Source organism: Pinus tabuliformis, chromosome 2_2, assembly GCF_031772625.1.
Source record: "Pinus tabuliformis cultivar Carrire ecotype Pingquan chromosome 2_2, CPIR1, whole genome shotgun sequence".
Classification (NCBI taxonomy): Eukaryota; Viridiplantae; Streptophyta; class Pinopsida; order Pinales; family Pinaceae; genus Pinus; species Pinus tabuliformis.
Window position 1 is genome coordinate 308,280,358 of NC_142300.1, and position 1,153,433 is coordinate 309,433,790.

The 1,153,433-nt window shown below is 37.5% G+C and overlaps 1 protein-coding gene across 1 annotated transcript; it reads left to right on the forward strand.

The window, feature by feature from the left end:
- The first annotated feature begins 314,473 nt into the window (after positions 1-314,473).
- On the forward strand, positions 314,474-319,487 carry LOC149192521 (bifunctional L-3-cyanoalanine synthase/cysteine synthase 2, mitochondrial-like). Its single transcript, XM_089404636.1, has 10 exons — positions 314,474-314,875; positions 315,430-315,539; positions 315,966-316,023; positions 316,148-316,411; positions 316,521-316,658; positions 318,465-318,516; positions 318,598-318,677; positions 318,792-318,851; positions 319,020-319,100; positions 319,213-319,487. Exons 1-10 carry the CDS (start codon positions 314,651-314,653, stop codon positions 319,309-319,311), a joined length of 1,167 nt encoding a protein of 388 aa, XP_089260762.1. The 5' UTR covers positions 314,474-314,650; the 3' UTR covers positions 319,312-319,487.
- The last annotated feature ends 833,946 nt before the right edge of the window (positions 319,488-1,153,433 follow it).

Below are 1,153,433 nucleotides of genomic sequence, written 5' to 3' on the forward strand. Positions count from 1 at the left end.
TCAATCTGGGTGCTTGTAAACATAGAAGTATAATATGATATATGGAGAGCTAGGCTAGATTGATTTTCATTGTCTAAATTAGGTACTAAAGTTAGCCAATGAAGGTATATCTGTAGAATTCTATTTTAACAAATGGGATAAGCTAAAAAAAATGAAATAAACCATAATCTGATTGCAGAACTTGAAATGTAAAGATCACACACTTGAATCATGAAAACTTTGGAATAGGCATGCATTAAGACCATTAACTTAAGTCATAGTATTCTATGTAATCATGTTCAAGAATGTTAAGTTTTTCACTCTCAATATTTTGTAAATGACTGAAAGTAATGAACTATGGTGCTAATGAATATAACATTTGATAAGGGTTGGGACCTTTTGCACTAAGAAGAGTTGTGAATGTCACTCCCAGTGCTTTGCTCAACCTTGTCAATTAGATTATCCTCATTAACAACAACTACCCTGTGTTAAATAAACCTCATAAGAAATAATCAAAATCATGAAATATAAATAGAAATGTGAGGCAAAGTGTGGACAACAATATGGCAGTGAATATACTACTAAACTCACACAAGCATAAACAACTAATACGAACAAGGAAATGAAACTATACAAGATAAAGAGTATAAACATAAACTAGCATGTATTCACAAGCCATACCAACATATACCAAATAAATTAAGAGCACATGGAAATAAAGGCATAAGCTTTGGTTTATAGGGGACCTTTATTGAGACTGAAATTGCATGATCACAAGGAGCTATTATTATGTGAGTCTTGCCTGAGACTCACCAGACATATGTGTATGTGAAAGCATCAGTGAAAGAAAATCAATACAAGAAAATCAATGAAAACTTATAATATTCATTATATCCATTCATAGCATCTTAAATAAGTGGCTAAAGGTAGCACACTTGAACCTTGAATCCTACCTCTACACAAATATCCTCCTCCTAGAAATCTTGATCCAATAGATCTACACACAAGAACAACCAAACAAAGAAATCTTGTCTTCTATAGAGGGAATATTAGCATGGATAAAACATAATGATACACATGATACTCATAACATTTAGAGAATGGAAATGATAATCTTGCATCAATCAATCAATCAATCAAGTGCCTTCTCTTCAACTTGCAACTTTTTTTGGTCTTTCTCGACGGATGGCCTCTCAATAAAAGTAGAGCTCTCGTGCTATATAATGGTCTCTAGATATAGATAACTAGTTATAGCTATATCTATCCTAATTTTTCTTGATAGGATGAGATTATATAGGTTCATTCTATCCTCCAGGACAATGTATCTAGACACCTAGGGGCTTGAGAAGTTATGAAACTTCGACAATAATGGACCCCTATCTAACTCATATGCAAGTACGTGAAGTTGATATCCTTGTGAATGATAAACTCTAGAACCTTTTTCTTAATTATGAAATAATTATTATTTCATAATTATAAAATTTTGACAAAATAATTATGAGAAATTACTCAATTATGTAATTTTACCCTTTTAACATGGAATAACAACCTTGTAAGACCAATACAAGTAGAAGAAGGGTGAAATGAGATCAATTCGTACTAACAAATAAGGTATGTTGAACTTGGGTCTCTCTCATTATAATGGAGTGGAAAATAGGGTTATAATAGATGTCCCCTAATGCATGAGGTCGGAAGAGAAATTGATGGATGAAATAAATTACAATAACTCTTGGACACCTAATCCTTAATGGGTTAGTGTGGAAGCCGAATAGACAAAAGGAGTCCAAGAGACCTTGGGATGTGGAACCCAATGGTCACAATATGTACTATAAATGTATATCAGTTGTTAATAAAAATTGCACTCTCATATTTTACCCTTCATATTCTATTGCTGCCCATGTGTGTTTAACATGGTATCAGAGCAGGCGATTGTTGGTCCTGCTCAAATTTGAGCCACTTGTTTTGTGGTCTCTATATACATGTTAGTTCTGCCTTTCTCCTAATTAGAGTTAATCACAATTTCCACCTTATTGAGCATCTTATTCCTCATTCTGCACCATATTATTTCCTACGCTCTGTGCGCTCTCTGCCATAACCGTTGTCTTCCATTAGCTGCCACCCCTGTGTATCAGGTCTGGTACTTACATGCACCAAGCAGTTTCATCAAATTATCTCTCTACCATTCTGAATCTGCTCAGTCTTAATAATCTGCTCTCTACGTGATAATATGGGTAACGCTTGGTATTCCCATCGAATACCTGCTCCTACAGTGCTTTCAACATTCCATTGCCAGTGTTCCTACATAGCTGCCAGTGTTTTGGTGCAGCGTGAGGTTTGACAACGGAAGTCTGGTATTACACTGCCCCTAGGCCCTAGGCCTATCTGTTAGTTTGAATAATTAAATTCCATGTTAATGATAATAGTAGTTGTTCGTTGAATAATGAGTTGTTCGTTGGCACTGTGCTTGGCGCCATTATTGTGGCTGGAACATTGAAATGCATCAAATTGTGTGTGCGTCAGTTGAAGTACCGATTAGTGATATTGCATCAAATTTATATGTCAGTGCTGGCAAGCTCAACACTATCATACACTAATTCTTTTTATTTTTCAAGTTTGCTATTATTGCATAAATAAGCGTTACTCTCCCTATGCTCAAGCTGCTTGCAACTCCTCACAATACCATTTGCTCTGCAAGCCTCAAGAACGGCATTATTCTGATCGAGGACAACCGGGAGAGGAGGCCCCTTTGGATAAGGTTTGTTGAAACGGAGGAGTGATATTGCATAGAAGATATCCTCATCGGGAGTAACAACGGACGTGCGAGGATCCCACAAGGTTCCGTTGACAGGATACACGAGCATTAATCCATCCACTCCTTTTATGAGTATATTTTTGAAGATCTTGGAATCAAATTCTACGATTTTGCTCTTAGGCATGAAGAGATTGAGCCACGCATGAGGCGCATACTAGATACCGCTTTCTCGCTCTGCTATTTCTTGTAGGTGTACACGATAGAGAAAATAGAAGTATGAAAGGTCAGTGCTGAATTGTAAGCCCTTAATGAAGCCAAGCTTCGAAAGAAAGGATTTGATTATCTTATCAATGTCCATTCCAGGGTTTTAGTAGCGGGAAACTTCAATAGCATACAACAGCGGGCTAGCTGTGGATGGAATGAGAGACGTATCGAAGGATTGATTGGGTAGAAAAGGTATGGAAGGCCTGCCATTGACTAAATCATTCTTGCACCAAAATAGCGATCAGGCTGCTTCTATTCACTGCACGTGATGATATCCCTGTTATCACATTAAAGTCTGGTAGCAGAATTGGGATCAATAGATTCCATGTTTATGGTGACTCTAAAGCATCAATTGATTGGATTAATAAGAAATCAAAAATTTACCCTCCTCTTTTAAGTAACTGGATGCGTCGGATTAAAGTTCTTCAAGCTAGATTTCCAGAAATACATTTTTCGCACATTTGCAGGTCAAAGAATTCAGTGGAAGATAATATTTCTAAATACGGTCTACTTTGCAATGTGATTATAATGAATTTTCAAGTTTTGTTTCGAGATTCAGTGCAAAGATCTAGCACTTTTTCATTTTTTCTGAATTTCAGGCACCATTCTCCAGAACAACTGTGGAGCACTTTTGAATATATTGAAAATATCAATGTGGACTTCGCATTTGAATTAGAAATCATTTTATTAATAGCTGTGTTAAAAGAAAAGAAAGAACTGATTCATAGAATTACTCCCTGGTGTGCTGGTGCACTACCCCTTGTGTATAATCTGTAGTAAAAAAAGGTGGTATATTTGTGTAGTTTGATTGAGGAGTCAAATGGTATGAAAGTGTTGTTCGGTAAAATTTATGACAATGTTGGTTTTCCTTTCTTGGAGACTGTGGATGTTGTTGGAATATTGATCACTAGTGGAAGACCGAACGACTCTGCAATTAATATGCCTGTGTGAATCGACTCTACTACAGTGAACTGCGTTGAACGTTGATATAGCAGGGGATAAGATTAATTGTTTAAGGGCCAAAATTGTGTCTTACCTGCCTGATATTCCAAGTTCCAACAGAACAGGCCAAAAACGTCCTATAGTGTCCACACTGCTTTAGTGAATGAGCTATATTTCTCCATGTATTTTATTTGGCTTTTTAGACTCCAATGACATAATTGTTGGTTGTGCCTGTGAATTTGACATTGTGGAGGCCCAAAGGAGAATTAGATTGACAGAGAACCGCTGCTTGCACCAGAGGAGAGAAGAGCAAAGTTCGATTTGTTGTAGGTGCAGAAGAGAAAAGGAGAAAAACATGTGGGAGGGGTGAATGTGAGCACTGGTGCGGTGAGCTTCTAGTGTTGTTTACGCGATCTGAGGGCATCGTGAATTCTGGAGATTGCCAGAGCCATCACAAATAAGGAGAATAATTATTGCAAAGCCAACACCATGAGTAAAGAAGCCAGTGATTCTTGTTATTTAAAGCCACAATCCATAAAAGTGCCATGAGTCAGCGCCATCCATTTGTTGTTGAAGATTTAAAGTTAATTTTTTTACAAAGTCAATCTTACTGCCAAGCAACCTGGGCTCGTATTTGAGATGACCGGTGAAAAGAAATAGTGTGGTGCTGTGTAAATAAACCTGTGAGTGAGTGACTGCCTGCGAGCAGTTGGAGCTAGTACGTTGAAGTCTTGCTTTGTGGAGCACCCTTTATTTGATTTTGGGATTGCATTCAATAATATAAATTGTTGGAAAATGGTTGATGGAGTGTTGGAACTACTAAACAATTTAATACATTCTACTGTTGAAAACACAATCATGATTGATAAAGTCATTCTCAGAAATATTCAAACCTGTTTGCAAAATGCACAAGAACAGATTGATTTTTTGCAGCTCGAATCTCAGTTAAAACAAGAAGAACTAAAACAGAGGAGTCATTCTGAACATGTTTCTGTTCAGAACATTGAGACAACAACCCATCAACAGCAAGTCAATAATGTTACAGTTCATTCAGATAAAGCAACAAGGTTACATGTAGATGCAGAAACTTAGTCTGCATTTCCCAAGTTCATCATTAGACCTTGGGAACAACTTGTCCACAACAAGCACAGAACTAGTCTTGGATATGACAAGGACTTGTCCTTTCATATTCTAGACTACTCCAAGCCCATTTAGTTTCAGAGTGTTGGATTCATTCATGACAGTTCAGCTGCTCCTCATGACAGTTCAACTTCAGCTGTTCTAGATTCTGCCCCTCTTCCACAACAACAACAACAACAACAGATTGTGGAATGCCAACACTGTCACCGAGTTGGCCATTTGAAAGATCACTGTTTTGATCTTCATCCATGTAAGCACTGTCATAAAACCACCCATTATTCACACAGATGCTTTAGAAACAAACATCCTGCAAGAACAAGGATTCATCTTGGATGGATCGCTTCTTGGCAATGGGAATCAACAACCAAGAAGATATTCCAATCACATGTTAGAACTTGTTCCAGAGTGTTGAACAATCTTGCAGTTGAGTTTTCTTCATCATCTCACCTTGTATCTGACAGGGGGGGAAATGATGGTCATCTACAAGCTTCAAAGTCACATCAAGCGAGCCTGAGCCACAACCTGCCACACTAGTTTCAGAGTTGTAGCCAGAAACAAAGATGCCCCTAAACATGCCTTCAGTTGGTAATCTGGGACACTTCCTCTAGCAGAAGACTTCAGCTTCTTGCCAGTTTCGGAAGAATTCTAGGAACAAAATTGAGAACACTTCCTCTAGCAGAAGATTTCAGCTTCTTGCTAGTTTTGGAAGAGTTCCAGGAATTGCATTAAGCATTCTAGAGTTTTTGGTCATCCTTAAACCATCACAGGTTGAGACTTCCCTTTTCAGGTTGAAGTTCTCCCTTTTACGCGAGGTGAGACCTCCCTTTATTGGTTGAAGGTTTCCCTCTTCAAATCAATAGGAGAACTTCCTCTAGCAGAAGACTTCAGCTTCTTGCCAGTTTTGGAAGAGTTCCGGGAACTGCACTAAGCGTTCCAGTGTTGGTGGTCATCCTTAAACCACCGCCATTTATACCAACATTTTAGAGAGCACATTCAGCCTAGTGCTACCATGCATTTTTGCACATTTTGTATTACAACTCTCTTCTTGGACTCATACATAACCCTTCAGATTAAGGGGGGAATGTTGGACACCTAATCCTCAATGGGTTAGTGTGGAAGCCGAATAGATAAAAGGAGTCCAAGAGACCTTGGGATGTGGAACCCAACGGTCACAATATGCACTATAAATGTATATCAGTTGTTAATAAAAATTGCACTCTCATGTTTTATCCTTCATATTCTATCGCTGCCCATGTGTGTTTAACAATAACATAGAGCAGAAAATGGGAGGAAAGATCCAAGACTTTAAAGTTTAATTAGAGTAACTCAAATGTTGAAGTGTCAACTCTATTGACATCATCCCCTAGTCGGGCATGCCCATGCTCAGTCACAAATAAAAATCGAACATGGCCACCAACTATACATTGCGGATCCATGACATGAAATATTAGGACATGACCATGAAGAATACATAGTGGATCCATGTGAAAAATAAGAAATATCATAGCCACCAAAAAATACAATGTGGATCTATGTCATAGTATACATCAGTAGGACTATGGAGACATAGAATAGAGGTGCCCTAGAGTAGTTCTCGAAGTACATAAATGATAAATAACTCCAACACAACTTAGGAAGGGTGCCATATAAGAGAGAAATTGTCCCTAACCTAGGGTGTTGTACATAACCCCCATGGTATGAATCTACAACATGCCAATATATGTGATGATGTTGAGCATGGTAGAAACTGTTTGATTATCGACCAGTGACGTTTACCATTAATAGATGTGAGGATACCCATTGATGATGAAAATAGACCCAAGATACCTTGCATAGTTCACTAATTATGAATAAAGGAGCTGACATCAAATCCTCATAAACTCAACGGATCAAGAGTCAATGAGGTAAACCCACTGTTGATCATGAGGAAGCCTGATGCTGAGGTCTACAAGCTTTAAGGTACTACTGGTTCCTAGATCAATCTCTTGGATAATAATATGAAGTCGATATGGGAATATTCATCAAATGAGGGACTTGATGTATCCCCCATCAATCAACATGTAACAAATCAAAAAATGATGTGATATTGATGAAATCATGAAGTTGTGAAGCACAATTGACACAGGGATGGATAACACAAAAATGTCAATAAGAAATGTAGATGGCCAACACAGGTCGAGACTTCCCTTAAAAAATAATGGCATGAGAAAAAATGTATCTTAGAATCATTGACTGATGAGCACCACATGATATCACGTAACAACAAAGGAGGAATTGAAGAAAACTCCATAGTGACTCGAAGAGTAACTTGCTAGAAGAGTATTCAAACTCATATCTATGGTATGACACTTAGGCCAGTTAAAACCTAACTATGAGGAAATGATTCAAAAGGGTGCCATGTTCAATGGATACACCACTGACACTACCAATTTGACTAACAATTAAAGTAATTTCCCTCTTTTTATTCTCCTTCATAGTTGAATGAGCATTAAAGAGAAAAAATGTAATCTCAATAGTTCTTTTTTTGTTTAGTTTCAACAAGCCTAAAAAAGAGATAGAGGGAAACTAGGTGCCTTTCAGGGTTTAATGAGCATGAGAAGGAAACAAAGTAAGCTCTTCCTAGAGGAACTAGTGGTATAAAGTGTAGTAACTATTTCTAAGTTGGTGGAACCACCCTAAGCATAAGTAGAAAAAGGGGCTATCAAAGAAGACCATCCATCATAGTGGCCCCTCCAAGAAAGGGAATAACATCAAGTGAAATTAAGTGGTGGGCCAACCAAGTATGATAGTGGTGGAGAAAATAAAACAAAGGTTTATCAACATGCATAAGTAAATCTAAAAGGTCACAACAATCGTAAGGTATAAAAATGTGGAATCCTCTTAGGGTAAAGGAAAAAGATGACAAAGAAGAGAAAAAATGAGGCTCAAATTCTACGTCATGGTAGGTCAAAAGGATGAATTTTGAGAGGAGATAAAATATATGTTGCATGGACACCAACACGGAACAAAGGTGCTAATCTATGGTATCCATGTAGAGGAAATATCTACTAGCAAGTTATGATATGCAAAAAGTGATAGGTTAATATCACAACTTGATGGGGTTGGACCTAAGGCACAAAGAAGATGGAAATGACGATCATTACTACAACAAAGATGGAAGTGAAATACCTACCCCTACATGGTAGGTTCAAGAGAAACATTCCTAATGTCTAGTAAATGTCACAATGGAAATGCCACCATACCCTGTAAAAATCATCTACAAAAGTCAGACCCATGGTTAAATCACATAATGAAAGAAATAAATGGTAGGCCAAGGTCCCTTAGATTTCAATCTTCTCCTTGGACACGACTATGTTTATGTCATGGGAGCTCTTTTTGCTTCACTTTTCCGTGTGGTTTGTTTTCCACATGAAGAAAGAATTGTGACTATTGATCAACTGTCGTTCATTAGTCACCAGGCACCTCCTTTGCAACCATCGTCCCCTATTAGCTCTTGTTTGCAAGTAGTACCTTCCTCGCCACAGGTCAATTATGTGGCTACCTGTTCCGTCTCCACATCTGTTGATGATCACACAGATGGTATAGTACATTATGTACTGGGGGCATTGGAACCCGATCTGTCTATGGTACCAATTGACATGTATTCCTCCCAGAGTGTGGTTCTTCCGTCTAATGAAGACCTCTTGGAAGCCCTGTTCTTGCATGGTTCATGAACAAATGTATGAAGATAGTTCCTGGTCTTGTGTCAACCTCGTTAAAAAATGAAACAAAGGGTCCAAGCATAGTTCTTTGTCTTGTGTCAAGCTTGTTACAAAATGAAACAAGGGTCTCGGGATAGTTCTTTCACTGTGTCAACCTCATTAAGAAACGAAGCAACTCCCCTTTCCAAATCGAGTCTTTGATTAAGATCTCGTAAAATACCAGTTGAGTCTTTCCAAGATCTAGAAAGTGAACCTTCATTCCATCCATCTAGTTGATTGAAATGAAGCTTGGGGGGCATGTACTTTGATTGAGTCATTATGTTGGGGGCATGCAAACTTATTCAAGCATAGTTTTTCATTTCGAGCTTGTGTAAACATGAAACCAAATCCATGCAGAGTTCTCCACGGTTCAAACTTTTGTAAAAATGAACCCATGCTTGATTTACATCTCGTGATTTCTGTTTTATCAGCTGATTTATACTAGATGAGCCTTGGTTGTTTCATTCCATCGTTACCATCTCTTTGGTCGATCATATGCTTTCACTTGGTTTTTTTCTCTTTCCTGAAGAACCACAATGATGAGTGGTTTTATTAGCTAGCCTCTTAACCATTACATGTTTTGAGCAGTTCCTCCATTGCCAAAACCAGTTGCTACCCTTTATACTATTCGTTCCTCCAGGACGAGTCACCTTTAAGCTATTTTTTGACTTGTACAAAATAAAAAGATCACCGAGTATTTTTCCATTTTGACTCGTAAAAGAGAATAAAATGGGGGGGGTTTGATTTCAAGCTCTTTTCTGACCTTTTAAAAATGAAAATATGGTTGAGCCCTTGACGTTTTGAACTCGTTAACGGAGCCTTGGTTGTTTTCATTCCATCGTTACCATCTCTTTGGTCGATCATATGCTTTCACTTGGTTGTTTTCTCTTTGATGAAGAACCACAACGATGAGTGGTTTTATTAGCCAGCCTCTTAACCATTACATGTTTTGAGAAGTTCCTCCATTGCTAGAACCAGTTGCTACCCTTTATACCACTCGTTCCTCCAGGATGAGTCACCTTTAAGATATTTTCTAACTCGTAAAAAATGAAAATATCGCCGAGTACTTTTCCATTTTGACTCGTAAAAGAGAATAAAATAGGGGGGTCCGCTTTCAAGCTCTTTTTTGACCTTTTAAAAATGAAAATATGGTTGAGCCCTTGTCACGTGGTTTGTTTTCCGCACGAAGAAAGAATTGTGACTATTGATCAACTATCGTAAATTGGTCACCAGGCTCCTCCTTTGCAACCATCGTCCCCTATCGGCTCTTGTTTTCAAGTATTAACTTCCCCGCCATAGGTCAATTATGTGGCTACCCGTTTCATCTACACATCTGCTGATGATCACACAGATGGTATAGTACATTATGTACAAGGGACATTGGAACCCGATCTATCTATGGTACCAATTGACATGTATTCCTCCCAGAATGTGGTTCTTTCGTCTAATGAAGACCTCTTGGAAGCCATGTTCTCACATGGTTTATGAACAGATGTATGAGGATAGTTCTTGGTCTTGTGTCAACCTCGTTAAAAAATGAAACAAATGGTCCAAGCATAGTTCTTTGTCTTGTGTCAAGCTTGTTAAAAAATGAAACAAGGGTCTCGAGGATAGTTCTTTTACTGTGTCAACCTCATTAAAAAATGAAGTGACTCCCCTTTCCAAATTGAGTCTTTGATTAAGATCTCGTAAAATCCCAGTTGAGTCTTTCCAAGATCTCGAAGTGAATCTTCATTCCATCCATCTAGTTGATTGAAATGAAGCTTGGGGGGCATGTACCTCAATTGAGTCATTATGCTAGGGGCATGCAAACTTATTCAAGCATAGTTTTTCGTTTCGAGCTTGTGTAAACATGAAACCGAATCCAAGCAGAGTTCTCCATGGTTCAAGCTTGTGTAAAAATGAACCCATGCTCGATTTACATCTCGTGATTTCCATTTTATCAGCTGATTTTTGCTAGATGAGCCTTGCTTGTTTCATTCCATCGTTACCATCTCTTTGGTCGATCATATGCTCTCACTTGGTTGTTTTCTCTTTCTTGAAGAACCACAAAGATGAGTGGTTTTATTAGCCAGCCTCTTAGCCATTACATGTTTTGAGAAGTTCCTCGATTGCTAGAACTAGTTGCTACCCTTTATACCACTCATTCCTCTAGGATGAGTCACATTTAAGCTATTTTCTGACTCGTACAAAATGAAAATATCGCCGATTATTTTTCCATTTTGACTCATAAAAGAGAATAAAATGGGGGGGTCCGCTTTCAAGATATTTTTCGACCCTTTAAAAATGAAAAGATGGTCGAGCCCTTGCCGTTTCGAACTTGTTAATGGATGCCAAAAGTCATGCGCCCAGTATAAGTTTACCCCTTTTCGGACAGGGAGGAATTATTTACAAAAAAGGTACTCCTTGAATGAAATGGTCAAGCGGTTCTCTCAAGTATTGTTTTCTACCTTTTCGGGCTTGAGAGACACAAATGTATGAAAATGGGACCATGTGGAGTTTTCTTTTACATGTCTTTTTCGAACTCTATAAACATGAAAAAGATGCCTAGTTACACCTTTGTTGGACTCATTAAAATATTAAACGACATCAGATTCATCACCATGACAAACATGAGATTCTCCTTCCTACGGCTCCTTAAACTTACTACGTCATATTCATTCAAAGGATGAAATTACAGTGCAAGCATATTCCATCCCATTCAAGCTTGCGATTAGAAAATAATTGGGGTACCTGCCATAAATGGTGTGGGAAAATTTGGAAATCTAATCAGTTATGTCGGCAGCTCACTCTTGAACATGACACTTTTTGCTTTGTGTTGGGTTGGGATATCCTCCATTGTATCGTTGACCTTCCTGGGTTGGGTCGTTCATTTTTGCCTTCCATTTGATCTCTACCACCTCATCATGGCCAGCAATCTTATGGATCCAAAAGCTGCCCAACTTCCAGTTGTGTCGCCGATATGTTCAAGAGTTGTCCTTCTGCAATTACACTTACCTCTGATTCTCTGTATAACCCAAAATCATTGTGCATCTTTTCGTCTTGTGTTGATGATGTGGGACACATTATGGCCTTCCCTCGACACGGTCTCTTGCTATCGACTTTAGCTCATTATCTGGGGAAGTTGACCGAGAGACTCCGATTGGTACCTTATAGTTTGCATGCCCTAAGGGTAGGTTATTTGCACTCGACGACAAGTTCTCCTCATTGGCTTTCAAACGAGTGATTTCACGGGTGTTCGAATTCAGTTCCTCTATTCACATTCCATGGATTGTGCTAATAGTATCTTGAGGACCATTGTCATTATTGGTGGTTTCTCTCGTGCTTGTTAACAATTTCCATCATTGACTAGTAATCAAGTGACTTTCTAGCCTGTTTGACATCAACACATCTATTCACATGTTAGAATTTGTACGTTGATCAGGTCATGTTGGAGTGCAAGACCCTGGACTCAGATTACAAAAGTATAGGTTGTGAAGTGATATGACATGGTTATGTTGATATACATGTCACTTTCAAATGGGTGGCTGTGACCATACCATGAGTTATCATATGTGATCCTTCTCATTATTGGATGGTTGTAACCATACCTTGGTTTAATTATGATCCTCTTTGACGGATGGTTGTTCCCATACCTGGATCCATTTACGTGATCATTCTCTGGATGGTTGTGTCCATTCCACGATTCATGTATCATTTGAGAGAGTTTCTCATTTATGTATATGTATCTATATTTTCTTGTAGGTTTTCTGATGGTAGACTAAGGTTCCTCGCACTGGTTCATAAATCATTTCATCCCTCACTCTAGTTCGGCCTTCATGCTTTAGGGGGCATCTGTTACACAACATTTTTTCATTGTCCCTATACTCCCCATTCCTTGATTTTGGAGGACCTTTATAGTGAACCCTACATGTTTTCCTTTCATGAAGAAACTCCCATTGTGTCCCTCTTCATGAGCAAGACAATTCCCTTTTGCACCATTTCCCCTGAAACTTCTATTTTTCCCGGCTTACAAGACCGACGCTAATGGCCCTTGTCTTCCTCGCACTGATATGCAGGGATTATCACTATCCCTAGTACCGATCGAAGCGACTGATATTTGTTCCAGTCACGCAAGTCCTCTTATGGAAAGTTTTTTAAATAAAGAGTCGAAGCTTCTAGCTTTAGAAGCTTCATAATGGAAGTCTGGTAAATGGTTCGGTCGGATGGGGTTGAGGATGTCAGTTTGGGCTCCTTTCCCCTATAATGATGGAACTATCTCAAGGGATAAGACCTTCTTCCATGAGAAGAGGATCCATCTCCCATCCATTCATCCTATATAAACCTCCATTTTTCCCAAGCACAAGCTAGTGGTAATGTTGGTGTGCTAGTGCTAATTAAGTTTGGACTAAATAGCAAGCTATTCATAGTTTTATCTCTCTATTTGTGTGAGGAAGAAGTGTGAATTCGGTTTGGATTGAAGCCTAAGGGGAAGAGCCTTAAAACTATTGTTGTTGAGGCCATCATGGAATGCTAGTAGAAGTGTGTGGGAACCTGGTCTTGTTAGAGAAGAATAACAATGTTAAGACAATGGCTGTAATCTCTTCTTGATTCAATATATATGCAACTATCGATTAATTTCCTACATGATTTTTCATCTTACATATTCATGGCTTAATGTTTCTTGACTTGTTAAGTAGGTTGAATTTCAATTTGTCTATTATCACAGTTGTTGTTTATTTTTGTTTACCTGTTTCATGTGTTTAAGGAAGGAAGCAAGAGATAGCTAGAGCAAGCAAGCAAGGACATCATCAAACGGGATAAGCATACTAAGAGGTAGGCCCTCTTAATTGGTTCTAACCTAAGGGAATCTTCCATAGAATGTATCAGTTGTGGCTAGACCCATTATCAGGCTAGAGGAATTTGTTTGTGTCCGCACTTATAATTTTACTTCACCACACAACCCAACCTAGAGGGATAGTCTTCAGTTGGATTTACAACCAAGGGTAGCGAAAATATTCCTCAAACCCCCTGATATATTTCTCAAAGCGAGCCATACTCCTCACAGGTTAGTCACCAAGTAATACCTAGAAACCACAACACCAAGAAAAAAAGGTGAGGTAAATCACTCTACTGGTCCTAATGTAGCCTCCTGATCAACCCTAAAAAGGGATTCTCAGGAAACATGCCTCTGGAAATAAATTTCCTCTGTTTGAATTGATGTTGGGATGAGATGATAGTTGAAATTTATGTCAATGTGGTAGCGTCTGAAGCTTGATGATTGTTTTCATGATTGATGGTTGGCATTGATGTCAACCTGGGTTTGTGTTGATGCTTGATTGCTTGATGATGTTAGTATTGATGGTTGGTTGGCTGACTAGGTTTACATGTACATGATGTTTGTGATGTTTCTCTTTAGATGCCTTTGATGATCTTAAGTTATGGATTCGAATATTGATGACATGTTTAAGAGGCTTCCATGATGTATCAAGTTCCTTTCTATAGCTGAGCTTCATGTTTGATGCCACTTGATATAATTTATGCTCTCATGAGTTGGTTCTTGCACTTATGATGACTACATCATGTATGAACTCATTAGGAGGTTGCAGAGATGGTTTTAAGGCTTGTCATCACTTGGACAAGATTAGCAAATACTAGAGATGTCGATCAAAGAATTGGAGGTAGTTATGAGTTGAAGAATTTGTGTTTCCATTGATCCTTTTCCCCAGTTTCTCCCTTTCAAACCTTTCCATGCAACTGAGAGCACCCGTTGCTGGGAACAAGGCTTATCCATGTGTCTGTAATCGAATTGTGACAATGCTATCCATGCGACCATATCTGTAGGTGAAGTTTCTTTGGATTCCTTGCTCTTCTTAGATGATTTAATTTGTTTTATGATATTTCTTGTTCGATAATTTTTATGGAATATTCTAATTGATTAAATTAAAATGTATAAATGAGTTTTGAAGTGTGAATTACTTAATGAAGTGAGTAGTAGAGATGGAGCCAAAAATTGTTTAAAATAAGAGTAGATCAACTATTGTTTACAGGAGAAATGAGCAGAGTTTTGTGTAGAGAATAGAGCGTGAACTCCTATAGAAGATAATGATACAGAGGATGAACTTATTGAGTTATGCTCACACATAAAAAATCTATTGAGATTATAAAATAGTGAGATGCATGGAGAGGCCAAATTGTAGAGGAAAGTTCAATCTACAACCATAGACAAAGTTGTAGAGTATATTACAGAAGTTATATAGTCTAGATCACATACATTAGAGATTGTTGGAACACAACATAGTTTTATGGTCACGTCAATGATATTTGTGGTTGTAGGGATTATTTGTCAATGAAGCTTTTATGTGAGAGTGTTGTCATGATTTGCTGTAAGGTTATGAGTCTGCTCATATACTTATTGTTGAATGTGTTGGACATGTAGATGTGTTGTTTCTAGTTGATTATCATTAATTGAGTTGTTGAGTGTTTAAGTGAATGCTTGAGAATTGGTTTGATGGCTTGATGCTGATGAATTGATTGAAGTTGAGTTGCATAGATTGTGGTGCAAGTGGCCCATATATTGATTGTTTCTAATGTAGAGATTTTTGTTTCTTTGCCAAGGGGTCCAGTTTGAAACATTATGAAATGTGGCCCTAGAGTATCACCGGATCAAGATAGGCTGGTGAAGAAGAGATGGGTGTTCCTTGACAATGGGTGTCAATATATTTAGTAGAGGAAGTAATATTCTCATAGTCCAATGGGTGTTGCGCAAGGATTTTAGGGGATATGAGTCTCCAGTGGATGGGTGTTCACTTAGTCGATATCATATGAGAAATGCCCTTGCTATACATAGGAAACTATGATGATGTAAATTGATTTTCTTGATTAATAAAATTTGAAGCATAGTAGTAGCATAAAAAATGGATGGATTTTTCCCCATAGGGGAGTTTTCCACCAGAGTTCCTCATGTCCCTTGTGCATGTGATTGTTCGATTGTGTTATGGTTTTATGTGAAGATCATGATATTTACTTTGTTGGTTTATGCATTATTCGAGCTAATATACTAATGGTGTATTGTGTGATTGTGAATCAGTAATGGAAAATAATTTTAAAATATACATATAGACCTTGTCACCAATGATTCACGCCCCCCGCCCCTCAATAGTGAACACATTTCCAACAATTGGTATCAGAGTGATTTTCTCTCTGTGAAGCTTGATCACTTGAGAGCAGATCATGGGACATGGTGAAGAATAAGAAGAAGTAGTCCTAGAAAAGGAAGAGCAATACATAAGTAAGGAAAATTTCAAATTATGAGGAACACCTATTCCCGCTAGCAAAAGATAGTGAAGGTAAATATTGTGATAATTTTATATTTGGCAGTACATGTTCTTGTATTGATGATGATTTACTTGAGTTTGATGGTTTAGAAGATAATGATCATTCAATTCAGTTTGATGTTTTGGAGAGAAGTGGTAATAACCCTTTTGCAAAGAATTCAAATTTAGAAGATGAAGAGCCTTGCAAGATTGAAACCATAGAAGCATAAATTAGAAAGCTCAAGGATGAAAATAAAAACCAACATAAATTATTGCAAATACTTGATGAAAAGGAATGTGTTTACAAAGAAGAGATCATCAAATTAAAAACCCAATTGGACAAAGCAAGGAAAATTGAAGAAGGAATGATTAAGAAATATCAAATTTTGGAAGAAGAAATGGCTATATTGAGAAATAATTCAAAATAAGGATGTGGTATCAGAAATTTGATACATTTATACGGGGACTTGGCTTCAATAGAAACAGAGCAGATCATTGTGTTTATTTTAAATTAATTGGCGACCGTGTTATTTATTTTGTCTTGTATTTGGATGATATGTTGCTAGTTGGAAATGACAAAGAAATTGTCCAGGATTTGAAGATCTAATTGTACTCCAAATTCGACATGAAAGATCTTGGTGTTGAAAACTATATTTTCGGCATGGAAATTAAATAAGATCGGACAAAGAGGAAGTGTTGGTTAAACTAGAGGAATTATGTTGAGATAATATTGCAGAGGTTTAATATGTAGGATAGTAGACCAGTGAAGGTTCCTATTCATGTAGGTGTAAAGTTATCTACTGAACAGTGTCCCAAGACACAAGAAGAGGAAGAGGACAGGTCCCGTGTTTCATATGTAAGTGCAGTTAGTAGCCCGATGTATGAAATAGTCTGTACTAGAGAAGACATTGCACATGCAGTGGGAGTATTTAGTAGGTTTATGTCAAACTAGGGAAGGATCATTGGATAGAAGTGAAGTAGGTTTTCAGGTACTTGTGTGGCACTAGTGATTATGGATTATGGTTTGTGCTACCAAGGAAGACCAAGATTGGATAGAGTATAGGACATATGTGGATTTGTTGATGCAAATTGGACTAGAGATCTGGATTAGAGAAGAGCTACAAGTGGGTATGTGTTTAACCTATTTGGAGGTTCAGTCAGAGGGATGAATAAGAGATAGTCTATAGTGGCACTTTCAACTACAGAGGGAGAATACGTGGCAGCCACTCATGTAAGAAAGGAAGCATTTTGGTTGTAGAGATTGTGTTCAAATATGGCGTAAGTACAGAGAGATATAAGGATAGACTATGACAACCAAAGTGCAATTTTATTTTCAAATAATCCTATTTATCATTCAAAGACAAAGCACATTGATGTTCAATATCACTTTGTAAGGGGTATGGTTGAGGACAAAAAGGTGTTGTTGGTAAAGGTGGACACTTTGAAGAATGTTGCAGATGCATTGACAAAGTCTGTGAGCACTAAGAATTTTTCTTAGTGTACAGAAAAAATGGGTGTTATAGGGCTCAACCAATGACTAAGCTCCCTTTTGGCCCACCATGGAAAGAAAAAAACAACTGGGAAAATGTTGGTTGTGTGTTATATTTTTTCCATGACTAGCCCCACGCGCGGGTGGGGGGTTGGGGTCATGGGGGGGCAGAAACCCCCGCTGACGAGTGGTCTGAGGGGGCTGGTAGCCCCCCTCTATGGGGTCTAGGGCCATGCCTCGGGGAAACTTTTTTTGGACCCTAAATTAGGTGTGGTTTTGACACATGGTTTTGGGCACGATGGTTTTCTGCCCATGGTATTTTGTAGATATGGTCAAGGAAACTACGATTATGTTCTAATCCAGGGCTACTGGGGGTTTATGGATGCTTCGTCATGTATATATATGTATTGTAACATTGAAAAGAATATAATGAAAAATCAATATGGTAGTCCCAGTTTTGGGATCCAAGGGAAAATCTATGTGTATATCTATTTTATCTTTTGTGCTCTTGCCATTGTTTATTTTCTATTTTTTAGAATTTGTATGCCTAGAATTCAACCTTTTGGAGATTTCTCCAAGCTCATTTCACTTAATATGTGTTTTTGTTTTGATTTTCAACTTCTAGCGGAGAATATGATGTAGTTTTTTAGGTGTATAGGGTGTTATAACCCTATTTTGCACTCCATTGTAGTGAGGGAGACCCAAGTTCAACATACATTAGTTGTTTTCTAGAATGAATCCTCTTTCACTTTTTATTTTACTGATATTGATCTTACAACTGAGTTCTTCCAAGTTAAAAGGGTGAAATTACATAATTGAGTAATTTCTCATAATTATTTTGTCAAAATTTCATAATTATGAAATAATAATTATTTTGTAATTAAGAAAAAAATCATAATTGAGAAAAAAAAATCTAGAGTTCATCATTCCCAAGGATATCAACTTGACCTACTTGGGTATGTGTTGACTAGAAATCCATTGTTGTAGAAGTTTCGTAACTTCTCAAGCCCCTAGGTGTCTAGATACATTCGCTCGGAGGATAGAATGAACCTATATAATTTCAACCTATCAAGAGGAAATGGGATAGATCTAGCTAGATCTAGTTAGATCTAGATCTAAAGACAATACTATAGCATGAGAGTTATTCTCTTATTGAGAGGACATCCTTCTAAGAGGAGGAAACTAGGTTGCAAGTCGAAGAGGAGGCACTCAATTTGTTGGGTCCCTATAATACTAGTGATTACCCCATTACTATTGTAGTTGTACCCCTTATTAATATTGTTGTGCCCCTATTGTCCCCCTATTTCTATTACTGTGCCCCATAGAATCCCTCTATTGTTATTTTTGTGGCTTTATATTATTATTGTTAGGTCAACTGGGTTATATTGTGACTCCTTAGACTCATATATATAGAAAGGAGGTTTTGTCATTTGAATCATCCAAGAATTGTTCATTTATGAAATGTAAAGGAGGTTTCCCCCTCGAAGAGGCTGAATTTTAAGGCGTTGATCTATCTTTTCTATCTTTTTCTTGAGCTGGTTTCATAACATTTGGTATCAGAGCTTTGGATTCTAGGGTTTCACTGCTCCAAACAAGTCATCGTGGCATTTTCGCTATAACTTTTTTTCTGCGATGTTTCAGAAGCTAAAACAAAAACCCATTTGAGAAGAAATCATGTTGAACCTCAGGTCCGAATTTCAGAGGTTTTCGCACTATATTTGTAGAGATAGATCTGAGGAAGTTGGTATTTTTGCAGACTCTTGAATTACATTCCAAACAGGTGACCTGGGAAAAATCGTCATAACTTTCTCTCTGAGAATTGGATTGAAATTTTGTAAGAAGATACAGAAAGAGGATAGACTCTAGTTTCTTGTATATATTTTTCAGAGCCAAAGGTCAAAACAGTGACTCATGGAACGTCGTACAAGTTCACTCTACTGAATTAGTCTATAATCAAGTCACTATGGGAGATTTGGCATAACTCTTCATTGGAGAATCCAATTGGGGTCAGACTAGTGGCATTAGAAAGAGGATACAAAGGGCTACCACATGTCGCAATTTCAGAACTGGATGATCCAAAATTACAGAGATACATCAGAGGCAATATCGAGCTCCTACAAAGTGAAAAAAGGTGTGTAGATTTTTTAAATTTTTTCTTAAGCTTTGTTTGAAAAATTATTTTGAAGGAATTCAAAGGGCATAGTGGAGCATTAGTATCGGTAATTGATGCCCCGAGGAAAGAAAATGCAAACACCTAGTAAGCAATTTGAAAGCTCTAACATGAATCATGAAGAAGAGGAAGAAATGCTACATGATATATCAAAATTACAAGACCAAGTGCAAGAAATTTAACTCTCACAAAAGCTAACAGAAGATAATATAAATGGCGTGGAATCTAAGATAAAGGGCGTGGAAGCCAAGATTGACGATTTGAAGATAGATTTGAAGGCAGATTTGACAAATTTTCTACAAGAAATACTTACTAATGGTGAAAGGGGAGTAAAGGAAACTCATGATGCAAACAAAGGAAATGTTAATCATGATTTCATAGACTCTAATGTTGGATCAAAGACGCACAATATTCCGAAAATCGATATGAGGAAGTTTGATGGCAAGGATCCTGCAACATGGATATTACAGATGGAGAAATTTTTCGATCTCAATAATGTGCAAAACACACAAAAGGTACGTATGGCAACTTTATATTTGGAACCAAATCAGTTTGTATGGTATCAATGGCTTTGCTCTCGTAAACAATTTATCACTTGAGCAATTTTTACGGAAGAATTGATAGCACATTATGAGGATACAAAAAGAAACACTTTTTTTAGCCAATTGATAAGTCTCAAACAAAAGGGTTCAATAATGGAGCACATTGAGGAGTTCCAAAAATTGAACATAAGGGTAAAAAATATTCCAAAGGAGCATAGGATTGATGTGTTCATAGGGTCTTTAAAGGATAATATTCAACATGATGTTCACCTTTGGGAACCTGATTCATTAGAGAAGGCATTCAGGTTAGCAAGAAAAATGGAAAGCAAAATTATGGCAACCAGGAAGCATACCACTCACAACTATAAAGATGAAAGTGTTGTTGCCGCTAGTCTTCCACAACCTATAAGGTTGACACCACAACAATTGGAAGAAAAAAGAGCAAAAGGGCTTTGTTACAGTTGTGATAGCAAATACACTAAAGGTCATAAGTGTGTTGAGAAGAAATTATTCTACATAGATTGTGAAGAGGAAGAAGAAAAGGAGCAAGAAAGGTCAAAAGAAGAGGATATACTCCAGGAAAAAAGCCTAGATGAAGAAAAAATGAATCCGACCATATCTTGTAATGCATTGGCGGGAATTACCACTCCTCAAATTGTCAAGATAGAAGGACAAATCAAGAAGAAAAAGGTAATAGTGTTGATTGATTCAGGAAGTACCCACAATTTTATTCATTGTAAGGTAGCAAAAGAATTGAATTGCTTCTTATATCCAGCACCAGAGTGTCAAGTGATGGTTGCAAATGGAGGAACAATAAATTGCTCTGGAAAGTGCCATAATATCAAGCTATCCATGGGAGAATATGTATTGAATAGCCCAATGCTTTCCATTCCATTGGGAGGTGCTGATGTTGTATTAGGAGTCCAATGGCTACAATCCTTGGGTACAATAGCTTTTAATTTTCAAGAACTTTTCATGAAATTTTCTATGGAAGGAAAGGAGGTTGAATTAAGGGGTATTGCAGGGAAACCAGGAAAGATAATCAGCTCTAACGGTATGACAAAGCTTCTAAAAAAGGAACGAAAAGGTGTAATTGCACAATTATGTTCGCTAGATGTTTCCACATTGGAATCATCTATTTCCCCAAATCTCCAAAAAGTCTTGGACAATCATTCTAAGGTATTTGAGAATCCCAAAGGTCTCCCACCTATTCGTGAACATGATCATGCTATTCATCTGATTCCAGGAAGTTTTCCTCCCAACATCAGGCTGTACAGATATCCCTATGCCCAAAAGAGTGAAATTGAACGTATGGTTGCAGAAATGCTAGAGGCTGGTATAATTCAACTGAGTCAAAGTTCTTTCTCTGCTCCAGTAGTATTGGTGCACAAGAAGGATGGATCATGGCACATGTGTCCGATTATAGGGAGCTCAAAAAGATCACTATTAAAGATAAGTTTCCCATTCCTATCATTGATGAATTACTGGATGAATTGCATGGATAAATTTACTTCACCAAGTTGGATCTTCATTTAGGATATCATCAAATCAGAATGAAGACTGAAGACATTCCGAAAACAACATTTAGAACTCATGAGGGTCATTATGAATTTTTGGTCATGCCTTTTGGCCTTACCAATGCACCCTGAACATTTCAAGGTTTGATGAATTCAATTTTCAAACCCTTCCTTAGATAATTTGTGTTAGTATTTTTTGATGATATACTAATCTACAGCAAGTCTTGGAAGGATCATGTTGAACATGTTGACAGGGTGCTACAACTATTGGAGGAGAAACAATTATATGCAAAAGAATCCAAATGTTTCTTTGAAGTACAAGAGGTGGAATATCTGGGTCATATTGTATCTCATGAATGAGTTAAGGTAGACCCTAGCAAAATTAAAGCCATTAAGGAATGGAAAATCCCCACATCCATAAAACATCTGCGAGGATTTCTCAGGTTGACAAGGTATTATCGCAAGATTGTTAAGAATTATGGGAGAATGGCAGCACCTCTAACAACACTATTGAAGAAAGATGCATTTTCATGGACTCCGGAAGCAACAAAGGCCTTTGAACATCTTAAAGAGGCAATGTTCCAAGCACTGGTCTTAGCTACACCGGACTTCACAAAAACCTTTATTATGGAATGTGATGCTTCAGGAAATGGAATTTGTGCTGTTCTAATGGAGATTGAAAGACCCATTGCTTTTGAAAGTCGTCTAATCAAGGGAAAGTTTTTAAGAAAAGCTATTTATGAGAAGGAAATGTTGGCAATACTCCATGCACTTAAGAAATGGCGACCCTACCTAATGGGAAGACACTTCAAGGTAAAAACGGATCATGATAGCCTTAAATACTTTTTAGAAAAAAGATTATCCTCTGAAGAGCAACAAAAGTGGGTCAAAAAGATGTTGGGTTATGACTTTGAAACCATCTACAAAAAAGGGAAGCAAAATGTGGTGGCAGATGCACTCTCAAGAAAGGATGAGGATGTGGAAGCATTTTTGTGCGCCATTTCTATTATCCAACCAGATTGGATAAACGAAGCAAGGGAGGAATGGAAGAATGACGAAGAAGTGTGGGCACTTATTCGAAAGTTACAACAAGATTCCAGTATGTCAGATACATTTAGCTGGCAAAATGATTCGTTATGGTACAAAGATCGCTTATACCTCTGTAAGAATTCCCAGCTAAAACAAAAGATTCTTATGGAATTTCACACTTCTCCCTTAGGAGGGCACTCAGGATTTTTAAAAACTTACCACAGGGTTAAGAAGGAATTTTTTTGGGATGGCCTTAAATCAGATATTCAAAAGTTTGTGGCGGAATGTTTGGTTTGCCAACAAAATAGAGTTGAAACAATTAGGACATTGGGTCTATTACAACCTTTATCCATTCCAAGCCAACATTGGGAGGAGGTTTCAATGGATTTTATCACAGGTTTACTCAAGTCTGAGGGAAAGAGTGTCATCATGGTGGTAGTTGACAGACTTACCAAGTATGCACACTTTTGTGCATTATCACATCCATTTAAAGCCAATACAATTTCTACTGCATTTATGGAAACAATTCAAAAGCTACATGGAAAATGATGAGCCCCAATTTTTGGTAACAATTTGGGCTCATTTGGCCTACTTACCTTGCTCAACCCTTCATCTTTTATCACTTATGCATTCATTTCTTAGTATATTCGTGTTATTTGTAGGAAGAAGGGCAGGCATTATATCTATGTGGCTAATACATGATGATTTCAGGTTTTTTGGCATTAAAGGAAGCAAAGACCACACAGAAGGAGACAAGGAGACAGCAAAGGTGGCATTTCAGGTTTATAGGGAGGTTGTCTACAACCTTAATGACCTCCCTCGTGATCTCCACCCTAACTCCGAGCTCCAACAACTTTCCCCACTGAGCTTAAAGGCAGCCAACGGATTCTACAGGAACTGCAGTCTACAGCAGTTCACTTTTAGTTGGACAGCCGAGCTCCATTAATTGAGGAAGCCAACTTGATCCTCATCATGTATAAATATTAAGGCCGTGGCCTTTGATAGGAGCTTTTTGAACTTTTGAACTACTGTTGCAATTTCTAAGCACGAGCTACAGCTCGGTTTTTGCTCTTTGTAAGCCAGTTTTGGCATGTTATTAGACTCATGATTATTCAATAAAGACAGGCAGCTTTGGATTCAATTCTGAGTTTTTAAGGGAGCTATAGCTCTCAGGTTAGGGCCCAACCTGAGAGCAATAGACCTCCTCTTCCTTGTATTGTTACTTGTCCTTCCTTTCAGCACTTTATTCCTCTGTTTTGACATGCATTTAGAAATTACAATCTGCTGATTTGATTTCTTTTATGTGATTGAGTAGGATTAGTTTACGGTTCAAGTTCCTTTAGTTGCTTAGATTAGAGTAGGAGGATCAGCATTCATTAGAGCTCCAAGAAAAGGCTGACAGTGCACTCACTGCCATCTCTGTTTAGAGATTGGAGGTGTATACCGTACCAGCCACCAAAAACGCAGTCATACACTCTCATTCAAGCTGCAACACAGTCATTTCAATCGTATATCCATCCATGCATTCTGATCTTGAGCAGTACTTCTTCATTCCAACTCCATGCACGATTTTTCTCTGAAGTTTACATTGTTGTTCGTTGATTTAATAACACAGTTAGGATAGGTTGATGAATTCTCGGTTTTGTGCATATTTGTTTTCTTTACACTGCGTTGCATCACTCCGTCATCTTCTTCTTCTTCCCAACCGCGTCTAAAGCCACCTACCCAACCTCTGTTCAGCTCGTTTGCCTTCCAACACTTCTACTGTTCACGTAGCTCCATCCTTTTGGACTTTCCATTGCTTCCACCTGTCTATCCACCAACCAACTGTACCCACTCTTTCCTCATCTCATATCTCTGTCCCTGAGCCATCATAAGCTCCCTCTCCATCCTATCTATCCACCCATACAACTCCTCCACTCCTCCATCACCCAAAACTCCAACCACAGAACATCCTGTAGAAGTTAGCAGACTTCCTGTAGAAATCCCGAGCTTCCTGTAGGATCCCCTGCAGACATCCTGTAGAAACCTGCAACCTCGGTTGCCGAGCACCTGAACATTGTGGACTTCTGTGGAATGATGTTTTGGATCCTCTGGAACCTCTCCTAGCCCTCCTGACCTTTCCCAAGCTTTCTTTCCCTTCGGACCACCCCTGCACAGTCAAACCCTAATAAGAAACAAAATCATAATAACTCCAACCACTTAAGCAAAAATACAAAAACAATGTTCTTTTTAGTAGAAGTAGCTTAAATCCATGCATCTCATATCACTAGAAGTAATGGCATCATTTCTAGAAGTTTGCACTCCCACCATTGCATCATAGAGTTTAGACTAGTCAGATTAGGGTTTACTAGGGTTTCCCTGTTTTGTTGGCTTTCAGTTCATTATTGCAAAGTAGGTCAATTTACTTTGAGATAGCCTTCATCCATCATTTAGAAAGCTTCTTCTGAGAACATATAGAAGTTGGCTTGAGCCCTAGCGGACTTGTGCCAACTGACCAAGTGACAGCTGCGACAAGAGCTAGTACTTGTGCATACAGCACCATCGCTTCCAAGTTTGTTACGAACTACCGGGTTGATAAAATTAGAGATAGGAAGCTCCAGGAGTTGTAGCATTATTGCTACAATACTGGAGCCCACCATATTTTTGGCGCCGTTGCCGGGGAAGCGTCAGAGTATTAGTAATTGTTGATTTTCTTCTATTTTCTTACTCTTGCCTTCTGCTAAGTAGTTTATTTCATTTCCATTCTGCAAAAGTAGCATAGACATTTCCTGCTTTCATAGATTAGCATTTCCTGCTTTCATAGATTAGCATTTCAATTCTGCCATTTCATTTCTGCAAGCGTAGATTAGTGTTTCAATTCTGCAAGCGTAGACTAGCATTTCCATTCCTGCAATTTCATTTGAGCAAAGTAGATTAGTTCTTTCCTGCTTTCAATTTAATTCTGCATCTTTATAGTTAGTTGTAGATCAATCTGTTTCAGTTTTGCAGGTACCACAGAAAAAAACAAAAGCAATCAAAAAAGTCTTTCCATTTCATGCCTCGTAGGAATCGAGATAAAACAGGCAAATTCTTACCCAACACCCCCACCACATCACTGAGTCACCCTTCTCTCTTCTTCGGTGACAGTGATCCAGAAGAACCTATAGGTGAACCTCCTGAGATATACGAAGATCCTATAGCAGAAGAAGAATTAGAGACCATCCCATATGAAGCTATGGCTGACAATAGAATAGAAGATGAGAGAATAGAAGGTGCCTTCCCCATCCGAGAGACCAATGGAGAGATGAAAATGAAGAACATTAGCCCCTCCGCTTTACCTCACTTCCATGGACTGACTACTGAAGATCCTGATACCTTCCTGTTTGAGTTTGCTGTCCTTTGTAGAACCTATGACTATACTGAAGATGAGCAGAAGCTGAAACTCTTCCCTTCCACTCTTAAGGATGCAGCATTACGCTTGTTCATGGGCTTACCTGGGAATAGTATCGCTACTTGGGCTCAGATGCAGCAAGATTTCAATACCAAGTACCGGGACTACTGTAGGTCTAAGGAAACCAAGGGAGAAATCTTTCGGATGACCATGGGAAATGATGAGTCCTTAGAGGATTATGAGGAGAGGTTCCAACTTAGCTATAAGCGGGCCAGGTGCACACTTGACCCTGAATCCCTCAAGTTGGTCCTGCTCTGAGGAGTCCTTGAAGACCTCTTAGATACCCTTCACATGTTAGCTGGGGGGGACATTTACCAACTGCCTTATGAGGACATCAAGACTATGTTTAGAAACCACTCCAGGGCAGCTCGGAAACGAGGTAGAGAAACCTCCTCTCAACTGGTGTCCCTTTCTCCAAACATGAGTTTGCAAATCAATTGGAAGATCTTAAGAGTGAGGTGAGACAGACCATTGCCATGCAGCTGGACACATTCAGGATCCAGCAGAAGAAGGAAGAAGCCGAGAGAGCCTTGGCTATCTTCTGCCCTAGATATACCAGGAGACACCCTAAGAATGAATGTCCATTGCATTCGGTTGAAGTGTGTTTCGTTTGTGAGGAGGACCATCCCACAAACCAATGTCCAACTTTACCTGGATTTAAAGCCATGTACCAAGGGACAAAAGCTCCCACTGAACCTCTCTATTACCTCAACCAAAGGAGGCCACAAGGACCTAGACCTTACCAGCAGGGGATGCAAGGGGCACCTCAAGCTTATTACAGCCCCAACCAATCGACTCCTATGCCTTCCTGGGGTCCCCCTGCTCATCCTTCTTGGTCCATGCCTCCTCCATGGTCTTACCCACCTTAGTACCCTACTCAACCCACTACTCATTCTTATCATTCACATACCCAGCCACAGCCTCAGTGGAATGCACCTTAGTCGGGGTGGAGGCCCCAATACAACACCCCTCCTGCCATTTTGCCTCCACCACCAGTTCAACCTCAACCATTACCTCCTGCTCCTCCAAGGCAACCTCAAATACCTGCTCAACCGAACCTGAACCCCAACAATAGATAGGCCCAGTAGGTATACACTGGGGAAACATCATGCCCTACTTATGCTGTGGAGATCCAGGAGATCAATCTTCGATTTGGCAAGACTCTTCCAGATCACCAACCTCCTCCCCCAGAGGATGAGGAAGATAAACAGGAAAGTGAACCAAAGGCTATTCCACCCTTTCCTGAGAGACTAACAGCCACCACACAACCCAACCCAGAGGAGGATGAGCTCCTGGGTGAGCTCAAGCAGTTGTGTGTGAAAATACCACTTCTCCAAGCCATCAAGGATGTGCCAATATACAACAAACTGGTTAAGGAAAAGTGTTTTAAACACCCAGGCAGGCGAAAGAGAGATGCTTCAACCATCAATGTCTTAGGACAACTGTCTGACCTTATGTTAGGACAAGTCATCTGCCCAAAGTATCTAGATCCTAGGAGTCCTGTAGTAGATGTCCACATCAATGGCATCATCATACCTCACACTTTGATTGATTTGGGGGCTGCCATTAATGTGATGACCAGGGATACCATGCTCAAACTCAATCTTCAGGGTTCCTTGAGGAAGACCTCGACAGTTCTGCAACTAGCAGATCGCTCCATTGTGACTCCCGAAGGGATTGTGGAGGATGTCTTGGTCTCTGTCGACTCTTGGGAATACCCTGCAGATTTCTTGGTTCTGCAACCCAAGGCAAAGCTTACTGGATATCCTCTTATTTTGGGAAGGCCTTGGTTAGCCACTGCAGATGCTTACATAAGTTGTCGTGCAGGAAATATGACCATCAAAAATGGTCCTATGTCCAAGCAGCTAGTCTTATACCCTCCTGCCCAACCTTCCTTAGAGCATGACTTACCACTTTGGTTGGAGGAAGGAGAAGAGGATGAAGTGTACTCAGCACCTTTGTGCACCCTAGATACCACTAGAAGAGACCCCCCAACCGAGGATGACTTGATTGAGACCTTGATCCAGAATCCACCTTCCAGTGCACTCTCCTTAGAGAAATTGGTGGAGGATGCCCAAGCTAGCACCTTAGTGGATCTTTGTACGACCAACCCTGTCACTCCCAGAGTCAAGAATGTGGAGTTCGGCCTTGAGAGAACGTTAAAGATCAGCTCCTCCCTATCTCCTTCCCAGGAAAAGGAGTTGTGTAGCCTGTTCGCCAGTCACTTAGATGCTTTTGCTTGGAGCTATAAGGAGATGAAAGGAGTCCATCCCTCGGTCTGTACCCATCACATATACATCAAAGAGGGTTGCAAACCGGTTAGGCAACCTCAGAGGAGAATGAATCCTGCCCTTAAGGACATTGTCAAGGAAGAATTGCAAAAACTGTTGGATGTCGGATTCATTTACCCCATCTCAGATAGTGAATGGGTGTACCCTCTGGTGTTGGTTCCCAAGAAGAATGGGAAGTGGAGAATCTGTGTGGACTACCGAGAACTGAACAAAGCTACCAAGAAAGACCATTTCCCTCTACCTTTCATAGATCAAGTGTTGGATGGACTGGCAGGAAAGAAGTTCTTCTATTTCCTGGATGGGTTTAGCGGGTACAACCAAATCCAAATCAGCCCGGAAGACCAAGATAAGACCACCTTCACTTGTCCTTGGGGTACCTTTGCCTACCGAGTTCTTCCCTTTGGGCTATGCAATGCTCCTGCTACCTTCCAGAGAGCTGTCTTGAGCATCTTCTCGGAGCTGGTCCATGATGCAGTGGAAATCTATATGGATGACTTCACTCCTTATGGGGCCAACTTCCAGGAAGCATTGTCCAATCTGGGAAAAGTCCTAACCAAATGCATTGAGATGAACCTGTCCCTTAGTCCTAAAAAATGTGAATTCCTGATGACTGAAGGGACCGTGCTAGGCCATACCATTTCTTGCCAAGGGTTACAGGTGGATCCTAACAAAATTGCTCTCATCAAGAAGGTTCCACCTCCTCAAAAGGTAAGGGATGTTCGGAGTTTCTTAGGATTAGCAGGGTATTACAGGAGATTCATTAAGGACTTCAGCAAGATAGCCTCGCCATTGTTTAGCTTGTTGGAAAAATATGTGGAGTTTAAGTGGACTGACGATTGTCAGAGGGCTTTGAATGAATTGAAGGACAAGTTGGTGTCGGCCCCAATCCTGAGAGGTCCAAACTGGGCCCTACCTTTCCACATCCACACTGATGCCTCGAACAAAGCCATAGGTGCAGCTTTAGGACAAGTCGAACAAAAACTTCCATATGCCATTTACTTTGTTAGCAAAAACTTGTCCAAAGCTGAGCTGAATTACACTGTAACTGAGAAAGAGTTTTTGGCTATGGTCCATGCACTGAACAAGTTCCGACATTATATCACTGGCTATCAAACATTTGTACATACTGACCATGCTGCAATTAGATATTTAATGAATAAACCAGATGTGAATGCTCGTATTATTAGATGGTTACTTTTGTTGCAGCAGTTTGATTTGACCATTGTTGACAAACCAGGTAAAGAAAATGTTATTGCTGACTTTCTATCTAGATTGGATTTGTCTGCAGATGAGGATGGAACAGTGGATGACCAGATGCCCGATGAACATCTGTTTGTTATCTCAACACTCTCTCCATGGTTTTCTGATATAGCAAACTACCTTGTTTCAGCACAGTTCCCTCCGCACCTATCTTCAAGAGAGAAGAGCAAAATCATCAGAAAAAGTGCCTCATTTACTTGGATCGGGGGCAATCTGTTCAAGCTTGGCTCTGATCAGATATTAAGGTGTTGTGTAAGGGAGGAGGAAGTCCTTGATATCCTCCTCACTTGTCATGATGGGCCTTGTGGAGGACATTTTGCAGCAAAGAGGACTGCCTTCAAGATCCTGTAGGCAGGCTACTATTGGCCCACACTTCATCAAGATGTCAGAAGATATATCAGCCAATGTGACCAATGCCAAATAATGGGGAAACCGACTCAAAGGGATGAGATGCCTCTCCAACCTCAAGTGACTCTTGAGCCATTTGAGAAGTGGGGCATGGACTTTGTGGGTCCAATCAACCCTCCTTCGAGGCAAAGGTCTTACATCATTGTGTGTACTGACTACCTGACAAAGTGGGCAGAGACTAAAGCAACCAAAGCAGCAGTAGAAGAAAAGGTGGCCGAGTTCTTAAGAGAAAACATCTTCTACAAGTTTGGCTACCCAAGAGAGCTAGTCACCGATCAAGGGAGCCAGTTCACATCCAACCTGGTTGAAGACTTACTAGCTCACCACAAGATCAAGCATAGGACTTCCATCCCCTATCACCCTCAAGAAAATGGGCAAGCGGAAGTCACCAATAGAGCATTAGAAGGGATCTTGACTAAGGTGGTGAGCAGCAGCAGAAAGGACTGGGCAGATCGCCTGGTTGAGGCCACATGGGCTTACAACACAACCTGGAAGACCACCACCGGCTTCACACCTTATGAGCTGGTCTATGGGAAGAAAGCTTTGTTGTCCATTGAGTTCGAGTACAACACTTTGAGGATGGCAGCTCAGCTAGATCTAGATCTCAGCCATGCACAACAAGAAAGGTTATTGCAGCTGAATGGACTGGACGAGCACCGGATGCAGGCCCTCCTTCACTCGGAAGTGGTTCAACTTCAGAGAAAGGTGTGGCATGACCAACATCTCCATGACAAGCAATTTCAGCCGGGAGATTGGGCCTTGTTGTATGACTCCAGATACAAGGATTTCAAGGGGAAGCTGAGAACCAGATGGCTAGGACCATATGCAGTGGAAAAATGTCATGACAATGGATCTGTTCTTATTCGGACCATTGATGATGAAGCCATCCCCATGCTTGTCAATGGGCATCGACTGAAGATCTACAGGAAGCCTCTCTCAAGACAAGAGTTCATCAAAACTGTGGAGAAATCAGTATTGGTCATAGAGAAGGGTTCTGCCTCTCCTTTGGGCATACCCTGAAAGATCTAAAAAAAAACTAATAAAGATCCTTGGGTGAAAACCTTTCTAAGGCGCCCAAGGCAGGTGGTAGGGGTGAAAACCTAATTGAGGCACCCCTATTGTCTTTCAAAAAAAAAAGGAGATTTGAAAAAAGATCCTTGAGTGAAAACCTTTCTGAGGCGCTTAAGGCAGATGGCAAGGGTGAAAACCTCATTGAGGCGCCCCTGTTATCTTTCAAAAAAAAAAAAACAAGGTCAGCAAATTCATAATGTAAAATTGCATGCAAGTTGCAGGTGTTCTATGGAGGAGAGGAAGCCTCTCAACTCAAAGCCCAGGATCCTTATTATGCAGTCAGGAGACCTCACCAGCACCTCCTCCAAGAATACTCATTTTCTCCAAGGTATGTGCAATTTTATTACGGCTTGAGTCTTCTACAGGAAGACGCAGATTTCCTACAGGAAGACGAAGATTTTCTACAGGAAGATGCAGATTTTCTACAGGAAGGTGCAGACTCTCTACAGGAAACGCAACCTTTCTACAGGATGTTAGGATATTCCGACACATAGGAAATAGTTAAGTTCAACTTGGTCTAGTATAGAGTTAGGTAAAGTGTGTTTCTTTACCGTTGTACATTTTGTAACTTACAATCCGACGGTCACGATATGTAGTGATCCGACGGTTCATTCTCTCCTCGGTATTACCGACACTTGATCCGTGGCTTGACACCCGATTGGTCCATGAGTTTTATTTAAAGCACATGGAGGGTCATTGTTCGGGTAATCCGTGCATGAGAGAAGCTTATGTAAATTTTCATTCTTTGATTAATAAATTGCCTGTAGTACCCACGTTGGGACAGGCCGTGGACTGTTTCCCTCTTTGAGGGTTTTAACCATGTCAAAAATACTGGTGTATTGATCTGTGATCTGGTTGTGAGCGGTGGCCTTTTGGTATTCTTTCTGAGGAACTTACCCTATAAATTCCTACATGGTATCAGAGCTATTTGAGGGCCGCGTCCGTTGGTGATCCAAATCTAAAGCCAGTAGAACTGCATGCGGCTGTCGTTTCCTAGATCTGCTGTTTCTGACTGCTTTCAGGCTGAGAGGACTACTCTGTTGCGTTCGGAGCATCTGTTCTAGTGAGGAACCCCTTTCGTTTCACACGAAAAGGTTTCCGGTAGCCCTAGCTGCGTCATTTTTCAGATCGGGAGGTATACAGTGTTTTTTACAGTTTACTGTTATTTTCTCTCTGCTTATTTCGGTTTCAGTTTATTTAGCCTTTTTTTTTAACCGGATCTATACCTTTCATTTCTGCGTATGCTCTTTGCCCTGCGACTCTGTGCGATCTGGGCAAATCAGAAACAGAAAGGAAGGATTTTTCTCATGCGTATGCTCTTTTCCCTGCACCTTAGTGTGATCTCGGAAAATCAAAAACATTGAGAAAAATATTTAGTTTTTCGGCTAAAGCTAACTTTGAGATTTTTTTTTTAAAAAATTTCTAGTTTTTTGGCTAAAGCTAACTTCGAGCCGCAAAGTTCGTTTTTCTTTGCATATTCGTGTTGGGTTTTGTGTTTTGTGTTTTGTAGGGAAAAAGAGCTTTCTCAAGGCAAGCACGCAAACCAAGGCCCCCCCCCTCTCTCTCTCTCTCTCAAATTTTTTGTATAGATCAATTGGTTCAAAGCTATTTTAAGAGAGTAGAGGTCTTGGGTTCAAGTCTCCATTTTGTGGGGGCGGATTTTTTCATTCCCGCACATTCGCGCACTTTGCCGGCAACGTCAACAATTTTTTTTCAAAAAGCCATAACTTCTTCATCCGGAAGCCTTCTTTAGAGCCGTTTTTTTTAAAACCGCCTATTTTTTCGAGATCTATCCATTGGAACACTTACTTTCAGCATCTTCAGCTTCAGTTTAAAAAAAAAAATGGAAATTCCATGCCAAGTCATTCTTGACAGCACTAACTACTTCCAATGGGTAGCCTACATGGAAGATTTACTTAGAAGTAAAGGTCTCTTCAGAATAGCCACAGACCAAGAGAAGAAACCAAAAGATGAAGACAAGGCTGCAAAATGGGAAAATAGACAAGATCAAGCACGTGGTTTGATAGGGATGTCTATTTCTCCTGATCTTAGATTCCACATTGCAGAACTTGAGACTCCTCATGAAGCATTAGAAAAACTCGCTAAAGTTTTTGGGATTAAAAATGAAATTAGAGCCCATCAACTTGAAAATGAGTTGCTTACTTTGGCTCCTAATAATTTTTCTTGCATTGAAGATTTCTTGTCCAAATTCAAGACCCTTAGATATCTCTTGGAAGGTGTTAAAGTTAAGAAAGAAGATGGTAACCTTATTTATTCCATCCTTACTAAGTTGGGACCAGCCTACTCTGTATTTGTTTCCACTTTCCATTCTACAAGGGAAGCTTTCATTTGTCAAGGAAAAGACTACAAGGCCCCTTCCTTTGACTCCTTTTGTGATTCCTTAATAAGAGAACAAGAAAAACTCTTACACCTTGGTCTTATTAATCTTGGAAACTCTTCCATGAAAGCGTTAGCCGCCCAGCAGCAACCAAATTCAAAGAATCCTAAGAAGTCATATCCTCAAAAGAATGGTCCTAAACCAACTCAGCCTCAAAATGAAAGATCATTTCAGCAAAATGATAAGACCAATAAAAACAAATGGAAGAAGACTGATAGACATTGTAACTTTTGTAATCGAGATGGCCACTTAGAATCTAAATGCTTTAAGAAGATGGAAGCCTTGGAAGCCGCAATGAAGAAACATAACATCCATGTGGAGCCTACTTCAACTTCAACTTCCAGAATGGCACTTTCTGCATGTCGTTGTCAATCATCTCAGTCTGGTTATGCATTAAATGTATCTTCTTCTTCTTCTCATTCTCATGAGTGGCTCATTGATTCTGGAGCCTCTTATCACATGGCCAAAAACCAAGCCATGTTTTCTTCTTTAAATGATTGTAACACCAAAAATATATATGCTGGTGATGATAGATCTCTTAATGTTGTAGGGACTGGAACTGTTCATCTAGACAATGGTCAGTTTAATGATGTATTATGTGTTCCAACCTTATCCTGCAACCTTCTATCTGTCTATCAGATAACTCATTCAGGTGAAGGTAAAATTGTTGAATTTTCACCTCATGATGTTGTAATCAAGGATCTAAAAGATCCTAAACAGATTCTAGCTACTGGTCTTGCTGATGATTCCACAAGGTTGTATAAGTTTCACAACTTTGGGTCATCAAATCTTCCCTCAGTATTTGTTGCTCATAATGATGAAGTGAGCAAACTTTGGCATGAGCGATTTGGTCACTTAAACTATCGCTCCCTTCAGCATCTATGTAAAGAAAATATGGTGACAGGTCTTCCTATGGTATCTTGCAGAGATGGTGTTTGTTCCGGATGTGTACTCGGAAAACATCATCGGGACAATTTTGACAAACGTGCCTCTTGGCACGCCTCAGCCCCTTTACAGCTTGTGCACAGTGATTTATGTGGTCCTCTTCCTGTTGCTTCATTCTCTGGCTACAAGTACTTCTTAACTTTCATTGATGATTTCTCCAGACGCACTTGGGTATACTTCTTAAAACTCAAGAGCGAAGTATTTAACACATTTTTGGCCTTCAAAGCCTTTGTTGAAAAACAATCTGGACATCAAATTCTTAAGCTAAGAACTGATAATGGTGGAGAATATGTTAAAAACACATTCATCAACTTTTGCATCGAAAATGGAATTCAAATGCAACATACTGTTCCATACACTCCACAACAAAATGGTGTAGCTGAAAGGAAAAATCGCACCTTAAAGGAAATGGCTAATTGTATGCTGCAATCTAAAGGACTCAGTCTTAGTTTTTGGGCCGAAGCAATTAATTGTGCAAATTATATAATCAATCGCACTCCTACTAAGGTTCTAGAGAATATCACTCCAGAAGAAGCTTGGAGTTCCATTAAACCAGATGTAAGTCACTTTCGTGTGTTTGGAAGTGAAGCATGGGCCCATATTCCAGATGAAAAGCATAAAGCTTTAGAACCTAAGAGTGAGAAATGTACTTTTGTTGGATATTCTGAAGATGTAAAAGGTTATAGACTTATTCCATTTAAGTCCAAAAATGTTATCATTAGAAGAGATGTAAAATTTGATGAAAATAAATCGGCCTGCGAGCCTAGTCCGGCGGATGTGCCACCTCTTCCTATCTCTTCTACTTTTGAAAACATTTCTTCTTCAGATGATGAAAGCGAGGATGATAATCCTCCCCCACCTTCTCAGGATCCTCAACTTCCAAGATGGGTCCGTGCTACTCGGGATGCAGCAGGTGATCTTGCCGGTGATCCTACAGATCAACGACGTACACGTTCTCAGTTTGAAAGAGCCTCTTCTTTACTGGCTCAAGCTCCAGTAAATCATGATCTTGACACTTTTGCAGAAGCTTCAGGCCATCCACATTGGGAAGCAGCTATGAATGAAGAATATCATTCATTGATGACAAATGATACATGGGATCTTGTTCCTCTACCAAAGGGACGCAAACTTGTTAGATGTAAATGGGTTTACATAACCAAGTATGGACCAGATGGGAAAGTTGATAAACATAAAGCTCGTCTCGTTGCTAAGGGCTTTTCACAGGTTGAAGGCATTGACTACACTGAAACCTTCTCCCCTGTTTCCAAAATGAACTCTATCCGCCTTGTTCTTTCCCTTGCTGCCTCTTTAAAATGGGAAGTCCATCAGATGGATGTTAAATCTGCCTTCTTGCATGGGGAATTGCAGGAAGAAATCTATATGGAACAACCCATTGGCTTCATACAAACAGACTCCAGCCTTGTTTGTCGACTTAAGAAATCCCTTTATGGCCTCAAGAAAGCTCCTCGGGCTTGGTATGCCAAAATGGATAGCTTTCTTTTAGAATCTGGCTTTTCTAGGTGTCATTCTGACAATACTGTCTACACCAAGAAAGTTGGCAACTCTCTTATCATCCTTGTTCTTTATGTTGATGATCTTATTCTTACTGGTAGTGATCCCAACCTTATAAACCATGTGAAGTCCAGCCTTAAAAAGAAATTTGAAATGACAGACTTAGGACACTTACACTATTTTCTCGGTCTTCAAGTCTTGCAATCCAAGGAGGGTATTTTCCTTTCCCAGTCCAAGTATGCTTGTGATATTCTTCGTCATTTTCACATGGAAGACTGTAAGCCAGCCCCTTCTCCCTTTCAGTCTGGAGTCAAACTTTCAGTCTCTTGTACTTCTCCTGAAGTTGATGCTACCTTATACCGTCAACTTGTAGGAAAACTCTTGTATTTAACCCATACTCGTCCTGATCTTTCCTTTGCTGTTGGCCTTGTTGCTCGTTTTATGCAAAACCCCCGTGAAAGTCATTGGAAAGCAGCTAAAAGAATACTTCGTTATGTTCGAGGTACAGTACAGTTTGGGATCCATTACAGTGCCAAAGCAGCTCCTCTGTTAGTTGGTTTCACTGATTCTGATTGGGCTGGTGACCCTGATGATCGGAAGTCTACTGTCGGTTATGTCTTCACTCTTGGTTCAGGACCTATTACATGGGCTTGTAAGAAACAGGCTGCCATTTCTCTTTCGTTAGCAGAAGCAGAGTATCGTGGTGCCGTGGAAGCTAGTAAGGAAGCCTTGTGGCTTCGTCAGATCCTATCAGAGTTTGGCTTTGAGCAGCAAGTCCAACCACACTTTGGTGTGATAATCAAAGTGCCATTCAGCTATGCAAAGATCCAGTCTAGCATCAGCGCAACAAACACATTGAACTACACATGCACTTCATCAGAAAGCTCATTCATGACCATGTTCTTGAAGTACAGATGATCAGGTTGTAGACATCTTCACAAAGGCTCTCACAGAGGCGAAGTTCACTAAACTTCGATATATGCTTGGAGTTCAGGAAGTTGTCACTAAGGGGGGATAGGCTCTAGTGCCTCCTTCCTTCTCCTATTGTGTCATATTTGTAAATCCTTCAATCCTATCCCAAGTTGTTCTTAAGGGGGGATGTTAGGATATTCCGACACATAGGAAATAGTTAAGCTCAACTTGGTCTAGTATAGAGTTAGGTATAGAGTTAGGTAAAGTGTGTTTCTTTACCGTTGTACATTTTGTAACTTACAATCCGACGGTCACGATATGTAGTGATCCGACGGTTCATTCTCTCCTCGGTATTACTGACACTTGATCCATGGCTTGACACCCGATTGGTCCATGAGTTCTATTTAAAGCGCATGGAGGGTCATTGTTCGGGTAATCCGTGCATGAGAGAAGCTTATGTAAATTTTCATTCTTTGATTAATAAATTGCCTGTAGTACCCACGTTGGGACAGGCCGTGGACTGTTTCCCTCTTTGAGGGTTTTAACCACGTCAAAAATACTGGTGTATTGATCTGTGATCTAGTTGTGAGCGGTGTCCTTTTGGTATTCTTTCTGAGGAACTTACCCTGTAAATTCCTACACAGGAAGCTCTGTATTTCTACAGGACAATTCCTGTAGAAGTTCAGGACGGTCCAGAACCCATTTTATGAGGAGATCTAACGACTAAGGATCGGTTTGGATGCATGCAAGCTATTGTTATCTCCCTTGCACATTGTTGTCACCTCGTCCTGCCATCCTTGTCGACATACAACGAAGTTACCTGCACTAGCAAAGCAAATCGATGAGTTCTCAAGAAAAAGCAATTTTCAAATGAAAAAACACTGAGATCTCATACCAGATCCATCCCAGTCATCCAGAAACCCTGGGAGCGTGATCGGGCGGCCAGATCCTTCGTCGTGTAGCATGCACCCAAGGAGGAAGAACTGTTACAAGACATCCCGCGGGAGTCCTGTAACAGTTAAGCCCACTAGAGTGTATACTATTCAAGGCGCTGGCCATATGCAATGAACGCGGACGCATGCAGCCAAGCATCAACTCCATCGTCGGCAGCCTGTAAACGTGAACCTCCGGGCCTGTGCAAATTCACCAGCAGCAGACAGATCCATTCATCATCATCCAAAACCCGAAAAATCGTGCTGTAGCTGCGCAGGTAAGTGTCTCAACCCTTTCTTCCGTCAGATCGCATGAATTTTACTTTGAATTGTTTGCAAAGTGTAAAGTGAATGGGTTGAGCGGCTGTATGGCCAGTTGACTGGCCACGTCGACCGGTTAATGGTCCAGTCAGATGTTTGGGTGGCGGCCGTGACAAAAGGAATGATCAGCACACACGTGAGAACAATCCCCGTCGGAAAAAATGGATTTAGCAGAAGAAACGGCGGCAGATCTGCTGGAGGGATGATGCGGTAGTAAGTGAACTCGCAGACAAATGATGGGACGATGTCATCCAACGGTCCGGCGGGGACAGCTCACCCCCGCGCCATGGATTCCGCCGATTCAAATCTAATCGGCTAGATTGGCCGCATGCATTTATCATTCGTCGTTTGAACCTCGAGTGAACATTCGGATCCCTCTGCAGTTCGAAACTCCGAGCCTTTGGCTATCAGAACGGCTGTGAAGCACCACCGAGAGCGCAGACCAACTGCAGTCTTCCCCAGAAATCACACGCTGCTCCTACAGGAAAGTTGTTTCTACAGGAAGGCGAGTTCCTCACGTAAAAAGGTGGCAGATAAAAAGGTAACCCTGAACTCTCCATGCAATTGGTTTTTAAAGGTGGCAGCATCATCGTCTACAGTCTGGTCGTAGGAAATGGTTGCAAGTATTGTCTGCTGTGCATAGACTGTCGTTCTACAGGATGACAGTGTAATTAAGCTGTGTTAAGGTCCTCAGGGATAAGTTTTGTGGATTATTTGCACAACAGAAGCGTAATTCTACGCTCTGTCTCAGTAGGCTAAATTTCTTCCGCATTCGCCACCTCTAGCAACAGTTTTTATCATGCCGGGTGGGTTTATTAGATGGGAACCCACTGATTCATCAAAGTTAAGAGAAAACCAGGAGGTGGTGGAGCTCTTCACACGAGCGCAATGGATATCCTTTTGTGACAAGTTGTAGGGTTATGACGACGAAGTGGCAGAAGAAATTTTACAAGCTCTGAGGCTGAAATCCAAAACATTGGCCACCGTGAACTTCAAGGGCCTAAGCCTCAAGCTCAACCCGCAATATATCAGTCGAATTACTGAACTTCCAATGGGTTTGCCATGGGATAAGGAAGAAAGGAAGTTGAGCCAGCAGGCAAAGAAAGAATTCTTTCCACCTGAGGAGGAATTCACGAGGGACAAAAATGGGGTGCGTAGAACCAGTTTGATGCCACCATGGAATGAAGTTAGCCTACAGATCATGAAGTATATAACCTGTGAAGGCCATTTCAGCATTGTGTATGGGTATCACTTCAGGTTTCTCACTGAATTGAGGCACTAGATTGATCTTCATGTAGAAAACAAACTGAGAATTCCTTATTTCCTGCTACAGTCTCTAATTGAGTGTGCCACAAAGTTAAAAGAAGGCATACCAGATCAGGTAGCCCACCATGGATTGATCAAACTTCTTGTGGAGGATGTGCTTCATTCATATAAGATTCCCCTCTCATGGGAAGCATTCAGGAATTTGACAAGAGATGGAGACATAAGGATGTTGACTGAAGAAAATGGTTCCTCCAGCAGTGAGGAGAAAGAAACAGTGGCCGCGGGAAAGAAAGAAACAGGCCAGAAAACCCCGACCACAGTGTAGAAGAAAGAACAAAGGAGTAAGCACGAGAAAAAGGATGCTGAGGAAAAAGGTGACACACCCATCTTGTCAGCAAGAGAGAAAAAGTTGCAGAGCAGAACGGACAAAGCTGAGAAGGTCCACATCAACACAAGTACCTCGTCAGCACCCGCAACCAAATCAAAAAGAAAAACCCATGCAGCAAAGCAAGCCAAGGTGGTGACACCTGTGTCTACAGGAAAGCAGAAACAGGCTTCTACAGGAAGCCCGAAAACTATTGGAAAAGGGTCTTCTACAGGAAGCCCGAAAACAGAAAAAGGGTCTTCTACAGGAAGCCCGAAAATTACCAAAACAGGGGCTTCTACAGGAAGCCCGAAATTGGCTAAAACAGGGTCTTCTACAGGAAGCCCTGAAAAGGTGAAACCCAAGGAAACAAAGGCTGATATTCGTGAAAGGGAGGCAGCAGCTGTACTAGCTGGCCTCAGCACGCCACCTAAGCCAAAAGAAAAGAGAAAGAGGGAGACCCCTCTATACTTTGAAGTTCGAAGAAGTTCGAGAATAAAGACGGGCAAGCCACAGCCCCCATCCAGCAGCCAAATCACTACAGGGGATGCCCCTACTTCACCCAGTGAGAGGTCCCCCTCGAAGATATCGGTCACCTACGAGAGGGGGAGCCCAAAAACAACTACTTGGACAAGAAGGATAGACCAATCGGCTTCAAAAGCCCGGCTCAAGGTCAAGGAAACAGAGAAGAGTGAAGGAGCAGCACCCTCATCGCCACCAAGGGCAGAACAGGCAGAGCCACCAAAAGTAGGAAAGAAAGAGCGTATTCCGGCGCCTAGTTCTCGGCCAAGGACAAGGAGCTAGGGCAGAATTGCTCAAGGATGAGCAAATATTTTAGCTGGGGGGTGATGATGAGCCCCAATTTTTGGTAACAAATTGGGCTCATTTGGCCTACTTACCTTGCTCAACCCTTCATCTTTTATCACTTATGCATTCATTTCTTGGTATATTCGTGTTATTTGTAGGAAGAAGGGCAGGCATTATATCTATGTGGCTAATACATGATGATTTCAGGTTTTTTGGCATTAAAGGAAGCAAAGACCACGCAGAAGGAGACAAGGAGACAGCAAAGGAGGCATTGCAGGTTTATAGGGAGGTTGTCTACAGCCTTAATGACCTCCCTCGTGATCTCCTAACTCCGAGCTCCAACAGCTTTCCCCACCGAGCTTAAAGGCAGCCAACGGATTCTACAGGAACTGCAGTCTACAACAGTTCACTTTTAGTTGGACAGCCGAGCTCCATTAATTGAGGAAGCCAGCTTGATCCTCATCATGTATAAATTTTAAGGCCGTGGCCTTTGATAGGAGCTTTTTGAACTTTTGAACTACTGTTGCAATTTCTAAGCACGAGCTACAGCTCGGTTTTTGCTCTTTGTAAGCCAGTTTTGGCATGTTATTAGACTCATGATTATTCAATAAAGACAGGCAACTTTGGATTCAATTCTGAGTTTTTAAGGGAGCTATAGCTCTCAGATTAGGGCCCAACCTGAGAGCAATAGACCTCCTCTTCCTTGTATTGTTACTTGTCTTTCCTTTCAGCACTTTATTCCTCTGTTTTGACATGCATTTAGAAATTACAGTCTGCTGATTTGATTTCTTTTATGTGATTGAGTAGGATTAGTTTATGGTTCAAGTGCCTTTAGTTGCTTAGATTAGAGTAGGAGGATCAGCATTCATTAGAGCTCCAAGAAAAGGCTGATAGTGCACTCACTGCCATCTCTGTTTAGAGATTGGAGGTGTAGACCGTACCAGCCACCAAAAACGCAGTCATACACTTTCATTCAAGCTGCAACACAGTCATTTCAATCGTATATCCATCCATGCATTCCGATCTTGAGCAGTACTTATTCATTCCAACTCCATGTACGATTTTTCTCTGAAGTTTACATTTTTGTTCGTTGATTTAATAACACAGTTAGGATAGGTTGATGAATTCTCGGTTTTGTGCAGATTTGTTTCCTTTACACTGCGTTGCATCACTCCGTCATCTTCTTCTTCTTCCCAACCGCATCTAAAGCCACCTACCCAACCTCTGTTCAGCTCGTTTGCCTTCCAACACTTCTACTGTTCACGTAGCTCCATCCTTTTGGACTTTCCATTGCTTCCACCCGTCTATCCACCAACCAACTGTACCCACTCTTTCCTCATCTCATATCTCTGTCCCTGAGCCATCATAAGCTCCCTCTCCATCCTATCTATCCACCCATACAACTCCACTCCTCCATCACCCAAAACTCCAACCACAGAACATCCTGTAGAAGTTAGCAGACTTCCTGTAGAAATCCCGAGCTTCCTGTAGGATCCCCTGCAGACATCCTGTAGAAACCTGCAACCTCGGTTGCCGAGCACCTGAACATTGTGGACTTCTGTGGAATGATGTTTTGGATCCTCTGGGACCTCTCCTAGCCCTCCTGACCTTTCCCAAGCTTTCTTTCCCTTCAGACCACCCCTGCACAGTCAAACCCTAATAAGAAACAAAATCATAATAACTCCAACCACTTAAGCAAAAATACAAAAACAATGTTCTTTTCAGTAGAAGTAGCTTAAATCCATGCATCTCATATCACTAGAAGTAATGGCATCATTTCTAGAAGTTTGCACTCCCACCATTGCATCATAGAGATTAGACTAGTCAGATTAGGGTTTACTAGGGTTTCCCTGTTTTGTTGGCTTTCAGTTCATTATTGCAAAGTAGGTCAATTTCCTTTGAGATAGCCTTCGTCTATCATTTAGAAAGCTTCTTCTGAGAACATATAGAAGTTAGCTTGAGCCCTAGCGGACTTGTGCCAGCTGACCAAGTGACAGCTGCGACAAGAGCTAGTACTTGTGCATACAGCACCGTCGCTTCCAAGTTTGTTACGAACTACCGGGTTGATAAAATTAGAGATAGGAAGCTCCAGGAGTTGTAGCATTATTGCTACAATACTGGAGCCCACCAGAAACCCAAAGATTATTGTAAGTGACAGAGATCCCATTTTCACTGGAAATTTTTGGACAAAATTATTTTCATGTCTTGGTACTCAGTTAGCTCATAGCTCATCTTATCATCCTCAATCAGATGGGCAAACTGAGATAGTAAACAAATGTTTTGAAGGATATCTTCGTTGCTTTGTATCTGATAAACAGACACAATGGGTCAAATGGTTGCCTCTAGCTGAATGGTGGTATAACACTTCCTTCCATACAACAACAAAAATGACCCCATTTATGGCACTTTATGGGTATCAGCCACCATCCATCACATCATATTTAAGAGAAAATTATAAGGTTCAAGCAGTGGAACATGACATCGAACATCAACAAGAAGTCCTCCAACTCTTAAAGGATAACCTCATGTTGGCACATAATTGAATGAAACAACAGGCATATCAACATCGCAGCGAAAGAAGTTTTGATGTAGGTGATTGGGTATTCCTACGGCTACAACCATATAAGCAAATGTCCCTCAAGTAAGCTAAGAAGGATAATAAATTATCACCAAAGTATTATGGTTCATACAAGGTGTTGCAAAAGATTGGTACTATAGCATACAAATTGTAGCTTCTCGATTGCACCCAGTTTTCCATGTTTCATGTTTAAAGAAGGTTATAGGCGATAAGCTCCCTGTTCAAACAATATTGTCAGAACTTGACGAGGAAGGAAAAATTATATTGGAACCAGAAGTATTCACGGAAACAAGAACTCGATAGCTACAAAATCGATCAATTTCAGAGTGTCTTATCAAGTGGAAGAACTTATCTGCTGAAGATTCCACATGGGAGGATGAGAATTTTATACAGAAGCATCCAGAACTACTCAAGTGTTGAGGACAACACTTTTTTGAAGGAGATGGGCATGCTGGGTCCCTATAATACTAGTGATTACCCCATTACTATTGTAGTTGTACCCCTTATTAATATTGTTTTGCCACTATTGTCCCCATACTATTATTACTGTGCCCCATAGAATCCCTCTATTGTTCTTTTTGTGGCTTTATATTATTATTGTTAGGTCGGCTGGGTTATATTGTGACTCCTTAGACTCCTATATATAGAAAGGAGGTTTTTTCATTTGAATCATCCAATAATTGTTCATTTATGAAATGTAAAGGAGGTTGCCCCCTCGAAGAGGTTGAATTTTAAGGCATTGATCTATCTTTTCTATCTTTTTCTTGAGCTGGTTTCATAACACAATTCCTGAAGGTATATCATTTATATGTATGCCATTTGAATTATTAATGCAAGCTTATGATTTACCTTCTCTAAATGTTTTGAGTATCATACATATCATTATGTTTTATCCATGTTATTATGCCCTCTATGGAATGCAATTTTTCTTTGTTTGGTTGGGATTTATGTGTAGACCTATTGGATCAAGGTTGTTAGGGTAGGATATTCATGTACAAATAGGTTCTCTTCATACGAAATCATATCCAACACCCATAATCAACCTGCAAGAGTTCATAATGTTAAGGGTTTTCGTTGATCTTCTTGTTGTTTTTATTCCATTGATATTTTCACATACACACCTGTTTGGTGAGTCACATGTAAGACTCATGAAGTAATAGCTCCTTGTGATTGTACAAATTCACTCACACAGTAGAATTAGTGACTCCATTGGATAGTCTACCCTAGTGTTTCCAATCTCTTCTGCTCCTTGCTAAAAGATTTTTTATTGCTTCTTGTGTGTCCTTTGTTGTTGTTGAACACATTTGGGTTTGTGCTAGTATTCTTGACTTCATATCTACCTAGAAATATGTTGACCTATCTCTTTGAAGTCATATTTTTTGTCTACACAGGTTCTAAGTTCATTAAAAAGTGCATTTTTTCATATTTCCCATTAATAATCTGCGTAATTTCTCTAGTTGTCTACTAGTTAACCCACATAATCTCTATAAGTTAATTTTTAAAGGAGTTGTAGAATGCAAAAAAACATTATTTCTTCGTGATTCTTTTTCTTGGTTTTTTCTTATCAATTGTAGGGAGTATATTATTTGAGAAGAGATCATTAGGAACTTATTTTTGATGGAAATTTTGATGATTCCTTTCATGCTATAAAGAGGAAAATGAAAAATTAGTTTCTGCAAAGGCGCTTGTTTGAGGCCTTTTCTAGCGTCATCTAATTTGCATATTTTTCCTAAAGCTTATATTTATTCTCTTTTAATTGCATAGGTTCAGAATCTAACTTAGATCTAATTTAGAACTCTTGTATTCAATTAAATATGACCAGTATTCCATCTTTAGGGTTTCCGTTGAAGCTTTTTTGCTTGATTTTTCAGGGGCTCTCCTTTAGATATTGCTTTCATTTTTTTGGTCGATTTTTCTACTATGTGTATTAGTGCATACATGTCTCATGTCTTATTCAGAATTGTTGTATTGGATTAGATCTGGCTTTTTTTCCAATTTTAGGGGTTTCCTTAAGGTTGTTTTGCTTGAATTTTTAGTGGCTTTCCCTCATATTTTTATTTATATTTTTTAGATTTGTTTTTATTTTGATAATATTAGTTCATATATACATCAAGACTCTTATCTTGATTTGGATTTGATTATTTTTCCCATTTTTTGTGTTTCCATAAAGATTTCATTGTCTGATTTTGCTTGCTTTTAGTGGCACTTTTGTTTCTTGTTGTTTGTGGTTGTACATATTTGTTATTGAGAGGTTTGGTTGAGTGTTTTGGTTCTATTCATATTATTAGATTTAGAAAATTATCTTTGGTTTAATTTCCTCTCTAGTCTTTTTTACCATTGTAGATCATTTTTTATGCTTGATTTTTCTATTCATTGAACTAGAACCATGAAGATTTCTTTGCACTTCCTCTTTATGTTTATTATCCTTTTATTGATCCATTTTTGGTGATCTTTTGATTTTCCAAGCCAATTTTGAGCTTTTGAGTTCTTGGTGTTCTTGCTTGGTTTCTTTTTGAGCTCTTTCCTAGTGTTTTTCTTTGGTTGTTTTTTGGGTTGGTTTTTGATATAAATTTATTGAATTTCAAAGAGTGGAAATTGAGAGTGTGTGAGGTTGCTTATTTCATTTGAAAAAGAAAAATACTCTCTTCCCTTCTATATCTAGCGTTCAATGAATTAAAAAGGAAAATTTTGCATTTCTATATATCTTGCATGAGGGTGTTGTCTTGAATCTATTCACATCATATCTATTTCACGCCACTTCTCTTTGAGTAACCAACCTTAATGTGTAATAAAATTGATTCAATATATTTTCATTTTCTCTAGTAGCATGCATATAGTAGCTTAGGCTAAGGTCGTGGCAAATGGGAGTGAGGATAACTTCTCCAAGACCACAAAAACAAACCTAGAATTTTATGGTTGGGAGAGGATTTTAATTGTTCTCACTATTGACGGGGGGGGGGTGAATCAGTAGTGATAAGGTCTATATGTACATTTTAAAATTCTTTTCCAATTATTGATTCACAATCACACAATACACCATTAGTATATTAGCTTATATAATGCATAAACCATCAAATTAAATACCATCATCTTCACATGAAAACCATAATACAATAAAAAAATCACATGCACAAGAGACACAACAATCTCTGGTGGAAAACCCCCCTCCGGGGCAAAAACCACCCTTTGTTGTTGCTACTTCTCTGCTTCAAAATTTATTAATTAAGAAAATCAATTTACATCATCGTAGTTGGCTATGTCCAGGAAGGAAGTTTTTCATATGACATTGACTAAGTGAACACCCATCCATTGGAGACTCCTATCCCATAAAGTCCTTTCCCAACACCCATTGGACTATGAGAATATTACTTCCTCTACTGAAGTTACCGACACCCATCGGAAAGGAACACCAATCCCTTCTACACCAACCTATCTCAATATATTGATACTCTAGGGCCACATTTCACATTGTTTCAAACTGGAACCTTGGCAAAGTAAAAACAACCTATGCATTCAAAATAATCAATATATGGGCCACCTGCACCACAATCTATGAAACTCAACTTCAATCAATTCATCAACATCAACTCATCAAACCAATTCTCAAGCATTCACTCAAACACTCAAAAACTAAAGTAATGATAATCAACTAGCAGCAACACATATACATATCGAACACATTCAGTAATAAGTATATGAACAGACCCATAACCCTATAAAAAATCATGAGAACACTTTCACATAAAATATTCGGTGAAAAATAATCCCTACAAACATAAATGTCAGTGACATGACCATCAAACTATGTTTTGCTCCAATAATCTCTGATTTATGTGCTCCGTACTGAAGAACTCTTGCAATATACTCTTCAACTTTGTCTATGGTTGTAGATCAAACCTTCCTCTACAATCTGCCCTCTCCAGGCACCTCATTATTTTCTGATCTCAGTAGATTTTTTATGTGTGATCATAACTCAATAAGTTCATTATTGGTTTCTATAGTAGGCCACCCTCTGTTCTTTACACAAAGCTCTGCTCATTTCCCTCGCAAACAATGGTTGATATGCTCTTCTTTTAAAAAAAATTTAGCACCATATCCACTACTCACTTCATTAATACATTAAAACTTAAAAACTCATTTAGACATGTTGATTTATTGAATTATAATATTCAATAAAAATTCCTGAACAAGAAACATCATAAAACCAATTAAATCATCCTAGAAGCGCGAGGAATCTAGAGAAACTTCACCTACAGACATAGCCACATGGATAGAATTGTAAGAATTTGACTACAGTCGCATGGATAAGCATTGTTCCCAACTGATGGAGCTCTCATTCAAATGGATATGCCTACAAGGGAGTGACTAAGGTAGAGGATCAATGTAAACATGAGTTATTCAAATCAAAACTGCCTCCAACTCTTTGTTCAACATCTCTAGCATCTGCAAATATTTTCCAAGCCATGACAAGCCTTGAAACCATCTATGCAACCTTGTTATGAGCTCATACATGATTTGTTCATCATAAGTGCAAGAACCAATTCCTGAGAGAATAAATTACATCAAGTGGCATCAAACATGAAGCTCAAATGTAGAAAGTAACTTGAGACATCATGTCGCCTCTTCAACACATCATTAGGATTCCAGTCCATAACTTAAGATCATCAAAGGAATATCAAGAGAAACATCACAAACCTCATGTACATGGAGACTTAGTTGGCCTACCAACCATCAATACCAACATCATCAAGCAATCAAACATCAACAAAAACCCAAGTTGACATCAATGGCAATCATCAATCACTGCAACAATCATCAAGATTCACACACTACCACGTTGAAATTAATGCCAAAAATCTCCCCCTTTGGAATTGATGGCAACCCCTAGCTGAACCATCCAAACAACCTCATGAAGAACTGAAATCCTCATTTTCTCCCCCTTTGTCATCAATTGAAAAGGGACAAACTAAACAATGCCAACATGTGATGGAAGCCAACATATCAATGAAGGAAGCACTCCCCCTGGAAATCTCAACGTCATGCTAATACAAAGTTGATGTAAGCCAATGAACTGTTGCTAAGCTGAGAAAGCTCCCCCTGAACATATAAAGAGACTACAAAAACATCTCTTAGACTATTTAATGTGTTATCTCTACTCCTGCTAGTGCCTCTTTTTTAAATGTAAGAAATATGCTCCTCATATATCAATGCTTTTACCAACTTGACCTAATGATGAACAATAAGATACAAGGCATCATACAAGGCTAAATGAATGATAATACAAGTCTTTACAAAGCCTTTAGCTAGCTTAACTATGACTCCCTTTTCATGTATGAAAGACACACACATGACCCAACCATGACTCATGAGAAGGATGTGACAATACATGGCTACTCAAGGATTCTAGAAGCTCATAAAATAATGGTATACATGATACCATTTAACACCAAGTAGCCTAAACATGGTTGTAACACTTCTCGCCTCTCATCACACACACACTTTACATGACCCATGACTCTCTCTCTTGACTCTTTTTCCAAAATATGCTTCACTCAATACAACTCCATATGAATGAATAAAAAATGATTACATGGCTTTATAGAAACAATGCATGGCTATGGAATTGAGAGTACATATCTGTTAGGAGACATTATGACCAAATAAAATTCTCATCAATGCGTTCTAGGCATCAAGACCATCATTGTACAATATGATACATGAGGTGCCAGTCTCCTACATGAATATTTTTTTTAATCTTTCGCCAAAACTTCTAATGAAGAGAAACCAAACCATGCATGTGTCATGAATGAATGAAGTCTTCAACATTTCAGCCATATCCCAAAGAAGTAACAACAAATGTGTAATATCCCATGAAATATCTTTTCCATATGTAATAATTCTTGGAAACAACAATTAACATATAGATCCTTCTCCCTTGCAAGGTATGTGATGCTCATATATAAATTATACTCCATGAAAAATAAATAATTAAACAATAAGAAACACACATTTGATCCTCAACACTTAGGCCATGATGGAAAATTTCAGCAACAACAACAATATGTGAGCTCATAGGAAGATAAGACAATAAGAAACAATATAACCTCACTTCAGCAACAACAATGATAATAATAACAACATATGAAACTCATGATCTCTTTGTCCAAACCATCAATAGTAGCTAGTAGCAGCATTGAACATGAATGAAGGTAAAGCGGTGACATAACATCATAGAGTAGCAACATAACAACCTCCATGATTGAACTTATATGTAGCATGAGCTCAATATTCAACAACAACATAATGTGTGGATCTCTCAAGAAACAAATGAAGCATATCATAGTAGCAATAAATTCAGCATCACCAACTATAGCAACATCACTCTCAACGAAAACAATCATCTTAATTATCATCATCCATATCCCAAAGAAGTAACAACAAATGTGTAATATCCCATGAAATATCTTTTGCATATGTAATAATTCTTGGAAACAACAATTAACATATAGATCCTTCTCCCTTGCAAGGTATGTGATGCTCATATATAAATTATACTCCATGAAAAATAAATAATTAAACAATAAGAAACACACATTTGATCCTCAACACTTAGGCCATGATGGAAAATTTCAGCAACAACAACAATATGTGAGCTCATAGGAAGATAAGACAATAAGAAACAATATAACCTCACTTCAGCAACAACAATGATAATAATAACAACATATGAAACTCATGATCTCTTTGTCCAAACCATCAATAGTAGCTAGTAGCAGCATGTGAACATGAATGAAGGTAAAGCGGTGACATAACATCATAGAGTAGCAACATAACAACCTCCATGACTGAACTTATATGTAGCATGAGCTCAATATTCAACAACAACATAATGTGTGGATCTCTCAAGAAACAAATGAAGCATATCATAGTAGTAATAAATTCAGCATCACCAACTATAGCAGCATCACTCTCAACGAAAACAATCATCTTAATTATCATCATCCATATCATCACAATAATAGCAGCATCATACTATGACTATCAACAGTAACAATATAGAATAGATAACAGAAGCAAACTTCTCAAAAACATCATTCTTGAATAAAGACAGTAACATGAGCATGAGAAACAATACTCTTTCCACCAACATCCTTAGCATATCATAGCATAACCATTAACAACATCAGAAATAAAAGAAACAATCTCAACAATCAACTCCATCTATAGAAAATAGATCATGCAAATATAAATTTGTGCAAAAAATATGATGCACATCCTATGTTTCAATTGTCACCAAAGAAAACTTCACTGCATAACTGTGACATCTACCATATCACCATGACAATAATTATGTTAGTGAAAAATACGTAATATAATACCATCTATCTCTTCAACATGCATCTAGGCTTCCAAGTCTTTATCAAGGATTTAGCAAACTGTTGCAATCAAAAAAATTCAATTGATTCAAACAATAACAAGATCTCAAACCTCAATATACCAACTATGGATGCATTATCAATGATCCTCTTTCAAATTCATAATGTTTACATATGCTCCCCCCTAAGACCATGTCAGCCTCAGTTTTTGATGGGAGTCACTTGTTTCTCCTTTTTCTTCTAGATTTTGTTGGTTTGATTCTTGACATGCATTCCATTGTTTGATCTCTTGTCTGATCTGCTTTGAGTAGTATTTGCCTTTTGAGTGAATCCCCTATAGCATGTAGGAAATTTGCAGTCTTTAGCCTTATGGCCAATGTTTTCACACATGTAACACCTTATATGTCCAAGAAATAAAGGAAAAGCTTTGAAACTCCTCTTCTTCACATAGTTCCTGCAATCAAAAGCCTTATGCCCAAAATTGTTACACGAAAAACAATAGCCATAAAATGAATTGTTATACCTAACCATGGATGACTTTTCTTGATATTTTATTTTATCCAATTCCTTCTTCTGTTGCATGCTTCTGCATTCTGCAACAACATTCCCATGGTTTTGGAAACTGAAGCATCTTATTGATTCCCATTCTTTCGGAAACTGAAGCATCTTATCAATCTTGAGGAAGCGGATGATCCATCTAGCACAATTGTTGCCTCCTTTAACTTCTAGTTTTTCTGATGTGCTTCTTCCTTGTTATTATTACTGCTGGAATTATCTTTTGCTGCTGGTTTTTAAAAAATTGTTGTTGAACTTGTTTCTTCTTTATGTAGGCTAGAATCGACAGGCTTTTGAATAATCTCCAACTGAATGGATTTGATTGTTAACCCATACAAAGACTTTTTTAACTTGCATACCCATTCTTTCTTACCCTCCACCACAAAGCCTTAAGGTTACTTCATGTATATCCCCTCTTCTAGATCCCCGTGAAGAAATTTTGTCTTCACATCCATTTGTTCTACCTCAAAATCAAAAGCAGTAGCAATAGATAAAAGTAATCTAATAGAAGCTACCTTGGCAACACGAGAAAAAATATCACCAAAATCAATTCCCGACACCTGGGAATAACCTTTTTCTATCAATCAAGCTTTGTATTTTTCCGCCTTTCCTTCTGCATTCATATTCTTCTTAAACACCCATTTGCTAAAAATAGGTTTCCTTCCAGCTGGGAACTCCATCAGACCCCAAGCCTCATTTTTGTGCAAAGATTCCATTTCATCAACCATGGCCTCTTTCCAGAGTCTTCATTCCTCTAAATCTACTGCTTCCCTCATAGTTCTGGGATCATCATCAGTAATAGATAAAGAAAAATTTGAACAGAAAGCAGATGGAATATACCTTTTTGGATTCCTTCTTTCTCGAACTGATCTTCTCATAGTTGGATTTTGTGGCTCTTCATCTTCTGATTCCTCTTTTGCTGTAGAGTCTGATTCTTCCTCCTTTAGCTCAAACTCTATCTTCTCAGGTGCCTTTGGCAGGAATTCATGTTTAATAACATCTTTCACCTCTCTAAACACCACATCTCGGTTGTACACAACCTTCCTTTTTCTGGGTTCCAAATCTTATAACCTTTTAAACCATCCTTATACCCAATAAAGATGCACCTTTCAGATTTACTATCCAACTTCGTTCTTTTCTCCTTTGGAACATGTACATATGAATCACATGCAAATACCCTTAGATGTGAAAGAGAAGGTTTCTTACTAGTCCATACCTCTTGTGGAGTCTTATCCTCCAACGTTGATGAAGCTGATCTGTTGAAAAGGTAACATGCAGTCTCCACCACCTCTGCCCAGTTTTCTTGTCCTAACCTGACACCACCAAGAATGATTCTTGCCTTTTCCATCAACGCCATATTCATTCTTTCCACAACTCCATTTTGTTGAGGTGTGTATGGAGTAGTCTTCTGCTATGCTATACCACACTTCTTACATAACTCTTCAAATTATTTCTTGCAAAACTCTCCACTGTTATCTGTCCTCAACACCTTTATCTTCTTCTCTGTCTGGTTTTCCACTAGAGCCTTAAATTCTTTAAACTTCTCAAAGACTTCAGCTTTCTTCCTGAGGAAATATATCCATGTATTCCTTGAGAAGTCATCTATGAATGATACATATTACATAGACTTACCCAGTGATGGAACTGACACAGGTCCAAACACATCACTCTGCACAAGCTCTAATATTTGTTTTTCCCTCTTAGCACCAGAGGGGAAACTCGCTTGATTCCACTTCCCATATACACAATTTTCACAGAAATCAAAATCTAGAGATAAATTAGACATACCTTCTATCATACCACTACCATGAAGTATTCTAAGGCCCTTCTCTCCAATGTGTCCAAGCCTTTGATGCCATAGCATGGTCTTTTCTCTAGAGACCATTAGATTTTCCGTGCCACTTTCATGAACCACAGAACTGTTGCACCCATTAATAATAGTGCTACCCTGAAGCTTGTACAGAGCTCCAATCCAAACTCCCCACATAAATACCACTTCTCCCCGAACCATCTTGTAGGTATCTTTATTGAACACTATTTTTACACCTGCATCATCCAAAGTTCTTAGAAAAATCATATTTCTGGCCAATGCAGGAATATGCAGAACACCAAAAAATGTTCTAATCCTTCCACCTTGCCACTTCAACTTGAATTTTCCATGAAAGATGATTCTAGCCTTCTTGTCATCCCTTAATAAGACATCACCACCATCATTTTTATCATACTCGCAGAACCACTCCCTGTGGGGAGTGAAGTGAAAGGATGCACTTGATTTAATCAACCATGCCTCATGATCTACATATGTACTTAAAGAAGAATCCAAGTACACATCCCCCCCTTCATCTGAGGTGGTTTTCGCTTCTGCAGAAGGAGAATCATCAAGTCCCTTTCCTTTCGTAGGAGCTTTAGATCTACAGTCCTTTTTGAAGTGCCCCTCCTTTCTACATTTCTAGCACACCTTTACAGGTTTTCCTAGATATTTAGATCTCCCTCTAGATTTAGAACTACCACTTGAGGATGTATTTTTGTTTATGTTCTGGGATTGTCCTCGTATAGACAAGGCATCACCATTCTATCCCTCCATATTTTTTCGTCTCATCTCCTCCTATAGCAAGGATGAGACTATTTCATCAAACTATAAGGCAATCACATTGCTACTTATTGCAACAACTAGACTATCCCACGAATCTGGTAAGAAAAAAACAAATTGATGCACTTATCTTCATCTGAAATTTTTATATCAACAGATAACAACTAGCTTACCATAGTATTAAAAGCGTTTAGATGCTCTGTCACTGAGTCTCTATTATTCATCCTCATATTATACAAATTTTTCCATAGGAATAGTTTATTCACTAGAGACTTAGATTGGTACAAAGTCTCTAACGTTTCCCAAAAAGCCTTCACCGAAGCTTCCCTTGATACATTCAACAATACTGAATCTATGATACACAACCGAATTGTGCTCTTTGCCTTTGGATCCAACTTCTTCCGGTCTTCATCGGACAATGCCATTGGTTTAGTACCTATATCTACCGCGATCCACTACTCTTTATCCACCAGCGAATCCTCCATATTGATTTTCCTCAACTCAAAACTATTACCATTAAATTTCTTGATCTCTATCTTTCCACTGCTCGCCATCTTCTTTCACCACAAGAATCAATCCCGTAGATCTCCCACTGAACATGATCTACCATAGGCCCGAGAAAAACCCCTCAACAGCAAAGGAATCCCTTTGAAGCCAAAACAAATCCAATACTAAATGTAGGTTTTAACCCTGTACAGAAATTACCTGCATACAAATTCTAAAAAACAGAAAATAAACAATGGCGAGAGCATAAAACACAAAATAGATATACACAAAGATTTTCTCTTGGATCCCAAAGCTAGGACTACCAAATTGTTTTTTCATTATATTCCTTTCAATGTGACAATACATATATATACATGTCAAATCATCCATAAACCCCAATCCATTAGCCCTGGATTATAACATAATCGTAGTTTCCTTGACCAGATCTACAAAATACCATGGGTAGAAAATCATCATGCCCAAAACCATGTGCAAAAACCACGCACAAAACTATAGGTAGGTATGCCCACCTAATATAGGGTCCAAAAAAAAAAAAATTGGGGCACTGCCCCAGACCCCATAGAGGGGAGTTACCACCCCCCAACATGGTGGGCTTCCGCCCCACCTGTGAACCCCCCATGCATGGGGCTAGTCGTGGAAATAATATAACACACATCCAACATAGTCTACAAATATATTTATCCATGTATTCAAATTACAAACTCTAAATATCTCTCTTTGAAATGGAAAAGACACTCTTATTTATACATAAATTTTCTTTGAGAGTAAGATAAGAAGCTAATAAATTCAGATCCACATATTTCTCTCATGGTTACAACCATTTACTTATAATTAGAAGATAATTGTCTCTAAATATCTTCTCATAAATATCTCCAAGATATTTGATAGGATATATTCGATGATTCGTCTTTATCCAAGATGCTTGAGTAGTCATCCCAAACCCATGATAACTCTCAAAATATTGAAGAATAAATTCGAATTTGAACCTTAATGCTAAAATTTAGCATTGTTTGGAATCTCCAATTTTACCTATTCACATCACCAAACTCACCCATCTATCAAGCATAGGTTAGAATATATTATTTTTCTAATATTTATTCATAAATTCACTTAAACTACCAAAACAAATTGTTTGGAAATTATTAACCCTAATCCGAGATATAAATATTAAAATCGAATAAAACATGGTTATGGAAAAGTAGAAAATGCGTTAAAAATCAAGGGAAAGGTTATAAAATGATGCTAAAAAGGATGTGAAAAGATAACAATTCTAAGACTCAATAGTTGTCTTGTGACTAAATTAACCTATCTCACGCTTAAAAGGTAAATTTTCTTCGAAATAAGCAAATTATTAACTAGTGATTTCAATTAGTATAAGTTTCCCAACTTATCCCATAATTTTTTTGGCAATGTCTTCCCTTGAGATATTTAATAACATAAAATTTGTAAGACAAAGTTGACTCATACTCCTCTCTTTTCTTATGAGTCTCTCCTAATACTCTATCAAAAGTTTAGTAAGAGGTGTTCCTAGATGCAAAATGATCTATTGTTCTTAATCTATGAGGAAATCCTCTCTTTTAAGTTTCCGAACTAGTATATACCCTTCTACAACTAAATTTTTATCTAAATATTCTTACTCAAATAGGATTATCTTCAATATTGATCAGGGAATGAAATTATGGAACAAATCCAAGTTACATATCCTCGATATTTGATAATACAGATATCCCTTTGCTGTTCAAGTCAACTCTAATACCAGATGTTGGGCTTCAGGAACCTGATTTACACTTCATATACAAAAGGTACAAATAGAAAGACAACTAAGCTTTGAAACCATATTAGAAGATAAATTATCATAAACCTTTAAATATCATATAAAAACCTAAATATTAACAAATAAACAATGGAACACCATAAAGAATTACACAACACAGAGATTTTACACTAGAAACCCTTAACTAGGAAAACTAGCTAACATTTGAGATGCACCACTCTTATATTCTCAAGAAATGTTATATCATATCTACAATGAAATTTTACATTTTTCAACACCTAATACTAATGCAATCATATTACATCATCATCAAATATCATCCTCACAACCTGCTCTACTTAAAGGCACAAGAAAACCATAACTTTAAGCATTTAAAATAAGTGCAGGTGTCTGAAAATCATTAGCTAATATCTCAAGAATCATGGGATTCATAACCATTTATTGACTATATTTTATTATCTTTTGACCACTAGTATAGATTGATTGTTTTCCTGTTCCTGATTGTAATCCCTTCAACTGCTCCAGTCAACTATATTCTTTTGTTGGTTACTCAATTTCTCATCAACTTTGATTGAGGTAACTTCTCTTCTGAATTGACTATTGACTTATATATCTAGTAATAAAATTGTCTTCTATAGTTGATTTTTTCCTAACTAGACTTATTGAGGAACATTCCTAGTCATCCTACACAACCAGAACATTCAACTGATTGAACTCCAGTTGAATGAGATTACTTGCAAAGAGTACCACGCCTTAATAATGAATTTGGTTTGTGGGAATAAATATTGAGCTAACTAACATATATGATATCTATAAGCTCATGTAGGTGTGTTTGGCCAGGTCCCACGTGGGAAAGAAACTCAAAATCACCGAAGCTTGTTCTTTGAAAAATTGTCCCCTTCATACAAAAGTTGTATTTCTCATTATTGAAAAAAACCCTATATTTGGATATCATTGAATAAAACAATATTAGGCCAAACACTCCAATATGATATCATCAAATAAAACAATATTATGCCAAACATACCTACATGGTATCATTGAATAAAACAATATTATACCAATGAAATTGAAGGAAAGTGGTTCCCAATTATAACCCAACATTAGGAGTCCATCGCAATCAATATATTAGCAATCCAAGTCACAATTAGAGTTTACAGGGAGTTGCAACTCACTTCCTAAATCCATTCAAGGATGGATTGTGAATTTGGTTTGGAGCCAATAAACTAACCCAACCAACATAAATGGGTTTTGTATGTTGCAACAAGTGTGTTTGGCCAAGTCCAGTGTGAGCAAGCTATCCACAATCACATGAGAAAAAAAATCACAAAATGTACACTTCTATGTAGAAATTGCATTGTTTCTTATTGAGCAAAACCCTAGTTCTGGAGATCATCGAATAAAACCCACTTTCACCTAAGGAAACTTCCTAATGAACCACTTTTCCTAAGTTATTTCCATTAATTATCCCACTTACATGAGAAAGACCAATAAATTCATAAATTCATTCCCATCCTAGCTCATACCTTTATTTATTGACTCAATTGAGATATGTCTTATTCACTCATGGATCTATCCTGACGATGAACCACAAAGGATGGTTTGGAACGTCAATTCCAACAATATGAATGCGATGACTCTGGAAGATAACTCTACAAAAAATATAAATTGCAGAAGCCTCAAATCAATAACAACCAATAAATTCATAAATTTTATCTTATTCTCATAATATTACCCACTTAAATGAAAATAATTTAATTATTCTAACTCACATTATTCATTTCCATAGAAATAATTTAATAGATAATTTATTTCTTAATTATTTCTTAAACTTTTAGTTATAGAAATAATTTATTAAATCATCTATTTATGAGTTTTTTTCATTAAGTAACTCACTAAATCATTATTTTTTAGTTTGTTACCTAAATAAAGGTCATTGATCATTATTTTTTATATTTTTACTCTCATAAATAATAGTAAAATATCAAATTAGTGAGATATTGAATTCATCCAGCAAATATTTATAATTTTTAACCAAATCAAATCTAGTTAGAATTTTATTATAAATAGGAGAGGTTATCCCTAATTTCACCATGAACCATTTTCATTGTCAAACATATGATCCTAAGTGATTTGAGTCTTCTCCAATAATAAGCTCAATTTTTTTCTTTTTTTCCTTTGTTGCTTCCCTTGTACTTTGGAGATAGGGATATTATTGCTACAAATAAGATTGCCAACAAACCTTCCCAAGGAAAAGGTCCCTAGAACCATTTTTTATTGGGAATTCCTCAGAGGTAACATAATAAAAGTCTATCCTTAGGTGTTATTTGGAGTTTCTCATATGTTAATGGTATTGTATTTATGTTATTTCTCATTATTGTTTTTGCAGATTTATATGTAAACATGTGAATGTGTAATGATCCTATGGTTATCCTATGGTTTAAATAACAAATCCTTGAATTTACTTTTTTTGACTATTTCCAACCCATATATTAGAACTTTTTTCTAACCCTTACTATAGAAAGATACCAACATCATAAAGGCCAAAATAACTAGCATAAGATATTTTTGTGAGCTATAGAAAGTGTGGTTAGCCAATTTCCATGTGAGCATGCTACCAACAATGCTTTTAGAATTATTTTAAGAAGGGAGTTTGAGTTATGTAAAATTCACCACTTACCCTTATTTTGAATGGAAAACATCTTGGAATTTACTAACCTAAGCTACTAAAAGTTTTCTAAAATCAATCATCTACTGTCTTTGGTCATAGTTCTATTGTAGCGGCTACAACCACCCTCCAAAATGTTTCATATGCTTCATTTTGGAGCCTCCCTTCTAAATCACAACATCTCACCTTACACTAATCCAGGTACTTGGGCTTTGATTGAGCCTCATCCTTTGCATCTTGGCTTGTGTTTGCTTACTTGGTTTACTATCTAACCCACAAGTTGATCTCTTGACTTGGTCTTGATCTAGTTTCAGGCATGCCTTGTAGAACGAGACAACCCTTGAGGGCAACTAGCCTTGCTTCAGGAAATTGTGCAGTCCAAGGAGTCAGTGAGCCTTGAACCAAAGAATTACACTAGACTCGATGGAAGCTAGCCCTGAGCTGGGAAATTTCACAGATATGAGAGGAAGTCGAGAACCAATCAACCCATAAATTATGCAGAACCCACTGTGCTTCAAAATTGCTCAGTGCATGAACGAGAGAGTTGCCCAATTCTTCCTAGGATTGCACAATATTTTCAGGAAATGCATGGTAGTTTTCCAAAAAAGACATAAAATAAAAGAGCATCCCTAGAAAATAGGGATCTATTATGAGCTTCCCGAAGGTGGCACATTGCTATCTCTAGAAGTTTCCACCAAGTGTCGCTTTTGTCCTTGATCTTAGGCATGCACGTCATAAATTCACATTTTCTCATTTCTACATAATGGATGCTTCTAGAGCTCATTATACATTCGATAATCAAGCCCTAGCATTCTTGAGGAGATCAGGCAGCCTTTGGAGCATTTTCGTCACTTTTTTGGGTGGTTTTTGCTTTTATCATCTTTTGCTACTTTTTCTATCACTTTTTGTTTTTTAGCTTGTGAGAGTATTGTTTCACTTGTTTCTTTGAATGATTGCTGGCATTTTAACTTGTCTTAGCTTTTAGAAATGTTGTTTCAAGTTATAGATTTCCTTTCCCAAGTGTCGCATGAGTTTTTTTCTTTTTGCACCAATGGTCACTGTTGTGGTGACTCTCTTAACATGATCCATTTTCCTTCAATTTAATCAATTATTGCACTTGTTTCAGATGCATGCACCAACACTTAGTCAGATTTTCACCTAACATCACATCGTCCTTCAGATTTTCTTGATTTTCACACTCACCATGGGCATATTTGGGTTCCCGTTTCGTGAATCTCACTCCTCACTGCATGCATTGCGCAATCTAGTAGCTTGAGGCCTCTACCTTGGCTAATGGAATTACGCAGAGCTTGTCTTGTCTTGGCTCCAACTACGCACTGCACAGTTACAGGAGCCATTCTCCTAGCTTAGCCACTAAGACTAAGCAATGTGAAGTCTCTCCCAAGCCTTGGCCTAGAATGAAATGCGCATTGTACAGTTCCAGTCATCAAGCTTCCACATTGACTACTGGGACTGCATAGTGCACAGTTCCCATAGTAAGTTAGTCACCCCTGTTAGTCAAAATTGCATAATCCCACTCATCAGATGCCCTGATTTCTACTTGATCATCCTGTGAAGTTATATTTGTAAGAGCTAATGTTTACTTTCTATGAATGTCCTTTCTGTCCCATAGGTACCACACTCATGAAGCACTTCTCTCCAATAGTAATTGTACCATGGCACCAAAGGGAGCTGCTTCAAAGGAGACCAATGAAAGCAACACTGGGGAAGTAGTTGAGAAAGCACCAATTTACTTGCCAATATATGTGGACACTCAACTATTCATAAAAAATGGAGCCAACATTAACACGGCAACAAGTCCAACAACAGTGGCAAAATGCAGCAATCCAATACAAGATTAGAGAAAGAGGAAGTTGTTGACATAATAAATGGAGAAAAAAGCCACAGTGTAAAAGAGGAGTCAATATTCATGCTGGAAACTTTTGTAGTAGAAGCAAAAGGAAGTAGAGGACATAGAGAGCAAAGAAGAGGAAGAAAGAAAAGCAGAGCTTGCAGGTAGAAGAACTGAGATCACATCAAGTAGAACAAGAACAAAAGGAAGAATGAGAGCTGAGGAGGAAAGAAGAGGAAAATAAGCAGAAGAAGGAAGAAGAAAAAAGGCAAGGCACAATGAAAGAGAAAATAGTGCCCATATAGATTGATTATCTAGAATAGCCAACAACTGATGAAAAAAGTGAATAGATGCAGGTTCCCTCACAATTTCGGTTAGAGATCAATGATTATGTGGAGTAGCTAAGACGAGAGGCCAACATGGAAGACTTGGAGCTGAATTCACACAACATGCAGAAGTACATTAGTGGTCCTATCAAGGTTAACACCATGTTGTTCATGCTTCAGAATGAGTTGGATACAGGTTCCGAGACCATATACCCAAATGTCATGGAGGAAAGACTCTTATTTTAGGAATACACCATTAGGAAGTTTGGGGACACCATTATGCAATACCAATCTTTGCATTAATATGTGACCGAGAAGCACCAAGTGGAGGTTGTCGAGTTGGTCTTTCCCAAAAATTCAGAGTCTTAGTGTTTTGTCTTGTTAGGGTGTCTCTAGCTTATTTTGTCTCACATGGGTACATGAGGAAATTGTAATATTATTTATAAATATGTTGTAAGTGAAATTCAAACTTTCATTAGTGGAATGTGAAAGGTCATCATGTTATGTAATGAGTTACTTGTAATTAAGTTGAAGAGTCATGAGGGTAGTCAAAGAATCACAAAGGGGAATGTCAAGGGTCGACCCTCACCATTTGTTATAAATAGAACCTCATAACTCATAGAAGGGGCTTTTGGGAGCCACACTCTTGGCTAGGCTTACACTTAGAAAAGGCTTGGGAGAATTGTGACAAGTGTTGGCTTCTCCATAGCATAGAGTAAGAATACTTCTTTGGAGGAGCATGTGTTCTTGATTGTAATGTTCCACTATTGGGGCTAGTGGTCGTCAATGGTGTATGTATGGATGGACCTTTCACTTATAATAACATTATCAGAGCTAACACACTTTCATGCATATGTTGTTATTGTAGTTGGACTATTATGGTTGCTTTGGCAATGTATGTTGTTTAACTTACACACTTTCTTATGAAATACTTTGTATGCAATTATATGAATCTTGTTGGATGTGTGTTGTTGGATTAACCCAATCACTTTAATTTGTGGAGTATTCCGCATTTTAGCTTGTTGTAGGTTTTAACCCTGTACATAAATTACCTACAAACGAATTCTTAAAAATAGAAAATATACAATGGCAAGGAACACAAAACAAATACACAGAGATTTCCCCTAGATCCCAAAATCGGGACTACCATATTGATTTTTCATTATATTCCTTTCAATGTTACAATACATATATACATGCATAAGAATTCATAAACCCCAATCCATTAACCATGGATTATAACATAACCGTAGTTCCCTTGATTGAATCTACAAAATACCATGGGCAAAAAACCATCATGCCCAAAACCATGTGCAAAATCGTAGAAAGAATATAACACACACCCAACATTCTCCCACTTGTTGTTTTATTTTCCACATAGGGGGTCACAGGAGAGTGTAGTCATTGGTCCAGTCCTGCAATGCTAATTATTTATCTACACCAAGAGAACTTCTCAGTTTTCATAGACTTTGTTAATGCATCTGCAGTACTCTTCAAAGTGTCCACCTTTACTGGCAACACCTTTTTGTCCTCATCCATGTCCCTTACAAAGTGATACTAAACATCAATATTCTTTATATTTGAATGACAAGTAGCGTTCTTTGCCAAGAAAATTGCACTTTGGCTATCACATGTTAGATTTTCATAGGACTACATTGTTCTTTGCTTTGATAATTGCATTTCATCATTAACGCATTAAGTTCACCCCATATCACCATTTCATTATTTAGATCTACAACATTATCCATCAACATATGAAATTATATAGAAAGAACAACAACATCATCAATGTAGTGGAACATAAAGGAATAATATAAGAAAAGAATGTACACACATAGTGACATGAAGATTGGTATGAGACCAAGGCAAAACCCACTATGGGGAAAACCCTTGCAAATCTTCTTCTTCTTAGATCGCAATCAAATGATTCAACAAAAGACAGTACAATGATCCATAACTTTATCTATGCAACAAAACAACTATGATATCCATGAAACAAATCTAATCATTGTAAGTAGAACTTCGGCGAAAATCAGATGAGGAAAGACCTTTGTCGACGCGTTTCGAACCAACCAGTGTGGTTCATCGTCAGGACAAGTTGAAGAAATAGATCCAGCTTAGCATGTTAAATAGTCTGAGCAGAGACTCCAACGGCTAAATCGACCAACGGCTAATTTTGACCTACGGACACAGGTCAAATTACTATTCATTAATTTAATATTATTATTATTTTTAATATTAATACATAAAATATTTTAATGTTAGTTTTAAAATTAATTAATTATTAATTATATATATATATATATATATATATATATATATATATATATATATATATAGATATATATATATATATATATATATATTAAAGTTAGGATTAAAAAAGATAAAAAAAAAAAAAATAAAATTAGTGGTTAGTTTAAGAAGATAATTTACTTATTTATTTAAATTATTCACTAATTATTGTTAATATATATATATATATATATATATATATATATATATATATATATATATATATATATATATATATATATATATATATATATCAATTAGGTTAAAAATATCAATAAATAAAATAACTTAATTTAAATGGTTAGTTAGAAAAGGTAATTTAATTTAATTAAATTATTTGTTATTATATATTAATAATATAAGTAATTTTTTTGTTTAATTAAGTTATTTATTAAATATAAATAATATTATATTAGTAAAATAGTCTTGATATTAATATATTATTAATATTAGTAGTGAAAATATTATCAATATTATATTATTAATATTATAGTGAATATTATTATTAATTTAATATTATTATTATTATTATTATTATTATTATTTATGGAAATAAGTTAAATTAGATAAGATATATAGATAAATAAAATACTTTTAAGGGTTAGTTTAAAAAAAAAAAAACTTTAATATAGTTTATTTATCTAAATTATATATTAATATATATATATATATATATATATATATATATATATATATATATATATATATATATTAAATTCAAGTAATAATCTTTGGTTATTTAGATAAAAGTTAGGTAAAAGACAGTTGAAAAAAATAAATAAATAATTAATTAACAAATAAAACAAAAAATTAATTAATTAATTAATTAAATAAATAAATAAAAATAATATAAATAAATAAATAATAATAATAATAAAAATACATGTAAATATAGGGTATATAAATAAATAAATAAATAGAGAGAACGACAAACAAGGGGAGGGACAGGAAAAAGACCAAAAGCAACCACAGAGCAAAACGGATCAACCCCAGGAGGAAGGAAGGCTCCAGGGGGAACACAGAAAACTAAGACGACATGGCAGGGATCCAACAGCTATTGATTTTCCAGCTGTCATCTCTATTGAGATTGTTAGGCCTTGTTTCAATCTCAATAGCTTCCCTGAATTTACGGGCTACGGTCATCCTTAACAAGGATGATTACCGTAAGAAGATGTTAGATCATCTTTTCAATAGTGGCAGTTATAAAAAACTGCCCAAGAACCCTCTTAAGAAAGTTTCTAGGACTATGGCTCTCACCATCAAGTCCAGTAGTTTGGTGGGCTCTCTAAGCCACAAACTCATTGAGAGCAGTCCCCTTACTCCTAGGATCTATGGGTTACCTAAGATTCACAAAGAAGGGGTCCCTCTGAGGCCTATCGTCAATACCATTGGTGGTCCGACCTACCTTCTAGCTAAGTTCCTCGCCCTGAAACTTAAGCCCCTGGTTGGCCGCACTGAGTCCTTCGTGAAAGACTCTGCATCCTTCATTAAGGAGCTTAAAGATATTAAGCTTGACCCTGAGGACATCCTGGTCAGCTTTGATGTGGTCTCCCTTTATACCTGCATCCCTATAAAGGAGGCCTTGGAAGTGATCTATCGCCTAACGGATCCCGATACCGCGCATCTGGTGGAGATCTGTCTCACTTCCACTTTCTTCTGTTTCGAGGGTGAGTTCTTTGAACAGACTTGTGGTGTTGCCATGGGCTCCCCCCTTTCCCCTATTGTCGCCAATCTCTTTATGGAAGATTTCGAAGCCAAAGCTCTAGCCTCGGCTCGTCTCCTTCCTAAGCTTTGGAGGAGGTATGTAGATGACACTAATGTCATCTGGTCCCATGGCCACGAGGAGCTGGATCGCTTCTTCAATCACCTCAACTGTCAGTCCTCTGCCATTAAGTTCACCATGGAAAAAGAGGTCAATGGTTGCCTCCCTTTCCTGGATATTCTTATTTCTAAGAATATGGATGGCTCTCTCTCCCACTCAGTATTCCGTAAGAAAACGCATACTGAGTAGTATCTTCATGCCGATTCCCATCATTTCCCTGCTCAAAAGATGGGTGTTCTTAACATCCTTGCTACTCGTGCCTTGAGGATTTCTGATAATAAGAGCTTTGATAAGGAGAGATCCCATCTCCTTAATGTCTTTATGGAGAATGGATACAGTAGGTGCCTTGGTCAGAAGGCTTTCCTTAAAGCCTCTAAAAATGCGATGATTAATAAAGAACCGAAGGAGCGTCGACTAGGAGTCCATCTTCCCTATGTTCAAGGAACCACAGACAAAATTGCTCGGATCCTTAAGAGGTATGATATCCCCTCTACCTTTAGGCCCCTCAACACCATTCGTAAGTCCCTCCAATCGGTGAAAGATCCTGTTGACCCTATGGACATGAAGGGTGTCTACTTGATCCCTTGTTCTTGTGGAACCCCCTATATCAGGGAAACAGGACGCTCCATCCATCAGAGGATAAGCGAACATGCAGCTGACCTAAGACATGGGAGAACCAAGTCTTCAGCGTTAGCAGAGCATGTGGAAAAGACCAAGCATCAGGTTTGTATTGAGGAGGCCAAGGTTGTTGCTAAGATTGCTCATTTCCATCATCGTAAATTCAGGGAAGCTATTGAGATTGAAAGAAGGCCTAACAATCTCAATAGAGATGACGGCTGGAAAATCAGTAGCTGTTGGATCCCTGCCCTGTCGTCTTAGTTTTCTGTGTTCCCCCTGGAGCCTTCCTTCCTCCTGGGGTTGATCCGTTTTGCTCTGTGGTTGCTTTTGGTCTTTTTCCTGTCCCTCCCCTTTTTTGTCGTTCTCTCTATTTTATTTATTTATTGATTTATATACCCTATATTTACATGTATTTATTATTATTATTATTATTATTTATTTATTTATTATTTATTTAATTAATTAATTAATTAATTATTTAATTTCAACTGTTTTTACCTAACTTTTATATAAATAATATAATATTATATATATATATATAAATAAATAATTTAGATAAATAAACTATATTAAAGTTTTTTTTTTTTTTAAACTAACCCTTAAAAGTATTTTATTTATCTATATATCTTACCTAATTTAACTTATTTCCATAAATAATAATAATAATAATAATATTATTATTAATATTAATATTAATATTAATATTAATAATATTAAATTAATAATAATATTTTCACTACTAATATTAATAATATATTAATATCAAGACTATTTTACTAATATAATATTATTTATATTTAATAAATAACTTAATTAAACAAAAAATTACTTATATTATTAATATATAATAACAAATAATTTAATTAAATTAAATAAATTACCTTTTCTAACTAACCATTTAAATTAAGTTATTTTATTTATTGATATTTTTAACCTTAACTGTATGATTTTAATTGATATATATATATATATATATATATATATATATATATATATATATATATATATATATAATAATTACCGAATAATTTAAATAAATAAGTGAATTATCTTCTTAAACTAACCACTAATAGTATTTTTTTTGAATACTAACTTTTATTAATAACCTAATATTATAACTTATATATATATATATATATATTATATTATATTTTTAAAACTAACCATTAAAATATTTTATGTATTAATATTAAATTAATGAAATTAGTAATTTGACCTGTGTCCGTAGGTCAAAATTAGCGTTGGTCGATTTAGCTGTTGGAGTCTCTGCTCAGAATATTTAACATGCTAAGCTGGATCTGTTTCTTCAACTTGTCCTGACGATGAACCACACTGGTTGGTTCGAAACGCGTCGACAAAGGTCTTTCCTCATGTGATTTTCGCCGAAGTTCTACTTACAACTATTATGGATCACAGAAGCCTCAATTCAATAAATCTAATCATGATTGAAAACAAAGCCTTGATTCTGATGGTTGTAATATGTTGTCATTGAATGTAGACGACTCTTGGATACTGCTTTCATTGTGCTGAACATTGTTGAACACTAAGCAAAAAATTTGGAATACTAAAATCTCATGTTTGAGTCTTGAACACAAGGAGGAGTTGTGTGAGCATCTATAACAGACCTGGAATCTCTCTATGAACTATATGCTAGTGCCTATGGAAGCCTGTACGCTCCTAGACCATTATCTACATGCGTCTTGAGACCAAATCACTAGATCTACTAAGAAACCCTTGGTTGCTCTCTTATATTTATTGTGCATGCGTCCAAGACCTCCCTATCACCCTCGGGACCACTCTATGTGAGTGTCCAGGGATCGGCACTTCCATATATGTCTCTAGAACCTTGGACGCTCTCATACAATTCTATGCCAGCATCTATGGGTCTATGGATGATGTCATAGGCTTGTGTGCTAGTGTCTAGGGACTAAAATTCCAAGTTCTGTGTTAGTGTCTAAGGCTAGAAAGCCCTAGATCAGTGCGAGCTTCGACCCTAAGATTGTGGACCCTTGTGAAAAATTTCCTTCGAGAGACCTGTGCAAACCAAGAAAATAAGAAAAGAGAATATGGCTTGATCAAATGTGCCTAAATGAGCTTGAGATCTCCTCTATTTATAGCCTTTCATGAGGGTCCACTTTGGGTAAAGCAGTTACCCACGTGGTTAGGGCCGACCCATTCCATAATACATATATGAATAAAATAATTCTTAACTCAACTTCCACTTGAACAAATTGGATGATATTTAGGTCAATTTTGGTCCTCTTGAAAAGAGGAATCTAATCCAATAATTATCTTAGTAATTTGATATATCCAAGGTGGAATTTGACTACAGTTGCAAAAATTAAGACTCCCTGTCACCTAGGGAGAATTCCACTAGCCAATATTTTTTCATTGATCAATATGCCGTTATGGAATCTTCAAGTGTCATCGTGTATCATCATGGATCATCTCTGTCATGTAGACATTGTGTCATGTCCATATCAAGTGTCTCATCATCACAAATCATCATTGTAGATATCTATTTATCCTTTGCTTATTCCTTCTTATCTCTTGATTGTTCTTTCTCGTATGTTGAACATTCTTGAATATAGAAGAAGAATAATTTTTTATCAGAGTGGAGCTTAAGATACCACCCTCTATCCATCAGGTTTCTACCTAGAATATCTGTCAGCGAGCTAATACTTAGAATATCATCAATTATCATCGGAGAGCATATCAGAGGAGCACATCTCAACTTGGAACCACATCAGGGAGCAAATCTTGTCCCAGAATCTCATGGGGGAGTTATACATCCATAACCACATATCAGGAAATAGGATATCCAAACACACAAGGGATAAAATCCTTGACCCTGGAATCTCATTGGGATATTAACCTCAACTCAGAATCTCATTAGGGAGCTTATCCTCTTCCCGGAATTTCAAAATGGGAGTAACTATCAACCCAATCCTATTGCCTACCGATCTTCCCAAACATGAATCTTAGTAGTCAGGTGGTAGAACACATACATCATAATCACCTAGGGTTGTACACCCCAAGTACACTCTCAACTTTTTGTCCAGACGGAGAGTGGTATTCCTGACAGGCCGACCTGCTTGTGGGTATGATGCCAATTGGGCTATACTCTGCAAAGACCAAGCAGGGGAGCAACATTCTCCAACCCTATGAAGATAGGGGAGAAAAATTCTCCAAACCTATGGGTAATATATAGGGGTAATGCCCTATTTTCCAGAGTTCCCTCAACCCAGGGGCCCTCCATCTGAATTCCTCACCTTGGGAGCTCAGATAGGGAGTAAGAGTTGGCTCAGTGTCCTCGATCAACATTTCTATCATCATACTCAAATATGGTATCATATTGTCTCAAGAGAAGTTGTTTCCTATTCATACAAGGCATCAAATCAAATATCATGTCAGAACATAAATAATCATACAAATAAAAAAAGGATATCATAATAATCCTCCCTCTGAAGGAGGTTCCAACCAAAAGCCTCAACTTCTTTCGAACAACTGCACTGTCTAAATATATGAGATTATCTCGGTCCCAAATATAAATATGGGACTTTCTGCTAATTGGATCTCAATGTATCCATGTCATATCTAGATCATGCTTAGATAACTCTCTAAGGAACTTCTTCATCCTGCCTCCCAAATAGCCATGCTAGCAACATTGTACTCATCCTCAATCGTACTATGGACCTTTCATCCAAGATATCATGGCAGATCTCATACTAAAGCAACATTCAAATGTGCTTAACAATAATCTCTATTAACAACAATGCATCCATGTAGTCACATATCATAGGAGAAATATCTCATTCTCAAAAATAGAACACCTCATACAAATATTTCAGAGCATTCTCGATGGAAACTCTATGTGAATGAAGCAACTCAATCATGAATTTATTCAGTTTCCATGCACATCATATATATACATATGGATGTTCAAAATAGAACACCGATGCTTCAAACAACTGTTTGATTTCATGTCAATTTCAACAACATCTTGAACTAAAAATCGGAGTATCCAAGGATTTATATTTTCATTATTCAAAAAAAAAATCCAATATATTTGAAATATGGAATTTATTTCCCAAATTCCATAAATTGATTCAACATGCCATGATACATCATTTCTAGCTCAAGAATTTAACTCCCTCTGATTTAAATCATCACAGGCTCATCACCTATCAAGAGTAGATCATCAAGATATAAAACCAAAACCATAATCAATATCAAAGCCATACCTTAGAATTCATCATCTTGACTTCATCAAATAACTATCAAATATATACATATTTGGATCGGGGAGCCTTCTTCATGCAATGCTCTAAGCATAATGCCTTGTTAAGCCAACATAATTGTCCTTACATAACTCAATGTTGTACCATCACATCAACATAGTCATCTTATCAAAGTTTGGAATTCAGATCACAACCATTATCAAAGTCATCATTATCACAGTATTAATACTTTCAACCAGGAGATGGGTGGAGCTCATATCAAATCATGACTTCATCATGATAATAAGTTGTCATCAACCATGCACTATCAATCCGAACTTGATCAAGTCACTCTCATAATCATAATACCGTTCATTTATGTCACTAGGTGAAAATACATACACCAAGGATGAGTCATGCAAGCTCCATTTTCATGTTGAATCGTAACTGTCATTATGTCAACCATTGTGCTAGGAACATGGAGGCCAATACAAAATCATTTTTTTGAATATTCACATAAGTCATTATGCCCACATAGCACAAAATCATTAGACATCAGGTCAAGTCCAATTTTTATATTGTAGAGACATCTATAGTCAAATAATAGCTCAATCATCAATTCAAAGTTATTGTTAAAGATTATGACAAAACATTGTTCATCTATATCAATCAGCCAAATCATGCCAACCCTTGTAACACAAGCATAGTCACATATCTTTATGTATGTCTTGGTCACGTGCAAACGCAAGTACATTCTGCATGTTCATGCTATGGAAAACATTCAAGCTTTTCCTTCTTGCAGATCTTTCTATTATCTGCAACACATCTGTGGTACTGACATCTTCTAGGTGAACATCTGGTTTCATGCACATTACTTCATTATGTGATTAGCAATTTAACCCAACAACTTTTGAAATCTGATTATAGTGGCAAGATATGTCAGAAACATCTTAATTTAGAGTTCATACATCTTCAGAAAGCTTCAGATGATGTTCAACCATAGTCAAACCTTTGGACGTTCCCTTTAGGTTAGCATGGGAGCATCTTTAGCTACGTGGATGCTCTCTAGGACTTAGCATGCATGCGTCCAAGGATGAGATCTCCCAGATCTGTGACTGCGTCCCAAACAAAAACCCTTATTTATGTATGGGCTTCATATATGATACTCTACTACAGATCAATACTTTCATATGCACATAAATCATACTTCAACAATACAAAATGCAAAGAGTAATATGAGTATGAGTCTTGAGAAGAGATTCTACCTCTGACCGGGGTTCTAATTCATTCATCTTTATTCATGTCATCAACCTGTCTTTGCTAGAGTCAAGCAATAGTAGATCTATTAAATCACAAACATATATATCTATCATGGCTATCAACATCATGACATCAATCTTTCATCAATGGTTTAGACTCAAAGCGGCAGATATATGCAACATCATATTTTAGAGTTTATGAACAAAATAAAACTTTCTATCAAGTCACTCCATCAAGTTTTTACATTCATCTTAACCATATGCCATCAACACATGACCATAGTTAGTAGGAAATCTACTTATCAGTATTACACTTATACCTCTCACATCAAGGTTACCATGCCCTTAATGAGATCAAATTAGGTCATGTCAATCTCTCATATGCTTTCATCATGCCTATCGCAATAATTATCAATAGACTCATGTATAGGAGTCAATGAGTTATCCTTCTATATGAAATAAATCATGACAAGTATCAAGAGTATCATTTACTAGAGTCAAGGTGCTAGCCTTCTTTATAGGATCAATATATCCAATAGATAGACCCTAGATGTTAGCCAAACATCAAATGTATCAATGTATCAACATTAGATAGCCCCATAGAATTTAAGAAGATAAAAGTGTTCAACACCAGGTGCATCATTTCATCACAGGAAACATAGATCCAAGTCACATTCATATGCATGTGTGAGCCATTAAAAAAAGAGACATTCTCATCATAACTTAGGGCTTATCTAGCCATCCAAAGTTATCGCTGAAATACAACATACCATGCATACCTTGTGGTATTCAAATAACTGTGCACTTTTTTATAGGTAGCTTGTAGTGCTTGTCATCTTTTTATCAAGTACCTCTTTACCTTTTTCTAGATCTAGCCATCCTTCCTGCATCTCAAATGATCCTCAAGAGGGATCCACTTATCACTTCTCATCAAGGAGGTTAGAAACATCCATATATTCAAATACATATGAAAGAAGTATAATAAATAAACATAATCATCAGATCTATAAATCTAGACACAAGTAAGAGGCATCATAAGTCAAGAAATACTTATCTTGAATGATGTTTGATCCTCTCCCTCTTGAACTAATCTTCAAGAGCCATCAATATCCATGGTCCATATACCAGTGTTTCCTTCAAGTATCCAACCAGGTCTTCTAGGGATTATCCCATCTAGGGCTTCATCAAATCTCCCAGAAGTTCTTGGGCATCTTCACATTGACCATAATAGGTTTCATATCTCGTATTGTTTCCATAAATTAGGGTTTCTCTCCAACACGAACCTCATAGAAATCATCAAAACCTAATAATCAAGTTGCCTAGGGTTTTATTCAAACACTAGAATTATTTTAGGTCTCCACCATCCTCTTCTTGCTTCCATCAAAGGTGTCGTCGATGGGGTGATCTCCATGGCTTTTCTTCAGCCCGACTTTGATACCATGTTAAATTTTCATAGGGCTACGATTTGATAATTTCATTTCATCATTAATACATTATGTTCACCCCATATAATCATTTCATTATTAAAATTAAACCATTATCCATCAACATATGCAATTATATAGAAAGAACAACATCATTATCAATGCAGTAGAACATAAAGGGACAATAGAAGAAAAGCATGCACACACATAGAGACACCAAGATTGGTTGGAGACCAAGAAAAAACTCACTATGGGGAAAACCCTTGCAAATATTCTTCTTCTTGGATCGTCATTAAATGATTCAGCAAAAGAGAGTACAATTACCCATAACTTTATCTATGCAACAAAGCAACTATGATATCCATGAAACCGATCTAATCATGTTTGAAAACAAAACCCTGATTTTGATTATTGTAATATGTTGTCAATGACTGTAGACGACTGCTGGATACTTCTATCACTATGTCAAACAATATTGAACAATTCGTAGAAACATCATAATGATAAAATCTCATCTTTGTGTCTTGGACACAGGGAGGAGGAGCAATGTGAGCATCTATAGCAGACTTGGATGCTCTCTGTGAACTTTATTCTAGCATTTATGAAAGCCCGGATGCTCCCAGACCATTATGTGTATGCGTCTAGAGAAAAAATCACTAGATTTGCTAAAAAACTCTTGGTCACTCTCTCATATTTATTGTGCATGCATCCAGGACCTCCCGGACGCTATCAGGACCACTCTACGCAAGCGTCTAGGGACAAACACCTCCATATCTACCTCTGGAACCCTGGACGCTCTCATAAGATTCTATGCCAGCATCTATGGGTCTTTGGATGCTCTCATAGGCTTGTGCGCTAGGGTCCAGGGACTAAAATTCCTAGTTTTGTGCCAGCATCCAGGGCTAGAAAGCCCTAGATCAGTGCGATGTTTAACCCTAATATTGCAGACCCTTGTGTGAAATTTCCTTCGAGAGACCTGTGTGAACCAAGACAATAAGAGGAGAGAATATTTCTTGATAGAATGTGTCTAAATGAGCTTTAGGCCTCTTCTGTTTATAAGCTTTCATGAAGGTCCACTTGGGGTAAAGCAGTTACCCATGTGGTTAGGGCCGACCCATTCCATAATACATGTATGAATAAAATAATTCATAACTCAACTTCCACTTGACCAAATTGGGTGATATTTAGGTCAATTTTGGTCCTCTCGAAAAAAGGAATATAACGGAATCAATATCTCATTAATTTGATTTTTCCAATGTGGAATTTGATAGAAGTTTCAAAAATTACCATCACAGACTATCCTTATAGCTTGTTGTACTAACCCCATACTTGCACACAATCTCTGCAACAAATTTGCTTCCTTGCTTGCATGAGTGGTTGCCATTCATTCTGACTCTGTAGTTGAAAGTGTTAGTATAGATCTCTTCTTCTATATCCTCGTGAAAAAATGTTGCATTCACATCCATTTGTTATACCTAAAAATCAAAAGTAGAAACAACAGATAAAAGTGATCTAATAGAAGCTACCTTGGCAACAAAAGAAAAAATATCACCAAAATCAATTCCCTACACCTCAGAATAACCTTTTTCTACCAACCTAACTTTTTATTTCCCCACCTTGCCTTTTGCATTCATCTTCTTCTTAAACATCCAATTGTTTCCAATGGGTTTCCTTCCAGCCGACAGCTCCACTAGATCCGAGGCCTTATTTTTGTCCAAAGATGCATTTCGTCAACCATGGCCTCTTTTCATAGTTTTCCACCTTCTAAATCTACTTCCTCCTTGATAGTTCTAGGATCATCATCAATAATAGATAAAGAAAAGTTTGAACAGAAAGTAGATCGACTATACCTTTTTGGTTGCTTTCTTTCTCAAACTGATCTTCTCACAACCGAAGTTTGTCACTCTTCATCTTCTAATTCCTATTCTGCTATAGAGTCTCATTCTTCCTCATTTAGCTCAAAATCTATCTTCTTAGGTTCCTTTGGTAGGAATTCATGTTTAATAACATATTTCACCTCTCTAAAAACCACATCTCAGTTGTACACAACCTTCCTTGTTTATGGGTTCCAAATATTATAACCTTTTAAACCATCCTTATACCTAATAAAGATGCACCTTTCAGATTTACTATCCAACTTTGTTCTTTTCTCCTTTGGAGATTGTACATATGCATCACAACCAAATACTAGTCCATACCTCTTGTGGAGTCTTATCCTCCAATGCTAATGAAGGTGATATGTTGACCAGGTAACATGCAGTCTCGGCCGCCTCTTCCCAGGATTTGTGTCCTAACCCGACATTACTGAGCATGTTTCTTGCCTTTTCCATCAACATCTTGTTCATTATTTCTACAATTTTTCTGAGGTGTTTATGGATTATTATGTTGTCATGATATACCACACTTCTTACAGAACTCTTCAAATTCCTTCTTGTAGAACTCTTCACCATTATTTGTCCTGAGCACCATTATCTTATTCTCTGTCTGGTTTTCCACCAGAGATTTAAATTCTTTAAACCTGTCAAAGACTTTAGATTTCTTCATGAGGAAATATATCTATGTATTCCTTAAGAAGTCATCTATAAATGATACATCGTACATAGAATTACCTAGTGATGGAACTGACATAGATCTAAACACATCACTGTGCAAAAGCTCTAGTATCCCTTTCGCCTTCTTATCACTAAAGGGGAAACTCACTCGATTATGCTTCCCATATACACAATGTTCACAAAAATTGAAATCCAGAGAACAATTAGAAATACCTTCTACCATACCATTACTATGAAGTATTCGAAGGCCCTTCTCTCCAATATGTCCAAGCCTTTGATGCCATAGCATAGTCTTTTCTCAAGATACCACTAGATTTTTTGCTCCACTTTCACAAACCACAGAATTGTTGCACCCATCAATAACAATGCTACCCAGAAGCTTGTACAAAGTTCCAATCCTAACTCCTTGCATCAATACTAGTGCTCCCAAAACCATCTTATAGGTATCTTTCTCGAACACGTTTTTTACACCTGCATCATCCCTCTTGCTTACAAAAATCATATTTTTGGCTAATGCAAGAATATGCAGAACACCCTAAAGTGTTCTAATCCTTCCACCTTGCAACTTTAGCTTGAATTTTTCACGTTCGACGATTCTAGCCTTCCTGTCTTCCCCTAAGAAGACATCACCAGCATCATATTTCTCATACTCACAGAACCACTCCCTATGGGGAGTTAAGTGAAAGGATGCACTTGAGTCAATCAACCATGCCTCATGATCTACATGTGTACTTGAAGAAAAAGCCAAGTACACATCCCCACCTTAACCTGAGGTGGTTTTTGCCTCTGCAGAAGGAGCATCATCATATACCATTCCATTCTCAGGAAATTTAGATCTACATTCCTTTTTAAAGTACCCTTCCTTTCCACATTTCCAGCAAACCTTTATAGGTTTTCATGGATATTTAGATCTCCCCCTCGAGAACTTATTTTTGTTTCTATTCTAGGACTGTCCTCGTATAGACAAGGCATCACCATTCAGGCCCTCCATATTTTTTCGTCTCATCTCCTCCGATAGCAAAGATGAGAATATTTCATCAAACTACAAGGTAGTTGTATTGTTACTTATTGCAACAACTAGACTATCCCATGAATCTGGTAGAGAACACAACAAACTGATGCACTTATCTTCATCTAAAATTTTAATATCAATAGATAAAAATTGGCTTACCACAGTATTAAAGGCATTCAGATGCTCTATCACCGAGTCTCCATCCTTCATCCTCAGGTTATACAAATTTTTTCGTAGGAACAATTTATTCACTAGAGACTTCGATTGGTACAAAGTCCCTAACTTGTCCAGCAAAGCCTTCGCCGAAGCTTCCCCTAATACATTCAACAATAGTCAATTTGAGATACACAATTGTATTGTGCTCTTTGCCTTCCGATCCAACTTCACCAAGTATTCAACTGACATTGTCATTGGTTTAGTACCCAGATTTATCGCAATCCATTGATCTTTATCCACCAGCATATCCTCCATCTTGAGTTCTACAACCCAAAACTCTAACCATTAAATTTCTCAATCTCTATCTTTCCACTACTCACCATTTTCTTTCACCACAATAATCGATCCCACAGATCTCCCACTGAACAAGGTCTAACACAGGCCTGAGAGAAACCCCTCAGTAGCAAAGGGGTCCCCTTGAAGCCAAATCAACTCTGATACCAAATGTAGGTTTTAACCCTGTACAGAAATTACTAGGAAACGAATTCTTAAAAATAGGAAATTTACAATGGTGAGAAACAAATACACAGAGATTTCCCCTGGTTCCAAAAACTAGGACTGCCAGATTGATAATTTAAGGGTGAATCGTATAATAACACATTAGTGCATAGGTACCTCTTGAATTTTCACATCTCGTGTTACTGTAGAACAAAAAATCTCGAGTACACTGCATAGTATAATAACAGATATGCATCCCTATTGAATCGACGGTATGAAATCGAAATGAATCGATCACTGCGATAAAAATGCCTCTTCTCGGTGTGAACAATGCTGAGTATAATCACATATGTTCATTTCACTCTCTGGATCCAAGTTATCAAAAATGGTGGTAAGCTCATTAAGTCATTCAAGACTCAGAGTAGGATTACAATATGTTTTGACTAAGCTTCTATTAGGCAAAGCATTATGTGATTCACATACATTATTAATTCGATCATTCAAACATGCAAATCAAAGAGGGTTCATACAATAATGATAGCGCCTATTTCTATATTCATGATACACTATGAACTGGTAGCAAGAACCACCATCATCGGTTAGGAAACAATCATGCATTAATTCATCCACCATTTTCAATGTTATAATACATATATATACATGTCGAAGCATTCATAAACCGCAATCTATTAACTAGGAATTAGAACATAACTGCAGTTTCCTTGACTGGATCTACAAAATACCATGGGCATAAAACCATCATGCCCAAAACCATGTGTGAAAACCATGCACAAAACCATGGGTAGGTCCGCCCACCTAATATAGTGTCCAAAAAAAAATTCCCGAGGCATTGCCCCAAACCCTGTGTAGAGGGCTACCACCCCCCTACAAACTCCCTCTGACCCTTGCACTGTGCCTTACGCAAAAAAAGGGGAACTGACCACTCCCCTGACTTTGCACATGGGGCTAGTCATGGAAAGAATATAACACACACCCAACACTTGTGATGTCATTCCGCTTGTGTGTTCCTTTCAAGCTCCATACTATTATAGGCTTCTAAGGGGCACACTTCCTTTTCCCCTCCATGTGTTAGAACCTTCATGCATCACATTTGACTCTCTAAAGGGTCACACACTTGCTCTCACCCAAAGTTATCATACTTACCTCTGTGTGCTACCACGGTTAAGGCATTACACTACCACTTACTGTGATAACTCCTACCCCAAACAGTTTGAGGTCTAGTTGGGACTTCTTATCAGGGAGATCGCCTTAATGTTGGTGGGTCCAACACCATCAACATTTATGGCGCTAGAAGGAGGGTCATATGAAAAACTGAGCCCTTGAAGATTGTTTTGAATTTCTGCACATATTTCATGACTTCTATTGAAATCATGACCCCGGCATGTTTCTCTCATGCTGTTGATTTTGAAGTGTCAGCAAGCATTATAGATGACTTTTCCAAATATAAGTTTGATGGTGATAATGGAACACCCTTGTTAAGGCACATAGTTGTCTTTGTTGGCTTCTGTGACAAGCATGATGTCCCCTTAGATGACATTTCCTTTGGGTTGTTCACTTTCACGTCCAAAGGGCACACAAAGAAATAGTGTCACACATTTCCCGCAACCTCTATACACTCTTTTGATCACATTTTCAGAGAATTATGTCATGCTTTCATTCTTTATGGCCATAGAGCACTTATTAAAAGAAAAAAATTGTGAAAATCATCTGACGAATCTTTTGATCACTTTCATGATCATTTTCTTCATTACTGTTATGAAATTCATGAAGATGAAGTTGACTGGAAATTTTTGGAGCAAAGATTTCAATATCTTGATCACATTTTTTAGAATTCACATGAGTTAGAATATTTTGAACCTCTCCCAATATACCTCAGTGTTATAGCTTGAAAATATGAGATGGACAAGGTTGTTGTCCCAAGTGACCCTTTGTCTCCTTCTCACCAAACAGATCTAGCTTTGCAGGTCAAGGTGAGAGAAGTTGAGAATCCATTTGTTGATTTGTCACCATCTCCTCCTACCCCACCTGCTCAGGATTTATACACAAATTTGGACTGTAATCTCGATGGTTGTCATCTGGTCTCATCTCCTCGACCTTCGTACTTTGGTTCCTCTGATGCTTTGGATTTTTGTTTTTTGTGTTCATCTGTCTCAAAACTTACATGTGATGTTCACGAGGATCAAGTTCTAGACGAAGTTGGTGTTGAACAACCAACTTGTGCTATTATTTTTTATGAGTATGTGTGGGAGTTTGAACAATAATCTGCAGTGAAGGATGACCTCCTTCTGTCTATACCTCAGTCGGTTTATCCTAACATCTTCCATGGTTCTTCAATTTTTGTTCCATCTTTTGAAAATTCATTTCTAGATTTTTCTACTTCCGATCATTCATGAAACACATGGGATGCCAGTCTCTCATTTGATTGTGGAGAGGACAAATCTATCTTCCCAGATCCACCCAAACTCTCATCTTATCTTTCTGGAAACACAAAGGCTGAAATTTCTCATTTTTCATCATCCCCTCTTTATGATTCATCAGATCATGAGGATGTCATTATTCATCATCTTGAATTTTCTGATTGTGGCTATCATGATATTTTCATTCATTCATTCGGACATGATTCTATTTTAGTTGTTGTCGATCTTTCTAAGCCACTAGTCTTTAATGGTCCATCTTTTGATGAAGTGGAAACTCCTCAAATTGTCAAGGAACTTTAGCCCGAGATGATGGTTATGTCACATTCTCTTAGCCTTGAGGTAAGTTCCACTTCTGATCAGAAATATGTTGAATCTTTTCAGGCTCCTCATTACTCTGTTGTTCACAGTGAAGATCAATCTATTTCACATTTGCCACATCCTCCACCAGAATCACATGATCCTATTGCTCATGAATTGGAGGAGCCATATGTAGCAAGCACTTTTGGGAAATATAAGTTTTCTTCTTTCTTTATGTTTGTTGTATTTCAAGTTCGAAGGTGTGTACATGCTTGTGTTTCATGCGCAATGTAACAAGACACCATGACATATCTGTAGAGTGCCTTCCACGTGCTTTTAATTTTTACTTTTATGTGGATGCATTCAAGCTTCGAACATATTGGTTTGCATCGTTTCATATTTGTTGTTAGTTTTCCTGCTTGTATATATTTCTTGTCGACCGTTCTCTCACCTACATGGGGCAACCAATGCGCTGATGGTTGCATTGGAAGTATCACTTTACATGAGTTGGCATATGCTCTGCCTAGGTTAGGAGTAGGAGTAGTGTTTGATTTTCTTGTTTGTTTCCTGATTTGCTTACTTTGTTTTTATTTTTCTTGCTTCTTTTGTTTGTTTGTTTCTTTGCACCCGTAGGTTAGTTTCTGTATGAAACCATGTTTTGCTTCTTAGACAAGTAGGATGAAATCCAGGAGGAACTTGTACAGCTATAAACACTTGGTTATATGTCTATCCCCTCTCTTTATGTGAATCTTTTATTTCTTCTAGTCAATGATACCTTGATGGAAAATACGTTCCTTGAGAGAGAGTCACGTCAAATCACAATGCTTGCACTCTTAACTTGTCAACATTCTCTAATCAATTTTCTATATTCTGTTAGCCCTTGTCAAGTCAGTAAAGTAGAGTAAGGAGAGGGTGAAAACATTAACAAGCATGTCAGAGGTATATAAATATCCTTCTCTAAAGGGACAACCTCTTTTGCACTCAATAAGTCGGGATCTCTCTTCCGCCTCATGAAATAGATAAGTGCATATGCAGTGTTCTTAAAAAAATGAAAAAATAGAAAATGAAATATAGGCAAAAGAAGAGAAAGGCTTCATGCACAGGGAGGATAAGCAGGTAACTCCACCGGGGTACTCTCCAAGCTCACTGGAAACAGAGAAATGCTTGTGTCCCTAAAGTGACTCCAAAAGGGTACTATCGAGGCCTGCTAGCAGCGGAGCAACACCAGAGATAAAACTAAAACATTGACTGTCTATATTACTTGTGCATTTATATACCTCTCATCCCCAATCGAAACAACTCAGTTTGACTTGGCTTGGTATGTTTTCTATCGATAAAGAGAATGGTAGGGACTACATCTTTAACTCAAGCTAAGTGAAGAAGCTATGATGATCAAAGAACTAAACAATATTTCTGGAAGAGTTAGACTCATTTTTTACCAGACAAGGTCCATACAAAGAGATGGAGTTCTGCTAGTCTATTGCCAATATTGTAGTGCCTACAACCACCCTCCAAAATTTTTCCTATGCTTTGTTTTGGAGCCTCCCTTCTAAATCACATCGATTCACCTTGCACTGTTCTAGATACTTTTGCTTTGATTGAGCCTCACACTTTGCATATTGGCTTGTGTTTTCTTACCTATTTTACCGTCTAACCCACAAGACGACCTCTTGTCTTGGTCTTGATCCAGTTCCAGGCTTGCCATAGAGAACTACGCAATCCTCGAGGGAAGCTAGCCTTACTCCCAAGAATTGTGCATTCAAAGCCCACAGTGAGCCTTGAGCCCAAGAATTGCACAACACTAGATGGTAGCCAACCTTAAGCTAGGAAATTGAGTAGATATGAGAGGCAACCCAGAGCCACTCAACCCAAAAATTGCGTAGAACCCAATATGCTAAAAAATTTCTCAGTGCATGAACTAGAGAGTTTCCAAGATATTCCCAGAACTGCACAATATTCTTGGGAAATGCATGGAAGTTTTCCCGGAAAAAGAAAAGAAAAAGAGAATCCTTATAAAATGAGGATCTATTATTAGTTTCCCGAAGGTGTCACATTTCTATCTTTAGAAGTTTCCTCCAAGTGATGCTTTTATCCTTGATCTCAAGCATGCATGTCATAAATTCTAATTTTTTTAATTCTATGTAATGGAAACCTATAGAGCTCATTTTTACATTTGATCATCAAGCCCTAGCATTCCTGAGGAGATCAATGAGACTTTAGAGCATTTTTGTCACCTTTCTGGGTGAGTTTTACTTTTATCTTCTTTTGCTGCTTTTGGTCATTTAGCTTGTGAGAGTGTTGTTTCATTTGTTTATTTGAAAAAATGATGGCATTTTAAATTATTTTATCTTGTAGAAGTGTTTTTTCAAGTTATATATTGCCTTTCCCAAGTGTCACATCAGTTTTCACATTTTTGCATCAACGGTCGCTATTGTGGTGACTCTCTTCACATGCTTGATTTTCCTTCAGTTTAATCAATTATTGAACTTGTTTCATATGCATGCATAAAAAATTAGTCAAATTTTCACCTATCATCACATTATCCTTCATATCTTCTTGATTTTCACACTCCCCATGGGTAAATCTGGACTCCCCTTTCCTGGATCTCACACCTCACTGCATGCGCTCTGCAACCTGGGAGCTCGAGGCCTCTGCCTTGGCTTCTAGAATTGCACAGAGTCTGTCCTGCCTGGCTCCAACTGTGCACTGCACAGTTCTAGGAGCTAGTCTCCCATATTGGCTAGTGAGACTGTGCAATGTGCAACCTCTCCCGGGCCCTGGCCTAGACTGAACTACGCATTGCATAGTTCCAGTCATCAAGCTTCCACACTGACTGTTAGGATCCTGTAGTGCGCATTTCTCACAGTTAGTCAGTCACCCCTGTCAGTTAGAATTGCGTAATCCCTTTCATCAGATGCCGTGATTATTGCTTGATCATGTTGTCAAGTTATATTTGTAAGAGCTAATTTTTTCTTTCCATGAGTGTCCTTTTTGTCCCACAGGTACCACACTCGTGAAACAATTCTCTCCAGTAGTAATTGTACCATGGAACCAAAGAGAGCTGCTTCAAGGGAGACGACTAAAAGTAGCACCGGGAAGCAGTTGAGGAAGCACTAGTTTACTCTCCAATATATGCAGACACTTAATTGTTCATAGAAAAGGAGTCAACACTAACACGACAACAAGTTGAGCAGGAGTGGAAAAAGGAAACAATCCAATACATGATCAAAGAAAGAGGAAGTTGATGACATAATAAAGGGAGAACAAAGTTGCAAAGTGAAAGCGGAGTAAATCTTCATGCAGGAAAAATTGTTAGTAGAAGAAAAAGGAAGCATAGGACAGAAACAACAGAGCAGAGGAAGAAATAAAAGAAGAGCCTGCAGGTAGAAGAACTGAGATCACAACAAGTAGAACAAGAACCGAAGGAAGAATGGGAGTTGAGGAGGAAAGAAGAGGAAGAGAAGAAGAAGCAGGAATACGAACAAAGGCAAGGCACAATGACAAAGCAAATAATTCCCATATAGGTTGAAGAGTTGGAACAACCAACAGCTAAGGAAGAGAGTGAAAAGATGCAGGTTCCCTCACCAATGCTAAACACAAGAACCAATTCTGGTTAGAGATCGATGAGTATGCGAAGAAGTTAAGATGAGAGGCCACATGGAAGACTTGGAGTTGAACACACACAACATGCAAAAGTACATTGGTGGTCCTATCAAGGTCAACACCATGCTTCTCATGATTTATAATGAGTTGGATACAGGTTCCGACACCATATACTTGGATGCCATGGAGGGAAGAGTCTACTTTCAGGAAGACACCATCAGGAAGTTTGGGGACACCATCATGTAGTACCAAGCTGGCATCAATATGTGACTGAGAAGCACCAAGTGGAGGTTGCTGAGTTGGTATTTCTCCAAACTTTAGAGTCATAGTATTTTTTCTTGTAAGGTTGTCTCTAGCCTACTTTATCTCACATGGGTACATCTGGAAATTGTAATATTATTTGTAAATATGTTGTAAGTGAAATTCCAAGTGTCATTAGTGGAATGCGAAAGGTTTTCCTGTTATGTAATGAGTTACCTATAAGGAAGTTGAAGAGTCATGAGGGTAGTCAAAGAGTCACAAAGGGTAATGTCAAGGGTCACCCCAACCTTTGTTATAAATAGAACCTCATAACTTGTAGAAGGGGCTCTTGGGATCCAAGATTTTGCCTAGGATTAGGCTTAGAAAAGGCTTGGGATGAGAAAGTGTTCTTGACTAATGTTCCACTATTGGGGCTAGTGGTCGTCAACAATGTATGTATGGATGGAATTTTCACTTGTAATAATAATATCAGAGCCAACACACTTTCATGCGTATGTTGTTATTGTAGTTGGACTATTTTGGTTGCTTTAGCAATGTATGTTGTTCAACTTACGCATTTTATTATGAACTACTTTGTATGCAATTGTATGAATCTTGTTGGATGTGTGTTGTTGGATTAACCTGCCACTTTAATTTGTGGACTATTCCGCATTTTATCTTGTGATGACATTTTGCTTGTGTGTTACTTTTAAGCTGCATACTATTACAGGCTTCTAAGGGGCACACTTTCTTTTCCCCTCAGTGTGTTAGAACCTTTATGCATCTCACTCGACTCTCCGCAAGGTCACACACTTGCTCTCACCCAAAGTTATCATACTTACCTCTACATGCTATTGCGGTTAAGGTATTACACTACCACCCACTGCTAGGACTCCTACCTCAAATGGTTTGAGGTCTAGTTGGGACTTCTTATCAGGGATATCCCTTGAATGTTAGTGGGTCCAGCACCATCAACAAGTTCCCAAGGTCGTAGTGCTTGAATTCCCAAATTCATAGTCTTTTAGGCTAAGGCCACAATTCCTAATGAAAATATCGTAGTTCCCAAGGTCACAATTCCCAAGGTTGAGTTCACAGTTCCCAAGATCACAACTCCCGACGACATAATTCTTTAGCTCCCAATGTTATAGTTCTCAAGGCTAAGCTCATAGTTCCCAATTTCATAACTCTTATGTTTCCTAGGTCATAATTCCTAAGGCGAAGGCCATAGTTTTGGAGTTTAAGGCTAGAATTCCTAAGTTTAATTTCATAGTTTTTGGGGATCTATGACCTAAAGAATTGTGACCTCAAGGACTATGACCTAAGCCTTAGGAATAGTGATCTTGGGAACTCAGTACTATGAAATCAAGAACTATATCCTTATCCTTCAAAATTATTACCTCTTGAAACATGATATTAGGAACTATGAACTTGACCTTATCAATAGTAACCTCAATGTTGAGAACTATGTTTCAAGAACTTAGGCACTATGACATCAAGAAATATGGCCTCGGCCTCAATAAATATGACCTTGAGAACTCAATCACTATAACTTTAAACTATGACGTTGGCCTTGAGAATAGTGACCTCGACCTTGGGAATTATGAGCTTTGTAACTCTAGCATTAGGAAGTTTTGGAATGGCGACCTTTGGAACTTAACCATTATGATGTCAAGGACTATGACCCCAACCTCAAGAAGTTGTTGAGGCCTCAACAACCCCCTTCAGTTTCTCATAAAAACCTAAAGGACCCCATATAAACTTTGGGAATAATAACTTGGCTTGCATTCTAATTATTACTTTAGAGTGATTTTTATGTCTCATAATTTTTCACTTTTGAGGTAAAATCCATCATCTTCCTCTCCTAGAGAGTTTTTTGGTGATATAAAATTTTCCTTATTTTGACTCCTGGACCAAAAGTCATGGCCCTTATAAGAAGTTTGTGGTTTTTGTTTTGTTTTCTTGCTAACATGGAAACCTAGGCGGAGGTTGACATGGAAATTCTCTCATGTACCCTCATGCTCATGTGTACATTTTCCTTATGTTGTCAAATCTAGATCCCTAGGAATATTTCTTAATTAACTTTCATGTTGTCTAACATAGTTTTTCCTGTGTTATACCTTTACCTTCTCACTAGTCTCATATAAACTAACTTTAAAAATTCTTGAGAAATTGAGATTGAAGGTTCCGACATAACATAGAAATCCTACCACATGTTCCTTGACAATGATGCCATGTGTCACCCTGTTTTATCCATATCATCCCGTTAATATAATTGTTTTCACCTGCCTGTGAAACTTCCACATAGATGACACATTAGCAATTATGCTACATCAACATAATTACCATCTTATCTCGTAGATGACACATTATCAATTATGCTACATCAACATAAATACCATCTTATCTTAGAGATCGACTAGTTTCATTGGTATGATCCAATAATTTTTTCTTTCGTATGATCCAATAATTTTTTCCTCCCTTGGACATTGCCATCTCAAGAAGTCTCATATCATTTCCATATGATCCATGCCATCTCAAGAAGGCTCATATCACTTCCATATGATCCAATAATTTTTTCCTCCCTCAGACATTGCCATCTCAAGAAGTCTCATATCACTTCCATATGATCCATGTCATCTTAAGAAGTCTCATATCACTTCCATATGATCCAATAAATTTTTCAGACATTGCCATCTCAAGAAGTCTCATATCACTTCCATATGATCCAGTAATTTTGACATTGCCATCTCAAGAAGTCTCATATCACTTCCATATGATCCAATAATTTTTTCAGACATTGCCACCTCAAGAAGTCTCATATCACTTCCATATGATCCAAGTCTCATATCACTTCCATATTATCCAAGAAGTGATCCAATAATTCTCATATCACTTCCATATGATCCTCCTTGACACTCGAGATCCCTAGAATTAATGCTAGATTATGGAATTAATGATATCACTTCCATATGATCCAATAATTTTTTCCTTGACACTTAAGATCCCTAGAATTAATGCTAGCCTATGGAATTAATGATATCACTTCCATATGATCGAGGAAGTGATCCAATAATCCAAGAAGTGATCCAATAATTCTCATATCACTTCCATATGATCCTCCTTGACACTCGAGATCCCTAGAATTAATGATATCACTTCCATATGATCCAATAATTTTTTCCTTGACACTCGAGATCCCTAGAATTAATGCTAGCCTATGGAATTAATGATATCACTTCCATATGATCCAGGAAGTGATCCAATAATCCAAGAAGTGATCCAATAATTCTCATATCACTTCCATATGATCCTCCTTGACAGTCGAGATCCCTAGAATTAATGCTAGATTATGGAATTAATGATATCACTTCCATATGATCCAATAATTTTTTCCTTGACACTCGAGATCCCTAGAATTAATGCTAGCCTATGGAATTAATGATATCACTTCCATATGATCCAAGAAGTGATCCAATAATTCTCATATCACTTCCATATGATCCTCCTTGACACTCGAGATCCCTAGAATTAATGCTAGATTATGGAATTAATGATATCACTTCCATATGACCCAATAATTTTTTCCTTGACACCACTCGAGATCCCTAGAATTAATGCTAGCATATGGAATTAATGATATCACTTCCATATGATCTAGAAAGTGATCCAATAATTTATAATTTTTTCCTTGAAACTCGAGATCCCTAGAATTAATGCTAGCCTATGGAATTAATTATCCCTAGAATTAATGCTAGCCTATGGTATGATCCAGAAAGTGATCCAGCCTATGGAATTAATTATCCCTAGAATTAATGCTAGCCTATGGTAGATCGAGAAAGTGATCCAATAATTTTTTCGTTGAGACTCAAGATCCCTAATGCTAACGGATCCCTAGAAATAATGCTAGCCTATGGAATTAATTTGTGATCCAGCCTATGGAATTAATTATCCCTAGAATTAATGCTAGCCTATGGTATGATCCAGAAAGTGATCCAATAATTTTTCCTTGAGACTCAAGATCCCTAGAATTAATGTTAACGGATCCCTAGAACTAATGCTCGCCTATGGAATTAATTTGTAATTGTCATTATTTCCTCGAGACTCAAGATCCCTAGAATTAATGCTAATGGATCCCTAGAACTAATGCTAACGGATCCCTAGAACTAATGCTCGCCTATGGAATTAATTTGTAATTGTCATTATTTCCTTGAGACTCAAGATCCCTAGAATTAATGCTAACGGATCCCTAGAACTAATGCTCGCCTATGGAATTAATTTGTAATTGTCATTATTTCCTTGAGATTCAAGATCCCTAGAATTAATGCTAACGGATCCCTATTAATTTGTAATTGTCATTATTTCCTTGAGATTCAAGATCCCTAGAATTAATGCTAACGGATCCCTAGAACTAATGCTTGCCTATGGAATTAATTTGTAATTGTCATTATTTCCTTGAGATTCAAGATCCTTAGAATTAATGCTAACGGATCCCTAGAACTAATGCTCGCCTATGGAATTAATTTGTAATTGTCATTATTTCCTTGAGACTCAAGATCCCTAGAATTAATGCTAACGGATCCCCCTAGAACTAATGCTCGCCTATGGACTTGAGATTCAAGATCCCTAGAATTAATGCTAACGGATTCCGAGATCCCTAGAATTAATGCTAACGGATCCCATCCCTAGAATTAATGCTAACGGATCCCTAGAACTAATGCTCGCCTATGGAATTAATTTGTAATTGTCTGCCCTTAATCACTTCTGGTTATAGTTAATGCCCTTAATCACTTCTGGTTATAGTTAATCCAGAATTTTATTAGCCTATGGAATTAATTGGTAATGGTTATAGTTAATGCCCTTAATCACTTCTGGTTATAGTTAATCCAGAATTTTATTAGCCTATGGAATTAATTGGTAATTGTCCTTCATTAAGGGTATGGAATTAATTTGTAATTGTCCTTCATTAAGGGTATGGAATTAATTTGTAATTGTCTACCCTTATGGAATTAATTTGTAATTGTTTGCCCTTAATCACTTCTGGTTATAGTTAATCCAACTTCTGGTTATAGTTAATCCAGAATGGGTATGGAATTAATTTGTAATTGTCTACCCTTATGGAATTAATTTGTAATTGTCTGCCCTTATGGAATTAATTTGTAATTGTCTGCCCTTAAGGGCACTTCTGGTTATAGTTAATCCACAATTTTATTAGCCTATGGAATTAATTGCCCTCTGGTTATAGTTAATCCAGAATTTTATTAGCCTATGGAATTAATAGTTAATCCAGAATTTTATTAGCCTATGGTATGGAATTAATAGTTAATCCAGAATTTTATTAGCCTATGGAATTAATGGTTATAGTTAATCCAGAATTTTATTAGCCTATGGAATTAATAGTTAATCCAGAATTTTATTAGCCTATCGAATTAATTTGTAATTGTCGTTCATTAAGCCAACTTCTGGTTATCCAGAATGGGTATGGAATTAATTTGTAATTGTCTACCCTTATGGAATTAATTCTGGTTATAGTTAATCCAGAATGGGTATGGAATTAATTTGTAATTGTCTACCCTTATGGAATTAATTTTGTAATTGTCGTTCATTAAGCCAACTTCTGGTTATAGTTAATCACTTCTGGTTATAGTTAATACAGAATGGGTATGGAATTAATTTGTAATTGTCTGCCCTTATGGAATTAATTTGTAATTGTCTGCCCTTAAGGGCACTTCTGGTTATAGTTAATCCACTTCTGGTTATAGTTAATCCAGAATTTTATTAGCCTATGGAATTAATTTGTAATTGTCGTTCATTAAGGGTAATCACTTCTGGTTATAGTTAATCCACAATTTTATTACATGTGTAGTCTTATCACATTTCGAAGTTTGTAATTGTCTGCCCTTAAGGGCACTTCTGGTTATAGTTAATCCACTTCTGGTTATAGTTAATCCAGAATTATTAGCCTATGGAATTAATTTGTAATTGTCGTTCATTAAGGGTAATCACTTCTGGTTATAGTTAATCCACAATTTTATTACATGTGTAGTCTTATCACATTTAACTTCGAATCACTACCAGATTCAAAATACTAACTAATGGTCAATCCTCTTTAGTTCTAAAGTTTTATCCTATGTTACAAATGGATAACCATATAAAAATGCAAAATAAATCCTTCATTATGCATGTGGTATTAATCTTCATGTGAGATTGATCGAATGGATTTGAAGTGATAAGTTCAAATGAGCGAATCTCAAGTTGTAGAAAGCCATATTGGGCATGAATTAGTTCGTCGGGTTGACAAAATCAGGGAAGATATTTTCTAGCAGGTTTATTTTTCAATTTATAGGGAAAGCCTATTAAATCAATAAAAACTATATTATAAAATCAATTATTCGTTTGCTAATTAAAAAATTTTGGTTGCACATAATTACAAATGGTCAATCATGATAGGTCTGTGATGGAGATTACTTATAATCTTCCAATGCGTCACCAAGTTGCAACCATCGATCCTGGTTTCTATTTTCAATTATTTGGTTGAAAAGGTTTATGGCATAGATAGAGGAATGAAAAACAAAATTTATGTTATTACTTAAAAAACTTGGAGACGCTCATGTTGTCATGAACTTTCTTCGAAATATTTTATAATCCGAAGCTAGTAACCAAATCTTCAATTTCATACATTGTTGTCTGAATTCAAAGGTTGGAAGATGGCATGTTAAACTTATTAAATCTTGATTTATTTATGTTATTGATCAATATACATTGTTTGATTTTTGAATTATTGTTAATTTCATACCATTTCATGCTTATTTAAAACTAATGAAAAACTATCTTCCCATTGTTGGTTAAATTTAAATCAAAGTTGAATGTTAAATTCAAGGTAACTTGCGTGCATTGGATGATAACTATTTAGTAGTTTAATTTCATACTATTTTATTTTTAACAATTGTTATATCATTTGAATTGATTCTATGATGCAATATTGTATGTTATCTTGAATTCAATTGTTATCATTTGAGTTTAAGCTTTGTTTAAATAGTTCTAGTAATTATTTATTCAGATAACCAAATATGCACACGCGTATTCAATTTCTATGAACTATATGAATTATTTTTACAATTTATCAATTAATTTCAATATTAGATTTAGTTTCAGCCCATCACTTTGCTTTTGGTTAAGATTTGGACTATATCCTCTCTTGATAAACATAAATTAGAAGAGTTAGTTTTAAATTACTGATAGGGTGTCTCTTTCTGTCATTTTCTTATTAGCTTAGGCAGCATTTAGATTTAGGAAATCATATTAGAAGGTATCCTTACCTAGAGAAATCGTTTCAGTGGTAATTAGGCCCACATAGCAATCAAAATCACCATCCCAAATGGATAAAGGTTTAATTGGGACCTTAACTAGGCGATCTCCCCATTGCTAGCTTAGTTAAATTAGAGCATCAACATTTTTGGTACTATAAGGAGGGTAGACTGAAAAGTTGTGCCTTTGAAGCTTTGAATTTTAAAGTTTTTATTTTTAAATGGTTCATTCCCAAATCCCTATTTGGAGATGTGTTTTTGGATGAGTATCATGTACCATTCCATTGAAGATAGTTAAAATCTTGTCAAAAACTAAGTTTGATGGTAAAATTTAAATTACTACATTTGAACGTGTTTTTCAGTTTATTCAAACTTGTTTTTGTCGTGATAATGTTCATGAAGGTGTCATTTGCAAGTTATTCACTCTAGTTTCGAAGGTTGGGCAAAGACTAGGTGTGAGACATTTTCGATCACATCAATTCATTCATTCAAGTAGTTTATACATGAGTTGTTTTTTTTTTCACTTTGAGGATTATGATTCTAATGAATTATAATATGAACTAAATAATCTTAGGATAAAACTAAATAAGTCATTCGAAGATTTTGCCACAATATTGATTCATTTTTGTTGTAGATTTAATTTAAAGACATGCCTTCCATTAATTATTTTTTTAGCATATTATTTTTCATCTTGATAATCAATATCAACTAATCATTAATACATCTATATCATATATTAAGTCTCATCCACATAATGATTTATATCTACATGAAATTCTAAATATTTGGAAGTTATAAGTGAACAACATTGTCTCGCAACTTTTTTCACTTGCATAGATATGAATTAGGGGGAACATGATACTTTTAAAGAATAAAAAGTGACATTTGGTATTTATCATTTACCATCTTATTTAAATAATGAATATATCTCTTGTACAAACAACAATGTTTCGGTTATCCATGAGCAGAGCAATGAGAAGTTTTGGATAGAAAGAAGAAAATTTTCCACAGTAGGAAATGCTATAATTAGCTCAGGATTAGAAGGGCGAATAAAAAAAATTTGTTCAGAACATAAAAAATATTCTCATAGGTCCATTGTTGAAATCAAAAAATTAATTTATTGATAATTATATTACTAACCATTCTTCTTATTTTAGAGAAAAAAGTCGTGAATCTTCTTATTTTGAAAAATCTTGTGATGTGCTCTTTCCTTCATCTTTTAACTATGAACATGATAATGTTTTTAGCTATTAAGACCTTTAAATAAAGAATGCAATGGATTTAAATCATTTGATTATTAGAGAAGAAGAATTGGAATTAGATATGAAGGATATTATTCCATGAGATGATTTTTATTTCATTTCATCCTACATGTTTTTTTCTTATATCATGACTTATTCAACGATTCTAATTCTTAAGATATCATTTCAGATCCTGTGTTTTTTTGTTCTATAGGACATGAATCTATTAAAATATAATATGATGTTAAAAATTAAATCATCTCCTTTGATCAGTTTAAGTTCTCTCAATCTTCTGTACTGAAAGAAGGAATTTTTGTAGCAAACACATTTCCTAAAGAGCTTTCTAATGATTCAATTACATTTACAATTAATGAAGGGTCTTGATATTTAAGTAATAAATTAGGTGAAATTAAGTGGTTTAATAAACCAAATTATGTTAATAGTTGTCATTCTATGAATAAAAATGTATCTTGTACAATGAAGGAGGATATCTCATACACCTTATTTGACCCTATTGATTCACCACAAGTTGGTTCTTTAACATTTGATTTTTTGGAGACTTGTCAAAAGGATGAAACACTTCGATTACAACCTATGCTTATTGTGACATCCCCTGCTTAATATTCCCCTTTGAAAATAAATTGTAATTAATTAAATGGATGAGAGAGGGACATGGATTCCACTACTTGGGAGGGAGATTGTTGGAGGAAATTGTTGTTTTAAATATTAGTCATGAGATGAATGAGTGGTTTTAGTTGGGATGGTTGAGCAATAAATTTCACTGAAAGAAGAGGACAAGTTCGAGTGTCCTTTGAGCCCCAACAACATGCAAGAAAATGGAAAACAATTATGAATAAGTATGGGTTGTGCTAATCACGATGATAGTCTATAGAGACCCATGAAAAGACAAGAGAAGTTAGGAAGTTACAATAGGAAGGGGGTGGAGGCCAAGAGGCATCAGTGAAGAGAGGACCATTGAATATTGATGAGCAGGGAGAACAGACTCATGTGAATACTCTCCCACGTAGGGGAAGTGGAATAAAAATAGTTTAAGAACCCTCAGAGAGGTTTGCTGGGCCAACATCATAAAAAACCCAGCTTGCCTTGAGGCTAAAGAAACCATTGAGAAGCTTGTTGGATTAATGAATCTATATGTTGGGAGAAGAGGGAATCTTGGTGCTTGTGGGACCAGTGAACTAGCATGTGCTGCCTTGAAGCTAAAAAATACTAGTGCTTGCTTCCACTAGTGAACCACCCATGAAAGGATGCCCCCTATACTCCTTGGTAGCTTAGCCAACTGAGGAACCTTCTGTTTCAGCAGGAAATGTTCTCCAGAAGTTTCATTGCACTGTCTATGATAGGATCTCTTCTATTACACCATGATGTTGTAATCTTCTTAGGTAGATGGTGGGAGAAGGCAATGTAGCCTTAGGATGCCCCGTCTCATTAATACTAGTTCAAATGTACCATTGCCAATATATTTGTATGAGTGAAGGTTCACTGGTCCATTGGTTATTCAAGTAGTTTGTGGGTGAAGGAATTGTAACCTTGGTGACATCCTATTCCAGTTGTAGATTCAGTTATTTCTTGAAAGCACTCATCCTCAAGGACTAGAATTTGGATAGGGGGTAACAAATACATGTAATAGTTGTTGTAGCTTGTCTATGGTTGGGCGGAGAGTCGAAGTCTCACTTTTAGTTTCTAGTTTAACTTGCTACATAAGATAAGTAATTACTTAGTCTTCTTATGTTAAACAACATTTACATGTGTATGGTATTGGCTACATGGCCTTGTTTATATTAATGGATGTGATTTCCCATGTGTTAATGGAATACTATATTTCTTATATGCATGTCTAAGGAATGGTGCAATTCATGTATGTTATGACATTATATCTTAGTTATTTCTAATTCCCTGGAGATGGTGAAGCCTCTATGTTATTTTATTAAATCAATGATTATGCCCATGAGGATGTAACATCATTATTTCATTTATTTTTTTTGCGTTATTGAAATGATAAGTAAACGATAGGCATATCTTGTTGTAGGAAAATTTTGGGTTAGAAGTGTGCTCAACTGCACATCCTCAGTATATCTTTCTCTTAGAATCCACTGTGATCAAGTTTTCGGGTAGTTACCTTATGTACATTTTAGCAAGTTTTGTTGATGGTAATGGATTAGAGAAATGGATTTGTGGTATTTGTATACTAAAGGAGGAAGCGGAGTCACGATGAATGCGTTTTCTTAGGTTGAAAGATAATAATTCTTCAGGTCTATGTAAAATTCCTTGGAGACAAACTTAGGAAATCTTTCTTAGTAAAACTTCTGTAAGTAGGTCGAAATAGCTAGCAAGACCCACTAGGTCTAGGTTCAGGTCAACGAATCGTGGTCGACATAATAGGCCTGAAGATAAGGAAGATGCAGAGTAAGTCAAGTAGGTTTGGCCAAGTCAGGGGTTAGGTCATTGTAATCATTTGGTTGAGGTTGAGCATTGGTCGACCAGGTCAACTTGGGGCTCTGGTCCAATTGCGTCTATGTTTTCAGCCGAAAAGGCTGATTTTTTACTGTCAAAAATTATTCTTACCATGTGGAGTTTCCATGGTAACAGGACAACCACTTAGGTTCCTTCTAGTGTGCCATGATGGTGCTTAGTGCAGTCACTGATCATGTGGCATGATCATATTGCACCTATCTTTGAATGGTCTTACCTCTCTATCTATAGGTCGGGTCAAGGTAAAATTTATATCATTTTAAAGGCCTCAATGAGATGAACACAATGATGGTATCCATTTTATTTATGACGAAGATGGAAAAAAAATAGCAAGGTTTTAGACCCCATTTCCATAGCTATGTTGAAAATAGCAACAAGAAATGATAAAAATAGAATCCATAATATTCCAATTTTAATTTGTCCTTGAATTAAAATTGTGAATTAAAATCAAATTTAGTCTCACCAGCTACTTGGAAATAATTAATTAATTCATTATGGATTAATTAGTTGGAGAAATTCAAGTTAGAAGTCTTTCTGAAGTCATGCAAGAGTTATCCCTTAAATTAAGGAGATTATCCCTTAATTAAGGAGATAAGATTGAGTTATATTTGAGTTGTAATTAGTTAACTCAGTTTACTGAGTTAAGTCCAGTTAAATTAGTTCCAAACTATTTGAGGAACTAATTGTGAGTTATCAGTCAGTTGATGCATGCATGCACTCAACCAGTGTACTCCAGATAACTGAAGATTCCCTCATCAGAAACTCATGCATGTCTATTCTGAGAAAGACCCAGTTGAGATTAAAGTCAAGGACAATGTACTATTAGTTGCATGTGTTTTCTTATAAAGGAAACTCATGCATGCAGTTAAGGCAAGGTTCCTTGAGGATTGCGCAGTTCATACAGGGTGTGAGATCAGTGTGAGAGATCAATTTTCCACTTGGTTGGAGAAGATCATCCCAGAGGAACAGTGCAAGGAAATAGGAGCTTGGAGGGTAGAGGAGAAGGTTTGTGAGAAGCTTTGATTGCATGTGAGCATATGTGAGGATTGTACTGAGAGCTGGCTATCTGTGAGAGCTAAGGCTTTGTAGAATTCCTATATATTTCCACCTTGTATGATAATACAAATAGTGGGGTTTTTAGCTAAGGCTTTCCCTAAAGTATTTTCATGTGTATTGTGCATTGATTCTTCTTCTTCTGGTTATATGTGTTCAGCTCTATCTTGCTCGATATTTAAGCTTCTGAAAAGCAAATTGATAGTAGAAGTAGGTTATAGTATTTTGCTTTGGTTATATTGCATTATCAGGTTAATCTACAATCATATTTTCTACATAGGTCTCAGAGTGAGATTTGTAGAGAATTTTCAGAATTTCTACAAGCTGGACCATGGATATTGGGTCAACATCATAACTACCTCCTTCTAACCCTCATTGTGGGCCAAGATTATAAGGGGTTATGTTACAAATTAAAATTTTCTAGGTTTAACACTTGGACTAGATGGGCTCTATCATAGAAGAAGTGTAGGCAAAGTTTCAACCCTAGACCTTGGGGGTAAACTAGTGCCTTGCTACAACTTTACATAGTAGTAGATATAATGCTTGGATATTTGGAGCTAGGGTGGGAATCTAGCTCTGAGCATCGTAGTTGAATAGGGATAAGGTTGTATGAAAATTATCGCATTTGCTTATGATTGGTATGTTGGTTATAATGATGATCTTGTATGATTGATTTTATTGGAAAATGAAATCGTACTCCATGTGTTCGATTTTTTCATATTGAAAGGTATGGATGGTTTATTGTTGTGACAATGGATGCTTGTTATATATGTAGTTATGCAAAACTACTTGCCTGGTTTGTTCATGAATTTTTAAATTGTGAGTTCTTATATGTGTGTGTGTGTGTGTGTGTGTATTACAAGATGACAGATAGTGATGTTACATGTGGTTTTCTAATTAACTGACCTTTGAAATTGTGGATTTCGTGATTGTTGGCCCTGGTGAAGAGGTCGAAAATAATGGCTATTTCAAATTTTAGCAAAAAAAACTAATATTCAAAAGTGATAAAGATGGCTAGCTTTAGATTGTTGTTGATGGATTTGATTAAGCACTAATTTCTAAAACCTGCAACAATAGGAGATTAAACCTACTGACATGAATGTATGTGAAATTTTGCATTTTAAAAATCAAGGTACTAAAATTGTTAATGGTCTCTTGGTTTAAGGCATGAGACTGATAAAATTTGAGGATACGTGAACAAGTGCGGGGATTTTGCTTGGTCGGCCATGGAAAAATGACAATTGGTATATTTATTTATATTATTCCATTAATACACTAAAAAATGAATGTATGTGGTAGTACATTGCAAGATTCGGTGGTAGAAAACATAAGCTTGTATCATGGTAGGTCATAGTAGGATATGGACCAATCCCATAAAGGAAAAAGAACCTTCAAGAACTTGAACCCTAAGCTTGGGAGCTTAAAGGTTGAACAAAAGAATTGAAAGGAGTAAATCTTGGAGCTTTCCTGGGAAGTAGAAAAAACTAGCGAAGATGAACTCATGGTTGTAAAAAATCTTGCAATAATTGACACAAGGAGCTTTGCCCTCAAAAGAGGAAAGTTGTGATGGAAGAAAGAGGACCTATGAGGCTGAAAAGGAGAAGATGGTATTTCCTTCTTGGTATTGTAGAGAAAATCATTTACGAAAAGATTGTCCTTGTAGGTAGAAAAAGAAAGAAAATATCCCCTATGAGCCATAGGGACACAAATTAGTGATGCAAGATGCTTAATAGGAGGAGGGAGCATTCTCTGAAGCTCCTTGATATATATGTGTGTGTGTGTGTGTGTGTGTGTGTGTGTGTTGAAATGATACCCTGCAAACTATTGGGGAATGTAAGATTTCAAGGTTGCTGAGAGCCTTGTAAGGAAGTCTTGAACTGATTTTGGTGTGGGAATATATATAGACACACACACACACACATATGCACACTTGTATGATGGTTGGAAGTGCCATGAATGCTAGACTCATGGAGATCAAATTGATTTTGGGGACTATTTTATTTTAATGCTTATGTGTTGTCGCTTTAATGTATTGAATTCATGGATTGATATCATTTTGATTTTTCATTTGCACATGGCCATGTTGTTCTATTTAAATTTTCCCTTGTGATTGTGGTTTTGATTTCCCATTTTTTATTGGTTGTCCTTCCCTTCCTTTTTAATTTTTCCTTGTCTCTTGGGGTCAAGGAAACTTGTTAGGTGTGGAAAGAAAGAAACAAAGCTCAGGTAAGAGAGATAAGTCAAACCCAAGAGAGAATATGACATGAGAAAGGCCTAAACATGACAAAAATGAGAAAGGTCGGAAAGGGGTCATGCATGATTGGCATGGAAAAAATCATGTTGATGGTGGGTAGATGGGTCGAAGCAGTCCATTGTTGAAATACCTAAGAGTGTTGCTCCTGAACGTGACATCAGACATAAATGAAGTAATTTCCATGGCTGTAATTTGATTGTGCAAACATTATTATCATAAAATAGAGGCTAGAAGAATTAAGGCTAACAACAAAGTGAAAGGAAGAGGAAAGGGGAGGAATTTTGGGAAAAAAAATCCATTGACTAATGCATGTTTTGCTCATATGCAATGAATTCGACAACCTTGGTTTTAATTGATATAAGTAAATATATGCTATTCCCTTGCGTAAGTAGACAGTAGTATGACAATAAAATGGGTTGGTTGGGTCCATGGGAAATAATGGACAATAACATATCATCCATGAGAATGGCATAACGAAAGTTATCTTGACCTTAACTCAATGTACATAAATAAATATGTGATATGTTCATGATCATGCCGATAATTATATACATATATGAATTCCATTGTGACTCGCGAATTTTTCCAAGATTCATTCTTGTATAAGAATGATGGTTTACATCCATTTAATGAAAATATGGATGGCGTGTAAGATTCCTAGTTGTGTGAGGAATCAAATGGGAAAATGTAGCCCTAGTTGATCTATGATTTTAAATTCATGTGAATATAATTCTTATATTATTCCCATGTCATATTATTAACAAGGAATGTTGAGGGATATATCAACAAAAGGAAAGCAACATGATCTGCAACATGTTGGGACAACCATAGATAATTAAAGAAACCAGAGATCCTAGATTTGTTGGGTTGTGTTATATTATTTCCACAACTAGATACCCTTGTTAACCAGGGGGTTAGAGGGGGGTGGGTAGCCCCCCTGTATGGGGTCCAGGGCAGCGCCCCGGGGAAAATATTTTTGGACCCTATATTAGGTTGGGCAGAACTACCTATGGTTTTGTGCATGGTTTTCGCACATGGTTTTGGATGTGATGGTTTTCGGTCCATGGTATTGGATGCTTCAGCATGTATAAATATGTATTGTAACATTGAAAGGAATATAATGAAAAATGAAGCTGGTAGTCTCGTTTTGGAATCTAGGGGAAAAGGTTGTTTTATGTGTTATGCTCTCATTATTGTTTATTTTCTATGTTTTAGAATTCGTATGCAGGTAATTTCTATACGGGGTTAAAACCTACATTTGGTATCGGAGTTGTTTTGGCTTCAAGGGGATGCCTTTGTTGTTGAGGGGTTTTGCTCGGGTCTGTGGTAGACCCTGGTTAGTGGGAGATCTGTGGGATCAATTCTGGTGGTAAAAGAAGATGGTGAGCAGTGGAAAGATAGAGATCGAGAAATTTAATGGTTAGATTTTTGAGTTATGGAAACTCAAGATGGAGGATCTATTTGTAGATAAGATCAGTGGATCGTGGTAGATTCGGGTACTAAACCGACGGAAGTGTTCGATGAAGAGGGAAGAAGTTGGATCGGAAGGCAAAGAGAACAATACGATTATGTGTCTTGTATTCAGTATTGGTGAATGTATCAGGGGAAGCTACGACTAAGGCTTTGTGTGTCAAGTTAGGGACTTTGTACCAATCTAAGTCTATGGTGAATAAAATATTCCTACACGAAAAGTTGTTTAACCTGAGGATGAAATATGGAGACTTGGTGACAGAGCATCTGAACACATTTAATATTGTGGTAATTCAGTTATTATCTTTTAATATTAAAATTTTAGATGAAGATAAGTGCATCAGTTTGTTGTGTTCTCTACCAGATTCGTGGGATAGTCTAGTTATTGCAATAGGTAGCAATGCAACTGCCTTGCAGTTTGATGAAATAGTTTCATCCTTGCTGACAGAGGAGATGAGATAGAAAAATGTGGAGAATTAGAATGGTGATGCCTTATCTGTATGAGGATAGTCCCAGAACAGAAACAAAAATAAGTCATTGAGTGGGAGATCTAAATCTAGAGGGAGATCTAAATCTCCAAGAAAACTTGTAAAGGTGGTGTGCTGGAAATGTGGAAAGGAAGGACATTACAAAAGGGAATGTAAATCTAAAGCTCCCGAGAAAGGAAAGGGATCTGATGATGCTCCTTCTGCAGAGGTGAAAACTACCTCAGATGAAGGTGGGGATGTGTACTTGGCTTCTTCGAGTACACATGTATATCATGAGGCACAGTTGATTGACTCAGGTGCATCCTTTCACTTCACTCCCCATAGAGAGTGGTTTTGCGAGTATGAGAAATACGATGGTGGTGATGTCTTCTTAGGGGATGATAGGAAGGCTAGAATCATTGGTCGTGGAAAAGTAAAGTTGAAGTTGCAAGGTGGAAGGGTTAGAACACTTCTGTGTGTTCTGCATATTCCTGCATTGGCCAGAAATTTGATTTCTGTAAGCAAGATGATGATGCAAGTGTAAAAACAATGTTTAAGAAAGATACCTGCAAGATGGTTCGAGGAGCACTGGTATTGATGCGGGGAGTTCAATTTGGAACTATGTACAAGCTTCAAGGTAGCACTGTTGTTGATGGGTGCAACAGTTCTGTGGTTCCTAAAGGTGGAGCAGAAAATCTAGTGGTCTCTGGAGAAAATACCATGCTATGGCATCAAAGACTTGGACATATTGGAGATAAGGGCCTTCGAATACTTCATGGTAGAAGGTATGACTAATATCTCTCTGGATTTTGATTTATGTGAAAATTGTGTATATGGGGAGCAGAATTAGGCGAGTTTCCCTTCTAGTGGTAAGAGGGTGAAACAAATATTAGAGCTTGTGCAAAGTGATGTGTTTGGACCTGTGAAGGTTTCATCACTAGGTAAGTGTGTGTGCTATGTATCATTTATAGATGACTTCTCAAGGAATACATGGATATATTTCCTCAAGAAGAAATCTAAAATCTTTGATAGGTTTAAAGAATTTAAGGCTCTGGTGGAAAACCAGAGAGAGAAGAAGATAAAGGTGTTGAGGATAGATAACGGTGGATAATTTTGCAACAAGGAATTTAAATAATTCTGTAAGAAGTGTGGTATAGCACGACAAAAGACTACTCCATACACACCTGAGAAAAATGGAGTTGCAAAATGAATGAACAAGACGTTGATGGAAAGGGCAAGAAGCATGCTCAGTGGTGCTAGGTTAGAATAGGAATTCTGGGCAGAGGCAGTGGAGACAACATTTTACCTAGTCAATAGATCACCTTCATCAATGTTGGAGGATAAGACTCCACAAGAGGTATGGACTGGTAAGAAACCCTCTCTTTCACATCTGAGGGTATTTGGATGTTATGCATATTTACATGTTCCAAAGGAGAAAAGAACCAAGTTGGATAGTAAATTTGAAAAGTGAATCTTTATTGGGTATAAGGATGGTTTAAAGGATTATAAGCTTTGGAACCCAATAACAAGGAAGATTGTGTACAACGAGATGTGGTGTTCAGAGAGGTGAAAGATGTTATTAAACATAAAGTCCCATCAAAGGAACCTGAGAAGATAGATTTTGAGCTAAAGGAGGAAGAATCAGACTCTACAACAGAAGAGGAATCAAAATATGAAGAGCCACAAACTATGGTTGTGAGAAGATCAGTTCGAGAAAGAAGGCAGCCAGAAAGGTATAGTCCATCTACTTTCTGTTCAAATTTTTCTTTATCTATTATTGATGATGATCCCAAAACTGTGAAGGAAGCAGTGCATTCAGAGGATGGAAAACTTTGGAAAGAGGCCATGGTTGATGAAATGGCATATTTTCACAAAAATGAGGCTTGGGATCTGGTAGAGTTGCCATCTGGAAGGAAACCCATTGGCAACAAATGGGTGTTCAAGAAGAAGACAAATGTAGAAGGAAATGTGGAGAAATGCAAAGCTCAATTGGTAACAAAAGGTTATTCCCAGGTGTCGGCAATTGATTTTGGTGATATTTTTTCTTGTGTTTCCAAGATAGCTTCTATTAGATTACTTTTATCTATTGTTGCTACTTTTGATTTTGAGGTAGAACAGATGGATGTGAAGACAAAATTTCTTCACGAGGATCTGAAAGAGGAGATATACATGAAGCAACCTAAAGGCTTCGTGGTGAAGGGTAAGAAAGAACTGGTGTGAAAGTTAAATAAGTCTTTGTGTGGGCTAAAATAGTCAGCAAGGATGTGGTATCAGAAACTTGATACATTTAAACGGCGACTTGACTTCACCAGAAGCAAAGCAGATCACTGTGTATATTTTAAATTAATTGGTGACCATGTTATTTACCTGTTCTTGCATGTGGATGATATGTTGTTGGTTGGAAATGACAAAGAAATTATCCAAGATTTGAAGACCCAATTGTCCTCCAAATTCGACATGAAACATCTTAGTGCTGAAAACTATATTTTGGGCATGGAAATTAAAAGTGGTCGGGCAAAGAGGAAGCTCTGGTTAAACCAGAGGAAGTGTGTTGAGACAATACTACAGAGGTTTAATATGCAGGATAGTAAACTGGTGAAGGTTCCTATTCCTGTTGGTGTAAAGTTATCTGCTGAACAGTTTACCAAGACACAAGAAGAGGAAGAGGACATGTCCCATGTTTCATATGCAAGTGCAGTCGGTAGCTTGATGTATGCAATGGTCTGTACTAGACTAGAAATTACACGTGCAGTGGGAGTATTGAGTAGGTTTATGTCAAAACCAGGAAAGGAGCATTGGAAAACAGTGAAGCGGGTTTTCAGGTATTTTCATGGCACTAGTGATTATGGTTTGTGCTACCAAGGAAGACAAGGATTGAACAGAGTTTTGGATATCCGTGGCTTTGTTGATGCAGAATGGGTTGGAGATCTGGATCAAAGAAGATCTACAAGTTGGTATGTTTTTAACCTATTTGGAGGTGCAGTTAGTTGGATGAGTAAGAAAGAATTTGTAGTGGCATTATCAACTAGAGAGGTAGAATACATGGTAGCCACTCATGCAAGCAAGGAAGCAGTTTGATTGCAAAGATTGTGTTCAAGTATGGGGTTAGTACAAGGAGCTATAAGGATAGAATGTGATAGCCAAAGTGCAATTTTCTTGGCAAATAAACCTGCTTATCATTCAAAGACAAAGCGCATTAATGTTCAGTATCAGTTTGAGAGGGATATGATAGAAGACAAAAAGGTGTTGCTGGTAAAGGTGGACATTTTAAAGAAAACTACAGATGCAATGACAAAATATGTGAGCTTTGAGAAGTTCTCTTGGTGTATAGAAACAATGGGCATTATAGGGCTAGATAAATGACTAAGCTCTCTTGTGGCCCCCTATGGAAAGAAAACAACAAGTGGAAGAATGTTGGGTTGTGTTATATTCTTTCCACGACTAGCTAGCCTAGTTAACCGGTGGGTTAGGGGGGGGGAGGAGGGGTGTGGGGGGCAGAGCCCCCCTTTGTTGCACTGATTGCACAACAGGGGGGTCACAGGGGGTTTGAGGGAGGTGGATAGCCCCCCTGTATGGGGTCCAGGGTAGTGCCCCAGGGAATTTTTTTTTGGACCCTATATTAGGTTGGGCGGACCTAACTATGGTTTTTTGCATGGCTTTCGCACATGGTTTTTGACGCGATGGTTTTTGGTCCATGGTATTGGATGCTTCAGAATGTATAAATATGTATTGTAACATTGAAAGGAATATAATGAAAAATCAAGCTAGTAGTCATGGTTTTGCTATCCAGGGGAAAATCTCTGTGTATATTTGTTTTATGTGTTATGCTCTCGCTATTGTTTATTTTCTATGTTTTAGAATTCGTATGCAGGTAATTTTTGTACGGGGCTAAAACCTACAGGATTTTGATTGTGGATGCACATAGTGAAGCATGGAAAAGACACTAGATGCGATGTTGTGTGGTGTTCATGGATAGAGACAGTATGGTATCTAGATTTTCAATGCTCTTGTGTACATGTTGTATTGTGCCATGTGTATTGTGTATGTGTTGTGTTGTACCATGTGTATTTGTTGTGTTGTACTATGTGTAAATGTGTATGTGTTATGTTATTTGTTTGGGACAAGCAGGTATGGGACTGTCTGGTCTCGTGTGTTGTGTAATGTGATTAGGATGGGTAGGCTACCTAGAATGGGGGTTTCCTAGGCCTGTCTTGATTAGGATAGGTAGACATCCTAGAATGGGGGCTTCCTACGCCTATGTTGATTAGGACAGGAAGACTACCCAGAATGGGGTTTTCCTAAGCCTTTGTTGATTAGGACGATAGACTACTCGGAATGGGAGTTTCTTGGGCCTATGTTGATTAGGGAAGGTACTCTAGTTGGAATGAGGGTTTCCTAGGTGTGTGTTGATTAGGATAGGTAAACTTCCTGGAATGGGGGTTTCCTAGGCTTGTGAACATGTAGGATACACCTATATTCTTGTTGATAAGAGACTTCTTAGTTTGGTATTGACTACCTTGTTTGGTAGTTCCCATATTCGTAGGGTAGTGATTGGGCTTATTTATATATATATTTTACTAAGTGATCATCTTGGGGCCGATGAACCACTTAGTAAATTTGAAATCAAAGAGAATAGAAGAGAAGGCACTAGGTGCTTGCTAGGTTTGGAAATAGATCTAGTGTGTGTACGTGGTCAAAGAAAAGAGAAGGAACTAGGTGCCTTCAAGGTTTTGAAATCGATCCAATGTGTGTATATTGTCAAAGACAAGAGAAGGCACTAGGTGCTTGTTGGGTTTGGCAATTGATCCAATGCATCTACGGGAAAAGAAAATGCCATTGGATGCTTACTAGTTTGGAAATTGACCTAGTGTGCATATAGGAAGAAGAAAATAGAAATTCAAATATGAGTATCAATATCCATTTGATTTCATGAATTTCTAAATTATGAACATAAATTGATACACTGCTTTATGATGATTTGTTTTATGAGATAACATGGTTTGCCTTAATAGGACACAAAATAAAATCATGAGTTTCATTTCATGGACAAGATGCTAATGAGGTATGATTCAAATTTATTACAATTCCTTATGATGAGCCTAATGGAAACTTATTTACTATGATGTAGGAAAGCATGGAATTTCCCAACTTGAGTGGTTGGAGTTGGCTATAATATGCATAGAAATAGAAACAAAAGGAATTAGAGCATGCAACAGTATGCTGGTAAAATATTTCATGAAGATGGCCATTGTCAGACACTGCTACCCAATATTGTCCATTGATTGCCTTGAAGCATGACATGACATGTATAAAGGTGTAAAGGTAGGGAATTACCTCAATTATGAGCTTTCCGATGTGAGGAAACCTTACCAAGGAATGGATCACCTGAGGGACTAGGAAGCATAGAAGGTGATGCTTGAACTTGGAAGGTGTGTGACTACATGGAAGGGGGTGAGAGGATTTCATGAGGGACTGGGAAGTAGAGAAGGGAACGCTGAGGAATAAATTAGTTTTTGTTCATGAGCATGGATGAATGGAGATGGAAGCACATTGGCATTGTTACCAGAAACAATGAGCCGATAAATGTTTGGTTTTGTATGATTGAAGGATCATTGGTTCATTGGTTGTTCAATTAGTTGGTGGGTGAAGGAAGTGTGTCCTTGGTGACACCTTGTTCCAGTTGGAGATTCGGTTATTTCTCTGAAATCACTCATCCTCAAGCATTGGAATCTAGCTTGGGGGTGATAGCTACAAGTAAAAGTGCTTGTAGCTTGTCTATGGTTGGGTGGAGAGTCGAAGTCTTTTTTTCAGTTGTCGGTTTAACTTGCTACATAAGATAAGTAATTTCTTAGCCTTCTTATGTTAAACAATATTTTCATGTGTATGGTATTGGTTATATGGCCCTATAGATATTAAGGGATGTGATTTCCCATGTGTTAATGGAATACTATATTTCCTGTATTCATGCCTAAAGGAATGGTGCAATTCATGTATGTTATGAAATTATATCTTAGCGATTTTCCGATTCAGTGAAGATGTTGAAGAATCTATGTTATTTTATTAAATCGATGAGTATACCTGCAAGCATGTAATGTCGTTATTTCATTTCTTGTTCTATGTTATCAAATTGACAAGTAAAGGATAATCATATCACGTCACAACATAAGTTTGTTTAGTATGTGATCTTAGCTACACGTCCTGAATATGTATTTATTTTGGAATGTACTGTGATCTAGTTTTTGGGTGGTGCCACTGTGCACATTTCAACAATGTTTGTTGATGTTAAGGGCTTAGGGGAATGGATTTATGGTCTTCGTACAGTGAGGGAGAAATTAGAGTCATGTTGAATGCATTTACTCAAGTTGAAAGATAAAAAATATTTAGGTCTATGTAAACTTCACATGAGAGAAAATCAGGAAACATTTCTAAATAAAAGTCACATAAGCAGAAATCACAGGCAAGACCCACCAAGTCGGGGGTTGGGCCAATGATCCATGTTCAGTAGGTGGGGGAACAAAGACAAGGAGAGCCTAGAGTAAGTCAAGTACGACTTTCTAGGTCGGGGGTTGGGATTGTCATGCCTAGGAGAAAATTAGGGCTCTAGTCAGGTTAGACCCTTGGCATAATCATTTGGTTAGGTGAGTCAGTGAGGTTGGGATTGAGATTTTTATAGCCAGGTCAGATCGGGACTTTGGTCTAGTCGTGTCTATTTTTTCAGCTGCGAAGGCTAAATTATGACTGCCATAAGATGTTCTTACCATGTGGAGTGTCCATGGTGATAGGGAAGATACTGAGGCACCTTTTAGTGTGCCATGGTGGTATCGAGTGGGGTCACTGATGATATGATAGGATCTTATTGGGCCTATATTTTAATGGAATTACCTATCAATCTATAAGTTGGTTCGAAGTAAAATCTATATCATTGGAAAGGTCTCAATGAAATGAATGCAACAATGGTATCCACTTTTAGTTATGAGGAAGTTGAAAAAAAAGTGAAAATTTTTAGTCCCCATTTCCATAAATAAACCATGTATATTAGGTCAACATCATAACTACTTCTTCTAACCCTTGTTCTAGGTTGGGATTAGAAGGGGGTTTGCTACAATTGTGCCAGGTTCTCATGATGTTGCCAAGATCTCTAAATTAATCACATAAATATTCTTCCATAATTTATTCTTCATAGTAATTTTATACATGTTCCATGCTCATCTATAAAATGTTTCCATATTTTCCACATTAGTCATTGTACATATCATGGTAGAATAGAATATGGTTGGAAGAATATTCTCATGCAATATTTTTTGGAAATAAAATTGTTTTTTTCTTACACATATATACAAGTCTAGATATTTTACATTTTTATAGTTCATTATTGATTGAATTTTTGTTTCTAATTTCTAATGTATATATGATTGTAATGTTCCATCAATTTAACAGTTTATGTTGGTATTTTAAATATTTTAGTATTAGTGGCACACCATATAAATGGGTGGAAAATTACATTTATTTTATCCAATTATTCCTCTCCAAATTCGTGAAAATTTAAAGAATGAGTGCTGCAAAGCATATCAATATGATGAAAAATTAAAATATCAACCAATAATTTTCCCTCATCATCCTGCTTTATATTTAATAAATTCTAATACTCTTCTGCAAAATCCAACCCTTGAGATTTTACCAAATATTTATTACCAACTATCATTTCCATTCACAAACTCTTCACAACTAGTGAGAGCTTTTCAAATTAATTTTAATGATCGAATGAAAATTTGGTTGAAAAAATCATTCTTGAAAAAGTGTTCGTTGAATCGTAATGTTGTAAATAAAAACTTAAGACTAACTTCTTTCTTCAAGATATGATGGTTTAAGTTACTTCATATCACCCTCAACACATTTCCAACCCAAGTATACTTGGCCTCCAATAGTTTCATGGTTACCATAATTATTTTCATGATAGATTCAAAACATGGTTGGGGGGCATATTTTCAAGAAATAAGTCTTGTAAATACTAATGTTGTTATATTTTTCATAATGCATGGAATGTTAGAGTGTGATTCTTTGATTTCCTCTCACTAGATTAATTCATCTTATATTATTGGTTTATTATATATACACATATATATGTATATATTTTCAGCTTTAAAGCTAGATGGATGGTTTTACTGAAAGTTTGATTTCATGGAGTTTTTAATGATCAAGGTATTTAGATTAGGTTTTGGAGTAGTTTAGTTTTATTTTGTTAGACCAATGATCACACTAAGACGGGGAGATGAATCAGTGTAATGGAAAATGTATCATTTCAAAACATTCCATCAATAAATTAACATGTAGCAATGTGTCCTAACAATTTGCATCATAACAATGAATTAAACCATGCATCAAGAAGCCATCATCACATCAACACAAAAGGACACAAGGTTTTACATGGAAACCATTGTGGACAAAAAACACAAATTCTTTGTGTCTTCTTCAATTTATTTACATATATTTGTAGGCACCAACATGTTGGAGGAATCAAATTGCAAAGTGTGAAAGCATCCACTTGCAATATGATACAACTTGATTGAGGAACCAACCTACAAGCTTTGAATTGTTGTAGGCATCAACTTTATTGAGGAAACAACCTCGGTGGAGGCACCCACCTCCTTATTAAATTTGGTGTGGACCATTTTTCACAATATTTTAGATTGGATACATAAGCTTAAATATTTTCCAAATAGATTTTCCTTCTCTTGATTTGTCAAAAACCTGTTCACGTTCTTATATAATCAATAACCATGAATTCCTATGCTCAACATCTATTTTTAGCTTCCCTCTATCCAGATACAAAATATTCCAATCAAAATCTTTTTTCAAAAATTAATTTGCACTAACTTTGACCAATAAAAACATTAGAAAACTTAACTATTGGACAAAATGCCTCCTTTCGACGTGCATTCTACAAAATTCACAGTTTGGAAGTCGTGTTACAAAATGGACATAATTATTTAGTTAATTTTTTTCCAGTTTGGCATGTCATTGGCATAAATAAAATACAAGAAATAATGCTCCTTCCACTAAGTTTGAACCCTTGACCTCACAGGGGCCATGCTATCATCAAACCAACTATGCTACCCAGTTCCTCATTTGGACTCAGAATGTTGTGACTATTTAACCTCACAATTGAGGCCCATGTTGTACATCAAGTCTATTAAACCAATACTAACCAAGTTTCATTTCCATGACATAGCTTCAACGTTAGAAGACATAAAGAGAAAATAGTTATTGCCATGACCAATAAAAGAGCTTTAGAACTTCAATGTCATGGCATGCAGAGCCAAAACATTTGTTGCCATTATAGAGCTTCCATGTCAGAATGCATAGATATAGAACAATTTACTTCCATGACCAATCATAGTGCTTCCAAACAAGTTTCATTTCCACAAAAAAGCGTCCACATTAGAGCACATAGAGCCAAAATATATATGACAACACAAGTTTTTTTGCCACAACAGAGCATCCATGTCAAAGAGCATGCATACTGTTATAGGCATTTTTGGGCACTGCAAAACCCCAATCATAAATGTCCATAAAAAAAGGGCTCTTAAGTCCCTAAAAGTGTTGTTCCAACCTCTAAAAGAACAAGGTCAACTGATTACATTTTCTCCCAGAAGTTCTCCATGAAAAACTGCTCAGAACTGGTCAAAATTGGACCATCTCACCTTCTCCATGGTCAAAGTGTGCGGCATCCCACCTAAATACACACAGTAGGTGCGATGCATCTTGAAAAACCCTTCTATGGGGTGTGATGAGTGAGAGTGGACAAATGGCAGGGTCAATCTGCAAGGTGGCGGATCATGGAATCTTCTAGAAACTTCTCCTGTGACACTTGCCTCTGTACATTCGCCCAGGGATGCATAAGAGATCATCAATCTCCAAGTGGAATCAAGAACTATTAGAGAGAGGACACTAATCAACTCTCAAAAGCTGACTCACCCCCCTTGCAAATATCTATATATGGATCCCTCATCCCAGAGATCAGGGGGCTGGAATTTTGTATCTTGTAAGGAAGTGCTGCTGGTTTCTTGGTGCAATATCATAGTGTTGGGTGATCTAAGCTTTTCATGAGGTGAAGAAGGGCTTTCTTGCTGAGAGGATGATGTTGCATTAGAACAATTGGTTGTAATCCTCTTTGCTCTTTCTTGATTATCAATAAAGCTATTCAAGTTTTCCTCCACATTCTTGTATGATTGATGTTATGTGCATTTGTGTGGTCAATATATATCTGGTCCTATATTGTTTATGATAATAGATCTATGTTTTTGGATAGTGTTATGCTACTTTGATTCTACAGGTGCTCTGTGAAGCTGGCTAGACAAGGAAGCGAGCAGCAAAGATCTATCAGAAGGGACATGAATCGAACAAGGAACCAAGCGCAAGACAGAGGTTGGTCTCCTTATTCCCCTCTTATCTATTTCTCATAAAAGAAAACAAAAGTAGTTTTAGTTTGTTTGTTTCTAAGGTAGCTACCAGCCTTAGTGGGACTAGCAGCTCTGCATAGACACTAGTTTTCCCGATAACAAAATGGCGACTCCGCTAGGGAGCGAATAGATTGTTTGTTTATCTGCATTTGTTTACTTTATAAACTTACAGACGGAGCTTGAAGTTAAGCCAGCTAGCCTTCAAACTGCATTTGCTATGCAAGTGCAAAGTAGATCAATGCTGCTTCAGTCTATCTCCGGGTTTTGTTTATGAACTGAACAATTTATTTACAAGCTCTCTAATTGCCCTTGTGGTGGCTCTAGTAACCTCTTTAGATCTACCCCTGTGATTGATTTACTGATTACCACTTGCTCGGCCTAAATCCCTGAACTGAACTGCAAATTGTGACCCGGAACCCAGTTAAAGTCTCGTCCCTGGTCCAGCGCACTGTCTGTTCTGTGAACTCCAGATGCATCGCACTTCCCGAGTGTAGTAGGTGCGCTGCATCTCTGTTTCACTATGTTACAGGTGCGCTGATCAGACAAGGCCTTTCCTGCTCCTAGTTTTGGTTTCTGTGTTCACTCTTTTCAGCTCTATTCAAGAGTTTTGCTACCTGTAGTCAGTACACCTTTGTTAAAACCCCCTTCCTTGCCATTATTCTGCCTCTATTGTGCAAAGGACTGTAAATGTTTTTATGTATTTTGAGCCATTTTCAGTTCACTTTTACAAAGAAGTAGCTTAATCGTACTGTCGTTTTTGATTTGAAAGTGTTGCAAGTGTCGTTTTCAGTCATAGAAGAGAATCTGATTGTTCTTGATAGTCGATGACATTGTTACTCTTGTATTTGATTTGAATTAGTAGTTTTTCAAGTGTCGAAAGCAAGTTTTCATTTCCAAATCGCAAAGTGTCATCATTATCCTCATTTTGTCTTGAAAAGAAACTTGTTAGTAACATCGCTTTGAAAAATAATTCAGATTTGCGCTTAGCTTTCTTTTTAACATTCACACATTAAGAAGGCTGAAAACAAATACATGCATGTCCATTTGCATTTAGATTGTTTGTTGGTTTGATTTAGGACAGTGCATATAGTGTGTGCTCTCCGCTCTATGTTGAAAGAACGCCATCTCTCTTTCCTTAGTAGCTAGGATTTTCATTGCAAAAAGAAGATTAAACGACTGTTTATCATCTTACATTGCATTTTAGGAATTGTATATCTGCATCATGTGGTGAACCTGAAAGGAAAATTTCTTAAGCAAGATCAACTGTAAAATAAATTTAATGAATCTAAAAACGCTTTGGAACCTAACGCACAACATCTAGAAGTCTAGGCTAGAGACGTATTCCAGTGTCGTTAAGCCTGGTAACTGTTGTTCTCATTATTGGTTGGGTGATTCCTCCACCTTGAGACGATAAGTGCCAGTACGGACTTGTGCTCCCACGTACCGTCGAGTATATATTGGGAGACCACAATAGGCTTTATCCTTTATTCATAGGAAGCTGTGTCTGCCACCCTATCGATTGCAATGCAATGAACATAACATTCGGGAAGATTGACTGTCGTACCGTAAAAAGTATTCTGCAGTTTTGTGATTGGTTTGGTAATCCCTCTGTCTAGATTTCTAGAGCAGTCCCTTTCGTTCATTTTCAGACTCCTTAAAGGAAAGGGTCCATCTGAGCACTTGTCACTTCAGGCTCATTAAAAATCGAAGGCGACTAGCGTCATCTTTTGTTTTTTCTTGACTCTTAAAAATTGAAAAAACAAGTTGTGTCAAAGCGTCTAAAATTCATCTAATTCGGAAACATACTTCCCCTTGATTTTTAGTTGATCGAGTAATCCGCAATCGTGGAAGAAAGTCAATTGGAACCCCGTCGTTTGCGAAGGCTTACGAGTCAACCGTCTTTGTCCCCATAATCGAAACTATTACGGACAAAGCAAACTCGTTTAACCGGTTCCAAATCCCCTGGTAAAGTTAGAACAAGTGTTCCAACACCATCGGAGACTCCGGTTACTCCAAACACTTCTGGTATCCCTGCCTTTACAGAAGAAGTTCAGCAGCCACCAAAGGACAGTAGAACTGATCCTAGTGTGAAGGTAAACACTTGTATTACTGAACTAGCTCCATCTACAGCTGATTTAGAAGGTGTTATTCCCCAAATATCTGTCGCTGCAGATTCTATACCTTCTTCGGCACCAAAAATATTCTACGGACCTGACGGTCTACCTCTTCGACCTGGTCTGATTGCTATAGAAGAGATTGTGGAGGATCCTCCATCTAGTGCTCCATCACAGTTTGGAGTCGGGATCACCCTATATCCTTCTTCATTAGAAATTAGTCTACCGTCATTGGAAGCTCTTGTAGAATTGCTAGGCAATATTTTGGATAGACCAGAAATGTCTGAACAACCGTCGACATCTAGGACTGTGTCATCCGACACAACGACGACAGAACTTCCTGTTGTCACTCCAACAATGTTTGCCGACATACCATCTATCCCAACTAGCTCTCAATCGCTAGAAGAAGCCCACTTAGGGGCCATTTCGACAGTATGGTCCATTCCTGTTTGTTCGTCTGGAATAGTATCTGGGAACTCTTATGTTAAGTCTCAGCAAATTGATCCTCCAGGGTGTCAATTTGGGCAGTCTAGTTCTCAAGGACAAACAATTCCTTTGAGTACTAGATTACTGCCGTATGGGGGGTAGTAAACCCTTTCATTGTCACCTCCAGGAGGACAACCATATGTGAGTTCACAACAAAATTCAGGCTATTCTGGAATTACGTCTAGCGGTTGGGTGCCAATACTGCCTCAACAACCAAGAGTTGTATATCCGATGCAACAATGTTTACCTATGTCAAATATACCAACTACGCCAGCTATCATGACGGTGTCACAAGTACAAGCGTTGCCTGTTGTATGCCAACCTCAGGTTTCACAGGTTGTAATGCAATAGCCTCTTGTCCTTGCGACTCAACCACAACCGCCAACTAGTGGAATGACACAGGCCCAAATAGGTACAATTACCCCTCATCTTGGTCAAACGGTCAGTATTGGACAACAGCACATGGCTTCGCAACCATGGCTGGTGCAATACCAACAACCGCAATTCCAACAAGTATACCAAGGATCTGAGCAACAAATCTTTGCAAATAGTGGGCAGTCGTATATTCAAAACAGTCAAAATCAACCATTCTATAATGGTTATGCTCATCAACCTTATCAAAGTTACCAGCATCAAATGCATTATGTTGGTATGAAAAGACCAAATGCTCAGGAAATTCCATCATATCCTGGGTATGCTTCGCCAACCTGAATCAACAGTTACCCTTCGTGGCAACTTTAGAGTTACCAGATCTAAATCGGTTAACAAACGATCCGATTGCTTACGCCCCTTGGTGGCCAGCGATTCCGCATAAACTTCCGTCAAATATTCCTAAGTTTAATGGAAATCCGGGTGAAGACCCGTCGAATCATGTGATGACATTTCATCTGTGGTGTTCATCAAACACCCTAAACGATGATTCGATTAGGCTTCACCTTTTTCAAAGGACGTTAACTGGTCCGGCAGCAAAGTGGTATATCGAGTTACCCAGAGCTTCGTTTGACAACTTCAGTGCCCTAGCCACAACCTTTTTAACCCATTTTCAGTTACCGATAAGGTATGAAACAGGAACAGAACTTCTTACCAATTTCAAGCAAACAACGACCAGTCACATATCCGATCATATTCATGAGTGGTGACGTAATCGTAGAATGGTAAAAACGTATGTTCCTAATCAGCTTTTAGCTGAATGGTTTATTAAGTCATTATTACCTTCCATTACAGAAGATGTGGCAAAAGGAGGAGTCGTCACTGAAGAGCAGGTTATTGCTCGTGCACAATATTTAGACTTGATTTATACTCAGTCTGGCACGCTCTACGATAAAATCCCTGACGCTCCCAGACCGGAATTTTCCGTCCCTCCTCCTCCTAAATCGAACAATGACTCTCATGCCGGCGATGGTGTGATTGGTGCGACAGACATGAAATCAACAAAGGCTACATCTAAAAAGGCCCATAAGATTTCCAGTCAAAATGCAAAAGAAGAACTTCTCGCCTCGGAAGTAAATGTTGTCTTGACTGATAAAGGCAAAGAAACCAAGCAACTAGGAGGCAAGAAGAAAAACAAAGGGAAGAAGAAGAAACAGGAGGAATCATCACCTGAAAATTCTTCTGCAAACCCTCCTGGAGATAGGAAACCAAAAAGTCCATGCTTAATATGTGATGAGGATCATTGGACAAGAGAATGTCCACATAAAGCTGAGCTTAAAAGATTCTTCAAGAATTCAAAAACCTCGGCGGTATTGACTGATCCGTTTCCAAATCCAGGGACAAATATGGTTGCTAGTGAAAATGCTTCCCCATCCCAAGTGTTGATGTTGTCGGTTTCGAAATAGCAAAATGATGCTTTGATATCGACAAGGAATAAAGATTACAGGAATCCATAGCTGTCGAACAACAAGGATAAAGATCAACCTAGTAGTTCGACAACGACTTCGACAGAAGTTGCGTCGCCCATCATTCCAGAGCTAACAATAAAACCGCCAAAGGGAGTAGTACACAAGTTGACATTTAATCCTCGTGCCAGAGCAGCACAACATTATAACATAGTGGAAGATCTGGCCTAATCGCCATATGCTATGTCGACACTTGAAGTACTACAAAATTACCCATCCCAAAAGCAGGCTTTATTATCAGCTATAGGTGGGATAGACCCAAAGGATTCTAATCTTGTCTCCTTTAATCACAAAGGATATGATCCTCAGTTACCAGCTCAACTAGCTTTCCTCATTCATGTGAAAGCCCTCAATAAAACTCTTCATCGAACAATTATTGATGAGGGGGCATCTACATGTATTATGTCGATGAGTTGCTGGAAAACTTTAGGATCTCCAACCTTGTCGCAATCTTCGATGACATTAAAATCATTTGACGGATGAACATATACCTTGTATGGTATTCTAAGTAACTTGCAAGTAGAACTAGGGGGGAAAATAGTAGAAATAGATGTCAAAGTAATCGACAAAAACCTCGATTACAACATCCTACTGGGAAGACCATGGATATATGCTATGGCTGCGGTTGTGTCGACCTACTTTAGAAAGATTGCATTTCCTTTTCAAGGAGGAATTACAATCGTCGACCAACAAACATTTCTCCCCAATAGTTCTCAAGTTACGGGAAGCATTCCGATGATCCATGGAAGCCCCCATTCACTTCAAAATATTGGAGTAGGGCTACTAAAAGACCCTACATTAATGGGGACTTTTTCCCTCCTGCCTCCAATCAATCTGGTGGAAGTGGCGATGGTAGGAACCTGCAATATGATATCTTCGACTCAAAAGATCTCAGAAAACGATATTAACATGGATCATCCGCAGGTATTGCCTCCAAGCCCAATAGAAATATTGTAGCAATCAATTTTTTTGGCGTGGGAGGCAAATCCAAATCAACACTCATCGAGCGTTTGGATAGGTAGGTCTAAGGAATATGGCACGCCTTCAGATCCTTGGTCGCAAGTGCATTACATCGACGAAGGAATTGTTCAACCAATGAAAATTGAAGGGGCGCCATGGAAAGATTACCACTATCGTTCCCATCTTCCGGATCGTCAAGAAGATATTCCTGATGATCTACATCATCCTTCAGTTTTTTATTTCCTATCAAATACTCTAAACACGGTGGATTCCAAGAGAAACTTGTCCAATATTGAAGAGACTATAGCCATAAATATCACAACCAAAACAGATGTTGTAGAGAATATTTATGTTGGCAAATGTTGTTCTCCTTTAGAATTGGAAATATATAACGCTCTTTTTCGCGAATTCAGAGATGTCTTTGCTTGGTCATATGATGAAATGCCAGGCATTGACTCGAGTATAGTTGAACATGAAATCAAGATGTATCCAGATGTCAAACTGGTACGACAACAGCAACAGCAGGTGCACCCCAAGAAAGCCGCTGCCATCAAGGCAGAAGTTGAGAAACTTCTCCATGCTGGTTTTATTTACCCGGTTCCTCTAACCGATTGGGTATCGAACATTGTTCCTGTGATGAAAAAACAAGGAAAAATTAGAGTGTGCGTCGATTATAGGGATGTAAATCAAGCTTGTTCGAAAGACAACTACCCTACACCCTTTATTGACCAGATAATTGACGAATGCGCCAGATGTGAAATCTTTTCATTTATGGATGGATTCTCCGAGTATAATCAACTAAATATCTGCCCACAGGACTAGTCAAAGACTACATTTATTTGTCCGTGGGGCACATTTGCATATCGCAAATTACTCTTTGGTTTAAAGAACGCAGGGGAACATTTCAGAGGGCAATGAATTATGCCTTCCATGACATCAAAAAAATCATTCAACCATATCTCGACAACCTTCCGGCTCATTCGCGAAAGCGGACCGATCATCCGCAGCATTTGAGAGCGATATTTCTACGTTGCCGACACTACAAGATACGACTCAATCCACACAAATGTGTGTTCTGTGTCAGTTCTGGTCGTTTTCTTGGCTTTGTAGTGTCAAAAGGCGGGATCCGTCTCGACCCATGTAAGGTTCAGGCAATCATAAATTTGCCTCCACCTTCAAATTTGCTTCATATTCAGAAACTCCAAGGGAAAGCAAACTTTTTGAGGAGGTTCGTTCCAAATTATGCCGAACTTGCTAAAGGTTATACACGTCTATTGAAAAAGGAAGTACCCTTCGTCTGGGATCAGGTCGCGCAAGCTTCCTTTGATGGTTTAAAAGAATCCCTAATAAAAGCATCATTAATGTACGCTCCTGATTATCAAAAAGACTTTAACCTGTATCTGGCTGCAGCGGATACAACCATCATAATGGTTTTAGTTCAAGAAGACAATGGAATTGAACATTCTATATATTATTTGAGTAGAAACTTAAATGATATAGAAAGAAAGTATTCTTATGTTGAAAAGCTGGCTCTTGCAGCTGTTCAAGCGATACAGAGATTTTGACACTATGTCCTCTTTCGAAAAACTACCATTTTGTCAGATTGCAACCCCATGACTTATATATTGTCACAACAGTTGCTGGGGGGCAAATATTCGAAATGGATAGCAATTCTCCAAGAGTTTGATCTGGAATTAGTAAAATCCAAATCAAAGAAATCCCTGGTTTTCGCGGAATTACTATGCAATCTCCCATCGTTGTCCAACGATGAAACATCCGAAGAAACCATCGTGGATGAATCATTATTTTTGATATCTTCAAGCAATCCGTGGTATGGAGATATAATCATCTATCTCCAAACCCAAAAATATAGGTCTAATACCTCCCGCTCGGAACAAAAACGTATTCGATACCAATCAAAAGACTACATGATCGTCGGTGATACACTCTACCGTCGTGGTGTCGATACAGTTCTGAGGAGGTGCCTCACCCACGAGGAGGCCGAAAAAGTCCTGAATGATTGCCATTCAGGCGCGTGTGGGGGGCATCAATCTAGTTACGCTACAACACAAAAATTTTTACGAGTAGGATACTTCTAGCCAACAATGTTCAAAGATTGCATAACCGCAGTCAGAAGTTGCCATGCATGTCAAATTTTCGATAGAAAAACCAGAAAACCACCCGCTCCTCTGCAACCGATAGTTGCTATTGGGCCATTCGCCAAATGGGGCATTGATTTCATGACATGTAACCCCACCTCGACCGGGGGGCATGGGTATATCATAGTCGTCGTAGACTATTTTACCAAATGGGCCGAGGCGATGCCTACATTAGATAACACTGGCGAAACAGCTGCCCTTTTCTTTTTTAATCATGTAGTCACCAGATTCGGCATTCCACAGGCTATAGTCACAGATCATGGATCGCATTTTCGCAATCACATGATGGTTGAATTGGCTGCCAAATTAGGGTTGTCCCATGACAACTCTACTCCATATTACTCGCAGGCCAATGGACAAGTTGAAGCAATCAACAAAGTCCTGAAGCGGATGCTGCAAAGGATGATTGGAGTCCACAAAAGGAGTTGGCACATAATCCTATACTTAGCCTTGTGGGCATACCGAACATTGGTAAGAAATGCAACCGGGTTTACACCGTTTCAACTGGTATATGGCCTAGAAGCAATCTTACCAGTTCAGTGTGAAATCTCGTCCCTCAAACTCGCAGTCGACCTTCTCCCGGGAACTTTAGAAGAGGAGGATCGTTTCTTGGAACTAATCCAATTGGATGAAACCCATCATGATGCTGATTTGGCTAACGAAGCCCATAAGAAACGAGTCAAGGCGTAGTTCGACAAGAATGTCAAACCCCATGTCTTCTCAGAAGGTGACTTGGTCTTACTTTATGACCAGGAATCCGATAAATTGGGAGGTAAGTTCAAGTCTTTGTGGATGGGCCCCTATATTGTTAAGCGAGTGTTAGCAAAAGGAGCCTACAAGTTAATGGATTATGACGGGATTCCACTGGCGCAACCCCATAACGGGTTGTACCTTAAGCGTTACTACGCATGATTCAGTGTGGTAACCTATGTGCTTTTGTTACATTTTTGTTTTTGCTAAGAGTAATTGTTTTGGTCAAGTAATCCACTTTTTACATTTGTCGCAGATGTCAGACCCATTGGAATCTTTCATTGGATATGCCGACGGAGCGAGTCGTAGTTCATAGAACCTATCTTCTGTGGCCTGGGCCATTTTTGATCCAAGCGACGAGTTAGTAAGTTTCAGAGGGGTATGTATTGGTCGGTCAACGAATAACATCGCTGAATATAGCGCGTTGATAGAACTTCTCTCTAATGCCATCACACATGGCATAAGCCGACTTGTCATCAGGCTAGACTCACAGCTCGTCATACTACAACTCACTGGTATCTACTCCGTCTGAAATCCAGCTATCTATCGTATGTTCCTAAGGGTCAAGATTTTGGAAAGACAATTTGATTTCATTCAATATCAGCATATTTCCAGAAACTTAAACACATTAACAGACTCATTGGCAAATTATGTGTTAGATAGACATTTGCAACATTTATAAAAAGAAGCATTTCATCAATATTTGCATCAGGATCATGTAACTTAACCAAAATAAAACTCTGAAAATCAAAAATATATATATAACTGTTTATGGTTTACACATAATGTTCTGTAACCAAGACAAAATTGGTCAAATGACCCAAAACTCAAAATGCTAGGGGGCACCCTAGTCTAATGATGCTGGTGATAACAAGTCACCACCTGTGCAATCATGCGTAAAAGCCTAGTCCACCGACTCGGCACACCAGTGGTATGTCGCTACAACCTCAGGGGCAGCTCGTCGGTCCTCACGTCTGGAATACCAAGAGTAAGGCCCTTGACCTGATCCTGCAATGCTGAAAGAGTCTCGACCACATCAAGGTTGCGAAGGATAGCCCTTCCCGCACCCTCTCCTGCTGGAGCGGCGGCTGGCACTCTCAAGCGTACTACTGGTCGAACTGGTCCAACATCTGCATGAGCACATGAGTTTTGATTAGTCCTGATAGAAGAAAGCATAATAACATTATAAAGAGAAATGATAAATAGAGATATGGTCAAAGAATTTACAAATGACACCCCACTGCTCGCTAGTAGGCAGTACCAAATTCGGATCACCCCGGAAGTCCATACCAGCATATGGATACTCGGAAAAAACCATCTCCTGATGGTTGAACCACTTGAAAAAGGTATCAGAGAAAGAAATCTGGGACTGACCAGCATGTCTAGCCATAAGGTCGACCCATCTCTGCATCCGTGGCTCAGTCGGTGGAGGTAAACCAAGTGAAACATACTGCGGCTGCATCAGCGGGATCTTTTCCAAGGCGAAATCTGTCAAGATAGAACCATATCCAAAGTTCTTCAATCTTCCATTTTTCACCTTGGTCAGTTGTTCTTTCATCACAGAGAGTACTGCATCACACCAGTTGAACACCTTTGGTTCAAGGCATTCCAAGGCGTGCTTCATATAAGACCTGTTGGCCATGTGAAGTGCCACACTACCAGCCAGTCTAGCAAAAGTGAACAGAATGGTCCTCAGGGACCTGTCAGTGACATCTCAGATAATGATCTTGCCGTCCTTACTCGGCTGAGATCCCTCTCTGCAATACCTGCGAATGTAATCTCTCACAGATTCACCCCCACAGGTTGAACCTGATAATGATATAGGGGCACCCCACCTTGATAAGCCGGTCAAAAAATAGATGTCCATGACAGTCAAGGGGATGGACTTGCCCCTAATCTGGAACACCTGGGTGGTAGGATCCCATGCATCAAGGAAATACTGCAACAAGTTGATTTGTTGCCTCATGCAAGAGATGCGGAAAAACTTGAACAGGCCACAGTTCCGCAGTGCATTTACCGTAACCGGATCATGTAAAGCAAGCATGTCTTCTTCTTCATGCTCACGTTCTCGCCATGTAACAGGAATTTTTCTCCAATGAATCTGTGAAACAAACAAGAGAAGAGTCAAGGTCTTGATTTGGTAAGAAACAGGCAAAAATTTCCATGAAAAACTGTGCATAAATGGCCCTCTTTGTGCCCATCGCACCACCAACAGTGTTCTAGGTGGGATGCATGCTGACTGGCCAATGGCCAAGCCATCATGCATCGCACCTTTTGATGTAGAAGAGGTGCGATGGAGCCAGGGCGAGTTTTTCAAACCCCAGAGGCTCAGAAAAACTAGAAAACATGCTCAGAATGCAAAATGGAAAGGATGAAATTAAAGAGCTCAGGTTTAGCTCCTACCTGGTCCAGACGGCACCGAGAATTGTCCACAGAATCTCTTGGAATCAATTAGTGAAAATCAAGGGGGAAAGCACCTCCAAAGCTCCAACAAACCAAAGTTCAAATGAAATGGTAAAATGAGAGGTAAAAAGCACTTTTAAATTACTTTTCACGTAATTCAAGTAAAATATTAGTGTTTTAACTCATTTTTCAAACATATATTGTTCGTTTCTAACTAGTTTGATGAAGAAATTGAGCAAGCAGTACAACCATTGGAAGAACAAAGTTGTCAATGGTAAAATCAAGACAATCAATGACCATTTTATCGAGCATTTTTAACGTGGAATTCAAGCTCGTTAAAAAATAAACATAAGAAATGAGCAAATGTTCCCCCAAAGTTTAAGCTCATTAAAAAATGAACCATTCTCCGGTAAATAACCATTGTGAATGTATTACCATCAGCCTTCGAAGCCTTGGTCATGTTCTCATCATCACCTCCACTTTGTTTTGGCCGATCATTCACCTCCATTTGATTGTTTACCCTTTTTGAGGAACAACTGCGAAAAGTGATCCTGTTAGCCTTCCTTGTGACACTGCCATGATTGGAAAATTCCAAACCTTACCTGGAATCAGCTGCTACCCATATTTATCACTCGTTCCTCAAAACATGAGTCTCCTTTAAGCTCTTTTCAACTGACTCGTAAAACATGGAAAGATTGCCGAGCCATTGGCCTCTCCAGCTCGTTAAAGGGATTGGAAGTGCTATCCCTCCTGTAGATTTTAATATTTTTAGACTTGAGGGATCATTACACAAAAAGATCGAGCGCTTGTTTTGTTCGGCTCGTTAAAAGTACCGAAAATTCATCCCTTTTTGTATTATTTTATACTTTTTTGGACTCAAGGGATTCTATGACGAAAAAGGATTATTGGAGTTTTCTTTACGTCTCTTTTTCAGACTCTCTAAAATTGAAAAGGACCGAGTTATCCTTGTCGTTAAACTTGTTAAAACCGAATAGCGACGAACTTGTCCATACAGACAAGAACGGGTTTCACTATCGCTAGGCTCGTTAAAACATAGCGATGGGTTTGCCCGAAGGGAAAATTATAGAACAAGCATATGTTATCCTCCTCAAGCTTGAAAAAAATAAAGAGGTATTGGTCAGCAATGACTGGGGAAAATTGGGAAGAAAACTTGAAGAAACTTTATCGGTAGCAAGTCGCTCTTGAACATGACACTTTCACTCCGCATCCGAGTCGGGTTGGGTTGTTCCATTCACTAGTCACATCACCATGGTTCCATCATACCATCCATATTTGGGGTTAATGCTACTGGTCCATCATGTCAGTGTCACCGATATGTTTAAGAGAAGTCGCTTAGAGAATTCACCTGTGTCTCACCCGCTGCAATACATTCACACTCGATTCTTTCATAACCACCACGCTGAACCTTATATCACCAGATCGTTTTCACCTCCATTAAAATCATTTGCTCCATTCTGTGTCATTGATGTGGGATTCATTAAGGCCCTCCTATGACGGATCGCTTCTTGTCGACATCAGCTCACTATCCAAGAAGTCGATCTAGGAACAACCCTTTTAGTACTTTAAAGCTTGTATGCCTCAATGGCAAGTTTCTCACTTCTAACGACAGGTTTACATCAATGGCCTTCGACCGAAAGATTTTTCATGGTGTTCGACGCCAAGTCCCTTATTCACACCACGTGAATTGTACTGCAGTACCTTGAGGGTCATCATCATTATCGGTGATTCCTCTCGTGCCTGTTAACAACTTACATCATTGGCTGGTATTCGGGCGATGTCTTTCCATGTTCGACTCCAGAACATCTCTCACATGGATCGACTTGTACTTTGAGTGAAGATCGAACTAGATTGAAGACCCCGGATCTAGTTTCATCCATCTGGGCTGAGATATATATTCAGGAAAATAAAGACATCAAATGTACATCATTACTGCACAGATAATCATCCAATCTAAGGGATGATGGCTCTACCAGGATCATTAGTCTACACTCAGACGATTGTCTATCTTATGTACATGAAAATGAATTTATAAAGCTGATCATGGGAACGCCCGCCTCAGCTAGATCATGAAAATATTATATTGTATTGTAGCTTATTACAGGTCGCCTTCCAGCTTGAAAGAACTTCAGATCCTCATGATAAAGCATTTCACCCGACATCAACAGATTAATGACCTCATGCTTTAGGGGGCAACTGTTATAGACATTTTTGGGCATTGCAACCCCCAATCATAAATGTCCATAAAACAAGGGCTCTTAAGTCCCTAAAAGTGTTGTTCCAACCTCCAAAAGAACAAGGTCAACTGATTACCTCTTCTCCCGGAAGTTCTCCATGAAAAACTGCTCAGAACTGGTCAAAACTGGACCATCTCACCTGCTCCATGGTCAAAGTTCGCTGCATCCCACCTAAATACACACAGTAGGTGCGAAGCATCTTGAAAAGCCCTTCTATGGGGTGCGATGGGCGAGAGTGGACAAATGGCAGGGTCAATCTGCAAGGTGGAGGATCATGTAATCTTCTAGAAACTTCTCCTGTGACACTTTCCTCTCTACATTCGCCCAGGGATGAGTAAGAGATCATCAATCTCCAAGTGGAATCAAGAACTATCAGAGAGAGGACACTAATCAACTCTCAAAAGCTGACTCACCCCCCTTGCAAATATCTATATATGAATCCCTCATCCCAGAGATCCAGGGGGCTGGAATTTTGTATCTTGTAAGGAAGTGTTGCTGGTTTCTTGGTGCAATATCATAGTGCTGGGTGATCTAAGCTTTTCATGAGGTGAAGAAGGGCTTTCTTGCTGAGAGGATGATGCTGGGTCAGAACAATTGGTTGTAATCCTCTTTACTTTTTCTTGATTATCAATAAAGCTATTCAAGTTTTCCTCCACATTCTTGTATGATTGATTTTATGTGCATTTGTGTGGTCAATATATATCTGGTCCTATATTGTTTATGATAATAGATCTATGTTCTTGGATAGTGTTATGCTGCTTTGATTCTATAGGTGCTCCATGAAGCTGGCTAGACAAGGAAGCGAGTAGCAAAGATCTATCAGAAGGGAGAGGAATCGAACAAGGAACCAAGCGCAAGACAGAGGTTGATCTCCTTATTCCCCTCTTATCTATTTCTCATAAAAGAAAACTAAAGTAATTTTAGTTTATTTGTTTCTAAGGTAGCTACCAGCCTTAGTTGGACTAGCAGCTCTACATAGACACTAGTTTTCCCGATAACACATACATAAAGAAAAAATTTTATGACCAATCAAAGAGCTTCCATATAAGTTTCATTACCAGATAAAAGAATCCATGTTAGAGAACACAAATCCAAAACATTTACGACCAACCAAAGAGCTTCGACACAAGTTTTGCTGCCACAGAAAAACATCCACATTAGAGCACACAGAGGCAAAACATTTACGACCAATCAGAGAGCTTCCATAAATTTTTTGTTTCCACAATAGAGCATCAACATTAGAGAACACAGAAACAAAACATTTATGACCAATCAAAGAGATTTAATACAATTTTCATTGCCATAGCAAAGTTTCCACATAAGAGCACGTAGAGACAAAACATTTACAACTAATTAGAGAGTTTCCACACAAGTTTTATTTCCACAATAGAGCTTTGATGTCAAGTCACAAAAAGCCAAAATAATCTATTTATGTGGGCAATCATATACCTTCTAGATAAGTTTCATTTCCTCCATTAAGCTTCCACATTAAAGAACATAGAGCTAGAACATTTATGGCAATGATAGATCATAACAACACTCATACAACCATACTAAACATGAACCAAAGGGTTTCAACCTTGTAACTTTAATAACTACACTACCTCATACTAACCATGAAGGTTGCATCGTCACTATGTTCTCTATGATTTTTCAAATGATTGAAGGATTATTTCAATTGGAGCTCTTAGTTAAGTATATATACATTTCATATGTGGACCTAGGCTATGTGGTTGCTAGCCTATGGATCCAACATTTTTGCCAACTAACTTGGTGATCTTATGTCCTATCATGTGACCTTTGAAAAAACCAAAGGAAAATAGGTCTTAGCGCTTTTTTTTACCCACTTGACCATGCCATAAGACCCACGGCTAATGATCATTAGTCAATCACTTGTTGATGTCACTATGACATTTTGCTCACCATGTGGCTCATTCGAAGTAGGCCACATGTCGTCAATATTTATGATAATTGGCTTATCAAAAGATCCATATTGGAATTCCACTTGCCATCATGATAATATGCCATGTCATCCTAAATATCCATGTCATCTTATACTGCCATGTCATCATCTTGGGCCAACCAACAAAAGCCACGTGTCACTACTGCCATTTTTCCATATGTGACTTTTCATTGTGACGCCATCGATGATAGAGGGGTTCAGATGGCTCTTGATGGAGTGGTTAACTAAATGCTTGTCACGTGTCATGACAAGACTAGGCTTGATCTAGGTGACACCAAAAATAGAAGTGGCCTTGAAAAACTCAAAAATTAAAGTCATAATATTAAAGTGAAACCATGACCAGATTGTAGTGCTCATCATTCTCATTCCAATGGCATGAAATAAACTAAAATATGATTTCATATGCTCAATATATTCGTGGTCAAAGTTTTGGTCAAACTAGGCCCAGTGGCAGTGACTAACGAGGAAAAAATTTGGCAAACGGTCAGCACATAGATTTTGGTGGTCAGAAAGGAAGAATTTTTCACCTATTGAATTTATCCAATGACCCTTAAAATCCACCGCCAAAAGTTTATCCATTATTGTTATATATATATATATATATATATATCTATATATATATATATATATATATATATATATATATATATATATATATATATATATATATATATATCTATATATATATATATATATATATATATATATATATATATATATATATATATATATATATATATATATATATATATATATAGATATGGGGTGGCGGGCTGCTGGCCCACCACCCCCCAATGACATTGTTTAAATATAATATTGTGGGCGGGTCACCCACCAATGGACCCTCCCGACCTACCATTAAACAATGAACAAGTGTATGGAGGTCGGTGGGGTTCGAAGCCACCCTACCTAGGTGGTTCGGCCTGCCAATGGGTGGCTCCAAATTTAAACATGGCTAACAACATTACAACAAATGCCACTTAATAAAACAAAGGACCAAACCATATATTTGGCACGACAGGTTTTCAACCCAGTCTACCCCCTAAAAAATGCTATCGCCACCAACAAGCCAATGAATCCTTTGTAAAATTTGCCCACATAAGTTTTATATAAACCTCATTTACCTTTTAGCTGAGGATAGGGAGTGGACTAGTGGAACCAAAGGACAAATTTGCGGGTAGAACTAGGAGTGCACCTAGGCTAGAACCGTGCCTAGCCGGGCAAAAATTTCGAGAAATATTGTTAGGGAACCTTGGAAGAATATTTTTGTAGGGAATCTTGAGGGAATCTAATGATTCCTTAGAGCTCCAGAGGTCACTTTCTCAGAACAGATTCAAGTGTATAGTCATTTGACATGATTTCGCCCCACAAATCCAATGGTGATGTCCATTTCTGCATCTGAGATTTGCATTTTCATTCCATGCTGGAAAATGGAGGTATAAGGGTCATTTATGTAATTTTATTGTAATTAGATTTCTGGTACCATTTAATGAAAGAGGCCTCTCCACATTGAGCAAGGCCCAAAGACGTAGCCCACACTAGGTGAAATCTGTAATCAAATCATCTTGTGCCTTTCATCTCATGTTGATTTTGATTTCTGCTTCTTTTCATGTGTTTATGTTACTTGGTTACATGCGCTTTTAAATGAAATTATGTATGCATCCATGAAGTAAAAGATCTGGATCAAGGCCAATGTAGAAGGGTGCCTCCCTTGTTAACCTGTGATGATGTTGACATGACATCCATCGTATATTATAAATTTAATGGCAAGATTCTATAAAGGATTCTTGAGCTTTAATGAGTTAAATAGTGTGGATGTTTATGAGACATCCATCATAGGTTTCACCACGTTACCATAGATCCTGCTATAAGATGTTATTTGTTTAACAAATTTGATTTTTTCAATAAATTTGGGTTTTTTGGTCCTCATGATAGTTTCCAACTTCAAATGATCATAACTTCTCATTCACAAGGATTTTTTCAAAGTGTGATATACTATTGGAAAGGCCTCAAAGATGACTATCCAATCATACCATCTATAGACTTATTAGCACATAGTAACTACAAAAAAAACTTCTGTAAAATTCAAACATGTTTGAATCGACTTGATGAGAACAATGCATGATATCAAGCTATCATACCACTTCATTTTAGATAGTGTTTCTTTATTAGGCATCACGTTTGACATCAATGAAACTAGTTGTCATTTGTGACAAAATTATGTGCAATAATCTCCCCCTTCTTCATTGATGGAAACACCACTAGACATTGATGATCATTGATAACAATGGAACAAAATCCCCCTGACATGTTTCTCGAGACTCAATCTAACTAGATGTGAAGATTATTCCTGCATCATCCTGCATTTTCTTCAATATCTGCTTTTTCTTCAGAGTTCTCCTATGACTTAAATTTCTTCCTTAAAATTTTTCAGTCTCTTCCCCTTTTACATCAACGGAAAAGGGGACATGGTTGCCTACCAATACTCGATGTCTATTCTTGAACCTTCTTGTGGACATGATCTTGTTGTAAATGGGGTCTCCCTTTGAGACCATGCTTCCTGCCATGTGAATATCCCTCAAACATATTTCTCTTGTCAATAACCAATCTTCTTACCAAAATTTCCTACTATGTATATCTTCCTACAAGTCATGCTCTTTTGAGTTCAAATCCTCTAAACTATTGCTCTTTCAATTGTATACCTATTTCTGATGGTTTACCTATTCTCCCTATGCATAGGCTCTTAGCCTCTAAATTCCTTCCAATGCTCTTTAATTGTTGTTATCATGTTTAAAATCGTACACTCATCTGTATGCACTAGAAGACACTTAAATTCAGTGATCAACACATACAGAGTTGACCTTTTCAATTGGAAGCACCATGAATACCAAATATTAAAATATATCCTATGGTTCAATTTAAAAAAGTGAACCACGTGGGTGCACCATTACTGAAAATTAACAACTATGCAATTTTTTCTTTGACAACCATGCAATCATGAAAAACTAGTCAACACCTTAGGCTGTTAACTTTCTTGAGCAACACTCCAAATCTTGACATGATGAGAAGACAAATTCTAAACTTGAGAACCAAGAAGCCTTATAGGCAAGGAAATGGTAGCTCTCATCTCATTTATGAGTGAACCACCACATTAATGAGGCAAGGAGAGGAGGAGTGTTCAAGAAAATCTATAAATACAAGCTCAAGGAGAGATAAAAAACAAGGAGAAGTAAATCATCCTTATGCCATCAAAAATTCTCCCTAGAAATCAAGAATTTCATTGAGTATAGTATTTAATCATTGAGAGTGTCTTCAATACTACTTTGAGAGAGAGGAAGCTTGCAATGGGATTGAGAAAGGAAATTCCTTGTTGAGGATATTTTAGTAGCATTACTAAAAAAATACTCTCCGAGTGTTTTGAATTCATCTATTGTATCCCTTCTACTTTTAGTAGTCAATAAAGGGAACCCTTTTTCTAAATTTTTGTTCATGTGTCTGCTTCATTAAGAATTATTTGTGTTATTTATTGTATTTTTTAGTTTATGTCTATATATGCATTTTTTCTATGATTTCCAGTGCTTTGTTTACTCATGTTTGTCCCCTAACAACAACCAACTACTTGTTTTCTCCTTATAGGTAATAACCAACTCTAACGAAGGTGTCTGATGGGTCCCATTAATAGGTATCTTTTGGAGTTCATTGTGCTATCCTCCAGCACTTAAAACTCTCCTTTTCTCACACTAATTCATATTTTTACCCATAATATGCTTAGTAGGAAGGCTAAAATGTGTTTGTCATATTGTATGGCCTAATGTGATTAATATGCAATTCAAAGAAGCATTTTTGGAGATATTTATAATGCAGGGGCTTGATGGAGATACCTAGAGAGAATATTGGGAAGCTATCCACCTCATGAACTCCCTAACTTGGCTTGAGATCACAAAATCCTCTCCAACAACTTGAATTCACTAGAAATTGAGGAACTCCAAGTGAATGACAAGGACAAAGGGAACCAGGTCCACAAATATCGAGATTTTGGAGGGGAGCATTCCTCCTTTCAAGTAAGTTGCCCCTCAATCATTTTTATATAAGTAAACCTACTGAGAGAGTCATTAGGATTCAAATTTTTGTTTCAGCTAAGAGTAGCTACTAAGAGCCTAGTTCTTGACATTGTCATTCTTAACTTTCATATGATGTATGAGACTATTATTGTCTGTTAATAAGAAGTTTACCATTGATCTACATCTAAGTTAGTTTTGGAAGGCTAAAAGCCTTAGGTTTGGGCCCAACCCAGAGGCTTTAGTCCCTCTCTTGTATTTCCTTCTTGTTTTTTTTTCAAAGCATTGCAATCCTTCTTTTGTTTCAGTAGATGTTATATCATAAAAACTTGTAATTGAAGGCTTTCCTATCACCTCTCTTGTGGAAAGAGGAATTAGAAAGATCTACAATAACAACTCAAAAATATTTGTTTATGGTTTCTTGGAAGTTGATAGATCTTAGTTTTCCTGCTTATTCTCTACAATTTAGGAGTTAGTGTCATTATCTTGAGTGATTAGAGTAATGTTGTGGAATAGAATAAATATTAATCAATTTCAACTCATCTTTTCCATAATAATTTGTCCTGCTATATTATTGATCAGTTGATGCATCTATCTAGGTAGTTGGACTGACTGTGCTGATCTGCAGGGGTGGGAACACCTTTCCACATCCATCTAGTCCTTTCCACCTTCCTCATAGGTACCTGACCTTGCTTCCAAATTATGTCCCTGAATTCACTCTATCAAGGCAAATAAAGGACACAGTGGGCATCAACTTTGGTGCAAGATAGACCTATGAGGGGTACTAGGCTTGGTTAAGGGGCTCCCACACCCTTCATTCACCACCTTCTACCTTCATCCACCTATATCCACCTTCCACTTCCATCCTTAAAACGCTCTTGGGCTCCCTCCTGTAGGAAAATGGGGCCTCTTGTAGCAATACAGACTCTCCTCTAACACCTCCTCTAGCAGCCCTGTAGCTTTGGTTTCTTCAACTAGTTTTGCTCCAAACTTGGACTTTTTCTTAGTTAAGTTAAATAATATCCCCCAAAATATTATTTTATGATTAGGGAAGACTTTAGGACCACTCCAACATCATCCTTTCATCACATCAACCATTAGATAGCAAAATAGAGTTAGATTTTGCATTTATTTTCTTCATAGGCATGTAACATGTTAAAGATGTGATTTCTCAATTTCAGAAAGTGTGAGTAGATAAATTGTGCATGCAAGGTAGGCTATTGATTTGAATCAACTGTGAAAGTAGAGTAGCATGAGTTATTTCTACAAATAGATTTGTTTTTTTCCTTATGCAATTTCAATTAGCATTTACATTTGATGAACGATAAGCAGGGTAGTATGATTTATTTCTGTGACTAAATTAGTCTACTTTCCCTATTGCAATTTCAATTAGCTTTTACATTTGATGATTGGAATTTTCACCTTGGTAGTAGAATCATGTTCATTTATGCCTTCATAAGAGGTTTTCACTACAATTAGTTGGAGAAATGGTCTCTGAATACCTTGATATGATTTCATGATAGAAGTGACACGAGTAGAACCTAACCTACTGTGCATATATCATTTTCATCTCTAAGTTTTTATGAACCCTAGGTTGATAATTAAAGTTGAAAATCCCTTGGGAGTTTCAACATCCTTAGTGCAATATAAGGGCTCATCAATTTTTGGTGTTGTTGTCAGGGAGGTGTCTAAGTAGGTGTTGTTTCTACTTAAGAATTCCTTATTCATTTCTACCTTGTAGGAGTAGGGATAACCAAGGGAAATTATTTCCAAAGAGCCCCACCTCCTCAAGCAGTCAACCTTCATTATTCTTCGGTGACTGTGAACTTCCCTCTCTGACTACAGGGGAGTTGGAAAAACCTTTAGATGAGCCACCTAAAATTTTTGAACAACCTATAGGAGAAGAAGAACCTATCTCACCTACCCAAACTATGGTGGAAAATCAGAACAATGAGATTTTACCTATCAAAGAAACCAATGGAGAGGCTAGAATGAAAAATATAAGCCTTGTTTCCCTTCCACATTTCCATGGGCTAACCTCTGAAGATCCTGACACCTTCATGTTTGAGTTTGATGTTGTTTGTAGGACCTATGACTATGCCTATGATGAGAAGAAGCTGAAGTTGTTTCCTTCTACCCTCAAAGATGTAGCCTTGCACTAGTTTATGAGTCTACCTGGAGGCAACATCACTACCTGGGCCCAAATACAACAAGCCTTCAATGATAAATAATTGGATTATTGTAGGTCCAAAGAAACAATGGAGGAAATCTTTAGAATGACCCTTGGACCTGATGAATCTTTTGAGGACTATGAGGAAAGTTTTCAACTCATTTATAGGAGGGCCAATTGTACCCTTGATATTGTGTCTCTCAAGATAGTTCTTCTCTGAAGGATTAGAAAAAATGTAATGGAAACACTAAACATGATATTTAGAGGATATATCTACTAATTTCCTTATGATGACATCAAAACTATATTCAAGAATCACTCTAGGGCTGCTAGGAAGAAGGGTAGGTCTAGCCAAATCTTGTTCAATTCCTCTCCCTCCACAACAACCATCAAGCATGGGATAGGAAGTATGTTGGAAGATTTTTAAAATTTAAATTCTACATACCTTTGCCTTGCAGATGGATACTATGAAAATCAAAAGAAAGCAAGAGGAAGCAGAGAGGGAACTAGCTATATTTTTCCCTAGGTGTACTAAAAGACATCCTAGGAATGAATGTCCACTAAATGTCATAGAATTCTGCTTATTTTGTGAGGAGAATCATGCAAAAAATAAATTTCCATATCTGTTAGGTCTAAAGGTTCTATACCAAGGATGGGTAGAAGGTGGGTTTGAGTAGTTATGCTTCATTAACCAAATGAGACCCCCAAGACCTTGGCCATATCAACAAGACATGCAAGATTCACATTATCCTCACTACAATCCAAATCAAAATTCACATTTCCAACCTCGGTACCCTTCCAATCATCCATCATGGTTCACACCTCCTCCTTGGTCTTATACTCTTCAATATCCTCCTTAGCCTATCAACCCTCTTTTTTAGCCATATCCACCCCAACCTTCCCAATGGGGAAACCCCTCACTAGGGTGGAGGCCTCAAACCACCCAACCACCTTCTATACTACCTCCACCTCAACATTAACCACAACCTCCTCACCAAAATACACCTAAGCAACCTCAAATTCCTGCTCAACCCATTCTGAACTCGAACAACAAGTAGGCACAACAGGTTTATAGTGGGGAGATATCCTACCCTTCTTATGCTGTGGAAATCCAAGGGATCAACCTTAGGTCTGGGAAGGTGTGCTTAGATAATCACCCACCTTCTCCACCTGAGGAGATTGAAGAAGAGGAGGAGAGTGTCCCTCAAGTCAATGCACCTCCTTATGCTAAAAGGTTGGTCCACCCTAAACAACACACCCGAGAAGAGGCTGAACTCTTGGGGGAATTGAAGAATTTTGTGTGTTAATATACCCCTTCTCCATGCCATCAAATATGTTCCCATTTACAACAATCTTACCAAGGAAGAATGTTTCAAAAGGCTTGGGATAAGAAGAAGAGATACACCCATAGTCAATGTTGTTGGACAACTATATGATATGATGCTTGGTGGGGTGATGTCTCCAAAATACTTGGATCCTGGAGCCCAGTAGTGGATGTGCACATTGATGGAATTATGGTCCCTAATACTTTGATTGATATTGGGGTTGCAATCAATGCACTGAGTAGGGAAAGCATGTTGAAACTCAACCTCCAATGGGGATTTAAGGAAGACCACCACAGTGTCGTAGCTTTCATATAGGTCCACAGTAGCTCTTGAGGGAGTTATTGAGTATGTGACGGTTTCCATTGAATCCTGGGAGTACCCCACTGATTTCTTGGTCCTCCATCCAGAAACAAAGTTTAATGGCTATATTTTGATACTAGCTATATTTTGATACTAGGAAGACCTTAGTTGGAAACTGTTGATGCCTACATTAGTTGTGGATCTGGGAACATGACTATTAAAAATGGACATTTATCAAAACAACCTGTGTTGTATCCGCCTACTTAGCCTTCTATTGAATATGATTTACCCTTATGGTTAGAGGAGGAGGAAGAGGAAGAATTTTATTAGACATCCCTCTACCTAGTTTTCACTCTAGACACTGTTATAGGAGAGGAGCAGCTTGATGAATATGACCTTATTGACCATATCTTACAGAACCAGCCTCCCACTTCCATACTTGTTGAGGAATTGATGAAAGAATCTGAGAGTATCCCCTATACTGAATTGTGATCTGTTGACTCTAACCTAGAACCTACCAAGATTGTGGAGATTAGCCCATATAAAACTCTAAATATCAATCCCTCCCTTTCTGCTAAGAAGGAAGAACAATTATGTAGTGTGCTGAGGCAACATCTGGATGATTTTACTTGGGATTATAAGGAAATGAAAGGTGTGCATCCCTCAGTTTGTACTCATCATATTTACATCAAGGAGGGATGCAAGCCTGTGCACCAACCCTAGAGAAGGATGAACCCAGCTCTTAAGGACATTATGAAAGAAGAATTACAGAAGTTACTAGATGCAAGGTTCATATACCCCATTTCAGATAGTGAGTGGGTGTCACCTCTTGTTTTAGTCCCCAAGAAAAATGGGAAGTGGAGGATTTGTGTTGATTACCGAGAACTTAACAAGGCTACAAAGAAGGACCATTTTCCTTTTCCCTTCATTGACCAAGTCCTAAATGGCCTTGTAGGAAAGAAATTATTCTCCTTCCTGGATGGATTTAGTGGATACAACCAAATCCAGATCATCCCTGAAGACCAAGATAAGACCACATTTACATGTCCTTGGGGTACCTTTGCCTACAAATTCCTTCCATTCAGTCTATGTAATGCCCTTGCTACTTTCCATAGGGTAGTTCTAAGTATCTTTATTAAACTTGTTCATGACTCTGTTGAGATATACATGGATGATTTCACTCCTTATGGATGTGACTTCCAGGAAGCTCTTTCTAATCTGTGAAAAGTCTTAAATAAATGCATTAAAATGAATATTTCATTTAGTCCCGATAAATGTGAATTCTTGATGAATGTAGGGATTGTCCTTGGCCATTCTATATCCAAGGAAGGGATACAGGTTGACCCAAACAAAATTTCCATCATTAAAAGGGTCACTATCCCTAAAGAACAAAGAGATGGTAGGATTTTCCTTGGATTAGTTGGGTATTATAGAAGTTTTATCAAAGACTTTAGTAAACTAACTTCACCATTGTTTCGAATTTGGCTAAATATTCATATTTTTGTTGGAAAAACAACTATAAAAAGGCCTTCTAAGTACTGAAATAAAATTTGACCACTGCACCCATCCTTAGGGCTCCGAACTAGGAATTACCTTTCCATATACACACAGATGCCTCAGAAAAAGCTGTAGGGGAAACCCTAAGAGAAGTGTAAAATAAATGTCCTTATGCTATCTATTTCATTAGTAAAAACCTTTCCAAAGCTGAGTTAAATTATACTATCACTAAAAAAGAACTCTTGGCAGTGGTACATTCTTTGAACAAGTTTAGGCATTATATCATTGGTTATCTAACTTTTCTTCACATTGATCATGCATCCATTAAGAATTTAATGAATAAAATTGATGTCAATGCTAGGATAATTAGATGGTTGTTATTATTACAACAATTTTATTTGACTATTATTGATAAACCAGGGAAAGAGAATGTGGTTGCAGATTTATTTTCAAGACTAACCCTACCTACAGGAAAGGAAGAAATGGTGGATGATCAACTTCCAGATGAACATCTATTTTCCATCTTAGTGCTTTCTCCTTGGTTTTCTGATATAGCCAACTACTTGGTTGCTGGGAGGTTCCCTCCTAATCTATCCTCTAAGGAGAAGAGAAAGATCGTCAGGAAAAGCACCCCATTCACTTGGATTGGGGGAAATATTTTCATATCAGGACCACATCATATCTTGAGGAGATTTGTGAGGGAAGAGGAGGTTTTTCACATCCTCTCAGCATGCTATGAAGGACCATGTGGGGGCCACTTTGCTACTAAGAGAACAACCTTCAAAGTTTTACAAGATGGTTATTACTGGCCCACTTTACATCAGGATGAAAGAAGGAAAACCACCAAGTATGATCAATGCCAAAGGATGGGTAAACCCACACCTAAGGATGAAATTCCCTTACAACCTCAAGTGAATTTAGATAAATTTGAGAAGTTCAGCATGCATTTCATTGGACCTATTGATCCCCCATCAGGAAAAAAGAGATATATCATTATGTGCACTAATTACATGACTAAATGGAGTGAAGCAAAGGAAATAAAGGCAACAACTGGAAAAAAAAAAAAAAAAAAAAGGTGCTTGAATTTATAAGGGAGAACATCTTATACAAGTTTGGTTTTCCAAGGGAGTTATGTTGGGTTGTGTTATATTCTTTCCACGTAGTTAATAGGGGGTTTGAAGGGCATCTGTAACCCCACTTTATGGGGTAAAAAAAAAAGGGTGCTTGAATTTATAAGGGAGAACATCTTATACAAGTTTGGTTTTCCAAGGGAGTTATGTTGGGTTGTGTTATATTCTTTCCACGTAGTTAATAGGGGGTTTGAAGGGCATCCATAACCCCACTTTAGGGGGTTTTGGACCCTATGTTAGGTTGGGCAGACCCACCTATGGTTTTGTGCATGATTTTTTCACATGCTTTTTGGATGCGATGGTTTTCGGTCCATGGTATTGGATGCGATGGTTTTTAGTCCATGGTATTGGATGCTTCAGCATGTATAAATATGTATTGTAACAGTGAAAGGAACATAATGAAAAATTAATCTAGTAGTCCTGGTTTTGGGATCTAAGGGAAAATCTCTGTGTATATGTGTTTTATGTGTTCTGCTCTCGCATTATTTATTTTCTGTGTTTTAGAATTCGTATGCAGGTAATTTCTGTATGAGGTTAAAACCTACATTTGGTATCAGAACAGATTTGGCTTCAAGGGGATGCCTTTGTTGCTGAGGGGTTTCGCTCGGGCCTGTGGTAGACCCTGTTTAGTGGGAGATCTGCAAGATCGATTCTGGTGGTGAAAGAAGATGGAGAGCAGTGGAAAGATAGAGATCAAGAAATTTAATGGTCAGAGTTTTGAGTTGTGGAAACTCAAGATGGAGGATTTGTTGGTGGATAAAGATCAGTGGATCGCAGTAGATTCAGGTACTAAACCAACGAGAGTGTCCGATGAAGAATGGAAGAAGTTGGATCGGAAGGCAAAGAGCACGATATGATTGTGTGTCTTAGATTCAGTATTGTTGAATGTATCAGGGGAAGCTATGGCGAAGGCTTTGTGGGACAAATTAGGGACTTTGTACCAATCTAAGTCTCTAGTGAATAAACTATTCCTGCAGAAAAAGTTGTATAACTTGAGGATGAAAGATGGAGACTCCGTGATAGAGCATCTAAATGCATTTAATACTGTGGTAAGTCAATTAGCATCCGTTGATATTAAAATTTCAGATGAAGATAAGTGCATCAGTTTGTTGTGTTCTCTACTAGATTCATGGGATAGTCTGGTTATTGCAATAGGTAGCAATGCAACTACCTTGCAGTTTGATGAAATAGTCTCAACCTTGCTGATGAAGGAGATGAGACGAAAAAATATGGAGAGCCAGAATGGTGATTCCTTGTCTATACGAGGACGGTACCAGAATAGAAACAAAAATAAGTCATCGAGTGGGAGATCTAAATCTCCAGGAAAACCTGTAAAGGTGGTGTGCTAGAAATGCAGAAAGGAAGGCCACTTTAAAAGGGACTGTAAATCTAAAGCTCCTGAGAAAGGAAAGGGATCTGATGAGCCTCCTTCTACAGAGAGAAAACCACCTCAGATGAAGGTGGTGATGTATACTTGGCTTCTTTAAGTACACATGTAGATCATGAGGCATGGTTGATTGACTCAGGTGCATCCTTTCACTTCACTCTCCATAGAGAGTGGTTCTGCGAGTATGAGAAATATGATGGTGGTGATGTCTTCTTGAGGGATGATAGGAAGGCTAGAATCATTGGTCGCGGAAAAGTAAAGTTGAAGTTGCAAGGTGGAAGGGTTAGAATGTTTCCAAGTGTTCTACATATTCATCCATTAGCTAGAAATCTAATTTTTGTAAGCAAGATGGATGATGCAGGTGTAAAAATAGTGTTCAAGAAGGATACCTGCAAAATGGTTTGGGGAGCATTGGTATTGATGCAGGGAGTTTGGATTGGAACTCTGTACAAGCTACAAGGTAGCACTGTTATTGATGGGTGCAATAGTTCTATGGTTCCTGAAAGTGGAGCAGAAAATCTAGTGGTCTCTGGAGAGAAGACCATGCTGTGGCATCAAAGGCTTGGACATATTAGAGAGAAGGGCCTTCGAATACTTCATGGTAAAGGTATGGTAGAAGGTATGAGTAATAGCTCTCTAGATTTTGATTTCTGTGAAAATTGTGTATAAGGGAAGCAGAATCGGGTGAGTTTCTCCTCTGGTGGTAAGAGGGCGAAACAGATATTAGAGCTTGTGCACAGTGATGTGTTTGGACCTGTGAAGGTTCCATCACTAGGTAAGTCTATGTACTATGTATCATTTATCGATGAATTCTCAAGGAATACATGGATATATTTCCTTAAGTAGAAATCTAAAGTCATTGATAGGTTTAAAGAATTTAAGGCTCTGGTGGAAAACCAGAGAGAGAAGAAGATAAAGGTGTTGAGGATAGATAATGGTGGAGAGTTTTGTAGCAAGGAATTTGAAGAATTCTATAAGAAGTGTGGTATATCACAGTAGATGACTACTCCATATACACCTCAGAAAAATGGAGTTGCAGAAAGAATGAACAAGACGCTGATGGAAAGGGCAAGAAGCATGCTCAGTGGTGCCAGGTTAGGACAGGAATTCTGGGCAGAGGCGGTGGATACTGCATGTTACATGGTCAACAGGTCACCTTCAACATCGTTGGAGGATAAGACTCCACAATAGGTATGGACTGGTAAGAAACCCTCTCTTTCACATCTAAGGATATTTGGATGTGATGCATATGTACATGTTCCAAAGGAGAAACGAACCAAGTTGGATAGTAAATCTGAAAAGTGTATCTTTATTGGGTATAAGGATGATTTAAAGGGTTATAAGCTTTGGAACCCAGTAACAAGGAAGGTTGTGTACAACCGAGATGTGGTGTTCAGAGAGGTGAAAGGTGTTATTAAACATGAAGTCCAACCAAAGGAACCTGAGAAGATAGAGTTTGAGCTAAAGGAGGAAGAATCAGACTCTTCAGTAGAGGAGAAATCAAAAGATGAAGAGCCACAAACTCCAACTATGAGAAGATCAGTTCAAGAAAGAAGGCAGCCAAAAAGGTATAGTCCATCTTCTTTCTGTCCAAATTTTGCTTTGTTTGTTACTGAAAACTCTGGAAAGAGGCCATGGTTGATGAAATGGCATCTTTGCAAAAAAATGAGGCTTGGGATTTGGTGGAGTTGCCGGCTGGAAGGAAACCAATTGGCAACAAATGGGTGTTCAAGAAGAAGACAAATGCAGAAGGAAAGATGGAGAAATAAAAATCTCAGTTGGTAGCAAAAGGTTATTCCCAGGTGTCGGGAATTGATTTTGGTGATATTTTTTCTCCTGTTGCCAATGTAACTTCTATTAGATTACTTTTATCTGTTGCTGCTACTTTGATTTTGAGGTAGAATAGATGGATGTGAAGACAACATTTCTTCATGGGGATCTGGAAGAAGAAGTATACATGAAGCAACCTGAAGGCTTTGCGGTGAAGGGTAAGAAAGAACTGGTATGCAAGTTAAATAAGTCTCTGTATGGGTTAAAACAGTCACCAAGGATGTGGTATCAGAAATTTGATACATTTATACGGGGACTTGGCTTCACCAGAAGCAAAGCAGATCACTTTGTGTATTTTAAATTAATTGGTGACCATGTTATTTATCTGGTCTTGTATGTGGATGATATGTTGCTGGTTGGAAATGACAAAGAAATTATCCAGGATTTGAAGACCCAATTGTCCTCCAAATTCAAAATGAAAGATCTTGGTGCTGCAAACTATATTTTGGGCATGGAAATTAAAAGAGATCGTACAAATACGAAGCTTTGGTTAAACCAGAGGAAGTATGTCGAGACAATACTACAAAAGTTTAACATGCAAGATAGTAAACTGGTGAAGGTTCCTATTCCTGTAGGTGTGAGGTTATCTACTGAATAGTGTCCCAAGACATAAGAAGAGGAAGAGGACATGTCCCGTGTTCCATATGCAAGTGCAGTTGGTAGCCTGATATATGAAATGGTCTGTACTAGACCAGACATTGCACATGCAATGGGAGTATTGAGCAAGTTTATGTCAAAACTAGGGAAGGAGCATTGGACAATAGTGAAGCAGGTTTTTAGGTATTTGCGTGGCACTAGTGATTATGGTTTGTGCTATCAAGGAAGACCAGGATTGGATAGAGTGTTGGATATTGATGGCTTTGTTGATGCAGACTGGGCTGGAGATCTGGATTAGAGAAGATCTATAAGTGGGTATGTGTTTAACCTATTTGGTGGTGCAGTCAGTTGGATGAGTAAGAAACAATCTGTAGCGGCACTATCAACTACAGAGGCAGAATACATGGCAGCCACTCATGTATGCAAGGAAGCAGTTTGGTTGCAGAGATTGTGTTCAAGTATGGGGTTAGTACAAGAGCTACAAGGATAGACTGTGACAGCGAAAGTGCAATTTTCTTGGCAAAGAACCTTGCATATCATTCAAAGACAAAGCACATTGATGTTTAGTATCACTTTGTGAGGGATATGATAGAGGAAAAAAAGGTGTTGCTGGTAAAGGTGGACACTTTGAAGAATAGTGGAGATGCATTGACAAAATCTGTGAGCTCTGAGAAGTTCTCTTGGTGTAGAGAGACAATGGGCATTTCAGGGCTGGGAAAATGACTAAGCTCTCTTGTGGCCCCCTGTGGAAAGAAAACAACAAGTGGGAGAATGTTGGGTTGTGTTATATTCTTTCCACGTTGTTAACAGGGGGTTTGAAGGGCACCCGTAACCCCACTTTATGGGGTCCGGGGCAACGCCTCGGAAAATTTTGGTTTTGGACCCTATGTTAGGTTGCGCGGACCCACCTATGGTTTTGTGCATGATTTTTTCACATGTTTTTTTGACGCAATGGTTTTTGGTCCATGGTATTGGATGCTTCGGCATGTATAAATATGTGTTGTAACATTGAAAGGAACATAATGAAAAATCAAGCTGGTAGTCCCAGTTTTGGGATGTAGGGGAAAATCTCTGTGTATATGTGTTTTATGTGTTCTGCTCTTGCATTATTTATTTTATGTGTTTTAGAATTCATATGCAGGTAATTTCTGTATGGGCTTAAAACCTACAAGTTAGTCACTCATAAAGGAGCACAATTTACATCAAATCTTATTGAAGATCTCATGAAGCAGCAACACATTAAGCACAATACATCCACTTCCTATCACCCTCAAGCAAATGGGTAGGTGGAAGTCACAAATAGATCACTGGAGAAAATTCTTATGAAAGTTATTAGCAGCAACATAAAATATTGGGCATACAAACTTGTGGAATCCACTTGGGCCTACAACACCACTTGGAAGACCACCACTGGATTTACCCCATTTCAACTAGTTGATGGTAAGAAGGCCCTGCTATCTATTTAATTTGAATATAACACCTTAAGGATGGTAGCCCAGCTAGGCATGGATCTCACTATAGTACAACATGAGATGCGACTCCTACACACTAAGGTAATCCAGCTACAAAGGAAGATTTGGCATGAAAAAAAAATAAAAGAGAATACTTTTGAAGAAGGTGATTGGGCCCTGCTCTATGACTCCAGGTTAAATGATTTCAAGGGATAACTAATGACAAGATGGTTGGTTCCCTATCTAGTAGATAAATGTCATGAGAATGGGTCTATCTTGATCAAAAAAATTGATGAGGAAGGGATCCCCTTGTCAAAGGTTATAGGTTAAAATTGTATAAAACAACTTTTTCCAAGGAAGAAATTTTAGTTCCATCAACAGAGAACCGAATGTGATTGGGAGGCTCACAACCGTCAGTCCACAAAAATTATAAAAAAAGAGAAATAAGAGGGCATAGATTAAAACCTCCATGGGGCATCTAAGGCCAACTCCAAGGTTTAAAACCTCTTTGAGGGAGCGAGGGAGAAAAAAAAAAGGAAAAAATAAAAAGAAAATAAAAGATAGAAAGACCCCTCAATGAAAAGCTTCTCTAAGGTTCCTAGGGCAAGCATGTGTGATGAAAACCTCTGTAGAGCATGCTTGCATGTCTATAAAAAATAAAAATAAAAATAAAAATAAAAAGAGAAAGAGAAAGGAAAAACACAAGGAAGGAGATATTACAATACTTATGCTAACATATCTCTTTTGCAAGACTCTAGACAGTCAACCCAACCATGACTACAGGAAATATTGTACAAGTGAATTCCTCCATTTTTCCATCCACCCATTGCATTTTCACCCCCTTCACTCACCTCCCTACCTCACTCCATCATCTAACAAACAATAGAATCAATTGTTTCCTCCTCACTATAATTCTACAAGAGAAGCCTCTAATGCTACAGGAGGAGCCTGAAATGATACAAGAGGAAGATCTGATTGGCGAAAGAGGTCAGCAGGTCATTTATTCTTCATGAAGTGTTGAGAGAGGTCCACCAAAATTAATTTCATCACCCATCCACTCCATCTAGCCAAAAGTCAATTTCAACTTCCACTCTACCATGCATAAAAAGTTCCCCATCTACCGAGTGCTTCCTTTTGGATTATGTAATGCACCCGCAACATTGCAAAGAGCAGTACTAGGAATTTTTTCTAATCTAAAACATGATTGTGTAGAGGCATATATGGATGATTTTACAGTCTATGGTAACACATTTGAAGAAGCCTTGGAAAATTTGGAGAAAGTCCTTAAAATATGTAAAGAAACAAACCTTTCATTAAGCCATCAAAAATGCTTTATGATGTTTACGGAAGGTATTGCTTTGGGACATCATATTTTAGGGGATGGGATTAAAGTAGACAAATCTAAAGTTGGAGTCATCTCCAAGTTACCTATTCCAAATTGTCAAAAAGATGTTAGAATTTTTCTAAGATTTACAAGATATTACAGAAGATTTATAGAAAACTTTACCAAAATTGCATCTCCACTCTTCAAATTGCTTACAAAATATTGTGAATTCAAGTGTAATCCTGATTGCCAATTGGCATTTGAAGCCTTGAAAACAAAAATATTTGAAGCACCTATATTAAGAGGATGGAATTGGAAACTTCCTTCCATATTTCTACTGATGCTTCAGATACAACTCTAGGAGCTGTACTGGGACAAAAGGACTTGATTCCTTATGCCATTTAATATACAAGTAAGGATTTGACTCCCACTGAGTTGAACTATACTGTGAGTGAAAAAGAGTTCTTAGTTGTTGTTCATGCAATTAACAAGTTTAGACATTATATAACAGGCTATGAAACTTTTATTCATACTGATTACTCTGTAATTAGATATTTGATGAACAAACCTATTACTAATGGTAGAGTTACAAGATGGCTTTTACTTTTACAAGAATTCAATATTACTATGTTAAATAGACCTGGGAAACAAAACACAGTTGCTGATTTCTTGTCTAGGATTCAGAATATCAAAGAAGACTCTCTGGCAGAAGATAAGTTTCCTGATGAATACTTATTTTTAGTAACTACTAAAAATCCTATGGCTAACTATTTGGTTACAGGGAAGTTACCTTCACATTTATTTCCTAGAGAGAGAATAAAAATTATTCAAGAGAGTTCAAGATATTCATTAATTTCTAACGAATTGTATAAAACAGGCCCAGACTTTGTGATCAGGAGATGTGGCAAGGAAGATGAAATGCCTGGTATTTTTAAATCATGTCATGCTGAGCCGTGCGGTGGACACTTTTTTGACAAGAGGACAACTTATAAAATCCTTTCTTTAGGATATTATTGGCCTTCCATCTTAAAAGATGCAAAAGAATATGTCAAAAGGTGCGACAGCTACCAAAGGGTAGGGAAACCTGACCCCTCAAATGAGATGCCATTACAACCTCAAGTACTTATCGAACCCTTTGAAAAATTGGATTTAGACTTTATTGGACCTATTAATCCTCCATCTAGGTAGAAAAAGTATATATTGGTATGTATTGATTATGTCACTAAATGGGTAGAAGCCAAAGCATTATTTTCTGCTAACGAAAATACATTAGTTAATTTTCTTTATGAGGATGTTTTTACTCGCTTTGGTGTCCCAAGAGAAATTGTGACAGATCAGGGAGCTCAATTCACATCCAGAATGATGGAGAAGCTTATGGAAGAATACAAGGTCAAGCATAAGAAATCCACTCCTTATCATCCACAAGAAAATGGTCAAGCAGAGTCCACAAATAAAGTGATTGAAGGAATCATTACCAAGACTGTGCATCTACATAGAAGAGATTGGGCAGAGAGGCTTCCTGAAGCCTTGTGGGCCTATAGAACTACATGGAGGAACACAACAGGACACACACCTTATGAAATTGTTTATGGAAAGGAAGTTCTGCTCCCCATTGAGTTCCAAGTTAAAACCTTCAAGATGGAAGTTCAGTTGGGAATGGATCTATCAGAAGCTCAAAACCATAGATTGGAGCAGTTGAATGAACTGGATGAAGTTAGACAAGAAGTAGTTCAAAGAACTGATCTAGTTCAGCAGCAAAGAGCTAAGTGGCATGACAAGTACATCAAGGACAAAAGGTTTCAAGAAGGACATTGGGCATTGCTATTTGATTCAAAGTTCAAGGATTTTCAAGGTAAATTTCAAACTCATTGGCTTGGGCCATATGAGATTGAAATTTTTTTCAGCAATGGAGCAGTAAGAATCAGAACCATCGATGAGCACCAAACTCCTCTTCTTGTGAATGGTCCTAGATTGAAGATTTATTAGAAGCCAATCTCAAAGGATTAGTTTATCAAGATCTTTCAAGATAATTCTGAAATGAGGCTGGTGAAGAAGAATCATTCTTCTCCTCTAGCCTAGTCTTTGTTCTTTTCATCATTGAAAAAACAAATTGTATAAGCTTGAAAATGAATCATTGATTGGCATTCTTATACAGAGAATACAGGGTGAAAATCAAAATATTTTGACACCCTATATTTACCAAAAAAAAGAAGAAGGTCTCTCATTTCACTCATGGTTTTTTTCATTCCATTCCATTTCATTTCCACAAAGTTCACTCCATCTCACCACAACACTCCATCAATAAAATTTCTTTCAGTATTTCTTCATATCCACTTTTCCATGTTTCATCCATACAGTCATTTTCCATTTTCATTCATTCGTCAAGTCATATTTCATTCACTGTGTTACATTCTGCAGCTGTTTTCCAAATTCCGTAGCTGATTTCCAATTCCGCAGTTGTTTTCTGATTCCATAGCTAATCCTATTACTCTGCAGTGACAGTTGAGTGATTAGCCAAAAAAAAAAAAAAAAGCCAGATGCAGGTATGCAAGGAGAAATCTTTTGAGGACATCAGCAACTAAAAGCACCTACAAAAGCAAGCAATCAAAAATTAGCAAAAGGAAAAGGTATGATTCCAAGGTGAGAATAAAACCTATTTCAAATAGCACTTTAAACGCATAAATTGTATAGTTTGAATAATCACTGCTCCTTAACATGTAATGATGTGATTTGATGGTTGCCATAACTCCACCATACCCTCCGAATTAATCCTCAATGATCTCGTGATTTGCTTCCGATTTTAACTCAGACTTAATCATACATCCTTATTACACCTGTTGAAACGGCTAAATATGTGAACGTAAGCTGATTGAATATAGCTCTTTCCCACCAACGTTTTTGTTTTCCTACTCCCACAGCCTTTTATGAACTCAAACCACCCGGACTCCATTCAGTCTCGTAATTCTGTTCATGAGTGATACTCTACCTCCACTCAGTCTGTCTGCACACCAAGCTTTACAGCCTTCATACTATTTCCATTCATATGAATCTTCTTACTTCGTAAACCCTTCTTTATTTCATACTCATCGTCTTCCCAGTTCCATACCCATCAATTCTCTCCATAGTCTTCTTCCATTTCCGCTCATATAACCATTTTGTTTCCATGTAGCCATCATTTACAGAGGTATGTACACAGTGAAAAAGGTAGAATGGGTCTCATTGTGAGAACAGAGCCCGAAGGAGTCAAATTCATGGAAGGATACCCTCAGCTTAAGGGAACATTGAAGAAGGCTGGCTGGCATCAAAAAGTTCAAAGGCCATCACAAGGAGGTTACAAAAACATTTGCAAGATCTTTCAATGGTGTAGAAGTGGAAATTGGGGATATAAAATTTTCAGTGACTGAATCATCCATTGCAGCTGCAACAGAACTTCCAAAAGATGGAGAAAGGTGGTTCAAAAACAAGGACTTTGATGAAAAGGTTTGGGGAGTTATTCTTCGTAACCCAGGTATATACATATCAATTTTCAAACGAGGAATTCCTATCTCATCATTAAAAGATAAATGGAGTAGTTTGCTCTTGATCATTCATAAATTCATCACATGTGAGGGTAGATATGGCTCAATGTACATGTATCACATAAGGTTATTAATGAACTTTTTGGAAAATGAGACCATCAATCTCCCTTACTTCTTGTTGAATAGTTTAAGAAAGATGTCTACGACTATTCAAAAGAACATAGAGGATATAGAACCCCATCTCTACCACCATGGTCTCATAAAGATCTTAGTTGAAAATCACTTGAAAGATAGGGGAGATACATGGGAAAACTTCCTAGTTAGGAACTTTTTCAAGATCCATTTGAAGTACCTGAAGGGAATTTAGTAAAGAGAAGTAGGAGGAGAAGAATAACTTTAATCGACGATACTACTACTAATGTGACAAAGGAAAATAGTGAGGAAGAACTGCCTTCTGAAACTCTAACTGAAATTATGAAGCAAAAAAAATAGAAAGGAAAGAGGAAAGTTGAAGAAATTTACCAGACTCCTGAGCCTTCGTCAGAAGAAGAGCAAGTGCTTTCTGAAAAAATTAGTCCATATTAAAGAACAGTCCAAGAAAGCAAGAGAAAAGGGAAAGAAGAAACAGGTCATAGAAAAGGAGGATATAAACTCACAAGGTCTAAGAAGAAGCTCTAGGCTAAAAGGCAAGTTGAAGAGAACACAAACAAAAGGAGCTCAATTTATAGACTTGGGAGGTGAAACTCTAGCTCAATCACCAAAAAATACCCCACTTGATCAAAGTCCACAATATTCTCCTTCTCCTCAATTAGACTTTCAAACTAGTGCAAGAAAAGCATCTCTAGAAATTGACCAAGCTCAATAGCAGATATATGATTTCATTGAATCATTGGAACAACAAAAAACAACAGCAGAACAAGGGACTTCATCTAACCAGCCAGGTACAACCCAGGAAACTCTGATTCAGTCACTAAAGCAAGAAATCTATGAATTGGAGGTCTTAAACAAACATATACAGAGGGAGAATGAAACTTTGAAGGAGCAAAAAAAACTAGACAAAATCATCCATGACAATACCATGCTGCATTTAGGATTATGGCATAAGAAAAATAGAAAATTGAAGAAGAAGAATAGGAAGGTAAGCAGGGCCCTCATCAATCTTAAATACAAATTCCTTATGAGGAAGCCTAGAATGGCAGTGGTAGTAAGGAAAATGAAGAAGAGGTTGGATGTCCTAGCAGAGGTTTCAGAGCAGATGCAGTAAAAGGAGGATTGTTACAATTTTGGTTGCATGAGGACATGCAACAACTTCACAGTGGGGGTATGTTGAGCCCCAAAACTACCTCTTTTTCAAGCATTTTCTTAAACCCTTTTTCCTCTTTTTTCCCATGCCAGTGCATCCTAAGCTATCAAAAGTTATTGTACGTTGATCCCAGGATTGTATTTTAGTGATTTTCAAATTATATCATTATGTGTGTTATTTGGATTAGGTTTTGTTTCTCAGCTATGGAATGTAGCCACTTTCTGCAGCTAACTGGAAATTCCGTAGCCATCTTCATCCTTTTGCAGGTTGCAAGTGTCGAGAAGAGGAATGAGAGACATGGGCAGCTCAGGAAATGGAAACACATGGATAGGGTCCTATTCACTTGGTCAGATTTGGAAGGAAAGACCCCGGTCAAAGGGGAGTCAACAGAGAAGTTCTATGTCAGTTAGAACTCTGTTTCTACACGCAAGAGGAGTCTGAAGCTGTTCCTGAACTCGTGGATTCGTTTTTTCCATCTGCACACCATCTGCATAACTAAATCCAACATCCACTATGCATAGATTTACTGCTTATGGCAACCGGAAGGCTGGATCCTCGGATACATGACCTGTTCACGTGTCCATCACTGAAGAATTTCCTCTTAGAAACAGTTAGCAATTTCTTCTATAAATTCAAGCATTTGTAACGCAGATTAGTTAACTTTTTTATGTTATTGATATAGTGTAATTTCTGTTCTGTGGACAAGAGACATACTGCTCTGTTTTCATAATATAAAACTCTGTTTTTATATGGTTGTCTGAGCGTGTTTAAAGTAGCAGTGTGTTGTTAATTCGAAGCTATGCAGAGGGCCCTTGCATGGTTGAGGTTCTTCTTTTCATTACTGTATAGTTCCATGTGTATTTTCTTTCGTTCAAACTATATATTGCTTGTGTTTTGTTTATGTTCATAATCATTTTAACTTTGTACATGTTTTGCAGCTTGTCACTTATTTTTACTAACACTCATAGATGCATTTTAGAGTAGCAGTAGGTCTTTAAATTTGCTTATGCTCGAGCTTCTTAATTGTATTTTTTTCATCAAGTAGCATTATTGGGACTCACTCCTCCTATTGTACTTTAGTTTTTCAAAGTTGTTTATGCTTTTTCTTAATGAATTTTGTTTGTTGTTCAGTACCTTTTCTTGTTTAATATAGTTTAGTGTCATTTCTTTGATGCTATATGATGATATTTCCGGAGCCTTTAGCTTAACACTGTTTTAGAAGTTAATTGGCGAAATATTATGATTATAGGTGAGATAATTGGCTTTGCTTTTCATTAGTGTAAAGTTAGATAGTTTAGTGTCATTTCTTTCATGCTATATGATGATATTTCCGGAGCCTTTCGCTTAACAATGTTTTAGAAGTTAATTGGAGAAATATTATGATTATAGGTGAGATAATTGGCTTTGCTTTTCATTAGTGTAAAGTTAGATAGTTTAGTGTCATTTCTTTCATGCTATATGATGATATTTCGGGATTCTTTAGTCTAACATTGTTTTAGAAGTTAATTGGCGAAATATTATGATTATAGGTGAGATAATTGGCTTTTCTTTTCATTAGTGTAAAGTTAGATAGTTTAGTGTCATTTCTTTCATGCTATATGATGATATTTCCAAAGCCTTTAGCTTAACACTGTTTTAGAAGTTAATTGGCGAAATATTATGATTATAGGTGAGATTATTGGCTTTGCTTTTCATTAGTGTGAAATTAGATAATTTAGATGTCATTTCTTTCATGCCATATGATGATATTTCTAGAGCCTTTAGCTTAACACTGATTTAGAAGTTAATTGGTGAAATGTTATGATTATGGATGAGATTATTGGCTAGCCATTAGTTTAAAAGCAGTTTCAAGTTTTTACTTTTAATTTAAGTTGCAGTAGTTCATTAGATTTTAATTCTGCAAATAGGATGGACAGCAGAGGTAGTAGTTTCATTTTTAGTACTTCATTCTTAATTTGGTTTATATAGCTGCACATTCACTCTCTCATTCAAGTTTTGATTTGTAGATAGCATATTTAAAAGTCTCTTAAGCTCATAGTTTGGAAAAAATCACAATAAGCAAGAGAATAAACTTTGTCTTCATCTTCTTGAAAACTCCACATCCAAACTTAATCTAAAAAGTACTTTTAAACTCTTACTTTAACAATAGATTAGGATTTCAATTGCATTGTAGCACTCTAGGAGACTAACAGAACAAACCCCCAAAACAACATAAAATTGAAAATAGTGAGATAAGAAAAGGGTTATCTAGCACATATAGTGCACTACACTTCATTAGTTTACGACTCCCGGATTGATAATTTATGTAGCAATTTAGGATATTAAATTGACTAAACAATCTTCTAGTGCATTACCAAATTGAGACCTTTTATCTTGGTTTCTATTTTCAATTTTTTGATTGAAAAGGCATTGTGGCATAAAGTAATGAAAAAAAATTATGTTTTCTTTAAATAATGTGTTATGAAACCAGCTCAAGAAAAGATAGAAAAGATAGATCAACGCCTTAGAATTCAGCCTCTTCGAGGGGGCAACCTCCTTTACATTACATAAATGAAAAATTCTTGGATGATACAAATGAAAAGACCTCCTTTCTATATATAGGAGTCTAAGGGGTCATAACATAATCAGAGCCGACATAACAATAATAATGTAAGGGCACAATAATAACAATAGTGGGCTTCTATGGGGCACAATAGTAACAATATGGGCACTACATGGGTGCATCAATATAATAAATGGGTTATACTAATAACAATAAGGGGTTACACTAGTAGTATAGGGGCCTAACATAATGCAATGTGGTTGAAAAAGGAGGGGTCCAATTTCTTGAAAGAAGATTCATCCTTTGCAATTTTGTAAAGTTGAGTTGATAAATGAAATTTGCAACCTACAGGGCTAGACCATATGGGATATGGTAAAACTTTGAGAAGCTCATGTTGTCATGAAATTTCTTCGAAAACATTTATACTTCAAATTAGTGACCAAACCTTCAATTTTGTATACTATTGTCTGAATTCAAATATTGGCTAGTGGCCTATTAAGATTATTCAATTTTGATTTATTTGTGTTCTATATCAATATATATTGTTTTATTTAAGCACTACTATTAATTTCATAAATTTTCATTTTTATTTTAAAACTAATGAAAATATATCTTCTCATGGTTGGTCATGTTTAAATCAAATTTGAATGTGGATTCAAGAGAACTTGTGTGTGTTGGTTGATAACTATATAGTAGTTTAATTGCATACTCATTTTTTGCTCTATATGTTGTTGTATCATATGAACTAATTCTATGATACAATATTGTATCTTATCTTGAATTCAATTTTTATCATTGGAGTCTAAGTGTGAGTTTAAATGGCTTTGGTAACTATTTAATTAGATAACCAAGTATGCAAATGTGCCTTAAATCTTTGTGAATCATGTGAATTTATTAGATTATTTATCAATTCATTTTAATCTTATATTTATTTCATGTCCATTCACCTCACTCTTGGTTGAGGTTGGGACTATTCCCTCTCTTGATCGAGACATGTTAGAAGAGTTAGTTTTATATTAGTGATAGGATAAATATTTCTATGATTTCCATATTAGCTTAGGTTGTATTTATGTTGGCATTATGACACAGGTGTTGTCCTTTATGGCAACTCACTCAGATGACAGATCATAGTATAGCAGGTTAACAACATAGAGTTATAGATTAGACTTCACAGAATACGCAGGTTCACCATTGGCTAAGCCGCGTATATACGCAGGTTCACTGTATACAAGTCACGTATATGTACACACGCACTTTCACAAATGGAAAAGCGCGTATAACTTGAAAACTAAGTTTTTGGTCCATCGTATTTTGATCCATGGTATTGGTCCAAGGTATCGGGTCCGAGGTATTGACCCTAGGTATTTGGTCCAAGGTATTGGTCCTAAGTGGTTTTAGTCCATGGTATTGAGAAAGGCCTAAAACTATAAAAGGAGGAGAAGATCATTAAGCCAAGGTGTGCAAGTATCGAATATCTAATGAAGTGTGAGATCTAATACGTAGGTTATTGGCTTATGGTGTTGTGCTTGATCTGAACCCAGGATGAACCTTAGCGTTTGATGAAAGATAATATCTAATGATGTATCAGGATCTTAAGGCTTGAAGTGAATTATCTTTATGTGGTTTGATCATGAATCTGAAGAACTGGCACATGTTGTAGTCTGTAAATATGATGATCTTGGTATGACTGAAGTTTGGAATTGGTATAATGTTTAAATCATCATTTACAGATCTGTAAGCAGGTTCACTTTAGAAAAGGGGCGTATACACACTGGTTTTGCATATCAAAGCAATGTATACATCATAAATTTGATTTGCAGATCTGTACATTGGTTTGCTTTGAGGAAAGCGCGTATGCACGCATGTTCAACACATGGAAGTAGCATATACCTCATAAAATATGTTTTAGCTGCTTATGTTTGTTGTTGAAGTGTTCTGGGTACTGGCTTGGGTTCTGGTTACTGTATTCTGGTGACAACATTATGAAAGATCATATTGATTTGGTTATGGTTGGTTCAATAGGAGATTGGTTGATGTAGATATATTTGATGATTGAATGATGTTGTTAATGGATCCAGTCTGAAAATTTATGAAACATGGTCCCTGGAAGAAAAGAGAAGGTTGTAGCCTTCTATAGGCCGGCACCTACGAACTAGTAAACATATAAGCTAGTACAAGAGCTAGGGGGTTGTAGATCCCTTCTAATAGAAGCTGGAGAATGAGAGAAGGTTGTAGCCTTTTGTAGGTAGAAGCCTGCATACTGGTATAATACTGCACCCGTACAAAAATTGTAAACACATTTTTCTTATTATTAAAAGACGACAGAGACAACAACAGCAAGTGGTTTTCACCCACATTGGGTTTCCACCTTATATATTGGTGTTCTTGTGTGTTTCTTATGTCTGATGCTTTATTCTGCTTTTACTACACTATCTAATGAATTCTTGATATACTGGTTAAAGTTCAATGCATGATAATTTGGGTAAATCAAAATATCTCTGCATATAAGTTGGTTGCATTAAGTATAGTCGCGTATACACACTAGTTCACTAAGTTGAAGTAGTGTATACAAATCAGTTTTGAAAATTAAATTATTGATATGATAATACTGATTCACCCTCCCCCTCTCAGTATTATTTCCAACAATTAGTATCGGAGCAGGTCCTTCAGAAGAAGCTTGATCGCTTGAAGGAAGATCCATCATCATGAGTAATCAAGAAAGTGGGGGATCCATCAGACCGCCAATCTTTGATGGAAGCAACTTTGTTTATTGGAAGGTAAGAACAACAACCTATCTTCAATCACTTGGAACAGATGTCTGGGAAATCGTGGAAGGAGGATATACATTTCCATCAGAAATTCCTACAGATACAACAGGTAAAAAGCAATATGAAACCAATGCGAAGGCCGTCAATACATTGTTGTGAAGTCTGTAATAATCAGAGTTTGTCAAAGTTATGCAGCTCAAATCCACCAAAGAAATATGGGACAAAATCGTTCTAAGCTGTGAAGGAGACTCTCAGGTAAAACATGCTAAACCGCAAACTCTCAGAATTCAATATGAAACTCTCAAGATGCACAATGATGAAAGTATAACTAGTTACTTCTTATGTATAGATGAGATTGTTAATTGCATGAAGAATTTGGGTGAAGAGATAAAGGAAGTTACCTTAGTTGAAAAAGTTTTAAGATCCTTTTCTGCTAAGTTTGAATCAAAAGTATCTTCCATAGAAGAAATGCAAGATCTACAAACTATTACTATGACATAGCTGCACAGGTATTAACTGCCTCTGAGATGAGAAAAGGAGGTCCATCAGATATGAGGGAAGCTACATTTAAAGCTTCTACAAAAGGAAAAGAAGAACTCAATGAATCAAGACATCTTTCAGAAGAAGAAGAGGAAGTAAACTTTGTCAAGAAGCTTCAACGGGGTTTCGGAAGATTCAGAGGTAAACTACCTTTCAAATGTTTTGCCTGTGGTAGAGTCGGTCATTATGCTGCCAAATGTCCCCATAAAGATAAATATGATAAAGGGAAGGAATATGCAAAATGGAATAGAAAACAAAGTGTAAGTAAAAAGAGCTACTATACTCATGAAGATAATGATGGTTTATCAAATAGTGATGAAGATGAAAATAGTAATGACTATAGACTTCTGATGGCTTATGAAGATGATGATTTTTTGGATGCTTTAGATGAAGATGACCTTTATGAAGAAATCTCTAAACTCAAAATTTTTCTAGAAGAAAAGAATATGATTATAGATACCTTGACATACCAACTTGCTGAAAGAGAAAAACACAATGAAAAAATAGAATGTGAAATTGTGGGTCTAAGAAAGGATCTTGAGAAAACAAAATCTCTCAATCTTAGATTTGCTAAAGGATCAGAAACCTTAAATGAAATTATCAAAGTGCAGTGTTCTCCTCTGATAAAGACAGGTCTTGGATATACTGAAGAAGCATATCAAGCATAGAAGCGGTTAACCTCCACTAAAAGCTATCTTGATGCAGCAAAGAGCATCGAACAGGTTGACAATCATCAGCAAAGGCATAAAGAAAACCACCAAGTAAATCAGGCTCAATTTACTTCAAGGATGAACAAAAGCCACAACCAACCTCAGGAAAATCATACTCAATTTGCTTCAAAGATGAATAGAAACTACAATCACCAGGTCAGTAGATTCGATAATTGCAGGAACTTCTTTAATGGTCAATGTTTCTCATGTCATAATTTTGGACACAAAGCTACTCAATGTGTTGCTTACAAAACCATCATGACTAGAGAAGCACGAAATCAAAGGAATGTGACAGGGATCAAGAAAAGTTCCTATAATAACTTTTCTCTTCTTGAAAATGAAATAAAATGCTTAATCTGTAACAACTTTGGCCATGAAGAATATGAATGCAGGAGTAAATTTTGGCAAATATCTCAAAAGGAGAAAACTCCATTAAATCCCAAAATATGGAGAAAGAAAGAACTGCAAACATAAATATGTGGTATAGCCTTGTATGCAGAAGGACAAGAAAACCAGTGGTACATCAACATTGGATGCTCAAAACACATGATAGGTGAAAAACAAAAACTACACTCATATAATGCCTTAGAAAAGGAAAAGAGTGTCTCATTTGGAAACGACACTCCTATTGTGATAAAAGGTAAAGGCTCTATTTTCTTGAAAGAAAAAGTTAAAGCTAGGAATGTTATGTATGTTGATGGCTTAAAGCATAACCTGTTGAGTGTGAGTCAAATGTGTGATCAAGGAAATGAAGTAGTTTTTCAATCAAATGGATGTGTTGTTCATGAGCTTGATACATGAGAAACTGTGATTAAAGGTACAAGAACTCCAAACAACATATACACACTCAAAGGAGGACAACAACAGTGCTATCTAAGCAAAAATGATGAAAACTGGCTATGGCACAGAAGATTGGGACATATAAGCTTTTCTCAAATAAGAAAAGCATGCAGATTCTAGGTTGTTCGTGATCTTCCAAATATCAACATTCCTGAAAATACTATATGTAAATCATGTCAATTCGGTAAGAAAACTAGATCTCAATTCATCGAAAAGGAAGGGTCAGCTAGTAAGCCTCTTGAACTTGTTCATACTGATTTATGTGGACCATCAAGGAAAAATTCACCTCGTGGAGAAGAATACTTTATATTGTTCATTGATGATTTTTCCAAAATGTGTTGGATAGGTCTTCTAAAGCATAAAGATGAAGCATTTGAAAAGTTCAAAGCCTTCAAAGCTTTGGTTGAAAATGAATCAGATCACAAAATCAAATGCCTCAGATCTGATAGAGGAGGGGAATTTACCTTGGATGAATTCTTTGACTTTTGTGAACAACATGGAATAAAAAGGTAGTTCTCCATCGCAAGGACTCAACAAAATGGATTGGTAGGAAGGATGAACAGAATTGTTCAACAAATGGCTCGTGCTATGCTAAATGAATTTGGAACTCCAGCAACCTTTTGGGGTGAAGCTGCATTCGCTACTGTCACTATTTTCAACCAAGCAAATGTTCGGGTAAAAAGCACTCAAACTCCACATGAACTTTGGTATGGTAAGACTCCTACTGTAAAATACCTCAAAGTTTTTGGAAGCAAATGTTACATCAAAAGGACTAATGAAAAACTTGGTAAGTTTGAACCCAGAGCAGATGAAGGTATTCTTCTTAGCTACTCTTCCCAAAGTAAAGGATATAAATGTTATAATAAAAGACTTGGGAAAATTATTGAAAGTATTGATGTTGTGCTTGATGAAGCATGCAAAAATCCAAAATAGATAAAAACCAAAGATTATGACAATGAAGAAGATGAGGACCATTTCCCACATCAAATCACACTGATTCTAAAGAAGAAACCAATGAAGCATCAGAGGAAGAGATAATGATAGAAGAAAAGACTCCATCCAGGTATGTTCAGAAAAATCATCTAGAAACTCAAATTTTAGGGGAAAAAGGGGCAGGTGTGCAAACAAGAAGAACTATTGCTGAAGCCTCAAGCTATCTAGCATTACTATCTTCCACTGAACCTCAAAATGTAAATGAAGCATGCAGAGATGAATGTTGGATCAAGGCCATGAATGAAGAACTTGAGAAAATTGAAAAGAACAATACTTGGGAATTAGTTCCTAGACCTCATGATAAGAAAGACTTGGGAAAATTATTGAAAGTATTGATGTTGTGCTTGATGAAGCATGCAAAAACCAAAATAGATAAAAACCAAAGATTATGACAATGAAGAAGATGAGGATCATTTCCCACATCAAATCACACTGATTCTAAAGAAGAAACCAATGAAGCATCAGAGGAAGAGATAATGATAGAAGAAAAGACTCCATCCAGGTATGTTCAGAAAAATCATCTAGAAACTCAAATTTTAGGGGAAAAAGGGGCAGGTGTGCAAACAAGAAGAACTATTGCTGAAGCCTCAAGCTATCTAGCATTACTATCTTCCACTGAACCTCAAAATGTAAATGAAGCATGCAGAGATGAATGTTGGATCAAGGCCATGAATGAAGAACTTGAGAAAATTGAATAGAACAATACTTGGGAATTAGTTCCTAGACCTCATGATAAGAATATCATAGGAACTAAATGGATATTCAAAAACAAGTTGAACAAAAATGGAGAAGTTATTAGAAACAAGGCCAGAATTGTTTGCAAAGGATATGCTCAAAAAGAAGGTATAGATTTTGGAAAAACTTTTGCACCTGTTGCTAGACTTGAAGCTATAAGAATGTTTCTAGCTCTTTCTAGTTTTCAGAAATTCCAAGTATATCAAATGGATGTAAAACCTGCCTTTCTTAATGGAGACTTAGAAGAAGAAGTCTATATTGAAAAACCAGAAGGATTCATTCTTGGAAATGATGCAAAACTTGTATGCAAACTCAGAAAGGCTCTCTATGGTCTAAAACAGGCTCCAAGGGCTTGGTATTACCATCTTGACAAATATCACCACCAACAGGGTTTTTCAAAGGGATCAACAGATAGCAATCTATATACAAATATTGACACTGGTAAATTGCTAATAATTGTTGTTTATGTTGATGATATCATTTTTGGTAGCAATGAAGAATCCATGAGTCAAAATTTTTCTTCAGTAATGCAGCAAGAATTTTAAATGTCCTTGCTTGGTGAGCTCACCTACTTTCTTAGTCTACAAGTTTAGCAAAATAAAGATGGTATTTTTCTCTCACAAACCAAATACCTCAAACAGATCCTGAAAAAGTACGACATGGAAGATTCTAAACTAGTATGTACCCCAATGGTAGTAAGATGTAGTCTCAGCTCAAATGATGAATCAACAGCGGTACATCAACCAACTTACAGATCCATGATTGTCAGTTTGCTTTATCTAATAGGTACCCGACCGGAAATCATGCATGCAGTGGGATAGTTGGAAGATTCCAAGCAAATCCAAAGGAATCACACCTTCAGGTAGTCAAAAGGATTTTCAAATATTTTCAAGGAACACAGAACTTTAGTTTATGGTATCCTAGAGATACAGATCTTACACTTCATGAATATACAAATGCAGATTGGGTAGGAAGTGTTGATGACAGAAAAAGCACTAGTGGTGGTGCATTCTATATGAGTTCCAGGTTAGTGTCTTGGTTAAGCAAGAAACAAAGTTCAATTGCATTATCTACAGCTGAAGCAGAATACGTGGCTACTGCATCTTGTTGCACACAACTACTTTGGATTATGCAAACCTTGCAAGACATTCAGATCACATGCGCTCCACCCCTCTCCATTCTATGTGATAATACAAGTGCCATCAATATTTCAAAGAATCTAGTCATGCACTCCAAGACAAAGCACATACCCATCAAATATCATTTTCTACGTGAGCAAGTGCTTGAACAAAAGGTCAAATTGGAGTATGTTCCCTCCAAAGAACAGGTTGCTGATATATTCACTAAACCACTACCCAAAGAGACATTTGAATATCTCAGGCAAAAGCTAGGAGTAGTTGTTGCATCATCCTACTGTTAAAACCAATTTTCTTCAGAGAAAGTTGGCTATACGCGAGTTTCATAAAGTGTAGTCACATACATACGTGGGTTTCTGTGGGCACAGACACGTATATGTTGGTTTAAAGAAAAGCAGTGGGTCAGACTCAGAAAAAAGGGGTCTGCTATGGTTCTGTCAATTATCTGCTCTGTTTGACGATGGTTTCAATCTGCTGATAACATGTGGAAATATATTGGTCCTCATAAATTTGTTGATAACTTAATGTATATCTAATTGATGATGATGCCTTGCTAACTCTATTGATATATGAAACGATAGATCTAACAGTGAACATCTGACACAGGTTCAGGGGGAGCATATGCTTCTAATAATGCATCATTGTTGGCATTATCTTAGAAGATCTCGGTACAAATTCACATAGTTGTTTTTGATTCAGGAGGAATAGGTTCAGAGGGAGAACATGGTTGTTGGTTTGGATGTTGATTGACAGATGCTGCTGATGATAGTTGTTGATGACTATCATGGTCTTGTTTAAGATATTTGGTCTCTGTTATATATGTCATGTATATCATTTAATGTGAAGGTCATGAAAAGACCTAATTTGTAACCCCACTATGTATGGGACAGATGACGTAATGTTTCTTGTATAAACAATTGGTTGGGTGGATGAGTCAAATTTGGTATATCCCCATTTGATTGGGAGATGGATGTATGTATGAGTCTTTGGTGATAGGAAGGTCATTGGTGATGTATGTATAGAGTCAGGTTATCTTTTTGCAGACCTTGTTTGTGCTCAGGGGGAGCATGGACTCGATCATAGGAGCTCAATCAGCACACTTCAGCATATCAGATAATTTTAGCATGTACTCAAGGGGAGCATGACCCTTTGCCCTTGATGAAAAAGAGGGAGAGTGACTTGGTGTTTCCATCAAGTCGAAAGGGGGAGATTGTTGGCATTATGACACAGGTGTTATCCTTGATGGCAACACACTTAGATGACAAATCATAGTATAGCAGGTTAACAACACAGAGTTACAGATCAGACTTCACAGAATATGCAGGTTCACCATTGGCCAAGCCACGTATACATGCGGGTTCACTGTATACAAGTCACGTATATGTACACATGCACTTTCACAAAAGGAAAAGTGTGTATACCTTGGAAAACTAAGTTTTTGGTCTAAAGTATTTGGTCCATGTTATTTTGATCCATGGTATCCGTCCAAGTTATCGGGTCTGAGGTATTGACCCTAGGTAATTGGTTCAAGACATTGGGCCTAAGTGGTTTTGGTCCATGGTATTAAGAAAGGCTTAAAACTATAAAAGGAGGAGAAGATCATTAGGCCAAGGTGTGCAAGTATCGAATATCTGATGAAGTGTGAGATCTAATATGCAGGTTATTGGCTTATGGTGTTGTGCTTGATCTGAACCAAGGATGAAGTTAGCGTTTGATGAAAGATAAGATCTAATGATGTATCAGGATCTTAAGGCTTGAAGTGAATAATCTTTATGTTGTTTGATCATGAATCTGAATAACTGGCACATGTTGTAGTCTGTAAATATGATGATATGGATATGACTGAAGTCTGGAATTGTTGTAATGTTTAAATCATCATTTACAGATCTATACGCAGGTTCACTTTAGAAAAGGGGTGTTAGTGTCGGTATCTTCATCCCTCCACCACTGATCAAAATTCTCTTTTTTGCATGCATTCTAGGTGTCTCATCCGATCAGCTACATTCCATTAGGATCATGGATCATCTGATGGTAGTGGCTCATTATCAAATTTCCCTCATGGTCTTTACCTACTAGCCTATTTTCACAAGTTTAGGTCATTTACAGTCATCTTTTGTCATTACATTTGCAAAAGCCATTTTTAGGGTTTTAGGTCTCATTAGGTCTAGGGTTTGCCACCATAGTCATGTAAAAGCTGAATAATGGTTAGCAGGCACATGAGGAGGTCTAATAAGGTCTGAAGATCAAAATGTTAATAATGATATACTAAATAAGTGATTTTTTTCCTCAAAACCATGTTTTGAGGAAAAACAGAGATTTTATGTTCTATGTATAAAAATTTCATGTAATTTTAATTTTCCTATATGTAATAAGTTCAGAATTGCTGCCCTTGGGCACCTTGCCAACTCTAGCCACTGCAAGCAAAAACACAAGCATCAAAGCATCAATTTGTCAAATGATTAAGAAAAGTCAATTTCAATGGAAAAACGAAGTTCAAAAGCAAAAGTGACTTTAACATTAGAAAAGTGAGTTTGAGATGAGTGAAAAAATAAAGTCATTCATATTTAAAGTGAAAAGGGTCCTCTTGGTCATTTCATTATACAAATTTACTTAAGGAGCACCAAAATCGTGATTTGGGAGTCAAAAAAGCAAAAAACCCTATTTTCAAGGCAACTTGGCCTAGCGCTGCGCATCATAGGTAGTGTGTTGTGCATCATGTAGGTGTTTTGCATTAGAGGCAGAACTGCAGTGTAAAATTGAACTGGTGCTGTGCATCAGGAGGGCGCTACGCATTGGGCCCAGTGCGCTGCGCATCACTCCAATTTGCTCCAAACCATCCAAAATCGTGCCAAATTGCTCAACAAACCTCAAATTTGCTACATTTTCCCTCTACAAGTAAGTAATCATCCTCCTAAGGTTGAAATTGAAGTCACATTGGTGTTTTCCATAGATCTTGCATGTGAAGAATGAAACCCTAGTTTCTCTTCATTGTTTGCCATCCAATTGTGCAATTTTCATCCCACCCTCACAAAAACTTCATCAAACCCATTTTCACTCTTTATTTACCCTAATACACTTCATTCATCTCATTTTCTCATACCCCACTCCCCTAAAGCAAAAATTTCCCTCACCAAACCCTAAATCCCTCACTAAACCCTAATCTCCCAAAATCATTCCTTTCACTCCCCAATTTCATCTTCCAAGAGTAAAATCTCTTCATACTCATCACTATTCTCCTCTTTCATCCCCATTTTTCATGATACCTTCATTTCATCATTTTCCCTAAAACAAGCACAATGGAAAAAAATTGTGACTCAAGCTATGAGAAAGAAACACAAAGTGACAGTTCAGGAGATAGAAATTTGTAGCCTAGGAGGCCTCACAAGGGTGGGAAGATCATCAGAGAGGAGCCTATTAGTATTTTTGAACTTCTTTCTTGTCCTCTTGCCACTACTTGTTTCAAATACCAATCTTGCTTTGAGTTTTGTGAGATGGTAGAGAGGGTTAAGTATCATCATGAATTGGCTAGGCAATTTGTCATCAACATGGAGGACAATATGGTACAGCTTGCTGGCATCAACTTCACTCTTTCACCAGCCATTATTGCAGAAGCAACTAAGATGCCAGATGTGGGGGAAAGATGGAATAAGAGACAAAATATCAACAAACAAAACTATGAACCCTACATTAAAGCTAGATATCATAGCCAATTGGGCAGGGTGTTTCCTTTCAAGTTTTTGGAGGACTGGTATGTGCCATTAATGAAACTCATCATTAAATACTTCACATGTGAGGGAAGGTTCTCTCGACTCTATGCTTATCATATCAGGTTGCTTATGCATTTTACTAGGGTTAAAATGATGATCATACCATACTTCATTTGCAAAAACATAGAGAGGATGACTGTAATTGCAAAGAGGAAACCCTACCCACAGCATCTCAATAGCATATATCACTTTGCTGTCATCAAAATTGTTGTTTTTCACCAGTTGACTCAGTTGGGAGTGCCATGGGAAACCTTCATTGGCCATGAGATTTTCAAGGGACCTCAAATGTTTTCACAACCTCAAGAGGAAGCTGGACCTTCCATGCAACAAAGAGACCATGAAAGCAAAACTGAAGAGGCTCACATTCCTGTTTTTATCACTTATGAAAAGGGGACAAGAAGACTTTTTGCAACTGCAAAACAAATATTATCTCCACAAGGGGTGGAAGGGTTCTCGTTATCTTCACCGGACAATAGGCAAATGTTATCTTCACTCAGGGTGAAAGGGGCTTTGCCTTCTTCTTCAATAGAGCAGGTGCAGGATAGAGGAAAGAAACCATTGCATGATGAAGGGCCTTCTGAAGGTCAGGAGAGAGACTTTATTTTGATTCAGGAGGAGGATAATGATTTGATCTCCCAAAACTCAAGGCTCAAGGAGGTCATTAGAGAATAAGAAGCTGATATCAATACCCTATCCATCAACCTTGAGAGGGCTAAGTGGATCATTAAATACCTTGAGCAACAAAATAAGCAATTGGAGGATAAACATATGATCATGGAGCTGCAAATTATCAGGGAAAACCGACAGAGGACAAAAAGGAGGAAAGTCAAGCTGACTTCACTAAAGCAAGAAATAAAGGCTGACCGAGAATCATGGTTGGAAAGATTGAATGTCCGCCTTGAGAAGCTTCTTGGCAAGGCTAATAAGGAGAAGAAAATGGTGCGACACATGGCCTATCACTATTGGGCCCGAAAGAAAATTTGTAAGGCACGAATAAGGAGACTAAAAGCCAAGCTAGGAAGAGCCTTAAAGGCCAAAAAGGAGTAAGAAAAACTTAGAATCTTGGTTGAAGCTTCCTTGTCTCAGCAAAGTAGTTGATCACCTTGCCTCATGCCAATTTTGAAGAAGTTTGGAGAACTTTTTGTCATTTTCAAATTTTTAATTGCAATACACAGGGGATTTCCTCTGATGCTTGAGCTAGTAAGGAATTTTTAGGAATGGCTTAAATTTTTTGATTTTTCATGAAAAAATATGAAAACCCAGAAAATTTCATGAATTTTGGAGGAGTTTTGGGTCACCAAAAGGGAAAAAAACACCTCAAAATTGCCCTTTCTGCCACTTTTTGGACCCACAGGAAGCAGTGTTGGGAGAACTGATTTTTGGAGGGGAAAATGGACACCAAATTCAAAAATTCCACTTGTCCTAGAAATTAGATAGATATACCTTTCTAAAAAGCCAACTTGGAGCAAATTTGGTGAAGGGGAAGGCCTCCAAATTCAGCTGGGAAAAGGCGCTGCGCATCAGGCACAATTTGCTCAATTTTGCCCAAAACTCAAAATTTTCGCCTAGTTTTTTCTCAGTTTGACTTTTTCTCTCTCATGGTCAAACTCATGATGTAAATTGATGTAAATTGATGTACTTTGATGTAAAAATGATGAAAATTGACTCAAGGAGGTAGATACATCATGTATAGGTGGTTTTGAACTTAATGAATCAATTTCCATAGTTTTAGAGGCAAGTTGTTCCACTGCCTATTTTTTAGTTCCTAGTTTAGATCTAGTTGAAACAACTCCTAGACTCATGGATTCAACCCCTAAAGGCTAGCATGGGTGGTTTTTTGCCTATATCTTGTACTTTCTTAGTCATTTGTCAAGGTTGGACTCTTTTGAATGCTTTAAGCATTATTGTATATCATCTCTATAGTTTGGTAAGGAAATAGACCAAGGTTTGCAACATTTTGTGGGATTCTTGTGGCAAGGTGACTTAGTATTGTTTTTCCTTCTATGATTCAAGTTATCATGTGTTTATGTGTGAAATCATCTCTCTCTTTCTACTTAACTAAATGAATCAAGTATAAAGGTGGAAATCATTGATGTTGCAGTGCTCTACCTTAGGGTTTCTTTAGTTTTACATGTTTGCTACTATTTGAAGAGGACTCATGACACTTCCATGCCCTCTCCAAATCCTCACCAGTCTTAAGAGTTTCCATTTCACTTAATCTAAAGTACTAAAGCACTTTCCTACCTCGCCCCATAAAAACCTCTGCAAAACTGAGCTCATTCCTCGGACCCAAAACTGCCTTTCACTTTTGATCCAGAAAACAACCATAAAATTCAATCAAACTCCTTTGAGCATATACCTATCCTAAAATTAGTCTTTACATCAGTCATCTCAAGCTTCATTTGCTATATTTTTCTGAGATTGACAAGGAGAGAGCCCTCTCCCAACCTGGTAGGGCTAGCTACTAGGTTAAGCATGGTTTGATGTTACCCTAGACCTGCCTTTCTCAGCCTAAGGTAGATTTAGGCCATAACAAGGGGCATATACATGTCGGTTCTGCATATCAAAACAATGTATACATCATAAATTTGATTTGCAGATCTGTACGCTGGTTCACTTTGAGGAAAGCATGTATTCACATAGGTTCGACACATGGAAGTAGCGTATACCTCATAAAATATGTTTTAGCTACTTCTGTTTGTTGTTGCAGTGCTCTGGGTACTGGCTTGGGTTCTGGTTACTATATTCTGGTGATAGCATTCTGAAAGATCAGATTGATGGGTTGTCAAAGTGATTAATTGATTTGGTTGTGGTTGGTTCAATAAGAGATTGGTTGATGCAGATATATTTGATGATTGAATGATGTTGTTAATGGATCCAGTCTGAAAATTTATGAAACGTGGTCCCTGGAAGAAAAGAGAAGGTTGGAGCCTTTTGTAGGCTAGCACCTATGTACTAGTAAACATATCAACTAGTACAAGAGTTACGGGGTTATAGCTCCCTTCCAGTAGAAGCTGGAGAATGAGAGAAGGTTGTAGCCTTCTGCAAGTAGAAGCCTACGTACTGGTATAAGACTGCACCAGTACAAAAATTGTAAATAGGTTTTTCTTATTATTAAAAGAAGACAAAGATGACAACAACAAGTGGTTGTCACCCATATTGGGTTTCCACCTTATATCTTGGTGTTCTTGTGTGTTGCTTATGTGTGATGCTTTATTCTGCTTTTACTGCACTGTCTAATGAATTCTTGATATACTGGTTAAAGTTCAATGCATGATAATTTGGGTAAATCAAAAGATCTCTGCATATACGTTGGTTGCATTAAGTATAGTTGTGTATACACGCTAGTTCACTAAGCTGAAGTAGCGTATACAAATCAGTTTTGAAAATTAAATTATTGATCTGATAATACTAATTCACCCCCCCTCTCAGTATTATTTCCAACAATTTATATTTAGGAAATCATATTAGAAAGTATCCTTACGAGGATAAATCCTTTCAATGGAAATCTAGCCCATATACCAATAGTAATCACCATCCCAAATGGATAAAGGTCCAATTGGGACCTTGACCAATTGATTTCCCCATTGTTGGCTTGGTCAAATCTGAGCATCAATAGAACCATGACCATGATAACTTTGACGTCGAGAATTTTGACCATAAGGACTATAACCTCAACCTCACAAATTGTGACCTATCCTAGGTAATTGTGAGATTCATATCTCAAGCATTGTGACATCAAGAACTATGATCTTAGCCACAAGAGTTGTGACCTTGGACTTGATAATTGTTCCCTTGGAATCTTAGGCACTGTCATGTCAAGAAATGTGGCCTCGAGAATGGTAATGTTAGGAATTGTGACCTTGGGAACTATGACCTTATCCTCAATAATTATGACCTCGGCATTAATAATTTTGTCCTCAACATTTGTGACCAAGGATCTAGTAACTATGGTCGTGGCCTTGAGAACTATGATTGTGGGAACTTAGGAACTATTCACTATGACCTTGGGAACTATGAACTTGGCTTCATGAACTATGACCTCAAAAAATATAACCTCGTCCTTGGGAACTGTGACCTAGAGGAATATGACCTCGAAAAATAATTGATTTCATTGAAATCCTAACATTAGGTTATTGTCAGGGCTACCCATCTACTATGATTCCATTGACCATTTTTTTATTATAAGGTCTTTCTAGCTACAATTTTCCTTTTAAGGACAAATGAAATTTTTTCAAATAGCGGTCCATTTCATGAAAAAATGGTTCAGGTGATTTTTCTTTTGCAAACAATTTCCTCTATTGCATAATGCTTCAATGAAGAAAACCATGACATTTTTTAATTGACAAACAATGACCACCATATGATTGTAGATTATGAAATTGGTAGTTATGATGATAAAATATTTTATTTGTCGCTTGAATTATACATAATTAAGTTTAAATGGTACATAAAATAAAACTATTGCATGAATTTTGAGCAACAATGACAATATGAAATATGAGAGCGTAGCAATATACTGACTTTCAATAGTAATAATAAATGGCCCCAACACTAATTTTTATTTCTTAATAATTTTTAGGTTTACAATTTTTTAGAGTATACTAGATAACATTCATTAGTGCTTCATACCTTTCTCTTATACCCCAAAGTCATAAAACTTGGTTTCATAGTGAATGTCTTAATCTCATTTCGACATCATTCTACTTTTCTCTAAGCTGGAAAGTATTCAACACACAAAAATTTCTATTATTTTTTGCAATATATTTTTCAAAATATCTCATTAAAGTAATTTGGTGCCATTTCCAAACTTGAGATATTATTCTCATGTTGCATCATTTGAGTATTTCAACAGTTGCATTTACATACCACAAATCACATTGCTTGAATATTTCAACACTTGAAAGACAAACTATGTTTCACATTGTCCAAATGTTTGAACACTTGCAAAACAAAACAAAAATTGGATTTTTTTAAATATTTCAACATTTCGAAACAATTTTTTTTTTGCATTCATCAATTATTTGAACACTTGAAAAACAAACCATGTTACACATTATTCAAATATTTCAACACTTTCAAAACAAACTAATTTCTACATTGTTGAAATATTTCAACACTTGCAAAACAAACAACCTTTTACATTGTTCAAATATTTCAACATTTATGAAACCAGCCATGTTTGGCATTCTTCAATGATTTCAACACTTACGAAATCACCCATGTTTTGCATTGTAGGTTGAGCTTGTAGCTATTGTATCTCTTGATAATATCCCACATGTTCTATACCATATAATCATATTTTAAATTTGGAAATAAAACACTTTGGTATATGTTCTTTGCAATCTCACTAGTTTCATTTTATTTGTGGGATGCAATATTAATATATCATCGTTTTACCAAAACCAAATATTCAATTCTAGTTCAAGGACAACCAAAATCCTTATTTTCATAACCTATAACTCAAAAAATATAGTGAACCAAATTTTGTTGTCACATAAAGTCCTTTTGTATTCCCAAAAAATGTATAGTAAAAATGTTATGATAAATCATTTAAGGATCTAAACCACGGATCATTCACTCTAATACTAACTAAATACTATGAACCAGATAACCTAATTAACCTAAATTAACACGATTTTGGTAATGGCATGCCCGAACAAGTGAAAGAGTGAATAAGAGGACTTTTAGAGGAGGTGACCTCCAATTATAAGATATCCTCATTCACAATATCAGATAGTTATTCAAATGAATCTCCTTTATTTATAAATCAAAGATAAATGGGGACATGACATATCTTAAACAATATGTTAACCTAATTATAACTAATATAATAATAATGAAAGTGGGTTATGACTCTAAAACACCATATCATAATGCATGTTGGAGGGAAACCAAACATTTTAATATATATCAAGTCATATTCCTAACACTACCAAAACTCCATATTTCCCCAAACAATCATGATTTCCATTATCCTGGTATGTTAAATATGTGTTTCTTTAATTTCACACTTTTCAAGAAACACAAGAAACTATCACATAAGTAAACTCAATGAAAGTTTAATGATTAAAATGATGGTCTAAAAATTCATATTACGTTCCATAACACATTCTCTTCATGTAATTAGATTTAATGATAGAATTATTAGAAGGTTTTCAAATCTAGAGATAGACTTGTGTTGGTTGTGGATCTTGATTACCTTCATAATTTAGAGCTCTTCTTTTTAGCTATGTTTGGATCCCAATTATTAACAATGGATTCAAGGGGGATTTATCCTTATTAGAATTTCTTTGTAAATTATTACAATTTCATATTCAATCAGAACTATTTATCATTAGGTCACAGATCGAATGGTAAATGTTATGTTAGGTTTATCTTTCCTTTTTTATTAGAAGGAAATCCTCCTTTATGAGAAAGATATATTGTGATGCTATATTATTTGGAGGACATTTAAATTGAGGAGAGGCTGCTATAAGAGAGAGAAGAGGAGTTTGTAGTGGATTTGTTTTAGATTATATCCCTACATTTTGTTAGATGGAATAAAAGGAAAGACTAGCTATTTCTACATGGATGCTACTAAAACTGGGTGAACCATGTATATTGGTGTCTCATTTGTATTGTTTTATTATATATTTTATTTCCCCATTCATTCTAATTTTATTTCCTCGTGATTTTATTCCTAACAACTTGACTATTACAAATTATGATAAGGTAAAAGACATAATTGTCGAATATGCACTCCAAAGTATTTCAAACCCTTTTGGCTTCGAAATAAAATTCATAAAACTATTATAAACCTATCTATCCATGAAAAATAGCCATGTGAGATTGTGAACAAAAAAATTTGAAGGATTTTGTGATTTTGAATGACTACACTCATCTTGGATTGTATTATAGATTTGAATGAACACTAAATTGATTGGCTAGGTGTTGGGTAGAATTTTATAATTTATATGTGCTTTTTCCTCAAATAGTCAAGAGTCGAAAAAACTTATATTTTTGGAAAAGACCTACCATATCATGGTTTATATCATGACTCATTCTCTATGTCAATTTTTTTTACAATATGGATTGTTTTGTAAAATGTTATATATCTACACACATTTAAATAAAGTGTCAAGAGGTATCACTTTGAATACATAAATATTTAATCCTTAGGATTACTGTCCTTGGAATTGAACAAGTCCTCTCCAAAAAATACTAAATATGATACATTAAAGCTACATAGCGAACAATTGGGATATATTTATCTATAAAATAATTGATTTTTATATGGTGATTTGGTGGTACCACCTAAACTTGATTGGCACCATGTTTCTTATGTGTCACATAGTGAGTTGATAATTTCTAATTTATTGAAGCTCTTGAAACTTGACTCATGTTAACTAGAGAGATTTTATATATATGTTTCATTTAATATTTAAAATAAAATCCAAACTCTGTCATTTTGTTGATCTAATTTATAGACTTGCAATATCATGATTTATATCTTGAAATCATTAAAATTTTATGAGTTTAGGTGAATTATATGAAGACATGACCACAAAATTACTTATAAATAGGTTGATTCATTTATGGGGATAATGTTATTAAATAAGTATCTTGCTATGTTTTTGTGCATCTATTCTTATGAAAAATAGCTATTACCACTAGCCTTGATTAATGAACATGAAATTCATGATTAGACATCTCAGTATCTGACTTGTTTTTTATTTTTCTTTTTAAATGATTCATGTATTATTTCTAAAAATGGATAATTGTATAAGGATCCAAGCATGGCTACAACATATAGAAAACTAGGTTTAAAATCCTGAAAAAACTATTATATGAGCCCTGGTCCCAGAAGGAAGAGACTCATCATCATGATAGAGTGCAGTGAAGTTAAATCTTAGGGCTGAAGCCAACACTTGCTGAAAGATCCATAAATGCCCTAAGGAAGGGGATGAGGATCCTCATTAAATGTGATTTTACAATGATGTTTCCATAAAATTGTAAACCTCCAATTGAATTTAATGCTAAACCAATTTTTAGTTTTCCTTAACCATACAAGTGTTCTTCAAGATGTAACAAGCAGATTGATCTGAGTTGACTCAGCTCCTGGATTCAACCAAGATATTTTTCTTTCGTGATGTCATTAAAATTTCATTTAAAATAGCATAAAGGAACAGATATGCATGTTGTAAAGAAGAAAGAACATGACAATCATCCACAACATAAAATTCCGGACATTGATAACAGAGTTCGTCTAGGAGGAACTACGTCTCCGGGCCTCGGTGTCAAGATGGTGTAGGTCGTTGCATTAAGTGTTGTCAATGAGTCATGATGTACATAATAGGTGATGTCTTTATCATACAAGGAAAATGCCCTCACGCAGGAGTGGCTCCAATATATGTTCCGATTCAGGAACTCTCATTCAAAAAAAGGACTCCTATCAGTATGACCTAAACTCATGCATGATGATAATGAGCATCCCACCAACATGGCATTAAAGGGATCTCAATGCAAACATACATGGAGACACATGAGTATCCCATTAACATAACAATAAAGGGATCTCAAATAAAACATGACGAATCATGACAACAAGTACATCCCACGGATGATTCTGCATCGCATCAAGTAGGAACCATGAAACAAGTAAGAAAACAAGATCCCACATCAAACATCAAATAGGGATCTGTGCAGCACAATGCATCTCATAACAACAAGAAGTACATGAACACATTGCATATACCTCACATCCTGGGTCCATTTGAAGAAAAGGATGTCAAATCGCTGAAGCTGGACGTACCATCAATCTCGAGGCGTCGAATCTCATGGAATGACTTCTCACATGTTGAATGTTGAGACTTGAACTCCACTTTGAAAAGTGGCCGAAAAATGGAATGATCAAATGGAAAATCTAATTGCACCATCAGGTTTGTGGCATCAAATAGGGTAAAATCGACTGCAAATTTTTGAATTCTGAGAAAGTGAAAATCTGGGGCTTAAGGAATATTTTAGATTCCCCTAGGTTCCTCAAAGATTCCCTCCTCCGGGTCATCTAAAGATCTATTGCTCAGATCAAAATTCTGATTGTGCCATCATGTTCATGTCGCTTAGAGGTGTAAGATCAACATAGAATTTGTCCAATTTGGACAATGGAAAAATCTCGCCCTCTTGGAAATTGGCTCAGTCATGGTTTCGCCTACCCTTTTTCAAGATCATGGTTCCACCTGCAAAAATTAATTAAAAATCATTGTCTCAATTTCAATGCGTGCTCCTTCGCTCCTCCTTCCTGGGTGCACTATGAAAATGGGTTTATATAAAATTTGAGGGCAGAAGTTACAATGAAAAATCCGTTGGGCTAGTGGCTAAGTCTGGCGCACTTGTTGGAGGTGGTTCCGGGTTTGACTCCCCACGGAACCAAATTTAACATGTAACATATCACGGTTATGGAGCCGTTACATTTATTTTGGAATGTCGTGTTAATTTTCTTGGCACGTGGTTTGATAACCGTTTGTTGTATTAAAATAAAAATTGGGCGGAGGTTTGATGTTGTGTTTGGTTGGCGTATGCACCATATGGGGCCGCCCGGTGCGAGTCGTTCCACGTGGGTCGGGAGGGTTCAATCCTCGTCGGCCTCACATTTAATGTATGGCATATGCATTGTGGTGATGGGGTGTCGGCCGGGTCCACCGGAGATGGCCCTCCCACCCTTTTAACATTATTTACATATATAGGGGTTGACCGGAGGGTTCGGCGGGGTCATGGCTGCTGACCCATAATTTTGGTTTATCCGGTTGGATGTGGGGGGGCTGGTGGGGGTCATGGCCCGTCGGCCATATTTAAATAAAAATTTTAATATAGATTTGGATCCGACAAGGGTGGCGGGGGTCATGGCCCGCCACCCAAATTAATATATATTTTCTTATAAAATAGGTCCATTTTTTTGAATTTGTCTAATATAGGGGATATTAGACAAATTAATGATCCAACAAATTCACCCACTTTTGAGACCTGGGTTTCATGTCGCAGGGTTGGTCAAATTGTAGGACACTTAAACCTAGCCCACAGCCCAACTTTGACCAAAACTTAGAATGGCTCGTTCTCCCTCATACGAGCTCGGATCGATGAACTGTTCGCATCGTTGTGATTAGGGCGACAAGATCTAAACTTTGGTCTTGGTTTGAAAGTAGTATGATAACTTTTATTTTTGAGCTTCTATTGAAAATAACAAGAAGAAATGCTAAATATAGAAGTACTAAAAATAGCATTGCTATAAATAGAATTTCGGGATACATTCCAATTTTAGTTAGTCCCCGAACTAAAATTGAGAATTAAAACTCGAATTTGTTCTTAGTAGTTGTTCGAAAAATAATTAATTAATTCATCTTGAGTTAATTAGTTGGAGAAAATCAAACATGAAGTTTATGTGAAGACATGCAACAGTTTTCCCTTTGATTGAGGAAGTTATCCCTTAATTAAGGAGACCAGGATGAGTTGTACTTTGAGTTGTAATTAGTTATCTCAGTTAACTGAGTTAAGTCCAGTTAGATTAGTTCCAACAGTTTGTGGAACTGATTGTGAGTTAAGTTAGTTAATGCATGCATGCATGTAACTACTGTACTTTAGATAACTAAATATTCTCTCATAAATAACTAATGCATGTCAGTTCAGTCAGAGACCCAGTTGAGATCAGAGGATGGGACAGTGTACTATCAGTTGTAGGAATATTCCATTGAGGATATCTCTTGCATGCAGAAGGAATCTATTCCTTGGAGATTGCACAGTTGTTATCGGGAAATCTAGTGTCCACTCAGAGCTGCTAGTCCCACTAAGACTGGTAGATATCTTAGAAACAAACAAACTAAAACTACTTTCACTTTCCTTTATGAGAAGTAGATAAGAGGGGAAAAAAAGACACCAACCTCAGTCTTGTGCTTGGTTCCTTGCTTGGTTCCTCTCCCTTTTGACAGATCCTTGCCACTTTTCCTTCATCTACCCAGCTTCAAAGAGCACTTGTGGAATCAAAGCAGCATAATACTATCGAAGAATAGAGATCTACAATCATAAACAATATAGGACCAGATATATATTGAACACACAAATGCATATATCATCAAACATACAAGAATGTGGAGGAAAACTCGAATAGCTTTATTAATATCAAGAATAGCAAAGAGGATTACAACCAATTATTCTAACCCAACGTCATCCTCCCAGCATGAAAGCCCTTCTTCACCTCATCAAAGGCTTAGATCGCCCAACACTATGATATTCCACCAAGAAACCAACAGCACTTCCTTACAAGATACAAAATTCCAGCCTCTGGATCTCTGTGATGAGGGATCCATATATAGATGATTGCAGGGGGGTGAGTCAGCTTCTGGGATTTTGATTAGTTTCCTCTCTCTGATAGTTCTTGATTCCACTTGGAGATTGATGATATATTACTCATCCTTGGGCGAATTCAGAGAGGCAAGTGTCACAGGAGAAGTTTATGGAAGATTCCATGATGATCCACCTTGCAAACTGTCTCTGTCATTTGTCTACTCTCGCCCATCGCACCCTACAGAAGGGCTTTCCAGTATGCATCGCACCCTTTACACTGAGCAGGTGGGATGCATCGCACCCTCTGCACTAGGCAGTGTGTATGGTCTAGCTTTGACCAGTTCTAAGCAGTTTTCTGTGCAGAACTTCTGGGAGATGATGTAATCAGCTAACCTTATTCCTTTAGGGTGTGAAGCAACACTTTTAGGGACTTAGGAGCCCTTGGTTTATGGACATGTATGATTGGGATTGTAGTGCCCAAAAATTTCTATAACAGATGCCCCCTAAAGCATGAGGTCGTTAATCTTTTGATGTCAGGTGAAATGCTTTATCATGAGGATCCGAAGCTTTTTCGAGCTGGAAGGTGACCTGTAATAAGATACAATACAATACATTATCTTCATAATATTTTTCATGATCTAGCTGAGGCGGGCATTTCCATGCTCGGCTATATAAATTAATTTTCATGTACATAAGATAGACAACTGTCTGTGTGGCAGACTAATGATTCTGATAGAGCCATCATCCGTTGATTCAGATGATCATCTGTGCAGCAATGATGTACATTTGATGTCTTTATTTTCTTGAGTATATCGCAGCTCGAATGGATGAAACTAGATCCGGGGTCTTCAAACTCGTCCAATCTTCACTCGGAATACAAGTCGATCCATGTGAAAGATGTTCTGGAGTCGAACATGGAAAGACATCGCCTGATTACTAGCCAATGATGTAAGTTGTTAACAGGCGCGAGAGGAATCACCGATAATGATGATGACCCTCAAGGTACTACAGTACAATTCGCGTGGTGTGAAAAAGGGATTTGGTGTCGAACACCATGCAAAATCTTTCGGTCGAAGGCCATTGATGTAAAACTGTCACCGGAAGTGAGAAACTTGCCATTGAGGCATGCAGGCTTCAAAGTACTGAAAGGGTTGTTCCTAAGTCGACTTCTTGGATAATGACCTGATGTCGACAAAGCGACTTGTCGTAGGAGGGCCTTAATGAATCCCACATCTACGACACGGAACAGAGTAAATGATTTTGGAGGTGAAAATGATTTGATGATATAGGGTTCAGGGTGGCGGTCATGAAAGAATGGAGCGTGAATGTATTGCAGCGGATGAGACACAGGTGAATTCTATGAGCGACTTCTCTTGAACATACGGGTGACACTGAAATGGATTGGTAGCGTTAACCCCAAATATGGATGGTGGGATGGACCAATGGTGATATGACCAGTGAACGGAATAGCCCAACTCGACTCAGATGTGAAGTGAAAGTGTCATGTTCAAGAGCGACTTGCTACCAATAAAGTTTCTTCAAGTTTTCTTCCCAATTTTTCCCCAATCATTGTTGACCAGTACCTCTTTATTTTTATCAAGTTTGAGGAGGATAACATATGCTTGTTCTATAATTTTCCCTTTTGGCAAACCCGTCGCTATGTTTTAATGAGCCTAGTGACAGTGAGACTCATTCTTGTCTATATGGAAAAGTTTGTCGCTATTGGTTTTAACGAGTTTAACGACAAAGATAACTCGGTCCTTTTCAATTTTAGAGAGTCTGAAAGGGACGTAAAGGAAACTCCAATAATCCTTTTTCATCATATAATCCCTTAAGTCTGAAAAAGTATAAAATAATACGAAAGGGATGAATTTTCGGTAATTTTAACGAGCCAAACAAAACAAGCGCTCGATCTTTTTGTGTAATAATCCCTCAGGTCCAAAAAGATTAAAATTTAGAGGAGGGATAGCACTCCCGGTAGCTTTAACGAGCTGGAGAGGCCAACTGCTCGGCAATATTTTCATATTTTACGAGTCAGACGAAAAGAGCTTAAAGGAGGCTCGTTTTTTGAGGAATGAGTGATAATTTCAGGTAGCAGATGATTCCAGGTAATGTTTGGAATTTTCCAATCATGGCAGTGTCACAAGGATGGCTAATAGGATCACTCTTCGTAGTTGTTCCTCAAAAGGGGTAAACAATCAAATGGAGGTGAATGATCGGCTAAAATAGAGTGGAGGTGATGATGAGAACACGACCAAGGGTCAAAAGCTGATGATAATGCATTCGCAATGGTTATTTACCGGGGATTGGTTCATTTTTTAATGAGCTTAAACTCCGGGGGAACATTTTCTCATTGCTAAGGTTTAATTTTTAACGAGCTTGAACTTCGCATAAAAACTGCTTGTGCCAGTCGTATAATAAGGATGTCTCATTGATAGGTTCAATTTTTAAGGAGCTTGCACCATTCGAAACTTTTCTCCGGATCCTTTCATTATGCAAGCTAGGAGAGACCAATCCTACGAGTTTAAAGGGTTGAGAAATTACAAACTAAGAAAATAAATGGTCGCTCTTTACTTTCAGGAAAAAAGGTTTTCATGCCCCCAGGCATAACGAAGTAGAGTTTCCAGGTTACCATATGAAAGTTCTCGCATTTGCAAGATTTCTCCATCCGCGTTACAGACAAAACACTTCCTTGGCGATGTCTACCGTAATAGACAACGGTGAGTAGCGCGGTCACCTCCACTCACCTAACATTGACGAGGGAATCTTATTCCAATCTAATCCCATTTTCCTAAACATATGGGTGTGTCAGACTAGTCATATATCCTCCGCGGAAACCTACCCTATACCCAAGGTTTTCCTGCTGAAACAGACCAGGGTGCATGCCCCCTGGGTTTCAGTCGTGTCCCCCTGAATTACTCGCGTTCTTCAGGTGGATGGACCGGAGATTGATGAGACATTCCTTGCATGAAAAGACCAGTTAGGGATGGCATTTGACTATTAGCTATGTGTGAGCCGGGGAACGAAAGCTGGTCTACAAGCTGGACCACTCGACCTTCATGCGGAAAACACATTACTCTAAAGAGTGAAGAGATAATGGCTCCCATGCTATAAATATAGTCACGCCCAAGGAGTAGATTATAATCTAGAGGTCCTTGGACTACCATTACATTCATATAAATAGTTTTCCTTGTCAACATTATGGGTACATTGGGAAGGATTCCTAACAGTCGACTGGTTCCTTTGTCAAAGCCTGTCAGATCTCTTATCTCAGGCAAGAGCGATGGCGAACCAAGCGCTTTCCAAGCAGTTGAGGAAATGATACTCACAGAAGCCCCTTCATCTATTATGGTACCAACCATGATCATTTTGTAAGCTTGTACAATTATTTCGAATGGTACACTAACCAATAAACGGGGTCTGCCTAGTAGATTCCAATCAAAGGAAATGACTAGGTTGCTTGGAGGTGGGACCGAATAGACGACTGGATATGACTCTGATGAACTTCCTTCCTACGGTAAAGGAACGGGTAGATTTCCCCCATGTTCATCGGAGTCTGTTTTTACGAAAAGAATTTGAACAATTTCGTTCTCATTCTCTTCGGTGATTGTATCATCTGAATATGGACCTTCCAAAGACAAGACCGGGTCGACTGCTGCCTCAACCTTTTGACTTTCATTTGGTATGTATTCAGCGGGTTTATCTTCAATGACAGATGCTTCGGCCGACCACAATGGCGTGTCAGTCGGATTTTCAACTAGTGATGGACTCAGCAAGAGTTTCTTGTATCCAGGTGGAAGTCGTAGCGGTGAAGCAGGATAGTTATCCAAGACTCTTTTAGCTTCGTCTAGGAAGGGACAATGGTGGACGACGTGATCGCCTTCACACAGTTTACAAGGAAATTTACATTTCATTTTCTGTCCAAACGCTTCGCTTTCACTAGTTGATGGTGTAATTTCAACATGATCTTCAGAGGTTGGAGACACCGGATTGTGCAAACAAGGGGACCAGTCCCTTAAGATCTGAGGGATGTAAGGACAATCACGATGATAGTGGTCTCCTTTGCAAATGACACATGGAGATTTAGGCTTGGACGGTGTAGTGTGTGGATTTTCACTAGACGATGCCTGGTTACCCCTTTTTTCCTTTGGCTCCTTCTTCTTCTTTTCTTTCTTCTCCTTTCCCTTCTTCTCCTTCTTAGTTACTTGATTTTTGGCTTTACTAGCTTCATCAAGCGAAGAGGAAGGAGGAGAGGGAGAATTGGACGAAGTAGAAGGTTGGGGGGTAACTTTAGTATCATCTAGTTGCTGACTTGATTGTTCAGGAATCACGATGTTATGAACGACAGAGGTCGAGAAGAGCCATATTGGCAAGCTGATCGTCAATCCTGGAAGTGACAATGTGGCCATATGAGATGCACCAACATCTCCCCAAGAGGAGAAAGGACTAGGATTTCCTCCAAGGGGAAATCATTGGTTGGTGGACTCCATTTTCCTCAACCTAAGACCAATGCGGGAATAGTGATCTTATTTCGATTAAAATAAATTTTAGACGCTTTGACACAACTTGTTTTTTCAATTTTTAAGAGTCGAGAAAAAACAAAAGATGACTCTAGTCACCTTCAATTTTTAATGAGCCTGAAGTGACAAGTGCTTAGATGGACCTTTTCCTTTAAGGAGTTTGAAAAGGAATGAAAGAGACTACTCTGGAAATCTAGACAGAGGGATTACCAAACCAATCGCAAAATTGCATAATACTTTTTACGGTACGACAGTCAATCTTCTCGAATGTTGTGTTCAGTGCATTGCGATCAATAGGGTGGCAGACACGGCTTCCTATGGATAAAGGATACAGCCTATTGTGGTCTCCCAATATATACTCGACGATACGTGGGAGCACAAGTATGTATTGGCACTTGTCGTCTCAAAGAGGAGGAATCACCCAACCAACAATGAAAGCGATAGTTACCAGGCTTTACGACACCGGAATACGTCTCTAGCCTAGACTTCTAGATGTTGTGCGTTAGGTTCCAAAGCGTTTTTATATTCATTAAATTTATTTTACAGTTGATCTTCCTTAAGAAATTTTCCTTTCAGGTTCACCGCGTGATGTAGATATACAATTCCTAAAATGCAATCTAAGATGATAAACAATCGTTTAATCTTCTTTTTGCAATGAAAATCCTAGCTACTAAAGAAAGAGAGATGATATTCTTTCAACATATACCCCAGAGCACACACTAGATGCACTGTCCTAAATCAAACCAACAAGCAGTCTAAATGCAAATGCACATGCATGTATTTGTTTTTAGCTTTCTTAATGTCTGAATGACAAGAAGAATGCTAAGTACAAATCTGAATTATCTTTTCAAAGCGACAATACTAAAAAATTTCTCTTCAAAAATGAAAGGAAGATAATGACGACACTTTGCTATTTTGAATTGAAAACTGCTTTCGACACTTGAAAAACTATTAATTCAAATCAAATACAAGAGTAACTGTATAATCGACCATCAAGAACAATAGAATTCTTTTCTTTGACTGAAAACGACACTTGCGACACTTCCAAATCAAAAAGACGACAATCCGATTATGTTAGTTTTTGTAAAAGAGAACTGTCAATGGCGCACAATACATAAAAACATTCACAATTCTTTGTACTATGGAGGCAGAATCATGCAAAGGAAGGGAGTTTCCATAGTGGTATACTAATCATAGACAGCAAAACTCCTGAATAAAGTTGAAGAGAGTGAACACAAAACCAAAATCTGAGAGCATAAGAGGTCTTGTTTGATCAGCGCACCTACAACACAGGGAAAGTGCGATGCAGTGCACCTACTGCACACGGGAGGTGTGATGCATCTAGATTCCCAAGAGGAGAAAGTGCGATGGTCCAGGGACGAGACTTCAACTTGGTTTCGGGTCACAGTTTGCAGCTTAGTTCAGGGATTTAGGCCGAACTAATGATAGTCAGTAAATAGAAATCACAGGGGCTGATCTAATGAGGTTACTAGAGCCACCACTAGGGAAATTAAGATGTTTGCAAATTGATTGTTCAGTTTATAAACAAAACCCGGAGATAGACTGAAGCAGCATTTATCTACTTTGCACTTGCATAGAAAATGCAATTCAAAGGCTAGTTGGCTTAACTTCAGGCTCCGTCTATAAGTTTATAAAACAAACAAATATAGACAAGCAAACAATCTATTCGTTCCCCAGCAGAGTCGCCATTTTGTTATCAGGAAATCTAGTGTCCACTCAGAGCTGCTAGTCCCACTAAGACTGGTAGTTATCTTAGAAACAAACAAACTAAAACTACTTTCGCTTTCCTTTATGAGAAGTAGATAAGAGGGGAACAAAAGACACCAACCTCAGTCTTCCGCTTGGTTCCTTGCTTGGTTCCTCTCCCTTATGACAGATCTTTGCCGCTTTTCCTTCGTCTACCCAGCTTCAAAGAGCACCTGTGGAATCAAAGCAACATAATACTATCGAAGAACAGAGATCTACAATCATAAACAATATAGGACTAGATATATATTGAACACACAAATGCATATATCATCAAACATACAAGAATGTGGAGGAAAACTCGAATAGCTTTATTAATATCAAGAATAGCAAAGAGGATTACAACCAATTGTTCTGACCCAGTGTCATCCTCCTAGCATGAAAGCCCTTCTTCACCTCATGAAAAGTTTAGATCACCCAACACTATGATATTCCACCAAGAAACCAACAACACTTCCTTACAAGATACAGAATTCTAGCCTCTGGATCTCTGTGATGAGGGATCCATATATAGATGATTGCAGGGGGGTGAGTCAGTTTCTGGGATTTTGATTAGTGTCCTCTCTCTAATAGTTCCTGATTCCACTTGGAGATTGATGATCCCTTACTCATCCCTGGGCGAATTCAGAGAGGAAAGTGTCACAGGAGGAGTTTCTGGAAGATTCCATGATGATCCACCTTGCAAACTGTCTCTGCCATTTGTCTACTCTCACCCATCACACCCTACAGAAGGGCTTTCCAGTATGCATCACACCCTTTACACTGAGAAGGTGGGATGCATCGCACCCTCTACACTGGGCAGTCTATATGGTCCAGCTTTGACCAATTCTGAGCAGTTTTTTGTGGAAAACTTCTGGGAGATGATGTAATTTAGTTGATCTTGTTCCTTTAGGGTGTGAAGCAACACTTTTGGGGACATAGGAGCCCTTGGTTTATGGACATGTATGATTGGGGTTGTAGTGCCCAAAAATGTCTATAACAACAGTTACTTCTGAGGTTGGTGAGTTGTGTGAGAGGTTAATTCACATAGGTGGCAGCCAGAGGACCCAGGAGGAACTGCACAAGGAATAGGAGGCTTGGAGGATTGAGGGAAGGCATATGTTGTGTCTATTCAGTCTATGAGCAGCATTAAGGGATTGTACTGATAGTTGGATATCTTGTGAGCTAAAGCTTTGTGTAATACAAAGATATTTCCACTTGTATGATAATACAGATAATGAGGTTTTTAGCTGAGGCTTTCCCTAGAGTATTATTTTTTGTTCATGTGTGATTGATTTTTCATTCTCTATTATATGTGTTCTTTTTTATCTTTCTCAAAATTGATTAAGCTTCCACAAGTTTGTTTTTAGAAGTAGATCAAGTATTTTGCTTTAGTATATTGCATTATCAAGTGATCTACAGTGTGAAATTCTACATGGTATCAAAGCAAAGGTGATCAAAGTAGAGAACAGTATACAAAGAATGGAGAAGTTCAAAGTTTGAAGTTCTTGATTATAGAAATCGAATTCTTATCACATCTCAAATTTCACCAATGGCATTCAATGATTTGAGACTCGAGTATGCCCTAGATGGCAGCTCAAATTATATAACCTGGAAGGATCGCATGGAAGCAATATTAGAGGAAAATGGTTTGAAGGACTTCAGATCAAGAAGTCCCTAAGCCAACAGCTACCAATGCCCAAGAATTTGTTAAGAAATTTACTGCATAACATAAATAATTACTAAGAGGAATAAATATAAAAATAACAAGCAACAACCATAAACACAAATGCTTATCCGGGAAAACCCAAAATCCGAGGAAAAACCCAACCTAATAAGATCTTATTAGCATTGGCCAAAACTCTGGCCAATCCGACCAAGTGAACCTTCACCGCTCACCTCCAGGTCTTGCCTTACAATGAAGTCCTTCCAACTTTTTATAAGCTCCATTACATATAATACCACGGGCAGAATACCATGGGTGCACAATACCATGTGCCCCAAAACCATCACTGTTTAACCTGGTCAACTTTGACTCTATCTCAAGTCAAGTTTACCTAACAATTCCCCCCTTAAACTTGACTTGGGGTTCCTTGACTAACTCCAGCCAAACCTGTTAAGTGAGACAATCCGGCTCACTCTAGCCCTTACCCCCCTCAAAGTTTTTACCCGAGGTATTGTTAACCCGACATCCCCCCTATCACCTAGGTCTAACCTAGACTTTACCGATGATCACCGAGGGGTACACATGCCTTACCAGGTCTTACAGTAGTATGCCCATTTTCATGCAATAATTTTGACTTCATTAAAATATTTTTTTTTGTTTATTGCTGCTGCCATTCTGATCCATCCTCTCTCAATTTGATTTGCTCAAAAACTTCTATCAAACCGCTCCAACTGAACCTCATAGATTCCAGCATCGGTGGCCTCACGTAGCAGAAAACGAACAATTTTTGAAGCCGCATGAATCCCGAACAATTCGTCAACATGTTCCAAACCGGTAAATATCGCAAATGCACTGTGATCCCTGGCAGTTACGGCACTATCTTCCGCACATTCTCCTCGAGGTTCCGTGTAAGATTGTTCCACCATTATTTTCAGACCCAGATCTGTAAAAAGGCTGCATTGATCTTATCAAGCACTATAAACCCCTGGCATCAAAGAATCCCTTTGAACCTACATTGATCTTATCAAGCACTATAAACCTGTGGCATCAAAGAATCCCTTTGAAGCCAAAATCTGGCTCTGATACCAGTTGTTAAGAAATTTACTGCATAACATAAATAATTACTAAGAGGAATAAATATAAAAATAACAAGCAACAACCATAAACACATAAACACAAATGCTTATCCGGGAAAACCCAAAATTCGGGGAAAAACCCAACCTAATGAGATCTTATTAGCATTGGCCAAAACTCTGGCCAATCTGACCAAGTGAACCTTCACTTCTCTCCTCCAGGTCTTGCCTTACAATGAATTCCTTCCAGCTTTTTATAACCTCCATTACATATAATACCACGGGCAGAATACCATGGGTGCACAATACCATGTACCCCAAAACCATCACTGTTTAACCTGGTCAACTTTGACTCTATCTCAAGTCAAGTTTACCTAACAGAATTGGTGGAATGGAAGAAATGTGTGGCTAGAGTCAGGAGGATTCTTCTGGAGGGAGTTCGAGACCACATTGTCTCAAGTCTCCATGGGAAGGAGACATCGTTTTCAATGTGGAAAACATTGAAGGATCTATATTAGAATAGCAGCGATCAGAGGAAGCTAGCACTGAAAGACAAGCTTCGGAAAATCAAGTGTGAAAAGGGTGACATGATCTTTACATATCTGAACAAGCTCACCACCTGCAGGGATGAGCTTGGAAGTGAAGGAATCACGATAGTCGATGATGACATGGTGAGTCTTGCTCTCCTCAATCTTCCTAAGAGTTGGCATAGCTACCAAGACTCAGTAAATGGAAGAGAGAAACTGCCATATTGGGAACGACTTTGGTCGGATCTGATGCAAGAGTAGATAAGGAGAAGCACCAGAGATGGATCTTCATCAAAGCATGATGATGAATAAAATCTAGTCTTAGTGAGTAAGGCGAGCAAAGGGAAAGGGAAGGTGTCCCATTCAAAATCAAGTTCTTCCCATGGTGGGAAGAAGATTGAAAAATCGAAAGTGCGATGCATTCATTCTCATGAGGCGGGCCACTATGCTACGAATTGTCCACAGAAGAAATCCAAGAAGGGATCCCCGAAAGGATCAGATGGTGAGGCACTGGCCTCACAGTTCGAATTGGATTTCACCCTCATTGCATGCATGGTTTCATCGATGGTGGGTTGTGTTTGGTACCTAGATAGTGGAGCCTCATTCCACATGATCGGAAACAAGAGTCTATTAAGTACCTTGGAGGAGAAGGACCTCTAGATGCGCATAGAGATGGGCGATGAAGGAAAGTACCGTGTTTCAGGTGAAGGTACGGTTGTGTTTCAGAGGGAGCATGGAGCTCTTCTCACCCTGACTGATGTAAAGTATGTGACTGGTCTGAAGAGAACCTTATGTCCATCGCTATGCTGGAAGACAAAGGCTATGATGTAGTCTTTAGTAAAGGAAAGGCATTCCTGAGGCATATCAACACTGGACAGACCAAGAGGATTGGGATTCGAGTAAAGAATCTATACAAGCTGGAGGTAGACGACTGTGCTGCATTGAGTTCCAAAGTAGAGTTGGTATAGAGCCAAGATATTGGCGAGCTATGGCATAGAAGATTGGGCCACTTGCACCATGGGGCCTTGAAGATCTTGCAGCAGATTTCTATCAGACTTCCCAAGGGTAAACTGGAGCAAGTGGATACATGCAAAGGTTGTACCTTGGGTAAGTATGCAAAATCTTCCTTAAACAAAGGTACTATGTTATTTTTATTGATGATTTTTCTCGTAGATTTTGGATTTACTGCATGTAGAAGAACGATCAAACCTTCTCAAGGTTTTATGAGTTCAAATCCTTGGTTGAGAAAGAATTTGGAAAGAAAATAAGGGCCTTGCGAAGCGACAATGGTGGAGAGTATGTCTCCCAACAGTTTAAGGACTTCTGTGCAATAGAAGGAATTAAACGGGAGTTAACAACACCCCATAACCCACAGCAGAATGGGGTGGCCAAAAGGAAGAACATATCTATTGTGGGAGCATCTCGAGCGATGCTACATGACTAAAGCCAACCACTTCATTTGTGGGCTAAGGCATGCAATACAGCAATATACTTGCAGAATAGAAGCCCACATCGTATAATGGGGATGAAGACACCAGTGGAGGCCTTTTTCGGGAAGAGACCAAATGTGAGTCACTTCATGATCTTTGGATCATTGTTTTATTGCCATGTGACCAATGATGCTTGGAAGAAGCTAGAGCTAATAGCTGAGTTGGGTATACTTGTGGGGTACACTAATACACCCTACAACTATCAGGTGTTCTTGCCTACCAGTTAGAGGATAGTGGTACTCAGAGATCTGAAGTTCGATGAGAAAAAGGCCATGTGAGTTTCCCTTGACATGCAGAGGAGGAAATTTTGGTTCCTAAGGAGGAGGAGCCTCAGACTGATGCGGAGCAGCCACATGCAGAGGATCCAAGAGTGGAGACATCCACTCATGCAGAGTCTTCTAGAGATGGGCAGAAATTCTCAAGGGAAGCTGACAGATTGATGATGGATGCAAGAGGGAATGTGGGACAACCATCTTCTCAGCGCAGACAGAGGAGGTCACACAAGCGGTACACTGGTTACATGGCCCTGGTTGGGGAGTGTGTAGATACCGAACCATCTTCCTTCGAGGAAGCAGTGTAGCAACCAGTCTGGGTTGATGCTATGGTAGAGGAGTATGACTCCATAGTTCAGAACAGTGTTTGGGATGTTGTCCCAAGACCAGAGGACAAGTTAGTAGTGAGTTCCTAATGGCTTTACAAGGTAAAGCAAGCAGCTGATGAGAGTGTTGAGAAACATTAGGCAAGGTTTGTTGCTTGTGGTTTCTCACAGGTCGAGGGGATCTACTATGATGAGACTTTTGCTCCTGTAGCAAGGTACTCATCTATCAAATTGATGTTGGCACTATCATCATAGATGGGTTAGAAGATCCATCAGATGGATGTGAATACTGCATTCCTCAATGGCAAGATTGAGGAAGAGGTGTAAATAGAGCAGCCGAAAGGATTTGAGACCTTTGATCATAGGTCACATGTGTGTCAACTCAAGAGAGCTTTGTATGGGCTAAAGCAAGCACCTCGTGCTTGGTACACTAGGATCGACAGCTATTTCATTGCGTTGGGCTTCACCAAGAGTGGAGCATATGCAAACCTTTACCACATCATGGTAGAAGGTAAGCCATTGATCATTGTTCTTTATGTTGATGATCTGATATTGATAAGTGATGATCATTTGATCAAGTCTTCCAAGGAGGACCTTGCAAGAGAGTTCGAGATGAAAGACATGGGTCTTATGCACTACTTTGTAGGCATGGAAGTGTGGCAGAAGGATGGGGAAGTGTTTGTGTCTCAAGGCAAGTATGCCAATGAGATACTCAGGCGATTCCACATGGAGAAGTACAAGCCCATGCAGACTCCTCTAGCTGGTAACTAGAGGAAGGAGGATTCTAGTTTAGGTGAGGTAGTAGTTGTTACTGTTTATTGGCAGCTTGTGGGTTCATTGATGTATCTAGTGAACACACGACCAGATTTGTGCTTTGCGGTGAACCAGTTGAGTCAAGCTATGGTTTAGCCTACCAAGCTATTTTGGAAGGCAGCGAAGCATGTGCTGAGATACCTCAGAGGCACATCTCAGTATGGATTATGGTATAGATGGATAGAGGGAGTGAATCTTTAGGGCTTCACAGATGCAGATTGGGCAGGGAGTCCATCAGATTGGAGGAGCAGCTCAGGAGGAATTTTCAACCTTGGTTCAGCTGCAGTTTCTTGGTACAACAGGAAACAGAGGTCAGTTGCACTTAGCTCAGTAGAGGTTGAATACATGGCTACCAGTCAGGCAGCATGTGAGGCCATTTGGATGCGGAAAATTCTAGTCGGATTGTTTGGTCAGAGGATGGATCCAACTGTGATCTATTGTGATAATCAGAGCTGTATCAAACTCTCTGAGAATCTAGTATTTCATGACAGGTCCAAGCACATCGATATATGGTATCATCATCTTCGAGACTATGTGGTGAAGAGGATCTTGTTGTTGTTGTATGTTTCGACTAAGGAACATGATGCAAATATTTTGACTAAGGCATTGTCAAAATGCAAATTGGAGTTCCACAGAGATAGGATTGGGGTGACAGATAATCTCTTTCTTGTTGAGAGGGGGTGTTGAAAATAGCAACAAGAAATGCTAAATATAGAAGTCCTAAAAATAACATTGCTATAAATAGCATTTCGAGATACATTCCAATTTTAGTTAGTCCCTGAACTAAAATTGAGAATTAAAATTTGAATTTGATCTTAGCAGTTGTTTGAAAAAATAATTAATTAATTCATCTTGAGTTAATTAGTTGGAGAAAATCAAACATGAAGCCTATTGAAGACATGCAACAGTTTTCCCTTTGATCGAGGAAGTTATCCCTTAATTAAGGAGATCAGGATGAGTTTTACTTTGAGTTGTAATTAGTTATCTCAGTTAACTGAGTTAAGTCCAGTTAGATTAGTTCCAGTAGTTTGTGGAACTGATTGTGAGTTCAGTTAGTTAATGCATGCATGCATGTAACTACTGTACTTCAGATAACTGAATATTCTCTCATAAATAACTCATGCGTTTCAGTTCAGTCAGAGACCCAGTTGAGATCAGAGGATGGGATAGTGTACTATCAGTTGCAAGAATATTCCATTGAGGATATCTCTTGCATGTAGAAGGAATTCATTCCTTGGAGATTGCACAGTTACTTCTGAGGTTGGTGAGTTGTGTGAGAGGTTAATTCACATAGGTGGCAACTAGAGGACCTAACAGAAACTGCACAAGGAAATAGGAGGCTTGGAGGACTAAGGGAAGGCATATGTTGTGCCTATTTAGTCTATGAGCAACATTAAGGGATTGTACTGACAGCTGGATAGCTTGTGAGCTAAGGCTTTGTGTAATATGGAGATATTTCCACTTGCATGATAATACAGATAGTGTGGTTTCTAGATGAGGCTTTCCCCAGAGTATTCTTCTTTGTTCATGTGTGATTGATTTCTCATTCTCTATTATATGTGTTCTATTTGATCTTGCTCAAAATCGATTAAGTTTCAACAAGTTTATTTGTAGAAGTAAATCAAGTATTGTGCTTTAGCATATTGCATTATCAGGTGATCTACAGTAGGAAATTCTACAGCTTCCATAAGCCCTCTTTGTCTTTTGTGTGTCTCTGGAGCCACCTGGATCAATCCTCCACAATGAGGAGCTTTTGGTCCTCGAAAAGCATGAAAAATAATCTGCAAATTCTCTATACCTTGTCTGCATCCCAAGCACCCTGAAAACGTCCTGCTTCCATCTCCTTCACCTTTTTTATTTGAAGCCTTAAGCAATGAGCTGACACCTGCAACCTGTAGTACATTGTTTTTTTCAAATTACATGCTTGACTTTCATGACCAACTAATGAACCAAGCATCCCACACTTGCCATGAGTTTATAACACATACTCGGTGGTCAATTTTACATCGAAATGGAAACAATCCCCCAACTACGAAAACAAGGCCAACATATCATTGTTGCCCAAACAAGTGATGGAAAACACATCATCACTGCAACACATGATTTACAAAAATAAGGCCAAACACTATTTTTTTTTTGACAAGTGATGGAAACACGACATCACTTTCAGAGTGTAAAATGCAACACAAAATAATACTAGACATCATTGTTGCTTAACAAGTGATAGAAAACACATCATCACTTTTACATTTTAAAATGCAACAAATTATTTACAAAAGCACGACCATGACAAGCTAACAAATCTAGAAACCATTTTTCACTTATCGTTGTAAATGGGTCATCCCCCTGTGGTGGTTTTGGTTGTCGAACAATTGTTTCACCTGGTTCGTGCATTGATGCTTTGTATTTAAGGTGTTGCTCTGGATGGAGCCTCCAACAAGTGACTCTTTGATGGTCACCTCTGTTGCAATGACTACAATACATCTTCTTCCTCCAGACCTGCTTAACATGTTTCTTTGCCTTCTGTTGAGGAGGTATTTCACGCCTCCTCTTTGTTTGTGTTGCTATTCTTTTCCAACACATAGAAAATGTATGGTTATGTAATCCACAAAAGGTACATGTTTTTCAATTCCATGATTTACGTTCACCTTAAACAACATGATTATAATTAAAATTAACATTCGAATGTCGAGAGTGGTTATACGTTTCCTTGCTACCTCTAGTGTCATTATGGCGATGAGAGCTTGCCTCAGCCCTTTCCCTACAATGGGCACTGCCATGGGATGACGGGGACGTGTTCCCATCATTCTCTTTCCTAGACGATTTCAATGATATCTCGGAAGAATCTGACACCTTCGACCATTCTCCTTCGGTATATCCCAAGCTTGCAAATTAAGGTCTCTGCACAACCTCCAATGGCTGAGTGATCCCTTGGTTATTACCACCAAGTCCTTTTTCCTTCGTGTACCCAATCCTGGTAAGGAGCCTCATGTTTGTCCCTATAATTGGTGTCTCCACATCTCCAACATAAATCATACTATGTGAAGACGAAACCAAAAGGAAATCATCTTTTACCTCCCCTGTCGATTTGAAAAGAACTGATGAAGGCCTCTCATCATTTGTTTTTGGTGGTTCACTAGTTGTCTTGGCGCATTCCCCAACTTCCTTTCTGACATACCAAAGTCTTGCCTATCGGGGTAATTCTTCTACTTTGATGGGGTTGACAATGCCGTGGCATTTAATGCCCAAGCCTTTTCCTTCATACCCCATTTTCTTCAACACTTTGGAGCCAATTCCTATGGTGTGATTTTCAAAAACAATGAAATCATCATCAGGACACATACATGAATTTATAGAATAACTTTTTACCTCACATGGGTCACACTGTAGCTTTTCCAAGGCCTCGTCCTTAGCTTGAAGTTGTTGTAGCAAACTTTGTTTTTCCTCTTTCTCTTCATGCAGAAGCATCTTCAATTCAATGTTCTCTGTTTGAAGATTCTGGTTTTTGTGCTTTAGTTCTTCTAGGACCTCTTCCGTGGCTTGCAACTGAAGTTGCAATCGCTCCTTTTCCTCTGTCTCTTTTTGTAGAGCTTCATACATTATTTCCACCCTTTCAGAAATTTTGAGCATGGTCTCATACATCGCTTTTTCATCCTCTGTCGCTGCACGTTCCATTATTCATGCTTGCAATTCACATCCACACAAAGACCGCTCTGATACCAAACTTGATCCAAGTTGGCTCAGCTCCTGGATTCAAACAAGATCTTTTGCTTTCATGATGTGATTAAAATTGCATTTAAAATAGCATAAAGGAACAAATATGCATGATGTAAAGAAGAAGGAACATGACAATCATCAGCAACATAAAAATCCATACATTGATAACGGAGTTTGTCTAGGAGGGACTACATCTCCAGGCCTCAGTGTCAAGATGGTGTAGGTTGCTGCATTAAGTGTTGTCAACGAGTGATGATGTACATAAGAGGTGTCCTCGCTATCATACAAGGAAAATGCCCTCACGTAGGAGTGGCTCCAAGAGATGTTCCAATGCAGGAACTCTCATTCAAAAAAAGGATTCCTATTAGTATGACCTAAACTCATGCATGATGATAATGAGCATCCCGCCAACATGGCATAAAATGGATCTCAATGCAAACATACATGGCGACACATGAGTATCCCATCAACATAACGACAAAGGGATCTAAAAAAAAACATGAAGAATCATGACAATAAGTACATCCCATAGATGATTCCGCATCACATCAAGTAGGAATCATGAAACACGTAAGAAAACAAGATCCCACATCAAGCATCAAATATGGATTTGTGTAGCACAATGAATCTCATAGCAATAAGAAGTACATGAACACACTACATATACCTCACATCCTGGGGCCATCTGAAGAAAAGGATGTCAAACCACTAAAGCTGGTTGTACCATCAATCTCGAGGCGTCAAATCTCATGGAATGACTTCTCGCACGTTGAAGGTTGACACATGCACTTCACTCTGAAAAGTGGCCGAAAAATCAAATGATCAAATGGAAAATCTGATTGCACCATCTGATTTGTGGTGTCGAATAAGGTAAAATCCACTGTCAAATTTCTGAATTCTGAGAAAGTGAAAATCTGGGGCTTAAGAAATCTTTTAGATTCCCCCCAGATTCCTCAAAGATTCTCTCCTCCAGGTCATCTAAAGATCTACTGCTCAGAGTAAAATTTTGACTGTGCCATTAGGTTCATGTCGCTGAGAGGTGTAAGATCAACATAAAAGTTGTCCAATTTGGACAATGGCAAAATCTTGCCCTGCTAAAAATTGGCTTAGTCATGGTTCTGCTTACCCTTTTTCAGGATCATGGTTCCACTTGCAAAAATTAATTAAAAATCAACATCTCGATTTCCATGTGTTCTCCTCCGCTCCTCCTTCCTGGGCACATTGCGAAAATGGGTTTATATAAAATTTGAGGGCAGAAGTTACAATGAAAAATCTGTTGGGCTAGTGGCTAAGTCTGGCACACTTGTTGGAGGTGGTTCCGAGTTCGACTCCCCACAGAACCAAATTTAACATGTAACATATTGTGGTTATGGAGTCGTTACATTTCTTTTGGAATATCATGTTAATTTTTTTTGGCACGCGGTTTGATAACCGTTTGTTGTATTAAAATAAAAATTGGGTGGAGGTTTGACGTTGTGTTTGGTTGGTGTACGCACCATATGGGGCCGCTCGGTGGGGGCTAGCCCACGTGGGCCGGGCAGGTTCAATCCCTGTCGAACTCACATTTAATGTATGGCATATGCATTGTGGTGATGGGTGTGGGTCAGGTCCACCGGAGGTGGTCCGCCCACCCCTTTAACATTGTTTACATATATAGAGGTTGAGCAAAGGGTTCTGCAGGGTCACGACTGCCAACCCATAATTTTGGTTTATGTGGTTGGATGTGGGGGGGGATAGTGGGGGTCATGGCCTGTTGGCCATATTTAAACAAAAATTTTAACATAGAGTTGGATCCAACGAGGGTGGCGGGGGTCATGGCCCGCCACCCAAATTAATATATATTTTTTATAAAATAAGTCTATTTTTTTGAATTTGACTAATATAGGGGATATTAGACAAATTAACGATCCAACAAATTCGCTTGATTTTGGGACCTAGGTTTCATGACCTGGGGTTGGTCAAATTGTAAGACACTTAAACCTGGCCCACAACGCAACTTTGACCAAAACTTTGACTGGCTCGTTCTCCCTCATACGAGCTCATATTGATGAACCGATTGCACCATTGCACTTAGGATGACAAGATCTATGCTTTGGTCTTGGTTCAAAATCATTTTGAACACTTTGATTTTTAAGCTTCCATAAGCCCTCTTTGTCCTGTGTGTGTCTCTAGAGCCACCTTGATCACAGACCATCTCACGTATAATATCTTGGGTAGGTAATGATATGAATAAATATGCTTGTCTTCCATCTAGATTAATAATACTCATAGTTCCAAGTGCCATAAGTTTTTACATAAGCTACTAACAAGCTACAACTTGGTCATACAAACCCTCCAAGTGCAAGTTATCAGAACCCTATTGCGAGAGATGAGGATATGAGTGTGGTTGCTGCAAGAGATGATGATATGAGTATGGATGGTACAAGTGTTACCTATCATATAAACATAATAAAAACTTGAATATAAATAATGTAAATCCATTTTAGTATGGCTATTACAATTTATCAATGGAAAGTAATATGTTTAAATGTGAAAAACTAAAACTAATAGGAAGATTTCATATTTATCTTTCCTTAGTTCATCTGTAGGGCCTTTTCTTTGGGTAGTAGGTTGTGAATGTATTTATATTTCCATAATATAATATTCTCTAATATCACCCTCATTTGGGACACTTCTGACTTCTCCGCTATTGACTATAGTTCTATCCTCTCCATCAATGTGATCCTCTTCAATAAAAGGAAAAGTTGTTTCACTCCCCACAAAGACAATTTCTCTTCTATCTTCACCACATTGCTAATAATATGAGTGTAAGTTCAATAAAACATTAAATGGGTCATACAATCCCATAAGAGACATAAAAAAAGTTGATGGGCCTAAAGGAACACTATCTAGTGTCATAGTAAATATCGACTTAAAGCATTTCCCATAGGAATATTAAATATTCTCACCATCATGAAATATATCATTTCCTTCATTGATGACATTTGGAATCTTGTCATAGAAAGATTTGAACTTCGATTTAAGGATTAAATGTTTTCAATGGTATCAAACATCTCATTTATCTCATTTTATTTGCTAACAACATCTAGTGCATTTTCATACAATTGACTTGAGCATTGGTCAATATAAATATTAAACGTTAAGAAATTAAAAAGGCTTTCGACATTTTCTCCAACATGAAGGATTTGACTCGCTTCTTCCCCATATTTAACACCTTCATACATCATTTTCTCTATATTTGATGAAAATGGATCACAAATAAATATAATACTTTCTTGCATATTTTCAATTAAATACATCCATTGCTAAAAAATATGTCAATAAAAAAGTTTTTCATTTAATTCTTTACAGACTTATTAACTAAACATGTAGTAATTTATAAAATGTAAACTAAATGACCCTTCAATAGATAAGATATCATCCTCACACTACTGAGAATAAATAAATAAAATATTTATCACAAGAAAACTATGCTTCAAATTAAATTGATTTTTATTAAATACCATGTAGTATTAAATTTATATTAAAAAATTTACAAATTGAATAGCTTTTACCATTGGTGATTCATAAAACATTTTACACAGCGTACTCCAATTCTTTTCCTTATAATTTTAATTCTAACATTTTTTTAATCAATTTTTTTTTTCCTTTAATTAAGCATCATATTCATAAGCATTTTTATCACATGCTCCATGGCATCCTAACTCAATTCTTGAGCACACTTTACCCCTATAACATGAAATAAAAATAAATCCACGAGTAAAGAATAATTTAATGAAAATATCCCAAAAATATTTATTAAAAAAAATGTTATCACTTTTTAAATCTCTTTTCAAATGGCAATAGTCTTTACATCCTTTATATTCTCGTTATAGTTATCTTCAATGTCAAAAAAAAGGAGTTAAAATCTCCTTCCAATTTGGATGATTTAATCTTGTATGTAAAGCCTATTGGATCACCAATATACAATGCTATGGGCCCCCACGAATATAATTATTTTTTGTGTTCATCAAATAAACAATAGTGACTAGGTTATATACCATTGCATTAACTAGCCAAACAATGAAATATGTTGCACCCATTGCCTTCCTTAAGGACTTTATAAATAGAACCATCTTGAAATAGTTACCAGTATTTTTAGTTCAAGTAACATAGTGCATCATTGTAATACTATTATCTATTTTGTGAATAAATAAATGATGAAAACTTAAATTGTTTAGAATAAAAAAATATCGTGTGGCATATTATTTAAAGCTATGATCTTATCCAACTTCTAAATCAAGTAGATAATCTAAGATGCACAACCAAAGGATAGAAAAGTCCAATTCAAAGAAAGCTTTGAACACAAAAATCAAACATCACCGCAATGAATTATAGCATCATGGATCACAAGTAGTTGTTAAAATATACAAAAGAGCTATAAAACCTATTTAGGTCAATAAAACAAAAAAATGTAATTCTAGTATTTCCAATACTAATATATAATTTACAATACTAATATATAATTTTGTATTACTTTCAATATGCCATTGAATCATGAACTTCATTTTCGTTGAAGAAGGAACACATGGAGACATTAACGTAAGTTCAAGCAAAGGAATGGTTTAACTCGATTTAGGGGAGGCAACCATAAATGAAGCTTAATCATGTAGTTTTGGCATACATTTTTATAACAATATAATAGTGTAAATGAAAACACATAGGATGGAAATAGTTCACAACACAGATATCATAATCCTCAGAATATTTTTCCTCTAAAAGGCCTTAAGGTGTTAGTCTCTTCAAAACTTCATACTCTAGTTCAAAAAATTAAGAGCGTTTTCTCATTGGTGCTCTTACTTTTATATATATATCTATCTATATATATATCTTACTTATATATATATGTATAATTAATTTTTAATGGTAGTTACAACTCTTTCACTTCCTAGTTTTGCCCTATACCACTTCGGAAAATACATTGCAAAAAGAAACTTATAAATAAAATTCTTATTTTCCTTAATCTGTATCTTATACACAGGTTGTCCAAATGTCATTATAAGAGGAAATTGTCAAAATTATTCTTAACTATAGAGTCTCTAAGGTAATTATATAGTTAGCTACATCTTCAACTAGGGTTTTGAAGTTCTTATCCAAACTACTTAGAAAAGAACTTAGTAAACAATGATCTTTTGATGGAACAACATTATGTTTTTTCAAATTGCATTGGTTACTCTTTGAGCCATACCCAAGGATATTTCTATATAATTCATGGCCTCTTCTAGTTCTAGAAATAGTTTTATACTAGCCTTGGATTTCCTAGATCCTTAATTATGGTAATATTCATTTTCTCAATCAATTTCTCTACAATGGAATGAATTCACTTGCAAGTGGCAATGGAATTTGTTATATCATTCTCCAATATGTTTGTTGTTGATTAGGATAATGTGATGCCTGCATAGTTTATTTCAAATCCATTTTTAATCATAGAGGGAACCTATTGTGGTGTATTTGGATGTTATTGTGGCCACCATTTTAGGTCATCGATTGCCATTTGAACTCCTATTAGGTTGTCATTCTTCTCTTTAATCTGATTATATAATGATAAGAGCTAAGTAATTGGGCCTGGAATTATTGCAAACAAATATATACTTATTTTACAATGTTATATAATTATTAATGTACTTCAATAGCACAAGATTTATATTCCAAGAGGTTAGATTTTTCCTATTTGTAGCAATTATTTTTGTCTTCCAAAACTACACTCCAAACCTTGTATTCTTCTATTTCCTTCATCAAATTTTTAATATTTTGGTTTAATTCCTCAGTAAATGCTACATCATAAGAGGCTATGGCACAAGATCCTCGTGAATATCATCAACCATTGTTGTCATTTTTCTAATAGAGAAAGAAACAACTTTAGAAATGAGCAACATTTTTTGTAGACTGCTTCACAATATTCCCCACAACTTTGTCAAACCTAAAAGAGTTAAGATTTCCCATTACACTAACCATGGATAATTTGAATTTATTAATCCAATATACTCTAATGGATAATGGCATCTGATAATTGATGTGTTAGAAGTCCCAAGTTGGTCAATATCCATGGGGTCAACACACTGAGATTCCTCCTCGTATTTATATTCCTTTTCATCTTTCTTTTTGTTTTCTTCTTATTATGTTTTGAGCTTGCTTCATTCTTTCATTTTTTCTTTTCTTATTACTACTATTGGAGTGTCCTTTGTTTTTGTTCCTTATTCATTTCCTAATCTTTCTTTCCGTCATACTATTTCCTTATTTTTTTTACTTCATCTTGTTTAAGCCTTACTTCTTACTCTTATTGTTTCTTTGCCTCTTGCTCCTCTTGGAATATCTATTTTTTTTCTTCCTTTTGCATTTCTTTACCTCCTCTATTGTATTTTTTTCATCTTTTACCTTTGGACATCAAAATTCTCCAACGTACTCCTCCATTATCCCCTTTTTTTTTGTTGCATGGTGGTTCCACTATTTCCTTTATTTTAATATTATTAATTATGAGGATGAACTCACAATAATTAATGGACATGTTATGAATTTCTTCATGCTCCAAAGTATAGAACTCATAGGGCCATATTTGTTTGTTGGTATGACAATCACTAGTGACGACTTGTTAGGGTCATATCTATGGAATCTTTCCTCTCCATAATGGAAATTTTATAGGATGCCAACTTCAACCTGAGATTCTTTTCAATCTTTGAAATAGTAAGATCAGAGGTAAAATAGAAGTGGTGGCTAGGGAGGTTTCTTATCCTTGCCCAGTACTACTGCAAATCCATTCATTGTAGTCCATTATGCCTCATACACTAGGAATAAATTGTCATGAATAAATTTTGGAAGTAGTTAAGGATCCCTTGTTGCACCATATATTTTTTTTTATATGTTCATTTATCCACCACAAACCAATCCCAAACTCAGTGGATGGCTTTAATTTCCTTGTCAGACATATATGAATCTAGAGAAAAAGTAACAACTCAAAAAGAGGGACCAATACATCATCACAAATATTATGATTTTGTATGTGATATTTATACTCCCATATATTTTGATAAAATACATGAATATGAAAGTCAATCAATTGCCACAACCAACCTATTCTTAGGCAATCATGTACTAGGTAAAAAATATCCAATAGGTAAGATGACATTTGGAAGTACAGATGCATCCTTCATATTGCATATTTTTCTATTGATGTAGTTTCTATAAAGGTGGTGGAGAGGATGTAAGCCAAGTTGAAAATATGGCTAGTAAGTATGATTGTGTGTAGAGAGGGAATGAAAAATATTTGAAATTGTGGCATTTACTTCTCTATAATTTTTTCACAAGAGGTTTACAATGAGCTTGTAGGAGTTTTTGAGAAATTCAGTTGGATACTCGCTATATTTTCTTGATCTACTACTTACTAATACAACCTACCACGTTTTCAACACTTCTTTGCAATCTATATAACATGAATGTACCTATTCATATTTTAGTTCAATATCCTTAGTAGGAAGGTTATAACATGTATGTAAAACTAATGATTAGAAGCATGAGATAGCTTTCCCTTTGGATTATTTGGTTACTTTATTCTTTAACTGCGCTTGAAGAATGACCTAGGAGATAACATTTACAAATGGGAACACAACATGACGTGAAACTATCTTGAAGATATTATATTTTTTGACATATTTAGACACCTAGGTCTTGACTACCATTTGGTAACTCGGAGTAGGAATCTTGTTGAAACATCTAATAAATATCTCTACATTGATATGCCAAACTAGGATACACAAGACAAGTGATATCATTGTAAATGGGCCTTCAGGTGCTAGTATTTGCTTCATACTTATGTCTATGTGGATTAACTTTTAAAATAATATACTTTCCACATCTCTTATATGTTTCCATAGTTTTCATTGTAATTCACACATGTTAACCACAGAGGATATCAAGATGATTAATTTATTTACATAATAGATATTCCTATCATATGAGAGTAGTATCAACTTGAAAAGAAGGGGGATTTATCTATTGAACATGGTTATCCCCTAGAAATTTAATTTTTTAGTTGATGAAGAAAATTCTTGTGTTTGAAATGGAGAAATCGAAGTGAAAATACCAAGGAAGTTACAAATAAACACTTATGAAAGATTCCTCTAGCTCATACATTTTGAATGGTATACCTAGCTCTAATTATTTAAACCATAAGGGCAAGTGAAGGTATTTAGATAATGTCTCTAGTGAAATTTGGCCAAAATTATATAATATAAACCAAAAAATTAAAATAGAAACTAGCCTTTAACAAAAGTTAAAAACTATCAAGAGATGCATTTAAAAAATCTAAAATAGAGGAGAGATGACATCAAATTGTGGTGAAAATTGGGTATTCAAAGGTAAGATATCTAAGGCTATGGATGTTCATGAAGTTTTGTAAAGCCACATTGAGACCTTAGAAAGACTGATAAATGACACAATTATTTTATGGCCATAGGAACAGTTTCATTTTACCTAGTTAAGTAGAATTTTGGTAAATTGAATACGATCAAGCAAACATTCAAGAAGACATCACTTGCCTCTCACCAACAAAATCACAGAAATCCACTCATCCTATGATTATATGATAGACCAAATTACACTCTTAAGTATCATTATAATGCAATAACCATAACTATAGGATGGATATTCTTACCGCAATTACCAAAAGATAGGATTAAGGGGCTTCAACATACAATATTCATGAAACTTACAAACAATTCCTTCATTAGCATAAGTTTAATGATTTAGTATTTGATTTCTCAACATCATTCTTCATATAAATAATACATTCCCTTTTCAATACTAATACATCCATAATGTTATAAAATAGACTTGATAGGGAAAGTACTAACAACCTAAAAGAAGGCTTCATATGGTATAGGTATGAGTAAGAGAAGTCTCATGCTTGTCATAGCCCACGACATATCTATATATGGATTTATTTAAAAGCCATACCATTGGAATTCTACTTGTGCACTATATCATGTTAAGGTAGAAAACTATCTGAGAGGTATTTAGATATATTTATGTAACATCTAATACATCACTCCAATTTCCTCAAGGAAAATGATAGACAAAATTATTCCTTAATGTATCTTTGACAATATCTCCTAACTATTATTATTTGAAAACATGTTTTAAACGAAAAGGAAGCCTAGGGTTTGGGTTTAGAGATATATACTCCAATCCCTATCGGTATCTAGAAGAAAATACTTGCAATTCATTATAATTTCATTCATACAATTACAATGTGGAATTTTTTAGTGCAATTACCCAAATAGAATAAATGAGGAGTTCATATGAGAAAAAAAGAGAGTGCTCATAATAACCATAGCCTCAAATATACACATAAAGGAATTTGAACAATCCATACAAATGCAATTCAATTGTGCATCAAATTTTACATCTATATAATCATTTAACATGACAAGTAACCAACTCTCAAGCTGATTTAAAATTTCTATCTTGGAAAATTCTATCCAAAGAGGATATTTATATATATGTTTATGCATATCAATAAGGCATTACTTAGGTTTCGCTCAACTAAATCCTCAGTCTACAATGAATTTCATCCATCAAGGGTGTTGTAGGGAGGAAGTCAGTCCTCATTTTGGGGTCATGATATGTACAAACATGGGGTTCATAACTCTCTATAACTATACACCCTAATCCCATTACTCCCATTACACAAGGCATTTCCATACAAGGAACCATGTCATATTATTGGAATTATATCTCCTTCATGTATAACCAAGACAAGATCCAAGTAGCTCTACTAGGTAGATAATTAAGTAATCAAATGCTACCCAAAACATGTATTTAACATGGGTCTCAAGTGGTGATTTTTGACCCAATGTCTCTATAAGTGCAATTCAACAATGTAGAACATAATAAATGCATTCAGCTTGCCTTGCGATGAATGCTACCATGAGTTCAATACAACATTTTTCAATGTTTTCAAGCATAGTACAATAGTTAAAGAGGATCACTTGTTATCTACATAAAATTGAGTAAATATAAAAACTTCCCTAAATGTTGATATATACCAATAAGCACATTTTGGAACAAGTCTCAAATAATGAAATTGTTGTACCCTAGAGACAGTTCTCGGCTGAAAAATGTTAAGAAGCCAAGTAAAAGAGTAGATTAGGACTGATTTTTCTTCTTGATTATTACTTGTGAATGTTTGATGTTTTCTTATTAAATTTTATGGTCTTTTCAGCAAGAAATTACCAAAACATAAAGATAACAAAGAGACAAAGAACACCAAAATTAGCCTCCAAGCTAGGGAAAAACCCCACAAGGGGGAAAATGAAAAAATACTTCTCTTATATAATTAGATCAAAATTATATATCTGAGACCCAATACCAAGACCAAATATTGCCACAAAGACCCAAGTCAACCCTCCTCCAATTCTCCTCCAACCAAGTCAAAATAAACGGAAGTCAACACTGGTTAAACCCTTTGAAATCTGGTCAAATCACATAATTTTCGGACTTGCACTGAAGTACAAATTTTGGACATACAATTTTTGTAGAGATTCCATACAACTTAATACATGTGAGAAAAAACAAGTTGGAAAACTTGAATTTATCTCTTCTTTGACTTTTCCTCTCTCCCCTTTGATGCAAGTTCTACCTCTTCTTGACCAAGAACAAAAGATGATGTTTTATGTGTGATGAAAGTATGTATCTCCAAGAGGTCAAGTTGACTAATATATATACATGTACAGGAGGGTCAAATAGTTGCCTCTTAGGCCGACCTTTCCAAGGATGGCCGACTTGGTCCTGTGTTGACTCTTTGACTCAAAATTAAAAAGTTATTTTATTTTTCTTGCAAAATTCCAAATGGGACTTGATTCAAAGATATTTCTTTTGACTCAACATAATTTATTTTTGACTCTATAAGCATGAAGAACGTGATTTGACCAAAGTAAAATAATAATAATAAATATATCAATGATAGAAATTACATTTTATTGCATTATGAATACCAATCTTAGCTACATGTTTCAACACTCCCTCTTAACTAGGTAGGTATTCAGAATGATACAATACGATACTATCAAGTTGAAATGTTCATATAAGAAAGGAGTTGGATAAATAAGCATCGGATGATGATTTATATCATCATAGTCAACATTTTCAAAATAGTAAGTCCTTGAAACAAGCTCTATCTCTCCACTAGATCATAGCACAATGTTGGGAGGCATAAATTTGGACACCACTACCTATATAGGAACATACCCTACCCACGTGTTTACTAGGTATGTCCTCACAAGACCATTTCCTAATCCATTGTTACAATAATTGACACCAAGAAATGTCGATCCTTGGGACTATTCTTATCTTGGATTAACTTACTTAACTTATGGCATTTAGTCATGTTCAAAGTACAATCCTTAAAGAATATCGGTCCCAAATGCTTATCAAATCCACCATTCTCCCTACCAGTGTCTTTACTAGGCTTACAATTGTTAGTCCTAACCATAGTATATGACACATGGAGAACATAGTCCACCTTGACTCCCTCACAATCAAGGAGGAGGTCCTCACTCCCTTTCAACTAGGGAGGAGGCATATACAATCAAAATATTGTCTCAATAATACCCATCCTTTTCATATAAAAAACATCATCAATACATCGACTATCTACTTCATCAATGAAGAGATATTCCTTCTTCAGTACTTCATCTTGCATCATGTCACAAATCATAAAGCACTTCGACCTTCTTGTTTCTCTAAAAATATTCATGTGGCATTGATTTATATCAAAATTAACTCCAACATGCCACCAAGTAGTTCTTTAAACATTCTACAGGGTCAAACTGATTCACAATTGATCGTACCAACTGCCACATCGAAATACCCATTGAAAAAAATCTCTCATTTCAGTCGACAAACCAACACTCTAATTCTTATCTAGTTCTTCCTTTATCGTATTCCTCTAGGAAACCATACCATATCTCAATTATCAATAATATCTCTTCTTAATATCAACATTTCTAAATTAATCGATGTAACCTAAAATCTCAAGTTGTAAGACCCTTCATGTCAATTTATGCTTCTATCTCCCTTTGAAGTCGATATTACTTCCTTTGCGTTATTTCTCTTTACATTCTCTGAAGAAATTGCATTGAATAACGACCAGTAATAGTGCCAATATTAGTTCTGCCAATAGTGTGTCCAAATTGCAAATCAATCAGTTGTTAGATGAAAGATATTTAGTGATATATCCATATATCTATAAACACTCAACCATCCCACAAGGAGAAACTTGATAATAAGTATATTTTTAACTTTCTACCCAAGTGTATATCTGAATCTTCATGTAGCATGTTATTCTTCCAACTCCCTCTGAAGATATCATCTCTAGTCCATAAGTCCCTTTTTGATAACTGATTACAAGGAATTTATGGACGTGAAACTCCTTTTTCATCTAAGATAAGTGTACCACTTCCTTCCATGTTGTCATTAACTTAACGGTCTTCAATATATACAAATAAATTTCCCAAATTTTTCTTGTAGAAATACTTATGTTTTTCCCTTCTACTTCTTCTATATAATCTTCTTCTGGAATGTCTTATACTAGTAATATTACTTAACTTATTGTATGACATCAACTTATCTTCACTGAAATTGAAACAAATAGCATGCTGGAGAAAAGTTACATATTGACCTTGACTTTGTTATTTTTCTTCTTCTATTTATAGTCCTTTCTTGTTTAATGACATGATGACTTCTTCTAAATCTTCATGACCTTAATTATGACTATAGAATATTGTGATTCTTAAATACTGTGTAGACAACTCTATTTCTTCAAAACTATATGATTCCTCTCAAATCTTTGACTTCATAATATATGAATCCCAAAAAACATTTATCCTTTAAATGTAACTATAAGTGCTACTCTAACTGCCATATTCTAATAAGAAATGAAAATAAACTTGCTTGCAAACTTGGTACTTGTTGTATTCTTCAATTGTAGAGGTCCTTGTTGTCTTTGACCTTGGATTTCCTTTCAACTCCTACATCGTTTGCTATATGTACTTCATTTATTTCCTTCCTTTTATTTCTTTGATTATTCTTAGGGTTCTTGGGACAATCTCTCTTATAATGTCCATATTCATTGCAACTAAAACATTGAACTTCAGACATATCCTAGTTACTACATGGCTTGTTATTGTTGTACTTGTGATGAGATCTAACACTTCCAAACTTTCCAAAATTCTTTCATTTGGCAACAAATGCTTGAGAATTTTCATTATTAGGTTTGATATCATCTTTAGCCTTCAATATTATTTCTTATAGAACACATATGATCCAGGTGGATATTGGTGGCCACCCGCCTATTCCACTTGGATCCCAAACATAGTCTCTTTCAGTTTTTCGATTTCCTTAATTGTAGCACAATTAACTATTTTTGGCAGTTTTTCAGGTCTTGAACTTTCGGAGTCGTTTTGAGGCCCTAAACGGCCTTTTTAGGGAAAAATGAGAGACCAAAAATGTGCCAAAGCAGCTTGGCCATTTGTTTTTAGCCTTCTCTTTGAGATCTTCAAAACAAGATATTATGATAGCCAAATGGAGATCATATGCCAAAGTTACGACCCTTGGAAGTTGACATACCAATTTACCCAAATGGGGCCCATAATTTTGGCGCTTCATCTCCTAGGGTTAGGTTTTTGGATGTTTAGGTTTTTCCATTGTTTATCAATAATAAATAGGCCTTTGAGCCTCATTGTAACATAGTTCATAGGCATGTAGCCACCACATCTCTTCTCAAAGATAAGCTACCATCGCCCGAGCTAGTTTATTTCCATTTTGTATGTAAGCATATTTCAATGCTTTGATATTAATGAAATGAAATTTTATTTTTGCTGCATCTCTGCGTGTATGGTTATAGATTTAATTTGTTGCGTTCTTGTTTAAGTTTGGATTAGTGGTATCAAAGCGATATGCTCTTTCTCTTTTTTTATTTGCATGTCCTCAACGAGGTTAGGGTATAAGGAGTTAGGGCTTGATCTCGTTGAACCATTGCAAGATCAACCTCACAAAACCCGACAACCTCCCATGGTGGAATAAAAGAAAGATGAGGGGGTAGGAGATCATTCCAAAATGTTGCTTGAGGAAGCCCTCGAGTGACAAAGGGACGCAGTGATGGATAACTTTGCCCAGATCCTTCGACGACTACCCATAGGTAATGCATCTTCATTCAGCTGCCACTCTGGAGGCACCACTCCTTTTAAGGTACAAGTTAACTTCGATATTACCATATTTGAAGGGCTGATAGATGCAAATGTCATAGATAAAATGGCTAAATATGATGGAAGGATATTTTTTAGTCACACCCCACACGTCAAGGACTGGTGGGAAACCTACTTCGAACAAAAGAACGAGAGTGAACGCTCTTTGCTTTCAGCCTCTCCCACTCAGGATTCTTTCCAAGGTGCCATCAAGGAACAATATTACCCTATCGAGAGCTATGAATATAATACATAAAGTGGTCCACACTACAGCAGGGAAGGGACCAAGATGTGCTAGAGTTCACAAATATTTCCCATACCCTTCGCACAAAGCTGGATATCAAGGGTATTGAGCGGCATTTGGTGCTCAAGTTTCGTGGCTGTCTACATAAGTACATCCAGGATAGGATGGATTTCCTAGATATTTCCTCACTCGACACAGCATACCGGTACGCTGTCAAGATTGAGCAAAATTTTAAACAAAAGAAGGGAGACTTTGGATCTGTGAATCCAAAGGAAGGAAAAGGCACCCCCAAACCATAGAACAAAGGACCAAGCCAAGTCGGGGCTAGTTAGGATAACCCACTGAAGCTGCAAAAAAATAACAACACCACGAATACAAAGAAGGACACGGGAAAATGGTGTGAGTTCCATAAGAACTCCATTCACAATACAAGTGACTGTCGGGCCAAGTAGTCATTGGTAGCCAAGCTGAAGGCTTCTGAATCAGATGCATGTTTCTACTTTGAATCAGAACCCAATAAGGGAACTGACAAAGGGAAGCAGATCATTGATGTGGATCCCAGTGCCACCATGGCCACTACCAATATCCAAAAGATTTAACTTGAAGATCCAGAGGAGGGGGAACACCCTTTCCACTCACAGATGTGGGTGAAGGGTTCTCTGTTGCACTTCATTATCGATAGCGGGAACAAAAAGTGCCTCATTTTAGCAAAGGTCGTGAAGTGGCTGGTCCTAAATACTACAATACATCCACAACCGTACACCATCAAGTGGCTTCACCAAGGACGAGATCTTCACGTCAGCTAGCAGTGCCACCTTCCCTACAGCATCAAGCCCTTCACGGATGAGGTACTATCTGATATTTCTCCTCTTGAAGTTTGTGATGTATTATTAAGGAAACCATACTTGTTGAAGCGACATGTTGTATATGATTCTATACCTCACTCTGTGATTATTACCTTGACCAAAATGTTATACAAGATACCGAAGGTAGGCTTGCCTACTACCATCTCTTTGATCACTGCAAAGCAATGTAGTAAGATCATTTCCTAGACTAGGAAAATTGTTTTCCTTATGATTCTCCCTCAGGGCAAGAAGAAGGTTGTGGCCATGGCTTCTAGGAAGGGCTCCTATGCAAAGCAACAACAAATGGATAAGGTTGTGGAGGAGTATAGGTATATTTTTGCCTCACCTCAAGGGTAACTCAGCACTGTCATTTCAAGCACTCCATCGATCTGACCCCGGGCATACCACTGCCAAATGGGTTGATCTTTCGATGCCTATTCTGGAGAAAAATGAGATCAGGAGGCATATTAAGGAACTATTATAGAAAGGTCACATCAATCCAAGCTCATCACCTTGTGGGAGCCTGATTTTATTGGTACAAAAGAATGATGGGACCTAGAGGCTCTATATTGACTATCGGGCATTGAACAAGATCATTGTCTGTAATAGGTACCCAATCCCACAGATTGATGACCTTCTTGGCCAGCTCAAGGGGGCCAAATAATTTATCAATATTTATTTGAAGTCAGGTTATCACCATGTGCCTATCAAATCCTCGGATGTGTGGAAGACTGCCTTCAAATCCACGGAGGGCCTTTTCGAATGATTGGTCATGCTGCTCAGATTTATGAAGGCCCCTGCAACCTTCATGGGACTAATGGATGACATCTTGTGACCCTTCACTAATGTATTCATGGTGGTGTATTTAGATGACATCTTGATCTTTATCTAGAGTTGGGATGGGCACCTCCTCCATATTCGATAGGTCCTTCAAACCCCGCGAAAACACAACTTGTGTGCTAACTTGGAGAAATGCACCTTTGGCCTGACCCAGGTTCAATATTTGGGGTACATAATTGATTAGCAGGGTGTACATGTGGACCCATCCAAAATATAATTCATTCGGGATTGGCCAACCCCAACCACTCTAACGGTGCTCTGCAGCTTTTTGGGTCTCTTCAACTTCTACTGTAGGTTCATGATGGGGTTCTCTCATATCACTTGGCCTTTAAGTCAAGTCACCTAGAGCAGAGATAAAGAAAAGTTCTTTTGGTTGGAAACCCAATATAAATTGTTCCCTGAGTTGAAGAATCGCCTTTGTTCTACACCAGTGCTCACATTACCAAACCTGCAACAACCATTTGAGATTGAGATAGATGCCTTCGACTATGCTATTGGTGAAGTTCTTGCTCAGCTGGACACCCAGTGGCTTACCATAGTTAGACACTTTCAGACACAGTCCGAAAGTACCCCACTTCTGACAAATAAGTGTATTCCATTGTGCAAGCCTTCCTTCAATGGAATCATTACATTCTGGGGAAGGAAACATCCACACAAACCACTGACCTCTACAGTTCATACAGACACAAGGGAAGTTGCAGAATGATCTCCATCAGAAATGGTCTACCTACCTGCAACAATTTCATTTGAACATTAAGTATAAGAATGACAGCATTAATAATTTCGTCGATTGCCTCAACTGACCATTGGTCATGGCACTGATGATTGTGCTCGACTCCTGTGGGAACGATACATCGGGGTGGCAGCATATTTACAAGACCGATCTAGAATTCGACAGCACATACCAGACACTCCTCGAAGGAAAGAAAGTTTGAATTTTCACCTTCAGGATGCATTGTTATGCCACCTAGGACACATATTTGTTCCTTCAAGTGAGCGTTCCAAGATGATTTAGGAGGCACACTACAGCCAGGTTGGTGGACATTTCAGAGAAGAGGAAATAGTTGCGATATCGCAGAAGTATTTGTATTGGCCGAAACTTCGTCAAGATGTTGGGAAGTACATTGGATCCTGCACCGCCTGCACCATTGTCAAACCAACCATCAAGAAGCAAGGGATGTATACTCCTCTACCTACTCCTAGTCAACCTTGGGAATCTGTCTCCATGGATTACATGTTAGGCCTTCCTTCTACTAAGCACAACAAGGATTATGTTTTCATGTTCATTGACATATTCTCTAAGATGGCCATCATGGCAGCCTACAAGAATAGTATCATAGCAAAGGCCACTACTAAGATCTTCTTTGAGCGAGTGTGGGTACACTTTGGGATCCCACGGTCCATTGTCTCAAATCGAGACAGCAGATTCCTGAGTGAATTTTAGTGAAGTATTTGGTTGATTCTAGATATAAAACTTACTAAGTCCACGACTTTCCATCCCCAAACTGATGACTAAACAAATGTTGTCAACATGATGATTGTACACATTCTATGCATGTACAACTTGAAGAATCCACACACATGGGATGAAAGCCTCCCCTATGTCCAGGACAGCTACAACATAGCTCTCCACAGTTCAACGGGCTACAGCCCCTTTCAGGTAGGGCTAGGATTTCAGCCATTATGTCCCATTGATGTGGCCATACCATTTGTAGCTACTTAGGCAGATTCGACTCATGTCTAGTCCGAAGCCGACAGGGCTAACGACTTCATTGAGTGCATTCAATACATTCACTAGTAGGTCCATGATATATTGGAAAGAGCCAATGCTAAGTACAGGCAGTGCCATGATCAACATCAGGTGTCGCACAAATTCCAGGTCGGCGACAAAGTTTGGCTACATTTGCAGAGAGCACCTCGCTAGACCCCACAACAAGCTTCACCTGCTCCGATATGGGCCATACATCATCATCAAGGTTGTAGGGTATAATGCCTTCGAGCTTAGCATTCCATTGTTCCTTATTCTGCACCCAATGTTCAATGGAGACCGCCTTCGTCCATACTTTCCACCATTGTTGGACACATCCGATGTTGTAGAACATCTCACACCAACAGAGCTAAACCCAGACTACATGGAACCAGCCACCACTGATTAGATCATGGACACAAAGATCAAGAACACTCACCAACAGAATATCCAACTATATCTGTTTGTCAAATTTGGCCAACTCCTTCACTAAGGTAAGTGGCTTACTAGGGACCAAGTTCAGCAGAAGTTTCCCCATCTCATGGAGGCACTCAATGCAATGGGGACCATTGCTTCCTAAGGGGGGAGGAATGATCCAGTGGATATTGGTGGCCACCTACCTATTTCACTTGGACCCCCAACACTGTCTCTTTAAGTTTTTCAGTTTCCTTAATTATAGCACAATTTACTATTTTTGGCGGTTTTTTGGGCCCTAAACTCTGGAGCTGTTTTGAGGCCCTAAATGATGTTGTTAGTGAAAACGGAGAGACCAAAAATGTCCCAAATTAGAATCCCATTTTTTTTTGTCTTCTCTTCAAGATCTTCAAAACGAGGTATTATGATAGCAAAATGGAGATCGTATGCCCAAGTTATGAGGCCAATAAGTTGATGTACCAATTTACCCAAACGAGGCCCGCAGTTTTGGAACTTCATCTCCTAGGGTTAGGTTTTTGGATGTTTAGGGTTTTCCATTGTTTCTCAATAATAAATAGGCCTTTAAGCCTCCTTATAACATAGTTCAGAGGCATGCTGCTGCCACATCTCTTCTCAGAGATAAGCTACCATAGCCCGAGCCAGTTTATTTACATTTTGTATGTAAGTATATTTCAGTTCTTTGATATTAATGAAATGAAGCTTTATTTCCACAACATCTCTGTGTGTATGGTTATCGATGTAATTGTTTGCGTTCATGTTTACGTTTAGATACATAGAGCCCAAATTTCTTCAAAAGATGGAGTATCTTTTCTTGCATACATTCCACTTACAAAACCATTCAATGCTAGAGGTATCGCATTGAGTATGGAAGTGATTAATTTAGAACCATAAATGGTTTCTCCACGTCCTTGAAGTTGATCCTTTATTTTTTATGTTTTCATAAAGTGTGAAGCCGCATCTTCATCCTTTGATATTCTTGTTCCATAAATTTTATTCCTTAGGGATATCCTTTGACCTGTACTATTGGCTGAATATAGTTTGACCAATTTATCATTGACTTCCTTGGATGTGGATAGATTTGAAACAAAATAGATGAGATGATCTTCGATAGACTCAAAGAGGATTATTTGAGCCCTAATTTCTCCCTTGTTGTACTTAGCTACCTCTTGAGTGTTGTTTTTGTTTGGTACTAGAACATTGGCTCCAACAAATTACATCACTTTATTTTCTTTGAGAACTAGATCAATTCTCTTTTTCCAAGCCTTGAATTTAGAATCTCCATCAAATTTGTTGTCTTCCTTGCAAATAGATGTCATTTTGCTAGGAGGATTAGACAGATATAATAGTAGATTACTTCATTGTTAAATAAGGAAAATTTTATACGAGTGTCTTCAATAATGTTGATGAGTGAGTAAGAGCATTGATGAGTGAGAGAGAACTTTGATGATATTTCCAAGAACCTTCAATAATTTCCACAAGAGAGAAATATCTTCAACAATATGATATTAAAGTCTTCTTTCTTTTCTTTCAAAGAGGGAGAGATAATTGTTGCAATAGAGTGTTAAAATATGCCAACAATTGGTGATCTTTCAAACTACCTTCCTTTCACCTTAACTCTGATACCATGTTGAAAAAATAAGTCAGAGTAGATTAGGCTTGATTTCTCTTCTTGATAATTAATTGTGAATGTTTGTTGGCTTCTTATTAAATGTTATGTTCCCTTCATCAAGAAATTACCAAAACATAAATATCACAAAGAGACAAAGAACACAAGAATTAGGCTCCAAGCCAGGGCAAAACCCCACAAGTGGGAAAACCCAAAAATACTTCTCTTATAGAATCAGATCAAAATGAGATATCCAAGACTAATGATTGCCACAAAGACCCAAGTCAACCCTCCTCCAAGTCTCCTCCAACCAAGTAAAAGTCAATGAAAGTCAATGGTGCTCAAAGCCTTTGAAATAGAGTCAAATCACTTCATTTTTGGACATGCAATGAAGGACGAATTTTGGACCTATTGTCGCTACTACAACACCCTCCAAAATTTCACTACATTCAAATTTTTGAGCATACCCAACTATCGCATCATGTGTCTATTTGGTTATTAAGTATAATTTCCAGTCATTCTACATGTTTCAAGTGTTCTTGATCATTCCTAAGTGTCATTGCATTGTTTAGAATATATCTAGTGCACTTCATTGTCATAACACATTTCTTTGTTGCAAAATGACACTTTTGGTCGCAGTCATACACACTTTGTTTATTATACTTGGGGACTATTTGTAAACTAGTATTTTTATGTGTATTTATCATTGTTCAAGAATATCTAGGTTTTATTGATAAGCTGGTATGTGTCACACTTGATTTCATGTCTAAAATCATTGTGTTCGCCCCTAGTCTTATCTTCCAAACTTAGACAAATTTTGTTGCACAAGTTAACCTATTAAGGCTAGGAGTGAAAAAACACACTCTTAAGTCTTGATTGGGAATCCTTCATCGTTTTGAAGTGTACCGTGTGCCTTTCAAGAGCACAAAACTTCCTCCCAAGCATCTTTCCCCTTCCATATTCCAAAATTCGCCCAGAAAAATCAAGTCTTTCCTTGAGCACATTCCTTCGGCTCGAAGAACTGTGTCCTCTTTGAGTGCACGAGTGCACTCCAAAGCCCTGAAGCTTCATCCCTTTGTCCTTTGGTAGCCCTGTGCCCTCCTTGACCCTCTTGATAACATCAGTCCACCCCAAATCCCTGAAGCTTCATCCCTTCAATCTTCGACATTGTGCCCTACATCCTTCCTCTCTCCCTTAAGTGCACAATGCACTTGGGAAGCCCAATTGTTTTTCCTTCATCCTTCAAACCTACACCATATACCCTCCATTGAGCTTTCTCTCTCCTTTTGAGTGCATGAGCACATCCGAAAGCCTTGAACATTCATCCCTTTAGCTTTTCACAGTGCGTCCAAAAGTCTCCTTGTCATTTCCAAGGGCACTATTGAGTCATAAACAAAAAATCTGGATGAAACATGTTAGAATAGGATATATTTTAGGCTAATGTTTTCCTACCATGAGTGATTTCAATTGTAGGTATTTGAAGAGAAATGTGGAAAGGATGCATGAAGAATATCAAGAAAAGAGGACAGTCAAAGGAAGCATTCAAGAGCAAAGAACACATTGAAATATTGATGATCAAAGAAACCCAAAAGGCTTCATGTGATCAAAAACCTTTTGGAGGGTGAAGACATAAAAGCATGGAAGATGCATGCAAGATCAAAGACATATCTGGCAGACTTGTCACCTATGAAAGAAATTCCATGTCATCAATCACTATGAGTCCAAGTCATCAATGTTAGTGTCTTGACATGTCCTCATCACAAGGTGACATGGAAATCATGATGTAATTATGTAATTATTGTAAAGACAAAGAAGTAGAATTCCAAGAGTCATGTATGGAAAAAAGAGTCGTGCGTAGAAGTCCAAAAGACATGTAAGTCCAAGAGTCATATGTAATTCCAAAAGTCATTTGGAAATTCAATAGTTTTATAAGTCCAAAGGTCATTAGAAGTTGAAAAATCATATGTGTAACTCAAGAGTAATCAGGATATGAAAGGTCATGCCTCAAGTTATAAAAGGAGACTCGTTACTCAAGCAAAGGACTTTTAGTAGTGGAGAAAGTAGTGGCTCTAACACTCCACAATTGGAGCTAGTGATGTTCTTTGTACTTATGTATCTTCGAACATTTTCTTAATACTTGAAGCCATTTGGCCAACAAATTTTCATGCATGGATCATGGATGTTTTAAGGCTACTCTTCTAATGTTTGTGGTTTATGTTAGCTTCCTTACGTAATAGAGTAATTAAAATATTTCAGTCACTTTGGTGCTAAAATTTCTGAAAATGTGGTGTGATGATTTTAATGATCGTTACATCTATGAAAAATATTTTTCTTGATGTTTAACAATTCTTCCTTGTTTATGTGTCTACATCTCCACTAGCTTAGTATTATTAATTTTCTTTTATAGGATTACTTTCTCTCCCTTGCAGTGAAAGAACCTTGATACATCTACAATCGAACATTTCCCAAGGCATGCTTTCTTTCTCATTCAAAAGAACATGTGTGCTACTCTCTCGTGTTAATTATTTAAGGAAAGGAAAATCTCTAAGTTAATGACACCTGGGCCATATCTCTAGATGGTACTCCTACACCAAATGGTGTGAGGTCTAATTGGGACCTCACATCGAGGAAATCCCATGTTTGTTGGCAGATTCAACATCATCAACATTCTAATGCTAAAATGAGGGCAACCATTATTTTATGGTTGATAACTCTTCACATCCCAATCATTTAGTTTCTAGACAAGGCAATAATATCTCGAATAACATCCCTACTCATATTCCCAAGGTTGGAGGGTTTTCTTAACCTAGTTCGGAGTTGGCCTATGAAGTTACCTATGAACAACTTTGGGCGATTCAACCTATTACCTGTCATTTTTTGAAAGAAATTTACTACTTGTTTCCCATAATCTTCCTCATCATCCTAAGAAGAAACAAACAACTCGTACTAGTATACTAGTTGCATCGGTGGAAGATTTGGTATTTTCCACTCTTGAGGAATTATTAGAGCCTTCAGAAGACATAGTTCAACAAGATTCTCTTCCACCCATTCGCTAAGAGTATGAGGAAGATATTTTTCTTTCTAATAGAGAACAACTAGCATTCTATTTGGAGTTTAATGATGGTTTAAACAGTGAAGGAGAAGGCTCACTAGATTTAGAGAAGGAGGAGGATCAAGGAGACAAATAACTGGATGATGAAGACGTGGATTGGATGGCCCAAGGGCCACTCTCTCTTCTGGATAGTCTTCATAGAATGATTATACATCTGGAGAATTTTTTATCTAAGTTTGATCCTGAAAAGAAAACAAAGGTAGAAGATCATATTGATGATTTCTACATGCCTCTACGAATGTTAGAGGTACAGTATGATGATGTTTCTTGTAGGATTTTTCCTTTCACATTAGAAATTAGAGTAGCATTACGGTACCATAATATGCCTGTTAATTCAATCCATGGTTGGATGGAGTTTAAGAAATTGCTTTTGGAGAAATTTGTCGGTGATAGGTCTCTTGTCATGTTATTAAAAGAACTCAGAAATATTAACATGTAGGAGAAGGAGAAAGTCAAATATTTAAATAAAGGTTCAATTGCATATTGAACAAGTTCCCCCTAGATATGCAACCTCATGATTCTATCACTATAGAATATTATATAGTTTTCTTACTGACAAAAACATATGCTTTTGTTAAAAGAGTTGCAAAGGAGACATTGCTTTAAACTTTGCATAAAAAATCATCATAGAGAAAGACTTACATGCCATTGGAGCTATTAATTATGATGATGAATCTAAAAACTCCAAGGAGACTCGTAACAAGTCTCAACCTTCTTCAAGTAATCCTAAAGAAAAGGATTTTTTTGATATTGAAAGCTTGATTATATCTTTAAATGCACTTTATAATGAAATCTCAAGGTTAAATAGAAAGTCAAGCAAGGCTTTTGCCAATAACAAGCCCCCCAAGTCTTTCCCATTGAGAAGGAACAATAACAACAAAAACCAACCAACTAAATCTACCCTGAGTTCAAATGTTGTGTTGAATATTGAAAGTAGGCATGGATAACTATTGCACCTTCCATCAGGAATATTATTCAGAAAAAACTTTCCCATAGTGGAACCACAACATGAATGTTCTAGCAGCGCACATCGTTGATACTTTACTAGAAAATGAGAAGTCTGAGTAGATGGAAGAAACAAATGAACCTGTAGTAGCTAAGGAAAGCAAATGTAGTGGACATGCAATTAATACTTTTGATTTTATTCTCAATACTGACAAGAAGAGTGTTGAAGAACCACCTCAAAGTGAAGCCCCTCCTCAGAAACAAACTGGTCGTTATAATTTGAGGAGAAAAGGGCCCATTTATAAACAAAAAGTGACAAGAAAAGAGTTAAAGAAGAAATTTTAAGAAGGCTCACACCACCAATGAATCCTACTCAAAATACACAAAGAAGTCTTGAAATGTTGCTACCTCTAAGAGTACTTCCGCTAGTAGTAAAAACAAGGCTATCACCCCAAAAGTTTCAAATGAAGCTACACCTCTAGACACTTCATTACTTCTTGCTAAAATTGAAACTATTGATTATAAAATAGTCAAAGATTTGAAGAGAGCTCGTGCCAACATTTCCATCTTTGAGCTCATAAATATAACAGGCCAGCGTGAACTGCTTGTCCAAGCCTTCTCACAACCTTCATTAGGGGACACAGATTTTTCTTCTCAAAAGGTGTCTAGTAAGTCTTTTGGAACTCTCAAATATGTCGTTAATGTTATAACTTTAGATGCTAACACTCTTTTGCCCCCATTTTTATAAACTTTTGAAATATCTAATTACAATGTCCATAATTGTTTGGTCGATTCTAGTGCATCTGTGAATGTAATGTCATTATCTGTTGCTAAGAAAATGAATGCTAATTGGGATAAAGCTATTTCACAAACCATTCAGCTGGACAGATCACTTTTCTAGGCCATTGGTGAACTTAGGAACGTTATTATTCGATTATCGTTAGATCACTGGGTCCACCAATGCATAAACATAGTGATTGTGGACATCCCTAAAGCCTATGGCCTACTCTTAAGTCGAGACTGGTCTATTAAATTAAAAGGGTATTTTGCAATGGATTGGCCACATTTATGGTTTCCATATAAGGGCAGAAACAACCAGATTCGAGTGGAAACCAAACCCTACATGAAATATATTATGACACCACTTTTCGCTCATAATGAGCATGTTTCCTTTGCAGACCAAATATTTTGAATTTTTTATTGGAAATGATAATGGGTGCTATCATTGACAACCTCACCTGACCCACCTAATACACAATTGGAGCTCCTTGTACTCCAACTGGTGTTAATGAATCTTGTAACATAGATGTACATATTAATAAAAATATAGGAACCAATTTACTAGTTGATGATATTTGGATTTTTCACTTCAATGGTTCAAAAGCATAGGATTGTTCTAGATCAGGTTGCATTCTTATAGACCCACATAATAATAATTACATCCTATCATGCCATTTGGAGTTCGAGTGCACAAATAATACTAGTGAATATGGAGCACTCATGCTTAGACTGAAGAAAGCCGTCAAGCTAAAGGTCGAGTTTCTTAAGGTAATTGGTGACTCATAAGTGGTTACTTGTGTAAAAATTTCCCACTGTAGATCACCTAGTAATGCAATGTACTAAAGAAAAACACTTGATCTACTTCTACAACAATTGAGTGGAAGCTTAATCGAACATGAGCAACATCAAGCATGAACAGATATAACTAAGAATGAGAAGTAATCAAACATAACACAAAAGATATATCACTAGGGAAAGCACCAGCCTAAAACCCCAACTCTGTATTATCATACAAGTGGAAATCTTGTTCAAGTTACAAAAAGAATCAGCTCTCAAGCTATCCTGCTCTCTTTGCAATCAAACAATAATGCTCACAGACTCAATAGACATAGAATATATCTTCCTCAAGCTCTCCAAGCCTCCTATTTCCTTGCGCAGTTTTGATTGGGGTCCAATGATATCACATCTGTGAATTGGCCTCATCACACTCACTCTAACCTCAGGTCCAACTACACAATCCTTAAGGAATAATATTCCTTCTGCATGCAAGGAATATTCACTAAGGAATATCCTAGCAACTCATAGTACACTGTCCCTCCATCTGATCTCAACTGGGTCTCTGACTGAACTGACATGCATGAGTTATCCATGAGTGAATACTCAGTTATCTGAAATACAATAGTTACATGCATGCAAGCATTAACTAATTGAACTCTCATTAATTTAACAAACTGTTGAATTAATCTAACTAGACTTGACTAAGTTAAACTAAGTCAACTAATTACAACTCACTCTTATCTCTTTAACTGAAGATTAAATCCCTCAATCAAAGGAGAAACTGTTGCATGTCCTCATATAGACTTCAAGTTCATAATTCCTTAACTAATTAACTCAAGATGAATTAATTAATTAATTTCCAAACTGTTGTTGATATCATTCGAATTTTAATTCCTATGTTTGGTCCAAGGACTGACTAAAATAAGAAGGGATCCCGAAATTCTATTTTTAGAAAAGTTATTTTTAGCACTTTCACTTTTCACTCATTGTAGCTAAGATCTCCAATGGCTAAATTGCTATTTATAGCTCGACTATTTATAGTAGTGCTATTTTTAGCATCTTCTATTTTTAGCATTTCTTGTTGCATAGTTCAACACTCCCTCTCAACAAGAAAGGGATTATCAGCAACCCCAATCCTGTCTCTGCGGAACTCAAACTTACATTTTGACAATGCCTTTGTCAAAATATCTGCATCCTGCTCCTTCAGCAAAACATATTGCAACATCATGATCCTCTTGACTACACAGTCCCATAGATGATGGTAATGGATATCTATATGCTTGGACCTATCATGAAACACTAGATTCTTAGAGAGCTTTATGCAACTCTGATTATCACAGTATATCACTGTAGGATCCATCATCTGACCAAACAATCCCACTAGAATCTTTCGCATCCAAATGGCCTCACATGTTGCCGGACTCGCAGCCATGTATTCAGCCTCTGCTGAGCTAAGTGCAATTGATCTTTGTTTCCTTCTATACCAAGAAACTGTAGCTGAACCAAGGTTGAAGATTCCTCCAAAAGTGCTCTTCCGGTCTAATGGACTACCTGCCCAATCCGCATCTGTGAAGCCTTGCAGCTTCACTCCCTCTGTCTGTCTATACCATAATCTGTATTGTGTAGTGCCTCTGAGATATCTCAGCACATGCTTCACTACCTTCAAAAACATCTTGGTAGGATGAACCATAGCTTGACTCAGCTGGTTCACCGCAAAGCATAAGTCAAGTCGTGTGTTCACCAAATACATGAGTGAACCCACCAACTGCTGATAAACAGTAGCAACTACTACCTCACCTGAAGTAGCATCCTCCTTCCTCCAGTTCCCAGCTAGAGGAGTCTGCATGGGCTTGCACTTATCCATGTGAAAGAACCTGAGTATCTCATTGGCATACTTGCCTTGAGACACAAATACTTCCCCATCTTTCTACCACACTTCCATGCCTAGAAAGTAGTGCATGAGGCCCATGTCCTTCATCTCGAACTCTCTTGCAAGGTCCTCCTTGCAAGACTGTATCAGCTGCTCATCACCTATCAAAATCAGATCATCGACATAAAGTACAATAATCAAGGGCTTACCATCTACCATGACATGGTAAAGGTTCGCATCTGCTTCACTCTTGGTGAAGCCCAATCCGGTGAAATAGTTATTGATCCTGGTATACCATGCACGGGGTGCTTGCTTCAGCCCATACAGTTCTCGCTTGAGTCAGTAGACATGCGAATCGCAATCAAAGGTCTCAAATCCTTCGAGCTACTCAATGTATACCTCTTCCTCAATCTTCCCATTAAGGAACATCGTCTTCACATCCATCTGATGGATCTTCCAACCCATTTGAGCTGATAGAGCTAGCATCGATCTTATAGATGAGTACCTTGTTGTGGGAGCAAATGTCTCATCGTAGTCGATCCCCTCAACCTATGAGAAACCTCGAGAAACAACCCTTGCCTTGTGTTTCTCAACACTGCCATCAGCTGCCTGCTTTACCTTGTAAATCCATTGGGAACTAACCACTAACTTGTCCTTAGGTCTAGGGACAACATCCCACACACTGTTCTGTATGATAGAATCGTACACTTCTACCACTGCATCAACCGAAACTGGTTGCTACACTGCCTCCTAGAAAGAAGAAGGTTCAGTTGCTACACACTCCCCAACCAAGGCCATGTAGCCAGTGTATCTCTCAGGAGATCTCCTCTGTCTGTGATGAGAGGATGGTTGCTCCACATTCTCTCTCGCATCTTGCATCAATCTATCAGCTTCCCGCGAGCATTTCTGCCTATATCTGGAAGACTCTCAAGTAGTGGTGGTCTCCACTACTGGATCCTCTACATGTGGTTGATCCACATCATCAGGAGGCTCCTCCTCCTTTGGAACTAAAAGTTCCTCATCACCATGAAACTTGAGCTCCCTCTCAAGTGACACTCGCATGGCTCTCTGCTCATCGAACTTCAGATCCCTACGCACTACAGTCCTCTAACTGGCAGGCAGAAACACACGATAGTTGTGGGGTGTATCTGAGTATCCCACAAGTATCCCAACTCAGCGGTTGGGTCTAGCTTCTTCCGAGCATCTTTGGTCACATGACAGAAAAATGGTGATCCAAAGATACGGAAGTGACTCACATCTGGTCGCTTCCTCGAAAAAGCCTCCATAGGTGTCTTCATCCCCAAAATACGATGAGGACTTCTGTTCTGAAGGTACATTGTTGTATTACATGCCTCAGCCCACAAATGAAGTGGTAGGCTTTGGTCATGCAACATTGCTCAAGCTACTCCCACAATAGATCTGTTCTTCCTTTTGGCCACCCTATTTTGTTGTGGGTTATGAGGTGCCATCAGTTCTCATTTAATTCCTTCTACTGCATAGAAGTCTTTAAACTGTTGGGAAACATACTCTCCGTTGTTGTCGCTACCTAAGGCTTTTACTTTCTTTCCTGATTCTTTCTCTGCCAAGGCTTTAAACTCACAAAACCTCAAGAAGGTCTAATCCTTCTTTTGCATAAAGTAGATCCAACATCTACGAGAAAAATCATCAATAAAAATAACATAGTACCTTTGCTTAGCGATGGAGGCTGTAGAGAATGGTCCACATACATCTAAGTGAACTCACTCCAGGATTGCTCCAGCTTTACTATCTCGGTCCTGAAAGGAATCTTTCACATACTTACCCAGGGTGCATCCTTTGCATGTGTCTGTTTGCTCCAGTTTTCCCTTGGGTAGGCCGGTAGAAATTTGTTGCATGATCTTCAGGGCCCTGTGATGCAAGTGGCCTAGTCTTCTATGCCATAGCTTGCCAACATCTTGGCTTTGCACCACCTCTGTTTTGGAACTCAGTGCATCACAATCATCTACCTCCAACTTGTAGAGATTCTTTACTCGACTGTTCGGTGCCCATATGCCTCAGGAACACTTTTCCTTTACTAAAGACTACATCATAGCCTTTATCTTATAGCATAGCAACAGACACAAGATTCTTTTTCAAACCTAGTAATATTTAACAGAAGATAGGGTGAGAGGAGCACCATGCTCCCTCTGAAACACAACTGTGCCTTCACTTGAGACATAGTATTTTCCATCATCGCCCATCTTGATCTGCATCTTGAGATCCTTCTCCTCCCATGTACTGAAAATATTCTTGTCACCTGACATGTGGAAAGAATCTCCATTGTCCAGGTACCAAACACATCCCACCATGGATGAAACCATGCATGTGATAAGTGAGAAATCCATCTCAAATTGTGAAGCTAGTACATTACCATTAGATCCCTTGGAGGAACCCTTCTTGGATTTATTTTGTGGACAATTAATTGCATAATGGCCCACTTCATGACAGTGAAAGCATCACACCTTCGACTTGTCAACCTTATTCCCACCATGTGAAGATTTGGATTGGGACACCTTCCCTTTCCCTTTCATAGCTTTACTCGCTAAAGCTATATTTTCTTCATCATCTTGTTTTGATGAAGATCCATCCCGGGTACTTCGCCTTGTCTCCTCCTACATCAGATCCAACCAAAGTTGTTCTCAATCTGGCAGTTTCTTTCTTCCATTAACCGAGTCCTGGTATCTATGCCAGCTCTTAAGAAGATCAAGGAGTGCAAGACTCACCATGTCATCATCACCAGTCACAATCCCTATGCTTCCAAGCTCATCCCTGCAGGTGGTGAGCATGTTCAGGAATGTAGAGATTGTGTCACCCTTTTCGCACTTGTTCTTTCGAAGTTTATCTTTCAGCGCTAGCTTCCTCTGATCGCTGCTATTCTGATGAAGATATTTCAATCTTTTCCACATCGAAAACAGAGTGTCCTTCCCATGGAGGCTCGAGACAATTTGATCTCGAACTCCCTCCAGGATGATTCTCCTAGCTCTAGCCGCACACTTTTTCCATTCCGCTAGTTGAGTAGCATCAGTCGGCTTCTGGAATTCTTGTTCAATGAAGTCCTTTAGGCTGTTATCTTCTAATACTACCTCCATGCGATCCTTCCAGGCTATATAATTTGAACTGCCATCAAGGGCATATTTGAGTCTCAAACCACTGAACGCCATCGGTGAAATAGATGTGATAAGAACTCAATTCAATATTCAGAAACCAAACTTCGAACTTCTCCTACTTGTATATTGTTCTTCCTTGATCACCTTTGCTTCGATACCATGTAGAAATTTCCCACTGTAGATCACCTACTAATGCAATGTACTAAAGAAAAACACTTGATCTACTTCTACAATAATTGAGCGGAATCTTAATCGAACATGAGCAACATCAAGCATGAATAGATATAACTGAGAATGAGAAGTAATCAACCATAACATAGAAGATATATCATTGGGGAAAGCACCAGCCTAAAACCCCAACTCTGTATTATCATACAAGTGGAAATCTTGTTCAAGTTACAAAAAGAATCAGCTCTCAAGCTATCCTGCTCTCTTTACAATCAAACAATACTACTGACAGACTCAATAGACATAGAATATATCTTCCTCAAGCCCTCCAAGCCTCCTATTTCCTTGCGCAGTTTTGATTGGGGTCCAATGATATCATGTCTGTGAATTGGCCTCATCACACTCACTGTTAAATTAATCTAATTGGACTTGACTAAGTTAAACTAATTCAACTGATTACAACTCAATATTACAATTCACTCTTATCTCTTTAACTGAAGGTTAAATCCCTCAATCAAAGGAGAAACTGTTGCATGTCCTCATATAGACTTCAAGTTCAAAATTCCTTAACTAATTAACTCAAGATGAATTAATTAATTAATTTCCAAACTGTTGTTGATATCAAATTCGAATTTTACTTCCTATGTTTAGTCCAGGGACCGACTAAAATAAGAAGGGATCCCGAAATGCTTTTTTTAGAAAAGCTATTTTTATAACTTTCACTTTTCACCCATTGTAGCCAACATCTCCAATGGCTGAAATGCTATTTATAGCAGCACTGTTTTTAGAATCTTCTATTTTTAGCATTTATTGTTGCACATTTCAACAACTTGTCAAGTACAGAACACTATCCACTATGTTTCACCAAATCTTCAAAACTAGAAACAAGATGTATGTCGATTGGTTACCTATTTTAAAGCTTTTAATATCATTTTTGTTCCTAGAATTAGAAATGTCGAAGCAGGCACATTAGCTAACAGAACCACTAGAATGTTGCCTTTGAAAAAAAAAATATGTAGAGTTTATATAAAATCTATAGAGATTATATATAATCTATATGTACTAGATAACGTAACTAATTGTTTTGTTTTCAATGAAGATCAATAGATATTGCATTTTATGGCTAATGTGTATGTGTTCAAAGATGTTTCCATCGAAGAGAATGAGCACGACATGGATTTACGGGAAGCGGTTGATACGATGAGAGGAAATACTATACCTAAAGGTGTACTATCCCTAGAAAAATTATATGACTTGTAAAATTGGTTCAAAGGAGCGATTAATACCAAAACTCAGAGCTTGAAGCTATCATTTGAAAAAATCAACTTGAGAACTCAAGATGATCTTAAATATGTAATCCTTGGTACGTGTTTTTCTCCATAAGAATGACAAGCATTCGTCCTCCTATTCAAGCAATACCATGATGTGTTTGCATGGACTTATGATGATTTGAATACATACAACACTTGTATTATCTAGCATGTAATTCCTATTAAAGAGGGGGTCAAATATTTTTAGAAGAATCTAAGGAAATTTCATCCAGTGCTAGAACCCCTAATCAAAAGGAAATGAGGAAGTTTCTCGATACTCAAACCATTCTTAAAGTTAAACATTCTACTTGGGTTTCAAATTTGGTCCATGTCAAGAAGAATTCCAGTGAGATAAGGTTATGTTTTTATTTTCACAATCTCAACTAGGCACTAGATAAAGGCAATTACCGAGTGCATCCATGGAACAGATCCTCAAAACAGTATCTAGGTCTAAATTTTTTTTCCTACTAGATGGTTTTTCTAGCTACAATAAAGTGCTAGTGGCGAATCCAGATTGCCTCAAGAGCACTTTTAGAACCAAGTGGGGAACATTTGCCTTTATGTGCATGCCATTAAGGCTTATCAATGTTGGTGCTACATTCCAAAGACAATGGAAATTGTGTTATGTGGCCTAATCGTCCAAAGTGTAGTAGTTTACTTGGATGATGTTACTATGTTCTCTGAAAGAAGATCATACCCTGTGTTTCATTTGAAACAAATATTTGAGTGGTGTCATAAATATGAGATTTCTCTCAATCCTAAGAAAATCATCTTCAGTGTGTCAGAAGGTACTCTCTTAGCACACATAATTATAAAGAGTGGAATAAAAGTTAATCTCAAAGGGGTCAAATCTATAACTCAAATCTCATTCCTGGTAAATAAGAAGGTTGTGCAATCTTTCTTTGGAAAGATTAATTTCCTACACAATTCATCTTTGATTATGCTCAGATATTTAAATCATTATAAGAGATGATAAATAAATATGAAATATATAAATGGGATAGGAAGGAAAATGATATTTTTTTCTCATATTGAACAAGCTATTGTTGATGCAACTACATTATTTAGTATTGATTATGGCAAGGATTTCTTGTGTTATACTTTTGCCTCAAATTCATTTACTGCGATCGTATTGACCTTGAAGGATGATGAAGGAAATGAATGACCTATCTCTTTCATGAGTGATAGCTTACAGGGGTTAGATTTGAACTAAACTACCATCGATAAACATGCTTACATTGTATATAAGGCAGTCAAACATTTTAGGCCCTACCTCCTTAAATCTCACATGATCATATGTGCCTCATCTAGTGGTCAGAACACTCTTCATAGAGGAGTTGGGTCAGAAGAGGGAAAATTGGATGACCTATTTACTAGAATATGATCAAGAGTTTAAGCCAATTCATAATATTAAAGGTTATGGCCTATGTCAGTTAGTAGAAGAAGCAAGAGATGCTCCAGAGTAAGATATTTTAGGATGGGAGTAGGAAATAGAGATGTATAATGTTGAACAAGTTCCCTAGACAATCACAACAATTCCATGGGACTCAGCTATACTACAATTCCTAGAGAACAACACCTTTCCCATGCATTTATCAAACAAAAAAAGGAGGGATATACACCTTAAATATCTATCCTATCACATCGTTCATGGAGTGTTATTTAGAAAGCACCACAATGGTGTCTTGCTAAGATGCCTTGAGCCTCAAGATACAAAGAAGGTATTAAGAGATCTGCACGATAGATGACCAAGTGGACATTATGTGATCAATACAACTACACATGAAGTAATGAGCGCCAGTTATTATTAGCCCACATTATTCAAGGATGCTCATATTTATGCCCATAAGTACCCACCTTGTTAGAGATGTGCCGACTGAGAACAATATTTGGTTGCCTCACTTCTACTAGTAGTCGTTGAGGAACCATTCCGACTAGATTTGATTGGATAAATATTCCCACATTTGTCAAATCAACACTGATACATTTTGAATATTATTTTACCCTGTGGGAAAAATTAGTTCATTTAAGACAAGTTAATGACCAAGAAGTCATCTAATTCCTGAAGCAAAACATTATAACTAGGTTTGGTGTTCGAACATATCTTGTCTTTGATAATGTGACTTATTTTTATTTGTTGAATATTTATGAGTTTGCATTAGAAAATGGTATTTTATTAAAGCATGCATCTAAGTATTACCTACAGGGAAATGGATTAGTAGAATCAACAAATGAAAATCTCAATCACATAATCAAGAAATAATTTTCACTGATCAAATGAACTGGCACAATGCTTTGATAAATGCATTATGGGCTGACCATGTAACTCTAAAACCTTCCCTTAAAACCTCACAATAATTCATGGTTTATGGTAAAGAAGTTATCTTTCCTCTGAACCTATATCTCCCAACCTTGCAACTCTCCCAAGAGTCCCAAGGTAGACCATGCCTTTTGGTTCAAATCAGGATAGATACTTTGCTTAAAATTGAGGAAGAAAGGATCAAAGATAAAGAAATATTTGTCATACACCAAAGGCATATTAAGTGTTTCTTCAATAAAAAATCTACAGGGACTAAAAGTTTTGATGTGGGTGACTTAGTATTGAAGTGGGATGAATCCCACTAAGAAAAAGGACAACACAAGAAGTGACAATATCTTTGGATAGGCCCATACATCATTAAAGAGAAACTCAATCATAATGCTTTCAAGCTAAAATCCTTAGATGTGAGCACTGACCCTCTTCCTGTCAATGGTCGAGATTTAAAACTCTATTTTCAGTAGCAGCTCTAAACTACATCTCCTATACAACCTTTCCTTATTTTATTTTCTTTATCATTTATTGTAAGTATTATGTTCGTTGTGTCAATTCATGTCCCATTTTGTTTTATGTTTTGGTCATTGTACATGAATAAGACCTTGCATGGAAAGAGTGCATGTCTTAGAAAGGTTTTGTGGTGCAATAAAGAGGAAAAGTGACAGCCACAACACTTGGTTATCGATTAGTTCTTCTTCTTTTTTTTGGTGAAGATGTTGTGGGTTGAGATAAGTCAAGACATAAAATATTATACATCCAAGAAGAAACCTTGAGGAAACCTATTAGATCCACATCTATTCTAGTATCCCAACTCCTCAACTTGGTATGAAATCTACTTGGTGTTTTGCGTGCTTATCTAATCTAATAGAGAAAGGATAAGGGGAAAATTTATAGCGAGCAAACCAATATCAGAGGTTATATAAATACTTCTCTAAAGAGGAAACCTCATATACTCTCAATAAGTCAGGATCCCTCTTCCACCCATTGAAACTAATAAGTGCAAAAGAACAGTCCTATTAAATAAATAAATAAATGGTGAAAGAAGAGAAAAGCTTCTTACGTAGGGAGGTGAATCAAGTGACTTTGTCGGGGTACTGTTCAAACTAGCTGGTAGTTAAGCAATGCTTGTGTTGTTGTAGTGACTTCATCGGGGTACTATCCAGGGTTGCTAGAAGTGGAGAAACACTACAGATGAAACTCATACTTTGAATATCTTAAACTCGACGTGCATATTACCCTTTCCTAGATTGAAACAATTGTAGTATGGCATATCTTTTGTGTGTTTGAACCAATTAGATGAAAGTAAGGTGTTATGTATATAACCTGGTTTAAAGGGGAAGTCAAGGCAATATAATTGGTCAATTAGTACTTCCTAAATGGATAACCCTTTAACTAAAAATCTATTCATAGGAAGAGAAGTTAAAGTTCGTCTACCGTGTCGCCAAGTGTTGTTGTTGCTACAACACCCTCCAAAATTTCACTACGTTCAAATTTTGTAGCCTACCCAACGGTCACATCAAGAGTCACTTTGGTTGTCAAGTATTGTTACAAGCCATTATACATGTTTCAAGTGTCCTTAATAGTTCCTAAGTGTCGTTAATTTGTTTAGAAAATATGTAGTGCACTTCATCGCCATAACACCTTTATTTGTTGTAAAACAATACATTTGGTAATAGTCACACATACTTTGTTTATTGTACTTGGGGAGTGTTTGTAAATTGGAATTTTGATGTATATTTATAATTGTTCAAGCCTGTCAAAGTTTTATTGTTGATTTGGGATGTGTCGCAATTGATTTCATGTCTAAACTCATTGTGTTCACCCCTTGTTCTATCTTCCATACTTATACAAATTTGATTGCACAAGTTAACCCATTAAGGCTAGGAGTATAAAAGTGCACTCTTAAGCCTTGATCAGGAATCCTTCATTGTTCTAAAGTGTGCTATACACCCTTCAAGAGTGCATAGCGCCCTCCCAAGAAACATTCTCCATCCTTCTTATGAACTGGGCCTAGAAAAATCAACTCTTCCCTTGAGTGCACTCCTTCGACTTGAAGAACTACACCCTTTTTGTGACCTGAAATTAAAAATTGAAGGTTTCTTGGAAAATTTTGCAAGTTAGTTTATGTTTTATGAACAATGGATTGAAATTGAAAAAGAACTTAAACTTTGTAAACTTAGTTACGTTTCGCAGATTGAAACATTGAAAAATAGAAAACATGCAACATCACAAACTAAAGATTTGATGACAGAGTTCACCCCTCCTGGGCTACATCTCCAGGTCCAACTTCCAATGTTGACCCTTTAAATTATATGCTCAAACCTAAAATTACATCAATATAGAATGCTCAAGTTGCATAAATAACATTCCCATTGTGTTCAGAACACCCAAAAACCCCTCTGTAGGCTCTTCCAGGGCTCAAAAAGGCTGAAAAATGGCCAACCTAGACCTCCTTTTTCATTTCCCCACTAATTGTTCTACAAAATCGACCTTCTATAGAACTGGAAACAAATTATGCTTTTCCAGCCTTGCACAACAAAAATTTCGCATGTGTTTAGCCACAAGTCTATCGATAATGGTGTATTTTTTTAGGTAGTTAGTTTGACACCCACACTATATTTGTTCGCCCTAATTTTGATCATATGGAACCCATGTGACTAAGGAGTGCAGGCCATAGGCCACGTACCCTAATTGAAAAACATTGTTACCAATATTCTCCAAGATTTTGAAAGGACCATATTTGATTGGCTTAAGATTTGTATCTTCACCTTATAGTCTTTACTTGCTAACGCAAAACCAAACTTGATCTTCCAGGTGGAAATCATGATCAACCCGCTGCTTTTCATGTCTTGCTTTGTACTAGAATTTATTTTTCTCTAGTTGTTCTTGTACCTTTTGATGCACTAGGTGAATTTGTTCAATGAAATGCTTGGCTTTGTCCACATCATTATGTCCATCTACTGCAATATCTTTACCAAAGATGAAATCTAAAGGAGACTTTGGAAAATAACCTAAACAAGCTTCAAATGGAGATACTTGTGTATATGAATGCTTGACACAATTGTAGGCATGTTGTATGTAATGAAAATGATCATCCCAAAGTTTAGGATGATTACCACAATATCCTCGAAGGAGATGCACTATTGTTTTGTTCACTACTTTTGTTTGGTTGTTGGTTTGTGGATGAAATGTGGTTCTCTTCTTCAACTTTGTGTCCATGAGTTCCCATAAACTTGACCAAAACTTCCCAACAAATTGAGAATCTCGATCATAAATAATAGAAGTGGGTAACCCAAAATGAACCCATACATTTTGGAAGAACATCTTTGTGGTCTATTCAGCTGTAACCTGCTTCTTTCATGGCATAAAAACACACATTTTTCTTAAACATTCCATAACAACATATAGATAATAATGACATTTCTTATGCATTGGTAGCCCCTACAAAATCCATAGAAAAACTTTCCCAAGGACAAGAAGGAATAGGAAGTGGAGTGTACAACCCAATTTCCTATTGCTTGGCTTTCTAGTAGCACACATGGAATATCCTTTCACATATCTTGAAACAATTTCATTCATGTGAGGCCAATAACAATACCTCTAAATTTGAGCAATTTTTTTTGCTACACCAAAGTGACCAACAATAAGAGAAGCGTGGGCTTCCATTATGACATTGACTCTTTCACCCTATGGAACACATAATTTTCCAAGATGATACAAAAACGTGTTATGAAAATGATAATCCAACTTGTCAACATGATTACCTTTACTCAAAGTTGCATAAACATCTTTAAAATCTTCATATTGAGCATACAATTCAATATAAATTTAATGCATGATTAAGATGTTCTTAAGAATAACATATACATTAACAATAGGCCTTGATAACATATTTGCAACTTTGTTGTATATACCTTTCTTATACCTTATTACCAAATGAAATTATTCTAGGAATACCATCCACCTGAAATGTCTAGCTTGTTGTAGCTTGGTTTCCAATTATTAATATTGCAAAGGTTGATGGTTAGAATGAATAATCATTTCTTTACCCATCAAATAATGCTTCCATTTATTCACGCTTTGTACCAAAGCATACAACTCTTTATCATTAGTTGGATAGTTAATTACTGAATTGGTAAAGGTTTCATAATGATAACATATTGGGTTATCATGTTGCATCAAAACTACTCCCATAGCATATTCCCTTGCATCAGTTTGAATCTCAAATGGTCGCTTAAGATATGGAAGTGCTAGAACTGGTGTTGTACTTATTTTCACTTTCATAGTGTTGAAAGCTTTTTGTTTCTTGCCTCCCCACTGAAAGATTTGTTTCACACTTGTCAAAGCATGTAGTCATTCTGCAATGAGTCAGAAGTTAGCGATAAATTTTCTCCAATATTTGGTTGCTCCCAAAAAGCTCCTAACTTATATTATGTTGTTGGGTTTAGGCCAATTCCAAATGACATCAACTTTTGAGGTATCAATCTTAAATTCACCCCCTCCTACAATATGACCCAAATAAACCAAAGAGGTTTTGCCAAATTCACACTTAGACATATTCCAATACAACTTTTCCTTTTTCAAGACATCTAAAACTTCTTTCACATGCTCTTCACGAGTCTTACTGAAAAACAGAATATCATCTAAGTATATTATGGCAAAATAATCAAGGAATGGTTGCAACACATCATTCATAACTCTCATGAATTTCATAAGTGCATTGCAAAGCCCGAATGGCATAACTAACCATTCAAACAAACCTTGTTTTTTCTTGAAAGCACTTTTCCAAATATCATCTTCATCAATCCTTATCTGATTATAACTACCTCTCAAATCTAAATTAGTAAAGTAAACAACTTCCCTTAACTGATCTAGCAAATAATCAATGCAAGGAAGAGGATAGCGATCCTTTACTTTGATATTGTTGAAAGCTTGTAAATCCACACATATGCACCATCTACCATCTTTCTTTGGAACCAAGACAATAGGATACCCACATGGAGATGTGCTAGCCCTACTAACCCCTTTGTCAAGCAACGCTTGAAATTTCTTCTTGATTTCCACATTCTCTAAAACTTACATTCTATACATGCCAATATTTGAAAGTGGTGCATCTTAATGCAAGTGAATATCATGTTAGATTCCTCTTTTAGGAGATAACCCTTCATGTTCCTAAAACATCTTGTCACAAGTGTTAACAGCTTCAACCAATTCATGCTTCAGTTTAGAATCACATCTTATGAAATATTCAAATTCAATTGTATCTTTAACTATAATTGTCAACAACACAAAATTGTTACTAGCATTTATAAGTCTTTTCATTTTACTGGCACTAACAAGAGATAAGTTCTTCTTCTTGCAATGTGCTCTAACAATATACTCAACTCCATCTTCAAAAAGATGATATTTGTCCTCATGACGATAGAATATGGCTTTTGGGTCATACAAGTATGGACTCCCTAAAACAATCATGCATATATCAAGTAGTACAACATCAAGATCTACCTCATTTATAAAATTAGCAGTGATGTTGAATTTGAGTTTAACTTTTCTTGTCACTTGTAATTTAACATCATCAAATACCCAACCAAAAGGGTAAGTTTTTGATCTGAAAATCACTCGTGAGTGATCTCAGTTAATTAAATTAATGAATGAAGGTATTACAGACTCATGTGCTGGTGTGTGTCTATGTTATCTTAGGCAACGGATCAATAAGATTGCAAAATACACAGACACTAGAAAACAGTAAGAGAAACACAGCAAGCAAAATAGAACACAACAAAATTTAATAAGGAGTTCACCCAATCCTCCTCGGCTACGTCTCAGGTCCAGCTTTCAGTGGTGGCCTTCTTTTATTGTGTCTTCGAACAAAGTTTTTACAATGAGGAGCTTGAATTGAGCCTCCTGGAACAGATGATGCTTAGTAGGGTGGTTCTTGGATTCCCCCAAGCCACTAGAGTGCACAAACTCCCCCTTACTAAGTCTCGACCTCAACTAGTCTTAATGGGATGAGTCCAATTTGGCACTCCATTCCCGACAGATATCCTCACAGGGATTGCTTGAACCTCTCAAGCCTGGTTTTGTTTGCTCGAGGATGCCTTAACTCTGCAGGTCAGCTCGGCTCTCTATTCTCTTCTTCTTTCTTTACTCTCTCTTCTGTGTCTTTGTCTCGCTGTCTCCTTCTCGACTATCCTCTCTTTTCACTGTCTTTCATTCTCTATCTATTCATGGCTTAAAGCCAATCTGTATCATGATTGTTTGCTTCCTCTTCCGCCTCTTCGGATCACCTGCTGCTGTCCACTTAGAATTCCCTGCCTCTGTGTCATCACCATTGTGTAACGTCTCACAGGGAGGTGGCCACTTGTCCCTTCACGAACTGAGAGCTAGCTCTTCCTTGACGATTCGTTATTTCGATTACGTTGTGAAATGATTCATCCGCCAACTCAGCGGTCACATCGGACTTCAAAGTTTTATATTCTGTAGCTTATTTCTTTATCAAATTCAGTCTCCCCATCGGACGTAATCTCCACCATTATATCTGGTGCCTCAAGATCCTACAGTTATCGCTCTTATCGTGTGGTTGACTTTCTCAGACGTTAGCCTGCGATGAGAGCGGTTTCTATCTCTCATCCATCAAACACGCATCATCCAACGTATGGAATCGTTGGTTCTCCTGACAAACCTGCTTACTACCCAAAACGCCTCCATTATTCCATCGGTTTTGGAGCGCGGGACCCACCTTTCAGTTTAGCGCTTTTCCCATAGTTTTCGGGTTTCCCTTGTGATCGAGCGCTCAAGGCTATTCCATTTCGAGGGGCGCTAATCATGCATCAGAAACGGCCTCCATTTTTTGATCTGGATTTCCCAATTACTAGTTTTTCACCACTACGTGGTCTCCATGGGCCTCGGTTAGCGCGCTTTGACTAAGGTCCTCGTTGTTCTATGCTAGCTACAAACTACCATCATCCAGAGGTCCTTTCTGATAGCTCTTGTTCACAAGTTTTTCTTTGAATTCTGTCATAATTCAAAATAGTCATAGAACTCTGATAATTTTTCATGGATCTAATTCGGATCACGGCCTTCCCATTGAAAAAGCTTTTGGACCACCAAAAGTTGGTTTTCAAGCATTGACTAAGTGAGGATACAATTCTCCCACTTGTCCAATCTCTATCCATCTTGCATTGCTTGGCTTTGAACCCTTTAGCCCAACTCTGAGGTACTCAACATCTCCCCTGCACGTCGTTCTCACCTTCCTATCCAGAACTGTCTTCCTGCAATTCATTAAGATATTTAGGTAACAGGTCATCAATAGAAGGCAATTAACTCTACTCTTCGAGATCCTCAATTAATGAAGGTTCAAACAGTCTCAAGTTGTCTGCATTTATGATTGAGTAGATGTGCATGTAAGTTAGTAAATCAAGGCAAAAAGCATTCTCACCAATTTTCTCAAGTATCTTGAAAGGTCCATACCTGATAGGTTTTAGCTTTTTACCTTCACCTTGCATTTTTTCCTTGTTGATATACAGCTAGACTTGGTCACCAACTTGGAAACTATGCTCCATCTGATGCTTGTCATGCCTTGCCTTGTATTTGGCTTGGCTCTTTTCCAGTTGTTCCTATACTGCCTGGTGAATCTCTTGGATTTGTTCAATGAACCTAGTTGCCTTGTCCATCAACTGTTGTGTCTTTACCAAAGACAAAATCCAAAGGAGACCTTGGTGTGAAACCAAAATAGGTCTGAAAAGGAGATCTCTGTGTAGAAGAGTGTTTTGCTCGGTTGTAAGCGTGTTACACATAACACAAATGTTCATCCCAAAGCTTAGGATGCTTACTGCAATATCCTCTAAGCAACTGGATCACTGTCCTGTTGACTATTTCTGTCTGGCATCAGTTTGTGGATGGAAAGTTGTGCTTTTCTTCAGTTTGGTGTCCATTAGTTCCCACAGACTTGACCAAAACTTCCCCACAAATCAGGTGTCTCGATCAGATGCAATGGAAGTGGTTAATCCAAAATGAACCCATACATGTTGAAAGAATAGTTTCGCATTTTGTTTAGCTATAATATGTTTACTACAAGGTATCAAAATACATATTTTGCTAAACCTATCCACAACAACATACAAATAATCATGATCTTTCCTAGATTTAGGTAGTCCCTCAACAAAATCCATGGAAACACTTTCCCAAGGATGAGAAGGTACTGGTAATGGAGTGCACAAGCCTAGTTTTCTGTTGTTGGGCTCGCTTTTAGCACACATAGTACACCCTCTTACATATCTAGAAATTGTCTCATTCATTTTTGGCCAATAACACAATCTTTGCAGTTGTGCAACTGTTTTACTTACCCCAAAGTGACCTGATATTAGAGAAGTGTGTGCTTCTTGAATTATCTTTACTCTTTCAGTTTGTGGAATGCATAGCTTCCCACAATGATATAGGAGTCGGTAATTTACATGATAATCCAATTCTTCTATTCGTTTTCCTTGACTCAAAGTTGCATATACATCTTTAAAGTCTATATCTTGGGTATATTGTTCAATGTAGCTCTCATGTAACACAAAATTATTCTTAAGTATAGTAGATGCATTTATAATGGGTCTAGATAACATATCTGCAACTTTATTGTGTATGTCCTTTTTATATCTGATGACTAAATGAAACTGTTGTAGATAACCCATCCATCTATAGTGTCTTGATTGCTGCAACTTATTTTGGGATTGTAGATATTGAAGTGGTTGATGATCAGTATGTATTACAGTCTCTTTTCCCATTAAGTAATGTTTCCACTTTTTCACACTCTGTATAAATGCATACAATTATTTATCATATGTAGGATAGTTAACTACTGCAGAATTAAAAGTCTTAGAATGATAACATATGGGTTTACCGTGTTGTGTCAACACTGCTCCCCTAGCATAGTCACTGGCATCCGTTTGGATCTCAAATAGTCTTTGAAGATTAGGCAGTGCTAGTACTAGTGTTGTACTAATCTTTTCTTTCAAGGTGTCAAAGGCTTTTTGCTATTTGCCTCCCCACTGAAACACCTTGTTCAATCCTGTCAAAGCATGTAAGGGAGCTGCAATTAAGGAAAAGTTAGAAATGAACTTTCTCCAATATTGTGTTGCTCCTAAGAAGCTCCTAACTTCTGTAGCAGATTTGGGTTTAGGCCAGTTTACAATGACTGCCACCTTAGAGGGATTTATCTTCAATTCACCACCCCCTACTATATGTCCCAAATAATTCAAAGATGTTTTGCCAAATTCACATTTTGAGAGTTTAACATAAAGTTTTTCTCTTTTCAAAACATCTAGTGTCTGCTTAACATGCTTTAAATGTTCTTCCCATGTTTTTCTAAATATCATAATGTCATCCAGATACACAATAACAAAATCATCAAGAAAAGGTTTGAGTACATCATTCATTATTCTCATGAAAGTAGTAGGAGCATTAGTTAAGCCAAAAGGCATAACCAACCACTCATACAATCCCTGCTTTGTTTTGAAAGCAGTCTTCCATGCATCTTGTTCTGCAACTCTGACCTGATGATATCCACTATGCAAGTCTAACTTGGAAAAATAAACAGCTTCTTTCAATTGATCCAATAGATCATCTATGTGAGGAAGGGGATAACGATTTTTTATTGTTATCTTATTCAGTGCTCAGTAATCGATGCACATCCTCCACGAGCCATCTTTCTTTCTCACCAAAACGATTGGAGATCCACATGGTGATGTGCTAGGTCTGATGAACCCCTTCTCGAGCAACTCTTGCACCTGCTTCTTGATTTCAGCATTCTCTAAAGCGGACAACCTGTACATTCCAATGTTAGGCAATGGAGCATCTTGCTGCAAATTAATTTCATGCACTATTTCCTTTTTGGGTGGTAGACCTTTAGGTTCTTGAAACAAGATATCATACTCTGAAACAACTTTTTCTAAATCAGCTTGTTGTTTAGCATCACAGCCTTCAAATACATTGGTTTTATCAGGTTCCTTTTCCTTTACAACCATCAGTAAGAATTGTTTGCATGAATTTATCATTCGTTTCATCTGCTCTGAGTTTATGAGAGTATAATTATTCTTGAGCTTATGAGCTCTTACAAAGTATTCGATTCCATCTTTAATGAGTAGATTATTTTTCTCAGCTCTATAGAAGATAGCTTTTCTGTCATACATGTAAGGACTTCCTAAAACAATTCCACATATATCCAAAGGAATTATGTCTAACTCAACCTCATCTACAAATGCTGACAAAAGAAAACTTGAGTTTGATTGTCTAGTCACTTGTAGTTATGCTTTATCATTTAACCATCCTAATGGGTATGGTTTCTTGTGAGGTGTGGTCAATAATCCCTTCTTCTTTACAATTGCTTCAGAAATTAAATTTACTTGTGAGCCACTATCAAACAAAGTATCAATCTTTTGATGTTTGGACATAACTCAAATATGGAAAAGCTCATGCGTTTTTCTCTCATTTTCTTCATCAATAGTAGATTGTGCAGAATTACTAGTAGATGCTTCAGAATTCTTACCTTTTATACCTGTAGCTACAATAGTTGTTTCATCTCCTGAGTCTAACTCCAAATCTTTCTAAATAGCTGCAACAATCTTCTTCCTCTTGCCCTCGAACTTCTTAGGCCTTAGCTCTGAATGCAGAATCCAACAGTGCTCATCATCATGCCCATCCTTCTTACAGTGAGTGCATGAAGACTTGCTCTTCTATGCAGTGTTAGCCTTCCTTGCTTTCCATTTCTATTTTCTTTTCTCCTTATTCTTTCTTTCAGTGGGTTGGGATGATCCCCCAACTTCTGGCTTTCCATTCTTTCCTCTAGCTTCTAGATGAGTATCTTGAACAGATACCTCATCTATACTAGTGGGATTAAACATGTGAACATTGTGCCTCATGTAGTTTTGTAGACCACCGATGTACTTCAACAGAGTCTCAGGTGAGTCTAATGAGATTCCTAGAATCAATGCTCCCTTCCTAAATTCTTGGGTGTATCCTTGTACACTTTGCCCTTTCAACTGTCGAAGAGTTTGCTAGCTCATCATGGCTTGCTGCATGTAAGCCAATGGATAGAACTGCTTTTTTATTGTAGAAACAAATTCACTCCAGGTCCTGCCTTCCCACCAAACTAAGGTAGTGCCTCCAAGGTGTAGGCTTGCCAGCTGAATCTTGCTCTTGTCTGAATCGATACTCTACACTCTGTAATAAACATCAATTTGTCTGATCCAATTGTCCAGCTTTTCTGCATTCAACTCTCCATCATATATAGGTAAATCAAATTTAACATCTAGCTTAATTAAATATGAGTTCTTTTTATGTTCAGGGCTATTAGGAGGTGTGAGAAAGCTTTCTTCTTTCCCTTTGCCTTTTGAGTGGTCATGGAGGAAAGACTCATCTTCTCCTTTGTCTTGTTTAGAGCCTGATGCATCTTCATCCTTGTGTTTTCTAAAACCCTTATACATTTCCTCTACCATGGACCTTATGGTTAGGAAACTATATATGAATTGAGGGTCTGGCCCTACAGAACCTTCTTCTGACATTGTCTTTTGAGGATAGACTCTCCCAATTTTAGGATTAGTTTCAACCAACTCTCCTTCTCCTAATTTGAGCTTTGACCTAGTTAGCATTCAACAACTAAATCCAACACAAGCTTGTCTAACCTTAACAACCTAGAGCTCTGATACCACTTGATCTGAAAATCACTCGTGAGTGATCTCAGTTAATTAAATTAATGAATGAAGGTATTACAGACTCATGTGCTGGTGTGTGTCTATGTTATCTTAGGCAACGGATCGATAAGATTGCAAAATACACAGACACTGGAAAACAATAAGAGAAACACAGCAAGCAAAACAGAACACAACAAAATTTAATAAGGAGTTCACCCAATCCTCCTGGGCTATGTCTCCGGTCCAGCTTTCAATGGTGGCCTTCTTTTATTGTGTCTTTGAACAGAGTTTTTACAATGAGGAGCTTGAATTGAGTCTCCTAGAACAGATGATGCTTAGTAGGGTGGTTCTTGGATTCCCCCAAGCCACTAGAGTGCACAGACTCCCCCTTACTAAGTCTCGACCTCAACTGGTCTTAATGGGACGAGTCCAATTTGGTACTCCATTCCCGACAGATATCCTCATAGGGATTGCTTGAACCTCTCAAGCCTTGTTCTATCTGCTCGAGGCTACCTTAACTCTGTAGGTCAGCTCAGCTCTCTGTTCTCTGCTTCTTACTTTACTCTCTCTTCTGTGTCTTTGTCTCATTGTCTCCTTCTCGACTATCCTCTCTTTTCACTATCTTTCATTCTTTATCTGTTCATGGCTTAAATCCAATCTGTATCATGACTGTTCGCTTCCTCTTCTGCCTCTTCGGATCGCCTGCTACTGTCCACTTGGAATTCCCTGCCTCTGTGTCATCGCCACTATGTAATGTCTCACAGGGAGGTGGCCACTTGTCCCTTCACGAACTAAGTGCCAGCTCTTCCTTGACGGTTCGTTATTTCGGTTACGTTGTGAAATGATTCATCCACCAACTTAGTGGTCACATCGGACTTCAAAGTTTTATATGTTGTAGGTTATTTCTCCGCCAAATCTAGTCTCCCCATCGGGCGCAATCTCCGACGTTAGATCTGGGGCCTCCAAATCCTACGGTTATTGCTCTTATCACGTGGTTGACTTGCTCAGATGTTAGCTTGCGATGAGAGCGGTTTCTCTCTCTCATCCACTGGACACGTGTCGTCCAATGTATGGAATTGTTGGGTCTCCTGATAAACCCACTTACCGCCCAAAATGCCTTCGATATTCCGCCGGTTTTGGAGCGCAGGACCCGCATTTTAGTTTAGCGCTTTTCCCATGGTTTTCAGGTTTCCCTTGTGACCGAGCGCTCGGGGCTATTCCATTTCGAGGGGCTTTGCGCTAATCGTGCATCAGAAATGGCCTTCATTTTCTGATATGGATTTCCCAATTGCTAGTTTTACGCCACTGCGCGGTCTCCATGAGCTTCGGTCAGTGCACTTTGACAGAGGTCCTCATTGTCCTGTGCTGGCTACAAACTACCATTGTCTAGAGGTCCTTTCTAATAGCTCTTGTTCACAATTTTTTCTTTGAAGTCTGTCATAATTCGAAACAGTCATAGAACTCTGATAATTTTTTATGGATCCAATTCAAATCAGTTTTAATATGAGGTGTAGTTTCTAGATTTAGTTTATTGACAATTTCTTCAGATATAATATTGACTTGGGATCCACTATCAAACAATGTACGAACCTTTGTATGTTTTTAAATGACCCTGATATGGAAAAGCTCACTTCTTTCTTTATCATTTTGAGATTCAATATGCTTACTAGAAGAACTAGTACTTTCAGTAGAAGTTATACCTTTCATTCCCATGGTTGTGATTTTGGTTTCATCACTTGAATCAGATCCTATATCTTGTTTATTTGTACCAATATTCTTTTATTTCCCCTTGTTATTGAACTTCTTTGGTCTCATTTCTGGATGTACTTTCCAACAGTTATTTTCTTCATGACCTTCTTTTTAACAATGTTTATAGGTAAGTTTCTCTCCCTCTTTCTTGATAGTAGCATTCTTTTTTTCTTTTCCTTTAAACAACCCCTTTTCTTTGTCTCTAGATTTGGAAGGTTTCTTGCTAGTCTCTTGAGGAACATTCTTGCCTCTTGATTCTAAATGAGTTTCCTAAATACAAAATTCATATAAATTTGTAGGATTAAACATAAGTATAGTATGTCTCAAATAACTATATAATACACCTATGTATTTAAGGACAGTATCTTGTGAAGACAAATCGACACCCAAGATTAAATCTCTTCTTCTAAATTATTGTATGTAACTTTGGACACTCTGACCTTTAGCTTGTCTAAAATTTTGCCAATCCATAATAGATTTTTTCATGTAAAATAATGGATAAAATTTCCTTCTTAATGCAGCTATAAAATCATTCGAAGAAGAAATAATTTTATCACTTTTCTTCAAATCCTCTTGAGTTATAGCCTCCCACTATATGAGGGCTACACTTTCCAAACAAGCAGAAGTAAGTTGGATCTTTGTAACACCATCATCAATAATTTGAATCCCATAATAGACTTAAATTTAACAAACCCAATTATCCAACTTTTCAGCATTTACTTCCCCATTGTACATAGGAAATTAAAACTTGACATCAAGGTTAATCAAGGGAGTAGGTCTGTGAGATAAAGGCATATATGGAGGTGAGGATGGAGGCATATATGGAGGTGAAGGAGGAGGCAGAGCTAGAGGATTTTCCCCATCACCACTGCTACCTTTTGGTTGATTATAAATTTATCTTTGCAACCTTATTGTCCTCTCATTGTACAATGCTTTCATCATCTCATACATATCACAGAAGGACTTTCTAAAATCTCTCTCATCCTCGTACATCATCTCTTGTCCTTCTTCATGTGCCATGACTGGTGGAGTTTGTGGATTTTGTGACCTCCTTGAACCAATTTGAGGGTTTGGTTCTTCAAGCACTCCTTCTCCTCTTCTCAATTTATACCTTGTAATCATTCAAGAAAACACTTGTAAAAACTGTCAAAACTTCACAACAACCATGCTTTAATACCAAACTAATCTGAAATTAAAAATTGAAGTTTACTTGAAAAATTTTGCTAGTTTATGTCTTATGGGAAATTGATTGAAATTGAAAAAGAAAATAAACTTAGAAAACTTAGTTAAGTTTTATAGATTCAAATAGTGAAAAATAGACAACATGCATCATCACAAAACAACAAATTGATGATGAAGTTTACCCATCCTAGGCTACATCTTTGGGCCCATCTTCCATTGGTGACCCTTTAAAATATATGCTCAATTGTCAAATTACATCAACATTGAATGCTTAAATTGCAAAAATAACACTACCATTATGTCTAAAACACCCAAAAACCAATGTGTAGGCTCTTCTTCGGCTCAAAAAGGCTGAAAAATGGCCAAGTTAGACCTCCTTCTTCATTTACATGCTATTTTTTTTGCAAAATCAACCTTTTGTCAAAACTAGCAATGAATTCTACTTCGGTAACCTTGCATAACGACAATTTCGTGTGAGTTTGGCCATAAATACATCAATAATGGTGCATTTTTTTGGGTGGTTTGTTAGACACCCGCGCCCTACTTCTCTACCCCCAGGTAAGGTGTATGGCACCCATGTTGTAGAATCTCCTCTAGATTCACAAGCTCGTGCAATTTACTAAAGCACGAGATAAGAATCTACTTCTACTTTCAACTAGTAGAAGCCAATAGATCGATGAAAACAATGTGAATAAGAAGAAGACAAATCAATGGCACATACATAACACAATAAGTTTTCCTAGGGAAAGTCACTACTCAAAACCCCGCCTATCTATATTACATTAAATCATAAATATGGGTGAAGATACAAATCTTGTTCTCACAAGAACAATTCCGCACAAGTATGCTCAACTCTCTACCTCACAAGCCTGCTATTAGCCAACACTTAGCCAATTTCCACTGCTTGCCAATCCCCTATTTCCTTGTGCAATTCATAAGATGAATAACTCATATGTAAAGGGAATTCATGCTTCAAAAACTACGCAATCCAAATATAGGTCCTTCTTTGATTGAATGCATGCTATTTACAACTCAATAAATCATACAACTTATTGTACATTGTCCCTACACTCTAGTTTCAACTGGGTCTTTCTTTGAATTAACATGCATAAGTTTCCCATGAGGGAATCTTCAGTTAACTGGAGTAACCCTTGTGGATGCACTAGTGCACCAACTGACTGTTAGTCCTCTATTAGTTCCAAAACAGTTATAACTAATTTAACTCACCATAACTCATTAAACTGAGTTAATCTAATTACAACTCAAACAAACTCATCCTAGACCCCTAAAATTTAGGGAGAACATATACATGACTACAAAAAGACTTCCAACTTGAAATTCCTAATCTAATTAAGTTAATTAAACTTAATTAACTATTTACAAGTTGCTACGAGAATAGAATCCAATTTTAATTCTCATTTTAATCCAAGGAAAAATTAAACTTGAATTTCTTGTTGCCATTTCTCAACACTCCCTCTCAACAAGAAAGGGATTATCTTCTACCTCGATCCTGTCTCTCTAAAACTTGAATTAAAATCTTGACAATGCTTTTGTCAAAATGCTAGCATCTTGCTCCTAAGTGGGAATGTACTCTAACAACATGATCCGCCTCAATACACAATCTCTGAGATGATGATATCAGATATCAATGTGCTTGGACCTATCATGAAAAACTGGAATTTTATAGAGTTTGATACAACTCTGATTATCACAGTAAATCACAGTTGGATCCATATGCTGACCAAACAAACCAACCAAGATCTTCCTCATCTAGATGGCCTCACTTGCTTCCTAACTTGCATCTATGTACTTTGCCTATGCCAAACTGAGTGCAACCGATCTCTGTTTCTTGTTGTACTAAGAAACTAGCACTGACCCAATATTGAAAATCTCTCTTGATTTTCTTTTCCGGTCAGATGGACTCCATGCCCAATCTTCATCGGTGAAGCCTTGAAGCTTCACTCCCTCTGTCTATTTGTATGATAATATGTACTGAGTAGTGCCCCTGAGGTATCTCAATACATGTTGTGTTGCCTTCCAATACAACTTGGTAGGCCTAACCATCACTTGACTAGGTTTATTAACTTCATATCATAAATCTGATCATGTGTTCACCAAGTACATGAGTGAACCCACAAGCTACCTATAAATAGTAGCTTCCACTACCTCTCCCGAAGTAGCATCTTCCTTCCTCCAATTACCAGCTAAAAGAGTCTCCATAGGCTTGCAGCACTCCATGTGGAACCTCCTTAGTATCTCGTTGGGATACTTTCCTTGAGACACGAATAGCTCCCCATTACCCTACCATACTTCCATGCATAGAAAGTAATGCATGAGCCCCAAGTTCTTCATCTCAAGCTCTCTTGCAAGGTCCTCCTTGCAAGATTTGATCAGGTGATCATCACCTGTTAGTGTGTGATCCAGGTGCGGGTGTGATGAAGGACCCTTCCAAGACCTTTTACTTTCATGATTTGTTAAATTGCATTTTAAGAGAACATAAATGAATACATCTGCATGCGGAAAAGAAGAGGAACACGTCCATCATCAACAAAATAAAAACAAACGACGTTGATAATGGAGTTCGTCTAGGAGGGACTACATCTCCGGGCCCCGGTGTCAAGATGTTGTAGGTTGTTGCATTAAGTGTTGTCAATAATGATGATATACACAAGAGATGATGTCGCGATCATACAAGGAAAATTCCCTCACGCAAGAGTGGCTCTAAGAGATGTTCCACTACTGTAATTCTCAGTCAAAAGACTCCTATAAGTATGACACAAAAACATGCATGATGAGCATCCTGTCAATCATGGCATAAAAGGGATGTCAAAACAAAAACATGCATGACGACAACAAGAGTATCCCGGCAACATACACCAAGGGATCTCAACACATAACCTGAAGAGTTATGATAGAAAGTACATCACATAGAAGATTTTGCATCAAATCAAGCAAGGAATCATGAAAACATGTAATAAATAAGATCCTGCATTAAAATCAATCAAGTATCTGTGCATTACAATGCATAAAGAAGAAGTACATGAACACATCATATACCTCACAACCAAGGGCCATCTGAAGAAGTGGATCTCAATTGTTGAAGCTGTTCAGACTATCGATCTCAAGGCATCGATTGTATGAAGATGACTGCTCACACACGAAAGTGGACATCTGCATTGGCACTTAGAAAAGTGGTTGAATAATATAAAGAGAGAATGAGAAATCCAAATACACCATTATATTGGTGGCATCGAGTAGTGCAAAATTGACTGTCCAAAATCCAAATTCTGAGAAGTTGAGAATCTGGGGCTCAAGGAATCTTTTAGATTCCCATAGGATTCCTCAAAGATTCTGCTCCATGGGTGGACTTGAAATCTGCAACTCAAATGGTGAATCTGATCTCGCCATTGCGATCCATATGGAAAACCATGAAAACCAAGTATAAACTTGATTATATTATGATATGGCAAAATTTTACCTCCTTGGGAAAATTTCAAGGCTCATGGTTCCGCTCCCTGTTTTTGCAGCGATCATGGTTCCACATGCATTCTGAAAATGGCCAAAAAATGCAGAACTTTGATGGAGAAATGGATAGCGCCATTGTGTTCGTGGCGACGAGAGGTGTAGAATCCATATAAAATTTTTCAAATTCTGACAAAGTGAAAAATTTTCCCTCCTACAAAATTCATGGTTCCTGCATTAAAAAATTAATTACTCATCTCGAAATTCATGCCCACCTTCTGCCTCGAAATCCATGCCCTACAGTCTCTCTCCTAGCTCTGGTAAAAAAATGAGTTTATATAAGAATTCAGGTGGATTTACCAAGAAAATGGTTGGCTGCATTGGTTAAGTTAGCATATGGTTGAGGAGGGGTCGGGTGGTTAAACCCCGCCCCTCTCGCTTTACCCGCATAAGCCTTTTCATTATAACCAAATGTATTAAGGATGGGGTCGGGTCTACATTGGGCAGCCCGCCTTCCAAAACCCCGAAAATAGCCCTTTTCCATTTAAACAATAATACACGGAAAACACTAAAAAATTACACTGCAAGCCTAAAAGCTGGATCTCAAATTCTATGAAATCTGCCTTATTCTCCTGTCAGGTCCGCGCTTATCGCAAATCAAAACCGCATGGTGTTTTTTCCAAAACCCCAAATATATGGAAATACACTATCGAGCGCAAAATCCGGACTTCAAATATTATAGAATCGGCCCCTGTATCAGGGTTTCACCGATCGCTGATCACCGATTAAATCTGGACCATTGATCTTGCTCCTCGATCCAGCGGTCAAGATCACATATCGCTATCGGCATATCGCATTGGTAAAGGACCTTTGGTATCAAGGATTCACCGATCTCCCGATTTTCGATTAAATCTGGACCATTGCTCTGCTTTGCCGATCCAACGGCTGACGTTTGATCGCACATCGGCCCGTCGCTTAATCGCATATCGCAATATCGCTATGCCTGGGGTCCTGATATCGGGCGAAGGCCTACCTCCGACCCGATATGTCAGAGATCGCTGATCGAGGGTTATTCCACCTGTGGTTAAGTCCGTCCTTTGCACTTCTTCCGATGCGATTTTTCCGTACAAGGCCTTAAGCCCATTTTATGGAATTTGCCTCCTTGTCAAAGGAAAATGGCAATCTTCTTTCTACGCTAACTTCTTCGTCTGAAGTCCATTTTAGTCCATTCAAGTTGCAGTAGATTCAAAATGAAAAGATCTACGCAATGGGACTATGTCCAGGAGTATCCTTGGACTTTCATTTTCCTCTGTTTCCTACAAGTCAACCCAGAACTTTGATTGCTTCTATCTCCTTCATACGAGCTCAATTTGACAAACCGTTCACACCTTCACAATCAGGACGATAAGATCTACACTCTGGTCCTAGGTCGAAGTCATTTTGAGCACTTTGATTTTAGAGTGTTCATACGCCCTCTTTGTCCTATGTGTATCTCTGGAGCCACCTTAATCAATCCTCACCATTAAGGAGCTTTTGGTCCTCCAAAAGCATGAAAAATAATCTGCAACTCTCTCTATCCCCTGCTTGCATGACAAGCATCTTGAAAAGGTCTCGCTTCCATCTCCTTCATCTTTGTTCTTCGGAGCCTTAAGCGATGAGTCGACACCTGCTACCTCTGCAACCTATAGTACATCGTTTCGCAAATTACAAGCTTGATTGACATGACCAACTAATGACCCAAACGTCCCACACTTGCCACGAGTTTATAAAACATACTCGGTGGTCAAGTTTACATTAAGATGGATGTAATACCCCAGCTATGACAACAAGGCCAACATATCATTGTTGCTTCAAAAGTGATGGAAAACACATCATCACTGCAACACATGATTTACATACATAAGGCCAAACACTATTGTTTTGACAAGTGATGGAAACATAACATCACTTTCAGAGTGTAAAATATGACTCAAAACATGACCAGACATCATTGTTGTTGACCAAGTGATGGAAACACATCATCACTTTTACATTTTAAAATGCAACAAATGATTTACAAAAGAATGACCATGAAACGACAACATGTCTAGAAACCATTTTTCACTTATCAATGTGAATGGGTCACCTCCTTGAGGTTGTTTCGCTTGTTAAACAACTGCTTCACCTGGTTCACGCACCGACGCTTTGTCTCTAAGGCACTGCTCTGGATCGAGCCTCCAACAAGTGGCTCTTTGATGGCCATTTCTATCACAATGACTGCAGTAGGTTTTCTTCCTCCATACCTGCTTAACCTACTTCTTTACATGCTTTTGAGAGGGTCTTTCACGCCTCATCCTTTTGAGTGCTGCCATTCTTTTCAAACACTTAGAAAATGTATGGTTATGGAATCCACAAAAGGTGCATGTTTTTTGATGCCATGTTTTACGTTCATTATTAACAACATGATCATAATTGAGATGAACATTTGAAGATCGAAAGTGGTTATACCTTCCCTCACTATCTCTGACGTCAATATGGCGATGAGAGCTTGCCTCAACTCTCTCCCTGCAATGGGCACTGTCGTGGGATGATGGGGAAGTGTTCCCATCATTCTCTTTCCTCGACGATTTCATCGATGTCTTGGATAACTCTGACACCTTCGAGCACTCTCCTTTAGTGTATCTCAAGCCTACAAATCGATGTTCATGCACAACCTCCAAAGGTTGAGTTATGCCTTCATTGAGTTATGCCAAGGCATCGTCCTTTGCTTGCAGCTGTCATAGAAAACTTTGTTTTTCCTCTTTCTCTTCATGTAGGTGCATCTTCAATTCAAAATTCTCTGTTTGAAGATTATGTTTGTTATGCTTCAGTTCTTCCATGGCCTCTTCTGTGGCTTGCAACTGAAGCTGCAATCGCTCCTTTTCCTCTATCTCTTTCTGTAGAGTTTCATATATGATTTTCGCTCTTTTGGAAATGTTGAGCATGGTCTCGTACATTGCTCTTTCATCCTCTATCACTACACGTTCCATTGTCCATGCTACAATTCACATCAACGCAAAGACCGCTCTGATACCACTTGATCTAAGTCCAAGTGTGACGAAGGACCCTTTCAAGACCTTTTACTTTTGTGATGTGTTAAATTGCATTTTAAGAGAACATAAATGAATACATGTACATGCGGAAAACAAGAGGAACATGTCCATCATTAGCAACATAAAAACAAATGACGTTGATAATGGAGTTCGTCTAGGAGGGACTACGTCTCCGGGCCCCGGTGTCAAGATGGTGTATGCCGCTGCATTAAGTGTTGTTAATAATGATGATGTACACAAGAGATGATGTCGCGATCATACAAGGAAAATGCCCTCACGCAGGAGTGGCTCTAAGAGATGCTCCACTACTGGAATTGTTAGTCAAAATACTCCTATCAGTATGACACGAAAACATGCATGATGAGCATCCCGCCAATCATGGCATAAAAGGGATGTCAAAACAAAAACATGCATGACTACAACAAGAGTATACCAGCAACATACACCAAGGGATCTCAACACATATCCTGAAGAGTTATGATAGCAAGTACATCACATAGAAGATTCCACATCAAATCAAGCAAGGAATCATGGCAACATGTAATAAACAAGATCCTGCATCAACATCAATCAAGTATATGTGCAGCACAATGCATAAAGAAGAAGTACATGAATATATCATATACCTCACAACCAAGGGCCATCTGAAGAAGTGGATGTCAACTGCTGAAGTTGTTCGAACCATCGATCTCAAGGCATCAATCATATGAAGATCACTGCTCACACATGAATGTGGACCCCTGCACTCGCACTTAGAAAAGTGGCTGAAGAATAGAAAGAGAGAATGAGAAAGATAAATACACCATCAGATTGGTGGCGTCAAGTAGTGCAAAATCGACTGTCCAAAATCCAAATTCTGAGAAGTTGAGAATCTGAGGCTCAAGGAATCTTTTAGATTCCCCCAGGATTCCTCAAAGATTCTGCTCCATGGGTGGACTGGAAATATGCAACTCAGATGGCGAATCTGATCTCGCCATTGTGATCCCTGCGGAAAACCATGAAAAACAAGTATAAACTTGACTATATTCTGACATGGAAAAATTTTACCTCCTTGGGAAAATTTCAAGGCTCATGGTTCCACTCCCTATTTTTGCAGCAATCATGGTTCCACGTGCATTCTGAAAATGGCCAAAAAATGTAGAACTCTAATGGAGAAATAGACAGCACCATTGTGTTCGTGGTGACGAGAGGTGTAGAATGCACATAAAATTTGTCAAATTCTGACAAAGTGAAAATTTTGCCCTCCTACAAAATTCATGGTTCCTGCATTAAAAAATTAATTACTCTTCTCGAAATCCGTACCCGCCTTATACATAGAAATCCATTCCCTACAGTCTCTCTCCCTGATTCGGTAAAAAAAGAGTTTATATAGGAATTCAAGTGGATTTACCAAGAAAATGGTTGGCTGCATTTGTTAAGTTAGCATATGGTTGAGGAAGGGTCAGGTGGTTAAACCCCGCCCCTCTCACTTTACCCGCATAAGCCTTTTTGTTATAACCAATTGTATTAAGGATGGGGTCAAGTCTGCATTTGGCAGCCCGCCTTCCAAAACCATGAAAATAGCCCTTTTCTGTTTAAACAATAATACATGGAAAACACTAAAAAATCTGACCGCAAGCCTAAAAGCCGGATCTCAAATTCTATGAAATCTTCCTTATTCTCCTATCGGGTCTGCGCTTATTGCAAATCGTAACTACATGGCATTTTGGCCAAAAACCCAAATTTATGGAAATACACTATTGGGCGCAAAATCTGGATTCAAATATTATAGAATTGGCCCTATAAACTTAGCGGGTCCACCCTTTTATCACTATCACAATCGCATGTTGCATTGGCCCCTGTATCAGGGATTCGCCGATCACCAATTAAATCTGGACCGTTGATCTTGCTTCTGGATCCAACGGTCAAGATCACATATTGCTATCGGCATATCGCATTGGTAACGGCCCTTTGGTATTGTGGATTCGCCGATCTCTCGATCACCGATTAAATCTAGACCATTGATCTGCTTTGTCGATCCAATGGCTGACATTTGATCGCACATCGGCCCGTCGCTTAATCGCATATCGCAATATTGCTATGCCTGGGGTCCCGATATCAGGCGAAGGCCCACCTATGACCTGATGTGTCGGAGATCACTGATCGGGGGTTCTTCCACCTACGGTTAAGTCCGTCCTTTGCACTTCTTCTAATGTGATTTTTTTGTACAAGGCCTTAAGCCCATTTTATGGAATTTGTCTCCTTTTCAAAGGAAAATGGCAATCTTCTTTCTGTGATAACTTCTTCGTCCGAAGTCCATTTTAGCCGATTCAAGTTGCAATAGATTTAGAATGGAAAGACCTATGCAATGGAACTATTTCTAGGAGTATCCTTGGACTTTCATTTTCCTATGTTTCCTGCAAGTCAACCCAAAACTTTGACTGCTTCTATCTCCTTCATACGAGCTCGGTTTGATGAACCATTCACACCTCCATGATCAGGATGATGATATCTACGCTCTGGTCCTAGGCCGAAGTCATTCTAAGAACTTTGATTTTCAAGCGTTCATAAGCCCTCTTTGTCATGTGTGTCACTCTGGAGCCACCTGGATCAATGTGAGATCATCAACATGAAGTACAATTATCAACATTTTACCTACCACCACTATGTGGTACAGGTTTACATCTTCTTCACTCTTCGTGAAGCCCAACTTGGTAAAGTAGCTATCTATCCTGGTGTAACAAGCATGAGGTGCTTGCTTCAGCCCATACAACGCTCTCTTGAGCTAACACACATGTAACTCACGGTTGAAGGTTTCAAAACCTTTAGACTTCTCTATGTACACCTCTTCCTCAATTGTGTCATTAAGGAAGGTTGTCTTTACATCCATCTGATGTATCTTCCACCCCATCTGAGCTGATAGTGCCAATATAGATCTAATCGATGAGTACCTTACAATAGGAGAAAAGGTCTCATCGTAGTCAATCCTCTCTACCTTTTAAAATCCACAGGCCACAAATATAGCCTTATGCTTCTCTACACTACCATTTACAGCTTTCTTTACCTTGTAAAGCCAATGGGAGCTCACAATAGACTTATCCTCTGGTCTCGGGACCACATCCCAAACATTATTACGAACTATGGAGTCATACTCCTCCACCATGGCATCAACCCAAGTCGGTTGTTGCATTGCTTCCTCAAAGGAATATGCCTTTGTCACAACACATCTGCTCATAAGAGCCATGTATCTAGTGTACCTTTCGGGTGACCTCCTTTGTCTGTGTTGTGATGTGGGTGCTCCCATATTCTATTTAGCATCTGGCAACAATATATTCGCCTCTCTCGTGCACTTTCTCCCATCTATGGAAGACTCTAGTTGAGTGGATGTCTCCACTCCTAGATCCTCGCCATGTGGTTACTCCACATTAATCTGAGGCTCCTCAACCTTAGGAGCTACAATCTCCTCAACCGCATGTTGTTGAAGCTCCTTCTCAATGGAAACTTGCATGGCCTTCTCCTCATCAAATCTGACATCTCTACAAACCATTATCATCTTGTTGGTCGGCAAGTACCCCAAAAACATTCCCAACTCTGTTGTCGGCTCATGCTTCTTCTGTGCATCTTTGATCACACGGAAATATATTGATGACCCAAAATCCTTGAAGTGACCAACATCTGGCCTCTTGCTGGAATAAGCCCCCTCTAGTGTCTTCATTCCAATAATCTGATGTGGGCTATGGTTCTGAACATAAACCTCTGTGTTGCATGCCTCATCCCATAAGTGTAGTGGGAGACCATGATCATGCAACATTGCCCTCGCTACCCCTACTATGATTTTGTTCTTCCTCTCAGCCACTCCATTCTGTTGAGGGTTATGGGGTGTCATCAACTCCCATTTAATCCCTTCCACTTCACAAACGTTCTTAAACTCATTGGAGACATAATCACCATCATTATCACTTTGTAGATCTTTAAACTTCTTGCCTGACTCTTTCTCCATCAATTCTTTAAACTCACAAAACTTTTTGAAGGCTTGATCATTTTTTTGCATGAAAAATATCCATCACTTTTGAGAAAATTCATCAACAAATATAACATAATACCTGTGTTTGGACATGGATGTTGTCGAGAATGATCCACATACATATGAATGTACTCACTCTAGAATAGCCTTTTCTCAAATGTCTCTGTCATGAAAGGAATTGTTGGTGTATTTACCCAAAGTACACCCCTTGCATGTATCAACTTGCTCTAGTGTACCTTTTGGAAAACCGATGGAGATCTATTGCATGGTCTTGAAAGCCCCATGATGCAAGTGGCCCAATCACCTGTGCCACAACTCACCAATGCCTCGGCTCTGCACCATCTCTGATTTTGTGCTCAAACCATCACAATCCTCTACCTCTAGCTTATAGAGATTCTTCACCCAAATCCCTATCTTCTTTACTTGACCCGTGGCTATGTGTCGAAGGAACGCCTTTTCTTTCGAGAAGATCACATCATAGCCTCTATCCTCAAGCATGGAAATGGTAACCAATTTATTCTTTAGCCCAAGCACATACATAACATTCTTCAAGGTGAGTGGAGCCCCATGCTCCCTCTAAAAAGTAACCGTGCCCAATCCAGTAGCATGATACCTCTTGTCATCACCCATCTTGATATGTATCTGGAGATCTTTCTTCTCTAGGTCACTGAATAACTCCTTGTCGCCATTCATGTGGAATGAAGCTCCATTGTCTAAGTACCATACACTTCCCATCATTAATGACACCATGCATTCAATGAGGGAAAAGTCTGACTTGAATTGAGAGGCCAAAGCCTCACCCGTCACTCCTCCTGAGGACTTCTTGAGTGGACAATTTGTAGCAAAATGGCCCAACTCATGACAATGAAAGCATTTCACTTTTGTCATGTCTTTCTTCTTACCTTCATGGCAAGAATCCCATTTGGAATGAGAAGCTTTCCCTTTCCCCTTATTCGCCTTAATCGCTAAGGCACATTTCTCTTCATCATCAATCTTTGATAAAGAGCCATCCCTAGTGTTCCTAATGATCTCCTCCTACATCAAATTCGACCATAATTGTTCCCAATCTAGAATCTTCTCCCAACCATTGAAAAAGTCCTAATAAATATGCCAACTCTTTGGGATTCCCAGAAGAGCAAGACTCACCATATCATCCTCGACAACTGTGATTCCAACACTTTTAAGTTCATCATGACATTGAGTGAACTTGGTCAAGTATTTTGGAATATTCTCACCTTTCTCCATTTTGATTTTTCGAAGTTTGTCCTTTAGTGCCAATTTCATTTGGTCACTGTTGTTCTCATACAATTCCATCAATGCTTTCCACATAGCATACAGATTTTCCTTTCCATGGAGACTCGAGACAATGTGGTCTCAAACTCCCTCAAGGATTATCCACCTCGCCTTCGCCACAAACTTCTTCCATTCGAACAGATTTTGTGTATCTAATCATCTTGGCTTAGGAATGTCTAGATCAACGAATTCCTTCAAGCCATTATCCTCCAACAAAACCTCCATTCTGTCCCTCCAGACTATATAATTTGAGTTGCTTTCCAAGGCATACTCAAGCCACAAACCAAAGAATTCCATCTATTTATCCTAAAGTATGTATTGCAAATTTTAACTTCACCTGTAATCCAAAACTCAAAACTTTAAAATCTCCTCCAGTATATTGGATTCAACTCTGATACCATGTATAATTTCCTGTAGATTCACAAGCTCATGCAATTTACTAAAGCACAAGACAAGAATCTACTTCTACTTTCAATCAGCAGAAGCCAATAGATCAATGAAAACAATATGAATAAGAAGAAGACAAATCAATGGCACATAACACAATAAGTTTTCCTGGGGAAAGCCACTGGTCAAAACCCCACCTATATGTATTTCATTAAATCACAAATATGAGTGAAGATACAAATCTTGTTCTCACAAGAAAATTTCTGCACAAGTATGCTCAACTCTCTACCTCACGAGCCCGCTATTAGCCAACACTTGGATAATTTCCACTGCCTGCCAAGCCCTAATTCATTGCAAAATTCCTAGGATGAATAGCTCGTATCTAAATGGAATTCATGCTTCCAAAATTGCGCAACCCAAACATAGGTCCTTCTCTGATTGCATGCATGATATTTACAACTCAGTAAATCATACAACTGATAGTACATTGTCCCTGCACTCTAGTTTCAACTAGGTCTTTCTCTAAACTGACATGCATGAGTTTCTCATGAGGGAATCTTCAGTTAACCGGAGTAAAACTTGTGGATCCACCAATGCACCAACTGAATATTAGTCCTCTATTAGTTCCATAAACAATTAGAACTAATTTAACTGACCATAACTCAGTAAACTAAGTTAATCTAATTACAACTCAAATAAACTCATCCTGGACCCCTAAAATTTAGGGAGAACATATACATGACTACAGAAAGACTTCCAACTCGAAATTCATAAGCTAATTAAGTTAATTAAACTTAATTAACTATTTACAAGTTGTTATGAGAATAGAATTCGATTTTAATTCTCATTTTAATTCAAGGACAAATTAAACTAGAATTTATTGTTGTCATTTATCAACACATGTGACCGGGTAGTGTGGGCCAAAGCCACATGCCGCATAGGCCCCTGCTATAATTCATGTAATGGTTGATAGAGTTGTGGTCTAAGTTCAGGCAAGGTGCCACATGTCTGCCCCTCCCATTTTATACACCACTAATTATTTGTTAATAATGGAACTAGGGCTAGGGCCTTGCACCCTGTCCCTCCCACCTTAGTGCATAGCCATACAACCTCCCCCCCTCCAAATGTGGAAACTGAACCACTTTATTAATAACCACGCCACATAGTTATAATAAGTAACAACTTGGTGTAGTCGTAGAGTGGACAATTAGCAATGTGGAGGTCGTGATGTCAAAATTTGCATAGGCTCATTCAGACCTTAATGAAATTTTGTACAAACTTCGAGGGCCACATGGCACCCTCTCATAGGGCCACGTGGAGCCTTTTGATTAGCTAAAACCAAAACTTTTCAACCAATAGAAACTTGCCAATCTCCATCGTATAACCATGCCATGTGTCCTCACAAGATTGATTCATCTGAAAATCATACTACACAGTCACCATACTGACGTAAGCACCATGTCATCATACAGACTGCTCAATCAAACCTGCAAGTTAACTTTTTAGTTTTTGTTAAAAAAATTAGAACCCGATAAATTCCTCATACTGTTTCAGATTAAGGTGAATCGACATCATTGGAATCAGAACAAAGAGATCTATGATTTGGTGCTAGTTTCGGGAGAATTTGAGCACTTTGATTTTTGAGCATATTTTTGATCCCCTAGATCACATTGAGCACATGAGCCCACCAAAAATCCCTGAAGCTTCATCTCTTCATCCTTAAGCAGTGTATCCTACGGCCTCCTTGGCCCTCTTGAGTGCATGAGTGCACCCCAGAGCCCTAAAGCTTCATCCCTTTAGCCTTTAACAATGCACCCTACACACTTCCTATCTCCCTTGACCACACAATGCACTTGGGAAGCCCGAATTATTTTCCTTCATCCTTCAGATTTTCACCCTACACCCTCCATTGAGCTTTCTCTCTCATTTTGAGTGCATGAGCGCATCCTGAAGCCTTGAAGCTTCATCCCTTCAACCTTTCATAGTGCATCGTTGTGCCCAAAAGTTTCCTTGTCGATTCTGAGTGCACTACTGAGTCATGAATAGAAATTTTGAATGAAACATGTTAGAATATGATATTTTTCTGGTCGATGTTTTCTTGCCATGAGTTATTGCAGTTGCAGGTATTTCAAGAACATCATGGAAAGGATGCATGAAGTATATGAGGCAAAGAGGGTAGTCAAAGGAAGCATTCAAGAGCAAAGAACATATTGAAATCTTGATGATCAAAGAAACCCAAAAGACTCCATGCGATCAAATACCCTTTGGAGGGTGAATACATCACAACATGGAAGCTACATGCAATATTAAAGACACACGTGGAAACCTTCTCACCTATCAATGAAATTCCATGTCACCAATCACTATAAGTACAAGTCATCAATATTAGTGACTTGTCATGTCCTCATCACATGGTGACATGGAAATAATTATGTAATTATGTAATTACTGTAAATACAAAGGAGTAGAAGTCCAAAAGTCATGTATGGACAAGAGAGCCATGTGTAGAAGTCCAAAAGACATGTAATTCCAAGATTCATATGTAATTCCAAAATTCATTTGGAAGTTCAAGAGTTTCATAAGTCCAAAGGTCATTAGAAGTTGAAAAGTCATATGTGAAACTCAAGAGTCATGAGGATATGAAAGGTCATGCCTCAAGTTATAAAAGGAGACTCATTACTCAAGCAAAAGAATTTTAACTTTGGCTTCTCCCATAAGGCATTAGAGAGAGAGACAATACTTTTGGGGAGCAAGTAGTGGTGCTAATGCTCCACTATTGGAGCTAGTGATATTCATTGTTCTTATGTATCTTGGAACTTTTGCTTAATACTTGAAGCCATTTGGCTAGCTAATTTCATGCATGGATCATGGATGTTTAATACTACTCTTCTAATGTTTGCAGTTTATGTTGGCTTCCTTACGTACTAGAGAAATTGAATTATTTCAGTAACTTTAGTGCTAAACTTGTTGGAAATGTGTTCTAAAGATTTTAATGATCATTACATCTATGTGAACTATTTCGCTTGATGGCTAACAATTTTTCCTTATTTATGTGTGTGTGTCTCCATTAGATTAGTACTATTACTTTTATTTTAGAGGCTCACTTTCTCTCCCTTCTTGTGAAAGCACCTTGATAAATCTACAATCAAACATTTCACAACGCACACTCTCTTGTTCATTCAAAAGCACATGCATGCTACTCTATGATGCTAATTGTTTAAGCCAAGTAAAATCTCTATCTTAATGGTAGTTAGATCATATCTCTGGATTAGACTCCTACATAAAACAATGTGAGGTTTAATTTGGACCTCATATCGGGAAGATCCCCTATATATTGGTGGGTCTATTACCATCAACAAGACCTGTAGTTTTCACATAGATGCCACAGAATCTTCCCACGTATGGGCAGAAACATGCTGGAAAACCTAAATTTATCTCTTCTTTTAATTTTCCTCTCTCTCGTTTGAATTTGGCTCTACTTCTCCTAAATTAAGCACAAAGATTGATTTTTTATGTGTGATGAATGTATGTATCTCCAAGAGATTGAGTTAACACATATATATACATGTCCAAGAGGGTCAAATAGCTTCCCCTTAGGAAGACTTTTCCAAGGAGGACCGACTTGGTCTTTTGTTGACTGCTTGACTCAAAATAAAAATTCTTTTTCTTTTTCTTACAAAAGTCCAAATGGGACTTTATTCAAATATATTTCTTTTTTACTCTTTTTGAATCTATAAGCATGAAGAACATGCCTTGACCAAAATAGAATAATAATAATGAATATAATAATAAATATATCAATGATAAAATTTACATTTTATTGCATTATGAAGATTGACACTAGTTACATTTTTCATCAAAAAAGAGCGAGTTGCTATGAGATTTATTTCAAATTAATAAAAAATATTAAAATATTTGTCCAGAGACAATATATCCTCGCGTGTAATGAGGAATTAGTCTCGAATATAGAACTTAACACCCAGACTAGCCTTTTATTAGTGATTATAGACTAAAAATAATTTTGATGGAAAGGAGAATTGAAAAGGAGTTTGGGTTTTATAACTTGGTCTTTCAAGAATCCAATTTTTATACCCTAGGAATGAAAATGTGAATGATGTAAGTGGAGAATGAAAATGATGAAACAACAAAGTGCTCTTTAAGGCTTCTTTGAAGAAAATTATAGGTATTTTCTGCAATTTTTAAGGGAAACATTAACAAATATGCATTTCATTCAAGAATACCTAATATAATTGTACACTTTCTTCATGAGAAGAAAACATAAATGAAAACTCATATAAGAAGTAAACACATAATTCACCAATAAGCTAGAATCAATCTAGTAATTTTTATTATCTACAAGGAAGTATGACATTACGCAAGCAGTCACAATGTTCCAAAATATCTGAACCTTTTATGGGCTTCCGTTGTCTTTAAATATTATATCAAAACTTTCTAGTTACAAGAGTAATTGTCAAAATTGCTTGTTACCTTAAGTACTTTTAACAAAAATTCATTTAGTAAATCAATTATATACAAAATTTTCTCATAAAAGAGAAATATGATGATTCTCAGACTTAATAAAACTAAATACAAAGTTTGATTGATTTGGTTGTTTAGGACTTGATTCCATGACTTACACTTCTAGAGGTGTGATCATCCTTTCACATGTTTGCAAAATTGTTTCTTCTAGAAATTAATATGCAAGAAAGCCTTGATAGGCCATCTACAAGCTTGAGTGTTTGGAATAATTTGGTTTGGACACCAATAAATTCTTCACTAACCACATGAGTTGCAATAACGATGTAAATAATTGAATACAATATGGCATTTTAGAGCTTTAGATGTTTCAGGAGCTCTATCATTTTGATTTCTCATAGTTGAGAACATTTTTTCATATGCTTCCTAAGAAATCAATTTGCAATTTTGGTCCCAATAATTAGGCAATCCTACTCTTGTTCTTTTATTAAACTTACAATTAAATTTTTAAACTACCCTTTGTACCTCTTCCTCTCTAATGGAATCTTGGATATGAAGAAGATTCTTCTTGATGATCTCTATTATATCTGAAATAAAATATACTATGTTAAACACATCTAAAGCCTTGAGTTTATTTGGAGTTCTATCATTCAAATACTTGATTATTTTCTTTATTTTTTGAACTCTATCTCCTATTTCATTTCCAATTTTTTTTATGACTAGATGTGATTTTCTTAGTAGAGATTTCTGCTCTACAATAACATCAATATAGTCTCAATTTGAATGCACATCACGCATAATTTCATCCCAAACTGCTCACTTTGATTCTATTATGGAAGCATTTCCTTTCAATTTCCCCTTCAACTTATTGATTTTCCCTTGAGAAATATGTTTTCATGTCGAGGTTGGTTATTCTTTTCATTTTCCATATTGAGATGTCTTTCCTTAATATTTAATTTCTCTTTTGTTTCTGCCAAAGAACTCTTTGTTCTTTTTAATTCAACTTATGAAATCTTTAAATATGCCATTACCTTTGCTGATTTTTCTGAAGGATCACTATAATCAGAACATATTGGTACATCAATAATGCAACACATGCCTTTGAATTTTCTTCTGCAACTCATTAACTTCATTGTTTCTCTATATTGGTTGTTCTAGTAACTACTCCTTCTCGTTTTCAAAATGAGAAAGATATGTTGCTTCATATTTTTTAGAATCAAGCATCTTTAATTTCTTCCTCAAAGACCGCATTTCAGCTTTAGTATTATGCAACAACACTTTAATTGCTTCTCTATCCTCTGAATCAATGACAAGCTTAATAACTATTTTATTGTACTCTTTGATTTGAATCTGCTTCGCTATGAAGTTAGTTCTCGCTTTAATTGATTGGCAATTTTTTCAAGAAGTTTATTTTCTTTAGTCATTGTTAGAGAACTCTTTCTCAAACCATGTAGACCATCTCACTAGCTTGTTTATGCATATTAATCTTATAAAGTAATGGAATATCACTCACATTATCAGACAAATTCATTCTCTTGAAGTTAGGCCCTACAAGAGAAGATCGAGTAGTAGGGTGTATAAGACATAACTTTAATTGGTTCTTCTCCAAATCCACTGCATAAAGTAACCCGGTTTGAAAAATTGAAGTTGATTGCACTGATAACTAAGTTTCCATATCACTTCTTACCTTAGGAATCCTTTCTCTAATCTATTGCTAAGTTTTTTGCAAGACATCTACTTGAGATGGAATCATCTCAACTAGACATGTTGCAAAATCAATGGAAGTGGAGGAAGAGATTGTTCCCTCTGGACTCTCCAATTGCATTTTAAGATCAGGTTTCTTTGAAGGAACCTATGTCAATTTGATTTTCATTTTTTTTTCTTCCTCTTATTGGATTTTGCCTCTTTTTTCTGTCTGTAAATCTTCCATTTCAAATTCTATCTACTCGGGGACAATTCTTTTCAAATTCTTCTCCTTTAGAGTAGGAGTTTCAATGTGCATCTTCTCATGTGATTTTTTTTCTACAAGAGTTTGTCACTAGGCTAAACCTCTTGATTTGCAATCTTTTTTATCTCTAGTCCTCTTTCATGTTAGTAGGGCGCCAAACGAGCTTCAATTCTTCTATTAGAAATCATCTTATAGGGATCATATTACCATTTCTCCCATTTCTCAAATTTAAATTCTTTCGTCATATCCTCAATTTATGTAAGGACTTGTCTGGTATTCAAAATAAAAGGTCCTACATCCCTTTCTAGCTTAAAAGTGTATCCCTTTCACCGAGGGACAAAGTGAACTTGGTCAACATTAACACTTTGTCTTATAAACTCAAGGGAAAAGGTTCGCATGGGCAATAATACTGGAAGGCAATATGGCTACACTTCTTCTCCATATAGCCTTATCTCTATGTAATAATAACATAAATACCAAACACCCACTCTTGTGTCAACAATACGCTACAAGATCTCCCTTGCTTCAGGTAGGATTCTTGGAGGTGTTTGATTATGCAAAATAAAGTATAAAACAACCATGAACGATGATAAATATTGTGAGAAAACTTCGTTATGCTATTTCCACCTCATGATTCATGTCCAATCAATTACTAACTTCACTTGATTCTTTGAATCCATCATGTTTAGATTGAGATGGATGAATTTATCTACATGTGAATATAGAAATAGATGGAACAAATATTATGGATACATAAAAGTACCTAGTGGCATTGAAATTTTGAAATAGAAAATTGATTGATTTGGCTAGATAGGTCGAGATATCCATAGAAACATCAAGATGTAGCATTGAAATAAGGAACCCCAAGGCCTAATTAGTTACAATTCTAGTCTCATCTTCCCAAATAAGAAATAAAATCACATCCATAACTTGTTGGGAAGTCTCAAAAATCAAAGATATAGGGTAACTTTTAGTTGGGGGAGGAATTTGGGTATCTAGTGGAAAAATCAACTTGAACAATCTTTCTCTATCACTTTAGGGAAGGGATTTATATGTAAGGATTAGAATATGGTAAGTAAAATGTTGAGATTTTTCAAATAAAAGGAATTTAAAAGCCTCACGAACCAGTTCAGGTGTAACTTGAAAGATATTCTCTCCAATTTCACAAATAACAATTCTTTTTTGGGAACTATAGCAGATGCAAGCCAATTTTAAAATTCTAGGAAATTATAAGCACTAGGAAAAATTACATGGTAAATGCCTGATTGAACAATGCATAGGATGTCATTGGACTCATTAAAATGATCAATAGCATCATGTTGGACATCTAGGTCATATGGAAACCGTGGGTCATGAATATCAGCTTTATGGTCGCTTAACAAAGTATTTTCGGGTAATGGAGGGGTTACAAGTCTCTAAGCAGGTTTCCAAGTATTTTTCATGTTTAAAATATAAAAATATAACAATAAAAGTCAAGAGTGGATGAAGAAATTTCGAATTACCTAGCAAGAAGAGAATTGATGTTGAATGGGATGTTGATGTGAAAATGGGATGAATGATTCAGATTCGTGTCTGCCCTCACTCCGTGGACAAGGAATAAAATGACTAGGGACCAATAGAAAACCCTTTTATCCATTGTAGAAGAAGTGGAAAAAAATAATGTTTTGACAAAGTGAGGGAGTACGATAAGGGATGACGTGGACTCATAGGTGACATGACAAACTGATGTGGCACAGTAACATGGACTCACTTACTTGATCTGGCTCACTTGTGTGGCATGTCGGTTGGCATTATTCCCAGTGTGATTGTTCAATGCACGATTTTATGAAACCCACTTACTACTTTGTGACACCCCCTATAGTGGTTTATCGTTTGAGATTTAGAGGAGAGGGAATGTCACAATCCATGTCAACTATCGATCTCATGATTGATGGTATTGTGATACCACTTTGCGATGGGTACCCTTCGCTTAAATTCTGACATCTACCATTTGATGTACTCCTTCATACAAGCTTCACATGGATGCCTTTGAAACTTGTGCCCTCTTTATTTCCAAAACTTTTGATGGGTTCCAACCCACTTTTATATAGTTTTGGGGCCAACATCTTTCAATCTGAAATGTTAGGATTCGATATACATAAAACAAAAAAAAAAAAAAAATTATAGAAGAGGGCCATTCCATGCATTTTCTAGAATCTTTTACTTATCCTGAGATCCTACTTCTTTCCCTTTCCTTATTTCCACAACATATATTTTACTTTTGATTTATGCTAAAGCTGTAAAATTAGCCTCAATCTCTATGGCATCAGTATGTATTTTATCTAGAGTATCTTGCCTCCTTTCCCTGAGCACGAATGCACAATATGATTCTAAGGCTGATGAAAAAGCCACCTTTGAAGTTGCTAGTAATGGTTTGATCTCTTCTAGTATTCCATTATAAATCTTATTAAATCTTTTAATAAATTCTGCAATATCTTCAATGTTCTTTTTCTTAATATGATTAAATTCAGTCAAATAATACACATGATATTTCTTCTCACCCTATTTAGTTGTGAAAGCGTTTTCTAATTCCTCCCAAGTGTTTATTGAGGCTGAAGCTGTAGTTTTAAACCATTTCCGTGCTTCATCATCCAAATATTGAAAAAACAAACTCATAACTACATCCAAACGCTCCACATATAAATTTTTAGCAAATGCACAAAAAATGGAAATGTGTTTTTCTGTTGTGATATCATCCTCCCTATTGAACCTAGGAAAAGGATTTAGGTATTCATGGGGCATGGAATTCATTGGTTGGGGTAAATTCAAAGGAATACATTGATTGACCAAGAAGGCTACTATTGCCATGTTGGGAGGTGGAGGTGGAGAAAGATTTACTATTTGGAATGTAGAAGAAGCTAGAACAAAGGTTGCAAGAATATATTGAGATGCAATAGAGAAAAAAATACCTTTTATTTCCTCTTCCTATGTGAAATGAGGAATAAGATGAGGAGGGGTTTCAAAATATTTTCTTTCGGGATGAATTATAGAAAAAATAAAATATTGCAAAGAAAATTCATCTTCAGGGAATTGCAAAACCCTAGGAAAAATATCAGGTACTTCATATTTTAAGGGCTCATTAAATTTATTGTGATTAGAGGTGGAAGAACCTTTACCAGCAATGATAATTGAATAACTAGGGATTACAAATGACTTATTTTCTCTCCAAACTCTTCTAGAAGACAAATTCTCATGGTCTAGCAATTCTAAAGTCTTCTGTTGATATGGATCAAAATGAGTATGAGTTTTCCATGGAGCTAGATTTGTAAATATAATACTCCCCTTTTGGTGAGAAATTTCAGCCCAATCCTTATTTTCTCACCAAACAGAGAAAATATTAACAACAACCCAAGGAAAAATATTTCAACTTCGTTCCCTATCAATGGAACCAATTAATATTGTACCATAGAGGCAATTCTTAGCTAAAAAAGAACAAGTGTCTACGACATTTATTTCAAATTAATAAATATTATTAAAATATTTGTCCAAACATAATATATGCTTTTGCGTAATGAAGACTTAGTCTCAGAGATAGAACTTAACACCCAGATTGGCCTTTTATTAGTAATTACAAACTTTAAAGTATTTTGATCGAAATAAGAATTGAAAAGCAGTTAGGGTTTTATAACTTTGGATTTCAAGAATCAAATGTTTAAACCCTAGGAATAAAAATGTGAATGATGTAAGTAGAGAATGAAAATGATGAAGCAATAGAGCACTCTTTAAGGCTTCTTTGAAGAGAATTACAAGTATTTTTTGCAACTTTCAAAAGAAACATTAATAAATATATATTTCATTCAAGAAGACCTACTGCAATTGTACACTTGCTTCATAAGAAGAAAACAAATTTCACATAAGAAGTAAAAACGTAGTGTAATTCACCAATAAGATGGAATCAATCTGGTAATATTTATTATCTCTAAGGAAGCAAGACATTACACAAGTAGCCAAAATTTTCCAAAATATCCGAATGAACCCCCTTTTTGTGATTCCATTATAGTTAAATATAACATCAAAACTTTCCATTTACAAGAGTAACTGTCAAAATTGCTTAACTACCTTAAATACTTTTAACTAAAAGTAATTTAGTAAATCTTTTAGATACAAAATTTTCTCATAAAAGAGAAATATGATAATTCCCAGAATTAATAAAAGTAAATACAAAATTTCATTGATTTGATTGATTGGGACTTGGTTCCATTGCTTACACTTCTAGAGGCATGATCATCCTTTCACATCTTTGCCAAATTGTTTCATCTAGAAACTGATATGCAAGCAAGTATTGACAAGCCATCTGCAAGCTTCAGTGTTTAGAATAGCTTGGTTTGGCCATGAACAAGTTCTTCAGTAACCACAGGAGTTGAAAATCATCACGTAAGTAATTGACAATAGTTTGGCCATTTAGAGCTTCAGATGTTTCGGGATCTCTATCATTTTGATTTCTCATAGTTGACAACATTTTTTCATATACTTCTCAAGAAACAAAATTGCCATTTTGGTCCCAACAATTAGGCAATCATGTTCTTGTTCTTTGATTAAACTTGTTATTAAATTTTGAGGTTGTCCTCAGTGTATCTCGTCCTATAGATTGGAAGATTAGGTATGAAGAATATTATTCTTGATGATCTTCCTTATCTAAAAAATAAAAGATTCTATGTCAACCACATCTAAAGCCCTGAGTTCATTTGGAGTTATATCATTCAAATACTTCGTTATTTTGTTTTCTTTTGGGACTCTATCTCTTATTTCATTTTGAATTATTTTTATTACTATTTGTTATTTTCCTAGTAGAGCTTTCTGCTCTGCAATAACACTAATATAGTCTAAATTTGAATTCATATCTTGTACAATTTCTTCCCAAACTTCTCGCTTTACTTCAAATAGGGAAGTATTTCCTTCAATTTTCACGTCAACTTATTGGTTTCCTCTTAAACAATATATTTTTCATGATGACTTCGGTTATTCTTCTCATTTTCGATATTGAGTTATCTTTCTTTAATATTCAATTTCTCTTTTGTTTCTACCAGAGAACTTTGTGTTCTTTTTTATTCAACTTCTAAAATATTCAAATCTACCCTTTGCTAATTGTTCTGAAGGATCAATAGAATTAGAACAAGTTGGTCCATCAATAGTGCAAGCATGACTTTGAATTTACTTCTACAACTAAATAATTTCATTGTTTCTCTGTATTAATTTTTCTAGTAATGCTCCTTCTCCTTTTCAACTTGGACAAGATCTATTGTTTGAGCATGTTCAGAACTAGGCTTCTTTAATTTGTTCCTCAAAGACTGCATTTCAGCTTCAGCATTCTACAACAACAACTTAATCGATTCTCTATCCCTTGGATCAACCCCAAGCTTATCAATTAACTTCTTGTACTCTTCGATTTGAATATGCTTCACTTTGGGGTTACCTTTTTCTTGATTTAATTGATTAGTAACATTTTGAATAATTTTCTCTTATTTAGTCATTGTTAGAGAACTCTTTCTCAAATAATTATAGATCGTCTCACTAGATTGTTTATCTAGATTAATCTTATCAGGTAATGTAATATCACTCACATTAATAGACAAACTCATTGTATTGAAGCCAAGCCTTGCAGGAACGGATTGAGTAGTAGGGTGTATAAGAGATATATTTGATTGGTTCCTCTCCAAATCCATGGCAGAAAGTAACACGGTTTGATCAAACTAGCTTGAATGCATTGATAAATGAGTTTCCATATCACTTCTTACCTTATGAATCCTTTTTTTGATATACTGATAACTTTTATACAAGGTATCTACTTGAGATGGAATCTTCTCACCTGGATGTGTTGCAAGATCAATGGGTGTGGAGGAAGAGACTATCCCCTATGGATTCTCCAATTAGATTTTAAAACTAGGTTGCTTTGAAGGCACCTCTGTCACATTGATTTACATACTTTCATCTTCCTCTTCTTGGATTTTGGTTCTTTTAACTGGCTGTAAATATTCCATTTCAACTTCTATCTACTGAGGAATAATTTTTTCGAAGTCTTTTCCTTATAGTGGGAGTTTCAATGTCCATCTTCTCATGTTCTTTAGCTTGTGGAAATAGTTTGTCACTAGTCCAAACCTCTTGATTTGCCATATTTTCTATCTCTGGTCCGCTTTCATGTGAATAGGTAACCAAACCATCTTCAATTCTTCTATTAGAATTCATGTGATCTTGATCATATTACCATATTTACCCTTTCTCAAAATTAAATTCTTTCATCATATCTTCAATTTGTGCAAGGGTCTATCTTGTATTCACAATAAATGGTTCTACAACCTTTTCTAGCTTGAAAGTGTATCCCTTGTGCTGAGGGGCAAAGTGAACCTGATCAATATTAATACTTTGTCTTATAAACTCAAAGGAAATAATTCTGATGGGAAATAATATTGGATGGTGATATGGATGCACTTCTGCTCCATATAGTCTTATCTATGTGTAATCTAAATACCAGTGTCCCACTCTTGTGTCAACACTAAGCTACTGAAGCTCCCTTTCTTCAAGCATGATTCTTAGAGGTGTCTAATTATTCAAAATAGAGTATACAACAACTGTGAAAATTGATAAATACAGTGAGAAACCTTCAATATGTTTTTTCCACCTGATGACTCATGCCCAATCAATTATTGACCTTACTTGATTCTTTGAATCCATCATGTTTAAATTGATATGGATGAATTTATCTCCATGTGAATATAAAAATAGATGGGCCAAATATGATGGATACCTAAGGTATCTAGTGACATTGAAATTTTGAAATTGAAAATTGATTCATTTGGCTAGATAGGTGGGGCTATCCAGAACAACATTAAGTTGTAGCATTAAATTAAGAAACCCCAAGGCCTACTTGGTTACAATTCTAGTGTCATCTTCCCCGGGAAGAAATAACATCATAGCCAAAACTTTTTGGGTAGTCTCGAAAAAAAAAGTTATAGGGTAACTCTCTGTTGGTTGTGGAATTCGGGAGTGTGATGGAAAAATCAACTTGAACAATATTTCTCTATTAGTTTAGGGAAGGGATTTATATGTAAGGATTAGACTTTTATCAGTAAAATGTTAAAAATTTTCAACTACAAGTCAAAAACCAATTCAAGTGTAACTTGAAATATATTCTCTCCTATTGTAGATATAACAAAATTTCTTTATGGAACTACAACAAATGCAAGCCAACTTACGAATTCCGGGAAATTATAATCATTGAGAACAATTACATGTTAATGAACTGATTAAAAAAATTAGAGGAGGTCATTAGACTCATTAAAATGATTAACACCATCCTGTCAGACTTCCAAGAAGTCAAATGGAAAGTGTAGGTCATGAATATCATCTTCACAGTCAGTTAAAGTGATTAACAACACGCTGTCAAACTTCCAAGAAGTTAAATGGAAAGTGTGGGTTGTGAATATCATCTTCATGGTCAATTAACGGAGAATTGTTAGGCAATGGAGGGTTACAGGTTTCTGAGAAGGTTTCAGAGTCTTATGGTATAGGCAAGAAAAATAATGGTTTGACAACGTCAGGGAGTACGATAGGGGATGATGTGGACTAAAAGGTGATGTGGCATAGTGACGTGGAATCACTCACTTGGTTTAGCTTTCTTGTATGGTGTGACGGTTTGACATTATTCATGTGGCGACTTTAAATTTTGGTGTCACTGTCCAATGCGTGGTCACTTACTACTTTATGACACCACCATAATGATTTTAGATGAGATGAGAGGGGTGTAACAATCAACGTTGACCATCAATCTCATGATTAGCGTCGTTGTTATATCACTTTGCAATGAGTACCCTCTACTTTAATTCTGGTAGGTATTTGCTTACTATTTGCTTACTGCCGTTGCGTCTTGTTCCCTTTATATCGTCGAAACTCTTGATGGATTTTGACCCACATTTATATAGTTTTGGGGCTAGCACCTTTTAGCGTGAAATATTAGGCTTCGTTATACATAATAAAAAAATTATAAAAGAGGGCTATTCCATCCATTTTTTGAAATTTGTTTCTTAAAGCCCATATACAAAACTTTGTTTTCTTTTCTTTTTGTTTTTCTTATTATTATTATTTTTATTTAATTTTTATAAAATAAAGTAGAAAAATTGTGACCACACCATAAAATTTGCAACATGTCCCTCTAAACCACAATACAAAATTACATAATATAATAAATACCAATATAAGTTGGGATAGACATAATACAATTGATTGTTTCATATTGTAAAAGCAATAAACTTTGTATGATTTGAAAAGAGGATTTAATATCGAGAATCAACATGACATGATGTTTGTTTCCTTAAATTGAGCAATTAATATCCTTGATGTAACAAGGAAACATTTTGTTGTTTCAACACTAAAACTCTCTACTAAATTTAAGGGGAAGAAAGGCATACTTATATTTCACCCTACCTTGTTATTGCCTCAGGGGGCTTGAACAATGACCCATGGTAAGCTAACACTTTTCATTACTAGTTGCTTAGCTACTACAAAACAAAATTGGTCAGTTTTCTTGGGTCCAAAACTTTCTAAATTCAATGCTACCAATTTTTTTTTCTATAATACATTACAACTTAATACAAAGGTTTTGCATGAATGCACACATTCTATTTTCAAATTGCAAAATCATTTGATGGGTTTGTTTTTCTGTTTAGATAAATTAACTTCAAGTAATAGTTGCTTGCATATCTTTATTTTGACGATCTTCAAGAATCTTTAACATGATTCTGTTGTTGTTTTCTGAAGGGTGAAAGTGGAATAGGAAGAAAGGATGAAATAGAGATAGAAACTATATCAGATACTCTTACTTCTTATAGGAAAATGTTCATGAGTGATAGAGCTTATTTAAGGTCCAAATTATTGGGTTGCTAAGATGTTTTTCTAAAGTGAGGTATTTACTCGTAGTTGGTATAACTTTATGAGTATACTAAAATTCATTATGAATCTTTAAAGCTTCTTAATCACCTAAATGTAGAGTTAGATTCTCTCCCCTACAACTTATAGAAAAAATAGTGTAGACCATGTAGTTGATATAACCTTATAACTATAATAAAAGGCATTGGGAATCTCTTAATGCATTGATTAATTTTACATTAATTGGTTTAAGTGGTTTTCATAAAATCAAACATTTTGTTAGAAATAGGTGACTCAATAATAAAAGAAAAAGGGAAAAAATGGTTTATTTTATGTCCTAAGTCATGTTGGAACCTAACGTTGTTCTAGTTCATCACAATTATGGATATTATAGAGAAAGTCTATTCAAGAGTTGACTAACACCTAACAGTCAATCAAATGATCACCTAGTGGAGCAATCGACTCAGTGATATGCTCGATTAATTGTTGGGAATAAAGGAATACTAATAAGGGGGAGTGGTGAACCAATATTCAACAAATTTTACACTTATTTAATATATCATTCAATCATCAAACAACAATACAATATTCTATGAAATTTGTACACAATAATTTAACATGGAAACCCTTCCAAGATAAAAACCATAAAAACTTGTTTTATTATAATGCAAATCAAAAGAACCAACTTTGCCATCAATATTTATGAGCAGGGAAAATTTTAAGAACCCCCCCTAAATTTATAAATATAATAAATGGGCGAATCTCCATGGTATATAGGAAAAATGAAAGGCGATTTTATCAATAATATAATATGTATATATAATTTTTTGGCGAATCTCTCACCAGGCATGGCGAATATTTTACTCAATTATAAAATCTTGTAAGATCTTGGCGAGTCTTTCACTAAATAATAAAACTTTGTAAAGTCCTAGTGAATCTTAGCATAGGCTACATGTTGGTTTAATTCCCCCATTTAAATAGGCTACATTCCAGGTGAATACCATGGGTCAATACCATGTGCCATTTTGGTGAATACCATGGGTCAATACCATGTGCCATTTTTATTTTTATTAATTCTAATATTAGGGTTAATAATGGTTTTTTGCATGGTATTAATAACAATCTAGTCCATGGTATTTGTCCCATAGTATTTTGGCCATAGGTTTCACCTAAATATAACCCATTTTTTGAGTGTTCGTAAATATAAGGTGACTTATGGAGTAAATATAAAAAAATGTTTTATTTGTTTACCATACCTCTCATTTATTTATATTTTTATTAATTTACCATACCTCTTTTACAAATATGGTATTTGGCCCATAGGATTCACTTAAATAAAAGCTCTTTCTTGAGCCTTCATAAATAGAACGAGGGTTATGGACTAAATATAAAAAGAGGTTTTATTTATTTACGATACGTCTAGTTTATTTATATTTTTATTTATTTACCATACCTTTTGAGTAAGCATAAAAAGACGTTTTATTTATTTACCATACATCCACTTTACTTATATTTTTATTTGTTTACACCCTTACATGTATATAAGGTGACTTATGGAGTAAATATAAAAAATGTTTTATTTATTTACCATACCTCTCATTTATTTATATTTTTATTAATTTACCATACTTCTTTTATAAATATGGTATTTGGCCCATAGGATTCACTTAAATAAAACCTATTCTTGAAAATGGGCGAATGGATTCACTTAAATAAAACCTATTCTTGAAAATGGGCGAATGGAAGGTTGTAAGTCCTAATTTCAAGGGCTAAATTTACCTTTTTTACCCTCTCCCTTAAAATAAGGTGGGCTATTTGAGGTGATTTGTAAAAATGTACTATGATACAAAATATTCGCCCACTAAAAATTTAAAACCCCTTAATTTCGCCAAAGGGCGAACATTCGCCCCTAAAATTATCCTTGTTTATGAGTACCTACTCATAAGAGGCCCCAAGCCCCTCACTTCTCTATCTTCAATTTTCTATGTCACATTTATAGCATAATAGCTTCACTCCTTCTCTCCAATTGATTCCTCTCAATCACACTGCACAACACAACAATAACCTATTTTAATTGAAATTCTCTCACTCTAGGACACAACAACAATTAAAACCCTTACTAACTCTCTACACACACACCCTAACTTCACACAGTTTATTTTGCTTCAATCAGTTACACACAACTCGAAACATGAATGGAATTCATTCACATACAAATTGAGGAACAACTTTAGTACATCTCACAAGGCTCAAAGATGAACTTCATTCACTGACACACACAACTAGAAGAGAGACCATTAATTCTTCCACATCTCGATGAGGTGATTTTCTTAATGACAACAATAAATTTCTATAGTTTTTCCCTTGATTTCCTAGCATTAAATTTGGTGGTATGTTTTAGTTGATCATGGTCCTCATAGCCAAAAGATCTTTTTTCTTTCAATTGCCACTAACTATATTTTGGTGTTTAGAATGAAAAAATTGAAATGTGTCACACCCTTAACCTTAGCTCTTGGCACATATGACTTGAGACTCGGTATTAACTTCTTAATCATGGAGGGTACTTGGCTTCCCCATGGTTTAAAACCTCTATTGCCTTAACCTTCAGTTCTTGGGTTTTATGTGCCGCATGGATAGTACCATGCCTTACTACCAAAATACCTTGTACAAATAGCCTCAAGACCTAGATAAATTTACATTGCCAAACCTTTACAAAATAGGCCCTTGGCCTGAATCCCAAGGATACGCCATGTCATTATCCATGTCACCCACTCACATCATCATTGGCACATGACAGTCTCTGATTGGTGCCACGTGTCACCCAAATTCATCCCACTTAGCTACCCAAAAGGGCCATTTATACCTTCCATGTGTCACGCTACCAAGGAACCACGTCATTTGTCCACCCACATCATTTCCACCTGTCTACCACATGTCACTTTCTTACTAGGCCAAATTATATTTCTATTGATTCATTACCAGCTGTCAATGACTTTGTCAGAATTACAAAGGAATAACCAAGGACCATGTTTTGCAATGTTTTCCTATGTTAATCAAAATGTGATTCAACCTCATCCTCCATAGCACACCATGAATTTCTTTCCTTGGTAATGGACATATCTCTGTCTCCCCAGAGTCTGCCAATTATAGTTGTTTCTAAATATGAACAAACTCCATGGCCATTTTTACTATCCTTTCATGACATGGTGACATATCTTTCCAACTATCATACTACATCATCACACTGCCACATGTCACCCATTAAAGGGCCACTTGGGCACCCAAAAATTCCATATCAGCATGTCGCATGTTTTTCCCACATCATGTCATGCCATCACCAAGCTGAGTTATCCTACCAACTCGCTAATACAAAATCCATATTAGTAAATCATGGATTTTTACCTTCCACTATTGCCACCTCATCTTAGACGAAAGAAATGCCTAGGGTCTTATGTTTTTGTTTGTTTAACTTAGCTAAAATTTTAATGGCCCACACATGAAATTTTTGTTATCAATTGTGATAGACGTATTGCCATTAAATGTGCCATCGTGCCAAAAAACTTCACAAGGGTTGACTTAACCTGATTCAACATAACGAATACACATGGGTTCTAACAACTATCGCTCCCCATTTTGTGCCTCCATAAAACTTCTCTGGCCAAATCATAGATGGTACCACATCAAATCACAAGTCAAATAATAGGAAAAAGGTCATCTCACACCTTCTATTAGACTATGGAACCATGTAGCAAAGAACCCTATGAAACTTTATGCGAGGATAAATTCTAATCCCTTGGGATTTTTCAAAGTGTCATACATTATAGGAAAGTTATTTGAGAGGTCTATCCAACTATGCACTTTGCAAGAGAAATTTACTTGATCTTCAATAAAAAAATTATCTTCAAAGATAAGTTCTTAAACCATGCATTCAATAGTCTACATACACCAAAAGCACATCAATAACATTATCAACAAACTCCATTGATCATGTAGGCCCTTGACATCAATCACTAGTTTGACATCAATGACAACCATCTTGCAACCTACTTAATAATCTCCCCCTTTGGCATTGGTGGCAACATTAACAAACATTTTTAAGGCATTGATGGAAATAGCACTTAGAAACACTCTCCCTAACACGTATCAGGCCCTTCTCCCCTTGTATGTTTCACTTTCATGGTTAATTGTTGTTTGGACACTTCCCCCCCTTAGTTGTTATTTTTTTGGAACTTATTCTCCCCCTTTGACATCAATGGTATAGGGTGTAAATGAATGCAATATATCCCTTGAGACCATGATTTTTTTTTGATATAGAATTGTTAGATAACTACTCCACCAACAAACATTTATAGATAATAGGAAGATTTCCATTCCATCATTCTTCTCCTAAGACTTACTCTTTAACTTTCTCAATAAACTGAGTAGATACCTATCCCCAAACAAACTAAGTCATTTTTCTTAGGGAGAGGCCACTCCCAATTTGTGTTTGAGGTACCCAAACAGTTCTCTAGGAAGGGTTGTTGTGAAAATATCTATCATCTTCTCATTAGTAGCCATATATTCAATTCTAACAACATGGTGAATAAATGGATCTCTCAATAAATGATACTTAATTGGAATGGGTTTAGTTTTTGATTGCATAACAAAGTTCTTGGAGATACTAATGGAACTAGTATTATCACACATAATGGGATTGGATCATCAAACTAAAATTTGATATCCTTTAGTGTTTTCTTCATCCAAAGGATCTGAGTATAAGAATTAGCTGCGAAAATGTACTCATCTTTACTTGTAGATAAATAAATTAAATTTTGTTTCTTGCTTACCTAAGACACTGGGTAGTTTCCCAAAAAGAATGTTTCTCCACTCACACTCTTCCATTCATCTATGCTACTAGCCCAATCTACATCAATATATGCTTTTAAATTGAACTCTTTACCTCTTTCATAGCGAAAACCAAAATCAGTTGTCCCCTACAAATATTTCAAAATTATTTTGACTGCATTTACATGGCTTTCTTTAAGATTTAATTGAAATTTGGAAACCAAACCAACTGCTTGCATTATATTAGGTCTCAAGGTAGTTAAGTAAAATATACTTCTAATCAGAGACCTATAAGTTGTCTAAATTACAGTGGGAGACTCATATTCCTTATTCAATTTGCAACCACTCATCATAAGTGTTCTAACCGGCTTGCACTCTTCCATTCCAAATACCTTTCTTAGATTGAGAAATAAAAATGCCTTTATTTTATTGTGGCTTGCAATCCAAGGAAGAATGACCACTCTCCCAAGGTGGACATTTCAAATTCCTTCTGCATTTCTTTAGCAAACTATTACCCCACTTTCTCTAGATCACTCCCAAATATGATATCATCTACATACTCAATAATTATTATTAAATTATTATCTTCATATTTAATATATAGGTTGTGTTAGGTCCCTATAATACTAGTGATTCCCCCATTAATATTGCCATTGTATCCCTTATTGTTATTGTTGTGCCCCTATTGTCCCCATATTGTTATTATTGTGCCCCATAGAATCCCACTATTGTTATTTTTGTGCCTTTATATTATTATTATTAAGTTGGCTGGGTTATATTGTGTCCCCTTAGACTCCTATATATAGAAAGGAGGTTTTGTCATTTGAATCATCTAAGAATTGTTCATTTGTGTAATGTAAAGGAGGTTGCCCCCTCGAAGAGGCTTATTTCTAAGTCGTTGATCTATCTTTTCTATCTTTTTGTGAGCTGGTTTCATAACATTTGGTATCAAAGCTTTGGATTCTAGGGTTTTGCTGCTCCAAATAGGTCATCGTGGAATTTTCGCTATAACTTTTTTTCTGCGATGTTTCAGAAGCGAAAAAAAAAAAAAACCCCATTTGAGATGAAATCGTGTTGAACCTCAGGTCCAAATTTCAGAGCTTGTCTCACTATATTTTCGGAGATATGATCTAAGGAAGTTAGGGTTTTTGCAAGCTCCAGAATTTAAGCTAAAACAGGCCATTGTGGGATTTTCGCTACAACTCTTTCGCTACGAAGTTTCAGAAGCTAACAATAGAATCCCACTATTGTTATTTTTGTTCCTTTATATTATTATTGTTAGGTCGGTTGGGTTATATTGTGTCCCCTTAGACTCCTATATATAGAAAGGAGGTTTTGTCATTTGAATCATCTAAGAATTGTTCATTTGTGTAATGTAAAGGAGGTTTCCCCCTCTAAGAGGCTTATTTCTAAGGTGTTGATCTATTTTTTCTATCTTTTCATGAGCTGGTTTCATAACATTTGGTATCAAAGCTGAGGTTCAGACCGATTTCTTCTCAAATGGGTTTTTTTTTAGCTTTTGAAACTTCGTAGCAAAAGAGTTGTAGCGAAAATCCCACGATGACCTGTTTTAGCTTAAATTCTGGAAGCTAAGATGAATGGTGTGGAAGCTAAGATGAATGGCTTGGAAGCTAAGATGGACAGCGTGGAAGCTAAGATGGATGGTGTGGAAACTAAGATGGATGATTTGAAGATAGATTTGAAGACAGATTTGAAGACAAGCATGGAATATTTGAAGACATATTTGACAAAGTTTCTACAAGAAATGCTTACTAATGACGAAAGGGTAGTGAAGGAAACTCATGATGAGAACAAAATAAATGTTAATCATGATTTCTTAGACTCTAATGTTGGATCAAAGAACAACCATGTTTCAAAAATAAATATGAGGAAGTTTGATGGCAAGGATCCCAGCAGATGGATACTACAGATGGAGCAATTTTTTGATCTCCATAATGTGCAAAACACACAAAAGGTACACATTGCAACTTTATATTTGGAACCAAATTAGTTTGTATGGTATCAATGGCTTTTCTCTCATAAACAAATTGTCACGTGGGCTATTTTTACAGATGAAATGATAGCACATTATGAGGATACAAAAAGCAACACTTTTTTTAGCCAATTGATGAATCTCAAACAAAAAGGTTCAATGATGGAGCACATTGAGGACTTTCAAAAATAGAATATAAGGGTAAAAGATATTCCAGAGGAGCATAGGATTGATATGTTCATAGGGACTTTAAAAGATAACATCCAACATGAGGTTCACCTTTGGGAACCAAATTCATTAGAGAAGGCATTAAGGTTGGCAAGAAAAATGAAAAGAAAAATTATGGAAACAAGGAAGCCTACCACTCACAATCATAAAGATGGAAGTGTTGCTGCCCCTAGCGATCCACAACCTACAAGGTTGACACCACAACAATTGGAAGAAAAAAGAGCAAAAGGTCTCTGTTACAGTTGTGATAGCAAATACACTAAATGTCATAAGTGTGTCGAGAAGAAATTATTTTACATAGATTGTGAAGAGGAGGAAGAAAAGGAACAAGAAATGTCAAAATAAGAGGATATACACCAGGAAAAAACCCTAGAAAAAGAAGAAATGAATCCGACCATATCTTGTAATGCATTGGCTGGAATTACCACTCCTCAAACTATCAAGATAGAAGGGCATATCAAGAAGAAAAAGGTAATAATGTTGATTGATTCGGGAAGTACCCATAATTTTATTCATTATAAGATAGACAAAGAATTGAATTGCTTCCTATATCCAACACCAAAGAGTCAAGTGATGGTTGCAAGTGGAGGAACCATAAATTGCTCAGGAAAGTGCCATAATATCAAGCTATCCATGGGAGAATATTTATTGAATAGCCCAATGCTTTCCATTCCAATGGGTGGTGTTGATGTTGTACTAGGAGTCCAATGGATACAATCCTTGGGTACAATAGCTTTTAATTTTCAAGAACTTTTCATGAAATTATCTTCAGAAGGAAAGGAAATTGAATTAAGGGGTATCGTAGGGAAACCGAGAAAGATAATCAGCTCTAATGGAATGACAAAGCTTCTAAAGAAAGAACAACGAGGCATAATTGCACAATTATGTTCACTAGAGGTTCCCACATCAAAATCATCCATTTCTCTAGATCTTCAAAAAGTCTTGGAAAATCATTCCAAGATATTTTAGACTCCCAAGGGCCTTCCACCTATTCGTGATCATGATCATGCTATCAATTTGATTCCAGGGAGTGTTCCTCCAAATATCAGGCCTTACAGATATCCCTATGCCCAAAAGAGTGAAATTGAACGTATGGTTGCAGAAATGCTAGAGGCTGGTATAATTCAACCTAGTCAAAGTTCTTTCTCTGCTCCAGTAGTATTGGTTCACAAGAAGGATGGATCATGGTGCATGTGTCCAAATTATAGGGAGCTCAACAAGCTCACTATTAAAGATAAATTTCCCATTCCTGTCATTAATGAATTATTGGGTGAATTGCATGGATCAATTTACTTCACCAAGTTGGATCTTCATTCAGGATATCATGAAATCAGAATGAAGACTGAGGACATTCCAAAAACAACATTTAGAACTAATGAGGGTCATTATGAAATTTTGGTCATGCCTTTTGGCCTTACTAATGCACCTTCTATATTTCAAGGTTTGATGAATTCCATTTTCAAACCCTTCCTTAGAAAATTTGTGTTAGTATTTTTTGATGATATACTAATCTACAACAAGTCTTGGAAGGATCATGTCCAACATCTTGACATGGTGCTCAAACTATTGGAGGAGAAACAATTTTATGAAAAAATGTCCAAAAGATTCTTTGGAGTACAAGAGGTGGAATATTTGGGTCATATCGTATCTCATGAAGGTGTTAAGGTAGACCCTAGAAAAGTTAAAACCATTAAGGAATGGAAAATCCCCACATCCATAAAGCATCTATGAGGATTTCTTGGGTTGACAGGGTATTAGCGCAAGTTTGTTAAGAATTATGGGAGAATAGCAACACCTCTACAACATTATTGAAGAAATATGCATTCTCATGGACTCCAGAAGCAACGAAGGCCTTTGGACATCTTAAAGAGGAAATGTGCCAAGCACCAGTCTCAGCTACACTGGACTTCACAAAAACCTTTATTGTGGAATGTGATGCCTCAGGAAATGGAATTGGTGCTGTTTTAATGAAAGAACAAAGACCCATTGCTTTCGAAAGTCGTCCAATCAAAGGAAATTATTTCCACAAAGCTATTTATGAGAAGGAAATGTTGGCAATACTACATGCACTTAAGAAATGGCGACCCTACCTAACGGGAAGACACTTCAAGGTAAAAACAAATCATGATAGTCTTAAATACTTTTTGGAACAAAGATTATCTTCAGAAGAGCAACAAAAATGGGTCACAAAGATGTTGAGCTATGACTTTGAAATCATCTACAAAAAAGGGAAGCAAAGTGTTGTGGCAAATGCACTATCAAGAAAGGATGAGGACGTGGAAGCATTTCTTTGTGCCATTTCTATTATCCAATCAGATTGGATAAATGAAGCAAGGGATGAATGGAAGAATGACGAGGAAGTGTGGGCACTCATTCGAAAGATATAACAAGATCCCAGTACATCTGATACGTTTAGCTGGAAAAATGATTCGTTATGGTACAAGGATCGGTTATACCTATGTAAGAATTCCCAACTCAAACAAAAGATTCTTAGGGAATTTCACACCTCTCCCTTAGGAGGGCACTCAGGATTTCTAAGAACCTACCACAGGGTTAAGAAGGATTTTTTTTAGGATGGCCTTAAATCAGATATTCAAAATTTTGTGGTGGAATGTTTGGTTTTCCAACAAAATAAAGTTGAAACAATTAAGACCCCAGGACTATTACAAACCTTATCCATTCCAAGCCAACATTAGGAGGAGGTTTTAATGGATTTTATCACAGGTTTACCCAAGTCCGAAGGAAAGAGTGTTATCATGGTGGTAGTTGACAGACTTACCAAGTATGCACACTTTTATGCATTATCTCATCCATTTAAAGTGAGTACAATTTCTACTGCATTTATGGAAACAATTAAAAAACTACATAGAAACCCAAAGATTATTGTAAGCGACAGAGATCCCATTTTCACTGGAAATTTTTGGACAAAATTATTTTCTTATCTTGGGACTCAGTTAACTCATAGCTCATCATATCATCCTCAATATGATGGGAAAACTGAGATAGTAAACAATTTTTTGGAAGGATATCTTCGTTGCTTTGTATCTGATAAACAGACACAATGGGTCAAATGGTTGCCTCTGGTTGAATGGTGGTATAATAGTTCCTTCCATACTGCAACAAAAATGACCCCATCTATGGCACTTTATGGATATCATCCACCATCCATCAGATCATATTTAAGAGAAAATTCTAAGGTTCAAGCAGTGGAAGATCACATCGAGCATCAACAACAAGTTCTCCAACTCTTAAAGGATAACCTTATCTTGGCGTAGAATAGAATGAAATAGTAGACAGATCAACATTGTAGCGAAAGAAGTTTTGATGTAGGTGATTGGGTATTCCTACGGCTACAACCATATAAACAAATGTCCCTCAAGTAAGCTAAGAAGGATCATAAATTATCACCAAAGTATTATGGTCCGTACAAGGTGTTGCAAAAGATAGGTACTATGGCATACAAATTGGAACTTCTTGTAGCTTCCCGAGTGCACCCAGTTTTCCATGTTTCATGCTTAAGGAAGGTTATAGGTGACAAGATTCTAGTTCAAACAATATTGCCAGAACTTGATGAGGAAGGAAAAATCATATTGGAAACTGAAGCAGTCAGAGCAACAAGAATTTGACAACTACGAAATCGATCAATTTTAGAGTGTCTCATCAAGTGGAAGAACTTACCCATTGAATATTCCACATGGGAGGATGAGAATTTTATACAGAAGCACCCAGAACTACTCAAGCGTTGAGGACAACACTTTTTTGAAGGAGAGGGGCATGTTAGGTCCCTATAATACTAGTGATTCCCCCATTACTGTTGTCATTGTATCCCTTATTGTTATTGTTGTGCCCCTATTGTCCCCATATTGATATTATTATGCCCCATAGAATCCCACTATTGTTATTTTTGTGCCTTTATATTATTATTGTTAGGTCGGCTGGGTTATATTGTGTCCCCTTAGACTCCTATATATAGAAAGGAGGTTTTGTCATTTGAATCATCTAAGAATTGTTCATTTGTGTAATGTAAAGGAGGTTGCCCCCTCGAAGAGGCTTATTTCTAAGGCGTTGATCTATCTTTTCTATCTTTTTGTGAGCTAGTTTCATAAGAGGTTGTTATCATCAGTCTCCTATTTAAATCCTGTCTAGTCTAGGTATTTTCCCCACCTCATGTACCAAGCTCTTGGAGCTTGTTTCATGCCATACAATTCTTTCAAATTGCACAATTATCTCCATATTCCAAGAGCTTAAATCCTATAAGTTGTTCAATGTACTCTTCCTCCTCCAATTCACCATTGAGAAACACTAACTTGACATCCATCTGATAAACTTTAAAATTATTATTACTTGCAAATTCTAAAAGCATCCTAATAGCCTCTAGTCTAGCTACAATGGAAAAGTTTATTCAAAATCAAGACCTTTTACCTTAGCATAACCTTTATAGACCAACTTGGCTTTGTTTCTTATCACATGTTATTTATTAATCAACTTTCTCTTGAATGCCCACTTGGTACCATTGATGATCTTGTCTTTTGGTGTAAGAACCAATTTACAAGTGTTTTTTTCTCTATATTTTCCAACTCTTTATCCATTTCTTTAACCAAGGATTTATCTTCACTTGCTTAACTGGATTTTTTCAGTTCAATTTGATACAATAGAGAAACATTTCATGTTTGGTACTTCTTATGAATCTTCGCCTTATCTGAACCCAAGTTCTCTATCTCCAATTATTTGACTCTCATGGTGTTGGTTTTGCACATACCTGGAAGGTATTTTTTTGCCTCTGAGGGGTCCTCTCTTCTTCTTCTTATTATTATTATTCTTTAACATATTTAAACACACAATCATCCCCATATTATTTCTCATTCTCCTAAGATTTTGATGAATGAGGAAAGGCTTCATCAAATTTGACATCAATGCACTTCTCAATATTCATAGTCCTCTTGTTAAAGCATTTGTAGCCCTCACTTTAAACCATATATAAAAGGAAAATACCCTTGTTTGCTCAAGAGATGAACTTACCCATATTCTTATCATTCATCCATATATAGCACTTCTTTCCAAATACCTTGAGATGTTTTACAGAGGTTATCCTCCCTTTCCATAACTCATAAGGGATTTTTTCACTATGAGGTCTGAATTGAGTTCCATTGTATAAATAAATAACAACTTGACTTTCTTCTCCCCATAAGGTGTTTGAAACCTTTCCTTAATCCATTATTTCTCTAGCCATTTCTTGAATGGATCTATATTTTATTTTGACTACCTTCTTCTACTAAGGGCTTTTAGAAACTAAGTACTAGCTTTTGATCCCATTTTCTTTACAGAATTCCTCAAACTCCTTTGAAATATACTCTCCTCTATCTAAGCTCAAGCATTTGATTTTCAAATCTTTCTCATTTTCTACTTGAGCCTTGAATACCTTGAATTTACTAATAGATTCTAATATTTATTTAAGTAGCATAATCCAAGTAGCCCTAGTAAAGTAATCAATGAACAAAATGAGGTACTTCTCTCCTATTGGAATTTGTGTTATTGTAGCACCACATATAATAGTGTGGAACAACTCTATAGGTAAATATGGTGAGTACTCCTTTAATTTGAAGTAAACCCTTGACTGCTTATCAAACTGAGAAGACTTACATATAGATTTTCCTAGTTTTGATAGTTTTTGCATACCTCTCATTGCCTCTAGCTTGATGATATTCACTAATTTATCAAAATTCACATGGTTTATCGTCCTCTACCATAGTCAGGATTTATATATTTTTCTTAATAAGCATTTTACTCTAGAATCATTAAAAACATACACATTGACAAGGGTTCTAATTTCTTTCCCTACCAACTTACCAGTCTCTACTCTTCTAATTTCATAATATTTATAGTAAAAATTCACATCATAACCATTGCCACACATCTTGTTGACACTTAAAAGATTGTGCTTAAGACCATCCACATATAGGAAATTATTTATTTGGTCTTCTCATCCAACCCGACTATTCCTTTTCCTTTTATTCTTGTTGGAGCATTATTCACAAACTCGACACTGCCTTTCCTATCTTGCAAATAGGAATTTACTTTTATCTCTAGTCATGTGTTTGGAACACCCACTGCCAACATATCATTTTCCTTCTTTGTCATGAGCATACAAGGAAACACTACATTCTTCAGTCCTCTTTGTCTTTTGCCTCCATTTCTTCATATTCCTTTGAGGTGTTGAGTGTTCAAAAGTCTATTATCTAGGAGGATTAAATAGTTTACTTCGACATTCACTAGGCTTGTAGCTAAAGTTATTACAATTGAAGCATTCAATCTCATTAAAGAGAGGGGAGAATGAATTTCTCTTTCCAACAAATGAATTTCTAGATCTATAATTTTGAAAATAGTTGGGTCTAACATTTTCATCTCTTTCAAATTTTTTAGCTCTACAATTAATGGATTTATGCCAAAAATTATGACACATAGAAATTTCCACAAAACCATTTTGGGTACCTGAAATTTGAAGGTCATTGTGATTGAATAGATCTATTAGAATTCGATTGTCTTGCTTGTTGGTACACAATAATACATCAACAAATATTTTTAGTCTTGATAGGTTTGATACATTTTTTATTTCTTCTTTGATATGGCTTTCTTTTATCTATATTGTCTTTCCCTTTAAGAACTTTTTCAGAACTATTATGACCTTTATTTCCTAAGGACCTAGTGGACGACTCACTCTCTAAGGTCTATTAGGGATTTTTGTGTCCCATACCATCTTTACCTGAAGGTGATTTTTGACCACTAATAATCTCATTAAAGGTCTCTGAGACTTTAGTAAATTTTAGATTTAAATCCAAATAGGCTTCAGATTTCTCCATTTTCATTCTTAGAGACACAGCTTTTGCTTTTAGCTTCTAGCAACTATTTTCCATTCTGCCACCTGATTCATAAGAACCTCCTCTTTTCTTCTTTCCTCTTCAAGTTGAGTTTTTGTAGATATAATGTCTTCTTCATAAGAATTTGAACCTATCTTTTCTTGCTTCTTGGATAGTTCTTTCTTTAGAGTCTAATTTTCATCTTCTAATTTATCATGACTCTTTTGTTTTTGTTTTACTTGTTGTACTAGAATGTCTTTACGTTTAACAACTTCTTCTAATTTTACTTTATGAATATTAAAATTTTTATTATTAGAGTGATATATACTTTATTCTGCTCTCTGTATTTGTTCCTTTAGTTATTTTTTCTTCTTTCTCGTCTTCTTTAGTTCAACCAGAGCATCGATAAGCTCTACTTCAAGATCCACCATGCCTTCAATTTCTTCTTCAGAGTTCAATCCATCCATCATGGTATCCTTTAGATGATACTTCATTGTTGGCTTCATATGAGTGTTTGTATTTGTTCGAATAGAAGTTCTTCTTCCCTTGAGTTTTTCTTTTCTCAAATTTATGAAATTTATATCTATTCTTTTTCTTTTTCTCTTTTTCTTGCTTCTTTGCTTTAGTATAGGGGCACGTTGAGGAAAAATGACCAACTATGCCATAGTAAAAACATTTGAAGGGAAGTTTACCTTTATACTTTCTTGGGCCTCTCTTTAACTTTCTTACAAATTTGGCCATATCTTGATATGATTTGTAACTAGAGAAATCTTGATGTTCTTTATGGTCTAGGTTTCTTTTAGGATTTGAAGGTAACCTCATTTGGCTCTGACTTCTCATTTCCAATTCTTATAGGCAGTGAGAGTTTCGTGAATCTACTCCATAGTGAAAGCTTGCAAATCCAGGATCTCCTCTATAGCTAAGGTCGTAACATTAAATCTCATTGGAAGGGTTTTTGATACTTTATAGACAACTACTTCATTGTAAAGTTTCTCATTAAGTCCTCTAATCATATTAGAAGTTTCGTTAACTGTAAGAAAGTATTCAACAATGTTTTCATCCATTTTTATTTTCAAACTTTAAAATATCATTATATAACTCTAAAGTTTGGATTTATTTACATTCTCATCTCCTTCATAGCTATTCATGATTTTTTTCCCAAAATTCCTTATAAAATTTGTGATGCATCACCTTAACCAACACAGATTGGTTAAGAAGAAATAGGATTTTTCTCCTAGCCTTTGCATTATTTGAATATCATCTTCTTTCATCAGGGTCTAGTGGAGGACTTTGTTAGAACTATGTATCTAACTTCTACAGATCCCCAGAAATCAACACCAAGAGACCTGATATAAGCTTCCATTCTAATGCTCTAGAACACATAATTGGTTCCATAAAAAAAATGGTACTCTACTTGAGCAAGCATCTTGGTTTTACTAACTTGCCATGATTCCCTATAAAGCTATAATCACTGGCTAAATTTTTCTTCAAGGAACCCACTTTGATACCAATTGTTAGGAATCAAGGAATATTAAGAGGGGCAAGGTGGGGTGGGGGCACGGGGGTGAATCAATATTCTAAAATTTCTACACTTGTTTAATATATCATTTAATCTATCGCAATTAAGAAATAAGAATAACATTCACTGACATTTGTAAACCATGATTTAACGTGGAAACCCTTCTGGGAGAAAAACCACGAAGGATTGTTTTTATTATGTTGTAAATAAAAAGCACCAACTCTTATTACATTAATTTTTGTGAGCACCTACTCACAGGAGGCCCCAACCCCCTTATATCAATAAGCACCAACTTGCTAGAGACACTAACCTTAGATATGTACAGGAACCAACTTGTTGTATCCAGGAAGATCTATATTTCATACATTTTCAGACTGAGATATTTGGCACTATTCTTTAATTCTTACTTAGGACAATATCAGTGCTCTATCTTCAATATTTTCTCTATCACACACATAGCACAATAGTTTCACTCCTCTTCAATTGAGTCCTCTCACTCACATTGTGCATCACAACAACCTTTTTCTTCAAATAAAATTTTCTCTCTCTTACACACAACAACAATTCACACCCTTACTAAATCTTTGCACACACATGCCAACTACACACAATTTCTTTTGCTTCAATCAATTACACACAAATTGAAATAGGAACTAGATTAATTCACATACAACTCAAGGAAGAACTTAAATACATCTCACAAGGCTCAAAGATGAACTTCATTTACTTGTGCACACATCTCAAAGAAAGACTTAATTAATTATTCCATGGCTCAATGAGGATCTTCTCTTAATAACAACAATTAACTCCTACAAATTTTCCCTTGATTTCTTAGCATTAAATTTGGTGGTATGTTTCAACTCATCGTGGTCCTCATAGCCAAACGCTTTGTTTTGTTTCAACTTCCACTAACTGTATTTTGTTGTTCAGAATGAAAATTTTGAAATGTGTTACACCCTTAACCTTTAGCTCTTGTAGCATATGACTTGAGACTTAGGATCAACTACCTAAGCATAGAGGGTGCTTGGTTCCACCATGGTTTAAAGCCTTAACATTCATAACCTTCAGTGCCTCATATTTATGTGCCTAAAGGGATAGAATTGTGCCTTACCACCAAAAGTGCTTGTACAAATAGCTTGGAGACCTAGATACTTTTCACTACTGAACCTTTAAAAGGTAGGCCATTGGTGTGAATATTGAGGATATTCTAAGCCATTGGCCATGCCACCCACTAAATCCATCACTGCCACATGGTAGTCTCTGAGTGGTGCCATGTGTCATCCATATTCGGCCCACTTGGCTACACAAAAGGTTTATTTCCACCTGTTGCATGTCACATTATTGAGGCACCACATCATCTATCTTCCCACGCCACTACCACCTATCTGCCACATGTCACTTTCTTACTAGGCCATTTTGTATTTATGTTGAGTCACTGCCAATTGTCAGCCACTTTTTCACAAGTATGGAGGAATGCCTAGGGACCACATTCTGCATTGTTTTCTTTTGTTATTAAAAAATTTATTCACCCTCATCCTTTGTGGCATTCCATGAAGTTATCTATCTGTTAACATATATATCTTCATCTCTCAGAGTCCATCAACTATGGTTGTTTCCAAATATCTGTCTATGTGATCCTTTTTACTAACATTCCATGGCATGGTGATGTGTCCTACCAAATATCATACAACATCATCAAACTGCCACATGTCACCATCAAAGGGCCACTTGGGCACTTAAAATGCTAAATCAACATGCCATGCATCCTTCCCACATCATGCCATATCATCATCTGGTTGAGTTATCCTGCCAACTAGCTATCACATCATCCATATAATCCAATCATGGATTTCCACCTGTCATTTCCACTACCTCATCTTGATATGGAAAAAAGGATTAGGGTCCTGTGTTTTTCACCAATTTTCATGGTTTGGACACGAAATTTTTGTTATCAATTGTGACAGGAATATATTTATTCCACACCTTTTTTAAATGTGCCAATGTGCCATCACACTAGAAAATCTCACAAGGCTTGACCTAACCCAACACGACACAATGGATATAAGTTAATAGAATGTTTCCTATCTCACTGGTTATGTCAACCATGGCTCCCAATTCCACACCTCCATAAAAACTCTCTCATCAAATCATCCATGATGTGATGAAAACTTATAGGTCAAATAATGGGAAAAAAGTTGTTTCGTGCCTTTTGTTAGATTATGGAACCATGCAGCAAGGAACCCTAGCAACATTTAAACGAGGATAACTTCCCATCCCTTGGGAGTTTGTCAGATTTCCATACACCATTGGAAATATCTTTGAAAGATCACTTGATTTGATATTCTACAGATAAAATTCCTTCAAATATAGGCTCGTAAACCATGTATTCAATAATCTGCATACACCAAAAACACATCAGTACATTATCCACAAAATCTCAAACAACTCTGCTAATATTGTAGGCCCTTAACATCAATAGCTAGTTTGACATCAATGACAACCATCTTGCAACCTGCTCAACAATAATCAACTAGAAGACAATTAGACAAGTGGTCAACTGGGGGAACTACTAACGAAGTGGTTAGAGGAATCAAATAAAATGTTGGGTCAACTTGGACAATTGCTTGGCCAACAAGAAGTACGTTGATGAGATAGTGCATATTCATTGGAGTCAGTTACAATGGTCAATGCTCATTAGTGGACCAAATTCTCCACAATTCAAGGAAATTTCTTATATTTGATATATATAAATGAAGGACCATATGGGTTGAATAAATAATATACTTGGAAATGGAGTAATTGTGATTATATTGTTCATTATGCATTATGATGTTCTGATCACAAAGTACTACAATTAAATTCTATAATGATGTATGTTAGTGTCAGTGTCATTAGCCTGTCACCTCGATCAATTGTGCTTTTACTATGCTTGTTAGGGTGTGTTTGGTCAATTTAGTGTGATCTAAATTGCTCTTTATAATGTCAATCCAGGGTTCGTAAACTGACGAAGCGAAGTGTACTATATGTACTAGATAACCATTTCCTTAATCTTTTGTCGTTTTTGAGTTTTTAGTTTGTTTTTAGATTTATCTTTCCCTAATGTGTGATGGCGAAAATGAAAGTGAAGTATGGAGTATGAGTGATGATGGTGGTTTCTACAGTGATTTCTCAAACTTGAAAGTGCTCAAGAAGAAAGTTCTAAAACAACTAAACTGAAATCAATTCTTAAGAGAAAGTAAATGCATCAAAAAGTGAACTAATGACAATGGCCCAGTATCCTTGCTGCTGAATGAAAAGAAAGTAAAAACTGAACTTAAAGCAACTCAAACCAAAAGCAAAGCAACTAATTCACACTACTTAAACTCTTCAGATCCTTTACCCTTCAGCTCAATCTACCTTGTGGGAAGTAATCATGAATAAGTCAAGCAATATGCTATCTAAATGGCAAGAAATTAAATTGCATAAAAGAAACTAGTCACACTACTTTAACTCTTCTGGTCCTTTACCCTTCAGCTCAATCTACCTTGTGGGAAGCAACCATGAATAAGTTTAAGCAATATGATAACTAAATTGCAGAAAGGAAACTAATCACACTACTTCAACTCTTCTGATCCTTTACCCTTCAGCTCAACCTACCTTGTGGGAAGCAATCATGAATAAGTTTAAGTAACATGATAACTAAATCACACTACAGTTAGTCATATTCTGATTTCTTGCTAATAGAGTCACTTGACTATAGAAAGAAACCATAAACTGATGAGTAGTATGATATCCAAATAACAGAAAAATAAATAAGCAAATCACAACTTAAAAAGACGGTGCTGGAATTAAACTTCAGAAAATGAAAGTTAGCAGGAAGGACAAGATGATCTCATATGTCAATAGTTATCAAAAAGATGAAAATTTGCCCGGGCTGCCTAAGAAAACCTGCAGAAAAGCACTGATCAGTTGACGGCTATAAGAAAACAGAGGTGAAAGTATAAACAGCAGTGAGTTAAGAAACATCAAACAGTATGTTATGTACAAGCTAATGATTATAAAAACAAAGACATAGTAAAACCAAATGAAAACTTTACAAAGCTTCAGCGCGCAGGGGCCCTCTGCCACTTCACCCAGTCAACGAGTAATCACACGAATGAACTCAGAAAAGTCTTCTCATGTATTAAAGCAGCAACATATAAAACAGTGGGGTGATAACACAACAGTTCGGAAATTACATATCAAGGAAAAAATCCTGTACAACGTCCATCGACGCGTTATTTATAATGAAAAAATGCTGAAACTAACTAACTAACTCCTACGCTATTGACTGTGTTTCCAAAGACACGTAGATCCCTTCAGCCGAGATCTAGCGTAACTGTCATCATGTTTATTAAATATCCGGAGTGGTAGCTGTTGGATCCAGGTTACGGGAATGATCTCCAGGTGTGTCGGTGTCTTCGTGAGCTGAGGACTGTGCCACGTAACGTTCACATGCTCAAAATAGAGACGTGCCACCGCTGGACTCCTTGGTTGGCTTTACCTTTGACCCTCGTTGACTGTGACCTTCCATGGATGATTTGGCTGGTTTGAAGGGACACGTTTCATGTATCTGTCACCTGGAGCTTGCCCATGTGGCTCGTTACTTCATAGGACACCTGTAGCACAGCTTTTAACAAAATAGCTGCGGAATCCTGTGCTGGCTGTGGAAACCTGTGCTGGCTGCGGAAATTGACAAGTTTCCGCAGCTGCATGAACAAAAAACTAAACCAAACAACAGCCATAAGTATAGTCAGAAAACCATATAAAAATCTCTTTTTAGACTATAATGCAATGATTTAACAACTGGGTGGATGAAGTAAGTGGAAAAAGAAGGCTGAGAGGGTGTATAGGAAGGTGTAGGTTTGAGGCTCAACAGGGTGTCAAGTCAAATTTTTGTCATTTCAGTGAATCTTCAAATAAAAATTTGGTCATTGGTTGTTGTGTCTAGGTCACTGCTACTCCCTTCGCTTACTCATGGTCTTCATCACTCATCATGGTCATTTTCTTCTTCAAGGTATCATATCTTCATTTAAGTGTCTTGGGTCATGAAATGGTTAAATTCCTCATTTTAGGTCATGGTCTAGGGTTTCACTCCATGTGTCATCATGATACCATAGGTCAAAACAAAAGAATTTCCATCATGTAATCTAGTGGGTAAAGGGAGTTAGTAGCTTAGGCAAAGCAAAATAAAGGTAAAGGTAATGTTTAATTTTAAATAAGACAATGTTGCAGTGCACTACCTCACCTCATCATTCCTCATAGGGACATGTTTGCTTCAAAATATGTTTCTGACCCAATGGAGAATAATTTTACAAAAGTGAAAGAGGTTTGTGTCCAATATAGTCTAAGGAACAAAAGCCTCCTTCATTTTATTCATAGGTGTTGTGATTTGAAATAAATTCCCAAAATACACTTGCTACGGGAGAGTTGTTGCACTTTTGGACAACTTGACTTAAAGACAATTTTTTAGGCATTTGGAGCCAGTATTGGCAGTGCTTAAGGACTCTATTGTGTAGAATACATCTTAAGAGTTCCAATGGTCCCTTCAGATCATTATTTGGATTAGTGGAAGGCATCCAAAAGTCCTCTGCAAGTTGGAGCTACTCTTTTGTCAGAGACACTATGGGTTTTTGAGTGACCTTGGGAAAACCAATTTTTCTCCTTGATGGAGTGTCCAAATTGCATTCTTGAGGATTCTATCGTATATCATACTTCAAGAGCTTTCCAACAAGCTATCAAGCTCTCAATTTCGAGCAGCGTAAGGCCTCCAAAAGCGGTTTGGAAACCAGCATTGCACTCAAGAAGACTGGGTTGCGCTTGGAGGCCTGGTGCTGCACTTGGGAACTGTGCTTAGGAGCACTACGCTGCACTTGGGCACTACTCTTAGGAACACTATGCTGCGCTTGGGCCAGAGTAGCTAAAATTGCCTCAAACTCACCCAAACTCAATTTTTAAGCTTTCTCACTTGTTTTATTGCAATCCTAAGCTGAGCTATAAGTAAGTACACCACCTTACTTACCTTTTTAATTTGAAAAATCAATTCATGCCAAAGCTTTCTTCAATTAGGGTTTTTTAGTGAATTTCTCATGCAAAAATGATAGGGTTGATGATGGCCATTTTCCTTTCTTGATTTTTAACATGTAAAATCTTACCCTACACCTTTATACATGTTTGATATGCCATGTAAACCACTCAATCAACCTCAGAACATAAATTTACCTCACTAAGATTGAAACCCTAGTTCATTCCTAGGGGTTTTGGGCACATTCCCTCAAAACTCTATTTTTTCCCTTTTACAAGCACATCGTTCCATAATTTCTCTTCCACTCATTTTAATCAGCTCTCCAAATTTCATTTCCAACTCTTCCAAACCTCCTTTACCATTTTGTCAAACTCCACCTTCACATCAATTCATTTTCCACTCATAGCTCACTATTTCTTCACTTTTCCTATCATCTAGGATTTCAAAAATGAAATGAGATTGCTTCACCAAGCCATCACCAAGACACATCAGCACAACCTATGGAAGTAGGGTTATCAAACAAATCAGATGAGGTTCCCAAGGCACCTAGATTTGAGGTGACCAAAACATACCCCAGATGAAAAGGACTTCTGTTTGCTTCTCATGGTGAGAAAGGGGCCAAGCCTTCTTCATCAACAAAACAGGGATCGACAACAAAGGATAAAGACACAGTTGAGCATGAGTTTGAGCTTATTGATTTAGAGGTGGAAGATCAGACTTCAATCATGCAACAAACAATCAGAGAGAAGGACTATCAAATCAAGGAGCTAGAAATCAATTTGGAAAAAGTGAAGTATGTTATATCATTCCTTGAACAGGAAAACAGTGAACTCAAAGCAAAGGAGTTGATCCTAGGAAAGGAAAAAGACAAGTTAATGCAGAAAGTTGGCAAAGGTAAGGAGATCATGGAATCAAGCGAGCTTGAAGCATCAAAGGGGAGAGGAAAAAGGAAAAGACCAAGAACAAGAGGCCTCAAGAAAGCTTTGCAAGAAGAGCAAGAACAAATTCTGCTGAATGAGGACCTTGACCTAGAAGATAGGATTGCCCTAGAGGTTCATCAAGATAAGGAATATTGGCTAAATAGGGTAAATGAACACTTGGAGAAGCTCCTTGAGAAGGAAAACAGGGATAATCAGTTGCTCAGACACATGGTGCACCACTACCAAGCTCAAAACATGATCGCCAATGTCAAAGTAAAGCAACTTGAAAATAAGCTCAAGGAGGCCAAAAAAGACCCAAAGGATGAGGGGAACTTAGAGATGCTTGCTAAAGCATCAATGAAGCTATAAAAACATGTTTTTACACCTTCCCTCCAATTTTGAGCAAATTCTGATCATTTTGAGTTTTTTGAGAAATTTTGGTCCAAGTTCAGAAATTTAGTTGCTCCAGAAGCGCAACGCCTTGGCGCTGCACTTTTTCCTCAGGCCTCCATTTGAGGAAAGGTCTACATTTTTGGAAATATCTTTCCATCCTCTAAAAACCCATTTGCTCATATTTTGCATAGGTGGCTTAGTTTTGGATAAAAAGGCAAAAAGTGGCAAAAAACTAGCATTCTGGACCATTTTTTGACAAGCACTGCGTTTCTGGAGCGACCTTGGAAGAATGGATATTTGAAGGCATTACCCTAGTCCAAATTCAGAAATTCAAACTTTCTGGGAAACTAGACTTGAATGACTAGTTGACCGTTCTCTCATATTGTCATTTTGACCCATGGAAGGCACCTACAGATCAACTCAAAGTTAGTACCGTGCTTCTGCACTTTTCTATGTTTCAAATTGTAAATTTTACTATGTAAATTTCTAGTTTCTAGTTTGACTTAGTGAAAGTCAAGATTCTCTATGTAATGACACTAGTAATGACGCTAGGTTATGTAGACATGAATAAATGTACATCATAGGTAGTTTTTTGTGTTTATTAGGCCTCATAAAAGAAGCAAACTCCTAAACAAAATCTTCATGAAGTGTTCGAGTTTCACCTTCTCACTCTCACATGTTGGTTGAGAGAATCTTGGAGTCAGTTCCTCCACCAAGGAATTCAACTCCTGAAGGTGGGAAAGTGGTCTAGGAGAGTATATATGTATCATTTCACTTCAGGTGAAGGGGGGTTGAGCTTTTTGTGAAGGAGGCTTGCATTGTAATCATCTTTCAGCGAATACAAAGACATATTACAGTTATTTTCAAGGAACTCTAGCCCATTGAGTTCATGGTGCTTGTACTTCATTCCTTTTGTTTTATCATGGTCTAAACATCTTTACCTACATTGTATCTCTTCTTTCTATGAATTCCTAGTGATAAAATACTCAGAATTCTTGTTTTTCAAGCTCTGTTATCTGGTTTTCATAGTTATGTGTTTTGTCTTCCTATGCTAATGAAATCATGTTTATTTATGCTCATTAGTTTCCTCCACACTATATCATCTATACTACACTGACAAATACTCAAGTTACACCATGGCTTCTGATATCTAGCTCCTTCTTATGTTTACTCTTGCATTCCCACAACCTAGACCTACTTGTGGCTCCAAACCCTAAGTTCAACAAATCCTTAAAAAACCAATTTTTCACAAACAAACAAACAAATACACACATCTAGCCTAAAATTCATTTTCTTTAAAGTCATATCACTCATAAGAGACTTAGATAGATCCCTCTCATGCTTAGTAGGGCTAGATACTGAGCTGAAGTGGTTCGAGGTTACCCTTATCAATTTCCTTTTCAGCCTAGGAGATTGTAAGGACTAACATTTTTGGCGTCGTTGTTGGGGAATGAAAGATCATATCTTCCCTGGGAAAGAACGGCAAGGATTAGATATGATTGCTGATGGTGAACAATGATCAAACACAAGAAAGGTTGTGCATCTTTCACCTGGCTCTAGTGTTGAAGAATCCAAAGGTTCAGAATTTTCATGGCAACTCCACTGTTTAAAAACCAATAGCTTGAATAAATTCTTGGTGACTTAACTATTTTCAAAATGGATTCGATTGCTTGAAGGTATTCTCATATGAATCAAGCTCATATTCCTAGTTTTCCGAATCGAATTCCTTGTATAGATTGGCAAACAGGGTTGCCAAAGTTTAAAGGCCAAGATGGCCAAGATGAGGCTATTTTGCATCTAATCAAATTTCACTGGCATATACATAAGCTTGGGATTAGTTTTCATGAGGATTGTTTGATGAAGATGTTTATGGCTACCCTGGAAGGGAAAGCAAGATCATGGTATGAAGGGTTAAACCCAGGTAGCTTATATTCTCTTAAATATTTCCATAGAGTGTTCTCCGAGCATTATGGGAAGTCTCTTTTACAAAGTTGTTGTGATTATTGTGAAGGTTTTATTGCATATCTTAAAAGTACTGATGATATCGAATGTATGGATGATGAAGAGATCATTGGAGCCTTCTATGATTTTTCCTTCCAATAGAAATATGAAGAAGCTAATCACTTTGATACACAAGATCATGCTCAGCACACAGTAGCATCCTCATTGATTGATGAAGAAACAGGTGATGAATATTGTCTAGATGCTCATAAAGATTCCCCACAGAAACAATTCTGGAAGCAACACAACGCACTGATCAGCCAGAGGTTAAGGAAGAAATTCAACAACCTGAAACTAATCAAGAAGAGGAGAATAATGAAAAAGAACAAGTTATTTTAGATCCTGTGGGTGTTCATATTAGCACTGTGGTTGTCGAACAAAGTCCTCTTGACAATCAGCAGGTAAAAGTAATTGAGCATATCATTGAAGAATCATTTGTTGATTTGCAACAATCTTGTGATCCACAAGAACATCTCCCAGAGACAGTAGTTTCTGCAGCTGAAAACGAAACTAGTTAGATTGTCAAGGATCAAGAAAAGAGTGGTGAAAGAGAAGAGTTTGTTCTAAAGCATATTGTGGAAGAGAATTGTATTCAGGGAAACTTCCAGCAAACAATGTCTTCTTTGACTGAAGATAATATTGACTAGCAATCAATTGATGAAGGTCACATTCATTCCCTTGAATTATATGAAGTTATTCAACAGTGTTCAGGAGACCAAGACATTGATGAAGAGTGGAAATCATATTTCTCTTCAAATATTTCATTTCTTGAATTTTTGTTTCAAGATGAAACTTGTCCATCTGTATGTTCAGATTTTTTTGAAGACCAAGAGGACACTCTTCCCAAAATTCATCATGAAGAGCGACTAGTTGCAATAGACATATGTTTTTTGTTTCCTCCAAATCAGCAAGAGCCAAATTTTCATGATTTTCAAGATCTTGTGGAAAATTTGTTACAACTAGTAATGAAGGTAAATTTTGTAGCATTCATTGATGAAGGTGATTAGTTTCAGCAGATAGAGAAATCAACAGTTTGGAATGAGGCTTGTTTTCCTATTTTAAATCATCCAAAAAAGCATATGTTGAATGCTTTCCATGATCCTCTGGTGAGTTTATTGAAGTCATCAGTGGAGGAAGAAATTTTCAAGTTTGTCAACACAGGGGTTGAATCCATATGGAATTTGGAGTTGCCTAGCTTTTGTTTTGTCTGCCTGCTCAAGGAAAGTGTGAGTAGGATTCAAGTAAGTAGCCATTTGCTGGATTGGTTACACTGGAGGGATCATTACACATGATTGTATATACATCTTCAATAGGTGGGCGATTATCATCAGGATTTGAAGCCTGAGGTGAAGGCCCTAAGATCCCGATGGTTTGCTGCCATAAGTAAGTTCAGTCAGTATGTTTTTATAGTCAAGTCAGTCAGTTTTCAATTTGAGTTTAGTCTTTTCATTTTGACTTCATTACCCAATGGATAAGGCTACTTGGTCTACGGTGTTCTTGACACCTCCAAGGAGTTGCCATCCCTAGTTTGAGCCAATGTTAGTGTCAGTCTTGTTAGCCTGTCACTTGGATCAAATGTGCTTTTACTATGCTTGTTAGGGTGTCAAGTCAATTTTTTGTCATTTAAGTGAATCTTCAAATAAAAATTTGGTCATTGGTTGTTGTGTCTAGGTCACTGCTGCTCCCTTCACTTACTCATGGTCTTCATCACTCATCATGGTCATTGTCTTCTTCGAGGTATCATATCTTCATTTAAGTGTCTTGGGTCATGAAATGGTTAAATTCCTCATTTTAGGTCATGGTCTAGGGTTTCACTCCATGTGTCATCATGATACCATAGGTCAAAACAAAAGCATTTCCATCATGTAATCCAGTGGGTAAAGGGAGTTAGCAACTTAGGGAAAGCAAAATAAAGGTAAAGGTAATGTTTAATTTAAAATAAGACAATGCTGCAGTACACTACCTCGCCTCGTCATTCCTCATAGGGACATGTTTGCTTAAAAATATGTTTCTGACCGAATGGAGAAGAATTTTACAAAAGTGAAAGAGGTTTGTGTCCATTATAGTCCAAGGAACAAAAAAAGCCTTCATTTTATGCACAGGTGTTATGATTTTAAAGAAATTCCCAAAATACACTCGCTACGGGAGAGTCGCTTCACTTCTGGACAGCTTCACTTAAAGACCATTTTTCAGGGGTTTGGAGAAGGTATTGGCAGTGCTTAAGGACTCTATTGTGTAGCAAACATCCTAATTTTTCCAATGGTACCTTCAGATCATTATTTGGATTAGTGTAAGGCATCAAAACGTGCTCTGCAAGTTGGAGCTTCTCTTTTGTCAAAGACACCCTGGGTTTTTGAGTGACCTTGGGGAAACCAAATTTTCTACCTTATGGAGTATCCAAATTGCATGCTTGAGGATTCTATCTTATAGAAAACTTCAAGAGATTTCCAACGAGCTATCAAGCTCTCAATTTGGAGCAGTTTAAGGCCTCCAAAAGCGGTTTGTAATACTGACGTTGTGCTTAGGAAGACTGCACTATGCTTAGAGGCCTGGCGCTACACTCAGGAACACTGCACTACACTTGGGCACTGTGCTCAGGAACACTGTGCTGCGCTTAGGAACACTGCACTACGCTTGGGCCAAAGTAGCTAAAATTTCCTGAAACTCACCCAAACTCAATTTTTAAGCTTGCTCACTTGTTTTATTGCAATCCTAAGCTAAGCTACAAGTAAGTACACCACCTTACTTACCTTTTTAATTTGAAAAATCAATTCATGCCAAAGCTTTCTTCAATTAGGGTTTTTCAGTGAATTTCTCATGCAAAAATGATAGGGTTGATGATGGCCATTTTCCTTTCTTGATTTTTAACATGTAAAATCTTACCCTACACCTTTATACATGTTTGATATGCCATGTAAACCACTCAATCAACCTCAAAACATAAATTTACCTCACTAAGATTGAAACCCTAGTTCATTCCTAGGGGTTTTGGGCACTTTCCCTAAAAAATCTGTTTTTTTCCCTTTTACAAGCATATCGTTCCTTCATTTCTCTTCCACTCATTTTAATCAGCTCTCCAAATTTCATTTCCACCTCTTTCAAACCTCCTTTACCATTTTGTCAAACTCCACCTTCACATCACTTCATTTTCCACTCATACCTCACTGTTTTTTCCCTTTTCCTATCATCTAGGCTTTCAAAAATGAAATGAGATTGCTTCACCAACCCATCACCAAAACACATCAACACAGCCTATGGAAGTAGGGTTATCAAACAAATTAGAGGAGGTTCCCAAGGAACCTAGACCTGATGTGACCAAAACATACTAGAGATGAAAAGGACTTGTGTTTTCTTCTCATGGTGAGAAAGGGGAAAGCCTTCTTCACCAACAAAACAAGGATCAACAACAAAGGATAAAGACACAGTTGAGCATGAGTTTGAGCTTATTGATTTAGAGGCGGAAGATCAGACTTCAATCATGCAACAGACAATTAGAGAGAAGGACTATCAAATCAAGGAGCTAGCAATCAATTTGGAAAGAGCAAAGTATGTTATGTCATTCCTTGAACAGGAAAATAGTCAACTCAAAGCAAAGGAGTTGATCCTAGAAAAGGAAAAAGCCAAGTTAATGCATAAATTTGGCAAAGGTAAGGATATCATGAAATCAAGTAAGCCTTAAGCATCAAAGGGGAGAGGAAAAAGGAAAATACCAAGAACAATAGGCCTCAAGAAAACTTTGCAAGAGGAGCAAGAACAAATTCTGTTGAATGAGGACCTTGACCTAGAAGATAGGATTTCCCTATAGGTTCATCAAGATAAGGAATATTGGCTAAATAGAGTAAATGAACACCTATAGAAGCTTCTTTAGAAGGAAAACAGGGATAATTAGTTTCTCAGACACATGGCACACCACTACCAAGCTCAAAACATGATCGCCAATGTCAAACTAAAGCAACTTGAAAATAAGCTCAAGGAGGTCAAAAAAGACCCAAAGGATGAGGGGAACTTAGTGATGCTTTCTGAAGCATCAATTAAGATATAAAAAACACGTTTTTACACCTTCCCTCCAATTTTGAACAAATTCTAATCATTTTGTGTATTTTGAGAAATTTTGGTCCAAGTTCAGAAATTTAGCTGCTCCAAAAGCGCAGCGCTGTGATTTTTCCTTAGGTCTCCATTTGAAGAAAGGTATACATTTTTGGAAATCTCTTTCCATCCTCTAAAAACCCATTTTCTCATATTTTGCAGAGGTGGCTTAGTTTTGGAGAAAAAGGCAAAAAAGGGGCAAAAAACTAGCATTTTGGACCATTTTTTGACAAGCGCTATGCTTCTGGAGTGACCTTGGGAGAATGGACATTTGAAGGCCTTCCCATGGTCCAAATTCAGAAATTCAAATTGTTCTGGAAACTAAACTTGAAGGGATAGTTGACCATTTTCTCAGATGTTTATTTTGACCCATGTAAGGCACCTAACAATCAGCTCAAAGTCGGCACTGTGCTTTTGCACTTTTCTGTGTTTCAAATTGTAAATTTTACTGTGTAAATTTCTAGTTTCTAGTTTGACTTAGTCAAAGTCAAGGTTATCTATGTAATGGCACTAGTAACAAGGCTAGGTGATGTAGGCATAAATGAATTTACATTAGAGGTAGATTTTTATGTTTATTATGCCTCATAAAAGAAACGAATTCCTAAACAAACTCTTCATGAAGTGTTTGAGTTTCACCTTCTCACTCTCACCTATTGGTTGAGAGAATCTTGGAGTCACTTCCTCCACCAAGGAATTCGACTCTTGAAGATTGGAAAGTGGTCTAGGAGAGTCTATATGTATCATTTCACTTCAGGTGATGGGGGGTTGAACTTTTTGTGAAGGAGGCTTGCATTGTAATCATCTTTCAGCTAATACAGAGACAGGTTGCAACTATTTTCAGGGAACTCTAACCCACTGATTTCATGGTGCTTGTACTTCATTCTTTTTGTTTTCTCATGGTCTAAACATATTTATCTACATTATATCTCTTCTTTCTATGAATTCCTAGTGATAAAATACTAAGAATTCTTGTTTTTCAAGCTCTGTTATCTGGTTTTCATGGTTATGTGTTTTGTCTTCGTAAGCTAGTGAAACCATGTTTATTTATGCTCATTAGTTTCTTCCACACTATATCCTCTATAATAAACTGAAAATACTAAAATTACACCATGATTCTGATATCTAGCTCCTTCTTATGTATTCTCCTATATTCCCACAACCTAGACCTACTTGTGGCTCCAAACCCTAAGTTCAACAAATCCTTAAAAAACCAAATTTTCACAAACAAATACACATATCTAGCCCAAAATTCATTTTCTTTAAATTCATATCACTGATAAGAGACTTAGAGAGATCCCTCTCATGCTCAGTAGGGCTAGCTATTGAGCTGAAGTGGTTTGAGGTTACCCTTATCGATTTCCTTTTCAGCCTAGGAGATTGTAAGGACTAACAATGTATTTAGACACCAGCCATCATCTTGGAGTGTTATTTTCTCTTTTGTTTAATTGATGTTCAGAATATGTTACCTATTCTTAGTTCCTCTCATTCCCTAACATGGTATAAAATATAATGTTTAGAACTCTCCCTATTATTCACAAATCATGTTGAATTGAATATTAATGTGATTAAATTTGGGTTGATCAATTTGTTAAGTGGAAATGACTTTAAGATAGATCAAATATATTATAAATCTAAAGATGGCTTCCAAGATTTATCCTATTATTTCGAATGGGAAAAATTATGTGATCTAAGCACTATATATTGAAACCCCTTTGAAGAGAAAAGGGATATAATAGTACACAAAGACCATTTTTCCAAATCTGAAGGATGATAAGATGAAATTCATCTCAAATGGAAAGAAGGAAAAGGATATTGGGTTTATTACAAACTATATTTCTTAAGAAATATATTTACATACTAGTGGGATTAACTATCATCACAATGTTTGGAAGAAGTTGAGGTCATTATTTGACAAATTTGATGAAAATCAAGGAAGTTAGAAAAATAATTGATCTCCCTTGATCCCTATTCCTTTGAAAGGATTGAGGATAATCTAGCTCATTTCAAAAATTTCAATTGATCTTGGGTGACTGTGGGAAGAATTATTTGAAGAAATATTGGTAGCCCATTAAACTAGTCTTGATGAATCTTAGGATACCGTATTATGTGTTCTCTTCCTCATTCTGCACCAACTATATATCATATAAAGAATATGGTAAAGATTACACCTTTGATACCTTATGTGGTTTTTTAACCGAGGACATGTAAATGTTTATTTATGAAAGAAAGATTGGTAGTAATAATTAGGCTCATATACTCAAATGTAAGGGAAAGTAAACACAAAGGGAAATTAGAAATTGACTTGAGTGCCTCCAACAAAAAGCTCACGTAAACTGTGATGGGTCTAAATTAACCCTGAAGAATTGAAACAAGGAAACATGTCATTATTTTGGGAAGGAAAGGAATGCAGAGAAAACATGTTTCAAGAAGATATACAACTTGGCATAGAAATTTAAAATTCTTGAGAGCATGCTACCTAAAAATGACCAAACAATTTGTCAACAACATTACCTTTTTAGTCAAAACTCAATCATCACATGTTCACATTGTGTAGAATGAATAGGTTATTAATTTTGGTTGCACTCCTCATATGTTGAATGATGCTTCTTTGTTTTCATCCTTAGTTAAGGATGTTGAATAAAATATCTACTTGGAGAACAATTTTTTTCTCAACATTTCTTGTCATGGTGATTTCCCTTGTCAACATGGAGAAATCTAGTCTAAGTGCAAATATGTTGTTAGATTCTCAATTGATACACACTAGTAAGATTATTGAAATTTTGCCACATTGGTTTATTGTTAAACATCTGAAGAGGGATCCATGACCATTGGAATTTTCAATTTGGTTGAAGCACTATATAAGTTCTGTGACCTATCATGAGCTACCTATGAACTAATTTCTCTTGTGGCACAAACCAATGATCAAAGTCAATTGTGGCATGAATGACTTAGATATATGAAATTTTGAAGCATCAGGTCAATGTCAACACATAATATGGTTAATGTCCTAGCATATTTTCTTCCACTTGATGGAGTCTGTGAGGGATGTGTGCTAGGAAAGCATCATCAGACATATTTTGACACTAGGAATGCATGGCATGTGAGGAAACCATTATAAAATTTTCACATTGATCTTTGTTGCATAAATAATCTTTCATCTGTAAGCAGAATGTATAATATAACCTTTATTGATGAATTTTCAATATTTTTTTGGGTCTACTTTGTCTACATCTTGAAAAATAAGAGTCATGTCCTTTAAAGACTCATGAAATTTTAGGCATTGGTTGGAAAACATTGGGGAAAAAATATTAAATTCTTGTGATTAGATAATGGTGGAAAGTACGTGAATCGACCATTTAAAGAATACCTTACTCAATTGGGTATCTCTTGGCAGAGATCAGTTCCTCATATTATAACCTTTATTGATGAAATTTCAAGATTTGTTTGGGTCTAATTTGTCTACTTCTTGAAAAATATGAGATGTGTCCTCTAAAGACTCAAGAAATTTTAGGCATTGGTTGAAACACATTGTGGAAAACTTATGAAATTCTTGTGATTAGATAATGGTGGAAACTACGTGAATCAACCATTTAAATATTACCTTACTCAATTGGGTATCTCTTGGTAGAGATCAAATCCTCATATGGTCCAATAGTTGAGTTGCATAGTGAAATAATCAAACCTTAGTCAAGATGGTTTGATGTCTTTTATAATCCAAAGAATTACCATTGAAGCTCTTGGCTAAAGTTATTTATTGTGACAATTATGTTCTAAATCATGTTTTGACTATAGCCATCAGTTTTGTGACTCTGTTCGAATGATAACGTGGTAAGAAGCCCTTAGTCAATCGGCTAATAATTTTTAGATCCATCTATTAGGTGCATATTTCTAATGATGGCAGAAAGAATTTGGATGAAAAAAGTCATGCCTACATCATGATGGGTTATTCCCAAGAGTTAAAATATTATCGACTATTTGAATCTATCATACAACAAATCATTATCAATAAAAGTTTCATTTTTCATGAGAAGTCTTCCAACGTTAAGTTTATGAACTCTTCTTTTAGGATATTAAAAGTGATCATTTTGATATTGTTAGGGACATTGACTTGATTATATGCCTTTTTATTCTCTCAACAACTTTGTCGACCATTGTTCTTGACTCGATTGAATGTTGGTCATCTCCGATTGAAATTTTAACCTATTTTGTTCAAAAGTTTTGAATTTTGTATCCATTCCCTGACACCATGTTTACCTTGGTGGGCTGATAAAACTATTGATGTTGTTGGACTAGATGTTAGTGATGTTTATATGGTTAGACTAAATTGTAGTTACAAGTAGCATGCGTTTCTTGTGTTGATGGCTCATGTTCATAAAACTTATGATCAAGAATCATATGCATATGCACAAAGGAAACCTAAATTCAAAGAGGCTATGAAGATTGAGATTGACTCCCTTCTAAAAATCACACTTGGGACACAGTTCCTCGACCACAAGGGAAGAACATTACAAAGTTTCAATGGGTATATAATACCAAGTTCACTTATGAAGGTATTTTTGAGCTTATGAAGGTATTTTTGAGCACCATAAGGCTCATTTTATCACAAAATACTTCTCATAAAAAAAGACATTGACCACATTGAAACCTTTCACGTATTGCAAAGATGAATTATCTTGAATTAATACTTTCTCTTATTACCTTTTTTAGGATGAAAATTCATCAGATGGATGTTAAGAGTACTTTCCTTCATGGTGATTTAACTAAATAAATCCACATGGAGCAAGCCCTAGTTTTGTGATGGATTCCAATCTTGTTTGCTGACTGATTAATTCATATGGTTTGAAGCATGGCCTTGGCCTTGCTATGGCATGATTGATTAGTTCTTTCTAAATCTTGGGTTCAAATGTTGTTAATATTACCATAGTATTTATCTATTACACATGATTGGTGATAGCTTGCTTGTTGTTGTTTATGTGGATCACTTACTTATATTGGCACCAATGACTCATTGACACCTTTGAAATTACTAATCTTGGTCTTTTGCACTCCCTTCTTGGTATTCAAGTGTTGCCTTTGCCTAATGGCCTCTTTATCTCACAATATAAATATGTATTGAAATTATTAAAATGATTCAAGGTGGAGAATTATTGTCCATGTGCTACTGCTTTTTAGTCCAATGTCAAGTTGGCTAAAGAGTTTTCTTCTCCAAAATTCAATGTTAGCCTTTATTGATAGTTGGATGGTAGCATCATATATTTGACTTGCAATAGACCTAATATTTCATTTTCTATTATTTTTTTTCCTAGTTTATGCAATGTTCGAGAGAAAGCCACTGGAAAGATGCAAAGTAGATTGTAAGTTATATTAAAATGTACCACTCAATTTGGTATTAAATATTGTTGCAGTTCAACTCCTTTGGTTAGTTGCACCAATTCCAACTAGGAAGGAAACAAAGATGATAGAAGATAAACTTTTGGCTATGTGTTTTTCTTAAGTACTGGACCCGTGATTTGGTCATACAAGAAAAAATGTGTAGTCTCTCTATGGACTATGGAAGATGAATATCATGGAGTTGTTAATGTAGGGACCAAGGTAATTTGGACTAGTAATTTCTTAGGAGGGATTAGGTTTCTTTTTTAGGCCTCATCTTGTATCTACTATGAAAATAAAAATGAACTTTAGGTTGCTAATGATCCCATTTCACACAATAATATAAGGCATGTCAAACTTCATGCTCACTATTCACAACAATTGGTTCAAGACAAGGTTGTCAGTCTTGTCTACTGCAACGCTGATGATCAAGTTTCTAATATGTTTACAAAGCCATTGGTTGAAGCTAAGTTTATCAAGCTACAAGGTTTGCTTTGGATTCAAGAAGCTACAATTATGGGGAGGGGGGTCCTGCAAATATAATTTCACCTTGTGAACATTTAGAATGTTGTGTTGATGTGGGGTGTTATAAGCTAAGGTTATGCTAGTTCATCACACATATGAAGCTTCTGATGATAGTCTATTCAAGGTTTGGTTAACACCCTACCTTTAGTCGAATGATCACCTAGAAAAGTAGTCAATTGAGTGGTTGTTTGGTTGGTTGACTAATTAATTAAAGGACAATTGGATGAGATGTTAATAGAAGTATTGCTGACTAACGTATTAGAGGAATCAATTTAACTATTGGATCAAATTGCACAATTTATTAGCTAGAAAGATTTTTTTTGGAAAATTTTATGATGGTCATTGTTTTTGGTGGACCAAGTCCTACTCAATTTGAGGAAATAGGTTAGATTTGGTAACTTTAAATGAAGGACCCTATGGGTTGAATAGGAAAATTGATTGTCATTGTATTTTCCATTAGGCTTTGTGATGTTTTAATAATGATGTGTTGTGATTAAATTCTATAATATTGTCTCTAGACACCGCCTATCATCTTGGTGTGTTATTTTCCTTTTTTTTTTTTATTTGTATTTCAAATCTATTATATGTTCTCTATTCTTCATTCCACTAATTCCCTAAAATGTCAACCAATAGAATTAGGGTTATCTCTCTTTCTTGTTTACTAGTATATACCTAACATATCGATCAAAAGATACTTGGGGCACTCCACTACTTTTTCATTCATGATATCGACTAAAAAAACCCACAACCAAATTCATGTTGGGCTACATGTATTAATACAAATAAGAAATCATAGATGTAATGATAATCATGTATAATGTATGTTGTTGAATGTTAGGAACATGTTGCATGATTGCATGTGAAAATTTCATGCTACCAAATCTAGAATTGATTGGATGCTCCTTGGCTTTGACATCGGTGTCTTGGTGCCTATTGATGCAAGGTAGGCTGGTGCTTCTTTTGGTCTTTGGTACAAGATTGTGTTGGGTCATTAGTAAAGGCCCTTGGCATGGTTATTTTTAAAATACTTGGTATAAGGTGTAAGCACTTCAACAAATCTTAGGAGTTGTGTCAAAACTTTTTCTCTCACTAGTGCTCAAATCAAGACCAATTATAGGATACAGTGAGATGTAAATCTAGCGCTAACCTTTCCCTAAATTTGAACATTGCTAAGCTCCAACTCTTGGCCAAAAAATATTGACAAGTTTCCTCAATCCTTTGGCTAATATTTAATGGTAATCCTCAATCCTTTGGTTGACATTAGATTTCCTCCTCAAACCTTTGGTTGATATTGATAGGCTTCCTCAAGCCCTCAATCAACATTAACAATCTTACGCTAACATCCAAAGGCTTCCACAAGACTTAAATAAGTTTGTGTTAAGTTATTAATGGTTCAAAACTAACTTTATGCCTTATTGAGTTGTAAGCTTAATCTATAGGTTACCTTCAAGTCCACAATCTTATTTTGCAATATTTTCCAACAATTCAAATGCAATTAAGGGGTACTTTTGATGAATATATCCACAACATCAAACATACAAGAACCACACGTCTAATCTATAAAATTTGGTTGAAAACAATGGTCCCCATTTCTTGTATCCATAAAAATTGCAAATCAATTAGTGCTTATGTAAGGAACAATGTAGTAGCATGAAAATTGTGAGTTTTGTGAAATCTACCACTACAACGAAAGTCCATAACTCCCCTTGCAGGTTTGGAAGAATTCTATAACTAGATGTCCTAAAAAATTGCAATAGCACCATAAAGGAGATAAGTCTTCATTATGGGAGTATGTCTATAACCACACCATAAGAAATACACTATCCACATCAAATTCCATTTCCATTCCTCTTTGGTATGTTTTAAACATTGTTTAGTTAATTAAAATGAAAGCTATGGGCCTTATTTTGGTTTTTGTTTTTTCCTAGTCCAATTTGTTTCACCCAAAGGTTAATGGAAATTACTTATGTAATGTCTCCAAAAGCTATGATTTTGCATTTGCACTTTTTTCCCTTTACATTTCTCTTCTATAAAATTTATTTTTACTATTCTCAATAAGCTAGTTACATTAAAATCATTAAGGTAATGGGCCTCAACATTTCTATTGAGCTAGGTCTTCACATTCTCCATGTTGCTCCAACCACCTCTAAATTATCTTGGAAATCTATAGAACATTTAGTTTCCTTTCATATGGACCATGTGTCAAAGGAAATTCCAACCACACAAACCATAAAAATTTTTAAAGAATTAATGACCTCGTGAACTTCTCACTTTATAGAAGTGCACGTATGGGATGGGCCACAAAAGTGAAGAAGGTGGAAACAAAAAATATGTAGAGGATAGAATAAATTTTAAGAAGAATGCAGAGGAATTTAATATCTAACTTGAGAAAGGGCTCATTTGAGGCTAAATGACATGTCAAATCAATGAAATCACAAACCTAATATTCACCATAAAATATGGACTAGAGTTGCTCACATACTCACTAGAGTATTAGCCATGATTGAAACAAATCAAGTAAGTGAGCTAACGAGAGAAAAAATATAAACACTCATGATGCCAAAAGAAGTTTCTATGTGGATAAAAGAACAAGATGAATCAAGAAACTCAAGGAATCGACATTATATATATCCTTCTTCCTAAGAGAGCCACCAAATAAACCTTTCCTTTCCTTTCCTAGAATTCAATCAAGTAAAACCAAAGGTCCTAAGACTCATAGGAGCCATTCTTTTCTGCACGTCCCTTTCCCTAGGGCACCACCAATGGAGGAGATGCTCTTTGTCCTCCTAAGACTATCATGTTGAGGTCTCAACAAAATAACTAATTGGCCTTTCTAATAGCACCAACCAGCTAATGCAAAAGGCTATGCACTCTAGAGAATATTATTCAATATATATATATTAGCCACCCCTAGATTATGGTCATCAAACTTTAACAATTCAACACTAGTTGATGAAATCTACACCTCCCACAAAAGTAAAAGCATCAATATTGGGTGATAAAAGTGTTTCCATGCCATCTTTTTGTGTTGACCTAGGTTGTCATTAATGTCAATATGGCAATATTCTAGATACTAGATGATGATATGAAGCCAAGGGGAAGCAGAGCAGATCCATGAAGACACGGGAGCAAGGCCATCAGGATAGCCAAGCATAAGCAAGAGTCTGAATATCAAAGCAAAGAGAGGCATATTGCAGAATATCAGAGCAAATAGATGAGGTCTCTTTGAAAGACATTGCCAAGCCATCAAGGTCTGAAGATATCAAGAGTATGTCATTGGAACAAGAAGAGCTATCGAAGCCATCGGAGGAAGCAAACAGAGCAAACGGAGCAAACAAATCCATCGAAGGAGCAAACAGGTCAAACAAAGGAGAAAACGGAGCAAACAGAGCTATCGAGGAAGCAGAGAGCAAAACAAATCTATTGGGAGCAATATAGTGTATATGCATGCAAATGAACTATCAAAGGCATAGAAACATATATATGTGGGCTATATACACTATCGGCAACAAAAACATAGTTATATTGGAATACACTATCGGAGCGGAGAAAGATATATATAGTAGAGTATAGAGGCGGTATAGATATATATATCAGCGGTATGATAATCGGCGGGTTTGGTTATGTGCCCCTACCCAAAACCCCTGATTGCGATATATATATGTGTGTGTATGTGTGTGTGTGGACCCACGGACCATTACAATGTGATATAACATAATATTGGTGGAAATCAAGTTATGGGTTAAGTCAAAGAGCGAAGGAGTATATACACGGACCCAAACGGGCTATAGAAACAACCCTATATAACATCATGTCTGCCCATCGAGACTCTCATATCACAATGTATAAAGGGCTGTCACCCTCGAATCACCGATTGCGATATATATATATGGACCCGACGGAGGCATTAAAAACAACCTATAATAATATCGCATTTGTCATATCGGGAGTCATGTATCACATATATTGTAAAGCCTTATCACTCCCGCAAGCGCCGATTGCGATGTATGTTGCGGACCCGATGCAACATTATAGTTCGGCTTAATATGATATCGCATCCGCCCATCGCAATGATACACAAAGGGCTGTCCTCCTACAAGTGTTGCTTGTGATTACACTGTGGACCCGATACAATATAAATGTGGGTGTAATAATTCTTGAAGTCCGCCCTTTAGCATTTCAGTCGTTTTTCTCGTATAGTCCTGTGTATTTCAAAAAATGTATTGTGAAGGGTTTGAAGGGCCTAAATGCATATGATAATGGTCCCGATAGTTTAGAAGGCCTGCATGATAGTTCAGTAGGCTGAATCAAGCCGATTGTGATTGCAATTGGGACATGGCATGTCTGTTAAACACTACAGTCTCTGTGTATGCCTATTATCATTGAAAAAAGGGGCTTTGTTAGAGTTTTAACAGGCAGTAGTTTTGCTCTGAGTATTTGGTCCTCTCTTATGAATGAACGTGTCCTGTGAGCACGAAGAGACGGAGGAAGCTACAGCGACAGAGAAGCCAAGAATCCAAAGGGTAAGCTAGCACAGAGGGAGCTGAAGCGAGCGTTGAGGAAGCCAAAGAGCTAGTAGAAAAGAGGAAATCGATAGTCGGAGGTATCAGGAGCGCATACAACAACAAAAATAGAGAATAAGGTGCATTGAATGTTGTTGTTGTGTTGTTGAAACAGTTGGAGGAAATAGAGGCAGCTGGAGAGGGTCTAGTAGAACAGAAAAGGGTCAAAGGACCAACAGGACAGAAGGCATTCGAAGGGTGAGCTTCTCAGCTAATTGTGTTACCCTGTGAAAGAATTAATCAGGTATACAATGAAGCCTAAAGAATAATTCTGTATTGTAATGAATAGAGTTTTATCTAACATTGTTTGAAGGGAGAAGTAGTCAGGAGAGAAGCAGTTATACTGAATCATTTACTACGACAGTAAGAACAGATGCTTGAACAAAAAGTTGTTTTTTATTAAGAGCTTAGTGCAGCTAACAGTATACTGAATAAAGCTGTGTGAAGACATTATTAGAGAGCACGAAGGCTATTGGAGACTCTGTGTGGACAATATGAAGAGTTGTAAAGACTCCTTCATAGGAAGATTGGTTGTCATTGATGATGTAGCATGGAGACTACAGTAAAGCTGTATATAGACAGAAATCAGTGATGAAGAGTTCTGACAGCAGAACATTACTATCAAATGTGCCTTGACAATATTGGGTCGGAACCCTTGGGGTTGGTGCCTTAGAAGTAAGTAGGATTGGAGTCCTTGGGGCTGGTGCCTCAGAAGTAAGAAGGATTGGAGTCCTTTGGATTGGTGCCTTAGAAGTAAGAAGGAATGGTGTCCTTGGGACTAGTGTCTCAGGAACTGGAAGGATTGAAGTCCTTGGGAGTTTCTGCTCCTAAGTCCAAGATCGTTGCCTTGGCGAAATAGAGTTGGAGCTCTGGAGGTTGGAGCCTCACAAAATTCCAAGTTGGTGCTTGGCAACTAATTGCAACCACTTATATATTGTATCTATTTCTCTGCAAAGATTATATTAATAAAAGCATTTATTATTGTTGTTCATCTTGTGTTCTGAATATATAAATGTTTATTGGTAAAATAATAATTGAAAAAGAAATTCTGATTCACCCCCCTTCTCAGTGTTTCCAACAATTGGTATCAGAGCCAGTACCTTCATTCAAAGCCTAACAGCTTGAAGGTTGATCTTTAGAACACAAATGGCGAAGTCAAGGAAGAAAGTCTCCAATCCTCCCAAGGATGTGTCTCCCTCTACTACTAAGATATAAGACAATTAATTTGAGGAGGCTCCAAGGTTCAATGGGAACTTTAATATATGGGAAGCAAGAATGAGGAATTTATTACAGACTTAAGGCATTGAAATTTGGAAATCAGTGATTGATGATAGCAGGATGGATAGAGAATCCAAGGACTACAATGCAAAAGCAATAAAGGCAATCTTGAATGGGCTACTTGATTTCATAAAGAACAATCTAGGAAAATATTCATCAGCAAACGGTATATGGGACAAACTTCATGACCTTCACTCAAAAGGAACATTGACCATGACCATCAGTCAAGAAGATGATGGAAATCAAGAAGGAAATCGAGAACCCATCATAGAAGCTAAAAATGAGAATGATGACATCAAGGCCAAAGCAAACCTAGAAGATGAAGAGAATGAAAAAGATTTTGTAGAAGATCTCCTCACTCAACTTATGGCTGCCATAGAAGAGATTAACAATTTGAAAAAGGAAAATAAGGAACTTAAGAAGATAGCACTAGCTGGTGACCAAGATCAAACAAGGGAGAAAGTTGACCTTGTTAAGCTTCAAGTACAAGAAAGGGATGAAGAGCTTTCCAAGCTTAAGGAGGAATTTCATCAAAGCAAAAGAAAGCATCATGAAGAAGTCATATCCATGACAAATCAATTGGATAAAGCAAAGAAATGGGAAGATACCTTGTCAAGTAAACTTGAACAAGCACAAGGAGTTGAGAAGACAATGGAAGCATTGGAAGTCATAGAAGGACAGGTTGATAAAGTAGGAAAGGAAAGAAACACCATGATATGTCAACTAAAAGCAAAGGATGAAGAAATCTTCAAAATGAAGTCAGATGTCATCTCCCTTAAAATAGAAGCAGATGAAGCTACTCGTATCAAGGAAGAAACTGAGAAACAACTTGCTAAGAAGAATAATGAGTGTGAAAGATTGGAAGAAGAGATTGTCTTCCTTAGAACAAAGGTTGAAGGGATGAACAAAACCTTGAAGAGCTCTCAGGCCTTGGACGACATTCTCAGCTATCACAGATGTCCATTTGATAAATCATGTCTCGGGTATGCAGGTGAATCCTCAAACAAGAATGATAATGCTTCAAACAAAAGGGATGTGAAGAAGCTAGAAAGAAATAGTGATGCTCCCAGTTCCAGCAAAGTCAAGGAGAAACATCAAGGGTACAATGGAAGAAATCCTGCTCCAAGAAGAAATCCTGCTCCAAAAAGAAATGTAGATGATGTAAAAGATGCGAGAGGCAATGGTTATCATCAAAGGATCTCAAGGTAGAAAGGCTTCAGAAGTACATCAAGGAAATCTCCATCTCCCAGGTACCAAAGTTCATTTTTTGGTTATTGCTATTCTTGTACAAACTTTGGTCACATGGAAAAAGATTGTAAAGCATATCATAAAGATAGATGTTATGGTCCCCAACCATCTCATAGAGATAGATATTATAGTCCCCAACAATCTCCAAGAAACAATTTTGTAGGAAGAAATCATGAATTCTTATTCATGAACAATGTAGAATGCTTCAAGTGTCATAACATTGGTCATATGGCACGTGATTGTAACTTAACTTGGGCTCTTACACAAGCTAGAACCATGCAAAAGAAGAAAGTTACACAAGTATGGAGAAGGAAGCAAATACAATCCGAAAGTCCCTTGAGCTCTCCAGCCAACAACATATCTCATTGGACTGAATTTTGACAATCTAAGCATTTGATGGGAAGACTCTGCCAAAAGAGGTGATGCTACATTTAGGGGGAGCCTGTGATTCTTGATCATTATTGTAGAAGCTATTAGTGAAAGGGTTCCTATGAAATCCTTGTTGAGCTATATTAACAGTCATTCTTTGATAAAGATCATTTCTCAGGGGTACTCCATTGAAGAACATGATCCTGTAACCATTCTTTGGACTTTTGTTAAAGATGCTTTTCCACTTAATCACTAAAGTAGTATTTGGAGCAATAGAGAAAGTCATCTAATGCTAGAGAAATAGGGCAAATAACTAGGGTGCTGATATTACAGATGCTAAATGTCTTGACTTGGGGATTTAATGTGAGAGCAGATAAATTCTGGATACTAATAGAGGTAATCATCAAACAAATAGATACATCTGGAATGGAGTTTGAAGTAAGAGCAGCTGGCAGCGTATAACAAAACTGAAGCATTGCAAGAAGATGCAAATCAATAGAATGTATTTAAAAGACAGTCACAAATTGGATATCTAAATTTGCTAGTAGAAAGAACATGCAGAGATATGTACAACAACATGAGGAAGAGATGGCTCGTAGAAAGGAGAATGTTATGCAGTCAAATATAACTTATGCTAAGACTGGTCACTGAGAAAATATAGCAACATTAAGGAACAACCTCTCACCATTTCATCTAAATGCAGTGATGTTGAATACTAGATGGCAGTGACTCAAGGAGAAGCACACAGACACAAAGGAACTTGGATCTGAAGAAGGAAAAGAAGAAAGAAAATTTCAGTGGCATTTTCTCTTGATTCGGACTATGAAGGCCTCTCAATTCTGACTGTGGAGATAGCAATATGGATTGAAGCATAAAAACCTGGACTTGGACACTTGGTGTATGGCTATTTGCAATCTGATTGAAAGCATTGAAGTAGAGCATCTTTAAGCATTGTTGAAGCCATGATAAAGTAGTTCTGAGACATGAAGAGGGAATAATGTGCTAATTGATGATAAAGCATCAATCCTTCTATCTTGAGTAAAAAGAAGAGCACTATGACAGGGGGAGTCATAGACCCATGAAAATCTACCATTCATGAAGAACAAAAGCAGTTTGATAGGGGGAGTCCTAGAGCACTCCTTTGCCATTGATGTCAAAGGGGGACAGAAGAAGAATATTGCCATTAATAACAAAGGTGGAGATTGTTGACCTAGGTTGTCATTGATGTTGATATGGCAATATTCTAGATACTAGATGATGATATGAAGCCAAGGGGAAGCAGAGCAGATCCATGAAGAGACAGGAGCAAGGCCATCAAGATAACCAAGCCATAAGCAAGAGTCTGAGTATCAAAGCAAAGAGAGGCATATTGCAGAATATCAGAGAAAACAAAGGAGGTCTCTTTGAAAGACATTGCCAAGCCATCAAGGTTTGAAGATATCAAGAGGAGGTCATTGGAACAAGAAGCGCTATTAGAGCCATCGAGGAAGCAAACATAGCAAATGAAGCAAATAGAGCCATCGAAGGAGCAAACAGGTCAAACAGAGGAGAAAACGGAGAAAACAAAGCTATCGAAGGAAGCAGAGAGCAAAAAAGAGTTATCGGGAGCAATATAGTGTATATGCATGCAAATGCACTATCGGAGGCATAGAAACATATATATATGGGCTATATACACTATCGGTGGCAAAAACATAGTTATATTGGAATACACTATCGGAGCAGAGAAAGATATATATAGCGGAGTATAGAGGCGGTATAGATATATATATCGGCGGGTTCGGTTATGTGCCCCTACCCAAAACCCCCGATTGCGATCTATATATATATATATATATATATATATATATATATATATATATATATATATATATATATATATATATAGATATATCTGTATGTATGTATGTATATATATATGGACCCACGGACCATTACAATGTGATATAACATAATATTGGCGGAAATCAAGTTATGGGTTAAGTCAAAGAGCGGAGGAGTATATACATGGACCCGAACAAGTTATAGCAACAACCCTATATAACATCACGTTCGCCCATCGGGACTCTCATATCGCAATGTATAAAGGGTTGTCACCCCCGAATCACCGATTTCGATATATATGTATGGACCCGACGGAGGCATTAAAAACAGCCTATAATAATATCGCGTTCGTCATATCGAGAGTCATGTATCACATATATTGTAAAGCCTTGTCACTCCCGCAAGTGTCGATTGTGATGTATGTTGTGGAATCGATGCAACATTATAGTTGGGCTTAATACGATATCACATCCGCCCATAGCTATGATACACAAAGGGTTGTCCTCTTACAAGCACCGATTGTGATTACACTACAGACCTGATACAGTATAGATGTGAGTGTAATAATTCTTGAAGTCCGCCCTTTAGCATTTCAGTCATTTTTCTCGTATAACATTATGTATTTCAAAAAATGTATTGCGCGGGGTTTGAAGGGCCTAAATGCATATGATAATGGTCCCGATAGTTCAAGAGGCTTGAACGATAGTTCAGTAGGCTGAATCAAGCCGATTGCGACTGTGATTGGAACGTGGCATGTCCGTTAAACAACACAGTCTCTGTGTATCCCTATTATCATTGAATAAAGGGGCTCTGTTATAGTTTTAATAGGCAACAGTTTTGCTCTGAGTATTTGGTCCTCTATTATGAATGAATGTGTCCTGTGAGCACGAAGAGACAGAGGAAGCGACAACGACCGAGAAGCCAGGAAGCTGAAGAGTAAGCCAGCGCAGAGGGAGCTGAAGCGAGCGTTGAGGAAGCCAAAGACCCAGCGGAAAAGAGGAAACTGATAGTCGAAGGTATCAGGAGTGCATACAACAACAAAAATACAGAATAAGGTGCGTTGAATGTTGTTGTTGCATTGTTGAAACCGTTGGAGGAAATAGAGGCAGTTGGAGAGGGTCCAACAGAATAGAAAAGGGCCGAAGGACCAACAAGACAGAAGGCATTCAAAGGGTGAGCTTCTCAGCTAATCGTGTTACCCTGTGAAAGAATTAATTAGGTATACAATGCAGCCCGAAGAATAATTATGTGATGTCATGAATAGAGTTTTATCTAACATTGTTTGAAGGCAGAATTAGTCAGGAGAGAAGCAGTTATATTGAAGCATTTACTGTGACAGTAAGAACAGATGCTTGAACAGAAAGTTGTTCTTTATGCAGAGCTTAGTGCAGCTAATAGTAGATTGACTAAAGCTATGTGAAGACATTATCAAAGAGCATGGAGGCTATTGGAGACTCTGTGTGGATAGTATGAAGAGTTGTAAAGACTCCTTCATAGGAAGATTGGTTGTCATTGATGTTGTAGCATGGAGACTACAGTAGATAGAACTCAGTAATGAAGAGTTCTGAGAGAAGAACATTACTATCAAATGTGCCTTGACAAGATTGGGTCGAAACCCTTGGGGCTGGTGCCTCAGAAGTAAGTAGGATTGGAGTCCTTGGGGCTGGTGCCTCAGAAGTAAGAAGGATTGGAGTCCTTTGGATTGGTGCCTTAGAAGTAAGAAGGATTGGTGTCCTTGGGACTGGTGTCTCAGGAACTGGAAGGATTGAAGTCCTTGGGAGTTGGTGCTCCTAAGTCCAAGATCATTGCCTTGGCGAAATAGAGTTGGAGCTCTGGAGGTTGGAGCCTCACAAAAGTCCAAGTTGGTGGTTGGCAACTGATTGCAACACTTAGATATTGTATCTATTTCTCTGCAAAGATTATATTAATAAAATCATTTATTATTATTGTTCATCTTGTGTTCTGAATATATAAATGTTTACTGGTAAAACAATAATTGAAAAATAAATACTGATTCACCCCCCCCACCCAGTATTTCCAACATTTTGTTCCTCATGTAGTGTTGAAAAAAAACCAAAACCAAGGCATACAAATTGAACAAGGTCTTTATCAAAAACGTTGAATCTTAACTATTTTGTAAACAAACTAAACCTAAACTTTGAACAAAATGAAAAGCTAGTTGAATCATGCCATTTCCACAAGGTTAAAGGATTCTCCTAACATTCGAGGAGAAAGCATTCATTAGGAGGGAAATTTGATAGAAATAACATGCTTGGTAAAACCTTGATTTAGAGAGGTTTATATTGTATAATATTGAAAATGGATTTGATGGGTTTGCTTAATTATTTGGATTATTTGCAGATTAATTTTAATGAGTTTGATGATCAACAAGGAATACTTCTAGATGGGAGGGATGTTGTTGTTAAGAAACTGAGTGGAAGACATACTACTCAAGCTGTTGAGGAATTTCAATTTTTAACAAAAGTGAAGCTAATCACCAATCTTTGTCATCATAATATTGTTCATTGAGTAGGATGTTGTATGTGAGGGCATGAACAATCATTGGCTTATGAATTTATGTCAAATCAGGGTTACTTGGGAGCGGGAGCGAAAACGGGGAGCGGAAGCGAAAATAGGAGCGACATTTTCATAAGCTCTGGTTTGGGAGCGAATCTCGGAGTGTTTTTTATATAATATATATTATTTTATATTTTGATGCATATATGTAAACAAAAACATGTAGAATGATGAATTAGATATAAAAAGCATTAAAAACATAGATTGAACCATATAACAACAATCATCTAAAAGTTATAATCTTCATCAACCATGTCCACAAGTTAGTAACATAGCAACATACAACATATTGAGTCTCATGATTCATCAATATTAAAGTTTCAAGCTTTCAAAATTCAATATATAACATTTATCATCATTGATCACCAAAGTTGTACTTGTAATCTAAGTGTAACCATTACAACAAATAATATCTAACATGAAATGAAATGTTATAAAATGAAATGAAATGAAACAACTTTCAACTTTCATGAAGCATCATATTCATAATTCATTACTAATGAGTTATAATTGCCAACTTCAAACTTCAAACTTAAATTGTCATATATTGTTTAAAAAATATCATAATAAATATGAAAGAGTCAACAGTTAGAAAACTACTAGAAACTAGAAAAGACAAGTAAATCTATTATCTATTTCTTATGCTTGGGTCTCTTGCCACCACCAGAAATGTCCAATTTTTTAGTCTTGTTGGAAAATTAGGGTCTTTGTCATTAATATCACCCTCTAAGCATTAACATAAGATAGAAAAAGCATAGCATGTCAACTCAAGATTTTGTTTGAGTGATGCGTACATTTTTAGGAGGGTCATGATAAAGGAGTTCGACAACCAATGTCACTAACATCAAGGTACATAGAGGGATTGGTGCTCTTGATTAAATACAAGTTCCATACCTTAATACATGACAAAATTCAATGGAAACATTGCAATCCCCAATTCTGAAATCTTGAAAAACTGATAACTCTGCTATTTGAATGAAATCTAAAATTCTACTTTCTCCATATGAAGTCCAATGAGGTCAGAACCACTCTCAAACATCTTGAGTCATTTCATGGTAATGTTAAAAATTCAAGTAAAGGGATGAAAATGAAGATTAAGGAGAATGTCACTTTTACTTTAAGAATTTAACATTACAATGAATCGCATAGCAATACTAGGGCCATAGGCTTGATCATTAAGCTTCCCCACTCAAAACTTATTTGTTTCTTTGAAAAAAAATTGCATTTGTAACATTATTGCCAAAAAAATTTGCAAAAAAAGCTAAATGCTCCGAAAAAAGCAGGGAGTGATTTTTTTAGGGAGCGCACTCCCAAAAACGCGTTTTCGGGAGCGTGCTCCCAAGGCGCTCCAGAGCTGCTCCTGCTCGGAGTGCGAATTGGGAGCAGGAGCAAGATGGGGCAGGGGGGGGGAGGGTGCGCTCCCCCGCAACCCTGTGTCAAATAACAATTTTTGCAAAGCTCAACAACTAGGGCTAAGTAATTCGTGTTATCTTTTTCCATGGGTTATTTTCAACAATATTTTAAAAAATGAAAACCATGGAAAGCTAATTAAGAAATCCCCTATTATTGAGAATATATTGTCAATGTAAAGGAACCACACTTACCATTCAACAAAGAGTGACAAACGAATCCCTTGCACTTTGGTGCCCCCATGATAGATAAGAAAATTTGTTTGTTTCTTCCACTACACATTGCAATTAAACTTCATCACTTAACAATGCTCACTGAAAGTGTAATTTTGTTTGAAAACTGATGCAGGGGAAGAGGGCGTCCAATGTTCAATTCGCTTTGTTGTAATGTGCTAAGAAGGGTGCTCAAGTCACTTTGTTGTAATTTCACTAGAGAGAGTCCTCGAGTCACTTTGCTCAAATATTACATGTTCAAGTCGCTTTGTTGTAATTTTGTTAAGAAAGGTGCTCAAATTACTTTGTTGTAATTTCACTAGAAAGAGTTCTCTAGTCACTTTGCTAAATATTGCATGTTCAAGTTGCTTTGTTGTAATTTCGCCAAAACTAGTGCTGAGGTCACTTTGTTATAATTTCACCACAAAGTTTAGAGTCACTTCGCTCAAATATTATAGGTTCAAGTCACTTTGTTGTAATTTCACTAGGAAAGGGGAGAAGCTCATGTGATGGTGTTATTAATGCTCTCCACCACCACCCTAGGCATTCGTTGGTTGTACATTAGTTTTGCCGGCTCTTAATGTCGACCCGAATGAAGTCACAAAAATGGGGGGTCGCTGAAACATAGTTCAAAAAGGGGTGTCTATTAAGCAAAGTGATGAAAACCGATGAATGGTGAAAAAAATAAAAACACAAAAAGAAGTGCGAACCGTTTGAATTTAACCTACCCCAATTTACAGCAGCGTGACGGAAACATGACTGAAACCGATGAATGATAAAATAAAGTGAAAAAGCAGATCGTTTGAATTCAACGCACGCCCGTTAGGTATGGTATATTAAATTGAAAGAGAAATGAATTTGCACCTTAAATATTTTATAATTGTGCTAAAGTCCAACGTAGTATTTTTCCTTTTGGGACTGTGGGACCAGATTTGAAAACAAAACATGGCCATTGGAGCGCAACATGAGCTGGAAATGGCTAAACAATAATATTGTTCCCTCAACTCGAAGAAGGGGTGTTGTTTCAATAGCCCATTGGATTACAATTTCAAATTACTTTTCCAAACCCGAAAAGGCATCCAATTTGTACTATCGTTTGAAAGGCAAGTTTCAATAAACAAGTTCTATTGGGACTCCGGCTATTCAAAGTGGAGGGTTCATGCTCTGCACTTGCGCTGTACCCATCATACCATTATTCAAACCGCCGCCCCCTGTGTATACGACCAAAGTGTTTATTCCGGTGTGTGTATATATATATATGTGCCACAGCTGCCCTTCTTCAATATCCATTCTCTGCATCTGCGTTCATTCCCGATTAGATCAGAAATGGCTGTTACAGGTATGGCAGCAAGATTCGGAGCGGAGAAGATGAAGACCGGCATGAACGCAGCCATGAAAGTCACATTGAGCAGTATGTTTTGCAGAAACTATGTCACAAAAACTGATGCTGCTGCTTCTGCCTCTGCTTCTGCTGCTTCTTCTGCAACAGAACTCAACACCAACTTGAAGGACAGGCTGACTGGCCTTAACTTGAAGAAGGATGTGTCTCAGGTGGGTTGATTAATTGGCTGACTATATTAGAATAGATCTATGTTGATTTCAGATCTCTTCATTTCCCAAAGGGTAAAAAATTCAATGATTTTCGTTAAGTTTATTTTGGAATAAAGTTTTTATTAAAATAAAATAAAAATGTATAAATGGTTTAAATTTAATAAAGAGTTTCCAAACCAAGTTTTTATTTCAAAATTGTTTGCCAATTTTGTGCTTGTTATGTGTTTGTTATCTCGACTCTGTCTTCTTGTTATAAATTTTCAATTTTATATAAATTATATAGCATATAACTATTTTGATAAATATAACTCTATCAACATTTATTAGCAATTTAATTTATATAACTGTACTAAATAATAAAGAACTGTATACTAAATATACTTGTTTACTCAACCTTTCCCTTTTCAAATAGTTTATGCCACTTAAAATTTCCTGAACACAAAATCCCCAGAGCACACTTGTGGAAATTAGAATCTGTGTAATAATGTGATCCTTTGTTCACTTTTCTGAAAGCTATGTAGATACTAACAGAACTTTCTGTGTCATAAGTACAGTTGATAGCAAGAACCCCCATGGTACATCTGAGCAAAGTAACCGAGGGCTGTGTGGCTAACGTAGTGGCCAAACTGGAAATGATGCAACCTTGTTGCAGTGTCAAGGACAGGTAGGTGTCTTTTATTGTGTTGGTAGGGTATTGTTGAGTTATTTTTATCTTGATTGTAGATTGTGGAAAGTATGTTGTAGGTCATTTTTCTTGTGTTGGCTGTAATTTATATAGTGTATGGGAGGGTATTTTTATCTGAGAAAGTTATCTTTATTTTTATTGCAGATTTCGTTGTAGGGTTTTCTTTATCTTAATTGCAAGATTTCGTTGGAGGGTTATTTTTATCTTAATTGCAGAGTTACAGCATACACAGCACTTGTTTATAAGTAATCTATTATGGGCCATCTTTATTTCTATTGCAGATTTCATTGTAGATTTCATTGTAGAACTATTTTTAACTTGCAGATTCTAGAAATATTTGGAAGAAGTGTAGTTACAGCCCACATAGCACTTGTTTGTAAGTAGGAATTATGCTTTGTTTGACAGGGTTGGATATGCCATGATTCTGGACGCTGAGCAGAAAGGACTCATTTCGCCAGAGAAGGTATATTTGCAGACACTGACAATGGGAATTTCTTTACAGACGCTGATAATAGGAATTTAATTACAGTTCAATTCAATGCAATAAATATATTTTCAGATACTGATAATGGGGATTTTAATTACAGAGTGTATTGGTGGAGCCAACATCTGGAAATATGGGAATTGCGTTGTCTTATATTGCTGCGAGCAGGGGATACAAACTTGTGCTCACAATGCCCTCATACACAAGCTTGGAAAGACGAGTGACCATGCGTGCCTTCGGCTCTGACCTTGTTCTCACAGATCCTGTAAAAGGCATGGGGGGTGCTGTTAAGAAGGCCGCTGACCTTCTGCAGAAAACCCCCAATGCCTTCATGCTTCAGCAGTTTGAGAATCCTGCTAATGTCAAGGTATGTGTTCAATAGTTTGAGAATCCTGCTTTTGTTTCAAACTATAAATCTGCAGATATATTGGATCCATGGAGGATCTGAGAGACTGAACTGGGGAGAGTGGTTGCAGACCCATTTTGAGACCACGGGACCTGAGATCTGGGAAGACACTGCAGGCCAAGTTGACATATTCGTGATGGGAATTGGGAGCGGTGGCACTGTCTCGGGAGTTGGTAGATACCTGAAGAGCAAAAATCCCAATGTCAAGGTAGGTAATCATTCATCCCTTCTTTCGTGGCTCTTTATTCTTGGAATCACCTGAATCAGAAAGAGGGAGAGGGAGCCATATGAAGGCCAGCACCAATTGATTTATTTATTGTCACTGAAATTATTGTGGATGTGGTTCCAGTGGGCTAAAGACATTTTGGATAACGAACGCGCTTTGGTCATTCCCCTTTCTTGGCTCCTAGTTACAAATCTCACTCGCCTCCTAAACCATAAAAAAAAAAAATTGTTTTTTTTTTTTTTTTTCTTGGTTATTTTAAAATTTTAGTTGCTTATTCATTTAATGATTTTATTTAAGCTTACTTTTTTTATTTTAATAAAAATATTTATTTTATTAAAAGGAGAAAAAAAATGATAATTGAGTAAGTCAAACTATTACTCAAAGTCAAATTAATGAGGAAGATTTAAAGTTTAGATTATATATTTCACATTTTTAGTACTTTACTATTACCTACCAATTATACTGCTCACAATATATTCAGTTAATAACTTTAAACTCTACCTACACATAAATATATGACATCAAATTCTCACCATTTCTATGAGTCCTTGTTTGGTTTTAGTACTTTACTATTACCTACCAATTAAACTGCTCACAAAATATTCAGTTAATAACTTTAAACTCTACCTACACATGAATATATGACATCAAATTCTCACCGTTTCTATGAGTCTTTGTTTGGTCGGGTACTATAACACTCGCCTTGAAATCAAAATATGTGACTTAATTATTTTTTTGAGTTTTTAAGATTTTAATTAATTATTACACTAAACATATAAAACAATAAGAATATTTTAATTTCAAATATATTTCTGATATCATTAGTATTTTTGTGTTTCAATAATATAATTTGAATAAAAAATTGTTCATAATCTTTTTATAAAATAAATTTTATATTAGATAAATATATTATTTAATTAAATCATTTATTTAAAATATTGTGGATAAATAATTTATAATTATAAAATAAAATAAATATATTATAATTTAAATAAATTTAATAATATAATTTTTTTTTCCATAACTATACTCTTCATTTTAAAATTGATAAAGTATATACATATAAAGTTATGTCTCCATTTTAAAATTGATAAAGTATATACATATAAAATTATTATTGACCAATATTAGTATGAGATTTACTAATTAAAAACGGAGAAACTACAATTTTTTTACGCATCTTAATATCTAACATTTAACTTTACAAATTTGAAAAAAAACAAAACACGTTGATATGAATTTAGTTAGTTTAACTTTTAATAAGTCATATTCAATTAGTAATTGCTATATTTATTTTAAATTTTCTTATTTATTTTGAAAATTTTATCAGTCAACATATTTTAAGAATGTTACCGCCCTCAAAAATTTATAGTAAACATTTCATCTCACCTTACCGTCATAAATTTAGAAGCTACTCTATATAAAAATATTTTTAAATTGCTAAACAATTTAGCATATTTGTTCGATTAAACCATGCAAATTTTTGAATGTGTAGACAAAGAATTTTGAAATTTAAATGTATTGGAACTATTATACTCAAAATAAAATAACATTTCATTTTGAATTTTGAAATGAAATAAAACAACATTTTGTAATATTGGTTTAATTATGTAAAATTTTGAAGTTACAAATATAAAAAACTTTTAAATACTTAAATATGTATAAATTAAGTAAACTATCACATTAAAATTAAAGCATTATATTATGTCATATTATCTTATCTATACACGAAAAGTATAGAATTTTTTTATATCAGTATTAATTTAATTTTTTTTAATAATTAAACAGATTTATGGGCTTGAGCCAGCAGAAAGCAACGTTTTGAATGGTGGAAAGCCAGGTAGGTGGATTTTCCATTTTGGTTTCATACTTATTTTAACGATTTATTATATTTTAAATTATGGGCAATGTCTATTTTCAGGTCCACATCAGATCACAGGTACTGGAGTTGGTTTTACTCCCAAGATTTTAGACCTGGATATCCTTGATGGAGTAATAGAGGTATTCATTTATTTAATTATTTTGAAGTAAATTTATATGAAAAATTGAAAGTTTTAACCACTAAAATATTTTTTTTTTGCTATTTTTTTTAATTTTTTTTTTTATAATTTTTAGGTATCCAGTGATGATGCTATAAAAATGGCGCGAGAGCTAGCTACGAAGGAAGGCCTCATGGTAAATATTTCTTATCCATATGATATACCACACATTACTTATGATTTTGTTATTCATTTGTAACCAACATGAAGACACATAATTGATTCTGGTTTTTGATACCATCCAATCATGTGTATGCTTTGATTTTTTCTTAGTTTGATGTAGTTGTTATTGTGTATATTCTAGGTTGGAATTTCTTCTGGGGCCAACACAGTTGCAGCAATTCAATTAGCAAAAAGGCCAGAGAATAAAAACAAACTTATAGTGGTATATATTACTAAACCTATATTTTTTTTGTTTTTGTTTTTATTTATTTATTTATTTTGATCATCTCATTTAAGTTTTCTTCCCTCATTTAATTTGTTTTTGATTTATGTAGACTGTACATCCAAGCTTTGGAGAACGATACCTATCATCTGTTTTATTTCAAGAATTGAGAAATGAAGCGGAATTGATGCAACCGGTGTCAGTGGATTGATCATCTTAAAGTCACCTGTGCTTCATTCATATCCTGATTCTCATGGGTATATTTTGATAATTAAGACTTATCAAATATGTTTTTCCAAATTTGGTTATACTTTGAGATTAGTTTTAATTGTATTAATAGCAAGTTTCTCTTTATTATAAATAAAAATTAGAAGATTTAAATGTGCATTATCTTGAAACAATTTTTTTAGCATTTTATTGATTACATTGCATGATAAAATATAATTTGGGTAGTAGAATAAGTGATATATATTTTTCTTATAAAGTTGAAAGAGTGAAATTTGAAATATTAAAACATGTTTGAAATATACTATAAGGAGGTTATTAAATATTAAAGTGTTATTGCTAATTTATTTTTTGAAATGTTTCTAAGAAACTTTTTAGTAGTTACTTCTAATTCATTTCTAAGTTGTAAGAAACTTTTTAGTAGTTACTATTAAAATTAGAAGAATTGTTATTGGTGACTTATTCCTTGGAATATTTCTAAGTTGTAAGAGACTTTTAGTAGTTATTACTATAATTAGAAGATTACCCATAATAGGTTTCATTATTTATCTCTATATCATAAACTTATGTTACTTGTTGCATTCATCACATTTTTTATCCCCTTATGATATTTATAGCATCAAGAATTCTTGGTAGATCTTCCACGTATCATTTTTGATAGTGTAGTTCCCTGTTTTATTTTTATTTTCATTTTCATAATAAACATTATGAAAATTGTGTTATAGTTTAAGGACATGAGTATATTCAGTTATTTCCCACTATGTGATGATGATACTTGATATGTCTATTATTGATGAGTAGGATAGATGTTTGATGATTATGTTTTTGGATGATGATATTCATATGTTGCTAAAATAACTTGTCATAGGTAAATTAAATAATAATTAGTTATTTTATGATAAGATGCTAAATTGATTAAATGATTCTATTTTGAATTAAGAAAATCATTATTTTGAATATGCTTTACTATTGATGGATATGCATTATACGATCTTGATAATTAAATGGTGGATATAAATATATAGTTCAAATCTAATGTCTAATATATGGGTAATGGTATTGTATGTGTAATGCTCACTCCATGATTCTATTATGTTATGTTGGGTTATTAACTTACTTGTTGAATGATTTACTTTTGTCACTAATTCTTATAAATATTATTAGTATATGTTCAAGATATGCATATGCTAGCTGCATACCCATACCTCACATGGATACCTTAGTATCCTATGCTTAGCATTAATGTTGACTAATAGCTAATCTTGATTAGTGGTTAATAAATTGATTAACCCTTAATCTCGATTAACAATTAATTAATGATTTAAATTTTTTATGATAAATTCAATATTGATTGAATTAGGATTCTCACCAATCCATTTGGATTTGATTGACCTTTAAAGAAAATAATATTATATTATTACTATAAATTATTTTTTTCTTATTTAATCATTTCATTATGACCTAACTAGTCTAATCATGAATTAAATTAAGGATAAAAGGATAGGTGGGGATGGTTGGAGTGAGGAATGGGGGTTTGTGTTAGAAAATCAAAAGGAAAAAATATTTTCTTATCTTGATAATTATTTTTGATTTCTTAGCAATATTTATTAACTTCTTTTATATCTTATTTTATTGTCTCATCATCATGAAACTATCAAAACATGAACATGAAGATCAAGGACATGGGATGTAGGCTCTCAGGTAGGGAAAAACCCCTCTTCTAGAGGAAAACCCAAAAATTCTCTTCTTTTCTTTAGAACCAAATCAAATGAGATAACCAAGACCTTTTGATTAAGAAAAATACCTCCTTCATTCCACCAAGTCAACCTCCCAAGATGATTAGCTAAGCCCCAAAAGTCAACTCAGGTTAAACCACTTCAATACTACAACAAACTCAGATTTCAACCCTCCTACAACAAGAATTTCGGCCCTACTGCAGAATTGCAACTTCGGTCATCCTGTAACTTTTGAAATTTCGCATGTGTGGGAAAAAACAAGAGAAAAACAAGCTCTTTTCCTTTGCTGGGGTTCCTTCCTTCTTCGCTAGGGATTATTCTCATTCTCAATCTTTTGACACCTCTTTTCTTGCCTTTGCACCTCTTATTCCATTGTGGATCAAACTTCTTAAGTGAATGCACCAATAGGTTAAGTTTCAATGCTATTTATAGTGGTTGTAGCTCCTTCAATGAGGTTGACTTGATGAAGGGTAGACCGACTTGGTGGAGGAGGATTTACATAACTAATTACATAAAAATATTTTTTGTTTCTTGACATAAGAAGCCCAAGAATAGTCTATTACATGATGACAAGGACTAAGACTCATGACGAAAACCCTAGAAGCACACAATGGGTGCTTTGGCCTAGAAACAAAATAAACAAAGTATGAAACCCATGCTCATAAATAATTTTTATTTTACAAATACTTTTTTATTTTCTTTTCTTTTGACAAATACATTACATTATGACTCAAATAAAATTAGGAAGACCGATACTAGTTACATTTCTCAACACTCCCTCTTAACTATGGAGTTTTTCATAGTTTTTCAAGAGGTACAAGGTTGACCTCAATTTGAAATGTTCTAATAAGATTACAAAAACATACACAATGCTAGGGATACCCTTACTGCTAAGGTATCCTCCCAACAAGGACTAATGTCTCATCATAACAACTGCCTCTATAGGTACCATCAAGCTACAACCCTGGTATTAATCTAATAGGATATGGATACCATCTAAAAATCCAAGACCTAACATCAACGCTAATAAGGATCCAAGTATCAACACTAAACTAGAGCTCCACAAGACCAAGATACCCTCCCTCATTGAGATGTAGACGTCAAACAACTAAGATCTCAATACTATCCAGGCCAAAATGTTCTCCCAAGTACTATCATATGGGAAATTTTATGGTACTCGTCTCTCCATCTCAACCAAATCAGAGATATCCACCAATCTAGGCACACAAACTTCTTAGGGAGAGATCAACACATGAACTACTTGTTTTTATCCATCCCAACATACTGTAGTCACATGACCCCAATCATTTTCAATGTATAGTTTCTTATTATCAATATGCTAACACGATATCTGGGGTCTATTTTGATGTTGCCCAAGTCATCATAGTATCCAAACAAATCTCGATGAAAGCTTCCTTCTCCAACTTCTTCAGCAACACCTATTTTAGTTTCAACACTTCTCAAAATGATTGAATCTCATTTATAATACATCAATACCAACCATCAGTAGTGCCTAAGCTAAAATTTGATCCCATCCTCTCCTTATTATTTGTATCATGTCCTCCTTCTCAATTATGGAGGTTATAAACTTTCTTTCATCCAAGTTCTTTCTTAAATAGGTGGATATGTCCATCATATGCTTCCAACTATACTAGTGTTTTTATTTGTGGTATCCTGTCATCGAAGAACTTCAACCTTCAGAGACATCATTCTTTATCTTCTCTTGGTAACAAGGTGATATTTCAAACTTAAAATGCCATCAGGGTTCTCGTAGCTTCCTCTTTCCATCATGCTTAACATCATCATCAAGTCATCATCAAGAATGAGGTAGGAAAATATATTCAACACCTTAAAGACTATGTACCTACAAATGTTCAACAACAAGTACAACCAGCCACAAATATATATTTACAAGAGCATGAAATCAATTTTATTGATCTAGGGTTATCAAAACGTAAACCTAGTTAGCAATCAACAAGGGTTACATTTTCATGCCTTAGATTTTCAAAACAATCTTTGCTAGGGTTTTGTCACAAACCCTAGATTCCTTTATCAAAAATAAACTTTAGATATCAACAACTAAATCAAGTTGGGATTTCAATCATAGAAAAAGCATTTTTAATCTAGGGTTTCTAGAATCTTATATCAATCTCTATTAGGGTTTTGTTGTAAATCCTAAATATATTCATTAAAACCAAATTAGGTTTTCAATCTTACAGAAGCATATACACCTAAGATTTCATTCATAGGATCTTACATGAACTATTATAAGGGTTTCATCATAAACCTTAATTCATCAAACCCTAAAAAGATAGGGTTTTTATAGTGAACCCTAAAGATTAGGGTTTTACCAAAGTGAAAAAAAGATATATGGTAAGGGTTGATTTAATCTAAAGATTAATCACCCTAACAAATAAGAATTTCTATGCTTCTAAAACCCTAAACATGAGAGAGTTAGTAATATAGAGCATTTAAAAATAAAATAATCGAACCTTCTTATATGATGAAGACCTACTACAAGTCTTGTAATCTTATACATACCTTGAGTTGTTCCTTTTATAAACCTTGTAAAGTTTCCTAATGAAGGGTTCCTTCTACAACAAAACTTCTTTCTTGTTTTTGGAGTCTCCCTCTAAATCTAGTCATAATCCTTATTGCAAACATTTCTTTAGAGTATACCTGAAAACTTTCGTTCTAAGGAAAACAAAATAGAAAGGATTATAAGAAAGAAGCAAAAATGAAGCTATATATATAGAGGAAATAAATAATGAAAAAGGAAATAAAGAACATGAACTTATCTTTTGTAAAACGGTGGGAATCTCCCTCTTAATCTTACATTAGTATAGTCTTGTAAGGGATTCCTTTAACTCATCAGAACAATTCAATAATTTTCTAACCAAAACGTATTAAATCTATAAACCCTAGAAATAAAAAAGAAAGGTTTATCCTAGAGTTAAACATAAGATAAACTTTACAAAAACTAAAACAACAAACTATAAGTAAAGGATATATGAGACTTAATAGAATGAGTATTTGACTTCGGAATCCTCAGATTTCGATTACTTTGGGGGATTATCATCAGTAGCAGCTATAGCTTCGTCCTTTTCTCTCATCTTCTTCATAGGATTGTCAAAGAATTGATTTTTATAATGTCCCATCTTGTGACAGTGATAACATTATATTTTGGAGAGATCAATCTTCTCATGATTTTTCTTTGGCCCCTTAAACTTCTTATTTCCTCCTTTCTTCTTGACATTATCAGAGTATTCATTTGAGACATTTTCTTCATTTTATTGCTTACCTTCTATGAAGGAAAGACAAGCTTCATCTTGAATACAGGCATACCACATTTCTTCAAAGAATGGAGAATTATTCTAACTACTAATTCTAGTTGCAAAGGCATTCCAAGATGTTGGTAGTCCTAGAAGGGCATCAATCACAAGTTCCTTTTTAGGGACTATTTCATCAATTGCTTGTATTTCATCTCTTATATGGGAAATTCTTAGAAAATAGGACAATATTGTATCATCTTTTTTCATTTTGACTATTTGAAGTTCATTCTTTAGGCTTTCCAATTGACTAATATTATTGATTGTAAATAACTTGGAGAGAGCATCATTCATTTTTATTGAAAGATCTAGTGTGGATATGTAGGGAATCAAGTTGCCTTTAACTCCATCCACAATTAGGTTCATGGAAATAATGTTGGTTTCTTTGTACTTTTCCTTTTCAGCATCATCTGTAGGTTCCTTTACTTTTCCTTGTACTAAATCCAATGCCTTGTTCTTTGCAGGAATGGGGTCCATCCTTGTTTTCCATGCTCTAAAGTTAGAGGCTCCTTGAATTTTGTTCTCATATTTCATTGATGATGCCATAGATATATTTGTTAATGTCACCCTTTCAAGGTAGCTTATGAGTTCCTTCCTCATAGTAGATGAAATCCTTCAATATAAAAGTCAAATAATGAGTCTCTTCTCCTTCTTACTTCAATACTTATCTAGAATGTTTCCTTAAGATGGTGAGAGTTATTGATCTTCAGGACGCCTTTTTACTTCTTTTTTACCTTAGCTATGATACCATTTTAGAAGATCAAAATTAAAAAATATTTGCTTATCTTGACCTCCAATCCACCAAGTCAGCCTCCCAAGATGATTAGATAAACTACGAAAGTAAACTCATGTCAAACTTCTTTAATAATGCAATAGACTCAAATTTTAGCCCTCTTGCAACAAGAATTTTGGCCCTAATGCAGACCTACAATTTCGACCCTGCTGCAACGTGTAAAATTTTGCACATGTGAGCTCTTCTCCTTTGCTGGGGTTCCTTCCTTCTTCGCTAAGGATTTTGATGCCAAGGTCCTGCCAAATTGTTCTTTAGAATTCTTTATGTGTTAAATGTCAAAGTTTACAAGATCATCCAATGAGATTGCAATATGACTTGAAAAATAAAATAATAATAAAACCCTTCATATCCATTCTATTTCCTCAACAATTGATAGCTAAACTCTGGTTTTAACAATACGATTTCAAAGACTTAATAACAAACTAGAATCATTTTCCATACTACCTTCCAATGTCTAATTTTCCATTATGTAATACTGAGTTAAAAATCATAAATTAACCACACTAGAAATTATTGAGTTTCTTCTATGTGTGCAACCTGTCAGCAATAATATTAGTACTCACGCAAAAATTTTATATAGTAATCATTCAAAGGTTGGATCATATCAATTCAATCTGCTAATATGTAGAAATTATAACAATCTTTCATTTCGTTATAAATATATTAGAAGAATCGTTGAAAGAGCAACAAATGGTTGCTTGGAATATGCATCAAATCAACGAGTAAGTTTGTTTCCTATACATTCATTTCCAATACTCAACCAAAACCAAAATAATATCATAACTTGAAAAATATATTATAGCTTGATAGTTGTTTTCCTTCAATGAATCTAGAGAGGATTCATAATGGAATGAATTAGTTTTCTCCTCCTTTTACACTCATACTTCCAATCCTTCTCTCGTTCTCCACATAATTACTTATTTCTAAAAATAATTCTAAATCTAAAATATGATGAAGACCCATAATAAGTGGATAAGACCCATTATTTTGTAACTAGTTTGGAAAAATAAACACTGAGACTATTTTTTTTCTTTTCTCTCTCTAGCCTAATTCATAATATTCGATGATAATGTTTATAGATTCCAACTAATTATTACAAAATTAAAATAATTTCATGAGGAATCCCACTTCCTCAAAAAAAAAATATCTAATAAAATTTCTAAAAGTTTGCCAATGCTCTTGCATTAGATTCTTCTCCTTTTTCAAGCCTTTAACACCTCTTTTCTTGCCTTCACAATTCTTCTTTTATTGCAAATCAAACTTCTTGAGTGAATGGACCAATAGGTCAAGTTGCACTACTATTTATAGTGGTTGTAGCTCTCTTAATAAGGCCATCTTGATGAAGGGCATGACGACTTGGTGGAGGAGGGTTTAAATAATCAATTACATAAAATTAACTTTTATTTCTTGATATAAGAAGTCCAAGAAGGGTTTGTTGAAAATTGGCAACAAGAAATTGCTAAAAATAGAAGTGCTAAAAATAGCACTGCTAAAAATAGTAGTTTGGGCATTAGTGCTAGATTGGGCAACATGGAATGAAAAATGGAAGTGCTAAAAATAGAAGTTCTATTTTTAGCAGCACAAGTTGGATTCCCATTTTTAGACAGTCCCTGGTCTAAAATAGGAAGTAAAATTCGAATTTGGTCTTACCAACAGTTTGAATATTAATTAATTAATTCTCCATGAGTTAATTAGTTAAGGAAAATCAAACTTGAAGTCTTTGTGAGAACATGCAATAATTTCTCCACTGATTGGGGAATGTGTCCTTGATTTGCTCCATTGATTGAGGAATTAAGGATGAGTTCTATATTGAGAGGATCAGTTGACTTAGTTTAACTTAGTCAAGTTCAGTTAGATTAATTTAACAAGTTGTTAAATTAATGAGATACAGTTTGTTGATGCTTGCATGCATGTGACAACTGTTATTTTCAGATAACTGAGTATTCTCTCATGGATAACTGATGCATGGCAGTTCAGATAGAGACCCAATTGAGATCAGAGAAGGGACAGTGTACTATCAGTTGGTTGAATATTTTTCATATAAAGGAAGCTCATCCATGATGGGGATTTATCTCCTTCAAGTTTATGCAATTAGATCAGAGGTTAGTGAGTGCGTGAAGAGGCCAATTCACACAGGTGGCAGCACTGGACCCCAAGGAAACTGCACAAGGCAATAAGAGGCTTGGAGGGCAGAGGAGAAGGTTTGTGAGAAGCCTTTGACTGTCTATGAGCAGCACAGGGATTGTACTGAGAGTTGGATAGCTTCCGAGCTAAGGCTTTGTGTAATTCGGACTATATTTCCACTTGTATGATAATACAGAGATGGGGTTTTAGATAGGTGCTTTCCCCAAGTAAATTCTTCTATGTTATGTGTGATTGATTCCTTCTTATCAGTTATATGTGTTCTTATTGATGTTGTTCATGGTTGATTAAGCTTCCGCTAAATTGTTTGTAGAACTAGATCAAGTGTTTTGCTTTAGTACATTGAATTACCAGGTTGATCTACAAGTGGAAAATTTCTACATGGTATCAGAGCTAGTTGATTTGTAGAAAAAGTTCTACATAGTATCAAAACTGGTTGATTTGTAGGAAAAATTTTACAAAATTCTACATGGTATTAGAGCACAAGTGATCAAGGAGAGAACAATATACTGAGAGGAGATTTCAAAGTTTTGAGTTTTGGGTTGAGAGTTTGCAGAGAAGATTTGAAAATTTTTGTACAAAATTTTCAGAAATAAATAGAAGATTTGGATTCCTTGTGGAAAAATACCCAAAATAATAATAAAAAAAATTCGGCTGAATCAGAGTTCAGATGAGGGAGATATCGCTAATTTAAAATCAGCTCTTTTTCTAGAAAATTTCGTGACGGTGGGAAAGTGGAAATAGATTGGTGTGCTAGCCAAGAACCTGTATGCACTTGAGGTACAAGATGCATGCAAAGCCTTGAGGAACAAGGCAAAGGTTAGAGACTTGGTGGTTGAGAGGGAGAGTATATTACCTCTCAACATGCAGTGCCAGAAGAAGTCTCAGACAATTGTGGAGGAGCCACGATTGGTGCAGCAGCTTCAGGAGGTTGTGGAGCAGCCACAACAGGGGAAGTTGAGAGGAGATCGAGTAGAGACATCTACTCATGCAGAGACCTCCAGTAGGGGGAAACTTTGAGCCAGGTGGGCAGAGGGATCACATGCAACCATACCTCCAGGTAGGAGGTGGGATGATGTGGAGTGATCATCCCATGGAGGGGTAGGATCCTTGAGGTACCCGACCTCTTGGATGAGACCTTGCTATGGGAGGCCCGATGTGGAGTAGAAGGGACTGATTGATTGGGTAGAGACAGATGTATATGGAGCGGCAGAGAGAGCTATAGTGTAGGGAATCCTAGGATAGCGCATAGCATGTAGGCTGCAACAATGCGAGAGGCACAAGTGTGTTGCACTGTGCAGGGTAGCACAGATAAGGATGCAACGGTGCAAGATGCATGGAGATGTTGCAATAGTGCAGAGGTTAGAGAGGGAGCACTTGTCAGCAGCAGGTAGAGCTTTAGCATCAGACTATGTTTCTAGCCCAACTGAGTGGTCAGTTGGATGTTTTTTTTTTTGTTTCGAGAGTTGCTAGAGCAACCACACTTGGTATATGTGTTGCATGCATAACATTCCAGAGGTACAGGATCGGGTTCAAGAGGAAGCCTTTCTTATTGAGAGGGAGTGTTGAAAATTGGCAACAAGAAATTTCTAAAAATAGAAGTGCTAAAAATAACATTGTTAAAAATCGCAGTTTGGGCATCAGTGCTGGATTGGGAAACAGGGAATCAAAAATGGAAGTTCTAAAAATATAAGTTCTATTTTTAGTAATTCAAGTACAACATTTTCGTACACATCCGAACAGCGCAAGAACAGGCGTATTGGTTACTATTTCTTTCTCCCCGGTACACCTCCGTAGGGTAAACCCCGTAGGTACATCTATTTCTGAAAGCTATAGAGTCATGCTCAAAGAGTAGGCCTATAGATCATCGATAGCTAAATCATTGATAGGCCCATGCATCAACCTATTACTCCCGGTACATAAAGCTTCTAAGAAGGAGATAATAGTCCTTGCTATTTAGGCCTATAGTGACTCCATTTCCCCTGGGTACATAAAGCTTTAAAGAAAGAAGGAGTATCTTCCCTATACTATAAAAATGCATGCCTTAGCCTTAACTCAAGAGACTTATGACCCGATGAAAAGCTAGGAAGTGTCTGATTGCTAGTCCAAACCTCCATTGAGCATATACTCCCTAAACCTCCAGTAGAGCGCTTTCTCCTTCATCTAGGGAGTACGAGTGCTAGTATTCACCCCGAACCGAGGAGATACTACCTACATAAAGGAACGCTTTATTCAGAACTTGGTCCTCTTATATCCCACAGAATGGACAACGAGTGAGTTTCCAGTCCTGCACCTTAGCAAGACGGTTCCATCACGAAGATCTGAAAGATGCCTGGCCGTAGTCTGTTTCATTACAAGTTTGTAGTTATGCCTCTATATTGGGTCTACGGTAATCCTCACCGGATCCTCGGCATTAGCTTGATGGACGTGAAAGTGATTGGATTCCTATTTTTAGACAGTCCCTGGTCTAAAATAGGAAGTAAAATTCGAATTTGGTCTTACTAGCAGCTTGAATATTAGTTAATTAATTCTCCATGAGTTAATTAGTTAAGGAAAATCAAACTTGAAGTCTTTGTGAGAACATGCAATAATTTCTCCACTGATTGGGGAATGTGTCCTTGATTTGCTCCAGTTACTGAGGAATTAAGGATGAGTTCTATATTGAGAGGATCAGTTGACTTAGTTTAACTTAGTCAAGTTCAGTTAGATTAATTTAACAAGTTGTTAAATTAATGAGATACAGTTTGTTGATGCTTGCATGCATGTGACAACTGTTATTTTCAGATAATTGAGTATTCTCTCATGGATAACTAATGCATGGTAGTTCAGACAGAGACCCAGTTGAGATCAAAGAAGGGACAATGTACTATCAGTTGGATGAATATTTTTCCTATAAAGGAAGCTCATCCATGATGAGGATTTATCTCCTTCAAGTTTGTGCAGTTAGATCAGAGGTTAGTGAGTGTGTGAAGAGGCCAATTCACACAGGTGGCAGCACTGGACCCCAAGGAAACTGCACAAGGAAATAAGAGGCTTGGAGGGAAGAGGAGAATGTTTGTGAGAAGCCTTTGATTGTCTATGAGTGGCAGAGGGATTGTACTAAGAGCTGGATAGCTTCCGAGCTAAGGCTTTGTGTAATCCGAACTATATTTCCACTTGTATGATAATACAGAGATGGGGTTTTAGGTAGGTGCTTTCCCCGGGTAAATTCTTCTATGTTATGTGTGATTGATTCCTTCTTATCAGTTATATGTGTTCTTATTGATGTTGCTCATGGTTGATTAAGCTTCCTCTAAATTGTTTGTAGAAGTAGATCAAGTGTTTTTCTTTAGTACATTGCATTACTGGGTTGATCTACAAGTGGGAAATTTCTACATGGTATCAGAGCTAGCTGATTTGTAGAAAAAGTTCTACATGGTATCAAAACTAGCTGATTTGTAGGAAAAATTCTACAAAATTCTATAGGGTTTATAGCATGATGACAAGGACTAAGACTCATGAAAAAAACTCTAGAAGCACACAATGGGTGCTTTGATCTAGAAACAAAATAAACAAAGCATGAACCCCATGCTCATAAATAATTTTTATTTTGAAAAACACATTACATTATGACTCAAATACATTTAGGAATACCAATACTAGTTACATTTCTCAACAGTTTTTTGTCTCGAGAACAGGATTGGGTTTGGTGGTATTGATGAAGGGGGTTAGACCATGGGGAGTTAAGGGGATAAGTGCAAGAAATATTGGGAGAGAGGGGGGCCATTTTTTTTATTGGACTTGGGAAAACTTCGAGGTTGTAGAGGATCTGGGGTTGTCACAAGGAGTGGTGGATTTTTTTGTTGGACACTAAAGGGTGTTGACATGTGGAACTCAGACCCAATATGATTGAAATTTGGACGTGGGCTCACAGGGCTAGGGAACTTGTGGAGGTTCCTTGGGATAAGAATTTGGATAAACCTTATTAATTGGTTGGGTGGAATATTCAATCATGTGGTCCTAGAAGGAACACCATAACCGAGGCATCATAAGCAGGTATTCTTTGTGTTATTTTAATTATGTAAAATTCCCATAAATTATTTTTTAATTATTTTCTCTCATCATGGTTTGGAAAATAAATCCAATAAATGGGAGAAGCCCACTACCTTGTTGCCTCTCCTTGTATTAAAGAGGGGGATAGCGTGACCATCACATCCCATGCTCTCACACATGCCAACAAACTTAACATTCCATTGCATTAAGATGGTAGCCTCCACTCCCACCAAGTTCTCTTACCTTCCCTATCACCGCTCCATGTTTTTCTCTTGCATACAAGTTAATTCCATGTCATAGGTGGGATATATCCACCATAACATTGGATTTTCTGGCTCATAGGTATATGGAGGTCAAGGCCCACGTAGCTTGGAATCTCATCACACCCATCTTGTGAGTAAATTTCGTGTCTGGAGAAGGGGAGAGGTTTAAGTGATCTAAAACTAGGAATTTGTGGTGTTTAAAGGAGCTGGTCACATCAATACAAACACTCTGGATCCTAGTGGGTTGTCAAAATAGGAGTGACTCCTCCTATGTCCAATATTTACAAATTCTCCAACATGACTTTCTTCACATGGTGGAATTCCATTTATGGTTTACATGGTGTCTTGGTGGAATTGAAACCTTTTAGATGTTCTGGTTAATTTGGATTTTTACCCTGCAAAAAGATACCCCTTGGACCCTCCCCCTCCATCACTATTGCCTCACAACATACCATGATAAGCCTGGACATAGGGCATAAATATCCTCATGGGTCCCTCTTGGTTTAGTTTGGCTTGGTTCACTAGTCTAGCCTCCTCTTAGGGTTCTCCATTCGTGTTCCTTATTTTTTTCCAAACATTATGCATTGCTAGTGTATGCAGTCTCACCCATGGTGTAGAGGTCATGGCCCTTTGGTCCTACCTCATTTGAAGACTCAACCATGATCAATTGTTGTTATCTTTCACTCTACTTCCCCCTTTAAAATCTAGATGGAAATCCAACCATTGGAAACTTTAACCACTAATGACCTCTAGACCTATTCCAATAATGAGATCCAAACTAAAGTTGCACACTAGGTTTTGGACCCTTGCTACACTAGGGGATAACACAACTAATACCTTAATTCCATCACCCTTCATTGGAAAATGAATATTCTCTTTGGTTAGGTGGCCAAAGAAAAGTACAAGGACCATAATGAAATCATTTCATGCCTTAATGAAATCCATACACTCCAATGCCACAAATGCCTCTGCTTGGTCAACCACGATGCTTGTCTGACACACGTACAAGGTTACCTTTTGTGTGGCCTCAAACCTACAACAGGCTTAAGTGCTCAGGATATGACCCAGGTAACATATTTTGACAAATGATGCTCATCCAAACTTCCTCGCTCATGTTTTTGGTTTTAGAGATTTCTTTTTTAAATATAGTAAATGTATGTTCAATTGTAACTAGAAGATGACATGTAGTAAATTTGACACTATCTTCAGAATGTTTCTTAGAAGTAGACTAGTTAGAGAATTTTAATGGTTTGGATACAAATCAACCTCCTTGACCATTGTTAGTCTAATTTCCCTCATGGTATACCGCGATGTTCAGAAGGAAACATTGTGATTTTTTTATTTTTATTTATTTTTTATATGATAGAAGATCTTAATTAACAAAACAAATAAAAATTTAATCAGGTTGTTGATATATTATTATCAAATATGTGGAGTTGTTAACATGTTTCTTTTATTTATATGTTGTGAGATTGTGCAAATTTTATCAAGTTTGAGGACCCTGAAACGGGTCCTTACACATGGCATCAAAGGCCATATTCTGAATTTGGATCGTAAAACTTGTCATAATAGTATTTAAGCTCCAAGTTGTCCTTTTTTCCAACCCTTGTTCTGATCTACGAGTTATACACAAAAATTCTTACCTGCAAGGGATAAATACGAATTAAAAATTAATTGTGAGCATTAGATATCACAAAATCTAGAGAAAATGTAAACAAATAAAATAATATTTATATATAAATATAAAAAATTCACTGCAATCTGAAACCTAAATAAGAAAATAATAACTTTGCAATTTCTACTTATAAAAACCTTAATGTGTCTTTGTTTAAAATAGTCTCAAGACAAATGTTGTGAAATAAGATAGGAAAAAAGACCAAAATCCAATCTAATCACTCTTTGAACAAGGGGTAGTTTCTCCATATTCTATGTGTATCTCTATGTGAAGTGCTTGGAGGGCTTAAGACCAATGGTTCAAGGCACTTATTTTCCAAGGGCCATGACATAGCTTCATCAAAATCAACAACCCACATCATCTGACAAAAAAAATGATGAGTAATTAGTAGAAAAAAAATGAAAAATTAATTAATCATGTAGACATATTCTTTTTAAAAGAAAATGTACCACTTATAGAAAAATGAATTGTAATTCAAATAGAAATGTTCAACTAAGAAATTGCTAAATATGGAAAATCATAGCTAAAAATGAGTAGTTACTCATATGTTTCAAATTCAAGATAAATAAAAAAATAATGGAAGATGTTTCTGTTACTCATATTTATGAGGAAATAAAAAACCGAATCAAACACGCAAGTACCATTAAAGATCAACTGAATAATAATGTCTAATTCCTTTGGTTTATGTTTTGAGTGGATATGTCTCAAGACAAGATTCCAGGGGGGTGTGATAATATAGAAGACAAAATATCGATCCAAATATAGTACTTTCTCATTAGTGTAGAGAAAATTACCGAAGAAGTAAATTTTGGACATGACCTATAGCATACATACAAAAAAATAGGTGAAGATCATCACACGAAATTGGAAACTAGAAATCTAATACCCCTTATCTTAAATTAGGGAAAACAACAAGTGACCCAAAAAAGCATTTGCAAAATCCCAACGAGATTAAAGAAAATTCACAAAGTTTGTGAAGTCCACCATATGATCATAGCATTGAGGCCCAAAAGGATGACAGATTCAAAAATGTGAAATTGAGAATAATAAAGAAGTTAGCAAGATTACAAAGTGCAAAAGAACTACCAAAAGAATGCTTCTAAGAAAATGATAGAAAATATAGCAAACTTTTTATGAAAATTCCTGAAAACTCAAGGAAAACAAGAGGATCATTAAAATTCCTCTTTGTACTTGATTTGCAAATCCCAACATTTATTTCTAATATATGGAAATGTGAGTTCAAAATCGTCATTCTATAAAATATGCTACACAGTTGGTAGGTTGATGAATGCATAAAAACTATATAACATAATTGTAAATCTCTCTAGAAGTCAATACATTAATTCATATATCATGAACTTGTCTAACTAATTATTATACCTAGACTTATCTAAACTTGTCTACCTAATTATCATGTTTGTTACAAATAGTAATTACTCCTATATGGATGCAATGCGTGAAGAGTTGAGCTAAGTTAAGAAAAGCAAGTCAAGTGTGAGTTTGCATGAAGCAATTAACTAGAGAAAAATCAAGTCTATTTAGCATTTGCATGATTCAATATTTAGTAAGTTTGGTGCTTATATACCCATGGTTGGGTCATTGTAATAAGAAGTAAGAAGAGCTATGAGCTGCAACTTGGTGGATGCATATGATAGAATCAAGTTTGTGTTTAATAGAATATTTGAGCAACAATTCACGTTTTGTGTGTATTATTTGTTCTTTCCTCCTCAGCCACAAGTTTGTGTTTAATAGAATATTTTAGCAACAACTCATGTTTTGTGTGTATTTTTTGTTCTTTCCTCCTCTGCCTTCCATCACTATTTAGACTTATGTGGAAACCCCACTGCAAAGGCATAAAAATAATATTAAAGTGACATCCTAAAGGTAAAAAAATTCTTAACACATATCTGTACGAATAGTAAATACCTTTTTCTAATAAGAAACCACAATCCCATATGTGTAATTCCCAAGGTCCAGTGTTCCTGTAGAATGTCACCCATGATACTACAAGCTTCTGGATCATGGTTCTATCTTTCTTGGTGGGCGTCTATTTTCTGGTTGCTATTTCCAAGTTCTTATATTCTCTGGTTGATGGGAAGTTAGTAGAGTGCATTGGGATTCTATAAATGTATTTCCTTTCTTACATTCTATAGGAATCAGGGCTTGATAAGTCTCCCCATTATGGAGAGGAAAAAAATGTTGTGAAACACATGAATTATCTTATTGTTGTTCGCCTATTCCTGACATTTAATAAATTTCCACCGGAAATCTGGTTTGGGGTGTGGACTTTGACAGAACACCCAAAGATATTTTGATTTTGTTCATTTGACGGAGGGAATTTTATTCCAAAAAAATTAGATTACAATGATAGGGAAAACAAATGTTACCTAGGTGATGAACCCAAAGCTTCTCACGCTATATATAACTTCCATTTCTATATGAAGAATTTTGCTAAAATAAAGTTTATTAATTGTCCATATTTTGGTAGTTTTCCATCAACTAAGCTTAAGACTTGATCGCCTAGTGTAGATGAACTTTAATAAGTTTTTGTACACAGATTCTTACACAAAGTTCGACATAATCGTGAGCATAGAGAAGGCTTTCGTTCAAGAATGGCCTTCAAAGCTAAGCATTGCTCAAAATAACACATCTTGAAGGACTTTGACTATATAAAAAATATTTATGAAAGTTTCATTGTGTTACCTAACCTTCTTTACGTCTCTATTGGCTGTGGAGCTTGATTCTCTTGTTGATTGTTTAGAGGTTTTTTTTAGTTGCGTCAGATTCCTGTTCATGATGGGGCAACAATGCCACCCATTTACTCACCTTCACGGTTGTCTTTGGGGGGGGGGAAACGATGACTTTTATGAGCCCCCCTTGGAGGGCATTAAGGGCAGTGCCCCCAAAGCTAAAAATAGATGAAAATTTTCCTTCTAAAATATTGTAATTTTATAGTCAATCTGGGTTGTTTATTAGGCAGATGATATGACGGTAGAAGTTATGTTAATTTAGGGTTTTTTTACCCTAGAAAGCACCCCCTCAGTTTATATGAGGGAATTGTATTGCAACCATGGATGATTATTCTAAGAGAGAGAGAGAGAGAGAGAGGGAGAGAGAGGGAGAGAGAGAGGGGGGGGGGGGGGGAGAGGGGGAGAGAGGGAGGGAGAGAGAGAGAGAGAGGAGACTATGTCAAAGCAAAGAGGGAATTACATCAAATTGTTGTAGGTTGTATCTCTTCATTTTGCTAGATAATATAAAAGGAAGGAGCAGTTGTTTCTCCATGAACATAGCCCAAATTGGGTGAACCAAATATATACGTGTCTCTGTTGTTTTATGCATTTCTGTATTTGTGTTTTTGCAATATTTTTTGTATTTCTTTGCTCTGTTAATTAATTTCTATCAGTCTAAAAAATTAGGAAGTTTTCTTCCCCTATGATAATACTCAATGTCAATATTTTTTTTAAAAACTTATTTTTGGATAGTATAAATCTAACAATTAGTGTTACCCAATTCTTTAAATGAATCTAGTGAGTTTACTGAACTTTAAATAGTTGAATCAACCAATTATTTTCCCAACGCTACACAAAATGTTAGATTTCAAGATTCTAAAACTTTGGAACACTAACAATATGCAAACTAGGGGCCAATTTCATAGTCTTGAAGGAAATTAGCTTCTAGGGGATTTTAATGATAAAAAGTAATATAGATCTCCCGATCGAGATGAGGAAACGTGGAGGTGATAATGGCAAGGGCATTCATTATAAGGACAGGACAGTAGGAAGTGACTGCAGGTATCAGGCCACCCTCCCAACAAACGAAATGAATACTCTGTCAGAAAAAACTTCAAGTGGCAGGGGTGGGAAAGGAGGATTACAGATGATTGGGGAAGATGGCGGTGGTTATGGCTGGGAGAGAAGGACGGTGAAGAAGCATAACAAGAAGGTGGCGGGAGGCGAAGAAAACGTTAATGCGGATAGAGTGAAAAAGAAACAGCTTGAGGAGTAAGAGGAAAACATTACCAGGGTAATTTGCAAGCTTTGGTACATGCAAACTGCTTTTCTCACCTTACTTGTTCTCATTTTTATCAGTAGAATGAATAACAGTTAGTTGTGGGAGGAGATGGGAGGTGGAAAGAGTTTGGGAAAATTGGGAAGGCCCCATGTTTCGCAGTATGAAGACTATCTGGAGAGATCCCAGGGAGGAGAAAGAAACTGCAGTCAGAGGCAGAGGTTGAGAAATAATGAGGAAAACCAGAATGTGACATCCATGGCTGGAAGCAAAGGAAAGATAGACACCGGAGATTTGCCGATGGACCCCTTAAAATGGTACCTGATCCGCATGACAGAGGGAGTGCTTCACCCCCTGAACTCGGGAAAGGATTATCATGAACAGAGCATAAAAATGGAAGGGGAGTGTAGTAGGAGGAAAGAAATACCAAAGAGTCAAGCGGTTCCCGATGAAGAGAATGAAATTGTTGTAAATCTAACACCTGTGATTGATGTGTGTGAACAGGAGGAGGTAGAAGCCAGGATGGCTCGACAGGGTCAGAGGCGTGGTCGAGGAGGAAGGGGTCACCCGAGACAAAGTAATCAGAGTGACAAGCCTGTAGAGGAACCCGAGAATCAACGTAGAGAGAGGTGGTCCACCCGGACTGTTAGCCAAGAGGCAACCCGTGCTTACCAAGAGGAAACTGACGAAGGCATTCGCCGTATAATTCAAAATTTGGAGGAAAGAGTCCTATAAGAACAATCGGGCTCGGAAACTGAAGAATGGGTTGCTATAGTTAGTGACCCAGGAAATACAAGGGGGAGACAGACGCTATATCGAAGATCCCTGCACATTTATTGAGTTTTGAAGAGTCTTTTGGCAAAGGCCTTGGAACAAGTTGCTAAATAAATGGCTGAAATTGCCAATGGAATCCCAAATGTTTAGAAGGGAATGAAAAATTTCCAAACCATTATGATCAACCAGAACAATAAGCTGGCAGAGATATCTCAGACCCTGTCCAGGATAGCAAGTTTGGTCTCAAGCCAGGAAGATCATGCGAATTTCTCCATGGAAACAAACAAAGATACTGGAACCAGAACTGCCTGATGCGGAGGACGATACACTGGAGGTTTTTTGTTTCTTTACAAATATTGTTTTATGTTGCATAGAAGCTTATTAAGTAATTTTAGATGTTATGTTTATATAGCCAGTATGGACAGAATTATCAAATTTTGGTTTTGGAATGCCTACAGCAAATTGAGGTGGCCAACAGACCTGGTTTCCCCTAGGGGCAGGTTGAGGTCACCATAACTGTGTATCTGGCCTTTATGTTTAATGTGAATAGAAAAGAAGGGAACTACCTTACATACAAAAAAGAAGAAGATAAAAAGTAATATAGATAACCACAATTCACACAAGTTGCCTCTTCTCTGTAACATTTAAAGAACAGAAGCACCAAGAAATATGCTAACTAGGGGTCAACTTCATATTTCATTAAGGGAAAAATCAACTTGTACGGTCATTGAATGCACCTTGAATGAACAATTTACATAGATACTTGCAAATCTCATAAACTATTTCCTCTCTTTGTAAGCATTAGAGATCTAAAACACTAAAGATACCACCAAATTTCTAAACAGTGTGTTGCACATAGTGTTGTCATTGATTATAACCAATGCCATTATTGTCAAATGGTATGCGTAAGGAAACAATAGTGTGATTCATGAATTAAAGGAAGTGATATGATAGCCTGGTCTCTAGCATGTCTTAATCAAGAGAAATCAAAGATGTTTGAATTTTATTGAGTTTTCTTCAAAGATATGATGTCCTAACAAGTCTATGGATGTATGGTTAGATAATCCTCTCATATACCTTTCCAATGATATATCACACTTGGAAAATAATCCTCCGATATGATAAGTTATGATCATTTAAAGTTGGTAACTGAAATGAGGATAAAAACAACAAATTTATTGAAAAACACCAAACTTTTTAAACAACAAGCATCTTTTGTGTGGGTCTATGGTCCTATGGTGAAATCTATGGATGATGTCACATGAACATTCACATTGTTTAACCTATTAAAGGTCATGCAATTTTTTCATAATTTGACCATTGAAATTCTAATGTGCAACATATGAAGTGTCAACTTTCTTGAAATTTAATGAATGTTATCCTTCCATGATGGCCCGGTCCCATAGCAACACATGAACCATTCAGTCGAATACTGTTGGCTTATTGGGCCCTAACCCAGGTTCAGAAGAGTTTTTAGCCAAACAAATCTCATATTACCGGCCCTTTCGGCAACAATACACGGAGCACGGACTAAAGTCTCACTCGAGGCAGTAGGGGAGGGTGCTGGAACTAGGTTTCCACACCCTAGGGATGTCTTGATGAGGTCTGGAGAATTCGCAACCTGATCTACACACTTCTTCTATTCCGCGCAGCAGTCTGGCCTTCGCGAAGATCCGCGAAGGGAAGTTTCTTAGATCCTTAGCCTTATTACTGTTATTATAGATCTGATTTATTCTTTAAGGTCTTTAAGTAAACATTTAACATTTAAACCCAGTGTGCACAGTCATAAATTGTACATATACTTCATGAAATCATAACATAATCATAACCATTCAGATCCGCGATCAGATACACAATAATTTAGAAACACTTATCTCTATTAATCTTTTGTTCAGTACAATCCACCTTCCACCCTACGCACACAGCTGCAGGGGTCCGCGCACATAGCTACGGACTCTACCAGACCTTTGCACACATAGCTGCAAAGCCTACTCTAACCTCTACCCACGACTCAGACTTACAGATTCAGAGCACTCTCGTTTTCACAAACCCATACACTTTAGATCTTCCTTACCATTCACATCAAAAACTGTCTTCTAAACCTAGAGCCTTGCTCTATTTATAACTTTCCATGGTCTGTGGACCATGGGCAAGCCGACACATTATAGATTAACCTATGACATTTTAGGGTGGATTACCCTTGGACTTTACCCCATTACAATTCGCGCTCTGTGCACTTCGCGGAACCTTTACCATACTTTTACCCAAAACTGTGGGCTTTGAGCCCCAAAACCGTTACGCAGGGGGTCCACTACCCAACAAGCCCCCAACAAAATCATCGTGACTCATCCTGAGTCACTTGGTTGGTGCGGTGATTGTTGCGTGGAGGTTATTCAACAACTTCTGCGCTTCGCTTACTTCTGCAACACATTCTTCTGCCATCTGTTGTATTCGTTGCGCGCAAGCCTCTAAGACATCATTATCAGCTTCACTTGGTTCTCGGAGTGCATATACTGCCTGTAGGTGGGCTAGCTTTCCCTCGATATTGGCGGTGTCCATGAATGCCTCATCAAGCCATGGCTAGATGCATTCTTCAAGGACTGATTCTTTCTGACGAGTGATGTCAACTTGTGCCTTGAGAGCCTGGGCCTCTCTCATCTTGGCCAATCACTAAGTGAGGGAAACCGTCTGCACGGTCCCCCGTACACTATCATAGGCCTGCTGCAGCTCCTGTGCTTCGGTCTCTAACCGCTACAATGTTGGATCTTCCTGTAGTGAAGTGACTATGGTAAATGATTGATCTAGCAAGCCAGTGCACTCTTGTATGGCATGTGCGATTGCTTCCCGCCCAGATTGGATGGCGCGTTGCTACTGCTCTTTAATTTCTGGTGGTGTAGAAGGTTGCACTTTGAGTCTCAATTCGACAATCTGCAAGCTGAGGTCAAACTGTACTTTTGCTGCTTCTTCCTTTGTTGCATGGAACCCACTGGCTAACTTATGGATCTGTATGCCTACAGGTAAATCTGACATAATATCGAGCTTAGGGGCATAGCAACATGCTTCCTACACAATTTTCTCCAACTCCTGATTTTGTGTGACTGCTTCATCTCGTTGGAGGCTCAACTTCTCGATGTTAATACATTGCTCACTGAGAAGCTGTACCGCACGTCCTTTCCTAGCACGAAGCTCCGTCGTTGCACCATCTTGTAGCCTGTATAACACTTCTCGCGGGAGGGCAACCAAGTTTAATCCAAGTCCCGAGAGTCGGCCTACCACGGCTTTGTCCTCGGCATTGTCGGCTGTCAGTGCTCCGAATGGAATCATGATGGTATTAGCCATTTTGGCCTGCAGCAGCTGCTTAGTTGTTGTCATACTCATAGCTCCATGGGTAGCTATCATGCCCAGCTGCGGGGGCCATGCTTGAAGTTCTTGTAGTTGCATCTTGAGTGCCCCCAACACAGTCTGCTGCTCTATCATGGCCTCATCGAGCGCCTCCCTGGTAACTTCAAGCACTGTATCCTCGATGTCACAAAGGTCACCCTCAGTCAATGTGATAGGTTCCGCATCCATGTTGGATGCCTTGGTCTTCTTCCTTGACCTTGACTGCTCTATCGCACGTGATTGTTTTAAGGGTGAACAGGTGGTACTTGGCTCCACACCTTCTGTCACAGTATCCTTTTTCGGCTCTGTAGTTACGTTTCGGCCTGTTTCGTCTTCTATTGTAGCAGCCCCTCCTGTTGTCGTCTTGTCAGTGGAAGCCCCCGCTGCCTCCCAGGATGCCCGAACTTCCTAAGTGAGCTATTCATTTCACTTCTGCTATGCTAGGAATTTGGCGGTAGCCTTTTGCTTTTGGATTTTGGCCTCATCGCGCCCTACCACATCTGGTCCACGCCACTCTAGTGGCCAGGTATCAAGCACTGCAAAAATAGCATCATCAATGGCGATGAAAGGAAGTGTGGTCCATGTCTGCTCTGGATCCTTGCGTGCCCTGATATACACATGGTGCATATCCACCTTAAACTCAACAACATTCTTTACACTGTCATATACTTCGGTAGTTAAGCGGGGTTGCTGGTTGATCCACTGTCGGATGTTTGCGTCCATTAGTATCTAGAAAATCTTGACTTCGCGGATTCTTGCAGCATCCTTTGTTGCCCATAGTGACGCATATCTAGGTGCCTCTGGCCAATCTTGGTTCAAGGGGGGGGGGGGACTGACTATCCTTAGGCAATTCACTTGTAACCAATAGGATGGATAAGAGTAACCACGCATAGTGGAAGGTCTTACCCTCCTCTTGGGCTTCCCTACAATTTGTTAGGAATTCATTGCGGAGGAACTGTGCCCAATTAAACTGTAGCCCCTTTGCACATTGCTCAGCTAACGCGATGACCGTTGCTGGTACCTCACTGCCTCGACATTTTCTCATTACCTTCCTTGCTAGCAATTGGGTAGCAATGCAGACCCCTTTGTTCTGAATGCTAGTAATAACATACCCTCTCTGCTTTTTCTCCAAGTTGTATTTCTTTTTCATGGTTTCTACAATCGCCAAGTCACCACCCATGCCTACTATTTCCATGGGGTCCCTTCCCTCACAGGGAAGCCAAGAGATCCTATGAATGAGTTCCACCGTGATGGGGATGGGTTTTCCTAGCCACAAGTACCCATCGTGCAGTAGGCAGAGCAGTTGCCTGATGACCAATATTGTGATTGGGGCCCGATGAAAATGTGGAATTGACAGGAGGTGGAGTAGCCCGACCTTTTCCACCTTTTGCAGCCATTCCTTCAGCTGTAGTGTTATAAAATCCCCCTTTATGCTTTGTTCCATCAATTCGCTAGTTTCCAAATGAGGAAACTTCTCAGTATTCGTGAGGTCCCAGTCTTCAAATTTCATAGTGGGAATGTGGCCAAACTCCATTCCTTCAAGCAGAACCCCTTTATGAAGGGACGGGTTTATAAGATTGCTCTGAACGACATCCAAATCTTTAGGTACCTTCACCCTCCCTCTCCGTGGGGGGACATACTTGGGTCGTTTTGCAGGAGCCCGCACTGGTTGGATATCCTCTTCTATCTCTTCCTCTGGTTCCATCTCTTCGACATATGTCGGAGGATCCTCTTCCTCATCATCGCTCTCAATAGTAATGGTTTTTCCCTTTTCTTCCATCGACAGCTTGCTGAATCGTGGATTTCACGGAGATATCCATATTGGTCCTGCTACCTGGGGGTCCTTCTTGGTCCGTTGCGTCCTGGGTGATTTAGGGATTTCAGCTGTCCCTCCCACCTATGATGCAGGGTTCTGTGTAACGTTCTTGGTTGTGGATATCGACCTTAGTAGGGACTCTTGTAGTTCCTTCGACAATTCTTGAAACCATGTGCTTTCTTTCATGAATGCCTCATTCATCTTGCTCCTATCGTCTTGAACCCAGAACGACCTAATATGCAAAGGGCCAAGTGTGGTTTGGTGACAGGCGACCTGTGCCTTATATATATTTTCGAATTCAAATTTGGTCGTGCCCTTCGTTCGTGGCTTATTAATGCAATTTTGGCGGTAGATCCCTTGAACCTTCTGTCTTAATTTCCCACCATCCACTCCTCGGTGTCTTAAATGGGACATCTTGTCATGAACAGTGTCTGCAATGGTCACCTTCCATCCTCCCCACATAGCAACGCAATCCCTTATACACGACCATGTTCTATACTTCATACTAATCCTGTGCGCTACATCTGAGCCGCGCAACCTCCCTACAGACCTCTTTATTGCCCTGCGCCCTCTTCCAACTTCATGGAGCGCTGAGACTAGGCCTCCTACGGATAGTCAGGTGGTCACACCTCGGGCGCAAGGCTTACACTTCCCTGATAGCCCAGACTACTGGCACCCTTCGTGTACCTTAGAACCTAGTAGTGCGACACATTCTATACTCGCCTTTTTAGTAGGGTGCAATTGCAACCATGATAACGGGGTCACAGCTCATTCTAGTATCATAGGAGGGCCAGCCAGGACTGGTCCCCTTATTCTCAAATTCACGCGGCCCGTTTGTGTGACTCCTATTTCTATCGAGCTGATTTCCTCTTCCAACCTCGCGCTTTTCCTCCTTAGTCCTGCCCATTTTTCATCAAGTTCGCAAAGTCTCAAGCTGCAGTGCCGAATGGCTTCCTCTACCTGCCAAATCCCTTTACCCAAGTCCTAGAGTCTAGTTTGAGCTGCAGGGGTGGTGATCTTGGAACTTCTCTCCGCCTCCCTGGTTTTGTCCTGTCTGAGTGTGGCTAAGGCCATTCTCACACACCCTATTCTGTTTGCGGTCCTATAGGTCCATCGAACCCTTGGTACGCACGGACGTGGCTGCATCCTTCATCGTAGGTGGTTGTTTAAATCACTTCATCCTGGCTGTTTGGGCCACGTTCGGTGCTGAGAGCCACCGATCCTTGCACACAGCCGCTTTCTACATTCACGCCTATTTCGCCTAATCTTCCTAGGTGTACTCCACCCTTGTGTAGCTATTGCGCGCAGCACCACTTCTTGCACACTGGGCTTCTTTTGCTCCATAACTGTAGTTCCCTAGTGGTTTATGACTTCCTCTTCATTTGTTGTGCTGTCACTTGCTGGCAATGTCCTCATTTCGGTTGTGATGCATCACAGTGATCTGATCATCATATTACAATTTAACATCATTACCTCATGCAATCGGTTCTCCCAGTGCTCTACCTGTTCATCTAAATCCGACATGTAGGAGATGTCATGCTCCCCTGAGAGTCTTCCGTCCACTGTTGGATTCACCCGATCCTGGTCTTGCTTCGTTACCTGGTAAATGCAGTCTAGTTCATCATCGTTGTCCTCATAGCGCACAGGTTCAGTGTAACAAGCTCCTTCAGCTAGAACCAATGGAACTATTACACAAAGCGACTTTTTCTCGAATATCATCTTTTGTCTTTTTAGGTTAATGACCCCATTCATGTTCGTGGCCTAGTCTATTCCTAGCAACGCAAGGTATGGATTAGTGTCATCAACAATTTCTATTACCTCAAAGTCTGTCTGCGTACTTACGCCTTCAATGTCCATTGTCACCCCTTGTAACCTTCCCATTGGTAAGATATTCTGCTGGTTGGCCATCCACAGTTGAATGGAAGACCACTGCAGCGCAAGCCTTCCCATGCATTCCCATGTTTGCTTAGGCAACACATTCGCATCTGACCCCAAATCCAAGATGACCTGATCCATCTCATACTCACCTATTTGTGTCATCAATCGCATTTCTCGTCCGGTGCACAAAGCATGCTTTCCAAGCTTTCAGACCATATGTGGCTCTCTTAATCTTGTGCACCTATTGATCAGTTCTTGTAGGCCTTTAATTGCCTTATTGTTTTGTAGTAGCTTCATACACGTTTCTAGGAAGGTAGTAAGAATAGAAGGATCCACTCCCGGCTCAGGTTGATCCCTACTATCTGTATTGGAGTCTTCCATGATGCCTTTTTTGGCTTCCTTGAATGTTTCGTTCACGTGTTTCATCTTAAACACAGGTTCCCTTGTAGGAGCTTCGCGAATCTTCAAATCTTCCTCAGGCTATTTCCTCTTATCCTCCCTCGTAGTTGTGCCACTTCTGAGTACCATATTTATGCTAGGGTCCTCTTTGCATGGTTCGGACCTCATCATTTGGATATTTTGAGTCAGGGTAGGCTGTAGTACCCCTTTCTTGCGCATTTGGGCGATCAGAGTTGGACAATTGACCATTTCATGATCAAACTGCTCACAGCATGGACAAGATATTCTCATTGGGTTGGTACAATTGGGCAAGTAGTGCCCTGATCCTCCACAATTATAATAGATCAGCTATCTGTGCCCTCGTCTAGGTCCCATTCCTCCACTCCCTCATCCACGTCCTTGGAATCCTCCGCGTGCCCCTGCAGCTGGATCGAAGCCTCACGTTTTAGTCTGCATTCGGTACGCCGGGGTTTTATCCATCATTAGTTCATAGCTCCTACATGTTCACTCATCATGGCCCATCGATCTACAGAAGTTACAGTATAATTATTGCGGAGGCTGGGTATACTTCTGTAATAGGTGGAAGTTATCAATTGTGTGCTTTCCTCCTACTTGAAAAATCGCACACCAAAGTGTAGGGGCCACACTTGGCCCTGCTTGTACCTCCAGCCTCATTGGCATTGGTCCCCCTCCTGCCAAATGGTTCGTGAATACAGGGCAGTGATCCTTATTGTGCCCCTATCCCTTACACTTTATACACCACACTTCTTCGCACGCATCTGACTAGGGTACCCTATCCTTCTTCAAACTCTACATCTCTAAGCATAGGTTTTGTAATTTTACATGGATTTGTTGGACTCCCAACCCAGGATCTGGTATTGGCGTTTCATGCAACCTCATCGCTATCTCTAATGCTTCAGCCTGGGTCGAGATCTTTGTTGTGATAGCGCCATCCTTAGGTGCAGTGTTAGTGATGCCACAAACTAGGCATGGTGCTTCACATCTGACATCGTCATATTAGCTTCACGGATCATAATTTTCAGGCACTGATCCAGATCCCACGGTGTCTCACCTGGAAGCATCGCAATTTCCTTAAATCCGATGATTGACTGAGTTTCCGATTTTAGTCGACTATGTTAGATACCTATACCAATAGGTTTCATATTTCATGATTGGCAAAAGAAGTTCCAAATATGCTCTGCTTTGGTGATGCAAAGATCCCATATTTCCAAGAGAAGGCAATATGTGTACATAGCTTGATGTTGACTCAATTTTGGATGGATGGTCCAACAGCCTAATCTCGATCATGCCATGTTTCACTTTTTGTTTTAGAATAGAGAAAGAAGTCTGTCCAAACTGTTTAATCTTGGCAGACCAATAGTTAGGTAGAGAATTAAGGTTCCCAACTGCTTAATCTGGGGCCTTGGAAGCAATAAGGGTAGTTCTAGATAGAAAATCAAAAGAAAAGCCAAAGGAAAAGAAAAGGCACATGAGGGTTTGCAAGTCTAAGTGCACCCTCCATGAAGAAACAAAAAATGCTAGGCAAGTAGATGGGTAGGTAGATGGGGTTGCAGAAATGTCATTCCTTTCAATTGAATTTTGCTGGTCTAACATAAAGGAAACATCAATGGATAGAGAAGGTCCTCTTCTCCATCATTTTGCAGCAACTCAATGGAGCATGTCTAACTTCCTAATTTCCCCCCTTCACATTTATTGCTAACATCCCTACACCAATTGTGTTCATGAAAGAAGTCAAGGTCTTGTGTTGGTTCTTGTTTCTTTAAGAGCCACATTTCTTGTCTAAAATTCTTTTCATTTTGATCTACTTCCTAAACTAAGTTGATTCCATATAAAACTTAGTGTTTCCACTCCTCATCCACCTCTTCCACTCATATTAACCCCTAACTTCTTACTATGTAACTCCCTATACCCCCTATTCCCCTATTACTATGTAAATTATACAAAAAACCCAAAAAAATTACATATCCCCTTCCCCGAGCATTATAGCTCTATGATTGGTTTCAAATGTTTTGAGCGCTAAACATTAGAGCGCGACCCACAGAGCGCTATAAATTAATCCTGGGATTAATCCAAGATCAGCTTGGATTAATAACCTTAATCCTGGTTTTGTAAATAAGCCCGCGCATAATCCACTTTGCCCGTAACACAGTCAAAAACCCACTTTTCTAATGTTTCACCGGGCGCAGATTTCACAAATAATATTATTTTATTGTCCCGCCCGCTGCCGTATCGCCCTGACATCTTATTGACCCGTCGACCGTCGGATCTGGGCCTTCCCATCCGACGGCCCACATCCATATCGGGTCGGCCCCGATGACTGCGCTTTATCGCCCGAGAAACTGTCAGAGGGTGACGTCAGGCCTCTGCCACGCGTCACCCCCAAATTTTCTCGGGTCGCCCTCTGACAATACTGCTTCCGTATCCAGAGCGGTCCGAGAAAAACCACTTACCGCTTCTGGTTTACCGCTGGTACCGTCACGTCCTCGTCACCGCCACGATGTGCCCACGTCACGCCACCTCACCGCCTCATCATCGCCCGGCCCGCCACCGCTCCGACATGTCCGCCACCTATGCAATCCCCGTGGACCACTCGCAGGCCGCCGCGTCACCCGATGACGTCATGCTGACGTCACCCGACCCTGACCCCACCTGATGACGTCATGCTGACGTCATCCAAAAAAGGCGCCAATGGCCCAAAAGTCCATATTTTCGCCGAAAATTGCGTTTTTCTCACTTTTTGCAAAAACAACTATTGCTCCCCCTGCATGCGAATTACGACCAATCCGTCGCCAACCTGCAGAAATCGCTACAAAGACCATGGGCGCGTCCATTACACCTGCATTTGTAACCATTGCCGGCAATTCATAAGGTATTTATCCAAATTGTTCCCTCCGCGCCTGGTTTTGTCCATAATTCTCCAAAGATAGCTTAAAAAGACTGAGGAACATTGTAACTACCAGCAAATCTCCAATAACCAGTATCTATTTTCAATTGTTGGGTCGGAATTCCTCTGCAGAACCCGCATTTATCCAAATTTTCCTAAATTCACAGACAATTCACGCATTCGTGAACTTAAGACCCGAGCTCCACTAATTCACCGTGAATACAGTTTCACTAGGCCTGGCATTTGCTCTATCAGTCCTCTGGGCAATATTTCAATTGTTGGCACTACCAGTTACCCTCTGTTCCTCTGCAATTCACCTCTCTGTTCCAAAGATACCCCTCTGTGTTGCTCTGTTTAGTAACACCAGTTCTAGTACAAGTCATAGTACTACTTAACCATGGAAACACCAGTAGCCCTGAATATTCAACCTCTGAATGCCCCACAAAGAGAGTTAGAATGGAAGGCCCTATGAGATAAAGATTACCAAATGATAGACTTGTTCTCAATAAATTCTAAGTTTAATATTCATATGCTAAATGAATTGAAAGCTCAACACCTCAGTGGAGCTGATATTTTAGGGATTTGGGACTCCAACTTGCCCATTTACAACCTCCCTCAAGTCAATGTCCTTCCAGACCTGATCCATAGATGCTGTGAGAACTATGATCCCTGTCAAAGAGCTGTCCTCAGTACATCAGGTGCAGTCTTGTTCCATATCACCCCTGAGGCCATAAATCAAATGATCAACTTTCATTCTGCAAGACCATTGACTCCTCTCTCCATGATGGACTTATTAAAGAAGGGGGGCAGGCTGTCCAGTGCCCAGGTCATCAAGATTAATCAGTTATTTATTCAACCAAGCTCTGAAGCTCTGAGAACACCTCCTATTGGACATCCATATCTCAATGACTTGGGGAAGATGCTGGTGGATTTGATCAGCTATGTCTTGTGGTACAGGGGAATTGAGGATGTTGATGACACCATAATGGCCATGCTGTCCATATTTTCTCCTGGAAAGCCCCCTGCTGTGCACTATGACTATGCTGAGTATATTGCAAACAAGATTCATGAGCAACTGATGAATCTAGAAAGAGAAAAGGTGTTCAGATACACCTCATACATCTATCATCTGTTCCTATTTTATCAACCAGACAGTTTCCCTATTCCTCTCAAGAAACTTGATGCCCAGGGAAATCCAAGGTCTGTAGTATTTTGGACCTCAGTTTTTCATTGCATCTCCCATTCACCATACACATACTGTGAATTCATAGACCTGTTCATTCATCCAGCTATGACTTTGTTATTTGGTGTCCCTCCTCCAAGATTGACTGATGAGATGCAAAGAATACTTCACCTCTCAAAGGCCTACAGCATTGGTGATTGGTACTTTTACCAACACCATACAGTAATCAGAATATATGGCTGTGAGTTGGACCCTTATAGGCTGCCAAGATATGTCCCTATGAGACTATTTGCCTTGGAGTATTTCAGGCAGTTTGGAAATGCAGACCAAATCCATTTCCATAGTAAAAACAAGAAAGTGCAACTAAAGGTCAGGAACCAGCTAGGCCCATTTCTTTACAACCAAAGGGAGGAGGGATGGAAGGAAGCTGATAGGATCCTAGAGGGCCTCCGATTAGAAACTAGTTTCCGCTGGATACCTTATGACCCTAATCATTTCATTTCTCTAAGGAGGGTAAAACATAAATTGGGTGGCTATGCTCACATTAGATTGCCTCATATTGAGAAATATGCCAATCTACTAAGTTGGAAAGAGGGCACTCTAGAAGAGCCAATGACTAGAGAGCAAATGCTACAAAGAGAGGCAAAGAATATTGAGAAAGAGGCTGACTTGGAAACTTGTGGGCAGGTTTCCTCTTCATATCAAAGGCAACTTGGAGCAGCTGCCTCATCTTCGACAGCACATCAGCAAGCAGCCAAAGCTACTTATCAGGCTTCCAGCAAAGGCAAAGAGAAGCAGATGGAGCAAGAACAACCACCTCCTACAGCAGAAAAGCAAGTAGAACAGCAAGAAAAAGGGCAAAAAGAGGGGCAGCCAATACAACAGCAAGAACAAACAGCTGAAGCCCCAATATCCACTGAGCAACAGGCTCAAGAGAATGTGCCTCCTAGGCAAGGAAAGACAGTGGAGGCCTCAGTGCTACAAACTCCACAGAAAGAAGAAAAGGGAAAGAAGAGGGATAGAGAGCAGGAGACTCCCCTCACCACATCCACAAATCAAGGGGAGAAAAGGCACAGAATGAATCCCCTCTCTGAGGAAGAAATGCCTATGGGGCAATCTTTGGGCATGGGCCCACCAAGTATGGAGGCATCTGCAAGTTCCTTTCAGTAGGAAAAAGAAAGAACAGTTGGAGGAGAAGTCAGCTCCTCAAGCCAGCAACGCAAAGCTGAAACAGGCATCAAACAACAATTTATTGATATCAAAAAGAAGAATGAGCCACTTAGGATACAGCTGTACAATCACCTATTGAAAATGGCTCCTACAAACCAGCAGAGGTTGATGTCTGCATATGATGTAGAAGAGGGCAAAATGATAATGAGTCATTTCATGCCAACCATGCTGCAGCCACAGTCAGCTGCAGACTATATAAGGACCAACCTTGAGGTCCTTGCAAAAGACATCCACCCTATGGATCAGATTGAATTGCACAAGCAAACGGGTGAGATGGTATATGCCACTCTGGCAGACAAAACATTGGTAAATTATAGGCTGGAAAATAGCCTAAACAATACAGCTGCCCAACTTGAGTTGGAGAAAGCATCCTCTCAGGCAAAAGACAACCGAATCAAAGCATTGGAGGATATCATCATAGAACTTGGGCATGATCCCAAGGACACCAAAGCTATACAAGCGCTGCTGAAACTAAGAGATGCAGATATGGCAGCACTAAGAAAAATGGTTAAGATCCCAGCAACTCTTCACCCACAAACAGAAGAGGTTGCCCAGCTAAGGCATGACCAAGATGCAACAAGCATGCTGATATCATTATACAAACAGCTGATCCAAACAGAAGAGAAATTGGGAGAATCAAAGGCTGCACTGCAGGCAGCCCTACAACAAAAGGAAGTAGGCCAAACATCTCAGCCTCCTCCACAAATAATCAACCTTGAGGAACCCCCTCAAACTAGTGCTCCTCCTACAGAACAGACAGCTCAGACAGCGCCATCTACATCAGCACCAGCACCAACAACAGAGCAGGCTCCAAGCCTTGACATGCAGAAGCTGAAGAATGAAATCCAGGCCTTAGAAGCCCAAATGGCAGAGCTAAATGAAGCCAGAGAGAATTTAGCTAAGCTGAATGAAAAATATGACAAATCCAAGCAAAGTGTAGTAGAAAAAGGAAGGGAAATAAAGGCCCTTAAGGAGAAGATAAAGGAGCTGGAGAAAGAGATCACCCTTGAAAAAGTGGTGGCTGAGCTCAAGACAGTTTTATGGGCCAACATTGGCCAATCAATCACAGATCAGTGGCAGTATATTGAGACTATTCATGAGCAAATGGAGCTCATAGGCAAAGCACACAGGGAAGTCCAGAGAGCAAGGGCATCTCTAGGCAATATGCTTGAGATAGCCAACAAAATGATTAACGTGCTCAATAACCGTACAGGTCCTCAGCTGGCAGCAATGGGAATCCCCAATAGAACTGAAACCATCCTGCTGATAAAGAGGGTCCTTACATTGAGAAGCCTGGTACAAACACTGGAAAGAAGAAGCCAGGACATGCAGACAGAAGTAAACAAATTCATGGATAAGTTTGCTGCATTACAAGGCAAAGGTCTTCTTGGCTTACTGAACAACGCAGGGAGGCTACTTTCACATGAGAACTATGCAAAAAGGGTCAATACATTTGCCACCAATCAGATCACTGAAAGACCGAGCACCTCAGAAGAAACAGGGCCAGCATCTGGGCAAAGTCTCTATGACAGAGTAGAGAACTTATTTTTTATTATGAATGAGATTAAACATTTGTTTGAAGTGCCTCCAAACTTCTACAAATATACAGAGGCAGATGAGACCTTGGATGCAATTTTGAGACATCAATTGCCCACACAGGAATGGTGGACCAAAATGATACAGTTGATACTGTAATCAAGAGCCTTTCATCAAGTTTTGCAATCAAAAAACATAAGTCATCATATACAGGAAAATTTGATGCATTCAGTATTTTTGGAAAAGAATAAACTGGGCCAACTCAGCAAACCAATTCGGCCACTAAAGCAGCACTGACAGTTACAAATGACAGGGCCGAGAAAGCTACAGCATGACAAAGCCATAAAGACACATCATTCAGCATTAATACAAAACGCTCAGCCGACTCAGTGGCCTCCAAAGGTCAAAAAGACTTCTGACAGCATTAAAGGGCATTCACTTTGTATTTAGAGCAGTAATAACTTCCTTATCTGCTATTTTGTAAAGTTGGTGAACATATTTATTTCTCAAGTGACTCAGCGGTTCAGATATTTTGTATCACCGATTGTATATATTCCCCCTCGCCGAAGGAGCAGGGGTTGTTGTTGATTTTCTCTTCTAGAGATCTTATGCTGTAAATGTTCAGAGTATTAATACAAAGGCTGATGGAATTTCCAAAGTTCTGTGTTGTCTGAGGCGTTGTGTGTGTTTGCTGAATGCTAGAGGATTCCTGCGTATTTCATGGCACAATAAGTTTCCTTTAAACTCTTCATTATGTGTTTTAATTATTTCTTCATAACCCATTCATGTTCTATATTTCACAGTTAATGGCAAAGAAAAAGAATAGTTTTAGGACTTATTCATAGGATACCCTGATCTCAATCTATGTTGTTATAAATGTTTTCTTCAGTTATAGTTATAAGGTGTAATTCTTAATTGCTGCACTTTCAGACTATATCTTTCACAGTGGTTATTGTTCAGGAATTCAAATCTGCTCCTGTGCAATATATCTCTTTCTCACACCCCCAGCTTAGTGGAAAATTCTTAATTGCTTTTCACTGGTTAAACGCACTTCATCATCACAATTTCAAGTTTGTTTCATGAAATATCTAAATGGCCCTGTTCTTTCAACAATCTCACTCAACATTTCAAACAACCTGTAGCCACAGACTCCATTCCCCAATGGACTAAAAAGCGTCTGAAGATTTCCACCTAAAGTACTGAAAGACATCACTCAACCAAAACGTTAAACAAAACTGAACTCATAACTAGCCTAAAATCCTCACAAAACAGAGATAAATTTTAAAGAGAGAGCCCTCTCTGATTACAGTTTGGCTAGAAACTGTAATCCAAAGCTTGGTTAGTGGTTACCCCGGCCGTATTCCCTTGGGAGTCAAAGGGAACAACCTGGGTGTTAACATAATTGGCGACTCCACTGGGGATTGAGCACATTTTTCAACTGCTGTCTGTCTTTAGACAGTGGTTCCAAAAACAGCTTGAGCAGTCCCTTGAAATAGCTCTTAAAAATATCCTAAAAATACCAAAAAGAAGTTCAGAAGCTGGCTCCTAAAAGGAAGACTAGGCACACCAGGTCAAATCCTGACCCAAATCCTCCTCCTATTTTTGAAAACCCCAATTTGATCCATAAAACTCATAAGAGCCAAAAGGAACCAGAGCAATCTCCTGAATCTAGCCCTGAGGCAGTTCAACACACTTTTATCCCCACCCCTTCTAAGCCAACTTTTCACCTCCATACAACTCATTCCTCCCCCTCTTCATCATCCACTTCACAAAATATATTGTCAACACCTAACACCCAAACTGCTATTGTTGTTCCTGTTGTTCCAGTTGTCCCACTTATCCCACCAAATATGGCTAATCGTTATGCACCCCTCCAGCTGCCAAACAATCCTGGGGCCATGCCTCAGGATTACCAAGGCAAAATCACTTATTTTGATGGAACCAGTACATATACTGCCTTACAGCATACCAAGAAAATGCAAGACTACTTCGAAAACTATGAGATAGATGATGATGATGTCAGAATGAAAATTTTTGTGCAAAGTATGACAGGTGAAGTAAGAACTTGGTTCAGGGCATTGGCTGCAAACTCTATAGCTAATTCGGGTGCTCTTTACCAGTCCTTTCTAAAAAGATGGGAAAAGAAAAAAGACCCTTGTCACACGGAATTTGTCAAGGGTGCGGACACGACTGACCTTCCTAGAAGTCTAAGACGTTCTAATGACAAACAAGACAAAATGGAGTGATCTTTCTCTAAATACACCTTTTACAACATGAAAACTACAAGTGTTTAGGCTTACCTTATTCCAAAACGCTGTTGTTGAAGTCCGTTCTTGACGATCCGGATGAGCTCCTCCTTCAAGTCAATTCCTGCAACCACAAACAATCAAACAATTACCAAGCACTTGCATTTCATATAATAAAACATATATTCAACATGCAGACCAAGGAACACATGAAATAACTCATTAACACAAGCTATTGAGAAAAATAAACCAGTTTGTATTAATAACGAAACAAAGAAACTCTTACAACCTGGCCTTGGTGTTGTGCAAGTTCCTCCCAGGGTCCATCAAGGGTTTTCCTCTACTTTGACAAAGCTCACCCTCTTCCAAGTAGAATCAAGTAAAGACAATCTCTCCTCACAAAGGCTCTAATGGAAGACCTAAATCCTGCAGCATTTACCCAAAGAAAATGTATAGCTCCAACCTCCTCTCCCTCTGGCTCAATGTCTTTATTTATAGTGCTGTAAAGAGGTTATTCAGGTCCACTATCAATGGGATCATCCCCCTCTTTGGGTGGGATAGCTCCCTTATTGATGGGATAAGTTCCCCCTTAATAGAGATACATGAACCAACTAGAGGCGCATCCATTTCATCAAACCGACCTCTAGAATGTTCTAGAAGTAACCACAAGTAACTTTTTCAAGATAAAACTCGCGCATTTTGCCTTTTACAGAGGGACGCACCTGTCCCTTAACATACAGAGCGTCCATGGACGCAGATTTTGTGAACATGGTCAGCGTCCCCGCAGGTAAGGCTAGAGAGAACCTGCGACCCCAGAGATAAACATAGTTTTTACAAGACTTTCTCTCTTCTTTGAGTTTGAGATGGATAACAGAGGCATGAGACTTGCCTAAGAGGGTAGCATGACTGTTGATTTGAGCCATACTAACTGTAAGTAGTCAAGGTGACATTTTTTAGTGTAACAGATTGCCCCCTAAAGTGCGAAGCCTGGAATAGAATAGGGTTTTGTAATTCTAGGAAGGGTGAAGCGCTTTATCATTTCAAGGATTGTCTTGTGGATGGCCTGGTTGGAACCTGCAATTTTCAACACAAAATACATGGATAAGATTATATCATCACTGAGGTAGGCATTCCCATACTCAGATTCAAAACTTTAACTAATGGACTAACTATTCTGATACAGGAATGATCTTGCAGTACATCATTTTAATAGACTTTTGTAGACACAGTATGGACGCAGCCATCTGTTTATGATTAGTCTACATAGATAATGAATACAAAACTCCTCGCAGCCTGGATGGTAGAAACTAGATCCAGGGTCTTCACTTCTACTTCCCGAATTGGTACGATTCTAGCCATGTGATTAAATGATTCGATGTCGAACATGGTAGAAACCACTTGATTACCAGTCAATGATGTAAACTGTTAACAAGCGTGAGAGAAACCACCAGTAATGTCAATGGTTCTCAAAGTACCAAGCACAACCCGTGAAATGTGAATAGATGTTTTGATGTCGAACACTTCACGAAATCCTTTGATCGAAAGTCAATGATGTAAACTGACGTCAAAGGCGAGAAACCTGCCATTGATGCATGCAGACTTCAAGGTACTGTCGATTCCTAAGTCATCTTTCTAGATAATGTGTCGATGTCGATAGAAAGCGACCCGTTGCAGGCAAGCCCGCAACATGAAATCATTGTTCAAGTTGAAGAAATGTTGCTGTAAGGACTGACTCAGGGATGGTCAAATGGATGACAAGTATTTTGCAGATGAAAGTTTTGCTTGCAGACCTCTTGAACACATAACAACACAGCAGATGGCTTGGTGACGAATAACTCAAAGTTAATCCCCGAAACCCGGTTAAAGACTTTCAAAGTGATTTGGTCAACTGTGAGGTAAAAGATTTCCCAACCCAGGTGAATGAAAAGTGTCGTGTTCAAGAGTGGTAATAAAGTTTCTTTTGAGACAAAAGGTGACAAACAGGTTCATTCTTCTCTCTTTTCCCCCACCATTTCTGGCAAGTACCTCTTTATTTTTAACAAGCTTGAGGAGGATAACATATGCTTGATTATAAGCTCATCCTTCCGACGAGTCCAACCTAGTTTAAATTCGAACCCTAGGAAGGAGTGGTTCGTTCCTGTTTGTAATTGAACAGGTCCTCTACTGTAAAAGTTTAACGAGCCCAGTATAGGAGAAACTCGGCGTTTTTCAATTTTAGAGAGTCTGAAAAAACTAAAGGAGACTCCACGTTGAACTTTTTCGTACATTTGTGTCCCTCAAGCCCGAAAAAGTATAAAATAATACCTGGGGGAACCGCTTGATCTTGCGACCAAGGAGTACTTTCATAATAGTGTCGTTGACCTGAAAAGTAAAAAGCGATCAAGGACACGTCGTTTTATTTCCTTATCGAGTTTGAAACGACAAAAACCCGGCAATCTTTTCCTGATTTTGCGGTCAGAAAAGAGCTAAAAGGGGACCGTCTTTTAATTCCGTTTTAACGAGTGTAAAAGAAACGCTCGGCAATCTTTTCATGTTTTAGGAGTCTGAAAAGGGCTTAAAAGAGAACTCCAAGGTTTCACTTTTTCGTAAGTTTTAACGAGTTCGAAAAAGGGATAAAAATGTACTCATGGTTTTCATTTTTTCGTAAGTTTTAACGAGTTCGAAAAAATGATAAAAATGTACTCATGTGGCCGACTTTGAATTTAATTTACGAGTAGGAAAAGACGGAAAGATCTCGGCATTTTCATTTGTTTTACGAGAATGAAAGATAGCAAAATAATCTCGGTATTTTCATGAGTTTAACGAGTCTTGAAAATAACTGAAATTGACTCGAGATAGGTTTCATTTTTACAAAAGCTTGAAACAAAGAAAAACTATGCTTCAGAGTAGTTTCATTTTTTCACAAGCTCGAAACAGAGAGAAAACTGTGCTTGATGCCCCCTAAGCATGATTGCTAGAGCGCATGCCCCCCAGCTTCATTTCATTCAACCAGTTGGATGAAATGAAGGTTCATGAACGAGATCATTAGAAAGACTCGACCTAAAACTGTAAGAAAATTATGCAAAACACTGAAATAACTAACCTAAATATACAACTTAACATTTACGAGATCTAGTCAAACTCTCGACTCAAGTAGAGGAGGATTTGTTTCATTTTTTAACGAGCTTGACACAGGAAAAGAACTATGCTCGGATTCAGTTTCATGTTTATGCAAGCTTGAAACGAAAAACTATGCTTGTTATAAGTTCGCATGCCCCCTAAGCATGATTGCTAGAGCGCATGCCCCCCAGCTTCATTTCATTCAACCAGTTGGATGAAATGAAGGTTCATGAACGAGATCATTAGAAAGACTCGACCTAAAACTGTAAGAAAATTATGCAAAACACTGAAATAACTAACCTAAATATACAACTTAACATTTACGAGATCTAGTCAAACTCTCGACTCAAGTAGAGGAGGATTTGTTTCATTTTTTAACGAGCTTGACACAGGAAAAGAACTATGCTCGGATTCAGAACTTTCCTCACCTACACTGATTCATTTTTAAACGAGGTTGACACAGTAAAAGGAACTATCCTCGCACACACTGATTCATTTTTTTAATGAGGTTGACACAGTAAAAGGAACTTTCCTCACACCTGATTCATTTTTTAACGAGGTTGACTCAGTAACAGGAACTGTCCTCATACCTGATTCATTTTTTAACGAGGTTGACTCAGTAAAAGGAACTTTCCTCGGAACCCTACTTTTTACAGTCTACCTACATAACCTAAAATCTACCTGATTCATTTTTTAATGAGGTTGACTCAGTAAAAGAACTATCCTCATTACAGCCTATTTCATTTTTTAACGAGGTTGATACAGGAAAAAACTATCCTCGTACTCACTGATTCATTTTTTAACGAGGTTGACACAGTAAAAGGAACGTTCCTCGCACACACTATTTTCTAAAATCTACCTATATATCCTAAAATCTAGCTGATTCATTTTTTAATGAGGTTGACTCAGTAAAAGAACTATCCTCATCAACTGATTCATTTTTTAACGAGGTTGACACAGTAAAAGGAACTTTCCTCGGACCATCCAGTTTCATTTTTTAACGAGGTTGAGAGAGGAACAAACTATCCTCGTTACATCCTGATCACGGCTTCCAACTGGAAGAAAGACATGTCAATGGACACACCTTGATCATGGCCTCCAAGAGGTCTTCATCAGAAGGAAGAATACTCCTCTGGAAGGAACACATGTCAAGGGACTCAAGAGGGATAAGAACATCGTGTTCAAATAATCCCATAGAGTTTTCCATGTCAATTACCGGATTTAAATCAACAGTGAGAGGCTCACTTACATCAGTAACTGAAAACATGGGACCAGTTGCCACATAATTAACCCGTGGCAGGGTAGATACCACTTTAGAATCAGGAACATTTAGGGGTGTCATATTATTGGTAGTTGAAACAAGACTAGGGAACAAAAGCTGGTCTACAGTCACAATACTGCCATTGTGAGGGAAAGACATCACGCGAAAGAGTGTCGATACGACAGCTTTCATTGCATAAACATAGTCTCGCCCAAGGAGTAAATTGAAATCCAAGGGACCTCGAACTACCATAAGATCAATACAGACAGTTTTACCTTCCAAGGTAATAGAAAACTTAGGAAGGATCCCTAAAGGTTCACTAATTGTTCTGTTAAAAGCTTTCAGATTCTGCGTAATAGGCGCAAGCTGAGGGGAACCCAAAGCTTTCCAAACAGCTGAGGATAAAATACTAACAGAAGCACCTTCATCTACCTGAGTACGATGTATGTCCCTACCACCAGCCTTGACAATGATTTGGAAAGGGATGGAGGAAGGAAGACGAGGTTCTGTCAGTCTATTCCAATCAAAGGAAAAGACCTCAGTACTTGGAGGGGGTTCTGTAGAAACAGGTGAAATGCCCCCCGGCATAGAAGAATCCGATGTAACAAGAAGAACCTGAGCGGTATGAAGTTTACTCTCCAAAGGGAAAGTGTGATCGACCGAATGTGAAATTGAATCGACCACTTGACCAACTAACGGATCATCAACCTGAGTGACATGAGTTTCACTCTCCAATGGAAGAGTGTGATTGACTGTACTTGAATTTAGATCAATCACTCCGTCAGTGGACGGTAGGTTGGGAGAAAGTTTACGGTAACCAGTTGGAAATTCTTGCTGTGGAACAGTAAGTTTTTCCAACAATGTTGAGGCTTCATCCATGTGAGGGCAAATATGAGTTTGATGACTCCCTTTGCATAACTTACAAGGAAACCTAACTTTACCCTTTTTCCCAGGAACCTGACTATCACTGGTTGATGGATCAACGGAAAGTTGATGAGATTTTTCTGACCATACTTCCAAGACCTTTGGTATACCAGGACAATTGACAAGGAAGTGGTCACCCTTACAAAGCCTGCAAGGGTATTTGGGTTTACGATGCATGTCAGAATTTTCCTCAACACAACTAACACTTACAGCCATGGTTGGTTGGTTGACTTCTTTCTTATCTTGCTTCTTCTTCTTCTTCTTCTTCTTCCCTTTCTTCTTCTTCTTAGCCTCCTGGTTACTAGCATCAAGGCTTTTACCAGGTGAAGAGGAAGAAAAATTAGGCGAAGAAGGTAAAGGGTCAACAGAAGGTTGGTGATGTTGAGATGGTGAACTCTGTTGAGGTGAAGCATCCGGTTGAGATGGAACAATTGGAGTATTTTGGGCCAACGAAGTTGAAAATAACCATATCGGTAAACCTATTGTAAATCCAGGTAATGACAAAGTAGCCATATAAGGAGGACCAACATTTCCAAAGTAAGCAAAAGTACTAGGATTCTCATTAGGAGGGGTTCCTAGGTTGATAAATTCCGGAACATTTGCCATTATATTCAACTTTAGTGAATTTTATTAACAATTTAAAACTAAAATTAACAATTCACAATTCACACCTAACAATTAAAATTCACAATTCACACCTATGGTCTCTAAAAGTAAAAACAAACAAATTAACACGCGCTATCAAATCTAGGAGTCAAACCACACACAAACAGTAAGCTCTCCGGACCGAAAACACTAGTTGGTGATGAAGCCCAACCTCGCAGAATTCAGTACAGAAATGGCGGGTGGAACAGTTACCCCGGCAACCTGCTTAATGAATAGACCGGCACAAGTTCCTCCACTCTAACCGTCTCGAAGTGAAGTGAACCCCCCGGAAAATCCAAGTGAGTATAACCGACGTCTGCTCCAGGTACAGTGGGACCTTCCCTCCACCGTCACCTTGGGTAGAATCCTAAAGATTATGGTCACTAAGGTTACCAATGGCCACAAGTACACCTGGGGGAACAGTCTAAACTCCGACAGCACGCAAGGGCAGAGTAGCAAGCTCCAATCCCCTTACCGGCTCCTTGACAACAATCCAAGGTTTACCGATAAGTGACCCCTGGCTCCTCGACAATGGTTAATCCGAGGTTTACCGTTTGTAATACGTACTGTCTGGCGTCGTTCCCAACGAGGGGGGAATGATCCCCTCACTGGTTCGGACACAAGCTCGTGCTTCTCCTTTAAGAGGAGCTTTCCCAGAGTGTAAATGTAACAATTGGATTTGATTCTATCACAAGATCGACTACTTGTTTGGTTTTACTGTCTTGGAGAGTTAAGTACTCACCTACTCCAAGACACTAGCCTAAGCTATGTTGGTGCTTCAGAGCCCTAGAAATGTAAAAATTACTAGATGAATTTTAATTAAGCGCTGTGTTATTAAGGCTGTTATTACTCAAATGGGTAAATGGAGATGAAACCAATGGTGTTATGACCCGACTCAACTGAATGCAATCGAATATGATAATGTAATCTTTTCAATTCGATGAATCCTAACTAAAGTAAGGAGAGAGTTTCCATTCACTTCCAACAATGCAAAAAATTGATCACTAAGAGAAAATATAACAAATTCTCTAATGCACTAATTTTATCAAGAAAAACTAATGCAAATCAATTCCAAACCATTTTTTATTTTTATTTTTTGTGTAAATTCAAATCAAAGAAAGCTGATCTAAATCTACAATATATTTTTCAGAATGTAAACTATGCAATTGTAATCTAAGCACAATTCACTCGAAAAGTATGCAAATGTAATCTATGCACATTTTTCAATAATATTCTGAAAATGAGAATTCTAATTGTGCAAATGTGATCTATGCAAAAGAATTCTCAAACACAAGACGATTCTAATGTGATCTAAGAACCAATCAAGTGCAAATTGAGAAAATTGGGTGAGAGTTCCAAAGATCGAAACATAAAAACACTCAAAGGCGATTAACACTCATACACAATTTAGCCCCCCCCGGCGAATGAGGGGGAAATTTTTTTGCAAAAACAAAAGCAAAAAGATGCAAAATTGTGAAAAGACTGAGACAAACCTCCAAGTAATGATCAAAGGAAATCAAATCAAGAATTTCTCAAGAAAGAGACTCAAAACACCCAATTGATGAAAGCTAAGAGCAGGAACAAGCTTAGGTGAAGATTTTTGACAGGGTACTAAAGGATCTGGGCAGAAAACACTAAGAAAAACCAAAATCTAAAAGCAATTAAAGCAAAAATGGAGTTTTCCTAAATTTTTACAGGAAGACGCAGGCAACCCGTTAGAACAGGCGCGGGCCCGCTCTGTGCAAACGGCAACAGCGCGTCCAAAGACGCACTGTGCAGTACTCAGAGGGTGCGTCCTTCTGGAAAAGTTAAGAAAAAGAAAATCTAACTAAATCTAAAGCTAAGCCACCCAAATACTAATTCTCACAGTCAAAAACCAGAACATAAAAATGATTTTCTCAGAGCAAAGTTCACACAAAGGAAAAGACTTTCACATTAATGGATTCCCCAGCGGAGTCGCCAATTTGTCACACGGAATCTGTCAAGGGTGCGGACACGACTGACCTTCCTAGAAGTCTAAGACGTTCTAATGACAAACAAGACAAAATGGAGTGATCTTTCTCTAAATACACCTTTTACAACATGAAAACTACAAGTGTTTAGGCTTACCTTATTCCAAAATGCTGTTGTTGAAGTCCGTTCTTGACGATCCGGATGAGCTCCTCCTTCAAGTCAATTCCTGCAACCACAAACAATCAAACAATTACCAAGCACTTGCATTTCATATAATAAAACATATATTCAACATGCAGACCAAGGAACACATGAAATAACTCATTAACACAAGCTATTGAGAAAAATAAACCAGTTTGTATTAATAACGAAACAAAGAAACTCTTACAACCTGGCCTTGGTGTTGTGCAAGTTCCTCCCAGGGTCCATCAAGGGTTTTCCTCTACTTTGACAAAGCTCACCCTCTTCCAAGTAGAATCAAGTAAAGACAATCTCTCCTCACAAAGGCTCTAATGGAAGACCTAAATCCTGCAGCATTTACCCAAAGAAAATGTATAGCTCCAACCTCCTCTCCCTCTGGCTCAATGTCTTTATTTATAGTGCTGTAAAGAGGTTATTCAGGTCCACTATCAATGGGATCATCCCCCTCTTTGGGTGGGATAGCTCCCTTATTTATGGGATAAGTTCCCCCTTAATAGAGATACATGAACCAACTGGAGGCGCATCCATTTCATCAAACCGACCTCTAGAATGTTCTAGAAGTAACCACAAGTAACTTTTTCAAGATAAAACTCGCGCATTTTGCCTTTTACAGAGGGACGCACCTGTCCCTTAACATACAGAGCGTCCATGGATGCAGATTTTGTGAACATGGTCAGCGTCCCCGCAGGTAAGGCTAGAGAGAACCTGCGACCCCAGAGATAAACATAGTTTTTACAAGACTTTCTCTCTTCTTTGAGTTTGAGATGGATAACAGAGGCATGAGACTTGCCTAAGAGGGTAGCATGACTGTTGATTTGAGCCATACTAACTGTAAGTAGTCAAGGTGACATTTTTTAGTGTAACAACCCTCTACACATTTTATCTGAATATGACACCATAAAGAGAGGTCCACAAGAAACTGTCTCGGACTATTGCACTAGGTTCAATTCTATCTATAGTGCCATTCCTCAAAACCTTAGGCCTCCACCTGATTTAGCACTAATAAAGTTCCCTGATGGGTTTGATGCTGATATGGCATATCAATTAAGAGAGAGAGCCCCTGCAACTTTGGCTGACATGCAAGACATAGCAGTAAGTGTAGAGGCAAATCTGATTGCCAAGAGAAATAGGGCCAGAACTGAAAGAAGAACTACCTTTAAGGAAGAACCTTCAGCGTTTGAGCAGAAGTTAGATGCAATCATCAAAGGCATGGACAGACTTGGGGACAGAGTGGAAACCATAGAAAGAAAGGCATCATGGGAAGGGCAAACAAGCAACATAAGAAACCAAAACTTTAGAAAGAATCAAAATCCCAATGCTGGAAGAACTGATCCTGACCAACATGTCAGACCCCCTTTCCAAGAGAATTATGCTGAGGCTTCCACATCCAGTGAGCCCAATGAGGATCCTCACATCAACCTAATGGGTTTGGACAGTGGGAATCAAGTCTTTTTAACACAAGAAGATCATGAGGATGATGATATCAAGCAGTTCCAAACCAAATCAGGTGAGTCATTTGATTTCAAACAAGGCTATGATACAGCTGTTTTTGAAGTTCATAAGCAATATAAATTGAGAAGTAGAACAATAAATGTGACACAGCCTGACAAAACAAAGGACACCCCACAACCTAAGAAGGCTATTGTCACAGAGCCAATTGACAAAACTGATCCAATCACAAAGGAAGTAACAGTTGAAGAAATAACTGAAGCATCTCCCTCAAATCAACAGCCAGTGGTTACATCATCCTTGCAGCATAATCCAAGCTATATTTCTCAAAAGGTGAGTAAAAAGGACAAACCCCAAGATCAAAACGAGAATCAAGAAGAAAGCTCTAAGGAGTCCATTGAAAGGGAAAAGGTTGTTAACCAGAACACTAAAACCCAATCTGAAAAACCTTTTGACTTGGAAGCTGAAATTGGAAAATTGAAGATAGCCATTCCTCTCTCAGAGTTGGCCAAACATAACATCTATAAACAAAAAATCAAGAGATCCCTTCAACTCACTCATAACAAAGATGATGTCAATGTGTTGGATGATACTCCAGAACTACTTTTCGGCCCAGAAGTTGATGGAAAGACAGCAGTTACAGGAATCTTACCGTTCTATGTCAGCCTGCATGTTCATGATAAGATATTACACAATGCAATGTTTGACTCAGGTGCTTCCCACAACCTGATGCCCAAATCAGTCATGGAAAGATTAAATCTAGATATTACAAGACCATATAAAGACTTGTTCTCATTTGACTCCAGCCAAGTCAAGTGTTTAGGCCTGATAAAGGATCTCTGTGTCTCACTTGTCCAATACCCCAATAAGACAATCTTGATGGATGTTGTAGTTGCTGATATCCCACCTAAGTATGGAATGCTGTTATCAAGATCATGGGGGGCTAAACTTCAAGGTTCTCTACAATTAGACATGTCTTATGCCACCATATCTGTCTTTGGGCAACCAAAGAGACTATACAGAGAAACACTCATGAAATACATGGTCAGCAGTGAAGAAAAACCTCAAAACTTTCCCATATATGCTGTCCATTCTGACATAGACTCATATATTCTCTTCAATGATAATACAGGTTCTACAAATGATGATGAAACTAAGACATTCAAACAAGATCAGGATATAAATGAACAAACTACTGCTCTAGAAATAATGATCGAGCAATCAATAAACAAAATTGTTCAAGAAGGAAAACCAAGTGTAAGCCAAGATCTCAAGTTGTTGATGCCAAGCCCCATAGTGGTTGACAATTCCTCCCCTGACCAAGAAATCCTATGGTTCCTTGAATTTGATGGGTCAGTCAACAAATTAGGGGCAGGAGCAGGGGTTTGGATACATAACAAACAAAACCGTCATGCAGAAGGTCGAGCCTACAGGCTAAACTTCAGGTGCACCAACAACATGGCAGAGTATGAAGCTCTTTTACTAGGCCTCAAACTGGTAAAATCATTGAAGGCCACAAAACTTTCGATTATGGGAGATTCAGACCTAATCATCCAACAAGTGAAGGGGGATTTTGTCACTAATGACAAAAGACTGAGATCTTATAGGTCTGCTGCTGTTGAAATACTAAATTCCTTCACTGAATTTCAAATTACCAAAATTTCTAGAACCCATAATCTCCATGCTCATAGTTTGGCCACATTTGCAAGCACATGTAAACTACCTTTTGAACCCAAGCATTGCTTTACAGCTGAGATTAAACACCGGCCTTCTATCCCAAACAATGTCAAGGACTGGCAAGTGTTTGATGATGATACACAAATAAATAATTTCTTGACTTTGCAGCAAGAATTTTCAGGACTAAACATTGATGCAGAGGCTGCAGGTGAGTCACAAACACTAGGTGAACAGGACCAAACAGCAATATCACCCAAAACAGCCAACCAAATGCTACATCCAACAATTTTTAACAAAGACAACATACAAGAAATTCAACAAATCAGTTGTGAAGAAGTAGCTGATGCTGAAGCTGAAGTTATACAATTGAAAGACAATTTTCTTCCAACAGGCCTAACTCCATTGGAGGATATTTTTGACTCAAATGATGTCCCTAGAAAACCAAAAATGCAGCCTCTTAATGCTGCCATTGAAGAATGCAACATTGGAACTGTCGACAGGCCCAAGATAATAAAATTGTCTGCATCCTTACCTCCTGATCAGAAGCCTAAATACATTGACCTCTTCAAAGAATTTCAGGATGTCTTTGCATGGAGTTATGAGGATTTAAAATCCTATGACACCTCTGTTATCCAACACACCATCCCTCTCAAGCCTAATCAAAAGCCATTCAAGCAAAAATTGAGAAGGATCAATCCTATGCTTCTCCCTTCAATTGAGAAAGAGGTACAAAAAATGTTTAAAGCTGGTATCATAGCACCTATCAGGTTTTCAGACTGGATTTCAAATTTGGTGCCCACAAGAAAGAAAACTGGTGAGATAAGACTTTGTGTTGATCTAAGGAATTTGAACCAAGTATCCCTCAAGGATAATTATCCCTTACCTAAGATGGATCACATTCTCCAAAGAGTGGTAGGGGCTTCAAGGATCTCATTACTTGATGGATTCTCAGGTTTTAATCAGATCCTAGTACACCCTGATGATCAAGACAAAACCGCATTCACAACCCCTTGGGGAACCTTCAAATATGTAAAAATGCCTTTTGGATTGAAAAATGCAGGGGCTACATTTCAAAGAGCAATGGATATTGCTTTTGCCAAGGAGATTCATGACTTCCTTGTTATTTATTTAGACGACCTCACACCTTTCTCAAAATCTGACCAAGAACACTTGAAGCACTTAAGACAGATATTCTTAACATGTAGGAAATACGGAATTTCCTTGAACCCCAAGAAATCTCTATTTGGTTTGGAAGAAGGTAAGCTGTTAGGTCATATCATTTCAAAGGATGGCATTAGAATTGACCCAGACAGGATACAAGCTATTTTACAAATGCCCCACCCAAGAAACATCAAAGAATTACAAGCCTTCTTGGGAAAGATTAACTTCTTAAGGAGGTTTATCCCAAACTTAGCAGAATTGATCAGATTACTAAATAACATGCTAAAGAAGGATTCAAAAGTGAAATGGGCAGTAGAAGCAAATCAAGCTTTTGAAGGAATAAAATTGGCCCTTACCCAAACACCAGTCCAAACAAATCCTCAATTTGACAGAGAATTTATCATTTTCTCCTTTGCCTCCCAGCATACCATTGCTGCTATCTTATTACAGAAAGATGACCGAGGAAATGAAAAACCCATTGCTTTCTTTAGTAGAGCTCTCAGAGATGCACCTCTGAAATATCAGATCATGGAGAAGCAAGCTTATGCTTTGGTCAAGGCCATTAAAGACTTTAGGATTTACATCCTATACTCCCATGTTATAGCTTATGTGCCAAGTCCCATTGTGAAAGACATACTCACTCAAGAAAACTTGGAGGGCAGAAGAGGCAAATGGATTGCCAACATCTTGGAATTTGATATTGAAATAAAACCTACAAAACTGATAAAAGGGCAAGGTTTGGCCAAATTAATGACAGAAGCAAACTTCCAAGCCTTAGACATTAACCAGCTGGACAATGAACCGGAGCTGGCGACTCCAAAGATCAATGTAGCCTTTGAACAATCCTCTTGGTATTCTGATATATGTTATGTGTTACAAAACCTGTGTGCTCCCCCAGGATTGTCCAGAACTAAATGTAGGTTCTTAAAAATGAAAGCTTCAAGATTTTGTGTCATGGATGGCAATTTGCTTTGGAAAAACCATGAGGGTATATTGTTAAACTGCTTAATTGAGAATGAGACTAACAATGTCATAAAAGAATTTCATGCAGGTGATTGTGGTGGACACTTGTACTGGAAGTCCACTATGGATAAGATATTGAGGGCAGGTTACTATTGGCCCACTGTTTTCCCTGATGTCAAAAAATCTACCACTTCATGTCATAAATGCCAAGTGTTTGAGGGAAAGAGAAAGTTACTGCCACTTCCTTTGAGGCCTATTGCAACAGAGAGACCTTTTCAACAATGGGGTTTGGATTTCATTGGGGAAATTCATCCCTCATCTTCAGGCCAACATAGATGGATTCTAACAGCTACAGACTACTTTACTAAGTGGATTGAAGCTGTCCCATGTAGACAAGCCAATGATTCCACTATCATTCAGTTCCTTGAGACCAATATACTTTCTAGGTTTGGTTGTCCTGACAAGATCATAACAGACAATGCTGCTGCTTTTAGATCCAAGAAGATGGTGAACTTCTGCCACAAATTCCACATTACCTTGGGCCATTCTACTGCATACTACCCTCAAGGAAATGGCCTAGCTGAATCATCAAATAAAAGCCTTGTAAACATCATAAAGAAGATGTTGGAAGAAAATAAGAAGAATTGGCATAAGAAGCTTATCAATGCCTTATGGGCAGACAGACTAACGACCAAGAGATCTATTGGGGTCAGCCCATATGAGTTAGTCTATGGATTAGAAGCCAAATTTCCTTCATCACTAGGGGTTCCTGTTATGAAACTACTTCAAGAAAGTCAAGCTGAGCCCAATGACATGCAAAGAAGGATCAATCAAATAATATGCTTGCAGCAAACTAGAGACCAAGTTTATAGCAGAGTTCAAGTTTTACAAGAAAAGTTAAAAAAAGCTTTTGATAGAAGGACTAAGGCTGAAGATTTCAACATTGGTGACAAGGTCCTAAAGTGGGATTCAAGAAGGGAAGATAAAGGAAAACATGGAAAATTTGATTCCCTTTGGAGAGGACCATTTGTTATTCAAGCAGTGCAAGGAAACAATACTTACTTTCTTAAAAGTCTTGATGAAACTGATTTGGATGAAGGTCCTGTGAATGGCAGGATGTTGAAGCACTATTTTGACTACTCTCCATGTATATAGCATGGCTGATCCCCCTGTACATAATTTGCTGTATATAATGTTTTCTTTCAGCATGTGAATAGCTCAGTTTGAAAGGTCTTGCAGAATCAGGAAAAGGCTTTAGTTCAGCAAGTTCCACAAGTATGACAGATTCCAATTTTGAGATTTCAAGGAGGAAAACTCCAAGTTTTGGTGAAAAGAAATCAAAGGGCCAAGGCATTCTGACCTGCTGTTCTTGGTCTTTCAAAAAGAAAAACCATCCCCATGTGGAGCCACTGTTAGATACCTATACCAATAGGTTTCATATTTCATGATTGGCAAAAGAAGTTCCAAATATGCTCTGCTTTGGTGATGCAAAGATCCCATATTTCCAAGAGAAGGCAATATGTGTACATAGCTTGATGTTGACTCAATTTTGGATGGATGGTCCAACAGCCTAATCTGGATCATGCCATGTTTCACTTTTTGTTGTAGAATAGAGAAAGAAGTCTGTCCAAACTGTTTAATCTTGGCAGACCAATAGTTAGGTAGAGAATTAAGGTTCCCAACTGCTTAATCTGGGGCCTTGGAAGCAATAAGGGTAGTTCTAGATAGAAAATCAAAAGAAAAGCCAAAGGAAAAGAAAAGGCACATGAGGGTTTGCAAGTCTAAGTGCACCCTCCATGAAGAAACAAAAAATGCTAGGCAAGTAGATGGGTAGGTAGATGGGGTTGCAGAAATGTCATTCCTTTCAATTGAATTTTGCTGGTCTAACATAAAGGAAACATCAATGGATAGAGAAGGTCCTCTCCTCCATCATTTTGCAGCAACTCAATGGAGCATGTCTAACTTCCTAATTTCCTCCCTTCACATTTATTGCTAACATCCCTACACCAGTTGTGTTCATGAAAGAAGTCAAGGTCTTGTGTTGGTTCTTGTTTCTTTAAGAGCCACATTTCTTGTCTAAAATTCTTTTCATTTTGATCTACTTCCTAAACTAAGTTGATTCCATATAAAACTTAGTGTTTCCACTCCTCATCCACCTCTTCCACTCATATTGACCCCTAACTTCTTACTATGTAACTCCCTATACCCCCTATTCCCCTATTACTATATAAATTAATCCTGGGATTAATCCAAGATCAGCTTGGATTAATAACCTTAATCCTGGTTTTGTAAATAAGCCCGTGCATAATCCACTTTGCCCGTAACACAGTCAAAAACCCACTTTTCTAATGTTTCACCGGGCGCAGATTTCACAAATAATATTACTTTATTGTCCCGCCCGCTGCCGTATCGCCCTGACATCTTATTGACCCGTCGACCGTCGGATCTGGGCCTTCCCATCCGACGGCCCACATCAATATCGGGTCAGCCCCGATGACTGCGCTTTATTGCCCGAGAAACTGTCAGAGGGTGACGTCAGGCCTCTGCCACGCGTCACCCCCAAATTTTCTCGGGTCGCCCTCTGACAATACTGCTTCCGTATCCAGAGCGGTCCGAGAAAAACCACTTACCGCTTCTGGTTTACCGCTGGTACCGTCACGTCCTCGTCATCGCCACGATGTGCCCACGTCATGCCACCTCACCGCCTCATCATCGCCCGGCCCGCCACCGCTCCGACATGTCCGCCACCTATGCAATCCCTGTGGACCACTCGCAGGCCGCCGCGTCACCCGATGACGTCATGCTGACATCACCCGACCCTGACCCCACCTGATGACGTCATGCTAACATCATCCAAAAAAGGCGCTAATGGCCCAAAAGTCCATATTTTCGCCGAAAATTGCGTTTTTCTCACTTTTTGCAAAAACAACCATTGCTCCCCCTACATGCGAATTACGACCAATCCGTCGCCAACCGGCAGAAATCGCTACAAAGATCGTGGGCGCGTCCATTACACCTGCATTTGTAACCATTGCCGGAAATTCATAAGGTATTTATCCAAATCGTTCCCTCCGCGCCTGGTTTTGTCCATAATTCTCCAAAAAAAGCTTAAAAATACTGAGGAACACTGTAACTACCAACAAATCTCCAATAACCAGTATCTATTTTCAATTGTTGGGTCAGAATTCCTCCGCAGAACCCGCATTTATCCAAATTTTCCTAAATTCACAGACAGTTCGCGCATTCGTGAAGTTAAGACCCGAGCTCCACTAATTCACCGTGAATACAGTTTCACTAGGCCTGGCATTTGCTTTATCAGTCCTCTGGGCAATATTTCAATTGTTGGCACTACCAGTTACCCTTTGTTCCTCTGCAATTCACCTCTCTGTTCCAGAGATACCCCTCTGTGTTGCTCTGTTTAGGAACACCAGTTCTAGTACAAGTCATAGTACTACTTAACCATGGAAACACCAGTAGCCCTGAATATTCAACCTCTGAATGCCCCACAAAGAGAGTTAGAATGGAAGGCCCTAGGAGATAAAGATTACCAAATGATAGACTTGTTCTCAGTAAATTCTAAGTTTAATATTCATATGCTAAATGAATTGAAAGCTCAACACCTCAGTGGAGCTGATATTTTAGGGATTTGGGACTCCAACTTGCCCATTTACAACCTCCCTCAAGTCAATGTCCTTCCAGACCTGATCCATAGATTCTGTGAGAACTATGATCCCTGTCAAAGAGCTGTCCTCAGTACATCAGGTGCAGTCTTGTTCCATATCACCCCTGAGGCCATAAATCAAATGATCAACTTTCATTCTGCAAGACCATTGACTCCTCTCTCCATGATGGACTTATTAAAGAAGGGGGGCAGGCTGTCCAGTGCCCAGGTCATCAAGATTAATCAGTTATTTATTCAACCAAGCTCTGAAGCTCTGAGAACACCTCCTATTGGACATCCATATCTCAATGACTTGGGGAAGATGCTGGTGGATTTGATCAGCTATGTCCTGGGGTACAGGGGAATTGAGGATGTTGATGACACCATAATGGCCATGCTGTCCATATTTTCTCCTAGAAAGCCCCCTACTGTGCACTATGACTATGCTGAGTATATTGCAAACAAGATTCTTGAGCAACTGATGAATCTAGAAAGAGAAAAGGTGTTCAGATACACCTCATACATCTATCATCTGTTCCTATTTTATCAACCAGACAGTTTCCCTATTCCTCTCAAGAAACTTGATGCCCAGGGAAATCCAAGGTCTGTAGTATTTTGGACCTCAGTTTTTCATTGCATCTCCCGTTCACCATACACATACTGTGAATTCATAGACCTGTTCATTCATCCAACTATGACTTTGTTATTTGGTGTCCCTCCTCCAAGATTGAATGATGAGATGCAAAGAATACTTCACCTCTCAAAGGCCTACAGCATTGGTGATTGGTACTTTTACCAACACCATACAGTAATCAGAATATATGGCTGTGAGTTGGACCCTTATAGGCTGCCAAGATATGTCCCTATGAGACTATTTGCCTTGGAGTATTTCAGGCAGTTTGGAAATGCAGACCAAATCCATTTCCATAGTAAAAACAAGAAAGTGCAACTAAAGTTCAGAAACCAACTAGGCCCATTTATTTACAACCAAAGGGAGGAGGGATGGAAGGAAGCTGATAGGATCCTAGAGGGCCTCCGATTAGAAACTAGTTTCCACTAGATACCTTATGACCCTAATCATTTCATTTCTCTAAGGAGGGTAAAACATAAATTGGGTGGCTATGCTCACATTAGATTGCCTCATATTGAGAAATATGCCAATCTACTAAGTTGGAAAGAGGGCACTCTAGAAGAGCCAATGACTAGAGAGAAAATGCTACAAAGAGAGGCAAAGAGTATTGAGAAAGAGGCTGACTTGGAAACATGTGGGCAGGTTTCCTCTTCATATCAAAGGCAACTTGGAGCAGCTGCCTCATCTTCGACAGCACATCAGCAAGCAGCCAAAGCTACTTATCAGGCTTCCAGCAAAGGCAAAGAGAAGCAGATGGAGCAAGAATAGCCACCTCCTACAGCAGAAAAGCAAGTAGAACAGCAAGAAAAAGGGCAAAAAGAGGGGCAGCCAATACAACAGCAAGAACAAACAGCTGAAGCCCCAATATCCACTGAGCAACAGGCTCAAGAGAATGTGCCTCCTAGGCAAGGAAAGACAGTGGAGGCCTCAGTGCTACAAACTCCATAGAAAGAAGAAAAGGGAAAGAAGAGGGATAGAGAGCAGGAGACTCCCCTCACCACATCCACAAATCAGGGGGAGAAAAGGCGCAGAATGAATCCCCTCTCTGAGGAAGAAATGCCTATGGGGCAATCTTTGGGCATGGGCCCACCAAGTATGGAGGCATCTGCAAGTTCCTTTCAGTAGGAACAAGAAAGAACAGTTGGAGGAGAAGTCAGCTCCTCAAGCCAGCAACGCAAAGCTGAAACAGGCATCAAACAACAATTTATTGATATCAAAAAGAAGAATGAGCCACTTAGGATACAACTGTACAATCACCTATTGAAAATGGCTCCTACAAACCAGCAGAGGTTGATGTCTGCATATGATGTAGAAGAGGGCAAAATGATAATGAGTCATTTCATGCCAACCATGCTGCAGCCATAGTCAGCTGCAGACTATATAAGGACCAACCTTGAGGTCCTTGCAAAAGACATCCACCCTATGGATCAGATTGAATTGCACAAGAAAACGGGTGAGATGGTATATGCCACTCTGGCAGACAAAACACTGGTAAATTATAGGCTGGAAAATAGCCTAAACAATACAGCTTCCCAACTTGAGTTGGAGAAAGCATCCTCTCAGGCAAAAGACAACCGAATCAAAGCATTGGAGGATATCATCATAGAACTTGGGCATGATCCCAAGGACACCAAAGCTATACAAGCGCTGCTGAAACTAAGAGATGCAGATATGGCAGCACTAAGAAAAATGGTTAAGATCCCAGCAACTCTTCACCCACAAACAAAAGAGGTTTCCCAGCTAAGGCATGACCAAGATGCAACAAGCATGCTGATATCATTATACAAACAGCTGATCCAGACAGAAGAGAAATTGGGAGAATCAGAGGCTGCACTGCAGGCAGCCCTACAACAAAAGGAAGTAGGCCAAACATCTCAGCCTCCTCCACAAATAATCAACCTTGAGGAACCCCCTCAAACTAGTGCTCCTCCTACAGAACAGACAGCTCAGACAGCGCCATCTACATCAGCACCAGCACCAACAACAGAGCAGGCTCCAAGCCTTGACATGCAGAAGCTGAAGAATGAAATCCAGGCCTTAGAAGCCCAAATGGCAGAGCTAAATGAAGCCAGAGAGAATTTAGCTAAGCTGAATGAAAAATATGACAAATCCAAGAAAAGTGTAACAGAAAAAGGAAGGGAAATAAAGGCCCTTAAGGAGAAGATAAAGGAGCTGGAGAAAGAGCTCACCCTTGACAAAGTGGTGGCTGAGCTCAAGACAGTTTTATGGGCCAACATTGGCCAATCAATCACAGATCAGTGGCAGTATATTGAGACTATTCATGAGCAAATGGAGCTCATAGGCAAAGCACACAGGGAAGTCCAGAGAGCAAGGGCATCTCTAGGAAATATGCCTGAGATAGCCAACAGAATGATTAACGTGCTCAATAACCGTACAGGTCCTCAGCTAGCAGCAATGGGAATCCCCAATAGAACTGAAACCATCCTGCTGATAAAGAGGGTCCTTACATTGAGAAGCCTGGTACAAACACTGGAAAGAAGAAGCCAGGACATGCAGACAGAAGTAAACAAATTCATGGATAAGTTTGCTGCATTACAAGGCAGAGGTCTTCCTGGCTTACTGAACAGCGCAGGGAGGCTACTTTCACATGAGAACTATGCAAAAAGGGTCAATACATTTGCCACCAATCAGATCACTGAAAGACCGAGCACCTCAGAAGAAACAGGGCCAGCATCTGGGCAAAGTCTCTATGACAGAGTAGAGAACTTATTTTTTATTATGAATGAGATTAAACATTTGTTTGAAGTGCCTCCAAACTTCTACAAATATACAGAGGCAGATGAGACCTTGGATGCAATTTTGAGACATCAATTGCCCACACAGGAATGGTGGACCAAAATGATACAGTTGATACTGTAATCAAGAGCCTTTCATCAAGTTTTGCAATCAAAAAACATAAGTCATCATATACAGGAAAATTTGATGGATTCAGTATTTTTGGAAAAAAATAAACTGGGCCAACTCAGCAAACCAATTCGGCCACTAAAGCAGCATTGATAGTTACAAATGACAGGGCCGAGAAAGCTACAACATGACAAAGCCATAAAGACACATCATTCAGCATTAATACAAAACGCTCAGCCGACTCAGTGGCCTCCAAAGGTCAAAAAGACTTCTGACAGCATTAAAGGGCATTCACTTTGTATTTAGAGCAGTAATAACTTCCTTATCTGCTATTTTGTAAAGTTGGTGAACATATTTATTTCTCAAGTGACTCAGCGGTTCAGATATTTTGTATCACCGATTGTATATATTCCCCCTCCCCGAAGGAGCAGGGGTTGTTGTTGATTTTCTCTTCTAGAGATCTTATGCTGTAAATGTTCAGAGTATTAATACAAAGGCTGATGGAATTTCCAAAGTTCTGTGTTGTCTGAGGCATTGTGAGTGTTTGCTGAATGCTAGAGGATTCCTGCGTATTTCATGGCATAATAAGTTTCCTTTAAACACTTCGTTATGTGTTTTAATTATTTCTTCATAACCCATTCATGTTCTATATTTCACAGTTAATGGCAAAGAAAAAGAATAGTTTCAGGACTTATTCATAGGATACCCTGATCTCAATCTATGCTGTTATAAATGTTTTCTTCAGTTATAGTTATAAGGTGTAATTCTTAATTGCTGCACTTTCAGACTATATCTTTCACAGTGGTTATTGTTCAGGAATTCAAATCTGCTCCTGTGCAATATATCTCTTTCTCACACCCCCAGCTTAGTGGAAAATTCTTAATTGCTTTTCACTGGTTAAACGCACTTCATCATCACAATTTCAAGTTTGTTTCATGAAATATCTAAATGGCCCTGTTCTTTCAACAATCTCACTCAACATTTCAAACAACCTGTAGCCACAGACTCCATTGCCCAATGGACTAAAAACCGTCTGAAGATTTCCACCTAAAGTACTGAAAGACATCACTCAACCAAAACGTTAAACAAAACTGAACTCATAACTAGCCTAAAATCCTCACAAAACAGAGATAAATTTTAAAGAGAGAGCCCTCTCTGATTACAGTTTGGCTAGAAACTGTAATCCAAAGCTTGGTTAGTGGTTACCCCGGCCGTATTCCCTTGGGAGTCAAAGGGAACAACCTGGGTGTTAACAGACTAAACTCTTTGTTGAATGCATCCTGGATCTCCGCTATTCTAGCATTCGAATGATAACTAGAGTGTTTAATATACCATGTTAATGAGCGATCTTGCAGTGTGCTCACCAAGGTGGCCTTTTTAATGTTATCGTATGTAACACCTTGGGCTTCCCATACTGCCTTTACCACAAACCAGAATTGATCTGGTTCCTCATTTCCTACGCCTCTAAACACTGGCAACTTGATCACACTCGCCATTCCAACCCTGGGAGGTGGTGGAGGTGGGGTAGGTGGAGATGGGATGGATGGAGATGAAGAAGGTGATTGTGTGGATGGGGGCGATAGCTGTGGAATGTGCTGTTTTATTAACCAGACTACACTTCTCAGAGAAAACCCAACAAGTTCCTTGCTTTCCCGTGAAATTGAAATCAGGGGATTATTCTCTAATCCTTCAACCCCTTGGTAGCCTCTTCCGCTCCGCATTACCTCGAACATCAATGGATTTGCATAACCCATTTTTCACATAACAACATTTTAATCCAAGTATTCAACGATTTGATGTACTTACCTCGTGGTCCTTTGAGAAAACGCCTTTCAGCTTTGCTGTAGCTGATAGTTGTGTCTATCGTGAATTCAGTGATAAACCCTCCTATTGTCTGATCCAACCTCTCATCAATCTCTTTTTTCGTTGGGTTCTAGTGTTCTAACATGAGACATCCCTTTAAGCAGATCCCAGACTCGGAAACAGAACCACTTGTTGACTTATTGGGCCTTGACCCAGGTTCGGAAGAGTTTTTAGCCAAACAAATCCCATACTACTGGCCCTTTCGGCAACAATCCGCGGAGCACGGACTGAAGTCTCACCTGAGGCAGTAGGGGAGGGTGCTGGAACTAGGTTTGCACACCTTAGAGATGTCTTGATGAGGTCTGGAGAATTCAAAACCTGATCTACACACTTCTGCTATTTTGTGTAGTAGTCTGGCCTTCGCGAAGATCCACGAAGGGAAGTTTCTTAGGTCCTTAGCCTTATTACTGTTATTATAGATCTGATTTATTCTTTAAGGTATTTAAGAAAACATTTAACATTTAAACCCAGTGTGTACAGTCATAAATCATAAATATACTTCATGCAATCATAATATAAGCATAACCATTCAAATATGCAATCAGATACACAAGAATTCATAAACACTTATCTTTATTAATATTTTGTTCAGTACAATCCACCTTCCACCCTGTGCACACAGTTGCAGGGGTATGCGCACACAGCTGTGGAATCTACCAGGCCTTTGTGCACATAGCTGCAGAGCCTACTCTAACCTCTACCCACGACTCGGACTTACAGACTCAGAGAACTCTCGCTTTCACAAACCTATACACTTTAGATCTTCCTTACCATTCACATCAAAAACTATCTTCTAAACGTAGAGCCTTACTCTATTTATACATTTCCATGGTCCATGGACCATGGGCAAGTCGACACATTCTAGATTAACCTATGAAATTTTAGGGCAGACTACCCTTGGACTTTATCCCATTACAATTCATGCTCCGCACACTTAGCAGAATCTTTACCATACTTTTATCCAAAACTGCGGGCTTTGAGCCCCAAAACTGTTACACGGGGGGTCTGCTACCCAACAAATACCATGTGGACTCCCTACATAGTCAACTATGAAGCGTACCTTTGACATTGAAAAATCACAAGTTACACAGGGTGAGTTTTGGTTGGCTCATGATGGTGACATGACAATGCAAGCTGATGTAGCTATTAATGATGACGTGGCTAGAGGAGGATGATGTGGCATCTAGTCACGGTGACATATGGAAATGTCAATATGGGTCTTTTAGTTTATCAATAAGTGGAATTATGTGTGCCAAAAGTGATTCATTGAATCATCATATAATTATATATAGGATGATTGCGTTGCAAGGCTATGCCTCCATCCCAGACAATGTTGCTATTATATTTGTAATTATGCAATTTTTGTTGTTGGATTTCTTCCCCTAAAATCCTGAGCACTTGGCCCACTTGAAATGAGCCATGTGGTGGATATGATGTCAACACTCAGATGCATAATGACACTTAGGTCTTGGTCATTTGGCATGGTCCCATGGGAGTCTAAAGGTTGACTCATTCCCTAGAATAAGGGCCCCTGATTTGTATATATTAAGGTGTGTGTTGTGATTAAGTACATGAGATGAGAAGGTCATGAATGAGAGAAAGGCTTGGCCTTTATGGCTAGTCTGAGATGATATGAATTGGTTGGTTGCAGGATAAAAATTTTGGAGTGTACCAAGGGCATAATTTTGATTAGCTTGTGTGGATATAGTTGTGATCTCAGTATGACAACTTGGAGTGTGTTGAACACACAATTTTGATTGGCTCGCACTTGTGACATGGATGTTGTTGTGGTCTTAGTTCGATGACTTGGATCATGTCAAGGGATCATTCTTTATTGGCTCGTGCTTGTGATGTGGATACAATTATGGTTCTCATTCTAATGACTTGGAGTGTGCAGACACACAATTTTGATTACTTGTGCTAGTGACGTGGATAAAATGTGGTCTCAATTCGATGACTTGGAGTGTGCCAAGGGCACAATTTTGATTGACTCATGCATGTGACATGGATACAATCATTTTCTCAGTCTGATGACTTGGATTGTGATGAGGGAACAATCTTGATATTGGCTCGAAGATCGTGATGTGGTTGGCTCAAACTGAGATAAAAAATAAAATTAGCGACTCCACTTTGTATGAGGTATGTTGTAGTATAGTTGATTAGTGCATGGTTTATCTCCTGTGAGGTCAAGGATTTGAATCTGATGGATGTTTGATTATTTTATTACTTTCTTTCTATGCCAGTGAAGACCCATTATGCAAAACCATTAATTCAACCAATAATAGGCCTTTTGTAGAATTCTTTTTGAACCTTGTGTCATTTATAGAATGTACACCAAAGAGAGCTATTTTCTAGAACATTTAATTTTTTCTAATGTTTTTGGGGTTGAATTAAAAGAAAATTAATTTTATAAAGGTATTATTGAGTGGGTTGTTTTTAAATTTAATAAAGGAAGATGAAAACATATATTGATATAAGGTGTGTCATTGTTATTGGTAATATGAGCATGTGAACAGGTGCTTGACATAGGAACAAAAGGCATGTTGATTTAATTTTGATTTGAACTTGTGGATCTAGTCTGAAATATTGTGACAAGTGGTCCACAATAGGTTGAAGGAGGTGGGTGCCTCCACTGAGGTTTGTTCCTCAATAATGTTGAATCCCACAACAAGTTGGAGCTTGCATATTATTTGAGGTTGGTGCCTCAATCAAGTTGTAGCCTACTGCAACTAGGTGCTTGCACATTTTGTGGGTTGGTGCCTTGAGAAGGTTGCTGCCTGCTAATCTATGTAAATGAATTGATGAATAATACAAGATAATTTATGGTTTTCTACCATAAGGGTTTCCTCACAAAATTTGGTGTTCTCATGTGTTGCTGTGATGATGGTTTCTTCATGCATAATTTTATTCATTGTATATTGTACTTTATTTTCTAATGCTTTGCTACACTGTTGGGCATGGAATCCCCCCAAAGCTTGTTTTGGGGCTTAAAGCCCAATTTTTGACCGAATCTTTTTGTAAAAGCTCTGTGAATTGTGGGCGCGAAAGTATAATAGAGTCACAGGGTTGTCCACCTTAGTTTTTATAGTGTAATGTCGGTTTGATAGACCAACCCATGGTTTGCGGACCATGGGATTGTATAAATAGAGTGAGGCTTTAAGTCTAAAAGATAACTAATAGAGGAATAGAAGAAAAGCATGAGAAGTCTAAGTGATTGAGTCGAAGTGTAAAGCATGTCTGTGGGTCATAGAGTAGGGGAAGGCTCTACAACTAAGTGCGTAGAGGCCTAGTTGTCCACAACTGAGTGCGCAGACCCCTGTAGCTAAGTGCGTAGGCAAGTCGAGTCTGTAACTGTTGGGAGAATCAATAAATATAAGTTTTGATATAATTTTGTGTAAATTTTCCTAGTTTAATGCATGATTAGATATAATTTGCAAGTATACTATTTATTTATTTCACGATCGTGTATGAATGTTTTGTATTGCTAATTATAACTTACGACATTCAAGTAGGTGAAGGTAATGAATTAACACTGGAAGATAAGTAAGATATCGGGTAATAGTGCAGAGTGCTGCATAACCCCTGGTTAGGGCTGCAAAGGCAGTGTATTAGGCCATGAGGAATGGGAAGTGCGCGAAGCGACTAATGCGCAGGAACAAATAGAGAACTAGTCGTACCTCTCAGACATCTCAAGGGTGTGGAAACTTGGTTCTAGCACCGTCCCATACTACTTTGAGTGAGACCTCAGTCCGCACTCCATGGACTGTTGCCGAAAGGGTCAGTAGTATAGGGATTTGTTTAGCTAATTAACTCTGAACCTGGGTCAGGCCCCAACAAGCCAACAAATGGTTCTGTTGCCGGGACTGGGATCTGCATAGAGATGTCTGATGTCATATCACTGGAATCCGATCAAGAAAGGAATTGAAGATTGGTTGGACAGAAAGATTCACAAGTTCGTGGCATAGGAAAATAGGAATCTGCGACTATCAAAAGGAAGAGTGGTTAGAGTGCTACTTGTCTGTGGAGATCCACGAAATTTTCTTTGCATCCATCCCCACTGAGTTGTACGAGTGGATCGCGAAGCTAGTTGATAGCCAAGGAAGGTGTAAACTCGAAGAACCTATTGTGTGGACTCTAGAATTGGTGCGTAGGCTGGAAGCATCAAAAGATAAGATCATGCATGCTGTCGATCACTGGATCGATCGAATCATAGGAGGATTCATCACTGAATTCATGGTAGATACTTCAGTCAGCTATAGCGAGGCAAAACGATGCTTCCTCAAGGGACTGCGAGGTAAGTACGTTAAATATTTGAACACTTGGATTAAAATTCTACTGTGTGAAAAGTGGGTTATGCGAATAAATTGATGTTTGGGGCTACGCGGAGTGGGAGAATCTACAGAAATGAAGGTAGCACAGAACTAGAAACTAGCCCCTTGATTTCACCTCCATGAGGGGGCGAAGAAGAGCTCGCAAAGGTTTCGCCAAGAAGTGCGATCAATTTGATAAGATAGATAATTCCGCGCATACCACCACCACACACACCACCTCCAGTTTCACCGTCTTCACCCCTGTCTTCGCTCATACCACCTCCACCACCACCGCAAAGTAGTATGGCAAGTGTGATAAAGCTACCAGTGTTCAAGGGAGTAGGGAATGAAGGTCTGGACCAATTTTGGTTCGTAATAAAAGCTGTATGAGAAGCACAGTGTGTCATATACAAAAATATAAAGAAGGCAACGTTGGTGAGTGCTCTGTAGGATCATGCGCTGACCTGGTAAATTAAGCATTCCAATGACAATCTGAATACGGGGATCACAGATATCCAAGCTACGCTAAACAAAGAATTTAGCAAGCCAAAATCAAAGGTACAGTCGATCATTGGATTCAAGTAAATCAAAATTTTACCAGGCGAAACCTCATGGGAATTAGATCAAAGACTGAAGTGTACAATCCACGAGGTGAACATGACATTAACATATGGGCAACACCGTGAATGGTTTGTAGCATCGTTAACGTTGCATCTACAGAACGTGCTGTCGCAACAAAGGATAACCACTCAGGCTGAGGCTTTAGAGGTTGTGATGAGATTGCACGAGACTCTGATACAATATCCTAACCTAGGAGTTCAGCAGATTCACGTACACCTGAAAAACTTGTGCCTGAAGATGCAGAGTTTGAAACAAGACAGGACAACCTGCCTAGAGATGCGTGATGAGGTATGGTGGGTAAAATGCAAGGGAGAGGGGCACAACTAGGATCACTGCCTAGTGTTCGTGAATTACCTCGCGGGAGGAGGGCCAATGCCACTTAGACTGGAGGAACAAGCAGGACCAAGCGCGACGCCTATACTATGATGCACGATTTGTCAGATAGGAGGAAAGCATGCTACATATAACTGCCATCTATTACAAAAGTATACGTAGAATTCATAGTAGTTGTTCTGTAATTTCTGTAGGTCGGTAGGAAATGATGAGTGCACCTGTAGAAGTTATGAGCTGATGATGGATTGAAATCCTACCTACAGAGTTCAGGCCGAAACATGGGCCCTCAATCAAAATACAGGAATGGGCGCACCAAATTTCAGGGACGTGGACGAGGTCACGGACAGTTGATATGTTACAATTGCGGAGGGCTAGGGCATTATGCCCGCAATTGTACGAATCCAATGCGACCATCATGCTTGTATTGTACGTTGTTTGATAATGAGATGGAAGATTGTCCCACACTAATAACAAGTTACATGATAAAGGAGCACTCCAACCTCCCCCAACGCAGAACTTGCAAATGATGAGGTTTGGGCCGCGCAAGGAAGACCCTAATGTAAATATCATGCTTCGGAGTGGTATTACGACAGGGGATGACAAAGGCAAGCAACCTGAATAAAGCACTTGGGTTTGCAAGGCTCCAATGAAGGAACAAGAATTTGATTTGGAGCATGCTAAGGAGACCTTCATGGAAGCTAAGAGGAGCTTCTCTAATGCCTTTACTTCAGGAAGTAAATACAGACTGGAGCCGGAAATGGACCAATCGATGCTCACTACGTTCTTGGAGACATGCATGAAGCTATTGCATGACAACAAGGCTGTAAAGGGGTTGCAAGAACTCAAAATTAGATGCGATGGGACCACGCCAGAAGAACCACACGTAGTTCGGAAGCTCGAGAAGCACATGACACGAACAGGAAGGGAAATGAGATTAACCACATAGATTGGGGAATATGAGATGGACCAAGTGATTCTGGATGTAGGGTCAGACGTGAACGTCCTACCAAAGCAGACATGGGAGTGCATGAGCAGGCCTATGTTGCAATGGTCTCCTATCCAACTGCAGATGGTGAACCAACAAAAGATCCTACTTGTGGGGATATTGTAGGAAATCACAGTAGATATTGAAGGAGCAAGCACGCTAGCAGATTTCGAAGTAATAGAGATTGTTGATGACAACAATCCCTACCCCACGCTATTGGGAATAGATTGGGCCACTGACATGAATGGAGTGATAAATCTAAAGAAGCGCAAGATGATCTTTGAGAAAAAGTCTCTGCGCATAGTGGTACCTTTAGACCCTGCAGAGGGATCGCGCTACACAGAGCCAGTGCGCAGCTACGATAACGACGATGACTTAGACTGCATCTACAAGAAAACCGTGCACGAGCAAGATTGGGTAAATCCAACCGCAGATGGTCGAATCTCATGGGAGTGTGAAAGCTCCTGCACCTCAGATTCTGACGAAGAGATAGAACGATGGTAGAGCCGGTTACAGGACATAACCACGCTCAACTGTAACATTATGACAAGTTCGCTACGTTGCGTAGCAGCAGAGGTAAGAGATCTACCTACGTATGATGGGTTAAGCGAGGTGGATGACTTCCTGAACAAATTTGAAAGAGAAGTATCGGAACAACAACATTTCAATGCTCTAAAATGGGCACTGTGAGCTACGCCCGCAAGATGGTGGGGTACGCAGCATCGAAGTTTTGAGGACTAGTGTGAATGCAGAATGATGACTCACATGTGCTTTGGGAAGCCTTAGATGCGATTGAAAGACAAGTATGATGGAAGAACCAGCCCGTACACCCACCTGTGCAGGTGGATATAGGCATATGGTGTGAAACCTGCATGAATGCACACCATCCTCGAGGCAAGAGATACGATCAGTAAACAGGTGCGGGTAAGGCAATGGTGCGAACAACCCCTCTGGTTGGGACCATGAAGTATGGAAATACCAAGTGCGCAGAAGAATATTCACGTAGAAGCTTTTAACAAAGTACACAAAGCGCTGAACAAGGTCCATAATGTGAAGTGAACTGACTAGGACCTATGTGTACCAATGGTTCTCTGGGATTATAGGGACGTGTGCAAAAACCTGACCACGCAGGCACTGCCAAGGTTGGAGTATGCAGCAACCGTAGTAAGCCCTATAGTACTTGGAGAGATTAGACCATGCATGATAGCATCGGTAGATACGACGGTTCACAAAACCTTGGAAGCAGAAATCCAACAGGGAAATTTTAGACTTCGATAACTTGAAGACGAAAGGGTACAATAAGGAAGAAAAGCGCTTTGGTGGACGCGAAAGTCAAGAAGCTAGAGGACAAGATAAAGGAATATTTTCTAGGCAAAAATACCAGGGTGATAAGGTAGGATGTGTATGATCGCGATGACAGGTTTAAGGCCTATCGCTGCAAATTGATCTGTCTGATGCCTTGGCTTGGACCGCACATTGTTAAGCGTATTGACCAGGGTAGCACATTGTAGATGGTAAAGTGCGTGATTCCAATCGTAACAATAAAAGGTGGGTATTCTCCAGAAAAGATGATGGATGATAGGATGAAACTTCACACGGGTGGTGCGACCACCTCACTAGTCAAAGGAAGTACAGCCTTAGCACTCCAGGCATTTGAGAGGAAGCACGGGACTATAAACTATTCTGTCCAGGAGCTATACATTGTTGGAGCTATGCGTAGAAGCAAATAGTCACAAGGTCCGTGACTGCACACGGAGAGCTGTGCTGTCGTGCGGGTTGGCCAGAAAGTGACCGTTGAAGTCACTATTCATGATGGGATGCTCGACTTGAGACCAAATGGAGTGGGCAACAGGCATTTAAGATGTGATTTATGGGAAAGATTTGGGAAAATCTATTGCCAAGGGAGCATTAATGAACCAGATTTGGGGGCAACGTCGAATTCAAATTCAAAAAGTGCTATAAATTACAAAGGGCTGCCCAGCGGAAAACACTTGGTCATTTGCGAATTGAGCTATTGAGTAGAGTCCTAATTGTTGTGTGCTGAGCATTGATTGAGCCCCTGAGTTTGCGAGTGCTAGATTTCTGGACGGACACGATGGCAACAACTGAGGACATTATGGAGATAATAGAACTAACCACCGAAGAGGCTATGCAGACCCTGACTGTCGGGGATGCTCGGGAAGGTGTCGAGATTGTGGTAGAAATCCAGAAATCACCACGCATGCCAAGACCCAAAAAGGACAAACAAGCGATTGTTCCCATACGTGTGTCCCCTAGGAAACCACTACGCACCAAGTTGTCAATGGAGGAGAAGGGGAAGCTATTACCATAGAGACTAATGAAGAAGAGGAATACCTGGAGGACCTATTCACCACAGAAGACGAGGACAAAGGCATGGAGGAGGAAACTAAGCTTGCACACCCTCGACAAAGCTGCCTACCTATGTCCCCCCACACAAAGGAAAGGATAGAGTGCCCAAGGACCTTGACGAGACCAAGAGCTCGCTCTAGACCTCGCTCCTCCTAGACAATATTATTTTTGAGGTTACACACCCGGGGCAGGTGCCGAGCTTAAAATTTGAAGATTGGGACCTCGTTGACCATGAGAAATTCCCTCACCTTGAGACCTTGCACCTCATCAAGCCCAAGCAGAACACCGTGATGGGGGTTACAAAATTAGAGCCACGAAAGTGGTTCTACGAAGTGGAAAAGGCTGGGCTACTGAGCCTGCTCTGGGTGCCGCATTTCTACCGTGCCCCAATAACCATTTTCATCATTAGGCAACTGCTCTATCTGGTGCATGATGGGTGCTTTTTGCTGGAGGAGCCCATACCCATAACGACAGACTTCATTCACTGCATTTCCTAGCTTGCAGGCAAAGGAGAGGACCCTGCGGGAAGAGTAGTGACTTGGCCATCGCGGAGGCCATGAAGAAAAAATACAAGCTGGCAAAGAAGAAAACGGGCTACGCCATATCCACCATCAGTGACAAAGTAGTGAAAGTGGAAACCCAAATACTGGCCGGTAAGGTTATGCGCAAGTTCCACGCAGATGAGATACCTGTGCCAGTGGTAGCAGTGGCTGAGCAGTGCGCAGAGGGGGTCCAGTTTAACTAGTCTGAGTTCCTCTGCAAGGATTTTTTAGAGAATTTCCGCGAAGCTCAGGAATAGGGAAAAATGTTCCACTATGCATGGCTTCTGCTGTCCATAGTGCTCGTGGTAGGGGAATTACCAAAGGATAGTCAATTCCCCACAATTGATAGAGATCTTCCGAAGGCCGCGAAGTACGCTTCGCTCTAGGTCACAAAGGATGCCACTAGGATCCATGACAGCAAAATATTCTGGGTGTTCATGGAGATGAACCTCAAATTGGGGATCAACTATAAGCCATGGTTGTCACCCACTATCTACAACAACCTTCAGAGTTTTGCGGAATTTAAAGCGGAAATCCATAGCATTTACATTAGAGCACGCAAGGACTTGACCAAACAATGGAAGAAGCTACCCTTTCTAGCCACAGACGATGTCATCTTTAACATCTTGGAGACATGGCTGCCGGAGTGGCACACTCCAAATATCGCGGAGATAGAGAAGTCGGTGGCACAAAGGAAGAAAGAGGAGGCCAATTTGCGCATCGAATAGTTGGTAGAAAAGAGAAGGAAGGAGGCAACAGTAGTAGAAGTGCGGTCGGTGCAGAACGCTGCACAGACAACAACTGAGCAGGAAAAGGCCGCAGTAGCACAGGAGGCAGTCACGAAGGCGTTTGAGGGCCAAACGTCACCTTCGCATGGGTAGGAAGCAAAGGAAGAAGAGGGAGGCACGAACCAACAAACTGTATCAACACAGTTGAAGCACCAACACCCAACCGAGCAGACAAGGTCACACAAGAAGGTCAAGGCATCAAAGTTGTCTATTGACCTGATCACCCTAACTGAGGGTGATCTGCATGACATCGGTGAGACAATGCGTGATGTCACCTCTGAGGCCCTCCAGAATTTGATCTAGGAGAACTAGATTTTTTTGGGGGCCCTCAGAGCACAGTTCTAGGAATTACAGGTGCACCCTCCTAAGGCTGGTACCCTTTCGACTAGCCTCGCAGTTGGAACAACGAAAACAAAACAGATGTTGCACGTGCAGATGATGAATACCATAGTGCTGCCAAATGGGGCATTAGTGACAACAAATGAGGCCAACAGGCCTACAGTTAGTGCGATGAAGGGTCTCGGTATCAATATGGCTGCACTCCTGAGAGAGACCTTATATGTTTTGCAGGATGGGATAACTGTAGAGCTGCGAGCTAGGGAGGGCCGTGCACTTCAAGTACTCAGTAAGCAGAAAATCAATATGGAACAATTGAGCTTGTAGCACAACGAAGTGGTGACGTAGAATCAACAGCTTGTATAGGTAATAGATGAATCTTACCAAAGCGTCCTGGAGCTGGCCATCCCAATAGACATACCAGTAGAGGTGCGCATCCAAAAGTTAGCAGCAGGGGTGCATGAGGCGCGAAAGGAAATGACAAAGGTTTAGCTGGAGCTGAACCTCAGATCGTCGAGCTGCGGTTAAAGGCGCAACCATCCACCCCTCTAGAAGTTAGAGAATAGGGCATTAGTGCTATCACAACGGGACTGGAAGAAATTGGCAGTGCAGTGCGAGACTACACTGGCATGTTGGAAGAATCATTTGAGGTCCTCATAAATCTGTAGGAGGATCCCAACATCCAATGCTTAGAGATAGAGGCATGAGAACTCCAATAGCAGTATGATAGTGTCAAAGGAACTACATAGATGGTGGCCCTCACTTAGAGGCTTGCGCGGATGCAACAGGCTAAAGTGCTGAAAGAGAAAGTGGATATGACACGACAGAAGGAAGTAGTCCTGAAGGCATGCATTCAACCTTAGATCGATGATGCCTTCACCATCACAGCAGAAATTGAAGTCAAGCACGCACACATGTAGGGGATGCATGCATTGATGCAGAGAAGCACTTCTGACATAGAGGTCTCGGAAGAATGCATGCAGCAGATCCAACAAGCAGCAGCTCAGTGCGCTGTTGACCTTGTTGCAGTTCGAGAACAGATGGGGGGACTCCATGCAAAGATCTTTGCGCTGACAGAGTGACTCGAGGGTGAATCATGATGTTTGAGTTGGGGGCTTGTTGGGCATGGAATCCCCCCAAGGCATTTTTTGGGGCTTAAAGCCCGAGTCACAGGATTGTCCACCGTAGTTTTTTTAGTGTAATGTTGGCTAGATAGTTGTATAAATAGAGTGAGACTCTAAGTGTAAAAGATAACTAATAGAGAAATAGAAGAAAAGCATGAGAAGTCTAAGTGATTGAGTCGAAGTGTAAAGTGTGTCTGTGGGTCGTAGAGTAGGGGAAGGATTTGCAACTAAGTGTGCAGAGGCCTAGTAGTCTGCAGTTGAATGCACGAACCCATGTAGCTGAGTGCATAGGGTAGGTCGAGTCTATAACTGTTGGGAGAATCAATAAAGAGAAGTTTTGCTATAATTCTGTGTATATTTTCCTAGTTTAATGCATGATTGGATATAATTTGCAAGTATATTGTTTATTTACTGTGCGATCGTGTATGAATGTTTTGTATTGCTAATTATAACTTAAAACATTCAAGTAGGCGAAGGTAATTAACTAACACTGGAAGATAAGTAAGATCTCAGGTAGTAGCGTAGAGCGTGGCACAACCCTTGGTTAGGGCTGCGCGAAGGCAGTGTATCAGGCCGCGAGGAATGGGAAGTGCGTGAAGTGATCGACTTTCAAGAACAAATAGAGAACCAGTCATACCTCTCAGACATCTCAAGGGTGCGGAAACCTTGTTCTAGCAGCCTCCCATACTACTTCGGGTGAGACCTCATTCCACACTCCACGGATTGTTGCCGAAAGGGCTAGTAGTATAGGGATTTGTTTGGCTAATTAACATCGAACCTAGGTTAGGCCACAACAAGCCAACATACATAATCAATTATTGATGAAATGTTTTGAAACGATAAATTTTCCATGACAATGATCCCCCCCACCCTTTTCAGTGTGATCATTGGTCTAACAAGTGGTATCAGAGTGAGGTTCCTTGAGGAACCTTTAACTGTTGGAAGGAAGATCAAAGGAACTATGGAAAATAAAGGGAAGAGTAAAAAGAATCCATCTCAAATGAAGAAGGGCTGCAATTATGTGAGAAATACATTAGATCCCAAAGAAGGCATCTTCTTCATGATCATGGATGTTGAAAACAGTCAAAAAGAGGAATCAAGTATTGCATATTGTTTCAATTGTGGAAATGAAGGTCATTATACTTCTATGTGTCCATGTTATATTATAGATAATGAAGATGATGTTGCTCATTTTATTGAGGTTAACCAACCAAAGGAAGTAGAAGAATAAATTGAAGTTGAAGTAGATTATGAAGGAGAACTCAAAAGTTCCTTAAAGGAATTAAAAACTTCAAGAAGAAGGGTTAGTCAATTAGAAGAGAAGCTCCAAAATTATAAAGGTAAAGATGAACTCATAAAGAAGATTTTATGAGACAAAAACTAGAAGGATCAAGATGATGATATATTTTGGGTTGTGTTATATTCCTTCCACGACTAGCCCACATAGTTAACAAGGGGGTTAGAGGGGGGGCAAAGCCCCCCGTTCATTGTGCCGATTGTTAGCGCGGGGTTCACAGGGGGTTTGAGGGGTGTAGGTAACCCCCCTTTATGGGTTTCGCGGCAGCTTAGGGGGGAAATTTTGTTTTTTGGACCCTATATTAGGTTTGGCGGACCTAGCTATGGTTTTTTGCATGTTTTTCATACATGGTTTTGGACACGATGGTTTTGGGTCCATCGTATTGGATGCTTCGGCATGTATAAATATGTATTGTAACATTGAAAGGAACATAATGAAAAATTAAGCTGGTAGTCACGATTTTGGGATCCAGGGGAAAAATATTTGTGTATATGTGTTTTATGTTTTATGCTCTCGCATTGTTTATTTTCTGTGTTTTAGAATTCGTATGCAGGTAATTTCTGTACGGGGTTAAAAACTACATTTGGTATGAGAGTTGTTTTGGCTTCAAGGGGATGCCTTTGTTGCTGAAGGGTTTCGCTCAGGCCTGTGGTAGACCCTGTTCAGTGGGAGATCTGCAGGATCGATTCTAGTGGTGAAAGAATATGGCGAGCAGTGGAAAGATAGAGATTGACAAATTTATTGGTCAGAGTTTTGAGTTATGGAAACTCAATATGGAGGATCTGTTGGTGGATAAAGATCAATGGATCACGGTAGATCTAGGTACTAAACCAATGGGAGTGTCCAATGAAGAATGGAAGAAGTTGGATTAGAAGTCAAAGAGCACAATATGATTGTGTGTCTCATATTCAGTATTGTTGAATGTATTAGGGGAAGCTACGACGAAGGCTTTGTGGGATAAGTTAGGGACTTTGTACTAGTATAAGTCTCTGGTGAATAAACTATTCCTACGTAAAAAGTTGTATAACCTGAGGATGAAAGATGGAGACTCGGTGACAGAGCATCTGAACGCATTTAATAATGTGTTAAGTCAATTATTATCTGTTGATATTAAAATTTCAGATGAAGATAAGTGCATCAGTTTGTTGTGTTCTCTACGAGATTCGTGGGATAGTCTGGTTATTGCAATAGGTAGGAATGTAACTGCCTTGTAGTTTGATGAAATAGTCTCATCCTTGCTGATGGAGGAGATGAGATGGGAAAATATGGAGAGCCAGAATGGCGATGCCTTGTCTGTACGAGGACGGTTCCATAACAGAAACAAAAATAAGTCATTGAGTGGGAGATCTAAATCTCCAGGAAAACCTGTAAAGGTGGTGTGCTGGAAATGCGGAAAGGAAGGGCACTACAAAAGGGACTGTAAATCTAAAGCTCCTAATAAAGGAAAGGGATCTAATGATGCTCCTTCTGTAGAGGCGAAAACCACCTCAGATGAAGGTGGGGATGTGTACTTGGCTTCTTCAAGTACACATGTAGATCATGAGGCATGGTTGATTGACTTAGGTGCATCCTTTCACTTCACTCCCCATATAGAGTGGTTCTGTGAGTATGAGAAATATGATGGTGGTGATGTCTTCTTGGGGGATGACAGGAAGGCTAGAATCATTGGTCATGGAAAAGTAAAGTTGAAGTTGCAAGGTGGAAGGGTTAGAACACTTTTGGGTGTTCTGCATATTCCTGCATTGGCCAGAAATCTGATTTCCATAAGCAAGATGGATGATGCAGGTGTAAAAAAAGTGTTCGAGAAGGATACCTGCAAGATGGTTTGAGGATTGGAACTCTATACAAGCTGCAAGGTATCGCTGTTGTTTATAGTGCAACAGTTCTGTGGTTCCTGAAAGTGGAGCAGAAAATATAGTTGTCTTGGAGAGAAGATCATGCTGTTGCATTAAAGGCTTGGACATATTGGAGAGAAAGGCCTTCGAATACTTCATGGTAAAGGTATGGTAGAAGGTATGAGTAATAGCTCTCTGGATTTTGATTTCTATGAAAATTATGTATATGGGAAGAAGAATCGGGCAAGTTTCCCCTCTGGTGGTAAGAGGGTGAAACTGATATTAGAGCTTGTGCACAGTGATGTGTTTGGACCTATGAAGGTTCCATCATTGGGTAAGTCTATATACTATGTATCATTTATAGATGAATTCTCAAGGAATACATGGATATATTTCCTTAAGAAGAAATTTGAAGTCTTTGACAGGTTAAAATAATTTAAGGCTCTGGTGGAAAACCAGACAGAGAAGAAGATAAAGGTGTTGAGGACAGATAATGGTGGAGAGTTTTGCAGTAAGGAATTTGAAGAATTCTGTAAGAAGTGTGGTATAGCATGGTAGAAGACTACTCCATACACACCTAAGAAAAATGGAGTTACAGAAAGAATGAACAAGACGTTGATCGAAAGGACAAGAAGCATGCTCCGTGGTGCTGGGTTAGGACAAGAATTCTGGGCAAAGGCGGTGGAGACAACATGTTACCTGGTCAACAGATTACCTTCATCAGCATTGGAGGATAAGACTCCACAAGAGGTATGGACTGGTAAGAAACTCTCTCTTTCACATCTGAGGGTATTTGGATGTGATGCATATGTACATGTTCCAAAGGAGAAAAGAACCAAGTTGGATAGTAAATATGAAAAGTGCATCTTTATTGGGTATAAGGATGGTTTAAAGGGTTATAAGCTTTGGAACCCAGTAACAAGGAAGGTTATGTACAACCGAGATGTGGTGTTCAGAGAGGTGAAATATGTTATTAAACATGAAGTCCAACCAAAGGAACCTTAGAAGATAGAGTTTGAGCTTAAGGAGGAAGAATCAGACTCTATAGCAGAGGAGGAATCAAAAGACAAAGAGCCACAAACTTCGGGTGTGAGAAGATCAGCTCAAGAAAGAAGGCAGCCAGAAAGGTATAGTCCATCTAATTTCTGTTCAAATTTTGCTTTATCTGTTATTGATGATGATCCCAGAACTATGAAGGAAGCAGTAGATTCAGAGGATGGAAAACTTTGGAAAGAGGCCATGGTTGATGAAATGGAATCTTTGCACAAAAATGAGGCTTGGGATCTGGTGGAGTTGACGGCTGGAAGGAAACCCATTGGTAGCAAATGGGTGGTCAAGAAGAAGATAAAAATGTAGAAGGAAAGGTGGAGAAATACAAAGCTCGGTTGGTAACAAAAGGTTATTCCCAGGTGCCAGGAATTGATTTTGGTGATATTTTTTCTCCTGTTTCCAAGGTAGCTTATATTAGATTACTTTTATCTGTTGTTGTTGCTTTTGATTTTGAGGTAGAATAGATGGATGTGAAGACATCATTTCTTCACAGGGATCTAGAAGAGGAGATCTACATGAAGCAACCTAAAGGTTTTTCAGTGAAGGGTAAGAAATAAATGGTATGCAAGTTAAAGAAGTCTCTATATGGGTTAAAACAGTCACCAAGGATGTGGTATCAGAAATTTGATACATTTATACGGGGACTTGGCTTCACCAGAAGCAAAGTAGATCACTATGTGTATTTTAAATTAATTGGTGACCGTGTTATTTATCTGGTCTTGTATGTGGATGATATGTTGCTGGTTGGAAATGACAAAGAAATTATCTAGGATTTGAAGAACCCATTGTCCTCCAAATTCGACATGAAAGATCTTGGTGCTGCAAACTATATTTTGGGCAAGGAAATTAAAAGAGAATGGGAAAAGAGGAAGCTCTGGTTAAACCAGAGGAAGTTTGTCAAGACAATACTGCAAAGGTTTAATATGCAGGATAGTAAACCGGTGAAGGTTCCTATTCCTATAGGTGTGAGGTTATCTATTGAACAGTGTCCCAAGACACAAGAAGAGGAAGAGGACATGTCCCGTGTTCCATATGCAAGTGCAGTCAGTAGCTTGATGTATGCAATGGTTTGTAATAAACTAGACATTGCACATGCAGTGGGAGTATTGATTAGGTTTATGTCAAAACTAGGGAAGGAGCACTAGACAACAGTGAAGCGTGTTTTCAGGTATATGCATGACACTAGTGATTATGGTTTGTGCTACCATGGAAGACTAGGATTGGACAGAGTATTGGATATTCGTGAATTTGTTGATGCAGACTGGGCTGGAGATCTGGATCAGAGAAGATCTTCAAGTGGGTATGTGTTTAACCCATTTGGAGGTGTAGTCAGTTGGATGAGTAGGAAATAATCTGTAGTGGCATTATCAACTACAGAGGAAGAATATATGGCAGCCACCCATCCGAGCAAATAAGCAGTTTGGTTGCAGAGATTGTGTTCAAGTATGGGGTTAGTACAGGGAGCTATAAGGATAGACTATGATAGCCAAAGTGAAATTTTCTTCGCAAATAACCCTACATATCATTCAAAGACAAAGGACATTGATGTTCAATATCACTTTGTGAGGGATATGATAGAAGACAAAAAGGTGTTGCTGGTAAAGGTGGACACTTTGAAGAATACTGCAGATTCATTGACAAAATCTGTGAGCTCTGAGAAGTTATCTTGGTGTAGAGAAAAAATGGGCATTGCAGGGCTGGATAAATTACTAAGCTCTCTTGTGGCCCCCTATGAAAAGAAAACAACAAGTGGGAGAATGTTGGGTTGTGTTATATTCTTTCCACGACTAGCCCACGTAGTTAACAGGGGGTTAGAGGGGGGGTGGAGCCCTGCCTTAGTTGCGCTGATTACGTAGCAGGGGGGGTCACAGGGGGTTTAAGGGGTGCAGGTAACCCCCCTCTATGGGGTCCAGGGTAGTGCCCCAGGAATTTTTTTTTTTTTGGACCCTATATTAGTAGGGTGGACCGACCTATGGTTTTGTGCATGTTTTTTGCACATGGTTTTGGACGCGATGTTTTTCGTTCCATGATGTTGGATGCTTTGACATGTATAAATATGTATTATAAAATTGAAAGGAACATAATGAAAGATCAAGCTGGTAGTTTTGGTTTTGGGATCTAGGGGAAAAATCTCTGTGTATATGTGTTTTATGTGTTATGATCTCACATTGTTTATTTTCTGTGTTTTAGAATTTTTATGCAGGTAATTTCTATACAGGGTTAAAACCTACAATATTTCTACTTTGAAGGGACAATTATAAGAAGCAAGAATGTTAGATGAAGTGTGGTAGAGAAAACTAAAAGAACAAAAAGTCATCGTGAGGCACTAGAAGCCAAAATTATTTCCTTAAAAATGCGCTAGAAGAAGCTAATAATTAATATTATGAAGGACAAAAGGATGTCGCAGAAACAAAATTTACTATTCTAAATATTAACTTGTTAGCCCCCTATACATTATTGAAGAAGAACCTATTATTAGTTTTAAGGCTCACTCAGTTTAAGATGCATCAAAGGGTCAGCCATAGGATTTTCAATTTGTTCAAGATGAGCTCATTGTTTCTCTATAAGAGCTAAAGAATATCACATCTCTCAACAGAGAACAAAGGGAGTTATTGGAAAGCAAGGGTCATATGCTACTATTATAGAGGCATAGTTAAGAGAATCTAAATATAATGAGGATGCCTTGATGAATAAGTTAAAATAAAAACTACAAGAATGTGGAAATCTTGAAGAGGAAGTTATTTCTACAAGGAAGAAACTAGAAGTAATGAAGATGTAGATGATGAAGAAAGAAGAATAATGTTAGATTCTTAAAGAAGAAGTTGTTTCATTTAGAACTGAAGTTGAAAATATTAACACAAAATTAAAGAGATCACAAGTATTAGTGATCCATAAATTGTTGTGGATGTTCCACTGGAAAGTTTGTTACAATAGATCTAATAAAACTATATTTAAAAATCTAAAATCTATGTTATTAGGGTTTTATTTCTTTTTATATTTTTGGATATGTAGATTACTATTAATTACATATGCATGCAAATTAAAATTATGTTAAAAATAGATAACCATGAGATAAAAACCCACAAACCATTATTTGAAACAAGATATAACATGGGAAACCCTTTTGGGAGAAATCCTTGTAGAAAGGTGGGTTTTTTCTGCCCTCTCTCTTTGAATAGAAAATACCTGCAAGTACAAATAATTATTGCCTATGGCTTGTGGGCTACTACAGTGAAAAAATACTCTCTTTGTGCTTTATCTACTATCCCTCTTGGCTACGTTTTCTCGTCTATGGAATAAATGCACTCGAAAAGAATGGAATCCCTTTTCCTCCTAATGGGCTAATTATAACACAACTTGATAGCCTACTAGTGGTTAGATTTGACTGCCTCAACTATTAACCAGAGTTATAATATAGAGTCTTCTAGAGTCTTCTTCATCATAATCACATTTATATCCCCTTTTCATTGAATAATGGGGGCTAACATGGCATCCTCTTGAATGATGGTGGCCAAAATAGGAAGTTCAACTTCTGAGTGGTATAACTTTTGTATACAAACTCTGATTGAGGCGATTCTTGTGATTTTGGAAAGGTCCCAATTTGTACAATATGAAAGGATGTGTAGAACTGAAGAAATAAAGTTTTATGTCGAAAAATGTGATTTGATGCTTCAAAATGTTCTCGGAAGGTTTCAGACCCTAATTTTCCAAACTAGGTTCTCTCTGTAAAAATTTCCATGTGAGGTAATTCCTTCACTCTTTCTACTCTAAAATCATCAAGATAGATGGAAAAAAAATTAAGTGATCCAATATATATTAGACCTCATAATTTTGGGAGGATTTTGACCCAAAAATATTCTACTAAATGAGGTGAATAAATTTTTCGTCCACCTTCTCTCAGGTGTACCATTTAGCTTTGCCTAGTAGTTGTCCTTTCAACCCATTCTGCCAAAGGTCATGCTACCTATGTCTTGTAGTTCTGGACCTATTATGTAAATATGTATCTTCTATTAACCTTTTCCAAGCATATGATGCCAAATATTATACAGAATGTAGGACCTGTCCCTATTCTTAATCTAATATGGAAGGCTCATAGAGCTTTAGATTCTCCACATTCACAACTGAGTAAATGCACATATATGGGGGCAGAATAAGTCAATATGCATTATATCCCATGTTTTCCAGTATCTCAAAGAGGTCATATCGCATGTCATTTATTTTTCTTACTAGTACCTTGTAGCCCCTCCTTGTTTAACTATAACCATACTTTGTCTCCCACCTTAAACAAATTCTCTGTCCGGTCTTAATCACGCCTGACCTTGTATTTTTCCTATGACTTCTACAGTATCTCGTGTACCCATATATGGATTTTCTTGATCTTTTTTACAATTTTTTTAGCTCTCAAGGCATCTCCTATATGATCCTCCCTTACTCCTATGTGTTTTCCATATGCAATATCCAAAGGTGAAGGTGGAAAATATACAAAAAAAGTTTCAAATAGGGACTTACTAGGAGAAGTATAGATTGATCTATTATAATATTGTTGTATATATACCATACTTTCATCACAAGTCTTCAGATGATTCTAATTATAACCCCTCAAAAGTTGCACCAAAGTCTTGTTGACTACTATTTTCCCATCTGTTTGAGGATGGAATGATGTAGACCTCTTTAACATAGTGTCCATTTTCTCCCACGATGTAGTCCAAAATGCACTGAGAAAAATCATGACCTTATATGAAATGATGTTTCTTGGTATTTGAAATTGCACCCAGATTTTTCCAAAGAATAAGTTTGTTGCTTATTGCCCACTAATGGTCTTTTTACAAGGAATTAAAACACACATCTTGTTGAACCTGTCTATGGAATTTCCACAATGTATATGGAAATGATTTCCTAAGGACAAATAGGTACAAATAAGGGATGATATAGACCCTAATTCTTGTTACTAGGTTTTTTGGTACAACAAAACATGCATCTTCTTATGAACCTAGCTACTAGTTCATGCATCTTGGGCCATACACATACCTTTTTAAGTTGTCCACTCTCTTCCCTACACCAAAGTTCCATGCAATATTGGATGTGTGGACCTCTTTAATCAGCTACAATCAATCACTTTTAGGAACACATAACTTATCTAGCCTATAGAGTAAACCATCGTGGACATGGTAGTCAACGGTGTCATCACCATTGTGCACATGAATTTGACTATGTAATTGTTGAAACACCTACCTTTTTGTGTTGCACTTATTGTATTTGATCAATAAATGAAATTATTGTAGAAACACCAATGACTTGTAATTTATGATTTATTGTAGCTTACTCTAGGCCTATAAGTACTATAGTGGTTGGTGATCTTTGTGGATTACACTCTCCTTTCCCACCAGATATTGCTTCCACTCCTTCACAACTTGCAATAGGGTATATAGCTCCTTATCATAGGTAGGGTGGTTAAGAACTCCCCAATGAAATACTTCAAAATTTTAGCATACAAGACTTCCTCCATGCATAAAGATTACTCCCATAGAATACCCACTCACATCTATCTCCACTTCGAAGGTTTGTCACAAGTTTGGTAATGTGAGAACTGGTTCTTGACTAATATTCTTATTTGACTCCTCTAAGGCCCTCTCTGACCCTTTCCCCACTGAAAAATATTGCCACTTGTTGTTATGGTATGGAGTGGTTTTGGTACCATTGAAAACGAGGTTCCGAATTTCCTTAAGTGTTGTGCTTCCCTAACGAAACTTCTAACCTCATAAACATTAGTATGTACCGTCCATTTCATAATGGCCTCCATATTGGTAGGATATATATTCAACATTCCTCCACCTATCACATACTCCAGAAACAATAAATATTGTTGTGAAAACTCACACTTCTTGAGATTTGATAGAAGCTAATGCTTCTTTAATTTCTCCAACACCTACATCAAATGTGAGATGTTCTCCTCCTAGGCAACACTATATACCAATATATTATCCAAATAGAAAATAGAAAATGAATCTATTAAAGGGTGCAATATATCATTCATTAGCCTCATAAACGTAGTTAGTGCATTGCATTGACCAAATGACATGACTAACCACTCATACAAATCTCACCTAGTTTTGAAGGCATTATTCTAAGTATCTTCATCTTGACTCAAAACTGGTGATATCCAGACTTCAAGTCCAGCTTGGTGAAGTATTTGGCTTGTTGCAATTGATCCAAAAGATCATCTATCTTGGGAAGGGGGTACTTATTCTTGAGTGTGATTTTGTTCAACGCCCTATAATCAATACATATCCACCAAGTCCCATCCTTCTTTGGAATACTTATAATGGGTGATGGACATGGTGATTTATTGGGTCGAATGACACCCTATTCTAGTAATTGCTGCAACTATTTCTTCACCTCACTTATGTCTATGTAATACTTCTTATATAGCCTAATGTTTAGAAATGGGGAGTCATGTAATAGTTGCATCTCGTTCACCACTTCCATCTTGGGTTGTAACCCTTTAAGCTCCTAGAACACATCCCTGTATGCAAGTAGAAACTCTTCTAGTTGCTATTTCTATTTCTTAGTACACCCCTCCAGGGATGCCTTGCCTCTTACTGACTCTTCTATATACTTATTTTCTCTTAAGAATAGAAAAAAATATTTCTTGTTGGAACTAATCAATTTCTTGGCTTGGTTGACACTTACCAACAAAGTTTTTGACTTTCCTTTGTGCACGTTGATGGTGAACAATTTTCCATCCTTAATGAGGTGGTACCAGTTGGCTTTCTACATGAGTATTTCATATCGCATATATATGTAGGTAATTCCAAACACCACTCCACATGCATCAAGGGGAACCCCATCTAGTTCTACTCCAGCGTTAAAATGAACACTAATTTTGCATTATTTTATTACTTTTAGCTCTGCATCCTTATTTAACCATCACAATGGATATGGTCTTGGATGATCATGAACTTCCACTCCAAATTTGTTGAATAGATCCATTGTAATGATATTAGCCTACGATCCCAAGTTAAACAAAGCATCAATATTTTTCTTCTTTGCCTGTAACTTGATGTGGAAGATTTTGACCATTTGTTTCTCTTCCTGTTGATGAATCCGACTAAGATTCACCTCCTTCTACACTAATGTACATGGTAACAATACCTCCCTCATATTTGCTCACTTTCACCGGCTTACTCGGGCTAAATATGAGATAAGGATCTTTTATGTCAAGACTCAAAATCCTAGGTGACCTTAAGGAAATGGAGTTGACGTAATAGACCTTACTAAATTCACTCAGGTGCCACTGACCCTCCATGAGTATCCCAACCCCTCCAGGAGTCCATCCCCTAATACAACTCAACTTTTCCCTGAGTTTCACCCCCATTCACTCCTTTTCCAAGGCATCCATGTGATTGTTGGTCCTGTTAGCCCTCTTGGCATGTGGTCCAAAATGGATCCAAAAACACTCTCTAAGTCTTCGAGACCTTCTCAAAAATCATTCAAAAGATCAAAACCGTCGAATAAGGGGAACCTTCAAGTAGGCGGAAAAACACTATCGGAAGGTGAAAAACACAAGAACGCAGTGAAATAAGGCTTAGCGGAGGCTTACAACATCTTGGCATAGCGGCCGTCAGATCTAGTTGATCAACGACCTAGATCTGATCAGCGAATCATGATCAGAGAGACACAATGGAGTGGAGCTTATTCCTATATAAAGCGTCGATGCGATAAATTGTACCTAAAAGGGTTCCGTAAGGCTATTGTATGTCATTTCAAATCTACCCATATGCACCCCTTTACACATTTCTCGAGGTCATCCCGTACCCTCGTGTCCCCCACTGTTGATATTCCCACTGATCTGACGGTCCACACTTCGTCCGGCTAACGATTTACGGTCACCCACTCTGACCAACCACCACCATTAGATCATTTTCGTAAGATCTAGTGGCTATCATGCATTTGACTCGGGCAACAAGTGAGAAGGATACCCACCCGATAAAGGCAGTTTCCTCTCTCTCCTCCGCCACTACGTGGTGCCCAGTGAATGGAATCGGGCGGGCTCCGAACTTTACCGCTTACCACCCGATGGCCACCTGATAGAAACCATTCCTGCTCAAATGAAACTGCTCTCGGGCGTTATCTTCCGAACACTTGTACTGCCCGATAGTTGTTCGATCTGCCCATCTTAGATCTGATGGCTCGAACGTATTCCACTCCTGCCATGACTTCAGGCCTCCTGCATTCGATCTCCTCTGTCCATTTCTCTCAATCCAATGTCCCTCGTTCACCATCATCGTAGTTCACCCTTCGTCGCCTAACCACCATCCTGATTGTTAATCCATCCCATCCAATGGACCATATGCCCCCGTACCCCGCTTCCTATCAGTCACTCGGGGAGGAAAGTTGTTGGCTCTGTCAGTGTTTGTGACAGTCGGATGGTTGAACTGAAATAACAGAATCCATGGCTGAAAGGGGAAAAAGTAGTAGCATGATGCAGTCGAATTAATAGAAATGATCGTGGAACATCACAACACATGCGAGCCACCTGACAACGCGGCAAAATGACAAGAATTTGGTTACTGTGTTTGTTAGAAACAAAGCCCCCATGCTCATGCTTGTCTAATTATGGCATCAAGTAGTTAGAAGCCAAAGGGGATAGATTAAGACATCTCGAGCCCTAGAGAGCCCGAGAACATTGTAAAAGCCTATAAATGGCTGAAATCTTGAAGAAAGAAGGGTTCAACTTTTGGAGACTGTGGAGACTCCACTCCTCTAGCTTTTCATCTTCATTCCAACAATATAAGCTTCTTTTGCTGTTACATGTTCAATTCCCATTTTCTCTTCTATTCTATGCTTGCACTTGAATAGATTATTCATGTTTTCTTCTGTGTCTAATGCTAGATAACTGTCATCTTATCTTTGCATTGATAAATTAGATTTGCAAGCTTCATTTAATTCCTATAGCTAGCCATTCATATGTGTTTATGTATGCATATTCTAGTACAGTAAGTATTCTCCATCTATCCATTGAATCTATAAACTATTGAGCATTAGTGGTCTAAAGCCTTGTATTGTTGAGGGTGTTCATGCATGTCTTGAGTGAGAATAGAGCTGAAATGGTTATCTGACTTGATCCAAACCATCATCCATTCCAATAGTTCAGAGAACAATATTGAAGATTATATGTTACCAGGCATCTCTGAGCTACAAACTAGGAGAGTTTCCTGGAGTGATAACATAATTGGCGCCATTACCGGGGAGAGGAAACTGAAGCTCAACTTCCTTGGGAGATGACACAGATCTAACTTTGATGATAGACAAAGTCTAGGCACTTTTTCGGTTGTAATCATCTATCTGGCGACTCTACTAGAGGATGAACCTTTTGGTGACTCCACTTCATAGTTCTGGCTCAGTTTGTGAGGCATACTCAGAGAAATCCTTAGAAGCCACAAGCTGACCCAGTATCTGACCCTGAAAAAATCATCAAAGAAACAAAGGCATTGCAGAAAGGAGCACCAGTTTCAGGTAGGTCTAAACAATATTCTATATATCTTCAAGAAAATCCTGTAATAGAACAAATACATGTTGAAAGTATAGCATCTAATACTAGCAGTGAAGAAAAAATCTCAGAGATTCATGAAGCTCCTTATTCTTTAGGTTCTCCTTTTGTTGCAAGCCCAAAGGAAACCTCACCTCCTATCCATCATACTCCTTTAGTCCTATTAGTCACTCCTTAGTCCTCTGTCATTCAAACTTCCAGTACTCTTATAGCCACCACAACTATGGCAGGTCCACAAGCACCTACCAAAATGGAAAGAATCATAGCTGCTAGGTATGGACCTTTAGTACTGCCCACTCCTTTGAATGCCATGCCTACTGGAGAATATCAGAAGTATAGGCCTAAGTTCATTGGGACTGAAGGTGTTACAGCTAAAGAACATCTTGAATCATTCTATAGCTATGTTGATAACGTAGACATTAGTGAAGATGATGTGTGGATGAGAGTCTTTGTCCAAAGCCTAGATGGAGAGGCTAGAAAATGGTTCAGAGAACTGACCCCAAGATCTATAGCAGATATTGAGGCTTTAGATGATGCATTCCTGAAGCATTGTGGGGATAAGAAGGATCTACTCTACTACCACACTGAGTTTGGGAACTTAAAGAGGGAAAATGGTGAGTTTTTGTCTGATTTTAATAAGAGGTTTAACCACATGTATAGCAAGATACCAGTTGAAGTAAAACCCACCACTACCTCTGCTAAACTCACATATGCCAGTGCTTTTGATTCTGACTTCTGTCTACTGTTGAGGGAGAGGCGATGTGCTAGTTTGGCTGATATGCAGGATGCAGCCTTTGAAGTAGAATCAAACATCATGGTTGCAGAAAAGCTCAAGGGAAATGTTGATAGAAGGAGACAGAGGGGCGAGTCTTCATCATCTTCAGATCCCAATATAGATAAAATGACCAAGATGATAGAGTCATTGGCCTTTGAAATCTCAAAATTAATGGTTGAGCAGCACCCTGGGAAAGGAAGAGTTCCTAATACCTTTGCTCCTAGAAATCCAAATCCATATAGAAGAGCTAATGAGCAGTTGCAGATTTTGAAAAGAAGCAAAGATGCTAATGAAGACCAAAGGGTGAAGACCCCTTTCCAGAATGCAGTCATGGAAGAAGAATAGTTTGAAGAAGATGATGAGATCCATTGTTTGGAAGACAAAGGTAGTGCCTCCTTTTTGACCTTAGCTGCCTATGAAAAGTCATTATTCAATGACTAGATCAACCAAGAATGGGATGGTGAAGTTGTTCTGCAAACTGAAGATCATCATAGATATGATCTGAGGTTGAAGATGAATAATGCCAAGGAAACTCCTATTCAAAGAGCTATTTTCCCTGCAGTATAGCAAGCTAATAAGCAGAAGCGACTGGCAGTTGATCCCATCATCCTCAAAGCTCCAACTCACAAGGTAAGAGGCCTTGACAAGTCTCCTTCTCGTTTCAGTTTTCAATCAGAAATTCAGAAGCTAAGAATACCTATACCTCTGATCGAACTAGTGAAAAATGAGTCCTTCAAAAGATCCATCCTCGAGGCCCTTGAGCCTAAAGCCATCCAAGCCTCCACTGACTATGTAAATCTGCAAGATGACAAACCAGTTGTTATTCTCAGCCCAACGATTGGAAATTGTGAAGATGACTCCCCATCATTCTATGTCTCACTGAGTATTCATGACAAAATCCTTCATAATTACCTTCTGGACACCATAGCCAGCCATAATCTAATGCCCAAGGTTGTCATGGATGAGTTGGGTCTTGCTATTAGAAAGCCTTATCATGACCTGTTTTCTTTTGACTCTAGAAAAGTGAAATGTTTGGGATTAATCAAAGACCTAGCCATCACCTTGTCTCAGCTGCCCATGAAAAGCATGATGATGGATTTTGCGGTAGTAGATGTACCCTCCAATTTTGGCATGTTTCTTTCCAGAGGTTGGATCAAGAGATTAGGTGGAACATTGCAAAATGATCTATCCTATGCTATTGTCCCAGTTTTTGGAGGTGAGAGTAAAAGATTATACAGAGAGGCTCAGTTGGCTTATATCATCAGTGATGAGAAGAACCCCACTAATCATCCCATCTATGCTGTCGACACTGATTTTAGGGCCTGTATTCTTCAGATTGAAGAATCCTAGTTGGTCTCCACGCAGATTAAAAAACCAGTTTGCCATATCAAAGAGGAAGAAGGCCCATAGATATGGGACATGTTCTTTGATGGAGCTTTCTCTAAAGAAGCTACAGGGGCAGGTGTAGTCCTTGTATCCCCCACATAAGAATGCATTCATTTATCTTTCAAGTTAGCTTTTCAGGTCAAAAATAACATTGCAGAGTACGAAGCCTTGATATTGGGCTTAAATGCTGCTAAAGAAATGGGCATCAAAGGTCTGAAAGTGTTTGGAGACGTAGACCTTATCATTCAGCAGATCAATAAAACTTTCCAAGCAAATCATTCAAGGCTGAAAGCATATAGAGATGAGGTATGGAAGCTTAAGGACTCTTTTAATATTTTTAACATTTATTACATCCCAAGAATGAAGAACCAACTCGTTGATTCCCTTGTTGTGTCTGCTAACACGTTTATTCCTCCTTTTTCTCCTAAATTGACTTATGAAGTTCAGGTGAAATATAGACCATCTCTGCCTAACAATGTCAAATACTGGAATGTTTTTGAAGATGATGATGAAATTAATAGGTTTTTAAAAGTCATTGATGAATTTTCTGAAATGCACATTGACCAAGAAAACGAAACATTGAAGAATGTAACCAGGCCAAGCTAAAGGACAAGATTGGCCGAGAAAGCATTGTCTAGTTGCCTAGTAACCATATACCCAAAGGATTGATGCCTTTAGAGAATCCGTTTGATCATAACGATGTACCTTATAAGCCTGCCAAAAAGGAAAACGAGTCTGCTATTCATAAACATAATGTAGGGAGTCCAGCCCATCCAAAATACATAAATCTGTCCACTCACTTGTCTTCTACCCAGAATTCCGAGTATTGCACCCTGATGAAACAATTTGCTGATATTTTTTCTTAGGAATACAATGATCTTAATACCTATGACACCAACATCATTCAGCATAAGATTTCCCTAGAGAAGAACACCATCCCTTTTAAGTAGAAATTAAGACCTATCAGCCCTCTCTTATTTCCTTTGATTGAGAAAGAAATCAAGAAGCTATTGGATGCCAAAATCATAGTTCCCCTAAGGTATTCAAAGTGAATAGCTAACCTTGTGGTAGTAAGAAACAAGAATGGAGAAATCCAGCTTTGTGTTGACTTCAGGAATCTGAACAAATGTTCTAAAAAAGACAACTACTCCCTGCCTAAGATGGAACACTTGTTGTAAAAAGTTTCAGGGGCTTGAGTCATGTCTTTCTTAGATGGAATTTTAGGTTACAATCAGATTTCTTCACATCCAGAAGATCAGGAAAAGACTGCCTTCACTACTCCTTGGGGCACTTTCATGTACTCCAAGATGCCTTTTGGATTGATGAATGTTGGGGCTACTTTTCAAAGGGCCATGGACATAGCCTTTGTGGGGGAGAAGGACAAGTTTGTTCTTATTTACCTTGATGACATAACAGTCTTTTCCAGCACTCACAAGGACCATTTGCAGCATTTGGAGAAGGTGTTTCTAAAGTGCCGACAGTTTGGAATTTCCGTGAACCCAAAGAAGTCACAGTTTTCTCTAGAAGAAGTCAAAATTTTGGGACATATTTTTCTTGCTGAAGGTGTGAATATTGATCCAGTAAGAGTTCAAGCAATTCAGACATTGTCTATCCCAAGGTCAAAAAGGGACATTCAATCCTTCCTGGGAAAGATTAACTTTGTAAGGAGGTTCATTCCAAACTTTGCAGAACTAGTGAAGCACATCACTTCCATCTTGAAGAAAGGATCAGAAATAAAATGGACAGATGCTGTAAGAAGCTCTTTTGAAGCCATCAAACAAGCTATGATGGAAGCTCCCACTCTAATCAACCCAAATTACACCAAGGAGTTTTTTATCTTCTCTTTTGCCTCTTATGATACACTTGCAGTAGTTCTATTGCAGAAAAATGATGAAGGTGTAGAGAACCCTGTGGCCTTTTTTAGCAAAACTCTGAGGGATGTTGAACTATGGTACGACCTTATTGAAAAACAAGCTTATGCTCTCATAAAATCTTTAAAGTCATTTAGAATTTATATCCTGCATTCCTAAGTGACTGTATATGTACCCCTAGCCTCAGTAAAATATGTTCTAACTCAGCCAGATACTGATGGAAAGAGAACTAAATGGATTTCAAAATTCATAGAGTTTAACATAGAGGTGAAGCCCACTAAGCTTGTCGAAGGCCAGGGATTGGCTAAGCTTATGGCTGAGGAAAATTGCTGTTTGCTAGACATAAATTGCATGGGTTCAAATTCAGGTGATGAGCAGACAGAGGAAGCAACAGAAGAGAAAGAGCAGAATTAGTCTTTGGCTAAAAATCTAGCCACCTGTGAATGGTATTATAGTATAGTTCATTTTCTGCAGAAGCTAGAAGTCCCTCCAGGGCTTAGCTCAAGTCAAGCCTAAGCCATTAAGCTGAGATCAGCCAAACTCTGCATTAATAAAAACCTGATTTATTGGAGAGACCCATTAGGAATCCTCTTGAGATGTATAGATAAAGGACAATCTGTGGAATTCATGCACCAGTTCCATTCTAGGATCTGTGGAGGGCATCATTATTGGAAAACCACAGCCCACAAGATCCTGAGAGCTGGGTATTATTGGCCTGCTTTGTTCTCTGATGTGTGTTCTTTTTTGAGGTCTTGTGACAAATGTCAGAGGTTTTTAGGAAGACAACAACTAAAATATCTGCCCTTGAAGCCAGTACATGCCAATGGTCCCTTCTAGCAGTGGGGCTTGGACTTTATAGGTGATATCGGTCCACATTCCAATGGCTAGCACAAATGGATCTTGGTAGCCACTGATTATTTCACCAAGTGGATTGAGGCTATACCCACTAAGAATGCTAATCATCAAGTTGTCATAAAGTTCTTGAATGAGATTATTTTCACTAGATTTGGTTGCCCAACCAAACTAGTCACTGATAATGCAGCAGCTTTCAAGGCAAAAGAATTGGTGGACATAACTCAATCCATGGGCATTCAATTGGTGCATTCTACCTCATATTATCCTCAAGGAAATGGCTTGGCAGAAACATATAACAAGAGTCTCGTAAGGATAATGAAAAAATTGTTGGAGGACAACAAAAAGAGCTGGGATTCCAAGTTGAAGTTTGCACTGTGTGCTAACAGAGTTGCCAACAAGAAGTCCATAGGAAATTCTCCATTTAAGCTGGTTTATGGCACTGATGCTATTTTTCCTATCCAGCTGATTCCCCCTATGGCCAAATTCTTTTAAGAAGAACAAGATGAAACAAATGACATGGCAAGGAGAATGAATAACCTAGTTGAATTACATCAGATCAGAGAGCAGCTGGTTAAGAAGTCAAAAGTTCATTAGAAGAAAATCAAAGAAACCTTTGACGGGAAGGCAAAAGTGGACAATTTCCAAGTTGGTGATTGGGACCGTTCTTAAATGGGATGCATTGAAGGAATAGAAAGGTAATCATGGTAAATTTTATGCCTTATGGATAGGATCGTTTGTCATTGCTCAAGTTTAGATGAACAATACTTTCATTTTGCACAATTTGGAGGGGGAAGGTGTTTTTGATGGCCCGGTCAATGGGCGATTTTTGAAACTTTACTTCATATAAGGCTTTAAGGCCTTAATATTGTAATAGGTTTTTCAGTTTTTGTTTTTATGCAAATAAACTTCATGCCCAATGGAACACTAGGAGATAAGTTTGTTTTGGTCATTACTGGAAAGGTAGTAGTCTGCAGTTCTTGAAACCTCACAGGGAGGCTTTCATCCCCAGGAGGAGCTAGTGTTGACCCTGTTAGCATGTGGTCTGAAATGGATCCAAAAACACTCTCTAAGTCTTCGAGACCTTCTCAAAAATCATTCATAAGATCAAAACTGTCGCATAAGGGGAACCTTCAAGCAGGTGGAAAAACACTATCGAGAGGCGAAAAATACAAGAAAGTAGTGAAATAAGGCTTAGCAGAGGCTTACAGCAACTTGACACAGCAGCTGTTAGATTTGGCTGATCAACTGTCTAGATCTGATCGGCAAATAGTGATCATAGAAACAAAATGGAGGGAGGTTTATTCCTATATAAAGCGCCAATGCGATAAACTGGACCCAAAAGGGTTCTGTAAGGCTATTGTATGTCATTTCAAATATGCCCATATGCTCCCGTTTTCACATTTCTTGAGGTCATCCCGTACCTTCGTGTCCCCTCACTGTTGATCTTCCCACTGATTTGATGGTCCACACTTCGTCCAGCAAACGATTTACGCTTACCCACTTCGACCAACCACCACTATTAGATCATTTCTGTCAAATCTAATGGCTATCATGCATTTCGCTTGGGCAACAAGTGAGAAGGATACCCACCCAATAAAGGCGATTTCCTCTCTCTCCTTTGCTGCTACATGGTGCTCGATGAATGGAATCGGGCGGGCTCTGACCTTTACCGCTTATTGCCCGATAGAAACCATTCCCACTAAAATGAAACTACTCCCGGGTATTATCTTTCGAACACTTCTACTGCCCGATAGCCGTTCGATCTGCCCATCTGAAATCTGACGGCTCGGACTTATTCTACTCCCACCACGACTTCAGGCCTCCTGTGTTCGATCTCCTCCGTCCATTTCTCTCAATCCAATGACCCTTATTCACCATCACCGTAGTTCACCCTCCGCCACCTGACCACCATCCTGACCATCGATCCATCCCATCTAATAGCCCATATGCCCCTGTACCCTACTTCCCATCAATCACCTGGGGAGGAAAGTTGTTGGCTTTGTCAGTGTTTGTGACAGTCAGATGGTTGAACTGAAATAATGGAATCCATGGCCGAAAGGGGAAAAAACAGTAGCCCGATGTAGCCAAATTAACAGAAATGATCGTGGAACATCACATCACGTGTGAGCCACCTGACAGTGTGGCGAAATGACCAGAATTTGGTTACTGTGTTTGTTAGAAATAGAGCCCCTGTGCTCATGCTTGTCTAATTATGGCATCAAGTAGTTAGAAGCTAGAGGGGATATATTAAGACATCTCAAGCCCTAGAGAGCCCAAGAGCATTATAAAAGCCTATAAATGGATGAAAGCTAGAAGAAAGAAGGGTTCAACTTTTGGAGACTATGGAGACTCTACTCCTCTAGCTTCTCATCTTCATTCCAGCAATATAAGCTTCTTTTGTTGTTACATGTTTAATTCCCATTTTCTTCTGTGTCTAATGCCAGATAACTATCATCTTATCTCTGCATTGATAAATTAGATTTGAAAGCTTCATTTACTTCCTCTAGCTAGCCATTCATATGTGTTTATGTATGCATCTATTGGTACAATCAGTATTCTCCATCTATCCATTGAATCTATAAACTATTGAGCATTACTAGTCTAAAGCCTTGTATTGTTGAGGGTGTTCATGCATATCTTGAGTGAGAATAGAGCTGAAATGGTTATCTGACTTGATCCAAACCATCATCCATTCCAATAGTTTAGAGAACAATATTGAATATTATATGTTACCAGGTATCTCCAAACTACAACCTAGGAGAGTTTCTAGGAGTGATAACAGGTCCCAGTCACTCCCATGAGCCTATATGAGTATGACTGTGGACTTTTCCTACTAGTGATGTGCAAGTGATTGTAGAATTTAAGACTTTTTTGTAGGGATGGGGCTAATCCTCTACCCATAAATCCACATGAATTAAAAAATTCATAACATACATAAGGAAAATTCTTGTAAACCAAAAATCAACAACATAACTAGACCTGACCATTATGCAAGTCTCAATATAAGGGACTGAAAACTCATCTGAGATTAAACAAGAAGGTTCACCACCTTCTCACATTAGTTGTATTAACATCAATTAGGTCATACATCCATTATTCTTTCAGTTACAAGTAAGAACATGAAAAGAGCCATGATGAAAACTGTCACATAACCATGATTATAACCAACATATAACCATATCAATAGCAATAGGAGAACAACCATTAAATCCACATAATAATAATTACATTTACCAATCAAAAGCATGAAAACTTAACTTTCATTAAACATAGGCAAGAGCCAACCAGGTTCGAGACTTCCACATACCACCATACCATGGACATGGTTGAACCAAATATTTCTTTGAACCAGTCACCTCGTGCCATATTCCAATAATGAGTGTGGGATCTCATTGGTAAACCAATCTAGAAAAACCAAGGGAATCCATAGGTTAAACCACATCCACCCTCACCATACTGTGATCTCACCTAAACCAGTCCCGAGATCACAAAACCAAACCGAGCTTGGAATGCCTCCAGATTCCTTCACCATCCTTGGTGAATTTTCTTGTATATAACCTAAGGATTTACAATGTATCCCACCATTACCGATCAAGGGATTCCTAGGCCTTTAGGAATTTTCCTAAGACCACATCTGCCCTGGATTATGAAACCATCTAGAAATTCCAAAGCTTAAAACCAATAACAATCCCATCACACCATGGCTATCTGTGAATGGCAAGGAAATGGTGAAAACCACCATCAAAACCCGACAAAACCATGCCACCAACAACAAGAGTAAAAAATACCAACATGCACATACCATGCATGTCAAAACCAACTAGGAAATCATACATGCAATTTGTTACCTACAAGTATTCCTGCTGAAGCTACTTGAGCCAACCTTTCCTTGCTTGATCTTTGCTTTACTTTCCTTTCCTTGTCCTTTCTTTTCTTGCTTCCCTTCCTTTTCTTTCTCTATCTTCTTCTCCTCTTGGTGCTCTTCTCCTCTCTGAGACTAATTCTAAAAATGAACTGACAAAAAGCTACAAGCTGATGCTCTGAGGTCTTTTTATTATTCATGCCTCTAATTTCTTCAATTTTCCTTCAATTTCCTCCTCACATGCAATCTGTGACAATTCACCTCCCGTTTCTTATATTTTCCTTTATTTTCATAAATAAAATGCCACAAATATTTTTTTTCCTTTTTAATACCTTAGTCATTGCCTTTGGAAATTTCCCTTTAGCCATAAACACATCAAGTGATCACCACTAGGACATTTTTTCCCAACATTCATCTTGGAAAATAAGTGTCCCTTAACCGTGGTCTCATTTTGCCTTTATTAACTTTTATTATATGAAATTTTAACCCAGGGCTATTAGAGACCCCTCGCCCTTAGGGGAACACCATCCTTGGTGTTAAACCTCACCTAGACCCAACAAAACTATTGAAAATAAAACATATTGCCCATGGAGATTTATGACTTAGCTCATTGCATTTTTTGAAATGAATAACCTATTCATAAGCAAAAAACATCATGGAAACATGAAAATATAACAACCATACTGCTTATTGGAGCTTTATAACTTAGCTCATGGTGATAATTACAATAGAAACCATACATAAAGATGTACAAGTACCAAAATTTCTTTTCCTCAATCGAAAAAAATGAAGGATACATAGCCCACATCTGATTCGCCATCTCCTAGGTAGCTTCTTTGGACCCAAAGTGCTTCCACTACACTTTAAATTGCTCAATTTCTCTATTCCGGAGCATGAGCTACTTCCATTGCAATATGCACTAAGGTTCTGGCTAGAATTGTCCTTATTTTTCCACCTGCAATGCAAACCAATCAATAACATGATCAACATTTTTATATACCTTTTAAGTAATGAAACATGGAAAACATCAAGGACTTTCACTATAGGAGCTAGTGCATGTCGATAGGCCACTGGTCAAATCCTCTTAAGGATATCAAAAGGCTCACAATATCGTGGTGCCAACTTGGCACATGATGCAATCATCAAGGAGATCCTCTTGTGTTTGATGTGCAAACACACATGCTCCCCAACCTGAAACTCCTTAAATTCCTTGTGTTGGTCTGCATAACTCTTCTTCCTATCCTATGCTGCCTTTAGATTATTGTTTATAGCCTACATTTCTTGTTCCATATCTACCAACATAAGCCATCCAATAAGTACCCTGTTCAGTGGATCACTCCAGCTGATGGGAGTGTTACAACTCCACCCATACAATGCCTCAAAAGGATTCATATTCATTGACTCTTGATAACCATTGTTGTATGCAAACTCAACCAATGGAAGTTATTCCTCCTTTCTCCTTGGTTGGTGCATCACATACATCCTCATCATATCCTACATGATCTTGTTGACCCTCTCTATCTATCCATATGTCTACGGATGCTAGGTTGTACTAAAGGCCAACTCTATCCCCAAACCCACAAACAACTCCTTCCAAAACTTGGAAGTGAAATTGGCATCCTTGGTCAACACAATCTTCTTTGAAACACCATGCAATCTCATGATCTCCTTGATGAAAACTTGTGCAAACTCACTAGCTAAATAAATAGTCTTTGCTAGAATGAAGTGAGATACCTTGCTCAACCTGTTGACCAAAACCATGATAGAATCATGCCACCTCACTATCCTCAAAAGACATGTAATGGAATACATGGAAATGACCTACCATTTCCATTACGAAATTAGAATAGGCTGTAGTAGACCACCTAGATGCTTATATTCTACCTTCGCCTGCTGACAATCTAAACATGTTTCCACGAACTCTTCCACTTCCTTCTTTAGATTCAACCAATAGTAGAACCTATTCATAATCTTCAATGTCTTTTGATATCCTAGTTGACTCGAGTATGGATTGACTTGAAGCTGTCTCAACATAAGCTTCTTGAGATCATTTCCATATGACACATAGATCCTATCCCATAATCTCACAAAACCATCTACTGTGAGACGATAGTATGCATCCTGATCACCTATACCTATACCTGTACATGTACCTATACCTGTACCTGTACCTATACTCTATTGTAACCTGTGCCCGAGCTCCATATACTTATCATCTTGCTGTCCTGACTGTAAGATCCAATCATATAAGTCTGTCCCATAAAATCTCATAGATACTATATAATTCACCTGTACCCTCCTACTAATAGCATTCGCGACCCAATTCTACTTCCCTTTAATATATCTAATCTCGAAGTCAAACTCACTAAGAGTGGCCAACCATCTAGCTTTCATGGAATTCAAAGTTAGTTGGTCCAAAAAATATCTCAACCCACTGTGCTCGCTCATTAGTACAAATCTCCTACCAAGAAGTTAATTCCTCCACATCTTCAAGGCATGAATATTAGCTTCCAACTCAAGATCATGAGTCACATATTTATTCTCATTCTCATTCTGTTTCCTAGACTCATAGCATACCACCTATCCCTCCTACATAAGGACTCCACAAAGTCTTGTTTTATAAGCATCTGTACACACCACAAACTCTTTATTTGAATATGCAATCTTAAGAACTGGAGCATTGGTCAAAAACTTCTTCATCTACTCAAAACTAGCTACACATTCTTCTGTGCATTCAAACTTCTTACCTTTCCTATGTAAATATGTAATAGGATATGCAATGCATGAGAAGTTCTTGATGAGCCTCCTATATTAACCAGCTAATCCCATAAATGACATGAATTCCTCCACATTCTTAGGAGCTTCCCACTCCATGATGGCCATTATATTTTCTGGATCTACTACTATGCCTTCCTTGGAGACAACAAGTCCCATGTAATGCACCTCTTTCTGAAAGAAACTTCACTTGATAAGATTGGGATACAACAAATGATCTCTTAGCAATCTCAACACTGTTGCTAAATACTCGACATGATCTTCTTCATTCTTATAATTATCAATATGTCATCAATGAATACAATAACAACCTTGTCTAGATAAGGACGTAACACACTATTCATCAAACACATAAATGTAGTCGAGGCATTAGTCAAACCGAATGGAACTACAACAAACTCATAATGCCCATACCTAGTCCCGAAGGCAGTCCTTTAGATTTCCTCTTCTTTGATGCATACTTGATGATATCCTGATCACAGATCAATCTTTGAAAACAATATTACTCCCTTCAACTGATCAAACAAGTCATTAATCCTCAGAAATGGATACCTGTTCTTGATCAACACCTTGTTTAGTTGCCTGTAATCAATGAAAAATATAAGAGTACCATCCTTCTTCTTCACAAAAAATACGGGCTCGACCTAAGGTGATACACTTGGCCTAATGTATCCCTTGTCAAGCATTTCCTTCAACTGCAAATTCAACTCTATGTTGATGGTGCTGGACCCACCAACATTCAGGGGATCTCCCTGATAGGATGTCCAAATCAGACCTCACACTTTTTGGTGTAGGAGTCCCATCCGGTCTAAAGGCTCGGTTGGAAAATCCTTAAATATTTGCCTTGGATCTAGCTATCATCACAAGAGAGTGATGCAAAATTATCTTCGAAAAGCAAGGTGAGTGTAACTGGTGAGTGTGTAGCACAACTGTGTCTAGGTTCTCTTACCACAAAAGGGGGGAGAAAAGTGAGCCTCTAAATGAGAGTTAATAGTACCACCCAGGAAGAGACATACATGAACTAGAAGGACCTGTCTAGCATCCAGCAAAATAGTCCACAACGGACACAACAATCATTACAACCAATAAGCAAGGGAAGATATGTCTAACATCTAGCAGAATAGTCCACATTGGATGTGATAGTTGTTATAACCAATAAGCAAGGAAATATCTGTCTATTATCTCGCGGAATAGTCCACAAGGATGGGACAACAATAACAACCATTAGAACACGTTCTTAACAAAATAAGCACTAAAATAACCGAAATAGTTTAACTATCTTAGTACATGTGAAAGCAAACATGAAATACAAATGTCCATAGAATAGACAAACATTCATAAGTCATGCATGAATAATGTGTCGGCCTTAAAAGGCTTTTGTTATTAAGAAAAGTTCCAAGACACATATTTACATTTTACATCACTAGCCTCAGTAGTGGGACATTAGAGCCACTCCTTTCTCCTAAAATAGCTAGCTGGTCTCTCTAATGCCTTGTGGGAGGAGCCAAGGTGAAAAGTCCTTTTCTCATACAATGAGGGCGAACATATAACCAAGGGGTGATTATTACCCCTTATGAATCTTTCACTACCCAAATGATTGTTCAACTTCCTACGACTTTTCAAATTACATGATTCTTCATATTCATGTGTGTCCAATGGACTTCCACTTTACAATGCAATTGATTTACAATATACATGGCCCACAAAAGTGATGTGGCATATGACAAATCATAACACGACTTGACATGATACTACTAACTGGACTGGCTTGATGATGTGACAATGTCAAGTTGATGTTGCGACTGAGTGTTGGATGTGTTCTTGGATATGCTTTTTCTTCTCCTCTGCATAGCTTGGTAATGTGGGATCTTCAATGATCTTCGGTATTGGAAGGTGGTTGCAAACTTGTGTCCCTTTTCTTCTTCTTGGTCAGTCCACTCGTTCGTTTAACTACAAGTGAGTCTTTATGCATGCTTCCCTCCTTCTTCTCCTTCTTCATCATCTTTCCATGACTTGATGGTGTAATTGTTCCTGCAATTCACTCATGACAGGATGACATCAATCAAAAAACTCCCTAGTCTAAGATGATGCATTATTATCCATGAACTAAGCCTGGGAAAAGTGACAGGCTAGGAGAGAGGGCCCAGTAACTGTGTATTGTATAGTTGTAGGTGATAAGGAGAAAGCTTGATAACTAATACTGTGCAAAGAACAACCCACGCTTGACTGAGGAACTTTTCAGCATAGTCCCTATTGGGGAGAAAAAATTCATAGTGGCCAATGAGATTCAAGATTGTGTAGTTCAAGCTAGCAGTGGTTGATGTGGATAAGGCCCTGAGAGGTCATTTCTATGGCATTTTTAGAGGCAAGGGAGATTGGGTAGCAGAGAGGCCTAGAGGACAAATCTGCACAGTTCTTGAGGGTAGTGACCTTTAGTTGAGGGAAGGACACTATAGGACACATATGCGTAGTTTTGGAGGCCAAGGGAGGCTCGGCTCTCTGCGCATTGTGGGGTTATAGTAGGCAAGGGAAGAACTTGAGGACTAAAAGTGCAAAGTTCACAGTTCAAGGTAGACTTGGAGGCACAACTACGTAATTTAGGGGTCAAGGAAGGCTGCTGGATTATGGGATTGCGCATTACAACAACCCTGGAGGACACTTACTACAAATTGTGTAGTTCCAAGCAAGAAGGTCACATTAATGAGGGCTAAGCCTACACAATGCATAGCTCAGTCGGGGCCCAGTGAGGATGAGCTGCTTGGTCAGGAAAATTTTCTGAAAATAGCTAAGTGCATGGGGAAGATAGACTCGTGATGAACTTGAACTATGATCACACACTTAGCATACTTCAAATACATGAAAACATAAACCATTAGAACAACAAACAAAGCATTACCCTCTGTGTGACTATCTCATGACAAGAAGAAACAAGTGCAACACTTATGATAGACTTTAGGATGATCGTGACGACACTTGTGTGACAATGCTCACGACTTTGTGTATGAGTGCAACATGTGTTTACATGGCTAGGAAAACTCATACGCACAAACACCAACCTTTGAAACCACTAGAAAAAGGTTCAAAAACATGACATAACAGTCAAACATACCAAAATATGACAATTAATCCAATAAGTGAAAGGGTTCAAAAGAACTTGGGGAAATCTCATGAAATGAGCTTAAGTGTTTGCAACAATCAAGGGAAAGACCAAAGAAGACTCTGAAATTTGAATGAAATCCAAAATTTTGGAGCGTTTTGTAGTAGCTACAACACTTGGCGACAAACTGGTTGAACTCCAGCTTCTCTATATTGGTTAGTTTCTTCTATGTAGGGCCTTCGTTTTTCAAGGAGTATCAGTTCATTGTGTAGATTAATTTGGCTTCCCCACTTACCCCATGGGTAGATATGGTCCCCTGTATACCTTCTTAGTTGAACAAAACATAAGATTCAACATAATCACAATGTTTCAAGTTAGGAAGGGTAGTTTGGATCATGAGCTTAATATTTTCAAAGTATAGTTTTTCATCTCTGGTGTCGCTCCACTGCCAGCAGGCCTGGACAATACCCTAATATAGTCACACAGGAACACAAACATTTATCCGCTATCAATGATCGTAAAAAGTACCTCGGCGGAGTTGCTTTCTTCACCTATTTGTGAGGGAATCCTTTCACTTCTTTCACCTTTATTTATTTATTTATTTAAAGAGAACTTCCCATTGAAACTTATGTATTTTGGGGTGGAAGAGGGATCCCAACTTATTGAGATCAGGAGAGGTTTTTCCTTTAGAGAAGCATATAAAGACCTTTGATTTAGCTTTTCTCATTTATATTTTTCCCCTTCTCCATTTCTACTAGTTGGATAGGCTTGAGAACACAAAAGTAAAAAACTAGGTATAGGCATGAAGTTTCCAGACTAGACATGGCTTTATGATTGGACCAAAACTCTCCTTAAGGACGGATCGCATTTTCCATTAGAACTTCATCAGCCAAAGGATACAACCAACATGAGGAAGATGGAAAAAGGGTTAACCAAATGTTGTATTATCACAAGACTCTTAGAACTTCAGCCACACACATGCTTAGAAGCTACAACACATTTAGGCAAAACACTTATTCACACGACAAAAAACCACACACAACTGAAGAAAAGACTTAAACAACAAACAACAAAATATTATTTACATAGTGTGGGGCACAACCCCAAATCTTTATTGAAAATGTTGTTTTAAGTCTTGGCCATTAAAAAGGAGAGATTCAATCTTCTCGTCAAGTGATTGAAGACGATAAGTGTGTTGGCCAAGTTTCTTATGCACAATGTACAGGTCAATCCACAGGGATTGAAACTTGGTTTGTTTGTCTTTGTCCTCATGGGCCTTATCCAACTTCAAGACTAAGTCACCCACACTAATTCTATTCTTCCTTCTAGACTTTCTATCAAAACATCTCTTGATACGACTTTGGTGAAGTGAAAGTTTTTCTTTTGATTTCACCTTTCTTCCTGTAGCTTGTGCAAAGTGTCCATCCTATGCTGAACTAAAAGACATGGCTTGTCTTGGGATTCTTGGGACAATCGGAGAGCAGGAAAGTAGATGTTTGATGGAAGGATGGTTTCATTTCCATACACAAGGAAGTATAGGGAGGTGTTCAAAGAAGGTTTAGGTGTGACTCGGTCAACTCATAAGGTATTCTCCAAAGCAGAGTGCCAGTTTCACTGCTCGGAGAATATGGTCCTTTTGATGACACAAATGAGGTTGTTGCTCATGGATTTAGCAAGATCATTCCCCTGTGGATAATAATTAGCTAAATGTTTTAATATAATACCGTTTTATAATGAAAATTCATAAAGTCTTAAGGATGAGAAGTATGTTTCATTGTCAAAAACAAGTGACGTAGGAACGTCAAACCTGGAGATGATGTTATGCTGTAGAAAGCTAATTACTTCCTTATCGGTCACATGTTTTAGTAGAAATTCCTTTGTCCACCATGCAAAATAGTATGTAGCAGTTAGTATATAGTGGTGTGTAACACCCCCTCCTCCTAGGTCTACCCAACGAACTAGCTAGCCGAGGTAAACATGTGATAAGAGAGGCCACTATAATGGATTCAACCTCCTTAGTGACCTTAAGAAAATGGAATCCATGGAACACATCAACCAAACCCATCCACATCAGTAAAAAAACCCTTAGGAGACATGTCATCCACTGAGACATCTTGTCCCCGAGTCCCATTGATGTTTTAAGCCTTTTAACCCCTGGTCGATCTCACACTATAGGTGTGACAATGTCCAGAAACCTAGAGTTGCTATTAGAGGCCTATCTGCCAGCATCCATGGAATCTTCTCAGCAGACCTATGCCAATGCCCCTGGGATTTGAGCCACTTTTCTAGCCCAAAATGATGACCTCTACTTAGAACTTGTTACAACCTCCAGAATATATCAAAGACATGATGCCAATACTAATAAATAAAAATCAACCTCAGGATCAGGCCTGAGGATCCCCAATCGGGACTGACATTCTGTCAAACACTTGGCATTAATGAAACCTATAGGTCTAGGATATAAGACAAAGCATGAATGAATTAAAGAACTTATGAAACATAACTAGAAGGATCAAAACCTTCTCCATTGAACTATTATAATCTCAATTAGATCTTGCATCCATCATTTTAACAATTACAAGTAAATACATGAAATAACCATGACATGAACTAGTCACATAACCATGCTTAAAACCAACATAAAACCATATAAATATCAAAGATATTACAACCATTAAATCCACATATAAACAAGTTAAAAAGTAAGAGAACGTAGATTTCATTAACCATAGGAAAATCCCATCAGGTTTGGGACTTCCACGTACCACTCGACCGTAGACATGGCTAAACCAAATATTTATTTTAGCCAGTCACCCCAGTGCCATATTGCAAGAATGAATGTTGGATCTCATTAAATAACCAATCCAAGAGTAACCAAGGGAATCAAGAGGTTAAACCACCTCCACCCTCATCAAATCATGATCACATCAAAACTGATGCTCCGATCACAATCGAAATGAACTTGGAATGCAATCTAGAATCCATCATTATTATTGAGGAATTTTCTATCTCCTTGTCTCTCAAGCTTTACCATAATCCAACCCTGGATCACTAGGCCCTAAACTGAGACTAGTCTCTCAAGCTTTACCACAATCCAACCCGGATTACTAGGACCTAAACTGAGATTCCTCCCTTAGGCTTTACCACAATCCAACCCGGATCACTAGGACCTAAACTGAGATTCCTCCCTTAGGCTTTACCATGTATCCCGCCAAAACTGGTCAAGGGATTCCTAGGCCTTTGGGAATGAAACTTGAGACCACCTCTGCCCTAGATTTTGAAATCCATACCGAAAACCAAAGGTTAAAAACCAAAATAAATGTCCCAACACCATGGCATTTGGAAAAAGGCAAGGCTAGGCTGAAAATCACTGTCATAACCCAACAAAACCATCCCACCGATAATAAGAGAACCATACACGAACATGAAAATCCATGCATGTCCAAACCAATTAGGATATCAGACACGCAAAAGGTTACCTGCAAGTATTCCCACTGAAGCTGCTTGATCCTCCTTTTCCCTTCTTATCCTTGCTTTCCTTCCTTTCCCTTTGCTTGCTTTTCCTTCCTTGATCCTTTATTTCCTTCCCTTCTCTTTGCTTGCTTTTCCTTCCTTGCTCCAAAGCTGGAGCATTCCAAGAAAAATCTAAGTGACCAAGAGTGAGAGAGAGAGATAGAATAATGAGAGAGCATTAAACTTGAACTGACCAAGAGCTTACACTGACTAAGATCTTAAGATTGACATAAGCTTGCCAACTAATCCTCAAAAGCCTTTTTATTAATGAGGCCTCTAATTTCTTCATTTTCCATTATTTTCCTTCAATTTCCTTCTCACATGCAACCTGTGACCTTTCACCTTACTTTTCTCCTAATTTCCTTTATTTTCATAAATAAATGTGCCAAAAAATCATTTTTTCCTTTTAATGCCTTTGCCTTAGCCTTTGCCAATTTCCCTTAGCCAAAACACACATCCAATGTTTCTCACTAGGATATCTTTGCCCAACATTTAGCTTGGGATACGTGTCCCTTACCCGTGGTCTTATTTTTCCTTTATTAACTTTTAATACATGAAATTTTCACCAGAGCAATTACAGAACCCTCCCCCTTAGGAAACACTATCCTTGGTGTTAAACCACACCAAGACTTCAACAAGACTGCTAAAAAGAAGAAATATTGCCCATGAAGCTTTATAACTTAGCTCGTTGGAGTATTTAAAATGAATGGCCTTCTCAAAAGTAAAAAATCATGACAACATGACCAGATAACAACCATACCATATACTGGAGCTTTATAACACAACTCATTACAATATTGACAATAACCACATATACACATATGCACATTTTCTAAACCGACAAATATAAGGATACGATGCCTGTATCAATCAACAAGGTAATCTAGAGGATCACACCTCCACCATCAAATTAGTACCAGGATTCACCACCTTCCAAAGAAGTCCAGAATCAAGTGCCACAGTTAAGGCTGCATCAAATGTTTAGTGCTATAATCCTGTACTACATGTCCCCTTAGTGAAAATTTACCAGCTCATTGTTCCAAGGTGCATTTGATTCCATTTGGAAATGATAATGACAATATATATATATATATATATATATCTATATATATATATATATATATATATATATATATATATATATATATATATATATATTTGTGACCCTCCCTTCTCTGCTACACAGTCTCTCAGGAAATATGGTCACCCCCTTCCATGCAGTGACTCACCTTCCAAGTTCCCTGGAATCCCCTATCCTAGACGATCCATCCCTTGGAAATTCTTCCCCATATCAGAAGATACAAAACCAAGGCATATACCTACCTCCAAACCATCATACCAGTCATAGCATGCTCATGGAAATAAATGCACACTACTATCTCACAATGGCCCTGCTCCTTAAGTGCTTTACTAGCATACTGCCGCATGTTCCAATTTATTTATTGCATCTATTTCCAATTCTTAAAGTTGATTTCAACCGCCCAACCGGGCATGTTGAAGCATTCCTTTTCCAAGTATATAATTCCATTAGATTCAAAATAACTTGAAATAAGTTCAACTCATACCTCATAGGTAGCTCGTCAATAAGTTACACTTGCAATCATGTTCGCTTCTTGTCACAACAAGTCAAACTAACTGTTTGATCAAAACATAATGTATAAACATATCACATATGATTAGCTCAAAACATAACCATCATAAATTAAAATCATAAATAAAATGTAACCATCATAAACCTGAATCATGGATCACATATAATCATTATATACCATAGTCATAAATCACATGCATAATAAAACTAAATAAAATGGTGATACTTATCCTTTCATCAATCCTTAGCTTCTAGCTTTGTTCTTATTTTATATTCACACCAGATCCATTGCCACACCTGACAAACATCCAGTTCCTTCTCCTCAACCATGTGCACATATACATAATGTTCCTCACACACATACAACCACACACGACATACACCACCATGTGATACATGCACCTAGTACCGCATGCCCTCAACACATCATGTATGAGATGCACACCATACCACACATACACTAGTACCACATGTACAATGCACCACCTACACAAAGTGTGCACAACATCACATGTACATGGCACCACCTTCACAATGTGTACACAATGCACATGTACATTGCACCACTATACAATGTGTACACAATACCACATGCACGACATGTACGTGACACCACATGTACATAGCATCACATGGATGACATGTACACATCACCACATGCACACAACACCACATGTACAAAATGTACACGACACCACATGCTTACATCACCACTTGTACAATCATGCACACAACACCATATGTACATAGCGCCACATGTACAATATGTATGCAAGACGACATGTACATAGCACTGTATATCCAACATGTGCACAACACCATATGCACACAACACCACATATCCATCATGTACATAGCACCATCTATACCCAACACTGCATATGCAATATTCGCACAGCACTATCTGTACCATCCTATATATAACATTGAATAAACAACATGTACACATACTATGTATTCACAAGACCGCATACACACAATATAACAGATGCAACATGTAAAACATATAAATATGTGTACAACAATAGTACCTCACATCCAAATGCACATTGTCCCTACTAAGAAACCTTGCTTCCAATGTCTTATCCATGCTTGTCCCAGCATGTCACAGACCACATTGATTTCATTTCATTGTTGTATCCCTTGGTGTAAGATGTCCATAACATACACATAATATAATCAGATAATATGAACTCATAACCATATGATACCGAACTCATATATTTGTCACGAATATTCTTCCACTTGATTCCTCATAAACCAGGAACCTCTTCATGTCATTCACCTGCATAAGCAATCTTTCATCCACAAGAATGATCTCTAACAACCCAGCGAGACAGTAACATATATACATGGATACATACATACATATATAAATGTTAGCATAAAATAGTCATGATCCTATAAGACAATGGCATAATACATAAATGTATACATATATAAACATCAGCACAATCATGACCATAAAATAATTACTAGATATCATAAGGTTAATGTTAAGAGAACTTCCTTACTTGTGCACAACATGCACATCATTGAGAACCAGCATTCCAAACTTATTCAAACCATCTGACACCTTAGGTCCATTTACTTTACCTTTTCTAGTTACCCTTCTCATGTCTGTACTGCCACCTTCCATTTACCATAATGGACCCAACCAATCTAATCATCTGTCATAGTCTTACCTTCCGCTGCACTTACTCATGCATCAATATTCATTCGAGTCTTACATCACCTATTGGGTACCAAAGAGCTCTCCCTGAGCTCCCTTAACTGTCATCTTTCCCAACCAATTCCCAAGGCACTCAAAACATAAAAGCAAGAATCAAGAAGAAAACAATATAAAACCATGGCAAACCAATCAACAATACGACACCACGAACAAAGTGGCATAACTATGCACTAGACACACTCAAAATCAGAAATCAAGTGCAACAATCACAAAATACCAAAGCACAAGATTAACAACATACACCATGACTCAATCCCCATGGTTCCCAAGGAAAGCTCTATCTGAGCCTTCTTCAAGATTTTAGGGCAGTCTCCCTTTCCATGTAACTCAATGCATCACCCTACCATAAACACATAATTGTCAGTGCATAAATAAACATAGCAATACACCAGTTACCTAACCTTTCTGTGCCAAGCAAATTTCCTTGTAGTTGAACACATCCACACTATTGCTCAAAGACTCCAATTCCCTTGACAGATCCACCTATAACTAGAGACTAGCTAATATACCTATTAAGTACATGTTCATGAATCTAGCACATATCCACATAATTTCAAACAAAACCAATGTTAAGAATACTTCCTTTATGCAAAGAACTCATTTGTTTGGAATTAGGATTTCCAAACATAGCCAAAGGAATTCTTGTTGAATTCCTTCCTTTTACCTTTTAAATTTTTTGGAATTGAGGCTTACTATGTGTTGTCACACCACCAAACTATTAGTTATATAAACACATAAACTATTACCTTGTCATGCTAATACCAAGAATGTTACCCTGCAACTGCTCACACTTGTCAAACACATGTTCCAAATATCAAGACAATCATATCTATCAATTTGAAATCAACTTTTACAAAAAATCATGTCATAATCGATAGTCAACTCATAGTCATTAAACATAATGCTACATCTGTGAACTACATTCAAGTACATATCAATTGTCTCAACACATATATGTTAGTACAATCATCTTAAAACAAAATAATTTGAACACATACTCATATTGTGCAATTCATCATATATTCAACGAACTTGCAACATACCATGTTAAATAAATTAAATAGAGGATATAATTAAATAGTCAAGCACCAAATATATGACATAAGAAAACTCGTACCTTACTGTATCTGATGGGAGGCTCTCTATCCTGCACAATCAAGCTAGTTAGCACAATATAAATTCTCAACACATCAGCTTAAACATAAATAAGATCATGCTATCCATAACAATGACTAACTAACATTTTCACATCCTAACTCATACAAAATTATCATTGACACATATGAAATGTTAATCTAGATTAGTACAACAACATATCACAAATATGTTAGCTCACACCTGAATATCGTAACCATAACCATCTGCATAGGCCAATCCAACTTAGTGTGATACATATAACATCAAGGTATAAATTTTATAACCCTAACTATCAGGCTAACTATCATTTAAAAATGACAAGTTAACCTATAAGATACTTCATCAACAACATATAACATAATCATTAAGTTATCTAACCTAAAACAAAAATAGTAATGCATACAACCATAGGTTACTATCATTCATGACTATCCGACACATGTGCATATAACTACACTAATCAAGTAACATCTATCATGAACATAACCATACCATCAAAATACATGTACATAAACCTAATGTATATAAACCTAATTCATATAACATTCCATGAACTAACATACCTGCATGCCAAACATACAATACCTGTATGTCGATCTGCTCTCACCCGAAAGTCCAATGCTACAACCTCATTATGATGATCTGCATCTCCTGCTCTATCTCAACCAACACATTAGCATCATAACATACCAATATCACCCCGATGACCTAAATTGCATACCATGACTTCACAAGGCATGTTTGGCCTACTATTCATGCGTAATTATAACCAGGACCATACATGAATAACAACTACATATAGACATAAAACACATGAGAACAAAACCATATACACATCATTCTAGCTAGGGTCCAATCATCAATGCATGACCATATCAACTAGACAAATCATGACCTCATGCATGAAAACAACCATTACCCCATTGTACATAGTGCCACATGCAGCCAACAACATGCATAAGAAATTCCTAATCAACTACACATACGAATGAATGCATTCAGTCGAGCATAAGCGATCAATTCTTGTAACCAACCTACAAGATAGATACATGTAATCAAACAACCAAGAATGTAGCCTAACATACACGGATGTAATCAAGCAAAATGTAAACAGTTATATACTTCTGATGATGAATTCCACAAAATCACATAAAGTTCCTCATGATAGCCTTACTACAACCATGATCAACATTATGCAATGAAAAAAGCACATGGAATGCAAGTGTAAGAGACACACATGCAACTGACATGCATGCATGAAAGACAAAATCACCCAAGGAGAGCACAACCATGCTCTGATACAATCTGTAACACCCCCTCCTCCTAGGTCTACCCCAGGTACCGATTAGCTGGGGTAAACATGCAACAAGAGAGGCCACTATAAGGGATTCAACCTCCTTGGTGAGCTTAAGGAAATTGAATCAATGGAACACATCAACAAAACCCATCCATGTTAGCAAAAACACCCTAAGGAGACATGTCAGCCACTTAGATATCATGTCCCTGAGTCCCATTGATGTTTTAAGCATTTTAACCCCCAGTCACTCTCATGCTATAGGCATGCTAGTGTCCAAAAACTGTTATAGACATTTTTGTGCCTTACAGCATTGAGCATGAAATGTCCATAATCTTAGGGATCAAAAGTCCCTAAACATGTTGTTCCTACCCCTAGAGGAACAAGGCTAACAAACCACAACAATTCACAGAAGTTCTCCACCTGAAACTGCTCAAAAACAAGTCAATTCAGGATCATGTCAACTGCTCCACTGACCATCTGCGCTGAATGTCAATGGCTACACTGGCTACCTGCGCTGAATGTCAACTCCAACACTGGCTACCTGCGCTGAGCGAGATTGGACATGTGGCAGGCCCATTCCTCAAGGTGTCAAAACCCAGGAAGCTTCGAAAATGACACTTGCCTCAGGGAATTCGATTGGTGATGAGTAAGAGGTTCCAAATCTCCAAGTGGAAGCAAGAACCTCCAAGTGGACTCAAGAACTAACAGAGGGAGAGGACACTAGTTAGATCTCAAGCTGACTCATCCTCTCTCCAAACATCTATATATGGATCTCTCCTCCATGAGATCCAAGAGGCTGGAATTTTGTTATTGCAAAGAATTGCTGTTGGTTTGAGACTGGAATCATTGGGTGCTTAATGCTTTGAAGGGAGGTGAAGATAGGAATTCCATTTTACTGGGAAGGAGATGCTGGATTGGAGCCCTCTGGGTTGTATCTCTTCCTGAACCTTGTTATTTATCAATAAAGCTATCTTGGTTTTCTCCTATATACTGATGTATCTTTGATGTATGATTGCATTAGTGTATTTGATTTACTTCTAATCCTGAATCATTTATGAATATGAATATTTGCCTTTGTGTTGTGTTCTTCTCTTGTCACAAGTAGCTGTTCTCTTTTCGCAAGTAGCTGTTCTCTTGTGATCTCGCAGGAATCAAGTAGCTGTTCTCTTGGGCGAGTGAGGAGGCAAGTAGCTGTGAACACCCAAAGAGAAGAGGATCTGGATCGAGGGACAAACGGAAGACACTGGTAAGTCCATTGATCTCTCCTCTTTCACATTTCATAAAGGAAGAAACTAGAATAGCTGTCTCTGTTTGTTGCTAAGGCACTGTCACACCTTAGGTGGATAGGATCGTCCTGCATAGGCATTTTTCCCCACAACAGAAACCCACAATCACTCTCATAGGCCTATGTGCCATCGTCCATGGACTCTTCTCAGTAGACATATGTCAGTGTCCCTGAGATTTGAGCCACTTTTATAACCTAGAATCCCGACCTCTGCCTAGAACTTGTTACAACCTCTAGAATCCATCAAAGACATGACGACAATACTAATAAATTAAAATTAACCTCAAGGTTAGACTTGAGCATCCCCAACCAGGATTGACATTCTGTCAAACACTTGGCATCAATGCAACCTACAGATCTAGGATACAAGATAAAGCATGAATGGCTGAAAGCAATTATGAAACATAACCAAAACGATCACCACCTTCTCCATTGAAATGTTATAACCTCAATTAGGTCTTGCATCCTTCATTTTAACAATTACAAGTAAATACATGAAATAAAAATGACATGAACCAACCACATATGCATGCTTACAACCAACATAAAACCATATAAATATATGAGATATGACAACCATTAAATCCACATATAAGCAATTGAAAAGGTAAGATAACTTAACTTTTATTAACCATAGGAAAATCCAACTAGTTTTGGGACTTCCACGTAACACCCGACCGTTCACATGGCTGAACCAAATATTTCTTTCAGCCAGTCACCCCTGTGCCATATTCCAAGCATGAATGTGTGATCTCATAGAATAACCAATCCAAGAACAACCAAGGGAATCGAGAGGTTAAACCACCTCTACCCTCATCAAATAGTGATCACACCGAAACTGGTGCTCCGATCACAATCGAAATGAACTTGGAATGCCATATAGAATCCATCATATCCTTGAGGAACTTTTTGTCTCCTTGTCTCTCAGGATTTACAACAATCCAGCCCCGGATCACTAGGGCCTAAACTGAGGCCAGTCTCTTAAGCTTATCGCAATCCAAACCAGATCACTGGGCCCTAAACTGAGACTCCTCCCTCAGGCTTTACCATGCATCCATCCAAAATTGGTCAAGGGATTCATAGGCCTTTGGGAATGAAACTTGAGACCACCTCTGACCTAAATTCCAAAATCCATCCCACAAACCAAAGCTCAAAAACCAAAATAAACATCCCAACACCATGGCATCCATAAAAAGGCAAGTTTAGGTAGATCATACAACTTTTAAAATGATACCACACCCTTAGGGATGAGGTTGCATTTAATGTCACTAGCTGCATCCTACAATGTTTGTTTGTGCTTGTCCTCATCAATCGCTATATCTTTGAATACGTCGGTGTTCGCCATAAAGTACAATATCTGTTGGTTTTCATAAAAAACACGTAAGTTTTTTATATTATCTGGGACAGATAATTTATACAAAATTACAATAGAAAATCTGTCCCTTAAAGGTAACATCCTAGTAGCTACGTTTTCCATGGAATTTGTAGTTGCATTACGCATTCTTGGTACTGTAATAATATTGAAAGCTTGGAAGGGAGAAATGTGTTTCCATACCTCTTGTTGATAAACCTTAAGATGAGGTGACACACACTGTATAGTGTTATGAACCTGACGCACCATGATTTTGGAGTCACCTACCACCTTTAGAAGGATGATGTTGAGTTCAATGGCCTTCTGTAAGCCCAAGACGAATGTTTCATACTCTGCACTATTTTTCCTGCACTCAAATTCTAAGTGCCTAGAGATAAAAAAAATTATTTGTAGTTGGTCTATTAAAACACAACTAGCTCAAGAGCCCTCCTATGTCTTGGATCTGTCAAAGTACATTGTCCACATATCATATGTACAGGAATTGTTCACTGCACTAGTACTAATGCTACTACTACTACTACTACTACTACTAACTGTACAAAGTTCACTATCGCTAGTTTCACATGGAAGTAGATCCAACTATGTGTCTGGTGGAACCGGGGATGGATCTACAAGATAGCACACCAACTATGTTTTAAGAAAATAATTCCCAAATAGAAGTTCTGTGAAATCCATTCGCTCATTATGCCCATTCAAGGGAATCACTGTTTGCTTCATGTATCTCTCTAAATCTACCCAAATCTAATTATTCCTGCCCTTGTACAGAAGCCATATGTGTGACCATTCTATGGAAAAGTATTCTTGAAGCTTACTTGAACAGTCTCTGCTCAGTAACACTTCGCATGCTTCCAGAATGTCCACAATCAGTATGTTGATACATTGGTGAAATCGTCCATCAGATGATAATCAGAAGATGACATCCTTGAGTTCACCAATTACCTCGACATGAGTTTTGTCTAGCAAAATAATCTATGCATCTATCTTGTCCCATTTAGCATTAACCATCTTGGCCACAGATAGTGGCATGACATTCACCGATGCACTAGAATCAACCAAACAATTGTGTAGATTGAAGTTAAAGATTTAAAATGTTAACAATAACACTTGAATGAGTGTGTTTTCCTCCATCGTGAGTGCATTAAGTACAAATGTGAGAGTGTCAGGAGACTTAATATATCCCTTATACAAAGAGATAGCATTACTAGTAGAGGTTTGTCTAAGTGCCTGTAGAAGGATGTCCCACTGGTTCATGATCTTTGTAAGTTCAAATAGGGATGTGTTTGCATGAACCTTCTTAATATTATCTACAATGTTATAATATACAATGGGAAGACTAACCAAGGTGTCCGTAGATGGAACTTAGTTAGTGGTTTTCGGAGGGATGTTTCTGTTTTTATCAGTTGTCAGAAACACTTTCCGTTGAAATTGCTTTCCTAGACTTGCTTTGAGTGTTCTATGTTAGAGTTAGCCAGAGGATTAAGTTTTCTTTGAATTTCTATTTTGGCACCTCAATCACAGTGGTTGGCCCTTGGCTTCTCAAGTTGTATCGGTTGCTCTGCTTCTAAGCCAGACCATCACTCGTAGGCTTCTTATCAATAGTACTCTTCTGAGTTGCGAGAATGCAATGATACATATTCACTGCATGCCCAGTGCTTGGAGCCTCATCAATTGTAGCAACTTCTTCCTTATCTTCATCAGGCTTAGCCTATTCCTCAACCATGAATAAGTCCACAAAATGCACAACCATTCTTCTCATGAGATGGTTCCATTGTGGGCATGTCTTCTCCTAATGATGTTTATTATGAAATGTGCAATACAAATATGTGCCCATCTTCTCAATATTCAGAACCACAATGGAACTTTGTGCTGATTTTGCTGGCTGATTTCTACTGGTGGTGAAGGTTGAATTACTTCTAAGCATGAACTTTGGGGGATTTTTGCTCACGGTAGTCTTGCTTGTCGTTTTTTTGAGTTCAACTATTTCAGTGGTCAGGGATCACGAGATGAGTTAGACTTTCAAGATTATTGAGTTCCTTTTCCTTAGCCTTTCTCATGCAGGCCTGAGACCTCTTACCCATGTCCTTGGAGTCTCTTGTTGATTCATCATCTTTGATGACACCAATAGCACACAAGTCCTTCTCAATGACAATACCCTCTTCGTAGTTTTCTATCAATGTCGGTTTCACAGTTTGCTTTACAAGCTATGCAATACTTGTCGGCAAGACAGAAGTGTAGTATTCTATGGTGATGGAGTCACGAGGTTATGTGTTGTCTGAAAATGTTTTCAATATGCGATTGAACCTCTGATTGAAATCTTTAAATTTTTCCTTCTGCTTCATCTTAAGACTACCCATCTCCTTTAATAACATGGAAAGGATCTTGTCTTCAACAAACATTTCAAGAAAGATCCTTTTGAATGCCCTAAAATTATGGATGGAATTTGGAGGAAGGTTGTGATACCATCAAACTACTCTACCATCCATGGTACATGGAAAAAGTCTGCATCCAACATCATCATAATTTACCTCAAGTGCTTGTAGATGTAGGTAAAATTTTTCCAAGTGATCTTCAACTTTCACTGTCTTTTCAAGGTCATATTTTGTCAAGAGCTTCTCCGCATGCCTCGATATCTTGTGAAGGACACCTGAAAGTGCCAGTGAGCCCTGAGTCATCCAATCCAGATTTTTCTCTACCATGTATTCTTCTTTGTTTTCCTCCTCTTCCTCTTCCAAATCTGATGGTTCCTCCTCCTCTTCTTCCTTTTCCTCCTCTCCACTTGTCTCGCCAGAAGTTGATCCTAATAGTAAGGAGTTACCTCCTTCTCCTCCTTGAAATAGTGGAGGCTCTTCTTCCCTTTCAACAATGTCTGCTAGATTTTCAAGAGTGGCAAGGACCACTTCTTCAAAAGACGAGAACACTACTCCTATGGGGGTGTTCTTATTCTTCTTTTGAGAATATGGAATATTGATTACTCCTGGAATCAATTCCACAACTTTTGCAAATTGACAGGTGATGGGGTACATGGCCCAAAGATGATAATATGAGATTTCACGTTTATGCTTGGGCATTGAAGAGTTGTAAAATTCAGAATTATAAGTAGGGGAGAGAAAGTGGACATTACTGCCTTAAACAGAAGATGGATGAGTGGGGTCAGTGGGACAATCAACCATAAAATACTAGAAACTCTCCTTCTAGTGCCATAAATGTTGATGGTTGTGGACCCGCCAACATTAAGGGGATCTCCCCAATATGAAGTCCCAATCATACCTCACACTGTTTGGTGTAGGAGTCCCATATGATATAAAGGTCTGGTTGCTAAATCCTCAAAGATTTTCCTTGGATGTAGCTATTAGCACAGGAGAGTGATGCAATGGTATATTCAAAAAGTAAGGTGAGTGTGCTTGGTGAGTGTGAAACACAACTGTGTCTAGGTTCTCTTACTACAAAAGGGGGGAGAAAAGTGAGCCTCTAAATGAGAGGTAATAGTACCACCTAGGAAGAGACACACATGAACTCGAAGGACTTGTCTGGATTCCAGTGGAATAGTGCACATCAGACGTGATAGTCTTTACATCCAAGAAAATACGGAAGATCTGTCTAACATCCATCAGAATAGTCCATAGCGGATGTGATGGTCGTTATAAACTATAAGAAAGGAAACACTTTTATAGTATCCTGCGGAATAGTCCATAAGGATGGGACAACAATAACAACCATTAAAGCACATTCTCAACAAGATAAGAAATACAATAACCAAAATGGTTCAACTATCTTAATAGATGTGAAAGCAAACATGAAATACAAATATCCATAGAATAGTCTTACAAACATTCATAAGTCATGCATGAAGAACGTGCTGGCCTTAAAAGGCTCATGTTATTAAGAAAAAGTTTAAAGACACACATTTGCATTGTACATCACTAGCCTCAGTAGTGGGACATTGGAGCCACTCCTTGCTCCTCAAAGAACTTGCTGGTCTCTCTAATGCCCTGCGGGAGGAGACAAGGTGAAATGTCCTTTTCTCATATAATGAGGGGGAATATATAAACCAAGGGGTGATGCGTACCCATTGTAACTCTTTGACTACCCTCATGACTATTCAACTTCCTATGACATTTCAACTTACATGACTCTTCATATTCATGTGTGTCCATTGGACTTCCACTTTACAATACATTTGATTTATAATGTACATGGCCCACAATAATGATGTGGCATATGAAAAACAATGACACAACTTGACATGAAACTATTGACATGGACTGGATTGATGATGTGGCAATGTCAAGTCATTGTTTCTGCTGAGTGCTAGATGTGTTCTTGGATATTCTCTCTTCTCCTCCACACAACTTGGTAATGTGGGGTGTTCAATGATCTTTGTGCTTGTAAGGTGGTTACAAACTTGTGTCCCTTTTCCATTTCTTGGTAGGTCCACTCATCTGTTCAGTTACAAGTGAGTCTTTAGGCATGATTCCCTCCTTATTCTCCTTCTTCGTCATCTCACCATGAATTGATGGTGTACTTGTTCCTACAATTCTCTTATGACGGGATGACATCAATCCAAAAACTCCCTAGTATAAGATGACGCATTATTATCCATGAAATGAGCTTAGGATAAGTAACAGGCTAGGAGAGAGGGCTTAGTAACTATGCATTACATTGCATTACACTCTATCAGGCCCTGAGAGGTCAATTCTATGCAATTTTCAGAGGCAAGGGGGACTAGGTAGCAGAGAGGCCTAGAGGAAAAATTTGCGTAGTTCTTGAGGGTAGTGAGATCCGACTGAAGGAAGGACACTAGAGGACACATCTACACAGTTCTAGAGGCCAAGGGAGGCTAGGCTCTCTGCACATTGTGGGGTTCCATTAGGAAAGGGAAAATATTGAGGAATGAAAGTGCGATGTGTGCAGTTCAAGGCAAACTGGGAGGCACAACTACGCAATTTTGGGGTCAAGGAAGGCTACTTGGTTCTGGGATTGCGCAATACAACATCCCTGGAGGACTGTGACTGTGCACTGCACAATTCTAAGTAGAAAGGTCACGTCAATGAGGGTTGAGACTGTGTAGTGCATAGCTCAGTCAAGGCACTATGAAGCCAAGCTTCCTAGTCTAGAAGATTTTCCTAAAATGGCTAAGTGAGGGGGGAAGATAAACTCGTGATGAACTTCAACTATGATCACACACTTAGCATACTTTGATGGCACAACAACATAGATCATCAGAACAACAAAGAAAGCATTACCCTCTATGTGACTGTCTTATGACAATAAGTGGCAAGTGAGAAACTTGCGATAGACTTTAGGACGATCGTAATGACACTTGTGTGACAATGCTCATGACTTTATGTATGAGTGTGACAACTGTTTACATGGATAGGACAAATTGTATACACAAAGACCAACCTTCGAAACCACTAGAAAAGGTTCACAAACATGACATAATAGTTGAACATTCTAAAAGATGACAATTAATCCAACAAGAGAAAGGGTTCAAAGAACTCAGGGAAAGCTCGTAAAATGAGCTTAAGTGTTTGCAGCAATCAAGGGAAAGACCAAGGAAGACTCTAAAATTTGAGTGAAAGCCAAAATTTTGGAGGGTGTTGTAGTAGGTACAATACTCTACTAACTCTGGTGTGCTCATCCTATAAGGTGCCTTTGATGTTGGTGTTGCCCCTGGTACCAAGTCAATAGAAAAGTATACTTCCCTATGAGGAGGTAACTTCGGAATCTCTATTGGAAACACATCTTGAAACTACTACAAAAAAGGGTACCTCTTGAAGATTTCTACATCCTCAATATCCTTACCCTTCTCATTGGAAATATGAACTACAAACATCACACACCCTTTCCTATAACTGCACTTAGTCTGCCTAGCAATGACCATCCTTACTAATGTAGGCTTCTTGTTTCCTTGCAAAATTCTCATTTCCCCATTTTCATCTAGGGACTTAATGGCATTCTCATAACAATCCACTTTGGTCCTATGAAAGTACAAATAATGCATACCCAAAATAATACTATATGATCCCAATTGCAGTATATTCAAATGTGATGTTGTAGGCATACCATTTAACTCAAATTCACAAGCTCTTACCCAATGATGAACTCTCTTCTTCGTACATATAGCCAAATGCACCAACCAAGACTCTGCATGTACTTCTTTTCTCAAGTTGCACTTATCCACCAGGTCAAGATTAACATAACTATAATTAGATCCAGGATCAATCAAAATAGAAACAAGTTGATAACAAACCTTACCATCTATCTCAATGATAAATGCCTGGTGGTTCACCTGCCTTTTGTCCATAGCTGCATACATATGAGGAATGATATGACCAACATCCCCAATAGTATGTGCCTCCTGAGCACTGTAGATCTAAGGTCTACCTCCTTGGTACAATGAACAATCCTTCGTACGGTGATCTTTTCCACATATCCAAAATTTCAATGTTTCTCTACAATAACATCTAGTTTTCTGCTCTCCAGGCTGTGATCCATGTCCCTTCTCAACTATGTTGAGCTTCTTGTAAGGAGTACCATTTTCTTTCTCACCTGCATCTTGAGGTCTTCCCCGCTTCGGTGGCCATTTTCCTTTGAATTTCTCATTTCCTTTCAAGTCACATTTAGGCTCAGCTTTTCACTTTGACTGCTCATAACAATGCTTCAATTTATAGATGGCTTCCTCTAATGATCTAGGCTCATCAAAATCAATCTGGTCTCTATATGTTGCTAGCAATCCACTGATGAATATATGAATCTTAGCCTTCTCCTCCTTGATATATGGCACATACCTCAACAACTCCAAGAATCTACTAGTGAACTCATCATCTATCATAGAACCCACTTGTAGCTCATAAAACTCCTTAGCTCTATCATCATATTACCTCTATGATACGTACTTCTTATTGAATAGTTTCTTGAACTCATCCCAAGTCAAGTCTTCTTCTCAGATACCTTTAAGATTATTCACATCCTCCCACCAGATATATGCCTTCCATTTAAGATTGAAAGTGGCTATCTTAGATTTCATGTTCTTTGAGTAGCTATGAAATATGAAGAACTTTTTCATTCCAAGAAACCATGCCTCTACAGCTTCTGGCTTTTTCATCTCTCCATCAAATGTAAGAGGCTTGAATTTCTTAAACTCCTCATGAAAATACTAACTCCACCTGTAAGAATGATGATGGTGATGACTGTAATGATGTCTCTTGTATGAGGAACTAGAGTTATCCCCATACATACCAGTCCTCTTGTCGGGTGTATCTAATGATCTACCACCTCTAACTGTGTCCCCTTTATCCAACCTATATCCGGACTAAGACCTTCTACCATAGGCTCCATTAGTCTTTTCTTCCTGCTCTTGACTAATCCTCAACTGTCCTTATTTCTTCAATTCTGATAAGCTCTGAAGAATCACTGCATTAACCTTTATTTTCTTTTGCCGAGCCCTTGTAAGTCTTTCCTACGCCTTAATGAACCTATCATTATCTTCCTTACAATTGATCACTGCCCTCAAGCTCCCCAATGTATCTACTATACCAGGAGAATTCTCATCTCCTTGCATCCCAACTAATCTATAAGGGGAGTCATGTGAGCTATAGTCTACCATTTTCTCGTCATCCTTGATTGTCTTTTTCCTGCAAGTGTACCATGTTAGATAAACCAAATAGATACCAAAATCATTCCATAGCTCATTGATGTTCAGGAAAGGTTTATCTCATTTACAAGATCAATCCACATTAGCATGTACATGTATAATCATAAGCATATCCATATAATCAACATATCAATATACACCATCGTGCATGACCATACCAGCTGTATACCATGACCCCATGCATGACATCCACAACCTTGACAACGTCAAAATTTTTCCAAAGAGAGCGTAACCTGCTCTAATACCACCCTGTAATGACACCTCCCCTCATACCTGCTCTAATACCACCCACTTTCACCAGCTTACCGTGGGTAAACATGAAATGAGGGGCTATTATGAAAAGACTCAACCTCCTAGGTGACCTTAAGGAAAGGAGTCGAGGTAACAAACCTTAATAACTTCCCTCAAGTGCCACTAACCCTCTAGGAGTATCCCAAACCCTCTAGGAGTGAATACCCTAAGACAACTCAACTTTTCCCTGAGTTTCTCTCCCAGTCTCTTCCTTTCCAAGGAGTTCATGCGAATGTGGGTTCCAGTCACTCCCATGAGCCTGTATAAGTGTGAATGTGGACTTTTCTTACCAGTGTTTTGCCAGTGACTACAAAATTTAAGGATATTTTCTAAGGTTGGGGCTAAGCCTCTACCCAGAAATACATGTGACTTATAGAAGTCATAAAATACATAAGGATAATGCTTGTAAACCAAAAACAGACACCATAACTAGACCCAACCATACCCATCTAGGACTGACATTCCGTCAAACACTTGGTAGATATGCAACCTACAAGTTTGAATATAACAGACTGAAAACTCATCTGAGATTCAACAAGAAGGGTCACCACCTTATCACCTTAGTTGTATTAACATCAATTAGGTCTTACATCCATTATTATTTCATTTACTGAGAATTGTCACATAACCATGCTTATAACTAGCATATAACCATATCAATAACAATAAGAGAGCATCTATTAAAGCCACATAATAACAAGTATATTTACCAATCAAAAGCATGAGAACTTAGATTTCATTAACATAGGCAATATCCAACTAGGTTTGGGAATTCCACGTATGATGTGACCATAGGCATGGTTGAATCAAATATTTCTTTCAGCCAGTCACCCCCATGCCATATTCCAAGAATGAGAGTGGGATCTCGTGGGTAAACCAATTCAGAACAACCAAGGGAAATAAAAGGTTAAAACAAATCCACCCTCACCATACCGTGATCTCACCTAATATGGTCCTGAGATCACAAAACCAAACCAAGCTTGGAATGCCTCTGGATTCCTTCACAATCCTTGAGAAATTTTCTCGTTTCCACCCTCAGGTTTTACCGTGTATCCCACCATTACTAGTCAAGGGATTCCTAGGCCTTTGGGATTTTTCTTGAGACAACCTCCACCATGAATTCTGAAACCATCGGGAAATTCCAAAGCTCAAAATTGAGAACAATCCCATCACACCATGGCTATCCAGAAATGAAAAGGAAAGGATGAAAACCACTTTCAAAACCTAGAAAATCCATGCGACCAACAACAAGAGAACAAAATACCAACATGAACATACCATGCATGTCAAAACCAACTAGGAAACCATGCATGCAATTTGTTACCTACAATTATTCATGCTAAAGTTACTTTAGCCAACCTTTCCTCGCTTGATATTTAATTTCCTTTCCTTTCCTTGCCCTTTGTTTACTTGCTTTCCTTCCTTTGCTTGCTTGATCTTCTTCTCCTCTTGGTGCTCTTATGCTCTCTGACACTAATTCTAAAAATGAACTCACAAAAATATCCAAATTGATGCTTTGAGGTATTTTAATTATTCCTTCCTCTAATTTCTTCAATTTTCCATTATTTTCCTTCAATTTCCTCCTCAGATGCAACCTATTACCTTTCACCTCCCTTTTCTCCTATTTTCCTTTATTTTCATAAATAAAATGCCAAAAATGCCTTTTTTCCTTTTTAATGCCTTAGCCATTACCTTTGGAAATTTACCTTTAGCCATAAACACATCAAGTGATGCCCACTAGGATATAATTTCCTAACATTCAACTTGGAATAAGTGTCCCTGAACCGTGGTCTTATTTTTTCTTTATTAACTTTTATTACATAAACTTTTAACCTAGGGCTACTACATACATATATTCTTCTCAGCCATGTTTGAGCTTCTTTCAACCTGGTTTCTCGAATCAGTGACCATGAAATTATTGTTATTATTATCTTTCCTTTTTTTTTCTTTGGGTTAACCTATGGATGCAACTTCCAACACTTATCCTCTGTATGGTCCTTAATGTTGTAGTGGTTGTAATGGTTACTGGGATATTTACACTAGCGTGTTATGGATATCATCTTCTTATCTTTTCCCTCTTTCCACTTCTTCTTCCCCTCCTTAGAATCATCTTCTTTCTTCTTCTTCTTTGATCCACTTAATTTCCCTTTCTTCAAGCCTATGTACTCTAGGTATTATGACTATACACAAGCCTCGTCCATCAGTCTAGGCTTGAACAACATCACTTGCTTTCATAGATGGCTATGTAGAACCCCTAGATACTTGAGGAGTACATATAGGTTCTTTGGGGAGATACTCAATGTTATGGCCATCTTTCTGAACTCTATGGTGTACTCTTGTACACTCTACCCCTGCTTATTTTAGAAGTAGTGCCACTAGATCCACTGGTCCTCTACATAACAAATATGGTAAAATTGTGGCTGTGAGGGTTTTAAATTCCTCCCACTTAGTCACTAGAGGATATTCCTCCAATATCAAGGTCTCCACGTGGATTTCTCACGAAGTCAAGGCATGGCCCTCTAATTTTAGTCATGTAAATGAAATATTGTATTCTTCCTCAATATGAAAACTAAATACACTTCTAATTGTTGCAACAAATGATTTAGCTTTGGAGCATTGATCTCACCTTGATACGACTTGATATCAACCTTTTCTTCCATTTTGAACATGGATTGTCAATGATTCACAATATTCAAACTGGGTTTATCTTTTTCGAGTCCTTTCTTCAACATATTCTCGATTTCTCCCCAATCTTTTGATCTCCCCTATCATATTTCATTTGCATTAGAACACCCATCTTCTTCGTGTATCCTGAGATTTTTGTTCATGGACGGCATAAGGAGATTTAAATTACAACTTATATGTGAAACTTGTGCTTCCAACAACATAAACCTCTCCTCTATAGGATCAAGAGGGTTATTCACAAATTCGTCAGTGATGATTATATTTTTATGACTTTTGGCTCAACCCATCTTGAACTATTGCAAATATCCATAACATACGCAAAGAAACATTCTTTGATTCAAATATGATCCATAAATTGCCATGGATATTCCACTAGAAAGTGTAGAAAATCTGATATAGGTTAACTCAATAATGAAATATAAATCAAAGCAGAATACTATAACCTACTTCTACTATCAATTTTCAGAAGCTTAAAGATCGAGCTCAACAATATAACTAGAAGAATAAGAATCAATGCACAATACACATGAAAATACTTTGGAGAAAGCCTCAACTAAAAACCCCACACTATTGTATTATCATACAGGTGGAAATACATAGGAATTATACAAAGTCTTAGCTCTCACAGCTAGCCAGCTCTCAGTACAATCCTCACAGATGCTCACATGAAATCTTGGCTTCTCTCTAGCCTTCCTCTCTGCCCTCCAAGCTCCTATTTCCTTGCATTGTTCCTCTGGGATGATTCTCCTGTTACCAAGCGTAACACTCTTTCACAGACAGTCAGAACTGCGCAATCCTCAAGGAATTATGCCTTGACTTCATGCATGAGTTTTCTATATAATAAAACACATGAAACTGATAATACATTGTCCTTGTCTTTAATCTCAATCGGGTATTTCTCAGAATAGACATGCATGAGTTTCTGATGAGGGAATCTTTAGTTAATTGGAGTAGCACTAGTTGAGTGCATGCATTCATCAACTGACTGTTAACTCTCTATTAGTTCCTCAAACAATTTGGAACTAATTTAACTAGACTTGACTCAGAAAGTTGACTTAAATAATTACAACTCAAATATAGCTCAATATTATCTCCTTAATTTAAGGGATAACTCTTGCATGACTTCAGAAAGACTTCTAACTTGAATTTCTCCAACTAATTAATCCAAAATGAATTAATCAGATATTTTCAAGCAACTGTTAAGACTAAATTCGATTTTAATTCATAGTTTAATTCAAGGACAAATTAAACTAGAATATTCTTGTTGCCACATTTCAACAGAAAGATCATCACAACAGATATGCTAAAACTATATTTAAAAATCTGAAATCTACATTATTAGGATTTTGTTTCTCTTTAGATTTCTGGATTTGTATATTACATTTAATTGTGTATGCATGTAAATTAAAATTATGCATAAAATAGAGAAAAATGAAATAAGAACTCACAAACCATGATTTTACATAAGTATAACTTGGGAAACCCTTTTGGGAGAAAACCCAACTCGAAGTTGAGGTTGCTCTGCTCTCTTGCTCTAAATAGAAAATGGATGCGAGAACAAAGAAGTATGACCTATGGCTTGTGGGATACTATAGTGCACAAATCCTCTCTATGTGCTCTATCTCCTATCACTCATATTTTTTTTTTTTTTTTATCTATGGAACAGATGCACTTGAAAATAATGGAACCCCTTTCCTCTTAGTGGCCTTGTTATAACACAACCTGATTTTGTACTAGTGGTTAGGTTTGACTACCTCAAAACCTAACCACAGTTATAATATAGAATATTCTAGAGTCTTGTTCATGATAAGCACATATTCAACCCATTTTTCATGAATAATGGGGGTTAAAGTGACATCCTCTAGAATTATGGTGGAAAAAAGGAAGGTCAACTTCCAAGTGACATAATTTTTTCATATAGACTCCAATTGAAGCAATTCTTAAAGTATTGGAAAGGTCTCTATGTGTAGATGTTATGTAACTAGATAATAAAATAGAAGAAAATATACATCAAAAACTTAAAAATAAGCCCCTTTGAGGGGGAAACCTCCTTATACATCACATAAATGAACAATTCTTAGATGATACAAATGACAAGAACTCCTTGGCATATATCAGAGTCTAAAAAGGTCATAATATAATCATGACCTACATAGCAATAATAATGTAAGGATGCAACAGTAAAAAAAAGTGGGTTTGTATGGGGCACAACGATAACAGTATGGGGGTTACATGGGGCACACCGGTAACAATATGGGGGATACACTAGCATTAAAGTAACATAACATGCCCCTTTCCTTCAAAAAAGTGTTGTCCTCAATTCTTGAGTAGTTTTGGATGATTATATATAAAATACTCATCCTCCCATGTGGAATATTCAGTAGGTAAGTTATCCCACTTAATGAGATATGTTGAAATTGATTGATTTTGTAGCTGCCAGGTTCTTGTTTCCATATGTTCTTCAAGATCTAATATGATTTTCCCTTCATCATCAAGTTCTGGAAATATTGTTTGATCTGGAATCATGTCACCTATAAACTTGTTTAACCATGAAACATGAAAAACTAGGTGTACTCGAAAAGATGCAAGAAACTCCAATTTGTATGCGATACCACCCATCTTTTACAACACCTTGTAAGGTACATAGTACTTGGGTAATAATTTATTATACTTCTTATATTTCTTGAGGGGAATTTATTTATATGGTTGTAGCCATAAAAATACCCAATCACCTACGTCAAAACTTCTTTCACTGCGATGTTGATCTGCCTGTCGTTTCATTCGATTTCGTGCCAAAGTCAGGTTATCCATTAAGAGTTGGAGAACTTGTTGTTGATGTTCGATGTGATCTTCCACTGCTTGAACCTTAGAAATTTCTCTTAAAGATGATGTGATGGATGGTGGTTGATATCCATAAAGTTCCATAAATGGGGTCATTTTTTCCGAGGTATGAAAGGAACTGTTATACCACCATTCTACCAAAGGTAACCACTTGACCCATTGTGTTTGTTTATCAGATACAAATAAATGAAGATATCTTTCGAAACATGTGTTCACTATCTCAGTTTTCCCATTAGATTAAGGATGATAAGATGATCTATGAGCTAATTGAGCACCAAGACAAGAATATAACTATGTCCAAAAATTTCTAGTGAAAATTGGATCTTTGTCACTTACAATAATCTTTAGGTTTTCATGTAGCTTTTGAACTATTTCCATAAATGAATTAGCGATTGTAACAGCTTTAAAAGGATGTAATAATGCACAAAATTATGCATACTTGGTAAGTCTATCAACTACCACCATGATGAAATTATTTCCTTTCGAGTTGGGTAAACATGTGACAAAATCCATTGATACCTCCTCCCACCATTGACTTGGAATGGTTAAAGGTTGTAACAAACATGTGATTTTGATTGCCTCAACTTTGTTTTGTTTGAAAACCAAACATTCTATCACAAGCTTCTATATATTAGGTTTAAGGCCATCCCAAAAAATTATTTCTTTCCCCTATGGTAAGTTTATAAAAATCCTAAGTGCTCTCCTAAAGGATAGGTGTGCAATTCCAAAATAATATTTTGGTTGAGTTGGGAGTTTTTACATCGATATAAGTGATATTTATACCATAATGAATCAATTTTCAAGATAAATGTATCAGATCTATTGGGATCTTACTGCAAATTATGAATGAGTGTCCACACCTCTTCATCATTCTTCTATTCATCCCTTGCTTTAGTTATCTAATGGGGTTGGATAATAGAAATGGCACAAAGAAATGCTTCCACATCCTCATCCCTGCTTGAGAGTGCATCTACAACAACATTTTACTTCCCTTTTTTGTAGATGATTTGAAGTTCATAGACCAACATCTTTGTGACCCATTTTTTCCACTCTTATAAAGATAGCATTTGTTCCAAAATTACTTAAGACTATCATTATTTATTTTTAACTTGAAGTGTCCTCCCATTAGGTAAGAATGCCATTGCTTCAGGGAATGTAGTATTGCCAACATTTCCTTCTCATAAATAGGTTTGTGTAAATACATTCCTTTGATTGGATGACTTTCAAATTCAATGGATCTTCCTTCTTGCATTAAAACAACACCAATTCCATTCCTTGAGGCATCACATTCCACAATAAAGGTTTTTGTGAAGTCTGGTGTAGCTAATACTAGAGCTTGGCACAATGCCTCTTTAAGATGTTCAAAGGCCTTAATTGCTTCTGGAGTCCAAAAAATTCATCTTTATTTAGTAATTTTGGTAGAGGTGTTTCTATTTTCCCATAATTCTTAACAAACATGTGATAATACCGTATCAAATTGAGAAATCCTCAAAGATGCTTTAGAGTTGTGGGTATTTTCCATTCCTTGATGGCCTTAATTTTGTTAGGGTCTACCTTAACACCCTCATGACATACAATATGACCCAAATATTCCACCTCCTGTACACAAAAGAAACAATTGGAGGGTTTGTATACAATGTTTCTCCTCCAATAGTTTAAGCACCCTGCCAACATGTTGAACATGGTATTTCCAAGAATTGTTTTAGATTAGTACATCATCAAAAAATGCGACCATAAATTTTATAATAAAAGGTTTGAAAATGGAATTCATCAAACCTTGAAATTTGGAAGGTGAATTAATAAGGAAAAAATGAATGACCAAAAATTTAGAATGATCTTCATATGTTCTAAATGTTGTTTTTGGAATTTCTTTTGTCTTCATTCTAATTCAATGATATTCGAAATGAAGACCCAACTTGGTGAAGTAAATTGCTCCATGTAATTCATCTAAAAATTCATTAATGAAGGGAATGTGAAATTTATCTTTAATAGTGATCTTATTGAACTCTCAATAGTCCAGACACATACACCATGATATATCCTTCTTGGGAACCAACACTACTGGAGAAGAGAAACAACTTAACTAGGTTGAATTATAACTGCATCTAGCATTTCAATAACCATATGTTAAATTTTAGTCTTTTGGGCAAAAGGATATATCTAAAGTCTGATGTTTAGAAGAACACTTCTTGGAATGAAGTGAATATCATGATCATGATCACAACTGGGTGGGATACCTTTGGGCATCTCAAATACCTTTGAATGATTGATGAGCACTATTTGTAGATTTGGAGAAATGGATGATTATTATGTTTGAACATTGAGTAGGCATAATTGTACAATTACACCTCGTTTTCATTTCTTCAAAAGCATTTTCATTCCATTAGAGATGATTCTTTTCCATGTTTTCCTTGCAATACCCCTTAATTCAACTTGATTCCCTTCCTAGAAAAAAATTAAGAAAAGTTCTTGAAAATTAAAAGTTATGGTCCCAAAATATTGTAAACATTGTACTCCTAATACAAAATCAACACCACCCATTTGAATAGAAAGAATTGGACAATTCAATATATATTACCCCATGGTTAGCTTAATATTGTGGCACTTCCTTGAGTAATTAATAGTTCCTCCATTTGCAACCATCACTTGACACTCTGGTGCTATATATAGAAAGCAATTCAATTCCTTGGCTATCTTACAATGAATAAAATTATGGGTAATACCAGAATCAATTGGTACTATTAACTTTTTATTCTTTATATATCCTTCTATCTTGAATGTTTGAGGAGTGGTAATTCCGAATAATGCATTACAAAATATTGTCAAATTCATTTCTTCTTTCTCCAGGGTTGGTTCCTAGCCTGTATAATATTCTTTTGATGTTTCTTGTTCATTTTCTTCCTCCTCTTCAAAATCTATGTAAAATAATTTCTTCTAAGCACACTTAGTTGATAACATTTACTTGGCACAATAAGTTGATAACATTAAATAAATTAAATTCTTTCTAGGATTGATACATAATATTATAACAATAACACACCAAATCGATAAAGATTTATTTATTAATTAAAAATTGATTAAATTAATCAATTAAATAAAATTAATAAATAATTAAACATGAAGTAGTAGTAGTAATAATAATAATAATAATAATAATAATAATAATAATAATAATAATAGAATAAATAAATAAATAAATAATTTAATTATAGACATATTAACAAATAATAAACAATAAATTAATAAATTAAATAATTAATCAAATAAACAAATTATCAATATAATAAATTAATAAACATATCAATAAAGAATAATTAGTAAAATTAATTAATTTATCAATATTCTTTTAATTAATTAATTAATTAATTAAACTAATTAATAAATCAATTAAATAAATAAATAAAAAATAAAATAAAATAAAACATTAAAGAAAATTAATAAACATAATTAGGAATTATATAAATAATAAAATTAATTAAGTTATTATCCCTTTAACCTATTAATCAATTAATTTATTATAAAAAATAAAAATAAATAAATAAATAAAATAAAATAAAAATTAATTAATTAATAATGATAATAATAATTAAATTAATTAATTAAATAAATAAAGTAGAAACCAGTAAAATAATAGCCGACCTATTTTCTTTCATATTTTCTTTAATATCATATATATATAACCTAAATCTAGCTCTTGGATACATCATTAAGATCTGAAAATATCTATTGACGCATCCCCTGATGATGGACTCACTTAGTAGTCCGAAACGTTGGGTTCACAAAACTCTATAACAGGTCATTCCTCCTCTACTAAAAAACGCTTATGATCGTTAGTGTATTTGATATCACAACTGTAACAAAGCATTTTGCTCTTTTTTCCTCCAGTTGTTCTGGTGTCAACCTTGTAGGTTATGGTTGGCTAGGAGTGACAACACTTCCATATTTATAGATGTGAGTGGTATACCTCCTTGTTTCCATAATTTTGCTTTCAAATTTTCTTTCCACCCTTAATGCATTCTCAAATGACTTAGGTTCCCAAAGGAAAACCTCATGTTGGATGGTATCATTTCAAGTACCTATGAATACATTAATCATATGCTCCTCTAGAATATTACTTACTTTTATATTAAATATTTGGAAGTCTTCAATGTGCTTCCCAATTGAACCCTTTTGTTTGAGATTTGTCATTTGGCTCAAGAATGCATTTCTCTTTGTATCCTCATAATGTTCTATCAATTCCTCTGTAAAAGTTGTCCAAAATACTAACACTTTATGATAACAAATCTATCAATCCCATACAAATTGATTACGTTCTAAATATAATGTTACAATGAATACATTTTGTGTGTGTTGCACATCATGTAGTAAAAAAAACTATTCCATCTATAGTATCCATGTTACCATATCCTTTCCATCAAACTTCCTCATATCGATCTTTGGAATGTAATGCATATTAAACCCAACATCGAAGTCTCTAAAATCATAATTCATATTACTTTTTTCCTAATCGCGATTTTCATGGAGTACCTTGTCACCAATATGAATTATTTCTTGTAGCAACTTTGTCAAACCTTCCTTCAAACCTTCCATGTCGACTTTGAAACCATTCTTCAAACCATAAATCTTAGCTTCCATGTCTGCCTTTAAACTATCCTTCAAACATTTCATGTCTTATTTTAAATAATTCGTCATACCATCCATCTTAGCTTCCATTCCATTATTTGTTACTCTTTGTAAAAGTGAAATTTGTTACACTTCGTCTCGTAATATTGATATATCATATTACATTTCTTCCTCTTCTTCATGCATCACAATAGATATTTCTATTGGATTAATCGGTGTTTCCATTTTTTGTTTCAAGGAATTTTGGATCCAAATAATGATATATTTTCTTCATTATGCCCTTTGAATTACTTCAAACTGAGTTTTCAAACAAAAGTTATGAAAATTTAAAAAAATACACATATTTTTCTTGATTTCAGGAGCTCGATCTTGAAATTATTGTATCTTTGTAATTTCGGCTCTCCAAAGTCTAAAATTTTGTTTTGTGTGATCCCTCTATGTCTTATTTCCAACCCCAACATTTAGAATAATATTGGATTCTTCAAGATAAAGTTATGCCAATTTTCCCAAGATGACCTGACTATGGGATGGTTGAGTAGAGAAAACTTGTACGGGATGCCACATGTCATTGTTTTAAGCTTCAACCTTGATTCAAAATAAATCACATTGTGTGAAACCTTATTAAATTTTTATCAAATTCAAATCCAATGCAAGAAGAGAAATTTATGACTATTTTCCTTAGAATACCTATTTGAGACAGAATTTTGGAGCATGTAAAGACCTTAACTTCCTTGGAACATATCATCAAAAATATAGCGAATCAAGATCTAAAGTGTTTACACGATGTTCATTATGATTTTTTCTCCACATGGTTGAAATTATAGCTTCTAAAGGCTTGCATAAAAGATGTTATAGCAAAAATTCCAAGATGACTTCTTTGAAGAAGTGAAACCCTAGGATACAGAGCTCTAGTATCCAATGTTATGTAACAAAATCACAAAATAGAAGAAAAGATAGATCAATGACTTGAAAATAAGTCTCTTTGAGGGGGAACATCATTGTACATCACATAAATCAACATTTATTGGATTATACAAATGAAAATACCTCCTTGGTATAGGAGTTTAAAGGGTCACAATATAATCAGGGCCTACATAACAATAATAATGTAAGGGAACAACAATAACAATAGTGGGATTCTATGTGGCACAACAAAAACAATATGGGGGCTACACTAGTATTATATAGACCTAAAAGTAGAATACAAAAAAATGGCATAGAAATAAATATGCAAATTTTTACCCCCAAAAATAATTGTTTGATGCCTCAAAATGATCCTATAAGGTTTTAGACCTTAATTTTCCAAACTGGGTCTCTCCGATAAAAAATTATCCCATGAGTTATTTCCTTCACTTTTTCCACTCTGAAAGCATCAAGATGGATGAGAAACAATATAATGATACAATCTAGATCAATTGGATGAAATTACTTCAGCTACCAGAGATCACCATGCGACAAAACAAGAAAAGAAGGCTCAAGCTTTAAGTTTCAAAAGGTTAGATTGGAAGAAAAATTTAAGGACCAAGTTGGAATTCCTCAAATGCCAAATCATATTGTAGGCCATAATAATATTGGAAGTGTTTCTACTCTAGGTAGTTATGTCGATTTTCTCAAGAAATACTATAAGAAAGAAGACAACAATGTAATCAAGGACAAGCATCAACAAAGGATCGAATCTCCTCCAAGGTAGAATATATTCAGAAGATCAACTTCATCAAGGGAGCCCTCTTCATCTAGGTACCAAATTAAATTTATTGTTTATTTCTTTTCATGTACAAATTTGGGCATAAGGCTAAGGATTACAAATGCTATGAAAAAATGATTATAAAATGCATTATCAAACACCTAAAAGCAAGTTTGTAGATAGACAAGATTCAAATGGATTCAATAAAAAAGGTACACATCAATTGCTCCTTCATTCAATTACAATACACAATGTTTTAAATTCCATAATTTTTGTCACATTGCATGAGAATGAAACATGAAGAGGTTACTTGAGCAGACCAGGGAAGAAATGGTTTATTTTAGGCAAGGAGAAAATCACATCAGGGTTTGGAGAAAAAAATAGGTTGAGCCAGAAAATGAACATGATGAACTTGCCTTGAGTGCTCAAGTTATTGGTTTCAGTTGCTAATAATTTATGTGCTCTAAGGAAGAAACCATGATTATTATATTTAAGGTTTTCCCTAATGAAGATCATAATGAAATAATTTCTATATTCCAAGATCATTATGTCAAAATTTAAATGTACATTGTGCTTTAAGGAAGGTTTACAAAATTTGTAGCCATGAATTAATAATAACAAGTTTTGAATGCAGTGCTCCCTCCCTGAAGGAGATCAACCCTGATAAGCATGATAAGGAAAATTCCAAGGATGCTTTGGATGTGGATAATGGGAAACATGAATGGAAAATAAAATATGGAGGAGGAAACAAGAAGAGCCAATGTTAGATATGATATCTCAAATCTAATTAAGTATTTGTGATATAAATGGAATTTGAAGTAATAGGTATATCATTAAATGGCGTAAAAAAAATGAGCAAACTTTAACACTTGTATTTATCAGTGTTCCATATAGTTTTGTTGGAGGTGACATCTGATATATGGAATACTTGATATTTCTTAAGATACACACATAACCATAAATATTTGCAAGGAAATAAGTTATAAGTAAGGGAAGATTCACATAGTAGGAATAATTCAAACTTAAACAAGAACACAAAAAAATACAGATATAACCACGAATATAGAGATGTAGTAGAAATAACACTTCATTTCATTAATATCAAAGAATTGAAATATTCTTACAAACAAAATGGAAATAAACTAGCTTAGGCGATGGTAGCTTATCTCTGAGAAGAGATGTGGTGGCTACATCCCTCTGAACTGTGTTACAATGAGGCTCGAAGGCCTATTTATTATTGAGAAACAATGTAAAACCCTAAACATCCAAAAACCTAACCCTAGGAGATGAAGCACCAAAACTATGGGCCCTCTTTGGGTAAATTGGTACATCAACTTCTCGAGGTCATAACTTTGGCATACGATCTTCATTTGATGCACACACTACCATCTTAGAAATATCTATCTAAGGACTACAAATTTCAGCTTTAAACATGAGCCTTTAACTCGTGTTTCTTGTTTTCGAAAAAATCATTGTTTAGGGCCTAAAACGGCTCTAGAAGTCTAGGATGTGAAAAACTGCCAAAAATAGTAAATTTTGCTACAACTAAGGATACTAAAAGATTGAAAGAAACCATGGTGGGGGTCCAAGTGGAATAGGAGGGTGGCCACCAATATCTACTGAGATCAAGGAAGGATGGTCTTAGGGGGAGATTCCATTTACAATTGGGTTAGGTCCACAAGAAGTGTCATAATTTAGGGAAAAGTGTACATGGTTACTAGTAGCATAGGCATCAAGTATTCACATAGAAAAGAACATAACATAAAGAAGGAGAAGAGATAAAAGTTGTGTAGAACTAGAAAAAGAACACTCTATATTATGTCTCTTAAAATCCAAGTTGAACCAATACATTGATACATAGAAAGATATTTATAACATGTAAAGACAGTTACATCAGTCTAACTGTTCGACCAAAATCATAACTCATTTGACTTTAGTTATCTTAAGAATCATCTTTACATTATATAGTTATCTAACTTGACTGAGCTAGTCGATTGACTCAACTAGCCCCTCCAACATCTCCCCCACCCTCAAAGTCTTCTTCGTCCTGAAGAAGGGGAGATTTTGAGTGATACAAAATACAAAAAATGACATATATATTCAGTTAGAGTCCTATGTTATAGTAGTCAAAGTCAAGTTTAGTCTTTTGATTATTTTTTTCAATTTGTAAAGTGTTGCTATGATCTCATAGAGATCAAGTTTTAGTGTTAATAGGATATACTAAAGTTTGAGTGGTAAATAAATATCAAGTTGTTAAAGTCTTAAAAGGTCTAGGTTTAGTAAGTCTAGGGCAAGGTGTTATCCAAATCATGAGTGAAGATAGCAGTGGTTCTTTGTTTTCTCATAATTAAGACAAGTATGTGGTGTCTTTTGAATTTAGTTGCAATGTCACATCAAATACTTCATCATATCATTATCAACACAAGCTGTTGATGCACTTCTCCTTTGCATTGCGCTTTCACAGTTGTTATGATTTCTTGCACCTTGACGACCTCGAGGTTCTAGAGATTTGTTTTTCTTATTAATTTTGTGTTTAATACCTTATAATTCATCTCAAAATGTTCAATAGGGAACTCAGCTAGTCAGTTTCACATCTATTACATCTTTGTTGGGATTTTTTGCTGCGGTAATGTCAAAGAATATAAGATATGAAGAAGATAAATGATTTTGAACTTCTTTTTTAAGTGGATTTTCAAAGAGGGGTCATGAGGTTGTAAACATCATCTACCAAATATTTTTCTCAGTAATAGATTTCAACACTTGGTCAAACCCATGCAAATGAAATTTGTTGCGCTTTGTTGTTGCGCTTTTGCTGTAGGTGGTGATTTTCAAGAAGGGAGGTTTGAAATTTGGAAATATGTTTTCTAATAAATATTTGATGATTCAGGGGTTGTCTTCCACCTTTTAGAAACATTTAGAAGTATGGGAGATGATCATAAGTATGTAGAAGATGAGTTTGCTACATTCAGTCGTTGCACTTTTGTTGCAGGGGATTTGTTGTGTTTTTTACCATTTTAGATGTAAAATTCAAAATCAGATTCTAAAAAATTGGAAATGGAATCTGAAGAACCAAAAGATGGTTTTTTAAAAAATGAGTTGAATAAATAAACATCCTTCAATTTTGTAGCAGGTGTCATATATTGGAATATTGTTGGAAATACTGAGAGGGGGGTGAATCAGTATTCCTGAGAAATTGGCAGTTTTAAATATTTTAAGAGCATTAGTTAATCTTCAATTATTATTAATGTTTATCTAGTAACAAAAGTAAACAAAAAAACACAATAGGCACAAGAATTTTTGGTGGAAAACCCCCTCTGGGTCAAAAACCACCAAACACTTTTCTAATAAATTCTTTTAATCTTCAACCTCAACTGAAATGAAAGTTACAACTTCCTAGAATTCTAGATAATCATTCTTCTCTAGATCTCACTGGAAGGATGCCACAATGCCCTATTTTCTTTAGTAGTCAACTGAATGGATGCCCCAACATCCTAGAGCAACCTACCACCCCGAAGTGTTCACAAGGTCCAATCTATAGGTGACTTCATGCACCAACCTAGCACCTCCCTGCCACCCTATAATGATTAGAAGTGAGACAAGAGTGTGGAATCCCATACAAGGGAAAATGATCCATGATACAATATGATTTACAATGATCTTCTTGTACTTGACCAAACAGCCAATCACACTATGACCTACAACCCAACCATGACATCATCCCAACAATGACTCCTATACCTCCCAACAATGTCTCTTCGACTCTAGGCATATTGACTCTTTTACAACAACGACTCTTTTAGTGATGACTCTTTCAATGATGTATCTTTTACAAATTTACAGTGATGACTCTTTTACATATTTATAATGATGACTCTTTTACAACACTGGATTTTTGACAAGACCTAACACTTGACTTGATATTGCTTCTTGGATCACTTGCAATTGCTAAGGTATTGTTGTGATTGCTTCAAGTAATGGTACTTTGGCATTGCATGTCCTTCTTGTAAGTGTTCGAGTTGTTCCAAAGTGTCATCCTTCCTGCACATGCATGAACAAGTAAGGCCCAAACAAATACAAAACAATATACTTACGCTGTCCGACAGAAAAATATGTCAGAGATTATACTCAAAATTCAAATGAAAATAGTAATAATACATACCTTTTTATAGTATTCTTACCCTTGATTGTTGATGTATGGTACTTACTACAATGATCCTTGAATGCATACTTTTTCTTGCCTTCTAGGAGCTTGATATTGAATCTATTGTATATATGTAATTTTGGATCTCCAAGGTCTAAGATTTCGTTGTATGGTAGCCCTCTGAGTCATGTGTCCAACCCCATAGGTCTGATCGAGATTGGATTATTCAAGAAAGAGTTATGGCCAGTCTCCCACAATGACTTGATTATAGATTGGTTCAGTGGAGCGAACTTGTACTAAGTGCCATGTGTTACTTTTTCAACCTTCGGACCTGAAAATGATACCCAACAAACTAAAGTCCGTGCTACTTTTTTCAATATTTACAAAATTTGAATCCAATACTCAGAGAGAAAGTTATGATGATTTTCTCAAGGTCACCTGTTTGACATGGAATTCGGGAGCTTGTAAAAAGCCTAACTTCCTCAGATCATATCTCAAAACCTGTAGTGAAACAAGATCGGAAAATTTTTCACAAGGTTCATCACGCTTTCAAATCAAATGGGTTTTAATTTCCGCTTCTGAAGATTCATAGAAACAAAGTTATAGTGAACATTCCACAATGACCGTTTAGAAGGAGTGAAATCCTAGAATCCAAGGCTCTAAATTTGCTTGAAAACAAACCTTGAAACTTGATCATAGTTTTGTGCCCTAATCAGACCTTAATGAAATCTTAAAATCCCTACCACAGATCCTATATTAGAAGCTCATGAGGGCCTAAAAATGATAGAGGTCTTCTCACAAGATAGTTCATTGAAAAGTTCTTGCTAGAGGAGGATATGAGAGTCAATATTTATAGAAATGTCTTGAGTTGAGAGGGTGCTCAACAAGTGAATGTTGGAGCGGTTTTAGGAGCATAAAAAATTACTATTCAATGACCAAAACCAATGATGATTCCATGACACAACCCCATGGGGTTTTAGCCCACTGACTGGGGTTACTAACATCAAACATGAATAACTCTCAAACTGTGAAGAACTACGTGGCCTGCCATATATCAACGGAAACATCTCGATGAGTATAATCAAACTAGAAGATCCTTCAGTTAGAATAGGACGATTTTTCAAGTCAAAATACCCATGCAATGTTTGTGTAGCCCTGATTCTTCTTGGGTTGACATCAATGACAACCACTAATCAACAAATATTTGAATGAATCGTTACAATGTGTTTTGAAAATTTCGTCATTTCCTATTTTAGTCATCATCCTTGGGCACAGATTACGAGGAGGGGGAGAAGCATTTTTTAAAAATGATAGATATTTCTCTCAAGAAATATCTGATATAGAAAAAGCTCCTTCGGTTTTGTAACATGTCTCATGATTTGAGAGATATGATCTATTATTTGATCCTTGTTTTCCAAAAATTCGGTCAATATTTCCTAGCAGGCAGTTTCTAAATCTAATGTAACTAGCTCTATCTTTGGGGAAATGGTTGACTCAACCCCCTAAGTGCATGGATAATATAATTTTATATATTTCATGAATTTTAGTGTGTGAAAGATTGGTTGGTCAGGGTTAGAGAAAGAAGACACTGTGCATTGTATATCTCCATTAGAGTTTCAGTGAATGCTGAAGGCTTAAGTCGAATTTTACAGGGATGTGTCAATTTATTATGGTGATGTTTTCTCCTATGCATGTGAGTTTTTTTCTTGTTATTTCCATGCTTAAATGTTGTGTCTTCAATGTTTAGTTAAGTAAGAATTTATTTCAGTATTCACTTTTAGGTGCTTTGTTATAGCTCACTGATCATTTTAGTATTTTTCGTCCATTGTGATATCTAAAATTCATTCTCATCTAGATGATTTAGATGTGGTTAGTTCCACTATTCCTCTGCACACCCCTCTACAACGAAATTTGATAAAAGAACACCATAAGGATTGACTACCTTTCCCTTATCTAAGGTTTCCTCATTTTCCCCATCATATCATTGAAAATTATTAACTCTATATGACTCCATTCCCAATGGATTTTGCCTCTTCCATGCCATTAAATTGTTAAATCTATTCCTATCTGATCTTAATACCTAGCCTAATACCTAATACTCAAGATTCATACAGAGAGAGCCCTCTTTGAAGTTGGAAGGGCTAAATTCCAGTTTTAAATTTGTTTGTGGTTACCTTTAGGTTCCTCTTCTCAGCCTAGAGGAATTATGAAGTGCTAACATAGTGGCACCATTGTTGGGGAGCAAAAGGTTCCACATTCCCCAGGAAAGAACCGTCAAGTTTAAGATTTGATTACTGATGGTGACTAGTGATCAAACACAAGAAGCTTGTGCATTATTCGCTAGGCAACTCAATTTCCAAGAAGTCCAAAGTTCAGAACATCTATGGCGACTCCACCATCCAAGGAATTCAGAGCATAATTTCAGATCCAATTTCCTAGCCAATTGAGATGACAAAGTATGTTAAATTTTTTGTTTCCATTGAAGGTTTTAAGGAATATTGGGACAATTTTGATGATGATCAAATTGATGAATATTTTTCAAGGTTTTTGTCTATTTATTTAAAGGCATGCAAACGAAACTTAGAAGCTAAGATCGATTTTTTAAAACATTTGCTGAAAACCTTATAAAAGATATTGAGTTTTTAGAGGCCCAAATACAATCTTATAATTTCCAAGATCAGAGTGAGTTATTTGAAATATTTATTCATCCAAAACAAAAGGAGGTAGTTCTACCCCTTGATATCAAGATTGAAGAATGTTTTGTCTTTGGGAATGGGTTTGATGAATCATAGCTGAAACCATATGTTGGAAAAGGGAGCACATATGAACTGTACAACCATGACAATCAAATTTTAGAATGCCTTGAGGATCAAAAATCAAACTATGACATCCATGCCTTTTATGATCCTATAGCTATCTATATGCAAGGTAATTTCAGCATTAATTTTCAATTATGTTTCCACTGTGAGGATAAAATATATTATCAGTGGCCTTTGCTCTTATATTGTTCGATTTTGATTATGTTCAAGCACGGGCAAAAATCCATAATATTTGAGTAGCTACTTGATTTGCTTCACTAGCATTTTTGTATTAGTTAATTTTAGTAGTTCTTCAGAGGGTTAGAGTAGAAAATGGTGTGCCAATAAGTTGAACACTCTGAGCATGTTTTTCAGTAGTTTCAAATTTTAGTTTTCAGCATGTAAAGTTCTAGTGTACAGTTCAGTTTGGATTTTAGTTTTGGTTCTCAAGCTTGTAGAGTAGGAACATGTTGTAGGATTGGGAGCATCCCAATGGATGATGCTACTAGTCTATGGTGTTCTTTGTCACCTCACAGGGAGGATGCCATCCCCATTGGATCCAATGTTAGAGTCCTATGTTATAGTAGACAAAGTCAACTTTGGTTTTTTTGATTCTTTTGGTCAATTTGTAAAGTGCTTCTATGATGTCATAGAGATCAAGTTTTAGTGTTAATATGATATACTGAAGTTTGAGTGGTAAAGAAAGATCAAGTTGTCAAAGTCTTAAAAGGTATAGGTTTAGTAAGTGTAGGGTAATGTGTTATCCAAATCATGAGTGAAGATAGTAGTGGGTCTTTGTTTTCTCATCATTGAGACAAGTTAGTGGTGTATTTTCAATTCATTTGGAAAGTCACATCAAATACTTCATCACATCATTATCACGACAAGTTGTTGTCGTGCTTCACCTTTGTGATGTGCTTTCACAATTTATATGGTTTATTGCACCATGACGACCTCCAGGTTCTAGAAGTTTGCTTTTCCTATTCATTTTCTATTTAATAACTCAAAATTCATCTCAAAATGTTCAAGAGGGTGCTCAGTTAGTGAATTTCAGATCTATTCACTCTCCATTGTGCCACTGTCAAAGAATATAAGATATGAATAGAATCAATGAATTTACACTTCTTTTCATAAGTGGAATTTCAAAGAGGGTTCATGACGTTGTAAACATCATACACCAAATTTTTTGCTTGGTCATATATTTCAACAATTGGTCAAACCCATGTAAATGAAATTCGTTGCATTTTGTTGTTGTGATTTTTCTGTAGGTGATGATTTTCTAGAAGGGAGGTTTGAAATTTGGAAAAATGTTTTCTAATAGGTATTTGATGTTCCAAGGGTTATTTTCCACATTTTTGACAAATTCAAAAGTATGGGAGATGATTATAAGTATTCAGAAGATGAGTTCGCTGGTATCAATCGTTACGCTCAGTCGTTGCTCTTTTGATGTAGGGGATTTGTTGTGTTTTTTTTATTGTTTTAACAGTTAAATTCAAAATTAGATTATGAGAAACTGGAAATGGATTTTGAAAAACCAAACTAGATTGTTTCAAAAATGAGCTAAATAAAAAAAAAATCCACCATTTTTGTAACAAGTGTCATAGACTAGAATATTATAATGAATCATTACAACCTATTTTATAGATTCTGTCATTTCATGTTTTAGCCATGCTCCTTGGGTGTGGATTCTAAGGATTTGGAGAATAATTTTTGGAAACTAAAAGAGGTTTCTCTCACTAACAAACTCTTATATGAAAAAATCCTTCGGTTTTGTAACAGGAGTCATTATTCGAGAGATATAATCTAATATTTGACCCATATTTTCTAGAAAGTTAGTCCTTATTTCTTAGCAGGAAGTTTCTAAATCTAATGTAACTCACTCTATCTTTGGGGAAATTTTTGAGCTCAATCCCCTAAGCCTAGGGATGATCTAATTATATATATATTTCATAAATTTTATTGTGAAAAAATGTTGGTTGGTTAATGTTAGAGAAAGAAGACACTGTGCATTGTATATCTCCATTAACATTTCAGTGAATGATGAAGGCTTATGTCAGCTTTTACAGGGATTAATGTGCCAATTTCTTATGGTGATGTTTTATCATGTGTACGCGAGTTTTTATATTTTTATTTCCATGCTTAAATGTTATGTTTTCAATGTTTAGTTATGTAAGAATTTATTTCAGAATTCACTTTTAAGTGCTCTGTTATAGCTCACTAAACATTTTAGTGTTTTTCCTCCATTGTGATATCTAAAATTCATTGTCAGCTAGATGTTTTAAATGCTTTTAATTCCACTATTCCTCTTCTCCACTCTACAACAAAATTTAATAAAAAACACCATAAGGATTGCCTATCTTTCCCATGTCTATGATTTGCTCATTTTTCCCATCATATCATTGAAAATCATTAACTCCATATGACTCCATGCCTAATGGATTTTCCGTCTTCCCTACCAAATAATTGTTTAATATATTCCTCTCTGGTCTTAATACTTAGTCTACAACCTAATACTAAAGATTCATACAGAGAGAGCCCTCTGTGAAGCTAGAAGGGTTATATTCTAGTTTTAAAGTGGTTTATGGTTACCTTTGGGTTCCTCTTCTCAGCCTAGAGGAATTACGAAGTGATTATAATTGATGTTTTGAAGTTATATCACATATCAAAATAATCGGCGCATATAACTGATGGGTGGGCCATGGAATTTGTGGTGATGAAGAATGCAATGGTGGTTTTGGTGGCATGTTTGGGAACACCGTTTAATAGACGAGTTATGCAAAAATTTGCAAGTTCATAAAAAATGGACCATTCACGAACTGTTAACCTTACTTGAGCACTTGATTCTTTGAGATCTACTAAAATTTGGACTCTTTCTTCTATTGAAGTCTCCTCTGATGTTGTTTGGACAAAAGGTTTAATTTTCTCAATATGTTGAACCTAGTTAAGTATACTTTGTAGGAGGTGAGAAACATGATTTTCTTTGAGCTATGCTTTGTTTCCTTCTCTAAGCCATTGATGCCTGTGTTACATTAGTTGGGTTTGGATCTCCCTTTACTGATATATATTCTTTTCCAATGCTTATTTTTCTCTTCCATCGGTTGTTTCCCTTGCAACAAAATCACAAATGAATGTTTCTTGTGATATGATGTGATTGTGACTCGATGTCAGGTAGGTGGACCAATTGTTGAGTCTATTCATTAAATAAAATCCTCTATAAAATGTTTTCTCTAGTGACTACTTGGCTAGTAGGAACTCCTGATGAATTGTTTGAAGTATATTTGGAAATTTCTCATTTCCTGCCATCATTGGTCTAGTTGTAAGTCTATTATCTATGCAGTGAGGTTCTCATTTTTATTGATCAAATTTTACACCAACTACTATAAGGTGATGAGATGATCATGAAATTCTATTGGAATGTTGATGTCAAATTTTTCTACTACCCGACATTGATAGTCTAGAAAAATATCCCTTTTCTCGTTCCTCCCTCTATTCAGCCTTAGTGGTGTCTTTCTTTCTCTTTTTCAATCTCAACTTGGAATCTTTTACGGTATGCTCCAAAACATCAAATATTTGCTTACCATTGGTAAACTTTATGTCATCATGCTTGGTGCATATATTAATAAGTTCTTTCTTGATTTGAGTACCTTGTGTACTCTTCGATGTTATCTTAGATGACCTTGTACCAATCGAGGAAGGCTGAGTGTTTTATGGAGCAGTATATGTATTAGTGGATGGATTTGTCAATGGATGATCAGTTCACACTTTTTGTTTATGGTTTATTGGCACAACCATCACTTGCTGAGTCTGTGCATTATGAGTTCTGACTATGTCATCTGACTAAGTGCATTTTGATGAATCATGTTGTGAGTTTTGCTGATCTGACAAATCTCCATCTTATTGATGTTTCTCCTCCTCTTCAATATGCATTAGGGAGGTAGATGGAGTGTCCTTAGTTAAATCAATTTTAGTCACTTGAGTCTTGGCGTGTGAGGTTGCAACCTACCCCAACTGGCCTAGTTGCTGACCTTAATTAGCATTGTGTTCCTTCGTCGAATTTCCATTTTACAACTTGGTAGCAATTCCATTTTGTACAAGATTATGTATTAATGAAACTTCATAAATTTCTTTCATTTTCTGTTGAATATTCTCCTCAAAAGAATCCTTAGCATTTCCTACTACTCGTTGTATGTCTTCTTCGATAGATGAAACTATTGTTTTTTTTCTTGCTGGACCTTTTGGCTACTTTTATTTTTATTTTGGTAGAATCAATCACTTGCCGAACAAATTTATCAAAATGTTGTTGTTGTTGAGGGTTCTGAAGCTGAATATCTTATAACCTCTGCCCAAAAAAGTCTATCAGAAGAACTCACAATGGTCTTATGACTTTGGAAATATTTTCGACTGGATTTCTCTAATGACTCAACCAATAGGGATGACAAGTTGACCTTAAAAGGTTGCAAATACAATGCAACCTTTATCACCTCTTCCTTCTCTATGTTGGAGAGTGGGGAAATAATGTCCTTGACTACTTCTATACCTCCAGGAAGGATAGGAAAATTCATATTAGACTACTGGTGTAATTCATCAAAGATTTTCTTGATAGTGGGTTATAATGACATTAATGAGGATTGACTTCGACAATATTATTATACCATACTTTGGTAACATCTAGACATAAATATATGTGGGAATAGAATGGCAAAGACCAAAAGATATGTTATGGAGCCCTCCACTTATTGGAATATGACTTTATATTCAATAACCAATTTCTGAATAACTCAAGGGGCCCCAAAGACCATGGCTTCCCTAAAAAACCATGTGAAAAAACCTTGAAGTTCTACATGAATGGCATATCTTTACTAGTGAAGTCTGTCTTCGCAACTGGTGTACTAGAGTTCAATGCTAACCAAATAAGAAAGCAAGGGAAACACATGTGTTTATCAGAGTTCTGGAAGTCCCGACAGTTGGTAGTTATGAGGTCTGTGGGATATTCCACCCAATTATACGTCTTCCTGGAAGCCACAATCTCGCTAATTTCTTCTAACATATTTAATTTGACATCAGAAGCTTGACCAATAGGTGTGAGACAAAATGAAACAATGTAGAAATTAAGATGTATATTTGCAACTACTCATGAAGTTTTAATCAAAATCACGAGACACAAACCTACTCTATTGCTCTCCAGACACTAAGTCACAATTTAGAATACAAATCTCAAATAGAAATTAAGAAATCACACACATGCAATAGTATTTTTCTAGGGGAAAGAAAAATGCTAAAAACCCCAATGCCTACTTGCATTAATCTGACGAATAGAGATGTATTACAATTTCTTTTCTCAATTGAGCACAGCTTACAAGTGCATAACCTATCTCTCTGCTCACTAAGAAGCTCTAACCTAGAATTAGGCAATTTCTGCCTCTTCTTTAGTCTTTATTTCCTTGTGCAATTCCTTGAGATATTATGCCCCTATTATTTAGGAATTTCTCTAAACTGGATTGCTCAATTCCTCAGGTTGATGATCAGGTTTCATGCAACACCTGTACATTCCGGAATAGTCTACAATTTATCTTATATTTCCTTGGAATCTCCACCTCAACTAGGTAACTCAAATTCTCTGCATGCACTATCTATTTTGAGTTGATTGATCATTTAACTGGATGATCACTTAGTTTGATTGAAGTCCCATTTCACAACTGAACTTCCACTAGTTCCTCTAATAGATGGAACTAACTTAACTGAAAACAACTTGAGATAACTATCATTGATTGCTACAAATTAGCAATCAACCATGATTAACTGAACTCTAACTCCTCCAACTTGAACTTAATAAGTAAACTAGGTATTGCAAGCCATGTCACACAAGTAAACTGCATCCAAGTTGTATGCTAATGTGGAAATTCAATTTTTCTCAATTTAATCAAGGAAAAATAAAATTGAAAATTTCTTGCTACATTTTTCAATACTCCCTCTCAACAAGAAAGGGATTATCAACCACCACTATTCTACACTTGTGGAACTCAAACTTCCTGGTTGATAAGGCATAATCTTCAGGGCGTGATGATGCAAATAGCCAAGTTTTCTATGCCAAAGTTCACCAACATCGCGACTCTTCACCTTCTCTAGCCTTTGTCCTTAATGCAACACAATCTTCCAAATATAGCTTATACAGGTTGTTCAAATGACCCTGATATGCTTCACCTATCCTATGGCTATGTGTCTTAGGAATTACTTTCCTTTTCTGAAGATCACATCATAACCACGGTCTTCCAAAACTGCAACAAAGACAATATTTTTCTTTAGGCCCAAAAAAAAACATGACATCCTTGAGCCTAAGGGGGAAGCCCAACTCCCTCTAAAAGATGATTGTACTAATATCAATCATGCTATACCTTCCATCGTTCCCTGTCTCGATGTGTATATACAGATATTTATCTTCCAAGTCACTATAAAAGTCTCTACAACCTGTCATGTGGAATGATGCACATGATTCCAAGTACCACATGCTCCCCATCATTGTGCTAGCCATGCATACGATAAGGGTAAACTCAAGATTGAAATGTGAAGTCAAGGCTTCACCTTCTGCTGATCTAGATCTTGGGGTAGGCCTCCAAGATCTAAAAAAAATTGAAATGCCAAAAGAAAAGAGGATAACACACAATAAACAAAACCACCAAGAAACTTTTTTTATTAAAATAGAGAATAAATTGGAAATATCTACATTGTGGTGGAAAATATGTCCTTGTTACTTATAGTATTTTTTAGTTATAATACCATAGGTGAATTCCATGGGTGGGTAGATACCATGGTGGATATCACTTACAGTACCATGTGTAAATAACATGGGTGAATGAATACCATGGATGGATGCCACTTACAATACCATGGGTAAATTCCATGGGTGATAAATACCTTGTGTGTATGAATACCATGCGTGGATGCCACTTAAAATACCATGGGTAGATTCCTTCAATGGATAAATGCCATGGGTTGATGAATACCATGGATGGATGCCAATTTCTGTGCAACAAGAAATGCTTGTTGAGAATGCAACAAGATGATGGAGCTTAGTGGAAAGGAGTCGCCTTCGCTAAGTGGTCTCACAGGCAAGTTTTGGCGCAAAGTCTATTTTTAGACTATGTCTATTTTTAGACATATGGATCATGGTCTATGAGTTGCAGGATGCTGTTTATGGATGATTGGTCATGTTGGGAAAAATATATGGACTTCTATTTTTGGATCACAGCAGGAGTGATCAGAGTCTATTTTTAGACTGCTAGTCAAAAATAGAAAAGTCAAATATTATTGTCTCATAATAATATTTAGACTATAAACTTTATCTTATCCTCTTGGAGCACTTCAGTTTGAGCTACAGATGTGGCACATGCAATTGTCAGAAGGAAATACGCTTTCTTTGTGGGTCAGTTGAGCTATTGCATGCAAGACATCAGTTAGAACTCATGTGGTTGAGTTCTGTGGAGTTGGATGTGAGGTGATGGAGTTGTATTCAGTTTGACTTAGTTGAACTAGTTGTATTTAGTCTCACTGGCCAATAGACTAAGTGATGAGTTGTATGAATTAGTTATTAATTAATTCACTAATTATTAAATCATAATGAAACTGAAGAATACATCAGTTAACTCAGTGCATGTACAGTTCAGTGGAGACAGGTGTTAGAGGTTGAGATTGCTATCAGTTGTGACTATAGTTGTGCATGAGATTTTGCACAATCAAAGGATTGAGTATGCCCATGAGAATTGCATAAGCCCGGTGATATAGCTTGTGCTCACGTAATTTCCAGTGTGAGTGATTATCCAAGGTAAATATAACTTGGAACGAGTTTGGATTCATTCATTCTCTTGCAGGATTGTGCAGTAGAGGCAGGAAAAGCAGCGGGGGAGATTTGGAGATCAGATCTGAGCTGTATTGTGTGTAACAGGTGGAGCTAGTACTGAGTACTTGTGAGGAGTATTGTACTATGTAATGTTACATGTTCTCAATCATTAATATATAGATAGTGTGGGGTTTTCAGCTGTAAGCTTTCCTCGGGATACATACTGTGTTAATGTGTGCATGCGATTGATGTTTCATTGTTTTTGATGCTGCTAAATTGTTGATCAACGTAGAGGAGCTTATGTATTGTGCTTGTATTCCGCAATAGTGCATGATCGGGATAATCTCTGTTGAATATGTGTTTATTATTCAAAATTTCTACATGGTATCAGAGCTAGTTTATTTGTAGAAAAAGTTCTACAAGTATCAGAGTTGATCATCAGATCTATTATTCAGAAAGTGTTTACATTTTATTTCTTCAGGTAGAGTCTGTAATTGGGCCAGGTAGCTTCTGGATTCATCCTTCCTTTGGAAGGTGAGATATCCGGTAAAAGCCCATACAGTCGATCTCTGTATGAGAAATACTTTGTTCTCACGAATTTTAGATCAGAAGTAGTTGAGTTTTTTGAGCTGGTGGAATTCGAATTTGCAGCAGTGTTTTCTTGGTGTCAAAGTTGAAATGTCTTTCAACAGATTGCGATTGGAGTATGCCCTTGAGGGCAGCTCGAACTATATTGCATGGAAGGATAGGATGGAGGCGATGTTAGATGATAATGGGTTGAAGGAGTTCATAGATGCGGATGTCCCAAAACCTACTGATGCTACTCAAGTCGGGGATTGGCGAAAGAAGACAACAAAGTGTTGAAGTTCACCCAATGCCGGGATGAGCTGGGAAGTGTGGGGGTAACTGTTGAGGATGAGGATATGGTGAGTCTAGCACTCCTTTGCCTTCCTAAGAGTTGGCATATCTACCAAGACTCGGTGAATGGAAGGGAGAAATTTCCAGGATGGGAGAGACTTTGGTCGGATCTTGTGCAAGAGGAGATTAGACGGTGCACCAGAGACAATTCTTCATCTATGCATGATGAGGAGAACTATGCCTTAGCGAGTAAGGCGAAGAAGGGGAAGGGGAAGGTTTTTCTTTCTGAATCTAGTTCTTCCAATGATGGGAAGAAGGTTGACAAGTCGAAGGTGCGATGCTTTCATTGTCATGAGTTGGGCCATTATGCTACTAATTTCCCAAAGAAGAAGTCCAAGAAGGGATTCGGGGAAGGATCTGAAGGTGAGGCAGCCTCACTTGCTTCACAGTTTGAGTTAGACTTCACACGCTTCACATGCATGGTTTCATCCATGGTGGGAAGTGGTTAGTTTCTTGACAGTGGAGCTTCTTTCCACATGACCGGTGACAAAAGTTTGTTCATTACTTTGGAAGAGAAAGATCTCCAGATACTCATAGGGATGGGTAATGATGAGAAGTATACTGTCTCAGGTGTAGGCACAGTTGTTTTTCAGAGGGAGCATGGAGCTCGCCTTACCTTGACCGATGTCAAGTATGTACCAGGACTGAAGAGAAACTTGGTGTCGATCGCGATGCTGGAAGATAGAGGCTATGATGTAGTCTTCAGTAAGGGAAAGGTTTTCCTTAGACACATCATCACTAGACAGGTGAAGCAGATTGGTTCACAGGTCAAGAAACTGTATGCTCTTGAGGTTCAAGATGCATGCAAAGCCTTGAGTAGCAAGGCAACTGATGGAGACTTGGTGGTTGAGAGGGAGGGTATATTACCTCTCAACATGCAGAGCCAGAAGAAGTCTCAGACGATTGTGGAGGAGCCACAATTGGTGCAGCAGCTTCAGGAGGTTGTGGAGCAGCCACAACAAGTGAAGCTGAGTGGAGATTGAGTAGAGACATCTACTCATGTAGAGACCTCCAGTAGGGGGAAACTTCAAGCCAGGTGGGCTGAGGGATCACATGCAACCATACCTCCAGGTAGGAGGTGGGGCGATATAGAGTGATCGTTCCAAGGAGGAGGGGCATGATCCTTGAGGTACCCAACCTCTTGGATGAGACCTTGCTACGGGAGCCCCAATGTGTAGTAGCAGGGAATGACTGATTGGGTAGAGACAGATGTGGATGGAGCGGCAGAGAGAGAGACAGTGTAGGGAATCCCAGGACAGTGCATTGCATGCAGGCTGCAACAATGCGAGAGGCACAAGTGCTTTTCACAGTGCTAGGTGGCACAGAGAGGTGTGCAAAGGTGCGAGATGCATGGAGATGTTGCAGTAGCGCAGATGTCAGAGAGGGAGCAATTGTCAGCAGCAGGTAGAGCTTTAGAATCAGAGTATGCTCCTAGCCCAACAAAGTGGTCAGTTGGGAGTGTTTTTGTTCCAAGTGTTGTTGGAGCAAAGTGGACCGGGTAGATGTGTTGCATGCAGAACATTCCAGAGTTACAGGATCAGGTTTGAGAGGAAGCCTTTCTTATTGAGAGGGAGTTTTGAGAAGTGTGCAAAAAGAAATGCTTGTTGAGAATGAAACAAGATGATGGAGCTTAGTGGAAAGGAGTCGCCTTCACTAAGTGGTCCCGCAGGCAAGTTTTGGCGCAAAGTCTATTTTTAGACTATGTCTATTTTTAGACATATGGATCATGGTCTATGAGTTGCAAGATGCTATTTATGGATGATTGGTCATGTTGGGAAAAATAGATGGACTTATATTTTTGGATCATAGCAGGAGTGATCAGAGTCTATTTTTAGACTGCTAGTCAAAAATAGAAAAGTCAAATATTATTGTCTCATAATAATATTTAGACTATAAACTCTATCTTATCCTCTTGGACCACTTCAGTTTGAGCTACAGATGTGGCACATGCAGATATCAGAAGGAAATACGCTTTCTTTGTGGGTCAGTTGAGCTATTGCATGCAGGACATCAGTTAGAACTCATGTGGTTGAGTTCTGTGGAGTCGGATGTGGAGTTGATGGAGTTGTGTTCAGTTTGACTTAGTTGAACTAGTTGTATTTAGTATAACTAGCCAATAGATTAAGTGATGAGTTGTGTGAATTAGTTATTAATTAATTCACTAATTATTAACTCATAAAGCAACTGAAGAATACATCAGTTAACTCAGTGCATGTACAGTTCAGTGGAGACAGGTGTTAGAGGTTGAGATTGCTATCAGTTGTGACTATAGTTGTGCATGAGATTTTGCACAATCAAAGGATTGAGTATGCCCATGAGAATTGCATATGCCCAGTGATATAGCCTGTGCTCATGTAATTTCCAGTGTGAGTGATTCTCCAAGGTAAATATAACTTGGAACGAGTTTGGATTCATTCATTCTCTTGCAGGATCATGCAGTGGAGGTAGGCAAAGCAGCGGGGGAGATTGGGAGATCAGATCTGAGCTGTATTGTGTGTAACAGATGGAGATAGTACTGAGTGCTTGTGAGGAGTATTGTACTATGTAATGTTACATGTTTTCAATCATTAATATACACATAGTGTGGGGTTTTCAGCTGTAAGCTTTCCCCAGGATACATACTGTGTTAATATGTGCATGCGATTGATGTTTCATTGTTTTTGATGCTGCTAAATTGTTGATCAACATAGAGGAGCTTATGTATTGTGCATGTATTCCGCAATAGTGCATGATCGGGATAATCTCTATTGAATATGTGTTTATTATTCAAAATTTCTACAATTTCTATTCGGAACATTCCTCCCTCCTTAAGAAGCAATGGTCCCCATTGCATGAAGTTCCCTCTTGAGAAGCCTTTGTTGAGTATGAAGAGCCACTTAAAAGAAGGGTTTTATGTGGTTAACCCATAACCTTGATGAACAAAGATCCAAGGATAGAGATACCATGTAATGCTTGTAACTAACTATGATACTGAGAGCGTGTGGCCTAATAAATGGACTTTGATGAAGCACGGGTTTGTGGATGAACCATAACAGTGAAAAATGAAGATCTAGGGATAGAGATACCGTGTAATGCTTGTGACCAACAGTGATACCAATAGTGTGAAACCTAACAAATGGACTTCAATGACAAGGATTTTTTATGATTGACCGTTAACCATGATGCTAACCATTGATGAAGTAGAAAGTGCCTACATGGCTTGGGGTGGGAGCGCATGTCTCCAAAGAACCCAATCCAGATTCTGCAATGCTGAAACTGGTGAAGGTGAAGTAGGTGCCTACTAAAGTGGGGTGGGAGGGCATTTTTCCAAAGGGAACCCGCTGCAAATGCTGCTCCAGATATAAAAAATCATGGATCTTGGGTGGGGTACAGAACCAGGTCACACTAGAGATGTACCTGAACTATAAAAGTGTTGCAGACTTGTAACAAAGGTGGCCATTGGTGATGTATCTTCTCCTATCCAATGAGATGTTTTAAAGGCTTATGTCCTATTATAGACCTCTTGCTACAAATTTATTGATAACTTCTGCTACATGTGATGAAATCAAATTTTGTCAAAGACCTAATTGAGGTATTAAAGAGATATTTCCATTGATATAAGAAACTTGAAATTTCATGACTTGTGGGGTGAGAAAATTATTCCATAAATTCATGGGATGAGTGGTGGTGCAATGTTCTAGACACTTAAAATGTCAATTGCTCATATCTATGAAATTGACAAATGAAATAAAATTCCATAAAAACCCAATTTGAGCTAACGTAAAATACTTTCAAATGAGCTATTTTTCACCTTCTAAAATGCATTGTGGAGGTTGTAGCACTTGCATGAAGTTTGGTGAATATTTCTACAAAATTTTCAAACTAAAATATGATTCAAACCCTCATTCCCATTGAGTCGTAACCTAAATCTGATACCACTGATCCAGATCTTAGGGCGAGACCCCCAAGATCTAAAAAATTTGAAATTCCTAAATGAAATAAGAAAGCACAAAATAAACAAAACCACCAAGATTTTTTTTTAATAGTAAATAAACTGTAAAGAGCTACATTGTGGTGGATAACCTGTCCTTTTATAAAATACAACTTGTTACTTATAGTATTTTTTAGTTATAATACCATCACTAAATTCGATGGGTGGGTAGATACCATGGGTGGGTAGATACCATGGGTGACTCAATACCATGGGTGGATTTCACTTACAATACCATGGGTGGATGCCACTTACGATACCATGGGTAAATTCCATGGGTGGATAAATACCTTGTGTGGATGAATACCGTGGGTGGATGCCACTTAAAATACCATGGGTAGATTCCATGAGTTGATAAATACCATGGGCTGGTGAATACCATGGGTGGATGCCAATTGATATTTGGATCACATACTCCTCCAGAGGTCCTTTCTCTTGCATTTTTTTGTGGACATTTCATGGCATAGTGCGTCAATTCATGATAAGGGAAGAATTTAATTTTGGAAAATATATATATATTTTTTAACCCTCTTGATTGGATTCTAGTTTGGATTGAGATTACTTCCCTTTTCCCTTCTTTTACTTTCCATCTAATGCAAAATTTTCTTCATCCTTGACCTTGGATGAAGTCCCATCTATGCTATTTCACTTTATTTTCTATTGTACCAAATCAAACCATCAGCGCTCCCAATTCAGTAGTTCTCCCTCCCATTCACTGAATATTGATAGTTATGCCAGCTTTTGGGAAGGCCTAGAAGGGTTAGGCTTACCAAGTCTACTTAAGGAAAATTAACATCGACCTCACCATGGTCATCACGAAATTGTGTGAACTTTCTCAAATACGGTGAAATAGTGTCATTCTTTTGCATCTTGATACCTCAAAGTTCATTCTTGAGCACCAACTTCCTTTGGTCACTATTATTCTTGAACAATTATATCACTACAATCCATATTGTGAACGAAGTTTCTTTTCCATGGAGATTTGAGATAATGTGATCCTGTACACCCTCTAAGATTATTCTCCTCACCTTGGCTACATTTTTCTTCCATTGAGAAATATTCTAGGCATCATAATCCAGTGGTTTTGGAACATCTGTCTTGATGTATTCTAGCAATCCATTGTCATCCAATTCTGCCTCCATGCAATCCTTCCATGCAACAAAACTAGAGGTGCCTTTCAAGGCATACTCTAGCCTTAGTCTATTAAAGGCCATCTTCTTAGGACTGAAGAAGTCCTGCTGCACTAAGCTCCAAATTTGAGCCTCCTCAGAAACAACTTTGAAATTTCTGCTCTAATGTGAATTGTGCTCTGATACCATGTAGAAATTAAGATGTAGATTTGCAACTTCTTATGAATTTTTGATCAAAATCATAAGACACAAACCTACTGTACTTCTCCACGGACATTAATTCACAATTTATAACAAAAATCTCAGACATGCAATAAGAAATCACACATGAAAATAGTATTTTTCCTGGGGAATGAAAAATGATAAAAAAAACCCAATATGCTTACATTAATCTGATGAATATAGATGTATTACAATTTATTTTCTCAACTGAGCATAACTTGCAAGTGCATAACCTATCTCTCTACTCACTGAGAAGCTCTGACCCATGCTTAGTCAATTTCTACCTCTACTTGATCCCCTATTTCCTTGGGAAATTCCTTGAGAAATTAGGCCCCTATTATTTAGGAATTTCTCCAAAATGGATTGCGCAATTCCTCAAGTTGATCATCAGGTTGCATGCAACACATGTACACTCTAGAATATTCTACAATTGATGTTACATTGCCTTGGAATATCCACCTCAGCTAGGTAAATCAAATTCTTTACATGCACTGGCTATTTTGGGTTAATTGACTAGTTAATTGGATGATCATTGAGTTTGACTGAATTGCCACCGCACAACTGACCTTCCATTAGTTCCTCAAATAATTCGAACTAGTTTAACTAAAAACAACTTGAGATAACTAACTTTGATTGCTACAAATTAGCAATCAAACATGCTTAAATGAACTGTAACTCCTCAAACTCAAATTTACTGAGTAAACTAGGTGACACAAGCCATGTCATGCAAGCTAACTGCATTTAAGTGGTCTGCTGATGTGGAAAGTCAGATTTTCTCAATTCTATCAAGGTAACATCAAACTGAGAATTTGTTGCTACATTTTTCAACAAACAATCATGCAAATCCATCTTACTACAAGGTCTTAAACTTGGATAATTACTAACCGTCATCAATTCTTACCATAGATTCAACCAACAAATTTTGTAACCCATTTATTACAGTTGGCTATATTAGGTACCTTATCTCCTTTATATGAAAGTTTTGTAATTAAATGGATGGCGGTATTGGAAATTGGTTGCAATTGGGTGAGCCATAGCTTCCCATTGTGATATCTATGTTGATGGTGCTGGACCCACCAACATGTCAAGGGATCTCCCTAATAATAAGTGCCAATTAGACCTCAAACCATTTGGTGTAGGAGTCCTAGAAGTGGGTTATACGGTATTGCCTTGTCCACAGTTTCGCATAGAGGAAAGTAATATGTCCCTGTTGGTAGCTAGGGTGTGACATATGCAGTAAGTCAAGGAAGGTGCGTGAGAAGTTCTAACACACGGAGGGTGAGGTGAGTGCGCCCCTTGGAAACTTGTGACAAGACGAAGTTAAGAAGGGAGCACATGATCAAAGATGCATCACAACATGGAAGGCAAGTAAGCCAGCAAAAGAAAGTGATGGTTAAACCAACAACACATTTCAAAAAGATTCATACATACTTATACAGAAAATAGCTACAGATTCATGCATAAGCAAATAGATACATATATCATTTAGAGTAAACAAGATAGTTAAAATACAATATGACATATGCATGAAACATGTTGGCTCAATTATATTAAGAAGTGTAAGTTCCAGTCATACAATACATCCATGTCAAACCACTAGTTCTGACAACGGAACGCTATAGTCACTGCCGCTTGTTCCTTCAAAGAGATATACTAGCTCTGCGTAGTGGAGAAGCCAAGGCTCGTTACAAAACTATCCAAGCTTTCTTTAAGATAGTCCTATCGGAATATTGGCTGACGAACTATTTATAGAAAAGGGTGGGGTGGCCCTTGACATCCCCCTTTGTGATAGTTCATCTACCCTCATGACTCTTCATCTACCCTATGACTATTACATCCAACTATCGACACTTGAACTTCCACTTGACAAGAAGTTACATACATTATGCACATGTACCCATGTGAGACAAAATGGCTTGAGAAAGCCATGCAAGACATCACTAACACTAGGACCGTTGTGGTGAGACTAACTCTTTGACATGCTTGTGATGGATGATGGTGGTGAACTGATGCCAAGATTGGTCATCCGTAATGGTGTCCTTGTGCTGAATGGTGATATCCTGCTGAAATGAACTCTTTCCTCTGTCGCATCTAGGTACAATGATATGGCTCCTCCATCCAAGTCATTTGATAGCATGTGCATGGTTGCCCTGGGTGCGACTGAACTGACAACATGTTGATGCATAGTGCCTGTGTTGATCTCCAAGCATGTGATGGTGGCCGTGCACACCAACTTGTCAAAATACATGTTTAGCTCCAGTTGGACTTGCTTCTTGTCTTCGCCTCGTTGAGTGTGCCAAATGGGTGGGATCGTATGCGTGTGCACAATGACATGCATGCTGCTGAATTCCCTTGCATGTGATCAACAACACTTCTCACCTTGTCTTCTCCGTGCTAGTTGCTAGGATGGATCTATAACTTGTACATGTGCAGTTTCATCCATCTATGCATGTTGCCCCCCTGCTATACCTGTTACTGTTGCAACTCATTCTCTCATCTATGTAGCTCATGTTCTTCCTTGAGTTGCTACTTCAGCACATGAAACTCCTTCTCTGTTCTATTCTCTACCTTCACACGATCTTCATGTTGCACCACCACCTCATAGCCTCAATCTCCAAAGCTTCTTTCGTCATGAGTGGACCTACTTTGAACTTGCAGCTTTGCTCTACTTCTATGTTGTCAACAACCTTCCTCTTGCATTCATCGGGCGCAGGTGTGCTGCCTTCTATTGCTGGTGATGGTGTTGCTTGCTTTGATGCTGTTTCCATTGATCTTGATATCCTTGTGCATGAACAACTTGATGTCTTTGTGGATAGGCAAGTTCGTAGACGCTTTATCGAATGCATCCCCAGTTGCACTCTTAATAATGTCTTTGGATCTTCTCTGCTAGATGTAGATAATCTGATGGTAGGTTAACCCAATAATGCAATATAAATGAAAGCAAAATACTATAACCTACTTCTACTATCAATTTGAGGAAGCTTAAAGATTGAGTTGAACAATATAACTAGAAGAAGAATCAATGCATAATACACATGAAAATACTTTGGGGAAAGCCTCAGCTAAAAACCCCACTACTTGTATTATCATACAAGGTGGAAATACATAGGAATTATAAAACGCCTTAGCTGTCACAACTAGCTAGCTCTTGGTACGATCCTCACAGATGTTCACAGGAAATCTTGGCTTCTCTCAAGTCTTCATCTCTACCCTCCAAGTTCCTATTTCCTTGCGATGTTCCTAGTGGATGATCTTCACCTGACCAAGTGGAAAACCTCTTCTACCCAATGCATGGTCTCCTCCAAAACTATGCAATCTTCAACGATGATTCCTTGATTGCATGCATGAGTTTCCTTTATAAGAAAACACATGTAACTAATAGTACACTGTCCTTGACATTTAACTCAACTGGATCTTTCTCAGAATAGACATGCATGAGTTTCTGATGAGAGAATCTTCAGTTAACTGGAGTAGCACTAGTTGAGTGCATGCATGCATCAACTGACTGTTAACTCTCTATTAGTTCCTCAAATAGTTTGTAACTAATTTAACTGGACTTAACTCAGTAAAATGAGTTAACTAATTACAACTCAAATATAACTCAATATTATCTCCTTAATTTAAGGGATAGCTCTTGCATGACTGCAGAAAGACTTCTAACTTGAATTTCTCTAACTAATTAATTCAAAATAAAATAATTAATTATTTCCAGGTAGCTTTAAGACTAAATTCGATTTTAATTCACAATTGAATTCAAGGACAATTTAAATTGGAATATTTTTGTTGCCACATTTCAACACTCCCTCTCAACAAGAAAGGGATTATCTACCACCCCGATCCTGTCTCTATGGAACTCAAATTTACACTTTGACAATGCCTTTGTCAAAATGTCAACATCTTTGCACCTCTGTCGAAATATACTGCAGTAACATGATCCTCTCGACCTGTGAAAAGCCACAGGCAACAAATCTTGCCTTATGCTTCTCCACACTACCATTAGCAGCTTGCTTTGCCTTGTAAAGCCAATGGGAACTCACAACTGACTTGTTCTCCAGTCTCGGAACCATGTCCTAAACACTGTTACAAACTATGGAGTCATACTCCTCCACCATAGCATCAACCCAAATTAGCTACTGTACTGCTTCTTCAAAGGAAGATGGCTCGGTCTCAACACATTCCCCACTGTCTACACTCCTCTGTCTACACTGAGATGATGGTGCTCCCACATTCTCTCTCGCATCCTTCAACAATCTGTTAGCTTCTCTTGTGCGCTTCTGTCCATCTCTGGAAGAGTTTGCTTCAGTGGATGTCTCCACTCTTGGAACTTCTGCATGTGACTGCTCTGCATCAGTTTGAGGCTCCTCCTCCTTAGGAACCAACAATTCCTCCACAACCTGTAGTTGGAGCTCCCTCTCAAGGGAATCTCGCATGGCCTTCTACTCATCAAACTTGATATCTCTGTGAACCACTGCCCTCCGACTGGTAGGCAAGTACACCTGATAGTTGTGAGGTGTATCAGTGTACCCCACAAGTATCCCCAACTCTATTTTTGGCTTAAGCTTCTTCCGTGCATCCTTTGTTCCACAACAATATATCGATGAGCCAAAGATCCTGAAGTGATCCATATTTGGTCTCTTACCGGAGAAAGCTTCCTCTGGTGTCTTCATCCTATTATCACTCCGTATTTTCTCAAGGTTAAAGAAAGAAATCACCGAGGTAACCACAAAACAACTTTGGAGCATAGGCTCTAGCCAATCTATAGCTCAGAGAGGGCTCTCTCTTTATGATTCAGCTTTGTTTCCTGGGATTTTAGGCTAGTTCTGAATGTTCAAGGGGTTTTTGATTTGTATTGAAGATTGGATGGTGGGATCCTTAAAACAAATGGATAGAATGATATCTTTAGACCATTGGGCTATGGAGTCAATAAAAGGGTAGCAGAACTGGAATTAACTCACTAAAGGGAATTTTCAAAGGGCATGATAGCAAAGTAAATTGCAGGTCTTTGGGCCAGAGGGGTGAAATGGTTTGAATCAAGGTGAGGGAGAAATTAAGAATTCTCAGACCGGGACTTAAACAAGGAACAAAGGGTAATCAGAAACAAAGGGCAATTAAGAATCCTTTGCTATAGATTATAAAGAGACAACCTAAACTAAGGAGAAATTAAGAATTGCTTAACTTAGATATCAGTAGAAAACATGTATTTTCCTAATTGTTAAAAAATAGTGTAATTATAAAATTTTTGAGATGTTGTTCTAGTTATAGCATTCAGATTCAAAAGTAAATTAAATATTATGGAAGAAATTTAAGGAAGATGACAATAACATGAGAGAATACTTGTCTGCACTTCTCTTTACACATGAATCTTGTGAAATATCTTGTATTTATTCATCAATCCGGCTTTCTAGTCCAGTCAGTGATACAATAGATTTACAGTCTTTTGATCAAGAAGTCTATAGAAATGTCTAAGAATCCACACTAAAATACTTCAAATGAAGAAGTATTTATACAAATTCTAAACTGAAATATCTTGAAAAAATATCAAGATTGGTTTTACAAATATCTCAAACTGTTTTACATTAATAGAACTTAAATAAAGGACACTCAAAACTAATGAATCTATTTGGAACTATATTTATGGATTGATGGTGGCAAAGAAGAGAAATTCGAATTTGATAGCAACTCTTAATTGATGATGAGGCTTCCAAGTCACTAACTAAGTCCTTCCTTTGTGCATTCTGCCCTAGAAATTCTGCAAAATTAGGGTCCAGTGATACCTTTGTATATCTCAATCCGAGATATATATGTAAAAAGTGAAAGAGGTTATTGTAGATAAGTATGTTATTGAGATAAAATTCTTTCAGTTTCCCAAAATTCAGCTCCAGCTATTCACAATATTCTCTGTAAAAACATGTCAAAAACAAGACTTTGCACAGTCTGAAATCTAGGCTCCGAGGATATGAATTTATCTCCCTTTTTGTAATACCTGTGTAAAATGTGTGATAGGTTTTTGTATGTTTTCCTTTTAGGAACACAAACCTCCTCCACTCTCTCAAAATGCATCTTGGATTGGACACAATAGGTTCTGAAAAATTATGACTTAAACAAGAAATTTCTGGAAAATGTACCATTTCTGTTCTCATTTCATCTTTTTTCACTTTGATTTTTGAATCTGATACAATTTTACTAATACTTTTTCATCCGATACTCTTTTAATTTAATGACCTGTCAATATCCTTTACTGTGTTTTTACTTTTACTGTACATTTTAACTTTTTACTGTGTATTTCAACAGTAAATCATTTAGTTTTTTATATGTATCAACAAATGGTAGTGGATATTGATCAACTTTCTGTATGTTTGATCCGTTTGTCTTTTGACTGTATGATCTGATTGGTTCCTTTGTTTTAATAATCAATGCCTCTCTGTGAATGATTTCTTTCTCTGTTATGTGTATAACTATTTTATTCTTCTGAATGAAGGTTTTTAAATAGATTTCCTTATGATTCTTGGAGTAAACAAGTTTTGTGACTAGTATCAAAACTTTTTATCCAAGGTTTGGTCTTCTACTAATTACTTGGAAAATACAACAATCATTAAGAAAACATAGGTTGGTAGGAAAGGCAATTGATGGCTTTATTGCACAACGATCTTTGGGGAAGGAGTCTTGGAAACATTTTGAAAGTAATCGGAGGTCGAATTGTGTTGTAGAGGTTTAGGGTGGCACCAGAAGGGTTTGATAGGTTTTAATTTGAAATGGGGAAAAAGGAATGAAAACAAGGGTTTTAATGGGAAACTTTTTAAATTTGGCGTGGAATTTTATATTATGAATAGTAGGTGGTTTATTAGGTTGAGTGGGGAGGCGGTTTCCCAGGTCGTCACATTGCTTTTGTGGTGAAGGCGGTATTGAGGAGGGGTCACCCGATCTACCTCCGTGCATGACACGTAGCATTTGGGGTTCGGGGGAAAATCGCTTTATCAGGCAGGTAATGATCGGCCATCGGGTGCAGCCGATATCGCTGTGCACCGTTTGATTTGTGCGCAGCTGATCTGATGATAGTCAGGTGGTAGATTAGCATGGAGGAAATGGACGGAGGTTTAGGGGGGCCCCAGAGGCTTTAGTTAGGGTAGATTGTGATTATTTCGGGGTTAATCATGGTGTTAGGGGATCAGATGGGTTTTGATGAAGGTTTAACTTAACTCCACGAAGAATTGATGGGTTAAGTGGGTTTCATCGGGGGGAATGGAATAAAACTATAGTTTATATTTAAAATATGGGTGGGGATAATACATAGGGATTTATTTATATAGGAGAAATAGGGGATTTATGGGAGCTATATAACTAAATTAGAAATTAATATGAAATGAAATGAATGGAGATGAAAATAGTATGTGTAATGTAATATTTGTACATTTCCTTTACATACACTTAACTTAGGATAAAATCTTTTGTGGGTTTTCGAATGAAATGGGACTTAACATGGTATTTCTCACTTTTCATAAGCTAATGAAGTTTAACCTTAGGAAAAAGAGTTTTATTAGGGAAATGAAGGGGGTGAATTTTATGAAGGGGATTCTAACACTTGATGTCCATAAGTCATTAAGCTGAGGGTTCGGTCCCACCAAAAGTTAGAGAAATGCTCTGAGCCTCTTTGACTTGAAGGATTAAAAGTACTAGAACATGCTTGTGAATAGGAAATTAGTAAGTAGAGGAGAAAAAATTACTGAGGGGAAGTTAATTAAATTAACTTGTAAACCTTTGCTTTTGCCTTCATAATTGATCATACATATTAGCACATATGTCTAAGCATGATGAATGTGTTTTGATCCAATCAACTTTATACTTCATCAACCTTTCTTCTACTTACCCATTACCTACCCTAACATTTTATTCTTATTTATACTTATTTGGGTGCATTTAGGCTAGCATACCCTTTTCTTTCATTTTCTTTTATAAAACAAACTATCTACTTCTAGCCTTATATCTTCCAAGGGATGATATTAAATTGATGAGGTCCTTTTATTTATATACCTATGTACTCATCTGCCAAGATTAAGCTGTTTGGTCAGATTTTATTCTCTAACTATAAACATAAAATTCAAAGCATGACATAGTCAAGATTAAGCAATTTGATACCATGAGTTGTGGCATGTGTGACAAGATGCACACAACCATTATTTGTAGAAGAGGTAAAATAGTAGTGGCATTTAGACTTGCACACTTTCATGGTCTCTTTTTGTTTTTGGGGTTCATATATTTTTATTTTTTGACCTTCTCTTATTCTTTTTGTCCTTTGATATTTCTTTTAGGACATACCCTCTTTACATTTTTTATTTTTTAATATGGAAAACATTTGTAGAAAGCAAAGGTATGTACAATATTACAAGGCTTAACCTTAGTCATTCAAAATTATAACTCCTATTTGTATAGGAACCTAACAGTGGCTCCACTTGGGGATGGAATCTTCTAAAAAGATGTCAAGAACTAATGAAGATCAGTGGCTTTTGACTTAAGATAGTGGTTACCTTGTAAAAATACTTTTGTGATTTCTACCTTATTGTATAATCTTTGTGACTAAAAATCTTGAACTAAAATCATAGCCTTTTTGCAAACTGAAATCTAACACATACTATATTGAAATCTGATTTGAAATAAACTTGCTGCTAAAAAACTGAATTTATTCAGACTAAAATCCTACCTACTTACTCTAATCAGCTATCCAACTTTTGGTTGGGTAAAATGAAACAGCCAATGCAACCATCCAAGCATTATATACATTGGTGAATTTTGCTGCTTGTGCTTATTTGTGATTAAACCTGAGATTCTAGAGCCAATTATAACTTTGTCAACAAATGAGAAGATAAGGAAATACTTGATTTCCTTTTTTGACTCTAGAAACTATACAAAAGAATCTTCCAAAATATGCACACTATTTTTGAACTGATTTAAGCAACTATACATTTGTTGTGGATGGCCTCTAGGCCATGAAACTCAAATATCACTTACACCTTTATCACCCTGCATATTTTCAAACAAGCTTTGTGATGATATTTCTTCCGATTGAACTATTTGATTGATGAAACCTTTATCATCTTGATCCTGAATTTGATTGTTAGTTAATGAAGAAAAATTCTGATTGCATTCACTATCCAACCCATCAGTTATGGGATCATGAAAAACTTGGAAGGATTGCTATAACTTATTACTCATAGGTTCGAATGGGACTTCACAAATTTCTACAAGCTGCTCATCGTTTTATTTAGAGTTTTCATATCACATTTCCTTTAAAAATTGAAATTATTCAAAACATAGTGGTATAGAACTTTCCTGCATTATTTGATCAAGGGCTTCAATGGAATTCGACAACTGTAATTGTGAAACTGATGGATCTTGATGATCCAAAATAGATCTAGAATAGACTTCTAAGTCTATGAATGTTCGTCACAAAGGAAAATGAAAGTCAAAGGCTACTCTTGGAAATAGTCTCATTGCATAGATCTATTCATTCTAAATCTAATGCAATTTGAATGGGCGAAAATAGACTTCAGATGAAGAAGTTATTGTAAAAAGAAAATTTCCTATTGTCCTTTGAAAAGGAGGCAATTTCTTATATAAATGGGACTTAGGAGAAATAAAGGCTTTCTATGTAAATGTCGCATTGAAAGAGGTGCAAAGGGTGGACTTAGACCAAAGGCCTTAAGGACCCCTGATTGGGGATCTCCGACATATCACATCGAAGAAAGGATGCATGCGATATCAGAACCTCAGGGTCGTTACAAATGCGATATGCTGATTGCGATATTGCAATGGATTCTAGACCGTTGGATCAGCAAAGGGAATCAATAGTTGAGATTTTATTGGCAGATCGATGATTGGTGATTAGTGAATCCTCGATACAAGGGCCAATGCACATGTGATATGTGACTTGCGATATGTCGATAAAAGGCAGACCCGATAAAATTATGTATGCGATTTCATAAATTTTGAAATCCGGAATTACGGGATTTCTATGTATTCTTGTGTATTTGGGTTTTTGGCCATAATGCCATGTAATTGCGATTTACAATAATATGGTGGACTTGATGGGGTTATAGATGCGATTGCATAATATTTCAAGTCTGGGTTTTCGGATTTTCAATGTATTTCTGTGTATTGGGTTTTTTGCCCATATGCCTATTACGACTGCGATTTGCGATAAAGGTGCAGACATGATGGGTCTATAGAGCCAATTTCATATTATTTGAAGTCTGATTTTTACACCTGATAGTGTATTTCTATGTATTCCTTTGTATTCTCATTACGAACCAAATATGCGTTATTTCGCAGATTTTTGTTCTGGAAAAAGCCCACTGGTTCATTTTCCATTGGAAATAGCCATCACACCTGTGCCATGCTATGAGCAGACATTTTTGTAATAGGGATGCATTATGAAGCACATAGAAAGCCACAGAGCCACAAAGCCAGTTGGCTAGTCGCAAAGCCACAGAGCTAGAGTGCCAGAGGGCTAGTTGAAGAGGCAATGACGGGGAAGAGATGATTCCTCATGATTGGGGATAGAAGAGTGGATGGAAGCCACAGAGTTGGAGGACTCCACAAAAACACAGAGAGCACAATTGACAGAGGTAGCTGAAGGTTGCTAATATTCACTTGGAGGTCAAGTGAACCACTGGTAAGCCCAGAGGAGGCAGCCTGCAGAGTCGGGGTGACTTAAAAGCAGAGGGTCACTTGGAGGTTAAGCGAAACTAGAAGCTCATGAGAGCAAGAGTAAGAGTGAGAGCTAGAGCCAAATCTAAGAGCCAGAGCTAGAGCCAGAGCTAGAGCTAGAAACGAGAGCTAGAGCTAGAGCCAGAGAGTTCAAAGCAGACTTCTAAGAGCCATGGGTTGTAATGAAGTTGCAGATCAGCAAAGAGATCAAATTATCAAGTTATTACTATTGTCTAAAGTGTGCTGAAGATAGAAGAAGGTGTTCCAGAGATAGTAAGAGAATTCTGAGGGAGTTGGTGCAAGCTAGAGCTCAAGATAGATTAGAGCATTGATTGAAGGGATCTAGTCTAGATAAGCCTAGATCTATATGCAGAGTATGGAAAGTCAGTGGGATAAGATGGTATTCTAAACCTATAGGTTTAGTTGTAAACCAATTGAGTTGAGCGTGGAGCTTGTAAAAGAAAGATTACCATAATCCCAGAGAGCCTAGTTGAGTTGACTAGAGCTCACGAAGACGTAGCCCAAGAGGTTTGGGTGAACTCCTAATTACATTGTTGTCTTATGTGTTTGTTTATTTGTTGCATTTTACTATTATGTGTGTTTAAATATCAACATAAACAAATATACATAAGCACTTGAATAGTCTAAAAACAAACACAAGCATACATCTATTTTAAGTACTTTTAATTCCGCAATTATCAATCATAAGCATAGATCTGGGGGAATATATAAGCTTTAGAGTGGGAGAGGTTCTTGTAAGCTGACAAGAAGCCTTTAGTGCCCCATTTCAGATCAGGTGGTATCAGAGCATCAGGTTGATTAACCCAACCTTCAAAGAAGGTGATATCGAAGCTTAAGTTATATCAGAGCAGGTGATATCAAATCAAAATGCTTGTTTGGCTTGAAAGGTCTTCAAACAACTAAATTCTTTGGGCAGTGAAGGATTGATTTTCTGATTGGTTGTTTGATTGTTTGTAAATTGACTGTTGTTTTAGTTTGCAAGGGTGGAAGGAAAGCTATTGTTAGCTAAGTCTAGGAGAGGACAAGAAGGAAGAAGGGCTAAAGGAATTCTTCTTATCCTAAAGGACCTCAAGGCAATCCTTGAAGCACAAGAGGTTTGTTGCAAAAGGTTGCTTGAATAAGCTCTTTGATTAATCTTGTTTGAATTTATTTTGTTCAATTTCATAATGACAACTTCTACAAGTGAATCCTCAAATTCTTCCTTCATCACAAGATTTTGTGATAAGGACATGAAGCAAGACTTGTTCATCATGATGGACATGGTGAGAGAAATGTATGAGGATGGAAGGAAGAGCATCACCCTTAGAGAGCTGTTGGATTCCATGAAGGAAGAGAAGTAGTTGCTTTATGACCAATTGCAGGAAATGAAGAGACAACTTCATATTGCCAATATGAACCTAGAAAGGATGCATGAGTTGGAGATACAACTCTTTGTTGCTAAAGAAGCCTTGGTGAAGTATCAGCTTGAAGAAGAGGTAAACCATTCCAATTTGTCTTCAAATTCCTCTAAGAATGTTTATATTTGTTATTTTGGGAAACATACCAGAGGCATAGGTTCCAAGTTAATGTCCAAGATGGGCTATGAAGGAAAGGGCTTGGGTAAACATGCACAAGGTATTGTTGAGCCAATAATGGTTGAGGAAAGGCCTAAGTATTTGGGTCTTGGCTATGGACATTCTTATGGAGAAAGTTCCAAAGCTGCCATGAAGACAATTGAAACAGTTCCAAGAAGGAATTTCATTTCAGGTCTTCTACCTCAAGAGTGTAAAGATTGTATTCGTGGAGAATGCAATGGATTGAAACATCATTTGTAGGATGCAGGTGTTCAGAAGCATACACTTGAACAAGAGAGTTGTGGAAACTGATAGCCTTGAAGAGATTTATGGTGTTCCAAAGGGAGCTAATTCTTCATTCAATTCACCTCCTCATGAAGGCAATAAAACTGAAAAAGAAAGGTATAAATTGAGTTCTAAACACATTCCTTTTGATTGTGTTAAGCATGATAAATTTCCGTGTAAGCATTGGAAAAGAATTGCTTGTTCCTTTTGTGGTTTGGATAACCATAATGTTTCTAGCTGTTGGAAGAGGATAGCCACATGCAGGAAACTTTGGAAGGAAAAGAAGTAAGAAGCCAAAGGCCCATTGGACAAGGCAAATCATGCTATCAAGAATATGCACATGTGTTGCACTTACTGCCATAAGCAAGGACATATTGCTAAAAGGTGTTGGACTCTGAATCCAACAATGCTTCCACAAAAGTTGAAGAAGGTGGAAATAGAAAATGGCAGGAATGGAAAGAAAGATTCCATGATTGATGTGTTTCAGGATGATTCACATGTTGACACTGATGTGCAGACAAAGGGAGGACCTTTGAAATGGATTGGTAAGAAATGGTTAGAGTTCTTATCCAATTAAGGTTGCATGTCTTTTTGCATCTATTTGCATTTTTTTGTTAATGGAATGCATGTTGTAGGATTTTTACCAAGAAGGTGAATGGAAAAGCTGAGTAGGAGACTCACTTTATTGCTGCAACATTATATTCATTTCAGCTTTGAAAGTACAGTGTGCTTAAGCGAAAGTTGAAAGATGAAATGCATGCATAAGCATGATATGCATGAACACAGGGATGTTGATGATTTCCTTGTATTTGAACATGTATGTGTAGTTAACTTGTAGGGTTGATTCCTTTGACATTCATGTGATGCAATATTGACTTGGGAAAAATTGATTTGGTCTCCGATATGGAGATAATGATGAAGTGTTTCATCTTTGAAAAAGAACTTTAGCATTCTTAGCATTCTTTTTCCTGCATGCTTGACTTGAAGGGTCAATTTTATTAAAGGCATGTTTTGTTGGCTTGTTATCTAGTCAATCATTTGTATGCAAATTTAAACACATGGAGTTTTTCACAAGATGTGAAATCTGTTTCTTTTGTTGAAGCAGGAGTTTAGGCCATCCAGTTGTTGTCTGTAATGCTGTTGTTGTTAATAGTTGTTGTCGACAGTGTTTCAAATAGGTACAAATGAAAATTTTGTGAAGCAGATGTATTTGAACATTGGTTTGAGCCACCTTGGATCAATGATCAAGGCAGAGAAGTTAAAACTACCTTCTATGACCTTCTCAGCAGGAGTTCTGCAGGAAGTCAAGGAGGAAGGCAGTTCTTTCCAGGAGAACAAGCACATCTAGCAAGGAAGTGTTCAAAGGCTTTGGTTTAGAGGCACTATGCAAGGCAAGTGTATGGAGGCTGAAAGAAGAGGGTGAGGTACTCTCATTTACTATTTAGATCAATATATAAGTCTTTTGGAGACCAAAAGTTCTTTTTAGTGGGAAGGTGTGATCCAAAATGGATCTAGAATAAACTTCTATGTCTATGAATGTTCGTCACAGAGGAAAATGAATGTCAAAGGCTACTTTTGGAAATAGTCTCATTGCATATATCTCTTCATTCTAAATCTAACGCAATTTGAATGGGCAAAAATGGACTTCGGATGAAGATGTTATTGTAAAAAGAAAATTGCCCATTGTCCTTTGAAAAGGAGGCAATTTCTTATATAAATGGGACTTAGGAGAAAGAAAGGCTTTCTATGTAAATGTCACATCAGAAGAGTTGCAAAGGGCAGACTTATACCAAAGGCCTTAAGGACCCCCAATTGGCGATCTTCGACATATCGCATCGGACGAAGGCTGCATGCGATATCGGAACCCTGGGGCTGTTACAAATGCGATATGCCGATTGCGATATTGCGATGGATTCTAGACCATCAGAACAGGAAAGGGAATCAACGGTCAAGATTTGATCGATGGATCGGTGATTAGCAATATCGGTGATCGGCTATCGGTGAATCCCCAATACAAGGGCCAATGCACATGCGATATGCGACTTGCAATATGCCGATAAAAGGCGGACCCGTTAAAATTATGAATGTGATTTCATAAATTTTGAAATCCGGAATTACAGGATTTTTGTGTATTCCCATGTATTTGGGGTTTTGGCCATAATGCCATGCGATTGTGATTTGCGATAGAATGGCAGACCCGATGTGGTTATAGATGCGATTGCATAATATTTGAAGTCCGGATTTTCGGATTTTCAATGTATTTATGTGTATTAGGTTTTTTACCCATATGCCTGTTGCGACTGTGATAAAGGTACAGACCCGATGGGTTTATAGAGTTGATTTCATATTATTTGAAGTCTGGTTTTTGCACCTGATATTGTATTTCTATGTATTCCTTTGTATTCTTGTTACGAACCAAATATGCGTTATTTCGTGGATTTTTGTTCTGGAAGAAGCCTGCCAGTTCATTTTCCATTAGAAACAACCATCACACCTATGCCACGCTATGAGCAGGTGTTTTTGTAACAGGGATGCATTATGAAGCACACAAAAAGCCGTAGAGCCACAGAGCCAAATGGCCAGTCGCAGAGCCACAAAGCCAGAGCGCAATAGGGAAAGTCGAAGAAGCAGAGCCAGGAAAGGGATGATTCCTCATGATTGGAGATAGAGGAGCAGATGGAAGCTGCAGAGTTAGAGGATTCCAAAAAAACACAGAGAGCACAATTAACAGAGGCAGCTGAAAGTTGTTGAGATTTGCTTGGAGGTCAAGTGAACCACTGGTAAGCCCAGAGGAGGCAGTCTATGGATTCAGGGTGACTCAGAAGCAGAGGGTCACTTGGAGGTCAAGCGAAACTAGAAGTCCATGAGAGAGAGAGCTAGAGCCAGAGCCAGAGCCGAGACCCAGAGCCAGAGTGAGAGCTAGAGCCAAAGCCAGAGTCGAGAGCTAGAGTAAGAGCCAGAGAGCTCAAAGCAGACTTCTAAGAGCCATGGGCTGTAATGAAGTTACAGATCAGCAAAGAGATCAAATGACCAAGCTATTGTTGCTATTTGAAGTATGCTGAAGATAGAAGAAGGTGTTCCAGAGACAGTAAGACAATTCTGAGGGAGTTTGTGCAAGCTAGAGCTCAAGATAGCTCAGAGTGCTGATTGAAGGAATCTAGTCCAGAGAAGCCTAGATCTATTTGCACAGTATGGACAGCCAGCAGGATAAGATGGTATTATAAACCCATAGGTTCTATTGTAAACCAATGGAGTTGAGCGTGGAGCTTGTAAAAGAAATATTACCATAATCCCAGAGAGCCTAGTTGAGTTGACTAGAGCTCACGGAGACATAGCCCAAGAGGTTTGGGTGAACTCCTAATTACATTGTTGTCTTATGTGTCTGTTTATTTGCTGCATTTTACTGTTATGTGTGTTTAAATATCATCATAAGAAAATATACATAAGCACTTGAACAGTCTAAAAAAACACAAGCATACACCTATTTCAAGCACTTTTAATTCCGCAATTATCAATCATAAGCATAGATCTAGGGGAATATATAAGCTTTGGAGTGGGAGAGGTTCTTGTAGGCTGACAAGAAGCCTTTGGTGCCCCATTTCAGATCACTTGATCAAGAATTTTACTGTCTTCTTTGTTGTTAATGTCAATACCTAAAGACTACAGTGATTTTGGATTGCTTTAAACTTTTCTCTGATGAACTGAAATGAAGTAAAACAAAGAGGCAAAGAAGCTTCTCTTATTTCCAAATTTTCTGCACTTTCTTCCTCACTTTCATAGCTGATATGAATAATATGATTATTGTTTTCAAGCTACTGAAACTGAATTTCTTTATTTCCCAAACTATTTTCTGATTGCTCTGTAAAGTTAGTTTGGATTTGAAGAACATAATTATCATCACACTGATCATACTTAGGAAAATCATAAAAAGAAGGAATGTGTTCAAACACACACATTAGATAAATAGATTGCTTATCAACATATTGATCCATAAATCTATCTTCTGGTTTATGGTAGTTGGAATTTGTAGGAATTTGTTCATGGCTATCAACCTCTTATTTTTGTGAAATAAATGTGTTATGGTGCTTTTGAATAAAAAATTTATCTTTCATGGTGATCTTCTGTATCCTTTCCTCTACTTTCCTTACCAAAATGTCGAGTTTTACCTTTGCAATGTTGTTCTTCTCCGCTTCTGCTTTCAACTTTTCTCTTCTAATTTGCAGATTAACTTCTACATCTACTGCAATGTTTTGCATTTGTTCTAGTGTTGAGGGGTTTCTTTCCCTTAACTAAAGTTCTATCTCTGGATGAAATGATTTTGGATAATGCAAGAGAGATGAATCAGGAGGAGGTCTTATATTTGATGGCATTGAATAATAGATTTGATTAAATTTGTCAGAAAATTGATGTATTGTTTCATTCAACTGTCTTTTTAACTGATTATATTCTTCTATGATCACAAAAAGGTTGACTTTGATTATCCATCTATTAAGGAAAAATTTGACAAATTGTTGGAAATTTGAGATGCTTGCAATAGGTAAATTCTTGAGCCAACTCTTTACTCTACTTTGAAAAGAGAGAGAAAAAAGTCTAATTCTAACATCATCTTCATCAATCTCAAATAAGTCGAGAAAATTCTCAAAACCCAGAATATGTTTTAGGCTAGTGATACCATTCTCCCCATCAAACTTAGGGAGATACCTGTAATAATTATTAGGGAAATCATGGAGTATAGGAGGTAACATGAGGTGCTTATATCTATCAGGAACTTTACAAGGTACACGAATATGTACAGGGATTGTATGATTAGTCTTGATTATTTGATGCTTCTTAATCAGAAAATGATCATCATAAGATTTAGAGGAAAGATGGTTAAATGGATGAGGAGGATATATATTTACAATTTTCAAAGGAAAATAATAAAAAATTAATCTAAGATCTTCTCTAAAAAACAATATACATTGAAAAAATTTCTTGATGAGAGAGAACATAATGTCTTGGATAAAAATCCAAGTTAAAATCCTGATCTCTTCATATTTTTCTTTCAAGTTCATTCCTCCAGTGGAGTCTTGATTTTGAAATTGATTTGGAGTTGCCAGGAGGATGATTTTAACCTTTATGTGTCTGATCATTGTCCACCATCATAGATCAGATATGAACCTATAAAATATTTCTGAAGAAAATGTTAGTATTCCCCAGTATGGTTGCCACTATATTATAACTCAGTATTTTCGCAATGTTAAAGAAAGAAATCACCGACGTAACCACAAACCAACTTTGGAGCATAGGCTCTAGCCAACTTATAACTCAAAGAGGGCTCTCTCTTTATGATTTAGCTTTGTTTACTAGGATTTTAGGCTAGTTCTTAATGTTCAATGGGCTTTTGATTTGTATTGAAAATTGGATGGTGGGATCCTTAAAACAGATGGATAGAATGATGTCTTTAGAACACTGGGCTATGGAGTCAATAGAAGGGTAGTAGAACTGGAATTAACTCACTAAAGGGAATGTTCAAAGGGTAAGATAGTAGAGTAGAGTGCAGGTCTTTGGGCTAGAGGGGTGAAATGGTTTGAATCAGGGTGAGAGAGAAATTATGAATTCTCAGACTGGGACTTAAACGAGGAACAAAGGGTAATCAGAAACAAACGAAATTTAAGAATCCTTTACTATAGATTATAAAGAGACAACCTAAACTAAGGGGAAATTAAGAATTGCTTAACTTAGATATCAGTAGAAAACATGTATTTGCCTAACTGTTAAAACAGAGTGTAATTAAACAAATTCTGATATATTGTTCTAGTTATAGCATTCAGATTCAGAAATACATTAAAGATTATGGAAAATCTTTAAGGAATATGACAATGACATGAGAGAATACTTGTCTACACTTTGCTTTACACATTAATGCTGTGAAATATCTTTTCTTTATTCATCAATCCAACTTGCTGGTCCACTCAGTGATACAATAGATTTACATTTTTTTGATCAAGAAGTCTATAGAAATTTCTAAGAATCCACACTAAAAAACTTCAAATGAAGAAGTATTTATACAAATTCTAAACTGAAATATCTTGAAAAAATATCAAGATTGGTTTTACAAATATCTCAAACTATTTTACATTAATAGAACTTAAATAAAGGACACTCAAAACTAATGAATCTATTTGGCACTATATTTATGGATTGATGGTCGCAAAGAAGAGAAATTAGAATTTGATAGCAACTCTTAATTGATGATGATGCTTCCAAGTCACTAACTAAGTCCTTCCTTTGTGTATTCTACCCCAGAAATTCTGCAGAATTGGGGTCCAGTGATACCTTTTTATATCTTAATCCAATATAGATATGTAAAAAGTGAAAGTGGTTATTGTATATAAGTATGTTATTGACATAAACCTCTTTTAATGTCCCAAACGTAGGCTCCATATATTCACAATATTCTATGCAAAACGATGTCAAAAACAAGACTTTGCACAGTCCGAAAACTACGCTCTGAAGATATGCATTTATCTTCCTTTTTGTAATACCTGTGTAAAAAGTGAGATAGGTTTTTGTATATTCACCTTTTAGAAACAAAAAAATCCTCCAAGTTCTCAAAATGCATCTTAGATTGGCCACATTAGTTTCTGCAAAATTATGACTTAAATAGGAAATTTCTAGAAAATGTACCATTTCTGTTTTGATTTCATCGTTTTTCACTTTGATTTTCCAATCTGATACACTTTTACTTATACTATTTCTTCTGATACACATTTACTTTAATGACCTGTCAATATCCTTTATTGTGTTTTTAATTTTATTGTATATTTTAACTTTTTACTTTGTATTTCAACAGTAAATCATTTAGTTTTTTATATGTATCAACATATGGTAATGGATATTGATCAACATTTTGTATGTTTGATCCATTTGTATTTTGACTATATGCTATGTCTAGTTCCTTTGTTTTAATAGTCAATGCCTCTATGTGAATGATTTCTTTCTCTATTCTATGTATAACTGTTTTCTTCTTCTGAATAAAGGTTTTTAAATAGACTTCCTTCCGATTCTTGGAGTAAACAAGTTTTGTGACTAGAATCAAAACTGTTTATCCAAGGTCTATTCTTCTCCTAATTACCTAAAAAATACAACAATCATTAAGAAAACATAGGTTGGTAGGAAAGGAAATTGATGGCTTTATTGCACAGGGATGTTTGGGGAAGGAGTTGTGGCAATGTTTTGAAAGTAATCAGAGGTCAAATTGTGTTGTAGAGGTTCAAGGTGGCACTGGAAGGGTTTGATAGGTTTTACTATGAAACAGGGCAAAAGGAATGAAAACGAGGGTTTTTAGGGTTTTAATGGTAAACTTTTTAAATTTGGCGCAGAATTTTATATTATGAATAGTAGGTGGTTTATCGGGTTGAGCAGGGAGGCAGTTTCCCACACCATCGTACCGCTTTTGTGGTGAAGGTGATATTGATGAGGGGTCACCCGATCTGCCTCTGCACCTAACACTTAGCATTTGGGGTTCATGGGAAAATTGCTTTATCGGGCAGGTAACGATCGGCCATCAGGCACAGCTGATATGGCTGTGTGTCGTTTGATTTGGGCGTGGCTGATAGGATGGTAGTCGGGTGGCAAACTAACGTGGAGGAAATGGACAAAGGTTTAGGGGGTCCCAAGGGCTTTAGTTACGGTGGATTGTGATTATTGCGAGGTTAATCATGAGGTTAAGGGATCAGATGGGTTTTAATGAAGGATTAGATTAACTTCGTGAAGAATTGATGGGTTACATGGGTTTCATTGGGGGGAATAGAATAAAAATATAGTTTATAGTTAAACTATGGGTGGGGATAACATATAGGGATTTATTTATATAGGAGAAACAGGGGATTTATGGGAGCTATATAATTAAATTAGAAATTAATATGAAATGAAATGAGCGAAGATGAAAATAGTATTAAGTATAATGTAATATTTGTACATTTCCTTTACATACACTTAACTTAGGATAAAATATTTTTTGGGTTTTCGAATGAAATGGGACTTAACATGATATTTCTCACTTTTCATAGGCTAATGAAGTTTAACCTTAGGAAAAATAGTTTTATTAGGGAAATGAAGGGGGTGAATTTTATGAAGGGGATTCTAACACTGATGTCCATAAGTCATCAAGCCAAGGGTCCGGTCCCACCAAAAGTCAGAGAAATGCTCTGAGCCTATTTGACTTGAAGGATTAAAAGTACTAGAACATGTTTGTGGATAGGAAATTAGTAAGTAGAGGAGAAAAAATGAATAAGTCGGAGTTAATTAAATTAACTTGTAAACCTTTGATTTTGCCTTCATAACTGATCATACATATTAGCACATATGTCTAACCATGATGAATGTGTTCTGATTGAATCAACTTTATAATTCATCAACGTTTCTTCTACTTACCCATTACCTACCCTAACATTTTATTCCTCTTTATACTTATTTGGGTGCATTTAGGCTAGCATACCCTTTTCTTTCATTTTTTTTTATAAAACAAACTATCTACTTCTAACCTTATATCTTCCAAGGGCTCAGATTAAACTGATTAGATCCTTTTATTTCTCTACCTATCTACTGATCTGCCAAGATTAAGCTGCTTGGTCAGATTTTATTCTCTAACTATAAACATAAAATTCAAAGCATGACATAGTCAAGATTAAGCAGTTTGAATACCATGGGTTGTGGCATGTATGACAAACTGCACACAACCATTATTTGCAGATGAAGTAAAATAGTAGTGGCATTTAGACTTGCACACTTTATGGTCTCTTTTTGCTTTTGGGGTTCATATATTTTCATTTTTTGACCTTCTCTTATTCTTTTTGTCCTTTGATATTGCGTTTAGGACATACCCTCTTTACATTTTTTAATTTTTAATATGGAAAACATTTGCAGAAAGAAAAGGTATGTACAATATTACAAGGCTTAACCTTAGTCATTCAAAATTATGACTCCTATTGGTATAGGAACCTAACACATCCCAAGTATGTGATGTGGGCTTCTATTCTACAAATAGACTGTCGTGTTGCATGCCTCTGCCCACAAGTGAAGTCGTAGGCCTTGGTCATGCAACATTGCCCATGATGCCCCTACAATAGCTCTGTTGTTCCTCTTGACCACCCCATTCTGCTGTGGGTTATGAGGTGCCATCAACTCTCGTTTAATTCCTTCTGCTACACAGAAGTCCTTAAACTCTTGAGAGACATATTCTCCACCATTTTCGCTTCTCAAGGCCTTGATCTTCTTCCCTGATTCTTTCTAGAACAAAGCTTTGAATACACAAAACTTTGTGAATGTTTGGTCCTTCTGCATGAAGTAAATCCAACATTTACAAGAATGGTCATAAATCAAAATCACATAATACCTTTTCTTTGCTGTGGATGCCATCGAGAATGGTCCACACAAATCAGTATGAACTCACTCTAAGATAGCCTCTGCTCGATTGTCTCGATCATGAAAGGAAGACTTGGTGAAATTTCCCAAGGTACAACCTTTGCATGTGTTAACTTGTTCAAGTTTACCTTTGGGAAGTCTTGCATATATCTGCTGCATTATCTTCAAAGCCCCATGATGCAAATGACCCAACCGCCTGTGCCACAACTCACCAATGTCTTGGCTTTGCACCAATTATGCTTACATACTCAATGCTGCACAATCATCTACCTCTAGTTTATAGAGATTCTTCACCCAAATCCCTATCCTCTTGGTTTGACCTGTGGCTATGTATCTTAGGAATGCCTTTCCTTTACTGAAGACAACATCATAGCCTTTTTCCTCCAACATTGCGACCGATACCAAGTTCTTCTTCAGTCTAGGCATATACATCACATCTTTCAAGGTGCGAGGAGCTCCATGATCCCTTTGAAAAGCAACCGTGCCCACCTTGAAACACTACCTTCCATCATCACCCATCTCTATGCGCATCTTCAGGTCTTTCTCCTCCAAGGTACTGAATAAATTTTTATCACTGGTCATGTGGAATGAGGCTCTACTGTCAAGATACTAGACACAACCCATCATCGATGACACCATGCATGTGATGAGGGTAAAGTCCATTTCAAACTGAGAGGCTAATGCCTCACCTTCCAATCCTTTCGAGGATCCCTTCTTGGACTTCTTTGATGGGCAATTAGTCGCATAATGTCCCATCTCATGACAATTAAAGCATCTTACTTTAGACATGTCACCCTCCTTCCCTCCATGAGAAGAATTCGATTTGGAATGGGAAGCCTTCCCCTTCCCTTTCCTTGCCTTACTTGCTAAGGCCAGATTTTCTTCATCATCATTCTTGGATGGAGAATCATCTCGTGTGCTCCTCTTGATCTCCTCCTGCATAAGTTCTGACCACAGTCGTTCCCAATCCAACAATTTCTCCCTTCCATTCATAGAGTCCTGGTAGCCATTCTAACTCTTTGGAAGGCCAAGGAGAGTGAGGCTCACCATATCATCATCGGCAGTAGTTATTCCCACACTGCCAAGCTCATCTCTACAATTGGTGAGCTTATTCAGATATGTGGAAATAGTATCACCCTTCTCCATCTTGATTCTTCGAAGCTTATCCTTGAGCACCAATTTCCTCTAGTCGCTACTATTCTAGTAGAGGTCCTTCAATGTCTTCCACATTGAAAATGGAGTATCCTTCCCATGGAGACTCAAGATAATATGGTCTTCAACTCCCTCAAGGATGATGTGTCTCAACTTCACCACACACTTCTTCCACTCAGCCAAATCTTGTGCATTAGTTGAAGCTGGCTTTGGGATTTCTTGATCAATGAATTCCTTCAAGCCATTGTCTTTTAATACAACCTCCATTCTATCTTTCCATGCTATGTAATTAGAGCTACCTTCCAAAGAATACTTGAGTCTCAAGCCATAGAATGCCATTGGCCAACCTTGAAGTATGATATGAATTCTATTTGCACCTGCAACCCTGAACTTCAAACTTCGAATTCTCTTCTCAATATACTATTCACAACTCTGATACCATATAGAATAATTTCTACAAATCTCGCTCTGATACCATGTAGAATAATCTAATGGTAGGTTAACCCGATAATGCAATATAAATCAAAGAAGAATACTATAACCTACTTCTACTATCAATTTGCGGAAGCTTAAAGTTCAAGCTAAACAATATCACCAGAAGAAGAAGAATCAATGCACAATACACATGAAAATACTTTGGGGAAAGTCTCAGCTAAAAACCTCACTATCTTTATTATCATGCAAGGTGGAAATACATAGGAATTGTACAAAGCCTTTGCTCTCACAGCTAGCTAGCTCTCAGTACAATCCTCACAGATGCTCACAAGCAATCTTGGCTTCTCTCCAGCCTTCCTCTCTGCCCTCCAAGCTCCTATTTCCTTGTGTTGTTCCTAGTGGATGATCTTCACCTCACCAAGTGGAAAACCTCTTCTACCCAGTGGATGATCTCCTCCAAAACTGCGCAATCTTCAAGGATGATTCCTTGACTACATGCATGAGTTTTATTTATAAGAAAACACATGCAACTGATAGTACAATATCCTTGACATTTAAATCAACTGGGTCTTTCTCAGAATAGACATGCATGAGTTTCTGATGAGGGAATCTTCAGTTAAGTGGAGTAATACTAGTTGAGTGCATGCATGCATGAACTGATGGTTAAATCTCTATTAGTTCCTCAAACATTTTGGAACTAATTTAACTGGACTTAACTCAATAAACTAAGTTAACTAATTAAAACTCAAATATAACTCAATCTTATCTCCTTAATTTAAGGGATAACTCTTTCATGACTGTAGAAAGACTTCTAACTTGAATTTCTCCAACTAATTAATTCAAAATAAATTAATTAATTATTTCCAAGTAGCTATTAAGACTAAATTCAATTTTAATTCACAATTTAATTCAAGGAAAAATTAAGTTGGAATATTCTTGTTGCCACATTTCAATGCTGGAAGCCATTATACTTGTGATGCTGAGAGACAGAAGAAAACTTGTTATTATTGGAGACATAGCAACACTCATGCAAAGCAATCTGTTAGTTGAAAACCAAAACAAAATTGAGGTCTGACTTGCAACATACCTATGTGATTGAACTTGAAGGGTCCACAATTTCCACTGGGAGGTCGGGAGCCTGACTGCAAAAGCTACGCAAGGCATGGTCCGGGTTGTCGTGAGGCTGAATGACTATTGGAACTATTCAATAAACAGTCTAGCCTAGCCTACTGAGGACTGAAACTGTGTAATCAATAATTTCAATCAATAGTGACATGAAACCAGCAAACTGCATTGCACAGTTTCTGGGACCAGTAGGACACTGCCTCCAAGAATTGCGCAATGCAAGCTTGGAGGTTAGTGATGGGCCAAACTTGCACAATGTCTAGAGGGAAGGTAGAGCCTTCACTTCCAGAAATGCATAGTGCTAGCCAGGGAAGGCATGGTCCAGGCCAAGGCAACGCAGTTCGGCTGACGGGCGATTGAAAGCATGAGAAGTTTGAATACATGGTGAGATAAGTGCAAACAAGAGTGAATGATCATACATGCAAACAACAAGTGCAGGATTCTGAAAATGGGAAAGCATGCATGTGTGCGAAGCGAGTCATTACAACGATGACCATTCGTGTAAAATAGTGTCATGCATGAGACAATAATGAGATGCGATTGAAAATTGATATGATGCTTCTACAAGATAACATACATCAAAACAATAGCAAGCACCCACTAGAATGAAGTAGACAACACTCACACAAAGAGAAACACAAAAAGCAACAGAAGCGTAGTGCAAGACATAAAAAGCGGGCTTACCCCGAAACAACTGAGCTGAATGTGCTGACAACTCATAGATGTAATGTAGGATGTCAGAGTTGCAAGGTCGATGTAAGGAATGAGCTCTGCAGTGTTCGGTTGATGAGTTTTGATAAAATCTAGGTTGTGATGCGCATGCCACAAATCTAGGAAAAGCGACACTTGGCGGGAGGTTTCTAAAGTGATCCTTGCATGTAACCTCCTGTTGCTAGAAATATATCCTTAAATTAGGGGATGCCTTTGCATGCTTCCTTGGGAGAAGCATTCCATGTATGCAAGTCAGTTTTTCTCAATCTTGGAGAGGAATCAGTCAACCAAATGGCACATGCAACATCCTTCTCAACTGAGGGGAAAATTTGTGCATTATTGGGAGGGAGCTAGGCTGACTGGCCAGAAGGATTGCACAATTTCTAGGCTGTGCATCTGGCTGATGCCCAAAATTGTTCAATTTATGGGCTGAGAAATCATGCTGGGATAGATTATGAAGTTTTTCTAGTGAAGGGTGACACGCAGATTTGCATAATTCTAGAGCCCAACAAGTTGCCAGACAAGATTGTGCAATTTCTAGAGGGAAGGCTGGTTACCCTCCAGAATTGCATAGTTTCTTGAGGGAGCTACTCAGCCTGCATCTAGATCAAGTATGGAGAAAGAACCCGTGAGGGGGATGCAACAAGCTATCATGCACAGGCTGGCAGTCTGCTAGAAAATCAATGAAGCTTCTGTACTTGACCAGGCAAGACATGTTGCTGAGGAAGGTTGGTAGGGAGTGTTACAAATCCATTTGGGCACATCACTCCCATCATCCAGATCAGTACTTTTAGGGCCCATCAAACCCTAATTAAGTTTCTACATGCCCTAGACAAGTCAACACTTTGAATGTCGCCTTCCCTAACAATTTCATGGCTTTAAGACATCCTAAAATGACTCCTAGAAGGACTAGCGCAGGTATGCCAATGCAAGGGTGCTCTGCAGAGCACTTAGGCCCATGCAAGGGTGCTTTGCAGAGCACTTAGGCCCACTTTGACTTGCGTTGGGCAAGATTGAGCAATATTCACATAGGGTTCTGGGAATATTCTTATCTTCTGGAGTTATCTTGAATATTCCCACACTTATCATCTCTTATGAGCTCGAAAATGGATAGGGAATGAGTTAAGTAACCTCCTATCCTCTCATCCCTTCCTCCATAGAAACTAATTCTAAATATGGAAGGCCATTCAATACCTTCATTGATGACAAAACCTCCTCCATCTTCCTATAAATTGAGCACTCATCTAAGTGATCAGGGGTTGGACTTTAATGAATTGTAAGGAGATAATGTTAGTTTGAGAATTGAGACTATTGTAAGTGTTGTTATGTTGTCAGAATTTCATGATTACGATGTGATGTGGATGGAACCAAATCTGGAGGAGTGGCTTTGAATCAGGTTTCATGGTTGTAATTCTTCATGCTATTTAATAAATTATTAACACCTTTTTCCATTTGCTTATGTTGATATGTGATGCTTATACGTGTGAATGTATCTGATTCCATTTACTTGTAATCAATAGATCTTTTGCTTTGATTGGTTCGTTTCCTTCTGTTAATGTTTAAAGGTACTTCTCAAGTGTGTTAAGTATGGGAAGGAGCGACAGGACCGATACAAAGGAGACAGGAGGAAAGCGAAAGTACAAGTAGGTCCTCTCATTCTCTTTTTCTTATCTATTGTTTATAGAAAAAGGTTAACGTGCTTTAAGTTGTTGTTCTAGATATGGCTACTTATCTACGAAATTAGTATTTATATGTAGATACCGAATTCTTCGTAACAATTTGGCAACTCCGTTGGGGAATGATCATCATTCCAAGTAGCTTATCAACATCCTAGGACACTCTAGCAGACCTTACTTCCTTTCATTGATTGTATTTCAGCCTTGTTGAAGTGAATTTTGGTCAAAAGCTGTGTTTATCTACCTTTTGAAATGGCTTACTATCACCAGCGCAGGCTTGTGAGGGACACAGTGCACTGCATAGCACCCTTGGCTTAGGGAAAGTGCTTTGAGGTGCACTGTCTCCCATTCAGGGATACTGTGATCCTCCTTGGGTCAGCTTTCCACCTTTGGATAAGGTTTTTCACCAAATTTCTTCTGTTTGATTGCTTGCTGAATGATCAAGAAGTGTCATGTCTCTGAAATCAAGATTGTATCTCATTTGCTAGCCCTAATTTGACTTGATTGATTAATGTTTCTTAAAATATTTCTTTGTCATTATCGATTCATTGTCAAAGTTAGATTATAGTCAATTAATGTTTGTTCAAAAGAAAGTGTCGTAAAAGTCTTCTTTTCCTTCGAAACATAATTGTCGTAAAGTCTTCATTCTTGTAAAAAGATTGATTGATTGTATGTTCATTAGTTTCCTTTTGTTCATTTCAACATTAAGGGAATTGAAAAGAAAAAATTTCATTGTGCATATTGTAGTTTGTGAATTCTTGATTGGAATAGTTAGGGAAATTGCATTAGATTTGCTCTTTGCTCTTTGTCAAAGATCTGATTGCTCTATCCCTTTCCAGCTAAGGTTTGCATTCTTCAAATTGAATGAAAATAATGTTTTTTCATAATATTTGCCTTCTAGGAATTGCAAACATACATCACGTGGTGAACCTTGAAAGGAAATTTGTTAATAAGATCAACTTAAAATTCATCTAAATTAACCTAATGGAGCATTGTCAGCTAACACAAAACATTTATAGGTTCTAGGCTAGAGACATGTTCTAGCATCGTAAAACAAAGCAATTGTCACTAACTTGTCTGTGATACATCCTGAGTGTGATACCTCATTCCATGTATGTGAGTATATCGTAGCTTGTCCATGTACCTTCGGGTATATTTGGCGGTGTTACAATACATAAAGTATATGGGAATGCTCTCACTGTGTAGTTTCGCATTAGATGGCGCTAATGCGGATTAGGCCTCCACGTACTTTTGGATATATATGGGAGAACAACACTAGGTTTCTATCCATCCTTAGGTAACTGAGCCAGCCTCTTTGTACACAGTGATACTCCAAACACAACATTCAAGGAGATTGCCTGCCCGTACTTCTCGGTTCGTCGGGAGGTATTCTACAGTTCACAGTTGCTTCGTAATCCTTTTTCCTAGATCATCCCTCTTTTGTTTTGTTGTGTTATTTTGATTAAAATAAAATCAATTGACTGCGGATAACATCCTCCATGCTCACTCATTAGTTGATCTTAGGTTGAGACATATGGTGACAAATCCAGAGTCCACCGATCAAGGAATTCCTTTTGATGGGAATCCTAATCCTTTTACTCCTTTTGGAAATATTGGTGCTCCTTATATGGCTATGTTATCCCTTACGGGATTTACCATTGGCTTTCCAGTACGGTTTCTTTCAACCTCCTTCATTAAAAATGTCGTGATTTCTCCACAATCGAGTACTAATCCAACTAGACAAAATCAACCTCCAGTTGATCCCAAAGTTGACCCTTTACCTTCTTCGTCGGTTGTTTCTTCCTCGCCTTCTTCCTCTTCGCCTGGTGAAAGTATTGATACTAGTAACTAGGTGGCTAAGAAGAAGAAGAAAGCGAACAAGAAGAAGAAGAAGCAAATTTAGTAAGGGGGCAACCAAGTAGCCATTTCTTTGAGTGCAACTTCTAATGAGAGACCATGCAATAAGCCCCACAAACTTTGATATCAATTCAAACTTTGTACGGGAGACCATCTTCTTCGAAATTGTTCTGGTATTCCTCAGATCTTAGAAGAATGGTCTTTTCAATCACATAATCCTGTGTCATCAACTTCTGGAGATCATGCTGGTGACACACCATCAACTAGTGGTAGTAAAGTTCATGGAAAGAATGGTAAAGTTAAGTTTCCCTGTAGGTTATGTGAATGGAATCACCCCATTCACCTTTTTCCCTATCTGGATGAAGCCAAAAAAGTGTTGGATAAACGTCCTACTTCACCGTAGCGATTTTTGCCTGGTTATGTTGGAAATAATACTGAGGGGGGGGGGGGGGTGAATCAGTGTTATTAAGCCAATAAAACTTTTTCATTTCCATACTCTGATTCATATATGCTGCTTCAGTTAAGAATACCCGCGTATATTCAGTAAACTTATGATTCAGTTAATTGATCTTCAATGAGTGCATTAGAACATTATTAAACATATTAACAGTAAATAGGTGCATTAAAATAGAACAGATCATCACACGTAAGCCACACACATGAACACCATGATATAAGTTGGAAACCCAATGTGGGTGAAAACCACCTGCTGCAAGTCATCTCAATCTTCTTCTTAATAAGAAAATCCTTTTACAAAAGTTCTGTACTAGTGAAGTCCTTTACCAGTACGCAGGCTACTACCTACAGAGAGCTACAACCCTCTCTCGTTCTCCAGTCTCTCCTGGAAGGGAGCTACAACCCCCATAGTTCTTGTACTAGCCGATCCATTTACTAGCACGTAGGCTGCTACCTACTACAATGCTCCAAAGTTTTCAACTGCTACTGGAAGGGAGCTACCACCCCCTTAGCTCTTGTACTAGCTAAGATACTAGTATGTAGGCGCCGGCCTACAATCTTCTCTCCTCCAGGTACCACGTTTCATACATTTTCAGACTGGATACTCCTGAAGCACAACACATAATCTGAAAGGCCACGTTTCATCCAATTTTCATATTGGACCCATTAATATCATTGAAGCACATAATCAATCAATCTTCTGAATCACCCAAACACCAGATCAATACATATACAAGGATAATATGTGAGTTAGCAACCAGATCTAGTCCATCAGATCACATCAAGATAAGTCATTAATAACTTGATCCATTCAACCATCAATACTGAAGCTAAACATAATCATGTTGTTAACATAACTCAATACCAGTAACCAGACATCAATTATGCACCCAGAACTCTACAGAATAGTCAAAGGCAGTTAAAACAAATTTCAAGCAGGGTCCACAACTTCACCAAAAGACATCTGCGAACATCCGCGCCCGTGCTGCTTTCTGATATGCGGGTATCCGCACCTACACAGTCTTCTTATCTGTGGGTTTCCGCACCTGCGCACTCTTCTGTTCCGCGGGTATCCGCACCTACACTGTGTCGCACCTGCGGTCCTGCAACTACATTCGCACATGCACACTCTTCTACTTTGCAGGTATCCGCACTTGCACCGTGTCGCTCCTGTGGTCCTGCGGCTAGATCTGCACCTGCACACTCTTCTGCTCTGTGGGTATCCGCACCTGCACTACGTCGCACCTACGGTCCTGCAGGTATAGATAGTTTTTCAGTCTTCAAGCATACCCCAGACTATCAGATCTACAGATCTGATCATGCGCCATGGAGATCTCGACCCATTCATATCTAGCTATCACTCAGATCTAGCTATCACTCACCAACCGATCACAAGTATTTCAGATCTAGCTCACCTTAAGATATTCAACCCATAAGTGTGCAGCCAAATGATCTCCTTTCCTTTTTATAGCCTTAGGCCTTTCACAATACCACGGACCAAAAACCATAACAATTCAATACCATGGACCCAATACTTGGGATCAACACTTTTGGATGCAATACCACGGACCAAAACCATAGGATCAAAAACTGTCGGACTGATACCATGAACCAATCATGAAAGTGCGTGATCTTTTCTCTACATGAAAGAAACTTTTCTCTGCATGAAAGCGCGTGAACTTTTCTCTACATGAAAGAAACTTTTCTCTGCATGAAAGTGCATGAAATTTTCACCATATGAAAGAAACTTTTCTCTGCATGAAAGTGCGTGAACTTGAAAATAACTTTGCTGCACTATAATTTATCATCTGTGTGATTTTCCATCAAGGACAACACTTGTCTCATAATTCCAACAATCTCCCCCTTTGGAATTGATGGCAAAGCTAACCTGAGAACTGTCATCTGATTCCTTTGAGTTGTCCGGCATCCCATGGACTCTGTCACATCTGATATCTCTTCCGTAGATTCATCTAGATATATATAAGTGAGTTGATCTTCTACGAGTTGGTTGCCCTCAAGTACAACACATGCATCATAATGCCAACAATATCCCACTTTGGACTTGATGGCAACAATACCAAATCACTCTCCCCCTTTGACATCAAGGGCAAAGGGCGGACCAAGATATTCTTCCTTTGCTTTCCATACTCCCCCTGAGTACCTGCTGAAATCTCTAAATGAGCTCCCCCTTTGTATATGCCATGGTGCACCAATCTGTCCATGCTCTTTCTGAGAACATGCTAAAATATCTGCTCTGCTGAAATATGCTTGTTCATGCTCCCCTTGACTGTAAGCAAGGTCTGCAAAAAGATGTTCTACAAGAAGAACATGACTCTATACATCATAAATGACCTTCCTATCACCAAAGACTCATACATACATCTATCTCCCATCACAATGGTGATATACCAAAAGTTTACATATGATAACATAAGAGAATAACATCATTCATCCCAAGCATAGTGGGGAAACCAACATAGGCCATTACATGACCTGAAGAGATCTCATCAAATGAATACAATAGATAGAGACACACTATTACATCATGAGTCTTGATATGACCTTTACATCGAATGATATAATGACATTTATAACAGAGACCAAACGCCTAAATAAGATCATGATAAACATCAGCAACGACACTGTATGATCTGCTCCATAGCATCCGTCACCAGCAACATGTATTGGTGCATGAATCATCAAGGTATGTCCATATCAACTCATCCTTTTGAACAAAATTCTGTATATACAGAATCATTCTATCATAATTGAGAAACACCATAGCCATCCAAATCTGCATGGACCAAGTATCATCAATTGGGAATATCTGCATCAATCAACATATGTACGAAACAACCTATCATCATATAGGTAAGAACTCATCATCATCATGTCTTCAACAATGAAACTTTGAATAATCATCCATGTATCCAGCCAACAATCCTCATCCATATATGTGCAAAGAACAATAGGAATCCGACATCATAACTGTAAAATATGATCTTTATGCATATGACGACAACAACATATGAGTGACTCATCATCAAGTAAAGAAGATGTGAATTCAAACTATGTACTTCTCCTTATCCTTATGAAGATCACCATGTAGGCACCATTAGAGAATCAACCATAAATCTGATCTAATATCAACTATGTAACCCCAAGAATCATCTGAACAACTCATAACCATATCATAGCAAGATGAATCATTTATCCATATAAGCATCATCACCAAGGACTATTAACCATAATGCCAACAATGCATTAAAAGCATATGATCCCCCTAAACCTGTGCCATCTTGTTTACTGTCATATCATGCATATCAGCAAGAAGTATCAAGACATCATCATTATCAAGTTAGAAACAAAACACTTCTAACCATCAAGTCATTTCCACACATCATCAGCAAATTGTAACCATTATCAAACAGCGCAAATAATAAATCGAATCATAACTGATCCTTTTCCTGAACCTGTCCCTACTGCCTTTCCTCAAACAATCATATACGCGACTATGCCATAACCAACTCGCGTATATACGTGACTTCTCTTTAAGAAACTTGCGTATGAGATTTAGGACACTGAAGTTTTACATTTCCAGCTCCCTCTGATTCTGTTATGTCTGTATGTTGTGTTGTGCCGCCTCTTTCTGACTGTACTTCTTTCTTCTTCCACATCTTCAAGTGTAATGATGATGTTTTCTCCTTTTGGTATGGTGCCCATACTTTGTTCCTGCATTCCTTAGCTATATGTCCAAGCTTGTTACATGTGTAACATCTTACATGTCTCATATTTCTTCTATAGCAATCAACAGCTCTGTGACCAAACATATTGCAAGCAAAGCAATATCCATTAAAGTACCTTGAATGTGATGATCTTTCTGCATGATGGTCTTGAACCCTTCTTCTTCTACATCTGGCTGCAACATGTCCAAGGTTATGACATACATAACATTCAACATTATTCATACGAGGAGTAAAAGATTTTCTTTGAAGAATTTCTTTCCTTGGTTGATGATGAGATTGACCTTTCATCTCCTTATTGAGCATTTCAGATTTTGCAGTAGAGTCCCTTGTCTTACTTTGTGAACTAGATTCACCTTCAATAGATTCATGAAAACCAAGACCAGTTTTGATAGCAGGAGACCTTTGACTATTAAGAATATCATCCAAGACAGTAGTACTATCTTGAAATTGTAAAAGCTTATCCTTTTCTTCTAATTTATCATTTAGAATTTTTACCTCAACCTGAAGTTGCTCTTCCCTTTCACGATGCTGCTTCTTCATGTTTTCTTCAACTTTTCTTTCTTCTTCCAACTGATGTCTTAGTTCAAGAACTTCGTTTTCTTGTTTTTCAAGTGCTTGGAGTAGTTCTTTATTCTGCTTCTTTGATTCTTCAAGATCTTCCTTTAGCGAGCGGATCTTAGCTTCAAGACTTTCATAGTAACTGGATCTATCTCTGAGTTTCTTGATTGTTGTGCTCCTTTCATTGACTTCACTTCTTAAAGATGTCACTTCATCTTGCAGCTTTTGACATTGATTTTCCTTGTCCTTGAATAACTTCCTTACCTTGTTTCCTTCCTCTAATTGAGCTTTAAGTTTGGTAGTTTCTTCTTTGCAGGCACATTCCCTTTTTTTCAATAGATCTTGTTGATCTCTAATTTTATCTGTAAGCCCTTTAAATACTGCCTCTATTTGATATCTTTCTTGTTCACCCATAAGAGCAAATTCAGTTATTTCACCATCACATTCATCATCTTTAGATGGATAGATATCTCTGGAGGATAACAAATTCATACCTAATAGTTCATCTTCATTCTGAAGTGATTCTGAATCTGAAGTGCTTCTTCCACATAATCCCCAATCGATTCTCCCACTGTCATAGTTCTTCTGAGATGTCTTCTTCTTCTTAGGCGCTTTCTTCTTAAGCTTCTTTCCCATTGTTCCACGGATCTCCTTCAAGCGATCAAGCTTCTACCAAAGGACCTGCTCTGATTCCAATTGTTGGAAATAATACTGAGAGGGGGGGGGGGGGGTGAATCAGTATTATTAAGTCAATAAAACTTTTTCATTTCCATACTCTGATTCATATATGTTGCTTCAGTTAAGAATACCCACGTATATTTAGTAAACTTATGATTCAGTTAATTGATCTTCAATGAGTGCATTAGAACATTATTAACCATATTAACAGTAAACAGGTGCAGTAAAATAGAACAGATCATCACACATAAGCCACACACATGAACACCATGATATAAGGTGGAAACCCAATGTGGGAGAAAACCACCTGCTGCAAGTCATCTCAATCTTCTTCTTAATAAGAAAATCCTTTTACAAAAGTTCTGTACTAGTGTAGTCCTTTACCAGTACGCAGGCTACTACCTACAGAGAGCTACAACCCTCTCTCATTCTCCAGTCTCTCCTGGAAGGGAGCTACAACCCCCATAGTTCTTGTACTAGCCGATCCATTTACTAGTACACACACTGCTACCTGCTACAATGCTCCAAAGTTTTCAACTGCTACTAGAAGGGAGCTACCACCCCCTTAGCTCTTGTACTAGCTAAGATACTAGTACGTAGGAGCCATCCTACATTCTTCTCTTCTCCAGGTACCACATTTCATACATTTTCAGACTGGATACTCCTGAAGCACAACACATAATCTGAAAGGCCACGTTTCATCCAATTTTCATACTGGACCCATTAATATTATTGAAGCATATAATCAATCAATCTTCTGAATCACCCAAACACCAGATCAATACATATACAAGGATAATATGTGAGTTAGAAACCAGATCTAGTCCATCAGATCACATCAAGATAATTCATTAAGAACTCGATCCATTCAACCATCAATACTGAAGCTAAACATAATCATGCTGTTAACATAATTCAATACCAGTAACTAGACATCAATTATGCACCCAAAACCCTACAGAATAGTCAAAGGTAGTTAAAACAAATTTCAAGCAGGGTCTACAACTTCACCAAAAGACATCTGCGAACATCCGTGCCTGTGCTTCTTTCTGATATGCGGGTATCCGCACCTGCACAGTCTTCTTATCTGTGGGTATCCGCACCCGCACACTCTTCTGCTCTGCGGGTATCCGCACCTACACCATGTCACACCTACGGTCCTGCGACTACATCCGCACCTGCGCACTCTTCTGCTCTACGGGTATCCGCACTTGCACCATGTCGCTCCTGCGTTCCTGTGGCTAGATCCACACTGGCACACTCTTATGCTCTGTGGCTATCCGCACCTGCACTGCGTCGCACCTACGGTCCTGCGGGTATAGATATTTTTTCAGTCTTCAAGCATACCCCAAACTATCAGATCTACAGATCTGATCATGCACCATGGAGATCTCGACCCATTCAGATCTAGCTATCACTCACCAACCGATCACAAATATTTCAGATCTAGCTCACCTTAAGATATTCAACCCATAAGTGTGCAGCCAAATGATCTCCTTTCCTTTTTATAGCTTTAGGCCTTTCACAATACCACGGACCAAAAACCATAACAATTCAATACCATGGACCTAATACTTGGGATCAACACTTTTGGATGCAATACCACGGACTAAAACCATAGGATCAAAAACTATCGGACTGATACCATGAACCAATCATGAAAGTGCATGATCTTTTCTCTACATGAAAGAAACTTTTCTCTGCATGAAAGTGCGTGAACTTTTCTCTACATGAAAGAAACTTTTCTCTGCATGAAAGTGTGTGAACTTTTCACCATATGAAAGAAACGTTTCTCTGCATGAAAGTCCGTGAACTTGAAAATAACTTTGCTGCACTATAATTTATCATCTGTGTGATTTTCCATCAAGGACAACACTTGTCTTATAATGCCAACAGGTTACAGGAAACTATCCCTTAATAGTTCACTAGTTGATAAAGTGATTGACACAAATCAACCATCGATCAAACCCACTCTCTCTGAATGTGAATCCCATGAGTCCATTTCTAACCAACCATAGGTCAAGGAAACAGTTGACCCAATTTCACCTTCAGTTAATCATACCTTTCCCGTAGAGAGTGAGTATGATACCACTCAGGTTCTTTTTATTTCTTCAGATTCTAATGAGCTTGGAGACAACCCTCCTATTCCATCAAGACAGGAGGAAAATCCTCTCATTCTTGTAACACAAGGGGATAATTCTCCTATTCTTACGGTACCCCCTCAAAGTAGCTTGGTCACTTCCTTTGATTGGAATCGACTGGCAAGATTTCGTCTTCCTTCTTATGTGCCTTTCTAGATCATATTACAGGTTTGTAATATGATTGTACCTGACACTATTATATATGAAGGTGCATTTGTGAGTATCCTTTCCTCTAGTGCTTGGAAAGCGCTTGGTTTGCCACCACTTGTGCATGTTACCCAGAATCTGTTGGATTTTAACAGAGGAACCAATCAACCATTAGGGATCCTTCCTCAATTGCCTATTACTTTGGGAGGAAAAATCATTTATTTGAATGTGATGGTAGTCCCAGGCCCTTTAGATGACAATTTACTTCTTGGATGCGACTATGTTTATGACACAAAAGCTATTGTTTCAACACTCTTTCGAGTGATTTGTTTCCCGCATGAAGGTAGAATTGTCATCATTGACCATCTTTCATTTCTCGGTCCAAATATGGCTTCCAGTCAACCATATTCCCTAAATGGTCCTTTTGTACCAATGGTATCATCCCCGGCACGGGTTAATTATGTGGCAACCTGTTCCATGCCTACATCAACTGAAAATCAATTCAATGATGTTATACATTATGTACTGGGGGCATTGGAACCAGATCCCTCTAATGGATTCCTTGCTATGGATCCCTTCCAAAGCATTTTTATCCCATCTGATGAGAACCTCTTGGAAGTCATGACCTGTTATGAGTCGTGATCAAGGGTACGAGGATAGTTCATTGTCTTGTGTCAACCTCATTAAAAAAATGAAACCAAGGATATGAGGATAGTTCTTTTATTGTGTCAACCTCATTAAAAAAATGAAACAGGCCCATGAGGATAGTTCGTTGTCTTGTGTCAACCTCATTAAAAAATGAAACGAAGGATATGAGGATAGTTCTTTTACTGTGTCAACCTCATTAAAAAAATGAAACAGGCCCACGAGGATAGTTCGTTGTCTTGTGTCAACCTCATTAAAAAATGAAATAAGGATTCTAAGCATAGTTCCTTGTGTTGTGTGTTATGAAAGCAGCTCAAGAAAAGATAGAAAAGATAGATCAACGCCTTAGAATTCAGCCTCTTCGAGGGGGCAACCTCCTTTACATTACATAAATGAACAATTCTTGGATGATACAAATGACAAAACCTCCTTTCTATATATAGGAGTCTAAGGAGTCACAATATAATCCAGCTACCTAACAATAATAATATAAAGCCACAAAAATAACAATAGAGGGATTCTATGGGGCACAAAAATAACAATATGGGGGTAATAGGGGCACAACAATATAAATAAGGGGTATAACTACAATAGTAATGGGGTAATCACTAGTATTATAGGGACCCAACATGCCCCTCTCCTTCAAAAAAGTGTTGTCCTCAACGCTTGAGCAGTTCTGGATACTTCTGCATAAAATTCTCATCCTCCCATGTGGAATCTTCAGCGGATAAGTTCTTCCACTTGATAAGATACTCTGAAATTGATCGATTTCGTAGCTGTCGAGTTCTTGTTTCTGTGACTGCTTTCGGTTCCAATATAATTTTTCCTTCCTCGTCAAGTTCTGGCAATATTGTTTGAACTGGGAGCTTGTCGCCTATAACCTTCTTTAAACATGAAACATGGAAAACTGGGTGCAATCGAGAAGCTGCAGGAAGCTCCAATTTGTATGCCATAGTACCAATCTTTTCCAACACCTTGTATGGACCATAATACTTTGGTGATAATTTATTATCCTTCTTAGCTTGCTTTAGGGACATTTTCTTATATGGTTGTAGCCGTAGGAATACCCAATCACCTACATCAAAACTTCTTTCACTGCGATGTTGATCTGCCTGTTGTTTCATTCTATTTTGTGCCAACACGAGGTTATCCTTTAAGAGTTGGAGGACTTGTTGTTGATGTTCGATGTGATGTTCCACTGCCTGAACCTTAGAATTTTCTCTTAAATATGATGTGATTGATGGTGGTTGATACCCATAAAGTGCCATAAATGGGGTCATTTTTGTTGCTGTATGGAAGGAAGTGTTATACCACCATTCAGCCAGAGGCAACCATTTGACCCATTGTGTCTGTTTATCAGATACAAAGCAACGAAGATATCCTTCCAAACATTTGTTTACTATCTCAGTTTGCCCATCAGATTGAGGATGATAAGATGAGCTATGAGCTAACTGAGTACCAAGACAAGAAAATAATTCTGTCCAAAAATTTCCAGTGAAAATGGGATCTCTGTCACTTACAATAATCTTTGGGTTTCCATGTAGCTTTTGAACTGTTTCCATAAATGCAGTAGAAACTGTACTGGCTTTAAATGGATGTGATAATGCACAAAAGTGTGCATACTTGGTAAGTCTGTCAACTACCACCATGATGACACTCTTTCCCTCAGACTTGGGTAAACCTGTGATAAAATCCATTGAAACCTCCTCCCAACGTTGGCTTGGAATGGATAAAGGTTGTAATAGACCCGGTGTCTTAATTGTTTCAACTTTATTTTGTTGGCAAACCAAACATTCCGCCACAAACTTTTGAATATCTGATTTAAGGCCATCCCAAAAAAATTCCTTCTTAACCCTGTGGTAAGTTTTTAAAAATCCTGAGTGCCCTCCTAAGGGAGAAGTGTGCAATTCCATAAGAATCTTTTGTTTTAGCTGGGAATTCTTACAGAGGTATAAGCGATCTTTGTACCATAACGAATCATTTTGCCAGCTAAATGTATCAGAAGTACTGGAATCTTGTTGTAGCTTTCGAATAAGTGCCCACACTTCTTCGTCATTCTTCCATTCCTCCTTTGCTTCATTTATCCAATCTGGTTGGATAATAGAAATGGCACACAACAATGCTTCCACATCCTCATCCTTTCTTGAGAGTGCATCTGCCACCACATTTTGCTTCCCTTTTTTGTAGATGATTTCAAAGTCATAACCCAACATCTTTGTGACCCACTTTTGTTGCTCTTCAGAGGATAATCTTTGTTCTAAAAAGTATTTAAGGCTATCATGATCCGTTTTTACCTTGAAGTGTCTTCCCATTAGGTAGGGTCGCCATTTCTTAAGTGCATGGAGTATTGCCAACATTTCCTTCTCATAAATAGCTTTGCTTAAAAACTTTCCCTTGATTGGACGACTTTCAAAAGCAATGGGTCTTTCATCTTGCATTAGAACAACACCAATTCCATTTCCTGAAGCATCACATTCCACAATAAAGGTTTTTGTGAAGTCCGGTGTAGCTAAGACCGGTGCTTGGCACATTGCCTCTTTAAGATGTTTAAAGGCCTTTGTTGCTTCCGGAGTCCATGAAAATGAATCTTTCTTCAATAATGTTGTTAGAGGTGCTGCTATTCTCCCATAATTCTTAACAAACTTGCGATAATACCCTGTCAACCCAAGAAATCCTCGCAGATGCTTTATGGATGTGGGGATTTTCCATTCCTTAATGGCTTTAATTTTGCTAGGGTCTACCTTAACTCCTTCATGAGATACAATATGACCCAAATATTCCACCTCCTGGACTCCAAAGAAACATTTGGATCTTTTTGCATATAATTGTTTCTCCTCCAATAGTTGTAGCACCTTGTCAACATGTTCAACATGATCCTTCCAAGACTTGCTGTAGATTAGTATATCATCAAAAAATACTAACACAAATTTTCTAAGGAATGGTTTGAAAATTGAATTCATCAAACCTTGAAATGTTGAAGGTGCATTGGTAAGGCCAAAAGGCATGACCAAAAATTCATAATGACCCTCATGAGTTCTAAATGCCGTTTTCGGAATGTCTTCAATCTTCATTCTGATTTGATGATATCCCGAACGAAGATCCAACTTGGTGAAGTAAATTGATCCATGCAATTCATCCAGTAATTCATCAATGACAGGAATGGGGAACTTATCTTTAATAGTGAGCTTGTTGAGCTCCCTATAATCTGGACACATGCGCCATGATCCATCCTTCTTGTGCACCAATACTACTGGAGCTGAGAAAGAACTTTGACTCGGTTGAATTATACCAGCCTCTAGCATTTCTGCAACCATACGTTCAATTTCACTTTTTTGGACATATGGATATCTGTACGGCCTGATGTTTGGAGGAACACTTCCTGGAATCAGATGAATAGCATGATCATGATCACGCATAGGTGGGAGACCTTTGGGAGTCTCAAATACCTTGGAATGATTGTCCAGGACTTTTTGGAGATCTGGAGAAATAGATGATTCCAATGTGGAAACATCTAGCGAACATAATTGTGCAATTACACCTCTTTGCTCCTTTTTTAGAAGCTTTGTCATGCCATTAGAGCTGATTATCTTTCCTGGTTTCCCTGCAATACCCCTTAATTCAACTTCCTTTCCTTCCACAAAAAATTTCATGAAAAGTTCTTGAAAATTAAAAGCTATTGTACCCAAGGATTGTAGCCATTGGACTCCTAGTACAACATCAGCACCTCCCATTGGAATGGAAAGCATTGGGCTAGTCAATACATATTCTCCCATGGATAGCTTGATATTATGGCACTTTCCAGAACAATTTATTGTTCCTCCATTTGCAATCATCACTTGACACTCTGGTGCTGGATATAGGAAGCAATTCAATTCTTTTGCTACCCTACAATGAATAAAATTGTGGGTGCTTCCTGAATCAATCAACACTATTACCTTTTTCTTCTTGATTTGTCCTTCTATCTTGATGGTTTGAGGAGTGGTAATTCCCGCCAATGCATTACAAGATATGGTCGGATTTATTTGTTCTTCATCTAGGCTTTGTTCCTGGAATATATCCTCTTCTTTTGACCTTTCTTGCTCCTTTTCTTCTTCCTCTTCACAATCTATGTAGAATAATTTCTTCTCAGCACACTTATGACCTTTTGTGTATTTGCTATCACAATTGTAACAAAGCCCTTTTGCTCTTTTTTCTTCCAATTGTTGTGGTGTCAACCTTGTAGGTTGTGGAAGACTATGGGCAACAACACTTCCATCTTTATAGTTGTGAATGGTATGCTTCCTAGTTGCCATAATTTTGCTTTCCATTTTTCTTGCTAACCTGAATGCCTTCTCTAATGAATCAGGTTCCCAAAGGCGCACATCATGTTGGATATTATCCTTTAAAGACCCTATGAACACATCAATCCTATGCTCCTCTGGAATATCTTTTACCCTTATGTTCAATTTTTGGAACTCCTCAATGTGCTCCATTATTGAACCCTTTTGTTTGAGACTTATCAATTGGCTAAAAAAAGTGTTGCTTTTTGTATCCTCATAATGTGCTATCAATTCTTCCGTAAAAATTGCCCAAGTGATAAATTTTTTACGAGAACAAAGCCATTGATACCATACAAACTGATTTGGTTCCAAATATAAAGTTGCCATACGTACCTTTTGTGTGTTTTGCACATTATTGAGATCGAAGAATTGCTCCATCTGTAATATCCATGTGGCGGGATCCTTGCCATCAAACTTCCTCATATCGATTTTTGGAACATGGTGAGTCTTCGATCCAACATTAGAGTCTATGGAATCATGATTAACATTTCTTTTGTTCTCATCATGAGTTTCCTTTACTACCTTTTCACCATTAGTGACCCTTTCTTGTAGCAAGTTCTTCAATTCTTCCATGTCTGTCTTCAAATCTATCTTCAAATTTACCATCTAATCCTCCATCTTAGCTTCCATTCCCTTTATCTTAGATTCCACGCCATTTATCTTAGATTCCACGCCACTTATCTTAGCTTCTGTTAGCTTTTGTGAGCGTGACATTTGTTGCACTTGTTCTTGTAATTTTGATATATCATGTAGCATTTCTTCCTCTTCTTCATGAGTCATGCTAGAGCTTTCAGGTTCCTTACTAGGTGTTTGCATTTTCTTTCCTCGGGGCATCAGTTACCGATAATAATGCTTTACTATGCCCTTTGAATTCTGTTAAACCAAGCTTACATAAAAATTTAAAAAAAAACTACACACATTTTTTCACTTTATAGAAGCCTGATATTGAATCTGATGTATCTCTGTAATTTTGGATCATCCAGTTCTGAAATTGCTACTTGTAGTAGCCTTCTGCGTCCTCTTTCCAATGCCACAAGTCTGAGCCAAATTGGATTCTCCAAGGAAGAGTTATGTGAAATCTCCCACAGTGACTTGCTTTTAGACTGGTTCAGTAGAGCGAACTTGTATGACGTGCCACGAGTCACTGTTTCAACCTTTGAATCTTAAACACACATACAAGAAACTACAGTCTGTCCTCTTTCTGCACCTTCTTACGAAATTTCAATCCGATCCCCAGAGAGAACGTTATGACGATTTTCCCCAGGTCACCTGTTTTGAATGTAATTCAGGACTCTGCAAAAAGACCAACTTCCTAAGAGCATATCTCTGTAATTATCGCGTGAAAAGATCTGAAATTCAGACCCAAGGTTCAGCACAATTTCTTCTCAAATGGGTTTTTTTTGCAACTTCTGAAACATCACAGAAAAAAAGTTATAGCGAAAATGCCACGATGACCTCTTTGGAGCAGCGAAACCCTAGAATCCAAAGCTCTGATACCAAATGTTATGAAACCAGCTCAAGAAAAGATAGAAAAGATAGATCAACGCCTTAGAATTCAGCCTCTTCGAGGGGGCAACCTCCTTTACATTACATAAATGAACAATTCTTGGATGATACAAATGACAAAACCTCCTTTCTATATATAGGAGTCTAAGGAGTCACAATATAATCCAGCCGACCTAACAATAATAATATAAAGCCACAAAAATAACAATAGGGGGATTCTATGGGGCACAGAAATAACAATATGGGGGAATAGGGGCACAAAAATATAAATAAGGGGTATAACTACAATAGTAATGGGGTAATCACTAGTATTATAGGGACCCAACATTGTGTCAAGCTCATTAAAAGATGAAACAAGGAATATGAGGATAGTTCTTTTACTGTGTCAACCTCGTTAAAAAATGCAATAAGGAATATGAGGATAGTTCTTTTACTGTTCCAACCTCATTAAAAATGAAACAGGTCCCATGAGCAGAGTTCCTTGTCTTGTGTCAAGCTCGTTAAAAAATGAAACAAGGAATCTGAGTAGAGTTCCTTGTCTTGTGTCAAGCTCATTAAAAATGAAACAAGGTCTCCTAGAGCAAAGTTCCAATTCGAGTCTTTGAGGAGATCTTGTCAAATCCAAGTCAAGTCTTTCACTTGATCTCGTAAATGATCCTTCACTCCATCCACCTAAGAGCCACGAGTAGTCTACTTAGGTGAATGCAATGAAGCTTGGGCCTAGAATCAAGTCATCATGTTGGGAGCATGTAAACTGAATTCAAGCATAGTTTTTTGTTTCAAGCTTGTGTAAACATGAAGCTGAATCCAAGCATAGTTCCCTATGGTTCAAGCTTGTGTAAAAATGAACCCATCTCCATTTTTACCCTTGTGATTTCCATTCTATCAGCCTCTTCCATCAAATGAGCCTTGTTTTTTCTCCTTCCATCGTCACTATCTGCTTGGTCAATCATACACTTTCACTTGGTTGTTTTACGATTTTTTAGGAACAGTTGCAATGAGTGGTCTTATAAGCCTGCCTTTTCACATAAATCAACATCTTTTGAGAAGTTCCAACATCATCAGAACCAGTTTCTATCCTAGACACCACTCGTTCCTCAAAGTGGAGTCCTCTTTAAGCTCTTTTCAAACTCTCAAAATATGAAAAGATTGTCAAGCGCTTGTCCTTTTCAGCTCATAAATGGATTGGAAATGACATCTACTCAGTATAAGTTTAACCGTTTTCTAGAATAAGATAGATTATCTACGAAAAAGGAATACGTTGATCAAACATGGTCAATAGGTTCTCTCTCATATTATTTTACGCTTTTTCGGACTTGAGAGACAAATATACTAAAAAGAACTTGTGGAGTTTCCTTTTTGTCCCTTTCCAAACTCTATAAACATGAAAAGGACCGAGTTATCATTGTCGTTAAACTCGTTAAAACATCAAATAGTGACAAACTTTCCCATCATGACAAGACCGAGTTTCACCTTCGCTAGACTCATTGAAACATCACATAGCAATGGATTCAGCTTAAGGGTGGAATTATACAACAAGCATATGTTATCCTCCTCAAGCTTGATAAAAATAAAGAGGTATTGGTCAGCAATGATTGGGGAAAATGGAAAAAGGGGTAAACCACTTTATGGCAGCAGGTTGCTCTTGAACATGACGCTTTCACTTCATAATTGTGACTATTTGGGTTGGGTTATCTACTTTATGGTCATCAGACCTTGGTCTTTCATACCATCCATTACTTTTTTTTTGGTTAATGTTGCCAATCCATTCAGTGTCGCCGACATGTTCAAGAGAATTCACTTAGTTTGAAATTCATCCTTTGCAATACTCATAAACCTTCATTTTCATGACCGCCATTCCTAAACCTTGTGTCATCAGTCAATTCCATTTTCGAAATCATTACACTTGTTTCATGTCATTGATGTGGGATACATCAAGGCCCTCCTGCGACAAGTCACTTCTTGTCGACATCAACACATTATCCAAGAAGTTTACTTAGAAACACCCTTTCAGTACCTTGAGGCTTGCATACACCAATGGTAGGTTTCTCGCTTCTAGCGATAGGTTGATATCACTAGCCTTTGACCGAAAGAATTTGTACGGTGTTCGACATCAAAACATACATTCACACCATGCAGAATGTACTGCAGTACCTTGAGGATCATTATCATTATCGGTGATTTCTCTTGTGTCTGTTAATGGCTTACATCATTGGCTGGTAATCAGATGGTGTCTTCCCATTTTTGACATTAGATCACATATTCACATGGTTAGACTCGTACTTGAGCGAATGATTGAACAAGATAGAAGACCCCAAATCTAGTTTCATCCATCTAGGTTGCGATTTAAAAAAATTTCCAAATCATCTGTACAATGGCTTTACAATGATGGTCATTCGATCATGGGTCTATATCTGTAGACGACTGTCTATGTATTTGTAATGAAATTTTATATGTTGAGCATGGGCATGCCTTCCCTCAGCGATTCATGAAAAAATCAAAATATCATGATATTATTTATTGTAATCGATGCAAGTTAACATCCACTTCGGAACCTCATCCTCACATCGTAAAGCATTTCACTCGATATTAACATTTTTTAGACTTCATGCTTTAGGGGGAAACTGTTATAGATCCATTTGGGAAAATCACTCCCATCATCAAGATCATTACTTTTAGGGCTCATCAGACCCTATTTTAGTTGCTACATGCCCTAGACAAGTCAACACTTTGAATGCCTCCTTTCCTGATAGTTTCATGGTTTGAAGACATCCTGAAATGACTCCTATAAGGACTAGTGCAGGTAGGCCCATGCAAGGGTGCTCTACAGAGCACTTAGGCCCATGCAAGGGTGCTCTGTAGAGCACTTAATCCCACTTTGACCTACGCTAGGTGAGATTGAGCGAAATTCACATAGGGTTCTGGGAATATTCTTATCTTCTGGAGCCATCTAGAAGATTCCAACACTCATCATCTCCTATGAGATCAAAAATGGATAGGGAATGAGTTAAGTAACCTCCTATCCTCTCATCCCTTCCTCCATGGAAACTAATTTTAAGTATATAAGGCCATTCAATACCTTCATTGGTGACAAAACCTCCTCCATCTTCCTATAAATTGAGCACTCATCTAAGTGATCAGGGGTTGGACTTTGATGAATTGTAAAAAGATAATGTTAGTGCGAGAATTGAGACTACTATAAGTGTCGTTATGCTGCCGGAATGTCATGCTTATGATGTGATGTAGATGGAACCAAAGCTAGAGGAGTGACTTCGAATTAGGCTTCATGGTTGTAATTCTTCCTGCTATTCAATAAAGTATTTACACCTTTTCCCATATGCTTATCTTGATATGTGATGCTTATATGTGTGAATGTATCTGATTCCATTTACTTGTAATCAATAGATATTTTGCCTTGATTGGTTCTTTGTCTTCTGTTGATGTTTACAAGTACTTCTCAAGCGTGTTAAGTGCGGGAAGGAGCGACAGAACTGATACAAAAGAGACAAGAGGAAAGTGAAAGTACAAGTAGGTCCTCTCATTCTCTTTTTCTTATCTATTGTTTATAGAAAAAGGTTAAAGTTCTTTAAACTCTTGTTCTAGATATGGCTACATATCTAGGGAATTAGTATTTATCTATAGATACCAAATTCTCCATAACAGGGAGGCTCCAAAATGAAGCTAAGGAAAAATCTTGGAGGGTGGTTGTAGCTGCTACAACACTTGGTGACACAATGGTAGAACTCCAGCTCTCTGAATGGACCTTGTTTGTGGAAAAATCAAGTCCAACAGCTCCGGAAGTATTGTTCGGTTCTCTGGCCGTCTTGGTTTCCAGACTTGCTTGATTGTAAGATGTAGCATTTGCTAAGCTCTTGGTCGGTCGACACACATACCAAGCCAAATCAACACAATTATTTTGATTGGGGTTGAGGGGTATATTGGTGCACAAGCAGTATATTCATCAGAGTCTTAGTTTCATGTCTGGTGTTGCTCCACTACCAGTAGGCCTGGATAGTACCCTGGAAGAGTCACATAGGAACACAAGCATCACTTTGCTGCCAGCAAGCCTGGTAAGTACCTTGGTGGAGTTACTTGCATCACCTCTCTGCATAGTAAGCCTTTATCTTCTTTCGCCTTATTCATTTTCCATATTTGAAATTTTTTCACTTTTCACTGTTCATTTTTCATTTCATAACTATGCATAGAACTTATTCATTTCATAGGTGGAAGAGGGATCCCGACTTATTGAGAGAAGAAGAGGTTGTTACTTTAGGGAAGTAGTTTATTATATACCTATGACATGCATGTTAAGGTTTTCCCCCTCACCTTACTCTACTTTGACCGAGTTGCCAAGGGCTAACCCAAAAACAACCGATTAGAGTAGGTAACACTAGTTAGCACACAAGCGTTGTGTTTTCACCAAGGTTCACATTGAAAAATACGTATTTTCCATTGACGTATCATGGACTAAAAGTAACAAGTTCTTCCTACTGAGGCAAGATGATAGCTAACCAAGTAGTGATAGCTTCACAAGGCCCCTTGTACTTTACCTAGCTTGTTTCAAGAGTCATACATGATATCATGCGAAACTAACCTACAAACCAAAACAAGACAAATAAAAACAAAGCAAAAGCAGAAGTAAATGTGAAAGCAAGGTGATTAAGCAAACAAAAAACCAGACAAACAAACATGAAAAGAAAGAAAGCAAACAAGCATGCAAGGAAACAAACTGAAAGCAAAAACTACTCCTACTCCTAAGCCAACGATGCATGAGCCTGATGACGTGAAGTAATATTTCCAATGCAGCCACTGATGCATTGTTTGACCCATGTTGGTGAAGGCTTGGTCCGCGAGCAACCCAGTTGTGCGAACAAACAAACAAGAAAGATATAAAAATGAAGAGAAACACACTTCATGTTTAAAAATCTCCACATGACATAAGTGACTGCAAGTACATGACATGTAGTCTGTGGACTTATCACTGTGTTGTGTAACACTACTTGCAGCTATGAAGCATACATAAATCTAGACTTTGACATGCAAGCGAAGGAAAGAAATAAAGACAACTTGCATCGTGAAAGTGTGCTTGGAATGTAAGATTCCTCCAACGCATGAGCGATGGGATCATGGAGCTCGAGTGGAGGAAGTATGATCTATGTGTGAGATTGATCTTCAATGCATATAGTTGGGTGATGAGGAGCCTTGGGTGTTGGAACAGTTTCCTGATCATAAGTGAAACCAACCTCAGGACAACGAGGGCCTGACATAACCATCAACTCGGGCTGAAGTGCCTCGATATTTTGGGGGGTTTCAACTTTGTTGACGGATGGATCATCGTAGACCAGTGGCTTATACAAATTAACAATGAGTAAATCAACATTGTGATCAGATGATGAGGTAAAAATATCATGATAACAAAGATCAGAAAATTCAGGATGTTGGTCGGCATCCTCATGATTTGATGAATCACATAGAGGGGTAGATGAGAAGCAAGGATGTTTACCCTCTGCATTTCTGGAAAAGGTAGAGGAAAATGAAGTGGATTTTCAATGAATGATTGGCCCTCTCCGTTGTCAGATCATGGGATGACATATGGTGTGTCCTATGAATGATCAACAATGGGTGCATCCGTGGATAGAGATACACATGAAAAATCAGGGATGGCAGGATCATCAAGGATGTCAGGAAAAATGGAGGAGGTACAGACAAACAGGGATAGTCCTCTGCTTCCGGTGGATGTTCAAGATCCTGGTCATACTCCTCATAAATGCCAGTGCATGTTGGTTTTGCAACACCAACTCTGTCGATAGATCGATCCTTATTCAAAACAAGTGTAGAGTTTGGAATGGTAGAACACAAGATAGTGTCATCTAGAGGATGATCAAAATACGAAGACAGAGGTTGAGGTACAAAATACATGTGACAAGGTATAGGACTCACAACCAAGTCTCCACAAAAATTGGAAGGAGTGATGTCGGGAGGACGTGATGGTTCAACAAATGTGTGTTCATGATATCCCACATCACTCTGTGATGGTGGAGCTATTTGATGATGGGACGATGAACAATCACTTTTGACAGTGACCATGCCCATCTGTGCTTGCGTAGCTCAATCACTGAAGTATGTTGAGAAGGGATTGAGCTTGAACTTCTTCTTGGGATTGAAAAATTGGATAAGGAAATATTCGAATCTGTCAATGAGATATTGAAATTTCATCTGGCTCTTCGGAGATTGAAACTGCAAAACACAGAAGCACTGCCAAAAATCATCAGGCGATTCATGTGATTCCTTCCATTGTTGTAACTATTTTTGGTTAAGATATTCTGGATCAAAAGGATGGAGAGTATATTCAATGAGGTAACAGAAATGCTCAAGTGAGTGCACGCTGTTAGCTGGTAGGCTACACAGCCACTGATGTGATGATTCGCGAAGTGTCTATGCAAGTAACAGACTGGCCTATACGTCAGAAAATCCATCCTCCTCATCAAGCATGGAAAGGAAGTGATGTAAGAACATAGGCTAGGCCACTTCACCTTCACCATCGTACATGTATATAGATAAGAGATAAAAAACTCCCTTGTGATATGGACAGGTTCGGCATGCAAAAAACATCATGGAGGGTTGAGTGTACAAGACTGCATGATAGATGTGCAAAGGTTCAAAACAGGATGGGAGGACACAGGTTGTCATTTGACCCTCCTTCTAGCGCCAGAAATGTTGATAGTGCTAGACCTGCCACCATGTCAGGGGATCTCCCGGGTAAGAAGTCCCAATTAGACCTTAGACCATTTGGTGTATGAGTCCCAACAATGGGTTGTATGGTATCGCCTTGGCTGCAGTTTCACACAGAGGCAAGTAATATGTCCCTGTTGGTAGCAAGGGTGTGAGATATGCAGTAAGTCATGGAAGGTGCATGAGTGGTTCTAACACATGGAGGGTGAGGTGAGTACGCCCCTTGGAAACCTGTGACAACATGAAGTTAAGAAGGGAACACGCAAGCAAAGATGCATCACAACATGGAAGGAAAGTAAGTAGCAATCCAAAGTGATATTTAAAACAACAAAACATTTCAGTCAGATTCATACAGACATATATAGAAAATAGCTACACATGCATGTGTAAGCAAATAGATACATATATCGTTTAGAGTAAACAAGATAGCTGAAATACAATACGACATATGCATGAAACATGTTGCCTTTTTTATATTAAGAAGTGTAAGTTCCAGCCATATACTACATCCATGTCCAAGCACTAGTTCCGACAGTGGAACGTTACAGTCACTGCTGCATGTTCCTCCAAAGAGATATACTAGCTCTACACAGTGGAGAAGCCAAGGCTTGTTACAATATTGTCCAAGCTTTCTCTAAGATAGTCCTATTGGAAGATTGGCTCACCAAAAGCCCTTACAATGAGTTATGAGGGACTATTTATAGCAAAGGATGGGGTGGCCCTTGACATTCCCCTTTGGGATAGTTCATCTACCCTCATGACTCTTCATCTACTCTATGAATGTTACATCCAACTATTGACACTTGAACTTCTACTTGACAAGATGTTACATACATTGTACACATGTACCCATCTGAGACAAAATGGCTTGAGCAAGCCATGCAAGACACCACTAACACTCGGATCATTGTGGTGAGACCAACTCTTTGACATGCTTGTGATGCTCGATGCTTGCGAACTAATGCCAAGATTAGTCATCCGTGATGGTGTCCATGCGCTCAATGGTGACATCCTGCTAAAAAGAAATCTTGCCTCTATTGCATCCGGGTACATTGATATGGCTACTCCATCCAACTCATCTGATAACATGCACATGGTTTTCTTGGTTGTGACCATCCTATCAAAATGTTGATGCATAGTGTCTATGCTGATCTCTAAGCATGTGCTAGTGGCCGTGCACATCAACTTGTCAAAATACATGTTTAGCTCCAGTTGGACTTGCTTCTTTTCTTCACCTCGATGAGTGTGCGAAATGTGTGGGATCACATGCATACGCACACTGACATGCATGCTGTTGAATCCCCTTACATGTGATCAACAAAACTTCTCACCTTTTCTGCTCCATGTCAGCTACTGGGATGGATCTATAAATTGTACTGGTGCAGTTTCATCCATCTGTACGTGTTGCGCCCCTTGCTGTATCTGTTCCTGATGCAACTCATTCTCTCGTCTATACAGCTCATGTTCTTCCTTGAGTTGCTGCTTCAACACATGCAACTCCTTCTCTGTTCCATTTTTTTCCTTCACGCAATCTTCATGTCGGTCCATCATCTCATAACCTCAATCTCCAAAGTTGCTTTCATCATAAGTGGATCTTCTTTGAACTTGCGGATTTGCTCTGCCTCTATGCTGTCAACAACCTTCCTCTTGCATTTGTCACACATAGGTGTGCTTCCTTCTGTTGCTGGTGATGGTGCTTCTCATTGTGATTCCATTGCCATTAATCTTGATATCCTTGTCCATGAACAACTTGATGTGTTTGTGGATAGGCAAGTTCATAGACACTTGATCGACTGCATCCCCAGTTGCGCTCTTAACAGTATCTTTGACTCTGCTTTCCTGGAAGTCATTGTACGTGTGCTACTAATTGGCAAACAAACACTTGTGATGCCTGGAGACATAGCAACACTCATTGAAAGTAATCTGTTTGTCAAAAACCAAAACAAAATTGAGGACTGACTTGCAGCATACCTGTGTGATTGAATGTGAAGGTTGCGTAATTTCCATGGGTAGGTCGGGAGACTGACTACCAAAAATGTTCAAGGCATAATTTGCGCTATCAAGATGCTAACTAATTGCTTGAACTGAGTAATGCACAGTCTAGCCTGACCTACTGAGGACTAAAACTGTGCAATGCACAATTTCAGTGAGTAGTGACATGCAACCAGCAAACTGCATTGCACAGTTTCTGGGGCCAACAGGACACTGCCTCCAAGAATTGTGTAATGCAAGCCTAGAGGTCAGTGTTGGGCCAGAATTGGGAATTTTGTGGAGGGAAGGTAGAGCCTTCGCTTCTGAAAATGCATAGTGCTAGCCAGGCAAGGCACGGTTTGGGCCAACGCAGGCTAGTCTGACCGATGGATGACTGAAAACATGATAAGTCTGAATGCATGGTGAGATGAGTGCAAACAAGAGTGAATGATCATACCCGCAAACAACAAGTGCAGGATTGAAAAAATGGGAAAGCATGCTTGCGTGTGAAGTGAGTCACCGTAACAATGACCATACGTGTAAGATAGTGTCATGTATGCGACAACAGTGAGATGTGAATGAAAGCTAAAACAGTGCTTCTACAAGCTAACATACATCAAAGAGACAAAAAGTTCTCATTGAAATCATGAAGACAATATTCACACGAAGCAAAACACAAAAAGCGATAGAAGCACAACGCAAGACATGAAAAGCGGGTTTACCCCGAAACAACTGAGCTGAATGTGTTAATGACTCCTAGATGTAATGTGGGATGGCAGAGCTGCAAGTTCGATGTAAGGAATGAGCTTTGCAACGTCCAATTGATGAATTTTGATAAAATCTAGGTTATGACTCGCATTTCACAAATCTAGGAAAAGCGACACTTGGAGGGAGGTTTCTGAAATGATCCTTACATGTAACCTCCAGTTGTTAGAAATAGATCCCTGAATCAAGGGATTCCTCTACATTCCGCCTTGGGAGAAGCAGTCCATGCATGCAAGTTAGTTTTTCTTGTTCTCGGAGTGGAACCAATGAACCCAATGGCACATGTAACAACCTGCTCAACTAAGTGTAAAATTTGCACATTTTTGGGAGGGAGCTTGGCTATATACCCATAAGGATTGCACAATTTATAGGCTGAGTAGCTAACTATTGCCCAAAATAGCACAATTTATAGGCTGAGCATTCCTACTGGGACAAATTGTGTAGTTTTTCGAGTGAAGGGTGACAAGAAGATTTGTGCAATTCTGAAGCCCAGTAGGATGCCAGACAGGATTGCGCAATTTATGGAGGGAATGATGGTTTCCCTCTAGAATTGGGTGGTTTCTTGAGGGAATTACTCATCTTGCAACTAGACCAAGTCCGAAGAAACAACCTGTGAGGGGGATGTAACAAGCTATCATGCATAGGCTGGCGGTCTGCTAGAAAATCACTGAAGCTTGTGTACTTGACAAGGCAATACATGATGTTGAGCAAGGTTGGTAGGGAGGCTCCAAAACGAAGCTAAGGGAAAATTTTGGAGGCTAGTTGTAACCACTACAACAATCTATTAACCAAATATCTGGCAGCTTCTTCCTTCATGTCGTTCATATCTACCATGAATGCGGCACCAAGAATGTCCAGAATTCTAGCCTTCTCTAACTGCTCATAATTAAATTCCACTGGTTATCTAGCTTGGTCCAATGAATAAATGATTCACAGTGCTTCTCCCATGAAGGATTTTCTACCTTCACATACTTTATATAATGCATGGAGACTTGCAACTCTATTTTCCTTTCAATATTATACCTTTCTTTTGTTCATGGCTCAACTGTTATGTTGTCTTCCTCAAAGAAAACTTTTGTTTGCGCCATTGAAAAATCACTATGGAATTCTGTAGTCCTCAAGCAATATAAAAACTTGGAATCAAAAATCATAGGGGTCATGATCTATGGAATGTCATCAAGGTCAAAATTGACACTTACCAAAACTTCTATAAAAACACTATGCATAGTCGAGATGTTATCAAGTTTTATGGATTCATAAATTATTGCATCATCATTTCTGCTTGCATCCTCTTTCGTGAGTTTTCACGTCAAATTTTGAGTTGAGTAGCCAATGTCACGTAGTGTGTGCATTCCACATGATTTCCACCTTTTTCGCGGAGTGGTAGATGACTTTGAATGATTTGAAATTATTTTTGGCATACGTCTGACATTGATACTACTTGTGGAGTATGTGACATGTCATGATTGGATGGATGTCTTCAAATAATTTTTTCTTTTTAATTCTAGTTTTAGTCTCCCATGTACTACACTGTTAGACTTGTGTGCTTGGAATTTATTTGTGAGACTTCCATTTGACACGTGGTTGAAGCCTTCACCCTTGTTATTTGTCTTTTCAAACCATTCTTTACATCCATGATCTGTCGAAGGGTTCTTTTCTTCTTTGGGTCAGTTTCTTGATTTTCCTATTGTGTCAGATTCTCTATAATTTTCTTTGAATTTCAGTCTACATTCTTGTCACCTATCATACTTTGAATGGTCTTGATCCATGTTGTGCTTGATGTTGTTGTTTAAGAGATTTTGGAGACCCTTTTCTTGTTCCATATTTCTATCACTTTTGTTTTCTTGATTATTCTTTTCTCTTTTATTGGATCTCCAATTGCTCTGTTAGTTCCTTTATTCCTAATTTTTAACATATTTTTGTAATAACTTGCTAAATTCTACTAAATAAATAAAGTTGCCAATTTTATAATTTTTAGTTAGTTAACCTGCCATAGAGTGGTTTTCAAGCTAACCCATGTTCCTGGCACCTTAGACAAGTTTTCACCAGGTGCACACCATTGCTATTATGAGACATACATTTTAAGTCAGGCACCATTCATAAATGACTTGAATAGATGCCCTTGTAGTGTTTTCAACTGAATCACTTTTGAAGGTAACATATCTTCAATCAAGAAGAGTCCCAACCATGTAATTTCTAATTTCTTTGTTTTACCCTTCAATCAACTGTCGTATAACAGAATTATATCACCAAATTTAAACTTATTCATTTGCAAGTTTCTATTGTGCCACATATTTTGTTGACCTTTACTAATTTTCTAGTGATAGAGTGTATGCAATCAATATTCTTCAAGTTGTTGTAACTGTTGGAGTCATTCCTTCTGTAACTTTGTATTATACTTTAGTATAGTTGACACACTTACTGCATTCGTCGAGCACTAAAATTGAACAACTACTTCCTAACAATAAACAAGTTTGAAAGGTGTCAATCTTTTCGACTTCTTATATGCTATGCGGTATGCCCAGAGAATGGTTGGTACCTTGTTGTCCCATTCAACTCTATATAAATTGCAAAATTTTGTTAATCCTTCGTGCAATGTTTTATTGAAATATTTGATGACATGATTTTCTTGTCCATGACAGGAAGTGGTCCTTCTATGTTTGATCATAAAGTTATTCATTAGTGTTTGGATCATAGTATTCATGGAGTGATTTCCTCTATCACTAATGATGACCAAACGAAACCTGACCATGTTACTATGTTTTTGTATATGAATTTTTCTGCTACTTGTTTGGTACACGATTCGTTCGGCTTTTCCCCCTCCCACTTCGTCAAATATTCCATTGCTATTATTATTTATTTTTCTCCCATTCATCTAAATATTTGGGAAATGCTATGACAAAGTCGATTTCCCATATCTCAAAGGGTAGCGATGGGATGATTGAATGCAACGACATTTGGTGCTTGGATAATGGACACTGGGATCTTTGACATATATTGCATTTCTTTACATGTAGTTGGGAGTCTAGGAATATAGTTGGCCACCATAACCTTGCTTGTAAAATCTTCCTCATGGTTGTATCACCCTGATAATGACCTCATGCTTCCCCTTTATTTGCCTCATCGATGATCAGAGAAAATTTTAAGGATATTTTTTATTAAATTTTAGAAACTTTGGCGAATCTCACTAGACCCTAATATGCAAATTATAAAATGTTTGTTGATATATTTGTAAGAAAATTCAAATTTCTAATGGTTTTATATTTACTTCGCCCATAGTTAAGGAAATTTAATTTTTTTAAGTGTTTTAACACATATACGCGGGTTGGGTATTGACTAACCCACATGTACATGCTTTTATCATAGGGCAAAGTAGCGTACATGGAGTAAAACACTATTTTTAAAATATTTGGACCAAGTCTGGAAGGAGGGGTTGGCTTAGGCCATAAACCAAGCATAACAAATTACCAAGGGTGATATTTGGAGCTATAACACCCAGATTCTTCATACGATTTACAATTTCATCTACCCGTAAAAAGTAACTGGCAATACTTTCATCACTATGCATCTTGAGAGTTTCATATTGAATTATGAGAGTTTGGTGTTTAACACATTTTACCTAGGATTCTCCTTCATAGCTCTGAATGATTTTGTCCCATACTTATTTGGCTATGTTGATGTTGGAAATAATACTGAGAGGGGGGGGTGAATTAGTATTATCAAGTCAAATATTCCTTTTTCAAAATCAAATGATATACGCTACTTCAGTTAATTAAACCTGCGTATATACACAACTATGCAGAAGGAAACCCGCGTATATAATGCAAAATTTTAATTTTCTTTATCTTTCTGATGTTGGTTGTTAATCTGTGTTTGAGAATCAAATAACCAGTAACTAGAAACAGTAAAGCAGAGTAGAAAGGCAATTGCACACAAGAACACAAGATATAAGGTGGAAACCCAATGTGGGTGAAAGCCACCTGCTGCAATTCGTCTCTATCTTCTCTTTAATTAGAAACTTCTTTTTACAATTGTACTGGTGCAGTCCTTTACCAGTACGCAGGCTGCAACCTACAGAGAGCTACAACCCTCTCTCATTTTCCAGCTTCTCCTGGAAGGGAGCTACAACCCCCTTAGCTCTTGCACTAGCCAAGATACTAGTACGTAGGTGCTGGCCTACAGAAGGCTACAACCTTCTCTTTCTTTCAAGGACCGCGTTTCATAAATTTTCAGACTGGATCCACAAATAACATCAATCAAACATCAAGAATTTCTACATCAACCAATCACCTTTTCACCAATCAAAACTAAATTAAAATAAACACTTCTCTGACGACTGTACCCAGATCACAGTAACAGTAACCACACACCAAATCTGAACCCAGAACACTGCAATAATAAACAGAAGCAGCTAGATCACAACTCAAAAGATATACACTACTTTAATAACCTGAAACCTGCGTACATACGCTTCTATTGTTGGAACAACCTGCGTATACGCTCATTCGCTTCACTGAACCGGTGTGTATACGCGGCTTCGCTTCACTGAACCTGCATACAGATCTATAAAGGATAATTCGCTCTTTCAGATATTCAAACACTAATTAACCCAGATTATCAGACTTATAGATCAAGAAAGCGCCACATATAGCAGATCAAAATCATACAAAGATACTATCATTCAAGCTTAAATATTATGACCCATCAATAGAACTTATCCTTCTCTTTGCGCTAAGGTTCCTCCTTCATTCAGATCCAGATTTTCACCATAACCCAAATACCAGTATTCCAGATCTAGCACTTTATTAGATATTCAAGAATAATTCAGATGATCTTTTTCCACATGATCTCCTTCCTCTTTTATAGGTTTAGGCCTTCCACAATACCACGGTCCAAAACCATAATAAACCAATACCATGGACCCAATACTTGGGATCAACACTTCTGATGAGGTACCATGGTCCAAAACCATAGGTTCAAATACCAAGGACTAACTACCACGGACCAAAAGTAAGTTCTCCAACATATACGCACTTTTCCTTGCATGAAAGTGCGTGTATACGCATACTCTCCTTTGAAATGTCTAACTCATGTGTATACGCGTCTTCGTCTAGATGAACCTGCGTATATGTCTTTTCCTTCATTCTGAAAGCCTGAACTGAGATCTATTACCAAAGAGAGTTTCCATCAAGGACAGCACCTGTGCCATAGCTCCAAACCTATGCCATAATGCCAACAATCTCCCCCTTTGGACTTGATGGCAATCAAAAATCCTCAAAGTCATTCTCCCCCTTTGTCATCAAGGACAAAGGGTTGTGCTCCCCCTGAGTACATGCTGAAATTTCTGCCCTGCTGTGCTGACCATGCTCCCCCTGACTGTAGGCAAGATCTATAAAAGATGTTCTTCAAGAAGAACCATGACTTATACATCATAAAAGACCTTCCTATCACCAAAAGACTCAATACATACATCCATCACCCAACCAAGTGAGGATCATCCACCCAACCAAGTGGGGATACATCAGAAATTTACATATGACAACCAAGTTCATTACATGTTCATCCCAGGCATAGTGGGGAAACCAAAATAGGCCATTACATGACCTTGACACCATAAAAGAGATACCACAAAAGAGATACATGACATAGAGATGAAATATCTAGAACAAGACTTATGAAAGTCACCAATAACTGATAGCAGCAGCATCTGTCCATCACCATTCAGATCAGCAACCAAGATTTCCTTCTGTTCTCCCTCTGCCTCTGTTCCACCTGAAACCAAACAACAGCTGTGAACTAGAACCAAAAGCTTCTAAGATAATGCCAACAATGAATTATTAGAAGATTATTTGCTCCCCCTAAACCTGTGCCGGATGGTCTCTGTCAGACCCATATCAGAATATCTTCAACCAGAGTCTGTCCCTACTGATATCCATCAAACCTCCATATACGCGACTGTCTCTGCACAAACCGATGTATGTACGTGGATCCTCCTCAGGCAACTCGTGTACACCCATTTTTCTCTGAAATAGACAAGTTTTAACAGCAAGATGATGCATCAACTACTCCCAGTTTCTATCTGAGGTATTCAAATGTCTCCCTGGGTAGTGGTTTGGTGAGAATATCAGCAACTTGTTCCTTAGAAGGAACATACTCCAATTTGACCTTTTGTTCCAACACTTGTTCCCGGATAAAGTGATACTTAATCGGTATGTGCTTGGTCTTTGAATGCATGACTGGGTTCTTTGAAATGCTGATTGCACTTTTATTATCACATAAGATGGAGATAGGTGGTGTACAAATGATTTGAAAGTCCTGCAAGGTTTGCATCATCCAAAGAAGTTGAGTGCAACAAGATGCAGTAGCCACATATTCCACTTCAGCTGTAGATAAGGTAATCGAATTCTGTTTCTTGCTGAACCAAGATAATAATCTGGAACCCATAAAGAATGCACCACCACTTGTGCTCTTCCTGTCATCCACGCTTCCGACCCAATCTGCATATGTATAAGCATGAAGAGTGAGATCTGTATCTCTAGGATACCATAAGCCATAGTTTTTAGTTCCTTGAAGATACTTGAAAATTCTCTTCACTGCCTGAAGATGAGTTTCCTTTGGATTTGCCTAAAATATTCCAACTATTCCCACTTCATGCATGATGTCTGGTCAGGTACCTGTCAAATAAAGTAGACTTCCAATCATAGATATATAGGTTGGTTGATGTACTGCTGCTGATTCATCATTTTCACTGAGACTGCATCCTGTAACCATAGGGGTACATACTGGTTTCGAATCTTCCATGCCATACTTCTTCAGAATCTACTTGAGGTACTTGGTTTGAGACAAGAAGATACCACCTTCATTTTGTTGGATTTTCAATCCAAGAAAGTATGTCAGTTCTCCAAGCAAGGACATTTCGAATTCTTTCTACATCACCAAGGCAAAGCTTTGACTCATAGCTTCTTCATTGCTGCCAAAGATAATATCATCTACATACACAACAAGTATTAGCAATTTGTCATTTTCAATTTTTATATAGAGATTGCTATCTGCTGATCCTTTTGAAAAACCTTGTTGATGAAGATATTTGTCCAAACGGTAGTACCAAGCTCTTGGAGCCTGTTTAAGACCATAGAGAGCCTTTTTTAGTCTGCATACAAGATTTGGATCATTCCCAAGAATGAAACCATCTGGTTGCTCAATGTACACTTCTTCTTCTAAGTCTCCATTCAGAAAGGCTGATTTAACGTCCATTTGAAATACTTTGAACTTCTGAAAGCTTGAAAGAGCAAGGAACATTCGGATGGCCTCAAGTCTAGCAACGGGAGAAAAAGTTTCTTCAAAGTCTATTCCTTCTTGTTGAGCATATCCTTTACACACAAGTCTGACCTTGTTTCTAATTACTTCTCCATTTTCCTTCAACTTATTTTTAAAGATCCATTTTGTCCCTATGACATTCTTATCTTTTGGTCTAGGAACCAACTCCCAAGTGTTGCTCTTTTCAATCTGCTCAAGTTCTTCATCCATTGCCTTGACCCAGCATTCATCTTTGCATGCCTCTTTTACATTTTGTGGCTCAGTGGAGGAGAGCAAAGCCAAATAGCTTGAGGCTTCTGCAATTGTTCTTCTTGTTTGTATGCCTACCTCTTTCTGCCCCAAAATTTGAGATTCTGGATGATTCTTCTGAACATACCTGGATGGAGTCTTTTCTTCTATCCTTATTTGTTCCTCTGGTGCCTCTTGAGGTTCTTCTTCATCATCAGTCTGATTTGGAGAGTAGTCTTCATCCTCTTCGATATTTTCATAATTTACTTGCCTAGGAATGTATCCTTTTTCATCAACCACTACATCAATGCTGTCAACAATTCTTCCAAGTCTTTTATTGTAACACTTATAGACTTTGCTGTGGGGAGAATAACCAAGGATAATGCCTTCATCTGCTCTAGGTTCAAGTTTTCCAAGCTGTTCATCATTATTCTTAATATAGCATTTGCTTCCAAAATTTTTGAAATGCTTTACCGAAGGAGTCTCACCATACCAGAGCTCATGAGGAGTTTGAGTGCTGTTCACTCGGACATTTGTTTTGTTGAGAATAACAACCGCAGCAAATGCAGCTTCACCCCAGAAGGTTGCGGGAGTTCCAAACTCATCAGGCATAGCACGATCCATTTGTTGGACTGTTCTGTTCATCCTTTCCACCACTCCATTTTGCTGAGGAGTCCTAGCTGTAGAGAATTCCCTTCTCATTCCATGTTCTTCACAAAAATCAAAAAATTCATTTGAGGTAAACTCCCCACCTCTGTCGGACCTGAGGCACTTAATTTTGTGATCTGATTCGTTTTCAGCCAAGGCTTTGAAGGATTTGAATTTTTCGAATGCTTCGTCTTTGTGCTTCATAAGTCCTAACCAAACCATCCTGGAGAAGTCGTCAATGAATAATATAAAGTATTCTTCTCCTCGAGGTGACCTTGTCCTAAATGGACAACATACATCTGTATGGACTAGCTCAAGAGGCCTGCAAGTTGATCCTTCCTTCTCAGGGAAATTAGTTCTGGTTTGCTTACCAAACTGACATGATTTGCATATTGTGTTGTCTGGAATTTTGATATCTGGAAGACCACGAACTGCCTGGTATTTGCATGCTTTCCTTATTTGTGAAAAGCTTAGATGCCCCAACCTTTGGTGCCATAACCAGTGTTCATCATCGTTGCTCAAATAGCATTGTTGTTGTCCTTCTTCAAATATGTATAGATTATTTGGAGTTCTTCTACCTTTGATCACTGTTTTTCCTGTATCAAGATCACGAACAGTACATCCATTTGATCGAAATATTACCTCGGTTCCTTGATCGCACATCTGACTGACACTCAGTAGATTATGCTTCAAGCCATCAACATACAAAACATTTCCAGCTTTGACCTTTTCTTTCAACTGAGCAGTGCCTCTTCCTTTTATGACTGCAAGGGTATCATTTCCAAAAGAAACTTTCTTTCCCTTTTCTAAAACACTATATGATTCAAGTTTTTCTTTATCACCTATCATATGCTTCGAACATCCACTGTCGATGTATCATAGATTTTCTTGTCCTTCTACATAAAAAGCTATCCCACATCTTTCTGGTTGCGGTTCCTTCATTCTCCATGTTCTGGCACTTGAGGTTTGTTCCTTCTGAGTAGTCTTCGAAAACCTGCTCCTGCATTCAGAATCTTCATGACCGAAGTTATTACAAATAGAACATTCAATTTCATTTTCAAGGGCGAAAAAGTTGTTATAGGTCCTTTTTGTGATTCCAGTCATACTTCTTTGTTTTTGAGCTTCTCTAGTCATGATTGTCTTATAGGCAACACATTGAGCTTCTTTGTGACCAAATTTATGGCAAGAGAAACATTGGCCATTGAAGAAACTTCTACGATTATCAAATCTACCAGCCAAATGATTGTAGTTTCGATTTTCATCCATTCTTGAAGCAAATTGAGAAGTTTTTACTTGTCGCTGGTTGTAGCTTTTGTTCACCCTTAAGATGCATTGCCCCTGATTTACCTGGTGGTCTTTGTTTATTCTTGATGTAATTTGTCCATGTTTTACTTGGTGATCTCCATTGGGCTTTTGCTCATTCCTCCTTGCTGCATCAAGATAACTCTTTGAGGTGGATGCTTGAGATGCTTCTCCATTATACCCCAGACCTGTCTTGATTAGTGGAGAATGTTGTACATTGATAATCTCATCCAGAGTTTCAGATCCTTTAAAAAATTTAAGATTCAGAGCCTTTGTTTTCTCAATTTCTTTTCTAAGGCCAACAATTTCACATTCTAACTTCTCAAGAAATTTTTCTTTTTCATCAAGTTGGAATTGTAGAGTATTAATGATCATATTCTTTTCTTCTAAACATGTTTTGAGTCTAGAAATATCTTCATAAAAACCATCTACATCTATAGCATCCATGTAATCATCATCTTCAAAAGCCATTAAAATTTTATAATCATTACCTCGTTCATCTTCGTCACTATTTGATAGGCCATCACTGTCTTCATGAGTGTAGAACTTTTCTTAGTTTCATTCTGTTTCTTGTTCCATCTAACAGGTTCCTTCCCTTTGTCAACCTTATCCTTATGAGGACATTTGGTAGCATAGTGACCGACTCTTCCACAAGCAAAGCATTTGAAAGGTAACTTACCTCAGAATCTTCCGGCCCCCCATTGAAGGTTTTTGACAAAATTTGATTCTTCTTCCTCTTCTAATGCATGTCCTAACTCATAGTAGTCTCCTTTGCCTGAAGCCTTGAAAGATGCTTCTCTCCTGTCTGATGGTCCTCCTTTCCTCATTTCATAAGCAGTTAGAATCCCATGTAGCTGTGACATGGTAAGGTTTCGAAGATTCTCCTTTTCTTCTATTGCAGAAACTTTAGATTCAAACCTAGGGAACAAAGATCTTAGAATTTTTTCAACCACAATAGCCTCTTTTATTTCTTCACCCAAGTTTTTCATACAAATAACAATCTCATCTACACGAAGGAAATAGTTAGCCACACTTTCATCATTGTGCATTCTGAGATTTTCATACTGAATCCTGAGGGTTTGAAGTTTTGCTCGTTTTACCTGTTCATCTCCTTCATAGCTCAGAACAATCTTGTCCCATATCTCTTTTGTAGATTTAAACTGCATTACCTTGACAAATTTTGATTGAGATAGGCATCCTAATAGAGTATTGACCGCCTTTGCATTTGTTTCATAGTTCTTCTTCTCAGCCGGATCTATAGGAGTTGCTGATGGAAAAGTATACCCTGTATCTATGATATCCCATACTTCTGTACCAAGAGATTGAAGATATGTAGTAACTCTTACCTTCCAATATATGAAGTTTGTCCCATCAAAAATTGGTGGCCTGATTGATGCTTCCCTCTCGTAGTTGCTCATGATGAAAGATCTTCCTTCAAGCGATCAAGCTTCTTCTGAAGAACTTGCTCTGATACCAATTGTTGGAAATAATACTGAGAGGGGGGGTGAATTAGTATTATCAAGTCAAATATTCCCTTTTCAAAATCAAATGATATATGCTACTTCAGTTAATTAAACCTGCATATATACGCAACTATGCAGAAGGAAACCAGCGTATACAATGCAAACTTTTAATTTACTTTATCTTTCTGATGTTGATTGTTAATCTATGTTTCAGAATCAAATAACCAGTAACCAGAAACAGTAAAGCAGAGCAGAAAGACAATCGCACACAAGAACACAAGATATAAGGTGGAAACCCAATGTGGGTGAATACCACCTGCTGCAATTTGTTTCTATATTCTCTTTAATTAGAAACTTCTTTTTACAATTGTACGGGTGCAGTCCTTTACCAGTATGCAGGCTGCAACCTACAGAGAGCTACAACCCTCTCTCATTTTCCAGCTTCTCCTGGAAGGGAGCTACAACCCCCTTAGCTCTTGCACTAGCCAAGATACTAGTAGGTAGGTGCTGGCCTACAGAAGGCTACAACCTTCTCTTTCTTTCAGGGACCACATTTCATAAATTTTCAGACTGGATCCACAAATAACATCAATCAAACATCAAGAATTTCTACATCAACCAATCACCTTTTCACCAATCAAAACTGAATCAAAATAAACACTTCTCTGACGACTGTATCCAAATCACAGTAGCAGTAACCACACACCAAATCTGAACCCAGAACACTACAGTAATAAATAGAAGTAGCTAGATCACAACTCAAAAGATATACGCTACTTTAATAACCTGAAACCTGCGTACATATGCTTCTGTTGTTGGAACAACCTGTGTATACGCTCCTTCGCTTCACTGAACCGGCGTGCATACGCAGCTTCGCTTCACTGAACTTGCATACAGATCTATGAAGGATAATTCGCTCTTTCAGATATTCAAACACTAATTAACCCAGATTATCAGACTTATAGATCAAGCAAGCGCCACATATAGCAGATCAAAATCATATAAAGATACTATCATTCAAGCTTAAAGATTATGACCCATAAATAGAACTTATCCTTCTCTTTGTGCTAAGGTTCCTCCTTCATTCAGATCTAGATCTGCACCATAACCCAAATACCAGTATTCTAGATCTAGCACTTTATCAGATATTCAATAATAATTCAGATGCTGTTTTGCCACATGATCTCCTTCCTCTTTTATAGGTTTAGGCCTTCCACAATACCACGGTCCAAAACCATAATAAACCAATACAATGGACCCAATACTTGGGATCAACACTTCTGACGAGGTACCATGGTCCAAAACCATAGGTTCAAATACCAAGGACTAACTACCACGGACCAAAAGTAAGTTCTCCAACATATACGTGCTTTTCCTTGCATGAAAGTGCGTGTATATGCATACGCTCCTTTGAAACGTCTAACCCACATGTATACGCATCTTCGTCTAGATGAACCTGCGTATATGTCTTTTCCTTCATTCTGAAAGCCTGAACTAAGATCTGTTACCAAAGAGAGTTGCCATCAAGGACAACACCTGTGCCATAGCTCCAAACCTATGCCATAATGCCAACAGTTGAGCAGCATGACTTTGACGAATTCTGATTCTGATAGACATCCCAATAATACATTGACGACTTTGGCATTGGTTTCATATGTTTTCCTTTTAGTTGGATCTGTGGGGACTGTTGCTGGATATTGGTATTTACCTTCCACAATTGTCCAAACATCAGCTCCAAGTGACATAAGATAGGCTCTGGTCCTTATCTTCCAATATTCTAAGTTATTTCCATTGAATATTGGTGTTCTGATAGATCTCATTCCTTCTTGATTTTTGATCTTGAGAGATCTTCCTTCAAGCGATCCAACTTCTTATGAAGGACCTGCTATGGTACCAATTGTTTGGAAAAATATTGAGACGGGGGGTGAATCAATATTTAAACTTTCACAATAATAATTTTATTATTCAAAATGTATACACGATTTTACAAAAACCAAATAACATATGTCCGCAACTATAATGAATTAAACCAACGTATAGATAATAAACTTGTAAAACAACTAATTTGTCTATTGAACTTAGAAAAGAGTGAGATGCATTTACTAAGCAGTAAACAGATGCAGTAAGAACAAAATAAATCAACACATATAAGCAACACCCATGAACACCAACATTTTTCAGGTGGAAACCTAATGTGGGAAAAAACCACCACTGATATCATCTTAGTCTTCAATCTTCTTATTAAAATGTGTTTACAAGTTTTGTACTGGTGCAGACTCTTTCTAGTATGCAGACATCTACCTGCTAAAGGCTACAACCTTCACTCGTTTTCCAACTTCTACTGGAAGGGAACTCCAACCACCTAGCTCTTGTACCGGTTGATATGATTACCAATATGAAGGAAAATCGACTTACAGAAGGCTACCACCTTCACTCTTTCTCCATCAACCAGGTTTCATAAATTTTTAGACTAGACAATCCTGATACACATAAACACAATATGTTAGCCACGTTTCATCAAATTTTCAGATAGAACCCATCAATCATCATTGCAATACAACCATCAAATACAACTGCATCAACCAATCACTGAAACCCATCAAATATGAAGCAAAATACAATCAATATGAATGGTCAGATCACTGTCACCAGAACACAAAGTTGAACCCAGAACATTGCATCAACAATTAGAACCAACTGCAACCTAAAAAACCATATGTCAGAATGTATACACTACTTTAAAGAGTGCAACTTGCTTGTATACGCTACTTTCTGTAACCCAACCTGCATATACCTTAAATTATATTGAATCATAAAACTTCTAAACCAAAAACTATACTAACCAAATACATTTTGAAGATATATTGTCATACTACAGAGTTCTATCAGATAGAAGAAAAGATCACCCTTATTACTCAATTAATTAGTTAGCTAGACTCAATCTCCTTACACAATTAGTTTAACTTCAGATATTATGAAGACATCATTCACAAATAGCAGTAAAAAATCAGCATTGATCAGATAAATTAGTCATTTCTAAACAATAAGCCCTTCATCTGCAGATGCTGCTTGGAAGTGCCGAATCCACGTGTATATGCGGCTTCACTGAGGCAAACCTGCGTATAGATATGCAAATAATGACTTATATCTTTGCAGCTTTTCAAGACTTCATACGTATCCAGATCATAAAATTTAAAGGATAAAACGTGTGTTAGCACTCAGATCTAGTCTATTCATTATCAGATCATACAATGATAAGTCATTTAAGGTCTCATGATACTAATGCAACATTGTATACAATGGTGCACTAGATGTTTCAGATCTATATCATAACCATATCCCTTACAACACATAATATACTCCATATAGAAGTATTCATGAAAAACCCTTTCACTTGCACACTTAGCCCTTTTATCTTCTCCTCCTTATATACTTAGAGCCTTTGTCAATATCATGCACCAAAAAAACACTTAGAACCTATGGTATTCTTAGATGAGATCAAGTAACCATTATTCTGCTCAATATTATAGGCTAATACCATGGTATGGACCCTTGGTATTCTTTAATCTTAATTTTCCATCCGATATGCACTTTTCCTTCTGTGAAACTACTTGTATACGTATAGGCACCTTTCATTCTATGTACCCACGTGTATATGCGACTTGTACTAGGTTAAATAATGTATACAACTTAAAACATTTTGTTTCCTCAATTTCATGATTCTGATCTATAATCCTTTGTCCCATCATCCTCTTCTTTTGTGCCATTACTCTATTACCTCGGAATTGACCTATTATAATGTGAGTTTCCATCATGCATCATTTTATCATTTCTGAACTGACCTGTTGATACCTCTGGTTATCATATATGTGATTTTCCATCAAGGACAACATTTGTACCATAATGCCAATAATTATGTCACAAAAAGTTGATGACTCCCTGATTATGTACTTGTCTCAGGGTAACTACCTTTGACCAACGAGTAAAATAGTCTGTTGCTCTCAGAATATATCAACTACTACTGGTAGTTGTGGGGTGGCTGATCTCTGATTGCAACTGACGCATCCTTGATAGGCTAGCCACTTGCAGACATAAGTGTGATCATGTTTGAATAGAGTGGGCCAATAATAACCAACCCTTATATGTTGATGCAATATAGTGTCACCCACATGGTGACCACCTGCAAGTCTCGAAGTACCTTCTCTGTATCCTACAGCTCAAGGCATCTTAGAAGGACACCATTATGGTGTTTTTTGAAAATTGCTTAATGAACTAGTTGGTAAGATAGAGATTTTAAATTTCCCCCTTCTGTTTATTTAATAATTGCATGGGAAAGGTGTCATTCTCTTGAAATTTTCATATGTTGGAGTACCATGGTACTGTAGACATGCACTAAGGAACATGCTCAATATTTTACATTTCTATCTCCTGCTACCATTCTAAAACATCTTGCTTAGGAGCATCTATTGCTTCAAATGCTAGCATACAGAGGCCATGACCCTTTATGGTATGAACTGGTTAGACCAGATCATATTCTTGTAATAAGGTCATCTAGTTAGACCTCATTTCACCTAGCTCGCACTGCATGAATAATGTTCTTACCACCAGATGAGGTAAAAGTATGATTATGTGAGCTTTCAAAAGGTAGCTTCTAAAATACTTAACTACCTTGTAGACATCATATTCTTGTTTGTCAATGGATGGATAATTTAGTTATGGGCCCTCTAGGCTAGCACTCATAAAATAAATAGGCCACTCATTTGATTCAATATCCTTTTCAGTCAATATGGCTGCAAAAGAAGAATCCAAAGCAAATGTATAAAGCATAAAATATTTACCGTAATCTATGTTGAATAATGTGGGTGCATATGAAATAACTTTCTTTATTTGAGCAAAAGCGTCCTTTTCCTATTTTTCCCATTTATACGTTGCAATTTTCTTAATCATCTCTTGTATATGCTTAACTATATGGGCGTAATCAGAGATGAATTTTCTAAAGAAATTGATCCTTCCTAAGAAACACTACATAGCCTTCTTATTCACTAGAAACAATATCTGTGTAATGGATTTGACCCTCTTGGGATCAATTTTAATTCAAATTTTTGCAATGATATACCCTAAGAGAGTCCCTTCGGACACACCCAAGACACTTTTTGTGGGATTAAGAGAGATACAATACTTTAGTCATCGCTCAAAAATCTGCATCAGATGACATACATGATATCATATGTTATTAGAAAGCAAAGTATAAACATCATCTAAATAAAAAATAACACTCTAACTAATAAGGCCATGGAAATTAATGTCCATCACTCTTTTAAAAGTAGCACCCACATTGATAAGTCCAAACAACATCCTCTTGAAAGCGAATGTTCCCCATTTGCTCCTGAAAGTAGTCTTCAGTCGACTAGGTTCCACTACTAGCACTTGATTATAAACAAAGAAACCATGTAGTAATGAGAACATCTCAGACCCAGATAATTTCTGGAGTATCTATTCCATGGATGACACTAGATAATTGCCTTTATCAAATTCTTGTTTAATATTGCGTAAATATGCACATAACCTTATTTCACTGGATTTCTTTCTATCTGGGACTAGATTGGAAACACAAGTGGAATGTATGAATTTAAAAATGATCTAAGCATCCAACAACTTTATCAATTCCTTCTGTGTGAGGGGTTCTAGTGTTGAATGAAATTTCCGTAGTTTCTACTCGAATGATTTTTCTCCTTCATTTATAGGAATGACATACTAGATAATACAAGTATCATATTTATTTAGATCATCATATGCCCCCATCTGAGCATATCACTGTACTATTTGAATAAGAGGATAAACAATTTCCATTCTTGTGGAGAAGAACAAGTACTAAGGTTCACATACTTTTGATCTTCTTGAGTTCCTAGATTGAATTGTTCAGACAATAACTTTGAACTTTGATACTTGGTGTTGGTTGGTCCTCCAAATGAGTTCTATAGGTCATATAAATTCTAAAGGGACACCACCCCTTTTGGCATAGTGTTTCTTTTCATTGCACTTGATTCTTCCTGCAAGTCCCAATCGTGCTCATCCTCTTCTATGGTAGCATCTTTGAAAATGTTAGTATTAGCCATAAAGTGGATTTTTTGTTGGTCATCATTGAAAACATGTAAGTTTGTGATGTTGTTAGGTACTAATGGTTTATATATAATTTCAATAGAAAAACCATTTTTCAATGGCGACATCCTAGTGAATTCATTTTCTAATGCATCTACTGCAACATTTCTAACTCCAGGAACATAAATAATATTGAAAGATTTGAAATGATTGTTATGGGTAAGGTCACCCTAGGGTCTTGGGTTGAGAACCCCAATAGAGTGGACGGCTTACAGCATAAAGAGGCATGCAAACAGGCAGTCTTAATACTTAAACTACTGAAGTAGGAAGAAGAGGTATTACCCGAAGGTCCTATGTTTAAGTTTGTTCTTGTAGGGTCCAAACCCTTTTCTTCTTCCAATGCTTTAGAACCTGCAACTCATTCAAGCAAAGCATGTACAACAACACTAATAGAAAGCATGTTCATGATATAGGCGTTAGGTCATATAAGAATGTAAGAAAATAAGCACTAATGTAAGATTCGTAAGCAAATCATAACATAGATTAATGCATTAAGACCTTAAATGTTAGGATCAGAACAACACCAATTTATTGATGTAAAATAAAGAAAGTACAGAAGAACTACAACCTGAGTCATCTATTGGCTATAATAGAAACTGTCCTTCGGATCCCTCCTGCCCAGGCCTCAACAATCCTTTTCCATAGGTATACACAAGGATGTCATAAAGGGATGAAGGACATCTCAAGAAGGAAATAAAGGTTTCCTCTGACTTGGGAGTGTAAAAGGTACATGGATTTCTTCAAACTTGAGCAGGAATGTAATCAACTATAATATCAATATCTAATCCTTTTCTCCTCCTTTTGGCCTTCCCATGGAGGTCTATTTATACTTCAACAAATTAGTTTTTCAGTTGGGAAACAGTTGGGCCACGAGCTACAGTAGGTGAGTAACAGGTAAAACACGTAAACACCTACCAAATTTAAGGAGATTATATATTTTTTAATGTTTTAACACATATACGTGGGTTGGATATAGACTGACCCACTTGTACGCACTCTTTATACATGACAAAACAACATAGGGGATTTAAAACATTCTTTTTTAGAATTTGGACCAAGTCTGGAAGGGAAGGGTTGCCCTAGACCATAACACAGAGCATCAAATCTACCAAGGGTGGTAAATGGTTCTATAACAATGATAAATTAAATGCAACACCTCCTATTGCTAGTTTTTAAGATTTGGTGAAACATAATGTATAGTATCTTGTACCTGATGAGTGACCATTTATGAGTGACTAATTACCTTAATAATTTCTACCTTCAAGTCAATAGATTTCTTTAATCCAAGTTATATGGCTTAATATTTGGTAATATTATTGGCACACTCAAACTCCAGGTGGAATGAAAGGATATGCTTCTTATTACGTGCGTCTGTAAGTATGAAACCAACTCTAGGGCCATCTTGTGTCTTTGAACCATGAAAATATAAGGTCCAGATATTATTAGTTGCTAAGATACTTCATGTATTATTAATAATACTACCATTTACATCTATATTACATAATTAATTTGCATGATATGGGGAACAAGGAAGGAGATCTAGCTGTGTATCTGGTGGAATGGGTGATGGTTGTGCTCGATAACACCTGAGACCAGTTCCAAGGAAACAATTTCCAGAAATTAAATCAACAAAAGAAATAGGTTCATTGTCGCCCTCAAGTGGTGTCACAGTGTGTTTCATATATGGCTCACTTTCTACTCCAATATGGTTATTCTTGCCCATATATGGAAGCCATAAATGTTACTAGTCTATAGAAAAATACCCTTATAATTTGATAGAGTAATCTCTACTAAGGAGTACACCATAGGGTTCATGGATGTCCATAATTACAATATTTATACGTTGGTGGACTCAATCATCCGATCATAATTGGATCAAAATATTTCTAAGCTCATTAATAGATTGGACTAGAGATCTATCCAGCTGAACAATCTGTGCATCAGTTTTATCCCATTTCACATTTATTTACTTGGCAGCAGATAATGACATTACATTTAGAGATGCACTAGAATTGACTAAACAATTATGGACATTGTAATTAAAAATTTCAAAAGTCAATAAAAATGGAGGGAAAAGATTATTTTCTTCTAATATTACAACATTGACTACATATTCAAGGGAACTAGAAGACTTACTAGATTCCTCTTGAGAAGTAGAAGCCTTGTCATCTGGTGAAGGATGAGAAAAGGCTTGGAGGAGTAGTTCATTTTGACTTGCTATCTTTGTGAGCTCGTAGATGGAAATATTGGTGCAGACCCTCTTTAAACCTTCAACAATGTTATACTTAATTATTTCACCTTTGGTAAGTTGTGCTAAATTATTTGGAGGTGTCTCTTTGTTTAGCACTCCCAGAGTGATGGAGTTACCTTTATTACTAGAGGAAGTGTTCTTGGAGGTAGTTGCATCTCCAGACTCACTCTATGCATTCTAAGTAAGATATACTAGTGGTGGGATCCTTCTTAATAATTGGTCCTTTAATTTCTATCTCGTTACCCCTATTCATTAATGCATCCTTTACTTTGCAAACTATATCGACCATTTTTCTTTTGAGGGTTGCCTCACTTTTTGGTTGTTCTTCAATGTTGTTCCTGTCAATGTTATAGATGCAATCAAAGTCATTCACTGCATGTCCAATACCCTTGCTTTCTTCAGATGCAACAACTTCTTCTTCTTTTACCATTTGTTCCATCTGCTCATATGCTAATAAGGAATCTACAATGTGTGTGGCCAACGTGTTCGTGTTGTGGTTCCAACATGGGCACACATTTTTTGAATGATATTCTCGGTGGAAAGAATAATAATTGTCCACACCCATACTCTCTATGTTCAATACAAAAGTCAAACTTTGGGCAGACTTAGTAGACTAATTGTTTATATTACTGTTTTGATTATTCCTTTGAAAAGGGAAAGACTTGGGAGGCTTTCTCTAGTAGAAGTATCGCTTGACCCTCTATTTAGTTCTGAAATTTCATTGCTAAGTGCTTTCACCATCCTGGTCACAGTTTCCATATCTGATGAGTCATTTTCTTTAGGCTTACTTGAAGAGGGTTGATACTTCTGAATAGTTTCTTTGGAGTCTTTTGATTCATCATCATTAGTAATGACTCGGATAACATGCAAGCCTTTCTTGACACTGATTTCTTCTGAAACACTTAATTCCAATGTTACCTTTGCAAAACATTTGATGAATGAGAAAATGTTAGTGGGAAAGGAATTTATTTAATTATCAATAGTAATTGAATCATGTGGTTGTGTGTCTGGGGGAACTTATTCAATATTTTACTAAACATTTTATTAGAGTATTTCACCTTCTTCTTTTAACTCATTTTACTATTTCCAAGCTCTTTCAATAACATGGTAGGAGTCTTGTCATCAACAAATTTCTCTAGAAATAACTTCTTAAACTCCCTCCAACTATGGACTGAATTGATAGGAAGAATATGGTACCATGTTGTTTCTCTACCTTGTAATGTATAACATAAAATTTTGCAAGCAAAATCATAATACCTTACTTCCAACATCCATAGATGCATGTAGAAGTCATCAAGATGATATTATTCCTTTGTCCTTTTATCTAGATCAAAGTTTGATAACAACTTTTCTGGATGTCTGGGAATCTTATGAAGATTGTCTGGAAGAGAAAGAAGCCCTTGGGCCATCCAACCCAAGTCTTGGTAAGCCATGTATTTGTCTCTTGTTTCCTCTTCCTTATCAGAATCTGAGGATTCTTCTCCTTCATCGTTTAAAATGTTGAAAATTTCATCAGAAAGAACAATGTCATCCTCGTACCCTTCATAAATGGTGGAAGTTGATATCACTGCACTGTATCCTTTGAGCATTTTGCTAACTCTTCAATAGTGGAAAAATCCAAATATTCCACTATAGAGACTAGTAAGAGTTATTTCATTCTTCTTGGATAAATGCAGGAGATTCTACGCACCACAAATTAAATCGATAGCCTTTGCAAAATGACGGGTTATAGGTCAAAGTGCTTAGATTTGTTCATAGGTAACCTCGTATGCAAACTATGGACTAGGCTAAGAAGACTCTCTTGCTTCAGGAATAGGAGGTGGGAGAGTGCTCAAAATGTTGCTATCTTATTTATAAGGTGAATGTTCAGGATGTGTGGAGTAATCAACCATAAAAAATAGGTGGCCCTCCTTCTAAAGCTAGAATGTTGACGGTGGTGGTTACCATAACCATATAGGGGATTTCCTCGATATGAGGTCCCAATTACACCTTACACCATTTGGTGTAGGATTCCCATCTAGAATATTTCCCAACTACCATTTAGTTAAATATATGCCTTGGCTTTAGCTGTCATCATAAGAGAGAAGTGCAGATTTTATTTTGAATGAGCAAGCGAGTGTGCCTTGTGACTATACGATTGCAGATGTATGAAGGTTCTCTTACTGCAAAGGGGAAAATAATGTGAGCCTCTAAGAGAGAAGTAATATTAATACCCTAATGGATATACAGATGAATAAGAAAGAATCATCTAACATTGAGCGAAATAGTTCACATGGATGAGACAATCATTATAAACATTACAATACATCTCCAATAAGTTAAGCACCAAACTCACCAAGATAGTTCAATTGCTCCAATACAGGTGAAAGAAAACATTAACCATAAAAATTCAAAGAATAGGCTTAGAAACATTCAGAATCCATGTGTGAAAATGTGTTACCCTGCAAGGCTTCGATATTAAGAAAAAGTTCCAAGAAACATAAATACAATGAACATCACTAGCTCCAATAGTGGAGCGTTAGAGCCACTACTAACTCCCCAAAAGTACTAACTCTCTCTCTTTAATTCCTTGTGGGAGAATCAAATGTTAGAATTCCTTTACATGAGAAATTAGGATCCTTTTATAACTGAGGCATGCCCTTTCACATCCCCATGACTCTTGAATTTCTAACTTCTAATGACCTTTTGACTTCCAAATGACTTTTGGAATTACATATGATTCTTAGTGTTATATTTCTCGTGGACTTCCACGAATCTTTTGTCCATACATGACTCTTGTACTTCCACTTATTTGTCTTTGAAATGATTACAAAATTACATTGTAACTTCCAAATCATCATGTGATGAAGACACGATATATAACTATCTTTGATGACTGGAACTAATAGTGACTGATGACACATATTTTCTTTAGTGGTTACATGGTTTCCACCCGTGTCTTCATTCTTCATGCAACTTCTAATCATTGATGTCTTCACCCTCCAAAGGGTCTTTGATCTTGGATTCCTTAGGGTTCTTAGATCATCAAGCTTTCAATGTGTTCTTTGTTCTTCAACGCTTCCTTTGTTTGACTTCTTTGCCTGATATTCCTCATGCATGATTTCCATGTTGTTCCTAAGATACCCGTGGCTACAATAACTCATGAGAAGAAACCATCTACTTGAAAATTTCCTATTCTAACATGTCTTATGTATATTTTCTTTTCATGCCTTTGTTGTGCACCTTGAAAGGGAAAGGAGAGCTTCTAGATGCAAGGGCACAATTCAAAAGGATGAAGGGCTGAATGGGGAAGGCTAGAGGGAAAGATAATCAAGGTAGGGACCATGAAACAAGTTTGAAGGACAAAGGGGAAGGCTTCGGGCTTTCTAAGTGTGCTATGTGCACAAGGGAGTGAAGGAGGGTGTAGGCTTTACTCTTGAAGTCTGAAGGGGAACGCTTTAGACCTTTGGGGTGCACTCATGTGCTCAAGAGGCCCATGAGGGCACATGACACAAGTTTGAATACTAAAGGCTTATGCTTTGTTCCTTTAGAGTGCACTTAGGTGACTAAAGGGTCCAGGAGGGTGCATGACGCATTGTGGAATGCTGAAGGGTGGCTCTTAAGGACTTCAGGGTGTGCTCAAAGGAAGACTTGGTCTCTTCAAGGTGACAACTTGGAACAAGGAATGGGAAAGGGCTTAAGGGGTGCACTTTGCAAACTTGGAGGGAACATGGTGAACTTCTAAATAATGTAGGATTCCTGATAAAGGCTTTGAAGTGTGCTCATATGCTTTTTGCCTCAATGGGTTAACTTTGAAACCAAAATTTGTCCATGTTTGGGAGGTAGGACAAGGGGTGAACATGATGAGTTTAGACATCAAACCATGTGCGACACATACCAACTCATCGAGAAAACTTAGAAAAGATTGAACAATGATAATTATACATCAAAATTCCACTTTTCATGCATAATCCAAGTACAATGGGTGAAATGTCTGCGACTGTGACCAAAAAGCGTCGTTTTACAACAACAAGGATGTTGTGACCATGAAATACACCAAAGATTATTTAATCAATGCAAAAGCACTTGATAAAACTCAAGAACACTTGAAACATATAAGATGACATGAAAAAACACTTGAAGAAAAAGGTGACACTTTACCTAACAATAAAGTAGGCTCCAAAATTTGAATGTAGTGAAATTTTTGGAGGCTATTGTAGCAGTGAAAACACTTGGCGACACAATAAGTGAGCTTCAGTTTCTTTGTTTAGGAATATATTTTCTGTTAAAGGGTCAAACCTTCAGGAAGTAATGATTTACCTGAATTCCCCCTTTCAATCAAGTTATATACATAGCATCCCACTTTCTTTTACTTGGTTGAACACACAAATGATACACCATATCACAATTGTTTAAATGTAGGAAAGGGTAATGTGCAAGGTAAGCCTATGATATTTAGAATATGATTTTTCATCTCTAGTGTTGCTTCACTACCAGTAGGTTTACAGAGTACCCCGGTGAAGTCACTTCTTGAGCACAAACATTGCTTCACTTCTAGAAAAGTTGGACAATTCCCCGACGAAGTTGCTTGCTCTGCCTCCCTGCCAGGAATCCTTTCTCTGCTTTCACCCTTTATTTATTTATTAAATAGGATTGTAAATCGAAACTTATTATTTTCAATGGGTGGAAGAGGGATCCCAAATGATTGAGAGTAGAGGAGTTTTCCCCTTCAGAGAAGTATTTTAAGACCTCTAATATTGGTTTTCTTGCTTTAGATTTTCCCCTTATCCTTTCTCTACTATATGGGATAAAAGTTAACACAGAAGTAGATTTACACCAAGTTGAGTAGTTATGATGTTAGGTAAAATTGACTCGGGGTTTGAGTTAAGGTTGACTTGGTTAAAGAGTAGTGGTTTTGGGAACATGGTATAGTGTACCCATGGTATAGTGTACCCATTGTATTATGGTCTGTGGTATTGCGTGTAATGGAGCCTATAAAAGGCTGGGAATACTTCATTGTAATGTATGCCCAGAGGTGAGCAATGAATGCTCACTTGGTCAGATTGGCCAGGGTTTTGGTCAATGCTAATGAGATTTCATTGGGTTGGTTTTTTCCATGGATTTGGGGTTTTCCTGGAAAAATATTATGTGTATTGTTGCTGGTTATTTTATTATTCCTCTCGGTAAATATCAATAATAATTTATCTCTCTGCCATAAATTTCTTAACAACTGGTATTGGAGCTAAGTTAGCTTCACAAGGACATTCTTTTTTGTCAAGGGTTTGTATTGGCCTCGTAGATAGAGAGCTAATTAAGTTTTTCTTGCAGATCTTGATCGAAAGCCATAGATCGTGAAGCAAAGCTGCACATTATTGGGTCTTGAGCGATTCAGTGGATGAGGAGGATATGTGCATGTGGATTAATTAATTAATGAGCCATGTATCTCAAAAGAACGCCTAGATAACTGGCAGTTACAATAGCTAGATGGAATCTTTTTATATGGACATTGAAGCCATATGTACAAAGACAACAACAAGGGTAAAAAAAAAAAATATTATAATGGAGTGAAATTAATAATTTGCATGTAAATGGGCATACTGTTGTAAGACTTGGTAAGACATGCATACCCCTGGGTAATTACCAGTAAAGTCTGGGTTAGACCTAGGTGATAGAGGGATGTCCGGTTAACAAATCCTAGGTAAAAACATTGAAGGGGGTAAGGGATAGATTGAGCGGGATTGTCTCACTTAGCAGTTTTTGGCTAGATTTAGTCAAGGAACCCCAAATTAAGTTTAAGGGGGGAATTGTTAGGTAAAATTGACTCGGGGTTTGAATCAAGGTTAACCTGGTTAAATAGTAGTGGTTTTGGGCACATGGTATACTATACCCATGGTATTATGGTATGGTATTATGGTACGTGGTATTGCATGTAATGGAGCCTATAAAAGGTTGGGAATACTTCATTGTAATGTAGGCATGGAGGTGAGCAGTGAAGGCTCACTTGGCCAGATTGGCCAGGGTTTTGGCCAATGCTAATGAGATCTCATTAGGTTTGGTTTTTCCCTAGATTTGGGGTTTTCCTGGATAAATATTATGTGTATAATATTTATTTATATTGTTGCTAGTTATTTTATTATTCCTTTCGATAAATATCAGTAATAATTTATCTCTCTACCATAAATTTCTTAAAAACTGGTATCAAAGCTAAGTTGGCTTCAAAAGTATCTTTTTTCTTGCAAAGGGTTTGTATTGGCCTTGTAAATAGAGAGATAATTATGTTTTTTAATTGTAGATCTGGATCAAAATCCATAGATTGTGAAGCAAAGATGCACATTATTGGGTCATGAGTGATTCGGCGGATGAGGAGTACATTTGCATGTGGATTAATTAATTAATGAACCATGTACCTAAAAAGAATGCCTAGATAATTGGCAGTTACAATAGCTGGTGACCCATGTAATTCAGTAGATGGGTTATTTTTATATGGACATTGATGCCATATGTAAAAAGACAACAACAAGGGTAAACAAAAAAAAATATTGTAATGGACTGAAATTTTTAATTTGCATGTAAATGGGCATACTACTGTAAGACTTTCTAAGGCATGTGTACCCCTGGGTAATTACTAGTAAAGTCTAGGTTAGACCTAGGTAATAGGGGGATGTCCGGTTAACAAATCCCAAGTAAAAAATTTGAAGCGGGTAAGGGCTAGAGTGAGCAGGATTGTCTCACTTAGTAGGTTTTGGCTAGATTTAGTCAAGGAACCCCAAGCTAAGTTTAAGGGGGGAAATATTAGGTAAAATTGACTCGGGGTTTGAGTCAAGGTTGACCTAGTTAAATAGTAGTGGTTTTGGGCACATGGTATAGTGTACCCATGGTATTATGGTACATGGTATTGCATGTAATGGAGCCTATAAAAGGTTGGGAATACTTCATTGTAATGTAGGGATGGAGGTGAGCGGTGAAGACTCACTTTGCTAGATTGGCTAGGCTTTTGGCCAATGCTAATGTGATCTCATTTGGTTTGATTTTTCCCTGGATTTGGGGTTTTCCTGGATAAATATTATGTGTATAATATTTATTTATACTGTTGTTGGTTATTTTATTATTCCTCTCGGTAAATACCAGTAATAATCTATATCTTTTCCGTAAATTTCTTAACATATGATACTAGCAGAAACACCAGTTTTATAGGTTCCCTCAAGGTTCTCCTTTTGGACGAATCATATTTTACATCCGGACATAGCTCAACCTATCAAATTTTCCCAAGCAAAGAAGGAGAATAATAGAAAGCCAAGCATTGTGGTTGTCACACATCTCTTTCATTACACCATAAAATATTTTTGAGGCATGTACTTTTACAGAGGGTTGTATTTATGTACACTGACCAGTAATCATGAAAATATAGGACATGGATGACACAACACATGTAAAACTGAGACGTATGAAATGAAAAGACAAAAAACACAGTGTAGAGGAAGTGCAACTTTTAGTTTTTATTGAAAATAATTTTTAAGATCTTGACCATTAGTGGGAAGGGGATCAACCCTCCCATATAATGATATCATATTTAAGGTATTATGATTGATCTTTTCTTCATTGGTGAATGGTTCAATCCACAGAGGTTGGAACATCATGTGTTTACCTTTGTCTTCATGGGGTTTATCCTACTTCAGTACTAGGTCACCCCCATCAAAGATCTCTACCCTGTGGACTTTTTATCAAACAAACACTTCACACGGATTTGATGAACAACAAATATTTCCTTGACATTGAGCCTTTCTTCCTCGAGTTTGCGTAAAGTGTCTATCATGTTCTGAACTAGAAGACAAGTTCTACCTTGTGACTCTTGGGAGAGTTGCAGGGATGGACGATACATGTTTGGGGACAAGATATGTTATAGACATATTTGGGCACTTCAACCCCAATATTATATGTCGATAAACTAGGGCTCTTTAATCCCTAAAAGTGTTGTTTCATACCCTAAAAGATCATGGTCAACTGATTACATCATTCCCCAAAAGTTCCACCTGAAAAACCATCCAGAACTGACCTGAATTGGACCATACTGAGAGCTCCACTGTCAGGGTGCAATGCATACTGACTTTTACACTAGCCAAGTATGATTCATATTGATGAGGCCTTCTATGGGGTGTGATGAGTGAGAATGGACAAATGTCTGAGACAGTTTGCTAAGTAGATGCGCATGGAATCTTCTAGAAAATTATCATATGACACTTGTTTCTCTGAATTCGCCTAGGGATGAGTAAGAGATCTAAGAAATCTCCAAGTGGAACCAAAAACAATAAGTGGAATGACACTAATAAAAAACCCAGAGATGACTCACACCCTTGCAGACATCTATAAATGGATCCCTCATCTGAGAGATCCGGAGGCAGGAATTTGGTAATTTGTAAGGAAGTGCTGATAGTTTGTATCTGAGAAAGAGCATTGTATTGTTGGGTGATCTTGCTTTTCATGAGGTGAAGAAGGCTTTGATGCTAGGAGGATGATGTCGGATCACACCGCTAGGTTGTAATTCTCCCTTCTATTTTAATAAAGTTCTTTGAGTTTTCCTCCATATAATTGTGTATTTATGAATATCGTTATTTGTGAATGCTATTGTATGTTCATTGTATTTATGATTCTGCAATGCTTATGATATAATAGATCAAGATGCTTTGATGGTTTTTTGCTACTTTTTCTCTACAGGTATTCTAAAGTAGGATAACTAGGAGAAGAGTTGCAAGCTCTATCAAGGGAGAGAGAAATCAAGAAAGGAGTCAAGCGGAAGATTCAAGTTGGTTCCTTTGCTTCTCTCTTATCTATCACACATAGAGGAAATCCCAAATTGCTTTGATTGTTTGTTTGCTAGGATAACTGCCAATCCTAGAGGGCTAGCAGATTGAAAAGTCACTAGTTTTCCCGGAAACAAAATAGAAACTCCACTGGGGATCGAATAGGTGTTAGTTGGTTATTGTTGTTTGTTTAATAAACTATAGATGGAGCCTGAGGTTAGCCAGATAGCCTTCGAACTGCTCTTGCTCTGCAATTGCATAGTAGATGAATGCTGCTTTAGTCAATCTCTAGTTTAGTTTATGAACTAAATGTTTGACTTACAAACATTCTAGATGCCCTTTTGGTAGCTCAGTAACCTCCCAAGATCATACCTCTGTACTTTTCTCTCTACTGTCTATCATAGCTCAGCTTAACTCACTGAAATCAACTACAAATTTGTGCCGAAACCCATCTCAGTTGCGCTCCCGGGCCCATCGCACTATTTGTCACTGTTTGCCAGTATGCATCACTCCTCATGTGTCTAAAAAGTGTGATGCATCCTTGTTTCTGTGAAGCCTAGGTGTGATGACTGAAAGAGCCTATTTCCCTTCTTGAAATTTGGGGTTTTTATCCTTGTTTTCAACTCTATTTAGTTGTTTTGCTGCTTATGAACAATACCTCATTACTGAAGCATCCTTGCAACAGATAGATCAGCCTTCATTGGTTAGAATTAGTAAATGTTTTTATGTATTTTTCCCTCATTTACGATCCTTTGTCGAAAAGTTGCTTAAATCGAACTATCATTTTGGTGCAAAAAGTGTTGTAATTGTCGTTTTGTATCAAAAAGAGAAGTGTCGTTGAGTCTTCCTTCCTTGGATAGTCGATTGAACTTTTTGTCATGTATTTGATTTGATTTGTTGATATTTGAAGTGTTGAAAGCATTTTCTATTCGAAATCGAAAAGTGTCGTTTAGTCTTCCTTTCTATTTTGAAAAAGAAATTGTCAAAATGTCGCTTTGAGTAAAAATATTTCAGATCTTTTCCTAGATCTAGGAAAAGTGCATTTAGTGTGTGCTCTTTGCTCTTTGTTTGAAAGAATCGTAATCTTCTTTCCTTAGTAGCTAGGATTTTCATTGATCAAAATAAACAACGATTGTTTATCATTGTAGACTGCATATTTAGGAATTTTAAATCTACATCACATGGTGAACCATTGAAAGGAAAAATTTTAAACAAGATCAACTCTAAAATAAATTTCAATGAACTTAACAACACTTTGGAACCTAACGCAACACATTTAGAGGTCTAGGCTAGAGATGTGTTTCGGCGTCGTAAAATCTAGTAACTATCATTTTCATCGAAGGTTGGGTGATTCCTCCTCTTTGATATGACAAGTGCTAGCACGGACTTGTGCTCCCCGTACCGTCGAGTATATATTGGGAGACCACAATAGGCTTATATCCTTTATCCATAGGAAGCCATGTCTGTCGCCTTATTAATCGTAGTGCACTGAAGACAGCATTCGGGAAGATTGACTGCCGTACATAAGTCCTTGGTAATTTCTCTTTAATTTATCACCAAGGTGTATATTGCAGTTTTGCGATTGGTTTGGTAATCGCTCTGTCTAGATTTCCAGCATAGTCACTTTCGTTCCTTTTTGACTCTTTAAAAGAAAAGGTCCATCTGAGCACTTGTCACTTCAGGCTCATTAAAAATCGAAGGGGCCTAGAGTCATATTTAGCTTTTTCTCGACTCTTTAAAATTGAAAAAGCAAAGTTGTGTCAAAGCGTCATTAAAATTTATTAATTTGGAATAAAATTATTTTCCCCTTAATTTTGAGTTGATCAAGTAATCCGCAATCGTGGAAGAAAGTCAATCAAAACCCCATCATTTGCAGAGGCTAGCAATTCAACCGTCTTTAACTCTGGAAACGAAGCCATTTCAGGCAAAACAGTCCCATTTAACTGAGTCCAATTCACCTGGTTTATTTGAAACTTGTGTTTCAACATCGTCAGAGACTACAGTTACTCCGATCATTTCTGGTAAATCTGCCTTTAGAGAAGAAGTCCCAAAATTACAAGAGGACATTAGAACCGATCCTAGTGTAACAGTAGACACTTCTATACTTGAAACAACTCCATCTAGAGTTGATACAGAAACTGAAGTTCACTTACCTGATCATCTAGAAGTTGAATTCCAGAATTCAGAAGGTGTCACCCCTCCAATATCTGTCACTGCAGAAGCTATACCTTCTTCGGCTCCGGAAATATTTTACGGACCTGACAGTCTACCTCTTCCACCTGGTCTAATTTCTATAAAGGAGATAGTAGAGAATCCTCCAACCAGTACCCCATTACATTTTGGAACTGGGATTCATTTGTATCCTTCTACTCTTAAAGTTGGTTCTTTTAATCATCCTTCATCGCAAGTTCCTGTCGAATCACTAGAAAATATTTTGGATAGACTAAATATGTCTGAGAAACCATCAACATCTAGGATTGTATCATCTGATACAGCTACGACAAATCTTCCTACTACCATTCCTACAATGTTTGTTGGTATGCCATCTGTCCCGGCTAGTTACCAATCACCAGCTGGAGTCCATTCAGAGGCTGTTTTGATGACATGGTTTGTTCCTATTTTTTCATCCGGAGTCCCATCTAGTATTTCTCATGTTGAAATTCAGCAAGTTGATCCAAAATGCCAGTATCAATTTGGGAAAACCAGTATTTAAAGACCGATATATCCTTTGAACACTGGACTACTGCCATATGGAGGGTAGTATGCTTTTTCATTGTTCCCTCAAGGAGAACAACCATATGAGAGTTTACAACAAAATTCAGGTCAAACTGGAATTACATCCAACGGTTGGGTACCAAAACTACCTCAACAACCAAGGTTTGTATATTCAATGCAACCGACTCAACCTGTGTCGAATATTCCCACTACACCTACTATTGTGACTGTGTCGCAAGTACAAGCACTGCCTATCGTGTGTCAACCTCAAGTCTCTCAGGTTGCAACCCAACAACCTCTTGTCTCTACGGCTCAATCGCAACCTCAAGTTAGTGCTTCCTTACCTAGAATGACATAGGCTCAAACAATCACTTCGCATCTTGGTCAATCTTCTAGTATTGGGCAACAACGAATGGTCCAACAACCATGGCTAGTACAATACCAATAACCGCAATTCCAGAAAACCTACCGAGGACCTGAGCAACAAGGCTTTGTAGGTAATGGAGAACCGCATTTTTAAAACGGTTATCAACAACCATACTATAATGGTTATGTCCAACAACCTTATCAAAGTTACCAGCATGAGATACATTATGTTGGTATGCAAAGACCTATTGCTCAGGCGATTCGATCTTATCTTGGGTATGCTTCGCCTAACCTGAATCAATAGTTGCATTTTGTAGCAACTCTAGAATTACTGGATTTGAATCAGCCAACGAATGATCCAATTGCATACACCCCTTGGTGGCCAGCGATTCCTCATAAACATCCCTCCAATATTCCTAAATTCAATGGAAATCCAGGTGAAGATCCATCGAATCATGTAATGACTTTTCATTTGTGGTGCTCATCTAACACCATGAATGATGATTCGATTACACTTCGCTTTTTTCAAAGAACGCTCACTGGTCTGGTAGCGAAATGGTATATTGAATTGCCTAGAGCTTCGTTCAATAATTTCAGCACCCTTGCCACTACTTTTCTAACCCACTTTCAATTACCCATAAGGTATGAAACAGGAACAGAACTCCTTACCAATTTTAAATAGACCAAGGCCACTCACATATCCAATCATATTCATGAGTGGCGACATCGTCATCAAATGGTAAATACATATGTCCCTGATCAACTTTTAGCTGAGTAGTTTATTAAGTCCTTATTGCCTTCTATAACTGAGGACGTGGCGAGAGGAGGAGTTGTCACTGAAGAGGAAGTCATTGCTCGTGACCAATATTTAGACTTGATCTATACTCAGTGTGGCACACTCTACGACAAAATTCCTGACGCTCCTAGACTAGAATTTTCCGTTCCACCCCCTCCTAAATCAAGCAGGGATTCTCACGCTGGTGATGGTGTGATCGGTGCCACAAGCACGCAAACCACAAAGGCTCCATCTAAAAAAGCCCTTGCAGTCTCTAGTAAAAAATCAAATGACAAAACTCTTGCCTCAAAGATTAATGCCGTGTCATATGACAAGGGCAAGAATCCAAAGCAACCAGGGGGCAAGAAAAAAGGAAAAAATAATAAGAAGAAATAGAATAATGCAACTCCTAAAAAATATTTTGAAAACCTTACTGGACAAAAGAAACCTCGTTATCCACGATTCATATGTGATGACAAGCATTGGATGAATGATTGTCCACATCAAGCTGAGGTTGAGAAATTTTTAAAGACTTCAAATACCTAAGCGGTGTTGACTAATCCATTTCCGAACCCAGAAACCAATCTGGTTGCTATTGATCATGCTTCTCCATCCCAAGTGCTTATGCTATCCATCTCAAAATAGCAAAATGATGCTTTGATGTCGACAAGGAATAAAGATTATGGAAATCCACGTTGTCGAACAACAAGGCTACAGATCAACCCACTAGTTCGACAATGACTTCGACTGAAGATGTTCCACCCATCATTCCTGAATTAACAATAAAGCCACCAAAGGGAGTCGTTCATAAATCGATATTTAATCCTCGTGCACAAGCTGCACATAATTATAATATAGTGGAGGATTTGGCTTAATCGCTATCTGCTATGTTGACACTTGAAGTGCTGCAAAATTGCCCCTCCCAAAAGAAAGCTTTGTTATCAACAATAGGTGGGATTGACCCAACGGATTCCAATCTTGTGGCATTTAAAGATAAAGGATATACACCTCAGTTATTAGCCCAAATCGCTTTCCTTATACAAGTAAAAGACCTCAATAAAACTATTCATCAAACAATCATTGATGAGGGGGCATCTACCTATATTATGTTAATGAGTTGCTGGAAAACTTTAGGTTTGCGAACCTTGTCATGATCATCAACGACATTAAAGGCATTCAATGGAGGAACATACACACCGTATGGGATTTTAAGTAACTTGGAAGTTGAAGTAGGGGGCAAGACAATAAAAATTGAAGTCGAGGTCATTGATGGAAACTTTGATTACAATATCTTACTTGGAAGGCCTTGGATTTATGATATGGCTATCGTTGTGTCTACATACTTTAGAAATATTGCATTTCCCTTCTAAGGTGGAATTACAATCATTGACCAACTAGCCTTTTTCCCTAACAGTTCACAAGCTATTGGAAGCATTCCAATGATCCATGGAAGTCATCAATCGCTTCAAAATGTCAAAGTAGGTCTCCTAAAAGACCCTTCCTTAATGGGTACTTTTTCCCTCCAGCCTCCAACTGGACTTGCGGAAGTGGCCATAGTGGAAACCTGTCATATGATCTCTTCTACTTCACCTAAGATTAAGAAGAACCCTGAAAATTTTGATAGTGCGGATCACAACCAGGTGTCATCAACCTCCGCTGATCATGTTGATAATACACCATCAACTAGGGATAGTGAAGTCCACAGACAGAAAGGAAAGGTCAAAGTACCATGTGAGTTATGTGAAGGGAACCATACCCTTCCCTGTTTTCCTTTTTTGGTTGAGGCCAAAAGATTCTTGCATAACCATCCTGCTTCACCGCAACAACTTCCATCCAGATACAAGAAACTATCCCCAAGTCCTTTACTAGTTGAAAATCCGACTGACTTAACTGAACCGTCGATTGAAACACCTGTCATTGAAAGTGAATCTTCTAAGTCCATACCAGACCAAAGACAATAGGTCGAGATGGCAATCGACCCAGTTTTACCTTCTGAAGATCATATCCTTCCCGAAGAGAGTGAGAACGATACCATTCAAATTCTTTTTATTACTTCAGAGTCTGATGAACTTGGGGGAAATCCGCCCATTCTTTCATAATAGGAAGAGAACCCCCCAATTCCCACTACTCAAGGGGTTAATCCAACCGTTTATTTGGTATCCCCTCCAAGCATTCTAGCCACTTCCTTTGATTGGAATCGAATAGTGAGATCTCTCCTTCCTTCTTATGTACCTTTCCGGATCATAGTACAAGTTTACAAAATTATCGTGTCAGGCGCTATCATAAATTAGGGTGTGTCAGTGAGTATCCTTTCCTCAACTACTTGGAAAGTGCTTGGTTCACCATCGCTTATGCCTGTTACACAAAATTTGTTAGGCTTTAACAAAGGAACCAGTCGACCGTTAGGGATCCTTCCTAAGTTACCAATAAATTTGGGAAGGAAAAATGTTCACCTGAACATGATGGTGGTCCCAAGACCGTTAGATTACAATCTACTCCTTGGACGTGACTATGTTTATAACATGGAAGCTATTGTTTCAACACTCTTCCAAAAGATGTGTTTCCCAAATGAAGGCAAAATTGTCACCATTGACCAGCTTTCATTTCTCGGTTCAAACATAGCTCCAAGTCAATCATCATCCCTAAATGGTCCTTTTATATCCACGATGTCTCTTCAACCTTCATTCCATCCACCTAATTACCACGAGTATTCTGGTGAATGTAACGAAGCTTAGGGGGTATTCACCCTTGTCTATTTGGCGGACGAACCCAGCTATAGAGATAAGTTTCTCTGTAAGTTATGTGATTGGTCTAAGAAACCTTTCACCTTTGTCTATTTTGTGGATGAAATGCAGGAAGTGTTTTATCTGTTCCACGGATGAAACCATCCTGCATAACCACAGTAAGTTTCCATATGATTACTGGATACTCTCCTTTTCACCATGCTGGGGGCATGCAAAATTTTCATTTCTTTTTCATTCTCTAGGTTTTTAGCTTTTTAGCTGTTTAATTTCTTAGGTTAGGTTATTGGTTCGACCACCATTCACCTTCGTCCACGGTGCAGACTAGGCAAAGGAAGTGTTTTGTCTAAACTATTGACAAAAACCATCCTACCTAACCTTAGTAGTTCTTTAGCTTTTTCTGTTCTTTAGTTTCTTTTAGCTTTGTTGTTTCTAGCTTTTTAGTTTTGAGTTTGCATAGAAATGAAAAGATTTCCAAGCATAGTTTCTGCAAGGTTCAAGCTCGCTACAAAATAAACCCGCATCCACCACTGAGCATAGTTTTCGCAAGGTTCAAGCTCATTAAAAAATGTACCCAACTCTAACTCTGAGCATAGTTTCCACAAGGTTCAAGCTTGCAAAAAATGAAACCACTCCCAAATAGAGCATATGTTCTGCTAGAGTTGAAGCTCTTTAAAAAATGAACCTACCTTTGGTAAATAACCTTTGTGATTGCCATTACATCAGCCTTTTGAGCCTTGGTTGTGTTCCTGCCATCACCTCCATTCTTTTGGCCGATCATACACTTTCACTTGATTGTTTACCCTTTCGAGGAACAGCCGCGATGAGTGGCCTCATTAATCAACCTCTTCACATCACCATGTTTTGAGAAATTCCAAGATTACCCGGAACCAGTTGCTACCCCGGATACCACTCCTTCCTCAAAAACGAGTCCCCTTTAAACCATTTTCAGACTTGTTAAATATGAAAATATTGTCGAGCAATTGGCCTCTCCAGCTCGTTAAAGTGATTGGAAGCACCATCCCTCATGTAGATTTTAATCTTTTTCAAACCTGAGGGATTATCTCATGAAAAAGTTCGAGCACTTGTCTTTTTCGGCTCGCTAAAGTGATCGAAAAGTCATCCCTTTTGTATTATTTTAATCTTTTTCGGACCTAAGGGATTATGCTACGAAAAAAGAACTACTGTAGTTTTCTTTTCGTCCATTTTCAAACTCTCTAAACATGAAAAGGACTGAGTTGTGTTTGTCGTTAAACTCGTTAAAACAATTGCGACAAACTTGTCCACCCAGACAAGAACAAGTTTCACTGTCTCTAGACTCACTAAAACATAGCGATAGGTTTGCCTGAAGGAAAAATTATAGAACAAGCACATGTTATCCTCCTCAAGATTGACAAAAATAAAAAGGTACTAGTCAGCAATGATTGGGGAAAAAGGGAAGAAAACTTGAAGAATTTTATGGTAGTAGGTCGCTCTTGAACATGAAACTTTCACTTCATCACCATGATTGAGTTAGGTTGGGTTATTCCATTCGCTGGTCATTTCACCATTAGTCTTTCACACCATCCATTTTTGGGGTTAATGCTACCAATCCATCTCAGTGTCACCGATATGTTCAAGAGAAGTCATTCAGTTGAGAATTCACCATCCAGTTAATGTCTCATCCATTGCAATACCTTCAACCTCCATTTTTCATGACCGCCATTCCTGAACCTTGTGTTGTCGTTCGTTTTCACCTCCAGAAAATCATCTGCTTTGTTTCATGTCGTAGATGTGGGATGCATTAAGGCCCTCCTACGATGAGTCACTTGTTGTCGACATCAGCTCATTATCCAAGAATTTGACTTAGAAACAACCCTTTCAATATTTTGAAGCTTGCATGCCTTAATGGCAAGTTTCTCACTTCTGGAAATAGGTTGACATCAATGGCCTTCGACCAAAAGATTTGCATGGTGTTAAACATCGGATCATATATTCACACCACATGAATTGTATTAGTACCTTGAGGGTCATTATAATTATCAGTGATTCCTCTCGTATTTGTTAACAACTCAAATTATTCGCTGGTAATCAGGCGATGTCTTTCCATGTTCGACTTCAGAACATCCTTTCATATGGATCGATTTGTACATCGGGCGAAGATTGAACGAGTTTGAAGACCCCGGATCTAGTTTCATCCATCTGGGCTGCGATATATTCAGGAATATAAAGACATCAAATGTACACAGAAGCTACACAGATAGTCATCCAAGCCAAGGATGATGACATTACATATGAAGAATCACCAGTCTGCAACTGCAAACGATTATCTATTCTATGTACATGAAATGAATTTATAAAGCTGAGCATGGGAATGCCCTCCTCAGCTAGATCATGAAAATTATATGATGATGTTGTATTTTATTGTATCTTATACAGGTCACCTTCCAGTTTCGAAAAACCTTGGATCCTCATGTTAAATAATTTCAACCGACATCAGAGATTTATGACTTCATGCTTTAGGGGCAACTGTTATAGACATATTTGGGAACTTCAACCCCAATATTATATGTCAATAAACTAGGGCTCTTTAATCCCTCAAAGTGTTGTTTCATACCCTAAAATATCATGGTCAACTGATTACATCATTCCCCAAGAGTTCCACCTGAAAATCCATCCAGAACTGGCCTGAATTGGACCATACTGAGAGCTCCACTATCAGGGTGCGATGCATACTGACCTCTACACTAGCCAGGTGCAATGCATACTGATGAGGCCTTCTCTAAGGTGTAATGAGCAAGAATGGACAAATGTCTGATATAGTTTGCTAAGTGGATGCTCGTGGAATCTTATAGAAACTTCTCATATGACACTTGTTTCTCTAAATTCGGGGGAGTAAGAGATCCAAGAAATCTCCAAGTAAAACCAAAAAAAACAAGTGGAATGACACTAATCAAAAAACCAGAGATGACTCATACCCTTGCAGACATCTATAAATGGATCCCTCATTTGAGAGATCTGGAGGCGGGAATTTGGTAATTTGTAAGGAAGTGCTGATAGTTTGTATGTGAGAAAGACTGTTGTATTGTTGGGTGATCTTTCTTTTCATGAGGTGAAGAGGGCATTGATGCCGGGAGGATGATGCTGGATCAGACTACTGGGTTGTAATTCTCCCCTCTATTTTAATAAAGTTCTTTGAGTTTTCCTCCATACAATTGTGTATTTGTGAATATCGTTATTTGTTAATGCTATTGTATGTCCATTGTATTTCTGATTTTGCAATGCTTATGATATAATAGATCAAGATGATTTGATGGTGTTTTGTTACTTTGTCTCTACAGATATTCACTATGTAAGACAAGTAGGAGAAGAGTTGCAAGCTCTATCGAGGGAGAGAGAAATCAAGCAAGGAGTCAAGCGGAAGATCCAGGTTGGTTCCTTTGCTTCTCTCTTATCTGTCATACATAGAGGAAATCTCAAATTTCTTTGATTGTTTGTTTGCTAGGATAGCTGCGAATCCTAGAGGGCTAGCAAATTGAAAAGACACTAGTTTTCCCATAAACAAGATAACTTCTTTACCATAAACTATAAAGTGCAGCGAGGATTTAAGGGAAGGCTTAGGAGTTACAAGGTTATCCTATAATGCATTAGTCAAATAAATATACTAACTCTTATGCTCAGAGAAGATGGTTTTCTTGATTATGTGGATAATTTTTATTTTTTGATTTAGCCAAACAATTTCCTTATGGGTAATAATTAAATGCATGTTTTAAAATAATCCCATATTCTAATGTGAATTCATAAAGTATTAATGATGAAAAGTAAGTCACATTATCAAATAAAAGTGACCTTTGAATGCCAAGCCTGGCTATAATATTCTGTCTCAGAAAGTGTATGACTTCCTGATCATTTACTTGTCTTGGGGGAATTTCCTTTGACCAACGAGTAAAACACTCTTTCATTGTCAAAATATATCAGTGTTTCTTTGACGAGTGAGGAAAAAATTCTTTGATAACATCCAGGCCAAACTATTGGAATGGTTCCTCAACTGCTACTAGTAGGAGTGGGGTGGCTGACCTCTAATGACCAACCCTCATAAATTTATGTAATGTAGTATCGCCATATAGTGTAAATTTTCCATTCCATCGTGAAAGTCTCTAAGTACCTTCTCCGTTTCCTACGGCTCAAGGCATCTTAGTAAGAAACCATTGTGGTGATTTCTAAGAATAACTCCATGAACTTGTTGGTAAGAGGGCTTTTAAATGAATTTCACTCTTTCGTTTATTGAATAATTGCATGGGAAAGGTGCCATGCTCTAGAAATTATCATATGTTGGATTACCATGGTGTTGTAGACATGGACTAAGGAAAATGCTCAATATTTTACATTTCTATCTTATTTTTCCATCTTGAAACATCTTTCTTGGGAGCATCTCTTGCTTTAGTTGCTATCTTACAAAGGCCATGACTCTTTTTGGTCTAAATTGGTTTGAACTCCAGATCATATTCTTGTGAGGAGGTCATCTATTTAGCTCTATTTTCACCCAACTCCTTCTACACAAACCATGTTCTTACCATTGGATGAGGTACAAATATGATCGTGTGAGCTTTCAAAAGATAGCCCCTGAAATACTTAACTGCCTTGTATATAACATATCCTTGTTTGTCAATGGAAATATAATTTAATTCTAGGCCTTGTAGGTTGGCGCTCATAAAATAAATAGGCCAATAAGTTCCTTCAATATCCTTTTGGGTTAATACAACCAAAATTGATGAACTCAAAGCAAAGCCATCAAGATGGAAATCTTTGCCATAGTTTGGACTAAATAATGCAAGTGCATCAACAATAACTTGCTTTATTTGAGGAAAATCATCCTTTTTTCATTTTTCCCATTTGTATGTTGCATATTTATTAATCATCTCTTTTATAGGATTAACTATCTTGGCATAATTAGAGATGGATTTTCTTAGGAATTGATATTTCCTAAAAGACTGCATAGCCTTTTTATTCATTGGAAATGGGATCCTACTTTGACCCTCTCATGATCAATTTTAATTACACTTTTCGTAATGATGTGCCCTAAGAGAGTCCATTCGGACACAATGAAAATGTTTTTTTTGGGATTACGAGAGATCCCACACTTTTGGCATTGCTCAAATATCTACTTCAGATGATGTATGTGATCTGATCTATTCTTGGAAAACATAGTAACAACATCCAAATAAACAAAAATTCTCTGATTAATAATGCAACAGAATGTGATGTCCATCGCTCTTTGAAAAGTAGCACCAATGTTGATAAATCCAAATGGCATCCTCTTGAAAGAGAAAGTTCCCCATTTAGTCCTGAAGGTAGTCTTCAGTTGATTGGGTTCCACTACTAGCACCTGATTATAACTAGAGAAATCATCTAGTAGCGACAACATCTCAGACCCAGATACTATCTGGAGTATCTATTCCATGGATGGTGTTATCGGGAAAACTAGTGACCATTCAGAGCTGCTAGTCCCACTAAGACGGGTAGCTATCTTAGAAACAAACAAACTAAAGTCACTTGTGTTTTCCTTTATGAGAGATAGATGAGAGAGAAGTAGAGAGTACCAACCTCAGCCTTTCGCTAGTCTCCTTGCTTGTTTCCTCCCTCCCTTGATAGAGCTTTCGCCACTCCTTTCTCACTTGTCTCGCTTCAAAGAACACCTGTAGAGTCAAAGCAGCAAAATACCATCAAAGCATAGAGATCTATAACCATAAACAATGTAGGATCAGATGTACATTAACCATATAAATGCATATACAAATAGAATATTTAGAGATATACAAGCAGATGGAGGAAAACTCAAATAACTTTATTGATAGAAGTAGTAGAAGAGAGGATTACAACAAAGCTGTCTGATCGAGCATCATCCTCCTAGCATGAAAGCCCTCTTCACCTCATACAAAGCAAGATCACCCAACAATGTCTTCAAAGATAAACCAACAACACTTCCTTGCAAATTACAAAATTCTAGCCTTTGGATCTCTAGGATGAGGGATCCATATATAGATGTTTGCAGGAGAGTGAGTCAGCTTCTGGGATTTTGATTAGTGTCATTTTGCTGATAGTTCTTGGTTCCACTTGGAGATTTCATGATCTCTTACTCATCCTTGGGCGAATTCAGAGAGGCAAGTGTCATATGAGCAGTTTCTAGAAGATTCTTTGAGTTTCCACCTAGCAAACTACTTCTGCCATTTTTCTGCTCTCACTCATCACACCCTACAGAAGGGATTTCCAGTATGCATCGCACCCCCCATGTGTAATAAGTGAGATGCATTGCACCCTATGCATGGAGCAGTTTGTATGGTCCAGTTTTGACCAGTTCTAAGTAGTTTTTCAGGGAGAACTTCTGGGAAATGATGTAATCAACTGACCTTGTTCCTTTAGGGTATGAAACAACACTTTTAGGGGTTTAGAAGCCCTTGGTTTATGGAAATATGTGATTGGGGTTGCAGTGCCCAACTATGTCTATAATAGTTGCCCGCTAAAGCATGAGGTTGTAAATCTTTTAATGTGGGGTGAAATGCTTTATAATGAGGATCCGAGGTTTTTAGAAATGGAAGGTGACTTGTAATAAGATACAATACAATAAATTATCTTCATAATATTTTCATGATCTAGCTAAGGTGAGCATTCCCATGCTCAGATTTATAAATTCATTTTCATGTACATAGGACAGACAATTGTCTATGTGGTAGACTGATGATTCTGGTAGAGCCATCATCCCTTAGCTTGGATGATTATCTATGCAGCAATGATGTACATTTGATGTCTTTATTTTCTTGAATATATTGCAGCTCGAATGGATGAAACTAGATCTGAGGTCTTCAAACTCGTTCAATCTTCACTCGAAATACAAGTTGATCCATGTGAAAAGATGTTCTGATGTCGAACATGGAAAGACATCGCCTGATTACCAGCCAATGATGTAAGCTGTTAACAGGTGCGAGAGGAATCACCAATAATGATAATGACCCTCAAGGTACTGTAGTATAATTCACATGGTGTGAATACATGAGTTGATGTCGAACACCATGCAAAATTTTTCGGTCGAAGGCCATTGATGTAAACTTGTCGCCAGAAGTGAGAAACTTTCCATTGAGGCATGCAAGCTTCAAAGTACTGAAAGGGTTGTTCCTAAGTCAACTTCTTAGATAATGAGCTGATGTCGACAAGAAGTGACCCACCGTAGGAGGGCCTTAATGAATCCCACATCTACAACACTGAATGGAGCAAATGATTTTGTGGAGGTGAAAATGATCTGATGATACAAGGTTCAGGGTGGCGGTCATGAAAAATGGAGAGTGAAGGTATTGCAGTGGATGAGGCATTAGCTAGGTTGGTGAATTCTCTGAGAGACTTCCCTTGAACATATTGGCGACACTTAAATGGATTGGTAGCGTTAACCCAAAAATGGATGGTACGACGAACCAATGGTGATACAACCGGTGAACGAAATAACCCAACCCGACTCAATCATGGTGATGGAGTGAAAGTGTCATGTTCAAGAGAGACCTGCTACCAATGAAGTTATTCAAGTTTTATTCCCTTTTTCCCCAGTAATTGCTGACTAGTACCTCTTTATTTTTGTCAAGCTTGAGGAGGATAATATATGCTTGTTCCATAATTTGCCCTTCGGGCAAACCTGTCGCTATGTTTTAACGAGCCTAGCGACAGTGAAACTCGCTCTTGTCTGCATGGACAAGTTTGTCGTTATTGTTTTAATGAGTTTAACGACAAAGATAACTCAGTCCTTTTCAATTTTAGGGAGTCTAAAAGGGATGGAAAGGAAACTCCAGTAGTCCTTTTTCGTAATGTAATCCCTTAAGTCCAAAGAAGTGTAAAATAATATGAAAGGAATGACTTTTCGATAGTTTTAACGAGCCGAACAAGACAAGCACTCAATCTTTTTGTGTAATGATCCCTCAAGTCCAAAAAGATTAAAATCTAGAGGAGGGATGGCACTTCCGATCGCTTTAACAAGTTAGAGAGGCCAATTGCTCAATAATCTTTTCATATTTTATCAGTCAGATAAAAAGAGCTTAAAGGAGACTCATTTTTTGAGGAATGAGTGATGTTTTTGGATAGCAACTGGTTCCTAGTGAGCTTTGGAACTTTTCAATCACGACAGTGTAAAGAAGGTGGCTAATAGAATCACCTGTCGTAGCTGTTCCTCAAAAGGGTAAACAATCAAATGGAGGCATCTGATTGGCTAAAAAAGAGTGGAGGTGATGGTAAGAACACAACCAAGGTTCAAAGGCTGATAATTATGCGATCGCAATGGTTATTTACCGAAGGTGGGGTTCATTTTTTAATGAGCTTGAACTCTGGGGCAACATTTTCTCATTGCTAGTTTTATTTTTTAACGAGCTTAAACTTCACATAAAACTGCTCGTGCCAGTCGTATAATAAGGATGTCTCATCAATAGGTTCATCTTTTAGGGAGCTTGCCCCATTCGAAACTTTGCTTTGTAACCTTTCGTTATGCAAGCTAGAAACGACCAACCTATGAGTTTAAAGGGTTAAGAGCCTACAAACTAAGAAAATAAATGGTTGCTTTTCACTTGCATGCAAAAAGGTTTGCATGCCACCAGGTATAAATTAGAGTTTCCAGGTCACCATATGGAAGTTCTCGCATTAGCAAGATTGTTCCTTCCACGTCGCAGACAAAACACTTCCTTGGCGATGTCCATCGAAATGGACAAAGGTGACTGTTGTTAGTGCCAATCACATAACCTTTGATGGGGGAATTCTTTTCCAGTCTGATCCATTTTCCTAAATGGATAGGATTGTCAAACTAGTCATATTCCTATGTGGAAACCTACCTTATATTCGAGGTTTTCCTACTGAAGCAGACCAGGGCACATGCCTCCTGGGATTCAGTCACAATCACTGAATCACTCACACTCATCAGGTGGACGGATTGGGGATTGATGAGACATTGTTTGTGCAAAAATACCATTTAGGGATGGCATTTGACTAATAGCTATGTTTGAACCAGGAAATGAAAGCTGGTCTATGAGCTTGACCATTCTGCCTTCATGCGGGAAACACATCACTCAAAAGAGTGAGGAAACAATAGCTCCCATGCTATAACTGTAGTCACACCCACAGAGTAGATTGTAATCTAAAGACCCTTGGACTACCATCACGTTTAGATGAACAATTTTCCTTCTTAAAATTATAGGCAAATTTGGAAGGATCCCCAATGGTCGACTGGTTCCTTTGTTGAAGCCTATCAGATTTCGAATCTCAGGTAGAAGCAATGGCAAACAAAGTGCTTTCCAAGTAGTTGAGGAAAGGATACTCACAGAAGCCCCTTCATCTATGATAGTACCAACCATGATCATTCCATAAGCTTGTACTATGATTCGCAATGGTACTTTAGATGGTAGGTGGGGTCTGCCTAGTAGATTCCAATCGAAGGAAATGACTAGATTTCTTGGAGTTGGGATTGAATAAATGGCCAGATAAATCTCTGACGAACTTCCTTCCTGCGATAAAGGAATGGGTAGATTTCCCCCATGTTCATCGGATTTTGTGTTTACGAAAAGAATTTGAATGGTGTTGTTCTCATTCTCTTTGGTGACAGTATCATCTAAAGGTGTACCCTTTGAAGATAAGATTGGGTAGACTACTGTCTCGGCCTATTGACTTTGGTCCGGTGTGGACTCAGAGGGTCTATCTTCAATGATAGGTGCTTTGACCGACAACAATGGTGTGTCAGTTAGATTTTCAACTAGCGATGGACTCGGCAAGAGTTTCTTGTATCCAGGAGGAAGTCACTGCGGTGAAGCAGGACAGTTATCCAAGACTCTTTTAGTTTTGTCTAGGAAAGGACAACGGTGGAGGACATGATCGCCTTAACATAGTCTACAAGGAAATTTAGATCTTCCTTTCTTTCCATTGGCTTTGTTTTCACTAGTTGATGGTGTGCTCTCAACATGATCGTCAGAGGTTGAAGACACTGGATTGTGCAAGCGGGGAGACCAGTCCCTCAAGATCCATGGGATGTAGGGACAATCTCGATGATACTGGTCTCCCTTGTAAATGACAGATGGAGATTTAGGTTTGGAAGGTGCAGTGTGTGGGTTTTTTCCAGACGATGCACGGTTGCCCCCTTTTTCCATTGGATTCTTTTTCTTCTTCTCCTTCCCTTTCTTCTTCTTCTCAGTTACTTGGTTTTTAGTGTTACTAGCTTCACTAAGCGAAGAGGAAGAAGGAGAGGGAGAAACAAACGAAGTAGAAGGTAGGGGAGAAGCTTCAGTATTATCTGGTTGTTGATTTGATTGCTGAGGAATTGCGGTGTTTTGAATGACAGAGGTTGAGAAAAGCCATACTGGCAAGCCAATTGTGAGTCCTGGAAGGGCAATGTGGCCATGTGTGGAGCACCGACATCCCCCCAAGAGAAGGGACTAGGATTTCCTCCAAGGGAAAATCCTTGATTGGTAGACTCCATTTTCTCAACCTAAGACCAACGAGGGAACAGTGATGTTATTTCGATTAAAATAAATTTTATGATGCTTTGACACAACTTGCTTTTTCAAATTTTAAGAGTCGAGAAAAAGCTAAAGATGACTCTAGTCGCCTTTGATATTTAATGAGCCTGAAGTGACAAGTGCTTAGATGGACCTTTTCTTTTAAGGAGTTTGAAAAGGAATGAAAGTGACTTCTCTGGAGATCTAGATAGAGGGATTACCAAACCAATTGCAAAATTGCAGAATACTTTTTATTGTATGGCAGTCAATCTTCCCGAATGCTGTGTTCAGTGCATTACGATCAATAGGGCGGCAAACACGGCTTCCTAAGGATAAATGATGTAGCCTATTGTGGTATCCCAATATATACTCGACGGTATGTCAGAGCACAAGTTCATACTCGCACTTGTTGTCTCAAAGAGGAGGAATCACCCAACCTACAATGAAAGCGATAGTTACCAGGCTTTACGACGCTGGAATACATGTCTAGCCTAGACTTCTGAATGTTGTGCATTAGGTTCCAAAGCATTTTTATGTTCATTGAGGTTTATTTTACAGTTGATCTTTCTTAAGAAGTTTGCCTTTAAGGTTCACCACGTGATGTAGATATATAATTCCTAAATATGCAATCTAAGATGATAAACAGTCGTTTACTTTCTTTTTGCAATGAAAATTCTAGCTACTAAGGAAAGAGAAATGAAATTCTTTCAACATAGAGCAGAAAGCACACACTAGATGCACTATTCCTAAATCAATTTCAGCATGCAGTCTAAATGCAAATGCACATGCATGTATTGTTTTTTAGTTTCCTTAATGTGAGAATGACAAAGGAAAACTAAGTATAGATCTGAAATATTTTCTTTCAAAGCGACAATACTAACAATTTTCTCTTCAAAAAACAAAAGGAAGGCTAAGACAACACTTTGCAATTTTGAATTTAAAACTGCTTTTGACACTTGAAATACTAATGATTCAAATCAAATACAATGGCAAAAGTGTAATTGACTATCTAAAAGAGGAATGCTTTGCGACACTCTTTTTCTTGACTGAAAACGACACTTGCAACACTTTCAAATCAAAAGACAAAAGTTCGATTAAGCTACTATTTGCAAAGGAGAACTATAAATGATGAAAAATACATAAAAAACATTCACAATTATTTTTGATGGAGGCTGAATAATGAAAAGGAAGATGGTTTCAACAGAGATATACTGAACATAGACATCAAAACTACTGAATAAAGCTGAAGACAATGAAGAAAAAACCAAAATCTAGAGGCAAAAACAGTCTCATTAAATCATCGCACTTGTAACCCAGGGAAACAGGGATGCATCTCACCTGCAACACATGGGAGATGCGATGCATCCAGATTTCCAAGAAGAGACAGTGCGGAGGTCCAGGGATGAGACTGAGCTTGGTTTTCACTCACAGTTTGTAGCTAAGTTCAGGGATTTAGGCTGAGCTAATGATAGTCAGCAAACACAAAGTATAGGGGATGATCTAATGAGGTTATTTGAGCTACCACTAGGGCACTTAGGATGTTTGCAAGCTAGATTTTCAGTTTGTAAACCAACCCAGAGATTCACTGAAGCAATGTTGATCTACTTTGCAATTGCATAGCAAAATCAGTTTGAAGGCTAGCTGGCTTAACTTCAGGCTCCGTCTGTGGTTTATAAAGCAAACAACAATAACAAAACAAACAAACTATTTAGTCCCCAGTGGAGTCGCCATTTTGTTATCGGGAAAACTAGTGTCTATTCAGAGTTGCTATTCCCACTAAGATGGGTAGCTATCTTAGAAACAAACAAACTAAATTCACTTGTGTTTTCTTTTATGAGAGATAGATGAGAGAGAAGTAGAGAGTACCAACCTCAGTCTTTTGCTAGTCTCCTTGCTTGTTTCCTCTCTCCCTTGATAGAGCTTTCACCACTCCTTTCTCACTTGTCCCACTTCAAAGAACACCTGTAGAGTCAAAGCAGCAAAATACCATCAAAGCATGGAGATATATAACCATAAACAATGTAGGATCAGATGTACATTAGCCATATAAATGCATATACAAATACAAGATTCAGAGATATACAAGGATATGGAGGAAAACTCAAATAGCATTATTGATAGAAGTAGTAGAAGAGATGATTACAACCAAGCTGTCTGATCTAGCATCATCCTCCCAGCATGAAAGCCCTCTTCACCTCATACAAAGCAAGATCACCCAATAACGTCTTCAAAGAGAAACCAACAACACTTCCTTGCAAATTACAAAATTCTAGTTTTTGGATCTCTAGGATGAGGGATCCATTTATAGATGTTTGTAGGAGAGTGAGTCAGCTTCTGGGATTTTGATTAGTGTCATTCCACTGATATTTATTGGTTCCACTTGGAGAATTCATGATCTCTTACTCATCCTTGGGCGAATTCAGTGAGGCAAGTGTCATATGAGCAGTTTCTAGAAGATTCTTTGAGTTTCCACCTAACAAACTGATTCTGCCATTTGTATGATCTCACTCATCACATCATACAGAAGGGCTTTCCAGTATGCATCACACCCCCCGTGTGTAATTGGTGAGATGCATCGCACCCTATGCATGGAGCAGTCTGTATGGTCCAGTTTTGACCAGTTCTAAGTAGCTTTTCAGGGAGAACTTCTGGGAAATGATGTAATCAATTGACCTTGTTCATTTAGGGTATGAAACAACACTTTTAGGGTTTTAGAAGCCCTTGGTTTATGGACATATGTGATTGGGTTTGCAGTGCCCAAATATGTCTAGAACAGATGACACTGGATAATTGTGTTTGCATGATACCCGATTGAGATTATGGAAATCTAGACATAGCCTGATTTCACCGAACTTCTCTCTAATTGGGACCATATTGGAAACTCAAGTGGAATGTATGACTTTAAAAATGATCCAAGCATCCATAAAATTTCTCAATTCTTTCTGTATGAGGGGTTCTAGTGTTGGATGAACTTTGCGTAGTTTTTTCTGGAAAGGTTTTGCCCCTTCTTTTATAGAAATTACTTGCTAGATAATACGTGTATCATATGTATTTAGAGGGTTGTATGACCTTGAAAAGACATCACGAAACTATTTGAATAAGAAAATAAACGTTTTCCATTCCTGTGGAGAACAACAAGCACCGAGGTTCACATACTTCAGATCTTCTTGAGTTCCTAGATTGACTTATTCAGATGACAGTTTTGAACTCTAAGTCTCTGTGTTGGTTGGTCCTATAAATCGGTTTTGAAAATCATATAAATTCTCGAGGGACACTATGCCTTTAGGCATAGTGCTTCCTTTCGTTGCGCTCGATGCTTCTTGCAAGGCCCGATCATGCTCATGCTCTTCTATGACAACATATCTGAATATGTAAGCATTAGCTATAAAGTGCAGTATTTGTTGGTCATCATTGAAAACATGTAAGTTAGTCACATTGTGAGGTTCTAATGGTTTATTTATAATTTCATTAGAAAAACCATTTTTCAATGGCGATATTCTAGTGGCTGCATTTGCTAATACATCTGCTACAAAATTTGAAACTCTAAAAACAAAAATAATATTGAAAGGTTTGAAATGATAAATTGAATGCCATACCTTATACTTGTACTTTTTAAGATTCAATGAAACACAGTGTATATTATCTCATACCTAATGAGTGACCACCTCTGAGTCACTAATTACCTTAAGATTATTACCTTCAGGTCAATATATTTCTTTTATCCAAGTGAGAGTGTTTAATATGTAGGAATATTATTGGTACACTCAAACTCTAGATGACATGAAAGGATATCCTTCTTATTACATGGGTATGTAAGTACATAACTAGCTCTAGATCCATCCTACGTCTTTGAACCATCAAAATATAAAGTCCACATATTATTAACTACTAAGCTACTTCCTATACTATTATTAGTACTACTATGTACATCTATATCACAAGATTCATTTGCACCAATTGAAGAACAAGGAAGGAGTTCCAGCTGCGTATATGGTGGAACGGGTGATGGTTGTGCTTGATAACACCTAAGGCTAGTTTCAAGGAAATAATTTCCAAAACTTAAGTCAGAAAAAGTAAGAGGCTCATTGTGGCCCTCAAGTGGTGTCACAGTGTGTTTCATACATGGCTCACTTTCGACTTAAATCTAGTTTTTCTTACCCTTATATAGAAGCCATTAATGTGACCAATTTGTAGCAAAATACCCTTGTAATTTGCTAGATTGGTCTTTGTTGAGGAGTACACCATAGGATTTAGGGATGTCCACAATTACAATATTTATACATTGGTGGACTCGATCATCAAATGATAATTAGATCAAAACATTTTTATGCTCACCAATATCTTAGACTAGGGATCTATCTAGTTGAATGATCTATGCATCGATTTTATCCAATTAGGAATTTACTTTCTTGGAAATAAATAATGGCATTACATTTGTAGATGCACCAGAATTAACTAGACAATTATGCAAATTGTAATTAAAAATTTCAAAAGTCAATAAATGGAGGGCAGAGAGTATTTTCTTCTAATGTAACATTGACTATAGATTCAAGGGCACCAAAATACTTACCAGATGCATTTTGAGAAGTAGAAGCTTTATCACCCCGCGAAGTATGTGAAAAGCCTTGGAGGAGAAGTTCACACTGACATTCTATCTTTGTGAGCTTGTAGATGGAAATATTGGCGTCGGCCCTATTTAAATCTTCAATAATGTTATCATTAATTATTTCACCTTTAGTAGGTAGTGCTAAAGTATCTAGAGGTGTAGCTTTGTTTGACACTTCCAAAGTGATGGAATTACTTTTATTACTAGAGGAAGTATTCTTGGAGTTATTTTCATATGTAGAATTACTCTATGAATTCTGAGATGGATTGACCTGTGGTGAGATCCTTCTGAACAATTGTTCCTTCAATTTTTGTCTCATCACCTCTTGTTCAACAATGGGCCCTTTACTTCACAAACTATATCGACCACTATGCTTTTGAAGGGGGACCTCACTTTGTGGTGGTTCTTTGACACTAGTCTTGTCAACATTATTGATACAATCAAAAGAATTCATTTCATGTCAAAAACCCTTGCTTTCTGTCATGAAAGGTTCCCCTGTTTCTTCAATTTGTTCCATATTCTTATTGGCTAATAAGGATTCTACAATATGTGTGGCCAAAGTGTTCGCACATCTTTCTGAATGATATTCTTGATGGAAAGAATAATAATATCCCATATCCATACTCTCTATGTTCAACACAACATTTGAACTATGGGAAGACTTGGAAAACTAATTGTTGCTATTATTGTTATTAATATTCCTAAGAAAAGGGAAATACTTGGGAGGCTTGCTACTAGTAGAAGTCTCGCTTGACCTTTTATTTAGTACTAAAATTTCATTGGTAAGTTATTTCACCATCCTGATCAAGCTTTCAATATGTGATGAGTCCTTTTCTTTAGCCTTACTTGAATAAGATTGAGACTTCCTATTGGTTTCTTTAGAGTCTTTTGATTCACCATCATCAGTAATGACTCTAATAGAAAGCATGTCATTCTTGACAGTGATTTATTCTACGAAGTTTAATGCCAATGTTACCTTTGCAACACTTTTGATGAATGAGGAAATGTTAGTGGGCAAGGAAGTTGTGTAATAATCAATAGTAATTGAATCAAGTGGTTGCATGCATGGGGGAAGATTTTTCAATATGCGACTAAAATTTTGACTAAATTCTTTTGCCTTATCCTTTTCCACCTTTTTTAACATTTCCGAGATCTTTCAATAACGTGGAAGGAGTCTTGCCACCAACAAATTTCTCTATAAATAACTTCTTAAACTCCCTCCAACTATGGATTGAACTGACAGGAAGACTAATGTATCGTGTTTTTTCTCTACCTTCTAATGGATAAGGGCAAAGTCTGGAAGAAATCTCATCGTACCTTACGTCTAACATCCATAGTGTTATCACAATTTCAATAAATAATTTTTAAAGAACTAACAACAGGAGTGTCAACATTATTTTATGTTTGAAATTTTAAAAAATTGGCTCACATTCAGGGTATCAAAACCAAAAGGAGCAGTTAAATTTTTTGTCTTATGTCCAAAATATGCACTGATGGAGCACATGCCAAAAAATGAATTATCATCTATCAAAAAAGCATTGACTAATCCCATGTTAGCAAATAAAACTCAGTTTTTTCTTGTAAAAGGAAATAACTTTTGGTGTGGTTTCTAAATACTTGGAAATCAATTTTTGAAAACCCAAAGAGGATTTTGTCGAAAAGGGGCCCATTAACAAAAACTCTCTCATATTTTGCAAATTGGTCATGGTTTGAGATATTCAAATTTCTATTTGAAGTCTAGTTTTCACGAATTTGCTAGAATTAATTTTTTCTATTTTTAGAAAAATGCCTTATCAACTTTGAGTTTGATGCCACCTCATCAAATTCGACTTGGGGATCCTTAGCTTTAGTCATGACTCCAAAAACAACATGATTTTTAGATACATAATATTATTTCTTTTGTTTTATGATGGAAAGATGTAATGTATTCAGTTTTTAATCAGAGAATTGCTCATCTAGTTTTAGACTTTGTAATTAAATCTTTGTCAGAAACTTGCTTACGTGATGTGAGTATTCTATAAAGAAAAGTTCTTTGTAATTGAAAAGGGTTGGAAAATTCTTACATAAACTTGGTACAATGTGTATAATTTTGACATTAATATAAACTGTTGTGATCAATTTTACTTTTTCAGATTTAAAAAGATACCTGTGTGATGGGTTTCCTGTCTGTTTTCTAATGCATGTCATTTGTTTTATTTCACAATTTGATCCATAAATATTCTATGTTTGGAATTGAGTAAATTAAATCTGAATTTTATTTATCATCTCAAATTTAGAATTTCCAAATTGTTTATATGCTTTTTACTTCAATATCTTTCCCATAATTCACTAGTTTCTTTTTTTTCAATATTTATTTCTATTCTTATACTCTCATAGTTGAATGATGAATTCTCTAAGAAATTTATTGCTATCTTGACTTTGTGTTTTTTTCATATAGCTTGTAATCAATAACTTGTTGTAAAAAATATGCCATGAACAATGATTTTTCCTGTCCTTTCCATACCAATTTTGTATAATCCAATCATATCTAGTCGATGTGTTGATTACATAACCAGTCAAATTTGATTTAGATATAGAAGGTATCCCCCTTTTAATTGAAAGGGATAACTTTCAATTCAAAATATTGGTTAGAGGTTACCTTAGGTTTTTCCCCTTACAACTAGGGTTTTCTCTGAGTGATAACATGTAGATGCATGTAGAAGTTGTGAGGATGATCTTTTGCCTTTTTCTTCTTATCTAGATCAAACTCTGATAACAAATTTTCTGGATGTTTGGGAATATTATGAAAACTGTTCGGAAGAGCAAGAGGCCCTGGGTCCTTCCAATCCAAGTATTGGTCAACCATGTCTTCATATCTTGGTTCATCCTCGTTATCAGAATTAGAGGAGTCTTCCCCTTCACCATTAATATCATTAAAAATGTCATCAGTAAGAACTATGTCATCCTCGTACCCTTCACTAAGGGGTGGAAGTTGATATCACTACACTATACCGTCTCAGGATTTTGATAACTATTTAAGAGTGGAAAAAATAAAATCTTCCACAGTAGAAACTGATATTCTAGTAATATTTGTTTCTTTCTTGTTCAGAAAATGTGGGATATTTTGTACAACAGGAATTAAATTGATAACCTTTGCAAACTGAGAGGCTATAGGTCAAGGTGCCCAAATTTGTTGTAGGTAACCTCATATTGACCCAAAAATGGATTCTGGATAAACCTCTAAGTCTAAAAGACTTCATGCAAGAGGTAAAAGGTGCCAAATGGCACAAATCCTTTGTAAATCAGAGGAAAATGAAAATTGCAGGCTGCTCCGGGAAATAGTCTCATTGCAGGGGTCCCTCCATTTTGAATCCAATGCAACTTAAATGGGCGAAAGAAGACTTTAGATGGGAAAGCTATCATAAAATGAAGCTGCACTTTTTCAAAGGAAAAAGAGGTGAAAATCCCTTGAAATATGGGTTTAGAAACCCTCTAAGTCTTCCAAATCTCCCAAAAGGGTGAGACCACTGAGAGAGGAGAAGTCTTGGACTGATTGCATTACACTGTCGGGCCTTAAAAACCTAAAGAAAACCTTAAAAATGAGGCAATCAGAGGCTTTAATAGTGGTTGCACAGGGGCCATCGGATCTGGTTGATCAACGGTCCAGATCCGATCGGCATATCGCATTGGCGGTGATAGGCGGATCACAATCGGAAATTGCAGCAGAGCGATATCGCAATTGGTGGCCATAATAGAGTGATACATAGGCCCGGGACTTGTTTGATCTGTGATTCTGACTTGTCGCATAAAAGTATCATGTCGGCATTACAATGGAGTGGGGCTATATGATATACGCGATCCGATGGCTGGACTCAACGACGATATAAACTAGGTTTTATATATTTTAAAGTCCACCAAAAGGGCTATTTTATATGCTTTTTTTCATATTTCGTTTATTAAACGAAAAGTAAAGGGAAGCGATATGCGATGTAAACCGGACCCGAAAGGGTTCCGGAATGAAAATGTATAACATTTGAAATCCGCCCAAAGCCATATTTGCATTATTTTCCATGTTTTTACGTATTTTAAAAATACAAAGGGAAACCTATGGATAGGCCAATTGCGATATGTGATAGCGATTCCCAGGCAGACCTGATAGGGATATAAAGCGAGATTATGGAAGTTTGAAGTCCGGAACCGTGTGTTCCGTAGATTTTTCACGTGTTTAGCAGCGTTTCCTGTGTTAACAAAGAGTGATTGTTACAAAAGATTACAAGCACCAATAGACCCCTCCCATTACCAAATAGGTGGCATTCATCGCTGAGGGCATTTAGTAATGATTGCTAATGCCCAGAGACGAGATTTGAATGGACTGTGGCAGGAAGACAAAAATCCCGAGAATCTGAAATGAACAAGCAGTGTGATTTGGCTTTTAAGCCATGAATGTCAAAGACAGAGGGCTGTTGAGTTGTTGAATGGTGGCCAAGTTGTTGCAAGTTGTTGTTGTTATTTTTGTTGGGGTTTTTCTTTGAAGCCGAAGCCAAAGAGGCAGCATAGAAGCCAAGGAGGTAGCGCAGAAGCAAAAGAGCAGCTGAGGGAGCCTTTGGGGTCACTTGAAGTTCAAGTGAAAAGCCAGAGAGAGTGAAGGTTGTAGAAGGTAGAAAGAAGCCAGAGCCGAAGAGCCAAGAGCCAAGAGCTAGATCCAAGAGCCAAGAGCTAGAGCCAAGGAGCCAAGAGTCAGAGCCAAGAGCCAGAACCAGAGCCAAAGAGCCAGAGTCAGAGCCAAGAGACAGAACCAAGAGCCAGAGCAAAGATCCAAGAGCCAAGAGCCAAGAGCCAGAGCTTCAAGAGCTAGAGGGGATTAAATGGTGTTTGAACCCACTGTTTTTATGTAGAACAGCAGGAGTTGGGCCAAGAGCTTGTAAAAAGGACTAATACCATAATCCCAGAGAGCCTAGTTGAATTAACTAGAGCTCATGGAGATGTAGCCCAAGAGTTGTGGGTGAACTCCAAATTAATATTGTTGTTTATGTGTCTGCTTTATTGCTGCATTATTTTTTCTGCTTTATTTACTGTTATATGCATTTATATATCAGTTTAAGCACATTCACATATCAACACAAACAACATATTTTAGAGAAAATAATCAGCTGAAACAAATACAAGCATACACTTATATTTTCAAGCATTTCTTAATTCCGCATTCGTTAATCATTTAAGACTTGGGGAAAATTCAATCTTTGGAGGTGGGAGAGGTTCTTGTAAGCTAGACAAGAAGCCTAAGAGACACATTTTCAGATCAGGTGCTATCAGGGCTTAAGATTGATTAACCACACTCTTAAGAAGGTTATATTAGAATGATTGATTGACAAAGCAAAGACTGCTTGTCTGAAAGGTGTTTGAACAATAAGAGGCTGATTGTATGCTTGTTTGCAGACTGAATATTTTCTGAGTTTGCAGAAGGAAGAAGAGCTGAAGGCATTCTTCTATCCCAAGGACCTCAAGGCAATCGAAAGCATAAGAGGTTTATTGCAAGAGGTTGCTTAAATAAGCTCTTTATTTATCTTATTGAAGATTTTTTGTTCATTGGCATAATGACAACTTCTACAAGTGGGTTCTCAAATTCTGCTCTCTTCACGAGACTCTTTGATGAAGACATGAAGCAAGAATTGTCCACCATGATGGATATGGTGAGAGAAATGTATGAGGATGGAAGGAAGAGCAGCATGCTTAGAAAGTAGCTGAATTCCATGAAGGAAGAGAAGCAGTTGCTTGCTGACAAATTGCAGGAAATGGAGAGACAACTCCATATTGCAAATATGAACCTAAAGAGGATGCATGAGTTGGAAACATAGCTCTTTATTGCCCAAGAAGCCTTAGTCAAATACCAGCTTGAAGAAGAGGTAAGCCATTCTAGTTTGTCTTCAAATTCCTCTGAGAATGCTTGTATTGGTTCTTTTGAAAAACATACTAGAGGCATAGGTTCCAAGCTAATGTCCAAGATGAGCTATTAAGGAAATGGCTTGGGAAAGCATGCATAAGGTATTGTTGAACCAATAATGGTTGAGGAAAGGCCTAAATATTTGGGTCTTGGCTATGGACAGTCTTATGGAAATAATTCCAAAGCTACCATGAAAAGCCATTGAAACTATCCCAAGAAGGAGTTTCATTTCATGTCCTCTACCCATCCAAGAGGAATGCAATAGCTTGAAACATCAATTGAAGGATGCAGGTTTTCAAAAGCACACACTTGCACCAAAGAGTTGGGGAGACTCTAATAGCCTTGAAGAGTTTGATGGTGTTCCAAAGGGAGCCACTTCTTCATTTGATTCACCTCCTCATGAAGGCAATAAAGGTGAAAGAGGCAGCTATAAATCTGGTTCTAAACACATTCCTTTTGAGTTTGCAAAGCATGATGAATTCCCACATATGTATGGGAAAATAATTGCATGTTCCTTTTTTGGTTTGGATAACCATGATGTTTCTAGATGTTGGAAGAGAATGACCGCATACAGGAAGTAGAAGAGGGAAGAGAAGTAAGAAGCCAAAGGTCCATTAGACAAGGCAAATCATGCTATCAATAGGATGCACATGTATTGCACTTACTGCCATAAGCAAGGACATCTTGCTGCAAAGTGTTGGACACTGAATCCAAAAATGCTTCCACCAAAGCTGAAGAAAGTGGAAAGAGAAGATGGCAGAAATGGAAGTGAAGATTCCATGAATGATGTGTTTCAGAATGATTCACATGTTGATGCTGATGTGCAGGCAAGGGTAGTACCTTTGAAAGGGATTGGTAAGGAACAGTTAAAGTTCTTATTCGATTAAGATTGCATGTCTATTGATGCATTTACATTATATTTCATTAAAACTTCGAAAGTACAATGTGCTTAAGTGAAAGTTGAAGGAGGAAATGCATGCATGAGCATGAGATGCATGAGCACAGGGATGTAGATGATTTCCTTGTTTTTGAACATGTATGTGTAATTAACTGCAGTGTTGATTTCTTTGACGTGCATGTGATGCCATGTTGACTTGAAAGAAGTTAACTTGGTCTCCAAATGGAGATAATGATGAAAGTTTCATCTTTTTCTACATGCCTGACTTGAAGGGTCATTTGTTTAAAGGCATGCTTTGTGGGCTTGTTTTCTAGTCCATCATTTGTATGCAAATGTAAGACATGGAGGTGTTCACAAGATGTTAAATCTATTTCTTTTGTTGAAGCAGGAGTTAGTCCATCTAGTTGTTGTCTATATGCCTGTTGTTGTTAACAGTTGTTGTTGGCAACTTGTCAAACTGGTACAAATGAAAGTTTTGTGGAGCAGATGTACTTCACATTTGTTGAGCCACCTTGGATCATTGATCAAGGCAAAAAATCTCACACTACCTTCTATGACTAGTTTAGTAGAAGTTCTACAGGAAGGCAAGGAGGAAGACAGTTCTTCTCAGGAAGACCAACCCATCCAAGAGAAGGGAAGTGGTCAGAAACTTTGGTTTAGAGGCACTATGCAAAGGAAGGTGTAGGGAGGCTAAAAGAAGAGGGTGAGTCACTCTCATTTACTGTTTAGATCAGTATATCAGTCTTTTGGAGACCAAAAGTTCTTTTAGTGGGAAGGCGTGATCCAAAAATTTATCCTAGATAAACCTCTAAGTCTAAAAGACTTCATGCAAGAGGAAAAAGGTGCCAAATGGCACAAATCCTTTGTAAATCAGAGGAAAATGAAAATCGTAGGCTACTCCGGGAAATAGTCTCATTATAGGGATCTCTCCGTTCTGAATCCAATGCAACTTAAATGGACGAAAATGGACTTCAGATGGGAAAGTTATCATAAAATGAAGCTTCCCTTTTTCAAAGGAAAAAGAGGTGAAAATCCCTTGAAATATGGGTCTAAAAACCCTCTAAGTCTTCCAAATCTCCCAAAAGGGTGAGACCACCAAGAGAGGAGAAGTCTTGGACTTATCGCATTACACTATTGGGCCTTAAAAACATGAAGAAAACCTTAAAAATGAGGCAACCGGAGGCTTTAATAGTGGTTTCATAGGGGCCGTTGGATCTGGCCGATCAACGGTCTAGATTCGATTGGCATATCGCATCAATGGTGATAGGTGGATCACAATCGAAGATTGTAGCGGAGTGATATCGCAATCAGCGGCCATAACAGAGTGATACACAGGCCCGACACTTATGCAATCTACGATTGTGACTTGTCGCATTGCAGTATCATGTCGACATTACAATGGAGTGGGGCTATATGATATATGTGATTCGACGGCGAGACCCGACGGCAATATAAACCAGGTTTTATATATTTTAAAGTCCACTGAAAGGGCCGTTTTATATGAATTTTCACATATTTCGTTTATTAAACGAAAAGCAAAGGGAAGTGATATTCGATGTAAACTGGACCCGAAAGGGTTCTGGAATGAAAATGTATAACATTTGAAATATGCCCAAAGCCATATTTGTGTTATTTTCCATGTTTTTATGTATTTTAAAAATACAAAGGGAAACCTATGGATAGGCCAATTGCGATATGCGATAGAGATTCGTAGGCGGACCCGATAGGGATATAAAGCAGGATTATGTAAGTTTGAAGTCCGGAACTATGTGTTCTACATATTTTTCCCATGTTTTGTAGTGTTTCCTGTGTTAACATAGAGAAACTGTTACAAATGATTGCAAGCACCGATAGACCCCTCCCATTACCAAATAGGTGGAATTCATCCTTGAGGGAATTTAGCAATGATTGCTAATGCCCAGGGACAGGGTTTGAATGGGCTATGGTAGGAAGAGAAAAAGCCCGAGAATCTAAAATGAATAGGCAGCGTGATTTAGCATTTAAGCCATGAATGTCAAAGATAGAGGGCTACTAAGTTGTTGAACAGTGGCCAAGTTGTTGCAAGTTGTTGTTGTTGTTGTTGTTTTTAGGGTTTTGTTGTGAAGCAGAAGACAAAGAGGTAGCGTAGAAGCCAAGGAGGCAGCGTAGAAGCAAAAGAGTAGCTAAGGGAGCCTTTAGGGTCACTTGAAGTTCAAGTGAAAAGCTAGAGAGCATGAAGGTTGCAAAAGGAAGAAAGAAGCCAGAGCCAAAGAGCCAAGAGCCAAGATCCAGACCCAAAGAGCCAAGAGTCAGAGCCAAGAGCCAAAACCAGAGCCAAAGAGCCAGAGTCAGAGCCAAGAGCTAGAACCAAGAGCCAAAGAGCCAGAGCTAAGAGCCAAGAGCCAAGAGCCAAGAGCCAAGAGCTAGAGATTCAAGAGCCATAGGGGATTAAATGGTGTCTGAACCCACTGTTTTTGTGTAGAACAGTAGGAGTCGGGCCAAGAGCTTGTATAAAAGACTAATACCATAATCCCAGAGAGCCTAGTTGAATTAACTAGTGCTCACGGAGATGTATCCCAAGAGTTGTGGGTCAACTCCAAATTAATATTGTTGTTTATGTGTCTGCTTTATTGCTGCATTATTTCTATTGCTTTATTTACTATTATATGCATTTATATATCAGTTTAAGCACATTCACATATCAGCACAAATAATAGATTGTAAAGCAAATAATTAGCTGAAACAAATACAAGCATACACCTATATTTTCAAGAATTTCTTGATTTCGCATTTGTTAATTATTAAAGACTTGGGAAAATTCAAGCTTTGGAGGTGGGAGAGGTTCTTGTAAGCTAGACAAGAAGCCTAAGAGCCCCATTTTCAGATCACATATGCCAACTCTAGACAAGGCTAAGAATACCATCCTTCTTTAGGAATAAGAGTTGGGATAGTGCTCGAAATGTTTCTACCTTGTCCAAAAGATGAATTTTTAGGTGTGTGGAGTTATCAACCATAAAAAGCTGGTAGCCCTCCTTCTCGCACCAAAATGTTGACGGTTCTCGATATAGCAAACATATAGGTGATCCCCTTGATATAAGGTGTCAATTATATCTTACACAACTCGATTGTCGTTTACATAAAGATATGCCTTGGATTTCGCTATCAACATGAGAGAGAAGCACGTATGTGCTTTTGATGAGAAAGTGAGTGTGCCTTGTGAAAGTTTGATTGTAGATGTATAAATGTTTTCTTACTACAAAGGGAAAAATCAAGTGAGCCTCTGAGAGAGAAGTAATAGTACTACCCTAATGGAGACACACATGAATAAGAAAAATTCGTCTAACATCAAGCGAAATAGTTCACATTGATGTGGCAATCATTATAAACATTACAACACATTTCCAATAAGTTAAGCATCGAAGTCATTACAATAGTCCAATTACTCTAGTATAGGTGAAAGAAAACATGAAGCATAAGAATTCAAGGAATAATCTTAGAAACATTCACAACTGATGTGTGAAAATGTGTTTGCCTCGAAGGCTTCAATATTAAGCAAAAGTTCCAAGATACATAAATACAATGAACATCACTAGCTCCAATAGTCTAGTGTTGGAGCCAGTACTTGCTCCCCAAAAGTACTAACTATGTCTCTCTAATGCCTTGTAGGATAAGCTAAGGATAAAATTCCTTTACAGGGGAAATGAGGATCCTTTTATAACTTGAGGCATTCCCTTTGGCATCCCCATGGCTCTTTAATTTCTAACTTCTAATGACCTTGGACTTTCAAATCACTTTTGGAATTACATATGACTCTTGGTGTTACATTTCTTTTGGACTTCCATGGCTCTTTTATCCATACATGACTCTTGGACTTATACTTATTTGTATTTATAATGATTACAACACTACATTGTAACTTCCACATCATCTTGTGATGGAGACATGACATGTCACTATCTTTGATGACTATGACTAGTAGTGACTAATGAGACAAAATTTCCTTTGTGGTGACATGGAAACCATCTATGTCTTCATTCTTCATGCAACCTCTAATCATTGATATCTTCGCCCTGCAAAGGTTATTCGATCTTGGAGTCTTTAGGATGCTTCGATCATTAAGATTTCCATGTGTTCCTTTTTCTTCAATGCTACCTTTGTTTTACTTGTTTGCTCAGTCTTTCTCATGCATGCTAGCCATGTTGTTACTGAGATACCTGTGGCTGAAATCACTCATGACAAGAAACCATGAGCTTGAAAATATCCTAGTCTAACATGTTTTATGCATATTTTCTACTCATGCATTTTTTGTGCTCTTTGAAAGGGAAAGGAAAAATTATAGTCACAATGGTGGACTTTAAAAGGCTGAAGGGATGAAGGGGGGAGGATTCAAGGCTTCATCATGTGCTCATGCACTCAACAGGGAAATAAAATCAAGGCATCGAACATGGTGCAAGTCCAAAGGTTGAAGGGGAGGGCTCTGACCTTTTGAAGTGTGTTGTGCACTCAAGGGGGAGGATGGAATGGGGCACACTACTGAAGGCTGAAGAAGATGACTTTAGGCCTTCAGGAAATGCTCATGAACTCAAGAGGGAACATAGCGCAAGTCTGGAGATTGAAGGTTGATGAATCATGCCTTCAAAGTGTACTCATGTGCTCAAAGGTTCCAGGAGAGCACATGGATCATTATGGAAGGCTGAAGGGTGGATCTTAAAGCCTTCCAGGTGTGCTCATACACTCAAGAGGGAATATTTGTTCGGGGCTAAGGAGTGCATTCAAAGGAAGACTTGGTCTCTTTAAGGGAAGAATGCAAAACAAGGAAGGGGAAATGGATTAAGGAGTGAATTTTTAACTCTTGGTGGGTGCATGGTATAGTTTCAAACAACAAAGGATTCTTAATCAAGGCTTCAAAGTGCGTTGATGTGCTCTTTGCCTCCATGTATTATATTTGAAACCAAAACTTGTCTATGTTTGGGTGGTAGGACAAGGGGTGAACATGATGAGTTTAGACATAAAACCATGTGAAACACATACCAACTTATCGATAAAAATTAGACAAGATTGAATAATGATAATTATACATCAAAATGCAAATTTGCATGCATTTCCCAAGTACAATGAGTGAAGTGAGCGTGACTCTAACCAAAACGTGTCATTTTACAATAGAAAGGATGTTGCGACCATGAAATACACCAAGTATGTTCTACTTAATGCAATGACACTTGAGAACATTCAAGAACATTCAAAACATATAAGATGACATGAAATTACACTTGATGACCAAGGTGACACTTAACGCGATGATAAAGGAGGCTCCAAAATTTGAATATAGTGAAATTTTTGAAGGGTGTTGTAGTAGCGGCAACACTTGGCGACACATTGGGTGAGCTCCAGTTTTTATGTTTAGGAATATTTTTTCGGTTAAAGGGTTAGACCTTCAGGAAGTATTTATCAGATTTATTTCCCCCTTTCGGCTTAGTTATATAAATAACATCTCACTTTCTTCTACTTGGTTGAACACACAAAAGATACACCATATCACAATTTTTTCAATCCATGAAAGGGTAATATGCACGGTAAGTTTATGATATTTAGAGTATGAGTTTTCATCTGTGTTTTTGCTTCACCACTAGCAGGTCTGGACAATACCCAGATGGATTCACTTTAGGAGAACAAACATTTCTTTGCTGTTAGCGAGCCTTGATAGACCTTGTTAGTGTCAGTCTTTGCAGCCTTCCTCCAGTGATCAAACATGCTCTTACAAAGTGATTTTAAGGTGTCAAGGTCAAATTTTGTCATTTCAGTGAGTCTTCAAGCAAAATTTGGTCACTAGGCATTAGGTCTAGGGTTTGATTTTACCCTTGTCAAAGTTGTCCAAATGTCGGTCCATGTCACCATTTAGCTGAGTGTACCATCATTCAGAGAGTTTTCATTATCATGTCAAGTCCCACTAGGTCATTTTACACCTTGTTCATGCTTCAGTTGCGCCTAGTTAAGGTCATTTCCCTCTCCTAGGGTTTTGAAGGCATTTTCTCTTGGACAGTCAAATCATTGGAAAAACTTGTATCCTGATGTTCATACACCTTCCCCTATCCTTAAAGTACCTTATCAAACACTTCCCATCACTGAGATCCCCAAAATTCATCATTTTCGCACAAACCCTAGTTTCTTGCTACAACCTGGCAATTTTCTAGTTTGGACCTATGTTTTTCCTTTTTGGACCCCTTCCCCTCACTCAATCTCTGAGATTACACTTTCCCCTACTTCCTAACATCCCTCCATACTTCCCAAAATTTCCGCAAGAATTTAGAAACTCCCTATCCCCTTCATTTCACTTCATTTCGACAAATCCCTTGTTCCACACATCGGGATAGGTTTCACTCAAATGAGGTTTCTAAGCAATAAAAGATGAATTTGGGAAAACTGACAGAGTTTTTTTCCAAAATATGCCAAGGAAGAAAAACCTCCTTCACTTTTTACACAGGTGTCATGGTTTTGGAGAAATGTCAAAAATATAGTTGCCTTGGGAGAATTGATGCACCTCTGAAGTGACCTTGGGAAAATCAAATTTTCTCCTAGCTCAGTTGGCAAAATGACTTTCTTGATGAGTCAAATGATAACTAGACACAAATATCTTTCCAATGAGCTACCATGAGCTCTATTCGGAGTTGAGGAAGGCATTTAAAAGTTGACTGCAACAGCACCCTGCCTTTAGGCAGCCTCATTTGGCACATTTTGACCAGTATTGGGAGATTTGATTTTTGATAGGGAAACTGAACTCCAAATTCAAAAATTCTACTTGGGTTGGAAAGTAGACTCAAATACCTTTCCAACAAAGTATCCTGCACCCAATTTGGATACCGGGAAGGCCTCCAAAAGTTACCTGGAAAAGGGAACGACGCACAGAGGGAGCGCGGCGCACTGGGAGAAAATTTCCACTGTAAATTTACACTGGCGCGACGCACATAGAGAGCGCGGTGCATAGGGCTAAAAGGCTTGAAATTTTGCCAAATTGCCTCAAGTTTCCTGTGAAGCCCATAAAATTTCAAGGTAGGCTCTATAACATCACTTTTTCATCAAATTTTATGAGTGATATGGTGGTTATATGCCTATGATTGAATGCAACAAATTTCATAAAGTCAACCACAAGAAGACACCAAAAAAACCATTGTTGCTAGGGTTGTATAATCGTGATGTTGATGCCAAGGCTCTATTTTCCCTTCCTTACCATTTTTCCTTATCCCCCATGACATTTTTCCTATTATCACTACACTAAAACACTAGCAAAACCTATTCCCTTTCCCCTCCCCCTATTGGTCAATACAAACCCCAAAAACCTACCTTATTAAAACCCCAAACCCTACCTTGTCAAAACTCCAAAAACCCTACCCTATCAAATACCCAAAACCCCCTACATATCCCTAAACAAACTTCCCTACTCCCATCACATTACTCCCCTCCTAATACTCCATTTGTTCCATTGTTCCCCTTGGTGGCAGATATCACAAAAACAACACCCAGCTTCACCATCATCAAAAGGCAGCCTAAGTACAGTTCATAAACAGCAGTCCTCTTGCCCTCAAGGTATTTTATACAGTAGTCATGGCATCTGAGCATTCATCGGACTATGAGGTTATGAGCGCCATGAGACTGCTAGTGTGCCAGAATTCATCACCTATCAGAGAGGCAGTAGGCATTTGTTTGCAGCAGCAAAGCGAGTGTTATCTCCACCCGGGGTGGAAGGGGCCTCGCTCCCTACATCAACAACACAGGTATAGGACAAGGACAAGAAACCCATGCATGATGAAGGGCCATCAGGTGAATAGGAGGTTGATTTCATCCTCATTCAGGATGATAATGCAGATGTGGAGAGCGCCCGACTTAGGATGACTATTCAGGAGCAGAACACGGAGATCCAAGACTTGTCACTCAATGTGGAGAGGGCCAAATGGATCATCAAGTATTTGGAGTAGAGAAACAAGCAGCTTGAGGACCAGCATGAGATCATGGAGCTGCAAAACATTCATGAAGACCAGTAAGCTGCCCAAAGAAGCCTAAATGAGAAGACACCTATTCAGCAGGAGATAGAGGCTGATTGAGAGATTTGGCTCGAGAGGATCCACATCCACTTAGAGAAGCTGTTGGCGAAAGAAAACAAGGATAGGGACATGCTCAGGAACATGAAAAACCACTATTGGGCACGGAACAAGGTTTGCAAGGCACGAATAAGGAATTTGAAGGCAAACCTAAAGAAGGCATCAAAAAGGCAAAAGAGGCAAAAAGAGCATGATCGACTCTGGATATTGGCTGAGGCAATCCTTGGCCCACCATAACACTTAATGAAGAAGCTCCAGACCAAATTTCAAGAAATTTGGAGCACATTTTGAAATTTTGAAATTTTTTGGGCAAAAAACAGGGTTTTTCTCCCTGTGGCGCGGCGCTAAAATTCTAGAGCTCCAAATGAGGAATGGTTTGCATTTTTGGATTTAGCATGGAAAATCACGATTACTGGTGTCTGGACAAGTAATTTTGGCAAGGGATGAGTCTCCAAAAGGTCAAAAAACACCAAAAGATGGCCTCTCTGCCACTTTTTTGACACACAGGAAGCAGTCTTGGGAGAATGGAGATTTGGAGGGGCAAATGAGCACAAAATAAAAAATTCTAGTGGGGTTAGAAAGTAGATAGGATAGGCTTTCCAACAAGCCCACTTCGGCACATTTTGGACACCCACAAGTGCCCCAAAATAGGCCCCGAAGTAGCGCGATGGACGGAGAAAATGGCGCGGCGCACAAAGGAAAAATTGCCAAATTTGCTTCCATTTCACGAAATTTCGGTTCGCGACTTCTCCAAGTGGGCCCGCTCATCTACACTTCGGTTTTTTGGCACAAAAGGTAGCATTTAATGTATTTTTTCTCCAGATTGGCTTCTATCCAAGTGGCGAAGGAAGGCAAGCGGTCACCCAAGCCAAATGTCATGTCTGTAGTGCTACACCTGTAGCTGATGGTTGTCTCTTCATCTCCATTTTGTAATGATTCGAGTAACTCCCCAGCCCTTGCGCATTCTATCTCTTCCTCACACATTCTATATATTGTATGCAAGCTATTTTCAAAGGGTTGGTTGGCTTGTAACTTTTGGGAGACTGTGGGAAAGAAATTTTGTTTCTTCACTGTGTATTTTGATAGAGAATTAATGAAAGGCAGCGGCTCTATTTCATGAGATTCTTGTGGTTGTGAGTGTGGCAAATGTGTCTCTTATGTTTTCATATGTATTTCGTTATGTTTCATAATTCAATTCATGTTCATTTCCAGTGAAATTTTCTGAGTGAGACTAGGTAGAATTCAATTTTATTGCTCTACTCGTGGGAAAATTTCATGTTCAGTGTTCTTCTTCTGTTGAAAAGGATTCATGTTACTATGCCCTTTTCACTCTCCTCAACAATCTCTCCATTCTGCTTTATCCCAAACTAAATTGCTACACTTTCCGCCTGCCTTCCCTCACGAAGTAATCTATGTCTTTGTATTAAATTCTCTGTTCTTTGTTGACCGTTGGTCCCATACCATCCCAGAAGCTCGGTCATTCATAAAAATTGTTTCTTGTATCCATTTTCACTTACTAGCCTAAGGTAAATATTTCATTGTAAGTCATCTCAGACCATTTTCGATTATATATTCGCTGAGCGTGACTCGGAGAGAGCCCTCTCCTGCTCTGGTAGGGCTAGCTACCAGACTGAGCGTGGTTTGTGGTTACCCTAATTTTTGCCTTCCTTCAGCCTAAGGTAGATTTAGGTGCTAACATAGTGGCGACTCCACTGGGGATAAAATGGTTTGCTTGAAGATTGTTTTGCCCCAGTACATCTATCAAGCTCAGATCTGATGGTTGATGGTGAACAACGATTAGACATAAGAAGACGGCTGAAATCATTCACCTGGCGACTCCATTCACTGAAGAATCCAACAATCGGTGCTTCAAGGTGACTCCACTGCAGAGAGGTCAGTAGCTTTGAGATTTTTGAGATGGATCGGGTTGCAAGAAGATATGCTCCCATGAGCCGAGATCACATTCTAGGCTTTCCAAATAAGATTCCGAAAGTAGATTGGTAAAGGAATTTGCCTACATTTAAAGATGATGGTAAGAAGGACGCTGCTTTACATCTAGTTCGATTTCACATGCATATTTGCAAGTTGAAGGTTGATTTTCCTGAAGATTGCTTAATGAAGATATTCATGGCCACTCTAGAAGGTGAAGCCCAATCATGGTATGAAAGTTTGCCACCTGCTTGTATTTACTGTTTAAAGGATTTTCATGCCATGTTCATTGAAAGATATAATGACTCTTATCCATCATTAAATCTAGTTCATGACTGTTGCAAACATGCTTCTACTTTTATTGAAATCCTTGAAAAATACTATGAGGATGATAATTTTATGGATGATGAGATCATGGAAGCTCTGGATGAAAATCCCTTTCAGCAGTGTAAAGACAATCATGAAAATTTGCAGCATGATCAAGATTGTAGTAGGGTGGAAGAGGAAAGAATTTTGCATCTTGACAGTCAACAGGAATTACATGAAATGGATCAGCAGTATGAGGAATATTTATATACACCTTCACCTGAAATTAAGGAAGACAATCACTGTTTGAGCAAAAGGAAACAAAAGGTATTATCTCCTTTGTCTGAAGACGAGATAGGTCAACTCTTGCATGGTTATGTTCCAGCTCAAACTAAAGCGGATTTGCAGTGCACACATGGTCAAGAAAGTGTTGGTGAAACTTCTTCCTCTTTTGAAAAGGGTGACAATCCGGTGAACAGCTTTATAGATCAGCAACTTGAAGAATTCCATATGGTTGAAAGTGATGAAAGAAAAAGTGTCGTTTCAGATCTGTCCATAGAAGAAGACAACAGGCAGGGAAGTTCAGTTCTACTTTCAAAATGTGATAACGTTAAGTCAACCCTTTCAGATCTAGATTCAGATTATGGTGACCAAGAAAACCTTGTACTAAGTCCCATGAAAGATAATTCTGCTGTTAAAATCACCTGGAATGAAGAAAACAGAGTTTTGAATCCAAATGTTATTATGTCATCGGAACAAAGCCTTCATAAAGAGGTATTCTAGTCAACTCATGAACAACAAGATGAGAATTTTGTTCAAGTAAGTGAAAAATATCCGGGTGAAATTATGGTAGATGACATAAATGATTGTGTTGGGTTTCAAGAATCATTTGAAGTTTCTTGTCTCATGATTGATGGATGCAAAGACAATCTGCCTGTCATATCATATGAAGATGATCTACAATGTATTCAGACTTCAATAGACCAGGCCATTTAGGATTCCATTTCAGATTTTTCTTCCTATGTTTCATGTTCTGAAATGTTCTTTGAAGAGGAAATCTGCTCATCTTCTTGTTCAGAATTTTTTGAGGACCAGGAACATACTTTTTCTGAAGTACATTATGAAGGAAGATTAGAATCAAAAGAAAAGGACATCTTATTTCCTCAGCAGGAGGTAAATCTTCATGTTTTTCATGATCCAATGGCAAATCTATTATAGTCAGCAGTGAAGGTCATTATTGCAGTATTCAGTGATGAAGGAGATCATGGTCAATTATGTTTTTGGAGGCCCAGTTACCAGTATTTGTTGTTGACCAGAAGATCTGTTATAGACATTTTTGTGCCTTACAGCTCTAAGCATGAAATGTCCATAATCCAAGGGATCCTAAGTCCCTAAGAGTGTTGTTCCTACCCCTAGAGGAACAAGGTCAACCAATTACAGCTTCTCCCAGAAGTTCTCCACCAGAAACTACACAGAATTAGTCAAATCAGGATCATTTCAGCTGCTCCACTAGCTAGCTGCGTTGCATAGCACCCCAGTACACTAGCTAGGTGTGTTGCAACGCAACTAAATGCACTACCAGGGTGCGCTGAGCGGGAAATGACAAATGGCAGTGTCATTCTGCGAGGTGGACAGACAATGGAAGCTTCCAGAATCTTCCCCAATGACACTTGCCTCACTGAGTTCGACCAAGGATGAGTAAGAGGCTCTCAGTCTCCAAGTGGAAGCAAGAACTAATAGAGAGAGGCCACAAGTCAAATCATAAGCTGACTCATCCTCTTTGCATACATCTATATATGGATCCCTCATCCCAGAGATCCAGAGGCTGGAATTTGGTACTTTGCAGAGAATTGTTGTTGGTTTTGAGATAGAGATCAGTGCATTGGGTGATTTATTCTTTGTTGGAGGTGAAGAGGGGATTCCTTTGCTGGGGGGTTGATGCTGGATCATGAATCATCGGTTGTAACTCCTCCTGGACCTTCTTGTGATATCAATAAAACTATTTGAGTTTCTCCTATATGCTTGTGTATCAATGATGTTTTTGTTATATTTGCATGTTTAGCTTAAATCTGATCCTAAGCTATTTATGAATGTAAATCCATGTCTTTGTGTAGTTTTCCTCTTCTGTGATCTTGTAGGAACTTGGTGAAGCTGGGCAAGTAAGGGAGTAGATAGCTGGAAGCTGTCAAAGAGGAGAGAGATTGGATCAAAGGACTAGCGCAAGACACAGGTTGGTTCATCCTATTCCTCTTCGTTTACAGTTCATAAAGAAGAATACAAAAGTAGTTTTCCTTGTTTGTTGCTAAGGTACTGTCACACCTTAGTGGGATAGGGGTGTTCTGAGTAGACACTTTTCCCATCAACAAAATGGCGACTCTGCTGGGGATTGTGTCTAGTTAGTTTGTTTGTGTTTCTCTTGTTGTTTGTTTCATAAACACAGAAGTAGCAATCGAACTGCATTTGCCATTATCAAATGCAAAGTAGACACCTGCTACTTCAATCCTTTCACTGGATTTGTTTATGATTTGAACAGCTGATTCACAAATGATCTGATTACCCTTTGTGATAGCTCTTAGACCTCCTTTAAATCCACCCTCTGATTGTGCATTACTGATTGCTTTTACTCGGCCAAAATCCATAGATTAAACTACAAACCATGACCCAAAACCCGGATAGAAGTCTCGTTTCTGCCCCAGCGCAGGCACTGTGAAGAGACTCTGCATTTCAACGCAGTTCTCGAGAGGGCTACCTGCGCTACAATTCAGTTTCTCTGTGTAACAGGTGTGCTGATCAGCCTAGCCCTATGCAGCTGAGGTTCTTTGCTTCATTTTTTTAGTTTTGTCTCTGATTTTGCAGCCCGTGATCAGTGTGTATCTGTTTAAAAACCCCTTTTCTTTGCCTTAATTCCGCCTCCTTTGTACAAAAAGACTGTAGATGTTCTTTGTGTGTTTGTTACATCATTTACAGTTTTCCATTGAAAGAGTAGAATAGTCATACTGTCATCCTTGGATTTAGATCTGTCGTAAGTGTCGATTTTGATCTTAAGAGAAAGTTTGTTTGCTGTTAACAGTTGATTATGCTTTTACTTTTGCCTTTGGTTTGAATTTGTCTCTTTCTAGTGTTGAAACGAGTGTTTATTTCAAAATCATAAAGTGTCGTAATCTTCTCTACCTTTTGATTTCGAAAAGAAGCTTGTTTGTGTTTTTTCACTTGAAAGCAAATTCAGATTTGTACATCAACTTTCTTTTTAGGCATCAATATTAAGAAAGTGAAAACAAATACATGCATATGTGCATTTGCATATTGATAGTCTGTTTGGCTTGATTTAGGAAAAGTGCATCTACAGTGTGCTCTTTACTCTTTGAGAAAAGATTGTGTCTTTCTTTTCCCCTTGTAGCTAGGATTTTCATTGCTGAAAAGAGATAAAAGCTTGCTTATCATCTTTAGATTGCATTTTAGGAATTACATCTACATCTCGTGGTGATCCCAAAAGGAAAACTTCTAAGAAAGATCAACTTAAAATAAATTGAATGAATCTAACAACGCTTTGGAACTTAACGCACAACATTTAGAGGTCTAGGCTAGAGACGTATTCCAGCGTCGTAAAGCCTGGTAACTGTTGTCCTCACTAATGGTTGGGTGATTCCTCCACTTTGAGACGATAAGTGCCAGTACGGACTTGTGCTCCCACGTACCGTCGAGTATATATTGGGAGACCCCTATAGGCTTAAAACCTTTTATCCATAGGAAGCCGTGTCGGCCGCCCTACTGATCGCAATGCACCGAACACAACATTCGGGAAGATTGATTGTCGTACCGTAAAAAGTATTCTGCAGTTTTGCGATTGGTTTGGTACTCCCTCAACCTAGATCTGCAGAGCAGTCCCTTTTGTTCCTTTTCAGACTCCTTAACGGAAAAGGTCCATATGAGCACTTGTCACTTCAGGCTCATTAAAAATCGAAGGAGACTAGAGTCATCTTTTGTTTTTTCTTGACTCTTTAAAACTGAAAAAACAAGTTGTGTCCAAGCGTCTTAAAATTTATTTTAAACGGAATATTCATACCCTTTTCCTACGTTGATCTTAGGTTGAGAAAATGGAGTCTACCAACTAAGGAATTCCCCTTGGTGGAAATCCTAGTCCCTTCTCCTCTTGGGGAGATGTTGGTGCACCCCATATGGCCACATTGTCGCTTCCAGGACTGAGAATTGGCTTGCCGGTCTGGCTCTTCTCAACCAATGTCGTTCAGAACACCACTATTCCTGAACAATCGAATCAGCAACTAGACGAATCCAGAGTTTCCCACCAACCTTCTACTTCCTCTAATTCTTCCTCTCCCCCTTCCTCTTCGCTTGATGGGGCTGGCAAAGCCAAAAGTCAAGTTCCTAAGGAGAAGAAGGAGAAGAAGAAGAAAGAGAAGAAGAAGAAGGAGCCAAAGGCGAATGGGGGAAAACGAGTGTCGTCTAACGAAAATCCGCACACTGCACCGACTAGGCCTAAATCGCCATGTGTCATTTGCAGAGGAGACCACTTTCACAGAGATTGTCCTTGCATCCCTCGGATACTAAGGGACTGGTCTCCTCGTTTGCACAATCCGGTGTCATCAACCTCTGATGATCATGTTGAAAGCACACCGTCAACTAGCGAAAGTGAAGCCTCAGGACAAAAAGGGAAAGCTAGATTTCCCTGTAAACTGTGCGAAGGCAATCATGACGTCCACCGTTGTCCCTTCTTAGACGAAGCGAAGAGAGTTTTGGCTGATCTTCCGGTTTCACCGTTACGACTTCCTCCTGGATATAAAAAACTCTTGCCGAGTTCGTATCTAGTTGAGAATCCAGCTGGCCCGCTCAAGTGGTCGGCTGAAGCGCCTATCATCAAAGATAAACCATCTGAATCCATACCAGACGAAAGTCAAAGGGTCGAGGCGGCAGTTGATCTAGTCTTGCCTTTAGAGGTTCTATCTTCGGATGATATAGTCACTGAAGAGAACAAGGATGACATCGTCCAAATTCTCTTCATCAACACAGACTCTGACGAACATGGGGGAAATCTACCCATTCCCTTACCATAGGAGGGAAGTTCGTCAGAGCCATACCCGGCCGTCTACTCGGTCCCACCTCCAAGCAACCTAGTTGTCTCCTTCGACTGGAATCAACTAGGCAGACCTCGTTTACCAGCAAGCATACCATTCTGAATTATCATTCAAATATATAGAATGGTCATGGCTAGTACCATCATAGATGAGGGGGCTTCTGTGAGTATCCTTTCCTCTATTGCTTGGAAAGCGCTTGGTTCGCCATCGCTGTTGCCTGAGATGAGAAATCTGACATGCTTTGATAAAGGAACCAGTCGACCTTTAGGGATCCTTCCCAATGTGCCGATAACATTGAGAGGGAAGACAGTTCAAATGAATGTAATGGTAGTTCAAGGACCCTTGTATTATAACGTACTCCTTGGACAAGACTATATTTATTGCATGGGAGCCATCGTCTCCTCACTCTTTAGAGTAATGTGTTTTCCGCACGAAGGAAGAGTGGTCAAGCTCGTGGACCAGCTTTCATTTCCCGGATCACGCATCACAAATAGTCATATACCATCCCTAAATGGTCTCTTCACGCAAGAAATGTCTCAATCCCCGGTCCGTCCTCCCGATGAGCGCGAGTAATTCGGAGGGATATGACTGAAACCCAGGGGGCATGCGTCCTAGTCTGCTTCGGCAGGAAAACTTCGGGTATAGGGTAGGTTTCCGCGGGAGAATATCCGTGATTGGAAGAGGGGTTATTCTAGAACAAGATTCTCTTGTCAAAGCTATGTGAGTTGACAGAACTAAGTCACTCACCCTTGTTTATCTCGGTAGACACCGCCGAAGAAGTGTTTTGTTTGCACTGCGAATAGAACAATCTTTGGGTAACTTGTAAGAGGTAAGCCTTTCCTGATAGAACAAATGTTTTGTCTGTAAATTGAAGGGTAACCTTGAAACCATATTTTATACCTGGGGGCATGCAAACCTTTTGGAGTGCAAGCAAGGGGCGGCTATTGATTTTTTAAATTTTTAGGACCTCTAACCCTTTAAACTCGTAGGATTAGTCGTCACCTAACTTGCATAAAGAAAGGATGTGGGGAAAAAATCTAAAAGTTGTCGTTTTATATGAGACATTCTTATCATATGACTGGATTAATCGAGCAATTTTAGCACATAGTTCAAGCTCGTTAAAAAATAAACATAAGACATGAGCAAGTGTTTCCACCCGCATTTAAGCTCATTAAAAAATGAACTATCCTCCGGCAAATAACCACCGTGAATGAAGATTTCAGCCATTAAAGCCTTGGTCGTGTTTGCACCGTCACCTCCACTTTTCCATTGGCCAATCATTCACCTCCATTTGATTGTTTACCCATTTTGAGGAACAGCTGCGAAGAGTGATTTCACTAGCCATCCTTGTGACACTGCCGTGATTGGAAAATTCCAAACCTTACCTGGAATCAACTGCTACCCATTTTATCACTCATTCCTCAAAAGACGAGTCTTCTTTAAGCTCTTTTCAACTGACTCGTAAAATATGAAAAGATTGCCGAGTTTTGGCCTTCCAGCTCGTTAAAGCGACCGGAAGTGCTATCCCTCCTCTAGATTTTAATCTTTTTGGACCTGAGGGATTATTGCACAAAAATATCGAGCGCTTGTTTTGTTCAGCTCGTTAAAACTATAGAAAATTCATCCCTTCTATATTGTTTTATACTTTTTCGGGCTTAAGGGATTAGATGACGAAAAAGGAATCTTGGAGTTACCTTTACGTACCTTTTCAGACTCACTAAAAATGAAAAGGACAGAGTTATCTTTGTCGTTAAACTCGTTAAAAAGATTAATAGAGACAAACTTGTCTTTAGACGAGAATGAGTTTCACTATCGCTAGGCTCGTTAAAACATAGCGATGGGTTTGCCCGAAGGGCAAACTATAGAACAAGCATATGTTATCCTCCTCAAGCTTGACAAAAATAAAGAGGTACTGGTCAGCAATGACTGGGGAAAAATTGGGAAGAAACTCAAAGAATCTTTATTGGTAGCTAGTCGCTCTTGAACATGACACTTCCACTCCGTGCCTGAGTCGGGTTGGGTTGTTTCATTCACCGGTCACATCACCATGGTCATGCCATACCATCCACATTTGGGGTAAATGCTACCAATCCATCACATAAGTGTCGCCGACATGTTCAAGAGAAGTCATCCAGAGAAGTCACCCGTGTTCCATCCACTACCATACATTATACTTCATTCCTTCATGACCACCATCCTGAACCATATATCATCAGATCATTTTCACCTCCATCAAAATCATTTGCTTTGTTCCATGTCATTGATGTGGGATTCATTAAGGCCCTCCTTTGGCATGTCGCTTCTTGTCGACACCAGCTCATTATCCAAGAAGTTGATCTAGGAACACCCCATTTAGTACTTTGAAGCTTGCATGCCTCAATGGCAAGTTTCTCACTTCCGGCGACAGGTATACATCAATGACCTTCGACCAAAAGATTTTGCGTGGTGTTCGACGCCAAGTCCTTTATTCACACCACGTGAATTGTACTATAGTACCTTGAGGGTCATCAACATTATCGGTGATTCCTCTCGCGCTTGTTAACAGTTTACATCATCGACTGGTAATCAAGTGATGTCTTTCCATGTTCAACTTCAAAACATTTCTCACATGGATCGACTTGTACTTCGAGTGAAGATCGGACGAGATTGAAGACCTCGGATCTAGTTTCATCCATCTGGGCTGCGATATATATTCAGGAAAAATAAAAACATTGACATGTACAGCATTGCAGCACAGATAGTCATCCTACCAAAAGGATGATGACTCCATCAGAATCATCAGTCTACCATCAGACGATTGTCTGTCCTGTGTACATAAAAATGAGTTTATAGAGCTAAGCATGGGAATGCCCGCCTCAGCTAGATCATGAAAACAGTATGAAGATAATGTATTGTATTGTATCTTATTACAGGTCTCCTCCCAGCATTGAAAGAACTTCGGATCCTCCTAATAAAGCATTTCACCCGATAAACGGCCTCGTACTTTACGGGGCAACTGTTATAGGCATTTTTGTGCCTTACAGCTCTAAGCATGAAATGTCCATAATCCAAGGGATCCTAAGTCCCTAAGAGTGTTGTTCCTACCCCTAGAGGAACAAGGTCAACCAATTACAGCCTCTCCCAAAAGTTCTCCACCAGAAACTACTCAGAATCAGTCAAATCAGGATCATTTCAGCTGCTCCACTAGCTAGCTACGTTGCATAGCACCCCAGTACACTAGCTAGGTGCGTTGCAACGCAGCTAAATGCACTATTAGGGTGCACTGAGTAGGAAATGACAAATGGCAGTGTCATTCCGCGAGGTGGACAGACAATGGAAGCTTCCAGAATCTTCCCCAATGACACTTGCCTCACTGAGTTCGACCAAGGATGAGTAAGAGGCTCTCAGTCTCCAAGTGGAAGCAAGAACTGACAGAGAGAGGCCACAAGTCAAATCATAAGCTGACTCATCCTCTTTGCATACATCTATATATGGATCCCTCATCCCAGAGATCCAGAGGCTGGAATTTGGTACTTTGCAGAGAATTGCTGTTGGTTTTGAGATAGAGATCAGTGCATTGGGTGATTTATGCTTTGTTGGAGGTGAAGAGGGGATTCCTTTGCTGGGGGGTTGATGCTGGATTAGGAATCATCGGTTGTAACTCCTCCTGGACCTTCATGTGATATCAATAAAACTATTTGAGTTTCTCCTACATGCTTGTGTATCAATGATGTTTTTGTTATATTTGCATGTTTAGCTTAAATCTAATCCTAAGCTATTTATGAATGTAAATCCATGTCTTTGTGTAGTTTTCCTCTTCTGTGATCTTGCAGGAACTTGGTGAAGCTGGGCAAGTAAGGGAGCAGATAGCTGGAAGCTGTCAAAGAGGAGAGAGATTGGATCAAAGGACTAGCGCAAGACACAGGTTGGTTCATCCTATTCCTCTTCATTTACAGTTCATAAAGAAGAATACGAAAGTAGTTTTCCTTGTTTGTTGCTAAGGTACTGTCACACCTTAGTGGGATAGGGGCGTTCTGAGTAGACACTTTTCCCGTCAACAAGATCTGATCTAGAGAATCAATCAAGGAGGCATCTACTTGATTGGTTACATTGGAATACACATTACACATGATTGTACATATTTCATTACTTCGCAGGTGGCTGTCATCATGATTTGAAACACTCGAATCTTGATAGACTGCTACCATTGAATAAGTTTTGTCAGTTATTGTTTTAGTTAAGTCAGTCATGAGTCATTTCCTTTTGCATAAAGTCAAGTTTTCCAGTCAACTCAGTTTGCATTGAGTCAGTTTCAGTCAAGTTTCAGTCAATAAATTGAGTCATGTTGGTTTGTTAGAATAATGGACTCCATAGCCCAATGGACGAAGGCACTGTCTGCTCACCCAAAGATCTGCAGTTCTTGGCACCTCCAAGGAGTTGCCATCCCTATTGGAGCCAATGTTAGTGTCAGTCTTTGCAACCTTCCTCCAATGATCAAACATGCTCTTACAAAGTGATTTTAAGGTGTCAAGGTCAAATTTTGTCATTTCAGTGAGTCTTCAAGCAAAATTTGGTCACTAGGCATTAGGTCTAGGGTTTGATTTCTCCCTTGTCAAAGTTGTCCAAATGTCGGTCCATGTCACTGTTCAGATGAGTGTACCATCATTCTGAGAGTTGTCATTATCATGTCAAGTCCCACTGGATCATTTTACACCTTGTTCATGCTTCAGTTGCGCCTAGGTAAGGTCATTTCCCTCTCCTAGGGTTTTGAAGGCATTTTCTCTTGGACGGTCAAATCATTGGAAAAACTTGTATCCTGATGTTCATACACCTTCCCCTATCCTTAAAGTACCTTATCAAACACTTCCCATCACTGAGATCCCCAAAATTCATCATTTTCGCACAAACCCTAGTTTCTTGCTACAACCTGGCAATTTTCTAGGTTGGACCTGTGTTTTGCCTTTTTGGACCCCTTCCTCTCACTCAATCTCTAAGATTACACTTTCCCCTACTTCCTAATGTCCCTTCCTACTTCCCAAAATTTCCTCAAGAATTTAGAAACTCCCTATCCCCTTCATTTCGCTTCATTTCGACAAATCCCTTGTTCCACACATCGGGATAGGTTTCACTCAAATGAGGTTTCTGAGCAATAAAAGATTAATTTGGGAAAAATGAGAGAGGTTTTTGTCCAAAACATGCAAAGGAAGAAAAATTTCCTTCAATTTTTACACAGGTGTCATGGTTTTGGAAAAATGTCAAAAATATAGTTGCCTCGGGAGAATTGATGCACCTATGAAGTGACCTTGGGAAAATCAAATTTTCTCCTAGCTCAGTTGGCCAAATGAATTTCTTGATGAGTCAAATGATAACTAGACACAAAGATATTTCCCATGAGCTACTATGAGCTCAATTTTGAGTTGAGGAAGGCATTTAAAAGTTGACTGCAACAGCACCCTGCCTTTAGGCAGCCTCATTTGGCACATTTTGACCAGTCTTGGGATATTTGATTTTTGACAGGGAAAGTTAACTCCAAATTAAACAAATATGGTTGGGTTAAAAATTAGACTCAAATACCTTTCCAACGAGCTATCCTTCACCCAATTTGGACACCGGGTAGGCCTCCAAAAGTCGCCTAGAAAAGGGCGCGGCGCACTGGGAGAAAATTTCCAGTGTAAATTGACACTGGCGTGGCGCACATAGAAAGCACAGCGCACAGGGCTAAAAGGCTTGAAATTGTGCCAAATTTCCTCAATTTTCCTGTGAAGCCCATCAAATTTCAAGTTAGGCTCTATAACATCACTTGTTCATCAGATTTTATGAGTGATATGGTTGTTATATGCCTATGATTGAATGCAACAAATTTCTTTAAGTCAACCACAAGAAGACACCAAAAAAACCATTGTTGCTAGGGTTTTATAATCGTGATTTTGATGCCAAGGATCTATTTTCCCTTCCTTACCATTTTTCCTTATCCCCCATGACATTTTTCCTATTATCACTACACTAAAACACTAGAAAAACCTATTCCCTTTCCCCTCCCCCTATTGGTCAATACAAACCCCAAAAACCTACCTTATTAAAACCCCAAACCCTACCTTGTCAAAACTCCAAAAACCCTACCCTATCAAGTACCCAAAACCCCCTACATATCCCTAAACAAACTTCCCTACTCCCATCACATTACTCCCCTCCTAATACTCCATTTGTTCCATTGTTCCCGTTGGTGGTAGATATCACAAAAACAACACCCAGCTTCACCATCATCAAAAGGCAGCCTAAGTACAGTTCATAAACAGCAGTCCTCTTGCCCTCAAGGTATTTTATACAACAGTCATGGCATCTGAGCATTCATCGGACTATGAGGTTATGAGCGCCATGAGACTGCTAGTGTGCTAGAATTCATCACCTATCAGAGAGGCAATAGGCATTTGTTTGCAGCAGCAAAGCGAGTGTTATCTCCACCCGGGGTGGAAGGGGCCTTGCTCCGTACATCGACAACATAGGTACAGGACAAGGACAAGAAACCCATGCATGATGAAGGGCCATCAAGTGAACAGGAGGCCGATTTCATCCTCATTCAGCATGATAATGCAGATGTGGAGAGTGCCCGACTTAGGATGACTATTCAGGAGCAGAACACGGAGATCCAAGACTTGTCACTCAATGTGGAGAGGGCCAAATGGATCATCAAGTATTTGGAGTAGAGAAACAAGTAGCTTGAGGACCAGCATGAGATCATGGAGCTGCAAAACATCCGTGAACTAGTAGGCTGCCCAAAGAAGCCTAAATGAGAAGACACCTATTCAGAAGGAGATAGAGGCTGATTGAGAGATTTGGCTCGAGAGGATCCACATCCACTTAAATAAGCTGTTGACAAAAGAAAACAAGGATAGTGACATGTTCAGGAACATGAAAATCCACTATTGGGCATGGAACAAGGTTTGCAAGTCACGAATAAGGAATTGGAAGGCAACCCTAAAGAAGGCATCAAAAAGACAAAAGAAGCAGAAAGAGCATGATAGACTCCGGATATTGGCCAAGGCAATCCTTCTCCCACCATAACACTTAATGAAGAAGCTCCAGACCAAATTTCAAGAAATTTGGAGCACATTTTGAAATTTTGAATTTTTTTGGGCAAAAAACAGGGTTTTTCTCCCTGTGGCGCGGTGCCAAAATTATAGAGCTCCAAATGAGGAATGGTTTGCATTTTTGGATTCAACATGGAAAATCATGACTAATGGTGTCCAAACAAGAAATTTTGGCAAGGCATGAGTCTCCAAAAGGTCAAAAAACACCCAAAAATGGCCTCTTTGCCACTTTTTTGACACACAGGAAGCAGTCTTGGGAGAATGGCGATTTGGAGGGGAAAATGAGCACCAAATTCAAAACTTCTAGTGGGGTTGGAAAGCAGATAGGATAGGCTTTCCAACAAGACCACTTGGGTACATTTTTGACACATACAAGTTCCCCAAAACAGGCCCCAAAGTAGTGCAACGCACAGAGAAAATGGCACGGCGCACAGAGGAAAAATTGCCAAATTTGCTTCCATTTCGCGAAATTTCGGTTCGCGACTTCTCCAAGTGGGCCCACTCATCTACACTTCAGTTTTTTGGCACCAAAGGAAGCATTTAAAGTATTTTTTCTCCAGATTGGCTTCTATCCAAGTGGAGAAGGAAGGCAAACGGTCACCCAAGCCAAATGTCATGTCTGTAGCGCTACACCTGTAGCCGATGGTTGGCTCTTCATCTCCATTTTGTAATGATTCGAGTAACTCCCCAACCCTTGGGTGTTCTATCTCTTCCTCACACATTATATATATTGTATGCAAGCTATTTGCAAAGGGTTGGTTGGCTTGTAACTTTTGGGAGACTGTGGGAAAGAAATTTTGTTTCTTCACTGTGTATTTTGATAGAGAATTAATGAAAGGCAGCGGCTCTATTTCATGAGATTCTTGTGGTTGTGAGTGTGGAAAATGTGTCTCTTATGTTTTCATATGTATTTCGTTATGTTTCGTAATTCAATTCATGTTCATTTCCAGTGAATAGAATTCAATTTTATTGCTCTGCCTGTGGGAAAATTTCATGTTCAGTGTTCATCTTCTGTTGAAAAGGATTCATGTTCCTATGCCCTTTTCACACTCCTCAGCAATCTCTCCATTCCGCTTTATCCCAAACTAAATTGCTACACTTTCCGCCTGCCTTGCCTCACGAAGTAATCTATGTCTTTGTATTAAATTCTCTGTTCTTTGCTGATCATTGGTCCCATACCATCCTAGAAGCTCGGTCATTCATAAAAATTGTTTCTTGTATCCATTTTCACTTACTAGCCTAAGGTAAATATTTCATTGTAAGTCATCTCAGACCATTTTCGATTATATATTCGCTGAGCGTGACTCGGAGAGAGCCCTCTCCTGCTCTGGTAGGGCTAGCTACTAGACTAAGCATGGTTTGTGGTTACCCTAATTTTTGCCTTCCTTCAGCCTAAGGTAGATTTAGGTGCTAACAGACCCCAACAAAGTTTCTTGCTCTACCTCCCTACATAGGAAGCCTTTCTCTTCTCTCACCCTTTATTGATTTATTTAATAGGACTATGCATCGACATTTATTATTTTCTATAGGAGGAAGAGTGATGCCGACTTATTGAGAGTAGAGGATGTTGCCCGTTCAGAGAAGTATTTTAAGACCTCTGATATTGGCTTGCTCACTTTAGGTTTCCCCTTATCCTTTCTCTACTAGATTGGACAAGCATTACCACACAAGTATATTTACACCAAGTTGAGTAGTTCTGATACTAGCATTGGTGTTGATCTGATAGGTTCCCTCAAGTTTATCCTTTTGTATGAATCATATTTTGTATCTGGACTTAGCTAAACCTATGGAATTTTCCCAAGAAAAGAAGGATAGCAATAGAAAGCCAAGCATTGTGGTTGTCACACTTCTCTTTTATTACACTGCAAAATTCTTTTGAGCCATGCACTTTTAAACAGGGACTTATTTATGTACAATGACTAGTAATCATGAAAAAATAGGACACAACTGACACAACAAAAGTGCGAATAACACATACGTAAAGAAAAGACACAAAACACATTGTAAAGGAAGAACAACTTATACCTGCTATTGAAAAAATAATGTTTCATATATTGACCATTAACGGGAAGGGGATCAATCCTCTAGTCTAACAATTTCATCTTAAAGCTATTATGATTGAGCTTCTTCAATGGTGAATGGTCAAATCCACAGAGGTTGGAACTTCATGTGTTTACCTTTGTCTTCATGGGGTTTATCCCACTTAAGTACTAGGTTGCCCACATCAAAGCTCTTTTACCTTGTGGACTTCTTATCAAACCAATGTTTCACATGACTTTGATGAACAAAAAATGTTTCCTTAACTTTGAGCCTTTCTTCCTCTAGTTTGAGCAAAGTGTCTATCCTGCTTTGAACCTAAAGATAATTTCTACCTTGTGACTCTTGGGAGAGTTTCAAGTCTGGAAGATATAAGTTCGGGGGAAAGATAGCTTCTTTACTGTAAACTAGAAAGTACGAAGAGGTTTTCAGAGAAGGCTTAGGAGTTACATGGTCATCCCATCATGCATTGGTTAAAGAAATATGCCATCTCTTCTACTTAGTGGAAATGATTTTCTTTATTATGAAAATAAGGTTTTTATTATTTGATTCAACCAAACCATTTCCCTGTGCGTAATAATTATATGCATGTTTCAAAAAAATCCCATTTTCTAATGCGAATTCATAAAGTTTTAATGATGAAAAGTAAGTCACATTATCAAATAAAAATGACATTGCAACGCCAAACCTAATTATAATATTATGTCACAAAAGCTGGATGAATTCCTAATCATTTACTTGTCTCAGGGGAATTGCCTTTAACAAACGAGTAAAATAGTCTGTCATTGTCAAAATATATCGATTTCTACTTCTATGAGTGTGGAAATATTTCTATGATAATATCTAGGCCCCATTATTAGAATCATTCCTCAGCTGCTACTCGTAGCAATGGGACAAATAACCTTTGGTCGCGACTGGACCATCTCTGATAAGCTGGGAACTTGCAGACATAAGCATGAGCATCTTTGAATAGAGTGGGAAAATAATAACCATCCCTCATAACTTTATGTGTTGTAAATGCTCCCGCATAGTGACCACATTCTAGTCCATCACGCAAGTCTCTAAGTACCTTCTATGTATCTTTCGGTTCAAGGCATCTTAGCAGGACACCATTTGGTGCTTTTTGAAAAGCACTCCATGAAAAAGTTGGTAAGATAGAGATAGTGTGTGGGAAATGTCCCATTCTATAGAAATTTCCATAGGTTGGAGTACCATGGCACTGTAGATGTCGACTAAGGAACATGCTCAATATTGTAGATTTCTATATCCTATTGCCATACTAAAATATTTTTCTCAGGAGCATATCTTTCTCCAACTTCTATCTTACAGAGGTCATGACCCTTTATGGTATGAACATGTTTTAACTCCAGATCACTCCAGATCATATTCTTGTCAGAAGATCATCCAACTAGCCCTCTTTTCACCCAAATCTTGTTGCACTTACAATGTTCATACCGCTAGATGTGGTAAAAATATGATCATATTAGCTTTTAAAAGATAGCCCATGGGATACTTAACTGCCTTGTATACAACATATGCTTGTTTGTCAATGGTAGGATAATTTAATTATGTGCCTTGTAGGCTAATGCTCATAAAATAAATAGGACGCTCATTTCCTTCAGTATCCTTTTGATTCAATATGGCCACAATTGATGAATTCAAAGAAAATGTATATAGAAATATATATTTTCCATAGTCTAGACTAAATAACGTGGGTGCATCAACAATATATTACTTGATTTGAGTGAAAGCTTTCTTTCCCTGTTTATCCCATTTGTATGTTGCATATTTATCAATCATCTCTTGTATAGGATTAACTATCTGGGTGTAATCAGATATGAATTTTCTCAAGAAAATGATCTTTCCTAAGAAATACTGCATAACCTTCTTATTCACTAGAAATGGGATTTTGTAATGGAATTGACCCTCTCAGGATCAATTTTAATTTCTCTTTTCACAATGATGTGCCCTAAGAGAGTCCCTTCAGACAGACCGAAGATGTTTTTCTTGGGATTAAGAGAGATTCCATACTTTCGACATCGCTTAAAAATATTCTTCAGAAGAGACATGTGATGTGATTTGTTCTTGGAAAAATGAGTAAAATAATCCAAATAAACAACAATTCTCTAACTGGTAAGGCTACGAAAAGTGATATCCATCACTCTTTGAAAATTAGTACCGACGTTGATAAGTCTAAATGGAATCCTCTTGAAAGAAAATGTTCCTCTTTTTGTTCTGAAGGTAGTCTTAGGTCGATCGGGTTCTGTTACGAGCACTTGATTATAACCAGAGAAACCATCTACTAGAGAGAACATCTGATACCGAAATACTATCTGGAGTATCTGTTCCATGGATGGAACTGGATAATTGTCTTTATCAGATGCCCGATTCATATCTAGGAAATCTACACAGCCTCATTTCACTAGACTTCTTTCTAACTTGGACCAAATTGGAAACCCAAGTGGAATTTATGACTTTAAAAATTATATGAGCATCCAACAACTTTCTCAATTCCTTCTGTATGAGGGGTTACAATGTTGGATGAACTTTTCATAGTTTTTGTTGGAAAGGTTTTAACCCTTGTTTTATAAGAATGATGTGATGGATAATAAGAGTATGATATGTCTTTAGAATGTCGTATGTCCATGAAAACACATCATAGTATTGTTTGAATAAGTGGATAAATGCTCACCATTCCTATGGAGAACAACGAGTACTATGTCTCACATTGTATCTTCTTGAGTTCCTAGAATGACTTGTTAAAATGATAACTTTGAACTCTGAGTCTTTGTGTTGGTTCGTCCTCTAAATTGGTTTTATAGGTCAGGTAACTTCTCCAGGGACACCACACCTTTGGGCATAGTGTTTCATTTTCTTGCACTAAATGATTCCTGCTAGGATTGATCATGATCAACCTATATTATGGTAGCATCTTTGAATACATCATCATTAACCATACATTTCAGTATCTGTTGGTCATTTTTAGCCATAAAGTTTAGTATCTGTTGGTCATCATTGAAAACATGCAAGTTAGTGATGTTTTCAGGTACTAATTGTTTATATATAGTTTGAGAGGATTTTTTTTTCAATGGTGACACCCTAGCGAATGCATTTTCTAATGCATCTGTTGTGACATTTATAACTTTAAGAGACATAATGATATTGAAAATTTGAAATGATAAATTAAATGACATACCTCCTATTGAATTTAAGCTTCTGTCAACAAAAATATTATAATGTGATTTCCACTGAAATATTTCTCATTAGACATACCTCCTACTGGTAGTTTTTAAGATTCAGTGAAACACAATGTATAGTATCTTGTACCTGACGAGTGACCACCTTTGAGTTATTGATTACATTAAGAATTTCTACCTTCAGGTCAATAGCTTTCTTTACTCCAAGTGTGAGTGCTTCATATTCAAAAATATTATTGGTACACTCGAACTCTATACAACATGAAAGGATATGCTTCTTATTACGTGGGTCTATAAGTATGAAACCAACTATAGAGCCATCCTGCATATTTGAACCATCAAAATATAAAGTACACATATTATTAGCCATTAGGCTACTTCATATACTATTATTAGTACTACTATGTACATCTATATTACGAGATTCATTTGCACCAGCTAGAGAACAAGGCAGGAGCTCTAACTATGTATATGGAGGAGTGGGCAATGGTTGTGTTTGATAACACTCAAGGCCAATTTCAAGGAAAAAATTTCCAAAAATTAAATCGGCAAAAGAAACAAGATCATTGTGGCCCTCAAGTGGTGTCATTGTGTATTTCATATATGGTTCATTTTCCCCTCAAAGCTAGTTATTCCTACCCTTATATGGAAGCCTTAAATGTGACTAGTATGTAGAAAAATACCCTTGTATTTTTCTATACGAGTCTCTATTGAGGAGTACACCATAGGCTTCAGGGATGCCCACAATTATAATATTTGTACATTGCTGGACTCGATAATCATATGGAAATGAAATTAGAATATTTCTAAGCTCACCAATAACTTGGACTAGATATTTATCCAGCTAAATAATATGTGCATTGGTTTTATCCCATTTGACATTTATTTTCTTGGAAACATATAATGGAATTACATTTAAAAAAGCACTAGAATCGAGAAAACAATCATCGAAATTGTAATTAAAAATTTCAATGTCAATAAAAATGGAGGGTAGAGAGTATTTTCTTCTAATGTTAAAACATTGACTACAATTTCAAGGGAACCAAAAGAATTACTAGACGCCTTTTGTGATGTAGAAGCTTTATCACCTGATGAAGGATGTGAAAAGTCTTGGAGGAGAAATTCACATTGACGTGTTATATTTGTGAGCTCATAGAAGGAAATATTGGTGTGAGCTCTCTTTAAATATTCAACAACGTCATAATAAATTGTTTCACCTTTAGGAGGTAGTGCTGAAGTATCTAGAGCTGTAGATTTGTTCAAAACTTCTGGAGTGATGGACTTACTTTTATTACTGGAGGAAGTGTTCTTGGAGGCAGATGCATATCCAAAATTACTCTGTGAATTATGAGTATGATTCACCTATGGTGAGATCCTTCTTAACAATTCTTCCTGCAATTTCTGTCTCATCACCTCCTATTCAACAATGGGCTTTTTACTTTGCAAATTATATTAACCATTCTTATTTTGAGGGGGGCCTCACTTTGTGGTGACTTTTCAACACTCTTATTTTCAGCATTATAAATACCAAATCAAAAGAATTCACTGCATGTCCAATACACTTACTTTCTTCAACCACTCCAGGTTCTTATAATTCTTCTATTTTCTCCATCTACTCATGATTTGTATATGTATGTGCTTGAGGATTATGTAAGTTACAAGTGAATAAAATTTGAGTTTTAAGGATCTTATGTTAATTCATAAACACATAAACATGAATTTGAACTTCAAAAATTGTAGAATATTGCAGACAATACCAACATAACAGTAAACACAAAACAACAAGTGAGGAAGGTGTTCACCCCTCCTAGGCTACGTATCTTGGTTTAACTTCCAATGCTTGGGCTTATATCATTATGCTCATACAATGGTGTTTACATCAAGTTATAGTGCTCAAATGGGTTCAAAAATAGTTCCAATGGCTTCAACGCTATCAAAGACCCATGTCTAGCCTCTTTCTGCTCCCAAAAAGACCAAAAATTGAGAAAATTATTCCTCTTTCCTCCTTTTCCCAAGTTTTGTAGCTAACCACCCTACAATTCAGCCAAAACTTTGCTCGTGCACCTCGAATGAAAAAATTGCCCACTAAAATTTCCACGATTCCTGCTTGACGGGCGAAATTGTAGGATAGTTAAGGGCACCTTTAAGACCCCAATCCTGGAAATTTCGTCCAAATGGAGGCCATGTGATTGGGTTGGTTGCTGAAATTCAGGGGATACCCATAGCCCCTGTCTACACACCCCTCGGTCACGTGAGTCCCCATGGGACCTGGGGCTGGCCCCCCATGAGCTGGCCTCCTTCGCTAGCTTCTTTCTGCGTGCACCTAGTCATATGGTCCCCATGGGAACTAGGGTTGGTCCCCTCCGTTGGCTCCATTCTATGTGCACCTGGTTGTATGGTCCTCACGGGACCTAGGCTGGCCCCTTAAATCCAAATCTCACTATGGTTTTTGGGCTCACAATCATAAGGCATGATTTTACTTTGTGGTTAAGGTCACAGTTTGGTGCAACCGCAACTCCTAGTTCACACGAAAGTCACGGTAACAGTCTTCGGGCTGTCACATTGTAGTGGTTTGGTGTTATATGGTGGGTTGTATCAATAGATAATGGCATGGTTTAAATGCATACATGGGGCTACACTATGGCCTAGCCCTTGGTCCACTACTCGTGGTCCTGTGGTGCTGGTGTGGCTAGGGCTAGGCCTTAGCCCGACCCCCTTCCCCCAAACTTGTGCCATAACACTTCATATATCAAATTTGCCCAACATATAATAAGCAACACCTTGTGCTCTAAAGGTGGAGGCCACAACTAGTGTGGAGTAGCTCATGAGTTCAAATCCCTTGGAGTTTTAATCCGACCCTTACCAAAATTTTGGTGGCTATGAAGGGGCCAAGTGGTACCCTCTGGTTGGGCCATGTGGCAGCCTATGGTTGGTCTACATCAACCAATCAACCTCCAATAAAAATCTACCAACTCAAACAAATTTGGACCAATAAGATAGTGCCACTTGTCGATCAACCATAGGGAAATAATTCATAGTTAGCAGGTCTAATAATCATGCCACATCAGTAGTACTGATTGCTGACTGGGCAAACCTACATAACATTTTTCAAAAATTCACCTGTTTGAAAAATCGATTAAAAATCGTTTATGGGAGCATACGATGTCCATTTTCTACCAAACACTTTGTGCCAGATTCAGAATGATGAGCTCTATCCACTCGTTCCATTTTCGAGCCACTCAAAAACTTTCATTTTTAAGCATATTTTTGAGTACCGGATCACTCCTTGCCACTGGAAGCTTTTGGACCCAAAAATCTTTTTATTACTTAAAAATTAGATTAGGGTACAACCCCTCACCCTTCCAATCTCAATCCACCAGAATTTTCCTGAATTCAACAATTTTAGCTTTTCATGAAAATTGATATTTTTCCTTGATTCTGGAGACCCCGTCTTGCTGCTATAGGTACCATCTTGCTGCAATTGCCCAGAATTTGTAGAACAACAAACTGTCCTTGAAGGAACAAAAATATTCCCACCTTGGTCGTCAATCAAAGGAAACTTAATCAACTTGAATTTCTTCTCACCTTGAACATTGTTGACATGGTGATGTTTAGCTTGTCTTGCCTTGTCTTGATTTCCCTTTTTAGGATGAAGTTACAGATGCAATTTCTAGCACTTCTCGACCCAATGCTCACTGATATTATGATGGTTGCAAACAATTTAGTTCTTGTTGCTTGATGACATTGTCTTCGAGCTTAGAAGAGCGTCTTTTTTCCCTGTTTCATTCCCACATTCAAGTAACTCTGTCCTTTGCTGACACTTCTTCACACTATGGTTAGGTGAATGATAGAAAATTCATGGAACCATATTCCATAAAATATTATTCAATTTATCATGTGGCTAAAAATCAAAGAAACTATTTGAGTGAGGCTTATACCTTCCCTTGTTATCCTTTGAACCATGCTTCTTACATGAGGAACTTGAATGGCGAGAAGAACTTCTCTTAGTATCTTCTTCAACTTCCTCATCTCTCCTTGGAGAAGTCTTGCATTTCATGTCCTCCTTTTGCTTTAGAAACCAATCTAGTACCAATTCCAAATGAAAATCGCAAAAAATATTCCTCGTCATGTCCTCTCTTATGACAAAAAGAACATGATACCCAAGAGCTATCACTCGAAGACCATTATCCCTTTTCAACATAGCCAAACCTTCATATTGAGGTCTCTCCTTTGCCTCAATTGGATGGATAATGCCTTGATTGTTCACTCCAAGGCTTCCTCCCTTGTAACCCATCTTGGACAAGAACTTTGTTCCTATTCCTTTGATATGCTTCTCAAAGGCTGAAAAAATAGAATAAATCAACATTTTCATGTAAAGAAACTACATGTAAATGCTTACCATTTTCCTCATCTTTCTACGGAGGGACAAAGATGCCCCTAAAATATTTCCTAATCCTTGAGGTGTCCTCTTGGACTCTTGGTATTTGTTCTTTCAGCTCCTTGGACTTTGGCGCAGATAGAACCTCATCCTCATCATCATGTAGAAAAAATGTGCAGATTTGGTCATATTCATTCTATGAGGAGCTTTCTACACTAGACTCTTGTGTAAGGGTTGTTGTGGAAAAGGATGATGATGAAGGTGAGGATGGAGGTGAAGATGATGGTAGAGAAGATGGTGGTTTGTCACCATTCCCTTTTGAAGGCTTGTCATTATCTCCTCATTTTCCTCCAAAAGAACCCTCTCCTTTTGAAGGCTTGGAGCTCTCACCCTACAATCTTGAATTTCTCTCTTCATGGAGAACTTTCACCATGTGGGTCATGTCAAAAAATGCTTCTCTGAAATCCTTCTCATCCTCTACCATATTATCAACTCCTCCTTCATGTGACATTCTTACTGAAGCTTCAGGAACAACTTGAGGTGAAACTTGTGGTGGAGATTGTGGAAAATGTGCTCTCCTTGTCCTTGTCCCAAATTGAGAACCCTCACCCCCAAGATTTCCTTCTCTTCTCTTGAGCTTCAACCTTGTACACATCATAAACACTTGCAAAAGCTTAAATCCTCACAAAAACAAAGAACCTATGCTCTGATACCAAACTTGATTTGATATGTATGTGCTTGGGGATTATGTAAATTGCAAGTGAATACAATTTGAGTTTTTAAGGATCTTATGTCAAATTCATAAACACATAAACATGAATTTAAACTTTAGAAATTGCAGAATATTGCAGACAATACCACCATAATAGTAAACATAAAAAAACAACTAATGAAGGAGTTCACCCCTCCTGGGTTATGTAACCTAGTCCAACTTCCAATGCTTGGGCCTATATCATTATGATCATAAAATAGTGTTTACATCAAGTTACAATTCTCAAATGGCTTCAAAAATAGCTCCAATGGCTTCAGAGCTATAAAAAACCCTTGTCTAGGCTCTTTTTGCTCCAAAAATGACCAAAAACTAAGAAAGTTATGCCTCCTTCCTCCTTTTCCTAAGTTCTATAGCTAACCACCCTAAAATTCGGCCAAAATATGGCTCATGCGCATAGAATGTGAAAACTTCCCACTAATCTTGGTACAATCCCTGCTCGACAACTGAAATTGTAGGACAATTAAGGGTGATTTTAAGCCCCCAGTCCTGAACTATCTGGCCACATAGAGGCCATGTGACCGGGTTGGGTGCCAAAATTCAGGGGCTCTGTCTAGCCCCTGTCTCCATGCTCCTCGATCACATGAGTCCTGATGGGACCTAGGGCTGGTCCCCCCCATGGGCTAGCCTCCTCCGCTGGCTCCATTCTGCATGAACCTAGCCCCTTAACTCCAACTCCCACTATGGTGTTCAAGATCACGGTCACATGACACAATTTTACTTTGCGGTTAAGGTCACAGTTTCGTACAAAGACAGCTCCCAGTTCACATGGCAGTCATAGTAACGGTCTTCAAGCTGTCACATTGCAGTGGTTTGGTGTTATATGGTGGGTTGTATCAACAGATAATGCCATGGTTTAAATGCGTACATGGGGCTAGGATAATTCCTAGCCCTTTGCCCCCCACTCGTGGTCTCGTGGTGCTAGAGTGTCCTGGGCCTAGGCTGTAGCCCAATCACCTTCCCTTAATCCTACACCATAACACTTCATATAACAAATGTGACCAATGTATAATAAACAACATCTTATGCTCTGATGGTGGAGTCCAGAGCTACTGTGGAGTAGGTCAAGAGTTTGAATCCTCTAAAGGTCTAATCCAACCCTTACCAAAAATTTGGTGATCACCAAGGTGCCATGTGGTAAACCTTGGTTGGGCCATGTGGTGACCTATGGTTGGTCCATGTCAGCCAATCAACCTCCAATAAAAATCCGCCAACTCAACCAAATTCAAACCAATAACACAGTGCCACTTGTTGAGAAACCATAGGGCAATGATGCATAGTCATCATGCCATGTCATCAATATGGATTGTTGACTAGGCAACCCTGCATAACATTTTGCCAAAATTTGCATGTTTGAAAAAGTGATCATAACTCATTTTTGGGAGCATACGACGTCCATTTTCCGCAAAATGAGTTGTTCCTGATTCAAAAAGACGAGATCTATGCATGCGTTTTATTTTCGAGCCATTCTGATAACGTTCATTTTAAAGAATATTTTTGAGCACTAGATCAACTCATCTGCTAATACGGAATCTATAGTGTGCGTGGCCAGAGAATACATGTTGTGGTTCCACCATGGCATGTACTTTTGGAATGGTATTCTTAGTGGAAAGAACAATAGTTTTCCATACTCATACTATCTATGTTCAACACAACATTCGAACTATGGGCATACTTGGTGGACTAATTATTTCTATTACTGTTATTATTATTCCTTTGAAAAGGGAAAGACTTGGGAGGCTTTATGCTAATAGAAGTCTCTCTTGACCTTCTATTTAGTTCTAAAATTTCATTGGTAAGTTCTTTCGCCATCCTGGTCAAGCTTTCAATCTCTGATGAGTCCTTTTCTTTATCCTTACTTCAAGAAGGTTGAGAATTCCTACCAATTTCTTTGGAGTCTTTTGATTCTTCATAATTACTAATGACTCTGATAACACAGAAGTCTTTCTAAACAATGATTGCTTCTGCAAAGTTTAATTCCAATGTCCCTTTGTATCCCTTTTGATGAATGAGGAAATGTTAATCGCCAAGGAAACTGTGTAATAATAAATAGTAATTGAATCATGTGGTTGCATGACCAGGGGAAACTTGTTCAATACGAGACTAAAATTTTGATTAAATTCTTCCACCTTCTCCTTTTACCCCATATTACTATTTATGACCTCTTTCAATAACATGGAAGGATTCTTATCGTCAACAAATTTCTCTACAAATAAATTCTTAAACTCCCTCCAACTATGGAATGAATTGGAGGTAGACTATGGTATGATGTTGCTTCTCTACCTTCTAATGTATAAGGGAAAATTCTACAAGAAACATCGTCATACCTTACTTCTAGCATCTGTAGATGCATGTAGAAGTCCTCAAGATGATATTCTGCCTTTGTATTCTTATCTGGACCAAACTTTGATAACAAATTTTTTGGATGTATGGGTACCTTATGAATATTTTCTAGAAGAGTAAGAGGCTCTTTAGCCATCTATTCTAAGTATTGGTTATCCATGTCTTCATCTCTTGGTTCCTCCTCCTCATCTAAATATGAGGAGTCTTCTCCTTCACCATTTAAAATGTTGAAAATGTCATCCGAAAGAACAAGGTCATCCTCGAACCCTTTGTTAAGGGGTGGAAGTTGATCTCACTCCATTGTATCATTTGAGGATTTTGCTAACTCTTTAAGAGTGGAAAAAATCAAATCTTGCACTGTAGAAACCAATATGTCAGTACGATTTGTTTCTTTCTTTTTTGAGAAATATAAGAGATTCCATGCACCTGGAATTAAACCAATAGCCTTTTAAAGATGATGGGTTATAGGCTGAAGTGCATAGATTTTTTCTCAGCTAAACTCATATGCCAACTCTGGACTAGGCTAAGAAGATCCTCCTGCTTCGAGAATAGGATTTGGGATAGTTCTTAGAATGTTTCTACCTTTTTCCATAAGGCGATTGTTCAAGGTGTGTGCAGTTAACAACCATAAAAAAATGGTCGTCCTCCTTATAGGAATAGAATGTTGACTATCCTAGATACCACCAACATACAGGGGATCTCCTCAATATAAAGTCCCAATTAGACCTTACACTATTTGGTGTAGGAATCCCATCTGGATTACAACCGAACTAAAGTTTACTTAAAGATATGCCTTGGAATTAGTTGTTAGCACGAGAGAGAAGTTTCTATGTGATTTTGAACGAGTAAGTGAGTGTGCTTTGCGACTGTTTGATTGCAGATGTATCAAGGTTCTCCTACTGCAAAAGGGAAAATAAAGTGAGCCTCTAAGAGAGAAGTAATAGTACTGCCCTAATGGAGACACAAATGAATGAGAAAGATTCGTTTAACATCGAGTAGAATAGTTCACATGGATGTGATGATCATTATAAACATTACAACACATTTCAAATAAGTTAAGTGTTGAAGTCAATAAAATAGTCCAATTACTCTAGTACAGGTGAAAGAAAACATGAACCATAAACATTTAAAGAACAATCTTAGAAATATTCACAATCCATGTAGGAAAATGTGCTAGCATGGAAGGCTTTGATATTAAGAAAATGTTCCAAGATACATAAATACAATGAAAATTACTAGCTCTAATATTGGAGCATTAGAGCCACTCGTTTCTCCCCAAAAGTACTAACTCTCTATCTCTAATGCCTTGTGAGACAAGCCAAGGTTAAAATTCCTTTACATGAGAAATGAAGATCCTTTTATAACTTGAGTCATGCCCTTTCGCACCCCCATGACTTTTGACTTTCTAGCTTCTATTGAGCTTTGGACTTCTACAACCTTTGGACTTCCAAGTTAATTTTGGAATTACATATGACTCTTGGTGTTACATGTATTTAAAACTTCCATGGATGTTTTATCCATACACGACTCTTGGATTAACACTTATTTGTCTTTACAATGATTACAACATTACATTGTAACTTCCACATCATCTTGTGATGAAGACATGACATGTCACTATATTTCATGGTTGGGATACTAGTGATTGATGACACATACTTTATTCAGTGGTGACATGGTTGACACCTATGTGTTCATTTTTCATGGAGCTTCTGATCGCTGATGTCTTCACCCTCCAAAGGGTCTTTGATCTTGGAGTCTTTTGGATGCTTCAATGATCATGCTTTGAACATGTTGGTTTGAAACCACACTGGTTGGTTCGAAACGCGTCGGCAAAAATTATCTCTATGTGATTTTCGCTGAAGATTTTTCTCTAAAATGTTATTTGTTCTTCAATGATTCCTTTGTTTTACTTCTTTTCCTGATATTCCTCATGTGTGCTTTCCATGTTGTTCTTGAGATACCTATTGTAGCAATCACTTATGACAAGCAACCATCAGCCTTAAAATCTCCTAGTCTAACATGTTTTATGAAAATTTTCTATTCACTCCTTTTTTATGTTCTTTGAAAGGGAAAGGAGAGCTTATGGGTGCAAAAGCGCACTTTGAAAGGCTAAAGGGATGAAGGGGGGAGGTTCCAAGGCTCCGAATGTGCTCATGAGCTTAAGAGGGACAAAAAATTAAGGTAGGGAAAATGACACAAGTTTGAAAAATAAAGGGGAACACTTTGGGCTTCCCAAGTGTGTTGTGTGCTCAAGGGAGATAAGGAGGGAGTAGGTCACACTCCTGAAGGCTGAAGGGGAATGATTTAAGCCTTTAGGGTGCACTCATGTGCTCAAGAGGCCCAAGAGGGTGCATGGCTCAAGTCCAAAGATTGAAGGATGATGATTCATGCCTTCATAGTGCAATCATGCACTTAAAGGGTATAGGAGGGTGCATGGTGCATTATGGTGTGCTAAAGGGTGGAGCTTAAGGCCTTCAGGGTGCACTCATGTGCTCAAGGAAGGAAAATTCCTTTGGGTTGAAGGAGTGTGTTCAAAGGAAGACTTGGTCTCTTCAAGGGCGTAGTTAGGAACTAGGAAGGGGAAATGGCTTAAGGAGTGCACATGGTTCAATTCCAAACAAAGAAGGATTCCTGATAAAGTGGGTTAGATTTGAAACCAAAACTTGTCTAAGTTTTGGAGGTAGGACAAGGGGTGAACATGATGCTTTTAGACATAAAACCATGTGTGACAAATGCCAACTCACCATGAAAACTTTGAAAATCTTGAAAAATGATAAGTATACATCAAAATTATGCTTTGGATGCATTCCCCAGTTACAATGGGAAAAGTGTGTGCGTCTGCACCAAAAAGTTTTGTTTTACAAGAGAAAGGATGTTGTAGCCATTAAATACACCAGATAAGTTATACTAAATGCGGCGACACTTGAGAGCACTCAAGAACACTTGAAACATATAAGATGACATCAAACAACACTTGATGACAAAGGTGACATTTGACTCGGCAATAAAGTAGGATTCAAAATTTGAATGTAATGACAACAATAAGTTATTTATTTGGCTGAGCTTTGGATTTTCAGATGGTTTTTGAACCGGGTGAGGTATTCTCAAGAAAATTACCATAGGGCCTACGAATCTCTTGACTAGTTTTGGTGGGATTGGGGTAAAGCTTGAGGGTGGAGACAGGAAAATTCCTGAAGGTATTTGTTGAGAAATTTTGAGGCATCCAATATTTTTTTAGGCCTAGTAATCCCTTGACATGTTTTTGTGGGATTGTGGTAAATCCTGAGGGTGGAGGTGGTTTAATCTCTAGGAAGCCCTCATTGTTTATGTATCATCTTACTTATGTGATCTCTTGACCAATTTTGGTAGGATCACGGGAGCATGAGGGTGGAGGTAGTTTAATCTCTATGAACCCTAGTTATTTTGTCTTGAGTCCCACATTCATGCTTGGAATATGGCATGGGGGTGATTGGTTGAAAGAAATATTTGGTTCAACTCAATCTATGGTTGGGTGATACATGGAAATCCCTGACTTGGTTATATTTTGCATATGATAAGAGCTTTTCTCCTATTATATTTCATGAATAGTTATACCTATTATTAAGTGGCTTTGGTGGTTGTTCTATCATGGTTATTATTCTAGTTACATGTTGGTTATAAGAATGTTTTGATGACATGTTCTAGTTATGGCTCTTGATATGTTTGATTTCTTGATGAATTTTTAATGAATGCATGAGCTAAATAATGTGATTGCAGCTATTATGATAGGGCATTAGACCTTCTTGATGATTCTCAGATAAGTATCAGACCCTTATGTTTAGATATGAATTCATGACCTGTAGATTACATATTCTTAATATGTTTGATGAAATGACTATCATGGTTAGGCCTAGTTAGGTCAATTTTTAATGAAATTTTTGTATGAATAGCTATGTTAATTATCATTCTGGAAAGTCTCGCTAAGTTTTGGGTAGTGGTTTGGAGGCTGACCTAGAGTTTAGGTGCAAAATATGGGATTGTACCCTCTGAACTACAAATTTTAGGTCACAACCACTACCTAGTAGTATTATACATGTGGTTGGAGGCCTTGAACCACTTGGAGGCCTTGTCATGCATGCGACTGGGAGCCCAAGTCACTAAAACAACAATTTAAATTAGGGTATAGGCAGTAGGGGTGGTTGTTTAGCTCATCAGTGTCTTGTAGCTTCTGAGGAAGGTCATTAAAGTTACAGTTTGTTGATTCCACTTCCTTAAGTATACTTAAGAGTTTGATTCATGTCATAGGAGACCTCATCTCATGTTTACCCCAACAAGCTAGTGAAAGTAGTTAAATGTGGGAGGAGGTGTTACATATTCATATTAGAGTAGGTTTCGTTCTCTTTGGGTGATATCTAATACCACAAAGTGGTATCAGATCATGGTTCAATACTTGGATTAGATGGGTGGAATGCGTTTGTCGTCCATGCATGTCAGTTGTATATTTGGTTGTTATGCATGCACGTCAGTTATTTATATGATTATTATGCATACATTATCATGGTTATGCTTGTCATGCATGAGGTCATGGTATGCAGTTGGTATTATCATTTATGATGTCAGTATATTGATATGATTATTTATATATACATGTATCATTCTAATATGGACTGATTTTGCAGATGTGCTAGCCTCCCCTAATCTTCACTGAGGTATGTTGATTATGTTTGTATTTGGTTTATTTGACATGGTATGTGTTGTCACCTACTGAAAAATGTGTTTTTAGCTGCCCAAAGTACAAAACAACAGAACATTTTACAGTCATATGCCAAGCCATAGAAGGACTCAAAGTATAAATCAAAACACCTCCATTGGAGAGTGCTTATAATAATATTTCCAAAAGTATGTGGAAGTCAAAAAATGGACTTTTGGTTTAGAATATATGGCCAATTGAAGTTTAAGGGTTTTGTTGCCTTCGAAATGAAGGAGAAGAGCATATCTTAGGTCCTGCAAATCAGAGGTCCTACAAAATCAGAGGTCCCACAATATCAGAGGTCTTGCAATATCAGTAGTCAGTGGATCCAGTCCATATCGCATGTCGTTGATCGACATTTTCAAAATGTAAACCTTAACAAAGTTATGATCGACGAACACCGATAGTGTTAAATTATTGGGATTGTGCCTTTAGTTTTGAATCACCAGGAAAGAACAAAGATGAATTAACAAATTATTTTAGTAAAAAACTAGAGTAGGTTTGGGCCTTTTATCTCTCCTCTAACAGTACGCGTGGCAACATAAGATTGGTTCTGATAAGGAACACATTTTGAACAAATATTGGTTTCGATAAGGGACACATGGTGAACAAAGATTGGTTTCGATAAGGGACACATGGTGAACAAAGATTGGTTCTGATAAGGGACACATGATGAACAAAGATTGGTTCTGATAAGGGACACATGGTGAATAGAGATTGGTTCTGATAAGGGACACGTGGTGAACAAAGATTGGTTATGATATGCCATGTGGCAGCTGATGTCATCATGACATGACAATACGGTGGACATGTGGTAGGAAGATTTGACATTTTTAGGGGTCATAAGAGGCCATAAAAGGGGGACACATGTCACTAGTCATGAGGTGCCATGTAGCAAAGGATGATGTGAGATCGCAAATTGGTGTTTACAGGTTGAGGAATTTTGTTGCATCATAGTAAAACCTCCTATTGAAATCATTTGATTGAGGGGCTCTGATATGAGGGTTGGCACGTGGTCATGAAGAACTAAAGAACCAAGCAGTAAGGCTGAACATAACGGGATAATCAACAATTGACGATCAATGAAATATCACATCACTACAAGTTAAAACCCTGATTGGAAATCACTGATAAGGGGGCTCCAATATAAGGGCTGGCCATTAATGGTCAAGAGGAAATTAAAGGAATAGGGGCGTAAGGCACGTTACTAAGGAAAAGTAGCCCCCAGGTAGGAACAAAAGGCCCTGGCACGTTAAGGCTAAGAACCTAGTCACCACCCTTGGTATCATGAAGAAAAATGTGGAAAGGGCTAAGAAGAAGGGGATTGTCATATCGAAGGTCGTTAATCATCAAATTTGAATGTTGCACCACTATGAAGTTTGTGAAATGGGAATTCTTTGATATTACACGGTGGCGATACTACCAGGAATATTGGGCTCCTATAGAATGATACAAGAAGTTAAGGGGATGGATAAGTTGACATATGTGATTCTGCGACACCACCAAGGCGACCATAGTTGATTTCTCTTGGCTCTAGAGAATGGGTAATTCAAGTGGTTAAGAGGAAAGCGACACACAAACTAGCCGAATCATCGTGGCAGAGATGTGGCTTGATCGGAGGCGATTACAGGGATGGTCGGGATATATTTTCCTCACCATCATTAAAATTTCATTATTTTTGTTTATTCTTTATTTCTTGCATTTTAAAGAAAGGAATCAAATCCTGATTGTAATCATTTGGGGAGCAGATCTATCGCATGTCGAAATAGATAGTTGATTAGACAACTAGAGCTCTAGCTAAGATATTTTGTAATTGTTAATTAAAAGCTTCCCCTCTCCTCATAAATAGGGGGAAGAAACACTTAATAGATGTTCCATAATTCTGCACTCGAGGGATCCAAATTCTTTAATTCCACTTTTGGTTCTATTTCCTTGTTCATGAGGGGCTTGAGCGATACCTTTCTAAATGTAAATGGACTGATGAATTGGACTCATTTTGAAGGATGAATGAAACCCTTGGGCGATTTCAATAAGAAAAATCAATAGTATGTTTCCCCTTTGTTTATCACTTCATGTATGTTTTTCTCCCTCTCAAAGAGTGTAATGAAGTTGTCGGTTTCACTCTTATTTATGGTTGTATATTTTGCTAGTAAGTAGTAACAATACATGTGGTAATTACATATTTACTTGTCTTATTTGATAGCCTACAATACTCATATGAAGGCATATTTACATATGATAATTAGTAAAAAATGTATTTGCGATGTATAGATCTTGGGACCTTAATTAGTGCTCCATTGTTTCTGTCATTCTACCTCTTTAGTTTTCCATACTTCTATCTGTTGGGCGCAGCCAAAATTGGTCACAATTTTGGTAAAAAATCCACATTTTAGGGAGTGGATTGATTGGTACCTTAGAGCTATATACCACACGGTGTTTTAGGCGCTTTTGGGTGGATCAAAGCCCCTTCTTTTTGTAATGGGTTTTGGGAAATAGTTACTTGTTTTGAGGACAATCATGGTATATGGACCATGGTATTTTTTAAGTAATTAGTATATAAAGAGAAAATATGTAAGTCAAAGATATAACATAATAGAAGATCATATGACACGAGCATAAGGAATTATCTTTGTAGTCTATATTTTGACGAAAAAGGCTCTGCAGATGAGTGCACAAAGGCCTAAAGTCTACAACTAAGTGCACAGACACCTATAGTTGGCTGTGCAGGTCGAAAGATTGTATGTTGTTCCAAATAATTAGTATAGATAAGTATAGTTTTTATGGGCATATCTTGTGTATGAATTTTATGTATCTTTCCTTTCCATTCAATATTTTGGTTATATTTTACTTCCATGCAGTACTTTTTAAAGTTGTTTATGACCTGGTTAAATAAATGAATCCAGCACTATGAAGTAAATAATAAAGTATTAAGTAAAAAAAAAGCAAAAAGCCACATTGAAATATCCCTCAAGGCTGCATAGACCTGGTTTTGCAACCTCCCATAGTCACTTTAGCTGAGACTATGACCTGCTTGCAAATTGCTACCAAAAGGGCTAAGATTTAGGGATTTGCTGGTGTGCAATAGAATATGAACCTAGGTCAGCCCAGCATAAGCCAAAAAATGGTTTTGGTATTGGAACCAGGATCTATTTTAGGGATATGTTTATGTGGCATTCATTGAAGAAAGAAGTTCAATATTGGGTAGATCAAAAGGAACGAGAATTTGCAGAACAATAAAATGGAAACCTATGGTTGTCATTTAAAAGGTGGTTACATAAGTATATTCTTGAAGAAAAGTCTGAAATTTTCTTTGGTTCATTTCAAGCGAAGTTGTACGAGTGGATTTCAAGGTTGACTGAAAGAGACGAACCTAAGGAGTGGACCCTTGAATTGATATAGTGACTCAAGAAAACTGATAAGAGAATTTCAAGAGTTGTTGACTTCTGGATTAACAACATCTTGGGTGGATTTATTACTGAGTTCATGGTAGACTTGACTGTGTCCTACAATGAAGATGAATGACCATTTTTCAAAGGATCGCGAGGTACGTATTTGAGATCTTTAAAACTCTGGCTTAAGATGATTTTGTGCCAAATGGGAGTTATACAAATGCAGTTAGATTAGTATATTACTTATGTTTGGAAGAAGATTTGAAGAAAATATTGGAGCAACACAAAGTGGGAAAGTATATAGAATAGACACTAGAAACAGATATCGTGGCCAAGATCGAAAGAATTTTAGAGAAACTAACTATAGCCCTCTGTTAAGTGAATTTGAAGTGGAGAAAACCACCCTGAGAACCTTGGAGTAACTTTGCAGTATTCACCCTTCTAGCTTGAAAGTTTTCCAAAGCCATAATCAAGTAGTAAGCAGGGTGCTTTTTGTTTTCCCTATCCCCCTACCACCCCTACACCCCATCCACACCCCCCCCCCAATGAATCCCCCTCCCCTCCCCCTCCCCCTCTGAGAAGAACAATGGCCGATGATATTAATCTACCTATCTTTAAAGGGACTAGATTGGAGGATCCAGAGCAATTCTAGTTTCTATGCAAAGTAGTATGGACAATGAAGGAACTCTATGATGAAAATATGAAGAAAGTGAAACTTGTCATGACATTTCGAAATAGAGTACTGACACAGTACATGAATTATTTGAGAAATCATATTAGATCATTTGTATACATTAAAACAATCCTGGTAAAAGAATTTAAGAAACTAAAGTCTAGGTCACAGTGTATCACAGAGTGAAAAGAAATAAATCAGAGACCTACTGAGTCTATTTGGGAATTTGATCAAAGATTCAAGATATTATTGGATCAGGTGAGCTTCGAAATAGCTCTCCAACAACATAAATAATGGTTTATAGTCTCACTGCTTCCACATATAATATTTCCCTTGTCACAATAGAAGATAGAAACTCAAGCTGAAGCTCTGGAGCTTGTAATGAAATTAGAAACTTCGTCGATAAGAGATACTAATGCAGGTATGCAGCAGATCCAGATTCAGCTGGAAAATTTGACTCCGTGGATACGAGATATGAAGAAAAGTAAGGAAGTCAGAGAAGAAGTGTGGTGTACAAATTGTAAATCATAAGGTAATTCTAAAGAATAAGGCCCTCTCTTTAGAAACTGTATGGCTAGTGGAGCACTAAATCCTTTGAATGTCAGATCCCGTCTATGGTGCAAGATATGCAGAACTAGAGATGAACATCACTATGAAGATTTCTATTTATTGAAAAAATATGTGCAGACTCCAAATATTTTATTTTGAAAGTTCTGCAAATCAGTGGGACACGATGAAAATAATTGTCGAGCTTATGAATTGATGATGGATCGTGGTGCTGAGACACATAGAATGCAAGTTGAAGATCAAGGACATGAAGGAAGTAGACAACATGGTGGTCGAGGCAGCTATCAAGGACGAGTCTAAGGTGGCGAAGTTGGTCGAGGTTGTGGACATATTATCTGCTACAATTATGGCCATAGAGGTAACTTCGTAAGAGACTATTGGAATCCTACTACGACATGTAAGTATTGAAAATAATTTGATCATGTAATAGAAGAGTGCTCGATACTTATGAAAAAAATTCAAGAAAATAAAAATAAATAGCCGACATAGAACATTCAAATGATGACTGTGGAACTGAGGATCGATGAACCTCACATTAATATTGTAACAAGGAGTGGAGCTATGACTGGAAATGACAAAGAAGATGGAAAGAAGGAAGTTGAAGCCACATGGGTAAGAAAGACCATGGAGAAATCTCCTAGCTTTGATGTTGAAAAGGAAAAATAAGTGTTTAAGGAGGTGAAGAGAAGATATACATATGTAGGAGCTTTGAACTCAAATGTGTAGCCAAAGCAGAAGAGCAACTACAACATAATATCAATGGCGACACAAGATATGGATCCAGGTATTTTAAAGTCTTTCCTATAAAATTGCATGAAGTTGTTAAGAAACCATAAATATGTAGAAGGGATGAAGGAATTCATAGATTATTGTGCTTCTAAAGAAGTACCACGAAGTGAGTTCAATGTGGTTAATAGTTTAAATCAACATAAGAGAAGGACTGGAAAAGAAATGATACTCATTGCGCATATTGGAGAATATGACATGGATCAGGTTATTTTGGATTTAGGATCAGATGCCAATGTTTTACCAAAGTATACCTGGGAATTGATGGGTAAGCTGAAGTTACAATGGTCACCAATTCAGTTGATAATGGCCAACCAGTAGAATATCTTACCCTTAGGAAGACCATTCGATGTGATAGAAATTGTGGATGACAACAACCCCTATCCAACATTGCTTGGAATAGAGTGGGCATTTGATAATTTGGCTATAATCAACTTAAAGAAAAGGTAAATGGTATTTGAAAAGGAAAACATGAGAGTCAGTGTTCCATTGGACCCATCAGAAGGGGTGAGATATACCAAGGTTGTCAGAGATGAGTATTGTGCAGCAGCTATAGATAATATCTATCAATTAACAACCAATTAAGATGAATGGATTAACCTCACTGTAGATGGAAAATTGAGTTGGGAACGAGACAATTCTTGTACCTTAGATTTAGAAGAAGAATTTAAAAATTGGTAGAATAGGCTACACGAAGTGTCTACAAGGTGATGTGCAAGGATCACTAAATTACTTCACTATACAACTTTTGAGATATGTAATTTTCCTTACTATGATAGTTTGGGTAATGTATGCACCTTCCTTGATGATTATGAAAGACAAATACCAGAGGATCAAAGGTTGTTAGGTTTGGATGTAGCCCTAAGATCTACTCTTGCAAGATGGTGGGGTGCACATAAAAGAAATATCGCAGATTAGCAACAGTGTCGAAGATTAATGTGGATCAGGTTTTGGGTCAATAGATACAAAAATATAAGTCAATTATAATGGTAAAAATGACCCTAAGGAGCATATTCACCAATGCACTAAACTAGGGAAAGAGATTCAACAAAAATGAATGGGTACATGGGTTTATCCACACATTAGAAACAACTCGTATGAATTGGTACCTAGAAACAGAACTGTGCCATGGTACTGTAAATTGGGCAGTTTTAGTTGAAGTATTTATATTAACATTTAGTTTTGAAGATGATTTACCATGCATAGATTCAACTATTAATATAGTCATATAAAAGATCTTTGGGAATGTGACTTCACTAACAGGGACGCAACCTGATTGGACTGCACAACTATAATGTGCACTAGAATTCTATAACATTATTGCAGAAGAAAATGAAGATCCGTGAAATATTGACATAATTGAATTAGAAGGACACCATGGTGTTGTTGGACCTCAGCCAGAAATACCAAATATAGTGAAGTCAATAAATATAAAGAAGGTGAATATAGGATCATAAGAGGAACCAAAGTTCGCAACGATTGGAGACTATTGGGACGAAGATACGATTAGTAAAGTTATAGATTTGCTACATGAATACCAGGAGTTATTCCCTACAAAATTTTTAGAAATCAAGGGCATATTAGGGTATCTTGGAGTCATGATGATTCCCCTTAAACCTGACACGAAGCCTGTCAAGCAAAGAACCTACAGATTGAACCCAAAATATAAGGAAAAGGTGAAAGAAGAGTTAGATAAAAATATAATAGCAAGGATGATTGAGCCCATGGAAGAATTAGAGTGGGTAAGTCCTATGGTGGTCCATGAAGAATAAAGGAGAAAGCAGGATTTGTGTAGATCTAAGAAAATTAAATGATGCATGTGTGCATGATCCCTTCCCTACACCCTTTAGAGATGAGGTGTTGGATAATGTAGGAGGACAAGAGGCCTACTCATTTACAGATGGATTTTCTAGCTATCATGAAATTAAGATTGCACCAAAGGATAGGCATAAGACCACATTTGCAACAAAGTGGGGCTCATATCAGTATAGAGTGATGCCTTTGGATTTAAGAATGCCCCTACTATATTTTCAAGAGTTTCTGGTCACAACATTCAAGGAGTATATACAAAAAAATTTTGAGGTATACTTTGATGATTGGACAACCTTTGGAATGTTGAAAAAACATGTTGCGAGCTTAATACTTATGTTCGAAATTTATAGATAACACTAGATCTCATTGACCTTAAAGAAATGTATATTTTGTGTGCCTTTCGGCATACTGTTGGGGCATGTTGTGTAAAAGCGGGATTTGATGGTGGATCCTGTGAAGATAATTGTTATTGTAAACTTACCTCCACCAAAACCAATGAGACAATTGCACACTACATTGGAACACATTGGATATTACATCAAATTCATTAAGGGGTATGCACAAATTATTGTGCCAATGGAGAAGACATTGAAGAAATATGTGACCTTTCAATGGAATTCAGAATGCCATAAAAGTCTTGATATATTGAAAGAGAAGATGTTAACTGTGCCTATATTGGTTTTCCCAGACTGGAATAAGAAGTTTCATGTTCATGTAAATGCATCTTGCATATCTTTGGGAGTAGTATTGGCAAAACCTGGCGTAGGAGAAGTCGATCACCCTATAGGTTTTGCAATCAAGAAGTTGTCTAAAGAAAAGAAGAACTACACTACCATAGAAAGAGAAGGCTTCGCTATGGTGTATGCATTGAAGAAATTCAAACATTATTTGTTGGGATCACTTTTTAAGATGTTCACACATCATTCTGCATTAAAATATGTGGTGAAAAAGTCTATCCTAGGAGGGAAAATTTGTAGATGGTTGTTGTTATTTCAGGAATATGATTTTGAACTTGTTGTTAAACCAAGAAGGTTGAATGCTAGTCCGAACCATCTATCAAGGTTGGAAACAAGGGAAGAACCAACAAGAATTGAAGATAATCTTCTTGACATGTAGTTGTTTTCAAACAAGATTGCAGATGATCACTTCACAAACATTATTCAGATTTTGGCTACAAGAATGACACCTATGGAGTACACTACAAGACATAAGAAGGAGTTGGTGGTAAAGGAAATTGTTCTTTCGTTAATTGCAGGACATTTATATAAGATGTGACCAGATGAAATACTATGCAGGTATGTTTCCAAACATGAAAGATAAACTATTTTGGCAGAATCTCAAGGAGGGGTAGCTAGTGGACATTACGCAAGGAAGGCTACTGCACAGAAGGTCTTAAGAGGAAGATTATGGTGGCCTACACTACAAAAGGATGAAAATGAATATTGTCATGTATATGATGTATGTCAAAGAACTGGGAAGCCATCAAGGAGGGATGAAATTCCATTAGTACCTCAGGTGACATTGCATGCCATTGAAAAAAGGGCAATTGATTTTGTTGAACCTATCAATCCACCAAGAAGAAGGACTAGTGTGAGGTGCATAATCAATATGATTGATTATTTGATAAGGTGGGCCTAAGCACAACTAGTGAAGGATTACAACACAAAAATTGCTGCGAAGTTCAATTTTTAGTATATTTTGTCCACATTTGTGTGTCTAAAGGTTTTGATGAGTGATCAAGGATCACATTTCCTAAATAAAACCATTGAAGCATTGAATGAAGAATTCTAGGTGTATCATCAGAAGAGAACTCCCTATCACCCTCAAGCAAATGGCACAATCGAAGATTTAAACAATATTTTGGAGAATGCATTGACCAAAGTATGCAATGTGAATAGAGATGACTAGGATATGAGAATTCCAATGATGTTATGGGCTTTTAGAACCACATCCAAGAAGTTCACAAGTCAAACACCTTTCATACTGGTTTATGAGAAAGAAGTTGTGATGCCCATTTAGTATATTGTGTCGATCTTAACAATTGCAGCCTTTACAAACATGGCCGACCCTGACATAATGAAGGAAAGAATGGTGAAAATTCTCACATTAGTGGAAGATAGATTTATAGGAGGATTTCATCAGCAGGTGCAGAAGGTGATAGAAAAATCTTGGCATGATTGAGATATCAAACAAAATACATTCTAGGAAGGAAACCTTTTCCTTATGTATGATAGTAAGTTCGCGAAGTTCCTAGGAAAGTTTGAAATGCATTGGTTGGGCCCCTATATCATTAAGCATATCACAAACGGAGGAGTATTTCAGTTGGTGAAGTTGAATGGATAATTGATACCAGGGAGTATGAATAACAACACATCGAAACTATATAGGGATAACCCTACCATGGTAGTTGCACTATGAAAAGAAAAGAGGAAAGTCTTAGTGCCACCTGTAGTTGAAAGTAGGCATTGGACTATAAACTATGCTGTAGAAAATGGATTCAATGTGGGAAGGTTAACTCACTATAGTCAATATTATGTCGAGGTTCGTAAGTTCACTACAATGAAAGGTGTATCGAATTTCACCGGAAATATGACCATTAAAACAGAAACTGGACGTTGGAGGAACAAAAAATTGCATTTATGGAGATAGGTTGGCAAGGATCTAGGGATAGATATGCAGTTAATAACATAATCCAAGAAAGATCTAGGATAATGATGAGGTTATAAGATTAGGAACACTATAAAAGGCCATGTCCCACCAAGGTTTTCGCACTTTGTTATTTGAGAGCTCAAAAACTGCTAAGTATTGAGAAATTACAGTTGCTCTACTATATGAACACTGAAGTGCTCATTCGAATATTTGTAGAGAGAGGTATAGAAGGGGTTATGGAAACCATAACACCATCTGGTACACCATCAACATCGCCCATCTCACAGTGAATATTGCTAATGAAGATGACGACTCTTGAGAAGAGAATGAAGAAAAAGCAGGATAAGAAGCTGAAGAAGCTGGTTGAACCACAGACAGAAGCCCAACCAGTAAGGGACAATGAAGAGAAAGAAAAACACCAACACATGGAGACAGAGAATGTAGCAATTCCGTCCCTACTGCCACCATATTTACCATGGAGAAAACCTAATTCCAAACCAGTCAAGGAAAACAAGGATGTAAAGTATGGCACCTTTACATAGACTCTACCAGAAAACATACCATCTGAGGGAGAATTGCTCAGAAAAATCCTGCAGTTGAAGTTCGAGGATTGTGACTTGAATGACCGATATAAATACTTGCAGTTTGCACCAAGAAGATACCTGAAGTAGGTTCATTTCCTAGAAAGAAGAATAAAAAGATTGGAACCACATCAATGGGTGAAAGGATTGGAGTGATCAAGATTATTGAACATGCTAAATGTGCACACTTTAGAAGAAGTACACCAAACACAACTTGTGTCAAAAAATTGTTCATGCTGGTGCATGGCAGATGCCTCTGACTAGGAAAGAGGATCCTTAATAATGAGATGTTGATATGGAAAATTTCCAAATTGCCATATAAGGGAAGAGAACTCGTCGAAGAATTCGTGGGTAAATATTAGGATAAAAAAGTAGTGCAGAAAATGAAGGAAAAATTCAGCTTGGTCAAGAAGATGTGAGACTATGATATAAATTCCATCAGTGACCAAGGAGTATGCTTCTCCGTGCATATCTTAGCTAGGAATATTATGTAGAAATGTAGATCCAATGAAGTCCCCACAGTAATTGTGGCCTTAGCTACATAGTGCAACAATGGGGTCCACTACAACTGGGCCAAATATGTATGCAGAGAATTCTTAGAACATTGTCATGAAGCCCAGGAGGAGGGTAATACCTTTCACTATGAATGGATCATTTTGGTGATAGCATTGTTGGCATGGAAGGAGTTGAAGGATACATAGTTTCCTCTGGTAGAAGCATATATATGTGAAGGCATGCAGTATGCCTCACTCTGGTTTCTTTATTTTACTTTATTCTTTATTTCTTTCATTTTAAAGAAACGAATCAAATGTTGATTGTAATCATTTGGGTAATAGAGATATTGCACATTGAGACAACTAGTCAATTAGACAACTGGAGCTCTAGATGAGAAATTTTGTAACTGTTAATTCAAAGGCCCCCCTCTCCTTTCAAATAGGGGGAAGAAATGCTTAATATAGGTTTCAAAATTCTGGACCCGAGGGGTCCAAACTCTGTGATTCCACTTTTGTTTCTATTTCCTTGTTCATGAGGGACTTGAGTGATACCTTGCTGAATGTAAATGTACTGGTGAATTGGAATCATTTTAAAGGATGAATGAGACTCTTTGGTGATTCCAATCAGAGCAATATACATTATGTTTCCCCTTTGTTTATCACTTCATGTATGTTTTTCTCCCTCTGAAATAGTGTAATGAAGCTGTTGATTTCACTCTTATTCATGGTTCTAGATTTTGTTGCTAAGTACTAACTATACCATTGGTAATTACATATTTACTTGTGTTATTCGATAGACTATAGTACCTATATTAGCACAGATTTACATATGCTAATTAGTAACAAATGTATTCATGATGTATAGATCCTGGGACCAGAATTAGCGCTCCATTGTTTTTGTCATTCCACCTCTTCAGTATTTTGTACTTCTACCGAAACGTTGTTTCTTAGGATTTTGTCTTGTTTCTAGCCCTATGCATCGAATTCCCTCCTCTGTTTCCTCCTCTTCACTTTACTACAATGAAATTATTAAATTTTCTTATGGTTGTGTGTTGGCCACTAGAACCAAATATCTCTCTATGATCAACCTGATTTATCCCATGAGAATTTAGATCCATGTATTAGCTTGATTTTACCTTGATGAAGGCCCATTGAACCAAGCCCCCCTTCATTATCTTTTTCAAACTATGTGACAATTTGACTGTAGTGGAAAGCCCCACTGATAATATTCAAAAGCACTTCTCTCTTAAGATGTCCTAGGCACTAGTCTACAATCAACCCATAGGCTATCTCTAGGAAGCTTCTATATCACCTAACGCTCTTGTGCTATAGGTGCTAGAATAAGTGGCAACAACATGATTGCAGGAAGAAGAAAAAGATCAAAGATGACTAGCAAAATGGTGGATTACAGTTCATGAGACTCACCCTATGGATCATATGAGAAACTAAGAGGGGAGTACTCTCCTAATATAGCATACACCTTGAGAAGTTTAAATGAAGAAATCAAAAGTTGTAAGGCAGACAATGATAGAATCATTTAGTCATAGGAGAGGATTTCCAGGGCATAGGAAAAGAAAGCAGAGGTCAATGCGGTTATCTGTCAATGTTTGTTATACTTGTAGAGATAGGGACAACCACATATCAATTATCGATAGGAGGAATGGAATAATGGGGCATATGGTAGTAGATCTCATTGTGGGCATAGATTGGAGAGGGATGACACATTCAGAGATGGCAGGTTCTTGGATACACATGATAAGAAGGGCGGTGGATATGGGATCTACTCTAGTTCTAGTTTAGACATGTATCATGGTTATCATCACCATCATCCTTACAGGAGGAGTGGGAAGGGATATTTGTTGGATGAGTTCAAGAAAGGAAAGCGACCTACATTTCATGGAGATTTGAATAATCCAAAGGACTTAGAGGCATGGTTTCTTAGAATGGAGTCCTTTTAGCTACATGATTACATAGAGGACATGACGGCCAGAATAACTATTTTTAGTCTCAAAGGAAAAGTGAATATCTGGTGGGAAGATGTGAAATATGTCAAAGATATCAGGAAAGAGGAGTTGAGTTGGAATGAGTTTAGGAGACTCTATAGAAATAAGTACTTATCAAAGAGATACTATGCCGGTAAAGCCAAGGAGTTATATGAGCTGAAGGTGGGATATATGATAGATGAGGATTACACAACTAAGTTCTTGGAGTTTTTGAGCTATGTGCCTTATATTAAGGATGAGAAGACAAAGGTTCAAAGATTTATTAGTAGGTTTCCATTAAAATTCAAGGATTGGTTTGAGTATGATGAGCCTTGATTTCTAGAAGAATTCATTGGAAAGTTGAAGCACTATTATGAGAACTCAAAGTGTAACTTCGAGTCGAAGAAGGGTTTGAAAGGGAATGCCAAGACTAAAGATAAATGGCCACCAAAGTGGAAAATACCTAGGATGCAGGTGAGAAAAAGAATGTTGCTCCTTACAAGAAATTTAATGCTGGACATGGACCTCATCTTGGAGAGGAAAAAATGGAGGTGATGGTAGGAGACAATTACAATGTTGGACATGTGGCAAGGATCATATCAGGAAGGATTGTCTGTCGTATCAAGGTGGTAGGCCTCAGATATATAGTGCTTAGGAAGTGAAAATAGTTGGGGATGTTGGATAGGGCATTCCTCAGATCTATGTATCATTTGATAACAAGGAGATAGATCACTAAGAATCGATTATTGATATGGAAGGTAAGCTATGTGATTGAGTTGTTTCTATTTTGATTGACCCTAAACTTAATTATAGTTATGTTAATCCTAACCTGGTGGATAAGTGTAATTTGAGAAAAGAGGTTAATGTAGAGTCTTAGTTGGTGTAGTTTGCTATAGGTACTAAGAAAAGAGTTCATCATTGGGTAAGAGATTATGCATTTGAGATGAATGGTATAGGTAAATTAGAACATTTTAATGTGCTTCCGTTGGTATCATACAATATGATTTTTGGTATGGATTGGTTGTAACTTCACAGGACTAAGGTGGATTGTTATGAGAATACCATTTAGTGCTTGGATGATGATGAATATATTATAATATTGCAGGGTAAGAAGAGGAATACATCAGTTAGGATGGTTACAAATATCTAGGATAAGTGTAGTTGTAGGAAAGGGTGTGTATTGTTTATAGTGCATGTTTCTAGTGACAAAGATATGGATTATGAGGATGTAGAAGCCTTGAATATGTATTCGGTTCGGTAACAATTTTTGGATGTGTTTCTAGTAGAGATATAGAGTTTCCTCCTCATAGGGAAGTGGAATTTTTTATTGAGTTAGTTCCAGGAACAAAACCAGCATCAAAAGCACCTTACAGGATAATCACTCTAGAGTTAGTTGAATTGAAGTTGTAGTTGAAGGAAATGCTTGACAAGGGGTACATTAGGCCAAGTGTATTTCCTTGGTGTGCACCAGTGTTGTTTGTGAAGAAGGGGGATAATCCCAAGTTGTGTATTGATTATAAGAAGTTGAACAAGGTGACAATAAAAAATAGGTATCAATTGTTGAAAATTGATGACTTGTTTGATCAGTTGAAGCTAAATTGTTCTCAAAGATCGATTTGAGATCTAGATACGATCAGGTACACATCAAAGAAGAGTACATCTACAAGACTAATTTCGAAACCAAGTATGGGAAATATGAGTTTGTTGTTGTTCCTTTTGGTTTGAGTAATGCTCGAGCTACTTTTATGTGTTTGATGAAAAGTGTGCTGCATCCTTATCTGGAAAAGTTTGTGATTATATTTATTGATGATATATCAATATATTCTAAGAATGAGTATGAGCATGCTAAACACTTAGTAAGAATATTGAGATTTCTAATAGAGCATCATTTTTATGCCAAGATTAGGAAGTTTAGTTTATTTCAGATAGAGGTACATTACTTGGGACATAACATTGTTTCCAAGGAAGTCATAACAGTGGATCTAGAAAATATTAGAGCTACCAAGGAATGAGCAGATCCTAGGAATGTGGATGTGGTAAGATCATTCATGGGGTTAGAAAGGTACTACAAGAGGTTCATCAAGAACTTCTCATAGATTTCCTATCCTATTATATCATTATAGAGAAAGGGAAATAAATTTAAATGGACAAATGAATGTGCAACAAGTTTTGAGTAGTTGAAGCAATTTCTTACAAACGCTCTAGTTCTAAAGGTAGCAGATGTAGATAAAGAATTCATGGTATATAGATGCCTATGAGAGAGGACTTGGTGGAATACTGATTTAGGAGGGACAAATGGTATGTTATGAGTTAGGGACATTGAATGAGCATGAGCAAAGCTATGTGATTCATGATCTTGAGTTGGCAGCGATAATTCATGCATTGAATATGTGGAAGCACTATCTTCTTGGCAGGAGGTTTGTGTTGATGAGCTACCACAGTGGGCTGAGATACTTGTTTGAACAATGTAATTTGAATGCTAGGCGAGATAGATGGTTGGACACACCTATTGAGTTTGACTTTGAGATCACGTACATCAAGGGTAAGGAGAATAGGTTTGAAGATGCTCTTAGCATAAGAGTGCGAGTAAATCATAGAAAAACTATGAGATCATATGGGATATATTTACAAGGTTAGATCTTATAGGCAAGGAAATAGGATAACAAGTACTCGTAACTTGAGCTTAGGTTTTTACAATAGGGTATAAGTGACACTAGTAGAAAATGGTGAAATTAGTGATTAGGTGACTAAAAAAGTTAGTCACCACAACTTTTCCAAGTGAAATACTACCAAAAATTAGCAATATTAAGATATCCAACTAAAAATGACTAACATAAATGACTAATTTAGTCCCGAGTTAAAATATATGACTAGCTAATAAGTAATACTACTAAAAATGACTAACGTGAATGACTAATTTAGTCAAGGAACAAAAATATGACTACCTAACAAGAACTACAATAATATGAATTAGTCGTTTATGTTAGTCATCTTAATTGTGTCACTTCAACAATCTAAAATTACAAGTCATAAGGGATTCAAAGGCTATTATAGATTGGATGAAAGGTTATACTTCCTTATACACTTCTTTATTGGATATGAGGATGATTAGAATTATGGAGCTTATTAGAATCTTTAGGTTCATATCATTTGATCACATTCACAGGGAATTAAATTCAAAGGTTGACAAATTATCGAAAATGGGAGTGGGCCAACACCTCCTTTTGTGATGGGCGTCGGTATTGCAATAAGAATGCTGCAACTCCCAAGGCTACTGAATTTAATTTTTCAACCCGGGCTTCATACAAACTCAAGAGGTGTTAGCACTATATGTGAGGCATAAAATGTGTCATTCCTTTGCTGTCATGATGTAATGGAGTGCATGTACTAAAGTCAAATCCTAAACTAACTGCAGAAAATGAGATATTCAAAATGGAACCTTAACCTGTTGCAAGAAAGAAAGTACAATGAAAGAGACAGAAATTCAATGCTAAATCACACCATTTTCTAACTAACTGCTAAGAGGCTTTGCTTCAAAAGAATTCTAAGTTAACATGTATGCAATCCTACTATCCTAAGCATGTAGTTTCAAACCATCAAACCTTCTACTGCTGTGCATGTAAATGAATAAAATAAATTTGTTTTTCTTTTGTCTTTTTTCCATGTGAGAGTGTGAAAGCTAATCTCTTTTGGTGATGTGGAATGTGGCCTGGAGATGATGGTGAATGGTCAGAAGGTTTGGGATACAAGTAGGGACCTTTTTCTAGCTTCTTAGAGGCTTTTTCCTTAATTTGGCCTCAAAACAGGCTTTCCTACAGGATGCTACAGTGATTTCCTACAAGATCCCCTGATTTTCCTACAGGATGTACATATTTACTATAATTCATTGAATGACAAAGAAAATCAAATCCAAATTGGATGGGACAAATTTTGGTATTAACTAGGATGTCTTAGGTCCCCATTCCAAGTGGAATCACTCAAAAATACCTCTGTTAACCCATGCAAAAAAAAACATTACTAGTCGAAAATATAGAAATTCGAGAACTAGTGAGCTAGTAAATCTAAAAAATTCATAACCAAATCAAGTGTAAATGTAATGGGGTGATTTTTTTTATGAACTAGAATGTTTTTGTGATCTAATTCAAGTCAAATCAATTTGATTGAAGCTCGTTAGCATGCTCTAAAAAATGGCAAAAATTTATTGTTCTTGCTAAAAAGGAGGTCCAACAATCTAGATTTGGGAATGAGAAGACTAATCCAAGTAGCTCAATGATTATTATTAACTTCCAAAGATTTTCCAAGGATGAAATAATGCTTATGATCCTGTAGAAGAACTTACATCAACCATTTAACTCAATCCTATAACAAGAAATCATTAATACTAAATGTAGAAAATAGAAAGAAATAAAAACTAGAGATGCATGTGAATAAGAAATGAAAAGAAGGAAAGAAAATGATAAAAAAGGGCTTTGAGGCTCCTGGGATGGCCAAGACCAAGGAAACTTAGAGACCTATGGAGGAGAACAAGATTTAGAAGCTGAACATGACACCAATCCTCATTATTTTCATCAATGGAATTACATCCTGCAAGAAAATATAATGCAGCTACAAAAATATAAGCTCTCTACGTCATAACACTAATGAAAATATCCCTCTAGAGGAAAATTCAACTTGGTACTTATACACAATTATTAGGAATCATTCCCCATGAATGGAGGAAGCTTTCCCCACCAAAATCCCTTGATTAGTGGATCTAGTCCCCAACACTAGGAATTTACATTAAATGGCAGTGAACACATTCCTAGATTTCCTCAATCATTCCCTAGAGGCAAATTCGACTTGGTACTTATAAAAAATGATTAAGTATCATTCCCCATGAATGGAGGAAGCTTTCCCCACAAAAATCCCTTGATTAGTGGATTTGCTCCCTTGATTAATGGATCTGCTCCCTTGATTAGTGGAACACATTCCTAGATTTTCTCAATCATTGGAGTTCCATAGTTTGTGCCATAATTCCATAATATCTTGTTGACTTATTATTTATTATTGATCCTCCAGTAGTAGGGAACAAGTCCCTAAATTATCTCCTCCTCCAACTCTTCACAATCCCAATATTCTCGTAATATTCCACAAAAATAAATAATATTAGGCACAAATATTAAATTATTCATAAACTTTCCTAATGAATATATTAAAGTTAAAAATAAATTATCTAATGCAAAAAGAGAGGTTTAATGTGCTGAAGGATGGTCATAGGCCTTAATCTATGTTTTAAATTAGACGCATGGGCCTTAATTTATGTCTAATTTAGAGGCCCATAATTTTGCAACGCGACACGACCACCTATATATGTTGCAACAATCTTGCCAACTTATTTAGTGGGTTGAACATTTATTTCATATTTCTTCTTCATCTTGTAAAGCGGTAGCGCTAAGGAGAGGGTATGAACTTGATCAAAGAATGTTCACATAGTACCCCTAACAAGTTTCCTTTGTGCAACTTGTCAAATGTCTTACATTTTCTTCACAACTTCTCATTGTGCTTAAATTACTCATCTAAGACTCTAATTGAGACTACAACCCTCCAGCATCTCTAACTATTCAAACTCTTCAACCTTTGTGAGAGTCTTCTTAGACGTGCACTCATACCTGAAGAAAAACCTAACAATAGCATCCTGATTGTGCATTCTCATTCCCAATTTTAATGCCTCGTTGAAACCACATTATTGCACTTCCTAAAATTAAATGTTCGCGTCCTAAGGAAAAACACCTACTTTTCCCATAAAAAGCTAAACTATGTGGATGACTAGGAGAGAACTCCATTTTCTCAAGATGAAAACATAGGGTCTTACGACCCCATTCACGCAACAATTTGAATATATTTAACCTAAAGAATGATGTATATCATACTCCTTCCAAATTTGACATATGAATTTTAATAAAATAATTTTTTTTTTCAACTATTATATCCATTTGCTATATACTCTATTTTATTTTTACCTACCTAATATGCAAAACACCTAAATGTTTTCAATACAACCAAATTAAAAGCACTTGTTTCCTTCCAACATCTCACATTTTTTTTCCATAAACTTTAATAGAAAAATCATTGCATAAAAAACATAACCTTAAAATTAAGTTATTTTTATTTTTATTATTTTAATAAATACCACCTAATATCACAACCAAAAACATGTAAAAACCTATTAGTTTTTCAAATACAACTAAAATATATAAGTGCAAATAAAATATTGTATCTATTTTTTTAGCATTAGAAAATTTCAACACTTTTTAAAAATTTAAACTTTAATTTTTCGTTACAATATCCCTCCCATTTTAACACTTTTTAAGAATTTAAACTTTAATATTTCTTTACAATAGCCCTCCAAACTACAAAATTTTCATAGTGTGGGAAAAACATTTCATAGTGCGGGAAAATGACATCTGAGAGTTGTGAATTATTATGGTTTTACGACTAGCTAACCCAATATCGAATGCCACCATCGAATCTTCAGTGCATTGATCATGGAAGACCCAATATCGAATGCCTCCAATATTCAGTCCATTGATCATGGTAGATCCAATATCGAATGTCACCATCGAATCTTCATTCAAAAACTTGGAGGCATCTATTCTCATTGTCGTTGGCAATATCTATCTTCTTGAAGTAGTTGTTCTCTTCTGGATATATTTAAAACCTAGTGAGTCATTCCCATATTTAATTCATCTTTAAAAGCATGAGACTACCATTCTGGTACATATTAGGGTTTGATTTATACTGTAAAAACTATCCCACATTCTCGCTTCCAGACATGAAGCCATAGATAAATACCAAATATTACTTTTGTACATTCCATTTGGAGCCCAATGTGACACTCCAAACTATTTTTCTATGGAAACCAAATCCCAAAAACTAAAATTGCCAGCACATTGTGATCCCATATGTGTTGAGACCTCTTCTCTCAGACAAAATGCTCAAGCTTGTTGAATCCATTGCCAGCCTCTTCCTAGAAGAGTGAAACTGAATCAACCCCTACCCAAGGGATAAGTTGACGGTGCCTTGCATTGAGATGTTGTCAGTGGAGGTTGCCGTAGTGATCCATCCGACGGGTCTGGCCTTTAGTACAGTGAAAGATGAGGAAACACATGTGAATATTGCCCTTTTAGTTGGGCTCCATTCCTCTTCATTCGGAAGGGCCTTCATGCCATTCACAAGATTTCCAAAGATGACATGGAAGATTTTCTATCGATGGTAAGTGCATGCCAATTAGATTTAAATGAGTGAACGTCTCCATGAGGCAATAGATTGAAACGAGTGAACATCTCCATGAGGCTGCCCTCCAAGATTCTCCCAGCAAGACATCCCTTGATATAGGTAATATCTCTTTCTTTTTCTACCTATTTTCTCAACTACATGCACTCAAGACAACATATTAAGAGGGGAAGAAAAATAAAGACAGTTACTCATTGTCTAGCAAACTCAGCCAAGGTTCCATATCATTCATACCATAGCTTCCACATGGAAAATAGTTGGGACTATATCTCAAATGGGGTTAATGAAATCCAACAACATAGAAGGCTTTCTTTTTGCTCATTTCCTTCAACAAGCATGGTTTCCAGTCTAATGATAATTGGGTGAAAATTTTGTTCCCTAGAATGACATGTTTGTCACATCTTCAAAAATATCTTCTTTGAAGAAAATTAAGACAACAGAAGTTAAAATTAATGGAAATATAAATAAAATTATGAAATTTTCTAATGAATCTGGGATCCATTGGATCATGGAGTAGGGTTTACTAGAGATGAAAGACAAAAGCAAGTTCAAGTTGTCTATTGAATGTACTGAAAATGAGTATCCTCTTAACTCTTTAGTAGACAATGATGACTTTAAGGAGTTTAATGAGGCAAAATCCTCTGTTGTAGTTTAGAAATATTCTATAATGATCAATAAAATAAGGTTTTATGAGTAGCACTTACTACATGGGTGATTTTTTGAGGTTCCTATAGCTCAAGAAATCTATGACAAATTAACCAGGCAGGCAATAATTTCTCAATCCATGAGAAGAATGCCTTCTTATGAAGAGAGTGAAAAGGTGGACAAAGGCCAACTCTTGGAATGTGGAATGGAGAAATGCTAACAACTAAATCTGGTTGAATGGGTGAAATACAATAGAGAGTATGTCCTGGGACGCTGAAGCTAGCTGTTGAGGCCAAATGAATAGAGTGAGAGGCAGGCTCCTCATTGGAGTCATCAATCACTGTAAAAGGGCTGATGTACTGGCAAATGATGTCCTCAAGGAAGTGACTACATGATACTATCGGGAACAAAAGAGTGAGGAAGCACAACTCTCATAACATCCAGGGGGGTGGGGAAGAAGAGAAAACGTGGCACATTTTAGAGTTTGTCTTGGTCAACATATAGATGCCACTTCTTCCTATCACTTTAATATGAAAAAATGTCAAGACCGATGGCGCAATAAGTATACCATTCTATGAGGATAATTGGTGAAAATAGGTTGGATATAGAAAAAAGTGAGCCCAAGAACATAGTTATACATTCTACAATTCCTTTTCACAACACTTTAAATGATTTAATGAATCAACAAATCTTTGATCATGAAAACAAAATTAAATTCATAGAATGTTAGAATTTCGGTGCATAGTAGAAATAAATAAGTAATACTAGTAGGCAAGGTTGTTCAAGATAGAAGGGCAGACATTATAAACTATAGGAAGTCAAAGCTCAAAACTTTGATGGAGTTTGTTTCATAAGGTAAGTGATGGTCCACTAGTTCTGTAAAATTGTACGATAGTGGATATAAATAGTGCTAAATGTTCTAACCTAACTAGAACCTATCTTCTAGACATTATTCTATGATGGTTCTATGTTACTAAATCAACTTTTAAATGAGATTAGTACTAAATCAACTGCACAAGCTAGGATGTGGAACATGACTGATATGCCACATCAACAGTGCTATTCAAAAGAGATATTCTCTATGGATAGAATAAACTTTATTAATTGGCTTATAGAGGTCGTTGCATGGAACAAATTGTGAAGCCTTTCGGAAAATTATTGGTGTTGGAATCAAATAGAATAAGATAAGATAATTTTATTTGTTTCTAACTAATCATCAAAAAAGTAGGTCAATGGGACTAAGAGAGGATATCCAATGTAATTAAAAAGTGGGACTGTGAAAGAAACTCCCAAATCAATGCTACCAAAAAGTAGATAAAGATAAGGATCAATTCCCTAGCTAAAATAAACTTTAAGAGAAGATAGGAGTACAAGAGAAATGCTAACAACTAAATATGGGTGAATGGGTGAAATAAAATAGAGAGTATGTCCAGGGATGCTGAAGCTAGTTGTTGAGGCCAAATGAATAGAGTGAGAGGCAAGCTCCTCATTGGAGTCATCAATCACTGTAAAAGGGCTAATGTACTAGCAAATGATGTCCTCAGGGAAGTGACTGCATGATACTATCGGGAAAAGAAGAGCCAGGAAGCACAACTCTCATAACATCCAAGGGGGTGGGGAAGAAGAGAAAATGTGGTGCATTTTAGAGTTTTTCATGGTCAACATATAGAAGCCACTTCTTCCTATCACTTTAATATGAAAAAATGTCAAGACCTGTGACACAATAAGTATACCATGCTACAAGGATAAATGGTGAAAATAGGTTGGATATAGACAAAAGTGAGCCCAAGGACATAGTTATACCTTCTACAATTCCTTTTCACAACACTTTCAATGATTTAATGAATCAACAAATCTTTGATCATGAAAACAAAATTAAATTCTTGGAATGTTAGAAGTTTGGTGCATAGTGGAAAGAAATATGCAGTACTAGCAGGCAAGGTTGTTCAAGATAGAAGGGCAGACATTATATTCTATAGGAAGTCAAATCTCAAACCTTTGATGGAGTTTGATTTGTAAGGTAAATGATGGTCCACTAGTTTTGTACAATTGTACGATAGTGGATATAGATAGTGCTAGATCTTCTAACATAATTGGAAACTAACTTCTAGACATTGTTTTATGATGGTTCTATGTTACAAGAGGGTGCAGGGGAAGACTCTACATTGATTGATCCCTAGAAAAATCATACCCTTATTTCCTATAGGCCTTGAAAAAGTTCTTGATTTGAAGGTGAAACATTTAAAAGTTTTGGTTTGAAAATTATACTATGGAAGGTAAAGAATTCCATCCATTTTCTTTTGCTTCATTTGGAGAATTTCCAATCTGAGGTACGAACCTTGGTTACTAAATTTTTTGCTTTTAGTATTTTGTCCATTTCGAGATCTTCATTACTTCCTTGATGAATCTGTTTTCTTCATGAGCCCTTATCACAAAGATAATACCTTATAACAATAGGATTACCAACAACAAAGTGTTATGTCATCAATGATTCCTTACTTGAACTTGATATAACACCAAGACAAAAGTATTGTAGATCAACATCTATACTGTGATTATATTCACTGTGAATATATCCACTTCATAGATCTGAACTTCTTCATTGAGATTACTACCACTGTGATCTGAAATTTAGTCTTGCTGCCACCTTAGACTTATTGCCCCTATGATGATTCTATAGGGATCTGATGCCCTTCAACATTTTATCACCCATACAGTCTGAAATACAGAGAGACATTTCTATGGAAATTTGAACTGTCTTACCTTCTTATCCACCAACAATTTCATAGGTATGTGAAGTTTGTCCTATGGCAATGCAAAGAGCCTAGGCTCTTATATATAGTGATTCATCCATATACTTAAGATGACCTGAGGATCCAAATGCGTGGATCTCCTTAATGCGAGTCAAGATGAGTTTGTCACCTTATTTGGAAGCTAGAATGAAGGGAGGACTTAGTAATTGATGTTGGAGGGATACATAGATTTCTATTTATTTGACATATTCTCAAGAAGAACTCTTCATACATGACATTGACTCTTTGACTCTAATGATAAATCCTAAAGCTCTCAATGGTATGTACTAATAAATAAAATCTCTTTCACATGAAACAAGTGAAATTATCCATGAGGATGCCCTCCAAGATTCTCCCAACAAGGCATCCATTGATACAGGTAAATCTCTTGCTTTTTTTCCCTGTTTTCTCAGCTATGTGCACTAGAGATAAGATATTAAGAGGGGAAGAAAAATAAAGACAATTACTCATGGTCTAGAAAACTCAGCCAAGGTTCCATATCAATCATGAGCCATAGCTTCCACATGGAAAAAGGCTGGAACTGTATCTCAAATGGGGTTAATGAAAGTCAACAACACATAAGGCTTTATTTTTTCTCATTTCCTTCAACAAGCATGTTTTCTAGTCTAATGATAATTGGGTGAATTTTTTTTTTCCCTAGAAGACATGTTTCTGACATCCTCAAAACTATGTTCTTTGAAAAAAATTAAGATAGTAGAAGTTAAAATTAATGGAAACATAAATAAAATTATGACATTTGCTAATGAATCTAGGATCCATTGGATCATGGAGTAGGGTTTAATGGAGATGAAAGAAAAAGGAAATTTAAAGTCATATGTTGAATGTACTAAAAATGAGTATCCTCTTAAATCTTTAGCAGACAATGACAACTCTAAGGAGTTTAATGAGGCAAAAGCATCTTTTGTAGTTCATAAATATTCTATAATGATCAAGAAAATAAGGTTCTATGAGTAATGCTTACAACGTGGGTGATTTGTCTGAGGTTCTTATAGCTCAAGAAATCTATGATGAATTAACCAGGTAGGCAATAGTTTTTCAATCCATAAAGAGAATGCCTTCTTATGAAGACATTGAAAAGGTGGAAAAAGGAAAAATCTTGGAATGTGGAATCAATATGTGGCTTAGTAAGTGCCAAAATTGGTTTAACTTTTAAATGAGAGTACTACTAAAGAAACTATACAAGCTAGGTTGTGGAACATGACTGCCACATTATGTACAATCATGATAAGCCCAACTTGAAATCAACAATGTTATTCAAAAGAGATATTCTCTATGGATAGAATAAACTTTCTTGATTGGAGTATATAGGTGGTTGCATGGAACACATTATGAAGCCTTTGGGAAAATTCTTGGTGTTGGAATCAAATAGAATAAGATAAGATAATTTTATTTGTTTCTAACTAATCATCACAAAATTAGGTCAATGGGACTAAGAGAGAATATCCAATGTAATTAAAAAGTGGGACTGTGAAAGAAACTCCCAAATCAATGCTACCAAAAAGTAGATAAAGATAAGGATCAATTCCCTAGCTAAAAGAAACTTTAAGAGAAGATAGGAGTACAAGAGAAATGCTAACAACTAAATCTAGGTGAATGGGTGAAATACAATAGAGAGTATGTCCAGGGACACTGAATCTAGTTGTTGAGGCCAAATGAATAGAGTGAGAGGTAGGCTCCTCATTGGAGTCATCAATCACTGTAAAAGGGATGATGTACTGGAAAATGATGTCCTCAGGGAAGTGACTGCACAGTACTATTGGGAACACAAGAGTGAGGAAGCACAACTCTCATAACATCCAAGGGGGTGGGGAAGAAGAGAAAACTTGGCACATTTTAGAGTTTGTCTTGGTCAACATATAGAAGCCACTTCTTCCTATCACTTTAATATGGAAAAATGTCAAGACCTGTGACACAATAAGTATACCATGCTACAAGGATAAATGGTGAAAATAGGTTGGATATAGACAAAAGTGAGCTCAAGGACACAGTTATCCCTTCCACAATTCATTTTCACAACTCTTTCAATGATTTAATGAGTCAAAAAATCTTTGATCATGAAAACAAAAATAAATTCTTGGAATGTTAGAGGTTGGTGCACAACGGAAATAAATATGTAGTACTAGTAGGCAAGGTTGTTCAAGATAGAAGGGCAGACATTATAATCTATAGGAAGTGAAAGTTTAAACCTTCGATGGATTTTGTTTCGTAAGGTAAATGATGGTCCACTAATTCTGCACAATTGTACGATAATGGATATAGATAGTGCTAGATATTCTAACCTAATTAGAAACTAACTTTTAGACATTATTTTATGATGGTTCTATGTTACGGGAGGGTGCAGGGGAAGACTATAGATTGATTGATCCCTAGAAAAAGCATACCCTTATTTCCTATAGGGCTTGAAAAGTTTTTGATTTGAAGGTGAAACATTTAGAAGTGTTTGTTTGGAAATTAATTATGGAAGTTAAAGAATTCCATCCATTTTCTTTTGCTTCATTTGGATAATTTTAAATCTGAGGTACAAACCTTGATTACTGAATTTTATGCTTTTAGTATTGTTTTGATTCTTCAATGTAAGATTATAGTTGTGTAAATTCTTCAATGTAAGATTGTAGTTGTGTTGCTTATACCTTTCCTAGAGAGGTTAATATGAAATTAAGATTTTTTTGACTATTTCTTGCTTCGCATCCTCCATTGTCCATTCTGTAGGTTGCCAGTCATTTATCCACTATTTCACTTTGGGATTGAGCCTCTCTATGTCCTTTATTCTTTGGTAATATGTCATAATCAATTCTCTGATTATGTCAACACATGGAACTTTTTAAGTGCTCAACTAAATGGGATTTAATTTTCCCAGCTAGGCTTGCCAGAAAGCAATCCTAGGGATGGTGGGTAAGAGGGATTTGTTTATGGTATTTCCTAGCATGACTCTAGGGTAGTTCTTATACTATATAAAAAAAAACTTGATCCCAGTTGGATGGTCTAGAAGACAAATGGATATTTATCTCAAAGATAATAAAGTTCCATAATGAGATCATTAAAGGGTAGTCATGGAAAATATGGGTCATGGATACGTCATGATCTTTGCAACAAACCCACTAGGGTGGACAGAGTATATAGTTTTTGAACTAGTTCTTAGCAATTAGTAGCTTCATATGCACTATGAGGCATAAGAAATCTACGTTTTGAGCAATATCTTGTTCCACATGATGGAAACACATAGAATCCATAAGTAGATTGTTTCAAAATAGTAAGGTAAACTTGCTTTACAATGTATTGTCCTTGTGTTTCCCTGTGAGGGGTATTTCTCTTTTCTGAAAGCAATTGGAGCTGAATCTTTTAGGGCTAGGGTCATTTCCTTCCAGTGCTTTATCAAATGAAGAGGAAGATTTGAAGGCTACTTCCATCCTTTCCAAACTGTTTTATCATATTCACTTCAAATGGAGATATCAACAAGAATATGAACACCATTATTTTCTACAAAGGCCTTTGGGCTAAGGGAATATTTCCCATAATGGAGTCCCTCCATATATTTATTGTTTTCTCATTCATGGGATGGAGTTGATTTACAGATTTAGATATATCCAAAGGGAAGGTCTCTCAAAAGGATCCTATGCCTTTCTGCCTCATTAAAATATATGTTCCAAATTACTTCCTTTCACCCTACTGTTTTTCCAAAAACTGGATATTAATATATGCATGGACGTGCTAATGGTGCAGTGACATCTAATGCGTTGAGACATCTCTAATTCTTTATGGCCTTTGGGTAGTCAAGAAAATTCATGGGAGGAGGTCAAAGTTCTAAAACACTTCTTGGTATTTAATCTTTCTATTTTAGCTTATGGTTTCACTGGAGCATTGTCTGAGGTCACTTTCCATTATCTGAGGTCTAATGATTATCTTTGACATGTTTTTATGGAGGTTATTCCAACACAGATACTAAGGCTTAAGTCTGTCCTTACAAAGTGACTGAAATGAAATGTCTGAACACAAGTTTTCAAGTTGATCTATGGTTTATATACACTACCCTTCTGTAGCATGTATGCGACTCTCATTAGGATAATCTGGAATTTTTATGGTAGTATTTTATTTTGAATTGGTGGAACCTTCTTCCAGGAAAGATTTGTGGCCCTCTTAAGGCTCAAATTTGGGCACACATGGAGACCCATTTTAACACCTAACAAAGTTTATGTGTGTAGACTTAGTAATTGTTCTAAGGTATTTTTGACAAAGGGCTAATTTATGTTTTTGGGAAGACATGTTCCTCTGAAGTCACTCCTATGCAATTTTAGGTTTCTCACTGTAATTGTCACACAATTTCAAGTGAAATTGTTGCAACCTTGAGTATGGTATGTTTGCATCCTTTTCTAGATGATTTGAAGCCTATATTTGTGTAGAAGGACAGACTTAATTATAGCACATAATTTCTCTCCCTTGATTACATATTCAACACTCTTAAGGTTCATATGGTGGTACATTGCAGAGCTCCTAGGGTTAGTATTTGATTGGTATTGATATATTAAGTAGCAACTCCATAAAACAATTTTGCAGACCTTTCTCTTGCATCATTTCTGTGATCATTGGTTTTGTTCAGAGATTTGTCTTGCAATAGAGGACATAAATAGTATTTTTAGAGATTCAAGGAGCATATCTATAGATCAATCCTATGGCATATTTGTGAACCCTACTACAAAGTCCAGATGTGGCAAGAGGTGGTAATCCTTGCTGGAGAATATACTTGTTGTATTGAACTTGAAGACAAAATAAAATTTGCTCATGAGGGCTCAAATTGAAGCATTAAAAGTTGATCCTTGACAGTAAAGGTTTCATTGGGTCAGCTTGAAGATCCATATCTTCACCAACAAAGCTTGCCAAGATATAAGACAGAGTTGTTGTGTAGCAATATTTATCAATAAATCTGAGGTATGATGATACAGTTGAATTTGAGCTATTATTGAAACTTGGACTAGTTTGAAGGATTGGACATCATATGTACATTGTGATTGATTGAGGTACATTGAAGTGTATAGCACATTGTGTTTAGAGATCAAAAATCTAAGTCCACTTGCATAGCTAGGCCATCATTATTTCTGTCGAGAACTTGTGTTGATCAAGTTGGCTGCTAGGGTTTAACAGTACTTGTGTTATGGTGATAAGGTTTAGGCCACAGAATTGTGCATAACTATTCATGAAAATGATTGATCAACTATGAGTATGGCAATAATCCAGTAAGGCAATGTTATCAAGATGTACAGTTTAAAGATTGTAACTCATGTGGATGCCTCCATATCTAAGATAAGTCAGTGTAGTATAAAATATTTTGTTCTGATTATAGAGATGAATGGTAGAGAACAATGGTATACTTTGTTTGATGACAGAGCTTGTATTTGCAAGCTTGTTGGTGTTTTATGAGTGAATGCCATGATGATTTATGTATTCCATTATGGAAAAACTCTATTTCTTATTGATAATTTGATACACTATTAGTTCTGTCATTTAGTTTCTTCATTATCCAGTGGATCCATTTTATTTGGTGGATTCTTATCTCAAACAAAGTTAAATGAATTTGTTTTTCTATGGCATCCTATGGAGGTTCTGAAGAACACAATTACTTACCTAATCTAATCAGAGGTAAGATGGAAGACTGTTATTGTCAAACATTTCTTTTCTTGTTGGTTCCATAGAATTTAATTTTATTTCCACTCCCTTCATGTGCCACAATTGGTGAATTTATCAACTGTGGCTTAGGGATTTTCATTGTGCCATGATAGATTTTTTAACTGAAAACTCACTTTGATGGAGTCTGTGTAGAGTAGAAATTTATCTCAAGTATCATTTGGAAGTATTCTAGTCTCTAGAATCTAAAGAGAATGAGGTTGCATGATATGAATATTTAGTGCCAATTCAAATCACATCATTGTGCCCTCACAGACCTTCAAATATCTAATTTATCTCCTCTACTTTACCTATCATTACCTCTAAAATCTTTAATTCATCTACCCTATAAGCTAGCCCTGGGTTTGAGGCAATTCAAATTCAAAGCTCTGAACTCAAACTTGCCTCCTAGGTTATTGAATCTTGGCTAGCTCATCAAGCACCCATTTAGGAAATATTGAAGTTACCTTTTAGATAAGTTGCTACATGCTCAATTGATACCACTGTGAAGCTCTGGAGAGGTTCAAAATGTCTTCATACTTTTATAGGACACATAGGTACATATGAGATAAAATACATATTAATTTTATGAGGTGCTTTAAGCATGGAGGAGACGTGAAATATCAATCCAAACCATTAATCTGACTTGTTTTATTGCACTGCCTATGGTGAGTGAAGTGAATTTATCATATTATGATAAAAGCTAGCCAACCCTTCTCTGGGCTACTATTTTATCAGAGATCCTCAACATTATGAGAAAAATTGTAAAGCAAAGGAGTCTGAGTAAATATGTAGAGAATCTTGGACTTCATATGATGTCTTGTAAGTTGTAACTTTTATGTAACATATTTTTTTGTTTACCATGAAACCATATCTTTTGACATTGCAAGTAAAATCAAAATATCTTGTTGCTTCTTCACACACCATCTCTGGAATTATCATGTGAGTTGTAGGTGTCTTTATACTCTCTTTATTCATGCATACTTTCTTAAACTATGTTGTTTCTTTCCTTTCTCATACAATTTGAAGAATCTCTGCTTATTTTGAAAAGTAAGAATTCATTCAAGAGTTTCTGAAAATTGGTAGGGTGTTATTTGAAGGGTAGATAAATAGCACGTCATTGTGCACTATTCAAATCTCTAATTTCACAAGGCATCTGAATGCCATATTTTCTCTAGATTGAGGCTTTGTGGGGAAGTGAAGAGTGAGAAAGTTATTGGGCATAGCTCTGCTTAACTGAATACTCAGCTAAACCCCACCCTCTACAGTCTGATTCCTCAAGGTTCTTTAGGGCACAACCATGCAATTTTTGTTCCATTGAGGCCACCAAATGGAACAAGTGTGAAGGTGGAGCCCCAATGTCCCATCCTCTCAATAATCTAAAGCTTTGTCCCATGAAGAAATGTCAAAGAGGGAATTTTCTCCTTGTTGTCCAATCATATCTTTAAAGGAGTGAGATCCCGAGAGTCAAGCAACTGGTGACCCATGATGCTATTCTTCCAAATATTGATATTTTTACCATTTCCTAAAATCTAGGTAAACTGATCCATTATTATTGGAATGGTAGATTTCATAAGTCTCCAAATGGATGGCCATCATCTCACTTGGAGAATATCATATGGAGACTACTTTCTTTCCCATATGAAATATTTTTTGTGTAACTGCAAAACCTTTTTCCACCATTCATACTTCCCTGACACTAGCCTTCATAGGAGTTTAGCACCCATTGCTAGAATCCTTGATTCCAAGCCCACCATGAGATTTGGGTTCCTAGACAATAGACCAGTTAACCAAGTGAAATCTTTGGAATTGGATTTCCCTCTTTACTAGAGAAATCATCTTAATTCTTGAGCCAGAGTTTGCTTAACAATTGCCTGAGAAATCATTGGAGAAAATTGATAGATGGGAAACATGTAAATTGGAATTGTTTCCAGGGAGAGTTTTTGTCCTTGGGAAGATAAAAATGTTTATGGAACAGTCTTGAGGGAAAGGAGAGAATTCTCATGCCATTCTTATTTCCTATTATGTGTATAATCTTAATATATTTTGGGAAACACAGCTAAATATTGCTTATCAACTCCACCAAGGAATAAACCTTTGTCCTGTTGAATGTAATGTCCTACTGCTTGTGGTGAGAAAAAACAATAGAATTAAGGCAAGGAATTCTCATATGGTAACTCCAAAATTACTGGAATCAGGACCCATTAAAAATGGCTTGTGAGTTGTCGTCCCTTCCTAACCAAGAAGAGTGCATGGGGGATTTGATGTGAGGAGACAACAACTCAATTTAATTTTCACAAGAATGAGATGCATGAGTTTGAGAATGCAATTGATGCATGAACTAGAGGGCCAAATTCTCTTTCTGAGGAGGAGATTCAAGGATCTGAACAATATCAGCTTACTGTGCAATCCTTCTATTTTTGTGAGAATGATGGTGTTCTTGAATAAGATGAAGCTGTAGCATCTTCCTCTCCTTCAGAAGTTCAAGAAATTGACTTGGGGCAAATAATGAATGAAATGAAGGGTCAACAAATTTTTCTCATGAAATACAATCAAGAATTTTAAAGAAAATAAAATGTTTCCCAAACATGTTCTCATAAATGTGGTGTTTCTTTAGAAGATACTTTTGCAGATCCAAATAGTTACATGCCTGATGAGTACTTTAGGACCATGAAACTACTAGCCTTGCTGAGAATGAGGATGAATATGCCCAAGAGTCAAGACTTCCCACCCTCAAATGTTAATATTCTAGAAGCCTTTTACCAAAATGAGCATTATGATGAAGACATGATTGGGCACAAAGACCAAGTTGTAAGACCTGCAACACCACATATACCATATAAGTCTAGCATCAATTGCAACAACCTTACTCTTGCATGCTATTTACTTAAGACAAAGTAGTCAATAGAGGAACATGTTGAATGTGTCAATGAGGGCCATATTCATGGGGTCTTTGATGGTTGTCTAAATGGTAATAAGAAGGAGAATGAAAAGAGAGCTCTCTTCAAGCCAAAGGGGGATTGGAAGAATCAAATGTCTTATTTTAGTGCAAAGGGGGGTATATATTTACAATTTGCATTTTTAGATTCCCTTAGAGTTAGCATTAAGCCAGTGGGTGGCATCCCTTCTTGTGACATGATTGAGGACTCGTCTCAAGCACAACTAAATGAAGCCGATGAATATTAGGAGATGAAGAAACCTCACATTTCATTGACCCAATATGCCTTCAGAATCAACCCTCATTGTTTATATGATTATATCTGATCATGTTTTTAATGTGGATGATGATCAAAACTAAAAGAATGATAGCCAAGAATCAACCCTAGGATGTAAATAAGAAGAAGAGAAAGAGTGGCCATTATCAAACACAGTTAGCCAACCTATGTATGATTTTTATGCTAAGGGTATGGTTGTTAATAAGCTCAGAAGTCTCTATCGGGTTGAAGATTATGGTCAAGATTATTTCTCAAATGCTGGAAAACAGTGTTGAATTATGAGCAAATCATGTTGTTCATGATGCAACAATTGACTCAAAATTGTTTTGGGAATCTCCTAGAAGTTGTAACTTGTGACTAAGGTTCTCATTGACATTTCCCCAACTTTGGAAAAGGATATTTCTAATTTTCATCTTGATATATATATTTTTATGACACTAATACAAAGTAATGTAAAAGGGTGCAACTCAAATTGTAGTTTGATTCATTGTTGATACTTGGTGCCAATATTCAAAAGGAATGAAGAGGTTTTTATCTTCACAATCCCATACCAACATCAGATTCAGTGATTGGTTTCCATGAGGTTCTAGGTCAAGGAAACATCCACTCCATGAATGAGATACTTGAGGAGGCTTCTCCTATTTTGGGACAACAACATACCTATGATGCATTCACTTGTAGGAATAAAGGGAAATGAAAACATGTTTGCATACAAGAATGACAAAGGCATCTTAGGGAAAGGTATCTTCACTTTTTATTTATGTTCTTCACCCACACCACTCTCATGTTTTCATTGATCATGTTTGGTCATTTTTAGAGTCATTTAAGTTAAGGCCTTAGGTATAAGTGGCATGTATGGATTGCTCATTCATTCTACACTTTATCCCTTCATGTGCATGTTTCCCTAGCAATCAAATGCATGATTCAGTCCCATACATTAAACAATTTGTTGGCTCAACTCCATTGGTGATCTCATGTTTCCTATTTGATCAACATTTATCTCAGTTAGGGTAGGTAGGTAGGTTTTCCCTTTGTATTCATAGGGCACTTTCTAGCTTGCATTTTTCTTATATATTTGAAATTTAGTGTCATTCCAATCAGGGCATGAGTTGTTGCAACTCTCAAGGTGAGAAGGAAGAAAGATGAATTTTTGTGATGGATGACTCTGCTTATTGCTTCCAATTTCATAAATTCATACATAATCTCCACTATTATGAATTTGAGTATTTTTCAACACAATATCCTTTGTATGGGAGCATTAATCCACAGGAGTAAGTGGATCCTCTAGCACCATTATTGGATAATTATTTGGTGGTTCCTTTTCCTGGTCACTTTCAGTGGTATTTTACTTTTGGTACCTCTAAGAAAGATGATGATTACTAGCCATGAACTCAGTTTTCACAACATATTAATGTTGGTTATGAATGACATTGCCAGATTGTTTGAATTTAGCAGATTGTACTAGTTTCAAGTACTGATTATTAACAACAAGCTAACTTATCCAAGTGGTACTACAACAAATGTGCTCATCAATGGTTTCCACACACCTCATGGAGACAAATTAGTAAGGTAAGGTTTATATAAGTTTTATCATTGCTTCTCTAATGGGGGATCTAGTATAGATTCATATAGAGAGGTTTTGGTCCTGATTTTTTAAAATCCCTCTTAGTTCTTAATAGATTCAGATATTTGGAGTTAAGATGGATTCTTATTTTTTCTAATTGTTCATTGTGATTAATAAAATTCAAGTTTAACATGAATCCAGATAGAGTAGTTAGAAGTAGCATGCGTTTATGAGATTGAAATCGAGTTCAATCCCTTTGTCTAATGAAATTGTTTAAGTCACGAGATTAATCATGTGATATTTTTTATGCCATTGTTGATCTATATGTAGGAAACAAATCAAATGCTTTGCTAAATACTTCACATTCAATTTCCTCTACGGATTTTTTCTAGTGGTTCTTCACTGGTGGTGATAATTGCAGCTTCATAAATTTCCCTGCCTTTGGCCTGAAAGCTTGGAAACAGAGGTAAATTTTCTGATTACAAAGCTGATCAAAATGTTTTCCGAATTGGGCTTTATGCAATATGTGATATATGTTACCCATTGTAGTTTTTACTTCAATTTGAGCACAACATACATGGGAGTAGGTATGATTTGCCCAAATATTGTCAATATATCACTGCTTATTGGAGTGTCGACTTTGTGGGGTCTCATGTGGCCTTAACAAATTGTCTGCAACACAGGATTGGGTGTAGAAAAATGTGGCTCCTTTCATTCCAGGTACAAATATAATCACCATATCTGTGGGAAATGAGATTCTTTCCATGGGAAACAAAGTGCTAATATCCTCTGCAGCCTTTGATATAAGCTTTTCTTTCCCAACATAACTCTGAAAATGTACTATCAAGCCCTGAAACCAGAAAGGAAAATTTGAAAAAAGAGACACCAGGTATAATTATCAAAATTTTTAAAAAATATACACCATGTATAATTATCATTTGTCCTGAAACCTCAAAAATTACGTATGGAACTCAGATTTAAAGATCCACTTGAGGCATTCCAGTGACGGTGGTGATGATATGAGTTACCAGGTTGTCAAGGAATTGAACTGGTCCCATTGGGCCCATTATTTTTGAAAATAGAAGAGTCGTGTTCTGGCATACTTTGTATAGTGCCTTCATTATAGTCTATCATCAATAAATTGATAAGATTTTATTAGTTTATCAAATTTGATCCATAAATAAATGAACAAAATGCATTGGATAATGTTTAGTGCAATGGTCAGTGAATACGACAACTCCAAAAATGCTGGGAAATAAGGCTTTGAGAAATAATTTGAATCAAGGCTGGTAAGATGTTTTCTTCCTCTTTAATTTGGATCTCACAACAAGGAAATACTCAAGGAAGACATCCTCCTGCTGGTGCTTCTGTAATTGAACATGGAGCATCCAAAAGGCAAATTCATTCCCCCATCTTGCTTCTTGGGGATTCTCCATCATGTATTCAAGCTTCTGCTAAAAGAAAATCAGAAACATGAATGAAGTGAATGATAGAAGCAAAAGGATTTGAACATAGTATTCATGATGTAGTGTTCTCTCACATGGAGTCCTGGTGACGGTCTCATATTCATTGGAATGAGTGCTTGGATTTGAAGGTTTGATGCTTTCTGGTAGGATGATCTATCCTTGGTTGTCGATTTTACAGAAAGTCAAGTGTTTTGATGTTAGATATATTTCCTGAACATCAAAACAAATATTTCCATAACATCATCTACTATGGAATCCAAAGTAATGAAATTTAGGACTGTTGAGAAAACAAAAGTTGCAGAGTACTCAACCAATTTTCTTCAATTTACTGATTTATATTTTTTCTAGTCCTAGCCTTGACATTGAACCAGCAAGGGTGCCTGGCATGAAAAGGATGTATAACTCAGTGGTGATGGTACATGATAGAGATGACATGGTAGGTGAGGGCCATCCTTATCTTGATTGTAGATTATGGAAATGTTCCAGAATCTACTGAATAGGAGCGAGGTCAAAGAATTGACTTCATTCCTTTCCATTAGATTCCATAATATTCTCAGAATCTGCAATCCAGTTAAGTTCAGTGACAGCAAAGGATGACTTGTGGTGTTACTTAGTAGACTTTAGAAAATCTTTTAACGTGGTCCCTAGAGATATAGGATCAACTTTCCAAGATAGGCTTCCCAGCCGATAGGGAAAGCAACAGTTCACGATTTGCATGATAAGGATGAGGCCAAAATTTGAACCAAGGAGGGTGTGTTGCACTGTTTTAGCAATGTTATAGGAGTGAAGCAAGGGTACATATTCTTCCCAACATTGTTCTAACTATACATCAACCAGCTAGAGATATGGATCAACGAGAAAGTGGGGAAGGGCTGAACATCATAGTAATATTAAAAATCTTACTGTGTGCAGATGATGCCATATTAGCAACAAGAACAATAGAGCACCTCATAGCACTAGAAGCTTTCTACTTGGGAAGTCGATATAGATAAACCAACATTGTTAAATTCCTACTCGCTTACATGGGAAGCGATAAAGCTGTTGATTCTTTATAGACAAAGAGTGGATAATATGCGTAGAAAGCATCTCCCATGTAAGATCATCAAGGAATTCCTTCATAGAATGAAAAAAAATGGGAGATACAATGAAAAAAATGGATCAAAATCTGGTTCATAAAAGAGAGAATGCTCAACTCACAAAAAGGAGATGAAAAACTACATAAAACGCTACCATAGGAGAGTTAAACTGTAGAAAAGGTAACAATAGCATATCAACCAGTTCAACCCCACAATATGCTAGATTGAGATACAAATATATCTAAATTAAATATACCATGGAGAGGAAAACATGAATTAGCTCAATTGAGGAAAAGCTCTTAAGTTACAATTACAGTTTGAGACAGGTAGATAGAGGGACCCCAAAGAGGAATGGGACAACATGACTAGGTTTGTGACTCTTTTATTGTTCAACTTCTCACTCGGAAACTTCACAACATGTTTCCTTAGGTGGGGAAAGTAGAGATCAAACGACATTTTTTTCTCCAATTGAAGGCATATAACCACATTAGAAAAACACTTGATATTGGAAATAATCGGTGGGAAAAAGGTATCTTGTGACAAAAAAATGGATGATATTGCATGAAGGGCATCAAGGGTGATGCATGTTAGGAACAAATTGGTATAGGAGCACCCAAACAGAGTTGCTGACGTACCCCAAGGGGGTTTCCCAGATAAGTAGTCAAATGTTTTTATTCAAAAAGACTTAAAAAGGGGCTTTATAGACTTTATCTGCTTCCTTAATATAACATACCTACATTTAAATTTTCATACTTCTGTAAAGGTTTGGCCTCAAAAGGAAATAACTTTTTGTCCCACAGACCAAGCAGTGTCATGGATGTTAATAAAACTTTGATTTGTCATGTTATATTCAGTGGTATAGTAAGGGTGCCCTGTATGAAAAGGGCATATAGAAAGGTACTCAACAATGAACGAGCATGGATCTCAATGGTCGTGGTACCATATGGGTGTTGAGTGTGAAAGTGGCATAGATTAGATTTTTTTATAAAGGTGCCTGACATTAAGGATGACATATAAATGACCTGGTAGTGATAAATTAAGGGTGCTCAGAATTAAAAGGGCATGATCGTATGGTAAGGATGCATGGCATGAAAGAGGAATGTGGCTCAGTGGTAAGGAACTTGGCAAGGCTACCTGGTATGAAAAGGGCATGTAGCTTAGTAGTGTGTTCAGAGTGTCTAGCTTCAAATGGGCATGTGGCAACTTAATTGTACAATGAGGGTGTCCAGCATGAAAATGGCATGTATTTAGCTCAATAATACACAAGGGTGCCCACTTCCCAGTATAAAAGGGCATTTTCCTAGCCCAACAATACATAAGGGTACCCAGGATGAAAAGGGCATGTAGCTAGCTAAGCCATATAGGGAGGGAAACAAGTATAAAAAGGGAATGTAACTCTTGATCACTTATAGTAAGGATGCCCAACATGAAAAGGGCATGTAACACTTGGTAGTGGTACATTAATGTATAAACTTATGAACATATCATAGTACAAGAAACTTGATCAGGAGACCTTATTTTTCATTCTGTTCTAGTTTCCTTTCCTATCTTGACACTATTATTTATATTGTTAAACATTTTATATACATAATAGGGTTGACACATATTTATCCCATGAAACCCTCTAGTCCCATTTCTCGTTCGTTTTCCCATTTTTGGTAACACAGTTTACAGATAAATTGAAATGACATGTGAATAATAACCCCAAATTAATGACAACTTACCATATAAATGGTCAAAATACCATGCAAATACTGCACTAAGCATCCCAATAACAACCATCATTAACTGTCTGCACAGTAATGAAATGTTGATTATCAGATCAGATGCTATTATTACCCAAAATATTTCAAAATGCAAGGCCAAAAGCAATGCAATAGTTGAGAATGGAAACACATATAAAAACCTCGTCAATAGCCTTTCTCATGATGGCAGTGTCTTCAAGATCAATATTGACATGAGCAAGGGTCTTTAGATGATGAGTTACTCTTGGAGGACCTCTGAGAATTTTGTTGTCTTTCATCCACAGGAACATATACATAAATTGGAAAATATCCAAAACTGTACACCAAACCACAAACATCACACCCCATAATGCCTGCAAAATTCCTGTTACATTCCATATGGGCAGGTTGCTTCCACTGTATCGGTTAATATGTGGTATAGAGGGCATGGATTCAGGTTGACAATTTTTTCTAGTAAAATCCAATAATAGGGACATGAGAGATATGCAGCCTCCTATGCAGTAATGTATTTTAGGAATGACTTTGGCCTCAGCTTTTGCTGATTCGTAATTCAAAACATGGATTTCCCATAAAGGAAAAGAAAGGTCCAAAGGTGGGGTTGTATACTTATCAACAAAATCAAAACCCTAGGTATAGGAAACACTGAGCTCTAGCACTGTAGCATGATTATCTATATCAAATTTTTTATGGATCTATTATTGATGCCCTTTTTTGTCTCTCTTTTGCATCCACAGATAAATGATCATCTCAACTCATCATTCCAAATGAAACTTTCCATTAAATTTAATAAAAGACTTGTACCAGTTGTAGTTTTCTAGAATTTGATGAAGATGAAAGAGCCAAGGATAGAGCACACAAAGATATTGCGGCAGAAATGTGTATCATCTCTAAGCATATTCTAGCAAAATATAGGGTCAAGAGATTGCTTGACTTTTAAGAAAAGTGATGGACCTATCCTAGATGGAAAAGAAAACTTTAGAAGCGTGGGTTATATTCAAAAAACTATTCTTCAATGGAAATGATTGTCACATTTTTGTCTCTAATATTTTATCTTTGATTGTCCTCCACTACTGCTTTCTAGAACCAACTCTGAATCAACAAAAAGGAGGAATATATTTTTGTTATCAAGAGAAATATTTTGACATCATAGTACATGCAGGGCTGATAGAATGGGAGCATGAGCAACTCAATAAATATGGTCAATACTTTTTTGAAATCTATCAATAGCATCCCTGACTTTATACTCCCAAGACACCTAACTGAATGCTCAAGCCTGGAAACCTGCTCCTACAAGAGACCATTGCAAGGATCACTCTTAACTTCAACATGTTCTCACTTATGTTCTAGTCTGAGGTCCATGTTTGTTTTCACTTCCACAATTTTTTTTTGTGTATGATTGCACTGATCATGTCAAGGCTACAAAGGAGGTCTTCCAAAAGGTTGCTCCAACCAAGGTTTGGTCTACAAAAAGATACATGCTTAGCGATGATTATTCTAAGAACTATTTAAAGTTCTCTGCAAGATGGACAAGAAATATCCTGTGCTCAATTGTTTTCCTTTTGAATTTTCCAAAATGATGTGGGATGTTGTTGGGGATGACCTACTAATGATGGTAGGGAGATATTCCATTATGGCTGGATGGGTGACCTTTAGAATCAGGCATTGATCAAGTTGATCGACATGAATTCGGTAAAGGATGCCATTGGCAGCAGTAAGCTTATTGTTATGTTGAATGTATCTTACAGGGTTCTAGCAAAGAGCCTTGTCTTTTGAGGGCCCCAAAGGTAGCTACATGTATTGTTTGGTTTGAGCAGACCAGCTTCATTCAGGACAGATTATCATCACAGTATGGGAATCCATGGAGTTGTCTAGAGAAACTGGCCAAGAAATGTTGTTGTTGAAGATTCATTATGATAAACCCTACAATAGGGTAGATTGGAAATTTATCCTCCATATGCTAACATGTTTTTATGTTTGGAAACAATTTTGTTTAAATGGTCAAATTTCTTTTCAGTAATGCATCAAACATTGGTTTTGTACCTGGGAAACCATTGAACATAATTGTATTACATAAGTTAACCAGACAAGGTTGCAACTTAGCTCCCTATTTACACATGATTGTAGCTCACACTTTGGACTTTCTCCTGGATGCCATCAAAGCTTAAGATAGGGTTCATGGCATTCTCATCTAAGATAGCACTGAAGTGATCAGTAGTCACTTTTAAAATGAGTCCCTTCTCTATTACAACTTGATCTGGAGTCGGTCAACAATGCCTTTGAGTGTTTGGATATCATTTGCAAAGCATCTATAATCATGGTGAGTGAGGCCAATTCAAAATTCTAGTTTATTGTTCCTGATGCTTTTCCCTACTAGCTCAACCACTCTTAGAAAATAGTTTACATATTGTGCAGTACCTAGGGATCCCCTTGGTAGTTAATGTTGTTGAAGAATCTAGGGAAAATGTAGTTAATGTGATTCTTCTTAGCATGATAACTATTTGTGAGGTATTTTAACTTTTTACTTATTAGCACAATCTTATCTTGATATCATTAGTGTGTGTATTTCTTACTTCATGAAATAGCTACAGAAATACAAGAGACAAGAACACCAAATGTTGGCATTCTGCCAAGGCCAAAACCTCTCCCTCTTGGAGAGGAAAACCTGCACAAATTCTTCTTATAGAGATTCTACTTGATGAATACCAAGACCATGACCCTTGACCTATTAGACCACTCCAAGAGCAAGACACCAATCCTCTTATTATTATTGACATCATCATCATCATTACTGCATCATCTAGATCATCATCATAGTACCACAAAGGTCCTTCTAGTTGCACCATTTCTTGCTTCATCACCATGTCAACGAGGTCTTTCTACTTGAATGTGAACTGCACCAAGATCTTGATCATGACCTTGTCTTCATTAAAGAACAAGACCATGACTACTACTTCACCGAGATCTTGACTGTGTCTAGAATGCCAAAAATGTATAACTGTGAGGTCACAATCATGCCGAGATTATGATTGTGTTTAGAAAGAAATGCTAAGAATGCATTACTTAGAGTTCCTTGCATCAAGATCTTTACCTTCAATTATGTCGAGACTATTTGTGCTATTGTAGGATACCTGAGATCTTCTTCACCACTGAAAACAATGACTGTGTTTCCTTCACTAAGATGTGCCCTATTGGAAATAATACTGAGAGGGGGGGTGAATCAACATTAGTCAAATCAATAACTTTTTCTTTTCATATTAAAATTTATATACTCTACTTCAATGAAGGTAACTCGCATGTACACCCAACTGTATTTAAGGCAACCAACGTATATCCAACAAAATTATGATTCAATTAATTCATCATATGTTGATCTTTATCATTGCATCAGTACTTCATTAACCATATAAACAGTAACCATGTGCAGTAATATTAGAACAAACCATCACACATAAGAAACACACATGAACACCAAGATTTAAGGTGGAAACCTAATGCGAGACAAAAACCACCTGCTGCTGTCTTCTTTTAATATAAGAAAAACCTGTTTACAATCTTGTACTGGTGCAGACTCATACCATTACGTAGGCACCCACCTGTAGAAGGCTACAACCTTCTCTCATTCTCCAACTTCTACTGGAAGGTAGCTACAATCCCCTAGCTCTTGTACTAGCCGATATGTTTACCAGTACATAGGCGCCGACCTACAAAAGGCTACAACCTTCTTTCTTCCTCCATTATTTCATAAATTTTGATACTGCATACTCCTGGAACACAACACCATAATCTAAAGGCCATGTTTCATCCAATTTTCATACTGGACCCATCAACAACATTGAAGCTCAAAATCAATGACCACTGCAATATAACCATCAAACACATCTACATTAACCAATCATTGATACTAAATCATCAATCTCTAAATCACACACAATTGAATCACTGAAGGCCCATCATCATTGAAGCAAATCACAATCAACCAATCTGAACATTCAGAATACTGTCATCAAAATACAGTCGTGAGAACATAGAGCAGAACCCAGAACTCTGCAACAACCACTAGAACTAACTGTAAATTCAAATATTATATTTCATAATGTATATGCTATTCTGATGAGCTGAACCAACGTGTATACGCGCTTTTACCAAAGCGAACCAGCATACAGTTTCATAAATATTAACTCATAACTTTGCAGCTATTCTAGTCATTAGTCATACCTAGATTATAACATTTATAGAATAAAACATGCATCAGTAATTCAGATCTAGAATATACATGGTCAAACCACATAATGATAATTCATTTCATGCCTTAAGATCTCAATCCATCATTATATCTTATCCCTCATCAACCACTAAGGTTCATCCTTAGTTCAAATCAAGAAAAGCACCATAAACCCATAACTTGTATACTTCATAAGATATTTAACTTGCACCCTAGCCTAATGATCTTCTCCTCGTATACTCTTAGGCCTTTCTCAATACCTTGGACCAAAACTACTTAGGACCAACACCTTGGACCAAATACATAGGTTCAATACCTTGGACCAAATACCTCGAACCAAAAATATGTTGGACCAATACCTTGGATCAAAATACCTTAGACCAAATACCTCAGACAAAAAACTTAGTTTTCCAACACGTACACTCTTTTAATCCAGTGAAAGTGCGTATATATGTTATATGATTCTTTTGTTCTGTTAACCTGCATGCATACGCTACTTGGGAAAAGTGAACCTTTTATACCTCTATTTCTTCATTTTTTGGTGTCTGATCTGTAATCCTTTGTTGTTAACTTGCTGCACTGTGAACTGTCATCTGAGTGAGTTGCCATCAAGGAAAACACCTGTATCATAATGCCAACAACCTCCCCCTTTGGACTTCATGGCAACAACAACACCAAGACACTCTCACCCTTTGACTTTAAGGAGAAAGCGTGGAACAAGATATTCTCCCCCTTTGTACATGCCGAGATGCACTAAAACCGTCCATGCTCCCCCTCATCACAAGGAGAGTCTGCAAAAATATTCTCCAAAAGAATAACATGACTCTATAACTCAACTATGTGAGTATAACCTTCCTATCACCAATGACTCATACATACATCCATCTCCCAACCAAGTGGGGATATACCAAATGTTTATACATCAGAGAGATATAATTACATCATCCATCCCATGCAAAGTGGGGATACAAATTAGGTCTTTTCATGACCTTTACATCAAATGATATACATGACATTTATAACAAGGACAATCGATCTAAACAAGACCATGATAGTCATCAGCAACTATCATACACCATATATGATCTGCATCATCAGCATCATCAGGATCAACAGCCTATATATTTCTATCATGAAAAGAGTCACCTAAATCAAAACAACTATGTGGACCTGTACCAAGATCTTCTAAGATAATGCCAACAATGCATTATTAGAAGCATATGCTCCCCCTGAACCTGTGCCAGATGTTCACTGTCAGATCTGATCATTGAAAATATCAGTAAGAATCATCAAGGCATAATCATCTACTAGTTATTCATCAAATTATCAACATCTTATGGGGGCCAAGAGCACTTCTACATATTATTAGCAGACTGTAATCATCATCAATCAAAACAGAACATATATTTGATAATTAATTGAACCATATCAGACCCCCCTTTTTTAAGTCTATTTCATTGCCTTTTCCTCAAACCCACATATACGGGACTGTGCAGCTTCAAACTCACGTATATACGCAACTTATCTTCATGCTAACAACATATGAGAATTGAAATTCTGAAGTCTCACACTTTCAGCTCCATCTGAGTTTGTTATGTATGTATACTCTGTTATGCCACATCTTTCTGACTGTACTTACTTTTTCTTCCATATCTTCAAGTGTAATGATGTTTTCTCCATTTGGTATGGTGGCTGAAATTTGCTCATGCATTCCTTTGCTATATTTCCAAACTTGTTACAAGCATAACATCTTACATGTTTCATATTCCTTCTATTGCAGTCAATGGATCTGTGACCAAACATATTGTCGGAAAAACAATATCCCTTAAAGTACATGGAAGCTGATGAGTTTTCTGTGTGATGGTCTTGAACCATTCTACTTCTGCATCTCCCTGCAACATGTCCAAAATTATGACATGTAAAACATTCCACATTATTCATCGGAGGAAATAATCAACTATCACTTCCACTGTTAGGAGTAAAAGATTTTCTTTGAAGACTTTATTTCCTTTGTTGTTGATGGGGTTGACCTCTCATCTCCTTGTTGAGCATTTTAGATTTTGCATTAGATTTCCTTGCCTGACCTTGTGAGCTAGATTCACCTTCAACAGATTCATGAAAACCAAGACCAATTTTGATGGTAGGAGACCTTTGACTATCAAGAATATTATCCAAAATCTTAGTACTGTCTTGAAATTATAACAATTTATCCTTTTCTTCTAATTTACCTTTTAAGATATTTACCTCAACCTGATATTTCTCTTCCTTTTCTAGATATTGCTTCTTCAAGATTTCTTTAGCCTTTCTTCCTTCTTCCACTTGTTGCCTTAAATTGGAGAAATCTCATTTTCTTGTTCTTCATCTGCTTGAGATAGTTCTTCATTCTGCTTATTTTCAAGATCTTCTTTTATAGAGAGGATCTTAGCTTCAAGACTTACATACGAATGAGATCTATCTTTAAGTCTCTTGATTGTTATACTCTAATCATTTATTTCATTTCTTAATGATGTCACTTCACCCTGCAACTTTTGACATTGATCTTTCCTTTCATTGTACCACTTACTTTGTTTCCTTCCTCCAGCTGAGCTTTTAATCTAGTAACTTCTTCTTTGAAGGCACACTCCCTTTTGTTAAATAGATCTTATTGATATCTGATTTTATCTCTGAGTATTTTAACTTCCGTCTCTATGTTTCTTTCACCATCACTTTCAATATCTCCAATATTGTATGGACAAAGAAAATTATCACCAAAAATTTGTACCTGATGCTTCATTTGCTTGTTCATCTTCAATCTGAGGTGCTTCGGAATCTGAATACTTGCTTCCACCTAATGGTCAATTGTCTCTCCTACTGCCACTGTTCCTTTGAGCTGTCTTCTTCTTCTAAGACACTTTCTTCTTTAGCTTCTTTCCCATTGTTTCTGTGGATCTCCTTCAAGCGATAAAGCTTCTACCAGAGGACTTTCTCTGATACCAATTGTTGGAAATAATACTAAGAGGGGTGGTGAATCAGTATTAGTCAAATCAATAACTTTTTCTTTTCATATTCAAAATTATATATGCTACTTCAATGAAGGTAACTCGCATGTACACGTAACTGAATTTAAGGCAACTAGCGTATATCCAACAAACTTATGTTTCAATTAATTCATCATCTATTGATCTTTAATTAGTGCATCAGTACTTCATTAACCATATAAATAGTAACCATGTGCAGTAATATTAGAACAAACCATCACACATAAGAAACACACTTCAACACCAATATTTAAGGTGGAAACCCAATGCGGGACAAAAACCACATGTTTTTGTCTTCTTCTAATATAAGAAAAACCTGTATACAATCTTGCACTGGTGCAAACTCATACTAGTATGCAAGCACCGACCTACAGAAGGCTACAACCCCCTAGCTCTTGTACTGGCCGATATGTTTACCAGTACATAGGCACCGACCTACAGAAGGCTATGACCTTCTTTCTTCCTCCACGAACCACGTTTCATAACTTTTCATACTCGATACTCCTGGAACACAACACCACAATCTGAAGGCCACGTTTCATCCAATTTTCATACTGAACCCATCAACAACATTGAAGCTCAAAATCAATCACCACTGCAATACAACCATCAAATACATCTGCATTAACCAATCATTCAAACTCAATCATCAATCTCTGAATCACACACAACTGAATCACAGAAGGCCCATCATCACTGAATAAAATCACAATCAACCACTCTGAACATTTAGAATACTGTCATCAAAACACAGTCACCAGAACACAGAGAAGAACCTAGAACTATGCAACAACCACTAGAACCAACCGCAAATTCAAATATCATATTTCATAATGTATATGCTACTCTGATGAGCCGAACTAGCATGTATACATGCTTTTACCAAAGTGAACCAATGTACAGTTCTGCAAATATTAACTCATAACTTTCTAGTTATTCCAATCATCAGTATTACCTAGATCATAACATTTATAGAATAAAATGTGCGTCAATAATTCAAATCTAGACTATACATGGTCAAACCACATAATGATAATTCATTTCAGGCCTTAAGATCTCGATCCATCATTAGATCTTATCCCTCATCAACCGCTAAGGTTCATCGTTAGTTCATATCAAGGAAAGCACCATAAACCCATAACTTGCCTACTTCATAAGATATTCAACTTGCACCCTGGCCTAATGATCTTCTCCTCCTTATATACTCTTAGGCCTTTCTCAATACCTTGGATCAAAACTACTTAGGACCAATACCTTGGACCAAATACCTAGGGTCAATACCTTGGACCAAATACCTTAGACCAAAAATACCTTGGACCAATACCTTGGATCAAAATACCTTGGACCAAATACCTCGGGCCAAAAACTTGGTTTTCCAAAATGTGCGTGCTTTTCCTCCTGTGAAAGTGCATGTATACGTTATATGCTTCTTTTGTTCTGTTAACCTGCGTGTATATGCTACTTTGGCAAAGTGAACCTGCGTATACCTCTCTTTCTTCATTCTTTGGAGTCTGATCTGTAATCCTTTGTTGTTAACCTACTGCACTGTGAACTGTCATCTGAGTGAGTTTCCATCAAGGACAACACCTGTATCATATTTCCAACACTACCGAGGAGGAGAATTTTGTCAGCTTTCTTTTCCACAAGAATTGCAGAGGTGTCTACTGTAATCATCTGAGTTTTTTGAATTTATGGACAAACCTTCGAAAATGTTAACTAAAACTATCTTCCTATACCCATCCAAAGTTGCAGAGACAAATCCAAGCTCTGTGTTTTCTGTGGTGACCCCAATGGGGTATTTATAGTGGTCATGTCTCCATAAATGAGCTGACATATAGTGTGAAACGTTGTGTCTATTTATTGAGCCAACATGATAGTTATATATATATATATATATATATATATATATATTTTAGGCCGACATGACTGTACTCCTTATCGTTTTTCTTGATGTCTTCTTCATGAGGATTGTGTTGGTCTTGGAGGGCTAATCTAGTCACTAGGTAGACTTATATACATTACAAATATGCTCAAGAAGAGCTCTTTGACTCTTTGACTTTCTTAGACCTATGAAATGAGCAAGAAACTCATTCTTATAATTCAAAAATAATATTTCTTTTCTTGACAAGTGCAAAGATCAAAATTACATTTGTAAATATTGAACCTAGTTACACTTTCTTCAACAAATGTCAGATTTGGGAATAGAGAAAGTCAGGAAATTATAAAGGAAGGGTGAGGTTATCAGGATTATTATTAGAAGAATAGAACATAATATTTCTAATTACTTCATCAAGAGACCAATTCTTACAACAAAAATTTGTACAAGAATTTTATGCATTACCTCTACCATTTATTACCTCAAGGTTGTCTTTACATGTTATATTTATATTTTTGATACTCATGTTTCAAAGTTCTAAACATTCTCAATATATTTACTTGTTCAAAGAGCAAATTCAACTAGGTATGTAATTGTAAACTACTAAATTTTCATGGTTTATTGAGTTTTGCCTCATGTTTATTTCCATCTGAATTATTATTTTTGGATTGTTAAAAGTCACTAATGTAAAATGATTAACAAAATTTCTTTTGATCTAGAGTGCAACTCATGTGCTTGTTTCTCAAGCTTTAGTAACACCGACCACCCCCGCACTAGTTACAAGAATAGACAAGTCTTGGTGTGTTTCTAAACCAAATGAAGATCCCAAATTACTCCAAGACAATATAGATTATGCATGCGGACATGGAGTAGACTGCAATGCCATTCAAGCAAGTGGTCTACACTTTACTCCAATTACTATTGTGGCACATGATACACATGCAATGAATTCTTATTACCAGATAAATGGTCACCACAACTATGATTGTCATTTTGCTCAAACAGAGGTTCTTACACAAGAGGATCCAAGTATCTATTCATCTTTTCTCTATACTTGTTGCTTTAAATAATATATTTGAACCTTTGTTACTCAAGCCTGCACCTTAACTAGTGTCAAAGAGCCAAGCATATCCTTTTAAAATGGAACAAATGAGTTGTTATAATTATAAGGTTCCTTGTTTGAGTTCCTCTCAAGACACTGACTATCTAGATACCAAAGAATGGAATTGCTAAGAAAGATATAGATACTCTTCATGTTTGCATGACTACTTACTAGCACTTTCTTATCACAACCCAGTTTGTTTCTTACTTTAGGGCCTAGTAACAAACCTTCTCAATATCATTCATTTGTTTGTGATTACCTGGTTTAGTGTCTATTACTAGGCCTTCTAGGATTTTATTTTATTGACTGCATCTTCATTCCATCCTTAGATATCAATTTTTCCATCACCCATCCCCCCAAACTATCAAAAAGTCATCTTGATCTATCAAATCCAATATAAGGGTATATTTTAACCCCATTCATTCATATTTTTGCTTGCAACAAGTAGTATTTTAGGTCTCCCTCATTTTACTTCAAAAACTAGATGCAAGTCTAATTTTGATAATCTTTCAAGAACATACCCTAGTGAAGTTAAAACCCTTTCAGGACCCCATTATCTTAGCCACTCTTAGAACCTTTCCTTTTTATCCTAGTAAACTTTATCACTTGGTAAGGGCACTTCCTAGTCGAGTTTTGATTCTCTGACAATTACCCAGGGAATGTTCCAATTTGTAAGCTAAAAAACAAAAAACACTTCACTTACATTGAGATCTTTCATTTTAACTTGGTAAGGGCACTTCTTAGCTGATGTTTGATTCTTTGACAATTACCTAGGAAATGTTCCAATTTGTAAGCTAAGAAACAAAAAACACTTCACTTATATTGGGATTTTTCATTTTAAGCCCATCTTCATTGCATTTGTAAAGAATTATATGTCATTTTCATTGGAAAGAACTACAATATAATGAACTAACTGACATTTTCTTGTGTTGCAGGTTATGGATGATCAAATTAATATCCAGGAAAACAAGGAGGAAATAGTAGAGAACCTTGATATAATTGAAAAAGAGGGATCCCTCCCTTTTGAGTAGAAAAAATATGTCCTCCCTTATTTGAGGACCTCACTGAGGTCGATTGTTTTAATGTCATGCTTGATTGATACCTTCTCATATGTTAGGAAGACTTTAAATATGAATTAATATGTTCTTGAAACAAATCAGATTCAAATTTTAAACATATAAAAGATAATAAAAAAATGTCCATGCCTTCATTTGATTGTAATTTGAATCTGTTATGGGTAGGTTATAGGAAATATGACTGGAAAAATGACGGAGAGGCAATGCAAAGCATGTCTTGGATATGATTCATTTCCTGTTAGAGATCCTTCAGGAACCTAAGCCATCAACTTTGGAAATGTTTCTAGTATGGATTCCTATGGTTTTTAATGTTGTGGTTCTTTCACCTCATGGTTATTTTGGGAAAGAAAATGTTTTAGGAATTCCAGACAAGACATTGGTGGACAAGTAAACAATTTTTTTTATAATTGCAATGTCCATTCCATGATATCCTCTCTTTATTGTTTGATTATATTTTGAACATTTCTTTTGATTTTGTTGTCTTTTAACTAGGAAATTGAAAATACTTTGTATCATGTCCATTTAAACAATAACCAAAGCTTGAAGTTGAAATTAGTATTACACGATATTGATTGGAATCCTTATAGCTATTTTGTGTTAAAATATTTTCATGACTATCATAAAAGTTTACTTTCATGTTGTTATTTGAGCACATGTTGTTTATATACTTGACCAAGTTCATGCATTAGAAAATGAAATGTTGTTGCGAATAAAATGACAAGGATTAAACATCACACCTCAGATTATTTTTTTTCATATCTTATCTACAACTTGAGCTTTTTAGCATGTAACCTAGTTGGCATGATTGTGCTTAAGCTTTCCTTGAAGGTTGAATACTAAGTTACTAAGGTGTTATTTTATAAGGTGACATTTTATTTTCTTTATTTATATAGGTCATCTTGCCACATTATAGTGGCTACTATCACCCAACTGAAGAAAACTTGTTTGAGTTTCTTACTTGTATGGGGGAAAATGACTTTGACATTGCTGATGTTGAGGTATATGTCGTATAAACTCATTATAGTCTACTTTAGTTTATATTCTAGTGTTCATTGTATTTCATGTCTTACACTTTGCATTGTATTTTATTTTGTTTTCAAAAAAGGAACTCAGTATTGATGGTAAGAAGCAGGAATTGAAGAAAGAGGTTGAGAGCAATAACAATGGAGTGACAAATGAAAAAAGAGAGAGAGAAGAGAACCGGTCTAGTGATACCCTTAGAGTCAATATCCCACATAAGACACACACATAGAGACTGATGTTCAAGTCTTCAGAGTTGGTGAATTCACCTGCAATGCCTTGACAACACAATGATAATGTTTTGAAGTGATGAAACATCATTTCATGTGTAAATTGTAGTCCAACCAATATTAAGTTGGAAATTCATATTGTAATACTTTAACATTTCATATAATATAATTTGTGGTTGAAATTATTTATAGTTTCATTTGATATCGTTTAGTATTGTAATTAACATGCAACTTTGTGTTTTCATATTAGACAAACATTCACATTGTATGACATTTTTTAAATTTAGTTACAAAATCATACAGATTAATTTATGTTGATTAATAATGAACAAAAATAAAATGGATATATGACTAAATTAGTCATTATAATAATTATTAATGAAATTAAATGAAATGAATATAAACTACTAATAGTCGTTTATATAATGAATATGAAACTACCAAAATAAGATAAATGACTATTGAAAATGATAAATTTGTGATTGAAAATGGCAACTAAATTTTGTATATACATGACTATTAGTAGCTGATTTACAGTATCTTATAACACAATCAAAATTTAGTCATATTTATCTGGTCATTAATTGGTTTCAAACAATGACTAAAACTCGCATATATATGACCATTAGTAGCTAATTTACAATATCTTATAACATGGCCAACATTTTGGTCATATTTCTTTGGTCATTAATTTGTTTTATCGGGTGATCATATGGTAATATATTTTGTTGTATATTTGGTAATTAATTGTGGCAATTAATGACTAAATTAATGACCAAATTTATGACTAAATATACTAGTAGACAATGAAATTGAGACAACTAATTAATGACTAAGTTAAAAATGACTAGGTTACGTTATAAGATAATGTAAATTAGCTACTACTGGTCACTGACTGAAAAATGGTCTTCTATATGCAAATTTTAGTCATTTTTTTAGTAATTAATTATCCATTTTGTACTAGTGTGAGTAGGACATGGATTATCATCTCACGACAGATGGATTGGTGAGATTTAGGGATAGGATATATGTGTTGGACAAAAATGATCTCAAGAAGTTTATCATGAATGAATTTCATGTTAAGCCTTATTTAGGTCATCTAAGATATCATAGGACTTTGAAAAATATGAAGAAGTTTTACTATTGGCTCAATCTAAAGAAGGAAGTGGCTGAGTTTGTGGCCAAATGTTTTGGGTTGTCAATAGGTAAAAGAAGAGTGTAAGCATCCAGGTGGTTTATTACAATAGATTACAATACCAGAGTGGAAATGGGAGGTAATTTCCATGGACTTCATTACAAGTTTGCCGAGGACATCTAGATAGCATGATTCCATCATGGTTGTGGTTAATAGGATGATTAAGGTAGCTTAATTCATAGCGATTAAGTCTACTTATTTATATAATGAGGTAGTACATGTCTTCATCAATGAGATAGTGATATTTCATGGTATTCCTAAAAATATTGTATCTGATAGACATTCCAAGTTTACTTCTAGGTTTTGGAAAGTGTTGTTTGCATGTTTGGGTATAAAGTTGGCTTTCAGTACAACTTACCATCCACAGACAGATGGATAGACAGAGAGGGTTAACAAGATTCTGGATGACATGTTGAGAATGTATGTTATGCACCAAAATAGGAGGTGGGAGGAGTACCTTCTATCGGTCTATTTTTATTACAATAATGGGTATCAAGTGTCAATGATGACGAGTATGTTTGAGGCACTTTATGTGTAGAGTTTCAATACTTCGATTTGATGGAGTGATGCAGTGAACATGGTACTGATTGGACCAGACATGTTTGCAAAGACGGAACAAGAAATGTAGGTTATCAAGAAGAATTTAAAGGTAGGACATGACAAACAAAAGCGTTATGCAGATCAACATGAGGCATTTAAGGATTTTTAGGTTGGGGAGCATGTGTACTTGAGCAACAAGCCCAACAAGAGATCCTTGAAGATTGGTTCATAGGCGAAGTTGGCATCTCAATATTGTAGGAATCTTGGGATTCTTGAGAGGATTGGATAGTGGCCTATAGACTTGCACAACCTCCAATAGGGAAAGTCAATGATTTTTTCCATGTTTCATTGCTTAAAAGATATGTGAAAGATGCTTATCATGTGATTGATTGGCCAATATTGTAGGTGGAGGTAGAAGGAGAATTCCAAATGGAACCTCAGTGCATATTGCTATGGAAACAACTCATGCTCTAGAATAGAGTGATCGAGCAAGTTAAAGTGCATTGGAAGCACTTTGGGCCCGAAGAAGCTACATGGGAGGTGACTAATTAGATGCAGGCTATGTATCCTTCATTGCCTATCAGTTAAGGCAAAGGAATTTTGGTATATGTATATATTTTGGTTGTTGTTATAAATACCGCAATGAGATATGTTATAAAGCTCCAATAAGCGGTATGGTTTTCATGTGTTCATGCTTGTCATGTTGGTTTTGGTTTTTAGAAGGTTGTTCATTCTAAATACTACATAGAGCTAAGTTATAAATCTCCATAGGTAGTATGTTTTGGTTCTCAACAATTTTTCTGGTGATAGATGTCATAGAACATCGAGGATGGTGTTCCCGTAATGGGGAGGGGTATGTAAAATCCTTGGGTTAAAATTTCACGTAATAAAGTTAATAAAGGCAAAATAATACCAAGGCAATGGGACACATGTTCCAAACCGAATGCTAGGAAAATCATGCTAGTGGGTGTTTATTTGCTTTATGACAGTTAAGGGAAATTGGCAAAGGCATTAGCAAAGGAAAAGAGGCATTAATTGGGATTTTATTTATGAAAATAGAGGAAAATAGGATGAAAGGGACATGAAAGGTCAAAGGTTTGCATGAGAGGGAAATTGAAGGAAAAATAGTGGAAAATGAGGAATAGAGGCCTTAATGATAAAAAGGATTATGAGGATTAGTTCATAGCCTTTTGACAGTTTTGGGTTGGAGTTCTTTCTTTTCTATCACAATATTGCACACTTAGAGAGATCTTGGAGCACCCTAGAATTGGAGAAAGGAAGGAAAAGGAAGGACAATGAAGCAAAGGACAACAAAGGACAAGTAAGGAAAAGTTGAATAAAACAACTTCAATAGGAATAGTTGCAGGTAATAGCTTGCATGTGTGATTTTCTAGATGGTTTTTGAATGCATGGTACATGCATGTGTGTATTTGGTTATCTTGTTGTTATTGGCATGCATTTTTCTAGGTGTGATAGTGGTTTCAACCTTTCCTTGACATTTTTGGATAACCATGTTGTGATGGGGTTCTTTAGTTGTTTGAGATTTGGATTGCTAGATGGTTTTGGAACTGGGTGAGGAGTTCTCAGGAAAATTCCCATAGGGCCTAGGAATCCCTTGACTGGTTTTGGCAGGATTGCAGTAAATATTGAGAGTGGAGACAAGAAAATTCCTTAAGGTATTGGTGAAGAAATTTTGAGGCATCTAAGCTTCTTTGGGCCTAGTAATCCCTTGACCAGTTTTGGCGAGATTGAAATAAATCTTAAGGGTGGAGGTGGTTTAATATTTGGGAAGCCCTGGTTGTTTATGTATTATTTTTCTTATGTGACCACTTCATCAGTTTTGGCGGGATCACGAGAGCATGAGGGTGGAGGTGGTTTAATCTCTGGGAAGACCTAGTTGTTTTGTCTTGATTCCCACCTTCATGCATGTAATCTGGCATGAGAGTCATTGGCTGAAATAAATATTTTGTTCAGCTCAATCTATGGTTGAGTGGTATGTGGAATTCCTTGACTTGGTTGAATTTTTCATATGTTAATAAGATCTCTTCTCCTACTGTATTTCTTGAGTACTTCTACTTGTTATTATGTGGTTTTAATGGTTGTTCTATCATGGTTATTATTTTGGTTATATGTTGGTTATAAGCATGTTTTGATGACAAGCTCTAGCTATGGCTCTGGATATGTTCGATTTGTTGGTGAATGGTTAATTAATGCATGAGATAACTAATGTGATTGCATCTATTATGAGAGGAAATTAGACGTTCTTGATGATTCCCATATAAGTATCAGACCCCTATGTTCAAATATTCATTCATGACCTGTACAATAAATGTTCTCAATATGTTTAATGAAATGAATGTCATGGTTAGGCCTGGTTAGGTCAATTTTTAAGAAAGTTTCATTGAGTTCTAGGTAGTGATCTAGAGGTTGACCTGGAATTTAGGCTCAGAATCTAGGATCACACCCTATGAACTACTGATTTTAGGTCACAACTGCTACGTGGTAGGATTATGCATGCAGTTAGAGGCCCTCAACCACTTAGAGGCCTTGTCATGCATGCGATTGGGAGCCCAAGTCACAAAAACAACAATTTAGCTTAGGTTTTAGGCATTAGGAGTGGTTGTTTAGCTCATGAGTGTCCTGTAGCTCCTGAGGAAGGTAAATAAAGTAAAATTTTATCGATTCCACTTCCTTAACTATACATAGGAGGTTGAGTCATGCCATGGTAGCCCTCAACTCATGTTTACCCTGATAAGTTGGTGAAAGTGGGTAAATGTTGGATGACATATTACAAGATAAATGATTAGCACTGACGTCCTTCTTCCCTGGTTGAACAATTACTTTGAATTCAAATTCTTGAAATAATAAAAAGCAACTATAGATGTGCCCTTAATAAAATTGTATATGCATGAGTTAATTTAATGTCTAATGATCAATATAAAATATAATGGGTTTTCCAGAAGGTAATTTTAGAACCTCTATAGAGAAAAGGTCATGGAAAGAGCTTCCCTCTCAGTCATTGAGTAATTTCTCTCAGATTTATTGGGTTTTCGACTGGTGTAAGCATTCAAATGGTCAATCATTTCATTTTCAGCTAAGAAAACAATGCTCCAATTGCTACATTTGATCTATCGACATGCACATGGAACTATTTTGACCAGTCGAGAAACTTGAGGATAGGTACTTGAACTACTTTTTTAGTAACTGGAATGACTCATCACACTATTTTGACAAAATAAATGACACATATTTATTTAAAAGTTCATCTAAAATGAATTTTATATCTAGGTAATGCCTGATGAACCATCTGTAATAACCAATGTGTCCCAAAAAGAATTTAATTTCTTTTTCTGTTTTATAGGGGGTTTCAAGTCTAGAATCACTTTAATATTCACCATATCAACTTTGATCCCACCCTTTGAAACCACATGGCCCAACAATAATCCAATCGTTGTTGCAAAGATACATTTTTTAATTTTTAATGATAAGAGAATATGTCTGCACCTTTCCCACATTAATCTTAGCCACTGTATATGATATTTCAGCTGTGTAGAGAATCTAGTCATCAAAGTAGATTGCCATAGCTTTATAAATGTACTACTCAAAAGCTTTGACGATGATCTAAGAGAATATTGTTTGTGCATTTTGTGTCGAAAAAGATTTATGCAATAAGAAAAAGAACCAAACTTAGTAACAAACGTTGTCTTTTATCTATCCTATTTTGCAATAGGTAGTTGGTTATACCCAGAGAAACCATTTGTAAAATAATAACATTCGTGACATGTGACTTAATTTATAATTTCATCTACAAACAGAGTAGGAAATGGATCAGTCACTGCTAGTTTATTTAACCCATTCTAGTCAACACATATGCATAATTTAGTTGGGGCATGTTTTTTAGGTTGCTTGACCATATGACTTTCCCATTCTGATGTTTCTATTGGGTAGATGATATAGGCAACAAGCATCCACTCAATTTCCTTTTGTAAAATGGGTTTATACTTATGAGAAAGCCTATATGGTCTCCTTTTGATTGGATTAGCTGTTGGAATGAGGTTGATTTTCATCTCCCCCATTTATTTCACAAGTCCCCTTAAGTATTTGTAGTTACGACAAAATACATCTTGGTATTATTTCAGTGAGTTGATGAACTCCATTATCTATTTGTTTGACATATAGTCACCAAGTCAGACGATCTTTGGTTGATAATCATTATATATGTTGACTTCTCATATTTTATCTTTCACATCCATCAAGTTGGGTGCCTTTGACTCATCGATTTGTTGGTCCCCGACTTTTATCTCTTGGTAGGCATGTGGAAAATCTATTTTTTTCTGGTTTCTCAATTTCTTATTTTTCAAGTTTATACACTGATTTTTTTCTTTTGTAGTTATCCAGATGACATTTATTCCAACAAAAACTTTGGCGAAGGATAAGTTCTTCTTCCATTTCTAATTGGCTATCCAACTTTATCTCTAATGTTCATGACATAAAATTACATGTTGATGATTTATCGACTACCCCTGTTGGTTGTCAGCTCATTTTTCTTTTATAAATTCCTTTATTTTTGAACTGTGTCATTCAATTCCTATTCCTCAAGTTTGAATTCAAATTATTTAACAAAATTCTCTCTCAATTCTTTCCATTATAGGGATTTCCCTTGAGCTTCCTCTATTCTATACCATTTATTGGACAAGTGACCTAAAGTGTTTGTGAACATATGAGGCGAGAATATTTCTTCCTTTTATTCAATTATTCGCTATCGTGATTCAAAATTTCATATGCAATGAACTAGGTCTTGCCCAGGGGTAAAGATGGGTATGTCTTCATGTGCAGAAATATTCCAACCTCCAAATATTTCGATGAGATATGTTGTCACTCTTGCTCACATTCAAAGTCAAGATGAGTGGGTGTCCCACCATATTGTTTCTTGACCCGCAAAAGGCATGTACTAGAATCTGCATCCTTCCCTATTCACCAATAAATTTTGGTCCTTGTTAAAAGTGATTTATAGATGATGCCCATTAATTAAAGCAAATTGTATTGTTTGTATCTTGCATTAAATCTATTAGGAGTAGTGAGAAAGTTCTTCTATAATTCTTCTCTTTTAAAAAAGGCATTACTTTGATAGATTAACAAGGTTGGATCTTTGTAGCCTAGATTGCTTCAATCATCTAACACTCTTCAGATTTTGATTCATATTTCTTGACTTGCCACTCGTAGTGCTTCATATTAGAGTTTTGGCCAATAGAGAGAGGTGAGCATGTCAAGATTTAACCAAAGGAATTTGGCTCAACATTGTTACGATATTCATGTCGTACTTGGTACAACCATATTGTTTATGTTTCTTCTTCACAAGCTTTGATCCAAAGATTTCCTTCATGTGGGTCTAGAGGAATAATTGTTTTCTTGTGATTCCCTTAAGCTTGGTTTTGTCTTTCTCTAGTGATATAGTGGTTTTCATCCTATGACTCCATGGTATTTTGAATAGAGTAGGATATGCATGTATTCCATCAACTAAATCAATGAATTCAAAATCAACTGTCACTGGGATGCTAATTATTGAAGTTTTCACTTTCCTTAAGGTTCCAATAGGTTCTATGAATCATTGATTGGCAAGTTTATGGTAGTTAGTCGTCTTATGTAGATTCAGTTTGCCCATGCTTAACCATGTCTCTCATGGAGTATATTGACTTGATATCCAAAGTTGACAATGACTTATTTGACCATATATCCATTGATTTTAAGGTCAAATTGTGGATCATGGTCTTCAAATTGCTTTCCTTATGAGAGTTGTCAAACATTTAATTTTTTTTTTTTCCTTCATTACAATCTTTTAACATGTTCAAAAGTTCTACTAGATGACCAACTAAATGTTCTTCTTTAAAAGTTCTAAAAATACTTCTAATATGAAATCTTTCACCAGTTTCTATGAGTCAACTTCGTTGGAAAAGAAATCAACCGCACTTGCCATTGTGTCATTCTGTACCAACATATCTAGATATCTAGTCATATTTTTGATTGGTCGAATAGCTTGTTGATTATTATGTTTTACAATGCTCGACCTCATAACCACATGGAGATTTTTTGAATTCAATATTTCTTGTTTTAGAATGGTTTGTATTAGTTTGATATTTATTTAATTTATTTTTTTTATCATAATTTCTGGGCAATATTCTAATGAATGATCGCCCAAGATGCACATGGTGTAGAATCTCAGGTCAATCTTATCTTTTAGTGGACAGTTCGAGGTTGTATGTTCTTCCTGCCAATAGATAAAATAATAGAAGCTTGATCGATGTCAACCTTGGCCTTTACATTTTTCATTGTATCCTGTACATCGGCCACCATAACCTCCTCAATTGTTTCCACATTTTCCATATGATGGTGGCTCATTGAACTTATCCGTGACTTTTGTATGGTACATAACATGATAGTTAGGATTGTTTTTCCCATTGAGAAAGAACTCTTGTGTTGAATGTGTATTATATTCACAAATGGTGCACCACTTGGGCTTAGCATTTTGAATATTGTACTGATAGTCTTTAGTTGTATGATTAGAAGAAATTTGACATATGTCACAATATATATCAAATTGTATTTGTCAGACATCCTTATCAAAATAGTTAGCATATTTACAAGTTTCCTTGTTATGAACTTTAGTTCGACAGTTAGTGCACCATAAGTTGTTCTTCTGGAGTCTCAATGTGAGCAATTAATTTTGGAGTTGTTTAATTATATCTTAAAGTTTGTTATCATTTGATGAGACAATCAACTGAACTTCATCGTTTGTTTCGATTCACTGTGCCAATTTAAGAGCCTCTTCACATGTTTTAACTTTGTCCATTATTAGGGGATTTTTGATATTTTGTAGGATACCAACCATGTACCATTGGACTAATAAGTATTCAAAAATAACGTATGGGATTTGGCTCAATATATATTTGAATATTTTATTGTATTCTCCCACTGTATCATTTGGTCATTGTTTTATTTATTTTAGTTTTTGTGCTACAAGGTGTTTGACATCTCGAGCCTTGAAGAAGGTAAGAAAGTTGTGCTTGATGTCATCCTTCAACTTCAGTTGCTTCTAGGTAAGATTCATAAACAATGTCAATTATCGCTTCCTCAAGGTGGCTACAAAATGAGCCATTTTCTTATTTTCATTGATAATATAATTCATAGACCAAAAATTTTCACAAACAAACCAGTATGTTTTTAGATACTCATCACCCTCATAGAGGGGAATGTGATTTAACCCCATTGTGTTGTTGAGGGTTTGAACATTCCAAATGCTTGAATATTTCTTGACAGGTTTCTTACAACAGGATCGACGGTGGGTTGGTTTCTCTTAGGAATGTTACTTTGTTCCTTATCGGCAAAGGATCCTGACAATGACTCGTTGGTCTGGCACACTATCTATGTATTCAATAAACGGATTTGCTCCGAGTCACATATCTTCACAGACCAGAATCATATTTTAAAATTCTTCGATGGATACTAATTGCAGCAGGGGGGCAAGATCATGGTATTGCTGAGTTGGAGAAGTACTTGTTCCATTTCTTGATTCTCACTATTCGGAACTTTATTTTCATTAGGATTTACAACTTCTTGCACCCCTCTTTCCCCTATTGTACCTAATCTATTCATGGAGGACTTTGAATCCAAAGCAATGTCTTCATCTCAATACAAACCAAAGCTTTGGAAGATATTTGTGTATGATACCTGATTCATCCAGCCTCATCGTAGGGATAAGTTGGATTTCTTTCTTGAGCATTTTAATAATTAGTCTAGATCTATACATTTTAATACGGAATGTGAAATCATTGGGATCCTGCCTTTACTTGACATCCTTATTTCAAAGAAGGACGATGGATAATTCTCACACCAAGTATTTTAGAAGAAATTTCACACGAACTAGTATCTTCATGCTAAGTCCCATCATTTCCCTACTAAAAAGTTGGGTGTTCTCAAAACTTTATCCACTCACGTGTTTAGAGTTTCTGACAAAAATCACCTCGAAGATGAGAAAATCCATCCCTCAAGATTTTAACAAATAATAGTTATAATAAGCTCCAATGTCTTAGGGCTTTCCTTGCACTAGTAGGGGTTCCAATATTAAAAAGTAACCCAATGATCGGTTTTCTAGGGTACACCATAAAAGTTCCCTAGGATATGTAAAAACTGCATTGGAACCTAAGAATATGAAAGGTGTTTTTATTTATTTTTAATATTTTAGAATTAATTGTTTTGATTATTTAATTTTGACCTAGAGATTATTTTTATTTTAGTGTTTTGATTATTTAGGTTTGACCCAAATATTTTTATTTAAGTTTGACCATTTATTAGTTTTATTTATTTTTAAGTTTATAGAATTAATTGTTTTAATTATTTAAGTTTGAACCATATATAATTTTTATTTTATTATATTATTATATTGATTTTATTAATTGTTTTATTGTTTTGATTATTTAGGCTTGACCTAAACATTATTTTTATCTTTGGATATTCATTTCATTAAAAAAAATCATTTTGATTAATTATTATCCTTAATTCAATATTAACAATTATATTCTAACAATTATTTCCTTATATTAAAATTTTATTTATTAATAAATTTTATTTATTTAGACAAATCTAACTGTTATATTATAACGGCTAAAACACTTTCTCTTCATCTATTTAACTTGATGCCAAGATTCGGTTTGTCAACTTTCCCTAACTATGAAGGACACTAGATGGTTTGAAACACTTTTACAAAACTCTGATGATGTGATTTTTATCGAAAGTTTTCTTCCTTCTAATGATATGGATCACATAAGCCAAAGTTCAGTTATATTCACTATGCCAAATTACAAGTATGTTTGAATAATGTTGTGATTATTGTTGAAGGAATTCTCTTACAGTTGTTGGGATGGAGTCCATTGGGTCAAATTTTGTAAAAGGTTTTGTTAAATATTATAAAGTCTCCATACTTTAAGGAGCGAAGAGCGAGTAGCACAGGTCGATAGGAATAAAAGGGGATTTAGGAAGGTTAAAGACCCTTAGTTTGTTAAGAGTCAAGCTTTTTTGAGACCTACCCATGGTTCGTGGACCATGTTATTGTATTGAAGAAGAATATAAAAAGAAGTCATAGAAGAGTCATAGGGAGATAGATAAGGATAGAAGGGCATGACTTGAGTCTGTTTTTTTCCTATTCTGTAATTGGGCAAAGGGGAAGGCTTTAGTAGTTGTGCGTGCGAAGACCTTGCTAAGTTTGCAGCTGAGTGCGCAGGCCCCTGCAGCTATGTGTGCAGGGTTGAAAAGGTTGTAATTGATTATCTAAAGCATAATAAAAGGCTTGTTTTGAAGAACCATGTGTGTATCCGTGTATCACTGTTTCCTCTCTGTGTTTATCATATATTTTGACATGTTGAATGTAATTAATTAGGAAAATTACTTAATAGATTCACAAAGACGTAGATCTCTGTATTTATATGATGTTATGCATGTTTAGTGTAATCGGCGAAGGGCATAAATCTGCTAACTATTAATTGTTGGAATTTCTGGGTTTTAACGGTTAGGGTTGGCGAAGGTTGAGAAAAAGCCCTAAGCTTGACAAAAATACACCACATAGTCCTCTGGATGCAAAAACCTAGTTGTAGAATCCCCCAATACTGCATCGAGGGAGATTGCAGCCCGCGCTACGTGGGTTGTTTCCGAAAGGGTTGGTAGTGTAGGGTTTTTTTGGTTAGCACAACTAACTCTAAACCTGGGTCCAAGCCCCCTCAAGCCAAAAAATGGTTCTTTTTCCAGGATGAGGATCTATTTGAGGAATGTGTGATGTGGCATAAGTAGATATCAAATAAGAAGGAAATTGAAAAGTGGATAGATCAGAAGTTCCATGAGTTTGCAGCCCAAGAAAATAGGAATCTGCGCTCGTTGAAAGAAAAGTGGTTGCAGAGATACCTATATACAAAGGAACATGAAGTTTTCTTTTGCTCTTTTTCATGTGAATTATACGAATGGTTGGCTAAATTTGAAGATGGTAAACCTACCTGGAATTTGGATAACCCTATTGTGTGGACTCGAGAGTTAGTGAAGCGCTTGGAAGGGTCAGAGAACAAGGTCACGAAGGCTATCAATTATTGGATCGATAGTATTTTGGGTGGATTTATTATTGAGTTCTCAATTTATACGTCTATCAATTATAGCGAAGCTGAACATCGATTTTTCAATGGACCAAGAGGTATGTATCTAAAGTCTCTAAAAACTTGGATTAAAATTCTATTGTGCGAGAAATGGGTTATGCCAGTAAATTTATGTTTAGATGAGATTCAAAGGGAGCTACATGAAGTGGGAGACCATTAAGAAGATATCTAGATATAAGTGTCGAGTATAGTCCTTTGTTGGGAGAATATCATAGCAATGAAGAAAGTAATAGTTTGAAGGCACCTCAAGGTGCACCACAGATGATAGATCAGAATATTGCAGGAATACGACATCCATCCACTCCACTGCCACCATCACCTCCACCTCACACACCTACACCTCCACCTCCACCTTCATCTCACACACCTACTGTCACACGGAATAGGTCGATCTTGCGGACAAGATAGACCTTCCTAGAATCTAAAGAAGACCTAATGACAAGCAAACCAACGAGACACTATCTTTCTCTAAATATGCTTTGATAAACAATAGCAAACAAGTGTTTTTAGGGCCTACCTTAGGTCCAACACAAGCTTGTGGATGCCCTCGCTTCTTTGATCCAAATGAGCTCCTTTTCGCGAATATGCAAACACAAACAAGGCAAACAAATTAAATAGCACCTGAAAAGCCAATTGCATAAAACATATTTAACATGAAAATCAAGGAGTCCATGAAACAAATAACATAAGATACTTGTTGAGAAAAATGAGTTTGATTGTATTAATTCAAAAGAAGAAGAACCTTACAACCTTTGCCTTGACGCTGTACAAGCTCCTCCTAGGGTCCAGCAAGAAGTCTCCTCTACTTTGACAAGTGTCACTCACTCCCCAATGAAACCAAAAAGGTATGTGATCTCTCCTCTTTAGGCTTAACTAGGAAGTCTTGATTTCACCAGCATTTACCCTCAAAAATGTTCAGCTTCTAACCTCTTCAGCAACCAGCCCAATGCCTGTATTTATAGTGCAATGGAGGGAGGTTACTAGGTCCTCCTTCAAAGGGATAAAGCCCTCCTTCAAAGGGATAGCTCCTCTCATCAAGGGATTAGCTCCTTCTCTTTTGGGATGCATGAACCACCTCAGAGCGAACAATCCACATCAATATTCCTTCTAGAAACCTCTAGAATTAACCCAAAGTGAGTTTTTAAAGATAAAACTTGCGCCTTTTGACTTTCACAGGGGTCCGCACCTACACCGTTAGGGACAGAGAGGACAGGTACGCAGCTTTTGTACACAGAAGGTGCGGGACCGCAGGTGACCATGAGAGAAAGTGCGGAACTAGAGTTACATTGATTTTTAATGTCTTTCTCTCATTTCCAAAGCTTGATTTGAAGAGCTGAGGTCTGAGACTTGCTTAGGAGGATAGTACAAGTGATGATAGACCCATATTGACTGCAAATAATCATGGTGACAATATTTTGTGTAACAGATTGCCCCCTAAAGTGTGAAGTCTGTAGTAGATGAGGATTTCTTATCATTTAGGAAGAGTGAAGTACTTTATCATTTCGAGGATCATCTTGTGGAGAACCCGGTTGGAACCTGTAAAAACATTCAATGCAAGATATATATATGAGATCATATCATCGCTGAGGTAGGCATTCCCATACTCAGATAAAAACTGACTAGAAACTAACTACTGTTCTAATACAGGAACGATCTCGTAAAACATCACAAGTATAGACTCATGTGGACACAGTATGGACGCAGCCATCTGTTTATGAATAGTCCATTATATAATGAATACAAAATTCCTCGCAGCCTGGATTGTGGAAACTAGATCCAGGGTCTTCATTTCTACTTCCCGAAACAGTACGATTCTATCCATGCGAATAAATGTGTTGATGTCGAGCATGTCACAGAATCCTTTGATCGAAAGTCAATGATGTAAACTGTCGTCAAAGGTGAGAAACCTGCCATTGATGCATGCAGATCTCAAGGTACTGACGATTCCTAGATCATCTTTCTAGATAATGAGCTGATGTCGATAGAAAGCGATCCGTCGTAGGCAAGCCCACAACACGAAATCATAGATCAAGTTGAAGAAATTTAGTTGCAAGGACTGACTCGGGGATGGTCAAGATGGATGACAGATATTTTGCAAATGAATGGCTTATTGGCAGTGACCTCTTGAACACATAATGACACGACAGATGGTTTGGTGACAATTGACCCAAAGTTAATACCCAGAAACTGGCTAAAGACTTTCAATGTGGTTTGATCAACTGTTAGGCAAAGGATTTCCCGAGCCAAGTGAATAAAAGTGTTGTGTTCAAGAGTGGTTACAGAGTATGACAAACAGGCTCATTTTTCTCTCTTTTCCCCCACCATTGCTGGAAAGTACCTCTTTATTTTTGACAAGCTTGAGGAGGATAACATTTGCTTGATTATAAGCTCATCCTTCGGATGAGTCCAACTTAGTTTAAATTCGAACCCTAAGAAGGAGTGGTTCGTTCCTGTTTGTAATTGAACAGGTCCTTTACTGTGAAATTTTAACGAGTCCAGTGTAGGAGAAACTCGACGTTTTTCAATTTTAGAGAGTCTGAAAAAACTTAAGAAGACTCCAGGGTTGACCTTTTTCGTAAATTTGTGTCTCCCAAGCCTAAAAAAGTATAAAATAATACTTGAGAGAACCGCTTGATCTTTTACGACCAAGGAGTACTTTTCGTCATTAGTGCCTTTGACCCGAAAAAGTAAAAAAGCGATCAATGACACGTCGTTTTTTAAAACCAATATCGAATTTGAAACGACAAAAATCCGGCAATCTTTTCATGTTTTTACGGTTGGAAAAGAGTTGTAAGTGGACCGTCTTTTAATTCCATTTTAACGAGTCTAAAAGAAACACTCGGCAATCTTTTCATGTTTTAGGAGTCAGAAAAGAGCTTAAAGATGATTCTACATGTTTTTTCGTTGAAAATAATAGATTTCACCTGAATAATCCTTTATTCTGCACAAAAACACAAACATTACTCATACCTATTTGAAATGGATAAAAATGTCGCAAAATACCTTTTCAAAGTGAAACATAAACAAATTTGTGATTTATTTACTCAAAAAACTTATAAAAAGGGCCTTTGTCAATTCATTTTTACCGTTTGAGTTTGGGTGAGAAAATAGTGCTTTTGCTTAGAAAACTTCCCATGAATATTGCGGAAAATAAAACCATCAGAATCGAGCACCGTCTTCTCCAGGTAATCCACATCATCCTACTCTTCATTTTTAACCGTTTAATTTTTTGTTTTAGTCCTTTATTTTCACTTTTGGGAGGGTTTTTATGCGCAAAACCCGCGCGCGGGGGCCCGCAGGTTTACCATTGCGGACCCGCGGACCCCGACTTTTTCTCCATTGCGAAAAAGCTCGGGGTCCACACCTTCTGTGTAGACAAAGTGCGGTCCCACGCACTGTGTCTAACCCGGAGGGTGCGTACCCCGCCACAAGGGTTTTGAACCCAAAAATTCTCAAAAATGGACCAATCAAAATATTTTCTAGTAATTTAATTAATCTTTATACTTGATGCAGAGAGTACATCATGCTAGATTGGCATGAATGAGAGCACGAGGACGTGGATGCTGCCGCATGGAATCATCAACCTTCACTTGATGCTTTGAGGGCATGTGAACAGTACAAATTCTGGGCCATTCCTGGCATGAGGGCTCAGGTGGATTTCTTACAGTGGTTGGTTGACAGATGGAGCATACAGGACCAGTGCTTCTTCATCGGCGGCCACCAGCTCGAAATTGAGCCGGCGGACATTTATTTCTTGACTGGTTTGCCTAAGAGAGGTGAAGACTTGACTCTACACGGGACTAGGCCAGGTGGCCAGTCTGTCGATAGCCTCCGGCTAGAGTACTGCAATAGCCAGGCTAGAGACAAAGGGACAGACATAAAGACCATATCCCGTCTTGAACTCATGGTGATTGCGTTTACTGTCACCAGACTTTGCGGAGCTACCGCATTACATATTGCCACCGGATCCCAGATGCGTATGGCAGTTGATTACTTTCGAGGCACCATCTTCAACTGGTGTGATGCCGTGTTGGCCAATGTGAAATGCCAACTGACCAGGGCCAAGAACGGACAATTAAAGACCTTTGGTTATGGGGCTTTGGTCATGAGTTTTGGCCTAGAGAGGGTTCCTATGCTGGTCCCACAGCACCTTACTGTTGGAGCTCGGCTTCCTCGAGAGCCCAGGCTAATGCGATGGGTTGCAGTCATGGCCCGTCACCTGGACGAGAGGACAGAGGTTGCTCGCTTCAAACCTGAGTATTTCCAATGGTTGGAAAACCAGGACTTTTCCATTCAGGATTTCCCTTACGCTGGGATAGATTTTCGTGGTGACCCAGACATGGTTCTTCCACTAGGAGAGCAGTGGGACGAGTCAGGTAAAATCCTTTTCAACATTTTTCCTATTTTAAAATTTTTTGTTATTTTTCCATCGTCTCAAAACTGATAGTAAAAATTTCAAATGTAGATGTGGGTCCATAGTGACTAGCCGCTCTCCGGCCTTTTGAGAGGAGGCAACCAGTTGCACCTGCGCCAGCCCCACAGGACGAATCAACAGAGGTTTTGGCCGAGTTGGAGGGTCATCTCGAGCGCTTGATAGGAGATATTCCTGAGACCACTATAGACGACATTCCTCGTCGACTTCAGCGCTATGTGATTGGAGTCCCGGGACCTTTTAGGAGGTTCCTTTGCAAGGTGGCCCGTGCAGTGGTTTCTTATAGAGATCATCACCAGTGATAGGATGATCGCCTATTGTGGGCACATGTGACATTTTTTTTTTTGTACTTATCATTTTTGCCGATCATAAGGTGTTTTTCAACCTATGATCGAAGACGATGTATTTTTGACACACTCCTATATATATATATCACTATTATCGGCTTATCTTGTTAATCATGTTATGGAATGATTTTAAATTTACATGTATGATTATTGCAAATGTCTATTTAACATTCGAGAAGCAATTGCATCTGCTAATGTATTTAAAGATCTCGGAATATGCTAATATTCAATGTAATCAAATTCACGTTCCAAGAGACGCACTGTCAAAATAATCTTAATAACATTGGATTTCTAATGGCATACACTCTATTAAGCTGTAATACAATGAGTTCAGAATCTAACCTCACTATCAAACTCCGAATCCCAAATGAAATAGATTCAGACAATAACTCAATCACTGCACTGTACTCGGCAATGTTGTTCATTGTTTGACCGAGGCTTACCCCATGCATAGGTACTAACTCGTCAGAGGGCGAATAGATAACCCAAGCTGCGGAAGAGATATTCTGTGTATTACGACAAGCACCATCAGCGAAACCGATGTATGTTTGGAGAGGCATCGACATCTGCAATATCAAGAGTAAAACCAAGATAACCAGGAATAATGACGAAAAAAACACTCTCTAATCTAAGCACACTGTTTAAACTAAAACACACCAGCTAGAAAGAAAAACTATCCTAACTAAAAATCTCCATACCCATTCTTTTAAGCATAATACCTCTTCAAGTAAAGGCCATCTCTGGGTTTACCCAAAGAGTCCCCATTAAAGTCTACCAATTCATAAGCCCCTTTGGCTAGCTTTTGCTTGACAACATAGGGACCATGCCACATAGGAACGAATTTTCCAGCGCCTAATTTATCATTAGCTTGATCATAAACTAAGACTAGATCCCCTTCCGAAAAATTTCGAGGGTCACATTTCGATCATACTGAGCTTTCATCCGTTTTGCGTGAGTCTCGATCGCCAATGCAACATCATGTCGATTCTCATCTAATTGAGCTAAGTATAACAAACGCTTTTCCTCTTCGGAAGTGGCTGGAAGTAACTCGATGGCCATTTGCAGTGACGGGATTTCGCATTCAATGGGTAACACAGCTTCCAAACCATAGACTAGTTAGAAAGGAGTGAACCCTGTTGATGTTTTTACTGAAGTTCGGTACGCCCAAAGCGCTGAAAATAGCATGTTGTGCCAATTCGACCAATGAATCCCAATGATTCATCAGATCATGATAACTAAAACTTTGTTGATGGACTCAACCAGACCATTCGCTTTTGGATAATAAGGGGTTGAACTATCGTGACGTAAACCAAGCTGGCCTGTAAGTTCAGTCATCATAACGTTTTGAAAATGATGCCCATGATCAGTGATTATCGCTTGCGGGACAACAAACTTAGAAATTATATGATTGAACAAAAATATTGCAGCTGTCTTGCCGTCTGCCTCGAATGTAGGCATCGCCTCGGCCCACTTAGTAAAATAATCTACCGCAAGGATGATATACGCATGCCCCCCTGCCAAGTGAGGGTTACGTGTAATAAAATCGATACCCCATTTGGAAAAAATACCAACAGAAATTATAGGGTGGAGAGGAGTAGGTGGAGCATGCATTTTACGATAAAAAATCTGGCAATTGTGTCATTTTCGGACCGCCGTAATACAATCTTTAAATAAAGACGGCCAGAAGTAGCCAGCACGCAATATCTTTTGGGCTGTGGCAAACCCAGACATATGACCACCACAGGCTCCAGAGTGACAGTCATTTAGAACCCTTTCAGCTTCCTCGTGAGTTAAGCAACGTCGAAAAATAGAGTCCACCCCACAGCGATAAAGAGTATCTCCAATAATTCTGAATTGTTGGGACTGGAATCGAATTTTCTGACGTTCTGACCTTGAAATTTCTAGCCGAAAGGATTGGGTCTGGAGATAAATGATGATATCCCCATACCATGGATCTAAAGTGCTGATTAGAAACAAGGATTCGTCCGCAATGGGCTCCCCCGCCACAGTTTCCGTGTCAGCATGCGGGAAGTCACACATTAACTCTGCAAAAACTAAAGATTTCTTAGACTTCGATTTCTTAAATTCCAAGTCGAACTCTTGCAGGATACCGATCCATTTAGAGTACTTGCCCCCTAGCAATTGCTTGGTCAAAATGTAGATCATAGGGTTGCAATCAGAAATTACCGTAGTTTTACGTAGTAGAATGTAGTGACGAAAACGTTGGACAACTTAGACGGCTGCCAATGCCAATTTCTCCACATGTGAGTATTTTAGCTCAGTTGGATTTAACGTTCGACTAAGGTAATATATCACATGTTCAGTTCCTGATTCATCTTCCTGAACTAAGACCATTCCAATGGTGGAATGAGAGGCAGCGAGATACAAGAAGTAATCCTGGTTGTAGTTGGGAGGATGCAACAACGGTGCATGGGTCAACGCGTGTTTGAGTGCATCAAAAGATTTCTGAGCTATCTCATCCCAATAGAATGGAGTGTTTTGCTTCAACAACCGGGTAAAACCCTTTGTAACCTCAGCGTAGTTAGGAATGAATCGTTGTAAAAAGTTTGCTTTCCCCTGCAAACTTTGGAGTTGGCAAAGACTCGAAGGAGGAGGCAATTTGATGATAGCTTCGATCTTCGAGGGATCAACGCGAATGCCGGCTTCCGAAACTACAAATCCCAGCAATCGACCCATTTCTATGCAGAAGACACATTTGTGTGGGTTCAACCGAATACGATAATGCCTACACCTCATAAAGATTGCTCGTAAATGGACGAGGTGATCAGCTCGATGTAATGAATGAGCAGGCAAGTCATCGAGATACGGTTGCACAATGTGTTTGATGTCATGAAATGCATAAGACATCGCCCTTTGAAAAGTTGCTCTGGCATTCTTAAGCCCAAAAGGTAATTTTCAATAAGCAAATGTCCCCCATGGACAAATGAAAGCCGTTTTTGGTTGATCGGCAGGTAGAATGTTGATTTGATTGTATCCGGAAAAACCGTCCATAAAGGAAAATATTTCGCTGCCGGCACAATCATCAATGATTTGATCGATATAGGGGGTTGGGTAATTATCCTTTGGACAGGCTCGATTAATGTCCCTATAGTCGATGCATATTCTTATTGTTCCCTGCTTTTTGTTAATCGGAACAATATTCGATACCCAATCCGTTAACGGGATCGGATAAATGAAACCTGCTTTCAACAGTTTTTCAACTTCTGCTTTAATTGTAGCAGCTTTTCGTGGGTGAATCTGATGCAAACGTTGCCAGACGGGTTTAGCGTCTGGGTAAGTCTTGATCTCATGAACAACAATCATGGGATCAATTCCTGGCATTTCCTCATAGGACCAGGCAAACACGTCGCGGAATTCTTGAAATAGGGCCTTATATAATTGAATTTCGTCATCTGTACACGAGGCACCTATATGAATGTTCTCAAGAATTCCGGGCTTGACTGAAATGTCAATAGGAAAAGTTTGAGAGATGTTTCCCAAATTTAACTCTAAATCGGTATGTTTCATTGGATTTTGAGGTTCCTTGACATATTCAGTTGTAAAAATTGATGAGAAATCATTTTCAAAACGATCATCCTCAGGTAAAAGCGAAGATCTGTGATGGAGATGTTCCCATGGTAAATCATCTACACATAGGATTTCACGAATTTTCTCATCAGAGTGAACAAGTTCAGAAAACATAGTTAAATCCGAGGTTGATGTGAAAAGTGATTCCTCATGGACCACATTCATTAAGTCATTTTCGGTTGAACACGGGTTGGCAAAAGACTGCATGGCTTCATAGTCAATTTCATATGGACTCAAAGGCATGGAATTGCCAAATGAGTCTATCTCAGATTCAAAAGGGACGATCCAAGGATCATCATAAATAATGGTGTCTGATGTAATCATATGAATGGTTGCAAATGAAGATGATGCGTTGATTGGAGGAAAAGGAAAAGTTCCCAGTAAACCGGCATCTTTAACTAATCCTACTCCAACATCCTTATATGGGATAGTCGTTTTACCAACATGCTGAATACTCTCCAAAGAGGCTGGGTCGGATGAAGAGTAAGCTAGCTGGTCTATTGTTACAATCTTCCCATTGTGTGAAAACTTTATTACTCGAAAGACCGATGAAATGATCGCTGTCATAGCGTAAGACCAACTTCGACCCAAGAGAAGGTTGTAGTCTAGAGGGGCATCAACCACCTCCACATCTAGACTAACGGTTTTTCCTTCAACCCCTATAAGCAAATCCTGTAGAATGCCAAAAGGATGAAACCCACAGCCATCAAAGGCCTTTAGAATCGTCGGGGATTGATTTAGTGAAGGAGAACCAAGTGATCTCCAGAACTGTATCGACATAATACACGTTGAGGCTCCCTCATCAATTACAGTCCGATGAACAGGCCTGTTTTTGACTATCACTGGAATCTGGAAAGCCATTTGATGAGGCAAACGCGGTGTACTATTTTCTAGATCGAAAATTATTAGGTTCAGGTCCTGAACATCAACAACTCCTATAGCCGACAAAAGTAATTTACGTTGTGCTGGCATGATTGCAGCACTTCTAAAGCCGACATTGCTGAGGGTGAAACAACTAAATCCTCAACAATGTTATAATTCTGAGCCGCTCTTGCATGTGGATTGAAAGCTGACTTTCGAAGTATACCCTTGGCAGGCGGTTTGATTACCAAGTCTGGATTAGGTTTCTCGATCTGTAGTGGATCGGAACCGGGAGTTGAGGTTGATGGATTAGAATGGGAATTTTCTGCTTCTTTACCATCAACAGGACTCCTACTACCATAATCTTGCGATCGAGTCGCAATCCTAACATGGGACATCATCGGTATGGGTTCTTCATTAGCACTTGAGGATGAACCTATCATCTTGCTGTCTTGAGTCGGAAAAGGATCCTTCAAAACAGCAGGAGTTTGGGAACCCTTGACAATCTTTGCAACCTCTGCACGATGAGGGCAGTCTCTTGTAAAATGTTTATCGTCACAAATGAGACAAGGATAACGAGGTTTGCGCTTTTCGTCATTGGATTCCACCTTTTCAGGTTTCTCCTTTGAACTTTTGTCCGTTTTATTCTTCTTCTTTCCTTTCTTCTTCCCACCGGATTTTGATTTGGCTGTAGATGATTCTACAATGTGAATATCGGTGGAAATCTCTGTAGAAGAATCTCCTGTTGGGGAATCAGGCAAGGTTATGATAGGGGAAGAATTCTTGGAAGACTTCTTCTTACTTTTAGTGTTAACCGTGCCAATCATACCATCGGCGGCATGAGATCCCGAAGGAGCTGCAGCGATTTGATTTTGCTTGGGAAGATCGGGGATTTTTTTGTGTAACGTACCTGACTGAGTATAGACCAAGTCAAGGTACTGTGCTTGAGAAATGACTTGCTCCTCAGTAACAACTCTGGCTTTAGCAACATCTTCAGTGATCTTTGGCAACAAAGATTTTACAAACCACTCAGCCAAGATTTGATCTGGAATAAATACCTTCACTAAACGACGTCGACATCTCCACTCATGAATATGATCTGAAATGTACGTGGATGTCGATTGTTTTAGCGAAGTTAACAATTCCGTGCCATTGTCATATCGGACTGGAAACTGGAAATGAGTTAAAAACGAGGTAGCTAACTGACTAAAATTATAAAAAGTGCCTCACGGTAACTCAATGTACCACTTGGCCGCAAGGCCAATTAGAGTGTGCTGGAAAAGTCTAAGATGGATTGAATCATCTGTGATGGAGTTAGACGCACACCAGAGGTGGTAATTCATCACATGGTTCGACGGGTCCTCTCCTGATTTACCTTCGAACTTGGGAATGTCACTGGGCAACTTATTCGGCATTGGCGGCCAAAACGGAAGATAATTAATGGGATCGTTCGTTAGGCACGACAAGTCAGGCAAGTCCAAAGTTGCGATAAATGGTAACTGCCAATTAGGATCCCTGAAACTCTGGGTCATGAAACCAGCCCCAGGAGGAGGATATCCAGGATAACTAGGAATAGGAATCGTGTTCGGGATATTGTATCCTCCTGGAAAACCAGGATTAACCAGACCGTACTGGGGTTGTTGAGGTTGTTGATAAGTGTACCCAGGATACGGTTGATACTGATAAACTGGCTGATGGACAGCAGGACCGAATTGGTACTGTCCCTGGTATGGTTGATAGGTGAATTATGGTTGACTTGTGACAACCGTACTTAAACCAGGTTGTCCTACAGGCATCTGAACCGAAGTTTGAATCGTAGATCTAGACGGTGGTAAAGATGTCTGAGGAGTAGATACAGGAACAGTAGAAACCGGAGCTGTCGATACTCCAGAAGTAGGTGGGATAGATTGAACAGATGTAGCGGCAGTTGTAGCAGTCATTTGAGGCGGAGTACTAGGTGTACTAGGCCCAGGCTGAGAAACTACCGAAGGTACAGAAGTTTGAATGTTAGACTGGACTGGTTGCTGGGGTGTACCAGAAACTAAGGGTTGTCCAGTTTGAGATGACAACTGTACACTTGGCTGCAACACCTGTTGGGTTTGCGATGGATCCCACACTATATTCATTCCGGGGTACTGAGCCATAACTGGTTGAGAATATTGAGGACCATAACCGGGTTGAGGGTAGGATTGATAATTGAAAGGTACATTTCCCGTTCCTTGAACATACGTTGGACCTTGGGGTGGTTGGAAACCTTGGTTCGAGTATTGACCTTGGGGTTGATACCCTTGAGGCACATACTGATACTGGGGTTGACCTTGAGGTATAAATTGATACTGGGGTTGACCTTGGGGTACATATTGAGTCTGAGGTTGACCTTGAGGAACGTACTGTCCCATAGGTATGTACTGTCCTTGAGGTTGCCCCCCAGATGCAAATTGTGTACCTTGAGGTTGCCCCCCAGGTGTTAATTGAGGCTGCCCCCCAGGTGGTAACTGGCCACCTTGAGTTTGAGGATTGGGAATAGAACCTGACATCATAAGAATGTCTTCTACGCTCAACGGATTTGCACCATTGCTTCCAGTTAATAACCCTTTCTCAATGGGTTGAGGAGATGCTCCCAAAAAAGTACCAGAAAGAGACTGATACCCAGAGGGAACAGATGGACTGCCGTACAAAAAAGATTCGGGCGATTGAGTAAACATGGACGACTGTCCTGACATATTTACGGGAGTATAAAAACCTCTAGGTGTTGAGTGATAAGGAGCACGAGGTGGTGAAAAACTTAACCCTGAGTTTTCTAAATAATTAGTCAAAGAAAGATACCAAGAGCTACTCCTAGGTGGACTGTAAAAAATTGATTCACGCTCCCTTAGTTCAATGACAGGTTGATTTTCAGGGATAGGGATGCCTACTTCTTCTTCTTTCGGAGCAAGTTCTTCAATAGAAATAAGTCTAGAAGGAAGATCTTGAGTGATTACTCTTTCTACCCTAGGTGAACCGGGACCACTAAAAGTTGGAGAAACAAACCCTGATGTCAGAGTAGCAGCAAATTCACTTTCAAGCTCAGATATTTTGGGTTCTTCACCTATATCATTGGTAGATGAAAAGCTACCAGCGATTTCGGAGACAGACACTGACTATGGATTATATTCTGCTACTGGCGTTTGAAAATCAGGATGTACAATCAAAGAAGATTCTCCTTCTTCCGGTGACCCAACTCTACTATCTCTAGGAGTTACGAGGACTTTTCAGCCTTCAAGTTGGCTTGGTACTTCCTCAGGAGGTTGGCCCTGAAGTCTACGGGACTTCCTCAGAAACTCAGCCACGTTTATAATCTCAGGAGACTGGCCTTGAAGTCTACAGGACTGTCTTGGTAATTCAACCACAGTTAAAGACTTTTAACTACTTCACACACAAACAAAGTAAAATCTCAATAAAAAGCACCTAAGGTCTCTAAAGAACCAAATAAATTTGAATCACACGCCTAAAGAATCTAGGAGATCAAACACACACAAACAGTAACTTTCCGGACCGAAAACACTAGTTGGTGATGAAATCCAACGTCGCAGAGTTCAGTACAGAAATGGCGGTTGGAACAGTTACCCCGACAACTTGCTTAATGAATAGACTGGCACAAGTTCCTCCACTTAACCATCTCGAGTGAAGTGAACCCCCCAAAAAATCCAAGTGAGTCTAGCCGACGTCTGCTCCAGGTACAGTGGGATCTTCCCACCACTGTCACCTCAGGAAGAGTCCTAAAGAATATGGCCACTAAGGTTACCAACTGAGACAAATACACCTGGGGGAACAGTCTACGATCCGATACACACGCAAAGGCAGAGTAGCAAGATCAATCCCCTTGAAGGCTCCTTGACATAATCCAAGGTTTACCAACAAGTGACCCCAGGCTCCTCGACAATGGTTAATCCGAGGTTTACCGTTTTTAATACGTGAATATCTGGCGTCGTTCCCAATGAGGAAGGATTGATTCCCACACTGGTTCAGACATGATCTCGTGCTTCTCCTTTAATAGGAGCTTTCCGAGAGCATAAATGCAACAATTGGATTTCTTCCCTACCACAAGATACAGCTACTTGTTTGTTTTTACTGTCTTGGAGAGTTAATTACTCTCCTACTCCAAGACACTAGCCTAAGCTAAGTTGGTGTATCAGAGCCCTAGAAATAAAAATGTTACTAGGTGAATTTTACTTTAAGCGTTAATTTTAGTGGTTTTTCTTTTAAAGTCCAAAGGTGCGGAGATGGAACTCGTGGTATGAAGACTCGACTCAAAATCACTAAAAATGCACCTAAGATGATCTAAACAATCTTTTTCTCTTCGATGAACTTCTAAACTAAGAAGGAGTTTGAGAATGCAAAAGCTTTGTAAACACAAATCTTTCTCAATTAAACAAATTAAAAGAAGATCTTTTCCTTTCCAAAGCACTCAAAATGAGACAACTAATTATTTCACAAAAATTTCCCTTTTTCGTTTCAAAGCACTCAATCACTACAAAAAACAAATTTTTCAAAAGAGATTTTTTATATTTTTTGCAAAACACTCAAAACTAATGAAAATGACTAACTTTGAGATCTACAAATTATAAAAACCTATTTGAAGTCAAAGCCTACTAAAAGTCTTTTTTAAGGATGTTTTGCTCAGCTAGATGCAAGATAAGGACTAATTTATGCAGAATCACAAATCAGTCAAGAACAACCAATTTCATTTTCTTTTTGAAAATGAAAATCCAAACTTTCAAATACAAGCTTTTCGAAGTTTTGAAATGAGAAAATACAAAGCGGATTCCTCAACAAGGGGAGATTTCATACATGGTCAGACTCATAAGAAAGCTGGTAGACACTAAGGTGATCTAAAGTCCCTACAGCTTCTAAGCTCAGAGCCACTACACAACCAAAATGAAAACCAAACCCAACAAGCAAAACTCCTAGGAATTTCACCTAAAACCCTAACACTAGTGAAATTAAACCAAGGAAAGTTTTTGACAGGGTACACGCAGGTCTGGGTAATGGCTAAAACCTATAAACAAATTCTAAACTGATAAAAAAGAGAAAAATTTAAAATTTCTCAAAATTTTGACAGGGTACGCAGGCAGCCTGTTTACACAGGTGCATTCACGCTCTGTGCACAAAGCAAAAGCGTGTACAGGTACGCACTGTGCTTAACTCAGAGGGTGCGTACTTCTCCCAAAACTATGAAAAATAAAAACTAACTCAAAATTAACTAAATCCACCCAATCCCACAATCATCAAGCCAAAAACAGAAACAAAAATAGAGTTTCTCAGGTCAAAGTATAAACAAGGAAAACAATCAATTCCCCAGTATGGTCGCCATTTTGTCACACGGAATAGGTCGATCTTGCGGACAAGATAGACCTTCCTAGAATCTAAAGAAGACCTAATGACAAGCAAACCAACGAGACACTATCTTTCTCTAAATATGCTTTGATAAACAATAGCAAACAAGTGTTTTTAGGGCCTACCTTAGGTCCAATGCAAGCTTGTGGATGCCCTCGCTTCTTTGATCCAAATGAGCTCCTTTTCGCGAATCTGCAAACACAAACAAGGCAAACAAATTAAATAGCACCTAAAAAGCCAATTGCATAAAACATATTTAACATGAAAGTCAAGGAGTCCATGAAACAAATAACATAAGATACTTGTTGAGAAAAATGAGTTTGATTGTATTAATTCGAAAGAAGAAGAACCTTACAACCTTTGCCTTGACACTGTACAAGCTCCTCCCAGGGTCCAGCAAGAAGTCTCCTCTACTTTGACAAGTTTCACTCACTCCCCAATGAAACCAAAAAGGTATGTGATCTCTCCTCTTTAGGCTTAACTAGGAAGTCTTGATTTCACAAGCATTTACCCTCAAAAATGTTCAGCTTCTAACCTCTTCAGCAACCAGCCCAATGTCTGTATTTATAGTGCAATGGAGGGAGGTTACTAGGTCCTCCTTCAAAGGGATAAAGCCCTCCTTCAAAGGGATAGCTCCTCTCATCAAGGGATTAGCTCCTTCTCTTTTGGGATGCATGAACCACCTCAGAGCGAACAATCCACATCAAAATTCCTTCTAGAAACCTCTAGAATTAACCCAAAGTGAGTTTTTAAAGATAAAACTTGTGCCTTTTGACTTTCACAGGGGTCCGCACCTACACCGTTAGGGACAGAGTGGGCAGGTACGCAACTTTTGTACACAGAAGGTGCGGGACCGCAGGTGACCATGAGAGAAAGTGCGGAACCAGAGTTACATTGATTTTTAATGTCTTTCTCTCATTTCCAAAGCTTGATTTGAAGAGCTGAGGTCTGAGACTTACGTAGGAGGACAGTACAAGTGATGATAGACCCATACTGACTGCAAATAATCATGGTGACGATATTTTTGTGTAACACCTACACCTCCACCTCCACCTCACACACCTACACCTCCACCTCACACAACTACACCTCCACCTCCACCTCACACACCTACACCTCCACCTCCACCTCCACCTCCGCTATTTAGTATGGCGAACACTATGAAGATTTCAATATTCAAGGGTCTAGGGACAGAAGACCCTGATCAATTCTAGTTTTTAGCAGATGCTATGTGTAAGTCACAGCAGATAACATATGACGATCTGAAGAAAGCACAGCTGGTCACAACATTGCAAGATAGGGTGCTGAGTTGGTATATTAAGTACAATACAACTCATCTAGCTACATCATTGAAAGATACAAAAGATGCGTTGAATAATGAATTTAGAAAGCCTAAGTCTTAGGCCTGGTCTGTGACTGAGGTCAAAGAAATTAAGCAGAAGGTGAATGAATTTACATGGGATTTTAATCAAAGGTTGCAATGTCCGCTACAACAGGCTAATCTACATATCTTGGATCAGCAACATAAGGATTGGTATATTGCTTCGATATTACCTCATTTCATATTAACCTTGTCACAGCGGAAAGTTGGATCACAGACTAAAGCACTGGAAATTGCTATGAAATTGGAGGCTTCGCCTATTTAGGATACAAATCTAGGAGTGCAACAGATTCAATCGTAATTGGCTAGCCTGCAAATGGAGTTGCAGGATCTCAACAAGGGGAAAGAAGTCCAAAATGAGACCTATGCTGAAGTATGGTGCTTAAAGTGCAAAGGGAATGGTCATGACAAGGATCATTGCTTGGTATATTAGAACTATCTAATTTGGGGGAAGCCAACAAATATTCTTGGATCAAGTAATGGTGTGGTGCCATGGTGTGTTATCTGCCAAATAACAGGAAAAAATTTGACAAACAACTGCCATATGTTGCAAAAGTTTGTATAGACTCACCAACAATTGTTCTCCAACTTTTGTAATTATGTAGGCCATGATGATCGCAATTACCGAAGCTATGAGTTAATGATGGACAAAACTTTGACATATAGAGTATAGGATGAGACATGTCCTCAGCATGATCAAGGTTCACCTACAGCACATGATGAATTCCAGGGATGAGGAAGAGGATGAGGGGGAGGAGTTGGAAGAGGTCACAGAAATATTTTTTGCTACAATTGTGGGGAACCAAGCCACTTTGCGGGAGATTTTAAAAACCTGACACATGCCTCTTTGCAATATTGCCAATAGTTTGACCATGTTATAGAACATTGTCCCATGCTCCTTGCAAAGATGCAAGAGAAGAATAACCGGAAGCCCACTCAAAAAATCCAAATGATGAGATTAGAACCATGCGAAGATGGGCCCAACATTAATATCGTTACATGAAGTGGTATAGCGACCATGGAAGATAAAGTCGTAGGAAAACAACTAGAATAAAATATATGGGTGCACAAGGTTGCTGACGGAGATGATGGATTTGATTTGCATAAGGTAAAGGAAACTTTCATGAAGGAAAAAAATAGATTTGCGGATTCAGGAGCTTCCACATCAAAGACTCATAGTACATGAATGGAGAAGCCTAAAGAGGTCATTGATGCATAGAAAACATATAATTCAATATTGACATCCTTCTTACAGACCTGCATGAAGATCCTAAGGGACTAGAAAGCATTGGAGGGACTGCAAGACTTGATAGACAACTGTGCTAGCAAGGGTATGCCACTTCCTGAATGCAGTGCATAAAGTAGACAAATGTAAGAAGAGGACTAGTTGAGAGATGAGATTGACTGTACAAATCATAGAATTTGAAATGGACCAGGTGATCCTATATTTGGGATCTCATGCGAATGTTTTTCCTAAACCAACTTGGGAAAGAATGGGAAAGTCAACACTATAGTGGTCCCTAATTCAGCTGTGAATGGCGAATCGAAAGAAGATTATTCCTATGAGGCGCTTACATGGAGTAACTATAGACATTGAAGGGGCACATGCTATAGCTGAATTTGATGTAGTCGAAATAGTGGACAATAGCAATCCCTACCCGGAGTTGATTGGAATTTATTAGGTGTTTGATATGAATGCGGTCATCAACCTGAAGAAGCACAACATGGCATTTGAGAAGAAGGAACTGAAATTAATTGTTTGATTGGATCTAGCCAAGGGTGTGTGGTATACTGAAATGGTCTGAGATTACTATGAGGAGGATGATATTGAGTAGATCTATAATCTTACTCCACAGAATGAGGATTGGATCAACCCTACGGTGGATGGCCCAATTAATTGGGAAAAAGGCACCTTTCGCAACTCATATCTAGATGAGGATCTCAAGCATTGGCATAATAGATTGCATGAAGTGGTCAACGATGCGATGCAACATGTGTACTAAATCACTTTGGCATATATATACATAGGTACATAATTTGCCATAGTATGATGGCTTAGAAGATGTAAATCTATTTTTGGATAAATTTGAAAGGGATGTACTGGAGGAGCATCGGTTCTAGGCATTGGACATGGTGCTGAGAGATACGCCAACAAGATGGTGAGGTACACAGAAGAACAATTTTGCAAACTGGAAAGAATATTGTAGGATGATGAAGCTAGTTTTGGATATGCCATTACCCACATTGCTAAAAAATATACATGGAAGGATGATCCCCATGAGCATCTGGCTCGTTGGATGAAATCTTGGGGAGAGGAACCACAACTTGAATGGGTACATATATTCTGCCACACTTTGGATACTATTTCGATGAATTGGTATTTAGAAATAGAGCTGCGACATGGAACCGCAAAGTGGGATGTTTTGAAGGAAATATTTCTGTTAACATTTAGTTTTGAGGATGGATTCAAATGTATTGATGAAGCATTATAGGAAATCAAGGCTGTGATATTCAAAATGCCTATAGAGCCTATCGCGTGGGTACATCCAAACTAGAGTACGTAGCTACGCCATGCTCTAGAGTGCTACAATGTTACCACAGAAGAAGGCAAGGAAAACCCTAGGAATATCAATATCCCTGAGTCAGAGGGACAATGCAAAGTCGTTGGGCCTAAGGTAGAAGTTCCTGACATCTCAAAACCATTGAAAACCAAGAAAGTGAACATTGGATCAGACACACAACTAAGTTCGCAAATACAGGTGATTACTAGGATGAGGGCACAATTGACATGGTTGCAAAGTTATTACGGGAATATCAGGACTTGTTTCCAAATTTTGTTTTTGATTTGAAGGGGATAGTAGGTGATCTGGGTGTTATGAAGATCAATTTGAAGCCAAATGTGAAGCTGGTAAAGCAGCACCCATATCGGTTGAATCCTAAGTACAAAGAAAAAGTGCGCGAAGAACTGGATAAGATGCTTGCAACAGGGATTATTGAGCTTGTAGAAGAATCAGACTGGGTTAGTCCTATAGTTCAGGAGAAGAAGAAAAAGGGTGAAATCCAAATCTGTGTAGATCTAAGGAAGTTGAAAGATGCTTGTGTACATGATCCATTCCCTACACCATTCACAGATCAAGTCTTGGAAAACATTGGTGGTCAAGAAGGTTACTCTTTTACATATGGATTTAAAATTGTGCCAGAAGATTGAAGTAAGGCTACCTTCGGTATAGAATGGGGCTCTTTTTAGTTTATAGTTATGCCTTTTGGACTTATGAATGCCCTTGTGATCTTCTCTAGGGTGGTAGTCACAGCCTTTAAAGAATTTGTTCATAAGTTTTTGGAGGTTTACTTTGATGATTGGACAATGTTTGGGTTAGTGAAAAAGCATGTTGCAAGTATTTGCCTAATGTTGGATACTTGTAGGAAGTATCAGATCTCCCTAAATCTGAAGAAGTGTATATTTTGCATACCATATGGGATACTTTTGGGCCACATTGTTTGTAAGCAAGGGTTGATGGTGGACCCTGCCAAAATTGCAGTGATTATCAATTTGGAGCCTCCAAGGAATGTAAAACAGCTGCATGCAACATTGGGCCATATAAGATACTATAGAAAGTTCATCAAGGCATATGCCTATATCACTAGACCCATGGAAAAGTTATTGAGGAAGGATGTTACATTGTTTTGGGATGATGATTTCTAGAAAAAATTAGATGTTTTGAAGGAAACGATGGCTACAGGACCTATTATAGTGTTCCTCGATTAGAAGAAAGAATTCCATGTGAATGTAGATGCATCCTGCATAGCATTAGGAGTAGTGTTAAACTAACTAGGCATGGGAGATATTGACCATCCAATTGCATCTTCGAGTAGAAAGTTGTCTAAGGCAGAGAATAATTATTTAACCATGGAGCGTGAAGGGTTGGTGATGGTATATGTGCTCCAGAAGTTGATGCATTATTTTTTGCGTGCGCACTTCAAAATGTACACATACCATTCAAATTTGAAGTACCTAGTTAACAAGCCTGTGTTGGGTGGGGGGAATTTGTAGGTGGTTACTACTATTTCATGAGTATGACTTTGAAGTAGTTGTGAAACCCAAAATATTAAATGCTATACTAGATCACCTTTCACGGATTGAGAATGGTGATGAACCTACAAGTGTTGGTGAAGGTTTGCTTCATGCGCAGCTCTATTTTGTGCGCATTGCAAATGAACATTTTGAAGATATAATCCAATTCCTATCTATAGCTACATCTCTTGAAGGGTATATGATGCAGTAGAAGAAATAATTGGTGGTTAGGGTTGTGGATTTCTCTGTCATTGTATGGAACTTGTATAAAATGGGGTCAGATGAAGTTCTGTGTAGGTATGTATTGGATTATGAAAGATAAAGTATCCCCACTGAAGCACATGGAGGAGTTGTTGGCTGACATTATGTGGGAAGAGAGATTGAACAGAAGATCTTATGGGCTAGGCTATGGTGGCCTACTGTGCACAAAGACTCTAAGGAATATTGTAGGGCATGTGATGTTTTTCAGAGGAATTAGAAGTCATCTCAAAGGGATGAATTTCTTCTGATCCCACAAGTCTCACTACAGGCATTCGATAAATGGGAAAAATATTTTGTAGGACCTATTCAGCCACCAGGAAAGATGATATGATCACGATACATCATCACGGCCACAAAATACTTGACCAGTTGGGCTGAGGCGTAGCTCGTGAAGGATTGCAACGCAGCTGCAACTATGAAGTTTATATTTGAGTACATTCTGTCTAGGTTTGGTTGTCCTAATATTTTGATGAGTGATAGGGGTTCAAATTTCCTGAATGAAATAATTGTTGCTTTACTTGAAGAATTCCAGATGTATCATCAAAAACGCACACCATATCATCCTCAAGAAAATGGAATAATTGAAGCCTTTAACAAGATCCTATAGAATGATTTGATGAAAATCTGTAACACAAATACGAATGATTTGGATGTGAGCATACCAGTTTTTATTTTGGCATATAGAACTACTTGTAAGAATTTGACTGGACATACACCATTTAGGTTGGTTTATGGATAAGAGGCAATCATTCCAATGGATTCCATCATGCCCAGTTTGAGGATTGTTGCAGTCATAGAGATGGCCGATCAAGATATCATGGAAGAATGCCTAATGTAGATACTTGAGTTAGAAGAAGATCGATTCTTGGAAGATTTTCATCAACAGGTGCAGAAGGCTAGAGAAAAGGCATGGCATGATTTCCACATTAAGCATCACACCTTTAAAAATGGAGATTTAGTACTCATGTATGATAGAAAGTTTACGAAGTTTCCATAAAAGTTTCAGATGCATTGGCTGGGACCATACATCATCAAGGAGATTACGGATGGAGGTGCAGTTCAACTCGCGATGCTGAATGGGGAGCTATTTCCAAGAATAATCAATAGGAGACAATTGAGGTTGTGCAGGGGTGATCCCACCCCTACACGATGACTATATGGATGCAGGACAACCTTACTACTTGAGGCAGTTGTAAGGAAGTGCTGGACTATAAAATACACTATTGGAAGGATAGTTCAGCGAAGTAAATGGGCTGCACAACGAACCGACAAGAGGCGTAGATGGTAGTTGCGATGAAGTAATTTCAAGAGAAGAGTGTGCCCCATGAAGCCTGGCCATAAATTAGCTGTTGGCAACATTGTAGATGATGGGATGGCTATTTTTCCGTTAAAGGGAGCGGGGGGAGAGCATTTAACGAGAATATCTTTGGAAATTTGCTGCTGAAAGAGCATTAATGAAGGAAATCTAGAGGGAATCATTGGATTTGAATTCAATAAAGGCTATAAATACAACATCCTACTCCACATTTGAACACTTTGCTTCCAGATATATTTCCTTGAGATTTTGCGCCTAAATTTGAGTGGAGATGATCGTTGCATGTCTGGATGACATTGGCAAGAAATACAGAAAGAGTTTTTGCAACAAGGATTTGGATTTGAGGCAGATTTGTCAGAGTGGCAAAATAAAATATTCTAGGAGAGCATTGAAAGAATGACTACAACACCACTAATCCCTAGTAACCACAATTCCTAGGTCATTGAGGCCTAAACCTACTGCCTATGCAACAGGAGAAAAGAAGCAAAAGAAGCCATGACAAGTTCCAGTTCGACAATCGCCACACAAAAATCCAATGCAGGTTAGATAGAAGGGTCAGATGGATAAAAGAAAGAAACCAACGGAACCCCTAGACTTAGATGAGGAATAATTGGCTATGGGGATTGAAGATATCGACGCAGAGGAAGCAATGTCAATTACTTAGCTACCGCCTTATATACCCCTTAGGAAGTCCACCGCTAAAGTGACTAAGGACGTAGACTCGGTGAAATACATTGTCTTCATACCATTGCTGCTAGAGGACATACCTATGGAGGGTGACTTCTTGGCCCAGGTACCAATTTTGAAGATGGACGAATGGGATCTTGTGATCATGTGAAGTTCCCACAATTGGAACCTAGCAAATATTTGAAATTAGTCTACTATGAGGAGTCAGGTGTTACAAGGCTTAAGACAATGAAGTGGGTGGCTGGAATTGAGCATGCAGGATTTCTCAACATGTTATGGGTCCCATGCTTTACCCGCAACATAATTAATACGATCTGTTTGTGTCAATTACTGGCACTGGTTCATGATGGGTGCCTTTGGCTGGGAGGGCCCATTCCAATTGATGACATGCTGATCCATAGAATCACCTTGTTACCTTATTAGGGTATGAACCCCGCAGATGCTTTTGTGGGAAAGTTGTAGGAGAAGAAGCTTGTGGATCAAATGAAGAACGAATTTGGGTGGGTGAAGAAGTCACGCGGCTATGCCATTAGCTCCATATTGAATGGAGCTATGTAGTTTGATGCACGAATTTTAGTTGGAAAAATAATGCAAAAGTGTCATGCCAATGAAGTGTTAACATGAATAGTATCTCTAACTGCACTATGCAGTAAGGGGGTCTAATAAAATTAGGCCAAGTATCTCTATCATGAGTTCCTGGAGGATTGTCACAAAGCCCACGAGGATGGCAATGCATTTTAATAGGTATGGTTACTTTTGTTGATCGTGCTGGTAGCTTGGAGGATGCTTGAGGATAGCTAGTTCCTAACACAGGATCCAGACTTGCGGATGGTGATCAACCAATGATCATGATTGTCACCTAGTTTACATGCGCAGTATACAAATATTGTAGATTTCAAGGTAGATTTTCACAATCTATCCATATGCACAAAGAAGGATGCCACAGGAACATGGCATAAGTTGCCATATTTAGTTGTAGAGGATGACATTATGGGGGTCATCAGCAAATGGCTGAGTGAATGGCTCATCCCATCTGATGAAGGCGTAGGAACAAGTAAGGCTGCAAAAGGTGAAACAGGGAAAAAAGGAGCTGCGACAGCAGCCAAGAAAAACAAATAGAAACATGCACATAAGGATTCTACAAAAGAAAAGGCAGTGCAAAAACAAAAGGATTCTCTAAAATAAAAGGAAGCGCTAAAGGAGAAAGTTGCAACAACATTGCAGGTCACTATTAACCTTGAAGAACCTGAAATGGAGTGCACCGACGCTAATATTGAAAACAAAGGTGATGAGGAAGGGGGTGCAGACCCCTCTCTCGGATAAAAGGACTTAGAGTCTCCTTTCAGGATCAAGAAGAGGAAGATGTGAAGTTTAACGAGACCTTGTAAGAAGTAGAAGTTAGATAAGTCTGCGAGTGTCACACCATTGGTCCTCACAGAGTGGGACCTTGATGAGATAAGTGACGTTGTCTACTTTGCCACTGAAAATATATGGGGAGACATCGAGGACCAATACCACCAAGTATTGGGAAAAGTACAACAACGCCTAAAGGAATTGCAGGTCCAAACATGGGTGATCTAGGCGAGCATGGGAAAAGTGAACGTGGCAAGATTTAATGCAATAGAAATTACATCCAGGCTACGCACAGTACCACTACAAGTGGGCTCTCTCTAGTTTGAGACAGCGGAAGATGAGGAGATTTCACAGTTCTAGAAGAATCTAAGTATCAACCTTGTAACACTATCGATCTAGAACTTGTGTGAGCTACACCAAGGAGTTTCTGATCAACTTCACGTCCAGGAGAAACAAGCATTGTTGATTATCAACAAGGTAAAAACTAACAATCAACATATTTTTGAAGAGAAAGAGCAGGCCTTGCATGCCCGCGATGAGGCAATACATCAAAATCAAAGGCTAGATATGACCCTTACCCAAGTGTCTAGTGAGCTCCCTAAGCTCCAAATTCCAGCAGAAGCAACCATAGTAGAGAAAATTAAGACGTTAGCTACTACGGTGAAGGAATCCAAGGAGGAAATTAGAAAGTTTTGGTTTGAGCTGTAGTTGTAGATTTCAGAACTTCAACTTAAGCTGTAGCAAACCACTCCTCCAGAAGTCCGAGAGAAGTGTGAGGCTACTATTAAAGTAGATATGACCACTATGTCTACTCCAGTCAAGGACTGAAGCCAATTATTTGAACATACAATGGAGATGTGGACCTCACTGGAGGAGGATTCACACTTGTAAATGATTGAAGAAGACATCCATGAAAAATAGTTGCAGTTTGACGAGATTAGGGCGATGGTGCAGACCTTAGCACCTGTGCAAAGGTTCACCACACTTGAGGAAGGAAATTTCATCCAAACCCAGATTGATGAGCTGCATCAGAAGGCTTCCATTATCTCCTCGAGGACATAGCCATAGACTGACAAGGCAAGCCAAACCATTTTTTGGCTTGAGGGGGCTTGCACCCACGTTCATAATTAGTTGTACTAACCGACAAAACCCTACATCACTGACCCTTTTGGCAATAACCCGCGTAACACAGGCTAGAGTCTCACTCGAGGCAATATTAGGGGATGCTAGAAGCAGGTTTCTACATCCAGAGGACTATGTGACGAGTTTCTGTCAATCATAGGGCTTTAGTTCAATCTTCCCGAACCCTAACCCTTAAAACCCATAAATTGCAGCAATTAATAGTTAGAAAATTTATGCCCTTCTCCGATTTGCTAAAAATACATAACATCATATAAATACACATATATATGTCTTTGCGAATATATTAAGTACTTTTCTTGATTAATTGCATTCAATAGATCAAAATATGGGAAACGTAGAGAGAAAATAGTGAGACAGAGACAAACAAATAGTTCTTCAAAACGAGCCTTTATTATGTTTTAGATCGTCAATTACAATCATTCTAACCCTACCCACATAGCTGCAGGGGCCCATGCACTCAGTTGTAGACTTACCAAGGTCTCCATACACATAGTTGTAGGAGCCTTCCCCTTAACCAAAGTACATAATAGGTAAACAATAGACTCAAGTCACGCCCTTCTATCCTTAGATACCTCCCTATGGCTCTTCTATGACTTCTTTTTATATTCTTCTTCAATATAATACCATGGTCCGCAAACCACAAGCAAGTCTCAAAACAACTTGACTCTTAACAAACTAAGGGGATTTGACCTTCCTAAAGGCCCTTTGACTCCTATCCACATGCGCTACTCGCACTCTACTCCACAAAATACGGAGTCTTTACAATATTTAACAAAACGTTTTACAAAATTTGACCCAGAGGACCCCATCCCAACAACAGTGGGACTTTCTATAGATACAATCAGGATATGTCGAATGGAAATACCAAAGACATCTATTTCCATTACATCTGCTTGCCCTCTAGGACTTATGAGTAGACCATCTATTAGAGCGAGTGGTGAAACACCTCTCGACTCATCTGAGGAGTCCCATGCAACTTTGCTCACATGCTCACAATTTTGAATTCTCACTCTCTAGTATTTTTCTCTTATTTTTTCCCGTTGTTGTTGGCATTTGTCCCTTTCTATTTTTTGGAGATCGGTTGACTACTTTTAATGTCAACTATAAATGTTTCAAGCCCTTTCTTGTTGTTGTTTTCTGGAAATTGACAATCTTCCTTCCATCTTTATAACTCATGACTACTCCAATTTTACTTTCTTTCCTTTTCTTTATATCTCATGACTCGTTAACTCCTCCCCCCCCCCCCCCCCCCCCCCCCCATGTTGACCCAACTTAGTGTCGGTGAGTGAGGGAGTACACAACAACCATGCTTATTTCTTTAAAAAGTAATCCTAAGTTTCTCTTGTGTCTTTGCAATGGATGCCTGAGAAGTCTTTCAAGTTAGTTTGTTGCTTCTATCAGTCAATATTTATTGGAGTCAGCAACAAAAGTTAGTATTCGATGACATGACCTACACCCTTATCAAGGAGGAACTTATGTAAAAGGGTTGGAATCAAGTAAAATTAGTTCTCGTGCAGATCATTGAAAAATATAACTTTGACAAGGTCAATAGAAGTTCATTACTCTATGCTTATTCTTCCCAACAATATCCAAGATTGACTCAACCCACTTGTTAGTGTCGGTATCTTCATCCCTCCATCAGTGATCAAATTGCTCTTTTTGCATGCATGTTAGGTGTCCCATCTGATCAGCTGCATTCCATTAGGTCATGGATCAACTGATGGTAGTGGTTTCATGTCAATTTCCCTCATGACATTCATCTGCTGACCTGTTGTCACATTTTTTAGGTCATTTACTGTCATCCAGTTTCATTTCATTCATAAAAACTAGTTTTAGGGTTTTTGTCTCACTAGGTCTAGGGTTTGTCATCATAGTCATCCAAAACTGAATAAAAGGTCAGCAGGCACATGAGGAGGATAAATAAACTCATAAAATCATAAATTTTACTTTTGTTAGGCTCAATAAATTTGTTTCACCTCAAAACTCTGTTTTGAGGTGAAAACACGGTTTTTTCCATTTCATGTAATTTCAATGTTTCTATGTGTAACATGTATTCGAAAGCTATTCTTGGTGACTTGGTTGTTGGAAATAATACTGAGAGCGAGGGTGAATCAGTATTATCAAGTCAAATATTCCCTTTTTCAAATCCAGATAATATACGCTACTTCAATTAATTAAACCTGCGTATATACGCAACTATGTAGAAGGAAACCCGCGTATACAATGCAAACTTATAGTTTACTTTATCTATCAGATGTTGATTGTTAATCCGTGTATCAAAATCAAATAACTAGTAACCAGAAATAGTAAAACAGGGCAAAATACAGTCACACACAAGAACACAAGATATAAGGTGGAAACCCAATGTGGGTGAAAACCACCTGCTGCAATTCGTCTTTGTCTTCTTTTAATTAGAAACTTCCTTTTACAATGTACTGGTGCAGTCCTTTACTAGTATGCTGGTTGCAACCTGTAGAGAGCTACAACCCTCTCTCATTTTCCAGCTTCTCCTGGAAGGGAGCTACAACCCCCTTAGCTCTTGCACTAGCCAAGATACTAGTACGTAGGTGCTAGCCTACAGAAGGCTACAACCTTCTCTTTCTTCCAGGGACCACATTTCATAAATTTTTAGACTGGATCCATGAACATCAATCAATCATCAAGAATTTCTGCATCAAACAATCTCCTTTTCACCAATTAGAACTGAATCAAAATAAACACTTCTTTAACCGCTGTACCCAGAACACAGTAACTATAACCACACACCAATTCTGAACCCAAACAACTACAGCAATAAACAGAAGCAGCTAGAACATGAATTAAGAGATGTACGCTACTTCACTTCTCAGAAACCTGTGTGTATACGCCTTTGTGTCAAAGCCAACCTGCGTATACGCTTCTTTCCCTTACCAAAACAACGTGTATACGCGCCTTCGCTTCCTCGAACTTGCGTATAGATCTATAAAGGATAACTCACTCTTTAAAATATTTAGACACTAATTAACCCAGATTATCAGATTTATAGATCAAGTATGCGCCACATATAACAGATCAAAATCATACAAAGATACTATCATTCAAGCCAAAAGATTATGACCCATCAATAGAACTTATCCTTCTCTTTGTGCTAAGGTTCCTCCTTCATTCAGATTCAGATCTGCACCATAACCCCAATCACCAATATTTCAGATCTAGCACTAATTAGATATTCAATTAATTCAGATAATCCATTGCCAAATGATCTACTTCCTCTTTTATAGTCTTAGGCCCTTCATAATACCACGGTCCGAAACCATAATAAAAGAATGCCAAGGACCCATTACTTGGGATCAACACTTCTGACGAGATACCATGGTCCAAAACCATAGGTTCAAATACCAAGGCCTAACTACCACGGCCCAAAAGTAAGTTCTCCAACATATACACGCTTTTCCTTGCGTGAAAGTGCATGTATACGCATACGCGCCTTTGTAACGTCTAACCCGCGTGTATACGTGCCTTCATCTAGGTGAACCTGCGTATATATCTTTTTTTCTTCATTCTGAGCCTGTACTGAGATCTATCACCAAAGAGAGTTGCCATCAAGGACAACACCTGTGCCATAGCTCCAAACCTGTGCCATAATGCCAACAATCTCCCCCTTTGGACTTGATGGCAACCCCAAGATCCTCAAAGTCATTCTCCCCCTTTGTCATCAAGGGCAAAGGATTGTGCTCCCCCTGAGTACATGCTGAAACCTCAGCCCTGCTGTGCTGACCATGCTCCCCCTGACTGTAGGCAAGATCTACAAAAAGATGTTCTTCAAGAAGAAACATGACTTATACAACATAAAGGACCTTCCTATCACCAAAGGACTCAATACATACATCCATCACCCAACCAAGTGGGGATCATCCACCCAACCAAGTGGGGATACATTAGAAATTTACATATGACAACCAAGTACATTACATCTTCATCCCAGGCATAGTGGGGAAACCAAAATAGGCCATTACATGACCTTGACACCTTAAAAGAGATACATGACATAGAGATGAAATAACTAGAGCAAGACTTATAAAAGTCACCAATAACTGATATCAACAGCATTCGTCAATCATTATTCAGATCAGCAACCAAGATTTCCTTCTCTTCTCCCTCTACCTTCGTTCCACCTGAAACCAACAATAGCTGTGAACTATAACCAAAATCTTCTAAGATAATGCCAACAATGCATCATTAGAAGTTTATCTGCTCCCCCTGAGCCTGTGCTGGATGGTCTCTGTAAGACCCATATCAAAATATCTTCAACTAGAGCCTGTCCTTACTGATATCCATCAAACCTCCATATACATGACTATCTCTGCACAAACCTTCATATGTACGTAGATCCTCCTTAGGCAACTCGCGTATACCTATTTTTCTCTGAAACAGACAATATTTAACAGCAAGATGATGCATCAACTACTCCCAGCTTCTATCTGAGGTATTCAAAAGTTTCCCTGGGCAGTGGTTTAGTGAGAATATCAGCAACTTGTTCCTTAGAAGGAACATACTCCAATTTGACCTTTTGTTCCAACACTTGTTCCCGGAGAAAGTGATACTTGATCGGTATGTGCTTGGTCTTTGAATGGATGACTGGGTTCTTTGAAATGCTGATTGCACTTGTATTATCACATAAGATGGAGATAGGTGGTGTACAAGTGATTTGAAAATCCTGCAAGGTCTGCATCATCCAAAGGAGTTGAGTGCAGCAAGATGCAGTAGCCACATATTCCGCTTCAGCTGTAGATAAAGAAATCGAACTCTGTTTCTTATTGAACCAAGATACTAATCTGGAACCCATAAAGAATGCACCACCACTTGTGCTCTTCCTGTCATCCACGCTTCTGACCCAATCTGCATTTGTATAAGCATGAAGTGTGAGATCTATATCTCTAGGATACCATAAACCATAGTTTTGAGTTCCTTGAAGGTACTTCAAGATTCTCTTGATGGCCTGAAGATGAGTTTCTTTAGGATTTTCTTGAAATCTTCCAACTATTCCTACTGCATGCATGATGTCTGGTCAGGTACCTGTCAAATAAAGTAGACTTCCAATCATGGATCTATAGGTTGGTTGATGCACTGCTGCTGATTCATCATTTGCACTGAGGTTGCATCCTGTAACCATGGGGGTACATACTGGTTTTGCATCTTCCATGCCATATTTCTTCAACATCTGCTTGAGATACTTGGTTTGAGACAAAAAGATACCACCTTCATTTTTTTGGATTTGCAATCCAAGAAAATATGTTAGTTCTCCAAGCAAAAACATTTCGAATTCTTTCTGCATTACCAAGGCAAATCTTTGACTCATAGCTTCTTCATTGCTCCCAAAGATAATATCAGCTACATACATAACAAGTATTAGCAATTTGTCATTTTCAATTTTTATATAAAGATTGCTATCTGCTGATCCTTTTGAAAAACCTTGTTGATGAAGATATTTGTCCAAATGGTAGTACCAAGCCCTTGGAGCCTGTTTAAGACCATAGAGAGCCTTTTTTAGTCTGCATACAAGATTTGGATCATTCCCAAGAATGAAACCATCTGGTTGCTCAATGTACACTTCTTCTTCTAAGTCTCCATTCAGAAAGGCTAATTTCACATCCATTTGAAATACTTTGAACTTCTGAAAGCTAGAGAGAGCAAGGAACATTCTGATGGCCTCAAGTCTAGCAATGGGAGAAAAAGTTTCTTCAAAGTCTATTCCTTCTTGTTGAGCATACCCTTTACAGACAAGTCTGGCCTTGTTTCTAATCACTTCCCCATTTTCATTCAACTTGTTCTTGAAGATCCATTTTGTTCCTATGACATTCTTATCCTTTGGTCTAGGGATCAACTCCCAAGTGTTGTTCTTTTCGATCTGCTCAAGTTCTTCATCCATTGCCTTGACCCAACATTCCTCTTTGCATGCCTCTTTTACATTTTGTGGTTCAGTGGAGGAGAGAAATTCCAAATAGCTTGAGGCTTCTACAAGTTCTTCTTGTTTGTATACCTGCCTCTTTCTGCCCCAAAATTTGAGATTCTGGATGATTCTTCTAAACGTACCTGGATGGAGTCTTCTCTTCTATCCTTATCTGTTCCTCTGGTGCCTCTTGAGGTTCTTCTTCATCATCAATATGATTTGAAGGATGGTCTTCATCCTCTTCGATATTTTCATAATTTACTTGCCTAGGGATGTTTCCTTCTTCATCAACCACTACATCAATGCTGTCAACAATTCTTCAAACCTTTTTATTGTAACACTTATATGCTTTGCTATGAGGAGAATAACGAAGGAGAATGCCTTCATCTGCTCTAGGTTCAAACTTGCCAAGATGTTCATCATTATTCTTAATATAGCATTTTCTTCCAAAGATTTTGAAATTTTTTACCGAAGGAGTCTCACCATACCAGAGCTCATGAGGAGTTTGAGTGCTGTTCACCCGGACATTTGTTTTGTTGAGAGTAACAACTGCAGCAAATGCAGCTTCACCCCAGAAGGTTGCGGGAGTTCTAGACTCATCAAGCATAGCACGAGCCATTTGTTGAACCATTCTGTTCATCCTTTCCACTACTCCATTTTGCTGAGGAGTCCTAGCTATATAGAATTCCCTTCTTATTCCATGTTCTTCACAAAAATCGAAAAATTCATTCGAGGTAAACTCCCCACCTTTATCAGACCTGAGGCATTTAATTTTATGATCTGATTCGTTTTCAACCAAGGCTTTGAAAGATTTGAATTTTTCAAAGGCTTCGTCTTTGTGCTTCATAAGTCCTATCCAAACAATTCTGGAGAAGTCATCAATGAATAATATAAAGTATTCTTCTCCTCGAGGTGACATTTTCCTAGATGGATCACATACATCTGTATGGACTAGTTCAAGAGGCCTGCTAGCTGATCCTTCCTTCTTAGGGAAGTAAGTTCTGGTTTTCTTACCAAACTGACATGATTTGCATATTGTATTGTCTGGAATTCTAATGTCTGAAAGACCACGAACTGACCAGTACTTGCATGCTTTCCTTATCTGTGAAAAGCTTAGATGCCCCAACCTCCAGTGCCATAACCAGTGTTCATCATTTTTCTCAAATAGCATTGTTGTTGTCCTTCTTCAAATATGCATAAATTATTTGGAGTTCTTATGCCTTTGATCACTGTTTTTCCTGTATCAATATCACGAACACTACATCCATTTGATCGAAATATTACCTCAGTTCCTTGATCACACATCTGACTGACAGTCAGTAGATTATGCTTCAAGCCATCAACATACAAAACATTTCCAGCTTTGACTTTTTCTTTCACCTGAACAGTGCCTTTTCCTTTTATGACTTCAGGGGTATCATTTCCAAAAGAAACTTTCTTTCCTTTTTCTAAAGCACTATATGATTGAAGTTTTTCTTTATCACCTGTCATATGGTTCGAACATCCACCGTCGATGTACCATTGATTTTCCTGTCCTTCTGCATATAAAGCTATCCCACATCTTTCTAGTTGCAGTTCCTTCATTCTCCATGTTCTGGCACTTGAGGTTTGTTCCTTCTGAGTTGTCTTCCAAAACCTACTCCTACATTCAGAATCTTCATGACCGAACTTATTACAAATATAACATTCAATTTCATTTTCAAGGGCGGAAAAGTTGTTATAGGTCCTTTTCGTGATTCCAGTCATACTTCTTTATTTTTGAGCTTCTCTATTCATGATTGTCTTATAGGCAACACATTGAGCTGCTTTGTGGCCAAAGTTATGGCAAGAGAAACATTGGCCATTGAAGAAACTCCTACGATTATCAAATCTACCACCCAAATGATTGAAGTTTCTATTGTCATCCATTCTTAAGGAAAATTGAGAAGATTTTACCTGTGGCTGGTTGTAGCTTTTGTTCATCCTTAAGATGGATTGCCCCTGATTTACCTGGTAGTCTTTGTTTATTCTTGATGTAAATCGTCCCTATTTTACCTGGTGATCTCCATTGGGCTTTTGCTCATTCATCCTTGCTGCATCAAGATAACTTTTTGATGTGGATGGTTTCTGCGCTTGAGATGCTTCTTCATTGTATCCTAGACCTATCTTCATTAGTGGGGACCGCTACACATTGATAATCTCATCTAGAGTTTCAGAACCTTTAGCAAATCTAAGATTAAGAGCTTTAGTTTTCTCAATCTCTCTTCTAAGTCCCACAATTTCACATTCCAATTTTTCATGATGTTTTTCCCTTTCAGCTAGTTGACATTGCAGAGAATCAATAATCACATTTTTCTCTTCTAAACAAATTTTGAGTTTAGAAATCTCTTCATAAATACCTTCTTCATCTATAGCATCCATGTAATCATCATCTTCAAAAGCCATTAGAAGTTTATAATTATTACCTCGTTCATCTTCATCACTATTTGAAAGTCCATCACTATCTTCATGAGTGTAATAGCTTTTCTTATTTGCATTCTGTTTCTTGTTCCATCTAATAGGTTCCTTCCCCTTGTCAATCTTATCCTTATGAGGACATTTGGCAGCATAGTGACTGACTCTTCCACAAGCAAAGCATTTGAAAGGTAACTTACCTCTGAATCTTCCAGCACCCCGTTTAAGGTTCTTGACAAAATTTGATTCCTCCTCTTCTTTTGACATGTGTCCTAACTCGTAATATCCTTTGCCTGAAGCCTTGAAGGCAGCTTCTCTCTTGTCTGATGGTCCTCCTTTCCTCATTTCATAAGCAGTCAGAATTCCATGCAGCTGAGAGATGGTAAGGTTTCGTAGATTCTCTTTTACTTCTATTGCAGAAACTTTAGATTCAAACCTAGGGGACAAAGATCTTAGGACCTTTTCAACCACAACAACCTCTTTTATTTCTTCACCCAAATTTTTCATACAATTAAAAATCTCATCTACACGTAGGAAATATTTAGCCACACTTTCATCATTGTGCATTCTAATATTTTCATACTAAATTCTGAGAGTTTGAAGTTTTTCTCATTTTACCTGTTCATCTCCTTCATAGCTCAGAACAGTCTTGTCCCATATTTCTTCTGCGGATTCATACTGCATAACCTTGACAAATTTTGATTGAGATAGACATCCTAATAGGGTATTGACAGCCTTTGCATTTGTTTCATATTTCTTCTTCTCAGCAGGATCTGTAGGAGTTGCTGATGGAAAAGTGTACCCTGTATCTATGATATCCCAGACTTCTGTACCAAGAGATTGAAGATAGGCAGTAACTCTTACCTTCCAATATACGCAGTTTGTCCCATCAAAAATCGGTGGCCTGATAGATGCTTCTCTCTCGTAGTTGCTCATGATGATGGATCTTCCTTCAAGCAATCAAGCTTCTTCAGAAGACCTGCTCTGATTCCAATTGTTGGAAATATTACTAAGAGGGGGGTGAATCAGTATTATCAAGTCAAATATTCCCTTTTTCAAATCCAGATAATATACGCTACTTCAGTTAATTAAACCTGTGTATATACGCAACTATGTAGAAGGAAACCTGCGTATACAATGCAAACTTATAATTTACTTTATCTATCAAATGTTGATTGTTAATTTGTGTATCAGAATCAAATAACCAGTAACCAGAAACAGTAAAATAGAGCAAAAGACAGTCACACACAAGAACACAAGATATAAGGTGGAAACCCAATGTGGGTGAAAACCACCTGCTGCAATTCGTCTCTATCTTCTTTTAATTAGAAACTTCCTTTTACAATGTACTGGTGCAGTCCTTTACCAATACGCAAGCTGCAACCTGCAGATAGCTACAACCCTCTCTCGTTGTCTAGCTTCTCCTAGAAGGGAGCTACAACCCCCTTAGCTCTTGCACTAGCCAAGATACTAGTACGTAGGTGCTGGCCTATAGAAGGCTACAACCTTCTCTTTCTTCCAGGGACCACGTTTCATAAATTTTTAGACTGGATCCATGAACATCAATCAATCATCAAGAATTTCTGCATCAAACAATATCCTTTTCACCAATTAGAACTAAATCAAAATAAACACTTTTCTGACCGTTGTACCCAGAACACAGTAACTGTAACCACACACTAATTCTAAACCCAGACAACTGCAGCAATAAACAAAAGTAGCTAGAACATGAATTAAGAGATGTACGCTACTTCACGTCTCAGAAACCTGCGTGTATACGCCTTTGTGTCAAAGCCAACCTGCGTATACACTTCTTTCCCTTACCAAAACAGTGTGTATACGCGCCTTCGCTTCACCGAACCCGCGTACAGATCTATAAAGGATAATTCACTCTTTCAAATATTAAGACACTAATTAACCCAGATTATCAGATTTATAGATCAAGTATGCGCAACATATAACAGATCAAAATCATACAAAGATACTATCATTCAAGCCAAAATATTATGACCCATCAATAGAACTCATCCTTCTCTTTGCGCTAAGGTTCCTCCTTCATTCAGATTCAGATCTGCACCATAACCCCAATCACCAATATTTCAGATCTAGCACTAATTAGATATTCAATTAATTCAGATAATCCATTGCCAAATGATCTCGTTCCTCTTTTATAGTCTTAGTCCTTTCACAATACCACGGTCCAAAACCATAATAAAAGAATACCAAGGACCCATTACTTGGGATCAACACTTCTGACGAGATACCATGGTCCAAAACCATAGGTTCAAATACCAAGGCCTAACTACCACGGCCCAAAAGTAAGTTCTCCAACATATACGCACTTTTCCTTGCGTGAAAGTGCATATATACGCATACACGCCTTTGTAATGTCTAACCCGCATGTATACATGCCTTCGTCTAGGTGAACCTGCGTATATATCTTTTTTTCTTCATTCTGAGCCTATATTGAGATCTGTCACCAAAGAGAGTTGCCATCAAGGACAACACCTGTGCCATAGCTCCAAACCTGTGCCATAATGCCAACACTGGTGACAAGATCCACTCTTGCCATGCAAGAGCCCACCTAAAGAAATCAATGTAAAAGTCCACCTGCAAAAAGACAAAAGTCAGAAATAAAGTGAAATAGGGCATTTGTGAAAAAGCTAGCACAACATTAGAAAAGTGGGTTTGGTAAATGAAAAAATTAAAAGCAAGGGGATATAAAAGTCATCTATGTGTTTGAAATCTTTATTGTTGCAAGTGAAATGAGCTAAAGGCAAGAAATCATGTTTTTGGAGGAAAGAGGAAAAAATGAGCAAAAAGCCCGAAATTTTACTGGCGCTGTGCACCTAGGCTTTGGCGCTGCGCACCTGGCGTAGGTTTTACATTGCAAAGTGTTTAGGTGTTGAGCATACAAAGTGCGCTGAGCACCTAAGAGGTAGCATTGTACACCTGTCCATCGAGCATCAGAACGATTGCTATCACCTTCCTTTGCTTCAAACTCCTCAATTCACCTCTCAACAAGTAAGTGAAGCTTCTCATCTTATCTAGCAAGGAGTTTTTCATAAGTTGTGGTGACTTGTATGTCTAAAACACTAAACCCTAGCTGCCTCCAAATTGTCTTGTAAGATTTGCAAAGGGTATTGTCTACTGCTGTTTCTATCCCCTTAGATTATTTTCCTATACCCCATTCCCTTAAACTAAATTTCCCTAAATCCCTTTCCCTTTCCCTTTCCCAAAATCATTAGCACTTACTTCCCAAACCCCACTCCCATTTACCAAACCCTAACCCTATACTCTATTCCCAAACCCTAACTCCCACTTCCTATCCCTTCACTACATTCATTTCATTATCAAAACCTCCATCTACATTCATAATACCAGTTATTTCCCTCATTCCCCAAAAGAAACCAGCAGTCACTTCCTATATACATTATTCATCCTCATACTTTAAAATCTCTTCATACTCATCAGTTTTCAATTCAAAATTCATAAGCATGGAGACAAATTCAGACTATGAGAGGGAAGAGGAAACTTTCAGTGATTCTTCCCGAGAAGCTCATGTGCGAAGAAAACCACATAAAGGAGGGAAAATCATCTAGGAAGAGCCCACCACTCAAACAGAATTACTTGCTTGCCCTCTTGATGTTTAAACACCAATATTGTTATCATTTTTGTGAAATGGTAGAGAGGGTGAAATATCATCATGAGCTTTCTAGGTTGTTTTTTCTTCATCTTCATAATGGCTAGGTGAACCTGGATAGTGTCTCTTTCACCTTGACACTTGAAACCATTGTAGCAGCAACAGACATCCCTAATGTAGGTGAATAGTGGAATAAGGGGCAGCATGTGGGTAGAGAGCATTATGAGCCTTACATTAAGGCTGGTTATCACAGGAAAATCAGCAGGGTTTTTCCTTCCAAATACTTGCAGAACACTTATGCTCCTCTCATGAAACTCATCATCGAGTATTTTACCTGTGAAGGGAGGTTTTCTATCTATATACATACCATTTTAGATTGTTGATGCATTCACAAGAGTGAGGATGATGAATCTCCCATACTTTATATGCAGGAATATTGAGAAGATGGCTCTATATGTGCAAAGGAAACCTTTTCCTCAGCATTTCAATAGCATTTACCACTTCTCACTGATTAAAATTGTTGACTTGCATCAGCTAAGCTTGTTGAACATACCATGGGATACCTTCATTGCACATGATATTTTCAAAGGCCCTTAGGTGATTCCATTGGTGCTTCAAGAGGAAGGAGGGCCTTCAAGACAACCAAATTTTCATGAGACTGAAACTTCAGGTGTGCCAGTGTTTGTCACCTATGAGAGAGGCATCAGGAGGCTTTTTGCTACTGCCAAATGAGTACTATCTCCACCAGGGGTGGAAAGGGTCTCATTTTCTTCACTGGATCACAGGCAAATGCTATCTTCACCAGGGGTGAAAGGGGATTTTCCTTATTCTTCAGATGAACAAGTACAGGGCAAAGACAAAGGAAAGCAATAGGTGCATAAAGAAGGCCCTACTGAAGGGCAAGACATGGATTTTGTTTTGGTTGAGGAAGATGACACTGATTTGGGCTCTCAAAGCTCAAGACTCAAGGATATGATCATTAAAGAGAAGGAGGTTGAAATCCAAGCCTTGTCACTTGATCTTGAGAGGACCAAATGGATTATCAATTTTCTTGAGCAGGAGAACAAACAACTAGAGGAAAAATAAGCTATTATGGAGCTACAAACAATTAGAGAAAACATGCAAGTGGCAAAAAGAAGAAAAATCAAGATGACATCCCTTGAGCAAGAAATTGAGGTTGACTGGGAATCATGGTTAGAGAGGGAAAACATTCATCTGGAGAAATTGCTTGAGAAACCCAATAAAGAGAAGAAAATGTTGCGCCATATGGCCTATCACTACTTAACTGGGAACAAAATTTGCAAAACAAGGGCGAAGAAGTTAAAGGCTAAGCTAAAAAGAGCTTTGAGAAGTAATAAAGAGCAAGATAAGCTCAAGATCTTAGCCGAAGCATCATTGGCCCAGCAAAGCACCTAAAAAGGATCACTCATGCCAAATTTCAAGAAATTTGGAGCATTTTTTGTCATTTTTTGAAAATTTTGGAGCAAAAAAAGGTTTTTTCAGCAAGTGCGCTGCACTTTTGTTGGGGGCATCCGTTTGCAAAGAAGTTTGCATTTTTGGAATCAGCATGAAAAAGTATGCATGCCCAGGAATGGCTGAGATTTTGGGACAAGTTTTGGGTCTCCAAAAGGGCAAAAAGCACTCAAAAAGTGCCCTCTCTGCCACTTTTTACCACACAAGAAGCAGTCTTAGGAGATTCCATTTTTGGAGGGGCTAATGGACTTCAAATCCAAAAATTCAAGTTGTTTCAGAAAGTAGACTCACCAAGCTTTCCAATGAGCTATTCTTCACCTGTTTTGGGCTTCAGGAGTCCTTCCAAAAGAGGCCTTAAAAAAGCGCTATGCATAGGATTAGTGGCACTGCGCATAGAAGAAATTTTTCCAGTTTTGCCTGATTGTTCAGAATTTCGCCCAGTTTGGCTGTTAGTTGACTTTTTATTCTCTCTTTGGTAAATTAATGATGTAATATGATGCAATATGATGTAAATATGATGAAAAATGACTTGAGAGGGTAGATACATTAGTAAGAATTGGTTTGAGGATGAATGAATCGGTTTTCATAATTTTAGAGGCAAGCTGTTCCACTGCCTATTTTGTAGTTCCTAGTTTGGATGTTGTTGAAACAGCTCCTTGACTCATGGATTCGGCCCCTGATGGCTAGCATAGGTGGTTTGATGCCTATATCTTGTACTTTCTTAGTCATTTGTCAAGGTTGGACTCTTGTGGATGCATTGAGCATTATTGTAAATCACTTTTGCAGTTTGGCAAGGAATGAACCAAGGTTTTACAGCATTTTGTGGGATTCTTGTGGTAATGTGTCTTGGCATTATTTTTTCCTCTGTGATTTAGTTTATCTTATGTGTATATGTTCCAACATCTATTTCTTTCTTCATAACTAAATGAATCAAGATAATTAGGTAGAATCCATTGATATTCAATACTCTGGCTAGAGGATACATTTAGTTTTTAATGTTTTTTACTGTTTGAAGAGGACTCATGAACCTTGCATGCCCTCTTCAACTCCTCACCAGTCTTTAGACTCACCATCACATTCATTTCAAAGTGCTAAAACACTTGCCTACCTCGCCCCACAGAAACCTCTACAAATCTGAGTTGATTTCCCGGACCCAAAGCTGCCTTCCTCATCTGATCTAGCAACCAACCATTAAAATAATCAAAATCCTCTTAGAAAATATACCTAGCCTAAAATCAACATTAAATTTTAGTCATCTCAAGCCTTAGTTGCCATATTCTCTTTGAGATTGACAAGGAGAGAGCCCTCTCCTGACTTGGTAGGGCTAGCTACCAAGTTAAGTGTGGTTTGATGTTACCCTAGACCTTCCTTCCTTCAGCCTGAGGTAGATTTAAGCCCTAACACCACTCATGAAAATTCATCCAACTATCATTTGAGAGATTTAGTAAAATTCACAAATCAAATTCACTTTCTTGTTTTTTCATGAGTGGCTTGATTGAGGAATTCCTTTCTTTCTATCGAGGCACCTTCGATGAACCGCTCATGCACTTTGGTAAATAAATTGTCTCTGACTTTTGCTAAATACAATAGATGTCTTCACGCATAGTCCTTCAGGTGGTTATTCTAAGCTTAAAAATTAATCCTAAGTTTCTCTTATGTCTTTGTAGTGGGTGTCTGAGAATTTTTTCCAGTCGATTTGCTACTTCTATTAGTCAATATTTATAGGAGTCAGTAATGTAAGTTAATATTCAATGATATGAACTATACCCTTATCGAGTAGGAACTTATGTAAAAGGGTGGGAATAAAGTAAAAGCAGTTCTCATGTAGATCGTTTAAAAATATAGCTTTTACAGATTCAATAGAAGTTCATTCTTCTATGCTTATTCTTCCCATAAATTGTTTGATATTGACTCAACCCACTCATGCAGATTCATTTGACTACCATTTGAGAGATTTAGTAAAATTCACACATCAAATTCACTTTCTGGTTTTTTCATGAGTGACTTGATTAAGGAATTCCTTTCTTTCTGTCGCGACACCTTCGATGAACCGCTCTTGCACTTTGGTAAAGAAATTGTCTCTGACTTCTGCTAAAGAGAGTCAATTTCTTCATGCATAGTTCTTTAGGTAGTTATTTATTTCTGTCTTCCACCACAAATATATCTCTTCCAAAGTTAACATTTATTATTTCATTTTCATGACTCGAGTCTAAACTACCAACAACCAAACCGATGTTGTAATATAGGGAAAAATTTACATGGTTACCATTTTCTTAGACACCATGTATGCACATATATCACATAACAGAAATAATGACAAGAGATACAAGTAGTGGAGAACCAATAGAAGCACACTCTATATTATGTCTCTTAAAATCCAAGTCAAACAGATGCATCGATACTTCAAAAGATATTTATACCATGTTGAGACAGTTACATCATTCTAATTGTCTGACTATACTATTAATAATATGGCTTAAGTTATCTTAAAATTCATCTTTACATTATATACTTATCCAACTCGACTAGGATAATCAACTCAGTCTACTAGCTCCTCCAACAAGAAGGTTCAAGAATAGTCATGGATCATTTGAAGGAAACCATCTCTCTTTGTCATTGATGTTAAAGGGGGAGAGAATATAGACCTTAAAAATCAAACATTGATGCAAAAGGAGGTAATAGGAAGGAAAAGGAGAAAAGAAGAAAGATCAAGTAGGAAGAATCTCTATATTTAGTTAGGGGGAGTTCGTTCCATTCCCATCAAAGACTATAAATTTTTGATGGTGTTTCCATCAATGACAAAGGGGGAGATTATCAGTGTTGACATTGATGACAACCAATTTTATGGATGTTAAAGGGGATACCTAGGGAAGCAACCATTTTAGTCATGAATTAAAGGAAGTGGTATGATAGCTTGATCTCTTACATGCCTTGATCGAGTGAAGTCAAAGAGGTTTAAATTTTTCTAATATTTTGTTAAAGTTATGATATCTGAATGAGTTTATGGATCATATGGTTAGATAGTATTATATGATACCTTTCCAATGATATATCATACTTTGGAAAATTCCTCCTGAATGTGAATTAATGATTGTTTAAGTTTAGTAACTACAATGAGGATACAAACACCAAATTTATTGAAAATTAACACTAGAATTGTTAAACCATGAGCATCTTTTGGGTGGATCTATGGTCTTGCCGTGGAATCTATAGTGGATTTCACATAAATGTGCACATTGGTATATTTTAGGCTCCTATGGTTTTTTTTTTTTTTGTCGATAAAGAGTTCATATTTTCCACATTGATATTTGATAGTTGTCAAAGTTTCGAATCCATAAGGGGATCCATATTCAGGAGAAAGATTGAATAAATAAGAGGGAAGGTGGAAGAATAAATGAATTAAAAGAAAAATATCAACAAACCTAAAAAGGTCGGCTAAGAAACCTAATTAATAAAGCCGAAAATAATTAACATTTTCATCATAATAAATATTAATAGACCCAATAATCCACAATGTTTTAGATTATATATATTATCATGATATAGAATAAATAATAGTTAATGTATATTAAATGATATAATGATATAGTAATTAATGAATTAGCATTAATAAGAGCTTGTTCTATTATATGAAATCATGATAATAATATATATATTGTTAAATTAATTAATGTATATTAATGTTATACTAATTAATTCATATTAATTATGGTTAATGTTAGTACGATGAAAAATGAACATTAATTAAATTAAATAACTAGAATAATATAACATATTATAGTAATGATTACATATTATTATTATGATTATTGTATATTAAAATTAAAATTAATAAATTATTATTATATGAATTCAGGTTAGTCGGAGAGAGTCATCCCTGGGAGAAAAAAGAACTAGTAGAATCAATTCATCAAATTAGAGGAAACCAATTGCCACTAATCTCGATACCACCATCCATATTGAGATTATATGGATGTTTCATTATTTCAAAAACTTCCATGATTTTTCTCTTTTCATAATGGTATACTCTAGTGATATTCTAGCATTCTCAAGGAAAATATTATGTTTATTTTTTGAGAAGTCTTATACAAAGGATGAGGTGTGAGATCGTTCATTTTTAATGTTAGATGCATGCTCTTTCAATATTATTTGCATGGAGCTTCCAATTTCCCTAATATAACTTTTACCACATGAGTAATCAATCTTATAGACTCCTTTAAGTTGATGATGATCAATTTTGTCCTTCATAGATTTCATTCTTTGCTTGATTGTTCCTATTGTTGTGAACTAAGTTGTAATATATTTCTTATAGAAAATACTTGAAATATTGTCAGTAACTCCCTAGATGTATGGGAGGTAGACCTTAACAATGTGACTTTAAGGGCCTTGGGAGCTTAATTTCCGTTCAACTCTTCTCACAGCCTTCATAATTCCATTACCCTTGTATCACATATCCTTAGGTATTGTAGCCAAATGTTTCTTTTCTTCATCCAGGTGATTGACATCAGAAATCCTTAGGGCCCAAACATAAAGAGTATTAAGAACACCAAAAATTTGAGCACATTGTAACCTATTAAAGATCATGCAACTTCTACAGAATATGTTGTTAAAATTCTAATGTGCAATAGATGACGTGTTAAATTTCTTGAGGTTTAACCAAGGTCGCCCCTCCATGATGGCCCAATCCCATAGTGACACATGGACCCTTCATTTAGATGCCATGTGGACCCTCAACATAGTCGACTATGATGTAGTAGCCCTAACATTGAAATATCACAAGTTGCATGTGCTAAGTTTTGATAGGCCCATGATGGTGACATGTCAATTAACGATGACATGGCTATTAACAATGTTATGACTAGAGGAGGATGATGTGGCACCCTGTCATGGTGCCATGTGGCAATGTCTATATGGGTTTTTCAGCTGATCTATAAGAGAAATTATGTGTAACACATGGCCCACTTGGAATGAGCCACATGGTAGGCATGACATCATGATGATATCATAATTTGAGTGCCTAATGACCCTTAGATCCCAGTAATTTGGCATGGTCCCATGTGTGTTTAAATGTCAAAACATTCCCTAGAATAGGGGCCCTCAACATATATATGTTGAGGCATGGCTTGTGATTAAGTACATGAGATGAGAAGGTCATGAAAAGAGAAACGAATTGGCCTTTGTGGCTAGTTTGAGGTGATATTTTTTGGTTGGTCACGCGATACAAAATTTAGAGTGTGTCAAGGTCACAAGTTTTATTAGCTCATGTGGATAAAATTATGGTGTTCATATTGACTTGGAGTATGTCGAGGGAAAATTTTTGGTTGGTTCACAATTGTGACATGGATGCTATTTTGGTATTAGTACGAAAAATTGGAGTGTGTCGAGGGCTTAGTTTTGATTAGCTTGTGCGTTTAACATGGATATAGTTATGGTCTTTGTTCGATGACATGGAGTGTGCTTAAGGCACAATTTTGATTGCCTCATGACTGTGAGATGGATATAATGTGGTCTCAATCTAATGACTTGGAGTGTGCTAAAGGCATAATTGTGATTGGCTCGCTACGCAACGTGGATACAATAATGACATGAACCTAGTTTTGGATCCCTATAATACTAGTGTAGCCCCGATATTGTTATTATTGTGCCTCATGTAACCTCCATATTCTTATTGTTGTGCCCCATAGAAGCCTGTTATTGTTATTGTTGTGCCCCATAGAAGCTCATTATTGTTATTGGTGTGCCCTTAAATTATTATTGTTATGTAGGCCCTATTTATATTGTGACCCTTTTGAATCCTATATATACCAAGAAGGACTTAAGGTTGAAACAATGACATGTGGCATTTAGGACCGAACATTGAAATAGTGACATGTGACATTCTGTATAAGTTCACTCTACTAAACCAGTCCATAAGCAACCCATCCTGGGAGACTTGGCCTAAAATTTTCTTGAAGAATCAAATATCAGTCTAACTAGCTGTGTTGGAAAGAGGACACAAAGGGCTAACACAAGAAAAATTCTAGACCTTGGGGGGATGAAATTATAGAGATACAACAATTTCAAAAATTAACTCCTAAAAGCAAGAAAAGGTGTGTATCATTTTTTTTTGAAAAATCAATTTGAAGTGATTCAAAGGGCATAGTGAAGCATAGATATCATTAATTGGTTACAAAATTCCTCCGAAAAAATAAATTCTACACTAATTAAGCCCTCATAAATCTCTACTATGATGCATGAAGAAGAAGAAATGCAACATGCTATATCAAAATTGCGGTAACAATTTTCTCTCTCACAAATACAAACAAAAAATGAATTGGGAGTGATGAATTTTAACATGGATGGTTCAAAAGGGGGGATTGATGGTTTGAAATACAAAATGGATGGTTTAAAAGGGGATATGGAAGGTTTAATAGTAGACATGGAAGGTTTGACAAATTTGTTGTAGTAAAAGCTTCCCAATGGTGACAAGGTAGTCCATGAAACTCATGATGAGAACAAAAGAAATGCGAATAATACTTTTAGAGACTCTAACTTAGGGCAGAAGATTGACCATATTCCAAATATTGATATGAGGATGTTTGATGGCAAGGATTCAGTAACATGGTGTTGGGTAATTGCATTGTTCTTAAATTACTTCATTAATTGTCAAGTAAGGTTCGTGTATTTGTGAGATGAATGTGAACTATATATGCTAGGATTATTTCTATGAATTGATTATTTCTAAGTATGAAATTAACCTACAAAAAGACAAATGTTTTTTATGTAATTTACTGAATAATTATGCACATGTTCTTTCAATTTAAAGTTATATCAAATCCTAATCAAGCAAATTGAAATTCACTATTTTGTAGAAATTGAAAATCTATCTAAATTGTAGAATTCAAACTTACTTCTAATGGCATGAAAGGTAATGCTAGAAACCCAATTTCAAGAAAAACAATCTAGTTCTATTTTGTAGAATTGAAAACATTCTACACTATCTTGTAGAAAGAAAATTCTACACTTAATTGCAGTAAGGAAATTCTATGCTAATTGCATGAAAGAGAAATGACAATAAAAAGGATCTAATTCCTACTTGCATAAATAGAAAACTTATAACTTTAGAATGATTACTTGTGTGTGCATTTAACCCCTAAAGAGTATTTCATCATCATTTAAGAAAACAAATTAAGCTATGAAACATTTAAGTGCTGGAAAGAAGATGCATTCAAGAATCATAACTTTTTTTTTAGTGTTTTCCTATTTATGAGTACTCTACAATGAAAATGGCAATTATAAAAAATGTAACTATGATGAAAAAAATTTCTTAAAAGAAACTACAGTGTTATCAACAAGTTAGAAATACAAAAAAAACTATGAATAAAACCTCACAGCTTGACAGGGGGCCCTCTCGTGAATGAAAGTTAGCTATCAATCACAAGATCTCTCATGCACGCATGGAGAACAGAGTAATTATATTAAGTTGGAACAAAGTATCACAGATATTCACAATAAAAAAATTATAAACTTAATATCTAAACTTTTGTTTTCATAAAACAATTTTTAAGAGTTTTAAGCCGATAAAAAATTGGGCTAATTTGTCATCTACGAGATAGATTCACTTTGAGACCAAACCTATTTATGACTTTCTACTAAAATAGAAAGACATAGGAGTTTCACCTCGATCCAAATCATAATAGCTAAAAAAATATTCAACACGCTCGCTTGTTGTCGTCCTATTCCCTTTCTTCCTTTACTTGGCCACTACATGCAATTCTTAGAGTTTGACTCTCGATTTGAATTTTAGATTTATCAATCGTCATAATTTTGCAAGTCATGTTGATAGGTGGCTGTCCATATGGTGGAAATTTTTCATCTCCAGGTAGCCTTTGTCCTCTTATTGAAATGATCCAACCTGTCTAACCATGTGTTATGCTCAAGGATAATTTTAGGGGCGAATGTTCACCTTTTGGCGAAATTAAGGGGTTTTAAATTTTTAGTGGGCGAATATTTTGTATCATAGTACATTTTTACAAATCACCTCAAATAGCCCACCTTATTTTAAGGGAGAGGGTAAAAAAGGTAAATTTAGCCCTTGAAATTAGGACTTACAACCTTCCATTCGCCCATTTTCAAGAATAGGTTTTATTTAAGTGAATCCATTCGCCCATTTTCAAGAATAGGTTTTATTTAAGTGAATCCTATGGGCCAAATACCATATTTATAAAAGAGGTATGGTAAATTAATAAAAATATAAATAAATGAGAGGTATGGTAAATAAATAAAACATTTTTTATATTTACTCCATAAGTCACCTTATATACATGTAACGGTGTAAACAAATAAAAATATAAGTAAAGTGGAGGTATGGTAAATAAATAAAAATATAAATAAAGTAGACGTATCGTAAATAAATAAAACCTCTTTTTATATTTAGTCCATAACCTTCATTCTATTTTTGAAGGCTCAAGAAAGAGGTTTTATTTAAGTGAATCCTATGGGCCAAATACCATATTTGTAAAAGAGGTATGGTAAATTAATAAAAATATAAATAAACAAGAGGTATGGTAAACAAATAAAACATTTTTTTATATTTACTCCATAAGTCACCTTATATTTATGAACAGTCAAAAAATGGGTTATATTTAGGTGAAACCTATGGCAAAAATACTATGGGACAAATACCATGGACTAGATTGTTATTAATACCATGCAAAAAACCATTATTAACCCTAATATTAGAATTAATAAAAATAAAAATGGCACATGGTATTGACCCATGGTATTCACCAAAATGGCACATGGTATTGACCCATGGTATTCACCTGGAATGTAGCCTATTTAAATGGGGGAATTAAACCAGCATGTAGCCTATGCTAAGATTCACTAGGACTTTACAAAGTTTTATTATTTAGTGAAAGACTGGCGAAGATCTTACAAGATTTTATAATTGAGTAAAATATTCGCGTGAGAGATTCGCCAAAAAATTATATATACATATTATATTATTGATAAAATCGCCTTCCATTTTTCCTATATACCATGGAGATTCGCCCATTTATTATATTTATAAATTTAGGGGGGGTTCTTAAAATTTTCCTTGGTTATGCTCCTATACCAATAGGTGTCATATTTCATGATTGACTTGATGAGCTATGAATATGTTCATACCTTTCCTTGTTGCAAATGTTTTCCATATTGTTAAAAAAACAAAAAATTTAAAAAAATGTAAAAAGGGTATACCATAAAAGAAAAATCAAAGGGTGAAAAGAAATAAAATGGTCAAAAAAGTGAAGAAAAATGAACCCCACCAAAAGAAAGGCCAAGGAAAGTGTGGAAGTCTAAATTCCACTACCTTTTACTCTTATGTAATAAACAATTGTGTGCATATTGTTAACTTATGCCACAATTGGTGAACAGTGAAATAGTTTAAGCTTGGCTAGTTCATATTTGAATTTCATGTTTTAAAAGTAGAGAATAAAATCTGGCCAAACTGTTTAATATTGGCAGATAAGTAGATAGGTAGAGTGAATAAAAGGAGCTCAACAGTTTAATCTGATCCCTTCGAGGTAATAAGGTTAGACTTAGATGGATTTCTATATGTAAAAGAAAAAGTGTGATAAGGGTTTGCCAATCCAAGTGCACCCTAATAAAGAAGAAAAAATGTCAAACTAAAGTAGGTAGGGCAGGTAGATGGTGTTGCAGAATTACTTGTGATGGATAATGTCTCTAAATGTGTTAATTTTCACTTTTATCACAAGTGCAAGGCAGACATTTCACTTGAGGTAGTTAAAGAAAAACAAGGTCAACTAATTAACTTCCCTTCACATTTTTCCCTAGAACTTTCACTAATTCCCCCTGAAGTATTAAAGTTTTTGAAAATTAAAGGGGCTTAGAGAATTTCTCTGAATTTTGGAGGGACTAGACCCTCGGCCCAATGATTTAAAAATCCTAAGTACTTAAAATTATCCATAAACCATTCATTTGATTTCGTTAACTCATTTCCTAAGTAAAAATCCTATTTTTACTTAGGAAAATACATAATATCACCTAAAAAACCCCTTTTTTCACTTAAAGCCTAAGTTTAAATGTATATCTGAAATGTTTTAACTTAGCGCTTTCATTTCATTTGTCATATTAACTTCTTACTTATATTATATAGCTCCCGAAAAGATTCACCCTATCCCATAATATGTAAATATACATAGAAAACCCCAAATGGTTAAATATCCCGCCCCCAGTTGAATACGACCTAATCAAAATTTAAAAAAGGATTAATGAGTTAATCCATAACTCATTAAGAACCTTAGCTTTTCGCTTTATTATACAGGATTAACTAACCCTTTGGGTTAGTTAATAACCTTCCTATCGATTTTGAGTCGACACGATATAATTGATTGATTGTTAAATATATCGTGCCTGCCATAAGTAAAATCCCGCCGTACCTCACTTCCCGTCCACTGCACGATCGCTTCCCCATCATATGACAGTCATCGCTGATATCGCTCCCCCCCCCTCGTCACCGTGCTTTAACGTGAGATCACCAGGCAGTTTTCTGCCCGTACCTCTGCCACACGTCATGCATTCGATGTGATCACTCGCCCTCCACCCAAAACTACTTAACTCCAAAAGCAGTGCGATCCTGTACCGCTTATTGTCCCTCCATAAAACAACAAAACATATTTTCTCCACTTACGTCATCTGCCTGATAATCCAAAAAACCCCCGCCAACCTAGATTTTTCAAATAAAACCAATGTAATGTCATTTTTCACTGTTATATGCTACGACTATTTTCCCATTCAAAGCGACATCCCCATCAACTGCCAAAGCTTTCCAAACGCCACCTAATCAAGAAACCTGAAGCAACTCAACCTGAGACCAGTTATCCAACCTGCCATTATACTATTCACTTTCCCATTACAATTATTTATCCATTTTCACCAAAACCCTGCAAGTTTTGGTTTTATACTGAATATTCCACAGAAAGGACCAATTTTGCTATACATTCAAGTCATTGCTCACTATATAGGTTCCCAAACCTGCTATTTTCAATATTTTTCACAGAAAACCAAAGTTCCATCCCTTAATCCACAAGAACCAATGATGGAAACTCCTATAGCTATGAATGTTGTACCTATGAATGCCCCTCACAAAGATTTAGATTATCTGCCCCTGGCTGATAAAGATTTTCAAATAAAAGGCTTATCAGGTAATGAAAACCACCTTAAGATCTTTTGCCAAGCCAGAGACAACTATCTTAATGGCTCTGACATCTTAGGAATGTGGGAATTCAACCTTCCCATGTACTTCCTCCCCTCAGTCCATGCTTTCCCATATAACATTCATCACTACTGTGCCAATTATGACCCTACTCAAAGAGAAGTCCTATCCCCAAGTCAAAAAGTCCTTTTTCCCATAACTTCTTAGTCCATCAATGAAATGCTGCAATTCCATTCTAGTCATGCTCTCACTCGCCTTTCTATGTGATACCTACTTGAAAGAGCTCCCCAATTGTCTCAAGCAGAACTTACTCGCATCTGTCAGATGTTCATGGACCCTAAACATCAGCCTAAAGGCCCACCTCCTTATCTACAGGTTCTCTTCACAGATACAGGAAGAATTATTATTGATATGATAGCCTCAATCATGGGATTCAACTTTGGAGAGTATGTTGATGAAATAACCTTGGTATTATTGTCTATTTTTACTCCTGGACAACCCCCTATTGTTAAATATGATTATGCCTCTTATATTGCCAACAAAATTCATGACCAATTCATAAGACTGGACAATGAAGGAGTCTTCAAATACACTACTTTCATCTATCATCTTCTGTTGTATTATCAGTTAGACAGCTTCCCTTTCCCTATCAAGAAACTTGATACTAGAGGCAATCCAAGGTTTGTCATTTTTTGGAGCCCCATTTTCCATAGATCCCTTGAGACCCCTTACACCTACAATGAGTTCATTGACCTATTTTTCCATCCAACAACCACTTTATTGACAGGATTTTCTCCTCCTAGGATAAATGGTGATATGAATAAAATCCTCTAGCTCTCCAAGCAGTACAAGATAGGTGACTGGTACCTATATAAGAATCACACAGAAATCAGAATTTATGGATGTGAACTCTGCCCTTTTAAGCTGCCAAAGTATGTTCGAATGAGACTCTTTGCATTGGAGTATTTTAGGCAAATGATAAATGTAAACCTAGTCCATTTTTGTAATGCTAAGAAGAAATCTCAACTTAGAATCAAGAACCGGCTAGGCCCTTTTGTCTACAACACTAGGGAAGCATGGAAAGAAGCAGATTTTTTTTTAAAAGAGCAACTTAAGTTACAAAAGAGTTTTGAGTGGAAACCATATGATCCTAATAGTTTTATATGTGATAGGAGAATGAAGAACAAGTTGTCCCCATATATTCACCATAGAATTCTAGAAATTGGAAAATATGCAAATATGGATGACTGGAGGGAAGGTACCCTAGTAGAGCATGATAGTGAACAAGTCAATTTTGAGAAAGTTATGAGAGATCTTGAGAAAGCACTGGACTTGGATTCTTTTGGGCAGGTATCATTTAAGTTATATCAAAGGTCAGGAGTTGGTGCCTCCAGTGCTAGAACCTCTCAGCAACCTTCACAGGAAACAAGTATACCAACTACAGGGTCATCAAAGGGCAAGGAATTAGAGACTAGCTTTCAACACACTGAATAGCCTACAATGTCCAAGCAGCCTGAAACTTCCAGAGAATAGGCTCAAATACAGACTCCTCCCACTCAGGTCAATATAGGAGAGCCTCCAATTTTTCAAACTCGTTTAAATGAAGAAAGAAACAAAAAAGAGAGACAGGGAAAAAACTAGCCCTGCCAGTGAACCATCAGGACAGCCTGGAACAAAGAGACAGAGATTAAATCCCCTTTCAGAGGGGGAATTTGCAGGAGAAAATATAGAGATTCAGAGGGAAGAAAGAGTGGAAAGCCAAAAAACCTTCCCAACAGGAGGAACATCCACTAGCTCTCAGAGGCAGGAGCTAGAAATGCAGAAAAGCGTAGAGATATATTCTTCCAAGCCACCAGGGACTGATGCCTCAGACATCAAGAAAACATTCATAGAAATAAAAGCCAGGAATGATCCATTGAGGATGCAAGTTTATAATAGATATCTGATGATGGATCCTACAAATCAACAGAGATTGATGTTAGCTTATGACATCAAAGAAGGCAAGATGATAATGAGCTATTTCAAGCCCAAGGTGCAACAGCCTACATCAGCAGTAGATTATCTCAGAACAAACCTTGAAGTCATGACAAAGGATATTCATCATTTGGATCAAATTGAGTTCCATAAGCAAATAGGAGAAATGATTTACTCAACCTTGACTGGCGAGGCAATGATGGCGCACAGGTTACAAATTCTTTGGACAAAACTACTGTTCAACTACACTTGGAAAAGGCCTCCTCTCAAGCCAAAGATAAAAGAATAAAGTCTTTGGAAGAACTAATTATTAGATTGGGACATGATCCCAAAGATGTGAAAGGTGTAGAAGCACTAATCAAAAAGAAAGATGAAGATATTGCTACCTTTTAATGAAAGACTGAATGATATTGAACAAGCACTTGAAAATGCATTGAAGGACAAGAAAGGAGAGTTGACCTCCCAGCCTCCCAATGTAATACTAGTAGTATCAACAATAGTCCCATCAACTCTTGGAGCAGCATTGGCACCAAATATTCCAGCAGTCACAATAGAGGCCATTACATGTACAACAACAACAGGAATAACAAGTGTAGCATAGGGCAGTATTGCTAATTTGAGCACAGAAGAGCTAATAAGATCAATGGAAGACCTGAAACTACAAGTTTCAGAACTAAATAAGCTAAAGGAGTAATATGCCAAATGGAACAAAGCTATGATCTCTCAAAGGTAAATGTTGCAAAGAAAACAAGAGAGATTAAAATGTTAGAAAACAAAGTAAAATCATTGGAGAAAGATCTTACATTTGACAAGTCTCAAACAGATATCAAGAGAATTTTTTGGGCCAACATCACTCAATCCATAAATGATGTTTGACCTTCTATACAAGTGATTTTTGAGCAGATTGATCTTGTGAAGGCAGCCCAAGAAGAAATCCAAAGAACAAGAGTAGAATTAGGAAAAATGCCTGAGGAAGCTAATAGGCTTATACATTTTTTGAATACTAGAAATAAAGAAAAGCTGGAAGGACAGGACAGATACCATTTTGGAAATCAATAGGGTATTAACCAAGAAAACTTTAAAGTAGAATTTAGAAAGAAGATGTCATGACATGAGGGCAGAGATTAATGCTTTTATGGAGAAGTTTGATATTTTTCAGAATAAAGGGCTACCCAGTCCTTTAGTGATTAATGACATGTTAATGAGGCATAAAGATTATGTGGAGAAATTGAATAATTATGCAGGCAACCAAGCAGGTTCATCCACAAGTGCAGGGATAAAAACATTGCCTACAGGCTGAGTTCTCTATGACAACCTAGAGAATTTATTCTATGTTGAGCATGAACTAAAACACGTGTTCCCAATTCAGCCTACATTTTTCAAGTATGCAGAAACAGATGAAACTCTTAGAAAGCTTCAGAAACATAGATTGCCAGAGCCAAAATGGTGGGAAGAAATGCTTGAAATTTTGTAATTTATTCTAGGTAAAAGGTAAATTTTGATTTTTACTACAGTCAATGAAGATAAAGATGATGAAAAGAGATCAACAGATAAAGAGTATCAGATGCAGGTAAAGGGTATCAGTGGGAAGGTCAAAATAGAGTAGCCAACACATAATTACACCAAGGACAGTAAGAGGCCAAATCATAGGGCCTAACTCCAACACATTCTCAGAAATAGGGATAGAAAACCATTCGGTTGCCTTATCTGTCATCTACGAGGTCTTCTAGCCCTATTTTCTTGAAGCATATGATTAGTCACCCCAATTTATATCTCACTTTGTTATGAGATATTTCATTGTAAAAAAGTTTGTATAAATGCCCCCTCAATTGGAGTATTGAGTGTGGATTCTTATACATTGTTGTAATATTGATTATTTTGGAGTAAATTGCTAATTGGACAAAATTTTGTATGGCTTGCTGGATAAAGAATTGAAGCAAAGGATTTTTCACAGATTTCTTGAAGTAAACACTGGATCAATAAGTCCTCTATACCTTATGTTTTAAAGTTTTCCTTGTTTATTATATCATCCATGTTTCACATCTGAATGATAAACGAAAAAGATTAATTCAGAATATGCTTTATTACACTCTGTTTTCAATTGTTATTATTCTCCATGTTTACTTCTGAATTAGTATAAGCGGTGAAATCTTAATTGCTCTTGTTTTCTAGTTCTTTCATTTTGATTATTTATTAAATAATTCTTAACTACTCTTTAGTAGTAATCATTCAAGTTACTTCTTTAAATGTGCTGGAGGATTCTTAACTGCCCTTCAGCAATTTTAAACCCATTCCATTTATCTCAAATTGCCATTTGTTCCCTGTTTGACCATCTTGCCCTGTGAAACAAGGAAAATTTTAAGAAGCCCCCCTAAATTTACATATATAATAAATGGGCGAATCTCCATGGTATATAGGAAAAATGGAAGGCGATTTTATCAATAATATGATATGTATATATAATTTTTTGGTGAATCTCTCATCGGGCATGGCGAATATTTTACTCAATTATAAAATCTTGTGTTTATTGAATACACAAATGAAATCATTGCATTTCTTTAAAATATCTTTTGAAATCAAAATTACCGAAATTACATATTGGTAACCTAGTGGGTGTAGGATAAAATTCACCTATGCCATTCACAGAAAGCATGAGAAAAAACCTCATACTATATATAAAACCAAGAAAAATTCAAATTCATCACTTCTAGGGACCTCGTAACCACCCTGCCAATACACAAGTATGTTCCTGTTTGCAATTAGAAAAATTACCCAAATTACAATCTGTTTACTTCAGCATATGCTGGAAAGTTATAGAAGGATGACTAGTGCAATAAATCCATTCCTTTTAGCCCTGGATTTGTTTCAGTTTAAAACAGAAGTATACAAATATACTTGTCCAATGTCTATGCTTTAACCATTCATCTTAAGATGTTTTTACAATATAATTTCCTAAGTCTATTTAATATCTTCATTATCATAAAAACCAACCTATATCCATCTTAACTCCACATCTACCACTCTTAGGGGGATGAAATCTATTTATCCCTCTTAGCACTTGGTAGACCCATAATTAAGATGGATCTAAGATGATAGAATTTCCCCTTTAAATAGTCTATGCTCACATGAATATCATGGTATTACCATGGGTCAATACCATGGGTTATCATAAACCTGGAGCTTAAAAGTTACTATTAGTAATTTATAAAAATTAATAAAATTAATAGTTGATTTTTATTTTAACCAAGCTAAAATGTTTAACATACATTTAATTACAACATCCATTTTTACTCTTGATCGGATCAAATATTTTCTCACTCCATGCTAGTTTGCATATCACGATATTTGATACCTCTCGGGGGTTAGTAGATCCAGAGTAAAGATGGATATATGCTGGTTTAATTCCCCCATTTAAATAGGCTACATTCCAAGTGAATACCATGGGTCAATACCATGTGCCATTTTGGTGAATACCATGGTTCAATACCATGTGCCATTTTTATTTTTATGAATACTGATATTAGGGTTAATAATGTTTTTTTCATGGTATTAATAACAATTTAGTAAATGGTATTTGTCCCATAGTATTTTTCCCATAGGTTTCACCTAAATATAAGGTGACTTATGGAGTAAATATAAAAAAATGTTTTATTTGTTTACCATACCTCATGTTTATTTATATTTTTATTAATTTACCATACCTCTTTTACAAATATGGTATTTGGCCCATAGGATTCACTTAAATAAAACCTCTTTCTTGAGCCTTCATAAATAGAATGAGGGTTATGGACAAAAGAGGTTTTATTTATTTACCATGCGTCTAGTTTATTTATATTTTTATTTATTTACCATACCTTTTGAGTGAGTATAAAAAGACATTTTATTTATTTACCATACCTCCACTTTACTTATATTTTTATTTGTTTACACCCTTGCATGTATATAAGGTGACTTATGGAGTAAATATAAAAAATGTTTTATTTATTTACCATACCTCTCATTTATTTATATTTTTATTAATTTACCATACCTCTTTTATAAATATGGTATTTGGGCCTTTGGCCCATAGGATTCACTTAAATAAAACCTATTCTTGAAAATGTGCGAATAGATTCACTTAAATAAAACCTATTCTTGAAAATGGGCGAATGGAAGGTTGTAACTCCTAATTTCAAGGGCTAAATTTACCTTTTTTACCCTCTCCCTTAAAATAAGGTGGGCTATTTGAGGTGATTTGTAAAAATGTACTATGATACAAAATATTTGCCCACTAAAAATTTAAAACCCCTTAATTTCGCCAAAGGGTGAACATTCGCCCCTAAAATTTTCTATGTTGTGAAACCATCTTTTGTTAAGAAACCAAGTCCAGTTAAGCCATCTTCTTTGAGTCCATTAGCCCAGTGGCCTGAATTACCCAATTTTACCCCTCTGCTATTGAATCTCACCACCCAAACTCAAACAAAACTCCTAAACTTCACAACTAGCCTAATATCTTTCAAAACCAAGCTAAATCATAAAGAGAGAGCCCTCTTTGGGTACAGATTGGCTAGATTTTGTACCTAGAAGTTGGTTTGTGGTTACCTCGGACTCCTTTCCTCTTCCCAACAACTTCTAGGAAAATCTGAGTGATAACATAGTGGCGACTCCGCTGGGGACCTGAATAATTTATTTGTTACTATTGTTTACTTTATAAGTTACAGACAGAGCCTAAAGTTAGCTAGGTAGCCTTTGAACTACTCTTTCTTTGCAATTGCATAAGTAAATGAATGCTGCTTTAGTCTATCTCTGGTCTAGCTTATGGATTGAACATCTGGTTTCAAGTCCTTGATCAGATCCTCTTATCAAATAAGTCTTTAAGAAAGTTCAAATCTCATACCTAAAGCCTCTTAAAGAAATTGTAAGAAGTTTTATTGTCCAACCTATTTAGAGAAAAAACCAAAACATACCTAGAAACCTGGCTTCAGAAAGGACTCATTACACCAGAGCTAACCCTGATCTAAATCCACCGCATATGTTTGAGAACCCTAATCTAATTCCTAGGATTCTTAGGAGACAAGAAAACCAAAAGAGTTTTGCTAGTTCTCGGCCTTTATACAGATCAAAATCTTGTCTTGTGAAGTGGATTTACCTTGAGGACGAACCCTTTGATGAGTATTTTGAGACCTCTTTATTTGTAACCTTTTCTGAGTCTGGGTTAGCCCACACAGTTCATGACCCATTATTTATTGAAGATTTACAACTTGAGATTGTCACTTCACATCTTGACAGACATTTGTAGAATTCCATTCAATCTGAGCTTACCTCTGTAGAAACACCAAGCCTTTCTGTAATCACTTCAGCCTCTCCTAGTTCATCAACAGCACCTCCGACATCTCAACCTCAAACCACACCTTCCACCCCTCCACCCACCACTCCAAGACCAACCCCAGCTATTGTTTCAACCCTATCTACTGCAATGGCAAATAGGTATACCCCCTTAATCTACCTGCCAATCTAGGGGCTATGCCCCAAGATTATCAAAGTAAAATCACCCCTTTCGATGGTTCTAGCACTTACATTGCACAACAACATATCAAAAAGATGATAGACTACTTTGAGATATATGAAATTGATATAGATGATGTCAGAATGAGAATTTTTGTTCAAAGTCTGACTGGAGATGTTAGAACATGGTTTAGAGCCCTCCTTGCAAACAGTATCAATGACCTACAAGCTCTTTATACAACATTCTTGAACAGATGGGAAAAGAAGAAAGATCCTCTCCAGATCTTATCAGAATATGAAAACTTGAAGAGAGGAACACAAGAAACTGTACAAGATTACTAAACTAGGTTCAATAATGTTTACAATGCTATCCCTGAAAACCTCAGACCTCCTCTAGATTTGGCATTGATCAAATTCCCTAATGGATTTGATTCTGATATGGCATACCAACTTAGGGAAACATCTCCTAGAACTTTAGAAGACATGCAAAGTATAGCTGTCAGTGTTGAAGCCAACCTGATATCCAAATGAGCTAAAGCTAGAAGTGAAAGGAGGATACCTTTGAAAGAAGAACCCTCAGCCTTTGAACAAAAACTGGATGCTATTATTAAAGGAATGGATAGGCTAGGAGATAGAGTAGAAACAATTGAAAGGAAATCCCCTTGGGATGGTCAACCAAGTAATACTGGGAGAAATCCAAATTTCAGGAAGAACCAAAACTAGAACACTGGAAAGACTGGCCCTGATCAAAACCTTAGGCCCCCATTCCAAGAAAATTATGCTGAAGCCTCAACTTCTGATGAACCAACAGAAGATACCCAAATCAATTTGATGGGACTCAACAATGAACAACAAGTTTTCTTGACCCAAGAGGATCAAGAAGCTCACATTCTGAAACAATTCCAAACTCAGTCAGGTGAATCATTTGACTTTAGGGAGGGATATGATACAACCATTTATGAATTCCACAAGAAATATAACCTAAGGATCAGAAGAATAGATATTCCTAAAACCAATAAACAGAAAGCCACAAAGTAGCCTAACAAAGGTAAGACCAATACCACCCCTATACATATTCTTTCCAGAATAGATCCTAATCCAGCTAACCCAATTATTGAAGATGTATCCGATAATCAACCAAATCACAAACAACCTTCCACTTCAATTCCTTCCAAAGGAAACGTGGAAGATGTTATAGACATTTTTTGGCACTGCAACCCCAGTCATAAATGTCCATTAACCAAGGGCTCCTAAGTCCCTAAAATAGTTGTTCCAACCCCTAAAAGAACAAGGTCAACTGATTACAGCATTCCCAGTGGAGTCGCCATTTTGTTATCAGGAAATCTAGTGTCTATGCAGAGCTGCTAGTCCCACTAAGGCTGGTAGCTACCTTAGAAACAAACAAACTAAAACTATTTTCGTTTTCCTTTATGAGAAGTAGATAAGAGAGGAAAAAAGGAGACCAACCTCTATCTTGTGCTTCGTTCATTGCTTGATTCCTCTCCCTTTTGATAGATCTTCGCCACTCGCTTCCTCGTCTACCCAGATTCAAAGAGCACCTGTGGAATCAAAGCAGCATAAAACTATCCAAGAACAGAGATTTACTATCATAAACAATATAGGACCAGATATATATTGACCACACAAATGCATATATCATCAATCATACAACAATGTGGAGGAAAAATTGAATAGCTTTATTAATAATCAAGAATAGCAAAGAGGATTACAACCAATTATTCTGACCCAGCGTCATCCTCTCAGCAAGAAAGCCCTTCTTCACCTCATGAAAAACTTAGGTCACCCAACACTATGATGTTACACCAAGAAACCAGCAGCACTTCCTTACAAGATACAAAATTCCAGCCTCTGGATCTATGGGATGAGGGATCCATATATAGATGTTTGCAAGGGGGGTGAGTCAGCTTTTGAGATTTGATTAGTGTCCTCTCTCTGATAGTTCTTGATTCCACTTGGAGATTGATGATCTCTTACTCATCCCTGGGCGAATGTAGAGAGGCAAGTGTCATAGGAGAAGTTTCTGGAAGATTCCATGATCCTCCACCTTGCAGATTGACCTTGCCATTTGTCCACTCTCGCCCATCGCACCCCATAGAAGGGCTTTTTAGTATGCATCGCACCTCCCGTGTGCATTTAGGTGGGATGCAGCACACTTTGACCATGGAGCAGGTGAGATGAACAATTCTCCATAAGCTGACAATTGTGCCACCCATCATTCCAGAGCTGACAATAAAACCACCAAAGGGAGTAGTATACAAGTCAACATTTAATCCGCTTGCCAGAGCAACACAACATTATAATATAGTGGAAGATCTGGCCCAATCACCATCCGCTATGTCGACACTTGAGGTACTGCAAAATTGCCCCTCCCAAAAGCAGGCTTTATTATCAGCAATAGGTGGGATTGACCCAAAGGATTCTAATCTTGTGTCCTTTAATCACAAAGGATATGATCCTCAGTTACCAGCTCAACTAGCTTTCCTCATTCAAGTGAAAGCCCTCAACAAAACTGTTCATCGAACAATTATTGATGAGGGGGCATCTACATGTATTATGTCGATGAGTTGCTGGAAAACTTTAGGATCTCCAACATTGTCGCGATCTTCGATGACATTAAAAGAATTTGATGGATGAACTTATACCCCATATGGGATTCTAAGTAACTTACAAGTTGAACTGTGGGGAAAAACAATAGAAATAGATGTTGAAGTAATCGACGGAAACCTCGATTACAACATCCTACTGGGAAGGCCCTGGATATATGCTATGGCTGCTGTTGTGTCAACCTACTTTAGGAAGATTGCATTTCTTTTTCAAGGAGGAATTACAATCATCGACCAACAAACATTTATCCCCAATAGTTCCCAAGTTACAGGAAGCATTCCGATGATCAATGGAAGCCCCCATTCGTTTAAAAATATCGGAGTAGGCCTACTAAAAGACCCTATATTAATGGGGACTTTTGCCCTCCCGCCTCCAATCAATCTGGCGGAAGTGGTGACGGTAGGAACCTGTAATATGATATCTTCTATTCAAAAGATCTTAGAAAATGATATTAACATGGATCATCTGCAGGTATTGCCTCCAAGCCCAATAGAAATATTGTAGCAATCAATGTTTTTGGCATGGGAGGCAGACCCGAATCAACACTCATCAAGCGTTTGGATAGATAGGTCTAAGGAATATGGCACCCCTTCAGATCCTTGGTCGCAAGTGCATTACACCGACGAAGGAATTGTTCAGTCAATGATAATTGATGGGGCGCCATGGGAAAATTACCACCATCGTTCCCATCTTCCGGATTGTCAAGAAGATACTCCTGATGACCTTCATCATCCTTCAGTTTTTGATTTCCTATCAAATACTGTAAACACGGTGGATTCCGAGCGAAACTTGTCCAATATTGAAGAGACTATCGCCATAAATATCTCGACCAAAACAGATGTTGTAGAGAATATTTATGTTGGCAAATGTTGTTCTCCTTCAAAACTGGAAATATATAACGCTCTTTTTCGCGAATTTAGAGATGTATTTGCTTGGTCATATGATGAAATGCCAGGCATTGACTCGAGTATAGTTTAACGTGAAATCAAGGTGTATCCAGATGTCAAACTAGTACGACAATGACTACGGCAGGTGCACCCCAAGAAAGCCGCTGCCATCAAGGCAGAAGTTGAAAAACTTCTCCATGCTAGTTTTATTTACCCGGTTCCTCTAACCGATTGGGTATCGAACATTGTTCCTGTAATGAAAAAACAAGGAACGATTAGAGTGTGCATCGATTATAGGGATGTAAATCAAGCTTGTCCAAAAGACAACTACCCTACACCCTTTATTGACCAGATAATTGATGAATGCACTGGATGTGAAATCTTTTCATTTATGAATGGATTCTCCGGGTATAATCAAATAAATATCCGCCCACAAGACCAGTCAAAGACTGCATTTATTTGTCCGTGGGGCACATTTGCATATCGCAAGTAACCCTTTGGTTTAAAGAACGTAGGGGCAACATTTCAGAGGGAAATGAATTATGCCTTCCATGACATCAAAAACATCGTCCAACCATATCTCGACAATCTTCCGATTCATTCGCGAAAAAGGACCGATCATTCGTAGCATTTAAGAGCGATATTTCTACGTTGCCGACACTACAAGATAAGACTCAATCCACACAAATGTGTGTTCTATGTCAGTTCTGGCCATTTACTTGGCTTTGTAGTCTCAAAGGATGGGATTCGTCTCGACCCATGTAAGGTCCAGGAAATCATAAATTTTCCTCCACCTTCAAATTTGCTTTACATTCAGAAACTCCAAGGGAAAGCAAACTTTCTGAGGAGGTTCATTCCAAATTACGCTGAACTTGCTAAAGGTTATACGCGTTTATTGAAAAAAGAAGTACCCTTCGTCTGGGATCAGGTCCTGCAAGCTTCCTTTGATTCTTTAAAGGAATCCCTAATGAAAGCATCATTAATGTATGCTCCTGATTATCAAAAAGACTTTAACTTGTATCTGGTTGCAGCGGATACAACCATCGCAATGGTTTTAGTTCAAGAAGACAATGGAATTGAACATCCTATATATTATTTGAGTAGAAACTTAAATGATACAGAAATCAAGTATTCCTATGTTGAAAAGCTAGCTCTCGTAGCTGTTCAAGCGATACAGAGATTTCGACACTATGTCCTCTTTCGAAAAACTACCATTTTGTTAGATTGCAACCCCATGACTTATATATTGTCGCGATAGTTGCTGGGGGGCAAATATTCAAAATGGATAGCAATTCTTCAAGAGTTTGATCTGGAATTTGTAAAATCCAAATCAAAGAAATCCCTGGTTTTCACGGAATTACTATGCGATCTCCCATCGTCGTCCAACGATGAAACATCCGAAGAAACCATCGTGGATGAGTCTTTGTTTCTGATATCTTCAAGCAATCCATGGTATGGAAATATAATCATCTATCTCCAAACCCAAAAATATAGGTCTAATACCTCTCGCTCGAAACAAAAACGTATTCGATACCAATCAAAAGACTACATGATCGTCAGTGATACAATTTACCGTCGTGGTGTCGATACAGTTCTGAGGAGGTGCCTCACCCATGAGGAGGCCAAAAAAGTCCTGAATGATTGCCATTCAGGCACATGTGGGGGGCATCAATCTGGTTACGCTATGGCGCAAAATTTTTACGAGCAGGATACTTCTGGCCAACAATGTTCAAAGATTGCATAACCGCAGTCAGAAGTTGCCATGCATGTCAAATTTTCGATAGCAAAACCAGAAGACCACCCACACCCCTACAACCAATAGTTGTTGTTGGGCCATTCACCAAATGGGGCATAGATTTCATGACATGTAACCCCACCTCGACCGGGGGGCATGGGTATATCATAGTCGTGGTAGACTATTTTACCAAATGGGCCGAGGCGATGCCTACATTAAACAACATTGGCGAAACGGCTGCCCTTTTCTTTTTCAATCATGTAGTCGCCAGATTCGGCATTCCACAGGCCATAGTCACAGATCATGGATCGCATTTTCGCAATCACGTGATGGTTTAATTGGCTGCCAAATTGGGGTTGTCCCACAACAGCTCTACTCCATATTACCCACAAGCCAACGGACAAGTTGAAGCAATCAACAAAGTCCTAAAGCGGATGCTGTAAAGGATGATTGGTGTCCACAAAAGGAGTTGGCACCTGATCCTGTACTCAGCCTTGTGGGCATACCGAACGTCGGTAAGGAATGCAATTGGGTTTACACCCTTTCAACTGGTGTATGGCCTAGAAGCGATCTTACCAGTTCAGTGTGAAATCTCATCCCTCAAACTCGCAGTCGACCTTCTCCCCGGAACTTCAGAAGAGGAGGCTCGTTTCTTGGAACTAATCCAACTGGATGAAACCTGTCATGATGGTGCTTTGGCTAATGAAGCCCATAAGAAACGAGTCAAGGCACAGTTCGACAAGAATGTCAAACCCCGTGTCTTCTCAGAAGGTGACTTGGTCTTACTTTACGACTAAGAATCTGATAAATTTGGAGCAGGAAAATTCAAGTATTTGTGGATGGGCCCCTATATTGTTAAACGTGTGTTAGCAAAAGGGGCCTATGAGTTAATGGATTATGATGGGATTCCACTGACGCAACCCCGTAACAGGTTGTACCTTAAGCATTACTACGCATGATTCAGTGTAGTAACCCCTATGCTTTTGTTACATTTTTGTTTTCGCTAAGGGTAATTGTTTTGGTCAGGTAATCCACTTTTTACATTTGTTGCAGATGTCGAACCTATTGGAGTCATTTGTTGGATATGCCGACGAAGAGAGTCGTAGTTCGCGGAACCTATCTTCTGCGGCTTGGGTCATTTTTGATCCAAGAGGCGAGTTAGTAGGTTTCAGAGGGGTATGTATCGGTCGGTCAACAAATAACATCGCTAAATATAGCACGTTGATAGAACTTCTCTTTGATGCCATCTCACATGGCATAAATTGACTTGTCGTCAGGCTAGACTCACAACTCGTCGTCCTACAACTCAATGGTATCTACTTCGTCCGAAATCTAACTATCTATCGCATGTTCCTAAGGGTCAAGATTTTGGAAAGGAAATTTGATTTTATTCAGTATCAACATATTTCCAGAAAATTAAACACATTAATGGACTCATTGGAAAATTATGTGTTAGATAGACATTTGCAACATTTATAAAAAGAAGCATTTTATCAATATTTGCATCGGGATCATGTAACTTAACCAAAATAGAACTCCAAAAATAAAAAATATATATATAACTGTTTATGGTTTACACATAATGTTCTATAACCAAGACAAAATTGGTCAGATGACCCAAAACTCAAAATGCTAGGGGGCACCCTAGTCTAATGATGTTGGCGATAACAAGTCACCGCCTGTGCAATCATGCGTAAAAGCCTAGTCCATCGACTCAGCACGCCAATAGTATGTCGCTGCAACCTCAGAGGAAGCTCGTCAGTCCTCATGTCTGGAATACCAAGAGTGAGGCCTTTGACCTGATTCTGTAATTCTGAAAGAGTCTCGGCCACATCAAGGTCGTGAAGGATAGCCCTTCCCATAGCCTCTCCTGTTGGAGTGGCAGCTGGCACTCTCAGGCGTACTACTGGCCGAACTGGTTCAACATCTGCATGAGCACATGAGTTTTGATTAGTCCTGATAGAAGAAATCACAAGAACATTATAAAAGAAATGATAAACAGAGATATGGTCAGAGAATTTACTGATGACACCCCACTGCTCGCCAGCCGGCAGTACCAAGTCCGGATCACCCCGGAAATCCATACCAGCATATGGATACTTGGAAAAAACCATCTCCTGACAGTTGAACCAATCGAAGAAGGTGTCAGAAAAGGAAACCTAGGACTGACCAGCATGTCTGGCCATAAGGTCGACCCATCTCTACATCCGTGGCTCAGTCGGTGGAGGTAAACCAAGTGAAACATACTGTGGCTGCATCAGTGAGATCTTTTCCAAGGTAAAAGCGGTCAAAATAGAACCATATCCAAAGTTCTTCAATCTTTTGTTTTTCACCTTGGTCAGTTGTTCTTTCATCACAGAGAGTACTGCATCACACCAGTTGAACACCTTTGGTTCAAGGCATTCTAAGGCATACCGCATATAAGACCTATTGGCCACAGGAAGAGCCGCACTACCAGCCAGTCTAGCAAAAGTGAACAGAATGGTCCTCAAGGACCTGTCAGTGACATCTCGAATATTGATCTTGCCGTCCTTACTCAGCTGAGATCCCTCTCTGCAATACCTGTGAATGTAATCTCTCACGGATTCACCCCCACGGGCCGAACCTGATAATGAGATAGGAGCACCCCGCCTCGATAAGCCGATCAAAAAATAGATGTCCATGACATTCAAGGGGATGGAATTGCCCCTAATCTGGAACACCTGGGTGGTAGGATCCCATGCATCAAGAAAATATTGCAACAAGTTGATTTGTTGCCTCATGCTAGAGATGCGGAAAAACTTGAACAGGCCACAGTTCCGCAGTGCATTTACCGTAACCGGATCATGTAAAGCAAGCATGTCCTCTTCTTCATGCTCACATTCTCACCATGTAACAGGAATTTTTCTCCAATGAATCTCTGAAAACAAACAAGAGAAGAGTCAGGATCATGATTTGGTGAAAAACAGGCAAAAATTTCCATGAAAAACTGTGCACAAATTTCCCTCCTTGCGCCCATCGCACCCCCAGCAGTGTTCTGGGTGGGATGCATGCTGACTGGCCAATGGCCAAGCTAGCATGCATCGCACCTTTCGATATAGAAGAGGTGCGATGGAGCCAAGGCGAGTTTTTCAAACTCCAGAGGCTCAGAAAAACCAGAAAACATGCTCAGAATTCACAAAGGAAAGAATGAAACTGAAGAGCTCAGGTTTAGCTCCTACCTGGTCCAGATGGCACCAAGAATCGTCCACAGAATCTCCTGGAATCAGCCAGTGAAAATCAAGGGGGAAAGCACCTCCAAAGCTCCAACAAACCAAAGTTCAAATGAAATGGTAAAATGAGAGGTAAAAAACCACTTTTAAATTACTTTTCACATAATTCAAGTAAAATATTAGTGTTTTGACTCATTTTTCAAACATATATTGTTCGTTTCTAACTTGTTGCATGAAGCAATTGAGCAGGCAGTACAACCTTTGAAGGAACAAAATTTGTCAATGGTAAAATCAAGATAATCAATGACCATTGGATTGAGCAGTTTTAATGCGGAATTCAAGCTCGTTAAAAAATAAACATAAGCAATGATCAAACGTTCCCCCAGAGTTTAAGCTCCTTTAAAAATGAACCAATTTCCGGTAAATAGCCATTGTGAATGCATTATCATCAGCCTTTTAAGCCTTGGTCCTATTCTCATCATCACCTCCACTCTGTATTGGCCGATCATTCACCTCCATTTGATTGTTTACCCTTTTGAGGAACAACTGAGAAGAGTGATCCTGTTAGCCATCCTTGTGACACTGCTGTGATTGGAAAATTCCAAACCTTACCTAGAATTAGTTGCTACCCGAATTTATCACTCTTTCCTCAAAAAACGAGTCTCCTTTAAGATCTTTTCATCTGACTCATAAAATATGAAAATATTGCTGAGCATTTGGCATCTCCAGCTCGTTAAAGTGACCGAAAGTGCCATCCCTCCTTTAGATTTTAATCTTTTTGGACCTGAGGGATTATTACACAAAAAGATCGAGCGCTTGTTTTGTTTGGCTCATTAAAATTACCGAAAATCCATCCCTTTTGTATTATTTTATACTTTTTTGGACTTAAGGGATTATATGACGAAAAAGGATTATTAGAGTTTTCTTTACGTCCCTTTTCAGACTCTGTAAAATTGAAAAGGACCGAGTTATCTTTGTCATTAAACTCGTTAAAACCGAATAGCGACAAACTTGTCCATACAGACAAGAATGAGTTTCACTATCACTAGGCTCATTAAAACATAGCGATGGGTTTGCCCAAAGGGAAAATTATAGAACAAGCATATGTTATCCTCCTCATACAAAATTTTAGGGGCGAATGTTCGCCCTTTGGTGAAATTAAGGGGTTTTAACTTTTTTGTGGGCGAAGATTTTGTATCATAGAACATTTTTACAAATCACCTCAAATAGCCCACCTTATTTTAAGTGAGAGGGTAAAAAAGGTAAATTTAGCCCTTGAAATTAGGAGTTACAACCTTCCATTCGCCCATTTTCAAGAATAGATTTTATTTAAGTGAATCCATTCGCCCATTTTCGAGAATAGGTTTTATTTAAGTGAATCCTATGGGCGAAATACCATATTTATAAAAGAGGTATGGTAAATTAATAAAAATATAAATAAATGAGAGGTATGGTAAATAAATAAAACATTTTTTATATTTACTCCATAAGTCACCTTATATACATGCAAGGGTGTAAACAAATAAAAATATAAGTAAAGTGGAGGTATGGTAAATAAATAAAACGTCTTTTTATACTTACTCAAAAGGTATGGTAAATAAATAAAAATATAAATAAACTAGATGTATGGTAAATAAATAAAACCTCTTTTTATATTTAGTCCATAACCCTCATTCTTAGGAACACTCAAAAAATGTGTTATATTTAGGTGAAACCTATGGGCAAAATACTATGTGACAAATACCATGGACTAGATTGTTATTAATACCATGCAAAAAAATATTATTAACCCTAATATTATTATTAATAAAAATAAAAATGGCACATCGTATTGACCCATGGTATTCACCTAGTATGTAGCCTATTTAAATGGGGGAATTAAACCAGCATAGATCCATCTTTACTCTAGATCTATCTACTAACCCCCGAGAGGTATCAAATATCGTGATATGCAAACTAGCATAGAGTGAAAAAATATTTGATCCCTCTCAGGATGGATCAAGAGTAAAAATGGATGTTGTAATTTAATGTATGTTAACCATTTTAGCTTGGTTAAAATAAAAATCAACTATTAATTTTATTAATTGTTATAAATTACTAATAGTAATTTTTAAGCTCCATGTTTATGATGACCCATGGTATTAAACCATGGTAATACTAAGATCTTACAAGATTTTATAATTGAGTAAAATATTCGTCATGCCTGGTGAGAGATTCGCCAAAAAATTATATATTAATACCATGCAAAAAAACATTATTAACCCTAATATTAGTATTAATAGAAATAAAAATGGCACATGGTATTGACCCATGGTATTCAAAACCTATTTAAATGGGGGAATTAAACCAACATAGATCCATCTTTACTCTAGATCTACTAACCCCCGAGAGGTATCAAATATCGTGATATGCAAACTAGCATAGAGTGAAAAAATATTTGATCCTTCTTAGGGTGGATCAAGAGTAAAAATGGATGTTGTAATTTAATGTATGTTAAACATTTTAGCTTGGTTAAAATAAAAAATAAAATAAAAATCAACTATTAATTTTATTAATTTTTATAAATTACTAATAGTAATTTTTAAGCTCCAGGTTTATGATGACCCATGGTATTGAGCCATGGTAATACCAAGATCTTACAAGATTTTATAATTGAATAAAATATTCGCCATGCCTGGTGAGAGATTCGCCAAAAAATTATATATACATATTATATTATTGAAAAAATCGCCTTCCATTTTTCCTATATACCATGGAGATTTGCCCATTTATTATACATATAAATTTAGTAGGGGTTCTTAAAATTTTCCTTAATCCTCCTCAAGCTTGACAAAAATAAAGAGGTACTCGTCAGCAATGACTGGGGAAAATTGGGAAGAAAACTTGAAGAAACTTTATTGGTAGCAATTCGCCCTTGAACATGATACTTTTACTCTACATCCGAGTCAGTTTGGGTTGTTCCGTTCACTGTTCATATCACCATTGGTCCATCACACCATCCATATTTGGGGTTAACACTACCAATCCATCATGTCAGTTTCGCCGATATGTTCAAGAGAAGTCACTCAGAGAATTCACCTGTGTCTCATCCACTGCAATACATTTTCACTCCATTCTTTCATGATCACCACCCTGAACCTTATATCATTAGATCGTTTTCACCTCCATTAAAATCATTTGCTCCGTTCCGTGTCATTGATGTGGGATTCATTAAGGCCCTCTTATGACAGATCACTTCTTGTCGAAATCAGCTCATTATCTAGGAAGTCGATCTAGGAACAACCCTTTCAGTACTTTGAAGCTTGCATGCCTCAATGGCGAGTTTCTCACTTCTGGCGACAGGTTTACATCAATGGCCTTCGACCGAAAGATTTTGCGTGGTGTTCGACGCTAAGTCCCTTATTCACACCACGTGAATTGTACTGTAGTACCTTGAGGGTCATCATCATTATTGGTGATTCCTCTCGCGCCTGTTAACAACTTACATCATTGGCTGGTAATCAGGTGATGTATTTCCATGTTCGACTCCAGAACATCTCTCACATGGACTGACTTGTACTTTGAGTGAAGATCGAATGAGATTGAAGACCCCTGATCTAGTTTCATCCATCCGGGCTGTGATATATATTCAGGAAAATAAAGACATCAAATGTACATCATTACTGAACAGATAACCATCCAACCTAAGGGATGATGGCTCTACTAGAATCATCAGCCTGCACACAGACGACTGTCTGTCTTATGTACACGAAAATGAATTTATAAAGCTAAGCATGAGAATGCCCGCCTCAGCTAGATCATGAAAATATTATGAAGATAATGTGTTGTATTGTATCTTATTACACGTCGCCTTCTAGCTCGAAAAAACTTAGAATCCTCATGATAAAGCATTTCACCTGACATCAAAAGATTAACGACCTCATGCTTTAGGGGGCAACAATTATAGACATTTTTGGGCACTGCAACCCCAATCATAAATGTCCATAAACCAAGGGCTCATAAGTCCCTAAAAGTGTTGTTCCAATCCCTAAAAGAACAAGGTCAACTGATTACAGCATCTCCCATAAGTTCTCCATGAAAAAGTACTCAGAACTGGTCAAAACTGGACCATCTCACCTGCTCCATGGTCAAAGTGCGCTGCATCCCACCTAAATGCACATGGGAGGTGCGGTGCATACTGAAAAGACCTTCTATGGGGTGCTATGAGCGAGAGTGGACAAATGGCAGCGTCAATCTACAAGGTGGAGGATCATGGAATCTTCCAGAAACTTCTCCTATGACACTTGCCTCTCTGCATTCGCCCAAGGATGAGTAAGAGATCATTAATCTCCAAGTAGAATCAAGAACTATCAGAGAGAGGACACTAATCAAATCTCAAAATATGACTCACCCCCCTTGCAAACATCTATATATGGATCCCTCATCCCAGAGATCCAGAGGCTGGAATTTTGTATCTTGTAAGGAAGTGCTGCTAGTTTCTTGGTGTAACATCATAGTGTTGGGTGACCTAAGCTTTTCATGAGGTGAAGAAGGGCTTTCTTGCTGAGAGGATGACGTTGGGTCAGAACAATTGCTTGTAATCCTCTTTGCTATTCTTGATTACTAATAAAGTTATTCAAGTTTTCCTCCACATTCTTGTATGATTGATGATATATGCATTTGTGTGGTCAATATATATCTGGTCCTATATTGTTTATGATAGTAGATCTCTGTTCTTGGATAGTGTTATGCTGCTTTTATTCCATGGGTGCTCTTTGAAGCTGGGTAGACGAGGAAGCTGGTGGCAAAGATCTATCAGAAGGGAGAGGAATCAAGGAAGGAACCAAGCGCAAGACAGAGGTTGGTCTCCTTTGTTCCTCTCTTATCTACTTCTCATAAAGGAAAACGAAAGTAGTTTTAGTTTTTTTGTTTCTAAGGTAGCTACCAGCCTTAGTGGGACTAGCAGCTCTACATAGACACTAGATTTCCCGATAACATAAGAAGCTCCAGAAGTTGATGTTGAAACAACTTCAACCCATAATCCCACTCCTGAAAAGGAGAGAAACATAGAGAATACAGAAGAAAAAGAGAATCCAACTGTCCGAAATGCAAGAACTCAGACTGAAAAACCTTTTAATCTGGAAGCTGAAGTAGGCAAATTAAAAATAGTTGTTCCATTGTCTAAATTAGCTAAACATGATGTCTACAGAAGCCAAATCAACAAGTCACTCAAAATTTCTATAAATGAAGATTCAGTAAATGTTTTTGATGACCAGCCTAAATTGATTTTTGGCCCTGAAGTGAATGGGAAATCAGTAGATGGAGAAATTCCTCTTTTTTTTGTAAGTTTGAACATACATGATAAAATACTTCATAATTCCATGTTTGATTCTGGTGCATCTCATAATAAATGCCTAAATCTGTAATGGAGAAATTGGACCTAGACATCGCTAGGCCATATAAGGACCTCTTTTCTTTCGATTCAAGTCAGGTCATATTTTTAGGATTAATCAAAAACTTGTGTGTATCACTAGTTCAATATCCTGCCAAAACAATCTTAATGGACATAGTAGTAGCTGATATTCCACCAAAGTATGGCATGTTGTTGTCTAGGTCTTGGGGTGCAAAACTTCAAGGATCTCTACAATTGGACATGTCTTATGCTACTATTTCAGTATTCGGTCAACCTAAGAAACTATACAGAGAAACCTTAATGAAATACGTTGTAAGTAGTCAGGAGAAACCCCAAAATTTCCCTATCTACTCAGTACACTCTGATATGGATTCTTTCATTCTTTACAATGCTGAAAGTGATTCCTCAAATGAATTGGAAGTTTTAGCAGCAGAACCAAAAGAAATTACAAATGAAAAATCTAGTGTTCAAATACAAGAAATTTCTGAGAACAATGAAACATCAGACACCCAAGAGAAACCGAAAGAAACTAAAAAACCAGATCTCCCTATTAAACAGATTCCTGAGACTCCTGACACCAATTATGAACATGAAATTCTCTGGCACTTAGAATTTGATGGTTCAGTTAACAAATTAGGAGTAGGAGCAGGAGTTTGGGTGCACAATCTTGAAAACGATCATGTTGAAGGCCATGCCTACAGATTAAACTTTAGATGCACCAATAATATGGAAGAATTTGGATTTAAGAGATCTGTGGTTTGTAGCTTTTGAATCATTGACCGGAGAATCCATAGTATGAACATTTTTATACCAACGTTTCAAATCCCAAATGGGATCCATCATCAGGGCTTGAGAATGATGATAAAAGAAGAGCAGATTAGACAGAATAAATACTCACGAGGACAAATTTTAAGGAACAACACACTGTCGGCTAGAATCTTAATTTAATTTAATTTCATTTATATTTATATTTATATTTTTAATTTATTTTTATTTTTAATAAATTACTTTTATTTTATTAAAATTTTTGAAGAGTTAATATCTTGGTTTATAACCTATAGATTAAAAAGGAATTAGAACTAATACTAAAATTAGATAATAGATTGAACTAAAATATATTAATTTCCATATAAATTAATTTAATATATTAAACTAATTCATATTATTAATTATAAATAATAAATATTTATAATTAATCAATATAATAATTAATATATTAATTAATAGTTATATAGAAATTATTATATTATAGCAATAAAATGTTAATTATTAAGTTAAAAGAGCTATTTCTATAAAATAAAGGGATAATAAATTAATTCTTATAGAAATACTTGGGCAATATATCAATTTCTATATATAAATTAAATTAATATATTTGAACTAGAACATATTAACAATTATAAATAATTAATATTTATAATTAATTAATATAATAATTAATATATTAATTAATAGCTATATAGAAATTAATATATTAAAGTATTTTAATGTTAATAATTCTATTTATGATATAAATAAAAAGGTACTGACCAATAATAATAGAATAGGAGAGGGATAACTTACCTGCTGAATGCTTACCTGGGGATGGGTTGACGCTTTTTGATTTCCCTGATCAAGGGAAGCCAGCTCCCGCTAATCTCCATACCATTGTCTCTGTTCAGATTACAAGGATGCTTAATAATTTCAAGTGCTTCTCTGATCTTTCGTCTCTGATGCTGCTCTTCCCTTGTGATAATTGATGTGTTTTCCAGGCAGATGTGGTGCTTAGTCTTCGAGGAGTGTTCTGCCAAGGCTTAGGTCCGAGATCTTCCATTCATGATGTCAGCGCCATGTTCCTTGAGCCTTGTCTGGAGGGAGCGACCTGTTTCACCTATGTAGCTTTTTCCACAAGAACAATCTATTTAAAAACATAAAATAGACTGTTCTTGTGGAAAAAGCTACATAGGTGAAACAGGTCGCTCCCTCCAGACAAGGCTCAAGGAACATGGCGCTGACATCAGGAATGGAAGATCTCGGACCTCAGCCTTGGCAGAACACTCCTCGAAGACTAAGCACCACATCTGCCTGGAAAACGCATCAATTATCGCAAGGGAAGAGCAGCATCAGAGACGAAAGATCAGAGAAGCACTTGAAATTATTAAGCATCCTTGTAATCTGAACAGAGACAATGGTATGGAGATTAGCGGGAGCTGGCTTCCCTTGATCAGGGAAATCAAAAAGCGCCAACCCATCCCCAGGTAAGCATTCAGCAGGTAAGTTATCCCTCTCCTATTCTATTATTATTGGTCAGTACCTTTTTATTTATATCATAAATAGAATTATTAACATTAAAATACTTTAATATATTAATTTCTATATAGCTATTAATTAATATATTAATTAATTATAAATATTAATTATTTATATTTGTTAATATGATCTGGTTCAAATATATTAATTTAATTTATATATAGAAATTGATATATTACCTGAGTATTTCTATAAGAATTAATTTATTATCCCTTTATTTTATAGAAATAGCTCTTTTAACTTAATAATTAACATTTTATTGCTATAATATAATAATTTCTATATAACTATTAATTAATATATTGATTAATTATAAATATTTATTATTTATAATTAATAATATGAATTAGTTTAATATATTAAATTAATTTATATGGAAATTAATATATTTTAGTTCAATCTATTATCTAATTTTAGTATTAGTTCTAATTCCTTTTTAATCTATAGGTTATAAACCAAGATATTAACTCTTCAAAAATTTTAATAAAATAAAAGTAATTTATTAAAAATAAAAATAAATTAAAAATATAAATATAAATATAAATGAAATTAAATTAAATTAAGATTCTAGCCGACAGTGTGTTGTTCCTTAAAATTTGTCCTAATGAGTATTTATTCTGTCTAATCTGCTCTTCTTTTATCATCATTCTCAAGCCTTGATGATGGATCCCATTTGGGATTTGAAACGTTGGTATAAAAATGTTCATACTGTGGATTCTCCGGTCAATGATTCAAAAAATATGGAAGAATATGAAGCTCCATTTCTAGGTCTTAATTTGATTAAGAAATTAGGAGAAATTAGGGTGTCTATCTTAGGAGATTCTGAGTTAATAGTTCAACAGATTAAAGGACAATATTCAACAAATGATCCAAGACTGAAGTATTACAGAGATACAGTGATAGAGATTCTCCAACACATTTTTGGAAACTAAGCTTGCCAAAATCCCAAGAAAGCATAATTTGCAAGCTCATAGTCTGACAATGTTTGCCAGCACCTATAAATTACCATTCAAACCTAATCATCATTTCACAGCTAAAATTAGACATAGGCCAGCTATACCTAACAATTTGAAGAACTGGCAAGTGTTTGATAAGGATAAGTAGATTAACAATTTCTTGACCTTAGATGAAGAATTTTGTAACATGAACATATATGTAGATATAGTTAATGAGTTTGATCAAACAAATAAGATAGAAATAGACATTTAAGCAGAAAGTGCAACTTAAATGCTTCACCCAAGAAAATTTACCAACAAAGAAATGCAGGATCTCAAAGAAATGGATATTGATGAGATCATTGAAGGAGAATCTGAAGTAACCAATTTAAAAGACAATCACTTGCCTCAGGGATTAACTCCTTTGGACGATCTCTTTGATTTCAATGATATTCCAAAGAAACCTAAGATGGAACCCCGAAAAGCAAATATTGAGGATTATAATTTGGGAACTGAGGATGATCCTAAAATGGTAAAGTTATCTTACTCTTTGGCCCTTGAGCAAAAACTCAAATATGTTGAACTAATGAGAGAATTCCATGATGTCTTTGCCTGGAGTTATGAAGACCTGAAATCTTGTGACACCTCCATAATTCAACATACAATACCTCTGAAGAAAAATCAGAAACCATTCAAGCAAAAGCTCAGGAAAATTAACCCTGTACTACTTCCCTTAATTGAAAAAGAAATCAAATGAATGTATGAAGTAGGGATAATCACTCCTATTAGGTTTACACAGTGGGTATCTAATTTAGTACCTACGAGGAAGAAAACTGGAGAAATTAGATTATGTGTCGATTTAAGGAATGTTAATAAGGTTTATTTGAAGGACAACTACCCTTTACCCAATATGGATCACATTTTACAGAGGGTGGTAGTTGCTTCTAGGATTTCGCTCTTGGATGGGTTCTCAGGCTATAACCAGATTCTGGTTCATCCTGATGACCAGGAAAAGACTGCTTTTACAACACCATGGGGCACATTCAAATATGTTAAAATGCCATTTGGACTTAAAAATGCAGGGGTGACCTTCCAAAGAGCAATGGACATAGCATTTGCTAAAGAAAATCATGATTTTCTGGTTCTTTATCTAGATGACCTCACTGCTTTTTCTAAATTAGATCAGCAACATTTGGATCATCTGAGACAAGTATTCTTGAAATGTAGAAAATGTGGTATTTCTTTAAATCCTAAAAAGTCCTTATTTGGTCTAGAGGAAGGCAAACTTTTAGGCCACATTATCTCCAAAGTGGACATCAGAATTGATCCTGTTAGAATAGAAGCTATTCTACAAATACCCCACCCTAGAAATGTTAAAGAACTTCAAGATTTCTTAGGAAAGATTAACTTTTTGAGAAGATTTATATCTAATTTAGCTAAATTAATTAGATTGCTTAATAATATGTTGAAAAAGGATTCTAGCATTAGATGGACAGTTGAATCCAAACAATCCTTTGAAGAAATTAAAATGGCTTTGATCAGAATACATGTCCTTACAAGTCCCAAGTTTGATAGAGACTTCATAATATTTTCCTTTGCATCAGAACACACCATAGCAGCTATTTTACTGTAGAAGGATGATAAAGGAACCTATAGCCTTTTTTAGTAAAGCACTGAGAGATGCACCACTAAAGTATAAAATCATGGAAAAACAAACTTTTTCACTTGTAAAAGCTATTAAAGACTTTAGAGTTTATATATTGTATTCCCATGTAATAGCCTATGTACCAAATGTTGTTTTCAAAGACATCCTAACTCAGGATGGAATTGAGAGCAAATGAGGTAAATGGATCACTACTATATTGGAGTATGATATTGAAATAAAACCCACAAAGCTTATAAAAGAACATGGATTGGCCAAACTTATGACTGAAACAAATTGTCAAACCCTAGACATTAATGAACTAGATAATGAACAGGAGATGGTGACTCCACAAATCAGCCAAGCCTTCTTAGATTCACCTTGGTACGCTGATATAATTTATGTACTATTAAACCTACAAGCTCCTCAAGTGTTATCCAGAACAAAGAAAAGGTTTTTAAAAATGAAAGCTCCAAACTTTTGTATTTTAGATAGTGCTCTATTTTGGAAAAATCATGAAGGTATTCTATTGAATTGTTTATTAAAAGAAGAAGATGACAAGGTTCTCAAAGAATTTCATGCAAGAGACTGTGGTGGACACCTTTACTGGAAAGCAACTGCAGACAAGATCTTGAGGGCTGGATTTTATTAGCCAACTTTGTTCATTGACGTAAAGAAATTTTTCACTGCTTGCCATAAATGTCAAATTTTTGAAGGCAAGAGAAAACTATTACCTTTACCCCTGAGACCAATTTCCACTGAAAAACCCTTCCAACAATGGGGCCTGGACTTCATTGGAGAAATCCATCCTCCCTCTTCTGGCCAACATAAATGGATTCTCACTGCCACAGATTATTTCACCAAATGGATAGAAGCCATTCCTTCTAGACAAGCCAATGACACAGTGATTATAGGATTCTTAGAAACCAACATATTGTCTAGATTTGGCTGTCCTGAGAAGATCATAACTGATAATGTTGCTGCCTTTAAATCCAAGAAAATGATAAGTTTCTGTAATAAGTACCATATCACTTTAGGCCATTCCACAGCCTATTACCCTCAAGGTAATGGTCTAGTTGAGTCCTCCAATAAAATCCTAATTAATATTATTAAGAAATTAATGGAAGAGAACAAGAAAAATTGGCACATGAAAATTACTAATGCACTATGGGAAGATAGACTTACCACCAAGAAATCTATTGGAACTAGTCCTTATGAATTAGTCTATGGCATGGAAGTTGTATTTCCATCATCTTTAGGAGTTCCTGTAATGAAATTACTTCAAGAAGCTCAAGTGGAACCCAATGATATTCAAAGGAGGATAAACTAGACTATCCATCTGCAGCAGACCAGAGAGGAAGTATATCAGAGATCCCAAGTGTTACAAGAGAAACTTAAGAAAATATTTGATAAAAGAACCAAGGCAGAAGACTTCTACCTTGGAGACAAGGTTTTAAGATGGGATTCTAGGAGAGAGGATAAGGGAAAACATGGGAAATTTGATTTCCTATGGAAAGGACCTTTTGTTATCCATGCCTTACAAGGGAACAACACTTACTATCTCAAAAACTTGGATGGCACAGAAACAGAAGAAGGGCTAGTTAATGGTCGGATGTTGAAGCATTACTATGATCCTACTTTTTAATGTATTCTGATTTTAACATGTAAATACTATATCCTTGGTAATGTCATAGTTTGGATTGGATAGTAACTTGCTGGAGTTGAAGCCCGAAGAGAAGGCACTAAGCTTCAAAAGTGTTACTATCATATATACAATAAAGCAACAGGCAGAAGAAGATTTCACAGCACAGTCAAAGTCATTCAGAGGCCATCTGACCTACTGTTCTTGACTTTTCACCAGGAAAAGCCATCCCCAAGTGGAGCCAGTGTTATGCTCCTATACCAATAGGTGTCATATTTCATGATTGACTTGATGAGATATGAATATGTTCATACCTTTTCTTGTTGCAAAGGTTTTCCATATTGTTAAAAAATAAAAGAAATTTAAAAAATGTAAAGAGGGTATACCCTAAAAGAAAAATCAAAGGGTGAAAATAAATAAAATGGTCAAAAAAGTGAAGAAAAATGAACCCCACCAAAAGAAAGGCCAAGGAAAATGTGCAAGTCTAAATGCCACTACTTTTTACTCTTATGTAATAAACAATTATGTGTAGATTGTTAACTTATCCCACAATTGGTGAATAGTCAAATATTTTAAGCTTGCCTAGTTCATATTTGAATTTCATGTTTTAGAAGTAGAGAATAAAATGTGACCAAACTATTTAATCTTGGCAGATAAGTATACAGGTAGAGTGAATAAAAGGAGCTCAACAGTTTAATCTGAGCCCTTGGATGTGATAAGGTTAGACTTAGAGAGATTTTTTTTTTAACACATGGTGAATCGGTAACTATCAAGTTTAATCCACGGGAGACCCAGGATCAAACCTCATTGCTGCCACTATAACACCAAGAGCATAACCAACCACCTGCAGGTCGGGTATACTAAGATCCTATGATTTTGGCAAGAGCACACCCACGGTAGGGGGGTCCGCCCCTCTAGCCGCCACCACAGCAGGTCACTGTACTCCATGAGATTTGAACTTCAGACCTCCCGGGCTTCGCCCATGTGTCTTACCGTCAAACCACACATCACTGTACTAGACTTAGATAGATTTTTATATGTAAAAGAAAAAGTGTGATAAGGGTTTGCCAGTCCAAGTGCACCCTAATAAAGAAGAAAAAATGTCAGGCTAAAGTAGGTAGGGTAGGTAGATGGTGTTGCAGAATTACTTGTGATGGATAATGTCTCTAAATGTGTTAATTTTCACTTTTATCACAAGTGCAAGGCAGACATTTCACTTGATGCAGTTCAAGAAAAACAAGGTCAAATAATTAACTTCCCTTCACATTTTTCCCTAAAGATTTCACTAATTCCTGCTGAAGTATTAAGGTATTTGAAAATTAAAGGGGCTCAGAGCATTTCTCTGACTTTTGGAGGGACCAGACCCTCGACCCAATGATTTAAAAAGCCTAAGTACTTAAAATTATCCATAAACCATTCATTTGACTTCATGAACTCATTTCCTAAGTAAAAATCCTATTTTTACTTAGGAAAATACACAATATCACCTAAAAACCCCCTTTTTCCACTTAAAGCCTAAGTTTAAATGTATATCCGAAATGTTTTAACTTAGCGCTTTCATTTCATTTGTCATATTAACTTCTTACTTATATTATATAGCTCCCGAAGAGATTCACCCTATCCCGTAATATGTAAATATACATAGAAAACCCCAAATGGTTAAATATCCCGCCCCTGGTTGAATACGACCTAATCAATGTTTAAAAAAGGATTAATGAGTTAATCCATAACTCATTAAGAACCTCAGCTTTTCGCTTTATTACACGGGATTAACTAACCCTCTGGGTTAGTTAATAACCTTCCCATCCATTCTCAGTTGACCCGATATAATTGATTAATTGTTAAATATATCGGGCTCGCCATAGGTAAAATCCCGCTGTACCTCACTTCCTGTCCACCACACGATCGCTCCCCCATCATCCGACAGTCGTCATTGATATCGCTCCCCCCTAGTGACCGTGCTTTAACGTGCAATGACTAGGCGGTTTTCCACCCGGACCTAGGCCACGTGTCGTGCATTCAATGTGATCGCTCGCCCTCCACCCAAAACCGCTTAACTCTAAAATTGGTGTGATCCCGTACTGCTTACCGCCCCTCCATAAAATGACAAAATGTCTTTTCACCGCTTACGTCATCCGCTCGATAATCCAAAAACCCCCGCCAACCTACATTTTGCGAATAAAACCAATGTAATATCATTTTTCACTATTAATGCTGCGACTGTTTTCCCATGCAAATCGACGTCCCCGTCAACTGCCAAAGCTTTCCAAACACCACCTTATCAAGAAACCTGAAGCAACTCAGCCCGTGACCGGTTATCCAACCCACCATTATACTGTTCACTTTCCCATTACAAGTATTTATCCATTTTCACCGAAACCCTGCAAGTTTTTGTTTTATACTGAATATTCCACAGAAAGGACCAATTTTGCTATACATTCAAGTCATTGCTCACTATATAGGTTCCCAAACCTGCTGCTTTCACTATTTTTCACATAAAACCCAAGTTCCATCCCTGAATCCACAAGAACCAGTGATGGAAACTCCTATAGCTCTGAATGTTTTACCTATGAATTCCCCTCACAAAGATTTAGATTATCTGTCCCTGGCTGATAAAGATTTTCAAATAAAAGACTTATCAGGTAATGATAACCACCTTAAGATCTTTTTCTAAGCCACAGACAGCTATCTTAATGGCTCTGACATCTTAGGACTGTGGGAATCCAACCTTCCCATGTACTTCCTCCCCTCAATCCATGTTTTCCCAGATATCATTCATCACTGCTGTGCCAATTATGACCCTACTCAAAGAGCAGTCCTGTCCCCAAGTCAAGAAGTCCTTTTTCCCATAACTGCTCAGTCCATCAATGAAATGCTGCAATTCCATTCTAGTCACACTCTAAATCCCCTTTCTATGGGATACTTACTTAAAAGAGCTCCCCAATTGTCTCAAGTAGAACTTACTCACATCTGTCAGATGTTCATGGACCCTAAACATCAGCCTAAAGGCCCACCTCCTTATCTACAGGTTCTCTTCACAGATACAGGAAGAATTATTATTGATATGATAGCCTCAATCATGGGATTCAACTCCAGAGAGTATGTTGATGAAATAACCTTGGTATTATTGTCTATTTTTACTCCTGGATAGCCCCCTACTGTTAAATATGATTATGCCTCTTATATTGCCAACAAAATTCATGACCAATTCATAAGACTGGAAAATGAAGGAGTCTTCAAATACACTACTTCCATCTATCATCTTCTGTTGTATTATCAGTCAGACAGCTTCCCTTTCCCTATCAATAAACTTGATACTAGAGGCAATGCAAGGTCTGTAATTTTTTGGAGCCCCATTCTCCATAGATCCCTTGAGACCCCTTACACCTATAATGAGTTCATTGACCTATTTTTCCATCCATCAACCACTTTATTGACAGGAGTTTCTCCTCCTAGGATAAATGGTGATATGAAGAAAATCCTCCAGCTCTCCAAGCAGTATAGGATAGGCGACTGGTACCTATATAAGAATCACACAGAAATCATAATTTATGGATGTGAACTCTGTCCTTTTAAGCTGCCAAAGTATGGTCCAATGAGACTCTTTGCATTGGAGTATTTTAGGCAAATGATAAATGTAGACCTAGTCCATTTTTGTAATGCTAAGAAGAAAGCTCAGCTTAGAATCAAGAACCAACTAGGCCCTTTTGTCTAGAACACTAGGGAAGCAAGGAAAGAAGCATAAATTTTTTTAGACGAGCAGCTAAAGTTACAAAAGAGTTTTGAGTGGAAACCATATGATCCTAATAGTTTTATATGTGATAGGAGAACGAAGAACAGGTTGTCCCCATATATTCACCATAGAATTCTAGAAATTGAAAAATATGCAAATATGGATGACTGGAGGGAAGGTACCCTAGTAGAGCATGATAGTGAATAGGTAAATTTTGAGAAACTTATGAGAGATCTTGATAAAACACTTGACTTGGATTCTTTTGGGAAGGTATCATTTAAGTTATCTCAAAGGTCAGGAGTTGGTGACTCCAGTGCTGGAACTTCTCAGCAACCTTCACATCAAACAAGTATACCAGCTATAGGCTCATCAAAGGGCAAGGAATTAGAGACTAGCTTTCAACACACTGAATAGCCTACAATGTCCAAGCAGCCTGAAACTTCCAAAGAATAGGCTCAAATACAGACTCCTCCCACTCAAGTCAATATATGAGAGCCTCTAATTCTGAAAACTCCTTTAAATGAAGAAAGAAACAAAAAGAGAGACAGGGAAAAAACTACCCCTGCTAGTGAACCATTAGGACAACCTGGAACAAAGAGACAGAGATTAAATCCCCTTTTAGAGGAGGAATTTACAGGAGAAAATATAGATAGTCAGAGGGAAGAAAGAGTGGAAAGCCAGCAAACTTTCCCAATAGGAGGAACATCCACTAGCTCTCAGAGGCAGGAGCTAGAAAGGCAGAAAAGCGTAGAGATATCTTCTTCCAAGCCACCAGGGACTGATGCCTCAGACATCAAGAAAACATTCACAGAAATAAAAGCCAGGAATGATCCATTGAGGATGCAAGTTTATAATAGATATTTGAAGATGGCTCCTACAAATCAACAGAGATTGATGTCAGCTTATGACATCAAAGAAGGCAAGATGATAATGAGCTATTTCAAGCCCAAGGTGCAGCAGCCTACATCAGCAGCAGATTATCTCAGAACAAACCTTGAATTCATGGCAAAGGATATTCATCCTTTGGATCAAATTGAGTTGCATAATCAAACGGGATAAATGATTTACTCAACCTTGACTGGCAAGGCAATGATGGCCCACAGGTTACAAAATTCTTTGGACAACACTACTGCTCAACTACAGTTGGAAAAGGCCTCCTCTCAAGCCAAACATAACAGAATAAAGTCTTTGGAAGAAATAATTATTGGATTGGGACATGATCCCAAAGATGTGAAAGGTGTAGAAGCACTAATCAAAAAGAAAGATGAAGATATTGCTGCCCTCAGGAAACAACTAAAACTGCCTCCTTCAAGGCACCCATAGACTGATGAGGTTATAAAGCAAAAATCTGAAGAAGAAATGATGGATTTTCTCTTAAAGCTTAATGAAAGACTGAATGATACTGAACAAGCACTTGAAAAGGCATTGAAGGACAAGCAAGGAGAGTCAACCTCCCAGCCTCCCAATGTAATACCAGTAGTATCAACAACAGTCCCATCAACTCTTGGAGCAGCATTGGCACCAAATATTCCAGCAGTCACAGCAGAGGCAATTACAGTTATAGCAACAACAGGAACAACAAGTGTAGCACAGGATATTAATGCTAATTTGAGCATAGAAGAGCTAATAAGATCAATGGAAGACGTGAAACTACAAGTTTTAGAACTAAATAATCCAAAGGAGCAATATGCCAAATGGAACGAAGCTATGATCTCTCAAAGGTAAATGTTGCAGAGAATACAAGAGAGATTAAAATGTTAGAAAACAAAGTAAAATCATTGGAGAAAGATCTTACATTTGACAAGCCTCTAACAAAAATCAAGAGAATTCTTTGGGCCAACATCACTCAATCCATAAATGATGTTTGGCCTTCTATCCAAGTGATTTTTGAGCAGATTGATCTTGTGAAGGCAACCCAAGAAGAAATCCAAAGAACAAGAGCAGAATTAGGAAAAATGCCTAAGGAAGCCAATAGGCTTATACATTTTTTGAATACTAGAAATAAAGAACAGCTGGAAGAGTTAGGCATTAATGACATGATAGATACCATTTTGGAAATCAAAAGGGTATTAACCAAGAAAACTTTAATGTAGAATTTAGAAAGAAGATGTCATGACATGAGGGCAGAGATTAATGCTTTTATGGAGAAGTTTGATATTTTGCAGAATAAAGGGCTACCCAGTCCTTTAGTGATTAATGACAGGTTGATGAGGCATAAATATTATGTGGAGAAATTGAATAATTATGCAAGCAACCAAGCAGGTTCATCAACAAGTGCAGCAGGGATAAAAACATTTCCTATAGGCCGAGTTCTCTATGACAACCTAGAGAATTTAACCACCAGGTATTCAGAAAACAAACTCACACTGACAAATATATTCACTCCAATTTCCACCACCATCCGAAGCAAAAAGTAGGAGTCATCAAAACCCTAGCTACCAGAGCTTCAAGAATCTCTGACCTTGATCATTTAGAAGAAGAACTTAACCATCTCTGCAAGGTCTTCATCAACAATGGCTATCAGAAAAACATTATCCAAAAAATATTCAAAGAATCCACAACCAACCCCCAAAAAAGGAAGACTCTGGAAAACCCTAGAATCTCCTTACCCTATATTAAAGGAACCACTGACAAAATCGCTAGAATTCTCACCAAGCATAACATTATGGTTGCCTTCACACCCCCTAACACCATAAAAAACATGCTAGATTCTGCCAAGGACCATATTGACCCAAAAAATCACAAAGGTGTATACTCAATTCCTTGTTCGTGTGGCAAAGTATATATAGGTGAAACAGGAAGATCCCTTGGCATTAGGCTAAAAGAGCATATTAATGACATCTCAAGAAATAGGTCAGAAAAATCTGGGCTAGCTGAGCATGCTTGTTTCTCCTCACATTATATTTGCATGGAACAAGGAAAATTAATCCATAAAGAAGACCATTATTTAAAAAGAAGAGTAAAAGAAGCAATTGAAATCGAAAAATCCTCCAATAATATGAATAGAGATGATGGACTAAAGCTAAGTGACACCTGGAAACCCCTATTAAATAAAATAAAAAGCAATAAACATAATAATAACTAAATATATAATAATAATAATGATAATAATAATAAAAATAATAAAAATAATAATAATAATAAATAAATAAATAAATATAAATTAATTAATTAATAAATAAATAATAATAATAATAATAATAATAAACAACAAATAATAGATTTATTTTATTTGAAATTTAAATAATAAGTTATATATATATAAATAATCAATAATATAATAAAATTATAACCAAATAATTAAACAATAATAATATTTAATAAATATAATAAATACCTATCTCAATAAATAGGTATTTATTAAATTAAATTTTTTATAATAAATAAATAATAATAAGTTAATAAATTAAATAATAATAATAATAATAATAATAATAATAATAATAATAATAATAACAACAACAACAACAACAACAACAAGAACAACAATAACAATAACAACAACAAATAAATAATGGATTTATTTTATTTGAAATTTAAATAATAAACTATATATATATAAATAAACAATAATATAATAAAATTATAACTAAATAAATAAATAATAATAATAATATATAATAAATACCTATCTAAACAAATAGGTTCTTATTAAAAATAATAAGTTATATATATATAAACAATAATATAATAAAATTATAAACAAATAAATAAACAATAATAACATTCAGTAAATATCTATTTAAATAAATAGGTATTTATTAATTTATTTTATTATAATAAATAAATAATATTAAGTTAATAAATTAATAAATAATAATAATAAAAATAATATTAAATAAATAATAGATTTATTTTATTTGAAATTTAAAAATTAACTATATATATATAAATAAACAATAGAATTATAACTAGATACATAAATAATAATAATATATAATAAATATAATAAATACCTATCTAAACCAATAAGTACTTATTAAAAATAACAATAAATAAATAATAGATTTTCTTCATTTGAAATATAAATAATAAATTATATATATATATATATATATATATATATATATATATATATATATATATATATATATATATAAAACAATAATATAATAAAATTATAACCAAATAAATAAACAATAATAATATATAATAAATATAATAAATTCCTATCTAAATATATAGGTATTTATTAAATTATTTTTATTTATTTATAATAAATAAATAAAAATAAATCAATAAATAATATTGATAATAATAATAATAATAAAATAATAATAAATAGATAATAAATTTATTTTATTTGAAATTCAAATAATAAATTATATATATATATAAATAAACAATTATATTTCAAAATTATAACTAAATAAATAAATAACAATAAATATAATAAATACCTATCTAAATAAATAAATTAAATAAGTATTAATTAATTTACCATTTATAAGCCGACTACTAATGAAGACAACAGCAATGCTTTTCAAATAACTATTAATAAGCTCCGTAATTTTCATGCTTTCTCTTCTCAAAAACAAATCTCATTGCCCTAATGATGGACTCACTAAGCTAGTCCGAAACGTTGGTTTCAAAACTGTTCACAAATTTTTCCTCAAAATAAAAAAACTAGAGAATTTATTCTATGTTGAGCATGAACTAAAACACTTGTTCTCAATTCAGCCTACATTTTTCAGGTATACAGAAACAGATGAAACGCTCAGAAAGCTTCAGAAACACAGATTGCCAGAGCCAAAATGGTGCAAAGAAATGCTTGAAATTTTGTAATTTATTCTAGGTAAAAGGTAAATTTTGATTTTTACTACAGTGAATGAAGATAAAGAGGATGAAAAGAGATCAACAGATAAAGAGTATCAGATGCAGGTAAAGTGTATCAGTAGGAAGGTCAAAACAGAGCAGCCAGCACATAATTACACCAAGGACAACAAGAGGCCAAATCATAGGGCCTAACTCTAGCACATTCTCAGAAATAGGGACAACAAAACATTCAGTTGCCTTATCTGTCATCTACGAGGTCTTCTAGCCCTATTTTCTTGAAGGATATGATTAGTCAACCCAATTTATATCTCACTTTGTTATGAGATATATCATTGTAAAAAAGTTTGTATAAATACCCCCTCAATTGGAGTATTGAGTGTGGATTCTTAGACATTGCTGTAATATTGATTATTTTGGAATAAAGTGCTAATTGGACCAAATTTTGTATGGCTTGCTGGATAAAGAATTGAAGCAAAGGACTTTTCACAGATTTCTTGAAGCAAACACTAGATCAATAAGTCCTCTATACCTTATGTTTTAAAGTTTTCCTTGTTTATTATATCATCCATGTTTCACATCTGAATGATAAACGAAAAATATTAATTCATAATATGCTTGATTGCACTCTATTTTCAATCGTTATTATTCTCCATGTTTTCTTCTGAATTAGTATAAACAGTGAAATCTTAATTGCTCCTGTTTTCTAGTTCATTCATTTTGATTATTTATTAAAGAATTCTTAACTACTCTTTAGTAATAATCATTCAAGTTCATTCTTTAAATGTGTTGAAGGATTCTTAACTGCCTTTCACCCATTTTAAACCCATTCCATTTATCTCAAATTGCCATTTGTTCCCTGTTTGACCATCTTGCCTTATGAAACCATCTTTTGTTAAGAAACCAAGTCCAGTTAAGCCATATTCTTTGACTCCATTAGCCCAATCGCCTGAATTACTCAGTTTTACCCCTCTGCTATTGAATCTCACCACCCAAACTCAAACAAAACTCCTAAACTTCACAACTAGCCTAATATCTTTCAAAACCAAGCTAAATCATAAAGAGAGAGCCCTCTCTGGGTACAGATTGGTTAGATTCTGTACCTAAAAGTTGGTTTGTCTTTACCTCGGACTCCTTTCCTCTTCCCAACAACTTTTAGGAAAATCTGAGTGATAACACCATGAATATTGCTGTGAAAACCAACATTAGCCACATAATGTTTATGATTACGTCAATGTAGGAATTATTTCATTATGATTCATTAAGAAATAGAGATTCTAATTGTGGATGATAATTACCTTTTTTAAGAGTTGAACTTGAATATGAGCATGCTACTATTGCTATAAAATAGTTACAAAAAGGTGAAATGAGATGGTAAAAGTATAGTCGAAAAGAAACAATTTCAGACTTCAAAGTTCCCCCACACCAAAGGTTTTGCATGTCCTCATGCACCATAAATTCAAAACTAGTTCTTCCTTTCTCCTGTAGTGTATGATTTATGAATCCTGTTCAAGCACATCTAAACTAGTGCTTTCCTTCTTCTTCTTATTGCTAAAAGTTGTCCTTGGTTTCTTCATCAGAATTCTTCTTTGTAATCCTCTAATTCTGTTTTTAAGAAACTTGTTTTGAACCTTAAGTTTCTTATTCTTCTTATACCAATGACAGAGGTGTAGAAGTATATTATCATTTTGGATTCTAAGTATCTCATTCTGAACTTTTGATGCTTCCCTTTCCTGTATTAAGTGTTTGTTAAGAACCTCCAACTCATATATGCCTTTTTTTAGACTTTCTTTGATTCTATGTTCCTTCTCTGGAGTTTTTGTTGCTGAAGTTTCACCCATTTCATATTGAGAAAAAAGAATCCTTTTGTTGTTCCCTTAATTCTAGGGATGCTATATAATCATAAATCTCTTGCTAGACAGGGTCATTTTAGGATTTTGTCGTGTTGGATTGATTATGTGAGGTGGTGTTTTATACACTTCTTCTTCATGATTTCTAGTGATTGTGTACTTGAAAGTTTTGAAATTATCAAGTAAATTTCCTATTTCAACTCTACTTATTAATTCAGTTGAAGATTCGTTAATTCTAGACATCACAGGATCTCTCATATTTTCACTCGTTTTAGCCTTACCCCTTGAAATATGTTTACACAAATCACATATTTCTCCAAATGAAAGTTGCAAAACATTTTCCTTGCCCATTAAATTAACAAGATCAATCCACTCCTCTCTAATTGATTTTAACAAAAGATATTTTAGTGTTTCATCATCCAAGTTATCCATCTTAGCCCTTTTAATGTTGTAAGAAAATATTTAAACTAGATCTTTAAGGCTTTCATCCACTTTTTGCATCATCTTAAAGACTTCATCTTTAAGGTTATTGGGCATACAATAAAGCTTATTTTTTTGTAAGAACACCTTTTTCATTTCTTCCGATGTTCTAATTGTATATGTTCCTAATCCCATAAACCATTTAAGGACTCCATGTTTAAGAGTTGCTAGGAATAATTTCAATTTTTAAGGATCAAGTAAATAGTCGTAAGTTCTACATAAAACCTCAAACTGAAAAATAAATGTTTCAGGGTCTTCATTTCTCAAACCATGGAAATTAGGAAGGATGGAGGGTGAGATGTTCTTCAATGTGGTTGTGGTATCTTCATCAAAGATGGGAAATCCATAAGGATCTAGTTCTCCCCTACCACCTCTACCACCTCGACCTCGACCTCGACCTCCTCCTCTATTTCCTCCTTTGCCTCTTCCACCTCCAATCCTAAGTTCAACACCATATACTTTATGCACTTATCCTACTCCTTCCCCTTCCATTGTAGATTCTTCAGAGCTAATATAAGGTTCTATACTAGGATTTTCTAGCTCTTCTTCTAGTTCCTCCACTAATGGTATGCTATAATAAGTTTCTTATTCTTCTTCTTTATTAGTGTTATAGGCCATTTTTTCACATCCTATCCCCCCTTGTCACCATCTTGCACAAAGCCCAACACATGTTCCCTTCATCCCCCATAATTTCAGCCCTAAACTGCATCACCTAATCGAGTTTTAGGACCAATACTCCCTATATGCCTACTGGGGTGTGATCACCTACAAGTTGCTCCACTATGGCCTATGCTGGTTACCAATAGGTTTCTCCTCTTTACACCTATGTTGGTTCTAGAAATCTAGGAGAATGATCAGGATTTCAAAAGCTTCCCCTTTTAGGAGTTTCAAAAAGTTTTTTCAACTACTTACCTTTGATAAAACATTCAGATAATATCCTTCCCTACTTTGGATTTTCCACCTCTTATCCTTTGGTCCTATCCCTCCATCAAAGGTAGATCTCAAACCCTAGATTGGTAATTGGATAAGAACTACCAACTTATCATACTTCTCTATATATTCCTAATCTTCTATGTGGTTGGGGGTTTGCTTTTGGAGAGTGATTTTGCCATTATGCTGCTGGAGTGAGTGGTTATTATCTCATGAATTTAGGGTGATTGGTGGTGCATATTGTGAGAAGGAAAGGACAAGTCAACAACTTGGAGGAGCTCTTCTACAAGATCAACTGCTACTTATGGTTGTAATCTACTTCCATTTATATTAATGCAAAGAATTCATTGTTTTCTTGTATGTGATGGTGTTATTTCATATATTCAAATACCATGTTGATCTATTGAATGAATTATTTTGATGATACTACATAGATCTCATAGTTCCTTGCCTTGTGTTATTTGACTGTGTAGGTTCTAACTTTTTGGAGTTGGAATTGGAGCTTCCAAGCTAAAGAAGGAGCGAAGTGTGTGAAGGATTTTAAGTAGGCCTCACTCCATCATCTATTTACTTTAAGGAAAAGCATTGTGTTCCTTGTCTCTCTGTTGTTCTAGGTTAGCCACCGACCTAGGGGATACTTTTGTTCATAATCGTAAATCTTGTATAACAAATTGTTAACCATACTAGTGAACAAAGTGTTCCCTTGGGCATTTCCTTATCCATAATGTTTTATTACCTCCTTTATAGACCTTTGTTATATCATCCAACTAAGAACGAACCTGGGAAGTGATTTCATTAAGCCTTTTTTGCAATTTTTGTGCTGAAATACTATTTCCTAGGCCCAATGCTCCCCCAGTGCCTTTAACATAGCATTGCACCTCACCCAAACCTATTATGTACCAAAGTTACAATGCACTGTTGTCTCTTCTACACCAGCTTTGGTCTCTTCTTTTGCACATATTTTTCCTTGTTTCTTGAGCCTCTCTTTGGTTAGACTACTTCTAGCTGAAGTTCCCTGAGTCTTGAGTGCCTTGTGGTCTCTCTAAAGCTTCCATTTGGTTTTCATTTGTGTTGTTTAGCATTGGTAAGAATTAGTTTGATTTCTCTTTGTTCTTATCATTTGGTTGATTGTAAACTTATTTCATTTGACTGCTAATTACTTAGATGAATTGTTGTTTTAGTCCTTATTCTAAAAAGTGCAATTGAATGAGTAATTGAACATTTTACATCTTAGTTTATTCATTTCGAAAATTAAGTGTGGTGAAAAGAAAAAAAATTCATTGTAATTTAGGGTTTTGCATGTGCATTAGCATAGGAATAGTTGCATCGAAATGGAAATTGCATCTTGCATCCTATTTCCTGCATATTGTGTGCAACATTTTGATTTTTTCTTCCCTTCCTTAGCTATATTTTCATTGAACGAGAAAATATTTCTATTTTCTCATGTTATATTTTCATTTTAGGATATTCAGGTGAAATTCGTGGTGAGCCCCAAAACTGAAACATAATAAAAGATAAACAATAAAATTTATTGAATCAACCTAAGGACCATTTGTAAAATTAATGCAAACATTTATAGTTCTAGTCTAGAGTGTAGGTTTTAACCCCGTATAGAAATTACCTGCATACAAATTCTAAAACAAATAAAAATGTGAGAGCATAACACAGAAAACACATATACACAGAGATTTTCCCCTCGATCCCAAAATCGGGACTACCAACTTGATTTTTCATTATGTTACTTTCAATGTTATAATACATATTTATACATGCTGAAGCATCCAATACCATGGACTGAAAACCATCGCGTCCAATACCATGGACCGAAAAACCATCGCATCCAAAAAACATGTGCGAAAATTATGCACAAAACCATAGGTGGGTCCACCCAACCTAACATAGGGTCCAAAACCAAAATTTTCCGGGGCGCTACCTGGACCCCATAAAGTGGGGTTACGAGTACCGCTCAAACCCCCTGTTAACTACGTGGAAAGAATATAGCACAACCCAACATTCTCCCACTTGTTGTTTTCTTTCCACAGGGGGCCACAGGAGAGTTTAGTCATTTTTCCAGCCCTGAAACACCCATTGTTTGTCTACACCAGGAGAACTTCTCAGAGCTCATAGATTTTGTCAATGCATCTACAATATTCTTCAAAGTGTCCACCTTTACCAGCAACACCTTTTTGTCTTCTATCATATCCCTCACAAAGTGATACTGAACATCAATGTGCTTTGTCTTTGATTGATATGTAGGGTTCTTTGCCAAGAAAATTGCACTTTGGCTGTCATAGTCTATCCTTATAGCTTCCTGTACTAACCCCATACTTGAACACAATCTCTGCAACAAACTGCTTCTTTTCTTGCATGAGTGGCTACCACGTATTCTACCTCTGTAGTTGATAGTGCCACTACAGATTGTTTCTTACTCATCCAACTGACTGCACCTCCAAATAGGTTAAACACATACCCACTTGTAGATCTTCCTTGATCCAGATCTCTAGCCCAGTCTGCATCAACAAAGCCATGAATATCCAACACTCTTTCCAATCATGGTCTTCCTTGGTAGCACAAATCATAGTCACTAGTGCCACGCAAATACCTGAAAACCTGCTTCACTGTTGTCCAATGCTCCTTCCCTAGTTTTGTCAAAAACTTGCTCAATACTCCCACTACATGTGCAATGTCTGGTCTAGTACAGACCATTGCATACATCAGGCTATCGACTGCACTTGCATATGGAACACGGGACATATCCTCTTCCTCTTCTTGTGTCTTGGGACATTGTTCAGCAGATAAATTTACACTTACAGGAATAGGAATCTTCACCGGTTTACTATCTTGCATATTAAACCTCTGCAGTATTGTCTCGACATACTTCCTCTGGTTTAACCACAACTTTCTCTTTTCCCGATCCCTTGTAATTTCCATGCCCAAAATATAGTTTGCAGCACCAAGATCTTTCATGTCGAATTTGGAGGACAATTGGGTCTTCAAATCTTGCATAATTTCTTTGTCATTTCCAACGAGCAACATATCATCCACATACAATACCAATTAAATAACATGGTCACCAATTAATTTAAAATACACACAATGATCTGCTTTGCTTCTGGTGAAGCCAAGTCCTCGTATAAATGTATCAAATTTCTGATACCACATCCTTGGTGACTGTTTTAACCCATACAAAGACTTCTTTAACTTGCATACCAGTTCTTTCTTACCCTTCACCGCAAAGCCTTCAGCTTGCTTCATGTAGATCTCTTCTTCCAGATCCCTGTGAAGAAATGCTATCTTCACATCCATCTATTCTACCTCAAAATCAAAAGCAGCAACAACAGATAAAAGTAATCTAATAGAAGTTACCTTGGCAACAGGAGAAAAAATATCACCAAAATCAATTCCTGACACTTGGGAATAACCTTTTGCTACCAACCGAGCTTTGTATTTCTCCACCTTCATTCTGCACTTGTCTTCTTCTTGAACACCCATTTGCTGCCAATGGTTTTCCTTCCAGCTAGCAACTCCACTAGATCTCAAGCCTCATTTTTGTGCAAAGATTCCATTTCATCAACCATGGCCTCTTTCCAGAGTTTTCCATCCTCTGAATCCATTGCTTCCTTCATAGTTCTGGGATCATCATCAGTAATAGATAAAGCAAAATTTGAATAGAAAGCAGATGGACTATACCTTTCTGGCTGTCTTCTTTCTTAAACTGATCTTCTCATAGCCGGAGTTTGTGGCTCTTCATCTTCTGATTCCTCCTCTGTTGTAGAGTCTAATTCTTCCTCCTTTAGCTCAAACTCTATCTTCTCAGGTTCCTTTGGTTGGACTTCATGTTTAATAAAATATTTCACCTCTTTGAACACCACATCTCGGTTGTACACAACCTTCCTTGTTACTGGGTTCCAAAGCTTATAACCCTTTAAACCATCTTTATACCCAATAAAGATGCATTTTTCAGATTTGCTATCCAACTTGGTTCGTTTCTCCTTTGGAACATGTACATATGCATCACATCCAAATACCGTCAGATGTGAAAGAGAGGGTTTCTTACCAGTCCATACCTCTTAAGGAGTCTTATCCTCCAATGCTGATGAAGGTGACTTGTTGACCAGGTAACATACAGTATCCACCGCTTCTGCCCAAAATTCCTATCCTAACCTGGCACCACTAAGCATGCTTCTTGCCCTTTCCATCAATGTCTTGTTCATTCTTAATGCAACTCCATTTTGCTGAGGTGTATATGGAGTAGTCTTTTTCCGTGCTATACCACACTTCTTACATTATTCTTCAAATTCCTTATTGCAAAAATCTCCACCATTATCTGTCCTCAGCACCTTTATCTTCTTCTCTGTCTGGTTTTCCACCAGAGCCTTAAATTCTTTAAACTTGTCAAATACTTCAGATTTCTTCTTAACGAAATATATCCATGTATTCCTTGAGAAGTCATCTATAAATGATACATAGTACACAGACTTATCCAGTGATGGAACCTTCACAGGTCCAAACACATCACTGTGCACAAGCTCTAATATCTATTTCGCCCTCTTACCACCAGAGGGGAAACTCATCTAATTCTACTTCCCATATACACAATTTTCACAGAAATCAAAATCCAGAGAGCTATTACTCATACCTTCTACCATACCTTTACCATGAAGTATTCGAATGCCCTTCTCTCCAATATGTCCAAGCCTTTGATGCCACAGCATGGTCTTCTCTCCAGAGACCACTGGATTTTCTTCTCCACTTTCAAGAACCACAGAACTGTTGCACCCATAAATAACAATGCTACCTTGCAGTTTGTACAGAGTTCCAATTCGAACTCCCCGCATCAATACTAGTGCTCCCTGAACCATTTTTCAGGTATTCTTCGCGAACACTGTTTTTACACCTACATCATCTAGCTTGCTTACAGAAATCAAATTTCTGGCCAATGGAGGAATATGCAAAACACCCAAAAGTGTTCTAACCCTTCCACCTTGCAACTTCAACTTTACTTTTCCGCGACCAATGATTCTAGCCTTCCTGTCATCCCCCAAGAAGACATCACCACCATCATATTTCTCATACTTGTAGAACCACTCTCTATGGGGAGTGAAGTGAAAGGATGCACCTGAGTCAATCAACCATGCCTCATGATCTACATGTGTGCTTAAAGAAGCCAAGTACACATCCCCACCTTCATCTGAGGTGGTTTTCACCTCTGCAGAAGGAGCATCATCAGATTCCTTTCCTTTATTAGGAGCTTTAGATTTACAATCCCTTTTGTAGTGCCCTTCCTTTCCGCATTTCCAGCACACCACCTTTACAGGTTTTCCTGGAGATTTAGATCTCCCACTCGATGACTTATTTTTGTTTCTGTTCTGGGACCGTCCTCGTACAGACAAGGCATCACCATTCTGGCTCTCCATATTTTTCCGTCTCATCTCCTCCATCAGCAAGGATGAGACTATTTTATCAAAATGCAAGGCAGTTGCATTGCTACCTATTGCAATAACCAATCTATCCCACGAATTTGGTAGAGAACACAACAAACTGATGCACTTAGTTTCATCTGAAATTTTAATATCAACAGATGCTAACTGACTTACCATAGTATTAAATGCATTCAGATGCTCTGCCACCGAGTCTCCATCTTTCATCCTCAGGTTATATAGCTTTTTCCGTAGGAACAATTTATTCACCAGAGACTTAGATTGGTACGAAGTCCCTAACTTGTCCCACAAAGCCTTTGCCATAGCTTCCTCTGATACATTCAACAATACTGAATCTGAGACACACAATCGTATTGTGCTCTTTGCCTTCCTATCCAGCTTCTTCCATTCTTCATCGGTCACTCCTGTTGGTTTAGTACCTAGATATACCACAATCCACTGATCTTTATCCACCAATAGATCCTCCATCTTGAGTTTCCACAACTCAAAACTCTGACCATTAAATTTCTTGATCTCTATCTTTCCACTGCTCGCCATCTTCTTTCACCACTAGAATTGATCTTGCAGATCTCCCACTGAACAGGGTCTACCACAGGCCTGAGCGAAATCCCTCAGCAACAAAGGCGTCCCCTTGAATCCAAAACTACTCTGATACCAAATGTAGGTTTAACCCCATACAGAAATTACCTGCATACGAATTCTAAAACACATAAAAATGCGAGAGCATAACACATAAAACACATATACACAGAGATTTTCCCCTGTATGCCAAAATCGGGACTACCAACTTGATTTTTCATTATGTTCCTTTCAATGTTATAATACATATTTATACATGCTGAAGCATCCAATACCATGGACTGAAAACCATCGCGTCCAATATCATGGACCGAAAAACCATCGTGTCCAAAAAAAATGTGCGAAAATCATGCACAAAACCATAGGTGGGTCTGCCCAACCTAACATAGGGTCAAAAACCAAAATTTTTTGGGGCGCTGCCTTGGACCCCATAAAGTGGGGTTACAGGTATCCCTCAAACCCCTTGTTAACTACATGGAAAGAATATAACACAACCCAACATAGAGACGTGTTCCAACATCGTTGAATGTAGGAGTTGTCATTGTTTTCTAGCATTACATCCTAGGAGTGAAATCCCATTCCACGTATGTGAGTGTATAGGATTGTACTCCACACACCTTCAAGTATATTGGTGGCGCTCCATGCACGTAAAGTATATGGGAATGCTCTTATCGAATAATTATGCTTTAGAAAACACTACTATGGACTCCACTCCCATGTACCATCACGTATATTTTGGGAGTCCCCAATTGGTTTCTATTCCATCCATAGGTAATTGAGTAAACTACTTTGTGTACCATGATACACCGAATGCAACATTCAGGGAGATTGGTTGTCGTATGTTAAATCCTTGGTTTTCCAAGGTGTATATTATAGTTCACGGTTACTTGGTAATCCTTTATAATCTCTTTTTGATTTATTTCTTTTTTTTAATAAAATTTATCATCCAACGTGGAAGAAAAAAATCACCCTCCTAGTCATTCACGTAGAATACAAAATAATCCTCCTTTTGCTCTAGAGGCTACTCCTAACCATCATCCAATGTGTAAGAAGGAACACGCTACTGAATTAAGAACATCAAGAATTACTTCTAGCCCTCCTCCCGATATTGATTAGCTAGAATCATCTGTCCCTTTGTGTTCTAGACCATAGATTATATCTAATCATGTTGGTGATGCTGACACAATTGAAATAGAAGTCCATGAAACTTTGTTACCTGAGGTCATTTAATTTGACTTCCCCGAGTCATAAAATTTGTTTCCTAAGGTTATTGGACCTGAGGAGCCTCAACCATATTCACCTGATTCTTTGGGAGCTTCCTCTTCTCTTCCTTTGTCTCAGACATAACAAATATTTCTTCGGCGTGATGGTGAACCTCTTCCATAGAGACTTGAGATAATTGATGATATCCCTGAAGAAGAGACTCGTACTTCTACTCTGATTCATTGGGAATTACTTTATTTTTATCAAACCAATTCTCTTCTGTCTCTACAACCTCTGACACAATCTCCTTTACCTGATTCTTTGGGCCTACCCATGGATATCTCACAACAATCTTCACTAGGATTGTTAACCATGAATGGAACTAATTCAAACTCCTAACCCATGTCCACCACTATGGTTGAGACATCAAGTGTCACTTACTCATCTATTTTTATGACATCACCAAAAATTCATTTGTATGGTGGCCCGTCCATCTCACCTGGATATCAGTCATCATACGACACCTTTTCTAATGTGGCTTCCATTCTTTGGACCTCTCTCATGTCATCCAATTCGGGAATAATGTCTGGTACTTCTCTTATGGATTCCACATAGTATTCTCCTCTCCCACCACCTACAGAGCAGCAAGCTGGCCCTTATGTTATTGGGAAAAGACACCCTCAACAACCTAACCCTCCTTATGTTGGGTACCCTCCATCTGGATCACAGTTGCCTTAATCATTCCCTCCTCCTATGGCAGGGGGAACCTATTGTTGGTATACTTCAATATGGTAAACCACCTAGCTATAATCCTCATTATCCTAGGATAGATGCCAGTGTTTAGCAACCTAATTTACCCATTCAATCTAGTTCTTTTTTGGATCAATTGCTAAATCCTCGAAACTATAACCTCTTCATCACAAATTCTATCCAGCAACACCTCAACAATCTCAAAAACACGTGAGGCAAAATTTATAGTCTATTGCAAAGGTTTTTGGTTCTCCCTAGATCTTCATTAGTCAATCTATCCAAGGTCCCTCACCTTCTCAATTGCTTGCACAAGGTACTACTCAAGTTTTGGTATGTCAATTTCGTCAAAATTTGACACACTTTCAATCGAGTCCATACCACAAGGCAATGAAAACCCCTATTGGGCAACAATATGGATCACATCAAGTGCCTTTTCAAGGCTAGGAAATCTGATCCCAACCATTCTAGCATCTTTATCACCATCCCGAGGATGGGAAACGAACTCACATGTATGCTGGTTATCAGAACCTTCCATATTCTAGTAACCAGGTTCCTTATTATCAGAGCCATCCTTACCCAGCAATACAAGTGCAAGTTTCCTAGGCTATCCCTTCATATCTAGGTCATCCACCCCAAGACTTTAATCGATAGTTTCCTTTTGTGGCTACTCTTGAATTACCGATTTTAACTTTTCTTACTAACAACCCCATTGCTCATCTGCCATGGTGGTTGATTATTCCCACTATGTTGCCTTCTAATATCTCAAAATTCAATGGGAATTGTTGGATAAGACCCGTCGACAGCTGTTATGACATATCATCTTTGGTGTTCATCCAACTCCCTTAATGATGATTCCATTCAACTTCCTATTTTCCAACAAGTACTTAGAAGTACCGTAACTAAATGATATATTGAGTCACCTAGAGCACTATTTCATGACTTCAAAACTTTAGCCACCACCTTCCTCATACATTTCCAGCTACCCATCAGATACAAAACTTGAACGGAACTATTGAATAACTTCAAACAGTCAGACTCTAATCACATTTTGGATCACATTCATGAGTGGAGGCCCCATCACCGATTGGTCAAGACTTATATTTCTGATTATTTGCTAACAAAATGGTCTGTAAAATCTCTGTTAGCCCCCATAAAAAAATATGTGGCCGATGGTGGAGTTGTGACCAAAGAACAAGTTATTGCACATGCTAAATATTTATGTTTGGTTTATACCCAATCGGGCATGCTCTATGATAAGATACAAAATGCTATGCAACCTTTGAATAATGTTCCTCCTCCACCTAGTAAATAATCTCATGTTGTTGATGCCATTATTGGTTCTTCTAGTTCACAATCAATGAGTGAACCATCTAGTATTTCTCTTACCACCCCTGTGCAAAAACCCTCAATACCATCCTGGAATAGCTTCTTCTTTTGAGATAAATGTCATTTCATATGATAAAGGCAAGTCTCAACAACAACATGGAAGCAAAAGTAAAGGTAAAGGTAAGAAAAAGAAGGATTCCTCACTGTAAGATAAAGAAACAAATTTTTCTTCCGATTAGAAATGAAAACCTTGATACCCACACTTGATTTGTAACAAGGATGACTTTACATGTTATTATCCACACCGTGCTAGAGTGAATCAGTTTCTTAAATCATCCGCTTCTCCTAATGTGTTGACGAGTTCGTTTTCCAATCAGGAGACTTATATGGTTTCACAAGATGCTTCTTCCTCTAACATGATTTTTATTCTTTCCTCCTCAAAGTTGAAATCTAATGTCTTGGTGGCCACTCGAAATAAGGACTATGCTAATGTGAATCCATTGAATGGTGAGGCTACTGATCAACCTGTCAGTTTGGAACCACCTTCATATGATCTTGTTCCACCTCTAGTTCTTGTGAAATTGACTATCAAGCCTTTGAAGGGTGTTATCCATAAGTCTTATTTCAACCCTCATTTGAGATCCACCCAAAATTATAATGTAGTTGAAGACTTGGCTCAGTCTCCATTAGCTATGTCAACTCTTGAGGTGTTGCAAAACTACCCCATATAAAATAAGGCCTTATTTTTAGCTATCGGATGTGTGAATCTGTCATATTCCATCCTAGTGGTTTTCTCTCATGAAAACTATACCCCTCTACTTCTAGCTCAGTTAGATTTTATGATTCAAGTCATTGTCCATGCTAAGAACATTCATCGCTCTATTATGGATGAGGGATCCTCGACCTGCATCATGTCTTTGTCTTGCTGGAAGGTGATTGGTTCATCCCAAATTAGTCCATCGACCATCACATTAAAATCCTTTGATGGAAGGACATATAAGCCTTATGGGATTCTGAATTCCCTCCAAGTGGAACTCGGGGGAAAAATCATGTCTGTTGAAGTAGAAGTTATTGACGGACCTCTTGATTATAATATTCTACTGGGACATACATGGGTTTATGCTATGGATACCATTGTTTCAACTTAATTTAGAATGATCACCTTTCCTCCTAAAGGTGGGATCATGGCCATAATTCAACTCAACTTTTTTGCCTCTGATTCCAATGTTATGAGTAGTGTCCCTCCTAAATGATTCATCGGTAATGGGAACATTTTTTCTCCGTCCTCCTCTCCTTCCTAGATACTCCCCTTTGGTTGCTTATATCAACATGATATGATCTTCTACAATCCTAGCTGATCCATGGATTGTACCTGGTGAAATTGACATCCAAAGTTTTGGAGACCGAATGCTGTTCAACCCCGTTGAGTAAGATTACGAAGCCATCTATTCCACATGTGAAACCCATACTTTTTCTTCAATCAATTAGGTAGATCGACCATTGGATTATGTCATGCCCTATGATCCTTTTTGGTGCATATTCTCTACCAAAGAAAGCATCATGGAGATCATGATGTCAGATGCCATGCCATGGGATGAATACCATCATTGTTCCTCATTCCCATATACCATTGAAGATAATCCCAGTGATGTGTAACTACCTAATTTTATCGAACCCTTTATGAATTCCATCTCCATTAATGATATTGAGTTTGAAAAGAACCTTAAAAAATATTGAAGAAATAATTCCTCTAGATATTTTGATTAGACTTGGAATAAGCAAAAATATATACATTGGAGCATATCGTTATTTATATGAAATTGATATTTATCAAACCCTTTTTCATGAGTTTAGAGATGTCTTTGCCTGGACATATGAATAAATGCCAAGTATCGACCCAAACATAGTGGTACACAAAAGTAATAAGTATCCTCATGCCAAACCCGTACAACAATGCCTCCGTTTGGTCCATCCGAAGAAGGCTACCAAGATTAAAACTAAATTTGATAAGATTCTTCAGCCTAGTTTCATATAACCTATTACTTTAATTGATTTGGTATCGAACGTTGTCCATCTCATCAAGAAATAGGGCATGATCTAAGTATGGGTCGATTATCGAGATGTAAATCATACTTTTCTGAAAGACAACCACCCGACCCCATTTATTGACTAGATTGTTGATGACTACGCTAGTTGTGAGATTTATTCATTCATGGATGGATTCTCGAGCTATAATCAAATCAACATTCTCCCAGTGGAGAAACCTAAAATTGCATTTATTTGTCCCTGGGATACTTTTTTTGATAGAAATATCCCTTTCAATTTAAAGAATGTAGGGGCCACATTTCAACATGCGATCGATTATGCTTTCCACGACATCAAGCATATTGTGTATCCCTATTTGTATTATCTTAGTGCTCACTCCAAGTGTAGGGCTGATCATCCCATGCATTTATGGGCCATTTTTCTTCATTGTACACATTATAACATTCAACTTAACCCACACACATGTCTGTTTTGTGTCAGCTCTGGTCAACTCCTTGGTTTTTTTAATTTCAAAATAAGGAATTTGTATTGACCCTTTGAAATTCCACAAAATCATTGACTTTCCTACACCTTCTACCCTCCTTCAGTTACAAAGACTCCAAGTTAAATCTAACTTCTTGAGGAGGTTCATCCCCAACTATGTAGAACTAACTAAAGGATTTACTCACTTACTTGAAAAAGGGATCCTCTTCCATTGGGATGATGTTGCACAAAAATAATTTGATGCCTTGAAATATCCCCCTCACTATCAACACGATTGTTTCATGTATCTTTCTGCTACCATCTGTACTATAGATATGGTGTTGGTCCAAGAAGAAGATACGGGGACTAAGCATCCCATTTATTATCTGAGTCGGAACCTCAACGATACTGAGATATGGTATACTTATGTAGAAAATTTGGATTTGGCGGCCATTTAAGCCGTCCAGATATTTTTCCATTACATCTTTCTTCAGGAAACTACCATAATTTTAGATTGCAACCCTATGACATACATATTTCCACGTCAATTGCCGAGGGGGAAATAATATAAGTGAATCGTTACTCTCCGATAGTTCAAATTTGCATTCATCAAATCCAAGTCAAATAAATCCTTAGTTTTCACTGAGCTAATGTGAGATCTCCCTTCCGTCCTTGATGAGTCATTTTTTCTGATTTCATCATCTAACCCATGATATGGAGATTTTCTTATCTATCTCCAAACCCAAACTTTTGACCAAGTACATCTTGCTCCGAGCAGTGATGTATCCAGTACCAATCCTGAAATTATGTGATTATCGGCGACACCCTTTACCGTTATGGTATCAATATGATTTTATGGAGGCGCCTCAATCTTGAGGAGGCCAAGAAAGTCCTAAATGAATGCCACTCAGGGGCATATGACATAAATTTATCTGGTTATCCTACCAGGAATTCTTTTTAATGTGCTGGTTACTTTTGGCCCACCATTTTCTGTGACTATATCATCGTTTTCCAGAAGTGTCATGCATGTGAGATCTATGATCGTAAAATTTGTGCTCCACCTACTTCATCGTAACATGTTGTCACTTTTTTTCCATTTGCGAAATGGGGTATCAAATTTATGACATGTAACCCACACTCAACCAGGGGGCATGGTTATATCATTGTTGCTATTGACTACTTTACTAAGTGGGCCAAATAGATGCATACTTTTTCTTCAATCATGTTATTACTAAGTTTGGTGTTCTGCAAGAAATAGTTATGGATTAGAGGAAGAATTTTTGGAATCATATGATTAACGAATTAATTACCAAATTAGGACTTTCACATGAAAATTCCACTCCCTATTATCGTCAGGCTAATGGACAAGTTGAGGCTATCAATAAATTTCTTAAGGCTATGCTTCAACGTATGATAGGGGTCGATAAATAAAACTAGCACTCGCCTCTTTATGTCACCTTATGGGCATACCAAACCTCTGTTAGGATTGCTACCAGATTCACACCGTTCTAGTTGGTTTATGGTTTGGAATTGATCCTTCCCATCGAATGTGAAATTCGATCACTAAAACTAGACATCGGACTTCTTCCCACTACTTCCGTAGATAGGGAAAATTTTAAGAACCCCTACTAAATTTATATGTATAATAAATGGGCGAATCTCCATGGTATATAGGAAAAATGGAAGGCGATTTTTTCAATAATATAATATGTATATATAATTTTTTGGCGAATCTCTCACCAGGCATGGCGAATATTTTATTCAATTATAAAATCTTGTAAGATCTTGGTATTACCATGGCTCAATACCATGGGTCATCATAAACCTGGAGCCTAAAAATTACTATTAGTAATTTATAAAAATTAATAAAATTAATAGTTGATTTTTATTTTATTTTTTATTTTAACCAAGCTAAAATGTTTAACATACATTAAATTACAACATCCATTTTTACTCTTGATCCACCCTGAGAGGGATCAAATATTTTTTCACTCTATGCTAGTTTGCATATCACGATATTTGATACCTCTCGGGGGTTAGTAGATCTAGAGTAAAGATGGATCTATGCTGGTTTAATTCCCCCATTTAAATAGGTTTTGAATACCATGGGTCAATACCATGTGCCATTTTTATTTCTATTAATACTAATATTAGGGTTAATAATGTTTTTTTGCATGGTATTAATATATAATTTTTTGGCGAATCTCTCACCAGGCATGACGAATATTTTACTCAATTATAAAATCTTGTAAGATCTTGGTATTACCATGGTTTAATACCATGGGTCATCATAAACATGGAGCTTAAAAATTACTATTAGTAATTTATAAAAATTAATAAAATTAATAGTTGATTTTTATTTTAACCAAGCTAAAATGGTTAACATACATTAAATTACAACATCCATTTTTACTTTTGATCCACCCTGAGAGGGATCAAATATTTTTTCACTCTATGCTAGTTTGTATATCACGATATTTGATACCTCTCGGGGGTTAGTAGATAGATCTAGAGTAAACATGGATCTATGCTGGTTTAATTCCCCCATTTAAATAGGCTACATACTAGGTGAATACCATGGGTCAATACGATGTGCCATTTTTATTTTTATTAATAATAATATTAGGGTTAATAATATTTTTTTGCATGGTATTAATAACAATCTAGTCCATGGTATTTGTCACATAGTATTTTGCCCATAGGTTTCACCTAAATATAACACATTTTTTGAGTGTTCCTAAATATAAGGTGACTTATGGAGTAAATATAAAAAAATGTTTTATTTGTTTACCATACCTCTCGTTTATTTATATTTTTATTAATTTACCATACCTCTTTTACAAATATGGTATTTGGCCCATAGGATTCACTTAAATAAAACCTCTTTCTTGAGCCTTCATAAATAGAATGAGGGTTATGGACTAAATATAAAAAGAGGTTTTATTTATTTACCATACATCTAGTTTATTTATATTTTTATTTATTTACCATACCTTTTGAGTAAGTATAAAAAGACGTTTTATTTATTTACCATACCTCCACTTTACTTATATTTTTATTTGTTTACACCCTTGCATGTATATAAGGTGACTTATGGAGTAAATATAAAAAATGTTTTATTTATTTACCATACCTCTCATTTATTTATATTTTTATTAATTTACCATACCTCTTTTATAAATATGGTATTTGGCCCATAGGATTCACTTAAATAAAACCTATTCTCGAAAATGGGCGAATGGATTCACTTAAATAAAATCTATTCTTGAAAATGGGTGAATGGAAGGTTGTAACTCCTAATTTCAAGGGCTAAATTTACCTTTTTTACCCTCTCCCTTAAAATAAGGTGGGCTATTTGAGGTGATTTGTAAAAATGTTCTATGATACAAAATATTCGCCCACTAAAAAGTTAAAACCCCTTAATTTCACCAAAGGGCGAACATTCGCCCCTAAAATTTTGTATGTCTGTAGAGGAGGAGCATATTTTACATCTAACTCATTTGGATGAAACTCGGTGCAATGTGGCTTTAGCCAATGAAGCCCATAAAAGACGCATCAAAGCACAATATGACAAAAGTTTCAAGCCTAGAGTCTTTTTAGAAGGATATCTAGTTCTTTTATATGACCAAGAGGTCGATAAGTTAGGTCTAGGAAAGTTCTACCCTATGTGGTTGGGCCCATACATTGTCAAGTGTGTCCTTGTAAAAGGGGCCTATGAGTTAGTAGTACTCGATGGAGTTCCACTGGCATAGCCTAGAAATGGGTTGTACCTCAAAAAATACTATGCTTGATCCCATGCATAGTACACTGGGTACATACTATCTATAGGTGTGTTGAGTGTGTTTTCAGTGTGTTTTTCAGAGTTTCCCATGGTTTCTGTTGATTCATTTTACTTTTGGATTGTAGATTTAAACCTCTCTCAAATTGTATATTGGTTACTCTAATGGTGCTAGCTATAGTACTCGGAACCTATGCTCCGCAGCATAGGATATCCTTGCTCCAAATGGCGAGCTAGTCACCATGCAAGCGATTTTCATTGATTGCTTAACTAACAACATCGTTGAGTATACTGCAGTGGTTGAGCTACTTTCTAATGCTATTTCACATGGTATCTGCCATATAGTCATCAAGCTTGACTCACAGATCATAGTACTACAACTCACTAATATCTATTCAGTGAGAAATCCTGCCATCCTTCACATGGTTTTGAGAGTGCGTCTTTTGGAAAGACATTTCGATTTCATACGATATGAAAATATTTCTAGAAATATGAACACATTAGCAGATGCCCTAGCTAATTTTGTTTTAGATAGACATTTGCAATGAATGTAAATAACTTTCAATTCACATCACATCATATTGAAAGCAGAATAAGAACTAGGAAACACTGAATATATATATATATATATATATATATATATATATATATATATATATATATATATATATATATATATATATATATATATATATATATATATAATAAGTTTAGTTTTACAAAATGTGTGCCCCAAGAGGCATACGGCTACATCGCCAATATAAAAACTACATGCAAATATCTAAGCAGACAAATAAGTGTTGCTCATGATAAAACAACACTGCATGAACTATCTTATGCATTAATCGACTAATATGACTAGGCACTCTGATAGTGTGTCATTTTAGTCACAATGGAACTTGATAGGCTACGATCTCATCAATCCCATGTGTTAGTCCCTCCATGTGGTGACCCACCTCTGATAGGATCTCGACTACCTCAAGATCCCATAGTGCAACCCATCCTACCGTAGTGACCTATACTGGTACCACTGCCTCCTCCTATGGTTGTATCTATGTGCGACAAATATATGTAGCACCTACTGGTCGAACATGTTCGATATCTACATTAAAACATCAAATAGTTTAGTCTCAGAATCATAAGAAAACACAAAAAATAATCATAAAACTTTCAAAAAATTAATGGTCGAAGTATCTTACCTAAAGCATCCCATTGCTCACCCTCAGGAAACTCGAGCTCAAGATCATCATGGAAATCCATCCCTATGTAAGGATAATCATCAATAATGATGAAATTTCTATGTATCCACCCAAATAAGGCTAGTGAAAATCAAATCACTGATGGACCTGCATGTCAGCTCATGTGGTCTATCCACCTCCTCATCTGTGGAATCCTCGGATCAATGGGCTCAAGGAAAACTTTCTGAGGCTGCACTAATGGTACTTGCTCTAGAGAAAAAGAGACTAATATCTCACCATAGATGAGGTTCTTCAACTTCCCCTCCTATACTTTAGTAATATGTTCCTTCAAATTCACCAAGACACCCTTGCTCCAGTTGAATATTGTCGGCTCTGGACACTCTATCCCATACTAAATGTATGATTTACACACTAAATGTAGTGTTGAGCTTCCTGTGAATGTTGCAATAATTAATAGTATCATTCTCAAAGGTAATTGGGTCACATCGTTTATGCTAATATTTCCATCCCTAGTAGCAAGGGCTCAATGTTTGCAATAGGTAGCGATATAGTCTTTCACTGTCTCATCGCAACTTCTTCCACATAGAAGAGAGATGGGGGCACCTCTCTTTGAAAATCCCATTAGTAAGTAAATATCCTCTACCTATACCTTGAGTATATTCTCCCCAAACATGAACACTTGTGCCTGAATATCCCATGAACAGACAAGGTATTTCGACAACTCTACCTATTGCCTCATACTAGGAAGCTAGAATAATATCTATAACCCACAGTTTTTGAGCACCTGGATGGTAGCAAGGTCATTTTCTGCATTCAAATATTGTTCCTCATGGTCTCTTTCTCTTCAAATGAATTCCATTTTGTGTTAATGGGTACTTGAAATATCAACAAGGAATCCATTAGTGTCTTTCCCATGCAAAAAATCATACAAAATTTAAGGTAAAACTGAAAGAAATCTTGAAGAAAAGCGCCCAACACAGCCTAGTAGTGCTTTCGAGAGCATTACAGGCCTCTGTCTTTAGTCTTTCTTTGCCTAGGTGTAATGCCTTTTTCGACATCGAGGGGGTGCCTTTGGTCCGAGGGAGTTTTTATGAACCCCAAGTGCCTCAAAACCTTGAAAAGTTTTCATGAAAACACAAAAATGAACCATGGAAAGATAGAGAAACATTTTAGTTCTTATCTGGAAGCAACGACAATTGAAATGATTCCCTAGATTGGTCAAAATCAGCTACATAAGAATAAGGGCAAAAGGGATCCAAATACTCACTGTTAAAGGTAAAATGTGAAATAGTGAAAATGAAAAGTCATTTTTAATATTTATGGTAATTTTCTCATTATTTTAATCCATTTTTAGTATTTTTACCTAGATATGCTTAATTTTTACTATGAAACATATATGTTTAATCCTTCTTGTGGTGTTTTGAGTAGGTTGACAGCTGTTAGCAGGTTTTTTATTATGTTTTGAACAAGTTATTTTGACCAAAGAGTATAGTTTTATATCTTTTTCAGGATCTATAAACCTACTAAAAAGGAACCCCCTCGAGTCCTCGTTTACCTCTTTTCAAACTCCCAAAATATGAAAAAATTGCTAAGAAGTTCTCTTTTCGAACTCGTAAAAGTAAATGAAAAGACGTCTACTCAATATAAGTTTAACCCTTTCTGGACTGAGATAAACTAACTACAAGAAAGGAATACCTTAGTCGAAGATGGCTAAGAGGTTCTCTTGGGTATTGTTTTCTACGTTTTTGGATGTAAGGGACTACTTATGAAAAGGTACATTTGGAGTTTTCTTTTTCACCTCTTTTTGAAGCTCTCTAAACATGAAAAGGATGTCGAGTTTTACCTTTGCTGGAATCGTTAAAACATCAAACAACATTGGAATTGTTGCACATAACAAGGTCGAACCACTCCTTCTCAAGTTTTTTTAAATATACTTGGAGGGATTCATCCAAAGGATGAACTTGCAGAACAAGCATATGTTACCCTCCCCAAGCTTGTTAAAAAATAAATAGGTATTGATCAGTATGGTTGGGGAAATTGGGAAAACAAGGGATTCTATTTTTCTAATGGCAATGAGTCATTCTTGAACAAGACACTCTTCCACTTCATCTTCATGGATGTTGGGTGGGGTAATATTCTTGTATTTTGGTTATCATATTGTTTCAAAGCCTCCATTTTAGTTTTGGATCAATGTTCTAACTCCATTCAGTGTCACTAGTGTGTTCAAGAGAAGCCATTTAGTTGATATCTACTACAATACTCTTAAGCATTAATTTCATGTCTGCCATTCCTGATCCAGTTCCATATCAACATCATTCTAATCATTCTGTCTTAATAATCATACCCATTTTGTGTCGTTGATGGGGGATACATTGAGGCCCTCCTGCAACGGGTTACTTCTTGTTGACATCAGCACATCATCTAGGAATTTGACTTATAAACACACCTTTGGTCCCTTTGTGCTTGCATACATCAATGGGAACTTTCCTCACTATTGGTGACAAGTTTGCATTAATGGTCTTCAACCAAAAGATTATATATGGTGTTCGACATCAACTCATTAATTCACACCATGCAGATTGTATTATAGAACCTTGAGAGCCATTAACATCATCGGTGGTTTATCTCATGTCTGTTAATGGCTTACATCATTAACCGGTAATCAGATGGTGTCTACCATGTTCAACTCCAACTCGTTGATTCATATGGTTAGGCTCATAAATTGGTTGGTTGTGTGAATGAGATAGAAGAACCCAGATATAGTTTCATCCATCTAGGCTACAATTTTAGGAGCTATACAAAGAACACAACGTATGATGGTTGTGATCATATAGACAATCATCTACTCATGGGTCCACCAGTTGCATATATGGACACGTATTTTGATCATTATACACGTTATGTTATCTTATGCGCTCAGTATGGGTATACCTCCATTAGCAAACAAAGATGGCATGTTGTAAATGTATTGTAATAGATGAAGCTTGCTGGTTTTCCTTGATCCTGACTTGTCACAAGGTAAATCACTTCGGTCATTAGTCATCATCTCTAACTTTGCGCTTTAAGGGGCATTCTATTATAGGTTATTTTGTCACATCCGATCAGTGAGGCTCCTAATGGGATCAATCAACATCCTATTCCCCCTTGTCACAATATTGCAAAAACCCATAAGCATATTCCTTCCATCCCCCAGAATTTCATCCCTAAACTACATCATTTAAGCCAGTTTTAGGACTAATGCTCCATGCATGCCTACTGGGGTACAATCACCTATAGGTTTCTCCACTATGGCCTATGTTGGTCACCAACAAGTTGCTCCCCTTTACACCTGTGTTGGTTCTAGAAATCCCGGAGATTGGGATTTTGGAAACTTCCCCTTCTAGGTGTTTCTAGAATTTGTTTCAACTACTTACCTTTGATAAAACATTCAGATCCTATCCTTCCCTAGTTTGGAGTTTTCACCACTTATCCTTTGATCATATCCCTCCATCATAGGTGGATCTGAAACCCTAGATTGGTAATTGGAAAAGAACTTCCAACTTATCCTACTTCTCTATATATTCCCAGCCTTCTATGTGGTTGGGGGTTGGATTTTGGAGAGTGATTCTGCCCTTATGCTACTACATTGAGTGGTTATTATCTCATGAATTTAGGGTGATTGGAGTTGCATATTGTGAAAAGGAAAGGAAAATTCAAGAACTTGGAGGAGCTCTTCTACAATATCAACTTCTACTTATGGTTGTAATCTCCTTCCATTTACATTAATGCAAAGAATTCATTGTTTTCCTATATGTGATTTTTTTATTTCATATATTTCAATACCATCTTGATCTATTGAATGAAGTATTTAGATGATATTTCATATATCTCATGGTTTCTTGTATTGTGTTATCTGACTATGCAGGTTCTAATTTTGGCATTTAGAGCTAGAATTGGAGCTTCCAAGCTAAAGAAGGAGCGAAGTATGCCAAGGATTTTAGGTATGCCTCACTTTGCCACCTATTTACTTTAAGGAGAAGCATTATGTTCCTTGTTTCTCTGTTGTTCTAGGTTAGCCACCGACCTAGGGGGGATACTTTTCTTCGCAATCATAAATCTCGTTTAACAGCTAGGAACCTCTAGTTCTTGTCCTATAAGTTGTTCTCCTATTGAAGAGAGGAAACTTACTCCTTCTATTCGGGATGTAGATTCTTCGACTATAGCTTTGGTAGAGGAAATTAGTGAATATTTTGTTTGAATTTCATATCTATGCAGCTCAAGAAGTTTATGTCTACCTGCCAATGATGGAATGCAAATAGGAGTGGATGGTGTGGAACTGAATGGTCTAGCCAGGGTGAGTGGTGATGATGGAATTGAAATTATAGCTCTACTTACAAATCTACCCCTAGAATCCATTTCACTATGCATAAATGTTTTTTACCATACTTTAATTATGAATTTAAAAAATTGAATGTACCTAAAATGATATGCAAATAAAAAATAGAATCCTATATACACCTTCCTGGCAACGACACCAAAATGTTGGGTAATTTAGTTATTAAATTACTTCATCAATTTTCAAACAAGGTTCATGTACTTGTGAGATGAATGTGCACTATATATGTTAGGATTATTTCTAAGAATGAAATTAACCTAAGAAAAGATAAATGTTTTTTATGAAATTTAGAGAATAGTTATGCACATGTTATTTCAATTTAGAGTTATATCAAATCCTAATCAAGCAAATTGAAATTCGCTATTTTACATAAATTGAAAATCTATCTAAATCTCAGAATTCGATCTTACTTCTAATGGCATGAAAGGTAATTCTAGAAACCAAATTTCAAGAAAAACATTCTAGTTCTATTTTGCATAATTGAAAAAATTCTACACTATCTTGTAGAAAAAACTTCTACAATTAATTGTAGTAATGAAATTCTATGCTAATTTCATGAAAGAGAAATGACAATAAAATTGATCTAATTCCTACTTACAGAAAGAATATGAATTCAAGAATCATAATTTCTTTTAGTGATTTCCTTTTTATGAGTACTCTGCAATCAAAATGAAAATTATCAAAAATGTAAATATGATGAAAAAATAATTCTTAAAAGAAACTACAGTGCTATGAGCAAGTCAAAAATGAAAAAAAAATATACCAAAACTTCACATCTCGACAGGGGCCTTCCTGTGAGTGCAGGTCATTTATCAATCGTAAGATCTCTCATGCACGCATTGAGTATAGAGTAATTATATTAAGTTGGAACATAGTACGACCAGTATTCACAATAAAAAAAAATTATAAATTTAATATCTGAACTTCTTTTTTTCAGGTCTCAGCCTACAACCTTTATACAAACTTTAGAAAATTATTTTTAAGAGATTTAAGCTGACACGAAATGAGCTAATTTGACATCTACGAGATAGATTCACTTTGAAACTTGATATTTTTATGACTTGCTACTGAAAGAGCAAGTCATAGCGATTCATATCGATCTATATCATAACAACTGAATAAATCTTGAACACAGTCGCTTGATGTTGTCCTATTCCTCTACTACCTTTACTTGACTGGTACATGTTATTCTTATAATTTGACTCTGAATTTGAATTTTAGGTTTCTCAATCCTCTTAGCTTTCCAAGTTATGTTGATAGGTGGTTATCCATATGGTGGAAATTTTTCATCTACAAGTAGTCTTCATCCTCTTATTGAAATGCTGCAACCTGTCTAACCATGAATATTATTGTGGAAACAAACATTAGCTACATAATGTTTATGGCTCTGTCAGTGTAATAATGGTTTCGTTATAATTCATTAAGAAATAGAGATTCTAATTATGGATGATAATTACCTTTTTTAAGAGTTGAAATTGAATATAAGCATGCGAGATTTTTATAAAATGGTGACAAAAAGGTGAAATGAGATGGTAAAAGGATAGCTTAAATGAAACAATTTTAGGCTTCAACACATGGATACTACAGATGGAGAAATTCTTTGATCTACATGATGTGTCACACACACAAAAGGCACATATTACTTCTTTATATTTAGAACCCAATTAGATTGTGTGGTATCAATGGATCTTTTCTTGTAAATAAATTGTCACTTGGGACATTTTTATGGAGGAATTGATCACACATTATGAGGATACAAAGGGTGATACCTTATTTAGGAAATTGATAAATCTCAAGCAAAAGGGTTCAATGGCAGATCACATTGAGGACTTCCAATGATTGAATATCAAAGCAATTGATATTCCAAGGGTCATATGATTGATTTCTTCATAGGAACATTAAAGGATAACATCCAACATGGGGTTTTTCTTTGGGAATCTAGTTCATTGGAAAATGCATTTAGGGTGGAAAGAAATCTTGAAATAAAAATTATCGAAACAAGGAAGTATGGCACTAAGAAATATAAATATGGAAGTGTTTCTCCTAGCCTCCCACAACTTACAAGGTTGACATCACAACAACTGGAGGAAAAGAGGGAAAAAGGGGTTTGTTACATTTGTGATAGCAAATAAACTAAAGGTCATAAGTGTGTTGAGAAGAAATTATTTTACATATGTTATGAAGAGGAGGAATAAAAGGAACAACTAACACAAAAATAAAAGGATATACACCAAGAAGCAACCACGAAGAAAAAAGAAATTAATCCGAAAATATCTTGTAATGCATTGGTAGGAATTACTAATCCTCAAACTCTTAAGATAGAAGGATAAATCAAGAAGAAAAAGGTAATAATATAGATTGATTCGGATAGTAACCATAATTTTATTCATTGTAATATAGCCAAGGAATTGAATTACTTCCTATATCTAGCACTAGAGTGTCAAGTGATGGTTTCAAATGGAAAAGCTATAAATTTCTCAGGGAAGTGCCATAATATTAAGCTAACCATGGGGTAATATATATTGAATAATATAATGATTTAGATTCTAATGCGTCGTATTGATGTTATATTAGGAGTCCAATGGTTACAATCTTTAGGGATGATAGATTTTATTTTTCAGAAACTTTTCTTAATTTTTTTTTTGGGAAGGAAAGGAAATTGAATTAAGAGGTATCACAAGGAAATCGAGGAAGATAATAAGCTCTAATGGCATGACAAAGATTTTGAAAAAATGAAAACAAGGTGTAATTTCACAATTATTCTCACTCGATGTTCAAACATCGAAATCATCCATTTCTCTAGATCTCCAAAGAGCCTTGGACAATTATTCCAAGCTATTTGAAACTCCCAAAAGTATCCCACCTATTCGGGGTCTTGATCATGCTATTCACTTTATTCTAGAAAGTTTTTTTCCAAACATCAAACATTACATATATCCTTATGCCCAAAAGAGTGAAATTGAATGTATGATTGCATAAATGCTAGAGGCATGTATAATTCAACCTAGACAAAGTTCTTTCTCTTATCCACTAGTATTGGTACACAAGAAGGATGGATCATGGAATATGTGTCAATATTATAGAGAGCTCAATGAGCTCACTATTAAATATAAATTTCTCATTCCTGTCATTGATGAATTGTTGGATGAATTACATGGAGAAATTTACTTCACCAAGGTGGACCTTCATTCTAGATATCATCAAATTAGAATGAAGACAAAATACATTCCAAAAACAACATTCACAACTCATGAAGGTTGTTATCAATTTTGTTCATGCCTTCTGGACTTAATAATTCACCTTCCACATTTCAAGGTTTGATGAATTCCACTTTCAAGCATTTTCTTAGAAAATTTTTGTTAGTATTTTTTGATAATATACTAAGCTACAAAAAATCTTGGAAATATCATGTTTAACATGTTGACAAGGTGCTTAAATTATTGGAGGAGAAACAATTGTATGAAAAACCCTCAAAATGTTTATTTGGGATACAGGAGGTGGAATATTTGTGTCATTTTGTATCTCATGAGGGTGTTAATCTAGATCCTAACAAAATTAAATCCATAATGAAGGGAAAATCCTTGTAAACCTAAAGAATATTCAAGGATTTCTTGGGTTGATAGGATATTAAATATGGGAAAACAACAACACCTCTAACAACATTACTGAAAAAGATGCATTTTTTTGGACTCTAGAAGCAACTAAAGCCTTTGAACATATTAAATAGGAAATGTGCCAAGCTTCGGTCTTAGCTACACCAAACTTTACAAAATCCTTTACTATGGAATGTGATTCCTTACAAAATGGAATTGGTGTTGTTTTAATATATGAAGGAAAAATCATTGATTTTGAAAGTTGCCCAATCAAGGGAAAGTATTTACACAAAACTATTTATGAGAAGGAAATGTTTGTCATACTAAATTGCCTAAAGAAATGGTGCCCTTACATAATGGGAATAAACTTCAAGGTGAAAACAAATCATGTTAGTCTTAAATAATTTATGTAACAAATATTATCTTCAAAAGAGTAGAAGAAATGGGTAACAAATATGTTGGGTTATGATTTTGAAATCATCTACAAAAAAGGGAAGAAAAATGTTGTTGCATATGCACTCTGAACGAGGGATGAGGATGTAGAAGCATTTCTCTATGCCAATTCTATTATCCAACCTGATTGTATAACTAAAGCAAGGGATGAGTGGAAGAATTATAAAGACTTGACGAAACTTATTCAAAAGTTGCAACAAGATCCATTACATATTATACATTTATTTGGAGAAATGATTCATTGTGGTACAAAGATCACTTATTTCGATTTAAAAACTCCGAACTCAAACAAAATATTCTTTTGGAATTGCACACCTCTCTTTTAGGAGGGCACTCAGGATTTATGAAAAATTACCACAAGGTCAAGAAGGATTTTTTTTGGGATTCCTTTAAATATGATATTTAGAAGTTTGTAGCAGAATTTTGGTTTTCCAACAAAATAAAGTTGAGATAATTAAAATCCAGGGTCTGTTACAACCCTTAGCCATTCCAGGTTAGTGTTGGGAGGAGGTCTCCATGGATTTTATTATAGGTTTACCAAAGTCAAAAGGAAAGAGTGTCATCATGGTGATAGTTGATAGACTTACCGAGTATGCGTAGTGTTGTGCGCTATCTCATCCTTTCAAATCTAGTACAGTTTTTACTCCATTTATGGAAACAAATCAAAAGCTGCATGGAAACCCAAAGATTATTATAAGTGACATAGATTCCATTTTCTTGGAACATTTTGGAAAAAAATATTCTATTGTCTTGGTACTCAGTTAGCTCATAGCTCATATTATCATCTGCAATACGATGGAGAAATTGAGATACTAAACACGTGTTTTTAAGCATATGTTTGTTACCTTCTATCTGATAAATAAACATAATGGGTCAAGTAGTTACCTCTAAAATGGTGGCATAATACTTCCTTCCATACCACAATAAAAATGACCCCATTTATGGCACATTATGGCTATCATCCACCATCCATCACATCTTCTTTAAAAGAAAATTCTAAGGTTCAAGAAATGGAAGATCATAATGAGCATCAAAAACAAGTTCTCCAACTCTTAAAGGATGACTTGTCTTTGGTGTAGAATCGAATGAAACAATAGGTAGATCAACAACACAGTGAAAGAAGTTTTGAAGTAGGCAATTCAGTATTTTTACATCTACAACCATACAAAAAAATGCCCTCAAGCAAGATAAGTAGGATAATAAATTATAACCCAGGCACTATGGTCCTTACAAGGTGTTGCAGAATATTGATGCTATGGCATACAAATTAGAGCTTCTTGCATCTTCCCCAGTACATCCATATTTTATGTTTCATGCTTAAAGAAGGTTATAGGTGACAAGATTCTAGTTCAAGCAATATTAAGAGAACTTAACGAGGAAGGAAAATTCATATTGGATCCTAAAGTAGTCATGGAAACAAGAACCTGACAGGTATGAAATCAATCAATTTTAGATCATCTCATTAAGTGGAAGAACTTACCTTATGAATATTCCACATGGAAGGATGAGTATTTTATACAGAAGAATCCAGAACTACTCAAGTGTTGAGGAAAGCACTTTTTGGAAGGAGAGGGGCATGTTAGGTTCCTATAATACTAGTGTAGCCACCATATTGTTATTATTTTTCCCCATGAAGTCCAAATATTATTATTAATGTGCCTCATAGAAGCCCACTATTTGTGCCCTTAGATTATTATTGTTATGTAGGTCATGATCATATTGTGACCCTTTAGATTCCTATATATACCAAGGAGGTATTTCCATTTGTATCATCCAAGAATTATTCATTTATGTAATGTGAAAGGAGGTTACCCCATCAAAGAGGCTTACTTTCAAGTTGTTGATCTACCTCTTCTTCTATTTTGTGATCTGGTTACATAACATCTCATGACTTCAAGTTTGTCAAGGGAACATTCTAGATTGGCTCAACAATCATGTTATGGTTGGATGAACTGCAGATACAAAATAAAATTGGTGACTCCACTGCTCATGAGGTATGTTATAACATGGTTGGTTGGCATACAGTTTGTCTCCTATGAGTTAAAGGGTTCTAACCTGATGGATGGTACATTATTTTACTATTTTCCTTTTAAGTCAATGGAGACATATTCTAACAAACCGTTAAGTCGATCGACTATAGAAATTTTGTAGAATTATCTGTTAAACTTGTGCAAATTGTAGAATGTGCACGAGGGAGAGATATTTTGTAGAAAATTTAATGTTTTCTAATGTTTTAAGGGTCAAATCAAGTGTAAATTATTTTTTGAAACAGAGTATTAATTGGATTTCTTTTGAATTTGATAAAGGAATATGGAAACATGTATTGTGATTAGGGATGTTATTATTATTGGAAATATGAGCATGTGAATAGGTGTTTGACATATGAACAAAGGGTAGGTTCATTTAATTTTGATTTGAGCTCATGGATCCATTCTGAAATATTATGAAAAGTGCTCCACACTAGGTTGAACAAAGAGGTGGCTATCTCCGCCAAGGTTGGTTCCTCAATCAAGTTTAAGCCTACAACAAGTAAAATCTTGAAAATTATTTAAGATTGGTGCCTCAATTAGGTTGTGCCCTATTGCAAACAGGTGCTTGTGCACTATTGGAGGTTGGTGCATCAATTACGTTCTATCCTATTATAAGTGAGTGCTTGCACATTCTGGGCATTGATGCATCCAATTGGTTGGTGCCTACAAATATATGTAAAACAATTGAAGAAAAAGACAAAATAATCTGTCATTTTCACCCACAAGGGTTTTCATGTGTTGATGTGATGATGGTTTCTTGATGCATAGTTTAATTGATTATGTAATGTACTTTATTTTTTTATACACTAGAACATAATCAAATTTTGATTAAATGTTTTGAAATGATAATTTTCCATCACATTGCTTCACCACTCACCCCCCCCACCTTTCTCTTGGTGTGATATTTGGTCTAACACAGTGTCACAATGGCCATTTGTGGAAAGAGCTGAGTTGAAATCCTTCAAGCAATGGAGGTTTTTCTTAGCTTGCAATTATTCTATCTCAAAGCTCTAAGAATAGGCACATGGTGCTTATGAAAGGCCCTATCGCACATGAGGTATAAGTGCATTGACCTAGCTTTTATTAATTAATTTAGTTTTAATGTTAAATATGTGTTTTTGTATTTATATATTCATAAAATCAAATAATTTTTTCAATAATTGTTATCACAAAAAATTGATCACCTAGCCATAATTTAGTAGATGGATCAAAGTACACCATGTAAGGCGAATTTTACCATAGCAAAATTTCTTTCACCATGAGAAATTACTTAATAAACCACATTTGAAGTCATTTATAATTAAAACCATGAAGAATAATTAAATAAGTCACTATTTATTTAATTATCTTCTAGGAATAATTAATTAAACCATTGTTTAATTAATATTCCTTGTCACATTTGACCCAATTATGAGAAATATATAGATAAATCATTAATTATCTTATTTTTCTCTAGGAATAATTAATTAATCACTAATTAGTTATTATTTCTTGTCAATTTTGATCAAATCCCTTAGAAATAATTAAATAATTCATTATTTTTTTATTATTCCTTAACCATATCCTTTGAGGTGATAAATAAATCATTTATTTATTTATTATTTATAACTAAAAGTTTAAATACATTTTCCCTTTAACCAAATATAATAAAATATTACAAATGATTATTTCTAGAATTTGGTTAACAATGTTTTATTATTGCTCATTATTTGAGGATAACCTAATATTTTGTTACAAATAGAAGGGTTTTCCATTCATTATTCACTTTTGATTATTTTCACTACTTCACTCATTGTTGTAGCTCTGATTATTATCATTGTAAAACACCATCTTCTTTTTCATTTGGGTTCCCATTGAGCTCAAACATTTTATTTGTTGGGTTTTATACATTATAGAGGAGAGAGACTCTACAAAAGTTGAAGACATTTGAGGATAGCCAAGAACCCATCCCATAGAGGGGGACTGATGACATTATTTGTTCCCTTCACAGGTGTTGTTTAATAAAATATATTCTTTATATATCTCGTTTCCATTGGATTATTGGAGTTACTTATGCTTATTTTACTATTCCATTTTGTTGTTTAACTATGATTGTGGCATAGATTAGGGCATTGGAAAGTTTTGTTTCTATAATTTGTTGTAGATATACAATGTTTAACAGCCATTTATATTGTTAAGACTATTTGTCACTCACAATCTAAAGTGTTTCCTTTTCGTATGCCTTCGAGGAGAAAACATAATAAAAAAAGTGGTGACTCCACTCCGTTTTTAATTCTGATTCGAAAACTTGGGTGACCTTCAATTTTCAGCTTAGGTTTTTTCTTTTTTAGTCTCTTAATGTTGTTTACTAGCTTTCTAACCCTAGATCGATGAAATTTCTAACTTTTGTACATTTTCTGGTGTTTTCTGGAGGTCACAAGAACTAGCCACGACAGAGAGGACAATTTTTTCTGAGACTTGCCGACCAAGAATAAAGGAGCAGAAATTGCACTTTTCTACCCCAAAAGTGTGATCTGGAGGTCGAAAGCACACTTTTTGGCCCAAAAAGTGTGATATCCCAGGAATTAGGTCAGTACCAATGATTTTAGGTTTTCTAGGAATTTGTCCCGATCTGTTTCTGGGTTTTTCCGAGAGTTGTCTACTGGGTTGATTGACCCCTGTCTCACCCTACGTAGGCCTTCATCTACTCTTTTTCTCTGTTCAAAGTGGAATTTAGCCTCTTTAGGGCTTCTATTAAGAGTCCACATTCATAGGAGGAGTTTAGTTGAGTAAGAAGTTTGAGTTTTTGCAGAGATTTCAACCATATTTTCCATATCTGTACCTTCCTATTTCAGATCTTCAAAGATAGGTTGTTTCCATCTAAAGTTTCATCTTAAAACTTGTTTGCTCATTTGCCTTAGGGTCCCATTGTTTTCCCTAGGTTTCAAACCCATATTCCTACCTTTTTGCAGCAATTTTCCTCCATGGTTTTTTGCTATTGCTACACCACTTTCCAGCAACATAGTGTCATTTTATCCTAGTCATACCGATGCTTATATCTCTTGGCCTCTTTCGTGTGTTTTAAGTTAATTTCAAAACCAACTAGCACAACGTTTACAAACCTAGTTTGAGTGGGGTTTAGAAAGTTGATTTGATGTTCATTTCTTGTTTCTAATTTCAATTTATTTTAACAATATTTTTATTTTTTCAAACACGATCCAGGATTAATAAATAAACAAACTTACACACAAAAGCACACCTTAAGCGAAGGGTGTTTGGTTTACACCACCAAGCCAAGACTTAACTTAATTAATTTATGTCCCCACATAGAGACAAAAATATCTTGTTGATCTCCCTTCACCATTTCCGTGTCACTTGTGTCTTATAACCATTGCGCCACCAAGGAATTTCTCATGGAGTCTCTTAAAACTTCATCCTTGGTTTCCACTTGGGAATATTACTCCTTCCCACAGGGTTCCAGTTCATAGGTCCTCCAATTCCCCATACCGACTCTTCTTCTGGTTCATTTTATTCCTCATTTGATTTCGAGCCTCCTTCACCGCATACCATCATTAAGTCAGAACCCACTACAAGTGCAGGAACCCAACTTAGTTTTTTCTTCGGTTCTACCTCGATGATCACATCTAGTGAAACTGTCTCAGGAACCATTTCGACAACTCCCATGCTACCTTTCATGGCTGGGTTAAGCCTCCCAAATTTTTGCGAGTTGATTAATGACCCTATACAACACGATGTTGGTTGGCCAGATATGTAGACTAAGCTTCCCTTTGACATTCCCAAGTTTGAGGGTGATCTTGGAGAGGACCCCACTAATCACATCCAATCCTTCCATATGTGGTGTTCATCCAACTCCATCACCAATGATTCTATTCATCTTTAGTTGTTCTAATGCACACTCGTTGTAGATGCTGCAAAGTGGTATGTATACTAGCCCACTGCCTCTCATTCCATTTTCGTGATGCTTGCTAAAGCGTTCCTCTCATATTTTCAGCTACTTCTTCGATAAGACACTAGTAGGATCTCTTCACTGCATTGCCTCAGTCCTCTGCCACCCATCTTTCTAATCATGTCCGGGAAAGACATAGAAGGAGGAGTATGTGTCATGCTCCACCCCTCGAATACTGTGTCTACCTTGATTGGTTCCTTAGGACTCTTTTATCACATATTCCCAAAGATGTCACATCTCATTTTCCTGAGACAGAGGAAGAGGCTCTCCATACTGCTCTGAGATATGATTTTATTTATGCTCAATTTGGTTATGTATATACCATTATACCATACCTCCCCCATCCTAGTGGTGCCAATGCACCAGGGGAATATCACACCACCGACAATATCATTGGAGATATTTTACATCCTTCACCATATACTCAGTAGAGTTATGGCTATCCGCGGGGGGGATCCAGTTCCTCTAATGCTTATGCCCCTCCTGCTAGCAACGTCTATTCAAGACAAAGCACATCTTATGCATTTACCCAACCACATCAAAAAATGTCTAAGCCAGCTAGTGCTCAACCTATCTACCAGACCGTTTCCCCTTCACCATACTATACCTATGCACCGCTGAGTGCTCCAGACCCTCAAGAATTAGTATTATAGCCTCCCATGCATCCTTAGCACTAACAGCCACCGCCCCATCAGGGTCAAGTGTTTGCACGATAGAGTGGGACCAGTCCCAAAAATTCAAAGAAAATGAATAAGGGGAAGGTAACAAGGGTAACAAGGGTAACCGAGGTAATCAACCTAATGAACCCTAGGGGAACTAGCCTAACACTATCAACCAGCAATAAGGCGACTAGTCCAAGCAGAGCAAGGCTATTTGTATGAACAAGACTTGTGCATGTTGTGGTGTACATGGCCATTATAATCATGAGTGTCCCCTCTTACATTAGATGTTCCAAATTTGGGAAGCCCAGGAAACTTTTAGAGGTAAACTGCCCATGCACCAACCACCTCAGAATGCTATGTCATCTTAACCGACAGTGCTCACAAAACCTTTTCCTCGGCAAGGATTTGTTGCTACTCAACCTCAACCAGGTCAAGCAGCTCACCTTCCCCAACCTTCTGGTCCTGGTGACTACCAGATCCACATGATGAATTCTAATGAAGCAAATACCTTTGATGTCAACTTCCAAATTCAGTCACATCAATATGACAAGCCATCGACTTCATCTGCCACTAAGTCCAAAACTAAAGCATCTACTGAGCCTCTTATGAAACCAAACGGTCTGCTCCAGATCCCTCAACCTAAATTTGAGTCAATTCCTAAGATCCCAAAGGGATCATTACAATATAACACGACTTCTAACAAAGCTTCCCATACATATAGTATAGTAGACGACTTGGCACAATCCCCTGCTGCCATGTCAACGTTGGAAGTCCTCATGTCGTGCCCATCTCTAAAGAAAGCTATAGTAACTTCTTTAGGTGTAGTAGATACTTCAGATGGTTGTTTGATTTTCTTCCCCTTTGACACGTCAGAACATCCTCCATTACCACCATCATCATCCTTGAGTTCCTCACAAGAAAACCTTTGTGAGGTTTCTTCACATGCTTTAATCGAACCTCCTTCATTGGAATCCCAAGTCTCAACATCGATAGATATTTCATCTACTAGCTCGTCGTCTACCATTTCAGATGATGCGTATGTGAACCTTCTTTCTCATGATGATGCACCAAGTACTGCCGCCACATCATGTAGTCAATCTTCCTCCCGCCTGCCCATCTTCCATTCTGATGAGGACATCATGGAAGCTATGTCTACACCTGATTACCCTTGGGATGATATGCACCATCATGCATACTTCCTGCCACAACAGTCTCATGACCAATATGTTGTGGAATCCAAAGTCTTCATCCATGATGAAGTCGATTGGTTTCGAAACCCCATCCCTGCCCCAGATTCTTTAGGAGAAGGAAATATGGCCAACATCATATCGACACATGGCCCAATTCCACTCCTTTCCATAAGAAGGTGAGACCCATACACCCTTCTCGTCGTGAGGCCATAAAGCTGAGAACAAGCTCAAGCATGCTAATTTCATCTATCCCATTGAGTATACTACATGGGTATCGAACACGCTTCTTATTCTCAAGAAGCAAGGCAAAATTCGTGTCTGCATTTATTTTCACAAGTTGAACAAAGATTGTCCCAAAGACAACTTTCATATACCCTTTATTGATTAGATCATTGATGAGTGTGTGAGGCACGAGATTCTACTTTTTATAGATGGATTCTCTGGGTACAACCAAATTAGTATTCGTCATTCCAATCAGTTAAAGACTGCATTCATTAGTCCGTGGGGAACCTTTGCATATAGGGTCATGCCATTCAACTTAAAGAACACTGGAGCCACATTTCAACTGGCCATGTCATACTTTTTGCATTACATGGCACACCTTATCCTTGCTTACCTTAACAATCTCATCTCTCGCTCTAGGTCTCCAGTGCAAACAATTCATGATTTGTGAACCATTTTCCTCTGATGTCGCAAGTATAACATCCACCTTAATTCATTGAAATGTGTCTTTTGTGCTCTTGTTGGCCATCTGTTAGGCTTCATTGTGTCAAAGGATGGTATCACTCTTGACCCCTTCAAAGTTCAAGCAATTCTTGAGCTGCCACCTCCTCACACATTGGACTATTTACAAAGCCTTCAAGGCAAGGCCAACTTCCTTCACAGGTTCGTGCCTGACTATGCGACTGCCATGCATGGGGTTCTTAGACTCCTTCACTCAACCATTCCATTTTTTTGGGATGATCATGCTCAACAGTGTTTTGATGCCCTGAAACATGCTCTCACTTTGACTTCCTTGATGAGTCCCCCCGACTTCACCAAGGATTTCATCCTGTATATCTCAGCTTCCACCCATTCATTCTCTAGGGTCCTTATTCAGGAAGATGATGATCGGATGAGAATGTTATCTACTATGTCAGCAAAAAACTCGTAGGCCCCCCTATGAGCTACATGTTGAGCTCCAAAACTGCCCTTTCCTTAGCAACTTTTCTCATCCATTCTTCTTTGTTTTTCCATGAAAAATGCATCCTTATCATCAATCACCATTATACATTGCCTCAAGGAGAACATTTTAATGATTTACATGTTATACTTTTATGTTTGCTATTTGAATAAGTTTTTGTCTTTTAGCTATGGAACGCAGCCACATTCTGCAACTAATTGGTTGTTCCGTAGTTACTTCCACGCTTTTACAGGTTCCAGGTGTCAAGAGGGAAAAATGACTACATGGGGAGCTTGGAAAACATCCGGCATGGATCGTGTCCTATTCACCTGGCCCAGGTTGACAAGGAAGACTCCGGTCAAAGGGAAGTCAAACATAGAAACCTAAGGCAAACAAGACTCTGTTTTGTACACGTTTCTCAGTGATGGGATCCGAAGCAGTTTCCTGAGGCCACGGACTTCATCAGCCACTTGTGCAAACTAAATCCAACAGCCATTACCTTAGATTTATGTCTCCAACAACTAAGGAAGAGGATTCTGTGTATCTTTCTGCCTATGTGTTTTGCTGTAGCTTATTTTCTCCTTAAAACAATTGTATAATTTCTCTATAAATACCTGTGTGAAGAACGCAAAACCATTTCGAAGTTGCTCATGTGTTGAGTTCAGATTACCACTTTGTAATTGAGAACTCACTCTCTGTTTTCAATATGAAGACTGTGTGTTTCATGGATACCTAAAAGTGTTTGTTCTAGTGTTGATTAAGTACATTTAACCTCAACAGTTGTAGAGGGCCCCTGCGTTAGCTAAGGTTACATTTCACTTTTGTTTTGTCTTTCATAGTTGAACTGTAAATTCACTATTTTTTTCCATGATGTTTATAACCATTTTCTAACTTTGTTCATAATGTAGTTTTTGTCATCTTCTTACTAACGCATAATAGTTTTATTTCAGTACAGTATAGTTCTTTTGTTCATTTCTTTTTAGTTTCTTATCAGTAGCTTTAAGTTGAGTTCAATAGTGTAGAGTAATTTATTTCATTTGTTGTTCATTAGTCTTTAAGTCTTTAGTTAAAACTGATCAGTGCCATTACTGTTTTGTCATTTTATTACTAGTTTAGTGACTCATATTGTAAGTGAATGTTTCTAAAAATCCCTTCTAGTTGATGGTTCATCTTAAACCAAGTGGTTGGATATTTCATTTATGTAATGAGTCTTCTCCTGCATTTTTGTATTTACTTTCTATTAGAATGATGAAGTACGAAATTCCTCAAAATGTTATCACAAGGAGGTTGTTCTCCCAAAATTGTGTAGCAGAGTAACAAAGCACTTCATCTAGTTTTCCATATTAGATTAGTTGCAATTTCATTTTCAGTCTTAGCATTTCATTTAGCTTTGTTACAATTTCATTTTCATTTTTTCATTAAGTTTTGATTCTGCCTTAGACTAATCAGTAGTTGTAATCTCATTTTCAGTATTTTATTTCTGTTTTGTTTCCAGAATAGGTAGTTGCAATTTCACTCTTAAGTTCTTTTAGTTCATGATTTGGAATCAATACTAAATAGCAGAAATAGAAACTCTGTTTTCCTTTTCTTGGTTAAAACATTACTTCCAAATCTGGCTTAAAGCACTTTTAGCCTTCATTTCATTTCTCTAGATTCTTAGCAACAGTAGATTTAATATTTGGTTAAGTACATTACAAAACATTAGGAATTAAAGGATCAAACCCAAAAACAACATAAAACTCAAAAACAGTGAGGTAAGAAGGGTCATCTAGCACATATAGTGCACTACAGTTCATCAATTTATGATACCCAGATTGATAATTTATGTAGAGAAATTTAGGACACTAAATTGACCAAACACTATTCTCACGAAGAGAAGTTGGCACTGGTTGTTGTTTTCTATGTCCAAAAGCTATGTCACTATATCCTTACACGTACCACCAAGGTCATAACAAACTCCAACCCCATGACTTTGCTATTGAGTTGACAGATCATCAATGGGAAGTATGCATGTTGGATTGTCATCCTCCAGGAATTGGATCTTGAGTTTGTTACGCCTAAGAGTAAGAAAGGTTTGGCCCTCACTGAACTCATTTTTGAACTACCCATTGGTGCACGTCATCCGTTTTTTAATGATGAGCTCTCGAATGAACAACTATTCATTATCACTTTGGATGATCGTCGGTATGAAGATATTCTCACATATTTGCAAACCCAAAAATTCGCCCCCCATTTTACTCGTGATGATCGATGATGAATTCGATACCACGCCCCTTGCTACCTTCTCATCGGTTATGATATTTATCATCATGGTATGGATTCTATCATTCGTCGTTGTCTCACCCATCCTGAAGCAGAGCAAGTGCTAAATGCTTATCACAGTGGCACTTGTGGTGGTCACCTCTCTGGTATGTCCACTGCCCAAAAATTCATGCATGTTCTTTTCTTTTGGCCTTCTCTCTTCAGTGATTACATGGTGGTAGTCGAACACTACCCCAATTGCCAACAATTTTCCCCAAAGGCAAGAGCCCCACTGGATCCCCTCCATCGTATCATCGCAGCTGGTCCTTTATGTAAATGGGCCATTGATTTTATGGAGTGTCAACCACCATATGTTAATAACCATAAGTGTATTATCGTGGTGGTTGACTATTTTACCGAATGGACTGAGGCCATGCCAACATCGAATAACATGGAGTCTATAAGAACCCTTTTCATTTTTAAGCATGTTATTGCACATTCGAGATTCCAAGGACCATGGTCGACATTTTGAAGATGAGGTATGGCATGAGTTATCCTCATTGTTGGGCTTCCAACGCTAGTATTCATCATCTTATGACTCCCAAGGTAATGGAAAGGTTGAAGCAGTCAACAAGATTCTCAAAATGATGCTTCAGTGGACGATGAATAAGCACAAGACCAACTGGAACCTTATGCTCTCCCCAACTTTGTGGGCCTATAGAACTTCTATCAAAACTGCTAACGAGTTCACTCCTTTCCACCTTGTTTTTGTCGAGAAGGAAGTCTTACCAATAGAGTGCGAGGCACCTTCCCTTCACCTAGATTTCAAACTTCTCCCTAAAACCCAACCATTAGAACAAATACTTGTCATGCTTTAATGCACCTATGAAGACCGTCGTGTTGCTTTGCAAACCATTGAAGTGGCCAAAAAATGCACCAAAGCCTAGTATGACCAAAGAATCAATCCTCGTGCCTTCCACAAAGGTGATATTGTTCTGGTGTATGACCAAGCCAATGATACCCTTGGAAATGGGAAGCTCGAATCATTATGGCAGGACCTTACATCATCTATAAGGACTTAGGTAAGGTTCATATCTCCCAGAGGATTTTGAGGGCCAACTCCTTCCTAATCCTCGTAATGTACTCTAACTTAAGAAATTTTACCCATAACATATCACATTGATTTGCGTGTATTTTTTTATGTCATGCATTTAAGTAGGTTGCATCATTTCATTTTATGATTTGAAACTTCACTAGGAGGTCATTTTTCTAACAAGGGTCACTTCGTCGCCTCTCAAAATAAAATTTCTTCATAAAGAGACACTTGTACTTGGAGGTCCACCTCCTCTTAATACTTTTCATCTCACGTGTTGATTTTCGTCATGAGTAACCATCATGTGCTCATCTCTTCATAGTCCCCACCAGGTCTATTTTGTGTGTAAGAATCTTTGAGTCACCCTTGTTCAGAGCATCGACGATGAGTCACCTTTATATCCATGGAGTTTGTTTCACGTCACATTGTATCATGTCACAATATTCCATCCATCTTTGCATACCATTCATCTAGTGTTTCCAATTTTGGCCTTTAGTCATATTATCCTCCATCCCCTCTAGACTCAAGTCAGTCATTGCTAGGTCAACCATGCACTTTATGCTCTGATAAGGGAAGTCATCTATTTGTCCCTCAATCCCATTTTTTCCATTGTCCCTGTAGTTAGTCCATCGAAAACATTACTATTTTCCCTCGTTCCTTAGTTGAGGATCCTCGTTTTCTCACCTATGACAGGCCCTATTCTGTCGACATCAACACATCTATTCTAGAAGAACAGCCTAGAGGGCATCTTGGTTCCGTCTTCTACTCTCATTCGGTGCCTTGGATTAATCAAAGGGAATCATGATTTCCCTTTGACTTGGTTTTTTCATTCTTGTGATTCATACACTTGATGGTCCAATGATGCAACAGATTGTGCTAGTGATTCTCGGGTGTGTGCGAGATGTTTCAAACCTCATGAGGGGGTGGCCCTTCAAGTATCCCCGCATGCCCAGATGCCTTCCTATTATACTACAACCTCAAATGTAGTTCCGCAAATTTGATGGGATTGGTTCTTGCCACTTGTAGCATCCTTAGCATGTACATCTCCTTCAGATGATTCATTCAGTTTTTCAAAACCCTTTCCTATTCACCAGGGCTTCTTTGGTCGTTTTACACTCCCTCCCATCCATTTTTGAGGGAAGGGCCATTATATCTCATGTACTCATATATTATTGTATTCAGTCCTGGCTCATGTTTTTCTAGGTGCAGTATGTATATGGGACACATTGTATTATTTTTTGGCCCAATTATGCCAGCATGTCATGTACCATTCAGCATGTATTTTATTTGTCCAGTTTCATGTTTCTGAGAGCATCATTATTTTGTACTAATTTATCTCGACAGGTATAGGTATGCCTCCCCCGCCTCACTAAGATCCAGTGCCACAACATAAAAGGAGACTTGCATTAGTCTCGCCCCCTCTATCCCTATCCTCTTTCACTTCAGCCCTATTGGTCTCTCTCACTCTCTCTCTCTCTTTCTTTAAATCCACTTCGTTGTCTAGTGATTGAACCCTTACAACATACTTTGGTCATATGTTTTTCTCCTAACACTCGTACATTGGGGGTAAATCTGTTATAACAAAAAATTGATCATCTAGCCATAATTTACTACATGGATCAAAGTACACCATGTAAGGCCAAGTTTACCATAGTAAATTTCTTTCACTGTGATAAATTACTTAATAAACCACATTTCTTAAGTCATTTATAATTAAAAAAATGAATAATAATTAAATAAATCACTATTTATTTAATTATCTTATAGCAATAATTAATTAAACCATTATTTAATTAATATTCCTTGTCACATTTGACACAATTATGAGAAATAAATAGATAAATCATTAATTACCTTATTTTTCTCTGTGAATAATTAATTAATCACTATTTAGTTATTATTCCTTGTCAAGTTTGACCAAATCCATTAGGAATGATTAAATAAATCATTATTTATTTATTATTCATTAACCATATCCCTGAGATGATAAATAAATGATTTATTTATTTATTATTTCTAAATAAAAGTTTAAATATTTTTTCCCTGTAACGAAATATAATAAAATATTCCAAATGGTTATTTCTAGAATGGGGTTAATAATATTTTATTATTGCTCATTATTCAAGGATAACCTAATATTTTGATATAAATAGAAGGGTTTTCCATTCATTATTCACTTTTCATTATTTTCATTGTTGCACTCATTGTTGTAGCTCTAATTATTTTCATTGTCACACACCATCTTCTTTTTTATTTGAGTTCCCATTGAGCTCAGACATTTTATTTGCTGGGTTTTATACATTATACAGGAGAAAAACTCTACAAAAGCTGAAGACATTCAAGGATAGGCAAGAACCCATCCCATAGAGGGGGACTGGTAAAATTATTTGTTCCCTTCACAGGTGTAGTTTAATAAAATGTATTCTTTATATAACAGGTTTCCATTAGATTATTGGAGTTACTTACGCTTACTTTACTATTCCATTTTTCTGTTTAACTACAATTATGGCATAGATCAAGGCTTTGGCAGATTTTGCTTCTATCATTTGTTGCAGATCTATAATAATTTACAACCATTTATATTGTTAAGACTGTTTGTCATCCACAGTCTAAAGTGTTTCCTTTTCGTACACCTTCGAGGAGAAAACACAATAAAAATAACTATAATATATTAATTAATAAAGATTGATTATTATATTAATTAATTAAACATTAGTCTTAATTAACATAGAGTTTAATTAATTAATATTAAGGAATTAACCATAACACATTAACTTTAATCTAATTAGCCTTATTCACACAATTTAATTAATTAAGAAATTAATTTTCATAATAATATTTAAGGGTTCTAAAAGGGAATTTGATACTGGGAATACTATTAAGGGTAGTTGTGAAGTTTTTCATAGTGCTAGCTTAACTAGTGATTGGAGAGGATTTATTAGATCTACGAAGATCTCCTCATATCAATAACAATAATTTATGAGAATAGTAAAGGAAAACTTACACCTATCATTTTATATATGTATATGAGCCAAGTAAGAGATGAAAATTTCCTAATATGCACTAATGAACATTATGTGTCATGCAAATATTCGAATAGATCGTAATGGTGAGGATGTGATAGAATCATGGCCAAGGAGGGTCATTGAAAGGACCACCTCCACTAGAAAAACCACTTCCATCACCAAAATTGGCTCCCATATTGCATTCCCTAGAGGGAATTAATGAAACATTAAGAGGATGAAAAATAGCTCAGGTGGAAGTAAAACATCCTCTATCACGGGTAGTAAAACCCAAAGGATCAAGGGACTCTAATGGAGGACCTCCAAATTAGGACAGTACTAGGGAGTGCCAAAATATTAAGCTCTGAGAGTTCACTAGAGACCATGCTAGTGAATGTGAAAAGGTTTAAATTCAAGGAATTATGAGGTGTTTCACATTAAGATAATATACTTCCAATTCAAAGGCTAAGATAGCAATATTGCAACTGAAAAAAGAGTTCCTTGAATTTATGTAATAACCTAGAGCGACAAATGTACCTCAATCCTAAGATTGTCACTTGGGATTATTTGAGGAAATGTTTAGGAAAATTACCAACCAACATATTACAAGGAACAACAGGTAGGAGCCTTCCATGCTTTGGTGTAGGGAAACTACACTATAGAAGAATATGGTATCAAGTTTGTGGAATTGATTAAGTATGTCTCCTATATGGAAATTGACTAGAATCAAGTAGATCATTTTGTCTATGGATTAATTCCTAATATTAGGGAAATGGTTCAGATGTGGAAACCATCCTCAATTGTGGAAGTAGTTGAAAATTCTTGTATGTAGAAGAACACTTAGAACTGAAAGGGAGAAATAAAGCTATGTTTCCACAACAACCAAGGTTTGTGGGGAAACCCCCTTAAACCTTCTCTAAGGGAGGAAGTTCGAGGTGACCACCAAATGAAAACATTGTTGACCCTATATAGTGATACTAGGGATTTCGATGGATGCTAGTGTACCTTTGCTAGCAACTTTCAGGAAGGCTACGCAAGTTGAGGGAAGATTCATGGATCTAGAAGCAAAGATGATGGTTCCAAGGGAAGGCTATCATTCCATATGGATTCACACTATTCCATTCAGAGTATACCATGTATCACCTTATTGGGGATGTATTCACAACCTGGCACCACCAATAGAGAAGGGAAGGGCAAGAAACCATGATTATATTTATGCAATGGTTGATAACCACCAATCTAAAAACTAATTTATTTTAGTATAAAATTTAGGTATAATAAATCATGTAAAAGTCAAAATTTTGTTTAATTATCATTCTAAATAGTTTCATTTCACCATTTTCATTAGAAAAATTAGGGATTGAAAGATATCAAAATGATGGCTTTAAACAATTTGAGATGGATTCTTGGGTAAGAAAAGGAAAAGGACCTAGTGTTGACTGGTGTTGGTTAAACCTCAGGGTGTGTAAACCTCATAGATTTCCAACCCAAGTTGAAATGGATTTTTGGGTAAGACAAGAAATAGGACCTAGTGTTGAAAAATGTTGGGTAAAACTTGGGTGTATATAACTAAGTTGAATGCATACATGACTATACTGGAACATGTGATGTAATTATCAGACTAGACTTTCTAGAAGCTCATCAAGATTCAATGCACTCTATCAAAACTAAAATTATAAATTTAGATGATGAAGGTAAATCAATTTGTAACAAGGTCGAGTTAAAATTTCATTTAATAAAGTTAATAAAGGAAAAATAATAGCCAAGATCATGGGACACGTATTCCAAGCTGAATGTTGGGGAAAATATCCTAGTGGGAGTTCATTTGGTTTATTATGGAAAAGGGAAATTGATAAAGGCAATAGAAAAGGCTTTGAAAATGCAAGAGGCATTAATCAACATTTTATTTATGAAAATTAAGGAAACTAGAAGAAAAGGAAGGTGAAAGGCCACATGTTACATGTGAGGAGGAAAATGAAGGAAAATAATGGAAATTGAAGAAAATAGAGGCCTCATTAATAAAAAGGCTTATGAGGATCTGTTCACAACCTTTTTTCAGTTTAACCTTTTGTCTGTCTAGTTTTGGAGATCTCCCTCTATTCTCTCTCTCTCATACTCCTACATACTTAGATTATTCTTGGAGCACTCTAGCATTGGAGGAAGGAAAGTAAAGGAAGGACAAGGAATGAAAATGGAAGAAAATATCAAGGAAGGAAGAGTTGGATCAATCGACTATAACGAGATTACTTGCAGGTATAGAATTGCATGTATGATTTCCTTACTAGTTTTGGCATGCATGGTACATCTATGTGTGTACGTGGTTCTCTTGGTGTCATTAGAATGGGTTTTTCCATGTGTGACAATGGTTTCAACCTCATATTTTCATTTCTAGATAACCATGATGTGATGGGGTTCTTTTATATGGTTGAGTTGTATTGTTGGATGATTTTGAAACTGAGTGGGGTGGTCTTAGGAAAATTTCCAAAGGCTTATGAATCAATTGATTGGTAAATGGCAGGATACACAGTAAATCCTTATGGTGGAGAAGAGAAGATTCCTCATGGTTTAGGTGGAGAGATTCAAAGGCATCCATGGTTGTTAGGGCCTACTGATCCATTGACTGGTATATGGTGGGATTGTAGTAAACCCTGTAGTTTATGTTTCTTTCTTTGGGCCTAGGAATCCCTTGATCGGTAATGGTGGGATACACTATAAATCCTGGTGGTATAGATGAGGGTTTTGGGCCTAGGATTCCCTTTGTTGGTAATCGTGGAATACACAGTAAAGCTTAAGAATCCCTGGTTGGTTTTGTTGTGAGACACACATTCATGCTTGGAATATGGCACAGGGGTGATTGGCTAAAAGAAAGATTTGGTTTAGCCCAATCAATGGTGGGGTGGTATGTGGAAGCCCCTGACTTGGTTGGATTTTGCACATGTTGATAAAATATCTTTTCCTGTTGTATTTCATGAGTTATTTGTTTTTTATTATGTGCCTTTGATGGTTGTTATATCATTGTTATTCTCTTGGTTATATGTTGGTTATAAGCATGGTTTTATGCAAGACTTTGGTTATGGATCTCCTCATGTTTTGTTCAGTAAATGAAATGTTAATGAATGTATGCCCTGATAGATGATAATGCAATATTGTGAGAGGGCATCAAACCTTCTTAATGAATCTCATATAAGTATGAGGTCCCTATGTTTAGATGTTTTTATATGACCTGTAGATTACATGATTATGATGTGTTTGATGAAATTCGTCTCACAATTAGGATGATTATGGTCAGTTCCTGGTTCAAGTTTGGCATTGGAGGCCTTTCCTTCTTATCATTTATCATTTCTGAGAATTTCATCATGTTTTGGGCAGAGGCCTGAATCCTAGGCCTGCAAAAGTGGCTCAGATTTCAGGGTCACTAGAAAAAAACTACCTCAAAAAGATTGCATTCGAATGGAGGCCTTATTGTGGGAGTGACTCAGTGGTTTCAACCAGATGGAGGGCTTTTCATGGGAGAAAATGGAGGTATAGATCAGTTAAAAAGAAAGTTAACTCAAGGGTTGGGCACTTGGAGTGGTTGGTTAGCCCATGGGGGTCCTGTAGCTCTTGAGGAAGCTCCATTTGGTTTTGGTGTGTTGATTCCATTTCCTTAAATGTACATGGGGAGTTGAATCATATTATAGTAACTCTTTGTCACATGTTTACCCCAGTGGACTGGTTAGCTTGGGTAAATGTAGGATGATGGTATTACAAAGTGGTATCAAAACATGGTTCACCCCTTGGGTTGGGTGGGCAGGATATGGTTGTCATGCATGAATGTAGTTTGCATATATGTTTGTTATGTATGTATGGTGATGGTAATTGTTGCAGTTTTGTTTTCATATAGAGGTTGAAGGTGTTGTTGTTGAGATGTGTTTGACGTGAATGCCTCTCAACTGAATATGAATTTGTTGTTTATGTATGTTGTCTATGTGGATGTATGTATGCATTGTTATCGTTATAGTTTTCATGCCTAGGGTAATGGAATACAGTTGGTATGTTCATGCATGGTAACTGGATGATGATTGAGATGATGTATATATACTGCTATGATTATGTTTATATTTTGGTTTAGCTAACATGATACACTTGTAGGAAGAAAATAAAAGATGAATAGCAAGATGGTAGACTATAGTTCATGAGAGTCTCCTTACAGATCATATGAGCAACATCGTAATGAGGACCCTTGTCGCATAGTAGACACTTTGAGAAGTTTAAAGGAAAAAAATAAGGAGTTTCAAAGAAGATAATGACATGATAATCCAATCACAAGAGAGACTTACTAGGGAACAAGAGAAACAAGAAGAGGTTAATGCAGTGACACTTCATATTTTGTCAGACTTGAAGAGGTAGGGACCACTTAGGATTAGTCATGAACAGGAGGGCATGATTAATGGATCATATGGTAGCAAGTGTTATGGTGGGCATAGGTCGGATAGAGATGATATTTTGTCAAATATAGTAGGCTATTGGATACACTTAATAAATGAGGCAGTATACATGGGATTTACTCTAGTACTCATTCAGAAAGGTATCATGGTCATCATCACTATCATCCTTATAGGAGGAGTGGCAGGGGATATTTTCTAAATGAGTTTAAGAAAGCCAATCCACCTAGATTTGATAGAGAAATTAAGAAGTCACAGGATGTAAAACCCTGGTTGCTTGGAATCAATAAGTTGTTCAGATTACATGATTATTCGAAGAACATGAAGGCTAGAATAGATACCTTCAGTCCTAAAGGTAAAGAATACATTCGGTGGGAAGACGTGAAGAATGTTAGAGGAATTTGGGAAGAGGAGTTGACTTGAATGGAGTTTGAAAGAGTTTTTAGGGAGAATTATCTATCTGAGAGATACTATGATGACAGGGAAAGAGAATTCTATGAGATGAATACGGAATCCATAACTGTTGAGGAGTACACTAGCATATTCTTGGATTTGTTTAGGAATGTGCCTTATCTTAAGGAGGAGAAGGTGAAGATTCAAAGATTCGTCAATGGGTTTCTTGTAGCATTCAAAGACAAGATCGAGTTTTACGAGCCTAGATCATTGAAGGAATCCATTAGAAAGTTGAAACACTCTTAAGAGCAATCAAAGAATAAGATATAGTCCCAGCAAGGTTGGAAAGGGAAATACAAAGTTAAGGGAAAGTGGGCCCCAAAGTGAAAAATACCTCTGTATGTAGGTGAGAAAGAGAATGTGGTTACTTACAAGAAATTTAATGTATTCGGATAGGGACATGGGTCATAGCTTGGAGGGCAGAAAAATAAAGGTGATGGTAAGGGGTAGTGTTGTAGTGCTACAACCACCCTCCAAAATGTTTCCTTAGCTTCGTTTTGGAGCCTCCCTACCAACCTTTCATAGTAGCATGTCCTGCTTTGTCAAGTACACAAGCTTCAGTAATTTTCTTGTAGAAAGACAACCTGTTTATCAAAGCTTGATGCATTCCCCTCACAGGCTATTGCTCTAGACTTGGTCCAGTTGTAGGCTGAGTAGCTCCCTCAAGAAATTGTGCAATTCAGTATGGTAGCCTATTGGGCTCTAGAATTGCGCAATTCTATTAGTCAAACTTCATCCAAAAAATTTCACAATTCCTTCCAACAAGGGTGCTCAGCCTAGGAATTGCGCAATCATGAGCAGCATTCAGCTGTTTTGCCCAGAAATTGTGAAAATATCTTGGCTATCCAACCCGACTCCCTTCCATAAATGCGCATTTTCTCCCAGCAGTTGAGCAGGCTCTTGGATGTTCAGATGGTTTGACCAATTACATCTAGGACCAAGGAAACTTGACTTGCATGATGGGCTACTTTTTCCTGGAATAGAAAAAGAAACATGCAAAGAGCATCCCTAGATTTTAGGGAGCTATTTTTAGCAGCTGGAGGTTACATGTAAAGATCGTTTTAGAATCTTTCCTCCAACTGTCGCTTTTTTATAGATTTGTGGCATGCACATCATGAGCTTCAAACTTATTTATTCAATGCTTCAGAGCTCATTTCTTCACATCGATCTTGGAGCTCTAACATCCCACATCACATCCATGACTCTTCGACACATCCAACTCAACTATTCACAAGTAAGTGGTCTCAACTTGTCTTTTGCAAAATTTATGTCGTTTTTTGTGTTTTCACTTGTGTGGATGTTATTTGCTTGATTTCTTTGAATGCTTTTTGTTGTTTGCATGCATACTAGCTTGTACTAGCACTGTTTTCATCTTTCATTACTATCTCACTTTCGTCGCATGCATGAAACTATTTTGCATGAATGGTCACCGATTCTGCAATTCGCTTCACCCACATGCATGTTGTTCCATTTTCTGAATCTTTCATTCATTATTTTCATGCATGATATTTCACTTCTTCTTACACTCAGTATCACCATGCATTCACTTTCACATTTTCTTTCAGTTTCCCATCAGCAGGTTTAGGCAGCCTTGGCCCAGACTTTGCCTCACCAAGACAATGTTGTGCAATCCTGAGAGGGAAGGCTCTGTCTTCCTCTCAGGAAATATGCATTTCTACACAACAGCTATTCCCCAAGCCTACTTTATGCAATCCTAAGGGATAGTGATTGTTGGCCCAAAAAATTGCGTAATGCATTCACTGAGCCTACAACCATTGCCAACTAAAATTGTGCATTGTGAAATTCTAACAGTCAACAGTTAGCCTGGATTGTGCATTGCACAATTACAACAGCCAGTCATCCCTCCCAGATAGCCTAGACTGCCTTTTGCACAGTTCTGGTAGTCAGTCACCTAGCCTCTAAGAAGAAATTATGTAATCTTTGCCTATCAATCCCTAGGTATGTGTTATGTCATTCCTCCAATTCGCTTTGGTTTTCGCCGATTGATTTCTTGCCATGCATGTCACTTTGTCTCCAAATCTAGCAGGTGTTCGTCCACCTCTTAACTGTTCAGGATCAATGGCCTTGAAGCGAGAAGGATCAAAGGACACTGATGGAAGTGCAACTAGAGCAACGATTAAGCGAGTGTCCTCAAGTCTACCAATTTATGAAGATACCAAGTTAATTCTAGACAAGGAGATCAAGCTGAAATGGCAAGAGGTCAATGATGAATTTATAGGAAAATTTGCAAAATACCTCGAAGACTACCAGGTATACATGAACATCCACAAGTGCAACTTATACCAGATTACATGTAGATACCCTATGTTCCCATGAAAGGACATGATATACTGGATTGTCTCACACACTGATCCTGAGACAATGACCTTAAGTAGTGTCAGCAGGATGAAGATTGCAACCTTCAGGGCACAGGATTATGATGAGATGTATTAGATGTTAGAGCCTGTGACTATCATAGAGACACCCTTCAGCTTACCCATCAATAATTCCGACTCCATAGACATTATGAAGAATTGGGTAAAGGAGTCGACTAGATTTAGGATGACACCTAACTAGATCTACAAGACGAAGATACTGTAGAAGGTGTATCAATACCTGGTCATCTTTTCACGTTGACTATATGACCAAGACAACACAGAAACCTTCCCATAGAGTTGGGTGATTGCACTGGACCAACTGGCCAGAGAGGGAAAACCATGCAACTAGTCCGACATGTTGGTTCATCAGCTGAAGGAACAGGTAAGGAGGGCTCGACAGCCACTCAAAGGCATTCAAGAAGAAATGTACATTTCTACCCACATCTTGGATGCAGTCTGTGCTCGACAGGAGTTCTCAGCCTTGAAGTGAGCATGGTCACCAATGGAGATTTCTATGAACACTTATTGTAAGATGTTGTCTCAATGCAACTTCAGAGGAGTTATCATACCGTTGTCTGATCATTTTGTCACATTGGTTTATAAGATGATATTCGAACGGGATCCACCCTGTATGTCGATGGCAGTAATGGAGGCACTGATAGACATAGCTGATTGGTATGCCTCACCATCTGGCACCTTAATACAGATGTACAATGCAGAGAAGCCTCCACATGTTCTACCAAAGTTTGCCTTGGACATGTTCATCATGCAGGAAGTAACATATCAAATCTCAATAGGATTGATAGGTAGGCTGCACCGGAAGAAGAAGGCATCTTGGCCCACTCTTCCGATGCACATTGGGTTATATGAGATCTAATGTTTCAAGCATGTGGATGTCAACACAGAGCAGATGAATAAGTATCCATTCTACCTTCGAAGTTACAATTCATACGACCCACATTGTCTTTTGAAAGATCATTGCATGAGAGTATAGTTCAACTAGATCCATGGCAAATTTCATTGGGAGAAGGAGGACCCATGGAGATATTGCTACAATTTCTCCACACCCAATGAACAGGTCATCTTCACTGTGGAGTGGTTAGAGAAGCAATGTGAAGTTGCATCCTGGAGAGCACCAAAAGCAACAGCAGTAGTAAAGATGAACATACTAGTGCATGAAAAGGGCAAGAGAAAGATTGTTGATCGCATGGAGGAAGAGCAAAGCTGCAAGTCCAAGAAGATCCACTTGTAGAGAAAGCATCTATGGCTATAGAGATGAAGAGGAAACAATTCGATAAGTGAATCATGCAAAGGTAGAGGGAGAAACAGAGAATGGAGGAAACAGGGAAGGAGTTGCATGCGTTGAAGGAGCAACTCCGAAAGGAACATGAGCTACAAAAATAGGAGAGGGGTGCACATTAGCAATAGGTACAATACGAGGCACAACATGTGCAGATGGATGAAACAATTCCCATACAGGTAGTGGACTCATCATAACAACTCACATCAGTTGAACAGGGTGAGCCATCGCAAGGGCAGGATTTCACTCAGGAGATAGAGCTAGCGCTTGAATGGATGGATACAAACATGGAGCATGTCATGCGAAAAGAGTCAATTTTGCGGACAAAACCGACCTCCCTAGAAACTAAGGCTTTTTTAGTGACAAACAAAACAATCAAGCACTATCTTTCCCTAAATATGCATTTAAAATAAAAGCAACCAGGTGTTTAAGGCTTACCTTTAGTCCAACGCTGTTTGTAGTGGCCAAGCCTCTTCGATTCAAATGAGCTCCTCTCCTTAAAGCCTGCATACTGTCAGGTGGAAAGAGTCGATAGTGCGGACACAAATCAACCTCCCTAGGAGCCTAAGACTCTCTAGTGACAAACAAGACAAACAAGAGCAATCCTTCTCTAAACATGCATTTACTATATGGGAAATCAAGTGTTTAGATCCTACCTGTAATCCAACGCTGTTGTAGCAGTCCAGCTCCGCTGATCTGGATGAGCTCCTCCTTCACTTTGAAACCTGCATACACTAACAATCAAACGATTAAATATCACTTGATAATCTCATAGAATAAAACATGTTTAACACATAGACCAAGGAGTACATGAAACAACTCATAAATAACAAGTTATTGAGAAGAATGGACTCATTTGCATTAATAGGTAACAAAAGGAACAAATACAACCTGAGCCTTGGTGTTGTGCAAGTCCCTCCCAGGGTCCATCAAGAGTTCTCCTTTACTTTGATAAAGCTCACCCACTTCCAAATAGAACAAGCAAAGATGGCAATCTCTCCTCACAAGCTTCTAAATGGGAGTCCTAATTCCTGCAGCATTTACCCTTAGAAATGTATAGCTTCCAACCTCCCCTCCTTCTGGCCCAATGCCTATATTTATAGTGCTCAAGAGGAGGTTAATCAGGTCCACCATCAATGGGATAATCCCCTCTTTGGATGGGATAGCTCCCTTATTGATGGGATAAGTTCCTCTTTGGTAGGGGTACATGAACCATCTGGAGGCGCTCAATACACGTCGAACAACCTTCTAGAATGCTCTAGAAATGACCACAAGTAACTTTTTAAAGATGAAACTTGCGCATTTTGACCTTTACAGGGGGACGCACCTGCCCCTTTACATACAGAGCATCCAAGGACGCAGTTTTTGTGAACATTGGGTGCGTACCTGCAGGTAAGGTTGAGAGAACCTGCGTACCCAGAGATAAATACATTTATAAAGACTTTCTCTCTTTTTGGAGTTTGACATGGAGAGCAGGGGCATAAGACTTGCCTAAGAGGATAGCATGACTGTTGATAGAGCCATACTAACTGTAAATAGTCATGGTGACATTTTTTAGTGTAACAGATTGCCCCCTAAAGTGCGAAGCCTGTAATAGATTAGGGTTTTGTAAATCTAGGAAGGGTGAAGCGCTTTATCATTTCAAGGATTATCTCGTGGAGAGCCTGGTCAAAACCTGCAATTTTCAACACAAAATACATGTATAAGATTATATCATCACTGAGGTAGGCATTCCCATACTCAGATCAAAACTTTAACTAACTGACTAACTACTCTGATACAGGAATGATCTTGTAGTACATCATAATCATAGACTTTTGTAGACACAGTATGGGCGCAGCCATCTGTTTATGATTAGTCTACTTAGATAATGAATACAAAACTCCTTGCAGCCTGGATGGTGGAAACTAGATCCAGGGTCTTCATTTCTACTTCCCGAATTGGTACGATTCTATCCATGCGAATAAATGAGTTGATGTCGAACATGGTAGAAACCACTTAATTACCAGTCAATGATGTAAACTGTTAACAAGCGTGAGAGAGACCACCAGTGATGTCAATGGTTCTCAAAGTACCCAGTACAATCCATGAAATGTGAATGAATGGGTTGATGTCGAACACGTCACGGAGTCCTTTGATCGAAAGTCAATGATGTAAACTGTCGACAAAGGTGAGAAACCTGCCTTTGATGCATGCAGACTTCAAGGTACTGACGATTTCTAAGTCATCTCTCTAGATAATGTGCTGATGTCGATAGAAAGCGACCCGTTGTAGGCAAGCCCACAACACGAAATCATTTGTTCAAGTTGAAGAAATGTTGCTGTAAGGACTGACTCAGGGATGGTCAAATGGATGACAAGTATTTTGCAGATGAAAGTTTTGCTTGCAGACCTCTTGAACACATAACGACACGACAGATGGCTTGGTGATGAATGACTCAAAGTTAATCCCCGGAACCCGGCTGAAGTCTTTCAAAGTGGTTTGATTAACTGTGAGGTAAAGGATTTCCCAACCCAGGTGAATGAAAAGTGTCGTGTTCAAGAGTGGTAATAAAGTTTCTTCTGAGACAAAAGGTAACAAATAGGCTCATTCTTCTCTCTTTTCCCCCACCATTTCTAGCAAGTACCTCTTTATTTTTAACAAGCTTGAGGAGGATAACATATGCTTGATTATAAGCTCATCCTTCGGATGAGTCCAACCTAGCTTTGATTCGAACCCTAGGAAGGAGTGGTTCGTTCCTGTTTGTAATTGAACAGGTCCTTTACTGTGAAATTTTAACGAGCCCAGTATAGGAGAAACTCGGCGTTTTTCAATTTTAGAGAGTCTGAAAAACTTAAGAAGACTCCAAGTTGAACTTTTTCGTAGATTTGTGTCCCTCAAGCCCGAAAAAGTATAAAATCATACCTGAGAGAACCGCTTGATCTTGCGACCAAGGAGTAATTTCATGATTAGTGCCTTTGACCTGAAAAGTAAAAAGCGATCAAGGACACGTCATTTTATTTCCAGTATCGAATTTGAAACGACAAAAATCCGACAATCTTTTCTTGTTTTTACGGTCAGAAAAGGGCTATAAGAGGACCGTCTTTTAATTCCATTTTAACGAGTGTAAAAGAAATGCTCGGCGATCTTTTCATGTTTTAGGAGTCATAAAAGGGCTTAAAAGATGACTCTGAGGTTTCACTTTTTCGTAAATTTTAACGAGTTCGAAAAAGGGATAAAAATGTACTCATGGTTTTCACTTTTTCATAAGTTTTAATGAGTTCGAAAAAATGATAAAAATGTACTCATATGGCCAACTTTCAATTTAATTTACGAGCAGGAAAAGACGGAAAGAACTCGGCATTTTCATTTGTTTTACAAGAATGAAAAATAGCAAAATAATCTCGGTATTTTCATGAGTTTAACGAGTCTTGAAAATAACTAAAATTGACTCGAGATAGGTTTCATTTTTACAAAAGCTTGAAACAGACAAAAACTATGCTTCAAAGTAGTTTCATTTTTTCACAAGCTTGAAACAAAGAGAAAACTGTGCTTGATGCCCCCTAAGCATAACTGCTAGAGCGCATGCCCCCCAGCTTCATTTCATTCAACCAGTTGGATGAAATGAAGGTTGAGTTACGAGATCATGGAAAGACTTGACCTAAAACTATAAGAAAATTATGCAAAAACTGAAATAACTAACCTAAATATACAACTTAACATTTATGAGGTCTAGTCAAACTCTCAACTCAATTAGAGGAGGATTTGTTTCATTTTTTAACGAGCTTGACACAGGAAAAGAACTATGCTCGGATTCGGTTTCATGTTTACGCAAGCTTGAAACGAAAAACTATGCTTGTTATAAGTTCACATGCCCCCGGCATAATGACGCAAAACGAGGTACATGCCCCCCAAGCTTCATTGCATTCAATGAGGTGGATGGAATGAAGCTTTACTTTCAAGATCTTGGAAAGCCTTGTGGGAGTTGCTTCATTTTTTAGTGAGGTTGACACAGGAAAAGAACTATCCTCAAAACCCTTGTTTCATTTTTTAAACGAGCTTGACACAGGATAAGGAACTATGCTCATAACTACACTCTACAATCTACCTAACAAAAACTCTACTCTAAAAACCTTGATTCATTTTTTAACGAGCTTGGCACAAGACAAGGAACTATGCTCTAAAATCCTTGATTCATTTTTTAATGAGCTTGACACAAGACAAGGAACTATGCTCATGACTACTCTCTACAATCTACCTACTTAACCTACCCTTGTTTCATTTTTTAACGAGCTTGACACAAGACAAGGAACTATGCTCAAAAAGTTCGCATGCCCCCAGGATAATGATGCGAAGCGAGGTACATGCCCCCCAGGCTTCATTGCATTCAACCAGATGGATGGAATGAAGGTTTACTTTCAATATTTAACTTGAAAAGGGAGTTGTTTCATTTTTAAGGAGGTTGACACAAGAAAAGAACTATCCTCATACCTGATTCATTTTTTAACGAGGTCGACACAGTAAAAGGAACTTTCCTCGTCACACTGATTCATTTTTTAACGAGGTTGACACAGTAAAAGGAACTTTCCTCGCAACTCCTTGTTTCATTTTTTAATGAGCTTGACACAAGACAAGGAACTATGCTCATGACTTCCAGTTTCATTTTTTAATGAGGTTGAGACTAGAAGAAACTATCCTCACGCCTGATTCATTTTTTAACGAGGTTGACTCAGTAACAGGAACTATCCTCTAACCTGATTCATTTTTTAACGAGGTTGACACAGTAAAAGGAACTATCCTCTAACCCTACTTGCTACAATCTACCTACATATCCTAAAATCTACCTGATTCATTTTTTAATGAGGTTGACTCAGTAAAAGAACTATCCTCATACTAGCCTGTTTCATTTTTTAACGAGGTTGATACAGGAAAAAACTATCCTCGTCCCTGATTCATTTTTTAATGAGGTTGACTCAGTAAAAAGAACTATCCTCTGACCAACTGATTCATTTTTTAACGAGGTTGACACAGTAAAAGGAACTTTCCTCGTACACACTGATTCATTTTTTAACGAGGTTGACTCTGTAAAATGAACTTTCCTCACACACACTGTTTCATTTTTTAATGAGGTTGACACAGTAAAAGGAACTTTCCTCACAACTCCTTGTTTCATTTTTTAATGAGCTTGACACAAGACAAGGAACTATGCTCATGACTTCCAGTTTCATTTTTTAATGAGGTTGAGACTAGAAGAAACTATCCTCACACACACTGATCATGGCTTCCAACTGGAAGAAAGACATGTCAATGGACACACCTTGATCATGGCTTCCAAAAGGTCTTCATCAGAAGGAAGAACACTTCTCTGGAAGGAACACATGTCAAGGGACTCAAAAGGGATAAGAACATCGTGTTCAAATAATCCCATAGAGTTTTCCATGTCAATTACCGGATCTAAATCAACAGTGAGAGGCTCACTTACATCGGTAACTGAAAACATGGGACCAGTTGCCACATAATTAACCCGTGGCAGGGTAGATACCACTTTAGAATCAGGAAAATTTAGGGGGGTCATATTATTGGTAGTTGAAACAAGACTAGGGAACGAAAGCTGGTCTACAGTCACAATACTGCCATTGTGAGGGAAAGACATCACGCGAAAGAGTGTCGATACGACAGCTTTCATTGCATAAACATAGTCTCGCCCAAGGAGTAAATTGAAATCCAAGGGACCTCGAACTACCATAAGATCAATACAGACAGTTTTACCTTCCAAGGTAATAGAAAACTTAGGAAGGATCCCTAAAGGTTCACTAATGGTTCTGTTAAAAGCTTTCAGATTCTGCGTAATAGGCGCAAGCTGAGGGGAACCCAAAGCTTTCCAAACAGTTGAGGATAAAATACTAACAGAAGCACCTTCATCTACCTGAGTACGATGTATGTCCCTACCACCAGCCTTGACAATGATTTGGAAAGGGATGGAGGAAGGAAGACGAGGTTCTGTCAGTCTATTCCAATCAAAGGAAAAGACCTCAGTACTTGGAGGGGGTTCTGTAGAAACAGGTGAAATGCCCCCCGGCATGGAAGAATCTGATGTAACAAGAAGAACCTAAGCGGTATGAAGTTCACTCTCTAAAGGGAAAGTGGGATCGACCGAATGTGAAATTGAATCGATCACTTGATCAACTAATGGATCATCAACCTGAGTGACATGAGTTTCACTCTCCAATGGAAGAGTGTGATCGACTCTACTTGAAATTAGATCAATCACTCCGTCAGTTGACGGTAGGTTGGGAGAAAGTTTACGGTAACCAGTTGGAAATTCTTGCTGTGGAACAGTAAATTTTTCCAACAATGTTGAGGCTTCATCCATGTGAGGGCAAATGTGAGTTTGATGACTCCCTTTGCATAACTTACAAGGAAACCTAACTTTACCCTTTTTCCCAGGAACCTGACTATCACTGGTTGATGGATCAATGGAAAGTTGATGAGATTTTTCTGACCATACTTCCAAGACCTTTGGAATACCAGGACAATTGACAAGGAAGTGGTCACCCTTACAAAGCCTGCAAGGGTATTTGCGTTTACGGTGCATGTCGGAGTTTTCCTCAACACCACTAACACTTACAGCCATGGTTGGTTGGTTGACTTCTTTCTTATCTTGCTTCTTCTTCTTCTTCTTCTTCTTCCCTTTCTTCTTCTTCTGAGCCACCTGGTTACTAGCATCAAGGCTTTTACTAGGCGAAGAGGAAGAAATGGAAGAAGAAAAATTAGGCGAAGAAGGTAAAGGGTCAACAAAAGGTTGGTGATGTTGAGATGGTGAACTCTGTTGAGGTGAAGCATCCGGTTGAGGTGGAACAATTGGAGTACTTTGGGCCAATGAAGTTGAAAATAACCATATCGGTAAACCTATTGTAAATCCAGGTAATGACAAAGTAGCCATATAAGGAGGACCAACATTTCCAAAGTAAGGAAAAGTACTAGGATTCTCGTTATGAGGGGTTCCTAGGTTGGTAAATTCCGGAACATTTGCCATTATATTCAACTTCAGTGAATTTTATTAACAATTTAAAACTAAAATTAACAATTCACAATTCACACCTAACAATTAAAATTCACAATTCACACCTATGGTCTCTAAAAGTAAAAACAAACAAATTAACACGCGCTATCAAATCTAGGAGTCAAACCATACACAAACAGTAACCTCCGGACCGAAAACACTAGTTGGTGATGAAGCCCAACATCGTCGAATTTAGTACAGAAGTGGCGGGTGGAACAGTTACCCCGGCAACCTGCTTAATGAATAGACTGGACCAAGTTCCTCCACTTTAACCGTCTCGAGTGAAGTGAACCCCCCAGAAAATCCAAGTGAGTCTAGCCGACGTCCGCTCCAGGTACAGTGGGATCTTCCCTCCACCGTCACCTTGGGTAGAACCCTAAATATAATGGTCACTAAGGTCACCAACAGCAACAAATGCACCTGGGGGAATAGTCTACACTCCGACAGCACGCAAGGGCAGAGTATCAAGCTCAATCCCCTTGCCGGCTCCTTGACAATAATCCAAGGTTTACCGACAAGTGACCCCTGGCTCCTCGACAATGGTTAATCTGAGGTTTACCGTTTGTAATACGTGCATGTCTGGCGTCGTTCCCAATGAGGGAGGATTGATCCCCTCACTGGTTCGGACACGAGCTCGTGCTTCTCCTTTAAGAGGAGCTTTCCCAGAGTATAAATGTAACAGTTGGATTTATCCTACCACAAGATGAGCTACTTGTTTGGTTTTGCTGTCTTGGAGAGTTAATTACTCTCCTACTCCAAGACACTAGCCTAAGCTATGTTGGTGTTTCAGAGCCCTAGAAATGTAAAAATTACTAGATGAATTTTAATTAAGCGCTGTGTTATTAAGGCTGTTATTACTCAAAGGGGTAAATGGATATGAAACCAATGGTGTTATGACCCGACTCAACTGAATGCAATTGAATATGATAATGTGATCTTTTCAATTCGATGAATCCTAACTAAAGTAAGGAGAGAGTTTCCATTCACTTCCAACAATGCAAAAAATTGATCACTAAGAGAAAATATAACAAATTCTCTAATGCACTAATTTTATCAAGAAAAACTAATGCAAATCAATTCCAAACCATTTTTTTTATTTTTGTGTAAATTCAAATCAAAGAAAACTGATCTAAATCTACGATTGATTTTTCAGAATGTAAACTATGCAATTGTAATCTATGCATAATTCACTTGAAAAGTATGCAAATGTAATCTATGCACATTTTTCATTCATATTCTGAAAATGAGAATTCTAATTATGCAAATGTGATCTATGCAAGAGAATTCTTAGACACAAGATGATTCTAATGTAATCTAAGAACCAATCAAGTGCAAGTTGAGAAAATTGGGTGCGAGTTCCAAAGATCAAAAAATAAGAACACTCAAAGGCGATTAACACTCATACACAATTTAGCCCCCCCCCCCCCCCCCCCCGACGAATGAGGGGGAAATTTTTTTGCAAAAAAAAAAGCAAAAAGATAAAAAATTGTGAAAAGACTGAGACAAACCTCCAAGTAATGACCAAAGGAAAACAAATCAAGAATTTCTCAAAAAAGAGACTCAAAACACCCAATTGATGAAAGCTTAAAGTAGGAATGCCAATGAAACAAGCCTAGGTGAAGATTAATGGCAGATAACCAGTGGATCTGGGCAGAAAAAACAAAGTAAAAACTAAATCTAAAAGAGCAAAAAACAAAAAATGGAATTTTCTTAAATTTTAGCAGGGGACGCAGGCAACTCGTTAAGACAGGTGCGGGCCCGCTCTGTGCACACAGCGACAGTGCTTCCAGGGACGCACTGTGCAATACTCAGAGGGTGCGTCCTACTGGAAAATTCAAGAAAAACTAAATTGAATCTAACCCTAAGCTAACCCACCCAAAAACAAAGTCACAGAGCCAAAAAACCAGAAAATAAATGACTTTTCTCAGAGCAAAGTTACATACAAAGGAAAAGACTTTCACATCAATGGATTCCCCAGTGGAGTCGCCAATTTGTCAGGCGGAAAGAGTCAATAGTGCGGACACAAATCAACCTCCCTAGGAGCCTAAGACTCTCTAGTGACAAACAAGACAAACAAGAGCAATCCTTCTCTAAACATGCATTTACTATATGGGAAATCAAGTGTTTAGATCCTACCTATAATCCAACGCTGTTGTAGCAGTCCAGCTCCGCTGATCCGGATGAGCTCCTCCTTCACTTTGAAACCTGCATACTCTAACAATCAAACGATTAAATAGCACTTGATAATCTCATAGAATAAAACATATTTAACACATAGACCAAGGAGTACATGAAACAACTCATAAATAACAAGTTATTGAGAAGAATGGACTCATTTGCATTAATAGGTAACAAAAGGAACAAATACAACCTGAGCCTTGGTGTTGAGCAAGTCCCTCCCAGGGTCCATCAAGAGTTCTCCTTTACTTTGACAAAGCTCACCCACTTCCAAATAGAACAAGCAAAGATGACAATCTCTCCTCACAAGCTTCTAAATGGGAGTCCTAATTCCTACAGCATTTACCCTTAGAAATGTATAGCTTCCAACCTCCCCTCCTTCTGGCCCAATGCCTATATTTATAGTGCTCAAGAGGAGGTTAATCAGGTCCACCATCAATGGGATAATCCCCTCTTTGGATGGGATAGCTCCCTTATTGATGGGATAAGTTCCTCTTTGGTAGGGGTACATGAACCATCTGGAGGCGCTCAATACACGTCGAACAACCTTCTAGAATGCTCTAGAAATGACCACAAGTAACTTTTTAAAGATGAAACTTGCGCATTTTGACCTTTACAGGGGGACGCACCTGCCCCTTTACATACTGAGCGTCCAAGGACGCAGTTTTTGTGAACATTGGGTGCGTACCCGCAGGTAAGGTTGAGAGAGCCTGCGTACCCAGAGATAAATACATTTATAAAGACTTTCTCTCTTTTTGGAGTTTGACATGGAGAGCAGAGGCATAAGACTTGCCTAAGAGGATAGCATGATTGTTGATAGAGCCATACTAACTGTAAATAGTCATGGTGACATTTTTTAGTGTAACACATACACAAACAAGCAAACGATTACATAGCACCTGAATAACTCATATAATAAAACATATTCATCATAAAGACCAAGGAGTTTATGAAACAAATTATATATAACAACTTGTTGAGAAAAATGAACTTAATTGTATTAATTGGAAACAAAAGAAACCTTACAACCAATTCCTTGGTGTTGTGCAGGTCCCTCCCAGGGTCCAGCAAGAGTTCTCCTCTACTTTGATCAGCTCACCCACTTCCAAATGAAGCTAAGAAAGGAATGTGATCTCTCCTCTCAAGCTCTATAATGGAGTCCTAATTTCAGCAGCATCTACCCTTAGGAATGTTCAGCTTTCAACCTCCTTTGCCTCTGGCCCAATGTCTGTATTTATAATGCTTTGGAGGAAGTTAAACAGGTCCACCATCAATGGGATAAGCCCATCTTTCAAAGGGATATCTCCCCTCTTCATGGGATAAGTTCCTCTTTCATTGGGATGCATGAACCATCTGGAGGCGCTCAATCCACGTCAAACCATCTTCTAGAATGCTCTAGAATCGACCGCAAGTAAGTTTTTTGAAGTAAAACTTGCGCCTTTTGACTTTTACAGGGGTACGCACCCACCCCTTTACAAAAAGAGCGTACAAGTACGCAGGTATTATGTACTTGAGGTGCGTGCCCGCAGGTAAGAGTAAGAGAAAGTGCGGAACCAGAGTTATATTGATTTTTTAAAGGATTTCTCTCTTTTTTGGAGTTTGACATGAGGAGCAGAGGTATAAGACTTGCCAAGGAGGATAGTATGGTTATTGATGGAGCCATACTGAATGCAAATAGTCATGGTGACAAATTTTAGTGTAACAGATTGCCCCCTAAAGTGCGAGGTCTGTAGTAGATCAGGGTTTTATATCATCTAGGAAGGGTGAAGCACTTTATCATTTCGAGGATTATCTTGTGGAGAGCCCAGTCGGAACCTGCAAATATTCAACACAAAATACATATATGAGATCATATCATCGCTGAGGTAGGCATTCCCATACTCAGATCAAAAACTTAACTAACAAACTAACTACTGCTCTGATATAGGAATGATTTTGCAATACATCATAATCATAGACACATGTAGACACAGTATGGACGCAGCCATCTGTTTATAATTAGTCTACTGTATAATGAATACAAAACTCTTCGCAGCCTAGATGGCAGAAACTAGATCCAGGGTCTTCATTTCTGCTTCCCGAAATAGTACGATTCTATCCATGCGAATAAATGAGTTGATGTCAAACATGGTAGAAACCACTTGATTACCAGTCAATGATGTAAACTGGTAACAAGTGTGAGAGAGACCACCAGTGATGTTAATGGTTCTCAAAGTACCCAGTACAATCCATGAGATGTGAGTAGATGTGTTGATGTCGAACATGTCACGGAACCCTTCGATCGAAAGTTAATGATGTAAACTGTCGTCAAAGGCAAGAAACCTGCCATTGAGGCATGCAGATTTCAAGGTACTGATGATTCCTAGATCATCTTTCTAGATAATGTGCTGATGTCGATAGAAAGCGATCCGTCGTAGGCAAGCCCACAACACGAAATCATAGATCAAGTTGAAGAAATTTAGTTGCAAGGACTGACTCAGGGATGGTCAAGATGGATGACAGATATTTTGCAGATGAATGGCTTATTGGCAGTGACCTGTTGAACACATAATGACACAACAGATGGCTTGGTGACAATTGACCCAAAGTTAATACCCAAAAACCGGCTGAAGACTTTCAATGTGGTTTGATCAACTGTTAGGCAAAGGATTTCCCAACCCAGGTGAATAAAAGTGTCGTGTTCAAGAGGGGTTGCAAAGTATGACAAACAGACTCATTTTTCTCTCTTTTCCCCCACCATTTCTAGCAAGTACCTCTTTATTTTTGACAAGCTTGAGGAGGATAACATTTGCTTGATTATAAGCTCATCCTTCGGATGAGTCCAACTTAGTTTAAATTCGAACCCTAAGAAGGAGTGGTTCGTTCCTGTTTGTAATTGAACAGGTCCTTTACTGTGAAATTTTAATGAGTCCAGTATAGGAGAAACTCGGCGTTTTTCAATTTTAGAGAGTCTGAAAAAACTTAAGAAGACTCCAGGGTTGACCTTTTTCGTAAATTTGTGTCTCCCAAGCCCGAAAAAGTATAAAATAATACTTGAGAGAACCGCTTGATATTTTACGACCAAGGAGTACTTTTCGTTATTAGTGTCACTGATCCGAAAAAGTAAAAAAGCGATCAACGACACGTCGTTTTATAACCAATATCGAATTCGAAACGACAAAAATCTGGCAATCTTTTCATGTTTTTACGGTCGGAAAAGAGCTGTAAGTGGATCGTCTTTTAATTCCATTTTAACGAGTGTAAAATAAACGCTCGGCAATCTTTTCATATTTTAGGAGTCATAAAAGGGCTTAAAGATGACTCTAAGGTTTCACTTTTTGTAAGTTTTAACGAGTTCGAAAAAATGATAAAAATGTACTCATGGCCGACTTTCAATTTAATTTACGAGCAGGAAAAGACGGAAAGAACTCAACATTTTCATTTTTTAAGGAGGTTGACACAAGAAAAGAACTATCCTCATACCTGATTCATTTTTTAACGAGGTTGGCTCAGTAACAGGAACTTTCCTCTGACACCCTGTCTCATTTTTTAACGAGGTTGAAACAAGAAAAGAACTGTCCTCAGACTCACCGATTCATTTTTTAACGAGGTTGATACCGGAACAAAACTATCCTCACGGACACCTGTTTCATTTTTTAACGAGGTTGGTACAGGAAAAGAAACTATCCTCGTGGCAGCCTGTTTCATTTTTTAACGAGGTTGATACAGGAAAAAACTATCCTCGCACTCATTGATCATGGCTTCCAACTGGAAGAAAGACATGTCAATGGACACACCTTGATCATGGCTTCCAAGAGGTCTTCATCAGAAGGAAGAATAGTTCTCTGGAAGGAACACATGTCCAGGGACTCAAAAGGGATATGAACATCGTGTTCAAGTAATCCCATAGAGTTTTCCATGTCAATTACCAGATCTAAATTAAAGGAAGATGAGAAAATAGTGAGAGGCTCACTTACATCGGTAACTGAAAACATGGGACCAGTTGCCACATAATTAACCCGTGGTGGGGTAGATACCAATTTAGAATCAGGAACATTTAGGGTTGTCATATTATTGGTAGTTGAAAGAAGACTAGGGAGCAAAAGCTGGTCTACAGTCACAATATTTCCATTGTGAGGGAAAGACATCACGCGAAAGAGTGTCGATACGACAGCTTTCATTGCATAAACATAGTCTCGCCCAAGGAGTAAATTGAAATCCAAGGGACCTTGAACTACCATAAGATCAATACAGACAGTTTTACCTTCCAAGGTAATAGAAAACTTAGGAAGGATCCCTAAAGGTTCACTAATGGTTCTGTTAAAAGCTTTCAGATTCTACGTAATAGGTACAAGCTGAGAGGAACCCAAATCTTTCCAATCAGTTGAGGATAAAATACTAACAGAAGCACCTTCATCTACCTGTGTGTGGCGTATGTCCCTACCACCAACCTTGACAATGATTTGGAAAGGGATGGAGGAAGGAAGACGAGGTTCTGTCAGTCTATTCCAATCAAAGGAAAAGACCTCAGTACTTGGAGGGGGTTCTGTAGAAATAGGTGAAATGCCGCCCGGCATAGAAGAATCTGATGTAACAAGAAGAACCTGAGCGGTATGAAGTTCACTCTCTAAAGGGAAAGTGGGATCGACCGAATGTGAAATTGAATCTACCACTTGATCAACTAATGGATCATCAACCTGAGTGATATGAGTTTCACTCTCCAATGGAAGAGTGTGATCGACTGTACTTGAAACTAGAAAATCACTCCATCAGCTGACGGTAGGTTGGGAGAAAGTTTACGGTAACCAATTGGAAATTCTTGCTGTGGAACAGTAAGGTTTTCCAACAATTTCGAGGCTTCATCCATGTGAGGGCAAATGTGAGTTTGATGACTCCCTTTGCATAACTTACAAGGAAACCTAACTTTACCCTTTTTCCCGGGAACCTGACTACCACTAGTTGATGGATCAATGGAAAGTTGATGAGATTTTTCTGACCATACTTCCAAGACCTTTGGAATACTAGGAAAATTGACAAGGAAGTGGTCACCCTTACAAAGCCTGCAAGGGTATTTGGTTTTACGATGCATGTTGGAGGTTTCCTCAACACAACTAACACTTACAGCCATGGTTGGTTGGTTGACTTCTTTCTTATCTTGCTTCTTCTTCTTCTTTTTCTTCTTCCCTTTCTTCTTCTTCTTAGACACCTGGTTACTAGCATAAAGGCTTTTACCAAGCGAAGAGGAAGAAATGGAGGAGGAAAAATTAGGCGAAGAAGGTAAAGGGTCAACAGAAGGTTGGTGATGTTGAGATGGTGAACTCTGTTGAGGTGAAGCATTCGGTTGAGGTTGAACAATTGGAGTATTTGGGGCCAACGAAGTTGAAAATAACCATATTGGTAAACCTATTGTAAATCCAGGTAATGACAAAGTAGCCATATAAGGAGGACCAACATTTCCAAAGTAAGGAAAAGTACTAGGATCCTCGTTAAGAGGGGTCCCTAGGTTGGTAAATTCCGGAACAGTTGCCATTATATTCAACTTCAATGAATTTTATTAACAATTTAAAACTAAAATTAACAATTCGCAATTCACACCTAACAATTAAAATTCACAATTCACACCTATGGTCTCTAAAAGTAAAAACAAACAAATTAACACGCACTATCAAATCTAGGAGTCAAACCACACATAAACAGTAACTTTCCGTACTGAAAACACTAGTTGGTGATGAAATCCAACGTCGCAGAGTTCAATACAGAAATGGCGGTTGGAACAGTTACCCCGGCAACCTGCTTAATGAATAGACTGGCACAAGTTTCTCCACTAAACCGTCTCGAGTGAAGAGAACCCCCAAGAAAATCCAAGTGAGTCTAGCCGACGTCTGCTCCAGGTACAGTGGGATCTTCCCACCACTGTCACCTTAGGAAGAATCCTAAAGAATATGGTCACTAAGGTTACCAACCGAAACAAATATACCTGGGGGAACAGTCTACGATCCGATACGCACGCAAGGGCAGAGTAGCAAGCTCAATCCCCTTGAAGGCTCCTTGACATAATCCAAGGTTTACCAACAAGTGACCCTAGGCTCCTCGACAATGGTTAATCCGAGGTTTACCGTTTTTAATACGTGAATATCTGGCGTCATTCCCAATGAGGAAGGATTGATTCCCACACTGGTTCAGACACGATCTCGTGCTTCTCATTTAAGAGGAGCTTTCCCAGAGCATAAATGCAACAATTGGATTTCTTCCTATCGCAAGATACAGCTACTTGTTTGTTTTACTGTCTTGGAGAGTTAACTAAAACCTATTCCAAGACACTAGCCTAAGCTAGATTGGTGGAAAGAGCCCTAAAAATGTAAAAATTACTAGATGAATTTTAATTAAGCGCTGTGTTATTTAGGCTGTTATTACTCAAAGGGGTAAATGGATACGAAACCAATGGTATTATGACCTGACTCAAAACTGAATGCAATCGAATATGATAATGTAATCTTTTCAATTCGATGAATCCTAACTAAAGTAAGGAGAGAGTTTCCATTCACTTCCAACAATGCAAGAAATTGATCACTAAGAGAAAATATAACAAATTCTCTAATGCACTAATTTCATCAAGAAAAACTAATGCAAATCAATTCCAATTTTTTTTTTTTTTTTTTTTTGTGTGTGTTAAAAACAAGAATAAAAATATGTAAATTCAAATCACAGAAAGCTGATCTAAATCTACCATTGATTTTTTTTTTTAGAATGTAAACTATGCAATTGTAATCTATGCACAATTCACTTGAAAAGTATGCAAATGTAATCTATGCACATTTTTCATTCATATTCTGAAAATGAGAATTCTAATTATGCAAATGTGATCTATGCAAGAGAATTCTCAAACACAAGATGATTCTAATGTAATCTAAGAACCAATCAAGTGCAAGTCAAGAAAATTGGGTGAGAGATCCAAAGATCAAAAAATAAAAACACTCAAAGGCAATTAACACTCATACACAATTTAGCCCCCCCCCGGCGAATGAGGGGGAAATTTTTTTGCAAAAACAAAAGCAAAAAGATGCAAAATTGTGAAAATACTGAGACAAACCTCCAAGTAATGACCAAAGGAAATCAAATTAAGAATTTCTCAAAAAAGAGACGCAAAACACCCAATTGATAAAAGCTTAAAACAGGAATGCCAATGGAATTAACCAAGGAAAGTTTCTGACAAGTCACATGCAGCTTTGGGCAGTGGCTAAAAACCTATAAACAAATTCTAAATTGACTAAAAGAGAAAATTTAAAATTTCTCAAAATTTTGACAGGGTACGCAGGCAACCTGTTTACACAGGCGTGTCCCGGCTCTGTGCACAAAGCAAAAGTGCATACAGGTACGCACTGTGATTAACTCAGAGGGTGCGTACCTCTCCCAAAACTATGAAAAATAAAAACTAACTCAAAATTAACTAAATTCACCCAATCCCACAGTCATCAAGTCAAGAACAGAAATGAAAAATTCAGTTTCTCAGGTCAAAGTAAAAACAAGGAAAACAATCAAGTCCCCAGTGGAGTCACCATTTTGTCATGCAGAAAGAGTCAATTTTGCGGACAAAACCGACCTCCCTAGAAACTAAGGCTTTTCTAGTGACAAACAAAACAATCAAGCACTATCTTTCCCTAAATATGCATTTAAAATAAAAGCAACCAAGTGTTTAAGGCTTACCTTTAGTCCAACGCTGTTTGTAGTGGCCAAGCCTCTTCGATCCAGATGAGCTCCTCTCCTTGAAGCCTGCATACACAAACAAGAAAACGATTACATAGCACTTGAATAACTCATATAATAAAACATATTCATCATAAAGACCAAGGAGTTTATGAAACAAATTATATATAACAACTTGTTGAGAAAAATGAACTTAATTGTATTAATTGGAAACAAAAGAAACCTTACAACCAATGCCTTGGTGTTGTGCAGGTCCCTCCCAGGGCCCAGAAAGAGTTCTCCTCTACTTTGATCAACTCACCCACTTCCAAATGAAGCTAAGAAAGGAATGTGATCTCTCCTCTCAAGCTCTATAAGGGAGTCCTAATTTCAGCAGCATCTACCCTTAGGAATGTTCAGCTTTGAACCTCCTTTGCCTCTGGCCTAATGTCTGTATTTATAATGCTTTGGAGGAAGTTAAACAGGTCCACCATCATTGGGATAAGCCCCTCTTTCAAAGGGATATCTCCCATCTTCATGGGATAAGTTCCTCTTTCATTGGGATGCATGAACCATCTGGAGGCGCTCAATCCACGTCAAACCATCTTCTAGAATGCTCTAGAATCGACCGCAAGTAAGTTTTTTGAAGTAAAACTTGTGCCTTTTGACCTTTATAGGGGTACGCACCCACCCCTTTACAGACAGAGTGTACAAGTACGCAGGTACTATGTACTTGAGGTGCATGCCCACAGGTAAGAGTAAGAGAAAGTGCAGAACCAGAGTTATATTGATTTTTTAAAGGCTTTCTCTCTTTTTTGGAGTTTGACATGAGGAGTAGAGGTATAAGACTTGCCAAGGAGGACAGTATGGTTATTGATGGAGCCATACTGACTATAAATAGTCATGGTGACAAATTTTAGTGTAACAGAGCAGCAAGAGTTAGAGCAGGACATTGACTTCATGCCTCACCTCCAAGAGGTCAACCCACTAGCTTCACCCCATCTAGAATATGAGAAAGTCCTAAGTGAACAAGGAGACACTGAGATCCTTAGAGATTAGCCATAAGGAAAGATGCACAACATCTCATTTGACATCTAGAGATAGAGTTGTGAATTCCCACAGAGTGTCAACTCTAGAAGATCATACATCTCTGTATAGTATGAGGAATTAGTGATTGTATATGATGTGATCAAACATCTAGCAGCCTTGGTTGATGATACCAGACCATATGCCGAAGCCACTAGCTCAAGTGTTTGCTTTCTAATAGCTGAGAATGAGTGAATGGCTAAGGAACTAGAGATGACCAAGCAAGGAAGGGATTTGGTGACCGGGTCTGCCCGAACTAAACTGAAGAAGGTAATACTAGATGAAGTATTTTCCCTTGACACAGTTATGTGAGCATTGTATTCCATGTTTGGTACCGTGCATAAGGCAGTCTTCCATCTCAATGGATAGCAAAAACAATGTGCTAGAAGAGCACGTATCTTGTTGAACGTGCATGTTGTTGTTGATTACATGCAAACATGGATGATGAGATACAGGGGAGCCCTGCTTGACTTTCCTAAGATGATGAAGCCCAAAGTGGTTGAGCTGAAGGTAGGCATCTGGTGTCAGATATGGAATTACGAAGAGTTCCCGCCGCTCATCACTAGTATACAGGATTCCCATACATGGGTATTCAAGAGTATGGATGTTGTGGTGTGTGCACATGTGATCCCATCTATTGGGACTCTCACCTAGGTGAAGACAAAGGCACAAGTCTGACTAGAGCTTGACTTGTATTTTGATGAGTTGATGCACATTACCACCAGCATAGACTTGCCCATCAGTGCAAACATCATGCACAAGTATTTTGCTAGTCCGGCTGGATTGAAGACAATGATGTGCATGATTTCAGATGACTTGGATAAAGGAGCCCGAGTAGTGTACCCAAATTCTATGTTGTCAAGAGTCAGGTTCTAGAAAAATGTCTCCTTGGAACACAAGGACACCATCACAGTCTACCGATCTTGGCATCAATTCGCTACTATCAATCACAATGAAGATGTTGAAGAGTTGTTCTTCCAACAGTTGTCCAAGTCATAGTAATGTCTATCATTGCTTTCTCAAGCCATTTTTTGTCTCACATGGGTACATGTGCGTTGTATTGTAACATCTTATCAAGTGTAAGTTTAACTGTCGATAGTTGGATGTAACAGTCATAGAGTAGATGAAGAGTCATGAGGGTAAATGAATTGTGACAAAGGGGAATGTCAAGGGTCACCCCACCCTTTGCTATAAATAGTCCCTCATAACTCATTATAAAGGCTTTTAGTCAGCCAAGCTTCCGATATGACTATCTTAGAGAGAGCTTGTACAATATTGTAACGAGCCTTAGCTTCTCCACTATGAAGAGCTAGTACATCTCTTTGGAGGAGCAGGCAGTGGTGGTTGTAATGTTCCGTTGTCGAAACTAGTGGTTGGACATGGATGTATTGTATGACTAGAACTTACAATTCTTAATATAATAAGAGGCAATGCATTTCGTTCATATGTTGTATCGTATTTCAGCTATCTGTTTACTCTACATGATATATGTATTCGTTTACTTACGCATGCATGTATAGCTATTTCTGTGTATGTATGTATGAATATTTCTGAAATGTGTTGTTGGTTTAACCATCACTTTGGATTGCTAGCTAACTTTCCTTCCATGTTGTGATGCATCTTTGCTCATGTGTTCCCTTCTTAACTACGTGCTATCACAGGTTTCCAAGGGGCGCACTCATCTCAACCCCCGTGTGTTAGAACCTCTCATGCACCTTCCTTGGCTCACTGCATATGTCACACCCTTGCTACCAACAGAGTTATCTTACTCACTGCTATGTGAAATCACGTTGAAGGCATTACCGTAGGACCCACTACTGGGACTCCTACACCAAAAGGTTTGAGGTCTAATTCAGGCTTCTTATCGAGCATATCCCCTGACATGTTTGTGGGTCCAGTAACATCAATAGGTAGTTGACGTGTCATATATGTGGCAAGGAGCATCTCAAGAAGGATTTTCCATCATATCAAGGTGGTAGGCCTCAGATATACAATGCACATGAAGTGCAAACAGTTGGGGATGTTGGAAAAATCATTGCTCGAATCTATGCAACATTGGATAGTAGGCAAGTAGATCACCAGGTATCTATTATTGAGATGGATGGTCAGCTTTGTGATCAAGTTGTTTCTATTTTTGTTAATCCTAGATCTAATTATAGTTATGTTAATCCTCACCTGGTGTATAGGTGTGGTTTGAATAAATAAGTACATGCCGAATATTGGTTAGTGCAGTTGGCTACAGGTATAAAGAAAAGAGTTCATCATTGGGTAAGAGCTTGCACATTTGATTTGAATGTTATGCCTACATCAACATACTTGAATGTGCTTCCATTGGGATCATACAATATGTTTTTGGGTATGGACTGGTTGTATCTTCATAGGACCAAGGTGGATTGTTATGACAAGGCTATTGAGTGCTTGGATGACAATGGGGAACAAAGGATCTTGTAGGGTAATAAGAAGGCAACATCAGTTAGAATGGTCACAACTATGCAGGCGAAGCATAGTCACAAGAAAGGGTATGTGTTATTTGTAGTGAATATTTCTAGTCATAAAGGTAAGGATGTTAAGGATGCAGAAGTTTTGAAGAGGTACCTGATCTTACAACAGTTTTAGGATATGTTCCGAGTAGATATTTTAGAGTTACTACCTCATAGGGAAGTAGATGTTTCTATTGAGTTAGTACCAGGGGTAACACCAACATCAAAGGAACCTTATAGGATGAGCACGCCAAATTTAGTGGAAATTAAATTGTAGTTGAAGGAAATTCTTGACAAAAGATACATTAGGCCAAGTGTATCACCATGGGGTGCATCGACACTGTTTGTGAAGAAGAAAGATGGTAATTTTAGATTGTGCATTGATTAGAGGAAACTGAACAAGGTAACCATCAAGAACAAGCATCTGTTACCAAGGGTTGATGAATTTCTTCACCATTTGAAGGGAGAAGCAATGTTCTCGAAGATTGATTTGAGATCAAGATACCATGAGGTACGCATTAAAGAAGAGGACATACAATACTTCTTTCCGGACTAGGTATCGGAATTATGAGTATGTTGTAGTACCATATGGTTTGACTAATGCTCCAACTACTTTTTGTGCTTGATGAATATTGTGTCGTGTCCTTATCTGGACAATTTTGTTATTGTGTTCATTGATGATAAAATTATATATTCTAAGATTGAGGAAGAGCATGCTAAACATTTAGCAGTAGTGTTGAGATTTCTAAAAGAGCATCAATTGTATGCTAAGCTTAGTAAATGTAGTTTCTTTCAGACAAAGTTACATTACTTGGGGAATGTTGGTTCCATATAAGGCATAACAGTGGATCTGGAAAAGATCAAAGCTATTATGGAAGGGGAAACTCCTAGGAATGTGGATGAAGTCAGATCATTCAGGGGGTTAACATGTTACTACAAGAGGTTCATTAGGAACTTATGACAGATTTTCTATATTGTAATAGCCCCGGTGAAAATTTCATGTAATAAAATTTAATAAATGAAAAATAAGACCACAATTAAGGGACATTTATTCCAAGTTCAATGGTGGGAAAATATATCCTAGTGGGAATCACTAGATGTGTTTATGGCTAGGGAAATTCACAAAGGCTAAGGAAAAGGCTTTAAAAGGTAAAAAGACATTTTTGGCACATTTATTTATGAAAATAATGGAAATTAGGAGAAAAGTAAGGTGAAAGGTCACAAGTTGCATGTGAGGAGGAAATTGAAGGAAAATAAATGAAAATGAAGAAATTAGAGGCCTTATTAATAAAAAGGCTTATGAGGATTAGTTGGTAACCTTTTGTCAGTTCAAGTTTTGGATATCTCTCATTATTCTCTCTCTCTCTCTCTCACTCTTGTAACTTAGAATTTCTTGCAGCACTCTAACTTTGGATCAAGGAATGAAAAGAAAGCAAAGGAGAGGAAGAAAAGAAAGGATCAAGGAAGGAAGAGTAGAATCTGGCAACTTTAGTAGGAATACTTGCAGGTAACATCTTGCATGTGTGATTTCCTAGTTGGTTTTGACATGCATGGCTTTGCATGTTGGTGTATGGTTCTCTTGTTGTCAGTGGCATGGTTTTGTCAGGTTATGATAGTAGTTTTTAGCCTAGCCTTCCCTTTTTCTATATGCCATGGTATGTTGGGATGTTTATCTCAGTTTTGAGCTTTTGTTTGGTGGATGGATTTTGAAATCGGGGGCAGAGGTGGTCTCAAGGTTCATTCCCAAATGCCTAGGAATCCATTGACCGATTTTGGTAGGATACATGGTAAAGCTTGAGGGAGAAATCACGATTTAGGGCCTAGTGATCTGGGTTCAGATTGTGGTAAAGCTTAAGAGACTGGTCTTGGTTTAGGGCCTAGTGATCCAGGATTAGATTGCATTAAAGCTTGTGAGACAAGGAGATGAAAAATTCCTCAAGGATAGTGATGGATTCCAAATGGCATTCTAAGTTTGATTCAATTATGATCCAAGCACTAGTATTGGTTTGATCACAATTTGGTGAGGGTGGAGGTGGTTTAACCTATGGATTCCCTTCATTGTTTTTGGATTGGTTTATCCATGAGATCCCACATTCATGTTCGGAATATGGAATGGGGGCTTGGTTAAGCCATGTATATGGTCGAGTGGTACATGGAAGTTCTAAAGTTGGTTGGATTTGCCTATGATTAATGAAAGTTAAGTTCTCTTTCTGTTGCACTTGTTTATATGTGTATTTAATGGTTGTTCTATCGCTGCTATTTACATGGTTTTATGTTGGTTATAAGCATGGCTAATTGACTAGTTCAAGTCATGGTCATTTCATGTATTTACTTGAAATTGTTAAAATTATGGATGAAATGCCTAATTTATGTTATAAAAGTTCAAGGGAGAAAGTGGTGATCATTGTCATGTTTCATAAGATTTTTTAGTTATTCATACATTGTCTTGTATCCTAGACCTATAGGTTGCATTGATGCTAACTATTTGACAGAATGTCAGTCCCTGTTGGGGATTGTCAGGACTAGTTCTGAGGTTGATTTTAGGTTTATTAGTCTTTTCATCATGTCTTTGATGGATTCTAAAAGTTATAACAAGTTCTAGGAAGTTGCTGAAATTCTAGGCTAGAAAAGTGCCTTGAATTTCGAGGACATTGGCATAGGTCTATTGGGGAAGTCCCTGCACCCTGGCTTGCAGGCCTGTGATCACATCCAAAGGTCCCTGGATGTTGGCATGTCCATAGTATGACAACATCCAGAGGTTAAGAGGTCTAAAATATCAGTGGGGCCTATTTTAGTGGCTATAACACCCTCCAAAATTTTGGCATGCATCCAATTTCGGAGCCTACTTTGGATTTTTACTTGATGTTTGCAAACACTTAGGCTCACCTGGTAGGCTCGTTTGAGTACTTTCACCCCCCTTTCTTGACTGTTCAATGGATAAATTTTTGCATGTTGATCTCAATGCCATGCTTGCAACCATGTTCTGGTCATGAACAAGGCCCTTGCTTCGTGTGTATATGTTGTATTCACTATGTGAATATCCATCTCATTCACACATGAAGTTGTATGCATTGTTGCACAAGCGTTGTCGCAATCATTCAACAATCTATCACAAGCATTGCGCTTATCACTGGTACCATCAGTAAATCATGTTGAGCATATGTTGTCTTGATGGTTTGAGGCATCTTGTCATCAAGTTATGTTGAGTGTGTGTTTGCAAGGTCTCTTATGCACAAATTCACTCACTCACACACTTAGTCATTTTGTTGAAGTTCTGATGACCAGATCACCCTCTAATAGTCGAAACTCCACCCTATAATCGAATCAACTAACTGTCACCCAGAAGAACATAGAAGTGTCCAACAAGACATTTCAATCAGTGCTGCGCACAAGCTGATCAACCAACCCTCCTACTGGTCAACTGAAGAGTTTGACTGAGCAGTGACCTCGAGATTCACTCCCCTAAAAAATTTCACATAAGCTACAAAACTTTCCCACTCTACTAACTAATAAAACTATGCAGACAAGCTAGACATACACCAAGTTCCTGTCCTTGTCTCCCTAAAAACTTTGTACAGTTTTTCAATCTAGCCACCTAATCGGATGGCCGCCTACACACCCAAAAAACTACGTAGATTTCATGAGCAAGCCCCTCAGCTGCCCAACATCCCTCTCATCTCAAAAACTGCGCAGAGGTGTTTAGTAGGTCAACATCCTAGAAATTGCGCAGTTTTTCCATCTACTAATCACGCAGCCTACTGCTAGCTCCCTCCAGGAATTGTGCAGTTTTTGCTACCAAGCCACCTCGCAGCTTGTTGCCAGTTCCCTCTAGGAATTGCATAGTTTTTTCTACCAAGCTTCCTGAAGCACGTAGCCATCTCCCTCCAGGAATTGCATTATTTTTTTCTGCCAAGCCACTCAGTTACCTGCACTCCCTCCCTCCAGAAATCGCATATATCTTCCCTCTACCAGATCCCGTGGATAGTCACTACTGATCCAGATTGTCCATCTCAATCTCCTAGTGACCTGTGCAAAATTTTCACCAGCACTGCCCGGAGCCCGCATCCTAGCTTGAAACTTTCCTTACACAGTTTCATAACCTTTTCCTCTCTCTCAGTCACCTGCATCTGAAAGAGAATGACCATGCATCATGGTTGTTATGCTCTTAACCTACAAAAGATACCCAAATACAGAATATGTGAAGAAAGATACCCAGAACATAGAATAGTGAGAGACAACAGCAAATATTCTATTATTCAGAAAGCAATGTTCACTGGCCTCTTCGAGGGGGCAACCTCCAATAGAGCAGAGCTCAATACAAAAATAAGACACGACGCTCCTCGCAGGGAGTCTCTATCCTTTATATATGACTCATACATGCAATAGCATGGATCAATACCATGGGTTTTATTAATACCATCTATCTAATACTACGACCCATTTGCAACTAACTATGGTCTTGTCATTAATTGCAGGTTAACCACTTACAATTATTAATATGGGCTTTATTGACTCTTGACTATCACTCGATCCCATTACATAAATAAGGGGGTTATGGTGGGACCCTAACATGCCCTCCCCCTTAAGACTAGCCTTGTCCTCAAGGCTGAAGCTACGGAAACTGCTGAAGAATAGTGGCTGGTTCCCAAGTTGCATCTTTCGGAGAGGTGTCTTTCCACTTGACGAGGACTTCCCTAATCACGCGGCCCCACAGGTGCCTATCTCGTGTGTCTAGGACCTATTCAGGTTGGAGCCAGATTGACCCTTCTTCGTCCAATTCAGGTAGACTGGTTTGAATTCTACAATTGTTGCCAATCACTTTCTTGAGGCATGAGACATGGAAAACTGGATGGATTTTTGCAGTAGGTGGCAAAGCCAACTTGTAAGCCACTTCTCCGATGCGGTGAAGTACTTGATATGGTCCGTAGAATTTTGGAGATAGTTTCTGACAACCCTTGTCTTTGAGTGATGTTTGCTTATATGGTTGCAACCTCAAAAAGACCTGATCCCCTTCTTGAAATTGGTTCTCTGAGCGATGCTGGTCTACGTGTTGTTTCATGCAGTTTTGAACTTGATGAAGATTCTCTCTAAGATGGGTGAGCATGGTTGCGCGGTGTTGTAGGAGTTGATCCACTGCTTGTACCTTTGAGCACCCCTTGATATAAGAAGTAGGGGAAGGAGGGATTTGACCATATATTGCTTCATAGGGAGTCATTTTGGTGGTGGCATGATAGTTGGTGTTATACCACCATTCAGCCAGAGGTAACCACTGTACCCAAAGATGTTGCTTTTCTGAAGTGAAACACCTAAGGTATGTTTCCAGACATTTGTTGACGGCTTTAGTTTGACCATCCGTTTTTGGATGATAGGAAGTACTAAGTTTTAGTTGAGTGCCTTGTAGCCTGAAGAGTTCCTGCCAAAAATTACTGGTGAAGATCGGGTCGTGACCAGACATAATAGAAGTGGGCATGCCATGCAATTTGAAGATCTGATCCATGAAAGATTGAGCAACCAAAGTTGGTGTAAACGGGTGGGGTAGGGCACAGAAATGAGCATACTTCGAAAGTCTGTCCACAACCACCATGATGACTGACTTGTTTCCTGAGTTTGGAAGACCTATAATGAAATCCATAGAAACCTCCGTCCATATTGATGCCGGGATGGGCAACGGTTGTAATGTGCCTGGTGTGTTGACGGTCTCTTCTTTGTGGCGTTGACAGACATCGCTTCTGCTACGAAAGTAAGGATGTCCTTTTTCATGCCTGTCCAAAAAAAATGATCTTCTGGTGCAAGCATACGTCTTTTGAAAGCCTGAATGTCCTGCAATGGGGGATGAGTGCAATTCTGCCAAAATGCAACTTTTGAGGGTGGATGTTGGTGATATTACGACTCTGTCCCTGTAGCGAAGAATCGCATCGTGCCACGAGTAGCCCTTGGTGGAATTTGGATCCGCCTGCAATTAAGAAATGAGTTGGGAGAGCCTGGGATGTGAAAACCATTCCCTATGAGCCTCTTCAATCCATTCTGGAATGGGGAGGGAAATTGCTAGCAGAGTACTTTCCTCCTCAAATTGGCGAGATAATGCATCTACTACACTATTGTCTTGCCCTTTCTTGTAAATGATCTCATAATCATATCCCAGCATTTTGGTGAGCCATTTATTTTGTTGTGGGGAGGATAGGCGTTGCTCCAAAAGATATTTAACACTGTGATGGTCTGTGTGGATTTGGAAATGTTGCCCCAATAAGTAAGGTCGCTAGGTCTCTACTGCATGTAAGATGGCCATCATTTCCTTCTCGTAGGTAGATTGGCCCAGATTTCTCCCACTTAGTTGTTGGCTTGTGAAGGCCAAAGGTCATCCTTCCTGCATTAAGACCACCCCAATACCCGTACCCGAAGCATCACATTCAATGACAAAAGATTTGGTGAAATCAGGTAGTGCTAAGACTAGAGTGGAACACATGGCATTTTTGAGAGCTGTAAAGGCCTGTTGTGCATCCTCCTTCCAGAAGAATGAATTTTTCTTCAAGAGTTGAGTGAGGGGCTTCACTATGAGACAATAATTGCGGACAAATTTGTGATAATAGCCTGTGAGACCCAAAAATCCTCTCAGGCTCTTCAAGGTCCTAGGTTGAGGCCAATCCTGCATTGCCTGGATCTTTTTGGGGTCCACCTTGACACCTTCACGCCCCACAATGTGGCCCAAATACTCAACTTCTTCCATGCCAAACGAACACTTGGACATCTTAACAAATAATTTATGCTTGCGGAGCAGTTGCAAGAGTAGATCTACATGCTGAAGATGTGTGGCCCAAGTGCAACTATTGATGAGGATGTCATCGAAGAAGAAAAGGACAAATTTCTTGAGATATGGTTTGAGAAGGTGGTTCATAAGGCTCTGAAAAGTAGATGGGACATTACAAAGACCGAATGGCATGACTAGGAACTCATAGTGGCCTTCATGAGTTTAGAAAGCAGTCTTTGGAATGTCAACTTCCTTCATGCGAATTTGGTCGTAGCCTGAGTGCAGATCCAGCTTAGTGAAGAATTGAGCCCCATTGAGTTCATCCAGCAAATCATCAACCACCGAGATGGGAAATTTATCTTTGACTGTCAACGTATTGAGGGCCCTGAAGTCTGGACACATCTGCCACTCCCCATCTTTCTTGAGCACCGTGACCATCGGTGATGAATAAGGACTAATGCTGGGACGAATGACACCTGCTTCCAAAAGTTCCTTGATTATTTTTTCTATTTCATTCTTTTGGGTGAACGGATATCTGTATGGGCACACATTTGGGGGTTGGGCCCCTAGAACCAAGGTGATGCTATGATCATGTTCCCCTCTTGAGGGTGGAAGCTCGTGAGGCTTGTCAAAGACTGGCAGACGGTTATTTAAAATCTGTTGCATCTTAGGATGAATCGGCAGAGACTTGGTTGCAACTGCCTGGATAGCATTAAATTGAGCTATAACTCCATGATGGCCCTTTTTTAGCAATTTTTCCATCCTATGCAAGCTGATGATAGAGGGGGCTCCCGCCTGGAGTCCACGAAGGGTATGTGTGGAGTTATTCTGCTTAAAACTCATATATAACTCTTGGAAATCCATTGTGATTGGCCCAAGAGTGCGGAGCCATTCAGTGCCGAGGACAATGTTGCACCCTCCCATGTGTATGGCAAACATGTGGGTCTTCAACTAATAATCCCCCATTTGAAGTTTGACATTTTCACAGCAGCCTTCACATTTCATTGTGCCCCCATCCGCAATTTGGACTTGGAAGTTAGAAACTGCTCGTACAAAACAATGCACTGCTTTTGCGACTTCGTGATGGATGAAATTATGTGTACTTCCACTATCAATCAAGACTACTACTGGGTGATGTTTAATAAAACCTCTGATTTTGAGATTTTGAGGTGATGAAATCCCTACCAAAGCATGCAGCGAAATAACTGGTTCATAAGGGACATTGTCCTTTTGGTTGTCCTCTTCTACCGCCTCATGTTCCTCAAGTGGTGGATCTTCCTCCAATGAGCTGTAGTCAGTGGCATCAATTTGAAAAAAATTGGGCTCCTTGCATTTATGACTTGGGGAGTATTTTTCATCACAGTAGTAACATAATCCTTGCTTTCTTCTTTCGGCCATCTCTGTAGGTGACACCTTTTGGACCTTAAGTGTTTGAGTCGTGTTGTGAGCCTGTGGGGGGCGACCCTTAGTGGAGGAATTTGGGCGACTGTACTGGGCTGCTAACGCATGTTCCATGTTATGAGCTACCTTACAAGCCTCCGTCCATGTGGGAGGGTGGTGCAGGAGGACTTGGGCTTTTATGGCTTCTTTAAGACCGCTGATAAAACATTCCGTGTAGAACACATCTGAGAGACCCCTAGTGTGGAAGGATAAGGCTTCAAAGGTTGTAATATATTCATCCACTGTGCCAGTCTGTCGGAGCTTAGTAAGATGACCCAAAAAAGAAGATTCCTGGTCAAAGCAGTCTGTAAGAGCTTTTTTGAAGTTGGTCCAAGCCAGAAAAGGTCCATTGCAACGTTGATCCCATTTCCACCATTGCCACCTTTCATTGTCCAAGTACATGCTCCCCACCATAAGCTGAGTCTCATTATCTAAGATGTTATTCAGATTGAAATACTGCTCCATTTGTGCTATCCATGCTGTTGGGTGAGAACCGTCAAATTTATGCATATCCAACTTGGGAGGTCACTGACGGGATTGTTGGTGGGTGCCCCAGACGTGAGGAGAGTGGTTAGACTCACCCTCACTATGTCCATTGCCATTATATGCCTCCTTGTGTGCTTCCTCCTTGCCCTTCGAGATTAGGGTAGATAGTCTGTCAAGTTGACTTTGGATGGATTACAAGGTTAGTTCAAGTTTCTCAATCCTCTCATTGGCCATAACTTGAGCTCTAGTTTCTACCATGCACTGATTAGAGGTTCTTGAGATTTGGGACTACCTGAAAAAAAAAAAAAAAAAAAAAAAAAAATTAGTAAAAATTGAATGGTACCACCGTGCTCATCTCGTCATCCTGATTCTGATGGGCTAGATCACCAATAAGCACCCCAGGAGATCTCAGACTTTTTTTTTTTTTCCTGAAATCTCCTAATGGAGTTTTACTCCTGCCTTATGAATACTGCAGTCGCCAAATCCTCAAAATGTCAATGCTGCCAAAAGTCCTGTGAAAATTCTGCCCCAGTATAGGAACCCCACACAACTACTCAGATCTGGTGGATCTGAGAGATCTGAATGGAGGATCGGATAGCTCTGGGTTGCGGAACAGACTGCTGCTGTGGATCTGATGGATCTAATAGATCGGAATGGTTGGTCTACTAACTCGGAACTGCGGGACTGATGTCTACTGCTGCTGCACCTCTTTGCACGAGCAGATCTAGAAGAGATGATGCGTGATCCCAATATAGAAAAGGGAACTATGGTCTCGAGGAGTGTGAGGTGTTACAGATCGCAATATACATAAGGGTCTGACAGTAGTACTCGGCCCAATGTTTCAGGGCTCTAACTAAGGAGAATCAACCGTACCCTTAGCCGTACAACCCGACTACCCTATCGTATGGGCGAGTAATCTCTCTGAGTGCTATTCTTGGTGTACTGTAGTAGCATGACGGCCGATGGTTTATCTATGGTGAGGTTGTGGAGGAGCTAAGGGGCTTCCAATATACCCAGAAGGTACTTGGAAGACAGTCCGTACGTGGTTCTTTCTAATGCGCTACTACTCGAAGGGGTACCCACAGGGGTTACAAGGGAGTCCAAAAAGTGTGACCACCTCTTGTATTTCCTGCGTGAATGCCTCCCCAAATCTGTAGGTTTATGCGCTCAACAACGAATCCTATGGTTTAAAGACGCCAGAACACATCTGTAGCCAAAAAAAAAAAATTGCTAAGAAATGGAGATCCCACCGGCCCTGGAAAGTGCTCTGATACCACTTGTTATGCTCTTAACCTGCAAAAGATACCCAAATACAGAATATGCGAAGAAAGATACCCAGAACATAGAATAGTGAGAGACAACAGCAAATATTCTATTATTCAAAAAGCAATGTTCATTGGCCTCTTCGAGGGGGAAACCTCCAATAGAGCAGAGCTCGATACAAAAATAAGACACGACGCTCCTCGCAGGGAGTCTCTATCCTTTACATATGACTCATACATGCAATACCATGGATCAATACCATGGGTTTTATTAATACCATCTATCTAATACTACGACCCATTTGCAACTAACTGTGGCCCCCTCATTAATTGTGGGTTAACCACTTACAATTATTAATATGGGCTTTATTGACTCTTGACTATGACTTGATCCCATTACATAAATAAAGGGGTTAGGGTGGGACCCTAACAATGGTAGAATAGGAGGTTTATGGATTTGATGTCCTCTCATCATGATTGACTGTAGGTACAGGTACATGAATAAGACATGATGTGATGATAGATGGGATGAACAAGGAGAGTACAGGCAAATAGATGTGTTCGTGAATGGAGGAACGAATGATGCATGCAAGGGGAATACTTTGTGAATGGACGAACATGTCAAGCATGCCAAGGTACAAGCAAAGGAGAAATGTGCACATGGAACATCAAGAAAACACCAATGACCATCGAATACTCTGCACATATTGCCATGCAGAGGTGAAGTTGTGATACACCAAGAGGAGATCCATCACCTAGCATCACTACAGATCGACATGCATACCACCAGCAGCATGAGCATACCAGTATTTTCATTTCGATTCGTGTCTTGAGTCATGTCAGCCACATCACTACTATGGGCCATACTGTTGTAAATCAATGTAATGTAATGTGGAAGTCCACGAGGCCCACTTGTAATCTGAAGATTCTTGTAGAGTTGATAAGTCATGAATGTCATATAGTCATGAGGGAAGTTGAACAGTCACAACGGCCAGTTTTACCCTCGGCTATAAATACCCCTCATTTGTACATGCAAAATAGTTTTCACCTTTGCTCCTCCCACTTAGCCTTGAGAGTCTATAGTCTTTTCTTTGAGGAATGGTAAGTGGCTCCAACGCCCCTTTCACGAGGTTAGTGATGTATGGTATATCGATGTGTCTTGGAACTTTCACTTAATCTAGAAGCTTGATAACAGACCATCACATTTTCACACATGTATTTTAACTATTGTAAGAACTAATCTTGAACACTTGTAGTGCATGTTGATTTAACCTATGTTAAAACAATTGAACTCTTTTAGTTTCTCTAATGCATATATTGATGAAAATGTGTTGAATAAGTTGTTAACATTGTCCTATCTACGTGGGTTGCATCACTGGACATTAGACAAAAATTTTCACATAAAATTGTTATAACAACCGACTCTTGTGGGCTACTCTATTGGGTGTTGTACATGCTATCTTCAAGTATCTATTGTGACTGGTGTATCCATGTCGACCTCTCCTTCAGAAGTTGTGCATGTTTTGTTGTGTTGTGTGTCTCTAACAGAGTTGGGACTTTTTCCCCATCGACTATAGACTCACTTCATTCTTCTCCCTCTGTTGTGAAATAAACTTAACACAAGTAACATTATCATTCACCAGGCATGTGAACCTTGAAGACAAAGAAGACCACTCTCTCTTCCCAGAAAGAAAGAGTTGAGGAAAACATTTAAGATAATGGAAACCGGGCCATAATATTGTATGGGACTCCTACACCAAACGATGTGAGGTCTAGTTGAGACTTGATACTAGGGAGATCCCCTAAATGTTGGCAGGTCCAGCACCGTCAACACTAGTGCTAGAAGGAGGGTTGCTAGTTGTTTATGGTTGAAGGTCCTCTCACACCCACTCATCAATCATCTGGTCAAGGAAATAACTTGCACTCCCTCTCACCTACATGTGATTCTGAAGTTGGTTACTCCTCATCTCCAAGATGTGAACACGAAATTTCATATCAGAACCTTCGCTCGGTCCATTCCATCACCTGTCAGTTCAGAAAAGCAGTGGGACTCATCCCAGGAATACAGCATCTTCCATATGCATCAAGGAAGCCAAAAAACACTCCCACAAGGGTTTTTTTTTATCATCAGTGGAAGCAACAGTTCTTGCCACAGTCGAAGGTCTGATAGAAGCTGTTGAGAATGGAGAGGAACCTTTGGTCTTCCAATAAGGAGAATGAGACAACCTCATGATCTTGGGCTCAGACTTCAATACAAGAGGTGCAGGGGAAGCCAACAGAGGAGGCGAAGGTAGAGACGAACCAACAAATGCGAAGGTAGAGACGAACCAACAAATTCAAAGCTGGAACCATCAGATTATGAAGAAGAGGAGGAGGACAAAGAGCAAGAAGACATGGTTGACCAAATCCGAAATGGATGACTTAGGGGCTATTGGCTCTCCGGGATGCTTTGCACAAGATGCCGAAGTGGTCAGAGATAATGATCATAAAGTTTGACCCTGACAACACAATGAAGGAAGAAGATCACTTGGGAAACTTCTACTTATAGCTACAGACCCTTGAGGTACGGTATGGTGATGTTGCATGTAGATTGTTTACATGTACCTTGGAAGGTCACACAACAACATGGTATCATAGCCTTCTGGTCAACTCCATACATAACCAGGGTGCGTTCAAATGCATGTTTCTAGAAAATTTGGCTAGTGACAAGACCCCAACCATGTTACTCAAAGAATTGGAAAGCCTAAAGATGAAGGGGAAAGAAAAGGTAAAATATTTCAATCAGAGGTTTTTGTGCATATTCAATAAGTTTGCAGTGAACACGAAGCCTCATGATTCCATCATTGTCAACTACTACATGTCCACATTTCCAACCAACATTTCACAGTTCGTTAAGTGAGTTGTGAAACCAGCACTGTTAGAAAACTACGAAGAGGAAATCACTGTCGAAAAGGAGCTATGCACAATTGGAATCATCAAGGATGATGAACCAATGAAGGCCTCTAGAGATGTGAGCAGGAAGCCCCAAGTTGGGGCAAGCAAGGATAGAGATGAAGGAACAAGTGATATTGAAACCCTTACTCATCTTGTCAAGAACTTGACAACATAAGTGTCTGAGCTTAAACAATGAACAACAGACACATCTGTGAGCAGCCGACCACCCAGACAAAGACAAGGAAGCATGTCATCAGGTAACAACCACTTCTCGACTAAAACTATGTAGAGCTCCAACTTAGTGTTCCAGGTCAAAGAATGCATGAACAATGAATTTTTTTTATTTCATGAAGATAAGCACTCGAAAGGGTCTTGTTCGGACTGGAAATGAGTTGTAGGTTCTGTATGTGACCAAATGAAAAATATGTTGAGAAGTTCATAGGGACAGTATGGAGACACATATGATGATGAAGATGCTGCACCTGATGAGACCTCAAGCACTGGGGGAGTGATTAACATATATCATTGTGCACAAGAAGCACAAAAGACAAGCACTGAGAAGAAGCCCCCAAGCAAAATGAGCACGACAATCTCATAAGTAAAGGGGCTCCCCCTACATTTGGGGAAATTAAACAAAAGCTCGATCTACTGAGGGTTGATCCACCAGCTGTTCAAAAGAAGAAAACGCGAAGCAAGCCCAGGACGACAGTGACAGACAAGAGTACATCCATGAGAATCAAGCTGCAGAGCACTCTGCTAGACAGCTTGAACACCAGTCTTACCCTAGAAATCTCTGTGAGTCTACCTACGCTTGATTACAACATTGTGGAAGATATGAAGAAGATCATGTAAACATCATTTTGTTTGAGTTGGCTAAGATTCAAGGGCAACAAGACATCTTAATGCACACACTGGTGTAGTGATCTACAAATAGCACAACCTCTACTAGCAAGGGAGCAAGCACATATCCTAGATCACTCACAATTGTGCTAAACACACTCCAGATGGAGGAAGGAAACTTTGTTTGCCCTCCATTCTTGTTATCATTTGAAATCTTCAACTATAATGTTCACAACTGTTTGGTTGATTCTGGCGCGTCAGCCAATGTCATGCCACTCTCCATTGCTAAGAAGATCAATGTGCAATGGAGCAATACTTCCACGTAGATCATCCAACTCGATTTCACATGTGTACTAGCCATTGGTGAACTTTGCAACGTGATCCTCAGACTATCACATGACGGTCGAGTTCACCAGTTTATAAAAATTATTATTGTGGACATATTGTACTCAGCAAAGACTGGTCTAGCAAGCTGAACGGATACTTTTCTACAGACTGGTCACACTTGTGGCTTTCAAACAATGGAAAAAAGCAATCAAATTTGCATGTTATCTGAGAGATACATGAGGCACAATGTCACTCCCATCAATGGTGAGAACAAAACATTAGCCTTTGCAGAGCTCATGTTTGGAAACTGCCCGTTGGAAACAACGTTGCGGTGTTATCTCACATGGCTAGCTTCAACCCCACCAGACACACAGTTGGGTCTCCTTCCTTGCCCAACTGATGGGAATGAAACTTGTACAGTGCATTGTAACAATATTAGCAGTAGCAGTAGTGATATAAGTAGTAATAGTGCAAGTGCATCAAATGATCTGTGTATAAATGAGTTTTGGACCATGTATTTTGACGGATTAAAGATAATGGACCGCTTAGGAGTCGTATGTTTATTGATCGACCCAAATAACAGGAAACATATGATTTTAAGCCACTTGGAGTTTGAGTGCATCAACAACATTGATGAATACAAAGCACTCATGTTGGGCTTGCAAAAGGCCAGTAGCCTGAACATCGTCGCACTCAAAGTGGTAAGTGATTTAGAAATAGTGGTATGATAGGTACGTAACACCATTCATTATTTATCACTGCATCCCAAAAGTTACTAGCAAAAGGTATGCTGACTGATCTCTAACTTCAAAGCATTCATTATCACTATTGTACCAAGAACGTGTAATACATCTACCAATGCTTTGGCAAACACAGCTTCTAGAATGTCACCACTTACGGATAGATTTACTATTGAAATTTTATATAGACCATCTATCCCGAATAACATAACTAAATTACGGGTGTTTGATGATGATCAACAGATACTCCATTTCATGGCCAACACTGATACCTTCAAGGATGCAACAATTGATGAACACGAACATGAGTGATCTTTGCAAGCTGGGGCAGATATCAAGAAAGGCCACCTCATTCCCAAATGGTTGGTATCGTCAGAAAAACTCTATGACTTGCAAGAATGCTTTTAGGTTCCAAGGAACAACAAAACTCACAGCTCTACAATGATGCACGAAATGATTAACTTATGAACAAAACAAAATCCAAAGTTCATCAATCTCGATAAAAATTGCATGCAACATGAGTGACAAGCCTTTGTCTACTTGTTCAAATAGTATCAGAATGTGTTCACATGGACATACAATGATCTAAAAAATTACGACACGTGAATAATCCAACGCATCATTCTGATCAAAGAAGGGTCAAGCCATATCAGCAAAAGCTGAGAAAAGTACATCCGTCACTTGAACCCCTCATTAAAAAAGAGCTCACCAAACTGTTGGATGCATGGATCATATACAAAGTTCATCATTCTAATTGGGTTTCAAACCTTGTTCCTGGATGAAAGAAGTCCAGGGAAATCCACTTGTGTGTTGATTTTTGGAACTTGAACCGCACCTTAGACAAAAACAACTACCTCGTTCCATCTATGACGAACATTTTTCAAATAGTATTTGGGGTACATATGTTCTCTATACTTGACAGGTTTTCAGGATATAATCAGGTTCTGGTAGGTGAACCTGATAAACTAATAAATACCTTCCATATCAACTGGGGTATGTTCGCATACAGATGAATTCCATTTGGGCTTGTGAATGCATGCGCAACCTTTCAGTGTGCAATGGAAATTTCCTTCTACCGACTCATCAGATAGAGTTTAGTGCTGTACCTCGATGATGTGACTATGTTTTCAAGAAAACAAGAAGACCACATACACCATATGAAGAAAACTTTTGGGTGATGCCGTAAATATGGGATTTCCTTGAATCCCAGAAAGAGAATAATTGCAGTGTCTGAGGGGAACCTCCTTGGACACATCATTTCCAAGAGTAGGATCAAGGTTAATCCAAACCAGGTCTGTACTATCACATAGATCCCTCACCTAGCCAATAAGAAAGTGATGCAGTCCTATAAACTTCCTCGGGAAGTTCATCTCAGATTATGTGCAGATAGTCAAACCAATGCAAGACATGATTAAGGAGGGGTCTACAGCTGGGGAAAGAGGGAAAAGCACACATTCACCTGTATCAAGTAGGCTACTACATAAGCATTTGCACTCTACAGCATAAACTTCAAAAAATACTTCCTACTATACACCTTCACCTCTAATAACTCGCTCATTGCAATACTCAAACAGACAGATGAGATGAATGACGAATGTTCCATATCCTTCAGAAGTGCGAGCATGTAGGGACCTGAACTCAACTACCCTGTAGTTTACAAACAAGCATATGCAGTATACAAGGCGGTGAAATACTTCAGACCCTACTTGTTGAAAAACCATTGCATAGTCTATGTGCCTCACCCAATAGTCTGCTTACTGTTCGTACAACAAGAGCTGGGTGAATGATGTGTGAACTGGATGATAGGCTTGCAAGAGTATGATTGTGACATCAAGCCAGTTCACATTGTGAAGGGTCATGGTCTCTATAGACTCATAGCTAAGGCAGTACATGCACAGGAGGAAGAAGAAGGGCTTACTAGTTAGTAGTAGGAAATTGAAATGTATGATGTAGTACGAGCACCACCCACTATAAATGGAAACTCTTGGTACGTAGATGTGCACTAGTACCTTGAGTAGGGCACCATACCCTCTCACTTTTCCATCAAACAAAAGAGGCCATTTCATCTCAAATCTTTAGCTTATCAGTTGATGCACACGGTGATTTACATAAAGCACAACAACACAATCTTGCTCAGGTGGCTGGAGGCACATGAATTAGAGAAGGTTTTACAAGATCTGCATGACAAATGAGCTGGGGGTCACTTCGCAGAAAATACCCCTGCACATAAAGTTATGCAAGTTGGCTTCTATTAGCCCACATTATTCAAGGATGCACATGCTTATGCTTGCAAGTGCCCGATCTGTCAGTGATGCACTGATAGAATGCGAAGGTCAATAGCTCCACTGCACCCTATTGTAGTGACTAAATCATTCCAATAATGGGGCCTTGACATCATCGAGGAAATTTTCCCACATTTGTCAAAACAAAACTCCTACATTCTTACAGGATCTGATTACTTCATGCGGTGGACAGAAGCAATTCTGCTCAAGCAAGTGAACGACTAGGAGGTTATCAACTTCCTCCAACAGAACATCATCTCACACTTTGGCGTTCTGGTATCACTTGTGTTTGATAATGCAACATATAAATTTTCATATTTAAAGCTTTATGATTTTTCATTACAAAATGGTATTGTCCTAAAACACTCATCTAAGTACTACTCGTAGGGAAATGGTCTTGTATAATCCATGAACAAAAACCTCATCCGTATAATAAAAAAGAACATTTACTCTGAGCAGCATAACGGGCACTCTGCCTTAACGAATGCTTTATAGGCTGACTGTGTAACACCCAAAACCTCTATGAATACCTCACCATAATTCCTGGTCTATGGTAAAGAAGTTATCCCATCGCTGAACATCTACTTTCCTGTGCAAGCCTGGCATGCTAGTTCAGCGTATGATGGATACACTTCACAAACTGCAGGAAGAAAGGATGAAAGCAAGAGAAAAGTTTACACTCCACCAGAAACATATCAAGAGATGGTTTGACAAGAAGTCTACAGGGAGAGCTAACTTCAATGTTGGTGACTTAGTCTTGAAATGGGGTAAACTCCATGAAGACAAAGGCAAGCATACGAAGTTCCAGTCCCTGTGGATTGATCCGTACACATTCCATGAGAAGCTTGGCCAACACACATACCATCTGCAATCATTTGATGGGAGGATTGACAACCTATTATAGACATTTTTGGGCACTGCAACCCTAATCATAAATGTCAATAAACCAAGGGCTCTTAAGTCCCTAAAAGTGTTGTTCAGACCTCTAAAAGAACAAGGTCAACTGATTACATCTTCTCCCAGAAGTTCTCCATGAAAAACTACTCAGAACTGATCAAAACTGGACCATTTCACCTGCTCCATAGGCATAGTGCGTTGCATCCCACCTGAATACACACAGTAGGTGTGATGCATTTCAAAAAGCCCTTCTATGGGGTGCGATGGGTGAGAAGGGACAAATGGCAGGGTCAATCCGCAAGGTGGAGAAGCATGGAATCTTCCAGAAACTTCTCCTGTGACACTTGCCTCTCTGAATTCAACCAGCGATGAGTAAGAGATCATCAATCTCCAAGTGGAATCAAGAACTATCAGAGAGAAGACACTAATCAAATCTCAAAAGCTGACTCACCCTCCTTGCAAACATCTATATATGGATCCCTCATCCCAGAGATCCAGAGGCTGGAATTTTGTATCTTGTAAGGAAGTGTTGCTGGTTTCTAGGTGCAATATCATAGTGTTGGGTGATCTAAGCTTGTCATGAGGTGAAGAAGGGCTTACTTGCTGAGAGGATGATGTTGGGTCAGAACAATTGGTTGTAATTCTCTTGGCTCTTTCTTGATTATTAATAAAGCTATTCAAGTTTTCCTCCAAATGTTTGTATGATTAATGTTTTATGCATTTGTGTGCTCAATGTACATTTGATTCTATATTGTTTATGACAATAGATCTATGTTCTTGGATAGTATTATGCTACTTTGATTCTACAGGTACCCTGTGAAGCTGGGTGGACAAGGAAGCGAGTAGCAAAAGATCTATCAGAAGGGAGAGGAATCGAACAAGGAACCAAGCGCAAGACAGAGGTTGGTCTCCTTTATTCTTCTCTCATCTATTTCTCATAAAGGAAAACGAAATTAGTTTTTAGTGTGTTTGTTGCTAAGGTAGCTACCAGCCTTAGTGGGATTAGCAGCTCTGCATAGACACTATTCCCGGTAACAAAATGGTGACTCCACTGGGGAGCGAGTAGATTGTTTGTTCATCTACATTTGTTTACTTTATAAACTTACAGACGGAGCCTGAAGTCAAGCCAGCTAGCCTTCGAACTGCATTTTCTATGCAAGTGCAAAGTTGATCAACGCTGCTTCAGTCAATCTCTAGGTTTTGTTTATGAATTAAACAATTGGTTTACAAGCTCTCTAATTGCCCTTGTGGTGGCTCTAGTAACCTCTTTAGATCTACCCCTGTGATTGAGTTACTAATTACAACATTCTCAGCCAAAATCCTTGAACTGAACAGCAAACTGTGACCCAGAACCCAATCAAAGTCTCGTCCCTGGTCCAGCGCACTGTCTGTTCTGTGAACTTCAAATGCAGCGCACTTCCTGAGTGTAGTAGGTGCGTTGCATTTCTATTTCACTGTGTTACAGGTGTGCTGATCAGACAAGGCCTTGTTCCTAAATTTTGGTTTCTGTGTTCATTCTTTTCAGCTCTATTTAGGAGTTTTGCTGCCTATAGTCAGTACACCTCTATTTGAAACCCCTTTCCTTGTTGTTATTCTGCCTCCATTGTGCAAAGAACTGTAAATGTTTTTATGTATTTTTTGAGTCATTTTCATTTCTCCTTTACAAAGAAGTAGCGTAATTGTACTGTCGTTTCTTGATTTGAAAGTGTCGCAAGTGTCGTTTTCAGTCATAGAAGAGAATCTGATTGTTCTTGATAGTCGATTACACTGTTACTCTTGTATTTGATCTGAATTAGTAGTTTTTTCTAGTGTCGAAAGCAAGTTTTCAATTCCAAATCACAAAGTGTTGTCATTGTCCTCATTTTGTCTTGAAAAAAAAAACTTGTTAGTAATTGTCGCTTTGAAAAAATAATTCAGATTTGCGCTTAGCTTTCTTTTTATCATTTACACATTAAGAAGGCTAAAAACAAATACATGCATGTGCATTTGCATTTAGACTGTTTATTGGTTTGATTTAGGACAGTGCATATAGTGTGTGCTCTTTGCTCTTTGTTGAAAGAACGCCATCTCTCTTTCCTTAGTAGCTAGGATTTTCATTTGCAGAAAGAAGACTAAATGACTGTTTGTCATCTTAGATTTCATTTTAGGAATTGTACATCTACATCACGCGGTGAACCTAAAAGGCAAATTTCTTAAGCAAGATCAACTATAAAATAAATTTAATGAATCTAAAAACGCTTTGGAACCTAACGCACAACATCTAGAAGTCTAGGCTAGAGACATATTCCGGCGTCATAAAGCCTGGTAACTATTGTTTTCACTGTTGGTCGGGTGATTCCTCCACTTTGAGATGATAAGTGCCAGAACGGACTTGTGCTCCCACGTACCATCGAGTATATTTTGGGAAACCACAATAGGCTTAATCCTTTATCCATAGGAAGCCATGTCTGTCGCCCTATCAATTGCAATGCACTGAACACAGCATTCGGGAAGATTGACTGCCGTACCATAAAAAGTATTCTCCAGTTTTGCGATTGGTTTGGTAATCCCTCTGTCTAGATTTCCAGAGCAGTCCCTTTCATTCCTTTTCAAACTCCTTAATGGAAAAGGTCCATCTGATCACTTGTCACTTCGGGCTCATTAAAAATCAAAGGTGACTAGAGTCATCTTTTGTTTTTTCTCGACTCTTAAAAATTGAAAAAACAAGTTGTGTCAAAGCGTCTAAAATTTATTTTAAATGGAATAATTATCACCTTTCCTATGTTGGTCTTAGGTTGAGGAAAATGGAGTCCACCAACCAAGGAGTTCCCCTTGGAGGAAATCCTAGTCCCTTCTCCTCTTGGGGAGATGTTGGTGCACCCCACATGGCCACATTGTCGCTTCTAGGATTGACAATTGGCTTGCCCATATGGCTCTTCTCAACCTCCGTCGTTCAGAACACCGTGATTCCTGAACAATTGAGTCAGCAACTAAACAATACCAGAGTTACCCCCCAACCCTCTACTTCATCCAATTCTTCCTCTCCTCCTTCCTCTTCGCTTGATGAAGCTGGTAAAGCCAAAAATCAAGTACCTGAGAAGAAGAAGGAAAAGAAGAAGAAAGAGAAGAAGAAGAAGGAGCCAAAGGCGAAAAGGGGAAACGAAGCATTGTCTAGCGAAAATCCACACACTACACCGACCAGGCCTAAATCGCCATGTGTCATTTGCAAAGGAGACCACTATCATCGATATTGTCCTTGCATCCCTCAGATCTTAAGGGACTGGTCTCCTCGTTTGCACAATCCGGTGTCATCAACCTCTGGTGATCATGTTGAAAGTACACCGTCAACTAGTGAAAGTGAAGCCCCTGGACAAAAAGGAAAATGTAAATTTCCTTGTAAACTGTGTGGAGGTGATCACGCTGTCCACCATTGTCCCTTCTTAGATGAGGCTAAAATAGTTTTGGACGACCGTTCGGTTTCACTGTTACAGCTTCCTCCTGGATATAAGAAATTCTTGCCGAGTCCGTCCCTAGTTGAAAATCCGGCTGACACGCCCTTGTGGTTGGCCAAAGCATCTATCATTGAAGAAAAACCATATGAATCCATACCAGACAGAAGTCAAAAGGTCGAGGCAGCAGTTGACCCGGTCTTGCCTTCAGAGGATCCATCTTCAAATGAAACAATCACCGAAGAGAACAAGAACGAGACTGTTCAAATTCTCTTCGTAAACACTGACTCCGATGAACATGGGGGCAATCTACCCATTCCTTTACTGCAGGAAGGAAGTTCATCAGAGTCATATCCGGCCGCCTATTCGGTCCCACCTCCAAGCAACCTGGTTGTTTCCTTTGACAAGAATCTACTAGGCAGACCCCGTTTACCGGCTAGTGTACCATTTCGAATCATTGCTCAAATATATAGAATGGTCATGGCCGGTACCATCATAGATGAAGGGGCTTCTGTGAGTATCCTTTCCTCAACTACTTGGAAAGCGCTTGGTTCACCATCACTTTTGCCTGAGATGAGAAATCTAACAGGCTTTGACAAAGGAACCAGTCAACCGTTAGGGATCCTTCCCAATGTGCCCATAACATTGAGAGGGAAATCCGTTCACATGAACGTAATCGTAGTCCAAGGACCCTTGGATTATAATCTACTCCTTGGACGAGACTATATTTATTGCATGGGAGCCATTGTCTCCTCACTCTATGGAGTAATGTGTTTTCCGCACAAAGGAAGAGTGGTCAAGCTCGTAGACCAGCTTTCATTCCCCGGTTCACGCATAGCAAATAGTCATATACCATCCCTGAATGGTCTTTTCATGCAAGGAATGTCTCATCAATCCCTAGTCCGTCCTCTTGATGAGTGCGAGTGATTCGGAGGATATGACTAAAACCCAGGGGGCATGCACTCTGGTCTGCTTCGGTAGGAAAACTTCAGGTATAGGGTAGGTTTCCGCAAGGGATATATGACTAGTCTGACACACCCGTCCATTTTGGAAAATGGGATTAGACTGGAATAAGATTCCCTCGTCAAAGTTATGTGAGTGGAGGCATCTGTGCCACTCGCCTTTGTCTATTTCGGTAGACATCGCTGAAGAAGTGTTTTGTTTGTAACACAGATAGAACAATCTTTGGTAACCTTAAATAGGTAGGCCTTTCCTGATAAAACAAATGTTTTGTCTGCAAATTGGGGGTAACCTCGAAACTCTATTTCACTATACCTGGGGGCATGCAAACCTTTTGGCATGCAAGCGAAGAGCGACCATTTATTTTTTAAATTTGTAGGTCCTCTAACCCTTTAAACTCGTAGGATTGGTCGTTTCCTAACTTGCATAAAGAAAGGATGCGGGGCAAAGCTTTGAAAAAATGCCATTTTTAGATGAGACATTCTTATTTTATGACTCGATTGAGCAGTTTTAACGTGGACTTCAAGCTCGTTAAAAAATAAACATAAGCAATGAGCAAGTGTTTCCCCTAGTGTTTAAGCTCATTTTAAAATAAAAAATGAACCAATTTCCGGTAAATAACCGTCGTGAATGTAGTACTTCAGCCTTTAAAGCCTTGGTCGTGTCCTCATCATCACCTCCACTCTGTATTGGCCGATCATTCACCTCCACTTGATTGTTTACCCCTTTTGAGGAACAGCTGCGAAGAGTGATCCTGTTAGCCATCCTTGTAACACTGCCTTGATTGGAAAATTCCAAACCTTACCTGGAATCAGCTGCTACCCGAATTTATCACTCGTTCCTCAAAGATGAGTCTCCTTTAAGCTCTTTTCAACTAACTCGTAAAATATGAAAAGATTGTCGAGCCATTGGCCTCTCCAGCTCGTTAAATTGACCGAAAGTGTTGTCCCTCCTTTAGATTTTAATCTTTTTGGACTCGAGGGATTATTACACAAAAAGATCGAGCGCTTGTTTTGTTCGGCTCGTTAAAAGTACCGAAACTTCATCCCTTCTGTATTATTTTATACTTTTTTGGACTTAAGGGATTAGATGACGAAAAAGGATTTTTGGAGTTTCCTTTACGTCCCTTTTCAGACTCTCTAAATTGAAAAGGACCGAGTTATCTTTGTCGTTAAACTCGTTAAAACCTAATAGCGACAAACTTGTCTATAACAGATAAGAATGAGTTTCAGTATCGCTAGGCTCATTAAAACATAGCGATGGGTTTGCCTGAAGGGAAAATTATAGAACAAGCATATGTTATCCTCCTAAAGCTTGACAAAAAGAAAGAGGTACTAGTCAGCAATGACTGGGGAAAAATTGGGAAGAAAACTTGAAGAAACTTTGTTGGTAGCAAGTCGCTCTTGAACATGACACTTTCACTCCGCATCCAAGTCGGGTTAGGTTGTTCCATTCACTGGTCACATCACCATGGTTACATCACACCATCCACATTTGGGGTTAATGCTACCAATCCATCATGTTAGTGTCACTGATATGTTCAAGAGAAGTCGCTCAGAGAATTCACCTGTGTCTCACCCACTATAATACATTTACGCTCTGTTCTTTCATGACCGCCACCCTGAACCTTATATCACCAGATCGTTTTCACCTCCATTAAAATCATTTGCTCCATTCCATGTCATTGATGTGGGATTCACTAAGGCCCTCCTATGACGGATCGCCTCTTGTCGACATCAGCTCATTATCCAAGAAGTTGATCTAGGAACAACCCTTTTAGTACTTTGAAGCTTGCATGCCTCAATGGCAAGTTTCTCACTTCCGGCGAGAAGTTTACATCAATGGCATTTGACCGAAAGATTTTGTGTGGTGTTCGATGCCAAGCCCTTTATTCACACCACGTAAATTGTACTGTAGTACCTTGAGGGTCATCATCATTATCGGTGATTCCTCTCGCGCCTGTTAACGACTTACATCATTGGCTGGTAATCAGGCGATGTCTTTCCATGTTCGACTCTAGAACATCTCTCACATGGATCAACTTGTACTTTGAGTGAAGATCGAATGAGATTGAAGACCCCGGATCTAGTTTCATCCATTCGGGCTGCGATATATATTCAGGAAAATAAAGACATCAAATGTACATCATTGCTGCACAGATAATCATCTAATCTAAGGGATGATGGCTCTACCAGAATCATCAGTCTACACTTAGACGATTGTCTGTCTCATGTACATGAAAATGAATTTATAAAGCTGAGCATGGGAATGCTCGCCTTAGCTAGATCATGAAAATATTATGAAGATAATGTATTGTATTGTATCTTATTACAGGTCTCCTTCCAACTTGAAAGAACTTCAGATCCTCATGATAAAGCATTTCACCCGACATCGACAAATTAACGACCTCATGCTTTAGGGGGCAACTGTTATAGACATTTTTGGGCACTGCAACCCTAATCATAAATGTCAATAAACCAAGGGCTCTTAAGTCCCTAAAAGTGTTGTTCCAACCCCTAAAAGAACAAGGTCAACTGATTACATCTTCTCCCAGAAGTTCTCCATGAAAAACTACTCAGAACTGATCAAAACTAGACTATTTCACTTGCTCCATAAGCAAAGTGCATTGCATCCCACCTAAATACACACAGTAGGTGCGATGCATTTCAAAAAGCCCTTCTATGGGGTGCGATGGGCGAGAAGGGACAAATGGCAGGGTCAATCTGCAAGGTGGAGAAGCATGGAATCTTCCAGAAACTTCTCCTGTGACACTTGCCTCTCTGAATTCAACCAGGGATGAGTAAGAGATGATTAATCTCCAAGTGGAATCAAGAACTATAAGAGAGAAGACACTAATCAAATCTCAAAAGCTGACTCACCCTCCTTGCAAACATCTATATATGGATCCCTCATCCCAGAGATCCAGAGGCTGGAATTTTGTATCTTTTAAGGAAGTGTTGCTGGTTTCTTGGTGCAATATCATAGTGTTGGGTGATCTAAGCTTGTCATGAGGTGAAGAAGGGCTTACTTGCTGAGAGGATGATGTTGGGTCAGAACAATTGGTTGTAATTCTCTTGGCTCTTTCTTGATTATCAATAAAGCTATTCAAGTTTTCCTCCACTTGTTTGTATGATTAATGTTTTATGCATTTGTGTGGTCAATGTACATCTGATTCTATATTGTTTATGATAATATATCTATGTTCTTGGATAGTATTATGTTGCTTTGATTCTACAGGTACCCTATGAAGCTGGGTGGACAAGGAAGCGAGTAGCAAAAGATCTATCAGAAGGGAGAGGAATCGAACAAGGAACCAAGCGCAAGACAAAGATTGGTCTCCTTTATTCTTCTCTCATCTATTTCTCATAAAGGAAAATGAAAGTAGTTTTTAGTGTGTTTGTTTCTAAGGTAGCTACCAGCCTTAGTGGGATTAGCAGCTCTGCATAGACACTATTCCTGGTAACAAAACCTTCCTGTCAACGACCAATATCTCAAGCACTATTTTCAGTAGTTCGGGCCACACCCCATGCTATGTACATAGTCTGCTTCCTACTTGTTGTTTTTACTTTGTTTGCTTTGCTTATGACTTTTGTTTCGTTTGTTTGGTTTTCTTAGTATCCTGCTATTTTCAGTTTTGTAAATAAGTGTTTCCCTCTACTAAGTTTTGGCTTTTCAATGAGTATGTGGTTGAGATCTGAAGAGTCTTGTGACTCTGTAGCACTTGGCCAGTCTTGTGTCTAACTTCTCTGTACTTGGTTATAACCTTCAGCCGATGGAGAATTGATGGAAAATATGAGTCGTCCGCAATGGAAGTTTGTGTCTAACCATGAACCTATATCCACACTGGGAAACCCCATGCCTATACTCAGTCTTCTTCTTCATGTGATCAAGCTCATCCAACTAGTAGAAGCAGAGAAGGGGGAAATCTAAACAAGAAATCCTATGTCAGAGGTCCTACATGCATCTATGAAGGAACGACCTCTTCTACTCTCAATAAGTTGGGATCCCTCTTTCACCCCAAAAATAAATAAGTTCCTATGCACATTCCTCTGTAAAAATTAAAAAGGTGAAAGAAGAGCAAGGCTTCTTGTGTAGAGAGGTGAAGCATGCAACTCCATTGGGGTACTAACCCGCCTCACTAGTAATGGAACAATGAGTGTGTTCCTACATGACTCCGTCGGGGTATTGTTTAGGCCTGCTTGTAGTAGAGCAAAACTAGAGATGAAAACTTATACTTTGAAATTTTTTAACTCGTGAGCCAAACTACCCTTCCCGATTTTGAAACACTGTGATCAAGCTATAACTTTTGTTGTGCTTGAATGAGTTGGAAAAAGCTAAACCATGTATGTCCATGGGGTAAGTGGGAATGCCAAAGTAACCCACACAATGATTCAATATTCCCTAAAAGACCAAGGACCTGTACTGTCAATGAACCAAAACAAAGACGTTGGAATTCTACCAATGTGTCACCAAGTGTTGTAGTGGCCATAACACCTTAGAAAATTTTGGCCTGTATCCAATTTCAAAGCCTCCCTTAGATTTTTACTTGATGTTCGCAAACACTCGAGCTCACCCCATAGGCTCGTGTGACTCTTTGCACCCCCGTTGCTTGACTATTCAATGGATAGATTTTTGTATGTTGGTCTCAATGCCAGGCTTGTAGCCATGTTATGGTCATTCACAAGGTCCTCACTTCATTTGTATATGTTGTATTCGTTATGTGAACATCGTCGCACTCACACATGAAGTTGTATGCACTATCATGCAAGCATCGTCGTGGTCGTTCACTGATCTATCACTAGCATCGCGCTTGTTGCTCGCACCATTAGTTAGTCATGTTAAGTATATGTTACCTTGATGGTTTCAGGCATATTGTCATCAAGTTATGTTGAGCGTGTGTTTACAAGGCTGTGTATGAACAAATTCACTCGCTCACACACTTAGTCATTTTTATGAAGTTCTGACGATTGTATCACCATCTACCAGCTGGACCTCCACCGTGCAATCGACTCAACCAACTATCACCTAGAACAACACAGAAGTGTCCAACAAGCCATTTCAATCTACTTTGCCCGCGAGCTGATCAACCAACCCTCCTATTGGTTAACTAGAGAGTTTGACTGGGCAGTGACCCTAGGACTCACTGCCCTAAAAAATTGTGCAAAGGCTGCAAACCTTGCTCGCTCCGCTGACTAAGAAAAATGTGCAGACAGGCCACTACCCAGTCCCCGTCAAAAAATTGTGCACTTTTTCCAGCTAGCCACCTAATCAGCTAGCTGGTTGCTCACCCATAAAATTGCACAAAGTTCATGAGCAAGTCCCTCAATTGCCAAACATCCCACTTAGCTCAGAAAATGCATAATGGTGTTCAGTAAGTGAGCCTCCTAGAAATTGCATAGTTTTTGTCTCCAACAATCCTGTAGTCCACTGCTAGCTCCCTCCAGAAATTGCGTAGTTTTTACTGTCAAGCCACCCAATAGCCCCTGCTAGCTCCCTCTAGGAATTGCATAGCTTTTTCTGCCAATCCTCCTGAAGCCCACAGTCATCTCCCTCTAGGAATTTTGTATTTTTTTGGTGCCAAGCCCCTTAACTTCCTACACTGCCTTCCTCCAAAAATTGCATAGATCTTCCATTGACTCGAGTTAGATCCTGTGGACATTCACTATTGATCAATATTTTCCATCTCAATATCGTAGTGGCCTCTGTGCAATTTTCTCCAGTAGTGCCTGAAGCCCGCATCCCAACTTGAAACTTTCCTTGCAGAGTTCCATAACATTTTCCTATATCCCGATCACCTACTTCCGAAAGAGAATGGCCATGCATCATGGTAGACTAGGAGGTTTATGGATTTGATGTCGTCTTGTCATAAGTGACTGAAGATACAGGTACATGAATAAGACATGATGTGATGATAGATGGGATGAACAAGGAGAGTACATGCAAGGAGATGTGTTCACGAATAGATGAATGAATGATGCATGTCAGGAGAATACTTCGCGAACGGATGAGCATATCAAGAATGACAAAGTACAAGCAAAGGAGAAATGTGCATGTGCAACATCAAGTGAACACTAATGGTGATCTAAGACTCCTCACACCTTGCCATGCAGAGGTGAAGCTATGATACACCAAGAGGACATCCATTAGTTAGGAGCACTACAACTTGACATGGACACCACAAGAAGCATGAGCATACCAACATTGTTGCGTCGAGTTGTGTCATGAGTCATGTCAGCCAGGTCACTACTGTGGGCCATACTATTGTAAGTCAATGTAATGTAGTGTGGAAATCCAAGAGACCCACTTGTAATCTAAAGAGTCATGTAGAGTTGATAAGTCATGAAATTCAAACAGTCATGAGGGAAAGTCGAACAATCACAAGGGCCGGTTTTTCCCTTGGCTATAAATACCCCTCATTTGTACATGCAGAAGGCGTTTCACCTTGGCTCCTCCCACATAGCCTTGAGAGTCTGTACTATTTTCTCTAAGGAGCAAACCATGGCTCCAATGCCCCTTTCACGGGGTTAGTGATGTATGGTGTATTTATGTGTCTTGGAACTTTCACTTAATTCAGAAGCCTGATAATAGGATAGCACATTTTCACACATGTATTGTAACTGTTGTAAGAACTAATCTTGATTTCTTGTAATGCATGTTGCTTTAACCTACGTTAAAACAATTGAACTCTTTCAGTTTCTATAATGCATATATTGATGAAAATGTGTTGTATAAGTTATTAACATTGTCTTGTCTACATGGATTGCAACGTTGGACATCAGAAAAAACCTTTCACATAAACTTGTTATAAATACCATCACACTCGTGCAGGCTACTCTGCTAGGTGTTTTACGTGATGTCTTCCCATGTGTGTTGTGACTGCCACATCTGTGTGGGATACTCCTCTAGAAGTTGTGCATGTCCTGTTGTGTTGTGTGTCTCTCACAGAGTTGGGACTTTTTCCCCATCGACTAGACACTCACTTCCATCTTCCCTTTCTACTGTGAAAGAACCTTGACACAAGTAATACTATCATTCACCAGGAATGCAAACCTTGAAGACAAAGCAGACCACTCTCTCATGATGGCAAGCAAGATCGAAGGAAAAAATTTAAGATAATGGCAACTAGGCCATCATACCGGATGGGACTCCTACACCAAACGGTGTGAGTTCTAGTTGGGACTTTATACCAAGGAGATCCCCTGAATGTTGGTGGGTTGAGCACCGTCAACAGGACCCAGGGGTAGGATGTCTGAGTGGTTGAGATGTGTCCTGGTGGTGTTGTTGCAGATGTGGAAGGTATGGTTGATGTTTTCCATCGATTCCATTTCCTTAACGTCACCAACGAGGCTGAATCCCTTCATAGTGACCTCTCTTGTCACATGTTTACCGCAATTTATCAGTTACTTGGGTAAATCCTTTTGGTATATGTGCTTGTTGCATATGCATGGTGTTGGTCATGGTTGTAGTTATGTCGCCGTGGGAATAAGGATGTCATTGTGTGAAGCATGTTTTCATGAGTGTATGACTAGTTACATGTTGCTATATGTCGCCTACATGTGTTATTTTGTATGCTTGGTTACATTCTCATATTTTTGGTTACATTATTGCATGCTTGGTTACATGTATCATTCTTGTAGGTTTGGTTACAATTACCGTCATTCATGCTTGATCATATGCGTTCATGCATGTGTGTGGTTGATTACACATTGCTTATTCATGTTAATTTTTGCATGTGGTTAATTATACAGTGGTGTTATGGTTTTTGTTGTCATGCATGTAGTCATGGTATGTGTGTAGTTGATATGGTCATTCATTGATGATTGGACTAGCTAGATGGATGGTTACATGGTTATGTGCTTATGTATCATATGTCTATATGTTGTGATGATTATGTTATACATGTATCATGCCAATTTTATGATATTGTAGATGAGATATCCTCCACAAACTATGGTAAGGTACGTTGGTTTATTGTGATTCGATTTAGCTAACATAGTATGCCTTGCAGGAAGGAGATCAAATGGCTAGTAAGATGGTAGACTAAAAAGACTCTCCTTATGAATCGAATGAGCAACGTGGTGTTGGGATGTCTTCTGATTTGGTAGATACATTGAGAAGCTTGAAGGAAGAAATAAGGAGTTGTAAGGTGGACAATTACATAATCATGTAGGCATAGGAGAAACAAGCAAAGTTTAAAGCAATACTACTTCAGAGTTTTTCAGAATTGTAGCAACGGGGACGACTTTGGATCAGCCATAAGAAAGAGGATAGAACTAATGGGGCATATGGTAGCAGGTCTTATGGTGGTCACAAATCATATAGATACGAAAAGATCAAATATGTGAGGTTATTGGACACTCCAGATAGGAGAGGTGATGGACATAGGTACTATTCTAGTTCTGGTTTGGACAGACATCATGATCGCCATCGTTATCATCCTTACAAGAGGAGTGATAGAGGATATTTTATTAGATGATTCTAAGAAAGAGAAGCCACCTACCTTTGATGGAGAGATGAAGAACTAACAGGATGTAGAGGCATGGTTGCTTGGTACGAGGAAATTCCTCAGATTGCATGATTATTTAGAAAACATGAAAGAAAACATAGCCACTTTCAGTCTCAAAGGTAAAACAAATATTTGGTGGGAAGATGTGAGGAATGTTAAAGGTATACATCAGGAGGATTTGAATTGATGTGATTTTGAGGGGCTCTTCAAGAATAGGTATTTGTTGGAAATATACTTTGATAACAGTGCTAAGTTGTTTTATGAGTTGTGGATGGGTTCCATGAGAGATGATGAGTATAATGGCAGGTTCTTGGAGTTGTTGAGATATGTTCCTTAACTCAAGGAGGAGAAGGCCAAGGTTCAACTGATGTACATTTCACGCTAAGGTACATTTCTTGGGGAATGTTGTCTCCAAGGAAGGCATAGCAATATATCTAGAAAATATAAGGGCAATCATGGAGTGGGAAGCTCCTAAGAATGTGGATGAGGTGAGATCATTCATGGGATTGGTAGGTGTTGTGGCCAGCAACAACCCCCCCCTTTTTTCATTTAAGTGTTGTCCAAAATACTAAATGAAGGGGGACCCTTAGTTAAAACTTTAGGAGAAGCTAGAGTTTCCTTTCTTCTAAATAAGGTTACCATCGTAAGCTTAGGAAAATCTTTTGAATACTTTAAAACCTAAGTTTGTGATAAGAAAAATCTTTAAAGTCGCATCACAAAATGACAGAAAAACTCCTCCATTTGGGTATAATCCTGGTATGTGCAAGATTCTCGTACTAAGCGATATATCGCATCGCAATAAAGTAATGCCAATGGGAAAGCCTTCAAGATTTTTCGATTTGCGATAACCCCGATCGAAAGATCACATATCGCAGGAATGGGCTAACAAAAATATGGCAAGCATAAGACTTCTGTGATCTGCGACGTGTGTGATATTGTGATAACGTGATGGTGCGATAATGCGAGAGTGCGATGGTGCGATAATGCGATGTCGCGATCTGCGACGATTGTGAACCAAATCGCAAAATCACCCCATCGTGAAACTTTAGGGCACGTTATTCAAGAAAAGCCACTTACCATAATCTGACTTAAGATCATGTGCTTTTAATGATAATAAAGGAATTATTTGTCATCTATTAAATGTAGACGCGTGCTTTTGCAAAGAATTACTTTACGTAAGGTGGCATATTTGATATATCTGCTGCATTTAAGACTCTCCCATCACCTTTCTTGATCAATCATTTCCATTTGTGAGCTGCAGGAATGAAGAACGAAAGGAGATACAAAGCCATACGTAGGAAGAAATGGGAAAGAAAAGTAAGGCTCAGGGCTCTGAGGTGAAGGAGATGGCACCTTTATATACAGACACAGCTTGTAACAGAGACGCGGGGATATCAACGTGGGAAAGCATGTACAGACTGCTTGAAGAAGAAATCCCCAGAATAATGAAGGTTACTGTTGTCGCAGATTCACAGGGCTCTTCCGAAGCATCCTTAGAAGAACTGGCATGCTCATTCCTTCATCGGATAGCAGCAAGGCCTAAAATTCTCCCATATACGGATATGATCAAGTGGATACTTGACAATGCAGAAATGAATGACAGACAGTTCAAAATTCAAGGACATGGGCTGATCGGGTCATTCGCTGCACAAGACTTAAAGCTCATGTATCATTTTCTTGAACCACAGGCAACCTACAATGCACAATTCATTAAAAAATTTGTGGCAGAGAACCCGAACCTATCAGAGACCACTAAAGATTGGTCCAGAAAAGATGAACCGCTCAAAAAGGATAAAAACGATATGTACAACACTGGTTCCCTCACCTCTCCATATTGTTTTGCCGCGGCCATGCTTTGTAGATTATTTGGGATGCCAGATATCAATAAGTTTTCGTCTGAATGGTTACCATTGATTGATGCTGCCACAAATGTCGTTATTATAGATATGGCCAAGATCTTTTCTAATAACCTGTTCACAGCTATTATCAAATACCGGTCTAAGAGATCCATGTCTCAAAGGATCTATCCTCCTTTTTACCTATCCACATATGTTATGGATTCTATTTGTTATGTGTCTAAATTTCCCTCTATGGGTTGGAAATGGACAACTCAGGACCCATTACCCATACATGTCTATCATAAGATATTATGGGATTCTCAGTTCATTCCGCATTTCTACCAAATTTGTCATGGGCTTATCTTACCCATGTATAGAATGATGTATGATAAAGAACCCCCGAGGTGCTCACTTGAGGCACAGATAGATATCATCCCCATCGCAAGATGGTTCGGGGAAGAATGGTTCACCTATATTAGAGTATTTGGAAGCACCGTCCCTCCTCATGTCCTACCTTTGTATATTCCTGACAAACTGCTGGCTCGAGAAATTGCATATCAAACCTGTTCAGAAGGCGGCCTAACCAAAGACCTAAAAGACAAAAAGAAGGCCATATGGCCCCAGTTTCCTGTAGCTTGTGGGGCCTTTTCATTGTTCGATGTGGGTCACGCGTTCACCGAAGTGGAGAATATGACGTGTCTACAATTATTTAAATTCCCGGCAAGGCCATTTGACCCAAATAAAGTCGCCCAAGATTTCACAACGAACGTCAAGATAAAGATATTCGTTGGAAAGAAGGATCTGTTTGATGATTTATTTCAGAATAAAAGCTCACTCCAGGAAATTTTGCGGGAAGCTCAATCGCAACTGTCTCCAGATGACCTCCAAAAATTCATGGTATATAGGGAAAGAAGACTAGCCACTGTTCCTCTAGAAAAGCTACAACTACTTGCCAGAGAACCTACTCCAAGCATTAGCCTTAGTGAGAATTCAAGTGCTGCTAGATCTAAATCTAGGAGTGGACAAGAGATGCCTGAGCATTCTAAGAAATCCGTAAACGACCTAGATAAAGGTGAAGAGTTAGCTAAGGACACCGCGCAGTCAATGGAATTTCTACGGCAGCAAGTTATCGCCTCCCCGTCAAGGGATGTTCCCCCTCTCATCATTGAAGCACCACCCATCACAACAGAATTAGACAAAGAATGGGAAACCTTCAATGAACTGATCAATCTTGAAGGACAGGCCCCAAAGAACACTTGTGAGCAATACACAGATAGCACAAGAAGTGGGCTCAGCGTTGCTCTTCAACGAGTGGGACAATCAAATCAGGGAGGCAGAAGAGGCAGAAGAAGCAGAATGGAAGCTGAAGGCACAGGAAAAGGAAAAAGTGGTCCAAGCACTAGACAGGTTAAATTGGGAGTGTTACTGGGCATACTTAGTGAAGCCGCATAGTCAGCAGATGACTGTGAAATGTATCATAAACGCGGCCGAGAAAGTAGTGCCAGCTCTCATATATTCTATTTTCTCAGCCCAGCTCAAAGCAGAAGTCAGCCAGCCGACACTCCTCAAGCCCATGATGAATGCATGCAGTTTTAAGGATCAGATTCAGAAGTAACCTTGTTTAGAATGTTGTTTTTTATTTAAAATTAGATTAGAAAAAGGGCAGTCGTTTGAAAACCGCATCCTAAATTTTGTAAATTGACTATTATTAGAATTAGGAAGTAGTATTTTAACCCTTCTCATGCATTTGGAGAAGGGTCCAGAAATTTGTCAAAAACTTATCCTCAGAACATGCACTTCTGCACCCTCAGAGGAGGTTTTGATGAATGAATGGATCAAGGTTTATTAATTTTTGCATTTGATGTTTGCTACTAATGTTGCACTTTTGTACTCTTAGTAGATGTCAGATTAAGTAGAGATAAATCATTTTTGCTTGAAGCTTATGAGTAGGACCAGTCATAAATGGTACTTTTATCTCTTGGCCATTTCTGCTTATATTCTTAAAGTGATATACAGTTTTTAGTTGTTTATATGTTATTGCATGAATGTGTGAGTTACCATTTGGCACTTTTGTACGGTGGAGTCATTTATTTATGTTTGATATATGAATAACTAATTATGCGATATGCTGTTCACAACTGTTTTTCCTAACTTTTTATGCAAAGTGGTTCATCTTAATTGATTTTCATTCTTATGGTAGCTGAATGATGATTATTACCAGTTATTGTTTGAAATCTCTTTAGATCGCATAATAGAAGAAATACACCCCAGGTTAGCATAGATTAGATGTGATGTTTTCATTATATTACAATAGCATAGAATTAGATTAAAATAGCCTAGATCAGAACTCTTAGATCAGCATAATCCAACTCTGCACACACAGACCCTTAGATTGGGCAACTGGTCCCATTATCCCCAGTCGGACCCACTATACCAAATGGATAAGGAGCTGCCAACCAAGGTCCGGACCGGGTGGGTATCCCCCTTGTTGTCGACCCGATTTTCGGGGCTTCAACATATTTGGCGCTAGAAGGAGGGCCTGAACATAGTGTCTGTTGGAATGGTTTGAAATCGTAATCATTTGAATTAGGATGGCTGCTCACAAACTTCCCATTTGGAGTTGCATCCATGTTCGTGCCTATTCCAACACTCCACCTGAAGTGGTAAGACTCTTGTCTCAGGTAAAATTCAATGGTAAGAATAATTCTTCTGCTTTTAATCATGCTCTTCAATTTATTCAAAGAGTTTCAAGTTCGAACGTTCAAAGAATTGATGAAGGCGTTTTATGCAGAATTTTTACTCTTACATTCACGGCGGAAGCTAGAAAATTGTGTAGAACCCTCCCAGTTGCCTCAATTCACAGCTGGGACCAATTTGTCGAAGCTTTCATCTGTAAATTTGATTGCTATGATTATGATCAGGTATATGATGAGATTGAGTATCTACGAAAAGAAGACAAATCTGTTACGGATTTTAATATGCGATTTCATCTTGATTGTTTAAAATATGATCTTGAAAATGAACCCATAAATGAAGAATTTTCAGGTTATTCTGAACATTCCCTACCTCCTATGTCTGATCCATCAGAAATTAGTTCGAGTCTTGTTTTATTTTCTTCTAATAGGAATGAAAATTCCAATTTAAATGTGTGAATCACTCATGATGAAGAAAATTCCCAAAGCTTAGGAAACATCCCTGCTCTAACGCAAGAAGATAAAAGTGAATATGTTGAAAGAGAGCCTGCCTTGGAACCAGAAGACAACTTGGGGACAAGGTTCGATAATATCATCGCATGTCAAACGCCCAGGTTAGAACAGCAAATTATTTCTCTTTCGGAAAATACAAACACGCAAAGGTATGATCTAAAGCCCGATGTCTACGGTGAATGTGATGAACAAGAAATTTTTCACGATGATATTTTCAAATGCATTGTTCCGGAATCGCATTTTTCTCTTTATCTTGATGTATTTAGTGATGATAATTTTTTCCCCCTCAGTATTAATGATATCTCAAAAAGTACAGAGGATTATTCAAATAAATCACCATTAGGTTTTCAAAATAAAGAGGCAGCTATAGAACATCCTTTGGTCGTTAATAAACAAGAACGACTTGACCTTCCTTTTCTGAAAATATTGGATAAAAAAGAAAAATCTAGAGAGAGCAGTAAAATCATTTATGATATCTATTATGATGATGATGCTGATGTTGATTTATCATGAGTAACTCATCAGAGCTCAGATAATGAGAGATATTCTAATTCAAGAATCATATCAGTCGACCCTCATTCCATAGCAACAGATCATTTGCATGATTTTACTATCCAAAACAATGTCCCGATCTATGATTCGTATCATGAGCAAACCCCTGTGCCTGTTCCCAATCATAACTTGTTTTTTGATTCACAAGACATAATTCAAAGTTACTCAGATCCAATAATTCTGGCCAGTTCTTGTGAGGAAGAAGATATTTCATGTCAGCCCCAGTTGTTCTGTAACATTAGCTGTACAGATAATCATTGCATTCTTTTTTGCTTGCACTCATTTTGTACAAAATCGGATTGTGTTTTAAATTTTCAGACTTTCGATAGATTACTATGGTATATTGAGCACCTTATCAAAGAACGTTCAAAAGATGTATTACCATTTTGGAAAACTAAATTGTGTCCAGGAAATACAGAACTTTTTCAATTCCACGATCAATCAATATCAGCCTTTCAGAAGAAACTTCTGTGTCATCTAAAACATCATCAACAAAAAAAATTATTTTTGGAAACTTGCCAACAATTCGCGTTAATTGATAAATCTCTTTCCAAAAATTTCCATCTATTCTTCATTAATTTATTTAGTGATTTATATGTGGAAACTTTCCTTTTACAAGAAATTGCTAAAAGCTTGACTTTTACGCATAGTAGATTACAGGCCATCAAAACTAAAAAATCATATTCGCAATCTGGCTTGTCATCTTTCCTATTACGTGATCACCAATCCATAACAGAAATTCATCCCGATTTTTATGATCCAATAGGTATCCAATTGGACAAAAGATTTCATAAGAAAGAAATTTCAGGCAGATTTCCAACTGAAGTTACACTTTCTAATCCTACATCCAATATTCACAGTCCAAGAAAAGTTTTATTCTTAACACTAATGTTTAAAAGGTACATACGTGTAGGAATAAAAATGAAAAGATCCACTGGAAATATCATTTTACCTAGTTAATTTTTCTGTTTATAGTTAGGATAGGAGTAGGGGTAGTTTAGCTAGGTTGTTAATTGGATAATTTAGTTTTTAAATATTGATAGGCAAAATAAGAGAAGAACTTATCCCTATCATGTACATAATCCAAGGGCATAGTTACCTCTCATTTCTTTAAATTTTCCCCTCCCTAATAAAATTTTCCTGTTGTTAACAGCATTTGACATTTACTAAAGACACCATTTCTCTATCAGATTTTGAACTTCTGCTCATATAAATAGCAAATCTTTTGGAAACTTAATCTTTATTATTAATAGATATAGTTAAAAACTTTAAACCATATATGATACTAGTTTCAACTTCCAAAAATTTGATGAAAGCAATCTTAGTGAAGAAATTGTTTTATATCAGTACAATGAAAGGTATCAATAACGAAATAAGGATTCCCTGTAGATCAGCCATGTCCAAAAAACTCTATTATTGTCGTCTAGAGCTTTCTTAAGGAAAGCAATGATATCCTCCCTGTTAAAGAAAATCGCAGCATTCAGAGAGACAATCCAAGAAACACTATATCTCAAAGAATAAGAGGTCTCATCACGAGCCGGTTTATCATGATCACAGATATTATAAACTTTGCCCACTTTGCCAAACACTATCCATCAAAACAGGGCAATGACTCAAGATTATTGAAATCAAAAGACAAGGGGTCTCATCACGAGCCAGCTTGTTCAGTAAAAATGTAAATCAAGTGAATGACTGTGTCATAATTTGGCTACCAAACCAAGACATTGTTCTTCGAGAATAAAAAAGGAAAAAGTGTCAATATGGGTTTTTCTTTGGAAGTTGTAGATCACCTTAAGCAGGATAAAGGATCATTACTGGGTAATAGGTAACCCTGTCGAGGCTATGAACGCCTGCTGGCAGCAGAGGCTCTACCTGCGACAAATGAGCATATTTAAAAAAAAAAAAAAAAAAAAAAAAAAAAAAAAAACTGGTACACAGGGAAGACCTTATTTTTATCTTTACAAGATCAAGTAATGGCTGATGTAAATGCAAGGACCAGCTGAGGAAGCAAATAATTAAAATAGAAAGAGGTTGGAACGAAATGTCGTTGACAGTTTAGGGTATAATGCACTTTATCTTTTTATAATAAAGTTTAATTTTCCAAAAAAATTTTGTTTTGGAAATTTGAAAAGTTCAATAGAAAATCAGAGATAACTGGTTCTCCCAAGTGAATCGCCAATTGTTGTGGCCAGCAACACCCCCCACCCCCCCCCCCCCCCCCCCCCCTTTTTATTTAAGTGTTGTCCAAAATACTAAATGAAGGGGGACCCTTAGTTAAAACTTTAGGAGAAGCTAGAGTTTCCTTTCTTCTAAATAAGGTTACCATCGTAAGCTTAGGAAAATCTTTTGAATACTTTAAAACCTAAGTTTGTGATAAGAAAAATCTTTAAAGTCGCATCACAAAATGACAGAAAAACTCCTCCATTTGGGTATAATCCTGGTATGTGCAAGATTCTCGTACTAAGCGATATATCACATCGCAATAAAGTAATGCCAATGGGAAAGCCTTCAAGATTTTCCGATTTGCGATAACCCCGATTGCAAGATCGCATATCGCAGGAATGGGCTAACAAAAATATGGCAAGCATAAAACTTCTGTGATCTGCGACGTGTGCGATATTGCGATAACGCGATGGTGCGATATTGCGATAACGCGATGGTGCGATAATGCGAGAGCACGATGGTGCGATAATGCGATGTCGCGATCTGCGATGATTGTGAACCAAATCGCAAAATCACCCCATCGCGAAACTTTTGGGTGCATTATTCAAGAAAAGCCACTTACCATAATCTGACTTAAGATCATGCGCTTTTAATGATAATAAAGGAATTAGTTGTCATCTATTAAATGAGGATGCGTGCTTTTGCAAAGAATTACTTCACGTAAGGTGGCATATTTGATATATCTACTGCATTTAAGACTCTCCCATCACCTTTCTTGATCAATCATTTCCATTTGTGAGCTGCAAGAACGAAGAACGAAAGGAGATACAAAGCCATACGCAGGAAGAAATGGGAAAGAAAAGTAAGGCTCAGGGCTCTGAGGTGAAGGAGATGGCACCTTTATATACAGACACAGCTTGTAACAGAGACGCGGGGATATCAACGTGGGAAAACATGTACAGACTGCTTGAAGAAGAAAACCCCAGAATAATGAAGGTTACTGTTGTCGCAGATTCACAGGGCTCTTCCGAAGCATCCTTAGAAGAACTGGCATGCTCATTCCTTCATCAGATAGCAGCAAGGCATAAAATTCTCCCATATACGGATATGATCAAGTGGATACTTGACAATGCAGAAATGAACGACAGATAGTTCCAAATTCAAGGACATGGGCTCATCGGGTCATTCGCTGCACAAGACTTAAAGCTCATGTATCATCTTCTTGAACCGTAGGCGACCTACAATGCAAAATTCATTAAAAAATTTGTGGCAGAGAACCCGAACCTATTAGAGACCACTAAAGATTGGTCCAGAAAAGATGAACCGCTCAAAAAGGATAAAAACGGTATGTACAGCACTGGTTCCCTCACCTCTCCGTATTGTTTTGCTGCGGCCATGCTTTGTGGATTATTTGGGATGCCAGATATCAATAAGTTTTCGTCTGAATGGTTACCATTGATTGATGCTGCCACAAATGCCATTATTATAGTTTGGGCCAAGATCTTTTCTGATAACCTGTTCACAGCTATTAACAAATACCGGTCTAAGAGATCCATGTCTCAAAGGATCTATCCTCCTTTTTACCTATCCGCATATGTTATGGATTCTATTTGTTATGTGTCTAAATTTCCCTCTATGGGTTGGAAATGGACAACTCAGGACCCATTACCCATACATGTCTATCATAAGATATTATGGAATTCTCAGTTCATTCCGCATTTCTACCAAATTTGTCATGGGCTTATCTTACCCATGTATAGAATGATGTATGATAAATAACCCTCGAGGTGCTCACCTAAGGCACAGATAGATATCATCCCCATCGCAAGATGGTTCGGGGAAGAATGGTTCACCTATATTAGAGTATTTGGAAGCACCATCCCTCCTCATGTCCTACCTTTGTATATTCCTGACAAACTGCTGGCTCGAGAAATTGCATATCAAACCTGTTAAGAAGGCAGCCTAACCAAAGACCTAAAAGACAAAAAGAAGGCCATATGGACCCAGTTTCCTGTAGCTTGTGGGGCCTTTTCATTGTTTGATGTGGGTCACGCGTTCACCGAAGTGGAGAATATGACATGTCTACAATTATTTAAATTCCCGGCAAGGCCATTTGACCCAAATAAAGTCGCCCAAGATTTCACAACGAACGTCAAGATAAAGATATTCATTGGAAAGAAGGATTTGTTTGATGATTTATTTCAGAATAAAAGCTCACTCCAGGAAATTTTGCGGGAAGCTCAATCGCAACTGTCTCCAGATGACCTCCAAAAATTCATGGTATACAGGGAAAGAAGACTAGCCACTGTTCCTCTAGAAAAGCTGCAACTACCTGCCAGAGAACCTACTCCAAGCATTAGCCTTTGTGAGAATTCAAGTGCTGCTGGATCTAAATCTAGGAGTGGACAAGAGATGCCTGAGCATTCTAAGAAATCCGTAAATGACCCAGATAAAGGTGAAGAGTCAGCTAAGGACACCGCGCAGTCAATGGAATTTCCACGACAGCAAGTTATCGCCTCCTCATCAAGGGATGTTCCCCTTCTCATCGTTGAAGCACCACCCGTCACAACAGAATTAGACAAAGAATGGGAAACCTTCAATGAACTGATCAATCTTGAAGGACAGGCCCCAAAAACACCTGTGAGCAATACACAGATAGCACAAGAAGTGGGCTCAGCGTTTCTCTTCAACGAGTGGGACGATCAAATCAGGGAGGCGGAAGAGGCAGAAGAAGCAGAATGGAAGCTGAAGGCACAGGAAAAGGAAAAAGCGGTCCAAGCACTAGACAAGTTAAATTGGGAGTGTTACTAGGCATACTTAGTGAAGCCGCATAGTCAGCAGATGACTGTGAAATGTATCATAAATGCGGGCGAGAAAGTAGTGCCAGCTCTCATAGATTCTGTTTTCTCAGCCCAGCTCAAAGCAGAAGTCAGCCAGCCGACTCTCCTCAAGCCCATGATGAATGCATGCAGTTTTAAGGATCAGATTCAGAAGTAACCTTGTTTAGAATGTTGTTTTTTCTTTAAAATTAGATTAGAAAAAGGGCGGTCATTTGAAAACCGCATCCTAAATTTTGTAAATTGACTATTATTAGAATTAGGAAGTAGTATTTTAACCCTTCTCATGCATTTGGAGAAGGGTCCAGAAATTTGTCAAAAACTTATCCTCAGAACATGCACTTCTGCACCCTCAGAGGAGGTTTTGATGAATGAATGGATCAAGGTTTATTAATTTTTACATTTTATGTCTGCTACTTATGTTGCACTTTTGTACTCTTAGTAGATGTCAGAACAAGTAGAGATAAATCATTTTTGCTTGAAGCTTACCAGTAGGACCAGTCATAGATGGTAATTTTATCTCTTGGCCATTTCTGCCTATATTCTTAAAGTGATATACAGTTTTTAGTTGTTTATATGTTATTGCATGAATGTGTGAGTTACCATTTGGCACTTTTGTATGTTGGAGTCATTTATTTATGTTTGATATATGAATAACTTATTATGCGATATGTTGTTCACAACTGTTTTGCCTAACTTTTTATGCAAAGTGGTTCATCTTAATTGATTTCCATTCTTATGATAGCTGAATGATCTTTATTACCAGTTATTGTTTGAAATCTCTTTAGATCGCATAATAGAAGAAATACACCTCGGGTTAGCATAGATTAGATGTGCTGTTTTCATTAGATTACAATAGCATAGAATTAGATTAAAATAGCTTAGATCAGAACTCTTAGATCAGCATAATCCAACTCTGCACACACACACCCTTAGATTGGGAAACTGGTCCCATTATCCCCAGTCGGACCCACTATACCAAACGGATAAGGAGCTGCCAACCAAGGTCCGGACCGGGTGGGTATCCCCCTTGTTGTCGACCTGATTTTCGGGGCTTCAACAGTAGGTTACTATAGGTGGTTCATCAGGGACATCTCACACAGTGCATATTGTATCACATCATTGTAGAGGAAAGGTAAGAGGTTTGAATGGAAAAAATAATGTGCAGCTAGGTTTGAGCAGCTCAAGTAGTTTTTGGCACATTCACCAATGTTAAATATAACAGATCCATACAATACGTTTGTAGTGTGTACAAATGCTTGCAAGGGAGGACTTGGTGGATTTCTCATGTAAGAAGGACAATCAGTGTGCTATGAGTCACAAAAATTGAATTAGCATGAGAAAAAATATCTAGCGCATGATCTTGATCTAGCACTAATCAAGATCATACATGCATTGGAGGCACTATCTTCTTGGAAGGATGTTTGTACTGATGAGCGACCACAGTGGGTTGAGGTATTTGTTTGACCAGCCGAATCTAAATGCCACACAAGCTAGATTGTTGGCCACCCTCAGTGAGTTTGACTTCGAGATAAAATACATCAAAGGAAAGGAGAATCGGGTTGCAGATGCTCTTAGCATGAAGGTACAGGTAAATCATATAGCAACTATGAGCTCTTATGGGACAAAGTTACAAGATAGGATCTTGCATGCAGGACAATAGGATGACAAGTACATAGAGATCATGCACAGGTTACAACAAAGTATAGATATAGGTGTAGGTACAAGTTCAGGCACAAGTGTTGGTCTAGGTATAGGTACAGACACAAGTATATGTGCATTTATAGTTATAGGTATCATTTTAGGTACAGGTACAGGTATGGGTGATCTAGATTAAGATTATCATCACACAGCAGATGGTTTGGTGAGATTCAAGGATAGGATCTATGTACCAAATTAGAGTGAGATCAAGAAGAATATCTTGAGGGAGTTTCATTTCAAGCCATACTCGGGTCACCCAAGATATCAGAAGACATTGACAATGGTGAATAATTTCTACTATTGGCCGAATTTGAAGAAGTAGGTATCAAATTTCATGGCTAGGTGTTTATATTGTCAGCAAGAAAAGGAAGAATGTAAGCTTACAGGGGGTCTACTACAACCTATAGTGATTCCAGAATTGAAATGAGAGGTAATTTCCATGGATTTCATTTTATATCTTTCGAGGATAGTGAGACAACATGGTTTTCTTATGGTCTTGGTCGAAAAGTTGAGCAAGGTAGCTCACTTCATTCCAATGAAGACTATATATTGAGCTAGTGAGCTAGCACAAGTTTTCATCAGATTACATGGTGTTTTGAAGATGATTGTGTCAGACATGGATGAAAATTTTTCTTCCAAGTTCTAGAAGGAGCTATTTGTAGGTTTGGGTATAGAGTTGGCCTCCAGTATAACTTATCATACATAGACAGATGGATAAACTGAGAGGGTCATAAGGATTTTGGAGGATATACTAAGGAGGTGTGTGATGCACGAATAGAGGAAATGGGAATAGTATATTCCATTCACTGAGTTTGCATACAACAATGGTTATCAGGGGTCATTGAGGATGCGCCCTTTCGAGGCATTGTATGGAAAAAGTTGTAATACTCCCATCAACTGGAGTGATCCAATGAATAGGGTACTTATTAGATCGCATATGTTGGCAGACATGGAATAAGAAATGCAGGTTATAAAGAAGAATCTAAAGGTAGCACAAGATAAATAGAAGAGTTATGCAAATCAACACATTGATTTTTTGATGTTTTGGTATATGTATATATATGGTTGTAAATACCACCATGAGCTAAGTTATAAAGCTCCAATAAGTGGTATGGTTGTTATCTTGTCGTGATGTTTTTCTTTTGATCAGGTCTTTCATTTTAAATACTACAACAAGCTAAGTTATAAAGCTCCATTGGCAGTAATTTTTCTTGTTAGTTGTCTTTTCGAGGTATTGGTGTGGTTTCACACTGAGGATGGTGTTCCCCAAGGGGGAGGGTTCTGTAATAGCCCTGGTGAAATGTTCATGTAATAAAATTTAATAAAGAAAAGTAAGAACTCTGTTAAGGGACACATATTCTAAGTTGAATGTTGGACAAAGATATCCTAGTGGGCATCATTGGATGTGTTTATGGCTAAGGAAATTGGAAAAGGATAAGGAAAATATATTAAAAGGAAAAAAGGCATTTTTGGCTCATTTATTTATGAAATAAAGGAAATTAGGAGAAAAGTAAGGTGAAAGGTCACATGTTGCATGTGAGGAGGAAAATGAATAAATTAGAGGCATCATTAATAAAAAGGATTTTGAGGATCAGTTGGTAACATTTTGTTAGTTCATGTTTTGGAGCTCTCTCATTATTCTCTCTCTCTCTCACTCTTGGTCACTTAGAGTTTCTTGGAGCATTCTAGCTTTGGATCAAGGAAGGAAATGCAAGCAAATAGAAAGGAAGTAAAGCAAGGATAAAGGAAGAAAGAGTAGGATCAGGAAACTCGGTAGAAATACTTGTAGGTAGCATATTGCATGTGTAATTTCCTAGCTAGTTTTGCATGTTGGTATATGGTTATCTTGTTGTCAATGGGATGGTTTTTCTAGGTTATGATAGTGATTTTCAACCTAGACTTACATTTTTCTGGATGCCATGGTATGTTGCGATGTTTATCTTAGTTTTGAGCTTTAGTTTTCCAGATGCATTTTGAAATCCGTGGTGGAGGTCATCCCAAGGTTCATTCACAAAGGCCTAGGAACCCCTTGACTGATTTTGGCAGCATACATAGTAAATAATGAGGGAGAAGTATCAATTTATGGCATAGTGATTCATGTTTGGATTGTGGTAAAGCTTGAGAGACTGGTCTTAGTTTAGGGCCTAGTGATCTAGGATTGGATTGTGATAAATAATAAGAGACAAGGAGACAAAAAAACCCTCAAGGATAGTGATGGATTCTGAATGGAATTCCAAGTTTGATTCATTTGTGATCGAAGAACCTGTTTTGGTATGATAACGCTTTGGTGATGGTGGAGGTGGTTTAACCTATGGATTCCCTTGCTTGTTTTTGGATTGGTTTATTGATGAGATCCAACATTCATGCTTGGAATATGGCATGGGGGTGACTGGCTAAAAGAAATATTTGGTTCAGCCATGTCTATGGTCAAGTGGTACGTCGAAGTCCCAAACCTGGTCAAATTTTCCTATGATTAATGAAAGCTAAGTTCTCTTTATTTTTCACTTGTTTATCTTTGTATTTAATGGATGTTATATCACTATTATTTACATGGTTTTATGCTGGTTATAAGCATGGTTAATTGACTGGTTCATGTCATGGTCATTTCATGTATTTACTTGAAATTGTTAAAATTGTGGATGCAATACCTAATTGATGTTATAAAAATTCAAGAGAGAAGATGGTGACCCTTCTTTTCATGTTTCATAAGAGTTTTCAGTTATTCATGCTCTGTCTTGTATCCTAGACCTATAGGTTGCATTGATGCGAAGTGTTTGACAGAATGTCAGTCCTGGTTGGGAATGGTCGGGCCTATTCGTTAGGTTGATTTTTCATTTATTAGTCTTGTCATCATGTATTTGATGGATTTTGAAAGTTATAACAAGTTCTGGGTTGTGGCCATAATTTTTGGCTAGAAAAGTGCCTTGAATTCCGCAAACACTGGCAATGGTCTGCGGAGAAAAGTCCCCAGATGTTAGCTTGTAGGCTTGTGACAGTGTCCATGGGTCCCTGGACACTGGCATGTCCATAGCATGAGAGCATCCAAAGGTCAAGAGGTTTGAAATATCAGTGGGACCCAGGGGGATGATGTTTGAGTGGCTAAGATGTCTCCTAGGTGTGTTATTGCTGATGTGGAAGGTATGGTTAATGTGTTCCATCGATTCCATTTCCTTTGGTCAATAAGGAGGTTGAATCCCTTCATAGTGGCCTTTCTCATCACATGTTTGCCCAAATTGTTCGGTTATTTGGGTAGATGTGGGAGGATGGTGGTTACATATCCTATTACATCATTGCAGAGGAAATGCAATAAATTTGAATGGCTAAAGGAAAATGCAAGAAATATTGAGCAATTGGAGCAGTTCTTGGCAAAAGCTTGAGTTTTCAAGATTACAAACTCGGTTATAGAGTTTGTGGTGGGTACATATGCCTACAAGATAGGAATTGGTGGAGTCTTGAGGCAAGAGGGTTGAGTGGTATGTTATGAACCAAGGAAATTGAATGAGCATGAGAAGAATTATGTTACACGTGATCTTGAGTTGTCAGTGATCATTCATGCATTGAAGATGTGGACGCACTATCTTCTTTGTAGGAGGTTTCTATTGATGATTGATCAAAGTGGATTGAGATACTTGTTTGACCAACTGAATCTGAATTCTAGGCAAGCTAGATGGTTCATCATGATCAATGAGCTTGATTTCGAGATTAGGTACATTAAGAGAAAAGAGAATAGGGTTGAATATGCTCCTAGCAGGTGGATACAGGTAAATCACATTGCAACTATGATTTCTTATGGGACAGATTTATAGGATCATATTTCACAGGAAGGACATAAGGATGACAGGTATAGGGAGCTTAGGCGCAGATTACAGCAACATAATACAGGTGACCAGGATGTGGACTATAGTTTCACAACAAATGGTTTGGTTAGATTTAGAGACAGGATCTATGTTCCTGAAAATTTTGAAATCATGAAGCTTATCTTGAGAGCATTTCATGCAAAGCCATATTTAGGTCACCTGGGATATCAAAAGACATTGAAAATGGTGAAGAAGTTCTATTACTGGTTGAATTTGAAGAAGGAAGTGGCAGAGTTTCTAGCTAGATGTTTAGATTGTCAATAGGTAAAAGTAGAGTGCAAAATATAGGTGGCCTACTATAGCCGATTCTGATTCCATGGTGGAAATGGAAGTTCATTTCCATGCACTTAATTATAGGTTTACCAATGACATATAGACAATATGATTCTATTATGGTTGTGGTTGAAATGTTGACAAAGGTAGCACACTTCATTCCAGTGAAGTCTACACATTCAACTAGCGACGTGGCACAAGGCTTCATTAAAGATATAATGAGATCTCATGGTAGGTGTTATTTAGAGGTTTGGGTATAGAGCTAGCCTTCAATACAACTTATCATCCACAGAAAGATGGATGAACACAGAGGGCCAACATGATACTGGAGGATATGCTAAGGATGTATGTCATGCATTAGTAGTGAAAGTGGGAAGAGTACCTTTGCTAGTTGAGTTTTATTACAAAAATGGGTATCAAGAGTCACTGAGGATGAGTTTTTTTGAGGCACTATATGGGCAGAGTTGTAATAGTCGCATTAGTTGAAGTGATCCAGTGAACAAGGTGTTGATAGGACCAGATATGTTAGCATACATAGAATAGGACATGCATGTTATCAAGTAGAATCTAAAGGAAACACATGATACGTAGAAGAGTTATGTAGAACAACAAAGGGAATTCAAGACCGAGTTTCAGGTTGGGGAATATGTGTACTTGTGCATCAAGCCCAAGAAGAGTTAAGTCATGTGCAAAGATTACACTTCGATATTGTGGGCCTTCTGAGATCCTTGAGAGGATTGGATTATTATCCTACAGACTTGAGCTTCCTCCGACAGTGAAAGTCCATGATGTTTTCCTATTTCATTGCTTAAAATATATGTAAAGTATGTCGAAGATGTTATTGATTGGTTTGTATTGCAAGTGGAGCTAGAAGGTGAATTACAGCTAAAACCTTAGTTCATTTTGCAGAGAAAGATGCTCATGCTCCGGAATCGAGCAATTTAAAGTGTAGCAAAAGCACTTTGGGCATGATGAAGCTAAATGGGAGATGAATGATCAGATCTGGGCTATGTTTCGTTGATTATTTTTTGGTGAATGCAAAGGAGTTTTGGTATATGTATATATGTAAATTGATGTAAATATTGCAATGAGCTATGTTATAAAGCTACAATAAACGGTATGATTGTCACGTTGTTATAGTTTTTATGCTAATTTTTTTTTTAGCAAGTTGATCATTCTAAATACTGCATCGATCTAAGTTATAAAGCTCCATGGGCAGCATTTTTTTATTTTTAGCAGTCTTGCTTGTTGTATGAGTCATTGAACACTGAGGACAGCTTCCCCCTAAAGGGGAAGTGTTTGTAACAACCTCGGGTCAAAAGTTATGTAATAAAATTAATAAAGGAAAAATAATAACCAAGGTCATGAGACACGTATTCGAAGATGAATGTTTGGAAAAACATCCTAGTGGGCATTGGGCATTCATTTGGGTTATTATGGTGAAGGGAAATTGGCAAAGGAAATGGAAAAGGCTTTGAAAATGAAAGACGCATTCATCGCCATTTTATTTATGAAAATTAAACAGATTAGGAGAAAATGAACGTGAAAGGTCACATATTGCTTGTGAGGAAGAAAATAGATAGCTCTCTCTATTCTCTCTCTCTCTCTCTCTCTCTCTCTCTCTCATACTCTTGCACACTTAGAGTATTCGTGGAGCACTCTAACGTTGGAGGAAGGAAATCAAAGGAAGGATAAGGAAGGAAAAGGGAAGCAAAGATCAAGCAAGGAATATTTGAGTCAAGTGACTACAGTGGGATTACTTGCAGGTATTGAGTTGCATGTATGATTTCCTTGCTAATTTTGGCATGCATGGTACATGCATGTGTGTATTTGGTTATCTTATTTTCATTGGCATCAATTTTTCTAGATGTGACAGTGGTTTTCAACTTTTCCTTTCCATTTTTGAATAACCATGGTGTGATGCAGTTCTTCTAACTAGTTGAGTTGGACTATTGGATGGTTTCAAAACTAAGTGAGGAGATCTCAAGAAAATTCACAAAGGCCTATGAATCCCTTTACTAGTAAATGACGAGATACAAGGTAAATCTTGAGGGTGGAGACAGAAAGATTCCTCACAACTTAGGTGGATATATCCAAATGAATCTATGCTTATTTAGGGCCTAGTGATTCCTTGAACGGTATATGGCAAGATTATGGTAAAGCATGTAGTGTATGCTTGTTTGTTTGGGCCTAGGAATCCCTTAACTGGTAATGGCTGGATACACGGTAAAGCCTGGTGGTATAGATGAGGGTTTCGGACCTAGGAATCCCTTGACCATTAATGCCAGGATACACAGTAAATAATGAGAATCCCTAGTTGGTTTTGTTGTGAGTCCCACATTCATGCTTGGAATATGGCACGTGGGTGATTGAATGAAAGAAAGATTTGGTTCTATTGACACCTAATCATCAAGATTTGGTGAATATAATGTAAATAAATAAATAAGTAATATGAATAGTCATCAGGAGATGAAGTGAACAGTCTCTCCCTCATGTATATAATGAAGATCTACCTGAAGGAATAAGATATACGAATCAATTTTGCTTTGAGGAGTTACTGCCTGGCCTGACATGGTATCCGAGCTAGTGCCCAAAATAGTTGTAACTCCCTTCTACCTACTGTTCTCTGTCCACTTCCTACTACTCTTTGTCCACTGTCTACTACACTCTCTGTCCCCTCCACAGTTGCTGCCACTCTGTAGTCACTCCACTGTCTAACCTAGAACCATCCGTTGAACAAAACCAGAAGGTTGAAGAACCATGCGTGAATCAGTTGTGTATTAACGCTGTGTGTCAAAATTTTTTAAGGGCTGCTGTGTGCTATAGGCTGGTCCGTTGGTTGAACGCTGCTCATTGCATATAACACTAGTATATACGTTGAACTATTTTTTTCTAAATTCCATGTGTTGAACTGTTTTTGCTAAATTCCATGCGTTGAACTATTTTGAACGTTGCTCTATTGTTAACGTTGGCCTGAATCCTATTGGTAACGTTGAATGTATTCTGAATGTTGTTGGGTTATGTATCTTGAATGTTGAAGTTCTTTTGGCATTTGTATGGGCCATTTATAATTTGGCATTTCAACGCTAGTGCCTCCACGCAGGTGCCTCCATGTAGGTGCCTCCATGCTGGTGCCTCCACGTATTTGAGGGTTCAAATCCCTTAAGTTTCTTCCTGTGAGACTCAGTTTTTCTGAGAGGTTTGTTTTTATTTATTGGAATTCTCGGTGGATGTATGGGAGTGTGCCACAAATAACCCAGGCTGAATTCTCAGCGCATTCGTATTTTTTCTTTGAAAAATCTCAGAAACTGCCATTTATTAGAAGTTTAGAACCTATTGGGACTAAAAATTGGATGATTAATGTCAATAAAATAAACTAAAATCTGGATCTTCGATGGACCATGTAGATTCCATGAAAACTTTTTTAGCTGCTACATTTTTTGAGACAGCTGACTGCAATGCCCATTGAATCTCGGGATGATTTTTTTCATCCATTTAGATTGAAAAAAAACTGAACTAAAGAATATTGCCATTATAGTGGAGTTTTTTTTTAACACCAGAAGTGAAAATATTTTATATATTGGCAGCGGATGTATATTTTTTTACAGTACAAAGTTTTTTACTGTACAAGATTTTACAATGCATTCAATCATATCCATTGTGGGAATAGTTCTCACTGGCAAGGAGAACTATCCTGAGTGGTCCCGGATGATAAAACACACCCTCATTTTCAATGAGTTGTGGAAAGGAGTGTGTGTTGGAGACAGAGACAAAGAGCCATAACAACCTACCTTAGACAAAGAGCTTGTCATTTGGGAAAACTACAACAACAAAGCTTATGCATTAATCATAGCATTTGTAAATGAAGAGGTGAGTCACCATATTTCACCATTTTCAACTACTTTTGAAGCCTTACAAAATTTGAAAGAACTCTATGACTCACATTCTGCACTTGAAGTTGTTCAACTCATGATTAAACTCTTCACTCTTGAACTGCAAAATAATGATCCTCTTGCTCTTGCATCTGAAGTAAAGTCTATAATGCATGATATTAAATCCACTAAGGTTGAATTGGATATTCCTCTTATGGCTTTTGTCAAGGCACTTTATCCTACTTACTCCAATTATCTTGAGTCATTGCAAGCAAATGGAAATCTCAAAGATATCACCTTTGACTCTCTTGTGAAAAAGTTTGCTGAAAGAGAGAAAGCTTTTGGAAATAAGACAGCCCCTGAATCTTTTGAAGAGGCTATGTGCCTTGCTCATAAAGAAAATCATCCTACTCAAGATTCTTCAAGAGGAAGAGGTGGTTGAAGAGGAAGAGGAAGATATTTCAAAGATGGGAGGGTAGACACTCTCAAGGAAAAAAGGCAGATTTGCACCGCATACACTACAAAAGTAATGGATCACATGATGCCTCTACATGCAAGTTACCATGGGACAAAGTTGAGCAGCAAAGAAACCAACAGAAAGGTAAAACTGATGAGACAAACAAAGGCAAAGCACCTAAATCCACTCACTATGTTGTGGCACAATGTAATATTGGAGTAAATGAAGATTTATTTAATGCTTCACTTGCTTCTTGGAAAAATGATTGGTTGCTTGATTCAGGAGAAACCTGCCACATGACTCATAGAAAATATTTTTTTGAAGAATTTACTGACAATGTTGATGGACAAGTATACTTTGCAGACCAATCAAAAATCAAGCCATCAGGGCTTGGCACAATCAGGCTTCAACTGCCTGGTCTTCCAAACTTTCTTCTGCATCATGTTCTCTATCTCCCATGGCTCAAGAGAAACTTGCTATCCTTGGTCCACATTCGCCAGCAAGGTCATTCCATTCATATGTTTGATGGAAAGCTTGAGGTAAGAAAAGCATCTGACCACTCACTTGTCATGAGGGGAATAAAAGAAGAAATGCTTCTCAAGCTGCAAGTAACCTCTGCTCGTGCACAACATTTATCATACAATTCTCATTATGAAGAAGGTACATTTCCATCAAGTTTATTATGGCATGCTAGATTTGGACATTTGAACTATGACAGCCTCTGCTTGTTGAAGAAAAATGGTGTTGTTGGTTTGCCTACAATTCCTAGGAAACTTAAGCAATGTGATGCTTGCATTCTAGGAAAGCATAACAAGCAATATTTTCATGATTCACATTCAGGAGCACATAGAAAACTTGAACTCATTAATTCAAATTTATGTGGTCCAATGCCTATTCCTTCTACAAATGGAAATAAATATATGATGATATTTATTGATGACTACACCAGAATGTGTTGGGTTTATTTATTGAACAACAAATTTGATGCTTTTCAAACATTCAAGAACTTTCATAAATGGATTGAAAATGATGTACAATCTCATATTGGGTCTATTCACACTGATAATGGAAAAGAGTACACATCAAATGAATTTGAAAACTATCTTCACCAAAATGGGATCAAACATCAAACAGTTGTGCCTTATAGTCCCCAATAGAATGGTGTAGCTGAAAGAATGAATAAGACAATCTTAAATATGGTACGATCCATGCTCTTCTTCAAAAATGTAAAGATAATTTTTTGGGTTGATGTTGTTCTATGTGCTGTATATATTAAAAATAGATTTCCATCTAATACTATTAGAAACAAGACTCCATATGAAATGTGGTATGGACATGTTCCTTCGGTAAAGCATCTCAGGGTCTTTGGTTCCACCTGTTATGCCTTGATACCAAAGGTACATAGAAACAAACTTGGTGCTGGAAGTTGTAAATGTATCTTCCTGGGGTATTCAAACACCTCCAAAGCATATCGTCTCTATGATGAAGTAAATAAAAAGTTTGTTGTATCTAGAGATGTAATTTTTCTTGAATCATCCAAAACTGACAATGTTGTTGAGCAGCAACTTGATCGCTTGGATAGATTCACAAAAGAAAAATCATTTCAAGAATTTGATAATTAGATTCCACATCTTGAAGGGGGGATTCCTACACTAGATCAACAGGTGGAATCTTCTTCTGAAGAACACTCTCCCCTGCATGAAACTCCAACAATGGATGATGCTTTAAGTGATGTGATTGACAGAATTGGGAGACTCAATCTTGATTCAGTCCCAACTCAATCAGTGGGGCAGCTTGGACCATCTGAAAAAGGTCCCCCAAAGTGGCTGACAAAGACACTTGAAAGTGTTCATCTTGATGAGGTTGGAAAGGCAGGAACTAGAAATTCAAACCGGCAAAATGGAGGTGATGTAGATGACTCTAATTCACCTATTGATATGGATGTTTCTTATGATTGTGAATTGAACTTGTCTACAGCTTTTGAGCCAAATTCCTTCAAAGACGCTGCTTCTCATGATGAATGGAAAGAGGCGATGCAAAAGGAGTATGATGCCTCATAAATAATGGCACTTGGAAGCTGTTTGATCCTCCATTAGGAACCAAACCAATTGGATGCAAGTGGGTCTACAAGAACAAGTATAAAGCTGATGGCTCACTTAACAAGCACAAAGCTAGGCTTGTGGTAAAAGGTTTTGCATAAAAGGAAGGGGTCGATTGTGAGGAGACTTTTTCCCCCACAGCAAAATGGGCTACCATTCAGACACTCTTTGCCCTAGCAGCTCAGAACGGTTGGAAAGTCCATCAAATGCATGTAAAAACTGCTTTCTTGAATGGAGATCTAAAAGAGAATGTTTTTATGTCCCAGCCTGAAGGATTTTTTGTGAAAGGACATGAACATATAGTATGCAAACTTGTGAAGTCCTTGTATGGCATCAAACAAGCACTGTGAGCCTGGTATGAAAAACTAACTGAGCATCTTCTGAAACTCAATTTCAAACATTATGATCTTGATGATGCAACTTTATTTGTCAAGAAAGTTGGAAAAACAATTGTATATCTTATGGTATATGTAGATGATATTTTGATGGCAGGGAACAATGAAAGCTACATTGCATCCATAGAGAAGAAATTGGGGAAAAGTTTTCAAATGACTGATTTGGGCTATGTTCATTACTATCTTGGTATTGAAGTAACCCAACATTCGAACTCCATATTTCTTTCTCAAAAGAAATACATTGGAGATCTGTTGAACAGGTTTGGCATGATAGAATGCAATCCTCTTACTAATCCAATGGAACAAAACTTAAAGCTCACATCTATTGAAGGAAAAGAATTTGAGGATGCAACAAAGTATAGACAACTTGTAGGAAGTCTCAACTACCTAACTACTACCAGACCAGACATTTCATTTTCTGTTGGAATCCTCTCCAGGTTTATGCAAAATCCTTGTGAGTGACATTGGTCTGCTACAAAAAGAGTTCTAAAGTACTTGAAGGGAACTCAAGACTTTGGAATAAAGTATACACAAGTGGACAACTTCAGCTTGATTGGATACTCTGATTCAGACTTCGATGGAGACAAAGAAACTGGGGTATCTACTTCAGGATATGCTATGAGTCTTGGATCAGGAGCTGTCTCCTGGAGATCACGCAAATAATCAGTTCCAGCAGATTCGACAACAGAAGTAGAATATGTTGCAGTAGCTAAAGCAACAAAAGAAATTGTGTGGCTCAGGAAAATTCTTGAATATTTGTAGGTAAAACAAGTACAATCAACTCCACTCATGATTGACAATACCTCTGCAATAAATTTGGCCAAGAACCACAAGTTCCATGATCGAACAAAGCACATCAATACTAAATATCATCTGATTCGACATCATGTTGAGGCCAAAACAATCCATCTCCATCATTGTTCCACTAATGAGAAAATTGCAGACATCTTCACCAAAGCGCTTGGAAGAGAAAAACTTGAACGATTCAGAATGATGCTTGGACTCACCAACATGCCTTCAGATTAAGGGGGGGAATGTTGACACCTAATCATCAGGATTGGGTGAATATAATGTAAATAAATATATAAGTAATATGAGCAGTCATTGGGAGATGAAGTGAACGGTCTCTCCCTCATGTATATAATGAAGACCTACCTGAAGGAATAAGATATACGAATCAATTTTGCTTTGAGGAGTTACTGCTTGGCCTGACAGGTTCAACCCAATATGTGGTCACCTGGTACATGGAAGTCCCTAACTTTGTTGGGATTTTCACATGCTAATAAAATCTCTTTTCCTATTGTATTTCATGAGTAAATGTTCTTGTTATTTTTTGGCTTTGATGGTTATTTTATTATTGTTATTCTATTGGTTATATGCTGGTTATAAGCATGGTTTTATGGTAGACTTTGGTTATGTCTCTCCTCATGTTTTGTTTAGTAAATTAAATGTTAATGTATGTATGACCTAATATATGATAATTCATCTATTGCGAGATGACATCATACCTTCTTGATGAATCTCAAATAAGTATGACGTCCCTATGATCAACTGTGTTTATATGACCAATACATTACATGAGTATGATGTGTTTGATGAAATTCCTATAATGGTTACTATGGGTATGGTCAGTTCATAGTTCATGTTTTTCATTAGAGGCCTTTCCCTATTTTTATTTATCATTTCTAAGAATTTCATCAAGTTTTGGGTAGAGGCCTGAGTCCTAGCCTGGGAAAAGTGGCTCAGATTTTGGGTTCACTAGCACAAAACTACCTAAAAAAGATTGTTTTCGCATTGAGGCCCTATTGTGAGAGTGACTTGAGGGTTTCAGTCACATGGAGGGCTTGTCATGGGAGTGATTGGGGGTCTAGATCAGTTAAAAAGAAAGTTAAGTCAGGTTTGGTAACATAGAGTGGTTTGTTAGCCCCTGGGGTTCGTATAGCTCCTAAGGAAGGTCAGTTTGGTTTTGGTTTGTCAATTACACTTCTTTAACTATACATGGGGAGTTGAATCATATGATAGTAACTCTTTGTCACATGTTTACCCTAGTGGACCAATTAGCTTGGATAACTATGGGAGGAGGGTGTTACATAATTGAGATTTGTGGTATCAAGAGAGGAGTGTCCCTCCAATTCATCTGAATGATCAAGTTATAATGATGACATAAGAAGGATTTAAATTATATGTGGTTGAGGTTGTAAGTGACAAGAGGGGATCCTCCCTAGATCAATGCCCAATTATGTCAAAATTTGAGGATGTGTTCCCCAATGTGTTGCTAGAATTACCCCCTGAGAGGGATATTCATTTCATAGTCGATGTAAAATCTAGTGCAGAGACAATACCTAAGACACCCTATGTTGAATTATGTTTTATTTTGAGATCTTGGTAATTATTTCCTTATGATCAATAATTACACACTTGAAAAGTTCTCAACCTTAATTTAATTTTTTACGATTGAGTAAACATTATTAGATTGATATAATATATATGAGATATTTATTTATGTCTAAATACAATTGAGAGCCCGATATATATACATAGTCGAGGTGTATTTTCATTAATAGGCACATCTTTTCAATAAGATATGTCTTTCCTTTTCTTTATTATTATTAATTAATTATTAATTATTTATATTTATATATTATATTATATATGTAATATAATACATAAATATATACTATTGTATATAATATAATATATATTATACATTGTTGTCTGCATTGGAATACCTTACGCTACTATATAAAACACCAACACTTCCTCTTAGTGAGGAAGGTATTTTTCGAAGATGCTTTCCTCTCCTAGTAGTCCCAATCACACCTAGCCACTTCACATGGTGTAGGAAAGAATTGTACTCGACTACTCATTACTTCCTCAATCACTTCAAATGATTGATATGGGAATCCCTTGGCCAGACAAAGAGTATCTTCCCGCTATAGGAAAAACACCACAACTCCCTCTAAATGAAGGTGGACATTCTACATCATGCTAATATTGTCTCTAGAGTATTCAAACTTCACTTCAGATAGAGGCTTGGTGAGAATGTATTTTGTCTTATCATTTGTGGATATGTACAAGAGTTAACTATTCCTCTCTATACCATTTCTCGAATGAAATTGTCTTTGATCTCTATATGTTTTTACTTGTTGTCAAATAATGGATTCTCTGAAAGCTTCACATAACTTTAATTATCACAATATATCAAAGTTTTATCTAAACTCTAGATCAAATAACTCTGCAATCAATTTCTGAAGGCACACTACTTCATGGCTTGCATCACTGGCTACTATATATTGTACCTTTCTTGTGTTGAGTGCCACTGACAACTTATTTTTGTTGAACCATAAGATCATACCTAATCCCAGATTGAAGCAACATCCTGATGCACTTTTCTTTTATACTACACTCCCTTCCCAGTAAGAGTCTATATAACCTTGCAACTTTACTTCATTGTCCAAGAAATATCTCAGTCCATATTCAACTGTACCATGTAGGTACCTCAATACATGCTTTGTTACTACCAAATGTACATGTCTAGGCTCAACCATGTATTGACAAAATATGTTCACTACAAAGAATATATTTATCTTGGTATTAACAATGTACATCAAAGATCCAATCAATTATCTGTACATTGTGGGATCAGCCAAATCTAAGGAATAATCACTGAAGAACTTAATATTTGTAACCATAGGTTTAGCCATGGCTTCTCATCCCCTGCAAGAAACATGTCATCTACATATAGTACCAATATCAAGGGGAAACCATGTTCAACCTTGTAGTAATGGTTGGGATTTTCATTTCTCTTGGTAAACCTCAAGCTCATCAAATAACTATATATTCTAGCATACCATTCCTTTGGTTTTTGCTTGAGTCCCTAGAAATATTTCTTCAATTTATAAACATGGAAATCCTTCCAATGGATAACAAAACCTCATGGATGATCTATGTACACTTCTTCTTCAATTACATAAGTAGGGAGTGAAGTCTTTACATCCATTTGGTTTAATTTACAACCAATAAAAAACATTAGAGATGATAGATCTAATAGAAGTGTACCTGGCTACTGGGGAAAATGTTTCATTATAATATTTTCGCTCTTTCTAAGAGAATCCTTTAGCCAAAAATCTAGACTTGTACTTTTCTATGCTGCCATCTCCAACATACTTGATCTTGTAGATCCATTTTCAAGTTGCCAATTACTTCCCTTCTTGTCTCAGAACCATGTCCCACACATCATTTTTAATTATGGATTGGTACTCTTCCATCATAGAATCCTTCCCCACTTGTTGTTTCGCAATTTCCTCATACGTGGGAGGTTCTGAATCAATGATCTTACTCATTAGCACCACATAGATGGAGAAATTTGTCGTCTCTTGCTATTTCTAAAGGATACTATGGGAGATGTATGTTTATCTACTTCCTACAACATTTTTAAGAGCCATATTGGTCTCTTCTTGATGATTGTAACCTTTTTGGTTAGATCTACCTGTATCTCTTATTCTATTGTCTCATCTTGATCTTCTAGTATATGTTCTTTTGGTGTATAGGAAATCATCACTGTATCCTTGGGAATCTCTTGTTCCTCTCTATTGTTATTCATGTGAGACTCTCTATATTTTCTAAAAGCTTCTTCTTCATCAATGGTAACATATCTACTAATCTCAATATTTCTCTAACCTGAGATGTATATTCTATAAGCCTTTGAAGTTTCATTGTATCAAATTAAGGTGTCATTATTTCCTAAAGGCTCTAGCTTCGTTCTCTTTTCCTTGGGAACATGTATGTACACTAGAAAACCAAATATCCTCCAGTGGTTGAATTCCAGTTTCTTCCTAGTGAATACTTCTTCTGGTGTCTTGTTCCCCAATATATTATGAGGACTTATGTTATAAACATGTACAACTATTCTGGATGCTTCTACCCATAGATACATGTGTAATTTATGGTCATGGATCATTACTTTAGCTTCTTCTAAAATTGATTTGGTCTTTCTCTCTACAACCCCATTTTGTTGGGGGTTGTAGGGATTTGTCAACTACCTCTTAATCCCCACTTCTCTATAAAATTATTTGAACTCATTTGAGTGTATTCACCTCCATTATCTAACCTCAAAAATTTAATATTTCTTCCAGAGAGATTTTCTAATAAAGCCTTAAATTCTTTAAACTTAATGAAAACTTCATCTTTTGGTTTCAAAAAATAGACCCATGTCTTGTGTGATAAATCATCAATAAAGGTGACATAATATAAAAATTTACTTAAAGACTGTACAATAATTTGTATGCATACATATGAATGTATAATGTCCAAGATCCCCTTAGATCTATTGTTAATGCTTGGAGATTTTCCACTAGATTTTTTTCCAAGTTCACAACCTTTACATACTCCATCATCCTCCACTTGCATATTTGGTAGACCTGTAACCATTTTTCTCAAAAATGGAAAGGCTCTATAGTTGATGTGAGTAGGTATTCACTTCCATAGCTCATTGGAGCTAATAATGTTATGTACAAGAGCTTGTGATGGGTGTCCCTTTAATTTATACAATCCTCCCTCTTAGACACAAACTACATCAGCCAGATCTATAGTTGAACCCTTAGGCCATAAAAGGAATTGTCCATGAACAAAAGCTACTATGAAGGCTCGATATTCTAAAGAAGAAATGGAGAGAAGAGTATTCTTTAATCTTGTAAAAGAAATACATCTTTTATTGAAATGGAGTTACTTGAATCAAGTTGTTAGAATGTTTCTCCTACTCCTTTTATTGCATGATTTTAATAATCTCAAAGTTCCACCTAAAGGGATGAACTCCTTTTCGTCAAATTTGTATGTGAATTTTGGAACCCATACATGTTCTTTGGAGAACCACTATCTACTAGCCAAATATCTCTTCCTTGAGTGATGGTCATTGTGAGAGCTCACAACAATGCATACTCGTCATCTTTTGTCTTTCTTGTCTTTTTTTGAGATGTAGATGTTTTATTTTTCCTTTCCCTTGAGAATGTTGGTGAGTAAAATGTCCCATATTCTGATAATTGTAGCATCTAATCTTAGATACATCCTTCTTTGGATTTGGAACTGATCTTCTATTTTCTTTGGATTGTTGTTTCTTATTTATTTTCCTTTCTTCACATGTGTGACAAGAGATTGTTTTTCTTCATGATTGATAAGCTATGCCTTGGATATCACTCTTTATTCTTCTTGAGTACAATCTATCCATATATTATCAAATTTAGGTAATTTCCTTATTGCATAAATTCCTTGAACAAATGAATTCCAAGAAGAAGGAATGCCATTTAGAGTTGTAATCACAAGCTCTACATCATCCACTGAATCTGCAATAACTGCTATGTAATCCTTGATATGAGAAATCCTCATGAAGTAGGTAGAGACTAAATTTTATTTGTTCATCATTAAATTTATTAATTGATTCCTTAGAGTTAGATTCCTACTTATATTATTTCTTTCATATAATCTTAATAAGGCCTCCAACATTTCCTTTCTTGTCTTCCATTATGATACAAGAGGAATTACATGGTATTTGATTGAATCTAACAAGAACCTCTTGGCATTTATCACATTCTTCTTATACTTTGCCTTAACCTCTGCCTCTTCTAGTTTTGGGATGTATTTCTTGACATAATCCAAGAGATCATTTTCATCTAGGATGAGAAGTATTCTATGCTTCCATGATCTGAAATTTTATGCTCCACCTAGCCTATCTTCTACTCATAGATTTGACACCATATTGTAAATGAAAAATTAAATTTACTTTTTTTTTTTAACTATGGAGTAGTGTTTTTATTAACATGCACTTCACTTTAAGAAATAATTTTGTTTTGTTTTATATGGTAGGAAATACAAGCCAATGGTTTACAAAAACCATGGACTTATAAACCACAAATAGTATAAAAAAAAAATTACGAAATGATGTATGTATTATTTTTGATCCAGTAAAATGAAATTTATGGATTGGTAACAAATTATTTTAGGAATTTGTTTTGGAAAATAACATGGGCTCTTAACCCAACTTTTCCATGTTGAATTCATTCTTATTTTCAGATCTTGGTAATTATTATATATGATATATTTATTGATGTCAGGTTACAATTGAGGGCCTGATATACATACATAGTCAGGGCGTCTTTTCAGTAATAGACATTTATTTTCTTTTCTTTTATTATTATTAATTATTAATATAATATAAATTATACGTTGTTGTCTAGAAGTGAATACCTTCGTCTGCTGTATAAAACATCAACATCCTATAGGATAATGACCCTAGAACTTTGTGAATTTCAAATGTAATTAAAAGATATATCATATTTGGGTATTATTAGACCTAGAATTTGACCCTGAGGGGCATTAGTGATTTTTTTAAAGAATAAAGATGGATCCTTAAAATTATGCATAGATTACATGGGCTTGAATCAAGCCATGATAAAGAATATTGTCTTATGATTATGTGCTCTTCATATAATTCCTCCAACTCATTTGAAGGAAACACCCCTCTTCTATAAAAACTCAAGCACTTAACATTAAGATCCATTACATTTTCAATTTGAGCTTTGATTACCTTGAATTTTTTAAGGAATTTTCACTTTTCTCTAAGTAGCATGACACATGTTTCCATGGTATACTCATCTTTGAAAAGTATGAAGTATGTTTCTCCTCTTAAGGTTTGATTTCTAGTAAGGATACATATATCTGTCTGAACTGTATAAAATGGCCTAAATGTTGAATATTCTTTTGTCTTGAAGTGCACTCTTGTTTGTTTTCCAAACAGACATGGCTTTCATATAGATTTATTTGGCTTTGATATATTTGGTATGCCCATTACTTCTTCTATATTGCTGATTTTTTCAAGATTGTCAAAGCTAAAATGTCCCATTCTTCTATGTTGTAGGAGATTTTCAACCACATTGCTTATGTAACATTTTTCTTTGGCTCCATCAAAGACATACATTGCTATGAGCTCTAATTATTTGACTATCACTTTTCCTAATTCTAATTTTCTTGTTTCGCATCCATTAAAGAAAAAAGTGAAGTTGTAACTTTGATCACACATTTGTCTTACACTTAGAAGATTGTGCTTCAAACCATCGACATATAAGAAATTTTTAGCTTTAGTCTTTTCATTTATATTGATTATCCCTTTGATTCTTAGCTTGGTTGGTGCATCATTTCCAAAGGTTACAATTCTTCCTTTTTCTTCTCTCAAGGAGAGAAACTTGCTCTTGTCCCTTATCACGTCCTTTGAACATCCATTGCCAATATAACATTGACATTCTTGATTGTGAATATACAAAGTGAGTCTAAATTATTTATACTTTTCTTATTTATTTTTACACTTGTTAGTGTATTCTTTCTATTGATTCCTATAAGATTTCATGGGTCTAGTTCTACATTCACTTTCTTTGTGCCCAAAATTATTATAGATATAATATTCAATTTAATCAAAGAGAGGAGAAAATGCATTTTTCTTATAAGAATTTCCAAATTTGGGCATGAAGGATTGACTAGATCTATCACTTTCATTTCTTATATATCTATAGGATCTACAATTTATGGACTTCTAATGAAAGTTATGAAATGAAAAACAATAGCCATAAAAGATGTTTGGGTACCTGAAAGTGTACAACCTTCATGGAGGAGTGAACCTTCTAAATTCCTTTTATTTTTCTTGTTAATTCCTTGGCTTATTTTGAGTGTCTTTTGTGAAGCTAATAGGATAATTTCTTTTATGGTTCTTCCGTTTGTAGGTTCCTCTATTTCTTTTAGTGGTCCTTCCTCTAAGCATGTTTACATAGATGATGTGCTCTCCTTTCTTGGGGGACTTTGTGCTTGATTATCCTTTCAAGATCTCAAGATGCTCTTTATAACCCATACTACTATTGATTCTTGGTGATATTTGATTACTGACGATGTTATAGAGGGATTCAAATCTCTTTGTAAATCCTAAGTTTATATCCATTTGAGCTTTAGATTTTTTGATATTTTTTCTTAAAGAGACTACCTTTTATTCAAGGTTCTCACAATTTCTTTCCCATTCTATTAGTCAATTTGAAAAGATTTCCTATCTTCTTGTTACTTCCTCAAGTTCCATCTTTAGATGGATGATTACTTCTTTTTTTGAATTTGGGTCTCTCTCTTTAAGTTTGTTTGATAGTTCCCATTTTAGGAATTCATTCTCATCTTAAAATCTCTCAGAAATATTTTTCTCATCAATTAGTTTTTTTTTTTTTTTTTTCTTTTAGTTGAACCTTTTGGATATTTATTGATTATTTATTATAATAATGATTTTCTCTTTCTGCATTTAGTAATTGTTCTTTTGATTTCATGTTCTTTCTCTCGGTCTTCATTAGATCATCAGAGTGCTAATAAGTTCTCCTTAAAGTTCAACTCCCCATTTTCCTTCTTTAGAGTCTGACTCATCTTAGTAGATATGTTTAATTTATATGAACATAAGTAATGATTTATTTAACTCTTCCTTGGATGTTCATTCATCATTATCTTCTGGTGAGAAATTGTCTTCTTTGGAATAAAATATTTTCTTCTTCTCATATTTTCCTTTCTTATATTTTGAGATTTACTTATATTCTCATACTCTTTGTCATTCTCTTAATATTCTACTTTATAATATGGACATTGCGAAGCAAGTGGCCTATTCTACCATAGTCAAAGAATTTTAGAGGTAACTTGTCTTTGTACTTGTGAAATCCCCTTTTCAACTTTCTCACGAATTGGGGAACTTCTAAATCTAACTCATGACTTAGGAATTCTTGAACATCATTTTACTTCTTTGAGACTTTGAAGGAAAACTCCTTTGGTTCTAACCTTTATTTTCCAATCCTCATTTCATAGGTTGTGAAACTTTCATGTAATTCCTCCATTGTCAATTTTTCTAGTTCCTTCATCTTCTCACTGACTGAAATCTTGTCGTTAAATCTCATGAGAAGAGATATTAATACCTTTTGAACAATATTTTATTCATCACTTTTTTCATTTAGGCCCTTAATGGTATTTATCACTTCATAACCTCTAAGAAAAAAATGTTGCAATATTTTCATCCTCGTTCATTTTTAGACTTTCAAACCTCATTCAATGACTTTGAAGTTTGTCCTTCTTTACCTTTTCATATTCTTTGTAGACGTTATAGCATTAGGGGAATTTTGAGGTGTAAAATGGGCCTTCTAAGGAAAATAATAAAATAATAGTTATTATTTTTAAAAGAAAAAGAAAGAAAACCACCTTTTTATTGTATGTTTTCCTTATCTCCTTGTAGGTTTACTCAAACATCAAGTGTAGACACCCATGAAATGTAGACTTAAATACCACATCCAATAGATACTCACTCTGGATAGTTTTGTGTAGACCCACATTGAAAATGAAAAGACATGAAAAAAACATGGTCAACATGCTTTTTCATGTATTTTCATGTTTTTTTAATGTGGATCTACTCAATACTATGAAGAGTGGTTAATTGTTGGATGTGGAATTTCATTATGCATCTAATGGATGTATAAAGATGGCATTTGAGTAAACATATAAGGATATAAACCGAAAAAACAATTAAAAGAAGTAGTTTTCTTCTTTTCCCTTTGAAATATTCTTCGTTGGGGATGGCATCATCATCTTGAATCCTATTGGTTGTTTTAAAGCTAATTTTGTTAGTAAATTTTTGTTTTGAGGCCCATTTTTTACCACAAAACTCCCCTAATGAGCTTATCCCATATATCCTTGGCAGACTTATATTGCATTGCTTTCATGAACTCTAATTTGTCAATACCACACATGATTGTGTTAATTTATTTTGCATTGTTTGAACATGCTCTTCTTACATCTAGATCTATTGGAGAAATATCTCAAGTTTTATATCAATCTTCAATAAAAACCTAAACATTAACAAGAAAACACTTTAAATACACAACCATTCATACTTTCTACAAAGTGTAATTTTTCCCATCCAAGAGTGGAAATCTAATTGAGAGGGATCTATCTAAACTAGAAATTTCGTAGGCACCAACCTACTATTACAATTTTTGTAGGGGCCAACCTATAGGAGACACCAATCCCCACAACTTTATAGGCACTAATTTTTTGGAGGCATCAAACACCTCAGATTTACAGGTACCAACTTGTTAAAGACACCAATCCCTTAATATTTGCAAGTACATGCTTGTTGGAGGCTCTAATCCCCTACTGATCCGCTGATCCAATTGCTTCAACACTCTAGATATCCATTTCATCACACTTTAAAACTAGATCATAAGGTACTTTCTTCAATTTTAATGAACTATTTAACTCTTATCCCCTTTCTATCTTTTCTTTCACAACAACAATCTTCTCTTTATAATTCAATAATAGTCTACTCTGATTTTGCACAACTCAACACTCTATTCTATACACTTTTTACAAGATCTGATCTCATACTTTTGAGTACCACACACCTTTCTTATACATGTTAACTCAAATTTTCCACCGAGCTACTCACATACAAGGTCATATATCTATAGATCATATGTCTCTTTACATGACTTGAACATTCACTTCACCTTTTTCCTCAATGCATGAACATTCAGTTCTTATGTGTGTGCTTCCCTCATTCACACTTTATGATAATGTATATGCTATGATTACCACCACCATCAAAATGATTGTCTTTTAACAAACTATTTCTATTTATAGATTTACCATGTTCCATTTGGTCTCATATTTGTACATTTTCCTACTTGGGTGGTTTAATTTTTGTTAATTCTATGCAATCGTTTTTTGTAATTTAATCCCTGATGAAACCATATATTTTTAGAGATATGACCTTTCCCAATGGACACTTCAAAATTTAATGCCACAAAATCAATGCACTAATAACTTTTGACCAACATTATTTTTTTATGGAACTAGGAGCGACTGGAACTTTTTTAGACAAACACTGTATTGGGACTGAACTCTAGAAAGTGGTAAACAACTAATGTCTAACTATCCCATTACTTTGATACTTTTCCCTTTGATACAATTCAATGCCTTTTCACTTCAACATATGATGCTCCATTTTACTGAGAGCCGAAGGGGGACTGATGAGTGCTATGACTATTGATGTTGCATGATCTTCAAATCAACAATAAACAAGCCAATATTATTTAACACAAAAAATTTACCAAGCGTGGTCCTAACATCAATCTTGGTGCCCTTGATTCTTACATTGTGCCATCAAATATTGATTATTGGATGCCACATTAAACTCCAGATCGTCACTTCCACCTGGCTTGTTTGTCCCCCTCTTTGTGTGGAGCAATGGAATATATTCTTACCATCAAACAAAATTTTCCTCTGCACAAACATTTCTTGTACAAAAACTCTCCTTTTGCACAAGATTTTCTTCCTTCTTCAACCTGCTTCCCTCTACCTTCTTGGCCTTAATGTCCTCGGTATCAGTGAAAACACTATCAATAGATCTTTCACCATGGGATAAGAGAAAAATCATCTTTAATTCTCTTTCCACTCATGTTATCCTATATATTTGTAAGTTTGGAGATGTAGTATCTTTAAATAATCTCAGGGAAAGATAGAGCATATTGAAAATAATTCTATAACTTATAATATTAGTACTAAATTAAATACACCCTATCCTATCCCTTACCCCCATTGAGTGCATGGAAATGTTATGAAAATTATGTACAATAAAAATATAAACAACATGGATGACAAGTGGCTCCTCAAAATTGCTTCAAATTCTAGGTAACAACACTAATGGTTCAAGAAAAATGGTGTCAAGATGCCAAGTCTTAGATAAATCATGGGGGGCATAAGAATGTGCCATTTTGTGAGACTATACTAATAAAAATGTATTTAGGCATAAAATTAAAGAGAATCTATGGTGTGATAAACCATTAGAAGATAAAAGGAATATAAGATACGAAGAAGTCTTCAACCATAATCTAGAAGATCAAAACTATCTTCTAGTTTTGATTAGCCCAAATAAGAAAATTAACATTTATGGAGTATAGAATGAATCCCATAAGATACTTATGCATATTGGATAAGTATATTGTTTTTCATCCATCTCGATGAGTTTAGAGTGGAAAAAGTGGAGGACTCAACTCACAAGACCATTTTTACTAGCAAGACCTAGTTTGGAAAATCGGGGTCTGTGTTATGCAACCAACTCACAAAAATATAGAGAAGATAGATCAACAACTTCAAAATCAGCCTCTTCGAGTGGGAAACCTCCTTTACATTACACAAATGAACAATTCTTAGATGATTCAAATGACACAACTGTCTTTCTATATATAGGAGTCTAAGGGGTCACAATATAATCAGAGCTGACATAACAATCATAATGTAAGGGCACAACAATAACAATAATGGGCTTCTATGGGGCATAATAATAACAATATGGGAGAAATAGTGGCACAAAAATAACAATAAGGGCTACAATGACAATAGTAATGGGTGAATCACTAGTATTATAGGGACCTAAGATGAGCTAACTGAGTACCCAAACAAGAAAATAATTCTGTCCAAAATTTTCAAGTGAAAATGGGATCTATGTCTTTTACAATAATCGTTGGGTTTCCATGTAGATTTTGTATTACTTCCATAAATGTAGTAGAAACTGTACTAGCTTTAAATGGATGAGATAATGCACAAAAGCGTGCATACTTGGAAAGTCTATCAACTATCACCATGATGACACACTTTCGTTCAGACTTGGGTAGACCTATGATAAAATCCATTGAAACCTCCTCCCAACGTTGACTTGGAATGGGTATAGGTTGTACCACACCCTGGGTCTTAATTGTTTCAATTTTATTTTGTTAGAAAACCAAACATTCCACCACAAACTTTTCAATATCAGATTTAATTCCATCCCAAAAAAATTCCTTCTTAACCCTGTGGTAATTTTTTAAAAATCCTAAGTTCCCTCCTAACAGAGAGGTGTGCAATTCGAGAAGAATCTTTTGTTTGATTTGGGAATCCTTACAGAGGTATAAGTGATATTTGTACCATAACCACTAGTACAAAATGGCTAATTAGTTACTAAAACAACGACTAAAATTTGCATATAAATAACTAAATTTCAGTCAGTGACCAATAGTATCTAATTTACAGTATCTTATAACGCGACCAAATTTTACTCATTTTTAGCTTAGCCATTAATTGATTGTCTCAATTTTATCATCTAGCAGGTATATTTCGTCATAAATTTGGTCATTAATTTAGTTATTGATTTAGTCATTAATTGCCACAATTAATGACCAAATATACAACAAAATATATTACTATATGATCATCTAAGAAAACTAATTAATGACCAAAGAAATATGACCAAAATGTTGGTCGTGATATAAGATAATGTAAATTAGCTACTAATAGTCATATATATGCAAATTTTAGTTGTTGTTTGAAAGCAATTAATGACCAAAGAAATATGACTAAATTTTTGTCGTGTTAAATATATTGTAGATTAACTACTAATAGTCGTATATATGCAAAATTTAGTTGTCATTTGTAATGAAAACTTAATCATTTGCAGTAATCAATTATATTTTTTTGGTAGTTTCATATTCATTATATAAACAATTAATTTAGTAGTTTATATTCATTTCATTTATTTTCATTAATAATCATTATAAACGACTAATTTAGTCGTTTATTCATTTTATTTGTGTTCATCATTAATAAGCATAAAATACTAATTTAGTAGTTTTAGATTGATTTTATGTGTTCATTATTAGTCAACATAGATTAATTAGTATGATTTTGCAACTAAATTAAAAAAACATCATACAATGTGAATTGGTTCATCTAATATGAAAATTCAAAATTACATATGTTAGTTAAAATACTAAACAATATCAAGTGCAATTATAAATAATTTGAACCACAGAAATTATATTGTATGAAATTTCAAGTATTACAATATGAGTTTCCAACTTAACATTGGTTGGACTACAATTTACATATGAAATGTTGTTTCATCACTATAAAACATTATCATTGTGTTGTCAAGTCAATGTAGGTGAAATCACCAACTTTGAAGACTTGAACATCAGTCTCTATGTGTGTGTCTTATGTGGGATATTGGCTTTAAGGGTACCACTAGGCCGATTCTCTTTTCTCTCTTTTTTTATTTGTAGCTCCAGCGTTAGTGTTCTCCTCTTTCTTCAAATCCTGTTGCTTACCATCAATACTGAGTTCCTTTTTTGGAAACAAAAGAACCTATAATGTAGATTGTAAGACATGAAAGATGATGAACACTAGAATATAAATGAAAATAGACTATAAAGGAGTTATGTTACATATACCTCAACATCAAGAATGTTAAAGCCATTCTTCACCATAAAAGCAAGAAACTCGAACAAGTTTTCTCTAGTTTAGCGATAGTGGGCACTATGTGGCCAAATGACCTTTATAAATAAATTAAAGTCGCCATAGAAAAGAGCACCTTAGTAACTAAGTATTTGACCTTCAGGGAAAGCTTAGGCACAATCATTCAATATGTAGTAAATAGTAATATAATGTAGATAAACCACAACATATCAACAATGCCAACTAAGTTACATGCTAAAACACTGAAGCTGTAAATAACTTGTTAAAAAAATATTATGAGGTGTGATGTCTAATCGTTGTCATTTTATTTGCAACAACAATTTGTTGTCTAATGCATGAACTTGGTCAAGTATATAAACAACATGTTCTCAAATAACAACATGAAAGTAAAATTTTCTAATAATCATGAAAATCTTTCAATAGAAAATAGTTAAAAGGATTCCAATCAATATCACGTAATATTAATCTCATCTTCAAGCTTTGGTTGTTGTTTAAACAGACATAATACCAAGTTACACTCTCAATTTAATAGTTAAATTGTAAAGAAAAATCTAAATAAACATTCAAAATACAATCAAACAATAAAGAGAGGATGTCATGGAATGGACATTCCAATTATAAAAAATTGTTTACCTGTCCATCGATATCTTATCGCGCATTCCTAAAACATTTCCTTGCCCAAATAACCATGAGGTGAAAGAATCACAACATTAAAAACCATAGGAATACTTAATAGAAACATTTCCAAAGTCGATGGTTCAAGTGCCTGAAGGATCTCCAACAACAAATGAATCATATCTAAGACATGATCTCTATATTGTCTCCCCATCCTTTTTCCAATCACATTTCATGTAACCTACCCACACTAAAGTCAAGTAACAATCAAATGAAGAAATTGACATTTGTTTTTATCTTTTATATGTATAAAATTTGAATATAATTTGTTTTGGTAACATATTAATTCGTATTTAAAGCCTTCCTATCATGAGAATGTATCAATCAAGTAGAACATCAGAAAAATAGACCTCAATGTGGTCTTATAACAATTTCTACAATATGAATATTTGTCTTGTTGTGATATCTTGGATAGAAAAAAGAACATATCTGCAAATGAAAAAGCCATATATTACTTATGTTCAAACTATGTATATGGTGTATTCTTAGGTAACTTTTTAAGATGTCCCTCTACCTTTACCAAAGCGGATTGTAGCTTGGTTAAACTCTATATCCTTTCATTCAACATCAATTTCTGCAAGATAAATGTCACATATTATTCTTTCCCATTTCTCAACATGCTAGATATGATAAATTGAAAGTCACATAAAAGCAAGAGAAAACCATTTTCTAACAAAAACAAATAAACAAACAATGTCTCTAATAAAACTTCACACCTCAGAAATTACTCTACCACGTGCTCAGACTAAAGGTGATATTCTTTGAATCATCTTTAGGTCATGTTTAATGGGATATTCATATTTTTACCATGATTTCAATTAGGTGCTGAAAGAAATATAAAAATCCAGGTTATTATTAGTGAACTTCAAGTATAATTGAAAAAAATAATGTCATTATAAGGTATGGAGAGAGAAACATCTTCATAACTAGGATTCTCTATTTTAGTTTGGTTTGAGTTGAGTTGGTATTTGAATATATAGTTTTCTCTAAAGAAGTGAAATAGAAAGATGAGAATTGAAATAACCCTATGTATTTTTAATTAATTCATATTATATATCTCTAAAATAGCCAAGCCATCCTTCTCTACAATTTGATAGAGATTTATTGGCATAGAATAATAATGAATGAACCATCACACAATGATGCAACATATTAACCAAGGAAAGAAAAATGACATGGCTTTGGTATTTGTGTGCTCGAAGGAAATCCAACAATGGTTGTGTTCTTTCTTTATCATTAATTAGTATTGAAGAGAAATGTTGGTTCAGAAATTTAACTTCATTAACTTCAATTAATATCTTAACACCTTCAAAACGGACTCCTTCAGAAGTCACCATAAGTCCTCCAACTAAGAAACATGTGACCTGAAATGGCTGAGATATATTAACATGAATGTGCTAAAAAATAACCTCTATAGATGGAAGTGAGACATCAAATATTGTATTCTCACCCTTGTAGAATGGCAACAACCTTTATTTTCCACATGGAATAAATTTAAAAGAAAGTTTTCCATTTGCATCAGATATTGTATGACAAAGTGCTTAATTTGGTGAAGGATCTTCTTTATGGGCACTTCACCTCATGGACATCATATGAATAAAGGTATACATGAGCACCTAAATTAGGGTTACCTTGAGAAACAACTAAGCCATCCATATCATAACTCTGGATAGAAAAGATGTCATCTACTACCAGATTTGCAAAGACCAACTCCATATCTAGAGAGCCTCTTTGGACAATTGTTAAGAGAACATGAGAATCACATATTTGAAAGAGAATATTATAGATATACTTTATAAAACTCAATCATTGTACCTCATGCATAGCACCATCCTAGCTAGGATTGACATTAGGTATGACCTTGTATCTTTTTCCTCTGTTTAACAATTAGCTCACAGAGCCCACTCTTTCCGTTTCTTCACATTCAATTTCATGGAGGGCTACTGTGTCCTTTGGAAAATCATCCTTAAGGAATCTCCAAAATTATTATGCGTATCAAACAAATTCAAAGAGAGAGAAATATCATGGCCTTTCCTTTTTGAAAAAAAAATGTAGTGGGATTTGATATGACTTGATATTTGTATATTTCTTAAGGATTGATGAAGGTTGTGTATTCATGATGGGAAGCAACTAGCCTATACTTCCTTGGAGTAATATTTGTAAATGTGTAACTACCTCTCTGTGACATAAACGTAGCATTAATGAGATCATTGCTGGTGGAAATGAGTTCAGCCTTCACATTGGCACCAACTCCATTTATGTTTGGACAACTTTATGCTCCAACAACCCCCATCACTCTCCCAGAAATAGTGAACCCACTGGAGTGAAAATTGATGTCTTCATGGCCATTGCAACCATTGTGATCCACTGATACATATTCAATGATTTAAGATATATTCACCAAGTCAGAGAATATGAATATTTTTGATGTAATTTTTCCACTCGATAATCTTAACATCAAATCCGAAAATTTCTCGTTCATCTTCAAAGAGATTTTGAAACAATTCTTCAGTATTGTATCGAATCTGCACAAATATTATAAAAAATTTATTAATGTATGTTGCTTATTACCAATCAAAATGTTTAAAACAATATAGCACCAACAAATTTTTATTTCATCTCCATTGCACATAGTTCACCTTCCTTTATAGAATGCATATGGGTCGTAGACCTTTTCCAGGTGCTTCAATTGGTGTAACGTATATTTTGTAGATGATCTTGATAACCCCACTATTTGCAATATGACTATCAGTTTCCAACGATTCATTATAAGTATTTTTTTATAATTATGGTGAACCTATAATTCTTTAGATTAAATAATGAATCTCCTCCTTGAATAGAGATTATATGCAGCTATTATATGCAAAGTAAAATTTACATGAGTAAATTTTTAACTTTTCAAATTCCACTTATATTCATCAAAATTTCAAGTAAGAAACACAGAGTATCGTTACAACTTATGGGATTTACCACTGTAGAAGCAACCTTTACACCATTCTTACCTATGTGTTTGGAAGTTGCATTTTCAATCATGTCTTCTTGAATTCAACCAAAAAAAATAACACATTTAAGAGAAAAAGTATCCATGTCTGCTTGAATTCAACCAAAAGAAATAATGCATTTAAGAGAAAAAGGATAATGGTTTTTTGAGTCGAAGTTTTGAAGTCATATATGGAAGATCTAATCTCCCAAGAGAAATAAATAATGTAGAGAAGCTCCAGAAAAATCAAATAAATATGATTTAAATAATTAAAACATGTGAAATCTAAGTTTGGAACCATCCACTGTCATATTCTAGATATAGATGAAAAATGTATTCTAGTAATATATATCTATATATATATATATATATATATATATATATGTGGAAATCCTCCAAAAAAATTAAAATTAATTACGAAATGATTTTTCACACTTCGTTAAGAGTTACTCACCAAAAATTAATATGGAAATACTCCATAAAATCTAAAATTAATTACTAAATGATTTTTCACACTTTTGTTAAGGGTTACTCACGAGATTTAGCATAGAATCTGGATCGGCGAAGAAACAAGATAGTTGACCTTTGCCATAGTGTGTAACGATAGGATCAATCGTTCTACAAGCTAAATATTTGATTTAGCTCAACAACAATGTGAGAGTAATCCAACATCGGATCTGACACATCTTAAGCACCCACCATGTCTCCAATACAAAGAACTTCGAATCTAAAAACCTACTGGTTTTTTTCCATGTTTCAGCATCTCAATGCATCATTCTTTCTCTAGTTCCCAACTAGTTGTCACTGGTTCAATGCCCATAGAATCTCAAATCACTCTAATGTTTGAGATGTCAGGGGCACCAAACACATGGATCCACTGAAAATCTAGCTGGATTAGTTTTATCCTCCCAGAGATTTGCATAGGTGTTACCCTGGGGATGTAAAACAATGCCTTTATTTTGGGAATTATCAAGGCAAGATGATCTATAAACCCTAAGGTTTAGGGAAAAATCACCCAAAAGCCCAAATTTAGGAGTTTAAATTATTAAATTATTAAGCTATTTGTAATTCAAAGTTTAAATAAAATAAGTACAAATCTCTTTACTCTTTTTGAAAATAGAAAGCAACTTTTCATTCAATTAATATTATTTTAACTTTCAATTAATTGAAATTTATTTTATTTTAATTAATATAAAACTATTTTTGGTTATTTATATGTATTTTTCAAAGTTATTTATAATTTAAGATTAAAAATAAAATAATTATTGCCCCCATGGGGTAGATCTCATGTAAAAACGTAAACATTATGTAAATGTAAACATAAACGTAAATATAAATCTTAATATTTAGCATTTAACATTGTTAATATAATGTTGGCCCTATTTAAAAATCAATCTAATTATTATTATTATGTATAAAGACAACATAAATTTAAAATATAAAGAGGTTTACGAATGGTAAAAAAAAATCTACGGTAAATAAATAAAAATATAAATAAACGAGAAGAATGGAAAATAAATAAGACTTTTTTACATTTACTCTAAAGGTATGGTAAATAAATAAAACCTCTTTTTATCTTTACTTCATTAACCTCTTTACATTTATGAAAACTCAAAAGATAGGTTTTATTTAGGTGGATCCTGCTCGACACATAATTATTAATACCATGGGCCAATGATCATATTTATAAAAGAGGTATGATAAATAAATAAATATAAAAGAGGTGTAAAGATGTATAGTGAATAACTAAAAACATATCAAATAATATTACAAATCAACATCTAATTATATACCAAGCCTATGGGCCAAATACCATTGTAAATAAAAGAAATATGATAAATAAATAAAAATATAAATAAACAAGAGGTATGGTAAATAAATAAAACCTCTTTTTATATTTGCTCCATAAACCTCTTTACACTTACTAACAGTCAAAAATAGGTTTTATTTAGGTTAAGCCTATGGGAAAAATACCATGGGAAAAATTTCTATTAATACCATGTAAACAATACTATTAACCATAATATTAATATTAAAAAATTATTATTAATATTGTTATTATTATTAAATCTAATATTCATATTAATATATCATAATATTGATATTATTAAATCTAATAACTTTGTTTTAATCCAATAATAATTTTTTTATATTATAATATATATTAATATATCATGATATATATTAACTCTATATATACGGGAGGTGAGAACAAAGACAAAGTTATAGAGGTGGAGAGATACAGGGAGTGACAAGGGAGAGATGGAGATAAATTGAAGGAGAGGGGAGAGGATGAATAAAAAGATAGAGAGGTAGAGAAGGGTAAAGGAGGGGGAGGGACACACAAAGATGGAGGGGAAAGAGAGAGGAGAGTGGGAGGGAGATAGTGAGAGGACTGGAGGGTAAAGAGAGGGAGAGAGAGAGATGGGGGAAGAGAGATAAACATAGGAGAGAAAGGGCAAGAGAGAAAGGATGAGAGAGAGGAAGAGAGAGGGAGAGATAGAGATATGGAGTTGGAGGGGGAGAGCGGGAGGGAAGAAGAAATACATATAGAGTGAGAAGTGGAGAGAGAGAGGGAGTGACAACGGAGAGATGGAGAGAAAGAGTGTATGTTTAGGGGTGAGATCATGACACAAATAAGGAGAGATAGAGAGAAGAGGGGATAGAAGGAGATAGAAGGAGAGAGGGAGGGATATAGTAACATAGTTAGAGAGAGAGAGAGAGATAATACTTGAGAGAGAGAAGGAGAGTGATGGGATAAGAGAGAGGATTAGACTAAGAAAAGAGAGAGAGAGAGAGAGAGAGAGAGAAATGGGGGAAGAGAGAGGGAGGTAGGAGAGAAAGGGAGAAAGAGGAAGTACGAGAGAGAAGATTTGAGAGAGAGGGAAGGATAGGGAGATTGAGTTGGAGGGGGAGAGAGGGAGGGAAGAAGAAATACATAGAGAGGGAGAAGTGTTGAGAGAGAGGGAGTAATAAGGGATATCTGGAGAGAGAGTGTGTATGTTTGGGGATGAGATAAATACAAAGAAGGAGAGATGGAGAGAATGGGGGAGAGAAGGAGAGAGGGAGGGATATAGTAACAGAGTTGGAGGCTGAAGAGTAAGAGAGAGATATAGAAAGAGAGGAAGGAAGAGAGAGAGGATGTGAGAGAGTGGAGTGAGGGAGGGAAAGAGAGATGGAGTTGGAGGGGGAGAGAGAGAGGTAAGAAGAAAGAAATATAGAGAGAAAGGTGGAGAGAGAGAGAGAGAGGGAGGGAGTGATAAAGAGGATGGAGAGAGAGGGAGAGAGGAAAGAAGTAGGGAAGATAGATAAAAGCGGGGGAGAGGGAGAGAGGGGGAAGAGAGAGAGAGAGAGAGAGAGAGAGAGAGAGAGAGAGAGAGAGGAGGAGGAGGGATGGGTAGATAGATTGAAGAAATAGAGTGTATGTTTTGGCAGTGATATAGAGAGGCAAATGAAGATAGAGATATAGACAAAAAGTGAAGAGAGGAAAGAAGAGAGAGATGGAGAGAGGGAGGGAGGGACAAAGAGATTGATAGATATTAAGTGAAATAGCATGTGTGTTTGGGGGGTTGAGATAGAGTGGAAAGTAAGGAGATATGGAGGGAGATATAGAGATATATGGGGGGGGAGAGGGAATAATATTTCTTGCACTAGATACATTGATTTCAGTGTAGACGGTGATTTCTAATGTTATTTAATTGCTTGCATTAGATTCACTAATTTCAGTGTAAATGTTGATTTGTTTTTGATGTAATTGGATGTATGATGGTACATTAATTTTAAGGTGATTGGATTAACATTGTGCATTGATTTCAGTGTAAGCACCAAAAATTATTGACAATGTACATTGATTTTTGTGTTATAGTAATTAAACCTACTAATATTGGAGAGAAGGAGAGACAAGGAATGATGTTTAGCACAATAGATTGACCTAAATATTTAAATGGTTTATGGTTTAACCAATCCTTTTCATATAATTGATATGAAAATATGACAATCAATATGAAAAGATGACAAAAGTAACAAGATTGACAATAAGAATAATAGAAGAAAATAGTTTTAGATTAACCACAATGAAGACTATTTGTAATTGACTATATTCTTATTATTCAAATTTTCTATCATTCAACACTATTACATTGTCCCTTTACATTAAAAAATTATATTTCATCATTTTTCATCATTAATGTTATTATCATCACAACAAACTGAGGCAACTAAGCAAATTTAAAATTAAAATATACAGATTAATCTGAGAGATATTGGCATATTTAAAATGATTATATTAATATTAAATGAATTTACATATTATTGGTAAAATTAATCATATGTGTTAGATTTTCTTTTGCCGCACATGCAACCTAGATCCATCTTAACTCGGGATCTATCAAGCACCGAGAGGGATCAAATATCTTGAGGTACAAACCCTTCCTCAAGTTTTGCACTCAAAAAAGAGGTTTTCACCTCAAGAGATGTGATCCCTCTCGTTGTTTGATAGATCTGGAGTTAAGATGGAACTAGGCTAGCTTTATTTTAAAATTGAGGAAATTACAAATATTTTTGAAAGTAACTTTTCATTAAAATAATAATTATTTACTTTCAATTACATAAATTGATATAAAACTAGCTTGGTTCTATCTTAATTTTAGATCTTAATTTTGGATTTACTAAGGGTAGAGGGATCAAATCTCTTTTCACTTTAAAAAAGGTTTTTATATGAAGATATTTTATGCCTTTCGAACTTGGTAAATTAGGAGTAATATGATTGAATTATTAACTATAATTATAATTATTAATTTTATATTTCACTTTACTTGTTCTTATTTTAATAATTTACCCCAAATTTATTTTGCTTAACATTTTTCACATTAAATTTTATTTTACGGAGTTTCCTCAAATTAGATGTTAAAATTGATTTTCAAATAAAATAAATTGGCTATATTTTTTAATATTAAAAGTTATTTTTAATTTTCCCCATGGTGTAGATTAGTTTATGATAGAATGGTTTGTTAAGGCATTTCTTATGATGTTATTGGTTTAAACTTCGATTAGCTTAGTGTGCCACATGTGAGACAATGTGGGTACACTTGGAGGTGATTGTGGTAGTGCATACAATCGATCCTTAAGTACAAACATGTTATAGTGGTCTATTCTCTCATATACAAAAAAATAACAATAATAATAATAATCTTATCTTTTAAATTTTATTTAATTAATTATTTATTGAAATTAGATTTTATTAAAAGCACAGGACTTTATTGGAAGTAGTTTAGGAGATGGAAATAAAGGAAACTATTTTTCTTGTAAGAATTTTCTAAATTGTATCTCCACTCAAACACTCTCATAGAAAAAATAAGTATTGACCCCACCCATCAAGAAAACCACCCAATTTCCACTTGGTGGCCTTCTCTCACTCTTTAGACTACAAGAAGGATATCCTTATCTAGGGGGAATCATTAAATATCGAACTAAGCTAGGTCATTGATTAATGAAAGGAAGTTCCTTAATGAAAACTAGTGATTTGACACTACTCACTCTCAAAATAAAAGGTTAGGGATAAGTGTGTGAATATTCAAACAAACCATGAATTATTAACAAATTTTGAATGATTTTTTTTTTTTTTTTCACTTCTGGTTCACGGATACCTGGGTCAATGGGTAGCCGCTACATCCAGGGTTGTTCAACACTGAGTGGACGCACCCAAAGGCATCAACACTCCTCGGCCTATTTACTGACCTAACCCCAAGAGCTTTCGGAATTCGACCCTGTGACCTCCCATTAGCGAGGCACTTGATTTGACCGATTGAGCTAACTCTTGGGGCTAAATTTTGAATGATTTTAGTTACACAACTATTCTTATTCATGCAACCAAATTATACTTGAAAAATGAAAGATAAAGCTTGCTCAATTAACCATATAGCATGAGATGCTAGTGAAGCATATATACAATGGCACAATACAAATAGAAAATGAATCATAAATTGTCTATACATGTAAGGCATTAGATCATTCATTCATCATATTCATGAGCATTGGAGATTGAGAGTTTGTTATACAAGTAAGGCATTAGATGTCTCTCTCTCACTCTCTCTCTAACTATGTTACTATATCCCTCCCTCTCTCCTTATGTCTCCTTCTATCCCCTCTTCTCTCTAATTTCTCCTTATTTGTGTCTTTATATCACCCCTAAGCATACACTCTTTCTCTCCATCTCTTCCTTGTCACTCCCTCTCTCTCTCCACTTCTCACTCTATATGTATTTCTTATTCCCTCCCTCTCTCCCCCTCTAACTCCATATCTCTATCCCTCCCTCTCTCCTCCTCTATCTCATCCTTCCTCTCTCGTCCTTTCTCTCTTACATTTATCTCTCTTCCCCTGTCTCTCTCTCTCTCTCTCTCTGCCCTCCAATCCTCTCACTATCTCCCTCCCACTCTGCTCTCTCTTCCCCCTCCATCTTTGTGTCTCCCTCCCCCTCTTTTACCCTTCTCTACCTCTCTCTCCTTTTATTCCTCCTCTCCCCTCTCCTTCAGTTTATCTCCATCTCTCCCTTGTCACTTCCCCTATCTCTCCACCTCTATAACTTTGTATTTGCTCTTACCTTCCGTATATATAGAGTTTATATATATATATATATATATATATATATATATTATATATATATATATATATATATATATATATATATATATATATATAATTTATTATTGGATTAAAACAAAGTTATTAGATTTAATAATAATAATAATATGGTTAATAGTATTCTTTGCATGGTATTGATAATAATTTGGTCCATGGTATTTTTCCCATAGGCTTAACATAAATAGAACCTATTTTTTGAGTGTTAATATGTTTAAGAGATTTATGGAGCAAACATAAAAAGAGGTTTTATTTATTTACCATACCTCTTGTTTATTTATATTTTTATTTATTTATCATATTTCTTTCATTTACAATGGTATTTGGCCCATAGGCTTGGTATGTAATTAGATGTTGATTTCTAATCTTATTTGATATGTTTTTATTTATTTACCATACATCTTTACACATATTTTATATTTATTTATTTGTCATACCTCTTTTATAAATATGGTAATTGGCCCATGGTATTAATAATTATGTGTCCCAGAGGATCCACCTAAATAAAACCTATCTTTTAAGTTTTCATAAATATAAAGAGGTTAATGAAGTAAAGATAAAAAGAGGTTTTATTTATTTACCATACCTCTAGTTTATTTTAAAAAATAATTATTTACCACACCTTTGGAGTAAATGTAAAAAGGCCTTATTTATTTACCATTCTTCTCATTTATTTAATATTTTTATTTATTTACCATATCTCTTTTTTTTACTATTCGTAAACCTCTTTATATTTTAGATTTATGTTGTCTTTATACATAATAATTACATTTACATTTAAGTTTACATGTTTACGTTTTTACACGAGATCTACTCGTGCAGGCAATACTTATTTTATTTTTAATCTTAAATTACAAATAACTTTGAAAAATACATATAAATAGCCAAAAACAATTTTATATTAATTAAAATAAAGTAAATTTCAATTAATTGAAAGTTAAAATAATATTATTTGAATGAAAAGTTGCTTTCTATTTTCAAAGAGAGTAAAGAGATTTGATATTATTTTATTTAAACTTTGAATTACAAATAACTTAATAATTTAATAATTTAAATTGCCATAAATTTGGGCTTTTGGGTGATTTTTCCCTAAATCGTAGGGGTTATAGATCATCTTGCCTTGATAATTCGCAATGTAAAGGCATTGTTTTACATTTGGTATTGTTTCTACTAGGGTAACACCTATCCAAATCTATGGGAGGATAAAACTAATCTAGCTAGATTTTCAGTGGATCCATGTGTTTGGTGCCCCTGAAAACTGACATCTCAACCATCAGAGTGATTTCAAATTCTATTGGGATTGAACTAGCGACAACTAGTTGGGAACTAGAGAAGGAAAGATGCATTTAGCTGCTGAAACCTGGAAAAAAACTAGTAGGTTTTTAGATTCGAAGTTCCTTGTAATGGAGACATGGTGGGTGCTTAAGATGTGTCAGATCCGATGTTGGATTACTCTCACATTGTTGTTGAGCTAAATCAAATATTCAGCTTGCAGAATGATTGATCCAATCATTACGCACTATGGCAAAGGTCAACTATCTTGCTTCTTCGCCGATCCAGATTATGTGCTAGATCTGGTGAGTAACTCTTAACTAAGTGTGAGAAATCATTTAGCAATTAATTTTAGATTTTATGGAGTATTTTGATATTAATTTTTGGTGAGTAACTCTTAACAAAGTGTGAAAATTCATTTCGTAATTAATTTTAAATTTTCTGGAGTATTTCCATATATATATATATATATATATATATATATATATATATATATATATATAATATATATATATATATATATATATACATACTTACACTAGATTACGTTTTCATCTATATGACAGTGGATGGTTCCAAACTTAGATTTCACATTTTTTAATTATTTAAATCATATTTATTTGATTTTTCTGGAGCTTCTCTACATTATTTATTTCTCTTGGGAGATTAGATCTTCCATATGTGTCTTTAAAATGTCGACTCAAAAAACCATTATCCTTTTTCTCTTAAATGCGTTATTTTTTTTGGTTGAATTCAAGCAGACATGGATCCTTTTTCTCTTAAATGTGTTATTTTTTTTGGTTGAATTCAAGCAGACATGTTTGCGAATGCAGATTCCAAACACTTAGGAAAGAATGGTGTAAAGGTTGCTTCTATGGTGGTAAATCCCAGAAGTTGTAATGATACTCTGTGTTTCTTAATCGAAATTTTGATGAATATAACTGGAATTTGAAAAGTTAAAAATTTGCTCATGTAAATTTTACTTTGCATATAATATCTGCATATAATCTTTCTTCAAGGAGTAGATTTGTTATTTAATCTAAAGAATTATCGATTCACCATAATTATAAAAAAAAAAAATTAAAATGAATCATTGGAAATTGATAGTCATATTGCAAATAGTGGGGTTATCAAGATCATCTACAAAATATACGTTACACCAATTGAAGCACCTGGAAAATATCTACGATCCATATTTATTCTACAAAGGAAGGTGAACTATGTGCAATGGAGATGAAATACAAATTTGTTGGTGCTATATTGTTTTAAACATTTTGATTGGTAATAAGCAACATACATTAATAAATTTTTTATAATATTTGTGCAAATTCGATACAATAGTGAAAAATTGTTTCAAGAGCTCTTTGAAGATGAACGAGAAAGTTTTGGATTTGATGTTAAGATTATCGAGTGGAAAAATTACATCAGAAATATTCATATTCTCTGACTTGGTGAATATATCTGAAATGGAATAATATGTATCAATGGATCACAATGGTTGCAATGGCCATGAAGACATCAATTTTCACTCCAATGGGTTCACTATTTTTGGGAGAGTGATGGGCCCTATTGGAGCATAAATTTGTCCAGATATAAATGGAGGTGGTGCCAATGTGAAGGTTGAACTCATTTCCACCAGCAATGATCTTATTAATGCTATGTTTATGTCGCAGAGAGGCAGTCACACATTTACAAATATTAATCCAAGGAAATATAGGTTGGTTGCTTCCCATCATGAATACATAACCTTCATCAATCCTCGAGCAATATACAAATATCAAGTCATATCAAATCCCACAACATTTTTTTTCAAAAAGGAATGGCCATGATATTTTTCTCTCTTTGCCTTCGTTTGATACACATAATAATTTTGGAGATTCCTTAAGGATGATTTTCTACAGGACACAATAGCCCTCCATGAAAACAAATGTGAAGAAGCAGAAAGAGCGGCCTCTATGAGCCAATTGTTAAATAGAGGAAGAATATACAAGGTCATTCCTAACGTCGGTCCTAGCTAGGATGGCACTACACACGAGGTATAATGATTGAGGTTTATAGAGTATATTTTCTATAATATTCTCTTTCAAATATGCGATTCTCATCTTCTCTTAACAATTTTCCAAAGAGGCTCTCCAGAGATGGAGTTGGGCTTTGGAAATCTGGTAGTACATATTTTCTATCCCAAGTTATGATATGGATGGCTTAGTTGTTTCTCAGGGTAACCTTATTTTAGGTGTTCATGTATACCTTTATTCAGATGATGTCCATGAGGTGAAGTGCCCTCAAAGAAGATCCTTGGCCAAATCAAGCGCTTTGTCATGTAATATCTTATGCAGATGGGAAATTTTATTTTAATTTTATTCCATGTGGAAAATAAAGGTTTTTTCCATTATACAAGGGTGAGAATACAATATTTGATGTTTCACTTGCATCTATAGAGGTTCTTGTTGAGCCAAGTCATGTTAATATATCTCAGCCATTTCAGGTCACATGTTTCTTAGTTGGAGGACTTATGGTGACTTCTGAAGGAGTCCATTTTGAAGGTGTTAATATATTAATTGATGGATTTGAAAGAGCTACTATAGATGTCCAGGGATATTACAAACTTGATCATGAAACATCAACATGCTACACAATCAAGGCTGAGAAGGATCACTTTGAGTTTAGCAGTTTGAGAATTTCATGGTTGTTCTAAACATGGCTTCAATCCCAAAGCTAAAAGCAACAAATTATAATATTTTTGGTTCCCTAAAATTAGTGACAAATGGCTATTATGGAAACGGTCAAGTTGGCTTGACACACGGGCCAGACAATGTTAAGCCTCAACTAAAGAGGATTGATGATATGGGAAACTTCTGCTTCGAGGTTCAACCAAGTTAATATCGAATATCCCCACTGACCACAATAGCAGAACGTGATTTTGGTCTTCAATTTTCACCATTACATATTGATGTGATAGTAACTAGACCAATGTTTAGCATTGAATTTATAAAGGCCCTTGTTGATATCTGTGGATCGGTGATATGTAAGGAAGGATGTGATTCCTCAGTTTCTATATCACTTACTTCTCTGACTGGTGAACTTTGGGTTCAAAGAAACATAACTCTTTAAGTTTGACAAATGAGAGCAGTGACTTCATATTTTAGAAAGTCTTACCTGGTGCATTGTGTCTTGAGGTAAAACATGGACCTTCATCCGATTTGTTAGATTGGGATGATGACTGGTGTTGGGAAAGAAAGGTTATCGATGTCAATGTTAGTGTTTCTGATCATTCAGAGATAGTGTTTATCCAAAAAGGCTATTGGTTGTGTATTATATCTTCTCATCCTATGGCTTCTTAGATTGTACAGCCAAACAAAGAACCCATGAATTTTTTGATTGAGAAATGATGGTAGCAAATCTTCTTAGAAGCTTCTTGTGTGCACATTGCTTCATTTCTTGAACTCATGCATTTTCTTTGGAATTCCTTCATTAGAATTCATTGTATTGAACCATAAACCTATGTATTTGACTGGTGAAAAATATCTACTAAGTGTTGAAATACATGTTGATTCAAGTTCCTATCCCAAAGAAAATGAGTTGTCTCAAAGCACTATTGTAGACATATGGAAAAAGGAGGGTGCATTTATAGATATGGTCAATAATTTCAAACTTGTTTCAAGTGCTAATGGACCAAGCAACATTGTTGTATATAAGTAAACTCATTGGGCCAATCTTGAAGATGAAATTATCTTTGTTCTGAGAGATAAAAGGAATGCTAGTGAGGAAAATAGTTTTGAAAAGGTCTTGTTTTATCCAAGAAGTTGGCATCTTGTTGTTAAAACTGATGGGTGCCAACCTGCTATTCCTTCTTTTGTGGGGTGCCCAGGAAATCACATTTAGGGTTAGTGCTGCCAGCAATCCCAAGTGTTGACACTAATGTAATTTCTCAAAATGATAGTAGCAATGGTCATTTAAAAAAGGGTGACATGGTTCTTCAAACTTCGACAGGATCAGATGGTGTGTTTTTGGGTGGTCCTCTGTATGATGATACTAAGTACTATGTTGAAGCTTCCAAGGGATATCATTTAAAAGCACTTGCGTAGGACCCCTTTTGAAGCTTAGCTGTATTCTCATCCAATTTGATCAAACACCCCACTCGATTAGCCAAACCATAAATAATATTTGATCGTTAGTATTTGACCTTCTATGCACTCCCTGTGTTTATGGTTCTCAGTAGAGGAATCACTGAATTTGCGTCAAACAATCGATAGATATGGACAAACCCTCTTCAATTGCATTGCTTCAAACTACAACCATGTAAGTCTAGATTTTACTATAACTTTCAATGCTTTACAATGAAACCAATGTAAATGCAGGTTGTATGTGGATAAAATATAAACCAATGTAAATGCAAGTTGTCTTGTATGTGTATGTAGGAGAATACATGATAAAGTATTTGAGAGTGAATGGGATACTGTTTCAAGAGCTTTCATGCTCTATCTTGAGACCCAATATGCAACGTGGAAGTCATTTGACCATACTGGAAATGGACTCATATCCCAATAATGCATATAATATTTTTGTGGACATATTGATTGAGATGATGGGGAGCTTTAAATCATTAAAGGAGCTGGTCATATGTGTTGTTCCTTTGCTTAAAGAAATATGTGTCTTCTCAATTTTTTGTTCGAGAGGCTTTCTAATCTTCAATGTTTGTTAATGGGTGACAACTTTATCTTGGTAAAAACAAAATTTCTGCTTTTCTTTTACATGTGCAATGAACAACATGTTTCAATGTTTACGAATGTTTGCATTTGCTACTTAGTTGTCAGGTATAACATAATTATGTTTTTTATAAAAAGCATATATTGATGTAGCTTAGGTTGACTATTATGTTTTGGTTCATTATTATGTCCTGTTTGCATTTTCAGTATATCCAATAGTTATGAAACAAAACCAAGTAACGACTTTATTTCATATCTATTGCTTAATGAAAATCTACGCTACCTAAATTAAAAAAGTTAACCTACTATAAGATGTGAAAAGACCATAAAATTCTACCATGGTTTTTTCCCATGATGTTCATAATGAATATTTATGTCTTTTACCTTGTAAATGAGTTGAGAGTTGGCTTATTTTGGTTTTGAAATGTAATGCAGGAACTTTCAAAATATACCATACCTCGACGCCTTAGAAGCCCACTCTCTCACATCCGTATATACAATTTTATGTAGACATAATTGAATTTCATGATAGGGAAATTAGTGTATTAGGCTACTTTCTTCAAAGCACCCCTGCTCTAGAGATGATGGAAATTCATTTAATTGACGACTTGAATTATGACCATCCATGATATGTAAAGCTTTTGGAGGAAGTGATGTACTTGAATAGAGTTTCAAAGAAAGCAAGGATATTGGTATGAGAATCTTCTTTTTAAATACATGGTTCAAAATCTTTAAATCATTGACCAGTAAAAAGGCTTTTTGGCTTCATTTTCTTTTATTGTTTTCTTTACGAAAGGGTATGACCAATGCAGGTTGTATGTGGATACAAGGATGATATTTGTTGTGGATAAGAGGATGTGGAGACCAGTGGAATGACCTGCTTAGTCTTGGGAAACGTCGAGTATGGAAGCCGATGGAAGTCTCATGGAGTGGGTATGCGACATTTTCCCCATTTTCATTTTGTGTATCATTCGTTGTTTGTGTTGGTTCTAATAGTCAGTTTTAATTATTTATCTTTTTATCATTTATATCATTAACATTCCATGTTTCCCAGGAAAGGTAACATTTTCAGTTGCTTTAGATGCGCAGCCTCTAGGATTAGGATGTTCCCAATGAGTTTTGAACATTTCTCCAATATGCCTTGTCGATTTTGGATTGTTATTGCGGGTTATCACTTTAATTGTTATTCGATTTGGCATTTGATTGACAATGAAATTCCATGCTTTTATAAATTATTTTTATGTTAATTTTTAAAAGTATTTAAGAAATTTGTCTTTAGTAGCCACACTTCAAACAATGAATTTCACACTACTAGGTTTAAGGTTTCAATTATGTATTTGGTTAAAATTTCCCAAGATTTATATCATATCTCAAGTGTCAGGTTTGGGTTATTTATTTGGTCAAAATTTCCCATTATTTATATCATATCTCAGCCTTTTCAAATTCATGCATTCATTCCATTCAAATGTAACACATCACAACTAGAATGGGACCTATCAAGCTCACCGACTCTGTTACTATGCTTCATGAATCATAATTCAAATGGACTTTGAATTTGGTTCTTTTCCTTGACTAAATAGTATTAAGCAAAATCCTCTCATTCAAACTCAACCCCAAGTCATACTCAAAATTTTGACATGTGATTAACATTATCTCGGCATCAAGTTTGAAACCCAAGTCCTTGCAAGTCAGACAAGACTGTCCATTTAAAAAAAAAAAAAATTGACCATATCCTTAAATTCTTAGCCCTGCGACTCCATTAAAGAAAAGATCATTCTATGATCTTGATAATTGGTCTATCAAAACATGGGTGGGGCGAAATATGAGTTAAGGAGTAGAAAAAGAAATTTTTCTTGACATTGTCTAGAATATTTTGAACTTTCAGGGGCACATCACGTGACACTACCATCACCACACCAACATTTTTTGGTAAAGTTCCACTACTAGAGGAATCCACCAATTCACATTCCTCAACCCGTGACCGTAAAGATGATTCTTCCTGAAATTTTTTCCTAGATGATGATAATGATATATAGTCCTTATCATCATAAAGTATGGATTTTATTTCTTCACCCGTGCTCCACCTTCCCCCTCCAAATTGTATATGAGGATCAGTTTCTCTTACATGCTTCCCTCCGATTGCAAAGTTATACCCATACCTAAAATCCTCATCTTGATCTTGGTTCTTATGCTTCTCTTCTTCTTCTAAGGTAAGAAATTGGAAAAACATTACCTCCCTAACACCACAAATAGATAAACCATTTTTCCTACACTATCTTTCAAGCTCCACAAGAGGAATACTAAACAATTCTTGAGTTGTTTCTCCCTCTCCAATCATCATAGCAACATCTTGATTTGGACCAAATCCAATTGTTATGTCCATAAGATTGGATACAGAACAATCAAGGTCCTTCAATGGTGGGGCATCTCCACATATTGAATGAAAGAGAGGGACAGCCGAATTTCCAAAAAAAGGTAGCTCTTTGTCCATTCACATAAGCGTATGAAAGGAGAAACTAGTCTGACCAATCCTAGAGAACTTTCATCACTCTCTCCTGCAAGGACGCCATAATATAAATGTAAAAAAATCACAAAAGTATCCACACAGTCATTACACTAATTATGATATTTTTTTTATGAGTAAAAATTACCAGCCGCCTTGCTAAGTGATGACCAATAAGGGGCTTGATCTTAATACATGATCTATTTTCATCATTACAATCCTCAACATGTTATATTATTTAGAGTGAGAATTCTTGAATTGACAGGCATGTTTTTCCACATTTCTGTTTTTATATCCCACACAATTGGAATCCTGCTAAATTTGGCCTCCTCTACTTCCCTAGGATACATGTGTTAAAGAGGGTACAAAACACTAATGATATGATCTTTTTCCATAAGTTCTTCTCATTTTTTGGATGAATTATGTGGAAGTTTTATTCATGTAAATTATGTGGCAGGAAATAAAGTTCCATTATTCTTTTTATCATCTCTTGTTTATGAGAACTAGCATGCTTCTATTTTACTAGTTTGTTACGAGTATGTCATGTAAAGATCAAGTTGAGTGGGTTTTACATTTGATTTCCATTCTAGTAAAAAACTGAATATATAAGTTTTCTGTTAGGTTGAATGATGGGACAACACACTTTGATTTCCTCTAGCACTCTCTTTTTCATATACTATCACAAGTGCACAAATACAAACTCACTTTTCTTTTTACATGGATAAGAAAATTATGACAACTTTGTATTTTTTAGTGACAAGGATAACTATGTATTGGAGCTATACCTTGAGCCCTTCGATTCATCCTTTCCTCACCCAACACTACCATCTTCGAAGTTCAATTTCTGAACCAACATTCGTCTTCAATACTATTTCATGATAAAGAAAGAACACAACCATTGTTGGATTTTCTTCGAGCACACAAATTCCAAATCCATGTCATTTCTCTTTCCTTGGTTAATATATTGCATCATTGTGTTCGATAGTTAATTCATTATTATTCTATGCCAATAAATCTCTATCAAATAGTAGAGAACGATGGCCGGACTTTTTTAGAGATATATAATATGAATTAATTAAAAATTCACAGGGTTATTTCAATTCTCATCTTTCTATTTCACTTCTTCAAAGAAAAGTATATATTGAAATACCAACTCAACTCAAACCAAACTAAAATAGAGAATCCTAGTTATGAAGATGTTTTTCTCTCAATACCTTATAATGACATTATTTTTTTCAATTATACTTGAAGTTCACTAATAATAACCTGGATTTATATATTTCTTTCAACACCAAATTGAAATCATGGTAAAAATATGAATATCTCATTAAATATGACCTAAATATGATTCAAGGAATATCACCTTTAGTCTGAGCACGTGGCAGAGTAATTTCTGAGGTGTGAAGTTTTATTAAAGGCATTGTTTGTTTATTTGTTTTTGTTAGAAAATGGTTTTCTCTTGCTTTTATGCGACTTTCAATTTATCATATCTATCATGTTGAGAAATGGGAAAGAATAATGTGTGACATTTATCTTGCAGAAATTGATGTTGAATGAAAGGATATAGAGTTTAACCAAGCTACAATCTATTTTGGTAAAAGTAGAGGGACATCTTAAAAAGTTACCTAAGAATACACCATATACATAGTTTGAACATAAGTAATATATGAATTTTTCATTTGCAGATATGTTCTTTTTTCTATCCAAGATATCACAACAAGACAAATATTGATATTCTAGAAATTGTTAGAAGACCTCATTGAGGTAAACTTTTCTGATGTTTTACTTGATTGATACATTCTCATGATAGGAAGGCTTTAAATACGAATTAATATGTTACCAAAACAAATTATATCCAAATTTTGTACATATAAAAGATAAAAACAAACGTCAATTCCTTCATTGTATTGTTACTTGACTCTAGTGTGGGCAGGTTACATGAAATGTGATGGAAAAAGGATGGGGAGACAATATAGAGATCATGTCTTAGATATGATTCATTTGTTGTTGGAGATCCTTCAGGCACTTGAACCATCAACTTTGGAAATGTTTCTAGTAAGTATTCCTATGGTTTTTAATGTTGTGATTCTTTCACCTCATGGTTATTTGGGCAAGCAAATGTTTTAGGAATGTGTGATAAGATATCGATGGACATGAAAACAATTTTTTTATGACACTTAAAGGATCATACTTCCATTTGAAACTATTACTGAACTTCATTTCCAGTAAACATTTTTTTGCTTCTTGTCTAGGTTCCCTAATATTACAGATAAAAGGACTAAGCTGCTTTTTTATTTTAAACTATGTTTTCTTCCTCGCTGATGGAAAATTCACATCATATGAATTTATGATCTACCTGATATACTCTAATGCAAATATCCTCATGGGGAGATATTTTGGCAGCTTATATGGAGTGAGTTGACATCCATACAGCCTTACTTAAGTGTGGTTCTGGTATAAATACCAGTCCCCTATTCTACTATGTTTGGACAACTGCAAAACTTTCTTTATCTCATCACTGACCCTGGGTTGATTGCTACAGCTTAGCATGTTAACCACTAGGTGAAAAATGAATCAATTAACTCGTTGTAGCTCAAAACTGTGGAATACTTTTGGATTAAAGGTGTCCAAAAGATAACAGATCTAGGAAGGCCCTCAGTGTCCAGCTTTTGGATGTTAACCGTAAAACTTTTTGACTCGAGGTATAGAAAAATATGGAAAAATACTGATGAGTATTTGAATACTCTTTCACCTAGCAATCTGATCAACTGATCATGGATTCTGTCTGCTAAGAACTGGGCAAAATTGAAAATTGTAGATCGAGGCTTGCCTAGGCAAAAATAGAAAGGAAAGAAAGTATAGGCTCATATACATGTTCATCAGTGGTATATCCTAGAATACAAGAAAACATGGTTACAATCTATCTGGCCTTCTCAGAGAAAATGGTGGCAGAGTATGGAGGACCCTCTGTAGGAATATGAGCCTCTTCTAGGATGAAAGTCTGAAAATTTTGAGATCTCTTGGGAAGCTCTAGCCTTAAGTACAAATCAAGTAGGTTTTCAATAGAAAATGGGGTTTCATTAGGCTTTGGGTGGATCTACAACATTTCATTTATTGAATCTCCAGTGATTGTGAATAAAATATGCTGGTTAGGAGAGACTATGGCTCTTTGACTTGGGATATAGTATAGTTTGCATAGGTGGATACTTTGTTAGAAATTATATATTACAAAGAAATGGAACACATAAAATATAAACAAATATAAACAAAAAAAAATGCATAAAACAAGAGAGACACATATATATGTGGTTCACCCAATTTGGGCTACATCCACAAAGAAACACCGAGTCCTTCGATTTATATTATCCAGCAAACTGAAGAGATACAACCTACATCATATTCGCTGTAATTCCCTCTTCGCTCTCAATCTCCTCTCTCTTCCTCACTCTGAATACATATCTACATAGACGCAATACAATTCCCTCATATATAACGAGGGGTTGCCTTCTAGGGAAAAAAACCCTAAATTAAACATAACTTCTACTGTCAGATCTCTACCTAATGAACGGCTCAGATTGAATACAAAATTACAACATTTTACAAGGCCATTTTACATCTATTCTTAGCTTTGGGGGCACTGCCCTCAATCCCCCCGCCAGGGGGGGCCTGCCAAAAGGTCGCAGCCGCCCCCCTGGACCCCCCTGCATCGAATATTTTACGAGCGACATTGCCACCCCATTTCGAACTGGGGTCCAATGTAATGATACCTTTGAATACAGAAGATAATCAAACTCCACACCCAACAATCTCCCACTTGGATACTGATTATAGCAACTCCACCACTGCTTCATTTGTTGGACAATGGCTCCACTTTGGATTTGGTTGTTTCTCATCTTCTTCATCATACTTGAAGACCAATTGAAACTGAGGAGATTCTCAATTTCTCCCTGGTTACAACTTTTGTTAACATATTTGTAGGATTCTGGCTGGTGTGTATATTTTCTAGCTCCAACTGTCCATCTTCCAATGTCAATCCTATGAAATGGTACTTGAGCTGTATATGTTTAGTCTTGGAATGAAATGCAAAATTTTTTACAAGATGTATGGCACTCTAATTGTCACTGTATAACTTTCCGAACTCCTACTTCTTACCCAGTTCATCCAGAAACCTTTGTAACCAAATCATTTCTTTACTAGCCTCTGTAGCAACAACATACTCTTCTTTTGTTGTTGAGAGTGCAACAACACTTTGCAGTTTCGAGACCCAACTAACAGTTGTTCCACCTACAGTAAACACATACCCTGTTGTGAACCTCCTATTATCTCTATCACCTGCCATATCCGCATCAACATATCCCTATATAGCAATGTTTAAACCATCAAAGCAGAATTCTTGATTTGTGGTACCTCTCAAATACCTGAGAATCCACTTCACCGTCATCCAATGTTATTTTCCTGGATTGTTCATGTACTTGCTTACAACTCCCACTGCATGTGCAATATCAGGCCTTGTGCAGACCATTGCGTACATTAAGCTTCCAACTGCTGATGCATATGGAACTTTAGACATATGAGCCATTTCTTCCTGACTCTTGGGACACTCCTCCTTACTTAATTTGAAATGGCTAGCTAAAGGTATACTAACTGGTTTTGCATTCTACATATTAAACCTTCTCAACACCTTTTCTATGGACTCACTTTGAGACAATGTTAATTTGTGATTCTTCCTATCTCTAGTTATTCTCATACCAAGGATTTGTTTTGCAGCGCCCAAATCCTTCATTGCAAATGAGTTTTCCAATTTTTTTTTGAGCACATTTATTTCCTACATGTTAGAACTTGTAACAAGCATGTCATCTACATACAATAACAGTATAATATAGCTGCCATCATTTTTCCTTTTGAGATAAACACAATGATAAGAGTGACATCTAGTATAACCTTGTTCAGACATAAACCTGCCAAATTTTAGATACCACTGCCTTGGAGCCTGTTTTAAGCCATACAAGCTCTTCTTCAACCTGCACACTAGTTTATCCTTCCCTTTTACCTCATATCCTTGTGGCTGCTACATATATATCTCCTCCTCCAAATCCCCATGGAGAAAGGTTTTCTTTACATCTAACTGCTCAAGATGAAAATATTCAACTCCTACTAGACTTAAAATAGTTCTAATTGAAGTCATTTTAACAATAGGAGAAAATATCTCATCAAAATCTATACCCTTTTTCGGTGCAAACCCTTTCACCACAAGTCTAGCTTTAAACCTTTTTCTACCTCCATCTTCTTCCTTCAACTTGTAAACCCATTTATTTTGCAATGTTGTTTTACCTGTAGGAAACCTGACTAAGTCCCAAGTCTGGTTATGTGCTAAGGAGTCCATCTCTTCTTTCATGGCTTGCTCCCATTTCTTCCTGGTTTCTACCTGTACTGCTTCTTCATAACATTTTGGTTCACCAGAATTAGTCAACAATACATAATATAATGAAGGAGAGTATCGTTCAAGGGGTCTACCTATCCTGGTAGATATTTTAACACCACCTTCAGGTGTTTGAGGTGCATGTTGTTGTTGTGGTTATTGTTCTGGATGTTGATCATTATGATTTTTAGGCACCATCACTTTTTCTGTGATCTCATCAAGCACTGTGTATTCTCTATTTTCCTTTTCCTATTTCTTTTCCTGCAGCTGATCCTTATAAGAAACCTTTTCATTGAATGTGACATCTCTGCTCCTAGTGATTTTATGTTTTTCATAATCATAAAAGCGATAACCAAAATCATTAACACCATATCCAATAAAGGTACATTTCTTTGATTTTGCCTCATGCTTTGTTCTATTTTCTTTATTAATGTGGACAAAGGCTTCACAACCACAAGTCTTTAAAAAAGTTTAGTTTACCTTTTTACCTATCCATGCCTCCTCTGGAATACCACCATCCAAGGAACTTGAAGGCCCTCTATTTATTAGATAAACAACAGTATCTATAGCATCTGCCCAAAATTGTAAAGGCAATCCTGCATGCATTCTCATGCACCTTGCATGCTCCATGACTATCTTGTTCATCCTTTCTGACACACCATTTTCTTGTGGTGTTCCTAGAGCTGTCTTCTCTCTATGAATTCCATTCTCAGAACAGTAACTATCAAACTCTTTGCTGCAATATTCACCTCCATTGTATGATCTAATACACTTCAACATTTTTCCTATCTCATTTTCAACCAAAGCTTTCTATTTCTTGAAAGTATCAAATACGTCAGATTTATTTCGAATACAATAAATCTAGGATTTTCTGGTTTCATCATCAATAAAAGTAACATAATAGCGAGATCCACCAAGAGATGATATCTGAGTAAGTACCCATACATTTGTATGCGCAAGCTCTAATTTTCCTCTCTTCTTTTCTTTCCCAACTCTGAGGAATCTGACTCTCTTTTGTTTTCCATAAACACAATTCTCACAGAATTTTAAATAAACATGCTTCAAACCTGGCAAAAATATTCTTGAGTGAAGAATCTAAATACCCTTCTCACTCATGTACCCGAGCCTATGATGCCACAATGTCGTATCTTCTCCTATAGAGGTTAAAGCATTAACATAATTAGAAATACCATTGCATAAATACAATGTACCAACCTTTTGTCCTTTTGCTATTACTAGGGGTCCTTTTGTGACCTTCCAAGTTTTATCTGTAAAAGTAGTCACACAGCCTTCACCTCCCAAATGCCCTGTTGAAATCAGATTTTTCTTCAGATCTGGGACATGCCTTACCTCCTTTAATAACCATTGATTTCCATTCTGTTGTTTTATGGAAACTATACCCATTCCAACGATTTTACAGGGTTTATCATCACCCAATCGAACTTGTCCAAAATCTCCTTGAACATAATCATGAAAATGTTTCCTATCATGTGTGGCATGGAATGAGGCCCCCGAATCTACCACCCAGGCATCAATAATATTTTCTAAAGAAAGAATCAAAGCATCTTGCAACACATCACCTGTCACATTCGCTTCATGATTGTTTTCTTGCTGTGTGTCTCCTTCTTTTCCCTTCCGAGACTTGCAGTCTTTCTTCAAGTGTCCTTTCCTCCCTCATTTTCAGCACACTATCCTTGATCTGGACTTGGATTTGCCTTTTCTTGACTTACTGTGATATCCTGGGCTCTTTCCTCTTTCCATTTTTCTTCCCTTAGTCTCTGCAATCAAATCATTACCTGATGTCTCATCAGAGCTTTTCCATCACATTTCCTTGCTAAGGATTGCACTGACAACATCATGAAACTTTAAAGTACTAGATCTAGAGACAGAGTTACTAATGGCCATATCTAAACCATTCCAACTTTCTGGTAATGAGCACAGAAATAACAGAGCCCTAACTTCATCATCAAAAGTTACCCCTATAGAACTTAACTGACTGCTAACTGTATTAAATTCATTTAAATGATCAGCAAACAAATCCACCTTCTGACATCTTCATATTAAATAAACGCTTCATAAGAAATACCTTATTTGAGGCTAAGTATTTTTCATATAGTTTGGCCAATGTCGACATTAAACCCTTTGTTGTCATTTCCTTTGAGATATTAAATGCTACCGATGCTGATATGCACAGCTTTATTGTTCCAAGTGCCTTTCTGTCGAGAATATCCCATTTTGTGTCTGTCATACTCGTCAGCTGCTTTGTCTTTCTGTTCAATGGTTGGTACAAATCTCTCTGATACGGATAATCTTCCATTTGCATCTTCCACAGCTGGTAGTTTTGGCCATTGATTTTTTTGACCCTAAACCTACCATATTCTGCCATTGCTCCCACTCGAACCAGGAACCCTTCTCTCCTGCGAGTTTTTTAGCCAAATAGTCCTTTGACTTTGATACCAATTATTAGAAAATTATATATTACAGAGCAATGGAACACATAAAATATTTCACAAATATAAAAACAGAAAATGCATAAAACAAGAGAGACACATATATGTGTGGTTCACTCAGTTTGGCCTACGTCCATGGAGAAACAACCAGTCCTTCGATTTATATTATCCAGCAAACTGAAGAGATACAACCTATAGCATATCCACTGTAATTCCCTCTTTGCTCTCAATCTCCTCTCTCTTCCTCCCTCATAATACATATCTACATAGATGCAATATAATTCCCTCATATATAGCGAGGGGTTGCCTTCTAGGTCAAAAAAACCCTAAATTAAACATAACTTCTACCGTTAGACCTCCACCTAATGAACGGCCTAGATTGACTATGAAATTACAACATTTTACAAGGCCATTTTACATCTATTCTTAGCTAGGGGGGGCTCCCAAAAGGTCGCAGCCGCCCCCCCCCCCCCTGGACCCCCCCTGCAGCGAATATTTTACGGGCGGCATTTCAAACTAGGGCCCAATGCAGCGATACCTTTGAATACAAAAGATAATCAAGCTCCACACCCAACAGATTTCAAGGAACTAGTATACCTATGGGAACAAGTATTTGGGTAAATTAGACTCCCATAATTGAATATCATCATTCTAGTTGAGGAATTTGTCTTTACTCTAGCAGTGGAGTTTCAATAGATGGCTAGGGGAGGTTATGTCTTTGATTTGGAAATCTCTGTCGGCCAATGGGAGGTGGTCAATATTCAGGTGAGGAGTTTGTAGGGGTTTTTCATTCAGAATGCTTTGGGAAGCCATAGATTTGTTTATTTTATTTAATTAATCACTATTTGGCTTAAGGAGTAGGCTTAGGACCTCTGAATAGTGTGAAAAGATGAACATAGTTTGCAGAAAGGTTTTTGGGATGCAACAATGGTTTGCTTTAGGTTGGCTAGGCTTTTAATTGGTTTAATTGATTAACTCATTAAAAATGTTGTGCAAAGCTTAAGTATAGGCCTTTCGGTACTTCTGGAATACCTGGAAACTGAAGATTTGGTATGCAGACAAGTTCTTTGGGGGTAGTGAAGGCTTTCTGAGGCTTCAATGGTCTTTATGTTGCTTCAAATCGGAGTCTGCAGTGTCTTCTGGTCGTAAATGGGTTAAAACAGTTGAGCAGAGTTTCTGGGCTTTAGAATTGGTCGGCAGAGGTTCTTTGCAACAGAATAACAGTGAAAAGGATAGAAAGGGTGGCTTTTTGGTTTTTAACCAACAGTGGTTAACCTTTGGGCACGGGGTTAAGTTTGAATAGTAGGTGGTTTCATCTTACGTGAGGAGGTGGTATTATGGTTCATCGCACCACTTTTGAGTGGTAGGGTGGTATTTTCTCAGAGGGCGTGATATAACGTGGGGCTACGACATAGCAAAAGGTCAGGTCGGGAAAACCACAAATCTCACGTGCTTTTGAGATAGTAACAGTCAGACATCGGAGCGTGCAATATGGGATATGGGCTATTGGATATGGAGGTGGGTGATTGGAGAGTTATTGCATGGCAGAGTTGTGAGGGATGAGTCGGAGTGTGGGGTTGGGATTAATTAAAATGTAATGGGAAGTAATATATGCGATGGGTATTAAAATAGAAGTGGGGACCATGGGTTATACAGAGCAAGGCTATAACCCATATGCGAAGGTTTTTAGGGATCAGGGATATAATATAGTAGGAGGGTGAAATATATAAAGCAGGAATAAATGTATAAAAACTATAGGTTAGGATAATATAAAGGGTTTGGGGAATACGAGATCGGGTGTTAGAGAAACATTTGGGATGAGTTAAAAGGGTATCGAGGAGGGTGTTTTAATGGGGACCGATACATTTTAACTTTTTAAACTTAGGAAAAGGGGGTTTTAGAAGGTTTACAAGGGAAAATGAGATGAAATAATGGAAAAAGTTAAAATGAAGGGGAAGGGATATTTTTACAAGGGGAAATGAAGAGGGAAGGGTCCTTTGGAATCAAGAAGGGGAAAAACATTAGGGAATGAAAAGTAAGGAAGGGGTAATGAATGGAAATTAATAAATTTGACATGTAAGGGGTTTAGTTAATGAGAGGAAATTAGTGAATGAGCTTTAGTATTCAGGCCTAAAATTATACAGAACTTTTAGGGTAAATACCTAGAGTAATATATGACTTTTGTGAATGTCCTCTTTCTTTGATAATTCCTCCTACATATGAAACATAAGATTAAGAATGATGAAGGTGCATTTGAGCTAGAAGCCTTATGCATTCGAAAACCTCTTTTACCTACCCCTTATTTACCCTAGCATTTTTTCTTCATTTATTGGGTGCATTTGAGCTTGATTTCCCTTTATTTATTTTTCTTTGGTAAGCAAACTATCTAATTCTAATCATATAACTGTAAATGGCTTAGATTAAACTATTGAACTCATTATTATTCTCTACCTAACTACTGATATGCCAAGATTAAATAGTTTGGCTAGATCTTTATTTTCTATCTATCAACATGAAATTTAAAGCATGAATGAACCAAGATTAAACTATTTGACCATAATGGATTGTGGAATTTTTGACAAGCTGCACACAATCTTATTTTTCAAGGCAAAAGTAGTGGCATTTGAATTTGCATCACTTTTAGAATCTATTTTTTATCTCTTTTGGGTGGGGTTCATATTTTATTTTCTTTTTTTGATCCTTTTCTTTTTGTCCTTTGATTTTTATTTTAGGACTTACCCTCTTTACATTTTTTATTTTTAATATGGGAAAACATTTTGCAGAAAGCAAAAGTACGTGCAATATTAGAAGACGTAATCATAGTCAATTCAAAATTTTGAATCCTATTATTATAAGACCCTAACACTCCCATGGATAACTTCATATTATGGCACTTTCTAGAGAAATTTATGGTTCCTCCATTTGAAACCATTAGTTTACACTCTGGTGCTGGATATAGGAAGTAATTCAATTCCTTGGCTATCTTACAGTGAATAAAATTATGGGTACTACCTAAATCAATCAACATAATTACCTTTTTCTTCTTGATATGTCCTTCTATCTTGAGGGTTTGAGCAGTGGTAATTCCTACCAATGCATTACAAGATATGGTCAGATTCATTTCTTCTTTCTCTAGGGTTGTTTCCTGGTGTATATTCTCTTCTTTTGATGTTTCTTGTTCCTTTGCTTCCTCCTCTTCACAATCTATGAAAAATAATTTATTCTCAGCACACTTATCACCTTTAATGTATTTAATATCACGACTATGACAAAGCCCTTTCGCTATTTTTTCTTCCAATTGTTGTGGTGTTAACCTTGTAGGTTGTGGAAGGCTAAGGGCAGCAAGACTTTCATATTTATAGTTGTGAGTGGTAGGATTCCTTGTTTCCATATTTTTTCTTTCATTTTTTCCTACCAACCTGAATGCCTTTTCCAATGAATCAGGTGAACCTCATGTTGGATGTTATCCTTTAAGGTCCCTATGAACACATCAATCCTATGTTCCTCTGGAATATCATTTACCCTTATATTCAATTTTTGGAAGTACTCAATGTGTTTAACCATTGAACCCTTTTGTTTGAGATTTACCAATGGACTAAAGAAGGTTTTTCTCTTTGTATCCTCATAATGTTCCATCTTTTCCTCCGTAAAAGTTGACCAACTGACAATTGTTTTATGAAAGAAAAATCATCAATACCATACAAACTGATTGGGTTCCAAATATAAATTTGCAATGCATACCTTTGTGTGTTTTTCACACTATGGAGATCGAAATATTGCTCCATCTGTAGTATCCATGTTACAGAATCATTTATATCAAACTTCCTCATATCGATCTTTGGAACATGGTGGGTCTTCGATCCAATGTTGGAGTCTATGAAATGATGATTAACATTTATTTTGTTCTCATCATGAGTTTCATCTAATACACTTTTTCCATTAGGAAGCTTTTTTTGTAACAAACTTGTCAAACCTTCCTTGAAACCTTCCCTGTTTGCTTTTAAACCATTCTTAAAATCTTCCATATTATCTTTCATGTCAACCATATTAGATTTCATGTCATACATATTAGATTTCATGCCATTCTTCAATCCTTCCATGTCTAATTTTAAGTTATTCTTCAAACCATCGATATTAGCTTCCATTTCAGTTTTAGTTATAGTTCTTTGTGAGAGCGAAAATTGTTGCACTTGATCTTGTAATTTTGATATTTCATGTTGCATTTATTCTTCTTCTTCATGCGTCATATTAGAACTTTTGGGTTTCCTACTAGGTGTTTCTATTTTATTTCTTGGGGAATAAATTAATGAGTATTATGCTTCATTGTGCCCTTTGAGTCACTTCAAATTATTTTTTCAAACAAAACTTATGGAAATTTTATAAGAAAAACACACTTTTTTTTTCTTTGTAGGAGCTCGATATTGAATCTGTTGTATCTCTGTAATGGATGATCTCCAAGGTCTAAAATTTCATTGTGTGGTATCACACTAAGTCCTCTTTTCAACCCCTCAAGTCTAGTCGAGATTGGATTCTCCAAGAAACTGTTATACCCAATCTCCCACAATGGCCTGATTATAGATTGGTTCAGGAGAGCTAACTTGTACGAAGAGCCATGTGTCACTAGTTCAAACTTCGGACCTGAAAATGATAACCAATAAACTAAAGTCTTTCTACTTTCTGTCATGTTCTCCAAAATTTGAATCGCATGCTGAGAGAGAATGTTATGACAATTTTCCCAGGGTCACCTGTTTGATATGGAATTCGGGAGCCTACAAAAAACCCTAATTTCCTTGGATCATATCTCCGAAAATATAGTGAGACGAGATCTGAAATTCAGAGACGATGTTCATTAAGATTTCTTCTCAAACAGTTTTTTTTGTTAGCTTTTGAAGCTTCATACATAAATATTTATAGTGAAAATTCCATGAGGACCTGTTTGAAGAAGAGAAACCCCAAAATCCAAAGATCTCATACCAAATGTTATGCAACCAGCTCATAAAAAGATAGAAAATATAGATCAATGTCTTCAAAATCAACCTCTTTGAGGGTGAAATATCATTTACATTACAAAAATGAACAATTCTTGGATGATTCAAATGAAAAAACCTCCTTTCTATATATAGGAGTCTAAGGGGTCATAATATAATCAGAGCCAACATAACAATAATAATGTAAGGGCACATCAATAACAATAGTGGGCTTCTATGGGGCACAATAATAACAATATGGGAACAACCTGGGCACAACCATAACAATAAGAGCTACAATGACAATAATATTGGGGAATGCACTACTATTAAAGGGACCTAACAATCTAAAACCTTCTAGAGAATTTTTAGGCATCAAATGACATTTATTGGGGGTAAATTATTATTTTCTTTAGCATCACAACTTTTTTCATATTCTACACATATAAACCTTTCCAAAAACATAAGAATTACACCAATTGGAGTCTGTATGCAAAAGTTATGCCACTTAGAAGTTGATCTTCCTATTTTCACCACTATAATCCGAGAAGATGCCACATCAACCCCCATTATTCATGGAAAAGGGTCTACCCATGCGATTATGATGAAGAATTATATATAAGAGTTGATATTATAACTCTAGTTAAGAGTTGAGGTAGTCAAACCTAACCACTAGCTAGCTACTGGGCAACTAGGAGGAAAATGGGTTCCATTATTTTCGAGTGCATTTTCTTCATACATGAGAAAAAATAGCCAAGAGGGATAGGTTATAGAGCACACAAAGAATATTTTTTCACTATATTATCTCGTAGGCCACGAGTCATATTTCATTGTTGCACAACCATTTTCTATTTAGAGAAAGAGTGTCAAATCATGGTTTGTGAGTTTTATTTTATATTTACCTATTTTATGCATAATTTTAATTTGCATGCATATGTAATTAACTGTAATCTACAAATCCATAAATATAAGGAGAAATAAAACCCTAATAGTGTAGATTTAAAATCTTTGAATATGGTTTTATCTCTATTGTGATGAACTATCTAGTGGAATATCCACAATTGTTTACAAACCATATTGGCAAGAAAGCATGATTCATTGGGTATATTGTGGAGTTTTTGAAGGGATCTTGATTGGAAAAGACAAATGTCATAAAACCCTAGTTATGGATGATGAATATGTGAATAACCCTCGTGATCCATTGAAGAAGAGGCTTTTGCGGCTGGAAGCACAAGTCATGTATATATACTGTAATGTAAATATCTTCATGTCATCCCTGAGAAATGATCTAGGGAAATTTAGAGAAGATGGGGGTTCTAATGTAAAGCACAAATTAGAGGTGAGATCAAGAGATTGAGAAGAAATATAGAACGAGTCAAATAAAGACCTCGAAAAAGATCAACCAAGTTCAAGTGTCACAAATCATTTACATTTGTTGAAAATAGCAATAAGAAATGCTAAAAATAGAAGTGCTAAAAACAACACTGCTATAAATAGCATTTTGGGATACATTCCAATTTTATTTAGTCCCTAAACTAAAATTGAGAATTCAAATTCAAATTTGATTTTAGCGGTTGTTTTAAAAATAATTAATTAATTCATCAAGTTAATTAGTTGTAGAAAATCAAACATGAAGTCTATGTGAAGACATGCAACAGTTTCCCCTTTGATTGAGGAAGTTATCCCTTAATTAAGGAGATCAGGATGAGTTGTACTTTGAGTTGTAATTAGATAGCTCAGTTAACTGAGTTAAGTCTAGTTAGATTAGTTCCAATAGTTTGTGGAATTGATTGTGAGTTTAGTTAGTTAATGCATGCATGCATGTAACTGTTGCACTTCAGATAACTGAATATTCTCTAATAAATAACTCATGCATGTCAATTCAGTCAGAGAACCAGTTGAGATTAGATGATGGGACAGTGTACTATCAGTTGTAGGAATATTCCATTGAGGTTATCTCTTGCATGCAGAAGGAATTCATTCCTTGGAGATTGCGCAGTTACTTCTGAGCTTGATGAGTTGTGTGAGAGGTCAATTCACACAGGTGGAAGCCAGAGGACCTAGGAGAAACTGCACAAGGAAATAGGAGGCTTGGAAGATTGAGGGAAGGCATATGTTGTGTCTATTCAGTCTATCAGCAACATTGAGGGATTGTACTGAGAGATGGATAGCTTATGAGCTAAAGCTTTATGTAATCTGGACATATTTCCACTTGTATGATAATACAGAGATTGGTGTTTTTAGCTGAGGCTTTCCCCAGAGTATTCTTCTGTGTTCATGTGTGATTGATTTCTCATTCTCTGTTATATGTGTTCTATTTGATCTTGCTCATAATCAATTAAGCTTCTGCAAGTTTTTTTGTAGAAGTAGATCAAGTATTTTTCTTTAGTATATTGCATAATCTACTGATCTATAGTGAGAAATTGTACATGGTATCAGAACAAAGGTGATCAAAGCAAAGAACAGTATATAAAGAAGGGAGAAGCTTGAAGTTTGGAGTTCCTAATTATAGAATTTGAATTCTTATCACATCTCAAATTTCACCAATGGAGTTCAATGGTTTGAAACTCGAGTATGCCCTTAATGGAAGCTTGAATTATATAGCCTGGAAGGATCACATGGAAGTGATATTAGAGGACAACATTCTAAAGGAATTCATTGATCAAGAAGTCCCCAAGCCAGCAGCAACTAATGCCCAAGAATTGGCGTAATGGAAGAAATGTGTGGCTAGAGTGAGGAGAATCCTTCTGGAGGGAGTTCGAGACCACATAGTCTCGAGTCTCCATGGGAAGGAGACACCGTTTTCAATGTGGAAAACATTGAAGGATCTATATCAGAATAGCAATGATCAGAGGAAGCTGGTGCTGAAAGACAAGCTTCGAAAAATCAAGTGTGAAAAGGGTGACATGATCTCTACATATCTGAACAAGCTCACCACCTGCAGGGATGAGCTTGGAAGTGTAGGGATCATGACAGCCGATGATGACATGGTGAGTCTTGCTCTCCTCGGTCTTCCTAAGATCTAGCATAGCTACCAAGACTCAGTAAATGGAAGAGAGAAACTTCCATATTGGGAACGACTTTGGTCGGATCTAATGTAGGAGGAGATAAGAAGAAGCACCAAAGATGGATCTTCATCAAAGCAAGATGATGAAGAAAATCTAGCCTTAGCGAGTAAGGCGAGGAAAGGGAAAGGGAAGGTGTCCCATTCCAAATCCAATTCTTCCCATGGTGGGAAGCAGATTGACAAATTGAAAGTGATATGCTTTCAATGTCATGAGGTGGGCCATTATGCTACAAATTGTCCACAGAATAAATCCAAGAAGGGATCCCCAAGGGATCAGATGGTGAGGCACTAGCGTCACAATTTGAATTAGATTTCTCCCTCATCACATGAATAGTTTCATCGATGGTGGGATGTGTTTGGTACCTGGACAGTGGAGCTTCATTCCACATGACCGGCGATAAGAATCTATTCAGTAACTTGGAGGAGAATAATCTTTAGATGTGAATCGAGATGGGCAATGATGGAAAGTGTCATGTTTCAAGTGAAGGTACAGTTGTGTTTCAGAGGGAGCATGGAGCTCCTCTCACCCTGACTAATGTAAAGTATGTACTGGGTCTAAAGAAGAATCTTTTGCCCATCACTATGCTGGAAGACAAAGGCTATGATGTAGTCTTTCGTAAAGGAAACGTATTCCTGAGGCATATTGGCACTAGATAGACCAAGGGGATTGGGGTTCGAGTTAAGAATCTCTACAAGATTCCAAAGCAAAGTTGGTGCAGAGCCAAGATGTTGGCGAGCTATGGCATAGAAGATTGGGCCACTTGCACCATGGGGCCTTGAAGATCATGCAACAGATTTCTACTAGACTTCCCAAGGGAAAACTGGAATAGACGGATACATGAAAAAGTTGTACCTTGGGTAAGTGTGTGAAATCTTCCTTTCAGGATCGAGACAGTAGAGCTGGAGCAATCCTGGAGCGAGTTCACACGGATGTGTGCGAACCATTCTCTACAGCCTCCACTGCTAAACAAAGGTACTATGTTATTTTTATTGATGATTTTTCTCGTAGATATTGGATCTACTTTATGCAGAATAAGGATCAAACCTTCTCAAGGTTTTCTGAATTTAAAGCCTTGGTAGAGAAAGAATATGGAGGGTAGCGACAATGGTGGAGAGTATGTCTCCCAATAGTTTAAGGACTTTTGTGCAGTAGAAGGAATTAAATGGGAGTTGACAGCACCCCATAACCCACAGCAGAATGCGGTGGCTGAAAGGAAGAACAGATCTATTCTGGGAGCAACTCGAGCGATGTTGCATGACCAAAGCCTACCACTTCATTTGTGGGCTGAGGCATGCAATATAGCAGTGTACTTGCAGAACAGAATCCCGCATTGTATACTAGAAATGAAGACACCAATGGAACCCTTTTTAGGGAAGAGACCAGATGTGAGTCACTTCAGGATCTTTGGATCATCGGTTTATTGCCATGTGACCAAAGATGCATGAAAGAAGCTATATCCAACAGTTGAGTTGGGGATACTTGTGGGGTACACTGATACACCCCACAACTATCGGGTGTTCTTGCCTACCAGTCAGAGGACAGTGATATACAGAGATCTGAAGTTCGACGAGCAAAAAGCCATGTGAGTATCACTTGAGAGTGAGCTCAAGTTGCATGTAGAGGAGGAAATTTTAGTTCCTAAGGAGGAGGAGCCTCAAACTGATGTGGAGCAGCTGTATGTAAAGGATCCAAGAGTGGAGACATCAACCCATGCATATTCTTCCAAAGATGGGCAGAAACGCTCAAGGGAAGATGATAGGTTGATGTTGGATGCGAGAGAGAATCTGCTACAACCATCTTCTCAGCACAGATAGAGGAGGTCACCTGAGCAATACACTGGTTACATGGCCCTGGTTGGGGACTGTTTAGAGACCGAACCTTCTTCATTCGAGGAAGTTGTGAAGCAACCAGTCTGGGTTGATGCAATGGTGGAGGAGTATGACTTCATTGTTTGAAACTATGTTTGGGATGTCATCCCAAGACCGGAGGACAAGTCAGTGGAGAGTTTTCGATGGCTTTACAAGGTAAAGCAAGCAGTTGATAGCAGTGTTGAGAAACATAAGGCAAGGTTTGTTGCCCGTGGTTTCTCACATGTCGAGGGGATCGACTACAATGAGACTTTTACTCCTGTAGCAAGGTACTCATCTATCAAATCGATGTTGGCACTATTAGCTCAGATGGGTTGGAATATCCATCAGATGGATGTGAAGACTGTGTTCCTCAATGGGAATATTGAGGAAGAGGTGTACATTGAGCAGTCAGAAGGTTTTGAGACCTTCGATTGTGAGTTCCATGTGTGTCGACTCAAGAGGGTTTTATACGGGCTAAGGCAAGCACCTCGTGCTTGCTACAGCAGGATTAATAGCTATTTCAATGGTTGGGCTTCACCAAGAGTGAAGCAGATGCGAACCTTTACCACATCATGGTAGAAGGTAGGTCATTGATAATTTTTCCATATGTTGATGATCTGATTTTGACAGGTGATGATTAGTTGATCAAGCCTTGCAAGGAGGACCTTGCAAGAGAGCTCGAGATGAATGACTTGGGTCCTATGCACTACTTTCTAGGCATGGAAGTGTGGCAGAAGGATGGGGAAGTGTTTGTGTCTCAAGGCAAGTATGCCAATGAGATACTCAGGCAATTCCACATGGAGAAGTGCAAGCCCATGTAGAATCCTCTTGCTGGTAACTAGAGGAAGGAGGATGCTACTTCAGGTGAGGTAGTAGCTTCTACTGTTTACCGATAGCTTGTGGGTTCATTGATATATGTAGTGAACACATGACTAGATTTGTGCTTTGCGGTGAACCAGTTGAGTCAAGCTATGGTTCAGCCTACCAAGATGTTTTGGAAGGCAGCAAAGCATGTGCTAAGATACCTCAGAGGCACATCTCAATATGTATTATGGTACAAACGGACATAGGGAGTGAAGTTTTAGGGCTTCAGAGATGCAGATTGGGTAGGGAGTCCATCAGACTGGAAGAGCACTTCAGGAGGAATATTCAACCTTGGTTCAACAGAAATTTCTTGGTACAACGGGAAATAGAGGTCAGTTGCACTTAGCTCAGCAGAGGTTGAATACATGGATGCCAGTCAGGTAGCATGTGAGGTCATTTGGATGCAGAAGATTCTAGTTGGATTGTTTGGTTAAAAGGATGGATCCAACTGTGATCTACTGTGATAATCAAAGTTGTATCAAACTCTCTGAGAATCTAGTATTTCATGATAGTTCCAAGCAAATCGATATCCAGTATCATCATCTTTGAGACTGTGTGGTGAAGAGGATCATGTTGTTGCTGTATGTTTCGACCAAGGAAAAACATGCAGATATTTTGACTAAGGCATTGTCAAAATGCAAGTTTGAGTTCCACAGAGACAGGATTGGGGTGATTGATAATCCCTTTATTGTTGAGAGGGAGTGTTGAAAATAACAACAATAAATGCTAAAAAGAGAAGTGATAAAAATAGCACTACTATAAATAGCATTTCGAGATACATTCCAATTTGAGTTAGTCCCTGAACTAAAATTGATAATTGTTGATTTTAGCAGATGTTTGAAAAATAATTAACTAATTCATCTTGAGTTAATTAGTTGTAGAAAATCAAACATGAAGTATATGTGAAGACATGCAATAGTTTCCCCTTTGATTGAGGAAGTTATCCCTTGATTAAGGAGATCAGGATGAGTTGTACTTTGAGTTGTAATTAGTTAGCTCAGTTAACTAAGTTAAGTCCAATTAGATTAGTTCCAACAGTTTTTGGAACTGATTGTGAGTTCAGCTAGTTAATGCATGCATGCATGTAACTGTAGCACTTAAGATAACTGAATATTCTCTCATAAATAACTCATGCATGTCAGTTCAGTCAGAGACATAGTTGATAAGAGATGATGGGACAATGTACCATCAGTTGCAAGAATATTCTATTGAGTATATTTCTTGCATGTAGAAGGAATTCATTCCTTGGAGATTATGCAGTTACTTCTGAGCTTGATGAGTTATGTGAAAGGTCAATTCACACAGGTGGCAGCGAGAGGATCCAGGAGAAACTGCGCAAGGAAATAGGAGGCTTGGAGGGCTGAGGGAAGGCATATGTTGTGTCTATTCAGTCTATGGGTAGCATTGAGGGATTGTACTAAGAGCTAGATAGCTTGTGAACTAAATCTTTGTGTAATCCGGACATATTTCCACTTGTATGATAATACAGAGATCAGGGTTTTTAGTTGAGGCTTTCCCCAAAGTATTCTTCTGTGTTCATGTGTGATTGATTTCTCATTCTCTTTTATATGTGTTCTATTTGATCTTGCTCATAATCGATTTAGCTTCCACAAGTTTGTTTGTAGAAGTAGATCAAGTATTTTTCTTTAGTATATTGCATAATCTGTTGATCTACAATGAGAAATTCTACAACATTCTCTATTCAAAATGGAAGAGAATGTCAATATCAATTTTTCAAAAGGTTATATAGATTCTCTAAAGATAAATCATTGCTTACAGTATTTAGAAGTGTATTTAAGTGTTCATCGTATTGAGAAAGGACAAAAGATTTCATTTGCATGGATGAAATTAGAGAGCCATGCCCTGACTTGATAGGAGAGACACACTGAGAACTTGAGGTTGGAGGAAGATCCTCTAATGAATAAGTGGGAGGAATTCAAAACCCTCATAGAGTCACAATTTACCCTATTAGGTATGTAGCAGACCAACAGTTCCGGTGGCACTACTTTAGGGAAAAGAAATGGCAAAGCATACAAGAGTACACTATATAGTTTAGAAGGATGGGTATCTCGCCAAAGAAACCAAATTTACTCTTGATATAGGTGGATTTTGTTGGCCACTAGCCTATTCCACTTGAACCCCTACCACTGCCTCTTTCAGTTTTTCAGTTTCCTTAGTTGTAGCACATTTTACTATTTTTTATAGTTTGTTGAGTCATGAACTTCCAGAGTCGTCTTGACACCCTAAATGACATTTTTTGGGAAAAATAGTGCCAGCATGGGTCAACGATTGATGTTGGCCACTACGAAGTGGTATTCCTTAGATATATATATTTCTAATGAGGTATTGTGCGTGTCAAACGGAGATTGTATGCCAAAGTTATGACCCTAAGAAGTTGATGTACCAATTTACCCAAACAAGGCCCATAGTTTTGGTGCTTCATCTCCTTGGGTTAGTTTTTTTAGGGTTTTCCATTGTTTCTCAATAATAAATTGTCCTCCAAGCCTCATTGTAAGATAGTTCAGAGACATGTAGCTGCCACATCTCTTCTCGGAGATAAGCTACCATCACCCGAGATAGTCTTATTCCCATTCTGTTTGTAAGCATATTTTAGTATTTGATATTAATTAAATGAAGTGTTATTTCTACTGTAACTCTATATTTATGGTTATATCTATATGTTCTTGTTTAAGTTCAGATTAGTGGTATCAAAGTGGTATTCTCTTTCTCTGTTTTTCTTTGCATGTCCCCAATGAGGTCGAGATATTAGGAGTTAGGGCTCGAACTAGTCGAACCTTTGGAAGACCATCCTCGCAAATCCCGATGGCCTCCCATTGCGAGAGAGATGAAAGACGAGGGGGAAAGAGATCCTTTCAAAATATTTCTTGAAGAATCCCTCGAGTGATGGAGGAATGCAATGATAGACAAATTTTCCTAGATCCTTCAGCGGCTACCCAAAGGGGCACATCTCCTTCAAGTAGCTACTCTGAAACCACCACACCATTTAAGGTGCAAGTTAATTTTGGAATCCCCATATTTGAAGGTTAGATAAATGTGGACATCATAGATAAATGGTTAAATTTGCTAGAAGGATATTTTTTTGTTCATGATTTTTCCAAACAATGAAAGATTACTTTTTCACTTCTCAATGTCATCCCCCACTTCAAGGACTAGTGGGAAACCTACTGTGAGAAGATGCACGAAATTATACCCTCACTATTTTTAGCCGCACCCACATGGAGTGCATTTTAGGATGCCATCAAGGAGAAATACTACCTTGTTGGGAGCTATAAGGATAAATACATGAAGTGGACTACACTGCGGTAGAGAAGGGACCAAGACTTGCCATATTTTACAAAAAATTTTCATACCCTTTGCATGAAGTTGGGTATCAAGGATTCTAAGTCACATTTGGTACTAAAGTACTATGACTACCTACACAGGTACATCCATGATGAGATGGAGTTCTTGGACATCCCCTCACTCGGCATGACTTACTGATACCCTGTCAAGATCGATAAGAATTTTAAACATAAGAAGTCAGACTTTGGATCTGTGAATCTAAAGCAAGGGAAAGGCACCCCAAACCACAAAATAAAGGACAAAGCCAAGGCAGGGTGACCCAGGACAACCCGTCGAAGCCACAAGAAGAGAACAACACCACAAAGTCAAAGAAGGACACATAAAAGTTGTTTGAGTTCCCTAAGATCCCCACTCACAACACAAGTGAGTGTCAATCCAAGCAATCGTTGATGACCGAGTTGAAGGTTTCATAATGATATGCATGTTCTAAATCTATGTCAGAAGCCAACAAGAGGAATGAAAAAGGGAACTAGATGATTCATGCAGATCACAATGCCACTTTTTCCACGACCAAGATCTAGAAAAATGAGTCCAAAGATCCAGAGGAGGGGGAGCGTCTCTTCCAATCACATATTTTGGTAAATGGTTTGCCGCCGCAATTCATTGTCGACACTAGGATCCAAAAGAACTTCATTTTAGCAGAGGTCGTGAACCAGTTGGGCCTACTGACCAAACCACACCCAAAACTAGACAAAATTGGGTGCCTTTACTGTGATGAGATCTCTGAGTTGGATAGGAGTGTCGCCTCCCCTACAACATCAGGCCCTTCACAGATGAGGTACTTTGTGATGCTGCTCCTCTTGAAGTTTGTGATGTATTATTTGGATAACCATACTTGTGGAAGGGACATGCTATATTAGAGTCATGACCTCACTCTCTTATTATTTGTTTGGGTAATACATTATACATGATACCAAAGGTAGCCCTTCCTACCTCCATCTCTTTGATCTTCTAAGAAAAGTAGTAAGATCACCTCCTAGACTGGGATTATTTTTTCTTTTGGGTTCACTCTCAAAGTAAGGGGAAGATCGTAGCCACATCCATGGCCCCTGAGAAGGGTTCCTCCATGGAGTAGAAGCAGGTGGATACGGTTGTGGAAAAATACAGTGACATATTCTCCTCACCGACATGGGTAATCTTGCACTGTCAGGTCAACCATCCATGAACCTAGGAAGAGAGTCATTGTTATGTGCATCAAATTTATAATAAATCTCTCCATAGCTCGAATGGTTGCAGTCTGTTTCAAGTGGGTCTAGGATTTCAACCATTGTGTTTGATTGATGTTGCCATCCCTCATGTGACTACAGAGACAACATCCACACATGTATTTTCCATGGTTGATAAAGAAACCATATTTATTAAACAAATCCAACACATCCGCCAACAGGTTCATGACATCTTGGAGAAGTCAAATCCCAGGTACAAGTAGCGACATGACCAACATCGATTGCCACACAAGTTTCAAGTGGGCAACAAAGTTTGGTTTCATTTGTAGAGAGATAGCCTTACTAGAGCCCAACAGAAGCTCAAACCACTTCGATATTGTCCTTAAAACATTAGCAAGGTTGTGCGAGACAATGCTTTTAGGCTCTACATTCCCCCATTTCTCTGCCTGCATCCAATGTTCGATGTGGACAACCTCAACCACACTTCCCACCATTACTGACACATCAGACATTGCAAAACAACTCACACCAATAGAGTTAAACCCAGACTGCATGGAATACGTCACATCTAATCATATTATGGACACATAGGTCAATAACACTCGCGAAAAGAAGATCCAACTATATCAGGTTGTCAAAGTTGGCCAACTCCTACACTAAGGAAAGTGGGTTGCCAGGGACCAAGTTTAGCAGAAGTTTCCCCATCTCATGGAGGCATTCAACACAATGGGGACCATTACTTCCTAGGGGGGAGGAATGGTCTAGGTTTATGTTGGTGGCCACTCACCTATTCCGCTTGGATCCCCACCACTATATGTTTCAGTCTTCCAGTGTCCTTTGTTGTAGCACAATTTACTATTTTTTGTAGTTTTTCACGTCGTGAACTTCCGAAGCCGTTTTGAGGCCCTAAACAACGTTTTTTTTGGGAAAACCAAGGTCATCATGATTATTTGACCAATATTGGCCACTTAGAAGTTGTATTCCTTAGATGTATCTTTATAACGAGGTATTGTGCACATCAAACGAAGATCGTATGCCAAAGTTACGACCTCGAGAAGTTGATGTACCAATTTAACCAAATAGGGCCCATAGTTTTGGCACTTCATCTCCTAGGGTTAGGTTTTTTACAATTTTCCATCATTTATAAATAATAAATAGGCCTTTGAGCTTCATTGTAACACAGTTAAGAGGTATGTGGCCACCACATCTCTTCTCATAGGTAAGCTACCATCACCCGAGTTAGTCTTATTCCCATTTTGTTTGTAAGCATATTTCAGTATTAGATATTAATGAAATGAAGTGTTATTTCTGTAGCATCTCTATATTTATGGTTATATCTATAATTTTTTGCATTCTTGTTTAAGTTCAGATCAATTCTTCAAGTATCTAGTGGGGGATCACATCCATCTGCAGAATCAAGTGATGCTACTCAAGCTTAGATCGATGGAGGAGCTTTATGTATAGGCAAAATACCTTGAGAACATATGCTTGAAGAAAGGGAGATGAAGTGGATCAAAGTATAAGGAGAAAAAAGATGCTCCTAAGGAGGGTAATAAGAAGCTAAAAGGGAGAAAAACTAAACAAAAGACAACTACAACACATTAGCGCAAGGATCGCAGTAATGACTACAACCACCGCAACAATGAAAACCTTATAGAGGAGAAGTGTTGGAATTTGTATCCATAGCTTAACCCAAAGAAAGAAAAAAAATACAATAAGAAGAAAAATCTCATAGCCACCAATTTGAGAAACCAAGTCGAAATAACTTAGATGTGGATGAGAAGATTTTCTTTCTATCAATGCAAAAGAAGGTGAATTTGAGTAGCCTTCAACAACAGGAAGAGAAAGAAATGACCAACCTATTCCATAGAAAGATACATGTCAAGAAGGAAAACATTGATTCTCTATTTGACTCAAGATCACAAGTGAATCTCATTGCAACATACTTTGTCAAAAAATTTAGATTGGAAGTTCGTGATCAACTGATGCCATATCCATTGAGATGGGTAAATAAAGATGCAAAGTTGAAGATAAGAAAACAATGAAAAAATAGATTTTCCATCGTTTCTAATTTTATTGGTGAAGTAGAATGAGACATAGTTCCCCTTGATGCATGTGGAGTCATGTTTGGAAGTCCCTACATGCACATGTGACATGCAATATCCATCTGGAGAGACAACTAGTACCAGATTGTAAAGGATGGGAAATCATTCACCATCAATGTGCATAAAGGCAAGTAAAAACTTTCATTGGTAAGTTCCAACCAACCTAAGAAATTATTTAGTTCCAACAAGAAGTATGTTTTACTATTTTTAGGAGAAAATCAATCTATAGAAGAGTGTGTAAGAGGGAAGGCATCCCTTGACGGGGGAACTAGGAAATAGAAACATCAACTAGAAGAGTTTTTGTGGACACATAGGGATGTTTTTCGGGAGCCTAAAGGGTTAACACCCAAGAAGGAATTCGAGCATGAGATCCAGCTATTACCAGACTCACCATTGTCAAACATTAGATTGTATGGGTAGCTTGTTATAAAAGTAAGTGAGGTAAAGAAACAATTGCAACAACTATTGGAACAAGGTTTCATTTGACCAAGTACATAACCATGTGGGTCACCTATCATTATTGTGCCAAAGGATGATGCAAGTTGGAAAATGTGTGTTGATTATAGTGAATTGAACAAGATCACACTCAAGAACAGGTTCCCCCTTCCTAGGATAAATGATCTATTGGATCAACTACAATAATAAAAATACATTACCAAGGTAGGCTTAAAGTCTAGATATCACCAGGTTGGAGTAAAAGAAGAAGATACCTAGAAAACCATCTTTAAAACCAGGCAAGCTTTGTATGAGTGCTCCGTAATGCCATTTGTCCTATGCAATGCACCAGCTATGTTTATGAGGTTTATGAATGATATATTGCACCATTTTATAGATTAATTTGTTATTATCTATTTGGATGATATACTAGTATATAGTTCTATCTATGACGAGCACATAACACATTTGATGTAGGTGTTAGAGACATTAAAGAAGCACCAACTGGTAGGAAATCTCAAGAACTGTGAGTTTGCACAATAGTATTTGGTGTAATTGGGGTATGTGATAGGTTGAGGAGAGTTTAGGATAAACCCTACGAAGATAGGGGCCATGATAAAATTGCCATTGCCTAATGTTTCTAAGGTTAGGAATTTGATTGGGGTGGCACAATACTTGAGGAGATGCATAGTCTCATTTTAAAGGGTCAGAAGAAGGCCTTTGAGGAGATAAAGAAGAAGATTACTGATTAGTCAAACACCAGTTATGGCATTACCAAACTTTCAACAACCCTTTGAAGTGGAGACAGATGTGATTGCATATTCTATGGGAGTGGTATTAATGCAGGGTGGGAGGCCTGTATGCTACCATTTTGAAGTATTTCATGGGGTAGCTCTTAAATACCCCACCTATGACAAGGAGCTCTATGCCTTGGTGGAAGATATGAAGAAGTGGAAGCACTATTTGATGGTAAAGAAGGTATTAATCCACACATATCACCAATCACTATAGTATCTGCAAGCTCGGAGTAAGTTATAACATACTGGACACTACAAGTGGATGGGGTTTTTGAAACAATTTCATTTAGTCGTCAATTATAAGAAGGGAAGCACAAAAGATTTGAACGACATGCTTTCAAGGCCACCCACATCAAATTTCACACCTTTGGGAACTATGATGTGGATAGAGCCATTCATCCATGATGCATACAAAGAGGAATATTTGGAGGATGATGACTTCAAGGAGGTGTTTTAGTAGTTGTAGAACCAAAATCATGTGCAAAAATGTGATAACATCATTGACTACCATCTCCGACATAAATTATTGTATGGGATAGATACACTATGTGTTCCAAAAGGTGAGCATTTGAAGTTGATCAAAGAGGATCACACCTCCAAGGTTGCAAGGAAAGTTGGTGTAGGGAAGATAGTGGCCAACTTGAAAAGGTATGTGTATTGGTCAAAGATGCAAGAACACGTAGCTAGGTTCATAAGAGGATGCATGCTTTGTTGAATCAACAAGCCTAGAAACATGAAACACAGTCTATATCTTCCCTTTCCTATACCCACTCGTCCTCAAGAAAACATTTCCATGGACTTTTTGGGAGGTTTATGAACAATGAGAAAGGGACATGACTACTTGTCCATGCAATATGACAGGTTTCGCAAGATGTATTTTTATAACATGTAAAAAGACCATCGGTGGGAAAGAATCAACTAATTTTTCTTTGCACAGGTATGGGTGCACTTTGGGATACCAAGGAACATCATTTCAGACAAGGACATGAGATTTCTTAGTGCATTTTGAACTATATTGTGGGAGAAGATGGAAACAAAGTTGAAGAGGTATACAACCAGAAGATTCCAAAGACCTCGGATGAAAATATGGTATATATAAAACACTCTTATAACAGAGTGGTCCATGATTCCATTGGTAGGTCCCCATTTGAAACTTGTTCTGGATATTTTACACCTTCACCTTTGGATCTTGCATATGGGTAGCAAGGAGTGAGGAAGGGTCTTACAGGACATGCCCTGAGGCCTAAGAGAATTGTTGAGAAGATCAAATAGATCTATATTCAGGTACAAGAGACACTGGAGAATTCATAAGAAAAATGAAAGGCCGTGCATGATCAAAATGGAATAGATAAGTTGTTCAAGGTGGGAGACAAAGTATGGTTACAAGTGAACAATGAGAGGCTACAAGTTCCTAGTAAGACAATCAAGGCTCTGCTATATGGTCCCTTTCAGATACTAGAAAAGGTGGGAGATAATTCCTATAAACTCGTCCTACCTCCATACATGAACATTTACTTAGTTGTGAATGTAGATAATATGAAGCTCTATGAGCCTTCCATGCTAGACCAAGAAGAGGAACAAGTCCTACCTTTTATGGAGGATTTGACACCATATGCTTCGGTAGAGTTGACAAAGGATACAATTTTGCAAAAGTGGTCTAGAATTACAAGATGGGGGGGGGGGGGCATGAAAATTAGTAGATTGAGTTGAAAGCACAATTTCTAGATAAAGCTAAATGGTACACCCATGAGAATGTGGAGGAAACATTTTGTCACCTTCTTTATTAGAATCTTTTGGGAACCAAAAGCCTCCCAAAAGGGGGAGCCATGATCCAAATTGGATTATTATATCATTTTTCATCCATCTCAATAGTTTTAGAGTGGAAAGAGTGGAGGAATAAACTGTTAAAATTGGCAAGTAGGGCCAAACTCCATGTGGGTCATATTATTAATGGAAGCTGATATTTTTCTTAGATCCCTGTCATTGAGAGGTGTAGGATTGATCTAAAGATCATCCAATTCCAATAAGTATTCATGGAGATATGAGTTTATTTGTGTTATGGGACAATTTGTTAAGGTCGACCAACAACCAAATAAACCGCACTTGTGCTCAACACTTTAGTATAAATAGAGGTGGCCTTCAAGTCATTTCAACAGACTTGGGATCTCTTCCTCTCTACTTTTCTTTGGGTTTTAGTAGGAGGAGAGATCCTAAGGGATAACGTTACCCTAATCTAGAGGGCAAAAGTCGGAACTGCCGAGAACTATCGGGAACTGCCGTAACTATTGAGAACAGCCGGAACTGCTGAAACTGCTAGGAATAGTCGGAATGGCTGGAACTATCAGAACTGCCAGAACTATCTGGAACTTCTAGAAATATGAGGAAAAGTTAGTACTATCGGAACTGTCGAAACTGTCAGGAAAAGCCGAAAAAGCTGGAACTACCGTAACTACTTGGAACATCCGGAATTGCCTGAACTGCCAAAACTGTCATAACAAGCGGGAGATTTGACATAGAGGGAAGATTCTGGAACTGTCGGGAACTTCTAGGAACTATCGAGACTGTCGGGAACTGCCGGGAACTACCGAGAACTGTCGGGAATACTGGGAACTGCCGGAACTGCCAGGAACTGCCGGAACTGCCGGGAACTGCCAGAACTGTCGGGGCTGCCGGGAACTGCCGGAACTGCTGGGAATTGGTGGAACTACCGGGAACAACTGGGAACTGCCAGAACTGTTGAAACAGCCAGGAACTGCCAGAACTGTTGGGAACTACCGAAACTACCAGAACTACCAGGAACAGCTGGAACAGCCGGAACAACCAGAACTGCCGGGAACTACCAGAATTGTTGAGAATTGTCGGAGCATCTGTCTTGGAAGGACAATAGCATGCAAGGGACAACTAAATAACATTGAGATAATTGTATGCTACTTAGCAGCAAATACACCAAGCATGAAATTTTACAGCTAGCATGCAAGGGACAACTAGCATGCAACAGCAAGCATGCTAAGGAGAACAAGCATTCTAAGGACAACAAGCATGAAAGGGAAAACAAGCAAGAAAGGGACAAAAGGCATGCTATGAACAACAAGCAAGCAAGGGAAAACAGGAAAGCAAGGTGCATCCAGAGCATACTCCAGTATGGCAACATGGTGTAGCAATGACACATAACGCAGTATAGTGATGGGTACAGTCATGATAATTGAAGCATGATGAGATGTGACATAGTGATGATGGGTGCAACATGGTGCAACGTGGTGAGGTGCAACATGATGATGAAATGTAGCACAACGATAGGTGAATGAGTCACCTTGGAGAATCAGTTGAAGCAACATTTCTTCCACTGATCTCATGTATCATCTTCTTAGAGATGATCTATGCTCTTACCGAGATAACTCAATGTGTTGACTTATGTTGTAAACATACTATCTCTCTCTCTCTCTGCTGAACTATTGAAGAACATATAAGAAGAATTGATCACGGGTTTCTCAACATTGGGGTTTGTCCCTAGCTAGCACCATATTTTGTGTCCTCTTGTCTTGGCTTGTCTTCTGTGATTTATGTTTATGTTCTATCTACAGTTTACTTTAATGTTGATGTGATTGCTAATCTGGAAAAGATATTGAGCTAACTTTGAAAATTGAAATAAATTTCTCTAAGCGTAGAACATACCTAAAATTAACATGGTATCAGAGTTAAGGTGAAGGAAATGCCCAAGCAAGAGTCAAAGAGCATTCACCGAAGACAGTTGGGAAAGAAAAAAAAGGATCAATGGATTCCTCATCCCTCTTCAAATTCACCAAGGGTGAAGTCGAAGCAGAGAATATTATCATAATGGCACAACAGAAGTTTCTGATGGCCTACCTAAAGATCACTGCAATGGGAAGTCCGGATCTAAGGGTGGAAGGAAAGGCAGAAGCCTTGGTTGTAATAAGTTCATCCATTATGTGAAGGAGTGTCTGAGGTAGGGACACATCACTTGATGATGATAACAATCATTCCAGGGACATCTTCAATGATCAGAGGAATGACAGGTAATGGAGGTCATCAAGGAAATGACCGACTCTTCAGAGAAAGCAAGGAACCCCAGTTATGAACAATCAATTGTTGTTTCTAATAATATAAAGAAGTGTTATCTTGTATTGGCCCTCTCCTTCAAATTATTTTGGAATATGGGTTACTAATCATAGTGCTTCAAGGCACCTCATCGGATAGAAGGGTGCTCTCTCGAATTTGGTAGAGACAGAAACAACCGTGGGATTATACTTGGAGTCAATGCCCCCTATCCCGAAATGTTGTAGGGAATGTTACCCCTCAATTGAATGAGGGTAACTCTATTCATTTAAAGAATCTCTTTTATGTAGCTAATCGCAAGAAGAACCTAGTGTTCATCTCGGAAATGGAAGTCAAAGGTTTTAGGGTGGCATTCATCGATGGAAAGGTACGTGTTAAAAAACTAGAATTGTGAAAGATGCTTTTCTCATGGGTTCAGGGTTGGAAATTTGTATCAAGTTGCAGGATGGTCCATTGGGGATCATGTCAGTTGACATATCGCATCTATAACACCAGAGGTCTACCTATGGGGCCTTACCTGACGACATTCAGATGGTAATAGGGATGCCTGAATTCAAGAAGAGCATCAAGGTACATCTCTGAGAGGTGGTCAATATTCAGGTGAGGAGTTTGTAGGGTTTTTTCATTCAAAATGCTTTGGGAAGCTGTAGATTTGTTTATCTTATTTAATTAATCACTACCTGGCTTAAGGATTAGGCTTAGGACCTCTGAATAGTGTGAAAAGATGAAAACAATTTGCAGAAAGGTTTTTTGGATGCAAAAATGGTTTGCTTTAGGTTGGTCAGGCTTTTAAATGTTTTAATTGATTAAAGTCATTAAAAATGTTGTGCAAAGCTTTAGTAGAGGCCTTTCGGTACTTTCGGAATACCTGGAAATCAGAGATTTGGTATGCAGACAAGTTCTCTAGGGTAGCGGAGGCTTTCTAAGGCTTCAATGGTCTTTATGTTGCTTCAAATCGAAGTCTGCAACATCTTCTGGTTGTAAATAGGTTAAAATAGATGAGCAGAGTTTTTGGGCATTAGAATTGGTCGGCAAAGGTTCTTTGTGACAAAATAACAATGAAAAGGATAGAAAGGGTGGCTTTTTGGTTTTTAACCAACAGTGGTTAACCTTGGGTGCGGGGTTAAGTTTGAATAGTAGGAGGTTTCATCTTATGTGAGGAGGTGGTATTATGGTTCATCACACCACTTTTGAGTGGTAGGGTGGTATTTTTTCAGAGGGCGTGATATAATGGTTGGCTACCACATAGCAGAAAGGCAGGCCAAGAAAACTACAAATCTCGCATGATTTTGAGATAGTAACAGTCAGACATCGCAGCACGCAATATGGGATATGGACCGTTGGATCTGGAGGTGGGTGATTGGAGGGTTATCACATGGTGGAGTTATGAGGAATGAGTCAGGGTGTGGGGTCGGGTTTAATTAAAATGTAGCGGGAAGTAATATATGCGATGGGTATTAAAATAAAAGTGGGGACCACGGGTTATACGACGGAGGGTTATAACCCATATGCAAAGGTTTTTAGGGATCGGGGATATAATATAGTGGGAGGGTGAAATATATAAAGCAAGAATAAATGTATAAAAAATATAGGTTAGAATAATATAAAGGGTTTGGGGAATATGATAGCGGGTGTTAGAAAAACATTTGGGATGAGTTAAAAGGGTGTCGGGGAGGGTTTTTCAATGGGGCCCGATACATTTTAACGTTTTAAAATTAGGATAAGGGGGTTTTAGTAGGCTTACAAGGGAAAATGAGATGAAATAATGGAAAAAGTTAAAATGAAGGGGAAGAGATATTTTTACAAGGGGAAATGAAGAAGGAAGGGTCCTTTGTTATCAAGAAGGGGAAAAATATTAGGGAATGAAAAGTAATGAAGGGGTAATGAATGGAAATTAATAAATTAGACATGTAAGGGGTTTAGTTAAATGAGAGGAAATTAGTGAATGAGCTTTAGTATTCAGGCTTAAACCTATATAGAACTTTTATGGTAATTACCCAAAGTAATATATGACATTTTTTAATGTCCTCTTTTTTTGATAATTCCTCCTACATATGAAACGTAGGATTAGGAATGATGAAGGTGCATTTGAGCTGGAAACCTTATGCATTCCAAAACCTCTTTTACCTACCCCTTATTTACCATAGCATTTTTTCTTCATTTATTGGGTGCATTTGAGCTTGGTTACCCTTTATTTATTTTTCTTTGGTAAGCAAACTATCTAATTCTAATCATATAACTACAAATGGCTCAGATTAAACTATTGAACTCATTATTATTCTCTACCTAACTACTGATCTACCAAGATTAAATAGTTTGGCTAGATATTTATTTTCTATCCATCAACATGAAATTTAAAGCATGAATGAACCAAGATTAAACTATTTGACCATAATGGATTGTGGAATTTTTGACAAGCTGCACACAATCTTATTTTGCAAGGCAAAAGTAGTGGCATTTGAATTTGCATCACTTTTAGAATCTATTTTTTTATCTCTTTTGGGTGGGGTTCATATTTTATTTTCTTTTTTGATCCTTTTCTTTTTGTCCTTTGATTCTTATTTTAGGACTTACCCTCTTTACATTTTTTATTTTTAATATGGGAAAACATTTTGTAGAAAGCAAAAGGATGTATAATATTAGAAGACTTAACCATAGTCAATTCAAAATTTTGAATCCTATTATTATAGGACCCTAACACTCCCATGGATAACTTCATATTATGGCACTTTCTAGAGAAATTTATGGTTCTTCCATTTGCAACCAATAGTTTACAGTCTGGTGCTGGATATAGGAAGCAATTCAATTCCTTGGCTATCTTACAGTGAATTAAATTATGGGTACTACCTGAATCAATCAACACCATTACCTTTTTCTTCTTGATATGTCCTTCTATCTTGAGGGTTTGAGCAGTGGTAATTCCTGCCAATGCATTACGAGATATGGTTGGATTCATTTCTTCTTTCTCTAGGGTTGGTTCCTAGTGAATATTCTCTTCTTTTGATGTTTCTTGTTCCTTTTCTTCCTCCTCTTCACAATCTATGAAAAATAATTTATTCTTAGCACACTTATCACCTTTAGTGTATTTAATATCACAACTATGACAAAGCCCTTTTGCTCTTTTTTCTTCCAATTGTTGTGGTGTCAACCTTGTATGTTGTGGACGGCTAGGGGCAGCAACACTTCCATATTTATAGTTGTGAGTGGTAGGATTCCTTGTTTCCATAGTTTTTGTTTCAATTTTTTCTTGCCAACCTGAATGCCTTTTCCAATCAATTAGGTTCCCAAAGGCGAACCTCATGTTCGATGTTATCCTTTAAGGTCCCTATGAACACATCAATCCTATGTTCCTTTGGAATATCATTTACCCTTATATTCAATTTTTGGAAGTACTCAATGTGTTTCACCATTGAACCCTTTTGTTTGAGACTTACCAATGGACTAAAGAAGGTTTTTCTCTTTGTATCCTCATAATGTTCCATCATTTCCTCTGTCAAAATTGACCAAGCGACAATAGTTTTACGAAAGAAAAATCATCAAGACCATACAAACTGATTGGGTTCCAAATATAAAGTTGCAATCCATACCTTTTGTGTGTTTTGCACATTATGGAGATTGAAATATTGCTCCATCTGTAGTATCCATGTTACAGAATCCTTTCCATCAAACTTCCTCATATCGATCTTTGGAACATGGTGGGTCTTCGATCCAATGTTGGAGTCTATGAAATCATGATTAACATTTATTTTTTTTCTCATCATGAGCTTCATCTAATACCTTTCTGCCATTAGGAAGCATTTTTTGTAGCAAACTTTTCAAACCATCCTTGAAACCTTCCCTATTTGCTTTTAAACCATTCTTAAAATCTTCCATATTATCTTTCATGTTAACCATATTAGATTTCATGTCATACATATTATATTTCATGCCATTCTTCAATCCTTCCATGTCTAATTTTAAGTTATTCTTCAAACCATCCATCTTGGCTTCCATTTCACTTTTAGTTATAGTTCTTTGTGAGAGCGAAAATTGTTGCACTTGGTCTCGTAATTTTGATATATCATGTTGCATTTATTCTTCTTCTTCATGCAACATAGTAGAACTTTCGTTTTTCTTACTAGGTGTTTCCGTTTTCTTTCTTGGGGAATAAATTAATGAGTATTATGCTTCACTACGCCCTTTGAATCACTTCAAATTATTTTTTCAAACAAAACTTATGGAAATTTTATAAAAAACACGCTTTTTTTTCTTTGTAGGAGCTCGATATTGAATCTGTTGTATATCTGTAATGGAGGATCTCGAAGGTCTAAAATTTCATTGTGTGGTATCACTCTAAGTCCTATTTTCAACCCCACAAGTCTAATTGAGATAGGATTCTCCAAGAAACTGCTATGCCCAATCTCCCAAATGGCCTGATTATAGATTGGTTCAGTAGAGCTAACTTGTATGAAGAGCCATGTGTCACTGGCTCGAACTTCAGACCTAAAAATGATAACCAACAAACTAAAGTCTATCTACTCTCTGTCACGTTCTCCAAAATTTGAATCCCATGCTGAGAGAGAAATTTATGACAATTTTCCCAAGGTCACCTGTTTGATATGGAATTTGGGAGCCTGAAAAAACCCTAACTTCCCTTGATCATATCTCCGGAAATATAGTGAGACAAGATTTGAAATTTAGAGACAATGTTCATTAAGATTTCTTCTCAAACAATTTTTTTTTAGCTTCTAAAGCTTCATATATAAATATTTATAGTGAAAATTCCATGAGGACCCGTTTGAAGAAGAGAAACCCTAGAATCCAAAGATCTCATACCAAATGTTATGTAACCAACTCACAAAAAGATAGAAAAGATAGATCAATGAATTCAAAATCAGCCTCTTTGAGGGGGAAATGTCATTTACGTTACACAAATGAACAAATCTTGGATGATTCAAATGAAAAAACCTCCTTTCTCTATATAGGAGTCTAAGGGGTCACAATATAATCAGAGCTGACATAACAATAATAATGTAAGGGCACATCAAGAACAATAGTGGGCTTCTATGGGGCACAATAATAACAATATGGGGAAAACATGGGAACAACAATAACAATATGGGGAAAACATGGGAACAACAATAACAATAAGGGCTACAATGACAATAATAATGGGGAATGCACTACTATTAGAGGGACCTAACAATCTGAAATCTTCTAGAGAATTTTTAGGCATCAAATGACATTTATTGGGGGTAAATTATTTTTTTCTTTATCCTCACAACGTTTTTCATATTCTACACATATAAACGTTTCCAAAAACATAAGAATTACACCAATTGGAGTCTGTATGCAAAAGTTATGCCACTTAGAAGTTGATCTTCCTATTTTCACCACTATAATCTGAGAGGATGCCACATCAACCCCCATTATTCATGGAAAGTGGTCTACCCATGTGATTATAATGAAGAATTATATATAAGAGTTGATATTATAACTCTAGTTAAGAGTTGAGGTAGTCAAACCTAACCACTAGCTAGCTACCGGGCGACTAGGAGGAAAATGGGTTCCATTATTTTCGAGTGCATTTTTTCCATATATGAGAAAGAATAGCCAAGAGGGATAGGTTATAGAGCACACAAAGAATATTTTTTCACTGTATTATCCCGTAGGCCACGAGTCATGTTTCATTGTCCCACAACCATTTTCTATTTAGACAAAGAGTGTTAAATCATGGTTTGTGAGTTTCATTTTATATTTACCTATTTTATGCATAATTTTAATTTGCATGCATATGTAAATAATTGTAATCTACAAATCCATAAATATAAAGAGAAATAAAATCCTAATAGTGTAGATTTCATATATTTGAATATAGTTTTATCTCTATTTTGATGAACTACCCAGTGGAATATCCACAATTGTTTACAAATCATATTGGCAACAAAGCATGATTCATTGGGTATATTGTGGAGTTTTTGAAGGGATCTTGATTGGAGAAGACAAATGTTGTAAAACCCTAGTTATGGATGATGAATATGTTAATAACCCTCTTGATCCTGCGAAGAAGAGGTTTTTGTGGTTGGAAGCACAAGCAATGTATATAAACTGTAATGTAAATATCTTCATGTCATCCCTGAGAAATAATCTTGGGAAATTTGGAGAAGATGGGGGGTCTAATGCAAAGCACAAATTAGAGGTGAGATCACAAGATTGAGAAGAAATAGAGAACGAGTCGAATAAAGACCTCAAAAAAGGTCAACCGAGTTCAAGTGTCACGAATCATTTACATTTGTTGAAAATACCAACAAGAGATGCTAAAAAGAGAAGTGCTAAAAATAACACTACTATAAATAGCATTTCGGGATACATTCCAATTTTAGTTAGTCCCTGAACTAAAATTGAGAATTAAAATTCAAATTTGATTTTAGCAGTTGTTTGAAAAATAGTTAATTAATTCATCTTGAGTTAATTAGTTGTAGAAAATCAAACATGAAGTCTATGTGAAGACATGCAACAGTTTCCCCTTTGATTGAGGAAGTTATCCCTTGATTAAGGAGATCATGATGAGTTGTACTTTGAGTTGTAATTACTTAGCTTAGTTAACTGAGTTAAGTCTAGTTAGATTAGTTCCAATAGTTTGTGGAACTGATTGTGAGTTCAGTTAGTTAATGCATGCATGCATGTAACTGCTGCACTTTAGATAACTGAATATTCTCTCATAAATAACTCATGCATGTTAGTTCAGTCAGAAACCCAGTTGAGATCAGATGATGGGATAGTGTACTATCAGTTGCAGGAATATTCCATTGAGGATATCACTTGCATGTAGAAGGAATTCATTCCTTGGATATTGTGTAGTTACTTCTGATCTTGATGAGTTGTGTGAGAGGTCAATTCACACAGGTGGCAGCTAGAGGACCCATGAGAAACTGCGCAAGTAAATAGGAGGCTTGGAGGACTGAGGGAAGGCATATGTTGTGTCTATTCCATCTATGAGTAGCATTGAGGGATTGTACTAAGAGTTGGATAGCTTGTGATCTAAAGCTTTGTGTATTCCGAACATATTTCCACTTGTATGATAATACAGAGATCAGGGTTTTTAGCTGAGGCTTTCCCTAGAATATTATTTTATGTTCATGTGTGATTGATTCCTCAGTCTCTTTTATATGTGTTCTATTTGATCTTTCTCATAATCGATTAAGCTTCTGCAAGTTTGTTTGTAGAAGTAGATCAAGTATTTTTCTTTAGTATATTACATAATCTGTTGATCTACAGTGACAAATTCTACATGGTATTAGAGCAAATTTAATCAAAGAAAAGAAAAATATACAAAGAAGGGAGAAGTTCGAAGTTTGAAATTCTTATCACATCTCAAATTTCACCAATGGCGTTCAACAGTTTGAGACTCGAGTATGCCCTTGATGGTAGCTCAAATTATATAGTCTGGAAGGATCGCATGGAAGCGATATTAGAGGACAACGGTCTAAAGGACTTATTGATCAAGAAGTCCCCAAGCCAGCAATAGCTAATGCCTAAGAATTGGTGGAGTGGAAGAAATGTGTGGCTAGAGCAAGGAGAATCCTCCTGGTAAGAGTTCAATACCACATAGTCTCGAGTCTCCATGGGAAGGAGACACCATTTTCAATGTGGAAAATATTGAAATATCTATATCAGAACAACAATGATCAGAGTAAGCTGGCACTGAAAGACAAGATTCAGAAAATCAAGTGTGAAAAGGGCAACACGCTCTCTACATATATGAACAAGCTCACCACCTATAGGGATGAGCTTGGAAGTGTAGGGATCACGACAGCTGATGATGACATGGTGAGTCTTGCTCTCCACGGTCTTCCTAAGAGCTGGCATAGCTACCAAAACTCAGTAAATGGAAGAGAGAAACTGCCAGATTGGGAACGACTTTGGTTGGATCTGATGCAGGAGTAGATAAGAAGAAGCACCGGAGATGGATCTTCATCAAAGCAAGATGATGAAGAAAATCTAGCCTTAGTGAGTAAGGTGAGGAAAGGGAAAGGGAAGGCGTCCCATTCCAAATCTAGTTCTTCCCATGGTGGGAAGAAGATTTACAAATTGAAAGTGAGATGCTTTCATTGTCATGAGGTGGGCCATTACTCTATGAATTGTCCATAGAAAAATCCAAGAAGGGATCCTTGAAGGGATCAGATGGTGAGGCACTAGCATCACAGTTCGAATTGGATTTCTCCCTAATCGCATGCATGGTTTCATCGATGGTGGGATGTGTTTGGTACCTGGATAGTAGAGCATCATTCCACATGACCAGCGACAAGAATCTTTTCAGTACCTTGGAGGAGAAGGATCTACAGATGCAGATCGAGATGGGCGATGATGGAGAGTACCGTGTTTCAGGTGAAGGTATGGTTGTGTTTCAAAGGGAGCATGGAACTCCTCTCACCCTAACTGATGTAAAGTATGTACCGGGTCTGAAGAATAACCTTGTGTCCATCGCTATGGTGGAAGACAAAGGCTATGATGTAGTCTTTAGTAAAGGAAAGGTATTCCTAGGGCATATTGGCACTAGACAGACCAAGAGGATTGGGATTCGAGTTAAGAATCTCTACAAGCTGGAGTAAGATGACTGTGCTACATTGAGTTCCAAAGCAGAGTTAGTGAAGAGCTAAGATTTTGGTGAGCTATGGCATAGAAGATTGGGCCACTTGCACCATGGGGCCTTGAAGATCATGCAACAGATTTCTATCAGACTTCCCAAGGGAAAAATGGAGCAGACGGATACATGCAAAGGTTGTACCTTGGGTAAGTATGCAAAATATTCCTTTTAGGATTGAGACAGTAGAGTTGGAGCAATCCTGGAGTGAGTTCACACAGATGTGTGTGAACCATTCTCTATAGCCTCCACCTCTAAACAAAGGTACTATGTTATTTTTATTGATGATTTTTCTCATAGATGTTGGATCTACTTTATGTAGAAGAAGGATCAAACCTTCTCAAGGTTTTTTGAATGTAAAGCCTTGGCAAAGAAAGAATCTGGAAAGAAGATAAGGGCCTTGCGTAATGACAATGGTGGAGAGTATGTCTCCCAATAGTTTAAGGGCTTTTGTGCAGCAGAAGGAATTAAATGGGAGTTGACGGCAACCCATAACCCATAGCAGAATGCGGTGGCTGAAAGGAAGAACATATCGATTGTGGGAGCAACTCGAGCGACGTTGCATGACCAAATCCTACCACTTCATTTGTGGGCTGAGGCATGAAATACAACAGTATACTTGCAGAACAGAACCCTCCATCGTATACTGGGAATGAAGACACCGATGGAAGCCTTTTTTGGGAAGAGACCAGATGTGAGTCAGTTCAGGATCTTTGGATCATCAGTTTATTTCCATGTGACCAAAGATGCCCGTAAGAAGCTAGATCCAATAGCTGAGTTGGGGATAGTTGTGGGGTACACTGATACACCCCACAACTATCGGGTGTTCTTTCCTACCAATAAGAGGACAGTGGTACACAAAGATCTGAAGTTCGATGAGGAGAAATCCATGTGAGTATCACTTGAGAGGGAGCTCAAGTTGCATGTAGAGGAGGAACTTTTAGTTCCTAGGGAGGAGGAGCCTCAAACTAATGCAGAGCAGCCACATGTAGAGGATTCGGGAGTGGAGACATCCACTCTTGCAGAGTCTTCTAGAGATGGGCGGGAACACTAAAGGGAAGCTGATAGGTTAATGCTGGATGCGAGAGAGAATGTGGGATAGCCATCTTCTCAGCACAGACAAAGGAGGTCACTTGAGCAGTACACTGGTTACATGGCCCTGGTTGGGGAGTGTGTAGAGATCGAACCTTCTTTGTTCAAGGAAGCTGTGCAGTAACCAGTCCGGGTTGATGCAATGGTGGAGGAGTATGACTCCATCATTCGGAACTGTGTTTGGGATGTTGTCCCAAGACCAGAGGACAAGTCAGTGGTTAGTTCTCAATGGCTTTACAAGGTAAAGCAGGTAGCTGATGGCAGTGTTGAGAAACATAAGGCAAGGTTTGTTGCCCATGGTTTCTCACAGGTCGAGGGGATTGACTACGATGAGACTTTTGCTCCTGTAGCAAGGTACTCATCTATCAGATCGATGTTGGCACTATCAGCTTAGATGGGTTGGAAGATCCATCAGATGGATGTGAAGACTGCATTCCTCAATGGGAAGATTGAGGAAGAGGTGTACATTGAGTAGTCAGAAGGTTTTGAGACCTTCGATCGTGAGTCGCATGTGTGCTGACTGAAGAGGGTTTTATAAAGGCTGAAGCAAGCACCTCGTGCTTGGTACACCAGGATCAACAGCTATTTCACCAAGTTGGGCTTCACCAAGAGTGAAGCAGATGCAAACCTTTACCACATCATGGTAGAAGGTAAGTCATTGATCATTGTTCTTTATGTTGATGATCTGATTTTGATAGGTGATGATCAGTTGATTAAGTCTTGCAAGGAGGGCCTTGCAAGAGATTTTGAGATGAAAGACATGGGTCTTATGCACTAATTTCTAGGCATGGAAGTGTGGCAGAAGGATGGGGAAGTGTTTGTGTCTCAAGGTAGGTATGCCAATGAGATACTTAGGCGATTCCACATGGAGAAGTGCAAGCCCATGCAAACTCCTCTAGCTGGTAACTAGAGGAAGGAGGATGTTACTTCAGGTGAGGTATTAGCTGCTACTGTTTATCGGGAGCTTTTGGGTTCATTGATGTATCTAGTGAAAACATGACCAGATTTGTTCTTGCCGGTGAACCAGCTGAGTCAAGCTATGGTTCAGCCTACCAAGTTGTTTTTGAAGGCAACAAAGCATTTATTGAGATACCTTCGAGGCACATCTCAGTATGGATTGTGGTACAGACAGATAGAGGGAGTGAAGATTCAAGGCTTCATAGATGTATATTGGGAAGGGAGTCCATCATACCAGAAGAGCACTTCAGGAGGAATCTTCAACCTTGGTTCGGTTGCAGTTTCTTGGTACAACAGGAAACAGAGGTTAGTTGCACTTAGCTCAGCAGAGGATGAATACATGGCTGCGAGTCCGGTAGCATGTGAGGCCATTTGGATGCAAAAGATTCTAGTTGGATTGTTTGGTCAAAGGATGGATCCAACTGTGATCTACTACGATAATCAGAGTTGTATCAAACTCTCTGAGAATCCAATATTTCATGACAAGTCCAAGCACATCGATATACGGTATCATCATCTTCGAGACTGTGGGGTGAAGAGGATCTTGTTGTTGCTGTATGTTTCGACCAAGGAACAGGATGCAGATATTTTGACTAAGGTATTGTCAACATGCAAGTTCATTTCCACAGAGACAGGATTAGGGTGACTGATAATCCCTTTCTTGCTAAGAGGGAGTGTTGAAAATAGCAACAAGAAATGCTAAAAATAGAAGTGCTAAAAATAGCACTAATATAAATAGAATTTCATTGAAATTCCAAATTTAGTTAGTCCCTAAACTAAAATCGAGAATTAAAATTCGAATTTGATTTTAGCAGTTGTTTGAAAAATAATTAATTAATTCATCTTGAGTTAATTAGTTGTAGAAAATCAAACATGAAGTCTATGTGAAGACATGCAACAATTTCCCCTTTGTTTGAGGAATTTATCCCTTGATTAAGGAGATCAGGATGATTTGTACTTTGATTTTTAATTAGTTAGCTCAGTTAACTGAGTTAAGTCTAGTTAGATTAGTTCCAACAATTTGTGGAATTGATTGTGAGTTGAGCTAGTTAATGCATGCATGCATGTAACTGTTGCACTTCAGATAAATGAATATTCTCTCATAAATAGCTCATGCATGTCAGTTCAGTTAGAGACCCAGTTGAGATCAGATGATGGGACAGTGTACTAGCAGTTGCAGGAATATTCCATTGAGGATATCTCTTGCATGCAGAAGGAATTCATTCCTTGGAGATTGCGCAGTTACTTCTGATCTTGATGAGTTGTGTGAGAGGTCAATTTACACAGGTGGCAGCAAGAGGACACAAGATAAACTACGTAAGGAAATAAGAGGCTTGGAGGACTGAGGGAAGGCATATGTTGTGTCTATTCATTTTATGAGTAGCATTGAGGGATTGTAATGAGAGTTGGATAGCTTGTGAGCTAAAGCTTTGTGTAATCCGGACATATTTCCACTTGTATGATAATACAGAGATCGGGATTCTTAGTTGAGGCTTTCCCCAGAGTATTCTTTTGTGATCATGTGTGGTTGATTTCTCATTCTCTGTTATATGTGTTCTATTTAATCTTGCTCATAATCGATTAAGCTTCCACAAGTTTGTTTGTAGAAGTAGATCTAGTATTTTGCTTTAGTATATTGCATAATCTGTTGATCTACAATAAGAAATTCTACAACATTCTCTGTTCAAAATGGAAGAGAATTTCAATATCAATTTTTACAAAGGTTAGATAGATTCTCTAAATATAAATCATTTCTTGTAGTAATTAGAAGTGTATTTAAGTGTCCATCATATTGAGAAAGGACATAAGATTTCATTTGCATGGATCAAATTAGAGAGCCATGCCCTGACTTGATAGGAAAGACACACTGAGAAATTGAGGTTGGATGGAGATCCTCTAATGAATAAGTGGGAGGAATTCAAAACCCTCATAAAGTCACTATTTTAACCTATTAGGTATGTAGCAAACCAGTAGTTCTAGTAGCACTACTTTAGGGAAAAGAAATGGAAAAGCATACAAGAGTACACTATATAGTTTAGAAAGATGGGTATCTCGCCAAAGAAACCAAATTTACTCTTGATCTAGGTGGATTTTGTTGGCCACCTACTTATTCCACTTGAACCCCCATCACTATCTCTTTCAGTTTTTCAGTTTCCTTAGTTGTAGCAAATTTTACTATTTTTGACAGTTTGTCAAGTCATGAACTTCTAGAGTCATCTTGACGCCCTAAATGACATTTTTTGTTAAAAACAGTGCTAGCATGGGTCAATGACTGATGTTGGCCACTAGGAAGTGGTATTCCTTGGATATATATTTCTAATGAGGTATTGTGCATGTCAAATGAAGATTGTATGCCAAAGTTATGACCCCAAGAAGTTGATGTACCAATTTACCCAAACAAGGCCGATAGTTTTGGCGCTTCATCTCCTTCGGTTAGTTTTTTTAGGGTTTTCCATTGTTTCTCAATAGTAAATAGGCTTCCAATCCTCATTGTAAGATAGTTCAGAGGCATGTAGCTGCCACATCTATTCTCAAAGATAACCATTTCCGGAGCTAGTCTTATTCCCATTATGTTTGTAAGCATATTTCAGTATTTGATATTAATTAAATGAAGTGTTATTTCTACTACATCACTATATTTATGGTTATATCTATATGTTCTTTTCTAAGTCAATATTAGTGGTATCAAAGTGGTCTTCTCTTTCTCTGTTTTTCTTTGCATGTCCCCAACAAGGTCAGGATATAAGGAGTTAGGGCTCGAACTAGTCGAACCTTTAGAAGACTAGCCATGCAAATCCCGATGGCCTCCCATGGTGGGAGAGATGAAAGATGAGGGGGAAAGAGATCCTTTTAAAATATTTCTTGAAGAATCCCTCGAGCGATGGAGGAACGCAATGATAGACAAATTTTCCCAGATCCTTCAACGACTACCCAAAGGGGAGACATCTCCTTCAAGCAGCTACTCTTAAACCACCACACCGTTTAAGGTACAAGTTAAGTTTTGAATCGCCATATTTGAACGTTAGATAAATGTGGACATCATAGATAATGGTTAAATCTGCTAGAAGGATATTTTTTTGTTCATGATTTTTCCAACCAACAAAAGATTACTTTTTCACATCTCAATGCCACCCCCCACTTCAAGGACTAGTGGGAAAACTACTGTGAGAAGAAGCACAAAAGTACATCCTCACTATTTTCAGACGCACCCACTTGGAGTTAATTTTGGGATGCCATCAAGGAGCAGTACTACCTGTTCGGAGCTATGAGGATAAATACATGATGTGGACAACATTGCGGCAGAGAAGGGACCAAGACATGCCATATTTTGCCCATTTTTTTCATACCCTTTGCACAAAGTTGGGTATCAAGGATTCTGAGTCACATTTGGTACTCAAGTACCACGACTACCTACATAGGTACACCCATGATGAGATGGAGTTCCTAGACATCCCCTCGCTCGGCATGACTTACCTATACCCTGTCAAGATCGATCAAAAGTTTAAACATAAGAAGTTAGACTTTAGATCTGTGAATGTAAAGCAATGGAAAGGCACCCCAAACCTCAAAACAAAGGACAAAGCCAAGGCAGGGTGACCTAGGACAACCCGTTGAAGCCACAAGAAGAGAACAACACCACAAAGTCAAAGAAGGACACATAAAAGTGGTTTTAGTTCCATAAGATCCCCACTCACAACACAAGTGAGTGTTAGGCCAAGCAATCATTGATGGTCGAGTTGAAGGTTTCATAATCATATGCATGTTCTGAATCTAAATCAAAAGTCGGCAAGAGGAATGAAAAGGGAACTAGATGATTCATGCAGAGCCCAGTGCCACTGTTGCCATGACCAAGATCTAGAAAAATGAGTTTGAAGATCCAGAGGAGGGGGAGTGTCTCTTCCAATCACATATTTGGGTAAATGGTTCGTCGCTGCAATTCATTGTCAACACTAGGAGCCAAAAGAACCTCATTTCAGTAGAGGTCATGAAGTAGTTGGGCCTACCGACCAAACCACACCCGCAACCAGACAACATTGGGTGCCTTCACCAGGATGAGATCTCCGACTCAGCTAATAGTGTCACCTCCCCTACAACATCAAGCCCTTCACAAATGAGGTACTTTGTGATGTTGCTCCTCTTGAAGTTTGTGATGTATTATTAGGATAACCATACTTGTGGAAGAGACATGTTGTATTAGAGTCATGACCTCACTCTCTTATTATTTGTTTGGGTAATACATTATACATGATACTGAAGGTAGCCCTGCCTACCTCCATCTCTTTGATCTCTTCTAAACAAAGTAGTAAGATCATCTCCCAGACTGGGATTTTCTTTTTCTTTAGGGTCCACTCTCAAAGTAAGGGGAATATTGTAGCCACATCCATGGCCCTCGAGAAGGGTTCCTCCATGTAGCATAAGTAAGTGGATATAGTCGTGGAAGAATACAGTGACATCTTCTGCTCACCCACATGGGTACCCTTGCACTGTCAGGTCAGGCATCCATGAACCTGGGATGACAGTCATCCTTATGTGCATCAAAGTTATAATAAATCTCTCCATAACTTGACTGGTCATAGTCTGTTTCCAGTGGGTCTAGGATTTCAACCATTGTGTTTGATTGATGTTTCCATGCCTCATGCAACTACAGAGACAACATCCACACATGTATTGTCCAAGGTTGATAAAGAAACCATATTTATTGAGCAAATCCAACACATCCACCAGCAAGTTCATGACATCTTGGAGAAGTCAAATTCCAAGTACAAGAAACGACATGATCAACATTGTTTCCACACAAGTTTCAAGTGGGTGACAAAGTTTGGTTGCATTTGCAGAAAGATAGCCTTACTGGAGCCCATTAGAAGCTCAGACCACTCTGATATGGTCCTTAAACCATTAGCAAGGTTGTATGAGACAATGATTTTGAGCTCAACATTCCCCCATTTCTCTCCCTGCATCCAATGTTCAATGTGGACTACCTTCAACCATATTTCCCACCATTACTGGACACATCAGACATTGCAAAACAACTCACACCAATAGAGTTAAACCCAGAATACATGGAATAGGTCACAACTGATCATATTATGGACACACAGGTCAATAACACTCACCAATAGAATATCCAACTATATCAGGTTGTCAAAGTTGGCCAACTCCTACACTGAGGAAAGTAGCTCACCAGGGACCAAGTTTAGCAGAAGTTTCCCCATCTCACGGAGGCACTCAACGCAATGGGGACCATTGCTTCCTAAGGAGGCAAGAATGATCTAGGTGTGTGTTAGTGGCCACCCACCTATTCCACTTGGATCCCCAACACTGTCTCTTTCACTCTTCCATTTTCCTTTGTTGTAGCACAATTTACTATTTTTGGCAGTTTTTCAGGCCGTGAACTTCCGAAGCCATTTTGAGGCCTAAAACAACGTTTTTTTTGGGGAAAACAAAGGTCATCATGGTTGTTTGACCAATCTTGGCCACTCATAAGTTGTATTCCTTAGATAGATCTTTATAACAAGGTATTGTGCATGTCAAACGAAGATCATATGCCAAAGTTACGACCTTGGGAAGTTGATGTACCAATTTACCCAAATAGGGCCCATAGTTTTGGCACTTCATCTCCTAGGGTTAGGTTTTTCATGGTTTTCCATTATTTCTAAATAATAAATAGGTCTCCGAGCTTCATTGTAACATAGTTAAGAGGTATGTACCCACCACATCTCTTCTCATAGGTAAGCTACCATTGCCCGAGGTAGTCTTATTTCCATTTTGTTTGTAAGCATATTTTAGTATTAGATATTAATGAGATGAATTTTTATTTCTACTACATCTCTCTATTTATGGTTATATCTATAATTTTTTTGCGTTCTTGTTTAAGTTCGGATCAACTCTTCAAGTATCTAGTGGGGAAGGCTACACATCCATTTGTAGAATCAAGTGATGCTACTCAAGCTTAGATCGATAGAGGAGGTTTATGTATAGGCAAAATACTTTGAGAGCATATGTTTGAAGAAGGGAAATCAAGTGGATCAAAGTATAAGTTGCAACAAGACGCTTCTAAGGAGGTTAATAAAAAGCTAAAAGGGAGAAAAACTAAAAAGAAGACAACTACAATACATTAGTGCAAGGATCACGGTAACCACTATAGCCACTGCAACATTGAAAACCTTACAGAGGAGAAGTGTTGGAATTTGTATCCATACCTTAACCCAAAGAAAGAAAAAAAATACAATAAGAAGAAAAATCTCATAGCCACCAATTCGAGAAACCAGGTTGAAATAACTTCGATGTGGATGAGAAGATTTTCTTTCTATCAATGCAAAAGGAGGTGAATTTGAGTAGCCTTCAACAACAGGAAGAGAAAGAAATGACCAACCTATTCCATAGAAATATACATGTCAAGAAGGAAAACATTGATTCTCCATTTGACTCAGGATCACAAGCGAATCTCATTGCAATATAGTTGGTCAAAAAATTCAGATTGGAAGTTCATGATCAACTGATGCCATATCCATTGCAATAGGAAATAAAGATGCAAAGTTTAGGGTAAGAAAACAATGCAAAATTAAATTTTCCATCGTTTCTAATTTTATTGGTGAAGTAGAATGAGAGGTAGTTCCCCTTGATGTATGTGGAGTCATGTTTGGAAGTCCCTACATGCACATGTAACATGCAAAATCCTTGTGGAGAGACAACTAGTACCAAATCCTAAAGGATGGGAAATCATTCACCATGAAGGTGCATAAAGGCAAGTAAAAACTTTCATTGGTAAGTTCCAACCAAGCTACGAAATTATTTAATTCCAACAAGAAGTATGTTTTACTATTTTTAAGAGAAAATCAATCTATAGAAGAGTATGTAAGAGGGAAGGCATCCCTTGATGGGGATACTAGGAAATAGAAACATCAACTAGAAGAGTTTTTTGGACACATAGGGATATGTTTTGGGAGCCTAAAGGGTTACCACCCAAGAAGGAAGTGGAGCACGGGATCCAGCTATTACTAGACTCACCATTGTCAAACATTAGACTATATAGGTAGCTTGCTATAGAGGTAAGTGAGGTAAAGAAACAATTGCAACAAATATTGGAACAAGGTTTCATTTGAACAAGTACATAACCATGTGGGTCACCCATCATTATTGTGCGAGAGGAGGATGCGAGTTGGAAAATGTGTGTTGATTATAGTGAATTGAACAAAATCACCCTCAAGAATAGGTACCCCGTTCCTAGGATAAATGATCTACTGGATCAATTGCAATAAGTGAAATACATTACCAGGCCAAGCTTAAAGTCTAGATCTCACCGGGTTCAAGTAAAAGAGGAAGAAACCTAGAAAACCATCTTTAAAACCAATCAAGCTTTGTATGAGTGCTCAGTAATGCCATTTGGCCTATGCAATGCACCAGCTATGTTTATGAGGTTGATTAATTGTATATTGCACCATTTTATAGATTCATTTGTTATTATCTATTTAAATGGTATACTAGTATATAGTTCTATCTATGAGGAGCACATCACACATTTGATGTAGGTGTTAGAGACATTAAAGAAGCACCAACTGGTAGAAAATCTCAAGGAGTGTGAGTTTGTACAATAGTATTTCGTGTAATTGAGGTATGTGATAGGTGGAGGAGAGCTTAAGATAAACCCTACCAAGATAAAGGCCATCATGAAATGGCCACTTCCTACTAATGTTTCTAAGGTTAGGAATTTGATTGGGGCAGAACAATACCTGAGGAAATGCATAGTCTCATTTCAACAATAGCAGTGTCACTCCATGCTATAACAATAAGTGGCAACAGTTTCCAATGGGGAAATGGTCAGTAGAAGGCCTTTGAGGAGCTAAAAAGAAGATTATTGATTAGTCAAACACCAGTTTTGGCATTACCAAACTTTCAACAACCCTTTGAAGTGGAGAAAGATGTGAATTCATATTCTATGGGAGTGGTCTTAATGTAGGGCGGGAGGCCTGTATGCTACCATTTTGAAGTATTTCATGGGGTCGATCTTAAATACCCCACCTACGACAAGGAGCTCTATGCCTTGGTGGAAGGTATGAAGAAGTGGAAGCACTAATTGATGGAAAAGAAGGTATTAATCCACCCATATCACCAATCACTATAATATCTACAAGCTTGGAGTAAGTTATAACATACTAGACACTACAAGTGGATGGGGTTTCTGAAACAATTTCATTTAGTCATCAATTATAAGAAGGGAAACACAAATTATTTGGCTAACATGCTTTCAAGACCACCCACATCAAATGTCACACCTTTGGGAACTATGATGTGGATAGAGCCATTCATCCATGATGCATACGGAGAAGAATATTTGGAGGATGATGACTTCAAGGAGGTGTTCTAGCAGTTGTAGAACCAAATTCATGTGCACAATCATGATAACATCGTTGACTACCATCTCTAGCATAAATTACTCTATAGGATAGATAGATGATGTGTTCCAAAAGATGAGCATTTGAAGTTGATCAAAGAGGATCACACCTCCAAGGTTGCAAGGAAAGTTGGTGTAGGGAGGATAGTGGCTAACTTGAAAAGGTATGTGTATTGGTCCAAGATGCAAGAACACATAGCTAGGTTCATAAGAGGATGCGTGCTTTGTTGCACCAAAAAGCCTAGCAACATGAAACATGGTCTATGTCATCCCTTACCTATACTCAGTCATCCTCGGGAAAACATTTCCATGGACTTTTTGGGAGGTTTATGAACAACAAGAAAGGGACATGACTACTTGTTTGTGGTATATAACAGATTTCACAAGATGTATTCTTATAACATGTAAAAAGACCATCAGTGGGAAAGAAGCAACTGAATTTTTCTTTGGACATGTCTGGGTGCACTTTGGGATACCAAGGAGCATCATTTCAGATAGGGACATGAGATTTCTTAGTGCACTTTGAACTATATTGTGGGAGAAGTTGGAAACAAAGTTGAAGAGGTATACAGCTTTCCATCCACAGACAAATGAGAAAACAAAAATAGTTTACAAGACTTTGGTGTAGCTTTTAAGGGGATGCAACCAAAAGATTCCAAAGACCTCAGATGAAAATATGGTATATATAAAGCAGTCTTATAATAGAGTGGTCCACGATTCCATTGGTAGGTCCCCATTTGAAACTTGTTCTAGATATTTTACACCTTCACCTTTGGATCTTGCATATGGGTAGCAAGGAGTGAGGGAGGGTCTTACAGGACATGCCTTAACACCTAAAAGAATTGTTGAGAAGATCAAATAGATCTATATTTAGGTACAAGAGACACTGGAGAATTCACAAGAAAAATGAAAGGCCAGGCATGATCAAAATGGAAGAGATAAGTTGTTCAAGGTGGGAGACAAAGTATGGTTACAAGTGAACAATGAGAGGCTACAAGTTCGTAGTAAGAAAATCAAGGCTCTGCGATATGGTCCCTTTCAGATACTGGAAAAGGTGGGAGGTAATTCCTATAGACTCCTTCTACCTCCATACATGAACATTTACTTAGTTGTGAATGTGGATATTATGAAGCTCTATGAGCCTCCCATGCTAGACCAAGAAGAGGAACAAGTCCTACCTTTTATGGAGGATTTGACACCATATGCTTCGGTAGAGTTGACAGAGGATACAATTTTGCAGAAGTGGTCTACAACTACAAGACGGGGAAGGGAGGGCATGAAAATTAGTAGGCTGAGTTGAAAGCACAACTTCTAGATAAAGCTAAATGGTACACTTGAGAGAACATGGAGGAAAAATTTCCTCACCTTCTTTAGTAGAATATTTTGGGAACCAAAAGCCTCCCAAAAGTGGGAGCCGTGATCCAAATTTGATTATTATATCATTTGTCATCCATCTTAATGGTTTTAGAGTGGAAAGAGTGGAGGAATCAACTATTAAAATTGGAAAGTAGGGCCAAACTCCATGTGGGTCATCTTATTAATGGAAGCTGATATTTTTCTTGGATCCCTGTCATCGAGAGTTGTAGGATTGATCTAAAGATCATCCAATTATGATAAGTATTCATGGAGATATGAATTTATTTGTGTTATGGGACAATTCATTAAGGTTCGCCAGCAACCAAATAAACCCCACTTGCGCTCAATGTTTTAGTATAAATAGAGGTGGCCTTCAAGTCATTTCAACTCTCTTGGGATCTCTTCCTCTCTACTCGTCTTTGGGTTTTAGTAGGAGGAGAGATAGTAAGGGATAGCGCTGCCCTAATCTAGAGGGCAGAAGCCGGAACTACTGGAACTGTCGGGTATTGCTGGGAACTGTTGGAACTGCTAGAACTGCCAAGAACAGTCGGAACTGCCAAAAATACTAGAACTACCAAGAATAGCTGGAATTACCGAAACTACTGGGAATAGCCAAAATTGTCGGAACTACCAGGAACTGTCGAAACTACCGAGAAAAGTCAGAACTATCAGAACTGTCAGAACTATCGTGAACCCCACTTGTGTTCAACGTTTTAGTGTAAATAGAGGTGGCCTTCAAGTCATTTCAACACACTTGGGATCTCTTCCTCTCTACTTGTCTTTGGATTTTAGTAGGAGGAGAGATCTTAATGGATAACGCTACCCTAATCTAGAGGGCAGAAGTCGGAACTGCTAGGAACTGCCGAAACTATCAGGAATAGTCAAAACTGCCAAAACTACCAAGAATAGTCGGAATGGCTGGAATTACCAGAACTACCAAGAATAGCCGGAACTACCTGAACTGTCAGGAACTTCCATAACTACCATGAAAAGTTGGAACTGTTGGAACTGCCAGAACTGTCAGAATTGCTGGGAAAATTCAAAAAAGCCAGAACTGCCGAAGTTGCCTAGAATAGTTGGAATTGCTTGAACTTGTAGAACTGCCATAACAAGTGGGAAAGTTGACACAGAGGGTAGAAGTGAGAATTGCTGGGAAGTGTCGAGACTGTTGAGAACTGCCGAAACTACCAGGAACTACCGGAACTACCGGAACTACCGGGAATTGTCGGGAACTGCCGGAACTGCCGGGAAGTACCGGGAACTGCTGGAACTGCCGGAACAGTCGAGAACTACCAGAACTGGTTGGAACTGTTGGGAACTGCCAAAACTGTCAGAAATGCCAAGAACAGATGGAACAACCGAAATATCCGGAACTACCGGGAACTGCCGGGAACTACTAGAACTGTCGAGAACAGCAAGGATTGTCGAAACTCCGAGGAACTATTGGAGCATCTGTCTTGGAGGGACAACAATATGCCAGGGAAAACTGACTAACATTGAGACAGTTGTATTGTACTTAGTAGCAAATACACCAAGCATGTAATGTTATAGCTAGCATGCAACAACAAGCATGCTAAGGACAAAAATCATGCTAAGGACAACAAGCATGCTAGGGACAACAAGCATGCTAGGGACAACAAGCAAGCAAGGGACAACAAGCAAGCATGGTGCATCCAGAGTATAGGTCAGTATGCCAACATGGTGTAGCAATGGCACAAAATGCAATACAGTGATGGGTACAATCATGATTAATGAAGCGTGATGAGATGAAACATAGTGATGATGGGTGTTACATGGTACAATGTGGTGAGGTGCAACATGATGACGAAATGCAGCACAGCGATAGGTGAATGAGTCACCTTGGAGAATCAGTTGAAGCAGTATGTCTTCCACTAATCTCATGTATCATCTTCTTAGAGATGATCTATGCTCTTATCTAGATAAGTCAAAGTGTTGACATCTATTGTAAACATACTATCTCTCTCTCTCTGCTGAACTATTGAACAAAATATAAGAAGAATTGATCAAGGGTTTCCCAACATTGGGTTTTGTCCCTAGCTAGCGCCACATCTTGCCTCCTCTTGTCTTGGCTTGTCTTCTACGATTTATGTTTATGTTTTATCTGCAGTTTACTTTAATGCTGATGTAATTGCTAATCTAGAAAGGATATTGAGCTAACTATGAAAATTGAAATAAATTGCTCTAAGCATAGAACATACCTAAAATTAACATGGTATTGGAGTTAAGGTGAAGGAAATGCCCAAGCAGGAGTGAAAGAGCAATCACCGAAGATAATTGGGAATGAAGAAAAAAAGGATCAATGGATTCCTCATCCCTCTTCAAATTCACCAAGGGTGAAGTCGAAGTAGAGAATATTATCAAAATGGGGCAGAAAAAGTTTCTGATGGCCTACCTAAAGATCACTTCAATGGGAAGTCCGGATCTAAGGGTGGAAGGAAAGGCATAAGCCTTGGTTGTAATAAGTTCGACCATTATGCGAAGGAGTGTTTGAGGTAGGGACACATCACTTGATGATGATAAAAATCATTCTAGGGACATCTTCAATGATTAGAGGAATGACAGCTAATGTAGGTCATCAAGGAAACAACCGACTCTTCAGAGAAAGCAAGGAACCCCAAGTATGAAGAATCAAGTGTTGTTTCTGATAAGATAAAGAAAGGTTATCCTGTATTGGCCCTGTCCTTCAGATTCTTTGGGAATATGGCTTACTGATCATTGTGCTTCAAGGCACCTCATTGGATAGAAGGGCGCTCTCTCAAATTTGGTAGAGACAGAAACAATCGTGGGATTATACATGGAGTCAATGCAACCTATCCCGTAAATGGTGTAGGGAAAGTTACCCCTCAATTGAATGAGGGACCAGGGTAACTCTATTCATTTACAAGAATCTTTGTTATGTACCTAATCACAAGAAGAACCTGGTGTCCATCTTGGATATGGAAGTCAAAGGTTTCAGGGTGGAATTCATCGATGGAAAGGTACGTATTAAAAAATAGACTATTCAAAGATGCTTTTTCTCATGGGTTTAGGGTTGGCAATTTGTATCATGTTGCAGGATGGTCCATTGGGGATCATGTCAATTGACATATCGCATCTATAACACCAGAGATCTACCTATGGGGCCCTGCCCGATGTTAGTCAGATGGTGATAGGGATGCCTGAATTCAAGAAGAACATCAAGGTACATGTCTAAGATGTAGCGAAGGAAAATCTTATAAGGGGACCATTCCCCTCATGTAGCAGGTCCCCAAGTTTGAAACAAACTGAGGAGTTTGAGATTCATGATTAGGAATCTCATGTATACAAGTGGAAGAAAGCCCTCTATGGCTTGAAGAAAAACACCTCGGGCATAGTATGAGAGGCTTGATAGTTGTCTGGTGAAGCTGAGACTCACTAGGAGTGAAACCAATCCAAACCATTACCTGAAGGTTGTTGATGATAGACCTCTCATACCGACACCTTATGAAGGTGACCTATTTCTGACAGGTGCATACTCTCTCATTTGTAGAAGTAAGAGGGAGTTGGATTCTAGATGTGGAATGATAAACTGCAAGCTTGTGAATACCTCGAGGATCTTAACTTTCAAAAGTTAATGGTAGTGATGTTAGACTAGATTTGGTAAATGCCTCTAAGTTTCATAAACTCATTCGTGTTGATGTTCTTGGTGAACTTCTGTCTGAACATATGTTTTGCAGTTAGCATGGTGAGCTCATATTTGGTTGAGCCTCGCTGGATTGGTGCCAAGAATCTTCTGAGATATCTTCGGGGCACAATCTCTCATGGATTGAGATACACTGCCAAAAATATGAAACTACATGATTATTCGAACGTTGACTAGGCAGGCAGTGTGGAGGATCACTAGAGCACTTCTCAGTGCTGGTTCTCTTTGGATTCTGCTTCGATATCATGGATGAGTAGGAAGTAGAAGTCAGTTGCTATAAGCACCACCGAGACCGAATACATAGCTACGAGTATGATCTCATGTGAAGCTGAATGGTTGTAGAAGCTCTTAAGTGAGTTGTTTGTACACCTGATGAATACCACTATGATTCTCTATGACAACCAAAGGGAGGATTCGATTATTGAGGAATCTCGTATTCGATGATTGCTCTAGCAGATAGACATCAGATACTGCCTTATCTGGGATATGGTAAGTTGATGAGCGAGGAGGCTCCATCACATTGAGACTGATGTACAGGTCGCAGAAATTTTGTCAAAGCCCCGGGGAAAGGTCAAATCTATGACTTCCCGAACAATTTGGAGTCATTGAGAGACCTTCTTATAGGGTCCTGCATGTTGCATGCATTGAGCTCTAGGATCTTTGGGGGGCTTGGGGTACTTACTGAAGCAACATATGGTCACAGGAAGACTCACCCTCCCCTCGTGGTGCACTATGTACAAGATGACAGGTTCAACCTTCCCCTGTGATACCCCGTGGCAACTGTGGAACAAGATGATTAGTTCTCCCGTGGAAACTGTTGAATAGGATGATTAGTTCTCCTGTGGGCCAGGATGATTATTTCTCTCGTGGCAACTCTGGAACAAGATGATTAGTTCTCCTGTGGGCCGGGATGATTAGTTCTCTCATGCCAACTGTGAAATAGGATGACTAGTTCTCCTGTGGGCCGGGCTAACTAGTTCTCCTGTGGTGACTGTGGGGAGGATGATTCATTCTCTTGTGGACAAGATGATTAGTTCTCTTGTCAAGGCATCCTACCATACAGTCTGGGACTCATTGGATGTACCTCTCATCTGATCAATGAGCTGGGAAATGGTGTTAAGGACCATAGTAGTACTATCGATGGATGCATCGATGTATCTACCGTACTCCCTATGCTAGGATGACCTCCATTGATCTGGGATCAATGAAACTGATCTGGGATCAGTATGAGTGGTTTGAGACACTCTCTTGTGATATTGATTTGGGATCAATAAAAGTGACTTTAGGCTAGTAAGAGTGATGTGACACACGCTCTTCAGATGAAACTGACTTCGGGTCAGTAGAGAATGGTGTGAGACATTCTCGATCAATTCTTCTTCTTCGTGGTTCAGCACAGTAGTGTAGTGCAAGGCATTGATGGTAGAGATAGTACAGTCAGACATATGGATCAGTAGATGAAGTTATCCCTAGTTGAGAGGGAGTATTAAAATTGGCAACTAGGGCCAAAGCCCATGTGGGTCATCTTATTAATGGAAGCTGATATTTTTCTTGGATCCTTCTCATCGAGAGGTGTAGGATTGATCTAAAGATCATCCAATTCCGATAAGTATTCATGGAGATATGAATTTATTTGTGTTATGCGACAATTCGTTAAGGTCGACCAGGAACCAAATAAACCCCACTTGTGCTCAACATTTTAGTATAAATAGAGGTGGCCTTCAAGTTATTTCAACTCTCTTGGGATCTCTTCCTCTCTACTTGTCTTTGGGTTTGAGTAGGAGGAGAGATACTAAGGGATAATGCTAAACCAGAGGGTAGAAGCCAGAACTGTCGGAACTGTCGGGTATTGCTGGGAACTATTGGAATTGCTGGAACTGCCGAGAACAGCCGGAATTGCTGGAAATACCAGAACTAGTAAGAAAAGCCGGAATTGCTAGAACTGCTGGAACTACTGGGAATAGCCAGAATTGCTGAAACTGCCAGGAACTGTTGAAACTGCCGAGAAAAGATAGAACTGCCGAGAAAAGTCGGAATTGTTGGAACTGCCGCAAACTGCCAGAACTACTGGGAAAACCCGAAACTGCCGGAACTGTCGGGAATAGCTGGAATCGCCGAAATTGCTGGGAACAGCCGGAATTGCCAGAGCTGCCAGAATTGTCGGAACAGATAGGAAAGCTAACGCAGAGGGCAGAAGCCAAAAATGTCAGGCACTGTCAGGAATTGCCAAAACTGCCAAGACTGTCGGGAACTGCTGGAACAACCGGATCTTCCAGAACTACTGGGAACTGCCGAGAACAGCTAGAATAGTCCGAACTACCGGAATTGCCGGTAACTGCCGGAACTGTCGGGAACAGCCGGAACTGTCGGGAACTGTCAGAGCATCTGTCGCCAAAGAAGAGCAGCATGCAAGGGACAACTAACTAACATTGAGACAGTCGTATGGTACTTGGAAGCAAATAAACCAAGCATGCAATGTTACAACTAGCATGCAAGGGATAACTAGCATGCAATAGCAAGCATGCTAAGGACAACAAGCATGCTAGGGACATCAAGAAAGCAAGGGAAAACAAGCATGCTAGGGACAACAAGCAAGGGATAACAAGCAAGCAAGGTGCAGCCAGAGCATAGGTTAGTACAACAACATGGTGTAGCAATGGCACATGACGTAGTACAGTGATGGGTACAATCATGATTAATGTAGCGTGATGGGGTGCAGCATGGTGCAATGCGGTGAGGTGTAGCATGATGACAAAATGCAACACAACGAGAGGTGGAGTCACCTTGGAGAATCAGTTGAAGCAGCATGTCTTCAAATGATCTCATGTATCATCTTCTTAGACATGATCTATGCTCTTATCTAGAGAAGTAAAAGTGTTGACTTCAGTTGTAAACATACTATCTCTCTCTCTCTGCTGAACTATTGAAGAACATATAAGAAGAATTGATCAAGGGTTTCCCCACATTGGGGTTTGTCCCTGGCTAGCGCCTCATCTTGTGTCCTCTTGTCTTGGTTTGTCTTTTGCGATTTATGTTTATGTTCTATCTGTAGTTTACTTTAATGTTGATGTGATTGCTAATCTGGAAAAGATATTGAGCTAACTGTGAAAATTGAAACAAATTGCTCTAAGCATAGAACATACCTAAAATTAACATCAACTCATAGGACTATTTTTACCGACTATACCCAATTTGGCAAATAAGGGTTTGAAACCTCTCGGGAGCATTTTGAGGCTTAAATGAAGTCTTTTGGGGGTAAAACTTTGTCTCTTTGGTGCCACATATTTTCTTCATACGCTATACATAGAGACCTTCCAATGGCACAAGAATCACATCAATTAGAGTCACATGCAAATGTTATGTCACTCAGAAGTTGGCCTTCCTGTTTTCACAACTATAATTCAAGAGGCTGCCACATTAGCCCACATTATTCATGGAAAATGGGCTAGCCATGTGATTATGATGAAGATGACTCTAGAAGAGGTCCATATTTTAACTCTGGTTAAGAGTTGAAGTAGTCAAACCTAACCACTAGTAGGCTATTGGGCTATGTTATATGACCAAGACACTATGAGGAAAGGGGGTTCCATTTTTTTCAATTGCATTTGTTCCATAGATGAGAGAAAATAAGCGAGAAAGGTAGGAGATAGAGTACACAAAAAGGATTTGTGCACTATGATAGCCCATAGACCATATACCATCTTTCTTTGTACTCACAACCATTTTCTATTTAGAAAAAGAGAGCAGAGCAACCTCACCATCCAGTTGCGCTTCTTCTCGAAAGGGTTTCTTGTGTCAAATCGTTGTTCGTGAGTTTTTATTTCATTTCTCTTTTTTTGCATAATTGTAATTTGCATGCATACACAAATAATTGTATTCTATAGATCCAAAATTTTAAAGAGAAATAAAACCGTATTAGTGTATATTTCAGGCTTTTAAATATAGCTTTATCAAATCTGTTGTGATGAACCATGTAATGTAATATCCACGGGAATTTATGGATCAACTATATAATGAAACTAACCATTGAACAATTCGTAAAGCACAATGGGATGCAAGAATCTATAGGCACTTTTTAATGGAGTGTCTTTCATATATCCAAATTGGATTTCAATTTCAAAATAGAGTGCCACATGCATATTAAAATTTGATTTGAATTTCCAAATATAGATTTCCTTACATTTACCCAAATTAGATCTCAATTTCAAAATATAAATGCCCAAATTAAATCCTAATTTCAAAATACAAAATCCCCTATATATCCTTTTAACAACCTAATTAATCAAAATAATGGTGATCTAACAATATTTCTCTTAATATCTTTCCAGCAAATAAATAAAATTTTAGAAATATCTCAATAATCTCTTCCATTTTAAAACTATGATAAACCATCAAAACATCACTTCACTGAATTTAAAGATACTTGTTTGGCTCTCTCCTTTTACTTTCTCTAAAATAGTTTATATCATCATAAAATTTCCTAGCATAGAATTTACTTTGTAAAGCTAGTAAAATACAAAAACTAAAATTATGTTAGTTTGATGTAATAATGTGATCCTTTGTTTACTTATCAGGAAGCTATATAAATAGCAACACAACTATGTTTTCGGTGGTAAGTACAATTGACAGCAATAATTCCATGGTACTTCTAAGCAAAATGTGCAACCTTGTTGCAGCGTCAATGATACGTAGGTATAGGTTCAGCTGGTCATAATTCATAGTAAATTGTAGTGGTAGGACACACAGCAATCGTTATAACAGTCTGTTGGACTGATCATACTTTGTATGGCGAGGTTGGACATGCCATGATTCTCGACGTCCGCGAGAAGGGACTGAAGGCTGGACTTAATAGATAATTTTTCCATATATTCATAGTTTTCCTTTTTTAATTGTACTTTTCTTTTTTGAAAAGGAAAAAGCATACGTTTTAATATTTTTAAAATAGGGAAAAAACTCTTTTTTTAATTGCATTTATGTTATCATAGATGGATATTATATTAATGAAACATTTATAATATCCCGTTTATTTATATAATTTTTTTACAATTTTATGAAAAAATGATCTTAATATTAAGATGAATTCCCATTAATTCCGGGATCTATTTGAAATATAAATATACTTATTATTCCTTAACCATGTTACCCTCTTACACAAGTCTGGAAAGACAAGTGACCATGCGTTCCTTTGGTTCAGAGCTTGTTCTCATAGATCTTGTAAGGGCATGGAGGTGCTGTCAAGAAGGTTCCGTACTTCCTACAGACAACTCGTGCCTTTGGTTCAGAGCTTGTGCTCATAGATCCTGTAAAGGGCATGGTGGTGCTGTCAAGAAGGTTGCGTAGTTCAACATACAACTCCCACTGCCTTTATTCTTCAATACTCTAAGAATATTGTGTGCAGGAGCACTTTGACAGAGCATGGGCTTTCTGATTTGAAAGACTCTGTGGGCCAAGTTGTTATATTTATGATGGTATTTAGAGGTTGGATTTATGATTAGAGTTAGGATCTATAAGAGGTCGTTAGTTTTATGGTATGTTATTAAATATTCAATACGGTGAATATTGAAGTACTTGAATATTTGAATTAATGTCGAGTAATATTTTTTAATTTTGGGGAAGTTTCGAATTTAGAACTTATCTTCCTAATATCATTCATTAGATTTTAAATTTTGTTATATCGAAATCTAGTTTCAACTATAGTTACCAAATTCTAATTAGAGTTCGAGTTATCCCATACAGAAAAGATTCGACCATCTAAAATTCAATACGGAAAAAAAATTCGAGAGTATGCATCATAGAGAGACTTATTTTTAAAAAATTGAAAGAAACAATAATTATATTCAAACCCTTAAAGAAAAGTTATTGAAATCTTCTCATAATAATAGTCATGTTTACTTATCTCTAACAATGACCTCTCTTGTCTAAGATGTTACAACCCCTCCTATTTAGGATGATAAAAAAAGTGAGGAACAACCTAAAACATGTAGAAGAAAATCTAGGAATGAAAACTCAAAACTAAATCCTATATAAAAGATGGAATACTAAATATTAAAAATAGGCTTAAGTGATCTCCACATACTAATAAATTTATGTCTCTCTCCTTAAACAAATCCATATAAACTTTGAAAATGTAAAAAATATCTTCATTTTCGAAAAGAGAATGCATGTATTGGTTCATAATTTCAAATGACCCTTAGTTGAATAAATGAAAGCTAAATTATCAACTAATAAATCAAGTTCTAAATACAATGAAATTTCAGAATATTAAATTGAAAATTGAGATAATTATATAAAAATTTGGTACTAAAATTATCAGATTTTCTAAAACAAATTTAAAATTTCAACTTTCTATCAAAACCAAATTTATTCAACAATAATGAAAAATAATATTAACAAAATAATTTTTTATTATAAATCGTAGAAAAAAACTTCTATTAGAATTTCATAATTGTTTAATTAGATTTTTTTAAAATATAAAAATTTATGTTTTTTACCAAATAGATAGCTTTCTTTTTAAGTGAGACATTCTCAAAAAGAAAAAAAAATTACTTCCTTCCTGGTTGGAAGTTGGTCTGGAAGAATTGGAAAAAGCAGTAAATCCAATCTTTTCAATACCTCCTTCCTTCCTGGTTGGTAGTTGGTTTGGAAGAATTGGAAAAAGCAGTAAATCCAATCTTTTCAAGATTCTCTCTATCCAATCCTTAATTGGTGTACAAAAAGAATAGTTGGCCACTAAATCATTCTTAGTTGGTGGACCAAGAAGAATAGTTGGCCACTAAATCATTCTTCCCAAGATTTTTTTCGGTAAAATTCTTTCCAAGATTGACGAAACTGAGCGACAGCGATCGGCTACAGAGCGATAGTGAGAGGACGCTGAACCCGTCAAATTAATATAAATTAAAAAAAATTTAATAATTACAACTTTAATTTTTCTATATTCAATTACTTTTTTAATCGTGTATTCAATATTTATTGCGAAAATAACCATCTTATTAAAAACTAACCATTACTAACCCTAATTATTAAATAAATTTTATTTATTTTTTCAAAAATTTCAATATTACAATGTAACTCTAAGGGGTTTATCATTAATACATTGTCCACCAAATTGATAACCATCCATATAAATTCGTGAAAATAAAAGTTGTTAATAAAATCGTTGTATGAAACAATATCATATCAATGTCCGAATCTTCTTAAAGCTAATGGACAAAACTTAAAATCCATGGCCAACATTTTGAAGTTTAAATGGTCATCTTAATGACCACTCTCTCCACAAATTCGGTGGTCAGCACTATCATCGTTACTCATAAAAGCCTACCAAGTTGTTACATAAATTACATTATATTAATTTAAACTACCAATAATACCTTAAACATAAAGTTTTTATGCAAATCATGTTATTTTAAAGTCTAAATTTCTCTAGAGTAAATGGGATTGAAATTGAAAAATAAGGAACATTCTATATATATATATTTGAAGTTATAGCTTTATATAAAGTTGAAGATATATATAGAAGATGTTTTTTTTTTAAGAAAAAGTGTTTAATTATAGTTAAACAATGCTATTTGTTATTATAATGGTTGAGATAATAATATTAATTATTGAATTAAGATACAAAATGGAAGCTATATTATTTGGTTATATTGTGTGCCAATTAAATCATTATAGCCATATTTAAGTATTATTATCTCATCTTCTTCATTAATCTAAGAAATCATATTTTTGATCTCTAACATACCATAATAGATGACTTCAAATTTACCTTATAGTAAAATAATTGTGTAAGATGTATTGTTTTGGTATGTTGAATCCTATTGGACTTGAGCTACTATTGCGTTCACCATCCATTAAATTTCTATAATTTGGAAAGGCTTCTTCTCTAGAGCCCTAGATAAACCTGATTCTTGAATCCATCCCTTCATTTCTTCTTGAGTTTGTTCTCCACACAACATTCTCCACTTCATTTTAACTTTAATATTCAATTTTTCCATTTTGGCCTTTATTGAATCAAAGCGCCTTGGGTCGATGAACACCTCCACTACCAAGGCTTCTTTTCTAGCTCTTCTAAAATATTTAGTGTACTTAAGGATATAAATTTTCTTACAAGAGGCCATGATCCTATTACTTTGACCTCCCCCCTTCACTCCATTTGATTTTGGAATTATGCTACTCTCTAGATTTTGTTACAGACAAGATAGAGGCATTGGATTACATGTCCCTTGTAGTATCTTCCATAGTGGTCATCGGCAATGACGAACAACCTTACAAATCCTTATTTGCACTCATTTTTTGGACCAAGCCAAGGACCAAAGATAGAGTGGTTTCTTAATTCTACTTCCTAAAATGGATGCTAGGTCATTAATAATCCAACCTAAATAACCTGAAACCAATACCCTCCTAAGAATACCCAACTAGAAGACAACTTAAGATCAAGCTGGATAATCACCAATTCTCCCTCTTAGAATGAACAAATTGAGACCAAACATCAAGTAAAAATCCTAGAACAAACAAAAATATTTTCCATTCGTGGAGCTATCCAAAGTTATTGTTCCTCCTTTGTCCTCACATAGGGCCCCTATTTCATTATCCACTATGTAATAGGTAGGCTACAATGACTTCATATGTTCTAGCTTAAAAAGAAATTTGAACCTCTCATAACACCATACCCTTATTTTTTTTATCATTCATCATTCTCAGAAGTGGGTTACTTCTCCTAGGACACTAGTAGGGTTCAACAATTTATCATGATCTCCTTGATGACATCATCTCCTAGCACCCTAACATCGTGTTAATGTTTGATTTAGGTGAGCCTATATTTAGCTTAGATACCATTACCTCTAGTAGCACCCTTGCCTTTAGTTCTCCTATCTACCACATTGGTTAATATCATAATGCCACATGACTTGTGATGAGGTTTATCAATGGGTAAATTATATGGGCCTTAATGCCACTTTCCAGCTTATTAAAATCAACTTTTCTCACATTTCTTTACATATTTTATTATATTTTGCTTAGTGAGAAGGGTAGAGGTTAGATGTTATGTCATGTGGCCTAATGTGCATTAATTGTAGGATTTGGAGCAGTTTTGGGCTAATTTAAGTGCAAGAACTCGAAGTAGACAAGAAAGAGGGATTTTAGGAGATTGGGTCTTCATCCTTAATTCCTTAATCACTCGAAGGTTCCTCCACTAGATCTCATCATCTTGGAGTTACAAGAAGCCAAGCCCACCGAGTTCATTTGCAAGCAAGCCAGTGATAGTTGAAGACAAGTCCATCTCGAGTTTGGGAGCCAAGCCTCCTTAATGTTTAGGAAGTTGTTGGTAGCTTCAGTTGTATAAATAAGAAGGCTTAGGACCTCATTAGGATTCGAATTTTTATGGTAGCCAAGAGGCAATTTCGAGCTAAGATATTTTGACTATTATTCTCATGCTATTTTTGACATTTTGGTGATAATGAAAAGGGTTTCTTTGATCTAGCATTGTGTTGACTCATACGGTTGAAGCTCTTGGGTTAGGGCTCAACCCTAGCAGAAAAGGTTCTTATTTTTGTACATGTATCCTTAGATTAGAATCATAGATTAATTGTTGAAGTTATTTCTATTTTGTTTAATTTACAGGTCTTCAAATGATTGATTAGTTTTGCTTCCATTAGTTGGAGAAGTATATCAATCTTACAGTAGTGAAAGGAAAGAATTTAGAAAATACTGTGACAGTGGCCTCATCCTCATCTACCTCATGGGATCATGGTTTAATGGCCCCACTCTCATAGCCCCAAAAATAGATTTATCTTTTGGTTATTACATAGCTTAGGATTTCTTGTTGAGTAGATCATTGTTAATGATTTCTTAAAAGCACTTTCAATTTCCACTTTGGTTTCTTGAGTTTTTTGTAGGTTAAAAAGCATTCCATTCCATAGATTTAATCCATTAGCCATCAATAAACCAATTTCTCAAATTCAACTCATATTTTCCACATTTACATAAAGTTGTGCATAAATGAAGAAATGAATATGTGTTGTTGCAAGATTTGTTGATCTGCGGGAAGGATCTCCTTCCACTAGCCTCATCTAAGTCTTCTCCATCTCTCGCCAAATCTTACCAATCACCAATTCCGGTTTCTATTTGGTAGCCATCGTGGACAACCACCTTGAGAAAATCCAACCATCTTGAAGAGTTGGTTTGATCCTTGGGTAGTGTGCACCTTCCCCATACCTTATTCCACCATCATACACCTTCCCAACAGTTCATTTCACCTTCCCTACCTTCCTACAAATTTCAACTAAGTTTCCTATAGTAACTACAAGAAATCTTGTAGCAACTACAAGAAATCCTTTAACAACTACAGGAAACCCTGTAGCAACCAGTTTTAGGTTGATTTGGGTAGAGATGATGATCAGAGCCTATGGTAGGCCTTGAACTTGACCTGCATACTGCTCAATTCCATTTTTTACCAGTTTTCCCATACCTTCCTCCCCTGCAAAAGATCATCTTGTTGATCTTACATTTACATTTCTAAATTGAAAACCAAAATAATCTTTTCTCCAATATTTAGCTAGTGCATGCATACATCAATCTTAGCAATGTTAGGGTCATTTCCATGATTACTTAGTCCAAATAACTAGATGATAGAATACAAGGTTAAATTAGATCTCTTCTACAAATAATGTGTGTTAATTCCTAGCTAGGTAATTCATGTCATTTCATAACACTTTCTATTCAACACTTTCATTTCCTTAACATAGGAAATCATTTTCTTTCTACATTTAAGATAGCTTTACATTAGTGTCAGTAGTCACCCTCCTTCTAGTCAATAGAAGACTAGTTTGAAAAACCCTAGTGGTCTATCACCCCAGCTGAGAAGTGACAAGAGTAGACTGTTACATCTGCTGTGCATATAACATTGTCACCTCCAGGTTTGTACGAACTCTGGGTTGATAAAGTAAAGTTGGTCGCCATAGGAGTTACAACATCCTTGCTACAATACTAGGGCTGATCACTTTTTGGCGTCATTATCGGGGAGGTGTCTAGGTCGATGCAATTCCTTCTTTCCTTTCTATTTGACATTCTGTAAATAGAAGAAATTTGTGCTTTGCTTTTGTTTTGCATTCAGTAGATAGTTACAGTTTCTGTTTTCTTTCCATTTTACAAGTAGTTCTGAAAAAACCCTAAAAAAAAAAAACAAATTTATTTCATGCCTCATAGGAGTGGAGACAACTTAGGAATTTTTTTTCCAAATACCCCCACACCATAAAACAACCAACCTTCCCTCTTCTTCGGTGGTTGTGAGCTAGAGGAACCATTTGACGAACAAAAAGGATCTTTGAAGAGCTTATTGGGGAATAAGAAGAAGAAACCATCCCACCAACCTACACCATGGCTGAAAATAGAAATGGGATTAAAAACATAAATGGAGCTAAAAATAGAACCTGAGGGTGCTTTTCCCATTAGAGAGACCAATGGAGGTGCTAGGATGAAAAACATAAGCCCCTCTTCCCTTACTCACTTCCATGGCTTAACCTCAGAAGACCCTAATACCTTTTAGTTTGAGTTTGCTATCATCTGCAAAACTTATGATTATACCTCTGTTGACCAAAAGTTGAAGTTGTTCACATCCACCCTTAAGGATGTAGCCTTATGTTGGTTCATGGGTTTACCTGGGGGCAACAAGTACAAGGATTATTGTAGGTCGACACCAAAGAGGAAAACTTTAGAATGACCTTGGGACATTATGAATATTTGGAAGATTATGAGGAAAGGTTCCAAATCATCTACAAAAGGGCCAGATGCACTGATCTGGATTTAAACATGAATGCAACAAATTACAAAGATAACCATAAATACAAAGATGCAGCACAAATAATACTTCATTTCACTAATGTAAAATATTGAAATATGCTTGCAAACAGAAATGGAAATAAACCAGTTAGGGTGATGGTAGCTTATCTCTGAGAAGAGATGTGGTGGCTACATGCCTCTGAATTGTCTTACAGTGAGGCTCGAAGGCCTATTTATTGTTGAGAAATAGTGGAAAACCCTAAACATCCAAAAAGCTAACCCTAGGAGATGAAGCACCAACCTATGGGCCACGTTTGGGTAAATTGGTACATCAACTTCCCGGGGTCATAACTTTGGCATACGATCTCTGTTTGACACACAAAATACCTCTTTATAAATATCTATCCAAGGACTACAAGTTTTGAATGACAAACATTTGTACACAGACCCATTTTGCTCCTAGTTTTCCCAAAAAAACATCATTTGGGGCCTCAATACAGCTCTGGAAGTTCTGGACCCGAAAAACTTCCAAAAAGAGTAAATCGTGCTACAATTAAGGAAACTAAAAAACTGAAACAGATAGTTGTGGGGGTCAAAGTGGGCTAGGTGGGTGGCCACCAACATCCACCTAGATCATTCCTTCCCCCTTACGAAGCAATGGTCCCCATTACGTTGAGTCCCTCCATGAGATGGGGAAACTTCTGTTGAACATGGTCCCTCGTGAGTTGTTCTACAATCTCTAATGTTTCTAGTAATGGGGGGAAGCATGGTCAGGGGCAGTCCACATTGAACAATCGGTGTAAGCCAAGGAATGGGGGAATGATGTGCTCCAAAGCATTGTTTCCCACAACATTGGTAATGGTGTAAGGACCATATCAAAGTGGTCTGAGCTTTCGATGGGCTCTTGTAAGGCGTTCTTTCTGCAGGTGCAACCAAACCTTGTCGCCCACCTAAAACTTGTGTAGCACCCGATGTTGATCATGTCGCTGCTTGTACTTAGCATTTTACATAATAGAGTGGTGATAGATCAAACTGTTGGCTAGAGGTGCTCTGGAGGTCAGATCGGATGAATGCTTCACCTGACAGTGCAACGGTACCCTTGTGGGTGAGGAGAAGATGTCCATGTCTTCTTTCATGACCATATCCACCTACTTCTGCTACGTGGAGGAACCCTTCCCGGGGCCCATGGATGTGTCTACGATCTTCCCCTTACTTTCAGAGCGAGCCAGAAAGAAAATAAATTTCCTAGTCTGGGAGATGATCTTCTGTATTTCTTAGCAGAGATCAAAGAAGTGGCAGTAGGTGGCGCTACCTATGGTATCCTGTATAATGAATTACCCAAAGAAATAATAACATCGCGAGGCCTTGACTCATACACAACATGTCGCTTCCACAAGTATGGTTGGTCTAATAACACATCACAAACATCCAGAGGTGCAACATCACACAATACCTCATCTGTGAAGGGCTTGATGTTGTAGGGAAAGAAACACTGTTGGTGGACTCGAAGATCTCATCCTTGGTGAAGTCACCTGATGTTGTACGGCTATGGGTGTGGTGTGGTCGATAGGCCCAACCGCTTCACGACCTCTACTGAAATGAGGTTCTTTTGGGTCCCACTGTCAACAATGAATTGTAGCGGCGAGCCCTTCACCCACACCTAGGAGTGGAAAAGACTCTCCCCCTCCTCTCGATCTTCAGGCTCATTCTTCTAGACCTTGGTGGTGGTAACAGTGGCACTGGGCTCTGCATCAATGATTTTCTTCCCTTTGTCATTCCCCTTGTCGGGTTCTCACTCAGGGTCAGAACATGCGTTTGATTCTAAAGCCTTCAACTCCGCCACCAACAACTGCTTGGTCCGACAATCACTTGTGTTATGAGTGGGGCTTTTATGGAACTCACATCACTTTCCTACGTCCTTCTTTGACTTCGCAGTGTTGTTATTTTCTTGTGGCCTTGACGAGCTTTCTTGGGTCACACAGTCTTGGCTTTGTCCTTGGCTCTGTGGTTTGGGGAAGCCTTTCCTTCGCTTCAGATTCATAGATCTGAAGTCTCGCTTCTTTTATTTAAACTTCTGCTCGATCTTGATAGCGTATCGGTACGTTGTGCTGACCAAGGAGATGTCCAGGAAATCCATCTCGTCTTGGATGTACCTGTGTAGGAAGCCATGGTATTTGAGTACCAAATGCAGATCAGAATCCTTGATAACCAACTTTGTGTGAAGGGTATGAAAATATTTGTGAACTCCGGCACATCTTGGTCCCTGCCCTACCGTAGCATGGTCCACTTGATGTGTTTGTCCTCATAGCTCCTAACAGGGTAGTACTACTCCTTAATGGCATCTCGAAATGAATTCCAAGGCAGTGCGGTTGAAAACAGTGAGGCCGTACTCTCATCCTTCTGCTCGCAGTAGGTTTCCCACCAGTCCTTAACGTGGGGGGCCACTTTGAGAAGTGAAAAAGTGCTATTTTCCCAGATGGAAAAATCATGAAAAGAAAAATAACCTTCTAGCGTATTTAACCATTTATCTACAGCATCTGCATCTATCTGACCCTCGAATATGGGGATTTCAAAGTTAACTTGCACCTTAAAGGGTGTGGCACTTCCAGAGTAGCTTCTAGAAGTAGATGCATTGCCCATGGGTAGTCATTGAAGGATCTAGGTAAATTTGTCCATCATCACATTCTTATGTCGCTTGAGGGCCTTTTTTTTATGCTCTTAACATACAAGAAGATGCCAACATACCAAATATGCGAAGAAATACAACCCAGAACATGGAACAAAATGAGAAATAACAACATGTATTTTATTATTCAGAGATGAAAGCAATGTTCACTTGCCTCTTCGAGTGGGAAAGATCCAATAGAGCTAGGGTCGATTACAGAATAAGACATGGCGCTCCTCAATGGGGAGTCTCTATCCATTATATAGGATTCCTACATGCAATACCATGGGTCAGTACCATTGTTCTATTAATACCATCTATCTAATACCATGGCCCATTTGCATCTAACTGTGGTCCCTTTCTTTAAATGCGGGTCAACCACTTACAATTATTAATACGGGCTTTATTGACTCTTTAACTAACTATAACTATGACTCGACCCTATTACATAAATAAGGGGGTTAGGGTTGGACCCTAACATGCCCTCCCCCATAAAAACAACCTTGTCCTCAACGCTGAAGCTGTGGAAATTACTGAAGAATAGTGGTTGGTTCCCAAGTTGCATCTTCTGGAGAGGTGTCTTTCCACTTGACAAGGACTTCCTTGATCATGTGGCCGCGTAGGTACCGTTCTCACGTGTCACGAACCTATTCAGGTTGGAGCCAAATTGAATCTTTCTCATCCAATTCTGGTAGACTGGTTTGAATTTTCCAGTTGTTCCCTACCACTTTCTTGAGGCATGAGACATGGAAGACGGGATGGATTTTTGTAGTGGGTGGCAAGGATAGCTTGTAGGCTACTTCTCCAATGCGCTGAAGTATTTGATATGGTCTGTAGAATTTTGGAGATAATTTCTGACGACCCTTGTCTTTGAGTGATGTTTTCTTGTATGGTTGCAGCCTCAAGAATACCTGATCCCCTTCTTGAAATGTGTGCTCTGAATGATGTTGGTCTGCCTATTACTTCATGCAATTCTGAGCTTGATGGAGATTATCTTTGAGGTGGGCAAGCATGGTTGCACAGTTCTATAGGAGTTGATCCACTGCTTGTACCTTAGAGCATCCAGGGATATAAGAAGTAGGTGAAGGGGGGAATTGACCATAAACTGCTTCATATGGATTCATATTGGTGGCGGCATGATAGTTAGTATTATACCATCATTCGGCTAGATGTAACCATTGTACCCATAGATGTTGCTTTTCTGAAGTGAAATACCTGAGGTAGGTCTCTAGACATTTGTTGACTACTTAAGTTTGTCCATCAATTTGGGGATCATAGGAAGTACTTAGTTGGAGTTGGGTGGCTTGTAGCTTGAAAAGTTCCTGCCAAAAGTTACTGGTGAAGATCGGGTCACAATCAGACATAATGGAAGTGGGCATGCCATGCAATTTGAAGATCTGGTCCATGAAATATTGAGCCACAAAAGTGGGTGTAAAAGGGTTGGGTAGGGTGCAAAAATGAGCATACTTAGAAAGTCTATCCACAACCACCATGATGATTGACTTGTTGCCTGACTTTAGAAGACCAGTAATGAAATCCATAGAAACATCCGTCTAAATTGAGGTAGGTATGGGAAATGGCTGTAAAGTGCTTGGGGACTTGACTGTTTCTCCTTTGTGGTAGTGACACACATCACATTTAGCTACAAAAGTAAGAATGTCCTTTTTCATACTTGTCCAAAAGAAGGAACAACGAGTGCGAGCATAATTCTTCTAAAAGCCTGAATGGTTTGCAGTGGGAGATGAGTGAAACTCTGCCAAAATGCACCTTTTGGGGGTGGATGTCGGTGATATCACTACTTTGTCCTTGTAGTGAAGAATCTCATCCTTCCAAGAGTAGCCCGCTATGGAATTTGGATCTCCTTGCAAGTTATGAATGAGTTGGGAGAGCGAAGGATGTGAAAACCACTCCTTGCGAACTTCTTCAATCCACTCTGGAATGGGAAGAGAGATTGCTAGCAGGGTGCTGCCCTCCTCAAATTGGTGTGATAAAGCATCTGCTACGACCTTTTCGTGCCCTTTCTTGTAAATTATATCATAATCATATCCCAACATTTTGGCTAGCCATTTATTTTTCTATGGCGAGGATAGGCATTGATCCAAAAAATATTTAAGGCTTTGATGGTCTGTACGGATTTGGAAACGTCGCCCCAATAAGTATGGTCACCAGGTATCCACTCCATGTAAGATGGCCATCATCTCTTTCTCATAGGTAGATTGTCCTAGATGTTTCCCACTTATTTGTCGGCTAGTGATTGCCGACGGTCAACCTTCCTGCATTAAGATAGCCCCAATACCCATATCTGAAGCATCACATTCAATCACAAAAGATTTGGTGAAGTCGGGTAGTTCCAATATGGGAGTGGAACACATGGCATGTTTGAGAGCTATAAATGCCTGTTGTGCTTCATCATTCCAGAGGAATGAATTTTTCTTTAGAAGTTGAGTGAGGGGTCTAGCAGTGCGAACATAATTCCGGACAAATTTGCGATAGTAGTCGGTGAGACCCAAGAATCCTCTCAAACTCTTCAAGGTTTTTGGTTGGGGCCAATCCTGCATTGTCTGGATCTTTTTGGGATCCACCCTGACACCTTCACGCCCCACAATGTGGCTCAAATACTCGACTTCCTTCAAGCCAGAAGAGAACTTGGACAATTTAACAAATAATTTATGCTTCCCGAGAAACTGCAAGAGAAGGTCTACATACTGAAGATGTTTTTCCTAGGTGAGGCTGTAGATGAGAATGTCATCAAAGAAAACAATGAAAAATTTTCTAAGATATGGTTTGAGTAGGTGATTCATGAGGCTCTGAAAAGTGGATGGGTCATTACAGAGACCAAATGGCATGACCAGGAATTCATAATGACCTTCATCAGTTTAGAAAGGAGTCTTCAGAATGTCTACTTCTTTCATGCGAATTTGGTGATAGCCCGAGCGAAGGTCTATCTTAGCAAAGAATTGAACCCCATTTAGTTCATCCAGCAAATCATCAACAACCGGGATGGGGAATTTATCTTTGACCACCAGCTTGTTGAGGGCCCTGAAGTCTGGACACATACGCCATTCCCCATCTTTCTTCAGCACCATGACCACAGGCGATCAATAAGGACTAATGCTAGGACGAATGACACCAGCTTACATGAGTTCCTTGATGATTTTTTCAATTTCATTATTTTGGGTGAAAGGGTATTTATATGGGCATACATTCGGTGGTTGTGCCCCTGGGACCAAAGTAACGCTATGATCATGTTCCCCTCACAAGGGTGGAAGCTCATGGGGTTTTTCAAAGACCTGCGGATGGCTGTTTAAGACCTATTGCATCTCAGGATGAATATAAAGAGTAGGGGGCTCGAAGGCCTGAATGGCATTAAATTGGGCGATAACTCCATGGTGACCCTCTTTTAACAACTTTTCCATCCAATGCAAGCTGATGATAGAAGGAGTACCTGCTTGGAGTTCGTGAAGGGTATGCACGTGGTCATTCTGCTTAAAGCTCATATATAACTCCTGGAAATCCATTGTGATTGGGCTGAGTGTGCAGAGCCATTCAACACCCAAAACAATGTCACACCAACCCATGTTGATGGTAAACATGTGGGTCTTTAGGTGGTAATCTCCCATATGAAGTTTGATATTTTCACAGTGGCCATCACATTTCATTGTCCCCCCATCAACAATATGTACCTGGAAATTAGAGGCTTCTTTGACGAAATAATGCACAGCTTCTACGACTCTCTGATGGATAAAGTTATGTGTGTTGTCACTATCAATCAAGACTACTACAGGGCGATGTTTAATAAAACCTCTGATTTTGAGAGTTAGGGGAGAAGAAATTCCTGCCAAAGCATGGAGCGAGATAACTGGTCCTTCTGGTGTAGCTGGGAGCTCATTGTCCTGTTGGTTGTCCTCCTCTTCCTCCTCTAGTCCCTCAAAGGATGGGGCTTCCTCAGATGAACTGTGATCGGTAGCATCAATTTGAAATAATTTGGGTTCCTTGCATTTATGCCGCTAGGAGTATTTGTCATCACAGTAGTAACACAACCCTTGCTTTCTTCTTTTCGCCATTTCTGCTGGTGACACCTTTTGAACCTTAAGTGCTTGGGTAGTGCCCAGAGCTTGGGTGAGGTGTCCCTTGGCTATGAAATTTGGATGAGATGACTGGGCCGCTAACGCTCATTCCACTTCGTGAGCCATTGTGAAAGCTTCTAGCCATGTGGGTGGGTGGTGCCTCTGGACATGAGCTTGGATGGCATCTTTGAGACCACTGATAAAACATTCCAAGTAGAATTGATCTGCCAGACCCCCATGCGTAAGGCTAATTTCTCAAAGGCTATAATGTAGTCGTGTACTGTGCCTATCTATTTGAGCTTAGTAAGATGACCCAAAAAATGGATTCACGTTCAAAGTGTTCACAAAGGGATTTTGAGAATGCATGCTAAGTAATTGGCCTTACATAGTATTTTTGATGCCACTGCCACCATTGCCATCTTTCTTGGTCCAAGTAAAGGCCTCCCACACGTAGCTTAGTCTCATCATCTCTGATGTGATTCAGCATGAAATATTGGTCCATTTGTGATAGCCATATTTCCGGTTTTGAGCCATCATATTTGTACATGTCTAGCTTGGGTGGTTGAGGGTGGGAATGTTGGTGGTTTCCATGGAAGTGAAGAGAATGACTAGATTCTCCTTCATGGTCTTCATTAAAAGCATATGCCTTCGATTGTACCGCTGACTTGCCCTTTGTGAATGTGTCGTTCAATGTCTAGATCTGCCTCGATAATTCCTCCAACTTGTTTTCAAGGGATTCCATCTTCTCATTGGCCATAGCTTGAGCTCTGGTTTCTACCATACACAGATCCGGTTCACTTGTCGTCACTGTGAAAAAATTTGGGACTGCCCGAAATTGAAGCTGACAAGTGAATGGTACCACCTTGCTCACCCTATCATCCTGATTCTGATGGGCTAAGTCTCTTATAAGCATCTCTAATTCTTTTGTGTACCACCATACACAAATGTGGCAGTGACCAAACCCTCGCTGCTAGATCTGAATGGTAGTCTGGTGGATCTGATTGTTGAGGTGGCACAAAACCCAACCTGCTAGATATGATCTAGAAAAGAAGATGATGGATGATATTTAGAGAGACGAGGGAGCTATGTTCTCAAGGAGTGTCAAGTGCTACAGATCGCAATATACATAAGGGTCCAACAGTAGTACTCAGCCCAATCTTTTAGGGCACTAACTAAGGAGGATCAACTGTACCCTTGGCCGTACTACTCATCTACCCTATCGTACGTGCAAGTAATCTCCCTAAGTGCTATTATGGGTGTACTGTAATAGCAAGACTACCGATAGTTTATCTACGTTGAGGTTTCAGGTGAGCCCAGGGGGTTTCCGATATATGCAGAGCGTACGTGGAAGACAGTCCATGTGTAGTTTTGTCTAATGCGCTACTACTCGAAGGGGTACCCATAGGGGTTACAAGGGAGTCCAACAAGCGTGACCACCTCTTGTATTTCCTACATGCATATCTCCCCAAATTCGCAGGTTTATGCACTCAACGATAGATCCTATGGTTTAAAGATGCCAGAACACGTCTCTAGCCAAAAAAATTATTCTGCTACAAATGGAGATACCATCGACCCTGGAAAGTGCTCTCATACCACCTGTTACGCTCTTGGCCTGCGAGAATATGCAACCACACCAAATATGAGAAGAAATACAACACAGAACACATAAAAAAATGATAAATAACAACTTATATTTTATTATTCAGAGATGAAAGCAATGTTCACTTGCCTCTTCGAGGGGGCAACCTCCAATAGAGCAAGGCTTGATTATATAATAAGGCATGACGCTCCTCAACGAGGAGTCTCTATCCTTTATATAGGATTCCTACATGCAATACCATGGGTCAGTACCATGGTTCTATTAATACCATCTATCTAATACCATGGCCCATTTGCAACTAACTATGGTCCCTTTCTTTAAATACGGGTAAACCACTTACAATTATTAATATAGGCTTTATTGACTCTTTAACTAACTATAACTATGACTTGACCCTATTACATAAATAAGGGGGTTAGGGTTGGACCCTAACACTCTTCGAGAAAGATTTTGATAAGATCTCCTACCCCCTTGTCTTTCTTTTCATCCACCATGGGAGGTCGTCAAGATATGCGAGGCTAGTCTTGTAAGGGTTCGACTAGTTCAAGTCCTAACTCCTTATATCCTGACCTCATTGGGGACATGCAAAGAAAAACGGAGAAAGAGCGGACCGCTCTAATACCACTGATCTGGATTTAAACAGGAATGCAACAAATTACAAAAATAACCATAAATACATAGATGCAGTAGAAATAATACTTCATTTCATTAATGTAAAATATTGAAATATGCTTACAAACATAAATGGAAATAAACCAGCTAGGGCAATGGTAGCTTATCTCTAAGAAGAGATGTGGCAGCTACATGCCTCTAAACTGTATTATAATGAAGCTCGAAGCCCTATTTATTTTTTAGAATTAATGTAAAACCCTAAACATCCAAAAACCTAACCCTAGGAGTTGAAACACCAAACTATGGGCCCCGTTTGGGTAAATTGGTACATCAACTTCCCAAGGTCGTAACTTTGGCATACGATCTCCTTTTGACACGCACAATACCTCATTAAAAAGATCTATCCAAGGATTACAACCTTTTAGTGAGAAGCATTAGTTCATGGACCTATGTTGCTCCTAGTTTTCCAAAAAAACGTCATTTAGGGCCTCAAAATGACTCCGGAAGTTTAGGACCCGAAAAACTGCCAAAAATAGTAAATTGTGCTACAATTAAGGTGGGTGGCAACCAATATCCACCTGGATCATGCACCCTCGCTCCTGAATCACTCAAGATATTTCTTCTTAGAGGGATCAGGGAGGATCCCCTAGAAACCCTAAACATGTTTTCGGGAGGGGACATCTACCAGTTATCTTATGATGATATCAAGATGTTTTTCAAAAATCATTCTAGGGCAACCAGAAAGAAGGGTAGGGCTAGTCAAGTTTTTGCTAGCTCATCCTCCTCCAACACATCCATCAAAAGTGAAATTGGGAACATGTTATAAGACTTTAAGAGTTAAATGATGCATACCCTTGCTCTTCGAATGGACACCATGCAGATGAAGAGGAAGCAAGAGGAAGTAGAAAGAACCTTAGTTGTCTTTTTCCCTAGATGCACCAAGAGGCACCCTATAAATGAATGTCCATTGAATCTTATAGAGATCTGCCTGGTTTGTGAGGAGAACCACTCCACAAACAAGTGTCCTCTACTTGGATTGAAAGTTGTGTATCAAGGAACTGAAGGTGCGACTGAACAACTCTGTTATATCAACCAAAGGAGGCCTCAAGGACCTTCAACATACTAGCAAGGCATGCAAGGGGTGTCCTATTCATATTATAACTCTAACCATAATGCATCCATTACCCCTTAGTGTCCTTTTACTCATCCTTCATGGTCCACACCTTCTCCCTAGTATTTTGCACCTCAATACCATTCCCAACCTATTAATTAATCATTTAAGCCGTATGATCGCCCACAACCTTAGTGGAATACACCATCATAGGGGTGGGGGCCCCAATACAACCAATCTCCAGTGTTACTACCTCCACCTCCATCTTAGCCAAAACTCCTTCACCCTGCTCCACCTAAGCAACCTCAGATTCTTTCTCAGCCAAATATCAACTCGAACAACAAGCAAGCACAAGAGGTCTATAGAGGAGAGACATCCTACCCTACCTATGCTATGGAAATTCATGAAATCAACTTCAGATTTGTAAGAGTGCTTCTAGATAATCAACCTCCATTTCCACCTGAGTAGCTTGAAGAGTAAAAGGAAGAGAGTGTTCCTGAAGCCAATCCATCTCCTTTCCATGAGAGATTAATCCATCCTAGCTAGAACACCCCAGAAGAGACTGAAATTCTCGGTGAGTTAAAAAACTTGTTTGTTAAAATCCTACTCCTCGAAGCTATCAAGAATGTCCCCATCTACAACAAGTTAATCAGGGAGAAATGCTTCAAACATCCCGGGAGGAGAAAGAAAGACACATGTTAGTGTCAATATCTTCATACTTCCATTAGAGATCAAATCTGCTATTTGCATTTTCATTTTAGGGGTCTCATACTGAAATTTTTGCATCATTTCATTAGGTCATGTCAAGCTGATCCACTGATGGTTGTCTTCTCCTCAAAAAACCAAGTTTTCCCTCATAAAGTATACTTGCTGACCCATCTCCAAGTTGTATTCAGTCATAGTTTCAGAGTCAAAAGCAATCATGTTTCCATTAGGTCTTAGGGCATGTTTCCATTAGGTCTTAGGGTTCATTTCCAAGGTCAAAAGCATGATTTAAAGTGTAAATAAAGGGCAACAAAGGTATGAGGATGATCAATAAACCAAGAGTGATTGCTAGTAAGTCATGGTTACTGTACAAATATCTCTTTTCACTAATGTAATTTTCATCTCAAAAACATGTTTTTGAGATGAAAATAGAGTATTTTTAGTTAATTTATATTTTTTATGTAATTCAAGTCAATTTATGTAATAAATTATGTGAGCTGCACTAAGAATTTCTCCTTGCTACAAGACAACGAAATCATTGCAACAATCAGTTCAAATTGAGCATCATCCACCTGAAAAGGGACAATGAAGAAAAGGCATTAAAACAGAGATTTGGGAAAAGGTCCAAAACATTAGAAAGTGGTTTTTTCTAATGAAAAATGAAAATCTACTCTTGTATAAGATGTCACATTCCATTTTCAAGCCTATCACTCTTATTTGACAAAGAAGAATATAAACATTGGAGGAGAGAGGAGAAATTGAGCAAGTTCTTGGCCAAGGAGAAGAGGCGTTGCGCATAGGGAGGTTGGCACTGCGCATAGGGCAGTTGGAAGTGGCGCTGTGCATAGAGGCTAGAGAGCTGCGCCTCACACGTAGGCCAATTTTCCCAGTGCAAAAATCAATGACGTTGTGCATAGAGAGAGGCACTACACACCTGTAGGTGTCGTTGCACATAGGGCCAACGAGGGCCAAAATGCCCTCCTGCCACCCAAAAACACCAAATTTTCCTTCTTTGGTCCTCAAGAAAGTAAGTGTTTCCCCTGAACTTCACCCTTGGCATTCAATTAATTCATTTGAGGTTAATTTGCTATGCTAAATGTGAAACCCTAGAATTTCATCTACTTATGCCTTAAAACCCTAACCCTTTCTATACCTCCCATCACTCAATCCTTAAAACCCTAGTCGCTCTCCCTCATTTTCATGGTCCATACCCTCCCACTCATTTTCATGCTTATATAGTCCACCAAAATACCCATAAAGATCATTTCCCCTTCCCTTATTCCTAATCACCCATAATCACTCCGTCCATACCTTTTCTATGGGTACATATCCTAAAAAAAAAATTTGGCAAACATGGACAAAGGAGACAGAGATTATGAGGAGGAGGAAAGCAGTGGTAGTGACAGTTCAACAAGTAGACCTCGGCATTAGAGAAAACCACACAAGCAGGGTAGGATTATTAGGGAATAACCATCAAGCCTCAGAGAGTTGCAGACCTCTCATTTGGCTGTCACTTGTTTCAGGCATCTAGGGTGCTATTAGTTTTGTGAGGAGGTGAAGAGAGTTCAAAACCATCCTAAGCTTACTAGGCTTTTTGTAACCAATCTCCATGACAACAAGGTGATTCTTGCTAGGGTGACATTCATAGTTTCACCCTCCATCGTTGCGGAGGCAACCAGGATTCCAAATGTGGGAGAGAAATGGTATAAGGCACAGGACCTAGATGAACACTATTATGAGCCCTACATTAAATATAGATGCAAAAATTAAGAAAAGAGGACTTTCCCTTTCATATTCCTTGAAGACAAGTATGCCCCCATGATGAGAATCATCATGAAATATTTCACATGTGAGGGCATATTTTCTAGATTGTACACCTATCACATTAGGATTCTCATGCATTTTACGAGGGTGAGGATGTTGAACCTCCCTTATTTCTTGTTCAGGAACATTGAGAAGATGGCCTACTTTGTACAGAAAAAGCCATACCTCTAGCAGATGAGTAGTCTCTACCACTATTCCTTGATCAAGATGATTGTGCTTCATCATCTTAACCTCCTCAACATCTCTTGGGAGACATTCATTGCCCATGACATCTTCAGGGGTCCTCAAATTCCTCCACTAGTGTCTCAAGAATCAGGAGGACCTTCTGGGAGTGCTCAGGTAAAGAAAGATGAGAAGGCCAAAGAGACTAGAGCCATTGAGGTGCCTGAAACCTACAAGACATACCAAAGGGGGACAAGAAAATTGTTTGTAGCTGATAGGAAAGTGTTTGCTCCACTTGGTGTGGAAGGGACCTTGCCTTCTTCATCAACCCATAGGCAAATGCTTACTCCACTGGGTTTGGAAGGGGCTTTGCCTTCTTCATCAACACAATAGGCACAGGTGCAGCAACTGCATAAAGGGAAAGGAAAGGTTCTGGAGGAAAGTCTTGGTCATAAGGAGGAGAGAGATTTTGATTTGATGGAGCATGATGAGCTAGAACAACATCATATTCATCATGGTATATAGACAATTGACTTGGAGGCTCAGGATGAAGCAACAAAAGAAAATATCATCATACATGAGAAAGAGGCTCAAATCCAAGCACTGATGGACAACTTGGTGAGAGCCAAATATGTCATCACATATCTGAAACAAGAGAAGAAGAATTTGAGTGATAATCAGGTCCTCATGGAGCTGGAACTTCTCAAGACAAAAAGACAAAGTGACAAGGGCAAATAACCAATTCAAAAGGAAGAAGCGTCGATCACCTTGACTTCAATTGAGAAGGAAATTGAGGGGGATATAGAAACTTGGCTTGAAAGGGTCAATTTTCACTTATAGAAGCTGCTACAAAGGGCCAACAGGGACAACCAAATCATTAGGCACATGGCCTACCACTACAAGACCCGGAACAAAATTTGCAATATAAGGGTCAAACAAATGAAAGCAAGGTTGAGACGGGCACTCAAAGGAAAAAAAGAGGAGGATAGGCTTAATTTGCTTTCTGAAGCTTCCTTAGCTCATCAATATGCTTGATGATGTTGTTGGTCACCAATGTTGATCAAATTTGGAAGAATTTTTGCCTTTGGCAAATTTTGGAAATTCTAACACAGGAAACTTGGCTCTATCGCTGTGCTTTTCCTAGGGGAGCCCAATAGACAAATGGCTTGAATTTTTGGATTCATAGCAATTCTTACATGCACCCTATGCATTTTCTAAGATTTTGGAGCAGAACTGCTCTACCAAAAGGTCAAAAAACACTCCAAAAATGACCTTTCTGCCTCTTTTTGGCTACATAGAACCAGTCTTGGGAGAATCAACGTTTGAGGAGTCAAATGAGCTTAAAATTAAGAAATACAAGATGTTTTGGAAAATAGACATGAAGAGATTTCCAATGAGCTATCATGAGGTCAATTTGGATACTTGGAGGGCCTCCAAAAGGGAAATGAAATAGGCGTTGCGCATAGGGCTAGTGGCACTGCACATAGGACAAATTTTGCACAGCATTGCCATTTCACTGTGTTTTGACTGTGATCTTGGATTTTCTCTCATGGAGGATGTTTTACCAATGTAAATAATGACTTGGCTTGTAAATATGATGGATAACTAGTATTAGAGGGTAGATTCATTAGATTAAAAGTCATTTTGAGCACAAATTAATTAGTTTCCTCACTTTTAGAGGAAAGTTGTTAGGATGCCTAGATTCCAGTTTCTTGTTCAATGTTGGTTAGATTAGATCCTCATCTTAAGGATTCAACCCTTGAGGATGGGAGGAGGTTGAATTCGTGTCTATATCTTCTTCTTCTTTCTCATTGTAAAGGGTTGGGCTCAACTGGATTCTCAGACTTTGAAGAGCCATTATTTTGTATCAGTTTAATAGGAGATTAATGAAAAATTGCAGCTATTTCTTTGGGATCCATGTGGTATGACATTTAGTTCAATTTCCTCTCTTGTGATCATATGTTAAAATTTTTTGTGTATCTCATTAATAATTTCATTGCTTCTAAGTGGATGTTTTCAACTTGATAGGAAAAACCCATAATATTAATGCTCTACTTTGGGAAAATATTCACAGTTTATGTTTTCTTCAGTTTAGGAAGGATCCATGGTGATCACATGCTCTTCCTAGCTTCTCACCGGTCTTGAAACACCTCACCCATCGAAACCCTAGAGTGCTAAGATTTATACCTACCTTGCCCCATCAAACACCTTGCAATTTTTACCTAATTTCCTTACCCTAACTGTTTGGCTCCTCCTGATCCAACAACCCTTTAAAATCAAATCAAACCTTGTGCTAATATACCTAGCCTAATATCATATTCTTGATCCAGTCATCTTGACTGAGATGCTTATGGAGAGAGCCCTCTCCTAGCCTAGTAGGGCTTGCTACTTGGCTAAGCATGGTTTGTGGTTACCCTGGCATTGCCTTCATTCAGCCTGAGGTTTAGTCCAGGTGATAACAACACCCCTACCATTAATTTCATTGGAAAACTATCTGACTTAATGCTGCGCAAAGTGATTTGCCTGAAGTATCTAGTCCATTGAAGTCGTGTGGTAGGTATGCACATCGATGGTATCATTTTCCCCTATACCTTGATTGATCTTGGGTCTTCCATCAATATGATGACTAGGGAGACTATGATTAAATTGAATCTCCAAGGATTATTAAGGAACACCACAATAGTCTTGCAGCTTGCAGACAGATGCACAGTAGCTCCTGAAGGAGTTATTGAGCATGTGATGGTCTCCATTGATTCCTGAGAATACCCTGCTGACTTCTTAGTTCTCCAACCTAATACCAAGTTCAATGGTTATCCTCTCATCCATGGAAGGCCATGGCTAGCCACTACGGATGCTTACATAAGTTGGAGGGCTGGGAATAGGACCATTAAAAATGGGAATTTGTCTAAACAATTGGTCTTGTACCCTCCTTCTCAACCATCTCTAGAGCATGACTTACCTTTATGGTTGGAAGAGGAGGAGGAAGATGAAGTCTACTCTACCACATATTAACCAATCTATACCGTAGATGCTACTATAGGAGGGTGGGAAACCTGATGAATATGACCTAATTGATCAAATCCTCCAGAATCAACCTGCCAACACCATGTCTCTTTATGAGTTAGTAAAGAAAGTTGAAGATAACCCTTAGATAGATTTGTTCCTAGTTGACTTAACTCCTACTCATGTCACAATGATATAATTTGGTCGAGCTAAAACATTGAAAATTAACCCTTCTCCCTCTGCACATCATGAAAAGGAGTTATGTGACATGCTAAGAGAGAATCTAGATGCATTTTCCTGGAGTTATAAGGAAATGAAGGGAGTGCACCCTTTAGTTTGTACTCACCACATTTCCATAAAGGAAGGCTGCAAGCTAGTGTGCCAACCTTAGAGGAGAATGAACCCAACCCCCAAAGACATAGTTAAAGAAGAACTGCAGAAGTTGTTGGATGCAAGGTTCATTTACTCCATCTTAGATAGTGAGTGGGTGTTTTCTCTAGTTCTGGTCCCAAAGAAGAATGGAAAATGGAGGATTTGTGTGGAGTATAGAGAGTCAAACAAATCCATGAAAAGAGACCATTTCCCTCTACCTTTCATTGATCAATTCTTGAATGGTCATACAAGAAAGAAGTTCTTCTCTTTCCTCTATGGATTTAGTGGTTACAATTGGATCCATATCATCCCAGAGGACCAAGATAAAACCACCTTCACTTGTCCTTGGGGTACCTTTTCTTATAGGGTCCTTTCTTTTCAATTATGTAATGCCCCTGCCACTTTTCAAAGGGTAGTTCTAAGCATGCTTGCAGAGCTTTTCAATGACTTTGCAGAAATTTATATGGATGAATTCACTCCCTATGGGTATGATTTCCCGAAGGCTCTCTCTAGCTTGGGGAAAGTATTAAATAAATTCATTGAAATGAACCTATCCCTTAGTCTTGAGAAGTGTGAGTTCTTAATGAATGCAAGGACTATTCTAGGTCACTCAATATCCCAGGAAGGACTGCAAGTGGACCCAAATAAAATTGTTATCATAAAGAGGATCCCTACTCCTCAGAAGAAGAGGGATGTCAGAAGTTTCAGGGGATTAGATGGATACTATAAGATATTTATAAAGGACTTGAGCAAAGTAACGTTACCTTTGTTTAGACTATTGACCAAGGACTCTGAATTTTTCTAGTCAGAAAGATGCCAACAGGCTCTAGAAACCTTAAAGGACAAGTTGACTACTACAAGGCATCAAGAAAGGAGAAAGTGGATGAGTTCTTAATGAATAATCTATTTTACAAGTTTCGGTACCCTAGAGAGCTAGTCACTGATCAGGGAGCTCAATTTACATCACAACTCATTAAAATTATGTTGAGACAGCATAAGATCAAACACAGGAAGTCAATTGTTTATCATCCTCAAGCCAATGGACAGGTAGATGTTACCAACAGAGAATTGGAAGGCATTCCCACCAAGATTGTTAGCAACAACAGAAAACATTCGACTGAAAGACTAGTGGAGGCCACTTGGGCCTCTAATACAACCTAGAAGATAACCACTAGCTTCACCCCTCATGAATTGGTCTATGGGAAGAAGGCTCTTCCCTACATTGAGTTTGAGTACAACACTTTCAGAATGGAAGCATAGTTGGATTTGGATGTTACAAAGGCACATCAAGATAGGCTGCTCCAACTCAATTATTTAGATGAATTTAGGATGCAGACCCTCCTATACATAGAAGTTACTCAAGTACAAAGAAAGGTTTGGCATGACAAAAACATCAAAGACAAATGTTTTCAAGAAGGTGATTTGAATTTTCTATATGACTTTAGGTTCAATGAATTTAAAGTCAAATTGATGACTAGGTGGTTGGGCCCATATCTGATAGAAAAGTGCGATAACAATGGGGTTGTGCAAATGAGGACCACTGATGAAGAAGGTATCCCCTTGCTTGTGAATGGATACAGATTGAAAGCCCATAAAATACCTCTGTCAAGGAAAGAGTTCATCAGTACCATCACAAAAGAAGTGAAGAGGGTGTTGGAAAGAGAAGAAAGGGAGCCCCTTTACATTAGAGCAGAACAGGTAAATTCAATGGATGTCATTAGCACCCACAACATCATTGCCAATGATCCCCAACTTGCACCAAGTTACCTACCTACACAAAAGCAAGCAATCACACATTTTGAGAAGAACTTGAGATTGCTAAGGAATGAAAGCTAGAGCACATGCCAAAGGAGATGGGGCACCCTATCATACAGCCTAAGGATTAGGGAGTATCATTCCCTTGAAAGGATGAGAGATGTAGTAGAAAGGACCCCACTGCATAAAAATGCACCCCAGAGACTCAAAATCAATTGGATTGGTTTGAAACTTAGTCCACCCTTGCTATTGGGTATGCTAGAAGGTAGAAACGAGGAAGAAGAAGTAAATTAGTGGGAGGGAATAGAGAAACATGTAGGGTTTTATCCATAAGAGGAAACTCCATCAACAAAGGCCTGGGATTTCAGGGAGGCCATAAGAGCTATGAAAGATATGGACATAGACGAAGTTGCTGAGAAGATGAGAAACACTTTTAGTATGGGGGTGATGATGAGGCTCATGAATAGGTAAATTATATGGGACTTAATTTCATTCTCCCGCTTGTTAAAATCAAATTTTCTCACATTTATTTACATATTTTAGTATGTTTTTCTTAGTGAGAAGGGTAAAGGTGAGATGTTATGTCATGTGGCCTAATGTGCATTAATTGTAGGATTTGGAACAGTTTTGGGCTAATTTAAGTGCAGGAACTCGAAGTAGATAAGCAAGAGGGATTTTAGGAGATTGCGTCTCCCTCCTTAACTCCTCAATCACTCGAAGATTCCTCCACTAGATCTCATCATCTTGGAGTAACAAGTAGCCAAACAAACCGAGTTCATTGGCAGCCAAGCTAGTTATAGTTGAAGACAAGTCAATCTCGAGTTTGGGAGCCAAGCCTCCCTAATTTTAAGGAAGTCGTTGGTAGCTTCAGTTGTATAAATAAGAAGGCTTAGGGCCTCATTAGAATTTGACTTTCTATGGTAGCCAAGAGAAAATTTCGAGTGAAGATATTGTGACTATTATTCTCATGTTATTTTTGACATTTTGGTGATAATGAAAAGGGTTTCTTTGATCTAGCACTAAGTTGACTCAGAGGGCTGAAGCTCTTAGGTGAGGGACCAACCCTAAAAGCAAAGGTTCCTCTTTTTGTACATGTATCCTTAGATTAGAATCATAAATTAGCTGCTAAAGTTATTTCTGTTTTATTTAATTTACCTGTCTTTGAATGATTGGTTAGTTTTGCTTCCATTAGTTAGAGAAGTAGAACAGTGTTACAGTAGTGAAAGTAAAGACTTCAGAAAATCTTGTGACAATGGCCTCATTCCCATCTCCCTCACAGGATCATGGTTTGAGGGCCCCACTCTCACAACCACAAAAACAGATTTATCTTTTGGTTATTACATAGGTTAGGATTTCTTGTTGAGTAGATCATTGTTAATGATTTCTTAGAAGCACCTGCAAATGCCATTTTGGTTTCTTGAGTTTTCTATAGATTAGAAAACATTTCATTCCATAGATTTAATCCATTAGGCATCAATAAACTAGTTTCTTAAATTCAACTCATCTTTTCCACATTTACATAAACTTGTGCATAAATGAAGAAATGAATATATATTGTTGCAAGAGTTGTTGATCTGTAGGGAGGAACTCCTTCCACTAGACTCATATAAGTCTTCTCCATCTCTTGCCAAATCCTACCAATCACCAATTTCGATTTCTATTTGGTAGCCACCGTGGACAACCACCTTGAGAAAATCTAACCATCCTGAAGAGTTGGGTTGATACTTGGGTAATGTGCACCTTCGCCATACCTTATTCCACCATCGTACACCTTCCCAAAACTTCCTTTCACATTCCCTACCTTCCTACAACTTTGAGCTAAGTTTCCTATAGTAAACTAGGACATCTTGTAGTAACTACAGGAAATCCTATAGCAACTTTAGGAAATCGAGCAGCAGCCCGTTTTAGGTTGTTTTGGGCAGAAATGATTCTTAGAGCCTAGGGTAGGCCTTCAACTTGACCTTCCTACCCCTCAATGACAGCTTTGACCAGTTTTCCCATACCTTCCTCCCCTACAAAATATCAACGTGTTTAGCTTAGAATTTACATTTCTAAATTGAAAACCAAAAGACGCTTTTCTGCAATATTTAGCTAGTGCATGCATACATTGGTCTTAGTAATGTTAGTGTCATTTCCATGCTTACTTAGTGATGAGACCCAGAAATGGGTAATTATATGGGCTCATTTTACCTCTTAATTCGACTTAATCCACCACTCTCATTAGTTTATTGCATGTTTTTTATCATATTTATGCTAATAGAGTGAATTGGGTTAGTCATTATTCCAAAAATTCTAATGTGTGATTTATGCAGATTTTTGGTCAATTTTGAGACAAAATCAAAGGTTTAATGAGCATTTGGCAGCCAAATTTGTGGAAGAACAAGCGAGAGGATTTGTAGGAGGGTGTCCCCTTCATTTATGAGCCCTTACCTCGAATTCTCCATCAAAAACTCGGAGCACAAAGCTAAGGGGCAGCCAAGAAAGTCAAGTAGGACTATTGTTATCTTCAGTTCTAGGAAGCCGATTTCCTTGATTTTAGGAGGACTGTTGGAGGTCTCCATTTGTATAAATAAGAAGGCTTAGGGCCTTAGTTTTGTTAGTTTGATTTTAGCTAGATTTTAGCCATTTGATAGTCTATTTTCGCACTTTAGTGTAGCCTTGTAATCTGCTCATTTTCGAGCTTCTTCTTGCCAACAGTTTTGTGATATAACTATTATTTTTTGATCAATGAAGATGAATCCAGCTTTGAACCAGTTTTAATCTTTCCTAGGGGGCTGCAGCTCTTGGGGTTGGGCCCAACCCAAGTGCCCAATACCTCCTTTGTGTACTTTTATGTTTTTTTATTGCATTTATAGAATAATTTCTATTATTTAGGTTAAATCTTGCTTTGTTACTTAGGTTGTTTTTTATGATTAAGATAGTTGTTCTTGCTTCAGGTTGATTTTACAATTTGATAGCAAAGAAGGTCCAAAAAAAGGCTACTAGGCAGGCCTTAATCCCCTTTCTCCCTCCTTGGGACCATGAATTGAGACCAAGGCACACTTGCTACCACAAAAACACTGTTTTTGCCTTCCAATGCAATTGCTAGTGTTAGAGTTTGAGTTGGAAAAGTTGATATCAGTTGTGTTTTCATGCTTAAATCTATTGTTGCTCAATTTCCATAGCTTTCTTTTATAACCTCCTGTTTATAATGTTTTGTTCATCACTTTTCTAGTTTCTAGGTCAGAATTATGTCAAAATAGAGAAAACTCTATTTTCGTAGTCTTTTCTTGGGTCAGTTTTGGAAAGAAGTGTGCAGAACACCTGTAAGATATTCTAGCCTATCCTTCCTCCATCATACAACCTGCTCCAGTCTCTCTCCCAATATTTCCTTCACTCATTCGCCATACTTTCCCAACTTGCCCTAATTTCTACATTTTTGTGCAACATTGCTTTCTTCATCTTTGAACAAATCCAACCATCTTCATCGCTCCTAAGCTTAGTTTACCAGGTCCTAGATCCCTTAACATCCCTATCCATCCTTTCTTTCCACTTTCCCATTGGTTTTCCACCTTCAACCCTCTAAAAACCACTTTCGTCCTGTTCCTGTAGAACTTCCTGTAGATCCCCTATAGCCTCCTGTAGAAGTTCATGCGAGCGATTTTTCGAAGTCCAATCGTGGTGGAAATTTCTAGAATAGTGCTAGGGACTCCTTAGGTCCTCTCCATACCTTCCCAACCCCCTGCAAATGCCCACTCCATTTCTTTTCGCCTCTAAAACTCTACACAGTCAAAAATAGTTAAAACACAAGCATAATAATTCTGCATAAAAGTGCTCAAAAGTATAAAAAGATGATTTTTCCATATTTTCCTATAGAAGTAGCTTAAACAAATGCATTTTATCTTTTCAATAGTCAATGACATCCATTTCAGTTGTTTACATCTCTTTTCTTGCACAAGTAGGGTTAGTAGGTAAAACTAGGGTTTGTTAGGGTTTGTGTTTCCTTTCAGCTTTCATCTTCTTTCTGCAAGTAGACTAGCCTCTTTCGAGTTAGCTGCCTTCCATCATAGTTAAAATCTTCTTCTAAGAACTCATAGAAGTTGGCTTGAGCTCCTAGCGAACTTGTGCCAGCTAATAAAGTGACAGCCTACAGTAAGAGCTAGTACTTGTGCATATAGCACCTTCACTTCCAAGTTTGTTACGAACTACCGGGTTGATAAAAGTAAAGTAGGGAGTCCCAAGAGTTGCAACATAATTGCTACAATACTGGAGCTCACCATCTTTTTGGTGCCGTTGCCGAGGAAGCGTCAGAGTATTTTGTGATTATTGCTTTTCTTCTATTTTCTACTGCAACCTTCTGCTAAGTAGTTTATTTTAGCAAGAGTAGAGTAGTTGTTTCATTTCAATTCTGTAATTTTAATTCAACAAGAGTAGATTAGACATTTCCTTCTTTCATTTCAATTTTGCAGTTTCAATTCAACAAGCGTAGATTAGAAATTTCCTGCTTTAATTTCAATTCCACAATTTCATTTCAGTAAGCGTAGATTAGACATTTCTTGCTTTCATTTCAGTTCCGCAATTTCATTTCAGCAAGCGTAGATTAGCTATTTCCTGCTTTCATTTCAATTCTGCAATTTCATTTCAGCAAAATAGACTACTCCTTTCCTGCTTCCATTTCAATTCTGCAATTTCTTTTCAACAAAATAGATTAGTCCCTTCCTGCTTTCATTTCAATTTGGCATTCTCATTTCAGTAAGATAGATTTTAGTTAGTTGCAGTTTGTTGTTCAATCTATTTCAGTTTTTGCAGCTACAAGCAAAAAAAGAAACAAAAAATCACCCAAAAAAAGAGATTTCCTTTCATGCCTCGTAGGAACAGAGACAATTCAGGAAAATGTTTGCCCAACACCCCCACTGCTTCACACAGTCAACCTTCTCTTTTCTTCGATGGCTGTGATCAAGAAGAACCCTTAGGTGGACAGCAAGACATATTTGAAGAACGTATAGGGGAGAAGAAGAAGAAAACATCCCTCTAGAGCCCATGGTTGAAAACAGAAATGTTGGGAGCAGTACCTTTTCTTCCAACTCATCCCTTAGAGGTGAATTTGACACTTTGCTGGAATATTTTAAGAGCGAGATGAGGCAGACTCTTTCCATGCAAATAGATACCTTGCGGAAGCAAGAAGAATCCAAGAGGGCTTTGGCCATATTTTGTCCCAGGTGCACTAGAAAGCATCCTAGGAACGAATGTCCATTGTACTCCATAGAAGTGTGTTTTGACTGTGAAGAAGACCATCCTACGAATCAGTGACTTTCCTTGCCCAGAATTAAAGCTGCATATTAGAGGGCCAAAGGAGCCACTGAACCACTCTATTTCATGAACCAAAGGAGGCCACATGGACCCAGACCTTACCAACAGGGAATGCAAGGGACATCCCATACCTATTACAACCCCTATCAAGCCACTTCCATGCCTTCTTGGGGTCTCCCTTCTCATCCTTCCTGGTCCACACCCCCTCCTTGGTTGTATCCATCTCAATACCATGCTCCTCTAGTTACTCATTCGTTGCATTCCTATGCTCAACCACAGCCTTAGTGGAATGCACCTCATCAGGGGTGGAGGCCTTAGTACAACTCTCCTCCCGCTCCTTTGCCTCCACCACCTGCTCAACTACAACCATTGCCTCCTGCTCCACCAAGGCAACCCCAAATACCTGCTCAACCAAACCCAAATCCAAACAACAGGTAGGCTCAGCAAGTATGTAGTGGGGAACCACCATTTCCAAACCTACACATTGGAGTAGCTCAACCCAATTGCAAAGCTGAGGTACAACACTTCCAAACAACTCCTCTTGAGCTCAATGATATTCACCATAGCTCAGGAAGAGTATTACAAAAAAGACATTATATTGATATCATTTAAGGACCACATCTAGCAGAAGAAGATGTAAAAGAGAAGATCAATGAACCATGGGCTGCACTTGATGAAGAGAAGACATTAGAATCAGAGATTGAGAGAGCTCCCTCATGGTTACCATCAAATCCTCCATGTATTCAAGAGAAAAATTAGCAAAAAGAGGAAGATGTGAAGGTCATGATAGAAGAAGAAATGAAGAATGATCCAGATCAACAAAAGGACCAAGGACACCACAACTATATTGAGATATGGTTCTAGAAGGTCACTAAGTTGCAGCAGTACTCTCTTCCTCAACTATGCTTGATCCCTTCAATGTCAAATCATTTGGTTTCTGAAATCCGGGTACATGTCAAAGCATGCATTTCAAGCCCCCGCATCATTTTGTCTCTCATCTTGATGTGCACATGGATCCATTGGAAGTATTCTTATACTTGAAAATTATTTTGTTTTTCAAGTAGGGTAGGGTAGAAGAAAAAAAAAAAAAGGAAAAAAATGAAAAATAAGAGAAAAAAGATATAAATCTAAGGTGAAAACCTCCTTGGAGGCGCCTCAGGTTGGCCCATTAATTGAAAACCTTAATGAGGTGGTCAATGGGTTAGAAAGAAGAGAAAATAAAAAGGGAATAAGATCCTTGGGTGAAAACCTCCCTTGGAGGCACCCAGGGAAGGCAATTAGGGTGAAAACCTCCTTCAGGCGCCCTAGTTGTTTTCAAAAAAGAAAAAAGAATTTCCAGTTGTATTGTAGGTCTACAGGAGAACTTCAGGAAACAACAGTAGGTGCCGAGAAAGCTCTAAAACCAATAACATCACCTATCCTACCATCCCTCACCCTTCTCCATCATTTGTGACATTCTTTCCACCTCATTGTGCTTCTTTTCTGAAAACTGTGTTTTCTACAGGAGGCTCCTGTAGAAATTACAGAAAGCTAGAAATAGACTTCAAAAGCAGTTTGGAGAATAGGGAATCTTCATAAAGGGTTTGTAAATCCCCCTGCAATCTTCAAACCTCTCTCCCATCAACTCCAAGTTTGCATTACAGCCCAAGCTCATTTTTTCCTACTTTCCAAAAAACTGCAGAATGCTCTGATACAAAAATACATAGAGAAGAAATTTGTTTTTTCCCTAAAATGAAAACCGTGCATCCATTTAAAAAATTGTTTCATGGGGAGTTGTATAGGGATGATGGCAACATTCTTAAGCAATTTCAACCAATTCCAGTGCACAATTTCCAAGAAATCAACCTCCATCACCTTTAGCCATTTTTGAATTTTCTCCATATCCGTCCATCCATTTAAAAACCTGTTTCATGGGGATATGCGTATGGATGATAGTAACCTGCCCAAGCAATTTCAGCCAATTCCGGGGCATGGTTTCCAAGAAATTGACCTCTATCACCTTTAGCCATTTTCAGTTTTTCTCGAAATCTGTGCATCCATTGACCACAATTTTTCTATGGGAGGTGCATAATGATGATAGAAACATGCTCAAAATATTTCAGGTCAATCCAGTATATTGTTTGGGAGCTATGGACAAAACAAGTTGCTGTCCTGCAAAAGTCTAGCATCAGCAGCATGAGGGTGCAAATCTGAAGGTTGAAACAAACTCCTGTAGCTTAGATCCAACCAAAGGATACCTGCACAAGAAAAATAGCTACACATCAGACAACAAAAAGCATCTAGCAGAAGGGATATAGGAATGTAGCAATTGAATATGAGCATGCAGCAACAAAAGAACCAAGCAGCATGCATGTTTCAACTTACAGGTAAGTGTCTAAACCAGTTCCTCTATTTGCATATGTATGATTCGAAACTTCATAAACAAATGAAATGGTTGGATTAAGCCAGAAAGGTGGCCAGTTAACTGGACACCCTCAGCTAGTTCGGTCACACTCATCCGGAGATCACACTGCACGTGTGTCTAGTCAACTCATGGAAAAATCTAACAGTCAGGTAGTGGCAGCTGTTTTGGGCTCAAGCGCTAATGATGTCAAGTGATTAACAGGCAGAAAACATACAGTTTCATAATAACACTACAGTGGGGACCAACGGTCTACATGGGGCCAACGTACACTTGGTCAGCTCACCCTCCATCACTGGAAGTCTCCATAAATAGCTATAAGAACTCCTCTTTGAAATACTCTCACCACCTTTGTTTTCATTTTACCATTGTCCCCACAGCTGAAGTAAGCTCTATAACACCTCCATAGCAGCAAACCGGTCATTCTCTACCGTTTTTTAAAACCCTCCTGCTTATCGGGTTCTACAGGAATGACAAACACATTCTATAGGAGCCGGAAGATTTCTACAAGAAAGGCAGAGAACAGCTCTGCAGAAGCAAAACCCAAGATTCTTGTCAAAATTAGAGCTTGAAACGAGGTAGGCTCGGGAAACCTCTCTACATATGACTTATTTGAATAAGGTGGTGGATTAAAAACACAGCAGTGGATTGAAAAAAAGGAGAGTGAAGCTTAAAAGTATTCCTGCATATTTTCCTTGAGTTCTACACAGTTCTCTATTTTCTTCCCTGTATTCAAAACCTATCTCCTTCTTTCTCAAATTCTACTATAAGGAAAATACATGCAACCGTAGAAACCATCCCGTGTGAAAAAAAAATGAATTTTCATATCTATCTACTCTCTGAAAAGAACTTATGTATTTATCCTCTGTTCTGTAAAAAAATATATATATTTTCAAAAGCAGAGAGTCAAATTCAGGATAAAAGCAGTTTAAAACAGGGGAAATATTGCAATTTGATGTTGTAAGGAGAAGCACATAGGAAATTCCTTATTTGGTTTCAGAAAAAGACAAAAATTCAGCTATCCCTCTGTTTCAGTTTTTCCTGCTTTCTCACCTAAGCATTCTTAAAAAAGCACTCAACACACATGGATGCAAATTGCTAAATCTAAAGGAGTTGAAGACATAGGGCACATGGAGGACAAGCTAAAGGAGTTGAGAGGGGAGTTGGCCATGGTAAGGCACATAGAGAGTAGTAAAAGAGCCCAGCTATAGGAAGAAAACGAACTATTGAAAAAGCGTTACAGCAACAGAAAATTCATAAGGGAGATAGGTTGTCCATCTTGGGAGGGCAGCAACAGCAAGAAGGTCCCCTAACATACAATGAAGCAACTGATGACTCAGCAAGACAAGAAAAGGAGAAGGAAGAACCTAAAATAGAAGAGGAGAAGGATGAAGAGATAGAACATGAAGAAACAAAGCAAACAGAGAAAGAAAAAGAGACAGAAGGAGGAGAAAAAGAGGAAGTAGAGGAAAAACAAAGAAAAGGGTCCCTTGCAACTCTGGAAAGAGAGGCAGCAGTTGGTCTCACTGCCCTGAGCACACCAATTAAGCCAAAACAAAAGAGAAAAAGGCAAGCGTCCATGTATTTCAAGGCCAGGAAAAGCACAAGAATTCAAACAAGCAGAATAGGAGGAGCAGTGGAAGTACATGGACAAGAAGGCAAAATTTTATGGCACACATGAGTAGACCACATCAGAAGCTTGGGATGATAGGGAGGCCACCAGGGCCATCAAAGATGAGGAGATAGACTAGTTGCTCAGAAGATGAGCAACACATTGAGTAGGGGGGTGATGATGAGCCCTAGAAGTGGGCAATTATATGGGTTCATTTTACCTCTTAATTCGACATAATCCACCATTCTCATTAGTTTATTGCATTTTTTCTATCATATTTATGCTAATAGAGTGAATTGGGTTTGTCATTATGCCAAAAAGTCTAATGTGTTCTTTATGCAGATTTTTGGTCAATTTTGAGACAAAATCAAAGGTTTAATGAGCATTTGGCAGCCAAATTTGTGGAAGAACAAAGGAGAGGATCTGTAGGAGGGTGTCCCCTTAATTTATGAGCTCTTATCTCAAATTCTCCAAAAAAAACTTAGAGCACAAAGCCAAGGGGCAGCCAAGCAAGTCAAGTAGGACTGTTGTTATCTTCAGTTCTAGGAAACTGAGTTCCTTGATTTACGAGGACCGTTGGAGGTCCCCATTTGTATAAATAAGAAGGCTTAGGGCCTCAATTTTGTTAGTCTAATTTTAGTTAGATTTTAGCCATTTGATAGTCTATTTTCGCACTTTAGTGGAGCCTTGCAATCTGCTCATTTTCGAGCTTCTTCTTGCAGACAGCTTTGTGATGTAACTATTATTTTTTGATCAATGAAGATGAATCCAGCTTTGAACCAGTTTCGATCTTTCCTAGGGGGTTGTAGCTCTTGGGGTTGGGCCCAACCCAAGTGCCCAATACCTTCTTTGTGTACTTTTATGTTTTTTTATTGCATTCATAGAATAATTTCTGTTATTTAGGTTAAATCTTGCTTTGTTACTTAGGTTGTTTTTTATGATTAAGATAGTTATTCTTGCTTCAGGTTGATTTGATATTTGATAGAAGAAAAGGTCCACAAAAATGTTACCAAGCAGGCCTTCATCTTCTTTCTCGCTCCTTGGGACCATGAATTGAGACCAAGGCACACTTGCTACCACAAAAACACTGTTTTTGCCTTCCAATGCAATTGCTAGTGTTAGAGTTTGAGTTGGAAAAGTTTATATCGGTTGTGTTTTCATGCTTAGCTATGTTGTTGCTTAGTTTCCATAGCTTTCTTGCATAACCTCATGTTTATAAAGTTTCGTTGATCACTTTTTTGGTTTCTAGGTTAGAATTAGGTCAAAATAGATAAAACTCTGTTTTCTTAGTCTTTGCTTGGGTCAGTTTTAGAAAGAAGTGTGCAGAACACCTGTAAGACACTCCAGGCTATCCTTCCTCCATCATACAACCTACTCCAGTCTCTCTCCCAAGATTTCCTTCACTGATTCGCCATACTTTCCCAACTTGCCATGATTTCTACATTTTTGTGCAACTTTGATTTTTTCATCTTTGAACAAATCCAACCATCTTCATCACTCCAAAGCTTCATTTACTAGGTCCTAGATCCCATAACATCCCTATCCATCATTCCTTTCCACTTTCCCACCGGTTTTCCACCTTCAACCCTCTAAAAACCATTTTCGGCCTGTTCCTGTAGAACTTCATGTAGATCCCCTGCAGCCTCCTGTAGAAGTTCATGCGAGCGGTTTTTTGAAGTTTGATCGTGGTGGAAATCTCCACAAGAGTGCTAGGGACTCCTTAGGTCCTCTCCACACCTTCCCAACATCCTATAAATGCCCACTCCATTTCCTTTCGCCTCTAAAACTCTGCACAGTCACAAATAGTTAAAACACAAGCATAATAATTCTGCATAAAAGTGCTCAAAAATACAAAAAGATAATTTTTCCATATTTTCCTATAGAAGTAGCTTAAACACATGCATTTTACCTTTTCAATAGTCAATGGCATCCATTTCAGTAGCTTACATCTCTTTTCTTGCACAAGTAGGGTTAGTAGGTAAAACTAGGGTTTGCTAGGGTTTGCATTTCCTTTCAGCTTTCATCTTCTTTCTGCAAGTAGACTAGCCTCTTTCGAGTTAGCTTCCTTCCATCATAGTTAAAAGCTTCTTTTGAGAACTCATAGAAGTTGGCTTGAGCTCCTGGCGAACTTGTGCCAGCTGATCAAGTGACAGCCTGCAGTAAGAGCTAGTACTTGTGCATATAGCACCGTCGCTTCCATGTTTGTTACGAACTACCGGGTTGATAAAAGTAAAGTAGGGAGTCCTAGGAGTTGCAGCATCATTGCTGCAATACTAGAGCTCACCACTTAATCCAAATATCTACATGATAAAACGCAAGGTTAAATTAGGTCTCTTATGCAAATAATGTGTGTTAATTCTTAGCAAGGTAATTTCATGTCATTTCATAGAACTTTCTATTCAACACTTTCATTTCCTTAACATAGGAAAAAATTTACTTTCTGCATTAAAGATAGCTTTGCAATAAGTGTGAGTAGTTAGCCTCCTTCTAGTCAATAAAAGGTTGGTTTGAATAACCCTAGTGGTCTATCACCCTAGTTGAGAAGTGCTAAAAGTAGATTGTTGCATCTGTTGTGCATATAACACTGTCACCTCTAAATTTGTACGAACCTCATATCGATAAAGTAGAAATGGTCATGCTAGGAATTACAACATCCTTACTACAATACTAGAGCTCATCAACTTGGTTATTGGATAATACATGGGAGTATCATGTCCCCAACTCTCACCATCCCATTTAAGAAGCAATTTCTACATATTAATTTTTCTATATGAATCTATTTCTATGTTAATAATCTTTCTAATTTCCATATAATGAAGTTTTTTTTAATGTAAATTCGTATATACTCAAAAAAATATAATATATAAAATTAAATAAACAAAGTACATGTAAATTCATTTAAAAAAAATCACTTTATAAATAATATAAACTTTTAATTTATTGGTTTATCTTCATTTAATAATTTTTGTAATTCATATTCATCAATAATATGCTAATTCTATCTATTATATCTATATGTTTTTACTAAATTAGACTTTTCATATCTTCTTATTAATTTTTAAAAAGTTAGACAAATTTAAGGCAAAAAATGATATTAATTTGATAATACGGGTTTTTTAACATTCATCATATCTATTCTCATATATGAAAATATTGGTTTGCCAAAAATGTTTGTTTTCGAATTTGTTAAGTAAATGGTTATGTATATTTTTAAATAAGGTTTTCACTGATTTAATATATTTATTAAGTGGATAATAGAAATTTAATTTTCATGAAATATCTATATTTTTTTTTTAATTGTAATGATTACGCAATTGGTCTGTTTATTTTAGAATTAAAATTTCGCAAATTTAATTTAATTATCAATAATAATTAACTAAACTATACGAATTTAAATTTCACAAAATATTTACAAAATATTATTTTAAGTAGTAGTGATAACAAAGGGTGGATGATTTCCAATTTATTAAGTAAATGGTTATGTATATTCTTAAATAAGGTTTTCGCAAATTTAATATATTTATTAAGTGGATAATAGAAATTTAATTTTCACGAAATATCTATATTTTTATAATTATAATGATTACTCAATTGGTGTGTTTCTTTTGGAATTAAGATTTCACAAATTTGATTTAATTATCAATAATTATTAAGTAAACTATATGAATTTAAATTTCACAGAATATTACAAAATTTTTTAAGTAATAGTGATAACAAAGAGTGGATGGTTGCCCACAATCAGGGAGATGGAGTGGGTAAGGAGCCATAATGGCAATGTCAGAAAATGGGCGGAGCGAGGACTGCTTACCGCAGCTCGCATGAGTGAAAGGCAGAATGTGGAGAGGTACTGTCGAGTGGATGAGAGAAGTGGCGTGAGGAATGTCAAGATGAGGAGAGGTGGTGAGGACGGTGGTGAAGGAAGGATGGGACAACAGGGTGATGTGAGGAGGTATGAAAGAGGGAGTAAGGAAGGAAGGATGGTCAGAGTAAGAGAGAAAAGAAGAAGAAGCGCGACGAGGAAGCCAGACAAACATCCAGAACATAGGAAGTGAAATACCAGGTATGTTTACTATCTTTGCTCTGTAATTTGAATAGCAAATTGCAGTATGTCGGATGGGGTTAGAAACAGGGGTCAGGGGGGGAAGGAAAGACCTTGTGAGGAGGTTCTATTGCATAAACAACATGGGAACCAGGGGAGGGAAGAGCCCGGTAGCTCGACTCTGAGGCAGGAAAAGAGAGGGGGTATAGATATTGATAGGAAGGGGCCTGCTGAGTTCAGAACCAAAGTCATAAAGGTTAAAATGGAGAGTGTCAGTGAGGTTGGGAGGTTGGATAGTTTGGAAAATTTAACCAGGTAGGGGAGGGAAGCCCGAGTAGTAGAAGGGAGCGAGCCTGGGAGGGGAAACCGGGTAAGAATCCAAGAAAGAGGGAGAAGACCTCCCGTAGGGGAACACAGACGAGAAAGGGAGTGGTGCCAACCAGCAAGGGAGGAAGGGAGAGAATTTTAATAGGCAGACCCATGGGTTCACCATACCGGGGAAGCTTCGAGAAGGGGATAGCCAGCCGGAAACAAAATGGGGAGACCATGGAACTAATGGAGAGACAGTTCCCAGAAACCTAAGTGAAAAACAGGGAAGGGGGAGTAGGGAGAAGGGGCAGACTACCATTGGCCCATTAGGGCATTTGGGAACTGAGGAGTGCAGGCACAAGAGAGATAGTGTAGGCAGACAGAAAACACCAGAAATTATGGGAATTTGGATGGAAAACGATGGTTTTATCCTGACTCAGTACTGTGCATACTGTGAACAGATAGCAGGGAGCGAAGACATGGCACGGGCAGCCAGAGGTCGCGGTCGCAGGGGCAGGACAAACAATGGTCTGCGCTCTCAAGACAGTGACACCCTAGGCAAAAGGTCAAGTCGTCGTCCCATGGATGAGACCGTGAAGGAAGCGGCCAAAGCTTATATGAAAGACACAAATGCTGGCATCAGGAAAATTATTGATGAGATGGAAGACAGGGTTAAGGAAGAGGACTCGGAGGAAGAGATGGAAGAATGGAGAGACCTCATTCCTGATCCTGGCAATACGAGAGGCCGGATGTCTCAATATAAATAGACTCTTCATTTGTATTGGCTCATGAAGAGGTTGGTGGGTAAGGCAGTGGAGCAAGTTTCCATGGGGATGGCATTGATAACCAGGGATATGCTTGATTACAAACGGGACCTGCAGACCATACAATTCCAGCTTTGTAAACAAGATATGCGCCTGGATCGTATACAGAGACACATCCCCTGTATCGTGGAAATGACACCAGCAAACGAAGGCTCAGCAGAAGATCCAACAGTCGTTGAGCCAGACCAGGATGAGCCTAAGGAATAGACTGAGCATATGATCTCAGGTCACTATTTTTTAGCAGCTGGTTTTTCTTTCTATATGCATGTTTATGGGAACTGTAGATAAAAACTGGTTTTTAAATAGTTCTGTTTATATAGCCTGGGTAGAAAGACTTTTAACTTACCAATTTTGGATGGCGTATAATATGCATAGGTGGCCAACAGACTTGGTTTCCCACTGGGCAAGTTGAGGCCACCTATTGACAGTATGTGGATTCAGCTTGTTTTTATATAAATAGAAAAGAAGGACCTACCTAAGCTTACAAAAAAAAGCAAAGAGTGGATGATTATCTATAATGATGTCATTTTTAATTTTCAATTTAATTACAAAAATATCATGTCGATGTCCACAAGTATCATTGAAACTTTATTAATTTTTATTGTCTTACATGTTTTTCTCATATATGTTAAAAGTCATATATTAATTCTTTCTATACTAGATAATAATAATTTAAAATAAAGTTATAATTTAGTTAATTTCAGTTATATTTTTTTAATTTTGTCAATATGAGATGTATTATGAGCTAAATGTCTAGATGTCTCAACATTTACAAATCATTTAATTTGTATACTTATTTTAATGGTAACTGGTGAATTGGTAACTTTGAAGGACTGTTTTGGGCAAGGTCCATAATCAAATCACAATGACTGTTAGTATTCACCTGAATATCAAGATATTCAAAAGGAATTACTCTTCTAAATTATCAACATTTCAATTTTTTTCCACAAGACTAACATGTCTCTAGAGAATAGAAACCAACCAAAGTAAATGGGGAATTAAACCAACCAACTACTATTCAACTATTATCCTTTAACAAATAATTTATTGATCATAAAAGTACCCACCCTCCACACTCCCCACAGTGAATATGTTCAACAATTTGTGTTCTGTGGATAAAGGGTTTGGTTATATATATATATATATGATGATAAAATTTTATTTTGTTTAGAATTTTTTTTTTTCAATAATATAAATAATCATTACTATTATTTATTTTTATTTGTTTTATGACATCTACTTCATGTTGAAATATATAATTTAATTTAATTATTTTATTTAGATTAATGCGAATAAATAATTAGCCGCTAAAATTATTAAAATAATTTAAAATGTGATTTTTCTAAAAATAAAATTATGCTTTTAGTTTCACAAAATAGAGCATATACATATGAGTAAATTATTATAAGGCTAGTTTATTATCAACAATTTTGTTTTTACTTATAAGATATAAAATAGAAAAAATGATAATTTTGAAAACAAAAAGTATGACATATTATATTTGCCTAAAAAGTGAAATAATTTATATTTTTAAAAACTATTTTAATAACTAAATTTTAAGTTTAAAAAAACTACTAAAATTTGTTACTATATAAATTAAGAAAAACTATAATTTAATATAAATTTAAAATTGAAAATACATCTAAACATCCCCTGAACTAGGTGAAATCTGAATTAAAAATCTCAAAGGTATAGGGTATTCATGGAAAGGAAGCCAACCACATTAGGAAGGGAGGGAGAGGATGTTATAAACATTTTTGGGCACTACAACCCCAATCATATATGTCCATAAACCAAGGGCTCCTAAGTCCCTAAAAGTGTTGTTTCACACCCTAAAGGAACAAGGTCAGCTGATTACATCATCTCCCAGAAGTTCTCCATGAAAAACTACTCAAAACTGGTCAAAGCTGGACCATCTCACTTGGTCCATGGTCAAAGTGCGATGCATCCCACCTAAATGCACATGGGAGGTGTGATGCATATTGAAAAGCCCTTCTATGGGGTGTGATGGGCGAGAGTGGACAAATGGCAAAGTCAATTTGCGAGGTGGATGATCATGGAATCTTCCAAAAACTTCTCCTATGACACTTGCCTCTCTGAATTCGCCCAGGGATGAGTAAGAGATCATCAATCTCCAAGTGGAATCAAGAACTATCATAGAGAGGACACTAATCAAATCTCAGAAGCTGACTCACCTCCGTGCAATCATCTATATATGGATCCCTCATCTTAGAGATCCAAAGGCTGGAATTTTGTATCTTGTAAAGAAGTGCTGCTGGTTTCTTGGTGTAACATCATAGTGTTGTGTGGTCTAAGCTTTTCATGAGGTGAAGAAGGGCTTTCTTGCTGAGAGAATGACGCTGGGTTAGAACAATTGGTTGTAATCCTCTTTGCTATTCTTGATATTAATAAAGCTATTCAAGTTTTCCTCCACATTCTTGTATGATTGATGATATATGCATTTGTGTGGTCAATATATATCTGGTCCTATATTGTTTGTGATAGTAGATATCTGTTCTTGGATAGTTTTATGCTGCTTTTATTCCACAGGTGCTCTTTGAAGCTAGGTAGACGAGGAAGCAAGTGGCAAAGATCTATCAGAAGGGAGAGGAATCAAGTAAGGAACCAAGCGCAAGACAGAGGTTGGTCTCCTTTTTTCTCGTCTTATCTACTTCTCATAAAGAAAAACGAAAGTAGTTTTAGTTTGTTTGTTTCTAAGATAGCTACCAGTCTTAGTGGGACTAGCAGCTCTGCATAGACACTAGATTTCCTGATCAAAATGGGGACTCCGCTAGGGAGTGAATAGCCTGTTTGCTTTTCTATACTTGTTTGTTTTATAAACTTACAGATGGCACCTGAAGTCAAGCCAGCTAGCCTTCAAACTGCATTTGCCATGTAAGTGCAAAGTAGATCAATGCTGCTTCAGTCTATCTCCACGTTTTGTTTATAAACTGAACAATCGATTTGCAAAAATCCTAATTGCCCTTGTGGTGGCTCTAGTAACCTCCTTAGATCTACCCCTATGATTTATTTACTGATTATCACTTGCTCGGCCTAAATCCCTGAACTGTGCTGCAAACTGTGATCAAGAACTAGATCAAAAGTCTCACACTGTACCATCACACCCTCTCTTCAAGGATATCAGTATGCATCACACTTCCCATGTGCAGTAGGTGGGATGCATACTGGAATCCCTGTGTAACAGGTGCGATGGTCAGAGAAGGCTAATTTTGCCTCCAAACTTTGGTTTTTCTTCACTCTTTTCAGCTCTATTCAGGAGTTTTGTTGTCTGTAGTCAGTATATCTCTGTGGAAACCCCCTTCCTTGCCATTATTCCGCCTCCATTGTGCAAAGAACTATAATTTTTTTTATGTATTGTGAGCCATTTTTAGTTCTCTTTTACAAAGAAGTAGCGTAATTGAACTATCGTTTCTTGATTTGGAAGTGTCCCAAGTGTCGTTTTCAGTCATAGAAGAGAATCCGATTGTTATTGATAGTCGATTACACTGTTACTCTTGCATTTGATTTGAATTAGTAGTTTTTCAAGTGTCGAAAGCAAGTTTTCAATTCCAAATCGCAAAGTGTCGTCATTATCTTCATTTTGTCTTGAAAAGAATCTTGTTAGTAATGTTGCTTTGAAAAATAATTCAGATTTGCACTTAGCTTTCTTTTTATCATTCACAAATTAAGAAGGCTGAAAACAAATACATGCATGTGCATTTACATTTAGACTGTTTGTTGGTTTGATTTAGGACAGTGCATATAGTGTGTGCTCTCTACTCTATGTTGAAAGAATATCATCTCTCTTTCTTTAGTAGCTAGGATTTTCATTGCAAAAAGAAGATTAAACAATTGTTTATCATCTTAGATTGCATTTTAGGAATTGTATATCTACATCATGCGGTGACCCTGAAAGGAAAATTTCTTAAATAAGATCAACTGTAAAATAAATTTAATGAATCTAAAAACGCTTTGGAACCTAACGCACAACATTTAGAAGTCTAGGCTAGAGACGTATTCCGGCGTCGTAAAGCCTGGTAACTGTTGTTTTCATTGCTGGTTGTGTGATTCCTCCACTTTGAGACGACAAGTGCCAGTATGGACTTATGCTCCCACATACCGTCGAGTATATATTGGGAGACCACAATAGGCTATATCCTTTATCCATAAGAAGTCGTGTCTGCCGCCCTATCGATCGCAATGCACTGAACACAGCATTCGGGAAGATTGACTGTCGTACCGTAAAAAGTACTCTGCATTTTTGCGATTGGTTTGGTAATCCCTCTGTCTATACTTTCAGAGTAGTCTCTTTCATTCCTTTTCAGACTCCTTAAAGGAAAAGGTCCATCTGAGCACTTGTCACTTCAAGCTCATTAAAAATCGAAGGCGACTAGAGTCATCTTTTGTTTTTTCTCGACTCTTAAAAATTGAAAAAACAAGTTGTGTCAAAGCGTCTAAAATTTATTTTAATTGGAATAAATGTCACATTTCCTACGTTGGTCTTAGGTTGAGAAAAATATAGTCCACCAACCAAGGATTTCCCCTTGGAGGAAATCCTAGTCCTTTCTCCTCTTGGGGAGATGTTGGTGCACCCCATATGGCCACATTGTCACTTCTAGGATTGACAAACAGCCTGCCCGTATGGCTCTTCTTGACCTCTGTCGTTCAGAACACCGTGATTCCTGAGCAACCAAGTCAGCAACTAGATGATACTAGAGTTACCCCCGAACCTTCTACTTCGTCCGATTCTCCCTGTCTTCCTTCCTCTTCGCTTGATGGAGCTGGTAAAGCCAAAAATCAAGTAACTAAGGAGGAGAAGAAGGGGAAGGAGAAGAAAGAGAAGAAGAAGAAGGAGCCAAAGGCGAAAAGGGGCAACCAGGCATCATCTAGTGAAAATCCACACACTGCACTGTCAAAGACTAAATCTCCATGTGTCATTTGCAAGGGAGATCACTATGATCGAGATCCTCATTTGCGCAATCCGGTGTCAACAACCTCTAATGATCATGTTGAAAGTACACCATTAACTAGTGAAAGTGAAGTGTCGGGACAGAAAAGGAAAAGTAAATCCCCTTGTAAACTGTGTGAAGGCGATCACGCCGTCCACCATTGTCCCTTCGTAGATGAGGCTAAAAGAGTTTTGGATGACCATCCGGTTTCACTGCTACAACTTCCTCTTGGATATAAGAAACTCTTGCCAGGTCCATCACTAGTTGAAAATCCGACCGACATGCCATTGTGGTCAGTCGAAGCATCTATCATTGAAGATAAACCATCTGAATTCACACCAGATGAAAGTCAAAAGGTCGAGGCGGCAGTTGACTCGGTCTTGCCTTCAGAAGGTCCATCTGTAGATGATATAGTCACCGGAGAGAACAAGAATGACACCATTCAAATTCTCTTCATAAACACAGACTCCGATGAACATGGGGGCAGTCTACCCATTCCTTTACCGCAAGAAGGAAGTTCGTCAGAGTCATATCCGACTGTCTATTCGGTCCCACCTCCAAGCAACCTAGTTGTTTCCTTCGATTGGAATCTACTAGGCAGACCTCGTTTACCGGCTAGTGTACCATTTTGAATCATTGCACAAATATACAAAATTGTCATGGCTGGTACCATCATAGATGAAGGGGCTTCTGTGAGTATCCTTTCCTCAACTGCTTGGAAAGCGCTTGGTTCGCCATCGCTTTTGCCTGAGATGAGAAATCTTATGGGCTTTGACAAAGGAACCAGTCAACCGTTAGGGATCCTTCCCAATGTGCCGATAACATTGAGAAGGAAAACCGTTCACATGAACGTAATGGTAGTCCAAGGACCCCTAGATTATAATCTACTCCTTGGATGCGACTATAAATTGCATGGGAGCCATTGTCTCCTCACTCTTTAGAGTAATGTGTTTTTCGCATGAAGGAAGAGTGGTCAAGCTCGTAGACCAGCTTTCATTCCTTGGCTCACACGTAGAAAATAGTTAGATACCATCCCTGAATGGTATTTTCATGCAAGGAATGTCTCATCAATACCAAGTTCATCCACTTGAAGAGCGCGAGTGATTCGGGAGGACATGACTGAAACCCAGGGGGCATGCACCCTAGTCTGCTTCGGCAGGAAAACTCTCAGTATAGGGTAGGTTTCCGCGAAGGATATATGACTGGTCCGATCCTCGTCCGTAGAGGAAGAGGGGACTAGACCGAATAAGATACCTTTGTTAAAAGGTAGGCCTTTCTCGACGGAACAAACGTTTTGTTTGCAAATTGAGGGGTAACCTAGAAACTCTACTTCGCTATACCTGGGGGCATGCAAACCTCTTGTGAGCAAGCGAGAAACGACCAACTAACGTTAACTCTATGATTCCGCTGACTTCAACCGCCTAGGTCAGGTGAGTGGTCAAATCGACCATTCATCTTCGCAGGGGTCACCATGGCACCATCAAAGTAAAGGAAAAAGTTTCCTACCTAACCTTGGTAGTGATCTTGGTAGTTAAGTAGAGAGGCATATTTGGTCGTTCCTAGCTTGCATGCGAGAGGCATCGGGGCAAAGATTTGTAAGGTGCAAGCTCCATAAAAAATGGCATCTTAGATGAGACATCCTTATTATACGACTGGATCGAGCAGTTTTTATGTGGAGTTCAAGATCGTTAAAAATTAAACATAAGCAATGAGCAAATGTTTCCCCCAGAGTTTAAGCTCATTCATTAAAAAATGAACCAATTTCCGATAAATAACCATCGTGAATGCATTATCATCAGCCTTTGAAGCCTTGGTCGTGTTCTCATCATCACCTCCACTCTGTATTAGCCGATCATTCACCTCCATTTGATTGTTTACTCTTTTTGAGGAACAACTGCGAAGAGTGATCCTGTTAGCCATCCTTGTGACGCTACCGTGATTGGAAAATTCCAAACCTTACCTGGAATTAGCTGCTACCCAAATTTATCACTCGTTCCTCGAAAAATGAGTCTCCTTTAAGCTCTTTTCATCTGACTCATAATATATGAAAATATTGCCGAGAAATTAGCCTCTCCAGCTCGTTAAAGTGACCGCAAGTGCTATCCCTCCTCTAGATTTTAATCTTTTTGGACTTGAGGGATTATTACACAAGAAGATCGAGCACTTGTTTTGTTTGGCTCGTTAAAATTACCGAAAATTCATCCCTTTCATGTTATTTTATACTTTTTCGGACCTAAGGGATTATATGACGAAAAAGGATTATTGGAGTTTTCTTTACGTCCCTTTCAGACTCTCTAAAATTGAAAAGGACCGAGTTATCTTTGTCGTTAAACTTGTTAAAACCGAATAGTGACAAACTTGTCCATACAGACAAGAACGAGTTTCACTATCGCTAGGCTCGTTAAAACATAGTGATGGGCTTGCCCGAAGGGCAAATTATAGAACAAGCATATGTTATCCTCCTCAAGCTTGACAAAAATAAAGAGGTACTGGTCAGCAATGACTGGGGAAAAATTGGGAAGAAAACTTGAAGAAACTTTATTGGTAGCAAGTCACTTTTGAACATGACACTTTCACTCCGCATTCGAGTCGGGTTGGGTTGTTCCGTTCACTGGTCATATCACCATTGGTGCATCACACCATCCACATTTGGGGTTAATGCTACCAATCCATCATGTCAGTGTCGCTGGTATGTTCAAGAGAAGTCGCTCAGAGAATTCACCTGTGTCTCATCCACTGCAATACATTTACGCTCCATTCTTTCATGACCACCACCTTGAACCTTATATCATCAAATCATTTTCACCTCCATTAAAATCATTTGCTCCGTTCCGTGTCATAGATGTGGGATTCATTAAGGCCCTCCTATGACAGATCTCTTCTTTTCAACATCAACTCATTATCCAGGAAGTCGATCTAGGAACAACCCTTTCAGTACTTTGAAGCTTGCATGCCTCAATGGCAAGTTTCTCACTTCCGGCGACAGGTTTACATCAATGGCCTTCGACCGAAAGATTTTGCGTGGTGTTCGATACCAAGTCCCTTTTTCACACCACGTGAATTGTAATGTCGTACCTTGAGGGTCATCATCATTATCGATGATTCCTCTCACACTTGTTAATAGCTTACATCACTGGCTGGTAATCAGGCGATGTCTTTCCATGTTCGACTCCAGAACATCTATCACATGGATTGACTTGTACTTTGAGTAAAGATCGAACGAGATTGAATACCCCAGATCTAGTCTCATCCATTTGGGCTGCGATATATATTTATGAAAATAAAGACATCAAATGTACATCATTGCTGCACAGATAATCATCCAATCTAAGGGATGATGGCTCTACCAGAATCATCAGTCTGCACACATACGATTGTCTGTCCTATGTACATGAAAATGAATTTATAAAGCTGAGCATGGGAATGCCTGCCTTAGCCAGATCATGAAAATGTTATGAAAATAATGTATTGTATTGTATCTTATTACAGGTCGCCTTCCAGCTCGAAAAAACTTTGGATCCTCATGATAAAGCATTTCACCCGACATCAAAAGATTAACGACCTCTTGCTTTAGGGGGCAACTGTTATAGACATTTTTGGGAACTACAACCCCAATCATATATGTCCATAAACCAAGGGCTCCTAAGTCCCTAAAAGTGTTGTTTCACACCCTAAAGGAACAAGGTCAGCTGATTACATCATCTCCCAGAAGTTCTCCATGAAAAACTACTTAGAACTAGTCAAAGCTGGACCATCTCACCTACTCTATGGTCAAAGTGCAATGAATCCCACCTAAATGCACACGAGAGGTGCGATGCATACTGAAAAGCCATTCTATGGGGTGCGATGGGCGAGAGTGGACAAATGGCAGAGTCAATTTGTGAGGTGGATGATCATGGAATCTTCCATAAACTTCTCCTATGACACTTGCCTCTCTGAATTTGCCCAGGGATGAGTAAGAGATCATCAATCTCCAAGTGGAATCAAGAACTATCGGAGAGAGGACACTAATCAAATCTTGGAAGCTGACTCACCTCCCTGTAATCATCTATATATGGATCCCTCATCCTAGAGATCCAAAGGCTAGAATTTTGTATCTTGTAAGGAAGTGCTACTGGTTTCTTGGTGTAACATCATAGTGTTGGGTGGTCTAAGCTTTTCATGAGGTGAAGAAGGGCTTTCTTGCTGAGAGGATGATGCTGGGTCAGAACAATTGGTTGTAATCCTCTTTGCTATTCTTGATATTAATAAAGCTATTCAAGTTTTCCTCCACATTCTTGTATGATTGATGATATATGCATTTGTGTGGTCAATATATATCCGGTCCTATATTGTTTGTGATAGTAGATCTCTGTTCTTGGATAGTGTTATGTTGCTTTGATTCCATAGGTGCTCTTTGAAGCTGGGTAGACGAGGAAGCAAGTGGCAAAGATCTATCAGAAGGGAGAGGAATCAAGCAAGGAACCAAGCGCAAGAAGGAGGTTGGTCTCCTTTGTTCCCCTCTTATCTACTTCTAATAAAGGAAAACGAAAGTAGTTTTAGTTTGTTTGTTTCTAAGATAGCTACCAGTCTCAGTGGGACTACCAGCTCTACATAGACACTAGATTTCCCGATAACAGAGGCTCTAAATTTTCCTACTCAATCACCAACCACATTAGGGAGGTAGGCAGAGGCTCTAAATTTTCATATTCAATCAAACTTAATAGACATGCACTCTCATGAGTGATCCACCAAACACTACCATATGGCATTTAATGAAGTAATTTCCCCATGAAAGATGGTGGTATTGAGTGGCCTTTCGCCTATGTTGGTGTTTTCCTATTAGAGGAGGAGGGAGTGTCAAAACTATTGGAACTATGGACACTTTAGGATTTGGGGAAGTCTTTGGCCTCATGCTTATTTTTTTACTTGACATTTCTGGCTTGGGTCACACAAGGTAACAAGGACACAAATTATTGTGGATGTGGATGAATTGGGCTCTGGTGTTTTCGGTTGTATTTTTAGGTTTCCCTCACTCATTACTCTGTTGTTAAGAATGATTTATTATTATTTAGCTTCAAATATATTGTACTTCTATATATTTCGTCACATTTGGTTAATCTAAAATGTAGGTTCTATTTGGAATCTAGTTTATGCACCAAGTATAGAGTTAAGACTATAGTATATAATATTTCTTTTGGAGAAAAAATATTTTTATTCCATTACTGGTCTGGTTTCCCTTTTGGAATACTATGGTAGGAATTGTTAATGTATCTCTCATTTTCCGGTTAGAAACAAAAAATACATCTGAACATTTTAACACTTCATATAAATTATGTAAATGATATTTAATTTATAATTATTATATAATATTATAAACTAGCACAACCACATTAAAAATATTAATGTGGTTGACATAGCGGAAAGCTTCATAAATATAACCATAAAAGCTATCGCAACATGAAAAATGCCTTACTAATGCAAAAATACTAACCATGTATAGAAAGGTTATGGGTCAACTTTAACTTAAGGAAAGAAACAAATTATAAATGAATGTTATAAATAATAATGAGGAACATATTAGAATTGGAATAATCTCAAATCCCTAGGAAATTGGTGGGTGGGGAGCCACATGGCACAAATCTAATTTTTTAAATCTATTAAACGTAATGGACCATTTTGCTAAATAAAAATTTCTTATGTATAAATGAATGTTATAAATAACAATGAGGAACATAAGTAAATCTTCTGCATTTACATCATATCCTAGTTGTTGTTCATGACTATTTGAAATTTTTGCTTGTTGCCACAAATGTTTATATAATAAATCTTGTATAGTTGATTCATGAATATGCTCAAAAAATGTTGTTCGTGATTCACTAAGAGAAACTTCATATAAACAATTTACCTTTCAACTTAAGGCATCGACAACCTGATTTTCTTTTCCCTTCAATTGTTTGATTTCAAAATCGAATTCACTTAGGAAATATACCCAACAAGCTTGCCTAGCATTTAAATTTGGCTGCTTGAAGTAGTTGGTCAGACTATGATGATCAGTCATCAACAGAAATTTCTTACCCATTAGGTAATGCTGCCACATTTTTAAGGCGTGAATCACCGCTTTCAGTTCTAAGCCATATGCCAAGTACTTTTGCTCATACTCTCTAAGCTTCCTAGACTCATAGGCAACAAACCTGCTTTCTTGCATTAATACTCCACCTACACCTTCCTTGCTAGCATCCATGCAAACAACATAATCTTTATTGGGATCAACAATGCTCAAAATGGGTGCGGTGGTAAGTAGATGTTTGAGCTGATCAAATCTTCTTTGATAGTCGGGGATGCACTTAAAGACTTTTCCTTTCTTTTGTAGAGAGGTAATAGGATATGCCACCCTAGAAAAACCTTCCACAAACCTCCTATAATATCCCTATAGACCCATGAATGATCTTATGTCAGCTACATCTTTCGGTACTAGGCATTCCATGAGAGTTCTTATTTTCTCTAGGTCTACTGTGATTCCATCGTTGGCGATGATATGTCCTAAGTACTAGATTTTCTCTTTAAATAAATCACATTTACTCTACTTGGAGTATAGTTGGTGTTCTCTTAGGACTTGCAGAACAATACGGAGATGTTTCTTAAGTTCTTCTATGCTTCGGGAGTAGATCAGTATGTCATCAATAAACATCAATACAAACTTGTCTAAGAACTGATGGAATATACTGTTCATGAAGCACATTAAGGTTGGTGGGGCATTAGTTAACCCAAACTAAAAAACTACAAACTCATAATGTCCATATCGAGTCCTGAACGTAGCTTTTGCTATATCTTCCTCCTTTATCCTGATTTGATGATATCCTGAATAGAGATCGATCTTTGAGAATATAGTTGCACCCTTCACCTAATAAAATAACTCATCTATACACGGAAGGGGGTATTTTTTCTTAATCGTCAACTTATTTAACTGACAGTAATCCATGCACATTCGCACGGTTCTGTCATTCTTTCTAACAAATAATACGGAGCTCCCCAAGGGGACACACTGGGACGGATATACATTTTATCAAGCAACTCTTGAAGCTACATTTTTAATTCTGTTAGCTATGGTATGCTCATTCGGTAAGGTTCTTTGGAAACTGAGGTAGATCCTATAATTAACTCAATGGTAAAGGCTATGTCCCTCTTTTGGGGTAGACCCAGAATTTCCTCAAGAAATACATCAGGATAATTTTGTATCATAGGTATATTCTCTAATGAAACAATTTTATCTTTAGAGTCAACGAACCCTACTTGTATTGCATAAACTTGGCAGCTTTTTCTGATGCACTTTACTAATTGGGATGTCGTTATAGGTCTTAATTGCAGAGGTTTTCGAATACCTTGAATTTCTTGCCTCTCCCGTTTTTCATCTCACTAATTAATAGTTTTGGTTTTACAGTTAATGAGGGACCAATGTTTTTCCAACCAGTCCATTCCTATAAGGATGTTGTATGACCCCATGGGTAACACATTTAAATATGCCATGATAGGCTGATTAGCTAATTTTAAAGGGCAGTTACTTACTTTAGCTAAAACTCTCCTTTTTGCTCTTGTGGCTAGTTGTACTAACCAAGTATTTTTAAACTTAACAATCTGCAATTTACATCGTTCCACTATCTTGGGACTAATATAACTCAAAGTGTCCCCGGGATCAATTAAAATAGATATAGATTGGTCAAAACTTGTACCTTCAAATTCAACCATGGTTGGCTGAAATTCTGCCTGATTGTCTCCAAGGGACGCATTAATTTTGGAGATGCTTCTTGCCACTTCTCCCACAGTAGATTCTTCTTGGACTTCAGAGATCTGATCAACTCTCTCGCAGTGTCCGAAGTTTTTGACATAATGTGGACCTCCACATCCCCAAAACTATAGAGGTGATCTGTTAACTAACTCTACTATAGTTCTGCTAGATTGCTTGTTCATCATGTTTTCACCTGGTACCTTAAATCTAGGTTGATTCCTATTCATATTTCGGTTAGTTTGTCCTTTATACAACCCTTTGCTCATTGTGCTCTTATTTCCATTATGGATGGGAACAAATTTACTTCCCTTTTCATCAGCCCACTGCTTTCTCATATCTCCCTTTGGCTTGTTTTGCTAGTAGCAGATCTGTGCCTTATGAATAACTTCATCCATAGTTTTTTGGTTATCAAATTCCAGTCATTCTTTCATGAACAACGGAAGACTATTGATAAACCACTGCACTTTTTCTTTTTCTTTGAGTATGTATGAAACATATCGAAGTAATTATGTAAACTTTATTATGAACTCATCCATGGACATTTGGCCGAGTCAGAGGTCATGAAATTCTTTTGCCTTTTTTTCATAAAATCTTTCTGTTAGATATTTCTCTTTGAAATATTTCTGAAACTTTTCCAAGGTTATTCTTTGTTAAATGACTCCATGAACTATTTTTACTTCCTCCCACCACAGTGTTGTTTTCCCTTATAGTTGAAAAATGGCTAGCCAAGCTTTTAAATTGTGGTCATACTCGTACAGTTGGAAATATTTATTCTTGATGAACATTGCTTCTTCTGCCTCTTCTTGTTCACCATCGATGAGAGGAGGCTTTATTTTTCGAAACTCCCCTTGAAGTTCCATTTTATGCCTTTTCTGGGTCTTGTGATTTGACACATTGTCTGATTCTTCTTCATGGTTTTCTTTGCGAGCTTCAGTTTCCACATTCTCAGTTCAAAACTCTTTTTCTCCTGTCATATTTCCATGTTCAAGGCTAGGGACTGACGACCAATGATTATGTCTATCAGAAAGACTCTTCATAATTCTTTCCTTCTCTTGCATTAATCTCTCATTGTCTACCTAGAGCCAGGCCATCTCATCTTTTAACTCTTGCACAATCACCATGATATCTGTATTAGTATTTTGCGGCTCATCATCAAGCTACACTAAAACCTAAGGATTGCCTTCCTGAAATGATGTTGGTCCTATTTCCATTACAGACCCGTGTGGTTGATTCCCACTTTTCCTCATGCTGATTGCTCCCTACCTCCTATGTGAACATCACTGAGTTTGTTATTTCTTTCTTCCAGAGGCCTTGGTTTTGGAAACTTGAGTGCTCTGATACCAAATGTCACACCTCCACATGTTAATAATAATATATATTAAAAAAATTATTTGCTATGTCATCCAATGCACTATCACTAATTTCATGGAAATTATATATCTATGTTAACATTATAGAGACGGTAATAAAATCTATAATTAAAAATCAATAATAGAATTATTAGTCAACTTTAATTACAATGTTTAGTGTATATGTAAGATATTTGCTTCATAAGTGTTGGCGATTTTATTACACGCGACAATGGGCTCATTTATGGATTTGAAATAATACATTTATTTCCCAGTACCATGCCTGGACTTGTACTTAAATGAAATTCCGTCACGGCCTCATCATCTGGCCATTTCATACATGCATATTTATTGTCTCTGGCTATTTCGGCCTAGGTGGTTGTCTGGAGTGCTCGTTGTTGTCCAGCTCCCATGCTACCCTCCGGATTATTTCCCCCATCGACAGTTCTTGGCTATTCTCTTCATCAGACAGTGTTGGTGAACTCAAACTTTCTTTTCTTGGGAGTAATGGCACCATTTGGTCATTGTGTCTTTCCAGAGAAAGACTATCTCCTGTTGTGCTCAGGGTTTTATTGTTCAACTTCTTCTCTTCTGGTTACCTTGCTCATAACTGTATTCCTTTCTTATTCCATTTCTAGCCTATGGCATTATGACTTTGCTCTGGCTTGTTAGAGATTCTGCAATTGATTTCGTTGGTGTTTTGGTTCCATCCTTTCGTGATAGGGTTTCCACGAGTGCTTGTTCGATGGTAAGTCTAACTGTAAATTCTTCCGCATTTTTCTTAAGTATTATTACAGTTGTATATGAATGAGTTCTAATGTTTCTATCCATCTGGCTTGGATGGAAGGTTTTGTATAGGTTCATGTGTCTTAAGCGGTGTTGTGGGGAATCCCTCATACCAACCTTGATTCATAAAAAGGTAGAACCTACCTTGCACTGGGTACTTAACTTCTTTTCTGTTTTTCTTTTGAAATGTATTGTGGTGAGAAAGCCAAAGTTTCGTTTTATCAATTATTAATCTCTTGAAAGGTTCTTAGATGTCTGGATCTATTATTAGTCTGCATACGTTTATGTATTTTAGTTACAAAGAACTTATGGGGCCTAGGCGTCGGCCCACTCCATTGTTCATGTATATGTAGGTGTTTTCATGCCACTACTCTATATATTAAGGATACTCTTAAATGATATAGTTTTGGACTCAAGTATTGTATATATGTTCTGGCTATTTTGTAACAGTGTACCTAAATTTCTAAACAATGCACATTTTCTTAGTTTTTTGGGTGCTTACCTCAAGGATTTTGATCCTTATCCGTCCAGGCATGTCGAATATATGAAGGGTATTCTTATCTTATTATTAATGTAGTCTATGTAATGTTCAAACCCTTAACTGCATAAGGAGACGAGGATTTCGGTCTGTTTAGGTTTTCTCTTAGCTTTGATATTTTGAAAATTATATATCTGAATATCGTTGTTCTTCTCTAATCTAGCACATAGACTTTCTCTTTAATTTATTCGCTTAGTGTAACAACTTATATGCTTCCTCTGAATGAAGTCATTCTTTTCATTAGATTCCTGCTCTTAGTATTGTATTTTCCTTCTAAATCTTTATGTGTGTCTTGGTACTCTTGGTGTTCATTTTATAAATTTCAAAGTATAAGAATATGTATTTGAAAAGTATGGTCTAGCTACTCAAGAATCTGACTTTACCATATATGAGGGAAAAGATTATTTATTTCCGCTTTCTATTGGGCTTTTATTTATGCGAATACAAAACTATGAATAGTTTCAGTTTTCCTTTCATTAAAGCATTTCTTCTATGTTCTAATTTCTTGTCTTAAATCTTGGATATAGAGTTATGAATATTGTTGGTTCTTTTTCAGTTAATTCTTTATACTACACTATAAAACTCTGTCTGAGATTTAGCTATGCTGTTCTTGATTTATATCCGGTTGCAGTTTCTTTTCTCGAACTGTACTATAAGTACTTTATAATTTTTCTTCCATACTTAATCTGTAAGTTCTACTATGAATACAGAGATAATTCCTATCAGATTTCTATTATCCACTCAAATCGTAATTGCGCTACTCATGGGATGCTTAAGGAAAGAAATCTATCTCTTTAAATATACATAAATAACCTGATGCTTATTTCACTGTGTAAATTATATTCCTATTACAGGAATATTCCACTTATCTGGTTATGCTATTCTAGAATTTGGCATACAAATAAACCTGCTCTTTATTTTGCCTCCAGACCGTGACATTACTATTCCAGTAACCCCATGAGCTGTTCCTGATTCACAAACCTTCTTAGTTTCAGTGTTCTCAGCGATCTCGTCCTAAGACCTATCCACTAAAAATTATACAACACCACAAATTTTCTTTCCTCTTTTCTTGTTCTTTTCTTTCTTTCCTTTTTAGTGATCTCAGATACCTCTATCCTCTTCAACTTCTTAAATATATTTTCAAGAATTTAATTAGAGACAGATAACTCTCTCTCTAACTACTTAGCAAATAAAACCATATTTACTAATAACTACTAATTCATTTTTCAAAATCATGAAATTCCAAAAAGAATAGTTTTTATAAAAGAAAATAATAATAGTCTATTTGGTATGCATTAAAATTTAATTTCCAGATATCACACTATCACTCCGCTCTTGGTATATATGAGGACATATAGAATATTAAATTCCTACCTCAAAATTTCTATGCAATTTATTCCACGTAATTTATATGAGGACTGATATAAGTTTCTCTCCTAACCGTCTTCCGATTTGGATTATTCATGCGATCTACTTTCGAATTACTGACAAAGCTTCCTCAATTTCCTTAATTCAATTATTTTAACATTTGATGATTAAGATCTTTATGCGGCCCTTTTCCATTTTTATCACTGCTGTTGATATCTACACGACTATCTACACACAGTTGTATGATATTTTCTGTTTTTTATATATATTTTTAATGTATTTATAATATTTAATGTAATTTGTATATAATTATAAACTAATATTTATATATCTATCTATTTATTTATTTAATTTCATATTAACTTATCTAAATAATTCTAATTAATTTCATATTAATTAATCTAAACAAAATCTAATTAATTTAATTATATATATATATATATAGTTTAATATATAATTTATTGCCAAATAAACATGATTATTTTTATTTGCTTTGCTTTCTATTCCTCTTTCACTTAATATATTGTAATGATATTATTGTCTAAAGGATAATAATTTTTTTACATATCAAGGTATAGGATTCCTAGTTGAATCATGTGTATAAAAGATTTTGATAATTTTATAAGTTTGAGAATTTTATAATTTTATAAGATGATTTATTATTTGACTAGTTAGATTCTTAACTGCTTGGAAACAATTACAATGGGTTATGGAATAAGAGAGGTAAATAAATATAGAAAAAGAAAAAAATCTTCTATTTTACAAAGGGTGATGACCTTGTTTGGTCTTAACCACTAGAGCTATCATGGTTGGAGATAAATGTCATGAGTGAAAGATGTTTTAAAGGAAGATTGCAGGAGAGAAAAGAACTTGTGTGGATGTGTGTATGTGTATATGTATGTGTATTGAACACTCTAGGAAGAAAAATGAATATATATATGTTCCTAATGCATATAAGAAAAAGGAATATAATCTCGAAAAATTAAAATAAAGACATTGGTAGTTTAGAAGAGATAACCTAATCCTAAAATCCTGCTTAGTTGGATTCAATAAGAAAAATAATCCACAAAAGAAACCTTCAACCTCACTAAGATTAACTTGTAGCGAGTTGCATACAAGACAAACTCTAACATCATGTCCCCCTTCATAGCGGTTTGCTCTCAGAGCCACTTATGCAAATGGAAAGGGTAGGGGGGAGAGAGGGGTAGTCCATTACACTAACCATTCAAGGATAAATCACCATTGTCCAAGGATTAGAATTTCCAACATGACTTAGTGGATGGGCTAGCCTAATGCCTTAAACCATGTGACCTCTATGACATGAACAAAGCATATCTAGGCCCCTCCAAAATCAAACCATTAAAATGTAAGGAAATAGTCACCATAAAATTTATACATATAGTATTCTCACTATAGCAATGCATAGTAATGAAGTTTAAAAAGTTTTCCTTGACTTTAGTTTATAAAGTATTATATGTTATATATATAAACACATCTACTAATATAATTGAAACAAACATTTTAAATGATATATAAAACATTATATATTTTATATATACGGTTACATATAATAATATAACTAAAAAAACATCTTAAATTATATATAAAAAACATAAGTGTATCATTTAAATATTCCAAGTATCATAACCAATCTAAGTATGAGAATTGAAATAATCTTTTTAGAGGAAACGAAAAGTAACGAATGTTTCATATGTAACAAATAAACATAAAAAGACAAATGTGAATGATCCCTCATGGAATAAAATGTTAAAGCCAAAATACATAATAAGCATATTGTAAATTGAGAAAAAGAAAAGTTTTTCTATAAATATTGAAACTAATGAATTTTAAGAGACGTGTTGTTTATTTTGGAATTGGATAATAGAATATTTTAGCCTATGGAATTTTTGAATTGGTTTTATGATTATAAAATTGTTTTTTCAATCTCTTATTTAATTTATTCATAAATTCAATATCAATACTGTTATTGATATTTATAGATATAGCAAGTTTATTTTTTTTTAATAATTATTGATTGAAAGGAAAGCATATGGTATGGTTTACCTTTCTACTCAATCTCTATTGCATGTTTTATTTAATGTTTCTTTAGTACTGTTTATTGAATTATTGAGATAAAAAAAAAAAAAAAATATGATTATCTAAAATAATTTGTGTAATAAATAGATATGAAAATATCACTTTATTTATAGATGAAATCAAGTATTTATTATTTCCTTTTATAACTTGGTTCTGTTAGAGTCGGTCTGGTCAGCCCTCCGTCAGAGATCAAAACTCTTTATGCATTTCATTTTTAGGTGTCCCGCTCCATTCATTCAGCTGCATTCCACTATGGGCATGCCATAATCTAACGGAGAAGGTCATGCTAGTCATTTCCCCTCATGTCTGGCTCCTGCTGGCTAAGGTCTTTGGTCAATGATCACAAAAGTCCATGACAGTCAAGGTCTGGTCCTTTGATGGACAAAGGTCATTTTCGATCATTAGGTCTAGGGATTTATCAGTTTGGTCTTTAAATATGTCCAATAAAGCCATGCAGGCCAGAGTGATGCCCTTGCAAAGTAATGATTCACAGAGTTTCATCGTCATATTGATAAACTTCGACTGTTCTTCAAAACTCTGTTTTGAAGAAAAGTCAAACAGTGTTATTGGTGACAAATTTTTAAAAATGGTCCTCAGTTGATTTCTTCAAGTGCAGTCATGGTTTCCATGGCCAAATGTCCTGTCAAGCAATCCCTGCAAAAAGTGTCGAAAATTTCATCATTTGAGCCAAAATTTCAAAGGAAAAGTGAAAATCAGGATTGTTTTAAAATTAGTGAAAAAGTGTCAAACATGACATTAGAAAAGTGGGTTTTTGGAAAAAGCAAATTTAAATCATGACCTTCAAGTCTTTATACACAAGTTTTCATCTAAAATCAAACTCATTGTGCAATCAAAGGCATAGAGCAAACGTTGCAAAGTCGTGCGTGTGCAAACGCGTGGTTTGGAGCAAGTTGGAGGAAGTTTCAGGGGCGCGGCGCACACAGGCAGGGGCGCGGCGCACACAGAGCCTACCCGCAGCGTAAATTTTTAACCAGCACGGTGCACAACCAAACTGCAGCGCACTGGGCTTTGCGCGCGACGCACAGAGACAAAGCGCCCAGAAATTCACCAAACTCCCTCAAATTTTTGTGAGGCCCCTTTAATTGCAAGGTAGGCTCAAAACATCACTTGTTCATCAATTTTTATGAGTGATATGGTGGTTTAGTGCCTGTGTTTAAATGCAAAAAAAATTCATAAAGTTAACCTCAAGAAGACACCAAAGAAAAACCATTTTGCTAGGGTTGTGTAACAGTGTTATTACTGCCAACGCTTTATTTTTCCTACCCTACCCCTGTTCCTTATTCCCCTATGTCATTTTTCCTATCATCACTACCCTAACATTACCAAACTCATATTCCCTTTCCCCTCCTCCTATTTCTCAATAAAACCCCCAAACCCTACCTTATTGAAACCCCAAACCCTAACCTATCAAAATACCCGAAATCCCTACAAATCCCTAAACAAAATTCTCTCTATAACCCCTATTCCCATTACATTACTCCCCTCCTAATACTCCCTTATTTCATTGTTCCCATTGGTGGCAGATATCACAAACAACACCCAGATTCACCATCATCAAAGGGGCAGCCTAAATACAGTTTATAAACAACAGTCATGGCATCTGAGGGTTCATCGGAATATGAGGTGGAGACCCACAGTGATACAGCTTCAGGAGAACACGCTCCCAGGAGACATCATAGGAGTGGCAGGCATGCCCTCTTGCTATGTCATGTTTCCAGCACCTAGCACGTTTTGAATTTTGTCAAAGGGTGGAAAATGTCAGAGTTCATCATGAGTTGGCTTGTCTGTTTTTTCTTCACCTACATGGAGGTCAATCTATCATGGCCGGGGTCACCTTCACATTGACACCCGAAACTATCTCAGTGGCAACATGCATACCAAATGTTGGAGAACAGTGGCATAAGAAGAAGAAGGTGGATAGGCATCATTATGAGCCTTACATTAAGGCCAGTTGTTTGAGGCATCTCACAAGAGTCTTCCCATTCAGATTTTTGAAGGATGAGTATGCTGCACTCATGAATTTGATCATGAAGTACTTCAGTTGTGAGGGGAGGTTTTCTCGCCTATATGCCTATCACATCAGGTTGCTCATGCAATTTACCAGGGTGCGGATGATGAACCTCCCATTTTTCATTTCCTGGAACATAGAGAGGATGAAAAATTTCATGCAGCATAAGACCCCTCAGTAGTAGCTCAACAGTGTTTATCACTTTTCTCTTATCCGGATTTTGGTGGATCATCAGTTGGGATTTCAGGGCATTTCTTGGGAGGACTTCATCTCCCGTGACTTCTTCAGTGCTCCACGGGTAGTATCAAAGGCAGAGCATGAGATAGGTGGTCCTTCACATCAGTATGAGCGCCACGAGACTGCTACTATGCTAGTATGCATCACATATCAGAGAGGCAATAGACATTTGTTTGCAGCGGCAAAGCGAGTGTTATCTCCACCCGGGGTGGAAGGGGCCTCGCTCCCTACATCGACGACACAGGAACAGGACACAGGTAAGGAGCCAATGCATGATGAGGGGCCTTCAAAAGGGCCATCAGGTGAACGAGAGACCGAATTCATTCTCCTCCATGATGATGAGATAGATATAGAAGCAACAAATGCAGAGCTTAGAGAGATCATCCAGGAGCAGCAATCAGTGATTGAGGCCTTATCCCTTGACTTGGGGAGGGCTAAGTGGAACATGGAATACCTGGAGCAGAGAAACAAATAGCTAGAGGATCAGCGGGTGATCATGGAGCTACAAAACATTCGTGAGCATTGCCAAGCTGCACAAAGGAGAAGAGTTGAGCTACCGTCATTGGAGCAAGAAATCAATGAGGATCGGGAGGCCAATCTCGAGAGCTTGAACATGCACTTGGAAAGGCTGCTAGACAAGGCTGATCAGGACCTTGCCTTACTGAGACACATGGCTTATCATTACAGGACACGAAATATGAGTGCAAAGGCCCGGATAAGGAGCTTGAAGGCGAAATTGAGCAAAGCAACAAGAGAGGCAAAAGAGGCAAAAGAGCAAGATCGGCTTTGAATCTTAGCTGAGGCTTCTTTGGCACAGCATAGTACCCCATAGAGAACCTCCGGCCAAAATTTCAAGGAATTTGGGGAAATTTTGGTCACATGACAAATTTTTGGGCAAAACACAGGTTTTTTCTCCTGTGCGCGTGACGCTAAAAATTGGGAGCTCCAAATGAAGAATGGTTTGTATTTTTGGATTCAGAATGGAAAATCACGACTACTGGTGATTGGACAAGAAATTTGGGCAATATCTAAGTCTCCAGGAGGTCAAAAACACCCAAAAAAATGGCCTCTCTGCCCCTTTTTTGACACATAGGAAGCAATCTTGGGAGAATGAAGATTTGGAGGGGATAATGAGCACCAAATTCAGAAATTCCAGTTAGGTTAGAAAGTAGACAGGACAGGCTTTCCAACAAGCACACTTGGGCACATTTTGGACACCTACAAGTGCCTTAAATCAGGCTCCAAAGTATCATAGTGCACAGAGAAAATGGCACGGCGCACACAGGGAAAATTGCCAAATTTGCTTCCATTTCACAAAATTTCAATTCGCGATTTCTCCAAGTTGGCCCGCTCATCTACATTTTTGGTTTTTGGCACCTAAGGCAGCATTTAAAGTATTTTCTCTCCATATTTGCTTATATCCAAGTGGCAAAGGAAGGCAAACGGTCACCCAAGCCATTTGTCATGTTTGTAATGCTGCACCTGTAGCTAATGGTTGGCTCTTCATCTCCATTTTGTAATGATTTGAGTAACTCCCCAACCCTTGGGCGTTCTATCTCTTCATGGCACATTCTATATATTGGATGCAAACCATTTGCAAAGGGTTGGTTTGCTTGTAACTTCTGGGAGACTGTGGGAAAGAAATTCTGCTTCTTCACTGTATATTTTTGACAGAGAATTAATGAAAGGCAGTGGCTCTGTTTCATGAGATTCATGTGGTTGTGAGTGTAGAAAATGTGTCTCTTATGTTTTCATATGTATTTCATTATGTTTCATAATTCAATTCATGTTCATTTCCAGTGAAATTATCTGAGTTAGATAAGGTAGAATTCAATTTTATTGCTCTGCCTATGGAAAAATTTCATGTTCAATGTTCTTCTTCTGTTGAAAAGGATTCATGTTCCTATGCCCTTTTCACTCTCCTAAACAATCTCTCCATTCCGTGTTATTTCAAACTAAATTGCTACACTTTCCGCCTGCCTTGCCTCACAATGTAATCTGTGCCTTTGTATTAAATTCTCTATTCATTGCTGTCCGTTGGTCCCATAACATCCCAGAAGCTCAGTCATTCATAAAAATTGTTTCTTGCATCCATATTCACTTACTAGCCTAAGATAAATATTTCACTGTAAGTCATCTCAGACCGTTTCGTTTATCCATTCATTGAGTGTGACTCGGAGAGAGCCCTCTCCTGTTCTGGTAGGGCTAGCTACCAGACTGAGCGTGGTTTGTGGTTACCCTGAATTTTGCCTTCCTTCAGCCCAGGGCAGATTTAGGTGCTAACATAGTGGCGACTCTGCTGGGGACAAATGAAATAAAATCCCCTTATTTCTTAATAATTCTAAGCTTCCGGATGATAAGTTTAGGATTGGATAGGCTGAGTAAGTTGGTTGTGTCCTGTGGTTTTTCTCAATAGCATGCTGGCTTTGAGAAGATATAGCAAAGCCAATCCAGACCCGGATCCTCCTCATATTTACGAAAACCCCAATTTGATTCCGAGACTCCTTCATCAAGAGAGCACCATAACTCCCGTGTTCAAATCCCATTCATGTCCTGACATTTTTGAGTGTCTTGAAGAGCTTGAGTTTGACGAGCGGTTTGAAATATCATTGTTTGAGTCTAAATCCAAAAGGGCTGTTGACTATATTATCCCCAATCCGCAATTTCCTATAGATCTAGAAACCGAAAGAGCTAATTGGTTAATTGATAATTATATTGCGACACAACCTCAAACTCCAATTGCTAGCCCCTTACAAACTGTGAAAACTCCTCCAACACCTCCAAGGCCAAATCCACCAAGAGTGATGGTTGCCCGTTTTGCACCCCTTGTTCTGCCTCAAGTTCTAGATGACATGCCCACAGATTATCAAAGCAAAATCCTGTTTTTTGATGGCACTCCTAACAACATTACTGCCCAGCAACATGTGGACAAAATGGCAGACTTCTATGAACTTCATGAGATCGATGCGGAGAATGTGGCAATGAGACTCGTTGTACAGACATTTGTAGGTGAAGGAAGTGGTTCAGAGGTTTTCCAGCTGCACGTATCGCTACCTTGGCTGAACTACAAAGACAATTTTTAAACCGTTGGGAAGTGAAAAGGAATCCCCTTCAAATTTTGGCTGAATATGAACAAATCAAACAAAACGCTGGTGAGTCGGTCCAAGATTATTGTGTTAGATTCAATACAATTTATAACGAAATTCCAGATCATCTAAAGCCACCTGTGGGACTAGCTATCATGAAATTTTCAGATGGTTTTGACGTTGATATGGCCTACCAATTAAGAGAGAGAGAACCGGCCACAATGGAAGACATGCAGAAAATCACGGTCACCGTTGAAGCAAATCTGCTGTCCAAAAGAGCTAGAGCGAAAGCAGAAAAGAAAGTCACTGTTAAGGAAGAGTCTTCTTCAATGGATCAATTACTCAAAAAGGTAGAGCAGATGCTTGAAAGGGTGAAGCTCGACAAACCTGAGCCACAAGTTAGAAATCCTAACTTCCATGGCCAATAGCAGCAGCCACAATATAGAATAAGACAGAGGGATCAACGCGCCCAAGAGCAGACAACACAATAGCCAATACAGACACCTTTGCAGCAAAATTTTGTGCATGGACCGGAGTCAGATGAGGAAGGAAATGTAATAGGTGAAGAAAACCACCTCTTTACTCCAGATGAGCTACCTACTTACATTACCGAAGAAGAGGAGTGTGCAGTGAGCTCAACTGCACACAAAGATGCAGATTTCATTCTAGTAAGTGACATTGTTTTACAAGAAGAATCAGAGGAGTATCAAAGAGGATATATTAATGCTCTGTCCACACAGCAGCAATGATATTCACTTAGAAACAAAGATGTGTCAGCCAAACCAATTCAGAAAATGAAGGATGTTGAGGCATCAAAGAATGATTCATTAGCTACACAAAGGAAAGGAAAAGAGGCGGTTGGTCTGGAGAGCAGCAAATCACCATCAGCAGAACAATCACATCAGCAAGCTACATCAAAAGAAAAGGAAAAGAAAGAAATCCCAGTCAAAGAGGTAGAAAAGATTCCCGCTTTTAACTTAGAGAATGAGATTTCTAAGTTAAAGGTATCCATCCCCTTGACTGAAATAATGAAGAACAACAGTTATAGAGGACAAATATCTAAGATGTTGAATTTGGACCCAATGTTCGACATGGTGAATGTTGAAGACGATCAGTCTAAAATGATTTTTGGGCCAACATTGAAGGGTGAGTCTCCTGATAGTGATGTGCCACCCTTTTACATCAGTTTAAGATTGCATGATTTTGTGTTACATAATGCCATGTTCGATTCCGGAGCTTCTCACAATCTCATGCCCAAGGCTATCATGGATAAGCTCGGTCTGGACATCACCCGGCAATACCATGATCTCTATTCATTTGATTCCAGCAGAGTGAGATGTATAGGACTCATCAAAGACTTGGTTGTGAGTTTGGATCAGCTTCCCATGAAAAATGTTTTGATGGATGTTGTGGTAGCAGATATTCCTCCAAGGTTTGGCATGCTTCTTTCCAGGTCTTGGGTAGCAAAATTGAAAGGGACACTACAGCTAGATTTCTCCTATGCAGCTATTTCGGTGTTTGGGTAAATGAGGAAATTGTATCGGGAACAAAAAATGAAATATATGATCACAAGCAAGGAGAAACCAATAAATCATCCAATTAACTATGTACATACAGATTTAGAGTCTTTTGTTTTGTATTCAGATAGTTTAAATGATATAGATAGTCAGGTAGTAGAAGCAGATGATATTTTGGAAATAACAGAAAATTTCAGAGAAATTTTAAAGAAAGAAGGACAAGAACAGCAGAACAATGTTGGGCAATCAGCTGAAAGTAATGGACAGCAAGCAGACAAGGCACAACAAATAGATTTCCAGCACTTACAAGAGGAGGAAGAAGGTTTGTGGACCATGGATTTTGATGGAGCAGTGGGAAATGATGGCGCTGGAATTGGAATTTGGGTACGCAGTCCTTTCTCTGCCCCAAACAAAGTGCCTAGTAGCGTGACAGTTTTCTCTTACAAGTTGGCCTTTGAGTGTTCAAACAATGAAGTTGAATATGAAGCTCTGATTGCTGGCATGAAGATTCTAAGAAAGATGAATGCTAAGAGGATTTTGGTATATGGTGACTCCGAATTGGTAATAAAGCAGGTCAGAGGCGAGTATCAAGAAAAGCATCCTAGGATGCGGGCCTACCGTAATGCAGTTCTCGACATCCTAAAATTATTTTTAGAATACACCTTGACATGTGTGCCTCATATACAAAATAGTATTGCTGATGCTCTTGCCAAGGCAACAAGTAGTTTGAAGATCCCAATGAATTCCAGCAATAAATTTGAAATCCATGTCAAGCATTGTCCAACCATTCCAAACAATCAGAGATATTGGTAGGTGTTTCAAGATGATGAGGAGACTAAATATTTTCTGCAAAATAAAGGCAAGTTCAAAGAAATCTCAATAGATGTAGAAAATGACGGTGGTAAAGGGAATGGTGCAGATGAAGTGCAGATCAATGAAATGGACGTGTTGCGGCTAAAGAATAACGTTATTCCTAAAGGCTTGATACCTTTAGAAGAACTTTTTGATTAAGATGATGTAGCCCGCAAGCCAACATTGCAGCCAATGGAGAAGGTTTAGAAGAGGTCAACATCAGAACAACTGCCAATCCTAAGTTGGTAAAATTGTCCAAAGCATTGCTGCCAAAGATCAAGGACAATTACATCAGTTTGCTGGCTTCATTTGCAGATGTGTTTGCTTGGGAGTATTCTGATTTAAAGACATATGATACCAATATAATTCAGCACACTATACCCATCAAGCCCAATCAAAAACCATTCAGACAGAAGTTGAGAAGGATAAATCCAAAGTTGCTGCCATCTATTGAAAAGGAGGTAAACAGGTTGTACAAATCAGGGATCATTGTAATCATCAGATTTTCAGATTGGATATCTAACTTGGTGCCCATACGAAAGAAGACAGGTGGGATCCGCTTATACATTGATTTCAGAAATCTCAATAAAGTTTCATTAAAGGACAACTATCCACTGCCCAAAATGGACCATATACTTCAACAAGTAGTGGGGGCATCTCGTATGTCGCTACTTGATGGCTATTCCAGATATAACCAAATTTCTGTCCATGAAGATGACCAGGACAAAACAACATTCACCACTCCATGGGGAACCTTTCATTACACCAATATTCCTTTCGGTTTAAAGAATTCAGGTGCCACATTTCAGCGTGCAATGGACTTGGCTTTTGCGAATGAGAAGGATGTGTTTTTGGTGGTGTACCTGGATGATTTGACGGTGTTTTCCAAATCTGATGAAGAGCACATGCATCATCTAAAAACTGTCTTTCAAAAGTGCAGAAAATATGGTTTATCGCTGAATCCGAAGAAGAGCTTGTTCGCCATGGAAGAAGGCAAATTACTCGGGCATATTATCTCAAAGGATGGCATTCGTATTGACCCAGCACGTGTGCAAGAAATTCAGCAAATCGATCTGCCCCAGAATAAAAAAGAGATACAATCGTTCAATGGTAAGATGAATTTTCTACGTCACTTTGTGCCTAATCTTGCTGAACATTTAAGAGAAATGACAAACATGCTTAAGAAGGACAGCCAAGTGAAATGGACAGAGGAGGCTATAAAATCTTTCAATTTGGTCAAATTGGCTCTTTCTTCAGCTCCTGTTCTAGTCAGCCCGAACTACACTCAGGATTTCATATTGTTTTCATTCGCTTCGGAGCACACTATGGCAACAGTATTATTGCAAAAAAGAGATGATCATGAAAGACCCATTGCATTCTTCAGCAGAGCTATAAGGGATGCAGCCTTAAAGTACAACATCATTGAGAAAAAAGCCCTAGCACTTGTGAACGCATTGAAAGATTTCCGGGTATATATTCTACATTCTCATATTCTGACCTATGTACCTAACGCTGCTGTAAAAGATGTTTTAGTGCAGGCCAATCCTGAAGGAAGAAGAGGCAAATGGATTACAACCTTGCTAGAATATGATGTGGAAATAAAGCCCACAAAACTGGTCAAAGGACAGGGATTGGCAAAGCTAATGGCCGAATCAAACTTGCATGCCTTGGACATAAACCTGATCGCTGCTATGTCCGATGAGAATGAAGAATGATCATCAATTCAGGTATCTGAAATGTTTTCTCTTTCTCCATGGTATTTAGATATCATATATGTGCTTAAAAATTTGTCACCACCGCCCGGCATGCCTAGAAACAAAGCGAGAACACTCAAGTTGAAGGCTGCCAAGTTTTGCATTTTAAATTCTGCACTGTATTGGAAAGATCCCGGTGGCATTTTGTTAAATTGTTTGGTGGAAGAAGAGGCAAAGAAAGTCATGGAGGATTTCCACGGAGGAGAGTGTGGTGGTCACCTTTTTTGGAAGTCAACAGCAAATAAAATTCTGAGAGCAGGGTACTATTGGCCGACATTATTTGCTGATGTACATAAGATGGTCAAGCACTATCATAAATGTCAGATTTTCGAAGGAAAATAGAAGTTACAGCCTTTGCCACTTAAGCCTATTGAGGTGAGCGCTCCTTTCCAGCAGTGGGGGTTGGATTTCATTGGTGAAATTCATCCTGCTTCTTCCGGTCAGCATAGATGGATCCTCACAGTGACAGATTATTTCACAAAATGGATTGAGGCAACTCCCACCAGACAAGCTACGGATACGGTAATCATTTCATTTCTTGAAAATAACATCTTGTCTCATTTTGGTTGTCCGAATAAGTTAATCACCGATAATGCAGCAGCTTTCAAATAAAAAAGGATGGTAGAATTTTGTCATAAATATCACATCATTTTGGGTCATTCAACTGCCTATCATCCGCAAGGCAATGGATTGGCGGAGTCTTCGAATAAATCATTGATCAACATCATCAAGAAGCTGCTGGAAATAAATAAAAAGAGCTGGAATAAGAGGTTGGTCCATGCACTTTGGGTAGATCGGATCAGTCAGAAAAAATCCATTGGTATGTCACCGTTTGAGCTTGTTTATGGAATTGATACAATATTTCCTACCTCTCTCAGTGCCCCGGTAGTCAGAATTCTTCAGGAGGCTAGCAGTGAAGAAGATCCCATGCAGAGAAGGCTGAATCAAATGGTCCACTTGCAGCAAACAAGAGAAGAAGTTTTCAAGAACACATCCAAATTGCAGGAGAAAATAAAGAAAATTTATGACAGAAAAGCAAAGGTAGATAAATTTCAGTTAGATGATGTGGTGCTAAAGTGGGATGCAAGGAATGAAGAGAAAGGTAAGCACGGAAAGTTTGAGAATCTTTGGAAAGGCCCTTTCAAGATTGCAGCATATAGGGGTCAGAATGCCTTTCTTTTGAAGGAAATGAATGGGGAAGATTGTCCAGGAGGGCCGATCAATGGTCGGCTACTCAAGTGGTACCACTGCTGAGTTATTAACGCTGCTTCCACTATCATTGTAAATACCATTTTTATTTCAGTTTGGTTTCAATCTGTCAAGTTAGTCTTTGAGTCATTTCAATGTCAAGTTTGAGTCAATTTTTTGGTCATTTTAGTTTCATAAATGAGTCAGAGTCCTGTGTTGTTGTCGAAATGATGACTCCTTAGCCCAATGGAAAAAGGCACTGTCTAGCTCCTCCAGAGATCTGTTGTTCTTGGCACCTCCAAGGAGCTACCATCACCCATTGGAGCCAATGTTAGAGTCGGTCTGGTCAGCCCTCCGTCAAAGATCAAAAATCTTTATGCATTTCATTTTTAGGTGTTCCGCTCCATTCATTTAGCTGCATTCCACTAGGGGCATGCCATAATTTGATGGAGAAGGTCATGCTAGTCATTTCCCCTCATGTCTGGCTCTTGCTGGCTTAGGTCTTTGGTCAATGATAAAAAAAGTCCATGACAGTCAAGGTCTGGTCCTTTGATGGACAAAGGTCATTTTCGATCATTAGGTCTAGCGATTTATCAGTTTGGTCTTTAAATATGTCCAGTAAATCCATGCAGGCCAGAGTGATGCCCTTGCAAAGTAATGATTCACAGAGTTTCATCGTCATATTGATAAACTTCGACTGTTCTTCAAAACTCTATTTTGAAGAAACGTCAAATAGTGTTATTGGTGACAAAACTTTCAAAAAGGTCTTCAGTTGATTTCTTCAAGTGCAGTCATGGTATTCGTGGCCAAATGTCCTGTCAAGAAATCCCTGCAAAAAGTGTCAAAAATTTCATCATTTGAGCCAAAATTTCAAAGGAAAAGTAAAAATCAGGATTGTTTTAAAATCAGTGAAAAAGTGTCAAACATGACATTAGAAAAGTGGGTTTTTTTAAAAAGAAAATTTAAATCATGACCTCCAAGTCTTTATACACAAGTTTTCTTCCATTCAAACTCATTGTGCAATCAAAGGCATAGAGGAAACGTTGCAAAGTCGTGGGTGTGCAAACGTGTGGTTTGGATCAAGTTGGAGGAAGTTTGAGGGGCACAGCGCACATAGGCAGGGGCGCGGTGCACACACAGGGTGTGGTGCACATAGAGCCTGCCTGCAGCGTAAATTTTTAACCAGCGCGGCACACACCCAGAGCATGGCGCACTGGGATTTGCGCGCGGCGCACAGAGACAAAGCGCCCAAAAATTCACCAAACTCCCTCAAATTTTTGTGAGGCCCCTCTAATTGCAAGGTAGGCTTGAAACATCACTTGTTCATCAATTTTTATGAGTGATATGGTGGTTTAGTGCCTGTGTTTAAATGCAAAAAAAATTCATAAAGTTAACCTCAAGAAGACACCAAAGAAAAACCATTTTGCTAGGGTTGTGTAACATTGTTATTACAGCCAGGGCCTTATTTTTCCTAGCCTACCCCTGTTCCTTATTCCCCTATGTCATTTTTCCTATCATCACTACCCTAACACTACCAAACTCATATTCCGTTTCCCCTCCTCCTATTGCTCAATAAAAACCCCAAACCCCACCTTATTGAAACCCCAAACCCTAACCTATCAAAATACCCAAAATCCGTCTTGCTATGTCATGTTTCTATCACCTAGCATGTTTTGAATTTTGTCAAAGGGTGGCAAATGTCAGAGTTCATCATGAGTTCGCCCGTCTGTTTGTGCTTCTGATCTGAATTTGAAACTACTTGAAATTTGTTTGCAAGGTATTCAATTCAGAATTAAACATGTTTAAAAGATTTCCATGTCTTGCAGAAAGAAAACACATGAAATTTTCAACTGTTCATGAGCCATTTAAGCATAGCAGAGTTATTTCCTTTTACTGTTTAACACATTAAAATGAATTTGATCTGCAAAATAAATTAACCACAAATGCAAAAGAAGTTGATAAAGCAGTTCACCCCCTCCAGGGCTACGTCTGCTGGGTCCAAAGCTCCCAACCGGGCTTTTCCTTGTTTTTATTAAATGATAAAATTGAAAATATAGCTAAATAGAAGCATATACAGGAGAAATAAATGGTAAAAATGGATTCATAACACTTGGATCCTTCAGGATTGACTATTGGATCACCTCCAATGGATACCTGCAACCATATACAGTCTTCACAAAACTGGGCCCTAGTGGCTCCTAGAACTTTCATGGCTCCAAAACCTCTACAAATGACCTTATATGGCTGTAAGACCTTTACCAATGACTTCAGAAGGTTGAAAATACCCAAAATCAAAAAAAAAATCGTCCAAAACCGACTTTCCTAGCCAAAGTTATGGCCATTTAAAGTTTCTCCAGTTTGCCCCTAGTAAAACTCCAGCTAACTTTAGTTAACTCCAGTTAGCTTCGCCAATTATGGCGGGTCCGCCAAATTTGGCGCTCCTGCCAAAATTCCGCCAACTTAACTGCAGTTACATTTAATGTTTGGTGGTTGTCTCGGATTTCGTGCCCGGCGGAATATTCCTTTTTTAATTTTTTTTTGAAAAATTAAAATTTCTAATGTTATGGACAAATTCTTCTTTTTGCCATAACTTCCTCATACGGCGACCGTTTTTCGAACCGTTTGCAGCACCGGAATTGGGAAGACGAGCACTTTCCAGTCAGTCAACTTTAACCCAGTTCTAAGCACTTTAAATTTTGAGCATTTTACGACACTTAGGACATGAGCACCTGATCACGCCTCCCCATTGGGAAGCTTTTGGACCCCAAAAGCCTTCAACTACCTGTTAAAGAGGTGAGGGTATAGCTCCCTCACTCTGTCCACCTCCATCCACTTTGCCTTGTTCGGTTTGCTGCTTTCGAAACCAACCCGAACATAATCTACACTGCCTCTTCTTGAAGTGCGTGTGCTTCTGTCAAGGATTGTATCTTCTTTCAGCTCATCTAAGAATTCTGGCGAGAAATCTTCTATAGATGGCAGCTGAACAACACTTTCATGATCAACAATAAAAGGAGGTTCATACAAACGTAAGTTCTCCACATTGACAACAGAATACATTTGCATGTAGGAAGGAAAATCTAATTGAAAAGCATTATTTCCAACCTTCTTGAGGATTTTGAATGGACCATAACGAATAGGCTTCAGCTTTTTACCTTCTCCTTGCATCCTTTCCTTACTAATGTACAGCCATACCTCATCTCCTTCTTGAAACTTGTGATCGACTCTATGCTTGTCGTGTCTTTCCTTGTACTTGTCTTGACTCTTCTCAAGTTGTTCTTGAATTTGCTGATGTATTTGCTGAATTCTTTCAATGAATGAACGAGCTTTGTCAATGTCACTATGTCCCTCAATGGCAACATCTTTCTCAAGAATGAAATCAAGAGGTGATTTTGGCAAGTAACCAAAACAAGCTTCAAACGGTGAGGTGTTTGTGGAAGAGTTCTTGGCACGATTGTAAGCATGTTGTATGTAGTGCAAATGTTCGTCCCAAAGCTTGGGATGCTTGCTGCAATAACCTCTCAAGAGGTGCACAATGGTTCTGTTCACAACTTCGGTTTGTCCATCTGTTTGCGGATGGAAAGCAGTACTTTTCTTCAACTTTGTGTCCATCATCTCCCATAGGTTGGACCAAAAATTCCCCACAAATCTGGAATCCCTGTCACTAATAATGGAAGTAGGCAAACCAAAGTGAATCCATACATGATGAAAAAATAATTCAGCAGTTTGTTCAGCAGTTATAGTTTTCTTACAAGGCATAAGTATACACATTTTGCTGAAACGATCAACTACTACATATAAATAATCATGCTGCTTTCGAGATTTTGGCAAACCTTCTACAAAATCCATAGAGATGCTCTCCCATGGTCTAGAAGGTACCGGCAAAGGAGTATACAAACCAAGCTTCCTGTTGCTAGGCTTGCTTGTAGCACATAATGAAAAACCTCTTATGAACCTTGAAATAGAATCTACCATGCGAGGCCAATAGCTTTACCTCTGTAGATGTGCAACTGTTTTGCTCACACCAAAATGGCCAGCAATAAGAGAAGAATGAGCTTCTCTTATGACATTTATCCTCTCCCCCTGTGGTATACACAACTTGCCCAAATGAAACAGCAAATTGTTATGCATGTGATAGTCATTTTCCTCTACATGATTCCCTTTACTCAAGTTAGCATACACATCTTTAAAGTCATCATTAGATGCATATTGTTCTATGTAACTATCATGTACAATGGAATCATTCTTAAGTAAAGTAACAGCACCAATAATAGGCCTTGAAAGCATATCAGCGACCTTATTCAAAGTACCTTTCTTATACCTTATTACCAAATGGAATTGTTGCAAGAAGCCCATCCATCTGAAGTGTCGTGACTGTTGTAACTTGCTTTGTGATTGCAGGTACTGTAAGGGCTGATGGTCGGTATGTATAATAGTTTCTTTGTCCATCAAGTAGTGTTTCCACTTTTTGACGCTTTGTACCAACGCATACAACTCCTTATCATATGTAGGATAATTTACAACAGCACCATTAAAAGTTTCAGAATGAAAAGCAATAGGCTTACCATGCTATAGAAGAACTGCACCCATAGCATAATCACTAGCATCAGTTTGTATCTCAAATGGCTGTCTCAAATCCGGTAATGCAAGGACTGGAGCTGAACTAATCTTCTCTTTCAAAGATTCGAAAGCTTTTTGCTGCTTGCGTCCCCATTGGAAAGCATGCTTCACACTTGTCACTGCATGCATAGGAGCTGCTATAGAAGAGAAGTTAGAGATAAACTTCCTCCAATATTGAGCTGCACCCAAACAACTTCTTACCTCTGTTATGGATTTGGGAGTAGGCCACCTCACAATAGCCTCAATCTTAGCAGGATCAATTCTCAAAGAACCTCCTCCTACTATGTGTCCCAAATAAACCAAAGAAGTCTTTCCAAATTCACACTTTGACATTTTAAGAAATAACTGATTCTTCTTCAAAACATCAAGTACTTTTCTAACATGCATGACATGATCTTCTCTAGACTTGCTGAAAATTAAGATGTCATCTAAGTAGACAATAATGAAATCATCAAGAAAAGGACGCAAGACATCATCCATTACCCGCATGAAAGTTGCAGGTGCATTGCACAAACCAAACGGCATCACAAGCCACTCAAAGAGTCCTTGTTTGGTTTTAAAGGCTGTCTTCCAAATGTCACTTTCTTCAATTCTTACTTGATGATATCCACTGCGCAAGTCTAGCTTAGTGAAATATTGAGCATCTTTCAGCTGGTCTAGCAAATCATCTATCCTTGGGAGTGGGTAACGATTCTTTACCGTTATCTTGTTCAAGGCCCTGAAATCAACACACATACGCCAAGTGCCATCTTTCTTTGGAATCAATACAATCGGTGACCCACATGGCGAAGTACTTGGCCTTATGAAACCCTTGTCCAACAAGTCCTTGATTTGCTTCTTTATTTCAGCATTCTCCATAATAGACATGCGGTACATGCCTATGTTTGGAAGAGGACAATTTGGATGCAAATGGATTTCATGCTGAATCTCCCTCTTAGGAGGCAAACCTGTAGGCTCCTGAAACATCTCATGATATGCATCAACTACATCATACAGATCTGATTTAAGTTTTGGATCACAATTGTCAAATGACTCATGATTCACATCAACCTTGGGCTTAATCATAAGAAGAAAAAAATTCTTACTTGAATTGACCAGCCTTTTTACCTGTCCTGCATTCACTATCGCTATATTTGTCTTCTTGCGATGAGCTCTAACAATGAACTCCTTGCCATCTTTGAACAGATGATATTTGTTTTCATGGCGATGAAAGATAGCTTTCCTATCAAACAAGTAAGGACTTCCCAAAACAATTCCTGCTATATCAAAAGGTACCACATCAAGTTCAACTGTGTCAATAAAATGTGCAGTAATTGCAAAGCGCAATGTGCACTTTCTTGAAACTTGTAAATTTGCATCCTTGCAAATCCATCCAAGTGGATATGGCTTCGGATGTGGAACGGTCTCAAGTTTAAGCTGCTTGACCAAGTCCTCTGATATAAGGTTTGCTTGTGACCCACTATCAAAAAGTGTGTCAATTTTAGTATGTTTTGAAATCACCCTCACATGAAACAATTCAATTCTTTCTTCCTCATTAGGAGCTTGTACATGGCAGTTTGAGGTACTAGTGCTGACTTGAGTTTCAATTTCTTTTCCCTTCAAGTTTTTCAAACCCATGGCTGTAATTTTGGTTTCATCACCTAAATCTTCCCCTAAATCTTGTGGTGTAGGTGTAGTAGCAGCAATTTTCTGTTTCCCTTTGGATTTGTTAAATTGAGGTCTTTTTTCAGGATATAATTTCCAACAGTTTTTCTCCTCATGACCTGGTTTAGAACAATGTTTACAGATCACTTTCTCACTCCCCTGTTTGATAGATGCATTCTTTTTTCCCTTTCCCTTGGAGGTTTTCTCTTTGTTTTTCCCCTTGGGGGGTTTGTTTCTACCCTCTTCAAATGTGTTTTTTCCCCTTGCCTCTAAATGGGTAGCTTGGACACAAACCTCGTCCAGGCTAGTAGGGTTAAACATCAAGATGGTGTGTCTAAGGTAGCTATGCAAGCCACTGATGTATTTCAACAAGGTTTCCTGGGTCTGCGAATCTACCCCTAACAAGAGAGCTCTTCTCCTGAATTGGTTGTAGTCTTGGACACTCTGACCCTTAAGTTGTCTAAAATTTTGCCAATTCATAATGGCCTTCTGCATGTGAGCAAGAGGATAAAACTGTTTTTTAATGGCTAACAGAAATTCAGGCCATGTTAAGGTAACCTTACCAAATTTTTTGATCTCCTCTTTAGTCTTGGCCTCCCACCAGACCAGTGCTGCTCCATCCATTCTCAAAGAAGCCAACTGAATCTTTGTGCCATCATCATGCATATTTTGGATCCTCAAGTAAACTTCCAACTGCCTAATCCAGTTGTCAAGCTTTTTTGCATTCACTTCACCATTAAACATAGGTAATTCGAATTTTACATCAAGCTTCAAAAAAGGACTTTTTCCAGAGGATCTATGCTTATGAACAAAAGAAGACGAAGATGAAGAGGAAGAAGGTGAAGATGGGGGTGGTGGATCACCATTTCCTCCATGTCCTTTCTTGGAATGATCATCATCCTTCTTACCTCCTGAAGAGCCCTCTCCTTCATGTGGATGTTTGGACCCTTCTCCAGCCAATTTCTCATTTCTTTCTTGGTACAATATCCTCACCATTTCAGTGAGGTCCAAGAAAGCCTTTCTGAAGACTCTTTCTTCTTCTCTTGGATCTGTCTCTGGAGGAATTCCTCCTTCATGTGTAGACATTCTTGAAGATTCTGCTGAGACTCTTGAGGGTGAAATTGAAGGTGGAGGTGATGGCTCTCTGGCCTTCCTTGACTGAGGATTCTCTCGTTCTCTAGTCAACTGTCCTTCCCCTCTTTTAAGTTTCAACCTGGTAAGCATCAATACTTTGCAAGACAGTTAGAAGATCTTTGCACAAAAACCCTGAGCTCTGATACCAACTTGATCTGAATTTGAAACTACTTGAAATTTGTTTGCAAGGTATTCAATTCAGAATTAAACATGTTTAAAAGATTTCCATGTCTTGCAGAAAGAAAACACATGAAATTTTCAGCTGTTCATGACCCATTTAAGCATAGCAGAGTTATTTCCTTTTACTATTTAACACATTAAAATGAATTTGATCTGAAAAATAAATCAACCACAAATTCAAAATAAGTTGATAAAGTAGTTCACCCCCTCCAGGGTTACGTCTGCTGGGTCCAAAGCTCCCAACCGGGCTTGTCCCTTTTTTTATTAAATGCTCAAATTGAAAATATAGCTGAATAGAAGCATATATAGGAGAAATAGATGGTAAAAATGGATTCAGAACACTTGAATCCTTCAGGATTGACTATTGGATCACCTCCAATGGATACCTGCAACCATATAAAGTCTTCACAAAACTGGGCCCTGGTGGCTCCTAGAACTTTCACGGCTCCAAAACCTCTGTAAATGACCTTAGATGGATGTAAGACTTCCACCAACGGCTTCATAAGGTCGAAAATACCCAAAATCAAAAAAACAATCGTCCAAAACCGACTTTCCTAGCCAAAGTTATGGCCATTTAAAGTTTCTCCAGTTTGCCCCTAGAAAAACTCCAGCTAACTTTAGTTAACTCCAGTTAGCTCTGCCAATTATGGCGGGTCCGCCAAATTTGGCGCTCCTGCCAAAATTCCACCAACTTAACTGCAGTTACATTTAATGTTATGTGGTTGCCTCGGATTTTGTGCCCGGCAGAATATTCCTTTTTTATTTTTTTTTTTGAAAAATTAAAATTTCTAATGTTATGGACAAATTCTTCTTTTTGCCATAACTTCCTCATACGGCAACCGTTTTTCGAACCGTTTGCGGCGCCGAAATCGGGAATACGAGCAATTTTCAGTCATTCAACTTTGAACTAGTTCTAATCACTTTAAATTTTCCACATTTTACGACACTTAGGACATGAGCACCTGATCAGCTTCACCTACATGGAGGTCAGTCTATCTTGGCCGGGGTCACCTTCACATTGACACCCGAAACTATCTCAGTGGAAACAGGCATACCAAATGTTGGAGAATAATGGCATAAGAAGAAGAAGGTGGATAGGCATCATTATGAGCCTTACATTAAGGCCAGTTGTTTGAGGCATCTCACAAGAGTCTTCCCATTCAAATTTTTGAAGGATGAGTATGCTCCGCTCATGAAATTGATCGTGAAGTACTTCAGTTGTGAGGGGAGGTTTTCTCGCCTATATGCCTATCACATCAGGTTGCTCATGAACTTTACCAGGGTGCGGATGATGAACCTCCAATTTTTCATTTGCGGGAACATATAGAGGATGAAAAATTTCATGCAACATAAGACCCCTCAGCAGCAGCTCAACAGTGTTTATCACTTTGCTCTTATCCGAATTTTGGTGGATCATCAGTTGGGATTGCAGGGCATTTCTTGGGAGGACTTCATCTCCCGTGACTTCTTCAGTGCTCCATGGGTAGTATCAGAGGTAGAGCATGAGATAGGTGGTCCTTCACATCAGTATGAGTGCCACGAGACTGCTACTATGCCAGTATTCATCACCTATCAGAGAGGCAGTAGAGATTTGTTTGCAGCGGCAAAGCGAGTGTTATCTCCACCCGGGGTGGAAGGGGCCTCGCTCCCTACATCAATGACACAGGAACAGGAGAGAGGTAAGGAGCCAATGCATTATGAGGGGCCTTCAGAAGGGCCATCAGGTGAATGAGAGACTGAATTCGTTCTCCTCCATGATGATGAGACAGATACAGACCCAACAAATGCAGAGCTTAGAGAGATCATCCAGGAGCAGCAATCAGTGATTGAGGCCTTATCCCTTGACATGAGGAAGGCTAAATGGAACATGAAATACCTGGAGCAGAGAAACAAATAGCTAGAGGATCAGCAGGCGATCATGGAGCTACAAAACATTCGTGAGCATCGCCAAGCTGCAGAAAGGAGAAGAGTTGAGCTCACGTCATTGGAGCAAGAAATCAATGAGGATCGGGAGGCCAATCTCGAGAGCGTGAACATGCACTTGGAGAGGCTGCTAGAAAAGGTTGATCAGGACCTTGCCTTGCTGAGACACATGGCTTATCATTACAGGACGCGAAATATGAGTGCAAAGGCCCGGATAAGGAGCTTGAAGGCGAAATTGAGCAAAGCAACAAGACAGGAAAAAGAGGCAAAAGAGCAAGATCAGCTTTGAATCTTGGCTGAGGCTTCTTTAGCATAGCATAGTACCCCATAGAGAACCTCTAGCCCAAATTTCAAGGAATTTGGGGAAATTTTGGTCACATGACAAATTTTTGGGCAAAACACAGGTTTTTTCTCCCAGTGGCACGACGCTAAAAATTGGGAGCTCCAAATGAAGAATGATTTGCATTTCTGGATTCAACATGGAAAATCACGACTACTGGTGTTTGGACAAGAAATTTGGGCAAGATCTGAGTCTCCATGAGGTCAAAAACACCCAAAAAATGGCCTCTCTGCCCCTTTTTTGACACACAGGAAGCAGTCTTGGGAGAATGAATATTTGGAGGGGCAAATGAGCACCAAATTCAAAAATTCTAGTTGGGTTGGAAAGTAGACAGGACTGGCATTCCAACAAGCACACTTGGGCACATTTTGGACACCTGCAAGTGCCTCAAATCACGCTCCAAAGTAGCACGACGCACAAAGAAAATGGCGCGGCACACACAGGGAAAATTGCCAAACTTGCTTTCGTTTCGCGAAATTTCAATTCACGACTTCTCCAAGTGGGCCCGCTCATCTAAATTTTAGGTTTTTGGCACCTAAGGCAGCATTTAAAGTATTTTCTCTCCAAATTGGCTTCTATCCTAGTGGCGAAGGAAGGCAAACGGTCACCCAAGCCATTTGTCATGTTTGTAACGCTGCATCTGTAGCTAATGGTTGGCTCTTCATCTCCATTTTGTAATGATTCGAGTAACTCCCCAACCCTTGGGCGCTCTATCTCTTCATGGCACATTCTATATATTGTATGCAAACCATTTACAAAGGGTTGGTTGGCTTGTAACTTCTGGGAGACCGTGGGAAAGAAATTCTGCTTCTTCAATGTATATTTTTGACAGAGAATTAATGAAAGGCAGTGACTCTGTTTCATGAGATTCATGTGGTTGCGAGTGTAGCAAATGTGTCTCTTATGTTTTCATATGTATTTTGTTATGTTTCATAATTCAATTCATGTTCATTTCCAGTGAAATTTTCTGAGTTAGATAAGGTAGAATTCAATTTTATTGCTCTACCTGTGGGAAAATTTCATGTTCAATGTTCTTCTTCTATTGAAAAGGATTCATGTTCCTATGCGCTTTTCACTCTCCTAAACAATCTCTCCATTCCGCATTATTTCAAACTAAATTGCTACACTTTCCGCCTGCCTTGCTTCACGAAGTAATCTATGCCTTTGTATTAAATTCTCTGTTCATTACTGTTCGTTGGTCCCATAACATCCCAGAAGCTCAGTCATTCACAAAAATTGTTTCTTGTATCCATATTCACTTACTAGCTGAAGATAAATATTTCACTGTAAGTCATCTCGACCGTTTCGTTTATCCATTCATTGAGCATGACTCGGAGAGAGCCCTCTCCTGTTCTGGTAGGGCTAGCTACCAGACTAAGCGTGGTTTGTGGTTACCATGAATTTTTCCTTCCTTCAGCCTAGGGTAGATTTAGGTGCTAACAGGTGCAACCTTAAGGCTGCCACTTGCTCTAACCACCTTATCGGGACTTAATTTTCCCCTTTAATGGCCCTTTCACGCTCCATGCACACATATATATGCATATCAGAACCGGTTTACAGGCCTTTAGCCTTAAAACCCGAAATCACCTCGCTTTACATCCTTTCTTTACAAAATATAGGCCCTTTACTCTATCGGGACCGAAACAAGGAAAACACTTAAAAACAATGGTTTCCCTTTTGGATCCGAAACACCCTTCATAATTTTAGAATAGTGCTTTAATGCTTTTTCCAACAAATATATGTATATTGGCGCAAATCTAGACCCACTCGATCGAACGGTTCAGGATGAATTGCAATATCGGTGATCGGCTCCACCGATTCCCAACTATCGGCGCTATTCCTCGCCTGATGCGATATCGTTATCGCTATTGACGATCTAAAATGGAACTTAACACTTTATATAACTCCGCTCTCGAATTTCGATGTGATATATATATCGGCGATCGCAGTCGCAAGATTTGGGGACAAGCCTTTGCTGGCACCGATACAACTGCGCGATGCGATTTATATACGCCGGACCCGATATGACCCAAGTTTCTGATACATAATATTTCAAATCCACCTTTCTGAATCTGCTAAGTGTTTAGCGTGATTTTCCTATGTAAAGGGCTTTCAGCAATGTGATAATGGAATACATAGGGGTGATGTAATTTAGCGTTCTACAGACCTAATGGCCATAAAACTTTCGCCTATAACAACTTGATGTCCGGATTCTCAGTCTAAATGCATTTTAGCCCGATACTTAGTGTATTTTGGGTTCTTTTGCCCGCGGAATGAGAACAAGGGTATGCACTCACCAATCAATCCCTTAACACCATAATCTCATTAAAAAAAACATGAAAAACATAGTGCAGCATTTATATGATCCGAATACTGAGAAAGCAAGTATTTGAAGGCCTCCACGGGCTGTTTAATACACTATGCATGCAACACTATTTTTATTTCCAATAAACAATACAGAGTCATTCCTTCCTCTGTATGTACACATAACAACACATAAATATAATTTTGACGCTCTCTTCCCTCTCAGCCTGATTATTCTTGTCTGTGGCCTTCTCCTCCTACGCTACCCATAGGTTTCCAGGTGCTCTCGAATTCTCTCTCTGTCTCGCTCTCGCTATCTCCTTGAATTATACAAGAAGACACAATTAATACAAATAAATGGATTCATGAACCAATTTTGGTTCAGAACGAGAAATCTCTCAACCTATACTAAAAAGTCTCTTCAAACCCACTCTTTTCTAAACCAACGCTAAATCAAGCTTTTAAAATTCCTCATATTCTATTCTAGCCAAATAAATCTAACTGTTTGGCCTGATCTCCACACAGGGAGGATCAATCAGCCACATATACCCTTTCCTCATATTTAAAAATAAATAAACACTCTCATATATTTAACCAAATAAAATTAATTAAACTATTATCTTCCAACCCCTTGTTAGTCACAACATGTGACCATGCTATCACATTGCTGACTAGGCCTGAATGCTCCTGCATCAGACTCCCAAAGTTGAAAGTTTCCATGACCTCCTGGTCATGTGTTTCTTCTGCTGTCCATCCAGTATCCCAAACTTTACTTTGTAACTGGTCATCACTTTCATTATGCTGCTGATTTAATTCTTCTACCACTGTCACTTCTGTTCCTCCAGATTTCCAAATCTTAATTTGCTGTTGTCCTCTATTCTCGCTGATACAAATTCCTGTGGTCAATTTCTCCTTCTTGTTGTCCCTCTTCTCATCTGATTTCATCTTCCACAATTTCTCAATTTCCTTCTTACCATTTGTCTTTAACTGAACTCCACTGACTTCTGTCTGTTGTACATTCTCCTTTGCCTTATAAATTATAATATTTCTATCCAAATCTTCCTTGCCTCTGCCATTTACAAACTATTGTTTGTATTCTACAGCTCCCCTTCCATTATCATCAAAGATAATCTTTCCCTCTATGTTATCAGATTTATCTAATAACTTTTCTAGCAAAATGTCAATTCCTTCATATTCAATGAGCATGTCATTTGTATATGACTCCTCTTTCCTGTATATGACAGATTTCCCATTACATTTGTCAGATTCAAAATAACTATGGTTTTCCATCTTCACAGGTGATTCTGCCATCAACTCTTTATATTGTCCTTCTGCAAAAGCTATGAAACTGTCATCAATTCTCTTTCCAATACTTTCCTCTGCACTATACAATATTTCTTGTTCTATCACGAGATAATCATTCAGCAATTCAATAGCTAGGATTTCTTGGAGCATATCATTATGAAGTATCTTTTCATCCTCTATACTTATACCATTGCAACAAAATGATGTTATGGTATCTTCTCCTACAACAGAAACAAAATTCTGGTTTTCTAGAGCTTCTTCATGGTTTACAGATTCAATAAAATAATTCACTTTAGAATCACATAATTCCTGATCTTCTGCATCTATCAACATCATCATGCATTCCTCCACAGTTTCCATAATATTTTCATTTTGGTTTTCTACTAAAAATACTTCATTATGGTTATCATCACAAACTTCCATTTGTTTATCTTTAGCCCCTTTAATCATGACAATTTCCTTGTCAATACAATCATTCTCGAAATGTCTTTTTGTTTCAGCCATTTCTTCCAGTAATCTCACTTCTTCATCAACATGCATAAGCACATTGCCCAATTGTTTTTCACCACCTGTCAAACCTAAAAACATACACAACATGTCAATTTCAAAAATGAAAGGATCTTCATTCAAAGCCTCAATGATCAGCTCCTCATGCTCCTCTGAACTATTCTGATAGTTCACTAAATTATTGAGAAATTCTTCCTCAACATCTCTGATTTATTCCTCATCAAAGAAAACTTCTGGGACTGCAACTTCTTGACTATGCTTGGAAAATTCATCATAAGTTTGTAGAATACCTTCCTTTTCTACACAATCTCTTCCAACACTCAGTTTGTCCAAATAAGATAACAATGCCTCCTCCTCTTCTCCGATAACACTTTGATATTTCAAAGATTTCCTTGGCTTAACTTCTTCAGCTAAGTCCTCTGTGTCAGTTTTCCTTCTCTTCGTTCCAAAAGTCTGCAATGCATTTGTTTACTTTCCTGTTTTCATTTCCCATTGGTATTCTATCCATGCTAAAATTCCTTCAAATATTATCCAATAAGTTTTCACTAAGAGAAGACACAACCATTCAGCCATACCTTTTAATTTCCTCCATCAATTGAAGTCTTGAAAGTCCTTATGCATCTCCTTTCTTGTTTGTCTTGCCTTTGCTCCTTTCATCTTTACATACACAGGTTCAAATTCTTTAGGCTGCATACCTGCAATTTTACATTCACAGAAATAATTAATCCCAAAAATATGAGATCCTCTTGTCTGTGAGGATGCCACCAGCACATCCCTTCCATTCTGATCTGCATAGATCAGTTCTTCTCTACTGTCATCACTGTCTCCTTCCCCAAGGAGAGATCCTTTCTCTAGTTCATAGATGTATTCTATCCCTTCATTCCCAACTGTTCGAAGCATTAATTTCTCAGCAAACAATCCTCTGACAGGCCATTTAATTCTTCTTCCCACATAAAATCCTTGTTTCCATTTTGCTTTAATTCCTTTCAATGCCAGCTTCTCTAAATGATTGAGTTCTACCTTTAACCTAGCCAACTCTATGTCCCATTCTTCTTTACTCATTCCTTTCAGTCCAACTACTTCAGCACTCTTTTCCCTATGTCTGTGACTTTCCTCTGTATATCAGGACCATCAATAGTCAATTCCTTCCCTTCCTCTAGTGAACTTTCCTTGTTCACTAGTGAGCTGCAACTAACTTTTTCCATTTCACCTGTAACAAGTCTTCCTCATGCCTCACCAAACTTTCCTGAGTTTAGCCTTTTAGCACTTATTAGTTCTTTCCTTTAACCTTTCACTGACTAACAATTCTACCCAGCGCTCCTCTTGTTGGAATTGTTCGCTCATATCCACAATCACAATTGTGGAGTTGCCTCAACAACTACTACCCAACCTCTGTTGGAAGTTGTTCTCATATCCTCTTGAATACTCCTTGCTTTAGGCTCTGCATCTTCAATTGCTCACTTCCTTCTTCATTCAGTAAATTCGTTTACTACTGGGTACTGTCACCTTTACTCATTTGAGAATTCTTCTTGCTCATTCTTCTCTACATAGCTCATATGCTATGATGCTAGTACAACTCATTCCACCTTTCAACAAATCCACTGCTTCCACTGACCTACACAATCTTATCTCAAGACACATCAAAGTATCTTTCAAACCTGCAATATTCCCTTGAAAGATGTCTTAAAAACTAACTCCCATTCCATGAGTCAAAGGACTCACCTGTTCATTATTTCATTTAGATATTCCATTCAAAGGACTCCATACAGCCAACAACTATTTCCCATTCTATTTTCATAATGGACTCTTCAGTTTTCAAGACCAATTAAGATTAGATCTGAGTTTCAATTATATTTGCCAATTTATGACAAATACTATCAATTCCTTCTGATAACCTGATTGTAAGCAAATCTTGTTTTGCCTCTACAATGTCCAAAATTCATTCCCTATAGTGGTCCTTCTTTCAGCCCTATTAAACCCAATCTCTGTTCTTTCAATCATCAATATCATTGCCTTCAACAATATTTAAACAATCTTCAATCATTCTCAGTTTCACAAGATTCTTCAAACTATTCAAATGAATTCAATGCTACAACAAACCACTATTCTGTTTAGCTTTAACTTCTAAACCTTTTCCCTCAATCAAATCAATCATGCAATCAACTTTTCCTAAAAGGAAAACACTTCCTCCTTTGAAATTTCAATCTCCTGTTATTCTTTAGACATTCAAATACATCTCTGCAAAATTATCAAATTAAACATTCTTACCAGACCTTCCTCAGGCATTCACTGCTTCTCCATTTTGATCTCAGTGTTCTTTGTAGTCTGATCCTCATCTTCATCAAATTCACTTCAGGGAAATCATACATATGCTGAAATTAAAATTCAATTTCCCAAAACAATCTTTTCAGAGCGTTAAGCTAGCTCTGATACCAAAAATGGTGCAACCCTAAGGCTGCCACATGCTCTAACCACCTTATCGGGACTTAATTTTCCCCTTTAATGGCCCTTTCATGCTCCATGCCCACATATATATGCATATCAAAACCATTTTACAGGCCTTTAGCCTTAAAACCCCAAATCACCCCACTTTACACCCTTTCTCTACAAAATGCAGACCCTTTACTCTATCGGGATCAAAACACGGAAAACACTTAAAAACAATGATTTCCCTTTTGGATCTGAGACACCCTTCATAATGTTAAAACAATGCTTTAACTCTTTTTTCGACAAATATATGTATATTGGCGCAGATCAAGACCCACCTGGTCAAGCAGTTCAGGATGAATCGCAATATTGGTGATCAGCTCCATCGGTTCCCAACTATTGGCGCTATTCATCGCCCGATGTGATATCGATATCGCTATCAGCGATTTACAATGGCACTTAACACTTTATACAACTCTGCTCCCGAATGCCGATGTGATATATATATTGGCGATCGTAGTCGCAAGATTTGGTAACAAGCCTTTTCTGGCATCAATACAATTATGCGATGCGATTTATATACACCGAAACTGATATGACCCAAATTTCCCATACATAATATTTCAAATCCGCGTTTTTGAATTCGCTAAGTGTCTAGCGTGATTTTCCTATGTAAAGGGCTTTCAGCGATGCGACAATGGAATACACGGGGTGATGTAATTTGGGGTTCTACGGACCCGATGGCAATAAAACTTCCGCCTATAACAACTTGATGTCCGGATTCTTAGTCTAAACGCATTTTAGCATGATACTTAGTGTATTTTGGGTTATTTTTCCCTACAGAACCAGAACGAAGGTATGCGCTCACTAATCAATCCCTTAACACCGTAATCTTATAAGATAAGGAAGCATTTATATGATCCGAATACTGAGAAAGCAAGTATTTGAAGGCCTCCACGGGCTGTTTAATGCACTATGCATGCAACACTGTTTTTATTTCCAATAAACAATACAGAGTCATTCCTTCCTCTATATGTACACACAGAAACACATAAATACAATTTTGAGGCTCTCTGCCCTCTCGGCCTGATTATTCTAGTTTGTGGCCTTCTTCTCCTACGCTACCCATAGGCTTCTAGATGCTCTCTAATCCTCTCTCTGTCTCGCTCTCTCTATCTCCCTGAATTATACAAGAAGACACAATTTATACAAATAAATGGATTCATGAACCAATTCTGGTTCAGAACTAGAAATCCCTCAACCTCTCCTAAAAAGTCTCTTCAAACCCACTCGTTTCTAAACCAACGCTAAATCAAGATTTTAAAATTCCTCATATTCTATTCTAGCCAAATAAATCTAACTGTTTGGCCTGATCTCCACACAGGGAGGATCAATTAGCCACATATACCCTTTTGTCATATTTAACAATAAATAAAGACTCTCATATATTTAACCAAATAAAATTAATTAAACTATTATCTTCCAACCCCTTATTAGTCACAACATCTGACCATGCTATCACATTGTTGACTAGGCCTGAATTCTCCTGCATCATAACTTAGTTAATTTTATATTGATATGGCACATAAAGGATCACATGCAACATAAATTGTTTCTTATCACATGGGAGGAAAAAATGTGTAATTGATTTTCATAGAATTTTCTTAAAAACAATAAATGCTTGGACCTCACAAACGAAATCAATTATTCTAAGGATAGTAAAAGGAAAGGTATGTACCTAACAATGAAGAAGGCTTATATTATCCATCATATTACTTAAAGATCTAAATGTGCAAAAGAAATATGACATACTCATTTAAACTGATATAATTAGTTTGATTACCAATGTATGTATAGAAGAAGTCTCTGGTGCCCACCAATCATTCTATTGATTTGATATTATTTTTTATCATAATATCCATGTCAACAATATCCAATTTATTTAGAAGTTCATATTATTAGTAAGGTTTGTCTTTAATAACATTCAAAATTAATGTCATATAGAATACAAATCTAGAAGCCAAAATATTTTCTTGTCCCAAATCTTTGAGAACTAGGATTGAGAACCCAATATTTAAATTATGTTTCTATGAAGGCACTCTTTTTCCTTCCTCATTATAAATTTCCTCCTATTAGGTTGGCTTAGGAAAACTACAATAAATTATAGAGTTTACTTTCGTCACATGTGATACCCCTAGTACAATTGCTTTTATAGATATGATTATTTTATAATTTCTTTTAAATATTATTTAGACTTGCTCGTCATGGAGTCATGACTTAAGTTGACTGATTTATGTAAATAAATTTTATGATGAATAAATGTTCTTTATTTTGGGAATAATATTAGAAATAACACATGAGTGATGTTGGATTCTTTCTATCCAAGAAGTTGTTTAGTGGTTAAGTCCAAATGGTGAACCTTCCCACGAGGGAAACAACATAATTGGTGAGACATATTATTTTGGGTGGAAAGATAAAATTAGGTGGAGAGAAATACTAAGTTAGCTAAAAAAGATAGTCATAACCACAAGTCAAGAGAAAGGTGTCCTTATGAAGGGGAAAGGAAAAGAGAATTTTCTATCTTTAGAAAAAAAACCCGAGGTAAAGTAAAGAGGGAGACTTTGAAAAAAGCATTGCTAGAGAAACTTTGTTGGAAAAAAAACATTAAATACCATTGAGGGAAAATAGAGAGGGATTATTGTTTGAAGCATTAGAGAAAAGAGGAGGAATGAGTTTGAGCATGGGGAGATTTTCGTGTGTGTATTTTCTTGGTTGGGAGGAACATGCCACCTCCCATAGTTTTCCCAAGGAATTATTTTTGTTCAGATTAATTGTTAGTGTACTAAAGAGTAGGATTCAACATGTTTTGAATTGGAGTATTGATTTGAATATTTGGAATCATTGTATATTACATAAATAGTCAAGTTAAAATAGTGAGAGTTAGTTGTCAGTTTGGTTATAGAATGGTTTCAACGAGATGGAAAATGAGTATTTAGACTAGTGATATAGGAGATAAATCTTATTGATGGATGTTTTCTTGCATACAAAAAAATTATTTAAACGTTCACACTCTATTTGTTCCTAGTTTGATTAGGAATTTTTAACTATTATACAAGTTGAACTTGGCTACGATAGAGGGGAAGGAAAATAATGTTATTAAACTAGATAAATATGATTTTATAACAATAGTATGGAAGATTCCTAATCAAAAAATGTCTATATGTTTACCATGGTTGGAAGACTATGCATGAAACACATATAAAGATTCTCTGTGGGAAACCCTATTAGGCTAGGTTGTATAACACTTTTATGTGTAAAACTTCTTCATTGTTGTTAAGATCCCTTTGGGGTGTCCTAAAGGAACCCATACTATGGTTTTGTAGATACCTACATTAATAAGAATTAATAAGGGTTGAGGAAACCAATTTAAGGAAAGGATTGCACGCTGGTATCAAACCAGACTATATTGTACATGTCAAGTTAGAAACCCAAATAAGGAATATAATATATTTGATAGTGAATATACATGGGTCCTATGGAATAATTATATATATTAGAAACCCTTATGGTATAGTAGGAATGATATGATGAAAAATGAATAAAACCAAATAAGAAAGTATCAAAGTTCCCTTTATTTTTGAGTCCAAACATCCAAGATAACTTGAACTTAAGTAACTATGGATGTATAGTTGGCACTGTGTTGGGATTTCAATATCATAGTGATGCTTCCCTATGTTTAATCAAATGGAACAATTTCAGGCTTACACAAGTATTATTACTATTTCTCTACTCCTAAAAGGGCTCACATGTATGACAACTAGAAACAATAAATAATACAAGTAATTTTGGTAATTACGATCTATATAGTTTAAAATACATAGTTTTATTATTAATGTTAATATTAATGATTGTGAAAATATAAGGATGTAAGAGATTGGGTAATTGTTATCTCTATAACTTAGTTGAAACAATTGTATTACTAAGAAAACATAGGGAAGAAAGTAACCTCATAATTCTTATATTTACAAATATACATTAATAATGGTATTAGAGCTTACAATATCATGATAGAGATAGTAAGGACTCACTATAATAATATTAAAGGACATTAAGGGCCGAAAGGTAAACTACTTAGATAAAATACCCAAAATCAAGGTGAAGTATATGGAATGTAGTTGAGAAATTGACAATCAGATTTCCAATATCATATCAGGAACACAGGCCTTCATTACAATAAAATTTGTGAAGGTTAATACGAAATCATAGTGTGGGTTCAATTACATATGTATCTGATACAAAACATGGGGGCTTCACTCAATGAACCTTTGACATAGCACATGTGCTCATGGCATACTAAGAAATACCCTTAATTTGACTACATATTGGAAAATATGTCTGAAAATTAATTTATTTAACCCCCTACCAATAAAAACCATAGACACTTTCGAAATTCAAAAGACCCTTACTTTCATTAGTTATTGTATATATCTATTTTTTGATTAACATTTTTTATACCCCTTTCTATTTATATCCTTAGTACAATGACATGATGCATATCTTATGACCCCACATGCATTGTACAATGCACCTGTATTCTCCTGATATACATTATAGACACATATTAGTTTTCCTACAATGCAATTAATCAACCCACACTAAAGCACAACTCATTATGATTTGTGGCATTTTATGGTATAAGGCACAGAAAGATGAACATTGTTTTAGGAATATTGATTATGGGCATGTATATAAAATGACATATAAATTGATCTCTATGATGATGAAAAATAAAATGATGAATCTTTATGAATATGTTTGCACCAAACAAGGTTTTCAAGGACAAGTCTAGACCCTCTAGATACAAGACCACTATCTACAATGAAGGTTGGGACCCCAAACCTCAAATCCATATAAAGTGATGGATTGTACCACCATCACTCGGTTAATCATTCACTCATTATCTCTAAAACAAGGGAACTTATTACAACCTATTTGGGTCTTTGGAGAAGAATAAAGAGAGCAACTTCCTTCTGTGTTATTGCAATGCATATATGAAAATCTTGTTACATTCATGCATTCATGGTGAATTATGATGGACATGAACAACCACCCTTATTTATAAGTAACAACATTTATTTTTGTAGTATTTACAAATTACAAGGAATAGACAAGAGAAATTTGCTACTTTTTTAGCAAATGTTGTATATACAAACAATGGTATAGGAATACTAAAATAGATAAAATATTGTCTAGCTTCTACAATGATGTGAAGTGCTCCCATGAAAATTATCGATAAGATAAATATTTTCTTTTATTTAGCAATTTTTTTTTTTAATGGGATCCAAGTTTCTAAGTCAAATTATTGTGTCATATTCATAAACATATGTGCTTGATTAATTCTTGTATTTTATGTTGTGATTTTTCTAGTTCATTTATAAACTAATGCAAAAGCCCGAACATGTATTGAATCTAAGTTGACACTCGAACAACATATAAAATGAAAAATATATAAAATTATAATGATAGATGGAATTAATATAGATTATACACTACTGTAAGTTACACTCAACTTTCAATTATTATTATGCCTTCCTTAATCCCCTACTATGGACTATTCCTTCTTCAATGTGAAATATTGCTCTAACATTGATCTATAGTTGTCATGACTATGGCCTATCCATCTCATAAACATGGACACTTTCACGGAATGAATTATAAAATTGTCTTCTTTGTCAAGCTAAGTTCAAGGCTTCTTTTCTGACAAGGATGAATGTGTGGCTCTATTTCTTCAAGACTAGTTGGCTTGGTTCACTACCTGTATTTCCAAAATCGAGGATTATTCAAGAAATGAAATAACCCTATATTTAATGGCCAAAAACTAAGAAAATATATTGTGTTAAGTTAATTAATGCAATCTAACTTCTAATGTACATTCATATCTCTTTTGGGGAGGTCTTCAATGAGGTTCTCTTGAGATTTAGGTTGTGGGATTTATCCTTAGTCCATTTTTTTTTTTTGTAAGCTTGGTAGGACCCTCTCATTTTCGAGTTTTTACATGTCCGTTATTCACCCCATTTCCGGGGAGGGTAGCACAAGAATCGAACCCAAGATTTCTGGTTCGGTGAGACTTCATTTCCACGACCATTTCCACTTGAGCTACCCCTTGTAGACATTCTTAGTCCTCCATTTGATTCAATAAATAAAATTTATTTTCTTTATCTCCAAATCCTTTTATTTTTCTAGAAGAAGAAACATATACCATTGTCACCACTTTCTTTGGAAAAAATGGAGATTCGGGCCCTGATCCATTACCTTTAGTGAGTTTCGTACCTCCATTATGTTGATTAGTACCCTTCACTTTGCATGTTCCATTCCTCTTCTTCTTCCTCATTCTTCATATTCTTCTAATTTTGGTCATATTCTTGCAAAATTCCCACACTCATGTAATATCTTTCACTTGAAAGGGAGGTAGTCATAATCCACCTACCAATAGTGAGATCGGTTATCCAACTAGTGATTGATCATTCTCGGTAGCCAATATATCGACGTAAAGTGTTACCACCGTCTCAAAAAAGGTATCTTAATTCCAATAATTAAGAGGTTTTAGAGGTAATTTTTTTACATCTGTTCAATATCCTTAAACAATAAATCAATTAACTTCCTCGAACACTTTGTCATAATCCGTTCAAAAATATTTAAACCTCACCTCTCCAAAAAGTTTGAGTTTCTTGAACAAATTGCTCAAAAACATTGTTTTTAGCCCCAACGCACCTTGCATGATTAACCACCTATGATGAACACATGTCACATGCCTACGCACCAATGTTGGTTTGAAAATGTTTCTCCCTTCTATAGGTGCATTGATTTTAAAACTTTGGGAAAAATAAAAATATCTCTGAAGCTTCCTCTTCCAGAAGCTTCCATGGTAGTTTTAACTATTTACCTCGAATAGAGATCACAAATTCCTATTTGATCCTACTATAGTGGACCTATCTCTTATCCCTTGATCTCATCCTCCCATTATATATGGATCTCAAGCCTTAGATGGGAAATACTAAACTACCACTCTTACCCTATATATTTACTGCCTCCCATAAGGTCTAGGTTGGATTTTGGAGATTGATAGTGCCCTTATGTTGTTTTTTTGAGACTAATCAATCATCATATTCATGCATTAGTGTTGATGTTTAGGTGTTCTTTGTGACAGGGAAGGATCGGTCAAATTGGAGAGACATCTATGAAGTCGACTTCTATTCCTGGTTGTAAAATATCTCCTAGGTTTGTCAATACAAAAAGTATCGTGTTTTCCTATATTTTTTTAGTTATGTTTGCACTTATGTATTTCAAGGTTGTGTTGATTCAATGAATATATATTTTAGATTATGGTCTATTTTCTTATTTTAGTCATGTTTTTAGTTTCTAATTATAACACTCAAAGCTAGAGTTGTAGCTTACAAGCAAGCAGGAAATGAAGTATTTCTTTAGATTATAGGTAGGCTTCTTTCCAATTTTCTAATTTCTATAAGGAAAAATTGAATATTTTTGTCCTCTGTTGTTTCATATCAGACCACTAGATCTAGGGAATTCATCTTTTTCCACATTCATGAAAATTTTACATAACAAATTGGTAACTCCACTATCAGTGATTCTTCGCTTAGTGGTTTCCTTGATCTTAACATCTTTTTCACCTCTTAAAGCGACCTTAATTGACTCACTCAGAAATTGATTGCCTTAGGAAAACATCATTTTGAGCTTGGTTGGGTTTCTTGTGTCATATTTTGACTGAAACTATACCAACACATCCCCTATTCTGAGACATAGCACTTGAACACACACGTTCCTTCTTTGTGCTTCTATTGTGACACACTGGTGTATGTTCTATATCTATGTTGATTCCTATAGGATGAAAAAAATTGTGTTCCTCTACCTTGCTATCTATTTTAATTTGGTCGAGAAATTTTTCTTGAGTCTTTGAGTTTGTTATTCTCTCTGTAAATCCAATCCTTTATGCCAAAATGCGTGTTTTTTCTTTATTTTTTTCTAAATTGTGTATGATTTTTAACCACCTATGAGTGTCATCACCTTTTTTATAATATTTTGTTTCATTCTTTCTTTCTTGTTGTCAATTTGAGTTTGTATGCATAGATTGATTGTTGAATTTTAAAAGTAACTTTACATTATAGTTAAAGTTTGTGTCATTTATTTTCCTCAAGGATCAAGTTGCATTCATCTGTTTCTTTGCATTCGAAACATTAAAAAATGGCTAATTAATTACTAAAAAATTGACTAAAATTTGCATATAAACGACCGTTTTTCAGTCGGTGACCAGTAGTAGCTAATTTATAGTATCTTATAACACGACCAATTTTTTGTCATATTTAGCTTAGTCATTAATTGGTTGTCTCCATTCTAGTGGTATATTTAGTCATAAATTTCATTATTAATTTATTCATTGATTTAGTTATTAATTGCCACAATTAATGACCAAATATACAACAAAATATATTACTATATGATCATCTGAGAAAACCAATTAATGACCAAAGAAATATGACCAAAATGTTGGATGTGTTATAAGATACTGTAAATTAGCTACTAATAGTCATATATATGCAAAATTTATTCGTCATTTGTAATCATAAATTTATCATTTGCAGTAATCATTTATATTTTTTGGTAGTTTCATATTCATTATATAAATGACTAATATAGTAGTTTATATTCATTTCATTTACTTGAATTAATAATCATTATAAATGACTAATTTAGTTGTATATTCATTTTATTTGTGTTCATCATTAACTAAGTTAGTAGTTTTAGATTGATTTTATGCATTCATTATTAATCAACATAAATTAATTAGTATGATTTAAAAAATGTCATACAATGTGCATGTTCATCTAATATGAAAACGCAAAGTTGCATATCTTAATTACAATACTAAAGAATATCAAGTGAAACTATAAATAATTTCAACCACATAAATTATATTATATGAAATGGTAAGTATTACAATATAAATTTCCAGGAGTTCACATGTCATAATTTCATATGGCTGCAAAGCGAACTGGACTACGGTTTGCAACAAGAATCAGTGTTGGTTACCATGGAGGGGTGAGGAGGGGGGAGTTCTACTCCCTCCTACAGTCATGCAGTTTCGAACTGATTCAAGAAACCTATGGAGGCAAAAACTGGGAGTATAAACATAGAAAAGCAGAAAAACATGAAAGCACAAGAACAGGAAGAGAATCATGAGGAAGTCAGAAGAGAAAAGAGAATAGGAGGAGTCAGTCAGAGGGTTGATCACAAGAATATGACAGGACTCTATAAACCTAGGTTAGCAATCATGCCTCGAGTTGTCTTAAGTCATCCAGCGCTACATGTGCATAGGGATCACATGGCGACGTATGCAATAATATGCAAGTTTATGGGGATATGGCCAACGGAGAAGGCTTTGCATGCATGGATGCAGCACCACTGGAAACCTAAGGGAGAAATAAATATTCACCTTGGGTCTAAGGTTTTCTTCATAGTAGTGTTCACAGACTTAGAGGACAAAGATAGAGTGTTCGAAGGAGGACCATATTTTTATGCTGCTGCAGGACTCTACATGCGACCATGGGTGATGAATTTTGTCCCGAAACGAGAGACATTCACATTAGTGTCGGTATGGATAAGACTCTACTCCCTACATCTAGATTATTGGTTGCCAGAATCGTTAAAAGTGATAGGCAACAAACTAGGTCATTTTTTAAAAATATCAGATGCGACTCTGCGAGGAAAATACACCTCCTTTGGCCACATATCCATAGAAATGGACCTATATGGAGCACCTTAGGACGAAATTAGTCTAGAGGTATATGATGAAGAATGGGTGCAGGTGGTGGACTCTGAACACGTCCCATTTAGATGTTGCAAATGTCATGAACACGGGCACCTCTTCAGAGACTGCCCATTAAACAAAATGGAGAGCAATATTAAAACCAACACAGGCAAAGATATTGAAGGCTTTTCTAAGGTGGGAGGCAGACGTAAAGGAGGGAAAAGAACCAGAAGAAAGTAAATGAGGAGAAGCAACCAAGTCATAATAGATTCAAGATATTAGAATAAGAAGATCGGAACAATGGTACGAATCAGGTACTGGAGGATAGTCCTACAGAGAAGGAAAAAGATGATAGCATGGAGGATATACCAAAAAATAGGAAACTGAAAGAGGATATGCCAAGAACTATGCAACTTGACAGGGACCATGAGATGACCCCAAGCGAGGTTGGAACAGAGAACCATGATCTGTAGGAAATTCTTGAAAGGGAGAATCTTAATTTAGAAAAGTTCCTGGAGCAGGGAACCACCAATGGGGTTGATTCTCTACCACAAGAGGAGTTTGACAGAGTACAACATCTCTTCCTTTGGAGATCTCAAACAAAGGGTTTTGGAGCCAAAAGAAACCATGAAAGCCAGGAAGACAATAGGGTAAAAATGATGGAGGCAACATCAGGACACGCTCCCAAGAACCCAGGCAGCAAAAGAGGAAGAAAAAGACAGAATGAGCTGCTGATAGAGTGTGGGAAACTCATGATCAACTCAAATAAGATGAAAGATATTACTAGTTACTCGTTTACAAACCTTTCTTAATGAAGCTTACAACCTAGAATATTAGGGGTCTAGGAAGCAAAAGAAAACAAAGAAGTCTTAGTAATAGAATAAAAGAAGAAAAACCAGAGATGGTGTTTATCCAAGAAACAAACTGTTCTATAGATAAAATAAGAGAGATACATAGCAAATGGCTCATCAAGTATGAATATCGAGAAGTTAAAGTAGATAGCACAGCTGGAGGGATCCTCACACTCTAGAACACCCAGAAATTTGGAATCCTAGATGCTGAAGCATCTAGGAACTATCTATCGATGGTGATCCAACCTTTGGGTGATAAGGAAGTCTATTTGATCACAAATGTCTATGGTCCTCAAAAACTTGAAGACAAAGTTAGGCTTCTTAGCTCACTGGAGGAGCTAAGAGGAAGACATCCTATTATGCCCTGGATTCTCAGAGACGACTTTAATATGATCAGATCTCTCTCAGAAAAAAAAGGTGGGACCAGAACACTAGGGAAAGACTCCAAAGCTTTTTAGAACTTCGTAAATGACATCAGGCTAGTGGATATGGTGAAAAAAATGGTGCCTTCACCTGGAATAATAAGTAAGGAGGGACTTCTCAAGTTGCTTGTAAACTAGATAGATTGATAATCTCTGAGGACCTCATTCTCACAGGCCTTGACATGTCTTCTTTAATCCTCCCTTTTGGAGGCTCAGATCACTCGCCTATCCAAATTGAAGCTTCTTTTATAGGCACTCCAAGAAACATACCTTTTAGGTTTGAAAATATTTGGCTTACCCACCCTGAATTCATAAACAATATTGGAAAATGTTCCGCAGAAGATATGCCTGTCCATGGAACTAATATGTTCCTTTGGAATTAGAGACTGAAACACATCAAACTTAGGCTTAAATAGTGGAACAAAAATGAATTTGGAAATATATTCGAAGCCAAAAAAGAAGTTGAACAGAAACTACAGGGAATTAACCAGATCCTCATCATAGATGGCTTTACCAAGGAAAGGAAAATATAAGCTGACTCTCTTTATCAGGAATGGGATGACAAATGCAAGCAAGAGGAGATCTTCTGGAGACAGAAATCGACAGTGCAATGGATAAAAGAAGGAGAAAGAAACAAAAAGTTTTTTCACAAGTCAACCATGGATCACAGGTCTCATAATAGGATTTCAAAACTCATAGACACCCAAGGAAAATAGCTAAACACCCACAAAGAAATAGAATATTCTCTAGTACAACATTTCCAAAACATAGCAAAGGAGCCTCTCATAGACAGATCACAATATATCAACAATTTCACAAAGTACATTCCTAAGCTTGTAACAAGAGAAGACATTTACAATCTTAACATGCCAGTGATTGAAGAGGAGGTTAGTGAAGTCATCAAAAAGATGCAAAATGGGAAAGCTCCAGGCCCGGATGGGTTCAATGTAGACTTCTTCAAAGCATGTTGGGAAATAGTCAAACAAGATATCCTTGATGTGGTGGAAGACTCAAAAAACAAAACGGTTTTGAGGGCACTTAATGCCTCTTTCATAACTCTAATTCCAAAGCATGAAAATGCTATGACACCAGATAGATTTAGACCAATAGCTTTATGTAATGTGGTGTATAAAATTATATCCAAAGTAATTGCAAATAGGCTAAAGCCCCTTCTTCCAACTCTGGTGTCTGAGGAACAAACTGGATATGTGGAAGGCATGAAAATTATAAATAACATCATTCAAGCTCACGAGGTGGTTCATTCTCTCAATAGCAATAAGCAAGCAGGTATGATCATGCAACTTTACCTAGCGAAAGCTTATGATAATCTAAGCTCGGCTTACATCAGGGAATTACTAAAAGTGTATGGCTTTGACCACAATTGGATAAGATGGGTAATGGCCATTGTCACCACAGCTAGTTTTTCAATCCTGCTTAATGGCTCACCATCAAGAACCTATAGCCTTTCTAGAGGCCTCAGACAAGGAGATTCACTCTCCCCCTTCCTATTTATTCTCATGATGGAAGGTTTAAGCAATGCGATCAAATCAGCCAAAGAAGAAGGAAAAATCCAGGGTCTCAAACTCACCCTAAATGGGGATGCCTTAACTCATCAACAATTTGTGGATGACACCATGCTGCAGCGCACACCCACGGTCAAGGAAGCTAAAGCTTTCAAGAAAATCCTGAACGATTTTGCTATGGCTGTTGGTACAGAGGTAAGCCTTTCCAAATCAAAGATTTTCTTTTTAATATTGACATTTCTATTCAGGGAAACCTCACTAGAATTCTCAGCTTTCAAAGAGAATAGCTACCTGCCAAATATCTGGGAATACCTCTAACTGAAAAACCTCTGAACAAGCCTGTTTGGGATCCAGTCACTAATAAACTCCAGGACAAAGTCTAGAAATGGACAAATATGTCTTTGAATTTAGCTGGAAGGCTATTGCTAACAAAAGATGTCCTCCCAACTGTTCCCATCTTCATGTTTTTAGCCCTTCCTACTCCCAAAGGAGCTGTGCAACACATCAGAAATATCCAAAGAGACTTTCTTTGGGGCAAAGGGGAAGAGAAAAATAAATGGGCTTTCGTAGCATGGGATAAGATCTGTAAACCTAAGACACATGGCGGTTTGGGACATCATGACCCTGAAACCCTAAGAAAAGTTTTGGGGGAAAAACTATGGTGGAGATGGCTAAAAGAATCGTCAACCCCTTGGGCAAAGGTCTGGAAACAGAAGTACACAAAGAATTGGAAAGAAAGAGATCACATTCAAATGTTTGGGCTCATCAACGGCTCCCACATTTGGAACAAAGCATGGGAGAATAGAGCCATTGTTCAAAAACATAGTTTCTAGGAGATCTTAGATGGAAACCGAGCTTGGTTTTTGGAGGACAACTAGCAACAGGAACTTAAACTGTTAAGAGAAGAACTAGCCAATCTCAAGAATGACGCTGACAACAAAGGTTTACTCAGGGTAAATGACTTCTGGGATCGGGCTAGGAACAAGGGAAAATGGAGAATATGGAAGAACCTGGTATATAGTGAAGAAACCCCCCAGGTAGAAGCTCTTGCAGTGATCTTGGAAAAGATAAAAATTTTGACATCAACTTTGTGAGACCAATTGAGATGGGGAAGAAACAACGAAGGCAATTTCAACCTCAAAGAAGCCAAGAGACTGGCCCTAGCACTTGACTTTCCAAACCCTGATAAGGTATGGAAGGACCTATGGCAGAACCAGCACTGGGTGAAAATCAAACTGTTCATGCGGTTAGTGCATCACAAAAAGATTCTGACTTGGAAAAACCTTCAGAAAAGAGGTGTAGCTGGTCCATCTAGATTCCAGCTATGCGAACTACAAGAAGAAACAGTGGAACATCTACTCAACCTCTGCCCATTCATCTCCACCTTGTGGAATTGGGTGGTTTCAATCTTCAGACAAACGGATAGGGACAATTTCAGCATTACTAGCACACTGAAGAATTGGAGGACAAACTTCTCTGAAAGTGAAGTAATTAACAAAGCTTGGACTCTGGTTCCAGGCTTTCTAATATGGGATGTCTGGAAAGAGTACAACAATAGAATTTTCAGGAAGAGAATTGGCTCAATCCAGAGCATCATAGCTTAGATCATTAGACAACTCAAAGAGACTATTGGATCCCTTCTAAAGAAACCCCCTGAGAACCCACCTCAAGAATAGGATGCAGAAATACTATTGCATTTCGGTCTACAGGTGCCTTTCCCCCAGGGCATAAGCAAGGTTGTAAGTCAGATAATAGCAGATAAGGACTTTTGGCAACCTCCACCGCAAGTTTTTTGAAATTCAATATAGATGGAGCCTCTAAAGGAAACCCTGAGGTGGCTGGGTATGGCAGAGTCATAAGAGATGAGCAGGGATACATAAAAGTCATCTTTCACAGTCATTTGGGGAAGGCCACCAATAATATGGTGGAACTCATGGCCCTAGAGCAATGCCTAGAAATGTTGATCGAATCAAAATTATATAATACTATCATTGAAGCTGACTTTGAATTGATAATTATTTCGATCAAGAGAATATGCAATGGCACAGCACTAGAAAGAGTGTCAAAACACTGGAGGTTATTGTAGGTATATCAATGTATACAATCCCACCTAAAAGCCCTGAGAACCCTCAATTTTGTTCATGTGCATAGAATAGCCAACAGGTTAGCGGAAATTTTGGCGAATGAAGGAGTACTCTGCTCTAAAAGCAATGGAAGATATGACTAGATGTCGACTTCCCCAGGGAGATTGCAGGAAGATTATGACAGACAGGATACTAAAGACAAGGAATGTTTTCAAAGCATGAGAAATAAGGAGAGAGACGACTAATGGGAAATAAGCAGAGAGATAGTGTATGGAAGAGAAACTGGGAGTTTAGCGTAATTCCATTGATAAGAAGAAGGTAAACGGCATAGACGGAAAGGACCCAGAACCGTCGAATCTTGCAGATCGACGGACGGTAATAGTGAAAGCAAGCGAAGTAAATTCGCAGGGAAATTATTTTACAACAGTTAAAGTGGTATTTCGGGCACCCTCTAACCCTTAAGCGGTTTTGTAGGGTGAGCACCCGATTCCACTTAGCAAGCAACACGTAGCAGCGAGGAGGAGAGAGGAAACCACTTTTCGGGTAGTTAATCCTCGCTCTTTTGGTCCACACGAAATCTCTTTCAGTCATTGGATCTAGTGCGTGTTGATCAACGGTTGTGGTTTGCTATGCAAGTTGGTTAATAAGGTTAGTCCCTACTATCGAATCGAGCACCAGATCAACAGTAGATCACATTAGTGAGAGGAAGGGACGGTGGCATTAGATTTGTGATGTGCCGATGGGCAATTCAGCGACACACCGCTAGCTATTGGATCGGTAACTAGAATCGACGGCAGAGATTGGGCCGATCGAGGATCAGTGTTGGGTGTGTGCTGCGGAACATTGATGGACTGGGAATGTGGACCCGCTGACATTTATTATCGCGGGTGTAAAAGTTTTGAAGTGTGGCCTTTTGGGTTTAGTGCGGGATTTCCCGTGTTCTCCTTTGTATTCTGATATCTTGAAAGGTCCCGATTTTTTAAAAGGAAACACGATAAAGTGTTGTGGCCAGGTTTTATGGCTTAATGCCTCTTTTGTTCGATTCCATTTGGTTTTTTGGGCCATTAACCACAGGTGGAAGTTTTGTTTATAGCTCCTTTGCAGTTTTTTCGGGCTTTTCTTAGTTTTTGGAGTTAGGTTTGGGTTTTGTCAGCCCAACAGCCTATTAAATTTTCATAGAGCTTGTGCTGCTCTTTATATATTATGTATTTTTCTAGATTAATGGAAGGTCCCACTCTTACCTGATAAAAAAAAACAATATAAATTTCCAACTTAATATTGGCTGAACTACAATATACACATGAACTGATGTTTCATCACTTCAAAACCTTATCATTGTGTTTCCAAGGCATTGTAGGTGAATTCAGCAACTCTTAAGACTTGACCAATAGTCTTTATGTGTGTGTCTTATGTGGGATATTGGCTGTAAGGGTATTGCCAGACCAGATCTCTTCCCTCTCTCTCTTTGCATTTGTCGCTCTAGTATTATTGCTCTCCTCTCTCTTCAATTCCTGCTTCTTACCATCAATATTGAGTTCATTTTTTGAAAACAAAAGAAGATACAATGCAAAGTGTAAGACATGAAAGACAATGAACATGAAAATATAAACTAAAGTAGACTATAAAGAGTTTATATGACATATTCCTCAACATCAGTAATGTCAAAGCCATTTTTCCCCATACAAGTAAGAAACTCGAACAAGTTTTCTTCAGTTGGGCGATAGTGGTCACTATAATGTGGTCAGATGACCTATATAAACAAAGAAAATAAAATGTCACCATAAAAAAGAACACCTTAGTAACTCAGTCTTCAACTTTCAAGGAAATCTTAAGCACAATCATGTCAACTAAGTTACATGCTAAAAATATGAAGCTGTAGGTAAGTTGTGAAAACAAATAATCTGAGGTGTGATGTTTAATCCTAATCATTTTATTTGTAGAAAAATTTCATTTTCTAACATATGACCATGGTCAAGTATATAAACAACATGTGCCCAAATAACAACACGAAAGTAAACTTTTATGATAGTCATGAAAATCCTTTAACAAACAATAACTACAAGGATTCCAATCAATATTGTGTAATACTAATTTCGTCTTCAAGCTTTGGTTGTTGTTTAAATGGACATGATACCAAGTATTTTCAATTTCATAGTTAAAAGAAAAAACAAAATCAAAAGAAACATCCAAAATACAATCAAACAATAAAGAGAGGATATCATGGAATGGACATTGCAATTATAAAAAATATGTTTACTTGTCCACCGATGTCATGTCTGGCATTCCTAAAACATTTTTTTTCCCAAAATAACCATGAGGTGAAAGAATCACAACATTAAAAACCATAGGAATCCCTACTAGAAACATTTCCAAAGTCGATGGCTCAGGTGCTTGAAGGATCTCTAAAAACAAATGAATCATATCCAAGACATGCTCTACATTGTCTCCCCATCCTTTTTCCAATCACATTTATTGTAACCTGCCCACAATAGAGTCAAGTAACAATCAAACGAAGGAATTGACATTTGTTTTTATCTTTTAATTTTATAAAATTTGAATCTGATTTGTTTTAGGAACATATTAATTCATATTTAAAGCCTTTTTGACATATGAGAAGGTATCAATCAAGTAGGACATTAGAAAAATTGACCTCAATGAGGTCCTCAAACAATTTCTACAATATCAATATTTTTCTTGTTGTGATATCTTGGGTAGAAAAAATTTAAAATGAAGGCCCTTCACCAATGCACGTGCAAAGGAACGGTTTGAATTTTTGTCCATTCCAACCACTATCTCAGATAATTCATGAAAAAAATTCATCATATGCTTTTGACTCCTTATCATTTGTTGGAATATCAAGCTTCAATACAACACCTAATGAATAACCCAAAATCTCGCTAAGATACTCAATGTCTTGGCTTCTCGACTCTAGTATCTAGATGAAAAAAGAAAATAATCAAAACCCACATCATTACAATGCCACATAAGGATTATCACTTCCAAAGAAATAGAAGACAAGAGCTCCACATCGATGCTTTCAAGGAGTTCTTGTTTCCAACTTTTAGGAATCGATGAAAGAAGCTCATCCCTGACCTCTTTCACAAGTACGATGACCCAAATATAATCATGATTATCCTACACAAGTGACTCTTCAACACGATTCCAAAAATCTTTCTCCATTGTTGATTTAACCTATGCCGCCAAAACATATGTGAAGGAACTAAATTATCTACTTGCTTCATCCAAAAGAGGACCAAGTCTTACTTTCAGCAGATTCTAATTATCCTCACCTTAATTCTATCAAAACATTTATTTATTCCATAGACAATATCAACCAATTATCTATCTCTATCATGAAGAATATAATTAACCATGATTTCATTGTCATTTAACATTTTTTGCTCAAGTGCATCTCCCAATATATTATTGGAGTTAGACTGAGTGTTGCACAAAATATTGTCACCATGGCTTTCTGCAGTCAGCGTGAGTCTATCACCACTCATACTATCCTCCTTTGCAAGTCTTAAACCTCAGCTCTTCATGTCAAGCCTTAAAAATGAGAGAAAGTCCTTGAAAATCTCTAAAACTCTAGTTTCGCACTTTCTCTTAGCATTACCTGCGGTCCCGCACTCCCTGGTCATGTCCCCTGCGGACCTGCCCGCTCTGTCTCTAAAGGAAAGGGTGCGGACCCCTATAAAAGTAAAAAAGGCACAAGTTTATTATTAAAAACTCACTTTGGGTTAATTCTGGATGCTTCTAGAAGGAATCTTGAGGTGGCAAGTTCGCTCCTAGGTGGTTCATGCATCCCATAACTAAAGGAGCTAACCCCTTGATGTGAGGAGCTTATTCCTTTGAAGGAGGACTCTATCCCTTTGAAGGTGGACCTGGTAACTTCCTTCCTATGCACTATAAAATGAGGCATTGGGCTAGTTGCTAAGGAGGTTGAAAGCTGAATATTTTTGAGAGTAAATGCTGTTGGAATTTAGACTTCCTAATTGAGCTTGAGAGGAGAGATTACATACCTTTTGATCTCATTGGGAAGAATGTGAAGCTTGTCAAAGTAGAGGAGATTCTTGCTGGACCCTGGGAGGAGCTTGTACAGCATCAAGGCACCAAGGTTGTAAAGTTCTTCTTTGATTAAAGTTAATACAATCAAGTTCATTTTTCTCAATAAGCTGTCTTCTATGGTTTATTTCATGAATTCCTTGATCATCATGATAAATATGGTTTATTATATTGGCTATGCAGGTGTTATTTGATGTGTGCTTGTTTGTGTTTGTAGGTTCTTTAAAAGGAAACTCATTTGGACAGTCGGAGCATGGCTGCCACAAACTAGCGTTGGACTTGAGGTAGGGTCTAAAACATCTCTTGGATTTTATTTATAAATCGCAATATTTAGAGAAAGATAGAATTTTCTTGTTTTGCTCGTCGCTAGATATCTGTAGATACTAGGGAGATCATTCTTGTCTGCAAGAATGATTTATTCGGCCGATAAAATGGCGACTCAGCTGGGGACTTGAATTTTGGTTTTTTGCCTTTACTTTTACTTTGACTTGAGAAACTTTTCTCTGTTTCTGGTTTTTGCTTGATGTGTGTGGGATTGGGTAGTTTCTTTAGATTTTGAATTGTTTTTGTTTTTCATGCTTTTGAAAGAGGATCGCACGTTCTGGTTGTAACACAGTGCAGACATCCTGGCACTATTGCTTTACTACACAGAGCGGTACCGCACCTGGTTATACTGGGAGCCTACGGACCCTGTCAAATTTTTGTAAAACTTAAAATCTTCTCATTCAGTTAAGCTTAGGATTTGTTTATGTGTTTTAACCTCCACCCATATCTGCATGTGTCTTGTCAGAAACTTTTTGTAGGTGAATTCCATTGGCATTTTGGTTTTAGGTGAATTTCTAGAAGTCTTATGTGCCTGGCTTGATTTTCGTTTGGTCTTTGTAGTAACTCAAAGTTTAGAAGCCTAAGAAACCTCAGATCACCCTGGTTTTTTCTGGTCTTCTTTGTGAGTCTGACCGATTGGTAAGATCTGCTTTTGGTGAGGAATACATCGCGTTTTTCTCTTTGCAAAACTTTGAAAGAACTTGTTTTGAAAGTTTTGGATTTCATTTTTAAAAAGAAAACATAAGCTGGTTGTTTTCTTATTAATTTGTTATTCTGAACAAATTAGTCCTTGCTAATACCTAAGTAAAACATCCTCGAAAAGAAATTTTGTAAGCTTTTACTTCAATTAGGTTTTTAGAATTTATAGATCTCAAGATTAGATTTTTAATAGTTTTGAGTGTTTTCTAGGAATTTTAAAATCTCTTTTGAAAAGAACTTGTCTTTGTAGTGTTTGAGTGTTGAAAAGAAAGGGATATTTTTTTCGTGAGCATAATTATTAGTCTTGTTTTTGAGTTTATTGAAAAAGACAAAAAAGTTTTTTCTTTTCATTTGTTTGTTAACGAAAGATTTGTTTTTCAAGCAATTTCATTCTCAACTCTTTCTTTAGCTAGAAATTCATTGAAGAAAAAGGATTGCTTATCATTTTAGGTGCATTTTTAGTGTTTTGGAGTCGAGTCTTCACATCATAAAGTTTCATCTCCACACCTTTTGACTGAAGAAACAACCAATAAAAATAACGCTTAAAGTAAAATTTATCTAGCAATCTTTTTATTTCTAGGGCTCTTTATCACCAACATAGCCTAGGCTAGTATCTTCGAGTAGGGAGTAATTAACTCTCCAAGATAGTAAAAACAAACAAGTAGCTATATCTTGCGGTAGGAGATAAATTCCAATTGTTACATCTATGCTCTGGGAAGCTCCTCTTATAGGAGTCAAGCATGAGATCATATCCGAACCAGTGGGGTAATCAATCCTTCCTCATTGGGAACAATAGAAGATATACACGTATTAAAAATGGTAAACCTCGGATTAACCATTGTCGAGGAGCCTGGAGTCACTTGTTGGTAAACCTTGGATTATGTCAAGGAGCCTTCAAGGGGATTGAGCTTTGCTACTCTACCCTTGCGTGTGTATCGGATCACAGACTGTTCCCCCAGGTATATTTATTTCTGTTGGTAACCATAGTGACCATAATCTATAGGATTCTTTCCTAAGGTGACGGTGGAGGCAAGATCCCACTGTACCTGGAGCAGACGTCGACTAGACTCACTTGGACTGTCTAGGGAGTTCTCTTCACTCAAGACGGTTTAGTGGAGAAACTTGTGCCAGTCTGTTCCATTAAGCAGGTTGTCGAGGTAACTGTTCCAACCGCCATTTCTATATTGAATTCTGTGACGTTGGATTTCATCACCAACTATTGTTTTTGGTACGGAAAGTTACTGTTTGTGTGTGGTTTGAACTCCTAGATTCTTTAGGCATGTGATTCAAATTGTTTGGTTCTTTAGAGACTTTAAGTGGTTTTCATTGATATTTTTCTTTGTTTGCGTGTGAAGTAATTAAAATATTTAATCATGGCTGAATTACCGAGACATTCCCGTAGACTTTGGGGGCAACCTCCCGAGTATTCACCAAGCCAGCTTGAAGGGCTACGAGCTCTTGTAACTCCTAGTGACAGTAGAGTTGGGTCACCAGAAGAAGGAGAATCTTCTTTAGTTGTGCATCCTGATTATCAAGTTCAAGCACCAGAGTATATTATTGAACCAATTTCATTTTCTGAAGATACTGGTAGTTTTTCTTCTACTAGTGAATTAGCCGAGGAACCTGAAATTTCTGAACCTGAAATTGAACCTGCTACTACTCCATCGTCAGGATTTGCTTCTCCAACTTCCAGTGATCCTGGTTCACCCAGAGTAGGAAGAATCATTACCCAAAATATTCCTTCTGGACTTATTTCTATTGAAGAACTTGTCACTCTGGAAGAAGGTATATATATACCTGAAAATCAACCAACTATAGAACTTAGGGAGTGTGAATCGAAATTTTACAGTCCACCTAGGAGGGACGCTTGGTATCTTTCATTGACCAATTTTCTAGAAAACCCAGGACTAAGTTTTTCACCACCTCACATTCCTTTTCATCCAAGACCTAGAGGTTATTATCCTCCTTTGAATATGTCGAGACAGTCATCCATGTTTCCTCAATCTCCAAAAACATTTTTATATGGTGGTCCTTTTGTTCGTTCTGGGTATCATTCACTTACTGGTACCTTTTCGGGAGCATCTCCTCAACCTGTTAAACAAGGGTTATTAACTGGTAATAATGGAACTAAACTATTGAGTGTAGAAGATATTCTTATGAAGTCAGGTACCATTCCAAATCCGCAGCCTCAAGGTAGTCAGTTACTGCCTGGGGGGCAACCTCAAGGTCCTCAATTATTGCCTAGGGGGCAACCTCAAGGTACCCAGTTACCGCCTGGGGGGCAACCTCAAGGACAGTACATACCTTCGGGACAATACATTCCTCAAGGTCAACCCCAGACTCAGTACGTACCTTAAGGTCAACCCCAGTTTCAATACGTGCCTCAAGGTTATCAACCTCAAGGTCAATACCCAACCCAAGGTTTCCAACCACCTTCAGGTCAATCATTTGTCCAAGGAGCTATAAATGTACCTTTGAATTATCAACCCTACCCTCAACCCGGTTATGGTCCTCAATATGCTCAACCTTCTATGGGTCCATACCCCAGAATGAACGTAGTGTGGGATCCATCTCAATCTCAACAGATCTTGCAACCGAATGTGCAGTTGTCATCTCAATCTGGACAACCCTTAGTGTTTGGTTCAACCTAGCAACCTATCCAGCCTACTATTCAAACTTCTGCACCTCGTGTAGTTTCTCAGCCTGGGCCTAGTTCACCTCGAACTCTGCCTTAAACGACTGCTACAACATCTGTTCAATCTACCCCACCTACTTCTGGAGTATCGACAGCTCGAGTTTCTACTGTTCTTGCATAAATTCCTCAAGCATCTTTACCTCATTCAGGATCTACAATTCAGACTTCAGTTCAGATGCCTGTAGGACAACCCGGTCCAAGTACGACTGTCACAAGTCAACCTCAATTTACTTATCAACCATACCAAGGACAGTACCAATTCGATCCTGCTGTGCAAAACCTAGTCTATCAGTATCAACCATACCCTGGATATACTTATCAGCAACCTCAACAACCCCAGTACAGTCCGGTTAATCCTAGTTTTCCGGGAGGATATAATATCCCAAATGCAATTCCAATTCCAAGTTATCCTGGATATCCTCCTCCTGGGGCTAGTCTCATGACCCAAGGTTTTCGAGACCCTAATCATTAGTTATCGTTCATTGTAACTTTGGACTTGCTTGATTTGTCGCGCCTTATGAACGATCCGATTAATTATCTTCCGTTTTGGCTGCCAATGCCGAATAAGTTGCCCAGTGATATCCCAAAGTTTGAAGGTAAATCAGGAGAGGATCCGTCAAACCATGTGATGACTTATCACCTCTGGTGTGCATCTAACTCCATTTCAGATGATTCAATTCGTTTACGTCTTTTTCAACGCACTCTGATTGGTCTTGCGGCCAAGTGGTACATTGAGTTACCGCGAGCCACTTTTTATAATTTTAGTCAGCTAGCTACTTCATTCTTAACTCATTTTCAGTTGCCTGTCAGATATGACAATGGCACGGAATTATTAACTTCATTAAAACAGTCAACGTCCACTTATATTTCAGATCACATTCATGAATGGAGACGTCGACGACGTTTAGTGAAAGTTTTTATTCCAGATCAAATCTTAGCAGAATGGTTTGTTAAATCATTATTACCTAAAATCACTGAGGATGTAGCTAAGGCAGGAGTTGTTACTGAAGAGCAAGTAATTGCTCAAGCTCAGTACCTTGACCTCGTTTATACGCAGTCGGGTACTTTACACGAGAAAATCCCTGACCTTCCGAAAAAAAATCAAATAACTACAGCTCCTTCAGGGTCTCATGCCGTTGACGGTATGATTGGTTCAGTTAACACCAAAAGTAAGAAGAAATCTTCAAATAATTCTTCTCCTATCATAACTTTACCAGATTCCCCAACAGGAGACTCTTCTGTGGAAATTCCTGCCGATATTCATGTCGTAGAATCATCAACGGCCAAATCAAAAACCAACGGTAAAAAGAAGGAGAAGAAGAAAAATAAGCAAAATTTGAAAGAGAAATCAGATAAAAAGGAATCTACTGATGAGAAACGTAAACCTCGTTATCCTTGTCCCATTTGTGATGAAGAGCATTTTACAAGAGACTGCCCTCATCACACTGAGGTTGCAAAAATCGTCAAAGGATCTCAAACGCTTGTTGTCTTGAAGGATCCATTTCCTAGTCAAGACAGTAAGATGATAGGTTCTTCCTCAAATGCCTCAGAAGAACCCATAATGATGATGTCCCATGTTAGGATTGCGACACGATCGCAAGATTATGGAAGTAAAAGTCCTGTTGATGGTAAGGAAGAAGAATCTTCTAATTCGAATCCATCAACTTCAACTCCTGGTTCTGATCCGCTACAGATCGAGAAACCTAACCCAGACTTAGTATTCAAACCGCCTGCTAAAGGTATACTTCTAAAGTCAGCTTTCAATCCACATGTGAGAGATACTCATAACTATAACATTGTTGAAGATTTAGCTATTTCACCTTCAGTAATGTCGGCTTTGGAGGTGCTGCAATCATATCCAGCACAGTGTAAATTGCTATTGTCGGCTATAGGAGCTGTTGATATTTAGGACTCGAACCTTATAATCTTCGATTTAGAAAATAGTACACCTCGCTTACCTCATCAAATGGCTTTCCAGATTCCAGTGTTAGTCAAAAACAGACCTTGTTATAGGACTATAATTGATGAGGGAGTTTCAACGTGTATTATGTCAATCCAGTGTTGGAGATCGCTTGCTTCTCCTACACTCAATCAATCCCTGATGATTCTAAAGTCTTTCGATGGTCATGGGTTCCATCCTTTTGGCATTCTACAGGATTTATCTATAGGGGTTGAAGGCAGAACTGTTAATCTAGATGTGGAAGTGGTTGATGCCCCTCTAGATTACAACCTTCTCTTGGGTCATAGTTGGTATTATGCTATGACTGTTGTTGTTTCATCGGTCTTTCAGCTTATAAAGTTTCCTCATAATGGAAAGATCGTAACTATAGACCAGCTAACTTACTTTTCATCCGACCCAGCCTCTTCTGAAAGTATCCAGCATGTTGACAAAACAACTATCCCTTATAAGGATGTTGGGGTAGGATTGGTTAAAGATTCTAGTTTACTAGGAACTTTTTCCTTTCCTCCTCCTAACATATTGCCTTCTACTGCAACCATTCATATGATTTCATCAGACACTATTGTTCATGATGATCCTTAGATCATACCTTTCAAATCTAAGATGGATTCATTTGGCGATGCTAAGCCTATGAGTCCCTATGAAATTTCGTATCAGGCTGTACAGTCATTTTCCAACCCTTCTTCAACTGAAATTGACCGAATGAATGTGGTCCATGAAGAATCACTTTCAACATCAAACTTAGATTCAAAACCTTTTTCCAAACTTGTTCATACTGATGAGCAGATTCGAGAAATTTTGTCTGTTGATGATTTACCATGGGAAGATCTTCATCATAGATCTTCGTTCTTACCTGAGATTGATCATTTTGAAAATGATTTTTCATCTATTTTTACTACTGATTATGTCAAGGAACCACAAAATCCATTGAAAAATATTGATTCTAAGTTAAATTTGGGAAATATTTCTCGAACAGTTCCTATTGACATTTCAGTTGAACCTGGAATTGTTGAAAACATTCATATAGGTGCCTCTTGTACGGAAAATGAATTTCAAACATCTAAGGCCCTATTTCAAGAATTTGGAGATGTGTTTGCCTGGTCATATGAAGAAATGCTAGGAATTGATACAGGAATTGTTGTTCATGAAATCAAAACTTACCCGGATGCTAAACCCATCCAGCAACGTTTGCGTCAGATTCACCCACGAAAAGTTGCTGCTATTAAAGCAGAAGTTGAAAAATTACTTAAAGCAGGTTTCATTTATCCAATTCCCTTAACGGATTGGGTATTGAATATTGTTCCTGTTAACAAAAAGCAAGGAACGATAAGAATATGTATCGATTATAGGGATATTAATCGAGCCTGTCCCAAAGACAATTATCCGACTCCCTATATCGATCAAATCATTGATGATTGTGCCGGCAGTGAAATATTCTCCTTTATGGATGGTTTTTCCGGTTACAATCAAATCAACATTCTACCTATTGATCAACCAAAAACGGCTTTCATTTGTCCATGGGGGACATTTGCTTATTGCAAATTACCTTTTGGGCTGAAGAACGTCGGAGCAACTTTTCAAAGAGCTATGTCTTACGCGTTTCATGACATCAAGCACATTGTGCAACCTTATCTCAATGATTTACCTGCTCATTCATTACGTAGAGCCGATCATCTCATTCATTTACGAGAAATCTTTATGAGATGTAGGCATTATCGAATTAGGTTGAATCCACAAAAATGTGTTTTCTGTATAGAAATGGGTCATTTACTGGGATTTGTTGTTTCAAAAGCCGGTATTCGTGTCGATCCCTCAAAGGTTGAAGCTATTGTCAAATTGCCTCCTCCTTCGACTCTTCGCTAACTCCAAAGTTTGCAAGGGAAAGCAAACTTTTTACGTCGATTCATTCCTAACTATGCCAAGATAACAAAGGGTTTTACCAGGTTGTTGAAACAAAATACTCCATTCTTTTGGGATGAGATAGCTGACAAATCTTTTGATGCACTTAAACACGCGTTGACCCATGCACCGTTATTGCATCCTCCCAACTATAACTAGGATTACTTCCTGTATCTCGCCACCTCTCATTCCACCATCAGAATGGTGTTAGTTCAGGAAGATGAACTCGGTAGTGAACATGTGATTTATTATCTTAGTCGAACTTTGAATCTGACTGAGCTAAAATATTCACATGTGGAGAAATTGGCCTTGGCAGCTATTCAAGCTGTCCAACGTTTTCGTCATTACATTTTACTATGCAAAACTACCGTAATTTCCGACTGCAACCCTATGATCTATATTTTGACCAAACAATTTCTAGGGGGGAAATTATTCCAAATGGATTGTTATCCTGTAGGAATTTGACTTGGAATTTGAAAAATCTATGTCAAATAAATCTTTAGTTTTCGCGGAGTTGATGTGTGACTTCCCGCATGCTGATACTGAAACTATGGCGGAAGAGCCCATTGCGGACGAATCCTTGTTTCTTATCAACACTCTTGATCCATGGTATGGAGATATCATTGTTTATCTCCATACCCAATCTTTTCGGCCTGAAATTTCAAGATCTCAGCATCAGAAAATATGATTCCAATCCCAACAATACAAAATTATTGGAGATACACTTTATCATCACGGGGCGGACTCTATTTTCCGATGTTGTTTAACTCATGAGGAAGCTGAAAGGGTTCTAAATGACTGTCACTCTAGAGCATGTGGCGGTCATATTTCTGGGTATGCCACAGCCCAAAATATATTGCGCACTGACTATTTCTGGCCGTCTTTGTTTAAAGATTGTATTGACACGGTCCAAAAATGCCACAATTGTCAAATTTTTGATCGAAAGATGCGCGCTCCACCTGCTCCTCTCCACCCTATAATTGCCGTCGGTCCTTTTGCCAATGGGGTATCGATTTTATTACATGTAACCCTCAATCAGCCGGGGGGCATGCGTATATCATCCTTGCAGTAGATTATTTTACCAAGTGGGCCGAGGCAATGCCTACATTTTCGGCAGACAGCAAAACTGTTGTGATTTTCGTTTTCAATCATATCATTACTAGATTCGGTGTTCCACAAGCGATCATCACTGATCATGGGTGTCATTTTCGAAACATCATGATGACTGAACTAACAGATCAACTTGGCCTGCGTCACGATAGTTCTACTCCATATTACCCACAGACTAATGGTCTTGTTGAAGCCATCAACAAAGTTCTAGTCATTATGATCCAACAAATCATTGGGATTCATAGGTCGAATTGGCATAACATGTTATTTTCAGTGCTTCGGGCATATCGAACCTCAGTAAAAACATCAACCGGTTTCACTCCTTTCCAACTAGTTTATGGTTTGGAAGCTGTGTTACCCATTGAATGCGAAATCCCGTCATTGCAAATAGCCATAGAGTTACTTCCAGCCACTTCCAAAGAGGAGAAACGTTTTTTGTACTTGGCTCAGCTAGATGAGAATCAATGTGATGCTGCACTAGCAATCGAAACTCATGCCAAACGTATTAAAGCTCAGTATGATTGAAATGTTACACCTCGTAATTTTTCAGAAGGAGACCTAGTCTTACTATACGATCAAGCAAATGATAAGTTAGGCACTGGAAAATTCGTACCTATGTGGCATGGTCCTTATGTTGTTAAGTGAAAGCTGGCGAAAGGGGCCTATGAATTGGTAGATTTTGACGGTGTCTCTTTAGGTAAGCCCAGAAATGGTCTTTATCTGAAGAGATATTATGCTTAAATCTGGGTGTGGAGATTTTAGTTAGATTAGTTTTCTTTCTAGCTGGTGTGTTTTAGATTAGAAAAGTGTGCTTAGTTTAGAGAGTGTTTTTTTCATTATTCCTACTTATCTTGATTTTACTCTTGATATTGCAGATGTCGACATCTCTTCAAACATACATTTGTTTTGTTGATGGTGCTTGTCATAATACATGGAACATTTCTTCCGCAGCTTGGGTTATCTATTCACCCTCTAATAAGTTGGTATCTATGCATGGGGTAAGCCTTGGTCAAACAATGAACAACATTACAGAGTATAGTGGAGTGATTGAGTTATTATTTGAATCCATCTCATTTGGGATTTGGAATTTGATTGTGAGGTTGGATTCTAAACTTGTTGTATTGCAGCTTAATAGAGTTTATGCCATTAGAAATCCAGTGTTATTAAGATTATTTTTGAGAGTTCGTCTCTTGGAACGTGAATTTTCTTATATTGAATATCAGCATATTCCAAGATATTTAAATACATTAGCAGATGCAATTTCTTCTCGAATGTTAAGTAGACATTTGCAATAATCAAACAGTAAATTCAAAAACATTCCATAACATGTTTTACAAGGTAGCCAGTAATAATGATAGAGCATAGTATAGAAGTGTGTCAAATATACATCGTCTTCGATCATAGGTTGAAAAACACCTTATGATCGGTAAAAATGATAGTACAAAAGGCAAAAATGTCATATGAGTCTACAACAGGCGATCATCCTATCGCTGGTGATGATCACGATAAGAAACCACTGCACGGGCCACCCTACAAAGGAACCTCCTGAAAGGTCCTGGGACCCCAATCACATAGCGATGTAGCCTAAGAGGAATGTCATCTATGCTAGTCTCTGGAATGTCTGCTGTCAAATGTTCTAGATGGTTTTCCAATTCGGCCATGGTCTCTGTAGATTCGTCCTGTGGTGCTGGTACTACTGCAGCTGGATGTTTCCTCTCATAGGGCCAGAGAGTGGCTGGTCGCCGTGGATCGACATCTGCATTTGAAACTTTTTACTATCAATTCTGGGACGATTTAAAAACAAAAAAAATTAAATTAGAAAATGTTGAAAATGATTTTACCTGAGTCATCCCATTGCTCTCCCGGTGGAAGAGCCATGTCTGGGTCACCACGATAATCCATCCCAGCATAAGGAAAATCCTGAATCACAAAAACTTGGTTCTCCAACCAACGAAAATACTTAGGAGGAAATCGAACAACCTCTGAACCCTCATCAGGATGACAGGCCATAACTACAACCCAACGCATCAGTTTGGGCTCTCGGGGAAGTCCAGCTTCAACAGAAAGATGCTGTGGGACCAACATTGGGACCCTCTCTAGACCAAAGCTCACAACTAAGAAACCATATGCAAAGTTTTTCAGTTGTCCGTTCTTTGCTCTAGTCAGTTGGCCTTTTACATTAGCCAACATAGCTTCACACCAGTTGAAGATGGTGCCTCGATAACAGTTTACTGCCATCCACATTTAGGATCCGGTGGCCATATGCACTGCTACTTTTTCGCAGAGTCTGGTGACGGTAAATGCAATCACTTTGAGTTCAGGACGGGAGATGGTTTTGATATCAATCCCTTTGTCTTTGGTTTGGCCATTACAAAACTCCAGCCAGAGACTATTGACAGACTAGCCACCTGGCCTAGTCCTGAATAGAGTCAATTATTCACCTCGCTTGGGCAAACCAGTCAAAAAGAAAATGTCCTCTGGCTCCATTTCGAGCTGGTGGCCACCAATAATGAAACATTGGTCCTGTATATTCCACCTATCCACCAGCCACTACAGAAAGTCTACTTGGGCCCTCATGCCAGGTATGGCCCAGAATTTAAATAACACGCATGCCTTTAATGCGTCGATTGAAGGTTGATGATTAATTGTGGCAAGGTCCACATCTTTGTGCTCCCATTCCCGCCAACTAAGCATGGTGTATACCCTACATTGAAAGAAAAGGCGGATTAAAACATTTTATATCAAAGTTTTTCGGCGAAAATTGAAGAATTTGGAATTGTAAAACCTATGCCATGGGGACCGCACTCTCCAGTTAGAGACAGTGTGTAGGTCCGCACTCTGCCCAAACAACAGGTGCGGGCCCCCAGCTATTTCCTGTGTAGGAAAAAGTCGGAGTCTGCAGGTTTCACATGTTGCACCAGCGGACCCCCGCAAGCAGACTTTTAAACAAAATTCTTCCTAAAAATAAAAAAAGAAACCTAAAAAAAAAATTCAAACGGTTGAAATGCAAGAGTAAAGTGATGTGGATTACTTGGAGGTGATGGTGTTCGATTCCAACAGACAGATTTTCTGCAATCTTCATTGGAATTTTTTTACCCAAAAGCTCTCTTTCTCACTCTAAAGTCAAACGGTAAAAATGAATTTACAAAGGCCCTTTTTATAAGCTTTTTTGAATAAACGAATTTTTAATTTGTTTATTTTTCACTTTAAAGAGGTAACTTTTCGATGCATTTTTATTTATTTTTAAATAGGTATGAGTAATGTTTGAGTTTTTGTGCAGGATATCAGATTTTTCAGGAAAAATTGATCATTTTCAACAAAAAACATTAGATTCACCTTTAAGCTCTTTTCTGACTCCTAAAATATGAAAAGATTGCCCAGTTTTTCTTTTTTAAGCTTGTTAAAATGGAATTAAAAGGACGGTCCACTTATAGCTCTTTTCTGACCGTATAAACATGAAAAGATTGCTAGATTTTTGTCATTTCAAATTCGATATTGGTTATAAAACGACGTGTCATTGATCGCTTTTTTACTTTTTCAGATCAGAGACACTAATGATGAAAAGTACTCCTTGATCGTAATGGTCAAGCAGTTCTCTGAAATATTATTTTATACTTTTTCAGGCTTGGGAGACACAAATTTACGAAAAAGGACAACCATGGAGTTTTCTTAAGTTTTTCTTCTGACTCCCTAAAATTGAAAAACGCTGAGTTTCTCCTATACTAGACTCGTTAAAATTTAACAGTAAAGGACCTGTTCAATTACAAACAGGAACGGACCACTCCTTCTTAGGGTTCGAATTTAAACTAAGTTGGACTCATCCGAAGGATGAGCTTATAATCAAGCAAATGTTATCCTCCTCAAGCTTGTCAAAAATAAAGAGGTACTTGCCAGAAATGGTGGGGGAAAGGAGGGAAAAATGAACCTGTTCGTTATACTTTGTGTCTCAGAAAAACATTTAACCACTCTTGAACATGACACTTTTTGTTCACCTGGGTTGGGAAATCCTTTGCCTAACAGTTAATCAAACCATATTGAAAGTCTTCAGCTGGTTTCTGGGTATTAGCTTTGGGTCAATTGTCACCAAACCATCTGCAGTGTCGTTATGTGTTCAAGAGGTCAGTGCAAATAAACCATTCATCTGTAAAATATCTATCATCCATTTTGACCATCCCTGAGTCAGTCCTTGCAACTATATTTCTTCAAACTTGATCTATGATTCCGTGTTGTTGGCATGCCTACGACGAATTTCTTTCTATCGACTTCAGCTCATTATCTAGAAAGATGATCTAGAAATAGTCAGTACCTTGGGATCTGCATGCCTCAATGGCAGGTTTCTCGCCTTCGACGATAGGTTGCATCATTGACCTTCGATCAAAGGATTCCGTAACATGTTCGATATCAACTCATCTATTCACATTTCATGGATTGTACTAAGTACTATGGGAGCCATTGACATTACTGGTGGTTTCTCTCACACTTGTTAAAAATTTACATCAATGACTGGTAATCAGGTGGTTTCTACCATGTTCAACTTCAACACATTCATTCACATGGATAGAATCGTACTATTTTTGGAAGTAGAAATCAAGACCCTGGATCTAGTTTCCACCATCTAGGCTGCGAGGAATTTTGTTATTCATTATACAGTGGACTATTCTTAAACAGATGGTTTCACCCATACTGTGTCTACATATGTCTATACTTATGATGTATTGCAAGATCATTCCTATATCATATTAGTTTAGTTAGTTTTCTAGTCAGTTTTGATTTGAGTATGGGAATGCCTACCTCAGCGATGATATGATCTCATATATATATTTTGTATTGAATGTTTTTACAGGTTCCAACTAGGCTCTCCACAAGATGATCCTCGAAATGATAAAGTACTTCACTCTTCTTAGATGACAAATACTATCTATTATAGACTTTGCACTTTAGGGGGCAATCTGTTGCACAAAATATTGTCACCATGACTTTCTGCAGTTAGTGTGAGTCTATCACCACTCATACTATCCTCCTTTATAAGTCTTTAACCTCAGCTCTTCATGTCAAGCCTTAAAAATGAGAGAAAGTCCTTGAAAACCTCTATGACTCTGGTTCCGCACTTTCTCTTAGCATTACCTGCGGTCCCGCACTCCCTGGTCATGTCCCCTATGGACCTGCCCGCTCTGTCTCTAAAGGAAAGGGTGCAGACCCCTGTAAAAGTAAAAAAGGCATAAGTTTATTATTAAAAATTCACTTTGGGTTAATTATGGATGCTTCTAGAAGGAATCTTGAGGTGGCAAGTTCTCTCCTAGGTGGTTCATGCATCCCATAACTAAAGGAGCTAACCCCTTGATGTGAGGAGCTTATCCCTTTGAAGGAGGACTCTACCCCTTTGAAGGTGGACCTGCTAACTTCCTTCCTCTGCACTATAAAATGAGGCATTGGGTTGGTTGCTAAGGAGGTTGAAAGCTAAATATTTTTGAGGGTAAATGCTGTTGGAATTTAGGCTTCCTAATTGAGCTTGAGAGGAGAGATTACATACCTTTTGATCTCATTGGGAAGAGTGTGAAGCTTGTCAAAGTAGAGGAGATTCTTGCTGGACCCTGGGAGGAGCTTGTACAGCATCAAGGCACCAAGGTTGTAAAGTTCTTCTTTTATTAAAGTTAATACAATCAAGTTCATTTTTCTCAATAAGCTGTCTTCTATGGTTTATTTCATGAATTCTTTGATCATAATGATAAATATGGTTTATTATATTGGCTATGCAGGTGTTATTTGATGTGTGCTTGTTTGTGTTTGCAGGTTCTTTAAAAGTAAACTCATTTGGATGGTCGGAGCGTGGCTGCCACGAACTAGTGTTGGACTTGAAGTAGGGTCTAAAACATCTCTTGGCTTTTATTTATAAATCGCAATATTTAGAGAAAGATAGAATTTGCTTGTTTTGCTTGTCGCTAGATATCTGTAGATACTAGGGAGATCGGTCTTGTGTGCAAGAATGATTTATCCGGCCGACACTCAGTGCTTGAGAAATTTCTAGTTCTGAAGTGCTTTTAAATAATGACTGAGCAACCTTCTTTGGTTTTCCATTCCCTACAAGAAAAAAGGTCAGTGGTGAGGGTCATGCTTGTGACAGACCTTTTAAGGTCCATCACCAATGTCGCATATGGTGACGGTCTTTAAAAAAGCGTTGTTGTAAGTGTATATAGTGCTGGTCCTTTACGGTTTGTCACCAAAGACATTTTCAATGACACTTTTGGTGAGGTTCATTAAAGGCCCATCACTAATTCTCTCTTTGGTCACACTTCTAGTGACGATTTTTTATTGACCATCACCAATGATCTTTTTGGTTACTTTTGGTGATGATCAATAAATGTTCGTCATCATTTATCATTCCAATATATTTTTGATCACGCTTCATGCTTGTGACGGACCTTTAAGGTCCATCACCAATGTCACATATGGTGACGGTCTTTAAAAAATCGTTGTTGTAAGTGTATATAGTGATGGTCCTTTAAGGTTTGTCACCAAAGCCATTTTCAATGACACTTTTGGTGAGGGTCGTTAAAGGCCCATCACTAATTCTCTCTTTGGTGACACTTCAAGTGACGATCTTTTATTGACCCTCACCAATGCTCTTTTTGGTTACTTTTGGTGATGGTAAAAAAATATTCGTCGTCATTGATCATTCAAATGAGTTTTTGATGATGCTATGTACCTGTTACTATATTTTTTGTCAAAATATAATGATTTAAGACCATTGTTGTGGATTCCTTTTCATTATGTGTCCAATGTCATAGTGGTTATAATAGCCAGTCAATTTGTTAAGAAGTAATTAGTGTGTATCATTTCCCTCAAGTCATAAGAATATAGTCTTCCTATGAGTCAACACATGATTCATCTCTATTAGGTTTATTATCTAGTGATTTTCCTTTAAATAAAGTTCCACTAGTGTGTGTAGGAACTATAGTATTTAATACATAATCAAGCTCTGTCAATTCTATTAATGAGAGAGACCTAGCACTCCTCAACACTCATTTCACACCTTAACATGCTTTGTAACAATAGACTAACATTCCTTAGCACCTCGCATGTCTTGGAACATCTTTGTACCTAGAACATCTTGCCATGAGTAGGACGCCAAAGCACATGTTGGCATGCCATAGCATAGCATAGCACTCCCCTATCATGTGTTGGCATTCCCTGTAGTCCCTAGCATGCCCTAGAACTCCTTGGCATAATATTGCATTGACAAAAATTAGCACTTGACACACATTGGCACTTGGCATGTATTGGAACATATTATTACTATGCCTAGCATACCCCTTTTGAAAAAGATAAAGTCCCGACTTATTAACCCTCTTATGTGTTCATTTCCTTTCATTTTAGCTTGGTTATTCCTTTTGTTGCCTTGAAACTCCTTGATGTATATTGGCATACTCTGGCACCCTACACATCCTAGCATGTCTTAGCACCTGGAATGCCTTGGCACTATTTGGCACATGTTAGCACACCCCGGAACTACCTAGCACACTCTAGCACTTCTTGAAATTACCTAACATTCCTTGGCATGCCTTACCCATTCTTAGCATGCCTTGTCACTCCCTCCTTGGCGTGACAACTAGCAGTAATTGACACTCCCCAACACACCCTGATATTCATTCACTTCCATGCATTTTGACCTAGTGCTCCCTTGTGTTGTCCTAGTACTCCCTAACACTCCTCAACATGCATTGGCACTCTCTAGCACTCATAAGTGAAGAATGAAACTTGTAACCAATGTTACCAGAATCAGAATAGAAAATAAATCGGCGAGGAAAAAGAGCTAAGAGATTTAATCAGATTGGGGAAAAATCGGAAGAAAATCAGGAAAGTCAGTGAATTCAATAAACAAAAATATACACATATATTGAATTAAAAAAAAAAAAAACATTTTTCATTGGTATTTTGTAAAGCCATGTCAAAAAAATTCATAATATCAATAGATGTCCAAAATATCATGAATGAATAAGAATCTCATATATGTTATGAGTCCAAACATGATCCAAAGTACTGAGTCATGACTCCTAACTAGTGACTACATAGAACTAGAAGCAACTACTTCTAAAAGTTTACAAACAATTGCATACTAATTATAAAAAAATAGTAACTAATAGTCTAAGACTCTTAAGAGTGAGAACTAGAAGTGATTCCTCCCACTCCTCCACTTTCTTGACTCTCAAAGTTATTCAAGTCATGTAGGCTTAAAAGAGGAGCCTCCTCTAATTGGACCCAATTTACTGCATTTGTAGTTTGCAAATCTATCTCTTCAAGGTCTATTGGTGAATGATAAAAACCTATCATTATCATGAGACATTTAAATGTGAATTTAAGTTTGACTTTGAACTTTAAAGTTTAAACTTTAAATTCCAAATCAGATTATGAAACCTTCAAATTCAAGCTCTCACCTATTATTTTCTTGTTGCGAAGTTGTAGATTGTAATGAAAAAATACAAGGTCATTTAAGAGCTTTTGTGTAAATTGGTTGTGCTTCTTAGAATGTATTTTCTCAAACATGCTCTAGTTGCACTCAGAACCTGAAGCATTTCATGCTTGGTTTAAGATTCGAATGGAAAATCTCTTTAGATCTGGAATATCACTACAAAAGTTTTGCCACCAAAGACCTAGCAAGTGGCAAGGGTTCGTGAGTAGCCATACTAAATACTAATTAGTAAAAACTTAAAAATACAACAAAATTTAATAAAACATTTAACATACAAAATAAAGTTTAAAAAAATTTAATGAATTGATAAAGCCTTCAAGCCTCAAAGGGTACCTGGCAACACTTTAGACCTTTCTCTTATAACACTGGTATAGGAAAATAATTTAGGTGGTGCTATATAATCCTATAGTTCGTAAAAGACATGACTTTGAAATTCTGGATCAGGGAAGCACCTTTCCATGCATGTCATAAGTCCTCTGTGAACCTCCCCATCCTCATTAAATTTTCTCTTATCATAAAAATACTATGGGTTTAAGAATTACCTAGCAGCATGTAAGGGGGAATGCAATTTCCTATCCCAATGTGCATCAATAATGTCCCAAAGAGGCATATACTTTGCCTCCTCATCCCCATATCTTCTTTTGATGGCCTCCTTTACGAGATCCATCGCCTCATAAATGTAACCCATAGCAGGTTTGTCACCATAAACCATCCTGAAAGTTAAAGCTTTCAAATTTAAATTAATATGAAACATTGAAAAAAAATGAAGCTTGAAGTTAAATTTGAAACATGAAAAAGTTAAAAGACTTGAAGTACCTGAGAACTCTAACAAGGGACTCCATCACAACAATAATCCCTTCGACATCTTTCTAGAAACCGTCACTAAACACAAGTACAACAACTTCAATGCCTTCAAGGGTATTGGAATGTTTAGATGCCATCCACTCAGGTCCCAACGACATCCTCTTCAGATTTATCTTTTGCTCAACCACAAATTGCAAAGATATGAAATTTGTTGCAAATCTAGTCACTGCAGGTTGAACAATTTCTTTACCTTCAGTGTATTTTCTCATGGTGTTTAGGACAATAATGTGGTTGTATAGGTATTTGGTTATGGATTTTTCCTTCTCCACAACCTCATGTATCCAATGAAGCTTACCAATGTCCTGAAGCATTAAATCTATACAACGGGCAACACAATATGTCCAAAAAATAGTGGGGTGCCTAATCTCAAAAAGTCTAACAATAGCCATATAATTAGTTGCATTGTCGGTGACAATTTGTACAACATGTTCTTCTCCCACTTCTTGAACGACTTCGTCCATCATTTCACAAATAAGTTGTGCAGTCTTAACCTTGTTTGAGGCATCCACTGATTTGAGAAACATTGTACCTACTAGACAAGATACAAGGAGATTTATACAAGATGATCATGCACCCTATTTCTACCCATTATGAACGAAACTTAGATAGCATAGGCATGGCATATTCAACAACTTCTAATAGAAAATTTGTCCTAATGCTCTCTAATGAAGGAGCTTTGAACCCTGGACTTGCAAAAGCAATTGCATGAATCATAGCTTGCCAATAAGGACTTATGGCATAGTAGAAAGGTATGTCAGAATAGTACCAAAAGTTAGCAATGGCCTTCCTTGCCTCACTATGGATAATTTTTTTCCATCCAGTGGTATCCAAGGTAGGTTGGGAATCGAGTTTTGTGCGGGGAGAGAAAAAGGTGTTTGTGTTTCCACCTCCAATGTTGAATGCAGGAGGATTCATTTGGCCTTGAGTTTGACTTGGACTTGGAGGCATGTGTGGGAAACTTGGGAACTGCATTGAGGATTCAACAGAGGGAGATGACAATGGGGTAGTGGAAGAAAAATTGTCAACTCCAGGAGTTCCTATTTATTTTTTTTTCTTTTCTTTCTTTGCATTATGCTGACTCAACATATCAATGGCCAAGGTTGCTTGGTGTTTGACATTTTTGTCAACGTTTTTACAGAGACCTATATCATGGCCAGGTATTTCTGCAAGGTGGTACTTGAATCTATAAATTCCTCCACTACATTTCGCTTTGCAAAATTTACAAAGGAGCTTAGGGTCTCCAAGAATCTTGTCACAATAAGCCCAAGCAAAGTCCTTCTCCCTCAGCATTGTTGTTGTTTTGGACTTGTGTTTAAATTGCGGCTTCTGTTTAGATTTGGAGTTGTGCCTTCTATTTAATTTGGCTCCTGTAAAATACAATAAAAAATTAAAATTAAAAATTCCATATATAACTTCGCAAAAAAGAGGGTTGGTTTTAAAGGATATGAGGTTTTGTTAAGGATCAAAGAGGAGTCTGTCCAGCAACACAAGCACATTTCGACCTAATATATCATTATGACCTTGAAACACAATTAGGTATATATGAGGAAATTCTACCTAAAGGAAATATTATCAACATATATTGCATTGTAATCTTGAATTTTCAAGTTTGTTTAGCATAAGACAACTGAAATAATACATCAATAACAGATTCTGGAAGAACAAAAATACCCAAAGTTGTGAATGCATGGTTAAAGCCTTTGAAGTTGACAAGACATCGACCAAGGAAGGAGTGCTTGAAGACTTGGTCGATGGTTGGTATGAAACCATTTCCTAGTGCATTTTTAAAATCTATTTAAGCCCCATTTATAGGGTTGAAGAGTCATAACCAAAGGAATACGCCGAACATTTGATTGCTAAACAGTGAAACTTCAAATTTTCCATGGAAAATGACATTGAAACTTCAATATAGTAACATACCTATTATTTAAACCAAGTGCCAATGTACCTTGATTGTTGAATAGTGAAGCGGCTAAGCCTAAAGGTAACACACGTTGAAGGTGATGCGCAACTGCCCAAGGGTCGATATGGAGTATGGATAGAGCACACATTGGCGAATGCCCGATATGGAGTCTAGACTTAAGCTCACCTTGGCGGTTCCCCGATATTGAGTCTGGACTGTGTAATAGTGAGTAGTGATTGATTTATAAAGGTATTGATGTATGAGTTTCGGCCTGAGAAATGAGAAACAAATTTTGGAATGACTGACGTTTAGTTTTTAGCAATGCGACATACCTAAACTTGAAAAACTAGTTCTCATCGAGTAAAGGCTGAAAATCGAATAAATTGGAATCAATCGAAGGAATATGCTTTAATCGGCAAGTCTCAAGTCAAACTTGCATTGTCCATGAGTTAAACTTTGTCAACGTGAGTTTGACTCGCAAATATTTAGATCAGATCATTTGGAGAGCGAGCCGATTCCGACTCGTGATTAATCGTGATTGATTGGTGAGTCCTGTTTCACTGCTTGTAACTGAAATCCGAACTCAAAATAGGGGATCTTACAATTGAAACTAATTGTTTATTTTCTAAACTTAAATTGGCCCATCAACATCGTTTCTATTTGTGGCTCGGTGCATCAATGGAAGAGATTCATTTTAAATCAGGTTAATGGAGAAAATATTTTATGGAAGATGTTTCTTTTATGTCGAGGAAGACATAGTAATATTTTTTATTAAATTTGAATAACAATAGTATATACTTCGTATCTCATTATTTTTATCTCCCGTAACTCATACAGAAAGTTGGGTAATAGCGGACATGTAGCATCAAGCTACACTCATTTTAATCCAAAGTTCTGCATACAAACTTTTTTGTCACTTGCGCCGCAAAGCCTTTGGTGTAGAGTGTGGAGTTAACACTTACCTCTGCATGAAAAAAGGTACACATACCTTTTGACTTGTTTTTTCACCTTTTTTCCATTCTTTGTTTGGAGTCTCGGACAACAAGCTGCACATACCTTTTTTCGATACCTCTGTGTGAGTGTAACTTTGCACATTTTCTTTGCTTCAACCAATATCAAATGCATTTGTGAGCTTCTTTCAAGGCATGAATACATGCTTCAATCATGGAAATTAGCAAAGTTTCTAAATCAAAAAATAACCATGGAGTTATCCTTTTCCATTTCAAATATGTTAGGATTCTATTGAGAGTTTTTTAGAGATAATTATTAACTGGCCCTCTACTTTTCCCTTTTCCTTAATATAAACTGCATCTCTTATTACATTTCTAGTCAATATATTTAGATCAAATACTGGATCAAAGGGCCAAGGATTTTTCATAAATGCTTCCTTGTCCAGTAGAAGAAAAATGGTCAACATGTCAGCTTGGCTCCAATTTCTTGGGAATTAATAATTGTTTTGAAAAATGACTACTCTTGTTTGAATCTAGAACTATGTTTAAGCTTTGAAAATGGATTTTCCTCCAAATTTATCTTGGAAAGGTCCTTATTAAAGGCTTCTCTATATCTCCTCCACTAGAGTGAATGGCTTGTATGTTGAAAAGTATAGCAGAGCTCCCTTTTCAAAAGCGTGGTCATCCCATTGTCACCAAGAGCTCCTCCTTTTCCCCAAATTGGACCCAAAACAACATTGGGTACTTAATTATGATCCAACTTGAGAAATTTTGATTGACACTACAACTCAAGGACTATTAAATTTAAAGTGCACTAATATGATTCGTCACTCTTTCATTGAATATCTATATTGTTTTTGAAGTTGTCATTTGTGCTTGTAGTATGTGGTACTGACCTTGTTTCACCTGAAAGGGTTTTTATTCTTGGACTATGACAATGCTAGTAAGATTTAGGCATTTTGTAGTATTTGTACCCCATGATCATTTTTTCAAGATGTATGTCCTATGTGGAAAGAAATAAGCATTTAGTTATTACCTCCTAAACTAAAGCATTATTTCTTTTATTAGGTGCCATGTAATGTCCTCTACAAATTGAGGACGAATGGGACGTAATATCCTATCCATCCTCGTAGACTATAGTCCTCCATAAAAGGGAAAAAACCCCAAAATACCCATTGTTGGGAAATTTTTGGGGAAACTGGGCTTAAAAAACCCAAATTTGGGGTTTGGAGTAAGGTTTACTCAATCACTTAAGAATATGAAACCCCTCTGGAAAATCTATAAATAAAGAAGGATTGAATTCATTTTGGATCACCAAGTGTGGATTAATTCATTTGTTCTTGAGCATTAGGTCTAATAGTTTTTTACCCCTTCTATCTCTTGTCAATTTTGGTGGTGAAATATTCCACCCTAGTTGACATTCCCTTATTATCTTGTTGTTTAAGAACAAGGGTCTCTGGATGGTCAGCGAATTCTATTGGATATTGGTCTCTTGTCTTTTTTTGAGCACAAGATTTCTGTTAAAGGTGAATGAATTTGGAGGATAGTGCATGATACCTTAGTTCTGTTTGGCATACACCTCTCTTGAAGGAAGCAACAAATTTTTTGAGTTTTTAATATCTTGTTCTGGGCAAAGCACTTACCTTAGGTAGTGGATTCATTTCTGGCACCTGGAGTAGCGAAACTCTTTGCTTTATTTATTTTTTGCATGCATAGTTAAAAGGAGCACTTCCTTAGTTATTAATTCTCAGCCTTAGCTAAGGAAGCATGTTTTTATATCTCATATCATATTCACTAGCGACAGACTTTAATTGTCTTTTATATCCATGCAAGGAAGGTGCATTAGGGTTAGGAGTTAAGAAAGTTGAGACATTGTTGTGCATGTTTTCAGATTCATTGTAAATTCTATACTGAAGGAAAATTGAATAGTAGTGTTTGAAACTTTTAGTTATTTATTGTTTCAAAGAGTAATAAATAGTGATGTGATTTGAGTTTCAAATCTGTGTACTTGTTGTTACTTTCTTCAGTGGCATGTGCTTCCCTGTTCAGCACAAGGGGTTTTTTGCAGTATCTAGCCTCCAAAGCCTCTTTAATGCAAACTAAATATCAAATCATGTCCTCGTACTCCAAATCATCTAAGGCATCACCCTAGAGAAGTTCCAAAGTAGATCAATGAGCTTTGACAGGCCAACTCCAACCCCATGTCACTATACAAGTGTTGACATCACTGCTACAAAAATTATTCTGAAGTGTTGCATCCTACACCAATTCCTAAGATGGATGCCCAAATGGGTTCTAGAATGAGGCTCAACCTTCATTACCACATTTAAGACTTTTCAAAGGGATTGGTCCCTTTAAACCATACCAATTTTTACACTTTCACAATTTGGCCATGTTCCTATCAATTTATATTTTGTATTGAAAAGTTAGTCCTATTTTACATGTTTATTAAAGTTAGGAAAAATTATAGGTCAAATCCAAAAAAATGTCAACAAATTTGTGGGTTAGGTTGGCATTTCTCCAAATACTATCACACATGTATATATAATCACACATTTTCCTTTTTAAATATTGATTTGAACAAAAAGGTTCGCAGCCTGTGTAATTTTGTCCCATACCTCCACATCAACACTCATAGATAAAAATATTCTTAATTCTTCATCTGTGTGCACAGTAAGGTCCCTTTTGGTTGCTATTTTTGATGGAGAAACCTCTGACAGTACACCTTTTACCATAGAGATGTTGTTGGATAGAAATCTCCAGACGAGTCTTACACTAGAAATATAAATGGATATTGTATATCAAAATAATAAGCATTAACATATGAAGATGTGCAAACCCTAAACTATGTGCATTCAATCCATTACTTTTTCTTTCATGGCAGATTTTGTTTTGCATAGTAGATGTGTTGTGGTACTTGAGGGTGTTCGCATAAAAAATTATAAGGCCAAACCTCGATTCTCATTTGTCATGGAAATTCAACATATGCCTTGTTCACCTAAGAAATACTTGTAACTCATCTTAGGGTACTCATGTACAATCTCACTCATCCCACTTAACAAGTTACTAAGACAAGGCTCATCACATCCAACCTTGCTCTAAAACAATTAAGCAACACAATTTACATCTTGACATGCCATAGCACCTGACATGTATTAGAATGGCTTGGCACTATGTGGCATGCGTTAACATCCCCTACATTCCTTGGCATGCTTTGACACTCCCTAGCAAACCGTGGCACTTCCTGACATGACTTGGTAGTTTACCATACCTTGGCATTGGCTAGCATATAAGCTTGTCACTCACTCCTTAACACACCTAGAACTCATTGAAACTCTCTCTCACACACTCTTATTCATTAATTTCCATGCATTTTGAACTAGTGCTTCCTTATGTTTCCTTGACACCCCCTAACACTCCCTAGATCACCCTAGCACCTGACACATCTTAGCCTACCACCTTAACAATCTAGCATTCCTTGGCACTACATAGTATACCTTGTCACTCTCCCCTTAACAGACCTAAACATCACTAACACTCTTGGTCACAAACTCTTATTCATTCATTTCCATGAATTTTTATGAAGTTCTCCCTTGTGTTTCCCTACCACTCCTTATCACTCCTTGACACGTGGTGTTACACCCTAGCACCTATGACATCTTGGCATGTCGCCCTAGCCTCTAGCATGCCTTAACAATGCCTAACATACCTTGTCAATTTGTCCTTACTGGGAAAATTTTAAGAACCCCCCCCAAATTTATAAATATAATAATTGGGCGAATCTTCATGGTATATAGGAAAAATGGAAGGTGATTTTATCAATAATATAATATGTATATATAATTTTCTAGCGAATCTCTCACCAGGCATGGCGAATATTTTACTCAATTATAAAATCTTGTAAGAACTTGGCAAGTCTTTCACTAAATAATAAAACTTTGTAAAGTCCTAGTGAATTTTAGCATTGTGAACTCTTAGAGAATTTTTAGAAGAAGCATAAAACCATATATGATAAGAACCACATGGTGGCAATATCACTATTTTTTTTCACATTTCCACGACATGGAACTTGTCTATAAAATTATAAAAAAACCAACCAAGTCCCTTATAATATGTAGGTAAGCTTATAACAGAGTCTGATACCTCTATTATGCTTGTCTTCATTCAAGTGTCATATCTGCTATACTTAACACTGTGAATCACAACTCTCTAAGAACTCAACTCTATAGTGTACTTAAAACCTTTGGAAATTGAATCTGACAACTCTATAAAAAGGATTAGTGAAATAGAAGCTTTTGTGAATGAGCCCACTAACTATCACTGCTAAACAATCAATCTAGACTATGAAGTCTTCCATCTTGATCACAATCGTACTCACGATCAAGGGAGTGCGATCACCTGGCCTGATATAATGGCCATCATAGCTTCCCTGCCAATACACAAGTATGTTCCTGTTTGCAGTTAGAAAAATTACCCAAATTACAATCTATTTACTCCAGCCTATGTTGAAAAGTTATAGAAGGATGACTAGCGCAATCAATCCATTCCTTTTAGCCCTGGATTTGTTTCAGTTTAAAACAGAAGTATACAAATATACTTGTCCAATGTCTACTGCTACTGAGCATTAGTTAATTCATAAGAAAGTATGTAAACACACAAACATAAATTCACACTCATGAATATCCCAACTTTCTATCAAGTGCTATGACTAGTGATGGAAATCACAATTATTTTCAAAAGCCTGGAATCATGCCTAAGCATCCTCTACGAATGACCCAATGCCTTCCTAGTTAGCTGTCTACATTAAATTTGCAACAAACAATATGAAATTAGGCATGGCTTGAAAGTAACAAACCGCTGCAGAACTCAGGCATAGATGGCAAGTGCAGACCGCGTTTTCAAGATATCGGTTAGAAAATCCATAGCATATAATAGCACAAATTGAGAAACTCATAATGTCCTGTCTGTTGAATATTGTAGCCAATTTTCTCACAGATTATACTGTAGAGCATAAAAATGCTCATAAATTAACATAACACGCAGGCTTCATATTCCTTGTATATGGCTTCATATTCTTTGTTTTTCTTCAAGTTTTTTGCCTTACAAGACTTAAATTATTCCTTCTGAATTTGGTTTACAAGACTTAAATTATTAAAGATAATAACAAATCTTCCCAACCATTCAAGATAAATCTGATTTAACTTGAATGCACATATTCTTTATTTCCATTATCTAAATGTTTTACTGTCATGAAAAATAGATATTTCCATCTCAACATATCCTTGATCATTTGACATTTCCCTTGGTTAGTTTTTAAAGGTAATGGCTAAACATTTACAGAAGTTCTAATATTGTAAGCCTTACCATTTCCTTTTCATTTGTCAAGTTTAATTTCCACATTTTTTATTTCAATGAAACATTAAAGGCTGCAAACTTTGTGGTTATGATCCAACTGGTAGAATAAGGATGACTTTCTATGAAGCTCAAACCACTCACAGGACCCTTTAATACCACCATGCTTATTTGGCATGCCCAGGGTCTACAAAACCACAAGACTGACATAATAGATTTCATGCTTCAAGAAAACATAAATACTTCAAGCTTGACTTCCATTACATTTTTTTACACGCACTATATGGTCTACCCTATCCTCTGAGATGGACAGAGGTTCTTTGTGAAGACACACCAAATACAACCGAGTGATTTATGGCACAATGATTAAATAATGATAAGCCAACAAAATATGTACTATTAAACATAAGATATGCTCACTCAAGGGAAAGATTACTAGCCGAGGATTTAGACTCCAAACACCTAATTGGAAGTTGGTTTATGTGGCCTCAAACCAAATGCACTTGGACTCATATTTTTTTCTTGACTAACCAGGGGAATGCCCGAATGCTTTTCCCCTCTGTGAGGGCTATGTGTCTATCTGATCTCACTTATACGGGGGCTATATATTTGTTTAGCTTCTGCAACTTGGGGACTTAATGCAGACTCGGATCCATGAATTGGTGTGCAATCACTCGAGCTAGTTATCCGTGGACTATATGTGTGTTTGACCTCACCGCGACTTCATGTAATCATCTCATCCAAAACTTCGCCATCATTTGCACCTGTTCCCATGCTTCCTAGTCCGAACCCCTGAATTCCAGCTTCCTGCAATCAATATATGTTACAGTTCAATTTATTATTGTTCATGCTGCAGGGCTTATGAAATAGAATTGAGTAATATTTTTAAAATTTGTTTGATATGTGTCTTGCACTCACTATTATATTGCATGGCATTCCAGGGGCTTCTTCATACTCTGCTGCATCCAATTCTTGAAGATGTGCTCCTTTGAAAAACTTGGGAAGGATATACTGCCTCGCTGGGACTAACACGTTACAACATGATTAGTAGTGGGAAGAGAACACCATCTATAGGCACCCATGTGATACCAAAACATGCCAGCAAATAACATGTCTGGAAAATGGTGAAAGTGGCAATTGTCTTGAAAGGCACCATTTCAAGAAATGTAGCATGATACTCCTAAAGTTCTCTGTAACCATCAGTTCAACATTGATCAGCTTTGAAAACTATATTACAAGCATTAAATTCAATCACATTATAGTTTGAATAAAGTTCATACTTGTATCTACGGCTTGGAGCAGTGAAAAGAAACAATAGCCTTTCCCAAAATTGATTTCCTGGCAAACTCTCTATGGCCATGAAGGCAAAGTAACCCCAAAGCACAGAAGTTGGGATCTTTCTAATGATGGGCATTACTGCAAGGCAGCCAACCACCATCAGAGATTGCAACAAATTACTCAATTGCTGTTCTTTCACCTCAATAGGAAGCAGGTCATCCACGTCCTTGTCAACATTAAAAATTGATTCATCAACTGGGGCATCCATATTCCCAGTACTTGCGGCCAACTGAATTGTGGTCTCTTTCAATTCCTTAAGTGCCTGCATAAATGGTTGGGACATGACAAGACAAATAAATAAAGGGAGAGGAAAATTAGATAAAATGAAACACCCAAACTCAAAAATAAGACCATTACCAAGGCAGGTGGAGGCTGATAAACCATTGGGGTCTGCATTTTCTCATAGGCTTCTTGCATGTTTCCGTATAATTGCCCTAAGGTTGAATTTTTCTGCATACTTTTCCGGATTGTTGTCACTAACTTGCTAAGCACCAACTGTAACAAAAGTACTTGTAAGTTACTCGTCTATAAAATGTTTGAATTGTGTCTTTTCCCTGAGAAGCTGCAATTGATAATTCCAATATATTGGTACCTGATGTTTGAGGGTAGCTAAGCTTTTCATGTGCATTGGAGATTCAGGAATAACACCATTTGAAGGAGCTATGCCAACAATACCACATAAAATAGTCTGTCACAATAAAAGGAAAATTTATGAATCCACTAGAGATTTTTTATGGAGGTGAAAACAAAGAATGAAGAGTTAGATCAAGATGTCTTCAGGAGAGCAAAATCTCTTCCAGAATAGGGTAGCCAGTGATAGTTGAACCTAAACATGAACCCTGACAAAAATTACAACATAGTTCTAAATAATATATATTTACTGAGGTAATTTGCATACCAAAAATCCTAAGAGAAGTCATAATGGTATGAAGAAGGTTTTCTTAAGTTGAACTCATTTTGTTGGGCAAGTTGGGATGCAACGCTGTGATCAAAATAATAAAGCACTGCAATCATTTTTGCCCGAATGAAAGCTCCAGAAATGCATAACAATGGCACATCATATCTGCATTTGCAGATAAGAATTTCTGAGGAAGACAGTGACATTGAATAGCAATTTCTGAGAGCAATTTGCACACTTGTCAGCAAACATTGCAGACAACTTGAAAACTGGTGGTGTAAAGCACTAACGAAGGTGCAGAACAGTTTATAGGCCCAAAACCTGACAGGATCAATCCCAGCTTTCAAGCAGCAATACTGCCTGTAACTTCAACAATTATATTTTCTAATAGTGCGGCAATACAATAAAGTATTTCCTGGTTTGCTGTGCATTACAAGTACCATGTAGGTACAACTGTCATGAAATCAGATACATTATGGAAAAACGACCAAAGGCAATCTCTCAGATTTCTCTAACACTGTAGTGTTGATGAAATTCCACTGCTTCAAAGTGCTTACAAGTATTGTCAAACGGCAGTACATTCTAAATTTACTCATATTACACTTGAGAACTAGAACACATACTATAGAAGAGAATTAAATCAGAACACTAAAACAGAACTGATAACTCATGAGCTGCTGCCGCTTCAAGTACCTCAAGCTCAAACTAGTCTGTTGTTCTTTCTTGCATCAAAAGAACTGAGTACAATAAGAAACAAGTTCCATGAGTATAAAATCAACAAATACAAATGAATATTACATTTTTTATCATCACCCAACGAACAAGAACCAAACAAAACTCAAGTCTAAGGGAAGGTTTATCAACTTGATGTCGAAAGAAGTACCATGAACAGGTATACCCCATCTTCCGGAAAGCAATTGCAATCCCTGAGAAAAGAAATCATCTTATTGTCTACCACAGTACAAACTATCGACATCTGAGACAAAAATTCATTCCCAAGTAGTCCAAAGCACCTCATAGCAGTTTCTCTATTACAAATCAGACAATATTAATACAACAGATTTCTTGCCTCGAAAACTTTTCAAAAGGTCTATACAAAACTTGAACTACAGTCTATACAGACACTGTGTTCAATCCAGATTTTGATTACAAACACCATTGAGGCCATACGGTATCTCCAATTTTTCACATCATTGAGGTCATCAGTATCTCCAGTTTCAAACAGCATTCAGGCCACATTTGATATAAATAGTGCTAACTGACCCATGTCTCAGGCAAGAAAACACCCAATTCCCCCACTCAACCATATGAACCAGCCCATACTTGGCAACATGACTATAACGCTCCCTCTCACCATAAAAGACATTTGAGACAATTGTACATTCGAGATCAAGCTGAATGAAAAATATGAACAATACAACAATCATTGCCTAGATCTTTCCAACACGAACAATACTTGGGAATCAGAAGCAGGAAGTTGCCTTCTCCATCACAATATTCATCTTGGGATACTGGCAGACTGCAAACATCCAAATGCTGTAATATTTAGGGTAAGTACTGATAACTTTCCAGCTCAACAACACAACAAAAGGGAGGACACAGACAATCATAAAAAGAGTAAGCAGATCACGGCTACTTACCCCATGCTTGAATATCAGCAGAGTTAATATACCTTTTACACAAACATGAGAATATCAGCTTGAGAAACTACAAGATACTGCCACATTCCTCAGCAGCTCCTGCCTCAGTTTCTTACTTTACAACATTAAAAATGTAGCAATGCATAAGTCTTAAAGACCATAAAGTTGACAAAGATTCAAACATACAATCACACATCCAAACTGAATGAATCAAAACAACATTACATGCAAGCAAAATTTTGAAGCCTGTGCACAACACGACCTTTTGATGAAAGATGCTACTTAATCAACATAAACAAGTCCAGACATTCTTCAAGGAAAGCCACAAACAAAGTTACAAGGAAAAGGAAAATTCAACTCATTCAACAGTCATCTCCTTTATAAAAGACCTCTACATCAGATAATGAGTTGAACATTTACTCTTGACAAGAACCTTCTAATGTTAGTTATACTAGACAATCCCAAAATCAAAAATGTGACCAGCAGACAATCAAGATCTGATCAGCAATAATAGCTGTCGTAGAAATATTGGCAAAAGTTCAACTACCAATATACATGAAATAAATGCCATATATATATGATTTGCATCGACTAAACGCTGTGGAGTAACATGATCTTGGTTGGAAAAAGGAGCATGTAGTGAAAAAGAAAGGTTGGAATATAAATCAGACCATTCAGTAAAGCAAATAAAATGATGTTTGGAACAGCAAGGGGCTATTAACAGCCATTCGCACTTTTTGCTTGGGAAGGGAAATCAAGAATTCTTCTATTTTTTCCCAGATCCACCTATTGGAAGATCCATGCTCCATGTTTCCATAAGTCCAGATGCTGTATGTTTCCCATATACTTTAAGGGCCCTACAACCCTATCTTTTGCCAATAAAAATAACTACTGCGCCACATTTTAGACAACACAAATCTAATATTTTCTAGCAGTCTGCATTTCTGGGTTTGTGAGAACAATTTGGAGCCACGGTTATATTTGCTTCCAAACCAACGGAAGCATTCAGCGTTCACTGGCAAAGTGATTATCACCCCTGTTCCAACTGCAGGAGGCATGAATCCACCTAATTTGGCCTTCCAGAACAACTGATAATCTGTATCATACTCAGCAACTATCTTCTCCTGTACTTCAAACTTGAAGAAAAACAAGACATATGAAGCCAACTTACCCTGATTCAAAAGCCGGCTACAGATGGGCAGGACCTGCATAAAGGGGCATAATTTCTCGCGCTCAGCCAACAATTCTGTCAAGTACCGACTGTTGTTGTTACTGCTGCAGTGGCATGAGCCGTTCAAATCCAAGAAACAATGGATACCAAAACAAGAGAAGAATAAGCGGATTGAAAATGCAAGAATATCGCACCGAAACTGCTGCTGCTAACTAGAACATTTACATTTGTGAACTATGATGAAAAAACCTATTTCAAAACCATTTTTATACAGGGACCCAGGGAGCCATATACACCATGAATCCGAAATTCATGAAAACAGCGGGCTGAATCCCTGAAAACAGGGAGCCGCCCTTGAGCGAAGAGACTCAGCAACACCAAGAACATCGAGTGCCCTCCAAGAAAATGTAGTCCTTGTGGTTTGTAGAGAGTCTTCACACTCTAACATCGGGCTCTTCAAACCATCTCTGCACAAGGTCATTACAAATGTAAAAAATCAGCAAGACACAAATTTGGTAGTAAATATGACCAAAAGAAGAACTAGTGCAAACAATTTTCACAATCCTGTTTTTGAAACCAACATTATAATCTCCTTACCATTATGATCAGCTGTCAGTGTTCTTCCCAAGTTAGCAAACTCAGCTCCGCCTTGAAAAAGTGTAATTGCATAAAAGGAATGTCGGTCTCATGCCAATAGGTCTCCTACGATGAATGCGCAAGAACCTAGTACATAGACCATTTTTCTCTTCGCTTAGCTACCTAGGGCTTATTTCCCTTTCCAAATATCAATAATTATTTTCCAAGAAAACATAAAATAAGAATAATATTTTACTATATTCTAAAAGGTGAAGATGTTGAAATCATGCCACAAAGTGAAAGGAAATCAAATATCTTTCCTCAAACCACCAAATATATAAAGAAAACAACAATAATTATAAAAATAAAACTAGATCTGTCGATCTATGCATGAAATGAGTCAAGCGACTAAAAAAATATGACCAAAATAAACCAAAAATTTCAAACTTGACAAAATCCTCTAAACAAGCAGCAAACAAACTGCTAAAATTTTCTAAGATATTAGAGCTAGACATCAACGCAATTTCATGTACTTGAATAAGCCCATTGTTGCTTAGCGTTAGACTTCTTAAATTAGTTATTTATCATTTAATACTAGGACACTGTCTATGTGAAAAGAAATAGGTCCCAGCTTCATCAAATCTGACTTCATTTCAAATCAAATATCAAATCCAAAGGACACTAACTCGTTACTCTTGGATGGTGCTAATGTTAAATACACAAAATAACAAAAAATAAACATATGATAAAAAAGTAGACCTACAAGATTATATTGGTCGAGTGTGACAGGGACACAAATAACTGAGACTAGAGAGATTTATAGAAGGCAGTAGTTACTATTGTGTGATTAGTGGTATGGTGGAGAGACCTACCAAGAAGGGACGTTGGTCTCGGAAAAGTATAGTAGGGAGATCCATAGAGCATTTATGTAAAAGGAAGATGAGAAGTGTCGTCTTCAAGTTGGTTTATGTTATGGTATAATTTTGTTCGTGATAAGTGGTAACAAAACACTTACATCAATAGGTAAAAAGTAAATGCGGGGCATGAGTTGGACTGACTCATGTTATCTCATCCCTTAATGGTCCTAAGGACATGTGGGGACCCGAACAACTTAGTACCTAAAAGACTTGAAAACATGGCTGACAAATGACTGACAAGAAATGGCTAGCAAATGACTTGAAAGTCTTGTTAAATTTGTTATTTATCATTTAATAATAGTCAGACACTATCTATGTGAAAAGAAATAGGTCCCAACCTCACCAAATCCAGCTTTATTTCCTGTCACAGATAAGAAACAAACAATGTAATGATTAAATATGAAACATCAATCTTAAAATAACACACATCAAAATAATGTTGCTGCAATGTTACAATGAAAAATACAAATATAGAACCTATTTTTACCTGAAGTTGACATATAGTAATTTTGCATGATCAATGGAACATGTATACCAAAATAAGAGTCCTAGGGTATTTCAATTTCCCAGTTCTCATCTTGGTCCTCATTTTCTAAATTGTGAACATGATCTTCTCTAAATGAACTGTCATTATGAGCCTCCAAAACATTATGTTCTATATCAAGTTCATTAGATAGATTTATTATATTGTTTTCTCCCCTTCTATCACAATCTGATCGCCAAAGAGTTAGCGCTCTTTCATATGGAAAACTGTCAATGTCATACTTTGTTACATATAATCTTAAACATGTATCCACATGTTTATCAAGCTTTTTCCTCAACTTTGACTTCAAGAATGATAATGCACTAAACATTCTCTCATCCTCCACTGATCCCAAAATCATGGTTTGACACAAATCTGCTAATTTGAAATATTCTGATATGTTTTCTTGTAGGTATTGGCTAGCACTTAAAGTAGTCCATAATCTTGTTATAGCACCATTTTCATTAGGATTCTCCAAAAAAGGATATTTCTTCCACATTGTTTCAGCAAAGCGTCCACCTTGTTGATACAATTTTGATGAATCTAAAATACCTTCAATTTGATCTCCATGTATCGAGACATTCTTGCAAAAATGGTCTACTAAACATTTTAATCTTTTTTGAAAAACAGCTTTTAAAGTTCTTTGACATTGACAATTGTTCCAATATTGAGGGTATACCACACACATGGCCTCCAACAATTCATCTCGAGGAAATCGTTCTCTTATCTCTAATGATAGTGATCTTGCAATTTCTATCAAATTTTGTCTCACTGAAATCACAATATTATCAAATTGGTCTCTTGACACGGGGCAATCTTTGGTGATTCGTCCTGTCTTACTAATATAATGAAAGGGAACCATATACCCACGCACTACGATACATAGTATCCCTTTTTCATCAAAGGTCAAAAAATTTTCAGTATTTTCTATATTGATGATCTCAGTCCAACTTTTAAACTCTGGACCAGTAAAAGAGTCTGGCATCATATACAAATTATCCAATGCAAGACATGCTGACTTTCTTGCATTTGTGTATTCCGCAATATACATTGTGCGATTCTGAGACATTTTCACGAGGACATTCATTTCATGTAGCATAGGAAGAATTCCAGCCAATGTCAATAATGTCTCTATATTAGTTAGTTGAGAAAGAAGATCTTGAGCTTTGTCTACATTATAGCGATTTTCATACATCAACCCTACCAAAGATTTGAACTCACTAAATAGTCTTTGAGCTGGTCCATTTAATGAGATCCATCTTGTATCAACATCTTTCAGTAGTTTTTTTCCATCCGTAATACCATCTGCAAATTGTTGAAACTCTAAATATCGTTTGGGACTACGAGAAAAGTATGCATGAGTCTCACGTACAAGATATTCAACTTTTGAAACTGATGGAAACTTGCTTACTATTTTAAATGCAAGATTCATCCTATGAGCCATACAATGAATATTAAGCATATATGGTGAAGCTGATAGTTGTAGCCTAACACAAAGGCCATTCCTTTGTCCTTGCATTACCGCTGCTCCATCTGCTCCAACACATACCAACTTTTTTGCAATCATTAATTGATCCATACCACTTTCCTTCAATCCATTAAGAACAAGTTCATAAATATTTTTAGTTGTAGAAGTCTCTCTCATCTTTTTAATCCCAAGTAGATAGGAATGCCTAATATGGTCATTAACCATATAAATGCTCATGCAAATCCATGAAGTATTATCTATAGCTGTAACCTCATCTAAAGATAATGCCAAAAACCTAGCATTTGCAATCTTCTCTTTCAAATCATCCTTTTCTACTTGAGCTAGATATCTTGCCCATCCCCAACCACTGGTTACAGACCAATGAGAAGATGGAAAGTTTGGCACTTGAAGAAAAGATAGCAATTTCATGTGATCTGGATAATCTGTCATAGGACGACCTTTAGATAAGATGTGAAATACAGTGCTCAATTGTATCGTCTTAGATAACAAACTTCTTTCCATCGTCTTTTCAAATAGAGATATGATGGTTCCTCCGTCCGCCTCAAGTTTCCTCTTACATAATAAATATTTTTTATATTCTTCTGCATATTCAACATGTCGACATTCCTCGGAACATTTCCATCTAACAATAGATTTCTCTTTACCATTTACAATTTTCTTTTCATACACCTTTCCTGCATGCTTTTGTACCGTATCTAGCTTCATCTGAAATTTCACTTCCTTTTGAGTTTTCCAACTACACGCAATACATCTAACTTGTCGGAAAAGCTCTTTCTCATTTGTAAGAGGTATTTCTTCAATAAATGGAAAACTTGAGACCCAATTTTTTTGGAATCGTCTCCCTATGGCCCACTAGCCTCTTTTCCTTTTCGGCGAATGGATTGTGTCACTTTCCAAGGAAAAATCTTTAACATTTTCATCACCAATTTCTGTTGAAACTGCATTTATCTCACCCTGACCACTTGAGGAACCTATTTCTTCATCCATCGTATGGATATCAAATGCATTTCCACAAGAGTTAACCTCTCTCTCAGTAACAGATTGTTCAAAGGAGCTTGAATCATGAAGAGAATGTGTATTTTTGGATGGAGCCTTTTGAAAGTATGATAATACATCTGTTTGCCTTAATGGTTTCTTCCCATGATTATCTTTTGACATCTCACTAAATATTCCACAAGTAAAATTTGCAATCGATCTGCAAACCTGTATCAACAGTTTTCAAGCGTTGAGATATGCTTCATATAAATTCACTTGTTCATAGAAAATAGAATTATACTTTGCAAAATAATTGTTGAGTCAACATTGAAAGAACATATATCAGAAATTGAATTTTGAGGCAAAATGGAATTTCACAAAAATTATTTAACAATGATAATGGGAAACTATTAAATTTTAAGACATAAAATATAATAATTCATTTGTATAACATTGAAACAACATCACTTTCTTTGAATTATTCCTAATTTCCTACAGAAGTTGGTTGATAGGATTCAAGACCTAGTCCCCTCCTCCCAAGCCAGCTTACAGTATGTCTACCATGCCCAAAACTCAAAAGCTAATGCTAAGCCAAATGAAAGGGTATTGCTACCTGAGGAAGAAATTTGAACAACCAGAAATCTAAGTATGGAAAGGGTAGAGCCTCCATCCCTTAGCATGTGAAAAATGAATGGTTAAAATATAATAAAATGGAAAGCTTAATTTGGAAGTCTTGACAGGGTCAAGGAAAGCCACTATTACTTCCACATCAAGAGGTTTGTTTAGAGAAAAGCTCATCTACTGAAAGTCAGGGCTTCTTTCTGACCAATCACTAGCCTTAGGAAGATGAGACTTCAAGAGAAACAATCAAGTCTGAAGATATAGGAGTTGATGAATGCCATTGCTCAGTTGGCTTGGCATTCTCTGTTTTATAAATCAAACAGTGTAAGCGGAACTATTTTGAGGAGTGCATAAGGTTTAAGCATGTCTAGTTCCAGTTTTGGGCAAAATGGTGAACATTGAACCTTAGCAAATAACACAGATCCAGAATTATCAAAACCTGCATTTTTCTTTTTATGATCAAAGCAAACCTTTTTCATTGAAGGATCTCCTTTATGATATACTAGTCAAGGGTAAAGCTGGCCAAGTTTCTTCATGATAACAACAAAATCTTATGTGGTCTTGTTAAGAAAAATATTCAAATTCTGCTTGGCTTCTTGCTAAAGATATTTCCTCAAGAGGTTTTCCATTTTGCAGCATTCTCAGAAATTTTATAGTCTGGAGTATCAAAGAAAGTTATCTCAGGAATGTTCTCAACTATGATCAAAAGTCTAAAGACCTACCTGTTTTTACTGACATCTAAGTGACAACAATTTTCTCATGTAATTCTTCTTAAAGTCAAATTTTTCAAGGGGTTGTGCTCCAAGTGGGCTATTAGAGCCTGCTAACCCACAACTTCAATGACCAAAATATTCTAGGCAATACAGTTAGTACAAAAGAAATATATTTTATAGATATAGTATCATCGTTCAATACCTGCCAACAGAAAAATTTAAGCCTGACCAACTTGTAGGATGCTGCTAGTCAAGACTCAGATTGAAAGGTTGTCCTGCCTTTATTACAAAGTTCTATCTAATTTTGTAGCATAAGATATAAGGCTCAGAAACAATGTAGATAAGGCAAGATAATTTTATTTAAGTCTAAATAAAGCCTGACAGATAGGTAAATGGGACTACAAAGTACAACCAGTGATGCTAATATGTAGGGGAACCCTTATATGGTCTGGTTAAGAAAAATATTCAAATTCTACCCGGACTGTGGTAGGTATCCTAGGTTTATATCCTCAGTTAAATTTCAATATCTTTTTTCTAAACACAACTTAGTTTTGACTTAGTCTTTGATTTTCCATATGCTTCTCTACCAGCATACTGGCTCCCCTTGTGTTTTCTCTGTGAGCACTGCTTTGTAACCAAGCTTTGCTGTGTAGCCGACTGAATCAAGGTTGCTAGATCAATTTAATTCATCTTCCTTATCTCTAATTTTGATTGTACTTAGTTGCAATATGTTAAGTTGTTAACATAGCCAACTCGATTGTCAAACGAATATCCTTCCAAACCTGTTGACCTTGCTGATATCTAGTGTTGTTTCTGCATGGTGGTCAAATTTGGATCCACAATATTAGCTTGAGTGTGTGCCATTGTTATGCAGGGTCTTAATAGTTTCTTCATTAATCTCCTGGAGCCTTTTAAACCTCACCTAGGGATCTTCACCTATTCTCACTTTCTCTCCATTTCCTATTCTCCACATTGTACTTAGTTGTAATATGTTAACATAGCCATCTCGATTGTCCTTTGAACCTCCTTCCAAGCCTGTTGACCTTGCAAATTTCCAGTGTTGTTTCTATATGGTGATCAATTTTGGACATAACATCAGCTTGAGTGAGTATGCCATTGCCAGGGTCTTGATAGTTTCTTCATTAATCTTGTGGAGCTAGGTGTCTTCACCTATTTTCACATTCAATCCATTTCCTATTCTCCACATTGCCAATTGCCCAGCAGAGGAAAACATTGAACAAGAGCCTTTTAACCATTGAGACATTTGTAATAATTTTATTTGGAAGTCTAATCCATTCCTCCAAAGATCATAGGTCCACATATTTTTGCCCTATGACTTGATGCCACGAACTTGCCCCTGTATTACTTTCCATATGCTCTTGGAAACTACAGCCTTGCCATAATAGTGTGTATTTTTTTAAACTCTCAACCTTCTTTTGGTTTGGCTATTTCTTTCCATTTTATGAGGGAGCATCCTTGATTTTAATTATGTAACTTACACACACGTAAGCTATAAATGATAAACTTGAATTTTATTAGGACAATAAGTAATATAACTTTAGATCGTTGAAAGTTGCAGTTTGAGTAATGAAGGCATTTCATCCATTGATGAATGAAGGCATTCCTCCATTGGTTGTTGGAGTATATGTGATTTGGTTCATAGTTCTTTTGATGTTTTAAGCCCACAAACTAAGGTTCATCATCAGGACTTTAGTGTCAAGATATTTCATCTTTCCTCGGTATATATATTTACATGCTTCCTTAATTTGTTAATGAACTAATTGTATAACTGGCTGAACATGAATTATAATAGACTTTTGTCATCATTATTAAGCCACAGTAAAAGGGGTAAGTTGATTATGCTTGTCATGATATAAAAGATTCTAAGATGCAAGTGTGAGAACCCAACCTACAACCTAGACTACTGAGCATAGGGAAAAACTTCAGTTGTTGCTTTGCACTTCATTATTCCTAAGAGATGAAAGCCAACTACAAGTCTACAACTAATCTTTAATCCATCATCTTGTTAAAGACAACTTGTATTATTTTCTATTTTGATGGCCTCTTTGATACTTCTTTCATAGTAGTTGTTCCATCAACTAGTGAATGTGTGAACATCTTTGAACCAAAAAAGCCCAGCAATAATTTATCTGTATCGTATGTAGATCCAGTAAACAATGGCTTCATGCATGGTTTTGAAGGACATAATCCAGGGCCTGGTTTCACAACTACTGAAGCTAGCCTGTCCACTGTGTCATACCTGAATGAAAATACCTACAAAGGTACAAACACATTACCCTATCAGAATCCTCAAGAGGTGGCTTCAAACTATGGTTACAACTCAGATCCAAATGATTAGGAAAGATTAGGCCAAGCAGTTAGACCAGATTTTAATCAAAGTCAGATATACAGCCAAGCAACCCATCAAGAACCTTGCTGATATCTAGTGCTGTTTCTGCATGGTGGTCAAATTTGGATCCACAATATCAGCTTGAGTGTGTGCCATTGTTATGCAGGGTCTCAATAGTTTCTTCATTAATCTCCTGGAGCCTTTTAAACCTCACCTAGGGATCTTCACCTATTCTCACTTTCTCTCCATTTCCTATTCTCCACATTGTACTTAGTTGTAATATGTTAACATAGCCATCTTGATTGTCCTTTGAACCCCTTCCAAGCCTGTTGACCTTGCAAATTTCCAGTGCTGTTTCTATATGGTGATCAATTTTGGACATAACATTAGCTTGAGTGAGTATGCCATTGCCAGGGTCTTGATAGTTTCTTCATTAATCTTGTGGAGCTAGGTGTCTTCACCTATTTTCACATTCAATCCATTTCCTATTCTCCACATTACCAATTGCCCAGCAGAGGAAAAGATTGAACAAGAGCCTTTTAACCATTGAGACATTTGTAATAATTTTATTTGGAAGTCTAATCCATTCCTCCAAAGATCATAGGTCCACATATTTTTGCCCTATGACTTGATGCCACAAACTTGCCCCTGTATTACTTTCCATATGCTCTTGGAAACTACAGCCTTGCCATAATAGTGTGTATTTTTTTAAACTCTCAAACTACAGCCTTGCCTTATTTTGGAAACTACAGCCTTGCCTTATTTTGGTTTGGCTATTTCTTTCCATTTTATGAGGGAGCATCCTTGATTTTAATTATGTAACTTACACACACGTAAGCTATAAATGATAAACTTGAATTTTATTAGGAGAATAAGTAATATAACTTTAGATCGTTGAAAGTTGCAGTTTGAGTAATGAAGGCATTTCATTCATTGATGAATGAAGGAATTCCTCCATTGGTTGTTGGAGTATATGTGATTTGGTTCATAGTTCTTTTGATGTTTTAAGCCCACAAACTAAGGTTCATCATCAAGACTTTAGTGTCAAGATATTTCATCTTTCCTCGGTATAGATATTTACATGCTCCCTTAATTTGTTAATGAACTAATTTTGTTAATGAAAGATCAGGCCAAGCAGTTAGACCGGATTTTAATCAAAGTCAGATATACAGCCAAGCAACCGTCAAGAACCTTGCTGATATCTAGTGTTGTTTCTGCATGGTGGTCAAATTTGGATCCACAATATCAGCTTGAGTGTGTGCCATTGTAATGCAGGGTCTCAATAGTTTCTTCATTAATCTCCTGGAGGCTTTTAAACCTCACCTAGGGATCTTCACCTATTCTCACTTTCTCTCCATTTCCTATTCTCCACATTGTACTTAGTTGTAATATGTTAACATAGCCATCTTGATTGTCCTTTGAACCCCTTCCAAGCCTGTTGACCTTGCAAATTTCCAGTGCTGTTTCTATATGGTGATCAATTTTGGACATAACATCAGCTTGAGTGAGTATGCCATTGCCAGGGTCTTGATAGTTTCTTCATTAATCTTGTGGAGCTAGGTGTCTTCACCTATTTTCACATTCAATCCATTTCCTATTCTCCACATTGCCAATTGCCTAGCAGAGGAAAACATTGAACAAGAGCCTTTTAACCATTGAGACATTTGTAATAATTTTATTTGGAAGTCTAATCCATTCCTCCAAAGATCATAGGTCCACATATTTTTGCCCTATGACTTGATGCCACAAACTTTCCCCTGTATTACTTTCCATATGCTCTTGGAAACTACAGCCTTGCCATAATAGTGTGTATTTTTTTAAACTCTCAAACTATAGCCTTGCCTTATTTTGGAAACTACAGCCTTGCCTTATTCTTGTTTGGCTATTTCTTTCCATTTTATGAGGGAGCATCCTTGATTTTAATTATGTAACTTACACACACATAAGCTATAAATGATAAACTTGAATTTTATTAGGACAATAAGTAATATAACTTTAGATCGTTGAAAGTTGCAGTTTGAGTAATGAAGGCATTTCATCCATTGATGAATGAAGGAATTCCTCCATTGGTTGTTGGAGTATATGTGATTTGGTTCATAGTTCTTTTGATGTTTTAAGCCCACAAACTAAGGTTCATCATCAGGACTTTAGTGTCAAGATATTTCATCTTTCCTCGGTATATATATTTACATGCTTCCTTAATTTGTTAATGAAAGATCAGGCCAAGCAGTTAGACCGGATTTTAATCAAAGTCAGATATACAGCCAAGCAACCCATCAAGAACCTTGCTGATATCTAGTGCTGTTTCTGCACGGTGGTCAAATTTGGATCCACAATATCAGCTTGAGTGTGTGCCATTGTTATGCAGGGTCTCAATAGTTTCTTCATTAATCTCCTGGAGCCTTTTAAACCTCACCTAGGGATCTTCACCTATTCTCACTTTCTCTCCATTTCCTATTCTCCACATTGTACTTAGTTGTAATATGTTAACATAGCCATCTCGATTGTCCTTTGAACCTCCTTCCAAGCCTGTTGACCTTGCAAATTTCCAGTGCTGTTTCTATATGGTGATCAATTTTGGACATAACATCAGCTTGAGTGAGTATGCCATTACCAAGGTCTTGATAGTTTCTTCATTAATCTTGTGGAGCTAGGTGTCTTCACCTATTTTCACATTCAATCCATTTCCTATTCTCCACATTGCCAATTGCCCAGCAGAGGAAAAGATTGAACAAGAGCCTTTTAACCATTGAGACATTTCTAACAATTTTATTTGGAAGTCTAATCCATTCCTCCAAAGATCATAGGTCCACATATTTTTTCCCTATGACTTGATGCCACAAACTTTCCCCTGTATTACTTTCCATATGCTCTTGGAAACTACAGACTTGCCATAATAGTGTGTATTTTTTTAAACTCTCAAACTACAGCCTTGCCTTATTTTGGTTTGGCTATTTCTTTCCATTTTATGAGGGAGCATCCTTGATTTTAATTATGTAACTTACGCACACGTAAGCTATAAATGATAAACTTGAATTTTATTAGGACAATAAGTAATATAACTTTAGATCGTTGAAAGTTGCAGTTTGAGTAATGAAGGCATTTCATCCATTGATGAATGAAGGAATTCCTCCATTGGTTGTTGGAGTATATGTGATTTGGTTCATAGTTCTTTTGATGTTTTAAGCCCACAAACTAAGGTTCATCATCAAGACTTTAGTGTCAAGATATTTCATCTTTCCTCAGTATATATATTTACATGCTTCCTTAATTTGTTAATGAACTAATTGTATAACCGGCTGAACATGAATTATAATAGACTTTTGTTATCATTATTAAGCCACAGTAAAAGGGGTAAGCTGATTATGCTTGTCATGATATAAAATATTCTAAGATGCAAGTGTGAGAACCCAACCTACAACCTAGACTACTGAGCACAGGGAAAAACTTCAGTTGTTGCTTTGCACTTCATTATTCCTAAGAGATGAAAGCCAACTACAAGTCTACAACTAATCTTTAATCCATCATCTTGCTAAAGACAACTTGTATTAGTTTCTATTTTGATGGCCTCTTTGATCCTTCTTTCATAGTAGTTGTTCCATCAACTAGTGAATGTGTGAACATCTTTGAACCAAAAAAGGCCAGCAATAATTTCTCTGTATCGTATGTAGATCTAGTAAACAATGGCTTCATGCATGGTTCTGAAGGACATAATCCAGGGCCTGGTTTCACAGCTACTGAAGCTAGCCTGTCCACTGTGTCATACCTGAATGACAATACCTACAAAGGTAAAAACACATTACCCTATCAGAATCCTCAAGAGGTGGCTTCAAACTATGGTTACAACTCAGATCCAAATGATTGGGAAAGATCAGGCCAAGTAGTTAGACCGGATTTTAATCAAAGTAAGATATACAGCCAAGCAACCCATCAAGAACCTTGGGCATCCCATTATTACACAACTGGTCAAAACTCTGAAAGGGAGGAGGAACCTGGTAGTTCAAGTTACATGCAGAATCTGCCATATCCATAAGGCACCACCATTTTTAACTTTTTCCAGAAGGCATGATTACCACGCAGATGGAAGATAAGGGTTTAGATAGAATGGTGTTTCAATTTCAATAATCAAAGAACGGAGATGATGATTTAGATGGGATGGAGGGTAAGAATTATTATTATGCTCAGGGGTCTGGTTATACTGGGTAATACAATAAGCCTGACAAATAAGGGAGGGAAATGTGAAGGCTATTATTGCGTTGCCTGCATGGTAGCATTCTTATCTTTTCACTCATTATACATTTTACCGGATTTTTTTTTCTTGGTTTGATCCGGTGTTTCTTCTTCTCATTGCCTTAGTGGAGTGTAAGATATCTAGACAATATTAGAGTTGTTCCTGTCCTCTATTCAAGCAAAATCCTACATATTAAGTGGGTGTCTTTTTTCCCAAACTCAAAACATAGTTCTTCATAGTGTGGGCACTCCCATAGGTTACCAGGTTCTTAATTCTTTATTGGTGCAATCTTGCATCTTATGTAACTGGAAATAGCTACATGCAACTCTTATCTTTGGGTCCTAGTATTTTTGGTTAACCAAACCTGAAAGTGGACCATTTTAGAGTGCACTATACAATATGCATGGGCAAGCATGCTTCGATCATTCCTTGAATGGTTCAACAATGTAGGCCACTTTGCTTGTTAAAAACGTGTTGTCAGTGGTTTATCAAAGTCCAAATGACCGGGGTAAATGGCAAGATAATGTTAAATATGAAAAATCCGTTGCATGCTCTGAAAAACATAGCAGAATAAGTGGAAGCAGAGATTCAGCCATGGGTAAAATTAAGAGAAAAGCAAATTTTTGCAATGCTCGACATGGTCTAGTCAAATATTATGCATACTACGAGCAACTCCAGTGTTGTATATAAAAACAGTCACCATGGATAAACTTGGCAGCAAAATAAAGCAACATTCAATACAGTTCAACATACCTTATAAAGTTCTCATATGTTGAAACGCACTCACGTGTTGAATACTATGATCTTTGTTCAACTTTTCTATCAGATGTAAAAAGGTCATTATCAGTCATCACTTCCTCAATACTTCCACCATTGTACAAGGCCTCGGCCACAATCAGAATGGACCATTTCCTGAAAAGTCAATATACCATTCAGGTTAATTTTGAAGCCAAATCTTCTTTCCAAAATATGAAATCCAAATCAGCATAATGATACTTCTACAAGTTTTTTCAGCGTTAGTTATTTTCTTTTGCTTCTGGGCTAACAGGCAGATGGACAGAATCTTTAACAAAATTTGATATCCAACCATTAATAAAAAAATCATGGTCTCTTGCAACCACGGTTATATTTTCTTCCAAACCAACGGAAGCATTCAACGTTCACTGACAATCATAAAAAGAGTAAGCAGATCACGGCTACTTACCCCATGCTTGAATATCAGCAAAGTTAATATACCTTTTACACGAACATGAGAATATCAGCTTGAGAAACTACAAGATACTGCCACATTCCTCAGCAGCTCCTGCCTCAGTTTCTTACTTTACAACATTAAAAATGTAGCAATGCATAATTCTTAAAGACCATAAAGTTGACAAAGATTCAAACATACAATCACACATCCAAACTGAATGAATCAAAACAACATTACATGCAAGAAAAATTTTGAAGCCTGTGCACAACACGACCTTTTGATGAAAGATGCTACTTAATCAACATAAACAAGTCCAGACATTCTTCAAGGAAAGCCACAAACAAAGTTACAAGGAAAAGGAAAATTCAACTCATTCAACAGTCATCTCCTTTATAAAAGACCTCTACATCAGATAATGAGTTGAACATTTACTCTTGAAAAGAACCTTCTAATGTTAGTTATACTAGACAATCCCAAAATCAAAAATGTGACCAACAGACAATCAAGATTTGATCAGCAATAATAGCTGTCGTAGAAATATTGGCAAAAGTTCAACTGCCAATATACATGAAATAAATGCCATATATATATGATTTGCATCGACTAAACGCTGTGGAGTAACATGATCTTGGTTGGAAGAAGGAGCATGTAGTGAAAAAGAAAGGTTGGAATATAAATCAGACCATTCAGTAAAGCAAATAAAATGATGTTTGGAACAGCAAGGGGCTATTAACAGCCATTCACACTTTTTGCTTGGGAAGGGAAATCAAGAATTCTTCTATTTTTTCCCAGATCCACCTATTGGAAGATCCAAGCTCCATGTTTCCATAAGTCCAGATGCTGTATGTTTCCCATATACTTTAAGGGCCCTGCAACCCTATCTTTTGCCAATAAAAATAACTACTACGCCACATTTTAGACAACACAAATCTAATATTTTCTAGCAGGTTGCATTTCTAGGTTTGTGAGAACAATTTGGAGCCACGGTTATATTTGCTTCCAAACCAACGGAAGCATTCAGCGTTCACTGGCAAAGTGATTATCAGCCCTGTTCCAACTGCAGGAGGCATGAATCCACCTAATTTGGCCTTCCAGAACAACTGATAATCTGTATCATACTCAGCAACTATCTTCTCCTGTACTTCAAACTTGAAGAAAAACAAGACATATGAAGCCAACTTACCCTGATTCAAAAGCCGGCTACAGATGGGCAGGACCTGCATAAAGGGGCCTAATTTCTCGCGCTCAGCCAACAATTTTGTCAAGTACCGACTGTTGTTGTTGCTGCTGCAGTGGCATGAGCCGTTCAAATCCAAGAAACCATGGATACCAAAACAAGAGAAGAATAAGCGGATTGAACAATGAAAATGCAAGAATATCGCACCGAAACTGCTGCTACTAACTAGAACATTTAGATTTGTGAACTATGATGAAAAAACCTATTTCAAAACCTTTTTTATACAAGACCAGGGATCCATATACACCCTGAATCCGGAATTCATGAAAACAACGGGCTGAATCCGTGAAAACAGGGAGCCGCCCTCCATTTGAAAACAAATTAAGCTCCTCCCTCCATTTCAACACAAATCTAACCTCCCAGGACCAAATCAACCCTCACAAACCACTGCCAGGACCAAATCGACCCTCAAAAACCACTCCCAAACCAGAAAACCCAAACTGTAAATCAGAAATGGCGATTTTGATCTCCCAATCTGGGAGAAAATATCAAAATGGGGCGATTTTAAGAAAATACGATTCGGTTAGTTTATTCGCCCTGGGCTAAAATAAAAAAATAAATTAATTTTTAAATAAAATGAGGGCTAATTATATAAAAAAGTTTTTATTATTTTAATTAAAAATTCACCCCATTAAAATATAAAAAGCCTTAAATTTCGCCTTTGGGCGATTATTCGCCCCTAAAATTAACCTTGGTCCTTAGCACACCTAGAACTCACTGAAACTTCTCATCACAAACTCTTATTTGTTCATTTCCATTCATTTTGACATATTTCTCCCTTGTGTTTCCCTGGAACTCCCAGCTAACACTTCCTTACACATGTTGGCACATCTTGGCTACATGTCGCCCAAGAACTCTAGCATTCCTTAGCATTGCCAAGAATGCCTTGTGACTCCTCCTTAATACACTTGGAACTCACTAACACTCCTTGCCACACACTCTTATTCCTTCATTTCCATGCATTATGACCTAGTGCTCCCTTGTGTTTCCCTAACACTCCATGGCACACATTGGCACACCATAGCACTTGTCACATCTTAGTAGGATTTCCTAGCATTCTATCGTCTATTGGCACTGCTTATCATACGTTGTCACTCCCTCCTGAGCACACCTATAACTTGTTAACACTCCCTATCACACACGCACATTCATTCATTTACATGTAATTGAAATGAGCCCTCCCTTGTGTTTCCTTGGCAATCCCTAGCATGTGTTGGCGCCACATCTTAGAACCTAGCACACATTGGCATGCCTTAGCACTTAGCATGTCTTGACATGCCTAACATTCCTTGGAACTTTATAACATGTGTTAGCACTTCCTAAAATTCCCATCACACCTTGGCACTCCCTATTTTTCATGCCCTCATAGATAACCTTACTTTTTTTGTGACTTGGGAACCCAACCAAGTCATTGAAAAAATCATGTTGTGCCTAGACCAAAGTCTCCCTTTGTCTCAAACTGCTTTTTCCATCCTCTTATCACAATCATAGGCTTTACTCTACAAGTCCTAATATGAAATTCTCCTAACACACTTCATCCATGGGACACCTAGAATTCACTAACACTCCTTGGCATAATCTCTTACTCATTCATTTCCATGCACTTTGACCTAGTTCTCCCTTATGATTCCCTGACACTCCCAAACAGTCCTGGACATGCATTGACACTATCTAGCATATGTCAGCATGCCCTCTCATTCCTTGGCATGCCATGGCACTCCTTAATTACCATGCCCTCATAACTACCCTTATTTTCTTTTAGACTTAGGAACCCAACCAAGTCCTGCCTCAACTACAACAACTTTACCCAGTTACATTTACTACAACTAGACTATGCCTTGTTCCCCTAATGGATTATAAATCATCTTAGGCTTCTCATGTCCAATATTAACTCATCCCACTTAACAAGTTACGAAGTCAAGGCTCAAATCCAACAATGCCCATAAAACAACTAAGCGACATAGTTTACATCTTCACATGCCATAACATCTGGCATGTATAACAATCCATTGGCACTACATGGCACACATTATCATCCCCTGAATTCCTTGGCATGATTTTCCACTCCCTAATAGACCCTACCACTCCCTAACATGCCCTGACACTCTAGCATGCCTTGGAGCTGCCTAGCATATACCCTTGTCACTCCCTCCTTAACACAATTGGAACTTGCTGACACTCCCTATCACACACTCTTATCTATTCATTTCCATGCAATTTGAATAAGTTCTCCCTTGTGTTCCCAGGGCACTCCCTAACACACATTGGCACACCCCAAGACTTGGCACATCTTGGCATGTCGCCCTGGCACTCTAGCATTCCTTGGAACTACCTAGCATACCTTGTCACTCCCTCCTTAGCATAGCTAGAATTCACTGAAAATCCCTGTCATGCACTCTTATTCATTCATTTCCATGCATTTGAAACTAGTGCTCCCTTGATTTTCCCTAACACTCCATAACTCTCCCTGGCATGCATTGGTACACCTTAGCACCTACAACATCTTGTCATGTTTCCCTAACCTCTAGAATGCCTTAGCATTGCCTAGCATACCTGGTCACTCCCTCCTTAGCACACCTTGAAATCACTAACACTTCTTGTCACAAACTCTTAATCATTCATTTGCATGCATTATTTTCACCTAGTGCTCCCTTGTGTTTCCCTAATGCTCCCTAACACTTCCTAACACTACTTGGAACACCTTGGCACCTAGCACATATTGGTTGCATGTCACTTTGGCATGCTAGAATGACTTAGCACTGCTTAGCATACCATGTCACTCCCCTCTTACTACACCTGGAAATCATTGACACTCCCTGTCACACACTCTTATTCATTCATTTCCATGAATTTTGACCTAGTGCTCCCTTGTGTTTCCCTATCACTCACTATCACTTACCACACATTAGCACACCTAACTGCAATGAGTTTCACTAATAGTCAATCCAAAAACCCTTCTAGAGTCTAGCTAGTTACTTGTTCTTCACTAAGATATCAAGGTTAAGTTTATTGTATAGTGTTCAGTGTGAAAATATTACTAGGTGTTTTTATCGCATAGACTAATTATGATCTTCCCCACGTACACAAGGATAACTAAGAAGTGTTTCCCATAATCATGCAAGTGGAAGTTCAAAATGTACATCAAGGTAACCACAAAATATTTATCATATTTATACAATGAAAGGTGATAGGAAAAAATTTACATTATATACGTGAATGTACTAAGATCAGGAACATTAGCATCATATATACATATTTACCACAAGACGAGGGTCATTACAACCCCTTAAAAATAGTGATAAGGCCTTCCTCTTTTGCAACTCCTTAACCACAAGGGTTTAATTGAAAAACACATAGTTACTTTAAAGATTTGTAGGTTGAGGCAACCACTTCAAGCCCTTGAACTTAAAGATAATCAAATATTTTCAATTTGTTACAATAATAAGTCCATTATGCACACTCCTCGTCTTAGAGTTGGGTAGAGAGGGAGAATACTTGACTGATTCCAACCTTGTAAATGAGAAACTTTGCCTACTCATTGGTTGGACACTCCACCACTAGTTGACATCACTAACACACACCAAAAGTCCAAGATACCCATAATATGTGCCCCACACCGAAGGGCCAAGACTACACCTCCATAAAATGTACCTTCAACTTTAGATGTCCAAAAATAGTAATATCCTAACCCTAGCCTATTTGTTAGATTTTTGTAACTTTCTCCTTAATTAACATTTGTTTTTAACTATTTAACCCACTTACCATATACTCTCTCTTGTTTCCACCGACCTAGTATATAAGAACACTTATGTTTTTAATACAACCAAGTTAAGAGAGCATGTTTCTTTCTTACACTTAAATGTTTTCAATACAAGCAAGTTAAGAGCACGTGTTTCCTTTTCAAATTCCAAAGGTATAACATGTCTATCTCTATAAACTAACAACAAAATCATTGCATAAAAATGGTAAGCTTAAAATTAGATTATTATTATTATGATAAATACACCAAATATGGAAAAATTGTTTTCAAACACAACCATAAAAAAAATGTTAGTTTATCAAATACAACTACAAACTTAGTAAGCCAGACTAGATCCATCTTAACCCGGATCTATAAGCGCCAAGATGGATACAATCTCTTGATGTGAAAACCTCTTTTCTGGCGCTTGATAGATCTAGGTTAAGATGGATCTAGGCTGGTTATATAATACTATATAATATCTATATTTTTATCTATGTGTCTCTTTCTTATTCCCTCTCTCTATCTCACCCCCCAAACATACACACTCTCTCTCGATATCTTTCTCTCTCTTCCCCCCTCTTCCTCTCTACCTCTCTCTCTTCTCTCTATCTCTCCTATGTCCATCGCTACCTTGTCACTCCCTCTCTCTCTCTACCTTTCTCCCTCTATGTCTTTCTTCTTCCTTCCCTCTCTCTCTCCTCTCTCTTAGTCCTCTCTCTCCTTTTCTCTCTCACCTCCCTCTATCCCCGCCCATCACTCTCTCTCTCTCCCCCTCCATCTTTGTTCCTCCCTCTCTCTCTCTCTCCCTTCTCTCCCTATATTTATCCCCACCTATTCTCTCTCTCCCCTCCTCTCTTCTCTACCTCTCTCTCTATCCATCTACCCCTTGTCACTCCCTCTCTCTCTCCACCTCTATCTCCCTATGCCTTAGTTCTTTCCTCACTCTCTGTCCCCCTCCAACTACATATCTCTCTCCCCCACTCTCTTCTTCTCTCTCTCCCCTTTTTCTCTTCCTACCTCCTTCTTTCTGTCTCCCCCCATCACTCTCTCACTCTCTCTTTCTCTTTCTCTTTCTCTCTCTCTCTCTCTCTCCACCCTCCATCTTTATCACTATATCCCTCCCCCGCTCTTCCCTTAACTTTGCTTGCTATAATCACTTGGATCCTTAGTTAAGATAGATATATGTTGGTTCTTACTGTTGGCATTATGATACAGGTGTTGTCCTTGATGGAAACTCACTCAGATGAAAGATCACGGTGAAGCATGACAACAGCAAATAATTACAGATCAGACTACAAAGAATGAAGAAAAAGAGGTATACATAGGTTCACCTTGACCAAGTTGTATATACACGGAGGTTCACTGAACACAAGTCACGTATATGTACACACACACTTTCACAGAAGGAAAAGCATGTATATGTTGGAAAACTAAGGTATTTGGTCTGATGTATTGACCCTAGGTATTTGGTGCGGACCCTAGGTATTTGGTCCAAGGTATTTGTCTTAAGTGCTTTTGATCTATGGTATTGAGAAAGGCCTGAATCTATATAAGGAGTAGAAGATCATTAGGCCAAGGTGTGCAAGTATCGAATATCTCATGAAGTGTGATATCTAGTATGCAGGTTATTGGCTTATGGTGCTTTGTTGGATCTGAACCAAGGATGAACCTTAGCAGTTGATGAGGGATAAGATCTAATGATGGATCAGGATCTTAAGGCTTAAATTGAATTATCATTATATATTTTGATCATGTATAATCTAGATTTGAATACTCATGCATGTGTTATTCTGTAAATATTATGATCTGGGTATAACTGAAGTCTGGAATAGCTGAAAAATTATGAATTAATATTTACAGATGTGTACGTTGGTTGGATTTGATAAAAGTGCGTATACACGTAGGTTGGACACATGGAAGTGGCATATACCTTATAAAGTATGTTTCAGTTGTTTCTGTTTGTTGATGCCGAGTTCTAGGTTTTGCTTTGGGTTCTGGTGACTGTATTCTAGTGACAGTGTTCTGAATAATTAGATTCAGATTTATTGATTGGTTGATGCAAATGTACTTGATTATTGTATTGCATTTATGATATTGTTGATGGGTCTAGTACGAAAACTGAATGAAACATGGCCTTCAGATTGTGGTGTTGTGTTCCAGGAGTATTTAGCCTAAAAATTCATGAAACGTGGTCCCTAGTAGAAGAGTGGAGTTTTCTGTAGGCTGGCACCTACGTACTAGTAAACATATTGGCTAGTACAAGAGCTAGGGGGTTGTAGCTACCTTCCAGTAATATATGGAGAATGAGAGAAGGTTGTAGCCTTCTACAGGTGGGTTCCTGCATATTGGTATGAGTCTACACCAGTACAAGACTGTAAATAGATTTTCTTATTATTAAAAAGAAGACAGAGATGACAGCAGCAGGTGGTTTTTACCCACATTGGGTTTCCACCTTATGTCTTGGTGTTCATGTGTGATACTTATGTGTGATGCTTTATTCTGCTTTTACTGCACTGTCTAATAAATCTCTAATATACTGGTTAAAGTTCAATACATGATAAACTATCTAAATCAAAATTTCTCTGCATATACGTTGGTTGCTTTAAGTACAGTCACGTGTAAACGCTAGTTCACTTAGCTGAAGTAGTGTATATAAATATGTTTGGGAAATTAAAATTATTGATCATATAATATTGATTCACCCACTCTTAGTATTATTTCCAACAATTGGTATCAGAGCAAGTCCTTCAGAAGAATCTTGATTGCTTGAAGGGAGATCCATCATCATGAGTAATTAAGAAAGTGTGGGATCCATCAGACTGCCAATTTTTGATGGGAGCAACTTTTTTTATTGGAAAATAAGAACCAAAACCTATCTACAATCACTTGGAATGGATGACTGGGAAATTGTGGAAGGAGGATATACATTTCCAATAGCAATTCCTACAGATATGGTAGGTAAGAAGCAATATGAAACCAATGCCAGAGTTGTCAATACCTTATTGGGAATTCTGTCACAATAAAATTTTGTCAAGGTCATGCAGCTCAAATCAGCCAAAGAAATATGGGACAAAATCGTTATGAGATACGAAGGAGACTCTCAGGTAAAATGTGCTAAACTTCAAACTTTTAGAATTTAGTATGAAACTCTTAAGATGCACAGTGATGAAAGTATAGCTAGTTATTTCTTACGTATAGATGAGGTTGTTAATTTTATGAAGAATCTGGGTGAAGATATAAAGGAAGTTACCTTAGTTGAGAAAGTTTTGAGATCCTTGTCTGCTAAATTTGAATCAAAAGTGTCTTCCATAGAAGAAAAATAAGATCTTCAGACTATCACTATGACACAACTTCATGGAACCTTAACCACCTTTTGAGATGAGAAAAGGAGGTCCATCAGATATGAGAGAAGCCGCATTTAAAGATTCAGCAAAAGGAAAGGAAGAACACAATGAATCGGGACATATTTCAGAAGAAGAAGATGAGGTAAAATTTTTCAAGAAGCTTCAACGGGGTTCCAGAATATTTAGAGGTAAACTACCTTTCAAATGCTTTGCATGTGGAAGAGTCGGTCATTATGCTGCCAAATGTCCTCATAAAGATAAACATGAAAAAGGGAAGGAATATGCAAAATGGAATAGAAAACAAGTTGTAAATAAAAGAAGTTACTATACTCATGAAGATAGCGATGGTTTATCAAATAGTGATGAAGATGAAAATAGTAATTACTATAGAATTCTTATGGCTTATGAAGATGATAATTTTTGGGATGCTTTAGAAGAAGATGACCTTCATGAAGAAGTTTCTAAACTCAAAATTTGTTTAGAAGAAAAGAATATGATTATAGATACTTTGACATACCAACTTGCTAAAAAAGAAAAACACAATGAAAAACTAGAATGTGGAATTGTGGGTATAAGAAAGGATCTTGAGAAAATGAAATCTCTCAATCTTAGATTTGCTAAAGGATAAAAATCTTTAGATGAAGTTATCAAAATGCAGCGTTCTCCTCTGATAAAGACAGGTCTTGGATATACTAAAGAAGCATCTCAATCACAGAAGTTGTCAATCTCCACTAAAAGCTATCTTGATGCAGCAAAGACCAGTGAATAGTATGACAATCGTTAGCAAAGGCATAAAGTAGATCACAAGGTAAATCAGACTCAATTTATTCCAAGGATGAATAGAAGCCACAACCAATCTCAGGTAAATCATACTCAATTTTCTCCAAAGATGAATATCAACATAAACTACAATCACCAGGTCAATAGATTCGATAGTCGCGAGAACTTCTTTAATGGGCAATGTTTTTCATGTCATAATTTTGGACACAAAGCTGCTCAATGTGTTGCTTACAAAACCATCATAACTAGAGAGGTAAAAAATCAAAGGAATGTAACAGGGGTCAAGAAAAGTTCCTATAATAACTTTTCTCTTCTTGGAAATGAAATAGAATGCTCAATCTGTAACAACTTTGGTCATGAAGAATCTGAATGCAGGAGAAAATTTCGGCAATCATCTCAAAAGGAGAAAAGTCCATTAAATCCCAAGACATGGAGAAGGAAAGAATCTCAAATAGAAATATGTGGTATAGCCTTGTATGTAGAAGGACAAGAAAATCAGTGGTACATTGATAGTGGATGCTCAAAGCACATGACAGGTGACAAAGAAAAACTTCACTCATATAATGCCTTAGAAAAGGAAAATAATGTTTCATTTGGAAACAACAATCCTACAGTCATAAAAGGTAAAGGATCTGTTTTCTTGAAAGAAAAGGTTAAAGCTGGAAGTGTTATGTATGTAGATGGTTTAAAGCATAACCTGTTGAGTGTTAGTCAAATGTGTGATCAAGGAAATGAAGTGGTGTTTCGATCAAACAGATGTGTTTTTCGTGAACTTGGTATAGGGGAGACTGTGATCAAAGGTATAAGCACTCCAAACAAATTATACATACTCAAGGGAGGACAAAAACAATGTTATCTAAGCAAAAATGATGAAAAGTAGCTATGGCATAGAAGATTGGGACATCTAAGTTTCTCTCAAATAAGAAAAGCATCCAGATACAAGGCTATTCGTGATCTTCTAGATATCAACATCCCTAAAAATACAATATGCAAACCATGTCAATTTCGTAAGCAAACCAGAGCTCACTTCATTGAAAAAGAAGGGTCAGCTAGTAAGCCTCTTGAACTTGTTCATACTGATTTATGTGGACCATCAAGGAAAAAGTCACCTCGTGGAGAAGAATAATTTATTTTGTTCATTGATGATTTTTCTAGAATGTGTTGGATAGGTCTGCTAAAGCATAAAGATGAATCATTTGAAAAGTTCCAAGCCTTCAAAGCTTTGGTTGAAAATGAATCAGATTGAAAAATCAAATGCCTCAGATTAGATCGAGGAGGGGAATTTACCTCAGATGAATTCTTTGACTTTTGTAAACAACATGGAATAAAAAGGAAATTATCCACCACAAGGACTCCCTAGCAAAATGGAGTGGTAGAAAGAATGAACAGAGTTGTTCAAAAAATGGCTCGAGCTATGCCATATGAATCTGCAACTCCTGCAACCTACTGGGGTGAAGCTTCATTCGTTACCATAACTATTATTAACCAAGAAAATGTTCGGGTAAATAGCACTCATACTCCACATGAACTTTGGTATGGTAAGACTCCTATTGTAAAATACTTTAAAGTTTTTGGAAGCAAATGTTATATCAAAAGGACTGATGAAAAACTTGGTAAGTTTGAACCTAGAGCAGATGAAGGTATTATTCTTGGTTACTCTTCCCGAAGTAAAGGATATAAATGTTATAATAAAATACTTGGGAAAATTGTTGAAGGTATTGATGTTGTAGTTGATGAAGCATGCAAAAATTCAAAACAAACAAAAACAAAAGATTATGACAATGAATAATATGGGGAGTATTTTCCCACATCAAATCATGATGATATTGAAGAAGAAACCAATGAAGCACCAAAAGAAGAGATAATAATAGAAGAAAAGACTCCATCCAGATATGTTCAAAAAAATCATCCACAAACTCAAATTTTAGGGGAAAAAGAGGCAAGTGTACAGACAAGAAGAACTATTATAGAAACCTCAAGCTATCTAGCATTACTATCCTCCACCAAACCTCAAAATGTAAATGAAGCATGCAAAGATGAATGTTAGGTCAAGGCCATGAATGAAGAACTTGAGAAAATTGAAAAGAATAATACTTGGCAATTAGTTCCTAGACCTCATGATAAAAATATTATAGGAAATAAATGGATATTCAAAAAAAAGCTGAATGAAAATGGAGAAGTCATTAGAGACAAAGCCAGACTTGTTTGTAAAGGGTATGCTCAACAAGAAGGTATAGATTTTGAAGAAATGTTTGCACCTGTTGCTAGACTTGAAGCCATAAGGATGTTTCTTGCTCTTTCTAGCTTTCAGAAATTCAAAGTATACCAAATGGATGTAAAATCTGCTTTCCTTAATGGATATTTAGAAGAAGAAGTTTATATTGAACAACCAGAAGGATTCATTCTTGGAAATGATGAAAAACTTGTACGCGGACTCAAAAAGGCTCTCTATGGTCTGAAATAGGCTCCAGGGGCCTGGTATTACCATCTTGACAAATATCTACACCAACAAGGTTTTTCAAAAGGTTCAACAGATAGCAATTTATATACAAAGATTGAAACTGATAAATTGCTAATTATTGTTGTTTGTGTTGATGATATCATTTTTGGTAGTAATGAAAAATCCATGAGTCAGAATTTTTCTTTAGTAATGCAACAAGAATTTGAAATGTCCTTGCTTGGTGAACTTACCTATTTTCTTGGTCTATAAGTTCAACAAAATAAAGATGGTATTTTTCTTTCACAAACCAAATATCTCAAACAAATATTGAAAAGGTATAGCATATAAGATTCTAAACCTGTATGTACTCCAATGGTAACTGGATGCAGTCTCAGCTCAATGATGAATCAACAGTAGTACATCAACCAACTTATAGATCCATGATTGGCAGTTTGCTTTATCTAACAGGTACCCAACCTAACATCATGCATGCAGTAGGAATAGTTGGAAGATTCCAAACAAATCCAAAGGAATAACACCTTCAGGCAGTCAAAAGAATTTTCAAATATCTTCAAGGAACACAGAACTTTGATTTATGGTATCCTAGAGATATAGATCTCACTCTCCATGCATATATAGATGCAGATTGGGTAGGAAGTGTTGATGACAGAAAAAGCACTAGTGGTGGTGCATTCTATATGGGTTCTGGGTTAGTGTCTTGGTTCAACAAGAAACAAATTTCAATTGCGCTATCTACAGCTAATGCAGAATATGTGGCCGTTTCATCTTGCTGCACACAACTACTTTGGATGATGCAAACCTTACAAGACATTCAGATCACATGTACTCTACCCATATCCACTCTATGTGATAATACAAGTGCCATCAATATTTCAAAGAACCCAGTCATGCACTCCAAGACCAAGCACATACCCATCAAATACCATTTTCTACGTGAAGAAGTGCTTGAACAAAAGGTCAAATGGGAGTATGTTCCCTCCAAAGAATAGGTTGCTAATATATTCACTAAACCATTGCCCAGAGAGACATTTGAATATTTCAGACAAAAGCTGGGAGTAGTTGTTGCATCATCCTGCTGTTAAATCCATTTTTTCAGAAAAGGCTATTATATGCGTGTTTCATAAGTAGAGTCATGTAAACACGTGGGTTTCTATGGGTAAAAGAGCGTATATGTGTTTCAAACAAGAGGAACAGTGGGGTAGGATCTGATATAGGTGCTTTGACTGATATTGATGATTAATGTCTATATGCTCTGTTCATTAATTTTATCTGACTAACAAAGATGCCTTGATCATTGGTAGCACAGGTTCAGGGGGGGCATTAGCCTTCACGTACATTCAACATTGTTGGCATTATGGTTACTGAGTCCAGGTATGGCTTCAGATATTTATATCATTTGTTGCTTAAGTCATGTAAGAGTCTAGGGTGTGATATGTCTTCTCATACATTTGAATGAGTCCTCTTGGACAAATGACGTAATTTATATCCCCACTTTACACGGGATGGATGATGTAATATTTATTTTTTCTGTCATGTATAAACAATTGGTATATCCCCACTTGGTTGGGTGGATGAGTCAAATTTTGTATATCCCTACTTGGTTAGGAGATCGATGTATGTATGTGTCATTGGTGATAGGAAGGTCATCCTCACATAGTTGAGTTATAGATTCATCTTATTCTTTTGGAAAATATTTTTGCAGACTCTTCTTGTGCTCAGGGGGAGAATGGATGGTTTCAATGCATCCTAGCATGTACAAAAGGGGAGCTCAATCAGAGATTTCAACATGTACTCAGGGGGAGCATGAACATCATAATGTATGTCAAAGGGAGAGAATATCTTGGTTCACCCTTTGCCCTTGATTTAAAATGGGGAGAGTGACTTGGTGTTGTTGTTGTTGCCATCAAGTGCAAAGGGGGAGATTGTTGGCGTTATGATACAGGTGTTGTCCTTGATGGCAACCCACTCAGATGAAAGATCATGGTGCGGCATGACAATAATAAAGAATTACAGATCAGACTATAAAGAATGCAGAAAAAGAGGTATATGTAGGTTCACCTTGATCAAGCTGCGTATACACATAGGTTCACTAAACACAAGTCACGTATATGTACACATGCACTTTCACAGAAGGAAAAGCGCGTATATGTTGGAAAACTAAGGTATTTGGTTCGAGGTATTGACCCTAAGTATTTGGTCCAAGGTATTTGTCCTAAGTGGTTTTGATCCATGGTATTGAGAAAGGAATAAAACTATATAAGGAGGAGAAGATCATTAGGCCAAGGTGTGCAAGTATCGAATATCTGATGAAGTGTGAGATCTAGTATGCAGGTTATTTGGCTTATGGTGCTTTGTTGGATCTGAACCAAGGATGAATCTTAGCAGTTGATGAGGGATAAGATCTAATGATGGACCGAGATCTTAAGGCTTAAATTGAATTATCATTATATGGTTTGATAATGTATAATCTAGATCTAAATACTGACACATGTGTTATTCTGTAAATATTATGATCTAGGTATAACTGAAGTCTGCAATAGCTAAAAAATTATGAATTAATATCTACATATGTGTACACTGGTTGTCCTTGATAAAAGCGCGTATACACGAAGGCTCGACACATGGAAGTAGCGTATACCTTAAAGAGTATGTTTCAGTTGTTTTTGTTTGCTGTTGCAAAGTTCTGGGTTCTACTTTGGGTTCTAGTGACTGTACTCTAGTGACAGTGTTCTGAATAATTAGATTCAAGTTCAGTGATTGATTGATGCAAATGTACTTGATGATTGTATTGCAGTTATGATATCGTTGATGGGTCCAGTATGAAAATTGAATGAAACATGGCCTTTAGATTGTGGTGTTGTGTTCCAGGAGTATCCAGTTTGAGAATTCATGAAACGTTGTCCCTGGTAGGAGAGTGGAGTTTTCTGTAGGCTGGCACCTATGTACTAGTAAACATATTTTCTAGTACAAGAGCTAGGGGGTTGTAGCTCCCTTCCAGTAATAACTGGAGAACAAGATAAGGTTGTAGCCTTCTGCAGGTGGGTGCCTGTGTACTAGTATGAGTCTACACTAGTACAAGATTGTAAACAGATTTTCTTATCATTAAAAAGAAGACAGAGACAACAGCAGCAGGTGGTTTTTACCCACATTGGGTTTCCACCTTATATCATCATGTTCATGTGTGATAATTATGTTTGATACTTTATTATGCTTTTACTGCATTATCTAATAAATCTCTGATATACTGGTTAAAGTTCAATACATGATAAAATGTCTAAATCAAAAGTTCTTTGCATATATGCTAATTTCTTTAAGTACAGCCGCGTGTACATGCTAGTTCACTTAGCTGAAGTAGCATATATAAATCTGTTTGGGAAATTAAAATTATAGATCGGATAATACTGATTCACCCCCCTCTCAGTATTATTTCCAACACTTACCAATATTTGTATTATATAAATTTCACATCTTTAAATAAAAAAGTATTCTAATTTTTAATTTTATTAAAACCTTAATTTAATTTATATGGGAATAATTTTAGTATTCATGAGGATAGAGGGTTTATATATATTTTAAAACTAATTACAACCCTTTTCCTATTAGCTTCAAATAAGAAATGTTATAAAATTAAATTAAATTAAAATATTTTTATTGTGAAATAAGTTATGATTTTTGGGCATGTGATATTGATAAGGCATGATATTGGCCCATGGTATTGCAACAATGCCTATTTACAAGTTAATAATATCCATGGTAAAGTGGGGGTGAATATCGATGGTTAAGAATCCTGTCATATTGCTATAAAATATTTAGATTGTGAAATAAGACATGATTTTTTGGCATGTGGTATTGATAAGCCATGGTATTAGCCCATGCTATTGTAACAAAACCTATTCACAAGTTCATAATATCAATGACAAAGTGGGGGTGAATATACATGATTAAGAATCTTGTCATATTCTTATAAAATATTTTGATTTTGAAATAAGTTATGTTTTTTGCGCATGTGATATTGATAAGCCATGGTATTGGCCCATGGTATTGTAACAAAGTCTATTTCCAAGTTAATAATATCCATGGTAAAGTGAGAATGAATATCCATGGTTAAGAATATTTTCATACTGTTATAAAATATTTTGATTGCGAAATAAGTTATGTTTTTAGAGCATGTGGTATTGATAAGCCATAGTATTGGCGCATGGTATTATAACAAAACCAATTTTTTACAAGTTAATAATATCCACTGTAAAGTGGGGGGTGAATACCCATGGTTAAGAATCTTGTCATATTGTTATAAAATATTTTGGTTGTGAAATAAGTTATGGTTTTTGGGCTTGAGGTATTGATAAGCAATGGTATTGGTTCATGGTATTGTAACAAAACCTATTCACAAGTTAATAACAAAATCAAAATATAACAAATTGAATTTCATTATTTTTATTATTAATTGAGCCAACATTTAGATTTTGCACTCATCCCCATAATTTTGACTTTTATTATTATTATTACTATTATTCTTTAACTAAGCCCATATTTAGAATTGTTTACATACTTACATTACACCTACACATATACTCTATACTCTATAAATATTGTATTTATTATTTTTTAGGGAGTGAAATTTTAACATTTTTGAAAAAAATCAGCCTTAGTTTTGATGTAACAAAGCTCTCCTAATTCCAATCTTCATTTACTTTCTAAAATAAGTAGTATATTTTCACTTTTCATAGGGCTGAGGGAAAACTAGTTGATATTTTCACTTTTCACAGGGCAGGAGGGAAAATGAGATTGAAGAGATTTGTGAATTAAATTTTCACTTTTCATAAGGTGGAGGGAGGGAAAAATAGTATTATATTTTCACTTCTCATAGGGCGGGAGGGAAAACAAGATTGAAGAGAGTTGTGAATTAAGGTTTTACCAGTAGCAGATTGATATCGAACCCCACCATTAGATCTTCAATCCATTAATGGCACCTAGGTATGTTTCATTTCTAACCTCACTGCATTTACACCACACTTTTGGTCTTCTTGCACACAGGGAGGAGTACACACACCTTAGATCTCTGGTTCAAAATTCACTATTTTTTTCATCCTTGCTTTCCAGTTTACGAGTAGCATATTTTCACTTTTCACAGGGTGGGAGGGAAAATGAAATTGAAGAGACTTGTGAATTAATGTTTTACCAGTAGCAGACTAATATAAAACCCCACCATTGGATCTTCAATCCATTAATGACGCCCAAGTATGTTTCATTTCTAGCAGACTAATA

Coding starts and splice junctions, on each gene's coding strand:
- LOC149192521 (XM_089404636.1), top strand. CDS start 314,651: ATGGCTGTTACAGGTATGGCAGCAAGATTCGGAGCGGAGAAGATGAAG. Junction 315,540..315,965: donor TGTTGCAGTGTCAAGGACAG/GTAGGTGTCTTT, acceptor TTTGTTTGACAG/GGTTGGATATGCCATGATTC. Junction 318,517..318,597: donor TTTGAATGGTGGAAAGCCAG/GTAGGTGGATTT, acceptor GTCTATTTTCAG/GTCCACATCAGATCACAGGT.